Genomic DNA, 907,141 nt, shown 5'->3' with positions numbered 1-907,141 from the left:
GAGTTTCTGGACGATTTCTGGAAGAATTAAGAATTGATGACATTATCTCATTTTCAGATTCTTTGTTTAAAACTAACTACAAAATCACATTTTCACTAAATTTTGAGCCTCGAGAGTACTTAAAAAAATATTTGAAAATTTCAAAAAAAAGGTTTGAACCTGGACTACATAGCATAGAGGAAACGCAAATAAGATTCACAAGTTCACCCATGTTCGTTTAGACAATCCTTCTTTCAATGAGCTAAATTTAATGTTTGGCTTTTTTTTTTCTCGAGATTTAGATGTGCGAAAATCGAAAAAAAATGGTTGCGCTTTTCCATTGTGAAATACCCTAGGTACCCCACCAAACTTGAATCTAAATCCGGAACCAATTTCGATGGTGCATGCACTGATACTGATTTGTGATTTTTATGACACTACAACGAAATCGCAGAGAGCCTCTACTCATTGATGCGTGCTATTAGTTTTCTCTTCTATGCTCCCGCTGTTCTTATGCAGAGTTAAAAGTGACGTCATAGCGGGAAAGCAAGAGAGAGAACTAATGCGCGCATCAATAATCTGCACCACCTGCACGCTCAAAAAAGCGTTCTGGAAAACGTGAACTGTCAAAAATACACCGTGAACTACCATGATTGGTCTCGTATACATGAGCTGTGATGTTAAAGTCACCAAAATAGCTTTGGTGAGCGAATTTGACGGATAGCGCCGACAATTTTTGTCGCATAGGATTCATCGAATGTAGCGCGGTTGTTGCACCATGGCCAGATTCATTTCCCGAGCGCGTGCACAGAAAGAAATAACAATTGTGATTTAAAAAAAAACAGTAGCGGAAAATCAACTGATGATCATTGTCGTTCTACTATTATCGAACATTTTAATAAAAATAAAATGCTTTTAGAAGTGCGCAGCAATGCTAAATCGGTCTGATGTATTCTGCGCAGTTCATATGTATTTTCCACACGTTCTCCTATAATTGTTTTTAATCCACTTCGATACCGTCAATCCGCCCCCAAACTGGATGGCGTACACTCAGCTTAAGGTGATTATAAAACGAAGCCAAACAAGGGTACAAGACTGGAGAATCTGACAACAGTTTGCGTTGAAAACCAATCAATCTGCTTGCTTGCTGGTGGTGACTAATGGGATAAATTTTCAACGGTGAGAGCTGTTTGGTTCTCAAGTCTTGTGCTTTTGAAAATTTGAGGTGTGGCTTTGTTCTATAATCACCTTAACGCAATTTATAATTAAGTATTGAGTTGTAAATATTAGTATATATTAGTTGTGTTGCTAGAGGACATCTTGAAAATTCACTGAGATTCTTTCAGAAACCCTTCTGAAATTATTATATATAGTTATTTCTTTGATCGCTCTGATTTTTCCAATAACCTCCTTGAGACTTCCTATTGGACTATCCCAGAAACCCATCTTGGGTTATTATGGAAATCCTTTCAGGATTCTGCTGTAAAATTCTGGAATTCTGCCGTAAAATTCTGGAATTCTGCCGAAAATGATTTAATGATTGCTTTCCAGTGTAATGCCCTGGCCACGATCACAGGGTTTGACGGTGCCAAAGTAGAAGGTGCACCATAATAATACCCGTCTGTGAAACATATCACCTTCCCAATACTTTGGCACACCTCTAACGGTTCATGATTTATCATGAAACGGCTGCATTCAGGCGGAGGATCTGTTAATATGTTTCGGCATATTATCAGGTCCTCTTCGAACGGAGGGACCGCCAGGGCTCATTAGTTACTTATAAACCAGTACTGGTTGTTGATGGGTCAGTTCGTTTACCACGAGCTGTAGCATCCTTTGTACTAATCAGTAATGGTTGTTAAGTTTCGAAGCTAACGTGTGATCAATCGTTTTATAATGCAACATAAGAATGGGTGTTTGGTGGAACTGCGCGTAACACTTGTTGTTATTAAATTTAGTGATTGTGTTGGTGCTAATAGTATGTTTATAATAAAATATATGGTGATGAAAATTTGAAAATGAAATTGGAAGTGATTCTGATAGCTTTGTTAGAAATATAATAATGATGATGTATAATTATGTGAACTCTACTAATTTAATAAAGGACATAATACATTTTGCAATCATTTCTCTGAATATAACATTATTGCCTAGTTCTTCAAACATGCATGATAAAAGTGTTAATAATGACAGCGAGTGAAAAATGGATCGAAGTGATTTTGTTTTACTGTAACTTTGTTGATAGTGCTAAATTGTAGTTTGAATAGTAATGATTCTACAGCAAGAAAAATAATGAAACATTTAAATTGAAATTCTTTTAATTACTTGGTAATGCTCACAGATGGTAAATGCTAATAACAATGAATTTATATGAAAATGGTGTGACGTGAAAAGTGATATAATGGAAAGTATATCTGAAGTGTATTACGAAAGTTGATGAGTGGTAATCGGTGATAAACGTGATAGTGTCGAAAATAAAAATGACGATAGTGAGTGATGAAATGAAATGGGGAATGAGGACCTTTTAATAAAACTATTTCGTTCTTCACTTTAACCACTCTAGTAGCATTTCAGGCCTTATCATAGTTTGATAGTAGTCTAAAGTACTAGACTACAAAACTACGGTAAGGGCTGATTGCTGCTAGGGTACACAGTGACCATTTGAGCAACATTGCTTAGGAACGTCTGTGTGATGAACGCAATAGAGGCTTATAAAAGCAAATGCTGGGAAGGAGCTTAGGGCAGATTAAGAGTGCCAGTACTACCCCTATCGCTACCGACAAAAAAAAAATGATTGCTTTCCAGTGTAATGGAATCTATTTTAAAAATCTGGGTTCGGGGATTTTCACAAAATTTCTCGGGATTTCTTCTGGAAATATAAACGAAATTATTATTTAAATTCTGATATTTTCCTCGTAATTCTTCAGTATTTCTTCCGTAAAACTCTTTGAAAGTTCTTCAAAATCCCTTTGAGATTCTTTCCGAAAAATGTCTTAGATTATACCTATTATTCTAGAATACTCTCGGAAAGACGCCTGAGACTATAATCAAAAAAATCTATTATTTCATTTCACTTTCTTCCGTGTAAATTCTTGGGATTCTTTCGGAAATTCCTCTGGAATTCTTTTGTAAATCCCAATGGAATTCTCCCAGAAATCCCTGTGGAATACTTCCGAAAATCCTGCTAAGAATCTTCCAGATGACGGGGATTTTTTTAAATCTTTATTTATGGAAATCATCCGAAAATTCCTCTGTAATTGTTTGTAAATCCTCCTTATAAATCCTTCTTATATTCTTACAGATTTATTGCTATTGATTTTATTGTTTCTGCCTGAGATAATTTTGTATATCCAGAATTATTCCGAAAATTCCTTCGTGATTCTTTAGAATTTTTTTCTAAGATATTTTGAGAAAAAAAAACTCTGTGATTCTTCTGGAAATTCATAAGGAAGTGTTTTTGATTTTTTTTCGTGATTTATCATTGATTTTCCTTGAAAATTTTCTTAAATCCTTGGCATAATTTTCTGAAAATCCCTCTTGACTTCAAATGGAAATCCTCCAAGAAAACTACCGGACAGTCACTGGGACTTTAAAAAAATACCTATGAGATTCTTTGATTACTGATTTCTTTTTCTGAGCATCTTTTGAAAGTGACTTTTAAATGGTTCTGGAAATTCAATTTGAAATTATTCCGTAAATCTTTCTGGAGCTCTTCTGGACATCGTAATTATTCTGGAAAATATTCATGAAATCGTCTGGATGTCTGTGACTTTTCATTGAATCTTCAGGGGTTCTTGCGAAATAACTTCTGGGATTCTTTTGGATATCACTGTAAAAAACATTCAAAATCCATTCGAAATTCTCCTGAGATTATTTCAGGAATTTACGAGAATCCTTAAAATAATTCCTTTAGAAATCTCCCTGATAATATTTTAGTGATTTCTCTGTGGTTCTTCTGTAAATCGACCTGGGATTCTTCCGGAAATCCTCCTTTAATTCCAAAGCAATTTCCAGAAGAATTTTCAGAAGGATATTTTTAAGAATCCTGTATATTTTTCCCTAAGAATCTCAATGTATTTAAACAAAATACCAGGACAATTTACGGTTCAATCCCACAAAAACTTCCGGTGGAATTCTTGAATGCTTATCATTCAAGCAGAATTCCAGTCGTATTTCCGAATGAATTTCGGCAGGTTTTACGGAAGAATCCCAGCAGAATTTCTTGAAAAATTCCAGTAAAATTTCTGGAAAAATCATTGAAAGATGTTTTGAAGTCCTCCAGGAGGATAACAGAAAGAAATCTGGGGGTATTGTAGAAGAATTTCCGAAATAATCCTAGAGAGATAGTCGAAATAATAACAGTTTTCTTGAAAAATTTAGGAAACTCCCAGAGTCTAGAGGTAGAAGAATTTCTGCAAGAATCCTTAACAGAAGGATTTGAAGGATCCTCAGAAAGATTTTCGAAAGTATCCCAGAAGGCTTCCCAAAAGAATACTAGAAAGATATCTGGAAGATTTCCTACAGAATTTTTGGAAGAGTCCCAGACAAATTTCAAGAATATGGACGTAAAAATCTCAGTGGCATTTTTAGAATAATTTCAGAAAGATTTTCGGAAGCATCCTCGAAAGTATTCTAAAGGGATTCCGAAAGCATCTCAGGTGATTTCCGGAAGAATACCAGAGGTATTCTCATAATAATCCCAGAAGTATTTCCGGAAAAAGACCAGAGTTATTTTCGGAGGAATTCTCGACGAATTTGTAGTAGAGTCGTAGTACATTTTTTGGAAAAATCCTCTAAAAATATCCAGAAGAATTGCATCAGGATTTTTATTAGAATCTTCCATTGAATTTCCGAAAGAATCTTCGAGAATTTCGATTCGAATTTGATTTCCATTATTTGAATCACAAAGGATATCCGAAAGAATCTCAGATATAGTACCGGAATGCTAACGATTTTTTTAGATGAGTTCAAAAGCGATATCTGTAAGTATTCTGTGATTTCCAGAAGAACTTAGAGAAAAATCAGAAATAATCTTTAGATTTCCAGAACAATCCCAGAGAGGTTTTAAAGGATTCATAAGTGATTTAAGGAAGAATCCCAGGAGGGAAATTCCATAGAATTCTTAAGTAATTTCTGGACCAATGTCTTTTTATATGCTGTATCAATATTTACAAGTAATTATAATAAACAAGTATTTATTTCATTTTCATTTTCATTTTCATTTTGCAGCGTTTGGTGGGGCAATGAGAGCGCAAGTCAGTCCAAAGCCGGGGGAAGGGATAGGTAATGGCCGTAATAGTCTATGCGGACCACTTGAACACCATCGGAAAGGATAAGAAGGGTTGGGGTAGGGTATAGGGAATTGGAGAAGACTTGACACAGTAATGCGATTAATGCTGCAAAATGTAAATGTGCTGAAAGCAATTTAATTTGAGTTTTGAAGTTTGATTTGACTTATTAAAATTCCAAATAGATCGGCCATTGTACAAGTAAGAAAGAATATGCTGATCGCTTTCTAGAAATTTTATAAACAACAAAATAGTAACAATATGAGAGTGATGCTAAGGGCTGCTGATGGCACGATGCGACGCTTTAGGAGATTTTGATACTGATTGCACATTACTATAAAGAGCGCAATTCAATCGATGGTGATAACTTTACAAACTTTATCTGTTTTTGCACTGATTGACGATGCTGATTTATATAAAAATATTTGATATTATTAGTTCATTTGTTTGAGTGATCTATGAGTTAATGGAAAAATTTTACATACCCTTGATGATGATACTTCCCTGACCAGAAATATTCTATGTTGAGCATCTTTTTCGAAGCTATTCTATCCAGGTATCCATGTACTGCTTTCAATCCTGAAATTATTCTTATTGTGCATGCTCATGCATTATATTAGTGATGCTCATAATCATGCAACAGACAAGAAGGAGAGAAAAAGAGAATATAGGAACAGTGATTAGTAATGAGTTAATTATGTAGTTTTGTTAGAATTATAAACAATTAAGCAGTAATAATGAATAGCTTACAAAATGACTTTGCAGCATAGCTGAGCCTTTCGGATCGTAAGACCGATGTATAAACATAATTTGTTTCGAAATTGTCCGCGTGGTCTTCTAGTGCCCCTATTAGATAAGAATCATTCATAGACATACATACCGAATGCTCGCCATGACCCTATGACCAACATTTGTATATGTATAGCCTTAGCTGATGTGGCTTTTCTAATAGGTAGTTCTTTCACTCATTTATTGTCTTCAAAACCTTGCAAAGTATAGAAAATTGATTTTATTTCATTTATTACTATATTGAAGCTACATTGTACTTATTAAGTATTAGGTATTATTTTATGTTTTTATCACTATTGATATTATCAAGGCCAGAATTCCCAGTGAGTGAAGAATTTTATAGTACTAGAACACCATAGAAGATCGCTAAACATTACCTAATCATGGAACGGCTTTTTGCTCTATTATTTTAAGTAGATGCTATTGATCTCCCTTTGCTCCTATCCGCAACCCGGTGCACGCGCCCTGTTGGTTTTCGAAAACCTCGTAGAAGATTACAAACCGTCAATGGCATTCCCAATTACTACCCCACATTGCACATTCTAGGGTCTAATTGTGCTCCTAACCCACCCTCAGTATGTAATCTTCTCGCCAGTTTAGAATTATATTTTCCCGAAGTGAAAGCAATTTTGATGAGTGATAGCGCAGTGCAGCCCAACTGCATAGTACAGTAGTTTAACCAGAATCTTTAGGTCAGAAGATAAAATCTAAATTTTGTAATAAAAAGGTTGCCATTGCTTTGAAATTTACCCAACATCTAATCAAAACTACTGACAACAGCGATCAATTATCAAAATTCATCGCTCCCTGGAAAATATAATTCCAAGCCCAGGGAAGTAATTATAATAAACAAGTATTTATGGAACAATAACAATTTTAATTTATCGCTATAATTGAACGACAATTTTAATTAGAATGTGCATCCACCACATCATCCCTCTCAGAAGGATTATGATTCTAAATATTTTTTTTTGCGGTGATTCAGAATTGTAATCACATACTAGTTTAATTGTATGTGGTGTCATTCAATATTTAAAATAAGATTCGTTAAGCCGAACATGTTGATCCTTCGACATGAACCAACGAGCATTGCTTGAAATAATGAGATGTTTTCGATTACTTTGATTACTGATTTCTTTTTTCTGAGGATCTTCTAAAAGTTACTTTCAAATGATTCCGAAAATCCCGTTTGAAATTATTCCATGAATCTTTCTGCAGTTCATCTGGACATCGGAATTATTCTGGAAAATATTCATGAAATCTTCTGGATGTCTGTGAATATCCTTTAAATCTTTCAGGGATTCTGGCGAAATAACTTCTGGGATTCTTTTGAATATCACTGTAATTTGGATTTAGAATTCTCATGGGATTATTTCAGTTATTAACGATAATCCTTCATACAGAAGTTATGTTTCTGTGAATCGCCTTGGAATTCTTCTGGAAATCCTTCTATAATCCCAAAACAATTCTCAGAAAATTTTTCAGAAGGATATTTTTAAGAATCTCAATGGAATTTCTGAAAAATACCAGAACGATTTACGGTTGAATCTCACGAAAACTTCCGGTGGAATTCTTGAATGATATCCGGAAGAATGACAGTCGTATTTTTGGATGAATCTTAGCAGGTTTTACAGCACAATCCCAGCAAAATTTATTGAAAAATTTAGAATAGAAAGATATCCGAAAAAAAACTCCAACAGGATTTTTGTACGAGTCCCAGGAGTATTTCAAAGATATTGGCGTAAAAATCTCAGTGGAATTTCTTGAAGAATTTCAGAAAGATTTCCGAAAGCATCTCAAGTCATTTTTGGAAGAATACCAGAGGCATTCTCATAAGAATACAAGAAGTATTTCCGGATAAAAATCTAGAGTTATTTTCGGAGGAATTCTCGAAGAATTTCTAGTAGAGTCGTACATTTTTTGATAAAATCCTCTTTAAATATCCAAATGGATTGCATCAGGATTTATGGTAAAATCTTCCATAGTATTGCGAAAACAATTTTCAAGAATTTCAAAGAATTTAATTTCCTGGATTTCAAAAGTAATCCTTAAGGAGATAAACGCAAAATCACATACAGAGTTCTGCAAAAAAATCCAAAAAGATGTCCAGAATAATCGCAATGGGATATCCGAAAGAATCTCAGAAGTAATATCGGAATGGTAACGTTTTTTTTGGATGAATCCCAAAGCGATATCTGGAAAAAAAATTCAGAAATAATCTCAAGATTTTCAGCAGAACAATCCCAGAGAGGATTTGAAGGATTCATGAATGATTTAAGGAAGAATCCCGGGAGACGCTCCCAAAGAATTCTAGAGTACTTTCTGGAACATTTTTTTTCATATGATTTATATATAAAAATACTTTGATTCAAATATATTTCTTGTGTAGCATTAAGTTTAACTACAGACATAGCTCGTAACATCAATAATAAATTAAATTTATAAATCTTTTAAACACATCCCAGACAACCAGAAATCGCATGAATGTTCACGTTATAACTCGTTTATTCATACTAATTACATCAAACCCGCAAAACACCGTGGATAAACTCGTCAAATTGATGTGTTTCCTCGCATAAAACCATTTTTTCTGAGTTCGTTTGTACATTTTGTTTCGTCCCGTACACTCGTACAAAGTAAGTCGAATCAATCCGTAGCAGCTGTCAAATCAACATTTGTTATCATAAGTTAAGTCGCATAGGATAACAGGTTAGTTCGGGAGAAAATATATACACTCGCATTGTATGTTATTAATCATCACATAATATATGCACGCATATCGCCTCCACTTTTGTCCGTAGAAGGCCTTTTCGCGACATCTTATAAGTGAAATTATGCACATACAAAGCCTCCAGGTAATTTCGTTATGCGTACATTTTGGTTGTCTGGGATCCAAATTAAGTAACAGCTCAAAGAGTAAAATACCATTCTCATGAGTTTTTGAGAATCATATGGTCGGTGTTTAGACAGACCAGACTAGATGAATTTTGGAGCTCTAAGGATACGTAAAGAACTCCATCAATTTTAAATCTTCCATGTTATTTTGATACAAATGTATCATCAAATAGATAAGTTCCATTATTACAGTAAATATCTATAATATTTTGATGTTTCACATGTTTGGGGTACATTTTTCTTACTCGATTGAAAAAAAAAAACACTTGGTTCAGTCTGTCTGAACACCGACCATATCTATGTTTGCTATTTGATATTTAAATACTTGAATTGTGCTGTATCAATATTTACAGGTAATTATAATAAATAAGTATGTATAGAACAATAACAATTTTAATTTATCCCCATAATTGAACGACAATATTAATTAGAATGAGCCTCCCCCACATCATCCCTCTCAGGAGAATTTTGATTCCCCATATTTTTTTTTTTTTTGCGGTGGTTCAGAATTGAAAATATCAAAAGTCTATTGTAATCACATCCTTTTTGTTCAATTGCATGTGGTGTTATTCGATATTTAAAATAAGATTCGTTAAGCCGAACATGTTGATCCTTCCACAAGAACCAACAACAAGCATTGCTTATGTTAAGAGATTTTATCGTAATGCACAACCAGCCTAAACGTTCTTCCCCTTTTGTATATGTACTAATTATAATTTCAAATTATTTTAATTAAATTAGTTGTGTTGTCTACTATTGTACACGGCAATATGTTTCAAAATAAGTGGAGCTGCTTTTAAAACAAACTTTAACATCGATCAACCAAACCATAGAATATCCAATAGCGAAAAAATAATAATAACAACCGATCATTGCAAATCGAGCCGAACTGGCGCTCTTTCCGTGCGCACGCGCTTTCTGCAGAGCTGTCAAACAGACTTTTGTGCCTTCCTTCTTTCGCTCTCCTTCAACTCAACAACTCAGCACGATCCACCTCGCGGTGGATTGGTGAGCTGTCTGGTTGTTGCAGATGAACACTTATCGTGTAGCGTGACATCATCATTGACAGTAAGCGTGCAACTCACCAGACAAACGATAGGTGTAATTAACAACTGCGCTATGATCTAGTTCACGGTGTATTTTTGCTTGTTGACGAGTTCACGCCTGCCTGCTTTTCACGGATACGAGAACGGATTTTTTTCTGTGTGAGTAAATCCAGAACATCAGAACATCATTGTGTACAAACAATGTTTGCGATATATTAACGGATTTGCTCAAAAGGACACGCGATGTTCCCCGGAGGGAACCGTGGTTTTGCTCTCTTCATTCTTATGGAAGATAACATTGCGGTAGTTCATCAAACGCAGTTGTTCCTTTCGTGGGCTATTCGCCGCGAGGAATTTAGGGCAAATGGGCGTTTTTGGAAACTTTACAACGGCAGTGCAGTTTATCATATCCTGCGGACCAGTCAATACTACAGTCATCCCAAAGTTATGTTTAGCACACAGATATGGATCAAAGTTAGATTGAACGGAGAATATCTCATCAAATAGAGTAGCAATTACGCAGAACCCATTTAACCTAAGCGAACCATAAATCTATACAGCATCGCAATCAACAATAACATGCTTAAGGTGATTATAGAACGAAGCCACACCTCAAATTTTCAAGAACACAAGACTTGAGAACCAATTAGCGCTCCGTAGTTGAAAATCTATCCCATTGGTCATCACCAGCAAGCAAGCATTTTGATTAATTTTCAAAGCGAACTGTTGTCAGATTTTCTCGTCTTGTGCACTTGAAAATTCGAAGTTTGGCTTCGTTTTTTAATCACCTTAAAGACATTTGTTCCATTCGTAGGAAATAAAATGTCATACATATGCCTAGAAGCGTTGATTTATATTTGTGGGGCATTGAAACCCATACCACAGTTATGAATCTAAGATAAGACGATTCCTAAAGAAACGCCAAAACGTACACGGAGAAATATTTTTACCTAATTTTTGAGTTTACTTTACCCAAAATTAAGTATATCGATTATAGTTTCAACCCAAAATCTCTCGGTTTTCTCTTTCTCCCACACGAATGTTGTCAAAAATAGAGAGAGCTGCATCTACCCAATGGGGGTACTTTGTCCCAATAAGCCAAATTTGGGTAAATGCATCTTTTCTTATGTTTGGGTCGAAAAAACTCAATTTTGCGTTAAATCAACCCAAAATTGAGTATATTTTTCTAATGGAATTAAAGCCAAACAACCTAGTGGGGACCTTGGAAATTTAGCCAAAATTGAGTTATTGGGCTCAACTACGGAATTGCGTTGAAACAACCCAAAATTGAGTTGAATTCCGTCTCCGTGTATGCTTTCACTAGCACACCCAGTCTTCTAAGATCATCTTTCTAATCTGAGATTCAAACAAGCATGCTTTGAATTCATCTCAAATTTTAGGATCGTTTTGAATCCTGCTTTTTCCAATCTCAGTGAGCGGGATTTGTTCTGGAATTCAATCCTAGGATGAAATCCTTACGAATCAATTGCCATTTACTTTCATATAAAGCGAGAGTATCAGAACGGTTGTAAAAAAGAATGCATGAGTTTACTCTAGTGGTTAACGATACCCGAGTTACACACATGTTATAATTGTGTATTATCAACATATATATGACTTATTTTGGTCATATATCAGTTGATAATACACAATTATAACTTGTGTGTTGCTGGGGTAATTGTTTCATTTTTGTTTTGTTTTTTAACTAAAGAAAATATTCTCCGTAGGTTTTTCCTCCTTCTCATTAACACGGATTCGCTTCCATTGTGACAGGAACAGATAATCCCGGAGGATTCCTTCTGGTGGATAACCGATGTTGAAAAAGGTAAACCCAAAAGTATCCAAGTAAACGAACTGTCCAGAAGCGATATCCTCTTATCAACCAATGATATTCGGAATGTTTGCCAGAGAATTCGTATCAACATTTCTTAAAATAACTTGAAATACTAGACTGTCACTTTTCCCTATTTTAAGGGGCTAAAGTAGCACAATTGTGCTGTACATATTTTTAATGTGTCAATGAGCGGTTGGCGTTGAACATAGTATATTTTCGTACTCAAAGAAATATATTAACAGAAATTAAATCAAAAAATGCAAAAAAAAACAACTTCCCGAAAGATTTACCCCAGTATAGCAATAATGTTGCACAAGCTAGTAGTGTGTTCTAGTTTTTTGATAATTCAGGATAATTCAGACGCAAACTCTCCTCTCCCCGTAGTAAGATTTGTATTTGTAGAAAAACTAAATAAATATCAAATGGTGCATATGAAGTTCTAAACAATCCTCCCCTATAATCTCCTATGAGAAGGATCAAGTCTTAACATTTGATTTCAAGATATGATGTAAAGGAATTTGATCAAACCGTTGATTAAAAATATTATTTTCACGCACATTTTATTTATTTATAATCAATAATCACGTTCATAACTAAATTTATAAATATGCGAAAGCTTGCGGGGATGTAATCCTTGTAATGTTTGTCTTAGGCAAAGTCTTCATAGGTCTAGGCTTGTGTGATTGTCTCCTGCACCACAAACTTATCTCCGTGAGCATTTTCGGGTAGACAAAGGGAGCAGAATCCACTGAAATAAAACGATTTAAAGTGAGTTGACGTGTGTGTGATGATCACGAAAGAAACAAAATTCTTCACCAAACTAGTACAAATACCGATAGAAATTTCCGCAGTTATAGCTACGTGAATAAAGATAAAAATGTGTGAAGATCTTTGAGGACAAATATATCAACAGCATTCCGTGTGTGCTGTCAAAGACAATTTTCACTAATTTTCAAGGTTAACTCGATTTTTTCTAATAACACTCATCAATCAAGGATTGAATCCTGGGATTCAATCATCTCATACTAGACGCATGATTCAGTGCATACCTAGATTAGAATATAACGAGCACTCGCAATCGATCTTGATCTGTGCGTTTAAATCTCAGTAGCTCTTGGAGTGCGATTTTTTGAAGACTGAGCACACCATTCGTTTGCCTCGCAGATAATTTGCTGTTATAGTGTTCTGATCCATGATATGAGTCGATTTGATCCATGATGCGGACCCATTTTTGACTGTAGCTAGGAGTAGAAACGAACGCTTTGCTATTTTTTGTTCGAAATTAAACTCGAATATCGCAAAATTCCGTTTTATTCCGTTTGTTTTCAATTTTCCGTGGAAATATTTTAACAATTTGGCGAAACGAAACGAAATAGCAAAATACAAATTTCGCCTGTGCGAGTTCCGTGGAATTCCGCGGAATTTCGTTTCGAAGCGTATTTGACGGAATCATTCGGTATTTCGCATACCCTTACTCCTTCGATAGCTGTTATGTATCTCAGATTGTGCCTATCAGCCGATGCAGATAATTGGCTAGCCTCTCAAGGCTCATCCTTATGAGTTCACCTCATGTTCTTGAGCAGATGAATGGCATCCTGACCTCCCTCAAAGTGGGGGCTGGTTGGCTTCCATCGACCGCAGTACTGACGTAGGCATTTCCTCCGTTGTCCCGTCCTTCATTGCCTGTGCTCTCAGCGCCATTCAGGGGTTCGTCAAAGTGCTGCTTCCACCTTTCGATCACCTTACGCTCGTCCGTCAAGATGCTTCCATCTTTATCCCTGCACATCTCGACTCGCGGCACGAAGCCAATGCGGGATGCGATGAGCTTCTGATGGAACTGACCTGTTTCTTGAGACTGGTACTGCTGTTCCATTTCCTCGCACTTCGTCTCCTCCAGGCGGCGTTTTATCTCCTGAAAGAGGCGGGTCTGCTGTTGCAGTTTCCGTCTATAACGTTCCACAATCTGTAGAGTCACTTGCTGCAGCATGACCGCCCGCGTTGCACTCTTCTCCACCGAAATCTGCATACATTCCTCGCCGAACCAATCATTTCATCGACTCCGGCCCACGTACCCAACGCTGCACTCAGCTGCATTTTTGAAAGCTGCTTTTACTGTTCTCCAACAGTCCTCAAGAGGGACTTCGTCCAGCTCACCTTCTTCCAGTGATGCAGCCTCGAGGTGCTGCGCGTACGCGGTTGCGACATCCGGTTGCTTAAGCCGCTCTAGGTCACATCGGGGCGGCCTTCGGTACCGTACGTTGTTAACGACGGGGAGTTTTGGGCGCAGTTTCACCATTACCAGAAAGTGGTCAGAGTCGATGTTAGCGCCACGATAGGTCCTGACGTCGATAATGTCGGAGAAGTGTCGTCCATCAATCAGAACGTGGCCGATTTGTGATTCTGTCTGATGATCTCCAGGTGTATCGGTATGGAAAACTGTACTGGAAATAAGTGCTACGAATGGCCATATTCTTGGAGGCGGCGATATCAATTGGGCGAAGGCCGTTTTCGCTCGACAGCCAATGGGCGTTGAATTTCCAAATGGTCGGTCTGAATTCCTCCTCCTGGCCCACCTGAGCGTTTAGATCACTTATGACGATTTGAGGCCGTGGCTTGGGCAGCTGTCACACTCGCGTTCGAGCTGCGCGTAAAACGCGTTTTTATCATCATCAGTGCTTCCGGAGTGAGGGCTGTGCATGCTTATTATGCTGAAGTTGGAGAACCGGCCTATGAGCCTCAACTCTCATTGATCGGCCACCCGATCACGCGCCTTTGCATCACCCATCACTATGAAAGCTGTTCCCAGCTCACGTGTGTTGCTGCAGCTTTGGTAGATGGTAACCTCTAAACTTTCGCACCATTGATCCCTTCCAACACATTTCTTGCAACGCTACGATGCCGAATCCACGATCTTTCAGCACGTTGGCGTGCTCTAGATGAAGTTGGGAGATTTACAGTTCCACGTACCAAGCTTCCAATCACTAGTCCCTTTACGTCACACTGTTCTTCGCCGATTGTCCCGGTTCGTATCGTCCCAATCCAAGGCTATCAACCAGAGGAACTGCATTATAATTTTCGACTGTACGACGACGGTTGATATTATGCTGAGAGGGTCGTAAAGCTGAGCGATGGCGGAGAGAATGGTGCGTTTGGTCGGAGGTCCATCTTCCACGATGATGGAAACGTCGAAAGACATCAGCCACGGGTTCCCATATTATTCCGAGGGTTTTGATGCTATCTTCGGGATCGATTTTCAATGATGATTGCGTCCCGAGTAAATCGGGAGAAAGACCAGCAAGTACTGGAAGCGAATTTGAGCACCACTTGTGGACACGAAACATCCTTCTGTAGAAGTGGACGATCAGCTGGATTAGTCAAAACTTGGAGGTACATTCCCTGAATATCCGCCACTAGAGCAATCGGGAATGTTCGAAAATGAAGACCAAGATTGAGAAGCTCGTCTTGCACTACTGATCTGACAAGTAGGGAATCGTTGAACGAGTAACCAGAGCTGGTCTTTGCAGACCCGTTGATCACCTCTCTCACCTGTGGTGCTCGATTCTATGATGACGAGTTGGTGTGGAAGATAACAAGCTTTCAAACTCTTATCCTCAGCTTCCTAGACAGAATACATGTGGCCTAGAGTGGCATACTCCCTGAGAAAATCGTGATATTGGGTCCTCACGTTGGCATCATTCGATAATCTCAGATGCAGCCACTTCAGCCTGCGAATAGCATACAGTTTCCATGCTCCTATTAATTGATCGTGCTCTTCATTCATGCCGAAGGAACGAAAAAAATGAGCAGCTCCGATAATCATGGCAACTCTTCTAGAAGTGTTGAAATCGGAATTGGCGAGAGAGAAGTTTTCGGGAATGATGCATCGGGTGTAGGAGAACGACGCTGCAGGTGTGTCACTGGTGACTTTGCGCAGTACCAGAGACTCCATGAATTCGTTGAAGTCCACCACTCTAGAACGTATGTCAGCTCGAACTTCATGCTTTGCGTTCGTGATTGTGCTTCTTCTTGGCATTAACGACAGAGCCTGCTTCTCAGCTTAGTGTTCTTATGGGCACTTCCACAGTTATTAACTGAGAGCTTTCTTTGCCTAAGTTGTCATTTTCGCATTCGTATATCGTGTGGCAGGTACGATGATACTCTATGCCCAGGGAAGACAAGGAAATTTCCATTACAAAAAGATCTTGGACCGACCGGGATTCAAACCCAGACACCTTTAACATGGCTTTGCTTTGTAGCCACAGACTCTAACCACTCGGCTAAGAAAGCCCCGTGATTGTGCTATCGACATCAGCTATTGGGATATTGGCAGCTTTGTGAGGAAGGTTGGAGTAACTGGCAAAGTCACTTGCTGATTACGTTGGGCTGGGAACCTGTATCCAGCAAAGCAAGGGCGATGTGTTCTTGGTCGTAATCACACTGGAAGGTCCAGTTTCAGCGCTGGTGGTGCGCTTATCCATTTCAGACGACTCTAGATGGATCATCGAATGATGTCGTCTCGAGCAGTGCTTGCAGTTGTACTTCGAATGAAAATTACGAGCAAAGTGGTCACTGCGGTCGTGCTTCGTAGGGGATTCTGGCGGCATTTGAGCTCGATCGATGCGGGTTGTACTTCTTCTGGGCGTGGACTTGGCTAGTTGATTTGGAAGAAGAGTACGGAGGACGGTTGATCGGAATATTTTCCAGAATACGGGTTCAAGTCAACTAGCCAAGTCCCAGCCCAGAAAAAGTACAACCCGTCACGATTGAGTTCGAATGACTTGTTTCGAGAACGTTTATGGAAACGTTACGGCAGTTCACGGTGTATTTTTGACAGTTCACGTTTTCTGGAACTTATTTCGGGAGTGAAAAACTTAGAGTAAAAATTTTCGGGATGCCTCAGTACAATTGTTTTGGATAACAAGTCAAATGATAGTGAAAAATCCGTATTTTCGAATAGTGAAAGATTTGGCAATGTATTTTTTTTTTGTGATAATATTGTTGTACCAGCCACGCCGTGTATATAGAAATATGCATAGAAATATGAAGGACAATGAAATTGCAAATAATGAGTGGATTTCGAAACATCTGGTGAGCAAAAAATATAAAACGATATCAAATCCATTTGAATAAAAAAAATAAGTCCTTGTTCGTTACTACAATCAGTACAGACAATGCAAAAACGAAACATGTACATATGTGGTGATTGAATTCCCTGCTCAGAGGCATGGTCCCGTTCGTTAGGATAGTCAAATGATAGCAGAAAAAAAAAATAGTAAATTTACATTCGATAATCAAGCGTCGCACATCCAATTTGTACATTCATATTTCAGAGTTCATTGTATAACTTATCGGATAGATGGGATCAGAAGAGAATGGGTGCACTATGTGTACATCAGCCAGATGAAAAAGTTAATTGAAATTTTCCGACACGGACCTGTTTGATCTCTTCCTATAGGCTGGATACTGGGCGCAGTATCTGGATGCTATTTTACGCAGAAACGTTCGCTCAAATGAAGTCCCCTTAAATCCAATCGAACGAGAAGATGAGAGCTTTTATTGAAAGGGAAATGAAATCGGGACATCGAACGGGAAAATAAGTACGCACGCTTTGAAGTTCGATGCCATTGACCGTATGAATTTTGAAATATGGTTACAGAATTGGCATTTCCTGTAGGTTTGAAGGTTTGGGATTACTTTCGGTGCTTCAGGCGTTCATTAGTTACCAGGTATAGCCTTTTATGGACACATTACGTATATTAAATGATACATACGTTTTTAGAAGCATTGAAAGTTGATGAATTTCACTTCATAGTATTCAACAACTTACTACTATTTGCCATTTTGGCATTGGACTGCGTCAAAGGTTTTTAGGTCGTAGTCTCTGTCCAGGAATGCAATGCACAGTGATCCAGATAGCAAGTTTAGACGGACATGAACTTTTCGACGTTATTTTGTGGTTTTAGAGTATAGGTTGCTTCCCAGAAGTGTCTCGAAATTAGTTGTGCTACAATTCGTACGAAAGGGATTTTTTTTTGCACTAATCGCAATAGTGTCCTATTCCCAACTTTTTTATGTTAATAGATAGCAAGTTGGTATATTCAGCAAAGTTGTAGCATATTTCAATACAAAAAACTACCCAGACAACCAGAAATCGCATGAAAGTTCACGTTATAACTCGTTTATTCATACTAATTATATCAAACTCGCAAAACACCGTGGATAAACTCGTCAAAATGATGAGTTTCCTCGCATAAAACACTTTTTTTCTGAGTTCATTTGCACATTTTGTTTCGCTTCGTACACTCGTACAAAGTAAGTCGAATCAATTCGTAGCAGCTGTCATATCAACATTTGTTATCATAAGTTAAGTCGCATAAGATCACAGGTTAGTTCGGTGGAATATTTAAACACTCGCATTGTATGTTATTATTCATCACATAATATATGCACGCATATCGCCTCCACTTTTGTACGTAGAAAGCCTTTTCGCGACATCTTATAAGTGAAATTTTGCACATACAAAGCCTCCAGGTGATTTCGTTATGCGTACATTTTGGTTGTCTGGGTATGTAGAACAAACTTTTTCTCTATGTCTTATACTTTCTGAGATAATTGACTTTTTATATAAAAAAAATGAAGAAAATCATTTTTCCACTCATAAGTCATTTATTTCCAAATTTAAGCAGCCTACTATGTTCTACAAAGTTTTTGGTACAATTATATTCTACAACTTTGGTGAATATACCACAGTTGTGTTTCTTCTGGTTTTCTTATTGTAGGAGATATTAATTTAAAATCATACCGTATTACAGGCCAAATAACTCGCAAAGATGCACTTGAAAATGAACCTACCTGTTACACCGTGGCTCTACACCCCTTACAGAGTATTTGAGTGAAATTTGGTGAATATATTATGTTTATATATATTTTTAAGACTATTTTCAATGGGGGCGGACCTGGTGTAGTGGTTAGAACACTCGCCTCTCACGCCGAGGACCTGGGATCGAATCCCATCCCCGACATAGTCACTAAAAAATTTTCAGTGATTCAGTGATGACTTCCTTCGGAAGGGAAGTAAAGCCGTTGGTCTCGAGATAAACTAGCCCAGGGCTAAAAATCTCGTTAATAAAGATAGAAAAAAAAATAACTATTTTCAATGACGGGTGATTTGCAATTAAAACACATTAATTAGTCATTTTTTTTTATAAAACACACAAAAGGCATGGCCGCCGCGATTCAGCATGAAATAATCAACACCTGTTTGATTGTAGAGTGTACTTTATTTGTTAAAAAGCATAATTTTCAAAACTTTTTCAATAATTCTTGCGCTTCTTCGTGCAATTCCGAATGCTTCTGTGCAATTCGACGATTTGTCAGTGAGATCACTGCCCAAGTAACCATAAGCACTAATAATAAGCCCTTAATCAGCATCATAGATGCGTACATGCATTATAATAGCACCACAAATGCTTACACACCTTAAAACAGCACTTCCGCTGCATAGAAACCCTATTACAGCATCATTAATGCTTCTAAGCCTGATGCATACAGGCATTAAATAAGCACTATATTGGCTTACTATTCGAATACAGGGCATGTTTAAATGCCATCCAGTGTTTTGACAGATATATCACGTGCTTTGTGTTTGCATATCAAACATAAATCTTCTCACTACTACGATTGCAGGTTTTATGACGGGGAAAAGTGACGGTTTAAATTGGTCACTTTTCTTTCCAATACTATTTATCTTATGTGGCCGTAGGAGCAAAGGAGCAGGACAACAACTCAACAATACGGGTGTCACAGGTTCGAGACGCAGAATGAGGAATTTCATCATCATAAAACGACGATCAAAATGTGGCGATTGCAAGTCCTCAGAAGGATGAAAACTACCAAAACGAATATGTCTGATACGGAGAAGTACTATCTGTATCACTTAATTACATTTTTCGCATACTATTAGAGGTTTCCGTTTCCATTCATTCATTTATTTACCTCGTGTACCAGTTGCTTGGCCGCATACGCGAAAGCTCTCTGGCTGCGTACGCGAAAGCACAAAATATTCGCCCTTGAAACCTGGCGAAAACAACTGACGTTGCTCACGTGGTCTTATATCAGCATTACTGGTACAAAGAAGCACGGTTATATCTTGGCACGTTATTTCGCCTTTTCTGGCATTATAATAGCATTATATGCGTGTTTAAAACTGACATGCATCAAATGATTACCCTATATGCGCATATAATGCTATTACCGTGCCGCATTATCGTGTTTACTGGTTACTTGGGTGGATCTGATGTGAGTAGCAATCGCAATTGTATTTTTTGACATGGTTACTATGACTGATTTCAATACGACTTTAACTACTGTAATAATTACTGCTATACATAAATCAAAGACTCAAGATAAATAAATTGAACGCCTCTCAACTCTTGCAACATATTACCATTTATGACTTTTAATACAGCATGATTTTAAATTAAAATCTTCTTTGGGACGTTACGTCAGGAAGAAGAAGAAGAAGAAGACGACAATAAGAAAACGAGAAGAAATACAACTGTGGTTTATTCACCAAAGTTGTAGAATATAGCAGTACCAAAAACTTTGTAGAACATAGTAGGCTGCTAAAATTTGTAAATAAATGACATATGACTGAAAAAATGATTTTCTTCATTTTTTCATATATAAAGTCAATTATCTGAGAAACTATAAGAGATAGAGAAAGTTTTTGGTATTGAAATATGCTACAACTTTGCTGAACATGCAAACTTGCTATCTATTAACATAAAAAAGTTGGCGTATAGGACTTTATTGCGATTAGTGAAGAGAAAAAATCCCTTTCGTACGAATTGTAGTACAACTAATTTCGAGACACTTCTGGGAAGCAACCTTTACTTTAAAACCACAAAATGACGTCGAAAAATTCATGTCCGCCTAAACTTGCTATCTGGACCATTGTGCAATGTGGAATATATATTGTGAAAAATAGCTTGTCCACAAAATAAGGATTTTAACAGCGTGGAGTTCTAGTAGGTCCGTGTTTGAAAGTTTGAAATGAACAGGCAGTTGCATTGTTTGAGAAAGAAAGAAATTATACTCGTTTTTTTTGTTTTGATATTTTAAGGTGAAACATCTAGGAATCAAAAGATAGTGGTTGGATGCTTCATTTGCAAGAATGATACCTTTAAAGTTTTGGAGAAATATCGGAAGTATGATTCTGAGCTGTTTCACCTTAGTATAAAACTACACTGTATTGCATCTTGATTCGTCCTTATGGCAGAACTCTGTATGCTGTAACAATGACTATAACTCATACATTATAACGTGAAATGAATGAAGAAAAAAAAATATTTTGTACGACAGTTGGTTTCCATACAGACATGCATAGGTAAATTTTGGTTTCAGGAACAAACAGCGATCAAGTCATACATACTAGTTCTAAATATATGATCACTTGTTTTGTATTTCCCATAAAATAATAAATAATCACGGAACGAACATTGGGTGTAAAATGGAAGCCAATAAAACTGTTTTTTATTAAATCCACCAAATTATTTTTCATCCTATTGGATGTGATGACAGCCAAAGCTTTTTGTAATGATTTTGCAGTACGAATTATTTGAATCATTTCTTGTCCATCTACCGTGTATGACAGGCGCAGGTTCTCGTTTGTCCAGGTTTTCCCTCCTATATTAGTTTGAGGGTTTTTCGATGCTTAGTACAGAGCTGTTTTTATTGTCGTAAAAAGCTTGCAAGCTTCTGCAAATACTATAAATCGACTTGGAGTAGCTTTAAATTGTTGTGTTACATTTGTATTCAATCTCAACAGATATGCAAGCGTAACTCATTTACAGCATTTTTCAATTGGTTGCAGGTTTGATAAGTTTACGAAACTTAGAAGTGTTGTTTTGTTTCAAAACATTGTACAGTCCAAAACACCCCCATATTTATTTTCTCAAATAGTACTATTAAAAAGTCAGCGTGGTAGGAAGTTTCAAATCCCCCGTCATAGAACATCACAAAACGGGAGCTCATTTTTTGTAAGAGGCATACATTTCTGGAATGAGCTACCTTCTGGTATTCAAACCATTAATTCCACATGGGGTTTCAAAAAGGCGTGTCGTGAGCATTTTAATTAGTTAGTTGGAAGCTGTGTTAATTTTTAATATGTTTCTCAGCGTTTTTTTGTAATCATGTTATTCTTATCCTCAGCACTTAAACATAAAAGACAACAGTCTTAAGTTTAAAGAGATCAATAAATAAATAAATAAATAAATAATTACGTTTGGGCTTCCAATACTTCACTTTCGCCACAACACCTTCAATATAACTACGGACAAACGAAAATTCAGTAGAAGTTCAACACATCGCTCTACACCTGTATTTGAAATAAATGTATATAAACAACAGCAGAAGGAAAAAATCGGTACTCAAAATTCAAATTGGAGCACGAACTTCTATAGGGTGCAAGAGATAAAGCACTTTAGGTTGAAAACCTCTCGAATAAAACCAAAATTAAGTCTTCACAGTTCTGAAACATGTTTTAAGGAATTGCGACAGAGTTACATGGAGGAATTTTCACAGGATGTCCCATGTATATATAAATGCTTATTTTATTTTGTTATGAATTTAATAAATACTGCGTGAGGCTAAATTTCCAGGATGTATACTTTGCAACGAAAACAACCGAACGATTATTGAACTAAAGCAGTAAAGTGTATTTATGGACATGCATTTATCTATATCTATCAGGAGAATAATGTTGAAGCTTCGCATGGAGTTGAGGACATTTTAGCCGTTACTGCAATTTTTCCATAAAGAGTAATCCAAAATCGTATGCATGGGTCGAAAACTAGAAATGGGTTAAAAATTGGCGCTCTTCCCCTACTTGAAGAAAAAAATATTTCAAAAGTAGGTAATATTAAAAAGAAGTGAATATAATCATCGTTTTCTACTGGATCTTTTCTCCATTGCGTATTCTTTGTTTTTTCTCTCATTTTTCTTTGCTCTTTGTACCATTCTACTAGCATAGGCAACCCGAGCAGAAGAAAAAAACTACTGAATACCTGAAAAATTAAGTAGTTTTAATCGTTTCAAACATTTTTTTCCAATACCATTATAATACCAAAATGAGGTATTGACAACTGAACAATACCTAATTATGGTATGATACCAGAATACCCGAGCAACACACATGTTATAATTGTGTAATATCAACTTAAATATGACTAATTTTGGTCATATATCAGTCGATAATACACAATTATAACATGTGTGTTTCTGGGGTATGGTATGCATAAGTTATTGCAAGTTATTTTATCCTCATCGGGAAGGGAGCAACAAGATTGAAATTTTAATTAGGTGGTGAAAATTAAGCAAACCATTTTAAAGCCAGTAAGCATCGAAGCGTCCTGTATTCTACCTAGCTTCTCTACTGGAGAAGGGTTGGCTCAAAGCTTCGAGCTTTGCTATCAACACAGGCCAGTGTTGATAGCAAAGTTCGAAGCAACGTAAAGGGACTAGCGATTGGAAGCTCGGTTCGTGGAACTGTAAATCTCTCAACTTCATCGGGAGCACACGCATACTCGCCGACGTGCTCAAGGACCGCGGATTCGGTATCGTAGCGTTGCAGGAAGTGTGTTGAAAGGGATCAATGGTGCGAACGTTTAGAGGTAACCATACCATCTACCAGAGCTGCGGCAACACACATGAGCTGGGAACAGCTTTCAAAGTGGTGGGTGATATGCAGAGGCGAGTAATCGGGTGGTGGCCGATCAATGAGAGAATGTTCAAGTTGAGGCTCAAAGGCCGGTTCTAAAACTTCAGCATAATAAGCGTGCACAGCCCTCACTCCGGAAGCACTGATGATGATGAGGACGGTTTTTACGCGCAGCTCGAACGCGAGTACGACAGCTGTCCAAGCCATGACGTCAATATCATCATAGGATATCTAAACGCTCAGGTTGGCCAGGAGGAGGAATCCAGACCGACTATTGGAAAGTTCAGCGCCCACCGACTGACGAACGAAAACGGCTTATGACTAATTGATTTCACCGCCTCCAAGAATATGGCAATCCAGCACAGCCTTCCATACCGATACACCTGGAGATCACCACAGCAGGCAGAATCACAAATCGATCACATTCTGATTGATGGACGGCACTTCTTCGACATTATCGACGTCAGGACCTATTGTGGCGCTAACATCAACTCCGACCACTTTCTGGTGATGGTGAAATTGTGCCCAAAACTCTCCGTCGTTAACAACGTATGGTAGCGACGGCCGCCCCGGTATGACCTATAGTGGCTTAAGCAACCGGATGTGTCAACTGCATACGCGCAGCACCTCGAGGCTACATTACCGTAAGGGATGAGCTGGATGAAGCCCCTCCTGAGGAATGCCGGAGAACAGTGAAAGCAGCCATCAACAATGCAGCTGAGGGCAACATCGGTACGTGGGAAGGAGTCGACGGAACGATTGGTTCGACAAGGAATGTAGGCAGATTCTGGAGGAAAAGAATGCAGCGTGGGCGGTCATGCTGCAGCAAGGGACCCGGTAGAACGTGAAACGTTATAAACGGAAACGGCAACAGCAGACCCGCCTCTTTTGGGGGAAAAACACTGCCTGGAGGAGATGGAGTGCGAGGAGATGGAACAGCTGTGCCGGTCTCAAGAAACACGTAAGTTCCATCAGAAGCAACGGCTTCGTGCCGCGAGCCGAGATGTGAGGGATAAAGATGGAAGCATTTTGACGGACGAGCGTGAGGTGATCGAAAGGTGGAAGCAGTACTTCGACGAACACCTGAATGGTGCTGAGAGCACAGGCAATCGTCCTTCAACGGACAACGGACGAAATGCCTTCGTCAGTACTGCGGGCGATGGAAACCAAGCAGCCCCCACTTTGAGGGAGATTAAGGATGCCATTCACCAGCTAAAGAACAATAAAGCTGCTGATAAGGATGGTATCGGAGCTGAACTCATAAGGATGGGCCCGGAGAGGCTGGCCATTTGTCTGCAGCACAATCTGGGAAACAGAACAGCTACCGGAGGAGTGGAAGGAAGGGGTAATATGCCCCATCTACAAGAAAGGCGATCACCATTCTAAATACGGCCTACAAAGTATTATCACAGATCATCTTCCGTCGTCTGTCACCTGTAGTAAACGAGTTCGTGAGAAGTTATCAAGCCGGCTTCGTAAACGGCCGATCGACAACGGACCAGATCTTTACTGTATGGCAAATCCTTAAAAATGTCGTGAATACCAAGTCCCAACGCATCACCTTTTCATCAATTTTAAAGCGGCATACTACAGTATTGACCGATTAGAGCTATGGAAAATCCTGGACGAGAACAGCTTTCCCAGGAAGCTCACGAGACTGATAAGAGCGACGATGGAAGGCGTGCAAAATTGTGTGAAGGTTTCAGGCGAACACTCCAGTTCGTTTGGATCCCACCGGGAACTACGACAAGGTGATGGACTTTCATTCAATATTGCGCTAGAAGGTGTTTTGCGGAGAGCCGGTGTACAATTTCTACGAGATCCAGTCAATTTGTTTGCTTCGCAGATGATATGGACATTGTCGGCCGAACATTGAAAAGGTGGCAGACCTGTACAGTGTCTGAAACGCGAGGCAGCAAATGTAGGATTGGGGGTGAATGCGTCGAAGACAAAGTACATGCTAGCTGTGCCAAGCGCGACAGGGCTCGCCTAGGTAGCAGTGTTACAATAGACGGGGATACGTTCGAGGTGGTCGACGAGTTCGTCTACCTTGGATCTTTGACAATAACGTTAGCCGTGAAATACGGAGGCGCATCATCAGTGGAAGTTGGGCCTACCATGGCCTTCACAAGAAGCTGCGGTCAAAAAAGATTCACACCCGCACCAAATGTATGAAACGCGCATAAGGTAGTCCTCTACGGGCATGAAACGTGGACGATACTCGAGGAGGACCTGCAAGCACTTGGAGTCTTCGAACGTCGGGTGCTTAGGACGATCTTTGGCGGTTTGCAGGAGAACTGTGTGTGGCAGCGAAGGATAAACCACGAGCTCGCCCAACTCTACGGCGAACCTAGTATCCAGAAGGTGGCCAAAGCTGGAAGGATACGATGGACAGGGCATGTTGCAAGAATGCCGGACAACAACCCTGCAAAGATGGTGCTCGCTTCGGATCCGGTTGGTACAAGAAGGCGTGGCGCGCAGCGAGCTAGGTGGGCGAATCAAGTGCGTATCAATTTGGCGAGCGTGGAGCATAATCGAGGATGGAGAGATGCGGCCACGAACCGAGTATTGTGGCGTGAAATTGTTGATTCAGTGTAATCTGTGTAGATGTGAACTAAATAAATGAAAAATTAAACATTTACCCCACTATCGTTTTGCCCATGAAAAATTCTTTACTTTATCGGTCACGGCGACAATTATAAGCCTATCGCTCAAGCCGATTTTCCGGAGGAAGGAGACGTGCGATAATATCCTACCCGTCCAGCACTGCGAGAGTATGCTCTCACGAGATCTGCAGCAGCGAATTTGATGGACTTTTTCACACCAGGTTAACCTTAAGTTGTGCCATCTTTTTGAGCAAGGTTGAAATTCCTTGAAAATTGTAAATTGAGCATTTTTTGCCAACAATCCTGCTTTTGTCTGAGAAATTCCTTTAGTAATTTTGCCTATTTTTTCAATTGATTTCATTTTAAAAGAATCATGTTAATCGATTCAGAAAAAAGTTTTCGCTTTTGAATCATGTATCCATTTTGTTTATTATCCGAAATTCTTGGGGGGCGTGGATGATTCTGGAGGGGCCTGGCTCTCTTGGCCACCCTGTTCCTATGCCAATGTCTATACTCAATTGCGCAACAAGCAGCTGCCCAATGAAACTAAACAAATATTTTCAGTTGGACTATTTTCCTGACAAATAGAAAAATGGCAAAATTGTACCAATTTTAAAACCAGAAAAAAATCCTGCAGAAGCTTCTAGCTATGGTCCAATCAATTTGCTTTCCTCCATCAGTAAACTTTTTGAAAAAGTAGTTTTGAACCGAATGATGGTCCACATCAATGAAGATTCAATTTTTGCCAATGAACAGTTCGGATTCCGACATGGATATTCGACCACTCACCAACTTTTACGTTTGACAAATTTGATTCTTCAACAAATCTGAAGAATATTCTAATGGTCTTGTGGATATTTTACTGGTCAGATGAAATTAAATATTTCATGCTAGATGAAAATTAAAACTTTCAAGAATCATATTGAGGGCATTCAAGCCAAATGTAACAAATATATAAAATGGCTGTATCCACTCATTAGCAGAAAATTGAAACTCTGTCTCTAGAACAAGCTTTTGATCTTCAAACAAATTTTCAGGCCAGCCATGTTATATGTTGTACAAATATCGACAAGCTGTTGTCATACCAAGAAGAAAGCTCTACAGGGGTTTCAAAATAAAGTTTTGAAAATGATTCTTAAGCTCCCTCCCTGGTACTACAGTTTCAAAGAATATCCAAGGTCGAAACATTGGAACAAAAGTCATATAAAATCATTTATAATTTTGGACAAATATCGTTACAATCTTCTATTGCCACGAATAATGCGTTATATATTTAGGTTACATGTATGTAATTTGTTCTCATACGAGTTACACATCTCAAAAATAATCTTTTGTCACACTTTACTCTACATACGCTCCTTATACTGTAGTTAAAGAACGTCTAACATGCAATGAATCAATTATCCTATTAAATTTGGAGGACCTGACTCAATACCTAACATGATTTTCATTGCATTGACAATACATTGTTGTCGTTTCCAACGTAGTCACAAATTCTACCTGACTGAATTCAAATGTTCTGCTGATTTTATATGAAAAAGGACACCCATTGATAGTGTCAGTCGTTATTTAATTTTAGCGTTCTGATATTCACATGCTTTGCAGCTACCAAAAACGCAGACCTAATTAGATGACGACATAAGTCAAACAGTGCCATTGAATATTATCATCGTAATTCAACCGGGTTCCCATAATTCGATCAGGCAAGAGTTGAATAAGATTTATTTATCCTCTCGTTCTGTTAACGAAATGGAAATAAAACAAACGTTACATTGATAATCAACATAATTTACTTTTCGATGGAATAATTAAACCGGCTGATTATGTGGCAAAAAAATGATAAACTTCGAAGGGCAGAGGCAATCAGATCGCTCAGCGTGTGCAGTGATTTATTCGACAGTGGATGTTTTTTCGGTAGGATTTGAAAACTTGGGCTTAAAGTGACACTTCTGGATGACAGATGGGTCCAACGTTTTTGGTTGACGAGAAATCCGACCCCAGAGAGTGAATTAATTGAAATTAAATCTCATTAAATCAAGAGGAAATGGTCATGTTCACTTACAGATGATAGGATTTTGTCCATTAATGGGGCTGACTATTGAATTGCACATTGAGAATTGCGTTATTTGAGATTATGTATGATATGATATTGTTAATTTAAAATCAAATTCACACTATCAAATGAACAATACGAAATGTGTCATTGTATCAAATCCGAAAGCTGTCAGTACTTGATTCAGCAATTAACGATGTCTCGATTCATAATTGAACGAATATCGACAATCTCACTTACTTTAGCTCCTGGTCTTGGGTGTTCTTCTTCTGCTTGGTATTATGTCCTCACTGGAACAGAGCTTGTTTCTCAGCTTAGGGTTCTATGAGCACTTCCACAGTTATTAAATGAGAGCTTTCTTTGCCAAAGTTGCCATTTATGCTTACGTATATCGTGTGGCAGGTACGGTGATACTATATGCCCAGGGAAGTCAAGAAAATTACTATTACGAAAAGATCCTGAACCGACCGGGAATCGAACCCAGACACCTTTAACATGTCTTTGCTTTGTAGCCGCAGACTCTAACCACTCGGCTGAAAAAGGTCCCATAAGCACCTTACATAATTATTGGTAATTCCAAACAATTTTCCAAAATCACCTAATCAAATGTCTGCTAATACTGTACCGCGAACCAATATGCTCCGACCCGGAAAAAGCGGTGATCCGCGTCTATTTCAATAATCAGCAAATATTTTTCCTGAACGGTTTGAATGTACGCATCAGGTTTATTTTTCAATGAACTGAATCGGATTTGCATTTGATCATCATCCAGCAGCTCCGGTTTTCAATTATGTGTATTATGGTGATATCAATTGACATTTCCGTGTTTTACAGACTCGTAGGTAGACCGAGTGGATCCATTATTTTTATATTCCCTCAAAATGCGGTGATGTGATTTACCAACACTTTTTTTGCCTTCTGCTCGTTATCTCCGTAAGGGAAAACTCATTATGAAAACGACACCATTGCATTGGTAGGTTTAGTACCAAGCCACCTAGAGTGCTGTTTGAATAAATTATGATGAATTGATTCCCGCGAAATTGTTGTTAGATCCTGTTTATTGGTATATTCCAAAGCAAGCAAAAACCTAGTCGGAAAATTCTGTTGTTGAACATGATATACACTGGATAATATTTTGGTTAATTAAAGCAAACTGTTTATTGAATTACGCAGCTCCGTACGGGATCACAGAAACCACTATTTACTATGCTGTAATTGATGCACTTTTTGAGTCACTGTCAAAACAATTTACTGAAGCACAAATGACACTTCCGTCATCCTGTTTCCCAGCAATAGTTACCGAATGATTTTGATTGAACTATAATTTACTTTAGACTATCCATAACATTTACACATACACATATAAACACTGAACATCTATAAGGCATTTGATTGATGGCACAGTTCAGTTTTAGGAAACATTCAGACATTGAACATTTGATGAACAATAATCAATTGCAATAATCGGGAATCGATGAATATATCAGCACAGAAAGATGTATGTTAGGACAAGCGATGAAGGGATGATATCCTAGTGGGAATTCATTTGTTTATCATTCTTTTTCGAAAAGCATTTTTTTCGCTTTTTTAGTCCCAATTATAATCCCAACTAATCGTAGATGCATACAATTTGTTTTATAAGCCATCTGCGACTGTGTCATCGCTGTAGAGCGCCAACGACAACGACAATTCCACCACCATCCAACGTAAGCACGCTAGATAAATCATAGTGGAATGATATGTGCGAGAATTTGCGCGGCAGAGTGGGAGATATGCAGATATGTACGTCGCTGCGAGCAAGTTAAATTAGATTAAAGCATTTAGCATACGAAGCAGCGATATCATACATCTCTTGGACGATGAAGAAGACAGTGATGTGAGGGTTTGCTGTGGAATGATGCCATTCTCGCTATTCAGAAACTAGGATTTGACTAGAATGAGTACGCTAGCGTGCTCTTTTAATTGGTTCATTTTTCATTTTGATGCATGTCTGCATATTTCAGTGTTGTTTTAAGATTGTTAAATTAATGATAATCCTTGCTTGCTTTTAGATTGAAGATAAAGAAACTAAAGGTTTCGTACATCTTGATGTTATGAACAAGTCTTATACTTTTTAATGTAACGTGAATGAAATTATAGTTTGTATTGAGCTTCATAGATTCCTAGAGTCTATCAGATAGACTAAACGTCAAATTGCTCAGTCACAGAACTCGACTATCTTAGATTGTGAGTGATTTTTGCACATGTTTTCGTATGGACGAATATTTTTTTCTGTAGGTTGAAAATACCATCGAAACAATTGAATTCGATCCAAGGGGGTGGTCACTCCACACACTTCGTCGGCACATATTTTTTTGAGGTTTGCCTTCAGAGCGCCAAAGTGTGCCAAGCGCCCCTTGATTCGATCACAATATTATTAACCCGAACTTGGTGGTGCGTCCGTCGATGTTCAACTGAGAAGAACTTGCATTGCGAAGAAATTATGTCTGTCTGGAACGGCTTTAAGACATTTGGTCGAAAGTACATATGGTCGAAGGAACATTTAGTCGAATGTACGTTTGTTCGAAAGACTAAAAAATTTCGCCGAAAAATTATTTAGTTATAGTTGATCGAAAAATCGTTCGGTTCATCAGCTATAAAAGCGAACAAGAATTTTTGGATGAGCTTAAAGATTATTTTGGAAAAACAACAGAACCAAAAAAGAATCTATTTGCATAATAATTATTCCCTATGCTGGTTATAATAGGTACTAGAATTTATTTGGGATAAGTTTTTCCTATTTTTTTTTTATTTTTCAACCATTTTTGGATTGGAAGACGGGACGTTTTATTTTACCAAAATTTTGTAGAAGTTTATGAATCATTCATTGCTAAACTTTGGCAACATAATGATCTGTTGAATTTATTATTCATTCAAAATATCATAATTCTTTGGTTTTTTTTTGTTCCTAAATATTTTCGTCGCTCTATTATGGGTATATTAAACATTGATGAATTTATTATTCTTTCAAAATTTCATCATTCTTTATATAAATCTGCTGATTTTTATCCAAAGTTTCCAATGAAATCTTCCAAAGCAAGTGTTCGAAACCTTTATTACTTATCAAGTTTTACAGCATGACCGTGGGTAAGAATTTGATATACGATGATCAGTTGGGCATAGAACAATTGGATGACCTTGAAGTGTCTAAAGGGTGTCCACTATGAAATTGCCACACTATGAAATTGCTCTAACTTTTTAACCGTTGGGTAGAATGTAATGAAAATTTGGGTGGATTTAGTTCATAGTGCATTATTGACATCCTGCAGATTTAAAGTCCTATGATCAAAACTCGCGGAAATGGAGTCAAAAGAACAGCTCGTGCTCGATAAAATCTTGTGCATTCATCACGAGAACAAGGATCTCTCGCATCGTTCCATCGCTAAAACGTTGGTAATCGTGAATTCAACGATGTCGCGAGTGAGGAACGCGGTTTGAAGAACGATTGACCACCGATCGGAAGCCATACATCAAAAATCACAACCGCGTAGTTGGGGCCTTCAACCGAAACCCGAAGGCTGAATCCGTTCGGGATGTGGCTAAGAACCTGCACCTAAGCCAAAGTATTGTCCAGAAGGCCAAAACTAAGGCTGGGCTTCGAACGTTCAAGGCCCCTAATCGCGACGAGAAGCAGAACAAATCTGCCAAAACCCGTGCCAGAAAGGTGTACCTCAACATGTTGACGAAAGTTGAATGCTGCATCATAGACGACGAAACATATGTGAAGGCCGACTTCAAACAAATCTCCGGCAACCTGTTTTTCATGGCCAAGGATTAGTTCAGCGTTCCGGAGCATGTCAGCACTCAGAAGATGTCCAAATTTGCGAAGAAATTCCTGGTTTGGCAAACCATCTGCACGTGCGGGAAGCGGAGTGCACCTTTCGCGCCCCAGGACACGATGAACGGACAGTTGTACATGAAAGAGTGCCTCCAGAAGCGGCTGCTTCCTCTCCTGAAGGCTCACAACGTCCCAACAATCTTCTGGCCGGACAATAAGGTCAATTTCGTGCCGAAAATGTTCAACCCTCCCAACACTCCGGAGCTCCGCCCCATCGAGAAGTACTGGGCGATTATGAAGCAGCACATTCTTAAACGACTTAAAGTAGTGAAGACAGTCGAGAAACTGAAGAAAGTATGGGTTTACATGCAAAAAACGGTTGATTCACAGGTTGTGCAGAATATTATGGCCGGGGTTAAGGCCAAGGTGCGGGCATTTGCGTACCCAGACAACCAGAAATCGCATGAAAGTTCACGTTATAACTCGTTTATTCATACTAATTATATCAAACTCGCAAAATACCGTGGATAAACTCGTCAAATTGATGAGTTTCCTCGCATAAAACACTTTTTTTCTGAGTTCATTTGCACATTTTGTTTCGCCTCGTACACTCGTACAAAGTAAGCCGAATCAATTCGTAGCAGCTGTTAAATCAACATTTGTTATCATAAGTTAAGTCGCATAAGATCACAGGTTAGTTCGGTGGAATATTTAAACACTCGCATTGTATGTTATTATTCATCACATAATATATGCACGCATATCGCCTCCACTTTTGTACGTAGAAAGCCTTTTCGCGACATCTTATAAGTAAAATTTTGCACATACAAAGCCTCCAGGTGGTTTCGTTATGCGTACATTTTGGTTGTCTGGGTATGGACTGTAAATAAAATACGAGTAAAATGGTAAAATGAAGTTTAATAGTTATTTTTCAATCCCTGAAAATTTGATGGCAATCGGATGAAAACTCGAATTTTGCGAATCAATTTTGTGTGTGGCAATTTCATCGTGGACACCCTTTAATTTTGAATCGATGGTATTCAATTCTACCAACCTCAGCTTGATCCCTCTGAATATCTTCACTTCACGTAGGCCTTACGTTATGAATTTGATTTACCATGATAATCGACTGACAAAGATCGGAAAACTATGTCTTCGAATTTAGGACATAAAACTAAACATTACACTAAAAAATAGAAACAATGAAAAGATTTTTTGTTATACATATTTGATGCTAATTATTAACGAAGTCAATATATATCGAAAAAATCGTCTAACAAATAAGGTAGGGTGCATTTGGGTGAATGGAACATCTCAGCATTTATACATGTTTGAAGTTATGATGGTTTTCATATTCCCTTAAGTGAAAACAGCATAGCATCCAATATTAATATTGTATAAAAAACACTAATTTTACAAGGGAAGCGACATACAACAGTGCAATTCTCATTGCAAGCACTCTTATATGGAATCATCTAGACCAGTGATTCCCAAAGTGGGCAAATTCGCCCCCCTGGGGGTGATTTTCAGGCTAAAGGGGGGCGAAAATTTGTAAAACAGAATTTGGGGGGTGAAAAATCCAGAAAGGGGACGAAAAAGCTAACATGGGAGCAATTGAAAATAATTACTCATAACCTTTGGAGGACACACATCTGAAGGTTAATCAATTCCAAACTTAAATATTTCCAGGACTATTTTATCTTAGATCGTTATATCTCTAATTATAATCATTTAAAGTTATTATAGACAACATTACATGATTGTCAAACGCAAAATATTTGAGTTATTCATTGAGCTTTTTTTATGGAATTTTCAAAAGCAGTTTTTTCGTTCAATATCAGAAAATTTACAGGAAAATGTGTTCACTGTTTTCTATTTTCCAACCGAAACACAGTGTACAAATTTTCATCGATTTTTTTTTGGTTTTGAGCAGAAAACCTGCTTTTGAAATTTTAATGATGATGATGGTTACGATGACGGAGCGTTGAACGTTAATCCACAGACAAAGTTAATCATTTTATACACAAATTTCGGAAAATTTAGCCTACAAAAATCGCGTTCCAGCGATGCCAAAGACAAAAAAAAACTCTATTCTTAAATAGATTTGAAGAAATTTCAAGATGCGTTGGATTAATACCTCCAGAACGTTCGAAAAAATTGAGTTTTTCTTGGTGTTAGAAAAACACTTTTTTGATAAATTGAATTGATTAATGAGTTGAAAAACATTCTGGATTTTCATAGACATTTCAGAGTTTTTGGATTGGATGAAGAAAAGCGTTATAAACGCTCACAATTTCTGAAAATTATTCCAGTAATTTTAGAAATAGCAGATAAATCACAATTCACGGGGTCAGATCTTTCAAAAACGAACAATTGCGAACAGAATCATTGCAGTTCACCCAAATATGACATATTGATATAAAAATAAATGCGTTGGAAAACATTGCATTTTGGTTCAGATTTGGATAACTTTGCCCCAAATTACATCACAAGGCGCCTATGAATACATTACATTTGTTAATTTGAAACTGGACCAAACTTTTACCGACTAAATTAGTAGCCTGTAATGTACGCAAGATATTTTTAAAATCGATATTATAATTTACAGCCCAGGTTACCGATATTTAAGAAAATAAGTTTAAATGTGCATAATAGTTATTGTATTATGATTCTTTGGATATGCAAGTCGAAGACATTTTTGTCCTTATTAAAATATTTGAATCATTTATCAGGGGGGCGATTCAAGATCAATATTGGCCTCACGGGGGCGAAAGTTGAAAAAATTTGGGAAGCACTGATCTAGACCGATGCGATGAAAATCGCTGTGGCTTAGACGCACGTTTGTTTGAAAGAACCGCCAACCAAATAAAGAAGGATGAATAACAGATGACCCCAAATGGGTCATTCAAGAAAAAGGGATTTACGGGGGATTTGCATTCAGTTGATTGACGTTTGCGGAAACGGCATTCGGTGAATTGACACTCGGCGAAAAGTAGCACATCCAATCGTATTGAAAATTCTAATCATTGCTTATTCATAAGAAGTAAAGTAACATACTTATAGCCAAATTTAGCCAAATTAGCCAAGACAAGCTGCAAAGATAAGTTGAAAGAACAACTTATTTTTAAAAGAAGGGTGAATCATCTATGAAATGCAAATATATGAAGATGGTGCATATTGACATGATCAAGTATGAAGATATCTTAGACTCCTCTTCGATATTTAAGTATTTTGAAGGAAGAATCTCCCCTGTCCATCGTTGGTGGTCATTCTAAATATTTTTAAGCCAACATACTGACCTGAATGACCGTAAAACGATCAAAAGGACATAAATGTAAAAAATCTAGAAATGGATACATAATTTTCCGGTAAATGGTTCTTCCGGTAAATGGTTTTCCGGTAAATGGTCTTCCGGTAAATTGCATTCCGGGTAATGGTTTTCCAGGTAATTTCGGAGAACCAAAAAATCAGGTAAAAATTTGAAGTTCGTACGTGCGTACTATCCGGTTCTCCTGACCTGAGAGAGAGAAGACAGCTGGCTTAGATTTCGAGTTCCCAAAAGTCAAGGGAACCTGTCATCAACTGTCACTGGAAAACCGCACATTCGAAGGGCAGAGCGTGAAAAATCGTCAAAATTTGGCCAAACTAAAACTGGATGTGATTGAAAATTCAGGTTGTTTTCCTGTGCTACCGCATATACAATAGTTGATTATTTAAATATTGTCGATTCGACTCAAATTGCCATTGGTTTTTTTTTTTAAATTTTGTGATCTTCTTGATAACAAATGAAATGTGAAAATGGTTTTGACCCAGTTTGTGCTCCCGAACCATTGTGCACAACCAAAACATGAGAAGAAGAAATCAAAGAAGCCAAGAAAACAAGCCAGTTGTCAGCAGAGTCTATGAATGAAGAGTTGCGTGAAGACTGAAACCAAGTCTACCTATTGAACCGTCAAATCGTCAACCTATCGAGCAAAATAAACAAACACGTTTTGGGGCGAGAGAAGTATTGTTATCGTGACGAAATAAAAAAAAAATTGCCACGGTTTAAGTTGCGGTGTGATATGATGATGTCACAAAATAGTTGTTCTTTGGGGCCTATAATTTGTGAATGAACCCCTTTTTTGTTGCATGTAATGTAACGGTAATGTAAGTAATCTCCCTCCATCAGTGGAAATATATAACTCCATTTCATAGTTGAAAAGCAACTGAAATTTAATAAACTAAATACAAAATTGGATAGTTTGAAAACTATATAATAGTTTTCAAACTATTATATAGTTTTCAAACGACTAAGAGAAATTCACTGTTTTACAGTTGCTCGTCGTGCAGAAACCGAAAAAGATAATGTTTTTGACTTCATGCTGTTTGTCGTATGTGTTGTTGCAATTTGCTACTAAACGTTTCATTGTTATTACTTTATAATTACAAAACCAGAGCTCAATTTTAATTTTGTTCTTTGCGACTTTGTAAAAAAAAACATTCGAATTGAGAGTACATTTGAGTGAAGTCACGGGAAAGCGCACACAATGAAATAGGTGGCCAGAATAATTAAATGATTTGTGATTGGGAAACGTGTTGCCAGTTCTCTTTGCGCAACTCTCCATTCATAGACTCTGGTTGTCAGTGAGCTGTCTCCTCTCTCTCAGCTCCTGACCTGCGCTCCCGAAAATCTGAGGTCCGGCTTCGATGCGTCTTCATCTTTTGCTTGGGCCTCAACGATGCACTGCCGAATAGAACGCATGCGAAATAAACCAACTAATTTCCGTAATAGACACTTTTTTCAAGAACTGCACCAGCCGTTTCACCAGCTGAATTTGCGAAGACGATAAAAACGGTACAGATCAATTTTCATCACAACCGTTCGCGCGCGCTGCCTACTGCGATCTTTGGGGCTGTCCATTAATTACGTAAGGGTTTACGGGAGGAGGGGGGGTTTCAGATTTCTTACGCGTCATACAATTTATTTTTAATTTTCATACAAAAAATCTTACCATGGGGGGAGGGGGGGTTGAAAAATCGCGAAAATTGTCTTACGTAATTAATGGAACACCCCTTTCTGTGAGGCTCGCTCCCATGGACTTATCCACGGTCTTCTTTTATTGTCGGCTTTCTTTTTCTTTTCCGCAGTAAATGCGGGCCGTGTTCACATAAAATGACATCCGGACCAACATCCAGTGAATGAATGTTCACCGGATGAACACTGAGTGGATGAATGTGCAGCGAAACTGTTCATTTTTTGTAAACACGGCCCGCAGTAAAGGTTTTCTTCTCGCTGGAAGTTGCAGCGTGACGTCATCGTAGATTAGTTCATTACCCCGAACGCCACTGTAGTAAATTAGGTAACGTCTTCTCGAGCCAAGATTAGACTAATAGCTGACATTACGTTTGTTATTTTGTTTCCATATAATTTCGATATTTTCTCTAGGCCTGCTTGATAATTTGAATTCTATTCATTACTTCCCCACATTACTCCCTATTTCTACTCTTTTCTGAATTAGGACAAGTGTTTAGTTTCCATTTTTTATAGTATGGATCAATGCACGAGTTCATTATTTGACGTTTTAGTGGTGCCGTGTTATTTACGTGACCATGGTAACGAATGAATTCGGCACCGCTCAAACGTCAAATTGGTGAACTCGTGCATTGATCCATACGCAATATAGTTTATTTAAGTAATAACTTTTTCAATGATTTTTTTAAACTTTGCTCGACTCACGATTCGTTATTCCAATAGAACTTTATCACTTTGGATGGCATTGAATATCCACGTAAATCAAATGTTCACCTCCAATCTAAATTCTAAGCATTGGTATACCTTTTAAGAAAAGCTTCGTGTCTCATGTGAAGAAATTTGGTTAGACATTGGCGGATTTTACGCGATAATAGAACGCATGTTCGTACTATTTGATTTACTTGCTACTGGTTTGGTGACCTCTTACCATAAATAATTACGAAGAATGGCTCTGATTCCGAAAAAAAAATACACATGAGCACGTAATGATTTTAATTCGAATAAATGTACTGTAATCTGTAATACTCACGCTGTTGAACCTCCGATGCTAGTTGAGGTAATGTGAGCTATTACTAGGGTGAAGAACAACAAGGCTGCTGGAAAGGACGATCTCCGGACTAAGCTTTTTAAACTCGTCAATGAAAATCTGCACGAATTTCTTCATCATATAATTTCAAGGAAATGCGAGAAAGAACAAATCATTACAGTACCAGAATAACGGCCTAACTTACAAATGTAAACAAACTGAGTTTTATTCACCTAACAGTATATTTGGTAAATTATAATCATATAATGCACATCTGTTAGTAACGTTTTTCACGAAATAAGTGAGAAAAACATAAAGGCGCATTTGATATTCTCTTTCGATACAAACTCTGATGTCAATTTCGCCCATCTGCCTCCCCTGTGGTAACCGGGCGCATTTGAGATTGAGTGTAGCAGCAGGGCGCATTTCAAACTGAGTGTGCAAAAGGGCTATAGTGATAGAGGTTCGTGTGAGAGAGCGTAGCAAAACGGCGAAGCTGATGATAGTCAAACTATAAGGACGAGGTCAAAAGGCGAATCGCTGTTGTCAAATTGAAGAAGACGAAAAACCGAGGGGCGCAACAGCTCTACATTTTGATGAATGGCGCATGATGGATTTTTTTTTTTTCATTTGAACATATTATTCCTAATATGTAAATAAATTAAATGTTTTGCTACTAAAGTAATATTGTAATGGATCCTACAAAAATGAATCATGCGATTATATCGATCGGAAACATAATATAGAATTAAAATTACATTCCCCAAAGTTCAAACCGATTTTTACTGACAATGTATTAGTTTTCACATTCGCCCTAATTCTGACTCTGTATTGAAATGTCTTCTAGTTGGTTGGATTGTCTCATTTGCCCTTTATACAAAAAAGTACAGCAACTAGCGGATGCAATTACCGAGGAATAAATAGATTGAGACTGCTGGAGGAGTCCTTCGTTGGTGAATAACAAGCTGGTTTTCGAGAGGGCCGATCAACGCCGGATCAAATGTTTACTCTACGTTAAAAACTAGATAAATTCTGAAAGTACAACTTATACACTCATCATCTGTTTGTGGATTTAGAAGCTGCGTATGAATCAGTGAAGAACAACGAGTTGTAGCAAATTATGTCTGAACATTTCCGGAAAAGCTGATTGTGATTCGTACAACACTTGAAGAATCGAAATCATATGTACGAGTGATGGACAAGATTTCATAATCGTTCGTAACTTTAAATGTTTTAAAGCAGGAAGACATTGGAACAAAGCGCTCGAAGGAGCGTTTGTGAAAAACGGTACCATCATCACTCGTCCTTGTATACTCCTTGGATTTGCGGACGATATCGATTTATTGGGATTGACAGCCGAGGAGTAGATGAAATATTCGTGCCTTTCAGGAGGGAAACAGCGGACTGACGATCAACACCACAAATACGATGTATATGATTGCTGATGGTCAGCGCGGATATGGAGCACGGCAGGCTGCGATGGGTCGGTTGCGTTGCCGGTCAACAGAGAATCCGGACGAGGACGCAGACTTCGTTGTAGGTCGCGTACACGATGGATTCTTGCAGTTGAGTTGAACTTAAGGGTGAGTTACTGGATTTCACCCACTGTGTAGAATTACTCCGTCAGCACTGAACGATCATTTAATAAAAGCATATTCGCATCTTATCAGTGGCAGATTCCATATCATAAATATTACATTACATGTACATTACGCGTTTTGCAGTGTTTCGCTTTCTTGTGATTTTTGCAACTTCCAACATCTTGCAAAATGAAATCAACAGCAGGAATTAGCGTTCCGATCATAAAACTCATATTACTTTTATTTTGTTTCCAGCATTTTAGGCTGGCATGCTTTACATTTGGAATCACCCCCTTCTGCCATGTTGTGCCCGCACTATAATTTTATTATAGCTTAATCGAAGCAAGATTTGTGTTAAGGTTTAATGTTGACGATTTATTTATTGTCACAATTTTTCTTTTTGTAAGTATAAGACGATCCACATTAGAAAAAAAAATTATTTTTTTAAGACATGACAAAATCGAATCACTCCTTGTTGTTTTATAGCTAGCGTAAATGCTTGGATCTTAGTGATTTTAATACATTCTGGGCTATTTCTTTTATCGCCTCTAGCGAAATCAACGTCCTTTTTTAACAGGTAGGTAAACTCTGCCTAATCGGAGACCAGCTGTATTTTAGATATCTGCCCATTTCCGTCAGAATCTATACTTTTGGTTCTCTGCCTTTGTTCATCAGAGACCTTTTACACGGATTTCTGCCTATTTCCATCAGAATCCGTCAACCGTCATCTCCGCCCATGTCCATCGGAGACAACTATATTAATAATTCCTCAAAATTACTTGTTATCCTCACCTTTATTCTACAACTACTAAATTAGGTAGCGTCTTCTCGAGCTAAGATTAGACTAATAACTGACATTACGTTTGTTATTCTGTTACCATATATTTTCCATACTTTCTGTAGGCCTGCTTGATAATTTGAATTCTATTCATTACTTCCCCACAGCCACTACCCCGAATACCACTACCTCGAATGAGCCAGTATTTTATTTTGCGGGCAAAAATGTAAATCATACTTTTAAAAAAATAATTTGGCTTTTGGATGCATGCGTCTCTAATGGTAGTAAGTGATGCGTGGAATTCGTCGGTAAATGATCATCATACATTTTCCCTTCTTTGATATGTCTGCTATTCTTTGGAAATATCTTGTTGGCAACTGTCTTCTTCTTTTTCATTATGAGACAGTGCATGCTTCTTAGCTCAGTGGGTACTTTCACAGTTCAAGGGTTCATTCACCAATTTCATAACTCTAATAACAATCCACGAACTTCCAATAGCAATAGTGTCCTCCAGGTTTGGAGCATGTTTAGAGGGTTTTTATCATGCACTTCTTCTTCTTCTTCTTGGCATTAACGTTCCCACTGGGACATAGCCGGCTTCTCAGCTTAGTGTTCTTTATGTGCACTTCCACAGTTATTAACTGAGAGGTTCTTTGCCAAAGTTGCCATTTTCGCATTCGTATATCGTGTAGCAGGTACGATGATACTCTATGCCCAGGGAAGTCAAGGAAATCTACATTACGAAAAGATCCTGGACCGACCGGGAATTGACCCCAGACACTTTCAGCATGGCTCTGCTTTGTAGCCGCGGACTCTAACCACTCGGCTAAGGAAGGCCCAATGCACTACTATCCCCCAATCTGGTCAAAGTTGTAGCAGTATACGATAAACAGTCTCTCATAATGTGCAGCATATTATGATTGTTACAGAGAGCGATACGCGAGAGATTCTCTCAATTTTATCAGGATCCAATCCCTGTATACAACCAATTCAAGCTATGCTTTCTCATCTAATATTGTATTAAATAAATGTTTTTCACCAACTTAAATTAAAATAAACCCTCAAGAACATTCAAAAAGGATTTACTATTATTTAGATAGCTAAATTAAAAATAAAATTGAAATAGAGCTGAGGTGCTTCAAAAACATATAAATTTCGCGTACGTAATATTACGTCATTGGAGTTCACGCTTATTGAACTTACCTAAATCGAGTTAAGAAGGATCATCTAGTTGCTGAAGATATTGGGACAGTTTCGGATCAATGAACCATTGTGCTCTTCAAAGTATGGTTGAAATTTTATTTTCCAGGAAAGATAAATTTACCATTTTATTGTGTCTTTTTTAACATTCTACGCTTGCTATCTTTGGCATGTTTTTTTATTCCATTCCGTGGAATGTAGGATTGAGCAAAAATGGACTTGCTTCTAGATAATGTTCCATTTAACTAGTAGTTGCTAGAGCAGAGTATGATTCTATGTTTTTTTATTTGTTTTCTTGTTACTTCAATTGGGCAAATTGTTTATCATTATTTTGATCAAATGTAAAATAGGATTTCAAGAACTATGTTTGTTATTTGTAAAATTGATTGTTTTGTTTGAAGTGCTTAGCGCAGCGATGGTGGATTTGCTCTGTATTGTTGGTATTGACGCTTCGAAAGAGTTTGCTTTTTTTTACTTTATACACATTTTTTCTAAGTTACATTGTGTTCTTATTTCTGATTGGCTTTGCTCTTTTCGTGCTTGCTTATATCGAACGTTATTGACTTATGTTCATTCGATTAGGATTTCATGTTTTATCAACTATCAATAAAATATTTATTTGCCTTAACTACAAATGGCTTCATATCAACATTTCAACAGACAGTTAACAGGTAAAAGGGACCCTCTTGGTACTTATGCTAAGGATTGTTCTCAATCAGTCCAGCAGATTTGATACACTTGATGAATAAGATCTTTTCGGTTTAATTTTTGTTTGTTTGTGAGTTGTTAATCTTGTAAGATATAGAAACGTTATGTTGAATAGGTAAAAGGTAATACATCACAATTTGTTTCCGCATTCGACGTTCGGCTAAGCTCTTGGAAATTCAAATCTAATTGTTTCCAATTCTGTCCTTTCTGTAATAGTAGCCAACATCAAAAGAATACACCCTACCAATCGGAGATCCAACGATAACACCAAGTCTAATGGGCTATCGCATTAATGAATTGGCCACATTTCTTTTTTCCAACAATCGAATAATATCAATCTGATTTATTAAACTCTTCTCTCTTAATTTTCTACCGCAAAGTGCCGATCAAATGACTAAGATATGGAAAACAGTTTTCTTTTGCTCCTTACATCTAACTCTACTCCTGCGATGTTTGCTCATGCAGGTGGCAGCCCGACGTGCCAGGTTTGATTTTTATTGTGCTCATAAGAAGATTTGAGGAATGTTAGTAAATCCATCGGGAAGTTTATTTTTCCCGTCCGACTGACGTTTTTCTGACGAAAAAACTAACAAAGAGGTTAACATTGAGTTTCGTTTCTAGAGTTGGTTTATAAATTGAGTCATTTGCTAGATATGTAGAATTGTTTTTGTGTCTCACTTTTCTCAGTAGAAAATAACTCCCATGTCGTCCTCTACAGGTGCTATCCAGGTCGGAACAAGACAAACATTAGATGCTCTATCATTTTATTTTCTGGGTCACTCGACTACTCTTTATTGTTTATACCTAGTACACGTATTCATAAGTCCAATATTGAGTTATGGCCAGCATAACACTCTATATATAGTTGAATCTAAACCTACAAATTTGATGCAATGCATTTTTATTGAAGAATTATGTCCATACAGTTGTTATAACCAGATCAAGGCAAAAGAGTCTAATATACTGGATTTCTTATTTCGTTTTATGAAATTTGAAAAGCTAAAGTAGAATATGAGTAGGAAAAAGGATTTTTTTTCTATTTTAAGATGTTGTTAAAAATTTTTGACTTGGAATCGGAAAGCTGATTGATGTTGTAACATTTTATGTGAATAGAATTTGGACTTGTGTAATCTGAAAAGAAAGAAGAAATGAAATTTATTAGTGTGTTTTATTCAACCAATCAAAACGATCAGCGGCGTGAACGGTATAAGGAGCGGTCGAAAGGGTTGTTGGAATATAATTTCGATACAGCTTTTTATTAAGTATAAAGAATCGAAGTAAAATTTGCTAATAAACCCAGCTCATAAAAGGTCTTGAAACGCTTTCAAGCTACCAAAAATGTTGGAGTTCAAAATAATAATAAGCATAAATTCTAATTATGAGGCAAAAACTTGGACTTGCAGAATTGTGGTTTCTCATGAACTATAAAACATAGCAGCTTTATGGTAAACCTTGAACTTGAAACCTTGAGCCATTATTAAGCGTCATTTTGATGAAGGATTTGGATTATAGTTATACCCAAAAAAACAGAAAATCGGTATATGTAATTTCTAACTTTAGTAGAAATGGAATAAGTACCTTTTACGATTAGCCACAAACGTCTGCCACGTCCGCGGGGGGGCTTTCAACCACTGAATAACGATTGTTGAGTCCGACCAGAAGAAGCTCCTAGAGAACTTCATATCTAACGCAGAGATGACCTTTTCATATAAGCGGGCGGCGAGCAGAGCGGCACACAGTTCCAAACGAGGGATGCTCAACGGTTTTAGAGGGGCTACCTTCGATTTGGAAGCGAGCAAGCTCACATGTACACGTCCTTCATGGTCCTCGGAGCGGATGTACATGCAGGCGCCATAACCGACTTCCGACGCATCAGCAAAACAGTGCAGTTCCGCAGAGCAATAGCCGTGAACAAACGCAAATCTGTCGATGCTGAAGTTGGAGAGATGTGGAAGTTGCTCGCAGAATTGGTGCCATTTTCGTTGCAAGTCAGGCGATACTTCGTCGTCCCAATCAAGCGGGTCAAATAATTGCGCAATTGCTGATAAAATATTGCGCTTGGTAGCAGGTTGGTTCTTCACCATGGGAGACATATCGAAACGAAATACATCTGCTTCAAGATCCCAGCGTATTCCCAAGGTCTTGATTATTTCACCGGCATCGAACCTCACAGACGATTGTGTCCCAAGCAGCTCAGAGGGAAGTCCGGATAGGACCGGGAGCGAATTCGAACACCATTTACATAGACGAAAACCTCCCTTTTGTAGCAGATTAGAGAGTTCAACACGGAGCTGAATTGCGTCATCAATACTGTCGGCTCCAGCGAGTAGATCGTCGATGTAAGTGTTTTTCTTGATGGCTGTGCTTGCATGCGGGAACGGGGTGCCTTCGTCCTCGACAAGTTGCAGGAGCGTTCGTGTAGCGAGGAACGAAGATGGAGCCAAACCGTAAGTAACGGTGCTCAATTCAAACTCTTGAACCGGAAGCGTACTGTCGAAGCGCCACAAAATTCTTTGCAACGGACGATCTTGTTCGTGCATCACAATCTGGCGGTACATCTTCTCGATGTCAGCCACGAAAGCGATCGCAAATTTCCGAAATCGGATGACCAGACTAAACAAATCGTCTTGGACGACGGGTCCGACAAGCAAGGAGTCGTTCAGAGAGTGTCCTGAACTCGTCTTCGCAGACCCATCAAAAACGACTCTCACCTTCGTAGTGGAGCTGGAATCTTTCAGAACCGGATGGTGCGGAAGGTAGCAAGCCTTCGGATCGTCCTTGGCGTGCAGCGGAACTGGTTTCATGTGCCCAAGGGATGCGTACTCCCTGATGAAGTCGTGGTATTGCGCCCTCAGAGTATTATCCTTGGAGAGTCTTCGCTCTAATAGCAGGAAACGGCGGAGCGCAGCCAGCTTGGAGTTACCAATCATTTGGTCGTGGTCGGGGTGTTTTGGCATGCGCACGATGTACCGACCGGTTGGATCGCGAGAAACGGTCTCTCGGTAATAATCTTCGCAGTGTTGTTCGTCGATGGAGTAATTTGATCCGTACAGCTCCTCCACTTGCCAAAACCTTTCTAACTGATCGCTTATAGAAATTACGGTCGCCGCATGACACGTAACTGTAGGTTGAGAATTGCTATCACTAATAGCCTCAAATTTCCCGGATACTATCCAACCAAATACCGTTTCGACGAGTAACGGACCATTGTTGTGCAAGCGGAACCTTCCATCCCGCAGGAACGAGTAAAAATGACCGGCGCCAATAATCATGTCCACCTTTCGGGAAGTATGAAAGTCGGGATCAGCTAGCGGAAGATTATCGGGAAGTCTCCATTGTGACGTGGAAAACGACATGGATGGCGAATCATGGGTCACTTTTCGCAGAACAAGGAAATCTAGAGATTCGTTGAAATTAGCAATTCGAGAGCGAATTTCTGCCCGAACTTCGTGTTTCGCATTAGTGACGATACTGTCCACTCCAGCAATCGGCACGTTGACAACCTTTCGGGGGAGATGAAGCTGCTGACACAATCGCTCACTGATTGCATTGGGTTGCGAGCCTGTGTCCAACAAAGCGCGAGCGATATGCTCTTGGCCGTAGACATCAACGATGATCAGCACGACGGTCGTGAGGAGAACATTAGTGCTGGATGATTTAGCCGTGGTCACAATCTCTGGTACGGGTGCTGCTACCACTGCGGTGGTAACACTGGAAGTGCTGGGCAGCGTAGCGTCGATATTGGGCGAAAAATTTCCTTCGGAAGCAATCTCGAATGGTCCCGGGTGGATCATGGAATGGTGTCGCTTGGAGCAGTGTTTGCAGGAATATTTGGAGCGACAGTTGCGGGCAAAATGGTCGCTGCGGAAGCAATTGCTGCAAAGCTTTTTGTCGGTAACCACCTTTAAACGGCCTTTGGTGTCCAAGCCGTTGAAGACAGAGCAGTCGAATATTGAGTGCTTTTGCTTGTCACATGCTGGGCAAATCGGGAACGTCTTCGGTGGGATTTCAGCCGCTGCCATAGTGCTTATACGGGGTTGATTTGGCTTTTTCGATGCGGAATTATGAGCCGCCGGCTTGGCGACAGAATGCTGCGGACGATTTATGGCGATTGTCTCCAAAATGCGGGCTCGTTTTAGCAGAAAGTCGACCATCTTGTCATAGGTGGGATGTGCATCATTGGCAATCGACTCCTCCCAAGCTGTGAGCGAAGCATCATCCAATTTATCCTCCAGCAACTCGATCAAAATAGAGCTGAAATGGTCCACTGGCTCACCTAGCTGCTCTAGCACTTTGGTGTGGCGCTGAAACTCATCGACGACCTTGTGAAGCGCCTCCACATTGTTGTTTGGGATCTTGGGGTACTTGAGCAAGGCCCTTATATGTTTCTTTCGTAGAATGGCCTTGTTGGAGTACCGGTTGACCAACGTGTCCCAAGCAATGGCGTAATTGTTGGCTGTGATCGTGATCGACTGGATCGAACTGGCCGCTTCACCCTTTAGAGCAGCACGCAGATAATGAAATTTCTGCACCTGGGAAATTTCTGTCGATGAATGAATCATTGACAAAAAGGTGTCGTGGAAAGTCAGCCAGGTATTGCGATATGGTAGGTAACTTGACGTTGGCGAGTGGCGACGGAGTAATCGGCGCCGATGAAGGTCCTGGTACTGCTGGAACAGGTGCTGGTGGCAGTTTTGCAACAAGACCAGCTTTAACGCGAAAGTATAATGCCTCTACTTGACCACGTAATTCCAAATTCTTCTGCACGGATTCTTCCGCTTCATCCAGCTCTTCACATTCGTCCTGCACGGCTTCAAAAATCTCCCATACCTTTTCCAAGCGGTCCAAACGAGGAGCAATCTCACGCTGGTGTTGCTCAGGAACATAGCTGGCGAGAAATATGTCCATCCGCCTGAAGACATCGATCGCGTTCCGCCGCTTAACCTCCTTGACCTTCAAGCGCTTTTCGTCGACCATTGCTGAGCCTCGTTCCGACGTCGCTGATCGATAGACGGGCTAAAAGATCAAAAAGATCCAGGAAGTACCGCACAACTGGGGGTAAACAGGTTGGAGAGGTACTCACCTGGTACCTCTCTATTAGAGGCCTTGTATATTTATAATCAGGAACCAGCTACAGCCTCCGGAGAGATTTATGACGGAGAGCGAAATCGAAAGGAGGTTATGTTGTGCACGTGTTCGGGAACGGGAGGACCAGAAATCCTGGTCACGGCACCAGATGATGGCACTGGACGGGTGGTTAATTGACTTTGATGTTTTGGGGGCCACAGCGAGGACGGGAACGGGTTCTTACGGGGTGTGATGCGGCCGTTTGCTCGATACAGGTTCACATCAACCTCAGCGACAATGGGTCGTGGAAAGGCAAACGGTTGGGAGAATATCGCTTCAATCTAGCAGATCGACGTATTTTGGCACTATCACATAAACCGACAACGAGAATTACATTCGGCCGTGGTAATCTTCGGGATGGGAGAATTGCTGGCAAAATGACGATTTTCGGATAAACCACGGAGACTTTGCACATGTGATCAGTACTCTGTTCTAAACTAAAACTGTATTTCAATGGCATAAGTGAATAATAGAAAGAAGTGCGAGGCTGAAATGTTTCAGTCTGGGTAAGATTTCAGATACAGTGGTAGTTCAATTTAATATCTAACAATCCCTATCCAAAGTCGATCAAAGGTGTCAAGAGAAGATTGAATCTAGTTCATTGTACATCGTACCTTCGTGCTGTGCGTACAGAAATTCTCTCTGTTCTTGTTTTTTTTAAACTACCTAAAGCAATAGAACAGTACTTATTAGTACTACAAAAATAGCACTTTTCAGTACTATTTTTCTACTATTGATCCCTTTACGATCCTTGTTAGGACCCGTGCCTTCGATTTTTCGTTGGATCCGTTAGTGAAAGCTAGTGGTGGTAATGCTTCATGGACACCGTCTTGGGAAAAACCTCTTAGATGATCACGTCTCCGATCATTTATTCACAAAACATGGTTGCATCCACAAACAAAAGCAAGGGTGAATCTGTGAAATCAAAACTTCCTCTAAAGTGGGATTTAAAACAAGGGTGAAATGGTTAATGTTGATAATTGCATCAAAATGAGCATTCAGTCCTATTGTTCGAAGCTTTAGACAAAATTTCCGAACATCAAATCGAAGCAGCCTCTAGCCAAGACTCTTTGATTCAAGTGAGGAAGCAAAGAGTGTCCCATATCATAGTCAGTTGTTCCGAATTTGGGGGATTTAGGCAGGAGATCTTGTACTCCATTAGGGAAATCAAGGTTTCCTTCCAAATCGATAAGAAAGGAGACTGTCGCGTTTTGATGGAAACTTTTAATGATCGCGAAATTCTTCTCAAACATCTTGAAGAGAAGAAGCACAATTTTTTTACTTTTTTTTACTTGAACGTTTGTTCAAAGTCGTCTTGAAAGGTCTATCAACTGATTTTAATTCACCTGAAGAGATCAAAAATGGAATAAATGGTTTACTTGGATTTTTCCCAGTCTAAGTAATCATTATGAAAAAGTGAATCCAATCTGGAATTGAATATTATTTAATTCACTTTAACAAAAAAGATCTGAATAATATCAACGCTTTAGAAAAAGCTTATGTTCGATGTCCGTGTGACATGGAAACATTTAAAGAAACCTGGAGGAAATTACCAGAACCCTACACAGTGTCGTCGGTTCCAAAAGTGGGGTCATGGTACAAAAAATTGTCGCATGGATGCTAAATGCATGATTTGCAGAGGTTCATCTCACGCTAAGGACGTCTGTCCAGTTAAGGAAGATACCGATAAGTTCATATGCGCCAATTGCGGGGGCAATCATAAGTCAATTTCTTGGGCATGCCCTTCGCGCAGGCGAGTCATCGAGGCTCGTGCCAGGCAGATAAAAGAAAATATCAGTTACGATAACGGTCGTTTCCGGAATTTCCCTGGTAGAGTTTCGAACAATGCTCATTTTTCAGTTAACGATCGCTTGATTAGGAATCGTACCCATCGGGAAGATAATAATCATGCTCATACACAAACTAATGTAAATCCATCGGGTACCGTTTGAATCGTTCATTTTCGAATGTATCTACTCAAGGAAAGTCCTTTGCCGATATCATAGCAGGTAATTGAAACATCTTCCCTATTCATACTATGAGTACCCATTCCTATTGTTCCAAATCAAATGGAAAAACCCTGCCGCCACAGGAAACTGCTACTCCGCTTCTTCGTCTACCAACAATTCTAATGGAAAATCATCAGATAAAGTACCCACTTCAAGTGATATGTCTGCCTCTTATTTTAATTTGCTAACTGAACAATTGAATCTAATGATTGATGAAATGTTCAAAGCCACCACTATGACTGAAGCAGTCCAAGTAGGTGTAAAATTGGGAGACTGATTTAAAAGAAGTGATGACTGTTATTAAAAAAATCATAATATGAAAGCTCCTGGCAATGATGGAATTTTCTACATCCTCATCAAGAAAGTAGCTTATCATTCTTAGGTGATATATTTAACAAAAGTATCCAGCTGGCATATTTTCCTGACAAAAGGAAAAATGCTAATGTTGTTCCAATTTTAACACCAGACAAAAATCCTGCAGAAGCTTCTAGCTATCAACCAATCAGTTTGCTTTCCTCCATCAGTAAACTTTTTGAACTGGTCATTTTGTACAGAATGATGGCCCACATCAACAAAAATTCAATTTTTGCCAATGTACAGTTCGGTTTCCGCCATGGACATTCGACCACTCATTAACTTCTACGTGTGAAAAATTTGATCCGTTCCAACAAATCTAAAGGCTATTCTACTGGTCTTGCTCTTCTAGACATAGACAAAGCATTCGACAGTGTTTGGCATGAAGGTTTGAACGTAAAATTAAAAAACTTTAATTTTCCAACAAACATTGTTAGAATAATCCAAAGTTATCTGTCAAATCTTACACTTCAGGTTAATTATCAGTACTCCAGATCTGAAAGACTTCCTGTTAGAGCTGGTGTTCCTCAAGGCAGCATTTTGGGACCAATACTATACAATATTTTCACATCTGACTCACATGAGTTACCTCAGGGATGTCAAAAATCCTTGTTTGCGGATGACACAGACCTCTCCGCCAAAGGACAAAGCCTGCGTGTCATCTGTAGTCGATTGCAAAAAAGTTTGGATATTTTTTCTTCATACTTGCAAAAATGGAAGATTTCTCCTAATGCTTCCAAAACTCAACTAATAATATTCCCACATAAACCAAAAGCTCTTTATTTGAAACCTTCAAGTAGACATGTTGTCACGATGAGAGGGGTTCCAATAAATTGGTCAGATGAAATTAAGTATCTAGGGCTCATGCTAGATAAGAATTTAACTTTCAAAAATCACATTGAGGGCATTCAAGTCACATGTAACAAATATGTATAATGTCTCTATCCCCTTATTAACAGAAAATTGAAACAAGTTTTTGATCTTCAAACAAATTTTCAGGCCAGCCATGTTGTATGCTGTACCAATATGGACTAGCTGTTGTAATGCCAGGAAGAACGCTCTGCAGATGTTTCAAAATAAAATTTTGAAAATTATTCTGAAGCTTCCTCCCTGGTATGAGTTACATAGAATATCCAATGTTGAAACATTGGAACAAATGTCGAATAAAATAATTAATAATTTCAGGCAAAAATCGTTACAATCTTCTATTGCCACGATTAATGCGTTATATATGCAGATTAAGTTAAGTAAATTGAAAGCGTTTTTTTTTTCTTGAATAAGCAGGTGAAACCAACTCAACTGTAAAAAATCTAAACTGCTACGGTAAACGAAATGTTGTTTGTTGTTTAAAAATGTTAATAAAATATTAAATTTGTTTTACCAAACTAGGATGAAAGTGTTGTCTAATAACATATAAGAAATAACATATAAGAAATGAATTTAATGTTTGGAATTATACTTATAAAGAAATAAAAACATATTACTTATGTCCCATTCATTCTGAAGGTCACCAATTAATGGCATCTTGTGCTATTTCATGCAACTTAATCTTTCATTTTCTCAACGATATAATGTATCTTAGTAATTAGAAGTCCAACTTTCTCACCAACAACAACATCATGTGATTAGTGTTGTGATTTTTTGGTAAGCCAGTACTCGGCAATAGCTCCAGGCTACATCATGCTCCATGACCGTTCCGTAGTTAGTCTTAGTCTTTTGCAAAGTGCCAAATCAACAACCGCCATCCAGTCAGTCCGACAGTCAGCTGCAGGGCTACAATCGTTCATTGGAATTGCTTTCAGTACGTGATTCGACTAGCCAAATTGTGTGGAACCAACGCGCAACATTTACACTTACTCGCTGAACCATGTCTAGGAGGGAGAACAGCCAAAATCACGCCAACAACGATGGAGTGCAACAACACACATTAGATCGTAAGCGATGCCGTGTTTCGTCGCAGAAAGCTAATGAACGTTGCTCGATTGCAAATGACTGTTAAGGGCAGAATGACTATATCCTCCTTCTCGGCACTCGTTCTTATTGCGATCAAATCTCGACTAACAAATGTGAAAATTGCTTCTTGAAAATATGGGAGACTCATGGTTCAGGTTGTGAGAGCAGCGCTCATAGATCTGAATTAGCCAATTAATTTACAAAGGAGAAAACGCGAAACCTTGAGATGTTCCTAATTTGCACTTCAGACTGAAACATTGCCATCAAAAAATTCCATCGAAACGATTGCGAGTGTTGCCAGGGCAGCACTAAGGTATGAAGACCGGTGGAACAAAAGTTTGCAGAATGTAACACAAAATCTCAATACAAAACAGTGTTAATTATAAACTACCCATATAAAGCAAATTGTCGCAAAAGTAGAATAAAATATTTAATAAGAGCGTATTCCGCATAATTTGAAAGTAATATATGGATTTCAAGCAATTTGCAAACTTTTGCCCCGCTGATTCGAACTTTGCCCCTTTTTAGGATTGGTCTGGCAACGCCTTTATATTGAAATTGAATAATATATTGTTTTTGTATAGGTAGGGGAATTAGGGGCATAATGGACACGTTAAGCAAATGTTCGTTTTGAGACCATAAAATGGCAATATATTTAATTTACCCGTCGCTATTTTTAAGTTTGATGTTAGTATGACGTGCTACATTCATTCATGATGATAAAAATCATATCATATGTCAGAAAAGCGAGATAGAAAATTTGGTCGAAAACAAGGCTGGTAAAAAGGTATCGGGGCGAAATGAACACCTGCATGAAATTTAGTGATTCCAATATATTTAATGACTGTCAATCGTTCCAATATGTAAAAGGGCTCTTCATCAAACATAATAACTAAAAAGAACCTTTCTGGGTTCGTTACTTTGCTCAAAAATTGGATTTTTCCTTGGCCTTGCTTATGTGTCAATTTGAAACTGAGAAAAACTTTAAGTCAAATTTTGAAGGACAATTGAAGCAAAAAATAATCTTTTATACCGTCAAACCCTTCAAATGCAATACAGATTTCATGCGGTGTATGAACTTTTGATGAAGTATGCATATTCTCAGATTTTAAGGGGGTGTCCATTTCGCCCCGTATGTTCATTATGCCCCTAATCCCCCTACAGTTTCTTGCAATGTTAATTTAGAAACCAACAAATAGAAATAACTTTCCCAAATCTCATTCTTTTTCTTTTATATTTGTAAAGAAAAACTTTAACTTGAACAACATTCGAACCAACATGAAATTTATAACATTTTTTAAAGTATCATATAAATCTTTAGAAGAAACTTTTGCATGGCTCACTGAGTGATAAATTTTGCTTCGATTAGATAAGAACTAAGAAGCCAAGGCTTCAAAATGAAACTACAAACGCCCAAATGAATCCATTCAAGTCCGACCCTGGCTACTTGGCTCCCAAGAAACACCTTCCACTTTAATTGAAGTCATAAATTTTCAGGAATCAACACTCGATCTGTCTTCATTCGACTTTCGATTCAAAGGACAACAAGCAATGCTGCTGCCTTTTCTGCTACAATTAGAAAAATGTAAATCAAGATAGCAATTCTCAAGGGTAGCACAATCCAGTGCTAATGAAATAATCAGTGGAATTTGTTCTTTCATTCCTTTTCTTTGTCGATGTCATTGGTTTTTGTACTTCGGAATCTTTGGGAAGATATTCTATGCAACTCATTAATTCTATATCAGGGAGGAAGCTTCAGAATCATTTTCAGAATTTTATTTTGAATTCTCTGCAGTGCTTTCTTCCTGGTATGACAATAGCGAATCCATATCGGTAGAGCATAGAAAATGGTTGAAAAATTTACAACGAGGGAGGGGGTTTGAAAATTCCGAGAAAATGACCAGAAAATATGATCTTACCGACGTTAATACATACAAAGTGCTTTCGGTATCAAACAAAAATAGTCATCAAAGCTTTGAACACTAGATGATTTTTATACCTATACTTCACCTCTGGGCAGATTTTTAGAAAAAAAATTCTACACGATCATTTTTAGCTACGCCCTTTTAAAGACATAACTGTCAAAAATGTTGATTTTCAATTCAATAACAATGTTTTTCAACACTAGCAGCCGGTTTGAAATGTTTTCAATTATATAAACTCATTCATTCAGTTTTACAATAACTAATCATATTTAACTGATATTGGGCAGGCTCAAGTGCTGTAAGGCATTACGGAGCCGATTTGATTTTGTAATTACTTACAAACTTCATTAATCAACATAATATGCGCAAAAGTTCGAAGATCACAAGTCCTGGGGCTATTATCTGACCAATGTACACCATGATTATATAGGATTGTAATTTTAACTCAAGTTTTTCTACATTTATATACGGTATACGGAGATTAGCAAACAAGTTTATAGTTCATTCCATATCACATTTTTGTCGCATACGAAAATCGCGCCGATTGGTAATGAGGTACGCGTCTGTCCAGTTTTTTTTTAAACTCCAACACGTTAGTTCATCCAGTTGACGAATCGGAACTGTCCTTTGAAGAAAGTACCACACTAGACGACGGATTTACATGCAACGCTCATTGGCACAGTCGAATATTACTTGACATAAGGTTTTCCTGGCTGAAGCGGGAAATGTTATTCTATGAACTTGTATGTCTTGTCAAATTAAACAATTTTATACAAGGGTGTATTGCTCTTAGAATTTCAATTAAAAAAGCGTATTGAAATATTTGTTTTGATATGTGCTAAAATTGCTGATATGCGATTTCGGAAAGTTTCTTGATGCAAGGCTCTGAATTTTTAACTTAGATAATTTGAAGTTTCTTTCAAGCAGTAGTGAAGATTGGAGATCAATCTGAGCCCTTTCAGCAGGAATCCAAGCTTCCAAACATGACCATTTGCTAGCTAGTATGATGACATCTAATCAAAACGAATGATAAAACTGGAAAAAGCAATTCACGATTACTTTAGATTCAGTGTGTTTTTTCATTACGTAAAATAATGACTTTTTATGTGGCCTAGTTGGTCCATAGGATGGACTAACATACACGGTGTCTTGTATTTTAGTAGCACAAATACCATGACAAATACTGTCTACTTCATGGGAAATTTAAATTTAAAATTGGTAACCAATCACACACTAAGCCTTTTGATTTTAATGTTTTGTTCAAGGCGTGAAAGCCGATATGAAGAGCCAATATGTCCAAATAACAGCTTGGAAATACGACTAAAGGACAGTAGAAGTAATCAATAGCATGCCAGAAATTATTGTATTTATTGTGTGTAGTCTGCTTATGCATGAAGAAATAAATAAGTTAACAAAAAACAACAAATTATTGTCTGAACAGGAACACTATGGATATTGCATATCAGAAGGAAGTTGTCGGTAAACCTTCTTTGGGTTGTGAATAAACACACTAAAAAAATATGCGAAATGGAGGTTTCTAAGAAAGCGTTCGCACTACGAAAACTGTAGGACCGTAGGAATTATTTAAAACAAACATACGCTCTCTAAGATAACTTGCACTTGATGAGCACAAATAAAAATTATGTTTCAAATGCCAGAGCTTAATTTCTTCAAATTATCAAGATTGTTATGTTGAAAAAGAAGTTTGTAGGTATTTAAAAAAAAAATTGGCTTGTAGCATCATAGCAATTGAGCTTGAACATAATCAGTTTCTTCTTTTTCTTCTTTCTGGCGTTACGTCCCCACTGGGACAGAGCCTGCTCCTCAGCTTAGTGTTCTTATGAGCACTTCCACAGTTATTAACTGAGAGCTTACTATGCCAATGACCATTTTTGCATGTGTATATCGTGTGGCAGGTACGAAGATACTCTATGCCCTGGGAAGTCGATAAAATTTCCAACCCGAAAAGATTTTCTACCGGTGGGATTCGAACCCACGACCCTCAGCTTGGTCTTGCTGAGCATAATCTGTTAATAATGGTAATTTCTTACAAAATTGAATTATTTTATATACCGTTAAACGGGATAACATGCAACAATTTTCAACTTCAAAGCTATATGGATAACAAAATTTGAGGATTCAGATGAGACAAAGGCCATCTGGTACCCCAATCGCAACGTAAAGAAAAACACGCGGTTTTAATTTGATCAGTATTTGGTTTTCTGGGGGTTGGTAAATGGCTGGGCATGGCGTACCATTGGTACCTCGCGTACCTGAAGGAATAAAATAGACCCCTTTGTGCGGTCCTTAGCCTCTTGCCCAGCAACTCCTATCCCTACCTCCTCGCGGTACTGGCCGGGGTACGAGTAACCTTAGGGAAGATCGGGTAACCAACCCCCGGTGGGAACTTTGGTCGTATGCTGACAGGGAGGGGGGGGTTTGCTTTTGCTTTTGCTTTTGCTTCTGCAAACCTTGAGCGTCTGTACTCCATGTTAGGAGCGGCTCACAACAGCGTCTGTTCCCCATGTCAGGGGCGGCTGATCATCGTCCGAGTGCCAGAGAAGGACTCTAAGCTAAACTGCGCACTATGGTCCTCCGAACATTTAGGGGGAATGGTCCTCCGGAAATCTAGGGGGTTGGTGTCAGACCCTGCAAGCCAGCCGTAAAAAAATCAAGCAACGAATAATCAACGAGAGAATACGAACCGGGACAATCGGCGAAGACCACAGCGACGTAAAGGGACTAGCGATTGGAAGCTCGGTACGTGGAACTGTAAATCTCTCAACTTCATCGGGAGCACACGCATACTCGCCGACGTGCTGAAGGACCGTGGATTCGGCATCGTAGCGTTGCAGGAAGTGTGTTGGAAGGGATCAATGGTGCGAACGTTTAGAGGTAACCATACCATCTACCAGAGCTGCGGCAATACACATGAGCTGGGAACAGCTTTTATAGTGATGGGTGATATGCAGAGGCGCGTGATCGGGTGGTGGCCGATCAATGAAAGAATGTGCATGTTGAGGATCAAAGGCCGGTTCTTCAACTTCAGCATAATAAACGTGCACAGCCCTCACTCCGGAAGCACTGATGATGATAAAGACGCTTTTTACGCGCAGCTTGAACGCGAGTACGACAGTTGCCCAAGCCACGACGTCAAAATCATCATAGGAGATCTAAACGCTCAGGTTGGCCAGGAGGAGGAATTCAGACCGACGATTGGAAAGTTCAGCGCCCACCGGCTGACGAACGAAAACGGCCTACGACTAATTGATTTTGCCGTCTCCAAGAATATGGCCATTCGTAGCACCCACTTCCAGCACAGCCTTCCGTACCGATACACCTGGAGATCACCACAGCAGACAGAATCGCAAATCGACCACGTTCTGATTGATGGTCGGCACTTCTCCGACATTATCGACGTCAGGACCTATCGTGGCGCTAACATCGACTCTGACCACTATCTGGTGATGGTCAAACTGCGCCCAAAACTCTCCGTCGTTAACAACGTACGGTACCGACGGCCGCCCCGGTATGACCTAGAGCGGCTCAAGCAACCGGATGTCGCAGCGGCATACGCGCAGCAACTCGAGGCTGCATTACCGGAAGAGGGTGAGCTGGACGAAGCCCCTCTTGAGGACTGCTGGAGAACAGTAAAAGCAGCCATCAACGATGCAGCTGAGAGCAACGTCGGGTACGTGGGACGGAGTCGACGGAACGATTGGTTCGACGAGGAGTGCCAGGAGGTTTTGGAGGAGAAGAATGCAGCGCGGGCGGTCATGCTGCAGCAAGGGACCCGGCAGAACGTGGAACGCTATAAACGGAAACGGCAACAGCAGACCCGCCTTTCTGCATTCTGACGGAGCATTCTGACGGACGAGCGTGAGGTGATCGAAAGGTGGAAGCAGCACTTCGACGAGCACCTGAATGGTGCTGAGAGCACAGGCAATGAAGGACGGGACAACGGAGGAAATGCCTTCGTCAGTACTGCGGAAGATGGAAACCAACCAGCCCCCACTTTGAGGGAGGTTAAGGATGCCATTCACCAGCTCAAGAACAATAAAGCTGCTGGTAAGGATGGTATCGGAGCTGAACTCATAAAGATGGGTCCGGAAAGGCTGGCCATTTGTCTGCACCGGCTGACAGGCACAATCTGGGAAACAGAACAGCTACCGGAGGAGTGGAAGGAAGGGGTAATCTGCCCCATCTACAAGAAAGGCGACAAGTTGGACTGTGAGAACTTTCGAGCGATCACCATTTTAAATGCGGCCTACAAAGTACTATCCCAGATCATCTTCCGTCGTTTGTCACCCGTAGTAAACGAGTTCGTGGGAAGTTATCAAGCCGGCTTCGTTGACGGCCGATCGACAACGGACCAGATCTTTACTGTACGGCAAATCCTCCAAAAATGTCGTGAATACCAGGTCCCAACGCATCACCTTTTCATCGATTTCAAGGCGGCATACGACAGTATCGACCGCGTAGAGCTATGGAAAATCATGGACGAGAACAGCTTTCCCGGGAAGCTCACGAGACTGAAAAGAGCGACGATGGAAGGTGTGCAAAATTGTGTGAAGGTTTCATGCGAACACTCCAGTTCGTTTGGATCCCACCGGGGACTACGACAAGGTGATGGACTTTCGTGCCTGTTGTTCAATATTGCACTAGAAGGTGTTATGCGGAGAGCCGGGCTTAACAGCCGGGGTACGATTTTTACGAGATCCAGTCAATTTGTTTGCTTCGCGGATGATATGGACATCGTCGGCCGAACATTTGAAAAGGTGGCAGACCTGTACACCCGCCTGAAACGCGAGGCAGCAAAAGTTGGACTGGTGGTGAATGCGGCCAAGACAAAGTACATGCTAGCTGGTGGGGCCGAGCGCGACAGGGCTCGCCTAGGTAGCAGTGTTACGATAGACGGGGATACGTTCGAGGTGGTCGTTAGCCGTGAAATACGGAGGCGCATCATCAGTGGAAGTCGGGCCTACTATGGCCTCCAGAAGAAGCTGCGGTCAAAAAATATTCACGCCCGCACCAAATGTACCATGTACAAAACGCTCATAAGGCCGGTAGTCCTCTACGGGCATGAAACGTGGACGATGCTCGAGGAGGACCTGCAAGCACTTGGAGTCTTCGAACGTCGGGTGCTTAGGACGATCTTCGGCGGTGTGCAGGAGAACGGTGTGTGGCGGCGAAGGATGAACCACGAGCTCGCCCAACTCTACGGCGAACCCAGTATCCAGAAGGTGGCCAAAGCTGGAAGGATACGATGGGCAGGGCATGTTGCAAGAATGCCGGACAGCAACCCTGCAAAGATGGTGTTCGCTTCGGATCCGGTTGGTACAAGAAGGCGTGGAGCGCAGCGAGCTAGGTGGGCGGATCAAGTGCGTATCGATTTGGCGAGCGTGGGGCAGAACCGAGGATGGAGAGATGCGGCCACGAACCGAGTATTGTGGCGTGAAATTGTTGATTCAGTGTTATCTGTGTAGATGTTAACTAAATAAATGAAATTGGTTTTCTGGGATCAAGAGCGACGAAAAATATACATTTTTAATGCTACCCCTGATGTGGGGTAATATGCAACACACAGTACTACCTAAATACACTATTGAAAACTTAACCACAATTGAGATCAAAATTTCCGTTGCAAGTTACCCCACAAGGGTAGTAAAAACGTTTTTGATTTCTTATAGGGTTTAAACATCAAATTATCAAAACTTTTATGTTGTCAATTTGTACACTAATAAGTACTATAATTGATAGCAAATGCCTTAAATGACATATTTCTACCGTTTTTGTGGTACGAGGAACGTTTTTCAGCATTAATTTCATACAATCAAACGTGTAATATGATTTTCACCATCAGCAAACCAACCATAAAAAAAACAATACTCAAACATCTTCCGTTGTATACCTAAGGTCAAAAAATGGCGGAATATATTATAAAAATTAAACTCAATGCTGAACAAAATGACAATTCGGTTACATGTCGAAGTGATGCAAGCTACCCCGTTTGACGGTAATTTAAAACATTTCATAATGACTTGTGCTTTCTTCCTGGTATTGAAATATATTGTTAACCCGTATAGAACAAAGTGAAAGCAAAAATACTAGAACCCCTACACTCAGCATTTTTTTTGTTTTTCTTGGCGTTTCGTCCGCACTAGACAGCTTAGTGTTCTTATGAGCACTTCCACAGTTTTTTAATTGCGATCTTTCTTCGCCAAAGTTGCCATTTTCACATTCGTATATCATGTGGCAGGTACAATGATACTCTATGCTCAGGGAAGTCAAGGAAATTTCCATTACGAAAAGTTTCTGGACCGATCGGGAAACGAACCGAGACACCTTCACCATGGCTTTGCGTTGTAGCAAATACTTAACGGATTCAAATATTTTTGTCAGAATACTGGTACACGTATCTAGTATCAAGAAGGCGCCAGAGGGACTCAGGATTATTCCTGTGGGCGTAATTATTTCGGTGGGTCACTGAGAAAAGTCGGGTAAAAGGGGAAATTTTATGGGACATGTCAAATTATATTCATTTATTTCCAATGGCAATCATTTTAATTTGCATAAATTATAAAAAAAAACTGGTATTCAACATTATATACGAAGAGTTTAGCACCATTTAGCCCACCATTACCGGATGTGGCCATTTTTATTGAATGTTCTGAAGAAACAGCAAGGGGAAAAGCACTAATTAGTGACCTACAAGAATTCGGTGCCAATTCAAAATTGTCGAAATTAAAAAAAAAAAAATAAAAATAAATGCTGATAGCACCCTTGCATGCAAAATATCGCATAAGCAAATGTTGGCAACCGATAGTTATTCAGAAAAGGTCACCGGGAAAAACATTTTCCGATGACTTTTTCCACTAGGAACGATGATATTTGCAATGTTCAGATGTGTTTCCTAGTCACGTGAAATTCATGGCATTTAACAGCTCTGGGCCAAAATCGTATGAACGGGTCGAAAATTAGTGCTGGGTCTAAAATTGGTGCCTTTCACCTATAGCTCAAGCTGTTGTTTACTAAACCGTTTCAATTCTCTAGAAGAGGAGTTTTCAGCCTTTTTGGCTCGCGGAGCACTTTTTCAAATAAAATTGTTGCGCGGAGCACCTGTTCTTCATCGTCACTACGTTTGAAATCTGCAGTTTTACATACATACCTTCAAAAATCACACTTTATTGTTAAAAATTTTAGTTTGTTTGGTATCAGATGATGCAGTAGTTCTTAGAGAATGTGTTCTTCATGATCACAATAAAATATTTTGTCAGGATCATAGTTTTTGAGGCATTTGCGTCTTATAGGTTTGATATGCCTTTATTTTTTTTAATGTTGAATAAAAAATAAATACGGAGGCCTACAACAGATTTTTGGGGATACAATTTGTTCCTTCGGTTAGAGACAATTTATATCAATACTAGCTCATAGGTTTTGAGCAAAACGGAGCCGCTTATCACACTTATATGAAGGTTCACTCAAAGCTCTCCAAAATGAGCCGTTTTTTCGAAAATATGTTTAAGTCTCCAATTACCCAGGTATGAACCGATTCTTTCATTTGATATGGGCGTATGCTGGAGACAAGGCTTGTGAAGAATCTCACGCCATCGTTGATGTTTTAGAAGCTTCCATCACACAGATATTAAACTCGACGTCGGCATGATTAAATTTAAAGGTATGCTTCCAGTTCCTTTCCGCTAAGGTGAAAGTAACAGATTAAAATCATGTCCAAAGCGAAAAACTGAGTTTAAATAGATTAAACAATACAAGTGACGAGTAACATTTATGTTTCATTCACATTTTCCATGTAAAAACTACCATAAAACATGAAATGGCGATTTTCGCATTTTTTTATGGGCCATACTGTACATCGACCCACCCAACTTTATTCTTTTATAAAAAGATTTTTCATCTAATTGAAAAAGGGTTGGGTTTTTCGTAGAATACTTCAAAATGCATGGCTTGAATATGGCAGATTTGCTATGGTTAGAAAATTTTGCGGCTTTTGCTGTTAGTCCGAACAATTGAGCGTGTTTTGTTAGTGAAAAATTACTTTTCAGGTATCTGTCTAAATGGGTTAGGCACAAGATTAACGCTCTCGAAAATATTCAGAAAATTTATGAAATTCGTGATAAATTACCCATTTTAAATTTCTTATCAAAATTCTTGCAGTTTTGCAGCCAAAACTGTCACATACAAAATGTAAGAGGAAATGTTCACCAATAGAATTCTTTGACCTATCAATTGCAAAATTTTAGCCCAAGTGCTGAACGTTTTCGTTATATATCCAAGGTTCATAAAAGTTCAGTAATTTTCCGTATTTTGATACTATGTGTGTAAGATTCATAAAAATTAGTGTTTAATGATCCACAATTACGTCAAACTGTCGCGGAGCACCTGCCGAGGCCACGCGGAGCATCAAGTGCTCCGCGGAGCACGATATGAAAACCGCTGCTCTAGAAGTAGAGATCAGTGGCGCGGGAAGTGGGTAGGACAGGAAGGACATGTAGGGTAACTCGGTGTAATACGCCCCTCTACTTTTTCACGGGATTGAGGCTTTTTATACACGTGAACATGATTGGATATCTTAAATATTCGCAAAAAAATGATGTTGCGCATATATGTTCTTAGAGAAGTATAAACAATAAATAGAAATTGTAAAAATATCGAAAATCAAGTATTTGGTTTAAAATTTTGCTTATTATTACTACCGTAAGGACGCCATTCACCATTCATTTAACAGCATTTCAACATATCAAATTCTGTCAAAATTAGGTTTTTCATAATTTTTCAAAGCTTTTTTCGCTAGACGCAAGATAAAACAATATTTTTTGTAGAACAAAGGTGAAATTATGAAAAATGTATTATGGTATCGAAAAATATGTATGATAAGGATATAGGTTTAGGGCGCCATTCACCGCTCATCCTAAGTATGGGGCCTCATAAGAAGCACTAGCTAGAATTAATTTACACTCATTTGCTGGCAGTTATCTTTGTACTATAATACGACAACATAATGAACCATAGCAGCTAAGAAGCAATTTGAGATCTGCCATAATAAAATAATTGATGAACTCTCGTTAACCACCTGAAATAGCATACAATTATTTATTATCAAAAATATATAATATAAAATCAGTATAGTTTCACTCTAATACAGTCCATTTTAATATTCTAATACATGTTAATAACTTTTATTGTGAAAAATTGTTTAGTTTTTTCAAAATAATTCGATGAGCGGTGAATGGCGTCCTTACGGTATTATACTTATAACAAAAACTTTTACCGGAAGACGAAAGCTAATGGACCCTTTAAAGCTTAGCTGGTGGTGGAATTCTTCTTGGGAACATTTCTACAACGCTGTGGACCGTTTTTCTATGGGAGGTGCATATTGCCCGGGTTGTTTTGAATTGTAAACATTGGGACGGTTTAAAAAAAAACATCTTGTACACTTTTTTGAAGCAACCCGGAAAGAGAAAGTTGCATGCAGAGCATGACCAACTAATTAAGCAACAACTTGACATAAGAAACTTTAGAAGTAACGCATTTGATACTGCCATAGAGCAGTTTTCCTTAAGGGGGGCGTATTATACCTTTTTACCTTACTACGCACAAAAACACCTGAGTAGGACAGTCAAAGTATTGTCCTACCAACGATTCAGAAAAAAAACAAGATAAGCAAGTAGCTTGGAAAATAAATTAAATTATTTATAATCTGTTCAATATACCTACAATATACTACTTAGGGTCAATTTCTTCACCTTCGCTTAAGCCGTAAACCACGTTTACCCATACGATTAAACCAGGTTTAATAAGGTTTAAGTCTTAGTCAATTCCTGAAAAAAAAAATTGATCCTACTAAATTTTTGTGCCATCATAAAAAACAAAAAAAAAACCTTTTGACACTATAAAGGGTTCAACAGGCTCTTCAAGAACTTCGTCTCAGATTTCCTGAGGAAAAACTTCAGCAATTATCATAGTGATTTATTTAGAACATTGTCAGGGTCTCAAACTGTGATTTATCTGTAAATTCTTCTAGAGATTATTCTACCAATTCACCCAAAAAATCTTCCTGAGATTTTTTGAAGAATGCTTTTAAAAATATGCTCCAAGGTGCAGGGTGTCGAGCCTTACAAAAATTTTGGAGGACTAATTTAAAAAGAGTGACATGATTTGTGTACCATCCTTTTGATCTTTTTTCGACCTATTTAAGGTTATTTTTTATACTGAGAGGTTTCTTATTTCCTATTTTAAGACCAACCCTGTAAAACTTTCTTAGCTTCACTGTTTAAGAATATTTGCTAACGTTTGTCCTACCCATGGTTTTGAACGTGGACACGCCTCTGGTAGAGATCAAACATGAAAGTTCACTGAAATGCGTTCCCATAAGCTTGACAGATGTTAAGATACAAATTGATTACTTTATCGTAAATTTGAGTCGTCTTCGGGACCCGAAAATGATAATTTGTAGGATCAATCAAATACAGGACACATGGTTATCCAATTAAATCGTTTCTCAAAAGGTTTCCGCAGCTGTGGGTTTTTTTTAATTCCTTGATGTAGTGGCCACATCATAACCGGCCGAGTGACCCACCTGAATAACACCGGCTACAGGAAAATTTTCTTGACCACTTTTAGAAACTAGGTTTGTGTACCAGTATATCTAGCAGTAAACTGACAAAACATAATTTAAATCCGGTAAGTATTCGCTGAACGGTGAAAGTTTTAGTTTTTTTTTCTTTCATTCAGGCCTATACGGGTGAATGAATTGAAAATCAACGTTTTTGGCAGTTACGCCTTTAAAAGCGCGTAACTCAAAATTTCGTCTAAAGATTTTTTGAAAATCCACCCCAAGGTGTAGAATAGGTATATTTGTATCTGGAGTTTAATGTTTTGTTGGTTATTTTTGATTGATAATAACGGTAAATGAAGCAACGTGTTTGTTTTTTTTTATCTCGAGCTCGGCTTCGAAAATTTTGGTTTTTATTTTTTTACGAGATCACCTAATAAGCTGCCAGTTTGTTTAATAACAGTACATAATTTACTGATACTCATGAGCTGCAGCTTTTGCATCCTGAAAACTCATGATATTCGCTTGCCGACTGCTAGGCTGTACAAATCTCAGTAAAAAAATAAGTGTTAAAAAAAAATCTGTAACAAAAACGATCAGAAGAAAATCGTGATATTGAGATATACAGATAAGGACGAACTAGATAAATGGAGAGTAGACTGTGTATCCTGAGATGCTTTATGAGCTTCTGAAACGAATCCATCACGTATTTATAATTACAGTGAAATCTCCAAAAGTCGATGTTTCATGATTCGATATCGACTCATGAAATCATATTAGAATTTTAATGACATTCGCTTCAACGGCTTTCCTAACAATTCAGGGCCATGGCCCCGGTCCCCCACATTTTAGGGGCCCCAACAAATCTCGACGAAATTATTTCTAGTTAAAATTTCACGAATAATTAGAGCCATTGTAATAGTACATACTTTTCGGAAAAGCATCGTATGATAATAATTGTTTTTAATAAATTTGGTAAAAAGGGCGAAATTTTTGGAAATAAACTCTAATATGTAAAATTAGTAGAACAAAATATTCAAACATTCAGAATGGTATTTTGTTGACTCTACTAGAAACAAAAAGATCAAGGAAGATTCAAAAACGATTTGGATAAACAAGTGGAGTGCCATCCTTTTGCTTAAATTCTTAACGATTCTCTAACATGACTTATCCAATTACAACGAAAGCTTTCTCAACTAGGTTCGAATGCAATTCATACATCTGCAGATCAAGTAATAGGATTTAATGATTTATTTGAAAAATTACTATATCGATCACTTTACAAACCTGGTAGCGTTTAAGTGCCTTGAATTTAGGAACTTAAAAACTTTAGCTTGAAAAAATGGACCAAAAAAAAAGACCAGACAGGAAACAAAAAGAGACCGAAAATGGATCAAACAGGAAACAAAAAAACAAAACGTAACCTAAAACGAATCAGAAGAAAAGAGAATCAGGCCAGACATTTCTGTTTTCTCTTGGAATTCTTCATTACGACATTACGACAGTGTTACTGCTCTTATTACTGTATGTGTTTTTTCATGATTTTTTTTCTATGAATTTCATGAGAATTTAGATATTTCCTAAAGATTCAGTTATTATTTCCTGTGGAATTCCTCCAAGAATTGTTTACAGAATTTCTCCATGAATTTTGTTTCGGATATCTCAAGAATATAAACTGGATTTCAACAAGGATATCAATAGAAATTACCCAGGAATTTCTCCAAAGATTCTTTTAGATATTTTTCAAGGAAGGCCCAAGTCCATGATTATATCGGGTGATTCTACCATTGCTTTCCTTTCGGTTGAAGGATGAGTGAAAAAAAAATACATGGAGGAACTCCTAGTAAACTCCTTGAAAAAGAAACTCGGGATAAGGATAAGGAAATAACTGGAGGTAAATCGTTGGAGTGCTCAAGGCTTTCTTGAAGAAAGTTCTATGCATCCTTTGCAAAATCACTGGAAGAATTTCTGGGAGTATTGGTCAAGAAAGCACTAGAAAAAATTCTGAAGGGATTGTTGAGTATGATTCCCTGAAAGTATTTTTCACTAGATCACTAGATCATTTTAGAGATCTTCCAATAAAAATTGAGAAAATGGAGAGAATAAGCATAATTTGAATTAAGGTACTTATAAAAAGAGAATCGCCAAACGAATTATGTTGTTGACATTGACAAAAAATATCGAATTTAACCTGTAAACATATAAAATCTACTAAGATGTATCAAATTTAAAAAATGCATTACCCACATTAATTTGAATTTCAAATTGGTTTACGTTCATAGGATATTTGAAGTATTATATAACGTTATAAAACTGTTTGATTCTGGTAATGCAAACCTTATAAAAACATTACAAATATCTGGTTTATGCTGAATTCAAGATTTATTTCTGGGAAAAGGGCCCCCACAAGATAATGGCCCCCGGGAAACCCACATTTGAAAAACCGGCCCTGCCAAACAATATATGAAAGGTTAACTGTACGATTTTGAGAAAAAACTCAACATTAATTTGGAAAAGAATCTTATTAGGTATTATATCGATTAAAAAAAAAAACAGAAGAATTTTTTAGCAATGACATGAAGAGATTCCGTATTCGATTTCAAACTTTCATGAAGAGAAAAATCAGCAGAGTGATTCCTTACAAAATTCTGCAAGGGTACTGAATATAATCCCTTTAAAATTCAAACAAAACTTTCATTAACATTTAATATATACCTTAAGAATAATTTAATGATGCTAAGAATGCTTATTTTCAATAAGAATTTTAAATTTTGATACAAACCAGAATCTTTATACAAAAAAAAATGATCGTAACCCTCTAACTAAAAAAATACTTATACTATAATGGCAGACAATTAATCGTTCCATAAACAAATATAAAATTTCCATAAAAAATGCAAAATTTGCCAGTAAAGAAACAAGGGTAAAATCAACAGAAAAGTTAAAAATTTCCATAAAAAAATAAAGAAGTGCATAGAAAAAACAAAATTTTCCATAAATTAAAAAATTTTGAGCAACTAATAGATTCAAAAGTGCAGTAGAATCGACAATAATCTCACTAAAAAATATCGAATTTTCCATTTGAAAACCTCAAAATGTCCCTATTTTCATCACAAAAAGCAAGAAATAATTATAAATTTTCCACAAAAAAAGCCAAAATTTGCAATAAATAAATAATAATTCGCCTACAATAAATCAAAAATTTCCATTCAAAAAATAAAAGATAGCAATAGCAGTAAATGCAAAGTTGCAATAAACAAACCCAACTGAGCAATTCAAAATGACAACCAATACATGAAAATGTTGTAGAAAATTCCAATATTTAAGTAAAATTTTCCATAACAATAACGTAATTTTACAATAATCAGTAATAATGTGTATAATGGATTTCATAAATTTTCAGTCAAACTGAAGCATTGTTTTCACAATTGGAGCTAGTTAGTCGTCGTACATATAGTATTGGACAAAACATTTGCAACTTTTTCGATTTTCCATACAAAATGACCAACTTTGATAAACTATATCTCAGTTATTTATGATCCGATTTGAATGAAATTTTTACCGAATATCAGACATAACTTGAACTTTAACATATATTTTTGAGTGATTTTTCCAATCACAAGTTGAAAAGCAGTAACGGTTATACTAAAGTGAATTTTTTGACGATTTTTCATAATTGACATAACTTAACATATTGAAGGAATAGCTTCATCGTATGTTCAGCAATGTTGTAGATTTTGACGAGATGAATAAGTTTGCTGAAGACAGTTTTTGTGTAAGGCTATCAGATTTTGAGATAAAAAGTTTTGAATTTTTCGTCGAAAATTACACTTTAGTCAAATCGTTATTACTTATAAACTCGTGATTGGAAAAATTATTCAAAAATATATGTTAAAATTCAAGTTACATCTGATGTTCTGTAAAAGTTTCATCCGAATCGGTCCATAAATAACTGAGATCTAACTTACCAAAGTTGGTCTTTTTGTATGGAAAATCGAAAAAGTTGCAATTGTTTTGTCCAATACTGTATGTAAATGTAGAAATTGCATTTTAGAGTTCGATAATTAATTACGTTAGAATTTAGGGGAGGGGAGAGCGTGGAAATTGGCCGGGTTTGAAAAAATATTTCTTGCCATATAGATAAAATCAATGTTTCATACAAAAAATCATACATGGAGGGGAGGCGAGGTTTCGAAAAATCACAAAAAAAGGTTTTTTAATACACCCCATCGTTAGGCGCTACAATTTTACTTATTTCGGCAAAGTTGAAATGAAACATGGAACATGGAATATCTAATCTTCCAATATTAGGAACACTTATGTCACTGCTTGGGTTATGTCCAACTACATTGATGGTAGAAGCTTATGCTCTCATGCCCAACCAGCCAGGGAACTGGTGTTTACAAACTAAGCATCAGTAAAGTAACTGCCCACAGCAGTTGCAGAAATATGTATACATCGATTAATGAGTTTTTTCCTAGATATTTTTTTTTATTTGCATACGAACATAACGCTTTTTAAAGTATTTTCTAATAGGTTCATTTTTAGATCTAGTGGGTTGTCTCAGTACTACAAATATGGTTAAGCATGCTGTAACGCTACTTTTGTACCTCATCACCCACTTCATGTTTCATTTCAACTTTGCCGAAATAATTAAAATTGTAGCGCCTAACGATGGGGTGTATTAAAAAACATTTTTCTGAGATTTTTCAAAACCTCGCCTCTTCTCCATGTATGATTTTTTGTATGAAACATTATTTTTTTCTAAATGGCAAGAATTTTTTTTTTCAAACCCGGCCAATCTCCCCACTCTCTCCTCCCCTAAATTCTTACGTAATTAATTATCGAACTCTAAAATGCAATTACTACATCTACATACGACGACTAATTAGCTCCAATTGTGAAAACAATGCTTCAGTTTGACTAAAAATTTATGAAATCCATTACACACATTATTACTCATTATTGGAAAATTACGTTATTTTAATGGAAAGTTTTACTTAAATATTGGAATTTTCTACAACATTTTCATGTATTGATTATCATTTTGAATTGCTCAGTTGGGTTTGTTTATTGCAACTTTGCATTTAATGCTATTGCTATCTTTGATTTTTTGAATGGAAATTTTTGGTTTATTGTAGGCGAATTATTATTTATTTATTGCAAATTTTGGCTTTTTTTGTGGAAAATTTATAATTATTTCTTGCTTTTTGTGAAGAAAATAGGGACATTTTGAGGTTTTTAAATGGAAAATTCGACATTTTTTAGTGAGATTATTGTCGATTCTACTGAACTTTTGAATCTATTTATTGCTCAACATTTTTTTATTTATGGAAAATTTTGTTTTTTTCTATGCACTTCTTTATTTATTTATGGAAATTTTTAACTTTTCTGTTGATTTTACCCTTGTTTCTTTACTGGCAAATTTTGCATTTTTTATGGAAATTTTATATATTTTTATGGGACGTTAATATTTTAGCCATACTTTAATGTTAATCTAAAATATTTCAAAATTCAAAACAGTTCTGTTTTAACAGTTTTTGACTCGAATCAGAACTTTGTGAGAAATTTATTGCGGGGAAATTTAAAAATTTGGATTGCTTCGCGGAAATAACGCGCAGCGAGCAATCTCCGCATAGAGGAAATTAACCATAGCAAGCACTGCAACTCTTCAGAAGAAAAATATCATACCCATTGACAGTAAACAAGCAGAATAACAATAGTAAAATTACAGCAACGTTTTCTTGTGAGCTACTACTTGAAAATTGGAATTGTTTCCTTTAGTTTGGTTTGCCGTTTCCAAAAGGAGATCGGAATCGATGATCAGCTGATTCACAAAAATAGGGCATGATTAGCCTTAGAACTGAAAGGGCGTACTAGCGAATTTGAAATCTGATCCGGAATCTTACAAAAATGGATCATTAAAGTGAACAAGCGAATCGAGATCTTTTACGGTCCACTCATCCAGAATTCTCTCTATGACTAAGAAAGGAATCAATGCTAGTTTTCCCGCATTTTTTGTTGTCTGTGGTTGGTGCTTTTGGATCAGCCCTTTCCCCCCTCACAATGCTTAGAATAACTGTCGTTCTACGCATATTTGTCTCGCCGTCCAGATGAGGTATTAAAACAAAAAAAAAATACAACAAAATTAATTTGGTACAGCTGACAGAAGCAATATTTCTGGTCACGGGTGGCTACGATTAAAATGGTGAGAAATTTTCCCATAGACTACCCTGAATTTTCCAGGAATCCAAATTTTTCTCGCAACGCGTAATAGTATACAGCATATATATCAACATTCTGAGAAACATTATGATCTTATGAGAATTAAGGTAAGAATTCTGTTTAAATCCATGCTGAATATCAGAACGATTAGAAAATTTGAATAGAACTTCAAAAGAATTTCGATCATAGTAACCAAGTCATTGCCATATTTTGTTTCATGGAATTTTACTAATTTCATAATTCAAGCTCACATTCGATAAATCTTAAACACCTATCCAACTCAGGATGTTCTCTGGGATATTTGGTTATGCGGAACAGGTTGTTTGAATCCGAGACTATCTTGCACATTCCGGGACGTTTATCTTGACATAACGTCCCCACTGGGACAGAGCCTGCTTCAAAACATAGTGTGCGATGAGCACTTCCACAGTTACTATCTAAGAGCTTTCTATCCCAAAGTTTCCATTTTCGCATTCGTACATCGCATGTACTCTAACCAGTAGGCTAATGCAAGCCCCTTGCGGGACGTCTGGTTACTTTATATAATCGGAGGCGGTATTGGGATGATGATATTGAGGTTAAAATTTTTCTGACCATCACCTATTTGGCTGAGAAATAACATTTTCCAACGATGTGGGAGACCTGCATTCAGCATTTGCCTGTAAACAATAAATGGCAGGAAAAACCTAAAACTTGTCTTAACCCAAAGGGTTAAAATCCATGTCGAGCAAAATAAAAAAGCACATAGACTTCTCAGAAACAATCTTCATCTATTTAACGGGGAAAACTCCCTTTTCGTCAACATGCCAATTGAGCTAGCTCAACTGCAAACTTGGCCTATTTTGAGGCGAAGGCACAAGTTGAAAATAAACAACCGAACCGTCTCAGTCCCGAATTACACAAAAGCATTGTACATTTTCCGTTTTTTTCCAAGGAACCAACTTTCCAATTGCGAGAATTGATTATGTTGTCGTGGAAAACTCTCATAACGATCAAAGTGAAGCCGCAGCCATCAACAAGAGCCCTTCTGATTCGAAGTACTGTCGGCCTACAGTTATGGGTACCGCACAGATATGGGTCAGAGTTGGATTAAATGGAGAATATCTCATCAAATAGAATTGAAACACAGCAGAACACAATTAACCTACATGAACAATAACTTAATAAAGCATATCAGTCAATTATAATATGATTAAGTATGTTTTTTTTTCTGTCCGTCAACCATATCAACCATAATTCTAGAAGGGACCATGAAACCCATGCAATCGGAGATTCAGAGAGAAACGCCAAAACTTTTGCTTTCACTAACACACTTTTGGTTCACCTCGCAGATAAATTAATGTTATTGTTTTCTGATCCATAATTTGACTCAGTTTGATCCATGATCATCTTCTTTACAACTGTAGGATCAAATAACGTTTTAAAAATACCCTTAGTTGATCCAGAACTGTGGTTTGACCGTAGAAAAAAGTAGAAAAGGTCTCGCTGTTTGCCGAAATAAGAGAATTTCTTTATTTCTCTACCCCTTCATCCAACCGCACAGATCCAAGGGACATTCGTGAAGCAAACTAATGGCGATAAACAGCGATAGCTTCCTCACGCGCCATTGGCGGCAGTTTGACCCTAACTTGTGCGGAAAGCAGCCGGAAACGTGGAAAGGATCCGGGAAACGCTTTTAGGGAAATCAAAGAGGCAGAAGGTCCAGATAGCCGTAGCGGTAAACGCGCAGCTATTCAGCATGACCATACTGAGGGTCGTGGGTTCGAATCCCACTGGTCGAGGATCTTTTCGTAAAGGAAATTTTCTCGATGCCCAGGGCATAGAAGTATTTTCGTACCTGCCACACGATATACACATGCAAAAATGGTCAATCGGCATAGAAAGCTCTCAGTTAATAACTGTGGAAGTGCTCATAAGAACACTAATCTGAGAAGCAGGCTTTGTCCCAGTTGGGACGTAACGCCAGAAAGAAGAAAGAAAGAGGCAGAAGTGAAACCAAATTTAAATGTAAATTTGCAAACAGCTCCTCCGTTCTTATCTTGAATATTCAACGCTGATGATAAGGGCTGCTGAGAATCAAGCATCTTTCGGAAAACAATTCTACTGATGACAATGCTCGTCGGACGGAACTAGTGGATTTCACAGCCTGATTACGGAATCAAGCCAGTTTTCTTATTTGGAAGATTCATGCAAGGCACAATTCGAAAAATTGTTTTTCATTTTTGTTAAGTATTGTTGTTCATTATGATATTTTTATAACGTGCGATACGCACGAAGATACTTTTAGCTATGGAAAGTCGAGAAAATTTATTACCCGAAAATATTCGCAACTGGCGGAATTTAAAACCATTTTGAGGGCCAATGGTCTTGCTGTGGACCACTATGGAACTCGAGTTAACCCCATAGAAGCGTAGTTGAAATGAAAATGAGGTGCAACATAATTGTATGAGCCTGCATGAGTGTAATCCTTGTTATTTTTATTTGATTGAATTTAAAGAAGATTGGTTATACTTTATAATCTGAAGTTTTTTTTTTTTTTTTTTTTTCAAAATCTTTATTTGAGTGTATTTTAACGCACGAGGGCTAGTTCTGCACTTAAATAATCTGAAGTCCTGTACTCAACAGGGTACTTGAACAACCCTAGACAGCCGGTACACCCCAATGATGATAGATTATGGTTGTTCGGTTATGTCTGATTACAAACCTCATTTCTAAATTTACGAGAAAATTTTGATTACGCCTGTAGATTTGAAGGCCCTTACTCAAAAGAGACAATCGTTAACTATCTTTAACTCAGAACTTTGTTAAATACATTTTATTGGGCCTAAACGGGTGAAACCTCATTCTTCTTCTTCTTTTTATTCTCAGAGCGCCTCTCAGCTTAGTGTTCAATGAGCACTTTCGCAGTTATTAACTGAGGTTGCAACCAGGAAGAAGCGTTCAACATAGCTCTGGTCCTCACAAGCCCCTACCTCACGTTTCCACGAGTCTAACGATGAGAAAGACCGCCAGCCAAGAGTTTCAACCTTAGCTGGTAGTGCATCCTGGGCACTGTTGTCCTTCTGACATCAGCTAAAGTGAGGGGGTGCCAGGTGGGAGCATGGGATTATTGTCTTTCCCAAGCGAAATTCATCTATACAGCTAAACCATCTTTAGTGCTTCATCCGGAAGGCGGCCGAGCGTCGGGTCCATCTGACCAGGGTGACCTGGTACCACTTTCAAAGTTCCTTAGTCCTCTGGAGTGCCAACTGGTATATCAAGATGGATGCCAGTAAAATCCTGATCATGATATACTGGTCGCAGCGCAGAACCATGGACAGGACACGGATTACGGATTGGATACGTGACCAACAGTCCTGAGTTGGCAGTGTACACTACTGTTCACTGAGTAAGAAAGGGTGATACCAACTTGAAACGGTGAATTGGACTATGAAGAGACTGCCTCCGTCCTGATAAAAACCTTGGCAGGTCTTCGTGTATGTTGAAAACTCGTCACCATCCTCGGTGAGTAGTTGGCTCAGATGCAACATTCCTGACTTACGCCGATCTGGCTCTGAACACAACCCCCATGAAGGATTGTGCAACCCTAGCATGGCCTCTCTGCTTGCATAGACAACCATGGGATCACGAGAGGCGACTATATACGACGAGAGGAGTAAGCGGTCCGAAGGGAGCGGAAAGATGCAGAAATCGCCAGTGATATCACAGGCGGTAGCAGCCAGCACTAGCAGATGCAACACGCCGAGTAAGCCACCGGGAAACCAGCGGGATGCAGGCTTCCTGAGTCTAGTGTTCACACCAAAGTCGGGCAGTAGCACCGTTCAAGACGACTGGCAGAATGAGAAGTCAGAGTTGTCGGAATGTCCACCTTAGGATCAAGCAGCTGGTCACGAGCGTCAAGTCCGCCGTTACAGCCAAAGAACACGAACAGAAGGCATTACGGATTAGAGCGGAAAAAGCCGAAAAGGCAATGATCTCGGTGAATGCAACAGCCGTTTCACAGGAGACGCCTAGGTGCAATACGCCCACCCGCCCGGATAAACCAGGAGAACAGGAAGATCCTACAAAGCAGCGAAGCAACATTGAGAGCATCAGCGAGCAGAATAACGGTAGTGAATTGCGCACCGTGAAAAGCCAGAATTAGAAGAACGCAGCACGTAAGGAGAAGAATGAAAAGAGAAAGGAACCGAAAAAGAAAGAAAATCGACGATCACCTCGTGAGAGATTCAAGGGCGATGCTCTTGTCATTGAAGCAAGTGACAAGACAACCTATGCGGCGATCCTCAGCAGAGTGAGGGAGGATCCAGATCTGAAGGAGCTGGGTGAAACGTGATGAGAACCAGGCGCACCCAGAAAGGAGTTATGCTCTTTGAGCTCCAAAAAAAATCCGTAGATCATGGGTTCGGCCTGCCGGGCGCTTGTCGTGAAGTCGCTGGGCAACGAGGAAAGTGTCAGTGTTTTATCCCAGGATTCAATGATCGAATGTAGAGAACTGGACGAGATCGCAACAGAAGGCAACGTTAGGAGTGCACTATTTTCTCAATGCAACCTGGAAGAAGCACCGTAGTCCATCCGGCAGAGGAGAGCGTACGAGGGTATGCAAATAGTGACGATCCGATTACCAGTCGCAGCAGCCAAAAAACTCTTCGAGGCTGGTAAGGTCAAGGTGTGATAGTCGGTCTGTCCACTGATACTGATCCCTCGGGAGACACATTTGGTGGAGAAATGCTTCAGATGCATAGATTTCGGCCACCGGGCATTAAACTGCAGGAAATGTGGTTAAAAAGGTCACGTTGGCAGAGACTGTCTGAAGACACCTAGGTGCATGCTGTGCAAGGTGAAGGATGGTAACGCCCATACGACGGGTGCCATCAAATGCCCCAAACATCAGAAGGCGAAGGCAAATGATGATGAAGATAGCGCAGATGAACCTCAATCATTGCGACGCCGCACAAGAACAGTTGTGGCAGTCGACAACGGAAACAAAGTGCGACATTGCGATCATTGCAGAACCGTACCGGGTTCCTCCCGATAACGGAAATGGGTAGCAGACAGAGCAGAGACGAGGCAATCCAAGTGATGGGACGATTCCCTATCCAAGAATTAGTCGAACGCTCATACGAGGGTTCCGTGATCGTTAAAATTAACGGAATCTTCGTGTGTACCTGTGGAGCTTTTCGACAAGGATCTCTTTGTCGAAGCACCCCGGGCAATAAGCGACGCTCAAATTGTGGATGCAGGAGAGCTGACAGAAGCGTTGGCGAGAGCGTGTGACTCAACTATGCCGAGAAAATTGGAGCCAAGGAATTAGCAGCGTCCTGCATACTGGTAGAACGACCGACTCTGCACCCTCCGTGCAGCCTGCTTAAGAGCCAGAAGACGCGTGCAGAGAGCTAGTTCGGAAGCCAGCATGGAAGAGTGTATGGTGACCTACCGGCTGGCCAAACCCGCGTTGCACCGGGAGGCTGTCGCAAGTCCCTGGGGTGCCTATTGAGTAGTGATGGCGAATATCAAGGACCCAGTAACACCAGCTGAAATGGGCTATGAAGTTGATGGGGGACGGTCTCTTTCCTTCGCATGCTCCCACCGCGTGGCCGCCCACACTGTACGCTGACGTAGATGAAAAAAAAACACCGGTATCCGAGTTTCTAACGCTGAACTGATAACGGTTGCGAAAGGATTGAAGCTGAATTAAACTTCCGGACCAGATGATATCCCTAACGTGGGGCTAAGGGCAGTAATCTTGGCGTTCCCAGATACAAATATTTAGGACAGTGTTGCAGAAGTGTCTAGCGGAAGGCTGCTTCCCAGATAGATTGAAGGTGCTGAAGCTGTTGTTGCTGCCAAAACCGGGAAAACTGCCAGGAGATCCTGCTTCATTTAGACCAATACCACAGACAAACAGACGTAACACTTCGAACAAATCTCGATCAAAATCATAGTCATGAAGACATGTACGCCCAATGCTAAAATCGGTCTGTTTGGCCGACAGGCCAACAGATGGCGGCAGTGTGTAAACGTCAAACACGAGCAAAAACGATGCCAACGCTGCGGGTGATGGATTGGCCACCTACCATATTTTTGAATCGACAGTTTAAAAGGTGGTCGATCAACAATGATGGGAGTGTGACGTCTGTTTGTCTGCGCCAATACGCTTGCTGGATACTCTTGGTATACTTCTGGAGAACGTCATCCTCGGCTGGCTGACGATCTACACAAGAGACAAGAACGGATTGTCGAAAAGGCAGTTCAGATTCCGTAAAAAGACTTTTACTCTGAATGCTATTCGGACGGTCATCGCGTGCGCGAAGAAAGCGTCCAAGCAGAAGAGAAAAGGGTATCGATACTGCGCAGTGGTAACGATAGATGTCTAGAACGCGTTCAACAGTGCCAGTTGGGAGGCTATCGCCGCAGGTACGGATGTCATCCATAGTAACGACAGGAGTTCCATAGGGATCCATACTTTGTACAACACTGTGAAATATGATGTACGATGAAGTGCTAACCTTGACACTGCCGTATGAAGTCGAGATTGTCTAGTTCGCAGATGACGTCGTTTTTGCGATAACTGGCCATACTGTGGATGAGGTGGATCCCCATCTGCATCATTCTGGCTGAGAACATAATATGCTACCAGCAAAGGGACACAAGGAATGTGAGGAATACCATCTGATTGGATACAATTTCCAGGTGGCAACAGGAGTGGAATAACTCGGAGAGATGGAGCTGGATCCACAGGTGGTCGGTGTGGATGACCAAAAAAATAGAGAAGTAAACATCTTCCTGACACAGTTTATGTCAGACCATAGATACTTCCGGAAATATCTGCACAGACTCGGTCCCGTAGAGTACTAAATGTCGAGAAGGCACCGGAGCATGCTATATTCGACTGCCCTCGATTCAGGGATATACGGAACGAGATGATGTCAGAAACCGCAAGTGCCCCAAATCTGGACAACATCGTGCAGAACATATGCCAGCATGTAAGCACACTCGAAATGCGGTGAACAGAGGGATAACGCAGGTTAAATCGTCGCTGCAAAAAAGATGGCGTAAAGACCAAAGAGCTCCGAGCTGTGATCGGAGTAGGCTAGATCCGCCGGAGACTAGATAGAGTAGAGCGGGCGTAGTGTAATATCGGTAAAAAGTCATTGATGCGCCTGCAAAACGGAAGTCATCTTCCAATCGGAATTGCAGAATCGTCTCTGACACTTGACCGAACACCACCGGGGTTTAGCAAAGTATTTCGCGAAACAGCACCAGCAAATGGTCGTTGGGGTGCCTGGGAACTGGAAGCTGCCTTCCACCGGAATCGCAGGACCGACCTAGGCATCAGCCCGGATAGCATCGGTTTGGGAGATCTTCGGCTGCCAGGGAAATCTACGTCGGAGTGGGATAAATCCACCGCCGGGGACTACTCTAACGTATCACCGGCTAGAGTCGTCGGAGCGCCATTAAACCGGACGTCATCCTCCATCGGAATCGCTGGACCGACCTCGGCACTCCACGGACCAATATCGAAGCATGAAGAAATGCGTATCCGGAGTAGGCTAGCTTCACCGTTGAGGACTAGGTCGAGTAGCACCGATCGTCACAAACCAGCTTTGGGTCATAGAGGCGCCAGTGAACCGGAAGTCATACTGCAATCGGAATCACTGGACCGATCCCGGCATTCAACTGGTCAACCAGAGGAGAGCTCGAATAGCAGCAGCGGAGAACAAGCCGTCATAGAGTAGCGAAGTGCACATGAGCGTCCAGTAGAAGTTCAGCAGGACTCTGGCGTGAGGCCAGTTCAAGAGTACTATGCGTCGTCGCACAGAAAGCTGTACAAAGCCCCGGCGAGATTTTCAACCGCCAATTAGGCAAAACAAGTAGTCGCCGAGACACCGTAGAAATGTCATAGTGATCAGCGTTTTTGACAATATAAAGCTCCAACAGCGAACTAGCAGAATGCAGAACAGCTAGAGGCTGAGACTGGCGAAGTGCATGAGCATAGTACTCCCTCGACGAAGTTGACGTGATGTAGTTCCGGGGAAGATCGAGGCACATGAGCAATATGAAAAGTTTTTTTTACTGATTAAGGTATTCGCCACTAGCATGTGACCAATCGATTAAGTTTTCAGCTTAAACGGATGTTAGGTTCTCCAGATTTGTGCTCTTGAAAATTTGAGGTTTGACTTCGATTCATCTTCACCTTTAGCACGCCTAACGTGTGTCCCACACACCGTGCCAACACACAACAGGCCAGGTTTTGAAAAAAAAAAAAAAAAAGCAGTTATTAATTGAGAGCTTTTTACCTAAGTTGCCATTTTAGCATTCGTACATCGTGTAGCAGGCAAGATGATACCCTATGCCAAGGGAAGTCAAGGAAGCTTCCATTGCGAAAAGATCCTGGACAGAGCTGGAATCGAACCCAGACACCTACAGCATGGCTTTGCTTAGTAGCTGTAGACTTCCACCACTAGACTATTGATAAATAACATTCTGTCAAAAGTGCCCCTAGTTAAACACGCAATAAGTCTTTGGAAACAGTAGCACAATAAATCAGAATATAATGTCAAATAAACAAATAAAGACTTAAGCATATCGTCAGAGATGCCATTTATATTGGTTGAATAATTATCATAAATCAATTGAACCCCTGATTAGGGCATTGAGCTCTATCAAACATCAATCGACTTATCATAAATTATGCTCAGTAAGACGAAACATATTCCATCATGAAGCAGCTTTTAAAAAGGAAAATCTCTTTTCCCCAATGAATTGAAGCTGCTCACCGTGTTCGCAGTGTCAAGTTTCTGGGAAAATTTACGCCCATCCGGGCGTCCTGTAATGGCCGTCAGAGTGTATTATTTTTCTAGAGCAAAATGGATGGATGGACGGGCGTTCCACACTTGAGTAACAGGATCCATTTTATGGACAAAATGTTGAAAGACGGATAAACATTTAAAATCTATATTTTTCCTCCTTATCCATGGATCGCATCACTGACCAAAGGTGACTACTAAATCTTTTTCTTCCTTCACTTATCAAAAACGTTCCCCTAGTGATTCTATAGATGCATAGGTATTCTCAGCTTCTAGAAGCAACCATCTCTACACACTAACATTCCTTCCCCATCCCCATCATGACTGTGAGGACTTCGTTGGCGCCGTTATTGATCACTAATATAAGAGCTGTTAAAATGTGAACTGTGAATGTGAAAGAGTAAGTGGAAAGTCTCATCACTTATTAATTTGGATCGAATTGTATTTTTTACCAGCTCCGATCAATCACGGAATAGCCAGGCTTGATAATTCTACTCAACATCATCAGAGTCTGGTGACATATTCTAGGGCAGCAGCCTTTGCCTCTTTGCAAGGGAGCGAAAAAAATGCTAAGCTGGGAGGCAACGAAAAATGAGCGAGAAAGATGCAGCACAAAACACAACAGAGTAAAATTCCATTAAAAAAGGGTGCTCTCACAACTCCCGGAGGACTGTGTTGTTCGGACGGCAGACTCAAGAATTCCTTTGAAGTGTGAGTAAAGGTGAGCATCGCTACATGAGAGAGAGAGTACCTGAAAAAATCCTCATATTTGTTGCACTCTCACTCGAATCGCTTGAGGATCTGTGTTGTAAATTTTGAGTTCAATTTTCACTCCTCAGAAAACCGGTAAAATCGCCTCCTCTTTGCATCGCAGCGGAGTTTCTATCAAGCCTGGGAGTAGCAACCATTGATATGTACAGCCAGTCTATGCTAAACTATGATTGAGCAGGAAAAGAATCCGTTTGATTGTATTGAAAGTTTGCAAATTTCAACTTTTGGCCAAGAACTTGGCCAAATTACTCCTATTTGCGCCCGTCTGTCCATCCGTCTACCCATCTTCCATGACAACCGACGACCAGCAATGATGGGAGCCGTCGCGACGATGAAGATATCCAATGCAAGAAGACGGAGAAAAGTTTATTATGAATCTGCGACCGCAAGACGGTAATCGGATTAAATCGCCGAGATAGCGAAAATATGGCAGCTAATAGGATCAGTGGCGACCGAAATTTTACATTCTATTGGACTTGGGGCCAGGATTGCAGCATGCTCTTCTTACTCAGAAGGGCGGTTTCTTTGCTTATTATCTTTATGGTGTAGTGTGCAGCTATGTTTTTGTTCCGATTGGTAGATAATGAAACTTGTTTTCAGAATGGTGGAATAAATTCCTTGAAACGCCTTTTTATTTTTTAAATTGCTTCCGGTGAACTTTGTATGTCTTCTTAAGAAAGCACCACACTAGACAACATGCTAGTATGCAACGCCTAATAGAACAGTCGGTGAACCGTTTCTCGCGTCTCGGGGTTTCCTGACTGAAGTTAGAATCAAACCTACACCTACTCCTTAACAAGTTGCACCTGATAATGCCTGAGAGCACTAACTGCACGTGAGGAATTAAGAACACGTTCAACAGTGCAATTCGGGTGGCCAACGTTGTAATCCTACACAGAATGCGGGTAACGGACTATCTGCGTGCATTTCTTTAAAGCTACTTTTATAACCGAGTCCTGGTTTACAATAAAAAATTGGCGGATGTCAACCAAAGTAATGGTGGGAGCTCCACCAAAACTAAACATTGTGAAATATGATGTACGACGAAGCATTAAAACTGTCGAATGTACTCGAAATTGTCGGGTTCGCGGATGACGTTGTTGTGCAACCACTATCCTAAACGCCGACTACGACGTGCTATCCCAGATTCTCTTCCGTTGTCTTTCACCTACAAAAAACGGGTTCTTTGGAAGTTATCAAACAGTTTTCATCGACAACGGACCAGATCTTTTCCGTGCGGAAAATCCTCCAAAAATGCCGTGGGTACCAGGTCCCTAAGCATAATCTGTTAATCGATTTCAAAGCGCATACGACAGTATTGACCGTGTAGTAAGGGTATGCGATATGATTTTTTTCCATGTCGATACGAAACGAAACGATACGCGGAATATCTTGCGCTGATAATGACGAAACGAAACGAAATTTTTAAATGTTTCGTGTAACTCGATACGAAATCAAATATCTCACGGAATTTTTCGAAACGAAACGGAATTTTTAAATTTGTTTCGAGGAATACACGTTTAAGTTTTTTTTCTTGTCAAAAGCTGGAAATTTGACCATAGGCATAAAAAACGTATTTTTAAATCCTCTACTATATGGAAACCTTAGTGTTGCTCAGCGGAATCCTTACATGTTTTGGTAAGACTCTTTACTGTTTACATTTACATACATACTGTTTGTTTGAATTTCTTTTAATAACTTTATATGGTTTCATTTCAACATATCTGACATTCACACAAGGCAATGAGTGGGTTTAATTTAAATGTTACAACTAAGAAGTGGGTCGAAAAGCAGTTACAAACATTTAAAACAATCTCAAAAATATTAAGAGTAGCCCAAAATTAATTTGATTTTTAGAAATGCCTTACAATTTTTTTAATCATGTGGATGTGATGTTATGCTAATATATACCGTAAAACGGGGTAACTTTGATAGTTTTTCGAAGAAAATTTGAATATTCATGCATGCTGTTTCAAAGAATTTTAATTCATATTTTTAAAACAAGTACTGGTATCCTAACTATCGATTCCAGTTGATAGATTTCCAAAAGATTTATTCTTAATGGATGTATAATTTTTCATATAATCGAAAGTCGGTTTTCTGTTTTGGGGTAACTTTGATAATAGAGCATCACTCGAACAAAATTGAATGAATTACAGAACATTTATAGGGCGTTGCATATCTTTAGGCGTTTAACGCTATATGGAAATTTCTGACTTAGATTACAAAAATGGTCCCAGTTTGTAAAAATTGTATTCGCTAAGAGTTTTGAGACTGAATTCGAGTTCTGCTAAAACTAGGCTATTAAGTATAAGTGACGAATTCATTATGACTTCATCAAATAGTGATCGTAGAACAGATTGTTTGAGAGTATTTCAAAATTGCTAAAATCTTATAAATTTTCCATATATGCATATAAAACCTCAAATGTACTTAATTCCAACGGAAATAGCTTTAACATGGAGTGTCATAATTATACTCTTTACTTTTGCATTTGTTTTGCTTAACAGATTAACAGGAACTTTGTAATTTCGTTTAGTATGTTGAGAGTCTCGCATTATCAAAGTTACCCGCATTAGCAAAGTTACCCCGTTTTACGGTACCATAAAACATGGAATAATGATATTCATTTTTTTACTGTACTGTATGCTTTGTGGCATGAATGAATGAGATAGGGGACACAAATCGATAAGTGATCATGAAAACACTAAACTGAGAAGCAGACTCTGTCCCAGTTGGAACATAACGCCAGAAAGAAGAAGAAAAATAAGTAGAACAGAGGAGTCATTGGAATATTTGCTTTAGTATTTGCTGGATTATTGAATTAAATTAAATTTTAAAGAATCCATCAACACATACCGTAATCCGGAGTATCATTGATCAGCGGGGTAAGATTGATCGGAATGACCCATCTCATAAAAAGTTCGCATTATCATTTATTGATGAAAGATTTCCAAATCATGAATGGTGCTTCTCTTTCTTATATTCATGAGCTGATAAAAGTGAAGATTTTTGCGAAAATTGCTTTTACATTATGCGTAAATTTGGCAACTTTTCGAAACAAAGATTTCAATGGTTAAGGATGACACTACCAAACATTCATGTCTCACATAAGTTCTGCAAATGATATGAGCAGGGGAAATGCGGTTCTTACTAAAAACAGCATCGATGAAAACGATTCCGTTGTCAAAACTTTCATTAGTATGTTCAATTAGGCAACATCACCGAATTACTGTTAAGAATGTAACTTTCCCTTAGGAAATTGCCTACCTTTAGGCGTATTCCGTGGTTCGAGATGTTTTTAATTTTAAAATAACTCAAAAAGTAAATGACTTGTAACCATTTGACCTTCAAATTCGACTTCAGAGGCCATGATTTTGTAGGTAACGACATTTTCAATATTACCGAACGTTGTATACATAGGTGATCAATGTTACCCCATATCAGCCAAATAAAAAAATCACTTTAAACATTTTTTTTTAACATGCTCAAACTTTTCAAAAAGCAAAATAAAGTATATAGTCACGAGCTATGGGTGGCAGTACTTGTTTTAAAAATATAAAATTTGCAACTATTGCATTTTCGAACCAAATATTTAAGAAATATTCAAAAAAAGTAAGAGGTTGTTTCCCAGATACAACCGCCAAATTGACGTTGGATAACGTTAGCTTCTTCTATTTCCTGGCTTGAGACAGTCACGAACTCATGAAAGATTTCTACTGACAAAAACCTCAATTTTCATACTATTTGTTGCATGTCAATTCTGACCTATTATGGATATTGTGTGTTATTTGGTTGGTTCGGTTAACACTTCAACACCGATAGAATCGGTCGATGGAAGAAGGACCATGAGCGGTAACTCTTGCTCCACGCATGATCTTCTAAGATTGGTTGCTTTAGTGGATTCCGAGGCCAGTTTGAGGTTGAGGTACTTCTCCATGAAGTTCGCGAACTCCATGTTCTCCTCTTTGCTCCAATCGATGTTAAAGTTGCCAGTCACGATGATTGGCATGATCTCCTTTTGATACTCGAAGAAGTTTCGCACCATGAAGAACTTCTTCTGCTTCGTCGTGGCAAATCTGCGATTCCAGAGCTCCGACGTCATGGTCCTGCAGGAAGCGAGAGGCCTAACTGGTCGGTTTGTTTGAGGATATATCAGCATCATACCGAAGGGCATCCAGCTGGCTCGTCGTATCCGTGGAGAACGCGCTCAAATTGAATTGCAGCACAATTTCAAATAAAACGGCCCTTTTCAGGGTCATAACAATGCATTCGACGTAAAAGTGTTACAACTAGAGACATTTAATCTATTACTATTAATTGATTAATTAATTTATTTACTTATCTTTCATTATTTCGGTTAAGACTAACTAACGGATAGAAACTGCAAACAAAATTCTACCTAGGTTCCTGTCACTCGGGTGCCGGCGGTAAGCACAATGAGAATTTTATTTCTTGGCACAGTGATTCTCGAAAAGCATTATTTAGCCATGATTAGTGATTGCATGCAAATGACTGACCAAAATTTGAATCAATCACATCCAATCATCAGTAGTGTCGCTCTTCGCAGTGGATAATTCTCATAACTCTTTCAAAATGAAATTATCGTCCTGAAAAGGACAGTTGGGGGTAGTCACCGTCGATCGAACTGTGTTTTCATTTCATTGTTAGACAGAAACACACCAAAAGATTACCGATGGACGCGTTCTTCACGAATTCGATGGGCTAGCAGGATGCCCATGGTCATGATGAGCGATTTCGCGGAACCCGCAGCTTTTAGCTTGGGAATAAACAGCAGCAGCGACGAACATGTAAAATTTATTCCGATAGGGTCCATCTCCGGTTGCTGGTGCGCACGTGGCTGATTGAAGTTAGGCTGGCTGACGAAAGTGTATAAAATATCGCTCAATGATATCTGTGCCCATCTCAGCTAAAAAGCAGGCTCTGTCCCAGTGAGGACGTCATGCCAAGAAGAAGAAAAAGAAGAAATGTTCGATCCCCATCGGAGCACGTGGTTTCTTTTCGTAGTTTCAATTTCAATTTGCATATTTGACACGTGTGTCGGCGTGTACATGTAAACTTCAAAACGTCAAAACCTTATAACAGCAAGAAAAATTGTGCTTTTCTATGCAAAATAAGACATACCTCGATATTTCCTAATTTTTCAATAGTTTAGTCATGAAAATCAATAGTTTTCAATATTGGAGTAGATTCGTAGAAACATTTCCAATCGATTGGTGCAAGAATCTTGGAAATCTATCCGGGCGTTAGTAAGTTATTAACAGTTAAAATCTAACCACTTTTCGTGACGCGAGCGATTTTTCGTTTTTCGAAATTGTACCCCAGTATGTTGCCGTAAGACGTTATCCAACGTCAAAAAAATTATCAATGTTACCCCAGATTACGGTACCTAAGAAATCAATCAAGATAAATTTAAAAGAACTGCAAAAGTAATAAACTCCAAGAGATATTGCGGCAGCAACTTAACCAGGATTGCCTGTTGGTGTTAATTTGGAAGTTCCTAATACATTTTCTGGAAAAGCCTTGAATAAACTGTGAATTAGTTCTTGGAGGGATCAAATTTGGACGAATCCCATCCCCGAGATAGTCACTAAAAATTTCAGTGACGACTTCCTTCGGAAGGGAAGTAAAGCCGTTGGTCCCGAGATAAACTAGCCCAGGGCTAAAAATCTCGTTAATAGAGATAAAAAAAAAATTTGGACGAAAGCAAACTTCTAGAGTAAACCTTGTAGAAAATACTGAAGGCATTTCTACTATTTTGAAGAGCAAATACTGGAGAAATGATCCTATTCCAAAATCTGTGAAGGAATTTCTGGACGATTTCTGGAAGAATTAAGGATTGTTGATATTATCTCATTTTCAGATTCTTTGTTTAAAACTTGTAGTCACAAAATCACATTTTCACTAAATTTTGAGCCTCGAGAGTATTTTAAAAATATTTGAAAATTTCGAAAAAAAAAAGTTTTGAACCTGGACTACATAGCATAGAGGAACTGCAAATAAGGCTGACAAGTTCACCCATGTTCGTTCAGACAATCCGTCTTTCAATGAGCTAAATTTAATGTTTGGCTCATTTTTTTTCTCGGGATTTAGATGTTCTTCTTCTTCTTTCTGGCGTAACGTCCCAACTGGGACAAAGTCTGCTTCTCAGATTAGTGTTCTTATGAGCACTTCCACAGTTATTAACTGAGAGCTTTCATTGCCGATTGACCATTATTGCATGTGTACATCGTGTGGCAGGTACGAAGATACTCTATGCCCTGGGAATCGAGAAAATTTCCTTTACGAAAAGATCCTCGAACAGCGGGATTCGAACCCACGACCCTCAGCATGGTCATGCTGAATAGCTGCGCGTTTACCGCTACGGCTATTTGGGCCCCGGGATTTAGATGTGCGAAAATCAAAAAAAAAAAGTTGCGCTTTTCCATTGTGAAATACCCTAGGTACCCCACCAAACTTGAATCTATATCCGGAACCAATTTTGATGGTGCATGCAATGCATGAATCAAATTTATAACTGATTTGGCGAAACTAGAGAATTTTGAAACTTGATGCCTGTATTGAAAAGGTTAAGACTTTTGCCTTGCGGCATTTGGCTTCTAATACTTGTAATGATATATTATCAATATTCGCATTTTTTTTTAATTGGGGTCGTGAGGAAATTATGACACGTTATAAGAGGAGAGAGGAGTTGGTGGTGTGGTACAGCGTGAATAAACCTAGATTCACTTTTCGATAAAAAATAATGTATGCATCTTCCTTGTTTAAGGTGAATATAAATCGAAGGCATACCTCAGAATTTCAAGAGAAAAAATCTAACGAACTCGACAGCGGTTCAAGCTGAACACTTGATCGATTGGCCATCGAGTAACCAATCGATAGAGTTTTCAGCTTGAATGTACATCTGGTTCTTTAGATTTGTGCTCTTGAAGATTTGAGGTGTGGCTTTGGATCACCCAAATCAACGCGATTTTTTACGGTGACAGCGACAAACAATCGCTGCGATTTCGCTGCTACATGTAGAGTTTTTGGAACAACATCGAAATCGCGGCGATTTTTTGTCGCCATCGCGGAAATAATCGCGTTGGTTTGGGAGAGCTGTTCTTATGCTGTGTTAAAAGTGACGTCATAGCGGGAAAGCAAGAGAGAGAACTAATGCGCGCGCATCAATAATCTGCACCACCTGAGCAAATCCAGAACATCAGGGACTCACGCTCCGCAGTTTTTTTTTTTTACATTTGTGTATAAACAGTTTTTGGGATATATTAACGGATTTGCTCAACAGGACACGCGATGTTTCCCGGAGGAAACCGTGGTTTTGCTTTCTTCATTCTTATGGAAGATAACATTGCGATAGTTCATCAAACGCAGTTGATCCTTTCCTGGGCTATTCGCCGCGAGGAATTTAGGACAAATTGGCGTTTTTGGAAACTTTACAACGGCAGTGCAGTTTATCATATCCTGCGGACCTGAGACGAGACTCGCGGAGACGGTCTTCTTTTTCTGCGATTGCTGAGTTTTTTTTTATCTTATTCCACTCAGTGTTTACATCAATCATGCGCAAGCCGTTCAAACTTGCACATGAACATCTCAGCAAAAACCTATTGCGTTTGCATCCCACCGAAGCATAAACGGCCTTTTGAGTGAAATTTCATGCCAGTAAACCTACCAGACATTATGAATAAATAGCCTTGTGCCAAGATTTATTAGCATCTTTGCTCCGCTAACTGAGGTTTTTAATAACAGTTTATTTCGAATGCAATACTTGTCACCTTTTCAGCCGTAAAATCGCATTTGACGTTTCGTGACAGCGGAATCTGGGCTGCATATGGCGTTGATATTTTTCCTCTTCGCGAGTCTCTCTCAGCTGCGGACCAGTCAATACTACAGTCATCCAACAGTTATGGATAGCACACAGATATGGATCAAAGTTGGATTAAACGGAGAATATCTCATCAAATAGAGTAGCAATTACGCAGAACCTATTTTACCTACGCAAACCAGCATCGCAATCAACAATAACATGCTTTAACACTTTTGTTCCATTCGTAGGACATAAAATTTCATACATATGCTTAGAAGCGTCGATTCATATTTGTGGGGCATTGAAACCCATACCACAGTTGGTCAGTGTTCAGACAGACCGGACTAGATATTTTGGCGTTCTAAAGATACGTTAAGGATTCAATCAAATGTGATTTTTCCTATGCTATTTTTACACAGATGTATCATCAAATAGATAAGTTCCATTATTACAGCCAATAACACAAATATTTGGATATTTCGCATGCCTGGGAAACGTTTTTCTGGAATCATGAAAAAAACACTTGGTTCAGTCTGTCTGAACTAGAGGGTCTTGTTTCCCGGACTTCAAAAAATCCCGGGATTCGGGATTTTATTCACAAAATCCCGGGATTTCCCGGGATCCCGGGATTTTACACAATGCGCTTGAAACTAGTGTAAAGCTGTCGAAATGTCAAATTTCAATGCATGTTATGGTTATACAGGTTTGAATGTGTGTTAAGGCTTTGGAAAATATATTGAATGTTGTCAATTTGTATGACATTGAAGCTACATTGAATTTCACACCTTTCCATAGAAAGACCATATTTACGATACGTTGGTTTCAGTTTCAAAATATGCTTTTTCGATTACTTGTACGATATATGTGAAATTCACAAATTTAAGTTGAATTATAGTTCATTTTCGAAATATGAGATCTTAAAATTCAAAAGAATCATAACACATTACCATACGGCATCGCTCAGACACTCTTGCATTCTTATGGCCACTACTCTAATACGAACAAAATCCAACTCTTCATAATGCATTTAAGAGGATATAAAGGTTTTTACAAGACTCTCAAGAAACCATCTAAGTAATCATCTCCACATGTCTCAACTTTCACAAAAACGTGGCCCAAGCAATTTTTGAACACTGAAAAATGCGTATTTCGTCTTAGGACTAAAGTGAAATTCCAAATCGCCGTCTTGAGAAAGAAGGCAGCTTTTATACAATCGTCTCATGTTGAGAAATTATGCGGTTTGCTTAAGACTTATGATGCTTCCTTTGAAGTTTCGGGAAATCCCGGGATTTCCGGTAAATATCCCGGGATCCGGGATTTTTTAGATCCCGGGATTTTTGTCCCGGGAAATCCCGGGCAAGACCCTGTAGTCTGAACACCGACCAGTTATGAATCTAAGATAAGACGATTCCTGATGAAACGCCAAAATGTATGCTTTCACTAGCACACCATTCGTTTGCCTCGCAGATATTTTGCTGTTATAGTGTTCTGATCCATGATATGAGTCGATTTGATCAGTAATAGAGCGCTGCATATGACGAGCCTAACCTCACTTATTTGACAGCTGCTGGTCCTGTTGTTTACGTTTCGGACTCGTTTTTTCCATTATTTTTTCATCTTCGCATTTCTATCACCAGCATTGAATAATACCATACGTGGGTATCTGCAGTGGATTTGACCTCTCCTCGCAGCAAACTTTCACGAAATTGAGAATGATTCGAAAAAGTACTAAGTCCAAACTGTAAACAACAGGACCAGTACCTGTCAAAATTGATGCGTGACGTCACAGTGCAGTGGAGTATACGGACCCATTTTTGACTGTAGCCAGGGATGCCAAGTCGACTTTTCAAAAATCTTTAAGATTTTGAAAACTTGTCTGGAAAAGTCTGGATTGCTTAACTCGTTTATGGAGAACCTTACAAATTATTTACAATACCTTACAAATTCGTTTCAAATTTTATCTGGATCTTCCAGATTTTTGTAAAATGGGACCTCAAAAATCTGGAATATTCCAGACAAATCTGGAAGGTTGGCAACGCTGACTGTAGCTAGGAGTAGAAGCGAACGCTTTGCCTTTTTTTTTGTTCGAATTTAAACTCGAATTTCGCGAAATTCCGTTTTATTCCGTTTGTTTTCAATTTTCCGTGGAAATATTTTAACAATTTGGCGAAACGAAACGAAATAGCAAAATGTAAATTTCGCCTGTGCGAGTTCCGTGGAATTCCGCGGAATTTCGTTTCGAAGCGTATTTGACGGAATCATTCGGTATTTCGCATACCCTTACCGTGTAGAGCTAACTGCATGAAAATCTCGGGCAAACACTCCAGTTCGTTCGACTCTCGGCGAGGACTACGACAGGGCGATGAACGTTCGTGCCTGTTGTTCATTATTCCGCCAGAAGGTGTCATGTAAAGAGCCGGACTTAACAGTCGAGGCCCGATTTTAACGAGATCCGATCAATTTGTTGGCTTCGCGGACGAAATGGGAGAAAATTTGAAACGGTGGCAGATTTGTTCATCCGTCAGAAACGCGAGGCAACAAGAGTAGGGCCAAAGACCAAATAAAGACCTCCATGTCCCTTACATTTGCCCAAAATTTTATGGCACTTACCGTAATAGATCTAGAATGCCGTGAAAAGTGAACTGCGATCTGTCAAACTTGGGTACCTTTTGCAGTACCAAGGGACCAAATGCAGTACTAGAAGTGGTACCCAATCTGAACTGAGTGGGACGGACCTGGTGGTGGTGAATACGTCGAAAACAAAGTACATGCTGGTAGGTTTCCTGAAGTGCATGCTGGTAGACGGAACTGAGCGTGACAAGGCCCGTCCAGTGTCCGCCCAGGAAGCAGTGTCATGAGAAACGGTTATACTTTCGAAGTAGTTGACGAGTTTATGTCCCTCGGATCATAACTGACGGCGGACAACAACGTCAGTCGTGAAATTCGCTGACGCATCATCTGTGGACGTCGTGCCTACTATGGGCTCCAGAAGAAACTGTGGCTGAGAAAGATTCACTCCCGAACCCAAAAGCACGATGTACAAAAAGCCCATGAAGCAATCCTCATGATTGAGTTATTTCCCTTGCATCTCATTTTTATATCGTGTAGCAGATACGATGGTATTTTATGACCAGGGAATTAAAGGAAATATTGACAACGACAAGGTCTTGGACCGACCGGGAATCGAACCCAGACACCTTCAGCATGGCTTTACTTTGTAGCCGCGTACTCTAATACTCGGCTAAGGAAATCCCCATGCACATATAGTGTAAAGTTTTATAAATGTTAACATTTGTAATAAAGCTAAGAACATTTTACAGTCCTGGTCGAGAAAGTAGAAAAGGTTAAAAAGTGCCAGAATTTACATTTGATTGCAGTACATTCTGACATACAAGTTCAATAAAAGGATCCCCGTTGAATGAAAAAGTTTTTCTACGATGATTACTAATTCTCATGGAAAAGTACCTCATCCTGATATTCACTCTAATGGAGTATGTTCAACGATTGAACTGACCTCCGGCAACTCAGTTCGAAACGGCGTGTTTCGTGTCAGCTTAATGACAACTAAACTTTATTCCACAGTTCAGGACACTTGCTGGCCACATCCCTACTTTACATAACTAACGAACACATCTGAACTGTGACCTCCAATTGTGAGCTGTAATGTGTGTGTCTATTGATCGGGATTCAGGACAGTTACCGCACTCACCTGTGTAGCATCCATCAAAGCTCTGCCATTCACCGTTCATAGAAACCGGCAAAGTGATTCCTTTGACATGTTAGTGGAACTCGCTCTGGAGGGAGGAGAACATCGATTGGCCTCACCACTTGCTGTTCCTCGGCGGCGTGCGACGTTATAAAGTCCTGATTGAACTTTGTAAAGGTAATTATCTCGGGCATCGGCGTCATCATCAGGAGAGAGCGAACTTTGATTGCATTGATTTATATTGCCGCTTGGCCTTTCGGCTTATGTCGCAGTGCCACGTTGCAGTTCTCACTTGTGGCGTCATCTAATGAAAATCATTGCATGACGTGGAACATGTTTTTTCTCCGCTTATTTTTTGCTTCGGTTTTTTCACTGAGCCGATTTTTTCCCATTGAAGTTGAGCTTCTGAAGCGCTAGGTATTAGTTTCGTTCTTTTTTTTTCGCAGCTACCCGCTAGTGTTATCACGCTCAAACGTGGCACTTGGCAGCAGTTGGCCGTTCCGGTGTAGATAGCTTGTGGAACTTATAATTGAGTTAGTCTGAAAAGATTGGAAAACAGAATAAAAATCATCAGATCAGGGCGCTTTATTCCAACTATTTTTGAAATAGATGTTGATTGATTCAACAGAAGATTGGCTATCCAGTATTAATCATGAGTGCAGCGTGAAAAAGATTTCAATAAGCGATAATTTGAGTGCGCATCGTACATTCGTGCCGTGCCTACACGAATTCTCTCTGCTCTTGGAAGTTTTTAAAAACTGCCTAAAGCAAAAAAAAACAGTACTTCTCAGTGCTACAAAAACAATACTTTTCAGTGCAAAAATAAAAAACGGTACTTTCTAATACTATTTTTTTCTACTATTGATCCCTTTACGTTCCTTGTTTGAACCCGTGCCTTCGATTTTTGGTTGGACCCGTTAAAAAAGTTAAAAAACCTAGCCGTGGCAATATTTCTTGGACACCGTCATGAAAAAAAATCTTCTAAGGGATGGTACACAAATTATGTCACGCTAAATTTCATTTTTTTCGAACCCCTCACCCCCTTTGTCACATTTTTTGTATGAGTCCTTTTTTTGTAAAGCTTGTCATGCTTGGCTTGACTACCTCCCCCATACTTGGAGCGTGACGTAATTTGTGCATGACCCTTTAGAAAGTCTCTTTTTTCGTTAATTCACTAAACATGGTTGCAACAATAAACAAAAGGAAGGGTGAATCTTTGAATTCATAACTTCCTTTAAAAAAACTGGGGTTTTAAAATAGCACTAAAAGTGGCAAAAATGAAAGAACGGACGTTTCTACGGAATGCGCACTTTCTTTCAAGGGTGAAATGGGTGAAATGATTGCATTAGAATGAGCAATCACTTCGATGCTGTAGACAATTTTTCCAAACACCAAATTGAAGCAGTCTCTAGCCTTTGAAGATCTAGACTTTGAAGGAAGCAAAGAGTGCCTGTTCCGAAGTTGAGGGTTTTAGGCAGGAGATCTTGAACTCCATTAGGGTTCCTTCTAAATCGCCAAAGAAAGGAGAATGTCGCATATTGCCGGAAACTCTTAAAGATCACGAACTTATTCTCAAACATCTTGATGATAAGAAGCACACATTGTTTACTTATGACGACAAAACTAAACGTTTGTTCAAAATCGTCTTAAAAGGTCTCTCAAGTAACTAAAAGTCACCTGAAGAGATCAAAAATTGAATGAATGATTTATTTGGATTTCCCCAGTCCAGGTTACCATTATGAAAAAGAGAATCCAATTTGGCATTGTTCGGAACGGGCTTTCTCAAGAATATTATTAAGTTCACTTAAACAACAAAGGTGTAAATAATATAAAAGCTTTAGAAAAAGCAAGACTTATGTTCGATGTCCGTGTGACATGGGAACATTTCCAGAAACCTGGAAGAAATTTTTAGAACCCCACTCAGCGTCGGTGCCAAAAGTGGGGCAATAGTACAAAACATTGCCACATGGATGCTAAATGCATGATTTGTGGAGGTTCTTTTCACGCTTGCTCTACAAAGTGTGTAAGCTCAAATTGCGAGGACCATCATAAATCTAACTTTTGGGATTGCCCTTCGCGTAGGCGAGTCGTCGAGGTTCGTGCCAGGCTAATGAACGGTCATATTTTTCGTTTTCGGAATTCCCCGAACAAAGCTCATTTTTCAGTTAACTATCGCTTGAATGAGAATCATACCTATCAGGTGGATTATAATCATGCTTAATTATAGACTAATTTTGTTACGTCGAGTAGCCGTTTGGATCTTTTAATTTCGAATAAACCTATAAAAGGAAAATCCTGTGCCTATATAACAGCATGTAATTTAAACTTCTCTCCTTTTCATACTACGAGTAACCGTTCTAATTGTTTCAAATCAAATGGAAAAACCCCGGCTGCCACAGGAAATTCCTATTCCGCCTCTTCGTCTACCGAAAATCCTAACGGAAAATTATCAAATAATGTACTTAAAGTAATATGTCTCCCTCCGATTTGAATTTTCTAACTGAACAATCGAATCAAATGATTGATGCAATGTCCAAAACCACCACTATGACTGAAGCAGTCCAAATTGGTATACAATTTACTAATTAAACTGTTATTGCATTACGTGTTTCTAATGGAACAAAACAAAGTAAATATTTTAAATTGGAATACTCGTTCTTTGACAGCTAAAGAGGACGAAGTGATTAATTTTCTAACAGCTAAAACATACATATAGCAGTTATACCGCAAACTTATTTGAAACCTGGATCAAACTCAAAAGAGATTCAAACTTTTTTGTTTACCGTATTAACCCTCTAGAACCCAAATTTTTATTTTTGATTTAAGTATTATTTTTCGTTATCTAAAATCGTTCTAAACACGTTTTGGGCATTTATTTATTTTTATTCGCAAATTTTTAAATTTTGGTTTTTGATTTTTATAAATTTTATTTCTGAACATCCCTAGCTTTTTCATTTTTTCTTGATGCCTTTTCTAGTTGTTGATTTTTGGCAATAATAAAAATTTAAATTGTTACGGTATTTTTAAAAATATTAAATTTTAATTTTTTTCGGAGCGTATTTTATTTTCCGTGTAACTAACGGAAAAACAGGTTTAAAATGATTTCAATACCACCAGGCTCTTCGTTTGTAATAGGTTAATCGTAGAAAAATATAAAAGGTACGATTTTTTATATTACACGTTAAATGAAGCCCAAGCATTTGTAGGTTATATAAGAATGCAATTTTTCAAACAAGTTCTAAAAATACAAAAAAGTTTCAAAAGTCATAAAAAACTTTTCTTATATGCGTGTTATGAGTCAAGGTATAAACCAAAAATAAAATCATTTTGATTTCCGAGCTACGAAAAAATACACAAAATTCCAAAGTGTACCCCGTCTAAAGGCGGGGTTGGGTATTAGAGGGTTAATCGGCTTGATGGGGTATGTGGGAGAGTTGCATAGGCGTATAAAACATCAACTTTTTTCGTCATTTTAAACCAAAGATTTTGAAACTTTGGGTGTTTCTGTTGAAACACAGCTTTTTAAATATACTTTCATAGCAGCTTATTTGCCTTTTCAGTGTTCTGGGCATGCTCTCTTTTTTATAATGATAACTTGAACTGGGGAAATCCAAGTAAATCATTCATTCAATTTTTGATCTCTTCAGGTGACTTATAGTTACTTGAGAGACCTTTTAAGACGATTTTGAACAAACGCCCTTAACGCCCAAGGTATCTCATAATCGGATGCGGTTTAACATTTCACCAAAAAAAATCATGTCGTCCAGATCAATTCTTGAAAGTGTCGTCTATATCTAGTTGTTTTATAAGACTCTTTTCTAGATTCATCAAACTTTTTTTTTTTTTTTGCTAGACGACCCTTTACAATGTGAAGAAGTTGAAAAAAAACTGTAGGTGAAGGGTCGTACACAATCTACGTTATAAATTAAGAATTCTGGGGTAGGGGAGGGCAAGTAAAACGAACCGTAGAAAAATGAAGTCTAATAAAAGAGTGGAATATAGTGGGAGGGAGAAATGATTCATCAGAGCAAGAATTAGCCTTGATTGAGTCAGTGGTTGGGTGCGGTCTACACCAAATTAATGACTTGACTAACACTTATCGGAGGCTTCTCGATCTGGCGTTTGTTCACGATAATAAATATGAGGAGCTACTGGAGCTATCGCAACCGTTCATGAAAATAGACAACCATTACAAACCCTTCGTGTTGAAATATGAAAGTACCATGCGTATCGGATGGATGGGTTTTGGACCCCTTTGATTTTGATTTCAAACAAAGTTGAACTGCGTGACTGAGACAGCGCATACAAATCTTTACATGCACGGTGCTTTAGATGTTACTTTATTTATTTCGTCGTTGTGAACAAATCGCGTTGGTTTGGGAGGCCTCACAGTGCAATCAGTAACAAAACGACAGTTGCTGATCTTTAGTTTAGAGAAGCCCGATATTTTCACTGGTGTTTATACTATATTACTGTGTAAAATGGCCCTTATTATATTTTTCAAAAGAATTGACAAGAAATTTCCTTTCGACGTAGCTTGATAATTTATTTCAATTGTAATCCCCAACAATCGAGCATACAGATATGTTTTACTGCATCGATGATTGATTATTTCTTTAAAACTCAGAAAACCACGCTTCCTAGTAGGCTTTCCTTCCCCGGGACAAAATTTCGCATTTCCCCTCCTTATTCTTTTCACTTTTCTGATTCGGTGAAACCATCCCCCTATTTCTCACTTCCCCTAAATAGCTATCAACCAATCACATCTGAGCAGCTTCAACTAGAAGTGACACATTTTGCTATATAGCATAGTGGCGTTCGCTTTTGGTCTCATAGGGACGAATGACCTTCGGGTTAAAGTCCTTCTCAAACAACAACAACAACATTTTGGTCTCATTTCAATTGTGAAACCAGACGGAGCAACTCATCGAGAATTGGCAGCAACGAACTCGCAAGAGCGTCCCAGTCACCGACACGAGGTAGATCGCTTTCGAGCTGTTAGCCCCAACGAACCTGCTCTGCTCCACGTTACCTCAGCCACAGAGACCTTGATAATCAAGCGGCTGCAAATCCAGCGTCCGGATTGTGATAACTGAATTGACTCGCACATACAGAATTCCCTACAGAATTCCCTTGCCCTGCAAGAATCGGGGAGCAAAGGCAAGATTTGTACGAGATGGCTGAAGAAAATCGACCAAAACCACTTGTTGTCATCGCCACCGCAAACCTCATCGGGCGAGGAGTATTCCAAACAGTGTGCCGTCAAAACGTGTCCAGGTTACGCGATTTGAACAATTCAATCGGTCCTTTTCAGGGCCAATAAATGTGTTTTAACGAGTTATTTGTGTAATATTCCCTAATGTGTTTACCACATACTATAATCTCTTTATTCATCTGATAGCATCATACAATAACGGATTTATTACGAATAATTGACAATATGGCAATTTGAGGATGTTTCCGATTACGCTTCTGCAGTGTAGTCGGGATGCAATAGCAGCATAATGCTCATCTTGTACATCCCTTGCCAAGACATCAGTTTCATATAGCCTATTTCCCAGATAAGAAAGGAAGAATATGAAAGGAGGAGCATCATCTGCTATTCCTTCGTTGAATTCGGTTTCATTCTGTTTTCGCTTTCGAGCTGGTAAGAGCTCCTCCGAACCTGCTCAGCTCCTCACTACCAGAGGCACAAAGCTGTTGATCATCAAGCGGCTGCAAATTCAGCTCCAACAAGATGTTGCTCGATTGCCAAGATTCGTGTTGGCCTCAGTTTAAAAAAAAATCCAAACAATTTTGATTCAAAACATTGTCATGATCATTAAATGGTTGCATGTATTGTAATGCCACAGACAAACAGACGTAACAGCTAAAATAATTATCAATTCAAAACATAGTCACGTGAACATTTACGCCCAATGCTAAAAATATTTCATTTGGCCAACCGCGAACTAGATGGCGGTAGTGGGCAAATGTTAAACTCGATCAAAAGCGATGCGAGTGCTACGAGTGGCACGTCGGCCAACTACCATATATTAGAATTTGGCGCTATTATTTTGTGCGATGAAAATAATTAGAGTGCTACGTCTGTTTGTCTGTGGTAATGCGTTCATTATTACACACATCATGCTCATATTGAAAACTGATCACACAAAAATTCTTTCTCTGTTTATTCCAAGTCAAAAGATTGCTTTCGAACATTATGAAAGTTTCTGCACGTGCAGTGATTTGTGAAATCGGTACAAGTGAAATTAAGCATATGAGTTGTTTTGAATAATATATCTAATAATGATCTGTTTCAATCTAATAAATTTTGGTATAATCAAAATATGATACGTGAAACTAAACTATGTGAACAACCGCTCCAAAACAATTGGCCTTTTATCGAAATCGTTTTCAAGAGCAGGTTCATATTCAGACCATTTTCAAGCAGCCTAAGGTTATCCAACGTTAACACAGCGGTCGTGTCTTGCATACAATCCCTTCATTTTTTTTTTACTTTTTTTCTCATTTACTTATAGATATCCTACTAAACAGCTCGAAGATTAATTATCATCATGGCTACCAAGCGGACGGAGCACAGTATTTTCAACGATCTGAAGAGATCCACAGAACGCATCTCTGAAAAAAATGTCTGAACTAAAAGCTAATACCCGTTAGCCAAAGAGATGGACAAAAAGAGTCGAAGCCGTTCAAAAGATCCGTATCACTCATAACAACGAGTGATCCGTGGCTCTTTTTTGGCGAGAGTCGGTTGATTGATCAGTACGGATCAGATAAAAAGTGATCCGGAAAATGAACGAATCGATTCTTTTTCCCTACTCTCCTTCGTTCGTTTCTCGACTAACGCTTCACACATACCTTCCTTTGCGCGCCACGGTACACATGCAAATACAGTTTGATGGAGCTCCACTCTTCTTCCATTCGCTCGGTTCAGTTCGCTCTTCCTTTGCGAGCCGCTGAGCCATTGAACCTTTCAACAGATCCGGTTTTCTAAAATGATTGATTTGGATCGGGTCCGTTCCAGGGATTGAATCCTGAGAAAATTGAGAGAATCTCTCACGTGTCGCTCTCTGTAATATCATAACATACTGCTCAACTGCTACAACTTTGATCAGATTGGGGGGATAGTAGTGCATGATAAAACCCCTCTAAACATGATCCAAGCCTGGGGGACATTAATGCTATTGGAAGTTCGTGGATTATTTATCGTGCCAGTAAAGAAAAACACCAACCCCCAACGGCAAACAAGCGAGAAAAATTGGATTCATCATCGCTCTCTCTTTGGGGCTCTCGCTCGCTGCTTCCATTTATCAGACTTGTTACACCTTGCGATACAATGACGATCGTGGACCGCAACAGATGGGATGTTTTCATTGCTTGCTTTGATCGTGCTTCATACTCAAATGAGAGCGAATTCTGCAATGCCTGGTCCGTTCACTAAAATGAGCCGTTTTGTCCATCTCTAGTTAGCCATATAATTAAGATGGGCCATCATATGCCACAACATATTGTTAGAACAGCAGAGAAAGAGTACATCACGGCATCGATTAAATCCTACCACGCGAAACTGGAAAAGCTGTCAACGAAGTGCTATTTCCTGCATTTAAAATTGGCTCAGGAATATCCGGAAGGATTTCCATTATTCCTGATAAAGATTAAACCAGCGGAAGAGTGCGAAGCCGACAGGAAGAACAAGCTACAACGAAAAAAAAAACAGGCCACCATGCAATCCGAGACGACGGAAGGTAACCGCATTCCTACTCCGATTGTGGAACCAATTGAAGATTTCGTAGTCAACCGTTCGACGCAGCAGTTCACTATGGAACAATTGACACACCTCAAAGAAACGATTTTTTCAAGAATTTCCGATTGTGAGGATTAACGTGTAAGGAGGTGTTTCAAGGACCGTATTTGGATCGTTTGGATTCGTTAAAGAGTGGTTGTGCAATCTTGAGACTTGCGTGCGTGTGGGATCTGATTCTCGGAAGATTTGAAGACTACGTTCCTGGGACGTTTGTTTGTACGTTGATTTGGCGGTGGCTTTCAAGTTTGTTTGGTGTATTGACAAGAGTATTGCTGTTCGAGTGGCACGATTTTTGGATTATATAAGATTCCTGGATCTTCAATTTGGTGGTTCCAACTACACATTTTCTTTGTTGAAAGCTCGATAAGTATCATTATTATATTATTATAGTATAGTACAAGTTTCTTTTTCTCTATTCCTATCCTATCCTATATTTATTGTTTTGAATTTATCTACAATTATGGAAACTGATTCAGGTGAAGGAGATTCAAATGAAAATGATCATTCTATAGAAACCCCTTCAGTTAAACCTTTCCGCATAAAAATTTATCCGTCCACTTTTCCGGGTCCATACGTAGTTTATTTTAGAAAAAAGGAGAGACCTATTAATGTTTTGTTGATTTCTGCTGAGGTTTACAAAAAATTTAAATCAGTAAAAGAAATCAAGAAAATTTCTCTCGACAAATTAAGAGTAGTTTTTGCATCTCGAGAGGATGCCAACTCTCTTTTAGAATCAAAATTATTTGTAAATTCTTATCGTGTGTATGCTCCATGTGATTCTTGTGAAATTAGTGGAGTTATATACGATGAAGATTTAAATTGTGACGACATTAGGAATAATGGTACTGGTATGTTTAAAAACAAATCCATTGCTCCTGTTAGTATTTTAGATTGTAATCGTTTATCAAAATTAATTTTTAGTGGTAATGAATCCAAATATGTCCAATCTAATTGTATAAAAATAACATTTTCTGGATCTGTTCTCCCAGATTATGTTATGATTGATAACGTCATTTTTCATGTTAGACTTTACTACCCTAAGCTCATGCACTGTGAGCGTTGTCTCCTTTTTGGCCACACATCTAATTTTTGTTCGAATAAATTGAAATGCTCCAAATGTGGAGATCTTCATTCATCGGAAGATTGTAAGAAAAAATCTGATGTTTGTATTTATTGTAGACAAAAACATACTAGTTTGAGAGAATGTTCTGTATATATTGAGCATCAATCAAAATTGAATAAAAAAATTAAAAACAAAAATCTTTTATCATATGCTGACATAATGAAATCTTCTGATAATATTAGTACTTCAAATTCATTTGCATTATTACCTGATGTTGATGATAATGATTATGATAAACAACATAATTTTCTTTACAAACCTCCGAACAAAAGAAAACGAACTTATAATAACTCTTCAAGAAAATCTATTCCTACTTTTGAACCTCAACCATCTACTTCTTATGAGTCACATTTTCCTTCACTCAATGCTTCCAATACCCCCAAAATCATTCCTGGTTTTCAAAAAGTTGATAACTCCTCTAATAATGTTGATTCAAACACTAATAATACTTCAGGAGATAGAAAAAATGAAGGTAGCGATAATTCCATTTTGAATATTTTAGAAGAATTAGTTGAATTTTTAGGTCTTAGTGATTTTTGGAAAAAAATTATTAAAATTATCTTACCTTTTGTGGCTTCTATTTTGGATAAATTGAATAATTTTGGACCACTCATTGCATCTTTGTTTTCATCCTAATGGCTTCAAAAAATACAAATAGTTTGAATAATTTACAATGGAATTGTCGCAGTATCATTAACAAACTCGATAGATTAAAAGTATTGATAAATAGCTTAAATACCGATATTTTTTGTTTAAATGAAACTTGGCTAACAGAATCTAAATTTTTACGTGTTCCACAATTCAAAATTTTTAGAAAAGATCGTTGTGATTCATATGGAGGAGTTCTGATTGGAATACGAAATAATATTGAATTTAAATATTTGGATATATCAATACAATCACAAATTGAATATATTGCCGTTTCAATTAGAAAAGATGGTTTTGAATTTTCTATTGTTTGTTTCTATTTTCCTCCCAACGTAAGTTTTTCTTTATCGCAAATTAAATGTATTTTAAAAGAAATTCCTTCTCCTTATTATATATTGGGTGATTTCAATGCCCATAATATAGCGTGGGGTAGTCATAGCTCTGATGGAAGAGGTTCTTTGATATTGGAATTGATTGATGAGTTAAATTTAAATATTTTAAATGATGGATCTTTTACCAGAATTGCAGTACCTCCTTCTCATTCATCATGTATTGATTTATCTCTTTGTTCTAGAGTGTCCATCCCGGGACATCCCGGGACAAAAAATCCCGGGATTTCACAAATTTCGGGATTTCCCGTTTCCCGGGATTTTATTTCTGACATCCCGGGAATCCCGGGATTCCCGAAATGTATGTAGAAAAGCATAATGAAAAAAAATAATAATAAACGAGTAATTATGTTCATGAAAAGATCAATTAACCAAGTAAGAAACTCATATTTTTATTTGTCTAAACTCATATTTGTCTAGCTGAGATAACAAATTTGAAAGTACACCTAAACCGCCGCAAATCGCTAGTCAGTACCATTTGTAAAAAGTAGGCATTGAGAAAATTTACTGAGAAGTTTTCAATCTCGTTTTCCATACAAATATCTTAGGAGATTGGAACATGTTTCGATCTCAATGGAACTTTCTTAATTTGCTTTTCCTTCCGTTAACTTTCGAAGAAAAATATAAAGATGACCAAATAACGATTCATTTTTGTTTTACACGATACGAACATCTGCTGTGGGACTGACATGCGTTCACTATTCATTATGAGATAATTCGACTTGGTGTTTTTTCTTAATTTTACTGTACAAATAGTGATTTCTCGTTAGTGCAGCTGAAAGATCATTAGAAGATATAACGAAAACTGATATCAACTCAATTTTGTCCAAAATGCAAATGGGACTTACTTGCGATTCACGGCAGTAAACTTCAGTCAATAATTTTCAGTAATTAAACCTAAAGTTGCTTTAAATAATTGATAATTGCTTAAAATTTATGACTTAAGTTTTTATCATACTTCCATTATTTATAAGTGTTATCTTCTTCTTCTTTCTGGCGTTACGTCCCAACTAGGACAAAGCCTGCTTCTCAGCTTAGTGTTCTTATGACCACTTCCACAGTTATTAACTGAGAGCTTTCTATGCCAATTGACCATTTTTGCATGTGTATATCGTGTGGCAGGTACGATCATACTTTATGCCCTGGGAAGTCGAGAAAATTTCCAACCCGAAAAGATCCTCGACCGGTGGGATTCGAACCCACGACCCTCAGCTTAGTCTTGCTGAATAGCTGCGCGTTTACCGCTACGGCTATCTGGGCCCCTAAGTGTTATAGAGAATTTGAAAAAATCCAGCAAACCCGTAATTAGTCAAGCTGAGTTTTGATTTTTGTCAGGTTACTTCATCAGAATAAGTAAGTCTTATGTGATTTGCTATATTTAACATATTATTTTAGAAAGTTACATTATCTATTTATTTCATTGAAAAACATTGTATTGTTAAATTTGTACTTCCATTTCAACCGAAATGCTAGTTTTATTGAAAATTTGATAAATCCCGGGATCCCGGGATTTCCCGGGACAAGCACAGAATTTTTGTCCCGAATCCCGGGACGAGCAAAATGGCCGGGAAATGGACACTCTACTTTGTTCTAATAGTTTATCCATGATGTCGTCTTGGAAAACTATTGATGATCCAAATAATAGTGATCATTTACCTATTTCAATTGAATTTCAAAATCCTATGCATAACAAAATGCCACAAGAAGTACATGTTCCTGATCTATGTAACAATGTGGATTGGATTAAATTTGCCGATTATTTATCATTTTCTTTGTATAATGATGGTAATTCATTTCCTGTGTTGGAGAAGTACAATCATTTTTCAAAACTTTTAACTGATTGTTTACATAAAGCTCAGAAAATAAAGGTTGTTCCAGGTGTTTTTAAGAGAAAGCGTCCTTCTTTTTGGTGGGATAATGAGTGTACTATTGCTTTAAAAAATAAATCTGCTGCATTTAAACTATTTCGTAAATCTGGTTGTAGGGAACATTATTTTTCATATCGGAAAGCTGAAGCATTATTCACTAGAATTACTAAATTCAAGAAAAGAAACTATTGGAAAACATTTGTAGAAAGTCTCGATAAAGATACTTCACTTACAAAATTATGGTCCGTAGCTAGAAATTTGAGGAATTATGATTGTACTTCTCCAAATGTGTTAGAATATTCAGAAGAGTGGATTGATCTATTTGCATCCAAAATATGCCCAAGTTTTGTTCCCAATTTTGTAAATTACAAAACAAGATGTGTGAATCATTTTCCTGATTTGTGTATTCCATTTTCTTTAGCGGAGATGAATTTGGCCTTATCACTAACCAATAATACTGCTCCAGGTATTGATAATATAAAATTCATTGTTCTTAAAAATTTACCAGATGATGGAAAAGAATATTTGCTTTCGATATATAATTCATTTATTTCTCAAAATATTATTCCTTCTGAGTGGCGTTTTGTTAAAGTAGTAAGTATTTTAAAACCTGGTAAGGATCCATCTTTTGTTGATAGTCGAAGACCTATAAGCTTACTTTTATGTTTGCGTAAGCTTATGGAACGTATGTTATTAAATCGTTTGGAACTGTGGGCTGAGAGTAATAACATATTTTCTTCTTCTCAATTTGAATTTCGAAAAGGTCGTGGTACTCGTGATTGTACTGCGCTCTTAGCTTCTCAAATACAACTTTCGTTTAACAAGAAACAAGATGTTGTTTCTACTTTTCTTGATGTTTCTGGTGCATATGATTCTGTTTTGATTGATTTGCTTTTCGACAAAATGAATAATTTAAAAATTCCTAACATGATTTCAAATTTCATTTACAATTTATTTTCTTTAAAAATTATGCACTTTTTCCATAATGGATCTTCAAGAACTATTCGTTATAGTTGTTTTGGACTTCCACAAGGTTCTTGTTTGAGTCCATTTTTATATAATTTATTTACTTCAGATATGGCTTCTATTATTCCTAATGGTTGTTATTTAATACAATTTGCAGATGATAATGTTTTATCCATTAGTGGGAAAAACAGAGAAATCATACAACATTTTATGCAACTTTCCTTAGATAACATTGATACCTGGGCACATAATAATGGTTTCACATTTTCTATTTCAAAAACAAAATATATAATATTTTCTAGAAAACATTCAATCACTAATATTTGTTTATATTTAAACGGCTATGAAATTGAACAAGTTTTTGATTATAAATATCTTGGTATATGGTTTGATTCAAAATTAAATTGGAAGAATCACATTTCATATATTCAGAAAGTATGTTCGAAAAGAATAAATTTTCTCCGTACTATTACTGGTACTTGGTGGGGTGCTCACCCTTCTGATATGATAACCCTTTATAAAACAACTATTCGTTCAGTAATGGAATATGGATGTTTCACATTTGGTAGTGCTATTCAAACTCATTTTTCAAAACTAGAGAAGATTCAATTTCGATGTTTACGAATTTGTTTAAAATTAATGAGTTCAACTCATACTCAATCCATCGAAGTTTTAGCTGGCATTGAACCTCTTAAAATTCGTTTTCACAAATTAAATTGTAAATTTTGGATTCAATGCATTTCATACAATCATCCAATAATTAATACCTTGCAAACTTTATATGAAATTAATCCCACAAGTAAAATATTAAGTTCTTATATTTATTGTTCCGCGTTAAATTTAAATCCTGATAATTCTATTGGTTTTCATAATTACAATATAAATGTTCATACATTTCAACCACTAATTGATTTTTCTCTATATGAAGAGATGAAACAAATTCCAAAACATGAACATTCTCGTTTAGCTAATTTATTATTTGAAAGGAAATTTGAAGGCATTAATCGCAATCAGTTTTATTTCACGGATGGTTCTTTTATTCAAAATGTTGCAGGTTTTGGAGTATATAATACTGTGTTAGGTCATTTTTTGAAACTACAAAATCCTTGTTCAATTTTTATAGCTGAATTAACTGCTTTATACTATGCATGTAACTTAATTAATGATTGTGAACCAAATTTATTTATAGTATGTTCTGACAGCATGAGTTGTCTACATGCATTGAATTCCATTAATTTCAATTTCAAATCACATCATATATTTTTAGCACTTAAAAAAACGTTATTTGACTTATATTCTCGAGGATTTTTGATAAAATTTGTTTGGGTACCTGCTCATTGTAATATATATGGCAATGAACAAGCTGATTGTTTAGCAAAACTGGGTGTTGCTCGTGGTATAATTTATAACCGTAATATTTTTGCTTCAGAATACTATTCTAAACTTAGATCATTTTGTTTAGATGAATGGCAAAATTCTTGGAATTCAAGCGACAAAGGTCGATGGTGTCATTCTATTTGTCCTGTAGTTAATTATTCTCCCTGGTTTAAAAATATAAGTTTTAGTAAAAACTTCATTTGTTGTTTTTCAAGATTGATTTCAAATCATTATATTTGTAACAGTCATTTATATTGTATAAATTTGAAGGATTCAAATTTATGTGATTGCGGTGATTTTTATGAAGATATTGATCATATTGTATTTGTATGTTCAAAATATGTCCTACCTAGAATTAAATTTGAGAATCGCTTAAAAAACATTATGAATTGTATTCCTGGATCTGTTCGTGATATACTTGGTAGCAAATGTCCTTCTATTTTGAAATTATTATTTGACTTTTTGAATGAAATTTCATATATTGTTTGATACTCGTGCATTTTTTTTGTTTGTTTATTTTCAGATTAGTACCATAATTTCGTGATGACCCTCCTTTATCCATATGATGTTGTTTCCCCTGGAAATTCATGCACTTGGCCCTGTTATGGTTTATGTCCGTTGGAGCCTATAGATTATATATTCATATTATAACGTTTTGGAAAAGATGAAGAGGTTTTGTGCCTCTTTGAGAAAGATTTTTATAAAAATCACTCAAAGGGGTTTTTCCCTCTTCCAAATTTTTGTTAAATAAATAAATAAATAAATAAATTGACACACCTCAACAAGGGGTTAGGATATGCGATACCTATGAAACCTGACGAGGAGAAAATCATCGTAGACATGGAAACATCGGTTATCCAAACCGTACCAATAAAGGACCAGAACACAACGAGGAACATCGTAGCAAAGGCCATTACAACAGGACAACGCAGCAGGGCAGACAAGAACGAGACGAGGATCGTGATAGAACTTAAGGATAAACCACTGTTCTACATCAAGGCGGATAGAGGAACGCGGTCGTCATCATGGACAAGACGGATTACGACGAACAAATGGGGAAAAAAAGGAAGGCCCCTACCGACATTTGAGAGTGGATCCACTACGACAAAACTCTGAAGGATTGCAAGGCGATCATTGGCAAAGCTCGTTCGAAAGAGTCAAGCCCCATTCTTCCACGGATTAAAGGACTTACGAAGATTCACCAGCCGGTAAAAGAAATGCGAGAAATTATTTCGGCCGACGGATCCCCCACTCAGGAACTGGCGAAATGGTTAGTCAAGGAATTCCAGAGTATGCTGAATCCATTCCCTACTAGGTCAGTTAAAACACCCAGGAGTTCTCCCAGAAACTATTAGAGTTAGGACATATGGAGAATGACGAGATGATGGTTTCTTTCGACGTAGCGTTCCTGTAAAGGATTCCCTAAATCTTCTTGAGGAGTGGTTATTATCCCAAAGGACAGATGCAGCACGGAAAGGAAAGGTCAGGACATAAATGAAGTTGGCAAGATTGTGCATGGACGAGAACTACTTTCAATTTCGAGGAAATTTCTACAAGCAGACGAAAGGAGCCCCCATGGGAAACCCTATCTCCCCGTTTTTGTGCGAACTATTCATGGCGAATTTTGAGGAAAACTTAAAGATTTGATGTTTTTCAGCAGAGACAACCAACTTACGACTTCATTAGGCTCTACCAAGGATCCTGTAAACACACTGAACAAGGCTGATGTTTACAAAATCAGTTGTCCCCACTGCAGCAAGGTCTACGTTGGTCAAACAAAGCGGTCTACCGGCGTTAGATTAAATGAACACTTAGCGGGAATATGAAAAGCTCAGAAAACGATAGACAAAGGGATGACTCACGATTTCAAATCAAAGGTAGCAGAGCATGTCTTTCCAGAGGGTCATACAATTACGACGGCGGATATCAAAATTTTGCGAAATTTTTCATCACTTTTTTTTCTAGAAATTTGCTAACAGGTACCTGCGACGCTACTCATCAGAGACCATGACAACGGCAATACATAACTTTTCAACTTGATACCTACTTATTGTTCCTGTGATGTATCTTACAGCTCTTAAATGAAAAGTTTCTACAAAAGAAGAAAGGGATGCACCTAATAGCTCTAAGATTTTAGGGTTATACAATTAGGTTCTTTTAGGTTTTTATTCATATGCTACGCTTTCAGCATGACAAAAACTCCTGCTTATATCTTGGCAGAAAATGAAGAAGATTTGTACTCGAACGGGCTTAATAGAATATGTCTAATGAGTCTGGAATCTAACGACTCGGTTATTCTAGAACTTATTTGAGTGTGGTTCTTCAGATTAACAAGCGTTACCCAAAATATTTCGAAGGTAAACGAATTAAATTTAACCCAAGCAGCTTTAACCAGTATTAAGGCCGCACGGGACGTCAATCTAATCACCCTATCCATTTGAAGAAACAAATCTCAAACACTACTCCATACATCGATGCGAAAAAATTTTCACGTTATTCTATATTTGTAATGTACAACCCATTAAATTTTCAGCTTCATCGGTTTACTAAAACTCGAGATTTGCTCCCGCAAAGTTTTGATGATAAATGTTAGAGTGAGACAAACGATAGGGAAAATAACATGGTCTCCCGTGTCACCTTAACACATGTTTCAATTCCAACGACTGTTTGAGATTTTCTGAGATTTTCTGAGATTTCCATTAGGCCCTTTATGTAAATGAAAGCAATCTGTACGATGTGCTAGGTTATCATTGTACAGTTTTTGATGAAAACAGATCATCTCTTTATCTGTTTTGAAAGAAAACCTGAGTATCATAAATTCGTCTTAGGGATTTTTTAGCTGCAAGTAGATTGTCATTTAAAGGAAAATAACAAACATCGGCAATTCCCTGAAAGTTTCAGAAACTTCAATGCGAATTATGAATAATTAGTGCTCAAATCCCACCCACATCGAGAAGCCACTTTCCCAAACCCCAGACCATACCGAAAACTTTTGCACACTTTGTTTCGCTTGCGGTTCCGCAGCGTTGGACCTACACTGATTCTTCTGGCTCACAATTAGATGCTTATCCACGATGGCACCAGTTCATAATTCATCATAAGATAACTTTACGCAACGGCTTCGCAAAGACCAAATCGCAAAACCATCATCATCGCCACTAAAGCTACCATAAATTGCTTAAACCGTCGCACCAAACTTGGGTGGTAGATGCCACCCGTCTTCTCCCCCTCGCCAGCTTGTTTGTCTTCTGGCACCGGAGAAGAGCTCGTGCGAACTTTAACCATCATATTCATTCTTACCGTTTGGAGACGCAGGCTATTTGTACTGCGTTGGTTAGCTGATGGTTCCATCTCGGCAGGCAGTGTCGGGAATTAAAGTTTATCACAATCTGCGAGACACTTTCAACGACCAGAGAGAATAGACCGGGACCATCACGATGGAGGAGAAAACTTTTTCTGCTTTTATCCTTCAATTAAAGAGCGCTCCATGGAGCGAAAAAAAAATCACACCAATTCACTTTTTGGAATAGCCTTCTTGATGGATTACCACTCTCGGATTCATAGCAAAAATTTTGATTTATGCTTTTTGATACATTCCTAGCAGGATCTTCAACTATACTTGGATGATCCTCAGTAGAATTATGATATTTAGCGTTTCTTAATTCCCTGCTTGGTTACTTTCCTCCAGTTTCTCGCACGTCTCACACTTATAAGTTGTCCGGAATTCTCGCAACGTGCCTCGCCCATCGTACCCTTCCAGCTTTGGCAACTTTCTGGATACTGGGTTCACAGTAGAGTTGCGCCGGCTCATGATTCATTCTTCTGCGCTGTTCTCACATACCTACTCCGCCAAAGAACGTCCTAAGCACACGTCGTTCAAAAATTCTTAGCGCTTGCAGGTTCTCTTCGAGCATTGTCTTGATCACATTCCCGTAGAGGATTACCCTTCAGCGTCTTGACCATGGTATACCTAATACGGAGGTGAAGTTTATCAGAACGCAATATATTGTGGAGTCCGTAGAAAGCATCAACCTGAGTTCACTGGTTTCCAGGGTTCACCTGGGGTCCCCATGGATTTCAAAAGTGTTTTCAAAGGTTATCAAGGGCTCCGGAGCTTCTGAAGGCTATCCGGGATCTTCCTGGATCTATTACTGCTTATGTAAACCTTCAAAAAGTACATTTTATGGTAATAAGTTTATCTTGCTAAGCATCCGTTTGGATCAGATTTCAGCAAATCGCGTCACTTTCCTTGATTCCCAAAAGAAACGTTACGGCCTACAAAAAAACAACTCTGGGATCGGAAGGCGGGTGGACGCCGAACATTCTTGTAACAGTTCTCCGTCGAGATAAATGATGACAGTCAGCTCAAAATGATTATTATCCACAAGGCAAGTTCATTTATCACGAAAATTCGTTTTTCGCTTTCACGACTTGCACGGAATGGGTATCTACACACGCACAGCAGAGAAGAAGAGAAGAAAGTTATTGCTAAGGTAGAATTCTTGAAATAATTACCATGATTTGGAGCAACGGCGAAGGCGACGCCGGTAATGCCGGGTCCCCCAGGCTTTTGATGTGCGACGAAATGTACACTTTAGGTGGAATAATATTGTAACTTACGGGATTACTCATAATATGCTTCCAAGAGTTTGCACTGTGAAATGTGCGCCCGGCTCTAATTTGGTCGCAGCTTACAGCCGAAGAATGGTGGTAACTAATGGAAATGGTCAGACAGCTTGGCGCCTGTCGGCACTCCTCCTATTCATAGTGGTTCACCGGTTGTTTTAAGAAGCCGTCATAATTTGATGAAATAAGATAATTCTAAACCAATAATGTTTTGTCTATTAAAAAACGTTTTGCTTATATGGTTGTGTACTTTTAGGATCTTTGTTAATATTCTCTGACTTTGAAAATATTGCACTGTTAAAACAGAATTCAGAAATCGCTTGAATTTTTCATATATTTTCAAAACATGAAAATAAACTCCATAATTTCTAACTATATACCTAACTATACATATATACTCTGCAGAGGAGCGTGTGAAACTTATGTTCTTTCATGTTTGTGATCATAACTGGTCCATAACAAGGTAAAGGAGTGAAAAACAAGACAACTTATTTTTTTATTTTTGGTCAATGAGCGGTACCACTGTGTTATCGTCCGACTTTTTCTCGTTGATTGGAAGAAAGTGACATTGCGTTGGTTAGATTTTAGCAGTTCCGAAGAAGTGCGACCGTTTGTTAACTTTTGTCGCCGGCAAGCCGAATGAATTCACATAACACAATGTAACGAGTTTTCTAGCATCCGTCGCCATTATTGTGGTGAATAATGAAGTGAAATGAGGGCTGGGCGAGATTGAATTGGAAGTGACATTGTCCGGAGCATGGAGATAATCGCCGACAAGAGCAGAAAGCAATATCAATTAGAAAGCTTTATTGTTAGATTTGGTACGTGATTCTTCTATAAGATGCTCTAGCACTCACGATGCTTGAATCTTCTTCATCTTCTAGGCATTACGCCTTCACTAGCATAAAGCCTGCTTCTTAGCATAGTGTTCTTATGAGCACTCCCACAGTTATTAACTAAGAGCCATTTTCGCATTCGTATATCGTGTGGCAGGCACGATGATACTAATCTATGCCCAGTAAAGTCAAAGAAATTTACATTACAAAAAGATCCTGGACCGACCGGGAATCGAACCCAGACACCTTCAGCATGGCTTTGCTTGGTAGCCGCGGACTCTAACCATTCGACTAATGAAGGCCCCCTGCTTGTACCTATATTCGCTATATAAAGTTCCAACAGACTCAACAGATATTTCAAAGTGATAAAACTCAGTCATCTTAAGTAATATTGATTCATAAAAGTATCACTTCTTGCGCTTACATATAGAAAGTATGCTGATACATTTTCAGCAATGTCAGTGCAAAACCTAGTGATTTTCTTGAATTCGCAATCGTGAGACGGATTGGTCACAATCATCGATGCCCAGTACAAATTTAAATGACGGCCTACTTTGCCTTAATATAAGCAAATGGATTAATGTACTGATGTTCATGAATTTACTTCGTTAAACAAGTGACGTCAATTGAATTTGCGTAAAAACAGACTTCGTTGATTGACGTTTTGGTGAATTGAATTTAAAAATGGCGTCAGACATCGATTTTCGTCAACAATATTCTCCAAACGTAGGTCGCCATCTTGGATTCCAAAATGGTGTTGGACATCAATTTTTGTCATCCCCTCATCGTGCCCATTCCGAAAATACCCATTTTGTATGGGTTTCCAAATGTTTTCCCAAACCAGAGGTCGCCATCTTGGAATCGATTTTCGTCATCCCCTCATCGTGCCTTTTTTGAAAATACCCATATTGTATGGGGTTCCAACGGTTTTCCCCAACCGGAGGTCAATAATTTCCCACAGAATTGTCAAAACTCAATTTACGCACTGCGTAAAAAAGTGACTTAAATTGAGGTAGCGTTAAAAAAGACTTCGTAAATTGACGTTTTAGTCTATCCAGCAGCAACTCCGACAGCTCACATGCCATTAATGCATTATTCAAGATTCGTTGGAAAGCGAACACAGAATTGCACTCAAATTGAGGATTTCTTTGTTGACTACCGTATGTTTGTTTTTGCGCATGCGTTATCCTTTTTGACAGCGCCGTGAACTTAGTTCTTTTTAACAGGAATCACATCGCGAATATGGATTTCTCGATTCTAGATATCGTGAATTCAGGGTCATGGTATTGAAAGCGTTACTAATCAAGCATGCCAGTGGAACAGGCAAGATATTTGTTCTGGAATCGGTGATCGCTTTCATGAAGACGGGATGCAACGAATCACGCTTTTGGGAACTGAATCATGAAATACAGTATGGCCTATAAAAAAATGCGAAAACCGTCATATCATGTTTTATGTTAGTTTTTACATAGAAAATGTGAATGAAGCATAAATATTGTTCATCACTTGTACTGTTTAATCTATTTAGACTCAGTTTTTCGCTTTGGAAATGATTTTTATCTATTACTTTCACCTCACCAGAGAGGAATTGGAAGCATACCTTCAAATTTTATCATGCGAACGTCGAATTCAATATCTGTGTGATGAAAACTTCTATAACATCCACGATGGAGTGAGATTCTTCACAGGCCTTGTCTCCCGCATACGCCCATATCAAATGATAGCATCGGTTCATACCTGGGTAATTGGAGACTTAAACATATTTTCGAAAAAAACGGCTCATTTTGGAGAGCTTTGATTAAACCTTCATATAAGTGTGATAAGCGGCTCCGTTTTGCCCAAAACCTATGAGCTAGTATTGATATAAGTTGTCTCTAACTGAAGGAACAAATTTCATCGTCAAAAATTGTTTATTGAACTTTCACAAAAAATAAAGGCATATCAAACCTATAAGACGCAAATTCTCTCAAAACTATGACCCTGGTAAAATATTTTATTGTGATCATGAAGAACACGTTCTCTAAGAACTCCTCCATTCTCTGATACCAAACAAACTAGAATTTTCAACAATAAAGTGTAATTTTTGAAGGTGGAAAGTTTATCACCAGAGTATACGACAATCAGCCGCTGTTTCTAGCGTTGAGCGGAAAAACCCTTTGAACTTATTTGCTTTATTACATTATTTAGGACAGTAAGAAAAATATGACAAAAATTGTCCTGGATAGCGAAGTTGTGTCAGAATGCACTACAATAATCAGAAATTACATTCACTATCAAAAACAATGAAAATAACGCCTGTGGATGCTATACTCACGCTCAAACAATTTTCGCATTTTTTATGGGCCATACTGTAGAACAAGCAATGCGTTCCGTTTACCATGACTTTTTATTCACGAATATGGGAACGGATTTTTTTTGCGTGTAGAATAAAATACAGTCTGGGGAATTATTCTTCTTTAATTCAATTTTTTTAAATAAATAAAATGAGCACTGGTTACCTCTATAAATCTGGATGTCCGTATACCAAGGAGTTAGTGAGTTCAAGAAGATATACCTTAGATCATTACGGAGAATATAGTCACCAAGATGTTGATTAAGCACAAGTTGCAAAGATTCGAGTATAATAAACACTCATGAGATTGCATCAAGGTGAAGCTGCCTAGCCTCAAGTGTATAAAAATTCAATTCACGTAATATTATGTTAATAGAATTTAGTGAATGTAATTAATGTAAAAGGAGGTTTGGTTGTATGTCATATATAATGAAGCATTCAGCAAGATGCCTTCTCGTAGTTGAGAATTGAAAACGCTTATTTGGCGAACGGTGGCTGTACGTTTTGTTTCTACAATTTCAAACATATAGAAATATCTGAACTTTCCTCACTTTTGGCATGTATTCCGGACAGCTCATGGAAATCCTATTTAGAATAGTTAAAGCATCTATTGAGATGAGGGGCCCAAATAGCCGTAGCGGTAAACGCGCAGCTATTCAGCAAGACCAAGCTGAGGGTCGTGGGTTCGAATCCCACCGGTCGAGGATCTTTTCGGGTTGAAAATTTTCTCGACTTCCCAGGGCATAGAGTAGGGTAGGTGTACCAGTTATGGACATAGTGGTTCCCTATTTTGCCATACGTGATCACTTTAATGTCTTCAAATTTTGAAAACTGTTGTGTGTTGTAGTAGTTAGATTTAAGATATATCTTGATGTTAAAACATTTGTAACGCTCCGTTCTGTTTCTAAGTCAACGGCTTACGCGCCACCTTCAAAGAAGGACCGTTACTCCGATCGTTAGCCCGGAATTAGACTGCCTTCTCAGGGCAGGTCTTTCAGTTCTACAGAAACGAAAGTTCACTCTGAACCCAAACGTCATAGGCAATCAAACAAATTCACCAAATAACGAAATTTTAATCTAAAATGAACGCGAATTAAAAATACTCTCAATGATTCACCAAGAGAGAAATTGTCTCGCTAAAATAAACTTAAACCAGTCTAATAATCAATTCAACTTTATTGCATGACGTGATGAAAATGGAATGCTGAACTAAACTAGAAGTAATTTATTTAATCGTTGCAACTACGACCGTATTCAAAAATATATTAACTAAATTTATCGAGTGTTTTTAGCTCTACGACTCGACTACTAATTTGACTTTAATGCATTCAAATAAACCTAATTCCCTAGGGTGACGTCACGCTTCCTTAATTATTTAATCTAATAAGAAGCACAAGTGAGCAAAAATGTTCAGGTCTGACCTTATTTCTTCTTGGGTCCCACGTAGGATGTCGCGCGAAGTTCGTCCACGTGTTCGCTCCTCGAAATCGAAATTGCTTGCTTTCAACTCGGTGGTCGTCACCAACGAGTTGCCGGCGTTGAGCTCTAATTTCTTCTCACCGTTATCACGTGTCCCGCGCGCTGGTGTATGAACCGGGGTGAAGGCGTCCCCTTGATACGTGGAGTGACAGCCGTTGAAAGTAGCGTGGCCTACACCTTGCGACTTACCGACTAGCGAAGACACGGCGGTGACATCCGGTTGTTGCAAGACGATTGCTTCAGACGACTGGCAGATTGGTAAGCCGCCGACCGCATAAACTTCAGTCGATCAACGGTGGGAGTCCACACTGGCGCACTACTGGTTGCACGGAATCACGATGTAGTTCGAATTAGGGCCTAAGCTCCAAACCAGATTCTACTCCGAACTATGCGCAACGTTTCTGGACAAAACTCCACACCAAACTACGTGCCCACGTTGCTTGGGCACGCTTGTCCTAGACAACATGTTACAACTTCACTTAATTGCTCACATATTTGATTGAAATATAGGCTTACCTGAATTTATTCAGTTTAAACATTCACAAGTTAATTTCAAATTCTGTTCAAACTTTCCTCGACAAATTTAGCCGCTAAAGAAACAAACAAATTAATTTTCTAAATTTTACACTAATCAACGCACGGACACTTACTTCTAGTTTAATTAATTTGAATCACACCGTTAAATAATTATTCTCTCAGTTTAACTCCAATCTAAAAACTTCGACTGTTCTTGACAAAGCACTCCACTAGAATGAATAGACCGACGCGCTCTAGATTGGGTTAAGCCTAATTTTTGCTGCGCAATTTACTGCGATTGGTGGATTAGAGAGAGTCTATATTTCAATAGCCTTTTATTTTAATCGGAATTTTCCATAGTGGAATTTTTTGACTCTCTACGACGCAATATATTTGAAATTGAAATATTTCCGATTGCTAACGCTACTACCTGCTAGGTGGCGCATGCAGCATTTATTGTTTTCAACATTGCAATCAACTGACAGCATTGATCATACTCGACTGACAGAGTATTGGTGTCAGCAAGATAAATGGATGGTATAAAAACGAATTCACAATGTGTCAATGAATGATGTGCATTCATGTATGGTTACACATTCAAAAAGATTTTAAATGTGAAAGTTATTAAAATTTCACATATGGCCATATAGGGAACCACTATGGCCATAACTGGTACACTTTCCCTATCTTCGTACCTGCCACACGATATACACATGCAAAAATGGTCAATCGGCAAAGAAAGCTCTCAGTTAATAACTGTGGAAGTGCCCATATCCCTTTCGGGACGAACCAGCACAATTGTGCTGTTCGGCACCCTTGACATCGAATGACTATTTCAGCCAATAAATCATTGTTTTACTAAACTTTTTCGATTTCGATTATTGAATTATCATTGATACTTGTAATCAAGCACAACAGCTTTTGTTCACATCGTGTTTAGAAAACACTAGCTCAGGGTAAACAAAAAGTAAACAAACACCGTAAGAATTGAAAAAGTTTTATCTGTCGCAACTTTTCAACTATTCGTTTTTTCTAGGTATGCAAAGATACGAATCGAGAGTGAAAGAGTCATTCTTTGAAATGGTGAAGACCAAATGAGAATTGATTCACACAGCAAATATTTCTGGAGGGACAAAGTGGGACCAGCACAATTGTGCTGGTGCCGGCACTTACCCGGTCGATGTTCGTTGTAGACTACCAATTTTCATTTTCAGTATTTTGATCGAATTAAGTGGCTGAATCTGGTTCTAATGTCCACAATAGTGCATAATATTGCATTAAAACATGAATGAGTGATTTCATACGAATCATAAGGATGATGTACCGTTCGAAAACTATGTAACAGAAATTCATAGCTTTGATTTAAAAACTTTTATTTTTTATACGTCCATATTTGAAATAGATTGGGAATCACATTTAATATTTTAAATCTCCTTTAGCAAAGTTTAAGACAAAGTAAAAGTTTAGGGGAACGTTCAAAAATTACGTCATTCATTTAGGGGAGTAGAGGTGTATGAAAGTGCGACAGTGCATGTGGGCAAAAGCGTGATAGTGGATATGGGGAGGATTTAGATTGACTTAAAAACAATGGACGTAATTTTTGAATTTCCCCTTGCTTTGATAATCGATCAATACCATGTTGACGCGATAATCCATTTTGGTGTTGTACAATGAATGCCGGTTCCATATCTACCATAATATTTATGAAATTTGACAACTGAAGCTGAAAACCTTTACTTACTATTTGCTTCCGAACCACAGAGTCTATTAAATGGCATACTATTGATGTATGCAGCCCATGCTAGTCTTCTTCTTCTTCTTCTTGGCATTACATCCTCACTGAGACAGAGCCTGCTTCTCAGCTTAGTGTTCAATGAGCACTTCCATAGTTATTACCTGAGAGCTTGCCAAAGTTGCCATTTTCACATTCGCAAGTACGATGAAACTCTATGCCCAGGGAAGTCAAAGAAATTTCCATTACGAAAAGATCCTGGACTGACCGGGAATCGAACCCAGACACCTTCCGCATGGCTTTGCTTTTTTGTCGTGGACTCTAACCACTCGGCTAAGGAAGGCCCCTGCTGGTATTACTCGCAAATATGTTGTTTATGATGTATGAAATGCGTTTGAAATAGTCTACTTAACTATTAAACAATGTATAAAGTTATGGAGTCTAGATTATCCGTTCATATAAAAAATATCGTTTCATTCCTTTTACGCTTAAAAATATATTGTCTAAATCTGGAATTTTGAGACTTAGATAAGCTGATATATTAAAAATAAAAATCTGTACTTGCAAAGCAACTAGCAGTATCGATCAAAGAAGTTTAGGTTCAATTCCCGCTGCAGTATTTTTTTCGTCAGATACGTATTACGATTGTGCCATTTGGCGTTGCATGCTAGTCCGTTGATTTGTGTGATGCTTCCTTTAAAGGCCATAATCGTACATAATGCTTTCCAGGAAACTTTCTACGGTCGGATTGACAGCTAAAAATGTACATGCAACCGAAACGAAAGGGAAAACAAAACTTACGAGTATGGTCGAGCTTTACATTTTCCTTAGTAATCTAACGGTCACACCGATTGCGAAACTTTAAAAGCTCATGGAAAATCAAAAAGTCTACTGTTTGCAGCTGTCTTCTGTATTGTACTGTTAGAATCATTGTCAGTGTCTTTATTTTCAAATCTGGAAGCTTCCAAATATTTAAATACATTAAAAAAAAATTGATTGTTCTATGTAATTTTTAAATTAGCTGGAATAACAATTTTAAAAATCAAATTCATTCTTTAATATGGCTATTGACCTGATTTTGTCAATCCTTTTTAAATGGGTTTTTGAATTCCCTGTTATATGTAAGCTATCCAACATAGTTCTTTCAATCCTACACACTACTAAAAACTAATACAGTACTGACTCGATTTTGTCTGCCCTCGATTTTGTCAGCTTTTTGACCCGATTTTGTCAGCCTATCTTGTATATATCCAAAAATTGTCTTCGTCATGTAGTACCCGTTTACATTAATACTGATGACGATGTTCGATGTCATGCACGCATGGGCGTAGCCAGAGGGGGCAATGGCAATCCTTCTTCCCTCTGTACAAAAGAACAATTTTACTATGAGAATTAATCTTGTGTTTGAATTCTTCAAAGATTGTCTCCAGCACTCGTATTTATGCAGTAGTTACGTCATGGTAGATTATAAAACTTAAAAAGTCTACCAAACATCAGACTTTTTGAAAACATCTTGCCAGACATTGTTCGAAGGTTTTATCAACAGTCCGCAATGGAGATATGCACAACTGAGTAGTCGACAAACGAATTACATACATTCTCGAGTATCAGTAAATCGTGCTTCGTTACTTGGCAACCTGGCAATTATTTGTTAAAAATGAAAAACCGAAAAACACAGCCGAGTTCGCGAAAAAGAAATTTGGTATGTAGGGTCATTCATGAATTTCTCTAAAAATTTCTCTAAAGGTTAAGATGCATCGAAGCCTCGGATTTTCAAGAACACATATCTAGAGAACCAGGTAACCGTTTGTACTGGAAATTTAACTCATTAGTCACATTTTGTTACATTCTTTCAGGTTTTTTTAAGTAATATCTCGAAGATTTCCTTTAAAATTTCCTCCTAATGTTTTATTGGTTTTCTGCCTTGAATAACTCTATAAGCTCTTGAAAGTATCCCTTCAAAATTACATTTTGATGAAATTTGCTCACAGTATTCTTAATGTAGTTTGGCCTAGGACTCATCAATAGTTTCAAAAACTCCTCTCAAAACTGTCTTAGAGATTTCTTCAGAAATTCCTCTAATTTTACTTCTATTTTTTTTGCAAAACTGCTAAGATTATGAAGGATTCTTACTGGAATCATCTCACGAGATTTTTCATTAATTCGACCAGGAATTTCACGAAGATCTTTTTCAAGCATTTAATTATCCCATAGGTATGGCAATAATTTCAGATATTTATTCAATTTTTTTACAACAATTCCAAGTCAAATTCTTGATGAAACTTTTAAAACAATTCTATAAAAATCTTAAAAACAGTTCTGGATGAATTTGAAAATGTTTTAAAATTTACATAGAAATCTCCAGTTGAAATATTCTATTAATTATACTTAAGAAATTGCAAGAAGAACTTCGAGGCAATTACTGATGCCATTTTAAAAGAAATTCTGGAAAAAAAACCTAAAGAAATTTTCGATTGATTTTTCTTAGGAATTTTGGTATCCTAAGAAAAATGCTTAGATAATTCAACGGTTAGGTAGAACTAAGATTCAGATTGATGCCGGTTGTCTTACAGGCCAGAGCGAAATTGCCGATCAAAGGGATCCTTTGGCGTGAAATTTGAGAATGAAATTGTGAGGGCCGCTTTTCTCCCCCTGATAAACAAAAAAAAACCTAACTACGCCCATGTCCCTCGCCCCCCTTCAAAAGCTATGAAGGTCTTAAACGTAGTTCATAAGCAAATATTAACACGTTAAAATTTGAAAAACAGAAAAAATTGTCAGGTTCCCGATTTTGACAGCCTAAAATTCATCGGGGGCTGACAAAATCGGGTCTCTACCGTATTACAATGACTTAAATTCCATTTTAAGCAAATAGACTCGATTTAAAAAATAAAATAAATCAAATTTGATATTGGGAGCCAGATAGCCATAACGGTATACACGCAGATACTAAGCAAGATCATGCTGAGGGTCGTAGGTTAGAGTCCAGCCGGTCGAGCATCTTTTCGTAAAGGGAATTTTCTCGACTTCCCTGAGCGTAGAGTATGATCGTACCTGTCACAAGATATACACATGCAACATTGGTCGATTGCCAAAGAGAGCTGTTAGTTAATATCTGTGGAAGTGCTCATGAGAAGTTGAGAAGCAGGCTTCTTTAGCGTCAGAAAGAAGAAGAAGAAATTTTAATTAAATTATTATTAATTATTAGCACTTAAAAACGTCCAAGCTGTCGGGCACATATGACGTAAATTTACATGATTTTTTAGGAAAGCTGCTTACGCAGACTGAATATTTTGACGTTTCCATTTTAGCTCTAGGAATAAAATGAATGATTCCACTTATTTAAAATAAATTAGTTCCATGTTACCAACCTTAACAAAAACATCGTTCAAGCATCATTTGAAGGAGGGCTATGTGATTTCAAAAGTGATAGTGTATATGTTAGGTAAAGTGAGTGAAAGAGGTTGGAGGGAGTCCCTAAAAAAATAATTTAATTTTCGAGTCTAGTACACGACTCTGACAACGGCCTTATAGTGGAGGTCGAATTATGCGTAACTGTCAAAGGATACAAACTGTAGTGGAATAAAATGATATAGTTCTCAATTCAGTTTTCATTTATTTATAGGTATTCCACTGAACAATTCGAAGGTTTATTATTATTTTCAATTTTAATTTTTATTGCATAATTATTTTTGAGGAAAAATCCCACATAATTTAGGAGGATATAAACAAACATAGCAAAACAAAGACGATTTGATTGAGCCAATTAGTTTTCAAGTTATTCATACATGTATGTTTACCCATTTTTATATGACGTAGACTAGTTCTTGAATAATCTCGATAAAAGTCATCGTCAGGTGATGCTTTGAATCTTAGAGAGAATATGAAGTATTTTTATCTCTCGTACATTGTTCTCGTTCCATTTATAAAAAAAAATCATATTAATTAAAGTACATTATTTTTTTAAATTTCAATGTGCATTAAAAAAACATAATTATTTCTAAATTTTTGGGTCACCCTATCTCACGAAAGAGCACCCTAATGACGAAATAAAAAAATACGGGTCCAAAATTTTTTAAAAAGGCATGACTTGAACAACTTTCTAAAAAAATAAAAAAAAATATTTTTTTTTTCGGACATCGACCGCCTTGGGGACGGACCAGCACAATTGTGCTGGTCTGAATTTGACCCTAAAAAGTTCATGGAGTGATAGAATAGCCAAAATAAAGAATGTTTTGTTCTACGAGATGATGAGTTTATAAGGTAAATTTTGAAATAATCACTCAAATATGGTCCGTCCCGAAAGGGATATGAACACTAAGCTGAGAAGCAGGCTCTGTCCCAGTGGGGACGTAACGCCAGAAAAGAAGAAGAAGAACTATTGAGAATTGCGATTCATTAGAGAGACGTCTAAAGCAGTTCATCATTATACATTTTTACTCAAAAGTGAGAAGTTTTCAACGGCATAAATTGATACAATTCGTTTGCTATGTTTCCCATACAAAGTAAATTGTCCGTATAAATAGAAAATTCTAATAAAGTAAATTAAATCAGAAGTACAAATAAATATATGGTTGAACCAGGTTTCGAAAAAGTATTACGTTAAGTAAAATGGATAGGATTTTATAGTTCAACTGTCGTAAGGAAATCCATGCGCTGTTGAATTATCGAGAACAGAGGCAGAGCCCATCCAGTCAAAATAATAAAAAGTTCCAGTCCACCCGAATTGCAACAGCCTGAAGTTCAATTTAACCATCGATTGTACTTTTTTCTGTACTACCCTTCCGCGATGCCGGTTCCATAAAAAACAGCCCTTTAACTGCACACCCATTTGTGATGGTCCTTGGGGCAATAGCAATTCAGTTGAATTGCCGAATCACAGCTTTTCGACACCCCCCTCCAGTGATCGCGAAAGGTGGCCCACTTTCCGGATGGCACAGTGACAATCACGTTACGGAAGCCAATAATTTGCAAACCCATCAGCACAAAACTCATGAAAATTTCAATGCAATTAAAAATAAAGCACCATAAAACGAATTGCGATGCATAAAAACCATCTGATTAAAAAATTAATTTTTAAGCCATAAAAACAATTGCCGTGCGACCGTCGCGCAAAACTACTGACCGAAAATGGACAAATGGATACCGGGCTTCGCATATTTGCTTTATAGCTCTTTGCATCCTTCCCTCGGATACTACGGGGCGACAAGGGAGGCCGAGCAAGGAAAAGGAACAAAGTATTGAAACTAAAGTTGTTGGTTTTCTTCAAAGCCGTAGCCAAACCGGCAAGACCATTTTATGCCTTCAGGGTGTTTCACAATTCTTCTTGTTCTCTTGCATTTAATTATGAGAAGTATAACAATCAAAATGCTTCCCTATTTTGTCAATGCTATTTGATCAGGTTACTTGTTCGGGAGTGGGCCCATAAGACCAAAGGGTATGCGATAGGCAGTTTTCCATACCGAAACGAAACGATACGCACAATTTTACTCACAACGAAGTATGAAAACTGTTCCGTGAAATACTGTTCGAAGTCCATAAATGCCTCAAAATATCACATACCCTTAACGATACCATCCACCGGATGGTTAACGGGTGCAGCTCACTGCAAATTCATCTCGCGACACGCTGTGGCATTTTTCCGATGTTATGCACACACCCAACACACGCGCTGCTTGAATTGATCAGCATCGATCGAAGTGGATTTACGCTCTTTGTTTGTTTGCCTTTGGCCCTTCTGTGAAATTGCTTTCCGAAAAAATAATTGATGCACATTTGCAGCGGGAAGTGTGTTCACTGGCGGAGTGTGAGTTGACTTTTCGAGCTTTGTTACAGTCAAACAAATGATAGATGGCTGGGAAAATGCAAAGGGCTATGTCTGATGTATGTTGGGAAATTCAAAATTCTCGATTTTAATTTATCCATTGATTTTATCATTCGTTCTTTTTTTTTGAGTCTACATCATTTCAAAAATTATAAAATTAAATTTTATCTACTATTGATGCACAAAGCTTCATTGGAGTTTTGCGATTTTTTATAGATTTTGTAGCAATGAGCTTTGGGTTAGAAAAACTATAAGGGTACATCCCTATGGGGTTGTACGAACTGGTGACGTAGGACCACGATGGTTAATTTAAATGAATTTGATGTCGCTCTTGTTGCTCGTTTTGACTTCATACTTTTTTCAGTGTTCGAAACTTTCGTAAATATTTATGCATATAACGATTTGCAGCCAGGTGTACGTTTAATCATGTCCCAAATATACATTATCTTTATCCGATGAATTCGTCATATTTATCTATGAAAATGTGAAATTTCACTTCAGGTTGTATGATCATTATGATATTATATTAATAACATCTTATGAAATATATGGTAGCATTGAAAGAACAGTAGTGATTGAGGCCCGTTGGTGTCCTCGTGCTTTTTTTGAGCCGCTGAGTCTAACATCTTCTGGTTACGCTCACGACTCAAAGAAGGACGTAGTTTACACGCTATTGAGATTTTTGTTCAACACGACTGCTTCCTTTGTTGTGGTACTCGTTTCCATTTTTCGCGATGCTGAAGCTCGCATTGCTTCTAACGCGGACTCAGTCACCGCAAGCTCTTTTTCGGCTACATCTGCCCTCACCTCTAAGGTTTTCCATTCTTCGACGGCCGTTCCAAGGGTTCCTTGGATTTTTGCCACCAATACTAATGCAGCTACTCCGTAAGTTTCTTCGCTGTAACTACCTTCGGTAGTTTTGATATTCTCGACCACACACTATACTGCTGTTGTAGCTGCAGATTGGGTTGCTCCTGCTCCCGCTCATGCTGCTGATGCGCTCGTTCGGTTTGAAGCGTTGGTGGTTTTACCCTAAGACAAGACGTGACAGGTCAAAGAACAAAAATGAAACCATGGTTTTTTTTGTAATTGCCTGTCAAAAAAGACCACTTCTCATTGGTCGTTTTTGCAAAGGCCTACTTTCACATCGTTGAGTTGGATTGCAACAGGGCACTTAATTACTAGCTCGACCGTGTTGCCAGTTCATAAATTGGAGTTTTTCATCAAAAGTTTGGAAATTTTTCGTGAAATCTTTTCGTGTCAAATCTGTTAATATTTGGTGTTAAGTTCAAAGCATGTATTCCTACAATGCTCAAATAATATGATATACCTAATTGAGACCAAAATAGTGGAAATTGTGTCAATTTTCTCTGAAAATATCACCGGTTTTAAATTTCAACCTAATTGTTTGAAAATATAGAATCCCCTATTGCGCTAAATGAATAAAGCTTGCAAGAAACAATCAGATTATGACCCTTGATATTTGAATTTGTTTACAAGATTTGCATTAAAAGGATACTGGTAACACTGGCTTTGGATCGTCAAGGTTATCGACGGAAAAACAACAGGGCAGTCTTAGTTGAGCTGTCACGTCCTGTCCTAGGTTTTACCAATCCGCTTCTAGCATACAGATCTGCCGCGCCTTCTCCGATATTGTTAATACTCTCCATTCTTCTGGGTCCTCCTCCAGAAGATAACCAAACATTCAGATAAATGATTGTCCAAAAAGTCCGCGAATAATTTCGCAACATGAAATTGTCTAAACTTTGATCGAAATGGGATTGAGGTCTGGAACATGGACCAATTAATCATTTCCAGAACTATGTATCTTTTGAATTTGGTAATCGGCATATCGGTCTATTTTGCTCGAAGTAAGAGGTAGCATGGAGAAGAAAGCAATGAATACTAGATGGATAGGTACCGTAAGGGAACGGCAAGAGAAATTGGATTAGATGTTGAAGAGGGCATACCATATGAAACAGTATTACTTGAAACGTCCTTCCTTTTGGCTGTCTTGGTAGTGTCATTCTCAAAACACACCAAGCCGTTCCCATAGGGGACGTTAGCCACATTTTTTACGTATTTATTACTCATTTTTTTCTAAATGATTGTGACAAATGTTAGCGTGCCTATTAAGTTGTCCTTAGAATGCCATGACAAATATGAACTAAAGTTGCTCATACAAACAATCAAACATAATTTCAGAATGTAATGGCAGGATCTCAATGCACGGTATTAGGACACAGTTGCTTATAAGTTCCTTATTCCGTTTTCAGTCATATTTGCAAAATAGCTAAATGAAATATATGATTGATTCAAAAGTTTTAGTTATGATGAACTTTGTTAGTTTAATTTATAGATGTTTCAAAATGTCACCCGTCAAACGGGATAAGATGCACGGTATTTGTACCAAAGGCATGCACAAATAGCAAAATTTAATATGGTTTAAATTTTCAATATAGTACATATTAAATTGCTTGTGTACAATATATAAAATGGTCGACTATATGGTCGGTGTCCAGACAGACTGGACCAAATGTTTTTTTAATGATTCCAGGAAAATGTACCCCAGATAGACTTACCAGAAGAATATTTCAGAAAGGAGGACATATTGCTCTACTGGCTTTGACAAAGGAGGACATTTCAAAAATTTGTCACACCAGAGCAAACATTTATATTGTTGCTCCTTGAAGAAAAATTCCATAGGAATCATCTAAAACGGATTTTTATCTCATTCAGTTCTTTGTTGAATAAAAGTAAATGAATGGACCTGAATGTCTCGTTTTTTCATATCACTTTTCCTAAGATACAAGTTTGGTTGATAACTTTACCCCAACATAAGATAATTAAAATACATTCATTGCAAGTGAAAAACAAATTTATTGAAACTCCAAAAGCATCTCAACCCTAGATAGCATAAAAAGGAACGTTGTTGACTGAACATGTTCAGCAAGATAACAAATGAGAGTTTAAGAAGAATTTCAAAGACTAATGAAATGTAACTTTCAAAAGAAACCAAAAATACTTTCCATACTCGACTCTGGGTTGGGAGCTTGAGCTTGAGCTTGATTGGCCGCCCGTGGATGCTACTCCAGTATCGCCAGATCAACTGCACTTACACAAGGAACCAACCGAATGACTGCTTGGGACTAACAGGCATCCTCAGTGTATAAGTGCTGGTGATCTTCTATTTTTAGACGACAATGGTGCCTGCCACGTCAGAATGCAGACCAATGTGGGGAAGGGGAAGGAATTGATGATGCATTGAACTGGCACCCACGTAGACCGTATATTCCACTGCATCCACGCCAGTTCATGCGGGAGTATATGGATTGGGGGAAAGGCATGGCAGAGAGGTTTGCTTTTGTGGTTAGCAGACTGCCTTTGTATCAGGCGTAAGAAAGGCGTGCGCGTGGAAGTAGGAAGCGTTAGGGAAACGGTTTCTTGTCCGTCTCTGGTTCTAGCGTTTGCTATGAACGAATAGTTTGAGTGTGATATATTTTTAGAATGGAAGATAGAAGCAAGTGAGAGATATACAACTACAAAGTACGAGGAAAGGGACGGGCCTGGGATTGAACCCATGACCTTCTGCATATGAAGCAGAAGCGGTAGCCATCAGACCACCAACCCCGTCTCAAACTTTCCATACTCGACTCTGGGTTGGGTGACAAAAAGTCGAAAGACAAAACGTCGAATGCCAAAACACCGAAAGAACAAAACGTCGAAGGGACAAAACGTCGAAAGGAGAAAATTGTAAGAAAACGAGAAGAATGATTTTCTGCCAGAAGAATTGTCCAATCGACCACAATGTGAAAAAGTTAGGTATCTGAAAAACATTTCCAAATCGATATTGAAAAATGAATGCTTTCGACGTTTTGTACTACCGATGTATTGTCATTTCGATGTTTTGTCCTTTCGACGTTTTGTATTTTTACGACGTTTTGGGTTTCGACATTTTGGCTTTCAACGTTTTTTTCGATATTTTGACCCTAAACCATCCCTTTGGGTTCCGTCGTTCTGTAAAAAAAAACTGTAATACAAAAAATCGTAGAAAATTTGTTTAAATGCTATTATACTTTGTAGAAAAAAACATAATTCAAAGAATTTGGTAGTGATTTGCATTGATGGATTGTGGATTGATGCTAATGCAATAGCTCAAGATCTATCTTTCCCGAATCTCAGTCTTGGCTTTGAAATTTTTCTTGACATGACTCAACCCTTGATCAAAATTGAATTCCTTCCTATAAGCTCGAGAATAAGTAATCAGAAAATTAATGGGGATAAAATTGAATATACGATTAATTTGAAAAGGAGGACATTTTCAGCCCAAAGGAGGACGGGAGGACACATGGTCAAAAAGGAGGACATGTCCTCCCAAAGGATACCATCTGGTAAGCCTAGGGGACCCCAGACATTCGATAAGCTAAAATGTCTGCATTATTAGCTGTTATAATGATTGTACCCCGTTTGGCATAAGGTCGTTTGGCATAAAGCCGTTTGGCATAAAGTCGTTTGGCATAATAGCCGTTTGGCATAATGGTCATTTGGCATAATGGCCGTTTGGCATAATGATTGACCTAAAATTAATATCGGCATTTTTAAGCTTTTACCGTGATCAACACCACCGTGCCCACAGCAACAAATTTTGGTAGGTTTTTAACAAGCGTGGTGTTCGTTCAGAGAAAAAGCCAAAAATTTCAAAAATTGATGTGACATCAGAGAGCAGAACTAAATAAAACTCATGACGGGTCTCTGCATCTCAGAACATAGAGTATCTTCGAGCTTGTTGCGATATACATATTTGAGAACAGTAAATTGGCAAAGAAAGTTCGCAGTTATTCATCAAGGGAACGCTCATAGAATATTTCGCTGCAGATCAAGCTCTGTCACAGTTTGGACGTAACACTCGATGAAAATAGCTTGATAAAAAAATGGATTTTTTTTAACACATCTTTAAAAGTAAATATTAGTGGCAACACTTTTCAACGATTCAATACAAATTTTAATTTTGGAAGTTTACATCAAAAATACCGTCCATTATCGAGAGAAGAGAAAATTTGTAATTGAAATAGTATTTTTTCCAGCATATCTCGGAAGGAGATCACGCGTTTGTTCCAAGAAAAGTATATGTTGAATATCGGCAGGTTCTAAAGTAATTATATTCTAAGAACACATCTGGCAAAACAGCAAAATATAAAAATGGTTAACATTTTGCTTTAGTAAATAATAAAATTTTAAACAGTATAAATATAAAGAACATCCTATTTTTAAAAGAAGGCAAAATTTATAATTAAACCAATAGAAGAATGAACGCCAACAATTATTGCGGCATAACCGAACGAAAAGACATAAAAAATTGCGTACAGAATCATCCAAGAAATTGTGCTACTTTTCCCCGAATGACTGGTTTCCCCGAAAAGTGGTGACGAGAAAGAACGATGAACAGTCAAAAGAAGGATGTATTCTGTCATTCTCTATATTCTCGGCTATACAAATGTTAACAAAAATGCTGAGGACGGAAAAAGTCGAAAGAACCACCAAATTAATAAAAAAGGGTGCATATTAGATGGTCATTTCGTTCACCACCCTGAAATGTATAAAGTTACTACATGAGTGTTGAGTTATGAGAGTTAAAAACTTTTCGGGGAAGTGGGCTAGTCGGGGAATCGGGATATTCAGGGAACTGGCATCCGGAGAACTGGCGTTCGGGGAAAAGTAACACAACCCATCGAAGTAACTGCAGAAATCAACTTCTCTTTTCGCTGATAATTTGAGCAGATCAATGTTATCAATTGCCGCCGTTTTGTCCATTTGAAACAAAAAAAAAACTTAAAAAATAGAGCTCCAAAGAACAGCCTATGCATAAAAAAAGGAGAAATTTATTGAAATTTGAATCAACAGTTTTCATACTTATAATTATGGTTACATCAAAGTTAGAAAAAAAACAATTAAGAGAAGGGTCAATTTGTGCTAAACATATAAAAGTCTACAATGCAAAAATTTGTTCCAAAAGCGAAACTCAAAAGAATAATTAATATTTGAAAGAAGGATAATTTCTGGATAAAAAATAAAATACTATTGGCCATTACTTTCCTAATATGCTTAAGAGCCAGTTCGCGAGAACCGCAACCCCCTTTCCAAGGTAAGTTGTATTGATGTTCTCCGATCAGGCTGAAATTTTCAGGGATCGTTCTTCTATATAAAATAAGATGTTTTGCAAAATATTAGATTTTTATATTAGGGGAAAGTGGGTTAAAATAACCCTCAATAATTTCATGTCACTAAACATGCAAAATCACAAAACCGATATAACTTTAGTAAAAGTGCACGGATTATGTTAAAATTTGGCATGATTACTCTACGCTATAAAAACTTTAAGGTAAGCATGGTATATACATTTTGAAAGTACTTCAAATCGAGAAAAACAAGTTTTTTATAAAAATTTTAGTGATTTTCAAATCGTTTTTTTTTTCTTGCCAACCGAACTAGGTCAAAAAACTAAATATGACGTTTTGTAGGGCAACTAATGGGCTTTCATTTGAGGTGTAATCCAGATATGCCGTTTCACAAATTTCCGAAAAAAAAATTTTTTTTTTCGGGTAGTGTTTGAACTTGAGCCATTTTGCGAGTACCGCAACCCCCTTACCAAGAGAGGTTGTATTGATGTTCTCTGATCGAGCTGAAATTTACAGGAGTTGTTTTCCTATACAAAAGAAAATATTTCGCAAAATTTCAGATTTTTATATTAGGGGGAAGTGGTACAAAATAACCACCAATGATTAATTTATTTTTAATACAAAATCAATTAAACTGCTTATAGCTATAATAAAAATGCACGGATTTGTATTAAATTTGACATGTTTACTTTACGTTAAACGAACTTCAAAATAAACATGGTATTTGGATAGAAAAAATGATTCAAATCGAAAAAATATCTTTTTTTATTGTATTTATTTTTCAAATCAACTTATTTTTTGTCAACCAAACTAGGTCAAAAAACTAAATATGAAGTTTTGTAGGGCAACTCAAGGGCTTTCATTTGAGGTGTACCGTGGGAAATCAAAATCCGGACGGTATAAGTAGCGTATGGAGGCCTCTTATCTTTAGTTGTAATACCGGTTTTATCATACCGTGTTGCCGCTGCCGTATCTGAAAAAAAATGACACTTCCTTGTGAAAGTAATGATGTGGATAACAATTAGGCATTGCACCAATGTTTTCAATGGCAGCCTCGGTTGTTTAGTAATAAGCGTTGTTTCTTCTCACGCTGTTTGGTTGGGAATCAACTACCGCATTTTTTTTTTTGGGTAATGTTTTGATGGGATCGATAGAGAGGGCCACATGTGTGGGTACCTTATATGATGATATGTCTGCTAGAGATGATTTTGTTAATAATTGAGTTTAGCTAAGTTTAGACTGACTGCACATATGGCTGCTATTAGACACTGTACTGTTTTTATCTGAATGGAATTTTGACTTTTAATGGCCTTGATGTTTGCAAATTTCACGAAAGAGTGAAAGAGAGAGGAAGATTGTTAAAAATTGCATTTTTTCTCGATAATTGCATTGTTTTACGAAAATTGTGTATTTTTACAAAAAAAAAACATATTTTTGAGTAAAATTCGTTTATACTTTCCAGTAGTTCTTGTGACATTGTGTATTTTCTAACACAAAAATATTGGGGGTCATTTTGACTCACTTTTCCCTTAAAAAAAGTATAGTTCTGCTAAATGGGTTTCTTTTTAAAAAGTAATAAATACATCTTGAAAAACTGTAGACTATCATGAGATAGTTGACAAGCTTTATATTGTGCTCATTTTAACTTGGTTACCTGATTAAGTTCAAACACTACAACAAAAAATGTAGCAAATCATAAATCCGAACACTTTTGAATCAAAATGCGAACAACTATGTTTTAACATGAAAGTGTAAATTTGAACCATGCAAAGCTTTTCAAAATTAACTAAACATATCACGCCTTTAATAACTAGTAAACTATAACTTTGTATATTATTATGTTACAATAACTATATAAAAATCATATTTTTCTTTCAATATAATTGTATAAACGTTGTGGGTGTATTCGTCTACACTTTCACTAATATAAGTTCACCACGTAGAATAGAAGTTCGTCTGGAGTAACCTATTCGTTTTTTTTTTTCAATTAATTGTTAATGGTAACTGAATTATAGATGCGTGTATAATGATCAATCATGTTTATAACAAGGAAAGAATTAAAATAAACATATTAACCTTGAATTAAGCATTATATTGGTAAATATTATCAGAGTGTCCGGATATTAGTACCGTCTGAACTTTGATTCACCACGGTACACCGCGAATGAAAGCTCTAGAGCAGTGTTGGGAAAAATCTTGAAATTCACTCTACAGTAGTCAAGCAAAGCAAAACACAGTCAACGAAGCATATGAAACTCACACCCATCGCTGTTGTAGGTAAAAAGCCTTGAAAATAGCAAAATACCCGTTGCCAAGGGAAACCCAAAATTACTGTAGAAAAATGTTCTATTTCCCACAGCATTTCCCGCATTTAGAGCCTTCAATGACACTAATGATTTAGAAAAGTCGTGCACCCAACATAGGCTACTTGATGAGATTCACATTTTTGAACTGTTGTACTGGGAAAACTCAAGTGAGTTTCTCGAAATTCAAGCCTACTACTATTACCATTCCCAGGACTGCTCTTGAGTTGTCCTACAAAACTTCATATTTAGTTTTTTTGACCTTGTTCGGTTAACAAGAAATAAGTCGATTTGAAAAAAAAACCTGAATTTATATAAAAAAAGATTTTTTTTCGATTTGAAACATTTTTTAAAATCCAAATACCATGTTTATTTTAAAGTTCATATAATGTAAAGTAAACATGCCAAATTTCATACAAATCCGTGTATTTTTACTATAGATATTGCAGTTTAATTGATTTTGAATTTTAAAAAAATAAGTGGTTATTTTTTACCACTTCCCCCTAATCTAAAATTCTGAAATTTTGCGAAATATCTTTTTTTTATATAGGAAAACAATTCCTGTAAAATTGTAAATTGTAAATTGTAAATTTCAGCTCGATCGGAGAACATCAATACAACCTCTCTAGGTAATGGGGTTGCGGTACTCGCAAAATGGCTCAAGTTCAAACACTACCCCAAAAAAATTTTTTTTTCGAAAATTGGTGAAACGGCATATCTGGATTACACCTCAAATAAAAGTCTATTAGTTGCCCTACAAAACGTCATATTTAGTTTTTTGACCTAGTTCGGTTGGCAAGAAAAAAATCTATTTGAAAATCACTAAAATTTTTATGAAAAACTTGTTTTTCTCGATTTGAAGCACTTTCAAAATTCATATACCATGCTTACCTTAAAGTTTATATAGCGTAGAGTAATCATGCCAAATTTCAACATAATCTGTGCACTTTTTTTAAAGTTATATCGGTTTTTGTGATTTTGCATGTTTAGTGACATGATATCATTGGGGGTCATTTTGATCCACTTTCCCCTAATATAAAAATCTAATATTTTGCAAAACATTTTCTTTTATATAGAAGAATGTTCCCTGAAAATTTCAGCCTGATCGAAGAACATCGATACAAGAAGGGGTTGCGGCTCTCGCGAACTGGCTCTTAAATTTATTCAAGAGCGAATGATTGTTGAATAAAGTGTCATTTTGTATCAATTGACTCCAAAACAAGCCTGATGTCATCAGAAAGATTCAATAGAATCGTGAAAACGAAAAATTTAGAAATTCTTGGTTTCAGACTCATTATGCCAAACGACTTTATGCCAAATGACCTACCACCGTTATAATGGAACCTATCTATTTGATGATATATCTGTACCAAAATAGCATTGATACAATCATAAATGATGGCGACCTTAACGTTTCCCTAGTCCGCTCTGTCAGAAAACCGAAAATAGTACAATTAAAAGAGCTTGAAATAATCATATATTATTTTTCTATGATTCTTGTGTGATTATTTATCCTCATGGCATGCCATGGTATAAATGAAAGTATGGTGAACATTCAAGTCTACAATTTTATACAGAAAAATTTTAAAATCATCATCATAATCTTATAAGTACAAGAGAAACATTTTGAAGATCATTAAAAGTGCTGTACTGGATTACACTTAAAGTTGATTATTGTAATTTAGGGATCCAGATTGGCTAACATGCATGATAACTACAAATGTTGTATAGAAACGCAATAAAAAAAAATAATATGAAACTAAAATATTATGAAAATAATTAACCTTCTCTTCTTTATGAACTTTCTCTTCTTTATGAACTTTCTCTTCTTTATGATGCTTTTCTATTTTATCGAATAAAGTTTGAGTCTGATAAAAATATCCATGTTTTGTATTAAAATATACTGGCTACCATCAAATTTAACATTCATCTCGAGAAATCCCGGGATTCCCAGGACGGCATCATTAATATCCCCACGGTGCCCAGACTGACCGTTATTATGCAAATAAATTGTCCATCAAATCTGAGCACAGGGCTCGATTCCTGAGATCATTCTGCACCTCTGGACCAAATTTAAAAACATCCCTAGGGGAAATTTCAAGAAATCTTGATTTGAAGTTTTTGACTAAAAATTTCAATATAATCCTTATTAAAAATTTGCAATAACACTCAAAAAAAACCTACAAAAACGCTCAAAAAGTTGGCCAAACTGTTCTCAACTAGTTCTTAACGGTAACAATTGACCGTTGTAATTATTGGGAATTTACAACTGACTAAACTTACCAGTTTTCGTGAGGGCCGTTCGACAACGGACCAGATGTTTATTTATTTATTTATTTATTTCGTCAATCAATAGTAGACTACACATTTGCTTAATTCTATGTTGTATTATATCTTAAGGAATTAAAATATTGTCTTAGCTTTGTTCGCGACATGGTCGGATCAGTTTCTGTGCAATGCTGATTATAAAGAGACATCATTCGATTCATTGGGCCGAATTTTGCATAGTTAGTTCGATGATTATTTGATGCAAACAAATTCCGATTTCTTAACTGTCTAGCGGGCGTGTAGAAATTCAAACATGATAAAACATTGGTGGAATTAATACGCTGCGATACAATATCATTGATAAATGAAATCATGGCTATTTCGCGACGCTCATTTAAGGTTTGAATATCGATAAGCATGCATCGAGCCTCGTATGATGGCAGTGGAAACGTTGTCCAGCCTAATTTGCGTAAGGCATATAAAAGAAATTGCTTCTGTACTGATTCGATTCTATCACCATGTATTTTTATATGCGGAGACCACACAATACTACAATATTCTAGAACTGATCTTACATAAGCAATGTACAAGGTTTTAATCGTATGTGGATCCCGAAAATTGTAGCTAAAACGCTTAATAAAGCTCAACATATTGGTTTAGCTTGCGAATGATCCTAGACAAATTCCGGGAGTATAACTTGCAGACTGACCATCTGTTTATTTATTTCAAGGCGGCGTACGACTCAGTGAAAAGAAATGAGCTTTGGCAGATAATGTCTGAAAATGGTTTTCCGGCGAAACTAATTAGCCTGATACGTGCTACGCTGGATGGTTCGAAATCAAGTGTTCGGATCGCAGACGAGGTGTCAACCTCGTTCGTGACGTTAGACGGATTGAAGCAGGGAGACGCACTTTCGAATTTACTGTTCAACATTGCACTTGAGGGTGCTATTAGGATATCTGGCCTGCAAAGAAATGGTACTATTATCACAAGGTCGCACATGCTCCTTGGCTTTGCGGACGATATAGACCTGATTGGAATCGATCGCAGGTCAGTGGAAGAGGCCTTCGTGCCTCTGAAGAGGGAGACAGCGAGGATAGGCCTGACCATCAATTCTACCAAGACGAAGTACATGGTTGCAGGTAGAGATAGAGTCAGGTATGGTGGTGTAAGTGCTGAGGTAGTGTTTGATGGGGATGTGTTAGAAGTTGTTGAAGAATTTGTTTACCTTGGAACACTTGTGACATGTGACAACGACGTTTCCCGCGAAGTGAAAAGACGTGTTGCGGCTGCGAATAGGGCCTTTTACGGACTACGTAACCAGCTTAGGTCCCGCAGCTTGCAAACCGAAACGAAATTCGCCCTGTATAAAATATTGGTTCTTCCGGTGGCTCTATGGGCACGAAGCGTGGACGTTGAAAGAGTCAGACCGGAAAGCTCTCGGTGTTTTCGAGCGTAAAGTGCTGGGGACAATACTCGGTGGGAAACTCGAAAATGGTGTGTGGCGCAGACGCATGAATCACGAGTTGTATCAAGTGTACAAAGATGCGAATATTATCAATCGTGTAAAATACGGCAGACTTCAGTGGGCTGGTCACTTAGTGCGAATGTCGGAAGAAAGAATTGCGAAAATAATATTCAGAAGGGAACCAGGTAGAGGTCGGCGGCTTCGGGGAAGACCACGAATACGCTGGCTGTACGCAGTGGAAGAGGACCTGGCGACCCTAAACGTTCGGGGCAACTGGAGAAGTTTCGCCCAAGACCGACGAAGATGGAGCTCTACAATACGCCCGGCAATGGCGTGATGCTACGCTGTAGCCATCAAGGTATCAAGGTAGGTAAACTTACCAGATTGGCTTTAGTATATTTTTTTTTTCATAGTTTTCTAGTTTAAATTCAATTGATTGTTGTTTTCTATGTTGATCCGATTGAAATGTCAAACAAATAAATTAAAACTTTGTTTTTTTTTTTTTTCAAAGAAAAAGGATTTGAGAATAAATGCAGCAAAATAATAGTTATAAGATAAGCCATGTTAAATTTATAGTCGATTAGAGGTAGAATCAACCATTTGTTTCAAATCTGGAATTATTTGGTAACTCTGCTACGCTCACGTCAATATCAGAATGAACATGAACGGATGTCTTCCATGGGGCCGCTGAGCTCCACCTGAATGATGCAATTTTTTCTTCCGGCATTCTCACTTAATGACCAGCTCACTTGGTTCACTCAATAGTTTTCGCTCCTGTTCTCAAATATATCTGTCTGGAGAGTCAAGAATAAGCGTTTTGTACAGGGCAAATTGACAATGTTGTTTCCTTTGGGCATACTTGCATTCATCGTTACTTTTTGGCATATTATTGAAAACAGATTTAGTTTTCGAAACACTTTTCAATGTTGTGCGATATAGGATCGCGATGTTTTTCGGCGAAGTTGTTAACGAAATAATGGATCTATGAAATCAGATAAGCCTTTATCAGTCAACAGTGTAGAAATGTCATTTCCCTTTGCAAGTTGCGGGTCACTAAGCTGGTTACGTAATCCGTAAAAGGAGATATTCACAGCCAGTACACGTGTGTTCTCATTATTATCATACGTCACAAGTGTTATATGGCCCATCAACAAAATCATCTACATCTCCATCAAGAACTGCTTCAGCACCAACATATCTGAACTTGCTTCTTTGTCTGTATGCAACCATATATGTTTGGGTAGATTACAAGGTATTACAAGCTTACACTGTTCGACAAAATTTTTTTTTTGGATGGATCAGGGACGCGTTTATATGGGTCTTGAAGTGCAAGAAAAGTATAGAAAGAGGCCGTTTTCAAATGATTTGCAGCAACCCTGGATTATTTTTTGATAAAGCTTGAAAATTTGGCATTTTTAATCACAAAAAGTGTAATAAGCAAAATATCAATATCTTTTTAAATTCAATCATACAACCATTGAATTTGTCAAATCAATATTTTTAGCACTGGATGACTTCAGGGAAACGTGCACCATTTCAGAAGAATATTGGCATCTATTTTGTATATGAATTTGGAATTTTAACGATCATTAAGCAAGTACGTGAGGATGTGCACCATATAAATATTACTTTTTTCTATTTCACACATCTGGTTCATTATATAATAATTATTATAGGTTCAAGAAGAAGCTTGATTAGGATTTGATTCTTTGCTCCATTAGATAAAGCAATGAGCAATGGAATCCAGTAACATTTGATTTCAACAAGGATACGACGACTACGGAAAATTTATTTGTCTGTTATATTTATATGGGCTGGTTGGTTTAATAAACTCTCAGCAGAAATACAAAATTGATATAGGTTGGACACTGACATGTAAGTGGTCTTACATGAGCTAGTCTGTTTATCAGAAACTGATGGCGAAGCCTATGAAAAATGTGACAATATTGTTATTTGCGATTTCCAAAGATTTCGATACGTACTCATTAAAAATAGATTACCTATCGTGAGGTCCATTTTTTATCAGAATATCCCTAGAAATTACAGAAATTGATATTGCGAAATTTTAAAAAGGATTATATTGAATTTTAAAGTCAAAAACTTAAAATCAAGATTTCTCGAGATTCCTTCTAGGGATTTTTTTTAATTGGCCCAAAGGTGCAGAATGACCTAAGAAATCGAGCCCTGTGCTCAGATTGGATGGACATTTTTTTTTTTGCATAATAATGGTCTGTAGGGGCACCGTGATCCCGGGATACGGAAATACCGAAATTTCTCAAATCCCAGGATATCTTGTCCCGGGATGTCCCGGGATGAACACTCTAAAACATAGGTTTCAAAATACGCTACAAAATATGCCATATTATATGTTTTAGAAGACAAATCGATTCACTCCCATCTTCCAACGAACCCTCACAGTAGCTCTAACGTAGGCGGCAGCACCAACTATTCAGCCTCCGTTGCTTGCTTGATGGATAATTGAGTGGAAGCAAACTCATTTGCGCCACCCTCTCTCTCATCGGATCGACGAACAAGAATGATGATGGTAAAGACGGAAACGCAGCCAAGAACCATTGAGTCGGCTATTTTTCCGAGAACCATGGACAGAAATATTGAAACACAGCCAGCTTGCTCCTCTTGGAGATGCCGCTGCTGCTTTTCGTTGCAGTAAGCCTTATCAAGCCTAATGGCCAATAATTGTCATAATCGTAAAAACTAAAGTGCAGAAATTATTTTACCCTCTTAGGTTTTTCGTTCTGGCTTGTGATCTACCGCGTTTGCTTCCGTTCGGTCGCTTGGTGTGACCGTCGCACTAAGGGATATTTGGAGCATCTAGCTGCCCAAAAGTTTTGAAGAGTTTTGATATTCATTCAGATTTTGAAATAATTTTCTTTTTGAAATAAGCCAAGGACTAAGAATCGCGTTAATAAAGATAAAAAAAAATTCAGTACTATAACTCCACTTTCGGCACCGACGGCACTGGGTTAGGTTCTGGAAATTTCCTCCAGGTTTCCGTAAATGTCACACGGACGTCGGGTATAAATTTTGTTTTTTCTAAAGCTTCCAATGCTACAATGGCTTAGATCACGTTTGTTAAAGTGAGCTAAATAATATTCTTGAAAAAGCTCTTTCCGACGAATGCCAGATTAGGTTCTCCTTTTCATGATGTTTACTGAGGCTGGAGAAAATTCAAGTCAATCATTTATTCCATTTTTGATGTATTCATGTGAATTATAGTTATTTGAGGAACCTTTCAAGATAACTTTGAACAAACGTTCAGTTTTGTTGTCATAAGTAAAACAATTGTCCTTCTTCTCTTCAAGATATTTAAGAAGAAGTTTCGTTAAAACACGATAGTCCCCTGGAAACCTTGATTCCTCTAATGGAGTTCAAGATCTCCTGCCTAAATCCTAAAAACTCAGAACAACTGACCACGATAGGCGGCACCCTTTGTTTCCTCACTTGAATTAAAGAGTCTGGATTAGAGCTTCAATTTAATGTTCGGAAAATTTGTCCAAAGCATTGAACTGATTAATCATTCCGATGCAATTATCAAAATTAGTTATTTCTTGTAGAACAGGCCATTTAAAATTCTTTTAACATTTTGGCCATGGAATTGGTACTTTTACTTCAATGTGCGTTGCAGGATTCAAGATTGAGCCGTTTGGGATATTTTTTTCGCTCTCTCCAACGCCTAAAACGAGGTAGTTTTGAACAGTACCGGTTACCATTGCTGCTGACATATAGAAAAATAACGACATGGCGACGGATGTTTAGCCGCAGATAGCACTGTTCTAGGAGTTGGTTAGTGGATGGTCCTCTCAAGAAATTTGTCGACATCTAACGAAGTACAACGAACCGGAACACTTGGGCTGGTGGAGGCGAACCCTGTAAAACATTTTATTGCGCGACGCTTTCATGATGTTAATGGGAGGATAGTTGAGGGTTGCCACCGCCTTCGTCGCCTTCCAGTAGAATTACTTTTAGCGAACTACACAAATTGTATAACGCCCGAGATGTTTGCTGGCCGACAAACCGACTCCAATTATGGCGATGGTGAATATGTGAATTGTCCTGATGGTAATTGACTTCTGGGAAGACTATCATTTTGAGGCGTGCCACTTTGAATTTTAAATGACCCTTAACTTGGGACGAGGAAGCGACAATTTGACTGAAGCGCAAATTTAACTAGTCCTGGGGTTGAATTTTGCTTCTGGGGTGGGTAGTAGACCGAATCAATTGAGTGGCTGAAATGGGCATAATGTTCAATTTGGGATAATGGATATCACGAGAGAAAGAGAAGCTCGTAGAATACAGAATTATTATTTTCTAAGCAGATGTCTCAGTTTTAGAAAAATATTTTTGAACGAAAATTTTAATGATATCACGCTTTGTTTAATAAATTTTAAGAAGTTATCTTGAACTGTCCTCCAAAAAAGTGGGATTAAACGTGGCCAGAATGGAAGAATGGACGTTTCTCCGGAATTCGCGCTTTCTTCCAAGGGTGAAATAGACAATGTTGATGATTGCATCGAAATAAGCAATCAGTTCGATGCTCTAGACAATTTTTCCGAACACCAAATCGATGCAGTCTCTAGTTGTTCCGAATTTTGGAGATTTAGGCAGGAGATCTTGAACTCCATTAGGGGAATCAAGGTTCCCTTCCAAATCGCAAAGAAAGGAGACTGTCGCGTTTTTCCGGAAACTCTTAAAGATCGCGAACTTCTTCTCAAACATCTTGAAGAGAAGAAGCACAAATTGTTTTACTTATGACGATAAAACTGAACGTTTGTTCAAAGTTGTCTTGAAAGGTCTCTCAACTGACTATAAGTCACCTGAAGAAATCAAAAATGGGATAGAGCTTGAGCTTGAGCTTGAGCTTGATTGGCCGCCCGTGGATGCTACTCCAGTATAACCAGATCAGCTGCACTTACACAAGGAACCAACCGAATGACTGTTTGGGACCTCAGTGTATAAGTGCTGGTGATCTTCTATTTTTAGGCTATAATGGCGCCTGCCACGTCAGAATGCAGACCAATGTGGGGAAGGGGGAGGAAATGATGTTGCACTTATACTAGCTCACTGTAGACCGTGGAGTCCGACTGCATCTACCCCAGTTCATGCGGGAGTGTATGGATTGGGGGAAAAGGAATGGCAGAGAGGTTTGCTTTTGTGGTTAGCAGACTGCCTATGTATCAGGCGTAAGGAAAGGCATGCGCGTGGAAGAATGGAAACGGTTTCTTGTCCGTCTCTGGTTCTAGCGTTTGCTATGAACGAATAGTTTGAGTGTGATAAATTTAGAATGGATGATAGAAGCAAGTGAGAGGATATACAACTACAAAGTACGAGGAAAGGGACGGGCCTGGGATTGAACCCATGACCTTCTGCTTGTGAAGCAGAAGCGGTAGCCATCAGACCACCAACCCCGTCTTGAAGAAATCAAAAATGGGATAAATTATTTACTTGGATTTTTCCCAGTTCAAGTAATTATTATAAAGAAGAGAACCCAGTTAATGATAAAAGTGATCTAAATAATATTTAAGTTTTAGATAGAGCTAGACTTATGTTCGATGTCCGTGTGACATTGGAACATTCCCAGAAACCTGAAGGAAATTTCCAGAACCCCACTCAGTGCCGCCGGTGCCAAAAGTAGGGTCATAGTACAAAACATTGCCGCATGGATGCTAAATGCATGATTTGCGGAGGTTCTTAAGGACGTCTGTCCTATGAAGGATGGTACCATAAAGTTCGTATGCGCGAATTGCGGGGGCACTCATATGTCAAACTTTTTGGGTTGCCCTTCGCGTAGGCAAGACGTCGGGGCTCGTGCCAGGCAGATGAAAGATAATGTCCGTTACGATAACGGTCGTTTCCGAGTATCGAATAATGCTCATTTTTCAGTTAACGATCACTTGCTTAAGAATCATACCCATCCGGAAGATTATAATCATGCTCATTCACAAACTAATTTTAATCCGTCGAGTAGCCGTTCGAATCTTTTAATTTCGAATGGATCTACCCTAGGAAAATCCTATGCCGAAAACGTAGAAGGTAATTTAAACTTCTCCCCTATTAATGCTATGAGTACTCGTTCAAATTGTTTCAAATCAAATGGAAAAAAACCTTGCCGCCACAGGAAACATCTACTCCGCCTCTTCATCTCTCGAAAAATCTAACGGAAAATCATCAGATAAAGTACCCACTTCAAATGATACGTCTCCCTCTGATTTTATTTTTCTAATTGAACAGTTGAATCTAATGATTGATGCAATGTTAAAAACCACCACTCTGACTGAAGCAGTCCAAGTTGGTGTAAAATTTACAAATCAAATTGTTATAGGATTACGTTTTTCTAATGGATTCAATAAATAATTATTTTAATATTTTAAATTGAAATGCTCGTTCTCTGAATGTTAAAGAAGACGAGCTGTTTAATTTTCTTACAGCTTATAACGTGCATATAGCAGTTATTACTGAAACTCATGTAAAACATGAATCCAAACTAGAAAAAGATCCTTACTCTTATGTTTATCGTGATGATCGATTTGATGGGGCATGTGCCCCATCATTCAGGGGCGTATTAAACATCAACTGTTCTCGTCATTTGAAACTTTAGGTGTTTCTGTTGAAACACAGCTTGATAAATATACATTCATAGCTGCCTATTTGCCTTTCAATGCTCTGGACAGCAAGTTAATTTGCTCCAAACTGACTTGCGAAAATTGACTCGCAATAAGTCAATTTTTTTTTGTCATTGGTGACTTTAATGCCAAACATCGGTCATGGAATAATGCACAAAGTAATTCCAACGGCAGAATTTTATTCGATGAGTGCTCTTCAGGATATTTCTCAATTCAGTACCCTGATAGCCCTACGTGTTTGTCCTCTTCTAGAAATCCATCTACGATTTACTTGGTCTTAACTCTAGTCATTAGTTACGCATGCTGATTTTGATTTTGATCATGTCCCTGTTACATTTCAAATATCCCATGAAGCGATTCTCAATCCTATTATTCTTGATTTAAAACTTATTTATTTATTTATGTGTCGTCAGTTTCGTCTGTCGTCAGTTTTAACATATTTAGATGACTATAAACATTCTCAAAACAATGAAATTGCAGTTACTGTCACAGATGGTATTTTTAACGACAACCGTGCAATGTATGTATGTTTAACTACTTAAACAGCGTTCAGCTTATAATGCAATTAATTTCAGTGTAGTATATTTGCTATTATAAATTACTAAAAAGTACATCATTTTAATAATTGTCACCTATTAAGATTCAAAAACTATGTCGAAAAGGTTTGTTGATACAAGAATATTTAAGATTCTGATAGTAATCGCATGGCTTTTTCACGTGTATAATTTGCTTCAAAACCACATATATGACATATATGTCTATTAGGCCGGTTCGAAATATAAAAATGCTTGAAAATCCAATCTTCCATATGCTCCTTACTATCCTTACCATTAATATAGTGTTCTGTGAAATTTTCAGCTTTCTAGGTGGTGATTTAAAGGTGGCCCAAAGACAATGTAGGTTTATATGGAAATTACTATGGAGAAATTATGAGAAATGTAACACGCTAGTACTGTAATGTAAGTACAAACTTATTATCCCATAGTAAAAACTCATTCTTCAAACCATAATAAAGAAATTTGCTGAAGAAAGAAATTCTATCCGACGGATAGCAGAAGAGATATTCATGAGTTTGTTTGCTGTATTATTTAGCTTAATATGGAATTATAGCCCTGCAAACATGCACAAAAATCCTAAACAAAATTAGCTCAAAAGCGATTTGTTTCTTCAGCAACATCCTTCATTAAGGATTGAAGAATGAGTTTTCAATATGGGATGATAAGTTTCTACTAACATTATAGTACTAGCGTGTTTGGAACATTTATCAAAATTTCTCCATAGTAATTTCCATATAAACCTACATTGTCTTTGGGCCACCTTTAAATCACCACTTAGAAAGCTGAAAATTTCTCAGCACACCATTTTTATGGTAAGGATGGTAAGGAGCATATGGGAGATTGGATTTTCAAACATTTTTAAAATTTGAATCGTCCTAATGTCTATCATTTTCACACCAGAAAACTTGATAACTTAACCATTCGTCGGTAGTACATCGATCAACATTTTGGCAAAGTAAAGCGTACAATACAAATATTGCAAAAAACATAGAAATGGGGTGATTCCGAAAATATATTGGTCTCAAGGGGGTGAAAGTCAAACAAGTTTGGGAAACACTGATGTAACACATGTAACTGTGAACAAGTTCAGTGAAAGTGTACCAAATGATAGCAACTATCTACGCTTTGGCAGAGCAAATTCATGGTTTTATTCGATCTTCACAATCTAGAAACACTTCACTGTGTTGTCTCATTAGAATCTATGAATGCGTGAGGACCTCGATTCAATATTTATAGGTTCTGTGCCTCATATATTTAAATCAAATCCAATTAAATCGGAAATTTACAATGGTTTCCTTGTTTATATAATCACGGGTTAGTTATTGGACACTGTTAATCGCATATGAGCGATAAAATTTCAAAATTAATCATCCATGATTATCTAGTACACGATAAAGCTTTGAAGTAAAATATATCAGAATAAAGTTTATATAAGACCATATAACTTCGGATTAAAAACGTTTTTGAAACCCTTCAAAAACATTACAAGTTTTTTCTAACGAATAAAGATGAATATTAAAAAAAAAATAACACAAATATTATTTTAAATTTGACTTACACTCCCGTGCAAAAGTTTGAGTACTCTCCCTCAAAAACATCCAGAAGTGTTCAGTCCATATCCCTGTGATTACACATCCAAATGAAACTCTCTGAGCCGCATTTGAAAGGCAAAGGTTTGTTTTTACTTCATATGTATTTTTCCAAAAACATTTTTTGAATTTTGTATACAAAATTTTACTTTTGATATTTTTCAAAACAACGCGCTGAAAAAAACATCTAATTTCCTCAGCATTGGATCAACCAAATTTGTTAAAACAAGGTGTCATTAGAATCGTAATCTTATATTCTTTGGAGAGAATTCACGATTTTTCTGCACAAAATTCGTGAATGTTCTTCAAAGAACATAAAATTACGATTCTAATGGCACCTTGTTTTAAAATTTTGGTCGATCCAGTGCTAAGGAAATTAGCTATGTTTTTTCAGAGCGTTTTTTGAAAAATGTCACAACGTTAAGTAAAAATTTAATACACAAAATTCAAAAATTGTTTTTGGAAAATTCACATGAAGTAAGAATAACTCTTTGTCTTTCGAATACGGGTTGGAGAGTTTTAATTGGACGTGTTATCACAGAGGTATGGACTGAACACTTTTGTATGATTTTAGGGGGTAAACCCAAAGTTATGCACAGTAGTGTATATCATCTTATCGTTGGTTGACTGAATGATCAAGCTTACAAACAAATTTTAACAGATTTACACATTTATCGCAAAAATAATATTCCGTAGTTATAGGCTGAACCCTCGGTCTGGCTTTTGCCAAGCTTCCCCTCTACCAGGACCAATACTCAGACGGACTAGGCAATGGCGCCCACATGAACACTGTTTTTTACTAGTATTGTGACGTGGTAGTTTTTGAAAAGTACCCATATTCCCTTGCTTCTGAGAAAAGGAAGCATTATGAAAATCAGCAGCTCCATTAGAATTTGTTTGAAATAGTAGTGCATTACTAATACTGTCTAGTCGAAATGGTTTTGAATAATTTGTCATTCAAGTGCTCTTCTGATTACTATTGTCTTTTACGTAAGATTAGAGTCTTAAATGTCAAATGTCGTCAAGTCTTAACAAAATTAGGCTGTTTAGTAGTAATTCTAGTTAATTTCATTTCTTGTTGTTAAAAGTATTCATTGGTCATTACGTTCATATATCCTTAAAGAAAAAAGTCGCTTTCCTTGTCTGTTCAACAATTTTTCGAAACTAGCAAGTGTACCTTAATGATCGATCTCAGCGTCTTACTTTCCATAGTCATTTTTATAGTGAATATTGAAGAGTGAAGTTACCTTAGGCTTCTATTACAGTCTCCTACAAGATTCACTTTTCGGTGGCAAATGCAATGCTTCACAACGCCTACTTTCTACTTGTAAATTTTGCGAAAATGAAGCCGGAATTAGATTTTTTATACCGCTGTTACAAAAGAGGTATTTCTTATTATGGCAATGTAAAAACCATATTAAAATAAGATTGTCGCCACTTATTTCTACTCAGTGAATCTACTAGTCATTTTCCCAAGAGTTCCTAAGTATTCCCTACGTCGCATATGATAACGATGTATCTAGCTAGCTAATAGTAAGAGTGGCTACGGATCATTCTGGTTAGCAAAAGGCAAACTGAACGTCACCAATAGTATTAATGTCCACTTCGAATAGATTAATTATTTGAAATGGGCATCAATTCTATCAATGACGCAGAATGTCCGTTGGATCACATCCGAGATATTATTGCGTCTATGCCATATGAATTATGACGCGGCTTTAAGCAAAAAAATGCCAAAATGTGATACCACCACTACAGGTTACGCCTTTGGTTTCCATCATATGGGCTAATGGATTATGCCCTCCCATCGCGGCAAGGTCGCATAACCAAGGGGAGGGAAAATGAAATGTGTGGTATATTGAACCAAAACTAAGCTTCGTTTACTTAAAAGTAGTATTCCGCAGTGATAATATCACGGTTCAATTAGACAAGTTAAATTAAAACGAAAATTTTCTTTGATAAAGAAAATTTGTAATGCATATTGTAATATTGGGAAATTACAGCAACGTTGGTATCTCTTAAGTAAAAATAATATTCCGTAGTGACAATATCACGATTCGAGAAGCTCTGTTGCAGTTTATCTTTGTAAGAAAAATAAAATAGATTTGAAAGATATTACAGTGGTTTGGTTTGATATGTTTAAACAAAGTCGCACTCATGCGACCTTTGGTCATATGATGACGACTTTTAAAGTTTAGATTCATCGCTTAAAAATTCCTTAGTGATAACGTACTAAAAAGACATTGTTAGACTCAAAAATAACATTCCGTAGTGATATCGTCAAGGTAAAAAGGCCTTTGTTTTTAAGTTTCTTTCGCAATGGATAAGATATTTTTACAAACATAATAGGAATATAACTCAAAATTCCAGTAATTTCATCTTCAACGTCGCACTCATGCGAACCTTTTCCGATACGAATAGGAAATAGAAAATATTGAGAAATTACTGTGAATTGGATCGTAGAAATAGAAATAAAAAAGAGATTAAAGTACTGGCTCTTGTTTCCATATAGGAATTGTAAATAGAAATATAAAGAGCAATCATAATGGTTGTTATCATGCCTAAAGGGTTATGAATTAATATACAGAGATATTTTATTTATACCTCATATTTATCTTCTTCATTTCACATGTAAGGCCATAAGCCTTTAAAACTTACTAACTCTTTGGAATCCTATTCAAAAATACTTCACTGATGACATTTCGCTTGTTTTTTTTATAGAGCACTTCGGTAAAATCACCTCAACGCCAATTATAAAACACTAATGATGATGAGTCTGCTTACTCCCGTTGGTTTTTATAGCATTTGGGTATGAACTGTTTGCCAAAAAGACCGTTTACTTCATGTTCATTCTCAATTGGGTATGAACTTATTTTCGATATCTGCTGTACGTAAACAGTTCAATTCAAGCAGAGCTAAACATTGATCGTGCATAAACAAGTATTCTATTTAGGTATGAAATTATATTTGGAGTATGCTCAGCACGTTATTGATTTCAGTTGACAGTTTTGTTTTTTTTTAAGGGAGTATATTGTTTACTGATTGTACAGATATACCCAACCATACAAATAATAAAAAAAATGTTAAATGGATTTCTCATGCTCAAATAAAGACCCCTTTTTCTGATTATCCAAATCGTGGCCTGTCGGGAACTTTCATCTTCATCGACTCTTCTTTTATCAACTATTATATATAGGAATTTTATGAAAACAACATGAGCTACTCGCTCTGTAAAACTATATGGCGCCTGAGCCAAGCAAAAAAGAAGATTTTAATTTTCAAACGTGGTTTTCTAAAATCTTAGTTTTTTGATATTTTCACTTCAACTCGATATCGAGTTAGAGAACAATAGTAAAAGTTAGTTTTTATGGCTACCTCGATGGTCCCTTGAATCAATAGAAATATTAGTAGTAGAACGCTAGTGGCGTTGCTGTCACAAAACTGATTTTAATTATTATTATTGGCAAACTAGATGTTGGTAACACGAACAGCAGCGACATTAGCATTCTTTGGTTAATGCTTCTACTCTTGAATCGCATTTGCGCTGGTTTTGTGTTCTTTAACTCGATATCTCTCAAACTCGATGGTCCCTTCAATATCGAGTTATGGAGAGTTTACTGTATTTGCTATGATGTATGGTATCAAACATTAGTTCAGTAGTTCGTGTTTAAGCTTATACAACATTTGAAACAATCAAAGTTTATATGTAGGCATAGCACCAGTGGATTGTTTAGCACAGACATTTCCAACTGTATTACTCACACATTCAAAAACCGTGAATATTTCTATACAATGCTGATCCTAATAAAAATGAAAAAGTTTAAAATCATCATTAGATATCTATAAACTAGAAAACATGGAATTTGTGTGGTGCAAATGAAACCTTCAGCATCCGTGGAAGGAAATGTTTTAGGTACCGACCTGATCAAATTCGCCCCAATGATCAATTTGCCCCCGGATTATGGTACATTGTGATATCTTACTTTCAATGAAAAAACTTTGTTATCATTTGGTTTTACTTCTTTTATTATCATCCTTATCTAGTTTACAATAGGTTTACATTATTTTAGATGTTGAAAAAAAATGAAATAGAATTTGAAAGAAATTACACTGTGTAATCTTAGACATCGCGAAAGTCAGAGACTATTATCGCAAAAGTAATATTCCGTAGTGATAATATCACGGTTTAAATAGACACTTTTGTAAGCCAGGTGAATTATCCTTAAACATTTGTTTCTTTTTACGTCGTTTGGTCGTGCAGACTTATACAAATTATAAATTTGTAATGCATATTGTAATATTGTGAAACTACAGAAATGTTGGTATTTTTAAAGAGTAAATAATTATTCCGTAGTGATAATATCGCGTGTTGAAAAGACTTTGTATGGCTTGTAGAAATAAAATTCCGTAGTGATAATATCACGCCAAAAAAATCTTCATCATTTTGCTGCATTTGTAAAAAAGTTAAAATAGAATTTGAAAAAACACGAGTGTTTGGATTCGTGTAGTTTTGCACAAGTAATAGAAATAGTGTTGGAGAACAAGTACATCACATATCCTGTAGTGTAAATATTTGTGGGTAAAAATTGCAAAGTTGCGTTTCAAGCGAATAAGATTATAAGCATGTATACCATTGAATAAAAGAGAGGTGCTGACATGGTAGTGATATCATGTCAGTAGCCTGCGGGTGGAACGGAAGCCTGTGTGTAGTTTATTTGAACACATATAAATTACAGAATAAAAATCTTTACTATCGCACTCATGTGACTTTTGGCGGATGTAGACTGTAATATCCCTAAAATAATAGAAATAGAACTTAAAAAGAAATTTCAGTGTTGGTATGCTTGATTTTCACACTCATGCGACCTTTGGTCATATGATGACTACTGCTGAGCAGAATTTTTCAAATCAATCAATTTGCAAATTGTAAGTCGTATGTCTCATTTTGCTAGAATAGTTTCCGCTTATCGTTTTTGCGTGTGACTGTCAAAGAGTGAACAACTTTGTGAGGTTTAGCTGACAGACATTAGGAATTAGACTCAACACACAATTAACGATGAAGAATTTAAAAGAATTACAGAAATGATTAATCTCAATTTTACTTTAAAAAAATGACTTAGAAAGAAGTCACAGTAAGGTTGAATCTTCACATTTGTTGAAACTACTATCACTTGCATTCATAACGAACATTTGTAATGCATATTGCTATATTGTGAAATTACAGCAATGTTGGTATTTTTCAAGTGAAACTAATATTCCGTAGTAATAATATCGCGATCCGAAAAACTTTGTTATAGGTTCTTTTTTAACAGTTAAAATAGAATTTGAAAGAAGGTTCAGGGAGACGTGAGAAACTCAAGTGGTGGGAATTATTTTTCTAACACGAATAGGAAATAAATAATATTGAAAAAAAAGGCCTGGATGTTTCATTCTGGTTCGTAAAAATAATAAAACTGAACAAGAACTTACAGGCTCTTGGATTTTTCATCAAAATAAATTGAAATAACCTGTGAGCTACGTTGTACATTGTGTCATGTGGCAAGGGTTCCACTCCCGCTTCATTCACTTAAACTTTTCATTATTCATGTTTCTCGACTGCACTGCTAGGGAACGCTTGACCAATTGGCTATTTGTCGAATTAACTGCCGAAACTAGTTGAAATAACGTTTCCTTCTGTTGCTGACATTTGATTACGCGTTTGCCAACGAATCTCTACTACTACGTTGATGTAAAACACCATCCAGTCCGATATAAAATTTGAGATCATCACTGTAAGTGTTATAAAACCATGCATTGTACCTGTAATGAAAACAGATCAATTAGTTCATATATTACAAAACATGTTTTGTATTTCTTCGAACACTTCTCTGCAAGACTTCGATTATACAGAATTGACTTATAAAAACTACAGCAAATAGTGTGTGAAACGCACATACTACCTTTACACACTTTTTAACAAGCACTTACCTTGAACTATCACATTGATGTGTTGAAATCCCTTGAAAATTAATCTCAAACCAATTTCCACCGCTTAGCACCAAGCAAAAATTCCAAACTTCACTGATATCAAACGTTTCACCTTCATGGTGGTTCACCATGGTTCAATCACTTCACTTATCGTTCACCACCGCTTATAAAATTTAATGATGATGAATCTGCTCAATGCGGTTGGTTTTAAAGTACTTGGGTATAAAATTTTTGCCACAAAAACCATCGACTCCATGCCTACCGTACCATTTACAAATTTGGGTATGAACCGTTTGTTGACTATCGATCAATGCCGTGCTTAAGCCATTCTATTGAATGAAAAAAATGAAAATGAAAAACAAATGAAGATGTACCTGAATGCCTTTTATCACGCACAACAAGTGTACGTTAAAATGTTACTAGATTCGTTATAACAATGAATTGAATTTATATATGATATTGCAAATTATCTCTGAAGTATGCTGAGCAGCAGCTACCGAAACGTTAATTATCCCAGCAAATGACTTTTGAGGCCACAAGACATCAGACCACTTTTAGTTTGTTTAATTCAATATTCTGTTTATGTAAAATTTTCTTCTCATCGTAGTGCAGGCATTGCAATCTCATCTGACTGAAAAGATCATCTCCGAATGGTTAAAAGATACCGTGGTGAATCAAAATCCGGACGGTATCAATATCCGGACACTCTGGTTATATTAGTCAATTAGAGGTAAATTAAATGGCAATATGTTTGGTTTTGATTTACTCCGTTAATTATTAACAATGCTTATAACTTTACATTTATTCTTAATCTAGTAACCATCGTCAAATAATTAATAAAAATCTAAACAAATAATTTGTTCGTGTCGAACGTCATTTCGCCGCGGTCTGACTCCAACTCAAGTTTTTACGATCGATGACCGCGCGAACATCGTTTGATTAAAAGAAAAGTTTGTGAACTGTATTTTATAGCAAGTTTTAACCATAAGTGTTTGAGAAAGATGTTTCAAAAGTTTGGTGACTCCTTTGTGTGTGAATAAGTTAGAAATACATATTTATCGGTGCTTCTAGAGACTGTCCGGGATTACGAGCCAGTGTTTTAAGATCCGGACATCTTCTAAAAGACCCCGGTTTAATTAGTGTAAGTGAGTTTTGTGCAAGAAAAATAAGAGAAAACTTTATAAATTACTATTTGAAGCTTTGTGAGTATTCAAAATTTAACTCGATGTGAAATAAAATGTGTTAACTTTCATAACAACAGTTCGAGCCGCACCGACTGCAGTTCATCCCGAGCAGAAGAAAATAACTACTGGATACCAAATTGAGGTATTCCATACCAGACAATTTCCAATACTTACAACCTGAATGAGGTATGAATGAGCCCTGCATAAGAGGTAAAATACCTCAAATAATACCTTATGCATATTCTACAAATACCAAGCTGATAACTAGATCAGGTATTGTAATACCTAAATAATACTTGATGGATTTTCATATAAAAATCCTCAATAGCTATCGAATACCAAAATGAAGTATTTTAACATGTTTTTCAAATACCATTATAATACCAAAATGAGGTATTAACAACTGAATAATACCTAATTATGGTATGATACCAAAATTTGGTATGCATAAGTTATTGGGGAGTTATTTGTTCCTCCTCGGGATGCCACACGTTCCTCGGCTCAGGTAATTAAACCACTAATATTACAAACGTGCTATTCTTTTTGACATTAAAGGGCAAACGCTGACTTCAATCTTTTTAAATACCTATAGTGTATTGATATGATGTTCATTAAAATTAAACGAATATTATGTGCTATTATACAGATGTCCGGATTTTGATTCATAAGTGTCCGGATTTAAAGACATCGTTTGCATCAGTTGTCCGGATTTATGGACAAGACATGCTCAAGTATGGTTTTCATGTTGAAATCAAGATTTTTACCAAAAAGTTCATCAGTAATGTGAAGATCTTGAGTGAAACATGGTTTGAAACAATATTACATTAAAGGTATTCTAAAACAACACTTTGATATTAGCATTTGAACATTTGTGTCGACTTAAGCGTCCGGGTATTGATGCACCACGGTAGTATCCTTAATCCAAGAGCACATTGAAATGATACCATCTTTCCATCTTGATGATCTTGACAGCTCTTTGCAGATATGATGTAAGTCCTGTTTAATAAATATTTACGTAATTTGAAGGTTAAAATTATGAACTCATCATCTTTTTGTAGGAAACGTTAACATAAGGACTGTTCATTTTATAAAATGGACACTTTGTTTATGCTATATCTTTTTTATTTATTGATAAAATCGTAATCGGTTTTCTGTGTATCGTTGACCTTTTATTCTAAAATGCTATGAAAATATAAAATATTTGAAAATGCTTTTGGTTGAAGAGCTAAATAGTTTTTCCAAAAACTCTTAAAAAAAGCTGTCCGTCAAAGTTTAACATTATTTTTCGCAAAACAAAAATCCTTATTTTTATGAACAAATTGTATGTTTGTATCCTTTACTATTCTACTAAAGGTAAAGCTTTAATAATATCAATTATATTCCACCATTTTATGACATTAGGTAACTTTAGTGATTTACCCATTCATGGCCAAATACTGGCTGATACACCATCCATTCACTCCCAGCAAAAGAGAAAAGTAAAAAGCGTGTTCAAAACTAGTTTGGATTACTAAAAAAACTATATTAGTATAAACAAAAGCTAAATCGTGAGATTAAGCTACAGTCTTAAGTATAAATTATACTGTTTATGGTAGTTTTACTAAAAAGTCTCATACTTTTAAAATCATGTACGCATATTTATCGATCTACAGCAATTTGTAAACAGTTTTCTCTGAATTTTTCAATTGGTAATCTCAGAATAACATATTATGAAAATAATATGTGGAAAATAAAATCAATTTTATTACAGCAGTGTTGCCAATTTTGATGATTGTCAATGTACTTTGATAGGTCTTCTAAGAATAAAACAATTGTGTTTCTGTTGTGCTTTGAATGTGACGTGGGGACTTACTAAGTAACTCTATGAAGGCGTAAGTTATTTTTCATATTAATACTATATTAGGACTTCCGTCAGGACGTACTTTTACACAAAAAATTCTACTCATATCAATTCCCATCAAATTTAAAAAAAATTCTTTAAAAATATACGGGAAAATTGATTGTATTATATCTGTAAAATTGTTGCTCCAAAAATAACTTGATTTTTTCCATCAGGCTTCTGATTGATGATGGTTTCGAAGAACAAGTCTTTTGACGTTAACTACGTCTTACGGCAATATACTGGGTGTCAATTGAAAATCTGAAATGTTGCGACCATCACGAAATTATGTTAGATTTTAAATACTAATAACTCAACCATTTATCGGTAGATTTTCAATATTTTCCCACCAATCGGTCGGAAATTTATATAACATTTTACTCAAATGGAGAAAACTTTTGATTTTTGACGATAGACTGTCGAAAATTGGGAAAATGTCGACTCCTTTCTTACGCAACCAAACTCGTTCATATTGTCTTCCATGATTCCTTTGGGTTGGGAAGCTCACTATAAAGGAGACCATTTTCAGCTTCTTCGCTCATTCTTCTTTTGATGTTAACTACATATTACGGCAATATACTGGGTGTGAATTAAAAATCTAAAATGTTGCGACCGTTACGATATTATTTTAGAGTTTGAACTAAAGGAAGGCTGCAACTATGAAAATCGACTAAAATTCAAATGCAAAAAATCACTTGGCGAAGTTAACGTCATGCGGTCGTGTCTTGTACACAACCCCCTCTGATTTTTTTGAAAATAGAAAATATAAATTATCGAATTTTCCAGCCAATTTCTTACAATCATTGATTTTGATAACCTCAAAAAATCGACCGATTTAATCGTTGTTCCATATTCGTGTGAAATTTAATTATTTTGGAGAATTTTTATTATCACAACATTGTACAATACTAGTCGAACGATGTGCAAAAAACCGATTGAAATTTCATTGATTAATAAGAAAGATACAGCATGCACAAGGTGTCCACTTTATAAAATGAACAGTCCTTATTTTTAAATCCGGCTAGAGTATTTTTAAAACATAGTATTTGCTGACTGATGAACTATGGATCAATCATGGAGTGTTCCGACGATTTTTACAACCGAAAACAGCGAAAAGGAACTATTGTTTGAATGCGGTTTCAGTGTTTACTGATGATAAAAATGTAAAAAGTAAAAATATAACGTATAGGACACCCCGTCTTCCATGAGAAGGCATTTGAGATGCTCAATGGAATGAACTTCGTTTGAGGAAAACAATTCCGTTACAAAGCGAACCTAGTCTTCTTGGCACTTACTTACCACATATGCGGCTTTAAGCCAGATATATTAACACGCGAAAGTCTGTTCTTCTCTATATCCAAGTGTAACTTCAAATATAGTGCACTGGACAATGGATCTGATATGCTATATGGCGTTTCAAGCCCGACTTGAGTCCGATACATAAGTTTAGAGAAAAATATATATTCGTGAGTTGAAATTTCTGATTGATTGCCGCTAACCACACGAAGCTGACGTGTTAAACCAATATTTGCACAAAAACGATTTTCATATATTTTATTTTTTTTTTCATAAAACTTTTCAAAATCAGTAGTCTTCCGTGTCACTTCTTCTTCTTCTGGCGTTACGTCCCAACTGGGACAGAACCTGCTTCTCAGCTTAGTGTTCTTATGAGCACTTCCACAGTTATTAACTGAGAATTTTCTTTGCCAATTGACCATTTTTGCATTCGTATATCGTGTGGCAGGTAGGGTCGGTGTTCCCTTAGTGGACGGTCCCCTATAGTCGCACTAGTGGCTTTTTACGGCCGTTTCGCTGGTAATCGTAGCAAAATAATTTTTGACATGAAGATCAGTAGCTATTTATCTAAGTACCATTGACACACAGCTCGATTTTGTTCAAAAAATGATCGAAATAAATAGTTTTACTTAAAATTTTAGCTCCCTTGCACCTATAGTTAACCTATTGTTCCTATAGTAGCACTACTAAGAGAAACTATTTTGTTATTAAACAAAATAGTTGATAAATTAGGAACTTTTTTACATCAATCGAACGCTTTTGATCCACACTTCAAAGGAAAAATATAAAAGTTTTGTAAAAATACGGTTTTGATTTGTGTTTTGCCTATTCCGTGAGGCTAGTGCTACTATAGGAACAGCAATTAGGAATAGTGCTACTATAGGCACATGTGTTCCTATAGTGGCACAAGCGATAATAAATACAAAAACATGAGTTTTCGTATGTTTCATAATTTTTCCACAAAGCCAAGATAAAAAGCTTTCAGATGATCTAAAAATAATTCCGCCGGCTTTATTTTTCGATTTTATACGAATATTTGTTCTTAGCTATGCGGCTATTGGTACATCGACCCTACGAAGATACTCTATGACCAGGGAAGTCGAGAACATTTTCAACCCGAAAAGATCCTCGACCAACGGGATTCGAACCCACGACCCTCAGCTTGGTCTTGCTGACTAGCTGCGCGTTTTCCGCTACGGCTATCTGGACCCCTTCTGGGTCACTTCTGTACAACGCAAATTGATCAAAAGTGGTTTCCATCGGTTTATGATTTACTTTTAAAACCATACTGTCCTCTAAAATATTCCGGCGAATATTGTTGTTAAGCGCCTGTTTTGCTGCAAAATCATTAATTTGATTAAAATAAAAATCAGTTCTATGGAATGAGTAAATTAACTTACTTCCGTTGAGTGCGTGAATCATCCACTACATATGTATTGAATCAACATATACAAGCGCTGTCACTGTATGAACCCAAGGATTGCTGAGTTAAAAAGATTTTATCGAGCATCACAAGAGCCAAAGATTATAATGAAAAAATATGATCAAAGAGCTCTAGATGATATCTTTTCATTCGATCCATATCTTGCTCAGATGATCGAAAGTCATGCTAAGTGTACGTCATTATTTGAACATAATTTTGCTTTTCATGAGGGCAAGTTCAAAAAATTAAAAAAAACCTGTTTGTAAATTTTTTATGCAAATTTGGGCAACGTTTAAATAATTTTTAATTCACTTGATTTGTCTTGTATACTTTCAAATAATTCTTCAATAATTGCCCTGAGATTGACAATTTTGCAAGGATTTTTCCATTATGTTTTTTTTTCAACAACTTGTTCATTAACTTTCAAGTGGATCATGAAGGATTCCTTAGTTTCTTGAAAACAATTAGGGACTATGCATAGACAACGTTATTCAATTTTAGATTTTTACGAACCCATTCTCATCCCCATCATTAAAGTTTTTGGTTCATTATCATGGTCTTGTGCCCCTTAATGACCATATGGTTTTATTAAGGGATGTTTCGAGATAATTCAACCAGAAATTTGTTCAATAATACCGAAATCTCAAAGAACAGGTGCATACCGTTAACGCCCTGTAGGCAAGTTCTTTTATATCGTTATATTATTTTTTCAAGGAGAAACAGTTTGGAATCAACTTCTAAGATTGCACTGAAACTTCAAAGGCACAATTCGTGCGAAAACAAACATCCAACAGCAGCGCACTTTTTATTTTGACTTTGTGCACTAGCAGAAAGCTCAAAATAAGAAGATCAGAAACGATTGCCAACTATTTCTCCAGTTAAGTGCCTTTGAAAACGTGAGTAGGGGCACAAGTCGGCCATTGTGCCAGCCATTTTGGATTCCGAGACGTTTCACCTTAAGTCCCCCGAATGTCAGTTTTATGAATACCCCGTTTCCCCGGAATATCATGATATCATGATTATCACAACTTCATAAATTTCAGGATGATAAACGAATCACCTGGATCATCTGGAATGCATCCTTATTTATATGATTGAAAGTTCTTTCAAGTTTTACCGTCCTCAGCACATTTGGAAAATTATCAAGAATGGCCAAACATCTCCTTATTCTGATTGCTAATCGTTCTTTACAACTCACCATCTTTTCACTGAGAACTATTCCTGAACCTTTATGAGCTGCACCACCAGACGAACGAGTTATTCAGAAAAATACCACATTTAAAGGTTTAAATTAAAAGTTTTTAATTTATAAGGGAATATTTAGCATAAGGAGATTTTTTTCCAGTTGTGCAAGTTTTTTTTATTCCACAATTAAATCATCATGCCAAACACTGTCGGTCGATTGTTTTTTGATGTCTAGAAGAACGAGATGTCTTGCGAGGGAAAAAAATGAAAAAAAAAACGCAAAGGGAAAATAATCATTCTTCGGGATGAGATTCTACTATCCTGTAGCCCAATTTTCATCAATTTATCATTTGTTTTTAGAGAATTATGCAAAAAAAAAATATTTTAGGCTCCATGGAGCTAGTTCCTCAGTGAGTAACTTGGAGTAACCACCCTGACACCTCTGGAATGACTGGCACTCCCGACCACCTCGGTAAACCTCGGCCAGAGACTCGTCACTGAAAGGCCATTTAGTGTGGATAACGCTAGACTTCTCCACCACAACGTTGACGACGATCCGTTGGGCCTTGGGATTTTTTTAGAACTGCGATTTTATTTGGGTAAGTTTTAGCCTGGCCTAGCTTCCACAGCATTTCTTCAGCTCGCAGTAGATCGTTGCTGTCGAAAACGCCAAGCTGCAGAGCGATGCATTGCCTCTTTCGGTGAACATTTTCAAGGAAACGGCTTAACCAATCAGTTTCCACATAGGGATCAAAATGAACGAAGTTGAAGCCTATCCCGAGAAAATAACTACTGAATACCAAATTGAGGTATTCCATACCAATAAATTTCCAATACTTACAACCTGAATTAGGTATGGATGAGTCCTGCATAAGAGGTAAAATACCTCAAATAATACTTTATGCATATTCTACAAATACCAAACTGATAACTAGATCAGGTATTGTAATACCTGAATAAAACTTGATGGATTTTCATATAAAAGTGAAATTTTTCAATACCTCCAGCAGTCCTCAATAGCTATTGAATATCAAAATGAAGTATTTTTAATTGTTTTAAACATTTTTTTCAAATACCATTATAATACCAAAATGAGATATTGACAACTGAACAATACCTAATTATGGTATGATACCAAAATACGGTATGCATAAGTTATTGCGAGTTATTTTTTCCTCCTTGGGATGCAGGTCGTAGCTCTTCGTTCGTTGAAGCAGTTGTTCGTTGTTCCGGCCAGGTCTCTTCCGGATCGTGGATAAAGCTTGGTCCTTTTGTAGCCAAATCGACGACGTTGAGCTTTGTCGGCACCACCTCCACTCCTATTGCTGTTTGGAAGTAAGAATTTCGCATATGTGGACAGCGACAAATTTGTGGAAACGTCTGTCTTCAGGCGAAAGTATACTGCGCAGGCGTATCACAGTATTTCGATCGGCCGAAATCGTGAACTTAATTCTGTAGCACGTTTAAACGTGATTTTTTCGGAATGGTGTCTTCGGACGAAAATTTTCTAAAATTATAGCGCATATATTGACCGTAAATGTTAGTTCGCAACTTTGCCACGGGCGGCGCTGCGAAACTATTTTTTTTTAAATGACGATCTTTAAATATGATGTCTTCGGCAAAGTTGTAGATAATTCAAATTCAAACAACTTTGCCAAAGACACCTAGTGTGTATTCAGCCGCATTTCCAAAATACGGGAGTATTTTGTGAACGACCCCCTAAAACTAGTTTTTCTCGTATATTTTGAAAATGCAAATTTTCCGATAGCAACAATGTTCTACAAAATTGTGTAAACATTCAAAATGAGTCATTCTCTAGAAGACACTAGGTTTCTAAAGATCAAGGAAAAGTAGTTATAACCATTTAAGTACAAAAATAAGTCATTTTTGGGGTCCGTGTATTTATTCGGGTGGCAGGTGGTGGCAAATGAAACCTAGTAGGACTCATAATACATCATTAGTAGTTGTAAATGTCGATAGTGCCATTAGTATCCACGAGTATCCCTTTTACTTAGAGGAAGTTTCATCAATGACTCTTATTACCCTGTTGTACTTAGTTATATGATCGGTAGAGGGTTATGTGGCTCCATACTTCTTCTTTTTCTTCTTCTTGACACATTCTTCATCAAGCATGTCGCGCGTCGGTCTCGTAAGTGAAAAAGTGGCGTGATCGGTGAGTTCGGTTGGAGTAACTGAAAAAGTGCCGCGATCGGTTAGTTCTGTTTGATCCTTCGGCCTTGACGCTTGCTCCTGGGCAGTGCGTCAAGAAAGCCCGAACAGTTTTTTTTTTATTCTTTTTGGGTCGCGCGCTTATTTTTTTTTTTCCTGAGTGCTTTTTTATAGCCGATCAAACGAGTGAAGCCGAAAGTGGATTGTGGCTGCTCAGTCAAGGATAACGGATCAATTGGTGAGCTCGTTTCATGCTACTATTTCTAATCTATAAAATATGTATGACTGCACATTCAATCGTTACAATGGTGGGATGTAAATATGATTTTTCAACAAACTATGGATGGTTCGTCACTGTGAGTGTCGACACAAACTCTGATTCATGATTTATTTATGTTTAACATTTTTTTTTCAGAACACCTCTTATATACCTTTATTTTTGTAATTAAAAAAACTTTGAATGGTTCGACACTAAAAGTGTAGACTTGCGAAAGGTTCACTTTATTCAACAAACTTTGGATGGTTCGCCACTGTAAGTGTCGGCATAAGAATAAGAGTGTTCTATGATGTCCCAACCAATCGAGTTTTTTGTTTCTTTTCAAATGAGTAAAATATAATAACACAATGCTTTCGTCCTGACAGCTGTAGGAATGTTACATTTAGGTATTTGTTCAACAAACTTTGAATGGTTCGTCACCTAAAGTGTCGGCATAATTTTCCACTACATAGAAATTGTACATATCAAATGAAAATATTATATTTACAAATAAGCATGTATATATCTCACAAATCATTGTTTATCATGGTCTAATCGCTTATCAAAGTGAATCCTATGACCCAACGATCCTCCCCATTAACAAACATCCCTCCCAGTAACCTTTGTGGAGATGCAGAGGCAAACACGGTCTCCAAAAAGCAAAGGTTACACACTAACATTCCTTCCCCCAATCCCACCTGACTGCAAGGACGTGGCCGGCGCCGTTATTGACCCTGTATAAATAGAGGCACTGAATTATGCACACTGAAGAAGATTATGGCCAATCCCAGCCGAACTTCTAGTTGATTCTTTGTGCATTTTCACTGACTTCGGTCAATCACGGAATAGCAACCATTGATATGTGTAGTCAGTCTAAGCTAAGCTAAGCTAAGCTTCTTGACACATTCTTCATCATTACGCACAACCAATAGGTTCAAATACATTTTTGAAGAAAGTTCTCAATCTCGAGAAATGACGCTTTACGAAATGACTCGCCCTACAACTGTTTTTCACTTGAGATTTTTGCGTTTTTTTGTACATCCCAAGTAACCAAATAGCACTTTAATTCGCTCTGCGTGCTAGCATTATACAGCTGACACGCTTAATTGGTCGAATAATAGCACTATATAACCAAAAAGATGAATTAGCAGGCTAGTGTTTACATGAGATAGACACTATGACACGTGCAAGCACGATTAGCAAATTAAGTGATGTATCAAATTCAAATCCAAAAATCAGGCAAGAGCCTCTATATCAGATCACTTTGTAAATGAGTGTTGCAACCATAAGAATTGCGTTAACATTTAAACACTGATTTGATTCACAGAATAGTGATTCAATGATTTAGTCTTTTCTCAACAGAATATTTCACCAAATTTGCATAGCTTGCACTTGCTTTAGTGTCTATGTACGAAAAATAGCTAAAACTGCAAGCAAAAAATAATAGTATGGCGAGTCATTTCGTAAAGCGTCATTTCTCGAGATTGAAAACTTTCTTCAAAAACGTATTTGGAACCTATTGGTTGTGCGTAATGTTGAAGAATGTGTCAAGAAGAAGAAAAAGAAGAAGTATGGAGCCACATAGCCCTCTACCCATCATATAACTAAGTACAACAGGGTAATAAGAGTCATTGATGAAACTTCCTCTAAGTAAAAGGGATACTCGTGGATACTAATGACACTATCGACATTTACAACTACTAATGATGTATTATGAATCCAACTAGGTTTCATTTGCCACCACCTGCCACCCGAATAAATACACGGACCCCAAAAATGACTGATTTTTGTACTTAAATGGTTATAACTACTTTTCCTTGATCTTTAGAAACCTAGTGTCTTCTAGAGAATGACTCATTTTGAATGTTTACAAAATTTTGTAGAACATTGTTGCTACAGGAAAATTCGCATTTTCAAAATATACGAGAAAAACTAGTTTTAGGGGGTCGTTCACAAAATACTCCCATATTTTGGAAATGCGGCTGAATACACACTAGGTGTCTTTGGCAAAGTTGTTTGAATTTGAATTATCTACAACTTTGCCGAAGACATCATATTTAAAGATCGTCATTTCAAAAAAAAATAGTTTCGCAGCGCCGCCCGTGACAAAGTTGCGAACTAACATTTACGGTCAATATATGCGCTATAATTTTAGAAAATTTTCGTCCGAAGACACCATTCCGAAAAAATCACGTTTAAACGTGCTACAGAATTAAGTTCACGATTTCGGCCGATCGAAATACTGTGCGTATGCTGACTCGCTGGCGTCAACGAAAAGATTGGGTGGTATGAATAAAAAGCGTTGAACGTTAATGTTTGTAGCATCTACTCAAAAACAAAAACCTCAAACTTTAAAGTCACTTTTGGTATGAATGAAAAACCTTTTGAACATGTAGTACGTACTGCTTCCGAATCTGAGCTTTTACTACACTAAGAAATTAAAATAGTCACAGAATTACTAAATTTTATGCATTTATGACTATTTTCTATCTGCCTGTCTTTTATTCTGCTGTGAATATTTACACTAACTGTCATTTCAACTGGGTTGAAACTTAGCGATGCTTCTTCAACCCATGTGAATTGAGAACTAAACTTTAGTAATTCTGTGACTATTTGTGTTTCTGAGTGTCCATGCGGGTAGCAGTGACTGATGCTGCACGTTAAGAAAAATCCATTCAGAGTGCAGTGATGCTGCACGTAAAATCAATATAATCATGCATATAAAGGGGATACCAAATTTGGCGCTTATTCACACGACAAATCATGTGAAAATATGAATATTACCACATTTACGCTATTCATTGCGTAATCGAGCATAAACACAAATTCATATAGGTTATGTAATTTTTTCACGATTTGGAGTGTAAATTTGCAATAAATATGGCATTTGACGGATTTCACGCCAACTTGACACGCGATTGGCAGCACCCCTTCAGAATTCAATGAAACTTTCTGAATGTCAAAAGTATGTGAAACTAAGATATTTTGCATACTTTGTTTTTTCAAAATCGATCTAGACCAGGCCTGCCCAACCTTTTTGAACCGCGGGCCAAATCACAGAAGCAATTTCGCGTCGCGGGCCATATAAAAAAAACGCAATTATTCGCATAGTCTGACAAAAGTAAATAAATGAAGTTCATGAAATCTGACAAATCTCTGATTGAAGTAAATTTCATTTAAACAAATCGTTAAACAGATAATTCCTGCCAAATTCTGATGGATATTGTGAGAGTTTCTTTCAAAAGTGTATTATAATCTCTTGCAGAATATTTTGAAGAATTTTCCCCATAAATTTTGGATTCTGTGCGAATAATACTCAAGATTTTATAAAAATCATACTCCAGATTCTGTCAGAATCCGACCCGAAAAATTCAGACTAGAAGTCTATGGAATTCTGGTGAAAATTCTGTGAGCATCATGTCAATGTTATCCGTGAAAGTCGTGTTCAGAAGTCTTAAAAAAAACTCTCGTTCAAGATTTTGTAAAAATTCTGTCTTTTTATAATATTTTCAAGGAATCTGCGTGAATAACGCAAAGCCGAAAGAAGTCGTGGTAGAAACATTGTTGAAACACACAGAATTAGAGATTTTGAATTTGAATCATTCATTAAATTAAGTAGCTAAGAAAATTTAAAGGGAACAAAACCATTAAAAATGAAATATTAGCTTGAAACTGAATAGTTTTGACATGCTCTAATTCGAGTTGGTAGGATAGTCAACGGGTCAAATATGAGAAGAATCTTTTCTAACTTCGAATTTTTTAAGTCCAAAACTGATTTTTTTTCTCAAAGATTTTGTTTTAAACCGTCAAATATGATCGTGTTTTCAAGTGATAAATGAGTTTGATTCAGAAAATAGATTGTATTTTTTATTGAGAATAGTTAAAAAAACGCAATCATACAGTGATTATGTTTTTTAAATGAAGGCAATCAATGGACTTCGCCTCTGCCTATGAGGAAATCAACTCCGTCTAACAATCCGACGGATTTTAATGGTTCTAAAGGTATCACAACAGTATTGCAAACATTGAAAAGTTACAACCTTATCCATATCTCATTAAATTCTCTTCTAGAAAAAGTTTTGTGAAAAATAACTTACTAAACTACCTGCGTTAAACGCCAGATGAATAAGAAATAATATGTTTGTATTGTTATCTACCTAAAAAAAGTTGATAAGCTCATTACTCATGATTTTATTTGCAAATAACAGTCTTCTTTTTCACGAAACAAAAAAAAACTCCTTAAACAAGGTTAAATACTGGTAATTAGCGACTTCTCTGAAAATTATAACGCTGCTCAAGGATATCACTGGAATAATTCCCAATCCTAAATTTATCATAAAAAAGATAATAAATTGGAAAATGTTAGTTTTATTATAATATCAGACCCATGACACAGTAGCAGTTCAGCTGTTTATTTCAAAATTGATAAATTTTGTTAAACAAATCAAAAGTTATTTTTAAGTCAGATGGAGCTGCAGCTCATTATAAAAATAGAAAAAAAATTGCCAGCTTATTTAATTTCAAGAAAATACATGGATTGGAAGCAGAGTGGCACTTTTTTGCCACATCCCACGGCAAAGGCCCCTGTGACGCTATTGGTGGCACTCTCAAGCGAATGGCAAAAAAGCAAGTCTTGCAAAATACTATGGAAACACAATCGCAACTCCGCGATAAGTATTCGACTGGGCAGTGAAACAAACTGATACATGTGTCACCAAATTAAATTTCTGCTATATATCTAATGAACAATATGTTAAAATGTCAGAGGAATTGGTGGAATTGTTTGATAAGGTTAAAACTGTCCCTGGTACCCAAAAATATCATTGTTTTATGCCTATTAGTGATACACAAATTGCAGCCAAACGGTATACCAATTCAGAGGATGAACCAAAAATATTCAATTTATTCAGTAAAGCCCAAAATTAATATAAATATTCATGTGCAGATACTACGTTTTAGGATATATAGCAATAAAAAAAATAAAAACAAATCACGACTTTTTTCATAAGCATAATATTGACCCTTTCCAGACACGTGTTAAGATTGGCTTTGACCAAATAAGAAATTAAATATTATTGTGATATCTTTCCAACCATAAAAAACCCATTAGATTGTTAGAAGGAGTTGATTTTCTCATAAGCGGTATGGTGCGAGATCAATTGAATTTAATTAAAAAAAAACTGTATAATTCCGTTTTATTTCTTTTAACTACTCCCAATAAAACAAATATAATCTATTTTGTGATTAAAACTCATTTATCACATGAAAATATGATCATACTAGACGATTTGAAGCGAAATAAAAATTAAATAAAAAGTTCATTTTGGACCTAAAAAATTCGATGTTAGAAAAACTTTTTTCTCTAATATATGCCCAATTTGCAATGTATGGACGACTTTTAGTAAATTTAATTACGAAACTTTTTGCTTAAGGATGATCACAATCAGAAGTGGCCGTTTTTTTTTAAATCGACTTTAAAGTTTTGAATATTTTTTTCAGTGTAGAATATATGTTTTTATTTTTTCAATATTGTTTTCTCAAACTTCAGGAAATTTCACGACAGTCCCCCATACAACACTTTTTTGTAGGTCTTACCGCTTTCGAGTTATACGGGTTTATAAAAAAAAGTAAAAAAAAAATACTTTGAGACTTAAAAAATTCGATGTTAGAAAAACTTTTTTCCCTAAAATTTGCCCAATTTGCAATGTATGGACGACTTTTAGTAAATTTAATTACGAAACTTTTTGCTTAAGGATGATCACAATCAGAAGTGGCCGTTTTTTTTTTAAATCGACTTTAAAGTTTTGAATATTTTTTTCAGTGTAGAATATATGTTTTTATTTTTTCAATATTGTTTTCTCAAACTTCAGGAAATTTCACGACAGTCCCCCATACAACACTTTTTTGTAGGTCTTACCGCTTTCGAGTTATACGGGTTTATAAAAAAAAGTAAAAAAAAAAATACTTTGAGACTTAAAAAATTCGATGTTAGAAAAACTTTTTTCCCTAAAATTTGCCCAATTTGCAATGTATGGACGACTTTTAGTAAATTTAATAACGTAACTTTTTGCTTAAAAATGATCAAAATCTTAAATAGCCGTTTTTTTATCGACTTTAAAGTTTTGAATTTTTTTTTCAGTGTAGAAAATGTGTTTTTATTTTTTTAATATTTTTTTCTAAAATGTCAGGAAATTTCACGACACGGCACCCCATACAACACTTTTTTGTAGGTCTTGCCGTTTTCGAGTTTTACGGATTTATAAAAAAAGTAAAAACAAATCTTTGGGACTTGAAAATTTCGATGTTAGAAAAACTTTTTTCTCTAAAATATGCCCAATTTGCAATTTATGGGCGACTTGTAGTAAATTTTTTTTCTTAAACGTCAGGAAATTTCACGACAGTCCCTCATACAACCTTTTTTTGTAGGTCTTAACGTTTTCGAGTTATACGGGTTTATAAAAAAAGTTAAAAAAAACTTTGACCCTTCCCAAATGTTAGTCTAGATCTATTTAAAAAAAAAAACAAAGTATGCAAAGTATCTTAGTTTGACATAGTCATTGAATTCTGAAGGGGTATCAATGAAGGTGCTGCCAATCCCTTTGTCGAGTTGGCGTGAAATTCGTCTATTACTTTATAAATACCTGAATTTCTACATACAACCAAGGATTCCTAAAGGCACGACAATGATAATGCGGAACCGATTTGCTAGCATTTCGACTGAACTTTAAAGGAAATAGAAAATTTCCTATGTATTCTTATTGGAAGATAAAAAATTGATTCGTTAAAAATAATAGTAATAGAATTCAAAAATAACTTACAGTAAAGGTTGTTGTTTTCGTATACTAATTGAAAATATACAGAGAATTCAGCGCCATGAAGATCGGCTTATACGTTTAAGCAAGAGATGCGAAGACATCGCGAATAACGACTGCAGGGAGCCGCAACATCGTGAGTAGGAGAGACAGTTCAGCAGCACGAAGTACGGTTGCCCAGAGAACTGAGGTGACCAGAGCTGCGGAGACACTGCAACATCGAGAAACACGACTGCATGGCATACCATATTTGGGCCATAGCCCAACATACAACCGCAACCAGAGAAGAAGAGACTGCTCAAGAGCGTGAAGATCATCTGTACAACCAAAGAGAGCTAATTCGGGGCGATGAGAACGTTGATATGTACATTAAAATCGAAAGAAAATAGAAAATAATGAGAAATTACCGTGGATTGGATGTTTCATCTAGGATCGTAAAAATTATAGAAATAGAACTTCCTACGCCACCGCTTATACAATGTAATAATGATGAATCTGCTCATTGCTGTTGGTTTTAAAGTACTTGGGTATAAAATTTTTGCCACAAAAACCAATAACTCCATGTCTACCGTACCTTTTACAAATTTGGGTATAAACTGTTTGTTGAACTGATTCAAGCAAAATAAAACACTAATTAATATGTACCTAACTGCCTTTGATCACGCGCTAAAAGTGTACGTTAAAATGTTACTAGATTCTCAGTGAAAAATCACAAATGAGTTACCTTTTAGATGTAGGCAATGACAATTTTGTATGCAGTTACCGGAATACGAATTCGGTTTCAGACATAGGTACGAATTTGCTGGGTTTACTTAAGGGCGCACGGGACGTTATTATTATCACCTTATCCATTTTAAGAAGCAAATCTCAAGTACTCCATATATCGATGTGATCAATACAATTCTAAATATGTAGTGCATAACTCATAAAATGTTCAACTTCATCGGTTCACTTAAACTCGAGATTTGCTTCTGCAAATTTTGGATGAAAATTTTTAGAGCAAGACAATATATACGGCAAAAATATGGTCTCCCGTGTTACCTTAAGTAACTCTGAATTAAAATGAAAAAAAAAAAAACATTGTCATTTTTTTCTTATTAGATCAGTTTCTATTCGACACAATGTATGTAATGTGTTCCAGTTTAGACACCTTTGAATACAAATACAAAGAATTGTTGATTTGTGGTAAAAAGTTCTCAGGTAAGTAATATGAAACAGCTTGTGAAATAGTAAGCTGAGAAACTTGCTCTGATATGGGAGGACATACCACTAGAAATAAGAGGTAATATGTAAAATAATGTTAATTCATTTAAATGAGAAAAAAATCATTAAATTAAAGCCCTATCCAGCTTTTTACGAGCGTCAATGGCTGCCATAAATGGCCTCGATTTCTGGTAGGGATCAAATGATATGACGTTTGGCTTGGGTCCGTTCAATAGAAATGACCCAAGCCAAACGTCAAATCGCGTGATCCCTACCAGAAAACAAGCATGCTTACGGCAGCCATTAGGGGTTTTAAAAAGCTGGATTGGAACCTGACACCTAGCGTACGAATGCATCAGAACCACTTTATAATTCATGACACGATATTCATTTACATTTAAGGGAACCGTCGAAAGATACTAGTGATGTAATGGTATAATGATCATAAATATAACTCAGTTGTGATCTTTCAGATACAGATTTTGAAACCTTTTTGTTGTTTGTAGTTTTGGGGATATGAGTCCCGTTCTACCGGACAGAGATGAACTGAAAGTGTATCAATATGCCTGTTGTTAGCAAGCATATGATCCGATAGATAACCGAATGAGCGATATGATATAAAACAGAAATACTTTTTTTTTTCAACGATAGTTTGAACAAAGTTTATTCGTATATGCCGCGATGAGTTTACCGTGTGTTACCTTTAGTTTTTTTTTATCAATTTAGTGCTTTTTTTTATTATTAGGCACTCCGTGCACTTGGCCACTACTATGCCGATTATCATATCTATTTATATCCTTATTGCTATTTCTCTCATACCGAGCAGGAGAGAGCTGCCGTTGGTCCAATCCATATCCATATACGTAGTCCATTGGTGTGCGGTGGTTCATTTTGCCATGTTTCCGTGTCGTGTGAGGCAACAGCCTACAAAGAGGGTCAGTTTGTCTCAGTCACCATCTGATACTGACGGAGGATGGATGTGTTTCCCCAATACACGGTCCTTCGTGCGGCGTCTTCTGGTGACTGGACGGAGTTTTTTGTGAGGGAGGATTGGGAATCGAACCCATGACCTTCCGCTTACGAAGCGAAAGCGTAACCTCGAGGCTACGGGACCCCCCTATACCTTTAGTTCGTTGATAAAGAAAATGAAATTGAGCGAAGTTCTTTTTCTGAATTTTATCGGTATGCACAATACACTAACTGTCATTTCGACTAGGTTGAAACTTAACGATGCTTCAACCCATGCGAATTGACAAAGCGGAATAAAATTTCCTACAGAATGAAAGAGAGGCGGATATAAAATAGTCTTTATTTACTAAAATTAAGTAATAGGGTCCTAAAGCTCTGTCCTAATTTTAGTACCAAACGCTCGAGTTTAGACCAAAAACACATGTTTACTTAATGTTTAAATGTTTTTATTACGATTTTTGAAATTTTGTCACACCCCTTGGTTTAAAATTAAAATTTTGGGTATACAGTGGGATTTCGTTTTTGGCAACAAAGTCGAAATTTTCAGTTGCCAAAAACGGAACCATGCCAAAATCGGAACCCATTTTTTAAATATTATTTTTCAACTATTATTTTTGAAAACATCACCAGAATGTTAATACATCATCCTTATGGCATCATAAGGCATCGGGACTTCGGAAAGTTTCTGTTCGAAGCATATTTCCGGAGGGGTGGACTATGCTTTGAACTTATAACCCCGTAATGTTGATTGTGGCAAACGTTCTACATAGTTTTTTATAGCTTCAATGATTTTTTAAAAGCTTTATCTACGCTATTTGTAAATGTGGGTCATGTAATAATCGCATAAGTGACCTTTGTTCAAGAATTGGACTTTTCCTTGAAACTTTGTGAGAATACAAAACAAAATAGAAATGTGTTAACGTATTCTTTCAAAGAAGTACTTACAAAACAAAGGCGATGGGTATAACCAAACTGCACGAGTTTTTTTATAATTAAATGAAAATTAAAAATCAGTTCAACTTTTAGGCTCTAGTGTAAAATTTGGCAAACTTTGGTGAGTTAAGAATAAATTTATTTTTCTGATAAAGCAAATCATCTCATAATGAATGAGTTACAGCAGTCAAAAGCGCAAGCATAAACAAACACATTACATAATACTGCATTAAAATCTCAAGAGCCTTCGGGTGCTTGTAAGAAATCTACGCTAGGACTCTGAAGCATCTTGGTAAGAATCCTCAGGGTCCCGCTTAGAATTCTCAGGATCTCGCTTAGGGTTTCGCCTCGATATTGCTGAAAATTCTCAGGTCTCCGATGAGAATTTTCAAGAAATCATTATTCTTAGGCTACCAATTTCACTAACCTTTTCAATATCTACAACATCTCGCCAGAACTACACAAAATACCACTAGAAATCCATTATCTCGCTAGGATTTCACAGTACGTCCTAGAAATCTTAAGAGTTCATTGGGCATCAGATATTGGACATAATCTTCAATAACCAATTAAACATTCTCAGGATTCCACAAAACCCTCAGTGTCCGTTAAGAACTTGCAGACATCTTCAAGAATACGTTGAAATTTCTGAGAAGTTCCCTAAAACCAAGAATCCCCTAAGGTTTATCCAGGGTAAGTAAGGAAACTCATAGACCCAGTTCGTAAGGATCCTAATGATTATTTTATGAGCCCCATATTCTCGATTAAAAATATTGTATAGAATGTAGGATCGTCTCTTAACAAATCTAACGTCTTACTTAATCTGTAGCAAATATGGAACGTAGCAATAAATAGTTGCCTCAGAAAGATCAATATACAATCGTATTCATCGCATGTTTCACTGATGTTATTGACAATCAAATGTTGTTTGGGCTGTTATTGACAATCAAATGTTGTTTGGGCTGTGTGCACATTTGTCATGGTGGCGATATTAAACGGCACTTCGAAATAATATAAAAATGAAATACTAAATAGTGAGACGAAATTTATGATTGAAACTCTGTGTGAGTCATAGACTTCATGTTGCTCTTGTGTCAGTGCTTGTACTTTGTTCAAGTGTTCCAAATCTGAAGAAAAGGGGTTTTGGTAAGTGTATCACCTACTGGCAGACTATTGTGGGCTGGTCATTCAGTACGAATGCCTAAGAAAAGAGGTTTTACTCTAGTTAAGATACTGATGGAGATTAATGGCCTCATGGAACATTGTGAATGCTTGACCAATGACCATCCCGAAGTAAATAGGCGCGTACGAGATCCCTTAGTAGTTGGTGGGATTTGAGGGAATATCGGCAAAAATAGAGCTCTGGAATGTAGTCGGTGTGTAGTTGACTTGCTATTCAAATGACTAAATCAGGAGATGCAATAATATTCACAAATAGTAACAAATTTCAATGTTGAATACCATTGTTGCCAAAAACGAATCCCATTTTTTGCCAAAATCGAGGGGTGCCAAAAATGGAGCATGCCAAAAACGGAATCCCACTGAATTTTGTTTTCCGTGTCCCTTCTGAAATGTCAGATAGAAACAACCCCAGTGTTAAAACTATAAGCCCTGTGGAATTTTTGTCAACAACGTGAACGTCAAACATGATCAAAAGTGTTAAGGTTCACAATTGGAACCATTTTTAAAATTAAAGTTTAAATATGTTTTAGCCGTTATTTGGGTAGGAAAATTTGCTAAAGTAGTTGCAAGAACAAGCTGTGTCATATTATTAAATAAAAACAAGAATTTATTTAAAATTTAAGGACCCAATTCTGCGACTACCCGTGTTTCTGAGTGTACATACGGGTAGCAGTGATTGATGATGCACTTTAGGAATTATCCATTCAGAGTGCAGCGTAAAATCAATAAAATCATGCATATAAAGGGGATACCACGACAAATCAAGTGAAAATATGAATATTACCACATTTCCGCTATTTCTAATCTATATATCTTGGATGTCACAATTGTCACATAATTATCACAGTATTACTTTATAAATACCAGAATTCCCACAGACATCCAAAGATTCCGAAAGGCTCAAACGCAATGATAGCGGAACGGCAACGGAATGCGGAACCGGTTTGTCAGCATGAATCACTCCATCTCGACTTCAACGAATGAAAGTAAACTAACACTTAATTGGCTCTACTCTCTTGTTCGACAGTTTAGTTAACGCCCTCACCGCATAGCGGCCTCTAGACGCATTTTCATAGTGTGGCAATTTCATCGTGAACACCCTTTACCGTACAATATTTTCGCAGCTGGAATGTGTAGCACTTCACGAGGATGTTCATACGCTGCTGACATAGTGCGGTGATAATGGAACGTTTTTTGTGACACTACATATAGATTTCTCAAAACCAATAGAGCTGAGATAGAGACGAATGCCCCTTCTGGGTAAAGTCTCTCTAAAAAAATAGAGCTGAGCATTGTACAGTAGCCCACGATTTGTACAGTCGTTAATGCTATGCCTATGATGTGTTGTAACAAGTTCTGATATAATCTTTTTATTAATCATTGGAAAATAATACATCATATCTTAATTTGATCAACGGGAGATATTTATTTACGATAAATGCTGATTTGAACATTCTATGAGGAGCCTCATTACGATCAATGTTATCCCACTGATCAATGTTACCCCAGTTACAGTACTTAGAAAATACCAGCACAAAGCTTTACAAACATCCTCGACCGGCGGAATTAGAATACACGACCCTTCAGCTTATACTTGCTGAATAGCTGCGCGTTCACCGCTACGACTATCTGGGTCCCTATGCTTTTAAATACTCAATAACCATATAAAACATATCAAACCTACCTTTCCTTGCCGTTGCTGAATGAATAGGGACACCTTGAATTATGAATGCTTTTCATGATTTTTTATGTGATATCTTACTTTCAATGAAAAAACTTTGTTGTAATTAGACTTAAATTTATATTTTATTATCATCTTAAACTAGTTTACAGAAGTTTTAGATTCTCCACTGTAAAATTATTTGGTTTAATAAAGGTTTCAAAAAATTTAAATAGAATTTGAAAGAAATTACAGTGTGTTATCTTAGACATCGAGAAAGACTGAGACTATTACCGCAAAAAAAAAATCGTTGTGATAATATCACGGTTCAATAAGACACTTTTGTTAGCAAGATGAAAAATCCTCAAACATTTGTTTCATTTTCCTTCGTATGATCGTGCAGACTTTTTAAAATCATATATTTGTAATGCATATTGTAATATTGTTAAATGTTAATTTGTCTTATCGACCCATAGAGGATCATTTTCATAAATTTGCTATGCATATTGTAATACAGTCATCCCTCCATGAGTCGATATTCCATTACTCGATATCGACTCATGGAACCATACTTTTTTTTTTTAATTTCTTTATTAGTATCATTCCAAACATTACATTCATTTCTTATATCTAGGTGTTCTGTGTTATAAGACAACACTATCATCCTAATTTGGTAAAACAAATTTAAGATTTTATTAACATATTGTTAACAACATGTAACATTTCATTTGCCGTAGCAGTTCAGATTTTTTACAGGTGAGTTGATTTCACCTGCTTATAAGAGAAAAAAAACGCTTTAAATATACTTAACCTAACTTAACCTAAACATATAACGCATTAATCGTGGCAATAGAAGATTGTAACGATTTTTGCCTGAAATTATTTATTATTTTATTTGACATTTGTTCCAATGTTTCAACATTGGATATTCTATGTAACTCATTGGTACTATACCAGGGAGGAAGCCTCAGAATCATTTTCAAAATTTTATTTTGAATTCTCTGCAGAGCTTTCTTCCTGGTATTACAACTGCTAGTCCATATTGGTACAGCATACAACATGGCTGGCCTGAAAATTTGTTTGAATATCAAAAGCTTGTTCTTAAGACAAAGTTTTGATTTTCTTTTAATAAGGGGATAGAGACATTTTACATATTTATTACATTTGGCTTGAATGCCCTCAATGTGATTTTTGAAAGTTAAATTCTTATCAAGCATGAGCCCTAGATACTTAACTTCATCTGACCAATTTATTGGAACCCCTCTCATCGTGACAACATGTCTACTTGAAGGTTTCAAATAAAGAGCTTTTGGTTTATGTGGGAATATTATTAGTTGAGTTTTGGAAGCATTAGGAGAAACCTTCCATTTTTGCAAGTATGAAGAAAAAATATCCAAACTTTTTTGCAATCGACTACAGATGACACGCAGGCTTCGACCTTTGGCGGAGAGGCCTGTGTCATCCGCAAACAAAGATTTTTGACATCCCTGAGGTAACTCAGGTCAGATGTGAAAATATTGTATAATATTGGTCCCAAAATGCTGCCTTGAGGAACACCAGCTCTTACAGGAAGTCTTTCAGATCTGGAGTTTTGATAATTAACCTGAAGTGTACGATTTGACAGATAACTTTGAATTATTTTAACAATGTATGTTGGAAAATTAAAGTTTTTTAATTTTACAATCAAACCTTCATGCCAAACACTGTCGAATGCTTTTTCTATGTCTAGAAGAGCAAGACCAGTAGAATAGCCTTCAGATTTGTTGGAACGGATCAAATTTGTTACACGTAAAAGCTGATGAGTGGTCGAATGTCCATGGCGGAATCCGAACTGTTCATTGGCAAAAATTGAATTTTCGTTGATGTGGGCCATCATTCGGTTGTATGACATTTGCCAGAAAACCATTTGCCAGAAAGCCGTTTGCCAGAATCAATTTGCCAGAATGGATCATTTGCCAGAAAACCATTTGCCAGAATGGACCATTCCCCAGAAAGTCATTCCCCAGAAAGACCATTTCCCAGAAAAAATATTACTACATTACTTTGCTTTGTGTAGCAATATTTAGGTGTGTAAAATCTTTCGAATCATTATGATTTTCAGCGTACGATACATAATTATATGCAAAATAATTGTGACGTAAGTTTTTAAGCTTTTTGTTTGATAAAATGTTTTAAACTAATAATGATATCATAAACTTTTTATATAGATAGCTGTAGGAGTAAACATGCAGCTATTCAGCAAGCTGACGGACGTGAGTTCGAATTCCACCGGGCGAAGATTTTATTGGATTGAAAATTTTCTCGATTTCCCAGGGCATAGAGCATATTCATATCGGCAATACGTTATACACATGCAAAAATGATCAATTGGCAATAAAAGTTCTCAGGTAATAACTGTGGAGGTGCTCGTAAGAACACAAAGCTGAGATTTCGCTCTGTCCCAGTTTGGACGTAACACAAGATAAGAAGAAGGTGTAATAGATTTCCGAGGTTTTCATAGTTTCTGAGAAATAACTGTTTTTTATGTTAAAATAGTCATCAATTTTATACAAGCTATTAGGGGTCGTCCATTAACCATGTGATCATTTATGGGAGGATGGAAGGGGGCCTGGCCAATGACCACGATACAAACAATTCTTTTTAAATTTTTGTGTGGACAAAAGACCCCGTGGAGGTAAAAAATCCGAAAGAATTGACCACGTTGTTAATAGACAACCCCTTATAGGCAACTGTATTTTCAACATTCTATTGATGATTTTCCCTTCTTCGAAGATTAGGCTGTTCTTTAGGGCTAACTAACTCAAGGACTTATATGCTTCATAGGAGATTTACCCTTCTTTATATTTTTGGCTAGTCTTTATAATTGAACTGAGTGTTTCTGCCAGCAGTTAACAGAAGGAATGGAAGTGATGCAAACAAGGTTATGTCATCTCAATTTTAAATAATTACAGCTTAAAAAAATCAATATAGGACTGCTGTCAATAAAAATGTCTGTAAAAAGGATTTATGTAAAAAAATGCAAATATCGGGAAATGGACAATCAATATATGTCCTCAAATGAAAAAAAAACTAAATTAAAAGTGATTCAATAATGGAATATTTACCATGACCTTCATCTTATTTCTCATTGAAGATTACTCGAGTGATTCCGAAAACATTAATCTTCATAACCGACTTGTTTCGTAGAGCAAGCGACAGAATAAGAGAAACAAATATATGTGTGTTTTATTGGTTTCTACCATTAATCATGGCCACGTAGCAGTCCTGCGAAGAATTTCAAAATATCTCCGGTTCCAGATAGCTAAAACTAGCAATTAGGGTAAACACTGAAGATTGAAGAGTTTTCCGGCAGCCTGTCGCAAATGTTGTAAAACTACTTTAAAACAATAAATAATGCGGTTCAAATTATTATTAAGAGTGAAACAGTTTAACGTTCTTTTCAAGGACTGAATAATGTATTTCAATATATGACCGAAAGAACATTGGGTAGTCATTTGAGTTATATTGTTCCAATGATTATTGGTGCTAAACTGATCATATTTCAAACATAATTTTCCCTAATTTTAATTAATTTTGCGCTGTAGCTGTGCAGTGCTAGTATTCTAATCCTCTGAAAGTTGACTACACAATGTTTCATGCTATAAGTAAGGGTATGCGGTATGGATTTTTTCCATGTCGATACGAAACGAAACGATACGCGGAATATCTTGCGCTGATAATGACGAAACGAAACGAAATTTAAAAATGTTTCGTGTAACTCGATACAAAATCAAATATCTCACGGAATTTTTCGAAACGAAACGAAATTTTTGAATTTGTTTCGCGGAATACACGTTTAAGTTGTTATTTTCTAGTCAAAAGCTGGAAATTTGACAATAGGCATAAAAAACGTCTTTTTAAATCCTTTACCATATGGAAACTTTAGCGTTGCTCAGCGGAATCCCTACATGTTTTGGTAAGACCCTTTTCTGTTTGTTTGACATCTTCTTAATAATTTTATAAGGTTTCATTTCAACATATCTGACACTCATACAAGGCAATGAGTGCGTTTAATATAAATTTTAAGTTTTAAACATTTAAAACAATCTCGAAAAATATTGAGAGGATTCCAAACTTAATTTGATTTTTAGAAATGCCTTACATTTTTTTAATCATGTGGATGTGATGTTATGCTAATATATACATTAAAACATGGAATAATGATATTCATATTTTTATTTGCTGTACTTTATGCTTTGTGGCTTGAATGAATGTGATTGGGGACACAAGTCGATAAGTGATCATGAAAACACTAAACTGAGAAGCAGACTCTGTCCCAGATGGAACATAACGCCAGAAAGAAGAAGAAAAATAAGAAGAACAGGGGAATCACTGGAATATTTGCTTTAGTATTTGCTGGAGTATTGAATTAAATTAAATTTAAAAAAAATCCAACAACACATACCTAAGAAATCAATCAAGATAAATTTAAAAGAACTGCAAAAGTAATAAACTCCAACAGATATTGCGACAGCAACTTAACCAGGATTGCCTGTTGGGGTTAATTTAGAAGTTCCTAATAAATTTTCTGTAAAAGCCTTGCATAAACTGTGAATTAATTCTTGGAGGGATCAAATCTGGATGAATGCAAACTTTTAGAGTAAACCTTGTAGAAAATACTGAAGGTATTCCTATTATTTCGTAGAGCAAATACTGGAGAAATGATCCTATTCCAAAATCTGTGAAGGAATTTCTGGACGATTTCTGGAAGAATTAAGGATTGTTGATATTATCTCATTTTCAGATTCTTTGCTTAAAACTGACTACAAAATCACATTTTCACTAAATTTTAGACCTCGAGAGTATTATAAAAAATATTTGAAAATTTCGAAAAAAAAAGTTTTGAACCTGGACTCCATAGCATAGAGAACCGCAAATAAGATTGAAAAGTTCACCAATGTTCGTTCAGACAATCCGTCTTTCAATGAGCTAAATTTAATTTTTGGCTTATTTTAAGTTTTCTTTAGATTAAGATGTGCGAAAATCGAAAAAATTTTTTTTTTGCGCTTTTCTATTGTGATATACCCTACCGTAATCCGGGGTAACATTGATCATTTTTTGAATGTTTCTTAAATATTTCGTTTGAAAATGCAAATGTTGCCAATTTTATATTTTTAAAACAAGTACTGCCACCCATAGCTCGTGACTGTATACTGTATTTAGTTTTTTGAAAAATTTAAGCATGTTCTAAAAACTGTTTTGAGTAACTTTTTGATAGAGCTGATATGGGGTAACATTGATCACCTATGTAAACGACGTTCGGTAATATTTAAAATGTTGTTACATACTTAAATCATGGCCCCTGAAGCCGAATATAAAGGCCAAACGCTTACAAGCTATTTACTTTTTGAGTTATTTCAAAATTAAAAACACTTCGAGCGAAGGAATACGCCTAAATGTAGGCAATTGCCTAAGGGAATTTTACATTCTTAACAGTAATTCGTTAATGTTACCTAATTGAGCATACCTATAAAAGTTTTGACAACGGAATCTTTTCTGGCGATACCATTTTTAGTGAGAACCGCATTTTTCTTGTTCATATTGTTTGCAGAACTTATGTGAGACATGAATCTTCAGTAGTGTCATCCTTAACCATTGAAATCATTGTTTCGAAAAGTTGACAGATTCACGCATAAGGTAAACGCAATTTTTACAAAAATCTTCGCCTTCATTTGCTCATGAATATGAGAAAACGATGTAACATTCATAATTTGGAAATGTTCCACCAATAAATGATGATACGAACTTTTTACGAGATGAATCATTCCGATCAATGTTACCCCGCTGATCAATGATACCCCGGATTACGGTAACCCACCAAACTTGAATCTAAATCCGGAACCAATTTTGATGGTGCATGCAATGCATGAATCAAATTTATAACTGATTTGTGATTTTTACTTAAACAAATCATCAAAATCGATCGAACGATGGCGAAACTAGAGAATTTTGAAACTTGATGTCGGTATTGAAAAGGTTAAGACCTTTGCCTTGCGGCCAAATTCCAATAGGCGGCATCCACAAATTACGTAACGCTCTAGGGGGAGGGGGGGAGTAGGCTCAAGCGTTACGGCTCATACAAAAATTTAAAAATTTTCATACAAAAAGCGTTACGGAGGGGGGGGGGAGGGGGTCAAAAATTTTCAATTTTAGCGTTACGAATAAATGGACGTCGCCATACTTGTAATAATATATTATCAATATTCGCATTTTTTTTAATTGGGAGTCGTGAGGAAATTATGTCACGTTATGAGTAAAGAGGAGTTGGTGGTGTGGTATACAGCGTAAATAAACCTAGATTCATTTTTTGATATAAAATAATGTATGCATCTTCCTTGTTTAAGGTGGATATTAATCGAAGGCATACCTCAGAATTTCATGAGCACAAATCTAACGAACCCGACAGCGGTACAAGCTGGCCATCGAGTAACCAATCGATAGAGTTTCAGCTTGAATGGAGTCTGGTTCTTTAGATGCTCTTGAAGATTTGAGGTGTGGCTTTGGATCACCCAAATCAACGCGATTTTTACGGCGATATTAACAAACAATCGCTGCTACATGTAGAGTTTTATAACACAACAACGAAATCGCGGAGAGCCTTTACTCATTGATGCGTGCTATTAGTTTTATCTTCTATTCTCTTGCTGTTCTTATGCAGAGTTGAAAGTGACGTCATAGCGGGAAAGCAAGAGAGAGAACTAATGCGCGCATCAATAATCTGCACCACCTGAGCAAATTCAGAACATCAGGGACTCACGCTCCGCAGCTTTTTTTGACATTTCTGTACAAACAATTTTTGCGATATATAAACGGATTTGCTCAAAAGGACACGCGATGTTCCCCGGAGGAAACCGTGGTTTTGCTCTCCATTCTTATGGAAGATAACATTGCGGTAGTTCATCAAACGCAGTTGTTCCTTTCCTGGGCTATTCGCCGCGAGGGCAAATTGGCGTTTTTGGAAACTTTACAACGGCAGTGCAGTTTATCATATCCTGCGGACCAGTCAATACTACAGTAATCCCACAGTAATGGGTAGCACACAGATATGGATCAAAGTTGGATTAAATGGAGAATATCTCATCAAATAGAGTAGGAATTACGCAGAACCCATTTTACCTACGCGAACCATAAATCTATACAGCATCGCAATCAACAATAACATGCTTAAACACATTTGTTCCATTCATAGGAAATAAAATGTCATATTTTTGCCTAGAAGCGTTGATTCATATTTGTGGGGCATTAAAACCAGCCTCCTGACACCGCCCATACAACCCCATTGGAAAATATCGAGCAAACATCTCTGGTTCCCACTGTGAAGTGGTTCCCACTGACAACTCAATGTTTGTAAACAAATAGTCGTTTAAGGACGAACAAACAAGAAAGGCGACATCTATTTTGCTGAAAAATTTATTTTCTCACAACAGTTATATTAGCACAAACAAACGGTTGCAAACTATTTGATTGCAGTACAGCAAGTTAATTAGAGTTAATATGGTTAGCGTGGTACACATTTAAATATCTGAGAAAAAAATCCCTTATATCTCGCATAATCTGAGATAACGCCCTAAAAGCCATTGGTAACCACGTGTGTAGCTCATTGTTTCTTAGCAAATTAATGAATAAGCATCCAAACCAACACCACCGGCAGGTAGAGAATGATCCTTTCTTCACCATAGAGTTGTTAAATAAAGTGTAAATCTATTCAAATGCTCAGAAACAACGAGCTACACACATGGTTACCAATGGCTTTTAGGGCGAGATCATAAATTATGCGAGATATGGTATGCCAATGTACGTTGTTGTTCTCGAGTTTGATGCTGACCTCGAAAACATGGCCGCTTAGCACCGGGCTGATTAAAACCCATACCCATAGACGATTCCTAAAGAAACGCCAAAACGTATGCTTTCACTAGCACACCATTCGTTTGCCTCGCAGATAATTTGCTGTTATAGTGTTCTGATTCATGATAGTCGATTTGATTCATGATACGGACCCATTTTTGACTATAGTTGCTAGGAGTAGAAGCGAACGCTTTGCTTTTTTTTGTTCGAAATTAAACTCGAATTTCGCGAAATTCCGTTTTATTCCGTTGGTTTTCAATTTTCCGTGGAAATATTTTAACAATTTGGCGAAACGAAACGAAATAGCAAAATACAAATTTCGCCTGTGCGAGTTCCGTGGAATTCCGCGGAATTTCGTTTCGAAGCGTATTTGACGGAATCATTCGGTATTTCGCATACCCTTAGCTATAAGTGCAAATAATATGAGTATATTCAAGATACAAAAAATGACAAATATCGAAAATTTCGGTAGGCTTGAGGTGAAGATGCATCGAAGCCAAACCTCAAATTTTCAAGAGCATAAACCTCGAGAACCAGCCAGCGGTTTGAGCTGAAAACTTAATCGATTGGTCCACGCTGGTGGTGACCAATCGATTAAATTTTCAGCTGGAATGGTTGTTTGGGTCTCTAGATTTGCGCTCTTGAAAATTTGAGGTTTGGCTTCGATGCATCTTCACAAATATGTCGATCAATTGATATCAAGGTTGAAAACGAATTACAAAAAATGATTCTGGAGAATGGTTTTCTGGCAAATGGTCCATTCTGGGGAATGGCTTTCTGGCGAATGGTACATTCTGGGGAATGGTTTTCTGGCAAAAATCATTCTGGCAAATTGATTCTGGCAAATGGTTTTCTGGCAAATGTCATACAATCATCATTCTGTTCAAAATAACCTTTTCAAAAAGTTTACTGATGGAGGAAAGCAAACTGATTGGACGATAGCTAGAAGCTTCTGCAGGATTTTTGTCTGGTTTTAAAATTGGAACAACCTTAGCATTTTTCCATTTGTCAGGAAAATATGCTAATTGAAAACATTAGTTAAATATATCAACTAGAAATGATAAACTACTTTCTGGAAGTTTCTTGGTGAGGATGTAGAAAATTCCATCATCGCCAGGAGCTTTCATGTTTTTGAATTTTTTAATAATAGTTCTCACTTCTTCCAAATCAGTCTCCCAGGCATTTTCGAAAACGTTCTCTTGATTGAGAATATTTTCGAACTGCTGAGTAACTTCATTTTCAATTGGACAAATTGGCAAGTTTTTGAGCTTTTTCGCAATTAGTTAGTAATAATTTGTTTTCTTCTTTCAATGCCGGTATTGGCTTCTGAGTTTTTTTCAAGATTTTAGATAATTTCCAAAAGGGCTTAGAGCCAGGGTCCAATTGAGAAATTTTATTTTCAAAATTTTTGTTTCTTAATTGAGCAAAACGCTTTTTGATTTCTTTCTGCAAATTCTGCCATATAATTTTCATAGCAGAATCGCGAGTACGTTGAAATTGCCTTCTCCTCACGTTTTTAAGACGGATCAAGAGTTTAAGATCATCGTCTATAATCACGGATTCAAATTTTACTTCACATTTTGGAATTGCAATGCTTCTGGCTTCAACAATGGAATTTGTTAAAGTTTCAAGAGCATTGTCAATATCAAGTTTAGTTTCTAAAAAAATGTTAACATCAAGATTGGAGTCAACATACGTTTTATATATATTCCAGTCGGCTCGTAAATAATTGAAAGTGGAGCTGATAGGATTTAGAATCGCTTCTTGGGATATTTGAAATGTAACAGGGACATGATCAGAATCAAAATCAGCATGAGTAACTAATTGGCTACAAAGATGACTAGAGTCGGTTAAGAAAAAATCAATCGTAGATGGATTTCTAGAAGAGGAAAAACATGTAGGGCTATCAGGGTATTGAATTGAGAAATATCCTGAAGAGCACTCGTCAAATAAAATTCTGCCGTTGGAATTACTTTGAGAATTATTCCATGACCGATGTTTGGCATTAAAGTCATCAATGACAAAAAATTTTGACTTATTGCGAGTCAATTTACGCAAGTCAGTTTTGAGCAAATTAACTTGCTGTCCAGAGCATTGAAAAGGCAAATAGGCAGCTATGAAAGTATATTTACCAAACTGTGTTTCAACAGAAACACCTAAAGTTTCAAAAACTTTAGTTTCAAATGACGAAAATAGTTGATGTTTTATACGCCTATGAATGATGATTGCAACTCCCCCACATGCCCCATCAAGTCGATCATTACGATAAACAAAAAAGTTAGGATCTCTTTTGAGTTTAGATCCAGGTTTTAAATATGTTTCGGTAATAACTGCTATATGCACGTTATTAACCGTAAGAAAATTAAACAGCTCGTCCTCTTTACCATTCAGAGAACGAGCATTCCAATTTAAAATATTTAAATTATTATTTGGATCCATTAGAAAAACGTAATCCAATAACAATATGATTTGTAAATTTTACACCTACTTGGACTGCTTCAGTCATAGTGGTGGCTTTGAACATTGCATCAATCATTAGATTCAATTGTTCAGTTAGAAAATTAAAATCAGAGGCAGACATGTCATGTGATTTCCCATTAGAATTTCCGGTAGACGAAGAAGCGGAATTACCTGTGGCGGTAAGGTTTTTTTCCATTTGATTTGAAACAAGTAGAATGGGTACCCATGGATCGAACAGGGGAGGAGTTCAAATTTCCTGCTACGATATCGGCAAAGGATTTACCGTGGGTAGATACATTCGAAATTGAAAGATTCGAACGGCTACCCGACGGATTAAAATTAGTTTGTGAATGAGCATGATTATGATCTTCCTGATGGGTATGATTCATGATCAAGCGATCGTTAACTGAAAAATGAGCATTGTACGATACTCTACCAGGCAAATTCCGGAAACGACCGTTATCGTAACGGATATTATCTTTCATCTGCCTGGCACGAGCCTCAATGACCCTTTTTCGTGAAGGGCAATTCCAAAAATTGGACTTATGGTTAGCCCCGCAATTACAGCATATGAACTTGGTGGTATCTTCCTTCACTGGACAGACGTCTTTGGCGTGAGAAGAACCTCCGCAAATCATGCATTTAGCATCCATGCGACAATTTTTTGTACCATGACCCCACTTTTGGCACCGACGGCACTGAGTGGGGTTCTGGTAATTTCCTCCAGGTTTCTGGAAATGTTCCCATGTCACACGGACATCGAACATAAGTTTTGCTTTTTCTAAAGCTTTAATATTATTTAGTTCTTTTTTGTTAAAGTGAACTAAATAAAATTCTTGAGAAAGTCCTTTCTGAACAAAGCCAGATTGGGTTCTCTTTTTCATAATGATTACTTGGACTGGGGAAAATCCAAGTAAATCATTTATTCCATTTTTGATCTCTTCAGGTGACTTATAGTCACTTGAGAGACCTTTCAAGACAACTTTGAACAAACGTTCAGTTTTGTCGTCATAAGTAAAAAAATTGTGCTTCTTCTCTTCAAGATATCTGAGAAGAAGTTCACGATCTTTAAGAGATTCCGGCAAAACGCGACAGTCTCCTTTCTTTGCGATTTGGAAGGAAACCTTGATTCCCCTAATGGAGTTCAAGATCTCCTGCCTAAATCCCGCAAATTCGGAACAACTGACCACGATAGGCGGCACTCTTTGCTTCCTCACTTGAATCAAAGAGCCTGGGCTAGAGGCTGCTTCGATTTGGTGTTCGGAAAATTTGTCTAGAGCATCGAACTGATTGCTCATTTCGATACAATTATTCATTTCACCCTTGGAAGAAAGTTCGCATTCCGGGGAAGCGTCCTTTCTTCCATTCTTGCCACTTGTAGTGACAGTTTTAAACCCACTTTTTTGGAAGGAAGTAGTGAATTCAGAGATTCACCCTTCCTTTTGTTAGTTGTTGATACCATGTTTAGTTAATAAACGAAAGAAGACGTGACCTTCGAAAGGTTTTTTCCCAAGACGGTGTCCAAGAAGGATTACCACCGCACAGTGATTTTTTGCCTATTTTGTGATCGAAATAGAATAGCGTCTAAACTGTTGGTTTTAGTGAAAAAGTTTGTTCAGAGAAGTTTCTTGATTTGTAAAAGCGAAAAATGAAATTTGTGGGTGAGGTAGTATATCAAAAATTATATAAATGATCATAACGTATCAAATCGAACATGTTATATATAAAATAACGTTATGAAAACGAGAGAAAAGTCGTAAAAGCGTAAAAAAATGCATTTTTTTGGTTTAACTAGTTTAAACGTAAAAATCAACAGACCGCTTCTGGCCAAAAGTTCTTAGTGTCATTTGAAAGTGAAAAAACAGTCCTTTCAGAATCGCAAATCGCTATGTGCGTCAATCTGCGTCCAAACTAATGCTATTAGTCCAAAAAAGCCCCATAAAAATCTATTATTTGAAAATAACTATTTTATCATAAGAGATAGCAAGTTGCAATGTTCAGCAAAAACATGTAGATTTGGTAGTTGAACAATTTTGTAGAAGACACAAAAAATGTCAAAAATTTAAGAAAAAAGTTATACTAAAATTTTGATTTTGAAGGGTCATTTTAAGATAAAATTACATATCTTGTAATGTATAAGAGATAGAAATTTGGTGTCTTAGACAAAGTGTCTTGAATTAACATGTGCTACAACTTTGCTGAAGACACCGACCGTCTATCTCGAACAGGTAAAAAAAATATTTTTTTATCTCACTTTTAGGTGATTTAATCACCTGGCCGCTAGTATCAAAAGAAGCGCTTTTACAAATCAAGAAACTTCTCTGAACAAACTTTTTCACTAAAACCAACGGTTTAGACGCTATTCTATTTCGATCACAAAATCGGCAAAAAAAAAAAATCACTGTGCACCGCTAGCTTTCGCCAACGGGTCCAACGAAAAATCGAAGGCACGGGTCCAAACAAGGATCGTAAAGGGATCAATAGTAGAAAAAGTAGTACTGAAAAGTACTGTTTTAGTAGCACTGAAAAGTACTGTTTTTAATTTTAGCACTGAAAAGTACTGTTTATGTAGCACTGAAAAGTACTGATTTATTGCTTTAGGTAGTTTTTAAGAAAACTTCCAAGAGCAGAGAGAATTCGTGTACGCACAGCACGAAGGTACGATGCGCACTGGCCATGGAACCATACTAAAAACATAAAATCATGGTTACTATGATGGTCCCTTAAAACAGCTTTCCAAAGAATAGCTGTTCCATGACTCGATATTTCCATGAGTCGATGGTCCCTTCAATATCGACTCATGGAGGTTTGACTGTATTGGTATTACGAACGTGCTGTTAATTAAATCAATTAATGCAGTTACAGTACACGAAATTAGCAATCATCATGTACATGAATCATTTGTGCGGCATTGGGCTTTTGAAAATTACTATCAGCGCACTGCATGGTATTTCTTGTCACACTTTTTGTTTAGTTTATCATCTTACCCTGAAGTAGGGTACGCACAAATAAGAAAGCAGAGACGAATAATCATTAAGAAAATAAAGACCTAGAATCGATAATAATAGAGTGACCCAAAGTTGCGGTCATAAATAAGCTAACCAAACACGAAATTTTAAATTCTGGTACGGATAGGGTTTTTTACCTACCTCATTTTATCGTAACAAATAAAAATAAAATACCACCAAAGCCTATGTTGGTATTTGACACTGCAGCCAAAGTGAAAGGAGTTTCATTCAACTCAGGACTACTGTCCGGTCCAGATGACACACCATCGATATTCGGAGTATTACTGCGATGGAGAGAAGGTCTAATTGCTGTAACCGGTGATATCAAAGAAATGATTCACCAAGTAAAAATAAGACCAAAGATTTGTGACCAGAGCAAACCACCAGAAACATACTTGATGCATGTTATGACATTCGGCTCAACCTGTTCTCCATCATCGGCACAAGCAGTGAAAAACACCAATGCAGATTTTTACAAGGAAGCTTATCCAGATGCGGTACGTTCAGTAAAGAAGGGACATTACGTGGATGATCTAATGGATAGTTATAACAATATCATCAATGGCATAAAAATTGTCAGACAAATCATTGAAATTCATGACCATGCTGGATTCCACATATTCAACTTTGCATCAAATAGTCCAGAGCTAATGGACTTGATTCCCGTAGACCGTCGAATGGAAACAAAGAAAAAACTTTTTGAAGAAAAAGAAAAATATATGGAAAATGTTTTAGGAATTCATTGGAATACGATCCGAGACACGATTGGATACACAATTGGCCCATTGGGATACCCATTAGGATTGATCTGCAACATTATAATTCACGGCAAGATTGTATCAGGAGTTACATGTGGCGAAATTAGATTGGGATGATTGTATTCCAAGTGAACTAGAGAAACAATGGGATGATTGGCTGAATATGATAAAGTCTACAGAAAATCTGTCGATACCGCGTTGCATTACCATTGAATCTATCACCGAGCTAGATCTACATGTTTTTTGTAGATGCTTCTGAAAACGCTTTTGCTGCATGTGTGTATACAAGAATTGAGACATCAAGTGGATATATCATTAGACTTCTCACAGCCTAATCAAGAGTAAGTCCCATAAATCCACTCTCGATTCCTAAGCTCGAATTACAAGGAGCCTTGTTAGGCACACGCTTAATAAGTCAAGTAAAAGAAGAATTGTGCATCGACATAAGGAAAATTACCATGTGGATCATCAATCTGAAAGCTGTTTTGAGAAACGTTAAATTTTGCTGTCAAAAATGTATCCCAGCTAAGGCGGCGTCCATTTATTACGTAACGCTAAAATTGAAACTTTTTGACCCCCTCCCCCCTCCGTAACGCTTTTTGTATGAAAATTTTTAAATTTTTGTATGAGCCGTAACGCTTGAGCCTACCCCCCCCCCTCCCCATAGAGCGTTACGTAATTTGTGGATGCCGCCTAAAGCAAAACCAGTCGATCCATTTATGGCAGCGGAGGAAGTGTCCGCCTCCGTAACGCTTTTTGTATGAAAAATTTTAAATTTTTGTATGAGCCGTAACGCTTGAGCCTACTCCCCCCTCCCCCTAGAGCGTTACGTAATTTGTGGATGCCGCCTAAAGCAAAACCAGTCGATCCATTTATAGCAGCGGAGGAAGTGTGTAATAGGATACAAGAGAGCATTTGTAAATTGTGGAGTAGACTATTTTGGACCTTATAAAGTGAATATATCTCGAAATATCACGGACAAACGATGGGGAGTATTATTCACCTGTATGGCATCAAGAGCCTTTCACATTGAGATTGCTCCCAAACTGGGTACTGATTGGTTTCTGTTATTGTTACGAACGCGCTGTTAATTAAATCAATCAATGTAGTTACAGTAGACGGAATTAGCAATCATTATGTACATGAATCATTTGTGCGTCATTGGGCTTTTGAAAATTACTATCAGCGCGCTGCATGGCATTTTCTTGTCACTTTATGTTTAGTTTATCATCCTTACTGTAGGGTACATACAAGTAAGTAAGCAGACACGAATAATCATTAAGAAAATAAAGACCCAAAATCGATAATAATAGAGCGACCCAAAGATGCGGTCGTAAATCTTGGCGACGGTGAGTCGATGATAGTTAAGAAAATAGAATTGCGATAAGCAGACTGAGAAAGTAAAATTGCCGGGTACAGATGCAAGTGCGTCATGGCACAGTAAGACCCAGGCAGAAAATTGTAGTATATAAAACCTTAGTGTTCGGGTGTACGCGATTGGATTTTCCAAATCCCAATGAGCAAACGCTGTTGTATGGTGCTGTTAGCTTTAAGCTATAATAATTCAATTAGTTTATTATAAGTTTCAATATAAGGTAACTACACTTACAATTTTGGTAAACCGCTAGTGTTACGGCTGATGAGTCGACAGGTTTTTTAATGTACGTTGTATGTGTAGGCTAAATTTAGGTTAAGATATGATTAATTCATTCTTTTAAGCTAGTATTTAAGCAAACATCTTACTCTTACTACAGTAGCTAAGCCAATCCAAAATAATTCATCAATCCAACTGAAACTATTTTTTTAAGTGCAAACGTAAAGAATTTGTATAACAATTTGATTTTAACTTTAGACGATTAACTTCCATTAGGGGTTGTTGTCTCAAAATGCAGGCGTCATCGTCGTTGACAGGTGCCATCATCAACGTTCTGCAGCGAAGCATTCTACACGCGCCGCCGCAACGAGGGGTCCGTCGCCACATACCCCCGCCCGTAAACCTTGGTTATCTTCAGGGCTTCCTGAAGGCCTCGAACTAAGTTTACTACCACTCGCGACGTCCAAGACAGCTAATTTAACAGCTGGTCTTCGAAGAACTCCCGTTGCTGTACGAACCAATGCTTGGCGTACTCTCCCGTCCTTGCCGGGGAATACTTGCTCTATTCGGCCCCGTAACCATTGGTTCCTCGCCGATCCGCAAGATCACCTACAGCGATATCCTTGGTTTCATCGAACCATTTGCATCTACGTCTGATCACCGGCAGGTATTCTTTAATCCACCGACGCCAGAACTCCTCCGTGATGAATTGTGCCAATTTCCAACTATTTCGTAGTACTGCTCTGCTATCTACCGGAGCAGTTGGTAGAATTTTTACTCCGGAGGAACTGCCCAGTAAAAAGTGATTCGGCGTCAATGCCTCTTGATCAGCCGATTCAAGTGGTATGAAGGTGAGCGGCCTGCAGTTGATCATCGCCTCTGCTTCTAGAAGAACAGTCTCCAAAGTCTCATCATCTGGTTTTCGAGCTGCATCCAGAACTGCACCAGTTGCTACTTTGACCGACCGGACAAGCCTCTCCCATACGCCACCCATATGTGGAGCAGCGGGCGGAATGAACTTCCAGCTAGTCTCCGCACTCGTGAAGGTCGAAGCTAAAATTTCGTTTCTCCGCTTGATTTCTTCTTTCAACTCCCGACTTGCACTTTGGAAACAGGTACCGTTGTCCGTGTAAAATTCCTTTGGAGGGCCACGACGGGCTACGAAACGACGCACAGTCATGATGCAAGATTCTGTGTTTAGAGAGTGTACTACTTCCAAATGCACTGCCCTAATCGTAAGGCAAGTGAAAACGGCGACCCACCTCTTGGCGAGGCTTCTACCAATCCTTACAAAGACTGGTCCGAAGTAATCAAGACCGACGAAAGTGAATGCACGGACGAAGGGTGTGAGGCGTATTTCTGGTAGCGAGGCTATGGCTGGTGGTCGCGGAGCGGTTTTAATGATGCGACACCAGATGCATTGCTTAGTGACCTTCTCAACCAACGATCTCAGCTTTGGGATTTCAAATTTTTTGCCTGATTTCATTGACGATAGTCTCTCTATTAGCGTGATTGTATCGACGGTGAAACCAATCTACAACTAGAAACGTTATTGAATGATTCCTTGGCAAAATAACTGGAAATCTTGCATCATTTGGTGCGTAAATAGCTGCACCAATTCTACCGCGCATTCTCAGAATCCCACTATCATCCATAAACCGCCATAATTTGTAGATGGGGCTTGATTTGTGAACGATACGGTGGCGATTGTCCGGCGATCCCTGTGTCTGTACCAGAATGGATATTTCTTCAGTAAAGGCTTCCTTCTGAGCGATTTTCCATAACAGTTCTTCTGCTTGCTTCAGTTCCTCTTGGGTGAGGACTCCCAGTTGTAGACTTTCCTTTTTCATTTTTTGGTGGCAGTTGCCCATATAGCGGAACACGAATGCCAACGTTCGCTGGAGTTTCAACCACGAGCTGAATCGAGAAAGAACGATTGGGATATCCAACCGCGGCTTGAGATGGCACAGGATGACATTTGAACGAAGTTCCTCCTTCGTCGTTGTAATTGGGCACTGTACTGGCCAGGAAACTTCTGGTGCACGCAAAAAACTCGGTCCACGAAACCAAGGGTTATCCACCGAAAGTTGTGGCCCATTATTCCACTTTGTGGCTTGATCAGCGACGTTTGATTTAGTGGGCACCCATCTCCATTCCGCAGGATTGGTTATCGTCAGAATTTCACCAAAGCGAAAGGCGACAAACTTATTGTATCGGCGATGGTCCGAACGAATCCAGGAGATAACGGTACTCGAATCGCTCCAAAGGACTCTTCGAGAAAGTGGTAGATTATGATAAGATTGAAGTGTTTCCAGCAGACGAGACCCAAGAACGGCAGCTTTTAGTTCGAGTCTAGGGATGGATATTGTCTTCAACGGGGCTACTTTCGTTTTTGAACCAATTAGAGCAACTTCTACTACTCCATTTATCTCCAGACGCAAGTAGGCTACACAGGAATATGCTGCTTCACTAGAGTCGCAGAAGACGTGGATTTGTAGGTAGTCGGGGTTTAGAGGGATAGCGGATCGGAAGTAACATCTTGGAATGCGAAGTTGATTTAGTTCCGGGAATAGACTCGTCCACTGCAACCATCGGTCGTACAAATCGTCAGGAATAACATCATCCCAATCTGTACCTCTGGCCCAGATGTCCTGAATCAGGATCTTGCCATGGACCAGGAAGAACGAGATCAGTCCTAGTGGATCAAATAATGACATGACGACCTTGACGACCTCACGCTTCGTTGGCGTATGATCGTGTTCCAGAATTTTCCGAGCATCCTCTCTCAGCACTAAGGAATAAGTGAAAACGTCTTCCCTAGGCAGCCATTTCATCCCCAAGACCGATTCAAGCTTCTCTCCTCTTTCAAGTGATAGGTTTTTACTTTCCTCTTCTGCTATTTCTCCGATAGCGTTCAGGAACTCACGTGAGTTGGACAGGAACTGCCGCAACGTAAATCCACCTTTAGCATGTACCATTCTAACTTCATTCACGGTTTCTACCGCCTCGTCGATGGTTCTGAAGCTATCCAAGTAGTCATCCACGTAGTGCCTTTTGACGATAGCTTCGGCAGCACGGGGATACTCGGCTGAGAATTCGTGGGCGTTTCGATTTTTCACGTATTGGGCCGTTGCTGGAGAACATGTCGACCCAAACGTGGCCACGTCCATGGCGTAGACTTGAGGGTAATCTGTGGGTTTTTCTCGGAACACGAACCGTTGCGATTGGCAGTCAGGGAACCGGATTTTTATCTGGTGAAACATTTCCATCAGATCACCACTGACAGCGATGGGGAACTGACGGAACTGACATAGGACTTTCGGCAGTGGAATAAGAAGATCTGGTCCCTTCAGTAGTTTCGAGTTGAACGAAGTCTCACCCACTTTGGCAGCCGCATCCCAGATAAGCCTGACTTTATTCGGTTTCTTTGGGCTGGTTACAGCTCCAAGGGGCAGATACCAAACGCGACTTGCTTCCACTGAAGTTAACTCGATAGGGGTGGCTTTGTGAGCGTAGCCTTTACGCTCGTAGTCCGCAATCTGATTTTTGACATTTTCAGCCAACACTGGAGTCATCTGGAATCTTCGCTCTAGTGATTCGAGCCGTCGTACCGCCATGGGGTAGCTGTCAGGAAAGTTCGGGTTATCCATCTTCCACAGCAGCCTAGTTTCGAACCGGGATCCGTCTTCAGTTCGCCGTGTCGTTTCTAGCAGAATTCGATTCGCACGCTTCTCCTCTTCAGACTCGAGGATCACGTTTAGAGAATTGACACCAGCGTTCTCCAACGCGAAATAGTCGCGCATTTGCTCGTTCATCTCGGTGTCATGGTTCGATGCCGCCGCAACGTTAAAATTTACTACAGATTTGATAACTGTAGAATCTGGAACACATCCGTAAATAGTCCACCCTAAGCGGCATTTGGCGCCAATCGGGTCGTTTTGACCTCCTTCCCGAAGCTTCAGTGGAACGGTTAGTCTGAGATTATCCAGCCCAATCAGTAACTTCGGCTGAACAAGTTCATATTCTTCTACAGGGAGACCGCGCAGATGGGGGAACTTTCTGGCGAGTTCTCGGTACCTCAGCGTTTGCGAAGGAAGCACCAAGCTACTAACGGTCCGGGCGTGAACCAGTTTGTATTTGGTGGAATCGGTTTCCGCACTAATTTTGGCTTGAACTATTCTCGATTTTTGTTCGGTTCGCCTTACGTTACTCGTCCACTGAAGTGTGAGCGCTTCCGTAGGTCCCGAAACACCAATTTTGTCGGCAATGGAGTCCTCCAGAAGCGTGTATGATGAGCCTTCATCAACGAATGCGAACACCAACTGTGAACTTTGATTTCCAAAAAGAACCACAGGCAAAATTCGGAAGAGTGGTGCGGGAAACTCGTCAAGCGATACATGATTTGCTACAATGCTTATGTTTTCAGAGCTTCCAGACGTGTGAAGGAGCGTGTGATGCTTTTGGCGACACCCTTCAATTCCACAACCTCGCCACGATCTGCATGGCCATTTGCCATGGTTGTTAAGGCACGTTCTGCACAACCCCTTCAGTTCAACAAGCTTCCATCGCTCGTCTACGTTGGCTAACTTGAACTGTGGACAATCCGCTACGCGATGACCGTCTCGACCACAAGATGTACAAGGCTTACCTGGTTTGGCCGAAACCGAAGGTTGAGGGTTGGACGAACTGAGGGCGTGCGTATGGAACGATGCTGAATCTTTTTGCTTCCGCTTGTCCATCCTGTATGAGCTGCTGGAACCTGGTAGGTCGTATGTAACCTCCTAGCTGCTGTCAACAAACCGGTCATGAAGTTGCCGAACGTCTCTAGATTGGATGTCTGAAATCGGCTTTTGTAAACGGCCCAATCAAGTCGCAGCGAACCCGGAAGCTTTTTTACCAATTCCCGAAGTAGAATCGGATTTGATAGGTGGTCCCTCTGGTCGGCCGCAACGAGGTGATCCACGAGGTTCTGAACCGAAATGCCAAAATCAATCAACGTGTCTAATCGGTCGTGTTTAGGCGCCGCAACTTGGTGTATTTTTTCGATGAGTGAGTGGATTAACAGTTCGGGTCGCCCATAAAGCGTACGCAGAGTCTGTATAACGGATTGCACCTCGGATGGTAGCAGCAAACGGATCTTTACCGTATCTAAAGCTCGGCCCCGTAGACACCGCTGGAGACGGATGAGGTTCTCTGCGTCCGTATAATCGCAGGCGATCGTTGATTGCTGGAAACTACTAATGAAGATGGGCCAATCTTCGGGATCTCCGCTGAATACCGGTAGTTCTTTTCCCAGTACTTGTCGTGCCGCGATTTGCTGTTGGGTGAGTACTGTGGACTCCGAAATTACCCGTCTTGCTGGCTGATGATTGGGGTCGATCGCGCAACGGTTCAGGTGATCCTGGATTTCACGTATAGGTGCTTCAACAGAGTGGATTGGAGTTGAATGGTGTACGGGCAGAGGTGGTAGAACTTGTGGTTGTTGAAGCGGGTTGGTTCACATTCTGCGCTGAGTTAGTAGGAACCTTTTTAGAGTGGGGTTCGACGATACTGTGGTTGTCATGTTCTCCCAACTGATTTCCTCCTTGTCCTCCAGCACCAGTATGCTCCACCAGCCATTCCGATACCTTTTGAATGGAATCCGCAACTGATCCACCTCTACTGCTATTCAACGCGGCCTGCCGAATGATTTCGTGTTGCCTTTCCATCGATTCTCTTCGCAATTGGGACTGCAACGCTTTCAACTCCTTTTCTTCCTTCAGTTTTCGTTCACGCAAGCTTCTTTCTTCTTTTGCGATCCTTTTCTTTTCATCCAACTGACGCTCTGATTCCTCCAGTTCTTTCTTCTTTATCTCTGCCTGCTCTAGCAACTCTTGTTGCCGGCGCTGTAGCTCATCTTCCGCTATCTTCAGTTGGGCCTGCAGCATTGCCGCACGTACACTCGACGTCGCACTCGCATGCCTCTTTTTTGAGCTCGCCCGTGTGCTTCTAGCAGGCGGATTTGCAGCGGAAAGCGGCAACTGCTTGCTGATCACTCCCAACCCCAGCCAAAGTGCTCCCATAGCTTGCACATACTGCATTCTACCATGTCCGATTCCGCTGCATCCAGACGATTACACGATTGGCAACTGTGCAGCGTAGCTTCCAGTCGATCCTTCACCATGTCGTCACTCCGGTACATCATTCCGACAAAATTCTTAAAGAAATGTTCGGGTGTACGCGATTGGATTTTCCAAATCCCAATGAGCAAACGCTGTTGTGTGGTGCTGTTAGCTTTAAGCTATAATAATTCAATTAGTTTATTATAAGTTTCAACATAAGGTAACTACACTTACAATTTTGGTAAACCACTAGTGTTACGGCTGATGAGTCGACAGGTTTTTTAATGTACGTTGTATGTGTAGGCTAAATTTAGGTTAAGATATGATTAATTCATTCTTTTAAGCTACCGTCGTTGGGGGTGACAATGGGTCAAAAAGGGATATGTGTGATTTATTTTTTGAATAATTATCGCAATTTAACTCCAATAAACTTCAAATTTGGTGTGTATGTACTTTGATGGTACATTAACAACTGTTCAAAAACTTAAAGACAAATATTTATTCACAGCGGCACCACAAGTGAATGAAAAATGACCCAATCTCACCCCATAGAGGGGGTGACATTGGGTCACTGTTATTGAAATAGCTTGTTTTTGAGAATATGATTTCAAAACCATTCACAACTGAAAAATATTGACAAAAAACGATGCAAACAAGACAAAAAGATATCTAAGACGTTTCACAAGTATGATAAACTCACTTAAATGAAAGATTATACTGAAAATTGAAGAGCTATGAGAAAAAATATGTAAACCCAACATTTATCGTCAAGTTTACATAAATTTTCTTGGTTTTTCCCTCAAATTGACTTCAAAGTCTCATCCCCATTGCTATAAAGCCCATTCAGTTTCCCCAAAGGTGAACTGAAACAGTGATTTGTGGTAATGGATTCATATCTGTATAGAATATTGGCAGTTTATTGATGTATTAAAGCTATAACTAATGAACATTTAAAATTTGATCTTAAATTAATATCAATAATCACCATTTGAAAAATAGGACCTTTTCAATAATTATGCTCTTGGCTGCGTTCGGTTGGGCATCACGTTAGATAAAGGCTTCAGCGGGAGAGTCGTTTAAATCTGTGTCGACATTGGGGTGGAAGAAGCCGTCTCTCTCACTCAGTGAAGAACAGAACGAGAGAGTGTGTGCGCGAGAAACACAGAGCCGATCGAAAGCCTGACTATGCAACGATCATCGGAAAAAAATTGAGCCAGTCAATCGGTTATAGTTAAAAGCAACGGACGTGTTGCGACGGTCCGGTAGAGGATGCTTAACATCTTCTACAGGATACGACATGATTATTTTAAACCTTCACAAATAGTTAAATTTCGGTGCGACATTCCACGATCAATAAATTTCAGGCAGAAGTTGACGTCATAATCCCAGTATTTCAGCGATCCAACTCATTTGTACTTCCGTGAGATGTTTCTATAATATGAGAACACTGATAAATAATCAAATTTAAAAAAAAAAACACCTTTTGATAAAAATTTACGATGTTGCTGCGCACGAAACACAGTTGCTGGTTTGAGAAGTTGTCAAAATGCGTTGTATTGTTATTCAATGCACGGAATACTCAAGTAGACTTGTTTGATGTTTCAGAGATGCTGTATTTAGAAAGAATAAACACATCTTAATGAAAAAAGAAAACACCCGGCACCGTAAAATGTCAAAAAAGTGGACTTGGAATTTCATTTATTATCGTTCTTGCTTGACCCAATCTCAACCCCATTTTCAATGTTTTAGACATCGCACCGAAAAAAATGATTTTTTTGTGGGAAAATCAAACAGATTCCGGAAAATACCTGCGATGTGTAATGAATAGACTTTCACCATTATACCAATACAACGATAGAGGCTAGAGTGCATGCGTGATACTTTGTACAGGAGAAATTTAATGTTGTAAATTTTATCTAGTTTCAACATGCAAGTTTATTGATGTAGTAAACAAAAACTACTATTTCTAAAAATGTATATTGTTATGAATTATGTGTAATAATATGTTCCCTAACATATGAATTATTAATTTTAGTAATATCAGCGTTGTTAGCTGAAATATTTCACAAAACATATTTTTCCGTTTTGACCCAATCTCACCCCCTAGATCCATTGTCACCCCCATCGACGGTAGTATTTAAGCAAACATCTTACTCTTACTATAGTAGCTAAGCCAGTCCAAAATAATTCATCAATCCAACTGAAACTATTTTTTTAAGTGCAAACGTAAAGAATTTTTATAACAATTTGATTTTAACTTTATTCGATTAACTTCCATTAGGTGTTGTTGTCTCAAAATGCAGGCGTCATCGTCGTTGACAGGTGCCATCATCAACGTTCTGCAGCGAAGCATTCTACACGCGCCGCCGCAACGAGGGGTCCGTCGCCACACTTAGGTAAGAAATAAAGTTAGTTCTTAGCTTCATCTCATGTGAGTCGGTCCTTGAAATCCGAAAGCACCATAACGCACTTCCTCTTGTTAATGTTCGGTTCGCCCCAAACATTATTGGTGGCTCCAGAGAGGAAAACTAGTTAATTCATTATCGGAAGTGTCGCGACGTTGATGGTGTTGTCGGCGCCCAAAGATCGACAAGTGTACGGGATTTATCGTGAGTGAAATTAGAACCCTGGCAGTAAATCTGTCGTTATAAAGTGAAAAGTAAAAGTGAGAAACCTCATAAGTCGCTGAGCCGCAGATGGTTGCAAGAAGTGAGAACTGAGAAGAGTGGTAAAAAAAATTGACTTCTTAAGACGCCGTGTCGCAGAGTCATAATAATAAATCAGTGAGAAGTAACGAACAATCCAGAGTGCCCAAGCGAAATATAGTGCTAGTTGTTAAATCAGAAACAGTAATTTAAAGACAAAGCAAATAATGGCAGAAGCAAAAGTGTTTAGATTTGTGGACAATAAAAAGGAAATTGCCGTTTGTGTGAGGAGACTGATAAGAAAGACAACATGGTATCCTGCGACGATTGTGATAGGTGGTTTCACCTGTCATGTGTGAACCTCTTAAGAAGGCCAACGGAGGAGGAGAAATTTCTTTATCGAAAGTATATCTGGAAAACGAAAGAGTGGGCTTACTGAATTTCAAGAAGAAGTTTGATATGGCAAAACAACTGAATGAGTCGCTGAAGCTTCAGCAGGATGTAGCAAACCGCCGTGAAGGAGAGATCAATCTAAGTGCAAGAAGGCAGGCGTTAATTAAGCTTCCAAAATTCAATGGTGCAGCTCGTGATTGGCCCAAATTAATTAGTATTTTCAACGATACTACCGCCGAGGGCCAATTCACAAATCTTGAAAACTTATCAAGATTAGAAGAAGCTCTGTATGGCGACGCAGCCAAGAGCGTGTCAAATTTAATGATTGGGGCTGCAAATGTACCTAAAATATTGAAACGTCTTGAGGATGTTTATGGAAGGCCGGAGACTATTTATCAACAATTATTGCATGAGTTGATCAAGACTTTAAACTATGCAAAGGTACATATAGTTGATATAGCAAAAGCAGTGGACGATCTAGTTACGACAATGGAAACATTGAATAAACCGGAGTTCTTACGCGATTATCGATTCAACCTGCAAATATCATGGACGGAAGCACTGCAAAGAAACACTTCGCAACCAACTTTGCAGGATTTGAACAAATGGCTGCAAGCACACGCTAAGACAATGCGATTGTTAGCAGCTCCCACGCGAAAGGAACATAAAACAAGGATCAATGTTCATAAAAATTCGCCCAAAATACAATGCAACATTTGTAAGAACGATCACCAAACTTACAAATGCAATGTATTAAAAAATCTCAATGTTGAACAAAGACAACAACGCGTTCAACAATTGGGATTATGTTATTCGTGTCTGAATAAAGGGCATGGCAGTAAGTTCTGCCGGAACAAACGTGAATGCAAGATTAACAGTTGTAGAGGAACACACAATCGTCTGCTACACAAAGGAGAAAAGCCGAAGGAAAATCAAGATGCTGCCGCTGAAACATCTAATCATCATAGCAGTAAAAAATCAACAGTATTATATCAGATTTTACCCGTCACCTTGCAAAATGGAAAGCAAGTTCTGGACACATTTGCTTTCCTTGATCCCGGATCTTCGTTGACTCTACTGGACAAATCAGCCGCGGATAAACTTGGCCTTCAAGGACGTTCGGAGCCCTTGGAGATGACGTGGACACAAAACGTGTCGAAGGAAACGCCAAGTCAAAGAGTGCAGCTATGGATAAGCGGTCACAAAGGAAAATCATATTCAATGAAGGACGTCAGGACTATTGAGGACATCGAGCTGCCAAAACAAACGTTAGACGTACAGCGCATGAAGCGGGAGTTCCAGTATCTAGCAGATGTTCCAGTACAGAGCTACGTCAACGCCAAGCCGTTGATTTTAATTGGTATGGAACACGCCCACCTGTTATTGACAACTGAGAGAAGGATTGGCGACGAGGACTCCCCGATGGCAGCAAAGACGAAACTGGGTTGGCTGATTTTCGGCAAGGTATACAGAGGTGAGCCATCATATTCCTTTTGCATTAGAGAACGAGAGAGTAGCGATTTAAAATCATTTTTTGAAAAATTTAGTTCAACGGAAGACTTTGGTGTTAGGGCAGTAGAAAAATTACCTAAATCGCTTGCAGATGACAGGGCTGATGCCATAATAAAAGAAACTATCAATTATGAAAATGGGCACTATTCGATAGGTTTGTTGTGGAAAACCGACACTGTCAATTTTCCCCCAAGTTATAATAATGCTAAGTTAAGTAAGAACGTTAAGTAAGAACGCAGATGTTAAAATGTGGGCACTAAATTCATTCGATGGATTTATTAAAAAAGGATACGCCCGTAAACTTAGCTTAGAAGAAGTGTTAGAAAATCATCCGAACACCTATTATTTACCTCATATCATTGTGACAAACAAAAATAAAATCCCGCCGAAATCCCGAATCGTTTTTGATGCAGCAGCTGCGATTCAAGGAGTTTCTTTTAATTCCGCTTTGCTTGCGGGTTCGGATACAGTAAAACCTTTATTCGGTGTTTTATTGAGATTCCGTGAGAATACAATTGCTGTCACTGGAGACATTCAAGAGATGTTTCAACAAGTGAAAATAATTAAGAAAGATCAGCATGCACAAAGATATCTTTGGAGACAATGTGAGAATGACAGATCTCCAGATGTATATGTTATGGAATCTATGATTTTCGGTTCCACATGTTCACCTGCTTGTGCGCAAGCTGTTAAAAATCATAATGCACGGCTTTTTAAAAAGGATTTTCCAAAGGCTTCTGAGGCCTCAGAAGATAATTTCTATGTAGACGATTACTTGGACAGCTTCAATGAGGTGGAAGAAGCAGCTGAAGTCGTTCAGGGAGTTATAAACATATTACAGCATGCTGGATTCCATCTGAGAAATTTTATCACAAACTCACACGAGCTTGCCAAAACTATTTCTTCAGAAAGGCTACAAGATTCGGAAATTAAGTTATTAGAAAATAAAGAAATTCCAACTGATAAAGTTTTGGGGATCTATTGGAATACTAAAACGGATTTAATTGTATTTCAACTGAAACTTGACGTATTGGAAAAAACAATGACGAAGAGGGAAGTTCTTTCTTTCGTGATGAGCATGTATGATCCATTGGGATTGATTTCTAATTTTACAGTTCATGGTAGGATTATTTTGCAAAGATGGCATAAACAATCCTCTGATTGGGATAGTCACTTGCCAGAGGAATTATCTGCTTTATGGGATTCATGGATAAAGGCTCTTAATATTGCTTCGAACACACAGGTTCCAAGATGTATGTCGTTGAAAAATGCATTGATTTATGAATTGCATACCTTTGTGGATGCTTCTGAAGACGCATTCGCAGCAGTTATATATTTGAGAAGCGTGTCTGAAGATAAGGTTAATGTTGATTTAGTTTCAGCCAAGGCAAGAGTTGCCCCGATTAAAATGTTAACTATACCACGCTTAGAATTGCAAGCAGCGGTATTGGGAACAAGATTATTGGAGACAGTAAAGAAGGAATTACGCATTAAAATTACTAAATGTTTTATGTGGACAGACAGTGAAATTGTTCTAGCTTGGATAAACAGTCAACATAGGCGATACAAGATTTTTGTAGCTCATCGAGTTGCTGAGATTCTGGAAACAACTTCAGCTGATCAGTGGAAATATGTCAAATCTGCTCAAAACCCCGCTGACGAAGGTACAAAAATTATTGATAGAACATCAATATGGCAACATGGACCTTCATTTTTACTTGGTCCTGAAGAATTTTGGCCTGAAACCCAAATTAAAATGAAAACTGATGAGGAATTACGATATTATGTAAACATTCATCAAGACATCCATCCTTATTCATTTATTAAGGATGATTATTTCTCAGATTGGTGGCGATTGGTAAAGCAAACCAATATAATAAAGAAGTTTACTGATTGGATTAGAAACAAATCCGATTTCAACCGAAGTATTGATTATGAAGATTTAAAATTGGTTGAAGATGCTATATTCAGAAAGGCTCAGTGGGATTGTTATGCAGAGGAAGTGTTATCCCTAAGGACAGGGCAAGCGATTAATCAGTCGAGCAATTTACGGCAGTTAAATCCTGCACTTGATGAATACGGTGTACTCAGAGCAAGAGGTCGATTGGAATCTGCAATGAGCTTACCTAAATCAGCAAGAACGCCTATTATATTACCGTATGAACATCATATATCTTTTTTGATTGTCAAATCGTATCATGAAAGATATTTGCATCAAAACGACAATGTTGTAATAGCAGCTATTCAACAAAAATTTTGGATTGTTAAATTGAGAGCATTACTAAAAAAGGTTAAAAAGTATTGCCAAGAATGTGTCATTGCCAAATCTAAACCTATGCCACCCATGATGGCACCCTTGCCAGATTTTCGAACAGAACCATTTTTGTATCCATTCACCAACACAGGAGTGGATTATTTTGGACCGTTTGAAGTCGCAGTAAATCGTTCGAGAGAGAAACGTTGGGGTGTGATTTTTACTTGCATGTCAAGTAGAGCAGTCCATATTGAGAAATGGCTGAGAAATTAGATACCGATTCGTTTATTGTTTGCTTGCGAAATTTCCAAAATAGAAGAGGAAAAATCAAACATCTTTTTAGCGATAACGGCACTAACTTTGTCGGAGCTGATAACGAATTGAAAGGGTTAGTCATGGATATCGATAAAAGAATGAGCAATGGTGATGCTGCCGCATTAGCCATAAAATGGACTTTCAATCCACCAGCAGCATCACATTTCGGTGGTGTGTGGGAGAGACTCATTAAAACGATTAAGCTATCTCTCTACTAAATGCTTAAGCAATATGGTGATCGATTACCACGTCCAGCAATTTTGAGATCTGCATTAATTCAAGCAGAATTTATTTTGAATTCTCGTCCGTTAACCCACGTTCCTGTAGAAGATTTTGACGATGAAGTAATGACTCCATTTCATATTCTTATTGGAAGAGCAGGAGAATATGTACCACCTTATGATTCGACAGCGGTACATTTAGAAAAACATCATTGGAAAAAAGTTCAAAATTATGGCAAATATTTTTGGGACCGTTGGACTAAAGAATACCTCCCAATGTTATTAAAACGAAATAAGTGGACCAATAAAGTTGAACCTATTAAAGTTGATGACATTGTCATAATAACCGATGACAAAGCTCCACCTGGATCATGGTTGAAAGGTCGTGTAATTAGTGTGAGAACAGCAAAAGATGGACAAGTCAGGTCTGCTGAGATTAAAACTTCTAAAGGAATTTATGAACGACCAGCAGTTAAGATAGCTGTCCTAGATATTCGAAAAATTAACAAGCCAAATTCCCTTCCGAAAATAAATAGTGAAACTGGTCAGCAAGGTCAAACCTTTCAAGACACGATGCAACTCTCAAATGATAAGAATTTGAGTACTGCCAATGTCCAGGGTCAACAGAATAATGATAAAGATGAGCGCAGAACACCCCACAAAAGAACTTTGCGAAATAAAAACCCTTGTAATTTTATATCGATTATGGTTTTTGTATACATGTTTTCAATGATTTTTGGTTTTGAAACTAAAGGTTTGATAGCGTATGACTGTGCCAATCCTGAAGTGAATATGACAAGCTATTCTCTTCTTGATGTTGCTTCCGGTGTTCCCCAAAAAACTAATCTGACCTCATCAGTAATATCCATACAAGTCCTGCAGCGAAACGTTAGAAGTCTAACTAAGGTTCTACAATGTAAAGTTATAATTCGAAGATCTATACGGCATTGTGGTATATTTTCGCATACCTCAGATTACCAATACGGATACTCCTATATAGTTAAGGAATTTAATTCCGAAGAATGAAGGAAAGTACATGCTTTAGGAATTGTATCACTTACTCATGATAGACAAATTAATGAGCTAAAATTAAATACCACAACACGAGGTGAAACGCTTATTGTAGGAAGTGGTACTGGAAATTCATGTAGTGGAGGTACTTACAGTACACCCTTTTATACATGGACAGGTGCTCTAGTTTACTATGAGTACGAGATTGCACTATACGATTATATTGCAAGTATTGCCCTTGAAAATGATCAGATATTTTTGAAAAATGGCTAAATGTGTACTTATTCAATTGGAACATGTCTAGATTCCGAAGAGGGTTATCTGACCTGGGACGTAGATCTTAACCAAGCCTGTGAAACTACTGAATTTGAGGTCATTTATGAAGGAGTTTTGAACAAGGCCATAAGTTTGGATGGTAACATAAAGCAAACCCATTCAGTAGTTTATAGCACTATATCAGATACGCAAGTATTTTCGATAAAAACCCGAGAAGAGACTCGCATTTGTGGATACAATGGATTTACTACCGACCATCCGAGAATTTTAATTATTGAAACCGACACTATTAGATCACCATTTACGAGAAAGGCATCCACAGGAAAAAAATTAGATTTATTTACGTATTTCAACTCGAAAATAACTCTTGTTGAAAGTTATATTGGACAATCTTTAAATGATATTTATAATATGGTAATGGCTGAAATGTGCAAGTTGGATAAGGTTATACTGGAGACTAAGTTAACTTTAGCCAGATTGAACCCAAATGAATTTGTAACTAGTATAATGAAAAGAAATGGTTACACAGCAATGGTCGCTGGTGAAGTTTTGCACGTTTTGAAGTGCAAGCCTGTTTACATTACACCACGATTTACTGATCAATGCTATCAAGAGATACCCGTCTACTACAACAATGCGACCATGTTTTTGGCACCGGTTACACGCGTTTTACAAACAATGGGAACTGAAATAGATTGTACACCGTTACTGCCTGCAAAATTTAAGTTTGGAAATAGATGGTATACAACAGATGGAAGATTACGAGAAACCACTGCTCCGACTAAATTATCAACTGATATTGTAACCAGCTGGACATATACACCATTACCAAACTTGATGGAAAGTGGAGTTTATGACTCTGGCAGTCTAGACAAAATGAGAAACATGATATACGAACAAGGTGAAAGACGTGTAGCGTCTTCTGTTGTCTATAAAGTATTAGCTGGCCAACATCCTAATACTCAAGGTTTTAGATTTGACGCATTAGTTTCGGAAAAAATAATTGGTGGTGCAATAAATAAATATTGGAAAAAATTGTTATCTTGGTCGACGTGGTTGGGTAATATTACGTCAACAGCTATTGGCGTTTACATAATCATCAGAGCATTGAAATTTACGATTGATACAATTATACATGCACAAATATTGTATGATATTTACGGGTTCAGCTGGCATTTGATTGCTTCGTTTTGGGACCCTTTAACGAATTTCTTGTCACACAAAAATATACGAAAAGAGACGAAAATAATAGGTGTTCAAATGAAAATCAGGTTCCACAAAATGATCAAAATACCACAGAAGTCACAGATTTAAGTGATTATCGAGGAAGAATTTATCCAAAATTTGATTCAGCAGCTTAAAATAAAGAAGAATAATTATAATAAGCATAAAGCTCAGACAAAATTACAAGTTAAAACATCGCTTATCGACTTTTTGTTATGTAAATCCAGTAGGTTTACGGGGCGCGGAATGTTACGAACGCGCTGTTAATTAAATCAATCAATGTAGTTACAGTAGACGGAATTAGCAATCATTATGTACATGAATCATTTGTGCGTCATTGGGCCTTTGAAAATTACTATCAGCGAGCCGCATGGCATTTTCTTGTCACTTTATGTTTAGTTTATCATCCTTACTGTAGGGTACGTACAAGTAAGTAAGCAGACACGAATAATCATTAAGAAAATAAAGACCCAAAATCGATAATAATAGAGCGACCCAAAGATGCGGTTGTAAATCTTGGCGACGGTGAGTCGTTGATAGTTAAGAAAATAGAATTGCGATAAGCAGACTGAGAAAGTAAAATTACCGGGTACAGATGCAAGTGCGTCATGGCACAGTAAGACCCAGGCAGAAAATTGTAGTATATAAGACCTTAGGTAAGAAATAAAGTTAGTTCTTAGCTTCATCTCATGTGAGTCGGTCCTTGAAATCCGAAAGCACCATAACGCACTTCCTCTTGTTAATGTTCGGTTCGCCCCAAACAGTTATGCTTAAGAAACTTCCAACATCGGAGAAGAAAGATTAGAAACTCATACAGTGATAATGGAACCAACTTTGTGAGAGCTGATGCCGTATCAAAATCGCTGTTAAAGAAATCAACGCAAAAATGGACAGCGGAACAGCAGCCCAAATGGAAATCTCATGGCATTTCAATCCACCAGGAGCACCACATTTTGGAGACGCCTGGGAAAGTTTAGTCAGGTTGGCGAAACAAGTGATACGCAAGATGATGGATGAATGGAAGGAAAATGTGTTGTCAAAACCCGAAACACTACAAGGCTCATTTACGGAAGCAGAATACGTATCGAATACTCGTCCATTAATAGACGTACCAATTCATCCAGACCAGCCTGGAGCGTTAACACCCCTTCACATACTAACCAGTGAAGCAGGGAATTATATTCCACCGCATATGCCCAAAACTACGCCGGAAGCAAGAGAGCAATGGAAACTGGTGCTGTGTTATCAAAAGTTTTTTGGGGATCGCTGGAAGGCTGAATATTTACCACGATTGTAAAAACGTACAAAATGACAAAACAAAGTCGAACCCATCAAGATCGATGATATAGTACTGTTAGCAGAAGATGGTCTTCCAGGATCTTGTTTGAAAGGTCGTGTCACAAATGTATATCCGGGAAAGGATGGCCAAGTTCAAGTAGCAGATGTTGAAACGATAAAAGGTAAATTTACGAGAAAGGCTGAAACAATTACTGTTCTTGATCTAAGCGATAAGGAATCATTACTAATAACAGCCTCGGCCAAGATGATTGAACAGGAGAAATACCCAACAAGCGAAACGGAAAGGCGTCAAAACTACATTCCCGAATTGGGGAAAAAATAAACAAAAAAAAAAATGGCGAAGTCAAGTCATTGAAAAGCCGAAACCAACAGTCGAGAAAAAGATAAGGTATTCACAATCTGGATCAGTCGCAAGAGTTTTTGTTACCGCAGCAGCATTACTTTCATTAACGGATACATAAGTCATAAAACCTAGACCTAAGAAACATTGTATATAAGCCACGAAAACTAGAATAAATTATGCACAACTAATTCGACACTCGTTGAATCATTCGAATCTCCGAACGATTTTTCAAAGCAATAGTTGTTACAAACCATTGACCAGGCCTTCCACACTGATGAGGAACCAGTCTCTGCTAGTTCTTCTATTTTGAAAATCGAACAGCACAACGCCTAATAAAACTTCGGCCAATCCGAACCAGAACTTAAAAAGAAACCACAGTGGTGATTTATATTATTTTGGCACTCATGCGACCTTTGGTCATATGATGACGACTTCTAAAGTTTAGAATCATTGCTTAAAAATCATATTCCGTAGTGATAATATCGCGCAATGAAAAGACTTCGGTAGACTTAAAAATAATTGTTGCAGACGCTGCAATAAACGATTTTAGAAATAACAGACATATAGGAAAACCCATTGCAACAGAAAAACCCTTTGTTCAGAAAAACGTAGCGATTGTAAAATCATTAAGATGAAAAGAATTTCTATCCCTTAATGAGCGTGGCCAAAATCCCCGAGCAATGAAATCATCCCTCAAATCAGGCAACTCACACATCTCGGTTTTAAACAAAAGAGTAATTATCTATTCCATGCGCGAGTTTAGTTTGAAAGAGAGAAACCCAAAAGGTAGAATAATAAAACATAGACAGTAGCCGAGAAGGGCACCGCGACCAAGAGGGCCAACCGTTTTTTGTGCTCAGGTAATCGTAGGTAAATTCAGTCGTAACTAGTTTCTTGTATATATATTTAATACATTTTAGAAAATAAATGGTCATTCATAGTTTAGCATCCAAGATCACACGCTGTAGTTTCTATTCGTTGGCTTTCTCGACAATACCTTGGTCGAACTCACATCCGAACGCTTCGTTTTCAGTACTGTCTTAGAATTTTAGAATAGCTTCTCGAATGAGTGGAAGGACTAGCCAAAGATCAATCTTTACTTGAAATCATTGCCATATTACCAGACCCTTTAGATTTACCTTTTAGATTCCGTAGTGATAATATCACGATCCAAAAAGCTTTGTTATTAGCAGCTTTCCATAAAAAAAAATAAATAGAATTTGAAAGAAATTACAGCGTGGTACATTGAACTGAAACTCAGTTCCCATTACGCAAAAAAAATATTTCGTAGTGATAATATCACGGTTCAATTATGTTAAAAACTAAATCCAATTTTCAACGCATGATTAATCAGAATTTTCAAGTCTCTAGACGACTCGCGTCTGTTCGATAGAATTCCAACATTCCGAACTTACTAATTGCTCTGCCTTTCACATTTTATTACCTCTTCTAAGGGGACGGGACATAGTTTCAACAAAACATAAACATCCGATTCTCGCAGTAGACAATAATAAGGAAAGCCCAGCATCAATCAGCACGCGCAAAAAAATAGAAGCAAAAAAATAAAGTAAGTCAGGTAAATGAGATCTTCAATTGAGCGCGTTCGGAAGCGTAGGGCGACACGTAACGACAAACTGCGTTTAGGAAAATGCCAGTTTGAAGGTAGCGAAAGAAGAAGGTAAGCATAGGTTAAGAAATTCAAAGTATATAAGTTAAGGATCGCCCTGCAGACGAGCAACGCCGGGATTTCCATCACCGTCGTTTATGACCATCCACAGCCTAGGACTCGGTAGCATAATTGCAACAGGCACCCGGATACTTCGATAGGAGGAACAGCGTGTTTGGGTTATCATTGTTTAGTTAGGACAGGTAAGAGTTAAGAGATAGCGATTAGGTAGAAGTTTATAAAAGGAATAGGAGAATTAAACGATATTCATTTCTTTGTACATCATCCAAACCGTGAGTTTATGCTATACTCTAAACGAGTCCCTTAATTTATATAAGACGAAATGTTAGTAATACAGTCAGGGTTGTTAGCAAGCTCATCTTGTGAAGTTATTTATCCAAAAGTTACTCTGAAGTAGATTCTCTAAGAACCTTTACCAGGCATAGGTTCAAAGTGAAGAATACTAGCTCGAAGTTATCAAGGATTTTTTGCGGATAAGTAACAAAAGTCCGAACAGAAATAACATTTGTTATGCATATTGAAATATTATGAAATTCCAGTATTTGTGGTATCTTATAGACCCATAGAGGATCATTTTCAAAAATTTGTAATGCATATTGTAATATTGTGAAATTACAGAAACGTTGGTATTTGTAAGAGTAAAAATAATATTCCGTAGTGATAATATCACGATCCGAGAAACTCTGTTATAGATTATCTATGTAAAAAAAGGAAATAGAATTTGAAAGAAATTTCAGTGGTTTGGTTCGATACGTTTAGACTACTTCGCACTCATGCGACCTTTGGTTATATGATGACGACTTTGCTGAAGAACTTTCTTTGTTGCACAAAAATAATAGAAATAGAACTTAAAAATAAACCACAGAGGTGATTCACATTTTTGGCACTCATGCGACCTTTGGTCATATGATGACGACTTCTAAAGTTGAGAATCATTGCTTAAAAATAGTTTTCCGTAGTGATAATATCACGTACTAAAAAGACTTTGTTCAACTCAAAAATAATATTCCGTAGTGATAATATCGCGCAATGAAAAGACTTCGTAAGTTTCAAAAATAATATTCCGTAGTGATAATATTACGTATAGAGAAGACTTTGTTAGACTCAAAAATAATATTCCATAGTGATAATATCACGGTAAAAAAGCCTTCGTTATAAAGCCGCTTTCGCAAAAAATTGAAATAGAATTTGAAAGAAATTTGAGTGGTTGGGTTCGTTAAACTAAGCAAAGAAATAGAACTTAAAAAGAAACCACAGCGGTGTTGAATATTATTTTGGCACTAATGCGACCTTTGGTCATATGATGACGAATCCTTTGAGGATTTTTTTTGCATTTTCCGCACTCATGCTACCTTGGGTTATATAATGACGTCTTTTCGAAAGAATTTATTGTAGTAAAAATAATAGAAATAGAACTTAAAAAGAACTTACAGTTTTGGCACTTTAACTTTTCGTAATCATGCGACCTTTGGTCATATGATGACGACTTTTTTGGAGAACTATACTTATAAACTTTCGCACTCATGCGACATTTGGTCATATGATGACGACTGCAAAGCAGAACTTTTGAACTCAATCAATTTTGCAAATTGTAAGTCGTATGTCTCATTTTGGTAGGATATTGTTATTTTCTTTTATCGCAATTGCATGTGACTGTCAAAGAGTGAACAACTTTGTGAGATTCAGCTGATATCAATAAACCATCTAGAATTAAAGAAAGGTTTGATCTTTGACTGTTGGAAATTCTGATACGAATAGGAAATAGAAAATATTGAGAAATTACCGTGGATTGGATGTTCATATTGTTTCATTGAAGTAATAGAAATAGAATTTGAAAAGAACTATACAGACGTATAATAATTGTAAGTATACTGAGAAATTTTGATGGTTGTTGATCATTGTTTGATTTTTCCACAAAATAATTGAAAAAGAACTAAGGCTTGTGAGCTTCGTTACAGAAGATGTCATCGGGTAAGTGTTCCACTTCCGCTTCAGCCAATAAAACTTTGCCAAAGATGCCGCACTACTACGTTTATCCAAAACTCCATCTGGTGAAACATTCATTCCGATTGAAAATTTGAATTTATCACTGTCATTTTAATAGTATCATGAACAGTGCCTATAATAGAAAAACAAATTAGCTCATATATTTCAAGTCATGTTGTGCATTTCTTCAACATGTCGTTAGTGTTTAATAGTACGGAAGAACACACATTTATAAAAACAACAGCGATTGTTGAGTGAAATCCACATACCAACTTTACACCCTTTTTAACAGACACTTACCTCATATTATCACATTGATGTTGAAATCTCTTGGTTATTCATAACAAATAATTCGCACCATTCAATCTTTCACTTCACTGATGTTAAAAGTCTCAACTTCTTAGAAGTTCACTATAGTTAAATCACTTAATTTATCTATCAGCACCGCTTTCAAAACGTAATGATGATGAATCTGCTCACTTCTGTTGGTTTTAAAGTATTTAGGTATGAAGTGTTTGCCACAAAAGCCGTTTTATTCATTTCTACCCTATATTGTACACATTTGGGTACGAACGGATTGTTCACTCTCGATCGATGCCGCGCTTTGAACATTCTATTCAAGCAAAATAAAAAACAAATTAAGAGGTACCTAAACGCCTTTCACGCTCGTTCAGATCTACTCAAAAGTGAGTAGATTTCGACTCACTTCGGAACAAAGTGGAACTGCTCAAAAGTGAGTAAAGCCCTTGTTACTTACTTTAGAGTAACACTGTCAAATGTCAAAATTAGAGTAACACTAACCCACTTTGTTTAATCTGAAATTTGCGAATGTGAGTAGATGTCACTCACTTTTTAAACAATATTCCGGGAAAAAAAATCATAAATGCTGGCTTTTCCATTTTTGGAAATAAAATGCGTACCGTAATTTCGGATGGAATTGATCAGTTTTCACTGTTTTCCTTGTCTGTTTTCTATAATGTTGCCAATTCCAAACAACTTAATGCACGAAAACAAGTACGACGGTGCGCCTCATTGGTTTAGATACTCAAATTTTCATACAGTTATGATTTTAGTGCTGAAAATCATCTCTAAAATAAAAAATCAAGGAATTTCATTTCGGGGTGAAATTGATCACCTGTCAAAACAATTATTGTGAGTTTTGAAATCAACTTTACTTATTCAATTTGGGCCTTCTGAATCCAAATATGCTTGCCAAATTCTTAACAATGCAAAATTTATGGAAATAATAAACAATTAATTTTCAACAGTACCGCAGAAAACGCCTACATGTAGGCAGTTTCCGAAAGAATCTTCTGATATCTATAAATAAATCAATTATTACAACAAAATGAACAAACTGCTACGAATTTTGATGATAAAGTACGTATTGGGAATATATATCAAGCATCCTTACATATTTTCAGGTTGACAACATCTCCAAATCCTTGTTTAAAACTACAAGTTTATTGATGTCTGCCAATACCATACAGAGCACGATTATGGAATTTTCTATTATTTTCATAGAAATAAACATTCTTTAACACAAAAAGCTTCACAACATGCAATTCGACAATAGTTAAGACAGACATTGTTCATTTACATAGTTTGTATTGTTTTCTGTGCTCTATTAGAGGGAAATAAAATCGTGTGACACAGTGATCAATTTCACCCGAATTTACGGTATCATTTGTATATTTAATGTAATTTGAATTTACAATGCATAATGTCTATATAAAAGTTGACCTTGTTGATTGCCAGAAGTTCTAGACGTACGGGAAGTTTTGGAGTAGCTTATTTTTCGTCCGGATCTTCAGCGTATCCGAGATTCAATCCGTTGGTGCTAAAGCTAGTGGGCTTCATGGTCGTGCGATTAGTGTTACCAAGCCTTTAGCCGCATCGTTCCAAGGAGTGTGGTTTAGATTCCCGCTTCAGTCCAATCTTTTTGTCAGGAACGTTTTTTGACTTTGCTGAAAGGTGATGAGATCAAATCAAAATGGTATGTTAATATTACGGATTACGGATTACGGATGTTCCTGATTATCTGCCGGAGAACCACGTTGTTTACCATCGGAGCCAAGTATTCCCCAACATGTAAGAGACTATTCCTTCAAGGAACGGTACCTGTCTGATAAGATTTGGGTCACTAGTCAAAGAATCCATTCAAAAACCAGAGCTATTTGATCAGCTTTTAGTGAAAATTGCGAAAAAAAAAAACAGAAATACTCACATCTCACAATAACGGGGAGGGTTCCAGTGGGTTGGCACCATTGCTAAACGCTAGTACAACTATTTCCTTCAATTAAAAGTAAAAACGAGCATTTTGAAAATTGTAGTTTCATCCTGGAAATTTACGGTTTAAATCAACGTAACGTCGCACCAAAATTTTGGACCTAGTGTAACTTTTTGAATAATGGTCCGATTTTAGATCCTTTGTCATCAAAAACACTCCTAATTAACTTTAAGAGACTCATATGATACTTGAAAAACTGCGATACAGTACTTTCATAAAAATGTGTTTTAATATCTCAATTTCTCACCGATAAGTTATATCAAGTTTATATAAGTTTTCAGGAATTTTGGTTACGATATTGTCAATCAAATTTATGTTTTCTATACAATTCAATATTTTGTCTTTAATGTTTTGCATACCGTCGATGGGGGTGACAATGGGTCTAGGGGTGAGATTGGGTCAAAACGGAAAAATATATTTTGTGAAATATTTCAGCTAATAACGCTGATATTACTTAAATTAATAATTCATATGTTAGGGAACATATTATTACACATAATTCATAACAATATTCATTTTTAGAAATAGTAGTTTTTGTATACTACATCAATAAACTTGCATGTTGAAACTAGATAAAATTTACAACATTAAATTTCTCCTGTACAAAGTATCACGCATGTACTCTAGCCTCTATCGTTGTATTAGTAGAATGTTGAAAGTCTTTTCATTATACATCACAGGTATTTTCCGGAATCTGTTTGATTTTCCCATAAAAAAATCATTTTTTTGTGTACGATGTCTAAAACATTGAAAATAGGGGTGAGATTGGGTCAAGCAAAAACGATAGTTAATGAAATTCCAAGTCCACTTTTTTGACATTTTACGGTGCCGGTGCCTGTTTTTTTTTTTTCTAAATACAGCATCTCTGAAACATCCAACAAGTCTACTTGAGTATTCCGTGCATTGAATAACAATACAACGCATTTTGACAACTTCTCAAACCAGCAACTGTGTTTCGTGCGTAGCAACATCGTAATTTTTTATCAAAAGGTGTTTTTTTTTAATTTGATTATTTATCAGTGTTCTCATATTATAGAAACATCTCACGGAAGTACAAATGAGTTGGATCGCTGAAATACTGGGATTATGACGTCAACTTCTGCCTGAAATTTATTCATCGTGGAATGTCGCACCGAAATTTAACTATTTGCGAAGGTTTAAAATAATCACTGTTTCAGTACGCCTTTGGGGAAACTGAATGGGCTTTATAGCAATGGGGATGAGACTTTAAAGACAATTTGAGGGAAAAACCAAGAAAATTTATGTGTACTTGACGATACATGTGGGGTTTACATATTTTTTCTCATAGCTCTTCAATTTTCAGTATAATCTTCCTTTAAGTGGGTTTATCATACTTGTGAAAAATCTTAGATATCTTTTTGTCTTGTTTGCATCGTTTTTTGTCAAAATTGTTCAGTTGTGAATGGTTTTGAAATCATATTCTCAAAACCAAGTTATTTCAATTACAGTGACCCAATGTCACCCCCTCTATGGGGTGAGATTGGGTCATTTTTCATTCACTTGTGGTGCCGCTGTGAATAAATATTTGTCTTTAATTTTTTGAACAGTTGTTAATGTACCATCAAAGTACATACATACCAAATTTGAAGTTTATTGGAGTTCAATTGCGATAGTTATTCAAAAAATAAATCGCACATATCCCTTTTTGACCCATTGTCACCCCCAACGACGGTAGCCTTGGAATTATTTCAAAGTTTGGAATTTTGGTACCTTGGCGTAGATGTGCGTGGAATGTGTCCTTAGAAAAGCGACGCTAATGACAAGTGGTAGTTTTTACATTCCGGCAAAATTGTATTAACAGTACATCCGTGAAACCTACTCAATCCAACAACAGCGCCGAGTAACAGGAGCATAACGACATACAGGGGATAGGCAAAATGATTGAGATAGGCAAAATTTTGCCTAAATTCAAATGCTCATAACTTTATGAAAAATTGTTAAAATTGGATGCATCTGGAAGCAGTCGACGGCAAATTTGGTCTACTTTCAGGAACATGCTTGGCCATGCATAATGGCCACTGGACACCGGAGATGTTCCGGATTTTCCGAGGTCATGTCTAAATGTCATTTTTTCTGTCACTTGTATTTTTGTGCGGTGTAAAGTTGGATAGATGTTTACTATTTTCCTAGAAACTAGAACTAATAGGAAGTCGAATGCCGTCGGACACATCAAGATTGGTTGGAAATCTTCAGAAATATGACCATTTCCGTAAAATGGTTCCGGAAAACATGGTCAGTCATGTGTGTATTTCCAATTATGTAAATATTAACAGTTGGATGCTTTCGACTGTTATGAGTTACACCGGGGATTTTCTTAGCGGCTTTCAGTCTCAACGGCAATCAGAACTAAAATATTTCTTCTACGCCCAACGTTTCGATTGTATTACAATCGAAACGTTGGGCGTAGAAGAAATATTAACCTGAACTATATCCAAGTGGACATCAACCTTAAAAATGATGTTTCCTGCAGCGTATTCAGAACCATTAGATGCACAGACCACTCTATAGAAGGTTCCAGGTGCCCTGGGGGAAGTGGTCAATTAGGAACATATCTGGAACCATATCAATATGGGCATCAAACTTCATGATTTTCAAAGCTTATGCTATCCGAAGCATTTCCAGCACCACCGGCTGCCATGACTACTTAATTGTAGGTTCCAGGTGCCCCAGGGGATTTGGCCAATTTGGCCGTTCACCTGTTAAGAATCACCTTCTACCATGAACAGTAGGATCCATGTGACTTGAAGGATGTGGAGCATTTTCAGAATCACAAGATTAAATAACCACTCTATAGTAGATTCCATGGGCTCCTAGAGATGTGGCCAATTCGGAACATAACCACATCCCCAGGGCCCATGGAAACTATTACACAGTGCAGTGGTTATATAAATATGTTGCACTGTAAATGCTTCTAGTAGCATAGCCTTCAAAAAACTTGATGTTTATACCCATACTGATGTGTTTTCGGGCATGTTTTGAATTGGCCACATGCCCGGGGGCACCTGGAACCTACTATAGAGTCGTCATGGCAGCCGGTGGTGCTGGAAATGCTTCGGAAAGCATAACCTTTGAAAATCATGAAGTTTATTGCCCATATTGATATGGTTCCAGATATGTTCCTAATTGACCACTTCCCCCAGGGCACCTGGAACCTTCTATAAAGTGGTCTATACATCCAATGGTTCTGAATATGCTGTTGGAAACATCATTTTAAAGGTTGATGCCCACTTGGATATAGTTCCGGATAGTATTAACATAATTGGGAATAAAAACATGACTGACCATGTTTTCCGGAACCATTTTACGGAAATGGTAATATTTCTGAAGATTTCCAACCAATCTTGATGCGTCCGGCGGCATTCAACTTCCTATTAGTTCTAGTTTCTAGGAAAATAGTAAACATCTATCCAACTTTACACCGCACAAAAATACAAGTGACAGAAAAAATGATATTTAGACATGACCTCGGAAAATCCGGAACATCTCCGGTGTCCAGTGGCCAATATGCATGGCCAAACAAGTTCCTAAAAGTAGACCAAATTTGCCGTCGACTGCTTCTAGATGCATCCAATTTCATCAATTTTTCATAAAGTTATGAGCATTTGAATTTAGACAAAATTTTGCCTATCTCAATCATTTTGCCTATCCCCTGTACTTCGAAAAAAAAACAGTACAAAGCTTTACACAACGATCCTTCACCGGCGGAATTCTAATACACGACTCTCTGCATAGACTTGCTAAATAGTTGCGCGTTCACTGCTACAACTATCTGGGCCTCTAAGCTTTTAAATACTCAATAACCATATAAAACATATCTAACTTACCTTTCCTTGCCGTTGCATGACTGAATAAATAGGAACACCTTAAATTATGAGTGCCATTCATGGATAATTGTGATATCTTACTCTCAATATAATATACGTTGTTATCATATGATTTTACTTCATCTTTTATTATCATCTTAAACTAGTTTACAAAACTTTTACATTCTTCTTTGTAGAATCATTTTGTTTAATAGAGGTTTCAAAAAAATTAAAATAGAATTTTAAAGAAATAACAGCGTATTATCTAAGACATCGAGAAAGACAGAGACTTTTATCGCGAAAATAATATTCCGTAGTGATAATATCACGGTTCAATTAGACACTTTTGTTAGCAAGAAGATAAATCCTCAATCATTTGTTTCTTTTTCCTTCGTGCAGACTTTTACAAATCGTCGAGGGTCATTTTCATAAATTTGTAATGCATATTGTAATATTGTTAAATAACAGAAACGTTGGTATTTATAAGAGTAAAAATAATATTCCGTAGTAGTTGTGACGCCAAACTTATTTTACGATCGAATAGGTAAAATCTATAAGAGCAATTAGAGATCCTGCTATGTATACAGTTTAGAACAGGGCTGGAAAGCGTCAATGTTAGCAGAAGGTGTCGCGCGGCTTCTACATAGATACTTCCCTCACTGTCATCGGACGGCGAGACAATGATTGGGGTTTTCTTCAAATTCTTTTTCATTTTTCCGTCACTACGGCCTATGACGGAATCGCAAACTTGACAATTTTTAGTTCATTATCTAGTATAATTTTTATTTATATCGCTGGAACCAAGGAAGGATATCCACTGAACGTTTCAAACACATTTGCTTCCCGAAATTCTCCAAAATATGATAGAAATTTTAATAACAAAACAACATTAAAAATGCTCTCGTGAGAGCTCTGTCATTGCGACTTGACGAAGTGAGGACATGAAATATAGCTTCGACTAGCGACAGTGAGAAGACTTGTTTCGTAAGTGTCGCAAGCCAGTCATGATACATAACTGCCCTGGTTTAGAATTTGCCTGCCACAGATAAGACAAATGAAAATGTTTTGTTTTTGTTTTGCTTTGCATCATTCTAGGGATAGGGTGATGTGCTAGTATCCATCGTATTAAGCATTGATCAGTGAGAGCTGCAATTTTCCCAGTATTGCAGTAAATGATGCTGATACAAACCGATGCCAAACAATTCTTTCTCAAAACGGCTTTAGCATTGTACAATAACATTTTGATTAGTCTTGATATGTTTTTGGAAATAATGCAAAGAAAATGCATCTTATCGTATTCTCAATCCGTCGTATCGTTTTCAACTCCGTCGCAATCAGTTTCCAGATTCGTCCCACAACTTACGGCTCACTGTGATGTATTGAGTGGTTAATTCACAATATATCAACGCTATAATAAAATGTTTAACTAGAATATATAGATCTACGGGCATCTCCCTATATTCCTTCAGCATGATGGAATATACTAATTTCCTTTAAAATTCATTGTTCGTCATCAAAATTCAGCCTAAACATATGAACACAATTCCTTTTGACCGTACAATTATGGCATTTGCTCACAGTACAGCGAAAACAACACAATCAAAGGAACGGTATTTTTACGTCGAGCGTCGCGCACACATTGATACGCACAAGCTTTTTTTTCTCAGTACGACGGATTGAACTTTGTTTACACTCTCAATTATACGCGGCGGTTGAGGAAATTTCGTAAAGTTTGGTGATTAATTGAAGTTTTACGGCGTGTGATTGGAATGAAATCCTTCAGTGAAGAAGTACGAAGGATTTCCATAGTGAAAATAAATGCCCGGCGAAGTAAGTCACCCACGGGGGCGGGAATAAACTTGTGCTCGAAAGTGGTGTGACTGATGTCGATCGCTAAGCATTTCTCTCAAATCGTGTTCGTCCATGCGATTTCGGTAAAAAAGTGAAAAGTGGATAATTGATCTGAAGTTATTTATCAAAATACAGTAGTTTCATTGCATATATGGTGTACAGGTGGACGAATCATAAAAGCTTTCACAAAATTACATTCGGAAAATGAATCTATGTTGCAGGTAAGTTGGAATACCCGCCGTAGTGGAACATTTTAAGTTTGATACGACGAATAGTAGCTCTTACGACGGAGTAGAACGAAACCCTATAATAGAATCCAATAATAATTATTTTCGTTTACGCCCAATCTCACCGATACATCATACTTAGGTAATGCGCATCGAAAACAAAAGATAGACAAAGGATGCAGGCAGTTTAAATGTCACGATGGTAGGAGGTAGCGAATAATAACCATTCTTGTATTGTTAGCCAAATTCAGTCGTGACTTTCTGTCGCCCGGCTTTTTTTCGTTCTTTCCGTTTACTTTCCATTCGGTCAATAGCAGATACTCTCTTTTCAAATTTTGTACCTACTAGATTTAAGGAAACTATATATAGGGGGAGATCCCCCAGTACCGGACACTTAAGCCACTAAATTCATAATTCGAAAAATATTGATTTTATGGGCTCGTGTTACCCATTTATAAAAAAATATTATCATTTTTATAGTGCACAAAAATAAATTTGAAAATATAAATACGAATTATGACAATGCATTTTGATGATGTATTTTAGTATCAAATTGATCGATCTTGAAAGGTGGCACCCAATACCGGACACGATCTGGAAATGCCTCGAATTCTGCAAATATGAACATCATTGAATGTGTACACTATAGGAATAGTTTATAATTACCAGTTCAATGCATTTGCAACATTTACAAGAATAATTTGCGTTTTTCTTAGATTGAAAGATGCCTATCAAATACCTCTTCCATATAGCTTAGCTTAGCTTAGCTTAGACTGACTACACATATCAATGGTTGCTATTCCGTAATTGACCGAAGTCAGTGAAAATGTACAAAGAATCAACTAGAAGTTCGGCTGGGATTGGCCATAATCTTCTTCAGTGTACATAATTCAGTGCCTCTATTTATACAGGGTCAATAACGGCGCCGGCCACGTCCTTGCAGTCAGGTGGGATTGGGGAAGGAATGTTAGTGTGTAACCTTTGCTTTTTGGAGACCGTGTTTGCCTCTGCATCTCCACAAAGGTTACTGGGAGGGATGTTTGTTAATGGGGAGGATCGTTGGGTCGTAGGATTCACTTTGATAAGCGATTAGACCATGATAAACAATGATTTGTGAGATATATACATGCTTATACGTAAATATAATATTTTCATTTGATATGAACAATTTCTTTGTAGAGGAAAATTATGCCGACACTTGAGGTGACGAACCATTCAAAGTTTGTTGAACAAATACCTAAATGTAACATTTCTACAGCTGTCAGGACGAAAGCATGTGTTATTATATTTTACTCATTTGAAAAGAAACAAAAAAAAACTCGATTGGTTGGGACATCATAGAACACTCTTATATTCTTATGCCGACACTTACAGTGGCGAACCATTCAAAGTTTGTTGAATAAAGTGAACCTTTCGTAAGTCTACACTTGTAGTGTCGAACCATTCAAAGTTTTTTTTAATTACAAAAATAAAGGTATATAAGAGGTGTTCTGAAAAAAAAAATGTTAAACATAATTAAATCATGAATCAGAGTTTGTGTCGACACTCACAGTGACGAACCATCCATAGTTTGTTGAAAAATCATATTTACATCCCACCATTGTAACGATTGAATGTGCAGTCATACATATTTTATAGATTAGAAATAGTAGCATGAAACGAGCTCAACAATTCATCCGTTATCCTTGACTGAGCAGCCACAATCCACTTTTGGCTTCACTCGTTTGCTCGGCTATAAATAAGCACTCAGGAAAAAAAAAATAAGCGCGCGACCCAAAAAGAATTAAAAAAAAAACTGTTCGGGCTTTCTTGACGCACTGCCCAGGAGCAAGCGTCAAGGTCGAAGGATCAAACAGAACTAACCGATCGCGGCACTTTTTCAGTTACTCCAACCGAAGTCACCGATCACGCCACTTTTTCACTTACGAGACCGACGCGCGACATGTTTGATCCTGCCCTCGTCGCTCGCCCCGGCAAAAGCAAGGTCGAAAGATCAAACAGAACTCCCTATCAAATACCTCTTCCATATATGATAAAAAAATAGCACATTTTACGATGTTGTTCTGAATGTTCATTCTTCTTAATTTTATTGCATGTTTGATACCGTGATCGACGGAACCCATGAAAAATTAAAGTATTTTGAGACACTGGTGCAATGATTACAAAGATATCATATACCAAATCAAGCTGTCCGAAACTGAGGGACAGGAGGTGCTTAACGAAAATTGTAATTTGTCCACATTTAGTTCAATTATGGTACAAAATACATTCATGCTATAAAATAAGGATTATGTTCGATCATGTTTGCGTGATCCAAAGTATTTTTTTCATATTCGGAATAATTACTAAAAAGGCTCAAAATTAAGAGAATACGTCAATTTTTTAAAGATTTTCAAACTTTTCTACTTTTTTAAAAAGGCATGCATATTTCAAGGATGTGTTATTCTACGCAAACATTAGTCTACATAATAGATTTCTTTTCTACTAATACACCATCTTGATTGGACCGTGATTTCTCAATGTTTCGACTTTGTCCGGTATTGGGTGCTGTCCGGCACTGGGATATATCCCCCTATCATTTGACAATAAAGGAAAACAGCTCACAACTCAACTAGTCAAGCTTCGACTTCATAAAAAACTCACGCGCCTTGAAAATAGTTGCTACAAGACAGATGCACGTCCACGTTCGGAACCATGGGTAGGACAAACATTGTAAAATATTTTGTGCACGATGAAGCTAAGAAAAGTTTTAACCCTATGGAATCTTTGGTTGGAAAGAGAAAGTCACTATATTTCAGGGGCCGAAACGCAAAGAAGTGTAAGTGACATTTTGGGTAGTTTTTCGTTGAGAATACTAACAAAAATCTACTGTTTCCTAGATTTTCAACAATATCTTCAGGTGATTTTTCCGAACAACAGGAAAAAACATAATTGTTAGAATAAGAAAATTGCTGAAAACGCTCAAAGTAGATTTTCTCGATATTAGGTTTTTGTCCCTGACGCCCCTTTGCTTCTAACCCCCTCATTATCATGTCAGTCATTATCAAAGAATCTATGACAAAAGGTCGAAAGACAAAAGGTCGAAAGGACAGAAGGTCAAAAGACAAAAGGTCGAAAGGACAAAAGGTCGAAGAACAAAAAAGAAGGGACTAAAGGTCGAAAATATTTTTTCAAAGAAGGAAAAATTTCCCACCATGCAAATCGTTTTCGACCTTTTGTCCTTTCGACCTTTTGTCCATAAACCATTATCACAAGTTAAAGAAAGCTTTTTCAGGGTGTCTTTTCATGAACAGAATTGAAATTCCCCGATAATTTCAGGTTCTTCCAGGTTGAATGAAATATAAACCTAACAGGAACCACGACATATTGTTTTTGAGTTCGTTGTGACATGGCATTTTTTTAATTCTTTGTGACATTACGACAAGTATTACTACTCTTTTTACTGTAGTTTCCTTTCACATATTACTCCGGATATGTCTTTAGGGGTTTGATAGTGATTTTTCACGAACTTTTTAAGTAATTCTTTCTAGAATTTCGTTTTGTATACCCTTGAGAATTAAACTTGGATTTTTTTCCATAACTGGCCACAGAAATAACTACTGATTTTCCTCTAACATTCCCGTACTTCAAGAATAATAAAAATACTTCAATAATTCTTCCAAATTTTTTGATACATTTCTCAAGGCGTCTTCAAAAAATTGTTACAGTTATTCATCCTGGGAAATTTTTCATAGTTTTTTGGAAAAAAAAATTTAAAATTCCTGAGATCCTTTGATAAAATTTTAAGAGATTTACTCCTGGATTATAGTAGTAATTCTTTCAAGGATTCTCTTAATAAATTGGTAAAATTAGGTCGATATAAATTTGATTTTGACTTCTTGTCTTCCCCTTTCAAAATTTTTGGGCCCAATTTGGTATTTTGAGAGGGCAGTTGAAAAAATATTTATCAAAATCTGTAGGTTTCCACAAAATTTCATAACAAATCCGATGAGTTTCAATATTTTATAAATTTTACTGTTATTTTTACATTATCCCTCCCTCTCAATAATATATGTGTATCGGCCTTGGCAAAAGTTCGAGTGGGGTAAGAGTTTCTTTTTAAGATTCCAAACTCAATTCACAACAAAACTGATAAATGCCATGTTGGTTCGAATGCTATTCAAGTAGGAGGCTTTCACTCCAAATATCATAGAAATCGGTTGAGATTTGGAAAAGTTATGGCTAATTGTTGTTTTTTAACGTGAATTTGTAATTTTTGGTCAAACTTTCGTTTCACGGAACCAAATATAGATAAAATCTTTTTCAATATTTTATGTAAGGGCGTTTCTTGGCCTACCATAAGGATACTTTGAGGTGTATTAGTTTCTGCATAAATGCTTGGAAACAATTTTTGACCCAAAGTGGGGCAAAAGTTCGAATCAGCGGGGCAAAAGTTCGACCCATGTATAAAATCACGGAAAATAAAACCAAATTGCCCAAAATCCACATATTATCTTCAAATTTAACGAAATTTGCCTGAAATTTGCCGTGTGAAAAATGTCACCAAAATTTTACATTTTCCCTTAGTTTTGCTTAAAACTGCTATTTTTGGGTATATTGAAATTAACCATGTTTTGGGCAATTTTTTGATGAAAATTTAGTGTGTATTTTCTGGCAAACATAAGTTTACGGCTGGTATAAAGTATGCCTGTCATAAAAGTATCAATATTTAGGGTTTTAGCCAGCAAACTTTTGCCCCAAACTAGGTTCGAACTCTTGCCCCACCGGTGGGGCAAAAGTTCGTTTAAGACAACGAATTTTGGAACTGTTATAACTTAAAAAAGGTAAATATTATGACACAAGTATGTTCAGCAAAATTAGAGCCAATATGTTGAAGGTTCACTGTGTAGTATTTATTTTGTTTCAACTGCTATTGTTTTTCTGGAAACTTTGATTACACCACTAAGGTCGAACTTTTGCCCCACCTTACTCTACTGAAAAAACGACATTCAAATTTCGATATTGGAGAAACTTCTGGAAGAAAATCGAACAGATTTATTTTTAGAAATTTATCTAATGAAAGTTTGAAAACTACAATGGGTTTGGAAATTTTATTTATTTTTTTATTTTCTAAGGAAATATTGCTGTGGTAATAATATTTTAAATAAAATGCTGGACAAAAGCCGAGAGAAATTTCTGAAGGAACTAAATATCGAATCCCTGAGAAATTCTTGTAAAATTTCATCCATGTGGCGTGGATGTAGTAATCGTGGATGAATATCTGAAATTATCTTTATGAAAATACTTGGAATAAATGACAAAATCGGTGCAAGAATCATTGTAGGGTTTCTTTAAAAATTGTCGAAACATTTTTTATTTTCAAGGAGAAAACGGTTCTTCCATCGTGTTAGTGAAAAAACAATGTGGTTTATGAGAAAATTACTGGAGGTAATAGCGTTGGAGTGCTCTGGTTTGCCTATAAATACGTTAAGAGAAATTGGTTCCGAATAGTCATATTTCCAAATAATATTACGAACGGAGATAACATTATAAAAACCTAGGCGTTCTTGGATGCAGAATCATCGCTTACAATTCTTGATGAAGACACCGCAAATGATTTAGGCCTCGAAGGAAGGCCGGAAACATTGAAGTTGTTATGGACTCAAGATATATTCAAGGCGACAAATACCAAAATCGTTCAGCTTGAAATTAATGGTATAAATCAAAAACGATTTGCATTAAAGGGTGTAAGAACGGTGAAAAATTTACAACTACCCATGCAAACTTTGGATTTTGGCTCAATGGTAAAAAATATCCTTACCTAAAGGATTTGCCAATCAAAAACTATTCTGCAGCGAAGCCAACAATTCTGATCGGAATAAAACACAGCCATTTATTGGTCCCATTACAAACGGTAATAGGCGGGGAACATGAGCCAATAGCGCTTAGAACGAAGCTCGGGTGGATAATGTTCGGTAATGCTGCCTCGCAAATAGATAACGAATATGCCATGATGATACATCAAGACGACGAGATGCGTGAAATGATGAAGCAACATTTCTCGGTTGAAGACTTCGGCGTCAAGATAGTCAATGAAACCGTAGAGTCTGTAGAGACCGAGCGGTCCAAAGAAATATTGAAGAACACGTTGAAAAGATCAGGCGATCGCTATGAAGTCGGATTATTGTGGAAATACGACAAATCGAATTTTCCAGACAGTTACGGAATCGCATACAATCGTCTGCTATCTTTGGAGAAAATTCTTAATATGCAAAATAACGTTGAGCTCCTACATTGGGCTAAGAAAACCTTTAAAGAATATGAAGACAAGGGTTATATTCGGAAGCTTACGGAAACTAAAATTGAAAACCCCAGAACAGACAGAGTTTTTTATCTGCCACATTTCATAGTGACAAATACAAATAAAATTCCACCGAAGCCCAGACTAGTTTTCGACGCAGCCGCAAAGATTAAAGGAGTTTCTTTTAATTCAGAGCTTCTTTCTGGACCAGATGCAACATCATCTTTGTTTGGAGTATTATTACGATGGAGAGAAGGCATGGTAGCAATCACTGGAGATATAAAGGAAATGTTTCATCAAGTCAAAATCAGACCTGAGGATCAACAGGCTCAAAGACCTCTATGGAGGGATTGCGACCCAAGTAAAAATCCAGATACGTACGTGATGCAAGTCATGACTTTCGGCTCTACATGTTCACCAGCTTCAGCGCAAGCGGTAAAAAACACCAATGCTGAATTCTACCCGGATGCTGTAGATTCCATTGTAGACGGCCATTTTGTTGACGATTTATTGAACAGCTTCAACAACGCGGTGACTGGCATTAAAGTTGTTAGACAAATCACAGACATACATGACATACCGATCCTCAACAATCATCCATACACCAATCGCTTTATTGGTGTATCATCATTTTCATCATTCCCGGCAACAACGACGACGTCCACCACACCGACGACGATAGCCCAGCTAGTAGAACGGAAACAGTAGTCTAGCATCAGCATTTCATCACCTGACAACATAGGTAGCATTTACGTGGACAACCACCGAACGAGACCACTAAACGAAGCCACAGCCCTTTGGACCCGCGGCATCAGCAGTTCTTCCACAGCAACAGCATAAGCATTGCAGTAGGTAGTGAGGTTTGATCGTAATCAATAATTGAATAAAGGTTCAGTTTGTTTTAGGCAGTAGATCGAATAAGTTCTTTTTTTAAAACTTAGTCTGGGTGACACCCTTCTTCACTGGCGCAGTCGGCAGTTCTAGCGTGGAGTAGTTAAAGTGTAGTGAAAAGTGTTCTTATCCGAAATCATCGGCGGCTTACCGAAGAGCAAAGGAGGAAACACCTAAACTACAGATTCTAGTGCACCGGCGGTTCACCGAGACACCAAAATCATCTTTAACGAAGCTTCACACCTGCTAGAAGACATCGAACCATCCGAGGGAATATCGGACATCGAACCATCCGAGGGAATATCGGACAATTTAACCATCCGAGGGAACATCGGATAAAACCGTAAGTAGAATTAAGCTTTTTTATATAAGTGATTATCAGAGTGATTTAAGTGAATGATCAAAATAACAAAATATAAGAAAAAATATCTATTACAGTGACAGAAAAATAATTAATTTAGCTTTTTTTATTTAAAACAAAAATCCTAGAAAACATAAATTCTCTTCACCTGTATTTTTTTTACCATTTTCTGAAAGGATTTTTTTTTAATCAATTTTGACTTCAAGTGTGAAAAATGGCAAAGTTTGACGAGAACCGCGACTTGATCACTATCCAAGTCGGAGAGTTAGAAACCCAGATCAGAGAATTAATAGGCATAATGCAACAACGCGACTCTAGAATAGCAGAGTTGGAAGCGTTCGCTACGTACCAACAATCAATTGCAAAAGAAGCCGCTGTTGTTCAGCAACAAAATTCGGTAGAAGGCGCCTTGCGAGCCCTTCAGACCCCACAAATTATCAGGATGTTGCCACCATTTGATGGTAACCCCATTAAATTACATTCATTCATAAGATCTATTGATGATCTTATGCCTGAAATTTCAAAAGTCAAGAACACTCCAGTTTACACTGTATGGCTTCTTGCCATCAGATCCAAAATTATAGGAGACGCTGACAATGTTCTAGAATTTTATGGCACTAGCACAGACTGGGACGAAATTAAAAACAGTCTGATTACACACTACAGCGACAAAAGAGATGAAGAATCTCTCACAAAGGACCTGTTTAAAATTACACAAGCGGATAAGGAGATTGAAGATTTCTATAAGGAAATAACTTTTATGTTGTCTCTTATGGTAAATCAATTAAATTTAAACGAACACAACAGTGACGTAAGAGCCGCGAAAAATCTATTTTACCAGGAAATAGGCCTGAAAGTGTTTCTTGCAGGGCTCAATGAACCGGTAGGCACTGTCATCCGTGCTCAATGTCCCACATCGTTGAAAGACGCTTTAAGACGATGTATTGAAGAAAGAAACTTTTATTATCACAAACAAAAATCTTATACCCCACCTGTCCTTACTAGGAACAAATTTCAAAACAAATTTTCAAACCCATTTTCAAGATTTCAACAAACTCCGGTAACACAAAATTCGTTTCCAAGTTACCCAATCCAAACTAATCCATTCCAACGCGTCGCACCAATCCAACGTCCACAACAACTACAGCACACCCCTCAACAGTTCTCTCCATTCCAACCTCAAGTACCATTTCAACGTACATTTTCTCCCAGTCAACCAAATCATTCTCAAAGACCACAACAACCTGGCCCATCCAATCCATTCAACCGAAATCCTAACCAATTTAGTAAACCTCCTTCCGGAACCTATCGTCCTCCAAAACCCACTCCAATGGAAATCGACCAGTCATTGAGAAATTTAAAAGTAAATTATATGAATAGACCAAATTTTCATGAAGTAAATTGGACAGAACCAATCGATTACTACGGTCAATATAGTGAGCCATCTAACTGTTACCAATATGATGCAACTAATTATGAGCAAGTTAATATCAATAATTGTTCCGAAGAACAACCCGTTACTGAACCAGAGGGTGATACCTTAAATTTTCAGATGGAATTGCCCGAAACACCAGAAACATGAACAGTAATAATTTTCTACCCTATATAAAAATGAAAACTAAATTTGGCGAACTAAAGTTTTTAGTTGACACTGGTGCCAACAAGAACTACGTGGATCCTGACAAAATTAGCACATGTTTTCTGAAAAACTGTACACCTACAGGAGTCAAAAATATCAATGGGAAACACAACATTAACAAATGTGTTGAAATCGAAATGTTTAACCAACCACTAACCTTTTACGCTTTGAAATTCCATCCATACTTCGACGGACTGATTGGATACGAATCACTCAGAAATCTAAAAGCAGAAATTTTAACCTCATCTAATACTCTCAAACTCCCTACTACATCAGTTAACATGCTTCGAAAATACCCCGATTCATTTAGTCGCAATCTAAATGCATATGAAGAAATTCCATTACCTCTAAAAACGAATGTACCGAATGGCGACTTTTTCGTCGAACATCCACTTCCTCTAACAGACGAAGTAATGATTCTACCAGGACTCTACACAGCAAAAGACAACAAAGCTACAGTTCTTTTGAAAAATTGCTGTGAAGTTCCAGTGAAAATCAGCCCTAATCGACTCATTTTCTCTGAATTGAATAATTTTGAAGTAGTGCAAAAAGTTGAAAATTATGAACCTGGATACGTATTTGATAACACATCAATAGATCCTAGATTGAAAAATCAGCTTCGAATCGACCATTTAAACATAGAAGAGAAGCGAAAATTGATCAATTTGATTTCGAAATTTCCAAGTGTTTTCTATTTGGAAGGTGACAAACTAAGCTTTACGAACGTCATTAAACATAGAATAGAAACCAAAGACGATCTACCCGTTCATGCAAAAAGCTACAGGTACCCCTATTGTCATAAAGAGGAGGTACAAAAACAAGTTTCTAAGATGCTGTCTCAAGGCATCATACGTCCCAGCACGTCTCCTTGGTGCTCTCCAATTTGGATCGTACCAAAGAAATTAGATGCATCTGGACAACAGAAGTGGAGATTAGTAGTCGACTATAGAAAACTTAATGAAAAGACTATAGATGACAAATACCCACTACCCAACATAACCGAAATATTAGACAAACTAGGAAAATGCCAATATTTCACAACATTGGACCTAGCATCTGGCTTTCACCAGATCGAAGTTTACCCAGATGATATCCAGAAAACAGCCTTTTCCGTAGAACATGGATTATACGAATACTTAAGAATGCCATTTGGACTGAAAAATGCTCCAGCAACTTTTCAGCGTGTCATGGATCACGTACTCCGTGACCTAATTGGAAAATGTTGTCTTGTTTATATGGATGACATTATTATTTTTTCTGTTTCTCTTCAAGAACATATTGAAAATTTGACAAAAATATTTATGGCATTGGAAAAAGTAAACCTCAAAATACAGCTAGATAAAAGTGAATTCCTTAAGAAAGAAGTGGCATTTCTAGGCCATATTGTGACAGATAATGGCGTTAAACCAAATCCAAGCAAAATCGAAGCAATTCAAAATTGGCCTATCCCCAAAAACCAGAAAGAACTAAGAGGCTTTCTAGGAATTTTAGGATATTATCGTAGATTCGTTCGCGATTTCGCCAGAATAACAAAACCTCTCACTGCTCAACTGAGGAAAGGCGAACACGTAGAGCACACAGATATTTTTTTAAAAACATTCGTTGCATGCAAAAAACTTTTAACTCAAAGCGATATCCTTCAATATCCAGATTTCGAAAAACCATTCGTGCTAACCACAGATGCTAGTAATTTTGCTCTAGGTGCCGTTCTATCCCAAGGTGCTATTGGACAAGACAGACCCGTAGCATATGCGTCTAGAACATTGACGAAAACCGAAGAAAGATATTCAGCAATAGAAAAAGAATTATTAGCGATCGTATGGGCAACTCAATATTTTAGACCCTACCTTTTTGGTAGAAAATTTACATTATACACGGATCACCAACCTTTAACATACGCACTAAACCTCAAAACACCCAATACAAAACTAGTTAAATGGCGTCTACAGTTATTAGAATATGATTTTGAAATAAAACACCGACCCGGTAAGCAAAACGTTGTCGCTGATGCTCTATCAAGGATAACACATGATATCAACGTGAACGAAGATGATTCCGACTCAGACGACTGTTCAGTGCATTCTGCTGATACAGATGACTCTGAATTCATCAAATGTACAGAAAAACCAATAAATTTTTTTCACAACCAAATTATTTAAAAAATTGACCCTAACGAATCTGAGACATACGAAGAAATTTTCCCTCGTGTGTACCGAAGAACTATTACGAAAATAACATTTGGTGTACCACTTTTAATTCGAATTTTGAAAGAATACATGGATCCCAGACGATCAAACTGCATTATGTGTCCTGAAAACGTGATACAATCCTTACAAATTGTATACAAAAACTATTTTAGTAGATGCAAAACTTTCAAACTCTGCATATCACAAAAAATTCTCATTGATCTACCAAACTTAGAAGATCAAAACTCAATTATCGAGGATACCCACGAAACAGCTCACAGAGGTATTCGTGAAAATCTGGAGGAGATAAAAAGGAGATTCTTTTTTCCTAATATGAAAAGGAAAGTTAGGAAGTACATCATCCTATGTGATACTTGTAATAAAGCAAAATACGAGAGAAAACCTTATAAAATTAAATTTGGTGAAGCCCCTATACCGAAACAACCCATTGAAATTATTCACATAGATATCTACATCGCTCAACCAAATTTGTTTTTATCTGTAGTAGACAAGTTCACAAGGTATGGAACATTAATCCCAATAAAATCAAGATCAATTGCGGATATACGAAAGGCGATAATAAAATACATAACACTGTACGGCACTCCAAGCTTGATTGTCTCGGATAACGAACCAGCAATTAAGTCCATCGAAATTCGAGGACTACTCTCAGATCTCAATATACAACAATATTTTACTCCTTCGAACCACAGTCAAACAAACGGAATAGTCGAAAGATTTCATTCGACAATAACCGAAATTTTTAACGCTAATAAACACAAATACGGTGAAGTGTCAAAATAAGAAAAATTTTTAATCGCATGTTCGTTATACAATAACAGCATCCATACAGCTACCAACATGAAACCACGTGAAATTTTATATGCAGCCAAAAATGGACAGGAGAGACCGATAGAAATGGAACGCCTTGTTGAACTTCGTGACAAGTTGTACGACGAAGTTCAAGTACAACTAACCAAGACACAAAACTCACAGAATCTGTACCACAACAGGAAGCGAGAGGATCCGCCAAAACTAAAACAAAACGAATTGGCATACAACCGCATCCAAGGAGTGAAGTCGAAAATTAAGAACCGCTACCAACAAGTGCGAGTACGATCTAACCGGAAACACACGTACAAAGATATCCTAAGTCGAAAATTGCATAAAGAAAAACTGCGACGAATCCGAAAGTAACACCACAGAATCTCTAATGTGTTTTTTTTCATTTGTTTTCTCTTTTTAGATGACGTTTATTTGGAATATCCTGATAACAACCACATTCCTTACTCAGCTATCCCAACCACAATCCATCCACGTCATTAATCTCAAACAAAACCCCGGTCTTTTAACCATAGAAACTGGCAACAGTTTTATAAAAATAGGCAATCACAGTTTCATATCCTAGAACTGGATAATTACGAACCTATTTTTAGAAAATTGCTTGCTAATATCCAAGGAATACGGACATTTTACTGATATGTTTGAAATCTTAGAATCGAAATATGGAACCGTTCACAGTTTATTCAATAATCTTCGACCAAAGCAAAGAAATAAAAGAGGATTATTTAATTTTCTCGGAACTGGAATAAAAAGAATTACAGGAAATATGGACTATAACGACTATGAACAAATTTCGAAAAATATTTTTGAACTACAGATCAAGAACAAAAGACTTATTAACGAAAACAACGAACAGCTTAAAATTAATCTACAACTCCAAAATAGAATCAATTCCATTATCAACCGTTTAAATCAACAACAGAGTGAAATAACTAAAAACATTATATCAGCTAGATTTGAAAACGAAACCAACAAAAACTTTAAATTATTTACAGAAATTTTGAAAATCAATTACAACTTAGACAACCTTAAATCACATTTAGAAGACATTTTTGAATCAATTCAGTTAGCAAGAACTAACATTATTCCCAAACAAATACTTTCAATTGAAGAGTTAGGATTTGTTTCAGATATATTAGAAGAACAAAACATTAGGACGAACAGTTTAGATCAAATTTATGAATATTTAGAATTGTCAGCATTTTATAACCATTCAAAACTAATATTTGTTGTGTCAATTCCAAAAATAGAAAAAGCTATGTACACACATTTTTTCCTAGAACCTCTTCCAGTAGTAGATAAAATTTTAAAACTTCCTGCTAATGCTGCTTTGCAAAGCGACAACAGAACATATTTCATCAAGAAGGATTGCCTGCGAATCGAAAGGACAAGGCTGTGCAATCTAAGCAGCCTAGAGGACATAACCGGCGACCTATGCTACTCAAACCTACTAAGAGGACTATCAGGAAACTGTACTTTCGTAAAATGCTATCAATCAACGGAGATCAAAGCGATCATGGACAATTACCTTGTCGCTAAAAACATCAATAACACAGAAATCGAATCGAATTGTGGTCTTTCAAAACGAAACTTATCTGGAACGTATTTGATAGAGTTCCACAATTGCTCTGTCATAATAAATGGCACCAAGTTCTCAAATGTCGAAGCAAACAAATCAGAACCGACATTTGTTATGCCATTAGATGGTTTACATATCAATGAACAGACCCTGGAAATCCAGAATAATATAGAAGAAATTCACATCCATAATAGACATAGGATTGAAGCATTAACTAAGGAACACAAAATTCAGACATACACATCTCTAAGTATGTCGACCGTATGTTTTCTTCTAAGTATCGTTGCAGGTCTTTCATGGATTTCGAGAAAACGCAGACAGATATCTCTTCATATTAGAGCATCCATGGAATCTAAAAGCAAACCAGAAATTAAACCTGAGACCAGTACAATTCGGGACGAATCGTCTCCAAAAGGGGGAGTATTTAAGATCGAACCCTTACCGATCCTCAACAATCATCCATACACCAATCGCTTTATTGGTGTATCATCATTTTCATCATTCCCGGCAACAACAACAACAACGACGACGTCCACCACACCGACGACGATAGCCCAGCTAGTAGAACGGAAACAGTAGTCTAGCATCAGCATTTCATCACCTGACAACATAGGTAGCATTTACGTGGACAACCACCGAACGAGACCACTAAACGAAGCCACAGCCCTTTGGACCCGCGGCATCAGCAGTTCTTCCACAGCATAAGCATTGCAGTAGGTAGTGAGGTTTGATCGTAATCAATAATTGAATAAAGGTTCAGTTCGTTTTAGGCAGTAGATCGAATAAGTTCTTTTTTTTAAACTTAGTCTGGGTGACCTCCTTCTTCACTTATATATGCCATACATTTTTGAAAATAAATGGTCATTCATAGTTTAGCGTCCAAGATCACACGCTGTAGTTTCTATTCGTTGGCTTTCTCGACAATACCTTGGTCGAACTCACATCCGAACGCTTCGTTTTCAGTACTGTCTTAGAATTTTAGAATAGCTTCTCGAATGAGTGGAAGGACTAGCCAAAGATCAAGCTTTACTTGAAATCATTGCCATATTACCAGACCCTTTAGATTTACCTTTAAGATTCCGTAGTGATAATATCACGATCCAAAAAGCTTTGTTATTAGCAGCTTTCCATAAAAAAAAATAAATAGAATTTGAAAGAAATTACAGCGTGGTACATTGAACTGAAACTCAGTTCCCATTACGCAAAAAAAATATTTCGTAGTGATAATATCACGGTTCAATTATGTTAAAAACTAAATCCAATTTTCAACGCATGATTAATCAGATTTTTCAAGTCTCTAGACGACTCGCGTCTGTCCGATAGAATTCCAAAATTCTGAACTTGCTAATTGCTCTGCCTTTCACATTTTATAACCTCTTCTAAGGGGACGTTACACCGTCTCGATAAAACATAAACATCCGATTCTCGCAGTAGACAATAATAAGGAAAGCCCAGCATCAATCAGGGAACGCACGCGCAAAAAAAATAGAAGCAAAAAAATAAAGTAAGTCAGGTAAATGAGATCTTCAATTGAGCGCGTTCGGAAGCGTAGGGCGACACGTAACGACAAACTGCGTTTAGGAAAATGCCAGTTTGAAGGTAGCGAAAGTAGTAAGTAAGCATAGGTTAAGAAATTCAAAGTATATAAGTTAAGGATCGGAATCGCTCTTGATGAACATCTTCATAAACATCTCATAATCTATGTTTTCACAAGCAACTGAATGGTATGCAGGAAGATTGTGTACAACCGATAAGAAACGTTGAGACTTCCTGAGATATTTTACGACCCTGCAGACGAGCAACGCCGGGATTTCCATCACCGTCGTTTACGACCATCCACAGCCTAGGACTCGGTAGCATAATTGAAACAGGCACCCGGATACTTCGATAGGAGGAACAGCGTGTTTGGGTTATCATTGTTTAGTTAGTACAGGTAAGAGTTAAGAGATAGCGATTAGGTAGAAGTTTATACAAGGAATAGGAGAATTAAACGACATTCATTTCTTTGTACATCTTCCAAACCGTGAGTTTATGCTATACTCTAAACGAGTCCCTTAATTTATATAAGACGAAATGTTAGTAATACAGTCAGGGTTGTTAGCAAGCTCATCTTGTGAAGTTATTTATCCAAAAGTTACTCTGAAGTAGATTCTCTAAGAACCTTTACCAGGCATAGGTTCAAAGTGAAGAATACTAGCTCGAAGTTATCAAGGATTTTTGCGGATAAGTAACAAAAGTCCGAACAGAAATAACATTTGTTATGCATATTGAAATATTATGAAATTCCAGTATTTGTGGTATCTTATAGACCCATAGAGGATCATTTTCATAAATTTGTAATGCATATTGTAATATTGTGAAATTACAGAAACGTTGGTATTTGTAAGAGTAAAAATAATATTCCGTAGTGATAATATCACGATCCGAGAAACTCTGTTATAGATTATCTATGTAAAAAAAGGAAATAGAATTTGAAAGAAATTTCAGTGGTTTGGTTCGATACGTTTAGACTACTTCGCACTCATGCGACCTTTGGTTATATGATGACGACTTTGCTGAAGAACTTTCTTTGTTGCACAAAAATAATAGAAATAGAACTTAAAAATAAACCACAGAGGTGATTCACATTTTTGGCACTCATGCGACCTTTGGTCATATGATGACGACTTCTAAAGTTGAGAATCATTGCTTAAAAATAGTTTTCCGTAGTGATAATATCACGTACTAAAAAGACTTTGTTCAACTCAAAAATAATATTCCGTAGTGATAATATCGCGCAATGAAAAGACTTCGTTAGTTTCAAAAATAATATTCCGTAGTGATAATATTACGTATAGAGAAGACTTTGTTATACTCAAAAATAATATTCCGTAGTGATAATATCACGGTAAAAAAGCCTTCGTTATAAAGTCGCTTTCGCAAAAAATTGAAATAGAATTTGAAAGAAATTTGAGTGGTTGGGTTCGTTAAACTAAGCAAAGAAATAGAACTTAAAAAGAAACCACAGCGGTGTTGAATATTATTTTGGCACTAATGCGACCTTTAGTCATATGATGACGAATCCTTTGTGGTTTTTTTTTGCATTTTCCGCACTCATGCTACCTTGGGTTATATAATGACGTCTTTTCGAAAGAATTTATTGTAGCAAAAATAATAGAAATAGAACTTAAAAAGAACTTACAGTTTTGGCACTTTAACTTTTCGTAATCATGCGACCTTTGGTCATATGATGACGACTTTTTTGGAGAACTTTACTTATAAATTTTCGCACTCATGCGACATTTGGTCATATGATGACGACTGCAAAGCAGAACTTTTGAACTCAATCAATTTTGCAAATTGTAAGTCGTATGTCTCTTTTTGGTAGGATATTGTTATTTTCTTTTATCGCAATTGCGTGTGACTGTCAAAGAGTGAACAACTTTGTGAGATTCAGCTGATGAGAATTTGAAATTTAAGACAACACAAAATATAATTGAAATAAAATTTGAAAGAAATTAAAGAAAGGTGTGATCTTTGACTGTTGGAAAAAAATTGAAATAGAATTTGAAAGAAAGCACAACTAGATTGGATGTTTATCTGTTATAAAAATAAAATAGAATTTAAAAGAAATTACAGTAGAGTTGGCATTACTGCTTACCGCATACGAATAGGAAATATAAAATATTGAGAAACTGAAGTGATTGGTATTTTTTTCTGATACGAATAGGAAATAGAAAATATTGAGAAATTACCGTGGATTGGATGTTCATATTGTTTCATTGAAGTAATAGAAATAGAATTTGAAAAGAACTATACAGACGTATAATAATTGTAAGTAAACTGAGAAATTTTGATGGTTGTTGATCATTGTTTGATTTTTCCACAAAATAATTGAAAAAGAACTAAGGCTTGTGAGCTTCGTTACCGAAGATGTCATCGGGTAAGTGTTCCACTTCCGCTTCAGTCAATAAAACTTTGCCAAAGATGCCGCACTACTACGTTTATCCAAAACACCATCTGGTGAAACATTCATTCCGATTGAAAATTTGAATAAAATAGTATCATGCATAGTGCCTATAATAGAAAAACAAATTAGCTCATATATTTCAAGTCATGTTGTGCATTTCTTCAACATGTCGTTAGTGTTTAAAAGTAAGGAACAACTCACATTTATAAAAACAACAGCGATTGTTGAGTGAAATCCACATACCAACTTTACACCCTTTTTAACAGACACTTACCTCATATTATCACATTGATGTTGAAATCTCTTGGTTATTCATAACAAATAATTCGCACCATTCAATCTTTCACTTCACTGATGTTAAAAGTCTCAACTTCTTAGAAGTTCACTATAGTTAAATCACTTAATTTATCTATCAGCACCGCTTTCAAAACGTAATGATGATGAATCTGCTCACTTCTGTTGGTTTTAAAGTATTTAGGTATGAAGTGTTTGCCACGAAAGCCGTTTTATTCATTTCTACCCTATAATGTACACATTTGGGTACGAACGGATTGTTCACTCTCGATCGATGCCGCGCTTTGAACATTCTATTCAAGCAAAATAAAAAACAAATTAAGAGGTACCTAAACGCCTTTCACGCTCGTTCAGATCTACTCAAAAGTGAGTAGATTTCGACTCACTTCGGAACAAAGTGGAACTGCTCAAAAGTGAGTAAAGCCCTTGTTACTTACTTTAGAGTAACACTGTCAAATGTCAAAATTAGAGTAACACTAACCCACTTTGTTTAATCTGAAATTTGCGAATGTGAGTAGATGTCACTCACTTTTTAAACAATATTCCGGGAAAAAAATCATAAATGCTGGCTTTTCCATTTTTGGAAATAAAATGCGTACCGTAATTTCGGATGGAATTGATCAGTTTTCACTGTTTTCCTTGTCTGTTTTCTATAATGTTGCCAATTCCAAACAACTTAATGCACGAAAACAAGTACGACGGTGCGCCTCATTGGTTTAGATACTCAAATTTTCATACAGTTATGATTTTAGTGCTGAAAATCATCTCTAAAATAAAAAATCAAGGAATTTCATTTCGGGGTGAAATTGATCACCTGTCAAAACAATTATTGTGAGTTTTGAAATCAACTTTACTTATTCAATTTGGGCCTTCTGAATCCAAATATGCTTGCCAAATTCTTAACAATGCAAAATTTATGGAAATAATAAACAATTAATTTTCAACAGTACCGCAGAAAACGCCTACATGTAGGCAGTTTCCGAAAGAATCTTCTGATATCTATAAATAAATCAATTATTACAACAAAATGAACAAACTGCTACGAATTTTGATGATAAAGTACGTATTGGGAATATATATCAAGCATCCTTACATATTTTCAGGTTGACAACATCTCCAAATCCTTGTTTAAAACTACAAGTTTATTGATGTCTGCCAATACCATACAGAGCACGATTATGGAATTTTCTATTATTTTCATAGAAATAAACATTCTTTAACACAAAAAGCTTCACAACATGCAATTCGACAATAGTTAAGACAGACATTGTACATTTACATAGGTTGTATTGTTTTCTGTGCTTTATTAGAAGGACATAAAATCGTGTGACACAGTGATCAATTTCACCCTACTGATCAATTTCACCCGAATTTACGGTATCATTTGTATATTTAATATAATTTAAATTTACAATGCATAATGTCTATATAAAAGTTGACCTTGTTGATTGCCAGAAGTTCTAGACCTACGGGAAGTTTTAGAGTAACTTATTTTTCGTCCGGGTCTTCAGCGTATCCGAGATCCAATCCGTTGTTGCTCAAGCTAGTGGACTTCATGGTCGTGCGGTTAGTGTTACCAAGCCTTTAGCCGCATCGTTCCAAGGAGTGTGGGTTAGATTCCCGCTTCAGTCCGATCTTTTCGTCAGGAACGTTTTTCGACTGTGCCGCTGGGCGTTACATGCTAATCCTTTGTCTAGTGTGGTGCTTCCTTCAAAGGGCAAATCGTCCACTGGAAGCATTAACGTGTTGGTGGATTTTTTAAATTAGGTTTTCAATGAAGCTGTAAAAAAAGTTAAAGTTACTCTGTTTTGAGTAGGTTTGACCGAGCGTGTTGATCACGCACAAAAAAGGATACCGTAAAACGGTGTAACTTTGATAGTTTTTTCGAAGAAAACTTGAATATTTATGCATGCTGATTCAAAGAATTATAATTTATATTTTTTAAACAAGTACTGGTATCCTCACTATCGTTGACGGGGTTGGTGGTCTGATGGCTACCGCTTCTGCTTCATATGCAGAAGGTCATGGGTTCAATCCCAGGCCCGTCCCTTTCCTCGTACTTTGTAGTTGTATATCTCTCACTTGCTTCTATCTTCCATTCTAAATATATCACACTCAAACTATTCGTTCATAGCAAACGCTAGAACCAGAGACGGACAAGAAACCGTTTCCCTAACGCTTCCTACTTCCACGCGCATGCCTTTCTTACGCCTGATACATAGGCAGTCTGCTAACCACAAAAGCAAACCTCTCTGCCGTGCCTTTCCCCCAATCCATACACACTCCCGCATGAACTGACGTGGATGCAGTGGAATATACGGTCTACGTGGGAGTCAGTTCAATGCATCATCAATTCCTCCCCCTTCCCCTCATTGGTCTGCATTCTGACGTGGCAGGTGCCATTGTTGCCTAAAAATAGAAGATCACCAGCACTTATACACTGAGGTTGCCTGTTAGTCCCAAGCAGTCATTCGGTTGGTTCCTTGTGTAAGTGCAGCTGATCTGGCATTACTGGAGTGCATCCACGGGCGGCCAATCAAGCTCAAGCTCAAGCACAAGTACTGGTATCCTCACTATCGATTGCAGTTGATAGATTTCCAGAAGATTTATTCTTAATGAATGTATAATTTTTCATATAATCGAAAGTTGGTTTTCTGTTTTGGGGTAACTTTGATAAAGGAACATCACTCGAACAAAATTGACATTTATAGGGCGTTGCATATCTTGAGGCGTTTAACACTATATGGAAATTTCTGACTTAGATTACAGAAATGGTCCCAGTTTGTAAAAATAGTTTTCGCTAAGGGTTTTGAGACCGAATTCGAGTTCTACTATAACAAGGCTATCAAGTATAAGTGACGAATTCATTATGACTTCATCATATAGTGATCGTAGAACAGATTGTTTGAGAGCATTTCAAAATTGCTAAAATTTTATAAATTTTCAATATTTGCATATAAATCCTCAAATGTACTTGATTCTAACGAAAATAGCTTCAACATGAAGTGTCATACTAATACTCTTTACTTTTGCATTCGGTTTGCTTAACAGATTAGCGGAAACTATGTTATTTCGTTTAGTATGTTGAGAGTCTCGCACTATCAAAGTTACCCGCATTATCAAAGTTACCCCGTTTTACGGTACGTTGAAATGTTATCGTCAAACGGGGTAACTTGCAACAGGGAAGATACTTACAACACAACGACATGTAACTGAATTGACGTTTTCTCGAGTATTTAGTTAAATTATTGTAATTCGTTACACCGGCAGAGAGGTTTTGGTGAGGATTTTGGTATTATATCTACATTGGTTGGTTTGCTGGAGGAGAAAATCATACCACACATTTGATCGTATAAAAACAAGGCGGAAAATTGTTCCTAGTACCGTAATAAGGGTATCATTGATCAGCGGGGTAAAATTGATCGGAATGACTCATCTCGAAAAAAGTTCGTATCATCATTTATTGATGGAACATTTCCAAATCACGCATGGTGCTTCTCTTTCTTATATTCATAAGCTAATGTAAGTGAGGATTTTTGTGCAAATTGCGCATACCTTACGCGTAAATTTGTTAACTTTTCGAAAAAATGATTTATATGGGTAAGGATGACACTACCGAAGATTCATGTCTCACATAAGTTCTGCAAACGATATGAGCAAGTAAAATGCGGTTCTTATTAAAAATGGCATCATTGAAAACGAATAAGTTGTCAAAACTTTTATAAGTATGCTCAATTAGGTAACATTAACGAATTACTGTACAGAATGTAGAATTCCCTTAGGAAATTGCCTACCTTTAGGCGTATTCCGTGGTTCGAAGTGTTTTTAATTTTAAAATAACGTAAAAACGAAATGACTTGTAAGCGTTTGACCTCCATATTCTGCTTCGGGGGCCATGATTTAAGTAAGTAACGATATTTTCAATATTACGGAACGTTGTTTACATAGGTGATCAATGTTACCCCATATCAGCTAAATAAAAGAATCACTTAAAACATTTTTTTTTTAAATGCTTAAATCTTTCAAAAAACCAAATGCAGTATATAGTCACAAGCTAGTTTTAAAAATATAAAATTTGCAACATTAGCATTTTCAAACGAAATATTGAAGATATATTCGAAAAAATGATCAATGTTACCCCGGATTACGGTACCACACAAACGGGATATCAATATTATTCCAGGTATTTGCTATTCGCTACAATATTTAATAGTGTAAAAAAGGACTATAAAAAAGTTTTGTCAATTTCACGTTGAAACACTGAAAATAATTTAAAACGTTTTTGACTACCCTTGTGGGGTAATTTGCAACAGCAATTTTAATCTCAATGGCAAGATGTTTTCTGCCACTTGTCATCAAAGACACATGAAAAAGCAAGTTAGACCATTTATTTGCAGAATTACATTAGTATTGTTGAACCTCAACAAACTTAATACACGTTTGGTAGAAAAAAATAAAAAGGTTACATTAATTGCATTATTATTGGAATTTATTATTTTTTATTCGTGAAAACTATGAATAATTTTGAAAAATGTTTCAAATGTAGCTTGCAGATCTGTCATCGTGAACTTTTTGCAAGGAATATAAAGATAGCTGTTTTCAATGACCAGCAGAGGCCATTTCAAGACATGCTATCAATATATGATACGCTTTGGTTAAAATATCAATACAAAATATGTTATGTGGAGGAAAGCCTTAAATATATAAGTATATATTTCACTTTCAAAGTCAAAAACTCACGTTCATTGAAATGAAAAAAGTATAGAAAAAGTGAATATTACCAAATAGTTTAAATTATTGAAATGCACAGATAGGTACAGTATTGGACAATACATATGCAAATTTTTCGATTTTCCATACAAAATTGTCATTTTTAGAGGATTAGATTTGAGTCATTTATGAACCAATTTGAATGAAATTTTCTCAGTGCTTCTGAAATAACTTGAATTTTAACATATATTATTGAGAGATTTTTCTGACCACAAGTTTAAGAGCAATAATGATAAGTGATTTTTGACGTAGAAGTACGTCTTTCTTCTCTATACAGGAGTGAAATTGGAATTTCAAAACCAAGAGCGTTACGCTGGCATGAAATATTTTAAACGTTTATAACTTTTTCCTGGCTTAACGAAATTTCTTGATTAGCACCTCAATCGAAAGATAAGACATCAAAGCTTCATGTCGTTCACTTACTGAATCCCACATACCTGTCCAAATAGTTAAATAACTGTTTTGAAATAGAACGTTGATTTCAAGCAAATCTATAAATAGGGGTGGCTAGAGAAAATTTGACGTCATTTGCTTTTCACTCTCCGATTGGCTCGCATCACAGCAGGCGACAGATCGGCTTGCTTTGACCGGGCGTGCTTCTCAGGCACAGACATCGACAGCGATGAACCCCCCGTTTGTCGTGGTTCGCTCAAATCAAACTGTCGAGCGAGCGAGAGAAGATGCCGTCCGAAGCTAAACCCATCACCGCTGCCGCCGCCTAGAAGAAGAAGAGGAAGCAGTCCACAGGTGAATTTGCGGTCGAACTGTGAACACGCTTTGTGGTTCACCGCTTGTTTGTGTTCACCCAGCCATCGTCATCGCCGCCGCAAATTTCATCGGCCGAGGAGCTGTTGACCCGTGCTTCAAAATTTCGACTCGTGATGAAATCATCATTGGCGGTCAAGAAGCAATCCTGTTAGGAGCAAATACCAGAAGCCCCCTGAGTTTAGCTGGTCCGAGCAGTGTTATGTATCCGTAACAACATCGAAGCTAACAAAGCCATCGGTTCTTTTCAGAGCCATCAAATTTGTGGAAAAGAGTTAAAAGAGAAATATTTCCGACTTTATTTATAACTTCTAATATTCCTAAATCAATTTCACGGCTTCATACAAAATTTAATTTGTCATGAATAATTTATGACTCAACCATTTTAGATTGTACTCGCGGACGCTGCTGCAGTGCCTCACCCCGACGAGTGCTCAACATTTCACAACGATTTTAAAATAGAGTGGCTTTTCCAACAGCGCCTTTTATGTTCCATATTTTATAGGAACACTTTGTTTAGGAAAATTATCCCATGTAACAAAATTGCGACATATCTAGAAAGCTTTTGATAAGACATTCTCATTGAACAATTGTAATAATTTTGGCACCCATGGATCCGAAATTTACCGTCATAATAAAGAAAACTATTGATTATCAATAGCTCGTATTGAATATTTAGGGAATTCCAATCATTCCAACAGTTCAAGTTCGACCAATTTCTCACGTATTAGTATTCTCCACAATTTTCAAGTAATTCCAAGCCCAACACATTATTAGCACATACCCATTTCCCAGATTGGTCGATCAGAAAGCGAAGAGCACGAAAAGGAGGAGCATCATCTGCCATTCCAAGGTTATAAAACATGCTGCCTTCGTTGGATTCAGTTTCATTCCATTTCCGCTTTCGAGCTGGTAAGAGCTCCTCCGAACTTGCTTAGCGAGAAGTACCTCGCTTCTAGAAGCCTGCTGAGCTGTTAATCCAGAATCTGGTTTGTGAAATCGCTCAAGATTTTAAAATTGAGCTACGTTTCCAGATTTCAACTAAATCCCTGTGATCCGCTACCCTGTTGCTGTTGTGCACCCATGAAATATTTAGCTGGTTTGTCGAATAAACTGAGAACTTATTCACATCTTCTTCTTCTTCTTCTTCTTTTTGGCATTAACGTCCTCACTGGGACACAGCCTGCTTCTCAGCTTAGTGTTCTTATGACACTTCCACAGTTATTAACTGAGAGCTTTCTTTGCCAAAGTTTCCATTTTTGCATTCGTATATCGTGTGGCAGGTACGATTATACTCTATGCCCAGGGAAGTCAAGAAAATTTCCATAACGAAAAGATCCTGAACCGACCGGGAATCGAACCCAGACACCTTCAGCATGGCTTTGCTTTGTAGCCGCGGACTCTAACCACTCGGCTAAGGAAGGCCCCAACTTATTCACATGCATTTGAAACTTTTTCAATTTTCCATACAAAACGACCAACTTTGGTAAGTTAGCTCTCAGTTATTTATGGAAATATTTTCGAATGAAGTTTTCACAGAACATCAGATGTAACTTGAGTGTTAACATCGTCAAAAAAATCACTTTAGTCAAACCGTTACTGCTTTTCAACGTGTGATTGGAAAAATCACTCAATAATATATGTTAAAATTTAAGTTATGTCTGATATTTTGTGAAAATTTCATTCAAACCGGTCCATAAATAACTGAGATATAGTTTATCAAAGTTGGTCATTTTGCATGAAAAATTAAAAGAGTTGCAGTTTTTTTTTTCTCAGCAAAGAATCACACTCACACCATCAACGAAAATAGCGCGAAAGCAATAACCAATCGCGTGCGAGTAGCGAACGGAGTGACGAAACAACCAAGCGAGAACCACACCACTCGCCATCGGTGAACGGAGCTCGAGCAAATAAAACCACTGGTTGTTCTGCTCCCAGCTCATTCACAAATCGAACGGCATAACGAACGGATCAAGCAGCGGAGCAGCAAAGAAGAGCGCGTGAAAGCCACAGCAGTGTGCGAGTAGCAAACGGAACCAGAGAGCAACGAAGCGAAAGCAACAACTGAAAAACATTCAGTGGACGGATTAGTAACTGGCGACCTGTTGGAAACTAACGCCAGCGAAATATACACCATCTGCCTCTCCTTACCATTCATATTCTTGTACTTGATGAATTCAATGAAATGGTTTGGTTTGGCGATGGAGCAAAGAGTTATTTAGAATGATTTTACTTGACAAAGAGTTGTTGATAAATATTCCAATCAAAAAGAGTTGTTTTGAAAAAGTTCACTTTTAGCAGAATTTTACTCGGAAAATTTATGCTTTACCAAAGGGTTGTTAATGAAATTCCTGCAGCAAAGGGTCGAGTTTCTCCCACGAATATTTCCAGCCAGGACCAGTCATGGACCCCGCTTCCAAAATTCTCGACAACGGAAATTGGAAAATGTATTAAAATTGCGACAGATTTTAAATACTGTTCAATAAACTGTTTCTTGACCAATTGCAATGAACAACTATTGATCTGAATTGATTTTTCTACATGTTGTCTATTGCGTTAATCTGAGAAATAGGCTATATGAAATTGATGTCTTGGCAAGGGATGTACAAGATGAGCATTATGCTGTTATTGCATCCCGACGGCACTGCAGCAGCGTTCTCGTCGATTATTCGTGATAAATCAGATATTGTATGATGCTACGAGATGATTTAAGTGATTATAGCAAGTATGTGGTAAGCACATTAAGAAATATTACTAGCTATTCTGTGTTTATCACGAGAAGTTCTTACTAGCTCGAAAGTGTAAATGAAATGAACCGAATCCTGTTGTTGTTACAGAGGGATTTTAATCCGAAGGTCATTCGTCCCTTAAATTAACCGAATCTGTCGAAGATAGTATGTTTTACATAATTTGAATTGCAGACGATGCTCCTCCCTTTCGTATTCTTCGCCTTCTTCTGATTGACCAATCTAGGATAAGATACATGAAGTTGATGTCTTGGTTAGGAATTTACATATCTTGGAAAATTCACATGCGCGTTCGTATGGACAGTAAAAATATCAACATTATTTTAACAGCTTACAATAAATTAAAATCACGCATGTTTTGGTTTCGTGCAAATTTTAAATATTTTTGATCAATGTTCAATGTGTTCTGATTTATATACTATGACATTTGCAATAGACTAACCTGTAGAAAAATTTCAGATCAATAGTTGCTCATTACAATTGGTCAGGAAACAGTTTATTGAACAGTATTTAAAATCTGTCGCAATTTTAATACATTTTCCAATTTCCATACTCGAGAATTTAGGAAGTGTTCCCCCATTATATGATGAATCAACGATGCTGTTCAAAATACCATACAATGCTGAGTAGTATGATGTTATCACGGTCCGACGGTGCTGCAGCGGTAAATTCTCAAATTCATGTAATTATGTGGGGTAAATCATGTGAACCAAATTATAGTATACCACGATATTAAGATCATTATAGATAAATCAGTAAATATCATCCAATAAACCCTTTTATGAACGTATGTTGGCCCTGAAAAGGGCCGATTGAGCTTGGATGCTGTGACCACGAGTTTACCACGAGTCGAAATTTAGAAGTTCGGAGGAGCTCTTACCAGCTCGAAAGCGGAATTGGAATGACACTGAATCTGACGAAGGAAGCATGTTTTATAACCTCAGAATAGCAGATGATGCTCCTCCCTTTTGTGCTTTGCTTTCTGATCGACCAATCTGGGAAATGGGTATGTGCTAATAATGTGTTGGGCTTGGAATTACTTGAAAATTGCGGAGTATGCTAATGCGTGAGAAATTGGTCGAACATGAATTGCTGGAAGGGTTGATATCAACTAAATATTCAATACGAGCTATTGATAATCAATAGTTTTCTTTATTATGAAGGTAAATTTCTGATCCATGGGTGCCAAAATTATTATAATTGTTCAATGAGAATGTCTTATCAAAAGCTTTCTAAATATGTCGCAATTTTGTTACATGTGATAATTTTCCTAATCAAAGTGTTCCCTTAAAATATGGAACATCAAAGACGCTGTTGGAAATGCCACTCTATTTTACAATTGTTGTGGAATGTTGAGCACTCACCCCGACGGCACTGCAGCAGCGTCCGCGATTACAGTCTCAAAATGTTTAGTCATAAATTATTCATGACCAATGAAATTTTGTATGAAGCTGTGAAATTGATTTAGGAATATTATAAGTCATATATAAAGTCGGAAATATTTCTCTTTTAACTCTTTTCCACTAATTTGATGGCCCTGAAAAGGGCCGATGGCTTTGTTAGATTTGATGCTCTTACAGATAAATAACACTGCGGGATGTTATCAGTTGATTGCCATGGTCAAACGGGGAATCCTCAACTCAAATGTATAAATTTGAGCAAATAATACGACGAACCGAAAGTTTCGTGGCGTGGATGGCGCACAACAGTAACAGGTAATGGATCACCGGGCTTAAGTCGAAATCTGATGATGGCGGCGATGACGATGGCTGGGTGAACGCAAACAAGCGGTGAAGCATAAAGCGAGAATGACTTGCCCGACCGTGTTCACAGTTCGACCGCAAATTTTCCTGTGGACTGCTTCCCCTTCTTCTTCTTCTTGGCGGCGGCAGGGGTGATGACTTTGGCTTCGGACGGCATCTTCTCTCGCTCGCTCGACAGTTTGATTTGAGCGAAGCAAGACAAACGGGGAGGTCCTTCGCTATCGATGTCTGTGCCTGAGAAGCACGCCCGGTCAGAGCCAGACGATCTATTGCCTGCTGAGATGCGATCCAAGCGGAGAATGGAAAGCAAATGACGTCAAATTTTCTCTAGCACCCCTATTTATAAATTTGCTTGAAATCAACGTTCTCTTTTAAAACAGTAATCAAACTATTTGGACAGGTATGTGGGATTCAGTAAGTAAACGACATGACCCTTTGATGTCTTGTCTTTCAATTGAAGTGCCACTCAAGGAATTTCGTTAAGCCAGCAAACAGTTATAAGAGTTCAAAATATTTCATGCCAACGTAAGGCTCTTGGTTTTGAAATTCCAATTTCACTCCTGTATAGAGAATTTTTGAAAGTATACAAACTGTGCGGCATAATCAAATGCAAACGCATTCAGTTCCCGATGGTTAGTGCCTGTGCTTTTACTGTTCATAAGTCGCAAGGTGGAACTTTCCCCGAGGTCGTGTACGACTATGACAAAAAGCCAGGATCAGCAATTGGTATATGTTGGTTTGTCGCGGGTTACTTCATTGCAAGGACTATTTTGACGTAGAAGTACGTCTCTCTTCTCTATACAGGAGTGAAATTGGAATTTCAAAACCAAGAGCGTTACGCTGGCATGAAATATTTTAAACGTTTATAACTTCTCGCTGGCTTAACGAAATTTCTTGATTAGCATCTCAATCGAAAGCCAAGACATCAAAGCTTCATGTCGTTTACTTACTGAATCCCACATACCTGTCCAAATAGTTTAATAACTGTTTTAAAAGAGAACGTTGATTTCAAGCAAATCTATAAATAGGGGTGACTAGAGAAAATTTGACGTCATTTGCTTTTCACTCTCCGATTGGCTCGCATCTCAGCAGGCGAGAGATCGGCTTGTTCTGACCGGGCGTGCTTCTCAGGCACAGACATCGATAGTGAAGGACGCCCCCGTTTGTCTTGCTTCGCTCAAATCAAACTGTCGAGCGAGCGAGAGAAGATGCCGTCCGAAGCTAAAGCCATCACTGCTGCCACCGCCTAGAAGAAGAAGAAGAGAAGCAGTCCACAGGAGAAATTGCGGTCGAACTGTGAACACGGTCGGGCGAGTCTTTCTCGCTTTGTGGTTCACCGCTTGTTTGCGTTCACCCAGCCATCGTCATCGCCGCCGCAAATTTCATCGGCCGAGGAGCTGTTGACCCGCGCTTCAAAATTTCGACTCGCGATGAAATCATCATTGGTGGTCAAGAAGCAATCCCGTTAGGAGCAAATACCAGAAGCCCCCTGAGTTTTGCTGGTCCGAGCAGTGTTATTTATCCGTAACAACATCGAAGCTAACAAACCCATCGGTTCTTTTCAGAGCCATCAAATTTGTGGAAAAGAGTTAAAAGAGAAATATTTCCGATTTTATTTATAACTTCTAGTATTCCTAAATCAATTTCACGGCCTCATACAAAATTTCATTTGTCGTGAATAATTTATGACTCAACCATTTGGGATTGTACTCGCGGACGCTGCTGCAGTGCCGTCGGGTGAGTGCTCATCATTTCACAACGATTGCAAAATAGAGTGGCTTTTCCAACAGCGCCTTTTATGTTCCATATTTTATGGGAACACTTTGATTAGGAAAATTATCCCATGTGACAAAATTGCGACATATTTAGAATGCTTTTGAAAAGACATTCTCATTGAACAATTGTAATAATTTTGGCACCCATGGATCAGGAATTAACCGTCATAATAAAGAAAACTATTAATTATCAATAGCTCGTATTGAATATTTAGGGAATGCCAATCATTCCAACAATTCATGTTCGACCAATTTCTCTCGTATTATTCTCCGCAATTTTCAAGTAATTCCAAGCAAAACACATTATTGGCACATACCCATTTCCCAGATTGGTCGATCAGAAAGCGAAGAGCACAAAAGGGAGGAGCATCATCTGCTATTCCAATGTTATAAAACATGCTGCCTTCGTTGGATTCAGTTTCATTCCATTTCCACTCCGAACTTGCTTAGCGAGAAGTACCTCGCAGCAAGGAGCCTGCTGAGCTGTTAATCCAGAATCTGGTTTGTGAAATCGCTCAAGATTTCAAGATTGAGCTACGTTTCCAGATTTCAACTAAATCCCTGTGTACGCTACTCTGTTGCTGTTGTGTACCCATGAAATATTAAGCTTGTTTGTCGAATAAACAGAGAACTTATTCACATCTTCTTATTCTTCTTCTTCTTGGCATTAACGTCCTCACTGGGACAGAGCCTGCTTCTCAGCTTAGTGTTCTTATGACACTTCCACAGTTATTAACTGAGAGCTTTTGTTGCCAATGTTTCCATTTTTGCATTCGTATATCGTGTGGCAGGTACGATTATACTCTATGCCCAGGGAAGTCAAGAAAATTTCCATTACGAAAAGATCCTGGACCGACCGGGAATCGAACCCAGACACCTTCAGCATGGCTTTGCTTTGTAGCCGCGGACTCTAACCACTCGGCTAAGGAAGGCCCCAACTTATTCGCATGCATTTGCAACTTTTTCGATTTTCCATACAAAATGACCAACTTTGGTAAGTTAGATCTCAGTTATTTATGGAAATGTTTTCGAATGAAACATTCACAGAACATCAGATGTAACTCGAATTTTAACATATATTTTTGAAAATTTTTCCAATCACAAGTTTATAAGTAATAACGGTTTACTAAACTGTAATTTTCGACGAAATATTCAAAACTTTTTATCTTAAAATCTGATAGCCTTACACAAAAACTGTCTTCAACCAACTTATTCATCTCGTCAAAATCTACAACTTTTCTGAAGATACCATGAAACTATTCCTTCAATATGTTTAGTTATGTCAATCATAAAAAATCGTCAAAAAAATCACTTTAGACAAACCGTTACTGCTTTTCAACGTGTGATTGGAAAAATCACTCAAAAACATATGTTAAAATTTAAGTTATGTCTGATATTCTGTTAAAATTTCATTCAAATCTGTCCATAAATAACTGAGATATAGTTTATCAATGTTGGTCATTTTGCATGAAAAATCAAAAGAGTTTCAGTTTTTATTTCTCAGCGAAGAATCACACCATCAACGAAAATAGCGCGAAAGCAATAACCAATCGCGTGCGAGTAGCGAACGGTGTGACGAAACAACCAAGCGAGAACCCCACCACTCGCCATCGGTGAACGGAGCTCGAGCAAATAAAATCACTGGTTGTTCTGCTCCCAGCTCATTCACAAATCGAACAGCATAACGAACGGATCAAGCAGCGGAGCAGCAAAGAAGAGTGCGTGAAAGCCACAGCAGTGTGCGAGTAGCGAACGGAACCAGAGAGCGAAAGCAACAACTGAAAATCATTCAGTGGACGGATTAGTAGTCAGCGCCAACCGGCGACCTGTTGGAAAGTAACGCCAGCAAAATATACACCATCTGCCTCTCCTTACCATTCATATTCTTGTACTTGATGAATTCAATGAAATGGTTTGGTTTGGCGATGGAGCAAAGAGTTATTAAGGATGATTTTACTTAACAAAGAGTTGTTGATAAATATTCCAATCAATAAGAGTTGTTTTGAAAAAGTTCACTTTTATCAGAAATTTCTGCTTTACCAAAGAGTTGTTAATGAAATTCCTGCAGCAAAGGGTCGAGTTTCTCCCCACGAATATTTCCAGCCAGGACCAGTCATGGAGGACAATCCATCCCGAGCATCACGGCCCCCGCTTCCAAAATTCTCGAGTACGGAAATTGGAAAATTAATACATAATGCTCATCTTGTACATCCCTTGTCAAGACATCAATTTCATATAGCCTATTTCTCAGATTAACGCAATAGACTAACATGTAGAAAAATTTCAGATCAATAGTTGCTTATTACAATTGGTCAGGAAACAGTTTATTGAACAGTATTTAAAATCTGTCGCAATTTTAATACATTTTCCAATTTAATACTCGAGAATTTAGGAAGTGTTCCCCCATTATATGATAAATCAACGATGCTGTTAGAAATACCATACAATGCTGAGTAGCATGATGTTATTACGTTCCGACGGCGCTGCAGTGGTAAATTCTCAAATTCATGTAATTATGTGGGGTAAATTATGTGAACCAAATTGTAGTATACCGCGATATTTAGATCATTATAGATAAATCAGTAAATATCATCCAATAAACCCTTTTATGAACGTATGTTGGCCCTGAAAAGGGCCGATTGAGCTTGGATGCTGTGACCACGAGTTTACCACGAGGCGAAATCTAGAAGCGCGGATCGGTCAACCTAGAAATCTTGAGCGATTTCACAGACCAGATGCTGGATTGGCAGCTTGAAGAATAACAGCTCAGCAGATTTCTAGCAGCGAGGTACTTCTCGCTGAGCAAGTTCAGAGGAGCTCTTACCAGCTCGAAAGCGGAATTAGAATGAAACTGAATCCGACGAAGGAAGCATGTTTTATAACCTCAGAATAGCAGATGATGCTCCTCCCTTTTGTGCTCTTCGCTGATCAACCAATCTGGGAAATGGGTATGTGCCAATAATGTGTTGGGCTTAGAATTACTTGAAAATTGCGGAGAATGCTAATGCGTGAGAAATTGGTCGAACATGAATTGCTGGAAGGGTTGACATTAACTAAATATTCAATACGAGATAATGATAATTAATAGTTTTCTTTATTATGACGGTAAATTTCTGATCCATGGGTGCCAAAATTATTATAATTGTTCAATGAGAATGTCTTTTCAAAAGCATTCTTAATATGTCGCAATTTTGTTACATGTGATAATTTTGCTAATCAAAGTGTTCCCACAAAATATGGAACATCAAAGACGCTGTTGGAAATGCCACTCTATTTTACAATTGTTGTGAAATGTTGAGCACTCACCCCGACGGCACTGCAGCAGCGCCCGCGAATACAGTCACAAATTGTTGAGTCATAAATTATTTATGACAAATGAAATTTTGTATGAAGCCGTGAAATTGATTTAGGAATATTAGAAGTTATGAATAAAGTCGGATATATTTCTCTTTTAACTCTTTTCTACTAATTTGATGGCCTTGAAAAGGGCCGATGGCTTTGTTAGCTTTGATGCTCTTACAGATAAATAACACTGCGGGATGTTATCAGTTGATTGCCATGGTCAAACGGGGAATCCTCAACTCAAATGTATAAATTTGAGCAAGTTATTTGCTTAAACGACGAACCGAAAGTTTCGTGACGTGGATGGCGCACAACAGTAACAGGTAGTGGATCACCGGGCTTATGTCAAAATCTGATGATGGCGGCGATGACGATGGCTGGGTGAACGCAAACAAGCGGTGAACCACAAAGCGAGAATGACTTGCCCGACCGTGTTTACAGTTCGACCGCAAATTCTCCTGTGGACTGCTTCCTCTTCTTCTTCTTCTTCTTCTTGCGGCAGGGGTGATGGCTTTGGCTTCGGACGGCATCTTCTCTCGCTCGCTCGACAGTTTGATTTGAGCGAAGCAAGACAAACGGGGAGGTCCCTCGCTATCGATGTCTGTCTTCTCAGTTCCATCACGCCAAAGGCAGCAATTCCAAGGGTTGACTTGAGGAATGAGCTGCAGCGCTTAGGCAATCATCGATTAGTGACGCTTTGAGACGTGAAATACTGGATCATAGTAGCCCAACCTGCATATTGATGATAATCAATGTACAGAGCCTAAATGCTGATGCAATGGATATTGCTACAGACCATAGCACTGGACCGATTCAATCGATTATCACGATCGAAGCACCCGAGCCATCAAACATCTAATCTACTGGAGGAGTTTGGCGAACTACAGCTGGAGCCAGAAACCGATCACCCAACCAAGCAACACAAGGAAGCAACGACCAAACAAACAAATTCAAACATCTGGCATTATTCCTGGAACACCATACACTGGTTCTCGAAACCACAGAACGACAAATGGTTCTTTTCAGGACTACCAAAATGAGTCCAAAAAGAGTTAACTTCTGAAAACTTCATCCGATCAATAACAACACAAAAATAGTACACTTACAAATTCATACACATGACAAATCAAATTATTAATCATCGTAGTTCTACGTCAACCCCGCGGTAATGTAATAGACATTACCCACCCCAAATTTTTTGACAAACTCTACTTTTTTCAAGTTCCATCACGCCAAAGGCAGCAATTCTCCCAAGAGTGTTGACTTAAGGAATGAGCTGCAGCGCTTAGGCAATCATCGATTAGTGACGCTTTGAGACGAACTGCGTGAAATACTTGATCATAGCGGCCAAGCCTGCATATTGATGAGTATCAATGTACAGAGCCTAAATGCTCATGCAATGGATATTGCTACAGACCAAAGCACTGGACCGATTCTATCGATTCTAACGATCGAAGCACCCGAGCTATCAAACATCTAATCTACTGGAGGAGTTTGGCGAACTACAGCTGGAGCCAGAAACCGATCACCCAACCAAGTAACACAAGGAAGCAACGACCAAACAAACAAATTCAATCATCTGGCATTATTCCTGGAACACCAAACACTAGTTCTCGGAACCACAGAACGACAAATGGTTCTTTTCAGGACTACAAAAATGAGTCCTAGAAGAGTTAACTTCTGAAAACTTCATCCGATCAATAACAACACAAAACTAGTACACTTACAAATTCATACACATGACAAATCAAATTATTAATCATCGTAGTTCTACGTCAACCCCGCGGTAATGTAATAGACATTACCCACCCCAAATTTTTTTGACGATTTTTTTTTAATTTCTTTATTAGTATCATTCCAAACATTACATTCATTTCTTATATCTAGGTGTTCTGTGTTATTAGACAACACTATCATCCTAATTTGGTAAAACAAATTTAAGATTTAATTAACATTTTGTTAACAACATATTACATTTCATTTGCCGTAGCAGTTCAGATTTTTTACAGGTGAGTAGATTTCATCTGTTCATAAGAGAAAAAAAACGCTTTGAATATACTTAACCTTGAATATACTTAACCTCTGACGATTTTTTATAATTGTCATAACAAAGCAAATTGAAGCAATAGCTTAATAGTATCTTCAGCAAAGTTTTAGTTTTGAACAAAACGAACAATTTTTCTGGAAACAGATTTTCTTCAGGGTCGTTTGATTTTCAGATAAATAGTTTTGAATTTTTCGAAGAAAATTACACTTTAATGAGATCGTTATTACTTCTCAACTCGTGGTTGGAAAAATCATTCAAAAATATTTGTTAAAATTCATCGGTCAATAAATAACTGAGATCTAGCTTACAAAAGTTGACCATTTTGTATGGAAAAATCAAAGAAGTTGCAAATGTTTTGTCCAATACTGTAGGTATATAATTTTATTATTAAATTTTGGAGATGAACTGCTCTCTGTAACTACCATAACATGCAGCACATAATGAGAGACTGTTTATCGTGTACTGCTACTACTTTAATCAGATCGGGGAGACAGCAGTGCATGATAAAACCCATCTAAACAAGCTGTGAACCTGGGGGACACTATTGCTATCGGAAGTTCAAGGATTGTTTATCGTGCCAATAAAGTAAAACACCTACCCCTAACGGTGAACAATCGAGAAGAGTATTTTACGCAACAGAATGATGATTTTTACATCACGATTCGTACATTTATCCAACGAGGCTTGCCGGGTTGAATAATTACGACGAGTGCTGTAAAAAACGAGATCTGCAACGAGTTGCGTGCAACATTTTTTGCAATTTCGCAGAAGACCACTTGAGGGTACCGTAATTTCGGGTGAAATTGATCACTTTTCACGATTTTTCTTGTCTGATTTTTATAATGTTAATACAAAACAACTGAATGCAGGAAAACAAGTATGAAGGTGAGCCTCATTGACTCATGTATTGAAATTTTCTAACAAATGTAATTTTAGTGCTAAAAAATATGTCTAAAATAAAAAATCGGGAGATCTCATTTCGGGGTGAAATTGATCACTTATCAATGCCATTATTGTTAGTTTTCAAAACAACTTTACATAATAAATTTGAGCTCTCTGAATCTGAATACGCTTGCCAAATTCTTAACAATACAGTTTTAATAGATATAACGAATGTTTAAATTTCAAGAATAACGCAAAAAAACGCCTAAATGTACGCAATTTCCTAAGGAATTTCCTGATATATACCAGAAAATCAATTATTTCAACCAAATCAAAGAATTGGTACGAGTTTTGGTTATGAAATCTAGTTTGGGGATATATCTTAAGTATCCTCACAAACTTTCAGGATTATACCATGTCCAAATCCTTGTCTAGAACTAGAAGTTTATTGATGTTTGTCAACACTGCACCGTACATGATTTTGAAATTTTACATTATTTTAATAGAAATGAACATTTTTGAACGCAAAAAACCTTCACAACATACAATTTGGATATACTTACGCACTGCTGGTTTCATTGATATTTGTGCTCCACTAGGAAGAAATAAAATCGAGTGACACAGTGATCAATTTCACCCTACTGATCAATTTCACCCGAATTTACGGTATCAGAAATCTCATTGGAATGCATTCAGCATAATTTTACAATTTCTGGAAAATTGTTGTGTAATGTTTCATAATGCAACTCAAAACAGTTGCGTATAAAAAAGCGTTGTATAATAAAAAAGCGTTGCGTAATGAATAATTACATCACTGGTTCCTGTTGCGCAATTACTGTTACCACACTAGCAAAGATGGCCGCCACAATGGCCGACTTTTGCTCCTACTCACGTTCTCAAAGACACCAAACTGGAGAAATAGTTGGCAAACGTTCCTGATCTTCGTATTTTAAGCTTCCTGCTAGTGCACAAAGCCAAAATAAAAAGTGCACTGTAGTTGGATGCTTCCTTCGGAACATTTGTGCCTTCGAAGTTTCAATCTAATCTTAGAAGTTGATTCCAAACTGTTTCACCTTGATTCTTTGCAATAATATTCAAATGAAAATTTGTTAAGTATTTTGCGAATGTTTCCGGTACAGTACTTTCGGATGGTGGAGCAAATAATCTTTAATTTTGACACATGGTAGAATATGACTGTTAAATAAAATTAGTAAACCTCCAACGATGTACTTTGAAAACTATACATTCGGTCAAGTTAACAGGCAGACGTTTATGATTGTCAGAACTAGCTGAAATTCAATATCACAGCGGAGTTAATGGATCTGATAAATGCGTAAAATTATTCAAAAAACAGAAATACTCACATCTCACAATAACGGGGAGGGTTCCAGTGGGTTGGCACCATTGCTAAACGCTAGTACAACTATTTCCTTCAATTAAAAGTAAAACGAGCATTTTGAAAATTGTAGTTTCATTCTTGAAAATTAACGGTTTAAATCAACGTAACGCCGCACCAAAATTTTAGACCTAGTGTATTTTTTTGAATAATGGTCTGATTTTAGAGCCTTTGTCATCAAAAACACTCCTAATTAGCTATAAGACATTCGTATGATACTTAAAAAACTTAGATACAGTACTTTCATAAAAATGTATTTTAATATCTCAATTTCTCACCAATAAAATATATCAAGTTTATATAAGTTTTCAGAAATGTTCGTTAGGAATTATTTCAGAGTTTGGAATTTTGATACCTTGGCGCAGATGTAGTTTTTATATTCCGGCAAAATTGTTTATCAGAACATCCGTAAAACCTACTCAATCCAACAACAGCGCCGTGTAACAGGAGCATAACGACATACTTCGAAAAAAAACAGTACAACACAAGCTTTACACAACGATCCTTCACCGGCGGAATTCTAATGCACGACTCTCTGCTTAGACTTGCTAAAAAGCTGCGCGTTCACTGCGACGACGAATACTCAATAACCATATAAAACATATCTAACTTATCTTTCCTTGCCATTGCTTGACTGAATGAATAGGAACACCTTAAATTATCAGTGCCATTCATGGTTAATTGTCATATTTTACTCTCAATATAATACCCAAGTAACACATTTTGTCATAAACGTGGTCAAAATACACCTTTCATACATCGCCGCTGTTTTATTTCGAATGTGCTAAATATCATACACCTTTATAACCGAAAAAGCGCAGACGGTGAATGATTTAAAACATCTTTTATAGTCCAATTAGATGTTTTAAAATACCTACTTCATAGCATTCTGATGTGTTATATCAAAGTTATATCATACATCATTATAACCAATAAGTTGTTACCGTAATCCGGGGTAACATTGATCGGGATGACTCATCTTGTTAAACGTTCAAATAAAGATTTATTGATGAAACATTTTCGAACCATGAATGGTGCCTCTCTTTCGTATATTCATAAGCTAATGATAATTAAGGTTTTTTGCCAAAATTGCGTTTAGTTCATGCGCAAATTTGTCAACTTTTTGAAACAATGATTTCTATCATTTTCACTGACACTACCGAAAATTCATGTCTCACATGAGTTCTGCAGACGATGTGATCAAGGAAAATGCGGGTTTTACTAAAAATGGCATCGCCGAAAAGGAATCCGTTGTCAAATCTTTCATAAGTTTATTCAATTAGGCAACATTAACTAATTACTATTACGAATGTAGAATTTCCTGAGGAAATTGCCTACTTTTAGGCGTATTACGCGGTTCAAGGTGTTTTTAATTTTGAAATAACTCAAAAAGTAAATGACTTGTAAGAGTTTGGTCTTCATATTCGGCTTCAGGGGCCCTGATTTTAGTAAGTAACGACATTTCCAATATTAGCGAACGTTGTTTACTTGGGTGATCAATGTTATCCCATATCAGCTGAATCAAAAAATCACTTAAAACATTTATTGAAACATGTTTAAATCTTTCGAAAAACAAAATAAAGTACATAGCTAGGAGCGGTGGGTGCCGGTACTTTTTTTAAAAATATGAAACTTGTAACATTTGTATTGTGAAATGAAAAATTTAAGAAAAACTAAAAAAAAATGATCAATGTTACCCCAGATTACGGTACCAAGTTATCAAGACGTGATTTTCCGAATTAAAATACAAGTGCATTTTGTGTATTAGGTGTTTGAAATATTTTAACAGCTCAAAAACAAAAACAAAAAAATCATCCATTGACTTGAAATGATGCAAATAACGTGATGAAAAACAAGCATCTTGCTGCATGAGATTTACTTGTTTTTGCAAGTTACGAGTTTTAAAATATAAAGTTAGGTATATTTGTAAGCATGTATGGTGTATGTTTTTTTAGGTGCCGTATTAGATTTTAGGTGAAACTGGGTGTTGTACTCCTTGTTACGCCATTTAAAACATGCGCAATTGCAACATAAGTTCAGTGAAATATATCCGATTGTGTGATTTTTTTTCTTTGGAGGAACAAGCGAGAAACATGGTGGATTCAATTAGATGGTAGGTTAAAACTTCTTGGAATGGTTATTGGATTAGGTACCTAAAAATACAATGGGTTGATGTGTTTTTTTTTTTTTTTTCAATAGAACGTAATATTTAAAAAATCAAACTTTTTAGCTGGGTCGAAACTTTTCCTGGCGTTTCGTGCTGAAAACCGTAATTCAGCTAAATGTCAATTGCTTGCAATGAAAGCTCTACAGTTATTATTTACACGAGTGTTGGAAGCAATTTTGTGTTTGAATGAAGTTATAACTACGTATTCAGTACGTGTTAACGTGTACGTGTTAATAACAAATATAAATGCTGCTCAATTCATTGAAAATGTCAAATATCGCCGTTGAGATGAAATGCTCGTTGTCATTGGAAAAAATCACATCTGCAGAATTTTCATTTGCGCACTATTTTCGTGTATATGTTCAGTCATTTTTCTTCTCCGCTTGCATTAACTACCATTTTACTTATTTGTTTGCTACAGATTTAGTTTTGCTACAAGTTTCTGCACCCATCTTCGGGGAGAAACTGCGATGTCATCCAAGACAACCAAAATGTACGCATAACGAAATCACCTGGAGGCTTTGTGCATCATTTCACTTATAAGATGTCGCGAAAAGGCCTTCTACGTACAAAAGTGGAGGCCATATACGTGCATATATTATGTGATGAATAATAACATACAATGCGAGTGTATAAATTTTCTACCGAACTATCCTGTGTTCTTCTGCGACTAAACTTATGATAACAAATGTTGATTTGACAGTTGCTACGAATTGATTCGACTTACTTTGTACGAGTGTACGGGACGAAACAAATTGTACAAATGTACTCAGAAAAAAGCGTTTTATGCGAGGAAACTTATCAATCTGACGATTTCATCCACCGTGTTTAGCAGGTTTGATGTAATGTGTACGAATAAACGAGTTATTAAGTGAAATTTGATGCGACTTCTGGTTGTCTGGGATAGAGACACATGCTAGAAATGTTTTCCATTTGACAGAAAAAAAACATAACTATAATATCTCTATCAAAACAATCAAACAAATATGTACGAAAGATGTATTCAAGAGCAACTTTATAACTAAATTTGCATAAACTAGAGTTTTGTAATGGGAAGTACTTTCGTTAAGTAATATATACGTTTGTCAATCAGGAATATAACATAAACATTGGATCTAAGTTTTCAGAACGGATATGTTCTTCTAAAACATCTCGAGAACGGTTTTAGAACAGAAGATGTATTGGATTTCATCTTTAACATCTGATTACAACATCATTTTCGGATAGCTCAGCGAGAAGATGTTTTCTGTGTTACTTGGGTATACGTTGTTATCATTTTAATGTACTTCATCTTTTATTATCATCTTCAACTAGTTTACAAAAGTTTTACATTCTTATTTGTAGAATCATTTTGTTTAACAGAGGTTTCAAAAAAAAAAAATTGAAATAGAATTTGAAATAAATTACAGCGTGTTATCTTAGACATCGAGCAAGACAGAGACTATTATCGTGAAAATAATATTCCGTAGTGATAATATCACGGTTCAATTAGACACTTTTGTTAGCAAGAAGATAAATCCTCAATCATTTGTTTCTTTTTCCTTCGTGTGATCGTGCAGACTTTTACAAATCGTAAATTTGTAATACATATTGTAATATTGTGAAATTTCAGTGTTTGTGGAATCTTATCGGCCCATAGAATTTTTGAAGTAAAAATAATATTTCGTAGTGATAATATCACGATCCGGGAAGCTTTGCTATTAACAGCACTCCATAAAAAAAATGAAATAGAATTTGAAAGAAATTTCAGTGGTTTGGTTCGATAAGTTTAGGTTATTTCGCACTCTTGCGACCTTTGGTCATATGATGTCGACTTCTAAAGTTTAGAATTATTGCTAAAAAATAATATTCCGTAGTAATAATATCACGTACTAAAAATACTTTGTTTAACTAAAAAAAATATTCCGTAGTGATAATATCACGCAAAGAAAAGACTTCGATAGATGGTGGCTCCAGAGAGGAAGATCCACAACAGTTGTATTCAAATTAGGAGTTGAGTGCTCAAATCGCAGTAATCGATCACCCAAGGACCAACCCCAAAGGAGGAAAAGGACATACTCAAAAGCAGTAAAAAATTTCCATTTAATTGGTGAAAAATACAAAAGTCCATTGCCGTTTGTGTACCAAGGAAGACAAGGACGACAATATGGTACAATATGACGATTGCGACAGTTGGTTTAGGACCCGGTTTCCATGGGGCAATTCGAACAATTGATTGCTCGTCTAAATGTAAAACAAGAGCCAGAATAGGATCAAATAAGCATTCTGCTGAAAAGGCAAAATATGATGAGTTTACCTCGTTTTAGTGGTGCGGCCAAAGAATGGCCAAGATTCAAAAAAAAATTTGATACCACAAAGGCTGAAGGAGAATTCAGCGATATTGAAAATCTAAATCGCTTGCAGCAAGCATTGGAAGGACATGCTTTGAAAGCTGTAAGCCACTTTATGTTCGAACCAAATAACGTTCCAAGAATAATGGAACGTTTAGAAGAAAACTTTGGTAGATCAAATCAAGTATACGATGAATATTTGACGAGAATACAAGGTGATTCGTCAGGATCTGTAGTTGAGATATCCGATGCGTTGGATGCTCTAGGGGCACACATAAGTGTCATGGGAAGGCAAGAATACCTGAAGGATTACAGGTTAATTGATGAGATCATAAGAAAGCTGCCCTTTAATCTTCAGGTGCAATGGACAGAAGCGCTTCAGCGAAATAGAGAATAACCATCGTTGAAGGACCTTGGAAAGTGGTTATCAGGTATCAGGTATCAGAAGGCCGGCTCCAAAGGCACGTTCCCCACCAGTTGGGAGATTTGTGCCATCGCCATATTTGAGCCTATTTCATCATCTACTCGATGGGAGAGGAAAGGGAAGGGAAAGATGGGAGGAAATAGGAGTGGGGTCCCTTGAAGAGGGAAGATCGCATAAGCGAAATGAGAGCATGTAGCTCCATACCACAATGGGTTCGAACAGCGCCCTGCACTGGGCACTGCAAAACGCATGAGCATAAAGAGAGCCTATAGCTCATTACCACAGCGGGTAAAGAAAAACAGAATGTCCTGAAGATTCAGGGTTCTGAATTCAGTTTCACTTAATAAGTGTTTACCAAGTAATTGGAATCGCATTTGCGCAAAAACTGGACAGTTACATATCAGGTGATACGAAGTTCCATAATCGGAGTCACAACTATCACACACAAATGAGTCAGCACGCTGAATATTTGCCATGTGATAGTTGAGTCGGCAGTGGCCTGTCAACGCTCTGACCAAGAGACTGCAATTCTGCTTTGACAGATTTGTTAAATACTTCGCCACCTTTGGAGATGGCTCAGTAATATACAATTTTGTTTGACGACACGACTCCAAACTATTCCAATATTGCTTGTGCTGAGTTGCCGCCCAAGAGTTTATCTGAAGCTTCACCCAGCACTTCGAAATTGGAATAGCCGGCTCAGGGCCAATGAAGTCATGCGATGCTCCATCGCGAGCTAGCTCATCAGCTAATTCATTTCCAGCGATGGAAGAATGGCCAGGTACCCATACAAGGTTTACAGAGTTGACTGAATTCAGTTGCGATAACAAGCTTCGACCTTGAGTTGGCCGAAGCGAGAGCTTTTATAGCAGCCTGACTATCTGAACAGAAGTATATGACTTTACCCATTACGCGCTGTTGAAGTGCTGATTGCACTCCACACATAAGAGCAAATATTTCCGCCTGAAAAACGGTCCAGTTTCTACCAAGTGAGAAAAACTGATTCAGCCTTAGCTCACGAGAATATACTCCTGCACCAGCTCTACCTTCAAGAAGGGAGCCATCAGTGTAACATACTATATTGTTTGATATACTTCTTTCCAAATAGCCAGACGTCCACTCTTCCCGTGAAGGGAATTGTGTGGTAAATGTCCTGTAAGGTAAGTGACAAGCAATTGTGAGATCACTTGGAGCAAGGACAATTTTGTCCCAATTTACCAAAAGTGGAACGAAGTGTGTGTAGATCTACGATTCACTGGATTTTTCTCCAGTAGATCCAGTACCCATAAACGGTAAGAGCAAGAAAGTGCTTCTTGTTTAAGATATATGTGTAGTGGCGCAACGTCGAAAAGGGCCTCGAGCGCTGCTGTGGGAGTTGTAGAGAACGCACCACACGGCGTGTCTGGTAGAACAATATTATCACAAAAAAATAGGCATCGCTAAATCTTTCACCATTCGAAAATATAGGTTTTTTGCTTTCATTTGACGTGTTCCCCAAAAAAATCCACCGAGGGATCCCGAACATTTTTTTTATTTAAAATTTTGTTTCATGAAGTACATTATTTTCAAATAAAATCATGATAAAAGGCAGTTTTTTTTTCTCACAAGCTCGATGGAAGCCCAAATTTCAAATGAAAGTTTATATAACAAAGATATATAATATTACATGTTGTAATGGACATAACTGTCCTATGTGATCTTGTGGATTTAATATGCCATAGGACACTTATTCGTACAGTGAAGAACACACCCAGTTGAGTTCAACTAATTTTCATTCTTTTATCGAGATCCGCACAGCTGAGCGGTCAGCAAATTAATTTTGACTGATATGTCAGGAAAAAATCAAGTTTACTTAAAACAGCACGTTTTGGTGCCGTCACCAAACGTCACTTTTATTAAGATGTCAGCAAACAACCTTTAACTGAGATTTGCACAGCTGAGATTGGCATTCTGATTTAAATGTGTATTTGATTCTAGTGTATAACTGCTTCTTTTCATGTCTAGAATAGATGAATTTTCTGTTTCTTCTGTCTGGAATTACACCCCTATTGAGACAAAGCCAGCTTCTCAGATAAGAGTTCTTCGGTTACTCATTAACTGAGAATTTGATTCGCCAATCGTTCATCAATGTTTTTTATATTGTATGTAAGAAAAATATTCTCAACCAATGATATCAAATCAGCCATGCTGAAAAAATAACTTTGTTCATCACAATTTCACGTAGCTTTTCCTTCAATTACATATTTCAGTGTTAACTTCCGTACAAGTTCAAGCTGAAAACGATTGATACGAAATAGAACTCTTTTAAACCATTTTTACAAATCAATAACACTTGCTGCTGTGTTAATATTTTCATCTTTCTCAAAATTTATATGAATATTTATATGAATAAATCCTTCAGTCTTTTGAAAATTCTGTTTTTTGTTTAGTATAATGGTTGGCTGCCATTCTACGCATATTTGTCCCGCGGTCTATAAGGTTTACCTAGAACATGGTACGAGTAAGCGTAGAAGGACAGTTCATGTGCTAGTAGATGGACAATTCAAAATTCAATTCCAAATATTTTTAACACATAGTGGATCAGTCACCTTGTGATAGCATACAGGATGCGCCATCTTTTATGTTGGTGTGTGAATATTGAATAACTTTGAAATTTATTAAACGATTGATTTGGTTTGACATGTCTTGGAAACGTCAATTTAGTATACTTTAAACCACGAATAACTACACCGAAAAAACATACCAAAAAAGTGACTCTTTGAATTGAAAATAGTCTTGCAGTTGTGTGAAATCAACTGTTATGTCCTTAAAAATATCGTGGTCAACAGGCACCATCTGGCTTCATAAATAAGCAAAAATGCCACATTTGAGGAACAGAAAATCTATTAGAGATTCAAGAAACGCCATTTTATGACCAAGAACTAACAGTTTGGACCAGCGTTCGCACTAATAGAATTGAGTTATTATTTTTTTTTTTTTTCAAGCAGTACGAAACAGTCGATGGAATTCGATATCTTTGGAAGTTTGTTCATAATGTCTCTGCAACGGATGGACATCTGAGAAAATAGTGACATACGATTTAATTTTGGAAATCCTAATTTGACTCCTCCTGACTTAAGTTCATGGAGCTACTTGACAAGCAAAGTGTATGCTAGAAAATTTTGGACTATTGAAGAGCTCAAGGCAGATTCTTGTGCCGATATCATCGCAAATCCCCCCCCCCCCCCCCCCAAAAAGCTCCAAAAGGTAACGTAAAATGCACTGTATGCAGCTCATTTTGCTACAACCAATAAATGCAGCCACTTGATTGATGTTGTTTTCATGAAATAGCCCAAATAAATTGCAAAAGTTTAAATTAAAAAGAAATACCTCATATATAGAAATTGACCTACGTAAAAGATGGCGCACCCTGTATTTGCTGATGTGCGCACGAATTGGAAGGTATCTTTTCGAGATATTGAAATCCTTCAATAAAGTCTCAAAAATCTACTGTAAATTGCAGTTACTCAACTCTGCGGGACAAGTGGGCACATCAAACATAACTTGTTAAGCTACCTCATAATATTTACCGTTGCCAATAATCACATAATTAACCATATTTCATGTTGAAAACATAGAAGATTATTTGAATATGGTATCAACCTAAAAGGAGTATGAAATGGCAAGACTTTCTTGTTTGTAAGCTGCTTACGTGTTTTAATTATTGCCGTTATTGTGAAAATTTTGTTATTGTTGTTATTCTTGTCAGAATACCACTTTCGCGGTGGAATCATTTTTATGGTTTGATTTCGCAGGAAATATCTTCCACTATATTCATGTTAAGTTATTAATATTGAAAACATCTATATAATTTCAATACTTTTGAAAAAGTCTTTGGGTTGCCATTTACTCTGGGTGCCTCAATAATATGCTTAATAAGGATTTTTAAGTTTTTTGCTATGACTTGGAGTATAGGGCGTTTAAGCATATTACATTTACTTTCGTAAGCTGTTGTAATGTTGATCCATTCTATTTTTTTATGAACCTCATAATAATTACGGTTGATTGCCAAAGAAAATTCTCAATTAATAACTAAGTACCCAACTCTAAGCTGGGAAGCAGGCTATGTCCCAGCAGAGGTGTAATGCCAGACAGAAGAAGGAAAAAAATAATGTATTCTAACCATGAAAGGAAACAGTGCTCGATTCGACATACTACTACAGTACGAATTAGTGAACCTTCAAACTTCCAACATTTCTAACCGAATAAGTGTCCTATAGCTCGTTAAATCCTCAAAACTACATAGGACAGTTTTTTTTTACTTTATCATACCTAATATATATGTATGCATATTTATTTTATGAACTTTTATATGAAAATTAAACTTTCATCTGGCTTAAAAGCAACGAAACTGTCTTTCACATTGATTACATTTAAAAATAATGTACTTCATGGAACAAAATTTTAAATAAAAAAAAATGTTCGGGATCCCTCGGTGGATTTTTTTGGGGAACACGTTAAATGGAAGCTAAAAACCTATATTTTCGAATGGTGAAAGATTTAGCGATGCCTATTTTTTTGCGATAAACCTTTCCCATATACACGCCGTGACCAGACATCGCCATCAAGCACATCCTTTGGAGATGGCCCAATTTTGATTGGATTGTTCTTACTTCGCCCTTTTGCCACCACACAAGACATCCATATGCCAATATTGGTCGAACAACTGTTGTATAAATCCATTTGATATATTTGGGTTTGAGGCCCCAAGTTTTACCAAAGGTTCGCCGGCATTGACCGAAGGCCATACAAGCTTTTTTGACTCTGAAATCAATGTGAGCTGTGGTAATGAGTGCTATCAATGGGAAAAGGCCACTAACTGCTACAATGAAAACGGGACCAAAAGTATACGCAAATCAGCATCTCACTAAGAGGAATCAATACATGCTGAACACTGCAAAGGAGTACAAACTACATCACGGCTTCAGCAATGTCTGGTTCTACAAAGGAGCAATTTACCTGAAGCGTACGGCTACGTCTACACCGATGCGAATTGAAAACATTCAAGAATTGAGAAAACTACACCCAAAATAAATTGGATGGCGGATTTCCCTCCTAGCGTATTAGGTGCTAAATCCACCTATTGATGGTAAGATTCGCCTCCTAAGCGTAGACGGGCAAACCCGTCAATTGAAATCGAGCACATTGGACTTGAAAATTCGAGCAATCTAAATGTTTACACCCGACCCACACAATTGCACAACCAATCCGAAGCCGAATGATGGCATCGGAAACGCACACTTAGGCAAATGGTCACGCGGCAAATGGATGGTGGACATGCCAGAGGAATGGGATGAATACTGCAATATAAAACGCTTTATATATTGCTTTTGTCACTTCTCCCATAAGTCGTCGATAGGTGCGTGGAGATAGCACTGGTTTATAAATCGGGAGGTCCTTGGTTCGATTCCGTATAACCGCGAGTATTTGTTTTGTTTTTATTTTTTGGTTCTTCAGGCAAATTTATGAAATTTAACCCGATTTCTTGTGGCGAATTATCATAATAGACTCCGGTTCCCTGTATTTAGATAATCATTTTGCTTGAGTGACTATCGAAATAAGGTACCGTGTGACAAATAGGTAAAGGAAATCGTACAGAGATGGTTCTTAAAAAAAATAAAATGAATAAGATCTACTATATTTTTCAGATTGTTTCCTACTAAATCTATGCTATATTTAAATTTAATGTTTGTGCCAAAGTTCAAGGTAAATATTGAAAATTTTGGAAACTAGTGGGACAAGTGAAAATATTGTCGTTTTAAATAACTGAACTGAAACTAAAAAAATAACGGTCAGATCTGTGATTTCAAATGGCCTCATTTGTTAGTGTATGAATACACAAAAAATCACACATAAATACATAATAAACATTTTGTTCTTTTTAAAACAATTTTCTTGAGTTAAGTTATTTATTTAGCAACAATGTTACTTTTATTAAAAGTAATAACATCATCGAAAATCAAACACCATTCTATTTTACCGATTTTCCACTACTCATTTTATGTAAAATTAAGTTAGGCTGATACAAATATTAAATTTCTTTTATGTCCGAGACCACTTGGAAGATACGAGGGGGGGATAAAAATAAATAGGGAACAAACAAATAAAAATGAAAAAAAAGTTATTTTTTCCAATTTTTTTATTTTTAATGATAGTTGTTAAACTGTTTTTAATCGTCCTCTGGATCATTTTTTCACTTGTTTTTTACTTGTAAATTGAAAAAACCTAACTGATGTCAAAAAAATGATGAATCTTTTTTTTTTCTCCCCTTCAAAATTTGCGGATTTTCGAAGGGGGGGGGGGGGGTTACATAAAAGAAAATTAATATTTGTATCAGCCTTATCTCTTTTCTAAATATTGTATTTATTGCCTTTATCGAGCGGATTTAACCCGGTCAAAAGTGTCAACATTCTTGTACCTACTGAATAAGTCATTATTTGAACTTAGTATCCAAACTCATGCGTCATCCATTGAAGCCATTCAGAACATTACGATGTACATGTTTTTTTTTATTTCTTTATTAGTATCATTCCAAACATTACATTCATTTCTTCTATCATCCTAATTTGGTAAAACAAATTTAAGATTTTATTAACATTTTGTTAACAACATACTACATCTCCCTGGCTCTTCACCCGAAAGACTTTGGGGTTTTACATATTTGGACATGTTGAATCCAACAAAAATAGTCCGGTTGAAAACCCAGTGTAACACCATCGTGACCTTCCCTTGTTAGCTACCCCATATACCCGATTGCCCCAAGGCTCCGCCACAAGAAATTTGCCTTAGACACCAAATTATGAAAAACAAAAAAATAATTATTAAACCTGGATTCGAAACCGCAACCTTTGGATCCTTAAACATAAACTTACACCACATGCCTATCATAGTTTCTCATGTATGGGTCTCTACATCACACAACATGGAACCATCTTGTCACGGAGAACAACCTGCAAGAGGAGCAAAATACAACACCCGTTGGACAGCCAAGTGCGAGAAGGGGTGAGATGATATGTTCTATAAATATATTTAAAGTACCAACGCGGTGCTGCGGGAATTTCTTACTTATACCAGAGTCAAAATCTATATGTTTGTATATCTATATTATCAGCAATAACTTATACATTTGCAGTGGAAATAGAATTTCATGCCGTGCGTGTTGGATTGGGTAATATATTAGGGAGAAACAAATAAACACACTTGACTATAACAGTCGGGCGCTTTATAAGCAGAATTTTATCGTTGACGTTCGCTGATTGATTTACTTTTCATTTATTTACATTTTGGTCTCCTATTAGTCGCATGGTTGGGGACGGTATGAGACTCCTCGAAGTAGGAGAACCAGGGTTTGTGGGATTCGATTCATTTGACGATGTAATATTGTAATCAAACATCTAAGTGTGCATACAGCAAACTGGATTACCGTAATTCTTTCGCAATATTAGAAGTGGAACAATTATCACGACATGGATGTTTTATGTATCTTTTAACAATTACTTATCAAAATAGAGGTCGTTGATAAACCATGTGATCATTTAGCGGGGAGGGGGTATCTAGCCAAAGACCACGGTCCACCCATTTGTGTTTCAAAGAAAATTCCACCATCAACTAAACCTGAAAGGTTTCATTAGCAGTCGGATGGTTCAAGTTTAAAAAAAAGTTTTGAAATTCAATATTTCATATCTTCTTTACCAACAACGGGATTTTTGCAGAAGTTTGTCACACTATAATCTCAAATTTCGCTTAATAATAGCAAACCAATTCATAAATATCTCTTCTCCCATTTTTCAAATTTCTGTTTCATTCATGAACAAATGAAACACATGATCATTGGGCGAGCGGGGGGTTATTCGTCAAAACCACACAAAAGCACGAGGGGGAAGGAGGTGACTGAAAAGTCAGGAAAAATGTTCACGTGGTTTATGGACGACCCCTAAGAAAGATATGGGGATTTGAATTTCAAACTTTTTTAAATTTTAAACCGCTCTTATTAGAAGTCATTTACATTTACCGTTATATTTTTTTTTTGTAAAGAAGATGCAATAGTACCTAACTGGAATTTACAGAAATTACAATAAGGTTTTATTATCGCACTCAACATTTACACCAAAGCCAGATTTTCTATATTTTTGGAATTGATATACATAAATAATAATTCTCAAAAAACTTATGTGCACAACATAATCGCAAAATAATGGTGAACGCGTCACGAAATGATTTCTTATACCCTTAAGTGGATTTTTTGGTGTTGGTGTTCGTTCAGAGGTTTGCCAAGCCGCATAACTAAATTAAACTCGTGAAGATCTTTTCCAAACAATATTTTTTCTACATCCCAGAAAATAGGGTGTCTTTGAGCTTGTTGTGATATACATATTTGGAAATAGTAAATAGGCAAAGAATGTTCGCAGTTAATAATAAAGGGAACGCTCATAGAACATTCCGCCGTGGATCAAGCTCTGTCCCAGTTGGAACGAAACACTTGAAGAAAATTACTTAGTAAAAGAAGGAAAAAATATGAATTTTGAAAGTGTACATCAAAAACATTATCGAAAGAATGGAAAATTGATTAAAATAATGTTTTTTCAACATATCTCGACTAGATATGTGTTTGTTATAAAATTATTTATATAGAAATATTAGCAGGTTCTAAAGTAATGATCATTTTAAATGCGTTGCTTGCAAGAATTGATAAATCAGTAATTTATAAAAATGTTTATGTAATAGCTTTACTAAATTTTATCTAAGTGTAAAAGTCACGTAGGAAATTGATTGAAGTGAAATTATGAAATCTAATTAAGGAAGATTGGATTGAACAAATGTGTAGTGAAAATAAATCACTTTGTTCAGCAGAGTGTGCTACTACAGCCTTGACAATCGAAAAAGTGTCACGCTGTCGGTCGGAAGGTGAAAAATTTGATGCAATTGATTTTGCTCAACACGTGTGTTTCCAAGGAAACTGACGGTGATGACTTGTCGGCTTACTAGGAGAATTTAATATTTTGTTTAAATGCTATGGCATGCTATGATACGTACATGGTATATGAAACCTTGTGAAGACAAAACTTCTAAGAAGAAAGAGTGTGGTATGATCAGTTTACATATTTGATGTGAACAGAAAATGTACATTTTTTTTTCTAATGCGTTGCATTATTTAGTCTACCGTTAACGGGTAATAAAGTTTTTGTTTATGAAAACTTAGAGTTTGTATGTGTTTGATCGAAGACACATTCAGGTAAGATAATAAAACATTCATGTGTCATTCATGTTGCCCCCAAATTTAGTTTCTACTGCATAAGAATTGATGCAGAGTTGCAGTTTTGGTGAGAAATTTCAAAATACCTTTTTTTTTTGTTCAATGTGATGATTTTGTGGGTTTTTATACACATTTATCTGAATTCACAGCATAATAGGAGAGGGGTCAGATTTAAATTTCTTTTCGTTTCAGAGAGCGAGTAAAGGCGCTTAAGACAAGGCTCTAGAGCCAGGACATACGGGGGAAATATCTGTGTCCCATCCCAGGAAAAGGAACACAGCGATGAAGTGTGCATTAACTTTCTTAGCTACGCCACTTCCAACGATTTTACCTTTCCCTCTTAATGAAACGGTCGGTACGGTTGTCCCCATTTCTTCACATATAAAATTGAAAAATGTTCGCTCACCATGTTATTCATTCGTGAATAATCTGATGGTCGTAAATCTTTCAAATATCTTAAAACCCAAGTCTGCACAGTGGGCCTGGCCATTTTAATGTTAGTGTCATATTGTATACGATATGCTGCAAATATGAATGTTGACAAGAAAATACTGGAATCATTTAAAGTATTTCCAGGATGCTTTTCAATATTGGTTGTGCAAGCGCTTAGATGGATAGATAGATATATAGATAGATAGATAGTTTTACAAAATTTTATCTTATGATCTTATATGAAGAACAACCTATTTTTAAAAGAAGGCAAAATTTATTATTAAAACATTAGGTTATTGGACGTCAAAAACTATTGTGACATAATAAAACGAAAGAACATCAAAAAAATGCGTTCAGAATCATCGGAGTAACTGCAGTAATCGATTTCTCTTTTCGCTGATAACTTGAGCAGATCAATGTTATCGATTGTTGCTTTTATACTAGTTGGAAACAAAAAACAATATCTAAAAACAATATAGCTCGAAAGAACAGCCTATGCATAAAAGAAGGCGAAATTCATTTTAATTTTAAATCTTCAGTTTTTATATTTATGATTACATTTCATTTCGAAATGTTTGAAGGAAGGGTAAATTTGTGCTAAATATTTTATTTATTGATAATATATACCAATAACGAAACTCAATAAGGTTTGTTCATAAATTTCATAAGACGAAAAATAGTCATTTTGGACACCCACCCACCCCCTCGTAACACTTTTTGTATGAATATTATAAAATTTTTGTATGACCTGTAACAACTTACTGACCCCCACCCACCCCCTCAAACGTTGTGTGAAATTAGCGAATGAGCCCAAAGAAGAATAAATATTTGAAAGAAAGGATTTCTGGATAAGTAATGAAATAGTTTTGGCAATAACTTTCCCAATATGTTTTAGTTTATTCAAGAGCATATCATTGTTGCATTAAGTGCCTTTTTTAAATCAACTGACTCTAAAATAAGCCTGATGTCGTCAGAGGGATTCAATAAAAACGTAAAAACGAATATCATCTTGAGACGTCCTTGGTTTCAGACTCATTATGCCAAACGACTTTATGTCAAATGATTATTATGCCAAATGACCTACCACCAGATCAACTCTATATTTACTTATAATAATAATGCTCAACATATTGTCGATTTAAAGTCATGCTTTAGAGCATTCATGATGTCAAATCTATGTATCATTGCTTGACAGTTATCGAATGAGTGCAATAAAACTTATTTTCATCTGCATTTTATTATGCATATAAAAATAAACACACATTGTTTGAAAATGTATTGGAAAATATGAAGTTGGTGCTGTCCCATATTAAAAAATAAAGGCATACCAGTCTCCATATGAACTTTTAATTTAAATTTCTGTTGCAAAACGTGAATTGTTTTCAAGTTTATTATTTTTTGCTGATCATTAGAAGCAAAATTAGTTAGCTATGCGGTTGTGTTAAATATGTCAGGAAGAAATGTAAGGGGTCGTCCATAAATGACGTAGCTATTTAGGGAGGAGAGGGATCTTAACGGGGCCCATATAGCCGTAGCGATAAACGCGCAGCTTTTCAGCAAGACCAAGCTGAGGGTCGTGGGTTCGAATCCCACCGGTCGAGAATCTTTTCGTAAAGGAAATTTTCTCGACTTCCCAGAGCATAGAGTATCTTCGTTCCTGCCACACGATATACGCAAGCAAAAATGGTCATTGGCACAGTAAGCTCTCAGTTAATAACTGTGGAAGTGCTCATAAGAACACTGAGATGCAAGCTGAGATGCAGGCTCTGTCCTCTGTATTGTTTGACTTATAAACTTGGTTTATAAAATGATGATTCAGCTTCAAAACATTCATCAATTTTAGATTTTCTTGATAAATGCAATCAAACAGATTTTTCAAACCTTTAAATGGTTATGTAAATATTATATTATATTCGAGTCTTAATTGATAAATTTATAAATAAACAAAATCAAAGTTTAATAAATAAATTAAAATCAATGCTTTAACTACTTGGAGTACATTGTTTTCTCATGTGTTAACAAGTCATTAAGTCAGCCGTTTTTAAGACTATAAAATATGCTCTTTTCGGCAAATATTACATGAAACAAGATATATCTACCGTGTATTATGCATTCAATGTTGCAGGAGATCTCACTCAATCAATTCATCGATTTGTTTTGATGTATCAATGCTCTTGATGGAATAGCCTGAATATTAATGAGGACAACAGATTCGAGTGATATCGAAATTTCCCTATCATTCAATTTTATTGATAACTTGGTAATTTGATAATTTTTTATTATTTAACTGTTTCATTATAGGTTGTGTAGGTTTATTTTATTATGAAGAAAGATAATGAAGTTCAGCTGAAATATTAATAGAGATAAATAATTTGTATAATAATCGCTAAAATTTTCTAAACATTCCAAATATATCAAGTGTAATCTTTTCTATATCTGGCCACTGATTGCCAAATGGATTTGAATTTGGATAATAATTCATTTCGAATTAATATATTTTATTGTTCATTTTCATTGAAATCTATTTCCTAACAAAGAATAATTAAAAAAAAACAATCCTCTAATAACGAAATTTCTGTTCTAACTAAAAATAAACTAGAAATATATTGTACCCTAACTCAACAATAACGAGCTTCATCAATCCAATCAATTTTTTTTTTTCACATTTTCTATAGTAAACTTGTTTGTCTTGGTAACAACAGCAAAAGTAATACAATTCAGCCTATATGAAACTAGATACCAAAATTATATAACAGGAACTGTGTTTATTTGAAACTGTTTTCCAAATTACTTTCGAGCGCTACTGTATATCATACTGTTAGATTAGATTATCCTTACATTTAAGTCAGTAATTAATATCAAATTTTGTATTGAACTTCTGAATTCTAACTTTTTGTTTCAACCCAATCACTGAGGAAAATTAATAAAAAATATAAAGGGGGGGTCTTCCTAACCGAGTGGTTAGAGTTCGCGGCTACAAAGCAAAGCCATGCTGAAGGTGTCTGGGTTCGATTCCCGGTCGGTCCAGGATCTTTTCGTAAAGGAAATTTGTGGCGGTACCACGAATAGTTGAATTTGAAATGAATCTTAGTTTAAGTTGTACAGAATGATTTCGTATAGTTGAATTATATCATTGAATTACCCCTTGTATATAGACCACTCACTCGAGTGAAATACTGAATTCGAGTTCATTTGTTCATTTGCTCCACTCCGCATACCATTTATAGAATGAGTTCCCTGTTCGATTCTGGCTCTGAGCGTAAATCGACAGCCAAGCGATCTTTTTGCAGAAGACCGTGATCTCGGTTCGAGGCTCGGGCATCGACCTAGGTTCAAGTTTCGTTGACCCCTTAAGTCTTTTATAAAACTTCGGGTGGGCAGCGAGTTGGATGATCGTGCCCACTTAGGGAAATTGAATGCTTTCTCCCGACGGGTAGAGAAAGTAGTATGCGTGAAGGCGATTTTTGACCTTCGCGAAATTCTACTTCGTAGATTTCGCGTAATTTCCGGCGACGAAGATTTGCAAATCTCGCGCCTAATCTGAGGATCCCTGAACTTGACTCTTTCACTTCGTTCTGGTCTGTGGAAGAGGCGAGAGCGGTCCTAGTATTCTAAACGCGCCGTGGTGTGAATTTCTAGGTGAACTATAGTCAAACGTGAAGAGACCTTTATGTTACTAATTTGGATTTTTCCCTTATTTCCCTCAAGTAGCTAGTTAGGCAAAAGTTAAGTGCCGTAGTAGTGCTTTGTGCAAGTTGGCGGTTATTGTGCGAGTGTTGAACCTTGAATGCGACAGGTAATTCCGTGGTGCTATAAGGTGTCCGTGGGTATATTATAAGTTAAGGCCGTGTGTCGGCATGTTTCCGTTGACAGGATTTGTGGCAAGTTGCAAGGCCCGTCACACCACACCCAATCGTCAGTGACCGTTTTCGACCCCGCAGTCCAGCTTCGGAGTTTTCCCGGCGGTACACGTGGGCCGGAGAGGGCAAGCGTACCATCATCCCGCGCCCTTGGCAGGGCGGCAACAGCGAGCGAGTCGGTTTCGGACCGACATTCATCAACCCACCATATTTCCGTGAGAACAACCAGCAAAGTCCCGTCGAGCGTCCCGAACCGGTTTCGAACCGGTAACCCCCGCGTGAGAGCCACGCACGCTACCAACTGAGCCATCGTTGGTGACGACCACCGATGTGACGGCTGTACCCCGTCGAGCAAGTCCACGAATCCCGTGTGAGGCGCCGTTGAGAACGGCAAGCGAGTAACAGAAGCGAAGTCCGGAGGAGATCCGCGTGTCGGCCACGTGAGGTGCCGCAGCAACAGAAGCAACCGCCGATGCCTCCACGCAAGTAACCGTTCAAACCGTGAGTACTCTTTTTTTATCCCATGCGCATGGTGAATTTCGCCCCTAGCCCGAGTTAAACCGCTAGCGTGGCCACACCGTTCATTTCGGCCCTACCGTTCGTCCCGTTTATGCGTCGGTAGTCGGCAACATAAATTGAATCCCCAATGAACACCACCCGTCGCACCGCACACAGATGAATTTACCGCACACGAGAGTAAGAGAGTAGCTAGAGTAAAGAGGGAATGCAGTAGTAGAATAGGCCTAGGATAAGATTGTAAATATTGTCGATAAAGTAGAAGTTAAGAAATGAATTGAATATAGCATGAAACGAAAGGGAGGAAGTTTGAATTTGAAGAGGAGGTGTTTTAATAAATGAGTACACTATAGTCCAAAAGTGTTTTGAATAGCTTTTTCTTGGGAGAAGTCTAGAAAGGTAAATGTAGAGGGATTTTCACGTTTCGGGTAGTTTTGTTTTGGTCATATTTTTTGGATATTTTACTGGAGAGGTTGACTCCGAATTCAACCAAGGGACAGCTCTTTAATCGAACGAAGATTCGTTCGAGGTGTTTGAGTCTTGTTTTCCCGTGATGATAACCATCGCGAGCACTACTTTGTCGTCGGCGAAAATCACCTTTACGCACTCTAATTTCTTTATTTGCACGACTTCGGTCGTGAAGCATTTCGTTACCCTGATCAGCCAGCTTGTTTCCCGCCCATTCATTTGGGAAAAACCAGAACCCTCCCCTGAAGGGTCTCAGTTCGGTCGGGCAACCTTTCAATCTCGGTAAGTGGTCTCCCTCGGGAGTGGCGCGTAAGCCATTTTTACTTGTTTCCGGGAAACTCGCAAGGCTGTCGGGTTACAAATTTTCTGGACTTCCCTGGGCATAGAGTATCATCGTACCTGGCACACGATATACGAATGCGAAAATGGCAACTTTGGCATAAAAAGCTCTCAGTTAATAACTGTGGAAGTGCTCATAAGAACACTAAGCTGAGAAGCAGGCTCTGTCCCAGTGAGGACGTCAATGCCAAGAAGAAGAAGAAGGGGGGGGGGTGCTTGATATGCTACGTATTTTCCAAGGGGAAGTATCAGCATTTGTGACGAAACGGTACGAGAGGGGAGGGGGGTGTAAAAAATCAGTGAAAAATGCTACGTTATTTATGGACGGCCCCTAATAGAAAATTATAAACATTTGTATGAAAGAAAAACTTCAAAGGTTGAGCGCTATTTTCTCAGTGCCTACTTTTTTCAATATGGGCCTTTATGGGCAGCATAAGTTGTTCTTAGAAAAACTTTCTTATCGAAAATGTCTCCATCATGAAATTTTGTCCTGAACAACTATTTCCTATCACAATTCATAGATAGTCAAAATTAAAAATGATAAAAAAAGATTATTGCGTTATATAAAAATTAAATTTTGTTTTCATATTTTTCATGATAAAAAAAATCAGTACATATGTTCTCTTGACTTCTCCAAACGGTTTACTACAATCTCCCCACTGAACGTTCTGTTCTAAAATCAACATATCGGTGCCATAATTCTCAAAATAAATTGCTTGCAAAAACTCATAGCCAATTTGCAGAAGTTGTTCTTGAGTCAAAATGATCGATTCATCTATAGAAAACTCTTTTACTATTATACTAAAACCATGGTTAAAATTTAATCCCATATATGGGGCACGGTTTCTTATAATCGGTTCATTCTGGGTAGCATTCATCAGCATTGGATCGATATTTTTTTATCAATGTGAAAGTAGAACCGTGATCTTGTTTTCTTTGAATAGCACCAGCAAAAGATTCCACAGATTTTTCATGTTTTAAAGACTATTCATTTTATGAAGAGGACACCTTGTTTATGCTATATCTTTTTTATCATGTATATAAAATCCCAGAGTTTTCTGTCTGTCAGTAACGCTTTGAAAGGTTTCATTGAGCAGCATACAACAGCAATTTAAGAGCACAACAACAGTCCAATTAAGAGCACTGCAAAAGTACATTTGAATGTTACAACATTACAACAGAGTCCTAAAGCCCTGTCCCAATTTTAGTGCCAAACGCTTACGTTCAGGCCAAAAACACATGTTTACTCAATTTTTTAATGTTTTTCATTTGTTTAAGTACAAAAAACATTTTTTTTATGTTTTTATAGATTTTGTCACACTCCTTGATTTGAACTCAAATTTTTGGTGTATTTTGTTTTCCGTGTCCCTTCTGAAATGTCAGATAGGAACAACCCCAGTGTTAAAACTAAAACCCCTGTGATATTTTTGTCGACTAAGCGAACGTCAAACATGATCTCAAGTGTTATGGTTCATTTATGGATCCAATTTTGAAATTAAAGTTTTAATATGATATATCCGTTATTTGAGCGAGAAAAATTGCTAAAGTAGTTGCAGTAATATGATCTTTCGTGTTATTAAATGAAAACAAGATTTCATTAACCATTTTAGGACCCTATTGCAAATTGTGGAGCACTATAACAGCTATTGCACAGGGTGTTCTAGAGTTTTCCTGAGCTTTGTCCTTCCTTATTCGTATAAAAGTCACGATTTTTATATCATTGTAGTTTTCCGGTTTATGAACTTGGACGGTAATCAAAATGTAAACAAACCAACTTTAATTCCGATGCAAGTTGAAAATGTGATTCATTACGGGTTTCGTCATTTCAATATAAGGTTCCTAAAAAAAAAAAAAAACAAATATATATATACATATATATATATATATATATATATATATATATATATATATATATATATATATATATATATATATATATATATATATATATATATATATATATATATATATATATATATATATATATATATATATATATATATAAAAGATAAACATGATTGTGGGCCGAACATTCTAGTTTTTTTTTATTTACACAACCTTCTTGAGTCGATGTTCCATGGTTCGATATCGACTTATGAAGGCAAAATAAAAAAAAAATATGGTAACTATAATGGTCCCCTAAAAGAGTTTTCCAAAGCATTTCTGTTCGATGACTCGATATATTCATTAGTCGATAGTCCCCTAATTACAATTTGATTCGTTTTAAATCGTTGACGATCGCCATCGCAGCACAAAGATCTATACAGAAATTGTAGCCCTGATTAATCGGGATTCAATAGAATATTCTAGAATTTTCAGTCAGATTCTTCTCTCTAATTTATAGAAGCTTCTGGAACTTTTGAAATATTTCACAACAGCATTTAAGGCTGTAATTATTTCAGATCATAATAACGGCACTATAACAATGGAGTATGGTTAGAGCATAAACTTGGGCGATTTTGCGTTCATAAATATCATGCGTGTCTCAGCTTATTATTCATACACCAATGGCATATTAATCAACAGAGAAATTTCTCTGTCCATGTTATCATTTTGCAATTGAACATAAACATTATTAATCTTTGAAAGAGGTTTTTGCTTGAAAATTCTTATGGAACGTGACTAGCCACGCTGGGTTAGCTAGTTTATCAATGAAATCATAATCGGTTTTCTGTGCATCGTAATACTATTATTTTCCTCTTATATGGAAATATAAGATCTTACAAAGAAGAACACAGAAGTTTCGACAAAAACTTCCTAGAAAAGATGTTCTTCAAACTTAAACAATATTTTTCACATACCAAAAATCCGAATTTTTATGAATGAATTGTGTTTTGGTATACTCAACTATTATACTTGGCTCCAGACCTACCAATCTTTGACCATTCTAAACATTGTTCCTTATTCGTGTGAATTATAATTATTTTGATGGCTTTTTGTTATAACACCATCGTGCAATAATATAATAGTCGAACGATACTGTATACAGAGAACCGATTACGATTTTATTGATATATTATAAAGATATAGCATGCACAAGGTGTCCACTTTATAAAATGAACAGTCCTTAAGTAAGTTCTACAATAGAGAATGTGGCTACTCTGGTAGGTGATAAATTATTATGAATATACATTAAACTTGTTCAACATACGATGATTAACGCTTTAAAGGAGACTTGACTGTATATCTTTATTTTGCTGGGGATAACACATGTTCACATGTTTATCAATAGCATGAGCAATCATGCATATGAAACGTAAAACCACATCGACTTTGGTTACATATCATCTCAGTAGTAAGTTTGGAGCAGTAAATACATAGAGTGCTAGTCGATCCGATGATAATGGTTTGAATCTGGTTTGCACCATTTCGGTTTTTTTGCGTATTTCCATACTTCCAATACATGCACTTAAAAGGCATATGTGTGGAAGTTTTATTTTTTAATACATGTGTTGGTGATGCACGCACATGAAAAATAAATACACATGCGACATCAACCAGGATCGATCCATGGTCATGAGCGTGAGAACCAAATACTATACCACTGCACTAAACCCGCTTGTTGGTATGCGTGGCGCAAAAAGCATATCAAGTTGTACTTCCCCATTTGTACCGTAAAAACTGCTCGACTCAATGACTGGATTATCTGCCTATCAATAGACGCTCAAAAACGTCATGTCGCTCAGAAGAACACTTTTCCGCCATCAATAGACGCAGAAAACGCCTATAATGACGGTTTCAACTTTTGGGTGTATAATTACTCATAATTGAAAAGTAAATTATCACAAGTATATGTAAAATGCCTCACACAAACATTATCATGATACACTTTCCATTACACTTAACTGTTGGTTCAAAGTATATACCACCACACTGTATCACATGCCCTGAAACAACACACATACCTTATGTCGGAACACAATTGCATTGAACTAATGACTACATGTTCAAGAAACTTTGAACATCTCTCTGAGACGTCTCTCAATATACTATATTTCAATATCAGAAGCTGCCGTAGTAAAATAGATTATTTGGAAACATACATACACAGTTTACAACAGCCAATACATGTAATAGTATTGAGCGAAACTTGGCTCTACAGTTGGGAAATTTTTAATATACAAAATTACCAATCCTACCATTGTACACGGGACTCTGATCGTGGGGGTGGTGTGTCGATATTTGTACGACGAGATGTTAGTTCGCAATTAATTCTCTCCTCTCACAAAGATGTTAACGATTTTGTTGTTGTTGAGTTGATCGATGAAAGAATCAAAATAATGGGAGTTTACAATCCGGGTAAAAATCAATTGGAGTTTTTATGTGAGTTGGATAATGTCTTATCTGATTATCCTAAAACTATAGTTCTGGGGGACTTTAATATTAATTTATTGGATACACACCAAAGGATAGTATCCGATTATAAAAACACAGTGGAAGGAAATGGTTTTCTGTTTATAAATCCAATGACTAACGAATATTCTACGCGAGTGTCTAATTCGATACACACATTGATTGACCATGTATTCACCGATATTTGTAAATATAACTATGGTTTTCGAATTACTGACTCTGAACCACATATTTCAGATCATCGCACGATATTGGTATCCGTAGGCTGTAATGTGCGAACAGTGGAAAAGCGAAAAACAAAAACCATAATTTCGTATGACCGAATAACTCCCGAATCGTTAGCCCTTGACAACATAGCATCATTTGATGAGTTAACACATGCCATTAGATCTCAAATTACACAAAATACCAGAGAAATCAGCATTACAACGAAAAAAAATCCAAAAAAACCCTATATTACGAATGAAATTCTATCAATGATTGAAATTAAAAATAGGCTCTATAAACACTCACAAAGGGATGCTAGGTATACCCCTGAGTATGTCCAGTACAGAAATAGTTTGACTAACCGTATCAAATGGACAAAACGAAATTATTACAACAGTAAACTTGCTGAGAACACTCTCAATCCAAAAAGTTTTTGGAACACATTGAATGAACTTGTGCATAACGATTCAAGCCAGCAATTACATAACTATGCGATTGATTGTCCCAGTGGTCGGGTTACCAATGATTTGGAACTTTGCAAAATATTTAATGAATATTTCATTAATAGTGTGGATACAATAATAGCTCATAGACCGTCTAGTGTGATTTTACCAACAATTACTGCAAGAGATTTATTTGATTTTTCAACTGTCACAGAAAATGAAGTTCTACTTGCCTTTGATAGCATTAACTCAAATGCGGCTACAGGATACGATGGCATTCCTAATAAATTCCTGAAAATTTTCAAACATATACTTTCCCAGAAGTACACTGAAGTGCTTAATGGTTGTATTCTTACAAGTCATTTCCCTAGTACACTAAAAATAGCAAAAGTTGTTCCATTGTTCAAGGCTGGAGCAAGATCTAATATTAGCAATTATAGACCAATATCAGTATTGAATTCTGCATCAAAACCGTTTGAACGGTTGTTGCATACTCAGATTCGAGAATTTCTTGATCAACATAACATTATAAATCACAATCAATTTGGTTTCATTCAAAAATCAAATACACTTACAGCCTCTATTAATTTTGTTTCTAAAATTGTAGATGGATTGGATAAATCAAAAAAAGTTGCGGCAATGTTTACAGATTTGAAAAAGGCCTTCGATTGTGTTGACCACACAATATTGCTACAGAAGCTAGCAGAAATCGGATTTTCACATGCTGCCCAAGATATGATCAAAAGTCACCTCGAAAACAGAGTACAGATAGTGAAAATTAATAATACAGTTGGACCACCCGCTCATATCAAATATGGCGTCCCTCAAGGATCCATATTAGGGCCACTCCTCTTTATAATTTTTATAAATGATATTTTTTCACTTCCACTGAGAGGTTACCTCCAGTTATACGCAGATGATGCCTCATTATACTACGAAGCTGAAGATGAAGCCACTTTGATCGATAACATGCAACACGATATAGAGCTTATAAATCAATGGTGTATTAGGAATTGCTTAGCGCTGAACATTGATAAAACTTTGGTAATGACATTCAGCCTACGTGGTCAGTCAGCAAATATTAGAGTAGCATGCGAGAATACATATTTGAAACAGGTTGAGCACATCAAATTTTTGGGGTTGACCATTGACTCCAATCTTAAATGGACCTCCCATATTTTCAATGTAGAAAACAAACTTAGAACAATGGCCTTTGCGATGAAAAAAATACGACCAATAACAACCGAGGATACTGCATGGAAAATATACTTTGCGTTTGTTCATCCTCACATTATGTACATGAATTGCATTTGGGGAGGTACTAATAATGTGCATTTACTTAAGCTCGCTAGACTGCAAAATGGGATTGTAAAAACTGTTAAGAAATTACCTAGATTGACAAATTCAACCGAATTGTACAGTGAAAAGGTTTTGGCGTTGAATAACCTGAATAAATTTGAAATAATGGTTTATATGTACAAAGTGCAACACGGTTTAATTAAATGTAATATAGTATCTGCAGTACACAATCAACGTACTAGACAGCAAAATAATATTTATCAAGTTCAATCAAGAACATCAATGGCTCAAAACAGTGTTTTTCAAAAAGGAATTAGGCTTTTTAACAATCTGCCTATTGAAATAAAACTATCAAGGTCACTACCAGTTTTTAAAACACGTTTACGTGTATTCCTATCACAACAATTAGTACAAAACCAACAATAATACATTGACTACGATTGTGAAACCACACTGTACAAAGCTGGTGTGACTAGCATCGAGTTATTTGGATTATTGTTTTTTGACGAAACAACTCTTAAGCTCACAGTGCTGGCTCCCTACGATAATCAAAAGTAACGCGACTGTAGGCGCGGGATCCGTCCCCAGGATCATTAACCTACTTGTATGGGCTCGTAGGGTTGGGAAGTCCCCGGTGTACAAAAAGTACAGTTGGGTAAATGGCTTCCTTTCCGGCACTTTAAAGATGTCCATCTTGTTTGTTACGCTTTGAACCAACATCACTAAGCCAGGTACACTATCATTCAGACATAATAACAAAAAAAATAGTATTTAGTTAGTTGTTCAATATACACACTGGAAACACACACATATACTGAATGAATTACACTTTGAGGTAACTGCGCACAGTTTTCATTAACTTCTGCAGTGGCAAATAAACCAAATAAATAAATAAATAAATAAATAAATAAAAGTTTGGAATCTAGAATGACTCCGACATACTTTACTTGATCAGTCACATTAATCTCAGTGCCAAAAAGACGTAAAGGTCGAATTCCATCGCGGTTTCGTCTTTCCGTAAAATGAACAATAGATGTTTTATTCGGGTTAACCGAAAGGCCATATTGGCGACACCAACTCTCGACTACCTGAAGAGCACTTTGCATCAGGTCGAATAGGGTGCTTATGCACATACCAACTATCAGAGCTAGATAGTCGTCGGCAAATCCATATGTTGGAAAACCGCTATTATTGAGTTGCCTCAATAGCGTATCTGCTACGAGATTCCACAAAAGTGGTGACAAGACTCCCCCTTGGGGGCATCCGCAAACACTCAATTTTCGAATCGCTGCTTGACGCAATGTCGAGAAGAGATGTCGGTTTTTGAGCATTTGATGAATCCAATTGGTAATCATTGTAGGTAGCCCATGGTTTCGTGCGGCTTCCAATATGGCATCGAAAGACACGTTATCAAAGGCACCCTCAATATCCAAGAAAACACCCAAGCACGATTGCTTCTGAGCGAATGCTTTCTCGATATCGTATACAACTTTGTGTAAAAGAGTCACAGTGGACTTTCCAGATTGGTAAGCATGTTGATTCACATGAAGAGGCATGTTTGCCAAATAATCATCACGGATGTGATGATCGATAATGCGTTCCAGACATTTCAGAAGAAAATAGGTCAGACTGATTGGTCTAAAACTCTTCGCTTCCTCATACGACGCACGTCCTCCTTTTGGGATAAACTTTACAGTAATATCACGCCAGGATTTGGGAATGTACCCGGTAGCAAAACTGCTTACAAGTAGCTTTTTCAAAACATGTTTGATAGACTCAAATCCCTTTTGGAGCAGAACAGAATAAATCCCATCCGCTCCTGGAGATTTGAAAGGAGCAAAACTATTAAGTGCCCATTGAATCGATTCAGTAGTTACGATACTGCGAGCCGAGGCCAGAGACTCGTAACTACATGAAAAGACATTTGGTTCATCCGTAGATGCTATGTCCACACATCCGGGGAAGTGTGTATTTAATAAACATTCTAAAACTTCTTCATCAGAAGAAGTAAAGTCACCATTAGGTAAGCGAATTTCGTTCACTTGGAAATCCTTAGATTTTGCAAGGATTTTATTCAGCCGACTGACTTCACTCAAACTGGAAACATTTGTACAAAGGTTTTTCCAGCCGGATCGTTCAGCAGAACGAAGAGCCTTCTTGTAAGCCTTGCGAGCCGACTTGAACGACTCTGATCCAGCTGAACGGCGTCTGTTCCAACTCCTTCTACATTGTTTCCTGAGTCTAGTCAGATCGGAATTCCACCATGGGGTCCCTCTTGTAGTCTTTACAGACCGCAGAGGACATGCTTCTTCAAAAGCTTCCATAATGTAGGATGTTGTAGTATCAACGGCATCATCCAGATCACTTGGATTTTCAATGGACGGAGAATATCCATGAAATTTGGTCGCAACCAATTCAATATAGAGTTCCCAGTTTGTTGACCGGGGATTCCTAAAACGCAAAGTCTGCGCAGTTACATTTGAATGTTCAAAGAAGATGTAGCGATGATCAGATAATGATTCCTCATCTGATACATGCCAATTCGTCAACTCGTGACTTATTCTATTCGAGCAGAGCGTTATGTCTAACACTTCTTCTCTATTAGAAACTATGAAGGTTGGGCGATTGCCTATGTTAAGTAATCCAAGGTCTGTATTACTTAAGTATTCCATCAGACTGGAGCCTCTGGTTGTTCGGGGCAGGTGGAGGCCCCTTCGTCAGCAATCCCAGCTCGTGCTAGCTGATAGGGCCTGAGCCTTCAGTAGGTCAAATTGCGAAGCCCGCAGTATCAGTTCTTGATACCTGCGGTGCAGCTGGGCGCGGGCTTAGTGGTCGACCCTGCCCGCCTTCAGCGGACAACGGGAGGTGAGGACCACCCGGGAAGCTGGCAATGCGCCAGCATGCTACCTTGGTGGACCCCCATAAGCGTGTCATCGATGTTCGTTGCTGCATGGCTACGCAGCTAACCTGGAGGATGCGATGTGCAATAGCCCCTCTCCGAAGCAATGCCTTCTTGGTGGTCCCGGAGAGACGAAGGGTTTGGCGGCAATGGAAATGGTTTAGTGGGTCGGGGGTGTAGTCCTGTTTACTGCTTGTACGTAGTAAATGGTCCCCAACCCCACACTCCCGGACCTCGGTCCGGAGTCTGTTGAGCAGATTATCCCCCCATTGCTTAGAAGGAAAAAAAAAAAAAAGACTGGAGCCTCTCAAATTGATATCCGAGCTGCCCCAGATGATGTGATGAGCATTGGCATCACTGCCCACAATCAGCGGAAGGCCTTTTGTTACGCAGTGTACGACAACTCGTTTGAAATCATCCGTTGGGAATGGTTCATCATGTGGTAAATATACCGAACAATAGACGTATTTTCTGTTGAGGTCTCCAACAGAACCATCGATTGTGACAGCACATACATCTCTGGTAGTTAACTCTGAAATGAGTGTAGCAACGATTGCTTTATTAACGAGCACGCATGGGCGGGGCATGGAGCGCGAGTTTGCCATTTCAAGCTTGCTAAAAGTAGCAAAAACTGGGTCCACAAGGTTACCTAGATAGAAGTTCCCTCTACGAAAGTAGGGTTCTTGAACTAGCGCCACTTGGGCTGCACCATTTTGCATGAGTCTGCAAAGATTGATCGTTGCTGTTCTTTTATGCTGAAGATTGATCTGAGCTAACCTAACCGTAGCCACTACCCAAACTAGGCAGGATTAAGCTTTTTGCAATCTCAGCACGAAAAAGACCAGCAACGAAAAAACTAGATCGGTATCTATTTAAAGTCGCCAAAGGCGAAAGAGCACAGAATACACTGTGTAAAACGCATAATGCGAATCCATATAGGTGATAATTTAAATTAAATGTCAACATATTCATAATCCCACCCTTATTAAGCCTCAGGATAGAGACTGAAGAAGGGCAGCCGATTATCTCGGAGAAACACAAGGTCACCTGCACCATTGCTCCGGGTAGCACAGGAAGGACTCAATACTGTGGAGGGCGCCCTGGTACCCCACAGGCTCCGTTAGCGGTTAGGTTTTATTTAGACCCCCCTAACCATTCATTCCTAGGCACGGTACGCATCACACCATAAATTAGGGGTCACCTGTGAGGTGGACTTTTACCACCGGAACAGGCAATCCGTAGTGTTAATTCTTAGCCAGTTGAAACAACCGCTTCCGACACTACGCGGTTATCTAGGCTGCTCGGGAAAAGGAGGTTAATATTGATGATTAACTCCTGACATGCCCAAGCAGCCGCCACACTACAGAAATAGAGAATAACCATCGTTGAAGGACCTTGGAAAGTGGTTATCTACTCACGCAAAGGTTTATCGAACGCTTCAGTCAACAACGACGGACAAAAAAATTAAAACAAATTTACATTCCCACGGCTCACAGCAAACCAAAGCAAAAGTTAAGTGGAAAACTGAATAATCGAATTTCAGTAAAATCACAGAAGACGGCGTCGAAATGCGGGTTTTGCCATAGCAATCATTCGATATATAATTGTGAAGGTTTTAACTCTATTAGTCCAATTGAGCGCAGACAATTTGCTGAAGATAACGCGCTATGTTGGTCATGTCTGAGACCAAATCATATATCATCGAATTGTTCATCTTCACGACCATGCGGAATTGGCAGCTGTAAGGCAATACATAATCGCTTACTACATTTCAAATCTTCACCATCGGACAAACCAAACGTAGAACCACAGTTGGAAAATGTAGAATCGACAAATCACCATCATGATTTGAAAACGGCAAAATATTTCCAAATACTGCTGGTAACATTACGAAACGGAGATAACATTATAAAAACCTATGCGTTCATGGATGCAGGATCATCGCTTACAATTCTTGATGAAGACACCGCAAATGATTTAGGCCTCGAAGGAAGGCCGGAAACATTGAAGTTGTTATGGACTCAAGATATATTCAAGGCGACAAATACCAAAATCGTTCAGCTTGAAATTAATGGTATAAATCAAATACGATTTGCATTAAACGGTGTAAGAACGGTGAAAAATTTACAACTACCCATGCAAACTTTGGATTTTGGCTCAATGGTAAAAAAATATCCTTACCTAAAGGATTTGCCAATCAAATACTATTCTGCAGCGAAGCCAACAATTCTGATCGGAATAAAACACAGCCATTTATTGGTCCCATTACAAACGGTAATAGGCGGGGAACATGAGCCAATAGCGCTTAGAACGAAGCTCGGGTGGATAATGTTCGGTAATGCTGCCTCGCAAATAGATAACGAATATGCCATGATGATACATCAAGACGACGAGATGCGTGAAATGATGAAGCAACATTTCTCGGTTGAAGACTTCGGCGTCAAGATAGTCAATGAAACCGTAGAGTCTGTAGAGACCGAGCGGTCCAAAGAAATATTGAAGAACACGTTGAAAAGATCAGGCGATCGCTATGAAGTTGGATTATTGTGGAAATACGACAAATCGAATTTTCCAGACAGTTACGAAATCGCATACAATCGTCTGCTATCTTTGGAGAAAATTCTTAATATGCAAATAACGTTGAGCTCCTACATTGGGCTAAGAAAACCTTTAAAGAATATGAAGACAAGGATTATATTCGGAAGCTTACGGAAACTGAAATTGAAAACCCCGGAACAGACAGAGTTTTTTATCTGCCACATTTCATAGTAACAAATACAAATAAAATTCCACCGAAGCCCAGACTAGTTTTCGACGCAGCCGCAAAGATTAAAGGAGTTCCTTTTAATTCAGAGCTTCTTTCTGGACCAGATGCAACATCATCTTTGTTTGGAGTATTATTACGATGGAGAGAAGGCATGGTAGCAATCACTGGAGATCTAAAGGAAATGTTTCATCAAGTCAAAATCAGACAGGCTCAAAGACCTCTATGGAGGGATTGCGACCCAAGAAAAAAACCCAGATACGTACGTGATGCAAGTCATGACTTTCGGGTCTACATGTTCACCAGCTTCAGCGCAAGCGGTAAAAAACACCAATGCTGAATTATACCGGGAAATCTACCCGGATGCTGTAGATTCCATTGTAGACGGCCATTTTGTTGACGATTTATTGAACAGCTTCAACAACGCGGTGACTGGCATTAAAGTTGTTAGACAAATCACAGACATACATGATCATGCAGGATTTCATGTAAGAAATGTTGCTTCCAATAGTCCTGAATTAATGGATATAATTCCTGAAAACAGACGTATGGTGGCAAATGTTAAATCACTCGATGAAAAGGAATCAAATGTGGAAAAGGTTCTAGGCAACTACTGGAACACTCTCCAAGACTCAATTGAACATCAATAAGCTTGGAGAAGAAGTGTTGAAAAACACCAGAGCCCCCACCATGAGAGATGTACTAGCATTCATAATGTCAATCTATGATCCTTTGGGATTAATTAGCAACATTACTATTCAAGGCAAAATTCTATATCAAGAACTGCACGTGGCATCACTAAAATGGGATGATTGTATACCAGACCAACTGCTGGTGCCATAGAGAGATTGGATGGACCTGATAAAATCAGTGGAAAATTTGTCGATACCACGGAAGCGATTACTGAGCTAGAACTACATGTATTTGTAGATGCTTCAGAAGACGCATTCGCCGCATGTATATACTCCAGAAGTAAAACTCATTACGGCATCTGTATTAGACTTCTTGCAGCTAAATCGAGAGTAAGTCCAATCAAACCTATATCGATTCCCAGATTGAAATTACAAGGAGCGTTATTAGGCACACTGTTAATGAACCAAGTTAAAGAAAAACTGCGTGTTAAAATAACAGATATAACAATGTGGTCAGATTCGCAAACTGTTCTCGTCTGGATCAATACAGAGAAAAGGAAATATCATCAATTCGTAGCACACAGGATAGGAGAAATATTAGATTCGACCACGAAAGATCAATGGCGTTGGGTCCCATCTGGTCTAAATCCTGCAGATGAAGGAACGAAACTAGCCAAAGGAAAATCTATTTGGTTGGATGGACCAGATTTCTTAAGACAACCAGAAGACACTTGGCCTGCAAAGTCATTACACGAACCAACTACTGCGGAAATAGTTGCCTTTCATAACGCAACTAATAAGCTCATATATTTGAATCATTTTGTGCATTTCTTCATCACTTCGTTAATCTTCAATAGTAAGAAGAATTAGAACTGTTATTCACATTTCCACAAACTTATAAAAACCGCAGCGATTGTTGAGTCAAATTTACAAACCACCTTTACACACTTTTACAAGACACTTACCATATATCATCACATTGATGTTGAATTCTCTTGGTTATTCATTTCAAAATAATTCGCACTATACAATCTTTTACTTCACTGATGTTAAAAGTCCCAGCTTCGTGGAAGTTCACTATAGTTAAATCACGTAATTTATCTTTCCACATCGCTTTCAAAACGTAATGATGATGAATCTGCTCACTTCTGGTGGTTTTAAAGTATTTAGGTATGAAGTGTTTGTCACAAAAGCCGTTTTATTCATGTCTACCCTATAATGTACAAATTTGGGTACGAACGGATTGTTGATTCTCGATCGATCCCTCGCTTTAAACATTCTATTCAAGCAAAATAAAAAAAAATTAAGAGGTACCTAAACGCCACAAAAAAAAAACAAAAAACACACAAAAAAGGTTACGTTGAAGTGTTACTGGATTCGTTATCACATTGAATCGTATTTTATATAAAATTATCTCTGAAGTATGTTAAGCAGCAGACATCGACACGGTTAATATCCCAGTGAGTGAGTATGGAGACAAAGACTAGACAAAATAGCAGTTTCAGTTTGTTTAATTTCACATTCAGTTAATGTGAATCTTGCATCTCAATTGCTCTTTTGTTATGTTTTATCATATTTATTAACTGGAAGCTTTCTATGCCGAATGTCCATTTTTGAATTCGTATATCGTTTGTCAAGTATGAAGTACTGTGGCAAATTTTGGTTTTTATCATGAAGGTTCGAGCGTTCGACTGCCTCAAATATTATAAAAATAGGCAGATATTTGGATAAGTTATAGCTATACACTCCCGTGCAAAAGTTTGGGTACAATACAAAATTGTTCTGTCCATATCTCTGTGATTACATGTCCAATTGAAACTATTAAAGCCGCATTCGAAAGGCAAAAAGTTATTCTTACTTCGTATGTATTTTTCCAGATACATTTTTTGAATATTGTATACTAAATTTTTACTTAAAGTTATAACATTTTTCAAAAGACACACTGAAAAATCATATCTGATTTCCTCCGCATTGGATTGACCAAAATTTAAAATCAAAGTGTCATTAGAATCGTAATCTTATGTTCTTTGAAGAGACCCCACGAAATTTTGGCGGAAAAATCTGGAAAGTATTCAAAATCAATGAAACAGTCAGTCAAGTCATCGTGCAAAGGTTTGGGTTCACCTGAGCCGCACGCACATCATTTTTGTCAATATCTTTTTTTCAACCGATTTTAATAGTTTAAAGTTTTTTGTGCGCAAATAATGGCGCGTACAGTATTGGTTTGAGATTTCACAGATTTAAGTAAGTTCAGGTGAACCCGAACTTTTGCACGATGACTTGACTGACTGTTTCATTGATTTTGAATACTTTCCAGATTTTTCCGCCAAAACTTCATGGGGTCTCTTCAAAGAATATAAGATTACGATTCTAATGACACTTTGCATGTTTTTAGGGGGGTGCACCCAAACTTATGCACGGGAGTGTATGTTGCTTTTAGATCTGAAAATTGTAACATTCGATCGAACTTGCGTTGCAAGGAACATAATTTAGATATTTTTAGATATTTCTTATTTTTTAATGTAAAGGCGTTTTAAGGCATCGAAGTGTATAAGTTTTTGCATTACTGCATTATTTTCTGACACATAGTCGAGTAAAAGTTTGAATCGACGGGGTAAGAGTTTCAAAATTCTTTGATTACTGATTTCGTTTTCTTTTAAATAATTCTGGATATTCCATTTGAAATTATTCCGTAAAGCTTTCTGGAGTTCTTCTGGACATCGGAATTATTCTGGATAATATTCATGAAATCTTCTGGATGTCTGTGAACTTTCTCTGAATATTTCAGGGATTCTTTTGGATATCACTGTGGAAACATTCAAAATCCATTAGGAATTATCCTGTTTTGTTCAGATATATACGAAAATACTTAGATAATTCCTTTAGAAATCTCCCTGATAATATTTTAGTGATTTCTCTGTGGTTAAATCGACATGGGATTCTTCCGGAAATCCTTCTTCAATTCCAAAGCAATTTCGAAGAATTTAATTTCCAGGATTTCAAAAGTTATCCTTGAGGAGATAAACGCAAAATCAGAACCAGAAAAAAACATAAAAAGTTATTCAAAATAATCTCAGGAATATTACCGGAATGCTAACGATTTTTTTGGGATGAATCCAAATGTGATAGTTGGAAGGATTGTGTGATTTCTAGAAGAACTTAGAGAAAAATCAGAAATAATCTCAAGTCCTCCATAACAATCCCAGAGAGGTTTTGAACGATTCATAAGTGATTTAAGGAAAAATCCCAGGGCGAAACAACCAAAGAATTCTAGAGTAATTTTCGGACCAAGTTTCACTGTGGACACAGCTCGTAACATAAATAATAAATTTAATTTATAAATCTTTATCCAATAGCATTTAAGAATATCCAAATTAAATAACAGTTCAAAGTGTAAAATACCATTATCATGCGTTTCGAGGATACATATATGTACTTAAATTATGCTATTCCTATATTTACAAGTAATTGTAATACATAAGTATGTATGGAAGAGTAACAATTTTAATTTATCTCCATAATTGAACGACAATTTCAATTAGAATGTGCCACCACATCAAAACTCTCAGAAGGATTTTAATTATCAATAAATATTTTTTTGTTTGGTGATTCAGAATTGAAAATATCAAAAGTCTATTGTAATTAAGGGTATGCGAAATACCGAATGATTCCGTCAAATACGCTTCGAAACGAAATTCCGCGGAATTCCACGGAACTCGCACAGGCGAAATTTACATTTTGCTATTTCGTTTCGTTTCGCCAAATTGTTAAAATATTTCCACGGAAAATTGAAAACAAACGGAATAAAACGGAATTTCGCGAAATTCGAGTTTAAATTCGAACAAAAAAAAAGGCAAAGCGTTCGCTTCTACTCCTAGCTACAGTCAGCGTTGCCAACCTTCCAGATTTGTCTGGAATATTCCAGATTTTTGAGGTCCCATTTTACAAAAATCTGGAAGATCCAGATAAAATTTGAAACGAATTTGTAAGGTATTGTAAATAATTTGTAAGGTTCTCCATAAACGAGTTAAGCAATCCAGACTTTTCCAGACAAGTTTTCAAAATCTTAAAGATTTTTGAAAAGTCGACTTGGCATCCCTGGCTACAGTCAAAAATGGGTCCGTATACTCCACTGCACTGTGACGTCACGCATCAATTTTGACAGGTACTGGTCCTGTTGTTTACAGTTTGGACTTAGTACTTTTTCGAATCATTCTCAATTTCGTGAAAGTTTGCTGCGAGGAGAGGTCAAATCCACTGCAGATACCCACGTATGGTATTATTCAATGCTGGTGATAGAAATGCGAAGATGAAAAAATAATGGAAAAAACGAGTCCGAAACGTAAACAACAGGACCAGCAGCTGTCAAATAAGTGAGGTTAGGCTCGTCATATGCAGCGCTCTATTACTGATCAAATCGACTCATATCATGGATCAGAACACTATAACAGCAAAATATCTGCGAGGCAAACGAATGGTGTGCTAGTGAAAGCATACATTTTGGCGTTTCATCAGGAATCGTCTTATCTTAGATTCATAACTGGTCGGTGTTCAGACTACAGGGTCTTGCCCGGGATTTCCCGGGACAAAAATCCCGGGATCTAAAAAATCCCGGATCCCGGGATATTTACCGGAAATCCCGGGATTTCCCGAAACTTCAAAGGAAGCATCATAAGTCTTAAGCAAACCGCATAATTTCTCAACATGAGACGATTGTATAAAAGCTGCCTTCTTTCTCAAGACGGCGATTTGGAATTTCACTTTAGTCCTAAGACGAAATACGCATTTTTCAGTGTTCAAAAATTGCTTGGGCCACGTTTTTGTGAAAGTTGAGACATGTGGAGATGATTACTTAGATGGTTTCTTGAGAGTCTTGTAAAAACCTTTATATCCTCTTAAATGCATTATGAAGAGTTGGATTTTGTTCGTATTAGAGTAGTGGCCATAAGAATGCAAGAGTGTCTGAGCGATGCCGTATGGTAATGTGTTATGATTCTTTTGAATTTTAAGATCTCATATTTCGAAAATGAACTATAATTCAACTTAAATTTGTGAATTTCACATATATCGTACAAGTAATCGAAAAAGCATATTTTGAAACTGAAACCAACGTATCGTAAATATGGTCTTTCTATGGAAAGGTGTGAAATTCAATGTAGCTTCAATGTCATACAAATTGACAACATTCAATATATTTTCCAAAGCCTTAACACACATTCAAACCTGTATAACCATAACATGCATTGAAATTTGACATTTCGACAGCTTTACACTAGTTTCAAGCGCATTGTGTAAAATCCCGGGATCCCGGGAAATCCCGGGATTTTGTGAATAAAATCCCGAATCCCGGGATTTTTTGAAGTCCGGGAAACAAGACCCTCTAGTTCAGACAGACTGAACCAAGTGTTTTTTTCATGATTCCAGAAAAACGTTTCCCAGGCATGCGAAATATCCAAATATTTGTGTTATTGGCTGTAATAATGGAACTTATCTATTTGATGATACATCTGTGTAAAAATAGCATAGGAAAAATCACATTTGATTGAATCCTTAACGTATCTTTAGAACGCCAAAATATCTAGTCCGGTCTGTCTGAACACTGACCAACTGTGGTATGGGTTTCAATGCCCCACAAATATGAATCGACGCTTCTAAGCATATGTATGAAATTTTATGTCCTACGAATGGAACAAAAGTGTTAAAGCATGTTATTGTTGATTGCGATGCTGGTTTGCGTAGGTAAAATAGGTTCTGCGTAATTGCTACTCTATTTGATGAGATATTCTCCGTTTAATCCAACTTTGATCCATATCTGTGTGCTATCCATAACTGTTGGATGACTGTAGTATTGACTGGTCCGCAGCTGAGAGAGACTCGCGAAGAGGAAAAATATCAACGCCATATGCAGCCCAGATTCCGCTGTCACGAAACGTCAAATGCGATTTTACGGCTGAAAAGGTGACAAGTATTGCATTCGAAATAAACTGTTATTAAAAACCTCAGTTAGCGGAGCAAAGATGCTAATAAATCTTGGCACAAGGCTATTTATTCATAATGTCTGGTAGGTTTACTGGCATGAAATTTCACTCAAAAGGCCGTTTATGCTTCGGTGGGATGCAAACGCAATAGGTTTTTGCTGAGATGTTCATGTGCAAGTTTGAACGGCTTGCGCATGATTGATGTAAACACTGAGTGGAATAAGATAAAAAAAAACTCAGCAATCGCAGAAAAAGAAGACCGTCTCCGCGAGTCTCGTCTCAGGTCCGCAGGATATGATAAACTGCACTGCCGTTGTAAAGTTTCCAAAAACGCCAATTTGTCCTAAATTCCTCGCGGCGAATAGCCCAGGAAAGGATCAACTGCGTTTGATGAACTATCGCAATGTTATCTTCCATAAGAATGAAGAAAGCAAAACCACGGTTTCCTCCGGGAAACATCGCGTGTCCTGTTGAGCAAATCCGTTAATATATCCCAAAAACTGTTTATACACAAATGTAAAAAAAAAAAACTGCGGAGCGTGAGTCCCTGATGTTCTGGATTTGCTCAGGTGGTGCAGATTATTGATGCGCGCGCATTAGTTCTCTCTCTTGCTTTCCCGCTATGACGTCACTTTTAACACAGCATAAGAACAGCTCTCCCAAACCAACGCGATTATTTCCGCGATGGCGACAAAAAATCGCCGCGATTTCGATGTTGTTCCAAAAACTCTACATGTAGCAGCGAAATCGCAGCGATTGTTTGTCGCTGTCACCGTAAAAAATCGCGTTGATTTGGGTGATCCAAAGCCACACCTCAAATCTTCAAGAGCACAAATCTAAAGAACCAGATGTACATTCAAGCTGAAAACTCTATCGATTGGTTACTCGATGGCCAATCGATCAAGTGTTCAGCTTGAACCGCTGTCGAGTTCGTTAGATTTTTTCTCTTGAAATTCTGAGGTATGCCTTCGATTTATATTCACCTTAAACAAGGAAGATGCATACATTATTTTTTATCGAAAAGTGAATCTAGGTTTATTCACGCTGTACCACACCACCAACTCCTCTCTCCTCTTATAACGTGTCATAATTTCCTCACGACCCCAATTAAAAAAAAATGCGAATATTGATAATATATCATTACAAGTATTAGAAGCCAAATGCCGCAAGGCAAAAGTCTTAACCTTTTCAATACAGACATCAAGTTTCAAAATTCTCTAGTTTCGCCAAATCAGTTATAAATTTGATTCATGCATTGCATGCACCATCAAAATTGGTTCCGGATATAGATTCAAGTTTGGTGGGGTACCTAGGGTATTTCACAATGGAAAAGCGCAACTTTTTTTTTTTGATTTTCGCACATCTAAATCCCGGGGCCCAAATAGCCGTAGCGGTAAACGCGCAGCTATTCAGCATGACCATGCTGAGGGTCGTGGGTTCGAATCCCGCTGTTCGAGGATCTTTTCGTAAAGGAAATTTTCTCGATTCCCAGGGCATAGACTATCTTCGTACCTGCCACACGATGTACACATGCAATAATGGTCAATCGGCAATGAAAGCTCTCAGTTAATAACTGTGGAAGTGCTCATAAGAACACTAATCTGAGAAGCAGACTTTGTCCCAGTTGGGACGTTACGCCAGAAAGAAGAAGAAGAACATCTAAATCCCGAGAAAAAAAATGAGCCAAACATTAAATTTAGCTCATTGAAAGACGGATTGTCTGAACGAACATGGGTGAACTTGTCAGCCTTATTTGCAGTTCCTCTATGCTATGTAGTCCAGGTTCAAAACTTTTTTTTTTCGAAATTTTCAAATATTTTTAAAATACTCTCGAGGCTCAAAATTTAGTGAAAATGTGATTTTGTGACTACAAGTTTTAAACAAAGAATCTGAAAATGAGATAATATCAACAATCCTTAATTCTTCCAGAAATCGTCCAGAAATTCCTTCACAGATTTTGGAATAGGATCATTTCTCCAGTATTTGCTCTTCAAAATAGTAGAAATGCCTTCAGTATTTTCTACAAGGTTTACTCTAGAAGTTTGCTTTCGTCCAAATTTTTTTTTTATCTCTATTAACGAGATTTTTAGCCCTGGGCTAGTTTATCTCGGGACCAACGGCTTTACTTCCCTTCCGAAGGAAGTCGTCACTGAAATTTTTAGTGACTATCTCGGGGATGGGATTCGTCCAAATTTGATCCCTCCAAGAACTAATTCACAGTTTATTCAAGGCTTTTCCAGAAAATGTATTAGGAACTTCCAAATTAACACCAACAGGCAATCCTGGTTAAGTTGCTGCCGCAATATCTCTTGGAGTTTATTACTTTTGCAGTTCTTTTAAATTTATCTTGATTGATTTCTTAGGTACCGTAATCTGGGGTAACATTGATAATTTTTTTGACGTTGGATAACGTCTTACGGCAACATACTGGGGTACAATTTCGAAAAACGAAAAATCGCTCGCGTCACGAAAAGTGGTTAGATTTTAACTGTTAATAACTTACTAACGCCCGGATAGATTTCCAAGATTCTTGCACCAATCGATTGGAAATGTTTCTACGAATCTACTCCAATATTGAAAACTATTGATTTTCATGACTAAACTATTGAAAAATTAGGAAATATCGAGGTATGTCTTATTTTGCATAGAAAAGCACAATTTTTCTTGCTGTTATAAGGTTTTGACGTTTTGAAGTTTACATGTACACGCCGACACACGTGTCAAATATGCAAATTGAAATTGAAACTACGAAAAGAAACCACGTGCTCCGATGGGGATCGAACATTTCTTCTTTTTCTTCTTCTTGGCATGACGTCCTCACTGGGACAGAGCCTGCTTTTTAGCTGAGATGGGCACAGATATCATTGAGCGATATTTTATACACTTTCGTCAGCCAGCCTAACTTCAATCAGCCACGTGCGCACCAGCAACCGGAGATGGACCCTATCGGAATAAATTTTACATGTTCGTCGCTGCTGCTGTTTATTCCCAAGCTAAAAGCTGCGGGTTCCGCGAAATCGCTCATCATGACCATGGGCATCCTGCTAGCCCATCGAATTCGTGAAGAACGCGTCCATCGGTAATCTTTTGGTGTGTTTCTGTCTAACAATGAAATGAAAACACAGTTCGATCGACGGTGACTACCCCCAACTGTCCTTTTCAGGACGATAATTTCATTTTGAAAGAGTTATGAGAATTATCCACTGCGAAGAGCGACACTACTGATGATTGGATGTGATTGATTCAAATTTTGGTCAGTCATTTGCATGCAATCACTAATCATGGCTAAATAATGCTTTTCGAGAATCACTGTGCCAAGAAATAAAATTCTCATTGTGCTTACCGCCGGCACCCGAGTGACAGGAACCTAGGTAGAATTTTGTTTGCAGTTTCTATCCGTTAGTTAGTCTTAACCGAAATAATGAAAGATAAGTAAATAAATTAATTAATCAATTAATAGTAATAGATTAAATGTCTCTAGTTGTAACACTTTTACGTCGAATGCATTGTTATGACCCTGAAAAGGGCCGTTTTATTTGAAATTGTGCTGCAATTCAATTTGAGCGCGTTCTCCACGGATACGACGAGCCAGCTGGATGCCCTTCGGTATGATGCTGATATATCCTCAAACAAACCGACCAGTTAGGCCTCTCGCTTCCTGCAGGACCATGACGTCGGAGCTCTGGAATCGCAGATTTGCCACGACGAAGCAGAAGAAGTTCTTCATGGTGCGAAACTTCTTCGAGTATCAAAAGGAGATCATGCCAATCATCGTGACTGGCAACTTTAACATCGATTGGAGCAAAGAGGAGAACATGGAGTTCGCGAACTTCATGGAGAAGTACCTCAACCTCAAACTGGCCTCGGAATCCACTAAAGCAACCAATCTTAGAAGATCATGCGTGGAGCAAGAGTTACCGCTCATGGTCCTTCTTCCATCGACCGATTCTATCGGTGTTGAAGTGTTAACCGAACCAACCAAATAACACACAATATCCATAATAGGTCAGAATTGACATGCAACAAATAGTATGAAAATTGAGGTTTTTGTCAGTAGAAATCTTTCATGAGTTCGTGACTGTCTCAAGCCAGGAAATAGAAGAAGCTAACGTTATCCAACGTCAATTTGGCGGTTGTATCTGGGAAACAACCTCTTACTTTTTTTGAATATTTCTTAAATATTTGGTTCGAAAATGCAATAGTTGCAAATTTTATATTTTTAAAACAAGTACTGCCACCCATAGCTCGTGACTATATACTTTATTTTGCTTTTTGAAAAGTTTGAGCATGTTAAAAAAAATGTTTAAAGTGATTTTTTTATTTGGCTGATATGGGGTAACATTGATCACCTATGTATACAACGTTCGGTAATATTGAAAATGTCGTTACCTACAAAATCATGGCCTCTGAAGTCGAATTTGAAGGTCAAATGGTTACAAGTCATTTACTTTTTGAGTTATTTTAAAATTAAAAACATCTCGAACCACGGAATACGCCTAAAGGTAGGCAATTTCCTAAGGGAAAGTTACATTCTTAACAGTAATTCGGTGATGTTGCCTAATTGAACATACTAATGAAAGTTTTGACAACGGAATCGTTTTCATCGATGCTGTTTTTAGTAAGAACCGCATTTCCCCTGCTCATATCATTTGCAGAACTTATGTGAGACATGAATGTTTGGTAGTGTCATCCTTAACCATTGAAATCTTTGTTTCGAAAAGTTGCCAAATTTACGCATAATGTAAAAGCAATTTTCGCAAAAATCTTCACTTTTATCAGCTCATGAATATAAGAAAGAGAAGCACCATTCATGATTTGGAAATCTTTCATCAATAAATGATAATGCGAACTTTTTATGAGATGGGTCATTCCGATCAATCTTACCCCGCTGATCAATGATACTCCGGATTACGGTATGTGTTGATGGATTCTTTAAAATTTAATTTAATTCAATAATCCAGCAAATACTAAAGCAAATATTCCAATGACTCCTCTGTTCTACTTATTTTTCTTCTTCTTTCTGGCGTTATGTTCCAACTGGGACAGAGTCTGCTTCTCAGTTTAGTGTTTTCATGATCACTTATCGATTTGTGTCCCCTATCTCATTCATTCATGCCACAAAGCATACAGTACAGTAAAAAAATGAATATCATTATTCCATGTTTTATGGTACCGTAAAACGGGGTAACTTTGCTAATGCGGGTAACTTTGATAATGCGAGACTCTCAACATACTAAACGAAATTACAAAGTTCCTGTTAATCTGTTAAGCAAAACAAATGCAAAAGTAAAGAGTATAATTATGACACTCCATGTTAAAGCTATTTCCGTTGGAATTAAGTACATTTGAGGTTTTATATGCATATATGGAAAATTTATAAGATTTTAGCAATTTTGAAATACTCTCAAACAATCTGTTCTACGATCACTATTTGATGAAGTCATAATGAATTCGTCACTTATACTTAATAGCCTAGTTTTAGCAGAACTCGAATTCAGTCTCAAAACTCTTAGCGAATACAATTTTTACAAACTGGGACCATTTTTGTAATCTAAGTCAGAAATTTCCATATAGCGTTAAACGCCTAAAGATATGCAACGCCCTATAAATGTTCTGTAATTCATTCAATTTTGTTCGAGTGATGCTCTATTATCAAAGTTACCCCAAAACAGAAAACCGACTTTCGATTATATGAAAAATTATACATCCATTAAGAATAAATCTTTTGGAAATCTATCAACTGGAATCGATAGTTAGGATACCAGTACTTGTTTTAAAAATATGAATTAAAATTCTTTGAAACAGCATGCATGAATATTCAAATTTTCTTCGAAAAACTATCAAAGTTACCCCGTTTTACGGTATATATTAGCATAACATCACATCCACATGATTAAAAAAATTGTAAGGCATTTCTAAAAATCAAATTAATTTTGGGCTACTCTTAATATTTTTGAGATTGTTTTAAATGTTTGTAACTGCTTTTCGACCCACTTCTTAGTTGTAACATTTAAATTAAACCCACTCATTGCCTTGTGTGAATGTCAGATATGTTGAAATGAAACCATATAAAGTTATTAAAAGAAATTCAAACAAACAGTATGTATGTAAATGTAAACAGTAAAGAGTCTTACCAAAACATGTAAGGATTCCGCTGAGCAACACTAAGGTTTCCATATAGTAGAGGATTTAAAAATACGTTTTTTATGCCTATGGTCAAATTTCCAGCTTTTGACAAGAAAAAAAACTTAAACGTGTATTCCTCGAAACAAATTTAAAAATTCCGTTTCGTTTCGAAAAATTCCGTGAGATATTTGATTTCGTATCGAGTTACACGAAACATTTAAAAATTTCGTTTCGTTTCGTCATTATCAGCGCAAGATATTCCGCGTATCGTTTCGTTTCGTATCGACATGGAAAAAAATCATATCGCATACCCTTAATTGTAATCACATACTAGTTTAATTGCATGTGGTGTTATTCGATACTTAAAATAAAATTCGTTAAGCCGAACATGTTGATCCTTCGACATGAACCAACAACAAGCATTGCTTTAAGTTGAGATTGTTTCGTGATGCACAACCAGCATAAACGTTCTCCCCCTTTTGTTTGTGCACTGACTATAATTAAAAATCATTTTAATTAAATGAGATATGTTGTCTAATTTTGTACACGGCAACATGTTGCAAAATAGGTGGAGCTGCTTTTAAAACAAACTTTTACATCGATCAACTAAACCATAGAACATCCAATGGACCAATGCACGAGTTCACTAATTTGACGTTTGAGCGGTGCCGAATTCACTCGTTGCCATGGTCACGTAAATAACAAGGCACCGCTCAAACGTCAGATAGTGAACTCGTGCATCGGTCCATAGCGTAAAAATAATAATAATCGATCATTTCAAATCCAGCCTACTGGTGCTCTTTCCGTGCGTGCGCGCTTTCTGCAGAGCTGTCAAAACAGACTTTTGTGTCTTCCTTCTTTCGCTCTCCTTCAACTCAACACGATCCACCTCTGGATGGATTGGTGTTGCAGATGAACACTTTTCGTGTAGCGCGACATCTTTATTGCCACCAAGATTGCAACTCACCAGTAAACGATAGATATATTTGAAATGCACAGATATGTACAGTATTGGACAAAACATCTGCAACTTTTTCGATTTTACATACAATATGGTCAACTGTAGAGGATTAGATCTCAGTCATTTATGAACCAATTTGATTGAACATTTCACGGTGTTTCTGAAATAATTTGAATTTTAATTTATGTTTCTGAGTGACGAGTTTAAGAGCAAAAACGGTTTATCTAAAGTGATTTTTTTTGACGATTTTTTTATAATTAACATAACTAAACAAATTGAAGGAATAGCTTAATTGTATCTTCAGCAAAGTTTTTCTGAAAACAGTTTTTCTGTAGGGCCGTAAGATTTTCAGATAAATAGTTTTGAATTTTTCGAAGAAAATTACACTTTAACGAGATCGATATTTCTTCTCAACTCGTGATTGGAAAAATCATTCAAGTTATCTGTGAACATTTCATTCAAATCGGTCAATAAATAACTGAGATCAAGCTTACGAAAGTTGACCATTTTGTATGGAAAATCGTAAAAGTTGCATATGTTTTGTCCAATACTGAAGGTATATAATTTTATTATAAAATTGTTTAAAATAAACAGAAAGTGGTAGTGCTGAACAACTTCATTACGTCCAAATTATGGTTCTTAGCCTCTGTAATCAGAATTCCAAACCAAGCTGTTGGAAGACTGACCTCGTACATAGGAAGCTTTATCTGAGAAAGTTTCTGAAAGAAATTGACCAAATGCCGTTTGCTAGTTCTTATACTCAGTACCTGCAGAATCCACCAGATTTAGCTGCCATTCCTGCTATGTACCCTTGTTTAACAATAGCAAAGCAGTGCCTTATATTCCTAAAAGACTTCAGGAAAATCCATCAGCAACCGGGAAAAATTGACGAAACTGAAGGTTATGCAGGAACATCCCAACACAATTTGGCCCAGAGTTTGGAGTAACATCAGTTCACCAGGACTCACTTTGAAATAACAATCAATTTATTATCCGCTTGTGAATGGGAAAATCCCACATGCTGCATTGCTTCATCGACAAAATAGGATTGCCAGCCCTGTTTGTGAACATTGTCCCAATATCATCGAAGACTTAGCATAGCATAGCATAGATTGACTGTACATGTCAATGGTTGCTACTCCGTGATTGATCCGAACCGGTAAGAATTGCACTTCGACCAAATCAATAAGGAATGGGATTTTCCGCATATTCTCGAAGTGCATTTTTAGCAGCTCTCATATTATTGATCAATAACCGCGCCGGCCAAGTCCTTACAGTCAGTTGGGAAGGGTAAGGAACGTTATTGTGTAGTGATCGTTATTTATAAAGACCGAGAATACTTCTGCATCTCCACAATCATCACGGGACAGGTGTGGTCAGTGAGGGAGGAAAAAGATCTGTCACTTTTGGTCGGTGATGCGATCCATGGATTAGGAGGGAAAATAGGAAACTTAAAACTAGTGTTGCACTTTTGTATCGCAGTAAAAATATATTGAAAGTAATTATAAAAAAATTGACATTCATAATATCGAACTATTCAAAGGTTATTTTTAGTAATGACGAAGACAGAAAGGATTGTGTATTTTTAAAGTGTATGTAACAGAAATAAGGGTATTGTCGACACAGGTAATGACGAACCATTCATAGCTTGTTTGAAAAAAAAAAAGCTACTTAAAGCAACGATAAAAATGAAATATCATAAGCATGAGACGATCTCACCAGTACTTCATCCTCGGCTGAACACGAAGCTTTTCGCACTTGATCAACACGAACCGAACACGATTGGTCTTGACTCCGTTGCGGGTCCCACCGGAACATGCAACCGAATCAAAAAACCACGCATATTTTTATATGTAGCCTATTAATCGAACTTCTGATAAATACATTGACTATGTTGCGTGAAAAGACTTCGTAAAATGCAAAGCAGTTCTCCTCAATTAAGACGCACTATATCTACGCGATAAACAGGTGATATATAGGTGAAGATCCATACACACTTATGTTATGTCTCCGACCTCAACGAAACATTTCGCCAAAACCTAAAGAGCTGATAATTCGGTTATTTTAAATATCGAATCTCGGAATCTATCGGTGGAGGACTGGTGCATACATGGGATCGTCATTTCCATACAAGACTGTCAAAGTCCTTCCGAATCAGTTTATTTGAAACATCTCGTGAAAAGGCTTATTGCTCGATTGGAACCGCGTTTGACAGTTCCTTGATCCAGTATTCGCGCTTCTCTATATAAACAAATTCTGTGGATAAACCCTACTTTCTTGATAATCCTGAACTTCAAGTAGTGTAGTAAAATACCTTGAAATGAATGAAAGCCGAGTTTAGTACTGTACCATTTAATTCCACTAGAGTGTGTATCCTTTGACAGATACGCGTAATTCGATCTCCATTGTAAGCCCGTCTTCCGTATCGTGTACTAGACTCGACGAAGACTCAATTCTATAAAAAAAATATGTCAAAAGTGAATAGGAGGACGATTTTTATAAACATTGTTTATACTGGTGCAGCTGATAAAGAAAGGAAAATAAATATAATTCCTAACTGTATTTCCTAACCTGTTTATCCAAGATTTCTCATGGTTTTCATATTGCTATATGCGTTTGAAATGCAAATATCAAATGCGGGAACACCAAACGCGGTTAGATTTTTAACAAGGAAGGCGAAGTCAAAATTTGATTTTCTTTGCTGGATTGGCGGTGATCCATAGGTTACTGCATTTGAAGCTCACTAAGACTGGACTTGCACGTCAAACGCAAACAGCAATAATAGAAGCCCGGAGGCAGTTGAATAATATTTGTTTCAAGGAAAATCCAACACAGTTTGTGAAGAGAACAGAAAACGCAATATTTCTAAATACTGTCAAACCTCAATGAATCGATGTTCCATAGATCGATATCGACTCATGAAACAATACTTGAAACAAAAACAATAATCATGGTTACTATGATGCACCCTTCAATCAGCTTTCCAAAGTATATCTGTTCCATGACTCAATATTTCCATGAGTCGATGATCCCTTAAATATCGACTGGAAATTTGACTGTAGTTAAGATTCTGAAGTATTTACTTATGGAATTTTCATGCTGAATAGCGCCGTTTGGTAGCATAGTTTCGAATCAAATTAATTATAATATGTTAAACATACCTTAGCCTTGGACAGAATAAACAACTTTGTTGGGAACATCATTTCCATGATTATGCAATCACGATCCGATATTTGGGTTAGGAATACAACATACTCAGTATCATCATCTAGCGGAAGAATTCCGAATCAAGTGAGGCCCATCACAAGTTTGTACTTGATTTACTGAACCATTTAGCCGAAAACTTCATCTTTTGATCGGGATCCTCAGATTTTAGTAATCATAAATATGCATGCTCACTAGCGCCACCTGTTAGTTGATTTTTGAAAGGTCCTTCATTTCATTTTTTTCACCTTTTTTTTAGGAATCAGGATTAGAGTGTCCATTTCCCAGCCATTTTGCTCGTCCCGAGATTCGGGACAAAAATCTTTGCTTGTTCCGGGAAATCCCGGGATCCCGGGATTTATCAAATTTTCAATTAAATAAGCATTTCGGTTGAAATGGAAGTACAAATTTAACACACGTAGATGAAAAACCCGAATTTAGTACTATACCATTTAATTCCACTAGAGTTTGTATCCTTTGACAGATACGCGTATTTCGACCTCAACTGTAAGGCCGTCTTCAGTGTCGTGTACTAGCTCGAAGATTTATTATTAACAACACAGTTTTTTTTTTCATTGAAATAAACAGATAATGTGACTTTTCGAAATAATGTGGTAATTATAGCAAATCACATTTCAGATAACATTTTCTTATTTTGATAAAGTAACCTAACAAAAATTAAAATTTAGCTTGATTAATTACGGGTTCGTTATGGATTTTTTCAAATTCTCTATAACACTTATGTATGATAAAAACTCATGTCACAATGTTGAAGCCATTTGATTCAAACATTTGAAAAGTCATAAAAACTATACTGCCCTTAACTGCAAAACAGTCACATTCGACATTTTTGACAAATTGGAGTTAATACCATGGGGAGTCATCAAATGACAAACTTAATCATCAAACAATCAGTCAATCAATCAATCAATCAGCGAGTGCAACACAAAAATAAATCGTTATTTGGTCATCCTTATATTTTTTTCTTAGAAAGGTTACGGAGTGAAAATCAAATTATGAAAGATACATTGAGGATGAAACATGTTCCAATCTCCTGGAATTTATTGAATATTTGTATGGAAAACGAGATTGAAAACTTCTCAGTAAATTTTCTTAATGTCTACTTTTTACAGATGATACTGACTTGCGATTTGCGGCAGTTTAGGTGTCCTTTCAAATTTGTTATCTCAGCATAGGCTTTAAAAAGCGGATAATGTTGCAAAGAAAAGCATTAAATCTTTGCAACTAGACAAATAAAAATATGTGTATCTTACTTGGTAAATTGATCTTTTCATGAAAATAATTACTCGTTTATTCTCTTTTTCATTATGCTTTTCTTTTTATCAAATAAGGCTAATAGTGAGGAAAAATGCCATTGTTTTTTATTGAAATTTTGTGGTTTTCATCAAATTCTACGTACATTTCGAGAATCCCGGGATTCTCGGGATATCAAAAATATAACCCCGGGAAACGGGAAATCCCGAAATTTGTTAAGTCCCTGGATTTTTTGTCTCGGGATGTCCCGGGATGGACACTTAATCAGGATCCAAAGATATCTGCGTCCTTGATCTACTTAACAGCTTTACTGAAGACACCATCTTGCTATAATATCGCTATCCTGAGATTTTTTTTTACAATAGGGAAATCGGCAAACAGACGCCTGAGAACGTAACTCAGGCAGTATGGGGTTGCCGCACCAACGACGACCCACGAAAATCAGCCGATGCACTGTAATTGAGCAATTCTCGTTGAATTGCTCAAGTGGTGTACAGTGCATCGACATTATCCTTGGCCTCAGACCCTTATCTTCCCGGACCCACATTACGGTATTTCGGTATGGTACTGCTATCCTGAGATTGCCGCGATCAATATACAGCATGCTCACTAGCGCCATCTGGTGGTAGCATTTCTAGTTGGGTGGTCTATCATATGCTAGACCTTGACGTACTCAATACGTTTGCCGAAGACGTCAACTTTCTAGGTAATCGGGATCCTGAGATGTCTGTGTTCAAAAAATGTCTAACTCACTAGCGTCATCTGGTGCAAAAATTTTGAATTAAATAGATCATCATATATTAGTCCTTGAACTATCGAACAATTTTGCCAAAAACATCTTATTTCTTAAAAATTCGCAATCATGAGATATTCGTGATTGAAATATTGCATGCTCACTAGTGCCATCTGATGACAGAATTTCAAGTTAGATGGCCTATAATATGATAGTCCTTGACCTACTAAACAACTTGGCTGAAGTCCGCATCTTTCTAGGTAATCAGGATCCTGAGATATCCATGTTTGAAAAATTACATACTCACTAGCGCCAACTGGTGACAGAATTCCGAAACAAGCAGCCTATCACATGTTAGTCCTTGATCTACTGAACAACTTTGCCGAAGACACCATCTTGCTAAAAATTCTAGATCCTGAGATATTTGTGTTCGAGATGTTGCATTGCGAAATGTCCACTTCATCAGTTCCGCCGGGACACATTCCGACGGCCACTGAAGGGTGAGGATGTTTTAAAAATTTCATTTGTTCACTGACCGATTGGTACCGTTGAATTGATGAAATTTGCCGAAGACATCAATACTCTATCTTGCCTAGCTTTAGATTGACAATAAAAATTGCTCCGCGTGTACTCAGTACACGAAGCGACCGCTGGTGTAACTTTTTTTTGAGCGACTGACGGAAGGTTAGGAAACCGGTCTCTCTACCGTAATTGATTGGCCGAGATTCGATCTAGTCGGACGATGACAACGCACTTAACTCCCTGACCAATAACACTGCGGAACACGTTTTTGTCTCCAGCACCAAAATACCGCTATTCACTTAATTAAGGGTTGCTGAATCCATTGCCGTTTTCAGAAATATCATAGCACGTCTAGTTTTTGAGATATTGACTGTTGGAAATGCAAAAAAAAAAGACTATTTCAGCCAACTTGCATGCAAGTTTGTCAGCTTGTAAGGTAATATATTGGCTTAATTTGCCACAGAATTCAAACTTAATATGTATAACAATACTTATCATCAGAGTTTGTAATACTTTCGATGCGGAAAAGTTAATTTTTGATGGTTTAGAGAATTGTTATATTTTGCCATATAGAAGAAACGAAGAATTTTGTATGGAGACTGCAAGCATGTTGAAAAAATCGGTTTAATCGAAATTTAATCGCGCAATTTCAATCAAATTATGTCTGAAATGAAAGTTTAAGTTCTATTTTGCATGTTTGGTGGATTAGATTATAAAAAAGTTTGATAAATTGTATTTTAAATTTCATGTAAACTTTAATAAAACCAGTGTTTTATACAACTTTGGCGACCTGTAGCTAAAAATTGTGACGTGCTGGAGCATTTCTGAGAATGGCACCAGATTAGGAAACCCCAAATCTACTAGAGACACATAATTTGATCCTTGAGACACGCAAAAATGTCATTTTTGTTACGCTGTGTAAGTTAAGACGTGTTTCGTCGTGTACATGTAAGCTTCAAAACGTCAAAACCTTATAACAGCAAGATTTCTCAGGCGGGAATAGGGTCCTAAAGCCTCGTCCCAGTATTAGTGTCAAACGTTTAAGTTTAGGCCAAAAACACATGAGCAATTCTCGCTGAAACCAGGCCGCCATCGGCACCCATCGTTAGAATTCCAATTTTATGTCACTGATCGCTAGCTTTCGATAAAACTTTAGGGTGGTCCTTTTTGTTTTCTCAAATTGGTGGACCCCTCGTACGCCAGCTAGCTAAACAGTTTGCAAAAAAGCCCATTTTTTGATAAATCTTGGGTATTTCTTCACGTGATATGTCTCATATTTCCCTTGGAACACATACCAAACTTAATGGCATCGTATAGAGAAAGGATATAGCTTTCATTTGAAGTTAAAAAAAATCCGGCGGCCATTTTGAATTTGGCCGCCATCTTGAATTTTGTTAGAAAAATCGTTTTTTCACCATTAGCGCACCGCTCGTTTTGAATTCTGAGATCACCATCAGAAAGCTGAGGAAAAATTGCGTAAGATAGGCTACAGAAACTAGGTGTGCAATGGTATTTACCCTATGAAATGAACGATTTTCTAAAACATGTTCCACGATTTTGACGTATATGGCGAGTGCAATCAATGCAAACATCATTTTTTGTACAACAAAGATACAAGTTTTCAATAGTTGGTGTATTTTTCGAGTCAGATGAAGAATAGGAGTATTATTTAGAATGATAAAATCTGGCGGCCATCTTGGATTTTGACGCCATCTTGATTTTGACTAGTAGAATGAATTTTTCACCTTGATAGCACTCAGCATGTCGAATTTAGAGGTTACCAATAAAAACAAGGTTTCGTATACTCTTCTTCTTATTATTCTTCATTTTCCTGACGTTACGTCCCTAGTGGAACCGAGCCTGATACTCAGCTTTATTAGTTATAAATACAGGTTATTAAATAGGAATTTTCTTTTATAATGCGATTTTTAATAACAGAATATTTCTTCGACATATCTTTGAATTCAGTTATTATGAATCAAACAAAATTAATGAATAAAAACCGTCCAAAAACATTGATTGAAATAAACAAATTTTTTTTTACCATATGCTTTTTTTGTCATCGAATGAAGTTTATAAATTGTGCGTTGGGACATTAGTAAGTTTTGTGGTAATATCTGTAGTTTTAACGTAAAACATTTCCAAAAGTGCAATAATTTAGAATGGAAATCTAAAATCCTTGATTTTCTGAATCATAAAGTATTGTTTTTACTAACACCCAACATGCATGTGAAAAATAGCGAAATTGAAAGGTGAGAAGCAGGCTTTGTTCTAATGTGGACGTAATGCCGAAACTCAGGTGAATCATTTTGAGTTTGGAAAATCTGGTGGCCATCTTGGATTTCGACGCCATCTTAGTTTTTAGCAGTAGAATGATTTTTTACCATCTCAGCGCTCTTCATGTTTAATTAATTGAAGATCTCCGTTAAAAAACAAACAGATTCTTTATTTCTTATCTTATTTTAGCTGTTCAACAGATTGTTCATTTCTATCAATGGGTTTAGACCAAATAAATGAAAGAATTAATGCTATTTTTCAACTCGCAGATATGCAGAACAATCATTCAGGTGGCAAATAAGCGTTAAAAAATTCTACTTGTTAATTTATTTTTGAAGCTTAGGGGCTGGCTTTATTCCAGTAGGGACGTAACGTCAGGAAAAAGAAGAACAAGAAGAATAGTAAGTGTAACGGTGGCATTAAAATTCAACATGTTGAGTGTTATCAAGGTGAAAACTCATTCTACTACTTAAAACCAAGATGGCGTCAAAATCCAAGATGGCCGCCAGATTTTTTCACTCAAAATAATACTCCTATTCTTCATCTGACTCGAAAAATACACCAACTATTGAAAACTTGTATCTTTGTTGTACCAAAAATGATGTTGCATTGATTGCACTCCCCATATACGTCAAAATCGTGGAACATGCTTTAGAAAATCGTTCATTTCATAGGGTAAATACCATTGCACACCTAGTTTCTGTAGCCTATCTTACGCAATTTTTCCTCAGCTTTCTGATGGTGATCTCAGAATTCAAAACGAGCGGTGCGCTAATGGTGAAAAAACGATTTTTCTAACAAAATTCAAGATGGCGGCCAAATTCAAAATGGCCGCCGGATTTTTTTTTAACTTCAAATGAAAGCTATATCCTTTCTCTATACGATGCCATTAAGTTTGGTATGTGTTCCAAGGGAAATATGAGACATATCACGTGAAGAAATACCCAAGATTTATCAAAAAATGGGCTTTTTTGCAAACTGTTTAGCTAGCTGGCGTATGAGGGGTCCACCAATTTGAGAAAACAAAAAGGACCACCCTTAAGTTTTATCGAAAGCTAGCGTTCAGAGACATAAAATTGGAATTCTAACGATGGGTGCCGATGGCGGCCTGGTTTCAGCGAGATTTGCTCACATGTTTACTCAATTTTATTCAATGTTTTCCGTTTGTTTAAGTCTCAAAACATTTTTTATGTTATTTTTAGATTTCGTCACAGCCCTTGGCTTAAACTCAAATTTTGGGCGTATTTTGTTTTCCGTGTCCCTTCCGAAATGTCAGGTAGGAACAACCCCAGTGTTAAAATTAAAAGCCCTGAGGTGTTTTTTGTCGACTACGCGAACGTCAAACATGCTCAAAAGTGTCAAGGCTCATTATGCACCCAATTTTGAAATTAAAGTTTGAATATGATATAGCCGTTATTTGAGCGGAAAAAAATTGCTAAAGTAGTTGCAGTAACATGCTATTTCATGTTATTAAATAAAAACAAGATTTCATTAAACAATTTAGGACCCCGTTGCCTGGGATCGTTCAAATATTACGTAACGCAACAGGGGGAGGGAGGGGGTCTAACATAGTATTACGGTCCATATAAAAATTTAAAATTTCCATACAAAAGCTGTTACGTGAGGGAGGGTGGGGGTCTAAAATTGGCAAATTTTGCGTTACGTAATATTTGAATGAACCCCAACTTGATCATATATTAACTGTGCAATGGTCTAGTATTATTTTTTTGTCTAATAGTCCATTTTACGATGTTTTTGAACAGCTGATCGCTTCTTTTAACAATGAAATTTTGACAGGAGGCTTTTTCTCCACAGAAATTCAAAGTAATGTAAGACATTGAGCGTATAAGTAACATCACGTAGTAATACAATAGTATCTTATGCAGTTAATCGATAGCCGTTTCCAGACATATCCTTAGCCTGTCCAAAATACATTATTTACCCTAGCGACAAATGGCAGTTTTTAATGTCGACAGCATCGCCAAAATGTATATAGCGGCAAAATTGAAGCTTACTCAATCTATCGACAGCGCTGCGTAACAGGAACATAACGACATACTTCGAAAATACACAACGATCGTCGACCGGCCGAATCCCGGATGTGCGTTTACGGCTACAACTATCTGGGCCCCCGTGCTTTTGGATGCTTGATAACCATAAAAAACATATCCAACTTACCTTTCCTTGTCATTGCTTGACTTAATGAATAGGGACACCTTGAATTAGTTATGAGTGCTGTTCATGATTTTTTGTGATATCGTACTTTCAATGAAAATAAATCGTCGTATTTGATTTTAATTTATCTTTTATTATCTTCTTAAACTAGTTTACAAAAGTTTTACATTCTTCTTTGTAGCATCATTTTGTTTAACAGGGTTTCAAAAAAAATTGAAATAGAATTTGAAAGAAATTACAGTGTGTTATCTTAGACATCGAGAAAGACAGAGACTATAATCGCAAAAATAATATTCCGTAGTGATAATATCACGGTTCGATTAGACACTTTTGTTAGCCAGATGAAAAATCCTCTAACATTTGTTTCTTTTTCCTTCGTATGATCGTGCAGACTTTTACAAATCGTAAATTTGTAATGCATATTGTAATATTGTGAAATTTCAGTGTTTGTGGTATCTTATCGACCCATAGAGGATCGTTTTCATAAATTTGTAATGCATATTGTAATATTGTGAAATTACAGAAACGTTGGTATTTTTGAAGTAAAAATAATATTCCGTAGTGATAATATCACGCGATAAAAAGACTTGGTTGGGTTTGTAAAAATAATATTCCGTAGTGATAATATCACGATCCGAGAAGTTTTGTTATTAACAGCTCTCCATAAAAAAAATTGAAATAGAATTTGAAAGAAATTACAGTGTGGTACATTGAACTGAAACTCAGTTCCTTTAACGCAAAAATAATATTCCGTAGTGATAATATCACGGTTCAATTAGACACATATGTTGAAAACAAAAACTTGCATTGCTAACGAAAATTTGTAATGCATATTGTAATATTGTGAAATTACAGCAATATTGGTATCTTTTAAGTAAAAATAATATTCCGTAGTGATAATATCACGCATTGAAAAGACTTCATTTGGTTTGTAAAAATAATATTCCGTAGTGATAATATCACGGTTAGAAAGCCTTCGTTATAAAGTCGCTTTCGCAAAAAAAATTGAAATAGAATTTGAAAGAAATTTCAGTGGTTTGGTTCGATACGTTTAGGTTATTTCGCACTCATGCGACCTTTGGTCATATGATGACGACTTTGGTGGAGAACTTTCACCTTTACGCAAAAATAATAGAAATAGAACTTAAAAAGAAACTACAGTGGTGATTCATATTGTTTTGGCACTCATGCGACCTTTGGTCATATGATGACGACTTCTAAAGTTTAGAATCATTGCTTAAAAATAATATTCCGTAGTGATAATATCACGTACTAAAAAGACTTTGTTAAACTCAAAAATAATATTCCGTAGTGATAATATCACGTAAAGAAAAGACTTCGATAGACTTAAAAATAATATTCCGTAGTGATAATATCACGTAATGAAAAGACCTCGAATAACTCAAAAATAATATTCCGTAGTGATAATATCACGTACCAAAAAGGCTTTGTTGCAATTCAAAAATAATATTCCGTAGTGATAATATCACGCAATGAAAAGACACTGTTAGTTTCAAAAATAATATTCCGTAGTGATAATATCACGTCATGAAAAGACATTGTTAAGCTCAAAAATAATATTCCGTAGTGATAATATCACGCAATGAAAAGACTTCGTTAGTCTTAAAAATAATATTCCGTAGTGATAATATCACGTATTGAGAAGACTTTGTTTGACTCAAAAATAATATTCCGTAGTGATAATATCACGGTAAGAAAGCCTTCGTTATTAAGTCGCTTTCGCAAAAAAAATTGAAATAGAATTTGAAAGAAATTTGAGTGGTTGGGTTCGTTTAACTTTGCAAAAATAATAGAAATAGAACTTAAAAAGAAACCACAGTGGTGATTTATATTATTTTGGCACTCATGCGACCTTTGGTCATATGATGACGACTTTTTGGATGTAGACTTTTGATATCCGCAAAAATAATAGAAATAGAACTTAAAAAGAAATAACAGTGCTGGTAGTCTTGATGTTTGCACTCATGCGACCTTTGGTCATATGATGACGACTTCTTTGAGAAGATTTTTTTTTCGTAATTTACGCACTCATGCGACCTTTGGTCATATGATGACGCCTTTTCGAAAGAATTATTTTTTGTAAAAATAATAGAAATAGAACTTAAAAAGAATTTACAGTGTTGGCACTTTAACTTTTCGCACTCATGCGACCTTTGGTCATATGATGACGACTTGGTTGAAGAACTTTAAAAAAAAAACTTTCGCACTCATGCGACCTTTGGTCATATGATGACGACTTTGTTGAAGACTTTGAAGTAAAATTTTCGCACTCATGCGACCTTTGGTCATATGATGACGACTTGATTAAAGAACTTTTAAATGACACCCCCAACGGTGGAGCTTAGCCTAATAATAAATAAAATTGTGAGAAGAAAAGGATTGTTCAATGATCCGAAAAACCAGTGCCGGACCGTGTCCTTTGGTCATATGATGACCACTTTGTTGGAGAACTTTACATATAAACTTTCGCACTCATGCGACCTTTGGTCATATGATGACGACTGCTTAGCAGAACTTTTGAACTCAATCAATTTTGCAAATTGTAAGTCGTATGTCTCATTTTGCTAGAATAGTTTTTTTTTTCTTTTATCGCAATTGCGTGTGACTGTCAAAGAGTGAACAACTTTGTGAGATTTAGCTGATATTAATAATCATATCTAACTGATATGAACAGTTAGAAATAGGAGACAACACAAAAAAAATTGAAATAGAATTTGAAAGAAATTACAGAAAGGTTGGATCTTGATTCTGCTTTCAAAAAAAATTGAAATAGAATTTGAAAGAAATCACAGAAAGGTTGGATCTTTGACTGTTTAAAAAAAAATTGAAATAGAATTTGAAAGAAATCACAGATAGGTTGGATCTTTATCTGTTCAAAAAAAATTGAAATAGAATTTGAAAGAAATTACAGTTGAGTTGGTATTGTAGCACCCAGATTTCTGATCCCAAGTTCAATTCCTATCAGCCTTGAATTCCGCTGAGCTGCTGGTGCGAACTTACTGCTTACCGCATACGAATAGGAAATAGAAAATATTGAGAAACTCAAGTGGTTGGTATTGATTTTCTGATACGAATAGGAAATAGAAAATATTGAGAAACTCAAGTGGTTGATATTTTTCTCATACGAATAGGAAATAGAAAATATTGAGAAATTCAAGTGGTTGGTACTTTTTCTGATACGAATAGGAAATAGAAAATATTGAGAAATTTCAGTGGTTTGATCTTGTTCTCATACGAATAGGAAATAGAAAATATTGAGAAATTCAAGTGGTTGGCTTGTTCTGATACGAATAGGAAATAGAAAATATTGAGAAATTACCGTGGATTGCTGTTTCATCTTTTTTCGTAAAAATAATAGAAATAGAACTTAAAAAGAACTTACAGTGTTGATTCTTGTATTCGTATACGAATTGTAAATAGAAATATATAGAGAAAATTCAGTGGTTGTCTTTTTGTATACGAATTGTAAATAGAAATATATAGAGAAATTCTAGTGGTTGTTCTTCTGTTTGATACGAATTGTAAATAGAAATATATAGAGAAACTGCAGTGGTTTGACGTTTCCACAAAAATAATAGAAATAGAACTTAAAAAGAAATTACTGTGGCAGTAGTCTTTTGTCAAAAAAAATTGAAATAGAATTTGAACGAAATCACAGTTGTGTTGGATCCACGCGTTTTGTTAGGTTAGATACCTTTTCCTGTAGAAGCACGACTGAGCGCATGCCTGTTCGCCATTGCGAATTTTTTGGTGAGTCAGCGAACATAACCTCACATGTGGCTGGGGGTCGCCATCTTGGAAAATTCTCACCTACTGTTCCGTAAGAAATCGAGACACACTTTGCCGGGCAGAATATCCATTATATCTGTCGGTTGTTGGCTGAGCCGGTATTCAGAAATCGGTTTTATTGAACCTGTAAAGATAAAAGCGAAAATAAATTAACATCAGACATTCGTAACAATCAAGAAGGATTTTTACAGTATTTGATCATATATAAGTTTCTTACCTCAATTGGTTGGTTCAAATTGCTCTGAATTTCTGCAAATGCGACCAGCGACGAAAACTAATCCAGTTATAACGTTGTTGAACATCCACTATCATTAATTAGTGATTTGGCACTTGAGGCGTGGGATTCCTCCGCCATCTTTTTTTCACTCGTTCCTCGTTTCTGCGAAAATCTTCTTTCCACTGTATGTAACAGCTCTCACATTAATAACTTTTTGCTATGGCGATTTTCTGCTGCTGCCCAAATAACAGCATCCCTTCTTCTGTAGCACAGATTGACACATTTTCCATAATGGAATCGCAGATTTTGTACTTTCACTTCACCATTTTTCTTTTCCTTGCTCACGTATTACGTGCTGCACTTTTCACTTTGACTGCCGAGAAACGAATGATGCCGAACGGTTCCTGTCAAACGGCTTATGTAGTGCCGGCAGGTAACAGACATACGTCCGACCGTAGCCGTGTAGAAAGTTGTTGTTGCCGTTGGTGGTTTACCTACCTTTCGGGGTAGCGCTTGGCAGTGTTCGTTTCAACGAAAGGGGCAGTCACGGTTTGGGTATGAATAACAATCAGCTACGAAGACATGATTCTGCTTGTTGAGAGATGAAATGTACCTTTGAAATCAACGGAAATACCATTATTTCTATTGAAATGACACGTTCATTGAATGTTTTTACGGGTACCTATCTTAATTACTGGTTTCTATGGGGAACCATGTTCTATATTCTAAGATATTCACGCCCAAATATCAAATGTTGATAATTTTTTCTCGACCTTCAATTGTATTTTTAGGTAATTTATGCAGAAATAATAAGTGTATCTTTTGTTTATGTGTTATGACATATCTCCGATAAGTAACGATCATTTAGCTGCAGCTTAAATTCTCCTCACGGAACAAAACTTTGCTAAATAATCAAGCTGAACTCCGAAAAATCGATCAGAACAAGGGCTTCGTGTGGTCCGCCATTGCGATTTTGAGTCACCCTGCGTCTTGTTGGTTGTCTGCTGCCGAACGGTTTCGCTTTGTGGTATATGTAACGCAAAAACAGATTCTCCGCCGTGTCCACCAATACAGGTTTGACCGGCTTCCAACTGTCGGCTGTCTGGATCGGAAGAATAGCGCGAAAGTGTGGTGGGACGCTATGCAAAAATTCACGTGCATTCTGGAAAGGCTTTGGTCTGCCTTTCTTCGAAGGTTTTGCAATGAAATATTTTAAGTATACGGAATGTTTTCAGGGGACAAAGCTCGAGAATTGCTACGATTTCATTTCAATCAGTGACCGAAAGTAATCGCCAAACGCACGTGGTACATTTATTGATTTTTGGGTTGGGTGTGTTTTGAATGCAGCTCTTGTCAATTTATAGCCTGATTATGGGACATGCATCTGTACGTTTGCTTAGAATTGAATTTTTTCTAGCAGTTTTGGGGCGTCATAACTTTGCTTGTCGAATAGAATTGCAGACGTTAGCGAAGAAAGATATGAAACTTCCAAATCGAACATACGTAAATGTGTTTAATTTATTGAGTTGCATTAACAGTGTTTGTAGTTCATTTACAGCCAACTGGAAGAAAATAATGGCATTCAATTTTGCTGCAATTGCATAATTTGAATGTATGTAATTTTGACACGATTTTTGTGGGAAAATTGATCTGATCAAAGGGTGGACAAAAATTGATTAAATTCGTAAGAATATTATGATATGCATAAGCATGTATTGGTGACATGGTGTCATCCCAGTTTCCATGCATCTCAGTGCAAAAGAATGTTTGTCGAAGGGAATCATGATAAGAATATTCCACGCGGATGCAGAAAAAAATTATTTAAAAAACTTGCCCCTTCTGCAAGTAAATTGCTAAATGTTTTGCATTGTCAGTTATATCCTGGAAAAATATGTCTACGATTTAAAAATAAGGAGTTGTTTGAGGGATGGTGTACACATTATTTCACTCTTAATTTCAAGTTTTACGGTTCCCTCACCCACACCTTTTGTTATTTTAACGCTTATTGTTGAGAGTACTGAAATTATCCCCACAGATATTGTAAAAAGTATTAACAAAGTAAGTCTGGTCAAATTTTGTGAGATCATGAGAGACGTCGCTTCTGACGACTTTAAAAAAATACCTTCTGGTATCATTGAAGGAATTTTGAGCTGTACTGAGTATACTGATGAACGAACTGTTTTTACTTAGAGAAGATGTTTTTTTTCAGAGATCCTTGGAGACATGGAACGGGAGTATCTGTTAATACAAGTGTATTCTTTCATTAAAGTGGTATAATTGTTTCTGAAAAATAAACTATTACGACTATTATTTCCAAATCATTCTAAATTAATCCAATTAAAATACCTCCAAATATTTCTTGTGCAATCAAACTGGAATTTATACAAGAACTAATCCAAAAAATCCCGCGGAATATCCTGGTGTAAACTCTAGAGCATTCAAACATTCCACATGGTCTTTGGATATTCCTTCACAACGTCCAAGAGAAATATTTTCTGGGGTTGCTTTGATAATTTCCAAGGAGTTGTTTCAAGATTTCCTTACGTATTTCGTTAAAAAATTCTGCCTATAATTCTTTCACAAATTAATCCAGCTGTGTCTCCAGAGGGATTTGCAAATAACACTTCTATAGGTGCAATTTGAATTTGTTCCTACACCGAATACTCGACAATTTCTACAGAATCTGGATAATTTTGAGTGTTGTATTGAAACCTTGACAGTATGCTCAGAGAGTCCAACGCATAATTTTGAAATAGTTATCTTGGGCACAATTCCTGGGCAAGGTTTTGTCAGAATTCTGGGACGAATTTTGCTGTCTATCAACTATCAAAAAGTATCGCAAACGTATACAATACAAATAAATCGCAGTTGGACAAAATAGACTAATCGAAGTGACATTTTCGAAAAAGTTGCTTGTCTTTTCGGTGAGAGTCGAACTTACAAAAAATCAAAATTAGGAGATTTTTTGAATAATCCTAGCAGAAAATCCTGGTCATAATCCTACATTTCCTACACAACTCCTCCAGAGAATGTTCAGAAATTTCTAGCGTTTTTTAGAGATAAATTTTATGATGTTTTCAGTGACTCCTACAGAGATCCTGTCATATATTCTGCTCAAGGTTGTTCAACCAAATGTTCCACAAATCATTCTGAAAAATTGGCCAGCTTTTTACTCGAAGGACTCCTTGAGGAAATCATCCGGCATTCCACAACTGATGTTTTCAGTAGTCTCCACAAGGGTTGCTCACAAAATTCCAAAAAGAATTCTCCCAATACATTCCCCAATGATTCTGCCGATAATTTTTCCACCAATTATCCCCCTGATACCCAACCCCGCCTTTAGACGGGGTACACTTTGGAAAATTGTGTATTTTTTCGTAGCTTGGAAATCAAAATGATTTTATTTTTGTCTTAAACGTTGACTCATAACACGCATATGAGCAATTCTCGCTGAAACCAGGCCGCCATCGGCACCCATCGTTAGAATTCCAATTTTATGTCACTGATCGCTAGTTCTCGATAAAACTTAAGGGTGGTCCTTTCTGTTTTCTCAAATTGGTGGACCCCTCGTACGCCAGCTAGCTGAACAGTTTGCGAAAAAGCCCATTTTTCGATAAATCTTGGGTATTTCTTCACGGGATATGTCTCATATTTCGCTTGGAACACATAGAAAACTTAGTGACATCGTATAGAGAAAGGATATAGCTTTCATTTAAACTCGAAAAAAATTTGGCAGCCATTTTGAATTTGGCCGCCATCTTGAATTTTGTTAGAAAAATCGTTTTTTCACCATTAGCGCACCGCTATTTTGGAATTCGGAGATTACCATCATTTTTTTGTACTACAAAGAAACAAGTTTTCGATCGTTGGTGAATTATTTGAGACAGATGATGAATAGGAGTATTATTTTGAGTGAAAAATTCTGGCGGCCATCTTGGATTTTGACGCCATCTTGTTTTTAAGTAGTAGAATGAGTTTTCACCTTGATAGCACTCAACATGTTGAATTTTAATGCTACCGTTACACTTATTCTTCTTCTTGTTCTTCTTTTTCCTGACGTTACATCCCTACTGGAACAGAGCCAGCCCCTCAGCTGTGAAAACAAATTATCAAATATGATATTTTAACGCTTATTTGCTACCTGAATGATTCTTCTGCATATCTTCGAGTTGAAAATAGCATTATTTCTTTCATTTATTTGGTCTAAAACCATTGATAGAAATGAACAATCAGTTGAACAGCTGAGATAAGATAAGAAAAATAGAATCTGATTGTTTTTTTTTTTTTGACGGAGGCCTCATCATTTAACATGATGAGCACTGAGATGGTAAGAAATCATTCAACTGCTAAAATGGTTTTCTGGCGTCGAAATCCAAGATGGCTGCCAGATTTTACAACATCAAAATAATACACCTGCGTTTCGGCATTACGTCCACATTAACACAAAACCGGCTTCTCATCTTTCAATCTCGCTATTTTTCACATGCATGCACGGTACTTAAAACGATACTTTATGGCTCAGAAAATCAAGGATGTTTTTTTGCTTCAAAATTTAAATTTCCCTGCACTTTTGTCAATGTTTTACGTTAAAACTACAGATAGTCTTGTGGTAAGACTTACTAATGTCCCGACGCGCAATCTATAAACTTCATTCAATGAACAACAATGCATATGGTAAAAAAATGTTTGTTTAATACAATCAATGTTTTTGGACGGTTCTCATTTATTGAATTTATTTATTAATTATTACTGAATTCAAAGATATGTCGAAGAATTATTCTGTTGTCAGAAATCGCATTATAAAAGAAAATTCCTATTTAATAACCTGGATTTATGACCAATAGAGCTGAGTATCTGGCTCGGTTCCAGTAGGGACGTAACGTCAGGAAAATCAAGAATAAAAAGAGGAAGAGTATACGTAACCTTTTTTTATTGATAACCTCTAATTTCAACATGCTGAGTGCTATCAAGGTGAAAAATTCATTCCTCTAACTAAAATCAAGATGGCGTCAAAATCCAAGATGGCCGCCAGATTTTTTCACTCAAAATAATATTCTTATTCTTTACTCGACTCGAATAAAACACCAAAGGTTGAAAACTTGTTTCTTTGTTGTACAAAAAAAGATTTTTGTATTGATTGCACTCGCCATATACGTCAAAATCGTATAACATGATTTAGAAAATCGTTCATTTGACAGGGTAAATACAATTGCTCACCTAGTTTCTGTAGCCTATCTTACGCAATTTTTCCTCAGCTTTCTGATGGTGATCTCAGAATTCTAAACTAGCGGTGCGCTAATGGCGAAAAAACGATTTTTCTAACAAAATTCAAGATGGCGGCCAAATTCAAAATGGCCGCCAAAATTTTTTCGAGTTCAAATGAAAGCTATATCCTTTTTCTATACGATGCCACTAAGTTTGCTATGTGTTCCATGCGAAATATGAGACATATCCCGTGAAGAAACACCCAAGATTTATCGAAAAATGGGCTTTTTCGCAAACTGTTCAGCTAGCTGGCGTACGAGGGGTCCACCAATTTGAGAAAACAGAAAGGACCACCCTTAAGCTTTATCGAGAACTAGCGATCAGTGACATAAAATTGGAATTCTAACGATGGGTGCCGATGGCGGCCTGGTTTCAGCGAGAATTGCTCATATAAGAAACGTTTTTGATGACTTTTGAAACATTTTTGTATTTTTGAAAATTGTTTGAAAAATTGTATTCTTAAATAACCTTCAAATGCCTGGGGTTCATTTGACGTGTTATATAAAAAATCATACCTTTTATAATTTTCTACGATCAACCTATCGCAGAAGAAGAGCTTGGTGGTATTGAAATAATTTCAAACATGTTTTTTCCTATAATTACACGGAACATAAAAAAATATCAGAGAAAAAAAAATATGTTTTTAACGGTACTTCAATTTTTATCATTTCTAAAAATCATTAACTAGAAATGACTTGAAAAAATGAAAAAGGAAAGGGATGTTCAAAAATAAAAATTATAAAAATCAAAAACAAAAATTCATAGATCTGCGAATAAAAATATATCATTGCCCAAAACGAGTTTAGAACGATTTTAAATAACTAAAAATGTTATTTAGATTTATAAAATAAAAATTTGAGTATTAGAAGGTTAATACAGTTCTTGGAGTAAGATCATCCAAATATTGCTACAGGCATTCTTGTAAGCAAAACACCATAAGTATAAACTAGGGGTTTCTTATAAGTCAATTACCTTAGGGAGTTTTTCAGTAAACTTTTAGTTATAAAATCCCTCCTCTGATTATCCCAGAGATTTCTCCTTCATTCCTAGAAATCATGTGCAGAACTTTTCTAGAATCTTTGAGGAAACTCTACACCACTTCATTTGATCATGAAAAATTTTCTTCTTGACTCCTTTCTGAGATTACCCAAGGTGTTTTCACGGAGAGTCGTTCAGATTATTTTCAGGATTTCACAATAGATTTGTCTTCAGTGATCTCTCTCGGTTTTTTTCCCTGGATTTCTTTCTAGAATTAATTAATCGAATAATTCCTGTTTTCTATGTCATTTATCAATTTTATTTGCCATGCTTATTGAGGGATTTCATCATTGAATGCAGCAGTAGCTTTTTCAGCAATTCCTTCGTTTATTTTTTTGTCTCTCACGGATAAAGGACAAGATGTCTTAGAATGCACCTATTCAAGATCTAAGGTCCTCCAAGATTTCTTCAATCGCCTTGAAGCTCCTTCAGACATCCTTGTAGGGTTTCTGTCTTTCAAGAGTTTATCAAGTATTTCCAAAGAGTGAAATAGAGATTTAATAAAAAAAATCCTGGAAACTGTATTCAAATATTTGGTAAAGTTCCTGAATGAATAACTTGAGAGAAGAATCTCTGAATGAAGCTCTGGATGAGCGCCTGGAGTAAAACCTGAAATTGTGTTTAACTTTATGATTTAAATCTAAGAAAAAATCTGATCTATTATATTGGGGAAAATTCTTAGGAAACTTAAAGAAAATCACTGTATAAATTCACATAGAAATCTGAAAAAAAAAACAAAAGCTCTACCTAGAAATTCTTCGAGATATATATAAAAAAAAACAATTTGGATTGGAAACATTCAAGGCGTTTGATCAACAACATGATTGTTTTTTTTTTGTTTCAGTTACTATAGAAAATCTTTACAATTAAATAATGCTTAAGACGAAAACAAATGAGTTTCTTTATATGTTGAAGTTTTGGTTGGGATACATTAAGCTACAACTAGTCAAGAAGAAGGGTCAAAACATAGTCAGAAATATATCATTAAATATATCGGATATCGATGGTGTTTTGTTCGAGGTATAGCTTTCATCAAAATATTAAATCACCGGAACGAATAAATTTTCAAGAAAACCTTGAGAATATCGCCTTTTGAAATTGCCTGGATTAAAGAATTCAATTTTTGAACATCATATTAATGAACATCACACAAAATGTTATTTATAAAAAGTATCAACATTAAGTAAGAGACTAATATTCTGCACTGCTCCATATGAGAATCAATTCAAGTTCATTTAACCCACCCTTCGATAGGATTAACCTTATCATTTACCTATAGATCAGTGAAACGTGACGAGAGACAAGATTCTATTTCTAACGATATTCTTGGATTTTTTTTAACAGAATCCAGCGCAGGATTCAAGCAGAATTATCCCTACGGCATCCAGAGTAGTATTTTCATACAAAATTTGTTAGAATTCAGTTCAAAGCAGATTTGAATCACAAATCCTTGAGAGTATTCTCACAAAGTCCAGGATTTTGAGAGATTCATTGACGAGATTCTAAATCAAACATGAAACAGATTGTTACATAATCTTAAGTGCTTGATGTTTTGCAGAGGCTTGCTTCTAGAAGGTGTATCAGACGTTCAAAAATTCATGATAACAAAATATATTTTTAGTTTTTAGTTTTAATTTCATGTGGGTTACTCATAACAGAATTGTAACATTATTCATTCATTCATTCATTATATTATACATGTCAAAGCTGAACAAACTGTTGATAACAAAGATATTAATAGGATCTGGCGTTGAACAGTAATATTTTTTTACTGTGTACTAGTGTTCGATATTCTGGGTACCTAACAGTTGTAATCTGGCAAGATATGCATTGGTGTTTAGAAACTTACCTACTCATGCCATAGCATATCATAAACAAAATAAGACCTTAGGTACGAAAAGAAGTTATACTTTTAAACAAAAAAAAACAAGAATGATCAGGTAACACAGCGTAACAAAAATGACATTTTTGCGTGTCTCAAGGATGCATAAATTTTGTGTCTCTAGTAGATTTTGGATTGCTGAATCTGATGCCGTTCTCAGAAATGTTCCAGCACGTCACAATTTTTAGCCACAAGTCGTCAAAGTTGTAGAAAACGCTCTTCTCATTTATGTTTACATTGAATTTAAAGTATAATTTTTCAAAATTCTTTGTGATCTAATCCACCAAGCATGCAAAAAATGACTTCAACTTCCATTTGAGATACAATTTGGTTCAAATTGCATTATAAAATTTTGATTAAATCGATTTTTCCAAATTGCTTGAAGTCTCCATACGAAATTCTACTTTTCTCTTATATGGCAAAATACAATACTTTTCAAAACCATCAAAAAATAACTTTTTAACATCGAAAGTATTATGAACTTTGTTGATTATAATTGTTACACATATGAAGTTTGAGTTCTGTGGCAAATTAAGTGAATTAATTGCCATACATGCATGCAAGTCGACTGAAATAGTCAAATTTTGCCTTTTCGTGCTATGATATGTTTTAAACCAGCGATGGACTCAGCTACCCTTAATTAAGTAAATAACGGTATTTATCTGAGACAAAAACGTGTTCCACGGTGTAATTGTTACACCCAGCCTATCTGAAAATATATCTTGTGTAATCAAGCTCGAATTTATGCAAGAACTAATTAAAAAAAATCCCGCATAATATCGTGGTGTAAAACCTAGAGCAATCGGACATTTTATAAGGTTTTTGGATATTTCTTCACAACGTCCTAGAGGGCAAGCTTCTGGGGTTGCTCCACAAGTTCTGTAGATAATTATTCGACTAATCAATCCGGCTGTGCCTCCGGAGGATTAAATATACCTACGGAAGTACTGCGTAATTTTTCCAAATACCAGAGGCTCCCACAATATTCTAAAAGGGGTAATAACGGGAGTGAGTTTGTCGAGAAATTCGGAGCAGCATTTTTATAAACTCCTGTAACATAAATAATAATAACAAGATCATTGGCGTTGCTGGGATATTTTTCTGGAGGGGTAATATAAGTTATGTCGTTCTCATTAACCACGATTAAAAATTCGCAGATTTGTATTGTTTTAATTAGTTTGTGATTTTGTCTTTCATCACTGCACGTCAGCGATATTTGTAAATTGCAATCTTCACGACGGAAAATATTGATTCTTTGTCTAATCCAGTAAAAAAACTCCTTCAAGAATTCTTACAGAGAACTTACAAGGAATACACGTTTTTACGAACTTTTCAGGTGTTTAACCATATGCTTTCAAAAGATTTCTCATCTCTTTCGCTTTCCAAGGGGATTTCTTCTTGAATTAATTTCAGTGATTTCTCCAAGAAATCCTTTACCAGTTTTCACTGAGTTTCTCCTGGGATACCCAAGGCAAATCATTCCAGGGATTAGTAGCTATTATTCAACAGATTTTTCCTGAAGTCTCTTTTGGTTTTCTGATCTTACCAGAAAAATGCTCGAGGAATCTTCGTTGATTTCATTTGAAAATATCATGAAAAATTCAACCGAGAAATTCAAGCGTAGCCCACCAGAACGATTCCATTGTTTTTCACAATTGTACATCGCAAATGGTCCAAATTGACTTTTGTGCCTACGAACTTTAGTTTTTTCTCATTACCATAAAGTTTTTAGAAGAATACGTTCAACTGTTTTTTTTTTAACTAATCAGCAAAAATATCCAAAATGCAAATGCTCAGGGATTTCTTCAAAGAATTATATTATTGTTTTTTTTCCTGAGTCCTAGCATTCTTCCACTAAATGCACTAGAGATTCATACAACTATTTTCGAGAGACTTTTCTCTGTGAACAACACTAGCGATCCTTCTAGAAATTTTAAAAGAAATATTTGTAAGATTTTGCAAAAAATTCTTGAATTTCTCAAAAAAAAAAATTGCCAGAAATTCCACCATAAACTTTTTTGCATGTTGGGCTCAGGATTCTTCAAGAAATAACGTCTCGAATTCTATCCACTCTCCATTTAGGGTTGAAAAACTACTGCAGACATACCTCAATATTTTTTTGTTTTTGACAAAACTCTTTAAAGGAAATCACAGAGCAATTTCTAGTGAAACCTTCAGCAAAATATCTCAGTATAAAATTTGACAGAATCAATAAATTTTTGGAGGAATCGCGACGGAAAATTTTCAAGCATTTTTTTTTTTTGAATTCAGGATCATTTCGTAGTCAAAAATCCTAATATAATACATTGTCAAAAAATCTTAGGGAGCCTGTGATCTCTTAGTTGAATGGATCGTCTTTTATATGGAAGAAATCTATTTTAAAATTGTATGTTAATGAACATAATACAAATTGTTGTATAAAAGTAGTGTTCACACTAAGTAAAAGAAGGAATTCCTATTTCAAGATAAACAACGAGTTATCTAATATTCAATTTGAACATATGTGTTTTTGATCCATTTTTATCCCCGATTCGGCATGTATTATGAACACAGTTTATTGGAAATTGGCCAAACATTTTTGTACATATCATTTAGTTTCCAATTTTCAATGAGTGTAGAAATCGGAAAATTGGCAAGATTCCGATGGAAACCCTGGAACATTTTTCACAGAATCCGCCGATTCAATTTTTGACCACATAACGAAATCCTTGAAAATAGACAAAGTTCAATGTTCAATCATGGGCCAGACTAATGCATAATTCTGGAAGCCTGCTTTTGCCCTGTCCACAAGAAATATCAAAATCCGTTTTGTATAGCAGTCCGTCATAGTAGTTCATTGTAGACATTTCATGTCGATAATAAACGTACCATAATAATTTTGCAGCATGTCATAGCTGGGCATTTTGTTGAAAGATGCAAATATGACCGGGTGTTACCAGACTTACACAGTAATGAAAGCAGTTTTTTAAGTGGGCGTCAGTGTCGATTTTCTTGATACCTAACAGCAGTAAACCGGCAAGGTATGCATCTGTGTTTAAAAACATTACTATATCAGGAAATTTACCTACATAAGTCACAGCTTATAATAAGCAAAATAACACCTTAGGTACAACAAGGAGAAATAAACAAATAAAGAGAAAGGAGGCATGATCAGGTAATCGGCAGACATTATTCCCCATATCTGGATCTGCAACAATGGAAAGAGATGATATTGACCGTTGACTTTGATGTTCTTCAACAGGTATCATCATTAGGGTGGTTAAAAATTTAAAAATGTTAGAGAATCCCATCTCCCATATGTTCCTTACCATCCTTACCATAAAAATAGTGTTCTGTGAAATTTTCAGCTTTCTAGGTGGCGATTTAAAGGTGGCCCGAAGAAAACTACTATGGATAAATTTTGAGGTATGTTACAAACACGCCAGTACTGTAATGTAAGTAGAAATTTATTATTTCATAGTAAAAACTCATTCTTCAAACCTTAATAAAGAAATTTGCTAAAGAGAGCAATTAAATCCGACGGATAGCAGAAAATGATGATATTGTTTGCTATTATTTAGCTTAATATGGGATGATAGCCCTGCAAACATGTACAAAAATCCCAAACAAAATTAGCTCAAAAGCAGCATGTTTCTTCAGCAACATCCTTCATCAAGGTTTGAAAAATGAGTTTTCAATATGGGATGATAAGTTTCTACTTACATTACAGTACTAGCGTATTAAGAACACAAATTACTTCATAGTAATTTCCATATAAACATACATTGACTTTGGGCTACCTTCAAATCACCACTTTAAATTTGTTTCTGTCTCAATGGTCTTCTAATGCCCTAATATTGGTTACAAACGATTTTAGCCTAACTAGGATTTATTTCCCACCTCTGTCTGGCACCTATCTACTTTTCGGTAAGTAAACTGTATTGAAAAAATGCCGTTACAGACAAACTGTTTTTGTGTTTATTTTTGATGGTCATTATTGTTAGAATGTTGTTAAAACAGATAAGACCATTTTTCAGAAAAATGATGATGATCCCCTGTCTCATTAAGGACTCAAACAGTTGATGAATAATTTGAATTTTCAAGAGTATTTGCATTGTTAGCTTTTTTTTATGAGATGATTTAATACTAAATTCGGGATGGCCAAAGTTTAGTGCTGCGTCTGTTATTGGTTTTTGGAACTAAATCTTTATTAAAAAATGTAATATGACTACTTATAAACTAATATTGTAATAATATGCGAAAGTTTGCAAAAACAGTCAGATTTATTCATTTACATTCATTCATTAGATTAGATTAAATTCATTCATTTATTTAGGCATTGAACTTAAAACTTCGCAACGCATCGTTAAACTTGTCCTAGGATATATTTTTTAAACCATCGGATCATTGTAAGGCGTTAGTAAAGGGTGTCCCAGAAAGTATGGACACGACAACAAGAATCACAATATATTTCAAACAACAATATATTTTTATATTTTTGTATTTTTCTTAGGGGAATTTTTAATGCTGCCTGTGAAAACTATGTTTGATTCAATAACTTTTTACAATGGAATTTGTGGTTTGAAAAAAATATTTCTTCTTTAGCCAGCACAGACCCTACTTTTGTGTTATGTTGGAACTTAACCAGTAATAACTGTTTTTATAAAAAATCTTTTGATGTGGTGTGTTCAAGAACATTGTATCCAAGATGTTTCACAAGAATGTTTGTTTAAAATTTCATGTGTATTTGCTAGAAAATATTGAATAAAATTTTAAAATTAAAAAGAAATGCTTGTTTTCATCTCCACATAAGATAATTTCGCGAAATTATTAAAATTAAAGTTGACTTTACTATATTCTCGGTAGTAAACGCTATATGTGGAATACGAGTGGAACATGTTTGTGTCATTTTCCTTTCTAAACCTTTCGAACAACGCATTTCTATGAATAAAGGCAGCATTTACTACAAAGCTACTGGTAGTTAGCTTCAGAGGTTGCTACACATGCTTAGAGATCGCGGAATTGAATGGAATTATTTACTTCTGAGTAAAAATCATGCTAAAACGATATGAGTTTTGATAATTCGGAAGGTATTTTGAGTTTTGCTTAGGAATTCTGAGGTTATGAAAACATTCGCCCCGCCAATTCTGAGATTCCGGTAAGATTACCGGCAGTAGCAATTTGTAATATCCGTGTGAATTCTGGCATTTCGATAATTATGTTATTTTCTAGGTATTTTAGGATGTCGGTAGGAATTAAGATGTTTATAATGTAATTCTGAATTTTACGTGTACATTTTGATATCTCAGATTCTCTGATTTCCTTTGGAATTCCGGAATTCCTGTAGGATAATAAAAACCCGGTAGCGATGCGACCAATCTCGTCCAACATCTGTGCCCCAACCGAAAAACTGGCTGCTTGGTTGGTTGAAGAGATGAAGATGTATCCAATATCCCACGGTAAGAGCGTTAAGAATTCAGTAGAGTTGGTAGGAAAACTGAAACACGTTGAGCTACGACGAGGCGAAATTTTGGTATCCTTTGATGTTACTGCGCTTTTCCCAACCATACCAGTAAAAGATGCATTGAATAGCTTGCAAAGTCATCTAGAACGAAACCGCGTCCCTCTCAACCAAATTAATGCGTACCTTCTAGTTGCTGGAGCTTGTATGAACCAGAATTTCTTCTCGTTCAGGGGTAAGTTCTACAAGCAAACGTTCGGCCTCAGCATGGGCAACAAATTGTCTCCACTATTAGCGGAAGCTTTCATGAGCGATCTGGAAGCAGAGTTGTCGAAGCATAAACTCTTCCCCAGAGTTTGGTGGCGCTACGTGGATGACATTTTTGCTGTTGTAAAAGAACGTTACCTGCAGCAAACACTCGATATGCTCAATGCCCGACATAGAACAATAAAATTTACGGTAGAGAAAGAAAACGAGGGCCAGCTCCCGTTTTTAGATTTATTAGTCTCCAAAACAACAGACAATCAACTAAAGTTTGCGATTTACCGAAAACCCACGTCAACGGATCGGTACATCACATCGGATTCAAATCATTACGGGGCTCAAAAACAAGCAGCATTCCATTCCATGGCCCATCGGCTATTCAATATACCGATGGAAAAAGAGGATTTTGTGGCAGAACGAAAAAGAATTCACTCTGCAGCCGAAATGAATGGATACGGTAAAGACTTCGTTGACAAAATCCTCCGTAAACATGAACGAAAAAAGCACAGACAGACTGCCACAACCCTTCACCCTGACAAAGAAGAAATAAAAAGGATAAGTCTTCCGTTTTACCCCCAAATGACAAACCCTATTCAGGCGGCTTTGAAACACCATGGTATTCATGTGGTGTATAAAAGCGGCAACACACTGAAGGATCATTTATGTAATCTGAAGGACAAGGTTCCTGCTGAGGAAAAATCAGGAATATATGAAATCCCGTGTCAAAATTGTCCTGCAGTGTATATCGGCCAAACCCGCCGTAAGTTCAAAGTTCGCCTGCGTGAACATAAAAATGCAGTGGACCATGAACGACCGAACGAATCCAGTGTAGCAGCCCACACTATAGCTCAAAACCATAGCATCGATTGGCAACAGGCTAAGTTGCTAAAAAATGTCCGAAAAGCTTCACACCTCAACGCATGGGAGTCTATGTATATAGCTACCGCTGATCGCCCTCTCATGAATGAGGACGACCCCCCAATAACATCACCCCTCTTCAACTTGACGAAATGGATGACCTAGCAATAAACCCCCCCCCCCCCCACTCGACGTATGCTGCAATTTGCATGAATATGTGTTTGTGAATCTGAATAATCAGTCGGACATCGTCCCGTAGATGGGCAACATCGAGCCCGAAACCGGTCGACATAAAAAGGTAATTTTTAATATCCTTTTTATTTGTAAGAACAATAAGTGTTGTGTTCCGTCTCGCGTCGCGTTTTTATGTGATCGTAGTGGAAGTTCTTACGTTAGCACACCCAAAAAATGGAATGTGAAATGAAGGCTACAGCCTCGAAGTGCTTTCGCCTTTATGGCCGATTGATTATGAAGAAAAGAGTTTTATTGTTGGACATCCAATTCCTTACAAGATGTCGAAGAAAGGGATTAATTCCAAAGTTCATCCATATTAAGCCATCCGTTAGTAGTGAGTCCAGTGAAAAAGCAGCTAAAAGTGCTAGGAAGATTTGGCTAACGGAAGAAATTAAGTGTAAACATAAATCCCTATCAGTCATTGAAGAGAAGCTATATTCACTACATCTACAGCTGTTGAAGCAAGGTGCCTACCATACGGCGGTTGAGTGTTTCGTTCGTCAGTGTAGTAGAAAAAAGGAAGGTTGTTGGCAAACAGTGATGTGTACAATAGATCGAAACCTGCAGAAGCGTGTTAAAAGCACGAAGCAAAGGCACCGGAAAAAAATATTAGCCCTCGCACACCAACAAACACCTAAAAATGCGAAACTATCTCCCCAAATCATTGACAACTTTGTTGTCAACCTGTCGTCCACGAGACTCACACCAGCGGAGCTGAATCTGTTGAATAAAGGGTTGAGTTTTGCTGTTTCTCCTTCGTGTGCTCCCCTTGCTGAAGCCGTAAACAATATTGAAAGTGCCATCCAGTACAACAGGTCTATATGCAAGTCTGCTGTACGGCATGATGTACAGCAGCGTATAGCGACTGCAATAAGCAAAGGGGATAGAAAAAAACGTTTGAGTTTTGATACTTGGTGCGTAATACGTCAACTCAAAGCTCGGGATGTGATATACTCTCGTGCGGATAAAAGGAATGCTGTTGTGATCATGGATAGAACAGATTACGACACCCGCGTACTTGAAATGATCAGCTCTGGCCCCTACGAAGAGTGCAAGTATAAGAACGGCAAACCAAAAGATCCCTTGAATGTGATGATCGAAGAAGCAAACTCCGTTCGCCAAAATGTTGCACGCTGGATGGGAGAGGAGAAACTAGAACGTCGTTTCCTCGTTCCAAATTCAAAAGTACCCTCACTGTATTGTTTACCGAAAATTCATAAAAACCCGGTAGCGATGCGACCAATCTCGTCCAACATCTGTGCCCCAACCGAAAAACTGGCTGCTTGGTTGGTTGAAGAGATGAAGATGTATCCAATATCCCACGGTAAGAGCGTTAAGAATTCAGTAGAGTTGGTAGGAAAACTGAAACACGTTGAGCTACGACGAGGCGAAATTTTGGTATCCTTTGATGTTACTGCGCTTTTCCCAAGCATACCAGTAAAAGATGCATTGAATAGCTTGCAAAGTCATCTAGAACGAAACCGCGTCCCTCTCAACCAAATTAATGCGTACCTTCTATTGCGAATATTGCGGAAATATAAGAAATCTGGTTAAAACTCTAGAATTGGGATTCCGGAAATTGATCTCTTAGAATTCTGTGGGTATCTTTGAGACGGTATTTTTGTAAGAATCTGTGGGATTTCTGCGAATTATTGTGTGAATATTTGTAATTCTGAAAATCAATCTTTGTAATTATTGTAAAAACCTTTAAGATTCCGTTGATCTCCAGTTCCGTTGGAATTTCAAAGCAAAGCAACGCTTGTCAACATTAATATTACATTTTTGCATCACGAAGAGCATCGCAAAGTACGAACAGAAGCAACGCCGAAGACACAAAATTAACACACCGAAAGGTTGCTCCCGAAGCCTTTACACTCGCAGAATTCATTTATCCCGCAATTCATTGCAATAGACCGATGCACGAGTTCACTAATATGACGTTTGAGCAGTGCCAAATTCACTGGATACCATGGACCAGTGCACGAGTTCACTAATTTGACGTTTGAGCGGTGCCGAATTCACTCGTTGCCATGGTCACGTAAATAACACGGCACCGCTCAAACGTCAGATAGTGAACTCGTGCAGCGAAATTCTCTCTCTTTCGCTCTTCAGAAAAACTTGAAAACAATGGTACCGTAATACGGGGTAACTTTAATAATGCGGGTAACTTTGATAGTGCGAGACCCACAACATACTAAACGAAACAACAAAGTTTCTGTAAATCAGTTAAGAAAAGAGAATGCAAATATAAGGAGTATTAGAATGATACTTCATGTCATAGCTATTTTCGTTGGAATCAAGTACATTTGAGGATTTATATGCAAATTTTAAAAAATTATAAGATTTTAGCATTTTTGAAACGTTTACAAACAATCTGTTCTACGATCACTATTTGATGAAGTCATAATAAGTTAGTCACTTATCCTTGACAGCCTAGTTATAGTAGAACATGAGTTCGGTCTCAAATTTCTTACTTGTGGCTCTTCGTACTCATATTGCGTAAACTAGAGCAGCGAGCTCGATTTGGCGCATGAGGGTCATCTACACCTAATACTTTTAGGGTCGTTGGGGGACCACTTAGCGTCCACGTACGGACTTCAAATTTTTACATGATTTTTTTCTTACCAAAACGAGCGCTTTACAAAGACGAACTTTTAACATTTCGCATTTTCGAAAAATAAGGGATGGCTTAGTGTTCATTTTGCCCCGATATTTTGTACCGTAATCCGGGGGCAAATTGATCACTTTGGCGAATTTGATCCGGTCGGTTCCAAAAAACATTTCTTCTCAAGGATGCTGAAGGTTTCATTGGCACCACAGACATGCCATGTTTTCTAGTTTATAGATATCTAATGATTACGTTGAACTATTTTATTTTTATACGGATCAGTTTTGCAAGGAAATATTCACACTTTTTGCAGGTGTATGCAATACAGTTTGAAATGTTGGTGCTAACTTTAAGTGTTTAAAATATTGTGTAAGCTTATGGTTTTTTCCGTTTCAATCGGCTCGCACCAGGAGTAAAATCCACTCCCGGGGCTTTCCAGCAGTTGATGAACAGCATGATTGCCTATCTCGAAGGAGTGGACACGTTTCTGGCCAACACCTTCGTTTACAGCAAAACTGAAGAGGAGTACCGAGTAGTGTGTGGTCTTTCGATTCCATAGCATGCTCTTGCAGGGCGAGCGATGGAATCAAGACCAATTGTTTTCGGTCCGCGTGGCGCGAGTGCGAAAAGAGATTCGCGTTTGTAGTGTGTGGTCTTTCGATTCCATAGCATGCTCTTGCAGGGCGAGCGATGGAATCAAGACCAATTGTTTTCGGTCCGCGTGGCGCGAGTGCGAAAAGAGGTTTGCGTTAGTAGTGTGTGGTCTTTCGATTCCATAGCATGCTCTTGCAGGGCGAGCGATGGAATCAAGACCAATTGTTTTCGGTCCGCGTGGCGCGAGTGCGAAAAGAGATTCGCGTTTGTAATGTGTGGTCTTCCGATTCCATGGCATGGAGTTGTGTAAATACGTTGGAGGTTCGTTGTTGAATGTTTCTTTATTTTGTCAAATCTTACGAGCTAAGTTACATGTATTGATTATGCATATCGATAGAGACAGAATATATCAAAGAGAGATGGATAGAGTTGCGCTGTGCCAGTGAGCTACGGGTGAGTGACGATCGTTAGCGAGAACCAGATGTAGGTCAGTTAAGTGCAATGCCTTGCAATGCGTGGCGATGCATTGCCGGGTGTTCTATTACAGTTTGTTACTTTATGTTTTGGTTTTAACTTCCCACGCCACATGTTGGCGAGGTGTGGAATGATTTGGGTTCGAAAGGTTTGTCAACTCAAGTGGGTTTCGAAATGTTATCAAGTGGAGTGTGGGAAACGCGAATGGTTCTTCGTAGGCAATAATATAATGTGAAATGATGCAGGCACAGCACACCTACCCCCTTATGAAAAGAATGGTTAATGTAGTTAACTATTCGTTAATAATGAAATAGATTATACAATTTCGATGATATATATATATATTTATTTTTTTTTTTCACTTTTACTTCCACTTAATAATCCTATTTTTATGCACTTCTTGTTGTTCTTTTGATATAAAATGTTCGATTGTTACATTCGGGTGATCTATGTTTATTATTTTAAATGGTCCTGAATACACGGGATCAAGTTTCCTTCTATTTTCTATTTTCAACCAAACTGTGTCTCCAATTTTTGTTTCTAATGGGTTTGATTTTTGTGCTTGGGTTACATTTCTTGAAGTTTTAGATTTATCCAATAAGATTTTTGCTTTTGTACATGCTGTTTGAATTCGGTATTTCATCTCAGTAAAATATGAATCTGTGTTATATACTGGGTCTATATTTTCGGTTAAATTACTTGCAAACTGGAACTGTCTCCCATATACTAATTCGAATGGTGAAAATTTGTGTTCGGTGTGTGGTGTAGTATTGTAGTAAAATGTATAATAGGGCAACCATGAATCCCAATCATCATGTTGCTCGTTAATAAATTGTCTCAAGTATTCGTTAAGACATCGGTGGTTACGTTCTAAACTTCCTATTGTTTCTGGATGGTATGCAGTGGAGAAATTTTGTTTAATTTGAAGCAAGTTGCAGATATTATGAAATAACTCATTCCTATATTCAGTACCCATGTCTGTTTTGATAACAGACGGGCATCCATATTTTAGAATTAAATTTTCGACGAACGCTTTAGCTAGCGTGTTCGCCTGCTTATCGACTAAAGGGGTAACTATGACGTATTTAGATAATTCGCATTGGATAGTCAATGCATAGCGATTACCTTTGTTGGATCTCGTAAATGGTCCTATTGTGTCCATTGAGATTGTTTGGAATGTTCTTTCTGGTGTCGATGTATGTGTAAAGTGTTCTTTTGTTTTAATCGTGTGCTTGTTCTGCTTACAGAAAAGACAGGATTTAACGTATTTTGTTATATCGGATTTCATATTAGTCCAGTAATAACTACGTCTCAATTTTTGAAGAAGTTTGTTTATACCTACATGTCCTCCTAAGGGTGTCACGTGGTTTTCTTCGATGATTTTCATGATTTCATGCTCCTCTTTTAATATTTGTGCTGGGGTGTAAAGAATTAACTGAACGTTAGTCAGTGTTTCGTTACACATGACTTTAAAACTTTCAGGTGTCAACATCTTGAAAATTTCGTCATTTCGAGCAATTGCTAGCTTATCGATTTCAACGTCTTTGGCCATGTCGTTGATTGTTTTAAGGTACCTTGTTAGATTAAGTTTTTTCAATGCATAGGGAAATTGAGCTTGCGCAATAACCCCTTTCACATTTTTTGAATAAATTGTCGCATATAGGTGGTTATTTTCACTTGAAAATTTCAGTTTGAGCATATTAAATGCATCAATATTATTTATAGAATCATATGCCATAAGGTGATCAGTCTTATTAGCAGTCTGAATTCTTGGACTTTGTTGAGGTGTTCGAGTCATGGATCTTGTTTGAACTCTTAGTATTTGAAGATTTTTGAGTTGTTCCGAATCTATGCTGATACGAGATAGTGCGTCGGGCCCAACGTTTTCCTTTCCTTTCACGTATTCAACGTCGAAAACGAACTCCTCTAAATCTACTCTCATTCGAGTAAGTTTCGATGAGGGATTTGTCATGGAGAACAAGTATACTAGCGGGCGGTGGTCAGTTCTGACCACGAATTTTCTACCATAAAGATATGGTCTAAAATATAAAATAGCCCAGTGGATTGCTGTTAGTTCTTGTTCTATGGTGGACTTGTTGCTCTCGCCTTTCGTTAATGATCGGCTGGCGTATGCCACTGGTAGGTCAATATCACCATGATTTTGTGACAATACAGCACCGCATGCTAGTTTGGATGCGTCTGTGCTGAGAATAAATGTTTTGTTAAAATCGGGGAACTTCAATATTTGAGGGGATAAAAGTTTATTTTTGAGTGAAATGAAAGCTTGTTTACAGTGTTCGTCCCAGACAAATTTTGCATTTTTACGCGATAAAGCATTTAATGGAGCGGCTATATCCGCGAAGTAAGGAATAAAACGCCTGTAGTAATTACAGAACGCGACAAATCTTTTTACTTCGTCTGCGGTTTTTGGCTCGGGATAGTTCAGAATAGAAGAGTATTTACTTTTATCGGGTTGGATACCTTGTTCAGAAATGTGATGTCCTAAATAGGTAACATCAGCGCAGAAAAAATTACATTTGGAAGGGTTCAATTTCAGATTAAATTTCCGCAATTTTTCGAAAACTTGTTCAAGGTTAGCTAAATGATGGTCAACTGAGCATCCGACTACTATGATGTCGTCTATGTAAAGGAATGCACTCTCAGGAGGCAATCCGCTCAGAGCAATGGTCATCATTCTCTGAAAACTATTTGGTGAAATGTTCAAACCGAATGGTAGACGGTTGAATTCAAAATGACCAGAAGTCGTGGAGAAGGCTGTATACCGTTTAGAATTATCATCGAGTTCAACTTGATGAAAACCGGACATCAAGTCTAAAGTGCTGAAGTATTTGGCTCTACCTAGTTGATCGAGAATGTCGTCTATTCTAGGTAAAGGGAATTTATCGGCTACTATCTTTTTATTTAGTTGCCGAAAATCTACGACCAAACGCCATTTCTTGGTGTCTGTTGTGGACTTTTTTGGTACAAGAAGTATGGGGGAGTTGTATGGCGATACTGAAGCTTGTATTATATTATCATTTAAAAGTTTATCGACTTGTGTATCAATTTCTTGTCGATGAATTTCTGGTGACCGATAATTTTTAATATATACCGGTACGTTATCAGACAAATTTATGTTTTGTTTATAAAAATTATTACTCGACAGTGTATCTCCTTCAAGAGCAAATATGTCATTAAATCTTCCGCAAAGATTTAGAAGTTTTTGTTTAAAATTTTCTGGTGTATTTTTTAGTTTCAGCTCATCAAAAAGTTTCTGGTTTCGTTCTTTAACATGGGATTTGTCATAACTGAGAATGTGGTAATGTTTAAGCGGTATATAAGTTCTTTCGAAATTTCTATCAATGCGTATGGTTTCATCATTCGTGTTGATTAATTTCACAACATGACTTTGGGAGCTTACTATTGCGTTAGCACAATAAACTCCAGGTTTGAGTTCCTTCGATAGTAGAACATAGTTGTCATTGATTTCTTCAGTGTAAACGTGTTTATAAATTTCGCATCTTGGTGGTAGGATAAAATCTCCGTTCAAGTTATCTTCAATTGGAATTTCTTGCGTTTCTCCGTTGGTAATGACTGTTAAAAACCAGGTGTCGTAATTTATGGAACAATGATATTTTGTAAAGAAATCTCTGCCGAGAATTCCGTCTGTCGGTATAGGAAAGTTTTGATCGACCAATTGAAATTTATGTTGTAGTGATATACCATTTGGAAACGAAATATCTATTGAAGCGGTTCCGATAGTTTCTGTAGAGAGGTTATTTATGCCGGTTATCTGACATTTTTCTGAAGAATTTATCAAACAGGATTGTTTTAGCGAATTAACTTTAAAAATAGAAACTTCGGCACCGGAATCTACTAACAGAGTTGATTCTGTTTCTGAAAAATTTAACTTTAGATAAATAAAATTGCTGCAAGTTGTATTAATTTGCAAGCATTTTCCATTTTTCATTGACGAGTTATGTGATGTATAATCTGGCCCTGTGGTTGAGTCTGCTGTTGCTGGGTAATGGGTTGGCCTTGGTATGCTCCTTGGCTCCCAACTTGGCCCGGTTGAGGAGCTGGTTGGTTTCCCGATTGGGCATAGAAAACACGTGGAGCTTGATTATGGAATCTGCCACGTTGATTACGGCCGTAGTTTTGGTTGTTTTGCCTATGGTAACCATTACCATTATTATTTCGTCGATAGTTCGATGAGTCGTTCGATTGATATCTACCATTTCGTCCGTAATTAGCGGGACGGTTTCCGTTTCCACGGCCTCTGTGGTAGTTATTCGTAGAGCGACCATCGTTATGTGGGTTATTCCGGGAATTCTGTCGGAAATGTAAGACACTATTTGTAGGTTTTTCCGTTGTTTCGTTCTCGGTTACTTTTTCCACCGCGGCAGTAAGGGTGGAGAATTGACCAGCTTTTAGAAGAAGTCTGGTTTCTGAATTTTTAACTCCAGCTGCAAGAGCTTTTACGCCTGCTTTTACAGACATTCTTGTAGCTGTGTCAACTGGAACGTTTTCGCTTATGTAAGCGCGTTCCAGGTCTAAAGTCAATTTTTCTATTGTTTCTGTAAATTTGCCAATTTCTCCGACCTGTTTTGTTGCGTTCAATTTAGCAACAACTGTTTCTGGTGCTATTTTTATTTTGCACTTCTCTTCAAGTTTTGCTATAATTTCGTCTATATTTTGGGGAGCATCTCCCACTGCGGCCCTAGCCTTTCCTTCCAAGCGAGAAAGGATTACCTGAAGGGCAATCGCTTGGTTTGTATTATCTATAAGTGACTTGCACGCTTTCAGAGCGGCTACTGTGCTCGTCAACTTTTCACCATCACCTTGGTATGTTGGAATTAGCAACGGGATCGTCCTAATTAATTCTATCGCTGACATCTTTGCTTTATTTTTTACTTTTATTGCAAATATTAGTGCTGTTGCTGCACCCTTGAAGGAAGTAACTTGTGATTTTGATTTTATCTCTACTAGCGAAAGAATTTCCAAATGCACTTTCTTCGCTTTTTCTAACAAAATACTATTTTCCTTTGAGTTCTCAATTTGAGCAGCGCCCGTTAATTTATTAATTAGGGAATCGGCGAGATTTTTCTGTTTTAAAAGGATTCTTTTAGAAGACCTGACGCTTACTTTGGCTTTCAATTCATTATAAATGGTTTTTAGTCTATCATATTTTTCATGCATTTCTTGTATTGTGTTTTATGAATGATACAAACACATTATTGCGGAGAGCTACAAATGTTTTTCTAATTCTAGTTTCACGGATCACTACACGATACAAAAAAAAAAAATCGACCCAATTATCGGTTAATTTCGCTCTGACTTGCAGTACTCACTCTTTACCGGTGTCGTTCTCGTTACTCAGCTGCGTCGTCGTCGTGCCCTGCATCGGTTTGATACGCAGCTGGGTTGGCCTCGCCGAGCTGTTGCCCCAGGTTTTTGTGATATGATTTTAAAGATGCTGATGAATATCGGCTACAGGGTGGCCTCGCCGAGCTGTTGCCCCGGGCTTTTGTGATATGATTTTTAAAGATGCTGATGAATATCGGCTACAGGGTGGCCTCGCCGAGCTGTTGCCCCGGGCTTTTGTGATATGATTTTTTAAAAATGCAGATGAATTTCGGCTACAGGGTGGCTTCGCCGAGCTGGTGTGCTCCGGGCATTTGTGATTTGTATTTTTTGGAGATGTTGTTGTCCTGCAGCTACTGGTTGGCCTCGCCGAGCTGGTGCGCTCCGGGCATTTGTGATTTGTATTTTTGTAGATGCTGTTGTCCTTCAGCTACCGGTTGGCCTCGCCGAGCTGGTGCGCTCCGGGCATTTGTGATTAGTTTTAAAGATGATAATGATGTGCGGCTTCAAGGTGACTTTGCCGAGTGGTTTCTCCAGGCTTTAAACAATCGCTGCTACCGAGCGGGCTGCTTTCACTGCAATACTTTTTTCACGCTTTTTGTACATTTTATACAGCTTTATTGCTAAATGGATAAGCACTGTGACCAGGATTAGCCACAGCAACAGGGTCTGTTCCTCGTGGTCGGCGCTGTGTTGTTGCTGCTGGTCTTGTATCACCGTTAATTGAATGTCGCCGTTTTCATTATTCTCTTTGGACTGGTGCTTGCCCATAGTCCTTTTAATTTTCACTTGATTTCACTATTTGATTGTTCAAAATATTTGCTGTATTTGAACGTTCGCACTTGTACTTGCTCTTGTAAACTGTTCTAAGTCTTTGAAGACTTAGCACCTGCACGCGTCGCCATGTAAATACGTTGGAGGTTCGTTGTTGAATGTTTCTTTATTTTGTCAAATCTTACGAGCTAAGTTACATGTATTGATTATGCATATCGATAGAGACAGAATATATCAAAGAGAGATGGATAGAGTTGCGCTGTGCCAGTGAGCTACGGGTGAGTGACGATCGTTAGCGAGAACCAGATGTAGGTCAGTTAAGTGCAATGCCTTGCAATGCGTGGCGATGCATTGCCGGGTGTTCTATTACAGTTTGTTACTTTATGTTTTGGTTTTAACTTCCCACGCCACATGTTGGCGAGGTGTGGAATGATTTGGGTTCGAAAGGTTTGTCAACTCAAGTGGGTTTCGAAATGTTATCAAGTGGAGTGTGGGAAACGCGAATGGTTCTTCGTAGGCAATAATATAATGTGAAATGATGCAGGCACAGCACAGTTGTGTTTGATCTTCCGACCTTGACGCTTGCTCTTGCGGGGGCCGGCGATGAGGGCAGGATCAAACATGTCGCGCGTCGATCGAGTAAAGTGAAAAAGTGCCGCTTTTGATTAGTTCTTTTTGATCTTCCGACGTTGACGCTTGCTCCTGGGCAGTGCGTCAAGAAAGCCCGAGCAGTCGTCAGTTGTTTTCCCTCACGGGTTGCACGCCTATTTTCTCTGAGTGCTTTTATATAGCCTATTAAACGAGTGAAGTTCAAAGAGGATTGTTGCTGCTCAAGGATGACGGATCAATTGGTGAGCTCGTTTTATGCTACTGTTTCTAATCTATAAAATATGTATGATTGCACCCTTAATCGTTACAACGGTGAGACGTAAATATGATTTTTCAAAAAAATATGAATGGTTCGTCACTGTGAGTGTCGACATAAACTCTGATTCATAAATTATTTATGTCTAATTTTTTTTTCAAAACACTTTCTTCTTTTTACCTTTATTTTTGTAATTAAAAAAAAAACTTTGAATGGTTCGACACTTCAAGTGTAGACTTCCAAAAGGTTCACTTTATTCAACAAACTTTGAAACGTTCGTCACATCAAGTGTCGGCATATTTTTTCTCTACATAGATGTTGTTCATATCAAATGAAAATATTATATTTACATATAAGCATGTTTATATCTCACAAATAATTATTTATCATGGTCTAATCGCTTATCAAAGTGAATCCTGTGACCCAACGATCCTTCCCATTAACAAACATCCCTCCCAGTAACCTTTGTGGAGATGCAGAGGCAAACACGGTCTCCAAATAGCAAAGGTTACACACTAACATTCCTTCCCCCAATCCCACCTGACTGCAAGGACGTGGCCGGCGCCGTTATTGACCATGTATAAATAGAGGCACTGAATTATGCACACTGAAGAAGATTATGGCCAATCCCAGCCGAACTTCTAGTTGATTCTTTGTGCATTTTCACTGACTTTGGTCAATCACGGAATAGCAACCATTGATATGTGTAGTCAGTCTAAGCTAAGCTAAGCTAAGCTTAAAATATTGTGTAAGCTTATGTATGAACTATTGAACTCATTTTTGGTACCAAGCAGCATAGCAAGTATAGTTTTTTGCCCATAAAACCGTTTATTCTCAAATAATGTGCTTTTTTTTTAAGGTGAATTGTTTACATTTAGGCGAAGTCGGCAAATTTTCGAAGTTTAATTTTGTAATAAAATGATCAAACACTCGAGTTGTAAGAATTCAAACATCATTTTCAGATTCAGGAGACCCAAATTTAGTAGATATGGACATTTTTTATTCCTAAACTTGCTTTGTTATATAATGATCAATTTCTCCCCAGTGTGTCATTTTGATTTTTTGATATTCAAACTATTTTTATGATATGTTAAATATTATTTCATAAAAAGTTGATCACATTAACTGATGAAGATCAATGGAGTTCTGGTTTTGTCAATATTTATTTGACAATATTTTAAATACAAAAGATAACACAACCAAAAGTTGTAAAACAGAAGATTCCTTTAATGGAAAAATCGTGTAAGAACGATCACGACGTTCAAATTACTGAGATTCTAATAGGATATTGTATGAAGTGTAGCATTCAAGTTTATCTTGTACTCGAACTGTGAATTACCGGACATCTAATAAGACAGGCCAAAATATCTGATTACAAGTGCCGCAGATATCGTACCTGTTTTACAATATGTACCAATAGGTCTGTGTCACTACAAGGGAAATACCTGTTTTCTTAATTGGCTTCTGCCCAATCTCATTCAGTTGTGGGATCTTTCATTGAATAAATAAATAATTGAAGTAAAATGGTTTCCTACCATTCCTGTCCAAAGCCGTATAGCGGAAATAGTTGTTAACAATAAACCCACCATTTCACAAACCACGGGACAAGCTCCGGCATCGCTGCATTTGCTCCGGGGCAGAAACTTCCCAACGAAACAACAAGACACAATTTCCCGGGGAGAAGCGCACTTCTGCTACATCAATTGAGTTTTATGACCAGCTAGCGGTGCACAAAGTTGCTCGTTCCGAACAGAAACATAGGACAGCACTCCTCGACAATGTCGAATGGATTCCTTGCATACCAATAAAAGGAGGAAAGGATAGAGAAAGAGAAAGATAGAGAGCGAGAGAGAGAGATAGAGCAGACTGCATTTCATTGCATCCTGCCGCAGCACGAGGAATCAACCCGTCGTAGAAGCGTACGCCGGAAATGGAGTGTAAGAAATTGCATCTAATAGCACTTCAAGTTCCGACTACGCAACTTTCCTCAGCGAGGATACTCCCGCTGTGCTGACTTCCTTACCTACTGCCTGACATGCAGTTATTAGGCGCTCTGGACGACGCGCAGAGGAGTAGATGGAACAAATTCGTGGCAATGCATTCAAATTTGAACATTTGAGATTTCGCATCTCGCTGTACCTTTTTAAGATAACTAGTAACATTGAGTAGAGGTCGAATATAGTATGCGCAGTCAGTGCGCATTGTACCCTCGTGTTGTGCGTACACAAATTTATTCTGCTCTCGCGCAGAGAGAGTGCGATTTATTTTGTGTTGAAACTGTTTTCATAATTTAACCCATAATTTATCCATCTTTACCACGCGTAACGAGTTAACTAATTTTATAACCATGCGGATTGAATGTCCGAAAAAGCTTAATATATGTGTTAATATAAATTTCGTTTTTTTTTTTACTTTTTATTTCGTTTATTTACTGATTATGATTGCAACCACAAACAAAAGGAAGGGAGAACCTCTGAATGTACAACTTCACCAAAAAAGTTGGTTTTAAAACTGTCACTAAACGGTATAACAATCGAATAAAGGATATTTCTCCGAAATGCATGGTCAGTTGTTCCGAATTTGGAGGATTTAGGCGGGAGATCTTTAACTCCATTAGGGGAATCAAGGTTTCCTTCCAAATCTCAAAGAAAGGAAACTGTCGCGTTTTGCAGGTTTCCGGCTACTTTTCAAGAATTCTTGAAGAAAAGAAGCATGCATTTTACTTATGGAGACAAAACTGAACGTTTGTTCATGGTCACCTTGAAAGGTCTCTCATCCCAAGTAACAATTCAACAGCAATTAAGCTTTCGTATGGATTTATTAATGTTTTATTACGTGAATGCTATAATAATTAGATGTTAGATTGGCCAATCTAATATCAACAAGGAACTACAGTCGAACTACCAACGATATAATAGTTAGAGGCGACATTTAACGTTGTCAAAAGATGAAATTTTATAATTTGGTTTTGGCTGTTTTCAAAACCTTTTAGAGCCCAAATATAAAATCAAAATTTTGTAGCTACAAAACAAGCTTTATTGCAGCATGCAATACCTCATTTCTGCTTGCTAAATGATTTATTATAACCTTGTTGTCATACAAGCTGCTTTTAAACTACATGACTTCCACTTGGCTTCTGATAACTTACCTAACAAAGCAGTAGGTTCCTAAGATGCGAAAACTTCGTTGGCATTGCAAATTTATTACTCGCCACAGCAACATAACATTATTAACATTGCATTATCACTCAAAAAAACACTTATTCCTTAGGCGGCATCCACAAATTACGTAATGCTCATGAGCAGTGCTTCCCAAACTTTTTTGACTTTCGCCCCCTTGAAGTCAATATATTTCAGAATCGCCCCAATGATATAGATTTTATATTTTTGTGTTAAATAACTACTTTACTGTGTTGAGATTAGAGATGGGTAAAATGATCAATTTCTGGGAGTGAATCATAGGTGGCTCACTCAAAAAAGTTAATCAACTCTTTTTTCTGATTCGGTGACTCAATTCATAAAATCAAAAATAAATCATGTATTTCACACAAGACACGAAAAATATAACAACTTTTGAATGAGAATATTTTTTGTACAGCTACTGTAACTATTCATACATGTCCGAATTGTTTTAAAATGATATGTTCTACTCGAAAATATTATTCCTAGTAAAATGTCGGTGCAAATGAATGAATGAATGAAACTCATTTTCGAAAGTCGATTCTTTTGAATGATTCGTGAGTGAGTCGCCCATCTCTAGTTAATATCATAAGTGTATCAAATATTGATTAATCTTTTCAAGTTACTGGTGAAGTATTTTATATGTGATGAAAATGTTTACCATTTTTGGTTTTAAAGCATTTTGATCGATGTTCAAACAGACTAGACTGGAGGATATTTTGGCCTTCTAAAGATAAGTGAAGGACTCCAGTTTTGATCTTTTTGGGCTTATTATATACCGATGTTTTACGTAATAGGTAAGTTCAAATACAACAGAAAATAATGCCAGTACTTTGTTATCAATGCTTAGAGTACGTTTTCCAAAAATCACTAAGTAATACTTAATCCGAACTAGGTGCGTAAAAGATGTTCTCGACTTGCATATCCATAAAAGAGTTATGGAATAACTATCATATTCATTAACTTTTCAATATAAGCGAATCTATCGTCTCTTCATTTTCCATCATCAAAAAAATTTTCTAACACATGTTTCTTTTAAAATTATGATAATGGATAAAAAAGAAAAAAAAGACAATTTACACCGTCTTCAGCCAAAGGATGCACAGGCTGAACGATCACTAACATTAGGCAACGGACAACACAAAACACCCAGTAGCCCAGTGATGAATTTTTCGTTTGACGAAAAGTTTCCACCGACCAGAGTGGGAATCGAACCACAAAACGCCTAAACGACTGACGCCGCTAACCGCACGGCCACGAAGCCCACACATAAGTATTAAAAATGTCAACTGGTCTGTAACTTAACTACAGAAGCTCTATTATCTTGCGTTCATTACTGGCTTCTGAATCAGTTATCACTCAACTGCGCCTATCGATATAGTTTGGTAGACTTCCTGCTTTTCAAATCTTTTATGAATTCGTGAACGTTTTACTTAAAAAAACTTGTTAGGAGCCCACTTATTGGCTCTAAAAAACAGTAAAACAAGCAGGGTAACCATCTGTTGAACGGAGAAAAAGACGATGAAGAAAGGCAAACCGTCAGGACCCAGAAGAAGAGAGGGAAGAAACATGACGAAGAAAGAGTATGGATTTCTGACATCAGGTGGCAATCTGTAATGGTTACGACCGATCCAAGTTGTGCAGGAAATGCGGGGAGAAAGGGCGCTTCGGGAAAGATTGCACGCTTCGCCGATGACGTCGACCTAACGGTAAAAGGTGAGACGCAGGAGGAAGTAAAAATGCTGGCAACGGAGGCAATTGGTCTAGTCGAAGATTGGATGGAGGGAGCCAAGCTGAAGATAGCCCATCACAAAACGGAGGTGCTACTAGTTAGCAACTGCAAAGCAGTCATGCACGGTGAGATCACTGTCGGGGAACATGCCATACCATCACAGCGAAAGCTGAAACACCTGGGCGTAATACTAGACGATAGGCTGAACTTCAACAGTCATGTCGATTATGCCTGCAAGAAGGTGGCAAAGGCGAACAATGCGCTCACAAGACTTACGCCCAACATAGCTGGTCCTAGAAGCAGTAAGAGGCGTCTTCTGGCTGTCGTGTTAACATCGCTACTAAGATACGGAAAGCCAGCCTGGGGTGCGGCGCTACATACCAAGCGGAATCAAGATAAGTTAAACAGCACGTTCCGACTCATCACCATGCGAGTGATGAGCGTGTACAGGACTATATCGTCGGAGGCGGCATGCGTAATCGCTGGGATGATCCCGATCTGTTCGAAGACATCGACTGCTATCAGCGAAAGGAAATTAGGCAGGCGAAAAAGTTGGCAAGAATTCGTTCGCTGGCTAAGTGGTAGCAAGAATGGGATGCCTCCGAGAATAGAAGGTAGACCCACAGGCTCATCCCGAATCTATAGGCCTGGGTGAATAGGGAGTACGGAGAAGTGAACTTCCACCTGACACAGTTCTTATCAGGTCACGGCTGCTTCAATCAGTATCTGTATCGATTCGGCCATGCGTCTTCACCAATCTGTCCTGAGTGTATGAAGACTGAAGAAACGCCGGAACATGTTGTCTTCGACTGCCCGAGGTTCAACATAGAACGAAACACGGTGGCGGCTGCTTTTAGTGAGTATTTCAGCGAATTATAAACGACTCCAATCTTTGGAATATGATGACCAACATGGTGGTGCAAATAATGTCTGGCTTACAGCGCAACTGGCGAGAAGAGCAGCGAAACAAGACACAGAGAGCAGCGCGTGAAGCCGGGTCGTCGGGCGCTGATGAACCTTCCACAGGAATTGTCGGATCGACCTCGGCACTCGATAAGTCAGCCTGTTGATAAGAGGAGACCATCGGGCGCGATCGGAGTAGGCTAGATCCTCCATCGGGGACTAAACCGAGTAGAACGAGCGTAACGTAGTATCGGTAATAAGTCGTCGAGGCGCCTGTGAACCGGAAGTTCCCTTCCACCGTAATCACAGAACCGAGCCTGACACTTGGCCGGCAACCATTGAGTCGGAGTAGGCTAGATCCTCCGCTGCCGGGGAATTTTTCGTCGGAGTAGGATAGATCCACCGTCGGGAGCTATGAGTAGTGCGAGCGTATCACCGGGTTGAATCGTCGGAGCGCCAGTGAACCGGAAGCCATCCTCTAATCGGAATCTCTGGGCCGACTTCGGCACTCTACCGGCCAACAACGGAGTATGACCAACGCGTAACGTTAGCGGTTTCCGGAGATATTCCTCCGTCGAGATACTCTCCATCGGAGTAGGCTAGCTCCACCGTCGGGAAGTAAGCCGAGTAGTATTGATCATGACGAACCGCCGGCTTTGGGTCGTCGGGGCGCTTGCGAACCGGTAGTCACCCCTCAACCAGAATCGCAAAACCGACCTCGGAATCCAACCGGTCCGACCGTAGAGCATGACGAGCAGGAAAATGGAGTCAAGCGCACCAACAAAACACAGTAGCATCCATCGAAAAATGTACACATGTCCCAGGCTTGAGGTCGGCCCCAAAATGTGAGTGACGTTGAAAAGACAAATTGTAGCCACATCGAATGAAGCAAGAGGTGACGAAAAAGCGTAGAGGCATCAACAAGCCCTCTGCCTCCTGAAGCAATACCATGAGGGGGTCATCGGACTTGTAGCCCAAGCCCGAAAAAGGCAATTTTGGCAAAGAAAACTCCAAGTTAATAACTGTGGAAGTGATCAAAGGAATATTAAGCTGAGAAGCAGGCTCTGTCCCAGTGGGGACGTAATGCCAAGAAGAAGAAGAAGAAGAAGAAGAAGAAGACCGTTAAGTGCGAACCACAGAGCCTAAAGCCCATGTGCTTCCCAGATAACCGGGTTAGGTGAAAGTTTCGACGAGGACTATGACAGGGCGATGTACTTTCGTGCTTGTTGTTCAATATTGCGCTTGAAGATGTTGTTGACAGTTGTAGAGGAGCAAGCAAAAGAGAAGTGCGATTAGGTCAACTCAAACGTCATTGTAAAAGCGAGATGCAAGCCGCCACCTACACTGAATATTATTCTTATCTCTTTTCGTTTTATGTTTTATGTTGTTTACAAACCTGCGTGTAGAAGAGGAATCATTTTGCACTTCACTTGTAGTCAGACTTTCGTAATAGACAGATCAGTTAAAATAGTAGTTTCGAACTAATAAAGAAAGTGTCGTAGAATTATCAGTATTTAATAAAGGTGCAGTTAAATAAATCGTGTAGTTTGTGAGAAAACCGTGGTCCGTAGTTTTTTATACTTACCCGTAATTGCGCGAATTTCGGTACTTACCTGGATTGTCGTCATCGTCACCGTCGTCGTCGTCGTAATACCTAAAGGAAGGAAAGGAGAATCTGGGGCTCAACTACGCAACCGATAGGAGCCGGATTCTGATCGAATCTTGGTGGAACGCATACGGTAAGGTCACAACATTGGTGCCGTGACCAGGATTGCGTTCCAAGGAAGCGACGCGGCGTCACTGCGGCCATAACTGGCGCTCAATTACAAAAGGACCTACGCCATACTGGGATACCACAAATACAATTGTGTCGCCATAGCTCTTACGATTGTTTGGTATAACTTGAAGCCATCACGCTATTCTTATTGGATTGGATGGATTGCTCCTTCAAAGGTCTTCAAAAAGCCAGTCGGGATTGAAAGTTCAAGGCCTGTTTGACAGGCTCACCAGGTGAGTACCTGTCCAAGCAATTATTTTCCCCTTTCATTCCTACCTGGTCGTTTTTTCTGCATACTTTCTCGCTGTTGCCGTTACACTACAAACCCGGATTTGGAGAGCAATCGTACGGACGAAAGGAGACTACAAGGAACGGATCCTACCAATTGGGTTATATGACCATACTGGAGACTGTTTTTGGCTGAAATTTCGTTCCGTGAACGGAGTACCGAATAGTGGACGGTTTTCCTGAATAAATTGTTTAAAATTTGGAGCAAACCTACATTCATTTGACCGCTAAGCCCTGCATTACCTTATATGTTGCCTGGAAGTTGATGAGTAGATGGAATCGGATTGGATGTTGGATTAAAAGGAGGTTTTTTTGGATTTGTTCTTAATACAAGGCCTGTCGAACAGGCTCACAAGGTGAGTACCTGTCTAATCCTTTAGGGAGAAGGTGCTTCTCTTGGATCATATTTCGCAGAAAACGACCTGACCGAGTGACGAATAAATAGTGTATCGTTGATACGGAGAGGTTGTGCTTGGAGCTTTGAGAACGGTTGGACTTTTTAAGCAATAAGGGGAACAATTTACGGATCGATCATTATACAAGGCCTATCAAACAGGCTCACAGGTACATTTCTGGAAAAGGCTGGAAATACTGTGTGAAGCAAGCCATCTCACCTGGTATTCGAATTCGTCCTTGCCTATAATTCAATATTTGTGGAAAAATACAGAAATTCAAGGCCTGTGCGACAGGCTCACAAGGTGAGTGTTTGTCCAAACCACTGTATTTCTTTCGCAAAAGGTGCTCCGCGCTGTGTTCTTGCAGAACTCGTCGTTTTGTCCACATTTACCAACGGTTCACTTTGGTCAGCGTGGCGTTATGGGTGGAAAGAAGCTCAAACAGAAAATCCATGTGCGAGAAAGCATCGTCGACTTTTTAAATCGCACCGAAATGTTCTTGCAAAACACCGAATCACCAGGCGAATTCCAGATCAAATTCCGTCTAGAAAAGCTCGAAGCAAAGTGGGACGAATTCGAGGAAATCCAAGCCGAGATTGAGGGTGCTGATGACCACGAAGAGAACATCGACCAACATCGTCAAGTAAGAGCTGATTTCGAGGAGAAATATTTTGAGGTAAGGGCAGGGTTGGTTGCCAAATTGCCACGTGAAATACCCCAAAACAACCCGAATGTTTCACTTCCTGCGGCTACGGTTGAAACGGCCAGCGTTCATACCTATGTACGCCTACCGCAGATAAACTTACCAGAATTTGACGGGTGTTACGAAAAATGGCTAGCGTTCCATGACACGTTCCAAGCTCTAATTGATTCTTCGCCCGAACTTAGTAATATACAAAAGTTCCACTACCTTCGAGCCTCTTTGAAAGGTGATGCTCTGAAGCTTATCGACTCATTTCCTATGAGTGACGCAAATTACAGGGTTGCTTGGGACAGTTTGGTAGCACGTTTTTCCAACAAATATTTGTTGATGAAACGACATTTGAATGCTTTGTTTGAATATCCAAAAATGAGAAGGGAGTCAGCGACTGGAATACACGAGCTTATCGATTGCTTCGAGAGAAATACTAAAATATTGGACCAACTGGGTGAGCGCACTAGCGGATGGGGAGCAATGCTAACTCATTTGATGGTTTCAAAACTCGATGACGTTAGCCAGAAACACTGGGAAGAACATGCTTCAGATGTAGACGATCCGTCGTTCCAGGTTCTTCTCGATTTTCTTAAGAAGCAGACTCGGGTACTTGACGCTGTTTCGGTTGATCAACTATTATCAACTCCCAATGCCACATCATCAACTAATGTGTCTAAATCTCGTCCTGGAAGAGTGTCAGTCAACTCGGCGACTGAAAATCCAGTTCCAAACTGCATAGTGTGCAATGAACAGCATTTTATTTCTCGATGTTCTACATTCAACGCTCTTCCAGTAGATCAACGATTGCAGTTAACGAACTCCAAGCATCTTTGCAGTAATTGCCTTGGAAAGAATCACCTAGCACGAGATTGCCCTTCTAGGTTTCGCTGTAGGACTTGTTCCAAAAAGCATCACACTTTGCTACATCCCGGATTTCCTGGTTCTGGCTCCTCTTCAACGATAATATCGGATTTGGTTACAATTCCTGAGACTTCTTCTGTTGATAGTGATCCACCGAGCTTTGACAACCTTGCTTCTAGTTCAAATCCTACAGTTTCCTCTAACGTGACGATGCGAATTCATGGATCACATGTCTTCTTACTTACGGTGATATTGGAAGTTAAGGATAAATGGGGAAGAACACACTTGGCAAGAGCGCTCTTAGATTCTGGTTCGCAAGTAAACCTAATGACAGAGAATCTTTGTCAGCTACTCAAGTTACCACGGAACGACAAGAAGGTAGAAATCAGCGGAATAGGTCGTTTCCGAAAGCAAATCGCTCATGAAGTATCCACGATAATCAGCTCTCGTATTCGGGCCTTCTCAATGTCAATGGACCTTTTGGTAATGGCGCAAGTCACTGATAATCAACCATCAACTTCTCTACCATTAGCAAACTGGCGACCACCACCTGAAATGAAACTTGCAGATCCTGATTTTTTCCTCTCTGGTCCGATTGATATCGTATTAGGCTCTCAATTCTTCTATGACTTCCACCTTCTTGATGGTGGCCGGCTTCAGATTCGAAAGTTTGATGGCACGCTGCCGGTGTTCGTCAACACGGTGTTTGGATGGGTTGCCGCAGGTGAATCGGAATGGAACGAGGTGGACTCAAGAGTTAGTTGCAATCTTGTTTCAACACAAACATTGGACAAAAGCATTGAACGATTTTGGTCCATTGAAGAATTAGTAGAAAAGAAACCTAGATCTCAGGAAGAAGAGGATTGTGAAGCTCACTTTCAACAAACCGTCACGCGCGATGAAACAGGGAGATACATCGTTCGTTATCCAAAACACATTGGGTTTAATAATTTGATCGGCGAATCCAGAACATTAGCTGTACGCCGATTTCAACAATTAGAGAGACGTTTAGGACGAGAAGCTGATGTACGGATACAGTACAATAAATTCATGCAAGAGTACGTGGACTTGGGTCACATGAAACTTATTGGTGTCTTAGAAAACGTTCAAGACGATGAACATACCGTTTGCTACCTTCCCCACCATCCAGTTTTTAAGGAATCGAGCAGTACTACAAAGCTACGAGTAGTTTTTGATGGTTCGGCAAAAACATCTACCAATCACTCTCTCAACGACGCTTTGCTAACAGGCCCAGTCATACAGGATGATCTGTTAGATCTGATGGTTCGGTTTCGGAAACATCCAATCGCTTTGGTAGCCGATGTTGAAAAAATGTATCGGCAGATTCGCATTCATCCAGAAGATACTCCACTCCAAAGAATCATCTGGCGCTTCGATCCTTCCGAACCCTTCCAAGTGTATGAGCTGCAAACGGTGACGTACGGCCTGTCTCCTTCTTCATTTTTAGCTACTCGTGTACTACAGAAATTGGCAGAGGATAATGCACAACGCTATGAACTAGCAGCAGCAAGGGTATCCAATGGTTTCTATATGGACGACTTCATTTCTGGGGCAGAATCTGTAGAGCAGGCTCGGAAACTTCAGGAAGATGTCCAGACATTGATGGCAGAAGGTGGACTGCAACTACGTAAATGGAATTCGAATCGACCAGAAGTACTAGATGGTCTACCAGATGACCTGAACGGCAATTCACTAGCATTGCATCTCGAATACGAATCTTCATCAGAACGAACGATCAAAACGCTTGGAGTATCTTGGGAGACAGAGTCAGACCAGTTGGGAATCGAAATTTGTGAGATGAAATTCGATAAGTCGTGGACTAAACGCAAGGTGTTTTCGGCGATTGCTCAACTATATGACCCCCTTGGTATTATCTCTCCTGTAGTTGCTTGGGCAAAAATTCACATGCAACATCTCTGGTTAATTTCTGTCGACTGGGACGATCTAATTCCGGAAGAAATTTCTATTAAATGGCAAGAGTTTTATGAACAGCTATCCATACTTCAATCCTTCAAGGTTCCTCGGCATGTTTTCGTCTTAAATCCTGTCGAAATCCAGTTTCATATCTTCTGCGATGCTTCGGAGGTAGGATACGGCACATGCATTTACTCTCGGTCCATCAGCAAGGACGGTCAAATCATGCCTGAACTCATCTCATCTAAATCTCGCGTTGCACCGCTGAAACGCGTGAGTTTGCCTCGCTTAGAACTCTGTGCTGCACTTTTGGCAGCAAAACTTTACAGTCGGGTTTCGGCAGCTCTGGGCATGGAAGGGATTCGTTGCTGGTTCTGGTCTGATTCAACTGTAACACTTCATTGGATACAGACACCACCTAACGCCTGGCAAACGTTCATTGGAAATCGTACCTCGGAAATACAGCGATTGACACACATGCACAGTTGGAACCATATTAAAGGAATCGAAAATCCCGCCGATTACGTATCTCGTGGCATGTTTCCCCAAGACTTCATCAACAATACGGTGTGGCGTCATGGTCCCGTTTGGCTTCAAAGGGACGAAAGAGATTGGCCAAAACAACTTAACTTGGAACCTGCAGCCGAACACCTGTTGGATAGAAGAAAGCACGTAACGCTCGTGAATACGTATCAACCTGATATTTCACTTTGTGAAAGATATTCTTCCTTTTGGAGACTTGTTAGAATAACTGCCTGGATACTACGTTTCATCGATTGCTGTCGAACAAAAAACCGTAAGCAAGCAGCATTCATCACTGTACAGGAATTACAAGCTGCAAAGGAATATTTGGTCAAAGGCGTTCAGCATCAAGCATTTTCCGAAGAAATCAAAACCCTGAAGAAGAAGCTACCCATCCCATCAAAATCAAAATTGAAAAATCTGCATCTCGAAATCGATCACAACGGCATTCTTCGAGTTAGGGGCCGTCTCGCACTGTCCGAAGAGAATTACCAAACCAAACATCCTATGGTCCTGCCCAACAAGCACCCTCTTACTAGACTGATCGCAGAACATTTCCATACCCTGTCATTGCATTCTGGTCCGCGAATGACACTAGCTTCAATGCGGCAAGAATTCTGGCCATTACGCGGTAAGGACCTCGCGAACTTTGTATGTCGCAAGTGTCTCGTTTGCTTTCGGCACCACCCTGTCCCTATTATCCAACCGATTGGTCAACTTCCAAAGACCAGAACGGCTCCTAGCAGACCATTCACGATTACCGGTGTGGACTATTGTGGCCCAGTCTACATGAAACCGGTTCATCGACGTGTAGCCCCACAGAAAGCATTCATTGCAGTTTTTATATGCTTTGCCACTAAAGCCGTGCATTTGGAGATAGTTTGTGACCTCTCCACTGAAGCCTTCATCGCTGCTCTACGTCGCTTCATTGCCCGTCGTGGGCTCCCTACCGAGATGCATTCGGATAATGGAACTAACTTCCAAGGAGCCAAAAATGCACTGGTAAATTTGCACACCCTTCTCAACGATACAAATCACCAACAAAAGGTAATCGACGAATGCAGCAAAAACGGAATTAAGTGGACGTTCATTCCTCCTAGGGCGCCTAATTTCGGTGGCCTATGGGAAGCTGCTGTGAAAACAGCCAAAACGTCTCTATCCAAAACCATCGGCAACGCCAAACTCTCCTACGAGGATTACGCCACGGTTCTTGCACAGGTGGAAGCCAACATGAACACTCGTCCGCTCACACCCCTATCCGACGATCCAGATGAGCTAAACGTTCTCACTCCCGGACATTTTTTGACCGGATCTTCATTTGGGACACTTCCCGATCCTGACTACACAAATGTCCCAACCAATCGATTGAAGCATTATCAGCAACTGCAGCAACTGGTACAACAACACTGGGTCCGCTGGAAAAAGGAATACTTGACGGAAATCAACAATCAACGGATGAATTCTTCAACGCCGGTCGACATCTCCGTTGGCCAACTAGTCCTTGTGCGAGAGGACAACAAATCGTCTTGCACCTGGCCACTAGCGAGAATAGTAGCGATTCATCCAGGAGAAGACCAACTAGTCCGCGTTGTTACGGTGAAAACTGCGACTGGAACGTACACACGACCGGTATCTCGTATTTGTCCATTGCCACTTGACGAAGAACTGATGCAGCAACAACAGGTGAAGGACTAGACGCAGCTAAACAGGATTACTCTGATGAAATCTTGAATTTGACTTGTTGTAAAGCTAAATCCATTTGTGTCCTGGTTAATCATTCTTGTGTCGTAGATAGTAAATTCGTAAACAAATTTAGGTGGCCGGCTATGTTGACAGTTGTAGAGGAGCAAGCAAAAGAGAAGTGCGATTAGGTCAACTCAAACGTCATTGTAAAAGCGAGATGCAAGCCGCCACCTACACTGAATATTATTCTTATCTCTTTTCGTTTTATGTTTTATGTTGTTTACGAACCTGCGTGTAGAAGAGGAATCATTTTGTACTTCACTTGTAGTCAGACTTTCGTAATAGACAGATCAGTTAAAATAGTAGTTTCGAACTAATAAAGAAAGTGTCGTAGAATTATCAGTATTTAATAAAGGTGCAGTTAAATAAATCGTGTAGTTTGTGAGAAAACCGTGGTCCGTAGTTTTTTATACTTACCCGTAATTGCGCGAATTTCGGTACTTACCTGGATTGTCGTCATCGTCGCCGTCGTCGTCGTCGTAATACCTAAAGGAAGGAAAGGAGAATCTGGGGCTCAACTACGCAACCGATAGGAGCCGGATTCTGATCGAATCTTGGTGGAACGCATACGGTAAGGTCACGACATTGTGGCGCCCAACGTGGGGCCGTGCATGGAGTGCCAGGGACTTAACAGTCGAGGTGGACGAGTTCGTCTACCTCGGATCCGTGTTGATGGCTGACAACAATGTTAGTCGGGAAATACGAAGGCGCATCATCAGCGGAAGTCGTGCCTACTATGGGCTCCAGAAGAAACTGCGGTCAAGAAAGATTCACCCCCGCACCAAATGCACGATGTACAAAACGCTCATAAGACCGGTAGTCCTCTAAGGGCATGAGACGTGGACTATGCTCGAGGAGGACTTGCAAGATCTTGGGGTTTTCGAACGCCAGGTGCTTAGGACGATCTTCGGCGGTGTGCAGGAGAACGGCGTATGATGGCGAAGAATGAACCACGAGCTCGCCCAACTCTAAGGCGAACCCAGTATCCTGAAGGTGGCTAAGACTGGGAAGAGCATGTTGCAAGAATGTCGGACAACAGCCCTGTAAAGATGGTGTTCGCTACGAATCCTGTCGGTTTAAGAAGAGGTGGGCCGCAGCGAGCTAGGTGGATTGACCAGGTGCATCAGAACCTGGAAAGCGTGTGTCGCAGTCGAGGATGGAGAGAAGCGGCCATGAACCGAGTGAATTTGCGAAATGTCGTTGGCGAGGTTTAATCGAGTTAATTGATGTAATACAAAGTAAATAAATAAATAATAATGCAGATTACCATTTAGAACAGAAAAAATTGGCCGTAATTATCATAAATTACTCCTATGTGCGACGACGACGTGCAGCAGTAGTGCTGCGTTGGCATTTGCTGTTTATTATTTTCTTCGCTCATAATAAACATCACGTGCACTCTGTTAGAGTCGCTTTGCGTTGCATTCATCGGTGTTAACGATGGGTTGCTATCGATGGACTCAATGTTCCTTGAAGCATTTTATGGTTCAAATCACAGTTCTGTATTATCTGTGAAACTGTGATTAGTTAGGACAAGGGTTGTCATGCTATTGCGACTATTTTTTGTCTCTTTATCATCATCTCTAGACTTTTTTAGAAGCACAACTAGATTCGTGAAGTGAATCAGTGAATCTGCAAACTTAATAGTTTGTGTACTGCACGTATACTTACAAAAATTCTAACGTTAATTTTTACTGGAAAAGTCGATAGCCTTTCAATGCAGAAGTTTAAAGTGATTTTACATGAATAATATGGATGCTTTGAACTTGCAAAAACTTGTATCATTCAACATCTCGAGACCGTTCTCAATCAATTGAAAGTTTTAGACAATTCTTGAAGAACTGATAAACATTCCTAAGAAATTGAAGTATTTCAATGTTGTAACCTGACAATAACTCTGCAGATGATTCTAGCTATTGCCCATATATCTTGCTATTTTCGATCGTCTTCTTCTCTTTGAAGTTACGTCAACTAAGATAAATCGAGAAGACTTCCCAGGTCGTAGTCAAGACAAAATCTTCAACTAGTGGGATTCGAACCCATGACTCTCAGCGTATATGTATTAAACTGAGCCGATCGAAGATATACTATCATTTTATATCGCTGTTAAAGATATATTTCTTGATCTAAATGCAAGCTCAATTAAAAAAAACCCTAGAAACCATCATTCTGCACCCATTTTACAACATCATCCTGTCCAATAACTTCCACCCGGTAAATCAGTCACCGAACCAGGTTTTGTTTGGTAATCATCCGTTTCCTCCCTATAAGCCCCCTTATTCTGCATGACATATTGGTGTTCGGGATAAAAACAGACCATTTTCGCTTCGTCACATTCTTTCCAAACAATCGCTCTGGGAAATCAAGTCAAACGTCCCAGAAACAGTTAAAATCAGCTAAATTAAATCTACTGTAAATTCTGGCGAATTAGTCATTTACCAGCTCTTCAGTTCTCGACCGGACAACGATTTACAACGCGCTGGATGTTGGTGTGAAAACTTGGTCAGCTGGTGGCAAACAGCAGCAAGCAACGTCAGCCATCAGGATCAAAAATGATAGGTTTGTGTGTACTGTTCGGGCACGGTTCAGCATCCACAAGCATTCCCGGATGATACAAAGTGCGTAAATCGAGTTATAACTGTGGGATACTTCTGGCATCCTTCCTGCCAGGAGAGTGGGAGATGCGCAAAGTGAAAAGAGCGAAATGGTGCCTAATGGGCCATATCGAGTCATGTTTATGCTGATGACTGCTATGTTGCCGTTGATGTTGCAAATGTCGGTCGTCGTCGTCGAATTGCTGCTGCTGCTCTCATGATGGCGTTCGATTGTTGCCGCCACTGACTGCGTTGTTTGCGACAGTGCAGTGTTGTAACTGGGAAACAAGAGTAGAATTCAAAGCTGAAGTTTTGATAAATGAAAGGTGTAACTTGTAGTTGTAAATATTTCAACTGATAATCTTAGTTATACACAATGGCGCGGAATGGTTAACGTTGAAGGCGAAACGACTCGTTCGATGAAGAGTGTCAGAGAGTGACAGACGCGAAAAATACCGCTAGAATCCGGTATCCCACAGAACAAAGAGCGGTACAGGGTAGCGGGAGCTGAAGAAAAGCAAATCTAGCGCAGAAAGACAGCATGAAGAAAGTGTTCTGGCTGAAGCACAAGTAAGGAGGAACCGAAACGATATTCAGAGATTTCGCGGAGTACTTCATGTACTTGCATGTATAGAGTGTACCGTAAAACGGGGTAACTTCAACAGTTTTTGGAAGAAAATCTGAATATTTCTGCATTCTGTTTTGAAGATTTTTAATTTATATTTTTAAAACAAGTACTGGTATCTCAGTTATTGACTGCAGTTGAAAAATTGTTCAACGATTCATTCTGAATGGATTCATAATTTTTCATATAATTAAAAGTCTATTTTCGGGTTTGGCGTAACTTTCATAATGGCTATGTAAACACATGAAAACCGACAACCAAAGTACAGTTTTACATCATTGCAGTTGGAACTTGATAGGAAAATGTTAATACAAAACGTGGATTAGAATTTGTGCATGAAATAACAGAATTTATAGAAAAATTCACCTACAAAAGTTCAAACATGCATGACATATAAATTGTATAAATTGGCATGAAATAATATTTTATTCAACATAAATCCAACGTTTTTGGAATATAAACAATCCCGAATAACAATTCAAATTCTATTATTCTATACACACAAGTTGAAAAAATCTCCTCCAGTTCATTATCTTCAAATCATCTTCACAAATACTTGAAGTGTGCTCAATAAAACCATTAATTTTATTAGAATATATGATCTAGAAGTAAGTTTTACAAGGCTCTCCATAAATTCTTAAATATAGCTCAATGAATTGTTTTGTGGATTATTTGTGCTGATCACTGTAAAACCCAACATATTCACTGCTCATTCTTAAATCGTCCTTTAAACTCCTTGTTCTCGAACAAACATCACAACTTTTTCTTAAATACTGATTCCATTATTCTGAATAACAAGTTGTAGCACTAATTTAAAGTCATGTTCTTGACAAAAAAAATACTAAACTAGTGATTTTAGTACTTTATTTTTAGGCGAGCAAATACCTTTAAACTCTTATATGTTGCTTATCTTGTTAGATAGGTCTATTTCGTCTGCGACTTCAGGCTTCTTCAATGTCGTGTGCTTGACTTGGGTTTTGGCCTTTTTCAAGGGGCGTAAGGTTCCATCGGCCGAAACGTCGGGAATGTAAAAAACATCGTTTTTCAACTGCCAGACTGAGAAAGCCATCCGAAAGTAGAATTCAAAATCCAGTCGAAATTGCTATTACCTAAACAAGTATATTTCGAACAAAACCGAATGAGTTATTTAAAGCAAATATGACATTGCATACCTCTAGGCGTTTACCATTATATGGAAATTTCTGACTTCGATTACAAAAATAACCCCAGTTTGTACAAATGATTATCGCTAAGAGATTTGAGACCGGATTCATGTTCTGTTAAAACTGGGTTGTCAGGGATGTGCTACCCTTTAAAATAATAAGATAATATTAATAAATTATAAGAACCCTTTGAAATTTTATGAAGTAATGATCGTTTAAGGTCATTATAAAACGAAGCCACACCTCAAATTTTTAGGAGCACAAGACTTGAGAACCAAACAGTTCTCCTCGTTGAAAATTTATCCCATTGGCACCACCAGCAAGCAAGTAATTTGATTGATTTCTAACGCGAACTGTTGTCAGATTCTCCAGTCTTGTGCACTTGAAAATTCGAAGTTTGGCTTCGTTTTATAATCACCTTAACAGATTGTTTGTAAAGGTTTCAAAAATGCTAAAATGTCATAAATTTTTAATTTTCGAATATTAAGCTTCATATGTCTTCGCTTCCAGCAAACATGTTCTGACATGAAGTTTCATACTAGTACTCTTCCCTTCTGCAATCATTTTGCTTTACTGACTAACATAAATTAAGTTATTTCGTTATTATTGTGAGTGCCCCACTATCAAAGTTACTCGCATGATTGTACGGTACCCCATTTGTTGTCCTTAGTCTCTTGTCCAGTTACTCCTATTCCTATTCCGCCTGGGGTGAGAGCTACCAAAGGCAAGATCAAGTAACCAATACCGGTTGGACCTTGGTCGTAAACTGACAGGGAAAGGGTCTCCTTTCTTCGGAGGGTGTTGTTAATCAGAGTGTCTTTTCAAAATGTCAGGAGAGGCTGATCATCATCATCGTGCCAGCATGAGACTTCATACATTGCTGTGAACGATGGTCCTTAGACATGACAGGAGGTTGGTGTAGTATACCGTTTCGATTTTTTGAAGATTTTCGAAATCGAAAAAGCGTATTGGTGATTAAATGGTAGCAAATGGGCCCAAACAAAACCCTGAAAAATTTAAAAACTCTAAAAAATCATTAAGCTAGGCATCATTAGGAAAGCGACTTGATGTTTAGTATGGGAAAATGATTTATTTAGTATGGAAAAATGGACCATTTCAGAATTAGATAGAAACAGGTACTTTAAGGACGTTACTAAAAATTCTCGCTCTAGATGGGGCATTTACGGTATATATCAGTGAACATTATAGTAGCTCTTCAAATGAACGAGTTATATAATTTGGAAGCACCGAAAATTTTATACGCATGATTTGTCGCTTTTTAATGTGGCATCATGGTGTACGCCATGTGAGGAAGTGGGTGACAAAGTCGGCTTGCGCGAATCTATGACATTTGGTCGAAAGACATTTGGTCGAATGACATTTAATCAAATGACGTTTGGTCGAAAGTACATTTGGTCGAACGGACATTTCGTCGAATGGACATTTGGTTGAAAAGGTTTAGTTGCAACAGAAAGCATATGATATTTGGTCGAACCGTTGAATGATAGTGGTCGAATCTAACTACTTTTTCGTTCATGCATGTTCTGCGGTTCGAGATAAACTGATCTTAAATGGATGCAAGCCAACTTTTGTCGCCTCAGACAACTCGTCTTCCCTTTCCCGATACATAGAATTAGCACATTTTTCATTTTTATTAATTCAAAGCTTCTACTGCAAACTCTGTTATTCGCCCGAGGTCATCAACACTGTCAGCAAAGCCATAGATTTGCTTGAGGAATGTAAGCTGGAAATCACAATAAGGCAATCAGTCATAAGTAGAGTTATCGACACAATAACTTAATAATAAAGCTTCTCCTTAAAGCATATTTTTCCTGCCGTTATTATCCTGATTTTCTCATTCAAAAATCTTACTCACGTCCGTGAGCTTCAAGACCCGGAAATCAAAGAAAGATCCCGAGCACTCTCTCCAAATGCTTCCATCAGATGAAGATCAGCAGTTCATTACGAAGAATGATGAAATTTTAAATGTATAATTAATAGTAAACCATTATTTTCACATCGTTGAGTAATATAATAACTTGTTGAGCAGCTTTTCAAAGAATGATGATATTTCCTAAGAATAATAAATTCACTAGAGCCAAATATTTTAGTAAATGTACAAACAAACTTCTTTTAATAAATTCATTTGAATGACACTGCGGAACACGTTTTTGTCTCCAGCATCAAAATACTTCTATTTACTTAATTGAGGGTTGCTGAATCCATTGCCGTTTACATAATTATCATAGCACGTCTAGTTTTTGAGATATTAGGTGTTGAAAATGCAAAAAATGACTATTTCAGCCAACTTGCATGCAAGTTTGCCAGCTTGTAAGGAAATTTATTTGCTTAATTTGCCACAGAATTCAAACTCTATGTGTATAACAATACTTATCATCAAAGTTCATAATACTTTTCATGCGGAAAAGTTATTTTTTGATGGTTTAGAAAAGTATTGTATTTTGCCACATAAGAGTAACGAGAAATTTTGTATGGAGACTGCAAGCATGTTGAAAAAATCGGTTTAATCTAAATTTAGTCGTGAAATTTCTACCAAAATATATTTAAACGAAAGTTTACGTCCTCTTTTACATGCTTGGTGGATAAAATCACAAAAAAGTTTGATAAAATATACTTAAAATTTTAGGTAAACATCAACGAAACCAATGTTTTATACAACTTTGACGACCTGTAGCTAAAAATTGTGACGTGCTGGAAAATTTCTGAAAACAGCATCAGATTCAGCAACCCCAAATCTACTAGAGACACATAATTTGATTCTTGAGACACGCAAAAATGTCATTTTTGTAGCGCTGTGTGATCATCGAAATCCTAGATTTTGGCATAACTTCAAATTTTTAATTCAGATTATTCAAAAGTATCTTACCAACATTGCAAAACTTAGAAAGCAATAATAAATTTTACCAAATTATCTTTCAATAAACCATTTAAAATTGAGCTTCTAACCAAATTCCCGTTCAACTAAACATCACTCGACCAATATAAATGTTTCAAAGCAATTCGACCAAATGTCCATTCGACTAAATGTCCTTTCGACCAAATGTACTTTAGACCAAATGTCATTCGACCAAACGTCATTCGACCAAATGTACTTTTGACGAGATGTCCTAAAGCCGGCTTGCGCATCACTGCCCGCTGGATGCAGGTGCCAAATTGCTGTCGATAATAATTCCACCTCAATGATAAATATTCTTGTGATTTTCATTAAATAGAAGAAAGGTGTCTTTAGCAAAATTGTTACCCAGTTTAAAGACTACCTCGTGGTGAGCTTGTTTTTCAGGAATTCAATCGCTGGGCGACGTAAGTGAGATTACAAACTACCGTCAAACGGGTTGACTTGCAACACATTGTAATTTACAACTAAATTTCACTATTAAATACAAAAAGTAAAAGAAAATTTGTTTTAAATCGGTGCTTCAATACGTGTGACTCACAATTCAAGTAGGGGCCACGATTAAAGTTGTTATTATGAATATGGTTATACAATAAACATATTTTTTTAAATGTCTTGAAAACTGATACTTGATGGAGGTTCAAAATCGTGACCTGAAAACATGAGATAGATTCAATTTACAAAAGTTATACTCTACATGTTGTTTATATAACTTATGAGTGATAATATGAGGAATTTTATTTTACGAAATTGTAGCAACAACTTTTTAATAAAAATCATTTTTATATAGAAGTACCTATGCGGAGTGACTTGCAACACTTCATTTCTAAGCAATTTAGAATTTAAAAAAAATTAAAAACTTTTGCGTTAGGTCTACTTTATAATCAAAAGAGTTATCAGTCATCAATCAACTACAAACACTCGTTAAAAATATTGTTCAGTTAAGATATCGCATCTTGATGACTTAACCCTTCTTTTTACCATAAAAAAGAAGCTCAATTATTTGCATACAAAAAGGTATTCATTACGCTATTGTACTGGTTCGAATGCTTTAAATACATGAATATCAATACTTAACAAGTGTGACTAATAAAAATATCAACATTTTGTTAGAAAAAAATAAAGTAGCATTGAGTGTGGCAAGGGGTGACAAAGACATTAAAAAAATCACCTTTTTGATGACTCTTGATATGACAAAATAATTCGATTCAATCTTTAGATCATGGTTTCGGTTGATTGAGGTTGAAAAGTGTTGCAAGCCACCCCGTTTGACGGTATGCAAAAACTCTACAGATATATGTTTGTCTGATCGATTTCCATTTTTGAGGCTATACGTTCAATGAGACCGGTAAAGCACTCCTCGTATTTCCTTCGCAAAATACGATCTTCATTGAGTGCTTTATCGAATCACAACATCACCTCAGTATGGGTCCCTTCGCATTAGACTGGCCCAGCTCAGTATGGGAGAAAAATAAAGTTGTATAATTCCACGGGGCAGCCCCTAGGATTACTTCTTTGGGTTAGAGGAAGACTTCCTGAAAATTTCAGCTCATTTGGTCGTTCCATGAGCTGGCGCAATTGATTTGAAGTTAATATGGGATTTTCAGCTCACCCATATGAGAAACAGCACATCATCTCCTGTTTGGGTCTGGAAAATTGTTGATCGCGTTCAATTGAACCCAAAATGTCAAAACCACTACTTGATACCATAGCGAACAATATTGCAGAAGGTTGTATGATGATTAAAATTGAGAAAGTTGATGTTTTAACTATCTGAAGTAGATTTGCAATAATGCTTGGTATTTCTTCAACATAGCTGGGTGGTAGCCACTAAGCGCATCATAGCCACCTATGACGTTGGGCGAGCTGCGGTGCAAGGTGCATGCATATATGTGATTGCTGATCTAAGCCTAACTTTCAACTACTGAAAGGTTAATTAAAATGAGCTTAAAACCAGATACAACCTTCTGCAACTATGCTTATTAGGGTATCAACTAGTGAATAGGGTCCTAAAGCCCTGTCCCAATTTTAGTGCCAAACGCTTAAGTTTAGGCCAAAAACACATGTTTACTCAATTTTCTAATGTTTTCCGTTGGTTTAAGCCCAAAAAACATTTTTTTAGATTTTGTCACATCCTTTGGCTTAAACTCAAATTTTGGGTGTATTTTGTTTTCCGTGTCCCTTACGAAATGTCAGATAGGAACAACCCCAGTGGTCGATCTAAAACCCCTGTGGTGTTTTTGTCGACTAAGCGAACGTCAAACATGATCAAAAGTGTCAAGGTTCATTTATGGACCAAATTTTTAAATTAAAGTTTAAACATGATATAGCCATTATTTGAGCGGGAAAAATTGCTAAAGTAGTTACAGTAACATGCTTTTTCGTATTATTAAATAAAAACAAGATTTCATTAAACATTTTAGGACCCAATTTGCCATTCTGGGCTCAATTGAACGCGATTTACTAGTCCACGGAACGAAACAGTGGCTTAGGGTCAATTTTCAATATATTTGAAACAAATATTCTATACAAACTTCGAATTGAATGCGCCAGCTGGGGGAGCAACCAAATGAGTTGAAATTCTGAGAGAGCTTTTTTCTTACCCTAAGGCACATATCTAAGGGGTGCCCCGTTGGTTGAGTTTTTCAACTTTTTTGTTTAAGGGCCAGTCTACTTCGCATTGCTCGATACCGGGAAATGAGAAAGCAGACTTACTCGCCAAGGTGGGCGCTGTGGGAGGCGATATTTATGACCGTCAAATCGCCTTCAATGAATTTTTCGCAATTGCTCGTCAGCAAACCCTGTTCAGTTGGTAACAAAAATGGGACAATGGTGACTTGGGTAGGTGATTGCATTCCATTATCCCTTAGGTGTTCAAGAAGCCGTGGTTATAAGGGTTGAACATGAGCTAACTTTTGTTTCGCTGATATCTCACGATCCTGATCACTTAGATAGAAAGATGTTGTCTTCGGTAAAGTAAAAAATAACCATGTACAAGACGCTGATGAGACCAGTAGTCCTCTACGGGCATGAGACGTGGACAATGCTCGAAAAAGACCTGCAAGCGCTAGGAATTTTTGAATGACGTGTGCATAGGACGACCTTTGGCGGAGTATATGAGAACGGCGTATGGAGGAGAAGAATGAATCACGAGCTTAGTCCTCTCTACGGTGAACCCAGTATCCAGAAAGTCGTCCAAGCTGGAAAGGTACAATGGGCGGCGCACGTTGTGAGAATGCCAGACAGCAATCCCGCAAAGATGGTGTTCACCTCGAATCCAGCCGGTACAAAACAACGAGGAGCGCAACGAGCTAGGTGGTTTGACCGAGTGGTGAAGGATCATGGAAGTGTTGGGCGATCGAGAAAGCCATCAAAAGTAAAGTAAGTATACAACAATCAACGAAAACAAAATTCACCCTGTACAGAACATTTATCCTTCAGGTGGCTGCCTACAGGCACGAAGCGTGGACGCTGAAAGAGCGTTAAGTCCTGCGGACAATGCTCGGTGGGCAACTAGAAAATGATGTGAAATGCAGACGTATGAATCATGAGTTCTAGCGAAAATTATTAAGCGTATGAAATACGGCAGACTTCAATGGGCTTAGTGTGAAGACAGAATTGCGAAAATAATATTCAGCTGGGAACCAGGTATAGGTCAGCGTCTTTGTGGAAGACCACGAAAACGCTGGCTGTACGCAGTGGAAGAAGATCTGGTGACCCAAAACGATCGGGGCAACTAGAAAAGTATCGCATAAGACCTAATAAGATGCAGCTCACAAATACTATCGAAAATGACGTAGGGCCATTAAGGTGTCAAGGTAATTGTCTTCTCCTCTCGTTTTTAAGATGGATAAAGAGTTGAAGATCATCAAACAACCAAACTCTCAACAACTTTGGTTTCAAATGACGAAAAAAATGAGTCGATCATCATGATTAACAAAAAAGTTTGGATGTCTATTAAGTTTGGATCCAGGTTCTAAATAAGTTTCAGTAATAACTGCTTTATGTATGTTATAAAATAAAACAGATCGTCTCTACACCATTCGAAGAACGAGCATTCCAGTTTAAAATATTTTAAATGGATCCATTGGAGATATTAATAACAATTTATTAGTAAATTTTACACCAATTGCTTCAACCATAGGGGTGCTTTTGAACATTACATCAATCATTTGATTTAATAAATCAGTTAGAAAATCAAAATCAGAAAGAATTAGTTTTTAGAAAGGTCATCAACTTCCAACCGTCCCCTGTATTCAAATTGACAGACATTTACTGCAGTGAATCGCAAGTCAGTCCCATCTTCATTTTCTTAAAAATTGAGTTGAGTGCAGTTTTCAATATCTCTTCCAATGATCTTTCGACAGCACTAATGAAATAATATGATTTGTTCGGAAAAAAATAGGAGAAAACAACAAGTCAAATTGTCCCATAATGAAAAATAACCGCATATCAGTCCCACAACAGATTTTCGCACCGTGGAACACAAAAATGTTACTTGTTTTGATCATCTTCATATTTTTCTCGGAAAGATATCGTAGTGAAAAGCAAGTTGTAAAAGTTTCATTAAGATTGGAGCTTGTTCCAATCCTCTGCATTTTTTTAATATTCGTATATAAAACGAGTTTGAAAACTTCACAGCCGATTTTCTCAATGCCTACTTCTTACAGATGGGACTGAATTGCGATTCAGGGCAGTTTATGTTGGATAAAGAATATTATTGTATGAAAAAGGAAATAGATCAGTAGTACCCAGGGTTCTGAATTTTCGTATCAATGATGGAAAATCTATGATTTTTCGCACCTAAGGAGAATGCTTTTTTCGCTTCCTCGCGTGAACATCTTTTATCGCTCACACTAATTTTCCCTGGAGCTACGATGGAGGATAACCGAAAATCACTCCACTCTGTGGATAATTTGATTTTCACTCCATCATATTTTCGCTCACCAACTGCTCCCGAGAATTATCACTATGTGGATAAACAAAAACTAGTGCCGGCGACGGGATTCGAACCTAGAACATTGCTAAAAACAACCGCGATGCGTGCACGCTAACCATGCTACCACACCAACTTGACGAAAGGAGTGGTTAATTTGGTGCATAAAAGCAACTGCTGCTCGTGGCGATGGATACGGGAAAAATTCTCCATGGAGCGGAGAAGGAGAAAACAAACTTCTCACAGCTGCGGAAATGTGAAATTATCTATTTTCGCTTTGTTTTGTGGACGGATAAAATCGCAAGGCAGCTGATCGCTGAAAATTGCTGTGAGGGATAAATCCATTATCGTGAGAGTGAGTGAGAATTCGGAAGCCTGGTAGTACCTATTTATTTTTGAAGCTGGTACACCGAATTCATTGGTCGCTTGCTACGCCTCGGTTTCCCAGCTCACAGGAAGGACATCACCTAGTGGTGCAAACGTGTCTGTTTATCTGTTTGTACCTCAGAAGAGGGTGAGTCAGCTGCCGGTTCACACTGGCTACTCAAGTACAAATGTGAGAATTAATGGAATTTCATCACGACTCAATGAGTATGGGTGGGGTGAAAAGTGTACCGAAAAATGCTGTTTGCTTTCTATGGCTTCGGGAAGACCAACACCGTACCTACTTCGGTTGATGGAATTTTGTGAGGGTTTACTCTCTCTCTCTCTCTCCGTAGATATGGCCTGTTTACGATCATTTTAAACCTTAAGTTTATGAACTTTTCTTAGGTTATACTCAATCCAGCGTTTACGATGGATGCAGATGGGGAGATTACAATTTTTATACTGTAATTTTAACTTGAGTGCCTTGGTTATGATGGGCTGGGTACGTGAAGATCATCAATCAAACGCAATATTAATTCAACATGGTGAACATTTTGTTTGTAATCTGCAACCGATAAATTCGTTTTTTGATTATTTGTCGATTTGGATTCGATTTCGATTCGATTTCGATTTGATTTCGATTCGATTTCGCACATCGAAATATAGAATGCCTGATTATACAGAAAATAAATCAACCTGATAAATATCTTTCAATTCTATTCCATTACACAGAACCTCATATATTTCATGAAGGTTACAAGATAAATCGAGGTTCGCCACTTACCTCTTAAGTGTAGACTTTTTCTTCATTAGTTTAGGCTTACCTGAAATATATAAGTGTTTTAAAAATATTATTAGAATGTATATTTGGAAAATGTTTTGTCATATATTATTTGAAGCAAAATGTTAGTTCATGGCTAAATTTATCTTTGGAGGTAGATGTCACCATTGTTTTAAATAACCCAAAAAAATTAAAAAAATGTTGAAGGTAAGGCAGTTTTAATGATTGAGTGAGATTTTTTACACAAAAAAACTGGCGTGAATCGCAAGTCAGTCCCATCTGCATTTTCGTCAAAACTGAGTTGAGTTCAGTTTTCAAACTAATCTTCCAATGCTACTTCAGCTGCCCTGATGAGATTATATGATTTGTTCGAAAAAAAAACAGCAAGTCAAATTGTCCCATAATGAGAAGTAATCGCATATCAGTCCCATTAAAGATTTCTGTACTATGTAGCTCAAAAATAAACCACATTTTGATCATTTTTATATTCGTTGGGAACCAATGGTGTTTTAATGCCTCAAACAATCTACGGTTTTTGTGGTATACCGAGTAGACTCAAGTGCTAAGTGAATTGGCCCCAATCAAAAATCCTAAGACGACCAACCCGCCAAATTCCGGAAAGGCATCTTCAGCTATCGATCAATATTTTTTTTCAGAAAGGTATTGGAGTTAAAAGCAATTTGTGGAAATTTAATTAAGATTTGAACATTTTCCAATGCTCTAGAACTTTTTGAACATTCGTATGGAAAACGAGTTTGGACACTTCAAAGCCCATTTTCTCAATGTCTACTTTTTACAGATGGGACTGTCTTGCGATTCGCGGCAGAAGAGTCGATTAACAAATAAAACACCCATTTAATAAATATCAGTAAACCAAAAAGAAACCTCTGTTACATTAAGAACGTAGCACTAAAAAGATTCTCAATAAACTGTTTTCTATATAAATAATAAAATCAAATGAACATTTTATACGCCATCGTTGCAAGGGGAATGAACAACCACGCAGTTGTACGTGTTTATTTCGACCATATAAAAGGGGTTTTCCACTTCCGCTTAATCCTTGAAAACCTTCGGCATATAAAACAAGGTCAAATATATAGACAAACGGATTCCACACGGGATCCCACATATTTCAGGCGGCTGTACGATTACAACATTCGCTCACTCGTAAAACAAAATCTCACCCGCGAACCTTTCACCAATGTGCTTCAAGGGCTGTTCACTGACTGTGCTATGCTATAGAGGTGTTCAGCTTCTAGTTTTATGAGGCAGCCTTCTGGGCTAAAATGTGAGCTTACTATTTTCACCAAAAACTTCCATTCCACAAAATCCGTCCCACTCGCATCTGTTCCTGTTACGCCTCACTAAGCTCTCGCCGCCCGCCATAAATAGTGCTACCAAACGAGCATAGCGACATAAAATGGCCCATAAAATGTACTCTTACATAAATAACCAGTAAAATATTTGTACGAAATCATTGTTCACGAATTAAATGTGTAGAACACGTTAAATTCAGATTAAATTTTTCCTCTTCATTTCCAGCAGCAATTTAAATATTTTCGTTCCAGCACGACCACCCAGACGAGTCACGTCTTTCCTGAATCCATGAATCCAAGAGGTTACCCTTCGGCAGTCGGAACCAGAGCGCATAGAGTCATTTTTGGAGTATCACGTAGTTTCTGGCCTATGAAAACGTCGCAAGACTGCGACTCTACTCGGGGCTCCGCTCCAACAAACAGCAGCTATAAGGGTATACGATATGCGTTTTTTTCCGTGTCAATTCGTTTCAATGAAACGATATAAGCAACGAATTTTTGGCACTGTTAATATCAAAATAAACAACGGATGTCTCATAATTATCAAACTACAAAAATCTTAAGACACACCTCCCAAATTCTGTAAGTTGAGTCATTACTCATTCATTAATGTTCGACGGGTTGATGGTTTAATGGCTACCGCTTCTACTTCATGAGCAGAAGGTCATGGGTTCAATCCCAGGCTCATTCCTTTCATCTTACTTTGTAGTTGTATCTTTCACTTGCTTCTATATTCAATCATAACTATTCGTTCATAGCAATCGCTAGAACCAGAGACAGACAAGAAGCCGTTTGAAATAGCGCATACCCCCAAGTAGCTTTACCATGACTCTTGTAAACGGGCAAAATCCGGGCAGGCAGCACTCCTGCCGTTAGTTGACTCGAATGCCGATTCCGGAAAAAGGATATGCAAGGTATTTGTCGCTGCTGCCATCGTCCCCGGGTTAGTCTCGTTTAGAGAACAGTGCTCTCTTTCACGCCGACATGACAAAAGTATAGGTGGTACTGAGGTGAAACTAAGTACTCTGGCACGAATTGTGCGCCGGTGAATGGGATTCCAAATCGTAACAATAATGCTGCCTCGGGCGTCTCTATGCTGTATCACTACTTTTTTTTGAATGCTACCCGTTATTGTTGTGCTTCGGAATGTATTCAACTAAAATTAGGGAAGAGAATGTGGAGATTGGTCTGCACTCGCTGATGATCGATAAAAATTAGTCCCATTTCAAACAAAACAAATATTACATTTATTTCTTATATCTAGGTGTTTTGTATTGGGTAACACTATCATCTTAATTTGGTAAAACTAAATTAGGCTTTCATAAACAATATATTATATTACATTTACCGTAGCAATTCAGACTCTTTACAATTGAGTTTTTTTAATTTCTTTATTAGTATAACATTTCATTTGCCGTAGCAGTTCAGAATTTTTACAGGTGAGTTGATTTCACCTGCTTATAAGAGCAAAACGCTTTGAATTTACTTAACCTAAACATATAACGCATTAATCGTGGCAATAGAAGATTGTAACGATTTTTACCTGAAATTATTTATTATTTTATTTGACATTTGTTTCAATGTTTCAAGACTGGATATTCTATGTAACTCATTGGTACTATACTAAGGAGGAAGCCTCAGAATCATTTACAAAATTTTATTTTGCAGAGCTTTCTTCCTGGTTTTACAACAGCTAGTCCATATTGGTACAGCATACAACATGGCTGGCCTGAAAATTTGTTTGAATATCAAAAGCTTGTTCTTAGGACAAAGTTTTGATTTTCTATTAATAAGGGGATAGAGACATTTTACATATTTATTACATTTGGCTTGAATGCCCTCAATGTGATTTTTGAAAGTTAAATTCTTATCTAGCATGAGCCCTAGATACTTAACTTCATCTGACCAATTTATTTTAACCCCTCTCATCGTGACAACATATCCACTTGAAGGTTTCAAATAAAGAGCTTTTAGTTTATGTGGAAATATTATTAGTTGAGTTTGGAAGCATTAGGAGAAATCTTCCATTTTTACAAGTATGAAGAAATAATATCCAAACTTTTTTGCAATCGACTACAGATCACACGCAGACTTCGTCCTTTGACGGAGAGGCCTGTGTCATCCGCAAACAAGGATTTTTGACATCCCTGAGGTAACTCAGGTAAGTCAGATGTGAAAATATTGTTTAATATTGGTCCCAAAATGCTGCCTTGAGGAACACCAGCTTTTACAGGAAGTCTTTCAGATCTGGAGTTCTGATGATTAACCTGAAGTGTACGATTTGACAGATAACTTTGAATTATTCTAACAATGTATGTTGGAAAACTAAAGTTTTTCAATTTCACAATCAAACCTTCATGCCAAACACTGTCGAATGCTTTTTCTATGTCTAGAAGAGCAAGACCAGTAGAATAGCCTTCAGATTTGTTGGAACGAATCAAATTTGTTACACGTAAAAGTTGATGAGTGGTCGAATGTCCATGGCGGAATCCAAACTGTTCATTGGCAATAAATGAATTTTCATTGATGTGGGCCATCATTCTGTTCAAAATGACCTTTTTCAAAAAAGTTTACTGATGGAGGAAAGCAAACTGATTGGACGATAGCTAGAAGCTTCTGCAGGATTTTTGTCTGGTTTTAAATTTGGAACAACCTTAGCATTTTTTCCATTTGTCAGGAAAATATGCTAATTGAAAACATTTGTTAAATATATCAACTTAAAATAAAAATCTACTTTCTGAAAGTTTCTTGATGAGGATGTAGACTATTCCATCATCGCCAGGAGGTTTCACATTGATTTTTTTTAATAATAGTTCTCACTTCTTCCAAATCAGTCTCCCAGGAATTTTCGAAAACATTTTCTTGATTGAGAATATTTTCGAACTCTTTAGTAACTTGATTTTCAATTGGACTAGTAAGTCCCAAACTAAAATTGTGCGCGCTTCCAAACTGCATAGCTTGTTTTTGAACTGTTTCGCAATTAGTTAGTAATAGTTTGTTTTCCTATTTCAACGCCGGTATTGGCTTCTGAGGTTTTTTGAAAATTTTAAATTATTTCCAAAAGGGCCAGGGACCAGGGTTGAGAAATTTTATTTTCAAAATTTTCATTGTGAAAATTGTTTTTTAATTTGTTCCTTCAAATCCTGCCATATAATTTTCATGCCCTGATCGCGAGTACGTTGAAATTGCCTTCTCCTCACGTTTTTAAGACGGATCAAGAGTTTAAGATCATCGTCTATAATCACGGATTCAAATTTTACTTCACATTTTGGAATTACAATGCTCCTGTCTTCAACAATGGAATTTGTTAAAGTTTCAAGAGCATTGTCAATATCAAGTTTTGTTTGTAGAGAAATGTTAACATCGAGATGACTATCGATATATGTTTCATATATATTTCAGTCGGCTCGAAAATAATTAAAATGGAAGCTGATAGGATTGAGAATCGCTTCATGGGATATTTGAAATGAAACAGTGACACGATCAGAATCAAAATCAGCATGAGTAATCAGTTGGCTACAAGGATGACTATAGTCGGTTAAGACCAAATCAATCGTAGATGGATTTCTAGAAGAGAAAAAACATGTAGGGCTATCAGGGTATTGAATTGAGAAATATCTTGAAGAGTACTCATCAAATAAAATTCTGCCGTTGGAATTACTTTGTGAATACTTCCATGACTGATGTTTGGCATTAAAATCACCAATGACAAAAATTTTTGACTTATTGCAAGTGAATTTTCGCGAGCCAGTTTGAAGCAAATAAACGTGCTACCCAGTGCATTGAAATAGCAAATAGGCAGCTATGAAAGTATATTTACCAAGCTGTGTTTCAACAGGAACACCCAAAGTTTCAAAAGCTTCGGTTAAAATGACGTATAAACTTGATTTATACGCCTATGAATGATGATAGCAACTCCCCTACATGCTCCATCAAGTCGATCATTACGATAAACAAAACAGTTTGAATCTTTTTTAAATAGGGTCCTAAAGGCCTGTCCCAATTTTAGTGCCAAACGCTTATGTTTAGGCCAAAAACACGTGTTTACTCAATTTTTAATTTTTTTTTCTCGTGTTTAAGTCCAAACAATATTTTTTTAGATTTTGACTCACTTGGCTTAAACTCAAATTTTGGGTGTATTTTGCTTTTCGTGTTCCTTACGAAATGTCAGATAGGAACAACCACAGTGTTAAAACTAAAAGCCCTGTGGTGTTTTTGTCGATGAAGCGAACGTCAAACATGATCAAAAATGTCAAGGTTCATTTATGGACCCAATTTTTAAACTAAAGTTTAAATATGATGTAGCCGTTATTTGAGCGGGAAAAATTGCTAAAATAGTTGTTACTGCATGCTCTTTTGTGTCATTAAATAAAAACAAGATTTCATTCAACATTTTAGGACCCAATTCAGATCCAGATTTCAAATATGTTTCAGTAATGATTGTTATTTGTACGTTTTTTGCTGATCGAAAATTACAGTTCGTCCTCTTTACCATTCAAAGAACGAGCATTCTAATTCAAAATATTGAAAAACATATGTTGATCCATTAGCGAAACGTTATCCAATAACAAATTTTATCAGTAAATTTTACACCAACTTAGACAACTGTTGTACAAAGTACAACAGCGCGACAGCCCGAAGGTTAACTTTTAATATTGGTGTTGCAAGGCCTCTGGCTTCAATATTTTCTTCTATAGTTTCATCGAATTTCGGATGCAAAGAAAGTCAAGATAGCTATCAATATACACGGGTGAAAATACGGCACTCTAAAATAGGAGACAGGGTCATGATTTCGGAAAGAAGGTGTGTTTTCATTTTTTAAGACGCCGACACGTTAATGCTTCCAGTAGGCATTTGCCCTTTGCAGCAAGCATTACACAAGACAACGGACTAGCATGCCTCGGCCAATGGCACAGTCAGAAAACATTCGTCGTGAAAAGTTTTCCGGTCTAAAGCGGGAATCGAATCCACACTCCTTAGCACGATGCAGCTAAATGCCTGGTGACACTAACCGTACGGCTACGAACTCCATAATATGAAAATACACCTTACCATGACCCAAAGTCATGAATGCATGAAGCATTTTACCGTAACGCCGGCTGTCCGTTGCGTTTTAAATTTTAAGCGAAGAAAAATGTCAATTGAAATCCTCAAATAATGAAGCAGAAATGCAGAAATCATGAATAAAAGTTATGAAAACATAAGAACTATTCATGGGTTTAGTCTCTGTCATTTATGAATCCTGTTTTTTTTTTTTTTACGAAAAGTGACAATTTCGGTCGTGAAATCATAAAGTAGAACTGATAACATGAACACAGTTCATGAAAACATGAGTTCTTTTCATATATTTAGATGCCTGTCATTTATAATCCCGATTTTCGTGCTGAAAATAGGCAAAGTGAGTCATGAAATCATAAAGCAAGATCCCTGAATCATGAACTCATTTCGTGTAAACAAACATTATACGTCAATTAAGATCACAATGGACCGATGCAAGAGTTCACTTATTTGACGTTTGAGCGGTGCCGAATTCACTAGTTTCCATGGTGACATAAATAACACGGCACCGCTAAAACGTCAAATAATGAACTCGTGCATCGGTCCATGGACCAGTGCACGCGTTCATTCTTTGACGTTTTAGCGGTGCCGTGTTATTTATGTTACCATGGAAACGAGTGAATTCGGCACCGCTAAAACATCAAAATAGTGAACTCGTGCATCCGTCCATTTACAATTGCCATAGGTAAACAAATAAAATTAATATTAAAATCAATATGGCTTTTGAGCCGGTAGTTTCGTAATGAACCGTGAAATCATTCCACATATGTGAACCTAATGAGTGCCACAGCTTTAGCAGAAACGCGAACATTTGGTGGTTTGGTGTGTACGCAACATGTTGTTTCAAGCATCAATTTAATTGGCAAATGGTCCCTGGGCTCACAAAATGCTGGTGGATTGCATGAGTGATGGAATACTCCTTAACAACTCTGCGGATGTGGAAAGTGGAACTGGAACATCTGGCTGCCGAAGACCTTCTGTAAGCTGCTCTGTCATAGGACGTGGGGAATGCATCACATCCGAACAGTTAAATCGCCGACGAGCTTGTCAAGCAAAATCTACGCTCAAAGTGAAACATTGCCCGGTTCTGCATGGTCTGATTAATTGTGTCGTGAAACGATGTGATGTGAGAACTTCGCCAAATAGGGCATCGTTATGATGATAAGGTTCCGAAGAGCATGGTCTTCAATATAAACATTTTGAAATCAAAACTTTTTTTCACAATTTCAGTAGAAAACATCACCGGTCGCCAAGAGACGCGTTGACTAAGTTGAAGAAAGTGATACAATTTGGCTCTTATGGAGCACCGGTAGTTTTTTTTTTTAAATTTGACAACCTAACTACTATTTACAAGACTAATTAAAAATTTGATAATTTGCGTTGCGACTGAGGCGCGGACGACCTGCTGGTCTGACGTGCGGCAACGAGCCCTGTACCTCTCGATAGACTCACTAAAGCGATCTTCGAGAGTTTGTATCTCGGCCAGACGGTGGACCTCAGAATTTCGCATACTCCTAGGGGCGTTCAGGGCCATTCTTAGAAACTTGTTCTGAACCCTCTGGAGTTTGAGATGGTGTGATTTAGCGTAGCTCTCCCTAATCGGCATGCCGTACTCGATCACGGGACGGATAATTTATTTGTAGACAGCAAGCTTGTTCTTTTGGGACAGTGTCGACCTACGGTTTATGAGAGGATACAACATTTGCTGTATCGTGCTGCACCTCGTGGCCGTTTTGTCGTGGCCTCCTGGGAGTGCGGGCATATCGGAGGTGAACAGGTTAAATAGCAGGGGCCCGAGGATATTGCCCTGGGGGACACCTGCGTTGATGTCGTGCGTATAGGAAATTGCTCCGTTTAGTGAGACCCGGAATGTCCTCGCTGACAGATAGTTAAGCACTATTTTCACCAGGTAGCTGGAAAGATTATATTGTTGAAGCTTGAACTTCAGCCCATCATGCCAGACATTGTCGAATGCTTTTTCGATGTCGGACAGAGTCATAGCAGAGGTTTTGGATAGATACTTGTTCCGTCTGAGGATGTTGGTGACTCGGGACAGTTGGTGCACGGTTGAACGACCGCGTCAAAAACCAAACTGTTCATCGAGCAGGATGTTGTTTTGTTCAACAGAAGCAAGAAGTCGGCGATAAACTGCCCTTTCGAAAAGCTTTGATAACGCTGAGAGAAGGCAGATGGGGCGATAGCTTTTGGGGGAGGAAGGATCTTTGCCAGGTTTTCTGATGGGACCGACTTTAGCTGACTTCCAGGACGATGGGAAGTAGCTAAGCCGGAGGCACTGGTTGAAGATCAACGCGAAGTGATCGTAGAGCTGGACACTCAAGTGCTTGAGATCCAAGTTCATGATATTATCGAAACCTGGGGCCTTCTGGCGTAACGCAGGTACACCTGTATTTATATTGCGAATACATTTGAAAATTTGCAATTCCAGAATGTTCTGGCGTGGCGTGACGCATAAAGGGAATATTCTCGAATGTTCGAGGCATGATTGGAATGCTCTCGAACTGCTGTTTCCGTTGGAAGCGAAGTTTCACGAACACCCTACGTATACGAATTCTTGCATAATAGTCACGATGTCATGACTTTAGCAACGGATTTTTTTCCGTGTATGTTTGGCAGAAATTAGAATGCCTGCTCTTAAATAATGGATCATTGAAGGTAACTCTTTTGGAACTCATCGCATAAAAGCAGCGCACAGAGGGTTCCCCATAGATCATAAATCGAAACAATCGACTTCAACGAAATAGTGATATTTTTTCAACGATATCATGTCAAATACTTATAGAACAAGGTTCCATAATTGTTTTAGCTAAACTCTTGCTTTTACGCTTCGATATGGGCCACTTATGTGGGATTAGTTAAGTGGAGGTATAAATCATAGATATCTAAACATTTTTAACACTTCATAACGCTGTCAGAAATGCTAACGATACTCTACAAGTACGCTATCAATAGTTGTTAGCACTGGTTTTCAGGAAGGTTTTAATCGATCTCTATAAAAATAAAATTAAAATATGCATATTCTGTTTGGAAACTACATCATTGATATACAGCCTAAATTCGAAAAAAAAAACTCGAAATTCTAGAAACATTCACTAAACCGAAAAGAATGTTTCCTCTCCTAATTTCTTTATCGGTTTTTCTATGAAACTTATCTATGTAGTTATAATACATTTTGCCCATAAATGCGACCGTTTGCGACCAGATTGATGATAATCGCCTATGTGTCGTATGTTTACCAGAACATAACTTCATTAACAACAAATGGTGGCTGTCAAGTATCGTAACTTTGTGTTTTAAATGTATAATCATAGTAGGCTGCTCAGCCATACACGTTCTTCTTCTTCTTGGCTTTAACGTCCTAACCGGCTACTCAGCGTAGTGTTCTAAGAGCACTTTAACAGTTATTAGCTAATAGCTTTCTTTGCCTAAATTGCCATTTTTGCATTCGTATATCGTATGGCAGGCACGATGATACATTATGCCCAGGGAAGTCAAGGAAATTTCCATTACGAAAAGATCCTGGACCAACCGGGAATTGAACCCAAACACCTTCAGCATGGCTTTGCTTTGTAGCCGCGGACGCTAACCGCTCGGCTAAGGAAGGCCCCTAACCATACACGTAGAAAGCCTTTATTGTACAGCTTCTGCGACTTTGTTCACTTTTCTGGTAGTTGTAAGTGAATAAAGCTGAAACCATGTTAAAATCTCTCAAGCCAACACGTGGAGGGGGGAGGCTGACAATTTTAGCACCTCACCCTATTTTCAGAAGAAATGCTTTGTATGTAGAACACGAATACATATCCAATTGCATGAATTTATGACTAATTTGACGACATTTGTATTTATTATTATTATTACATCTTTATTCATCTGACTGCTAGTCTACATGAACATATTAAAAAACTTATAATCTATTAAACATTATTTTGAGTCTAGTTATAAAAACATCTACAGATACATTGAAATCAAACACACTGACAACACTATTAAAAACGCTACACATTGCTCTTACAGGCTCATTTTGTCCATAATCTGTTCGGTGATAATCAAGTCGTAAAAAGTCACGATTCCTAAGTGACCGAGGAGGAACATTGAAACTGATTTGCCTCAAGAGAGTGGGGGAGTCGATGGCGTTCAAAAGCAGTTTCCCGACGAAGGCAGCTTTCGATATACTTCGTCTGTTGGAGAGGGTTTCTAGGCCCAACAATCGGCATCAGTCTTCATATGGTGGCAAGTTTTCTGGATTATTCCAGGGTAGAAATCAAAGAGCGTATCTGATAAACCGTCTCTGTACAGCTTCAATCCGTCTACCCCAGTTGTCAGTGTAGGGACACCAAACAATAGATGCTGACTCTAGGACTGATCGTACCAGCGCTACATAAAGAGCACGTAAGCAGTAAGGGTCTCGAAATTCGGCTGAAATCCTAAAAATCAATCCTTGGTTTCTGTTTGCTTTTGATATGATCGACGAGTAGTGATCCGTGAACGAGAGCTTTGCGTCGAGCAGCACTCCCAAGTCTTTCACCACAGATGTTCGTTCAAATGGTTCTCCACACATTGTGTAACTCCAAACGATAGGAGTCTTTCTTCTTGTGAAAAATATGACGGAACATTTCGAGATGCTTACTAACAATAAATTCCTCGAGCACCAGCCTTGGAATACATCTATTACCCATTGTAGCTCTTTGCAGTCCTGTATAGACCTGATTCGCAAAAATATTTTGAGGTCATCCGCGTAAAGTAGCCGGGTTCCATCTGGCAGCACTAAGCAGATGTCGTTGATAAAAATCGAGAATAGGAGCGGCCCCAGGTTGCTCCCTTGTGGTACTCCCGATGTAGCCTGGTAGCATACCGATGTTGCATTGCCAACCTTCACGTAAAGAACACGGTTTTATAGATATGAGCGCAACCATGAGACGAATCTTTCTATTGCACCAAGACGCTCAATTTTTGCTAGTAGAAGGTCGTGATTCACCCGATCGAATGCAGATTTTAAATAGGTATAGATGGTGTCAAGTTGTCCTTCTGCCTCCATTTCATGTATTGCAAACGATGTAAATTCAACCAATTTTGTGTTGATCGATCTTCCTGGGAAGAAACCGTGCTGATTGGTTGTGATGTAATTTCTCACTCCAGCGAATAATACTCGGCCCACCAATGTTTCTAATAACTTTGAACCAGCGCATAATGAAGTTACCCCTCTATAGTTTTGCACGTTCCGCTTATCACCTTTCTTGAAAGCGGGAAACATTACGGAAAGTTTCCAACTCTCGGGAAATCTGCCAAGCTCAACAGATTTGTTGCATATCATTAGTAAGGGCTGACATAGAGAACTTGCACATTGTTTCAGGACGATCGGTGGGATACCATCCGGTCCAGCAGATGTAGATGGTTTCAATTTTTTAATCGCATTGAGGACATCTTCTTCAGTAAAGTAGGTAAAGTTCAAAGAAATTACATTAGTGGGGACGTTCCTAAGAGCCACTCGAATCAGTTCATCATCAGACGGAACTAGTTGAAAAGCGTCTGAGAAATGTTCAGCGAAGAGGTCACAGCTTTCCTGTTGAGTGTTTGCCGCTTGCGTTCCTTGGAACATGCTGCACGGAAGCCCACTTTGTTTGCGCTTGTCATTAACAAAGGACCAAAATTGTCGAGGATTTCGTTTCAGATTAGATTGCTTTTGTCTAACGTGTCTATGGTAGAGCTTACGGTTGAGTGATTTATACTTGTTGCTAGCTAACACAAATATTCGCTTCGTGTACATATTCCTGTTGATTGAGTAACGTCGCAGAGCAGCCGCACGCTTTCGTTTCAGATTTTTCAGATGATTGTTGGACCACGGAGGTCGAAGACGACGTCGGAAAACGGGAACAAATTCGCGAAACATGCCCGTAAGTGTACTATTGAACATGGCTACAGCGTCATCTACATCGTCGCTGTTCTTCAGTACAGACCAATCAGTATTTTGAAGTGCTGAATTAAGAGCATTGAAATCAGCCTTACGAAAGTTAAATTTATGACCGCCCTCCAATGTAGTTAGAACCACTGTGCAGCGTGATCACCGTATATGGCATTTAACATTGTGACAGCATTGCTGCTCTGTCAAACACACAAGACTACGGTGGCGCTATCTATGGTTTTATAGCGGCCGTTTTGATTATTTTAATGATCAATGGATTACCAGTTTTGCTCTCGTTCACAGTTGATCAGCAGAAGTTTTCTCATTTTATTTTGTATGGAGAAAGGCATCTAATTTGTCTTTGATCTAACTTCAAATATCTTGTGAATGAAAGCTTTAATCGAAAAAATATTTGGTAGGCGTGATAGCTATCATAATCACGCACAACCGGTACTAAATATTTTTTCGAAAATAGTTCCCAGTTTTGAGAAATAATTTGTTAGATGCATTTCGCCACACAAATATTTTTCGGGTTACCTCTTAGCGATTTTTCGTGCATAGACATTAGCGCATGTGCATTACGGTGTGGCGAGTAGCGAATCAGGGCATGCATGTAACCCATTGGAAATGTAATTTATAGGACAACCCGTAACGCGAGTAGATCACTTTTCGTGGTGCGTTACGGAGTAAGATCTACCAAGTTGAACCCTAGTGTCATCTTGTATGTCGGGCTAGGGTAATATGTTCTGCTAATTCAAGGACTTGCGCTACAAAGTCCTTGTTATTGTCAACTGTTTCTGAAATTGAATCTATTTTACCTATCAAATGATTAAATGATTAATGACTCGGAGTTTGTCAGTGCCGAGACTGCACTTGAAGCCAGGATAACAATGATGAGTATTAGATCAATTATTCATGGAAACGTTTGTTCTTGTTCATGATATTTTTTGTTTTCGTCATGATATCATGAATTGGATTCATGGTTTCATGAGACATTTTATTCCTTGAATTATTTTTTATTCGTGATAACGGGAACAGACTTTTTTTTCCGTGTACTGGCAATTCAAGGACTCACGTGAATGTTGATTACTTAAAACATTTTCTAGCTTGAATAGATTTTGTTGCTAGTTCAAAGCCCCTTTTTATAGTATTTTTCTAGGACTAAACCAAAAGCGAAACAAAGATGGGACTAAAGTTCCGCTGCATAGTCAAATATCAGTAGTACCGATTTGGTTCCTCAGATATTAAATCGACTATGGTTACTAAGGGGCGCGCCTTCGTTGAGATTTAAGTCTCTATGAAGAATGTAAATAGAGCGACCTTTTCATCCAATTCGATTTTTATGAATCTCTGAGGAATCAAAACCAGGACTGTACAGAAATCGATACTAGATTATCTAATGAAATTAAGTTATGCGACATGCAAGGATACGGGTCATGCCACAATAGATCTAAATAATGGTCGCAGTGGCTCATCCGAACAGGAAGAAAAAAAAATTAAAGGATCGAGAACTACAAAAATCTAATAAACTATTACCAGCCAACGATGGGAGGACACTTTCATGTAATTAACAGCATGCTAATGAAAAATGGTCACCCATGAATAGCAAAACTCTTTCCCTCCAACTTGGTCCACTTTCCTTAGCTATTTCACCGAACCTATTCGCTTCCATGCAACTTAACCAATTGCCACAACTAAAAGGACTGCAAAAAATGCAAAAGTAGTCATATAAATCAAATTAAATGATTCATTATTGAACGGAAGAAAGGAGAATGATTCATTAGTGGAACGGTTTTGGGCAAAATTCGAAATATATAGTCTCCGAAGGGCCTTCCTTAGCCAAGTGGTTACAGTCCACGGTTACAAAGCAAAGCCATGCTGAAGGTGTCTGGGTTTAATTCACGGTCGGTCTAGAATCTTTTCGTAATGGAAATTTCCTTGACTTCTCTGGGCATATAGTATCAGCGTACCTGCCACACGATATACGAATGCGAAAATGGCAAATTTGGCAAAGAAAGCTCTCAGTTAATAACTGCGGAAGTGCTCATAAGAACACTAAGCTGTGAGGCAGGCTCTGTCCCAGTTAGGACGTAACGCCAAGAAGAATAAAAAAAAAGTCTCCGTGGATTTATATTCCATAAATGAACGTTAGTCACGTGAATCAGGTTAGTTGGACCGTTAAATTTATTGAACTAGAATTTATATTTACATCACTTCGTGTACCCCCTCGAATTTTAAAGTCCATGCTAATAATCTTTATCAAGTTTTATGAATTCTCCAATTCAGATTCACTATCCGACGATGATGTTTCCCGCATTCGTGCGTGTTTTCGATGCCGTGGCAAATGCACCTGTTTTCCTTTTCGTTTGGCTATCCGTTTCGGTGGCGATTTTGGAAGTTTCCTTCTGTTGGAATCAGCTTCGTCACTGGAACATGACGAGTCTCCAGCAAGCCGACGATTGTTGGGTTCCATGTTAAAGTTTTCATCGTTATCCGGATTGTCTATGCTAATATCGTTCAAGGAGTTTGATGAGAAAGCCGTAGATGCAGATGTTGAGCTGGATGCACTTGAGGAAGAATTGTTCGAGGGTGGTGATGTGGGACATTGAAGTTTTCCATGGAGTTTGTTGGATCTTTCGGTGCTTCGTTTTCTTTTCATCTGAGTCACAGGTTGGTATTTAGATTGTGCTATGATGTCCCTTGGTTGATAATCAAGGTACTAAATGCATAAACTAAATCATTTGTTTAATGTAAAAAATGTTTTTCTTCATTGAACACCAGAGTAAAGTAAATATTTGGGCACTATTTACCTTTTATGCTTGATGAGGTAATCAAATCGTTTCTTGTAATTAAATTAAACAGATAGCACAAGGCATTTATGTAATGACACGTAAATAGATCGTTTAAGAAACTTCCATTGCCAACTTTGATCTGAAATCATTCCAACAAAAATTGATTCTAAAATGCAATATCAACGCTAAAATCAAGGTTCCCTATTGGAAACCTTGGCCATAATTTTCTAAAACTGTCCCTTAAAGTGTATAAAAAGAAACCTATGTGCAGCCATCGCCTTTTCATCTTAGGACACGCTGGCGCCAAATGATCTAGCGGACTTTGGAACAAGTGTCCCACTGCTGCTTTTTATAAAAAAAAACTATAAAAAATATGTAATATATAGTTCTGAATACATTAACAAAAAATGATAAAAATTGCTTTATTTATACATGTATTTTTATCAACTTTCGTATAAACAACCAGGTTTTACACCAAGCAGATCAAAATTGTATTGCTCTATAAATTGTAAGAAGGTATTGAATTTAATGACATAATCGCCTGATTAAGTTGAAATCATATTCCAACGTTTCTTAGAACAGAATTGCAGTTTGTCATTATCGACATCATATCCCTCCAGTGCTTTAACTGGAATGGAATCTATGTTGTTGCTAGGATGTTTTCTTTGTCCTTATTTCCCAGTACCTAGTTAAAGAAATATGCAAAAATAAAACTCGATCAAATTTGCATCTTGCAGCATGAGCTAGGTTACGGTGCAGCTATGCACTCACATACAAATACACCCGAAGAGAGATACACGGTAAAAAATCATCACTTCGATTGAATAAATTGATCTCTAGGAACTGATACTTAAACTAGACTATGAAACTTTGAACATCGTGTTGTATAAAAGCGATCAATGACAGCTCGTTGTTGAAAGTGATTGAAATAAATTTAAGCCCATCTAACAAATTCGATTGGTGTCGAAGTACGATACAATTTTTGCTCTTCGAAGTTCGGCAGTTCAAATATGGGTCAGAAGGAACCCTTTTTATTTTTTTTTTAGTTTTAAATCAAAATATGCACTGTTGAATTCAACAGCATTTTTTTTTATATTGCCAAGTTTAATCATTAGTGTAAATTCAAGACCAGAACTGTTGAATAATCGTGCAATTTTTACCGTGTTAAGAACAAAAATTTGCATCCGTTTTTGCACTGAAATAGCACTTTGAAGCTCCACCTCACTTTGCTTTGCGTATCGCCACTCTCGGAGTCTAGCAAGGGACAAACCTTCCGGCTATGCAGCAAAACCCTGGTGAGGAACTTTCTATTTATTCTTTGCTTTCATGTAAAATTATTCAGCTATTTATTCGAAGGATACCGATGATGCAATGAAAGACTCATCTCAGCTCTTCTCGACGTTTTGATTGCCCGGTCCAGAAACATGCTTTTGTGTTTGACTTTCCTTGGTTGCTTTATTCTTACAGTTTTATGCTATCAGTCGAAATTCGAAAAAAAATGTTCCTAGACAAGGATCATGCACATGCTTAGTATCATGTTAACTGCGTCAATATTTTATGCTAATTTCTTTTGCTTTTCCTTGCCCTCCCGGTGGGACAATTTCAGAGAACAAAGCATTACTGTTGCGTTGGATAGAAGGGCAATCTGGGCAAAAATGTTCATGGATGTTTGTCACTGCTGTATAAGATTCTTGAATGAATTTGAATATGGTTATCTTTACATAGTACAAAACTTCGCGTGAATTGGCACAGAGGAAATTTTTTTTTCGGAAACATTTTGTGGCTTTAAATAACTAATTACAGAGGCATCCGATTTGAAAACGGTTTTCGGCAAACTTGTAGCTGATGAATGCATCTCACAGTATCAACGTAGTTCTAATTCCTAAGAGCACATGGACAAACACTATGAACGATTAAATGATTTGCTTGCTTTCCCCATAGTAATTTCCATATAAACTTAGAAAGGCTTGTGCAGTCTCAATTTTTATCCGAATGAGCTCAAATTTTGGGTGGACACTCAGAATTTGATCCTGAATCGAATGAGCGAAGTGGAGCAAAAACGATTTTTTGAACCACTCCACAGTGAGAAAATCGGGCTCCAAAACACGACTAAATGCAATATCTCAGCTGGGTAACGGTTCCAGGAAATGATTTTGGCCATTCTAGATCGGAAAAAGGCTGCTGAATCGATTGGTGGTGGTCCCATTGACCGGAGACTTCGCCCTGGCCACCTAGAGCCCTGGAATCATCCTGAGTTCCTTACAGCAAGTAGAATTAATGGAACTGAAATAAACTGTTATGATTACGTTTTGTTGCGAAGCCTCACACAAAAATATTCTTACATGGGGGATTTAGTGAATTGAATGATTGACCGTTATGGCCATTTTATGGTTCCGGAACTAACCCGGAACATCCGAAAAAATGGAAATACAGAAAAAAATATATTCTGATAGTTCCTTTGTCTCTTGTTTGTTAGAAGGAAGTACTCTTACAATTCGTATTCAGTAATCTGAATGTTTGACCATCACGGCCATTTTATGGTTCCGGAACTAACCCGGAACATCTGTAAAATTTTCCATATTGAAAAAAAAAAGATTATTCATATGTTCCTTGTTGATTAAAATTAAGTATTCTAACATATTGGATTTAGTGATATGAATGTTTGATCACTTTGACCATCTTATGGTTCCGTAATTAACCCGGAACATCCGTAAAATTGAAAAAAATGTTCTGATAGTTTCTATGTTCCATGTTAGTTTTAATTAAGTATTCTTAAATGTCGAATTGAGTTATATGAATGTTTGACCATTATGGTCATTTTATGATTTCTAAACTAACCCGGAACAACCGTAAATATTCCATATTAGGAAAAAAAATCTGATAGTTCAGGAAGAATGCTAAGAGAAATCTTTGAAAGAACTCCTGGAAGTATTCCTAGAATAATTCCTAAAGAAACTTCAGGAGAATCCCTGAAGGACCTCCTAGAAAAACAACTGGAGAAATCCATAAAGTAAAATCTCTGGAGGAACTTGAAGGAATCCTTTAAAGGATTCAAGGAAGAATTCCTGGAAGAACTCCTAAGGGATCTCTAGCGGAACACCTTTAAGAACCTCTCGTGAAACGCTTGGAGGAATCGCTGGAGAAGCTCCTGAAGGAATTTCTTAAGGGACTCCTGGAGTAATTCCCGAAGTAAATCCTGAAGGAAAATAACTCTGAAGGAATTCCCGAAGGAACTTCTGGAGGAATATTTGGAGTAATATTGAAAAGAATACTTGGAGGAACTCCTGGAGGAATTTCCGAAGAACCTCCTGGAGGAATTCCTGAACGAACTCCAGGAGGAATTCCTGAAGGAACTTCTAGAGAAATTCTTGAAAGAATTTCTGTAGGTATTACTGAAGGAATTCCTGGACAAAATCATGGAGATACTTCTGGAGGACACTCCAAAAGGAACTCTAGAAAAAAAACCTGAAGGAACATCTGAGGGAATTTCTTGAGGAACTGGATGAGTTCCTGAAAGAACTCTTGGTACAATTCCTGAAGGATATATATTTTTTTTGATTTGAGGAATTCCTAAAGGAACTATTGGACGTATTACCGGAGGAACACCTGGAGGAATTCCTTAAAGAACTCTTGGTAAAATTTCTGAAGGAACTCCTGAAACCCTGAAGAAATCTCGTGGGGGAATTTCTGAATGCACTCTCTAAGAAATTCCTGAAGGATTATCCTGAAGGAGCTCCTGAAGTAATTCCTGAAGAAACTCCTGGAGGAATCCCATAAGGGTTTCCTAGTGGAACTCTTGTAGGAATTCCTGAAGGAACTTCTAGAACAATTCCTAAAGGAACTCCTGGAGAAATTCCTGAAAGAACCCCTGCAGAAATTCCTGAGAAATACCTGAAGAAACTCCAGTAGAAATTCCTGAAGCTACTACGGGAGGAATTCCTGAAAATAACCCTGAAGGAATTCCGGAAGGAACTCCTGCAGGAATATTTGGAAAAAAATTTGAAGGAATATCTGGAGGAGTTTCTGAACAACCTCCAGACGGAATTCCTGAAAGAACTCCTGGAAAAAATCCTGAAGAATTCCTGGAGGAATCCCTGGGAAACTTCCGGAGGAACTCCCGAAGGATTTCCTACAGGAAGTCTTGGAGGAATTCCTGAAGGAACTCCCTGATGGAATACGTGTGGGATGTCCTGAAGTAAATCATCGAAGATTTCCTGAAAGATTTCCTGGAGTAAATTCTGAAGGAACTCCTGGAAAAAATCTTGAAGGAAATCATGGATGAATTCCTGGAGGAATTGTTGAAGGAAACCCTGGAGGATTTCCTGAAAGATCTCCTGGAGGAATTCCTGAAGGAACTTCTGGAAGTATATTTGGAGGAATTCTTGGATGAATACCTGGAGGAACTCCTGGACTTATCTCGAAAGAAACTCTTTTAGGAATTCTTGGAGGAACTCCTGAAGGTATAACTGAAGGAACTCCGTGATGAATTCCTGGAGATACTCCTGGAAAGGTTCCTGAAGGTACTCTTAGAGTAATTCCTGTAGGAACTTCTTAAGGGATTCCTATAGAAACTTCTGAAGGAACTCTTGAGGTATTACAGAAGGAACACCTGGAGAAATTCCTGAAGATTCTCTTGGAGTAATTCTTGAACGAACTCTTGGTAAAATTCCTGAAGGAAATCCTGGGGCAATTCTTGAAGCGAACCCTGGAGGAAATCTTTATAGATCTCCAAAAGTAATTTATGAGGAAATTGTTAAAGGAATTCCTGAAGATATACCTGGAGTATTTTCCCGAAAGCACTCCTCAAAAGACTCCTGGAGGAATTTCTGTAGAATTTCCTGGAAGAATTTCTGTAGAATTTCCTGGATGAATTCCTGAAAGCACTTCCTGCAGAATTCCTGGAGAAATCCCTGAAGAATTCCTAGAGATATCCCTAAGATACTCCTGGAGCAATTCCTAAAGGGTTTCCTAGAGAAACTCTTGGAGTAATTCCTGAAAGAATTTCTGGAGGAATTCCGGAAGAAAACCCTGGAGTAGCTCCTGAAGGAATTCCTGAAGTGAATCCTTGAAGATTTCCTGGAGTAATTCCTGAAGGAACTCCTGGAAGAATTATCGAAGAAATTAATGAAGGAATTACTGAAGGAGTTTTTGAAGAAAACTCTGAAGGATTTCCTGAAAGATCTGCTAGAGTATTTTCTGAAAACGCTCATGGAGGAATTCTTGAAGATACTCCTGGAAGATTTTCTTGAAGGAACTCTTCGAGGAATCCTAAAAAAAAAACTTCTGTCAGAATTCCTGTAAGGACTCACTGAGAAATTCCTAAAAAAAACTCTTGGAGGAATTCATGAACGAACTTCTTGATGAATTCTTAAAGGAATTCCTCCGGAAGTTTCCTAGGGGTTCCTCCAGGAATTCTTCAGGATTTTTTTCCAGGAGTTCTTTCAGGAATTCTGTCTGGAGGTTGTTCAGAAATTCCTCCAGATATTCCTTCAAATTTTACTCCAAATATTCCTGCAGGAGTCCTTCGGGAATTCTTTCAGGGTTATTTTCAGGAATTCCTCCCGTAGTAGCTTCAGGAATTTCTACTGGAGTTTCTTCAGGTATTTCTCAGGAATTTCTGCAGGGGTTCTTTCAGGAATTTTTCCAGGAGTTCCTTTAGGAATTGTTCTAGAAGTTTCTTCAGGAATTCCTACAAGAGTTCCACTAGGAAACCCTTATGGGATTCTTCCAGGAGTTTCTTCAGGAATTACTTCAGGAGCTCCTTCAGGATAATCCTTCAGGAATTTCTTTAAGAGTGCATTCAGAAATTCCTCCACGAGATTTCTACAGGGTTTCAGGAGTTCCTTCAGAAATTTTACCAAGAGTTCTTTAAGGAATTCCTCCAGGTGTTCCTCCGGTAGTTGCTTAATGAATTCCTCAAATCAAAATATATATGTATATATATATACATACTTCAGGAATTATACCAAGAGTTCTTTCAGGAACTCAACCAGTTCCTCAAGAAATTTCTTCAGGTTTTTTTTTTCTAGAGTTCCTTCTGGAGTGTCCTCCACGAGTATCTCCATGGTTTTGTTCAGGAATTCCTTCAGTAATACCTACAGAAATTCTTTCAAGAATTTCTCTAGGAGTTCCTTCAGGAATTCCTCCTGGGGTTTCGTTCAGGAATTCCTTCAGGAGGTTCTTCGGAAATTCCTCCAGAAGTTCCTCCAAGTATTCTTTTGAATATTACTCCAAATATTCCTCCAGGAGTTCCTTCGGGAATTCCTTCAGAGTTATTTTCCTTCAGGATTTACTTCGGGAATTACTCCAGGAGTCCCTTAAGAAATTCCTCCAGGAGCTTCTCCAGCGATTCCTCCAAGCGTTACACGAGAGATTCTTAAAGGAGTTCCGCTAGAGATCCCTTAGGAGTTCTTCCAGGAATTCTTCCGTGAATCCCTTAAAGGATTTCTTCAAGTTCCTCCAGAGATTTTACTTTATGGATTTCTCCAGTTGTTTTTCTAGGAGTTCTTTAAGGGATTCTCCTGAAGTTTCTTTAGGAATTATTCTAGAAATACTTCCAGGAGTTCTTTCAAAGATTTCTCTTAGCATTCTTCCTGAACTATCAGATTTTTTTTCCTAATATGGAATATTTACGGTTGTTCCGGGTTAGTTTAGAAATCATAAAATGACCATATTGGTCAAACATTCATATAACTCAATTCGACATTTAAGAATACTTAATTAAAACTAACATGGAACATAGAAACTATCAAAACATTTTTTTTTTCAATTTTACGGATGTTCCGGGTTAATTACGGAACCATAAGATGGTCAAAGTGATCAAACATTCATATCACTAAATCCAATATGTTAGAATACTTAATTTTAATCAACAAGGAACATATGAATAATCTTTTTTTTTCAATATGGAAAATTTTACAGATGTTCCGGGTTAGTTCCGGAACCATAAAATGGCCGTGATGGTCAAACATTCAGATTACTGAATATGAATTGTAAGAGTACTTCTTTCTAACAAACAAGAGACAAAGGAACTATCAGAATATATTTTTTTCAGTATTTCATTTTTTTCGGATGTTCCGGGTTAGTTCCGGAACCATAAAATGGCCGTAATGGTCAAACATTCAGATTAATAAATACTAATTGTAAGAGTACTTCTTTCTAACAAACAAGAGACAAAGGAACTATCAGAATATATTTTTTTAATATTGCCAATTTTACGGATGTTCCGGGTTTGCTCCGGAACCATAAAATGACCATAACGGTCAATCATTCATTTCACTAAGTCCCCCATGTAAGAATATTTTCGTGTGCGGCTTCGCAGCAAAACGTAATCATGACAGTTTATTTCAGTTCCATTAATTCTACTTGCTGTAAGGAACTCAGGATGATTCCAAGGCTCTAGGTGGCCAGGGCGAAGTCTCCGGTCAATGGGACCGCCACCAATCGATTCAGCAGCCTTTTTCCGATCTAGAATGGCCAAAATCATTTCCTGGAACCGTTACCCAGCTGAGATATTGCATTTAGTCGCGTTTTGGAGCCCGATTTTCTCACTGTGCACTCTTATACCTATATCGAAATTTCGAAACATTCAAACTTTGCCATCGTTTGACCGAATTTGATGAAATTTTCAGGATAAATTAGAAATAAGTATAATTTTTGATCCACACATCAAAACTTGAATTTGGTTGTGGTTTCGGTTTAATGACAGAATGTATTTGTTTCCATTTGTAGACGGAGTTGGTGGTCTAAAGACTACCGCTTCTGCTTCATAAGCAGAAAATCATGGATTCAATCCCAGGACCGTCCCTTTCCTCGTACTTAATAGTTGTATCTTTCACATGGGCAGCTTCCATTCATAAGGTAACACTAAAATTGAAAATTTTTGATCCCCCCCCCCCGTATGCCGCCTTGCTTCTTTCTTTCACCATAATCGATCATAGTTCATAGCATTTGCTTGAACCAGAGATGGACAAAGAACAACCGTTTCCCTACGCTTCCATTCTTTCATCATTATAGCACGCTTTTCCTTACGCCTGATACATAGGTAGTCTGCTAACCAAAGAGCAAGCCTCTCTGCCATAAATTTACCACCCCTACACCTTCCCGCATGAACTGGCGTAGACGCAGTGGTATAAACGGTCTACTATGGGAGCCACTTCAATGTATCATCAATTCCTTCCCCCCCAGTGCGCATCGTACCTTCGTGCTGTGCGTACACGAATTCTCTCTGCTCTTGGAAGTTTTCTTAAAAACTACCTAAAGCAGTAAAACAGTACTTTTCAGTGCTACAAAAACAGTGCTTTTCAGTACTTTTTTTCTACAATTGATCCCTTTACGATCCTTGTTTGAACCCGTGCCTTCGATTTTTCGTTTGACCCGTTGGCGAAAGCTAGCGGTGGTAATCCTTCTTGGACACCGTCTTGGGAAAAAACTTCTCAGGAGGTCACGTCTTCTTCTGTTTATTAACTTAACATGGTATCAACAACAAACAAAAGGAAGGGTGAATCTCTGAATTCACAGCTTCCTTCCAAAAAAGTGGGATTTAAAACTGTCACTAAACGTGGCAAGAATGGAAGAAATGACGTTTCTCCGGAATGCGAGCTTTCTTCCAAGGGTGAAATGAATAATTGTATCGAAATGAGCAATCAGTTCGATGCTCTAGACAAATTTTCCGAACACCAAATCGAAGCAACCTCTAGTCCAGGCTCTTTGATTCAAGTGTGGAAGTAAAGTTGTTCTGAATTTGGGGGATTTAGGCAGGAGATCTTGAACTCCATTAGGGGAATCAAGGTTTCCTTCCAAATCGCAAAGAAAGGAGACTGTCGCGTTTTGCCGGAAACTCTTAAAGATCGCGAACTTCTTCTCAATATCTTGAAGTTCATAAATTGTTTACTTAAGACGACAAAACTGAACGTTTGTTCAAAGTTGTCTTGAGAGGTCTCTCAAGTGAGTATAAGTCACCTGAAGAGATCAAAAAGTTCAAGTAATCATTATGAAAAAGAGAACCCAATTTGGCATTGTTCGGAAAGGGCTTTCACAAGAATATTATTTAGTTCACTTTAACAAAAAAGAACTAAATAATATTAAAGCTTTAGAAAAAGCAAGACTTATGTTCGATGTCCGTGTGACATGGGAACATTTCCAGAAACCTGGAGGAAATTACCAGAACCCCACTCAGTGCCGTCGGTGCCAAAAGTGGGGTCATGGTACAAAAAAAAATTGGGGTGGGTAATGGCTGTTACACTACCGCGGGGTTGACGTAGAACTACTGTGGACACAACTTCGATCAATTCTGGGTCAGACTCTTACAACAGTGGGGCAGCTTTTTGCAGGTGATAGGATGTTTGATGATAGGTGCTGTGATTGTGAGTATTTAATTATGTTAGGGTTTTAAGGGAGGTCTGTCATTTGGTTTGGAAGCTTTTTCAGAGTTTCAGATTTTAGATTTCAAAGTAAAATACTTTAAAAAGGATTTGATTTGAATATGATGTTTGAATAACAGTGAAGTTTGAGTATGAGTGAAATGAAAGATTATTAATAATTTGTCATGTGTATGAATTTGTAAGTGTACTAGTTTTATGTTGTTATTGATCGGATGAAGTTTTCAGAAATTAACTCTTTTTGGACTCATGTTGGTGGTCCTGAAAAGGACAATTTGTCGTTCTGTGGTTCCAGAAACCAGTGTTTGGTGTTGATGACTGAGTTTGTTTGTTTGGTCCTCGTTTCCTTGTGTTGTTTGGTTGGGTGATCGGTTGCACTTCTGGCTCCAGTTGTAGTTTGCCAAACTCCTGCAGTAGATTAAACGTTTGATAGCACAGGTGCTTCGATCGTGAAAATCGATAGAATCGGTCTATGGTAAGGAAAGTATGAACAATAATCGACTACACTCTACACTTTTATTTTTAATAAACGTTAAATCAATACAAGAACCACCTAATGTGGTCGATTCATTTGAACGATTTGCCAACTTTAAATTTTAATGTTTATTCATGAAATCGACAAATTAATATTTTCTTGTCTGGAAACATCAATATTAAAGCCACCGGTGACTACAATAGGAGTATCTTGTTTTACATAATTGAATAATTTACGGGTCATGAACATTTCCGTATCTTGCACAGTAGTACCTGGAGAAATGCACACTGTTATTAGCAGTACTTCAATGTCCATAACCATAATCGATGCCGCACAAAGGTCTCTGATCTGCTATGCCAAGCATTGCATCATATTCCTCACTAATCTTTTGAATTGATTGAGGAACAGCTTCGTTGAAGGCCGTATCTTTCTGGTAAATCGCCACACCTTCACCTCTAACGCCTGGGCGTTTGAACTGGTTATGCAGCTGTAGCCAGCAAGGTCGACGGAGGAGTGATCTTCTAGCCAAGTTTCACTCAGTGCAAGGAATTCTACACTGGTCAGAATTTGGTCTGTAGAAATATCCATTGCATGAGTATTTAGGCTCTGTGCTTTGATACTCATCAATGTGCAGGCAGGGCCACTATGATCCAGTATTTCACGCAGTTCGTCTCCAAGCGTCCGTGATCGATGATTGCCCAAGCGCTGCAGCTCGTTCCTCAAGTCAACCATCTTGGGAGAATTGCTGCTTTAGGCGTGATGGAACTTGAAAGAATTGGTAGAGTTTGTCAAAAATAGTCCTTGCAGTGAAATAACCCGCGACAAACCAACATATACCAATTGCTGATCCTGGCTTTTGTCATAGTCGTACACGATCTCAGGGAAAGTTCCACCTAACTAACCACCGGAAACTGAAAGCGTTTGCATTTGATTATGCCGCTCAGTTTGATACTATAATAATAATTCTCTATACAGAAGTGAAATTGGAATTTCAAAACCAAGAGCGTTACGTTGGCATGAAATATTTTAAACTCTTATAACTTTTTGCTGGTTTAATGAAATTTAAAACACAAGGCATAAAAGGGTCATGTCGTTTACTTACTGAGTCCCACATACCTGCCCAAATAGTTTAATAACTGTTTTAAAAAAGAACGTTGATTTCAAGCAAATCTATAAGTAGGGGTGCTAGAGAAAAGTTGACGTCATTTGCTTTTCACTCTCCGCTTGGATCGCATCTCAACAGGCACCAGATCGGCTTGCTCTGACCGGACGTGCTTCTCAGGTACAGACATCGATAGCAAAGAACCCCCCGTTTGTCGTGGTTCGCTCAAATCAAACTGTCGAGCAACCGAGAGAAGATACCGTCCGAAGCCAAAGCAATCACCTCTGTCGCTGCCAAGAAGAAGAGGAAGCAGTCCACAGAAGAATCAGATGGTTGTGGCCGCAATCGCAGTCCTAAACTGAGACAGTGATGGTATCCGCGAGAAAGGAGGATAAAAGGAAGGCAGTGCCAACAAATGTGTTCTAGAGTTATTTGTGCAATATTTCCTAATATGTTTACCACATATTTGCTATAATCTCTTAATTCATCTCGTAGCATCTTACGATTGACAATACGATAATTTGAGGATGTTTCCGAGGACGCTGCTGCAGTGCCGTCGGGATACAAAAACAGCATAATACTCATCTTGTACATCCCTTGCCAAGACATCAATTTTATATAGCCTATTTCCTATTTGGCTTATTTCTTCGCTTCCTGATCTGGGAAATAGGCTAATTGACAATCACAGGGTTTAAGTCGAAATCTGGAAACGTAGCTCAATCTTGAGCAATTCCACATATCCGAAGATTGGCAGCTTTTCAGATCAGCCGATCATGAAGCATCTTGTAGTGGTGCCTAACGGGATTGTATCTTGACTGTCCCGATGCTGTGATTATCACGAGGAGCTCATACTAGCTCGAAAGTTTAAATGAAATGAACCGAATCAATCGAAAGTAGTATGTTTTACAAAATTTGAATAGCAGACGATGTTCCTCCCTTTCGTATTCTTCGACTTCTTCTGACCGACCAATCCGGGACATAAGGTATATAAAGTTGATGTCTTGTTAAGGGATTTACATATCTTTGAAAATTCATGGATTCGTTCGGATGGACGATAAAACATTACAGTTTACGTTTTTTTTCTTCTGATCAATGTGCGTAAAAGTTATGAAAATCGGAATTCGAAACCCAATACAAGCGTTAATATGAATGTTCTGCTTTACTATGACATTTTCAATGGATTTCTTTATTGATACTAAAATGTAAAAAAATTGCAGATTAATAGATGCTTATCACAACTGGTCAAGAAACAGTTTAGTGAACAGTATTTAAAATCTGTTGCGATTAAAAATATATTTCCCAATTTCTGTACTCAAGAATTTAGGAAGTGTTCCCCCACTATATGATAAATCAACGATGCTGTTAGAAATGCCATACAATGCTGAGTACTATGATGTTACTACGGTCCGAAAGCGCTTGATTGCCATGGTTTAACAGGGAAACACCAACGAAAGTGTATATGTGAATAAGTTCTCTGTTTATACGACAAACCAGCTGAATATTTCATGGGTGCACAACAGCAACAGGGTAGCGGATCACAGATATTTAGTTGAAATCTGGAAACGTAGCTCAATCTTGAAATCTTGAACGATTTCACAAGCCAGACGCTCGATAAGCAGCTTTTCGGATCAGCAACTCAGGGAACTCTGGTACCCAAGCGGGCTTGTTTCTTGACTGCACTACCGATGCTGAGTTTTTAACAGCTCAGCAGATTAATAGCAGCGAGGTACTTCTCGCTAAGCAAGTTCGGAGAAGCTCTTACTAGCTCGAAAGCGGAAATGGAGTGAAACTGAAACCGGCGAAGGAAACATGTTTTATAGCCTTTGAATTGCAGATGATGCTCCTCCCTAGCATTCTAAATATGTCGCAATTTCGTTACATGTGATCATTTCGCTAATCAAAGTGTTACCATAAAACATGGAACATCAAAGACGCTGTTGTAAATGCCACTCTTTTGTAATAATCGTTGTGAAATGTTAAGCTCTCAACCCGACGACACTGCAGCAGCGTCCGCGAATACAGTCTCAAATTGTTGAGTCATCAATTATTCATGACAAATGAAATTTTGTATGAAGCCGTGAAATTGATTTAGGAATATAAGAAGTCATAAATAAAGTCGGAAATATTTCACTATTAACTCTTTTCCACAAATTTGATGGCTCTGAAAAGAACCGATGGCTTTGTTAGTTTCGATGTTGTTACAGATAAATAACACTGCCCGGACCAGCAAAATTCAGGGGGCTTCTGGTATTTATTCCTAACGGGATTACTTCTTGATCACCAATAATGATTTCAACACGATTCGAAATTTTGAAGCGCGGGTCAACAGCTCCTCAGCCGATGAAATTTGCGAAGGCGATGACGATGGCTGGGTGAACGCAAACAAGCGGTGAACCACAAAGCGAGAATGACTCGCCCAACCGTGTTCCCATCTCGACCACAAATTCTCTTTTGGACTGCTTCTCCTTCTTCTTGGTGGCACTTTGGGTGATGACTTTGGCTTCGGACGGCATCTTCTCTCACTCGCTCGACATTTTTATTTGAGCGAAGCAAGAGAAACGGGAGGGTTCTTCGCTATCGATGTCTGTGCCTGAGAAACACGTCCGGTCAGAGCAGGCCGATCTGTTGCCTGCTGAGATGCGAGCCAATCGGAGAGTGAAGAGCAAATGACGACAAATTTTCTCTAGCATTCCTACTTCTAGATTTGCTTGAAATCAACGTTCTCTTTTAAAACAGTTTTTAAACTATTTGGACAGGTATGTGGGATTCAGTAAATAAACGACATGAACCTTTGACGTCTTGTCTTTCGATTGAGGTTCTTATCAAGGAATTTTGTTAAACCAGCAAAAAGTTATAAACGTTTAAAATATTTCATGCCAACGTAACGCTCTTGGTTTTGAAATTTCAATTTCACTCCTGTATAGAGAAGAAAGACGTAGTTCTACATCAAAAAATACAAACGCAGTGCGAAATTGAGTTTAGACAATTATGTGGGAAATTATTGACCTCCGGTTTGGGAAAAACGTTGGAAACCCATGCAGTATGGGTATTTTCGGAACGGGCACGGCAAGCGATTGACGAAAATCGATGTCTGACGCCATTTTTAAATCCAATCTACTCAAACCTCAATTAAAAAAGTCTGTTTTTACGCAAATTTATTTGACGTCACTTGTTTACGAAGTAAATTCAAGAACATTAGTACAGATTAGTACATTGACCCATTTGCTTATATGAAGATTTTTTGCTAAGGCCTATACTCGATATAGATCTTGGAGGATCTTGGACATCCACACAAATTAATACATTACACCGTTTACTCACAGGAATGTTTGGGATCATTTTGAGTATTTGAAAACTAACCTCTTATCACTTATTACGGTCGTATATATTCCAGGAAGTTTTTGGACGAACTAGAACACCTGTTGCACTCACTTATTAACAATCGGATCTGAGAATTAAAACTCTTTTTCAAAATATAACAATCTTCTAGGGTCCAGTATTGTGAGACGTTAGTCTACATAGAAATGATAAATTGAACTCCGTTTAATCATGTAGAATCATATGCCCAAACTCTAAAGAGCTCTTGGAAGACCTTAACTTGTACATATTCTAGCCTTTAATATGTGATTGATGTTAAATGAGCATAATTTCTCTAAATAATATAAATTAATTTCATACAGGTAGACTCCAACAGGCAAAACCTCGTTTTACGAACTAAGCTCCCTCGTTTTACGCACTGATTCAATTTACGCACCCCTGATCTAGTTCGCAAATTGAAGTTACAGTGTAACATGACAATGCCTTGGGAATCATACAGATCCCTCAGTGGTTTTTATTTCGACAGAATATTACCCATATTCATGCAAATTTAATAAGTAAACTGCGGAAAACATTTTTGTCTTAAGCACCAAAATACCGTTATTTACCTAACGAATGTTTGCTGAAATTATTGCCGTTTTCAAAAATATCATAGCACGTCTAGTTTTTGTAATATTGTCTGTTGCGAATATAAAATCTATTATTTCAGTAACCTTGCATGCAAGTTTACCAGCTATGGCAGTTATTTTGCCTAATTTGCCACAGAATTCCAGCTTTATGCATTAAACAATACTTTTTAGCAAAAATAACAATGCTTTCAATACCCAAAAGCAGTTTTTTTGATAATTTGGATAAGTATTGAATTTCGCCATACAAACGAAGAACTTTGTAAGGAAACTGCAAGCATGTTGAAACAGTCGATTTAATTTAAATTGAAACGTGCAGTTTAAAACAAATTATATTTAAAACTAGCGGTCCCGGCAAACTTCGTCTTGCCATCAAGTAGGCTGATGAAAATCGCTACGAATTGTCCCATACAAAATGACAGTTCCGTTCACTGTCGTTTTTCCGGCTTTCCCGGTGAATATCCTGGAACTTTTATACACACAAACACGTCGGAACCCTTGACGAACAAAATGGAGAAAGAATCATCCAAATCCGCTAACTCATTTGTATGCCATTTCGTGACATACAAACACCATTCCATTTTTATTTATATAGATGAAAGCTTAAGTCGTAGTTTGTACGCTTGGTAGAGAAGTTTGATAGATCATGCTTTAAATTTCATGTAAACTTCAGTGATTTATACAACTTTGGCTACCTACAGCTCAAAATTGTGACGATGTGGAACATTTCTGAGAATTACATCAAATTTAGCAACTCCAAATCTACTAAAAACACATATTTTGATCTTTGAAACACGCATATGACCCACTGTTTACCGCAAAAAGTGTGACCCTAGATTTCCATTCAAATGCCGGTTTTCACTTTCTCTTATCATATTGCGATACTCCAGAATGAATCAGGTGATTACTTTGAATGTGAAATAATTTATGGGTTTGGAAGTTTTCCAAAAATCACTCATAACCGACTGAAACAAACACACTGAGGAACAGAGCACTAAACAATCCCACAAGCAAACGGTGCAATAAACCTCTCATCAATTAAAAACACCATTCAGTTTCGCAACAAATAAATGAATTATTGATAATTAAATGTTTACTTCTTTCAATGCATGTTTGAACTACATTGAAGCACAAAAAAAAACTGGTCGTGTCCCTACGGTTTGCAAACAATAGTGCAGATCAGCGTTTTTCAAACTGTGGGTTGCGTTCTTTTGGTGGATACATTTTTGTTTTAATACTCTCATTTTAAATTCGGCAATCACATTTTGTTTAAATGTTTTAAATTGTTCAAATATTTAGGATTCAAGTGATGTTCAAAGAGTCGAAGCGGCAAACGTACAGCTCTTCAGCAATATCAAGCAGATGTTTTTTTCTTCATGGCATTATGTCCATTACAAGTTTTTCAGGACATTAAGTATCTTAATGCTACACGCTCAAAAAAGAATTCTGAAAAACGTGAACTGTCAAAAATACACCATGAACTACCACAAATGGTCACATAAACATGATCTAGTTCACGGTGTATTTTTGTTGTTGACGAGTTCACGTCTGCTGTTCACGGATGCTAGAACGGATTTTTTTCTGTGTAGCCAAAATATGAACCGAATTGAAAACAATCAAAAATCAAGTAGAATTTGATGACAGAAGAAAACAAAAAAGTAAGAGGTCAAATCTTGTCACCACTTAAGATGATCCACAACCTTGAGAAGCGTGAGAACCCCTGCCGTGGATGACCGAAACGGTCGGCGAGCTCAATATTTATGCATTCGTCAGGTCAGGCGGCCAGAGGTCAAGCCAGAATTGCACGCATTTCTCGCTTGGGTGACGTGCGACCCCGTTAACCCATCCGTCTGGGCTGCGGACGGAACAATTAATGGTGCCATAAATTTTAAACACAAATATAAACCTTTGTCCGCCGTTGTTGTTTGCCAACATCAATGTAGGTACGCTTCGATTCGGACAACATTTGTTTTCACACGTTTTCAGTTGTCAACCAGGAAAATGAACTGGCGGTAGATTTATTTGTGCCCTGGTCATTTCTGTCTTTATGGCGCGAATGCAACGAATGGATTTTTTGTTTGTTTAATTTAAAACATTCATCAGAAACTTCACTTACGGGACCGTCGATGGCAACCTATAACAATCGTTCAGTTTTGTCGTCAAAAGTGAAAAATGTGTGCTTCTTCTCTTCCAGATGCTTGAGAAGTAGTTGGCGATCTTTGGAGTTTCCAGAAAAAAACACGACATTCTTGCTTGTGCGATTTGAAAGAAAATATAAATTTGTTGTCCGGTGTGAAACCACCGAGAACAAAACCGGTAGGTGCTACCGCGCCATCACTCACCTCGTCGGCTGCTTTTCCCGAGCTGCCGAAGCCTTCGAGTCGGACCGAACAGTCTGCCCAGGTGACGAAAGCAAAAAGTCAATCCGGCAAGATTGACCTAACGGCGTCCCCCAGCCCGCAACACCAACGCGCGCACGGTTCGTCGTCGTCTCACCGATCGACTCAACAAGCCACCGAAGCTACCCAACCCAATGTTGCTGTGGTGGACTTGTTCAAAAAGCCGATCCATGCGCTGCGATCGCATAGCAAGAATGGCAACGGCAACGAGACCGATGAATCGTCGGCATCTACGAGCAACAGGCGAAGCAGAGGCCGACCACCCGGCAAAAAGCCACGCCGAGAAGACGATGACGACGAGCAGGATGAGGATTCCCAATCGTAATGGCTCTCACATCCTATAATATCGCGTCCATCAACATCGGCACCATCACCAATCCCACGAAAATAGCAGCGCTGCGCACCTTCATCAACAGCCAAAGTCTCGATATTGTGTGTCTGCAAGAAGTGGAAAACGACCAGCTCTCCTTGCCTGGCTTCGTCGTATACACGAATGTAGACCACACGAGAAGAGGAACAGCTGTTGCTCTGAAGGAACACATTCAGGTCTCTCACATCGAGAAAAGCCTGGACAGCCGCCTAATCGCTCTGCGAGTGCATGATACCACGATCTGTAACCTCTACGCTCCCTCCGGCTCTGCTCAGCGCGCAGCACGGGAGGATTTCTTCAACGGCACTCTCGCCTACTATCTGCGCTACCCCACTCAGCATGTCATCCTCGCTGGCGATTTTAATTGCGTGCTTCGAGCATGCGACTCGTCCAGCCCCAATACCAGCCCTGCACTCAAAACTGCTGTGCAGCAGCTGCAGCTCCACGATGTGTGGGAAAAGTTGCGCCCCCGGGATGCCGGTTTTACGTACGTTTGCCGGAACGCACAATCGCGCCTCGACCGCATTTATGTGAGCAGCGGTTTGCGGGAGCACTTGCGTACCGCGCATACGCATGTCTGCTCATTCACGGACCATAAAGCGCTGACACTCCGTCTTTGCCTCCCCCAGCTAGGACATGAGCCCGGCCGTGGTTTCTGGTCCCTTCGACCGCATCTTCTCACCGATGAGAACGTTGCCGAGTTCCAAACACAGTGGCAATATTGGACTCGGCAGCGCAGAAATTACGGCTCATGGATCGAGTGGTGGATTTCGTACGCTAAGCCAAAAATAAAAACCTTTTTCAAGCGTAAATCGCGTATCGTCTTTGACGAATTTCACGACGCCCATCAGCGTCTATATGCGGAGCTCCGGCTAGCGTACGACGGGTACTATCAGCATCCCGAAATGTTACCCACCATCAATCGATTGAAAGGCGAAATGTTGGCGCTTCAACGCAACTTTTCGCACATGTTTATGCGAATGAACGAGACGCACGTGGCGGGAGAACCCGTCTCGATATTTCAGTTGGGGGAGAGACGAAGGAGAAGGACCGTCATCACCCAGTTGCGAACGGAGGAGAATGAGACCGTTGCCGAGCCAGCAGCGATCGAAGCGAATCTGCTAAACTTCTTCTCGCGTCTCTACACGGAGGAAGCAACAGCAGAAAACAACAACGATGACGGGTTTACATGCGAGCGTGTGATCCCACCCGAAGATCCCATCAATCAAGCCTGCATGGACGAGATCACCACTGCAGAAATCCTCTCTGCCATCCGAGCGAGTGCCCCACGGCGTTCCCCCGGCAATGATGGTATCCCACGGGAATTTTATTTACGTCTCTTCGACGTGATCCATCGCGAACTCAATCTCCTGCTCAACGAAGCACTAGCCGGCAACCTTCCCCCTGCTTTTGTGGAGGGCATCATCGTGCTGGTGAAGAAGAAGGGAGGGGAGAATACGGCCCGGTCGTATCGACCCATCTCGCTCCTCAACAGCGACTACAAACTCCTCTCGCGCATTCTCAAAACCAGGCTAGAATGCGTCATGCGAGCTCACCACGTGCTGAGCGACGGGCAGAAATGCTCTAACTCGGAGCGTAACATTTTTCAGGCCACTCTTGCTCTGAAAGATCGGATTGCGAGTCTCCGTCACCACCGGCGCGCCGGCAAGCTTATTAGCTTTGATTTGGAGAACGCATTCGATCGGGTCCGGCACTCATTCCTGTTCGGCACCATGTGCTCGCTCGGCTTTAGTCGGGATCTCGTCTCTCTTCTCACGCGCATTGCCAGTCGATCCACCTCTCGGCTGCTCATCAACGGGCGTCTCTCACGTCCGTTCGAAATCCAACGTTCGGTCCGGCAGGGTGACCCGTTGTCCATGCATCTCTTCGTTCTCTACCTCCACCCCCTGGTGTGTAGGCTCGAACAAGCATGTGGCAACGATTTGTTGGTTGCATATGCCGACGATATCAGCGTCATCGTGACGTCAGCCCCACAGATAGAGCTGATGAATGAAATATTTATCCGGTTCGAGGCTGTTGCCGGCGCGCGGTTGAATCTGCGCAAAACAGTGGCGATCGATGTCGGGTTTTGCGAAGGTAATTCAATCAACACCCAATGGCTACAGACAGCCCATGTAGTCAAAATTTTGGGTATTACCTTCGCAAACTCGATACGCTTGATGACCACTCTAAATTGGAATGCGCTGGTGGGGAAGTTTGCGCAACAAATGTGGCTGCAATCGATACGCATGCTGACCCTGCATCAGAAAGTCATCATGTTGAATACGTTCGGCACCAGCAAGCTGTGGTACGTTTCGTCGGTGTTGCCACCACTAGGAGTGCATACGGCGAAAATCACTTCAACGATGGGTACGTTCCTGTGGAGAGGAGTGCCCGCCCGCGTCCCGATGATGCAGCTTGCGCGCAGCAAGGAGCATGGGGGATTAAACCTTCATTTGCCTGCGTTGAAGGCGAAATCACTCGCCATCAACCGTCATCTCAAAGAGATCGATTCCATTCCCTATTATAAATCCCTTCTTTTCCACGATAATCCCCGCCCTGCAATCTCAATAGATAATCCCGACCTGAAAATAATCCTCTCAAACTACTCCCAAATTCCACCCCCTATCCAAGAAAACCCCTCCGCCGATCTCATCCACCGGCATTTCGTCTCCCAAACGGACATGCCCAAGGTGGAACGAAGTCATCCGACGATCGACTGGCCACGTGCGTGGCGAAATATCAGCGACAACAAGCTCTTCTCGGCGGAGCGTTCAAAGCTCTACCTGTTGGTGAACGAGAAGTGGGAGCACCGAAAACTGCTGTCCGTGATGCGGAGAGCAGACGACGAGTTTTGCACTCATTGCGGTGGCCCAACGATTGAAACGCTCCAGCACAAATTCAGTGACTGTGCTCGTGTCGGCCCGGCATGGACGGTCCTACAGCAGAGGCTAGCAGTGCTGATGAATGGATGGAGGCGACCTTCATTTGAAGACCTGATGAGACCGGCGTTCCCGGGTGTAAGAAGAGAAACAAGAGTCAAGATGCTAGAAGTTTTTGCTAAGTACATCACCTTTGTTAATGATGTTAACGGAAGAATCGATGTAAACGAATTAAACTTTCATCTAGATCTGTGATTTTTAAATGTAAATAATTGTTACCGTGAATTACTTAACTGACTGAATAAAACCAAATTTTACAAAAAAAAAAAAAAAAAAATTTCTATAATGAAGTTCAAGATCTCCTGCCCAAGTCCACTAAACTCAAATATATTGTCTACGGTTGGCGGCACCTTTTGCTTACTTCTTTTTTAAAGAAGGAGGTACGGCAAACTCCGAAGGATCTGGTTACGCCTATAGATACGTAGGCCTCCACGAAGCTGCGTTGTCTCAAATGCAAAAAAATCCCATTTACGTTATATTACGTAAATGGAATTTACGTAGAAAAAGGACATATCGGTATCTATTAAGAATCGTCAAAGACGAAAAAGCACAGAGTACACTGTGTATGATGATACTTGTGACCTAACAACATATCTTTAATTCCAACCCTATTGAGCTTGAGACCGAAGAAAATCTAGTGATTGAATTGATTACCAATTTTTCCAATGGTGTCCTTAAACTGGATATATAATTGTCATCCAGGATGCCATTATTTCTCTCCCGGTAATCAACGCATTTTCCCCGCAATCGACATAATATATGTTCTCGCAGCTTCTGCAAAGTGGAAAACAAATGGCCCTCCTTTCCAAAGCCACAACCATGAACACAAAAATGGAAAGGAAGTATCTCTGACTCCCACGTGGACTACCGAATGCTAGGAGGAGAGTGCAAATTTATCGATAAAGTTTCCAACACTTTCAGGTTATCCATTAAAAGGCGCTCCTCGCGCCATTGTGCGGTCTTTCGAGCATTGTTCGCGCCGCTCTCTCCCCTCTAATTTGAAGGCGATGCTTTTTACCAACTTCCGTCCGGAAAAGTTCAGGCAAGCATTATCTTGGTCTTTCCGCTACATCGCAGCTCGCAGTTGGTTGCTCGGGTGCACGTCTCGTGTGCCAGAGTGCCTATAATAATGCATTTTATTCCTCTGTCGGGGTTGCGATCGTGGATGTGCCGTTATCTTCCTTTGCTAGAAAAGCTGATGATACAGACAAACAGACAAGACACTAAAGAAATTTTCTCTGCTCACATGTTGAACGTTTATTTCATGTGTCTTATACCTTACACCAGAGGCACACGCTTCGTTTTCCCTCCTGTTTGACGTTTCACAAAAGCGCCTTCTACAGGTCTTGTTACGCCAAGGGCAAAGAGGCAACGTCTTCTTATCTATGAAGATGGTATTGTCATGCAGGCTATTTGCGTTGATACTGTGAACCAGGGTGGATTTCCTTCGAAGATGTAAATCAGTGTGGGCGAATCTGTGATTGCGGTTCGTGTTGGACGACTTTAAAATGAAGATGTTGCAGCATTTGACTGTTGCTGGTGACCAGTTTAGTTCTTATGATAACTGGTTGCAATTAGAGTGATTTTCTAGCGATTAGAAAAGACTGTCTATTTCCGTGTGAATTGTTCTCAACAGGGCTGTATTCAGTTTGGAGAGGTCAGAGAATAATAGAAAAAACGAAAATGAATTGCTGGGTGATAGGATCGGCCACTACAATTGCAATCACAAATTCTTTTTGCTTTTACCTAAAGCAAGAGAACAGTTCTTTTCAAAACTAGGTATACGTGGCAAAAAGATAATGAAAATAAAAGAAATGGCGTTTCTCCGGAATGCACGCTTTCCTCCAAGCGTGAAATGGTTGATGTTGACAATTGCATCGAGATGAGCAATCAGTTCGATGCTTCAGACACATTTTTCGAAAACCCAACCGAAGCAGCCTCTAGCTCAGGTTCTTTGATTAAAATGGAGAATCAAAGGTATCCACTTATCGTGGTCACTTTTGCCGAATTTAGAGAATTTAGTCAGAAGTTCTTAAATTCCATAAGGGAAATCAAGGTTTCCTCCGAATCGCAAAATTAGGAGACTGTCACGTGTTAGAGTGAAGATGCATAATTGTTTTACTCTTGACGACCAAGCTGAACGTCTGTTTAAGGTCGTCTTGTAAGGTCTCTCAAGTAACTGTAAGTTATCTGAAGAGATTAAAAATTAAATAAATGATTTACTTGGATTTTTTTCAGTCCAAGTAATCATTATGAAAAAGAGAACCCAAACTGACATTCGTCAGAAAGAGCTTTCTAATGAACATTATTGAGCTCACTTTAACAAAAGTGATCGAAATAATATTAAATCCCTAGAGAATGCAATACTTATGTTCGACGCCCTTGTGACATGGGAACAATTCCAGAAACCAGGAAGAAATTTCCAGAACCCACTAAGTGCCGTCGTTGCCAAAAGTGGGGTCATGATACTAAACATTGCTACATGGATGCTGTTGGGGGGTCGTTACCTCTGGTTTGAATGAAAAATCTTTCGATAGCAGTGTTTATGGTACACGGCTTCAAAGCTAAAATTTATTAACGAAATAAACTTATTGCGTACAAAATAAAAATAAAATTACTTACATTCCAATTTCTTCTACAATTACCCTTGAGGAACAAACCCGCCACCTTTTCTAATTCTATTTCAATCTACAACTAATCCAATTCAATACATTTTCACAAAGCTATATGCAAACACCTCAGTGTTGCCAGTTTCATCACAAATTCATCGCAACACATGAGGAGGTTCTTCTCTCGCTAAGGACATCTATCATGTGGAGGAAGATACCAAAAAGTTTGTATGCGTAAATTGCGGGGCACCCATAAGTCTAATACTTGGGATTGTCCTTCGCGTAAACGAATTGTTGAGACGCGTACTAGGCTGTTAAACGATAAAGTTTTTTGTTCCCGGAATTCCACAGGTGGAATCTCCAACAATGCTTTTTTTTCAGCTGACGATCGTTTGCTTAAAAATCATATCCGTCATGTTAATTATAATCAGCCGTTTAAATCTTTTAATTTCGAATGGATTTACCCAAGCAAACTCGTGTGACGATATTATATATCATCGCTGAAATTTTTGAATTGTTCTTTTTATTACATTTTTGAGTTATGGCCAATTTTGTGGAAAATGACCAAATAAGCCTTTTCTTTGAAAACCCATATTTCAATCGAAGCATCGGAAAAACAAAGATTTTTTATCAAAGCAATTGCAAATTTTCTAAAACATCTGAAAAAAGATATTGGATTGGTCTTCATGAAGTATAAGTCGGAATGGATGATTTCAGTTGCATAGATAAATTTCCACTCTTTTTAAATTGGCCTTTCACGACACAGCCCAGTCGAAAAATTGTTTGGCGTTATTAATTTCTGCTGACTTTCTAATACTAGCATCTCTAACCATTCGCTTAATGTTGCCACCGATACCATTACAAGGACATTTTCCATGTGAGGTTGGGAAAACGTGCCATTCTGCTTTAATTTTAAAATCATTTTCAGAAAGTCAGCAGAAATTAATAACGCCAAACAATTTTTCGACTGGGCTGTGTCGCAAAAGGTGAAGGACCAATTAAAAAAGATTGGGAGTTCATCTATGCAACTGAAAATGACTATTCAGAGGCTGAAAAATTTCTTCAGGAAAGATTTTCTAACCTTGTTCCAATTCCTGGAACAAAAATATATCATTCATTTATACTAAAAGACGAACGAAGCATTTTTGCTAGTAAATGCTCAGATGCACATGAAAACCAAGAAAATACAGCATGCTTTGTTCTTAATAATACAAATAAACGAAAATCTTCTGGTGTTAGCAACCAAAGACAATCTTCCCGGTTGAAAAAAATAGATAGTATTAAGATGAAAATGTAAGTTATGTACTGAATAATTGAATAAATAAAATAAAAAAATAATAATAATCTTATTTGATGCATAGAAAAGAAAGAATCCCTTTTCAGTGTAATGAAAAATTGAGGCAGAAACAGTTTTTTTCAGTTTTTCTTAGCGGTGTAATTTTTCATGAAAAATATCATCCATTCCGACTTATACTTTATAAAAACCAATCCAATATATTTTTTTCAGATGTTTTAGAAAATTTGCAATTTCTTTGATAAAAAATCTTTGTTTTCCGATGCTTCAATTGAATTATGGGTTTTCAAAGAAAAGGCTTAGGGTGATGTGCTAGTATCCATCGTATTAAGCATTGATCAGTGAGAACTGCAACTGAATGATGCTGATACAAATCGATGCCAAACAATTCATTCTCAAAACGGCTTTAGCATTGTTCAATAACATTTTGATAAATCTTGATCTATTTTTGGAAATAATGCAAAGAAAATGCATCTTACCGTATTCTCAATCCGTCGTATCGTTTTCAACTCCGTCGCAATCAGTTTCCAGATTCGTCTCACAACTTACGGCTCACTGTGTGTATTGAATGGTTAAAACACAACATATCAACACTATAATAAAATGTTTTACTAGAATATATAGATCTACGGGCATCTCCCTCCATTCCTTCAGCATGATGGAATATACTAATTTCCTTTAAAATTAATTGTTCGTCATCAAAATTCAGCCCAAACATATGAACACAATTCCGTTTGACCGTACAATTATGGCATTTGCTCACAGTACAGCGAAAACAACACAATCAAAGGAACCGTATTTTTACGTCGAGCGTCGTGCACACATTGATGCGCACAAGCTTTTTTTTTTCTCAGTACGACGGATAGAACTTTGTTTACATTCTCAATTATACGCGGCGGTTGAGGAAATTTCGTAAAATTTGATAATTTATTGAAGTTTTACGGCATGTGATTGGAATGAAATCCTTCAGTGAAGAAGTACGAAGGTTTTCCATAGTGAAAATACGTGCCCGGCGAAGTAAGTCACCCACGGGGGCGGGAAGAAACTTGTGTTGGATAGTAGTGTGGCTCAGTCGATCGCTAAGCATTTCTCTCAAATCGTGTTCGTCCATGAGATTTCGGTGAAATAGTGCAAAGTGGATAATTGAACTGAATTTATTTACCGAAATACAGTAGTTTTATTGCATTTTTGGTGTATAAGTGTACAAACCATAACAGTTTTCACAAAATAACCCTTGGATAATGAATCTATGTTGCAGGTTAGTTTGAATATCCGCCGTAGTGGAACATTTAAAGTTTGATACGACGAATAGTAGCGCTTACGACGAAGTAGAACAAAACCCTATATGGTCATTTTCCACAAAATTGGTCATAACTCAAAAACGAAAATAAAATGCATTTCAAAAACTTCAGCGATTAAAGCTTATGAAATTACCTTGTCAAAAATATATTTTTGAAAGTTTTCCACTAATTGGAACATAGTTTTTCCGGCTTTTCTTTACAAATTTTCTCAACGGTGGAAAATTTTGTGGAAAACTGTTTCCAGTTAATGTTTTTTTTTTATTCCTGAGAAAACTTGCTTTCATTTTCATAAAAAAAAAAATTGTTTCTACGATGCTTCTTTCTTGAGTTATGATTTTTCAAAGAAAAGGCTAAAAATGGCACATTTGCACATTTTTTACAAAATTGGCCATAACTCAAAAACGAAAAAAAAGTACATTTCAAAACTTTCAGGGATTAAAGTTTCATAAGCTCATTATCTTCTCAAAAATATTTTTTTTAAATTTTAAATGAGCTGGAGCATAGTTTTTCCGGCTTTTCTTTACAAATTTTCTCAACGGTGGAAAATGTTGTGGAAAACTCTTTCCAGTTAATACTTTTTTTTCCTGAGAAAATTTGCTTTCATTTTCATAAAAAAAACTTTGTTTCTATGATGCTTCGTTCTTGAGTTATGATTTTTCAAAGTAAGTAGTGTTAGGGAAAAAAAATTCCAACTTAGTTTTCCGGAAAAATGGGCGACCCTGAATTTTTCTCAATTTTTTTTATTCATATATTGATGAGCCCTGCCTGTGGAAAAAGTTTCATGAAAATCTGAGACCTTTCGGCCCAAACCCGTACGGAAATAAAAAAAAATCCACATTAGCAAATATTTCAGAAAATTTATTAGAATTTCTTCGAGAACTACTTGAAAAATTCACAGCAAAAATTATCCAGGGCTTCATGCAAAAAAAATACATTAATTGATTCTTCCAGGCGGAACCTTATATTTCATAAGATTTTCATAAGCAATTATACATGATTCAATTGTGAAAATGTTCTTAACGATTTCTCAAAGTGTTTCTATGCAGTTCTCCCCGCATACATTCAAAACTCTCTAGAAAATATTGGTTTAAAATCAATCAATTTTTTTTTATATTCCTACGTTTAAGATTCCTAGCGGAATACGTTTCTGTCAAAAAAAAAAAAACTATTCCGTGAAAATACTCAAAAATTTCCCAAGCAATTTGTTCGGGGATTTCTTCAAAGAATTATATTATTGTTTCCCATGTGATGTGGTCCTAGTATTCTTCCTAGCAGTTCACCAGAGATTCTTCCAAGTATTTTCCACAGATTTTTTTTCGTCAAACATTATGAAAAATCAAAAGCTTCTTTAAAGGATTTTCCAATTCGTATTAGAACTTTAAAAAAATCTCTCCATAAATTCCATGAGACATTCTTTTAGGTTCTAGATTTTTTGCCCAGGAACACCTTTTTTTAATTTCTTATAACAAGACAATTTAACAAGACAATTTACACCGTCTTCAGTACATAAGCTGCACAGACTGAACGATCACTAACATTAGGCAACGGACAACACGAAACACCCAGTGGCCCAACGATGAATTTTTCGTTTGACGAAAAGTTTTCACCGACTGGAGCGGGAATCGAACCCACACCCCGTGGCACAATACGGCTTGACGACTGACGCTGCTAACCGCAAGGCCACGAAGCCCACAATTCTTTACGTATTACTCTACAAATCACTCCGTATCCATATTCATTATATATTACATTTCTTAAGTAACACATGCAAAACATTTTTTAAAGGGCTTCATTTGAAACTCGATAGATATATTTTGCCTAAATTAAACTTAGGAAAAATACTATATTTCTGTCCAAAAATTCAAGAATTCAGCGTAAAAATCATTAAATTTTGTATAAAACTTCAGACGATATACCTATTTCTAACGGAATACATTTCTGTAAAAAAAAAACTATTCCGCGAAAGTACTCGAAAAATTCTCAAACAATTTATTCGGGGATTTCTTCAAAGAATTATAATTTTGTACAAAATTTTATTCGATATACCTGACAGAAAGACTGAAGTGGTTTACTACAAAAAATCTTGTCCTTTAACCTTAGTCTTTTGTAATGGATTATAATGTAGTCAAATATCGACTTAAGGTCTACAATAGCCCTATTTAGCACGAGACATGAAAAATGAACTGTCACACGATATGTATTGGAGTTCAATATCAATTGTCCCTAATTACAGGTTCCCTCTGGAACATCCGGTGGTCCCGGAAGTAGTCACTGTAGTCAACTATCCATTTAGAGTCTACAGTTGCCCTATTTACGACAAGACATGAAGAATGAGCCGTCGCATGATATGCTTTGGTGTCAAAATCGAAATGTCCCCTATGCAAAGTTCCCCCGGGGCACTGGGCGGCGCCATGAGTGGCCAAATCTGTACAAGACTCATTTTCAACTTATAATAGGGTATTTTATGATAAGCTAGGGAGAAAACAATATTGCGCGACATATTTTGGGTGAATAAATTGTTTGATCCCAATTCGGATCCACTACCGGCACCGATTCCGGGGAAATGGCCATATATTGGTTGTTTCTGGACCAATATTAATACTTGGCGCACCAATCGCTTCAGAATTAGATCTTCTATCTTCATGTGTAGTAAAATTTTGATTTTTTAGCCGAGACCTTTGCTAAAAACACGTCATAATTTTACTGCATAAGACATGCTTCCGGAAATCCGGATTATCGCCGGTATCCGGTGGTCATAGTTCATCTCCGTGGATGCACCTCAAAACTAGATTAGTTGACTAGTCCATTACTTCTTAAAGAATTGAAATCGGTCAATTTTTGTCAAAGTTACAGCATTCCAAAGTTGTCCCAATTTTTGCCTGTCCCAGTTATTTTGACAACCCCCTGTATATCAAATATTCCATCATTTGCGATACTTTAAAAATGGGGAGGGTGCAAAAAAAGGGGGGAGGGCTTCCTGCAAATTTTATTACAACTCTTCATATTGGACTTAACGTTTAAAACATTATATGGTACATGAATTCCGCTGTCCTGAATATAAAACACTGTGTCGGTTTATTGATTAGATTAGATTTTTAAATAAAAAATGCAAAAAGTTCAAGTATATTTTAAAAATGACCTGGGGCAGACACGAACATTCTGAAAACACCATTATTTTTGTTTATTTTTATACTTTCAAGCCCGGGGTGTCCGGTCTCTGTGCATTCATATCGACTTTTTTTGTCGAACTGTGTTATCATTGGCATTTTGCATGAACTCCGAAGTTACTTAAAACCATGGCGAAAAGATTTATGAAGAAACATTTTTTCTTTGACTTGCAGAAAATCAAAAATAAAACCTTTTTGGTGGGACAAATTTGTATAATTGTGATAGGAAATGTAAAAAATTAAATTTGCTGAAGAATTTCTGATGGAATTTCAGATATCAGAAGCCAAACGTATAAGAATTTTGCAATTTATTAAAAAACTTAAAATTTATCAATTTACTTTACATATTTTAAACTGTTTCTTTTTGAAGTATGATATGATTTTTGTATTAAGTTCCTCAATAAAGTGTCAACACAGCGAAGATAAGTGATTATTTTTATTTTTTTAGGGATAAATGATTATAGAAGAAGTCTGTCGCGCTGTTTTTTTTTGTACAACACTTGTGATTTATATGCTATCAATTTGTAGCAAAGACATCTTTCGACATCAAACCAAAATGTATTCCTCAAGCATCTTCTTAAGAACAATACTCGACAATTTTTATTTACAGTATGGCCCTTTATACTACGGTAAAATCAACAAATGGACATGAAAGTCGCATAAGAATGAACGCACTATAGTATATATATATATATACAGATCGAGTAAATCACAGTTTGAAATCGTTATATCTTAAAATCCAGAAAACAGAAAATAAAAACTTGGGGTCTTTAGTAACGTTGTTCTGGAGATGAAGCGCTATCTGATGGTACCTCATTTAATCAGGAATTTGACCGCTAGGTAGCACTAGTGGGCATGGAAGTTTTACTTTTATTTTGCGGATATTTCAGGATCCTGACCATTTAGAAGGTCTTCAGCAACATTTTTATTATGTTAAGGACTATCATTGTTCGAACTAGTTGATTCAAAATTTTGCCACAAGGCTGTGCCACAAATGATATTGAAGCAATGCTGATGGGTGATACAGTGTGCTTTTAGTGCTGTCTTCTCCTTCAGTTGTTGTATTGCTGGATCGGTGTAGCAGTTTCCTTCTCTCAGCTTCTCATCCAGAACGTTGATGTGTGATTGATGACCATTCATACGGGTTTGGAGTTTGTTTGTTGTCATCCCTATATATTTTTAATGGCAGTCTCTACAGTCTATCTTGTATATCACGTTGCTTTTATTCAGATTTGGAACAGGATCTTTTGCTGTTTTGTATAGACGTCCGACTGTATTATGAGATGCCCATAGTTGTATTACTATTTTGTAATATTTTCTTAATGGAGGGAGTCAATTGGCGAATATACGGTATCGATCTAAAAGATGCTGGCAGTCTTCAAAAAATCTCACTCCAAGAGCTGCTGAGATTTAAAACGCACAGATCAAGATCGATTGCATGCGCTCGTTATATTCTAATCTAGGCATGCACTGAATCATGCGTCTTGTATGAGAGGATTGAATCCCAGGATTCAATCCTTGATTGATGAGTATTATTAGAAAAAGTCGAGTTATCCTTGAAAAACATAAGTGAAAATTGTCGGTGACAGCACACACGGAATTCTGTAGATATATTTTTCCTCAAAAGATCTTCACACATTTTTATCTTTATACACGTATCTGTACCTGCGGAAATTTCTATTTGTATTTGTTCTAGTTTGGTGAAGTATTTTGTGTTTGTCGTCATCATCACACACACGTCAACTCACTTTAAATCATTATATTTCAGTGGATTCTGTTCCCTTTGTCTACCCGAAAATGCTCAAGGAGTTTGAGTTTAGAATTTGTGGTGCAGGAGACAATCACACGAGCCTAACCATATGAAGACTTTGCCTAAAGCAAACAAGGATTACATCCCCGCAAGCTTTCGCAAATTTATAAATTTAGTTATGAATGTGATTATTTATTATAAATAAATTTTATGTGCGTGAAAATAATATAATAATTCAAGGGTTTAATCAAATTCCTTTACATCATATCTTCAAATCAAATGTTTAGACTTGATCCTTCTCACAGGAGATTGTAAGGGAGGATTGTTTAGAACTCCATATGCGCCATTTGATATACATTTAGTTTTCCTACAAATACAAATCTTACTACGGGGAGAGGAGAGTTTGCGTCTAAATTATCCTGAATTTTCAAAAAACTAGAACACACTATTGGCGTGTGAAACATTATTGCTATTCTGGGGTAAATCTTTCGGGAAGATGTTTTTTTTTCATTTTTCGATTTAATTACTGTTAATATATTCCTTTGACTACGAATATATACTAGGTTCAATGCCGCTCGTTGACACATTAATAAAAGTTTACGGAACAAGTTGCAGAATGATGATTTTTACAGCATGAGTCGTAAATTTATCCTACGAGGCTTGCCGAGTAGGATAATTACGACAAGTGCTGTAAAAATCGAGTTCTGCAACGAGTTACGTACAACATTTTTTGCAATTTCGTAGAAGACCACTTGAGGGTGTCAGAAATTATATCGGAATGCACTGACCATCATTTTACAATTTATGAAAAATGGTTGTGCAATGATTCATTACGCAACTCAAAACAGTTGCGTTATGAGAAAGCGTTGCGTAATGAATCATTACAGCACTGGTTTCAGTTTCGTAATGACTATTCCCGCACTGCATACTACAGTGCAGGAAAGTAGGCCGTTTCATGACAGATTGGCGTGAGGAAAAACAGCCTATTACGATGAGAAATTGCAAAAAAAAATATGTTCAGCACAATTGTGCTACTTCAGCGCTCTTAAATGGGAAAAGTAATTCTAGTATTTCAAGTTATTTTTAGAAATTTTAATACAAATTCTCTGGCAAAACTTCTAACTATCACAATGGAAATGAATCCGAGTTAATGAGAAGGAGGAAAAACCTACGGAGAATATTTTTCTTTAGCTGAAAAACAAAACAAAAATGAAGCAATTATCGTTAACCACTAGAGAAATATCATGCACTCTTTTCTACATCCGTTCTGATACTCTCGTTTTAGCTGGAAATAAATGGCAATTGATTCGTAAGGATTTCATCCTGGGATTGAATAACAGAACAAATCCCGCTCACTGAGATTGGAAAAAAGCAGAATTCAAAACGATCCTACAAATGTAGATGAATTCAAAGCATGCTTGTTTAAATCTCAGATTAGAAAGATGATCTTAGAAGCAGTGATGCATTTGAACGCGTTCAGTTCGCGTTCCAGTTCAATTTTTTGAACGGAGTGATCAAGTAGGCTTGCTCATTGTTCAGTTCAAAAATTTGAACGCTAGAGAGCAGAAAACTGAACGCAGATGGTTTTGATAGATTTCACGGCATCTGAACGTGCTGAAATGCTATGTTTATTATAATTAAATGTAACTTATCACCAGTTTATTAAATATTTTCCAGGTATAAACCTAAATCCATGCTTTGATTACCGTTGTAATGCATTGCGTTCTGAACGGGCCGTTCGAGAGCAACGACAGGCTCTGGCTCGAGAGTTCAATGTTTATTGCGTTCTCGTTCAAAATTTGAACGCGCTCCGTTCATTTTTGGCTCGCGTTCAGTTCGAAATGCATCACTGCTTAGAAGACTGGATGCTGGTTTTTCCATGCTATTGGTTACATGTGATTTGCGCAGTATTCTGTTGATGAACGTACGTGGATAGTCATTCTTGCGTAGATGACTGTGTCTTCGGCAAAGTAGTTTAGTAGCTTAAGGGCTATCATTATTTGAGCCAACTAATAGGATATTTTGCCACCTGGCGGAGCTAACGAGCATGACATTTTTGTTTTGCGGATACTGCAGGATCTTGATATTTTGAACTGGCACCTTCGGCAAAGTTGTTTAGAAGTTCAGGGACTATCATTATTTTACAAAATCTCGAACTTTAAGGATTGAGCATGAGCATGAGCATGATTGACCGCCCGCAGTTGCTACTCCGTTATTGCAAGAACAGCTGTACTTACACAGGGAACCAACAGACATTACTCGGGATCAGTAGCATCTTCAATGTGTTACTGGTGCTCTCATTATTATAACAAACAATACCGGCACCGGCTGCGTCCGAATGCAGGCTGCTGCTCAGTTTGCTGAGTAGTGAACCGTTGTCCAAGCTTTCCGTCTGTAAACCAGTTAAATAGAAATTGATGAAGACCAAATACTTGACCCAAATCCATGAAACACAACCACCAGACAAAGAACAAAATTTTCTAACCCTTGAAAAAGATTGAAAGTACAATCGAAACGTTGGGCGTAGAAGAAATATTTTAGTTCTGATTGCCTTTGAGACTGAAAGCCGCTAAGAAAATCCCCGGTGTAACTCATAACAGTCGAAAGCATCCAACTAAATCCCGAATTTCTTGACAAAAATAATAATACGATTTGAGCTACTGAACAATTTTACCGAAAACGTCATCTTTCTAAGTGGTCAGACTCCTGAGATATTTGCAAAACCAAAGATGTTGTACAAAGTACAACGAGCGACTACTCGCGTTACAAAATTTTCGTCTGAAGATACGAAAGCAAGAGACAAATCGAAAACACTTCATAGAAAACTCTTATATAATCTGCTTCAAGAAAATCCAGAAAAAATAATTTCTGACGCAATTGGTGATGTATTTTGGTAATATTTCAAAAGGACTTTAAATGAAGTTCACAAAAGAGTTTGTAATAAAATTAATGGGAAAACTATTTGAAGGGTTTAATAGAGGATTTTTTGTAGATCTTTCAGCGAAATATTTTAGTGTAAGATTCTAAAGAATCAATACATTTTTGGACTTCTGCAAGGTTAAGTAGTTTTTTGTAGTTTAATCCGGGAGCATATTCCAGAATTAATTTGTTGACAAAAATTGGACATAGGTGGAATGGGTTGGAATTCACGTTGAAAGTATGAACAAATCTCATAATATTATTTGACTAATTTCGAAGACATTCGTAGCAAAACTTCTTAAGTCTCCCTTTGATATTCCTTTGGAAACTTGATTATACTAAAATGCTTCAAGCAATATCGATGAGTAGCTTCAAGCAATTTGCTACAAATCTGTTGGAAATTAGTCAAGCGTCTGGAAAAAATAAAGCTTAGTCAATATGTTTATGTAGTTTAGGCAATAAGTTTATTGATTGACAAATACTTCAAAAATAACTGAAGCCATTTATTTGAATAAAAAAAATATGGTCGATTTTGTTGGATTTTTCCACACAAGATTAAATTTCTATCATCCTCCTGCTATCTATTGTCTAAAAAATTCCGTTTGTAATTGTTTTTCCATTTTGCTATTAATTTTATCGGACATTATATAAATTTTAGGTAATGTTTGGATTTATTTAGTGAATTTTCATAAGGAACATCATCTTCATCGGACATTTCAAGCAGAGTATCCTCCATTCTCCATCTCCATTGCCCAAGCATATCGGCATTGCCCATTGGGCAATCATAATGTAGTGAATATTTACAGCATAATTTTCATTGTTCAGAAAATACAAATTTTAGGAACCAGATTTCCAGCATGTTGACGCTTTTTTGCACTACGGTATTTTTTTTTTGCAACGGAGATGTCAAAATATTACGCTTATCGCACTCAACAACAGACTGGTTCTTATTGGTAACCAATTGAGCAACAGCCAGACTGCAACCAAAATTTTAAAAATAAAACTGCTCAATTGAGCCCTGTCCCTGAGCCCTTTGGAAATTATTAAAATTTTGAAAAAAAAAATCAGAGGCCAACTCCGGCATTGAAAGAGGAAAACAATTTATCACTAACCAATTGCATATAGCTCAAAAGCTTGCAATGTAAGTATGCCTAAGTGTACCAATAATAGTGGTAGTGCCGTTTCAAGTTTTTTTTCTTGTTGTTTTTTTTTTTTATTTTCAAATGTATTTTTCTAATATGACCATTTTCAAAATGATATGAATGTGTGAAAAAAATCTTGGAAATTTGTAAGCAAATGGTAGAAAACAATTAAAAACCTTAGCTTGGTTACTCCTTTGCACCAGTAATGGCGGGGCGTTCTTAAAATAGTAAGTCTCAAAGGGAAATCAATGTAAACGACTATTATAGAAACAGAAGTTAGCAAAAACCACTATTACTGGAACATGTTCCAGTAATGGAGGAAATGCATTTTTGGAAGATTCAATGATTTTATCATTCTAAGGCTATTTTTTACATGAAATAGAATGGAAAAGCTTTCGAATGACGTATTCAGAAAATAAAAAACGATCTCCCGTTATTATTTTTTTTTTTGACAATTTTTCATTTTTCAACTTCTAACTATTGCCTTTTTTACTATCAGTTTGAAACGGACAAAAATCCTGTCGAAGCTTCTAGCTGCTGTTCAATCAGCTTGCTTTCCTCCATCAGTAAACATTTTTGAAAAAGTCATCAGCAATATTATGGTGCACATGTTTCCGACATGAGAATTCGACCACTCAATAATTTTTACGTGTAACGGATTTGATTCGTTTCCACAAATCTGAAGGCTATTAGAGTGGTCTTACTCTTAAACAGTGTTTGGTATTGCTGTTTGCGTTTGACGTGCAAATCCAGTCTAACTGAGCTTCAAATGCGGTAACACAAAGTAACCAAAGGATTCTTAGCAACCATGATTCATATCACCGCCAACCTAGCAAAGAAAATCAAATTTTGACATTGCCTTCCCTGTTTAAAATCTTACCGCATTTGGTGTTTCCGCATTTGATATTTGCATTTCAAACGCACACAGCAATATAAAGGCTTGATTATAAAATAAAAAACTTTAATTTTCCAACACACATTGTTAGAATAATCCAAAGCTTGATGTCAATTTTAAAAGAATTGATATTGGAACATTCGAGCAACTGTCGAGCAAAGTTGTCAACATTCTAAGACAAAAATCTTGTTTTGCTTCGATAAGTGTTAGGTTATGTTAGGTAAAATTCATTGGAAATCGTTTGAAGATAAAGCTAATGAAATGTATTATTTTGTTAACATAAATAAATTAGAGCTTGATATAGTCTTACCGTATAATGTTGACTAACAATGAACAGCTAGACATAAACAATAAATGTGTATAATGGAATGAAAAAAGTTTAACCTTAAGTTCGACTCTGGCAAATCCCCTGTGAAACGGGATGTATTTCCGGAAACCGTAAACGAAATTTACTTACGGCAAGCGTCGGTTCCAGGTGTCTCTCCAATAAATTATTATCGCCACACAAATTTTCCACCTTTCTTCCCACTGACTTTGGCTCGGCTGGATAAAAACGGAAGGCAGTAAACCGAACATACACCACACCTATTCAAGTTCCCCAAGTACGAGACCAATCTTTTATGCTGAAGTTGGAAGCATTTTCTTACCATATCCACCTGATTCACTCGACTCGGAATCGAAACCGGACCAGCGAAATGCACTTTATGGCTCCGGCAGCTCTTCTGCTGCTACTGCTGCTGTAATATAATTGTAATTCAATAGGAGTAAAAAGTTTGTTTCACGATTCAGTTCGCCACGTTCGGTTCGGATCCCCCCAATGGTTCCACTTGGACTGGATTTTCCGGGCGCAGCAGCTGAACTTTGCGCCGTCATGGTCGGTAAGGGTATGCGATAGGCATTTTTCATTTCGATATGCAACGAAGCAATACACGGAATTTCTTACACTGATAATAACGAAACAAAAGGAAATATGAATAAGTTTCTTGTAGCTCAATATGACACAGAAATACTCACAAAAATACATTTGTTCTGAAGTTATTCCGTGGAATAAAATTTCCGCAATTATTTGTCATAAACTAAAATCTCGTTCTACGGAAGTCTTTTTAAGTAATTTCAATATCTTCTTCTTCTGGCGTTACGTTCTAAGTTCTTATGAGCACTTCCACAGTTATTAACTGAGATTTGGCAATTGACCATTTTGCATGTGTGTTATTAGCAAATCCCGGGAAACATAAGAACATTTCCCGGGAAACTTCCCCGTGGTTGAAGACTCTATTCACATGGGACATTTTCGCTTCTAGGGTCAGATTGAGTTTCTCACGAAAAAATTAAAATCTTCCTAATAGGTATTCTTTAACTACCGCAAAACGGGGTACCGTAAATTCGGGTTTATTGATCAGTAGGGTGAAATTGATCACCGTGTCACGCGATTTTATTTCTTACTTATAGTGCACCAAGCTCATCGCAACCTATAGTAAATGAACGTTGTTTGTCTTAAATAATGTCTAATTGTGTATAGTGAAGTTTTTTGTGCCACAGAATGTTTATTTCTATGAAAATAATGTAAAATTCTAGAATCAAAATGAGTGTGAAATTGATCATCATCTATAAACTTCTAGTTCTAAACAAGGATTTGGACATGGTGTAAACCTGAAAGTTTGTGAGGATGCTAACAATATAACTCCAAAACAGATTTTTCTATCAAAACTCTTACCAATTTGCTCGTTTTGTTGAAAAATTCAATTTTCTGCAACAAAGTAGGGAAATCCTTTGGAAATTGCCTACATTTAGGCGTTTTCGCGGTATTCTTGAAATTTAATTATTGGTTATTTCCATAAATATTGTCTCGTTAAGAATTTGGCAAGCATATTTGGATTCAGGAGGCCCAAATTAAGTGTGTAAAGTTGATTTCGAAACTAACAATAATAACAATGGTAAGTGATCAATTTCACCCCGAAATGGGATTCCTCAATTTTTAATTTTAGACCAGATTTTTGGCACTAACATCACATTTGTTAAAAAATTTCAGTGCATGAGCCAATGAGGTTCTCCGTCGTACTTGTTTTCCTGCATTTAGTTGTATGATATTGATAACATTTTAGAAAGCATACCAAGAAAACAGTGAAAAATGATCAATTTCACCCGAAATTACGGTACCATTGATCAACGGAAGATCGATTGGTATAAATCATCCCATAAAAAGTTTTTATAAACACTTAATGCGGAAACATTTTCAATGCATGAAAGCTGCTTCTCAATAAAGCAAAATTGTGTGTTTTGTCTGTTATCAAAAATACGAACATTTTTCTTTTCAATCGTACGAATCGAAATCAAAAAATAAATCAATTCCGTGGCATTTTGATTCCGCGGAATTTTACCGAATCATTTCAAATATCACACACCCCCAATTCTCAACGCCAGCATTAGCAGCAACAGTCGGATAAAGCCGCAGGGAATGAAAATTCGAGCGGATCGAAAGAAATTTGACAGTTTTATTTGATTGAATTTCTATCCGATTTTGTGTCTGCTACGAAGTGCCCACTTCTGCCCTTTTCAGCTGACTACGACGACGGACAGTCCAGATCTCGTGTATAAATCAAATAGGCACTACTGGGAACTTTGGGGCTTGGCCTTGGGATGAAATGGACCTGTCGCCGGCAGATGGGAGTGTTATTTTTAGGAAGAGATCTTCGGTTCAACTTTTTTCTGGTTGGATCTGCATGAAAATTTAATGTACTGCTGGGAATCGGAAATCAGATTAAGATGAAGGTCACGTTGCAGAAAAGTTTTTTTGCTTAGTTTGCTGTGTGGGAACTTTATGAGCTGACTTTGCTGTGAGTCAATTGATGCGAACCCAAAAACAAGAGGAAGATATCACATTGGTTTGGCAAATGACTCATTTTACGGAAACTTCTTTTTTGTGGAATAAAACGTGGCTTGATAAATTAGGTTAGTTTGTAAACTCAATCCGTTTGTTAAGCGAGGTAATATGATGCACGAAAAAGAGTTTCCTACATCATAAACTGCTTCAAAGTTTCATTCGAAATATAATTAGAAAATTTCAGTTGGCGTAATTAAAACATTCTCTAGGAACATATAATTATGACAAATAAAAATGCCTGACAATCATACACACTCCGAAAAAATCATGTGATTTTACGTTTTTTTTATGCATATAAAAGAAGCGAGCCAAATGACGTGAATTTGTGTCACATTTTCAATACGATGGTGTCTGATACGGGAAATGTCAATCATAGTGGCATCGTTTTCATGTCCTTCATCGTGTAAAATTACATTTTTCGTTCAATATATCTTTCAGACCAAATTTATACGTCATTTCATCTCTTACATCATGTGTCATTCAGTCACAATATGAATTACGTCCGCAGTGATTTTCATTATTTTTTAGAGTGTGCACTCAGACAAACCGACACATACTTTTTGGTAAATTTGCATGAGATTTGTCACATCTGAAGAATGTGTAGAATATTCCTTCAATAATGCAGGCGAACCATAACGTGGGAAGTATTTGTTTTGTAAATGAATGGGTTTCTCATGGTTTGATTGTTGTTCATAAAATTGGGTTGAGCAATCGATAGAATTGGTTCGAGAACTGGACAAAAAAAATGATAAAGTTAGAGTGGGGTTCAAACTCTAGTCCATCGAGTGAAAGTCGCGATCGAAAACTCTTGTCCATCTCACAACGCCAAAAATAATAAGTTTGATTTGCTACAAGTGTTGTGTTGCTACTCAAAATTTGTTTCTGTAACATCTGTGAAAAAATAACAAATAAATAAATAATTGATTTTCAATCGCATTTTTGATTAACGGAACCAAAAAGTGATTATAAGTTCGTTGATCGTTGTTTTAAAGGCTGTCCATGAAGAGCGATTTAAAGTGTGATTATGCATAGACAAGATTATTTTTTAAGTGTCTGTATAGTGCTTTTCGCATCTTCATGCATAAGTAATTATCGAGGGATTTGCAGCGGAATCGTGGCTGAATTGGATTCTTGAGGGGTGTTGAGAGTATTTTGTTCTCATATTTGTCAAAATTGACTCCAATACCACATTTTGAATACATTTTGAGCCCCAGAACTGTTATAAGAATGAAAAATTTGAAGTAAAATTTTAATCAAGACAACATTGCATAGACGAAGTGCATCATATAAGTCCAGATAACCTACACGGCAACGCGGATCTAGTCAAACCTGAGGTGTTTCAACGCAAAACCGTATCCAAGTAACCACTAGCCCGGTAATTCGCCTGTTAGACCTTATAGGGCTATTATATGGCTAATATAGGGCATGACAGGGGCCTTCCTTAGCCGAGTGGTTAGAGTCCTCGGCTACAAAGCAAAGCCATGCTGAAGGTGTCTGGGTTCGATTCCCGGTCTGTCCAGGATCTTTCCGTAATGGAAATCTCCTTGACATCCCTGGGCAAAGAGTATCATCGTACCTGCCACACGATATACGGATGCGAAAATGGCAACTTTTGCAAAGAGAGCTCTCAGTTAAAAACTGTGGAAGTGCTCATAAGAACACTAAGCTGAGAAGCAGGCTCTGTCCCAGTGAGGACCTTAATGTCAAGAAGAAGAACATCCCGAAACTGTTTCGTACCGGGGGTCGACATGTACAGGCTAAAAGAGCATCTAGACAAATAAATGCGAATTGATCGAAAGGTTGAAGCAGCATTACCATGAACACATGAATGCTTCTACAAGCGCTGGCAATGAGAGTGAAGATAACGAAGGAAACGTCTACATCAATATTGCGAACGACAGAAACCAACCTGCCCTTACTTTGAAGAAGATTAAAGATACCAGCCACCAGATCAACGATATCAAAGCTGTTGGAAACGTTGGGATTGGAGCTAAACTCATATAGGCTGATATTTTTTGATAAAAAATATTTTTGCCTTAGCTCACGTGAGTATACACTGGAACCGGTTTTAAAAAGAAAGTCATCCATGCCAAACAATATCGGTTGAAATACACTATCCACCATCTAGTATTGCAACACCCCAGTAGAATATTGCAGCACCCCCCAAAAAATCTAGCATGATCTAAAAACAATAATATTTATGATCCAGTATCTCGGAATCCTTGCTATCTACAAAGTTGCGGTCTTCGGCAAAGTTGTTCAGCAGCCTTATCGTTTATTTGGTTATTTTTTTAATGCGTAATTTTGCCGCTACATGGCGCTATGTGGTGTTAGTGTGTATGTAATTTTGTCATATTACAATAGATTCGTTCCCGGTCGGTCCAGGATCTTGTCGTAACAGAAATTTCTTTGACTTCCCTGGGCATAGAGTATCATCGTACCTGCCACACGATAAACGAATGCGAAAATGGCAACTTTGGCAAAGAAAGCTCTCAGTTAATAACAGTTAATAAAAAGGGGCCTTTCTTAGCCGAGTGGTTAGAGTCCTCGGCTACAAAGCAAAGCCATGCTGAAGGTGTCTGGGGTCAATTTATAAAAAAAAAATTTGTGCCAGGCAACAAGGAGCTACTCTGAAAAAATCATACAATCGGTTCAGTATTCTTGGAGAAATCTTAACATTACGATACTCGCATCAAGGGGAAGGTCACTCTACGCACTTCATTCGGTACAGCTGTGCCTTCCAAGCGTCGAAGTGCGCCAAGCGTGCCAAACGTGCTATAATACTAGCATGCCATAAAATTTCAATGAACTGAAATTACGGAAAATCATTCTCTGCAAGCATTGAGATACGTATTTTTTTTTCTTGTTCGTCTCTCGTTCTACAAATTTGAGGGAATTCTTGGAGGACGATGGTGCATATTCCGGGATACGTTTTACATACTTGCGGGGATACTTACGAGAAAAGCAAGTCATGTACCGTTTTGTCTCAAATTCCGAACAGAATCATATTCTGAACACTCGATTTTTGTATGGCGGTTTGATTGAAATGTTTCGCTGCAATATGTCACCATATTAGAAGGAAACTGCAGTCATTTGCAATTCAATTTAAACGTCTTCCAATCTATTTTATATCTCGGAGGTAGTGTTGATTTTCTAGTTCGAGATCAGTAGAACTAGCTCAGATAAATTTATTTGCAAAATTATTCCCTTGAATACGATTTATTCATGCTGTTTGGAATTTGAGTCAAGGTGTTCGGAATATGAGACAGAATGGACACCGCGTTCGGCATTTGAATCAAAATGTGGTTTTAAACTTTTACGTAAAAACAATACTAAACAGGTTTAAAAAAATATTTGTATCGGCACACCCAATAGCTAACAGTTAGATTTTGCGAAGAAATTGAAATTCACACAAATATCAGCTACTTTATGCTTTTTTGATGCATTTGAAGTCACTGTATTTTGCCAACGCCGGGATGCTAGTGCTACTATAGGAACAGAAATTAGAAATAGTGCTACTATAGGCACATGTATTCCTAAAGTGGCACACGCGATGATTAATGCAAACATTTGAGTTTTCGTAGTTTTCATATTTTTCCCACAAAACCAAGATAAAAAGCTTTCAGATGATGAAAAAATTATGACGATAGCGTTATTTTTCGATTTAATATGAATTTTTGTGCTTAGCTTTGCGGCTATTGGTACATCGACCCTATCTATTTTCGCTTTGTTTTGTGGACGGATAAAATCGCAAGGCAGCTAATCGCTGAAAATTGCTGTGAGGGATAAATCCATTATCGTGAGAGTGAGTGAGAATTCGGAAGCCTGGTCAGAAGGAATCACGCCATCTCGACTGAGCTGTCAACATATGATAGTGAGCCTAAAGCCCCAAATGCAATGAAAGTGGAACGGCAACGGAACACATAACATGCTTGTTGACTCAGTGTTGGTTTTACTTTATTCGTTGACAGCTCATTCGAGATGGTGTGATTCATGCTGGCGAACCGGTATCGCTTTCCGTTGCCGTTCCGCTATCATTGCGTTTGGGTCTTAAGTCACTAAATCGACAAGCATGTTAAAGCTTCGTTCTGAAATAAGTAGAAAGTTATAAAAAATAAAATAAAAAATGATTGTATAAGAAGCCGAAGCCCCATGACAAAATTTTCGCCTCTCCACATCTCGATATTGAAGGGACCATCGAGATAGGGAGAGATCGAGACAAAGAACAAATTTTGGATGAATACTAGATTGAAAAACACTCCGATGCCAAGAAAGTAATACACAAACAGACGTCATTTTGCGCTCCTAATTTGTTTTGAATCCCAAAACCTTGGTCTAGTAACCTTCGATATTGGTCATATCGACATACGGAGAGAAAAATGAGAACGAAAAATCAACAGAAACACATCGAGATATGGAGATATCCAGATAAGGAGGATGATATGGAGAGTGGAAATGTATGCAGACTGAAGGGACTCGTGAAATCATCGACATAGGGAGAAATATCGAGATGTAGAACATCGAGATGTGGAGAGTCGACTGTAAAATAAATTATATTTTTGCAATTCCGTTGCAAATCAATCAACTTTTCATTGAGAAGTTGATCAACATAACGGCCTACTTTTCCTACTGAGAAAAACAGTGCTGAAAAGTGCTACTTATCAGCACTCTTTTCGGTGCTGAAAAGTAGCACTTTTCAGTACTGTTTTGGTAGGCACCATCCGAACAACCCAGCCTCTTCATGCCATTTGTGCTTATTTGCGCGGCATGTGAGTCGAGACGAGTCCTTCTCACCTCGGGTGATGTGAGGCGACTATAGCTAATCCAATGGGAGCGAGTCGACAATTGTTCCTCATTCGACTCATCTCGCCTCACATGCCGCGCAGAATTAGCATAATTGCATCTGAACCGTTGTGCGATTTGATTCCGACAGGGCCTGTGTATTCACTACGTGATCAGTTTTTTGGGATTCCTGGTCAACCCCTTCCCCCCTCGTGGTCATTTGTCCATACACAAATTTATAAAATTTGTATGGACCGTGATCATTGGCCAGACGCTCCCTCTCCCCATGAATGACCACGTGATTCTGATTTGGAATCGAATAGTCCAACATTTGTAGTCAGCAACTGTTTGTGCTGTCTTACCTGATTTCGATGGGAGCGTGAAAACTTGTGACATTCATGGGTAGGTACTACTGTATCACAGCCTACGTGATTGAAAAATACTGAATTAATACTACGCATGCACGGCATAAAAATTAACAAGGCAGGCTCTTTACTGATGTAAATATCAAGTTTGATTGTAAACATGTGACGTCACTTCTATCGTACCATATACCTTCCGGACCACTAGATCATTTTGTTCGCAAATTTGTTCGAGGTGGATAGGAATGACGTCGTCAAGTAGCTGTCAGTTTTCGGAATATATCACCTTCTTAATGTAGTACACCGTGCTACGCATGGATGTGTGCCCATGTGGGTTCTCTTGAAATGTTTGTTTGTGCTTTTAGAGTTCATCCAGCTGAAATGGCATTTTTTTAAATAGCAAAAAATGTTGTAGGCAACTTGTTGCAAAACTCGATTTTTTCAGCACTCGTTGTATTTATCCAACTCGGCGAGCCTCGTTGGATAAATGTACAACTCGTGCTGAAAAAATCATCATTTTGCAACTTGTTGCCTAAATAACTATTTTCATACTTGGACAGAGCCTTAGTGTTTTTATTAGCATTTCTACAGTTATAATTTCTTTACCAAATCATTAAATTTATTAAATCATTACAAACTTTAATAACTCGTACCTCACATTTCATGTAAACATCAACCAGTATTTTATACACTTTTGGAGACCTGTAGCAAAGAATTATGACGAGTTGGGGCATTTATGAGATCGTGAGGGGCATCGGATTCAGCAACTTCTAATCAACTAGAAACACATACTTTGATCCTTGAGACACGCTAAATGTTATTTATGTTACGCAGTGTTATGAGTTGTCTAGAAATTTTGATTATTCCTCTAAGGTCGTGTACTAACTTTTGTCCCACATTACACTTTAGATTACAAGTTAAGCCCAAATTTGATTTCCATGTTCCCCCCATCATGTGTTTGTTTTCAAAATGCAACTACCTTGTCAAATGGAACGGAATGATGCAGGAGCTAAAGTAAACGAAAAGTTAACGACTATACCTGAGGAAAGAACTCAGTGAGATAAGGGGAAAGGGATCCCCTATTGGGAGCCCAGAGTTCCAGCCCACCTGAATGCAGCAACCAAGGAGTGAGCTTTCGTTGAAGTTTGTGTTTGAAAATTAACCCGCTTTGCAAATGTATATATTTACCAAATTTGCGTTCCGTTGCCGTTGAACACACTTTGCCTTTCGAATGCATCGTTAGCTCCATCGGTCGTTTGAGCTTGTTGTCCCTACAACTTTTGAATCGAAATCAGAGGAAGTAAAATTGGATGGAGCTCACTGTTGATGATTGAAAAGCAGTAATTAGTTGGGACTTAATCAAAGATTTTACTAATTTAGCAAAATGAGATGGCAATATTTCCAACTTCTTGCCACTCATAGTCTTACTCTAACTCTAACGTCTTACTGCTATGAATCAACCGATGCTCATCATAGAAATAACTATAAACCCATCTTTTTGATTACCCAACTTGAATTGCATAACAGTCGTGACTTAGTTATAGTTTTGCAAATCGATTATGAGAGTAATCATGGTACAGTAGAGATATGTTTGAACTGGTAAACATATTTTTTCATTCTTGCCCGGGGCATCCCGATTGTTGCATTTTATATTGCAAAGGAGTTGTTTATAATCCAAGAAGTCGGAAATCCATTTCTATAAGAATCTTCTCTCCTTACATACTGACTGATGGTTAGGGTAAGTGTTCCCTTAGTTGTGGGTGTTCCTATAGTTGCGGTAGTGCCCTTTTCACTAATTTATTGCATTAGCCACAGAACCGACACTACCAATCGACGTATTGGCTTGTTGATACACGGAATAGTTGAAAAGAGCGTCCAAATTGCTTGAAAACTGATGAAAAATCACTAAATTTGCTAAAACTGTTCTTGCTTGTACCAATAGTTGCGGTAAAGTGTTCCTATAGTGGAGGATCCCATAAGAAAACAACGGATACCGCAACTATAGGAACACAAATTAAAAATATACCGCAACTAAAGGAACAGTGTACCAATAGTGGAGGTATTATTTTTCACTGACATGCCGTGGATTACTACGATGAAATAATTTTTCTCATTTAGTCAATGGTCGTTACTTCCCGTTACAACATCAACATGTGCATTAATTGCGCTTCTTGAATTAAGGCGGTTAAATGAAGTTCATTCACGCTTAGTACCTCCACTATTGGTACATCTACCCTAACTCAGTTTTCTTTTTGAGTTTGAACGAGTCGAGCACTTTGATCTTCTTATCAAATAATCTTTAGATAAAATCTGAACTTCATTCTCCATTTGGTGTTCTTCGATCATTCAAACGTCAAGCATTTTAATAAAAATCAATTACATAAATTGAATGTTTCAATAAACAAGGTCATAATCCTATCAGTTGAACATTTTCTTCGAGGCAGTGATTCGGCAACAACATTATTCTTACCGACCTCCAAATCGTGTGTCCCATAAATTTCTCTTGGCGATTACTATTAGCATTATCGAGGATAAGCACCTTAATGTGATAATAAATCGCATCAATCCCCAGAGTAGTTCAGTGTGGGATAAACCGGATACTGGAACCGGAAAGTAAATAATAATCAATCAGCAATCGAAAATCGATTTCCGTTCTGTAGAGACGACTGACGGATCGCCCACGGTATCGATAGCTCAACACCAGAACCACCGATAGAGTATGTATGTTAGTTAATATCTTCCAATAGTGATTTGGAGTTTATGCATATGCTTCTATATGCGCAAATGGAGATCCGTTGATGATTTCTAAGTATCAGAAAATCTAGCAACTCAAGTCGCATAGAAGATTATTTATATTTTTGAAATCTGTTGTTTTCATAGATTTTTTTGGGGATTTTCAAGAGGTTGGAAACCTCTGTAGTAGTTAAAAGGGATATTTCGAAATCAATACCTAAAAGTTTTTGAAAACTTTCTGGAACAATGTTATGTGAAGTTTTTGGTATAAATTCTTTTAAAATTCCAAAAAAAACTCCTTGACATTTTTTTGCAGTAATTCCTTGAAGAACTGCTGGGGAGAAAATTTAAGCAATTATAGAGAGAAATTCCAAGTGCATATTAGAGAGAAATTCTTTGGAAAGTCTTTGACAAAAATTCTAAAAAAAATGTAGAAGAAACCATAGGATATATTGAAGAAGTTTTTGAGAAAAGAAATATGCTGAGAGTCAGCCCAAAATGAACTTTTTATTGTATGCTTATTGTTTCGTGTTGATTATTTAAGGAAAACTGTTTGTAAGATAAATCCATTAAAGAACTTTAAGAAAAATCTCTAGAGGATTGTTACGAAAACCAACAGAGCATTTTTCATAGAAATTCTGAGAGAATTTCAGAAGGAATCCAAAGAGAATCTTCCAGAGGAATCATACATCTCCTTTCAAAAGATACATATTCTCCATGAAAAACCAAATGGCGTTATGCCGAATGACCTTATTCCAAATGGCTTTATGTCATATGTTTCAGTGTCCCATACAAGTTCGCCTATTTAACCCGATGTTTTCATGGAATGTTTCAATTAGTTAAATTTTACTTTATTCAAAGTAAAACTACCTTTTCGAATGAATTTTGTCGAAATAACGAAAAGCTCCAAAGTTTAAACAATATGTTTATTTTTATCCCCATATCTCTCATACACTATGGTCCTTTCAATATTCAGTTAGGGATAGTTGTCTGTTCCCAGTATTGAACCAGCTTTGTATTGCACTCATATTTTTTTTTATATAAAATTCACATTTTGCCTGAGCAAGTTCTGACAAAAATTAAATTGAAATTTGTCATGCATTAGATATCAAAAAAATCAAAACTGAAAAAAGGATTGTTCCTGGACCTTCTGGAGAATTTTGTTCAAATAGTCATGTCCTGGTAGGAGATATCATAAAACTCTCTGAGTGAAAATTGTGAGCGTTGATCAGGCTATAACGAAAACATAAATTTTTTAATGCAGTTCGTCGTGCTGAAACGATATGGCAAAAAAATGTTACTAGGTCCAAATTGGATCATGCTATGGACTTCTAACAACAAAAATATAGTTTTTCCTAGAATATCTACTACCGACAGAATCCAATAAAACAAACAAATTCTACTTAGCTAGGGCTGTCATGTCTATTACGGCTTAAACCTGCCAAAAAGCCAAACAAATTCTGTAAACATGTAAAATATTAACGGACAACTAGCTGACACGGAGATTTCCGAGTAACTTCTGTGAGTCGATATCGAGTCATGTAACATAGACTCATGGAGATTTCACTGTATACCGGTTTGATTCACTTACGGACCTCATTGAAGTATAATCTCATCGATATTAAATCTATCATTCTTAATGATTCTTCAACATATCAATCTTTGCAAATCCTTTACTTTTGAATGGTGGGTTAAAATTGTGATTAAGTAATTCAATATTTATGAAATGGAAATATGTGTCTTTGTCATGATTCTTATTCCAAACGCTTCACCACTTTTGCCTTATATTTCGGACACTTTGAACACTTTGAACTCCGGACAGCTCATGTTAATCATAATTAAAAATGGCAAATCATTAATTGAACTCAAGAAGCCATTAGAGAGCCATTTAAGGCAGTTGTGCAATCCTAATTCTCATAGATATCTTATAAAAATTCTTATCACAACGAGCCGCCAAAGTATGAAACCCGGCATATATTGAAACTTTTCATCTGGAATATTTCCTAAATGAAGTAGAATGCCAGAAATTTGAAGCAAGCTTTCAGTTTTTTTTTGTTTTTTTCTCAAACTGAATAATTTTTTAAACACAATTTTTAAATTTAAACTTACTCTTCAAGCTTACGTTTTAACCTACACACCAGTTTCTTCAACAAAGATTCAGTTCGGTTTTATAATAGATCCTAAGAATGATCATTTTAAACATGTTTTGGTTTAAGATGACATCATTGGGGCTTTTTAGCCTATTGATGGTACAAAAATAAATAAATTAAATTAGAACATGGCTTCTTTCAGGTGCATTGTTTCAAAGTGAAATTTCATCAAAATCTGACATAGAAATTTGGAATTCAAAACATTGCACTTTATGAGCCACTATTATCATCACGTTAATTAAGCATCAATTTTCCGATATTTACCAGGAGAAGTGCACACACATTCATCATAATAAAACGTTCGTTGCCTTCCAAGACAGGTCAACGCAAACTGAAACCATCGCTCCCCCGATTGAATCTTCAAAGCGTCTCTGAAGAACGAGAATTTCAGCAAAGAGCCACTAATTAATTAACAGTGAACATCTCTTCTTTGGGCAAACGAGCGAACGGAGCAAGTGGTGTCAAGTGTTCTGTTTGTATAAACGAGCGAGCGACCACTTCAGTTTATGTGGCGCAAATGCTGAAGAGCAGAGCTAAGCTTGTCACGGTTTGTCACACGAAATGCATCCCGAGGTTGGCCTCCGGGTGGACGTCGATGTTGAAATTCAACTTCAACCGATTCGGATCCGCATGTCAGTGACAAAAGCAGTGCGATGTTGAATTTAGGATGGCTGTTGGCTATCTAGGACATCATATGCAATCAAAGCAGTGGTTCCTGAACGTTTTGAAGCTGGGTCCCCTTTGAAAGTTCCACAAACATCTCGCGATCGCCCGACAACATTTCCAACCAAAAATATCTCAAAACTGTGATATTTTTTGCAATCCAGTATCGTTTTTCATCACGCCCATCTGTCATGGAACAGCCTCCTTTCCTGCACTGAAGTATGCTGTGCGGGAACAGTCATTACGCAACTGAAACCAGTCCTGTAATGATTCATTACGTAACGCTTTCTCATTACGCAACTATTTTGGGTTGCGTAATGAATCATTACACAATTTTTTTTTCAGAAATTGTACAATAATGGTGAATGCATTCCAATATAATTTCTGATACCCTCAAGTGGTCTATGAAATTGCAAAAATGTTGTACGTAACTCGTTGCAGAACTAGATTTTTACAGCACTCGTCGTAATTATCCTACTCGGCAAGCCTCGTAGGATAAATTTACGACTTGTGCAAAATCATCATTCTGCAACTTGTCCGTAAACTACTAATTTACAATTTTCAGAAGTCATAAAAAAATAGTGAGCGCATTGTGATATGATTTACCTTCAAGTTTTCCCGTCAAGTAGTTTCTTGCGAAATTGCAAACAATGTTGTACGCAATTCGTTGCAGAAATCGATAACAGCAGTAGCTATGTACGACTCGTACTTTAAAAATCATCATTCTGCAACTTGTTGCGTAAACAACTATTTGAAAACGGCATCGTATACAGTTACCTCAAATTGGGTAAATATCGATATTTTGGTGCTTAACACAAAAACTTGTTCCACTGTGTAATCATACATTGAAATTACTACTACTACTAATCCTCATTTATTCGCAATGGGCTTCGCGAAGTCGTCACGATCCTCTAGGGGTCCTAGGACCACCACTTGAGAAACCCTGACCTACAGGGTATGAAATTGTTCCAGTTAGTGGATACATTGAGGGCATCCTATCGTTAAAGAAACTGTTCAAAAAATTGAACATTCCACAATGTCAATGCGAGGCATAATCTTCTAGATAAATCCCATTCTCCATCGTCGGTTATTTGGGTCAGGAAAGTCAGTTCCTCCCAATTCATAAATTACGTCGTAGCATACATACAGCTTTCGTTTCATGTGGCATCCACTCCCAATATTGTGAACGTGACCGTTCTCGTATGGTAGCGAAAAAAGAAGCTCCTCCGGCAGTTAGGAAGAGAAAGACGATGCAAGGTATCTGAACATTATGCACGGTCATAAATTATGGCGGGGCTTTTCTATAAACCTTTTTACATGTGCAGTCTCATCCATGAGTTTAAACAATACATTCGCTTTCTCTGGAAGCTGCTATATCGACATTCTCTGGTTTTCTCATTTTGGCACACTCTATGGTGTGGTTAGGGGAGACAAATTATTATAAGATTTTTTTTACAGATCTTCTCTCTTCCACACAACGTTAAAAGCGCCCTTGATCGAAGTTTTTTAAAACACCGTGTGTTTTTGATGACTAAGTTGAACACAAATGACTTAACGACATATACAGTTGAAGTATCAGAACAATGAAAATCTCTCATTAAAATTAATCAAATCAATAAATCAACAGATGTACATTAATTGAAAATATATACAATGCCTTTTACGTACAAAAGTAGAGGCTATATAAGTGAATATTATATATTATATTTTATAAGTCGAGTCGATCAGAATGACTCGACTGGAGTCACTGTCGACCAAAAGATTTGCTCGACACGGCTCAGTCCCTAGAGTTTTTCGATGGTTGCCACTCTATGTGACTAGATTAGTATGGACAACTGATATATGCATACTAACTTTGATCGACTACAGACGGGTCACATGAATCGATTTGTAGGCTGCTTGGGCACGTCAGGATTGTACGACATTAGATAGCCGCGTAGTGTCGGTAGCGATTATTTCAATTGGCTAAGAATCAACACTACGGATTGCCTGTTCCGGTGGTAAAAGTCCACCTCACAGATGACACCTAATTCATGAGGCTTCAACCTTACCGTGCATAAAAATGAATGGTTAGGGGGGTCTAAATCAAACCTAACCGCAAACGGAGCCTGTAGTGTACCAGAGCGCCCTCTATAGTATTGTGTAGTGTTACCTCTGATGAAACCTATGTATGTTTTAAAGTCATCCTTAATTAACAAGGACCTCTGAAAGAGCTTCTGGACTTTCGAGGAAGTTTTAAAATCATAGATAATTTGCTGAGATAATCGAATAAAAAAAACAATTAAATCTCTGGATAGTGTTTAACAGGATTCAATGAAGGAATTTCTTGAAAATCATTGCACAGGATCTCAAAAAAAATGTGCAGGAAATATTTGAAAAATCATTAACTGGTGTATATACTTAAATAGACTTTTGAAGATTGCATGGGAATGTTTTGCAAAATAATTTAAGAAATATTTGGAAAATCTGCAGGGGTATTATTTGGATTGAATGCTGAAGGATGAAATACTGGAGAAATAAAATGTTCGAAGAACCCCTCAAGGAATTCCTTGGTTCTTCCTGGGAAGAAATGTGGAAGAATTCTTGAAGAAATCCACATTAACATAAAATAAATCAAGTATTTCACGAAAAAATCTCCGATATTTCGTTTTTTCGAGCAACATTGTTTATTGAATCTGTGAATGTTGTCTGGAGCTCGTTGTTCTACAAATATGCATGAATTAACCTTTAAAATGTCGTTTTATTGATGGCAGTCTACAAGCACAAGTCTTCCTAAGTAGACTAAAAATAATCCTCATTAGCTACAAAAATGGGTGGTAAATGACTGGACAATGCGTACCATTGGTACTTCGCATACCTGCAGGTATAAAATAGATCCCATTTGTGGTCCTTATCCTCTTGTCCAGTAACTCCTATACCTACCTCCCCGTGGTGCCGCCTGGGGTACGAGTAACCGTAGGGAAGATCGGGTAACCAACCCTGGTGGGACCTTGGTCGTATGCTGACAGGAAAGGGGGGCTCCTCTCTTCTGAGGGTGTAGCTTATCAGAGCGTCTGTTCTCCATGTTAGGGGCGGCTCAAAACAGCGTCTGTTCTCCATGTTAGGAGCGGCTTATCATCGTCCTACTGCCAGCGTGGGACTCTAAACAGTGCTGTGCACGATGATCCTCCGGCGAGACAGGGGGTTGGTGCAGGCCTTACAAGCCAGCCGTAAAAATCATCAGTACAGGAAGCATACAATGTAAATTCGGACCGGAACAATCGGCATAGACCCAGGCATCAAAAACGGACTAACGATTGGAAACTTGGATCATGGAACTGTAAGTCTCTCAATTTCTTGGGAAGTACCCGCATTCTTTCCGAATTATTGAGGGTCCGCAAGTTCGACATCGTAGCGCTGCAGGAGGTTTGCTGGAAAGGGTCGACGGTACATACGTATAGGGATGGTTATACCTTCCACCAGAGCTGCGGCAACACACACGAGCTGGGCACAGCTTTCATCGTGATGGGCGAAATGCAGAGGCGCGTGATTGGGTGGTGGCCAATCGACAACAGAATGTGCAAGTTGAGGATCAAAGGCCGTTTCTTCAATATCAGCATAATCAACGTGCACAGCCCTCACCTAGCAAGTGACGATGACGATAAGGACGCTTTCTACGCGCAGCTGGAACGTGAATACGACGGCTGCCCAAGCCCCAGGTTGGCCAGGAGGAGGAATTTAGACCGATTATAGGTAAGTTCAGCGCTCATCAGCTTACGAACGAAAACGGCCTTAGACTGATTGATTTCGCCGCCTCCAAAAACATGGCCATACGTAGTACCTACTTCCAGCACAGCCTCCCGTATCGGTACACCTGGAGATCACCCCAACAAACTGAATCGCAAATCGACCACGTTTTGATTGATGGAAGACACTTCTCGGACATTATCGACGTCAGAACTTATCGCGGCGCAAACATCGATTCAGACCACTACCTAGTGACGGTTAAAGTGCGCCAACGACTCTCCGTTGTGAACAACATTCGGTACCGACGCCCGCCACGGTACAATCTGGAACGACTCAAGCTACCCGAAGTCGCAACTGATTACGCGCAAAGCCTTGAAGCAGCGCTGCCGGAAGAGGGAGAGCTCACCGAAGCCCCTCTTGAGGACTGCTGGAGTAGTCTCAAAGCAGTCATAAACAACGTAGCGGAAGGTGCCATTGGGTTCGTGGAAGCAAATCGACGGAACGGTTGGTTCGACGAGGAGTGTCAGACGGTTTTGGACGAGAAGAATGCAGCGTGGGCGATGATGCTGCAGCAAGGCACCCGTCAAAACGTGGAACGATACAAACAGAAGCGAAGACAGCAAACCCATCTATTCCGGGATAAAAAGCGCCGTCTGGAAGAGTTGGAGTGCGAACAGATGGAGCAGCTGTATCGTTCTCAAGAAACACGAAAGTTCTACAAGAAACTCAATGCATCCCGCAAAGGCTTTGTGCCGCGAGCCGAAATGTGCCGGGATAAGGATGGAGGTATCTTGACGGATGAACGTGAGGTGATTGAAAGGTGGAAGCAGCACTACGATGAACACCTAAACGGCGCAGAGGAGGAAGATCAAGACAGCAGGAGGAATGGCTTCATCAGTATGAGGGAGACGTGCCAACTCCCACAATAGGTGAAGTTAAGGATGCTATCAAACAGCTCAAGAACAACAAAGCAGCTGGAAAGGATGGTATTCGAGCGGAACTTATTAAAATGGGCCCGGACAAGTTGGCCACTTGTCTGCACCGATTGATTGCCAGGATCTGGGATACAGAACAGCTACCGGAGGAGTGGAAGGAGGGAATAATATACCCAATATACAAAAAGGGTGACAAGTTAGAATGTGAGAACTATCGAGCGATCACCATTCTTAATGCAGCCTATAAAGTGGTTTCCCAGATCATCTTCCGCCGTCTATCGCCACTGGCAAGCAGATTTGTGGGAAGTTATCAAGCCGGTTTTGTGGACGGGCGATCGACGATAGACCAAATCTTTATGTTGCGGCAGATCCTCCAAGAGTGTCGCGAATATCAAGTCCCTACGCACCACCTATTCATCGATTTCAAAGCGGCCTATGATACCGCAACTGATTACGCGAGACCGCGAAGAGCTATGGAAGATTATGGACGAGAATGGTTTTCCCGGAAAACTGACTAGACTGATCAAAGCAACGATGGATAGTGTACAGTGCTGGGTGAAGATATCGGGTGCATTATCGGACCCGTTTGAAACACGCAAAGGACTTCGACAAGGCGTTGGTCTCTCCTACCTCCTGTTCAATATTGCGCTAGAAGGTGTTATGAAACGGGCGGGCTTCAACATGTGGGGCACGATCTTCAATAAATCAAGCCAGTTCATTTGTTTCGCTGACGACGTGGACATTGTCGGAAGAACGTTCCAGGTGGTTGCTGAACAGTATACCAGGCTGAAACGTGAAGCAGATCGGGTTGGATTGAAGGTATATACGCCGAAGACGAAATATCTGCCGGCTGGAGGAACCGAGCGCGATAGAGCTCGCATAGGCAGACGCGTGACGATCGACGGGGATGAGTTCGAGGTGGTGGACGAATTTGTCTACCTCGGATCATTGATAACGTCGGATAACAACTGCGGCAGAGAAATTCGAAGATGTATCATTGCCGGAAGTCGTGCTTACTATGGACTCCACAAGACCTTGCGGTCTGGTAAACTTCACTTCCGTACTAAGTGTAACATGTACAAGACGCTAATAAGACCGGTAGTCTTCTACGGGCATGAAACGTGGACAATGCTCGAAGAGGACCTGTAAGCGCTAGAATTTTGAACGACGTGTGCTTAGGATGATTTTCGGCGGAGTATGTGAGAACGGCGTATGGAGAAGAAGAATGAACCACGAGCTTGCGCAACTCTACGGTGAACCCAGTATCACGAAAGTCGTCAAAGCTGGAAGGGTACGATGGGCGGGACACGTTGTGAGAATACCGGACAACAATCCCGCAAAAATGGTGTTCAACTCAAATCCGGCCGGTACAAGACGAAGGGGAGCGCAACGAGCTAGGTGGTTTGACCAAGTGGAGCAGGATCTTGGAAGTGTGGGGCGATCGAGGAATTGGAGGTTAGCAGCCTTGGACCGAGTTAGTTGGCGTAACATTGTGGCGCAGGTTATGTCTTGAAGGACGTAGAGCCAGCAAAAGTAAAGTAAAGTAAGTAAGCTACAAAAATAATTCACTGATCTATATGTTGTGTACCTATCTAAATCTAAAGAGTTTTTACAGCGATAAAAACCATTGAAATAGTGCGACACAACGCGTAGCTTATCAGCAAAAATGTTTCTGTGATGTTTTGTAATAAAACTCACTATGATTTTGTCTCTTTAAATCAGCTGATTCACTTTGAGTGATCTTGGTTGTATGTAGATTTATTTTAAAATAGATTTCACATGAGATTTTTATTCTACTCAATTGTTTATTTCCAAACCGTTATCAAGATTGTTTAATATTCCTTTTTAAATTCCCAATTGTCAAGGCGGTTGACCAATAATTAAATATGATTTGGGTTCTATTTTTTTTTAATTGAAATGATTTAGACAGTATGTAAATTTGGTGCCTCAAATGTATATGCTATATGGTCGGCGTTAAGTCAGAGTGGACCAAGTACAAAATTTGGGAAAATTGGATTATTCTTTCATTAGATGCGAAATTACCTTACCTCCATTTCACTTTGATCAGATTTGATAAATGTTGTAAACTGCGAGACATATGTAACAAATTTACTTTGGGTGATCAATAAAAATCCATAAAAGTGTGCAGTCAGAGTGGACCAAGTATTTATTACCATAACAGCGAAAATGATCAGCGCACTGAGGAATGCGAAAAAATGAAAGACATTTCAAGTGATTTGTAAGATATTTTCACTTCGAATGATTCATCTTCTCATCTATCGATAGAAATTTATAAATATCACTTAATTCGACGCATTTGATTTTGATTTTTGACAATTTACCTTGTTTGGATGGGTGCAACAATTTCTGTGCAGACAGAGCGGACCAAGTGTCAAAATGCAATAAACTGATTGATTGTTGCATTTTTTGAGTCGTTTTCAGAGTCCGAAAGATGTTTTTGATAGCTCTATGGTGTCTGTATGGAATGTCCTAGAACCCGCTTATTGGACCTGTATATTTTGGCCGGTACTCAAGATTTTCACGTGGTCCTCTCTGACTGAACGCATATTGGAATATTTCTGATCTTCAATGCCCTGACCCTGAAACAATTTAATTTTCAAGCTATCGTAATGCCACTGATTTTGAGATTGCAGATATGTATTATTGAAGAATTTGCGATACTTATATCGAAGGATGTTGATAATCCGTTTGTCTTAGAGATATATACCCAGTTTGACCATGTAATCATTAAATGATTGTTATTTTCCTAGAAATTGTTCAGTCAGAGTGAACCAAATCACTAAACGATGGTCTTTAGTCCAGTCAGAGTGGACCAAGTACACATAGTCCATCAAAAAATCGTTCTATTGGAGGGTTTGATTGTGTTTTTTCATGATTATCACATTATATTATTTGAAAGCAACACAAAGATGTGTAGAAATATTGAACCAAAGTTTTGACGAGTTTAAAAAATTACAAAGTGTAAAACTATAAGCTCATTTTTCTCAAAATATTCAAAATGTCACTTGGTCCACTCTGACTTAACACCGACCATATATAACTCAAATTTCGATTTTTGATTTTCGGTCATTTACACCGCTTTGCTTCCAACCCCTCAATAGATCGACTTTCAGAGAATGCCAATTGGATTGGAATTGGAAAAATCAAACTTCTCTACATTGCGTCAAGCAGTGATTCAGAAATTAAGCGTGCGTAAATTTCATGCAAATCGATTCAATAAAAATCGTTAAAAAAATAATTCAAATATTGTAATTTCATAGTTGAAGTTCTGCAATTCATTTGCTTTAACTCATGACGCTGAAACATTAAACCAGCATTAAAAAGTTCTTTCATCGTCGACCCGCAAATCGGGCGACAGACAGCCATATATCAACAACCATCACCGTTGATTCCGTTAGCAGCCACGGGAAACTATTCCGTTCCCAAAATGAAACGATCCAACAATCAGCATCGCCAACCATCCATAGCATCATCATAGCCATTGAGGTCTGAAGACCCGTCAGCGTGGCCATCGTCATGTCGACCGACGGACGGTTCCACGATTGATTAAATCAAATACGACATGCGCTCATTTGCTCTTCAAAGTGTGTCTCTCTAATCACTAATTCACCATAAACAACTCATCAAATAAATCTGCTCCCATTTGGCCCACTAGCGCTGGTGGTGGTGCTCGATGGCGCTTAAGGGTATGCGATGTTTCGAATGATTCCGTCTGAAACCGTTCAAAACGAAATACTGCAGAATATCACGAAATCTAATGAAATGATTTATTTTCCGCATAAGTTTTGTTTCCCAGTGTAAGTTTTAAGTCCCAGTGAGGACGTTTTGCAATCAACAATGGCAGAAATTTCGTGTATCGTTTAGTTTTGTATTGACATAACAAATTATAGATATCACATACCCTTAATGGCGATTGGTCCAGCCTACACTTCGCATCCAGACCCAGTGACGGACGGGCGAGAGATGGACATTCCGCTCGATGTGCATGTGAACTGTCATGGGGTGGTCCGCCAGAAATCTGCTTCTTGGGAATTTGCAATGTTGCTCTGGAACGTATAGATCCATTTGACCGAGAGCATATCATCCATTGGAGCTTCCCAAACCGTGAAATGGAATGTTTGTTCAACGGTCTCCGTCGTCCTCGTCGATGTGGCCGGGCAGAATTGCAGCAGCATCAACGTCAACTTAATCAAGCTCGCTCGAATGCATCCTGGCATGTGAACGAAAATCGGAGATGACCACTAACGACCATTCCTAGGATCCATTCTATGCCGTAACCATCTCTTGTCATCGTCAGTTTGGGTTTATGCTAGCACCAACTTCCGAAGTTTCGAAAACGTTGCCTGGCCAGCTAGACTGTTCCCTGCTGACTCATTTGGCCATGGTCGGGTAGTTTATGGCACAAACATTCATCAATCTATCAGAGTCTTGGCGAACGGGATCAAGGAAAGCCAATATTTGGACGTGAATGCCTTCAGGAAAAGAAACATGGAGTATGTACGAACGAAGTGGAAACTCTGAGGTACAATTTAAGAGCTTGCAATGTTGAGATAAGTTAAATTGTAAGTTGTGTGATTAGACATTGGAATGAGAGATATGACTCTTGGCTAGTTACGTTTATACTCCAATTTTTGCATCATAAAAATTTGCCTTCAATAATGTTAATATTTGTTGAACATGAGGGTAATTTTAGTCGAACTTTATTCTGTCGATAACCAATGAGGGAATAATGTAATTCAAATCATAATATTGTGCAATATATGATATAGTAACACAGTAAGTTTAGGGGTCTTCCTCAGCCGAGTGTTTAGAGTCCGCGCCTATAAAGCAAAGCCATGCTGAAAGTGTCTGGATTCAATTCCCGGTCGATCCATGATTTTTTCGTAATGCAAATTTCCTTGACTTCCCTGGGCATAGAGTATCATCGTACCTGTCACACGATATCATACGAATGCGAAAATGGCAACTTTGGCAAGGAAAGCTTTCAGTTAATAACTGTGGAAGTACTCATAAGAACACTAAGCTGAGAAGCAGGCGCAGTCCCAGTGAGGACGTTAATGCCAAGAAGAAGAAAAAGAAGAAGAAGAAGAAGAAGGAGAACTGTTTCAGAAACTTCGAATGATTTCCTTTAAAAATGTCTTTGAAGATTCATATAAGATTTCAACTAGGATTTTTTCTAGAGATACCTTCAGCAACTGCTTCAGAGATTTGTTTAGGAATTACTCCAGGAATGTATTCAGGGAAATGCCACGGATTTTTTTTTATGAAAAATAAATCCATGGGGTATTTTTAAAGAGAATCATAGGTGGCCAGTGATGAAACTTGGATAAATTTCAGTCACCCTTAATGAACCAGGAGCTCAGAAATATCTCCAGAACTCTTAAGGAAGTTTTAGAAGATTTACTAGATGATTTGCTAAAATAATCGAAAAAAATCAATCGTATTTCGGGTAAGTATTTCGCAGAATTTTCTAAAGCTTTTTTTTAACATTGGACTGAATCTCTATAAAAATTTCTTATTAGAGGAATTATTAGGAAAATTGGTGTTGCATAAACTGGTGTGAAAACATAAATAAGCTTTTGAAGATTGCATGGGCATCGATAAAAATGCAGGAGTAATACATAGATGAAATGCTGGAAAAAATCGTAACAAAAAAATGTGCAACGAACCCCTCAAGGAAATTTGGATTTCTTTGAAGAAACGTGGATGAACTTTTAAAGGAATCCACATGAACAGCCGAAGGGTTTCTTGAAAAAGGAAACTCTAAAGCTGTTTTTTTAAACACCCTGGAATAAACTATTGTGGATTTCTTCGCAAGAAATTCTCTACATTTCTTTGGAAGATTTCCTAGAGTAACAACTGGAGAATTCAGTTAAAGAATTGATGAAAAATATCTGGAGGAAACCAATTGCTGAACGATCAAAATGCTCGCTTATTGTTGAACACACCATAAGGAATACACGGACTGTTGATCAATAGGCGACGTTTTAAGCCGATCAACATTAGGTGAATTTTCAAGGATTTCCATGAGCAAATTCTGGAGAAATTCATCGAAGCATCCTTTGAAAAATCGCTGAAAAAAATTTCTAGGTGAATTGGTAGATAAATCTCGAGAAGAATTTCTGGTGAGATCACTGTAGGAGATCTTGAAAGTTTTCTAAATAAAATCACTGGGATAATTCCTGAAGCTTTTCCTCGGGTAATCTGAGACGAAATTCTTGAAGAGCCTGTTGAACCGGCAATAGTCTATGAAGGTTTCTTTGAAGCCTGTAAAGTTTTGCATCAGGATTCAATGCAAGCAAGAAATAATAGAAAATTCTTAAAAATTGTATCATCGCGCTGAAACTCCGTCAAATATTTTACAGGAATTTCTTCAATATTTCTGAAAATCTTCATAATCTGCTCTAATTATTTTTTTTTATTTTTTTATTCTTATTTTAATGCTACAAAATATCAATAGGAATTTGAACAAATCATGTGTTCAGGAAAAAAAATCAAGAACTACTTGAAAACATTTCTACTGCAATTTTGAATCATCTGATACATATATTGAACTGTTTGGCATTGGCGGAGCTAGGATTTTTGTTAGCAAATTCTTGTTTTACAGAAGTAATGTCGGTTGCAATAATCATGATTTTCACAAATTTCGTAGTTTGGTCATTAACTATGGATAACTAATCCAATAAAAAAATCCTTCAGAAGAACTCACGATGATTATCCCTTTCCTTCAACGAACTTTCCAGGTATTCAACCATGTGTTTTCGAGCGAATTCCCACGAGGATTTCTTCATGAATTGTTTCCGTACTGTTTCAGTGCTTTCTCCAAAACCTTTTGACCAGTTGTCACTGAGTTCTTTCTGGTGTTCTCTAGGAGAATAATTTCCGGGATAAGTAGTTATTAATCAATTGATTTTTCCTAAAGTTTCATTAGACTTTCTGAGTTTACCAAAAATAACTATCGAAGGATCTACACCGAGAATATTTTGGAAATTCTTTTAAAAAAATTTCCAGAAAGATTGTCTACGCACTGATTCCATATAAATTGCAATTATAAGTTTCATGCGGAATACGTTTGAAAGTTCTTTCAAAACTATTCTTCTGGAAAGTTCACCAGGGATCTATCCAACTATACAACAAAGATATATTTCCTTAGATAGCACTAGTTATTCTCTAGGGGATTTTTTAATAGAAATATGCTAACAGATTTACTTAATGATTTTGCAATTCATTCCTCAACTTCTCAAATAATTCTTCATAAATTTAATCAATTTTATTTAATTTCTTCAAATAACCCTCAAAAAATGTTCCGAATGTTTATTCAGGAATACTTTTATAAATAACATCTTAAAATCTATGCACTCTCCACTTCTGATTCAAAAACTACTCCAGGAAACCCTTAACATATTTTTTTAGATATGTCTTTACAAATTAGTAGACGAATCACTCCATATCCATTTTTCATCAGATTCATTACAAAAATTCTGGTTTCCTTTTCATCGTTTTTACTCTAATTTTTACTGAAGGAATTTGTATCGAACATGTTTTGCATGAATTTAGAAGTTTAATGAATTATGGCGAGCACATTGAAGTAGAAACCATTTTTTTTCTTATTTGCAGCAATTCAAAACTAACTTTTTGTACGGAATATTTTTAATTATTCGGGTAGAACTGTAGAAGTCACCGCGAAAATATTGACGGTATTTTTAAGAACATTACCAAAAACATCTCATGGTGAAACTTCACTGAACTTAATCTTGGAGGGAAATGGAAATTTCTGATGGACCTTCACCAGGCTTTGATGGTTTTTCAATTGTGCTATTTTTGAAAACTTCTAGATTTTACCTTTAATCTTTACATATCTTGAGGTGTTGCTTTTTGGAATATCACGAAGCATCACGCGAAGGAAGGAGAAACAACGAAAAATAAGTGATTATTTAAAATCTTTTCTCTAGAGATTGCTGGATAAATAAAACCTCCCTATTTCTAAAGAAATGCTTCAAGGAATCTCCTTACAAATTTCTTTATGAGAATCTTAATAAATTTCTTTGTCCTTCTAAGTTGCTTTGCTAAATTTTTGTCCACAGAATCCACTATGCTGTTTTGGGAAGCAAATGTTTGTTTGGGGTTTTTGAACAAAATTTGTCTGAAGATTCGAAGGCATGAAACTCTTTGTAAACACATTCCGTAGATTCCAGAGATTTGAAGCAGAATTGCAAAAATAAATTGAATTGATGCAATTTGTAAATATTTTTGAAGGACTTTTGGTAAACTTTGCGAAAGAATTTGAAATAAAATTTTCGGATAAACTTTTTGAAGGAAATCACAGATAAATTTCTAGTAGAACTTTCAGCGAAATATCTGAGTATAAGATTTTACAGAATTAATGATTTTTGAGAAGAAATGAGAGGGAATATTTTGAACTTTGGAAAGCTTAAGTAATTTGTTTTAGGAAAACGTTTTCCGATATAATTTTGTGGTTTTTAGACATAAGCAAGAATGATTGGAATGATGACTACTTTTTAAGACATAGAATGAATGATCTTCCTCCAGGAGGAATTCACGTTGAAAGTATGAACAAATCTAACAACAGTCTTTGAGTTATTTCCAAGAGAATAGGGACCTATTTTTTACGATTTTTTTTAAGACGACAGAGTGTGTTCCCGCTTTCTAAATGGCTACATTATTTAAAAACATTAAAAATCCAAATTAGTACCTTGACACACACTTTTTTTGAATGCTGAATCTCGGATTATTTTAACCGAAGTTTGCTCAGCCGAGTAGTCGGCACACAAATTTGCTCGGATCTCAGGAAATAAAAACCGAGTAACAGTAAATCGTGCTTCGTTACTAAGCAACCAGGCAATATGTTAGCTGAATCTCGGTGAAAATTGAAAAACCGAGATTTGAACAGCCGAACTCGTGAAAAAAAATCTAAGTGTGCACTTTTGATCATGTTTGACTTTGTTGACAAAAACGCCCTTGTGCTCATCTTTTTAATACTGAGGTTGTTCCTATCTGCCATTTAGAAAGGGACACGAAAAACAAAATACACCCAGTTTCGAGTTTGAACCAGGAAATTGAGTAAACATGTGTTTCTGGCCTAAACTTAAGCGTATGATACTAAAATTGGGACACGGCTTTAGTACTCGATTGTAGCAAAAGCTCTAAAGTCACCTTTCGATATTATTTGAGGAATTTCATTGTACTAAAATTCTTCCAGGAATATCGATTGGGAAATCAGTCAAATAATGTTTAAGAATTTAAAACATACCCCGATTTAAAACAAAGGTCAATACAAATTAAACATTAACTATTTAACTCGATATTTCGGATCTCGATATCGAGTTAGAGAAGCATAGTAAAATTTGTTTTTCATGGCTACCTCGATGGTCCCTCGCAAGCAACGGTGAAAAGTTTAGTACACACGCTACAATCGTAATCTTGGAGGAGAATTTATAAGCATTAATTCCAATAACTATAAAAAATACTTTTCTCTTGATTCACTTGATTTTTTGTAAGATATTTTTTTTGAATAGCATGTTAAAAAATGAATAGCTAACAGTTTTTGTAATGAACTGTACATCGTGAAACTATTAAAATGTGTGCCATTTGAACGAAAAAAAAATTTAGTTCTACATACTAATTCCAGCTTGGTTGAAATCTATACTTTTTGGCGCAAGTGTACCATTGATTTGGTAAACGAAAAAACATAATAATAAACAAAAATAAGGCACCACTAGTGATTTATGACGTATAGTTGGGGAGTAGCTGGCATTTTTGCTTTCAAAGTGATTTTTTCTCCGAATATTCAATAACAACACGTTTTTTTTGGCGTGTCAAGTAATGTTTTACTTATCTACATCAAGATTTTACCGTTATTTAGTACTGATCTAGTGTAATATGTGCCGTAATCCATGGTAATACATATATCGTAATGAATGGAGGCAAACAAAACCATTTTAGTTGTTTGAATTGACTAGTAGAGAGTTCTGCATGTGATCAACCTTGTTATAAAGCATCCCCATATGACGGTAAACTAAAAATATTTTTTTAAATTATCAATTAGTAACTGATTCTTAAGTCATACAAATATATATATGTGAATACAGAAAATTTAATTACAAGTAGAATTACATGCTATATTTATTCGGTGGCCGTCTTGCCCCATTGCGCTAAAAAATAGGGTATTTTGTATGATATTTAAAATACTCCAAAACTGGTACTGTTTGAAGTAATTTTATTTTCAAATGGCAAAGAGCTTATAAAAAGATGTGAATTAACATCATGAGGCCAAATTAATGGGTTTTATAAGCTTTGGACAAAGTTAGAGAGTAATTTGCTTGAGGTGGCACACTTGCCACAAATTCCGCTAGGACAATTCTTTGACTGTCTTACCCAGATGTTTTTGTGCGTAACATGTCCTACCCACTTCTCGCACCACTGAATTTCAATCGTGTCGCTCCATTGCGATGCCTATCCACCTATTCATTTCGTCGTTTGCATAAATCTTCTACAGACTCCCTTTATCATTGAGTCGCATGACCGATGTAGCCATAACAAAACAACATAACAAATCTAGCTTAATCTGTGAAACGCCCTAAAAGCCATTGATAACCGCGTGTGTATCTCAGTGTTTCTTATCAAATGAACGAATAAGCATCCGAACCAACACCATTGACAGGTAGATAATGATCCTTTCTTCACTATAACGTTGTTCACGTAATTTTATATTTAAATCCATTCAAATGCTCAAAAACAACGAGCTAAACACATGTTTACCAAAGGCTTTTAGGGCGAGATCAGAAATTATGCGAGAATTGTTCCATTTACTGCCCATAAATGCATAATTGTCCCATGTGAATAGGAATTTCAGCAAACATGGGACTGACATGCGTTTATGGGCAGTTTACCTCAATGGTACACGTCTTCCGCTGTGCCTTACGTGTAAGTTAATAAATCATTTTAACTCATCAAACTCAACTCAGTGAAAATAAATGATTCGATGAACTCGTGCTTTATGTTACTGCAATTGACCCCTATTCCGTGGTATCGAATCCCAATGGGTAGGCTGCTTTGAAGATACATCATTAGCTCAGTGTTGCGTACGAGTAAATTCACAAAAACTGAAAATGAAGTTTTTATTCAGGTGAACCACATTTCGTTTCCAACCGATATTTTTCTACTTTTTTCTGGTTCGTGCAATACCGGAAAGTAGGTTCCATTAAGCAAATTATGTGCACAGTCCATGAAGTATGCTGACGTTGCTTCGTAGGTAATGATTCAACCCATTAACTAAAAATGGAACTATCCGTATGCAGAGCAACAAAGTTTTGATTGCAATTACGTAGTAATTATGCAAAGTTGTTTCAACTGTTTATCAATATCGTTTTTGGACTACACGTTACTTGAAGCTTGTGTACATGGCCTTATATTATAAGAAAACACATATAAAAATACAGTCTTATCTCAATAGAGCAGTATTGTTAGATATTAAAGAACATGAGAAGTTTATATCAAAAGTTCATAAGTGATTACTAGTGAATATAGATAAGAACAAGAGTGTAAACAAATTGGAGGAGCCTGCTTGTCAGCTTAGTGATCAATTAGCACTTCCACAGTTATTAACTAAGAGATTTCTTTGCCAAAGTTGCCATTTTCGCATTCGTACATCGTGTGGCAAGTACAATGATAGTCTATGCCAATGGAAGTCAAGAAAATTTCCATTACGGAAAGATCCTGGACCGAGCGGGAATCGAATCCAGACACCTTCAGCATGGCTTTGCTTTGTAGCCGCGGACTATACCCACTCGGCTAAGGAAGGCCCTATATATTTATAAATGTAGCCTAATTGAGGATAATAGACCAAAGCATAAGACACCAAAGTAGTCCATAAATTTTTGAAACAATTATGAACTTCACGTTCTATGCCACATAGGGGGACATGGGGCAAGAAGGACACCCGGGGCAAGAGTGCCACCTCTAATTTCACGTAGTTCAAATCAAATTTTTGAAATTTAACGCAGGATAAGTATAAATTGAGTACTAATTTATGGTTGTGTAAATATTACAGTTAAAAATGTTTAGTACAAAAAATTAGAAAAATGTCTTTAACTCACCAACGCAAAATATGCGAAATATTATAAGAATGTAAGACTGGAAAACAAGGTTTGACTCCCAACAAATACAAAACATATTGATTTTTCCGCACAGTATTGATGATTTTCAATTGTTTAATATGACTGTGAGGAATTTTTTTTCGAAAAAATCCTTTTGACATTAAATATTACATATATAACAACAGTATGTCTTATGGGGCAAGAGGGACACCGCAATTTTCTCATATAAAATCAAATGAACTTTTATTTTTCTTGTTTAATATTGCATTCAATCAATGTTTCCTACTAAATAAAATAAAAATAAACCATCTTGGACATTCAAAATGGTTTATGAAAATGTTTACTATTATTGTTACAGTCAAATAAGATGAAAACTAAATTAATTTCGTAAAATTACTTTTTAACTATAAGTCAACTTTTATCCCTCAGTTTTTATCTTTACTTACTCTACAATTTATCCTTTAGGCGGGGAAATAATAATATACAAAATTTGTGGCATTTTGCTCTGGTGGTCTTCTTGCCCCATACGAGTGGCACTCTTGCCCCGTGCCTCGTTTAAAAACCTCATAAGAAGAGACATTTTCAAAAATCTCAAATCATTATGTGTTTCTTATATTTTTGAAATCTATCAATAACATCATTTAGAACAAGAGCTGAGCTTGCCCCTACACTGGAATAATCTTCAAAAATTGTGCTTATCAACCATGATTTGAACCTTTATATCTTAAGGTGTCCTTCTTGACCCCAGCCCCCAGCCCCCCTACACCGCAACATATGGAAACTCCTAAAAGTACATATTCCACACTTAAAATGTTACACAAGTAGGCGTTTCATAGAGACAAATTTGAATCATACGCGCTACCTTGTGTTACACTCTCACGATGTTGTAGTTACAGAACACTTCATTTCTGCGATTATTACGTTGAAATAGCTAGTGGTCGCGGTCTGTACCGTCATACAAGCAGGCAGACTGGACTGTTCATCGTTTTGCATACCCTAGAATGGAATTGTTGCCAAGCTCTGTCGGTGTTTCAGCGTCCGCCAGCTTGTAGAGCTAACCGTTACGTTCATATGTAGCTACCATGGCATCGTTCTGCACCAAGGGTAGCCGTTGAATTAATAGTTACTCATTGCAAGCATTAACTTATACGGTTTTGCAACTGGAACGAGAAGAACAGCTGCGAGTTCCTTCCTTGGATGCAGTCGGTGTATGTATCCGTGTCAACGAGAAGTAATCGCGGCCATGCCAACAAACGCCCCTAATCGAATTATAAACATTTGGTTTACCGGTCTGGCGCAAGAACAACGTAGAGGAAAACTCCCGAATAGCCATTAGAGTGTAATTCAAATGAATTCACAATTATGTAAGAGCTGCAGCCTTATTCATTATATCGTGACTATAGAAAAATAATTGAGCTTAGGATTTAACGTCTCTTAGCATTCTTATAGAAAAGATACTTGAAGACAACTAACCAAAATTCCGCCTTGGAGTTTTTGAAGTAACGGCAAACGAAAGCATCACCGTTGCACACAGGAGTACAACTACTAATTGAAGTTTAACACTTCACTTTTTGCAAAAAAATAAAATACTTAAATCACTAATAAGGCGGTATAAGGTATTTGCTCGCCTTATTAGTGATTTTATTGCAATTTTATAGATAACTTTCCGTTTTATGGCTGAACAGAAAGCTACCGCAGTTATCACATTACTGATTTGCACAAAGCATCATCGATCGGCTGCGATGATGCCCTGGAAACCACGTTAATGACCGTTGTTTTTTGGTATTTTCTAACGCTTTGGACTCTACTAGCATACTTTGATTGTATGATTTCGTTCAATGATACAATGATTTCTAAGCCTGCGGTAGAACTTGGCGGCTACCGCAGGACGGGAAAATTTTCAAAAGAACCGCAATAGTATTTATTTTTTTGCAAAAAGTGAAGTGTTAAACTTCAATTAGTAGTTTTAAACATTCTCTAATAATCCCTCCCCCAAAATTAAATAGAAAAGTGTAGTGACTCAGGAGTAATTTGAGTAAATAATTGCCAAAATTATTATCTGCCCTCAATGGTTTTCTAATGTCGTAATAATGACTTTAACATGGGTATAGCTTAATCAAGAATAATTTCGAACCGTTGCAGGACACCTATTCACGGAGGTGACATTTCGCATATAGACGTTTCGTATACAGACGTTTGAAAGGTCTCAACGCTTGGGCAAACCTTCACTTAGTAGATGGTCTCCCTCGGGGCGGGAATGGCGCTTAAGCCATCGTACTTACAATCAGGGAGGTCCAGGAGGCTGACCGTAACACTTATGCATTGGGGTCATTTTAGGCCAATCGGCACGGTAAAGCAGCTGTAACTTTGTAATGAAAAGAAACACTGAAATTTTCTGACTTTTCCTAACTTCTGGAAGCAAACATGTTCGTGCTAAAAGAAGACTTCAGCGGTCTCTTGGAGCGGCGCTACAAAAAAAAAACACATTATGCATGTAGGATAATAAATGACCAATGACTTTGAAACGCCTCTAATGATTCTTTTGGGAAAATCTCTCTAGGGACTTTTGCACAGATGTCTTCAAATCATTCTCCAGGTTTCACTACGACAATTTCTTAATGGATTTCTTTAGATATTTCTTCATAAATTCTTCAGGTAGTCCTCTCGAAATTCCTCTACGAATTATTCCTGAGATTTTCTCAAGAGATCGCTCCAGGAATACTACCGGAGATTCTCCCAAGAAAATCAATACATGAATTAGTTTAATATTTTTTCCAGGAAATCCTTCAAGGATCCCCCATGAAATTTCTCCAGAGATTCGTTCTGGGTCACCTAAAATCCTCCGAGGATTCCTCTAACAAATTCCTACAGAGATTTTTCCCTGAATTCCTCTAGGGATTTCATCAAAAAGAATAAGAAGTCCTCCAGGGTTTCCACCGCGATTTTTTTTCTAGATATTTCTTCAAGAATTCCTTTCCTGAAGAAATTTTTTGAAAAATCCCTGGATATGATTTTGGAGGGATTCCTGAAGCAATCCATTGAGGATGCTCTTCAAAAATCTAGAGCTATCTTTAGAAGAATTCCTGGAAAAAAAACCCTGGAGCAATTCTTGAAGGTGTCAATGGAGGTATTCTTGAAAAAAAAAATCCCTGAAACATAGAATATGCTTTTCGGTTACGAAGTCTTTATTTTTCCAACGACTTTTTTTTTAATAAAAACTGTGTATATTAAAAACATATTTCATCAAAATATACAAACGATTCTCTACAAGCTTCTCCATGGAACAATTTCTAGACTAAATCATTAGATATTTTCAGGAGCAATCCTCTGAAGGATTCCTAAAGAAAGAGCTGAAGAAAAACGTCTAGGAATTCCTGTTTTTCCTATAGTAATCTCTAGAGAAGCTCATGCAGGAAGGATTATCTAAGTTAATTACTAAAGGACTCCTGGAGGCATCTCTGTAGGAACCCCTGGAGAATCCTTGCAGGTATCCCAGAAAGAATAACGGTAAAGATTTTGCTGGTAGAGTCTCTAGAGAAATCCCGGGAAAGAGATTTAGAGAATTTTCTGAAGAAATCCCTGGAATTATCCTTGGAGGAATCCATAGAGAAATTTCTGTAGAAATTCCAGGTGCAATCCATGAACGGATCATCTAAAAGCAATTAATGTATAGATTTTACTGAAGAAATTTTTGTAGACATTTTCCTAACGTAATCCCTGGAGAGATGGTTGGGACAATTTCTGATGAAATTCCTGCAGGAATTCATGGTAGAAACTCTGGAAGAATTCCAAGAGGAACTCTTCGAGGAATCCCTAGATGATTTTTTGGAGCCTCAGAAAGAAATGTTTGGGCAATCCCTGTAGGATCTGGGGAGATCCTTTCAGAAATCACGTAGCAATTTTCCTGGTGGTTAATCTGGGAGAATTTCTGGATGAAATTCTTGGGGAATTCATTAGTTGTAGATCACCTGGAGGAGATCCTGAAGAAATCCCTGATAAAATGCCTGGAACGAGTCTTAGGAATAACTCATGGAAGAATATCGAGAGGACTACCCGAGGATATCTTTGTATGTATCTGTGAACGATTCCTGGGAGTAAACTCTGGAGAAATCTCTAGAGAAATAACTTGAGTTATCCTTGTAGAAATTGTCTAAAAGTAATTCACTGCAACAATTCCTAGAGAATACCGCTAGCGCATGACGGCTCAACATAGTAGCATATCCGAAAGAACTTGAAACTATTGAGATCCAGAGCTACAGGTCCAAAGCCCTGATAAAGGTGGATGGTTGTGAAGGCTATGTCCGTGGTCATCATGTAAAGAACAAGCGGACAATGCTGTATCGTGTCAGCACCGAGGAGGCAGCCCCTCTAGCCCGATGTAGGTAACGCAACCCTGGTTAGGTGGCCTACCGAAGACTCTTCACCAACCAAGAAAGGCAAAAGTAGAGCAACGATTGGAAAGTTGGATCTTGGAACGTGAGAACTTTGCATGAACCCGCGCGTGTTGGGCTCCTGGCTCGTGAACTACGGAATGTTGGCGTGAACGTGGCAGCTATTCAGGAAATACGCTGGCCGAGAACCGGAGAACGTGAATTCCGAGCGATGGATCCCATCGCCAACACTTCATTCAAAAAAAAAAAAAAAAAGCCTGATCAGCATATATGGGCCAACGAACGATAAGTCCGATGACATGAAGGATGATTTCAATGAGAGCCTGGATAAGGCCTACGGAGAGTGCCCAAAACAAGATGTCAAGATAGTCACCGGCGACGCCAATGCGCAAATCGGTAAAGAAGATTTCTTCCAACCCGTCATTAGAACGGAAAGCCTCCATTCTGTTACCAATGATAATGGCATGTGGCTAGTAACCTTTGCTGCTGCTAGAGGGATGGCAATCGGCAGTACATACTTCGCACGAAAGAATATCCGCAAACACACCTGTCGACACCCGAGTGGCGAAGCCTGCTTCCAACCACGTGCTGGTTGATGGGCGACATTTCTCAGATGTCATGGATGTCAGAACCTTCCGAGGCCCTAATATCGACTCGAATCATTATCTCGTTGTAGCTAAAATTCGGGCGCGGTTATTCGGCGTCACGAGTTCCACAACAAACAGAACGCTGCACTTCAATATATAACGATTATCGACTGATGGGGTAGCTGCACAGTACCACCAGCAGCTAGACGAGCAGTTTGGGAAGAATCAACATTGCTGGAGATGTCGACAGAATGTGGGATCCTGTCAACGAAGCTGTGAAAACAACGGCGCGGGAAGTGATTGACACTGGTCAACGACGACGATGAAACGATTGGTTCGATGAAGAGTGACAGACATGAAGAATGTCCATAGAAGCCATATGCTTATGGCCGGTACCCGACAGAACAGAGAGCGATACAAGGCAGCGAGAGCCAAAGAAAAGTGAATTCACCGCAGAAAGAAAAGTTAGCACGAAGAAAGTGTGGTAGCTGAAGCTCAAGAAAGCATGAACCGGAATGATATGCGAAGATTCTATGGAACGGTCAATGGTGCGCGGCACAAAACCGTACCAGTGCCTGCCATGTGCAAAGATCGAGAAGGGAATTTGCTGAGTGATGAAACGGCGGTGTTGAACGGTGAAAATGGGAATGTAGAGGGAAACAGGATGAAATTGATGATGACGATCAAGATGTGGACTCACCGACCATAGGAGAGGTTAAAAAGGCTATCAGTGAGCTGAAAAACTGTAAGTCTGCTGGGAAGGACGAGATCCCGGTCGAGCTTCTCAAGCACGGAAGTGAGAAGCTTTATCAGTCGAACACTCGGTGGACTTCTGAAGGTATGGCAGGCCGAAGAATTGCCCACCGGCTGGTTGGATGGCCTCATACGTCCAATCTTCAAGAAAGGGCACAGACTGGAGTGTTCCAATTACTGAGGAATTATCCTGCTGAATTCGGCGTACAAAATTCTGTCGCGCATCTTGTTTAATAGACTGAGACCGCTAGAGGGGTCCTTTGTCGGTGAATACCAAGCTGGTTTTGGTGAGGGCCATTCGACAACGGACCAGATGTTTAGCTTGCGAATGATCCTAGATAAATTCTGGGAGTATAACTTGCGGACTCACCATATGTTTATTGATTTCAAGCCGGCGTACGACTCAGTGAAAGGAAATGAGCTGTGGCAGATAATGTCTGAACATGGTTTTCCGGCAAAACTAATTAGGCTGATACGTGCTGCGCTGAATAGTTCGAAATCAAGTGTTCGGATCGCAGACGAGGTGTCAACCTCGTTCGTGACGTTGAAGCAGGGACCCGCATTTTCGAGTTTACTGTTCAATATTGCACTCGAGAGTGCTATTAGGAGATCTCACGTGCAGAGAAATGGCACTTTTTTACAAGGTTGCACATGCTCCTTGGTTTTGCGGACGATATAGACCTAATTGGAATCGATCGGCGGTTAGTGGAAGAGGCCTTCGTGCCTCTGAAAAGGGAGACAGTGAGGAAAGGCCTGATCATTAATTCTACCATAACGAAGTACACGGTTGCAGATAGAGATAGAATCAGGCTTGCTGGTGTAGGTGCTGAGGTAGTATTTGATGGGGATGTGTTTGAAGTTGTTGATGAATTTGTTTACCTTGGAACACTTGCGTCATGTGACAACGATGTTTCCCGTGAAGTGAAAAGACGTGTTGCGACTGCGAATAGGGCCTTTTACGGACTACGTAACTAGTTTAGGACCCGCAGCTTGCAAACGGGAACAAAATTTCGCCCTGTATAAAACATTGATTCTTCCGGTGGTGCACGAAGCGTGGACGTTGAAAGAGTCAGACCGGAAAGCTCTCGATGTTTTCGAGCGTAAAGTGCTGCGGACAATACTCGGTGGGAAACTCGAAAATGGTGTGTGGCGCAGACGCATGAATCACGAGTTGTATCAAGTGTACAAAGATGCGAATATTATCAAGCGTGTAAAATACGACAGATTTCAGTGGGCTGGTCACTCAGTGCGAATGTCGGAAGAAAAAATTGCAAAAATAATACTAGGCAGGAAACCAGGTAGAGGTCGGCGGCTTCGGGGAAAATCACGAATACGCTGGCTGTACGCAGTGGAAGAGGACCTGGCGACCCTAAACGTTCGGGCAACTGGAGAAGTTTCGCCCAAGACCGACGAAGATGGAGCTCTACAATACGCCCGGCAATGGCGTCGCTACACTGTAGCGACCAAGGTATCAAGGCAGGTATTCCTGGAAGAGTGACTTTTTACTATGGGAAAATAGGTTTGTTCTTACATTACAGTACTAGCGTGTTTGGAACATTTCTCAAAATTTCTCCATAATAATTTCCAAATAAACCTACATTGTCTTTGGGACCCTTTTAAATCACCACCTACAAAGCTGAAAATTTCACAGAACACTATTTTTTATGGTAAGGATGGTAAGAAATATATGGAAGATTGGATTTTCAAACATTTTTAAATTTTGAATCACCCTTATGGGCATTTTGCATGTAAAAACAAGATTTGGTTACTAACTTTTGTCATTGACTGCAGAGGGATGATTGTAGAACTTGAGATTTCTTAGATTCAAAATTATGACCACGAATTTATTCCAGCTATTCTTCTGTACATCGTGGGATAAGCAAACTGCACCAGCAGCTATGGATACATTTTTCCCCCATCTCTAAGTGAAACGTTTGCGACCAACTGTTTCCACCATATCTACTTGATGTTGTGGAAACAAGGTCTCGCCCTCTCTGCAACGTATGAGTGCTTACCTACCCCATGGTCTTTATTCTTGCGTTCCTGTTTTCGTGACTCCTAATGAGCAGCTCAACGGTACACCCATTGGATGCTCGTTGCATTTATACTTGCTGCAGGTTACGAAAACACAGCTCTCATCATTCCCGGTTTGCTTTCAACCGGTGTTCTCGGTGGTGCAATGTGCTTTCTCGAAGAGAACGTTAATTTTAATGTCCTCGGAGGATGTTAATATCTGTTAAGCTATTATTAAAAGCCACCGGTGCTTACGAGCTTGAGTAAGTGGAGGATGTGGGAATGGCTTCCTGTTGTTGGATGAAATTATTTTCCAGGTAGGAAGCTGAAAAATGTTTGCGGGTATCGATTTTCATAAAATTGTTTATTTATAACAACTATTTTTACTGCATCATAGAAACACTTTCATTCTAATTGTATAAAACTAAATTAAGGTGTCTTAAGCATATTATACTTCATGATTATTTGGGAGTATTTGGCATAAAGGCATCGTTTGATAAGTGATCTACAATCAATACCTTAATTTTTTTAAGCTTTTACCGACATCAACACCAACGGTTGAAAAAAAAATTGGTGGGTTCTCAACAAGCGTGCTGTTCGTTCAGAGTTTTCCCAAACTATGTATGTCAAAAATTGTTGTGTCATTAGAAGGCATAACTAAATAAAACTCGTGACGGGTATTATCGAAGGTCTTTTCAGAATAACAGTTTTCTCTACATCCCGGAACGTAGAGAATCTTTGAGCTTGTTGTAAATTGGCAAAGAATACAATTCGACGTAAGGAGCTGGAGAAGTATGTACTTAACATATAAAACTTACTTACTTCAAAATACAGTATTTTCCACTGTAATAGTAATTAAGCGCCAAATGTACTTACCTTATTAGAAGCTTTGGGAACGCTTTCCATTTGTTTGATGATTTGATGATGCTGCCACACGATGTTCCTCTCCAAGGTCCCTCTTCCAAAATTTCCACCCACTTCAAACATTTATTACAACAGCCTAGCCACTTGTCACTCAAATTCACTTCACTTCAAAATAAATATGTCATGTTGCATTGTCCATTTTTCTCTCGTTTGCTCTCGTTTCTGGATGGATTCAGTGTCCAATGTCTAAAGCTTGGAAGCACAAAGCAAAGTCCACCTCCATCCCCCCTTTTTCTGTTTTTGCTAGTGGTGCAGAATATTGTAAAATTTAAACATTCGCCGTATTGGGTGCACTGAGACGCGAACTGCGCGGTTCGATCTGCAGCGACTTTTGGTACAATTCGTCGTCGTCCAGCAGCAACGATGTATCCAGGAGGTAGGATGTAACTTTCGGTATGTGATCGATTTTGTACGGCGTCTGTTGGAAATGGCGAATCTCCCGTATCACATGTGCGATCTGCAAAATTTCCAAAACCAAAAAGCAATTTATGTATGAGACGAGAGAGCGAAACGGGGATTCAAACCGTTGTTCGTTCGATGGCCCCTATGGTGCTTTGTATTTCAACTCGAAGGGATGCTAGAATTACACTGAAACCTCCATTTATGCGCAAAGGGCCGGGGGTACGTTGAATGATACCGTATATTATCTGCCTAGAAATTTAATTTTCATGAAATTTTGAAGAAAGATTTCAAATAAACCAAAATGATACCTGTGATAAAAGCTTGTGAAGGAATCTATCAGCTATATGAAAATTGCCTTGATGTTCTATGTAAGCTAGGAACTCTGTGGGGAACAGACCACCAGATCTACAAGCGTAACTTATAATCTATTGAAGATACATAAACAACATTCATAACCATACCTGTTATTCTGAGTGGCTCGGTAGCTTAGATGGTAAAGCGCTCTTCTAGCAAGAGTCCTGGGTTCGAATCCAAGCCAAGCACGTGGATTTTTTTTTAATAATTTCACCCCTAGTTTATTCATCTTTACCACGAGTAATGAGTTGATTAATTTAATATATAATATAATTTAATTATGCTACTTTGAGTTTTTTTTTTCAGGAATCCATGGAAATTCCTCAAAAAAAATTTCCTGGGATTCTACCAGGTATTTTATCAATAATTCCTCTAGACATTTATCCACGAATTTAACCAGAAATTTCTCCGGGGAAAATCCTTCAGGCATGCATTTATCCAGAGATTTCATCCAAGGTTCCTCTACAAATTATTAAAGATTTTCTCCACTGATACCTTCAAAGATCAATCCAAAAGAATCTTCAAGTAATTTGTTCAGTTATTTTTCAGAGCTTACTCCAAGGCTGCCTCCATGAGTTCCTCCAGAGATTGCTATGACAATTTCTTCAAATATTCCTTCAGGAATTCTCCAGAAGTTAGTTATAAGGATTCCATCACGCATTATCCATTAATCACATCATGCATTCTTTCAGATACTTTTTAAGGGATTCCTCAAGAAATTCATCACCAAAAATTTCCCCAAGGATTTCTCCAGGAGTTTTTTTTTCAGAACTTCCACCTCAAATTCCACAAGGAGTTGCTCCAGAAATTCCACCAGGAAATTCTTCAGCGATTCTTTTTATTATTGTTTCTACAGATTTTGCCAGGGATTTATACAAAATCTTCCCGAGGGATTTCTTCAGTGATTTATCCAATGCTTCCTTCAAAAATTCTACCAAAATATCCTCCAGAGATTAATTTAAAAACTCCTGCAGCGAAACTTCCGGAATTTTAAAACAGATTATATCACGATTTTTTTCCTGTGATTTCACCAGGAATTCTTTTTGAAATTGCTCAAGAAATCCATTCAAAGAAATTAATAAACGAATTTCGATAAAAATTCCACCAACAATTACCCTCAGGAATCTCCTATCAAACAACTTTCTCTGATTCTTCTAGCGATTTCCCTAGTGATTCCTCCAGAAAATCCGTTACTGACTTTCACTAGAAACTCCTTCGAAAATTCCTACAGAAATACAAGCAAAGATTTACTCCAGGAACTCTTATAATGATTCTACCCAGGATTTCTCCAAGGATTCATCCAGGAGTTCCTCTAGAGATTCCACCGAGAATTCTTTCTAGGATTCTACCAGGAAGCCATCAGAGATTCCACGAGAAATACTTCAAATGAATTCATCAAAACTGCCTACACATTTCTTTAAAGATTCCGCTTGCAATTTTTTGAGAAGTTTCCCCAGGTCATCTTCCGGTATTCTTCTAGGAAATAGCATGAGCATGAGCATGAGCATAAATGACCGTACAATTCGTAGTTGCTACTCCATGATTGACCAGAGCAATCGAAGTTGCACAGGGGTTTAGTGAATGGGGCTTGGGATTAGCTTACCATTCTTCAATGTGCACAAATCGAGAGCTCATACTTTAGAAGTCAATAACGGCGCCGGCCACGTCCTTACGGTCATCGGGGAAGGGAAGGAATGTTAGTTAGACAACCATTGATTTTAGAGACCGAAGAATCTTCTGCATCTCCATAGTTGTCATGGAAAGGATATTGGGTTAGTGGGATAAGGTAAGGATCTGGGAATCATCTTTAGTTGATGATGCGATCCTTGATATATTCACGCCTGACCGGATTCGCGATATTATTCGATAAATGAATTGTATGCCGAACAAGTGTTCATCGTTCGCCCTCGCAGGAGCAAGCAACGCGACCAAAGGATCAAACACTACTAACACTAATCATGCGATCCGCGACTCTTATATACTATCGTGCCGCGCGAGCGATGCGCAACACGATTGATCCTGTCCGCATCACCCGCCCCCGCAGGAGCAAGCAACGCGAACAAAGGATCAAATACTACTCTTCCGGTATTCTTCTAGGAAAATAATTAATAATTAATGAATTCCACCTCTTGTTTCCTTCAAAGATTCTTGTTTGTATCCCTGGGTACCTTTATCGAAGGAATTTTTCAAGAATTCAAGAATTAACTTACAGAATCCTCAAGGAACTTCTTCAGGGATTGCTTTAAAAGTTCTTTCAGGGATATCTTCAGGACTTTCCCCAGGGAATTCTTTGTGAATTTCTCCGGTGATTTTTCAAAGCACCTCAAACCACCTCCATGAATTTCTCAAGCAATTGCTCCATGGATATTTTCAAAAAAATTCCAAAACAAATCTTTCAGGTGTTTCTTTAATTGTTTAATCCTCTGAGTAAATATCAGTTTATTCCGTAAGGAATTTCTGGTAACCCTGAAAAAATCCTAGTAAAACCTTCGAAGTATTTTAAGGTAGAACTTCTGGTGAAACTCTGGTAGATTTTTACTGGTGGAAATTCTAGCGAAACTTTTGTGATATTTCCAGTTATCCTAGAAGAACTCCTGGTGAAATTTCTCAAAAACCTTCTTTCTCGAATTGGTTTAATTAACTAATAAATTAATAAGAGAAAATACTGGTTAAGGCTCTGAAAGAATAACTGATGAAATCTTTAAAGGAAATTGTGACCAAACCCCATGAGAAATTGGGATGGGATCTTTTTAGTTCATCTTGATGAAATCCTTGGAGAATGTTTTCCAGAATATTTTGGAAGAATCTGTAGAGGATTTTTTGAAAATTTTGTAAAATCACCGGAAAAATATTGGTGCAGTTTCTGAAAGAATTCCCTCTGAGATTTGGAGGTTTTCCTGATGGAACTCCTGGAGAACTACCAGGGTGAACCCAGATTAAATCCACAGAGGCACCTCTGGTAAAATTCTCAGAGAAATTCCTGAAGGAATGCCCGTTTTAAATCAGGAGGAAATCCTGATAGAGTCACTGGATGATATACTGGTGGAATCCTAATAAGAAATTATTGGTAAAATCACTACAGGAATTCCTTGGAACCTTCTATAATTCTTGGAGATATTTCGCGATAAATATCCTGAAAAAGTCCTAGGGAATCCCTTGAAGATTTCCGGGAGGAATACCTTGATGAATTCTGCGAGGAATCCTTGAAGAAAATCCGGAAAGAATGTTTTGAGTGCTTCCAGTGATGAAATGCTTATCATAAATTTCTGGTAAATTCCTTGGAAGAATTCCTGATAATCTTCGAGAATCCTTGAAGATATATCCTCAAATTAATTCCTTGAGGAATTTCGGAAGGCATTCCTTGATTAATTTCTGGAGAATTCCCTCTTGGAACTCAGAATAATCCTATAGGAATTCCTGAAGGAACCTTTAGAAGAATTTCTGATAGAATCCCTGAAAGAACTTCTGATGGAATTCCCAGAAGGTATTCATGATGGAATCCCAGGAGGACTAATAAAATCTGAGAAGTATTTCCAATGGAATTCATGGAAGAACTTCTGATGGAATCCCTGCAGAATTTCCCAAGAACTCCTGATGAAATCCCTGAAGAAACTTCTGATGTACTCCCTGATGGAATCATTAGAAAAACTCTTGATAAAATTCCTGTAGAAATTCCTGGTAGATTCTTTGAAGAAACTCTTAATTAAAACCGTGGAGGAACTCCTAATAAAATCCCAAGAAGCACTCTCGATAAAATCCCTGAAGAAACTTCTTATGGAATCCCTAGAAGAACTTATGATGTAGTCCCTGGAGGAACTCCTTATGGAATCTCTGAAGGAACTCCTGACGGGATCCCTATAGGAACTCCTCATGAAATCGGTTGAGGGATTCCTGATAATATGCCTAGCAAAACTGTAAAATCCCAAGAAGAAAATCTGATGGATTTCCATAGAGAAACCCCTGGAAGCAAATTTTGATAGAATCCCTTGACAAATCCCGGGAGGAATCCGTAGTAAATAGCCTGATGGAACTCAGAATAACCCTAGAGGAATTTCTGAAGGAACTTTTAGAAGAATTCCTTATAGTATCGCTAACAGAACTTCTGATGGAATCCCAGAAGGTATTCATGATGGAATCCCATGAGGGTGGGAATCCATGGGATCCACGGAAGAACTTCTGATGGAAAAACTCCCAATGAAATCTGTTGAAAAACTTCTGATGAAATCTCTAGATAAACTTATGGTGAAATCATTGAAAGAACTCCTGATGTAATCCCTGATGGAACCATTAGAGAAATTCCAGGTGAAATCTCTGAAGGAACTCCTAAAAAAACCCTGGAGGGACTCCTGATAAAATCCCTATAAGAACCCATGCTGTAATCCTCAAAATAATATCTGCTGTAATTTCTGGAGGAACTCTCTCTGAATGAACCCCAGATGGAATCCCTCTAGGAAATCCTTTTTTTTTAATTATTTATTTGGCAGGCCCAAACGCCCGAAGGCTTTACGGGGCCGATTATCCTTGATAATAATTATCATTTATTTGACAAACTGAAATTACAGCTACTCTGTGATCCCTGAATAGCACACAACTTCTTTTTCTCCTTCCCGCGTTTCGTTGACAGCCGTCTCTTGTTTGTGCCATCGTTGTTCTCGCATGGAGAAGATGAGCTGCCGTTCCCGTCGTTGTCATCGTCATTGTCGTCGTCGCCTTCACTTGAGCTCTGTTGTTCTATAGGTGTTTTGTTGTCCAGTTCAGTAAGCGCACGTTTGCCTTTTGCCAATATTTTTGCAAATGGATCACTCGCATCAGGGGAAGATGGGGTCGATTGCTCACTGCTAATCGGCGGAAAATCCGCCTGGTTGAAAATTTGTTCGGTTGTTGAAGCGATTACTGGTGCTGCTGTTACAGGTTCGCGTCCAGTTGAAGACACCTCCAAACATCTTTGGTTAGGATGCGCTGGCTTGGAGCACCGCCGACAGGTCCTGATTTGGTTCGGGTGTTCCACGTAGCAGACCTCATTGGCTATCGTGAGAAACGACGGGATAGGGTGCTTTATTCGCATCTGAAGCACTCGAACTCCGTTAGGTATTCCGGCAAAGTAGTGTTTCCAACGCTCGGACTGTATTGAAAACACCTCCCCATACTTCATCATGAAGTCACCGATAGTCACATGAGGGTCGGATGGGGGCAGGTCATGCACTCTCACAGTCACTGCCTCGCTGTCCACATATACCGGTATTTTAAAACTGTTTATCTTTATAGACAATAACGCGTTTGATATTGTGCGCTTTTTCATAGCGCAGCGCTGTACTGTTGTCCACCATCTCGATGTATACACAGTTACGCGTGTTGTGTAGATGAATACTTTTCACATCGGATAGATTTAGTTTGATTTCGTGTTCCAAAAATTGTTCGACTTTTCGAACCTCAAGTCGCGCAGGAACGACACTAAAATCAATTACCAAAGTGATTTTGCGAACACCACTCATTTTGCTGATATGAAGCACGGGAGATATTCAAAACGCGTCCGACGGTTACGAGTATAGGCTGTCAACTCTAGGAACTCCTGCTGGAATTCCTGGAGGGATTCTTGATAAAATGCCTGGCGGAACTCATTATAAAATCCCAAGAGGCAGTCCTGATGGGATTTTTTAAGGAACCCCTGATATAATCTCTAGAGGAATTCCAGGAGCAATCTCCGAAGGAACACCTGATGGAATCCCCAAGGAAACTTCTGAATAAACCGCTGTAGGAATTCAAGGTGTAATCTATGAAGGAACTTCTGATGAAATCCCAACAAGACCTCCTTTTGAAAGACGCAGGGGAACTTATGATGGAATACTTGGAGAAATCCTGATAATATTCTTCAAGGAACTCCTGACGAAATCATTGGAGGAACTCTTGATGAAATTCCTGGAAGAACTCCTTATTAAATCCCTAGCGGAACTTCTGATAGAATCCCTGGAGGAATTCCAGGTAAAATCTCTGAAATAACTCCTGATGGAATCCTTCGAGGAACTTCTGATGGAATTGCTAGAGGAACTGGATGGAATCCCTGGATGAGTTCCAGGTGAAATCTCTGAAAGAACTTCTAATAAAATCTCTGAAGGAATTCCTGATGGAACCCCTAGAACAACATCTGATGAAATCTCCAGAAGAACTCTTGATTGCATCTCTAGAATATTTTCTGGTGGAATCTTTTAATAAATATCCAATTGAATACATAGAGGAACTTCCAATGGAATCCATAGAGGATCTTCTGATGGAATCCCTAGAGAAACTCTTGGCAAACCCCTTGAGAGACTCCTGATAAAAACCTAGAAATCCAGGAATTCATTATTGAATCTTTAGGAAGTACTCTTGATAGAATTCTTAGACGAACTCATGTTAAATTCCCTAGAATAACTCCTGATCACTAGAGGATTAAGTGCTGGAATCCTTGGAGGAAATTTTGATGGAGTTCCTGGTGCAATCTCTGTAGGAATATCAGGTGGAATCCTCACAATACATTCTTAAGGAAGCTTCTAAAGTTCTCCTGATGGAATCCCTGGAAGAAATTTTTAAAGAATCCCCAGGAGAACTCCGGATGGAATCCCTTGAGGAACTCCAGATGGAATCCCGTAAGGAATTCCAGGTGAACTTTCAGAAGGAATGTTAAAGGAATTTTTAGAAAAAATATGTTTTAATCTCTGTAGAAAATCTTGATTAAAGTTTTTGAGGAACACCTGGTGGAATCATGAAGGAACTACCGATAAGATCCATGATATATTTTTTATAAAATTTCTGAAGAAATTCCTGCAGTACTAACTGACGGAATTCCTGGTGAAATACCTGATTGTATCCTTGAAATAATTCCTGGAACATTCTCTGGAGGATTTCCTTATAAAACCATGGCGAAGACGATGCGTAAATTCATGCTTTTTGACTTGCATCACCAGTTCATGAGACGTCGAGGCTTCAATTTGACTTGCTGATGTAGATGATCGTGCAACATCCCTGCAGACAGTACGATAAGTTCGTCAAACCTTTTTGGCTTCGCCCACCTGTGGTTGGTCCAAAATTAAACTCATTTGATTTTGGCAGACCGATTCGTCAACCGACAAATCGGTTTCACAAACTGTCAAATTGGTTCGTCAAGCAGCATCACACACGGTCAAAAACAGCATCAAGCTGGGAGCGGAGTCAATGTTGGTCAAAGAGTCTGTGGGCTGCATAACAAGTGATCTTTAGCTGCATTACCGGAAGAGGGTGAGCTGGATGAAGCCCCTCTTGAGGACTGCTAGAGAACATTGAAAGCAGCCATTAACGATGCAGCTGAGAGCACGTCGGGTACATGGGACGGAGTCGACAGAATGATTGATTCAACGAGGTATGTAGGTAGATTCTGGAGAACAAAACTATAGCGCGGGCGGTCATGCTGCAGCAAGGAACCCTGCAGAACGTGGAACGCCGCCTGTGTCGGTCTCAAGAAACATGTAAGTTCTATCAAAAACTCCCTGCAAAGTCTTCGTACCGCGATCCGAGATGTGCAGGGATAAGTATGGGAGCATTTTGACGGATGAGCGTGAGGTGATCGAAAGGAGCAAGCAGCACTTCGACGAACACCTGAGTGGCGCTGAGAGCACAGGCAATGAAAGACGGGACAACGAAGGAAATGCCTTCGTCATTACTGCGGAAGATGGAAACCAACCAGCCCCCACTTTGAGTGAGGTTAAGGATGCCATTCACCAGCTAAAGAATAATGAAGTTGCTGGTAAGGATGATATCGGAGCTGAACTCATAAAGATGGGTCCGGAGAGGCTGGCCATTTGTCTGCACCGGCTGATAGGCACAATCTGGGAAACAGAACAGCTACCGGAGGAGTAGAAGGGAAGGGTAATATGACCCACCTACAAGAAGGGCAGCAAGTTAGATTGTGAGAACTTTCGAGCGATCACCATTCTAAATGCGGCCTACAAAGTATTGTCCCAGATCATCTTCCGTCGTTTGTCACCTATAGTAAACGAGTACATGGGAAGTGATCAAGTCGGTTTCGTGGACAGCCGATCGATAACGAACCAGATCTTAGCTGCTCGGCAAATCTTCCAAAAACGTCGTGAATACCAGGTCCCAACACATCACCATTTCATCGATTTTAAGGCGGCATACGATAGTATCGGAGCTATGGAAAATCATTGTCGAGAACAGCTTTTCCGGGAAGCTCACGAGACTGATAAGAGCGACGATGGAAGGTGTTCAAAATTGTGTGAAGGTTTCAGGCGAACATTCCAGTTCGTTTGGATCTCGCCGGGGACTACGACAAGGTGATGGACTTTCGTCCCTGTTGTTCAATATTGTGCTAGAAGGTGTTATGCGGAGAGCCGGGCTCAACAGCCGAGTTACGATTTATACGAGATCCAATCAATTTGTTTGCTTCTCGGTTGATATGGACATTGTCGGCCGAACATTTGAAAAGGTGGCAGACCTGTACACCCGCCTGAAACGCGAGGCAGCAAAAGTTTATTGGCTAAAATATTAACGTTCCATAAAAAATATAAAATTTCCATAAAAAATGCAAAATTTGCCAGTAAAGGAACAAGGGTAAAATCAACAGAAAAGTTAAAAATTTCCATAAATAAATAAAAAAGTGCATAGAAAAAACAAAATTTTCCACAAATAAAAAAATTTTGAGCAATAAATAGATTCAAAAGTGCAGTAGAATCGACAATAATCTCACTAAAAAATGTCGAATTTTCCATTTAAAAACCTCAAAATGTCCCTATTTTCTTCACAAAAAGCAAGAAATAATTATAAATTTTCCACAAAAAAAGCCAAAATTTGCAATAAATAAATAATTATTCGCCCACAATAAATCAAAAATTTCCATTCAAAAAATCCAAGATAGCAATAGCAGTAAATGCAAAGTTGCAATAAACAAACCCAACTGAGCAATTCAAAATGACAATCAATACATGAAAATGTTGTAGAAAATTCCAATATTTAAGTAAAACTTTCCATAAAAATAACGTAATTTTCCAATAATGATGTGTAATGGATTTCATAAATTTTCAGTCAAACTGAAGCATTGTTTTCACAATTGGAGCTAATTAGTCGTCGTATGTAGATGTAGTAATTGCATTTTAGAGTTCGATAATTAATTACGTAAGAATTTAGGGGAGGGGAGAGTGGGGAGATTGGCCGGGTTTGAAAAAAAGATTTCTTGCCATATAGAAAAAATTAATGTTTCATACAAAAAATCATACATGGAGGGGAGGCGAGGTTTCGAAAAATCTCAAAAAAATGTTTTTTAATACACCCCATCGTTAGGCGCTACAATTTTAATTATTTCGGCAAAGTTGAAATGAAACATGAAGTGGGTGATGAGGTACAAAAGTAGCGTTACAGCATGCTTAACCATATTTGTAGTACTGAGACAACCCACTAGATCTAAAAATGAACCTATTAAAAAATACTTTAAAAAGCGTTATGTTCGTATGCAAATAAAAAAAAATATTTAGGAAAAAACTCATTAATCGAAGTATACATATTTCTGCAACTGCTGTGGGCAGTTACTTTACTGATGCTTAGTTTGTAAACACCAGTTCCCTGGCTGGTTGGGCATGAGAGCATAAGCTTCTACCATCAATGTAGTTGGACATAACCCAAGCAGTGACATAAGTGTTCCTAATATTGGAAGAGTAGATATTCCATGTTCCATGTTTCATTTCAACTTTGCCGAAATAAGTAAAATTGTAGCGCCTAACGATGGGGTGTATTAAAAAACCTTTTTTTGTGATTTTTCGATACCTCGCCTCCCCTCCATGTATGATTTTTTGTATGAAACATTGATTTTATCTATATGGCAAGAAATATTTTTTCAAACCCGGTCAATCTCCCCACTCTCCCCTCCCCTAAATTCTTACGTAATTAATTATCGAACTCTAAAATGCAATTTCTACATCTACATACAGTATTGGACAAAACATTTTCGATTTTCCATACAAAATGACCAACTTTGGTAAGTAAGATCTCAGTTATTTATGGACCGATTCGAATGAAACTTTTACAGAACATCAGATGTAACTTGAATTTTAACATATATTTTTGAATAATTTATCCAATCACGAGTTTATAAGTAATAACGATTTGACTAAAGTGTAATTTTCGACGAAAAATTCAAAACTTTTTATCTCAAAATCTGATAGCCTTACTCAAAAACTGTCTTCAGCAAACTTATTCATCTCGTCAAAATCTACAATTTTGCTGAACATACGATGAAGCTATTCCTTCAATATGTTAAGTTATGTCAATTATGAAAAATCGTCAAAAAATTCACTTTAGTATAACCGTTACTGCTTTTCAACTTGTGATTGGAAAAATCAATCAAAAATATATGTTAAAGTTCAAGTTATGTCTGATATTCTGAGAAAATTTCAGTCAAATCAGATCATAAATAACTGAGATATAGTTTATCAAAGTTGGTCATTTTGTATGGAAAATCGAAAAAGTTGCAAATGTTTTGTCCAATACTGTATGTACGACGACTAACTAGCTCCAATTGTGAAAACAATGCTTCAGTTTGACTGAAAATTTATGAAATCCATTATACACATTATTACTCATTATTGTAAAATTACGTAATTTTAATGGAAAATTTTACTTAAATATTGGAATTTTCTACAACATTTTCATGTATTGATTGTCATTTTGAATTGCTCAGTTGGGTTTGTTTATTGCAACTTTGCATTTACTGCTATTGCTATCTTTGATTTTTTGAATGGAAATTTTTGATTTATTGTGGGTGAATTATTATTTATTTATTGCAAATTTTAGCTTTTTTTTGTGGAGGATTTATAATTATTTCTTGCTTTTTGTGAAGAAAATAGGGACATTTGGAAGTTTTTAAATGGAAAATTCGATATTTTTTAGTGAGATTATTGTCGATTCTACTGCACTTTTGAATCTATTTATTGCTCAAAATTTTTTTATTTATGGAAAATTTTGTTTTTTCTATGCACTTCTTTATTTTTTTATGGAAATTTTTAACTTTTCTGTTGATTTTACCCTCGTTTCTTTACTGGCAAATTTTGCATTTTTTATGGAAATTTTATATTTTTTTATGGAACGATTATTTGTCTGCCAAAGTTTATTTGATGGTGAATGCGTCTAAGACAAATTACATGCTAGTAGGTGGAGCTGAGTGCGACAGGGCTCGACTAGAAAGCAGTGTTGTGATAGACGGCGATACGCTTGAGGTAGTCGACGAGTGCATCTACCTTAGATTGTTCCTGACGGCTGTTAACAATGTTATCCGTGAGAGATGATCGGTAAAAGTCGGGCCTCTACAAGCAGCGGCTTGTCAAAAAAGGTAAAAAAGATTCATCTCCATACCAAATATAGGGGAACTTACGTATTCTCGGCAGCTTAAGCCGATGCCGTGCTTCTTTTGTAATTTTCTCGGACATCAGCAGAAAAATTCCGTGTTTGTCTATTTACATTTAAGCGTTACTCAATCCTCTATCGGTTCACACGGACAGACTTGTAAAAATGCTTTTGGAAACGTATTTACAACGCTGCGAACATCCCTTGTCAGTGTGACTATTGTCGGCAGCCTCAATCTTTTCGGCAACTTTCCCATAACAACTGCTGGTGAATCTCTTCGGCAGCTCCAAATCAGTCCCATTTGGTGGCGTGCTCATTTGAATTGATGACATCTCCGGCGATATCGTTTGTTTAGTCTCGGAAATCTCGCCAGCGGGAAGCGGGCAGAGCAAAGAATCATCTGAATGTTTCCACTGATGTGTTTTGATAGAAAAATACTGTATATTTGGTGTTTGAAATTTGGTTGCCGATAATAGTCGCATGGTGCCGAAACCGTAAGTCTCCCTACCATGTACGAAACGCTCATAAAACCGACTGTCATCTACGGGCATGAAACGTGGACGATGCTCCAGCAGAGGACCTGGAGGCACTTGAAGTCTTCAAAGGCCTGGTGCTGAGGACAGTGTTGTGAAAAACTCAATTTCTCACAACTCACGCTTGAGATTTTTCAAGCGTGAGTTGTCAATCACGCAACTCAGAAGTCAAAAAGATCTCTAATGAGTTTGCTCTCTCGGGAGAGCGTTTTGATTGACATTTGAGTGCGAGTCTATCAACACTGGCTGAGGACGATCTTCAGTGGGGTTCAGAAAAATGGTGTGTGGCGGCGAAGGATGAACCACCAGCTCGTACAAATCTACGGTGAACCCAGTATCCAGAAGGTGGCCAAAGCATGGGCGGATCATGTGCGTATCGATTTCGCGAGCGTAGGGCTGAACCGAGGATGGAGAGATACGGCCTCGAACCGAGTATTTTGGCGTGAAATTGTTGATGCAGTGTTATCTGTTTAGATGTCAACTAAATAAATGAAATGAAAACTGTTACTCCGAAGAGCTCGTGAGTTCATGAAAACATATCTTAGGTCATCAACAATGCATACGGTTACCTCTTAGATGTTCTACAACAGGCCTGCCCAACCTTTTTGAGCCGCGGGCCACATTTCAGCAATAATATTGCTTAGCGGGCCAAAACATTTCTAACATTTTTTTCACTCAGTTTTCTTGAATGATCTAGAGTTGTTTTCAAGATTATGTCAGTATTTAGTAGAGGAATCGTTGAAAATCCTGAACTTAATTTTATATAAGATGTTATAAAAATCCTACTCAGAATTTTGTCACAATTTCACCCATCGTTATTTAAGTATCATGCCTGGGGATGTGTAAGAAAACCTGACATTTGGCAAAAATCCAAAGCAGATTATGCCCTGAGAATATCCATTCTAAAATCCTGTTATGGAATCTGCGAGATATTTCTCCAAGATTGCATATGAATCTTGTTAAGAATATGTTCAGAAATCCACACAAGGTTAAGTGGAAACACTGCTCAGAATTTTGTGAAAAATTGGTTCAGAAGTTTTTGGAAAAATTTGCTAATGATTTGGTGGGAATTCTACCTAAGTTTTCTGTAAAATTAGTGTGTAAGATTATTAAATTTGTTTTACCAAAATAGGATTATAGTGTTGTCTAATAACACAGAACACCAAGATATAAGAAATTAATGTAATGTTTGGAATGATACTAATGAAGAAAAAAAAGTGTGTGTGATTTTGTAGAAGTCAAGCCTTTGCTGTAGTATTCTGCTCGATTTAATTTAGCCTTTTCCCATCATATTTTATTTAAGATTGATTGAATTTCAGTCTCTACTATCATATATTGAAGAAAGTCATGGAATATATGCTGTAGTGTTGTTAAAATCTTAATTCAATTATTGCGGTTATTAAAAAGTATGATTTCTCATTATGAGCCTCAAATTGATTCTTGCCTCCTTGATTTATACGTAGAATAATTTTATCGCTTATCAACTTAAAAAAAAAGAGTACTACCAAATTTTCTATTATTTAAAAAGCTATTTAATCTTGAATTGAAAAAATTGCAACAATGTTGCACTTTGTGTTGGCCATGACAATTTTTCTATATCCCAACCCGCAAAATTTGGGGCAAACAATGTGAGTGTGCTAGGTTTATTGATTATTTTGCGTTTGTTTCGATCGCCATTTGATTCACTGAGTGTAAGCAAAATATGACAATACATCATTCGAATCATTAATGATATCAAGTAAATTTAGAAAATTTAAAAACAAATTGAACCATCATACTAGCGTAAAATTAAAACGAAATTTTCAATAATGATTCTTGGTATGTTCTTACTTCAAATCAGTAGAGCAGCCTGCGGGCCAGATTTAAGAAGAGTCTTCAAACTCTTCGCGGGCCGCATAAAATGACGTTGCGGGCCGGATGCGGCCCGCGGGCCGTACGTTGGGCAGCTCTGATTCTACAAGGTTCAATGTTATTTATTCATATAATATGTACAATTTACGTAGATAGAAGGATCCGTAAATGGAGATTTCAGTGTACCGACGAGTTATGACTACATGAATGCAAAGCTCCGATTCTAACGGCAGCTAAGTACTAGACTCGTGTTGAGTTTTTGCAGCGCAGCTACCGCCATATCAATCTTCATAAATCAGACCATCGATGGTGTGTGTTTTTTTTTTCATACATACGTACTAGTAGTTGTACCTACCATTCGCATTTTGGAAAAATTCAGCAAACGGTCCGGTGTAAAGTCCGGCGTTCCCTCCTCGATGAACGAGAGGTCCGTTAGATACATGCCCAGGTACGGAATGCAGGGTGGATCACAACGATGCAGTGCCTCTCGCATCACGCGAAACCTTCCGTCGGAGCAAACCACAGCCTGCAGTTTTGTGATTGTCGATTTGATCTGGAATGGGAAAATGTAAAATGTAAAATTATTGGTCCTCCACCAAGCTCCTGCAAGCTAGTTCCCGTGAATGGAAATTATTCAAGTGCTGCCGAAGTGTAGAATGTATAGATGCCGTATTCATTCTAGCACTAAGCATGAGTCAAGTTTATACAGCATGTTTCCTGACTCATATTTGCATTGAAATTAAAAGTTGTTCATACTTTTTTTAATATTTTGAGAATTGCATATACGATTTGGTTCGTCGGCAAATGTTGAAGTAGATCTAAGTATTTGGATATGAAATGAATTCTGCAATGCTAGAGAACGAATTTGGAATCGAAATTTTATGAATTCAGACTGTATGATTTGTGTACAATTATCCCTTCATTTGAGACGATACCAGTTACTAACTTCCCACCGCCCTTTTCTCATTTTGTTCCGATCACATAAATTTGCTTTTCTGATTTGGTGAATGCTATAAAGACTTCAATTGTGCAAGAAAATTGAAAATGTAGTGGGAGCAGTGAATCAACTCTCAACCAACTAGCAGTAACAGAGACATTGTCCTCTCCATTTCTTGTCGCAACAAAATAATTCCGCAACAATTGTTTATCACAATTTGAACAGAATATGACAATGAATGCTCACCACATGCATGAAGATTTTCTAGGCTTTGCATTGCAATTTTTGGATAACTATCTTCGTGTTGATAAACATTGCTACAATATCGAAAAACAACCATAAAACAACGTACATCAACATATTTGATTAAATATTCTATGAAGAAACAATCCATTTAACACTATCATCATGGAAACACTCGTATTTCGATACTCATAACTATTCTCGCATTCGGTTTAAACCTACATTTAAGTAGTGTGCCTTCATAGTTAATATATGGTTCTGGCGATGCAAAGTTGGCAATAAAAGTAAGCAAGTTATATGCTTGAACAGCAAAATGTACTGTCTACATGGATCCACTAAAATAAGCAACGCATGGAAAAACACAACACAAACAAATGATGAACTTACACTTTCGAGTAACATCAATGGCCACAATATAGGACACAGAGGGACATGTGAGTAAAAAATCTGATTGCAATAAAAAAAAAAAACGTTTTCTCGAGGCTTGCTCAATTTTCAACTGCATAAACGCCTGGGTGTTTTGAGAGCAAATGCTGTTTACATGAATTTTCCAGAGACTATCATGACTTAACGGTTTTTCAAATCTGTTTGAAAACTTTCAACCATATCGATACCAAAAATACTCTCCGGTGCTATAATCATAGTTTGCACGAGCGGAACACAAAAAAAAACCTTTATATGTAGTCCGATTTACTCCATACCCCAATATAACCCCACCATGAGTGAATGGCAGCGCCTCACCTCGGAAGCATTGTGGCAACCTTTGGAGCTGGGCCAACAGTTTTCCGGACTTTCTTCGGAGTGAAAACTCAACCGGCAAAGTAATGCTCATTGTTTCACATCCTATAGGATTCCGGTTTATTGGAGCAAGTGGCGAATTTGGCACAAGTTGCCAAATGGCACACGATGACGATGATGGTGAAAGGGCACTAAATTAAGATCACAATAAATTTTCCGCGTTGCTTGCTCGGAACGAACGAATGTGCGTTTTAGAGAGGGTTGGTCAGATAGAGCTGTGGTTGCATATCGTTTTGCACTGGAAGAGTGCAAAAGTTGTCACTTAAACCAGTGCTGTTATGATTCATTACGCAACGCATTCTCATTACACAACATTTTTTTCAGAAATTGTAAAATAATGGTGAACGCATTCCGAAAAAGTATCTGTTACCTTCAAGTGATCTTCTACGAAGTTGCAAAAAATGTTGTACGTTGCACGTTGTACGTTGCAACTCGTTGCAGAACTCGATTTTTACAGCACTCGTCATAATTATCCTTATTAAATTTACGACATGTGCTGTAAAATCATCATTCTGCAACTTGTTCCGTAAACTACTATTTCAAACTCCGAACGCGAAAGTATTATTTGTAAAAGAAGGGAATATTCCTGATGAAATGCTTGCAGCTACGATGCCAAAAACCACTCTAGTAGATCAATTTAATAATCATTCTGAATTTGATTGATGGATACATTTTTAATACTATGGAGACACTATTAAGTGACGTTTTTGAACTGTTCACATACTTTTTCATCGACACGAAATATCTATGTCTATCTTTATTGTCTGATTTTTCTTATTTACAAATACAGGGGATAGGCAAAATGATTGAGATAGGCAAAATTTTGCACAATTTCGAATGCTTATAACTTTATGAAAAATTGATGAAATTGGATGCAACCAATAGCAATCGACGGCAAATTTGGTCTAGTTTCAGGAAACTATCCATCCATGCATATATGCCACCTGACCCCGGAGGTGTTCCGGATTTTCCGAGGTCATGTCAAAATGGCATTTTTCTTGTCGCTTGTATATTTGCACGGTGTGGAGTTGATTAGATTTTTACAATTTTCCTCGAATGCCGCCGGACGCATTAAGGTTCGTTGAAAATCTTCAGATATATGACCATTTCCGTAAAAGGTTCCATATTTTCGGTCAATCATGTTTGTTCTTCTAATCATGTATATATTATCTGGAGCTATATCCAAGTGGGCAAACTTCAGAATGATGCTTCCTGCAGCATATTCAGAACCATTAGATGCACTGACCACTTCATAGTAGGTTCCAGGTGCCCTGGGGGAAGTGGCCAATCAGGAACATATCTTGAACCACATCAATATGAGCATCAAACTTCAAGATTTTCAGAGGTGATGCTTCCCGAAGCATTTTCCTCACTACCGGCTGCTATGACCACTCTAGGGTAGGTTTGAGGTGCCTCAAGGGATGTGGCCAAAACAATGTCAAATTCAAAACATGTCCGTGAATACATAAATATTGTATTGAAAATAGTATTAAACATCAAGATTTTTGAAGGTGATGCTTCTGAAAGCATTTACAGAGCAACTAATTTTTATGACTACTGTATACTAGGTTCCAGGTGGTCCAGTGGTCAGTTAGGAATATGTCTGGAACTATATCAATATTGATATACAGTGGTCATAGAAATTAGTTGCTCTGTAAATGCTTCCTGAAGCTTCACCTTCTAAAATCTTGATATTCGATACCCATATTGATGTAATTCCGGACATGTTTTGAACTAGCCACATCCCCCGGAGTACCTGGAACCTACCCAAGAGTGGTCATGGCAGTAGGTGGTTCTGGAAATGTTTCCGGAAGCATAACCTTCAAAAAAATTTTTTTTTTTTTTTATTATAGACCCTTTAACTTTATTGTCATTCAGGTCTTGTGTATGGTGGAACCTTCTATAAACTATTGTATACATTGATATTTTTCAGATAACATATAACTGATTCAATTCTTTCTTCATCATCTGCTAAAATCTCCCTCAAACTTATCGGCAATCCTACTTTTTTCCTTTCTTCGTCTAAACTTATACATTCAACTAATAAGTGTTTAACAGTGAGCAATTCGTTACATCACTGGCACATTGGTGCTGCCATTCGTTCGAATAGATGTTTGTGAGTTAGGACCGTATGACCGATACGTATTCTAGTAAGGACTACATTTTCTCTCCGAGTCTTGCCTCTAGTTTTGTACGGGATGACCGAGTCTTTTACTTCTCGTAATTTGTTTTCCCTAATCTTCCCCCATTCGTATTGCCATTTAATTATTATTTTATTGTTTAAAATTTTCTTCATTTCTTTATAGTCCAATGCTATACTGGTGTCTATTCTTTGTTCTAAGGCTAACTTCGCTTCTCGATCCGCTTTCTCGTTACCTTCAATACCTATATGACTCGGAACCCAAAAGAATGTGACCTCTTTTCTATTTTGTAAACATTGAGTGTAAATCTCAAGCATTTGATCTTTCCATAGACTTTTAACTTTACTACTCTCCAAACATGTTACAACACTTAGTGAATCAGTACAAATTAAATATGCACCCGCCCCTTCTTCATTTGCTACCAACATTATTGCCTGTTTTGCAGCTAGACTTTCTGCTCCATAAATACTACTCTCATCATATATCCTTTTACGAATTGACATATTATCACTGACTACACTATACCCACATTTATTGGACATTTTTGAACCATCTGTGTATAAGGTTTTATGAACCCTGTATTTTGTTACTCTTCTTTCATTGAAGAGCTTCCGCAACATGATTTCAGGTTGTTTACGACGCATTGCTGTATACAGGGTCTTGTCCACGAGAATTTTCTTACGTTTCCATGGTGCACAAGATGGTAGAGTAAAAATGTTAAGTAAAGGAACCTGAACTTCAAGCTCTTGTAGCAGATGGCCTCCTCTTTCTCTGATTGTCAGTTCTGGTACCGGTTTCACTGATCCCCACTCTTCTCCTGAACTGCTTTCATATGTTGTTGTTTCTTGTGATTCATCTTCGCTGCTTGTTGTTTCTGTTTCTTCGATTATCTGGGGATCCAGAGCTTTCAGTTTCACTGCATACAAAGCTGTCCGTTGATCCACGTATGTATTGAAGCTTGGCATTCCTGCTTCAGCCCTTATGCTTTCCGATGGACTTGAACGAAATGCACCGCTTATAGCTCTCATTCCAGCATTGTGTACCACTTCAAGTTTTTTCAAAATATCTTTGGACTCTGAAGAGATCAGAGGTGCAGCGTACAACATCTTCTCGAGAATCGTCGCCTTGTACAGCTTACATATTGTTTCTTGATCACCACCCCATGAGCTACTAGCTACACATTTTAATATTTTCATTCTCTGCTGACACGATGCTCTAATATTCTCAACATGTTCTCTGAACCTTAAATTTTGATCAAACCAAACACCCAAACACTTAAATGTTTTTTCCTTCGGTATTTTCGATCCATTTATTGTCAGGGAGCTTGTCAGAGGCACTTTTCTAGCTCTAGCTGTTTTAAAAGTCACTGTAGCACATTTTTCCGCGGACACGTTGAATCCAGTTCTTTGTTGCCAGTCACTTATTGTGTTCAACGCATTTTGTAGTATTTCTTCATTTTTCTCAAAGTCATTGCCACCGTAAATGATAACGACATCATCAGCGTAGATTAAACACTTTACTTCACCAGGTAGTTTTTCTACAATAGTGTTAATGGCCACCAGAAAGAGTGTAACGCTGAGCACAGACCCCTGGCACAATCCGTTTTCCATTTTCTTTTCACTAGAAAGCGTACCGTTTGCGAGCACACGAAAGGTTCGACATGCCAGAGATCGTTCTATGAATCTGAGCAGATGTCCACCTATTTTCCAGAACTTCAACTTTTCCAGTATGAGCCTCCTCCACGTTGTGTCATAGGTTTTCGATATATCCAGGAAAACAGCCTGAGCATAGTGTTCTTTATTAAGATGTTCTCTAATTGTTCCTTCCAATTCCACTAAATGGTCTGTGGTGGATTTCGCCTTTCTGAATCCATACTGATATTTGTGCAATAACTTTTTGGTTTCCAAAATGAAAATTAAACGATTGTTCACCATTTTTTCCAAAATTTTTGCAACACAACTATTTAAATAAATTGGCCTATAGTTCAGTGGATTTGTTCTATCCCCTTTACCCTTATATATTGGAATCATAATTGACTTAGTCCATTCTACAGGGTACACCGATTGTTGCCATAACTTGTTATAAGTCTCCAGCAACTTGTATTTGCAATCTAGCGGTAAGTTACTCAACATTCCATAATGCACATTATCTTCACCTGGGGCAGAGTCCTTCAGACTCTCCAGTGCTTCATCCAATTCATACATTGAAAAGTCTTTATTGTACTCTTCTTCCGGTGCATCGAACATAAGAAAAGGGTTACTTTCAGTTTGCTGTTTAACATCACGGAAATGTTCACTGTACGAGGTATCACTAGAGACACTGCAAAAGGCTTCTGCAATTGCTTCAGCTATTCCCACACTTGTCGTTTCTTCGCGACCTTCATATTTGATTCCTCCAATGCAAGCTTGCCTACATCTTCCCTGGAGCGACCTGTATTTGTTCCACATATCTTTAACTGAAGTATGCACATTGAAAGAAGACACAAACTGTTTCCACGACTCTTCTTTAGCACTTTTGATCACTTGGCGTGCTTCACGTCTAGCTGTTTTGAAGTCTCTGGCAAGCTCTTCTCTACGTTCGTCGCTTGGTGCTGATTTCATTCTTCTTAATGCCGTTCGTCGTTTCTTTACCGCAACATGGACTTCGTCGTTCCACCATGGGACTACTCTACGCGACGGAGCTCCTTTCGTTCGTGGTATCGATTGCTCAGCTGCAGATATTATTCCCGAAGTAATTCCCTTCATTTGTTCTTCTGGGTCCCCTATTAAAGGGAAATCAACGATACGTTGATACTGCTCCCAGTCCGCTTCCTGAATTTTCCATTTAGGTCTGGTTGGATTCTCTTGCGTTTCTCTTGGGTTACAGATTCGAGTTGGCATATGATCACTACCGTAGCTATCTCCTAGGACTTCCCACTCCAAATTTCCGGCCAGATGTGTAGAACAGACTGCTACGTCGATGCATGATCCTTTACCTGTTGTTTGATTGTAGTATGTTGGTTCTCCGCTGTTAAGAATTACTAAGTCGTTTTTGTCAAATACTTCTTCTAATTCTTTCCCTCTTTTGTTGCTAAAACTGGAACCCCATACTGGATGATGAGCATTTATGTCTCCCACTAGTAATACAGGATTTGGGCCCGCAAAAAGTGCTTCAACTTCCGATATATTAAAGTTTGCTCCGGGTGGGAAGTAGACATTTATGATGGAGAAATTCAAAGGAGGACCAATATTTACTTTAATGGCTTCTAACGTGGTCTCCATTTCAATTTCTACGTTGTCAATGCCGTTCTTAACTGCGATCAGTACTCCTCCAGACGCTCGTTGACAGTTAGGCGGTATTCGGTTATAAATGGTGTATCCTGTAATCCGAGGCTGAGTGCGTTGAGAGCACATTGTTTCTTGCAAACATATCACTAGTGGTTTTCTATCCTTTATTATAAGGTCCAAATCTTGTCTTCCTGTCTGTATTCCTTGGATGTTCCATGATAATATTGCGGGTTGTAGCTTAGTTGCTTGATTTCGAATCCTGCTTGCTTGGGTGGTGCCATTTCTTAATTGTGCTTCATTCGTTACGGCGTAGTTGGCAGAACTCCGAGGCAACTGACAGAGCACAGGTGGGAGTGTAACGTCCTCGCTCTCGTTCCTCGGACTATTCTCTCCTCTTCTGAAGAGTGGGGAGACTACTTTCTCTTCATCTAACCCCAACCAACTTACCGTTTCGCTCCTTCCTTCATCACAGATGTCGTTCTCGGTGCCATTTCCGTTGCTTCGGTCCATATCGTTATTTCCGTCATTTAGCATATTCCTTTCACTGGTCATCTCTATGTTTGGGTGGCCTTCCTCGCTTCTTTTGGCTAGAGTTTGACTTTTCCTTGTTGATTGGCTCATGTCCGCTTCTGCTACTTCTGCTTCGGTCGGTGTCATCTCCTTCCTTTTCTCTTACAGTTTTCACACTTTTTGCTAACATTCTTTTTGATTTCCTACGAACAGCTTTAGCAACTGGTGCATATCCTTCACTCTCGTTATCGTTGTTCACAGATTGCGACTCTGCATTAGACAATTCTTCTTCACTGATGGAAAATTCATTTCGCTCCTCAGTATCCATTTGTTGCTTTGCTGGACCGTTCTTGAAGTCGTCAATTATCTTTCTGAGTTGAATTACTTCTTCGCGCAGTTTAACTGTTTCATCCTCCTTTTCCTTTTCAGATTTTTGTGACATCACTTCCTTGAGGTTTGCTAATTCTTCCTTGAGTTTTCGAATTTCCACGTCCTTTTCGTTTTCTTTCCTAATGTCTTGAATCCTCGCCTGCGCGCCAGTCACAGCAGAATACGAACGATCTCCATGCATTCGTTGATATTCTTTCCTGGCTTCGGCAAAGGACACACCACTTTCAACTTTTATTTTTATAATTTCCTCCTCCTTCATGTACAATGGACATTTCTTACTCGCCGGTGAATGACTATCCTTGCAGTTTTTGCATGCAGGCTGTTGGGTACAACTTACATCTTTTCCAAGTGTATGAGTACCGGAGCATACTTTGCACACGGGTGTGTTCTGGCATCTCATTTTTGTGTGTCCGTAGGAGTAGCAGTTGAAGCATAACATTGGTGCCGGATAGAACAATCGTGTTGGCACTCTCAAAAGTCCGACGTTGATGTACTCCGGTACTACCGTTCCATTGACGGTCAGTACTAGTGTCGCAGTATTCACTTTTTGTCCATTTTCGTAACGGGTAATTCTTCTCACCTTGCTAATACCTTGTGGTGCCAACTCCTCCAGTAGGTTCTCTTCAGTCATTTTGATGGCCGCTCTGCAGGTGATAACGCAGTTTCTAACGTTCAGCTTTGGGTGTAAGACTACCTCAACCTTAGTTCCGTCGATCAATTGTTTCATCTTCAGCAGCTTTTGCGCTTGATTCACACTCCTGGTCGTTAGTACATACTTTGTATCCTTTTCTTCGGTGTTGGCAGTTTCAACGTTTCCTCCACAGACTTGATTGATAGACTGACTGAGAATGAAAGGATTTTCTGGCAAGTTTTCTCCTTCAGCAGCTCGTAGAGACAAAATAATGCGTTGCCCGTGCATTCCGTGTCGGTCCATCCATACTGGTATGGTTCGATCATTTCTATCCGCTCCATGCTTCGAATGGCCACCCCAGGGTGGGTCCAAAGACGAAATAGCTGTGGCCATATTGGCCAACAGCGAAGAGTTAGCTAGCTTCCTTCTGTCAGCTTATGTTTGCTGGTCACTCAAATTGAATATTCTACACTCCCAACTGCGTTCTTGCCGTAGCAAGTAACGACTACCCTTTTACCTAGAACTACTATATCACCCAAAGGTTGAAGGTCCAGGTGAATAGTTTAAGCGCGCGTTCACAGAAAATCAATTTCGATGGGGACGCTTGGTAGTTCTTAGTCACTACGATCTCCACCACGCAAACAGTGGTTTCTCCACAAACCACGGAGAGATTTGTTTCTGGTGAAGCTGCCGATTGCGCCTAGCAGGTGGCAGTGCACCGGGCAGCGCTTCTTCGTGCTATGTAGCACGCAAGCGTGCGCTTGCTAGTCGACTTGTGTACAATTGTCTACAGCAAACTGGACTGGTGTTTTGCTTTTATTGACACTATTGAAACAGTCGAAATAAGCAAACTACAGAATGCTAGTAATATTCTCCACGCTCTACTGACTCTCTGAACTTTCGTACAAATGGTATTCTTGGAAGCTTAATTTTCTGTAACTTATAACGCTTCGAAAAAGTTCTTAGAAAATTCACTTCATATGCAAACAAACTTGTCTGTAATAGGGTTACCAACCAAACTCCCTCAAAAATATTGAATTTTAGTTCCATATTGATATGGTTCCGAACATGTTCCTAATTGGCCACTTCCCCCAGGGCACCTGGAACCTACTAAAGAATGGTCAGTACATCTAATGGTTCTGAATATGCTACCCGAAGCATCATCGTGAAACTTGATGGTCATTTGGATACAGCTTCGGATATTATTTACATGATTGGAAATACAAACATGTCTGGCCATATTATCCGGAACCTGTTTTACGGAAATAATCATATTTCTAAAGATTCTCAACGAATCCTTATGCGTCCGGCGGCATTCAACTTCCTATTAGTTCTAGCTTCTAGGAAAATTGTAAACATCTATAAAACTTCACACCGCACAAAAATAAAAGTGACAGAAAAAAACGCTATTTGGACATGGCTTCGAAAAATCCGGAACATCTCCGGTGTCCGTTGGCCAATATGCATGGCCGACCAAGCTCCTGAAACTAGACCAAATTTGCCGTCGGTTGCTTCCGGTTACATCCAATTTCATCCATTGTTCATAAAGTTATGATCATTGAAATTTGGGAAAAAATTTGCCTATCTCAATCATTTTGCCTATCCCCTGTATTTTTAAAAAAGTTCAATGTTGTTGAGAAAATTAGGAATGTTTTATTCAATGTAATTTTTGAAAAAATAAAACAACAAAAAAAAATATTTTTGATCAAAATATCTCTGGAGTGCGAAATATTAGGAGCTATCTATAAACCACGTGGTCATTTTTTCGCAATTTCAGCCCCTCGTGATTATTTGTGCATACAAAAATTTAAAGTTATGTATGGACCGTGGTCTTTGGCCAACACTTTTCCCGTCCCCTTATAAACGACCACTTGGTTGACATTTTAATACGATTTAGATTTGAATACTTTGAATACTGCCCATAACTGCATATTTGTAACATTTGAAAAAAGTAGGCATTGAGTAAATTTAATACCAAGTGTGCATTTTATGGCAGTATGGGAGGAAACTAAAATTTCAAAAAATTACCAGGAACTCAAAAGTGCTTATTTGAGGCTGATGTTTTGTACAATTCATATCGCATACTAGGTGAATAGTCAGAAAATAATTCTGATAGAAATTGCATTGCTAGTACATAACAAGGCTCTCAATGTGACTGTTATGCGGTTATAATTACCAATGTGACAAAACAACTTGGTATTTTTTTCGAATTTTCTAGACCAATCTCACAGATTTCAGTAAGTTGATCGCAAGTATTCATCATTTGACGACTCTCCATGATATTAACTGCAATTTGTCAAACATTTCGAATGTGACTGTTATGCAGTTATGGGCAGTATAGCTGTAATAAAATTCCTATCAGATTTATTTACTATCTATTTACCCAGTATGCAATATGAGCTGTAATTTTAGGTTCAAAAATATTGTTGAGCTCTTGATAATTTTTAGAAATTTTAGTTTCTTCCCATACAGGCAAAAAAATCATACGGGTTCCTGGGGTAATATACACTGTTGGGGCAAAATGCACCTTGTGAATTTCTCTGAAATAAACATGTTTTCAGGGAAAATACTATGCAGATTGGTGAAACGTTGCAAATTGTTGATTCACTGAGTATTTGATACATTTTGAAAAACTTAAGAGGTAGATAAAACAATTATTTAGAAAAGTACGATTCTGATGTAACATTCTTGATCATTTCACTTGTTGATTTAAAAAAGATGAATTGGGAATTTTTACAACCTCTAACCATAAAACAGATGATTATAGACTGGAGTAGTAGTTGTTGATTAGATGATTGGGCGAAATAACACAACGATTTATATTTTCTATAACATTTTCAGTTTAGCGTCCGGTTGGGGCAACATGCACTCCATTGGTCAGGCCAGAATGATTAATTCCAAAATAAACTACAATCATAAAAGTTGGGTCATTGAAGTCTTCAGCAAAGTTTTAATGCACAATTGTACCATCTTGTAAGCGAAAATCATACAAAATTCATGTTTTTTCGATAAATAAAATTACGTTTAAAACACGATGGTGCTTCTTGTTATGTGTTGTGGTGTTATGGTGCATCATGCCCCATTGTTAAGGTTCATCTTGCCTCAATGTTGTGGTCCGTTTTGCCTGCCTTTTATTGTGATGCGTTATCATTCGGATGAAAATTCGCTCAATGTAGGGAAAATTCGCTCATGCAGAGCAATTACAAACCAACTAGTTTCGTGTATAAAAACACAACAAATTTTATTAGACTTTATTTCGGCACATTTTTCTCAAGTGGTGCATATTACCTAAGGTCCCCTTACTTGATACTTTTACTCAATACGTATTTTTGTCGAATATCACAAATTTGCTGTCATGGACAGAATAGGTTCTTCATAAAAGGAGACGAATTCTATGTCAAATCGGTCAGTCACACAACTCGATCATCTTCGATTTACATTTTGCACATGTTTTCGTTACGGTAAAATAAGTGTTTTCCATAGAAAAACCGATCATTTTGACTCGAGAATATCTTTTGAAACTGGCCCATACATGTTTGCATGTAATATATTTGAAAAATTCCAACTCCAAAAATGTTGATTTTAGCGAAAAATGTTCTATGAAGAAGCTTTAGTGAACCATTTGAATAACAGGAAAAAATGTAAACTGAAAAAAATATTTAATTTTTTTTTCATGAAAAATTCTTAAATAAAGCATAAATTTTGAATAACTCCATTTTTAATATTTTTAAAATAAGAAAGTGGGATAACTATGGCCTATACCCTCAAACACGTATTGCTCTTGATGGAGAATCTTATGCATACCAATCATTGCTATGTTTCGACCGTTATAGGACAAATAGCTGTATTACATCTTCGGAAGATCCTTTTTCAACCATTTCGCAACTATTGAATATTAAGTAGATGAAAAAACCGAATTTAGTACTATACCATTTAAATCCACTAGAGTTTGTATCCTTTGACAGATACGCGTATTTCGACCTCAACTGTAAGGCCATCTTCAGTGTCGTGTACTAGACTCGACTCTAAATATTAATTAAATATTGTTTTCAATAATTCTTCTAAAAATATGCCAAGACATTTATCCAGAAATTGCGTTAGGAAGCTGTGAAGGATTTTTTACGCAAATTATTAAGAAAAAAAAACTGAAGAAAACCTAGCAAGTATATCTAAATAAAATTCTAAAGGCTTAGTAGCGCGTCATCCATTTTGGCGGCCATAAACACTCTCAAACACTCTCCTCATAGGTAATATCGATTCAAAAAAGTATCACCATGTGCGCTTACAAGCAGAAAGTACGCTGATACCTGTTCAGCTTCTCCGTGCAAAACCACCTGATTTTCATTAATTCGAAATCGTGAGAGATTCGCGATCGTTTTTTGGAAAAATTCCTGTCGAAGTCAAATTGAATAGTTGGTTTATTTCAACGGTATCAACGTTGGACTGCTTAAAAAATTCATGAAAAAAAAATCCGGAAGAATTGCTATAGACATTTCTGTATGAATAATCGGGAGTTTGATAGCTTAAAAAGCTAATGAAGTTCGTGACCAATAAATTTGTTCAGGAATTTCTGAAGAACTGATGAAAAAATCGCGAATGAAGTTTAAAAATCTTATTTTTTTACTAGAATTGTTCATAAGAACATGAATTGTTGCACGAATTTTGTATTGATTACTTAAGGTGAAGATGAATCGAAGCCAAACTTCAAATTTTCAAGAGCACAAATCTGGAGAACCGATCACCCGTTTGAGCTGAAAACCTAATCGATTGGTCACAGCTAGTGACCAACCGATTAAGTTTTCAGCTTAAACGGATGTTTGGTTCTCCAGATTTGTGTTCTTGAAAATTTGAGTTTTGGCTTCGATTTACCTTCACCTTAAAAGACTTTTCCGTTATTTTTCATTAAGTTCTTTGACTATTTTTTTAGATCCCAGGCCGCAACTTTTGTAGAAACTGCTATCGGAGGTCTTAAAGATTCTCTTGGCAAACCTGAAATAATCGTTCAAAAAACTGTATTAGAAGAATTGAAGCATTGGAGATATTTAATGAGTTTTCATCTGATAATATCTTGAGGTGTGATTCCTAGCTTCAGCAGCCTTGTTCCAATCGAGAGAATAAAACCGATATATATTCATACCAAGAAGTTGTACCCTATTGGACTTAAGATAGTTGATTGTGCCAGGTATATCCTTCATAATATAACGTTTCATACAAAAAAAAACAGCATAATCATATGAACACAGTTAATTGTTTGGTTGAAATTTGTGAAAAATGCTTTTCGTTTCTTTTTTTCTACCAAATACCCGAATACCAGTGCCTGCATATTTTAATACATGGTCAACAAAACCGACACTCAGTAGGATTTGTTATTGTTGATATTTTCTTGGTTTGGAAAAAAGCTAAATATCATATAACGTGCATTCAGTTTCTCAATTACTTTTTCTACACTGATTCCAATTCAACTAATGACAGCGAAGGTGGTTTTGTATGAAATGTCTGAGAATGTTATGTTATGTAACATCCAAAGCGATCAAATTAGTCTGTTTTAATGCATGATGTTTAACACGTAGTTCATTAATTCAAAAATAGGTTCGTAACTCGTAATCATTTTTTTTTTTAACTTGGCTTCGAAATTGCACTCCTTAGAATCTAGTCTCTGAGCACTATTTTTGTATCTTTCTGTTTAGGTATTATTGCATCCCTTTGCATCCTTTTGTAGTATGAAGGTTGAAATATTCATCGATAAAATAAAATGCTGTTAGAACTTTACAACCAAGAGGAACAAACGGGTACTCTATTTCCAATTGAGCTAAATATTAAATTGTTATGACTATGGCCCCCAAACAACTGATCTATTCAAGCCAATTACAAGCACCAGTTGTTCCAAAGTAATCATAACCATTAGAACGGCCACCAAAGTTGCAGCCTTTGATGTGGCCCCATTATGCTCAATTGCACATCAGTTGAAGTGATCAGTTTAAATGATAACCTTGTCTGCCAACCGCGCCCCCTTCAGGCCACCCTCAGACTCCATAAACATACTCAATTATTACAACGATGGGGTATGAGGTTCCCTTCCGTTTCATCTGCCACGTAAATATAAACTCATTACAACTTTTCACCAGTATCGTACCCAGCCCAAAGCGACAAGCGTTGAGACAGTGAAACTTTACGCATTTGTGGCTGTTTGCTAGAAGTGTCTCCGGAGCAGCTACATATTGTAGAAATACCTACCATACCGCGTGCTCTTCACCGGGGATCGTAGATTGAGTTCACTTTTTGCACTCGGCTGAAGCCAGAGAGTGCTCTCCAGTTGGAAAACAAACAGAAGAATTGGAATGCACATTAAGAGCTTAAATTACGGTTAAACTTTGGGCACGAACATTCCTTACGCTACAATTACGGTCTCCAGTCTGCGGAAAGAGGATGCTCCAAATGGGAAATTTAATGCTTCCATCAGGGAAGGTATTTTCAGTGGAATTTGAACAAGCTTTGGCCAGGACTTCCTGTACCAAATTTGCTTATATAGGTTGAATTTAAATCGTTTATCGAATCGATTGTTTTTGTTCCATTTTATAACAATTGGATGCCATTTTGGTCATTCAATTTTCAGAATTTACCTTTTGCAAAAATAAATCAAGATTATGTTGAATATTTTCTGCACAAACTATATCCAAATTTTATTCCGTTTTAAAAAATACCGATTTAACAAATATCACAAAACATGTTCATGCTTTGTTTCGTCATTTGCAGTGCTAGGATTTCTGCTTTTTTTTATTTGTATCGAAAAAAAATACATCTCACATTCTTTTTATCCTTAGTGTTATCCCAAAAATTGAGATTGCATACTCAAATGCTGAGACTCAACAAAATCTTTCAAGTTTGTATGGGAATTTTTGTGAGGAACCCAACTAAATTCCTCAACCGACCATTCTTCTTACCCATGTAATTTAGGCAGGTATGGTATCTTGCAGATACTTAATGATACATTTACTGATTACTTTGTCAAGAACCATTTTCAAATCTAATGCTTTGGTAATTAGTTATTAATTATTGTTCCATAGCAGAAAATCATTGACAATGATAGCCAGGCCGCTCTGCGGGCATCACAACTATGTTTTGTGAACTGCTTTTGTTCCTGAATAAGCTATGTTGCATACTGAGAAGGTAAATTAGCTCCGTTGAAGGTTTTTCGTTTGGATAAAAATAATAATAACTAATTACTAAGAAATCCAATTGGAGAGCAGTATGTGGCAAAGTTTAGGCAGACGAGTTCATCTATAAGTATCAGCATGATACCAGCCCTCAAGAGCACACGTGGGTAAAAACTACGACTTTGTTCTTCCATGGTAATTACCATGTAAAATTTGGAAAGCATATGCAGTCTCAGCTTCCATCCGAATGAGCTCAAATTTTGGAAACACATTCAATTACTGACTAAGTTTCTAATGTGTGGTATGGAGATCGTACCCTACATCACTGATAAACGGAATGATATCAATTACTTTTGAATTTGGAAGGATATGAATATTTGGGATCATATGGATTGGGGTTGGGATAATGTTTCCAAAGTTTGTGGTGTTAGATAGGTGGACAGGTTGCATCTACATCATGATTACAATTTTCTTTCAGTTGGTTCTGATTAAATTCTATTTCTTCTGGTCTAATGAGTACTGATAATTACGAGAAACTCAATAAACAATAATCGACTTCCTCTCGGTTTGCAGAAGTCAACATGATGGCCATGCAAAACCCTTTACTTCGTATTTTCCCTGCAGGATCATAATTGTGTAGACCGCAAAGCAAAATCAGATTTTGAATTTAAAATGGATTTGCAAACAATTGCAAGACCCCATTCATGATTTTGCTGACGTTGACCAAACATGAGTCGCACATTCCTTCCGGCATTTTCCTTTAGTTTTGCTCTGTATACTTACTGTTCTCGGCACTTTGTCCCAGGTTTTCTTCAGTCGATACACAGCCGCATTGGTAAAGGCAGCACAGATTTGCAGCACTCCGTTAAAGTTATGCAAACAACGACAAATGTCTGCTACGGCGGTCCATTTCTCGATGGCAGCTACCCGCGCCGCCATGTTGCTCCTGGGTCCCCAAATGATTCGATCGGCAACAATGAAACAAGAAAATCGAATCAGAGGGGGTTGCTGGCCGGGTCGATTTGTTCGGTTGGAAATAATCTAGAGTTTAACGCGGTGTGTCTGATACCTTTATTAACAAAATAAAATGTTCATTGATTCGGCATCTACCATTCGAATAATATAATTAGGGGACTGGGGGTAGTTTGCCCATGTTGAGGAAAACAGCGATTTTATATGTAAAAACATTATATTAAGCTCTTTTTTTAATGATGGTCGGATAACAAAACATTTTTTCTATCAAATAGTAGAAACAGCTATCCATTTTAGCTTTTCTGGGTTTGATAAATCATTAAAAAAAAAAATGCTTGCTTAACTGCATATGTATTGTTTTGCGGGGTAAAACGCTCCTCCTTATCCCCCGCACACATTCATGCTTGTTTATAGGTTGCATACATCCGGGCGTTTGTTCAATTGTTATTGTTCAATAATAGTATAGAGTTTAGTGACATTTGAACACACGTAGACTAGCATACGCTCGTCATATACAGTACTCATCAAAATGTATATGGAAATATAACCCAATTTGAAAAATTTACAACCGTATTCTGGGTGTTTATCGAGACAGAGTACATATTGTTTTCCTCTAAGGTTCACAGCTACATCTACACTAGGGCACCCATACCATTGGCCGTGATAACCACTATACATGCTGATGTGAAAAATGTACATTTGTAAGGTTCCAAATTGCGCGTAACTTCAATATGGCATAACGTATGGTAGAATTTGAATTCAAACGGCTGTTTGGTGTTATGAAATAGGGGTGGGCGTTTTGCCCCACGAGTTGATTAAAGTTTAAGTCAGGTATCAGGTATCAGGTATCAGAAGGCCGGCTCCAAAGGCACGTTCCCCACCAGTTGGGAGATTTGTGCCATCGCCATATTTGAGCCTATTTCATCATCTACCCGATGGGAGAGGAAAGGGAAGGGAAAGATGGGAGGAAATAGGAGTGGGGTCCCTTGAAGAGGGAAGATCGCATAAGCGAAATGAGAGCATGTAGCTCCATACCACAATGGGTTCGAACAGCGCCCTAAAAAGGGCACTGCAAAACGCATGAGCGTAAAGAGAGCCTATAGCTCATTACCACAGCGGGTTAAGAATAACAGGATGTCCTGAAGATTCAGGCTTCTGTATTCAGTTTCACTTAATAAGTGTTTACCAAGTAATTGGAATCGCATTTGCGCAAAAACTGGACAGTTACATATCAGGTGATACGAAGTTCCATAATCGGAGTCACAACTATCACACACAAATGAGTCAGCACGCTGAATATTTGCCATGTGATAGTTGAGTCGGCAGTGGCCTGTCAACGCTCTGACCAAGAGACTGCAATTCTGCTTTGACAGATTTGTTAAATACTTCGCCACCTTTGGAGATGGCTCAGTAATATACAATTTTGTTTGACGACACGACTCCAAACTATTCCAATATTGCTTGTGCTGAGTTGCCGCCCAAGAGTTTATCTGAAGCTTCACCCAGCACTTCGAAATTGGAATAGCCGGCTCAGGGCCAATGAAGTCATGCGATGCTCCATCGCGAGCTAGCTCATCAGCCAATTCATTTCCAGCGATGGAAGAATGGCCAGGTACCCATACAAGGTTTACAGAGTTGACTGAATTCAGTTCCTCAATTTGAGTTCGACATGCGATAACAAGCTTCGACCTTGAGGTGGCCGAAGCGAGAGCTTTTATAGCAGCCTGACTATCTGAACAGAAGTATATGACTTTACCCATTACGCGCTGTTGAAGTGCTGATTGCACTCCACACATAAGAGCAAATATTTCCGCCTGAAAAACGGTGCAGTTTCTACCAAGTGAGTAAAACTGATTCAGCCTTAGCTCACGAGAATATACTCCTGCACCTGCTCTACCTTCAAGAAGGGAGCCATCAGTGTAACATACTATATTGTTTGATATACTTCTTTCCAAATAGCCAGACGTCCACTCTTCCCGTGAAGGGAATTGTGTGATAAATGTCCTGTAAGGAAAGTTACAAGCAATTGTGAGATCACTTGGAGCAAGGACAATTTTGTCCCAATTCACCAAAAGTGGAAACAACGAAGTGTGTGTAGATCTACGATTCACTGGATTTTTCTCCAGTAGATCCAGTACCCATAAACGGTAAGAGCAAGAAAGTGCTTCTTGTTTAAGATATATGTGTAGTGGCGCAACGTCGAAAAGGGCCTCGAGCGCTGCTGTGGGAGTTGTAGAGAACGCACCAGACATCGCCATCAAGCACATCCTTTGGAGATGGCCCAATTTTGATTGGATTGTTCTCACATCGCCCTTTTGCCAACAATGCCAATATTGGTCGAACAACTGTTGTGTAAATCCATTTGATATATTTGGGTTTGAGGCCCCAAGTTTTACCAAAGGTTCTCTGGCATTGACCGAAGGCCATACAAGCTTTTTTGACTCTGAAATCAATGTGAGCTGTCCATAAAAGTTTGGAATCTAGAATGACTCCGGCATACTTTACTTGATCAGTCACATTAATCTCAGTGCCAAAAAGACGTAAAGGTCGAATTCCATCGCGGTTTCGTCTTTCCGTAAAAAGAACAATAGATGTTTTATTCGGGTTAACCGAAAGGCCGTATTGGCGACACCAACTCTCGACTACCTGAAGAGCACTTTGCATCAGGTCGAATAGGGTGCTTATGCACATACCAACTATCAGAGCTAGATAGTCGTCGGCAAATACATAAATTGGAAAACCGCAATTATTGAGTTGCCTCAATAGCGTATCTGCTACGAGATTCCACAAAAGTGGTGACAAGACTCCCCCTTGGGGGCATCCGCAAACACTCAATTATCGAATCGCTGCTTGACGCAATGTCGAGAAGAGATGTCGGTTTTTGAGCATTTGATGAATCCAATTGGTAATCATTGTAGGTAGCCCATGGTTTCGTGCGGCTTCCAATATGGCATCGAAAGACACGTTATCAAAGGCACCCTCAATATCCTAGAAAACACCCAAGCAGGATTGCTTCTGAGCGAATGCTTTCTCGATATCGTATACAACTTTGTGTAAAAGAGTCACAGTGGACTTTCCAGATTGGTAAGCATGTTGATTCACATGAAGAGGCATGTTTGCCAAATAAACATCACGGATGTGATGATCGATAATGCGTTCCAGACATTTCAGAAGAAAAGAGGTCAGACTGATTGGTCTAAAACTCTTTGCTTCTTCATACGACGCACGTCCTCCTTTTGGGATAAACTTTACAGTAATATCACGCCAGGATTTGGGAATGTACCCGGTAGCAAAACTGCTTACAAGTAGCTTTTTCAAAACATGTTTGATAGACTCAAATCTTTTTTGGAGCAGAACAGGATAAATCCCATCCGCTCCTGGAGATTTGAAAGGAGCAAAACTATTAAGTGCCCATTGAATCGATTCAGTAGTTACGATACTGCGAGCCGAGGCCAGAGACTCGTTACTACATGAAAAGACATTTGGTTCATCCGTAGATGCTATGTCCACACATCCGGGGAAGTGTGTATTGAATAAACATTCTAAAACTTCTTCATCGGAAGAAGTAAAGTCACCATTAGGTAAGCGAATTTCGTTCACTTGGAAATCCTTAGATTTTGCAAGAATTTTGTTCAACCGACTGACTTCACTCAAACTGGAAACATTTGTACAAAGGATCGGATCGTTCAGCAGAACGAAGCTCGTTGTAGAAAGTGATTGAGATCAAATCAAACCCTTTCAACAGATGCGAGTTGGTGTCGAGGTAAGATACAAGTTCTGCACTCCGAAGATTGAAGGTTCAAATCTAGGTCAGGCGGAAACGGATTATTATTTTTTTTTTTTTATTTCATATCAAAACATGCAACGTTGGATTCAAGTGCTGTTAGCTTGATATTGTCAAGATCTAACAGTAGTGCAAATCCAAGTGCAGAACTATTGATAGCATGGTGCTTATTTTTTACCATGTAGCTTCGTATAGAGGGAATAATCGTGTATCTTTCTGGAAAAGTCTTCAAACGATATGCACAGAAGCGCTGGTTCTAGCATCGAGGAGATCGATTTTAGTCCATAGAGCGACTTGATCAAACGACAGAGCTGACCAGATTTCACTTGCACTTCAGCCGGAACTTCCATGTAGATAGTCTCGTTCAGACGTCGTCCAGCAAGATTGTGTACCTTCTCTATTTTTTTTTAGATAATTTTCGCACTTCTATCAAAATCGAAAACTGTCACCGATCCCAGCTATCTGGGATGCCATTAGTGTTTAGGCTCTGTGGTTCTATTATGGATCGAGTGTAGTACAAAGAAAAAAAAAAGGAAAACGAGGAAAATTCTGTACCACGACACCTTTATTTGGCTTGAACTTCAAGTCCGACATCCCCCCCAGAACTAGATCAAGAGGGCTGAGGGCTTGTTGATGTCTCTACGCCATTTCGTCACCTCTGGCTTTATTGGCTCTGGCCACGATTTGTCTCTGCTCCATCACTTACAGTTTGGACTTTACTACGCTGCCCATCATGCTTTTCGGACGGACCGGTTGGATGCCGAGGTTAGTCTTGCGATTTCGATTGAGAGGTGACTTCCGATACGCAAGCGCCCCGACGACCCAAAGCCGGCGATTTGTCATGTACGATGCTTCTCGGCGTAGTTCTCGACGGTAAAGCTAGCCTACTCCGATGGAGAGTTCCTAGACGGAGGAATATCTCCCGACACCGGTAACGGTTTTTATTGGAAGATGGCTTCCAGTTCACTGGCGCTCCGACGATTCAATCCGGTGACTCGCAACGGACTCCTCAGAATAGTCCCCAATGGTGGATCTATTCTACTCCGACGAAGATTTCCCTGACCGCGGAAGATCTCCCGAACCGATGCCAACCGTCAGATGCCAAGGTCGGTCCTGTGATTGCGATGAAGAGAAACTTTCGATTCGCAGGCGCGCTGGCAACCTGACGCTGACGGTGCAACTACGCGATCTACTCAGTTAGTCTCCGACTGTGGATTTAAGTTACTTCGAAGTTAGCTGAGCACATGCTGAGGTCGGTCCTGCGATTCCGGTGGAGAGAAGCTTCCGGTACCTAGGCGCCCGACGATCGTTTACCGGTGCTATTTAGCGATCTACTCAGCTTGTCCCCGAAGGTGGACTTAGCCTACTCCGAAGCTGTCCGGGCAGATGCCGAAGTCGGTCCTGCGATTCCGGCGGAGGAAAACTTCCGGTTCGCAGATGCTCTGATTACCCATCGCCCATACTACGTGACACTTAAACACTCGGCCTTGTCCCCTATGGAGCAGTGTTGTGAAAAACTCAATTTCTCATAACTCACGCTTGAGATTATTCATGCGTGAGTTGTCAATCACGCAACTCAGCAGACAAAAAATCATGGATGAGTTGACTCACCTTTTTGACTCATTGTCTCATATTTCCACAGTTTACTCACACACGGCAGTAATTTCTTGTTAGTTTGGGTAAATTTATAGTAGTTCTTTCTAACGTAAACAATTACATTTGGATTTCACGAGTTTTTGACGAGTTTTACGACTGAATCATTTTTTACGGTTTGAGTTGATTGAGTGATTTTGCATCAAAATCTCAAGCGTGAGATTTGCGAAGCAGATCTCTAATGAGTTTGCTCTCACGGGAGAGCGTATTGATTGAGATTTGAGTGTGAGTCTATCAACACTGCTATGGAGTAGGTATCTAGCCTACTCCGATCGCGGCCCGACGCCCTTTGCTCTTCTCGTCATTTCTGTTGCAGTGACGACATAGTAGGCATTATTGCTCTGTTCACGGCGTGCCGCGTGCCACGTACTTACGTGCTGACACATTTTCTGCCCGATGTTGTCGAGGTTTAAATCTCCGACTGCTTCCGAGCATTTCGTTCCGCACTTCCGCGTATCTTGGGCAGTCAAACACTGCATGTTGCGGTGTCTCCTCGATATTCTTGCAATCTGGGAAGTGTGGCGACTCTGTGTGCCTGTATCTATGGAGATACTTTCTGAATCATCCATGACCTAAAACGAACTGGGTCAGATAGAAGTTTACCTCACCATGCTTCCTATTCATCCACGGGTACCATACTGGCTATAACGTATACAGCATCTGACGATACCGTTCTATACGCACTCACGATTCGCACTGCCATCAGCCGAAACGCTCTGTTCAGCTTTACGCGGTTCTGCTTTATTTCTAGTGCCTTGCCCCAAGCAGGAACTCTATACCTCATTATCGATGACGAGACGTTAGCTAGCAGACGCCTCGTACTGCAGCTTGGACCGCCTAAGTTTGGCATGATTCTCCCTTTTGCGTTCATTTCCTTCTCGGACTTTTCGCATGCGTGGCTGTTGAAATTCAGCTGATCATCGATCATTACTCTCAGGTGCTTCAACATGCATCCTTCCGACATTGACCTCCATCTGCTGAATCGCCTTGCAGTGGCTGACTAGCAGTACCTCTGTTTTGTGGTGAGCTATCTGCAGTTTGACTCCACTCACCCAGCCTTCAAATTCTTCAATTGTTTCCATCACTGACATCTCCCCTTCTTCCTGCGTCTCACCCATCACTGTTAGTGACACATCATCCGCAAAACCAACTTCTCGAAAACCTGGGACTTCTTGAAGTGAGAATTGTCATCGATAAACAATACGAAGTATGTGGATCCGTCCCATGCCGGCAGATTTATCGGACCACAGACATCCAGATATGTTCCAACACCTGGTGGCTGTTTCCGCTAAATGGTTCTCGGCACAGCTTACCGTGGACTAACGGATCGCAGAATCCGATGGATTTCTGCTTCAAATTGACTCCCTCATCCATGTTGGGCTTTTTTTTTCTTAACAATGGGGGGGATAATCTGCTCAACAGACGCCGTGTGGGGTTGGGGACCATTTACTACATGCAAGCAGTAAACAGGACTACACCCCCGACCCACTAAACCATTCCCATTGCCGCCAAATCCTTCGTCTCTCCGGGACCACCAAGAAGGCATTGCTTCGGAGAGGGGCTATTGCACATCGCAACCTCCAGGTTAGCTGCGTAGTCATGCAGCAACGAACATCGATGGAACGCTTAGGGGGGTCCACCAAGGTAGCATGCTGGCACTTTGCCAGCTTCTCAGGTGGTCCTTACCTCCCATTGTCCGCTGAAGGCGGGCAGGGTCGACCACTACGCGCCTAGCTGTACCGTAGGTATGAAGAACTGATACTGCGGACTTCGCAATTTGACCTACTGAAGGCTTAGGCCCTATCAGCTAGCACCAGCTGGGATTGCTGACGAAGGGGCCTCCACCTGCCCCGAACAACCAGAGGCTCATATCCAACCCAGTAGGCCGGTGCCACGACAGCAACGCTACCAGGATGTTCTCCCCGCGGCCACTTAGTCGATTTCGACCGTAGGGCACCGGTATGACCTACGTAGTCGACTGCGAACCCTTGGACCACCTGTTGATTAGCGTCTGCACTAGCCACTCCTCGAGTCCACTCGCCACCTTCTTTGTAGTTCCAAGACGATGTAGGTGATAGCCGATGAGACGGCATTCCAGATAAACTCGTCTTCACACATCCTCTGAACCAGATTGTCCCGAGTCGAGTCCCCTCCGCATGTGGCAAACATGCGGTCACGCATTGTGCGGAAACGCGGGCACACGAACAAAACGTGTTCCGCCGTTTCCTCTAAACCTGCACAAACTGGACATTCGGGAGAACCCGCATGACCGAAACGGTGTAGATACTGTCTAAAGCAACCATGGCCCGAAAGGACCTGTGTCAGGTGGAATGTTAGTTCCCCATGGCGCCTATTGACCCAGATATCTAACATCAGAATCAACCTGAGTCCACACTCCCTTGGTGGAACTGTCCCACGCACGCTGCCATTTGACCATGGAGGCCAGTCTGGCAGTCCTGCGTATGCCTCTTGTGCCGCGCCTTTCGAAGCACTCTATGTCTTCCATGATAAGGATACCAATAGGCACCATACCGGTGATGACGCAGAGTGCATCGTGTGACACGGTACGGTACGCGCTCGCAACCCTCAGGCACATTAGCCTATATGTACTCTCCAGCTTGCTACGGTAGCTGTTGTTACTTAAAGCCGTACCCCAAGTCGGAACACCATACCTCAGTATGGACGAGGCGACACAGGCCAGAAGCTTACGCTTACTGGCGTACACTGCAGAGCTATTGGACATCATCCGGGACAGTGCCACAATAGCTGTGGAGGCTCTCTTGCAGGCATAATCAACGTGGCTACCGAAGGTAAGCTAATCGTCGATCATCACCCCCAAGTGTTTGACGGAGCGCTTCGAAGTGATCGTGCAGTTGCCTACACTGATCACCGCTTGCCGCACCGACTTTCGATTGTTGACAACAACTGCCTCAGTTTTGTGGTGAGCCAATTCCAGTTTTCTGGAGCTCATCCACTCCGCCACAATTGCGATCGAGTAGGCTGCAGTCAATTCCACTTCTTCGATCGATTCGACCGTAGACCTCCAGCGTAATATCGTCGGCAAAGCCAACGATGACCACACCCGCCGGGAATTTTAATCTCAACACCTCGTCGTACATGACATTCCATAACACCGGACCCAGGATGGAACTTTGAGGGACTCCTGAGGTTATGTGAAAGCACTTCCGACCCACCTCTGTGTCATAGACTAATACCCGATTCTGGAAGTAACTTCCGAGAATTTTGTACAGGTACTCGGGTATCCCCAGACGCAGGAGCGCATCAGCAATAGCCGCCCAACTAGCACAATTGAATGCGTTCCTTACATCCAGAGGACCTCCCTTTCCGGAAGCCGAACTGGTTGCTTGAGAGACCATTTACACCCTCGGTGTACCTCAACAGTCTGTTGAGGATGATCTTCTCGAGCACCTTCCCCGCCGTGTCAATCAAGCATACTGGTCTATACGCCGACGGGTCACCGGGTGGTTTTCCCGCCTTTGGCAATAGTTCCAGCCTCTACCTCTTCCACACATCTGGAAATTCTCCCTCGTCCAGGCATATCTGCATAGCAGATCTGAACATCCCGGGAGCCTCCAAGATTGCGACAGGTTTGGAACTTGCACCTCTTGTCTTTACCATAACGATCCTTTAGGCATCGCCCCACGGATTCTCGTTGGCACTCTAACAGAGTCCCTCAAAGCAGGCCTTTTTGCTTGCCCTTATCTCGGACTTCAGCGCGACTTTGGCAGCGGTGAACACCGCCCGTCGTTCTTCACGCTCCTGCTCGGTATGTGCTCGCTGCATCCGCCTCCTGGCCCGTAGGCAGGCACGGCGTAGGTTCGCAATCGCTTGAGTCCACCAGTACGTCGGTGGTCTCCCATTCCTAGGGTGGACTTTCCTAGGCATGGTCGCATCGCATGCACGCGAGAGCACCGCTACCAGTTCGTCCCCGCTTAGGCCGAGTAGGTTGTGCTGTATCAACCTGTTCGTTGAGGAGGCCAAACCGGCGATGCCACAATAAACTCGTCTCAGCTACAGGCGGGTCCACGCTGAATCCTTGCTCTACAATCTGCTTTTCAAATATGCAGTTGAAATTACCTGATCATCCTTCCACAGTATTGCCCATCGATCAGCACCGAAATTCCAGTGCCTGCCAACCGTTTTACGGATGGCAGATTGGCCCTCGAGGTCAAAGATATACAAAACATCGTTGATATTTACCAGCACCCCTTTGCTGCTACAGCCATCGATCACACAGTTCGTGCTTCATAACGAGAGACTCGCTGACCTTGGCAACTTGGCTGGGATAATCTTGAAGACGACATACAAATCCGGTTCAATTCACTACATGGCCGCTTGATCCGGATTCTAGCTTGAAAATGAGCTTCTTGCTTCGACGTTGGTTCAATTCTTCACGGTTGACCATAACCGCAACCGACCTGGCAACGGAATAAGGACTATGATTGGAAACGTGATATCTGGAATGTCAGGCCTTAGATGAACCTGGACGAGTGCTCAATACCACAATAAAATATTTACAACATCTACCACAGTGGTGGCGATAAAACTGAACACCGAGTCGGCTTCATAGTGATTGGGATGCAGATGGAGCGCGTTATTTGGTGGAAGCCGATAAACGATTCTTTCTGCGTATTGAGGATTCGGGGCAAGCTCTCCAACTACAGACTGATCAACGTTTTTTTTACAAGGAGGAATTCTGCAAACAAACTCCCTGAGTAGGACATTCAGGGAGTGCGGGGATGACGCACCAACGACGACTCACCAAAACCAGCCCATGCACTGTACTTAAGCAATTCTTTTTGAACTGCTCAATTGGTGTATAGGGCATAGACATTACCCTTGGCCTCAGCCCCTTATCTCCCCGGTATTTTTTCGGGGAGGGGCCAGTGCATATAGCACAACACGTGCAGCAGAAGTAGCCTAGGCAAACTGCTTCTCCTAGTCGACTTAAACAATGTTACAAGGACCAGTCTCTGTAGGGCTATCCCACTCCACTGCCCAATGGAATTGCTTTAATCGGCATACAATGTTCTCAAAAGTTTTAAAGTACTAATAATACGTTCAACTAGTGGTATTTACTAGCGATTGAAAACTCGGTACGTGGAACTGCAAATCTCTCAATTTCATTGGAAGTACTCGCACTCCGATGTACTGAAAACCGCGGTTTCGACATCGTAGCGCTGCAGGAGGTGTGCTGGACAGGAGCATTGGTGCGAACGTTTAGAGGTAATCATACCATCTACCAGAGCTGCGGCAACACACGCGAGCTGGGAACAGCTTTCATAGTGATGGGTGATATGCAAAGGCGCGTGATCGGGTGGTGGACGATCAATGAACGAATGTGCAAGTTAAGAATCAAAGGCCGATTCTTTAACTTCAGCATAATCAACGTGCATAGCCCACACTCCGGAAGCACTGATGATGACAAGGACGCATTTTACGCGCAGCTCGAACGCAAGAACGACCGCTGCCCAAGCCACGACGTCAAGATCATCATAGGAGATTTGAACGCTCAGGTTGGCCAGGAGGAGGAGTTCAGACCGATGATTGAAAAGTTCAGCGCCCACCGGCTGACGAACGAGAACGGCCTACGACTGATAGGTTTTGCCGCCTCCAAGAACATGGCCATTCGTAGCACCTATTTCCAGCACAGCCTCCCGTATCGGTACACCTGGAGATCACCTCAGCAGACAGAATCGCAAATCGACCACGTTTTGATCGATGGACGGCACTTCTCCGACATAACCGACGTCAGAACCTATCGTGGCGCTAACATTGACTCCGACCACTACCTAGTGATGGTGAAACTGCGCCCAAAACTATCATTCATCAATGATGAACGGTACCAACGCCCGCCCGGTACAATCTCGAGCGGCTGAAACAACCGGATGTCGCCAATATGTACGCGCAGCATCTTGAGGCAGCGTTGCCGGATGAGGGCGAGCTCGATAGGGCCCCTCTTGAGGACTGCTGGAGGACAGTCAAAGCATCCATTAACGACGCTGCCGAAAGCATTGTCGGATATGTGGAACGGAGCTCAAGAAACGATTGGTTCGACGAGGAGTGCCAGGAGGTTTTAGAGGAGAAGAATGCAGCGCGGGCTGCAATGCTGCAGCATGGTACGCGGCAAAACGTAGAACGATACAAACTGAAGCGGAAACAGCAAACCCGCCTATTCCGGGACAAAAAGCGCCGCCTGGAAGAGGTGGAATGCCAAGAGATGGAGTTGCTGTACCGTTCTCAAGAAACGCGGAAGTTCTATCAGAAGCTCAACACATCCCGCAAAGGCTTCGTGCCGCGAGCTGAGATGTGCCGGGATAAGGATGGGAGCATCTTGACGGACGGACGCGAGGTGATCGAAAGGTGGAAGCAGCACTACGATGAACACCTGAATGGCACAGAGAACACAGGCACAGAAGGTCAGGACAGCGAAGGCGATGGCTACGTCAGCACAGCGGACAGCGGAAATCAACCAGCTCCCACGATGGGGGAAGTTAAGGATGCCATTCAACAGCTCAAAAACAACAAGGCCGCTGGCAAGGATGGTATCGGAGCCGAACTCATCAAGATAGGCTCGGACAGGTTGGCCGCTTGTCTGCATCGGCTGATAGTCAGAATCTGGGAAACGGAACAGCTACCGGAGGAGTGGAAGCAAGGCGTTATATGCCCTATAGACAAAAAGGGCGACAAACTGGAGTGTGAAAATTATCGTGCAATCACCATCCTAAACGCCGCCTACAAAGTGCTATCCCAGATTCTCTTCCATCGTCTATCACCTATAGCAAACGAGTTCGTGGGAAGTTATCAAGCAGGTTTCATTGACGGCCGCTCGACCAGATCTTTTCCGTGCGGCAAATCTTCCAGAAATGCCGCGAGTACCAGGTCCCTACGCACCATTTGTTCATCGATTTCAAGGCGGCATACGATAGTATCGACCGCGTAGAGCTATGGAAAACCAAGGACGAGAACAGCTTTCCCGGGAAGGTTGATCAGAGCAACGATGGACGGTGTGCAAAACTGCGTGAAGATCTCGGGCGAACACTCCAGTTCATTCCTGTTGTTCAATATTGCGCTTGAAGGTGTCTTGCAGAGAGCTGGACTCAACAGTCGAGGCATGATTTTCACGAGATCCGGACAATTTGTTTGCTTCGCATACGACATGGATATTATTGGGAGAAATTTTAAAACGGTGGCAGATATGTTCACCCGCCTGAAACGCGAAGCAACAAGAGTCGGGCTAATGGTGAATGCGTCGAAAACAAAGTAGATGCTGGTTGGCGGAACTGAGCGCAACAGGACCCGTCTAGGAAGCAGTGTTACAATAGACGGAGATACCTTCGAGGTGGTGGACGAGTTCGTCTACCTCGGATCCTTGTTGACGGCTGACAACAATGTTAGTCGGGAAATACGAAGGCGCATCATCAACGGAAGTCGTGCCTACTATGGGCTCCAGAAGAAACTGCGGTCAAGAAAGATTCACCCCCGCACCAAATGCACGATGTACAAAACGCTCATAAGACCGGTAGTCCTCTATGGGCATGAGGCGTGGACTATGCTCGAGGAGGACTTGCAAGCTCTTGGGGTTTTCGAACGCCGAGTGCTAAGGACGATCTTCGGCGGCGTGCAGGGGAACGGCGTGTGGCGGCGAAGGATGAACCACGAGCTCGCTCAACTCTACGGTGAAGCCAGTATCGTGAAGTTAGCTAAAGCTGGAAGGATACGCTGGGCAGGGCATGTTGCAAGAATGCTGGACAACAACCCTGTAAAGATGGTGTTCGCTACGAATCCGGTCGGAACAAGAAGGCGTGGGGCGCAGCGAGCTAGGTGGATTGACCAGGTACACCAGGACCTGGAGAGCGTGGGTCACAGTCGAGGATGGAGAGATGCGGCCTGAACCGAGTGAATTGGTGAAATATTGCTGGCGAGGCTTTATCAAGATAATTGATGTAAAGCCAAATTAGTAAGTAGGTATTGGTATTTATTTTGATTTTCGTTTTCCAAATTCTCTTTAGAATTTTTTGAATGTAAAACATAGCCAAAAAACACAAATTCGACCTGAGGCACCTCCTAATCTTCTCCAAATTGGATGAAATTTTGTCTGATAGTTTGTTTTAGTATTGCAATCAGGACTAAGGGGTGACTGGCTGAATCCCAGACATTTCAATTTTTGTGAAATAATCTACTGCCCATGCATTAAAGTCAACAGGTATCACTACTGCCTGCTGATTAGCTAGTTCGGCTATTATTCTGTCGACCATGTGAGAAAAATCCTCAATCGATAATCTTGAGGGCGCGTAACAACTGCAATAGAACACGCCGTTGATTTGTGCCCGAACATTTGGGTCCACATATCAGACACTTGGCGACCTGCTTACAATCGCTTGCCCTATGGGCTACGGTGCCGCATTTTCTGCACATCTTACTACTGTCGGAACTATTGCAATTCCACAACTTATGGTTCTTCCCGAAACACTACAAGCAAACTTCAGGAGGCAGTTGTATGCTCAGGTCGAGCCCATAACCTTCTTGAAATGGAAGAGCTTAAGGGAACTTGAATTTAAAGACTGTTCTTGATGGAAATAAAACACAGAATGACATTAATTGAAAAATTAGAAGATGCTTCGATACAATATTTTTTAAATGCTTAATACAAACGTGATGATTGGTCTGTACATTGATAATGATGCACCGTTAGAGAATATTGTAATTATGAGATTATTTGTCAAAATATTTTAAAAATTCACGGAAAAGACGCTCGAATAATATATATTTTGATTGATGGATGCCGAGTTGGTTAACATTTTAGTTCGTTTATAACGGTTTCAGACACACCGTGCCCCCGTTCCTTACTCCTCCCACACATATTCACTCACCTCGAAACTATCTCCGAGCAAACCAGTCGAGAACCGTCGTTGAATCGCTTCGTCATAAGAATGATATGTTCTGCACGTGACTTCTTGTCAGATTTCATCCACGCTTGACCGAGAAATTCCCTGGTGAACGGGAAATGGGGGGAAAAAGGTTAATTAAGTTGGCTGCTGGAATGTGTTTCTGTTCCAAGTTTTCGAGCAACTTCGATTGTGCACCCGAACGGGAAAAACTTACTCGCTTCGAATGGCCAGAAATATTTGATGATCCAGGTACGTCATTTGTTCCGCTATTTCCAACGCCGAAAGAGTCTCTATGCTCTCCTTGCTCGGAGTCTGTGGAAAGGATTAGAATTGATTTTTTTTTCGTAGCTAGGTCAAGCAAACAGTTTGGATTCTAATGTCGTCGATAATCGTCATCGTTAAAGAATACCGGTAAAAATCAAAAACATTAAACTCCAGGGAAGTCAAAGATACTCTCCCGTACTTTATTGCCTAATTTCCTAATCGTCATATTTCCTAATTGTTGTACAGTCCATCATCATTGGACAAACAACTGTTTCATCTAGTTTTCCAATTTATTAAGATTTATTTGAATTCAATCGAAATGTAATGCCTTCTAACAACACGATAGCTTAAGAAGATCTTAAGAGATTTCACAACAATTTTGCGATACATCATGGCTGTCTTATTCGATACCTTGTGAAGATGTTGACTATTTGTTAAGGCGAAGTAGGCCGTCATTGAAATTTGTACGCGTCGTTGATGATTGTTGCTAATTCATCTCACGATTTTGAATCAAAGATAATCAGTTGGTTTTGCACTGACACAGCTAAAAAAGTATCAGCATACTTTATGCATGTTAGCGCGTACAATGATACTTTTTTCAAGTCAATATAAACTATCAAGACTGAGTTTTATCACTTTGAAATGCAAGCTGAAAAGTCATCATTGTTGCCAAAACGAATGACGGGCTACTTATCCTCAAACCTGTCACTAATTCAAATTTATGTCGTAAAAAAAGGGTTATAAAACAAACTGTCGTATAAAGAACAATCGTAAAAGGATATCCAAGTGCATCAATTACCTGCGGTGGCATCAGCAACGACTCCAGATGGAGTTTCCCACTATCGATGTCATCGCGGCACAGCAGCCTCAGCAGTTGGGATGCAGCTCGATGCTCGGTTGGCAATAAGTTCGGACTGCACGTGATGTCGTCCAGGAAGGCTATCGTCTGCGAGCGTAGAGTTGCATCCTGCTCAAAGTCCTGGAAGTGTTTGGAAACCCAGTGGCGCAGAACGTTCAGCACGCGCATCGTAGCAGGGGAGCTGACAACGGATTCTTTTCGGTTCCTAGCTTCCACTTCGGGGGGCTCGTCCCTAGGGTTGCTGGAAGCTGAGGTAGCGATTGCGAAAGCCGCTGCTGCCGTTGAGGTGCTACTCCTGGCGAGGCGATCGAAGAGATTTTTTGTTTTTGTATGTGCGATTGATTGACATTGTTTGATATTTATAAGGCGAGAAAAAGAAAAGATCAATGCTCGTTATCGAATAATAATTTGATGGGCAAATAACCAGAATTACTTCATCATCATCGTTTTCTAGAGGATGTGATTCATTCTGAGGATTGAAAGAAAACGAAAAACATGAAAGAAACATTCATTCATTCAGCCTATTCATACACTTAACAAACTTGCGCCATTCGAATTTCGTCAGCATTCAATGACATTTGAAAGTGTCCAATGTTCAGCAATAACCTAGCCGTAGGGGATGCTTTCCACAAATTTTCTTACAGATAACTCAGTGAGTGCAATAGTTGTTCTAGTTTATCGGAAAACTTCCTGAAATAAGTACCCTCAACCTACTGATGTAATTAGCAATCTCTTGATGGTTTTTAATATGGTACAGATAGTTTTGAAATTAGACACTTGCACTTAAGTAAACATAGAATTTTGATTTTGCTTGATACCGTCATTCTTGACCCTACAAGAACTTAATGGAGTAGAGTGCAGGCTACTTGGGTACGTCTATGATTCACTTCAACATGGGTTTTTTTTTCTCGGCCGAATTGTCTAATACTTTGCTGTAAGAAGCACCTCTACACGACGCATATTGTGATCAAATATGAGCTCAGTAGTTTAAAAAAATAAAATCCATTGCCGAAGTGAACCAAAAAAGCCAAGTATAGGATCTAGCACCCTATAGACCTTGAGATCTACAAGCGTAAGCAGTTGAATATTGATCATTTTGACTTATGGCATATACTCTTAAGCCATCGAATTAGTATACCGATTTTCTATTGTATTAGTACAGATGTCCTTGGTCACACAAGGACTTCATGAAATATTTGTCTTTGAAGTTACAAGCTTAACCAGTGGTCTATTGATGGTATTCAGTTCTGGTATGATCTCTCAACCATTCATTTCGGTAAACGAAGTAATGTATTGATTTTTACAGATGGTCGACGTTAACTCAGAGTGGACCAAGTGACGTTATTCATATTTTGATAACAATGGGCTTAAAATCTTACACTTAGTATTTTTCTACATCGGTAAAATGATGGGGCAAGTGGATCATTTGGCGCAAATATTCAAGTCCCTCATATTCGATACATAACAATCAGAAAAATCGAAATAATCGATGATTTATACTTCAAATTAGTCCCTCATTTGTTATCCACAGAAAAAAGTTTGAATTACATAATTCACGTTAGCTGTACATAACAAAGAAGTTGACTATTGATTTTTCTGTATCCACTTACCCCACGGTACCTTATATGATCAAGTGGTCAAAAAAATGTAATATTTAGGAATCTCTATTGATGGATGAGACGAATAATCATTTGATTGCAACAAAATCTGACAAACCACTTGAAATGTTTTTCATTTCCTCGCATTACTCAGCGCGCTGATAATTTTCGCTGTTATGGTAAGAAGCACTTGGTCCACGCTAACTGTATACTATTACCGATTTGTATTGATCATCCAAAATAAATTTGTTACATGTCTTTCACAGTTTACAGCATTCATCAAATCTGAACAAAGTCAAATGAAGGAAAGGTAATTTTGCATCTAATGGAAGAATAATCCAATTTTACCTATTTCTGTACTTGGTCTACTCTGACTTAACGCCGACCAAATGGTCTTGGTTCTTCAAGGACTCCATGGAATATTAGAACCATATGCAGTTGTATATTAAACGAGCAATGTTTTATTAGATTTAATCAGCTACACCCGATTCTGTTTTTGCACGGATTTTTTTTACACGGCCGTGCAAAAAAAGTTTCCATACATTTTTTTCCGCCAAAACCTTATTTTTGCATGAAACACCATTTACTTTTTTTGCTTGGTTTTTTAAATTTTGAACTGAAAACTTTTTTTGCACGGTACATATCCCCCGTGCAAAAACAGAATCGGGTGTACTTCGTTCAATAATTTCTGAGCAAAATTGTTGCTGAGTGTTGTTTAACACACATTGTTGGTAAGTATTGTATAACACATGAAGTTTGAATTCTGTGGCAAAATAAGCAAATAAATTGCCATACAAGCTGGTAAACTTGCATGCATGTTGGCTGAAACCGTTAAATTCTGCATTTTCTACAGTCAATATCTCAAAAACAAGACGTGCACTGATATTTTTGGAAACGGCAATGGATTCAGCAACTCTAAAGTAAGATAATAATGGTATTTTGGTGCTCGAGATAAAAATGTGTTCCGAAGTGTTACTCATACATGTCTGGGTATGTACTAGATTCAAAATTCTTCAATACTTTCCAAATTATGTTCGTACACATGACCTACATTTCATGAAGTTCTTGGATGACCCAGATTGAGCTCAAAGTATTTTTAGCAAACTCCATAATGACTTTATGAAACATACTACATTTAATTAGTAAGAACACGTACTCACGGTGCCCCGACAGACCGTTATTATGAAAGAAAATTGTCCATCAAATCTGAGCACAGGGCTCGATTCCTGAAGTCATTCTGCACCACTGGGCCAATTTTTTTAAAATTCCCTAGGAGGAATCTCAAGGAATCTTGATTTGAAATTTTTGACTAGAAATTTTGTTAAAGTCGTTAATAAAATTTCGCAATAGCACAGGTATCAGGTATCAGAAGGCCGGCTCCCACCAGTTGGGAGATTTGTGCCATCGCCATATTTGAGCTTATTTCATCATCTACCCGATGGGAGAGGAAAGGGAAGGGAAAGATGTGAGGAACTAGGAGTGGGATCTCTTGAAGAGGGAAGATCGCATAAGCGAAATGAGAGCATGTAGCTCCATACCACAATGGGTTGCCCTAAAAAGGGCACTGCAAAACGCATGAGCGCAAAGAGAGCCTATAGCTCATTACCACAGCGGGTTAAGAATAACATAATATCCTGAAGATTCAGGCTTCTGAATTCAGTTTCACTTAATAAGTGTTTACCAAGTACCGTAATCCGGGGTAACATTGATCATTTTTCTGAATGTTTCTTCAATATTTCGTTTGAAAATGCAAATGTTGCAGGTTTTATATTTTTAAAACAAGTACTGACACCTATAGCTCGAGACTATATACTGTATTTTGTTTATTGAAAGATTTGAGCATGTTAAAAAAATGTTTTAGGCGATTTTTTGATTTAGTTGATATGGGGTAACATTGATCACCTATATAAACAACGTTCGGTAATACTGAAAATATCGTTACTTACTTAAATCATGGCCCCTGAAGCCGAATATGAAGACCAAACGCTTACAAGTCATTTACTTTTTGAGCTATTTTAAAATTAAAAACACCTCGAACCGCGGAATACGCCTAAAGGTAGGCAATTTCCTATGAGAATTTTACATTGCTAACAGTAATTCAGTAATGTTGCCTAATTGAGCATACCGTAAATTCGGGTGAAATTGATCAGTAGGGTGAAATTGATCACTGTGTCACACGATTTTATTTCCCTCTAATAGAGCACAGAAATCAATGCAACCTATGTAAGTGAACGTTGTTCGTCTTTACTATTGTCGAATTGCATGTTGTGAAGCTTTTTGTGTTAAGGAATGTTTTTTTCTATGAAAATAATACAAAATTCCATAATCGTGTTTTGTGTGGTATTGCCAGACATCAATAAACTTATAGTTTTAAACAAGGATTTGAACATGGTGTAAACCTGAAAATTTGTAAGGATGCTGGAAATATATCCCCAAAACGAATTTCATCATCAAAATTCGTACCAATTTGTTCATTTTGTTGTAATAATTGAATTTTTTATGGATTTCAGAAGATTTCTTCGGAAATTGCCTACATTTAGGCGTTTTCTGCGGTATTGTTGAAAATTAATTGTTTATTATTTTCAAAAATATTGCATTGTTAAGAATTTGGCAAGCATATTTGGATTCAGGAGGCCCAAATTAAATAAGTTAAATTGTTTTCAAAACTAACAATAATTGTTTTGACAGGTGATCAATTTCACCCCGAAATGGAATTCCTTGATTTTTTATTTTAGAGACGATTTTCAGCACTAAAATCACAACTGTATGAAAATTTGAGTATATAAACCAATGAGCCTCACCGTCGTACTTGTTTTCCTGCATTAAGTTGTTTGAAATTTGCAACATCATAGAAAACAGACATGGAAAACAGTGAAAAGTGATCAATTTCACCCGAAATTACGGTACTTATAAAAGTTTTGACAACGGAATCGTTTTCGGCGATGTCATTTTTAGTAAGAACCACATTTTGCATGCTTATATCGTTTGCAGAACTCATGTGAGACATGAATCTTCGGTAGTGTCATCCTTAACAATTCAAATAATTATTTCGAAAAGTTGACAAATTCACGCATAAGGTAAACGCAATTTTTACAAAAACATTAACTTTTATTAGCTTATGAATATAAGAAACAGAAGCACCGTTCATGATTTGAAAATGTTTCATCAATAAATGATTATACAAACTCTTGATAAGGTGAGTCATTTCGATCAATTTTACCCCGCTGATCAATGATACCCCGGATTACGGTAATTGGAATCGCATTTGCGAAAAAACTGAACAGTTACATATCAGGTGATACGAAGTTCCATAATCGGAGTCACAACTATCACACACAAATGAGTCAGCACGCTGAATATTTGCCATGTGATAGTTGAGTCGGCAGTGGCCTGTCGACGCTCTGACCAAGAGACTGCCATTCTGCTTTGACAGATTTGTTGAATACTTCGCCACCTTAGGAGATGGCTCAGTAATGTAAAATTTTGTTTGACGACACGACTCCAAACTATTCCAATATTGCTTGTGCTGAGTTGCCGCCCAAGAGTTTATCTGAAGCTTCACCCAGCACTTTGAAATTGGAATAGCCGGCTCAGGGCCAATGAAGTCATGCGATGCTCCATCGCGAGCTAGCTCATCAGCCAATTCATTTCCAGCGATGTAAGAATGGCCAGGTACCCATACAAGGTTTACAGAGTTGACTGAATTCAGTTCCTCAATTTGAGTTCGACATGCGATAACAAGCTTCGACCTTAAGTTGGCCGAAGCAAGAGCTTTTATAGCAGCCTGACTATCTGAACAGAAGTTTATGACTTTACCCATTACGCACTGTTGATTGCACTCCACACGTAAGAGCAAATATTTCCGCCTGTAAAACGGTGCAGTTTCTACCAAGTGAGTAAAACTGATTCAGCCTTAGCTCACGAGAATATACTCCTGCACCAGCTCTACCTTCAAGAAGAGAGCCATCAGTGTAACATACTATATTGTTTGATATACTTCTTTCCAAATAGCCAGACGTCCACTCTTCCCGTGAAGGGAATTGTGTGATAAATGTCCTGTAAGGAAAGTTACAAGCAATTGTGAGATCACTTGGAGCAAGGACAATTTTGTCCCAATTCACCAAAAGTGGAAACAACGAAGTGTGTGTAGATCTACGATCCACTGGATTTTTCTCCAGTAGATCCAGTACCCATAATCGGTAAGAGCAAGAAAGTGCTTCTTGTTTAAGATATATGTGTAGTGGCGCAACGTCGAAAATAGCCTCAAGCGCTGCTGTGGGAGTTGTAGAGAACGCACCAGACATCGCCATCAAGCACATACTTTGGAGATGGCCCAATTTTGATTGGATTGTTCTCACTTCGCCCTTTTACCACCACACAAGACATCCATATGCCAATATTGGTCGATCAACTGTTGTGTAAATCCATTTGATATATTTGGGTTTGAGGCCCCAAGTTTTACCAAAGGCTCGCCGGCATTGACCGAAGGCCATGCAAGCTTTTTTGACTCTGAAATCAATATGAGGTGTCCATGAAAGTTTGGAATCTAGAATGACTCCGACATACTTTACTTGAACAGTCACATTAATCTCAGTGCCAATAAGACGTAAAGGTCGAATTCCATCGCGGTTTCGTCTTTCCGTAAACAGAACAATAGATGTTTTATTCGGGTTAACCGAAAGGCCATATTGGCGACACCAACTCTCGACTACCTGAAGAGCACTTTGCATCAGGTCGAATAGGGTGCTTATGCACATACCAACTATCAGAGCTAGATAGTCGTCGGCAAATCCATAAGTTGGAAAACTGCAATTATGCATGGAAAACTGCAACAACGAGATTCCACAAAAGTGGTGACAAGACTCCCCCTTAGGGGCATCCGCAAACACTTAATTTTCGAATTGCTGCTCGACGCAATGTCGAGAAGAGATGTCGGTTTTTGAGCATTTGATGAATCCAATTGGTAATCATTGTACCATGCCCACACAGTTACGGATCACCCACAGTGACGGATCACTTTTGCGTTCAACATCGGATAACTCGCTCAAAACATAAACGTTGACGTAAAACATATTTTTCCCATATTATACAAGTTGTCTTCTACCATTTGTGATGTTAAGCACAACATTCAACTGCAAAATACCGATGTATTTGACAAATGTTTAGTTTGTGCCACACAGCTATCATCATCTGGTCGTTTTCTGTAAGAAGTGCCGTCAGCATTCATAAGCTCTCACAGGTGATAAAATTCAAATATTATTGCATAACACATGCTCGTTCGATTAGATTTAGTATGAATTCATCTTTGAAAAACATTTTTCTTGATTGTTGATTCTAAATACCGAATATTAGCACTTCTAACTAGTGATCCATAATATGGACTAAGATATGATTGTTTACCACGGTTATGGATCACTTCCAAATAATGTAGATTTCTGCCATTTTAAGCATTGGATTCGACATTTTTAGACAATAGCACTTAGGATAAAACTAATAAAATATAAAGGTTTGTAAATTTCATTTTTAGCAGACAAAAATGGGTGGAAAACTTGGTGTGGAGCGAAAACAGTTCATGTCCCAGTTACTACAATGCAGTATCACAAAGAAAGGCATTTAACCCTTGTTTCCAGCTCTAACACTGCTATTTTTTGCAGTTATATGTGACACATTGTTACCTTTCGCCAAAGCATGCAATACAGATGCGTTGAGTTGAAAATCTCTTGATTTTGTGCACTGATCCGTAATATGTCACTATTTGATCCATAATATGGAAATTGATCCATAATATGGTTTTCAGAAACCGCTACAATTTTTAATTTTATGCAATCATGTGTAAATATTACACTCAATACAGTTTACTAACCGAAGTTCCAATTTGAAACCATTTAATTCATGCTTTTAAATTACAATTTTACGTTTTCCATGTCGTTCTATTGAATTTTATAGGTTGGACACCACACTATTTGATCCATAACTGTGGGGTCATGGTAGGTAGCCCATGGTTTCGTGCGGCTTCCAATATGGCATCGAAAGACACGTTATCAAAGGCACCCTCAATATCCTAGAAAACACCCAAGCAGGATTGCTTCTGAGCGAATGCTTTCTCGATATCGTATACAACTTTGTGTAAAAGAGTCACAGTGAACTTTCCAGATTGGTAAGCATGTTGATTCACATGAAGAGGCATGTTTGCCAAATAAACATCACGGATGTGATGATCAATAATGCGTTCCAGACATTTCAGAAGAAAAGAGGTCAGACTGATTGGTCTAAAACTCTTCGCTCCTTCATACGACGCACGTCCTCCTTTTGGGATAAACTTTACAGTAATATCACGCCAGGATCTGGGAATGTACCCGGTAGCAAAAATGCTTGCAAGTAGCTTTTTCAAAACATGTTTTATAAACTCAAATCCCTTTTGGAGCAGAACAGGATATCCGCTCCCCATCCGCTCCTGGAGATTTGAAAGGAGCAAAACTATTGAGTGCCCATTGAATCGATTCAGTAGTTACGATACTGCTAGCCGAGGCCAGAGACTCGTAACTACATGAAAAGACATTTGGTTCATCCGTAAATTCTATGTCCACACATCCGGGGAAGTGTGTATTGAAAAAACATTCTAAAACTTCTTCATCGGAAGAAGTAAAGTCACCATTAGGTAAGCGAATTTCGCTCACTTGGAAATCCTTAGATTTTGCAAGGATTTTGTTCAGCCTACTGACTTCACTCAAACTGGAAACATTTGTACAAATGTTTTTCCAGCCGAATCGTTCAGCAGAACGAAGAGCCTTCTTGTAAGCCTTGCGAGCCGACTTGAACGACTCTGATCCAGCTGAACGGCGTCTGTTCCAACTCCTTCTACATTGTTTCCTGAGTCTAGTCAGATCGGAATTCCACCATGGGGTCCCTCTTGTAGTCTTTACAGACCGCAGAGGACATGCTTCTTCAAAAGCTTCCATAATGTAGGATGTTGTAGTTTCAACGGCATCATCCAGATCACTTGGATTTTCAATGGACGGAGAATATCCATGAAATTTGGTCGCAACCAATTCAATATAGAGTTCCCAGTTTGCTGACCGGGGATTTCTGAAACGCAAAGTCTGCGCAGTTACATTTGAATGTTCATAGAAGATGTAGCGATGATCAGATAATCATTCCTCATCTGATACATGCCAATTCGTCAACTCGTGACTGATTCTATTCGAGCAGAGCGTTATGTCTAACACTTCTTCTCTATTAGATACCATGAAGGTTGGGCGATTGCCTATGTTAAGTAATCCAAGATCTGTACTACTTAAGTATTCCATCAGACTGGAGCCTCTCAAATTGATATCTGAGCTGCCCCAGATGATGTGATGAGCATTGGCATCACTGCCCACAATCAGCGGAAGGCCTTTTGTTACGCAGTGTACGACAACTCTTTTGAAGTCATCCGTTGGAGATGGTTCATCATGCGGTAAATATACCGAACAATAGACGTATTTCCTGTTGAGGTCACCAACAGAAACATCGATTGTGACAGCACATACATCTCTGGTAGTTAACTCAGAAATGAGTGTAGCAACGATTGCTTTATTAACGAGCACGCGGGGCATGGAGCGCGAGTTTGCCATTTCAAGTTTGCTGAAAATAGCAAAAAACTGGGTCCACAAGGTTACCCAGATAGAAGTTCCCTCTACGAAAGTAGGGTTCTTGAACTAGCGCCACTTGGGCTGCACCATTTTGCATGAGTCTGCAAAGATTGATCGTTGCTGTTCTTTTATGCTGAAGATTGATCTAAGCTAATCTAACCGCAGCCACTACCCAAACTACGCAGGATTAAGCTTTTTGCAATCTCAGCACGAAAAAGACCAGCAACGAAAAAACTAGATCGGTATCTATTTAAAGTCGCCAAAGGCGAAAGAGCACAGAATACACTGTGTAAAACGCATAATGCGAATCCATATAGGTGATAATTTAAATTAAATGTCAACATATTCATAATCCCACCCTTATTAAGCCTCAGGGTAGAGACTGAAGAAGGGCAGTCGATTATCTCGGAGAAACACAAGGTCACCTGCACCATTGCTCCGGGTAGCACAGGAAGGACTCAATACTGTGGAGGGCGCCCTGGTACCCCACAGGCTCCGTTTGCGGTTAGGTTTTATTTAGACCCCCCTAACCATTCATTCTTAGGCACGATACGCATCACACCATAAATTAGAGGTCACCTGTGAGGTGGACTTTTACCACCGGAACAGGCAGTCCATAGTGTTAATTCTTAACCAGTTGAAACAACCGCTACCGACACTACGCGGCTATCTAGGCTGCTCGGGAAAAGGAGGTTAATATTGATGATTAACTCCTGACGTGCCCAAGCAGCCCAGCACCCACCTCTGGGCCATTTTTTTTTTAAATCCCTAAGAGGAATCTTGATTCGAAATTTTGTTAAAGTCCTTAATAAAATTTCGCAATAGCACAGAAAAATCCTACAAAAACGTTTGAAAAGTTGGCTAGACTGTTCTCAACTAGTAAAAAATTGTTACTGTTTTAATAATTAGAAATATTTACTACTGGCTCAACTTAACGGAGTGGATTAAGTAAGTTTTTTTATAGTTTACTTATTTAAGGTGAAGATGCATCGAAGCCAAACCCCAAATTTTCAAGTGTATAAATCTAGAGGACCCGACAGTGTTTTGAATTTAAAACTTAATGGATTGGTAGCACGCTGGTGGTGGCCAATCCATTAAGTTTTCATCTCAAACCGCTGTCTGGTTCTCTAGATTTGTGCTCTTGAAAATTTGGGGTTTGGCTTCGATGCATCTTCACCTTGAATTTTATTAATTGTTGTTTTCAATGTTGAACCGATTGAAAGGTTTGTTTTGCCTTTCAATCGGTTCAACCTAGAAAACAACAATTGATAAAAAATGACAATTAACAATGTTATTTAAAAAAAAAAAGGATCTGAGAATAAATGTAGCACAATAATAGTTAGAATATAAGCCATGCGATCACTTTTATAGTCGATTAGAGTAAGTATCAACCGTTTGTTTCAAATCTGGAATGGTTTGGTTGCGCTGGAGCGCTCACGTCAATATCAGAATAAACAAACGCGGATGTCTTTCACGGGGCTGCTGACCTAAACCTGAAGTTTTTTTTCGGCATTCGCACTTAACGCCCAGAGGTTCCAACATGTATAGGAGCCCATGTTATATCGGAGAGACTGGATATATCCTCCAATATCGTATTAGGAGAGACTGCATAGACTTGATCCCCGGGGATGCCTCTAAATATTCTATTGGTGAAAAATTGAAATATTTGAAATTTAATATTTTAAATATCAAGAAATCCTAGGTGGACCATTCTTCATACAGAATAGCTGAAAATGTTCATGTGGCTGCATTGGAGCTAAGACAAGACGTGACAGGTCACAGTGCAAAAACGAAACCAATTGCCTGTCAAAAATGACCACTTCCCATTGGTCGTTTTGGCAAAGGCCTACTTTCACATCGTTGAGTTAGATTACAACAGGGCACTTTGTTGCTAGCCCGGCCGTGTTGCTAGTTCATAGATTAAAGTTTTTATCAAAAGTTTGGAAGATTTTTATGAAATTTTTTTGTTTCAAATCTATATATATTCGATGTTGAATACAAAGCATGTGCACCTACAATGGAAAATTAATAAAATAAAACGTAATTGTAACCAATATAATGAAAATTATGTCAATTATCTCTAGAATATCGCCAGTTTTGAACTGTATCCTGATTTTTTTTATATATAGCATCCTCTATTGTACTATATGAGTAAACCGAGCAAGAAACAATCAAATTATGAGCCTTGATATTTAAATTTGATCACAAGATTTGTTGAAAAAGGATAATGGTAACACTGGATTTAGTATCGTCAAGGTTATCGACTGAAAAACAACGGGAGCTGTCACGTCCTGTCCTAGCATTGGAGCAGTCTCTATAGATATGTGACTTCTCTAGAGTAGTCTAGAGAAGAACATACATGGAAAATGACAAAAACGTTCGTAGGGTAAAACGAGCGTGATGAATAAGAGATTCGCTATGTATCTGTAAGTGAATCCACAAACATTAATTAGAAAGTCGCTGGTAACGCAGAGCGACCAGCTTTCATTTGAGGTGAGAACGTGCTCACTATAGATGTACCTAGACAGTAAAAAATATATAATATGTATTTTATTTACACAGATACTTTTTCTCAGAGAATCTCGTTGGACTATACATTACTTACGGCACCACCACTGTGATGTGAGAGATGATCAATCTTAAGGCAAGATGGCTGGAATAATTGTAGAAAATATGCTCAGCATTTCTCTACAATCATATCAATTTCATTAGTCATTTCTACTATCATATCAATTGTGGGGGCCCAGATAGCCGTAGCGGTAAACGCGCAGCTATTCAGCAAGACCAAACTGAGGGTCATGGGTTCGAATCCCACCGGTCGAGGATCTTTTCGGGTTGGAAATTTTCTCGACTTCCTGTCACACGATATACGCATGCAAAAATGGTCATTGGCATAGTAAGATCTTAGTTAATAATAAGCTGAGAAGCAGACTCTGTCCCAGTGGGGACGTAACGCCAGAAAAGAAGAAGAAGATCATATCAATTCATTAGTACTGCATTTTTCACTATATTCCGACACTATAATCACTACAGCACTACATATAATGTATTTTTAGCGTCAATATCGCATTGATGCACAATAAAAATTATCGTGCTTCGATTGAAGCAGGTGCACTACCCAATGCATACACTCACACTCTCTGTTCAAATCTCGGTTAAAGTTCGTTAGCTCTCAGCAGAAGTGTTGTTGTTTGTTGTCAGCGGCAGCCGAGAGTACTGCTTTAACCCGTATAGGCCAGAGTGAAAGAAAAATTACTAAATCTCTCACCGCTCAGCGAGTACTTCACGGATTTAAATTATTTTTTGTCAGTATACTGGCACACATATCTAGTTTCTAAAAGTGGCCAAAGGATTTCGGGAATGTTCATGTGTCCGAAGTTATTCAGGTGGGTTACTGGGTCCGGTCGGCTGAAATAGGTGCTGTTCTTCTGTGCCCCTGGAGCTGAGAATATTTCGAGTAACATATAATTTCCTGAATCAGCTATTATGTGACCACAAGGAATTTTAAGAAAAAAGCAGCGTAAACCTTTCGAGAAACGATTGAACTGTATAACCTTGTGTCCTGCATTTGTTTGACCCTTGAAATAACCATTTTGGGTCCCCAGAATGCCTTCAAATTATGTGGCCAATTTGTATCTAAACATAAGTGTCAAGGCTATGGGAACGTATTTCAGTAAATTATTATGTTTGACCTCTACTGTTAGAGAATTGAAACGGTTTAGCATCCAACAAATCTATAGCTGGTTCTTAAGGGCATTAAGCCCGAGAGGCCACTTCTAGTACATTCTAAACAGTGCTAACCTCTTCATTTATAATTTTGACTATCAGGTATTAATGATTTATACAAATTAAAATGATTGCCATTGCAAATAAATAAAAACATCTTGGCGTGTCCCAAAAACTAGCCCTTTTTTACCCAACCTGACCCAGTGACGCACCAGAATATCTCCGACCACAGGAACATTCCCGAGATCCCTTGGCCACTTTTAGGAACTAGATATGTGGGCCAGTATACGGACAGAATTTTTTTGACGTTAACTTGACTAAAATTCAAATGCAAAAAATCACTTGGCGTAGTTAACGTCATGCGGTCGTGTCTTGTACACAACCCCCTCTGATTTTTTTCAATTCGTGAAGTATTCGCTGAGCGGTCAGAGTTTTAGTATTTTTGCTTTCACTCAGGCCTATACGGGTTAAACAAATTTGTTTTTTCGCTGAGATGTCAGTAAAAATTCAGTTGCTGACTGCTTAGCTATGCTGATGTCGGTAAAAGAACGAAAATTAGGCGAGCTCAGCTGAGTGTGTACTCATGCTACCATCTGATTTTCCAAATGTACAGCCTCGACACCATAGCAGCCGATCATACCGAACCGAAAGTCGCTGTGTGATTTCGTTGCCTTTTGCTGCTCAACGTTTCGCATCAAACATGGAACGCAATGGCAACCAGACACACACACAACCGACAAAAAAAAAATCAAGTTTTTCAAACCAACCAAATCAATTCAATCTGTGGGTGCCGCTGACAATAAACGTCACTTTTACTGAGATGTCAGCAAACAAACTACAACCGAAATTTGCACAACTGAGATCGGCATTCTGATTTAAGTGTGCACACGCTTGAAAATTGTCTGTATAGGCGAAGACCACAGCGACGTAAAGGACACGCATACTCGCCGACGTGCTGAAGGACCGTGGACATCGTAGCGTTGCAGGAAGTGTGTTGGAAGGGATCAATGGTGTGTACATATAGAGATAAACATACCATCTACCAAAGCTTCGGCAACACACACGAGCTAGTAACAGCTTTTATAGTGATGGGTGATATGCAAAGGCGCGTGATCAGATGGTGGCCCATCAATGAGAGAATGTGCAAGTTGAGGGTCAAAGGCCGGCTCATCAACTTCAGCATAATAAACGTGTACAACCCTCACTCCGGAAGCACTGATACGATAAAAATAAAGACACTTTTCACGCGCAGCTCGAACACAAGTACCACAGCTGCCCGAGCCACGACGTCAAAATCTTCATTGGAGGATTATCTAAATGCTCAGGTTGGCCAGGAGAAGGAATTCAGGAGATCACCACTGCAGACAGAATCACAAATCGAAAACGTTCTGATTGATAGGCGGCACTTCTCCGACATTATCAACGTCAGGACCAATCGTGGCGCTAATATCGACTCTGACCATTATCTGGTGATGTTCAAACTGCGCCCAAAACTCTCCGTCGTAACAACGTACGGTACCGACGGCCGCTCCGGTATGACTTAGAGCGGCTTAAGCAACCGGATGTCGCAACTACGTACGCGCAGCACCTCGAGGCTGCATTACCGGAAGAGAGTGTGCTGGATGAAGCCCTTTTTGAGGACTGCTGGAGAACAGTAAAAGCAGCCATCAACAATGCAGCTGAGAGCAACGTCGGGTATGTGGGACGAAGTCGATGGAACGATTGGTTCGACGAGGAATGTAGGCATGTTCTTTAGGAGAAGAATGCAGCGCGGGCGGGCAAGGGACCCGGCAGAACGTGGAACGTTATGCAGCCCACAAACGCTCAGACGGTTTGACAGCATTGACTCCGCCCCCAAGTTAGTCAAACCGACTTATGTTGATACAACCGTTTGACCGACTGTCAAGGTTGGTTGCAGAAACACGATATTTCTTCGCATGTTTTTAGACTTGCCGAGAGTCTAGTGAATATGTGATTGTTATTTTTTCGAATGCTGTGGCTGTGAGGGAGAATCTTTTCGCGATTTTCTGGCATTAATCGCAGTAAGGAAGAGAAGAACATGTTGAAAGTACCGGAAGAAATAAATATTTAAGAGGAATTCCAGTTATAATTCGTACGAAATATTCCAGCAAAACTCAGAAATCATGACGGGTCTCTTTTGGGAAATATTCTGAGCAGTCATTGATATGGGAATGGCCGAGGATTTTTTTTAAACATTCTATCCAGAATCTTTCCTCTAGTTATTCTGCTTTAAAGTTTTTCCAGGTATCTATAAGCTATACCGTAATCCGGGGGCAAATTGCACTGGGGTGAATTTGATCAGGTCGGTACCAAAAAGAACTTCCTTTCAAGGATGCTCAATACTTCGTTGAAATCACAGACATTCCATGTTTCCTAGTTCATAGATGTCTTATGATGGTTTTGAACTATTTCATTCTTATTACGGTCAGTTTTGCATAGAAATATTCACAGTTTTTTAAGGTGTTAGCAATACTGTTGGAAATGTCGGTACTAAACAATCCGTTGGTGCTAAGCCTGCATGTAAACTTTGAGTATTAAACATGTTGTGTTAGCTTCAGTGTGAACTGCTGAACTCATTTTTGAAATCGTACCTAATACGCCTAAATGTATGCAATTTCCCATGAAATAAGCACGAAATTCTACAATAAACGGTTTTACAAGCAAAAAACTATTATTGTAATAATAGTTTTTTGCTTGTAAAACCGTTTATTGTAGAATTTCGTGCTTATTTCATGGGAAATTGCATACATTTAGGCGTATTAGGCAGATTTACATAGTTTAATTTTGCAATAAAATTATGATGTACACGAGTTGTAAGAATTTTGACATCATTTTCAGATTCAGGAGACCCAAATTTAGTGGATAAAGAAATTTTAAAAACTGAAATATGCTTTATTATATAGTGATCAATCTCGCCCCAATGAGTCATTTTCAATTTTAGATATGAAAACTAATTTTATGAAATGTTAAATTTTATTTCATAAAACATCTATTTTATAAACTGATAGAGATCAATGAAGTACCGATTTACCCGAAAAAAAATTGACATTTTTTGAATTCCAAAGGAAATTATGGCTAAAAGTTGTGAAAAAGTAATCAATATGCCCCCGGATTACGGTACTAAGGATTCCATCAAAAGCTTTTCCTGGGATTCTACCACTTATACTATACCAAGGAATTTCTTCAGGACTAACTCCAAGGCTGCCTTCTAGAATTTCTCCAGATTGTTATAACAATTTTTTCAAAGATTTCTACAGAAATTTCTCTAGAAGTTAGTTCCAAGGATTCCATCACGCGTTACCCAAGAATCGCATCACGAATTCTTTCAGATACTACTCAAGGGATTTCTCCAAAAAAAAATCATCACTAAGGGCTTGCTCCTAGGACTCCTCCTCAAATTCCTCAAGGAGTTTTATATGAAAATCCACCAGGAATTTCTTCAGCGATTCCTTCTTGCAATTTTTCAACAGGTTTATCCAGGGTTCTATACAAATACTTCCCAAGGGATTACTTCAGTGGTTCATCCAATGCTTCCTTCAAGAATTCCACCAAAAAATCTTCCAAAGATTCATTTAAGAATTCCTCTAGCGAAACTTCAAGCATTTCTATACAGATACTACCCACAATCTATCCAAGGATTCATCAAGCTCCTCCAGGGATTCCTCCAAGAATTCCATCAGAAAGCCTTGAAAGATTTCAAGAGAAATACTGCAAAAATAAATCATCAAAACTTGATAAGCAGGAATTCTTTTAGAGATTCCACTTGTAATTTTTTGAGAGGATCCCCCAGGTTATCCTTCGGTATTCCTCTATAGATAATCTTCAATAAATTATTTTATAAACTCCACCAGTGTTTCCTCCGAAGATTCTTCCTTGTATCTCTACCATACGAGGCATTCGTCCTGGGATTTCTGCAGGATTTACTTCAATAATCTAATACAAATTTCTCCGAGGATTCCTAAAGGAATTTATCCATGAATTTCATCCAGTATTTCTTGAAGGATTTTTTTCCAAGTAATCTACCAGGAATCACCTTAGAGAATCTTTCAGAAACTCCTTCAGGGATTGCCTTAAAAGTTCTTCCAGAAATATACTACGGAATCTCTCCAGAAAACTCTCTAGGAATTAATCTATTGATTTCTTTGGTGATACCTCCAAGAATTTATACAAAAAGATATAGCTCCATGGATTTGAAATGAAAAAAAAAATCTTTTAGGTCTACTTTAGGGATTCATCCTGAGTCATTTAGAGAAATGTGTTGTTTGAAACTCTGAGTAAATATCAGTTAACTGCCAGGAAGAATTTATGACAATCCTGAGGCACAATCCTAGTAACACCTTTGAAGTATTTGATGGTTGAACTTCTAGTGAAACTCTGATAGATTTTTCTGGTGGTCATTCTAGCGAAACTCTGGTGATATTCCCAGTGTTAACGCTAGAAGAACTCCTTTTGAAATTTCTTGAAAAAATCGTTATTGGATAAATGGAGTTCATCTTGGTGGCATCCACGAAGGAACCTTCCAGAGGAATCCCTGAAGGAACTCCTGTAAGAATCCCTAGAAGAATTCTTTATGATATCCTTAGAAGGAGTCTTGATGAAATTCCTCAAGGAATTTCTGCTATGATCTGTGGAGAAAATCCTGATTGAATCTTTGGAGGCAATTCAAGTTGAATCTCTGAAAGAACTCTGGAGGAACTCCTGATACAATCCAAGAAGAACTCTAATGGAAACCCTAAAGGTATTCCAGATAGTATCCCTATAGGAACTCCTGATGGAATCCTTGGAAGAACTCCTATCTATATATATTCTTGAAGGAACTCCTAAAAACCTCCTGATAAAATCCCTGGAAGAATTCCTGAAAAGTTTCCGGATAGAACTCCTGATAGAATCCCTAGAGGAACTCCTGATAATATTTCTAGAAGAAACATTGATGGGATTCCTCGAGGAACATCTAATTTAATCTCTTGAAGAATTCCGGGTGAAATTTCAGAAGGAACTCTTGATGGAATCCCTGGAGGAACTCCTGATGAAATCTCCAGAAGCCCTAAAGATACTCCCGATAGAATCCCTATAGGAGCTCCTGAAGAAATCCCTGGGGGAACTGCTAAAGGAATTCTTGGAAGAATTTTTAAAGATATTCTTGAAGGAACTCTGGATGAAATCATTGGAGGAATTTCTGTCAAAATCCCGAGAAAAACTACTGATGGGATCCCTAGAGCAACGACAGACAGAGTCCATGGAGGAATTCCAGGTGGAATCTCTGAAATATCTCCTGATAGAATCCCAGGAGAAACTTCTGATAAAATCCCTAGTTGAGTTCCAGGTGCAATCCCTGAAAGAACATCTGATCGAATCTCTGGAGGAATTCCAGATGGAATCCCTGAAGAATTCCTGATGAAATACCTAGACGAACATCTGATGAAACCCCCAGAAGAATTCTTGATGGAATTCCTAGAGGAACTTCCGATGGAATCCAGAGAGGAAGTTCCAATGGAATCCCTAGAGCTAGTCTTGATAAAAACCCTGAAGGAACTTCTGAATGAAACCTTCGTGAAATTTATGATTGAATCTTTAGAAGTTCTCGTGATGTAGTGCCTTTTAGAATAGCCATAGAATTGAATTTTCTTTGAAAAAATATAAAATATTTTTTTAAGTGTGTATTTTTTTCTTGTAGGCCAAACGGTTAACTACAACTTCTTCATAGAACATTTTTCTCTTAAAACAACAGTTCCGGAGTTAGAATTTTTCAGGTAATTTGCATGCAAAAAATTATAGGCCATTTTCAAAAGTTATTCTCGAGTCAAAATGATCGATTTTCTATGAAAAACGCTTGTTGTGTCATACCAAAAACATGTGCAAAATTTAATGCAAATCAAAGATGGTCGAGCTCTGTGACTGACCGATTTGACATGGAATTCGTCTGGTTGAATCATGAAGGAGTTTTTGAACAATTCCTAAAGATATTACAAGAGGATTACCTAGAGAAATTCCTGATGGAATCCCTGTAGTACAAATCCAGGTACATTCCATGGATGGATTTTTTGTATCACAGGTGAAACTGCTGATGGATTCTCTGAAGATATTTCTGGAGAAATTGGTTGAGGAATAGTTAAAGAATCCTTGGTGAATTTGCTAAAAAAACGGTTAGAGATAGTTGGAAACGATAGTGAAATATATAGAAACAACTCAAGAGCGTGCATTTGATAGATCACTATGGTACCGACGCTGCGTAAATTCACGCATTTTGACTTTCCACCCATCTGCATCGGCAGTTCATGAGACGTCGAAGCTTCAATTTGACATGATGACGTCGGTGTTCGTCCAACATCCCTACAGACGGTACGATCAGTTCGTCGAACATATGGCTCAGCCCACCAGTGGTTTGAGCAAAATCAAACTCGTTTGATTTTGGCCGACCGTTTCGTCAACCGTCAAATTGGTTTCACAAACAGTCAAATTGGTTCGTCAAGCAACATCACACACGGTCAAACATAGCACTAACATGAGCATCAACCTGGGGGGCGGAGTCAATATTGGTCAAACCGTCTGAGCGTCTGTGGGGTGCATTACCGACGAAAACGGCAACAGCAGACCCGGTTCTTTCAGGAGAAAAAAACGCCGCATGGAGGTCTCCTGAAGTGCGAGGAGATGGAACAGCTGTGCCGATCAGTTCTATCAGAAGCTCAACGCATCCCGCAACGGCTTCGTGCCACGAGCCGAGACGTGCAGGGATAAGTATGGGAGCATCTTGACGGATGAGCGTGAGGTAATCGAAAGATGGAAGCGGCACTTCGACGAACATCTGAATGGCGCTGAGAGCACAGGCAATGAAGGTAGAGACAACGCAGGAAATGCCTTCGTCAGTACTGCGGAAAATGGAAACCAACCAGCCCCCACTTTGAGGAAGGTTAAGGATGGCATTCACCAGCTCAAGAACAATATAGCTGCTGGTAAGGATGGTATCGGAGCTGAACTCATAAAGATGGGCCGGAAAGGCTGGTCTTTTGTCTGCACCGGCTGATAGGCACAATCTGGGAAACCGAACAGCTACCGGAGGAGTGGAAGGAAGGGGTAATATGGCCCATCTACAAGAAAGGCGACAAGTTAGATTGTGAGAACTTTCGAGCGATCACCATTCTAAATGCGGGCCTACAAAGTATTATCCCAGATTATCTTCCACCGTCTGTCACCTGTAGTAAACGAGTTCGTGGGAAGTTATCAAACCGGCTTCGCAGACGGCCGATCGACAACGGACCAGATACTGTACGGTAAATCCTCCAAAAATGTCGTGAATACCAGGTCCCAACGCATCACCTTTTCATCGATTTCAAGGCGGCATACGAAGGTATCGACCGCGTAGAGCTATGGTTAATCATGGACGAGAACAGCTTTCCCGGGAAGCTCATGAGACTGATAAGAGCGACGATGAAAGGTGTGCAAAATTGTGTGAAGGTTTCAGGTGAAAATTCTAGTTCGTTTGAATCTTGCCGGGGACTACGACAAGGTGATGGACTTTCGTACCTGTTGTTCAATATTGCACTAGAAGGTGTCATGCCGAGAGCCGGGATTAACAGCCGGGGTACGATTTTAACGAGATCCAGTCAATTTGTTTGCTTCGCGGATGATATGGATATTGTCGGACGAGAATTTGAAAAGGAGGCAGACCTGTACACCCGCCTGAAACGCGAGGCAGCAAAAATTGGACTGGTGGTGAATGCGACCAAGACAAGGACGGTAGTCTTCTACGGGCATGAAACGTGGATGATGCTCGAGGAGGACTTGCAAGCACTTGGAATCTTCGAATGTCGGGTGCTTAGGACGGTCTTTGGCGGTGTGCAGGAAAACGGTGTACGGCGAAGGATGAACCACGAGCTCGCATAGCTCTACGGCAAACCCAGTATCCAGAAGGTGGCCAAAGCTGGAAAGATACGATGGGCACGAGATGCGGCCACGAACCGAGTATTGTGGCGTAAAATTGATGATTCAGTGTTATCTCCTCAAGGGAAACTACATAATTTTCAAAGCTATTTAAACTCAAAATAAGCATTTTCGTGTAAAAGCCGCGAAGTTTTGGTTTTGTTTCCATTGGCACCATCTAAAATTCAAAAATTTTTCCGCGAAATGCTATTGTTTCTAATATTATTTAATAGCATTATTTGGCGCTCCCCGTTAAAATAGTTCTACACGATTGCAATAATGTCACTAAACCTATTTGAGCAATGCATTCAGACAGTTCCAATGTTTCCATTAGGAACAAAATAAAACTACTGCTGATGGAAAATAAAAACGGAACTAAACGACAATCGTTCAACCCCATGAATGGATCCCTCTCCACTGGAGTGCACCACTACAACTTACCATAAAGGGTCAGGACCCATACTGTTTACGGGGTAAACCCATTGGGAGCAAAGTAATGTTGTTCAGTGAGTCGAGCGTGCAATTACAGCGATGAAAAATAAAAAAAAAATCACGGAACGGCAGCAGGTTGTACATTTCCAACCAGTTGTCATCATTTTTTTCACGCCCAGTTGAGTCGAAAAAATCACAGAATTACAGTTGAAAAATTGTCAAACGGCGGGTAAATGATGATTGCGGCGCGGCGAAAAGATTTTTTTTTTTCGATCGTCAGATGAATATTTTTTTAACGACCGATAAGAAGTTTTTATTGCATTCGGGACGAGTTGGAGGAGAAACGGGAGATGATAATCCGTGTACAAATTTGAATTGGGGGGAAACGGGAGGAAAGTTTCTCATACGCATACGGCGGCAGCGCCAATTTTTCGACGTGGCAGCAATGAAACCAGCATGGGTAAGCGAGAATGCGATATTAATAGGAAACGGATGTGTGCTCACATGGAAGCGCAGCGACCGACAGGATGACGCAAAGATAGCGACCGGAGCGCGTTCAAATGATAAATTTATTTATGATGTTTGAGGCGGTAGTCGAGCCATATTCGAAATTTATTTCGATCGGTTTGAATCGGTGGCCAAGGGGGATGGGGGATTTTTTATCATCAATTTTTATTCATATTCCCGGTTATCGGAGGTTTACAAGGGCATGAGCGAGTTCGTATTAATTACACAATGGCACAACGTGAATATGCATCGTATGGAACCGACAAGGTTGACGACGATGGCCAACAGAGCGAGGGCGGAGATTTTCAATTTATCAGAATACGCCACCAGGGGGATCCGGAAGTTCATTCACAATCGACCCCCATAGAGCACACATCAACCACCACAGGCAGGCAAAGCACATTCAATAGGAGACCAATGGAAAATAGTGTGCGATTGCAGGGTTCGTAGCAATATACGACAATGGCGCGGCGGAATGCATATATCCCCCCACACACATGACAGGACGAACCAACCATGACGATCCATATGACCATTCCAGAAGGCAATTGTCGGTTCGGTTGTTATGTTCATATTGTTAATCGCAAACCCCCACATCAAGCGATTAGTCGAAAGCCCCCCCGAAGGCAAAATGCGCAACAATAAATCATCGTCGGCCAGGATGGTTTTGATTTTCGGCATCGATTAGAAGAGGGATTACGTTTTGTAAGTGTCATCCGGTATTACAGGGACATTTTCATGGAGTGTTATTTCACATTCACAGATTTCACACGCACGACAAGAATAAACGAAAAAAATAACGAACGACAGCAAAACCAGAAACCCAATAAGGATTTGATGGTGGGGTGGAAAGTGACGATGATGATGATGAAGTGTGTTCCATTATGCGAATGAAAATCAGATGGATAACGTGTGCAAATAGTGGGACACAAAAAAAAGATATTCGAGCGCCATTTTTAGGAAGATTAGAGAATAACAGCAGGTAACAGGAACAAACGGTGAACACGAGAGTACAAATTTGGTCGGCAGCATAGCACAGTCACAGGTCCGATTTTGGCCATGTTTTTTTTTCGTTCACAGACACACGTTTCAGAGTTTGCAATCAATGGTCGTTCAATGCACAAACGTAATAAGACGTAATAAACATCCACAGTAATTCACGTACGTATGAAAGAGAGCGGAAAGGAAGAGAACGAGAACAAGAAAAAACCGGAATGAACATACACCTTCCAGACTGAAACATGGAGAAGATTGATGATTGTTTATTTTTTTGGAATTATAATTGATGATATCAATGGGTGAATGGACGTAATGACTTAAGATTGTTTTACCGCAGGCAGTTGGACTGTTGTTACTTGAAACTGATTTCAATGCTTCAACGGTATGGTTCAGCATCATATTTTCTGTCTCCATAGTATTACTTAGCTTACAATGATGAATGGAGATAATGAGCTTCTGATAAAAAAAAATATGCATATTTGGAAAATAATATAACAAAATATAAGCTCGAGATCTCTCTGAGTTTAAATATGTTCGGAAGTACAAATGAATGTCAGTTGGCATTTTCCACAGTAAAGTTTGAACGCTATACATCGTGACCCATCGAACTATTCCCAATTAACCTTCATCCAGCCAACATACTTTTCACATGCAAAAAATACACTAAAATGTGCATACCTTTTTTATTTCTAGATGGATTTTGTTGAAATTTTCAGAACTTCCCGAAAAACTCTTCTAGTTCATGGTCCAGGAAACTTGAGAATATGGTCCACGTGGTTCCGGAGTTATTCCGGATTGTCTTGGGGTACCAAAATTGGCCACATCGTCCATTCAACGGATATCTCAAAACCCAGATGAGCTAGAAGGTTAGTGTCTGTGGCAAAATTGTTCAGCAGACTAAGGGCTATCTGGCAATAACAAAATTAGTTGAGAATTTCTCCACTAGGTGACGCTAATAACAATTTTCTTCAATCATGTCTTCGGCGAAGTTGTTAAGCAGACCTACAGCTATCTGGAAGCAACAATCTCAATTGAGAATTTATCCGCTAGGTGGCGCCAGTTACTAATTTTCTTCAATCTTCTGTATCTCAAGATCCGGATGAGCTAGAAGGTTGGTATCTATGGCAAAGTTGTTCAACAGATCAAAGGCTATCTGGTAGCAACAAATCTAATTGGGAATGTATCCGCAAGGTGGCGTTAGTTACTAATTATCTTCAATTTTATGCATCAAAAGTTACAAGCAGATCATTGTTGGGTGGCTCCAGTTTGTCTTCGGCAAAGTAGACCAAGGATCTTTTCGTAATTGAAATTTCCTTTACTTCTCTGGGCATACAGTATCATCGTACCTGCCACGATGTACAAATACTAAAATGGCAACATTGGCAAAGAAAGCTCTTAGTTAATAACTGTGGAAGTTCTCATTGAACACTTAATTGAGAAGCAGGTTCTGTCCTAGTGATGACGTAATGCCAAGAAGAAGAACGAGCTATGGGCTAGTTCATCTCGGGACCAACGGCTTCACTTCCTTTCAGAAGGAAGTCTTCATTAAAATTTGTAATAATTATCTCTTAGATGGGTCGCATCCTAGGTCCTCATGTTCTAACCACTATCCCGTGCCCATTTCTACATAGAGTCCTAATTCTTTGTTTTTTCTGCTAGAATTATAACGAACCTTTCTAATGTAAACTATAACATTGGGTTTTGACAGACACTCAATGTGTTTTATGATTGAATATTTTCGACGGTATGAGCGTGAGCAACTGATTTTGCATCCAAAAATCATTTTGAGTATTTCGAAGCAAACAGATTTTGCTTTTGTGGGAGAACCTCATGGTTGAGATTTGAGTGTCAATGTACCAACACTGGATGTTCAATAGATCAAGGGCCATCTGAAATGGAAAACTGAACCAATATTCATTCGCTATATTGTGCTAGTAACCTCTCCAATATTCTGAATTTGGTGATCCTAAATAGCTAAAGAATGATTTGCCAAACAGTTCAGAGCCCCAATATCTGTCTGATAGTGATAAAATTGATTCAAATTTTGTTCCCTAGATGCCACTATTGATATTTTCATTGAATTTATCTAGTTCAACAGCATGATAAGCAGGAAGGTTACTTTTTCGGCATGTAATATTTGGCTGAAATCTACCTAATAGGGATCAAGTTGGTTTGAGTTTTAGTGGCGCTGCCGTATATTTTAAGGAAGAATTTAATTCCAAGATCCTTGTACACTAAAATATCGGTCTTTTAGGATTTTTTCAAGCAACAAAAATCTTCCTTAAAACAATCCAACGGAAATGTTATAGACAACGGTTTAAATGCTCAACTTGCTGCTCAACGCTAAGGTTTAAAGTTAGAGCAATCTGAGTACAAGTAAATGCTAAAGTAATAACAAATAATGTCACTGATAACAAAACTTGTTGATTTTTTTTGAGTTTTAAGTTATTCAAAACTTCCATTAGTTGATGTTCCTCAACTAGATATCGAAAACATTAATTTACTGGGATTGTGTGAAAAGTTATTTCCATGAATAATCAAAATGTAAGGGGATTTCTGTACCGAAAAAATCGATACTCAATGCGTAATGCTTATATATAGCTTAGCTTAGCTTAGCTTAGACTGACTACACATATCAATGGTTGCTATTCCGTGATTGACCGAGGTCAGTGAAAATGCACAAAGAATCAACTAGAAGATCGGCTGGGATTGGCCATAATCTTCTTCAGTGTGCATAATTCAGTGCCTCTATTTTTACATGGTCAATAACGGCGCCGGCCACGTCCTTGCAGTCAGGTGGGATTGGGGGAAGGAAGTTAGTGTGTAACCTTTGCTATTTGGAGACCGTGTTTGCCTCTGCATCTCCACAAAGGTTACTGGGAGGGATGTTTGTTAATGGGGAGGATCGTTGGGTCACAGGATTCACTTTGATCAGCGATTAGACCATGATAAACAATTATTTGTGAGCTATAAATATGCTTAGGGGGAGATCCCCCAGTACCGGACAGCACCCAATACCGGACAAAGTCGAAAAGTTAAGAAATCATGGTCCAATCAAGATGGTGTATTAGTAGAAAAGGAAGCTGTTATGGAGACTAATGTTTGCGTAGAACAGCACATCCTTCAAATATGCATGCCTTTTTAAAAAAATAGAAAAGTTTGAAAATCTCAAAAAAATTGACGTATTGCCTTAATTTTGAGCCTTTTTAGTAATTATTTTGAATATGAAAAAATACTTTGGATCACGAAAGCATGTTCGAACATAATCCTAATTTGTTGTATGTGAATGTATCTGTACCATAATTGAACTAAATATGGACATATTACAACTCTGGTTAAGCACCTCCTGTCCCCCAGTTTCGGACAGCTTGATTTGTCATATGATTACAGAGATAATTATTGCACCAGTGTCTCAAAATATATTCATTTTTCATGGATTCTGTCGATCATAGTATCAACCATGCAATAAAATTAAGGAAAATGAACATTCAGAACAACATCGTAAAATGTGCTATTTTTCATCATATGTAAAAGAGGGTTTTGATGGACAAATTGCAAACGAATAAAAACTCAAATTGTTCTTGTAAATGTTGCATATGCATTGAGTTGTCAATTATATACTTTTCCTATAGTAAACACATTCAATGATGTTCATATTTACAGAATTCGAGGCATTTCCAGATCGTGTCCGGTATTGGGTGCCACCTTTCAAGATCGATCAATTTGGTACGAAAATACATCATCAAAATGCAATGTCAAAATTCATGTTTATTTATTCAAATTAATTTTTGTACACTATAAAAATGATTATATTTATTATGACACCCGAGCACATAAACCCAATATTTTTCGAATTATGAATTTAGTGGCTTAAGTATCCGGTACTGGGGGATCTCCCCCTATATGTAAATATAATATTTTCATTTGGTATGAACAATATCTATGTAGAGAAAAATTATGCCGACACTTGAGGTGACGAACCTTTCAAAGTTTGTTGAATAAAGTGAACCTTTCGCAAGTCTACACTCGTAGTGTCGAACCATTCTAAGTTTTTTTTTTTAATTACAAAAATAAAAGTAAAAGGAAAAAGGTGTTTTGAGAAAAAAAATGGACGAAAATAATTTATGAATCAGAGTTTATGTCGACACTCACAGTGACGAACCTCTCATAGTTTGTTGAAAAATCATATTTACGTCTCACCGTTGTAACGATCAAAGGTGCAATCATACATATTTTATAGATTAGAAATAGTAGCATGAAACGAGCTCACCAATTGATCCGTCATCCTTGAGCAGCAACAATCCACTTTCAGCTTCACTCGTTTGCTCGGCTATATAAAAACACATAGATAAAATGGGCGCGCGACCCGAGAAGGAAAACAACTGACGACTGCTCGGACTTTCTTGACGCTTTGCCCAGGAGCAAGCGTCAACGTCGAAAGATCAAAAAGAACTTATCGATCACGCCACTTTTTCACTTTCACTCGAACGACGCGCGACATGTTTGATCCTGCCCTCATCGCCGGCCCCCGCAGGAGCAAGCGTCAAGGTCGAAGGATCAAACACAACTCGCTCAATGCGTAATGCTTATACATATGCACAAAAATCGAAAAGTTATTTGGAATAGTTTTGTATGGTAAAATTCGTCTCATAAATAACAGTATTGGACAAAACATATGCAACTTTTTCGATTTTCCATACAAAATGGTCAACTTTGGTAAGCTAGATCTCAGTTATTTATGGGTCGATTTGAATGAAATATTCACAGAGCATCAGACTTAACTTGAATTTTGACATATATGTTTAAAGAATTTTTCCAACACGAGTTTAAAAGAAATAACGATTTTACTAAACTTTAATTTCCACGAAAAATTCAAAATTATTTATTTGAAAATCACATAGCCCTACAAAAAAATTGTTTTCTGCAAACTTGTTCGGCTCGTCAACCTACAACTTTGCTGAAGATAACATGAAGCTATTTCTTCAATTTGTTTAATTACGCCAATTTTAAAAAATCGTCAAAAAATTCATTTTGGGTGAATCGTTATTGTTTTTAAACTCGTGATTGAAAAAATCACTCGAAAATGTATGTTGAAAATTAAGTTATTTCTGAAGCATTATAAAAATTTCATTCAAAACGGTCTATGAATTACTCAGATGGAATCCTCTAAAATTGACCATTTTGTAAGGAAATCGAAAAAGTTGCAAATGTTTTGTCCAATACTGTATGTACTTCACGATATTGAAAAATATATTCAGGAAAGTATTTTAGTACCGCTTGTACATAATGGGTAAAAACAAAATTCCTCACAAACGTCTTTTTCAAACAAACGTTTTGATATTCGGGGTTTGCTGCGAAGCTAGGGGATAAATTTTTAATAATATTTGCAACTGCCCAAAAATCCTTGATCTGCTGAACAACTATGTCGAAGACACCAACCCTCTAGCTTATCAATATCTCGTGATATAGGAGATGGAAGAAAATTTTTTACTAGCGCAAGCTGGTGAATAATTTCCCAATCACTACCAGATAGCTCTTGGTCTACTAAACGACTTTGCCGAAGACACTAACCTTCTAGCTCAACAGGATTTTGAGATATAGAAGATTGAAGAAAATTTATAACTGGCGCCACCTAGCAGAGAAATTCTCAACTAATTTTGTTACTGCCAGATAGCCCTTAGTCTACTGAATAACTTTGCGGAAGACTCCAACCTTCTTGCTCATCAGGATCTTGAGATATAGAAGATTAAAGAAAACAATGTAATTGCCGCCACCTAGCGAATAAATTCCCAATAACGATTGTTACTGACGGGTAGCCCTTAGTCTGCTGAACAACTTTGCCGAAGACACCAACTTTCTAGCTCATCTGGGTTTTGAGATATGGGGCGGTCCATTAATTACGTAAGGCAATTTTCGGGATTTTTCAACCCCCTCTCCCCCCATGGTAAGATTTTTTGTATGAAAATTAAAAATAAATTATATGGCGCGTAAGAAATTCCAAAACCCCCCACCCCCCATAACCCCTTACGTAATTAATGGACGACCCCTATCCGTTGAATGGACGATGTGGCCAATTTTGGTACCCCAAGACAATCCGAAATAACTCTGGAGCCACGTGGACCATATGCCGATGGTTGCTACTCCGTGATTGATCGAAACTGGTAAGAATTGCTCTTCGATCCAAATGAATAAGAGATGGAACGTTCCGCTTACTCTCGAAGTGCACAATTTCTGAATTAATTTATTTATTTCGTCAAGCATAAATAGACTACACACAATAATTAAATTAATGTCTTTCATGCTATGGATTACTTCTATTGTCCTTGTCAGCTATTCTTTGCTCATATAAATGCCAATTAATTCGAAATGTGCATTATACCCAGACCACCAGGATGCACGTATAACAAAATCAATTTTGTGCAGAGTTCGTTTGGTATGATTTATCTGCTAATAATTTTCTTGCTCTTAAGGTGCAAGTAAAAATGAAGCAAATGTCAAAAATGAAAAAGCAGTTTTTGCCCTTGAGATCAACAAATCGGAAAATATAAAAACACACAGCTTTTTTATTTTGGAAATAGAACAGCTGTGTGTTTTTATTTTTTTCGATTTGTCGATTTTAACGGCGAAAACTGCTTTTTCACTTTTGACATTTGCTCCATTTTTTACTTGGGCCTCAAATGCCGAGAGGATGTGTAAAAGTTTAATTGAGAGAGAAGTGCAACTGAGTATACACGGTTCGAAATAATATTGTTGATGAAGAGAATCATTGCGGATTCCCGGCGTTGCATAAGTGTTTCCAAGTTGATGAGCATGCAGCGTGCTTCATATGACGGAAGTGGCAGTACAGTTCAATTAAATTTCCGAATGGCGTATAAAACGAATTACTGATGTACTGATTGTGTTAAAATTATGGCCGTGTGGTTAGTGTCGTCAAGAACATCGTGTTAAGGGGGTGTGGGTTCGATTCCCGCTCATTGAAACTTTTCGTCAGGAATGTTCTCGGCTGAGCCATTGGAGCATGTTTGTCCGTTGTCTAGTGTTAAGTAACAGTCTGTGTAGCTAAATGTCTTTTTATTATATGCATTCTTCATGTATGACAGTATTCCAGAATCGGTCTTATATATGTAATATACAGTAATTTAACAATATATGAGTGTTGAAAATTCTTACTGAACCTCCTAATGAAGCCAAGCATGCAGTTTGCTTTCTTTATTATGGAATACCTAATAATGTTCTACAAAAGTGAGTTTTGAGTCAAGGATAACGCCCAAATTCCTAACAGTTTTACACTTCGGCACTACTTGATTTCCTAAATATACTTTAAGGCTCAAGAATCCATCATTCAATCATCAGCAATCTACAAAAATTTAAAACCAGTTTATTCGCATAAATTCAAAGCAATCCTCTTGAAAATCTATCACCGCATTACAGATAGCAAGGGCAATGCAATGACAGGTTCTCTTGAACATTGCTTAAATGTTAAGCAAAACAACTGGTTTTGAAAAACGTTGATGGTTATTTTTTTCATCATTGGAGGTGTTACATATTGTCGACTAAATGCTATTGAATTACAGTTTAAAAAATTTAGTTGGAGTAGACTTTGTTGCATTAAATGAAGAATAAGTCAATTTCATTCTGGAATTCTTCTGCTTCGCTAGAATGACTAACTTCCATGAAGAGCTTCATGCCGTCTGCATATATAAGAAATTTTATTTTTCTAAGTATAATGGAAATGTCGATTACATACAAAATAAAAAAAATTCTAACTAATAAAGAAAAAGCTCAAAAACTGGCAATACAGTTTAAAACCCAAGCAACCAATAGTTCGGAATGTACTTAAGCAGTGAACTCTATAGTACACTGTTGGTATAATCTAGTTCAAGTGTAACTTTTTCGCTGATTAAGAGTACACTACGAATGTTAACAGAACTTGATTCTCGGAAAAGTAACTCATGAACCCATCATCAACTAGAAAGTTCAGAACAAGTTTGAATTGATCTTCTTTACTACTTGAAAGTTAATAAGCAGCTTAAACGTATTTTATGTAAACTGTAAAGTTCGAATAACTACTTAAAAAGTGAGCTGATTAAGCCAAAACATACCCTTTTATCCGAACTTTTGGTCGCTTGGGAAGCGAGTACAATTTTAATTTAAGACTTTCTAGTCCAATAGAAACTAGAGTTACTCAGGATTTCTAAAACATTCTTAATCAAAAAGAAAATTCAATAATATCAAAGCCCCTGGCGATGATAGATCTTTTTGCATCTTCATCAAGTAACTTCCAGAAACAAGCTTATCATTTTTAGTTTATATATTTAACAAATGTAAAGTGACCAGACGTCCCGCGTTTCACGGGACAGCACAATTTTCAAATTAATATTACAGCGTAAAATCTATTTGTTTGAGTGAAAAAAGCATTTAGATCATGTTTTAGGCCTAAAATGATTGTAAAATACACATCCAATACGGAAAATGTTTGATTAGGAACGAGATCTGACAGGGCGTCCCGCGTTTCGCGGGACATATATGATCGCTTTAAACCAATGTTTCCAGTTGGCATCTTTTCCTGGCAAATGGAAAAATGCCAAGGTGGTACAAATTTTAAAACCAGACAAAAATCCTGCCAAAGCTTTTAGCTATCGCCCATTCAGCTTGCTTTCCTCTATCAGTAAACATTTCGAAGAGGTCATTTCAAAAACGAAAATTCAAATTTTGCTAAAGAACAGTTGGGATTTCGAAATAGACATTCGACCACTCTCCAACTTTTACGTGTAACACATTAAATTCGTTTCAACAAATCTGAAGGCTATTCTACTGGTCTTGCTCTAATACAGATAGAATAAACGTTTGATAGTGTTTGGCATAAAGGCTTGATTGTAAAATTAAAAACAAACATAGGAGAAAGGTATCGACCGTGATTGTTTTATAATATTTTTGTTTATGGCTATATCGGTCATGCGACTCAAAGTAAAAGGGAGTCTATAGAATTTTTTTTCTCAAATGATAGAAATGAATAGGTGGATAGGCTTTGAACCAACCATTATCCAGTAGGGAAGCTAGGTAGAATACAGGACGCTTCTATGCATATTGACTCTAAAATGGCTTGCTCAATTTACACCACCTCATAAAATTTAAATCTCTTGTTGCTCCCTTGCGACGCCTATCCACCTATTCATTTCTATCATTTGAAAAAAAAATCTTCTATAGACTCCCTTTTCCTTTGAGTTGCATGACTGATATAGCCATAAACAAAAATAATATCAAAATAAATAATTTTCAAATAGGCATTGTTAGAATAATTTCAAGTTATCTGTCAAATCGTACACTTCAGGTTAATTATCGGAACTCCAAATCTGGTGTTCTTCAAGGCAGCATTTTGGAGCCAATATTATACAATATTTTTACATCCGACATGCCTGAATTAATGAAAAATTGGTCCTTTCTGTTTTCTCAAATTGGTGGACCCCTCGTACGCCAGCTAGCTGAACAGTTTGCGAAAAAGCCCATTTTTGGATAAATCTTGGGTATTTCTTCACGTGATATGTCTCAAATTTCACTTGGAGCACATAGCATCTTAGTGGCATCGTATAGAGAAAGGATATAGCTTTCACTTAAACTTGAAAAAAAAAAATCGTATTTTCGCCATTAGCGCACCGCTCGTTTTGAATTCTGAGATCACCATCAAAAAGCTGAGGAAAAATTGCGTAAGATAGGCTACAAAAACTAGATAAGCAAAGGTATTTACTCTATGATATGAACGATTTTCTAAATCATGTTCTACTATTTTGACGTATATGGCGAGTGCAATCGATGCAAACATCATTTTGTGTACAACAAAAAAACAAGTTTTCAATCGTTGGAGTATTATTTGAGACAGATGAAGAATAGAAGTATTATTTTGAGTGAAAAATCTGGCGGTCATCTTGGATTTTGACGACATCTTGATTTTAACTAGAAGAATTAATTTTTCACCTTGATAGTACTCAGCATGTCGAATTTAGAGGCTACCAATAAAAATAGGTACGTATACTCGTCTTCTTATTCTTCTTCATTTTCCTGACGTTCGGCAGGCCTGGTTTAAGCGAAAATTGCTCACGTACTACTTATACTTATTCTGGCATTAAAGAATTCAAACGCACGCAATAGAACTAACACAGAACGACAGATAGTAGACCAAACCTAAATTATTCCGATAGGGCATCTTTGCTACCAATAGACATTGAAGCATAGATAGAAGGGTCGCCAAAAAGAAATTTTCGCCATAAGCCAATAGTCCGTTATAAGTTTAAAATAAAACCACCCAAGTGTAAGATTTTTAAATTTAAAATAATGTTACAGCATGTACCTACAACAAATTTACCAGACAGTTACAGTTAGACAAAACTTAAGAACAATAACGACAGAATTAGTGTAACTTGTACTGACAAGACTATTTAACTGACCACATTATTAGTAGCATATTTACACACTTCCAGTTCCCCCTGAAGAAGACACCAACCCCGTGTCGAAACGTTGGGCAAGTAATAAACCTCGTTTTATTCCCGAAAAGACTGCGTAGCCGTTAAATCCGAACGAGAAATTCCAACGGCCGAATTTTATTTGATGAGTGCTCTTCAGGATATTTCTCAACTCAATAACCTGATAGCCCTACATGTATTTCCTCTTCTAGAAACCCATCTTCAATTTATTTGGTCTAAGCCGACTCTAGTCACCTTTTTACCTAACCGGTAACTCAAGCTTATTTTGATTCTGATCATGTCCCTGTTACATTTCAAATATCCCATGAAGCGATTCTCAATCCTATCAGCTCCGCTATCAATTATTAAAATTTGCAGTTTGCTCTCATCCATCAGTAAACTTTTTGAACTTATTCTGGTCATTTTGAACAGAATGATGGTCCACATCAACGAAAATTCATTTTTGCCAATGAACAGTTCGGATTCCGCCATGGACATTCAACCACCCATCAACTTTTACGTTTAACAAATTTGATCCGTTCGAACAAATCTCAAGGCTATTCTACTGGTCTTGTTCTTCTAGACATAGAAAAAGTATTTGACGGTGTTTGGCATGAGAGCTTGATCATAAAATCAAAAAACTTTAATTTTCCAACGTACATTATTCAGGTTAATTATCAGAACTCCAGATCTGAAAGACTTCCTGTAAGAGCTGGTGTTCTTTAAGGCAGCATAAAACAATATTTTTACATCTGGGCATTTTTTTAAATTATCGGACAGGTTTGGGCCGGAGATTCTCCGATTTGCATTAAAATTTCACCAGAGGTAGAGCTCGTGGATACATGACCAAAAGTGAAATTCAAAAATTATATGATGGCATATTTTCCCGGAAAACTCTAGATGAATTTTCACGATTTCTCTATATACCTAAAACTTTGAAAATTCATATCTCCTGAACTATGCATTGTAGAACAAAAGATTTTTAGTGAAATCGAAAGAAAATTTTCTCAGCAATCTATTAAAAATATAAAAAGAAAAACATTTCTCGGAAAATTTTTCACCATGGAGAAAATTGTCGGAAAAATAGCGAAAAAACTATCGTCTGTATCATGAAAAATTTTCAAAAAAATATTTTTTGTTTTATCAATCTATACTCTAACTTTCGTCCATAGACGCCAAAGTGGTATCTTTTACCGTTTAGGCGACTGAACCGAAAAACCGATGACCACCCGCACGCTATGGGAAGAAAATGTTTTCTATTGTGGGCCTCATAACCGTGCGCTAACGGCGGCAGTAATTTACACGCAGTGTAAGTGTAACACAGTAAACCATCCTTTCCTTTCCAGTCAGAAGAAGCTTTTCGTCAATCGGACCACTCTCCTTTGGTCTGTTGGGTGTTTTGTGTGCCCTTCATCAGCAACGTTATTTAGTATTAAAGCTAACAGCCTCTATGAAAGCCGCACGGGAAGTTCTTGTTACAATCAATCATTATGGTAACGTTTGAAGGATCAAATCTCAAGATCCACTTTCTTTGAAAACTTATGAATATATTGTTAATATGTTGTTTAGGCCAGGACGTCTTTCCTACGTTGTGTCTTTTACGATACAACGGACGGCAAATCAAGCGAACGGCTTCACTTTAACAGATTTATTACCACTGAGAGGCAGCATGCCTACTCGGTGGAGAAACGAAAGAAACTACATTCTCACAAATTCAATGGGTGCGCCTTATATAGGCGCACGATACGGCCAGACAAAACATACAATAATTATTCATTACGTGCGTACGCTTCTCAATACAGTTTGGCGCGCTGTTGGGTTGGAGCCAACTGTAGAGGCTGCACGCTCACTGGCAGTGGAATATTCCACAGCAGCCATCAATGGAACAATATATAGCGTCCCTGAGTGTTATACAATTGATTGATATTATATACATGCAAATACTATACTATATTCTTCCAAGGAACAATCAGAATTTATATCAAATATATCACTTTGTATAGAAAACAAAACAATTTTTTTTCGCGCGCTTTTAGTTAATTATCTAATCATTTGATAAACTGAACGAAATTTGAAAAAAGCAAGAAAATTACAAATAGCACTTTAGATTCTACCCCATTACCCCGAGTCCCATTACCCCGAATGCCATTAACCCGAACGCCATTACCCCGAATTCCAAAACCCCGAACGACCCATCACCCCGAATGACATTACCCCGAATTCCACAATCATGGGGAAATGTCATCAATATCATCATGTCAAGATAATTGTGAATTCGGGGTGATGGCATTCGGGGTAATGGGGTAGAATCACTCAGTTATTATGTTTCTCTCACTCGCTTCCACGCACAGTCGGGAGCGAGAAAGCCGTTTTTTTTAACCAAGCCAAACGAATGCAATACCAAAATTCGGACAAAGGACAAACATTTGAAAAGGGCCCAAGAGGTCTTGAGCCTTTTTTCAGAAACGTTGCTGTTGAGCCCTTTTTAGCCCGCCCACGCAAACTAAACCCACTATCAGAAAGATTGGTGTTAGCAATAGAAATAATAAACCACAGAAGACGAATGTCGCTGGCGTCGCTGTCGGAACATCTTTTGCTGGCGGAGATAGGCGGGGCTATAAATGTCAACGCGAAAATGTATGCAGTTTGACACTTATGTACCCAACATGTTTCTGAGCGAGAACAAAGGGAACACCAGCGACATTCGTCCTCTATAGTTTTCTATCTCTATTGTGTTAGCTCTTCCTGATAGTGGTATTTGTGAGCGTGATCGAGTTGAATTGGGTTCAACAGCGGCTTGCAAAGCCAATGTTTACCAATGTCGATGTGCCCTTTTGAAATGTTTGTCCAGGAATGATTGTTTACATTCTGATTCCGTTCGAATGGCATTCGGGTTTGAGTGCTAATGAGCGTTCACTGACTGGCAGTCCACACCACGGAATGATTCAGTGAGAAGGAATCCTCTCAGTCAGTTCAATGAATTCGGCGAATGGATGCTAAGTGCATTAACTAGTGCCTCGCAGATACAAGTGTATTGGTATTCACTTCTCTTCGCGTTCCTTCCGATTGTCGCTTTTACACAATCGGTTTCGACGCTTTCATGCTACACTCCGCCTAGGACGGTTCAGTTATCACTGAATGTTCGATAGCAGCAGATTTTTTGCTATTTTTCATCGGTGGCGTTCGGGTGAGTGAGTGAATTTTCCCATGCTAGCTGAGGGTCAGTTCCTATTACCTATATTATTTAATGTTAGGATCGTTTTCAATTAAAGACTGTTGGTCTCAATGGTAAAGGTTACGAATAAAGGACATACAAAACACCCAACAGACCAAAGGAGAGTGGTCCGATTGACGAAAAGCTTCTTCTGACTGGAAAGGAAAGGATGGTTTACTGCGTTACACTTACAATGCGTGTAAATTACTGCCGCCGTTGGCGCACGGTTATGAGGCCCACAATAGAACACATTTTTCTATGAGAAGCGTGCATGTGGTCATCGGTTTTTCAGTTCTGTCGCCTAAACGGTAAAAGATACCACTTTGGCGTCTATGGACGAAAGTTTCTCCGGAATGCGAACTTTCTTCTAAGGGTGAAATGAATAATAATGATAATTGTATCGAAATGAGCAATCAGTTCGATGCTCTAGACAAATTTTCCGAACACCAAATCGAAGCAGCCTCTAGCCCAGGCTCTTTGATTCAAGTGAGGAAGCAAAGAGTGCCACCTATCGTGGTCAGTTGTTCCGAATTTGGGGGATTTCGGCAGGAGATCTTGAACTCCATTAGGGGAATCAAGGTTTCCTTCCAAATCGCAAAGAAAGGAGACTGTCACGTTTTGCCGGAAACTCTTAAAGATCGCGAACTCCTTCTCAAACATCTTGAAGAGAAGAAGCACACATTTTTTACTTATGACGACAAAACTGAACGTTTGTTCAAAGTTGTCTTGAAAGGTCTCTCAAGTGACCATAAATCACCTGAAGAGATCAAAAATGGAATAAATGATTTACTTGGATTCTCCCCAGTCCAAGTAATCATTATGAAAAAGAGAACCCAATCTAGCATTGTTCGGAAAGGGCTTTCTCAAGAATATTATTTAGTTCACTTTAACAAAATAGAACTAAATAATATTAAAGCTTTAGAAAAAGCAAAACTTTTGTTTGTTGTCCGTGTGACATGGGAACATTTCCAGAATCCTGGAGGAAATTACCAGAACCCCACTCAGTGCCGTCGGTGCCAAAAGTGGGGTCATGGTACAAAAAATTGTCGCATGGATGCTAAATGCATGATTTGCGGAGGTTCTTCTCACGCCAAAGACGTCTGTCCAGTGAAGGAAGATACCATCAAATTCATATGCTGTAATTGCGGGGCTAACCATAAGTCCAATTTTTGGAATTGTCCTTCACGCAAAAGGGTCATTGAGACTCGTGCCAGGCAGATCTACCCACGGTAAATCCTTTGCCGAAATCGTAGCAGGAAATACGAACTCCACCCCTGTTCGATCCATGGGTACCCATCCTACTTGTTTCGAATCAAATGGAAAAAACCCTACCGCCGCTGGTAACTCCGCTTCTTCGTCTACCGGAAATTCCAATGGGAAATCACATGACATGTCTGCCTCTGATTTTAATTTTCTAACTGAACAATTGAATCTAACGATTGATGCAATGTTCAAAGCCACCAATATGACTGAAGCAGTCCAAGTAGGTGAAAAATTTACAAATCATATTGTTATTGGATTACGTTTTGTCTAATGGATCCAAATAATAATTTAAATATTTTAAATTGGAATGCTCGTTCTCTGAATGGTAAAGAGGACGAGCTGTTTAATTTTCTTACGGTTAATAACGTGCATATAGCAGTTATTACCGAAACGTATTTAAAACCTGGATCTAAACTCAAAAGAGATCCTAACTTTTTTGTTTATCGTAATGATCGACTTGATGGGGCATATGGGGGAGTTGCAATTATCATTCATAGGCGTATAAAACATCAACTGTTTTCGTCATTTGAAACTAAAATTTTTGAAACTTTAGGTGTTTCTGTTGAAACACAGTTTGGTAAATATACTTTTATAGCTGCCTATTTGCCTTTTCAATGCTCTGGACAGCAAGTTAATTTGCTCCAAACTGACTTGCGTAGATTGACTCGCAATAAGTCAAAATTTTTTGTCATTGGTGACTTCAATGCCAAACATCGGTCATGGAATAATTCTCAAAGTAATTCCAACGGCAGAATTTTATTTGATGAGTGCTCTTCAGGATATTTTTCAATTCAATGCCCTGAGAGCCCTACATGTTTTTCATCTTCTAGAAATCCATCTACGATTGATTTGGTCTTAACCGACTCTAGTCATCTTTGTAGCCAACTGATTACTCATGTTGATTTTGATTCTGATCATGTCCCTGTTACATTTCAAATATCCCAAGAAGCGATTCTCAATCCTATCAGCTCCACTTTCAATTATTTACGAGCCGACTGGAATATATATAAAACGTATGTTGACTCTAATCTTGTTGTTAACATTTCTTTAGAAACTAAACTTGATATTGACAATGCTCTTGAAACTTTAACAAATTCCATTGTTGAAGCCCGGAAAATTGCAATTCCAAAATGTGAAGTAAAATTTGAATCCGTGATTATAGACGATGATCTTAAACTCTTGATCCGTCTTAAAAACGTGAGGAGAAGGCAATTTCAACGCACTCGCGATCCTGCTATGAAAATTATATGGCAGGTTTTGCAGAAAGAAATCAAGAAAAGTTTTGCTCAATTAAGAAACAAAAATTGTGAAGATAAAATGTCTCAATTGAACCCTGGCTCTAAGCCCTTTTGGATATTATTTAAAATCTTGAAAAATCCTCAGAAACCAATACCGGCATTTAAAGAGGAAAACAAATTATTACTAACTAATTGCGAAAAAGCTCAAAAACTTGCTATGCAGTTTGAAAGTGCGCACAATTATATTTTAAGACTTACTAGTCCAATTGAAAATGAAGTTACTCAGGATTTCGAAAATATTCTAAATCAAGAGAACGTTTTCGAAAATGCCTGGGAGACTGATTTGGAAGAAGTGAGAACTATTATTAAAAAATTCAAAAATATGAAAGCTCCTGGCGACGATGGAACTTTCTACATCCTCATCAAGAAACTTCCAGAAAGTAGCTTATCATTTTTAGTTGATATATTTAACAAATGTTTTCAATTAGCATATTTTCCTGACAAAAATGCTAAGGTTGTTTCAATTTTAAAACCAGACAAAAATCCTGCAGAAGCTTCTAGCTATCGTCCAATCAGTTTGCTTTCCTCCATCAGTAAACTTTTTGAAAAGGTTATTTTGAACAGAGTGATGGCCCACATCAACGAAAATTCAATTTTTACCAATGAATAGTTCGAATTCCGCCATGGACATTCGACCACTCATCAACTCTTACGTGTAACAAATTTGATCCGTTCCAACAAATCTGAAGGCTATTCTACTGGTCTTGCTCTTCTAGACATAGAAAAAGCATTCGACAGTGTTTGGCATGAAAATTTGATTGTAAAATTGAAAAACTTTAATATTCCAACATACATTGTTAGAATAATTCAAAGTTATCTGTCAAATCGTACACTTCAGGTTAATTATCAGAACTCCAGATCTGAAAGACTTTCTTTAAGAGCTGGTGTTCCTCAAGGCAGCATTTTGGGACCAATATTATACAATATTTTCACATCTGACTTACCTGAGTTACCTCAGGGATTGAAAAAATCTTTGTTTGCGGATGACACAGGCCTCTCCGCCAAAGGACGAAGCCTGCGTGTCATCTGTAGTCGATTGCAAAAAAAGTTTGGATATTATTTCTTCATACTTGCAAAAATAGAAGATTTCTCCTAATGCTTCCGAAACTCAACTAATAATATTCCCACATAAACCAAAGGCTCGTTATTTGAAACCTTCAAGTAGACATGTTGTCACAATGAGAGGGGTTCCAATAAATTGGTCAGATGAAGTTATGTATCTAGGGCTCATGCTAGATAAGAATTTAACTTTCAAAAATCACATTGAGGGCATTCAAGCCAAATGTATCAAATATGTAAAATGTCTCTATCCCCATATTAATAGAAAATCAAAACTTTGTCTTACGAACAAACTTTTGATATTCAAACAAATTTTCAGGCCAGCCATGTTGTATGCTGTACCAATATGGACTAGCTGTTGTAATACCAGGAAGAAAGCTCTGCAGAGAATTCAAAATAAAATTTTGAAAATGATTCTGAGACTTCCTCCCTGGTATAGTACCAATGAGTTACATAGAATATCCAATGTTGAAACATTGGAACAAATGTCAAATAAAATAATAAATAATTTCAGGCAAAACCCGTTACAATCTTCTATTGCCACGATTAATGAGTTATATGTTTAGGTTAAGTTAGGTTAAGTATATTCAAAGCGTTTTTTTTCTCTTATAAGCAGGTGAAATCAACTCGCCGATTGATGGAGCGCGATGAGTGCCCACGTTGGTAGTGGACATTCGATTCAAGCATAGATAAACGGACCTGATATCCAACAGTACTTTATAGGTTACGTTCTAAGAAAGCTTTTCTTTTATCTTGCAATCAACATTGAAAACAAAGGGTAATTTTTTCAAGCATTTTCTTTACTCAATGCTCAGTAAATTCATGAGCAAATTAAATGTAACATCCTATTTCACTGCGGAACACGTTTTTGTCTCAAGCACCAAAATACCACTATTACTCAATTAGGGGCTGCTGAATCCATTGCCATTTTCAAAAATATCATAGCACGTCTAGTTTTTGAGATATTGACTGTTGAAAATGCTAAATTTTACGATTTCAGCCAACTTGCATACAAGTTTTCCAACTTGTATAGCAATTTATTTGCTTAATTTGTCACAAAATTCAAACTTCATGTGTTAAACAATACTTTTCAACGAAGTTCATAATTCTTCCGCTAGTAAAATGTTATTTTTTGGTGGTTCTGAAAAGTATTGTCTTATGCCATATAAGTGAAACGAAGAATTTTATATGGAGATTGCAAGCATGTTAAAAAAACAATTTAAACTGAATTTAATGGCAAAATTTACAATCAAATTATATCTAAACTGAAAGTTCAAGTTCTATTTTGCATGATTGATGGATTAAATCACAAAAAAGATTGATAAATTATACTTTAAATTTCATGTAAACATTGATAAAACCTGTGTTTTGTACAACTTTGGCGACCTGTAGCTAAAAATTGTGACGTGCTAGAACATTTCTGAAAACGGCATCAAATTCAGCGACCCAAAATCTACTAGAGACACATAATTTGATCCTTGAGACACGCAAAAATGTCATTTTTGTTACGCTGTGTTTGCAATCAAAGAACTAAGGTTCTGATCCTTTGGAGAAAAGTTAAGTGCTAAACGAACCACATTCTTGCTTCTCCTATTTCAAAACAAAATCATTGGATATTGATCTTAAGCATCAATTAACACCTGGCACTTAATATTGTTGCAAAACATTTCTTCCATCTAGATAAAGTGAGCTCTGAAGAGCTTCCCTCGTACGCCAAGTGCGATCCATTGCATAAACACGTGTACGTACTTTCGCCTGAAGTGCGCACAAAATCACTTGAAACGACAGGTACCGATTGCGTGTGCTGCACTTGTTTTCATAAATCATAAATTTTCCTGTCGGCAACAGTGACGGCATAAACATTCTCAGCTTAAAAGGAAACTCCCCCTCTCGCCCATTTTGACCCGTTCAGTTGCCGGTGCTACACAAAGAACCTGTTTTGTTCTAAATTTCCCACACGGCTGAATGGATGAGAAACACGCCCTGAAGTCCTAAACTTTATCACAAATGCTGCCTTCCCTGGCGTAAACCGGTATGCAATCTGAACTGGGTGGACTGACATATTTTAGGACTTAACAATAATTTTCAGTGGCAGCATCTCCGAAGAGGGCCCGGTCAAATGAAGAAACAATAAACGGGACCGGCTTAGTTCTGGCTGGACACGGCGTTTAATCGGCCAATGTTTATTCAAATAAAATGGCATCACAAAAAAATATTTTTATTTGACATTTTTTTTTCCAATGTTTCAACGTTGGATTTTCTATGTAATTCGTTTATACTTTATCAGAGAGGGAGCTTTAGAACTATTTTTATATATTTTTTTCAATATTCTGCAGAGCATTCTTTCTGATATTACAACAGCTAATCCATATTGGTACAGCATACAACATTTTTCTTCTTTTTCTTATTGGCATTACGTCCTCACTGGGACAAAGCCTGCTTTTCAGCTAAGTGTTCTTATGAGCACTTCCAAACTTATTCACTGAGAGCTTTCTTTGCCAAATTACTATTTTCGTATTCGCATATCGTGAGGCAGATACGATCAGTGCTGTTAAATGTCAAAATTTTCGAAAATTTAAAATGCTTATAGCACTTTTCCAAGCGAAATATCGCATCAGCAAATATTGCCAACCGATAGTAATTCGGAAAAAGTCATCGGGAAAAACATTTTCCGATGACTTTTTCCACGAGGAAGGATGATATTAGCAATATTCAATTGTCAAAGTCACGTTATATTCATGACATTTAACAGCTCTGGATACGATGATGGTCTATGCCTAGGGAAATCAAGGAAATTTTCATTACGAAAAGATTCTGGAACCGGTCGAACCCAGACACCTTCAGCATAGCTTTGCTTTGTAGCCGCGGACTCTAACCACTTGGCTAAGGAAGGCCCCCTAAAATGGCCCCAAATTAAAATCTAAATTGAAAAAAAAAAGAAGAATTTGACGAAGCCTATCTTTTTGCGATAACACTGTTCCACCAAACACACCGTGTGGTCATTTCTGCAACTGAAGTGCTCGGAACTGGTTGCATTCGTTTTCTGTGAGTGCATGGAATCATAAGGCAAAGCTTCGTAGGTGGGTGATGGCTTATTGTTGTCCTCACGAACAATGGCTGCTTCTATCTTTCATATGATTATCCCGCAATACGACGGCCATGCGGTTGCTTTCTTCCTCCAGGGATAAATGGCCCGAGTGTCAAACCAGGAAATGTGATTTAATCAGTTTGCAATATTGAATGGAACGACCACTGCCAAGAGTGACAAATGGTGTATAAATCAATAGCTTCGTAAGATGACCACAAGGCGACCGGACAGGAGTTGGAAAGTGATTTTCCTGAATGGAAGTGATAATCTGTGCATTCATCCATTTATGGTTTTGAGGCAAGCGGAAATAAAGCTGGACATCGAATCAATATTTTAAGTACTTTTTCAGAATGCATTGCACCTCTAGGGATGGATTTAAACCATTTATCTAAGTCAGACGATACCATTAATTGCGAATATAAATAACGAGGAAATAGCCTTGCATAATCCATCAGACTTGGTACTTTGAATGGATCCTATGTCAATCCGTCAAATTCTGCAGCATCGGAGTGCGGTGGCAATGGTTCTCTCTTCGACATAACCCGGGTAGAGAAGAATGATAAAACTAATTCGAATTCTGCCAAAAAAAAAAAAAACATTTGAATGTCACAATTTTTTAATTGTTTTTTTTTTTTACAATAAGGGATTAAATAACAAAAAAAATATAACTCAGATTGCGTAACAAACCAATAACAAAAATGTAGAAAAAGGGTATAACAGAACAAGTTGTTATTGAGATATAATGGATTAGTAAATCAATCAGCAAAATAGGTTCTTATTTTATCATTGTTTTGTTCTTCACCTCTAACCGGGAAGCCCCGGTCAGAAGCATCAGATAAATTTGGCGTGCTTGCCATGTGTGCCATCAGTTTCGGTCGAGGGACATCCAATGCGCAAGAACTCAATGCATATCAATTCAATATTTAAAGTGCAATCTATCCATTTCGAATATCCGGCATAGGTGATGGCCAACCTTTCCAAGGGTGGCCTAGTTTCCCTATGGGTATTGGCGTTGCAGTGGCGTGTCAAGTTAAAGGTTTTTGATGATTTTTGTTTTGGAATGTTCATACACCAAACATAAACTTTCAACACACGTTGGTCGATGCGCAGATTTTTTCTGCAAGTCAGAAACTGCTGACTATCAAGGTAGTAAATATAATTCAAAAATAGGGGCCCAGATAGCCGTAGCGGTAAGCGGGCAGTTATGCACCAAAATCATGCTGAAGATTGTGGGTTCGATTCCCGTGATTGCGGATCTTTTTGTGATGGATTTTTTTTTCGATTCACCAAGCCATAGAGTATCTTCGCGCTAACGAGATATACACATGCAAACACTGGTCAATAGGGTAACGACTGTTTATTTCGTTCATAACCGCTAACAGTTGGCGCCAGCGGCAAAAAGTACAGGCAACAACCTTTCGAACATTCAGTTTCTTTCACTGGCCGCCGAGCGACGACGCTGTTGTTTGTATTCCACCCACTGATCGCGCTACGCTGGGTTCTCAAATTTTTCAAACTTGCAACACAAGCGCATGGAAGAATGGTAAGGACTGTTCATTAAAGAAAGTGGACACCTGATTGTTAACATTTTGGTGTGAAAATTCCAAGGAAAAAATTCAAATTTTGTTTCAGTGTGTACTCAAGTGTTTATTTTGACAGCAGAAGAAAGTTGACATCAAACAGTTGTAAATTCCAAGCGATAGGTCGGTTTAACATGGCGCCACGCAGATTTATTCTGCACAAATGGTGTTCAGAAAAGCTGTCGTTCTGATATTTGGCTTAAATCGCGAAGTGTCCAAATTCCAATTTTTCAACACTGTATCAAAAACAGATGCTTATGATAACGTGCAATACATCCGAACAGAAAAATTTGGGAAAAAAGTTTTTTTATGACGAGCAAATTGCTCCTGCGGTTTTTTTCACATTTTTCACAACGGGTTCAATCAACGGCGAAAATTACAGAACTGAATGCATTTAAAAACGTCTTCTGCCCATCTACCGAAAGTATAACAAGCCTCCATTGTTTTGGCCAGGCCTGGCATAGACTCACTATGCTTCAGCTACTTTGGAGATGATCAAGAAGGAAAAAGTCGAATTTGTTGAAACATGGCAGATTCTACCGAATTGCCCATAACTACGCCCCATTTGGAAATATTGGGCAATAATCAAACAACATCTTAAGAAGGATGGAAGATAAGCAAGTTCCATGGATTTTCTCAAGAAAATGTGGTAAGCAACACAAAGAAAAGTTACGAAGAAAGTTGTGCAGAATCCGATGGGAGGCATCAAGAGAAAAGTCAGAGCATTATCCAGGAATGCTCAATAAATGTTCAAAATTATGTGAATTTGGTCGAGATTACTTTGATTTCCATGTATTTCAAGAGAACTCATGAATTTGTTCGAAAATAAACAAATTGCTTTAAAAAATACGTGTCCACTTTCTTAAATGAACAGTCCTTAGGCGGAGTACTGTCAAAACGAAATAAAATAATAAAACATAAATACTTGCTATTAGGAACCTGGATCAAAAAAGTAGTGATAAGAAATCAAGTGTAAAGTGAATACATAACTTTTTGTGTTTAGTTCATCTTCCGTGGAGCTTTCTTGGCTTCAGGATTTTGTTTTTACTACCACTGAAAAAGAGCCATCTATTGGCTTTTCAGTTTCGCATATCGCCCTATTGGCAAAGAATGCTCTCTGTTAAGAACTGTGAAAGTGACAAAAATAACACTACTGAGAAGCATGCTCTGTTCCAGTTGGACGTAACACCAGAAAAAAGCAGAAGTGCTATTATTTAAGCTGTCTGTCTCAATTTTAATACCCTTGAAAAATAATTGTTATATTTGAGTGACGTTTTCAACTTGGATATTAGATTTTTTGAGATTAATTTTTAAACTCGCTCCGTTTTTCGTAAAAAATCAAAAGAAAAACATTTCACTGCAATCCAGACAGCAAGTGTAGTGCAATGATCAAGGATGGAAAAAAATCGGCTCTAGCGATCAACAACATAGTATTGGAATAATCTAAGAGGGCCGTTACTCTCGCAGCAGCATGATTTCAACACCTCATTACGCGTGCGTAGAGCGGATATATGAAGCATCCGATGCACTGTTTGTCGTGGGACAAAGAGTTTATCGGATGTTGTTACAAGTAGCGATCAACTTGAATCATGCCGCATTCGCGCTATTATTTATCGCTCAACCAATGTCCGAATGGTTTTAGAATCACAAACCACATATATTGAGGTAGATCATTAAGTAAAAGTGGAAAAAATCTCGAAATCAAACTTTTTTTCGCGAACAGTTAATCGCTAGCACACGTGCAACACGATGCATTATTCGCGGAGCGTAGTTTGTTGTGATAGCTCGAGGACAAAGAGTTAATCGTAGTTGCTATGATCGCACGATAAAGAACAACGCGAGGCATCATGGATTTTGTCAAGATCACTAGATTTCCATCCTTGGCAATGATAGATTTTCATGAACATGGCTTCGATTTTGAGCAAAGAATACTGTTTTATCAAACTTGTAAACAATGACAGTGCAAAATAAATAATGTATTCTTCTTCTGCTGGGCATTACGTCCGCACTGGGTCAGAGCCTGCTTCTCAGCTAAGTGTTCCTTTAAACACTTCCACTGTTATTAACTGAGAACTTTCTTTGCCAAAGTTCCAATTTTCGCAAGTGTAAATCATGTAGCAAGTACGATGATACTCTATGCACAGGGAACTCAAGGAAATTTCCATTACGAAAAGATCCTGGACCGACCGGGAATCGAACCGAAACACCTACAGCATGGCTTTGCTTTGTAGCCGTGGACTCTAACCACTCGGGTAAGGAAGAGAATACTATTTTGAATTTTGGCTTTATTTTCGACAAGATCGTTTTACAAAGTGGATAGAATATCAAAAATAAAGTTGTATAATAGCGATTGATATAACATAAATCGATCAAATCAAATCTCATCAAGCCTTATACATTTTATTAGTTTTCATATAATGATTTAACAACAGACTGTAACTTACAGCAATTTGGAAGAATTTTTTTTCTGTATTTTCTTGCGATGTGTTGCTACGTTTCAATAATAATAAAACATTTTTTCCAAAATATAATAGAAAAATTTAAACTTAAAAGCAAAAGAAACACATTACTTTTAAATAGAAAGTCCATCCAGGGATTTGACAAATTTCGAGATAGTTTCCCGGGATAAAAATTCGGACATCCCAAGAAAAAATGGAATTTTGGAGAGAAACATAAAATTAGATGAAAGTCACTCGATTTCAATGCAAAATAATTCTCAAAACCATTTTTCATGCGATGAAAATTTCAAATATTACATGTATTTTCCATATAATAGAAAATCAATAGCAGGAAGAAAAGCAAATAAATAATAAGTAATTTTGAAAAAAGAGTTAAATTAAAAATATGGAATACATATTTTTATTTGTCTAGGTGCAAAGATCATTTTTTATTCATTCACTGCAGTACCTCCAATGTTTCTGAAAAGTCCAACAGAAATTCAAGTTACTCAGGACTTCGAAAATATTTTAAATCAAGAGAACGTTTTCAAACATGTGTGGTAGACTTATTTGGAAGAAGTGAGAACTATTACTAAAAAGTCAAAATATGAAAGCCCCTGTCGATGATGGAATTTTGAACATCCTCGTCATGAATCTTCCAGAAAGTAGCTTACCATTTTTAGTTGATATATTTAACATATGTTTTCAGTTTGCATATTTACCTGACAAATGAAAAAATGCAAAAGTTGTACCTATTTTGAAACCGAACAAAAATCCTGCAGAAGCTTCCAGCTATCATCCAATCAGCTTGCTTTCCTCCATCAGTAAACTTTTTGATAAAGGTCTTTCTGAACAGAATGATGGTCCTCATCGATGAAAAATTAATTTTTGTCAACGAACAGTTCGGATACCGACATGGACAATTGACCACTCATCAACGTTTACGTGTAACAAATTTGAATCGTTTCAACAAATCTGAAGACTATTCAATTGGTTTTTCTCTTCTAGACATAGAAAAAGCTTTGGACAGCGTCTGGCATGAAGGTTTGATTGTAAAATAAAAACAAACTTCGATTTTCCAACATACATTATCAGAATAATTCAAATTTATCTGTCAAATCGTATACTTCAGGTTACTTATCAGAACTCCAATTTTGAAACACTTCAATTTTGAATCTCAGGGATGTCAAAAATCTTTGCTTGCGGATGACAAAGGCCTCTTTACCAAAGGACGAAGTCTGCGTGTTATCTGTAGTGGATTGCAAAAAGTTTGAATACTAGCAAAAATAGAAATTTTTTCCTAATGCTCAAACTCAACTTATAATATTCCCACATAAACCATGATATTACGGTGCGAAGGGGTTCCAATAAATTAGTCAGATGAAGTTAAGTATCTATGACTCATGCTAGATAAGAAATTAATTTTCAAAACTAGCAACAATTTTCAAACAAATTTCCAGGCCAGCCATGTTGTATGCTGTACCAATACGGACTAGCTGTTGTAATAACAGGAAGAAAGTTCTGCGATTCTACCCCATTACCGCGAATCCCGCAACCTCGAATACCTTAACCCGAACGCCATTATCCCGAATTCCAAAACCCCGAATGACCCATCACCCCGAATGACATTACCCCGAATTCCAATATCATGGGGGAATGTCATCATTATCATCATGACAAGATAATTGTAAATTCGGGGAAAAGGAATTTGGGGTGATGGAATTCGAGGTGATGGCATTCGGGGTGATGGCATTCGGGGTAATGGGGTAGAATCTGCAATCTTCTATTGCCACGGTTAACGGGTTATATATTAAGGTAAAGTTAGGTTAAGTGAATTTAAAGCGATTGTTTTTCTCGTATAGGCTGGTGAAATCAGCTCTCCTGTAAATATTTTGAACTGCTACAGTAAATGAAATGCAATATGTTGTTAACAAAATGGTAATAAGAGATCTATTTAGTTTCACCAAGTTAGGTTGATAGTGTTGTATAACACAAAACACCTAGATGCAAGAAATGAATGTAATGTTTAGTGTTTAATGTTTAATTATACCTAACACAATATCGATGATGATTTGTAAAGCAGCTGTCCCCATCTGGGAAAACTTCCCCAATTCACAATTCTACCATCGCCTGTGGTAAACAAATTCCATTTTTTCACTCCCTCCTCGGTATGCCACTCTCTGTCTCTGCCACTGGACACGTAGCCAAAGATTATGCGGGTTTGTGTTCCTTCCGTGTCACATTTATTAAATTTATCCACATTGATCCGGCAGCACATGGTTCTCGCGCCGTAGCTAATATTTGAACGACATCGAGTTGTGCATCCATGCTGTCGTGTCGTGTGACTCGTGGAACAAACGGGTTTCCAGTTTATCCTATTCAACCGTATTATATTTTGTTGAATTTATTTTTGATATCCAATATTACTTAAACAAACAGCACTGGGGGAAGCAATGACAGACGTACAATACGTACATTTTCCCTTGTATGGGGTATCATCGGTGTGCAACTTCGCTGTCATCGCCATTTACCTACCGATGGCACAGAGGAGTAATTATAACAAATTTGTAGCCAAAATCTTAAATTTGAAAAAATGAGATTTTTCATATCGTTATGTTTTTGAACATGGCCAACAGTACACCACATGTTCATCTTGGTCTTGATTAGTCGTCCTGCTGCTGCTAGAAGGAAGAAAAAGTGGAAGCTAAAGCGTAGGGAAACGGTTTCTTATCCGTCTCTGGTTCATAGCGATTGCTATGAACAAATAAATTAATTTTGATGCATTAAGAGTAGAAGATTTTAGGAAGCAAGTGAAAGATACATACAACTACAAAGTACTAGGAAAGGGCTGGGCCTGGGATTGAACGGCGTATGAAGCAAAAACGGTAGCCATTAGACCACAAACCCCGTCATTGTTGTTTTTAGTCGATATTAGGGCATAATAAGATCTTTGAGAACAGAAAATAATTTTGTCGATGATTGACCCAAATAACTCCTGTGTACAATATTGGATCGAATCAAAAAGCCGGTCGGCAAACAAGCCGAACAGTACAGGAGCGAGAGCTGTCAGGAACATGCATCGCTCTACCAAGCGCAAAATTCCATCAACATCATCGTCGTTGCAGTTGCCAGAGAGCTAACACAGCAATATCAGCAGGACAATTTCGCTGGACAGTGTCCAAAGTCCCGAAACACCGACATAGGGGATTGGTAAAAATGGCACAGCTAAAGCTCACGTGGCGGATAAATAACTCATCCAGATTGCCCTAGCGCCTGTCGGCCTTGCCGGCACATTTTGATAATAAATGAGCAGACTGCGTGGCATTTGATGAGCATAGATATTTTGCATTTTTGGCAACGAATCGTTTCCGTCGGTTTTAGGAAGTTGAGGTTTTATGGGGCGTGCGCGAAACAACGGGAATATGTTATGGAAAGAGGCTTAGAAGTAGCATAGATCTCTAGGTCAACTGTACATACTACATTTTTATTGCAGTAAACCATCAATGTTTAAAGATTTTTTTGTCGTGATTTCAGAAATCAATGCAGCTAACCACAAGATGCTGATCTTTTAGTAAAGCATCATGTGGGCTTCGTGGCCGTGCGGTTAGTGTTACCAAGCATTTAGCCGCATCGAGTCAGGGGGTGTAGGTTCGATTCCCACTTCAGTCCGGAAAACTTTTCGTCAGAAAGGTATTTCGACTGTGCCACTGGGCGTTGCATGCTAGTCCGTTGTCTAGTGTGGTGCTTTCTTCAAAGGGCATATCGTCCACTGGAAGCATTAACGTGTCGGTGTGCTTAAGTTTTCATCGAAATGACGGTTGGTTTACTGGTAAACAACGTTTCACTTTGTGAATTGAACAGCAATTGGCTATTTGCTATTCCAATGCACAGTGGTCAAGGAATCAGTTTTACGCGGAAAGATGCATTTTGCGCTTTAGAATGAAAGACTGGACGAAAACGGTCTTCGACAAAGTTGTGTGTATTAGCAAGACCCTTTGTTGGGTGTTATTGAAAATTAGGGTGGTCCACGTTTTCATAGAAATTGTATAACTAACTTTCTTATTTGTAAAAATTAATTTATACATGCTTCAGCAAAGTTATAAACCATTTAATTTCAAGCAACTTTGCTTAAAAAAGTTTTTTTTTTGTATATCTAAAATTGCCCAATTTAGAGCTTTTTTCCTATGGCGACATAGGGTGGTCCGAGCAAAATTGGTTTTCTGGCTCTAGCGTTTTCAATTCTAATATCTCATCAAAGTAGTCTATGAAACACTTTTAGGGCTTTGAAAAATGCGTAATTGGGTGAGTGAAGCAACTCGCTATCTTCTTCCGTTTGGGAGTAATTGTTGTTTTGCTCTCAAAAACATGCCTACTTTGATTGTGAACATCTCTGATTGGGGCAAACTTAAAAAATATCTTTTGACGGCATTGAAAAGACAAAACAAAATTGTATATTATATAAAAAAATTACAGATGTGTTATTTTTGTAACTCTAATAAAATGGCTTGAAAAACAAATAATTTTTAATCTCAAAAACCTTAATAACTTTTGAAATAAAATATATATCAACATTCTCTTTACATGAAAACTTGCGTTTTGTAAATTCTAAAAGTTGTTCATAGACCATTTTGACGAGAAATCTAAAATAAAAAAGAAAGGGCTCTAAAACTATTTTGAAGATTTTCATAGTATGAATTACTTTATTATATTGCATTTTGAGCATGAAAATGAAATTTAAGACAAAAATAATCTTCTACAAAATTGTTTCTAAAAATGTAAGCTTTCATACTGTGTCATTAAAAACTAGGGTTTTCCACAATATCACATAAATAATATAATCAAATTTTTTATTTGCAAAAGTTCTGGTATATACTTTTGGACAAAGTAGTAGAACTTGAAATTTTGATCAACTTCGCCAAACAATTTTTTTCTGTAGCTCAAAATTTGACCAATCTAGAGCATTTTTTGCTAATCATCAATCTAGAGCATTTTTTGCTAATCATCGCAGGGTGGTCCAACAAAAATAAGTTTTTCAACTCTAGTTTTTTTAATATCAATTTCTTGTCAAAGTCGTAGATGAACGACTTTTAGAACTTAACAAAACGCAAATTTTCATGTAAAAAGATAGTTGGTATCTATTTTTTTTTAAGACACGGACACCGTCTTCAGCCATTTAGCTTTATTTCAAAAGTTAATCAAGTTTTTGTGATAAAAAATATTTATTTTTCAAGCCATTTTATTAAAGTTACAAAAATAACACATCCGTAATTTTTAAATATAATATACAATTTTGTTTTGTCTTTACAATGCCGTCAAAATATATTTTTTATGTTTGCTCCAATCAGAGATATTCTCAATCAAAGTAGGCATGCTTTTTAGAGAAAAACAACAATAACTCCCAAACGGAAGAAGATAGCGAGTTGCTTCCCTCACCAAATTACGCATTTTTCAAAGTCCTAAAAGTGTTTCATAGACTACTTTCATGAGAAGTTTGAATTGAAAACTCTAGAGCCAGAAAACCAATTTTGCTCGGACCACCCTATGTCACCATAGGAAAAAAGCTCTAAATCGGTCATTTCAAGAGCTACAAAAAAACTTTTTTAAGCAAAGTTGCTTGAAATTAAATGGTTTATAACTTTGCTGAAGCATGTATAATATAAATTCTACAAATAAGAAAGTTAGTTGCACCATTTCTATGAGAAGTGGACCACCCTGATTTTCAATAACACCAAACAAATGGCCTTACTAATACAAACAACTTTGTAGAAGACCGTTTTCGTCTAATGTTTCATTCTAAAGCACAAAAGGCATCTTTCTGCGTAAAACTGCTTTCTGGACCATAGTGCAATGGGATTTCTTGTTGCTTTTCAGCAATTTTGGGTCACCAAATGCTTTTTTTTATTTAATTCATTAGTTTCATTACAAATATTACATTACTTTTTTATATCCAGGTGATATATGCACAACACTATCATCCTAATTTGGTGAAACAAAATTAAGCTTCTATTAACATTTTTTTGACAACATATTACATTTCATTTACCGTAGCAGTTCGAAATGTTTACGGGTGAGTTGATTTCACCTGATTATGAGAGAAAAAAACGCTTTCAATCAATTTAACCTCACTCACCCCAAATACATAACGCATAATCGTGGCAATAAAAGATTGCAATGATTTCTGTCTGAAATTTAATATTATATGTAACACATTGGTCATTTTCTAAATTTTATTTTGAATTCTCTGCAGAGCTTTCTTCCTGGTATTACAACAGCTAGTCCATATTGGTACAGCATACAACATGGCTGGCCTGAAAATTTGTTTGAATATCAAAAGCTTGTTCTTAAGACAAAGTTTTGATTTTCTAATAATAAGTGGATAGAGACATTTTACATATTTGTTACATTTGGCTTGAATGCCCTCAATGTGATTTTTGAAAGTTAAATTCTTATCTAGCATGAGCCCTAGATACTTAACTTCATCTGACCAATTTATTGGAACCCCTCTCATCGTGACAACATGTCTACTTGAAGGTTTCATATAAAGGACTTTTGGTTTATGTGGGAATATTATTAGTTACGATCAAAGCTTCATGCCAAACACTGTCGAATGCTTTTTCTATGTCTAGAAGAGCAAGACCAGTAGAATAGCCTTCAGATTTGTTTGAACGGAAAAGTTGATGAGTGGTCGAATGTCCATGGCGGAATCCGAACTGTTCATTGGCAAACATTGAACTATCGTTGATGTGGATCATCATTCTGTTCAAAATAACCTCTTCGAAAAGTTTACTGATGGAGGAAAGCAAACTGATTGGACGATAGCTAGAAGTTTTTACAGGATTTTTGTCTGGTTTTAAAATTGGTACAACCTTAGCATTTTTCCATTTGTCAGGAAAATATGCTAATTGAAAACATTTGTTCAATATATCAACTAAAAATGATAAGCTACTTTCTGGAAGTTTTTTGATGAGGATGTAGAAAATTCCATCATCGCCAGGAGCTTTCATATTTTTGATTTTTTTAATAATAGTTCTCACTTCTTCCAAATCAGTCTCCCAGGCATTTTCGAGAACGTTCTCTTGATTGAGAATATTTTCAAAGTCCTGAGTAACTTGATTTTCAATTAGTAGGCTGACCATACGTACCGTATTTAACGGGACAGTACCGTTTTCATCCCCTCGACGGGGTGTCCCGTCGTTTTATGGAAAATGCTCGAATTGTCCCGTATTTTAGGAAATGGAGAATTGGCACATAATTTTCAACACCAGTAAAACAATAAAAATAACAACATAACAAATAGTTTTTAGAAATATTTCAGAGTTTATTGTCTTACTCATCTATTTTCCAAGCAATAATTAGTTTCTCAAACAGAGTTAAACTTGACATGCTTCTGCTTTACTTTTTGCGTTTCCTTACTCATATTTATGCCAAATTTTGGTGGATTTCCAAAATACGGATCTTCATAAGATAATTATTCATATAAAACCTACCATGAAAAAGAATAACTATGTGTTTACTTCTGATACGCAATTGATTGGATTAACTGTTTAAAAAGTGAATATTTCAATAAAGTAATGAAATATTAGAAAAATTTACGTTTAAATTTAAAAAAATAAAAAAGTGTAACGATTTTTTTTTTAGGAAAAAAGCGCTGCTTTTCGGAAGTCAAAGAATGCGCTTAAAGGTTCTTAAGTGATTTTTATTGAATCATACAGACATGTAGCTTGGGATTGCATAATCTGGTTCTGCTACTTTCTCTCGAATGGCGGTTTCCTGAATGTCGTTCTCCCAACGCCAGTTCTCAGAATGCTAGTTCCCCGAAAACCCCGTTTCCCTGAATAGCTCAGTTCTCCGAAAAGTTCTAACACTTTTAATTGTCATAACCTTTTGCAGTTCAAGGTGGTGAACAATATGAATTTTTGGCAATATGTATTTAGTCGAGAATGATCAAATATCTCCTTCTTTGGTAGCTTATCGATCTTTCTAACTCAACACTATCTCACTACCCGAGCAGAAGTAAAGTTCTGACCATTAAATCAAGATATTGATTTGATTGACATAAGAGATAAAATATCTGAAGATAATATCAAAATTTTATTACTGGAACTTCTGAGCCATATCTAAATTTGATGTTGGAAGATCTAAGGAATAGCTCGCTGATATTGGTGAGATCTTACAAAAGCTAAATATGATATGCTTATAGTATTCCAGGAGTAAATTTTAGATATTATTTTCGGATCTTTAATCTCTTGTATCTTTCAAGTTAATATCACTTTTGTATGTCCATATAAAAATTTGCTATTACTTAGCTTTTTTCGCCTGCTCGAGTAAAGACTATTATTGCACTTTTTTGAGCTGCATTGCTTTATAAGGGAACGGGTTATTCGGGGAAATGGCTTCGGAGAAACGGGCCATTCGGGAAAAAGTAGCACAATCGCATAATCTATGTCTTTTAAAATTGTCCCGTTTTTGTTTTTATTTGTCCCGTTTTTATCTGGTTGGCTTATGGTCAGCCTATCAATTAGATTAGTAAGTCCTAAATTAAAATTGTGCGCACTTTCAAACTGCATAGCAAGTTTTTGAGCTTTTTGCAATAAGTTAGTAATAATTTGTTTTCCTCTTTCAGTGCCGGTATTGGCTTCTGAGATTTTTTTCAAAATTTTAGATAATTTCCAAAAGGGCTTGAAGCCAGGGTCCAATTGAGAAATCTTATTTTCAAAATTTTCGTTTCTTAATTGTGCAAAACATTTCTTGATTTTTTTTTCTGCAAATCCTGCCATATAATTTTCATAGCAGGATCGCGAGTGCGTTGAAATTGCCTTCTCACGTTTTTAAGACGGATCAAGAGTTTAAGATCATAATCACGGATTCAAGTTTTACTTCACATTTTGGAATTGCAATGCTCCTGGCTTCAACAATAGAATATGATAAAGTTTCAAGAGCATTGTCAATATCAAGCTTTATTTGTAAAGAAATATTAGTTGGCTCGTAAATAATTGAAAGTGGAGCTGATAGGATAGAGAATCGCTTCATGGGATATTTGAAATGTAACATGGACATGATCAGAATCAAAATCAGCATGAGTTACTAATTGGCTACAAAGATGACTGGAGTCGGTTTAGACCAAATCAATCGTAGATGGATTTCTAGAAGAGGAAAAACATGTGGGGCTATCAGAGTATTGAATTGAGAAATATCCTGAAGAACACTCATCAAATAAAATTCTGCCGTTGGAATTACTTTGAGAATTATTCCATGACCGATGTTTGGCATTAAAGTCACCAATGACAAAAAATAAACTAATTGCGAGTCAATTTTCGCAAGTCAGTTTGGAGCAAATTAACTTGCTGTCCAGAGCATTGAAAAGGCAAATAGGCAGCTATTAAAGTATATTTACCAAGCTGTGTTTCAACAATAACACCTAAGGTTTCAAAAACTTTAGTTCCAAATGATGAAAACAGTTGATGTTTTATACGCCTATGAATGATGATTGCAACACCCCCACATGCCCCATCAAGTCGATCATTACGATAAACAAAAAAAGTTAGGATCTCTTTTGAGTTTAGATCCAGGTTTCAAATACGTTTCAGTAAAAACTGCTATATGCACGTTATTAGCTGTAAGAAAATTGAAAAGCTCATCCTCTTTACCATTCAGACAAGGAGCATTCAAATTTAAAATATTTAAATTATTATTTGGATCCATTAGAAAAACGTAATCCAATAACATTTTGATTAGTCAATTTTACACCTACTTGGACTGTTTCAGTCATGGTGGTGGCTTTGAACATTGCATCAATCATTAGATTCAATTGCTCAGTTAGAAAATTAAAATCAGAGGCAGACATACCACTTGAAGTGGGTACATTATCTGATGATTTCCCATTAGAATTTTCGGTAGACGAAGAGGCGGAGTTGATGTTACCTGTGGCGGCATGTTTTTTTCCATTTGATTTGAAACAAGTAGAATGGGTACTCAATTCGTAGTACGAATAGGGCAGGAGTTCAAATTACCTGCTACGATATCGGCAAAGGATTTACCGTGGGTAGATACATTCAAAATTGAAAGATTCGAACGGCTACCCGACGGACAAAAATTAGTTTGTGAATGAGCTTGATTATGATCTTCTTGATAGGTATGATTCCTAATCAATCGATCGTTAACTGAAAAATGAGCATTGTTCGATACTCCAGGCAAATTGCGGAAACGACCGTTATCGTAACGGATATTATCTTTCATCTGCCTGGCACGAGCCTCAACGACTGTCTTGCGTGAAGGACAATCCCAAAAATTTGACTTATGATTAGCCCCGCAATTAGAGCATATGAACTTGGTGGTATCTTCCTTCACACTAAGCGCTTACGGTGAATTTCACCGTAATCTCAACAGCTGAACAGTTCGGTGAAATAAAACACCGTAACTACGTCGGAATTTAACGGATTCCGGTGATTTTTACCGAATACTGTAAAAAATTACCGTACTTCGTTAATTTGTTTTACCGAACTGTTCAGCTGTTGAAATTTCACAGGAATCCGTAAAATAATTTAAGTGTGTTCACTGGACAGACGTCCTTGGCGTGAGAAGAACCTCCGCAAATCATGCATTTAGCATCCATGCGACAATTTTTTGTACCATGACCCCACTTTTGGCACCGACGGCACTGAGGTGGGTTCTGGTAATTTCCTCCAGGTTTCTGGAAATGTTCCCATGTCACACGGACATCGAACAAGAGTTTTATTTTTTCAAAAGCTTTAATATTATTTAGTTCTTTTTTGTTAAAGTGAACTAAATAATATTCTTGAGAAAGCCCTTTCCGAAAAATGCCAGATTGGGTTCTCTTTTTCATAATGGTTACTTGGACTGGGGAAAATCCAAGTAAATCATTTATTCCATTTTTGATCTCTTCAGGTGACTTATAGTCACTTGAGAGATCTTTCAAGACAACCTTGAACAAACGTTCAGTTTTGTCGTCATAAGTAAATAAAATGTGTTTCTTCTCTTCAAGATGTCTGAGAAGAAGTTCGCAATCTTCAAGAGTTTCCGGCAAAACACGACAGTCTCCTTTCTTCGCGATTTGGAAGGAAACCTTGATTCCCCTAATGGAGTTCAAGATCTCCTGCCTAAATCCCCCAAATTCGGAACAACTGACCACGACAGACGGCACTCTTTGCTTCCTCACTTGAATCAAAGAGGCTGGGCTATTGCAATCATATTCTCAGAAACAAGTTATTTCAGTTACAGTGACCCAATGTCACCCCCTCTAAGGGGTGAGATTAGGTCATTTTTCATTCATTTGTAGTGCCGCAGTGAATAAATATATCTATTTAAAATTAATCAACTCATTACGCGTGATAAAGATGGACAAATTATGGGTGAAATTATGAAAAAAATCCACGTGCTTGGCTGGGATCCCCAACGACGGTACTGAATAGTACTCTTCTTGTAGGACTGAGAAGCACTGTTTTATTGCTCTAGGTAAATTTCTTAACATCCAAGAGCCTAGATAATTTATGTACGCACAACAGAAGGGTAACAATTTTCAGAAATTATCTATTAATTGAAATAGGGATATGATCAGGAAAAACTAGATCTTTGCATACTTTGGATTTTCGGTAACTTGGAGAACTTAGGTCTTTTTGGAGAATAATTCACTAGCAACAATTTAAATTCATTTAAGGTTTTGTAGATTTGTCTCCGATTCAAAAGTTGTTATTTATCCATGACAAAACTAGATATGTCTTTGAATAATTATCGAAATGCCACGAAACGATTTTCAATCAAATTAAATAAAGTCTAGAAACGATTTAACTCTTCTCTCTTCGCTGCCTGGGCTTCAAAGATTCTCAACTAGACATAGATTTTTTGCTAACATCTTGAACCACTTTCCTCTTGTGTTAATTGTGAATCGTGTCAGGCATCGCTCATTTAGGGACTGCTCTTCCATGAACACTGAATGCAGAAGATTGTTGCGTTCTTCGTAGTTTTTCGTCATCAACTATCGGCAACACAGCAGTTGAGGCAAGATTTATGTACGAGAATGTATTTTCATCGTTTCACCAGTAATAAATCTTGCCGGGAACAAGACAGACCGTAAAATGCGGAGGGAGGTGCCCACATACTAGAGGGTAAAGTCTTCACCCAGCGTGCCCAACCCATGAACGTAAAGCAAGCTTTTCTTCCATCTTCGTCTGAGTAGATTGGTTCTTTGTAGCAAAGTTTTCGGAATTTTTCACCCACCGGAGGCGGGAAACCAACTGTTTGTTGATGTTTCGAGTTTTTGAGGAGTGAGTAAATGAAGTGCAACATATTTGCTTGGTCTTCCGGGAGGAACCGTCTTACTTTTACCCATTGACTGTTTCCACATGAAGAGAGTCATCGCATTTTCTGGCGTTTATGTAAGTTGAAAGAACAAACACCGTTGTGGTGCCTGGTTTGGTGTTATGATTTATGATGATCTATGTTTGTGGTAGACGTGCAGTTCTGTGTGTGGTGGCAAATGATTCTTTAAAATGTTGCCATGTAATTGTTCGCTAATTGCTAATTGGCCTAAACAAACATTTTACAACCTTGCGAAGTACATTTAGTTGATTGATGGAATACTTTTTTCTATAAATGCAATGTATGAAATTAAAGTTCTAATTAGTTTAATGCTTAATGCATCCCTCTAAATTTATCTCAAATAAACGTCGAATTGAAAATACTTCATCGATCCCGGCCTGGGAAGAGATACTCCAGGGATGATGTGAAAAACTTTCTCTTGATGTGCTGCTTGAGCTAAAATTGTTGTGAAACAATTTTTAATCATTGGCAAGTGCACTTACAAGAAGGGTTCATCCCAAAATGGGATGCTATTTACCGAAACCTTTCGCATTCTGAGCCTCGAGGGTGGGATATTTCGGGTACTGAAATACCTATGTTTTTTTTTCTATTTGCATGTAAACTCACTCAAAGTAAATTTCAAAGTAAACCCAATAGTTTAATACAAATTTAGTTTAAACTTCAATAATAAATAATGTGTACTAGTAGTCCCGGCAAACTTCGTCTTGCCATCAAGTAGGCTTTTGAAAAACGTTAAAGATCATCCCATACAAAATGACAGTTCCATCCACTCTAGTTTTTCCGACTTTCCTGGTGAATATGCTGTAATTTTTATACACACAAACACGTTGGAACCCTTGACGAACAAAACGGAGGAATTAGCATTCAAATCCGTTGACCCGTTCTCAAGCCATTTCGTGACATACAAACACCACTCCATTTTTATTTATATAGATTAACATCTTTGAAAGCTTTTTCAGTCACAGTACAGTTTTTTTTCTGATTTAGTTTGACAGTTCTTCTTGTACCTACACGGAGAAACCAAAAACCCCATATATGAGTATTTTTTAATTTATTTTTGACTTATTTTTCTCTACCTATTTCTTTCACTCCTTCTTTTGTTGTCAAAAAGCGAAGAGCAAAACAACCCAAAAACCGAACCTTGGTGCTTTACCTCAATTTTTAGTAAGTGGCATAGTACTGGAAGTTGAGTTATTTGATCTATCGGTTGAGTGAAAAGAACATAGTCAGTAGGTATTTTTTCGCATGGCCGCAAATGGAAGCAACTTCTACCCCATCAACTCAAAATTAGGTTAACGCACGAATTGAGTTAAACGAACTTACTTTTGAGTACCTCATTTTCACCGTGTACAGCATCGAAGCTAGTGGGTGACAATCGATCTGCCAGATTGGCAGATTGCCTGTTGATTAGTTTTTGAAATAGCGTCAACGATCGTAACGCCTCCCCCATCAGGATTCGAATGTCAATAGTTGAAAGGTCCATTTTAATCAACAAACAAATTAAAAAAAAAAAAGTTTCTGGTACAGATTTTGGAGGCTTAAGCTTATTAAATTTCAGTGAAATTTTCAGAAAACCTCTGTCAAAAGCTTGTCGTAACTTTATTTTACTTTTTTGAAAAAATTCTTTGTGTCGACACGGATACTTGGTCTGCCCATAACATATTTGTAACATTCGACAAAAGTAGGCATTGAGTAAACTAAAATTTCTAAAATTTCCCAGGAATTCAATATTGCTATTTGAGGCTGATGTTTTGTACAACTCATATCGCATACTATGTGAATAGTCAGAAAATAGTTCTGATAGAAACTACATTGCTATTACATTACGAAGGTCATTTATAATCTCAATGTGACTGTTATGCGGTTAAAATTACCAATGTTACAAAACAACTTGGTATTTTTTTCGAATTTTCTAGAACAATCTCACAGATTTCAGTAAGTTGATCGAAAGTATTCATCATTTCTCGCGGAACATTACTAAAGGACCTATGTACAAATGAGAGATTCTCTCCTCTCTCGTTCTCTTTCGATTATAACAGTGGAATACTCATGATTTTGGGAAGATTTTCACTATAGATCGAAAGTCAATTCCCTTGACTAGCGTTTCATACAAAAAACGCAACAGAAGAGGTTAATGTGACTCAGTTATTAATGAAAGAGAAAGTAAACAAAAAGAGCCTCTCAATGTTAGATAGGTCCTTTAGTAATGTTCCGCGAGATTCGATGACTCTCCACGGTATTAACTCCAATTTGTCGAAAATGTCGAATGTGACTGTTATGCAGTTATGAGCAGTGGTGTTGAGATAAAATCAGGATTATAGTAGTCTTGAAGAATTTTTTTTTCTCGTACTTGTGCCAAATAATTTCAGAATACAAATAATAATCACAAGAAAATAAATGGCTTTCCATTCAAAGATGAATTATGGGTCAGTTCCTCAACAAGGCGTAAAAAATGTGATCATTTTGAGAATGGTTTGAAAAATAAATGAATTATAGACAAGTATTTAACATAGTTTAAATAATAGTTTGTATAAAAAGTAAAAACAATAAACAAGCTCTTAAATATTTCACGTCATACCTAGATTGATAGTCTACTATTCCACCCTACTTTTTGGACTTATGTTCATGAGACCTAATGAAAGATGGATGAGTCTTAATCTTAGAGATGAAAACTATGTTAAATAATACCTTGTCATCAATTAAGAAGATATTACAGCAGTACGATGTAAACAATTGTACATAGTTTCAGTTTCCAGTAACAAGAGAGTCCACTTCTGCAGCGATTGATGACATTTTTCATTACGAACGCAGATGAATCGCATAAAACGTAAATCACAAATAACCATACCAAACGAACAACCCCAAAAGACAACCAAACCAGAAAAATAAAACAACAAGAGAACACTTGACGCAGCTCAGAAAAAAAGTAGTAATCAAATGAAAAAAAAACACAGCTCGAGCACAATATGCCCCTTCACTTAAAGTAGGTCACTCCGAGCAAAACAATCAGGAAAAAGCCAAACCCAAGAGAGACTAGAGAACAAATTTATTGAATGCGAAAAGCTTTCCCGGCACGCCTGTTAAACGTAGTAATAATAATTTAAAGGAAAAACTTTCAGCACAACACAATTCAACAGCAGAGGGAAAAAGCAAACTTCTCGACCGGGAAACATTAACGCAGCAATTGGAAACGAAGAACTGAAAAAAAAACAAATAGCAAAGAAGTTCCAAAAAGAAATTTATTCTCGGCGAAGCTCTCGACGCACAGAGGGCAAAAACGGGTCCAAAACCGTAACTGTTAGAAGCTGGTGAATTATAACGTTACAATAGGACGTCTGTACCAGTGACGGGTTGAGGCATACAAATAATGGAAGCTCGTTTTTAATTTGTTTTATTCTATTTTATGTAAAAAAAATCTTTGATCGATAGATTCATTAAATTTAAAAATAAAATTCAAAATAAATATTCACAACCTTGAAAAATGTATGATAGAAACTATGATTTTATAGATCAATCGCATACAACGGCATTTATCAAAAAGTATAAGTGAAATAAATTTGTTTCTTAAGCTTTTCTCAAGTCTCCATGTATCCATCTGATTGTTACGAAAAAATAGTTTTCTATCTTACTGCTAGATGGACTGATCTTAGAATATTTTGCATCAAAATATGCGTTTTAATGGTTGAGTGACAAAACGGCAAATTCCATAAATTCGAATGTCAAATCGACAAAGTTTTGTCTTCTGATATTTTGTCTATAAATCCTCTTTTATATATGAAAACTTCTTCCGAATAAAATATACAGCTAAAATAAACGGTTTGGGCGCTATCAAAGTACGCATGAAATCGACAAAATAAAACACTGTGCAGTGGCTTCTAAAAGTTGCGGTCTTAGGGTCCGTCTTTGCCCACCGTTCAACGAAAGAAAACGATTCGCCCAATGAAAAAACCGCGAGAGCCAAAACTGGTTGAACAATAATGAAAGAAACGAGCTCAAGATGAAGAAGCGCTAGAAAACCGGGTTCGGAAATAACGGGCTAAGAAAAGTCTGCCGGACCAAGTTCCGGTCGTCAGTTGCAAGAAGTGTAAGAGATGATGAGAGACAGAGCGAGAGGACACGGTACATTACCTGCGTTGCGATTGCCGATAGGAAGTGATTACGACTCCCACTTTGCTGGAACAGTGCGGAACGTGGTCGTGCTGCATGGACGCCCGGGACGAGAGGGTGTTGAGCGAGACGCCACCCACCGAACCGCGGGGCGTCGTGAAGATCGAGGTGGCCATGTCGTCGTCACTTTCCGAGAACCGACGCGTACTAGTTGGTTTGTGATTTTTTGTGTTTTTTTCACGTTTTTTATGGTTTTGCATAGTGGAAGACGGCAATTGAGAAAGGGTGAAAGAAGAAGCAGTTCTTTGGGTTAGTGGTGCTAAATGGAGGAAAGGAATGGAAGTCACATCAACAACGACGTTGAGATACGGTTATATTTATTTTACACATTTATTACATTAAGAAGTAGGAATTGAAGTTTTATGCAAATAACACTTAGCGGAAGATTTAAGTACGAAATGATTTAAGAAGAAAAGCAGTAACAATCACCGGAAGAAATTGAAGTCAATATACAGCAATAATGAAGAAAAAATAGTTGATAGTACATTAAAGGTCCGTAAATAGCAAATATTTCGATTCAGGTTTGATAGACAATCACCTTTTACAGTTGAGGTATAGTACACTAATTACATAAAATCAAGATTTTTTGCCCCCTATTTGTTTCTATGGAATGATAAGTAACATTACAAAACTTTAAATTAAGTAACACACCCTCGACATATCCCCATAGTCTAATCTCCGCTAAAAGCAGGTCATTGTTTTCAATGTCAAGCATCTCTTTCCCTCATTTAACAATTTCATTTTTTGTTTAATATAAAAGTCGGTTGTGCTTTCCCCGAATGTCGTTTCTCCAAATGTCGTTCTCCCGAACACAGTTCCCCAAATATCCCGTTTCCCCGAAAAGTTTTTGGTACTCATAATTGTCATAGTTTTATAGATTTCAAGGTGGTAAACGAACTGGTCATCTGGTATGCACCCTTCTTGATTTTTTTTTGCGGTTCTTCTGAGCTTCACCATCCTAAGCATTTTAGGCAACATAAGTATAATCGAGATTGACTGAATGCCAATCGTTGATTGCTTATCGTTCCTTCTAGTTCATCATCCCGCTACTGAACACTATTCAAATAGGTGCTATTATTTGAACTGCAGCACTTTTCGGGGAAACAAATTATTCGGGGATATGGCATTCGGAGAACTGGCGTTCGATGAAAAGACATTCAGGAAAACCACATTGGGTGAAAATACCACAATCATAGAAGTCTTCCATCTAACTATAAGCACGAATCATCACCCCAAAACAGCAACAGAAATACATCAGGGAACAGAATTTACATCGCTTTGGAAACCAATTATTGCATCAATATATCAGTTAAATTAGCGTTATATTCACATATAGGTCAACCGTGGGATCATCATTAAATAAGAACTTAAACAGCTATACATTTTAAAATGATCATTTATTTAATTTTCCAAGGGTTGTAAATGACTTAACAATGCGTTCCATTGCACATTGGTCCACAGAACAAAATTGAGTAGAATAAATTGATAACTTGAAAAATATAAGAGATAGGGTTTTGGTATCTTCTGAACATTTGTTTGTCTGGTCAAGGCACGTTATACGCAAAAGTGTCCTGAGCGCCAAATTTCATAGCTTTCGAAATTCGCTCTCAAACTTTTTTATTTCAAAAGATAGCGCAACACAATGTTCTACAATATTGAAGATTCTAGAAAATTTGGAAACTTTGTAGAACATCATTTTTTTCTATATCTGATAGTTTTAAAGATATAGGTCACTTTAGAACTTTATGGTGAAAATTCGGGTTTTCCTCAATACTAACGAAAATATCATTTTTTCAGGCCTTCTATGTTTTGAAGAATTTTAGATATGAGCAAAATACACATTTTCTCTGAAGACGTCATATGTCTAAAATTTCCATATACAAAGATATAAGCGTTTTTGTAATTTTTTCATCTACTCTTCCAAGCGTAACATTTTGCGCCATGCAAGGAAAATCAAAAACTTTTCCCGCTACTTGAATGAGCTTTGGTAATAGTGATTTTCGATTTTCTCAAATAAATGTGTTTTGGATTATCCCTTAATTTTACTTAGAAAACTGATTTTTTCAACTTCTTGAGATTCTAATTCCAATACAGTCAAACATTTTGCAATACATTCATAAATAATAAATCATTCTTAGCATCAGCAAGAAGTGTGTAGATGATTATCATGGCAATTTTTTATTCATATCGTTAATAATTACAGAAACGTTCGATCTTTGCCATAAAATACCATCAATGAAAGGAAAACTCAACGAATATAAACGGGATATTTAAATGAAGTCCTGCCAATATTAATTGAAGCTTTCACTAGATAGGACAATGCAAATTCAATTGCTTTTAATTTTTCGTATAAGTTTGTATGAGTGTTTTTTGAACTAGAAAATACTTAACTACGTCAATTATATGCACTCGGCCTCCCTATGAAGAGAACATTGAAAAATAAACCTTTAATCAAATTCTTAAAAAAAAACTACTTATTTGCGATATCTTTTCACGTTTATATGTAACCTTTACTAAGTCCTCATTTAAGCGGAGTACATATGTTTCTTTTCAGTTGGTTTGAAATCATTTTTAACATTAACTTTCGAATATGACCGTTACAAGCAAATAATGATAGATTTTGACTATTTTTGAGCTTATATGATTAAAAAGTGCAATGCAATTTTCAATACGCACATTTTATTTTCTTCCCAAACAAAAAAAAAAAAAAATAAAATGCGACATCATAAGTGTGGTAGAAGTAAAGGTTTGCGAATTTAAGGGCGGGGTTATGTCGATAAGTGTATAGACTGTATTTATTCAACATGAAATGAAGCAGTTTTTATTTATTTTAATTATGGTAACACTCATAGGTATTAAAAAAGTAAGAGAGGATCTAAATAGCAATGTATTTTCTAATATATACAATTTTTACACCATTCAGCCAAAAAAGTTGAAGACTGGTGATGCTGATTGAAATCACAATGATTTAACTAGAATATTTTATGAATTGAAATTTGTAGGCAGCGGCACGATACTTACGAATCAGTAATTTATTGATGAATGATCGTGATTGTACAAATTATTACGCACTTCCCCGTCGAACGGTGGACGGTCATACAATTTGCAGGGTGTAGAAAAGTGTGATAAAACTGCACGCTCGCATTAGATCATTCCGATTCATTTGCTGCACTTGTTCCTTGAATAAGTGCACAGAAAATACACGGTATGCTTTCGCACTTTAAATGAGCGTGGACCGCATTTGCAGCGTTACCATGAAACTGAATGTTAACACAATTCTATAATGAACAGTCAAGGTAATTAAAAGGCCAAACTTTTCTGTAAATTGATCCAGAATTGTGATGTTATTGGCTTTAGCAGTCTAAGTAGTGCTACTTAGACTGCTTAGGCCGATAACATCACAATTCCGGATCAAACTACGATCGTTTTCTGTGAAATTTAATTTATTACCGATATCGATGAAAATTTGGCATGCTAACACTACTTGTTTATGCTAAGAATTATTCATTATTCATGAATATATTACAAAATGTTCGACTGTATTTGAATTAGAATCTCAAGAAGTTGAAAAAATCTATTTTCTAAGTAAAATTAAGGGATAATCCAAAACACATTTATTTGCGAAAATCGAAAATCACTATTACCAAAGCTCATTCAAGTAGCGGGAAAAGTTTTTGATTTTTCTTGCGCTATTTTGAAATGTTATGCTTGAAAGAGTGGATGAAAAAACTACAAAAACGCTTATATCTTTGCATATGAAAATTTTAGAGGTATGACGTCTGCAGAGAAAGTGTGTGTTTGCTCATATCTAAAACTCTTTAGAACATAGTAGGCCAGAAAAATTGATATTTTCGTTAGTATTGAGGAAAAACAGATTTTGCACCATAAAGTTCTAAAGTGATCTATATCTTTAAAACTATCGGATATAGAAAAAAATGATGTTCTACAAAGTTTCCATACATTCTAGAATCTTCAATATTGTAGAACATTGTGTTGCACAATGTTTTGAAACAAAAAAGTTTGAGAGCGAATTTCGAAAGCTATGAAATTTGGCGCTTAGGACACTTTTGCGTATATCGCGCCTTGACTAGACAAACAAATGTTCATAAGATATCAAAATCCTATCTCTTATATTTTTCAAGTTATTAATTTATTCCACTCAATTTCGATCCGTGCACCAATGTGCATTGATACTTCGCATACCTGCAGGTAACTGCTATCCATACCTCCCCGTGCACTATGGGCGGTTTCCATACAAATCGGCGGCCAAAAATATGTTTTCTATCTCCTGTCGTTTTTCTGAGTTTCGTGATACAAATTTGATGTTTTATTTTGAAAAATAAGTTTTCGAGACTAACTTTTGAATAGCGAAATAATAAGTTTTGTTACTTATGATGCATATAAGCCATTTATGCGATTAATGTTGTGAAAACCATTATAAATATTAAAACTTACATAAAAATGATGATATGAAAGATTGAGCGATATTCAATTATTCTCTGATTAATTTTTTAGCCGCTTTTAAGGCCGGAACAAATTTGAAATTTTACTCTTGTCTCCCCCCCCCCCCCCCCCCCCCCTTCAAAATTTTCAAAAAATCAGAAGGGTAAAATAAATAAAACATCTTATTTTCAGTGTAGATTTTCATTATTCTTCGTGTTTTTTAGCTAGCTTTGTAATTCGTATTTACTGTATTATATGAGCTAACAGGAGGGGCCCAGATAGCCGTAGCGGTAAACGCGCAGCTATTCAGCAAGACCAAGCTGAGGGTCGTGGGTTCGAATCCCACCGGTCGAGGATCTTTTCGGGTTGGAAATTTTCTCGACATCCCAGGGCATAGAGTATCTTCGTATCTGCCACACGATATACACATGCAAAAATGGTCATTGGCATAGTCAGCTCTCAGTTAATAACTGTTGAAGTGCTCATAAGAACACTAAGCTGAGAAGCAGGCTCTGTCCCAGTGGGGACGTAACGCCAGTAAGAAGAAGAAGAGGTGTTATTGGATAACAAGTCCTCAATCTGTATGTTTTACTGTAACAGAGTTACCTATGAAAAGAGATTTTTTTATGATTTACATGAATTCTTCTTCTTCTTAGCATTACGTCACTACTGAGACAGAGCCTGCTTTTCAGCTTATTGTCCTTATGAACACTTTCACAGTTATTAACCGAAAGTTTTCTTTGCCAAAGTTGCCATTTTCGCATTCGTATATCATGTGGCAGGTACGATGACAATAAATGCCCAGGGAAGTCAAGGAAATTTCCATAACGAAAAGATCCTGGACCGACCGGGAATGTTGCATTAGGGCTGTTCAAAATTTAAAAAAAGTTTGAAAATTCAATCTCAACGCGTATCTGTCAAAAATAAGCATTTAGGAGCGGAATTAAAAGGTATACGGTACTCCATCTACTTTTAAGTTTCTCTATGAAGAAATGTTGAAACATGTTCCAAGCACGTTAGTACTGGAATGTCAGAACAAATTTATCATCCCATCGTAAAAACTCATTCTTCAAACCATAATAAAGAAGTTTGCTGAAGAGCAATGATGGAAAAAAATCGTCTCTAGCGACAAACAACACGGTATTCGAACGGTCTAAGAGGGCCGTCGCTCTTGCAGCAGCATGATTTGAAAACCTCACCACGCGCGCATCGTACCGACATAAGGAGCATCCGATGCAATGTTTGTCGTGGGACAAAGGGTTTATCGGATGTTGTTACAAGTAGCGATCAACTTGAATCATGGCTCATTCACGCTATTATTTTTCGTTAAAACTATGCCCGAATGATTTTAGAATCACAAACAATATATCCGAAGGGAAATCAACAGATAACAATGGAACAATCCTCAAAATGATAAAACTATGGCTCGCGAACATTTAATCACTAGCCCACACGCAGAACGATGCATTAATCGCGGAGCGTAGTTTGTTGTGATATCTTAACGACAAAAGGTTAATCGTTGTTGCTATGATCGCACGATAAAGAACAACCGCGATGCATCATTTGTTTTGTCATGATCACTTGATTTCCATCCTTGCTGAAGAGAGCAATTCAATCCGACCGATAGGAGAAAAGATATTCATGAGTTTGTTAGCTATTATTTAGCTTCACAGCCCTGCAATCATCTACAAAAATCCCAAACAAAATTTGCTCAAAACGGATTTGCTTCTTCACCAACTTCCTTCATCAAGACTTGAAGAATAAGTTTCCTCTATGGAATGATATGTTTGTACTAACAGTACCAACGTAATTGGAACTTTTTTCAGAATTTCTGAATAATAATTTTCATATAAACCTGCATCGTCTTTGGGCCAACTTTAAATCACCACTTACAAAGCTGAAAATTTCACAGAACACTATTTTTATGGTGAAGATTATAAGAAAGATATGAGAGATTGGATTTTCAAACGTTTTCAAGATTTGAATCACCTTAATGTTACACATGTTGGACCAAATTGATACAATCTAAATATGATTTCAAGTTGCATATAAGTGCAACATTTTTGCAGTCTTCTTGAAATTGTTATTAGCTAGAGTACAATTTGAAAGCCGTTTTATGAAAAATGTTATGCGATCGATGTTACGAACATCGAAAAAATGTCGTGTTTATTATTCAAACATTTTTATTTGACGGATATATGTGGCAAAACATGGTTTTTCACCATATTTTCTCATGATGGATTCAATGATGGATTTCCCTGAATTTCCATTTTATTATTTTTTGTCCCCCCCCTCGACATATTTTGATGGAAGATGACAAAAGAAGATTTTAAGATTTGTTCCGGCCTAATAGAAAATGGTTAAAATATTGAAAAAAAAATAAAAAAGCTCTATATTAAAAAAGTGCAAATTTGTGCAGCTAAATTCTTCACGATCCTTTAGTTCACATCCCAAAGTACCCTTGGAAATAAATTTTAGCCTGGGACAACTTGGAACAAAAAAGTATAGGATGTGTAAAGTTTCGATAACAAATCAAATATATTTTTTCAGTGCACTTCCCGCATTTATCCGACCTAAAGCTAGCTTTTTTAATATGCTTTCGGACAGTGTATAAAGATCTGTATAAAATATTACGATTATGCAGTATATTGTATTCAATGTGTACCTTGTGTTTGCACTAAATTCTTTATTTTTCTTAAAAACTCTAACTTTGACATACTGCATCAATTAGACTATAAGAGATCTGGCCCTGATATTCCAGGAATAACTTAATAGAAGTGTTTACTAGGAAATGGTGTACAAGAGAAAGCTATCAGAACAAGTCATTTTTTCGATTATTGGCCCCCTGATCGCCCATAGTGCCTTCAGTTTACACTACATCTAGCAAGTGAGCTGGAGCTGGAACGTGAATACGACAGCTGCCTAAGCCATGATGTCAAAATAGTTATCGGAGATCTCAACGCACAGTTTGACCAGGAGGAGGAATTTAGACCGATTATAGAGAAGTTCAGCGCTCACCATTGATTTCGGCCTCCAAGATCATGGTCATACGTAGTACCTACTTCCAGCACAGTCTCTCGTATCGATACACCTGGAAAGCATCCCAACAGACTGAATCGCAAATCGATCACGTTTTGATTGAAAGAAGATACTTCTCAGACATTATCGACGTCAGAACCTATCACGGCGCAAACATCGATTCGGATCACTACCTTGTGACTGTTAAAGTGCGCCATAGGCTCTCCGTTGTGAACAACATTCGGTACCGACGCCCACCATGGTACAATCTGGAACGACTCAAGCTACCCGAAGTCGCAACTGATTACGCGCAAAGCCTTGAAGTAGCGTTGCCGGAAGAGGAAGAGCTCACCGAACCCAGTCAACATTTTGGTTGGTATATTTTTTGCTATACATCATTATATATGAATCAAATCACTCGTATAAAATGCATGAAAACGCTATATACACACCAAAGTGGAGGCCATATACGCACTTCCCACGACTTTTTCAGACTTTCCATGATCAGCAATACGATGCCACAAAATTCCGATAAAAAAAAGTTTCCAGCAAGATTCGAACACTGGACCTTTGGTTCCCTAAACCGGTACCATATCACTACGCCACAGACCGCTACACGGAAATAGTGTGATTATTTGCCAGCATGAAAGGAAGTTTGCTATACAGCACACACGCTTTGTTGTTCTTTGAAGCCCACCGCCAGAAGATACCAACCTCGGGTGGCAAATTTTGCTAAGTTATTGCGATTTCATTTGATGCTAGTCTGCATTGATATATGATCTGTCAGTTTATATGACTTGACCAGGCATTGCAGAATTCGCTCTCATTTGAGTATGAAGCACGATCAAAGCAAGCAAAGAAAAACATCCCATCTCTTGCGGTCCACGATCGTCATTGTATCGCAAGGTGTAACAAGTCTGATAAATGGAAGCAGCGAGCGAGAGCCCCAATGAGAGAGCGATGATAAAATCCATTTTTCTCGCTTGTTTACCGTTGGGGATAGGTGTTTTTCTTTACTGGCACGATGAACAATCCACAAACTTCCAATAGCAATAGTGTCCCCCAGGCTTGGAGCATGTTTAGAGGTGTTTTATCATGCACTACTATCCCCCCAATCTGATCAAAGTTGTAGCAGTATACGATATACAGTCTCTCATAATGTGCAGCATGTTATGATAGTTACAGAGAGCGATACGTGAGAGATTCTCTCAATTTTCTCAGGATTCAATCCCTGGACTTGACGTGATTCTAGATTATACTTTTTACGTCATGGTTTGTTGTCAACAAAGTTTGTCGACAATGAATCGTAGTGGAGAATTATATACAATTTGTGTTAACATTTATTCGTTTTGATTTGACATATTGTGCGATTCTGATTTTTGACGTATGAATATGAGATTTTTGGCGCATATCCTTATACGATACGTGGTTCACTGGGAAGTCCCTCTTGAGGACTGCTGGAGTTGTGTCAAAGCAGCCATTAACAACACAGCGGAAGGTGCCATTGAGCTCGTGGAAGGATAGCGACGGAACGGATGGTTCGACAAGGAATGTCAGACGGTTTTGGACGAGAATAATGCAGCGCGGGCGATTATGCTCCAGCAACGCACCCGTCAAAACGTGGAACGATACAAACAGAAGCAAAGACAGGAAATCCATCTGTTCCGGGATAAAAAGCGCCACCTGGAAGAGTTGGAGTGCGAAGAGATGAAGCAGCTGTATCGTTCTTAATACCAAAAAAAAGTGTAACAAGTTATAATGTGAGAACTTTCGAGCGATCACCATTCTTAACGCAGCCTATAAATTACTTTCCCAGATCATCTTCCGCTGTCTATCGCCACTGGCAACCAGATTTGTGGGAAGTTATCAAGCCGGCTTTGTGGACAGGAGATCGACGACAGACCAAATTTTTATGTTGCAGCAGATCCTCCAAAAGTGTAGCGAATATCAAGTCCCTACGCACCACCTATACATCGATTTCAAAGCGGCCTATGATACCTTCGACCGCGAAGAGCTATGTCGGAAGAATGTTCCAGGTGGTTTCTGAACAGCATACCAGGCTGAAACGAGAAGTGGATCGGGTTGTACTGAAGGTAAATACGTCGAAGACGAAATATCTGCTGGCTGGAGGAACCGAGCGCAATAGAGCTTTTTTTTTTTTTTGTAAAAGCGTTTATTGGTCGTGTTAGTTGTAAAAGTATAATTTCAGGATTATAATTCAAACTTCGCAGGCCAAAATAAAGTCTAATGCTTGCACATCTACTCTACCGTTAATGTTATTAATGAAAGTGATGTACGCTATGAACAGTTTGAAGAGCTTAGCTCTCCGATTTGGTGAAATGTTGTCCAGAATTGGGCGTACCAGCTCGGAAAATGTGAGTTGTCGTCTTCCAGGGATAATTGTGGCGATTCTACGCTGCAGTTGAAGCCAAGCTTGTGCGATGCGAGGACATTCGTTGAATTTATGCTGCATTGTTTCTACTGAGCCATTGCAGTAAGGACACACCTCACTGTCAGCTCTTCCAATCGTATGGTAGAGCTTCCCATAAACGGTCTTTTCGTTTACGATCATGAATAGAGTGCTTTTCTGAGGTGATGTCAATAGTGGAGTGCCTATATTTTTCCAGATTTTGCTCCATCGTGTGTTAGGGTGGTTCCTTTGTATTTTTGGCTCGTCGGTTTGCTCTACGAAGAATCGATGAATTACTTTAGCTGATGGATTTTCTAATACTTGTGGTGATAATTGGTCTTGTAATTGCTTAATTATCTTAACGTCTTGTAGATCAGCAGGACAAATGGTCGCAACGTTGTTAGTTGGCGTGAATTGGCAGACGCGTGATGATCGACGGGGATGAGGATCGAACATGTCACGCGTCGTTCGCGTACCACGGTGGAATAGTATCGCAGATCGTGCTAGTAGTGTTTGATCCTTTGATCTTGTCGCTTGCTCCTGTAGGGCGAGCGACGAACACTGTTCAATGCTTTTATCGAGTAATATCGCGTATCCGGTTAGGCGCATTCATTTCAAATTATATATTTATCGTTTACCAAAACGAATCCTTTACCCAAACCTTTCCTATATCCAAACTCCCAGTGTCTACTTGTGGAAGTGCCGAGGACTCTTGGGCTTCCATAAAGCAAGTAACACGTCAAAATGTCCCTCTCATCCCCAAACCTGCATTCGGATGAAGCCGGCGCCGTTATTGTTTGTAATAATAATGAGAGCACCAGTGCACAATGGTCGGAAAAAAGTGAAGTTTGGCCAAAACTATTTTTATCGCCTTAATCGATGAAATATGTAATCTGAATATGTTCTTTGGCGTTTTTGTTGTTTCAGAAGGGGTTATTAACAAATTACGTAACTTTGAAAAAAAGATTTTTATAAATTAAAATTGTTTTCAAACTGGATTGAAAGCACAAATTTTGTTTATATTTGATCGAGTTTGATCAAAATTTGTAAGAATAGTGGTTACATATATTTTAAATGAACTTTTTATGAAAAATATCGTCAAAATATATGTAAAATATTGAATTATTCAAATAGCTCTAACTTGCAAATCAGCAAATTTCTGCAAAAAAAATTAAAGCTTTTTTGTGAGATCTAAGGATGCTTTTTGATGTGCAATATTCGAAATGGCGGCGACATGACGCGACAAGAGATGTTTTTCATGTTCAAAATCATCAAAATTACTTAAGTGGAATATTGAATAGTATTAAAACTTAAACCAAATATTTATATCCATCCTCATGCTCTATAAAAGTGTTGAACCATAAGCTTTCAGATAGTGGGTAACTTTGGGGAAATATTGCATTCCTAAATTATAAAATTTGTGCTTTATTTTAAAGTTACATTTTTCAATTTTTTGACTTCAGCCAGTTTGCCGTCATAAAATTCATAGAAATTTAAATTTTAGTTCAATTTCAGTTAAGGATCATAATAATATAACACATGAGGTATATTTTAAAATTAAAAAAATCATGAAAATCTCAAAAAAATTTTTGGTAGTTTTGGCCGCCCCTTTATATGGAGCCCGACCATTGTGCAGTGCTTAAACATCGAGGATGCTACTGATCAAGAGTAGTGTCTGTTGGTTCCCTTTGTAAGTACAGCTGTTCGGAGTAGCATCTGCAGGCGGTCAATCATGCTCATGCTCATGCATTTGCCAAAATCGAAATGCTACTTCCTTACGAACTACGAATTTTAGTTCAGGCTATTGATTTGAATTAACAAACAAGAATAACGTAAAATAATTGTAGGCAGAAATTTCAGAAAGTATTCACATTGTTCTATACAAAAGTATATAAAACATGAACCCAGTTATTATTTAATTTTCCAGGAATTTACTGGGGATTACGCCCAAAGATTCTGCCAAGTAGTTCTACAATTAATAATACTTCCAAGGATTCTTCAAGAATCTCCTGTTAGTATATTTGTTTATATGAAGCAGGGGAAAGCTCATTTGAGTTGAGCTATATTGAGCTCTTTCTCAAATGGGCGCAAAACCTCCTCTTCTTTTCGTATCAACAGAATATTACATTTGTTTTCAACTGAAAAAAAGATTACTTTAATTTACCTTATAATTATGAGTAAAATAAACTTAGCTTGCCAGAACCAGATGATTTTTTTTTTACGAAGAGTTGGGCGGAAAAGATGAAAATCAAATTTATTAAAACAACGGTTGAACGTCCGGCTCATACTTTTAAATGGTTCGTGATGCCCGTAGTTTGTGTGAGCATCGTGCAAAAAACGGAAGGAGTTGGATTGAAGATGATGGTATGGAACATTTACATTGATGAGTGACAGTAGTTGAGCGCAATCTATTCTCGATTGGAGAAGATCGGAAAGTTTCAGACAATTCGACCGTGATAAACCCCCCATGCCAAAGTGAATCTTGGAAGTGTCCAAGTAGCTCTGCACCTTACTGTTAAAATGTATAAGGTCTTTGCAGACACCCGCTAGCCTTCTCCAAATTCCACTCGAAACCTTTCCAGAAGCCTCAAAATTTTGCCAGAAATTCACAGTATGCCACTAGAAATTCACAAGACGCCTTAGAAATCTTAGGAGTATTCTAGGAATCGACAAGTTTCGCACAGCATCCCCAATAACGAATTATGCATTCTCAGGATCTCGCAAGAAACTACTAATGTCTGATAGTGATACCCAGATTCTTCCCAGTACTCTCAAGAATCTTTTAAAAATCTCAGAACCCCACTATGACAACAAAGAATCTTTGAGAAATCTCCAGAATCCAGTAAGAAAACTCCTACATCCAGCTAGCGATCACCAGGATCTCGTAAAGAACATTTAGACAGTTTCATGGCACCGGCACCCTTTATTTAAACTATGAAATAGTACGCAGTGTACTTCAGCTTGTGCACGGCTGGTATATAATATTGGGTCACGTTTTAAAAAATCTAACGTCATATAGAGTCTCTATCGTACTCATCACATACTTTACTGACCTTATTGAGAAAAAAATGTAGTTTAGACTGTGCTCGCTTTTGTCACTTGTTATTTGAAATAAGCCACTTATATATGAAAATCATAAAATGCTAAAAGATACAACGGTTTGCTTGGACTGCTTCCATGATTGTGGTATGCTTTTACATACGCAAAGCATGTAATTCCACTATAAAAATAACAACTGAGGAGACGAGACTAAAACTCTGTGAGATTTCATAGACTTTTTGTTGTCCTAGTGTCAGTGCTTTGTTCAAACGAGCTGTTTCAAATCTGTTGAAAAAATATGTTTATTAAGTGTATCGCCTACCGGCAGACTCAAGTGGGCTGATCATACAGCGTGAATGCCTGAGAAAAAATGTTGTCACCATTCGATTTCTTGACGTATCAACAAGGAATATGAAGGTTTTCGAGAAACGCAATCAGCTGCATGAATAAGGCGTCGTTTTAGGTTCATATATCCTCACTGTGCACTTCTTGGAATGCCCAGATATCTTTCAGAATCCTCAAGCTTGCGCTCCTTAGAATTTCACTATTCAAACCTATGATTTTACGAAACATACCACTAGTCTTTCTCAGCACCTCCAAATTATGCTAGGATCTTGCTGATAATACTTGCCATTTCTTCCATCGCATTAATTCGTTATATCGATATTCTTGGATCAATCCGTCCGTATTCAGCGGCCTGTAGACCTATTGGAGAATATCAATTCTTCGTGAAGTGCGCTCCAAATAAAGGTGAAGATGAACCAATGCCAAACTTCAAATTTTCAAGAGCACAATTCGGGACAATCGAACATTTGTTTGGGCGCGGTAAATGGCTGGGCATGGCGTACCATTGGTACCTCGCGTACCTGAAGGAATAAAATAGACCCCTTTGTGCGGTCCTTAGCCTCTGGCCCAGCAACTCCTATCCCTACCTCCTCGTGGTACTGGCCGGGGTACGAGTAACCTTGGGGAAGATCGGGTAACCAACCCCCGGTGGGAACTTTGGTCGTATGCTGACAGGGAAGGGGGGGTTTGCTTTTGCTTTTGCTTTTGCCTTTGCAAACCTGCAGCGTCTGTACTCCAGGTTAGGAGCGGCTCACAACAGCGTCTGTTCCCCATGTCAGGGGCGGCTGATCATCGTCCGAGTGCCAGAGAAGGACTCTAAGCTAAACTGCGCACTATGGTCCTCCGAACATTTTGGGGGAATGGTCCTCCGGAAATCTAGGGGGTTGATGTCAGGCCCTGCAAGCCAACCGTAAAAACACATCAGCACAGGAACGTCAACGACAGAATACGGACCGGAACAATCGGCAAAGACCACAGCGACGAAAAAGGACTAGCGATAGGAAACTCGGTACGTGGAACTGCAAATCTTTCAACTTCATTGGAAGTACTCGCATACTCTCCGATGTACTGAAGACCTGCGGTTTCGACATCGTAGCGCTGTAGGAGGTGTGCTGGACAGGAGTATTGGTGCGAACGTTTAGAGGTAATCATACCATCTACCACGAGCTGGGAACAGCTTTCATAGTGATGGGTGATATGCAAAGGCGCGTGATCGGGTGGTGGCCGATCAATGAACGAATGTGCAAGTTAAGAATCAAAGGCCGATTCTTTAACTTCAGCATAATCAACGTGCATAGCCCACACTCCGGAAGCACTGATGATGACAAGGACGCATTTTACGCGCAGCTCGAACGCGAGTACGACCGCTGCCCAAGCCACGACGTCATCATAGGAGATTTGAAAGCTCAGATTGGCCAGGAGGAGGAGTTCAGACCGACGATTGGAAAGTTCAGCGCCCACCGGCTGACGAACGAGAACGGCCTACGACTGATAGATTTTGCTGCCTCCAAGAATATGGCCATTCGGCACCTATTTCCAGCACAGCCTCCCGTATCGGTACACCTGGAGATCACCTCAGCAGACAGAATCGCAAATCGACAACGTTTTGATCGATGGACGGCACTTCTCCGACATAACCGACGTCAGAACCTATCGTGGCGCTAACATTGACTCCGACCACTACCTGGTGATGGTGAAACTGCGCCCAAAACTATCCGTCATCAACAATGTACGGTACCGACGCCCGCCCCGGTACAATCTCGAGCGGCTGAAACAACCGGATGTCGCCAATGCGTACGCGCAGCACCTTGAGGCAGCGTTGTCGGATGAGGGCGAGCTCGATAGGGCCCCTCTTGAGGACTGCTGGAGGACAGTCAAAGCAGCCATTAACGACGCTGCCGAAAGCATTGTCGGATTTGTGGAACGGAGCTCAAGAAACGATTGGTTCGACGAGGAGTGCCAGGAGGTTTTAGAGGAGAAGAATGCAGCGCGGGCCGCAATGCTGCAGCATGGTACGCGGCAAAACGTGGAACGATACAGATTGAAGCGGAAACAGCAAACCCGCCTATTCCGGGACAAAAAGCGCCGCCTGGAAGAAGTGGAATGCCAAGAGATGGAGTTGCTGTACCGTTATCAAGAAACGCGGAAGTTCTATCAGAAGCTCAACACATCCCGCAAAGGCTTCGTGCTGCGAGCTGAGATGTGCCGGGATAAGGATGGGAGCATCTTGAGGGACGGACGCGAGGTTATCGAAAGGTGGAAGCAGCACTACGATAAACACCTGAATAGCGCAGAGAACACAGGCGCAGAAGGTCAGGGCAACGAAGGCGATGGCTACGTCAGCACAGCGGACAGCGGAAACCAACCAGCTCCCACGATGGGGGAAGTTAAGGATGCCATTCAGCAGCTCAAGAACAACAAGGCCGCTGGCAAGGATGGTATCGGAGCCGAACTTATCAAGATGGGCCCGGACAGGTTGGCCGCTTGTCTGCATCGGCTGATAGTCAGAATCTGGGAAACGGAACAACTACCGGAGGAGTGGAAGCAAGGCGTTATATGCCCTATCTACAAAAAGGGCGACAAACTGGAGTGTGAAAATTATCGTGCGATCACCATCCTAAACACCGCCTACAAAGTGCTATCCCAGATTCTCTTCCGTCGTCTATCACCTATAGCAAACGAGTTCGTGGGAAGTTATCAAGCAGGTTTTATCGACGGCCGCTCGACAACGGACCAGATCTTTTCCGTGCGGCAAATCCTCCAGAAATGCCGTGAGTACCAGGTCCCTACACACCATTTGTTCATCGATTTCAAGGCGGCATACGATAGTATCGACCGCGTAGAGCTATGGAAAATCATGAACGAGAACAGCTTTTCCGGGAAGCTTACAAGATTGATCAGAGCAACGATGAACGGTGTGCAAAACTGCGTGAAGATCTCGGGCGAACACTCCAGTACAAAGTACATGCTGGTTGGCGGAACTGAGCGCGACAGGACCCGCCTAGGAAGCAGTGTTACGATAGACGGAGATACCTTCGAGGTGGTGGACGAGTTCGTCTACCTCGGATCTTTGTTGACGGTTGACAACAATGTTAGTCGGGAAATATGGAGGCGCATCATCAGCGGAAGTCGTGCCTACTATGGGCTCCAGAAGAAACTGCGGTCAAGAAAGATTCACCCCTGCACCAAATGTACGATGTACAAAGCGCTCATAAGACCGGTAGTCCTCTACGGGCATGAGGCGTGGACTATGCTCGAGGAGGACTTGCAAGCTCTTGGGGTTTTCGAACGCCGAGTGCTAAGGACGATCTTCGGTGGCGTACAGGAGAACGGCGTGTGGCGGCGAAGGATAAACCACGAGCTCGCTCAACTCTACAGCGAACCCAGTATCGTGAAGGTAGTTAAAGCTGGAAGGATACGCTGGGCAGGGCATGTTGCAAGAATGCCGGACAACATCCCTGTAAAGATGGTGTTCGCTACGAATCCGGTCGGAACAAGAAGGCGTAGGGCGCAGCGAGCTAGGTGGATTGACCAGGTGCACCAGGACCTGGAGAGCGTGGGTCACAGTCGAGGATGGAGAGAAGCGGCCATGAACCGAGTGAATTGGCGAATTATTGTTGGCGAGGCTTTATCAAGATAATTGATGTAAAGCCAAATAAGTAAGTAAGTAAGTAAGAACATTTGTTTGAGCTGAAAACTTAATTGATTGGTCACCACCAGCTAGTAACCAATCGATTATGTTTTCAGCTAAAACAGATGTTTGATTCTTCATTTTTTTAATTGAGGTTTGGCTTCGATTCATCTCCACCTTAAGTAGCACTTAACTAGATTTAGAGTTCAAGATAGTAAAATTGTTCGAAATACGTAAAGCACCGAAAGGTTAAAACATTCGAAATTTTATCCCTAAATAGATCCCTTCTATAAACAAAGCATCTCTAGAAATTAATTTAAAAAATCTTACCATGCAGGTATCTCAGCCTCACACAAAAGCCCATAAGCATTCCTTAAATTCAATCCCGACATGGAACGGCAATATTTCATGAACAGCTTCAAATTACCTTCCTGTACGATAACTTCGAATGATAGGATCGTCGTTATTGCTGCCAGGGGAAATCAAACAGGACACAATCGAAAAGGAACCGGATGATATCCATAAATCACAATCTACTACCTACAAGCCGAAACGAATGAAGGCGAATGATGACAACACCAGAAATCAAATGTTGTCCCCCATTAGGCCTCCTGGACCAGTGCGTCATCGTCGTCGTCCTTGCCGTAGTACTTCAGGCGGAGAGATTTCGCAGACCAGAACCAACAACCCTCAAGGCAACGGTTCTTCCAGCGGCAGACATGGTGTGTTTGATTTATTACTTAAAACAATAATTTTATGACCGGCCAGCTCGAGGAAGCGATGTCTCAATTCGGTACGAAATGTGAAAAGTCTTGCTTTAACGACCGTTGTCCAGATGTGCCTTGATGCTGGGGTTGACTCGTAATATAACGGCTTAGTCAACGTGGTAGCTGGATGGGGCGATCTCAGACTTCAGTTGGTTTGGTGGATGAATTCATCCGGTGTCGTACAGTGGAATTAATAGAAAGCAATGAGATCAAAATGTCAGCTTTCCACAGTTTCATAAAATTATAAATGTTTTGCCATTTTTTCCGGCACATTTGTTCATATTTTATTTCGTATTTCAGTAGAACTTAAGGAACACTCAAAGTTATATTCAAAACATGCACTATCACCCCACAGTTATGGATCAAAGTTTGATTAAACGGAGAATATCTTATCAAACAAAGTTGCAATGGATTACCTGCTTTGCTCTGTCCATAGTTGATCAGCAATAGTTTACTCATATTATTTTCTATGGGGAATGGCTTTAATTGTAAAAATATTTAATAGACGTGAAAGTCGTTTTTATTACGCACAACCGGTACTATATATTTTTCGAAAATTGTTCCCAGTTTTGAGAAATAATTTGTTAGATGCATTTCGCATTTTCCTTGTTACCTTTTAGCGATTTTTCGTACATAGACACTAGCGCATGTGCGTTACTATGTGGTGATTAGCGAATCAGACCATGCATATGAGTTGCATGCAGAAAACCTTTAGCCTTATATAAAGTCAACCATATTCATTGAAGCGCTGAATTATAACTGGAACTTCCGATAAGATTTTTTGAGGAACTCTTGTTAACGGAATCCTTAGAAGTTCTTGGAGAATCTCCTGGAGGAATTAAGGGACGAACTCCCGGGGAAATTACATGATAACTCCCGGAGGGATCCTGGAAAAACCCAAGATCATTCATGGAGGAACACCTGTGGGGTTCCTGGACGAACTCAAGTAGAATTTCTGGTTGAGCTACCAGCGGGATTCTTCCAGCAACTTGCAGGGAAATTTCTGAAGAAAGTACGGTGGCATCTTTGGAGGAACTCCGGAAAAAATCTGGGAAAAACTCCTGATAAATATTGGAAGGAACTTCTGAGGAATCGAAGGAGTATCTGGATGAACTCTAAAAAACTTCCCGGAGGAATTACGAGGCATTTGCGGTGGAGCTCCGAAAAAAATCATGACTCCGAACGAAGTCCCAAGAGGTATTGCTACTAGAATCCCCCTGATTTATTCCTGGAGAAAATTCCCGAAGGAGTTTGAGGAAGACATCTTTGGAGGAATTCTTGAAATTCTAGGAGAAATTCCTGGTGGAAATTTCGCAGAAATTTTTTAATGAAATTTCTGAAGGATTCATTTCATTTATTTAGTTAACATCTACACAGATAACACTGAATCAACAATTTCACGCCACAATACTCGGTTCGTGGCCGCATCTCTCCATCCTCGGTTCTGCCCCACGCTCGCCAAATTGATATGCACTTGATCCGCCCACCTAGCTCGCTGCGCTCCACGCCTTCTTGTACCAACCGGATCCGAAGCGAACACCATCTTTGCAGGGTTGTTGTCCGGCATTCTTGCAACATGCCCTGCCCATCGTATCCTTCCAGCTTTGGCCACCTTCTGGATACTGGGTTCGCCGTAGAGTTGGGCGAGCTCGTGGTTCATCCTTCGCCGCCACACACCGTTCTCCTGCACACCGCCGAAGATCGTCCTAAGCACCCGACGTTCGAAGACTCCAAGTGCTTGCAGGTCCCCCTCGAGCATCGTCCACGTTTCATGCCCGTAGAGGACTACCGTCCTTATGAGCGTTTTGTACATGGTACATTTGGTGCGGGCGTGAATCGTTTTTGACCGCAGCTTCTTCTGGAGGCCATAGTAGGCCCGACTTCCACTGATGATGCGCCTCCGTATTTCACGGCTAACGTTATTGTCAGCCGTCAGCAAGGATCCAAGGTAGACGAACTCGTCGACCACCTCGAAAGTATCCCCGTCTATCGTAACACTGCTACCTAGGCGAGCCCTGTCGCGCTCGGCCCCACCAGCTAGCATGTACTTTGTCTTGGCCGCATTCGCCACCAGTCCAACTTTTGCTGCCTCGCGTTTCAGGCGGGTGTACAGGTCTGCCACCGTTTCAAATGTTCGGCCGACGATGTCCATATCATCCGCGAAGCAAACAAATTGACTGGATCTCGTAAAAATCGTACCCCGGCTGTTAAGCCCGGCTCTCCGCATAACACCTTCTAGCGCAATATTGAACAACAGGCACGAAAGTCCATCACCTTGTCGTAGTCCCCGGTGGGATCCAAACGAACTGGAGTGTTCGCCTGAAACCTTCACACAATTTTGCACACCTTCCATCGTCGCTCTTATCAATCTCGTGAGCTTCCCGGGAAAGCTGTTCTCGTCCATGATTTCTGAAGGAATTCCTGAAAAAAAAATGGAAATGGAAAAAAAATGGAAATCCCCTGAAGAATTCCTGGAGGAGTTCTTGGGAATATCTCCGGAGAAATCCTTTAAATCTTTGAAGGGATTTGTGGACGAAATCTTCGGAGGAATTGCGATTGGAATTCATTTAAGAAATTCCTGATGAAAATCCCCGGAGAAGTGCTTAAAGATGTCTACGAGGAATCGTTGAAATCTCCGAAGGAGTTGTTGAAATCTCCGGAGGAATTTTTGGAGAAAATCACCAGATAAATTCCTGGTGTAAATCCCCAGCGAATTTCCTGGAGGAAAACTCCGGATGAATTCACTGAAAATATCCCCAAAAGAATTTCTGGAGAAAATCCCGGAAAGCATATCTGGACGAAATCCCCCGAAGGAATTCTTGGAGGAAATCCCCGGAAGAGTGCTTGGGGGAAAACTCCGGATAATTTCATGAAAAAAAAATCCTCAGAGGAAGTATTGAACGAAATACTATTGAAAATCTACTGAGGAGTTCTAGGTGGATACTCCCGAAAGAATCCATGGAGAAGACATCCTGAGGAAGTCTCTGGAGAAACCCCTGGAGAAATTCCTGGAGGTAATCTTCGGATAAATTCCTGGTGCAAATCCCCAGCAAACTGTCCAAAGCAAAGTGTCTTAAGGAATTTTTGGAGATAATGTTTGGAGGAATGTATCAATGAATTCCTGGACAAAATCCCCGGAGGAATTGTTATTGGAAATCCCCCGATGAATTCCTAGAGAAAATTCCCGGAGCAGTTCTTGGTGGAAAACCCTGGAGGAAATCTGGAGTAACTCCAGAAGAATTCTTAGTGGAACTCCGGAGAATTTCCAAAGAGCTACAAGAGGAACTCTGAAAAAGTCCTGTAAGAATTCCGAAAAAAAAAACAGGAGGAAATCCTAAGGAATTCCAGATGGAGCTCAGGAAGAATTTCCGGATGAAATCTGAAGGAATTCTCGGAGGAACTTCAAAGAAATTCAATGAGAAACTCCGAAGAAATTCCATGAGAAACTCTGACGAAACTTTTGGAGGGTCCAAAGGAATTCCTGCAGGGACTCCGAAGGAATTGCTGGAGGAACTGCGGAATAATTTTTAGAGAATCTCCGAAGAAACTCCTAAAAAAAACAATGGAGGAAATCACGGAGTTACTCTGGAGCTCCAAGAAATTTATGAAGGAAACCCCGTAAGGATTCTCGGTGGAGCTCCGAAGGAATTCCCGGCAAGTATTCTAAAAGAAGTCTTGAGGGAAATCCGAAGAACCTAATAAAGAAACTCTGAAGAAATTCCTAGAAAAACTGCGAAGCTAATCCTGGAGGAACTATGAAGAAATTATGAAGATATCTCCGGAGTAATTCATGGTGCAAATCCTCATAATAATTGACGGAAGAAATCTCCGTATTAATGCTCTGAAAAAAGCTCTCGAGGAAATTACTGGAGATAATACCAGGAGGAGTTTCCTAATTAAATCCCCGGAGAATGGATTCTGAATAATTCCTTTTATTCAGAAAGTCCCGAACGAAATTCCCGAGAAATAGCTATTGGAATTCCCCCGAGAAATTCCTGACGAAATTCCACAGAAGATTTCTTAGGAATGAATCCTTGAAATCTCCAGAGGAATCACTGGAGGAAATCCTGAGGATAATTCTCAACGGAATCTCGAAAGAATTCCTGGACAAAAACCCCGAAAGAATTACTATTGAAAATCCCCTGAGGAATTCCTGGACAAAATCCCCAGTGGAGTTCTTGGGGGAAATCTCCGAAATAGTTTTTGGAAAAAATCTCCGGATAAATTTCTGAAGAAAACCCCGAGAGAATTCCTTAGAGAAATCCCAGAAGGAAGCAGAAAAGCAAATCACCGGGAAAAAAAAACCTCTAGAAGAGTTCCTGGAGGAAATCTCCGCATTAATTCGTGGAGAAAATTCCCGGGAAATGTCTGAAAGAAATATTGAATACCTTCACCCTAAAAAAATCCTGGATGAAATCCCCGCAAGAATTTCTAGACAAAATTTCCAGAGGAATTCTTGGACGAAATCTGTGGAAGGGTTACTATTGGAATTCTCCTGAGGAGTTCTTGAAGAAAATTCTCAGAGTTGTTCTTGGGGGACATCCCCGAAAAAAATTCTTTAAGGAATCTTCCGATACAACCTACATTTCTTTGGAAATTCCCAGAGGAATTTATTAATAGATACCTGGAGGAATTCCTGGACGAAATCCCCGGAACAATTCTGGACGAAACCCCTACTATTGGAATTTCCCTAAGGAATTTCTGGAGATAATGCCCGGAGTAATTCTTGGGAGATATATTCGGAGGAATCCTGGAAGGAATTGCTTCTATAAATCCCCAGAGTTATTCCGGAAAAATCCTTGAAATCTCCGGAGGAATTCCTGGACCAAATCCCCGGAGGAATTCCTGGCGAAAATCCCCGGAGGAGTGCTTGAAGATTTCTCCGGCGAAATTCCTGGTGTAAATCTCTGCGAAATTTCTGAGAAAAACCTCAAATGAATTTTCTGAAAACATCCACCAAAAAATTTTTGGAGAAGATCCCTGGAGGAAATCCCCATTTTGGACCAAATTCCCAGAGGGGTTTCTGGACGTAGTCCCCGGAGAAATTCTTGAGAGAATCCCCGAAGGTTTTTTGGGCGGAAATCTCTGGCGGAATTGTTGATAAAATCTCCAGAGGAATCCCATGAGAAAATCTCCGAATGAATTCCTGAAGGAGTTCTTAGGGGAAAACCCCGGAGAAGTCAATGGAAAAAATCCTCAGAGGAAATCTTGGATGAAATCCTTGGAGAAAATGGTATTGAAAATCCACTGAGGCGTTCTAGGAGGATGTCCCCGAAGGAATCCCTGGGGGAGATCTCCTGAGAAATTCCAGGTGAAAATCCCCAGAGAAATAGCTGTAGTAAATCTCCAGATGAATTTCTGGACAAAATCCCCAGAAGAATTGCTATTGGAAACCCCCCCCCCCCCCCCCCCCCCCACGAACAATTCCAGGAGGAGTTCTTAGTGGAATTTCTGTTCTTCACATGTTTGATAGAATTCCTGGAAATTCTCCTGTAAATTTCTGTTGAGGAATCTTCAGATGTGTACCCGTAGACATTCGTGGAGGAATTCATGTACGAATTTATGTAGGAATTCCTACAGGTTTCCCCGGAAAAATAGGCTGATGATTTATGGATGAATTCTTGGAGAATTCCTCGAAGGAATTGCTAGAAGAGGAATAAATATTGTTAAAAAAAACAGCAGCGATGGAGTTTTTTTTATTCCTTATGTTTATTTGAAAGGCACTCTGTGCTCATGGCCGCCACTGTGTTGGAATCATACTTCTTCTTTATCGATACAGATTCCATTCTTAACTATTCTTAATTTACATCACTCTCTTCTACTTTTTTACTCTCATACTGAGCAAGTAGGAGAGTGCTCTGCTGTTGGTCCAATCAATTTCAATAAAATCCATAGTCCATTGCACTATGGTCCAGGAATCAGTTTTACGCGGAAAGATGCATTTTGAGCTTTGGAATGAAACATTAGACAAAAATGGTCTTCTACAAAGTTGTTTGTATTAGTTAAGCCCTTTGTTTGATGTTATTAAAAATTAGGGTGGACCACATTTTCATAGAAATTGTGTAACTAACTTTCTTATTTGAATAAATTATATTATACATGCTTCAGCAAAGTTGTAGACCATTCAATTTCAAGCAACTTTGCTGAAAAAAGTTTTTTTGTATCTCTTAAATTGACCGATTTAGAGCTTTTTTCCTACGGTGACATAGGGTGGTCCGAACAAAACTGGTTTTCTGGCTCTAGAGTTTTCAATTCAAATTTCTCATCAAAGTAGTCTATGAAACACTTTTAGAGCTTTGAAAAATGCGTAATTTGGTGAATGAAGAAACTCGCTATCTCCTTCCGTTTAGGAGTTATTGTTGTTTTTCTCTCAAAAACATGCCTACTTTGATTGTGAATATCTCTGATTGGGGCAAACATAAAAAATATCTTTTGACGGTATTCAAAAGACAAAATAAAATTATATATTGTATCAAAAAATTACAGATGTGTTATTTTTGTAACTCTAATAAAACGTCTTGAAAAACAAAGGATTTTAAGCAGAAAAACTTTAATAACTTTTGAACCAAAATAGATATCAACAATATTTTTGCATGAAAATTTGCGTTTTGTTAAGTTCTAAAAGTCGTTCATATACGACTTTGACGAGAAAATAATATTAAAAAAACTAGAGTTGAAAAACTTATTTTTGTTGGACCACCCTGCGATGATTAGGAAAAAATGCTCTAGATTGGTCAAATTTTGAGCTACAGAAAAACTTTTTTTGGCAAAGTTGATCAAAATTACAAGTTCTACCGCTTTGCCTAAGAGCATATACCAGTATTTTTGCAAATAAGAAAGTTGATTATATGATATGTGTGATATTGTGGACCACCCTAGTTTCAAATGACACAGTATGTAAGCTAACATTTTTAGAAACAATTTTGTAGAAGATCATTTTTGTCTGAAATTTCATTTTCATGCTCAAAATGCAAAATAATAAAGAAATACATACTATGAAAATCTTCAAAATAGTTTTAGAGCCCTATCTTTCTTATTTCGGATTTCTCGTCAAAGCGGTCTATGAACGACTTTAAGAACTTAACAAAATGCAAATTTTCATACAAAAATATTGATGATATCTATTTTGGTTCAAAAGTTATTAAAGTTTTTCTGCTTAAAATCCTTTGTTTTTCAAGGCATTTTATTAGAGTTACAAAAATAACACATCTGTAATTTTTTGATACAATATATAATTTTATTTTGTCTTTTGAATACCGTCAAAAGATATTTTTTATGTTTGCCCCAATCAGAGATATTCACAATCAAAGTAGGCATGTTTTTGAGAGAAAAACAACAATAACTCCTAAACGGAAGGAGATAGCGAGTTTCTTCACTCACCAAATTACGCATTTTTTAAAGCTCTAAAAGTGTTTCATAGACTACTTTGATGAGAAATTTGAATTGAAAACTCTAGAGCCAGAAAACCAGTTTTGTTCGGACCACCCTATGTCACCGTAGGAAAAAAGCTCTAAATCGGTCAATTTAAGAGATACAAAAAAACTTTTTTCAGCAAAGTTGCTTGAAATTGAATGGTCTACAACTTTGCTGAAGCATGTATAATATAATTTCTTCAAATAAGAAAGTTAGTTACACAATTTCTATGAAAATGTGGTCCACCCTAATTTTTAATAACATCAAACAAAGGGCTTAACTAATACAAACAACTTTGTAGAAGACCGTTTTTGTCTAATATTTCATTCTAAAGCTCAAAATGCATCTTTCCGCGTAAAACTGATTCCTGGACCACTGTGCATTGCTCTTGCAGTGGTTCATTTTGCCGTGTTCCTGAGTCGTTTGAGACTAGCCGCCTTCGAAGAGTCAGTTTGTCTCAGTCACCATCTGATATTGACGGAGGATGGATGTGCTCCCCAAAGCACGGCCCTCCGTGCGGCGTCTTCTGGTAGCTGGACGGGGTTTTTTTTTGTGGAGGAGCTAGGAATCAAACCCATGACTTTCCGCTTATGAAGCGAAATGCGTAACCTCACGGCCACAGACCCTTCCCAGCAGCGATGGAGTATTGTTCCTTTTTTACTTACTTCGAATTAGTAGGAACTACAGACGGTAGTTGTTTCAACGAGAAAAACCGAACTGGTAAACAAACAGGTTTCAAACCAGTTTTGGAATAGCTCAAATGTTAGTCCAAATCCGACCAAAAATGGACCAGGCAGTTTGCCTGTTCTAAAAAAAATAGACCAAAAAACTGGAATGAAATAAAATTGGTACATTATCTGCAACATCGGTGCAAGATCCAATTTTCAATACGGTCCAAAAATTTGGAATCAATCGATGATTTGTACCACCGGTGAAGTTGCCCTTACACACCATTCGTTTACCTCGCAGATAAATTGCTGTTATAATGTTTCGATGAGTCGATTGGATCCATAATAAGAATCCTCCTCTTGCAGTATTTCCGAAAACAACAATATTCTGCTGTGCCAGGGAGGTATTTTTGTTTTGTACAGCGTCACCATGATTTTTTTTTCTGAAAAATTACCCTTAGTTGTTCCATAACTGTAGGTTAATTGTACCTACCAAATCTATGTGTATTAGTCTTCAATTCAGTTTCAAGCTCGGTCATTGTTTAATTATTTTTTTCATATCTCTTTAAATACTTGATTTTAAAAATTATTTAACGTTCAAATTTCAAATTTTGGAAACTTATGAATGGCAGCTAGATTTTGAACATTGCCGATTGAAGTTTTATTCATTCTTAAAATAAATCTACATATAATGTTTACAGTACTTTCACAGAATCGTCAACAGGACATTTCCATAAAAATGTTTGTAAATACACTTGGATAAAAGTGTATCCAGGATTTTTATCTCTTGGATATTTTGACAAGATCTGAAGCGAATTTGTAATAAAACTTTAAGCAGGTTTCTTTTGAAATATTGGAAGCATTGTCAAAGATTTCTAGGGAGATTGCGAAATAAATATTTGGTGAGATTCTGAAAAAATCTTAGGCCTAATCTATGTAAAAACCCTGGGCAGGATCCTCACTTAATTCTGACCAATATTTTAGCAAAAGCTTTATCGCAATTTGCACACATTCCGGGCCTTGATTTTTACAAACTCCAATGCAGAATTTTAAATAATAATAGGTCGATTTCTGGCCGCTGTATCATAACACTGAAATGCTACAAATATTTATACAAGAAAACGTCAGAAGACGTTCCGGTATTTCCAGAATGTTTTTCATTATTGGCGGGTAACCATTTAGAATAGAATAGGATAGTAGGTCAGAGTCTGGTCAAAAGCTGAGTATTATTGCTGAATATTATTCTTAAAGAATCGAACAATTGTGGGGTACGTACTTCAAAATATTCTTGGCTAGATTATTAAAGATTTCGAAAGGGACTCTCACAATACCCAGCAGGATGTTTAGCGGCTATTATAAATTTCATTTGTTCCAAAGTAATTTGCTTCCTTCACTGATTTTCGTCACTTCTCATGAACCTCAATTACGGATTTTTCTCAGATTTCATGCAAATATATGTGCATATAAAAAGTGGTTCAGAATGTCTTTATATGTATGTTTCATACCCAAATCCTAGTAGAACTTAAATAATAGAAAGTTTGAATGTTGACTGAACGATTATTTTCCGCAAGTAACATACAACTTTCCGTGGTGAGAAGATGTGAAACTATCTGCAAATTTTTTCAGTAAACTTACAATTATCTGTCTCTTTAGCTGGCAATATTAATAATATGAATAATTTAATTTGATACTCTTAATGTAATTTTACTTGCAATTTCATTGAGACCCACCAATGTTTTATGATATAAAACTAAAGACCTGCAATTTCTGCTGATTGCTTTCTGCATTTAATTTGAGAAATGATTTTCAAAATCTCATTTTCTGACTCGTAATGCGTATTGTAAATAACACTAAATATTTTTCTCGAAATTCTCATTTTATGTGATGCAAATATGTTGGGTTTCCAAACTCAATATTCAATACATTTTTTCTAGTTTTTCCAATATCAAAAGGAAATTCATAAATTAAATAAATAACCCTGAACTCCTCAAGATAGATTCAACTGTTTTTGTATCAAATTAAAATAGACTGGATATATTAATTCTCAGAGATAATACTCCCGCTGTATCCATGCATTGTTTCAAAGTGTTTAAACAATTATTGGTTGATAGGGATGTTGAAAGCTCCAGCCTACTCCACGAGAATACATGGCCACATTCACCTAAACAAACACACATTCTCTTTCAAACATCAGAAAAGTCATGAAAAATGGTAAAATCAGCGGCATGCAGAAGAAACAAACTAAACGATAGACTGATCAAATTTTATAAAAAAAATTAGCCAAATGTATTTCAAACAACATCCGAAAGAGAAAACAAAACAATACATGAACATACCTCGACGAGTCGCGTTCCCGTTGTGGCGTTCCGAAGAGACTCTTCCGTTGGCGCTCCGGCGTTTTCGGAGCGGAGAACTTCCGTGCGGTCAAACGTGGACTGCTGATTTGTGGCTGTAGCTTTTCACTGCCCTGGATTCGCAAAACCAAATCCGCAGTTGAAGTCCGTGTTGAAGTTTTTTTTTCGGTAGATGTACGATGTGATACGACACCGTCCGTTGGAGAGGCAGATAAATGAAAAAGATAGACGAAATCACAAATCAAATCGCGCGATGATAAATTCTAGACTCAACACGAATGATGAGTTTTATGAGGACGAGATCCGTTTTAGAAATGGCCAGAAGGGGTATGATTCTATTAATAGGGGGAACTGACCAGCCGGTTTGCAATAAATTATATCTGTTGCCATCACTAGTTATGTGGCTGCAGAATCAACAGGGCAGATAAATACATCCGATGGGCTAATGCATACGTATTGCTAGTAGATATGCTATAAACAATTGAGAATTGGTGCAGTGCGCATCGAACTCTCGTGTTGTGCGAATACAAATTGTTTCTAGTCTTGGAAATTTTGAAAAACTGCCTAAAGCAATAAAACAAAACTTTTCAGTGCTATTTTTTTCTGTTCCTAATGATCCTTTTTTGAACTTTGTTTGGACCCGTGCCTTCGATTTTTGTTGGACCCGTTAGTGAATGCTAGCGGTGGTAAACCTTTTTGGATACCATCTAGGAAAAAAACTGTTAGAAGTTTCGTTTTTTTACTTAACATGGTTGCAATCACGAACCAAAGGAATAGCGAATCTCTGAAATTTAATTAAACTTTGAAATTTCAGTAAAAGTTCATTAATTGGTCTCGCAAAAGTGATTCTATTGATTACAAACTTTAAGGTAAGTATCATGAAGGCATAACTGTAATGGTCAATTCTATCGATCGATTTTGTTTTTTGACACGTGTAATTTAGTCTAAATTCGAAAAAATACTATGCAGTACGAAGAGAAACGATGAAAACTTCCTACTGAGAAAAAAAACCGCCCAAGTAGTATAATTTTGAACAACATTAATTCAATCCAAATATTTCACTTCACCATCCCATTCAAATCAAATCAAAAACTTAATACCACCGGAAAAGGGTTGAATTTCACAATTCGTGTAGTTTCGTGCTCAACTCCACACTGAGTCGAATGCATTAATTTACCGAGAGTAACGTTGGCAGTATGCGGTAACACTTTACATCCAGTAGCAGATTGTTGCCTTTGATATAAGCGCAAAGTCGGGCTTAACGAACCCTTAATTCTGTAAATTGCACGTATGCGGCTTTGTTCACCAGTTCATCTAGAATAATGCAAATTAGTTCTTCACAGTAGGTAGTGTGTACTCTTCCTTCCCGTGCCTCGGTACCGTAAATTCGGGTGTAATTGATCAGTAGGGTGAAATTGATCACCGTGTCACGCGTTTTTATTTCTTACTAATAGTGCACCAAGCTCATTGCAACTTATAGTAAATGAACGTTTTTTATCTTAAATAATGTCTAATTGTGTATAGTGAAGTTTTTTGTGCCACAGAATGTTTATTTCTATGAAAATAATGTAAAATTCTAGAATCAAGCTTAGTGTGAAATTGATCATCATCTATAAACTTCTAGTTCTAAACAAGGATTGGGACATGGTGTAAACCTGAAAGTTTGTGAGGATGCTAACAATATATCTCCAAAACAGATTTTACTATCAAAAACTCTTACCAATTTGCTCGTTTTGTTGAAAAATTCAATTTACTGCAACAAAGTAGGGAAAACCTTTGGAAATTACCTACATTTAGGCGTTTTTCGTGGTATTCATGAAATTTAATTATTGATTACTTACTTGATACTTGATGGGCAACAATTCCTTGCTATTGCGTTGAATCTACGCCGAATGAAGAAGCCTTCTCCATTGGACCCGGTCCTGGGCCAATCGCTTCCTGTCGCCCTGAACGTTAAGCGACCTTAAATCCTCCTCAACTGCAAAAAGCCATCTGGTGCGCGGCCTTCCACGGAGGCGACGGCCTCTCCCTGGTTCTCTGCTGAATATTAGTTTAGCTTGACGTTCCTCCGACATGCGAGCTACATGCCCAGCCCACCGCAGCCTGCCGTGTTTTATACGCTTAACAATATCCATTTCGTTATAGACTTGGTATAACTCGTGATTCATGCGACGCCGCCAGATGCCATTGTCCAATTTACCGCCGAGTATTGTTCGCAGCACTTTACGTTCAAAGACCCCAAAAGCTCTCCGGTCGACCTCTTTCAACGTCCAAGATTCGTGGCCGTACAGAGCTACCGGAAGAATTAGAGTCTTGTACAACGCGAGTTTGGTCTTCGTCTGTAAGCTGCGGGACTTTAGCTGGTTACGAAGTCCGTAAAAAGCCCGACTCGCAGCTGCAATACGCCTTTTAACCTCGCGGGTAACATCATTATCGCAAGTCACTAGAGTTCCAAGGTACACAAATTCTTCAACTACTTCAAAAATATCACCACCTATCACCACCTCACTACCAACATCACCTATGGGCCCACGATGTCTACCAGCGACCATGTACTTTGTCTTCGTGGTATTGATACTGAGCCCAATTCGTGTTGTCTCCCTTTTAAAAGGCACGTATGCCTCTTCCACGGCTCGGCGATCAATCCCGATTATGTCGATATCGTCCGCAAAACCAAGGAGCATATACGAACGTGTGATAATAGTGCCATTCCTATGCACGCAAGCTCTCCTTATTGCTCCTTCTAACGCTATGTTGAACAATAGGTTTGAAAGTGCATCGCCCTGCTTCAATCCGTCTAAGGTTACGAAGGATGTGGAAATCTCATCCGCAACACGTATACTTGATTTCGATCCTTCCAACGTTGCACGAATCAGTCTAATCAGCTTCGTCGGAAAGCCATGTTCCATCATTATTTCCCACAACTCGTTTCTTTTAACTGAATCGTACGCCGCCTTGAAATCAATGAACAGATGATGAGTCTGCAAGTTGTACTCCCGGAATTTATCGAGGATCTGTCGCAGGGTAAACATTTGATCCGACGTCGATCGGCCCTCACGAAAACCAGCTTGGTATTCGCCGACGAAGGACTCTTCAAGCGGTCTCAATCTGTTGAACAGAATACGTGACATAATTTTGTACGCCGAATTGAGGAGCGTTATTCCTCGGTAATTGGCGCACTCCAATCTATGCCCTTTTTTGAAGAGAGGGCAGATGAGGCCATCCATCCAGCTAGCAGGCAGTTCTTCTTCCTCCCATATCCTTAGTAGAATATGGTGAATTATTCTATGCAGCTGCTCACTACCGTGCTTGAGAAGTTCGGCCGGGAGCTCATCCTTCCCAGCAGCCTTGTTGTTCTTCAGCTCTTTAATCGCCTTCTTAACCTCATCTAGAGATGGAGGCTCCACAGCTTGACCGTCGTTGTCGATGTTCATTCTGTTCTCCGATGCTCTATCGTTCCCTCCATTCAGCAACGTTTCGAAGTGCTCTTTCCACCTGGCAGCCACCATCGTTTTATCTGTCAGCAAATTACCTTCACGGTCGTTGCACATGACGGGAGACGGCGCTGACTTTCTCCGCACGCCATTGACAGTTTCATAGAATCGTCGCATATCGTTCTGTTCCATACAGTTTTGCGCCTCGGCTATCACGTTCTCATCAAACTCTTTTTTCTTCCTGCGATGGATTCGCTTTTCGGCTGATCTTGCTTCCCTGTACCGCTCTCTGTTCAGCCTGGTACCAGACACTAACATCCGACGTCTGGCCACGTTCTTCTCATTCGTCACCCTCTGGCACTCCTCGTCGAACCATCCGCTTCTGGGGCGTCTTCGAGCAGTACCTATCACTTCTCGCGCTGTTTCACTCACCACTCCATGGATTGCATCACATAGATTGTTGAAGTTTTCGCTCACATTGACCTCACCTATCCGCTCGTCCAGCTTTTGGTGGTATTCAGCTGTAACACCGTCTGCTGAGAAGCGCTGGATATTGAATCGCATTGTTCGCTGTGGTCTTGAATTCGCTACAGTTGATAACCGCGCTCGAATTTTACTGACAACGAGGTAGTGATCCGAGTCAATGTTAGGACCCCTGAAACTCCTAACATCGATGACATCTGAGAAATGTCGGCCATCCACCAGAATATGGTCTATCTGGTTGCAAGTATCACCATTTGGATGCCTCCAGGTGTGCTTCCGAATATCCTTGCGTGCAAAGTAGGTGCTGCTGATGGCCATCCCCCTGGCAGCAGCGAAAGTCACTAGTCGTAGGCCGTTGTCATTGGTAACGGAGTGAAGACTCTCCTTACCGATGATCGGACGGAAAAAGTCCTCTCTTCCGACCTGCGCGTTCGCATCTCCGATGACGATTTTCACGTCGTGTTTTGGGCACTCTCCATAGGCCTTATCAAGGCCTTCATAGAACGCGTCCTTCACGTCATCAGGTTTGTCGTTCGTCGGTGCATAGATGTTGATCAGGCTGTAGTTGAAGAATTTGCCCCGTATCCTCAGTACACAGATTCGTTCGCTAATCGGTTTCCACTTCATAACGCGTTTCATCTGCTTCCCGATCACTATGAAACCGACACCATGTTCTGCCTTATCGCCGCCGCTGTGGTAGATGTTATATTTGAACGTAGTGTTGGCGATGGGATCGACCGCCCGGAATTCACGTTCTCCAGATCTAGGCCACCGCACTTCTTGAATGGCGGCCACGCCCACTCCAACCTTCTGCAGTTCACGAGCCAAAAGGCTCGCTCGTCCGGGTTCATTTAACGTCCTGACATTCCAGGTACCAAGTTTCCATTCATAGTCCTTATTTCGTTGCCAGGTCGGTTGCCGAAAATATCGTTCGTTATTTCTTCTTTCTCCATTTTTCGTGGTAGGTGAGAAATTCGGTATGCTACCTTACCGGGGTTGCGCTACCTACATCACGTTGATGGGGCTGCCACCTTAGGTTAGTTGACGTGATACAACATTTCATACTCAGCCGCTGGATACCAGAACAGACGCTGTTTGAGCCGCACCTCCTGGTGAACAGACGCTCGGGACGCACCCCCTCACTCTAGCTGATGTCAGAAGGACAACAGTGCCCAGGTTGCACTACCAGCTAAGTACGCAACCCTTAGCTGGCGGTCTTTGTCATCGTTAGACCCGTGGAAGCGTGAGGTAGGGACTTGCGAGGACCAGAGCTATGTTGGACGCTCCTTCCTGGTTGTCGACTCACCATTTTACAACCCATTGATTATTGATTATTTCCATAAATACTGTCTTGTTAAGAATTTGTCAAGCAGATTTGGATTCAGGAGGCCCAAATTAAGTATGTAAAGTTGATTTCGTAACTAACAATAATAACATTGACAAGTGATCAATTTCACCCCCAAATGGGATTCCCCGATTTTTAATTTTAGACCAGATTTTTGGCACTAACATCATATTTGTTGAAAAATTTCGGTACATGAGCCAATGAGGTTCACCCTCGTACTTGTTTTCCTGCATTTAGTTGTATGATATTGATAACAGTTTAGAAAGCATACCAAGAAAACAGTGAAAAATGATCAATTTCACCCGAAATTACGGTACTCCGAATGGCTCTGGCGCTTTGAACATTGTATACAGGGAGTGAAGTCATGTGGAAGCATAAACCTATCAAAACAACCAGTCGACATGGCTTGATAGGAGTTTAATAGTTTGTGTCTAAAGGGAAGCAGTCAACAATGAGACAGTCTATCCTTCCAGTAAACTAATGATCCACGTGGTCGTTCAGGGCACATACTCTGGTATGAAAACATGATAAATTATCAGGAAGGACAATGAAAAGCTTGTAGGTTAGGTCTTCTTCTTCTTTCTGGCGGTAAGTCCCAACTGGGACAAAGCCTGCTTCTCAGCTTAGTGTTCTTATGAGCACTTCCACAGTTATTAACTGAGAGCTTTCTATGCCAATTGACCATTTTTGCATGTGTATATCGTGTGGCAGGTACGAAGATATTCTATGCCCTGGGAAGTCGAGAAAACTTCCAACCCGAAAAGATCCTCGACCGGTGGGGTTCGAACCCACGACCCTCAGCTTGGTCTTGCTGAATAGCTGCGCGTTTACCGCTACGGCTATCTGGGCCCCTCGAGTAAGGTAGGTTAGGTCTATTCAAATTTAAAAAAAAATGTTTGAAAATCCAATCTCCCTTATGCTCCTCACCAGCCTTACCTTAAAAATAGTGTTCCGTGAAATTTTCAGCTTTCAGGTGATTCAAAAACAATGTAGGGTAATAAAGGAATTACTATGGAGAAATTTTGAGAAAATAAGTAGAAACTTATGATCCCATATTGAAACCTCATTCTTCAAAACTTAATGAGAGATGTTGCTGAAGAAACAAGTTCCTTTTGAGCTGTTTTTTTGGAATTTTTGTACATGTTTGCAGGGCTATGATCCCATATTAAGCTAAATAATAGCAAACAAACTCAGCAAATATCTCTTCTGCTATCGGCCAGAATGAATTCCTCTCTTCAGAAAATTTCTTTATTATGGTTTGAATGAGTTTTTTTCGATGGGATAATAAGTTTGTACTTACATTACAGTACTAGCGTGTGTGGAACATATCTCAAAATTTCTCCATAGTAATTTCCATATAAACAGTGCCTTTGGGCCACCTTTAAATCACCACCTAGAAAGCTGAAAATTTCACAGAACAACTTTTATGGTAAGGATGGTAAAGAACATATGGAAGATTGACTTCTCAAACATTTTTAAATTGTGAACCACCGTAGTGTGGACCTTATTCATTGACGATAGTTAGGTTACATATTAAGCTAAAACGATACACTCAGGGGTCTATTTTGTAAATCGAACATATTCATGTGGCTCTTCTGTAGCTGAGAGTCTGTAGGTACTGTCGACCAAAGTAAGCATGCATATTTCAGATGTCACCCGTCGACTACCATACTAATCCAGTCACATAGAGTGACAACTGCCGAAAAACTCAAGTGACAGAGCTATGTTTAACAAATTTTTTGGTCGACAGTTACTCCAGTTGAGTCGTTTTGCTAGACTCGACTCATAAAATAAAGAACTTAGTTACATCTATAGAAAACGAATCGATTCCCGGTCAGTCCAGGATCTTTTCGTAATGGAAATTTTCCTGACTTCCCTGGGCATAGAGTATCATCGTACCAGTCACACGATCTACAAATGTAAAAATGTAAATTTTGGCAAAGAAAGCTCTCAGCTAATAATCGAAGTGCTCATTGAACACTAAGCTGAGGTCATTGTGTTGAGCTAATTATCTATTGATTCTTCGCTTCTACCAAGAACAATTTAAAAAATATTGCCTTTCAATCTGTTCAATACAATTTCGTTATTAGATTCTTCTGTAAATGGATGGTTGATTGGATTTTAAGAAAGTGGCAATCAAATCATGAGATTCTCCAATGTTCTTTCTGGGAATCTATCAAGAATATTACCATTTTTTTTTTGAAATTTAATTCAAGGAAATTTCACAATATTTGTGTGATTTCCACAGAAGTTATGATCAAAAGGGAAACTAAATCTGCAAACATATTATCTCCTCGCAAGTCTCCTCACAATAGAAAAAATTGGGGCCTTCCTTAGCCGAATGGTTAGAGTCCGCGGCTACAAAGCAAAGCCATGCTGAAGTTGTCTGGGTTCGATTCCCTGTCGGTCCAGGATCTTTTCGTAATGGAAATTTCCTTGACTTCCCTGGGCATAGAGTATCATCGTATCTGCCACACAATATACGAATGTGAAAATGGCAACTTTGGCAAAGAAAGCTCTCAGCAAGTAACTGTGGAAGTGCTCTTCAGAACACTAAGCTGAGAAGCATGCTCTGACCCAATGTGGACGTCATGCCAAGAAGAAGAACAGCAGAATTTCTGGAGATATTTTAAAATTGCTTAGAACACTTAAAGGCGCGAAGTTAATGTTCGCATGATATCTGATATATGCTTCAAATTACAGGATTCAGAGTAATATCAATAGAAGTTTTCACTTATCGGCATAAATTCTCGCATATATCGTGATAAACGGTGTATCTTATATACAGTGGAATTCCGTTTTTGGCACCCCCCGATTTTGGCAACAAAATGGATCCGTATTTTTGTAAATATAATTGCGTATTTTGTTTTAGTCATTAAAATAGCAGATAAGCTTCATACTGACTGCATTCCAGAGCTTCATATTCGTTGATATTCTCCTAAATTACACCAACTAATAGCGCTTTCGTACACACCTTTTCACTTCGAAATGGTTATCTTTTTATAACGTTTTATGTAGCCATTATCTTCCCATCCCAACTCGATTTCATACATTTTTTTTCTCATGCGTACATACTTTCCGACCAACCCACTTGAGTCTGCTGGTTGGTGATTCAATTAAAGAAAACTCCTGTTCTGCAGATTTGGAAATGTTTGTCTGTAGTATGGGTGTACATGTTGATCAATCTACGTTAATTATTCAGAGCTACGTTCTCTCTTAGAGATGCTATATGTCGTTCGATGTTTTTTTAAAGAAGATCCAACATTCTTTAGCAATGGTGCTCAGGCTAGAATATACTAAGTGTCATATCAAGATTTTTAATCAAGTATACTGGCCGCATTAAAAAAAAAAAACAAAAAGTTCTTTACCAAGTCCTGGGGATCGTTAGCTGGTATTAATAGTTTCTTAACTAGATCCTGGAGAATACTTACAAGATTTTAGGGAGGCTTCTGAGAGTTTTAGGCGGATTCTTGAGGATATTGAGTGCATTCTGGAGATTTTTAGCGGACATTAGGGGTGTCTTGTGGAATTCTGAGAATGTATAATTAGCTTTCGAGAATTCCGTGCAATATCTGACGATTCCTAGTAGCTTCGTAAGATTTCTGACGTCCTGTGAATTCCAGGCAGGAAATTGTTGCCTTCTTGCGGTATTTTGAGTATTTATGGAGAAATCTTGAGAATGTTGCATTTGGGAATTGTTGCTTGCTGTCTTGAGACGAGAATTTTCAGCAGTATTGCAGCAGAATCTTAAGCTTCTAAACATTATCCAACGATTTCTAAAGAGCACCTAAAGGTTTCTGTCAGAATCTTGAGCTATCATAGCGGGAACCTGCAAATTTTCTTTGATTTCATATGATTTGTTTCTTCTATTCTAAAACATAATCAGTAATTATTTCAAATTGAAATGATAAGAAGCTCATTTGTGTATTTAACGAAAGGCTAAAATATTAACGTCCCATAAAAAAATATAAAATTTGCATAAAAAATGCAAAATTTGCCAGTAAAGAAACAAGGGTAAAATCAACAGAAAAGTTAAAAATTTCCATAAAAAAATAAAGAAGTGCATAGAAAAAACAAAATTTTCCATAAATAAAAAAATTTTGAGCAATAAATAGATTCAAAAGTGCAGTAGAATCGACAATAATCTCACTAAAAAATATCGAATTTTACATTTAAAAACCTCAAAATGTCCCTATTTTTTTTCACAAAAAGCAAGAAATAATTATAAATTTTCCATAAAAAAAAGCCAAAATTTGCAATAAATAAATAATAATTCGCCCACAATAAATCAAAAATTTCCATTCAGAAAATTAAAAAGAGCAATAGCAGTAAATGCAAAGTTGCAATAAACAAACCCAACTGAGCAATTCAAAATGACAATCAATACATGAAAATGTTGTAGAAAATTCCAATATTTAGGTATAACTTTCCATAAAAATAACGTAATTTTCCAATAATGTGTAATAATGTGTGGAATGGATTTCATAAATTTTCAGTCCATCTGAAGCATTGTTTTCACAATTGGAGCTAATTAGTCGTCGTATGTAGATGCGTTCATTAACGATTCCCGATTCAGGAACCAGAGTTGGCGAAGGTACGTTAGACGAGTTTAGCACAACAAGGTAAGTCTCTGTTCTTCGATAGGTTTCTCTACTGAGCTAGTGGCGAGTAATTTTAAACATAATACGGACTCATAATACCGAAATTCACTTTCATCTTTGGTGTAACTGCCCACAGCAGTTGCAGAAATGTGTTTACTTCGATTGATGAGTTTTTTCCTAATTTTTTTTTTATTTGCATACGAACATAACGCTTTTTAAAGTATCTTCTAATAGGTTCATTTTTAGATCTAATGGGTTGTCTCAGTACTACAAATATGGTTAAGCATGCTGTAACGCTACTTTTGTACCGCATCACCCACTTCATGCAACTACGTCAGTGGTCTAACAACACTTAGCGCGCTCGGCAAAGTTCCATCATGCCGCATAAAGTGTTGCAGCAAATGATGCTTAGTTTGTAAACACCATTTCCCTGGCTGGTGGGGCATGAAAGCATAAGCTTCTACCATCAATGTAGTTGGACATAACCCAAGCAGTGACATAAGTGTTCCTAATATTGGAAGATTAGATATCCCATGTTCCATGTTTCATTTCAACTTTGCCGAAATAATTAAAATTGTAGCGATAAGGTGTATTAAAAAACATATTTTTGTGATTTTTCGAAACCTCGCCACCCCTCCATGTATGATTTTTTGTATGAAACATTATTTTTTTCTATATGGCAAGAAATATTTTTTCAAACCCGGCCAATCTCCCCGCTCTCCCCTCTCCTAAATTCTTAGGTAATTAATTATCGAACTCTAAAATGCAATTACTACATCTACATACGACGACTAATTAGCTCCAATTGTAAAAACAATGCTTCAGTTTGACTGAAAATTTATGAAATCCATTACACACATTATTCACATTATTGGAAAATTACGTTATTTTTATGGAAAGTTTTACTTAAATATTGGAATTTTTTACAACATTTTTATGTATTGATTGTCATTTTGAATTGCTCAGTTGGGTTTGTTTATTGCAACTTTGCCTTTACGGCTATTGCTCTTTTTGATTTTTTGAATGGAAATTTTAGATTTATTGTGGGCGAATTATTATTTATTTATTGCAAATTTTGGCTTTTTTTGTGGAAAATTTATAATTATTTCTTGCTTTTTGTGAAGAAAATAGGGACATTTTGAGGTTTTTAAATGTAAAATTCGATATTTTTTAGTGATATTATTGTCGATTCTACTGCACTTTTGAATCTATTTATTGCTCAAAATTTTTTTATTTATGGAAAATTTTGTTTTTTCTATGCACTTATTTATTTTTTTATGGACATTTTTAACTTTTCTGTTGATTTTACCCTTGTTTCTTTACTGGCAAATTTTGCATTTTTTATGGAAATTTTATATTTTTTTATGGGACGATTAATTGTCTGCCTTTAACGAAATAACGAGCCACATTTGTGGATCATTCATTCTTAAATTTTTCAATGGAATATGCTGATTTATGCTGGAATATGCTGAAATAAGCCAATATTCTGCTTTGAAAAATACCATAGTTTTTGTATACTGCAATTGGTTTTGGTTGTTTATTCTTGCCTTTCTGACTGCAGGTAATCAATCATTATGAGATGCTTTACTTTGCAAGAAAAATATTTTGGAAAGCCATTTCCAACTTACGAAATTTCGACAAATTCGACGGGTTTTAAGGTTCACTAAATTGATCGAAACAAATAAAATTTAGTTTTGTAACACGCATATTTTGTTGCAAATTTCTAAAAACTGGGTAAAAATACTGAAATGCAATACATTTCATTATAATCGTAATGAAATGTATTGCATTTCAGTATTATAACTCAGTTTTTAGGAATTGTTCAGTCCAGAATTGTCATTTTTGCAAATATTGTTTAAACATGATCCATTTATACAAATAATGACCAAGAAGCTTATAAGAAACCACTGAAAGTTTTTAAGCGATATACAATTGACCATATACAATTGACGATATCGATCTAAAGATTATTGGCATAGTCCTACCCTACAGAAATTTCCTTTGAAACTGAACGTTCCAAAGTTTTTCCATCGAAGGTTGACATCAAGCATGGGAAAATTCACTCACCCGAACGCCACCGATATAAAATAGCAAAAAATCTGCTGCTACCGAACATTCAGTGATAGCTGAATCGTACTAGGTAGAGTGTAGCATGAAAGCGTCAAAACCGATTGTGTAAAAGCAAGAATCGGAAGGAACACGAAGAGAAGTGAATACCAATACACTTGCATCTGCGAGGCACGGGTGAAAGCATTAAGCATCCATTCGCCGAATGCACTGAACTGAGTGAGCGGATTCCCACTCACTGAATCATTCCGTAGTGTGGATTGCCAGTCAGTGAACACTCATCAGCACTCAAATCCGAATGCCACTCCAACGGAATCAGAATGTAAACAATCATTCGGTATGCATTCGGTTGCCTTCGGCTTTTAGAATCGGTAGCGACTCAATCAGTTGCCGTTTTTTGTTTCGCTTGGGGCTCGCCGAAGAAGCAGAATGGGCACTGGAAATTGAAACGGCTCGGTTAGAGAAACGGCTTTCTCGCTCCCGACTGTGCGTGGAAGCGAGTGAGGAAAACACAAAAACTGAGTGAGTGTTTCCCATGCTTGGTTGACATAGCAAAATTTTAATAATATTCTCAAAACCAAATATAAAATGAAAATATGGGTTCCGATATTGGCACGGTTCCGTTTTTGGCAACCAAATATTCCAGCGTTGTTATCAAATAAACAGTATAGGTATAAATTTAAAAAAAGAATTGAACAAAAAACTTGCGAATAAAATCGATTTAAAAATAAATACCGTAATCCGGGGTAACATTGATCTGTTTTTAGGATATTTCTTACTTTTACTTTTACTTTTGCTGGCGCTACGTCCTTCAAGACATGACCTGCGCCACAATGTTACGCCAACTAACTCGGTCCATGGCTGCTAACCTCCAATTCCTCGATCGCCCCACACTTCCAAGATCCTGCTCCACTTGGTCAAACCACCTAGCTCGTTGCGCTCCCCTTCGTCTTGTACCGGCCGGATTTGAGTTGAACACCATTTTTGCGGGATTGTTGTCCGGCATTCTCACAACGTGTCCCGCCCATCGTACCCTTCCAGCTTTGGCGACTTTCGTGATACTGGGTTCACCGTATAGTTGCGCAAGCTCGTGGTTTATTCTTCTCCTCCATACGCCGTTCTCACATACTCCGCCAAAAATCTTACAGGTCCTCTTCGAGCATTGTCCACGTCTCATGCCCGTAGAGGACTACCGGTCTTATTAGCGTCTTGTACATGGTACACTTAGTACGGAAGTGAAGTTTACCAGACCGCAAGGTCTTGTGGAGTCCATAGTAAGCACGACTTCCGGCGATGATACGTCTTCGAATTTCTCTGCTGCAGTTGTTATCCGACGTTATCAATGATCCGAGATAGACGAATTCGTCCACCACCTCGAACTCATCCCCGTCGATCGTCACGCGTCTGCCTATGCGAGCTCTATCGCGCTCGGTTCCTCCAGCCAGCAGATATTTCGTCTTCGACGTATTTACCTTCAATCCAACCCGATCTGCTTCACGTTTCAGCCTGGTATACTGTTCAGCAACCACCTGGAACGTTCTTCCGACAATGTCCACGTCGTCAGCGAAACAAATGAACTGGCTGGATTTATTGAAGATCGTGCCCCGCATGTTGAAGCCCGCCCGTTTCATAACACCTTCTAGCGCAATATTGAACAGGAGGCAGGAAAGACCATCGCCTTGTCGAAGTCCTTTGCGTGTTTCAAACGGGTCCGATAAAGCACCCGATATCTTCACACAGCTTTGTACACTATCCATCGTAGCTTTGATCAGTCTAGTCAGTTTCCCGGGAAAACCGTTCTCGTCCATAATCTTCCATAGCTCTTCGCGGTCGATGGTATCATAGGCCGCTTTGAAATCGATGAATAGGTGATGCGTAGGGACTTGATATTCGCGACACTTTTGAAGGATCTGCCGCAACATGAAGATTTGGTCTGTCGTCGATCGCCCGTCCACAAATCCGGCTTGATAACTTCCAACAAATCTGCTTGCCAGTGGCGATAGACGGCGGAAGATGATCTGGGAAAGCACTTTATAGGCTGCATTAAGAATGGTGATCGCTCGATAGTTCTCACATTCTAACTTGTCACCCTTTTTGTATATTGGGTATATTATTCCCTCCTTCCACTCCTCCGGTAGCTGTTCTGTATCCCAGATCCTGGCTATCAATCGGTGCAGACAAGTGGCCAACCTGTCCGGGCCCATTTTAATAAGTTCCGCTCCAATACCATCCTTTCCAGCTGCTTTGTTGTTCTTGAGCTGTTTGATAGCATCCTTAACTTCACCTATTGTGGGAGTTGGCACGTCTCCCTCATCCGCCGTACTGATGAAGCCATTCCTCCTGCTGTCTTGATCTTCCTCCTCTGCGCCGTTTAGGTGTTCATCGTAGTGCTGCTTCCACCTTTCAATCACCTCACGTTCGTCCGTCAAGATACCACCATCCTTATCCCGGCACATTTCGGCTCGCGGCACAAAGCCTTTGCGGGATGCATTTAGTTTCTTGTAGAACTTACGTGTTTCTTGAGAACGATACAACTGCTCCATCTCTTCGCACTCCAACTCTTCCAGGCGGCGCTTTTTATCCCGGAATAGATGGGTTTGCTGTCTTCGCTTCTGTTTGTATCGTTCCACGTTTTGACGGGTGCCTTGCTGCAGCATCATCGCCCGCGCTGCATTCTTCTCGTCCAAAACCGTCTGACACTCCTCGTCGAACCAACCGTTCCGTCGATTTGCTTCCACGAACCCAATGGCACCTTCCGCTGCGTTGTTTATGGCTGCTTTGAGACTACTCCAGCAGTCCTCAAGAGGGGCTTCGGTGAGCTCTCCCTCTTCCGGCAACGCTGCCTCAAGGCTTTGCGCGTATTCAGTTGCGACTTCGGGTTGCTTGAGTCGCTCCAGTTTGTACCGGGGTGGGCGTCGGTACCGAATGTTGTTCACAACGGAAAGTCGTTGGCGCACTTTAACCGTCACAAGGTAGTGGTCCGAATCGATGTTTGCGCCGCGATAGGTTCTGACGTCGATAATGTCCGAGAAGTGCCTTCCATCAATCAAAACGTGGTCGATTTGCGATTCAGTCAGTTGGGGTGATCTCCAGGTGTACCGATACGGGAGGCTGTGCTGGAAGTAGGTACTACGTATGGCCATGTTTTTGGAGGCGGCGAAATCAATCAGTCTAAGGCCGTTTTCGTTCGTAAGCTGGTGAGCGCTGAACTTCCCTATAATCGGTCTAAATTCCTCCTCCTGGCCAACCTGAGCGTTGAGATCTCCGATAACGATTTTGACATCATGGCTTGGGCAGCCGTCGTATTCACGTTCCAGCTGCGCGTAGAAAGCGTCCTTATCGTCATCGTCACTTGCTAGGTGAGGGCTGTGCACGTTGATTATGCTGATATTGAAGAAACGGCCTTTGATCCTCAACTTGCACATTCTGTTGTCGATTGGCCACCACCCAATCACGCGCCTCTGCATTTCGCCCATCACGATAAAAGCTGTGCCCAGCTCATGTCTATTGCCGCAGCTCTGGTAGATGGTATAACCATCCCTATACGTATGTACCGTCGACCCTTTCCAGCAAACCTCCTGCAGCGCTACGATGTCGAACTTGCGGACCCTCAATAATTCGGAAAGAATGCGGGTACTTCCCAAGAAATTGAGAGACTTACAGTTCCATGATCCGAGTTTCCAATCGTTAGTCCGTTTTCGATGCCTGGGTCTATGCCGATTGTTCCGGTCCGAATTTACATTGTATGCTTCTTGTACTGATGATTTTTACGGCTGGCTTGTAAGGCCTGCGCCAACCCCCTGTCTCGCCGGAGGATCATCGTGCACAGCACTGTTTAGAGTCCCACGCTGGCACTAGGACGATGATCAGCCGCTCCTAACATGGAGAACAGACGCTGTTTTGAGCCGCCCCTAACATGGAGAACAGACGCTCTGATAAGCTACACCCTCAGAAGAGAGGAGCCCCCCTTCCCTGTCAGCATACGACCAAGGTTCCACCAGGGTTGGTTACCCGATCTTCCCTACGGTTACTCGTATCCCAGGCGGCACCACGGGGAGGTAGGGATAGGAGTTACTGGACAAGAGGCTAAGGACCACAAATGGGGTCTATTTTATACCTGCAGGTACGCGAAGTACCAATGGTACGCATTGTCCAGTCATTAACCACCCAGGATATTTCTTAAATATTTAATTAAAAAATGCAAATGTTCTGAGTTTTATATGTTTAAAACAAGTACTGCCACCCATAGCTTGTGACTATATACTGTATTTTGTTTTTTGAAAGATTTCAGCATGATTACAAACATGTTTTATGTGATTTTTTCATTAAGCTGATATGGGGTAATTAAAAACACCTCGAACAGTGGAATACGCGTAATTCGTTAATGTTGCCTAATAGAACATAGGATAATCTGCCCATTATTGCGGTATTCCCTATTATTGCGGTATAAGAATTAAACAAAGTTGATCGTTGGAAGAACAGTTTTAAATGGTGCATCAAGAAAAGCCTATAGCCAGTCCCTCTATCTACGGACGGGTTTCGTCAGCGTGAATTTTTAACTTTAGAACCAAAACAATTATATGCAGCTGGTATATCAGTTCAGTATGGATGTGGTTACATGATAGAAATTGAATTTTGAATAAAAATTATATATTTTTGAGAAAAAGCTTATACCGCAATAATAGGACAATGAAAATAGCTTTTTGCCTATTATTGCGGTATCTGTAAATCACATTAAAAAAAATCGATGTTTCAATATTCATTTCAAATGTTAATGCTGGATACATCAATTATATTATTAGGATACTATTTTGTGACATAATTGTTTGTCATTCATACATTTATCTAGTCAAACAAAAGATTTCTCTTTATATTTACTCTGTAGTTGCTCTTATTTACAAATATATCGTAAATATACACAATGTTTCACCAAAAAATCAAAACTAATATACAAGATGATCGCAAGAAAACAATCTTTTGAAATTGCATTGGATTAATGAAAACTAGAGAAACAAATTTTTAAAAGCATCAACATTGTGATTATACTTAAGTCAAAAAATCATTCCTTATACAGCGACTAGTGGTCTCAGATGGAAGAACCTTGTCGTTTTACGTTAACGGAAGAGGAGACGAAACCGGCAGAAAATCATTCGATTCTGTTGATTTGTTGTCGAATCGTGACATAAAGTAATGAATTAGTTTTCTTTACAGATATGTCCAAAGTCACACACACTGACAGTACCGCGCAGTGTCATTAACATGGAGGGTGCATAATTTCAATGCTAGAACATTGTGTGGCATTGAATGTATACTAAATACAATAAAATCTATGATTTTTGGTATGCCGTAATAATAGGATGGCCTACCGCAACGCAACGCAATTTTTGCAAAAATCTATAATAAATATAAGAAAGTAAATCAACATTCATGCTTTGGAAATGTTTCATCAATAAATGATGATGCAGATGGCTTGCCAAACCAAGAATTTCTTCGCAAATGTGGACATCTTCTGAGTGCGGACATGCTCTGGAATGCTGAATATATCCTTGGCCGTGAAAAACAGGTTGCTGGGAATCTGTTTGAAGTCGGCCTTCACATATGTTTCGTCGTCCATGATGCAGCATTCAACTTTCGTCGGCATGTTGAGGTACAACTTCATGGCACGGGTTTTGGCGTACTTGTTCTGCTTCTCGTCGCGATTAGGGGCCTTTTGTACCTTGAAAGTTCGAAGCCCAGCCTTTGTTTTGGCCTTCTGGACAAAACTTCGGCTTAGGTGCAGGTTCTTGGCCACATCCCGAACGGAGGAGTTCGGGTTTCGGTTGAAGGTCCCTACTACGCGGTTGTGATTTTTGGTGTTGTACGTAATACTTTTTCCTTCACTTCTGGGCCACTTAATCACTTGCAACACCGTGGAATTCGCGATTCCCAACGTTTTAGCGATGGAACGATGCGAGAGATCCTTGTTCTCGTGATGAATGCGCAAGATTTTATCACGCACGAGCTGTTCTTTCAACTCTATTTCCGCGAGTTTTTGATCACAGGACTTTAAAACTTGCAAGATGTAAAAAATGCACTATAAACTAAATTTACCCAAATTTTCATTAAATTCTACCCAACGGTTTATAAGTTAAAACAATTTCAAAGTGTGGCAATTTCATCCTGGACACCCTTTATGATCGTGAAAAACTATCCGAACCAAGATCCAGACACGGTCTCAAAAAGCTCAACGCAATCAAGCGACAAACATATCAAACCATAAGATAAGAGAGCAGATTGTTGATCTTTGGTGACGATCTGGAAAAGATTCCAGGAACCGCGAAGAAATCAATCACGAGGTCATCAACTAGACTGACATAAATCGTATAAAACAATTTAAGCTAGTACAAATTAACTTTTGAATCTCAGCTTTTCAGTAGCCTGAAATTTTTCTTGGGTAGCTAACTAGATTTTTATTTCTCACTTTTCATCGCCTAAAGAGAGAATAGGAATATTACATTTAACACATTTCTTCACTGCTATCTCAATTAACGCAACTTTAAGTGAAAACCCTGACGTGAATTTTAAATAAAGCATATTAGGAAATTTATTTAAAAAATATTGCTTTTTCTTTGAGCAATAGCTGGTGGATTAAATCAAGGTTTTTTTTTGCCGCTTGTTTGAAGCGCCCATCGTCATCCCCACCGCAAACCTCATCGGGCGAGAAGGATTTCAACCAGTGTGCCGTCAAATTCAACAATGCAAGTTTTGAAAATATTTCTACCGTGAAGCGCAACATTACTGGCAATACTCACAGCAACAACAGAACTGTCGGTGAATTAAATGAGAGTTTTGGTGAAATTTGCTGTTGCAAATCCAGTGTCCGGTTTGTGAAATTGCTGGCTACGAGATGGCTGAAACCCAAGCCGCTTGTTCAAGCGCCCATTGTCATCGTCATCGTAAACCTTATCGGGCGAGGAGGATTTCAACCTGTTCGCTGGCAAAATGTGTCCGTGTTACTCGATTCCTCACAGTTCAATCGGCCCTTTTCAGGGCCAACATATGTGTACTAAAGAGTTACAGTGAAACCTCCATGAGTCGATGTTCTATGACTCGATATCGACTCATGGAACCATACTAAAAGCAAAATTTCATGGTTGCTATGATGGTCCCCTCAAACAGCTTTCCAAGGCATTAGTTTCAACGACTCGATATTTCCATGAGTTGATGGTCCCTTCAGATATCGACTCATGGAGGTTTGACTGTATTTGTGTAATATTTGCTAATATGTTTGCCACATCCAATCAATCAATGGAAAAGAGTTATTTTGAATTAATTGCTCCAAATTAACGATGATTGGGTATACACTGAAAAATAAATTCTTCAATATAGAGTAAGGTGGGGCAAAAGTTCGACCTTAGTGTTATAATCAAAGTTATCAGGAAAACAATAGCAGATGAAACAAAACAAATACCATACAGTGAACCTTCAACATTTTGGCTTTAATTTTGCTGAACAAACTTGTGTCAAAATATGTACCCATTTTTAGTTATAACAGTTTCAAAATTGATTGTCTTAAACGAACTTTTGCCCCACCGGTGGGGCAAGAGTTCGAATCTAGTGTGGGGCAAAAATTCGCTGGCTGAAACACAAAATATCGATCCGTTTATGACAGGCATACTTTACACCAGCCGTAAACGTAAGTTTGCCGAAAAATACACACTAAATTTTCATCAAAAAAATTGCCCAAAACCGGGTTAAATGTAATAAACTCAAAAATAGCAGTTTTTCGCTAAACTAAGTGGAAATGTAAAATTTTGGTGACAGTTTTCACATGATCAGACAAATGTAGCTAAATTTGATGATAATATGTGGATTTTAGGCAATTTGCAAATTTTTCCGTCATTTTATACATGGGTCGAACCTTTGCCCCGCTGATTCGAACTTTTGCCCCACTATGGGCCAAAAATTGTTTCCAAGCATTTATGCAAAAACTAATACACCTATAAGCAAACTAATGGTAGGCCTAGAAACGCCCTTACATAAAATATTGAAAAAGATTTTATCTTCAATTGGTCCATGCAACGTAAGTTTGAACAAAACTTACAATATTCACGTCGAAAATCAACAAATAGCCATAACTTTTTCAAATCTCAATTGATTTATATGATATTTGGAGTGAAAGTCTCTTAGGCAGCATCCATTTATTACGTAACGCTAAAATATAAATTTTTGACCCCCCCCCCTCCGTAACGCTTTTTGTATGAAAATTTTTAAATTTTTGTATGAGCCGTAACGCTTGAACCTACTCCCCCCCTCCCCCTAGAGCGTTACGTAATTTGTGGATGCCGCCTGAATGGAATAGCATGCGAACCACTATGACATTTATAAGCTTTGTTTTGAATTGATCTAGAAATCTTAAAAAGAAACTCTTACCACACTCGAACTTTTGCCCCACTTTATTCTAATGGCCTAAGCTTCTGAATAGAGTAAGGTGGGGCAAAAGTTCGACCTTAGTGGTATAATCAAAGTTTACAGGATAATAATAGCAGACGAAACAAAACAAATACAATACAGCGAACCTTCAACATATTGGCTATAACTTTGCTGAACAAACTTGTGTTAAAATATTTACCCATTTTTAGTTATAACAGTTTCAAAACTGATTGTCTTAAACGAACTTTTGCCCCACCGGTGGGGCAAAAGTTCGAATCTAGTGTGGGGCAAAAGTTCGTTGGCTAAAACACAAAACATCAATACTTTTATGCCAGACATACTTTATACCAGTCGTAAACTTGTGTTTGCCGAAAAATACACACTAAATTTTCATCAAAAAATGCCCAAAACAGGGTTAATTGTAATACACCCAAAAATAGCAGTTTTTCGCAAAACTAAGTGGAAATGTAAAATCTTTGTGACATTTTTCGCACGATCAGGCAAATTTTGCTAAATTTGAAGATAATATGTAGATTTCAGGAAATTTGAAAAATTTTCCGTGGGTTTATACATGGGTCGAACTTTTGCCCCGCAGATTCGAACTTTTGCCCCGCTATGGGCCAAAAATTGATTCCAACTATTTATGGAAAAACTAATACACGTTAAAGCATCCTTATCATAGGCCTAGAAACGCCCGTACATAAAATATTGAAAAATATTTTATCTTCATTTGCTTCTATGCATCGAAAGTTTGACCAAATATTACAATATTTACGTCGAAAAACAACAAATTGCCATAACTCTTCCAAATCTCAATCGATTTTTATGATATTTGGAGTGAAAGTCTCTTACTTGAATACCATTCGAACCACCATGACATTTTTAAGTTTTGATTTGATTTGAGCTAGAAATCTTAAAAAGAAACTCTTGCCCCACTCGAACTTTTGCCCCACTTTACTCTACATGTAAAGTGATTATTTTGTATTAACACAAAATAATAACACATAATGTCAATAGTAAATCAGAATTTGTATGCAACAAATAGTGTGAAAATTTATTGGATTTTTAGCAGTAGAAATCTTCAATAAGTTCGTGACGGTCTCAAGCCAGGAAATAGAACAGGCAAACGTTATTCAACGTCAACTTGGCGGTCGTATCTTGGAAACAACCTCTTACTTTTTCTTTATTTTGATGGATTTTTTCAAGGATATTCCCAATTATGCATAGTGAGAAAATTCAGGAGGACATTTGACAAAATTCTGACAATTTAAATACAGAAATATTTGAGAATTTTTTTTCTAAAACTTTTGAAAACATCCAGCGAAGACTCACCTTTTAAAATTACAGATGGAATAACCAGATAGAAATTATAAAAAATCTCCTAAGAATTATCTTCTTCTTCTTCCTGGCATTACGTCCCAACTGCGACAGAGCCGGCTTCTCAGCTTAGTGTTCTTTTGAGCACTTCCACAGTTTTTAACTGAGAGCTTTATTTGCCAAATGACCATTTTTGAATGCGTATATCGTGTGGCAGGCACGAAGATACTCTATGCCCTGGGAATCGAGAAAATTTTCTTTTACGAAAAGATCCTCCACCGGTGGGATTCGAACCCACGACCCTCAGCATGGTCATGCTGAATAGCTGCGCGTTTACCGTTACGGCAATCTGGGCCTCGCTAAAAATTATATGAGAAAGCTGATTTTGTTATATTGTTTCAGCTTGAAGTATTTCATTATGGATAATGCTGGAGTTTTCATAAGGAGAGTCTCTTTCAGAAGTTCTATCAAACATTTCTTCATTAATATCATTCTAATTAGTGTAAGAATACGTTAGTTATTACTTCTCAGTTCTACTATAATATCTGTCAGAATTTCGTCATTGAAATTCGGGATCCTCCAATGATTTACCAGCAATTTATATAAGAATTTCGCCGATGAATAAGAATCTTGAATCAAAATCAGGATTCTGCCGATTCGAAAGAAAATGTTATAACTGTGTTTTTTTTTACATATATGGTAATTGTTAATAAATCTTCGAGCAAAAAGCTCGAAAAAAAGTGGAATACCTACAAATAAACAAAAATCGAATTTAGTAATATATCGTTTCATTGCGCTAGAGTTTGTATCCTTTGATACGCGTTTTTCTGCCTCAACTGTAAGGCCGTCTTCTGTGTCGTGTAGAAGAAGTGGCATGTAGTACACGACACTGAAGACGGCCTTACTGTTAAGGTTGAAATACGCGTATTTGTCAAAGGATACAAACTCTAGCGGAATCAAATGGCGTGGTAATTGTTGTTGAAGAAATTATGAATTATTTTTCATGATTTTTGTCATTAATCATTTTTGTAAGCATGTTTGGAATTAAATTTTGAGCATCTGGAATGCATCAATCTTACAAATATTTTCGGTAAAGTTTCTATTTCTCTAGCAGAATACTTTCAGTTTTTTTAGCAAAATCCAAAGGGAGATTTTGGACGGACATGTTTTCCAAAGAAACTGATTCAAATTATTAAGTTCAAAATTAGATCCAATGTTAACAAAGAATAATAAATTAGAGTCGATATCTGTAATGAAGTTTCTGTAACAAGGGGGGAAATATCTTGAATTATTTTCTGTAGAATAGTTTGAGGAGTAATTGTGGAATTCATAAAGATCTAATCTGCCGTGAATCGCAAGTCAGTCCCATCTGCATTTTCGTCGAAATTGAGTTGAGTTCAATTTTCAACATATCTTCCAATGCTCTTTCAGCTGCACTTATGAGATAATAAAATTTGTTCGGAAAAATTAGGAAAAAAACAGCAAGTCTTTTTATTTTACTTGTAAAGGTATCGTAGTGAAAAGTAAATTGTGAAAGTTTCATTACGATTTGCACATGTTCCAATCCTCTGGATTTTTTTTATATTCGTATGGAAAACGAGTTTGAAAACTTCACACCCCATTTTCTCAATGCCTACTTTTTACAGATGGGACTGATTTACGATTCGCGGCAGTATATAGCATCCTGAATAAAAAAAATTGAGGGGGGGAGGTCTGCAAAATTCCGAAGGCTGGCTTCCTGACCCCCTGTTCCTACGCCAATGGAAATCAAGATTAGTTTCAACCATTTAAGACTCGAACTCAGCCGTCACATGGAAGCCAGCTAATCAATACTTAAGGTCAAATGCTACTATTTCCATGCCGAACAAATCCCAACCCAAGGTTGACGACTCTCCCCTACAAGACAACGCTTCGACGCGTGGAAACTAATAGTAAAATAAGCGAGCGAACATACCTTCCCGAAGAAGCTGCCGTCCCCGTTCAGCTGTAAGCTATGGCGATGCTGACAGAGGGCAGCATGCGGAATGGCAATGTTGTGTCCAACGCTCGGTCTTCGGTCCATCGGAAGAAGATGAGGCGGCGAGATACTTTTGGCAGGCGTTGTGGTAGTTGTTGTCGTTATCGTGACCGTTGTTGTGGTTGTTGTGCTCAGATAAGGTTGAGTTATTATTTTCGGTCCTTCGTGTCCATTTTGGCATACTGTCGTTGGTTGTTGGTCTTTGGTGATTAGCATTGGCTGCGGCTGTTGCTGTTGCTGCTGGACAGTGGAAGGACTGTGACATGGCGTAGTTGTTACTGTTGGCGGCGTTTGAGGTACTTTAATCTGCTGCTGCTGTTGTTGTTGCTGTAGCTGTGGTGGAAGCTGTTGATGTTGTGGTATCGTGTTGGAAGTGTCCGTCGTACAAATTGTTGGAGGAATATCTTTCCGTTGTTTTGGATAAACACGTTCTGGCAGTGGACCTGTCGGAGCTTTGCCATATTTAAACGTGCCCTCCGTGGGTGTTTGCGCTTCCGATTTGTCTTGTCCGCCGGACCCCGTTGATCCCACCAATGTGACACTGCTTAGATTGGACGGTGACGAAGGTCCACTCATTGCAGCTTCTGTAAGTGAATAGTTGCACACTGTAGCTAATTTCATCTGCAAATACTTTACATGGAATGCAATGTTGCTTACCGGTTAGCGTGTCGGAGCTGCTTGAGCCGGCCATCGTTTTCGGTATTGCTAGATAGGAGTCATCCTGTGGTTGAGGGTGGATTTGGTGCTGTGATTTACTTTGCATGTGGCCCGATTCTAACTTTGGAGAGATTTGCTTTTCTTCTGGATTATCGTGATGGTGAGCGCCATGCACTATGACAGGGCCCACCTGTTCCGGAATCCATGACAGGGTTTCCTGTTCCGAGCCTTGATGACTTGGATAACCACGGCGAGAACCTCGGAATCGTAGTCCCACTGAGTCACCGCTCATTGAACGGTCCCGGTCAGCACCTTCCGAGCAGTACCCTGCGAATGGAATGGAATTGTTATTCTGAGGGTACAGGAATTGAGCAACTTTTGAGGTATTCATTCATCTATATAAATAAAAATAGAAAAGTGTTTGTATGTCACGAAATGACTTGAGAATGGGCTATCGGATTTTGAAATTTTTCATATAAATGTGATCCTGAAGTGTTCCGACGTGTTTGTGTGTACAAAAAGCTCCGTTGTGTTTCCGTGTTAGTTCAAATTACTTTACTAAATTTATTTTGCATGGCTTCATTTGAGTGATTACAGTTTCCATTTTTATTGCAACTATAGAGTAACGTGCAAAAGTGTATCCGGATATTTCAATTCAATTAGAAAGGGGTTTAGGGCTAAACTTCAATGGATAGCACGATTATAGGATTTTTTCAGCTTTTTATTCATAAATTTGAAATTATTCAGCATTGTTATATCCAGCTTTTCACGCTGACTATAAATCATCCGGGGATTATTCGATTATGATGATTCTTGGCTACAGTTTCTATGGTAACGTCTTAGTAAGCCTTAAAATAAAAATGATATTATTATCAAGTTGTTTTGACAGTCGAAAGCTTTTCAATTCTTCAACATACATTCGTTGAATTTTAGGAACAATTCCGACCAGTTCTCGGCAAAAGTTCGCAGATTGTGTCCTGAAAATATTGAACGTTATCGTGAAAAGATTCAGAAAGTCAACGGCGTGGATCCGTACACATTAGACTTCAGTGAAAAGGTTATTCCATTGACTGTCGATTATGACAAGATTTTTTGTCATTTGGTCACAAAACTATCGTTCAGAAGTGGAGCACCCAACCGGTCTCTCAAAGCGTACAAAGCCTTTCAATCAAGCTTCGTGAAAAGTTCAGAAAGATGTAAACTAGGAGATGTTTTCGTTGTCTATGGAAAGGTACATATATCACTGACAAACAGATATAACATTCAGAACTATTATCAATTTAAAACATAGTACCGTAAACCTAAAGTCCAACGCTTAAAATACTGATGTTTGCGACCGTTAAACTCGAACAAAAGCGATACTAGCGACAAGAGTGAGCATGTGGTACACTACTAAACATTAGAATTGAGCGCTATTTTGCTGTATACGATGAATTGAATCCGAGTGGATGTTTGATTGTCTGTGCTTATATTGCAATATACATTTCTCAAAATTTCAACATAACAATTTTATTTTCACAAGGTGTTACATAGCATGAATTTAGGAGATCCACCAGCAGAATGTTGGGTAATTATAGATGATACTTGCGGAGAAGATGAAGGTGACAATGCAGGATCAATCGAATCAGCACATTGCGACTGCACAGCTGGTGCTGGAGAAACGAGTTCACACGTTGCGGCGACCTTGTATGCACTATCATACGCAAGAGAAATATGTCTTGGTCGACAGGTAAAAGTAACATATAGATTTGTTGGCGATTCAAATATTATATGATTGAATTTAATAGTTATCCGTCACAGAGATTCCTGCTTATTGGATGCAACCTGGAGGGAGTAGTGCTGACACAAATTTTTATGCAACGCTGGATTCAATGAGTTGTGAACGTCGACGTGAAACTGAATGTGCATTGCGTCATGTTGACTTGTAGAAAAGCAACAAGGATTATAAAGAACTTATTCAGGGTATTGCGAGTTCATGACGAAGAGTTGCAGCAAGCAACGCATTTTTTCAAGAATATATTGATGAAACGGAATCTCCCCATAGAGTGAAGTGGAGCAAAAGTTCGAGTGGGGTAAGAGTTTCTTTTTAAGATTCCTAGCTCAATTCAAAACAAATCTTATAAATGTCATGGTGGTTCGAATGCTATTCAAGTAAGAGACTTTCACTCCAAATATCATAAAAATCGATTGAGATTTGGAAAAGTTATGGCTGTTTGTTGTTTTTCGACGTGAATATTGTAATTTTTCAAACTTTCATTGCATGGAACCAATTGAAAATAAAATCTTTTTCAATATTTTATGTAAGGGCGTTTCTAGGCCTATCATAAGGTTGCTCTGAGGTTTATGAGTTTTTGCATAAATGCTTGAAAACAATTTTTGGCCTATAGTGGGGCAAAGTTCGAATCAGCGGGGTAAAAGTTCGACCCATATATAAAATCACGGAAAAAATTGCAAATTGCCTAAAATCCACATATTATCTTTAAATTTAGTAATATTTGTCTGATCGTGTGGAAACTTGCACCAAATTTTTTACATTTCCACTTAGTTTTTCGAAAAACTGCTATTTTTGAGTATATTACAATTAACCCAGTTTTGGGAAATTTTTTGATGAAAATTTAGTGTGTATTTTTCGGCAAACTTAAGTTTACGGCTAGTGTAAAGTATTCCTGTCATAAATTTGTGTCAATATTTTGTGTTTTAGCCAGCGAACTTTTGCCCCACACTAGATTCGAACTCTTGCCCCACCGGTGCACAGTGATTTTTTTTGTCGATTTTGTGATCGAAATAGAATAGCGTCTAAACCGTTGGTTTTAGCGAAAAAGTTTCTTCAGGGAAGTTTCTTGATTTGTAAAATCGCTTCTTTTGATACTAGCGGCCAGGTGATTAAATCACCTAAAAGTGAGATAAAAAAAAATTTATCTGTTGAAGATAGACGGTCAGTGTCTTCAGCAAAGTTGTAGCACATGTTAATTCAAGACACTTTGTCGAAGACACCAAATTTCTATCTCTTATACATTACAAGATATGTCATTTTTTCTAAAAATGACCCTTAAAAATCAAAATTTTAGTATAACTTTTTTCTAACATTTTTGACATTTTTTGTGCCTTCTACAAAGTTGTTCAACTACCAAAACTACATGTTTTTGCTGAACATTGCAACTTGCTATCTCTTATGGTAAAATAGTTATTTTTAAATAATAAATTTTTATGGGGCTTTTTTGGACTAATAACATTAGTTTGGACGCAGATTGACGCACTTGGCGATTTGCGATTTTGAAAGGGCTATTTTATGACTTTCAAATGACACTAAGAACTTTTGGCCAGAAGCGGTCTATTGATTGTTTTGTTTTAACTAGTTAAACCATAAAAATGCATTTAATTGCGGTTTCTCGACATTTTATCGTTTTCATTACGTTATTTCATATGAAACATGTTGCATTTGATACGTTATGGTAATTTTCAATATATTTTTATTAACTCCCTCAAATATAGACTTCATTTAGCATGGAAATGTTTTTCTTTTTTATTATTGTTTGAGTCATAACGTTTCACCAACTTTTGCATCTTCATAGAGCGTTACGTAATTCGTGAACGATGCCATTTGTTTGTCATGCAACTATTATTTGTTAGAGGAACAGCGTAACAAACTTGCTCATTTCAAAATCTCGCGATACGCAACATGGCTGATAAACAATCCTCACTGCTTTCTTTTCCACGTTCCCTTCTACTTTAAGCATCGGTCTGTTTTACCGGTAAACAAATTAAACAAACAAAAAAAAATGATTAATCATTGTAATAAGGAATGGTACAACTAATTTATAATTCAATTTATAGTTGTATTTGTTAAACCAGACATTTTTCAACAGCTCTCACTAAATTCACGGGGTTTTTAACAGTTATAACCAGTGCTGTCAAATGTCAAAATTTTTGAAAAATTAAAATGCTTATAGCACGTTTCCACTTGAAATTTAGCATCAGCAAATATGGCCAACTAATAGTAATTCGGAAAAAGTCACAGGGAAAAACATTTTCCGATGACTTTTTCCACAGGATAGGATGATATTAGCAATATTCAAATGTCAAAGTCACGTGATATTCATGACATTCAACAGCCCTAGTTACAACAGAATTCAAAAACATGCACTGAAATTAAAGTTCTGATTCATGTGCAGGCTCACTGGTACAGTTTTATTTTAAATCAGCAAATACTTTGTCTGCATTAGTATAAGTGGAATTTCGGCACACATGTTATTCACGATCAGTTTTGCTTAAATTTTGTGTAGGTACAAATAGAATACGAATTTAAATTTTGTTTAGGAACAAATAGAATAGAAGAATTTGTATAAAACGAAAACGATTTTTATTAGTTATGTTGCGTGTCGCGAGATTTTGAGAGGAACAAGGACATTACATGGTAGCAACAAAAATAAAAGTTGCGTGACAAACAAATGACATCGTTCACAAATTACGTAACGCTCCATGGAGAGTAAAAAGTTGGGTCAAACGTTATGACCAAAACAAAAATAAAAAAGAAAAACATTTCCATGCTAAATGAAGTCTGTAGGTGAGGGAATAAATTAAAAATAATGAAAATGACCTTAACGTACCAAATGCAGCATGTGTCATATGAAATAACGCAATGAAAATGAGAAAAAAGTCGTGAAACTGCAATTAAATGCATTTTTATGGTTTAACTAGTTAAAACAAAACAATCAATAGACCGCTTCTGGCCAAAAGTTCTTAGTGTCATTTGAAAGTCATAAAATAGCTCTTTCAAAATCACAAATCGCTAAGTGCGTCAATTTGCGTCCAAAATAATGCTATTAGTCCAAAAAAGCCCCATAAAATCCATTATTTAAAAATAACTATTTTACCATAAGAGATAGCAAGTTGCAATGTTCAGCAAAAACATGTAGTTTTGGTAGTTGAACAACTTTGTAGAAGGCACAAAAAATGTCAAAAATGTTAGAAAAAAGTTATACTAAAATTTTGATTTTCAAGGGTCATTTTAAGAAAAAATGACATAGGGTAAGTGTTCCCTTAGTTGTGGGTGTTCCTATAGTTGCGGTAGTGCTGTTTTCACTGATTTTGTTGAATTAGCCACAGAACCGACACTGCCAATCGACGCATTGGCTTGTTGATACGCGGAATAGTTGGAAAAAGCGCTCAAATTGCTTTAAAACTTATGAAATATAACTTAAATTGCTTAAACATTTTTTACTTGTACCAATAGTTGCGGTAAAGTGTTCCTATAGTGGAGGATCCCATAAGAAAACAACGGATACCGCAACTATAGGAACACAAATTAAAATTATACCTCAACTAAAGGAACAGTGTATCAATAGTGGAGGTATTATTTTTCACTGACATGCCGTGGATTACTGCGATGAAATCATTTTTCTCATTGAGTCATTGGGCTTCACTTCCTGTTAGAACTCTAACATGTACATTAATTGCACTTCTTGAATTTAGGCGGTTAAATGAATTTCTACCGTGCTAAGTACCTCCACTATTGGTACATCTACCCTATCTTGTAATGTACAAGAGATAGAAATTTGGTGTCTTCGACAAAGTGTCTTGAATTAACATGTGCTACAACTTTGCTAAAGACACCGACCGTCTACCTTCAACAGATAAAAAAATATTTTTTTATCTCACTTTTAGGTGATTTAATCACCTGGCCGCTAGTATCAAAAGAAGCGCTTTTACAAATCAAGAAACTTCCCTGAACAAACTTTTTCGCTAAAACCAACGGTTTAGACGCTATTCTATTTCGATCACAAAATCGGCAAAAAAAATCACTGTGCGGTGGGGCAAAAGTTCGTTCAAGACAATCAATTTTGAAACTGTTATAACTAAAAATGGGTAAATATTTTGACACAAGTTTGTTCAGCAAAATTATAGCCAATATGTTGAAGGTTCACTGTAGGGTATTTGTTTTGTTTTAACTGCTATTGTTTTCCTGGAAATTTTGATTATACCACTAAGGTCGAACTTATGCCCCACCTTACTCTATCCAAAGAAGATCTGAACTGGAACGACTCTCGTTTTGTAACTTTTTCGATTGGAACAACACTCCAAAAAACCTGGAAGAATTGGTCGAATAGCAGAGCTTATCAATTGGTACATCGAACATGCCGATCAGATTTCAATCGAAGAACATACTAGATATCAATCATCTGATCCTCTATGGTTCAAGTTACGTTTTGGTAGGGTAACAGCTTCAAACTTTGCGCGTTGTGTTAAAGCAAGACAAGATACTCCTTCCAAATCTCTTCTGGCTACAATTTTTGGTGAAAATTCAGCGCAAAATATTCCAGTCACTCTTCATGGAAAACGTTGTGAACACAAGGGTGTAACCATAGCTATTAATTATTTTCAACGGCAAAATCATCGTAATGCAATCGATCGTAAATGTGGTTTGATGCTATCAGAAGATTACCCATTTTTTGCTGCATCGCCCGATCATTTACTTTTTTGTGAATGTTGCGGAACTATTGTCTTTGAAGTAAAATGTCCGTTTAAATTCGATACGCTCTCTGTAGCAGAGGGTATAAATGTATTACTAAATCGATTTCAGCCTTACTTGCTGAGAGATCATGACAAAAATATTATCCTGAATCCTCACCATTCTATCAATTACAAATGCAAATAATCATATGTAAAGCATCATATGGATTGTTTGTTGTATGGGCACCAATCTTTTCTATAATATTAAAAATTGAAAAAATAGAGAATTTTGGACAAACCACTCTGAAAATGCTGCATCTTTTCTCAAAAATGTGTTGGCTACCGAAATTCTAGGTCACTATTTTTCCACACATCGATGATGCCAATTGTGTTATTGAGACTATTACATTGCAAGTGAGAAATTTAGTTATTGTGAGAATTTAGTTGCTGTGTGAGTTTATTATAAGTTCTAAAAGAAATAAACTATTTGAAAAATTGTTTTAAATGTTTTGATTTGTAGCTGTTTGGGAGTCCCAGTCTCGCTGCTCCGCTGGTAAATTTTTCGAACCTCTCTTCAGAAAATTCCAAACATGGCTATCACAAGGGCCGGCTTGTGCCCCTACTCACTAAGAAATTAAGCACAGTTCAGCACACTGCTCATGTTCGCATGGTCGATGTGAGCGCCAATATGACCGATCCAATCCAACTCTACTTATGGTTGAACAATAAATTCGATGTTAGGAAGGCAATCAGTAGTTAGATATATATATTTTTATAAAACTATTTTCAAACCATTAATTCTATTGAACTCCGCTAGCGCATGATGTCTCACCATAGTAGCAGGTCCGAAAGAACTTGAAACTATTGAGAACCAGAGCTACAGGTCCAAAGCCCTGATAAAGGTAGATGGTTATGATGGCTATGACCGTGGTCATCATGTAAAGAACAAGCGAACAATGCTGTATCGTGTCAACACCGAGGAGGCAGCCCCTCTAGCACGATGTAGGTAACGCAACCCTGGTTAGGTGGCCTACCGAAGACTCTTCACCAACTAAGAAAGGCAAAAGTAGAGCAACGATTGGAAAGTTGGATCTTGGAACGTGAGAACTTTGAATGAACCCGCGCGTGTTGGGCTCCTGGCTCGTGAACTGCGGAATGTCGGCGTGAACGTGGCAGCTACCCAGGAAATACGCTGGTCAAGAATCGGAGAACGCGAATTCCGAGCGGTGGACCCCATCGCCACCACTTCATTCAAGTACCACATCTACTACAGCGGTGGCGACAGAGCAGAACGTGGAATCGGCTTCATGGTGATTGGGTAGCAGATGAAGCGAATTATTCGGTGGAAACCGGTAAGCGACCGAATCTGTGTGTTGAGAATGAAGGGCAAGTTCTTCGACTACAGCCTGATCAGCATATATGCGCCAACGAACGATAAACTCGATGACATGAAGGATGAGTTCTATGAGAGCCTGGATAAGTGCCCAAAACAAGACGTCAAGATAGTCATCGGCGACGCAAATGCGCAGATCGGGAAAGAAGATTTCTTCCGACCCGTCATTGGAACGGAAAGCCTCCATTCCGTTACCAATGATAATGACCTGTGGCTAGTAACCTTCGCTGCTGCTAGAGGCATGGCAATCAGCAGAACCTACTTCGCACGAAAGAATATCCGCAAACACACCTGGCGACACCCGAGTAGGCTCCCAAATAGACCACGTGCTGGTTGATGGGAGACATTTCTCAGATGTCATGGATGTCAGGACCTTCCGAGGCCCTAATATCGACTCGGATCATTATCTCGTTGTAGCTAAAATTCGAGCGCGGTTATCCAGCGTCATGAGTTCCACAACAAACAGAACGCTGCGCTTCAATATACAACGCTTGTCGACTGATGGGGTAGCTGCGCAGTACCGTCAGCAACTAGACAAGCAGTAAGGAAGAATCAACATTGCTGGATACGTCGACAGCCTGTGGGATCTTATCCACAAAGCTGTGGCAACAACGGCGCGGGAAGTGATCGGCACTGGTCAACGACGAAGACGAAACGACTGGCTCGATGAAGAGTGCCAGAGAGTGACAGACATGAAGAATGTCGCCAGAAGCCGTATACTTGTGGTCGGTACCCGACAGAACAGAGAGCGGTACAGGGCAGCGAGAGCCGAAGAAAAGCGAATCTACCGCAGAAATAAAAGGCAGCACGAAGAAAGTGTGGTAGCTGATGCTCAAGAAAGCATGAACCGGAATGATATGGGTGCTATTAGGAGATCTGGCGTGCAGAGAAATGGCACTTTTATCACAAGGTCGCACATGCTCCTTGGATTTGCGGACGATAAAGACCTAATTGGAATCGATCGCAGGTCAGTGGAAGAGGCCTTCGTGCCTCTAAAGAGGGAGACAGCAAGGATAGGTCTGACCATTAATTCTACCAAAACGAAGTACATGGTTGCAGGTAGAGATAGAGTCAGGTATGGTGGTGTAGGTGCTGAGGTAGTGTTTGATGGGGATGTGTTTGAAGTTGTTGAAGAATTTGTTTACCTTGGAACACTTGCGACATGTGACAACGATGTTTTCCGTGAAGTGAAAAGACGTGTTGCGGCTGCGAATAGGGCCTTTTACGGACAACGTAACCAGCTTAGGTGCAGCAGCTTGCAAACGGAAACAAAATTCGCCCTGTATAAAACATTGATTCTATCGGTGGCTCTCTACGATCACGAAGCGTGGACGTTGAAAGAGTCAGACCGGAAAGCTCTCGGTGTTTTCGAGCGTAAAGTGCTGTGGACAATACTCGGTGGGAAACTCGAAAATGGTGTGTGGCGCAGACGCATGAATCACCGGTGGGGCAAGAGTTCGAATCTAGTGTGGGGCAAAAGTTCGCTGGCTAAAACCCAAAATATCGATCCTTTTATGACAGGCATACTTTACACCAGCCGTAAACTTAAGTTTGCCGAAAAATACACACTAAATTTTCATCAAAAAATTGCCCAAAATAACCCGGTTGTAATATACTCAAAAATAGCAGTTTTTCGCAGAACTAAGTGGAAATGTAAAATTTTGGTGACAGTTTTCACACGATCAGACAAATATTACTAAATTTGAAGATTATATGTGGATTTTAGGCAATTTGCAATTTTTTCCGTGATTTTATACATGGGTCGAACTTTTGCTCCGCTGATTCGAACTTTTGCCCCACAATGGGCCAAAAATAGTTTTCAAGCATTTATGCAAAATCTAATACACTTCAAAGCAACCTTATGATAGGTCTTGAAACGCCCTAACATAAAATATTAAAAAAGATTTTATCTTCAATTGGTTCCATGCAACGAAAGTTTGACCAAAAAGTACAATATTCACGTTGAAAAACAACAAATAGCCATAACTTTTTCAAATCTCAATCAATTTTTATGATATTTGGATTGAAAGTCTCTTACTTGAATAGCATTCGAACCACCATGACATTTATAAGATTTGTTTTGAATTGAGCTTGAAATCTTAAATAGAAACTCTTACCCCGCTCGAACTTTTGCCCCACTTTACTCTATATGGATTTTTTTAGTGTGTTCTCCAAAGGGAAATCATCATCACCGAACTCCTCGAGAAGAGTATCCTCCAAAAACATGAGAAATCCGAATGCAATAAATATGATGCTTTATGCTGAAACAGCATTATTTGGATGATTAAAAAATAAACGAATTTTGGGAATCAATTTCCAGGATATTGACGCTTCTTTGTACCACGGTATTTTTGCAACGGAGATCTTAAAAAATTACACTTATCGCATACAATAAGAAACTAGTTCTTATAGTCGAGTAAAGTGGGGCAAGAGTTTCTTTTCAAGATTTCTAACTCAATTCAAAACAAAACTTATAAATGTTATGGTGGTTCAAATGCTATTCAAGTAACAGACTTTCACTCCAAATTTTATTAAAATCGATTGAAATTTGAAAAAGTTATGGCTATTTGTTGTTTTTCAACTTGAAGATTGTAATATTTGGTCGTAAATTTTCGTAGCAGGGAACCAAATAAAGATAAAATCGTTTTTTAATATTTTATGTAAAGGCGATTCTAGGCCTACCATAAGGATGCGTTGGAAACAATTTTTGGCTCATAGTGGGGCAAAAGTTCGACCCATGTATAAACTCACGGAAAATTTGTAATTTGCCTGAAATGATTTAAAATTTAAAATCCACATATTATCTACCAATTTAGTGAAATTTGCTTGATCGTGCGAAAAATGTAATCAAAATATTACATTTTCACTCAGTTTTGTGAAAAACTGCTATTTTTGGGTGTATTACAATTAACCCCATATCGGGCAATTTTTTGATGAAAATTTGGTGTGTATTTTTCGGCAAACATAAGTTTACGACTGGTTTAAAGTATGCCTGTCATGAAAGTATCAATATTTTGTGTTTTTTGCCAGGGAACTTTTGCCCCACACTAGATTCGAACTCTTGCCCCACCGGTGGGGCAAAAGTTCATTTAAGACAATCAATGTTGAAACTGTTATAACTAAAAGTGAGTAAATATGTTGACAGAAGTTTGTTCAGCAAAATTATAGCCAATATGTTGAAGGTTTACTGTATGGTATTTATTTTGTTTCAACTGCTATTGTTTGTCTGGAAACTTAGATGATACCACTAAGGTCGAACTTTTGCCCCACCTTACTCTAACCAATCGAACGACAGCCGGATGGCTAAGCTTTCGGTTGCTGTGCGATTCACTGAAGTCAGAAACGCCACCCGCTGATGCTGTGTAAGACAAGCGAGGATTTCTCGCTACAGCTGTACTACCTACATAAAATTACGTAGCTACTGAAGAGATTTTTGTCAATTACAAGAGTACATTGATTCAAAAGATTTTTGCTTCAAGTTAAATCAAAAATTCTGGGAGCTGGATGATTCTGGAGGGGGTCAGGCCCCTGCCCACTCTGTTCCTACACCAATGGCCATTCTGTATGTCGACTCTTGAAGTGTATGTATGTATGTATGTATGTATGTATGTAAGTGTAACCACTCATTGTTGCAGGGCACAGCCGTTAGACAGTAGACTGTCCTCTTTATATGATGATATCCAGCACATTGTTCCAGTTCCTTGTTATATTTTGAAAATTGCTTGAGGCACTTCAAAATTGGATACTAGCCACCGATCTACCGGTCTTACATCGTATAAAAGGATGTCTCAATGAATGGGGTAAAAGAACCAACCATCAATCCACAATATGTTAGTGATAAGGAGTTGGCAATTCCACTCTCCTCGTCCATTATGCTTCATTCGGGTTGGTTCATATATGACAAGATATATTTGTTAATATTTGACTTACCACCTGATTTAGTATCAATGAAACAGTGAAACAATTAAATAATGTATGCTTGAAATAAATATTCATAATTAAATGTGGAACAATCTCACCAAATTAGCAGCAACCGTTGAATGTCGTTGTCCTATTTGTCAATGCTGAGACACTAGTTGAATCGAAAATCGTAGTTTGTTTTACTCCGCAAACAAACCCTTACACTAAAAACACAACCACAACTATGTTTTGCCCATACATAGCTGCATTTTCACTCATGATCTTTGTTATATTCACATAATTGTACAACTAGTGCGTAAAAATTGAAAAATACACTCCCCCAATGAGCAACTTTACTTTGAAATCAGCCGGTTAGATTTATTTTTGTATTTTCGTACCGCCACAAACACGGGCAGCGCATAACTCACTCGCGACGCGTTCCAACTCACCGCGTATTTAAATCGCTTTTTAAGCGCGACGCTTAATTTTTTACGATTTTTTAACACAGTCGCGTTTCACGTTAATCGCGACGCTCGTTAATCGAGAAAAAATGAATTAAATAAACAAAAGTTAGGCCTCATTTCTACCAGATTCAAAATACTTCCTTATTTCCGCGCGCGTTACTCAATGAATTTGCCTCAGCGCAGAAAAAAAATCGCTGTTGCCTCTACTAACTTTATAGTTAAGATACAGTATGTGCTGTTTCATTAGTGGAAACAAAAACCTCCCTCAGCACACATGAACCCACATATGTATGCGGAGCTGCAAAACGCATTAAGCAGCGTGACTTCACTATTACTATCATCACTAAAACACACAAAATATAATCACATGCCAGTTTTCTCCAAAATAAACATCCGCTCCGCATAACCCACATCACTGCCCACAACCAAATTTTATTCTCATCCAACAGTGAGACTGGGAACTTTTCCATTGGCGTGCTGCTCACAAACACACACGCGTCCGTCAATTTTCGGATCATGTTCAGTATTTCGTTGCACAACTATCACACTGTTACGGAGGGGAAGTATTTTGTTTTCAGCGTCGTTCATTGACGCGAATGAAAAATTGCACTCAGTTTTCAGAACTATAAGCAAATTAAGAAAATAACCGCACACCAGAACCACGCACTATACTTGCTTCATTGATATTTATATATTTCACACTTTAAAATTACAAAAAATATACGACAACCAACATTACTCGTGGAGCGATACTAGAGAGCGACTGCACGCGACGGATTATCGAACCAAACTGATGTCGACTCTTGAAGTGTAGAACCAATAATTGTTTTGTGAACAAATACAAACATTCAAGATAAATACCGTTTTCACGATATAGATATAAATTAGAAGCATAAAACGAGCAATTTATGATCTATCGTTGACAGGAGGCTCCAAATTATTTCAATTTCGTCACCAGCACGCCTAAAGCATACGGATTAACGAAAAGCTTGCTGGGCTTACAAAGCACTGACCAGCAATACGTGCGAAAACAGGAAAGCTGCCATCTTAAACGAATACCTGAGCTTTGCTCTATGATTCTCTCCCAAGTAACATTGGTAACCCATCCCAAGTAGCACGCGAAACATCTTCCAAAGAAATACTTTTCCTACATGGTTTCAATCGCGTATCAATAAAAGCATCTGTAATATACCTGGTTCTAGTTCGGTTGCATATCAATTTCAAGTTTCATTGCCATTCAAATGAACATGCATTTCACTCCTTGTTTGACGTTCAACATTTTTGAAACGATTAGATTTGCTGCAAATGTCCCTTGCATATAGCAATATATCAATAATATATTGATATAGCAATATATTAATAATATATATTATATAGCAATATATTTCAAACAAACTCTTGAAACTTCTCCCAAAAGGACGGTTTTAATGTTATGTTTCAAATTACTTTCATTTAAAGCATCCGCAACTTGCATTCAATTTTCGTTCCCATACCCATAACTCAAGAAGATTCATCCCAATGGCGAGAAAGTTGCACTAAACTTTGTGTATGATGGCTAGAAGTTTGTTTGATTCAATCCAGTTGCATGATGATTGAGTTGCACCTTACGTATCATCTAACAAAGAAAACATGGTCTAGCAACAGTTTGTTTGTTTAAAAGGTGTTTCTCATGTGTTGGAGTAGTGTGTGATCCTTTCACTGTGACGCTTGCTCCTGCGGGGGCGGGTGAAGCGGTCAAGCAGGATTAATCGTGTCTCGCGCGCAGTGCAGTGGGGGGGGGGGGGGGTAGAGAAGTGGCGTGATTCGCGGACTTATTTAGTAGTGTTTGATCCTTTGCTCGCGTCACTTGCTCCTGCGGGGGCGGGTGATGTGAGCAGGATCAATCGTGTCGCGCGTCGCTCGCGTGGCATGATTTATTAGTGGCGCGGTTCACGAAGCAGGTTAGTTGTGTTTGATCCTTTGCTCGCGTCGCTTGCTCTCGCGGGGGCGGGTGATGTGAGCAGGATCAATCGTGTCGCGCGTCGCTCGCGTGGCATGATCTATTAGTGGCGCGGTTCGCGAAGAATACGTTACAATTTTTACTAAAATTCCTGAATGGATTTACATGAAGCATGTATGAAAACAGTATGCAGAGCTATTTGGGTACTTCCACGATTCACTTTGGCAAGACGAGTTTATATCGCCAGAATTATTGTCCTAAATTTTGCATTAAGAAGTACATCAATACGATGCATATTGTGGCCAAATATGAGCTCAGTAGCCTTCAAAAAATCTCACTGTAGAAGTGAATCAAAAGAGCTAAGAATAGGATCCGGCTCCCTAAGTGGCATCACCTGCTGGAAACGGCACCACGGTCGCCTTGGATGAGCTTGATGAGATTGTCCTGATTCTAATTATTATTATTATGTTTTTAAGTTAAACATACAGAATATGGGGAGTTTTAAAGTACCACTTGGAGTATTTGTTTATTCATTCTTCATTCATTCATTTTTTTTAATATTGTACCTAACACAATCTATATGAATGTTGCATCTATTAGCCAAAAATTGAATAGAATAAAATTCCAGGATGGATTTACTATAGGTTTACAAAAGGTTCTACTACCATGTTCCCTAGCCGAACCCCTAAATATTCCAACATGAAATTTTGGTTGATACCTCACAAAATGGAGACAATAATTGGTTACGCCATAATCCCATACTTACCAGAAACAGAACTAGCTCCGGATGTTCTCCGCGGAGACGCACGTCCATCTTGGTAGGGCAGCTCCAAAAAGTCCGTCTGATGGTCACAGTCACACGTCGGTTCCACTGGTGGATCATAGAATACACTTTTCAACGCATTAAGTACCGTTTCTCCATCGGTGAACACACGGTAGGTGAGCAGGAACGTGTTCAAAAAGTCAATCGATAGGAACCGTAGGTCAGTCAACCGTTGCAGTAGTCGTTCCGGGGTCGCATAACGAACCTGAGGTAATTTACATGAGTTGAGCGTTCGTGAAAACCGAATGTCTACGTCGTCCTTGAACAGCCTTGGATCGGCTCGAAGTGCTTGATGTCCTGCAAAGATTGATCCTTCATAGTTTTACCCGCAACCAAAGTACGACACAAACAACACCGAGAAACAGAAACAAAGAGAAAGAGACCAGCTTGAAGAACACTGAACACGGATTACAGATCTGGTTGGTTCGGGAACAACATTTACCTCCAGACGAACCTCCGATTCCTGGCGACAGTAACGAGTGCATATGAATATTGTCCAAACACTGCGATATGTCACTGATCCAGGCTTCCTTGTCTTGAATGGTCGGCGCAATAAGGTGTATACTGTGCCTTGCTCCGGATTTTGTTTCCACAAAGATTTTGAAATCCCGATTTCCGGCGTTCACCGATTCGGTTACACTCAGGGTACTGCCCCTGGTAGAGGCAGAACACACCGAAGCATCCTCGTCCTCGTGTTGCACTTCGCTGGGGTCTTCGATGAGGGTAGCATCCGCCAGCGGAATTTTACCCACATCCGGTAACAAGTGCAGTCGTCCTCCGGATGTTCTAGAGAGGGGGAAACAGAATTTTTTTGATTATTGGATGTTTGATTATTGGAAAAAAAACTACTATGTATTTTAAAATTCTGCCTTGTCTTCTAATCTAACTCAACGAGAATAAGTCACAAAAGGCCGATTCAAAATTGAGTTTGTTTTTTGTCTCTTATTCCTGTCCCATTTTCGGGCCAAATTTGACATTTTTGCGGTCCGTGAAATATTTGAGGGACCCAAAGTCAGAACGGTGTAAATGACATGTTGGTCGGTTTAGAAAGAAAAGTTTAATTGCTTACAACCTTTCCAACGGTATTTTTTGGAGTAAATGAAAAACCCAATTTAGTACTATACCATTTAATTCCACTAGAGGTCGTATCCTTTGACAGATAGGGGAAGTGGTGGTAAAATGAACAGGGGTGGTAAAATGAACACCGTGCCTTTCACCGAGAAAAAACAAATTTCGATGAATTTCTATTACGCACGGACGATTTAGAGCATTAATCTGAGTGTTCAAGTTGATACGTAGGTCTATTGAAGTGAAAATATCAACGAAATCTAAGATTTTAGAAAACCACCTTTGAAAATTAGAACTGACGTAACTTCTAGCTCGGAAGACTTGAGGTTTTTCAGTGAGGTTAATATCGTTATGATATGATGTCAAATCTGATATCTTTAGAATTCTTTTTGAATGGGTTACATTCATTAATGGATATATTTTCGTTGGGGCAATGAAAATTTTCAGAAATATTTGTTTTGCTCACGTTTTTTGCATGGTGTTCATCTTACCACCAATCGCTGTTCATTTTACCCACATAGTGCAGGTAAAATGAACATTTACATCGCTTTTTGATAGCGATGAAAATATGTTAAAATTTAGCTATTTTAGTCTGAATCCATGTCGTTGCTATAGATTACATCCCTATTTTTGATGTTGTGCGATAGAACTAAACAAATTCTTCGTTTTTCTATCAGAAACAAGATGATTTCCTTAAGGTGTTCATTTTACCACCCCTTCCCCTACGCATATTTCGACCTTAACTGTAAGGCCATCTGCAGTGTCGTGTACTAGAATAGACATATTTTGTAGGTTATTTTCCGTCCAACAAAAAAAAACATAATTCATAGTGGCTTATGGTTTTGGTTTATATACAACGTGCATGGAATAAAAAATTGGTGAGAAAACTACAAGTCGATTTGGTTTTTTTTTTCACTTACAAGCCCCTTATTCTTCAATATTCGGGCTGCCAGTTGACCACGTGTTCATTTTGTTGGATTTTATTTTTGTATGAATCGAGGTGAAGTATTGATATTTTAGAAATATTCGTTTAGAGTTTCAAATTTGCACGGGATTTGACTTCCAGGAAAACGAGAAACTAAATTTTTGATTAATAACTCAAAAACCTTAGGTTAACAAAGAAAAAGTCACGACTATTGTTCTGTATATTGGAGCAATATTTTATAAAAATGAATTCTTTATGTGCAATCTGCTATTGGGACATCGTGCTCCATGTTAACCGCACGAAAGTTATATACTAAGGTCCAATATAATACAAAATATCGATTCAAGATATGTGCTCACGATAAACCTTAAATCTTAACCTTCTGGGACTCACACATTTAGAAATAACACTATCGGGAAAGCTCACATGCACTACGGCACTATAAAAGATAGATTGCTTTAAGAGCCAAGTTTGCGCGTCCTGGAAGGGTAAATGAAGTCAGTAGTCTCAGTTTTATTCCTTTGTTCCTGCCAAGTTCATAAGCTAAGATAGTCCAGCTAAACGAATCTGTATAACCGGAATACAAACCGATTTGTCTAATGGTTATTTAAAAAGTCAATTTTTGCTGTACATCTGATAATATCTAATCTAATCACTTCAATAATCTCGATCTAATAATAATCACTTTTAATGTCGCAAAACATATTGTTTATTAATGCATTTTGAGCATGTAACTGAAGAACTAATGCATCTTTTTATATTTGATGTACGTTACCACTCTACAACTTTTCAAAAGTTTTTCTTGCGATGAATCAAAGGAGATGGCAGCTAGAGTTTCATCTGAGCATCATCGAACTTGGGCAGTTGAAAGTTTCAAAAAAGGATCTTCGGGATTTTTCTTCTTAGAAACGGATATACCATCCTGTGTCCAACTCTTGATTAAAATTCCAGGATCAAATACGGACTTAATGATTGAGTCAACAAATCTGAGTTACTGCCTGCTGGGATGTAGCTATAAAATCTGTTATATGGCTTGCGTAAATACCTGGACACCCGGGAATATGTATGACTATTTCTCATTTTTAGGTTATTTATTTATGTTTCTCTAAAAATCTCTTGGTTTCGTATTGAACAAGCGACTTGAAAAAGATAGTTTGAAAAATAATTAAAAGTCCCTACAATAAAATTTAGAATTAAGCTCATTCTTGACAAATCATATAAAGTTAAAATTATGTTTGCCTATTTTGGATCAATTTTACCAAGCACTAGAATGACAGCCAACCAACAAAGCCTTACGTGGAAATTGTGACTGTAACATTGAGTAGAATCCATTAGAAGCCTACTCAATTTATGAAATAATGATCATAGAAATGATTGTTTGTATTACGTAATATTCGAATACAAAACCTAACATGTTCTCAATTCCAACAAAAATGACGTGAAGTTTCATACTTTTGCGTTCATTTTGTTTAATTGATGTACAGAAATTGTTTAATATGTTGTAGGCCCGCCCTATCAAAGTTCCGTATAATCAAAGATATATATTTTTAACGGTTTCATATATTTCATTTTAATATTTTTCACGGTTTCATGCTGATGGTTCATTGTTGGTTAATCTTTAAACCTGAGGGATTCAATTTTAATTCTTAAAATGTTGAGATCTTGTTGGAGTTTTGAATTTCGAAGAAACATAAACACAGCTCTTGGAACTTGACTCCAGAAAAGAGCTGGGTGTTTCAAAAGAATATTGGCGATTGCGGGATGAAAATTTTCGAAAAAGAGTGTCAATTTGAAATGAAACATTGGGTTATTACAAATTAGCTGGATATTTTGAGAGAGGACGGTAACTTTTGAAACAATCTGGGACTGGGAGTGCTCTTGAAAATTACAAAATAAAGTTTACAGCTAGGCCAATATTCATCTGATATGAAAAACGCAGTCATAAATTAAAATTTTCAGAAAAAAAAATCTTCAAAAACAAAGTTATTTCGACAATTAAGATAAAGTCATTCCTACAGTATGCACTGGGGAAATCAGCGTATGATCCATTTTCAGGAAAAATCTTACGAGGCAAAAATCTACTGGAATCATTGAAAATCTTGAGAAATTTCTAGAAAAATCCATGGAAAGATTTTCTGAAGCCTAATTCAGAAACCTTGCTATTCGTGACCTTGAGCTTGAGCTTGATTGGCCGCCCGTGGATGCTACTCAGTGTCGCCAGATCAGCTGTACTTACACAAGGAACCAACCGAATGACTGCTTGGGAACATGCATCCTCAATGTATAAGTGCTGTGATCTTCTATTTTTAGCGACAATAGTGCCTGCCACGTCAGAATACAGACCAATGTGGGGAAGGGGGAGGAATTGATGATGCATTACAATGGCTCCCACGTAGATCGTATATACTACTGCATCTACGCCAGTTCATGCGGGAGTGTATGGATTGGGGGAAAGGCATGGCAGAGAGGTTTGCTTTTGTGGTTAGCAGACTGCCTATGAATCAGACGTAAGGAAAGGCATGCGCGTGGAAAAATGGAAGCGTTAAGGAAACGGTTTCTTGTCCGTCTCTGGTTCTAGCGTTTGCTATGAACGAATAGTTTGAGTGTGATAGATTTAAAATGGAAGATAGAAGCAAGTGAGAGATAAACAACTATAAAGTACGAGGAAAGGGACGGGCCTGGGATTGAACCCATGACCTTCTGCTTATGAAGCTGAAGCAGTAGCCATCAGACCACCAACCCACAGTGGCACCGCCCATACGGCATAAATAAAAAAAAAAACAAAATGTCTTGTTTGTCACTCTTTTACCTTTTCATGGATCTATTATGATCTCAAGATTGTAAAAATATAAACATTAATGACGTTTTTGTATGATTTGTATAGTACGGCTATAAATGATGGAGTTTATTTTTCATGTGTTAAAAATACGTTGAAAATTGAACGATTTCAGTTCTTTGTTTATTGTCTTCACAAACCAAAATCAATCGATTTTACGATTTCGATTACAGAACATTAGTACAGGTATATTTATCACTTTCAATACATTTTAGAGAGTTATGTGACATCTAGGAGTCAGTATTGATGTGAGTAATAATGATAGAAAAAACTACATCACTTTTTTAAGTACCGTTAAATGGGGTGAAGTTGATCACTTTCGAGCGATTCTGTTCTGTAACTCCTATTAGAATGCATGTATTATTATCCTTATATTTTTAGAACATGTACTGGTTGGATATCTATCGAATTATATAAACAAAATTTTGACGAAATGTTAATTTAACAACAAAAATATATTTTAAAAATCAAAAAGTGGAGTTTTTGATTCCGGGGTGAAGTTGATCAATTATTGCGATAAGTTTCCTATAATAAACGGACATGCTATTCACTAAATTTGGGGTCACTGAATCTTGATCAATTCTCAAAATTCTTACAACCTAATGATATATTGGTCAATTTTGAATTTGAATGTTGTAAATTACAGAACACACCACATTAAACGCCTAAAGGTATGCAATTTTCTTTGAAATTAGCAACTCACGCACATAAAAACACATTTTTTACTCAGAAAATGAATGTTTATCCACAGTGCAAACTCAGAGCTGGATTCACAGAACATATCTGGAATGTATGAAACAGTTTATTTAAATGGTGTTTTTATATAGCCTTGTCAATAGTCAATTGTTTGAAGAAGAACCCTTCAACGATTCATCAAACATTTAATAAAAAATCAGTTTTTCCATGGTATAATTATCTTCAATGTCAAAATAAACTTTGGAACATCAAGAGCAGCCATCAGGTAATACGACGTCACAGAAATTGTGCTAATTGAAATCGAATCATAGCTCTCTTGACAGTTTATACATGAAGGTACGTGAATGATCAACTTCTCCCCACTGATCAACTACACCCCAAATAACGGTACGTCTTTGAACATGTTCTTAATCACATTTAATCAAACTTCTACCATCACATGATCAGATTTCCGTAGAGAATTCTCGGTTTCCTGTGAGAATACAGGAATTCCCGTAGGAACAATGAATAGGGTAACGACTGTTTACATTATTCCTAAATGCTAACAGTAAAAAGTACAGACAACAAGTTTTAGAATATATGGCAATGAACAACTGATTGTTTAGCAAAACTGGGTGTTGCTCGTGGTATAATTTATAATCGTAATATTTTTGCTTCAGAATTCTATTCTAAACTTAAATCATTTTGTGTAGATGAATGGCAGAATTCTTGGCATTCAAACGACAAAGGTCGTTGGTGTCATTCTATTTGTCCTGTAGTGAATTATTCTCCCTGGTTTAAAAATATAAGTTTTAGTAGAAACTTCATTTGTTGTTTTTCAAGATTGATTTCAAATCATTATATTTGTAACAGTCATTTATATCGTATAAATTTGAAGGATTCAAATTTATGCGGTGATTTTTATGAAGCTATTGATCATATTGTATTTGTATGTTCGAAATATGCCCTACCTAGAATTGAATTTGAGAATCGCTTAAAAAACATTATGAATTGTTTTCCTGGATCTGTTCGTGATATACTTGGTAGCAAATGTCCTTCTATTTTGAAATTATTATTTGACTTTTTGAATGAAATTTCATATATTGTTCGATACTCATGAATAAATAGTGGCGTGATCCGCGGATAGGGTCAGTAGTGTTTGATCCTTTGCTCGCGTTGCTTGCTCCTGCGGGGGCGGGTTATGTGAGCAGGATCAATCGTGTTGCGCGTCGCTCGCGCGGCATGAATAAACAGTGGCGTTAAACGGGTTAGGCGTGAATGTATCATGGATCGCATCACCAATCGCTGGTGACTCCCAGATCTTTACCTTATCCCACTAACCCAATATCCTTTCCATGACAACTGTGGAGATGCAGAAGATTCTTCGGTCTCTAGTAACAACGGTTGTCTAGCTAACATTCCTTCCTTTCCCCGATGACCGTAAGGACGTGGCCGGCGCCGTTATTGACTTTTAAAATTTGAGCTCTCGATTTGTGCACATTGAAGAATGGTTAGCTATTCCCAAGCCCCATTCATTGATTCCCTGTGCAACTTCGATTGCTCTAGTCAATCACGGAGTAGCAACTACGAATTGTACGGTCATACAGTGAGAGGCAAAATAAAGTGCCCACCTTACCAGTTTTCGAATTTCTCTCATTGATTTGGTTCAAATTAAAGTTAACACACCTAAATCTTTTGTGATATTTTATTTTTGATGTTCTTTTAAAGTTGCACTTACGAAATTTTGATTAAAAAAAGAATTTTACTTAAAGAAAAAGAAAATCAATTTGTATTGAAAAAAAAGTAGTGACAAAAATAAGTGCCAACTTCCTTCTTGGCCCCAGAAAAGATGATTTAAGAAAAATAAAAAGCAATTTAATAGTTAATGTGTCCTCCTTTGGCCTTAAGGACTTGCTGGAGGCTCTTCGGCATGCTTTTCACCAGGTTTTGTAGGTGTTGTGGATCTAGTTCTTCCCAGGCGCGCTCCAAGGCTTCAAAATAATTATTTTTGTTGGTAACACCAGTTTTTTCAACCCTAGCATCGAGAATCGCCCACAAATTCTCGATGGGGTTGAGGTCTGGGCTTTGTGGAGGCCATTCCAGCGGTTTAATCCGACAAGACCGGAAGAAAGACTTGGTCTTCTTTCCAGTATGCTTCGGGTCGTTGTTCTAGAGAAATATGAATTTCTCTTCAAGGCCCGTCTGGATCAGCGAAACCTCCAGATTTTCCAGCAAGATGTTAATGTAGGAATCTGCCGTCATTATTCCGTCGATTTTCACGACGCTTCCTACTCCACTCCATGAAAAACACCCCCAGACCATCACATTTCATCACATCACACTTCCATGCGTCACCGTTCCTTGGATGTGGCGCTCCTGAAGCTCGAGCTGTCTAACCGAGAGCGGCGGGCTCGTGTGTGATGCAGAGCACCACATCCAAGGAACGGTGAAGCATGGAGGAGGAAATGTGATGGTCTGGGGGTGTTTTTCATGGAGTGGAGTAGAAAACCTCGTGAAAATCGACGGAATAATGATGGCAGATTCCTACATTAACATCTTGCTGGAAAATCTGGAGGTTTCGCTGATCCAGACGGGCCTTGAAGAGAAATTCATATTTCTCTAGAACAACGACCCGAAGCATACTGGAAAGAAGACCAAGTCTTTTTTCCGGTCTTGTCGGATTAAACCGCTGGAATGGCCTCCACAAAGCCCAGACCTCAACCCCATCGAGAATTTGTGGGCGATTCTCGATGCCAGGGTTGAAAAAACTGGTGTTACCAACAAAAATAATTATTTTGAAGCCTTGGAGCGCGCCTGGGAAGAACTAGATCCACAACACCTACAAAACCTGGTGAAAAGCATGCCGAAGAGCCTCCAGCAAGTCCTTAAGGCCAAAGGAGGACACATTAACTATTAAATTGCTTTTTATTTTTCTTAAATCATCTTTTCTGGGGCCAAGAAGGAAGTGGGCACTTATTTTTGTCACTACTTTTTTTTCAATACAAATTGATTTTCTTTTTCTTTAAGTAAAATTCTTTTTTTTTATCAAAATTTCGTAAGTGCAACTTTAAAAGAACATCAAAAATAAAATATCACAAAAGATTTAGGTGTGTTAACTTTAATTTGAACCAAATCAATGAGAGAAATTCGAAAACTGGTAAGGTGGGCACTTTATTTTGCCTCTCACTGTATATGCTCATGCTCTGCTCATGCTCAAATTTCATATATTGTTCGATACTCGTGCATTTTTTTTTTGTTTATTTTCAGATTAGTACCATAATTTCATGATGACCCTCCTTTATCCATATGATGTTGTTACCCTGGAAATTCAAGCGCTTGGCCCTGTTATGGTTTATGTCCGTTGGAGCCTATAGATCAGGCCTGCCCAACCTTTTTAAACCGCGGGCCAAATCACAGAAACAATTTCGTGTCGCGGGCCACATTTTTAAACGCACAAATATTCGCATTAAGGTGAATATAAAACGAAGCCAAACTTTGAATTATTAAGTGCACAAGACTGAAGAATCTGACAACAGTTCACGTTGAAAATCAATTAAATTACTTGCTTGCTAGTGGTGACCAATGGGATAAATTTTCAACGCGGAGCGCTGTTTGGTTCTCAAGTCTTGTGCACTGAGGTGTGGATTTGTTTTATAATCACCTTAAATCTGACAAAAGTCATCAAATGAAATTCATAAAATCTGACAAACATCTGAGAATAAAGTAAATTTTATTTCAAGTAATCGAAAATCAGATTATAAAAATCATACTTTTAATTCTATCAGAATCCGACCTAGGGTTCATTCGCAAATTTCATAGCACCGAAAACGACCAATATTAATTTCGAAAGCTTGAAATCTTCGAGAGTGGTAAACAGTAATTCAAAAGAAACCTGCTCAAAATTGTATTACAAATTCGCTTAAGGTTTTGAAAAAAAGTTACATAGCGTTATATTGTAATCTAGCCCAGAATTTTAGGAAATTATGTATTGGATTCGTTGAAAATCCTGGCTAGATGTCCTTGTAATCCTGGTGGAATTTCTGTGAGAATCTTGTCAATGTTTTCCATCAAAGTCGAATCCAGAATTCTAATTAAAGTCCTCTTCAAGTTTTAGTAAAAAGCCCGTATTGTTTATAATAGTTTTCAAGGATTCTGCGTGAATTACGCCAGGATTCAGTAAGAATATTAGCCTATGAATCAGTGCAATCATGTATGAAAATTTAGCCTTATGGGTTTGTACAAACTACATATTTTTTATGTCAAAGAAAATCATGGTAAAAACATTCCCAGAATTTGAGATTTAGAGTTTGAATCATGCATAAAATAAAAATATATAAACTAAACAATCAAACAAAACAATTTCAATAATTTCCTACCTAAAATATTAGGTTGAAACTCAATTGAGAACTAAATAGTCCTAGTATGTTGTAACTTTGGGTTTGTAGAATAGTCAACGGGCCAAATATGAGAAGAATCTTCGAACCCTCCGCGGGCCGCACAAAATGAGGTCGCGGGCCGGATGCGGCCCGCGGGCCGTGCGTTGGGCAGCCCTGCTATAGATTATATATTCATATTATAACGTTTTGGAAAAGATGAAGAGGTTTTGTGCCTCTTTGAGAAAGATTTCTATAGAAATCACTCAAAGGGGTTTTTCCTGCTTCCAATTTTTTGTTAAATAAATAAATAAGCAAGTGAAAAACGTGAATTTTTGTTCAAGTTTATATTTTTTGCTGATCAATAGAAGCAAAATGATTTATCTCTGCGGTGGTGCGAAATGAATATGGAATGCACAAATTTAGTAGAAAATTATAAACATTTGTATGAACAGAAAAACTTCAAACTTTGAGCGCTATTTTCTTTTTCGCTCTGCCTACTAATTCCACATGGGACAGTTTTTCTTTTTTTTTGTCAGATATGTCCTCGTATATCCATAAAAATGCATGCATCGATGCTTTGATTGTCTGGTATCGATAAATCTTACCGAGATATTCCTTTAAATTTAGATAACTGATAAATAATCAGAGAAAATATGATATTTTCATGGCTACTGGACTAAGTCGATCAGTTCGATGAAATAAGTTTTAATCATTTATGGTTATATAGGTATGTTTGATTATTCTGGAAATGGTCCAATGCAAATTCATAAATTAAAAAATTATCTATTCAATTTTGAAAACGAAATATTGAAATGATTGCTGCAATATAACATTAAAAAAGTTTTTTTCCTTAATTCAGTACAAATCAGTTTTTGCAGATTTGGTGCTTGTAATTGAATGTTACTAAGTTATATGTTCAGGTTTGTTTTCAAATAGGATTATTTAGGACTTTGACATTCAGTGGTTTCACCATTGGAACCTGATTCTTGTCTGCAAAGGGTTCCTGCATTTGTTTTTTAAACTAATTGTGATATAAATACTGATTGAAATTCATGCAACCAAAACACCAAAATGAGTAGCGTAAAACAAATCCACGAAAAACTGGATGCTATCTATAGAAACATAAGCAACCTTATTATTAGGATTCCCTACAAAACAGGGAATAAAAATTTTTGTTGACTTTGATGAAACAAGTGAATTTGGTACCGATCAAACGTCAAGTTAGTGCATCATCAGAAATCAAAATTTTATGTCAAATTTATTTATTTCGTCAATCAATAGTAGACTACACATTTGCTTAATTCTATGTTGTATTATATCTTAAGGAATTAAAATATTGTCTTAGCTTTGTTCGCGACATGGTCAGATCAATTTCTGTGCAATGCTGATTATAAAGAGACATCATTCGATTCATTGGGCCGAATTTTGCATAGTTAGTTCGATGATTATTTGATGCAAACAAATTCCGATTTCGTAACTGTCTAGCGGGCGTGTAGAAATTCAAACATGATAAAAGATTGGTGGAATCAATACGCTGCGATACAATATCATTGATAAATGAAATCATGGCTATTTCGCGACGCTCATTTAAGGTTTGAATATCGATAAGCATGCATCGAGCCTCGTATGATGGCAGTGGAAACGTTGTCCAGCCTAATTTGCGTAAGGCATATAAAAGAAATTGCTTCTGTACTGATTCGATTCTATCACCATGTATTTTTATATGCGGAGACCACACAATACTACAATATTCTAGAACTGATCTTACATAAGCAATGTACAAGGTTTTAATCGTATATGGATCCCGAAAATTGTAGCTAAAACGCTTAATAAAGCTCAACATATTGGTTGCTTTATGGATAATCGTATTATAATGATCAGTAAAGGTAAGTTTAGAATCTAATATGACACCTAAATCTCTAATCTTATCGCACTTTTGAACAATTTGATTTCCTAAAGAGACAGTAATCTGTGGTGTATTCCGTTTTCTGCTATATGTGATTAAATTACATTTTTGACGTTTAATTGAAGTAAGCTTTTGCTACACCATTTATCAAATATACTTATTTCATTCTGATAAATGTCGCTATCTTTGTTGCTATTGATTTCCATATAAAGTTTCATATCGTCGGCATAAATCAGAATTTTAAGATGTTTAAGCACATAAGAAATATCGTTAACAAATAATATAAATAACAATGGACCTAAATGCGAACCTTGGGGAACTCCTGATGTAACGTGAACAGGATTAGACATTTTTCCCTCAAATCTAACTATTTGTTGGCGATCTGTTAAATAAGATTCAATCCAGTTGAGGAGTCTCATCGCAATTCCCATTTTATTGAGCTTGAAAATCAACATAGGAATGTCTAGTCTGTCAAATGCCTTACTAAAATCGGTGTAAAGTGCTTCGACGTGGTTACCTCTATCCATTGCATTCAAAGTGTAATTTACAAATTCCAAAAGGTTTGTTGTAGTAGAACGACCTTTGTAGAAACCGTGTTATGTATTCGTTATTCTATGTTTTATTTGGCTGAACACATTTTTATTTATAATTGATTCAAATAGTTTTGGAATGGATGAAATAATAGCAGTTCCACGATAATTTCGAACATCAGATTTTCTACCAGACTTGTAAATGGGTATGAGATACGATCTTTTCCATTCTTTTGGAAATCTGCTCATTTGTTGAATGAATGAACTTGTTGAATAGCCAGAATAATGGTGCTGTAAATTCATTAGCTAAGTTTTTCAGTAAAATAGGTGGGATTCCATCTGGCCCTGATCATTTGGTGGAATCTAAATTCTTCAGTCCTGTTAAAATGTCCTGTAAAAGTATTTGGCTTACACCGATATCGCTTGTAAAATCAGGAAAACTAGAAAAAATTTCAAAGTCACGATCTTTATCCGAAAAGTTAGTAAAAGTCTCTTGGAAAAAAGTAGCAAAAAGATTGCACATACCATCTGGATTATCAGCTGCTCTATCATCCAATGTCATTTTAAATGGAAAATTGTTAGACTTCATCTTCGATTTAGCATAATTGAAGAAATTCCTAGGGCAAGATTTTAAATCATTTTCTATTTTTGTGTTGTACTCTTCAAGCGCAGTGGATATTGCTTGATTAAGTTGGTTGACAATATACAAATAATTTTCTAAACTTTCTCGAGATTTTTGTTGCCTGTAAATTTTATGAGCCTTTTGCTTACGATTTTTAAATTAGTTATTTGCTTATTAATCCAAACAGGGTTTTTCGACCCATTTCTACGACGTCTTCGCAATAAAGGAACTTCCATTTGAATAATTTCCGACAAAATTGAATAAAAATCCGTCACTGCGATTTCTAAATCTCCCTGGTTCTTCAAAATGGATTGCCAATCTATTCTATTTAATTTTTGTTTAATTCCGTCATAATTAGCGTTTTTATAATCAAAGAAATTCTCAAAGTCACAGTTGTCAGAATTGTGATTATTGTGAACAAAAATTGAGTACTGAATAGCTGTGTGAAATGCTTCATTTTTCCATAGTGGAGAAACAGATTCATTCACACAGAAATCATCCATAATGTTTGAGAATAAGAAGTCCAAATAACAGTTTTGCCGGTTTTTCACATGATTTATTTGATTTAAACCTAAAAATGCTGCTTTTTCAAAAATAAATTGTAATGATTCATTTTCACCGACAACCGGAAGCAGAATGCTTTCGTTTTCGGAATCACGAATAAAATCAGCATTACGCTGATTAAAGTCGCCATAGATATGTACTTTGAATTCTGGAGATAACTGGGATACAATTTCATCAGCAGTTTGAAAGAAAATTTCATATGATGATTTGCAAGCTTGGTCTGGCGGAAAATACACAGAAGCAAATATATGTGTTTCTCCGGCGATGTGCCACACATGTTCAAATTCTTTATGTTTTGATAAAATAATTAATTCTGAATTGAATTTAGTAGATATTGTGATGAGAACTCCACCACCAGACATTCTTTGGGTAAGGACCAAATCTCGGTCATCTCTGAATACATTAAAACTATTACCAAAAACTTCTTCACTTTTAATTTTTTCATTCCAACTAGTTTCAGTGCCCATAACAACTGAGAAGGATGAAGTTAGAATTCTTTTATAAATTTCGTTAATTTTAGATTCACTCTTCATGCGATTAAAATTTTGGAAATATACTAAAATTTCGGTAGCATTTGCTTCTGAAGAAGTTGATGGTAACACATCCCTTTGCATAACATTATTTGAAAGTTCAGATCTATTATTATTATCATTATTTAAAATATTACCAACTAGTTGTTCATCAGCCCCGATTGGATCGTCAGGGTCTACGTCTGAGGACTGCGTCAAGTTGATCGAAAACACGTTTTTTCACAGGAGCACGAGGAACAATGCTGCGAAAAGGAGTTTCTTAAGGCAGGACCAAACAACCAGTTCGAACTAGATGTTGAGCACGAAGGGAATGCATCATCGACAGGATACTGATTCAAAATTTCGCCTCTCTGAAATTTGATCCCACGTTGCTTAACTGGAGGCTTGGAAAAGGTCAGCTTTGCTGCTGCGAGTAAATCCTTATCCGAGGGAAGACCATTAGAAACCGCTTCATTGCTTCTGCGCTTCATGTTGCTATCGTTGTAGTTGAACCATTTTTGTGAAGTATTGTTTTTCATATTTTCGCGTTCATTTTTACTTCTGGTGTGCTTGGAGGGAGTTTTTGAAAAAATGGAGTTTATTTTTCGATTGGTACTGTTGTTATGGCCTCTGTGTTTATTCGCTTTCTTCCGTTTTTGGGCCTTTTCCTTAGTTTTTTGCTGCGATGCACGACGCTGCTGACGATTGTCATATTCTGTCCAATCAGAACGCCAAACCTTTTTTGTTCCTAGCAAACGCCAAGCTGCAGTGCCATTCGAATTTCGTTCCGGGTTCAAATTAACAGTTTCGATTCCTTGATCAGCCAACTCATCTAAAAGGCTAGGGGGTGACTCATCTTCCATGAATCGAACAGCGTCAATGTTGGTTTGTGGTGAGTTAACAGTATCGATTAAAACTTTAACTTCACTCAAAATTTCATTGCCGGTCGATTGCATTTCAACTATCGCATCCGTTGTCATGTGTGGTTGACTGGCATTATAATCGTTTCAACGAGCAGCCATCTCAATGGTTAGACTGCTCAGTGACTGGACTTCAGAACAGATCTTTTTTAGTTCGCTGGTTAGATCTGTAGTCAACGTTTCAACAAAATCTTCAATGTTCTGTTTTGAAGATTTCATTGATATGTCCAAAAGCCCGGTCAAATGATTTTTTATTGCAAGTAAATCACTGTTGGGCGTATCATTTTTTATTGTTGAGTTTTTTTTTTCAGCCACACGCGATAATGCCGACACAGCATTCGAAACGATCGACGATGTGCTGTTGTTAATACTCAGCACCGATTCCTTTAGTTGAAGCTCAATTTGGTCAAATAAATCCCCCATTGCACTGAGCTTTTTTAGATCGGTGGCTACTCGAAGATTGGCGTCAGTTTGTGCCCTAATTGAATCGATTAGCTGCTGCTGTTGATGGAGCACTTTGCGGGTGTCAATTCCAGTTTTCAAATTATGCTGGCAATCGCCGCAGAGAGGTACCATAAATGATAAAATAAAACTCTCCTGATGGCGTTGCACACCAATGCATGCCGCGTGGTAATTTTTAAAGCAGAACTCGCACTTCCATAGGAAGCGATCGTCACTGATATTGCATGATTCAACACTGCACTGCATTTTTACCGGTCGCGCGCGATGTTTGTAAATAGCAAAAAAAAATTTAAAATAACTATGGAGCGCTTAAAAATGCGTCTACACCCGACGACTGACTCAACTTGTTGAGTTAACAATTCTGCAAGAATCTAGGAAGATGTAAAATTCTATAGATTTTTAAACAAAATCTCTACTGGAGTCTCATTTTTCAGTTCGGGTTCGGGTAATAAATAAATAAGTCGGGTACGGGTTTGCAAAGTCTATAACCCGGCCATTTTTGTTGCGTAGATGTTAACAAACAACTTTTTTTTATTAAATACGTTCTACAACTTTGAAACCTTCTGCTCGGTCGATACAGTTGAAGTGTGAAAATCTCTGCTATGGAATTGGAACACATGAAACTGCTCGAACCCATAAAGCCACTTACCTCGTTGCTATAATCATATGATTCGAGAAGAGAAAGCACTGTCGAACAGCATCCCGTTCGCTTTTGAACGAAGCCAGACGACTCCGAATCCTTCCCCTTCCCGGTGGAACTTGTACCAAACTTCCTGCAAGAGTGCAAACATTTTATCCAATAAAGTTCTATCCGATTACTGGTCAAGTTGAGATAAAAGCTCACCCTGTCGCACAAACACCTGATTGACATCGAGCAGTATGTCGCACCCCTCGACGATCATGCGCTCTACGGCTAGATTCTTTCGCAGATTTTCCGTTTCCGAGACCTCGTCGTGCATTTGGCGCGAAAGGTCCTCCAGTTGTTGGCGCGCATTCTGCAAGCTCTTACGCTCCACGTGGTCGTGCGGCGTGTGGGCTAGCAGCTCGTGCAAGGTGATGATGTACCTCGGAATCTGATGCATCGGATATGTAAGAAAAGTTTCCAGACTGCGCCCCTGGCAGGTGGGCTTTGCTTCCAGTCGTTTCAAGACGGTGGCAAAGTTGGGATTGCTTTTGCACTCGGTCAGCACCTGTAGACTGTAGTGATGATTGCGTACATACTCCTGATAGATGCTCAACATGGGCAATAGCATATCGAACAGATCACCTAGAAATGTAGTTAGAAATTAAAGCTAATTTTATACAACCATGAAAGATGCAATGAGATGAAGCTGCTATCATCATCCGAGAAGGTCTCTCGGTTCCAAAGCACAGTGGGATAGTGCGAGACAGTGTTGCAGGATTGATAGTTGTCTTACCAAGAACCAACGTTGGCCACGACTCCAGACGCGATGTGAGGCCCTTCAGGAAGATCTGATGCAGAAACAGGACCGTTTCCGAGTTGAGGAAGATGGAATTGACGTCTTCATGGGAGCATGGCGGGCGCTTCGAGCTGGCGGCCATTTTGAACGGACGAAGGAAGCACGCTACGAGAACCTGAGATGAAAAATATGATAATAATGATTATATTTCAGTTCAGTTTGAGTCGGATAAAATTTCGAATTGGTATGGAATTACGGTTTCTTTTAGTGGAGGATGAATGAAGGGTACCTGATACGGAGATTTTTTTCAAGTATTTCAGATCATTTCAGCAGGTTTTTGGTTCAGCGGCTTGACTACGATACAATAAGAAAAACTCAGAAAAAAAAACCATGCTTAACTTTTTTATACACAGCCAGTAACATATTACAAGAGATTTCAAAGGTGATTTCGAAGAGTCACAATGAGTAATCACAAAACTCACAAAACACCAAACGGGTTCCTAGGAATCATAAATAACTAGATTGGGATTGGGATCGCTTGGAAAACCCCGGTTGGCCTTTTAAACCCTTGGACATTTCTAAGAACCACTTGCAAACCTTTACAATTTTTCAAAAATCCTTAGGACACAATCATCCTACAGAACAAAATATGATTAAACATCATGGTGACGATGTACAAAAAAAATCTACCAGGCCCTGCAGAATATAGTTATTTTCGAGAGTACGCGTCAAAGTTTGCGATTATTAAAAAAAAAAAAGAAGTCGATTTCTATTGAAATTGCAAACGTTGTCCATCCCACAGATGTGGATCAGTGGGATAGGAACATTCATATTAAGTATCAAATCGACTCATATTATGGACAGTTTTTAACAAGCCTGTCGGCGTGAATTTCCCCTTTAATAGTATTTCAAAGTTGTCTGTCCATGCCCAATCATCGTATTCCCTTTATCTTCTTAGGTTATAAAACTCACCTCCAGCTGTTCCAGGTATTCCTCTTCCGCTTCGACCATGCTGAATACCAAGTGGTTCCGCTTCCGCATACTTTCGGCGTGGGGTGACCGTATGTACTCTTCGACTATTTGCTTCCAGCGTCGGCGACAGAGCCAACCACGAAAAAAGCTTTGCACTTTTTTGATCTTCCTCAGCTCGATGGAATCGTGCACGGAAGCGCAAAGACCCGGCAGCGATGAGTGCTCGTCGTGGCTTTCGGTCGGTATGCTGAAACTACCGCGGCCGACCGGAGTTGCCGAGTAGCTGGAGCGGGTCTCTTTGCGAAGCACACAAATCTGCATGTGGAAAAATAAGCATGTTTAGTAGATCCCGGACTGGACTGAACGGAAAGTCCATAGCCGTCCAGTTTCGGAACGCAACTATTCTAGTAGTGTGAACTATGAACGTTGATATGTGGTGTGTATTTATTTGTGTGGGGATATCTATGGCGTGGCAGGGTAGTGATTTTGGTTAACTACCCGAGCAGAAGAAAAAGCGGTAGAATATAAGCAAACTTTTTCGATATCAGATAGTTTCCAGCCGAGAAGCAGGCTCTGCCCCAGTGAGGACGTAATGTCAAGAAGAAGAACAAGAGAAGAAGAAGGTCTCTATAATACCTGCAAGCGGCAAATAATTAAAAATAATTTCTTATGTATGTTCTTCGAACACCAAACTAATTATTGGATAAGGTAAGTGGTAGAAGCACTGGTTTTGGCCATAACTTTAGTTGCAGCCGTAGTAGATTATACACAGTTTTATAATGCAAAATAAGTTGAATAATTTTGTATTAGGTTATTTACATCCACATTATGGAACTAGATTCACATAATCGTCTGACTTAATTCAAGAAATATTAGTAAATATTCCTGATTTGGCCATACTTATGAGGTATCAATACTACTATTTATATGTACTAGATCGTATAGGACAGAAGAAATGTTTCTGACTAGCTGCCGGATCAATGTAATACTAGGTCATTTCATACGGAGGTTCTTCATACTAGTTCATTTTCAATACTTTCTCTCTAAATATGATATAAGAGAGCCCTGCATAATGCAGCCTACAGACGCCCAGACGGTTTGACCAACATTGACCGATTAATGCAACCGTCTGACTAACTATCAAAGTTCATTGCAACACTACTATTTTTCTTCGTATATTTTGAATGACCTTGGTAAGTCTATTGAGGATATGTGATTGTTATTTTTCCGTATTCAGTGGCTGTGGGAGAAATTTAAGGGTATTTATCGTAAAGAACAGAACTTTCAAAATTAAAGTACAAGTAGAAGTTGATACAGTCAACTCTCCATAACTCGCTATTGAAGGGACCATCGAGTTTGGGAGGTGTCGAGTTATAGAACACAATTCCAGTGCAAATGCGATCCAAGGAATTAGCTATAAAAACCAACTTTTACTATGGTTCTTTTACTCGATATTGAGATTCGGAATATCGAGTAAGGGAGACTTAACTGTATTTGACAATATATACCAGTTCCCAGACAACCAAAATGTACGTATAACGAAATCACCTGGAGGCTTTATATGTGCAAAATTTCACTTATAAGATGTCGTGAAAAGGCCTTCTACGTACAAAAGTGGAGGCGATATGCGTGCATATATTATGTGATGAATAATAACATACAATGCGAGTGTATAAATATTCTACCGAACCAACCTGTGATCTTATGCGACTTAACTTATGATAACAAATGTTGATTTGACAGCTGCTACGGATTGATGCGACTTACTTTGTACGAGTGTACGAGACGAAACAAAATGTATAAATGAACTCAGAAAAGAAGTGTTTTATGCGAGGAAACTCATCAAACTGACGAGTTTATCCACGGTGTTTTGCGGGTTTGATGTAATTAGTATGGATAAACGAGTTGTAACGTGAACTTTCATGCGATTTCTGGTTGTCTGGGTTATCATCGATATATGGCTGTGTAAATTTTAACTTTCTTTCCAGAATCATTTAGTGGCTAGTAATTGTACTTTGAAGTTCATCCTGAAACCAGTATAGTAATTTTTATTTGTGTATTTTTGCAGATCCTATTCTTCCACCAGGAATTGCGCCATAGGTTTTTTTTGGGTCTTGAACTACTGCGACCAGGGATTGAATCCTGAGAAAATTGAGAGAATCTCTCACGTATCGCTCTCTGTAACTATCATAACATGCTGCACATTATGAGGGACTGTTTATCGCATACTGCTACAACTTTGATCAGATTGGGGGGATAGTAGTGCATGATAAAACCACTCTTAACATGCTCCAAGCCTGGGGGACACTATTGCTATTGGAAGTTCGTGGATTGTTTATCGTGCCAGTAAAGAAAAACACCTATCCCCAACGGTAAACAAGCGAGAAAAATGGATTTTATCATCGCTTTCTCTTTGGAGCTCTCGCTCGCTGCTTCCATTTATCAGACTTGTTACACCTTGCGATACAATGACGATCGTGGACCGCAACAGATAGGATGTTTTTCTTTGCTTGCTTTGATCGTGCTTCATACGCAATTGAGAGTGAATTCTGCAATGCCTGACTGCGACCATTAAGTTGATCTTTTGTGGTATACCCCTGTTTATTTTCGCATATTTTCAGGACAACAAGTTACCATTAAGAGTAACTGCCGTTGACTGATAATGCGACGTACCCCAATCTGGTATGATTCTTAAAATGAATTCAACTACCATTTTGGGATTTTCTTGTCAAATTTCTAAATTACTCAGTATGCTTGTTGAAATACTGTCTTCTACGCGCAAATAGTGCTGAGCAGTCACAAATCAAGTATTGGTAGGTCTCTATCTCACAGTCACAAAACCGACAGATATCAGTAGGACTTCGACCTATCTTCTTTAAATTATATCTAACCGGGCAATGTCCTGTAAGTAGTCCAGTAACTATGCAGAAAGATTTTTCAAATAAATTTAGAAGTTTTTCTGTGATTTGTTTATTTGGAGTCATAAACAGTTTAGTATGCCTTAATATGTTTGTACCAAGCCAGTTTGACTGTATCATATTATGCTCCCAATTGTTTATTTCCATCTGTATTACACATTATGAAACTCTAAAAAAGGGTTCTGGTTCTAAAAACTGAGCATTTGAGCCTCGTCTAGCCATAAATGGGTTGTACCAGGGATTCCACCAATAATTCTTCATGGGATTCTGCTAGGAATTTCTCAAGAAATTTATCCACAGATTAATTCAGAAATTCCTCCAAGGAAAATTCTCCACGCATATCTTCAGGAATTCATCCAGAGAATCTTTCAAACGTTCTTCTACTAATTCCTTCAAAGACCAATCCAATAAAAATCCTTAAATTATTTCAGGGCTTACTCCAATGCTGCCTCCAAGAATTCTTCTAGAAATTCCTATAACAGTTCTTTCAGAAATTTCTTCAGGAATTCCTCAAGAGGCACCTTTAGGAGTTAGTTCCAAGGATTCCATCAAGAATCCCTCCAGGAATTCCTACATAGATTGGACAATTAATCCCTCATAACAAATTAAAACAAAGAATCCATCAGGAGTTTCTCCATGGATTTTTTCAAAAATTCTGCCAGAATTTCCTCCTACCGAAAACCCTCCAGTTTTAACTCTAATTATTTCCCTAGGAATTCCTCCACAGATTTCTCTAGAAAATTCTACAGCGATTAATCCAAGCATTCTTCCATTCTACAAGACTTTCTATAGAAATTTATCCATGAATTGATGGGGACGGGCCTGGTGTGGTGGTTAGAACACTAGCTCTCGCGCCAAGGACCTGGGATCGAATCCTATCCCGAGATAGTAATTTATGATCTACTAGTGGTCTCGGCAAACTTTGTCTTGCCATGAAGTAGGCTTGTTAAAAAACGTCATGAAACGTCCTGTGCAAAATGACAGTTCTGTAGGTGAATTCCGGCGAACAATTTCTTTGAAGAGAAGAAATTTTCTTCCATTACTCACCAGCAAGAAAACTTTCTTTTCTTCGAAGAAAATACGAGCCGGATTCCGCCTACTGTTCACCCCCGAAGAATTTTCAAAATCGGATAATTCGTTCTCAAGCCATCAAGTAGGCTGTTGAAAAACGCTATGCAAACTCCCATATACAGTGACAGATAAGTTTCTCCTGTTTTTTTTTTTCAACTTTTCCGGGGTTGATCCCTAAGCTTTTTCCTCACAAAAAAACGTCGGAACTCTTGACGAATATGACAGTGAAAGAATGAGGTAAATCCTTTGTCTCGTTCTTAACATATTTCGTGACATACAGACACTATTCCATTTTAAATTATATAGATGATAGATAATGTTAAAGTGACGATATCCTTCGTGATGAACTAGCCTAGGGTTAAAAATTTCGTCAATAGATTCAAAATTCCATAAATTCCTACAGAAATACCTGCAGAGATTCACTCCAGGCTTTCTTACTGGGATTCTATCCAAAATTTCTCCAAGGATTCCTTAAGAAATTCCTTCTGGTATTCCACGAGGAACTCCTTCAAGGATTCCACCAAGAGCTTCCACGAAATTTGCAAAAAAAAAAACTCTCGAGAACTTCCTCCTCGGGATTCCTCCAGGAATTCATTTCGAAATTGTATTTGCATTTTTTTTTTTTTTTCAGAGATTACTCTAGGGAATCCTTTGGTGATACTTCTAGAGAAACTTCAACAAATGTTTCCAGATATTCTTCAAGTGCTTCCTCCAAAGATTCCTCTATATAGCCCTACAGGGACCTTACGAGGCGTGCCTCCTGGAATTTCTTTGAGAACTACTACAAAATCATACCTGAAGTGCGTCCGAAGATTGCAAAAGGAATTTATCCATCAATTACTCCAGGGATTTCTTCCATTATTTCTTGCATGAACTTCTCCAAGAAATCTAACAAGAATGTCCTTAGATAATTAGGAACTCCTTCAGAAATTGTTTTAAAAATCCTTCCAGGGACATATTTTGGGATTCCTCCAAAAATTTGCGAAAAAAATGCTCCATGGTTTTTTTGAGCAATTTTCCTGAAAGTTTTATAGAAGTCTTTCTGGTGGAATACCTAGAGTAGGGAAGGAAGAATCTCTTGTTAAACAATTCGTCAAATTCTTGGTGGACTGTCTTGCAAAAATTTGAAAGTTTTTTTTTTTAAATCATGTGGATTAATTGGAAAAAAAATGATTAATTCCCTGATGGAATTTCTGATCAACACGAAAGAATATTTATTAGAGAATTCTGGTAAAACTAACGGAACTTCCCTTTAAAAAAATACTTGTGGAAAATTAAGATATTATGATAAAATCTTCGAAACAATTATTGGTAAAAACATTATAGTAAATTGTGGTCGAATCCTCAGATAAATCCTTTGTGGAATCCTTGGAGAATATCTTGTAATCAAGGATGCTTTCAAGAATTTCTGGAAGAAATTTGTTGTAAAATCATCGTAAAATACTGGTGGAATCTCTGAGAAAAATTCTAGTGGAATCCCCTTTCCTGTTGGAAAACTTGGGGAATTACCTGGGTGAATTCGAGACGAAATCCATGAAGAAACCTCTGGTGTAATCCTTTGAATAATCTCTGAAGTATTCATGTGCAGTGATTCTAAATCCATACATATAGCTCAAGTGGAATTCTTGAACTAATGTCTGGTGGAATCACAGAAGGAATTCTTGTTGGAGTCCCTGAAGAAATTCTTGAAGTAATCTCTGAAACAATGCCTGGTGGAATCCCTGAATAACTCCTGGTGGTATCCTTGAAAGCATGCTTATTGAAATCCCTGAAGTAACTTCCGATAGAGTCTGGAGTGACTAATAATTCTCGAAACTCTCTGAAGATATCCCGGGATGAATCCATTGCGAAATGCTGGATACCTTGACTAATTTAGGCAGGAATCTCTTGATGAGTTCCCAGAGAAATTCCAGGAAGTATCCCTTAACGAATTCCGGGATGAATAATAGGAGGAATTCTGGTAAGAATTTCAAGAGGAAGTCATGATAGAAAACCTAAAGAAAATACTGTTGGAGTCCTTGAAGGATTTCTTGACGTAATCTTCAAAAGTACTCTTAATAAAATCCATGGAAGAGTTTCTTATTGAATCCTTGCAGCAGCTGCTAACGAAATCTCTAGAAGAACTCCTGATGGAATCCCTAGAATAAATTCTGATGGAATCCCTGTAGGAACTCCTAATAGAATCTGTGAAGAAATTCCTAATTGATTCTCTATAGAAACTCCTGATGGAATCACTTGAGGATCACCTAATGTAATCCCTAAAAGACCTCCTGAATGAAACGCTAGATAAACTCCTGGTGGAATCCATGAATGAATTTCTGATGAGATTCTTGAATGAATTCCTGGTGGAATCCCTAAAGGAACTCCTTATGAAAACCTTAGAAGAATTCCTGATAAAATTCTTGGAGGCACTCCTGACATAATCTCTGGAGGCATTCCAAGCAGGAACACCTGATGGAATTCCTAGAGGAATTCCTGATAGAATCGCTGTATGGATTCCAAGTGGAATCCATGAAGGAACTGCCGATAGCATTCCTTGAGTAACTTTCGATGGAAACTCCAGAGGGATTCCTGATTTAATCCCCTAATAAATTCCTGATGGAAACTATAGAATAAATTCTGATGGATTGCTTAGTGCAATGTATGATAGAATCTCTAGAAGTACATCTCATGTAATCCCTTGAGGAATTTTTGATGCTTTTCTAAATCCCCATAGGAGTTCCTGATGGAATCCATGGAAAAAATGTTGATGAGATTCTTGAAGAAACTTCTCATGAAATCCCCAGAATAAATCCTGATGGAATTCCTGGTAACACTTCTGATATGATCTCTGGAGGAATTCAGGGTATAATATTGGAAGAAACTCCTGATGGAATCTCTGTATGAATTCCAGGTAAAATCTCTGAAGGAACTCCTGATGGAATCCCTGGAGTAAATTCTGATGTAATCGCTAGAGGCGCTCCTGATGGAATCCCTAGAGGAATTTCAAGTGGCATCCCTGTAGGAATTCCTGATAGCATTAATAGAGACATTTTCGATGGAATCCCTAGAGTGACTCTTGTTGGAATCCCAAAAAGAACTCCTGATGGAATCTAGAGAATAACTCCTGATAGATTCCTTAGTGCAATGCATAATAGAAACTCTAGAAATACTTCTTATGTAATCCCTTGAGGAACTCTTGATGCATTTCTAAATCCCTATAGAAGCTCCTGATGAAATCCATGAAAATGCTGATGAGATTCTCTAAGGAACTCCTGGTGGAATCCTTATAAAATCCCCAAAAGAAATCCTGATGAAATTCCTGGAAACACTCCTGATATGACTCTGGAGGAACTCCAGGTAAAACTTTGGAAGAAACACCTGATGGAACCCCTTAAGGAACTCCTGATAGAATCTCTGTATGTATTCCAGGTGGAATCTCTGAAAGAATTCTTGATGGAATCTCTAAAAAAAAAACTCCTGATAGAATTCCCTGCATGAACTTCTGATGGAATCGCTAGAGGAACTTCTGATGAATTCCCTAGAGGAACTTAAAATGGAATGCCTGAAGGAACTCCTGGTGGCAACCCTAGAGGAACTTTCGATGAAATCCCTAGACCAACTCTTGATGGAATCTATAGAATAACTCCTTAGTGCAATTCATGATAGAATCTCTAGAAGTACTCCTGATGTAGTCCCTTGAGAAACTCTTGATGGAATTTCTAAATCCCTATAGGCGCTTCTAATCCATGGAAAAATTCTGGTGAGATTCTTGAAGGAACTCCTTATGGAATCTCTAAAAAAATTTCTTATGAAATTACCAGAAGAAATCTTGATGGAATTCCTGGAGGCACGTCTAATATGATATCTGGAGGAATTCCAAGTAAAATTTTGGAAGGCACTCCTGATGGAATCCTTAGAGGAACAGATGCAATTTCTGAAACAATTCCTCGTTAAATACTGAAGAAATTCCTGTTTGAATTCCTGGAAATAATAACCTGTGAAACCCATTTAGGAATGTTCTATAGAGTCTTTAAAAAAAATCCTTGAGCATTAGAGGAATTTATAATGCCTATAGGAGTTCTGAGTATAATCCCTGGAGGAATTCGTTGTAGGACTTGCAATGGAATTCCAGAAAAAAACTGCTGGTGGAGCACCTCATGTTCCGTGTTTTGGACAGCTTGATTTCATACATTATATCGTTGTAATTTTTGCACAAGCGTCTTTCACATTAATTTTTCATGTTTTTTTTTTCGATTTAAATATCAAACATTTAAAAAAACTGGAAGACCGCACATTCAAAACAATATCGAAAGAAGTGATATTATTTATCATATATAAAAATAATTTTGGATTGACATTTTTTGGCTATATAGCATGAACATTTGGCTAGTTATTTACTCTGGATTGCCATCTTGCTGGCTCAGTAGAACTTAAATTACTCATTTCAAGATTGCATATGCTTTGATTTAGTAATAAACCGTAATTCATGGAGTAAAACATTCTATGATACACAAATCTAAGGTATTCTAAACAATTCAAGGTTGTATTCGGTATTGGAGGTCACCTTGTAAGATTTATCTATTTGGTACTGAAATACGGTGTCCGGCCATTTGGCCGAATTCCGTTTAGCCGAATGCCGTTTGGCCGAACGCCATTTGGCCGAATGTCATTTGGCAGAAAGGGTTATTTGGCCGAATGCCGTTTGGCCGAATCATGAACAAAAAAATCAAATTGCTATAACGCTGATGTGTAGGATTCATAAATGTGGTCCAATAACTGATAAGGTAATTAATTTGTTGAATTTTTCAATGTGACAGGGCAAGAGAATTATAACATCGACCCTTTAATTCAGGACGAAGTTGTGAGCTCCACACATCGCGTCAAGATTCTGAGGTGATGACTTATTCGTCACCAGATTACCAACGGTGTAATGAGGTTTCAAGTGTTTTTAATGATTCCATCAGAAATTTTTCCATCTTGAAAACATAGGCTATTCTTTCGAGTTATACTGGTTCTATTACTATCCGCAGTAGTTAAGCTTATATTTCAATTGGGAATTTTTTCTTCTTTAAATCATCGGCAGTTCTTTGTAGTTGTACTGATGAAATTATATGCATTACACTTGCTTAAATTTTCATAAGAGATTTTTCCTTCTTTTGATCGTAGACTTTTCTTTCAAAAGAGAAATATTTTTCATAGTTATTGGAATTAAAGCTACGTTTATTCAAACATACTTTTTAGCTCAAGGGTTAACTTAGGTAAGATGTCATTCTCCTTAAAAATTAAGGTTACAACATGTGAACTGAAAACTGCACCGTTCCTTGCTGTTGTTGTTTGATGAGAGGGACTTTAACCCGAATACCGTTCCTTGCGTATAGCAATAAACGACTCGGAGAACACTTACGTCAAAGAAGCACACTGTTCCTCCATTGTGAAAAGAAGATTCCAAGACTAGTTGATGTCAGAACTATGACATATATTACTTAGTACGATTCGAGGAATCGAAGCAACCTGCTCCAGCAGAAGGACGAATAAGTCTTAAACCGTTTTAGTTACTGTCAAAAGCTATACATACATACATAAATACAAATGCGATGCCAAAGCATCTGCTAGTGACTATTACCTCAAGCATAGAAGTGAACAACTACTTACATTTGAGATGTTCTTCTTTCAGCACTGACTGTTCCTTGAACTAACACTAAAGAGCTTATGAATGTATATCAATGATGATTTATCCTTCTTTGTGAATAAGATGAATAAGTTCTTTGGAATTCATTTTAAATCCATGCTAACTGTAGTTCACTTTCGTTTTCAATTTCGGCCAAACGGCATTCGGCCAAATGGCGTTCGGCCAAACGATATTCGACCATATGGCATTCGGCCAAATGACCCGGAACCATATTAATCATATAAATGGATAACAAGATCGCAAGAAATCAATAATCTTATAATTTGAAATTCATTGGCTTAGGTGTCCGGTACTAGTACTGGTGGGGATGTCCCACTACAAGTAAAATTTTCAATAGTAATTCTTTATCTCAAGCATAAGGGATCATCCAAAAATGACGTCCATCATTAGGGGGAGGGGGGGGGGTCTACGAAAGTGTGACAGTACGTGTAGAAGGTATTGGAAAAAGCGTGACAGAGGGGGGAGGGGGGGTCTAGAAATCTCAAAAAACGATGGACGTCATATTTGAATCGTCCCTAAGCACAATAGCTTTCCAATAGTTCAACGAGGTAATTTTGAGTGTTTTGAACAATATCTTCAATACTATAATATTACCAAATTGTGGTTTGGTCAATACCTGGATTACTGGCTAAATCTCATTATAATTGACCACTAGCATTGATTCAATAGATTCTAGTACTCTGTTTCATTTTTGAATTCTAGACAATCTTTGCTATGGGAACATTTCACACGAAATGTTTCAATATTATTCGGTCAAAAGTTTCCATTTTTGACGCTAGTTTTATAAGCATTTTCCAAAGACATTTATTTGAGTTAAGAACAACCAACAATGCACATTGAGCCAGACAGCAAAGTTAATTGGAACAAATAATTTTAATTGATTGAAGGTACGGTCGTACCTTGATCTTGATTGATTTATGAAAAAGTTTCCTTCGATTTTGGCTTTTTCGGTCAAAAATCAAAAATACAGCGGATTGATAATATTTAAAAATTTGCGCGATTTGAATGAGCTTATCGAAGTCTATCAAATACATTCTATGCATAGATTTCAATAAGCAGGTGTAATCAATCGCTGCATAAATTTACATGAAAATAAGATTTTTTTTTCAAAACACTTATTTTTCTAAAAAAAATGTATTTGTTACGAACATACTCGACGTCAGAGGGTCGAAAGTTATTAAATGCATTGCAAATAGTCAAAATGCGTGAACCAGTGATAACAACTGTAGCATCAGCACCATCATCAGCGTTGCAACGCTGATCGGTGCGACATCCACAGCATCCTGATGATCAGAGTGCGATAACAAGATTTCTCTTCTATCACACTGATAGCAACCCAATTCTCTCTCTATTGCCACACACAACACAGTATGCATACTCATCCACACTCACAATAGAAAACCATTGTACCCAAACTGAATTTTAATAAAACCAGACCCAATTAGTATTAGCCTACACTTCAATCGGAGCACACTATTTCTTTTACCTCGAGAAGCTTCCCATAATTGAAGGTACGCTAAAGTGGTGACCCCGACGTGATCAGTCACAAAATCATTATATTTCGATCACGGGTACCGCGAATCGCGATTTCGAAGTAGTTTACGGTCGATCCCATCCACGACGATGGAAGAAAAATCCGGCGCGAGTGAGATGATTGGCGTCCAGCCGGCTGTCGAAACAATTAGCGCGCCACGTCTCAATCCACCCAACATGGCCGACACGAATATCGAGACGTATTTCATGTCTCTCGAATTCTGGTTTGCCGCGTCTGGTATCGGCGCCCAACACGATTCCCGCCGGTATAACATCGTTATGGCACAGGTGCCCCCAAAAAAATTGACCGAGCTACGGTCGATTATAGAGGCCACTCCAGCGAACGACAAATACGCCTACATAAAGACCAAGCTGATTGAGTACTTTGCGGACAGTCAACAGCGGCGTCTTCAGCGTGTTTTATCCGACATGCCTCTGGGGGATCTAAAACCAAGCCAGCTCTTCAATGAGATGAAGCGAGTTGCTGGGAATTCGCTTGGGGAAGCAGTATTGCTCGATCTGTGGGCAACCAGATTGCCGCCACATGCACAGGCAGCGGTGATCGCTTCGAGAGGAGACGCTTCGGACAAAATCACCATCGCCGACGCCATTGTGGATTCCATGGTTCTCCGAAAAATCAACGCCGTCGACTACAACGTGCAAAATGCAGCGATGGCGGCTCCCAAAGCTATTACAGAGTCAGCCATTGATCCAATACAGGAGCTTAAGCGAGAAATCGCCGAGCTATCGCGACGATTCGAGAAAGTGATGTCCGGACAGGAGCATTCTCGTGCTCGTTCACGCTCCCGTTCCCGTGGTGGTGAAAAACAAATTCCTCGCCGCGAGAGGGATTCTTCGACCGGACCGTGTTGGTTCCACCGTACGTTCGGTAGCAATGCCAAAAAATGCCGAAAGCCCTGCACGACCGGCCATCAGGGCTCATCCAATCACCAATGACATCACTCTGCTGATACTATGGGGGAGATTGGCGAACTTTCCACCACAGCCGCAATCTATCGCCTGAGAATTACGGACTCGACCACCTCTATGCAGTTTTTGATCGATACGGGTGCCGATGTATCCGTAGTACCGAAAGGATTGCATGCAGCAAAAGTGAAACCAACGACAATTAAATTGTTCGCCGCGAATGGGACGCCGATTACAGTTTACGGTGAAGTGTTGCTCAAATTGAACCTCGGTCTCCGTCGCGAGTTTTTGTGGACATTTCTTATTGCTGACGTGACATCGGGAATAATAGGTGCGGACTTTATTTGCCATTTCGATTTGCTGATCGATTTAAAACGAAACCGCCTTATCGACAACACCACCAATCTCGAGTCGGCCGGAATACTCGCACGGACAAGTGAATACTCGATTAAGACATTCAGTGTAGTTTCCCCGTTCGCCGAAATATTGTCGGAATTCCCTAGCATCACCCGTCTCGCGCCTCCGGGATCAGTTTGTGAATCGTCGGTCGTCCACCGGATTGAAACAACCGGACAGCCGGTGTATGCAAGACCTCGACGGCTTTCACCGGACAAGCTTGAGGCAGCTCGGACCGAATTCGAACACCTAATGAAGCTAGGGATTTGCCGACCGTCCAGCAGTAACTGGGCCAGCCCACTCCATATGGTAAAAAGGCAGATGGTTCCTGGCGCCCATGTGGAGACTATCGTGCCTTGAATGCTCAAACCATCCCCGATCGGTACCCCTTGCCGTATCTGCAGGACTTCACAACCATTTTGCAAGGTAAAACTATTTTTTCTAAAGTTGATTTGCAGAAGGCCTTCCACCAGGTGCCCATTCATCCAGAGGACATTCCAAAAACGGCCATCACGACGCCGTTTGGACTGTTTGAGTTCTCCTTCATGACGTTTGGCTTAAGAAACGCAGCCCAAACTTTTCAACGGCTCATCCACGAGGTCGTTCGTGGATTGGATTTCATCTTCCCCTACATTGACGATTTGTTCATCGCCTCGTCATCGCCCGAAGAGCACCGGGACCATTTGCGCCAGCTGTTTGAGAGGCTCAAGCAGCACAACTTGGCAATAAACGTTGCCAAATGTGAATTTGGCCGCGAAGCGCTCGATTTCCTGGGACACTCCGTCTCTGCCGAAGGAATCCGACCGCTACCAGATCGCGTGGAAGCGATAAAAAATTTCATGCTACCATCAACGGTGAAGGAATTGAAGAGCTTCCTGGCCATGCTCAACTTTTATCGGAGATTCATCCCAAATGCGATCGAAGCTCAAATTCCGTTGCTGGAAATGACTCCTGGCAACAAACGAAACGATCGGTCGCCGTTATCCTGGAGTGACGAGACGGTTACAGCTTTTGACCGTTGCAAGCAACAACTCGCTCATGCTACACTCCTAGCCCATCCCGCCAAATCCGCTGAATTGTCTCTCTGGGTCGACGCCTCGGACTTCGCAGCAGGTGCAGTGCTGCACCAGATCGTCGAAGGGAAGGTTCAACCGCTTGGATTTTTCTCGAAGAAGTTCGACAAAGCCCAGCTTCGCTACAGCACCTACGATCGTGAACTAACCGCGATCTACTTCGCAGTGCGGCACTTTAAGTTCATGCTAGAAGGACGAAGTTGCCACATCTATACTGACCACAAACCAATCATCTTCGCCTTTCGTCAGAAGCTCGATAAAGCTTCCAATCGCCAAGCGCGCCAATTGGACTTCATTGGGCAACTTACGACGGACATCCGGCACATAATTGGCAAGGACAACATCGTTGCCGATCTACTTTCCCGCATTGCAGTTGTTCAGACTGTACCCTCGCTAGACTTCGATGCACTTGCTGATGACCAGCAGTCCGACACCGAGCTACGGGATATTCAGCAAGGTAAATTAAAGTCCTCATTAAAGTTAAAACTTTTTACCGTTCCAGGCAGCACAAAACAATTGTTTTGTGATTGCTCAGGTGATCGCATTCGCCCATTTGTTACGAAACCGTTTCGTAATGTCGTTCTGCATACAACTCACCATCTGTCTCACCCTGGGACACGTGCAACAGCCAAATTGATGACGGAGAGATTCGTTTGGCCCAGCATTCGCAAGGACAGCATCGCTTTTGCCAGAAGCTGCTTGCAGTGTCAGCAATCCAAGGTGACGCGCCACACACAATCACCTGTGTCCAGATATTCAGCACCGGACAGTCGATTTTCCCACATCAACATTGATATTGTTGGTCCATTCCCTCCAAGCAAAGGCCAACGCTACTGCCTTACAGTCATCGATAGGTTTACTCGGTGGCCGGAGGCATTCCCCATCCCGGACATGACTGCACCAACGATCGCTGAAGCCCTGGTTTCCGGATGGATTTCCCGTTTTGGAGTACCCATCTACGTTACGACCGACCAAGGACGTCAGTTTGAGTCGTCTTTGTTCTCCGAGCTCACTCGTCTGCTTGGAACCACCCACCATCGGACAACTGCGTACCATCCTCAATCGAATGGTATCATCGAACGGTGGCACAGAACCTTGAAATCAGCGATTCTTTGCCATGACCCAGACCACTGGAGCGAACACCTTCCGATGATTTTGCTTGGGTTGCGTACTACGTACAAAGAGGACATCAAGGCTTCTCCTGCTGAGATGGTATACGGAACAACCCTTCGAATTCCATCAGAGTTCTTCACTGAACATTCGCAGAATCCAAATGAAGCGGAATTCGTCGCCAATCTTCGAAAGGCCATGCGTTATCTGCGCCCAAAGGAGACCGCATGGCACGGTTCACGTAATGTCTTCGTTCATCAGGACCTACAATCGTGCAAAAACGTCTTCGTTCGCAACGATTCTGTTCGGCCATCGTTATCACCTCCATACGACGGGCCATTCGAGGTGGTAAACAGGAACGAGAAGTTTTTCAAGGTGAACATGAAAGGACGGACAGTTAACGTTTCGGTCGACCGGCTGAAACCCGCCTACACATTGGAAGACCAACAACCTCCCAAGGCATCCGGCCCCGCAGCTACATCATCCGCATCAATTCCATCGACTAGGACCACTCGTTCTGGTCGACGAGTTGTAATCCCACTTCGCTACCGCTAAAAGGACACCTAGTCTAGGAGGGGAGTACTGTAGCATCAGCACCATCATCAGCGTTGCAACGCTGATCGGTGCGACATCCACAGCATCCTGATGATCAGAGTGCGATAACAAGATTTCTCTTCTATCACACTGATAGCAACCCAATTCTCTCTCTATTGCCACACACAACACAGTATGCATACTCATCCACACTCACAATAGAAAACCATTGTACCCAAACTGAATTTTAATAAAACCAGACCCAATTAGTATTAGCCTACACTTCAATCGGAGCACACTATTTCTTTTACCTCGAGAAGCTTCCCATAATTGAAGGTACGCTAAAGGTAGTAATACCAAAAAATACATAGTATGCTATAGATAGGTGCTAGTTGTGCGATCCTGCTCGGGAAGCTATCGAAAAGGAAAAACTTCAATTTTGAACATAAAAGATAATAATGTGAGTAGTAACTGATATTCATTGCTTGCTCAAAACAAAAGGAATGCGTAACGGAAGCTCAAAAACATATCAATGAACCCAATTGATGTTTATCCCTACAACAAAGTAGAGAAAACCACTACTCTGAAACGATAATTGACTTCCTTTCCGGCTCTCGTGATGAAGTAGCGGACGTCATGCCTCAACACGGTCAGACTATACGGAAAGGAAGAGTATACCGTCTTCCGGTTGGTTCGCCTTTGTCTGCCATTCGCCCGGGATGTCAAAGGTTGAAACAATGCAACAACGGATGATGCGAGCAGAGGGAAAAACATATACTACTTACCTCGGTTCTTAGTTTTCGTATTTCAGACGCAAGCTCTTCACATTGCTGAGTGTACTGCCATTTAGCTGTTTTCTCGCTTTCAACGACCTGAAGCAGGTGGACGTGCTTCTGCTCGAGCTCTTCCTTTTGCAGTAGTAGTTTGTTGAAGCTGGAAGAAAAACGCACAAGCCGTTCCTTTACTAAACATGGTTTTTAACAAATTCAATAGAAGAGAGTGAATTCCAATGAATGTACGATTCCGTTTAAGTCACAAATTGGTTTATGGCCACCGATTGGCGATCTCGATTCACTATACAAAGGGAAAATTGCGCGCTCCATTACCTTGCTTCCCTAATTGCAATTATCCAGGCTGAGCATTCCGATTCAGTGGAGGCCCGCAGCTCGTACTGTCGTTGATTTTCTCGTCTGTAGCATATAGTGAAGCAGTGCTGCAATTTTAAGATGAGATAATTATTATTTCCTGAGAACTTTTGACTGAATCACATTGACAAACGCACTTTTTTTACTCATTATTGGCTATTTACTTCTGTTGAATGATCAGATTTATTATATGTTAAGGAGACAACAAGTTTTGTTATAATTCAGCTATGACAAATAACACAATGCGTTATGTTTTTGTTAATTTAAAATGAATTGAATTATATTTTTGCTTAATTTAAAGCATATTTTGTTTAAATTTAATTGAAACTAAAGTAACTTTTGTTCTAGTTTTTGTTATTTCAGCAACTAACCAGCCAAAATTATAACATATTTTATTGGAAAATACGTGCAACAAACTCTGTAACAATGCTGTTATAATCCACTGGTCGGGAAGCCACAATTTCAAATCACCCGTATACCAAAACAGTCTACAATGTGTGTAATAGCAAGCTTTTCAAATATTGCCGATTTCATGTTGTGCTTGTTGATACCTGATCAAAGTCATCGCTTTGATGTACGTTTTATTCCTCTTCATTTCAGTGATACAGTGCCTTCATTCATCACCTTTCTGCCGCAACTGATTTCAACTGCACACTTTTATTCGAGGCATTGCACTTGCATTCAAAAGCGTTCAATTGCATTCGATTGATTCTTTGCAGTGCTCGCTCGATAAACCCAAAACTCACCTGTAACTTTTCCTCCTTGACGACTTTGGAGCCCTGTCCGCCACCACTGCCAATGGGCGGACCGGAAAGTGTTGAGGGGGCTGAAACAAGTCGTTCGCAGTAGCATCCTTCCAGAAAGATCAATCCCGAGGGACGGCTTGATTGCTCCGATTCGTAGTAGAACAGCAGGTTCTGAATGTTTGGGGAAAGAAAAAATAAAGGTAATTTATATTTATCGACGCATAAATTATGGACGGCCTCATTGTTTGAATTCATGCAAACAATCAGCTAATGAAAAAAAAAAATATTGACTCAAAATCATATATTGGAATCAGTATGATTTAAATCATACCTGATACAAAACGAACCACCTCATCTGCCATTTATTGTTGTCCGCCGTCCGTTTGTGTAAGTGTCCGTGCTGAAATGAAAATTAAAAATAAAGGTTACAATAAGTATTTGCTTATTAAATATTGTACATATATTGGTTTATGGACAAAAGGTTGAAAATGGATTCCTTGGTGGGAAATATTCACTTCTTTGAAAAAATATGTTCGATCTTTTGTCAAAATTTAGCATGTACCTCCTTAAGTTATTAAATACTTGCATGAATTCGCAAATTCCTCCTAAAATCCATCTCTGGATAAAATTATTATTTCACCACATATATTCTTGACTTTGCACAACGCAAATCAAATTCAGCCTGATTTCAATTGCGGTTGGCTGCTGTGAAACTGGACCGGGGCGCATAAAATTTACGGAATCCATATTTAAACCATGTAACGCACTTAACAAGATTGCCACGTGTTCATGTTGAGAATTTTTGGGTTGCGGCACAAAAATAACTTTCTCCTCTTTGAAGGCACACCTTTGATTGCTGAAAAGATCCTTCATCCCAAGAAAAGCTCAAAAAAGGTTCGTTATTCCCGCTGTAGTGTTTGTCTGCTGGAGGAAATAACAAGGGGCAGAAACATAAAGGAAAGCTTTAATGTTAAGAACCCGTGAGCTGCCGTCACGTGGATGCGTATCTTAATCAGAGGAAAGTGATTTGATATGTGGACATGTGCAGCTTATATTTCGAAAGTTATCGAAACCAATAACACAACGTAACAAAAATAACATTTTTGCGATTCCGTTGGAAATCAATCAACATTTCATTGATAAAATGCACCAGATAATGGCCTACATTTCCTACCAAAACAACAATGCTGAAAAGTAGCACTTTTCAGTACTGTTTGGGGCTTCAGCCAAATATCCCACTCTATTCTGACAATAGAAATATTAGAAGTAGAACGCTAATGGCGTGGTTGTCACAAAACTGATTTTAATACAGTCAACCCTCCATGAGTCGATATTAAAGGGACCATCGACTCATGGAAATATCGAGTCATGGAACAGCAATGCTATGGAGAGCCGTTTGAGGGGGCCATCATAGTAACCATAAAATTTGATTTTTAATATGATTCCATGAGTCGATATCGAGTAATGGAACATCGACTCATGGAGGTTTAACTGTAATTATTAGCTTAAATTATGGGTTTTCATTGTTTATTCATTACCATGTCGTTGTTTTGGTTTTTATAATTAATTCCCAGACAACCAGAAATCACATGAAAGTTCACGTTACAACTCGTTTATTCATACTAATTACCGTAAAACGGGGTATCTTTGATAATGCGGGTAACTTTGATAGTGCGTGACTCACCACATGCTAAACAAAATACCATAACTTCTGTTAATCAGTTAAGCAAAACGAATGCAAAACTAAAGAATATTAGTATGACACTTCATGCAAAAGCGGTTTTCATTTGAATCAAGAACATTTGAGGCTTTTTATACGAATATTGAAAATTGACAAAATTTTAGCAATTTTGAAACGCTTACAAACAATCTGTTCTACGATCACTATTTGATGTAGTTTTGAATAGTTGGCCACTTATCTTTGACAGCCTAGTTATCATAGAACTTGAATACGGTCTCAAATCTCTAAGCGAAAAGCATTTTCACAAACTGGGACCATTTTTGTAATCTAAGTCAGAAATTTCCATATAACGTTGCCATGCCCTACAAATGTCCGTTATTCATTCCATTTTGTTTGAATTATGCTCCATTATCAAAGTTACCCCAAAACAGAAAACCAACTTTCGATTATATGAAAAATTATATATCCATTCAAAATAATTCTTATGGCAACCTATCGACTGCAATCGATAGCAAGGATGCCAGTACTTGTTTTAAAAATATAAATTATAATTATTGGAAACAGCATGCATAAATATTCAAGTTTTCTTCGAAAAAACTATCAAAGTTACCCCGTTTTACGGTACATCAAACCCGCAAAACACCGTGGATAAACTCGTCAGATTAATGAGTTTCCTCGCATGAAACACTTTTTTTCTGAGTTCATTTGTACATTTTGTTTCATCCTGTACACTCGTACAAATTAATTCGAACCAATCCGTAACAGCTGTCAAATCAACATTTGTTATCATAAGTTAAGTCGCATAAGATCACAGGTGAGTTCGGTAGAATATTTATACACTCGCATTGTATGTTATTATTCATCACATAATATATGCACGCATATCGCCTCCACTTGTGTACGTAGAAGGCCCTTTCGCGACATCTTGTAAGTGAAATTTTGCACATACAAAGCCTCCGGGTGATTTCGTTGTACGTACATTTTGGTTGTCTGGGTTTGACATTTTGATGCCCGGTACTCACGCTGTCAGTTCGTGGCAAACTAGATGTTGGTAACACGAACAGCAGCGACATTAGCATTCTTAGGTTAATGCTTCTACTATTCTGACACAGCAACTGATTCTATATCTGATGTGCGATCCAGATGCAAGAATAATGATATTGTCGATGCGATAAAAAGATCGGTTTCTCGCCAAAGTTGGATTTTTCTCTCTTTTGCTTTTACAACTTTCGCACATGGTACAATAATTCTGAGGCTATTCTTGAACTTCAATTACATTTAAAACCAAGTGATTCATTTTGACAGCTATTATGGTCTCCGAAAAGTATCACTCTGTGCGACTTTTTAAGCTATGTCAGTGCAAAATTAGTGGGTTTTCATTCATGCATTTTCCAAGTTAACTTCGTGACGTTCCAAGTACTTTATCTTCTTCTTTTTCTTGGCATTACGTCCTCACTGGGACAGACCCTCCTCCTCAGCTGAGTGTTCAAAGAGTACTTCCACAGTTATTAACTGAGAGCTTCCTTTACCAAAGTTCCCATTTTCGCATTCGTATATCGTCTGGCAAGTACGATGATATTCAATGCCCAGAGAAGTCAAGGAAATTTCCATTACGAAAAGATCCTGGACCGATCAGGAATCAAACCCAGACACCATCAGCATAGCTTTGTTTTGTAGCCACAGTTTCTAACCACTCGGCTAAAGAAGGTCCCGGTCCTTAGCACTGAACCATATAATTACACCAGATTGTGTATACACTTAGAAAATATCACCGACTCCGGTAATTTTTTTACCGAAATATAAACCGCTGAGCGCTCGGTAATGCTTTCGGTAATGTTAAGAATTACCGAACAGTCTGTAATTTAAATCAAGACGCAGCTGTCAAAAAATTGCAATATATTCGTGAATTATTACCGAGCGAATTGTTTAATAAATTACTGAACGGATTGTTCGTAACAGCAGGCAGTCGGAATAGAATAAGATGATCGCAAAAAAACAATGAATCTTATCTTGATATCAAATTAATCGATTTTGTTCGTGTTTCAATTTTTTAATCAATAAGACATGTTTGAGAAGTGTTACTGCTTGCTTGTTGGTGAAGCATCACCAACAACTCGAACGCGCGCTTAACTTATAAAAAGACAATCCTGGCTCATTTGCAGCTGTTCTCCGCTCACGAACAAAACTGGAGCCAGCAATTCCCGTAATGGGTGATACTACAACGAAAACATTTTATTACATTTCAAAAATAAGCTTTTAATAGGAACCCTCAGGTTGTACTTACGGAAAAGAAGTACCAGACGCTGATTTCCTGCTGCTGTAGTCTTTCTCAAAAACAGTGTTCACGGCCTTAAAAACAGAAAACCCATTAGACAGTATCGGATGCAATAAAATCGTGTTGACAAGCACTTCGAAAAAAATATGGCGGCAACAGAAATTTCAAGTTACCATTTGTTCGGTAAAGCATTGTAGCTTTTTGAACTGAAGTACGGTAAAAAATTACAGTCTACGGCGATTCTAAACGATTTACCGTTTTTCGGTACATAAAACGACGATTTCGGTAAAAGTTGTTTTGATATTTTAATTTTTTTAAGGTTGTTCGGTAAATCTCGTCTGTAATACCAAAACATCAGTAAAATATTTATTTACAGTACGCTTCCGGTAAAATTAATTACCAAACAACGAGAAAAAATCTAAGTGTGTATCCATTGACAGATACCCCTTTTTCTAGCTCCACAGAAGACGGCCTTTCAGTTGAGTTCAAAATACGCGTATCAATCAAATGATACAAAATCTAGCGGAAAACAAGATCATTATAAATTAATTTTGCATGGTTATGATTTATTTAAGAATATTTGTATAAAATAGATAGACGGGGGATCACATGGATCAATGTGCCAAAACAACAGTTTTTGTGATGACCACTTGGTTTATGGACGGCCCCTATGCTAAGTAAGAGCAATGACGTAGAACCCTCTTTTCACTTGTGTAGAACGCCCTTTTTTCCATGTGCCCCCTCCTCCTTCTCTTTCGATAGCTTGTAGTCGCTTTATCAATTTGGGACAAATGAAACATAAGTAAGAAAGAATTAAACTCCCAAATGCGGCTTGATATAAACCAACAACAGTAATTGAAAACAAATCACACGGGAAATGTTTCCCAAATATAGCTTAAAGTCCATCATCCCCACTGGGTCCTCAGGCTATGACATGAAAAAGGAGAAAAGGAAAATGTGCTTGCTACACACACGCAGCTGGGAGCAAAATCGCATGGAACGGTCTCCTACATGAGAGGCCCCAAACGACAGCGCAAAAGACTCATAATGGTCCATGTTTCAACCGACCGTAAAATATGGCCCCAAGCCAGTACACAACCGCAACGTGTAGAACAGCCCTATTCGTCGCCCAGTTTGTCAAATCCATTCGAACGTGGCTGGGAAGAATCGTGCGGAATGGGGTAAAATGTACTTTATACTGAGTCGTCACATCTTTCATCTTATCGCGGAAAAACAGACTGTAGTTTCCCGAGGACATTTCAATAACGAACGTTTTTCGCAACGGTATAATTCGAACTTTTATGTAACTTATATTATTGAAACTAGAAGCACCTTGCTACACTGGTCCCCACATAAAATTTTGGAGTTTGTTTTCACTGCCTCAAGCAATTTATTTTGCAAGCATGAAAGCACTCATGGTCACAACCGAATACTGTGCTGGATGGCTAGTGCTGACACTTTGGAGTAAACGTGCTTCAAATAAAGGAATGTGATTTGGGCTAGCGCTAGAGTACGGTCGCTAAAAGAGGTTAGGTATTTGACACGGTTATATACAATTTATCATTCACTAAGTATCTAACTGATGTGATACTTTTGACACCAAACCTGGTTTGTGATAGTTTTCAGAAGTTTTCACACTGTTTGGCTCGCAAAGCACGTTACAAAATTAAACTTTCACGCGGAGCACCTGTCAATGACCGCGACTTCGTTTGAAACCCGGTATTGTCGCCACGTTGTTCCATCGAGAATTGACAAGTTTTTGTTAGTTAAGGCTTTAAAAATTCTATTTATTTTCAAGCAAACGAATTTAATCTTGAAAGATGTGCCTTATTTTATTGAACAAGCAGCTAAATTTCAGGCTAAAATTGACACAAACTATTTGGCATACATATACCGACCAAACAGTTTGAAATAAAATTGTACAAACGGCAGTTTGGCTATCAATTTGATTTTTTTTTTATTTCAGTGAGCATCGTACCTTCGTGCTGTGCGTACACGAATTCTCTCAGCTCTAGGAAGTTTTTTTTTTTTCAAAACTACCTGAAGCAATAAACCAGTACTTCTCAGTGCTACAAAAACAGTACTTTTCAGTGCCGCTAAAACATTACCTTTCAGTACTATTTTTTCTACTATTGATCCTTTTACGATCCTTACTTGGACCCGTGCCTTCAATTTTTCGTTGGACCCGTTGGCGAAAGCTAGCGGTGGTAATCCTTCTAAGGCACTGTCTTGGGAAAAAAACCTCTCGAAGGTCACGTCTTGTTTCGTTTATTCACTAAAAGGAAGGGTGAAGCTCTGAATTCACAACACAAAGTGGGGTTTAAAACTGTCACTAAACGTGGCAAAATGGAAGAAAGGACGTTTCTGCGGAATGCGAACTTTCTTCCAAGGGTGAAATGGATAATGTTGATAATTGCATCGAAATGAGCAATCAGTTCGATGCTCTAGACAAATTTTCCGAACACCAAATCTAAGCAGTCTCTAGCCCAGGCTCTTTGATTCAAGTAAGGAAGCAAAGACTGCCGCCTATCGTGGTCAGTTGTTCCGAATTTGGGGGATTTAGGCAGGAGATCTAAAACTCCATTTAGGAAATCAAGGTGTCCTTCCAAATCGCAATGAAAAGAGACTGTCGCGTTTTGCCGGAAACTCTTAAAGATCGCGAACTTCTTCTCAAACATCTTGAAGAGAAGAAGCACAATTTTTTTTACAAAACTGAACGTTTGTTCAAAGTCGTCTTTAAAGGTCTCTCAAGTGACTATAAGCCACCTGAAGAGATCAAAAATGTAACAAATTTGATCCGTTCCAACAAATCTAAAGGCTATTCGACTGGTATTGCTCTTCTAGACATAGAAAAAGCTTTCTACAGTGTTTGGCATGAAGGCTTGATTGTAAAATTAAAAAACTTAAATTTTCTATGTATTTGAATGTTGGAAAATTATTATTTTTTTTAATCAAGACTCAGAATAGTCCAAAGTTATCTGTCAAATCGTAAACTTCAGGGTAATTACCAGAACCTCAAGAGCTGATGTTCTTTCAAGGTAGATTTCTGGGACTAATATTGCACAATATGTTTGCATCAGGAATGTCAGAGATCTTTATTCCCGAATGACACAGGCTCCCCACCAAAGTTAATTGTAAGAAATTGCAAATTGTTTGGATATTTTTCCTTCAAATCAGTAAAACTGGAAGATTTTGGCTTATGCTCCCAAAACTCATCTTATTCAATTCCCTCATAAATCAAAAGTTCTTTATTTGAAGCCTCAAGTAGACATGTTCACACTCAATCTATTCGGTAAAAATAACTGGGTTTTTGAACTACAGAAAAAGTCAGTAAACTAAAAAAAAATGTCAGAAATCGAAAAACAGAGAATTTTTACTGAAATTTTGCAGAGAGCTTTCTTTTGATATCATCTATATATAAATAAAAATGGAATGGTGTTTGTATGTCACGAAATGGCTTACGAACGGGTCAGCGGATTTGGATGATTCTTTCTTCATTTTGTTCGTCAAGGGTTACGACATGTTTGTGTGTATAAAAATCCCAGGATATGCACCGGGTAAATTAAAAAAAACGAGCGCGAACGAAACTGTCATTTTATATGGGACGAAATTACGCGTGGCGACAGTTTTCATTTTACTGACTTTTTCGGTAGTTCCAAAACCCAGTAAAATTTCACCGACCCCAGTAATTCAATCTAAGTGTGTTGTCACGATCAGCGGAATTTTAATGAATTGGTCTTATAATGTGAAATATTTGTATTTGAATAACAATGAAAGCAATCAAGCCCAATGTAACAAATATGTTAAATGTCTTTAAGAAAATCAAAACTTTGTCTTGAGAACAAGCTTATGATCTTCAAACCTATTTTCTGGTCGGCCGTGTTGTACCCTGTAGCAATAGGAGCTCTTGTAATAATACTATTAAGATGGTCCTACAGATGATACAGATTGCAATTTTAAAAATGATTCCGAAGCTGCCTCTCTGGTATAGAACTAATGTATTACACAGAATACCCACTTGTGAAATGTAGGAGCAAATCATTTAGCACAAGACACAATTTTTTTGGAATAAAATGATTTGATGTCTCAGCAACTTACCATCGAGTGATCATACTGTGCCCGATCGGACAGCATAATCAGCTGATGCTCGTTGACACGAACGGACCGCTGCATTTTTGGGCTGAGCATTTGAAACGTGTTCAGAGACTTAGTCTCTCGTGCTGGCACTGTCACAAATAATCCAATCGGTAAGCTCCTCTAGCAGCAATGCTTTCCACCAACGTAGAAACGTTCACACGTAATCAAAATTTAACGAGTTCTGTAATCCACTGATGCAAACACGCCGATGCTACCAAATCATCCAACCAAACTTTCGCCGAATATTTGCAGATCGTTCTACCGTGAAATGAACACCAACGAGTTTTTAATGCATGATTAAATTCACACGAATATCATTTGCGGTTCTCACAAGGAATCATGTGCATACTCTAAATCACGCTCCCAAAGGTACTAACAGGTCGTCGTATCTCGTTTGACGAAAATTAATTACGAAACCCGACACGATTTCACTTCAGCTCTTGTTGTCATCCGTTAGTAGAATCGGCACGGAAGATCCTACAAGCTCCTGTATCCATTGCACAAAATGCTTTCATTCACGTAACTTTGGGAATAACTGAAGACCGTAAAATTCACCTTATTCTTCTTAACGATGGTTTCTTTCTTTTCCCCTTCTCAATCACTTCACGACAATAGCGTAGATGGTTTAGCTTCACGAACAACCTACTCGCTAATATGAACCAAAGAAGCTTCTCACATTACACTTCTTCTGTGACACCCAACCAGACGATAAAACACGTACCCAGACTGTCGTTAAAATGCCACTGGACATTTTTATACCATAATTGCTATCACTAGTAAGCCAAATTTCACTCGTTCGCATTGAGAGACGGTTTCACTGAGTTTCACAGACGAAAGCAAACTTTTCGTTTCAACAATGTTGCTTTTCAATACACTCCGAAATGTAGCTCCATGCTGTCACTGACTTCTGAGATTAGTTAGCTAGTTGGTTAAATGGTTTCCCAAAGGTCATGTTCCCATTGCTGTTTCAGCCCCCTCGATTGGTTTCTTCGAACTGAGCGACTAGTAGGGTATGTAGTTTTCCCCTACCGTCACGTTCTTCTAAATCCTTACAATCACATTCGTACTCCTTTAATACGGTGTAGTGATCCGTAGACTATCAAACTTTTTCGAGCAGAATCTGAAATGAGAAAAAAATAGAACTGTTATAAACTAATATATTAGTAGAAATTGCACATCTGTCACATCAACAATAAGTTTGAATTTTATCAATCATTTATTTTGAATAATTCAATTGGATTGGATTTGGATTGGATTTGGATTGGATTTGGATTGGATTTGGATTGGATTTGGATTGGATTTGGATTGGATTTGGATTGGATTTGGATTGGATTTGGATTGGATTTGGATTGGATTTGGATTGGATTTGGATTGGATTTGGATTGGATTTGGATTGGATTTGGATTGGATTTGGATTGGATTTGGATTGGATTTGGATTGGATTTGGATTGGATTTGGATTGGATTTGGATTGGATTTGGATTGGATTTGGATTGGATTTGGATTGGATTTGGATTGGATTTGGATTGGATTTGGATTGGATTTGGATTGGATTTGGATTGGATTTGGATTGGATTTGGATTGGATTTGGATTGGATTTGGATTGGATTTGGATTGGATTTGGATTGGATTTGGATTGGATTTGGATTGGATTTGGATTGGATTTGGATTGGATTTGGATTGGATTTGGATTGGATTTGGATTGGATTTGGATTGGATTTGGATTGGATTTGGATTGGATTTGGATTGGATTTGGATTGGATTTGGATTGGATTTGGATTGGATTTGGATTGGATTTGGATTGGATTTGGATTGGATTTGGATTGGATTTGGATTGGATTTGGATTGGATTTGGATTGGATTTGGATTGGATTTGGATTGGATTTGGATTGGATTTGGATTGGATTTGGATTGGATTTGGATTGGATTTGGATTGGATTTGGATTGGATTTGGATTGGATTTGGATTGGATTTGGATTGGATTTGGATTGGATTTGGATTGGATTTGGATTGGATTTGGATTGGATTTGGATTGGATTTGGATTGGATTTGGATTGGATTTGGATTGGATTTGGATTGGATTTGGATTGGATTTGGATTGGATTTGGATTGGATTTGGATTGGATTTGGATTGGATTTGGATTGGATTTGGATTGGATTTGGATTGGATTTGGATTGGATTTGGATTGGATTTGGATTGGATTTGGATTGGATTTGGATTTGGATTGGATTTGGATTGGATTTGGATTGGATTTGGATTGGATTTGGATTGGATTTGGATTGGATTTGGATTGGATTTGGATTGGATTTGGATTGGATTTGGATTGGATTTGGATTGGATTTGGATTGGATTTGGATTGGATTTGGATTGGATTTGGATTGGATTTGGATTGGATTTGGATTGGATTGGATTTGGATTGGATTTGGATTGGATTTGGATTGGATTTGGATTGGATTTGGATTGGATTTGGATTGGATTTGGATTGGATTTGGATTGGATTTGGATTGGATTTGGATTGGATTTGGATTGGATTTGGATTGGATTGGATTGGATTTGGATTGGATTGGATTTGGATTGGATTTGGATTGGATTTGGATTGGATTTGGATTGGATTTGGATTGGATTTGGATTGGATTGGATTTGGATTGGATTTGGATTGGATTTGGATTGGATTTGGATTGGATTTGGATTGGATTTGGATTGGATTTGGATTGGATTTGGATTGGATTTGGATTGGATTTGGATTGGATTTGGATTGGATTTGGATTGGATTTGGATTGGATTTGGATTGGATTTGGATTGGATTTGGATTGGATTTGGATTGGATTTGGATTGGATTTGGATTGGATTTGGATTGGATTTGGATTGGATTTGGATTGGATTTGGATTGGATTTGGATTGGATTTGGATTGGATTTGGATTGGATTTGGATTGGATTTGGATTGGATTTGGATTGGATTTGGATTGGATTTGGATTGGATTTGGATTGGATTTGGATTGGATTTGGATTGGATTTGGATTGGATTTGGATTGGATTTGGATTGGATTTGGATTGGATTTGGATTGGATTTGGATTGGATTTGGATTGGATTTGGATTGGATTTGGATTGGATTTGGATTGGATTTGGATTTGGATTTGGGATTGGATTTGGATTGGATTGTGATTGGATTTTGGAATTGGATTTGGATTGGATTTGGATTGGATTTTGGATTGAGATTGGATTTGGATTTGGATTGGATTGGATTGGATTTGGATTGGATTTGGATTGGATTTGGATTGGATTTGGATTGGATTTGGATTGGATTTGGATTGGATTTGGATGGATTTTGGATTGGATTGGATTGGATTTGGATTGGATTTGGTATTGGATTTGGATTGGATTTGGATTGGATTTGGATTGATTGCGATTGGATTGATGATTTGGATTGGATTTGGATTGGATTTGGATTGGATTTGGATTGGATTTGATGGATTGGATTGGATTTGGATTGGATTGGATTGGATTGGATTGGATTTGGATTGGATTGGATTGGATTTGGATTGGATTTGGATTTGGATTTTGGATTGGATTGGATTTGGATTGGATTTGGATTGGATTTGGATTTGGATTTGGATTGGATTGGATTGGATTTGGATTGGATTTGGATTGGATTTGGATTGGATTTGGATTGGATTTGGATTGGATTTGGATTGGATTTGGATTGGATTTGGATTGGATTTGGATTGGATTTGGATTGGATTTGGATTGGATTTGGATTGGATTTGGATTGGATTTGGATTGGATTTGGATTGGATTTGGATTGGATTTGGATTGGATTTGGATTGGATTTGGATTGGATTTCAACAAGGACTAGATCGAAGACCTCTGCGGATTTTTATGGAGACTTTAGTAAAGAATCGCGTGGAGACTCAGCAAGGGACTTGAAAAGAAACTTTCATTGATTTTGCTGTGAATATTTTTTGAAGACCTCTCGTGATTGTTTTGGAAAGCATTGTGGAGATCACCCTTATGCTCCTGCGGAGAGAATTATTACAATCCCTGTGGATATCTTTGTTAAGACGCCGGTAGAGATTCAAGTGGGGAACTCTGTGGAAACATTTGTGGAGACATCCATGGAGATTTTTTTTATGATCACTTAAAAGATCCCTGCAGAAACCATCGAAGTCTCTATGGAAATCCCTGTGTAGACCGTTGTGGAGAACTTTGTAGAGATCCCAACCTGTGCGCGTTATGGAAATGTATGTAAGGTCAAGCATCCTAAACTGAGCACGAATTTCAGCGCATTTTGCTTCGCTCCGAAGATGCTTCTACCCCATTTATCATTAAGCTCAAATTTCGTCATCGTATACAACAACCAATTAGTGTCCCTTGGATTTGGAAATCAATCAACCGAAATCTAAATTTAGTATCATGCGACTTGAATTATAATTGGATTTTACAGCAACGGCATCGGAACGAAATCCTAGAAGCTGCTGCCCACAAGAAACTTCGAATATATAATTGATTCGTCAGATGCCAAAGCCCCGTTTCAAAGGTCGGACCGTTTTGATATTGATTTCGAGAAAAGCGACGCAGGAAATTGATAGCTGGAGCAGTCAGTGATCCCTTGACTGGTTTGAAACCTGAATCTGATACTCGTTAATAATTCATGCAATACAATTGATGGAGGATGGATACTAACAATTCGAACGCATATCGCAGATGAAGATGGATATTTCTGTCGTAAGCCATTTCGACTGCGACTGGGTGGGAGTAAGAAGCGTTATCTCTCACAGCAAGTTTGCTCAGGACCATTACACAGCACTGGGGAGTTGAAGTGGCTTCATTGTTTGAAATAATGCCAGTCATCTGCATTTGTTGTTCAACAATAGGAAAAACCCATCCGAGTGATTTGCGGTTGCAGTTCAAAAAGACACTAGCCAGCACTGTCATTCTCTTTCACTGTAAATCTAGTGTGCTGCAAAAAATCAAGCATGGACGATTTTTGGTTTGTGGTAGCAAACCACGAATGATGTCTTTCGTTTCTCGATAAAAGGTCGCTCATCACCATTACTCATCAAAAAGCGGATCTTCCTTTGGGTTCTCAATACACGAAGAGTTTTTAAGCTCTCACAAAGCAGTCAAGGTTAACATCTTTTGAAGTTTCGAAAAAAGACAAGTTGGATATGTGGAAGGTTTATGAAAGTTTAGTTTAAAAGAAAAGCTAGGAGTGACCGAACATCAGGGTGGCCTATTTTTATATGAAAAGAAAAACAATGTTTAAATATCTTAAGTCAAATCCCCAAAATTAGTCTATTTTTACTCCCAGAAACTACTGTAAAAATTTAAATGGAATCCGTTAACTCTAATTACATTTTAAACCATAGATGGCACTGTAGTCAATGAACTTATTTCATTATTGACTTGCAGATAGTACAATCAACAGACGACTGTAACAAAACAAAAGTCTTTCCGTTTGAAAACATAAATGTATACCTAGGAAAAGTGTAATTCGATTTTCCTTCGTAATTCATAGTTTGAAAAACAAAGTGTTCATAGATCAATTTCTCGTTAGATTTTCCTATTTTGTTTTAATGAAAGCTTTAATCTCCAGTATTTTGTTTCGATTACCTACGTTTTCCCATTTTCTCTATGGTTTGCTTTCTCTTATTCTTCTAAGGCATGTTATGATTCATGTTTCATTTCGTTTTGGTTCCATTTCGGTCTTTTTAGTCTCTTTTATCAAGCATGAGATCACTACAGTTACAATGGCATTCAGCCACTACCAGCCTTGGTGTGTACAAGGATAATCACAGAATTACCAACTTTTAGGAGGCATTCTTTCAGGGATTTTTTATGCTATAAGACATTTGCCAATTCGCCATAAGCTAAGTGCCACTTAGCATTGCTTTGAACCCAGTTGAAATCACGAATTTAGTGTACAATGATAAAGAACCAGATACTAAATGTATAAACTTTAATAGTTAATTTATTTCGATAACTGTTTCTATTTGTGAGTGTATATTGTGGAGAAAGTATTATTATAGCCTATTTCCAACCGAAAACTTTGGCGAACTGGGCTTCAAATGCGGTAACACAAATCAATCAAAGGATACTTAGCTACCATGATATATATCACCGCCAACCTAGCACAGAAAATCAAAATTTGACTTCGCCTTCCTTGGGAAAAATCTTACCGCGTTTGATGTTTCCGCATTTGATATTTGCGTTTCAGACGCACACAGCAATACTATATAATAAACAAATAGGGTAGATGTACCAAAAGTGGAGGTAATAAGCTCTATTGAACTTCATTTAACCGCCTAAATTCAAGAAGTGCAATTAATGTACATGTTAATGCTGTAACGGGAAGTAACCACCATTGACTTAATGAGAAAAAATATTTCATTGCAGTAATCCACGGCATGTCACTGAAAAATAATACCTCCATATTTTTAATTTGTGTTCCTATAGTTGCGGTATCCGTGGGTTTCTTATGGGATCCTCCACTATAGGAACACTTTACCGCAACTTTTGGTACAAGCAAGAACAATTTAAGCAGTTTTATTGATATTTCATCAGTTTTAAAGCAATTTGAACGATCTTTTCATCTATTCCGTGAATCAACAAGCCAATACGTCGATTGGCAGTGTCGGTTCTGTGGCTAATGCAATAAAATCAGTGAAAACGGCACTACCGCAACTATAGGAACACCCACAACTACGGGAACCCTTACCCTACCGGGGGTTCAGTTCACGGTAATGAGCTTTGTCTGTCTCTTTCACTCAAATCCAGGTTCTATATCCAGGATACAAGATGAAATACATACAGTGCTGTTCAGTATAATACATGCTTTCTTGACTAGGAATTCAATGTGAGGTGTCCCGAAGAGTTTGGAATTTAGAATGACTCCAGTATACTTTACCTGATCAGCCAAAAAGACGTAAGGGCGAGTTGCATTGTGGTTTCGTCTTTCCGTACAAATAACAATATCGGAAGATGGTTCAAAATGCCAACTTATGCTCATTCGCAATTTACACCATATTCAGCCAAAGACTGCACAGACTGAACATAACTCACATTAGACAACGGACACACGAAACATTACGGTAGTTCAAAATGCCAAATGAACGCAACAAAATGTCATTGTGTTGTAAGACTGCTCCGATGCTTCGATTTGTTGTCCTCATCCTGTTGGAGCTCATAATATGAGTGTTCGTAAAAGATTCTTAAGGAATTTTAGGATGTAGGTATGATTTGAAAATTGAATAAGATTAAATAGAGAATGTTGAGATGATATATTTATAATACAATCAGAATATTTTCTACCTACAATGAATTAACAGTTAAGGAATTAAACAGGAATATTACGAAAATAATAAAAATAAAAGCTTATCCCATCGTACTGGAAACTGACATACCCCCTGGGAAGCCCCTCGAACGGCTCTAAAACATAATTTTCCCGCACCTCTCGGACACTAATATAATTCTCCTGAATCTCATAACAAGGTGTAGAAAGAGTAAGAATGAAAGCTGAACAGCAAGAGTATTTGCTGAACATTGGCTGATTAATGGTGTTTTTGCATAGCACTGTTATAACTTCTCCAGCCTCAATGCAACCTTTAACATAGCCCTTATTCAGACACGTCAATAAGTCATTCCCTTGCTGTTGATGATCACACAGTCTTATGTAGAGCAGATGTCAAGGTAAGAGGTTATTAATCAGTAACTCCCAGTTCAATTCTCAATTGTTCATATTTACTAATCTTCATTTAAGCACATATCTCCACTATGTATTTGAAACTGTTAGTTGCGTTAATGAAACCCAAAACTATGAACCTGTAAACATATTTTAACATTTTTTGGTTCATTGTTGAATAATGGATGAATAAGCGATTGTTAAGCTTTCGAAGGTTGCCATCTGTTCTAAGAATAGAATAATCGTTTTTGAGAGTGACTAGAATAGGCGCATGTTAAATCTTTATTCAGCCTCCGATATAGCTTCAATTAAGCTTGAGGCTGAATAAAATCGCCAGAGTTAGATGTTTAATAGCTGAACAACAATGTGTGGAGGCTATGAGCAGCTTTTGTTCAGACAAAGGCTGAATTGAATTAGATATGAAAGCGTTTAAGCAGCTTCAAATTGTTACCTGGGATCGTAATGGAAAGGGGTGTAAGATTTATACACATTTCACACATAGATAAATTATTCAATTAGAGAGCCTCGTGTGGGTTCGATTCCCGCATCAGCTATTGAAACTTTTGGTCAGGAATGTTTCTCGGCTGTGCCACTGCATGCTTGTCAGTTGTCTAGTGTTAAGTTACAGTCCGTGCAGGCGGCTAATTTTTCAAAAGTTCTCAAAACCAAAGATTCGTGTGCTCTTATAAATTCAATTCACAAAAGAGAAACCTCAAAGTATGACACAAAAGTATTAAGATTTAGAGGTGGCTCAAGCGTCTTGAAGGTGAAATTTCAAATTTAAAAAATGGTAGAGTCACCATAACTTCGTCATTTTCTAACCAATTTTGAAACTTTTAGCATGATTATCTTCAAAACTAAATTTATGAAAACTTTGGAGAATACCAAATTTGTCATAAATCGAAACTAGTCTTAGTTAAAAATAGTTTTATTCCAAAATTTTACTAAAAAAAACCATATATGTTTGACGTTTGTTTCATAAATACTGTATTGATTCCAAATCTTTCAACATTTTTTGAAGCAAATTTAGTTGTTTTCAAACTGTTCAAACCACATATTTTTCAAAAAAAAAAAGTTTTTGACTTAGTTATTCAACAAAAACTAATCAAAAACATGATTTTTTAATGAAAAAATCAAATTTCTTTAGTTTTTTTTACGTTTTTTGTCGGAAATTGCATTAATCCAGAATATTGAAGTTTATATAGCATCTTGTTTTAGTTACGAGTTGAGGAGTGCATATATGTTTTAACATGTGCAAACATATTTTTGTTTCAAAATTATTTGAAAAAAATAATTCTGTCTTTTTCAAAGGCTAATCAAATGAGTAAAAACCAGTTTCAGCTTTAGAAAAAATATATAACAGGACAAAAAAGGATTTTTTTGTTAAAATATCATGTTTTTGTGTGTTTTTTGTTGAATAACTTGGTCAAAACTTTTTTTTGAGTGTAATAAGTAACCTGTTCGTACAAAGTTGCAAAAAAATAAAATTAGCTTCAAAAGCATGTAAAAGATTTGGAATCGGTTGAGTATTCATAAAGTTATGGTCAAACAAAAATTTAAATTTTAGTAAAATGAAGAAAAATTTGGAGTAAACTACTTTTAAATAAATCTAGTTTTGATTTTAGACAAATTTGGTGTTCTACAAAGTTTTTATAAATTTAAAGGGAATGATGCTAAACGTTTCAAAATTGTTTGAAAAATAACGAAGTTAAGTATCGTTTTTTATAACTTCACCTCCAAGTCGCTTGCGCCACCTCTAAATGTTGATATTTCTTGCACAAATTTTGAAGTTTCTCTTCTTATGTGATTTAAAATCAAAAGAGAACACGAATTTTTGGTTTTGAGAACTTTTGACAAATAAGCCGCACCCTACTGTGCAGCTTAATGGCTGAAGATAGTGTACCGTACAACGGGTGGTGATAGTTTGTTCGAAGAAGACTTGATTATCAGTGCATGCTGTTTCAAAGAACTATAATTTATATTTTAACTTACTTGGATAACTTGTAACTTGGATAGTTTTTTCGATGAAAACTTGAGTTTTCAACCGAACTTTTTTGTTAGATTCTACATGTTGAAATATGAAAAACCTTAAAACCTTTTGGGTGATGGATCAGTGGTGTAGCCAGGAGGGTTTAAATCCTAAAGAAGTTATATTAACGTTCATGGAGCTATAATAATACCTCGACAGTTTGTTTTATTTCTATTTCATGATCTTGCATGACATGTTATTCGAGTACTGTATTATAGCTCTTATATGACACAAGATTCTATATATTACTCTACCCACTATCAAAAACTTCTTCCTGTGACAACCATGGAGATGCAGAGGTGATCTCGGTCTCTAGTAACAATGGATGTCACACACATAATACTTCCTTCCACGTAAGGACGTGGCTGATGCCGTTATTGTCTTTATAATGTTTGAATTTCAAATTATATATGTATCGTTAACTTACTTAATCGGACGAGAATGGTTTTCCCGGGAAACTGACTAGACTGATCAAAGCAACGATGGGTAGTGTACAGTGCTGTGTGAAGATATCGGGTGTATTATCGGACCCGTTTGAAACACGCAAAGGACTTCGACAAGGCGATGGTCTTTCCTGCCTCCTGTTCAATATTGCGCTAGAAGGTGTTATGAAACGGGCGGGCTTCAACATGCAGGGCACGATCTTCAATAAATCCAGCCAGTTCATCTGCTTTGCTGACGACGTGGACATTGTCGGAAGAACATTCCAGGTGGTTTCTGAACAGTATACCAGGCTAAAACGTGAAGCAGATTGGGTTGGATTAAAGGTAAATACGTCGAAGACGAAATATCTGCTGGCTGGAGGAACCGAGCGCGATGGAGCTCGCATTGGCAGATGCGTGATGATCGAGAGGGAAGAGTTCGAGGTGGTGGACGAATTTGTCTACCTCGGATCATGGATAACGTCGGATAACAACTGCAGCAGAGAAATTCGAAGACGTATCATTGCTGGAAGTCGTGCTTACTACGGACTCCACAAGACCTAACGGTCTGGTAAACTTCAATTCCGTACTAAGTGTACCATGTACAAGACGCTGATAAGACCGGTAGTCCTCTACGGGCATGAGACGTGTGCTTAGGACGATCTTCTGCGGAGTATGTGAGAATGGCGTATGGAGGAGAAGAATGAACCACGAGCTTGCGCAACTCTACGGTGAACCCAGTATCCAGAAGGTCGCCAAAGCTGGAAGGGTACGATGAGCGGGACACGTTGTGAGAATGCCGGACAACAATCCCGCAAAAATGGTGTTCACCTCAAATCCGGCCGGTACAAGACGAAGGGGAGCGCAACGAGCTAGGTGGTTTGACCAAGTGGAGAAGGATCTTGGAAGTGTGGGGCGATCGAAAAATTGGAGGTTAGCAGCCATGGACCGAGTTAATTGGCGTAACATTGTGGCGCAGGTCATATCTTGAAGGACGTAGAGCCAGCAAAAGTAAAGTAAGTAATGTATCGTTTACCAAAACGAAAACCTTTCCCATATCCAAACTCTAAGTGTCTACTTGTGGAAGTGCAGAGGACTCCTCGGCTTCCATAAAGCAAGTAACACGTCAACATTTCCCTCCCATTCCCAAATTGACCTGCATTCGGACACAGCCGGCGCCGTTATTGTTTAAACTTACACATTGAGGATGCTATTGATCCCGAATAGTGTCTGTTGGTTCTCTGTATAAGTACAGCTGTTCTTGCAATAACGGAGTATCATCTGTGGGCGGTCAATCATGCTCATGCTCATTATAGCCCAAAATATTTCCATGGGACGAATTTCTGGTGAATTTGGGGGGTTGGCGGGTGTTGGTACAAAAACAACGTTATTGTCACTATACCAATCCAACGTCGATCGCGCGTAATGACATAATGCCAGATCCGGCTAAAATAATGTCTCGCCTTCGTGAGACCGCACGAAAGGTAACAGATGCTTCTGGAGGCATTCGGTGCAATAATGTTCACAGTCGTTGGTACCCGTTGTAATGGACAGTTTACTCAGTTTGCCGCATTAGCCATATGCCTGCCAGGGCAAGTATTTTTTGCCGTTTTTTCCATTTTTTTCTTCCGGAACATCAAACCGTGATTTAACAACGTAGAACTCCAGCCCCGGTATATGCTTTGAGTCTGCCTTAATGTAGGTTTCGTCATCCATAACCACACATTTCGGTTTCGTTAACCGCTCTCAATAAAGCTTCCTTGCGCGGAATTTGGCCGCCGTGTTTTGTTGATCACGCCGGTTCGGTACCTTCCGGACCTTCAATACATGAAGCCAAGCTCGTTTCATGGTTTGCTGAACGAACCAGGCCAAGTGTTCGGCCTTCAGAGCCGCGTCGCGAATCGAAAGGTTCGGATTACGCTTGAAATAATCCAACACCTGCCGGGCCTTCACAGGGTCAGCTGTCTTTGATTTTCTTTCTCTTCCAGCCCGCTGCCAGGTTGTCTGGGACTTATCAAAAGATTTTAAACCCGAGAGACAGTTGTATGGGTGATTCTCGGTTGTCTTCCGATCCATCTCATGCTCGCAGATGGATTTTTCATTGCGGCGCGCAACATTCTCCCGCGATTTTCTTTTTGTTTCGATGCCATCTCCGATTGTTATGAAATTTTGCACATGTAAACAATACATTTTAGTCTAGTTATACCCAAATTTTCATCAATTGTTACCCACGGACAACAAATTAATAAATTAGCACGAATAAATATGGTGCAAGCCTTATATCGGAACATCTCTATGGTAATGTTCATTCAGTTTTGATCAAATTCACGTCGAGCTCGAGATGGCTGACTTTGTTGATTAACCGATTGTTGATTTATCGATTTCGTTGCAAAGAACGACTTAAACCAAGACAAAGCAAATAGTAATCAGTAATTAGTGTAAGGTGGTGTAGTTTTGAATATATTTATGCAGTATAATAATACTTGCTAGTGTAAAAATCTTATTTTGAGATCAGTGTTTCATGCGAGTTCAATAAAAGCTACCAATTTCTATAAAACTTCTCTGAGGAGGTGGAATATCAAGAGACCATAGTTCTATAAATGATGTTGTACTACCAATGGAGTGACTTTAAGTATTTTTTCAAGGCCCCTTTTAATAAGTATTTCCCGTAGATATGCTTTTCCATAGATATGCTATGCTGCTTGGAGCCGTGGATATTACCGCTAGACTAAGGAAGGCCTCTGATCACCTTTTTCTTTTTATACACGAAGATTTTCAATGATTCTTAGTTAGACTGAATACTATACTCCAGAGTTTTTTTTTTTTTTGAGTTCAGGACAGGCATGACCAAAAATATGTACTACTATTTTGTAAGTTAAGCTTGTCTGAAAAAAAAAACAAGCAGAGCAATGGGCCAAAACAAATAACATTAGTTCCATGAACATTATTATTCCAGTTTTTTTTTTTGTTGGATCGCTTAGAGATACTATTTAAGAATTCCGTAAAAAAGTAACGTTAATTGAATTTATGCAAAAAAGACTTCGTAAAACAAAGTTTTGGTATAACCGTGACAATGGACAAGGACTCATAAGAATGCAAACAGTCCAGTTAAGTGTGCGTCAGTCAACTACAAATATCCCTAGTATAGTAACTTTCAGGTAGTAAGATAAAATTTCGACTTCAAACTCGCATGTTATGGAATAATACTCAACAATCCGTAAATTTAATCGAGGTTCCTGCGGCAGTGATTTACCTTCTCCTTGGCAGCTGTGGACCAGCAAAAGAGCGCGCCATAATCTTCCGACATAATAGAACCATTAACGATCTCAACCTGGTTCCTCATCCATTTGAACCAAATCGCTACTCTGTCGCCTCCCATCTGCTGACAACGGAGGAAGTCGAGAGGATTTTACAGCCAACGGTGACTCGTTTCTTCCATCTCATCGAACGGCTGCCAGACGTCGTACAGTCACCCAACAAAGTTGAACCAGTCACAGCTTATGGATCAACTAATTTTAAAAGGCAAGATTACCAGAGTTCTGAAAAGTTCTGATATTCACACTACAGTAGGCAAGCGTAGCAAACCACAGTCAGCGATGCCAGTGATACTCAATCCTATCACTGCAGTAGGCAAAATGTCTTGAAAATAGCAAAACACTCGTTGCTAAGGGCAACCCAAAACTACTGTACAAAAATCAAAAATGGAAGATTTCTCCTAATACTTCCAAAACTCAACTAATAATATTCCCACATAAACAAAAAGCTCTTTATTTGAAACCTTCAAGTAGACATGTTGTCACGATGAGAGGGGTTCCAATAAATTGGTCAGATGAAGTTAAGTATCTAGGGCTCATGCTAGATAAGAATTTAACTTTCAAAAATCACATTGAGGGTATTCAAGCCAAATGTAATAAATATGTAAAATGTCTCTATCCCCTTATTAATAGAAAATCAAAACATTGTCTTAAGAACAAGCTTTTAATATTCAAACAAATTCTCAGGCCAGCCATGTTGTATGCTGTACCAATATGGACTAGCTGTTGTAATACCAGGAAGAAAGCTCTGCAGAGAATTCAAAATAAAATTTTGAAAATCATTCTGAAGCTTCCTCCCTGGTATAGTATCATTGAGTAATATAGAATATTCAATGTTGAAACATTGTAACAAATATCAAACAAAATAATTAATAATTTCAGGCAAAAATCGTTACAATCTTCTATTGCCACGATTGCGTTATATGTTTAGGTTAAGTTAGGTTAAGTAAATTCAAAGCGTTTTTTTTTTCTCTTATAAGCAGGTGAAATCAACTCACCTGTAAAAAATCTGAACTGCTACGGCAAATGAAATATAATATGTTGTTAACAAAATGTTAATAAAATCTAAAATTTGTTTTACCAAATTAGGATGATAGTGTTGTCTAATAACACAGAACACCTAGATATAAGAAATGAATGTAATATTTGAAATGATACTAATAAAAAAATAAAAAAAACTGTAGAAAAATTTTGAATTATGCAGTATGGATATAATCATTACAGTACTGAAACCAGTGCTGCAATGATTCGCTTTATCATTACGCAACTGTGAAAAACTCATTCTACTACTTAAAATCATGGTGTCAAAATCAAAGTTAGCTGCCAGATTTGTTCACTTAAATTAATACTCTCATTCTTCACTTGACTCGAAGAGAGAACGATTGAAAACTTGGTTCTTTCTTGTACAAAAAAATATGTTTTCATTGATTGCACTCACAATATACGTCGCACACATATAGGAGAAGTAAGACCTCCAAATCAGTCTTCTGGCTGTCTGAGGTCTATTATGATTTACATTTTGCACTATTAGTTAGAGTGAATATGAAAATGTTTCCATCTTGGCTTTTCCCCTTGCTGAAAAAATGAATATAAAAAAAATCGTAGAACATAATTTAGAAAATCGTTCATTTCATCGGGTATATACCATTGCTCACCTAGTTTTTGTAGCCTATCTTACTCAGTTTTTTCTCAGCTTTCTGATGGTAACCTCAGAATTCAAAACGAGCGGTGCGCTAATGGTAAAAAAACGTTTTTTTATTTTCTAAGAAAATTCAAAATAGCGGCTGAATTCAAAATGGCCGTCACTTTTTTCGAGTCTCAGATGAAAGCCATATCCTTCCTCTATACGATGGCACTAAGTTGGCAATGTGTTCAAAAAATATATGAGACATATCGCGTGTAGAAATACCTAAGATTTATCAAAAAATGGGCTTTTCGGAAACTCTTTAGCTAGTTGGCGTACGAGGGGTCCACAAATTTGAGAATACCGAAAGGACCTGCCTTCAGTTTAAGCATGTACTAGCGATCAGTAACATAAAATTGGAATTCTAACCGAGGTGCCGATGGCGGCCTGGTTTCAGCGAGAAACGCAATTTAATTGAAACTTACTCGATATTCACTATCTCGATATCGAATTAGACAACCATTGTAAAACCATTGTATCATGGCTACCTCGATGGTCCCTTGGATCCCATATACACTGGTTTTGTGTTTCATAACTCGAATGCAGTCAACTCTCCCCTCATCTCGATATTGAAGAAACCATTGAGTTAGGAAGGTATTGCTGTTTGCATTTGAGATGCAAATCTTGACTGAACGTCCTCCAAATGCGGTAACACAAAACAATCAAAAGACACCTAGCAACGATCAACGCCGCCCTAGCAAGAAAAATCTATCTTTGACATCGCATTTCTTGTGAAAAATCTTACCGCTTTAAGAAAACTTTAAGCGCTGTTTTCTCAATGCCTACTAATTCAATATGGGACAGTTATGCCTTTATGGGCAGTCTAAATCGATATCGAGACACGAAACAACGAATAAGGGACAGTTGACTGTATATTATTCATCTAATTATCTATATTTTTTCAAATTTTAGAAAAACCTTATATGATTCTTGATTCTGGGTCCAGTGTAAATCCACCAGGAGCATCGTCTGTTGCTACTTTCGTCTCCCAACCAACAACAACGGCCAGGACCAGACGACCCCAAGAGGCTAAACTGAGATGGAACGAAAGCCATTCGACGGCGTTGGTCGTTCCTCAGTCTGTGTAACTCACATCTCCTGACACTGGGTCCTGGGTCCAAGGTAACGTTCGTGTTAATGATGTGCTTAATAGTGATCGCTCGATTTCAACTCTCGGCAGCAATAAACACGCAAACAGGTACTTCCCAGTGTAACTGCAGCTGAATCGGATGATAATAATTCAGTACGGATTGAAGCACACCATTTGATAAATTACCCGATAACGAGGACGAGGAGGTGATGCTGGGGAGAGTGGATTAGGACAGGGAGGTAATCGAATTGCAACATGATAGTTGTCCTGCACTCTGTCAGCTTCAAGGAACGAAGTTAATTGGAGGTAATTATGTTGATTAGGAGATTATGGGTTGTCAATATTTTCACAACAGCCTGTGTAGCGCATCAGACATGTATGTTTGGGAGGAAGTCCAAAACACTGTGTGGTGTTTGCGGATACTTAGAGCAATGATTGTTATTCGATGATTTATTGGAGGTTGCTTCCAGAATTTACGTTATTCGATGATGTTAGGATTTCCAACTTCCCAAAAAAACGTGAAATAAATAATAAATTTCTCGAAAATTCCCGAGATTTCTAGTAACAATAAACAGTCGTATCTCTTTTTAATTAATTTTCCAATCAACAAAATTATTCTTCCCATTAAAAACATTTTAAAAATTTTTTATCGATAGATAAGGTTGGAAGACGAAAAACTAATTATCAGTTTTTTCAGCTTGCAAATGCTATGAACAGAGCGGATGTACACGATTTTTCAAACATTGTCATTGCTAGTATTCTTCTTTGCGCCATCTTAAACTACAAACTACAATTCATATTTATTTCCTAGAAGCTAAAATAGGTTACCTCTACCTTGATTTCAAGGAATCTAAAAAAAAACATGAAGCAAAACCTACTTTGCTCATTCCAATATGAGCCCTTTCAAGGGAAGGAATTTGCCAAATGAAATTTAGTTTTTCGTTAGAACAAAACAAATTCCCAAGGAGCGATGAAGCAGATCATGAGTTGGAAATGATTTCCAAAAAGTTGAAAACCACGTTTCGGCAGTTTATATTTTACCAGTTGGGACGAAACTGTGAAGGTATGGAAGATGAGCCACAACTAGGATGATTACATCGATTGAGGGCTGCAACGTGTTCCAATGAGTAAACGATAGGGTGCGGGATCTGATTTAGCCCAATTTAGTGGGAATAATTAAAATTGTTCTCAATGTTAATAAGTACTTGAGTGATTCCTAGCAACAGCACCAAAATTTGGTAAATTTTTTAATTCATTTTTTTCTATTGAGCTGAAACTTTGCACAGTTTTCCAGTTCCATCTAAATCGTCATTTTCCGATATCAAATCTTCAAGTTGAGTCACGACTAACTTTTCAAAAGGGTGTATGTGAAAATGGTTCAAAAATATTGAAAAACCTGCACAGCAAAAACGGTTCGTTCGATTGTTAGACAACTAAAGAAACAAAGTTAGACAACTAAATAAAGATTCCAAAAAAATACACACAGTAAAAAAAAATTTTTTTTGCATTAAAAAACATAATTTTTGACACAAAAACTCAAATATCTCAAAACCCTATCGGAATACCAACGTAATTTTTTGAGGGATAACGGTCCATTATATTAGCTATCTACCATAAAAATGGTATGGTGATGGTAAACCAATAAACAAAAAAGTTATGACATTTCAAACATGTCACAATTTTCACATTTAGTAGAAAAAAAATAATTTTTTTTTCGGTGTACATTATTACGGGAACCGCAGTTTGTTGCTGATTTTATTGTTAAGGGCCTTGCGTGAATTAAACAAGTCGTTTTCATGTATTCATTAGTATTATGTATATTATATGTATATATATTATGTATATGTATAAATATTATATGAATATGTATATATGTATAAATTAAAATGAATTAACAGATTACACGAAAATATTTTTTTTTTTTTACCAGGATATTTTTTTTTAGAGTATGATCGATGAGTCTCTAAATGTAATATATAAACTTTAAAAGTTTTGGATTTGGGTATGCGTTATGAGATCATGGAAACATTTTATTAATACTTATTTATTTATTTATTTATTTATTGTTATTCAATTTTTTTACAATATCGAACACTTTTGCATCATTATCAGTACAGTTCGAGTATAGTTTTGCTTTAATTTTATTTTCTGACGATGGAATGAAACAGTGAAATTTTTGGGTTCCTTGGATCGTTTTCGCGTTATTATATTGCTCGCTGAGCTCTGATGCCGTTAATTCGTACTCTTCAGTAGTAGTAAAACAAAATGATAATTTTGTTAAATCTTCTTCTTTTCTGCGATTCGCCCAATCAAATAGTTCTTTTGCAGTTTTAATTGGATGCTCACGTTCTTTGGCTAAACTTGCTCTTGTGGCCATGCGCTTTATGGTTCCTCCAATAGCATCACAAGGACCTTTGCCATGTGACGTAGCAAAGAAATGCCATTCTGCATCAATTCCGTACTTTGATTTAAATTGACATAGGCTCGAAAAATTCTTACGGTTTTTGTACTGCGATGCTGCTCCATCAGACATGAAATATATCTTTCTGATTTCTTTATCCTTATCAACGCGTAAAAAGTTAATCATTTTGGCAATGAACAAATTTACAGATACTGAGTCGTGTCTTAAATCTTCGGAAATTACAATAAAACTAAAATGTTCAATTTGCGTATTTCCATTGAAATAAACAACGAATGGATGAATTGTAGCTTGTTGTACGTTCCAGTGATGGGACTGCACTTCATCTTGCAATACAAAGCTATAGTTTTCAGAAAAATCACAAATGACTAAAAATTCACCATCTTGTAATGTATTTTTCGTATTTTTTTAAAAAGCGGGATTGCTCTGTTTTAATAAAGTCGTGAGAAATTAAACTTTCTAATTTCAAGCAAAAAATGACACAAACTCATCTACAGGCTTTACAATAGTTTCTAGGTCACACCTATCCGTGGTCACCCATTGCTCAAATGATAACTGATCAATATAATTTTCTTCAAACTCAGCGAATAAAGTATTTTCCAATGATGAAGAATCTGAACAATCCGAACAAGATCGTAGATAGCAATTTGATGTTATATTTTCACACAAAAGACTACCAGTTAACATTTTAATATCCTTTGATAAATTGATTCTTTTCAAACTATGTAAGATTAGGTTGATATTTTCGTGTGTTGTGCACACACAAACATTATGTGTTCCTGAATTGGATAGAAGCTTGCATTGCCTTGGACGAAGGCTTGCAAATGAGGAAAAACCTACCTTAATATTTTCGTTAATTTCCTTGAAGCGTGTATACGCTTCTTTCAAAGTAGTCATCATTAATCGTTTTTGGATTGCTTGACGCTTTCCATCTTTTTTACAGATACATAATCTTTTTGGCCAGGCATAGCTCTACTTACTTCATCGTCTTCAAAATATTGAATTATTTTTTCTTTTGTCTCATCTGTTAATGAAGTACTCGACCTAGCATTTTTGGTTGCAAGACATTTATTTTGTAATTGTTTTTTTCTATTGGTTTTGAACTCATCAATGGCGTCTTGAATAGACCACGAGCTTGGCAGCATCGACAAAATCAATAATTTTTCTTTCCTTGTCGTGGCTAGATTCGAGAACCTTTCCTTCATATTCATATATACCTTATCGTAGTCTGTATTTTCCACATCCTCAGGTCCTAATTTGAAGAGGTTTCTTCGTACAGCTTCGTTGATTTCACGGTATTTTTTCTCGGGATAATTGACGTAACCCATCTTCGTCCATTTAATCGGAGTCACTTTTATTCCAGCTATCCCTTCGTTGAAGCGTTCGATGTTGACCTTCTGGATGCACTCATCTTCTGATTGATTTGTTGAAACAGATGTCGCTGATGGTACCGTGGCAAGACTATCTGCACATGGTACTTCTGGTAACTCCTCAGTTGTTGTCGGTGCATCTAGTAATTCCTCAGTTGTTGTTGTTTTCGAACTTCCTGCAACCTGATCCACCGATGATGTACAGATTGCCCGTTTGTCAACGTTTAAACGGCAGGACGTACAAATGCGTAAATTTGTATTCAATGTAGACATTGGAGCATAACCAGCCGCTTTCAGTTTATCTATGGTGCTTTTGGTGAGATTTCGTAGCTCTTTCGAACACTTTTTTTCTGCAAACGGCCTGCAACAGTTGAGAAAGCGACTACTCATGTTGCTCGTTAGATTTTAATAAACAAAATCACTTTTAAGTTTTTACTGACTAGTTTGGTGTCGTTTGCTTGACTGAAGAAAAATTTTACAATTAAATCTTTTATAACCATAGTGGTAGTATATTTTAAGCTTTTTCGTGAGTATGTTCATGGTATGTACCTATCATGTTTTTGATGTTGTTGAAGTTACTCGCTTTCTCCCAAATATGATTAACAAAGTCTATTCTCTACCAAGGCGGGTCTATACCCAGGTGTAATCAGATTTTAACTTTGTGGAGAAAACCAGCGCCGAGAAAACCCACCTGCTTTACGTATACTAGATCACCTGGGTATAGACCCGCCTTGTTCTCTACGAGGTAAACTTTTTGCAGGTAAACTAGTCGTATACCTGTATAGAAAACTTTTTTTGTAGCTTTTGTCTTCAATATTAGATTTCTTATAGGTTTCTTTTATCAAAAGGTTTCAACACTATTGAGAGAATTTTTCTTCAGTTACGTACAATAAAAAATATGACACTATCAAGACTTTAGATCACAACACTGGATCGCGTCTAACTTTCTAATAGATGCTATAATAGTTATGAATAATTAAATAAAATATCATGAAAACAACTTGTTAACCTCATGGGTACCACATTAACAAAAAATTCAGCAACAAACTGCGGTCCTAAAAAAAATTAACAATGAAAAAAAAAAAATTCACTAAGTGTCCAATTTGTGAAATATTTGAAATGTCATAACTTTTGAGATACAAACATTCCTCGGTTATCGACATAATTTCCTTGATGGAGCATGGGTCGGAGTATCTCTCATCAGTCAATGGCGTATAAAACAACTATTTATTCATCATTGGACATCAAAGTTTTTGAAACATTGAGTGTTTCTGTTAAAACACAGCTTGATGACTATACATTCATAGCTGCATATTAGCCTTCTCAATGCATTCATTTGTTTCAAACTGACTTGCGGAATGGCCGAATGCCATTTGGCCGAAAGGGTCATTTGGCTGAACGCCGTTTGGTCGAAATTGAAAACAATAGTGAACTACAGTTAGTATACATTTGTCATTAATCTCAAAGAAGAGTTTATTCCTAAAGAAGGATAAATCATGAATGATATACAGGTCTTTAGTATTAGTTCAAGAAACAGTTAGTGCTGAATGAAGAACATCCTATATGTAAGCAATAATTCACTTCTCTGCTAACGGTAACAGCTGCCAGCAGAGGTTTTTGCCTAGCGCTTATAGTCAGCTTTTGACAGTAACTGTAACGGTTTACGTCTCATTCGTCCTTAATGTGGCTTTTTTTTCACAATGGACAAACAGTAAGCCTATATGACGTAAGTGTTCACAAAGTCGTTCTATTTACTGATAAGCGCAAGCAACGGTGCAGAGTTAACCTTGGAGGAGAATAGAATCTCACACAAGTTAACCCTTGTGCTAAAAATATGTTTTGATAAAACTTAATGAGCGTATTATAAGCCATAATTACAATAAATAATGGAAACATTTAAATTTGAAAAAAAAAACTGCCGAAAATCAAAATAAGGAAAAATATCACAAGTGTAAAAAAATAGACAAGTGTAATGCAAATAATTATTACATCAGTATAACTACAAAGAACTGCCGATGATTTCAAGGAGGTAAAATTCTCAAATAAAATATGGGCCTTAGGCCTTGCCAATTGTTATGAAACCAGTACAAATCGCAAGAATAGCCTATGTTTTAAAGAAAGAAACATTTCTGATAAACCAACAAACGTACCAACGATCACCTCAGAGTGTTGCCGCGAGTTCACAATTTTGTCTTGAATTAACGAATCGTTTTAATTATTCTCTTGGAGAAATATTATAGCGACAAACATGACATTCAGCCACATCATAAAAAAAAGCTAATCAGGCCAATAGTCACACTTCTGAATCCTTCTCATCAGCGATGAAGCAATTTGATTTTTTTGTTCGTAATTCGGCTAAACGGCATTCGGATAAACGACCCGTTCGGCCAAATGGCCGGACACCGTATATTAATGATAATAAAAGGGGATCCAATGAATGATCCTAAAGACAGGACTGGTAGTAGATTTCTTTTTATACATTAGTCTCCATTTGTATGCAAGCCTCTAAAAAGCCTCTACTTTTAATGGTCTTTATAAAAAGTATCAATTTTAACCAAAATGGTCTCTGAAGTATCTCTTTTTCTGCTTGCATTGAACCCTGATGCATAATTGTACAGGCTCCAAAGAAACTTTCGTAGGCTATAACGGGTTCAACAGGCCAACCAAGAAATTATTTTAAATTCTTTCAGGGTCTTCCACAGAAATTATTTTAGAATTCTCTGCCATTTCTCTTATAAATTCTTTCAGCGATTTTTCAAAGGATGCTTAGAAGAATTTCTCAAAAATCTGCTCCAGGATATCCTTGGGAACTTCAAAGCTACTCCTCCATTTTTGATTTTGTTTTTCCAAAACTATCCTAGAATTACTTTTTTTTTACTTATCCTTCAACCGAATTCTCCACTTGTTACTCTAGGAGATCTTCCAAAGGTTTCTACAGAATTTTCTCCGAGGAAATTCAAAAAGCATTATTCCTGAGTGTTTGAAAAAAGAATAGCCTAAGATTTATCTTTTCAACAAACCCTGCAAGAATTTCTTCACCTGTTCATGAAGAGCAAGTCTATTTTTGCTAGGATTTTTTCCAGCAATTCATCTAAGTATTACTCCATCAGTTTTATCAAACATTCCTTTAACTATTTCTCAAAAAATTCCCATGCGGTCTTCAAAAGTTTGTTTATGCTTTCACAAATTTTTATACTACAGCAATTTAACAATAATTCCTTCGATCATTCCACAAATATCTATAGAATTTCTGTACAATGTTTTTCCAGAAATTTCTACAAAAATTTCTGCGGAATACTGTCTTGAGATTAGATTTTTTTTAGATGATCTTAGCACATAATCTGGGAAATCTTCTAAAATTTGTTCAAGAGGTAAGAAATCCCTTTTTATTAAGGGTGACTTCAAAACTCACCCAAGTTTTTTCAGGAAAAATTCTGGAGACATTCCTGGAAGAATTCCCGAAAAAAAAAACTTTCAAGGCTTCCCGACAGAGTTGTTACAGATTTTTTCACTCAGTAATTACGTTTTCCCTAACAAAATTTGTTAAAATTTTGGTTCATTTATAGTTAAAGTAACAAAAAATTAACTATATTTCTTCTGCATTAAACAAGATATAAACGAATTGTGTAATACTTTGAACGAACTTTGAACGAACTTTAAACGAAATTATAACTCATAATGTTTCAAGCTAATCAAAAACATAACTAATTGTGTAATTTGCCATAAATGACTTATAACAAAATTTGTTATTTTCATTCAATTTCAAATTGCTTTTAGATTAATTATAACAAACTGTGTTATAATTGCGTTTCAAACTAAAACAAAGTTTGAATAACTTTTTTATTATGACTTATTTTGTTTAAATTGTATTAAAGTTTCTTTGATGTAATCCATTGGTCGGGTAACTTAAGAAAATCTCAAAAAATTATTGAATGCATTTCTGTAGAAATCTTAGAAGGAATCTCTGGAGCAATTGCTTAAAGTATCTTTAGAGCAATTCCTAGTTAAAATTTCATATAAATCCTGAAAGACAATTTAAAATGGAATTTCTTGAGAAGTTATTGATTGAATTTTAGAATACTTTTTGACCGGGAATCATGGAGGATGTCACTGGGAAATCGATGGATGAATCACTGGATAAAATCTTGGAGGAGTTATGACATTCCTGAAAAATTTCTCGAAAATTTTTTGGATGAATTCAGATGATTTCTGAAATATTTTTAGAGAAATTCTATTTCTGTTACATACAGTATTAGGGGATGAACCAGCTCATGCCTGAAAATCTCGATAATAAAGATAATAATAAAAATAACATACAGTAATACTTGTCGTAATGTCGCAAGGAATTCTCAAAAAAAGATCTTAGATCTTTGAGAAATTTCTACTTTGATGCTATGAAGATTCAAACTCTTATCTTCTGACTCCTACTAGATATCATATTGTTTTCTTGGTTCTTGATGGATCGTTTTTCGGCTTCTTCCTGGTCCCTTTCAGGTCTCATTTCAGCAAGTAGTCTTAAATTTCCTATTTTTAAAGCACTCAGATGCTACCAGCCCAACGAAAAGCTTTCTGAATCTTGTGGTAAATGCTGGCATAAAAATGAGAGGTTAGAAACTAACTAAACCTAGTTTTGTGATAATATACTTTGAAGTTCTTGATGTTAACATTTCATTCCAACACAACTTGATATTGACATTGTTCTCGAAATATAAACAAATTCCATTGTGGAAGCAAGTGGCATTGCAATGCCAAAGTGTGAAGAGAAATTTGAAACCGTTATGTCAAAATCCGATGTCAAAAGGCCTTTCGGCCAAAGGACGAAGCCTGCGTGTCAGCTGTGGTAGATTGCAAAAAAGTTTGAATATTTTTTCTTCACACTTGCAAAAATGGAAAATTTTTCCCAATGATTCCAAAACTCAACTTATAATATTCGCGCATAAACCAAAAGCACGTTATTTAAAACCTTCAAGTAGACATGTTGTCACGATGAGAGGGGTTCCAATAAATTGGTCAGATGAAGTTTACTATCTATTTAAAGCCCATGGTAGATACAAATTTGACTTTAAAAAATCACATTGAAGACATTTCAATCACATGTAACACATATATAAAATGTCTATATTCACTTATTAGGGGGTCTTGATGTTACGCTTCCGCTTCATAAGCGGAAGGTCATGGGTTCGATTCCCAGCCCCTCCACAAAAAAAAAACCGTCCAGCCACCAGAAGACGCCTCACGGAGCACATCCATCCTCCGTCAGTATCAGATGGTGACTGAAACAAACTGACCCTCTTCGTAGGCAGCTAGCCTCACTAATATTTTCACAATATTTTCAAGTTAGCCATGTTTTATACTGTACCAGCTATTGTAATACCAAGAAGAAAGCTCTGCAGAGGATTCAGAACAAAATTTTGAAAATGGTTCTAACGCTCTCTGCCCGGTATAGAACTCACAAAACGATTTTTTTTTCGCAACAACCCATTCCATTCCATTCCAACCCATACAGTATTTGGATTTTGATCCGAATAAGCCGATCGAACCATATTCGGAGAGTGTAACAGAGCGAACCATAACAGTTCGTGGCACATCGTATTCGGAGAGCCCTATGAATGTAAACATTCACTCTCTCGTTTGGTACGTGGCACGTGAGCGTTCAAGAGCAGCAACTCTCACAGACTGAAACAGTATCGAGCCATTCGGGTGATTTATGTTTTGTATAAAATTGGTAATAACTTTCATAATTTCTAGTATTACAGCCTTTAACAACCTAATTATATTCTATTGGACCATTGAACACCCCTTTAGTTGCAAACAGAGCACAGAAAATAAAAAAATATTCACCTCTGTTTCTTGATCAGAATGTTATCTCCACGTTATCTTCCACGAACGATAAATGTCGTGTTGTATGAATACAGGCGAATAAATAGGATGAAATTATGGCTTATGTGTCAACGATCGTTAAATTTTTCAGAGCCTGAACCCATATGATTCAAAAAAATACATAAGTTAAACCAACAAAGTTAACAGTCGTTGAGAGACAATATTAAAACATATGACGATGGTACTCATTCGATTGCTTTACCTCAAAAATAACTGTTAGCGAATGTACATTCACCCTAGCTGGCATCGCAAACACGCAGAACTTTTCTATTAGAGCTAATGAAGACCATGGGAAAAAACCATCAAACAAACTGGTGAACATCAGAAAGTTGACTGAGGGAAATGGGTTGGTGGATGTCGTGACGAAGGGAATCCTCTGCAGTACTGTTAGTCGGAAGCTTACACCGTTCCCATGCACGTTTGGGAAGTTACTTCTCAGGTGTTTTTAATTATCTGATGTATGTTCGTGAGTGTTGGAGTCATTTTTTGCTTTGGTTCGGTGCCAGTAACCCTGTCAGACGTGTAATGCTGATATTAATTAATATTACTATATACTTCATTCAATTAATGGGTGAATGCTACAATGTTAAGGTGAAACGAGTCAAGCAAACTTTATTTATGTGAAGTAAGCATCAAATCATGTATATTGAAGTTTGAAATCGTTCAAAAGAGTTTTTTATGTCAATGAATTTCATACACTCCTGATAAATTACATGGGACATCATTAATGTTCACATAATATATCATGTAAGAATCTATAAAATATCCCACTCCTATTATGTTCACACATAAGTTTACACGCTTTGTTCGAATAGTGTTTATTATCAGAACAAGGGAGTTAAAGAGTTTGAACCCAAAAATCTTCAACATAGTCTCGCTTAGTCGTTTTACGCTTCTTCTCTGAGCTACGAAGGACCCGTATGGAGGTTATTTTTAATTACTAAATTTATGTTTCAGCCCATATATGAAAATGTTATGTCTCTTTATCACACCACTTCACGGCATCGTCTGTCCTTCATTAAACCAAGCCTAGAACATGTTCTCGTTCAAGTTGGATTCAATTACTCCATCCAAATATTGTTTCACATGCTTCGAAGTCACCACCGCACCGAACGTTCGAAATATATGTTCACCATTGTCAACCGGTCGACCTACAATGGCAATGTTCTCTGGTCTGAGCCCAACACCAGGACATGCCGAACCATCACAATTGGTACCACGGAACATAAAAGTTTGACCATCCCCCATCGACCGAAACAAGTATGGTTCTAGTTGCCTACACTATAACTGACATGAAGTGCCAACACCGCACAGTGGCCGCACTTTACACAAATGTTGGCAAGAAATACAAATCTCATTCAAATTGTTCAAAAATTTCAATCTACTGACATCACATGATACACTCCACCCTCTTTTAACGACCGTTCTTCTAACGATAAATCGATAGTTCCGATGTATTTGGTAGAACAAGCTTTTTTTCAGAAGTTCCATGTTATACAATTGGTTGACCATATTATATGTAGCTGCGAAAATACAGGATCCGATGAAACAAAATCGACGAAATTAAAAGAATCAATTTTGGCTGACATCTCTACAGTTCATATGATGTAAAAAATCGACATGCACACCAATTGTTTTAAAACTTAAAAAATGCTTTTTAATACTAAAGAGAGCCAGAAAATACCGGTGAAAGCATTTGAAAACATAGGATTTCTAACTTTTGGCCAGCTTTGGGAAACTGTGCAGCGGTAAGCTTTCAATGCAAAGTAGGAAAATTAACATATCCCGTGAGCACTCACCCATCCCCAATGACATTATTGGTCCGAACCAATTTGCGACGACGATGCCTAACAGAGAAATTATTATTACTGGTTTCTGGCAGCGTATTTAATGCATCCATAACAAACTGAGAAATCTGGCGAAACTGTTTTTTTGGCGAGGCTAAGTCAAGAATGCATATATGCTGATTGATTTAACTAAAACATTCCTAATTTGACTCAAAATATTCTTTTAAACACGTTAATTTATGTTTGATTATGATTTCTTGAAGAATATTTGGATACAATCGACAAGTGGCTGATCATAGCGTATGAATACTCAACTCAAAACACTATGATTTTGTGAAAATCCGTGGTAAGTGTGACCTTCAGGCAATGCTCATTTGTGGTAAGATTTTAAAAGTGGTATTCTTCTTGAAAGTTAGGGCTATAATAATAAGGAATCCAGAAAACATGGGACCAAGGTATCTAGAAGGGAGGTAGTACAATGTGTCAGATTTCCCATTCCGCCATTTTGAAATGCCAAGTGACAGCTGGCGAGTTTGTTTTGGTTGTTTGGATATCAGATGCATGGCGTGACAAAGTATGTATAGAATGTTTCTTTTACACCCACATCTGTGCGGTACACGCGACAAAGTATCTGAATTTACTTCACTGTGTAATGCACTGATAGTAGAATGACTTAACTTACGAGATAAAGTTACAAGAATACAACCGTCATCGTCAGACGGTGACACCGTGGCGCATCCTCTCTTTCATCGTAGACCATCGGTGGTGGGTGGCTCTCACCCGCTGCACTATTCGAAATTTCCACATTTACATGCATTACATGCAATTGTAAACAAATTTTTCAAGTAATCTGCTTTTCTTCGACACAAAACACCGAAATTTTATTCGCGAGAAAATGCAGGAGAAAATTTTCACTTCACTGTGTTTATGTTTGTTGGAGTAAACATTACCTAACAACCCCATAGAAACGGTTGAGGACACAAACCCGCCAGCTAGCCAACTCGCCAACTGTCACTTCCGCCTTCCCCGCAGCTCACCACACCGCGCACCCACTGACTGCTAAGATCGGTAAATCTGTCATTATAATAATCTTGCATGGGACTGACTTGCATTTTTGGGAAGTGTATTGAACACAACAAATGTAGTTCTTTTTACTGAGATTTATATTGTGTATGAGTTGTGAATTCAGCGCCATCTTCAACTAACATGGCTAGAAAATTGCCATTTCAAGACTAATGCAGATAAAAATCTGATTTTCACACATTTTATTCTTTTACTTGATTACTTACTACGGATGGTGCACAAATTATGTCACGCTAAATTTCAACTTTATTGACCCCCTCCCCCCCCCTCTGTCACGTTTTTTGTATGAGTCCTCCGATTTTTTTGTAAGGCTTGTCACGCTTGGCTTGACCCCCTCCCTCCCCTCGGAGCGTGACGTAATTTGTGCATGATCCCTTATCAAGAGTAGATATTGAATTTTAATACGATTTTTTCCCTACCTGTTTGTTGATGGTGCTACATTTCTTAAAGCTCTTCTTATCAGTTTTGCACAAATTGCATTGTTTCTTAGCGACTCTGTTGTAAGAAATTTGTGCTGGGTCATAAAGTACGTACAATAAAATTCTGAAAAAAATATATTTGTCACTGCCGATACGATAAATGATCAGACTATTAATTATTTTATTTGACATTATAAACTTTAGTATATGAAATGTGAAAAGAAATCCAAAATCCGATTTTTGCTGTGGTAGATTTTTGTAAGGGTCAAAATCTCGTCCGTGTATATCCGATAAAACATGTAAAACCTTTAATTTGTGTTGCCTATCCAAAAGTATAGGCATTTGACATGAGTAAATTTTAAATGAAATAACAATATTCATATTAAAAATACCTGAAAAACTATGATTTCGTGAAGTAATCGTATGTGGAGAGAAAAACTTGCCTTTTTTTTAGAATTTTACCATTTTGTCAAATGTTTTCTAGCAAAGCCAAACAAAAATTCTTGTGGAACGTCCTAGATACAATGTACTTGAGTTCACCACATTGAAGGATTTTGTTAAAAACATTTATTGCTAGTTCCAACAAAACATAAAAATAGGGTGTGTGCTGGCTAGATGAGAATTGATTTTCTAAAATGAAAAATTTCAATGTAAAAGTTTACATATTCAAACAAAATTTCCACAGGCAACATTGAAAATGCCACAAAGAAAAATACAAAAAATTAAAAATATTTATTTGTTTGAAAAATATTGTGATTCTCGTTATCAAAGTCATGCCCATACTTTCTGGGACACCCTATACCGCAAATTTCAATCATTATAATTCTGACTAGTATAGAAACCTCCAAAATTTAAATCTTGTCAAAAAAGATGCTTCATTTATTGCGCAATTATTGATAAGGGAAGATAAATTATGCATTTCGTAAAACTATTAATTATAATTTTAGGTTTTCAAAATATGTACAATTTCGAAATTCAACAAACACTTAGTTGAAAGTTTGAGTGATTTAAAAGAATCCACACTTTTTCTGTTCCATCGAACCATAAGGTCAAAATGCAATGATAGCGGAACGGCAACGGAAAGCGAAACCGGTTCGCCAGCATGTATCACACCATCTTGATTGAGCTGCCAATGAATGAAAGTGAACCAACACTGAATCGATAAGCCTGTTATAGTTCATACTGGTGAACCGGTTTCGCTTTCCATTGCCGTTCCGCCACCATTGCGTTTGAGACTTTATTTTCAATGTTTTCCATTTTTAAGCTAAGTATGCTGTTCCGATCAAGAAAAGTAAAAAATTCTGCCCCAGAAATGGTCAAGAAATTTTCTACAGTGAGCTCCATTTGAGTTGACATTTCTTTTCAACTGCGTACTGCGATCAAAGAAAAATGCTTTTCTTGAGCATTTCTTGCAAAAAAATTTCCCACGCATCGAGATAGGCGATTACTTTTCTGTTGAAGTGCATACTTCGCATTAGTAATCGCGAAAAGTAATTCCATATGATAAGCCAACCGAGATGAGCCAGCCTCGGGCTGCAAATCTCGTTAATAAAGATAATAATAATAATATGATAAGCAAACATTTTCAACACTTGAAAATCGCACTCGCTCTGCACGCGTTTGTAGTATATATGAGATGGATGGATATGGGTTATGAAAAGAGTCTGCGTGATCTGTGGGGATTTGAATTAGAAACTTGTATTCTTCTAAGTTATTGTAGCTTAGTCGGTAAAGCGCCTAGTTAGCTGTATCGGTAGCTTAGTCGGTAAAGCGCTCGTCTAGTATACAAGAGTCCTGGATTCAAATCCCAGCCGACCACTTGGGTTTTTTTTATAATTTTACCCATAATTTATTTTTACCACGCGTAATGAGTTAATCAATTTAATTCGAATCAGTAAACGGTGTTCTGGAGTCTTTTTAGCCGAGGGGTTAGAGTCCGCGACTACAAAGCAAAGCCTTGCTGAAGGTGTCTAGGTAATGGAAATTTTCTTGACTTCCCTGGGAATAGAGTCAGTGGTTCCCAAAGTGGGCGAGTTCGTCCCCCTGGGGGCGATTTTCAGGCTCAAAGGGGCGAAAATTTGTTAAACAGAATTTGGGGAGCGAAAAATCCAGAAAGGGGGCAAAAAGGCTAACACGGGAGCTTTTGAAAATAATAATTCATAATCTTTTTAGGACACACATCTGAAGATTCAGCAATTCCAAACTAAACTAATTCCTGGAATATTTTACCTTGGTTCAATATATCTCCAGTCAGGGTCATTTTAAAATTATGATAGACTACACTTGATAATTGTCAAACACATGTTATGCATTCAGATTTTTTAAAAGAATAGTTTTAAGAATGGTCGGTCGGAGATTTTCACAAGGTCGGATGATTAGTCACAGGTAACATTTAAAACACAACATATTTTGAGTTGACAACCGCTCTCCGTGCGCGACAGACGCCTTTTCATACGTAGCTCTTACCAATCTTTAATTGAATCACCCGTGACACCTGCTGCGGAAGAGTTTTGTAGTCCATGCAAAATGTCTTCCCACAGGAGAAACACTCTTGTCGTCGACTTCAGTGTCCTGCCAAGACGGCCAGGAATGTCCCAAGTGGAGGAATTCATCAAAGACATCCTCAAAATCGACATGGCCGATGTGAAGAACATCCAGATCCACAACTTGAAGAGCTGCGTTTACATGGAAATGAACGACCCAGGCATCGCACCACGACTACAAAAGCAACACTATCTGCGGCACTGGTTCAATCATGAAGGTATTAATTACCATATTCCAGTGTATGTAGATGGACCAACTACAACTTTGAGGATCCACGATCTTCCACCGCAAATGTCCAATACTGTCATAATGGACCATATGCAACAGTACGGCAGAGTGTTGTCCATCCACAACGAAGTATGGAAGAAGTTTTTCCCAGGAGTACCGAACGGCGTACGAGTGGTAAAAAATGAAGGTAGAGAAACCGGTACCGTCTCATATTGTGATCGACAATCAAACCACACTCGTCACTCATCCGAAGGCATGCGAACAGTCATCTCTCAACGACAAACAGAAACAACTCCCCACACCACGAAGCGCCGAGAAACAGCAAAGTAGAAATGAAGATAACCAATGCGGCATTGTTGATCCACCACCGGACCAAAGCGACACTAGTGGATCGGAGTCAGATGACGACACGGCAGAGAGCAACAATAAAAAAGCATACGTGCATCGCACTGTAAGTGAAAATGAAGCGGAGATAGACCTAGAATGCGGCAAGAGGCGGTTGTCAACTGGAACATTGAGTGGGTCGAAGGAAGAGAATGAACCAAAACGATCGTGCGCGCTGAATGGCAATATAGATGATGCGGAATGGAAAGTTCATTATACTAGATCCAAGAAGAAAAATACTAAATTGTAGTATAGTATATTATGTTATTATAATTGAATTTAAAATACGACACGAATGCACTTCTCAAGTGTAAAGTGTCGAAAATAAAATAAACAAACAAACAAACAACATATTTTGGATGTACAAAACATGTATCTGAGAATTTTTAGAACTTTTTGCAAATGCCCAATATTTTATATAAGTATTTTGTTATGTGGGAATTTATAGAAAAAAATATACAGTATCCATTTTGAAGTTTCGGTTGCACTCATTCTTATAATTTCTTATGGTACAAAAAAAATTTCCGAGACAAATTTTTCTTGGTGTTAGAAAAATACCCTGTTTATATATAGCATTGAAATATGAGTTGAAAAACATTCTGGTTTTTCATTGATCAGTGTTTTTGGATTGAATGAAAAAAATCGTCCCCAGAAACGTCAACGTTTTGATCACAATTTGTGAAAATTATTGCAGTAATTTCAGAAATAAAAGACAAATCAGTATGAAATCACCATTAACGAATCATCCCCCAACTACGTCACAAGTTGGCGCCTATGCATATATTACATTAGAATAGTTTGAACTGGGCTGAATTTGTAACGAAAACTGATTCAGAAGCCTGTAATGCACTCAAAATATTGTTAAAATTGCTATTATAAATTGCAATCCAGCAGTGCATGATTCTGTGGATATGTGAGTCGAGGCCATTTTTTGCCGAACAGCACTACGTAAATGAAATATTATAATCACATATCAGGGGGGCGATTCCAGAAAAATGTTGGCCTCTAGGGGGCGAAAGTTGAAAAAGTTTGGGAAGCACTGGAATAGAGTATCATCGTACCTGCCACACATCATACGAATGCAAAAAATGACATCTTTGGCAAAGAAAGGTCTCAGCCAAAAATTGTGGAAGTGCTCACTGAACACTAAACTAAGAAGCAAGCTCTGTCCCAGTGAGGACGTAATGCGTAAGAAGAAGAAGAAGAAGAAGAAGTAGAGGAGGAGGAGGAAACGGTGTTCTGCCAAACATCAATCATTTGGCATTTTTTCAATTGCGGTGGTAATTGAAAGTTTTTGAAAGTAATTCATAATGAGCAACTTTTATAGGGAGCATATGACCACCTTAAACTCGTCAGAAAGCTTTTCAAAAAGAATTTTAGTTAAATCTAAGGAATGATGCAATATTGCATTCAACAAAGAATTTTTTTAAAAGCGTTGTAAAATTTATGATTGATACCGTCAATTACATTAAATATGTGTCCAACCTGAAGTACTATTGTCGACTACTCATTCAATAGCAACAATGAATGTTTTGTGGTGGATTAACACAATTTATTGAATGTGCCCCACTTGCCCCGCTGAGTGGAGTAACTGCGTCATATTTCAGATTTTATTTTCACTTTTCACTCACTTTTCATTCGTGCTAATACTCTGTCGTAAGTGACTGAGCTGTTACAGATTTGAAAAAAATATATTTGTATTTTAAATTATATGCTTCTATGCCAACAACACTTTCTGTTATCCGATATACCACGTAGTTGTCCTTGCTAACCCTACCCCTCGCGTGGGTTTCTGTAGTTACTTGGCCAGCACCCCGCTCCCCATCTCAATGATAACGTGGTTTACAGACGACACACTTACCAAGACAAACAGTCGTTAGTACATTTGTAACTTGGTAAACCGTTACTCTTAAATTGCTTCAAAAGTCTGTCTGCTACGAGATTCTACAAAAGAAGTGAATAGCTTCTCCCTAGGGGCATCCTCAAACACTCAATTTCTGAATCGCAGCTTAAATGCTCCCCCAAATCAACGCGATTTTATTCAGCGACAGCGACGAAAAATAGCCGCGATTCCGTCGTTGTGTCGTTGCAAGCACTCTTAAGGTTCCCACAAATCTACGCGACTTTTTACGGCGACAGCGTCAAAAAATCGTTGCGATTTCGTTGTTGTGTCGCTGCAAGCACTCTTCTATGGATCCATCTTGACTGACACGACGCGAATCGCTGCGAAATTGCGTCGCTGTGGCTTAGACGCGCTCATCAAACAGTGCATGGAGCGAAACATCAGCGAATTCACGGCGATTGTTTTCACTGTCGCCGTAAAAGTCGCTTTATCTGGGGGAGCCTTTATATGGTACTATCTAGACCAACATGACGAAAATCGCAGCGAAATCGCGCTACCGTGGCTTGGGCACGCTCATAAAACTGTGCATGCAGCGAAACATCAGCGAAATCGCGGCGATTGTTTGCCGCTGTCGCCAAAAAAAATCGCCTTGATTTGGGGGAGACTTAAAGTCTCAGATTTAAAGCAGTGCTTCTACTGCTTAACTTGATTTAATTTACAAAGTTTGCCATGACATTTCATATCAGATTGTCCGCCATTTCGTATCGCTTAAAAGGTTCAAAACAAAGACCATGGCACCGCCGCGAAAAAGGAGAGCCAACCGTCAAACTGGAAATCCGGCAAAGAAAATCAAGTCCAAAAAATCAAATCAAACATCTGAAATCCCTGTGGAGAATACTGCACAAAAAAGCGATTCCGTCGTTTTCATCGGCTACTATCGACTTCCTTCCTCTGCGGAGCCCCCCACAGAAGGTCCGGTGTATACTGGCAGTCAAGATGTTGAAAATAATGCCCCTGAAAATTTCTCGTTGGACTCGGAAACTCATGTCTCGGATTCTAACATCGATTGTGGACAACCAAACAACCCATCGTCAGCTTTCCATGAATCGTTACCTGAACAACCTTCAGTAACCCATTCAGAAATCATTCAAACATTCCCAATTGAAACTGATGACACTACGACCACAGAAGCAGCTAGAAGTGGAGTATTTGAGGAGAACAACAACGAATCTAATTTTCCCTTAGATCAGAATTACCCGGATTCTGAAGAGCTCAGTTCAAGAGCTGAAGAGCCGCAATTGTTTAATGAAAACATAAATTTGTATTCCGCAGCGATTGAAAATAATGATGAACTGCCTCTGGATGGTGAGCAGCCACTAGATGTTCCCGATTTCTCCTTGGAACCCACAGCTGAGGAACCTCAGCGAAATGAAGAAGATGACGAAACGTTGTATGGCAGTTGCAATAGCTCAGTTCATAGCTTTTGCTCTTGCAATCAAAATCCTCTCTAAGACTCTTTGAGTCCGAATGACCCAAATTACTGTATCATATATCATTTATATTGCCCTGTTTCTTTAATACGAAATATATATTTATTGTTCATAATAAATTGTATATTATGTTCGTTTTTTTATTCTTATTTTTTCATTAGTATCATTTCAAACATTATATTCGTCACTTAAGCCTTAGTGTTATGTGTTTGGCAACACTACCATAATAAATTCTTAAGAGGAAAATAACCAACATCGTTTTACAAATTTTCAAAACCAGTTTTTTTGCTCGAAATTGAAGCAATGTTTATTAAAATCTATCACTGCACTGCTTGTTATTTGTAGTACGATGGTAGATGTTCATAAATATTTCTCTAAATTTTAACGACAAATTTGGTTTTGAATTATTGATGATTGGTGATGATTGAATGATGGATTCTTGAGCCTTAAACAAAATTAAGCTCTTGTTAGCTTCTCATCGTTACACTAAAACTACTTGAACAGCTTTTGGATTATTGAGGAAATCATGAGAAAACATCTTTGATTTTGGCAAGTATGAAGAAAAAATATTCAAACTTTTTAAAATCTACTACAGATGATAGGCAGGCTTCGATCTTCGGCGGAGAGGTCTGTGTTATCCGCAAACAAAGATTTTTGACATCCCTGAGGTAACTCAGGTAACTCCCTTGCTACGGCAATTAGATTAAAGTGACATTAATAGAATTAAGCTCAGGTAAGTCAGCTGTGAAAATATTGTATAATATTGGCTGCCTTGAGAAACACCAGCTTTACGGGAAGTCTTTTAGACTTGGAGTTCTGATAATCAACCTGAAGTGTACAATTTGACAGATAAATTTGGATTATTCTTACAATGTATGTAACATATGTTGGAATATTAAAGTTTTTTGATCTTACAATCAAGCCGTCATGCTAAACACTGTCGAATGCTTTTAAGATGTCTAGGAGAGCAAGACCAGTAGAAAAGGCTTTCGATTTGTTTGAACGAATCAAATTTGTTACACGTAAATGTTAATGATCCATGGCGGAATCCGGACTGTTCATCGGCAAAAATTGAATTTTCATCGATGTGAACCATCAATCTCTTCAAAATGATCTTTTCAAAATGATCTTTTCTGCAAGAATTTTGTCTGGTTTTGAATTGGAACAATCTTAGCATTTTTCCATTTGTCAGGAAAATATGCTAATTCAAAATATTTGTTAATATATCAACAAAGAATGATAAGCTACTTTCTGGAAGTTTCTTGATGAGGATGTAGAAAATTTCATCACAGCCAGGTGCATTCATATTTTTGATATTTTTAATAGTAGTTCTTACTTCTTCCAAATCAGTCTCCCAGGAACATTCGATAACGTTCTCTTGATTGAGAATGTTTTCGAAGTCCTGAGTAACTTGATTTTCAATCGGACAAGTAAGTCCTAATTTCAAACTTCACAGCAAGTTTCTGAGCTTTTTCGCAATTAGTTAGTAATAATGTGTTCTCCTCTTTCAATGCCGGTATTAACTTCTGAGTTTATTTTTTTTCAAAATTTAAGATTATTTTCTAAAAGAGCTTAGAGCCAGGGTCCAATTTTATTTTCAAAATTTTGGTTTCTTAATTGCGAAAATCGCTTTTAATTCTTTCTGCAAATCCTGCCATATCAGGACTGTTAATTTTATAAAGTGGATACTTTGTTTTTTGCTATATATTTTTTATTTATTGATGAAATCGTAATCGATTTTTTGAACATCGTTTAAAAAAGTTAAACAATGTTATGAAAATATAAAATCTTACAAAATGCTTTTGGTTGAAAAACTAAATAGTTTTTCTAAAAACTCTTAATAAAAACTGTTCGTCAAAGGTTAAGCATTATATTTCGCATAAAAAATCCACATTTTTATGAACAACTGGTATGCTGATATCCTTAACTGTTCTAATGAAGGTAGAGCTTTAAATGGGTAAATTATATTCCATCATTTTCTGACACTTGGTCACTCTCGTGATTTAACCTTTATGGCCACATTTGCTAAAACACCGTCATTTTACTCCTAGCAATAAAGTTAAAATCTGATTTGGATTACTAAAGAAACTATAATTGTATGAAAGAAAGCGGAATCTTGAGCTTTTACCGCATTTTTTAGGTATATTTTTTTCTCTATACGGTCGTTTTATTAAAAAATCTCATACTTCTATAATCTTGTATGCATATTTATCGATCTGCAGCAAAATTTAATCGTTTTTCTCCGAATGTATTATGAGTTAATATAAGAATAACATATTATGAAACTAATCCATAGAAAACAAATTCGATTTCAGTACAGCCCCAACAGTGTTCCCAAATTTAATAATTGTCTGCTTTGAGAGGTCTATTAGAAATAAAGCATTTGTTTTTCTAATGTGATTCAAATGTGACGTAGAGACTAAATAAGAAACTTTATGAAGGCGTAGGTAATTTGTCATATTAATACTATATAAGTACTTCCGCCAGGACATACTTTAAACCTAAAAATTCTACTCATATCAGTTCCATGGTAATTTAAAATATTTTTCTCTAAAAAAAAAAATCGATGAAAAATGATTCTATGATATCTGGAAAACTGTTGCTCCAAAAAGATCTTGTTATTTTTCAGCAGGCTTCTGATTGATGATGCATTCGAGGAACAAGCCTTTTTTGAAAATAAAAAATATAGATTGTCGATTTTTCCAGCCAATTTCCAAAAATCATTGTTTTTGATAACCACCAAAAATCGTCTGTTCTAAACGTTGTGCCCTATCAGTGTGAAATGTTATTATTTTGGTGGCTTTTTATTATCACAACATTAGTCGAACGTTGTACAGACATCCGATTGCGATTTGATTGATAAATTAAAAAGATTGTGCACTTTGTGCATGCAATACAAAGTGTTGAAATAAATTTATTGGTTTATTGGTCAACTTTATAAAATGAACAATCCTTCATTTTCATAGCAGGATCGCGAGTGCGTTGAAATAATAGAAATATTAGTAGTAGAACGCTAGTAGCGCTGTTGTCACAAAACTGATTTTAATTATTATTACCTTTAATTATGGTTTTTCATTGTTTGTTCAATGCCTTGTCGATGTTTATGTTTTTATAATTAATTTGACACTTTGATGCCCGGTACTCAGGCTGTCAGTTCGTGGCAAACTAGATGTTGGTAACACGAACAGCAGCGACATTAGCATTCTTAGGTTAATGCTTCTACTGTTGAAATTGCCTTCTCCTCACATTTTTAATACGGATCAAGAATCATATCCAGAATTCATATTTTGGAATTGCAATGCTCCTGGCTTCAACAATGGAATTTGTTAAAGTTTCAAGAGCATTGTCAATATCAAGTTTTGTTTGTCAAGAAAAGTTAACATCAAGATTAGATTCAATATATGTTTTATATATATTCCAGTCGGCTCGAAAATAATTGAAAGTGGAGCTGATAGGATTGAGAATCGCTTCATGAGATATTTGAAATGTAACAGGGACATGATCAGAATCAAATTCAGCATGAGTAACTAATTGGCTACAAAGATGGCTAGAGTCGGTTAAGACCAAATCAATCGTAGATGGATTTCTAAAAGAGGAAAAACATTTAGGGCTATAAGAATTGAGAAATATCCTGAAGAGCACGTTATTAGCTGTAAGAAATTAAACAATTCGTCCTCTTAACCATTCAAAGAACGAGCATTCCAATTTAAAATGTTTAAATTATTATTTATTGGATCCATTAGAAAAACGTAACCCAATAACAATTTGATCAGTCATATCACTTGAAGTGGGTACATTATCTGATGATTTTCCGTTAGAATTTTCGGTAAACGATAAGTTGGAGTAGAAGTTTCCTGTGGCGGCAGGGTTTGTACCATTTGATTTGAAACAAGTAGAATGGGTACTCATTGTATGTAAACGGGAGGAGATCAAATTACCTGCTACGATATCGGCAAAATATTTTCCGTGGGTAGATACATTCGAAATTAAAGATTCGAACGGCTGCCCGACGGATTAAAATAAGTTTTTGAATGAGCATTCTTAGTCAAGCGATCACTAACTGAAAAATGAGCATTGGTCGATACTCTACCAGAGAAATTCCGGAAACGACCGTTATCGTAACGGATAATACTGTTCATCTGCCTGGCACGAACATTGACGACTCACCTACGCGAAGGGCAAGCCCAAAAATTTGATTTATTATTGTCCCCGCAATTTGCGCATATGAACTGATCGGTAACTTCCTTCACTGGACAGACGTCCTTAGCGTGAGAAGAACCTCCGCAAATCATGCATTTAGCATCCATGCAGCATTTTTTTGTTCCATGACCCAACTTTTTGCACCGACGGCACTGAGTGAGGTTCTGGTAATTTCCTCCAGGTTTCTGGATATGTTCCCATGTCACACGGACATCGACCATAAATCTTGCCATTTCTAAAGCTTTAATATTATTTAGATCTTTTTGTTAAAGTGAACTAAATAGTATTGTTGAGAAAGCCCTTTCCGAAGAATACCAAATTGGGTTCTATTTTCCATAATGAATACTTGGACTGGGGAAAATCCAAGTAAATCATTTATTCCATTTTTAATCTCTTCAAGTGACTTATAGTCACTTGAGAGACCTTTCAAGACGACTTTGGACAAACGTTCAGTAAAAATTTGTGCTTCTTCTCTTCAAGATGTTCGAGAAGAAGTTCGCGATCTTTAAGAGTTTCCGGCAGTCTCCATTCTTTGCGATTTGGAAGAAAACCTTGATTTCCCTAATGGAGTTCAAGATCTCCTGCCTAAATCCCGCAAATTCAGAACAACTGACCACGATAGGCGGCACTCTTTGCTTCCTCACTTGAATCAAAGAGCCTGGGCTAGAGTCTGCTTCGATTTGGTGTTCGGAAGATTTGTCTAGAACATCGAACTGATTGCTCATTTCGATGCAATTATCAACATTATCCATTTCACCCTTGGAAGAAAGTTTGCATTCCGAAGAAACGTCCTTTCTTCCATTCTTGCCACGTTTAGTGACAGTTTTAAATCCCACCGTTTTGTATGGAAGTTGTGAATTCAGAGATTCACCATTCCTTTTGTTTGTAGTTGCAACCATGTTTAGTGAATAAACGAAAGAAGAAGAGACCTCCTGAGAGGTTTTTTTTTTTTGAAGACGGTGTCCAAGAAGGATTACCACCGCTAGCTTTCGCCAACGGGTCCAACGAAAAATCGAAGGCACGGGTCCATGCATGGATCGTAAAGTGATCAATTGTATAAAAATAGTACTAAAAATTACTGTTCTTGTAGCACTGAAAAGTACTGTTTCTAGTACTGAAAACTACTGTTTTATTGCTTTCGGTAGTTTAAAAAAAAAATTCCAAGAGCAGAGAGAATTCGTGTACGCACAGCACGAAGGTACGATGCGCGCTAGGTAGCACCTTGATTTTACTTGAACTCCTACCTAAATCCTACAAAATTCGAAACAACTCACCACGATTGGCGACACCCTTTGCTTCCTCACTTAGATCGAAGAGAGCTAGAGGCTGTTTCGATTTGATGTTCGAAAAATTTGTCTGAAGCATCGAACTGATTTCTCACATCGATGCAATTATCGACATTTCAAGTATCAACATTTTCACTATGGGATGATAAGTTTACACTTACATTGCAGTACCAACGTATTTGGAATATTATTCAAAATTTCTTCACAGTAATGTCCTACATCGTGTTTGGGTCACCACCGAAAAAGCTGAAAATTTAACAGAGCACTATTTCTATGATAAGGATGGTAGGAAAATTGGATTCTCAAACATTTTAACATTTGAATCTACCCAAATGGAGACGCATGGTTGCTCACTATTTGAGCAACCTCTGAAAAATCTTCCCAATACATATCTTCGTTTGATCGCATCTTTTTCTCATCTTGTTTTATCTTTGATAGTCAATGCGCCTAACCGATGTCCTAACAATTTCGGATTCACTTTGAGTGAATGATTAGCAGACTTACCCAGCTAGGTAATGGAGATTGTATTGAAGCTCTCTTCATTGAATCTCTTGTACGACACCAATGAGGCAAACTTTCAGAATCTTGCCGGAATGATTCGCTTTCTGCTTTCACCGAGCCTTGCCCTCATGCATAATAGAACAACTTGAGACCAATCCTACTCCATTCCAGCCAACCCAGGCGGCAGCCGATCGATTTTCCAGCCCAACGGTTCCCAACTGAACTGTTGGGTGAGTACATAAATGGCTATGCCCAGAACTTGTTGAAACCATTCGGCGTACGTGTTTGCAGCATTGAAAGAGTTTTCTCCTCGTAACAAACACGCTTCTCGCTTCGGCAGATTCGGATCACCTGTCAGAGGCAGCTCCCGTATGTGGACTAGGGTGGATCAAATAACAAAAAATCATATCTCCCATGCATGAAAAATATGATATATTCTTCTTCTTCTTCTTGGTATTACGTCATCACTGGGACAGAGCCTGCTCCTCAGCTTAGTGTTCTTATGAGCACTTACACAGTTATTAACTGAGAGCTTTCTTTGCCAAAGTTGCTATTTTAGCATTCGTATATCATGTGGCCAGTACGATGATACTCTATGCCCAGAGAAGTCAAGGAAATTTCCAATCTCTGGTCCACCTTTAAAAAAAATTCAAAGTATCTGAAAAATTGTCACAATTCTATTTTCATCATCAGGATTGTAAGGAAGATATGAGAAAAGGGATTTGGCTATTTGAACTACCCTAATGTGCACCCATATGTGTGTGCTGTGGCTGGATGTATAACTGTAAGCATTTATCCAGCACTGCGACGGCACAAGCTATGAGGCCAATTCTTCCTGAGCGACAAATGGAAGGGAAAGATCAATCGTTCATGAAGGGCGATTGCCGCCATCCAGGGGGCCTTGGCCTCAATATTTGAATCAAACGTGAGCTTTGGGAGTAATCGACCACTCTTCATTGATGGGCTATCGATTAGTGCATCTCTGGGAAATTGTTGAACTGACTGCGTTGATCTCATTAACCTTCAAGCAAGGTGTGGTGTACCGCAAAGAGGAAAGAGGATATGGAAAGGCCATTTTTCATGTCACTGTCAACTTTGTCATCCGTTTGCCTCATTCAATATTCATATGTAATGGAAAAGACTCACAGTTAAACATAAAGTTACGACTACGATTAAAACTTGTGCTCTCTAAAAAGGATATTAAGCGGAGTTCGTCATTAATTATCAAACTTCAGTAAATTTTCATAAAATTTATAGTTTTTGACGTGCAGTGCACTTTCCCTTACTCGATATTCCGTATCTCGATATCAAATTTGAGAACCATGAAAGTTGGTTATCGTTGCTACCTCGAAGGTCCCTTGAAGTGCATTTACATTGCTTTTGTGTTCTGTAACGCATACTTACCTAGGTCGATGATCCCTTCAATATCGAGCTATGGAGAGTTGACTGTAGTTTCCATTTCAATTCACTGAGATTCCTAGCGGTGTTCATAAAAACTTGAAGGGCAGTGAGCCTTTTCCAGCACACGAGAACCATTACCTTGGAAATACTGCACAGTAGGTAAAATGGATCAAAAACGGCATCTGATTCATGCGACTGATTTTGGTTTTCGAAAATCTCCATATTTCATAAAAAAAATCAAGATTCGAACAATGAATCGACATATTTTAGCAACAGTTAAACCGATTTTCAAAATTCTTTAACGTATTTCATGTCCATATTCTACAGTTAGAAAAAAAATCTTCTAGGGGTGTTCAAATTTTCCATACGACAACTAAACCAATACATTTTTTCGCACACTGAAGCATTTTGAGCATCTTTTCATATTTTATCGCAAATGTTATAATATAAGGTTTTTTCAAACCCAAGTGACGCTAGATAACTAGATAAATAATGAGTAAAGCAAAACATATAAATGGATCGCGAATTTCGCATACCAAAACTTGTGGTCATGCACGCTAGAAGTTTGGAACCTTAGACAAAGTATTTTGGAATAAATACTACATTTGAATCACTTTGAATTTGATTAAGAAAACTTCTAACTGATCAGTTTAATCTCTTAAAAGGAAAGTGTTAGTTGAAACTTCCATCTGTCATGTTTTTCATTGAGACATTTTTGACACTTTTCGACACATTTACTTATAGAATTGCAAAGAACATCTTTGATCAGAATTATAAATTTTCGATTACACTCATAATTTATTTTACTGAAAAGAACCAAGAAATACCATATTTCACCTCTACGCCTAGAAACCAAAAGTTAACACAGACATGAGGTTTTTTCGGCATTAATTTGATTGCATTAGCCTAGAGAACACATTTGAGTAGAAATAGAATTTCGAGATAACACTCAAAACTAATTTTGATTAAATAACTTCAAGGAATCCTACTGTTTAACCTGTTTGACTATATATCAAATTTTAAAGCGTTGACATGTTGTTTTTTGTCATAAAGTGGATTTTACTAGTTCAGTGAACATGTTTTCACAGAAAAATTAATTTTGGATTACACTCAAACTTTATTTTAGAGTAAGGTGGGGCAAAAGTTCGACCTCAGTTGTATAATCAAAGTTTGCAGGAAAATAATAGCAGTTGAAACAAAACAAATACCATACAGTGAACCTTCAACATCTATGCAATAATTTTGCTGAACAAACTTATGTCATAATATTTACCCATTTTTAGTTATAACAGTTTCAAAATGGATTGTCTTAAGCGAATCTAGTGCGGGGCAAAAGTTAGCTGAGTAAAACACAAAATATCGATACTTTTATGACAGGCATAATTTATGCCAGCCGTAAACTTATGTTTGCCGAAAAATGCACGCTAAATTTAGGTTAAAAAATTGCCCAAAACAGGGTTAGTTGTATTTCACTCAGAAATAGCAGTTTTTCTCAAAACTAAGTGGAAATGTAAAATTTTGGTTATTACATTTTTTGCACGATCAGGAAAATTTTGCTAACTTTGAAGATAATATGTGGATTTTAGGCAATTTGCATAATTTTCCATGAGTTTAGAAATGGGTTGAACTTTTGTCCCGCTGAATCGAACTTTTGCCTCACTATGGGCCAAAAATTGTTTCCAAGCATTTATGCAAAAACAAATACAACTCAAAGCATCCTTATGATAAGCCTAGAAACGCTCTTAAATAAAAAGATTTTATCTCTATTTGGTTCCATGCAACGAAAGTTTGACCAAGAATTACAATATTTACCTCGAAAAATATGTTTGAGTTGAAAGTTGAATTACACTTGAAACTTTTTCTATTTAAAAAAAATAAAAAATAGGTTTGGAATTTGGAAATTCAATACTGAAAGAACTACATTTCGCTTGTTCCGACTCTGATTTACAGGCAAATAAGTTCTAAATCAAGAGGGTTTCGTCTTCTGTGATTTTCTTAACTAAAAGAAGTATCGGTCTGATCTACATTTTCTCTCTCTGTTCAAACAAAGGTACTGTTCTTGTTCAATGGAATTTATATTCAAAAACTACATGTTTTCACTTTTATACTCGTTTTGAAGGCGCACAATTAAAATGCATAAGTTTTTCGTAATTTTTAATCAAAAGAAATTTCGAGTGCATCCAAAAATAATTATTTCTGCTCAAAAAATACTAGATTTCTGGAAATGAATCCTGGCCACAAAACATACATGTCATTGCTTTGGACATTGTTTTACAGATAAACGGGATGAAAATTAAAGATTTTTTCGTAGGTTCATTAGTGATTTTTTGACATAGGGCTACGTCTTTCTTCTATATACAGGAGTGAAATTGGAATTTCAAAACCAAGAGCGTTACGTTGGCATGAAATATTTTAAACGTCCATAACTGTTTGTTGGCTTAACGAAGTTTTTTGATAAGCACCTCAATCGAAAGACAAGACATCGAAGTTTCATGTCGTTTACTTACTGAATCCAACATACCTGTTCAAATAGTTAAATAACTGTTTTAAAAGAGAACATTAATTTCAAGCAAATGTATAAATAGGGGTGCTAGAGAAAAGTTGACTTCATTTGCTTTTCACTCTCCGCTTGGATCGCATCTCAGCAGGCAACGCGCGTGCCTCTCAGGCACAGACATCGATAACGAAGGACCCCCCGTTTGTCTTGCTTTGCTCAAATCAAACTGACCGTCGACCGTCCGAGAGATGATGGCGTCCGACGCCAAAGCCATCACCGCTGCCGCCGCTAAGAAGATATAGAGGAAGCAGTCCAAAGGAGAATGAGATGGTTGTGGCCGCCATCGCAGCCCTAAATGAGCGGAAGGAGTTCTCTCTGCAGAAGACCGATGAATTCATTGGCGGAAACTACAACTGCGATGTCGGCAAGATTGGCAAGAGTGAAGTGAAATCCCGGGAAACTGTGGCTGGCATCCGAGAAGAAGGAGGAGAAAAAGAAGGCAGTTTCTAAGCAAAACCCTACCAAGATTCAAAGACTGACGCGATGAAGAATACCCCGAAGAAGTCGTCACTGCAAACCTCATCGGGTGAGGATGATTTCAACCAGTGCATTGTTAAAATGTGTCCGTATTACTCGAATTCAGCAATTCATTCGGCCCTTTTCAGAGCCAACAAATGTGTACTAAAGAGTTATTTGTGCAATATTTCCTAATGTGTTTACCACATACTTGCTGTAATCTCTTAATTCATCTCGTAGCATCATACAATATCGTATTTATTACAAATAATTGACAATACGGCAATTTGAGGATGTTTGCGAGGACGCTGCTGCAGTGCCGTCGGGATGCAATCAGGGTTGCCACATGTACAGATTTATCTGTATTTTACAGATTTTCTCGAATATTTTGTGACCAAGAATCTGTATATACAGATTACAGATTTCTTGGATAAATATAGATGTACAGATTCTGTATACAGAATTCTGCCAAAATTATACAGATTTATGCAGATATATACAGATTTTTGAACCAAAAAGAAAAAACAGACTTTTGAATACCTTAAAATTCAAGCAATGATGTGACAATTCAGCATAGTTGTTACAAAAGATTGGCATTTCCTTAAATTTCTTGTGTATTTCTCCAGTTTATTTTATGTTCTGGTGATACAGATTTAAAATACAGATATTTTGCTCCAGGATACAGAAAAACAGATAATTCAAGAAAAAATACAAATTTTAATGTGGCAACCCTGGATGCAATAACAGCATAATGCTCATCTTGTACATCATTTACCAAGACATCAATTTCATAAAGCCTATTTCCCAGAAAGCGAAGAATACGAAAAGGAGGAGCATCATCTGCTATTCTAAGGGTATAAAGCATACCTTCTTCATTAAATTCGGTTTCATTTTATTTTCGCTTTCAAGCTGGTAATAGCTCCGTCGAACCTGCTCCGCTTCACGTTACCTGTGCCACAGAGCTCTTGATCATCAAGCTGCTCGAAATCCAGCGTCTGGATTGTGACATTTCTCAAGATTTCTAAATTGACTCGCGCTTCCAGAATTGGCCCTGCCCTTGGCGAGTTCGCCACCTATGTCAAAATGTGTGTCCGTGTTTCTCGAGTCTCACCGTTCAATCGGCCTTTGTCATGTGTACTGAAGAGTTAATTGTTATATTTCCTCATGTGTATACCACATACTTGCTTTAATCTCTTAATACAATATCTTATTTGTTATGAACAATTCACAATTGCCAATTGGGTCCTTCCTTAGTCGAGTGGTTAGAATCCGCGGCTACAAAGCAAAGCCATGCTTAAAATGTCTGAGTTCGATTCCCGGTCGGTCCAGGATCTTTTCGTAAAAGAAATTTGCTTGATTTCCCTGGGTATAAAGTGTCATGGTACCTGCCATTCGATGTACGATGCGAAAATGGCAACTTTGGCAAAGAAAGCTCGCAGTTAATAACTGCGGAAGTGCTCATTGAACACTAAGCTGAGAAGCAGTGAGGACGTTAATGCCAAGAAGTAGAAGAAGAATTAACAATACGGTCAATTGAAATTGACGGTGGCGATGACGATATCAATGACTGGGACACTTCTCCGAACGAAGAGCATTCTGAATTATAACTAAAGGAAGGTTGCAATTATGACAATTGACTTAAATTCAAAAGCAGCAAATCACATGGCGTAGTTAACGTCATGCGGTCGTGTCTTGTACACAACCCCCACAGATTTTTTAAAGTATTTTACTTTGAAATCCGAAACTCTGTAAAAGCTTCCAAACCAATCTATCATCAAACATCCTATCATCTGCAAAAAGCTACCGCACTGTTCAGTATTGTGAAAAACTCAATTTCTCATAACTCACGCTTGAGATTTTTCATGCTTGAGTTGTCAATCACGCAACTCAGCAGTCAAAAAATCATGGACGAGTTGGCTCACCTTTTTGACTCATTGTCTCGTATTTCCACAGTTTACTCACACACGGCAATAATTTCTTGTTGGTCTGGTAAAATTATAGTTATCCTTTCTAACGTAAACAACAACATTCGGGTTTCACGAGTTTTTGACGGGTTTTGCGACTGAATCATTTTTTACGGTTTGAGTTGATTAAGTGATTTTGCATCAAAATCTCAAGCGTTAGATTTGCGAAGCAGATCTCTAATGAGTTTGCTCTCACGGGCTAGCGTATTGATTGAGATTTGAGTGTGAGTCTATCAACACTGGCACTGTTGTTAGAGTCTGACTAAGAATTGATCGAAGTTGTGTCCATAATAGTCCTACGTCAACTCCGCGGTAATGTAACAAACAAAAACCACCCCATTTTATTTTATTTTTTTAGTGTAATCCAAAATGTATATGTATGCTTAAACATGCTCACTGAACTAGTACAATTTAATATATGCCCAAAATACTACATGTGATAACTAAATTTGAGTTTTTTTTTTGCAAACAAGATAAAAAAACTAGTATATTTTGAAGCGTTTTGGTTAAATTAAATTTTGGGTGTAATCTTGAATTTCTATTCTTTTTCAAAAATGTTGTCTGGACTGCTGCAATCAACTTAATGTAGAAAAAACTACATGCCATTACTTTACATTTTGGTTAAAAGGAAACAGTTAAAAATGGTGTATTTCCTGATTCTTTTCAGTAACATGAGTTTCAAGTGTAACCAAAATTTCATAATCCTGCTCAAACATGTTCACTGCACTTATCCACGAAAATTTATATTAAAAAATGTCAAAAATATCTCAATGAAAAACATTGAAGAAGGAAGTTTTTAGCTAAGGCATTCATATTTAAACATAACACTTATCTGGATCAGTTACAAGCCATCTAGATCAAAACTAAACGATCAAAATGTAGGGCAACTTATCTTAAAATACTTTGTGGAAGATACCAAACCTCGAACCAGCATATCTAAATCATCATTTATTTCAGCTTTCAAAATAAGGGACTTAAGGATTGTTCATTTTATAAAGTGGACACCTTGTGCATGCTGTATCTTTTTAATTTATCAATGAAATTTCAATCGGTTTTTTGCACATCGTTTGACTAGTATTGTATAATTTGTGATAATAAAAAAAATCTCCAACATAAAGTAATTTCCCACGAATATGGAACAACGATTAGAACGGTCGAATTTTGGAGGTTATCGAAATCAATGAAATTGGCTGGAAAATTCGACAATTTATATTTTTCATTTTCAAAAAAGGCTTGTTCTTCGAAAGCATCATCAATCAGAAGCCTAATGGAAAAAAATCAAGTTATTTTTGGAGGAACAATTTTACAGATATAATAAAATCATTTTTCCGGTATATTTTGGAATAAAAATATTTAAAATTTGAAGGGAATTGATATGAGTAGATTTTTTGGTTAAAAGTACGTCCTGACGGAAGTGCTTATATTAGTATTAATATTAAAAATATCATACGCCTCCATAGAGTTACTTATTCAGTCGCCACGTCAAATTTAAAGCACAATAGAATCCCAATTGCTTTATTCATAGAAGACCTATCAAAAAACATTGACAATCATCAAAATTGGCAACACTGCTGTAATAAAATCGATTTTAGTTTCCACATATTATTTTCATAATATGTTATTCTGAGTTTATCAGTTGGAAAATTCGGAGAAAACAGTTTACAATTTGCTGTAGATCGATAAATATGCGTACATGATTTTCACAGTATGAGACTTTTTAGTAAAACTACCATAAACAGTAAAATTGATACTTAAGACTGTGGTTTAAACTCACGATTTTACTCTCGTTTATACAAATATAGTTTCTTTATTAATCCAAACTAGCTTTCAACACGATTTTTATTTTTATCTTCTGCTGGGAGTGAAAGGATGGTGTATCAGCAAATTTGGCCATAAATTGGTATACCACTAAAGTTACTTAATGTCAGAGAGTAGTGGAATATAATTGATTTTTTTGAAGCTATACCTTTAGTAGAATAGTAAAGGATACAAACATACAATTTGTTCATAAAAATGAGGATTTTTGTTTTGCGAAAAATAATGTTAAACTTTGACGAACAGCTTTTCTTAGGAGTTTTTGGAATAACTATTTAGCTCTTCAACCAAAAGCATTTTTAAAGATCTTATATTTTTATAGCATTGAAGAATAATAGTTGCCTAATACACAGAAAACCGATTACGATTACATCAATAAAAAAAAAGATATGGCATAAACAAAGTATCCACTTTATAAAATGAACAGTCCTTATCATAATTTGCCTCGTTAGGGATGCTCAAGATACGTTTTTTAATAATATGATATTTTTTTATTATTCACAATTATTCGAATCTGAGAAGCATAAAATAATAACTTTTTCGGTAAGTTTTGTCATGCACCATGCAGTTTGAGTAAACAAAAAAATATATTGGATTAATGGCTCTATGGGAAATTTGAGCACCCCAGGCAGAGTTTTTTTCAAACCGTATAAAACTTGAGTACATAGACATAAGATACGGGAAAAAAATTTAAAAATCAGTTGAGCCGTCGATGAGCTACAACTAAAAATCTACTTAGATGCTTCTGATCCCAAGGCTTCTAGTGCTAAGAAGATAATGGATCTTTTTTCCCCTTACATACACAAAAAATTATATTTGTATCAGTCTAAACTACCCATGTTCGCAAAATATATACGTTGTTATATAATCGCCATTATTACTCTTACCTTTCCTAGGAGTGTTGACTGCTCATCATACTTTCTATCATGCTATCAATACAATCAATTGGCAATACTGAACCAACAGATAAATTTTCTAGCATCTTTCAACGATTTCGTTTAAAATGATGAAGGTCACATTATTTAGTATAACATGGTTTTGAAGATTGGAGTGCACCAATTACAGAAGAATCACCTTGCTGAATTCTTCGTACAAAATACTGTTAACAGACTGAGACCACTCCAAGAGTCCTTCGTTGGCGAAAAACAGGCTGGCTGTTGTGAGGGCTGCTAGACAACGAATCAGATGTTTACCCTGCGAATGATCTTAAACAAATTTCGGGGGAATAACTTGAAGATCCACTATTTATTTATCGATTTCAAGACAGCGTACGATTCAGTGAAAAGAAATGAGCTATGGCAGATAATTTCTGAACATGGTTTTCCGGCAACACTAATTAGACTGATACATGCAACGTTGGATGGTTCGAAATCAAACGTTCGGATTGCAGATGGGATGCCAACCTCGTTTGTGATGTTAGACGGATTGAATTAGGAAGACACACTTTCGAATTAACTGTTCAACATTGCAATGAGGATAGGCCTGACCATCAGTTCTACCAAAACGAAGTACCGTTTTGATTAATATTACGGACAGCTTCAAATTCCGGACACTCTCGTTTGTATGGGAAACATTTCACACGAAATGTTTCAATTTTCGCCGTCCAAAAGTTCTCATTTTTGAGGCTCGTTTCATTAGGTTTTTCCATAAATATCATTGCAAATTTATAATGCCCAACTACCTTAGACGTCTCTTAAGTGGTTGAACGATTTCAATTGATGATTTGACTGTTCCATTAATGATTATCATGAGCTGTCCGTAATTCGAATCAGAACGTCCGGAATATGAGGCAAAAGTGAGGGAGCGTCCGGAATAAGAATCATGAAAAGGCCTCACGTTTTGATTTATTTAAAATTATTCAAGTTGCGGACGCGTATTCTTTACCCACCATCCGAAAGTTGAGGGCTTCCGACGCTCGATAACGCTAAAAAACCATACAGAATGATTTATTTTGTACGGTCCAAGCTGGGTCATACTTCACTGAGGCCTTAAGTGTCCGTAATATGAATCAAACGGTACATGGTTGCAGATAGAGATAGAGGTAGGCCTATTGGTAGTGTTTGATGGGGATATGTCCACTTTTTGGATTGCATTCAGGTCCCAGAACAACTGTGCAAAATTTCAGCTCGATCGGAGAAACTATATTATAGCACCAGCCGTTCAAAGTTTGTATGGGATTTACTATGGGAAAACTCACTTTTACAAAGAAAAATCGCCAGAGATCGCCCATTGCCCTCTATAAAAATTCTGAACTTAGATCTCGATAGGTATTTCTACGATAAACAACATTGCCGAAGACCGATGCTTGTGAAAAAAATTATTAAGCATAGACTATTCGGAAATTTTTCCTGATTTTGTTATTATTGTTATTCTTTTACGTGTTAATCAACGTCGCCTTGCACATAGGTTTTCATTGAATAACTTTTTCCACAAGTGTCGGATTGTTTTACGGTCTTCGGCAATATTCTTCATCGTAAAAATACCTATCTCGGTCTGTGTTCAGAACCTCTGGCGATATTTCTTTGTAAAAGTAAGTTTTCCCATAGTAAATCCCATGCAAACTTTGAACGGCTGGCGCTAAAATATAGTTTTTCCGATCGAGCTGAAATTTTGCACAGTTGTTATGGGACCTAAATGCAATCCAAAAAGTGGACTGGAGCGAGAATCTAAATTTTTTCCCACACTACTGTGCAGTCCACGTGGTTGCAAAGATATTTTTGGTGCACATTCCCCTCCCTAGCCAAGCACTTTGTATTCAAAACACTCCAAAATATTCGATTGATTAGTTGATCGCCCACGAAACTCATCCAAATCACTCACATTTTCAATCAAATTGGAAACTGTCGTTCTAGTTTCCATTATGTCATTTCAAAAACGCTGCTGCCTCCAGATTGGGGAAATTGAATTATCTTTTTCCTCGGAAAAATAAACCCATTCCCGGTATGCCGCCGCCGACGAATGAACGCCCTGTTGCTCCGCGCGTTGCCTGGTCAATTAAATTATCGTTTGCAGCCAAAGGTGGAACTAAGCGGTGGTGGTGCGGTGTTCGTCGGAAGATAGAATCGGAGGATGGGATTGCTATACCGTCTTTCCGTTCGCTGTTCACTGTTTTCTCTGGGGTCGCGACGCAATGCGGGCATATCCGGGCTCTGAAACAGCGACGCCGTCGATATGGGCACCACAAAACTTACTGCTCACCGAATTCCGCTGGGTTTCACAGTTGTTCATATTAACAAAATTTTGACAAAAATTCAGCATGCTAAGTGACCTCAAGGATGTCAAAAATCTTTGTTTCACGAATGACACAGGCCTCTCCGTCAAAGGGCCAAGCCTGCATGTCATCTGTAGAAGATTATAAAAAAGTTTGAATAATTTACTTCATATTTGCAAAAACGGAAGTATTTTCCTAATGCTTCCGAAACTCAACTTATGATATTCCCACATAAACTAAAAGCTGTTGTCCCGATGAGCTGGATTCCAATAAATTGGTCAGATGAAGTTTAGTATCTAGGGCTCACGCTAGACAAAAATTTAACTTTCAAAAATCACACTGAGGGCATTCAAGCTAAATGTAACAAATACATAAAATATCTGTATCCACTTATTAACAGAAAATCAAAACTTTGTCTTAAGAACAAGCTTTTGATTTTCCAACAATTTTTAATACTGGACATGTTGTTTGCTGTACCAATATGTTTGCGTAATAGCAGGAAGAATGCTCTGCAGAGAATTCAAATCGAATTTTGAAAATGATTTTAAAGCTTCCTCCCTGGTATAGTACTAATGCGTAACATAGAATATCCTATGTTGAAATATTTGAACAAATGTTGAATAAAATTATTAAAAATTTCATACAAAATTCGTAGCAATTTTCTATTGTTACGAATAATGCCTTTTATTATTAGGTTAAGTTAATTGAAAGCGTTATATTCTTTTATAAGCAATCAACTCACCTATAACAATTCTTAACTGCTGTGGTAAATGGAATATTGTTAACAAAATGTTAATAAAAGCTTAATTTAGTTGTACCAAATTAGGATGATAGTGTTGCTTAACACACAACACCTAGATATAAAAATTTAATGTAAAGTTGGAAAGAGAATTAAAACAAACATTTTTGGAATGGGCTTTTAACAGCTTTTTAGAAAACCGGACCTCTATGAGCTGTTGAGCTTTCGGCTCCGGATAGGTGGTTGATTTTTTGACGCTCTTCTGGATACTTGCGTACGTACTTGAGTGGCGGGCTGTGCAGATTGCTTGTTTCGCTCCAATTTCTCTCTGAGCCAGATGATTAATGATACTTGGATCGGAAGGTTGTTGAAAGGTTCCGAGATTTACGCACTGATCTATGATGGATTAGGACGTGGTTTTGCCGGAGAGTATAATCTTGCCTTTCGTGGTACCTAATTGAACATTTTTGGCTTCCAGAAAGTTGGACTTTTCCGTTACGTGGAAAAATATAATTTTGATGGTATTGAAATTGCGTTTAAACATTTATAGAATTTGCGCTGTGGTTGGAATTTAGATCTTATGGGTACTGTTATCAGCCATGCTGCCAAGTTTTCCTTTTTGATTTAATTTACAATATACCACACACATTGTGTTTGCTTTCACGAGCCTTTGTAATGATATCTCAGTCTATGCGTGTTGATGCGGAAGCTGACAAGCAGGCTCTGTCCCAGTGTAAATGTAATGCCAAAAAGAATAAGAAGCAGATTATGTCACAAATAACTAAATTGTGATGTTCTGTATGATACATGGAAAATTTCACACTATCAACATTCTACATATCCACCGCAACGGGCTAAAGTAGCAGCTCATTTTCCCATCCAGACCCTCCTTTGATTTCTATCGCTTACACAGCAAATACTTCAATGATCTATTCTCACGATACCGCCCACTCCAGCGACTGTAGTAGTTTCGAGTTGCACACTTGGGACATCAAGAGCCACTCTCATTCTATGCACTATCATCATCATCAAAATCATCAACAGCTGCAGCAGCATAACTATCATCTCAACCCACCAGAGTCTGCATCGAGGAACGAGATTGCGCTTGTGCCTACTCCCTCGTTATATGGTCAAGGGCATCAGCTGCTTCGGTGGAGTTTCGTCCTGTGCTCCCAGTTTCCAGATACAACAACCTTCAAAACTCATCCCAGCCTGGGTATTTGAAGTAGGTCAACCTTACCTTCTCGACTGTCGGGTTTGACAGGTGGTATACGCGCATACGAAGGGATAGCTATGCGAAAATCTGCGAACTGCGAAAACGTTACAGTCGAGTGAAACCACTCCCATTAAGATCGATTTGATTAAGATTGACATTTTTTGTAAACGCTCATGTACCGTGCCAGTTTCCGAGAATTCTCTGTTCCCTCGAGACCCTCTCCGCTGTTCATGTGATGACGGTTTTATTTTTATCATACCACTGATATTGGGGAACGCAGCTTGTTGGCATGGGTGTATCCAGGAGGGGGATTACCGTTGCCCCGCTTCCGAGCTGAGTGGAAAAAATCAAAATCAACCCGCTACTTAGCTACAAAAAGTAATACATTGCAAAACTTTTTCAAAGATTGTTTCAGCAGTCATATCAACATAAAATTGCGTTACTTTTTGGATGATTCTTAGAATTCTTAAAAACGGATTTCATTCAAAGGCTTCCAGAAACTATTCAGAGAATTTTGCGTTGTCTCCCCTATGGAAAATAATTCGCTACGGAAATTTGTCAAGTATCTCCAACGAGTGTTCAGCAATACCTCGAGATATTTTTTTGGAAATGCATCGTTGTAATCCAACCCGAATTTTCTTCAAAACGCAAGGGTTAACTTGATGAATTGTTTGAAGAGTTCTAACAAAGAATTTATTATGCAGGAAGTTTTTTTACGATTCCTGCAGAAGACGTAATGGGTATCTGAAAACCGATTCCTGGACGCTTTCTATACGATGGCACTGTTCGTTATGATATGGTTCCCAGACTTGGAAAGCATATTCCAAAGTGCTACGCACTAAGGATCAGTAAAGAGTTTGTAAAGCGTAAACGTTGTCGGAGGCAGCTGTGTTACGCCGGATGAATCCCAATAATGCATACGATTTGAGATCCCGTATTTTATCAGTTCGTTTCAATTATTCAGTATCGAAACTGTACGAGAAGAAGAATGGAGAGCGCTGACGACTGTAGGATATCACCTTGCACATTGGAATGTTCACTTGCATTCCATTCCTTCCGCACCGGTCTAAAACCAAGTCGATATTTTCCTGAAGTGCACAACAGTCTAGCGATAATAATACGGTACTGTAGATTTTCAAGTCTTCCGCGAACATCAAACAATCACAGCGAAGAAGACTACAAATGTCGTTGACGAAAATTATAAAAAATTAACGGGCCAAGGTGGCTGCCTCGTGGGACTCCGGAGGGAACGGAGAAGGTGTCGGAAAGTGCGTCTCTAATTTTTACGAAACTCTTACGATTAGTTAAGTACGATGACGTCCAGTTGATGATCCAATCGGGCAAGCCAATGTGCAGAATTTTCTCCACAGCTAACGTGTGAGGCACATTGTCGAAAGCTTTGGAGAAATCAATATAAACTGCGACAACCTGCAGCCTCTTTTCGATCCTCTTAGTTAATTTGTTTGCCAATGTCATGAGATTTGTAGTTGTCAAACGGTTGTTCATGAACCCATGCTGACTATCAGATATCACATGTCGGACGGAGCAGTAAAGAACTTCATGAACCATTTTCTCAAGTACCTTACCCAAGCAGTTAAGTATTGAGATCGTGCGATAGTTCTCGACATTGTTCCACTTTTATGGTAAAGAGAGCAAAGACGCACACTGTTGAAGAAAACAGGACGAAGTGGATCCGGCCCAGCACTTTTTGACGGGTCAACATCAGACAGCGCTGTTTGGACATCGTTCGTTGATACTTCCAGGCGAGGTAGATGAACGGACCTGTCAAAGGCATTTTGAACGGCGTTGAATTGTTGGTTGCTATAAATGGTTGAACAAAAAAGTCGGCAAAGAGTATTGCGGTATATCGGGAACTGGACGCTTCACTGCTGCGGTAAACCATGTCTTTTTTTTTTCCTTCTAAGCAATGGGGGGATAATCTGCTCAACAGACTCCGGACCGAGGTCCAGGAGTGTGGGGTTGGGGACCATTTACTACATGCAAGCAGTAAACAGGACTACAACCCGACCCACTAAACCATTTCCATTGCCGCCAAACCCTTCGTCTCTCCGGGACCACCAAGAAGGCATTGCTTCGGAGAGGGGCTATTGCACATCCAGGTTAGCTGCGTAGCCATGCAGCAACAAACATCGATGACACGCTTAGGGGGGTCCACCAAGGTAGCATGCTGGCGCTTTGCCAGCTTCCCAGGTGGTCATCACCAACCATTGTCCGCTGAAGGCGGGTAGGGTCGACCACTACGCCCGCGCCCAGCTGCACCGCAGGTATCAAGAACTGATACTGCGGGCTTCGCAATTTGACCTACTGAAGGCTCAAGCCCTATCAGCTAGCACCAGCTGGGATTGCTGACGAAGGGGCCTCCACCTGCCCCGAACAACCAGAGGCTCGTATCCAACCCAGTAGGCCGGCGCCACGACAGCAGCGCTACCAGGATGTTCTCCCCGCGGCCACTTAATCGCTTTAAGGGTCGATTTCAACCGTAGGGCACCGGTATGACCTACGTAGCCGACTGCGAACCCTTGGACCACCTGTTGTTTAGCGTCTGCACTAGTCACTCCTCGATTCCACTCGCTACCTCCTTTGGAGTTCCAAGACGATGTGGGTGATAGCCGATGAAACGGCATTCCAGCCAAGCTCGTCTTCACACATCCTCTGGACCAAATTGTCCGGAGTCGTGTCCCGACCGCATGTGGCAAACATGCGGTCACGCATTGTGCGGAAACGCGGGCACACGAACAAAATGTGTTCCGCCGTTTCCTCTAAACCTGCACAAACTGGACATTCGGGAGAACCCGCATGACCGAAACGGTGTAGATACTGTCTAAAGCAAACATGGCCCGAGAGGACCTGTGTCAGGTGGAATGTTAGTTCCCCATGGCGCCTATTGACCCAGATATCTAACCTCGGAATCTACCTGTGAGTCCACACTCCCTTGGTGGAACTGTCCCACGCACGCTGCCATTTGACCATGGAGGCCAGTCTGGCAGTCCTGCGTATGCCTCTTGTGCCGCGCCTTTCGAAGCACTCTATGTCTTCCATGATAAGGATACCAATAGGCACCATACCGGTGATGACGCAGAGTGTACGTGTGACACGGTACGGTACGCGCTCGCAACCCTCAGGCACATTAGCCTATAAGTACTCTCTAGCTTGCTACGGTAGCTATCGGTACTCAAAGCCGTGCCCCAAGCCGGGCCACCATACCTCAGTATGGACGAGGCGACACTGGCCAGAAGCTTACGCTTACTGGCGTACACCGCAGAGCTATTGGACATCATCCGGGACAGAGCCACAATAGCTGTAGAGGCTCTCTTGCAGGCATAATCGACATGGCTACCGAAGGTAAGCTTATCGTCGATCATCACCCCCAAGTGTTTGACGGAGCGCTTCGAAGTGATCGTGCTGTCGCCTACACTGATCACCGCTTGCTGCACCGACTTTCGGTTGTTGACAACAACCGCCTCAGTTTTGTGGTGAGCAAATTCCAGTTTCCTGGAGCTCATCAACTCCTCCACAATTGCGATCGAGTGGGCTGCAGTCAATTCCACTTCTTCGATCGATTCACCGTAGACCTCCAGCGTAATATCGTCGGCAAAGCCAACGATGACCACACCCGCCGTGAATTTTAATCTCAACACCTCGTCGTACATGACATTCCATAACACAGGACCCAGGATGGAACCTTGCGGGACTCCTGAGGTTATGTGAAAGAACTTCCGACCCACCTCTGTGTCATAAACTAATACCCGATTCTGGAAGTAACTTCCGAGAATCTTGTATAACTACTCGGGTATCCCAAGACGCAGGAGCGCATCAGCAATAGCCGCCCAACTGGCACTATTAAATGCGTTCCTTACATCCAGAGTCACTACTGCGCAGTAGCGAATACCCCTCCTCTTACGCTGGAGTGCTATCTCTGCGGTTTTCTTAACCGTCAGAATAGCGTCTACGGTGGACCTCCCTTTCCGGAAGTCAAACTGGTTGCTTGAGAGACCGTTTACACCCTCAGTGTACCTCAACAGTCTGTTGAGGATGATCTTCTCGAGCACCTTCCCCACCGTGTCAATCAAACATATTGGTCTATACGACGACGGGTCACCGGGTGGTTTCCCCGTCTTTGGCAATAGTACCAGGATCTGCCTCTTCCACACATCTGGAAATACTCCCTCGTCCAGGCATATCTGCATAGGTTTATGGACAAAAGGTCGAAAGACAAAAGGTCGAAAGGACAAAAGGTCGAAAGACAAAAGGTCGAAAGGACAAAAGGTCGAAAACGATTTGCATGGTGGGAAATTTTTCCTTCTTTGAAACAAGATTTTCGACCTTTTGTCCCTTCTTTTTTGTTCTTCGACCTTTTGTCCTTTCGACCTTTTGTCTTTCGACCTTTTGTCCTTTCGACCTTTTGTCTTTCGACCTTTTGTCATAGATTCATCTGCATAGCAGATCTGAACACACCGGGAGCCTCCAAGATTTTGACTTTGAGGGCCAGGTTCGGAACTCCGTCCAGACATGGTGCCTTCCCCATGCTTAGGGATTTTGCAATCCCTACAAGTTCCTCATCGGTTACCCTCTCCTCATCGCCAGCCCCAATCCCCGGCTGTCTTACGAAAGGAGGCCATGGGCTAGGGTTGTGGCGCGGAAAGAGCCCCTCGATGATCCCCTCCAGCATCTCTGGAGATTGCTCTGTAGGAACCATTGCACCTCTTGTCTTCGCCATAACGATCCTGTAGGCATCACCCCACGGATTCGCGTTGGCACTCTGACAGAGTCCCTCAAAGCAGGCCTTTTTGCTTGCCCTTATCTCGGACTTCAGTGCGTTTTTGGCAGCGGTGAACACCACCCGTCGTTCTTCACGCTCCTGCTCGGTACGTGCTCGCTGCATCCGTTTCCTGGCCCGTAGGCAGGCACGGCGCAGGTTTGCAATAGCTTGAGTCCACCAGTATGTCGGTGATCTCCCATTCCTAGGGTGGACTTTTCTAGGCATGGTCGCATCGCATGCAGGCGAAAACACCGCTACCAGTTCGTCCCCGCTTAGGCCGAGTAGGTTACGCTCATGGCGGAGCGCCTCCCTAAGTACTTCGTCATTGAAGTACGATGTCTTCCACCTACGAGGGCTTGGCCTTGACCTAGCCGCTTCCTCAACCGCTGCCTGCTGTTGTTGTAGTCGATACTGTAGCGAACCACCAGGTGGTCGCTGTGAGTGTAGGCATTGTCTACCCTCCAGTTCGAACTACTCGTTAGGCCAGGACTACAAAAAGTAACGTCTATAATCGACTCCACTCCGTTACGGCTGAAGGTACTTTTGATACCAACATTAGCCAGATCGACATCTAGCACGGCCAGTGCCTCTAGCAGGATTTGACCTCGCTGGTTCGTGTTACGGCTTCCCCATTCCACGGCCCAGGCATTGAAGTCACCCGCTATTACTACTGGCCTTCGCTCTGTCAGCGCGGTCGTCATACAGTCCAGCATCTGCGTGAACCGCTCGGTCGACCAACTCGGAGGCGCATAGCAGCTACAGAAGAGGACCCCGTTTACCTTGGCGATCACGAAGCCCTCGTAGGTAGTAGACACCAACTGCTAGACAGGGTATTTACCCGTTGTCCATATCGCCGCCATTTTTCCGGATCCATCCACGACCCAGTTGCCGTTGCCGGCGGGTACTCGGTATGGGTCCGATATGATGGCGATGTCCGTCCCCCACTCAGCAACTGACTGATACAGCAATAAAATGATGAGACTACTAGAATTGTAAGAATTTTGACATCATTTTGAGATTCAGGATAGCAGACAGGGAAACTTGAAGTACTGATTGTGTCGAAATAATTAATTTAAATTCCCAAGGATAATACGACAAAAAGTGATAGTGATCAATTTACCCCCGGATTACGGTACCTATATAGGGTGCCGCTACCAATGGTTGTAATGTACCAGTAGATTGGACTATGGAATAAAACGTACATTTTTCGATAAAAACGACATGCGCTATTTTTGATGGATACATCGTCTCTAGTTAAGTCGATTTGCCTAATTTCAGCTTTTTATTTTATCAAAAAGTCATATAAGGTACCCCGGGGCAAGTGAGAATACGGGGTAAGTGGGACCTTCCATCATAGCTCGTTTAGGAAAGTTTTTTCAAGGGGGTATTCTTCTAGAAAGTTGAAGATACAATAATAAGGAATGTATTCAGCACAAAATATATTGTTATTTTTATTACCATGTGCCCCTTGTAACACTTGTCAGCTCAGCACCATTTTCAACTTGCATGATAAATTGTGACACGTTTCACGTTCTGCATTGGCTCGCAAAAAATAATTGTGTCATAAATCGAATTACCATCGGTAACTTACATTTTTAAATATTTTTATAAGCTGCTTACGATAAACATGTATTTTATTTTCATTTCATATGAAAATTTCTATGGTCTAACTCACCCCAAAATATCTTAATACCCGGGGTAAGTGGGACATATCAAAACAAGCACCAGAATTAAAACTTTTCCTACACGTTTCAAACATTTTCTTAGAAAGTAGCATTAAAACATTCAAACGAATGATTTCTATCCAAAAAAAATCAATCTTATGTTAAAAAATTACTAAAAAGGGAGAAGAAATTTTTTTTTTTTTTGAATACGAATTTGAAATTGAGCGAAGATAGAAATAAAATTTAAAATACAACATGAGAAAGATTACTTTTATATTTTTATTGAGCTTTATTTGCTATTTCTACCAAATTCAGTAGTGTCGGAAAACAATTCCATCCCATTAAGTGGTTTTCCGCCATGCATAAGAATAATAACAGAACATATTCAACTATTCGTCAATTAAAGAAAGTTTACTTGCTGCATTTCGATTGATAACTTATAAATGCTATATTTTGAACATGTTTTTATTGCTTTACGCTTTTTGTGAGAAATTTTCAGTTAAAATTAAATGCGATGGGACATATTAATAAATGCAGGGTTTCTTCCTAAAACGTTACGTATTTTATGGTTGATCCCTTATGTACATCAAATATGTACTAAAAATAAAATATCTATGATTTAACAATTCCATCATTGCAACGGTTGACTTACTGATGTGGTCTTACGTACGAAACTGGATGTGTCCCACTTGCCCCGTTTGTCGAGGCAACTGCGTCTAATAACTCATTGTACATTTTTCTTCTAAGGTTTTCACAATTTCCAAATTATTCGATCAAATTCATGCACAAACCAGCAAATATGTTCCCGAAATGTAATCGTGTTGTTGGATTTGTAAAATATTGACATTTGAAAATTATTCTGAACAATTTGTTTGAACTATCGTTTTTTTATGTCCCACTTGCCCCGCGGTACCTTAAATAATTGAATTTACGCAAAAAATTTGCACTCATGCACCAATAGTTGCCGTCGTGTTCCAGTAGTGGATCAACGGATAGAAGTAGTTTTTAAAATGGATGTATAAAATTGAAGAAAAGTCCCAGAGATGATCTTTATGCTTCATTCGAAAGATATTAGTTGCTGTTCAGAGGGAAAAATATTAAACCTATGTAAAAATTTATCATTTTGTTTAAAATTCCTTGTATCATTCCCAAACGTCTACTACTGGAGCAATAGTGCAACTACTAGAACACGTATACCAAGAGTGGCTCAAGCGATTTTATGTTGAAAAAATAGTTTTATCATTCTTTTTATATTTTTCCCATATAGTAGGGGTTGAAATCTTTCTGTTGACGCCAAAAGATCTCTGTTCAGGCTATTCGTTATTTTGTTAAGATTTTTTATAGCTTAGGTAGTCCACTAATGGCACCGCCACCCTAATGTTGAATTTTCCAACACCAGTAAATCTCGAACTTCAATGCATTTACTAAAAAGGTAATAAATTCTACAACTGTCAACCATAAACGGATCAATTTCTTTCAGTTTTTATGTTTTTAAGTTTTTTTTCTACAACAGTTTGTTTCTTAAATACTATTTTGTTTAAAATTTGTTTTTTCAAGCAAAAAATGAAAATACTATCAAATTTGTCGAAAAAATCATAAATATGTAAAAATAATGTTTTAGAGATCGAGCATTCTCAATCGATAATTCACATCGAGGTCATTCAAGCCAAATTTAACAAATATATAAAATATATTTATCCACTTATTTACAGAAAATCAAAACTTTGTCTTAAAACAAACTTATGATCTTCTTTGATTTTCAGGCCAGCCATGTTGTATGCTGTACCAATATGGAATAGTTGTTGTAATACAATGAAGACAGCTCCGCATTGGATTCAAACAAAATTTTGAAAATGATTCTGAAGCTTGTTGAAATCCGACCAGCACAACTACCCCCACCCCCTACTTATGGAAATCCTAGCTACTCCCATGGTTTGTAGCATTTTAGTTGCACTTCTGTTAGGGATTTCATTTTGAATGACTAGCTCATGTGAAATGAATAATACATCGAAGACATTACCAAGAGATAAAAACAGGATAAAAGTACTTACGTATTTCCTTCTCCGTAGCCGCTCTGCCTACTGGAAACGGGATCCAACAGGAATGTGAAGCGTCGCGTCGTCAACGAAAATCACTTTTAATTGCAATCGACAGGTGGTTTACGAGCTCCGCTCCGCGACGACAACACCGGTAATACACACCAACAGCAGCACACTATGGAGAGGGGAACCCACTAGTTGCACAGAAGTGAGCCAGCCAAGCCAACGCAACCAGTGTAAAGACAAACAACTTTAATCTCCCGTAGAAAACGGCGGGTGATGGCGTCGCGTGGGAATATCCATCCAGCCAGTCAGCCTACCACCCACCTGCCCCGGGAAAGCACGATTGTATATTACGGTCCCGAGCCTCAGCCAGCCAGCCAGCCAGCATCGCCACATTCCCTATCTATATCTACCGGGAGAGAGAGGTACTGATTGCTACCATTTGCTTGTTATGCCAAGTGGTTCCCAACCTGGTTTGGAATCGCGGTTCACTGATAAAATGTGGGATCAACAATGTTTCATACCTACCAAATAGAGCGGAAGGGAGGGCAAATTAAAAAAAGGCTACAATCCGAAAACATGACCACCTTTACTTCTGTGAAGTAGATTGCTCTATAACTAAGAGAATACAAAACAACAAGCGTCTCCATAATTTAATGTCGTTAAACCTAAAAGCACAGACAAGCTCCTACTTATAATGTAAGAAATTTATAATCTTATAAACATTTGTTCGAGAAATTAAACATTTCTCTACATTCTATGAATTAACCCTTTGCTTCAATCCCTGATTTTTGCTTTTCTTGAGCGGAACAGCATACTAAGCTTTATACAACAACGAACTGTAAAACTATACACGATAAAATAGACATGATGATATCAAAATTTGCACAACCATAATCACTAACTCTTGACGAACCAACTGAGACATGCAAGCGTCGTTTTAAATTAAACACTGGCCTTGTAAAGTGAATTCAAGTACTCCATCAATTTGTATTAATTTTTTTGTGCTATTTCGATACAGATGTTATAGCAAATAGTTCCAGTATACAAGAGATAAAGCAAAAATTTCGAATACTTGTTAGTAAGGAGTGTATCGAAAGGTAGGCGTAAACATTTATAACAATGTCAAAACTAATGGGTTGAACCACCAAACAATTTTATGATCAGAAATGCTTTACAATGTATTATAAAATGATATGGCGATGATATTGTTTCAATAAAATGGCATTTTGTATGCTATTTTTTTAAATTACAAACATACGACGAAGAAAATCGGGCACACCTTTAAAAAATATGTGTAAAAAATGTGTTGAATTTCAAGTAAAATCTCACAATTCTCATAACATAGTGTGTAAAACATATTGAAAAATTAATTAGTAAGCATTTGAGGGCAAATTTAAAAAAACAATAGAGGTCGATTTTAAAGGACCTCTTTTTTATATTTTTTATTTCTACGCGTTAATGCAAATATTGACCAATTGCAACGAAATAAAAAAATTTTTTGATTGGAAAAGTTTCTATACACATTTTTGAAGTAACGTTAGCAAAAATGGCACTCTATATAATTACCGCTGGAAATGGCAGAGCTTTAAAAGTTGATTATAAAAAAGTGACTTTCTGAAACCGACCAATAATTTAGCTTTCTTAGAGCTATAATATATTTTTTGAAATCCGTTTGAGATGCTGTATGAAGTAAATTTTTTTCCAATGGAATAACCTTTTCATCCTATTTCGTTTGATATAAATTATTTTCGATACAAATACTCAATCCTTCAGAAGACACTTAAAAATGAAGTGCAAGATTATGTTGTTAATACTTTACAAACCTTGATGTATTTATATAAAGACTGCATATTATTCAATATTTGTTTTAGTTTATTCGATACTTGATGACATGATGAAAATTTGCTGTAAATAGCTTTTCAAAAGATTTATTGTGTTCTGAGATAAACCGTTTTGAATATTCTCGGTGCACTTCTTACATTGAACTGAAACTATTAAAAAAATGCACCGATCGAATCTTTGCAAAATAAAGAAAAATCACTGATTGTTTTCAACATTTTCTTTTTCAGTAAAAAAAATGCAGTACCTTTCTGATTTCAACTACATACAATTTAAACTACCTGACACTATACTTTTTATAGAAAATATTTCACTTGAAGTGTTGAAAATATCTCCGGTGCCCGTTTGATTAAACATTTTTCATAATCAACGCATAACGTTCAACTTTTCTTCTGACGATGTGTTCCATGAACAGTCTGGAGTTTGAATTAATAAGTCCGGAAAATGTAGTACAAGAGAGAGCGAAATGTCTGAAATAAGACTCATGAAAAGGTCATACATTTCCATTTGTTCAGGATTTTATAAATTGCGGAACAAAAATATTCAATCTCTATGCCAAAGTTAATTGCTTTTCAAGCTTGATAAAATATTACAACTTCGTCTGATTCGTCACTGACTGGTAACGGAATAAAACAAAAATCATAGTCACTTACTGCAATAGTGGTTTCTGCGCTCGTGTACATACACGTTACATGTCACCAACACTACTTGAGGAGTGCTGGTGGAAAATATAAACAAAGATCACCCAGCAAAATCAAACGGCAGTATTTTCCACCAGCAAATTTGTACATGTGTTCGTGACACCGCTCGGCGAAAGCTCAATAGTGGTTTTCACGCTCAATGCTATGGGTGCCCTAGTGTAGATGTGGTTGAGAAACTCAGAGGAAAACAGTAAATACATACGCACTTTACTTCGAAAACACTTAGAATCAGGGTGTAATTTTTTTCAAATTGGGATATATTTCCATACGCATTTTAATGAGTCCGATAAGCAATACAAAAAAAAATGTGTAAAAAAAATAGTCAACGAACAATTTTCTCTTCATTCCATTTCCTTTTTTTCGCAAATGACGAATGCCATCACAGAATTGTTTGTTTGTGTGATTGAACCCACCTTCCTCATGGTTCTACAATGGCTCTGTTGGTAAGCGTGCAGAGTTGGCAAATAAAAGATCATTTGATCGATTCTGAACGCGTTTTGTTTTTTTTTGTTTTACTTTTTTCAAAGAAAGCTCACAATCGACAAAGATTTGACCATAACGAATTTTATAAATTCGTCATGATGCAAAGCCGATGTGACGTATCACTTTAGCAAATAATCATCAATCGCTGGTTGAATGACGAAGACGATTCTTTTTTCCATCGGATTGAATCGGATTGAAGATCATCTACCCTGTCATAGGCTTTTGGAAGAGTTGTACTCCTTTGAGAACTGAAGTGTCCATAAGGGGCCGTCTATTAATAAAAAAATGTCCAATGTATTTAATGAACAGCCCCTAATATGAATCAAAACAGCATTTTTTACCGATTATACATATAGAGTATGCAGCTTATTTTTCAAAAGCTCTCAAAACCAGAAATTCCTGTACTCTTCTGAATCTAAATCACATAAAAAGAAAAACCTCAAAGTTTGAGCCAAAAATACTAAGATTTAGAGGTGGAGCAAACAACTTGAAGGCAAATTTTCAAGTTATACAATATTTTCAGTGAAGTCTTCATAGCTTTATCATTTTATAAACAATTTTGAAACTCTTGGCATCATTCGCTTCATTGAAATTTATGAAAGTTTTGTAGAACATCAAATTTGTCTATATTCAAAACTAGTCTTAGTTTGAAGTTATTTTTAATATAATTCATTTTTTTTCGTGGTGAACACCTGACATGAGTAGTTGAACAAGCCATTTAGACTTATTTTAAGCTAATGATACTGGTTAACCACTTTTTGAAAACAATTATATAACTTATTTGTTCCTTTACGTTTGGAAAAGCGTACAGGTTGTCCCATTTTCCTTCGTTTACATGTTAATTCAAAACACTTCGCCAAAGACACCAAATTTCTATCTCTTCTACTTTACACGATATGTAATTTCATCCCAAAAAAGCCCTTAAAATCAAAATTTTAATATAACTTTTTTCTGTCATTTTTAACTTTTTTTGTGTCTTCCACAGATTTTTTCGACTACTAAAACTACATGTTATTTTCTGAAAATTACAACTTTCTATTTCTATAGTTAAATTAATAGTTATTTACAAATAATCGATTTTTATCTGGCTTTTTTCTACTGATAGCATTAGTTTGAAGACATACCACAATGGTCGATAAGGAAAATAATATTTGGCCGAAACTAATTTTATCGAATACATATCTAGATTTGCGATTGGGGCTCAACTCACAATTCAATAACGATGAGACAATAACAATATATATTTGCTAGTACAATATTAAATCCCAATAGGATCCCTATATTTTTGATAAAATTTTGTTATTATAAAATAACACGATAGAGCGTGTTCTTGTAAATACTTTGGAAATGTCCGCTCTGATAACGTCTTAATCATAGTTAAACTTTCATTTAAAAATTGGTTCCAAGTTTACCCCTTGACACTTCTGATCATATTTGACGTTCACTTAGTCGACGAAAACACCACAGGAGTTTTATTTTTAACTTTGTGGATGTTCCTATCTGACATTTCGGAAGGGACACAGAAAACAAAATAAACCCAAATTTTGAGTTTAAACCAAGAGTTATGATAAAAAGTCTAAAATTAAAAGAAATTTTTTTTCGTGGACTTAAACCAACTAAAAACATTTAAAAACTGAGTAAACATGTATTTTTGGCCAAAACTTGAGCGTTCGATACTAATATTGAGACAGGGCTCTAGGATCCTATTGGATAATATATCCGCAAACTTAAATCTTTTTAATGGAATTCATATTTCAAAAACCCATTTTTGAAACCCCTATGAATACCACATATATTTTCTTCAGCTACCTTCGCCATTTTGTTTAGAAAAAATGCTTATTATGCATCGCCTAAAACATACTTGAGAATGTCAGTATCGCCGAATGTTATTAGCCTGTCATCGATATCATTTTCAGTATCGCCTAACAATTTTGGGCCATGTTTACATTTTGATTTCACCATGTTTGCCTTATTTATTTTTGGTTTGCAGTGTCGCCATGTTTTTATTTCGTTTTAAGATTCGTCCTTTGATAAACAAAGCCAAAGTCATAATCAAAAAAATGTACTATTTTGCCTGAAGTGATTTCCCAAATAGTTGAACTATCAATAGGGGAAAAATGTGAGTTGATAATAGACAATTAAAACTACAATTTAATTAGTATACAGTGACCGGCGAAAATAAAGATCATTTTGCCGTTTTTGTACAAAATGGCCAAGTTTGGCTCCTAGAGCTCCAATTGATCTGAAGTTTCTACCGCCACTAGGAAATAACTTAAAATTTGTGCAGTAAAAACTCACACCATTTTGATCACATAATTTGAAGTTATCGCAAATGTCTTATATCGTAATAAATGACAAAGTTTTGGTTTTAATATATTTTTGAAAGTATGAACTTAACAGAAAAAAATGTTCTGCATACTTGTTTCGCTTGTTAAATCAAACATTTTTGCCAAAGCCATTTTGCTTGTTTCAAAAATAGTTCAATATGAAAAAAATACCTTTTTTTCTACAAAATGGGGCATTTGCGTTAATTGTAAAGTGTCAGTTTCACCGAAAACGCGATTTTTTCTAGAAATGTTTTCTTAACCTGTTATTTGATGTATTTTTGTTTCATAAAGGACCAATCAAATATTACGTAATATTTTGAACCGTTTTTTAAAAAAGTGCAATAAAATTTTGATTTTATTTGTAGATGATCGAGTTTGATCAAAATGTGTATAATAAGTGAATTAATATATTTTAAATCAACTGTGTTTGAAAAATATTGACAAAATTGTTGAACCATAAGCTTCCAGATATTGTATTATATAAGGGTATTGCTGTGCGCGTTTCAAACGCAAATATCAAATGCCTGTAACACCAAACGCGGTAAGATTTTCCACAAGGAAGGCGAAGTCATAGATTGATTTTCTTTACTAGGTTGGCGGTGATATCGAGCACGGTTGATAAGTATCCTTTGATTAGTTTGTGTTACCGCGTTTGAAGCTCAGTTGGATAAGATTTGCACCCCAAACGCAGACAGCAATATATTGAATTCCTAAAATATGAATTTTGTACTTCATTATAATTTGTCTTGCCATCAAGTAGGCTGCAAAAAACGTCATAAAACGTCCCGTACAAAATGACAGTTTCATTTACTCCCGTTTTTTCGACTTTCCCGTTCAATATCCTGTGCTTTTTATATACACAAAGGAACATAACTATGGAAGAATTTTCAATATTTAATAGTTCGTTTTCAAGTCATTTCGTGACATACAAACACCATTTCATTTTTATTTAAATACTAGTGGGCCCGGCAAACTTCGTCTTGCCATCAGGCTGTTAAAAAACGCTATGGATCGTCCCATACAAAATGATAGTTCTGTTCACGCACGTTTTTTCCGACTTTCCCGGTGAATATCCTGGGATTTTCATACACACAAACACGTCGGAACACTTCACGAACAAAACGGAAAAATAATCATTCAAATCGGTTGACGCGTTCGGAAGCCATTTCGTGACATACAAACACCACTCCATTTTTATTTATATAGATATATATATATATATATGTATATATATAGATATAGATTACGTTTTTCATTGTTTTTACTGCAGCCAATTTGACGGCATAAAAACAAAAAAAAAATAGTTCAATTTCAATCATGGATCATCAATGATTCATCATAATACAAAACATTAGGTAGGGTTGAAGAACCAATTATGACTATAATAGAGTAAAGTGAGGCAAAAGTTCGAGTGGGGCAAGAGTTTCTTTTTTGAGATTTCTAGCTCAATTCAAAACAAAACTTATAAATGTCATGGTGGTTCGAATGCTATTCAAAACTAGTTCAAAGATTGAGATTTGGAAAAGTTATGGCTATTTCTCGATTTCTTTTTCAAATCGACGTAAGTAACTTTCATACGGTTTTGAGAAAACTAATTGAGAAGAATCACAACCTGTCTTCTAGAACTGTTTTAAAATGAATCACCTTTTTAACATTTTTTCGCCGTGTACATCGCTCAAATTTTGCATACAATCAGATCACGTTCAAAAACTAGATAGTTGCTATTATTTTCAACAAAAATAATTATAACAAAATGATAAGCCGTTTCATACAGTTACTTTCGACGTTTTTCTACCAGTGTAAAATCGGCTCAAGTAGTGTTTTGTTTTGATTCGTGGTTAAGTCACTTTGTCTCGGCGAAAGTAGTGGTTAGGTTGCGAAAGTTGAAAATCTTACTTTCGTCGTTTTGTAAATCCGGAAATTAAACGTTCTAAAAGTGAAAAATCTAGTTGGGTAGGAGCGGAACATGTGGAATTTCGCCTGCGACACACGTAGGATCAATAAAGTAAATTCATTCACTTTTTTGACTTGATACTATTTGAACAAGTTTTCGAGATTTGTTGTTTTTCGACGTAAAAATTGTAATGTTTGGTCAAACTTTCGTTGCATGAAACCGAATATAGATAAAATCTTTTTCAATATGTTATGTCAGGGCGTTTCTAGGCCTATCATAAGGATGCTTTGAGGTGTAATAATTTTTGCATAAATGCTCGGAAACAATTTTTGACCCATAGTGGGGCAAAAGTTCGAATCAGTGGGGCAAAAGTTCGACCCATGTATAAACTCACGGAAAACATTGCAAATTGCCTAAAATCCCCATATTATCTTCAAACTTTGCGAAATGTGCCTGATCGTGCGAAAAATGTTACAAAAATTTTACATTTCCACTTAGTTTTGCGAAAAATCGCTATTTTTAGGTATATTGCAATTTACTTTATTTTGGGCAAATTTTTGATGAAAATTTAGCGTGTATTTTTCGGCAAACATCAGTTTACGGCTGTTATAGAGTATGTCTGTCATAAAAGTATCAATATTTTGTGTTTTAGCCAGTGAACTTTTGCCCCACACTAGATTCGAACTCTTTCCCCGCCGGTCGGGCAAAAGTTCATTTAAGACAAATAATTTTGAAACTGTTATAACTAAAAATGGGTAACTATTTTGACACAAGTTTGTTCAGCAAAATAATAGCCAATATGCTGAAGGTTCACTGTTTGGTATTTATTTGGTTTCAACTGCTATTGTTTTTCTGGTAACTTTGATTATATCACTAAGGTCGAACTTTTGCCCCACCTTACTCAACCTATTATGGCAATAGTAGGAACAAAACGATATTTTTCCAATTGTTTTACTAGAATATAACGACTAATATTCACAGGAATGGTAAACCTATTTGTTTTTGAGGATAATTGACCCGCAAATACTTGATGGATTCAAATATTTTTTGTCAGTATACTGGCTCGCATATCGTGTTTCCTGTGGCCAAAGTAATTCCGATGGGTCAGGTCGGGTAAAAAAGTGCTATTTTTTGGAACAAGTTATCTTTATTTGCTTGCAATGACAATCATTAAGATTTGATATTCAATATCATGAATGGAGAGTTTTGCACTGTTTAGAATGTACCGGATGTGGCCATTCGGAATTAATGCCCAGAAAAACCGGCTATAGATTTGTTGGATACTAAACAGTTTCAATTCTCGAAAAGTATATATAAATCATGATAGTTAACAAAAATGCATTCCCATAAGCTTAACACAGATATTTAGATTCAAATTGGCCACTTTATAGTAAATTGAAGAATCCCGGGGACCCGAAAATAGTTATTTGTAGGATCAATAAAATGCAGGAAACAAGGTTATCCAATTCAATCATACTTCAAAAGGTTCACATCGATGCGTTTTTCTTAAAAAAATTTATGTAGTAGCCACATTATAGCCGATTCCAGAAATTATCAGTGACTTGCAATTTGCCTAACTTTAGGGACAGGAAAGCACAGCACCCTTTTCACCCGACTTGACCCAGTGACCCTCTGGAATAACTCTGGCCACATGGACATTCCCGAGATCTGGCCACTTTTAGAAACTAGATAAGTGCACGAGTAGCGGAATTTGGGGCAAGTGTGCCACATTAAGCAAATTGTTCTCCAACTTTGTCAAAAACTTAAAAAAAAACCACCAATTCAGCCTCATGATGTTAGTTTCACATCTTTTCATAAGCACTGTGCTATTTAAAAAGAAAATAATTTAAAAAAGTATTAGTTTTGGAGCTCCTCAAATATCATCCAAAATAACCGGATTTTCAACACTATGGGGCAAGTGTGCCACCCTTATGGGGCAAGACGGCCACCGAATTAAAATTCATGTAATTCTGCTTGTAATGAAATTTTCTTTATTTCCTATTAATGTTGCTAACAAAACAGAGCCTAATTGATAATTTTAAAAATATTTTTAAGTTTACCGTCATGAGGGGACGCTTTATAACAAGGTTCATCACATGCGGAACTCTCTGCTAGTCAATTCGAATAACTAAAATCGTTATTTTTGTCTCCATTCAATACAATTTATGAATAACTCTTCCGTAATGAAAGAGTTATTCATATATTGTATTGAATGGAGACAAAAATAACGATTTTAGTTATTCGAATTCACTAGTAGAGAGTTCCGCATGTGATGAGCCTTGTTATAAAGCGTCCCCTCATGACGGTAAGCTTAAAAATATTTTTAAAATTATCAATTAGGCTCTGTTTTGTTAGCAACATTAACAGGAAATAAAGAAAATTTCATTACAAGTAGAATTACATGAATGTTAATTCGGTGGCCGTCTTGCCCCATACGGGTGGCACATTTGCCCCATAGTGTTGAAAATCCGGTTATTTTGGATGATATTTGAAGAGCTCCAAAAATAATACTTTTTTGAATTATTTGTTTTTTAAATAGCACAGTGCACAGTGAAAAGATGTGAAACTAACATCATGAGGCTGAATTGGTGTTTCTTTTTAAGTTTTAGACAAAGCTGTATAATATTACACTAGATCAGCACTGAATAACGGTAAAATATTGATGAAAATAAGTAAAATAGTTCTTAAAACGCCTAAAACCATGTTATTATGGAATATTTCGAGAAAAAAATCACTGTGTGAACAAAAATGTTCACTATTTCCCTTCTGAAACCACTGCTGGTGCCTCATTTTGGTTCATTATTATGATTTTATTGATGATGTTTACATTTTTTATGAATTTCACCTCAACCATTTTTGTTTACCAAATAGGTGGCATACTTGCCCCAAAAAGTATAGATTTCAACCAAAATAGATTTCGTATGTAAAACTAAATATTTTTTTCGTTGAAATACCACAATTATACACGTTTGTATAGCTTCACGATGTACAGTACGTTTGAAAAACTCGGTATTAATTTACCTCCACCATGCTATTTAGAAACAACAAAATGTTATAAAATATCACTGGAATTTATTGATTTTCACATAAGTCGATGTAAATACGTGAAAAATAAAGCAATTTTCGTCATATTTTGACCATTGTATTATAAACTATAAGAGAACATATTGTTAAGCTCAAATAAAAAATATAGTTTGTAGTTTTTATAACAATCAGGTTGTGGCACACTTGCCCCAAATTCCACTATACTGATAAAAAATAATTAAAATCCGTCAAGTATTTGCTGAGCGGTGAGTGTTTTAGTTTATTTTTTCTCACTTTGGCCTATACGGGTTAAACCTCGATGCAATAAGCTTCAAAAATGAACGTTTGAAAATTTCCCTCTCACATATGTCACCTTCTTAGCAGGGCTAAGGGACACAAGTTATGAAATTCATATTTTCATCCGATGAAATTCAACCGATAATTGTATGTTCCCTAGTGAGAACAAATGAACAAATTCAGCTGGTTAGTAATGAAATTTACCATTTTAAGTTGGGAATCGTGTTACTCCCACTATGGCGTTAACTGGTACAAATAATGTATGAGAACCTAATTATGAAAATACTCTGGAGGCGGTGTGCTTACATTTCTTTGATCAGTGAAATGAAAGAAGTAATGCTGTTTTACGGGTGACTTCCACGACAGGACGGTACGGCAGTGCATTATCTTCAAGATATGTGCTCAATTACTCATACGTTCGAAAACGTTCACAAGCGGTTGCTGCTAATTCCCTGGTAGAGAGGGTTATTTCAGCGATATTCGATTTTTAAGTTATTAATCTTCGCACTGGAAATGTAATGTGAGTTCATTAATGTTGTTTTGTATGATATATTGAATTTAAAACAAAAGACACGGACACCGTCTTCAGCCATTTAGCTGCACAGACTGTAACTTAACACTAGACAACGGACAAGCATGCTCCAATGGTACAGCTGAGAAACATTCCTCACGAAAAGTTTCAATGGCTGCAGCGGGAATCGAACCCACACCCCATAACACGATACGCTCATAGCCTGACGACACTAACCGCACGGCCAAGAATCCCAACTTCATTTCTACTTCTTTTAGAAAATTTATTTGCCCCCACGAACCTATTGCAATAAATTGATTCAATGTCTATTTAACACAAAATTTTTGGAAAATTTTATGAACAATCACTTCATTGCCTATTTACGTTGTATTATCATTAATTCTGGATAGCATTTGAGTTCCTTTCGTGCAAATATTCGATAGTCCATAATTTGTACACTTTTATGTCGAATACTAGGAACACTTTTGCCATAATTGGTACAAAGACAACGCTTTTTGAAACCAATTTTTAGAAGCTTAAAGTCAATTTAGTACACTATTGACCTATTAGCGTTAGCGTTAGCGTTAGCGTTAGCGTTAGCGTTAGCGTAGTTACGGTATACTTCGTAGATTGGATACTAGCAACATTCATGTTTCTTTTTAATAATCTCATCCTGACTACTTTCAAGAACAAGGCAGGGGAGTATACCTTGTTCAAATCATAAACAAGAATACTAAAAGCATGAATATCGCTATTCCCGGCCACGCCCATCTTTACCGTAACTTGGGATAGGGGAAGGAAATGTTGATGTAGCACTTACTTAATGAGAGGCCACCGACTCAGCGACACCCTCATAAGTGCTACGGAGTTGGAGGTTGGGGAAGGTATATTGTCAGGATTCGCCTAGAAAGCTGGCGATAGACCATAAATATTTGTTGTTTAAGCGTTTTCAAATTAATCTTTTGAATGCCGGCAATCAAAAGAGAAAACAATAGCTTATTTATAGTATAAATAGTATTTCGCGAAATGCTTGTCGATTGTGCAGTAATATTTTTGCTCAATAACCAGTAAAAAGCAAAACCGATTCCTCCAGGGTCATCGGATTGTATAAAGCAACGACACGCGTACAAAAAAAAAAAAAAAAAAAAAAAAAAAAAAAAAAAAAAAAAAAAAAAAAAAAAAAAAAAAAAAAAAAAAAAAAACCTATTGAAAAATTGTACTGTGCCCATTGAAAAACTGTACTGGGTGGTACTGTATTTTCAGATAATCGAAAAACGAAAGGAAGCGCGTTCGAACTAAACACCCTAGGATAACACAGTCGGTTTTTCTGCTCAAAATTATACGAAAAGCAGAGTCGATTCCTCCAGGGTCATCGAACGGTTAAAAAGCATCCACAACCGATTGTTAGTTGCGTAACACCCGCCCGGACAGAAAGCGCAATCTGACTATTCTAAACTATTGACCTATTACATCCAAATACACCTACCCTATATGCTAAAATAAAAAAAATCTTGAATCATCTTGTCCGTCTGTTTGACGTTACATTCCTTATGTTGCAGAATCTGCTCCTCAGTGTTCTACGAGTGCCTCCACCGTTATGAACTTGAAGCTTATTTTACCAATTTACCAGTTTTGCATTAGTATATTGTAAGACAAACCCGAAAATATTCTATACCCTAGTAAAGTTGATAAAAGTTCCAACTCAAAGAAATTCTAAATCTGACCGCAACTATCAGCATAATCCTGCTAAATATTGGGACGTTCACTATTAAGCTATTTAAAACTCCTGCCTAACATTAAAATAGCTCAAATGGAAATCTCACTTAAAATTTGTTAAATTTTTCTGTATCTTCATTCTTCTCACTCTACACTAACGCCACGCTAGTTTGTAACTCCGAATCATGCACTGAAACCATTACGCATCCAACCATGGGTCTTCCAGACATCTGTGACCTTCCAAAAAATTCTGCTGAGGAAACTGGTCGTCTAATAACTTCTTCTATATTTTCTCGATGCCTTGAAGCATGAACCGTTCAGGCCACTATTACATTATTCAGTTTGCATTCGTGATTCCAAGGATCATTTGGCACTGAATAAAAATCCATTCAATGAAATTGCAGCGAAAAAACCACCGTTTGCACTTGTCCAGAAATGCTCGTTCACCGTCAGCACCCCCATATTTTCCCAGGTTGGGAACCGCTAGCAGGCTCTGCTACACCGTGTGTTCGACGATGGGACGATGGGAATGGGATGGGAGCTGTGAGGCTTCAAATAGGCGTTAGGCTAAATTTGCCTCGTTGGTTGGCTCTGTCCGTGGCAAATTCTTCTCCGGTTTCCTGTGGGTTGATTTTTTTCTGCTTCTTCTTTTTTGTAACGATTTTATTTTTCACTAATGTATTTTTCATTCACTTCAGTTGTATCCTTCCTTGGCCGGATGAGCCGCGCTTCACTGTTCACTCGCTACCTTCCCACAACACTATTTATAGACACAGACGCACGTACGCTTCCCGACTTCCAAGGTGAAAGATATCCTGTGAGCTTTCTTCATCAACGGTTGGTGACCGATGAAATGGAAAAAAACGTTAAAACTGCTTCACTGCCCTTCCTGTTGAAGAAAAGGCTGATGAAACCATCAATTTCACTTCACTATCAGAGCAGAAAAAAAAAGAATATCCAACCAGTTGAGTGACGACCGCTGTCTTTCGGGCAGAATTTGCGTGTCGAGCGCGTCAAGGGTAGTCTTCGACTGAATCGGAAAATTTTCACTTTCTCTCGTTGTTCTGGCTGTTCGATTGAAGTATCCCCCGCACTTCCAGGTAAGCGAGCCTGGGAGGAGCACGATGCGATGTCGGGTCTTCGTGGCGCTAACAGCAGGAGAGAGAGTGAGCCCCAAATTCTATCGGAGAACCGGAAAAGCCAGAGAGCAATCCGACGGCGCCATGAGAGTCTGTTGTTAACGGTTATCCTTATGGACCACGCGGACCACGATGGGAAAACTGGGAAAACCGTAGTCGTAGATCAGTGCTTTACATACGGTTTGATCTGCTCGGTTACAAGTGCATTTAGAATTCGAGCAGCAGATGTTTGAAAATGTATGCGCACGCACCGCAGAGTCACGTTTTTTATCTAAGTGTTCTGTGTTAGAGAACACTATCATCCTAATTTGGTAGAACTAAATTAAGCCATTGTCAAAATTTTGTTAACAACATATTACATGTGATTTGTCGTAGCAATTAAGAATTTTTACAGCGGAGCTGCATTAACCTGTTTTTATTGGATAAAAATCGCTTTCAATTAACTTAACCTAGACTTTCACTTGAATACATAAAACATGTATCGTAGCAAAAGAAGATAGCAATGATTTTTGATAACTGATAATATTATTCGACATTTGTTCCAACATTTAAACATAAGATATTCTATGTAATTCATTAGTACTATACCAGAGAGGAAGCCTTAGAAACAGTTTCAATTTTTTCAACCCTTTACTAATTTCTTAATTAGTATTATTTCAAACATTACATTATTTTTCTTATATCTGATGTTCTGTATTAGATAAGCGGATTTTTTAATTTCCGTACGGGTTTGGGCCGAAAGGTCTCAGATTTTCATGAAACTTTTTCCACAGGCAGGGCTCATCAATATATGAATAAAAAAAAATTGAGAAAAATTCAGGGTCGTTTATTTTTCCGGAAAACTCAGTTGGAAATTTTTTGTTTTCCTCTGACACTACTTATTTTGAAAAATCATAACTCAAGAACGAAACAAAGTTTTTTATGAAAATGAAAGCAATTTTTCTCAAAAATAAAAAAAAAATATTAACTGAAAAAAGTTTTCTACAAAATTTTCCACCGTTGAGAAAATTCGTAAAGAAAAGCCGGAAAAACTATGCTCCAACTCGTGGAAAATTTTCAAAAAAATATTTTTGAGAAGGTAATTTCATAAGCTGAAATGGTATTTTTGTTTTCGTTTTTGAGTTATGGCCAATTTTGTAAAAAATGTGCAAATGTGCCATTTTGAGCCATTTCTTTGAAAAATCATAGCTCAAGAAAGAAGCATCGTAGAAACAAATTTTTTTATGAAAATGAAAGCAAATTTTCTAAGAAATAGAAAAAAATGTTTTTTTTTTTATTAGTGACACTTTACACCGCTGTGGTGCATTCGTGTCATTGAAAAATTCATTTTTGCTATTCCGTTGCTTATTAGCCTACTTTTCATCAATTAAATGAGCAACATAATGGCCTACTTTTCCTAACAAAAGAAACAGAACTGAAAAGTGCTACTTTTCAGCACTGTTTTGGGTGCTGAAAAGTAACACTTTTCAGCACTCTTTTGATAATCGCCAACTAAATATCTGAATGGCTTTTACAGCCATCCTTCGAATGGTTTTGTATTTACCAATGACAAGCAACTTGCCCTACATCCATGGGACGATCCGAATCCCACTCGTGTGGCGTTTCTGTTTCGGCACGGGTCGTCTAGCAAGACGAAGATGAGGTAGTAGAGTTATCTAGTTCATAGCCTCCCAAACATGAATTTCGCGACCCCTTACCGTCTCACCAGTTATTATCGATAAAACGAGTGAGGTGACGAGAGGTCGGGGGGTCACGAAAGCCAAGTTTGAAAAACGATGATCTAGTTAATTCCAAAAAAATCCGATGCGCGCAGACAACTTAGCAAATGAATAGTGAGTGTACAATTTGGTATAAAATTGCAATCAGCATCTTACCTGGGTTGTCCTCGAATATCTTGACCACCTCCACGCTTCTATCTATAAAGCGTGAAAATGTGTGACAGTCATGTAGTACGTATATGTATCACAGCCTACCTGATTGAAAACTATTGAGCCTGTACGACGCATGGATGGCCACGTGGGTTATTCTGAAATATGATTGTGATCCTAGATACAACTCGATTAAACGGTTTTTTCGTAATAGCAAAAAATGTTGTATGCAACTCGTTGCAAAACTCGATTTTTTTAGCACTCGTCGTATTTATCCAACTCGGCGAGCCTCGTTGGATAAATGTACGACTCGTGCTGAAAAACTCATCATTTTGCAACTTGTTGCATAAATAACTATTTTATTCTAACAAACATTACATTTCAGCACTATACATCGCACAACTTTTTGTTTTTTCTTGATCTTGTATTGTGTACTCTCCACTCTGTACCGGGTCCACTCTGGTTGCAGGTACGCTTCGGTATATGTTCAACTTTTTCAATCGCCTCAGTTGACAACCGCCGCTTGCCAGATTCGAGCTCTGTTGTTTCGCTTCCCTGTTGATCACCATTGTGGTCCATCTCAGCCTTCCCGTGTTCGTCATCAGATTCTGTTTCGCTTGCTTTTGACCCGTCGCAGTCGTTCGATGGTGGAACAGGGGCATCGCGTCGAACGGGTTGCTTGTCGTTTTTTGTTTGCCCATTGGCATCGGTTGACTGTGTTTGCGCTTGCAGCTTTGGATCGACACGAACCGACTGCTTGCTTGGGAAGTTGATGACGGTGCTGTGGTTTTCTATCACAATGCATGACGGAAGAGTTTTTTCAATCCGCATTCGCACGATACGGACACCATTTGGGACGCCAGGAAAAAAGTGCTTCCAAACTTCGTTTTGGATTGAAATCACCTTTCCGTACTGCTGCAAATGTTTTGTGATGACATCGTTTGACATATGCGGTGGAAGATCGAGGATCCTCACTGTTGTGGTGGGGCCATCCACGTATACAGGAATGTAGTATGTCACTCCCTCATGCACGAAACAGTATTGCAAATGGTGTTGTTTATGCAGCCGGGGAGCTACGCTGGCGTCGATCATTTCAATGTACACGCACTTGTTAAGATTGTGCAATTGAATGCTTTTAACGTCGGCCATGTCGAGCTTCATAAACTTCTTCAGGAACTCTTCTACCTGTTCCAAAGGAGGTCGCTTTGGCAGGACGCTAAAATCCACGACGAGGGCATTTTTTCTGTACACAGACATCTTACAACCAATGCAAAATTGTCGGTACAGGATTCGCAAAAAAGAAAAAAAAAACTGAACGGGAGAACTTTGCTACGAGAAAGACGTGTGTCGCGCACGAAGAGCGGTTGTCAACTGTGAAAAAAAAAATGTTAACTGGAAAAAGTTTTCCACAAAATTTTCCACCGTTGAGAAAATTCGTAAAGAAAAGCCGGGAAAACTATGTTCCAATTCGTGTAAGATTTTCAAAGAAATATTTTTGAGAACAGAATTTTATAAATTTAAATCACTGATTTTTTTAAGATGTACTACTTTCTAATCCCTGCGTTTGGTCATAGTTTTGTGAAAAATGCCCAGATTTCTCGTACAAGTCTTTTCGTTCGAAAATCATAACTGAAGATAAGAGCGTCACAGAAACATTTTTTTTTGTCAAATCGGAATCAAATTTTCTCAAAACTTTGAGATTTTTTGAAATGGAATAAGTTTTCCAGGACATTTTTCACCGTTAAGGAAAATAAATAATGATAACCCGATTAGCTATTCCAACTTACAAACAAAGTATATTTGAAAAGAGCGATCAATAAGATCCAATCCTAAACATTTTTTAAATACGCTCATTTTTCGTTCCTAAAACATGATCAAATATTGCCAAGATGAGCTGTTTACAAATTTATACATTTATAAGTTTATAAAGCTTATTTTCAAATTCAAAACTACTTAAGAACGAAACAGCATAGAAACAAAGATTTCTTCAATCATAATGTAGGCATTTTTTCAGCTACCTGTTCGCTATGCTGTAACCCCTTCGGACTAGATCGCCACAAATCAGTAAGGACAAATTTACGCTCGATTAGCCATGGTCTCATGACCAAGTTTCATTCGAATGGAGTTCGGTGGATTACGGAAAAGATGAAAATCTGCATGAAGTGCATGATTATGGTTTTTTACAAAATTGGCCATAACTCAAAAACGAAAAAAAAAATACCATTTCAAAAATTTCAGCGATTAAAGCTTATGAAATTACCTTCTCAAAAATGTATTTTTGAAAGTTTTCCACTAATTGGAACATAATTTTTTCGGCTTTTCTTCACGAATTTTCTCAACGGTGGAAAATTTTGTGGAAAACTGTTTCCAGTTAATATTTTTTTTTATTCCTGAGAAAATTTGCTTTCATTTTCATAAAAACAAACTGTGTTTCTACGATGCTGCTTTCTTGAGTTATGGTTTTTCAAAGAAATGGCTCAAAAACCAAAAAAATACCATTTCAAAAATTTCAGATATTAAAGCTTATAAAATTATCTTCTCAAAAATATTTTTTTGAAAATTTCCCACGAGTTTGAGCATAGTTTTTCCGGCTTTTCTTTACGAATTTTCTCAACGATGAGAAATTTTGTGGAAAACATTTTCCAGATAATTTTTTTTATTCCTGAGAAAACTTGCTTTCATTTTCATAAAAAAAACTTTGTTTCTACGATGCTTCGTTCTTGAGTTATGATTTTTCAAAATAAGTAGTGTCAGAGGATAACAAAAAAAATTCCAACAGAGTTTTTCGGAAAAATAAACGACCCGGAATTTTTCTCAATCTTTTTTATTCATATATTGATGAGCCCTGCCTGTGGAAAAAGATTCATGAAAATCTGAGACCTTTCGGCCCAAACCCGTACGGAAATAAAAAGAAATCCCCTCATGAGTTCTGAAAACGATAAATATGAGCAGAATAAATACAGTTGTTACTAAAAATGACATCGCGGAAAACAATTCAGTTAAGCATAATTCACAAAATACTATTATAAATGCAGAAATTCCTTAAGAAATTGCCTACATTTAGGCGTATATCATAACTCATGGTGTTTTGAATTTTGAAATAACTCAAAAAGTAAATGACTGGTAAGAGTTTGGTCTTCATATTCGGCATAAGGGACCATGATTTTAGTAAGTAATGATATGTTCAATACTAACGAATGTTGTTTTCATGGGTGATCAATGTTACGCCACATCGGCTAAGTAAAAAAAACACTTAAAACAATTTTTCAAAAATGCTTTAAGCTTTCAGAAAACAAAATACAGTATATAGACACGAGCATTGGGTGTCAGTCAGTGACGCAACCAAGGGAGGGTTTTGGGGGTCAAAAGAACCCCTTCCCCCTTCCCCAGAATCGAAAAATTATAAGGTTTGTCAAGTATATTTCTGAAATTCACCACCACACACCATACAACTACAGAGCAACAACTAAGTTTGATTCGTATTAACACTTGCAATCTGGTTTTCACAGTTAGATTATTCTAAAATGTGTTTTTTCTATTTTTGAACTCTTGAGAGAGCTTGATAAAAACAAACTTTATTGCGAATTGTTACAACTATAAATCTAATAAAACAACATTTCTTACTTTTTTTTAAATAAAACTGAAGGCGTTGTGTTAACAGTTTTTAAATCTTATTTAAGTATTGGAACCTGTTCATGCAGTATCCAAAATATCAGAATTTTTATAGGGCAGCATCCATTTATTACGTAAAGCTAAAATTTGACATTTTTGACCCCCTCTCCTCTCCGTAACGCTTTTTGTATCAAATCTAATCTAATCTAAGTGCTTGCACAGCCAATATTGAAAAGCATCCTGGAAATACCGAAATTTCTTTCAGTATTTTCTTGTCAGCATTAATATTTGTAGCATATCAATGATTTGATACAAATATTAAAATGGCCAGGCCCACTGTGCAGACTTCGGGTTTGAAGGTAATTCGAAAATTAACGGCGATCAGGTTATTCACGAATGATTAACATGATAAACGAAAAATTTTCAAATTCTGTGGAGGAAGAAACGGGGACAACCGTATCAACCGTTTCATATTGATAGATAGGCAAAAGTGTTGCGAGTGGCGAAGCTAAGAATGTTGATGCGCACTCCATTGTTGTTTGTGGTCCACTTCCTGGGATGGGATACAGGTATTTCCTCCGTGTGTCCTGGCTATAGAGCCTAGGCTTTAGCGCCATTACTCGCTCTCTGAAACGAAAAGAAATCTGACTCCCTCCCATATTGCAATTACAATTATTCACCCATCGAACGCGTGAAACAATTTTCAAGATTTTTTTGCTTACCTCTCCCCAAAGAAATATTTACTGTATGTAAGAAACCAAAATTGTCAGGTGCGTAAGAAATCAAAACATACCCTCTCCTCATGAACCTTTCCTTTCAAATATCTTAAGTTTGTTACATGAACAAAAAATCATGCTGGTATCAACTTTTGATTCCAGATAGACCCTTGTACAATGACATAGGGAAATTATTATGATACTATGCTGTAGCATGACCATCAACAGCGCAAATTTGACAAGTGGTTTGAATTTGAAGTTAATGGCTCATGAGACTTTACCTATAGTTTTAAAATACAAAAACTGCGTACATCAGTAATACCAAATCACCACTAACGTGCGTGATCAGTACACAAATTGTATGATGTCTTTCCTGCCATAAAATGAAGAACGGCAGAATAATCATGAGGATAACTCTCGCATGTTTCATGAAATGTTTAAAAACAAATAGTCATCGCTTCAGAGTTTAGAGCGTTAACCACACCCGATCACCAATGGCCCTCAAGCAATCACAAACCTTGCAAGATTCAATCGGAACAAACTCACCGGATACAACTTTCAACTGAAGCGTCTCCTCGTTTGGGAACCATTCAAAAGGGACGATCAGCGGCCGACGATCCATACCGGTATAACTCCATAATATATAGGCTTACATATCACATCCTGAACTAAACGAACTAAAATGAACACGAATTAACTTGATAAAACTGTTCTTCTCGTTTAATCTAGGCAAAATAAAACAATTTTCAGAAAACTGACGGAGCAAAACATTTTTGCTTCCGTTTTCAATCACCGCACACTTCGATCTCCTCCGTAACGCTTTTTGTATGAACATTTTCTAAATTTTGTATGAGTTGTAACGCTCAACCACCCCCCTTCCCTCCCTTCGAGCGTTACGTAATTTATGGATGTCGCCTCAGAATTTCACCAAATTTTGTGACCTTCCGAGCATACGAATTCCTTGATTTTTAAATATTACGGAGAAGAAAGTTCTGAGCATGCTTTTGTAGTATTTAGCTGCCGGTGGAAGCATTACCGCCATATTTGGAATGTAAAAAAAATAATATTTTGTAGGAGTGAATCATGAATTAAATTCTATGTTTTGAGTAAATCATACAAATAGGGCGTTCATTCAAAAAATGTTGAAAAAATGTGACTTGGATTTGTCCAGTAGAAATATGGATGCATTAGCGTCCCTCTACAATATTAAATCAATCGGATTACAAAGTCATCCAAAAACAAAGTTTGATGGTCGTATTGAAAATTTTAAGGTGTTATACAATGACATGAAATCTTCACAACGAAAGCAAAAATCATTTTCGGCCTTTGGACTCGACTTTATAAATTGTCAATTCTGTAAGATTTCACTATTAGTTTTCTATCGGCAGTTGAGTTTTGTAATGCTGATCGACCTACTGCAACAATAGGGGCAATGATTTATATTGCAAATTGCTGCACTTAAAGAATATTCTCAAAATCATTCTTATTGTTGAAAAACTCGAAACATATTTATGGAACAATACAGAAAAAGAGCGGCTAAATGGCAACACTCTAATTTGTTGTAATCTTTCTTAATCAATTTTGCTATGAAAAAAACTGACTTAAGGCGATCGTCTAATGGGTTTGAGCGATTTGAAATTTGTATGGGAGCGAAGGCGTTATGCTGACTTTAGACCATTGGGCTGCTTAAACCTGGCCGAATTTGGTCATTTAAAACCTTTCACGCTACGAGGGATCATGTTTCCTTCAAATCGTGGAAAAAAGTTTTCCAGAATTTTCCTTGGTTTTTCCAGCTTACTTCGGCGAAACAAGCAAAGTCGGGAAAATTTTGCCATTGAATGACTTTCCACGTGTATTGCTCAAAAATTATCGCGGTGACCTATATATTTTTGGACATGAAATAGTTTGTATGAATCATTGGAAGCTGATTGATGAGTTTTCTAGAGAAATAGATATAGTTTTCCCGGAAAATTCATGGTTTTCCATTGCGTGCCAAAACGAGAAAATACAGCATATATTGATACTAAAAAGTTTAACACAATTGCCCAAAACAGAAATTTGAAGTATAAGCATTTGATATCAAATGAAAACTGAACTGTATTTTCAGCTTTCCTCGTGGTTTTCCACGATTTTCCCAAATAAGAGTAATATTTTTTAATCATAACTCCTGCCTGTTTGTATATGTGAGTAGTGGTACATGGTCTTTGTCCATTGATTTCTCTGAGAAAATACGATATTTGATCAAAATTTTTTCGATGTTTCCATCGATCATAATGTCCTCCACAAGACTGTGGCGAAAAACCTGTTGGTTGCATATAAAATATAGCTGAAAACAGTAATCATAATATTGTGCAATTTTTTCGCCCATGAATTTATTTACGAATGGGAGAATCAAAGCTGAACCATAAAGTAACGCCCGTTTGTTGCGCGACAAACCTCACACGTATTGGTATATACGAGGGGATGCCTGATAGTATTGCGCTCTGAAACAAATATTTGGAACGCAGTCATGACTTTCTGTGCAATACTTGACATGCATAAGAGATGCTTTATTGTAATCAGACTCCTATATCAGGTTGAATTGAATTGTACTTTGCAGTCATCCAAATAGTGGATCGATATTGACCTGAATATAACATGTAAAACCCATTTTTTTGTCAAATTTTGGTTGATGGATTTCTGCTAAAATATTGCAGCTTTTGACTGCCTTATCTTTCACAATATGATAACGAAAAATTGATGGACTGGTTTTGTACGTATTGTACGGTTACATTAAATACATTGAAATAAATTTGTCATACATAGTCATGTTGTTGTTGTTTATGCTTGTGATTTGTGTCAAGCCAGGAGCTAATGTCATTGACTCAACGGAAACTCGTTTGTAAAGATCAAGAAACACATGTTTTTGATATGTAATTATTTGTTCGCCAGTATTATAAATAATCCATCAACTCACCCCTCATATGCTGCATTATGTTGCATACATCCTTTGCGGCATCTCGATGCAACGGCTTTTGTCGCACGCAAACAACCATACAAAAGAAAGGCATCTCCTTTCACATGGGCCTGACTCATTTTGTACAATATAAGTTTGCTATATTATGAACAATTATTTTTCGGAAATTGTGTCGTAGAAGTGAAACAATTGATAATTATTATCGTTAGTGATGTTTACAGGGTTATTCTTATCAGATGAGATAATTTTGTATAGGAATTGGCAGGAAATTGTTAAAATAAATTACGTCCTATTCATATTAGCTACTGCAATCGTGTCCTGTGCTCTACGGCATGGCACCGCGAGATACATCGCTCGTTGAAGCTTTTTCGTACTTTAGAAAACATGCTTTCATTTTCATTTCAAACTATACGCTTAGAAAAATATACCACCGCGTTTGTTATTTTCGCTCAGAGATAAGTAAATCCATATTTGGGGTTGTGATGTGAAAGAACAAAATAATTAGCCTCGTTCTGAGTGAAAATAACAAACTCGATGTGTATATGTTTGGGAGGGTGTGCAAAATTCAATTTCAAATATAATGTTTCTTGTTAAAATCGCAACAGAGCAATAAAATTAACAAGCTTTTTTATGTTTGCTTTAGTGTTTCGCAGTTATTGATTGAAACCTGTCTGTTACAAAGTTGCCTTTTTTGCGTTCGTTCAACGCTAGAAACTGATTTCTAGGAATTGCCATCCGGGGATCGAACCCGAACACACTTTGCTTTGCGTTATATCCGCGAGCGTAGACTTTTAATTACTAAGGAAGATATTTCAATTATTATCAGACTTCTACAATTTATTCAACTATTTATCAATCGAAATCCTTATAGAAAAGCCAGTATGTCAGTAAATTGGACTTTGGATTAAAACGTATACCTATCTCCGATGAATACGACATTTTTTGTCGCATAGATAGCCTCTAGTTTAGCCAATTTGTCAAATTTCAGCTTCAAAGTGATAATATTGAGAAGTCAAATAAATAACTAAGTTTACGCAAAACAAATAGCTCCCTTATATTTTTCCTATTACCATTGATATCATGGTCTTTATCTGTTTGTTTCCATTTCTACATCGATGGAAATATATCTTCCGAGGATTTCTGGAATACTTTCATTGTTGCGGACTTCCACTTACATATTCTATATTCATGCAAACAGTATATTTCTATAACAAAGTATGAAGAAGGACTGCTGGAGATCTTCACAGCCATATCTGACAACAAAAAACTGGTGATATTCACAAAAATGTGGTTTTGAAATACCCATCATTTCTTTTCTCTTTTCTTGAATTTACGAAATACTGGTAAAAGCTGAAGAGTTCTAAAACATATTTGAGCAGGACGGGAACTTCTGAGATTATTGAAGTTTTTTTTGGCAAAGGGTCCGTTCATTAATTACATGTTTTTTTCTTTATTTAGACTCCCCCATCATCTCGTGGTCTATTGTACTTACGAGTAAAAAAAAAACAAATGTGTATGGAACGCGGTCTTTGGCCAGATCCCTTACAACCCTTCTCTCGATAAATGACCGAAATTGAATTTGTCAATGTATATTTTGACGAAACCCAGCTCTGGTCATCCCAATCTACATGTCATATCTTCGACATAAATTGTACCTGTTATTCACGACAGCCTGGTTTGAGATTCTTTAAATCAAATTTTACGTTCTATCTAATTTATCTACGAGTAAAAGTTCAATTCTATATTGAATCCACAGGAAAACAAACGTTACTCTGATGAAATTTCGTAAAGGTTCTAATTCCACAAGCCGGGTATCATTTCGGGTTAGCAATTTCCTCGAGAATATATTTGTACTTGTCGCTCGGAATACAAATGCAGAAATTATCATTTGTCAATGAGGTGATCCATAAACCACGTGATTATTTAAAGGGTATTGGGCCTGAATAAAGATCACGATCCATTTAAATTTAAAGGCTTTGTGTGATCAAAAGAACACAGGGAATGCGGTTCCTGACAGAGTTCATTCATTGTGGAATTGTCTGACTTAGGAATTCTTGACGTTTTGCGTATTTATCTCTGCGTAGTGGTGGAACTTGCCGAATAATTTCCGGAGGAATCACGACCTAGGAGACGGACTTAGGAATACTTGATGGAATTCCCGATAAAAAAAAATTTGAGGATCTCCTGCGAATGAAATCCTCAGAAATTCTTGGAGGATCTCCTTGAGAAATTAATGGAGGGGGAATTCCTGGAGGAACTCCGGTAGAATTCCTGGTGCAACTGCCAGCGGGATTCTTGGAACAACTCACGGGGAAATTCCTGAAGGAAGTACGGTGGAATTTCTGGAGGAACTCCGGAAAAAAAATCCGTGAAAAACTCCGGATGAATTTTTTGAAAGTAACTTCTGAGAAATTTCCGGTGGAGCTCCTAAGGAATTCCCGAAAGAACTTCGAAGCATTCACGGCGGAGCTTTGAGCAAAATCCCAGGAGGTATTTCTACTGCAATTCCCCTGAGGTATTTCTGGGGAAAATGTCCGAAGGAGTTCTTGGGGGATATCTTCGGAGGAATCCTTGAAATTCCCGTAGGAAATCCTGGAGAAGAGGAAATCCCCGGAGGAAATACCGAAGGAATTTCTTAACGAAATTTCCCAATGAATTCCTCAAAGAATTGCTAGAAAGAATAGCAGTTGGTAAACCCCTGAGGAATTCCTGGCGAAAATTTCCGGAGCAATTGCTACTGGAATTCCCTGAGGAATCATTGTAATCTCCGTAGGAATTCTTGGAGGAAATCTCCGGAGAAATTCCTAGTGTAAATTCCCAGCGAAATTCCTAAAGGAAAACTCAGGATGAATTCTCTGAAAACATCCCGAAGGAATGTCTAGTAAAAACCCTCTTAAAAAATCCCCGAAAGATTTTTTGGCGAGATCCCCAGAGAAATTCTTGGAGAGAATCCTTGAATGTTTTTTGAAGGAAAATCTCTGAAGGTATTCTTGGAAAAATCATCGGGAGAATCCTTTGGAAAATCCCCTAAGAAATTCATGGAGGTAATCCCCGGAGGAGCTCTTGTTAGAAAATCCCGGAAAAATTCATGGAAAAAAAATCTTCCGAAGGCATACCCGAATACGAAGGAATTCCCGGTGGAGCTCCAGAGGAACTTTCCAGGTATTAGCGAATGAAATCGAGAGGAATCGCTGGAAAAATTCCAGAGATGTTTCTACAAAAACTCCAGAGGAGTTTCTGCAAGAACTCCAGAGGAGTTTCTGAAAGAATTTTCGGTCGAAATCCGGAGGAAGTTCCAAGGAATTGCTTAATGAAATACAGAAGAACTCTCGCGGAACATTACTAAAGGACCTATGTACCTCTCCTCTCTCGTTCTCTTTCGATTATAATAGTGGAATACTAAAGATTTTAGGAAGTTTTTCACTATAGATCGAAAGTCAATTTTCTTGACTAGCGTTTCATACAAAAAAACGCAACATATTGAATTGGTTGCGACCAAATTTCATGGATATTCTCCGTCCATTGAAAATCCAAGTGATCTGGATGATGCCGTTGATACTACAACATCCTACATTATGGAAGCTTTTGAAGAAGCATGTCCTCTGCGATCTGTAAAGACTACAAGAGGGACCCCATGGTGGAATTCCGATCTGACTAGACTCAGGAAACAATGTAGAAGGAGTTGGAACAGACGCCGTTCAGCTGGATCAGAGTCGTTCAAGTCGGCTCGCAAGGCTTACAAGAAGGCTCTTCGTTCTGCTGAACGATCCGGCTGGAAAAACCTTTGTACAAATGTTTCCAGTTTGAGTGAAGTCAGTCGGCTGAACAAAATCCTTGCAAAGTCTAAGGATTTCCAAGTGAACGAAATTCGCTTACCTAATGCTGAATTTACTTCTTCCGATGAAGAAGTTTTAGAATGTTTATTCAATACACACTTCCCCGGATGTGTGGACATAGCATCTACGGATGAACCAAATGTCTTTTCATGTAGTTACGAGTCTCTGGCCTCGGCTCGCAGTATCGTAACTACTGAATCGATTCAATGGGCACTTAATAGTTTTGCTCCTTTCAAATCTCCAGGAGCGGATGGGATTTAGCCTGTTCTGCTCCAAAAGGGATTTGAGTTTATCAAACATGTTTTGAAAAAGCTACTTGTAAGCAGCTTTGCTACCGGGTACATTCCCAAATACTTGCGTGATATTACGGTAAAGTTTATCCCAAAAGGAGGACGTGCGTCGTATGAGGAAGCGAAGAGTTTTAGACCAATCAGTCTGACCTCTTTTCTTCTGAAATGTCTGGAACGCATTATCGATCATCACATCCGTGATGTTTATTTGGCAAACATGCCTCTTCATGTGGATCAACATGCTTACCAATCTGGAAAGTCCACAGTGACTCTTTTACACAAAGTTGTATATGATATCGAGAAAGCATTCGCTCAGAAGCAATCCTGCTTGGGTGTTTTCTTGGATATTGAGGGTGCCTTTGATAACGTGTCTTTCGATGCCATATTGGAAGCCGCACGAAACTATGGGCTGCCTACAATGATTACCAATTGGATTCATCAAATGCTCAAAAACCGACATCTCTTCTCGACTTTGCGTCAAGCAGCGATTCGAAAATTGAGTGTTTGCGGATGCCCCCAAGGGGGAGTCTTGTCACCACTTTTGTGGAATCTCGTAGCAGATACGCTATTGAGGCAACTCAATAATTGCGGTTTTCCAACTTATGGATTTGCCGACGACTATCTAGCTCTGATAGTTGGTATGTGCATAAGCACCCTATTCGACCTGATGCAAAGTGCTCTTCAGGTAGTCGAGAGTTGGTGTCGCCAATATGGCCTTTCGGTTAACCCGAATAAAACATCTATTGTTCTTTTTACGGAAAGACGAAACCGCGATGGAATTCGACCTTTACGTCTTTTTGGCACTGAGATTAATGTGACTGATCAAGTAAAGTATGTCGGAGTCATTCTAGATTCCAAACTTTCATGGACACCTCACATTGATTTCAGAGTCAAAAAAGCTTACATGGCCTTCGGTCAATGCCGGCGAACCTTTGGTAAAACTTGGGGCCTCAAACCCAAATATATCAAATGGATTTACACAACAGTTGTTCGACCAATATTGGCATATGGATGTCTTGTGTGGTGGCAAAAGGGTGAAGTGAGAACAATCCAATCAAAATTGGGCCATCTCCAGAGGATGTGCTTGATGGCGATGTCTGGTGCGTTCTCTACAACTCCCACATCAGCGCTTGAGGCCATTTTCGACGTTGCGCCACTACACATATATCTTAAACAAGAAGCACTTTCTTGCTCTTACCGTTTATGGGTACTGGATCTACTGGAGAAAAATCCAGTGAATCGTAGATCTACACACACTTCGTTGTTTCCACTTTTGGTGAATTGGGACAAAATTGTCCTTGCTCCAAGTGATCTCACAATTGCTTGTAACTTTCCTTACAGGACATTTACCACACAATTCCCTTCACGGGAAGAGTGGACGTCTGGCTATTTGGAAAGAAGTATATCAAACAAATAGTATGTTACACTGATGGCTCCCTTCTTGAAGGTAGAGCTGGTGCAGGAGTATATTCTCGTGAGCTAAGGCTGAATCAGTTTTACTCACTTGGTAGAAACTGCACCGTTTTTCAGGCGGAAATATTTGCTCTTATGTGTGGAGTGCAATCAGCACTTCAACAGCGCGTAATGGGTAAAGTCATATACTTCTGTTCAGATAGTCAGGCTGCTATAAAAGCTCTCGCTTCGGCCAACTCAAGGTCGAAGCTTGTTATCGCATGTCGAACTCAAATTGAGGAACTGAATTCAGTCAACTCTGTAAACCTTGTATGGGTACCAGGCCATTCTTCCATCGCTGGAAATGAATTGGCTGATGAGCTAGCTCGCGATGGAGCATCGCATGACTTCATTGGCCCTGAGCCGGCTATTCCAATTTCGAAGTGCTGGGTAAAGCTTCAGATAAACTCTTGGGCGGCAACTCAGCACAAGCAATATTGGAATAGTTTGGAGTCATGTCGTCAAACAAAATTGTACATTACTGAGCCATCTCCAAGGGTGGCAAAGTATTTAACAAATCTGTCAAAGCAGAATTGCAGTCTCGTGGTCAGAGCGTTGACAGGCCACTGCCGACTCAACTATCACATGGCAAATATTCAGCGTGCTGACTCATTTGTGTGTGATAGTTGTGACTCCGATTATGGAACTTCGTATCACCTGATATGTAACTGTCCAGTTTTTTTCGCAAATGCGATTCCAATTACTTGGTAAACACTTATTGAATGAAACTGAATTCAGAAGCCTGAATCTTCAGGACATTCTGTTATTCTTAACCCGCTGTGGTAATGAGTTATAGGCTCTCTACGCTCATGCGTTTTGCAGTGCCCTTTTTAGGGCGCTGTTCGAACCCATTGTGGTATGGAGCTACATGCTCTCATTTCGCTTATGCGATCTTCCCTCTTCAAGGGACCCCACTCCTATTTCCTCCCATCTTTCCCTTCCCTTTCCTCTCCCATCGGGTAGATGATGAAATAGGCTCAAATATGGCGATGGCACAAATCTCCCAACTGGTGGGGAACGTGCCTTTGGAGCCGGCCTTCTGATACCTGATACCTGAAGTCAATTTTCTTGACTAGCGTTTCATACAAAAAAACGCAACAGAAGAAGTTAATGTGACTCAGTTATTAATGAAAGAGAAAGTAAACAAAGAGAGCCTCTCAATGTTAAATAGGTCCTTTAGTAATGTTCCGCGAGAATTTCTCGAAGAACTGAAAAACTCCAAGAGGAACTCCGAAGTAATACCACGAAGAACTCCGGAGGAATCACAGGAGGACGTCTAGAGGAATTTCCGGAGGTATTAATGAGAAATTGCCTAAAGAACTCTGGAGGATTACCCGGAGGAAATGTATAGAATTTTCAGAAGTTTGTAATTGAACTCCGAAGGATCCCAAAATAATTACTAGAGGAACTCTGAAGAATTCCTGCAGAAGTTCTGAAAAAAATTCAGGAGGAACTACAGAGGAAATTCGAAAAAAGTAGCGGTGGCGTTACAAAACAATTCCCAGATGAACTACGGAGAAATTCCACGAGGATCTCAGGAAAATGTTTTGAAGATTCTCCAAAGGAATTCCTACAGGGACTCCGAAGCAATTGCTAATTCCTCCAGCAATATGTTTTTATAGAAACTCCGAAAAAAAATCCCGCAGGAAATCCCAAGAGCAATTTTTGGAGGAAATCTTGTGAGGAATTCCTGGAGAAAATTACCAGAAGAGTTCTTGGGGGATACCCCCGGAGGAATTCCCGGAGAAAATCCTGGAGGAAATCTCCGGATAAATCTCGAAGGATTTTTTGGAGAAAATGTCCAGAAGAATTTCTTAATGAAATCCCCAGGAGAGATGCTGGATCTTTTTCTTCTTGATATTACGTTCTCTCTGGAACAGAACCTGCTTCTCAGCTTAGTGTTCTTATGAGCATTTTCACAGTTACTAACTGAAAGCTTTCAAATTTGCCATTTTGCATTCATATATCGTATGGCAAATACAATGATACTCTATGGGTTTATTCACATATTTTATAACGCCGAAAATGGCCATTTTTGACACCCACCCACCCTTTCGTAATGCTTTTTGTAATAATATTCTACAATTTTTTTATGAGTCGTATAATTGCAAGGACACCCAACCACCTCATTCAGCGTTATGAAATTTGTGAATGAACCCTATGCCCAGGTAAGTCCAGGAAATTTCCATTACGAAGAGATCCTGGACCGACCGACCTTGTAGTCGCGGATTCTAAGCAATCGTCCATGAAAGGGAATCTCCGAATAAATTTTACGAAAAATCCACGATGGAATTTCTGCAGAAAATCCTCGCAGGAAATGCCCGTAGGAATTCCTGGACGATATCCTTAATGGAATTTCTTGGAAAAATCCCCGGAATAATTCCTGGAGCAAATCGCCAGAATATAAAAGGCCTCTGGAGGAGTTCCTGCAAGAAATCCCTGGCAGAAATCTCCGGAGGAACTCTTGGAGGAAGTCACCGAAAGAATCTCTGGAGAAAATCCCCGGAGGAATTTCTTAATGAAATCTCCGGAGCAATTCCTGTAGGAAACCTCCGGAAGAATTTCTGGACGGAATCCCCAGAGGAATTCTTGGACGAAATATCCTGAGGGATTACCAGAGAAAATTCCCGGTGAAGTTCTTGAAATTTCCGAAGAAAATCCCCACAGGAATTTCTGGAGAAAACCCCCGGAGGAAATCCTAAAGAAATTCCCTGAGGAATACTTGAAGAAATCTCCGGAAAAATTCATGGAGCAAATCGCCACAGTATAAATGGCCTCTAGAGGAATTCCTGAAAAAAATCCCTGGCAGAAATCTCCGGAGGAACTCCTGGATGAAGTCACCGAAAGAATCTCTGGATAAAATCCCCGGAGGAATTTCTTAATGAAATCTCCGGAGGAATTCCTGTAGGAAACCCCCGGAAGAATTTTTAGAGGGAATCCACAGAGGAATTCTTGGATGAAATACCCTGAGGGATTACCAGAGAAAATCCCCGGTAAAGTTCTTAAAATTTCCGGAGGAAATCCCCGGAGGTATTTTTGGAGAAAACTACTGGAGGAAATCCTGAATAAATTCCTGGAGTAAATTTCCGGAGAAATTGCTGGTTCAACTCTTCTATGAAATTCTGGAGGAAATCTCAGGATAAAATCTTTGAAATAAACGGAGAAATTTCTAGAGAAAATCCTCAGAGAAATTTCTTAATTTCCCTGGAGGAATTGCTATTGGAAATCCCCTGAGTAATTCCTGAAGAAATACCCCGGAGGAAATCCAGGAAAAAATCTCAGGAATAATTCCTGGAACATATCGCCAGAACAGTCTCTAGAGGAGCTCTTGCAAGAAATTCCTGGAAAAAATCTCCGGAGGAATTCCTGGAGGAAGTTTCGAAGAAAATCTCGGAGAAAAACTCCAGATAGATTCTCTAGAAAAATCGCCGAAGAAATCTCTGGAGAAAATCCCCGGAGGAATTTCTAAACGAGATCCCCTGAGGAATTATTGCACGAAATCCTCTAAGGTAGGGTAAATGATGGCTTCGGCACCCTGAGGGTATTTTCGGCAGCACAAACTAGTCGTCCTTGTTAAGATTTATCTACGGAACAAGAGTTACCTACAATGTACTCAATATATTCCTTGAACTATAATCTTCCATGTGAACCTCATCTTTCACAAAAATATGACATAACATGGGTTTTATCATTGAATGAAATAAATGCTTACGAAATTATCGTCATTCGTGACCTGCCGAATAAAACAACACAAGAACAGCTTAAGAAAAACTCACCACTTTGAAAGGTCCAATTCTCCGTTCCAATACCAATTTGTCACAAAAGCTACGCACCGATCACTCATGCAATTTTAAACTTTTGATTTGTCTATAAAACACTCGAAAAAACTGAATTTTTGTGCTTTAAATCACAAATTAAAATTAATGCACTTTGCTTTCCTCGGCAATCACTTTTTATTACGGGAATAGGTTGCCAGAAAACCATATTCAATTGCGGTGCATTTTTTATTCACAATTTAAATTCATTGAAAAAAATCGAACACAACTAATTAATGCATTGGAATTAGGCAACAAAGCATGCATTGATAATAATTGAGCCTTTCAATATTTTCCTTATCTGAAGATTGTAGCGCATAGACTTCAATATACTGAGAAACATATAAAATATACGTCTGTCAATAAGTAAACTATTTTGGCAACTCTCCTGTTGTTCTACAGGCAATCAAAGGATGATGTTTTTGTGTCAAGTCATAAGTGCATTGATTTGCAAAGGGCCAATTCTGATTTTCTCATACACTGAGAATAACATGACCGTTAAAAAAATGTAAAAATAGCCTGTATAATTTTCAATTTCGCGTTACCTTTTAGCGATTTTTTTGCGCATAGACACTAGGGTGCGGCTTTTTTCCAAAAGTTCTCAAAACCAAAAATTCGTGTGCTCTTAAGAATTCAAATCATATTAGAAGAGAAACCACAGAGTTTGAGCCAAAAATATTAAGATTTATATATTTATTTATTCGCCGTCTTTGACTACAGGTCACACAGACTGAAATTTTAATATTATGTACTTTACTTAAATTCTATCTCTTATCCTATTAAAAATTTAGGGGTGGCGCGTGCGTCTTGAAGGTGAATTTTCAAGTTTTAATAAATGGCCTTCAGCGAAGTCACCATAACTTTGATTATTTCTCACCAATTTCAAAACTTTTAGCATCATTATTATCAAAATTAAATTTTTGCAAACTTTCAAGAACATCAAATTTCTCTTAAATCGAAACAAATCTTTGTTAAAAGTAGTTTTCTCCAATTTTTTCTTCATTTTACTGGAAAATTCATATTTGTTTGACCATAACTTCATAAATACTCAACCTATTTCAAATATTTGTACAGTCGAAGCTTGTTATAACGACATTGCAAGGGAGCGTGAGTGATAACATTAAAATCTTTCTCAAGGGACCAAAAAATGTCGCTATAGAGAGCTTTTGTCACTATTAAAGTGGTCGTTATAACGAGCTTCGACTGTACATGTTTTTGAAGCAAAAAATAGTTGTTTCCATACTGTTCATACAACATATGTTTCTAAAAAATGGTTTTGGCTTAGTTTTGTAACAAAAACTACCCAAAACAAATTTTTTTAAAGAAAAAATATAATTTCTTTGGATTATTTATGTTTTTTTCGCCAAAAAAAAAAAATTTTTTTCTATCTTTATTAACGAGATTTTTAGCCGCGGGCTAGTTCATCTCGGGACCAACGGCTTTACTTCCCTTCCGAAGGAAGTCGTCACTGATTTTTTTAGTGACTATTTCGGGGATGGGATTCGATCCCAGGTCCTCGGCGTGAGAGGCGTGTGTTCTAACCACTACACCAGGTCCGCCCCCCTCGCCAAAAATTACATTTTTTCCTATAAAACTTGTGTTTATAAAGCATTTTGTTTTAATTACGAGTTGAATAGTGTATATATTTTTTACCATGAGCAAAAATATTATTGTTTCAAAATTATTTAAAAATTGTTGACAAGTCCTTTTCAAAGGTTTTCCAAATGAGGAAAACCAGTTTCAGCTTTAAAAATATTGTTTAGCTGACAAAAATTAAAAAAAACTGACGTTTTTCGTTAAGAAATCATGGTTTTGTGCAGTTTTTGTTGAATAACTTGGTCAAATATATTTTTAAGTGAAATGTGTCGAATGAAAAGTATGAAATTAATTAAGTAAGCTTCTAAACCATGCAACAAGATTTGGAATCGGTTGAGTATTCATGAAGTTATGGTCAAACAAAGATGTTATTTTAGTAAAATGAGGAAATATTTGGAGTAATCTACATTTTATTGTAACTAGTTTTGATTTTACACAAATTGGATATTCTACAAAGTTTTCATAAGTTTTTAAGATAATGGTGCTGAAAGTTTCAAAATTGGTTAGAAATTACCGAAGTTATGGTGACTTCACTGAAGGCCATTATTTATAATTTGAAAATTTACCTTCAAGACGCTTGCCCTCCTCTAAATCTCAAAATTTTTGGCTCAAACTTTGAGGTTTCTCTTCTAATATGATTTGAATTCAAAAGAGTTCAAGAATTTTTGGTTTGAGAGGTTTTGAAAAATAAGCCGCACTCTAATAAACAGTAGTGTGAGTAGCGAATAAGGGCATGTATGTAACCCATTCAAACGCAACTCTGAAATTCCAGTAATCCGATAATCGTGTTCCGTGGATTTTACTTGCAAAGCACAATATTATGAATCAATTAACCATGACGTTACGCTGCAACTTCTAGGCTGGATTCATTTGCTGCAAGACCATGACATGGCAATTTTAACAGCCGAAATGCTGCCATAGTGAGACCCATAGAGCGTTACGTAATTTGTGGACGGTGCCTTAGTCATAAATTTGCCATAATTTTAGTGGCGCCATAAATTTAGTGGCGTTGTGTATTCAATTTTACTCTCTGCTATTCTATTTATAACTGCAATTCTGTTCTCGGTGTAGTCTGTATTTTTCTGCATTGGCCCTTTCAACAAGTAGAACTTAATGAGTGACGTTAAATTTCAGGATTTGTCAACAGATACGAAATGTTACCAATACATAAACTAGTTTTTGCGCAGTTTTGGATTGCCGAAGTGAACATTTTTGTTGCCGACAATAGTAATTGCATTGCCGATAAAAGAACAAGTGCCTCGTGACTTTGGTGAGGAAAAATAGAAGATTTAGAGAACAAAATAGTGTTTTGTGTATAATAACCAATAATTAGAGAGTGCTCAAGTGTAGTTCAGGTGTCTCCTGCTAATTGTTGTGCTCTATTGTTGTGTATAATTGACTTCTTAAAAGTTCAGCTGCTTAGACTGCCGAGAATACGTAAGTTCCCCTATTACCAGGGAAAATCCGCGGTAAAGATTTTGAAATTTCCGGAGGAAATCCTCGGAGGAATTTCTGGTGAAAATTATGGAGAAAACTCCCGGAGGAAATCTTGAAGAAATTCCTAGAGTAAATTTCCAGAGAAATTCCTGATTCAACTCTTCTATGTAATTCTGGAGGAAATCTCAGGATAAAATCTTTGAAATAAACAAAGAAATTTTTAGAGAAAATCCTCGGAGAAATTTTTGAATATCCCTGGAGGAATTGCTATTGGAAATCCCCTGCGGAATTCCTGAAGAAATTCCCCGGAGGAAATCCTGGAAAAAATCTCCGGAATAATTCCTGGAGCAAATCGCCAGAACATCAAAGGTTGCTAGAGGAGTTAATGCAAGAAATTCCTGGAAGAAATCTCCGGAGGAATTCCTGGAGGAAGTTTCGGAGAAAAACTCCAGATAAATTCTCTGGAATAATCACCGAAAAAATGTCTGGAGAAAATCCCCAGTGGAATTTCTAAATAAAATCTCCGGAAAAATTCCTGTAGGAAATCCCCGGAAGAATTTCTAAACGAAATCCCCTGAGGAATTCTTGCACGAAATTCTCCTTCTATGTTATATATTACCAAGGAAAATCCCCGGTAAAGTTCTTGAAATTTCCGGAGAAAATCCTCGGAGGAATTTCTGGTGGAATTTATGGAGAAAACTCCCGGAGGAAATCCTGAAGAAATTCCTAGAGTAAATTTCCGGAAAAATTCCTGATTCAACTCTCCAGGGAAATATGATTTTCTAGAGAAAATCCCCGGAGGACTTTCTTAATATTCATGGAGGAATTGCTAGTGGAAATCCCCTGAGAAATTCCTGAAGAAATTCCCGGAGGAAATCTTGGTAAAAAATCTCCGGAAAAATTCCTGGAGCAAATCGCCAGAATATAAATGGCGTCTAGAAGAATTCCTGAAAGAAATCCCTGGCAGAAATCTCCGGAGGAACTCCTGGAGGAAGTCACCGAAAGAATCTCTGGAGAAAATCCCCGGAGGAATTTCTTAATGAAATCTCAGGAGGAATTCCAGTAGGAAATCCCCGAAAGAATTTCTGGTCAAAATCCCCAGAGGAATTCTTGGACGAAATACCCTGAGGGATTACCAGAAAAAATCCCCGGTAAAGTTCTTAAAATTTCCGGAGGAAATCCCCGGAGGTAATTTTGGAGAAAACTACCGGAGGAAATCCTGAAGAAATTCCTAGAGTAAATTTCCGGAGAAATTCCTGGTTCAACTCTTCTATGAAATTCTGGAGGAAATCTCAGGATAAAATCTTTGAAATAAACGAAGAAATTTTTAGAGAAAAAACTTGGAGAAATTTCTTAATATCCCTGGAGGAATTGCTATTGGAAATCCCCTGAGGAATTCCCAAAGAAATTCCCCGGAGGAAATCGAGGAAAAAATCTCAGGAATAATTCCTGGAGCAAATCGCCAGAACATAAAAGGCCTCTAGAGGAGTTCCTGCAAGAAATTCCTGGAAGAAATTTCCGGAGGAATTCCTGGAGGAAGTTTCGGAGAAACTCCTGGAGAAAAACTCCAGATAAATTCTCTGGAATAATCACCAAAGAAATCTGTGGAGAAAATCCCCAGTGGAATTTCTAAAGGAAATCTCCGGAGGAACTCCTGTAGGAAATACCCGGAAGAATTTCTAAACGAAATCCCCTGAGGAATTCTTGCACGAAATCCTCCTAATATGTTATATATTACCAAGGAAAATCCCCGGTAAAGTTCTTGAAATTTCCGGAGAAAATCCTCGGAGGAATTTCTGGTGGAATTTATGGAGAAAACTCCCCGAGGAAATCCTAAAGAAATTCCTAGAGTAAATTTTTTGGAGAAATTCCTGATTCAACTCTCCAGGGAAATAGGAATTGCTAGAGATCCTCGGAAAAATTTCTTAATATTCCTGGAGTAATTGCTAGTGGAAATCCCCTGAGTAATTCCTGAAGAAATTCCCGGAAGAAATCATGCTGAAAAATCTCCGGAAAAAATCATGGAGCAAATCGCCAGAATATAAATGGCCTCTAGAGGAATTCCTGAAAAAAATCCCTGGCAGAAATCTCCGGAGGAACTCCTGGAGGAAGTCACCGAAAGAATCTCTGGAGAAAATCCCCGGAGGAACTTCTTAATGAAATCTCCGGAGGAATTCCTGTAGGAAACCCCCGGAAGAATTTTTGGACGGAATCCACAGAGGAATTCTTGGATGAAATACACTGAGGGGTTACCAGAGAAAATCCCCGGTAAAGTTCTTAAAATTTCCGGAGGAAATCTCCGGAGGTATTTTTGGAGAAAACTACTGGAGGAAATCCTGAAAAAAAAAATCCTGGAGTAAATTTCCGGAGAAATTCCTGGTTCAACTCTTCTATGAAATACTGGAGGAAATGTCAAGATAAAATCTTTGAAATAAACGAAGAAATTTCTAGAGAAAATCCTCAGAGAAATTTCTTAATATCCCTGGAGGAATTGCTATTGAAAATCCCCTGAGTAATTCCTGAAGAAATACCCCGGAGGAAATCCAGGAAAAAATCTCAGGAATAATTCCTGGAGCAAATCGCCAGAATATAAAAGGCCTCTAGAGGAGTTCTTGCAAGAAATTCCTGGAAGAAATTTCCGGAGGAACTCCTGGAGGAAGCTTCGAAGAAAATCCTGGAGAAAAACTCCAGATAAATTCTCTGGAAAAATCACCGAAGAAATCTCTGGAGAAAATCCCCGGAGGAATTTCTAAACGAAATCCCCTGAGTAATTATTGCACGAAATTTTCTGAGGGATTACCAGGGAAAATCCGCAGTAAAGATTTTGATATTTCCGGAGGAAATCTTTGGAGGAATTTCTGGTGGAATTTATGGAAAAAACTCCCGGAGGAAATCTTGAAGAAATTCCTAGAGTAAATTTCTGGAGAAATTCCTGAGTCAACTCTCCAGGGAAATATGATTTTCTAGAGAAAATCCCCGGAGAACTTTCTTAATATTCATGGAGGAATTGCTAGTGGAAATCCCCTGAGAAATTCCTGAAGAAATTCCCGGAGGAAATCTTGGTAAAAAATCTCCGGAAAAATTCCTGGAGCAAATCGCCAGAATATAAATGGCGTCTAGAGGAATTCCTGAAAGAAATCCCTGGCAGAAATCTCCGGAGGAACTCCTGGAGGAAGTCACCGAAAGAATCTCTGGAGAAAATCCCCGGAGGAATTTCTTAATGAAATCTCAGGAGGAATTCCAGTAGGAAATCCCCGAAAGAATTTCTGGTCAAAATCCCCAGAGGAATTCTTGGACGAAATACCCTGAGGGATTACCAGAAAAAATCCCCGGTGAAGTTCTTGAAATTTCCGGAGGAAATCCCCGGAGGTTTTTTTGGAGAAAACTACCGGAGGAAATCCTGAAGAAATTCCTAGAGTAAATTTCCGGAGAAATTCCTGGTTCAACTCTTCTATGAAATTCTGGAGAAATCTCAGGATAAAATCTTTGAAATAAACGAAGAAATTTTTTAGAGAAAATCCTCAGAGAAATTTCTTAATATCCCTGGAGGAATTGCTATTAGAAATCTCCTGAGTAATTCCTGAAGAAATACCCCGGAGGAAATCCGGGAAAAAATCTCAGGAATAATTCCTGGAGCAAATCGCCAGAACATAAAAGGCCTCTAGAGGAGTTCTTGCAAGAAATTCCTGGAAGAAATTTCCGGAGGAACTCCTGGAGGAAGCTTCGAAGAAAATCCTGGAGAAAAACTCCAGATAAATTCTCTGGAAAAATCACCGAAGAAATCTCTGGAGAAAATCCCCGGAGGAATTTCTAAACGAAATCCCCTGAGTAATTATTGCACGAAATTTTCTGAGGGATTACCAGGGAAAATCCGCAGTAAAGATTTTGATATTTCCGGAGGAAATCTTTGGAGGAATTTCTGGTGGAATTTATGGAAAAAACTCCCGGAGGAAATCTTGAAGAAATTCCTAGAGTAAATTTCTGGAGAAATTCCTGAGTCAACTCTCCAGGGAAATATGATTTTCTAGAGAAAATCCCCGGAGAACTTTCTTAATATTCATGGAGGAATTGCTAGTGGAAATCCCCTGAGAAATTCCTGAAGAAATTCCCGGAGGAAATCTTGGTAAAAAATCTCCGGAAAAATTCCTGGAGCAAATCGCCAGAATATAAATGGCGTCTAGAGGAATTCCTGAAAGAAATCCCTGGCAGAAATCTCCGGAGGAACTCCTGGAGGAAGTCACCGAAAGAATCTCTGGAGAAAATCCCCGGAGGAATTTCTTAATGAAATCTCAGGAGGAATTCCAGTAGGAAATCCCCGAAAGAATTTCTGGTCAAAATCCCCAGAGGAATTCTTGGACGAAATACCCTGAGGGATTACCAGAAAAAATCCCCGGTGAAGTTCTTGAAATTTCCGGAGGAAATCCCCGGAGGTTTTTTTGGAGAAAACTACCGGAGGAAATCCTGAAGAAATTCCTAGAGTAAATTTCCGGAGAAATTCCTGGTTCAACTCTTCTATGAAATTCTGGAGAAATCTCAGGATAAAATCTTTGAAATAAACGAAGAAATTTTTTAGAGAAAATCCTCAGAGAAATTTCTTAATATCCCTGGAGGAATTGCTATTAGAAATCTCCTGAGTAATTCCTGAAGAAATACCCCGGAGGAAATCCGGGAAAAAATCTCAGGAATAATTCCTGGAGCAAATCGCCAGAACATAAAAGGCCTCTAGAGGAGTTCTTGCAAGAAATTCCTGGAAGAAATCTCCGGAGGAATTCCTGGAGGAAGCTTCGAAGAAAATCCTGGAGAAAAACTCCAGATAAATTTTCTGGAAAAATCACCGAAGAAATCTCTGGAGAAAATCCCCGGAGGAATTTCTTAATGAAATCTCCAAAGGAATTCCTGTAGGAAACCCCCGGAAGAATTTTTGGACGGAATCCACAGAGGAATTCTTGGATGAAATACCCTGAGGGATTACCAGAGAAAATCCCCAGTAAAGTTCTTAAAATTTCCGGAGGAAATCCCCGGAGGTATTATTGGAGAAAACTACTGGAGGAAATCCTGAAAAAAAATCCTGGAGTAAATTTCCGGAGAAATTTCTGGCTCAACTCTTCTATGAAATTCTGGAGGAAATGTCAGGATAAAATCTTTGAAATAAACGAAGAAATTTCTAGAGAAAATCCTTGGAGAAATTTCTTAATATCCCTGGAGGAATTGCTATTGGAAATCCCCTGAGTAATTCCTAAAGAAATACCCCGGAGGAAATCCAGGAAAAAATCTCAGGAATAATTCCTGGAGCAAATCGCCAGAACATAAAAGGCCTCTAGAGGAGTTCCTGCAAGAAATTCCTGGAAGAAATCTCCGGAGGAATACCTGGAGAAAGTTTCGGAGAAATTCCTGGAGAAAAACTCCAGATAAATTCTCTGGAATAATCACCAAAGAAATCTCTGAAGAAAATCCCCAGAGGAATTTCTAAAGGAAATCTCCGGAGGAACTCCTGTAGGAAATACCCGGAAGAATTTCTAAACGAAATCCCCTGAGGAATTCTTGCACGAAATCCTCCTAATATGTTATATATTACCAAGGAAAATCCCCGGTAAAGTTCTTGAAATTTCCGAAGAAAATCCTCGGAGGAATTTATGGAGAAAACTCCCGGAGGAAATCCTGAAGAAATTCCTAGAGTAAATTTTTGGAAAAATTCCTGATTCAACTCTCCAGGGAAATAGGAATTGCTAGAGATCCTCGGAAAAATTTCTTAATATTCCTGGAGAAATTGCTAGTGGAAATCCCCTGAGAAATTCCTGAAGAAATTCCCGGAGGAAATCTTGCTGAAAAATCTCCGGAAAAAATCATGGAGCAAATCGCCAGAATATAAATGGCCTCTAGAGGAATTCCTGAAAGAAATCCCTGGCAGAAATCTCCGGAGGAACTCCTGGAGGAAGTCACCGAAAGAATCTCTGGAGAAAATCCCCAGAGGAACTCCTGTAGGAAATACCCGGAAGAATTTCTAAACGAAATCCCCTGAGGAATGCTTGCACGAAATCCTCCTAATATGTTATATATTACCAAGGAAAATCCCCGGTAAAGTTCTTGAAATTTCCGAAGAAAATCCTCGGAGGAATTTATGGAGAAAACTCCCGGAGGAAATCCTGAAGAAATTCCTAGAGTAAATTTTTGGAGAAATTCCTGATTCAACTCTCCAGGGAAATAGGAATTGCTAGAGATCCTCGGAAAAATTTCTTAATATTCCTGGAGAAATTGCTAGTGGAAATCCCCTGAGAAATTCCTGAAGAAATTCCCGGAGGAAATCTGGCTGAAAAATCTCCGGAAAAAATCATGGAGCAAATCGCCAGAATATAAATGGCCTCTAGAGGAATTCCTGAAAGAAATCCCTGGCAGAAATCTCCGGAGGAACTCCTGGAGGAAGTCACCGAAAGAATCTCTGGAGAAAATCCCCAGAGGAACTCCTGTAGGAAATACCCGGAAGAATTTCTAAACGAAATCCCCTGAGGAATTCTTGCACGAAATCCTCCTAATATGTTATATATTACCAAGGAAAATCCCCGGTAAAGTTCTTGAAATTTCCGGAGAAAATCCTCGGAGGAATTTCAGATGGAATTCATGGAGAAAACTCCCGGAGGAAATCCTGAAGAAATTCCTAGAGTAAATTTTTGGAGAAATTCCTGATTCAACTCTCCAGGGAAATAGGAATTGCTAGAGATCCTCGGAAAAAATTCTTAATATTCCTGGAGGAATTGCTAGTGGAAATCCCCTGAGAAATTCCTGAAGAAATTCCCGGAGGAAATCTTGCTGAAAAAATCATGGAGCAAATCGCCAGAATATAAATGGACTCTAGAGGAATTCCTGAAAGAAATCCCTGGCAGAAATCTCCGGAGGAACTCCTGGAGGAAGTCACCGAAAGAATTTCTGGATAAAATCCCCGAAGGAATTTCTTAATGAAATCTCCGGAGGAATTCCTATAGGAAACCCCCGGAAGAATTTTTGGACGGAATCCCCAGAGGAATTCTTGGACGAAATATGATAAAATGATCCACTTATCCCGCTGGTACACTTCCCCCGGTGTACCCCAATTTAATATTTTTATATAATATATATATGGAGAGGGATCAAAAGTTACACGCATATGGATTAACCATGGTAGGTAACGCGATTCATCAGCCTTTGAAAAAAATCGTTAAAACAAAATATAAAAAATAACTAGGAGAAAAGTATGTATATTTTGATTTCATGTAAAACATGTCAGCTCATGTAGTGTCGAACCATTGGAAACCCCGTCAAGAATAATATTGGTACCATTGGGGTGTTACACGACGTACATAATTTGGCCACCTGCATTTGATTTTGCTGTAAATGGCCGAATTATATACGCGTAAATGTCTGCCCAAAATACTTTGATCATCCTATCAGGTTTAAATATTTTTTATCATATTTCACTCATATGAAACTTAAGCATGAATTACACTCATCAGTTGATGAACCATTCTAGAATTAGCAGCCATAAAACACTTTCGAAATTTTCAGCAACACACACGATCAAATATAGAATAAGGTTGAAGACTGAAGAACATTTTGAAGGTATGCGAAACTAAACACGATTTCTTCAGCATCTATAAAGCACTCCGTAGAGTCAAATATTCTTCATGATTTTAAACATCCTCAAATAAATAAATGCCCAGAGAAATTCTCTACAGTCATGATTGTTCAAAATGACAAATTCAATTTCGGGCCGTCCAATTTCGGACTTTCCCCGAGAAAAGGGTTAGGAGGGATCTGGCCAAAGACCGCGTTCCATACACATTTGTTTTTTTTTTTACTCGTAAGTACAATAGACCACGAGATGATGGGGGGGTCTAAATAAAGAAAAAAACATGTAATTAATGAACGGACCCTTTGCCAAAAAAAAACTTCAATAATCTCAGAAGTTCCCGTCCTGCTCAAATATGTTATAGAACTCTTCAGCTTTTACCAGTATTTCGTAAATTCAAGAAAAGAGAAAAGAAATGATGGGTATTTCAAAACCACATTTTTGTGAATATCACCAGTTTTTTGTTGTCAGATATGGCTGTGAAGATCTCCAGCAGTCCTTCTTCATACTTTGTTATAGAAATATACTGTTTGCATGAATATAGAATATGTAAGTGGAAGTCCGCAACAATGAAAGTATTCCAGAAATCCTCGGAAGATATATTTCCATCGATGTAGAAATGGAAACAAACAGATAAAGACCATGATATCAATGGTAATAGGAAAAATATAAGGGAGCTATTTGTTTTGCGTAAACTTAGTTATTTATTTGACTTCTCAATATTATCACTTTGAAGCTGAAATTTGACAAATTGGCTAAACAAGAGGCTATCTATGCGACAAAAAATGTCGTATTCATCGGAGATAGGTATACGTTTTAATCCAAAGTCCAATTTACTGACATACTGGCTTTTCTATAAGGATTTCGATTGATAAATAGTTGAATAAATTGTAAAAGTCTGATAATAATTGAAGTATCTTCCTTAGTAATTAAAAGTCTACGCTCGCGGATATAACGCAAAGCAAAGTGTGTTTGGGTTCGATCCCCGGATGGTCTATACCCTAGAGTATTTTGGTAATGGCAATTCCTAGAAATCAGTTTCTAGCGTTGAACGAACGCAAAAAAGGCAACTTTGTAACAGACAGGTTTCAATCAATAACTGCGAAACACTAAAGCACACATAAAAAAGCTTGTCAATTGTATTGCTCTGTTGCGATTTTAACAAGAAACATTATATTTGAAATTGAATTTTGCACACCCTCCCAAACATATACACATCGAGTTTGTTATTTTCACTCAGAACGAGGCTAATTATTTTGTTCTTTCACATCACAACCCCAAATATGGATTTACTTATCTCTGAGCGAAAATAACAAACGCGGTGGTATATTTTTCTAAGCGTATAGTTTGAAATGAAAATGAAAGCATGTTTTCTAAAGTACGAAAAAGCTTCAACGAGCGATGTATCTCGCGGTGCCATGCCGTAGAGCACAGGACACGATTGCAGTAGCTAATATGAATAGGACGTAATTTATTTTAACAATTTCCTGCCAATTCCTATACAAAATTATCTCATCTGATAAGAATAACCCTGTAAACATCACTAACGATAATAATTATCAATTGTTTCACTTCTACGACACAATTTCCGAAAAATAATTGTTCATAATATAGCAAACTTATATTGTACAAAATGAGTCAGGCCCATGTGAAAGGAGATGCCTTTCTTTTGTATGGTTGTTTGCGTGCGACAAAAGCCGTTGCATCGAGATGCCGCAAAGGATGTATGCAACATAATGCAGCATATGAGGGGTGAGTTGATGGATTATTTATAATACTGGCGAACAAATAATTACATATCAAAAACATGTGTTTCTTGATCTTTACAAACGAGTTTCCGTTGAGTCAATGACATTAGCTCCTGGCTTGACACAAATCACAAGCATAAACAACAACAACATGACTATGTATGACAAATTTATTTCAATGTATTTAATGTAACCGTACAATACGTACAAAACCAGTCCATCAATTTTTCGTTATCATATTGTGAAAGATAAGGCAGTCAAAAGCTGCAATATTTTAGCAGAAATCCATCAACCAAAATTTGACAAAAAAATGGGTTTTACATGTTATATTCAGGTCGATATCGATCCACTATTTGGATGACTGCAAAGTACAATTCAATTCAACCTGATATAGGAGTCTGATTACAATAAAGCATCTCTTATGCATGTCAAGTATTGCACAGAAAGTCATGACTGCGTTCCAAATATTTGTTTCAGAGCGCAATACTATCAGGCATCCCCTCGTATATACCAATACGTGTGAGGTTTGTCGCGCAACAAACGGGCGTTACTTTATGGTTCAGCTTTGATTCTCCCATTCGTAAATAAATTCATGGGCGAAAAAATTGCACAATATTATGATTACTGTTTTCAGCTATATTTTATATGCAACCAACAGGTTTTTCGCCACAGTCTTGTGGAGGACATTATGATCGATGGAAACATCGAAAAAATTTTTATCAAATATCGTATTTTCTCAGAGAAATCAATGGACAAAGACCATGTACCACTACTCACATATACAAACAGGCAGGAGTTATGATTAAAAAATATTACTCTTATTTGGGAAAATCGTGGAAAACCACGAGGAAAGCTGAAAATACAGTTCAGTTTTCATTTGATATCAAATGCTTATACTTCAAATTTCTGTTTTGGGCAATTGTGTTAAACTTTTTAGTATCAATATATGCTGTATTTTCTCGTTTTGGCACGCAATGGAAAACCATGAATTTTCCGGGAAAACTATATCTATTTCTCTAGAAAACTCATCAATCAGCTTCCAATGATTCATACAAACTATTTCATGTCCAAAAATATATAGGTCACCGCGATAATTTTTGAGCAATACACGTGGAAAGTCATTCAATGGCAAAATTTTCCCGACTTTGCTTGTTTCGCCGAAGTAAGCTGGAAAAACCAAGGAAAATTCTGGAAAACTTTTTTCCACGATTTGAAGGAAACATGATCCCTCGTAGCGTGAAAGGTTTTAAATGACCAAATTCGGCCAGGTTTAAGCAGCCCAATGGTCTAAAGTCAGCATAACGCCTTCGCTCCCATACAAATTTCAAATCGCTCAAACCCATTAGACGATCGCCTTAAATCCATAAAAAATGGGACACCCCACCTGGAACAAAATCTTGGTTGCGCTACTGGTGTCAGTACTTAGTTACAAAATATAAAACTTGCAACATAAAAATTTTCAAATGAAATTTTTAAGAAATATCCAAAAAAAAATGATCAATTTTACCCCGGATAACGGTATTCCAATCGGCTCGAAAATAATTGAAAGTGGAGCTGCTAGGATTGAAAATCGCTCCGTAGAATATTTGAAATGCAGGGCCCAGATAGCCGTAGCGGTAAACGCGCAGCTATTCAGCATGACCATGCTGAGGGTCATGGGTTCGAATCCTGTGGTCGAGGACCTTTTCGGGTTGGAAATTTTCTTGATTCCCAGGGCATAGAGTATATTCGTACCTGCCACACGATATACACATGCAAAAATGGTCAATCGGCAAAGAAAGCTCTCAGTTAATAACTGTGGAAGTGCTCATAAGAACACTAATCTGAGAAGCGGGCTTTGTCCCAGTTGGGACGTTACGCCAGAAAGAAGAAGATATTTGAAATGTAACAGGCGCATAATCAGAATCAAAATCAGCGTAAGTAACCAGTTGGTTACGAAGAGTCGATTATAGCCAAATCAATCGTAGAAGGGTTTCTAGAAGAATAAAATCATCAGGGTATTGAATTGAAATATATCACGAAGAGCACTCATCAAAAAATGTGCTGCACTTTGATTTGATTAGCGAATTATTCCATGACCGATGTGTGGCATTTAAGTCACCATTGACAAAAAAATGACTTATTGCGAGTCAATTCCCGCAAGTCAGCTTTTAGCAAATTAAATTGCTGCCCAGTGCATTGAAAACGCAAATGGGCAACTATGATAGTATATTTATCAAGCTGCGTTTGAACAGAAACACAAAAAGTTTCAAAAACATTGGTTTCAAATGGCGAAAAAAGTAGATGTTTTATACGCCTTTGAATGATGAAAGCAACTCCACCATGCCGCCCATCCAGTCGATCATAACGATAAACAAAAAAGTTAAGATCTCTTTTGAATTTGGATCCAGGTTTCAAATAAGTTTCAGAAATAACTACAATATGTATATTATTAACTATTGAAAAAAATAAACAAAATAAACAAAATAATTGAAAAAATATTATAATTTCATTTTAAAAAAATCGAACTACTACCCGTAGAGAGAAAATTAGAGGGGAGGAGCTGGAATTGCCTGTGACAACATTTATTATGAGTTTTTGCTTGGGTTCTGCCAGTCGAACAGTTAGCTTACCCGGTAGAGGCGCTAGCAAAATAAGAATAATTTAATAATTTTAATAAGAAGAACAACTTTTGGTATAATACCTAGTTTTACTTTTATTATGTTACTATAATTGTGATTCAGTATCTCATCATTGATAAAATATGCAATCATTTATTTTTTGTTTAAATTTCTTCCTTTAAAATTTCCAGATAAATAAATAATTACCATATACACTATCAAGGTAAAATTTGTAATTTGATTAAAATTACTAAATAATATAAATTAACAAACTTTGTCATCGAAGTAAAATAAGTTATTTTTTTTCGATATTTATAATTTATGAAAAAAAGCATTCAGAAAACCTCCATCAAATTATGCTCACAGGGAAAATTTGAAATACTAAAAAAGCAATTACCTATAAGGAGAAGATTTGTATATATTTGTATAAATATTGTACTGCTAAACAAAAATCTTTGATTGCCAAAATTTGTAATAAAAGTGAAAATAACAAAAATAACAACGCAGTGTCATACACAAAAAATATTAACAATAAAGAAAAAATAATTTGCTGAATTATAATTATACTTATTCGTGAAAAGCTCATTTAGTTTAGTGTGTGATCCTTTGACCGCGACGCTTGCTCCTGCGGGAGCGGTAAATTCAAAATTCATAATGCTCTAAATTGTCGAATTGAGCTCATCCCCCTATACACACTACCCTACTAACACAATCTCCTTATCCCGTGACGTCTATGAAGATAGTTTGGGTTCCCTGTATCTTCTTAAGTAGACATTGAACTAACATTCCTTTCCTTCCCCCAGGGATTGTAAGGACATGACAAGGTGTACAATGCGATGCTTGTTTTGTGTACCGTAAAACGGAGTAACTTTGATAGTTTTTTCGACGAATAATATAAATATGCAAGTGCTGTTTAAAAGAATTATAGTTTATGCTGCTGTTTAAAAGAATTATTATTTATATTTTTAAAACAACTACTGACATTCTTGCTATCGATTGCAGTTGATAGATTGCCAAAAGCCTTTATTGAATTGATATATAATTTTTCATATAATCGAAAGTTAGTTTTCTGTTTTGAGGTTACTTTGATAATTGAGTATAAATCGAACAAAATTGAATGAATTACTCAATATTTAAAGGGTATTGCATACCTCTAGGCTTTTAACGTTATATGGAAATTTGTGAATTAGATTAAAATGGTCCCAGTTTGTAAAAATGATTTTCGATAAGAAATTTGAAACCATATTAAAGCCTTATTATAATAGCCCGTCAAATATAAGTGACGAACTATTCAACTACAATAGTTCTAAATAATGGACGCAGTAGTTTCAATCCCCCAACAAAAAAAATCAAAACTACATCAAATAGTGATTGTAGAATAGATTGAGCATTGTACAGCCACCCACGATTTGTACAGTCGTTAATGCTATGCTATGCTATTCGTGAAAAGCTCATTTAGTTATTATTTTGTAATCAATATCACCATAATGGACCAATGCACGAGTTCACTAATTTGACGTTTGAGCGATGCCGAATTCACTGGTTGCCATGGTCCCATAAATAACACGCCACCGCTAAAACGTCAAATAGTGAACCCGTGCATAGGTCCATAGCTAATTTTGTTATTTCTTTTTGTCGTCTTTTTTCAATGATTTGGCAAAACTAGATGTTCTATAGCTTTTATGCTATAAACACTGAGTTATATTTTTAGTTATTTACCTCTTATTCCCAACAAACCAATAACATATTTTAACATTTAAGCATTTTATTTCAATGGTAGAATTTTATATTGATTTGCGATTCTCCTCTACCCAGGTTGTAGATGAGCATGATTATAATTTACCTGATAGCAAGCGAACGTTAACTGAAAGATGAAAATTGTTGGGGATTCTGCCTGGGGAAATCCGGTTTTAAAAATATAGTCGTTCATCTGCCTCAACAAATCGTTTGCGCGACAGGCAATCCTAAAAGTAAGACTTATGATTGCCCCCGCAGATACTTTTTGTTATTTTCCTTCCCAATACAGACGACAGCGTGAGAAGAACCTCCGCAAATCATGCATTTATCATCCTTGTGGCAATATTTGGTACCATGACCCCACCCAGGCTTCTGCAAATGTTCCCATGTCACACGGACATCAAACATAAGTTTTGCTGTCTCGAAAGCTTCAATATTATTTAGATCACTTTTGATGAAGTGAACTAAATAATATTCAGAAGAATACCCTTTCCGACGAATTCCAGGTCAATTATATGACGAATGAAAGGTCAATTATATCATGTGATACTCCATTGGACGCTAACTCATTAGCCAATTCATTTGCAGCTATCCAAGAATGTTCAAATACTCACACAAGGTTCACAGAGTCGACTGCAATCAGTCCTCAATTTGTCTTCGACATGCAATAACTAGCCTCGAGCTTGAGTTGGCCTAAGAAATTGTTTTTATAAGGACTGTTCATTTTATAAAGTGGACACCTTGTGCATGCTGTATCTTTCTTATTAATCAATGAAATTTCAATCGGTTTTTTGCACATCGTTCGACTAGTATTGTACAATGTTGTGATAAAAAAAATTCTCCAAAATAATTAAATTTCACAGGAATATGGAACAACGATTAGATCGGTCGATTTTTTGAGGTTATCAAAATCAATGGTTGTAAGAAATGGGCTGGAAAATTCGATAATTTATATTTTCAATTTTCAAAAAAGGCTTGTTCTTCGAAAGCATCATCAATCAGAAGCCTGATGGATAAAATCAAGTTATTTTCGGAGCAACAATTTTACAGATATAATAAAATCAATTTTCCCGTATATTTTTAAAGATTTTTTTTTAAATTTGATAGGAATTGATATGAGTAGAATTTTTTGTGTAAAAGTACGTCCTGACGGAAGTCCTAATATAGTATTAATATGAAAAATAACTTACGCCTTCATAGAGTTACTTAGTAAGTCCCCACGTCACATTCAAAGCACAACAGAAACACAATTGTTTTATTCTTAGAAGACCTATCAAAGTACATTGACAATCATCAAAATTGGCAACACTGCTGTAATAAAATCGATTTTATTTTCCACATATTATTTTCATAATATGTTATTCTGAGATTACCAATTGAAAAATTCGGAGAAAACTGTTTACAATTTGCTGTAGATCGATAAATATGCGTACATGATTTTAAAAGTATGAGACTTTTTAGTAAAACTACCATAAACAGTAAAATTTATACTTAAGACTGTAGTTTAATCTCACGATTTAGCTTTCGTTTATACTAATATAGTTTCTTTAGTAATCCAAACTAGTTTTGAACACACTTTTTACTTTTCTCTTTTGCTGGGAGTGAAAGGATGGCGTATCAGCAAATTTGGCCATAAATGGGTAAATCACTAAAGTTACCTAATGTCATAGAATGGTGGAATATAATTGATATTTTTAAAAGATTTACCTTTAGTAGAATAGTAAAGGATACAAACATACAATTTGTTCATAAAAATAAGGATTTTTGTTTTGCGAAAAATAATGTTAAACTTTGACGGACAGCTTTTTTTAAGAGTTTTTGGAAAAACTATTCAGCTCTTCAACCAAAAGCATTTTCAAAGATTTTTTATTTTCATAGCATTTTAGAATAATAGGTCAACGATACACAGAAAACCGATTACGTTTTTATCAATAAATAAAAAAGATATAGCATAAACAAAGTGTCCACTTTATAAAATGAACAGTCCTTAGCAACCTACCTGAAAAGAAGTAGTATATGTAGTAAGTATATGACATTACCCACTACGTAATTTTGAAGTGTTAATTGCACTCCCCACATAAAAGTAAATATTTTCACCTGAAAACAGTACAGTGTATACCAAGCCTAAAACTGGTTCAGATTCGGTGGAATAAATCAAGTCTATAACATGAAAAAAATACAACAAACTCTGCTGGCTGGATGTATGAATATCGCATCACTCAGAAATCTACATCAATAGAACGCATTTATTTGGAAAACGGTCGGTGGCCCTATTCTTAGAAAACACAAAAACAGCTTTCCACTGTTTCTCCGCCGAACGATATGAGTTATTTTTCCACCATCCCACCTATATCAGATATAATCAGCGGAAATGAACGCAACCAAGTTTAAGAAATATATTGTGAAAGCCGGATTCCACGAACAGCCCTCAATCACTGCACTCTGTATTTTGACTCCCCAATCCGCCCAGTTTGGGCATAGACCGCATCCAATGTGTAGACAGACTCTCACTCTCTAATACTTTTCGTGCGAGCAAAAGCTGTCGGCGTTCTCTCAGGATCTCTGCGTCTACACCTGGCTCTCCGAAACCGAACGGGAGTCACCCGAAGCAAGCAGCATAAGATTCTTCACGGACGACATCCGACCAGCATCATCAGTTGGTTAGCGGCACAGACCAAACTGTTGCTTCGCCTGTTGCTCTTCCATCCCCGGACAGACGATGACAAGGACGATATTGCTCAAAACGACCTCCGCTCCCTCCCCAATCCTCTCGTTCCGAACAACAGTTATCGTCGGTCGGTTTCAATCCTCTGCCATGAGCGTGGCCAAGATTTCCATCAGAGGAAAACGAGCGACCGCAAAGGTCCATTCACGAAGTTCACGCAAAAACTATCATTACATACCTACAACCTGTGCATCCTTTTTGAATAAAACGAAATCAACCTTTCTTTTTTATCACAGTCGCAGTGGTTTATACAATTTCGTACGCTTTTTAAATAGCGTCCTTAACGTTATAATCTGTTCGGAGAAGTTTATTGGTTTATCATAACGCATTTTTGGTGCCTTCCTTAGCCAAGTAGTTAGTGTCCGCAGCTATAAAGCAAAGCCATGCTGAAGGTGTCTGGGTTCGATTCCCGATCGGTCCAGGATTGTTTCGTAATGGAAATCTCCTTGACTTCCCTGGGCATAGAGAATTATCGTACCTGCCACACGATGTACGAATGCGAAAATGGCAACTTTGGCAAAGATAGCTCTCAGTTAATAACAGTGGAAGTGCTCATTAGAACATTGAGAACAGCTGAGAAGCAGGCTCTGTCCCATTGAGGACGTAATGCCAAGAAGAAGTAATGCTGAAGACAATCTTTGAAAAATCAAATTATTAATATTGGTAGCCATCCAGGTGATTTTTGCCCCCACTGGCTACGCCCATGGTGCCAACCCGAACGATGCGATGTGGGCCTGCGGGTGGTAAATGAAAAACCGCTCCGCAAAACTTTCCTTCACGACAGAAAAGGAGGCGGATGACGAAAATAGAATTTCTCACAGCTCGTCGTTTAACTAACAAGCACGTGCTTTTTTCCCTTCGAACGGAATGGGTACCTATTTGAACGAGAGAATTTAAATGAGACCGCGTCCGCAGCTTGGAGGAGCCGATCGAGGAGTTTCTCGTTTCATCATCAATCTTCAGAAAATTTGTGCTTATTGGGTAAAAGGGGATGCCGTCATGTATCACAACTTGTAACGAGTTGGGTGTTGGGCATTGCAGGGAAAGATGAAACTGAGTGCCGTGAGCTTTCGTAAGGGTGCAACTCGACTAGCATTAAATCACTAGGCTGGATTTGAGCTCACAAGGTAATGTTACATCTAAAAAGAGTTCCGTTAATTGTAGGCAGTGATTCTCATCACATAATCTGAGACAGCTTAGATATCAACTTGAAATGCTCCAGTCTGAAAAAAAGTAAGAGGTTGTTTCCGAGATACGACCGCCAAAGTGACGTTGGATAACATTAGCATCTTCTATTTCCTGGCTTGAGACCGTCACGAACTTATGAAAGATTTCTAAGAGAACAGCACCAATTTTTGACCCAACACTAATTTTCGACCGATTTTCGATACGGTTTTGGCCTAATTTGTATGAAAATCCGAAAATTGGCACAGAATTCTTGTAGGTCGAAAATAAGTGCTCTTCTAATCAATTTCCACACTATTTGTTGCATGTCATTTCTGACCTATTATAAACATTTTGTGTTATTATTTGGTTGGTTTGATTAAGTCTTCAACCGGTCGATGGAAGAAGAAGCATGAGCGGTAACTTTTGCTCAACGAACAAATATTCCGCTTGAAGGTCCACGCATGATCCACTAAGATTGATTGCTTAAGTGGGTTCCGAAGCCTTTCGATACTCGTCGTATCCGTGGCGAACGTGCTTAAATTGCATTGAAGCACAATTTCAAACAACTGCCCTTTTCAGGGTTACAATTGATTAAATAATTTATTTAGTTATCAATTATAGTTTCGGATGATTAGTTTTCAACGGAGATAAATGGCAAACAAAGTTTAACATAGGTCCCCGTCGTTCGGGTCGGGCTGCGGTAGCATTTTCGCAGTCTTTTCTGTGTGCGTATTTCCATTCGATCAACAATGTCTTACCAAATCGAAACGTCAACAAAGCTGTTGCTGATTAGTTCTAGCTCTGTGTTTGACGAGTTGATACTGATCGCTCTAGTATCATGTAGGTAGCGACGGCGATAACGGCATTATGCAAATCTCTAAATGCGAAACAAACCGGGAGGGATTCTTCATTCAAGTACCGTTCGCAATTTATCCGACTCATGCAAAATCTGAATCAATCAATCCAATCATCAGTAATGTCGCTCTTCACGGTGGAAAATTCTCACAACTCTTTTAAAATGAAATTGTCGTCCTGAAAAGGACGGTTGGTGGTAGTCACCGTCGATCAAACTGGGTTTTCATTTCATTGTTAGACAGAAACACACCAAAAGATCACCGAAGACGATTAAATTAAAATGCGGTCGGTAATTTTGTGCTTTCTTGTCCACCCTTGTATTCGATGGTTTGCTCACTCCTCCGACGGTAATTATCAAGGTTTCTGGACGCATTCTCCACGAATTCGATGGGATAGCTGGATGCCAAGGGCCATGATGAGCGATTACACGGAACCCGTAGCTTTTAGCTTGGGAATAAACAGCAGCAGCGACGAACGTGTAAAATTTATTCCGATATGAGTCCTTCTCCGGTTGCTGGTCAACGATTAACTGATGCGCGCGTGAAGTCGAGTTTGATTGGCTTCGACTGAACACGAGATAATAAAGAGAAGTAAGAAGAAGACCGAAAGGGACGTTTCCCTTTGAATGACGAAAGTGGCTAAGATATCGCGCAATGATGTTTGTGTCAGGAATACACAAGAAAAATGTGCTTTTCTATGAAAAATAAGACATGCTTCGATATTTCCCAATTTTTCAATAGTTTAGTCATGAGAACCAATAGTTTTCATTGTTGGAGTAGATTCGTAGAAAGATTTCCTATCGATTGGTGCAAGAATCTTGAAAATCTATCCGGGAGTTAGTAAGTTATTAACAGTCAAAATCTAACCACTTTTCGTGACGCGAGCGATTTTTCGTTTTTCGAAATTGTACCCCAGTATGTTGCCGTAAGACGTTATCCAACGTCAAAATACTCAAGTATTACAGGACTTAAGGGGACACGGGAGACCGTGTTATTTTCCCTATCTTTTGACTCACTCTAAAAATTATCATCGAAACTTTGTGGAAGCAAATCTCGAGTTTTAGTGAACCGATGAAGCTTAAAATGTATTAGGTTGTGCATTACATGTATAGAATCATAGTGATACATTTTTCGCATCGATATATGGAGTGGTTCTTGGGATTTGCCTCTTCAAATGGATAGGGTGATTATGATCACAATACCGCCTACTCTGGCAAGTATACATCCAACATGTGCAGTATGATTCCTGATGCGCTCACCAATTCTAGCGTTCCATCACCGCATACAACGCTACTCGATTTTCGAATACTGGGACGCACTGACACTAGCATCATGGAAGCCCCAGAGCCCCCCGCCACAGTCGAGCTAACTCAGCCAGCGATCGACAGCCGTCTCAGTCCTGTGTGCGGGAGCGGTGCAGGGGTCTTCCAATCTTCCGTCAATGGCAAGTACGCTACTTTATCGAACAATGCAATCGTTGATGTAATGACCGCTTCTAGCTCATCACTCCCTGTCGACAATGGTATCATCGCTACCAGTTCTCCGTTTCAAGTTGACAACATTTGGCTGTATTACCAGAACGTTCTTGGGTTAAGAACGAAGATTGACGATTTCTATCTCGCCACCAATGCACTATGGGCCAGGGACGCAATCTGGCGGGACAAAATTAATAACTCGGTAACGAAGCGTTTCCGGTACTTGGTGTCTTCGGCAAAGTTTTTTGTAACAACAAGGACCATCTACTGACATAAACGGATAGTTCGTGAATCGTCCGCATAGGTGGCGCCACAATCTAACATTTTACTTTGACGTTCTAGAGACTTGGCATGTTCGGCAAAGTTGTTTATTTTGATTAAATAAACAACTCTCTCGAAGACGTCAAAATTCCACAGCCTACTGTATTTGAGTTATTGGCGAAATTAGATAAAATCAGTGAAAAAATGATTTCTTTCACAGAATTTGTCATTTTTCCTAAAAACCATGTTATATAATATTTTTTGCTGATAAATATACAACGAACGCAAGCTCTGGTGGAAAAAATAATAATAATACAACGCATAAAACCTAAGAAATTATGAAAAAACTTGAAAAATAGAGCAATTTTTAAACCCTAATATCTCCAAAAGCGCAAAAAATCGCAAGCTCAAATTTTCAGGAAACATAGAGTAATACTTGATGAAACGGATGTCAAAATTCCAGAGAGGTATATTTTGGTGTTCTTGAGATTTTTTAATTTTTTTACGGTTTCCTTTCCATTACACGATTAATATTGTCATGGCAAATATTTAAGTGTATGTTTAAATTATTGTAAAAATATATTTTAGTATTTCGTGAAATTATTATATCTGCTCACAGTACAAGCTGGCTTTGGATTTCGTCTCGAATTCGTTGTCACAGTTTTCCTAAAGCTCAAAATTTAAGCACATCCGGTGATTAAACACATATTTAAGGTTAAACAACCTAACAGTTCTCAAAATCGAAGGAATCTCCAAATTGATACCTTTGATCTGTATCCTCTGTTTCGAAACATTCAAGAATCAACGCTCCTTCCGCTTTAAAACAAATCCACAAGCTCCGGACAAGAGATCGTGCGCTCTGAAATTTTAGTATTTAGAGATATCGACATGAATATGCTTTAAAATTTGATTTTCCGTGTTAAAAGTAACACATTCACAAAATAAATTGCTCACCTCGAACCATGATGACAACAATTAACTGACACATGATCAAGTCTTTCATGGCATACTATATCATATAAATTATTGAGGAAAAACAATTATGTACCCAGTTTAAATCTACACTTTCATCTACATTACTCGATATCAACTCAAGGAACTGCTCTTAAACTGAATTTCATGGCTACTATGACGGCTTTTTTAAACAGTTTTCTTAAAGTTTTCGTTTCACGACTCGTTATTTCTTGAAGTCGATCGTCCTTGCAGATTCCTCATGGAAATTAACTGTATTGGAGAAATAAAATCATTGTAAAAAAAATGATAGATCTCAAAAACACCAAAATATACTTCTCTGGAATTTTGACATCCGTTTCATCAAGTATTGCTCTATGTTGCCTGAAAATTTGAGCTTGCGATTTGTTGCGCTTTTGGAGATATTAAGGTTCAAAAAATGCTCTATTTTTCAAGTTTTTTTCATATTTTCTTAATTTTTATGCGTCGTATTATTGAAATTTTCCCACCAGAGCTTGCGTTTGTTATATATTTATCAGCAAAAATATTATATGACATGGTTTTTAGGAAAAAATTCAAATTCGGTGAAAAAAATCGTTATTTCACTATTTTTTTCTAATTTCGCCAATTACTCGAAAACAGTAGGCTGTGGAATTTTGACGTCTTCGAGAGAGTTGTCTATTTTATCAAAATGAACAACTTTGCAGAACATGCCAAGTCTCTAGAACGTCAAAGTAAAAAGTTAGATTGTGGCGCCACCTATGCGGACGTTTTACGAACTATCCGTTTATCAACTACCGAAAAGCTAAACATTACATATAATTTGCAATTGGATTAGATGGACAAATTGATGTGAAGATTTGCGAAAAAGTTACACGTCTTCTCAGTGAGAATCGAACTCACGACTCCCCGATCTCTAGTTGGGGCGCGTTACCACTACGCCATGAGAGGACTCATGAACGCAGAAGGTAACCTGAATTCGATTTCAGCTCAATAATCACGTGGTCCTTTTTCGCAAAGTGCACCTCTTTCGGAAGAATTAGATGCCCATCCAAACACAACGCTTTCTATATATATCCAATGCCTAGCCCGAGAGCGCATTGTTTTTTAGGTATAAGAATAGCACACTACACTAGCCAGCAACTGCGCTGGCTGAGGTTACTATTGTGTGGGCTTCCAATGGGTCGCGACGTTCTCAAACGACCGGTTACGGAACATGAGTCCGTTGCTCGATAAATACTTGTTTTTAATTATGAATCGTGGTTTACGGCTAACCAGCCGAGTGGAAGTTTAACAACTACCGAAAAGCTAAACATTACATATAATTTGCAATTGGATTAGATGGACAAATTGGTGTGAAGATTTGCGAAAAAGTTACACGTCTTCTCAGTGAGAATCGAACTCACGACTTCCCGATCTCTAGTTGGAAATCGTTACCGAGTTATTAATTTTGTCCCGCCAGATTGCGTCCCTGTCCCATAGTGCAATGACTGCAACATCGATGTCATTATTCTAACTGAAACTGGTTTAGACGATTGCATCAGCTCTATACAGCTCTTTGGTACTATCTACAACGTATACCGCTGTGATCGCAGCACCAGAAATAGCCATAAGACATGTTTCGGTGGCTGTCTCATTGCTGTTGGTCAGCAATATCCTAGCTCATTGATTGAACTAAGTATCGGCCAAAACTTGGAACAAATTTGCGTATCATCTATCATCAAGGGACAAAAGCTAAAACTGATAGTGGTCTACATTCCCGCTGATCGAAGCCAGGATGTTTTTGCTGTGTAGTTTCCGGCTTATAGAATAGAACTACGGACGACCTGTTCCGGTGGTAAGAGTCCACCAAACGGGGTAACCCCAATTCAAGGTGTCAAGCGAAAAACCGTGCTGAGGAATGAATGGTCGAAGGGGTGAAAAAGATGTTCGGCCATTAACGGAGCCTGTGGGGCACCTGGGCACCCCTCACAGTATTTTGTCCCTTACCGCGTTAATGCAGGGCTCTGGCGTGGTGGACCTCTTTTCCCGTGCTACTCGTGGAATTCAATAATGAGTACAATTTCTAATCAAAATAATCGTAGTAGTGCAGGTAGTAGCAGTAGTAGGGAAGCGAACCCCTTCGCAAGAAGTGGACTAGCTAGATCTCCGTTGAGGAGAGCAGAAGCAGGAGGAGGCAGCAGTGCACGTAGTGCCAGTGCTGGAACCCATATTTCATCCCCGGCTAACGCATCGGGTGAAGTGATGGATGGAGCGTGGTTGATGAGGGCCATCAATAAAAGTAGAGATGGGCTCTCTGCGATGGAAGTGGCTGCACAGCAGCTCGACTCCATAATTGACTTTGCGTCCTCGAAGTCTAACATCAGCAAGGACCTCAAGCAGGCCTTGTTTAGACTTCGTAAGTCAATGTTGGCGGCCAAGCAGAACCATGCTGAACCCATGGTGACTGTGGCTGCGGCAGAACCCGTGGAACTGAAGGTGCCGAAGTCTACCCAGACGGAACCCTTCGTTTTCGCGGGCAGCCCCAAAAGCGTGGAAGCGAATGCTTACAGCAAGCAATCGCAGAAGCGCGCGAGGCAGCCGTCAGGGGAGGAGCTACCCGGCGGCGCTCGTAAGGCCAGGCGGATACTAACCCCGAAAACCGGCAGAAGTGCCGGAAAATCGGACCCCAGCCAGGCGTCCCGGAAAGCCGAGAAGGGTGGGCCCGAAAAGGCTGGCCCCTCACGGAGTGATGGGAACAGGGGGTTGCGACCTTTGAGAGGTCCTTCATCACCACAGGTCAGGGCGGAGCAGGGGGGGGGACGCCCCCTGGACAACCGTAGTGAGGAAGAAGAAGAAGAAGAAACAGGAGAATCAGGAGCGCAGGGATACCAGACCTAAGAAAGGTAGGAGGGTAGGTGCCAAGCGCGAATAGGGTGATGCGATCATCATCAAGACGGAAGAGTCCAAGTACTCGGAAGTCCTGAAGGCGATGCGCAGTGACGCGAAGCTTGCGGATCTAGGAGCCGACGTACGCAGTGTCAGACGCACTCGTACAGGTGAAATGATCCTCGAGCTTAAGCGCGACAAGGAGCGCAAGGGCGCCGCCTACAAAAGTTTGGCGGAAGAGGTCCTTGGCGCTGGTGTTGAAGTGAGGGCTCTGACGCAGTCAGTGACTCTGAAGGTGATGAACCTTGACGAGATCACTAACGCAGAAGAGCTCGTCACGGCACTGCGGCAACAGTGCGAAGTGCAGGTGCCCACCACCGCCGTTCAGCTACGGAAAGGTCCGGCAGGTACTCAGGTGGCCTTAGTACACCTACCTGTGGCAGACGCAAATAAGTCCGCTAAGGTAGGTAAGATCAAGGTTGGTTGGTCAGTATGTTCACTGAACATACATGAGCAACCAGTGATCTGCTTTAGGTGCAGGGAACCTGGACACAAGTCCTGGGGCTGTAAAGGCCCTGATAGGACCAAGTTGTGCAGGCGTTGTGGTGAGGAAGGTCATAAGGCACTAGGCTGCAAGAACCCTCCCAAGTGCTTGATTTGTTCCGACAAGTCCGTGAACAACAATCACCCAACGGGACCTTCAAACGAGCCATCAACGAAAAGTCACAGTGCAGGTAACGCAGCTGAACCTGAACCACTGTGACGCAGCTCAGCAACTGCTGTACCAGTCAGTTGCTGAGTGGGGGACGGACATCGCCATCATATCGGACCCATACCGAGTACCCGCCGGCAACGGCAACTGGGTCGTGGATGGATCCGGAAAAATGGCGGCGATATGGACAACGGGTAAATACCCTGTCCAGCAGTTGGTGTCTACTACCTACGAGGGCTTCGTGATCGCCAAGGTAAACGGGGTCCTCTTCTGTAGCTGCTATGCGCCTCCGAGTTGGTCGACCGAGCGGTTCACGCAGATGCTGGACTGTATGACGACCGCGCTGACAGGGCGAAGGCCAGTTGTAATAGCGGGTGACTTCAATGCCTGGGCCGTGGAATGGGGAAGCCGTAACACGAACCAGCGAGGTCAAATCCTGCTAGAGGCACTGGCCGTGCTAGATGTCGATCTGGCCAATGTTGGTGCCAAAAGTACCTTCAGCCGTAACGGAGCGGAGTCGATTATCGACGTTACTTTTTGTAGTCCTGGCCTAACGAGTAGTTCGAACTGGAGGGTAGACGATGCCTACACTCACAGCGACCACCTGGCGGTTCGCTACAGTATCGACTACAACAACAGCAGGCAGCGGGTTGAGGAAGCGGCTAGGTCAAGGCCAAGCCCTCGTAGGTGGAAGACATCGTACTTCAATGATGAAGTACTTAGGGAGGCGCTCCGCCGTGAGCGTAACCTACTCGGCCTAAGCGGGGACGAACTGGTAGCGGTGCTTACGCGTGCATGCGATGCGACCATGCCTAGGCAAGTCCACCCTAGGAATGGGAGACCACCGACATACTGGTGGACTCAAGCTATTGCGAACCTGCGCCGTGCCTGCCTACGGGCCAGGAGGCGGATGCAGCGAGCACGTACCGAGCAGGAGCGTGAAGAACGACGGGCGGTGTTCACCGCTGCCAAAGTCGCGCTGATGTCCGAGATAAGGGCAAGCAAAAAGGCCTGCTTCGAGGGACTCTGTCAGAGTGCCAACGCAAACCCGTGGGGTGATGCCTACAGGATCGTAATGGCGAAGACAAGAGGTGCAATTGCTCCTACGGAGCAATCTCCACAGATGCTGGAGGGGATCATCGAGGGGCTCTTCCCACGCCACAACCCTAGCCCATGGCCTCCTTTTGTAGGACAGCCGGGGATTGGGGCTGGCGATGAGGATAGAATAACTGATGAGGAACTTGTAGGGATTGCAAAATCCCTAAGCATGGGGAAGGCACCAGGTCCGGACGGAGTTCCAAACCTGGCCCTCAAAGTCGCAATCTTGGAGGCTCCCGGTATGTTCAGATCTGCTATGCAGATATGCCTGGACGAGGGAGTATTTCCAGATGCGTGGAAGAGGCAGAGCCTGGTACTATTGCCAAAGGCGGGGAAACCACCCGGTGACCCGTCGTCGTATAGACCAATATGCTTGATTGACACGGTGGGGAAAGTGCTCGAGAAGATCATCCTCAACAGACTATCGAGGTACACCGAGGGTGTAAATGGTCTCTCAGGCAACCAGTTCGGCTTCCGGAAAGGGAGGTCCACTGTAGACGCTATTCTGACGGTTAAGAAAACCGCTGAGATAGCACTCCAGCGTAAGAGGAGGGGTATTCGCTACTGCGCAGTAGTGACTCTGGATGTAAGGAATGCATTTAATAGTGCCAGTTGGGCGGCTATTGCTGATGCGCTCCTGCGTCTGGGGATACCCGAGTACCTGTACAAGATTCTCGGAAGTTACTTCCAGAATCGGGTATTAGTCTATGACACAGAGGTGGGTCGGAAGTGCTTTCACATAACCTCAGGAGTCCCGCAAGGTTCCATCCTGGGTCCGGTGTTATGGAATGTCATGTACGACGAGGTGTTGAGATTAAAATTTCCGGCGGGTGTGGTCATCGTTGGCTTTGCCGACGATATTACGCTGGAGGTCTACGGTGAATCGATCGAAGAAGTGGAATTGACTGCAGCCCACTCGATCGCAATTGTGGAGGAGTGGATGAGCTCCAGGAAACTGGAATTGGCTCACCACAAAACTGAGGCTGTTGTTGTCAACAACCGAAAGTCGGTGCAGCAAGCGGTGATCAGTGTAGGCGACTGCACAATCACTTCGAAGCGCTCCGTCCAAACACTTGGGGGTGATGATCGACGACAAGCTTACCTTCGGTAGCCATGTCGATTATGCCTGCAAGAGAGCCTCCACAGCTATTGTGGCACTGTCCCGGATGATGTCCAATAGCTCTGCGGTGTACGCCAGCAAGCGTAAGCTTCTGGCCAGTGTCGTCTCGTCCATACTGAGGTATGGTGGCCCGGCTTGGGGCACGGCTTTGAGTACCGATAGCTACCGTAGCAAGCTAGAGAGTACTTATAGGCTAATGTGCCTGAGGGTTGCGAGCGCGTACCGTACCGTGTCACACGATGCACTTTGTGTCATCACCGGTATGATGCCTATTGGTATCCTTATCATGGAAGACATAGAGTGCTTCGAAAGGCGCGGCACAAGAGGCATACGCAGGACTGCCAGAACGACCTCCATGGTCAAATGGCAGCGTGCGTGGGACAGTTCCACCAAGGGAGTGTGGACTCACAGGTTGATTCCGAGGTTAGATATCTGGGTCAATAGGCGCCATGGGGAACTAACATTCCACCTAACACAGGTCCTTTCGGGTCATGGATGCTTTAGACAATATCTACACCGTTTCGGTCATGCGGGTTCTCCCGAATGTCCAGTTTGTGCAGGTTTAGAGGAAACGGCGGAACACGTTTTGTTCGTGTGCCCGCGTTTCCGCACAATGCGTGACCGCATGTTTGCCACATGCGGTCGGGACACGACTCCGGACAATTTGGTCCAGAGGATGTGTGCAGACGAGTTTGGCTGGAATGCCGTTTCATCGGCTATCACCCACATCGTCTCGGAACTCCAAAGGAGGTGGCGTGTGGACTCGAGGAGTGACTAGTGCAGACGCTAATCAACAGGTGGTCCAAGGGTTCGCAGTCGGCTACGTAGGTCATACTGGTGCCCTACGGTCGAAATCGACCCTTACAGCGATTAAGTGGCCGCGGGGAGAACATCCTGGTAGCGCTGCTGTCGTGGCGCCGGCCTACTGGGTTGGATACGAGCCTCTGGTTGTTCGGGGCAGGTGGAGGCCCCTTCGTCAGCAATCCCAGCTGGTGCTAGCTGATAGGGCCTGAGCCTTCAGTAGGTCAAATTGCGAAGCCCGCAGTATCAGTTCTTGATACCTGCGGTGCAGCTGGGCGCGGGCTTAGTGGTCGACCCTGCCCGCCTTCAGCGGACAACGGGAGGTGAGGACCACCCGGGTTTTATATCCTGCAAATAAAAAATAAAATAATATGTTAATCTGTCCACAGTTCTCCCTTCTGCGCCAACTGCAGCCTGTACTTAAAGCTCAGAAATACCGTAGGTACGAACAGATAAAAGGTATCAAGCCAAAAGGCAGAATAATTAATATCACTTGAGATAGGTAGACATGACAGTCCTTTCCCCTTTAGAAACTTTCTAATAACTCTTTAAAAGCCAGCTACAAGTTGCAACAACTCATACAACGAACAATCGAAAATATATCCAAAGAATTCCACGATCTTATTTTAAATACGCAAATTTGCTAATTCCAAGACTATAACAAAACATTCAAATCATTGGATTTTACTGCTCACCATTACATTTGACAAATTCGTCAACACTAAAGAACAATTTCGTTCATCTCCATACAGCAATCGCTTCACAAAAGAACAACTATGTTCACAATAAACGACAATTTCGTTAGCTCTGAAGAACAATTTGGTTCAACACAAATTGGCAATTTCACCACACTTTCAAAAACAGATACAATTGGCAATTCGCCACCCCAAAGGAAATCGATTATCTTCAACACACGTTTCCATGATCCTCGTCGCCACTTTTATATCCTGCAAATAAAAAATAAAATAATATGTTAATCTGTCCACAGTTCGGGAAGTCTCCCTTCTGCGCCAACTGCAGCCTGTACTTATAGCTCAGAAATACCGTAGGTACGAACAGATAAAAGGAATCAAGCCAAAAGGCAGAATAATTAATATCACTTGAGATAGGTAGACATGACACCGGGAAGCTGGCAATGCGCCAGCATGCTACCTTGGTGGACCCCCATAAGCGTGTCATCGATGTTCGTTGCTGCATGGCTACGCAGCTAACCTGGAGGATGCGATGTGCAATAGCCCCTCTCCGAAGCAATGCCTTCTTGGTGGTCCCGGAGAGACGAAGGGTTTGGCGGCAATGGAAATGGTTTAGTGGGTCGGGGGTGTAGTCCTGTTTACTGCTTGTACGTAGTAAATGGTCCCCAACCCCACACTCCCGGACCTCGGTCCGGAGTCTGTTGAGCAGATTATCCCCCCATTGCTTAGAAGGAAAAAAAAAAACAAAAGCCAGGATGTTTCAACCATATGGCCATTCGTAGCACCTACTTCCAGCACAGCCTTCCGTACCGATACACCTGGAGATCACCACAGCAGACAGAATCGCAAATCGACCACGTTCCGATTGATGGTTGGCACTTCTTCGACATTATCGACGTCAGGACCTATCGTGGCGCTAACATCGACTCTGAACACTATCTGGTGATGGTCAAACTGCGCCCAAAACTCTCCGTCGTTAACAACGTACGGTACCGACGGCCGCCCCGGTATGACCTAGAGCGGCTCAAGCAACCGGATGTCGCAGCGGCATACGCGCAGCAACTCGAGGCTGCATTACCGGAAGAGGGTGAGCTGGACGAAGCCCCTCTTGAGGACTGCTGGAGAACAGTAAAAGCAGCCATCAACGATGCAGCTGAGAGCAACGTCGGGTACGTGGGACGGAGTCGACGGAACGATTGGTTCGACGAGGAGTGCCAGGAGGTTTTGAAGTAGAAGAATGCAGCGCGGGCGGTCATGCTGCAGCAAGGGACCCGGCAGAACGTGGAACGCTATAAACGGAAACGGCAACAGCAGACCCGCCTCTTTCGGTGAAAAAACGCCGCCTAGAGGAGACGGAGTGCGAGAAGATGGAACAGCTGTGCCGGTCTCAGGAAACGCGTAAATTCTATCAGAAGCTCAACGCATTCCGCAACGGCTTCGTGCCGCGAGCCGAGATGTGCAGGGATAAGGATGGGAGCATTCTGACGGACGATCGTGAGGTGATCGAAAGGTGGAAGCAGCACTTCGACGAGCATCTGAATGGTGCTGAGAGCACAGGCAATGAAGGACGGGAAAACGGAGGAAATGCCTTCGTCAGTACTGCGGAAGATGGAAACCAACCAGCCCCCACTTTGAGGGAGGTTAAGGATGCCATTCACCAGCTCAAGAACAATAAAGCTGCTGGTAAGGATGGTATCGGAGCTGAACTCATAAAGATGGGTCCAGAAAGGCTGGCCTTTTGTCTGCACCGGCTGATAGGCACAATCTGGGAAACAGAACAGCTACCGGAGGAGTGGAAGGAAGGGGTAATCTACCCCATCTACAAAAAAGGCGACAAGTTAGATTGTGAGAACTTTCGAGCGATCACCATTCTAAATGCGGCCTACAAAGTATTATCCCAGATCATCTTCCGTCGTCTGTCACCCGTAGTAAACGAGTTCGTGGGAAGTTATCAAGCCGGCTTCGTTGACGGCCGATCGACAACGGACCAGATCTTTACTGTACGGTAAATCCTCCAAAAATGTCGTGAATACCAGGTCCCAACGCATCATCATTTCATCGATTTCAAGGCGGCATACGACAGTATCGACCGCGTAGAGCTATGGAAAATCATGGACGAGAACAGCTCTTCCGGGAATGCGGCCCGGGAAGCTCACGAGACTGATAAGAGCGACGATGGAAGGTGTGCAAAATTGTGTGAAGGTTTCAGGCGAACACTCCAGTTCGTTTATATCCCACCGGGGACTACGACAAGGTGATGGACTTTCGTGCCTGTTGTTCAATATTGCGCTAGAAGGTGTTTTGCGGAGAGCCGGGCTTAACAGCCGGGGTACGATTTTTACGAGATCCAGTCAATTTGTTTGCTTCGCGGATGATATGGACATCGTCGGCCGAACATTTGAAAAGGTGGCAGACCTGTAAACCTGCCTGAAACGCGAGGCAGCAAAAGTTGGACTGGTGGTGAATGCGGCCAAGACAAAGCACATGCTAGCTGGTGGGGCCGAGCGCGACAGGGCTCACCTAGGTAGCAGTGTTACGTTCGTCTATCTTGGATCCTTGCTGACGGCTGACAATAACGTTAGCCGTGAAATACGGAGGCGCATCATCAGTGGAAGTCGGGCCTACTATGGCCTCCAGAAGAAGCTGCGGTTAAAAAATATTCACGCCCGCACCAAATGTACCTCTACGGGCATGAAACGTGGACGATGCTCGAGGAGGACCTGCAAGCACTTGGAGTCTTCGAACGTCGGGTGCTTAGGGGTGCGTCGGGTGCTTCGGCGGTGTGCAGGAGAACGGTGTGTGGCGGCGAAGGATGAACCACGAGCTCGCCCAACTCTACGGCGAACCCAGTATCCAGAAGGTGGCCAAAGCTGGAAGGATACGATGGACAGGGCATGTTGCAAGAATGCCGGACAGCAACCCTGCAAAGATGGTATTCGCTTCGGATCCGGTTGGTACAAGAAGGCGTGGAGCGCAGCGAGCTAGGTGGGCGGATCAAGTGCGTATCGATTTGGCGAGCGTGGGGCAGAACCGAGGATGGAGAGATGCGGCCACGAACCGAGTATTGTGGCGTGAAATTGATGATTCAGTGTTATCTGTGTGGATGTTAACTAAATAAATGAATGAAATGTTTCAACCATTGAGGCACATATCGGATCTGTGTAAGAGCTGTGTGACAAAAGCTTCTCGGATGATAAAGTTATAGTATGCGGGGATTACAATCAACCGCGATTCTGTCGCGTTTCTAAATGCATGGTTATAACCTGGGAGGGAGAAACCAATACAAAATTTCTGTACGTCATAGTGAGCCGGGATTCCGCTTTCACGAACTGTCACTGTGAGCCCAGATCTCAAACATTCGACTAACATGGAAAAGGCGCGTAACTGATTAAAACACATTTTCGCATTTCATCAAAAGTGACAAAAATCGAATGAAAATCAATTCATGCACATAATGCAAGTAATGTTACGTGAGCACCTTTCAATCGGATTGAATATAAAGCATTGAAAAACGCATAGTTTTACTTTTTCCAATAAAAATGAATATTTAATGCATAGAAAACTGTCGCCCTTTTTTCATGTTTGTAAGGAAAAATCGAAAGTACACAACAAAAGAAAACTAGCGATTTTCCCCAAGCCTGCCTTGATTGTTGTTGGCAAGCTGGAGTTATCTTGCAGTTCAAACAAACATTGTTCTATATTTTGTGTGTAGTATCGGTGCCTCCCTCCCAGGTTATAACATTCCATCAAATCAAAAATCAAAAAATCCCATCATCTTTGATTATCGCATTGAAGGGAACGTACTTGAACGAGTCGATCAGATAAGTGATTTAGGTATAATCCTGGATGCTAAACTCAGCTTCAATCAACATATTTCGAGCATGATCTCAAAAGTATCCCGTCAACTTGGCTTTGTTACGAAAGTTTCTCGTGAGTTCACTGACCCGCACTGCCTCAAAACTCTCTACTGTGCATTAGTACGTCCAATACTCGAAAATGCTTCGATTATATGGACTCCCTATCACATGTCATGGAATATCAGAATCGAGCGTATTCAGCGCAGATTCATCCGTATTGCGCTACGAAGTCTGCCTTGGCGAGATCCACAAAACCTACCACCGTACGCAAATGTTTCCTAAGCGCCAAATTTCACAGCTTTCGAAATTCGCTCTCAAACTTTTTTATTTCAAAAGATAGCGCTACAAAATGTTCTACAATATTGAAGATTATAGAAAATATGGAAACTTTGTAGAACATCATTTTTTTCTATATCTGATAGTTTTAGAGATATAGGTCACTTAAGAACTTTATGGTAATAATTGGTTTTTCCTCAATACTAACGAAAATATCGATTTTTCAGGCCTACTATGTTTTAAAGAGTTTTAGATATGAGATTTTCTTTCATTTGTTGCAAAAACTCCCAACTGTATATCATTTGTTTGATGTATGAGCTGCCCCATTGCCCGGTTGCAATGAGAACAATTTTTAAGGTCTTGTGGTCTGCTTTAGTTCTTCTTCTTCTTCTTCTTCTTCTTGGCATTACGTTCTCCCTGGGACAGAACCTGCTTCTCATCTTCATCATCATAGTTTTTACCTGAGAGCTTTCTTTGTCAAAGTTGCCATTTTCGCATCTGTATACCGTGTGGCAGATACGATGATACTCAATGCCCAGGAAAGTAAAGGAAATTTTCATTACGATAAGATCTTGGACCGACCGGGATTCGAACCCAGACACCTTCAGCATGGCTCTGCTTTGTAGCCGTGGACTCTAACCGCTCGGCTAAGGAAGGCCTGGTTAAGTTCTCCCGTGTAAAATGGTGCAAAAAATGCGGTTAAAATGATAAATCATCCCTCTAACCACAGCCCCACCCAAACGTTTTCTCCCATGTTCACAGAATAACAGCTAATAATATGCTATTAATAAACATGAAAACTGTTAATAATCACGACCGCGTCCTTCAGCCTTAGCGCGCCTACGGTCTCGTAGAAAAGCGTACAACATGTATAGGTACCTGTTTGTTTCGCGCGCACACGAGCGGTTCGTTTGTATGCAAATAGTACTCCAGCCAGCACATAAACGGGTACTCGAAATGATAGCAATCTCCGTTTATTGCTCTCGAGGACTGCTTTCGACGGTGTGGTGGCAGCTGCCACTTGGGGCCATACTATGACGAAGAGTTTGTAGGGTACGAGTCGCCACCCACCCACCACCACACAGACAGCCGTCAACCGAGAAGTGCCAATAATGTGCTCATCCTGATGCTCGTCATGTTGTATACTTCCATGCATGACAGGGTTCAGCGTGAAAATTTTGCTGACGCTGAGGGGAGAAATGTACGATGGTACACAAATTCTCAAAACATTGCCGCATGGACGCTAAATGCATGATTTGCGGAGGTTCTTCTCATGCGTCATGTGAAGCAAGATACCAAAAAGTTTGAATGCGCAAATTTCGGGGCAACCAGTAGTCTAGTTTTTGGGACTGCCTTTCGCGCAAACGAATCGTTGAGGGTCGTACCAGGCAGACGAACGGCAACGTTTTTCGTACCCGGAATTCCTCAAGAAGAATCTGCAAAAGATAGATACGTATTTCTCAATAAGGAAACAACAATTTTGAAAACAGAAATTTGTCAATTAGACTCTGGCTCCAAGCCCTTTTGGAAATTATCTCAAATTTAAAAAAAAAAACCTTAGAACTCAATTCGGAGGAAAACAAATTGATAATTGTGAAAATTCCTGTAGAAGTTTCGTCCAATCAGCTTGCTTTCCTTTTCTGTTCAAAATGAGCTTTCTTTTTTGAAAAAAAAAATTGAACAGAATGAATGGCTCCTTAACAACCAAAGTTCAATTTCTACCAATAAACGGTTCGGATTTCAGCATGGACACTGGACCATTTATCCAACTTTAATGTAACGAATCTGTGGAGTTGCAAAATGGTGAGTCGACAACCAGGAAGGAGCGTCCAACATAGCTCTGGTCCTCACGAGCCCCTTCCTCACGCTTTCATGGGTCTAACGATGACAAAGACCGCCAGCTAAGGGTCGCGTACTTAGCTGGTAGTGCAACCTGGGCACTGTTGTCCTTCTGATATCAGCTTGGGATTCTAGCCTTTTCCAAGTGAACCTCATCCATACAGCCGTATGATATACCACCTTTAGCACTTCCTCCGGGAGGTGGCCCATCTGACCAGGGGCTTGTAACCGTTCAGTTACAGAATTTCTAGATTTATTTTAATTTTGTGCATTTTGTAGGGTGAACTGTGGTGTTTTTTTTTTGACGTAGAAGTACGTCTTTCTTCTCTATACAGGAGTGAAATTGGAATTTCAAAACCAGGAGCGTTACGTTGGCATGAAATATTTTAAACGTTTATAACTTTGCACTGGCTTAACAGAATTTCTTGATTAGCACCTCAATCGAAAGCCAAGACATCAAAGCTTCATGTCGTTTACTTACTGAATCCCACATACCTGTCTAAATAGTTTAATAACTGTTTTAAAAGAGAACGTTGATTTCAAGCAAATCTATAAATAGGGGTGGCTAGAGAAAATTTGACGTCATTTGCTTTTCACTCTCCGATTGGCTCGCATCTCAGCAGGCGACAGATCGGCTTGCTCTGACCGGACGTGCTTTTCAAGCACAGACATCGATAGCGAAGGACGCCCCCGTTTGTCTTGCTTCGCTCAAATCAAACTGTCGAGCGAGCGAGAGAAGATGCCGTCCGAAGCTAAAGCCATCACCGCTGCCGCCGCCTAGAAGAAGAGGAAGCAGTCCACAGTAGAAATTGCGGTCGAACTGTGAACACGGTCGGGCGAGTCATTCTCGCTTTGTGGTTCACCGCTTGTTTGCATTCACCCAGCCATCGTCATCGCCGCCGCAAATTTAATCGGCCGAGAAGCTGTTGACCCGCGCTTCAAAATTTCGACTCGTGATGAAATCATCATTGGTGGTCAAGAAGCAATCCCGTTAGGAGCAAATACCAGAAGCCCCCTGAGTTTTGCTGGTCCGAGCAGTGTTTTTATCCGTAACAACACCGAAGCTAACAAAGCCATCGGTTCTTTTCAGAGCCATCAAATTTGTGGAAAAGAGTTAAAAGAGAAATATTTCCGACCTTATTTATAACTTCTAATATTCCTAAATCAATTTCACAGCTTCATACAAAATTTCATTTGTCACGAATAATTTATGACTCAACCATTTGAGATTGTACTCGCGGACGCTGCTGCAGTGCCGTCGGGGTGAATGCTCAACATTTCACAACGATTGCAAAATAGAGTGGCTTTTCCAACAGCGCCTTTTATGTTCCATATTTTATGGGAACACTTTGATTAGGAAAATTATCCCATGTGACAAAATTGCGACATGTTTAGAATGCTTTTGAAAAGACATTCTCATTGAACAATTGTAATAATTTTGGCACTCATGGATCAGAAATTTACCGTCATAATAAAGAAAACTATTAATTATCAATAGCTCGTATTGAATATTTAGGGAATGCCAATCATTCCAACAATTCATGTTCGACCAATTTCTCACGTAATAGTATTCTCCGAAATTTTCAAGTAATTCCAAGCCCAACACATTATTGGCACATACCCATTTCCCAGATTGGTCGTTCAGAAAGCGAAGCGCACAAAAGGGAGGAGCATCATCTGCTATTCCAAGGTTATAAAACATGCTGCCTTCGTTGGATTCAGTTTCATTCCATTTCCGCTTTCGAGCTGGTAAGAGCTCCTCCGAACTTGCTTAGCGAGAAGTACCTCGCTGCTAGAAGCTTGCTGAGCTGTAAATCCAGAATCTGGTTTGTGAAATCACTCAAGATCTCAAGATTGAGCTACGTTTCCAGATTTCAACTAAATCCCTGTGATCCGCTACCCTGTTTCTGTTGTGCACCCATGAATTATTCAGCTGGTTTGTCGAATAAACTGAGAACTTATTCACATCTTCTTCTTCTTGGCATAACGTCCTCACTGGAACAGAGCCTGCTTCTCAGCTTAGTGTTCTTATGACACTTCCAAAGTTATTAACTGAGAGCTTTCTTTGCCAAAGTTTCCATTTTTGCATTCGTATATCGTGTGACAGGTACGATTATACTCTATGCCAAGGGAAGTCATAAAAATTCCCATTCCGAAAAGATCCTGGACCGACCGGGAATCGAACCAAGACACCTTCAGCATGGCTTTGCTTTGTAGCCGCGGACACTAACCACTCGGCTAAGGAAGGCCCCAACTTATTCGCATGCATTTGCAACTTTTTCGATTTTCCATACAAAATGACCAACTTTGGTAAGTTAGATCTCAGTTATCATGGAAATATTTTCGAATGAAACTTTCACAGAACATCAGATGTAACTTGAATTTTAACATATATTTTTGAATAATTTTTCCAATCACAAGTTTATATGTTATAACGGTTTGACTAAACTGTAATTTTCGACGAAAAATTCAAAACTTGTTATCTTAAAATTTCATAGCCTTACACAAAAACTGTCTTCAGCAAACTTATTCATCTCGTCAAAGTCTACAACTTTGCTGAAGATACCATGAAGCTATTCCTTCAATATGTTTAGTTATGTCAATTATAAAAAATCGTCAAAAAATTCACTTTAGTCAAACCGTAACTGCTTTTCAACGTGTGATTGGAAAAATCACTCAAAAACATATGTTAAAATTTAAGTTATGTCTGATATTCTGTGAAAATTTCATTCAAATCGGTCCATAAATAACTGAGATATAGTTTATCAAAGTCGGTCATTTTGCATGAAAAATCAATAGAGTTGCCTTTTTTTTCTCAGCGAAGAATTACACCATCAACGAAAATAGCGCGAAAGCAATGACCAATCGCGTGCGAGTAGCGAACGGAGTGACGAAACAACCAAGCGAGAACCCCACCACTCGCCATCGGTGAACGGAGCTCGAGCAAATAAAACCACTGGTTGTTCTGCTCCCAGCTCATTCACAAATCGAACGGCATAATGAACGGATCAAGCAGCGGAGCAGCAAAGAAGAGCGCGTGAAAGCCACAGCAGTGTGCGAGTAGCGAACGGAACCAGAGATCAACGAAGCGAAAGCAACAACTGAAAATCATTCAGTGGACGGATTAGTAGTCAGCGCGAACCGGCGACTTGTTGGAAAGTAACGCCAGCGAAATATACACCATCTGCCTCTCCTTACCATTCATATTCTTGTACATGATGAATTCAATGAAATGGTTTGGTTTGGCGATGAAGCAAAGAGTTATTAAGGATGATTTTACTTAACAAAGAGTTGTTGATAAATATTCCAATCAATAAGAGTTGTTTTGAAAAAGTTCACTTTTATCAGAATTTTCCTCGGAAAATTTCTGCTTTACCAAAGAGTTGTTAATGAAATTCCTGCAGTAAAGGGTCGAGTTTCTCCCCACGAATATATCCAGCCAGGACCAGTCATGGAGGACAATCCATCCAGAGCATCACGGCCCCCGCTTCCAAAATTCTCGAGTACGGAAATTGGAAAATGTATTAAAATTGCGACATTAAAATCAATAAATTGTTTCTTGACCAATTGTAATGAGCAACTATTGATCTGAATTGATTTTTCTACATGTTGTCTATTGCGTTAATCTGAAAAATAGGCTATATGAAATTGATTTCTTGGCAAGGGATGTACAAGATGAGCATTATGCTGTTATTGCATCCCGACGGCACTGCAGCAGCGTTCTTGGAACATCCTCAAATTGTCGTATTGTCGATTATTCGTGATAAATCAGATATTGTATGATGCTACGAGATGAATTAAGAGATTATAGCAAGTTTTTGGTAAGCACATTAAGAAATATTACTAGCTATATTATCACGAGACGTTCTTACTAGCTCGAAAGTGTAAATGAAATGAACCGAATCCTGTTGTTGTTACAGAGGGATTTTAATCCGAAGGTCATTCGTCCCTTAAATGAACCGAATCTGTCAAAGATAGTATGTTTTACATAATTTGAATTGCAGATGATGCTCCTCCCTTTCGTATTCTTCGCCTTCTTCTGATGGACCAATCTAGGATAAGGTACATGAAGTTGATGTCTTGGTTAGGGATTTACATATCTTGGAAAATTCACATGCGCGTTCGTATGGACAGTAAAAATATCAACATTATTTTAATAGCTTACAATAAATTAAAATCACGCATGATATTCAATAGTTTTCTTTATTATGACGGTAAATTTCTGATCCATGGGTGCCAAAATTATTACAATTGTTCAATGAGAATGTCTATTCGAATGCATTCTTAAAATGTCGCAATTTTGTTACATGTGATAATTTTGCTAATCAAAGTGTTCCCACAAAATATGGAACATCAAAGACGCTGTTGGAAATGCCACTCTATTTTACAATTGTTGTGGAATGTTGAGCACTCACCCCGACGGCACTGAAGCAGAGTCCGCGAGTACAATCTCAAATGGTTGAGTCATAAATTATTCATGACAATTGAAATTTAGTATGAAGCTGTGAAATTGATTTAGGAATATAAGAAGTCATATATAAAGTCGGAAATATTTCTCTTTTAACTCTTTTCCACCAACTTGATGGCCCTGAAAAGGGCCGATGGCTTTGTTAGCTTTGATGCTCTTACAGATAAATAACACTGCGGGATGTTATCAGTTGATTGCCATGGTCAAACGGGGAATCCTCAACTCAAATGTATAAATTTGAGCAAGTTATTTGCTTATACGACGAACCGAAAGATTCGTGGCGTGGATGACGCACAATAATAACAGGTAGTGGATCACCGGGCTTAAGTTGAAATCTGATGATGGCGGCGATGACAATGGCTGGGTGAATGCAAACAAGCGGTGAAGCACAAAGCCAGAATGACTTGCCCGACCGTGTTCACAGTTCGACCGCAAATTTTCCTTTGGACTGCTTCCTCTTCTTCTTCTTCTTCTTGGCGGCGGCAGCGGTGATGACTTTGGCTTCGGACGGCATCTTCTCTCGCTCGCTCGACAGTTTGATTTGAGCGAAGCAAGACAAACGGGGAAGTCCTTCGCTATCGATGTCTGTGCCTGAGAAGCACGCCCGGTCAGAGCAAGACGATCTGTCGCCTGCTGAGATGCGATCCAAGCGGAGAATGGAAAGCAAATGACGTCAAATTTTCTCTAGCCACCCCTATTTATAGATTTGCTTGAAATCAACGTTCTCTTCTAAAACAGTTATTAAACTATTTAGACAGTTATGTGGGATTCAGTAAGTAAACGACATGACCCTTTGATGTCTTGTCTTTCAATTGAGGTGCCATTCAAGGAATTTCGTTAAACCAGAAAACAGTTATAAGAGTTCAAAATATTTCATGCCAACGTAAGGCTCTTGGTTTTGAAACTCCAATTTCACTCCTGTATAGAGAATTTTTATTTTACTTTCAAACTGTGCGGCATAATCAAATGCAAACGCATTCAGTTCCCGATGGTTAGCGCCTGTGCTTTTACTGTTCATAAGTCGCAAGGTGGAACTTTCCCCGAGGTCGTGTACGACTATGACAAAAGCCAGGATCAGCAATTGGTATATGTTGGTTTGTCGCGGGTTACTTCACTGCAAGGGCTATTTTTGACAAACTCTTCCAATTTTTTGACGTTGGATAACGTCTTACGGCAACATACTGGGGTACAATTTCGAAAAACGAAAAATCGCTCGCGTCACGAAAAGTTGTTAGATTTTGACTTTTAATAACTTACTAACGCCTGGATAGATTTTCAAGATTCTTGCACCAATCGATTGGAAATCTTTCGAATCTACTCCAACAATGAAAACTATTGATTATCATGACTAAACTATTGAAAAATTGGGAAATATCTAAGCATGTCTTATTTTTTATAGAAAAGCACATTTTTCTTGTGTATTCCTGACACAGACATCATTGCGCGATATCTTAGCCACTTTCGTCATTCAAAGGGAAACGCCCCTTTCGGTCTTCTTCTTACTTCTCTTTATTATCTCGTGTTCAGTCGAAGCCAACCAAACTCGACTTCACGCGCGCATCAGTCAATCGTTGACCAGCAACCGGAGAAGGACTCATATCGGAATAAAATTTACACGTTCGTCGCTGCTGCTGCTGTTTATTCCCAAGCTCAAAGCTGCGGGTTCCGTGTAATCGCTCATCATGGCCCTTGGCATCCAGCTAGCCCATCGAATTCGTGGAGAATGCGTCCAGAAACCTTGATAATTACCGTCGGAGGAGTGAGCAAACCATCGAATACAAGGATGGACAAGAGAGCACAAAATTACCGACCGCATTTTAATTTAATCGTTTTCGGTGATCTTTTGGTGTGTTTCTGTCTAACAATGGAATGAAAACCCAGTTTGATCGACGGTGACTACCACCAACCGTCCTTTTCAGGACGACAATTTCATTTTAAAAGAGTTGTGAGAATTTTCCACCGTGAAGAGCGACATTACTGATGATTGAATGTGATTGATTAAGATTTTGGTCAGTCATTTGCACGCAACCATAAATGGGAAATAAATTTCCCATTGTGCGCGTGCGGGGCGATCCTCGACAGTGTGTGCATGAGTCGGATAAATTGCGAACGGCACTTGAATGAAGAATTCCTCCCGGTTTGTTTCGCATTTAGAGATGATCGCATAATGCCGTTGTCGCCATCGCTACCTAAATGATACTAGAGCGATCAGTATCAACTCGTCGAACACAGAGCTAAAACTAATAAGAAACAGCTTTGTTGTCTTTCGATTTGGTAAGACATTGTCGAACGAATGGAAATACGCACACAGAAAAGACTGCTACCGCCGCCCGACCCGAACGACGGGAACCTATGTTAAACTTTGTTTGCCATTTATCTCCGTTGAAAACTAATCATCCGAAACTATAATTGATAACTAAATAAATTATTGAATCAATTGAGGCCCTGAAAAGGGCAGTTGTTTGAAATTGTGCTTCAATACAATTTCAGCACGTTCGCCACGGATACGACGAGTATCGAAAGGCTTCGGAACCCACTTAAGCAATCAATCTTAGTGGATCATGCGTGGACCTTCAAGCGGAATATTTATTTGTTGAGCAAAAGTTATCGCTCATGCTTCTTCTTCCATCGACCGCTTGAAGAGTTAATCGAACCAACCAAATAATAACACAAAATGTTCATAATAGGTCAACAATGGCAACAAATGCAACAAATAGTGTGAAAATTGATTAGAAGAGCACTTATTTTCGACCTACAAGAATTCTATGCAAATTTTCGGATTTTCATACAAAGTAGGCCAAAACCGTATCGAAAATCGGTCGAAAGTTAGTGTTGAGTCGAAAATTGGTGCTGTTCTTTCAGAAATCTTTCATAAGTTCGTGACGGTCTCAAGCCAGGAAATAGAAGATGCTAATGTTATCCAACGTCACTTTGGCGGTCGTATCTCGGAAACAACCTCTTACTTTTTAAGTTCAATCACGCCAAAGGCAGCAATTCTACCAAGAGGGTTGACTTGAGGAATGAGCTGCAGCGCTTAGGCAATCATCGATTAGTGACGCTTTGAGACGAACTGCGTGAAATACTGGATCATAGCGGCCAAGCCTGCATATTGATGAGTATCAATGTACAGAGCCTAAATGCTCATGCAATGGATATTGCTACAGACCAAAGCACTGGACCGATTCTATCGATTATCACGATCGAAGCACCCGAGCTATCAAACATCTAATCTACTGGAGGAGTTTGGCGAAACCGGCCAGAAACCGATCACCCAACCAAGCAACACAAGGAAGCAACGACCAAACAAACAAATTCAATCATCTGGCATTATTCCTGGAACACCAAACACTGGTTCTCGGAACCACAGAACGACAAATGGTTCTTTTCAGGACTACCAAAATAAGTCCAAAAAGAGTTAACTTCTGAAAACTTCATCCGATCAATAACAACACAAAACTAGTACACTTACAAATTCATACACTTGACACTTCTACGTCAACCCCGCGGTAATGTAATAGACATTACCCACCCCAAATTTTTTTATTTATTTTTTATTTATTTATTTCGTCAACCGACGTAGACTAGTACATTTTACATATACATATTTTTGTTTCATTTCTTAATACTAAAATTATGAAATTTATAAAAAATATTGAAAAAGAAAGTGTAGTGTAAGTAATGTTAATTTCATTTTGTTTTATTTTATGCGTTGCGATTTCTTATGGATTTGAAGTATGTTTTTAGATTTTGCCGAGACATGGTAAAGTCAATAGTTTCGCAATGTTGATTGTAAATGGCCATCATTTGATTTAGAGGCCCGTTTTTGGCATAATTTGTTCGATGATGATTTGTCAAGAATAAGTTACGATTTCGTAGTTGCCTAGAAGGAGCGTAGAAATTTAATTTTGATAAGATTTCTGTAGAATCAATACGTTGCGAAACGATATCATTTACAAATGAAACTCTTGTGATTTCACGTCGCTCTTTCAAAGTTTGTATGTCAATAAGCATGCAGCGTGCTTTGTAGGGTGGAAGTGGAAATGATGTCCAACCTAATTTACGAAGAGCATATAGTAGAAATTGTTTCTGTACAGATTCTAATCTTTCCTCGTGTGTGATTGAGAAAGGAGACCATACAATGCTGCAGTATTCCATGACTGATCTTACATATGCAATATATAGAGTTTTAATTGTGTATGGGTCATGAAAGTTGTAGCAGAAGCGTTTTATGAACCCTAGCATGTTATTAGCCCTGTGAATTATTGTATTGTAGTGGTCTACGAAAGAAAGCTTAGAGTCTAAGATTACTCCTAAGTCCCTTACTCTTTCACATTTTTCTACATTATGATTTCCTAATGAAATTGAAAATCGTGGTGTTGTTCTTTTTCTGCTAAATGATATTAGGTTGCATTTTTTTACATTCAGTTCTAATAGGCTTTTTTTGCACCATGTGTAGAATTTTTCTATTTCATTACGGAATACATTGATGTCTTCTTCATTTCTTATTTCCAGGTAGAGCTTCATGTCATCGGCATAAATTAACACTTTGAGTTTATTGAAAATGAAGGAAATGTCGTTTACATACATAATAAAAAGAAGAGGTCCCAAATGAGAGCCTTGAGGGACACCCGAAGTGACTTGAATTGGTTTTGATTTGTTTCCTTTGAATTTTATTATTTGTTGGCGGTCAGTTAAATACGATTCAAGCCATTTCAGCAGTCTTGGCTCGATTCCAATTTTTTTTAGTTTGAAAAGTAGCATTGGTATGTCTAGGCGATCAAATGCCTTGCTAAAGTCCGTATAAAGAGCTTCTACGTGGTTTTCATTATCCATTGCATTCAATGAATAGTCAACAAATTGAAGTAAATTTGTTGAGGTCGAGCGACCTTTAAAGAAGCCATGTTGTGTGTCAGTAATTCTATTTTTGATTTGAAGAAATAGTTTTTCGTTGACAATTGACTCGAAAAGTTTTGGAATACAAGAGATAATGGCTATACCACGATAATTACGTATGTCAGATTTTCGGCCAGATTTAAAGATAGGCACTAAAAAGGAGCTTTTCCATATTTTTGGGAAGATTCCGGATTCAAGGGATTTATTAAAAAGCCAAAACAATGGCGCTGTAAGTTCTTTTGCTAAATTTTTCATAAATATTGGTGGAATCGTGTCAGGGCCGGGACCTTTTGAAGCGTCCAAATTCATTAGAGCTTCTGAAATTTCCCGCACATTGATTTGATTCACACCAATATCTCTAGAAAATTCCGGGTAAAACGCAAAATAATTGCGATCGCGGTCTTCTTCCGAAAATGTAGTATAGATTTCTTGGAAAAAAATTGTATATAGATTGCAAATTTTTTCTGAGTTGTCACCCACATTTTCATCAAGGTGCATAACGGATGGAAAATTGTCAGATTTTAGTTTTGTTTTTACGTAATTGAAGAAGTTCTTTGGACAGGACTTTATTTCAAGTCCAGTTTTTGAATTATATTCTTCAAAAGCATCACTGATGGCAAGATTCAATTGAATGCAAATGTCCAAATATTTTGCTAGGTTTTCATCTTTCTGGTGTTTCTTATAAATTTTGTGTGCCTTCTGCTTCCGATTTTTCAGATTTTTTATGTGGTTGTTATACCATATTGGATGTTTTGTACTGAGGTTTCGCCGTATTTTTTGGAAGGAATTTCTTGTTTTATGATTTCAAGTACAATTTCATTGAATATGTATGCAGCAGTTTCGACACTTCCTTCATTGCTGATTATTTCTTGCCAATTAACACTATTTAATCTACATTTAATTTTTTCATAGTCTGCTGATTTGTATTCAAAGGCTTCCTCGTATTCATAGTCGTTGGGTCTTGCATTCTTATGGATGAATAGGGAATATTCGATTGCTGTGTGAAACGCTTCATTGTCCCCAACGACTGGGAGTAAAATACTTTCATTTTCAGAGTCCCGAATGAAATCAGCATTGCGTTGGTTAAAATCACCATAGATGTGAACTTTAACCTCTGGGGGGAGTTGAGATAAAATTTGTTCGGCACATTGTAAGAAATTTTCATACGTGCCTTTATGCGCATGGTCAGGTGGAAAATACACTGAGGCAAACAAGTGTGTTTCACCTGCTATGTGTGACTTTACCCAGACATGTTCGAATTCTTTAAAATGTTGTGTGTTGATTACTTCAGAATTAAAATCAGTTGAAAGAGCAACGAGTACTCCCCCGCCTGATTTTCTTCCGGACTCTGAAAAATTCCGGTCGCCTCTGAATACGTTGAAGCCGCTTCCAAAGACTTCTTCGCTTTTTACGCTTTCATCCCAGCTTGTTTCAGTTGCCAGAATAACCGAAAAGGATGAGCTTAAAATGTTTTTATAAATTTCCTTCATTTTTGCTGGGCTTTTCATGCGATTGAAATTTTGACAGTATATCAAGATTTCAGTCACACTCTGTCTACATTGCAAAGAAGTGTTTGGAGGCACGTCGTTTGATAAAATTATACTGTGTTCTTCCGTAGAAGTGGGCGTCCTTACTTGCGAAAATTTGACGGTGAATTCTCCCGCAATTGATGAAGTCGTTTAGTACGTTCGCTCGATAGGTACCGACGATACGCCTCCAGATCCGCTGCTGCTTCAGCTGGGCCAACTCCATATTCCTGATGAACGTCAGAAAAAATTCGAAGAAGATGATCGGGATCCGTTGGCAATCCTTCCGACGCGAGGACCATCCTAATGCTGGTTGGTGTGTTGCCATCAATGCAGATATTCGCTGGCTGGTCCTTCATGTATGCCAGAAACAGTCGGACGATCTTCATGATGTTGGGATCACGAAGTCTTGCTTTTAGGAAGCGGCCATCACCCTCAGCTGATTGTTGTGTTAAGGTGACGATGGGTGGTCGCAAGGGATCGAGTGACCAGCCAGGTGATTCAGTTAACGTTGATGATGGTGCAGTATTTGTTGTTGGCACTGTTGGCAATTGTGTGTTGTTCTGTGGTTGTGTTTGCTTTTCAACGCGGTAAGGGTTTATGGTTTCACCCTTTCTGAAATTGATTAATTTCGGAACCGTGAGAGCAGCGATTGGGTGGGCGGTGTTAGGTGGCGGACCCGCGAATTGCACTTTAGCAGTTGCTAGAAGCTGCTTGTCTGATGGTTTGATTTGGTTGTTGTTGCTTTTGTTGTTGAGGTTGGAATCCCGTTCATGTTTATTCTGTGTTGATCCTCTTTCAGCAATTTTATTTGAGTATATGGAATCATACTTAGACCAGTCTTGGAGCCAAAGTCGTTTTTTCCCGTTGTTTATAAATCGCCAACCACTATTTGGTGGTTGAGATTCAGTCGTTTGGACGGATCGTATTCTGGACATTTTTGCTCGACGTTCAGCGAAAAGTTCTTTGATGACATTATTTGCATGTTTATTGGGTGACGGCTGTGATTTCTGCTGATGTTGAATTTGTTGATGAGCCCGACTTGGTTTATGGGTTTTGGAGTTGGATTTATGGATGACCGATGAAAGAATGTCTTCGGCTAACTCTTCGGCTAATGTTTTGTCGGCTTGCGATGAGTTTTTTCCAGTACTGCTCTCGATAGTTTCGACAGCAGATGAGACAGACTTAACTTCCTCCAATATTTCCTTCGATAAGAATAAGATTTCTGCATGTTTATGTTCCGTCGTCGTTGATGCTTCTGCTATTGCTGCAAATGCAGCTGATTTGGCTAATGAGGCCAATTCATTTCTGACCTCGTCAATTATTATTGGAAGTGGGTCAGTAGTGGTTGGAGGCTCCGTTGGCGTGATTGCATTTGCTGCTACTTCTGCTGCTGAATTGACTGCCTTTTCAATAGCCAATGCAGAATCGTCAAAAAAGTTTTTAATTTTTTGTGACATTTTTGTATTTGATATGTTGATGTCGGTGATTGCTGAAGTCACGCGTGAGTCACACGACACCATGTGCTGGTCGAGTGCATTGCGTATGCTTGCGTTGTTTTTGTTGGACAAAGCCAACGATTCGTTTACTTCATTGAGCAGGTGCTCAATGCTTTCAAATAATACTGACACTAAGCTGAATTTATTTAGGTCAGCAGCAATATGCGGATTGGTGTCGTTTTGTGAGCGCGCCGCTTCAAGAAGTTTTTCTTGTTGATGAAGCAGCTTCCGCACATCGGCCTCCTTCATAAGGATGTCCTGGCAATCGGCACAAATTGGTACCATAAACGCGGTAATAATGTGCTCCCGATGTCTTTGGACTCCAATACAGGCAGCGTGGTATTTTTTGTCGCAATAAGTACACCTCCATAGAAGGTGGTCGTCGTTGACGCTGCAAGACTTCACTCCGCAAGGCATGTTTGATATATGACCACACTACACACACGGGGGTAAAACAAAAAGTTACTTCGCTACGCTCGCGTCGCGGGTAAAAAAAAAAGTTTAATTGCAATTACTGGCTAAGCACGAGAAGCGCGCAGAGCTATGTTGTCAAAAGTAGAAAATAAATATATACAATTGAAATACGGACTGACCGGTACGCGCGCGGGCCCGGGGTCAGAAGTCTAGTTGTAAAATATTTACAAGAGCGCTATGAAAGCGCGTCCGAACTCAAAGGTGGTTCGTCACAGAATGCTGATATTGTTTGTGTTTGGTAAAAATTGTTAACGTCTGTGACAAGCATAAATTGTAATTTAAATAAACTGTGGATAAAATGGGCGTTGGGTGGAAATCAACTGTGGTAGGAAATGTAGGCAACATGCAATGTAATGGACGATGTTAATGCTACCAAGGATGGAAATATGGAGTAATGATAAGGAACACAAGGAAATTATGGACTGGAGAGGACATTGAATCCGTTCATTCAGGTATGCCACATTATTCGGCCACCATAATACCAGTGCCCTAATTCCTGTATGCCTTCAACAGGACCTTTTGTTAGTGCCTTTTGGTATTGAGCGATTAACACGCCATCCTCATTGTCCACACGATTCGGCGTAGATCGGGTATCCTAACCGCAAAAGAATATTCTTAGGTCTCGTTTTTACCGACCGTATGAGAGATCCTCGGGCCGTTGAGCCCTAAACATAAAGGAGGGCCCTTCTCTGCGTGGCCAATACGGTCTAGTCCGTGGTCCGTCGATTCCGACAAGGAAGGAAGACGCCGTTAGCCAAGCCTAGGTCACGTAAGTGGCCGATTCACAGTGGAAACGCCATTCCACTTGTCCACCGTCACCAGAGCCGATCCTCAGCAACTGACGCCATTGCCATCAGCAGTCATCAGCGAGCGCTCGCCATCGCATCGGTACGTACCCATCGATCCTGAACCGCCCTAAAACCACAATAGCCCAATAGACACTCCACAACAGTTTTTCAATAAATAAGATCTTTTTCCTCCAAACACACACACTTCTCAATGGACCAATGCACGAGTTCACTAATTTGACGTTTGAGCGGTGCCGAATTCACTCGTTGCCATGATCACGTAAATAACACGGCACCGCTCAAACGTCAGATAGTGAACTCGTGCATCGGTCCATAGCCAAAGAAAGACCATAGTTCCCGCACACTTAGATCCGCGTAGCCCCTCCGAATTACCCAGTAGCATGCCGGCCCTGCGACACAGTTCAGGGGTCTCATGCTACTGAGCTAGATACCCGGGAGTCTTGGTTCTGCCGTGAGCCTATGGACCGATGCACGAGTTCACTATCTGACGTTTGAGCGGTGCCGTGTTATTTACGTGACCATGGCAACAAGTGAATTCGGCACCGTTCAAACGTCAAATTCGTGAACTCGTGCACAGGTCCATAGAGCTGCATCAGCGTAAGTCTCAGTTAGTCTCAGGCTCAAGCATGGCCTACCTAGGATGTGGCGGGGGTTCATCTGTGGGCTCTGATGAATCTCTATAAAAAACCACAGATCTTCAAGTAGCTCTGGACAAGCAACCTGGTACTGCTTCAAAGTACCTTAGCCCTCTGGAGTGCCAACCAGCACATCAGGATGGATGCCAGTAAAATTCTGATTATGATATACTGGTCACAGCGCAGAACAACGGACAGGACACGGATTACGGATTACAAACTACATTGCGACACCGAGCTGACAGTCGTGTTATTCTATTCTCCGAGTAAGGATCGGTGATACCAGCTTGAAACGGCGAGTAGGCTAATAGTGCGATTGCCCCCGCCCCGGAAAAATCTTGGCAGGCTTCTGGGTACGTTCGGAACCCGTCCATCTTAAGTGATGAGTACTAGGCTCGGATTAACAAACCTCGATCTACGCCGATCCGGCGCTGAAAACTATTCTCATCGTGTCAACCACCCAAGTAACCACAAGCATTATAACATTGCACGTATTCTATTGCATATCAACAACATTGATGTAACATTGCTTTTATTCGACATACTTCAAGAGCTGTCAAGCAATAAAGCATTAATTCTACATTAGAAATGTATCAATGCACTAATATCTCTTTATAAATTGCACTGCTGCACTAATGTTACTTTATGAATTGCTTCATTGCTTTATCGTCGTGTTTGCATTAGTGCAACTGTAAAAGGGCCCTTTTCCACTTTTAAACTACTTTAATGGTAGGCTTACGGCAATGCAGCTGCATTATATATGCAATGATATAATGCTCCATGGTTACTTGGGCATTGCATGGCCTCCCTGCTTGCATGTATAACCATGGGATCATGGAAGGCGACTATGAACGGCGGGAAATGATAGCGGCTCAGAGAAGGGACCCTGAAGAATGGAAGAGAGTCTAATTGAAATCGAAGAAGGTGCGGCTAACCCTTTCGCCATAGGTGTCTTAGTAAGATTACCACCATCGCAGCTAGGGCAACAGCAGCGAGTCAGGAGGAACAGCAGCAGCAGCTTCAACAGCAGCAGCAGCAACAGCTTCAGCAGCAGTAACAGGCTCAGGTCAGTACATGGTCGAAAATACCAAAGCAACCAAGAGTTGTAGCAGCTAAGAAATTGGTGGACGAATTGCACGAGTTCGTCGATAAAAGAAGCAATTTGCACAAATACATCAAGGCTTTGGTGTTGAAGATCCAAGAAACCCTTGCACTAGCTGTCAAGGAATGGATGGCCGTTGCACAGAAAGCGGAATTGACTGAGACGGAGTTGTCGGTGGCCAAGACTGCTTTTGAAATAAGGCAAGCGCCGACTCAACAAACGGCGATGCCAATCACTTTTGCGAGGGAAACTAACGCAAAGAGGGAAAAATCCCAGAGGACGAAGAGCGTGTCCTTCACGCTGAAGAGGCCAAGAGCATCACCAGGAGATGGAAGACCGGGTGGTTCCAAGAAGCACAAGAACGCTCCCGTCAACGAGTCAGGCCCAGCGAACGCAGCAACCAACAAGGAAGGCAACAATACCCCATGGGAAAAACGTCAAGGGAATAAATCGAAAGACGAAAACAAAGAGCAAGTCCGAAAAACAAAAGCTCTTCAAGGGTCGAAAGAGAGACGTGGCGCTTAAAGTCAAGGCAACAATGACCCGGAGCTCGAACAGCCAGTTGCAGGCGGAAGATACTCGATGGCCAGCAGCTCTTCCTACAGAGGAAACCACAGAGGAAGCCATAGGTAATACGGTAGAAGTGAGAGCCATGTGTCCGGACGCGGTCCTTGAATACAAGAAGTTGGATGCAATTTCTACGGACGAAGATGTAAGGGTTGCCATTAAGGAGCAGTGCAAGCTAGGAGAAGTACAGAGGCAGATCCGCATAAGGAAGGGGCCAACCGGAATGCTAATGGCATCAATTAGGCTTCCGATTGAAGCGGCCATCAAGGCACTAAAAAGGGAGAAGATAAAAGTATGGTCGGTATGCCCACTGAGTATCTCTCACAAACCGGATGCATGCTATAGATGCCACGAGTACAACCATCTTGCTAGTTCTGCAAAGGGCCTGACAGAGGTAATTTGTGCAGAATGTGCGGAGAAGAAGGCCACAAGGCGCAAGCCTGCCGGAAGCCTCCAAAGTGTGTGATCTGTGCTAACGGAGAGAATAACAACCACGTTTCTGGAGGGCTGCGATGCCCGGCCTTCATAAAGGCGACTGCTACCAAACCACGGTGGAGGTAATACAAATTAACCTCAACCACTGTGACACAGCACAACACTTGCTGAGGCAATCTGTGGCGGAGTACAAGTGCAATGTGGCTATCATACCGGAGCCATACCGTGTCCCGGTCGGCGATGGAAACTGGATAGCAGACAACGTGAAATCAAGAAGTGGCACATCGTGCAGATGAAGGCTTTGTTATAGCCAAAAACAACGGAGTCTTCTTCTGTAGCTGATACTCATCCCCGCGATGATCTATTGACCAGTTCAACGAGATGCTCGATGAGCAGACAGACTCACAGACCGTAGATCAGTCGTCATAGCAGGCGAATTCAACGCGTGGGCCATATAATAGGACAGTCGCTTCACCAACTCAAGAAGGAGCTGTCTACTGGAGGCCTTAGCAAGGCTTAACCTAGGTGTTGCCAACAATGGTACCACCAGCACATACCGTCGGGATGGCCGAGAGTCAATTATTGACATAACTTTCTGTAGCCCTGGGCTGTCAGGATGTTTGAACTGGCGAGTGAGTGAGGAGTATACGCACAGTGACCACCAAGCGCTTCGGTACAATATTGGTAGTAGACGGCAGTTAGAAACGCTCAAAGGAGTGGAGGTGGAAAACGTCGCAGTTTGACAAGGAGGTGGTCGTTGAGGCGTTGAGGTTGGAGCGCAATGCTCAGCACTTTACTGCGAATGAGTTGACAGCGGCATTAGCACGATCGTGCAATGCAACCATGTCGAGGGAAGGTAAACCGAGACATAGTCGCCGCCCAGCCTACTGGTGAAACTCGACGATAGCCGCTCTGCGTGCAAGCTGCTTTCGAGCTAGGAGAAGGATCCCAAGTAACCAGTAAGCACGATAATGCGGCACGGTAACAGCATTATATGCGCATATAGGGTAATCATTTTATGCATGTCAGTTTTATATACGCATATAATGCTATTATAATGCCAGAAAAGGCGAAATAGCGTGCCATTATAGTGCCAAGATATAACCGTGCTTCTCTGCACCACTAATGCTGATATAAGACCACGTGAGAAACGTCAGTTGTTTTCGCCAGGTTTTTAAGGCGAATATTTTGTGCTTTCGCGTACGCAGCCAGAGAACTTTCGCGTATGCGGCCAAGCAACTGGTACACGAGGTAAATAAATGAATGAATGAAAACGGAAACCTCGAATAGTATGCAAAAAATATAATAAAATGATACAGATAATACTTCTCCGTATTAGACATATTCGTTTTGGTAGTTTTCCTACTTTTGAGGACTTGCAATTGCCACATTTTGATCCTCGTTTTATGATGATGAAATTCCTCATTTTGCGTCTCGAACCTGCGACACCCGTATTGTTGAGTTGTTGTCCTGCTCCTTTGCTCCTACGGCCACATAAGATGAATAGTATTGAAAAGAAAAGTGACCAATTTAAACCATCACTTTTCCCCGTCATAAAACCTGCAATTGTAGTAGTGAGAAGATTTATGTTTGACTCCCTCATGCAAACACAAAGCACGTGGTATATCTGTCAAAACACTGGATGGCATTTAAACATGCCCTGTATTCGAATATAAAGCCAATATAGTGCTTATTTAATGCCTGTATGCATCAGGCTTAGAAGCATTAATGATGCTGTAATAGGGTTTCTATGCAGCGGAAGGTCTGTTATAAGGTGTGTAAGCATTTGTGGTGCTATTATAATGCATGTACGCATCTATGATGCTGATTAAGGGCTAATTATTAGTGCTTATGGTTACTTGGGGATGCAGAGAGCCCGCAACGCAACGGAAAGAGCAGATCGAAGGCCAGCGTACAAGGCGACAAAAACCGCTCTCAACAGAGGTCTGGAGAAGCTGTGTCGCATCGCCATTTCAAACCCGTGGGGTTACGCCTACAGAGTTGCAATAGCGAAGTTGAGAGGCCCAGCAGTAGGTAGATCCACCGTTGATGCCATCCAAACGGTCGTGGAAGCTATGGAGACGGCGCGTGTGGGTAGCACAGCAGACGAATAGGAACCGCTCCCGGCTGAACACTACGTTCAGACTGATGGCCATGTGTGTGTCGAGTACGTATCGCACGATATCATCGGAGGCAGTCTGCGGGATTAATCTCTATAAGCCTTCAACTCGAAGAGGACAGCGAGTGCCACAGCGTCTGAGGCACGCGGGGAATCCGGAAAAGAGCCAGAGATGAAACCATGAGGAAATGGCAACAGCAGCGGGATAGCGCTGAGAACGGTAGATGGACCTATCGACTACTTCCGTGCCTGTCGATGTGGGTGAACAGAAAACACGGAGAAGTGAATTTCCACTTGACGCAGTTTTTGTCTGGTCATGGCTGCCTCAAGGAATTCCTGAATAGGTTTGGACACGCAAGGTCGCCGTTATGCATCAGGTGCGGCGATGTTGAGGAAACCCCTGAGCACGTGGTCTTCGAATGTCCGTGCTTCGAGCATGAGCGAGTCGAGATGAGATCCGTCGTCGGCAATGACGTTAATGTGCACAATATTGTCCAACGAATGTGTGCTGACGAAGAAAAATCGAACGAGGTAAACAGGACATTCGTCCAGCTGATGTCTCTGTTACAACGAAGATGGCGAGAGGAGAAACGGAATTTAACGCAGCGGACAGCACATGGCTCTGAGTCGTTGGGGCAGCCAGAATCATCAGACCGTCCTACTCGACATGTCAGTCTGTTGAAGCGAGCATATAAAAAAGACAAACGGCCGCGACCGGAGTAGGCTACATCCTCCGCCGGGGACTCGCCCGAGTAGAGTGGACGTAGCGTAGTATCGGTAATAAGTCGTCGAGGCGCCTGCAAACCGGAGGTCATCCTCCAACTGGAGTTGTAGGACCGACGTCGGCACTTACCGACCAACATCGCATCGGAGTAGGCTATGTCCTTCCGCCGTGGACTAGCCGAGTAGATCACGAAACAGCAACGGCAAATGGTCGTCGGGCGCCTGTAAATGGGGAATGGCTCATGGGCGAAAGTGGGTTTAGTCGGTAGTGGATTCCGAGTCCGACACTCTGGCGCACGATGGACGAATTCGATGTAACTAGGCTCCATATCAAACGTGATCGCTGGGGTAGTTTGTAAATGCAATTTACCACCTAAAATAAAAAATAAAGCATGTTAGGAATCTGATTCGTTCCAACAAATTTGGAGTTTATTCAACTGGTCTTGCTCTTCTAGACATAGGGAAATTATTCGTCAGTATTTGGCATGAAAGTTTGATTGTAAAATGAAAAAAAAAACTTTTTTTTCCAGCACACATTAGAATAATTCAAAATTATATGTTAAATCGTACACTTCAGGTTAATTATCAGTAATCCAAGTCTGCAAGACTTCGTGGGTAACAATGTTGTACAACGTTACAATCTTACAGGATTTTGTTTTATTCAATGGAATAACATCTTGTTCGAGTTATTTATGAACCACACCATCCAAATCCTGGTTTCAGCGTCTCTGTATGATGGTACAACCCTTACAAGTTCTGCCAGCAACCCCCCAGTCCGCACAATATTTAGGTTGGGTGCTGCCTGACACTGAATTGTGGGTAGGGGTTCCTGGGGTAATATGCACCACTTAAGGAAAATGTGCCGAAATGAACACTAAACAACATGTATGTAGTGTTTTAATACACGAAGCTAGTTGGTTTGGGTTCACCCTACATGGTGTTGAGCGAATTTTCGTCCTAATTACATTAGATTGTTGGAAAATTGAACTTTTTTCAAACACTACTTTTGCGTGAATTAAGATTGATGCGGGGCACGATGCACCGCTTTTTGGGGCAGTACGCACCACAACATTGAGGCAAGACGCACCTAAACAAAGGGGCATGATGCACCACAACAATGAGGCAAGATGCACCATCGTGCTTAAAACCTAATCTTATTTATCATAGAAACACGAGTTTTGGGTGATTTTCGTCTACAAGATAATACAATTGTGCATAAATACGTTAGTAAAGACTTCAAATGACCTAACTTTTATGATTGTTGTTTATTTTGGAATGGATCGCTCTGCCCCGACCAATGGAGTGCATGTTGCCCCAACCGGGTGCTTAACAGAAACTGTTATGGAAAATAGAAATCGTTGTGATATTTCGCCAAATAATCTTACCAACAGCTAACCCAGTATATAATCATCTGTTTAATGATTAAAGGTTGTACAGATCTCAACCCATAGCTTTCAAAACAACAAGTGAAATGATCGGAAAGGTTACATCAGAATTGTGCTTTTCGAATTTATTGTTCTATCTCCCTGTTAAGTTTTTCAAAATGCATGAAATTCTCAGGGTGTCAACAATTTGCAAAGTTTCATCAATCCACATAGTGTTTTTCTCTCAAAACTCGTTAATTTTAGAGAAATTAACAAGGTGCGTTTTGCCCCGGCAGTGCATATTACCCCAGGAGCCCCTATGGGTAAAATAGGTCAATGTAACGTTGTGGCCCGCCATTCGCTCGGAGCATTGTCCTTCATCTCAGCTGCAGCAACAAGTTTATTCTCCCAGCCGGAGTTCTCTCCCGCTAAACCAGTTTTGGGACATGGGGATGAGTTCCCACCGCCAATCAAGCTCTCATGTGCCGTAAATTGAGATTCAAAATCCCCCCAGCCGCCTTTACGGTTTTGAGTTTGTCCCACATGGCGCATCCCTCTCTTGTAGTATTCTGACCTTGATCGCTTAATTTTAGTCGGAAATCACCGGTGCTGCAGCTGTGCCATGCCATTAGGATTCGTTGTACAAGTCATTCCTGTCGAACGTCATCATTCGCTGCTCTACACTCTACACAATTATTGAGTTACCCCAAGCCTAGCAACCCATTTTCCACATCTTTTGTGATACAGTCACTCATTCTATATCACGGTTTTCACGACTTGAATTTATTGCAATTTTAGGGAAAACTTTCCGTTTTACGGTTCAATGAAAAGCTACCGCAGCTGTCACATCACTGATTTGCACTGGTAAATCATCAGTAGGCTTCAATGATACCTTGGATACCGTCTTGATGATTGCTGTTTGTTGCTATTTTGCATAGCGTTTTCTCTTTCAAGCATACTATGATTGAATTGTTTGCTTCAATGATAGAATGATTTCGAAGCCTGCGGTAGAACTTTGACAGCTGCGGTAGAACTCTGCGGCTACCGCAAACCGGAAAATTTTCTTAACAACCGTAATATTGCTGACATCACTAAAGTTGCTAGTTAAACTGTTTTTCTACGCCTACTTGTCCCATGTTCTATGTAAAAGATACGTCGTGGCATAAATATGCGTAGAACGGCAGTATAATAAATTAAGCTATATTTGATAAATAAAAAAAATAATTTCTTTATTAGTATCATTTCAAATAGAATTGTGGCAATAGAAGATTGCAACGATTTTAATCGAAAATGTACTATGTAAAGTATTATGTTCTATGTGAAAGTATTGTATAATATTGGTTCCATAATGCTGCCTCGAGGAACACCAGCTCTAACATGCAGGGTTGGAAAAAGTTCTGAAATTCACACTACAGTAGGCAAGCGCAGCAAATCACAGTCAACGGAGCCAGTGAAACTCACGCTGCTGTAGACAAAATGCCTTGAAAATAGTAAAACACCTGTTGCTAAGGGCAACCCAAAACTACTGTAGAAAAATGTTCTATTTCCCTCTGCATTTCTCGCATAGAGGTCCATAATCAAACTGCCACGAATATTAACGCACGATCAATATTACACAAGTCGATTTCCTCAGAATGAAAACGTATCGATGTCTGTATGACGTTATTGAGCTTTCGGTTAACGTCATTACAACAGAGAAGTGGTTGCTCAACAGCAGTTCTGTGACACTACTGATTTAGAAAATTCATATACCCAACATTAGACTGGCCCTTAAACAAAAAAGTTGTAAAACTTAACGGGGCACCCCCTAGATATGAACCTTAGGGTAAGAAAAACGCTCTCACAAAATTTCAACTCAATTGGTTGCTCCACCAGCTGGCGCAATCGTTATGAAGTTTGTATGGGATATTCGTCTCAAATATATTGAAAATTGACTTTATGTCACTGCTTCGTTCCGTATACTAATTTTTCGCGTTCAAATAAGCCCAGAATGACAAATACACTAGTTGATACCCTAATGAACATAATTGCAGAAGGTTGTATCTGGATTTAATCTCATTTTCATTACTCTTTCAGTTGTTGAAAGTTAGGCTTAGATCAGCACTCCGGACAGTCACTTATATGCATGCGACATGTGCCTCAGCTCGCCCAGCGTCATAGGTGGCTATGATGTGCTTAGTGATAACCTCCAAGCTATGTTGAAGAAATACAAGCAGTATTGCATGATATACTTCAGATGGTTAAAACACCAACTTTATTAATTTTGATCGTGGTACAATCTTCTACAATATTCTTCGCTATTATATCAAGTAGTGTTTTTGACAATCTGAGTCCAATTGAACGCGATCATCAATTTTCCTGAACCAAACAGTAGATGATGTGCTGTTGCTCATATGTTTGAGCTAAAAATCCCATACTAACTTCAATTCAAATGCGCCAGCTCATGGAACGACCAAATGAGCTGAATTTTTCAGAAAGGCTTCCTCTAACCCCAAGAAATAATCCTGGGGGGTGCCCCGTGGAATCATACAACTTTATTTTTCTCCCATACTGAGCTGGGCCAGTCTACCCAACATAGGCTACTTGATGAGATTCACAATTTTGAACTACTGTATTAGAAGAGTCACGTGATTGTCGCAAAAACTCAAGCCTACTACTGTTACCATTCTCAACTCTGCTAACATGAAGTCTTTCAAACTTGAAGTTCTGATATTTAAACTGAAGTGTACGAATTGACGGGTAATTTTGGAATATTCTAACAATTTTTCCTGGAAAATTAAGGTTCTTTAATTTTACAATCAAGCCGTCATGCCAAACACTGTCGAATGCTTCTTTAAGGACTAGAAACGTAAACCCAGTTGAATATATTCAATAACAAATCAAACTTGTTACACGTAAAAGTTGTCAATGCCGTATTTCAATACCTATCGACCGCCCTATAACGAACTTCACTGTATTCGGCCATACGATGGAAAAGCTTTCATCCTTTGTGTGGCAATCCGGTTTGATTGTGGTTTTTCCTTCTGGGTTGGCTGGAAAACCCGCCTGTCAACTCTCCCAAAATTTATCACAAGGAAATTAATCATTAAAATCGATCCCATCTCGTTTGTCGTTCCGGGACGGAGAACGACAATGGCTTCAAACTGGCACTGGGAAAGGGAAACAGTCTTTTGGGACTCTTTGGAAAGTGTCATTAAACTTTGCGCTGGCTTGATTAACTTTTTCAAAACGGTACTAAGATACCATATTCGTTTGAAACTTTCGTTTTACATCAAAGCCCACTGAACGGAAGATCTTATATGATAGCATATGAGCACATATAAACAGACGTAACACTCATGAAATTTCCATCGACCATGATTTAACCCTTTTCTTGCCACGGCTTGTTTGACATTTTAACGAAAAAAGGCGTTTCTCGAAAGAGTGCTTTAACAAAATTTGTTGCCATTCTTCTAATAAAACTGTTATCGGATTACGTTTCTCTGATAGATCCACATAATTTCTTAAATGTTTTAAATTTCAATGATCGTTCCTTGAATGGTAAAGAGGACGAGCAGTTAAATTTTCTAACAGTGAATAACATACCTATAGCAGTTATTAGGCTGATACAAATATTTATTTTCTTTTATGTCAAACCCCCCCCCCCCCCCCGTGGTTTTTTTTTAGAGTAAAAACCACGTAAAATAATGATCCAGATGACGATTGGAAAAAGTTTAACAACCATCGTTAAAAATAAAAATTCGAAAAAATAACTTTTTTTTCAGTTTTTTTTTTTTTGTTCCTTATTTATTTTTATCCCCCCCCCCCCTCGTACCTTCCAAGTGGTCTCGGACATAAAAGAAAATTAATATTTGTATCAGCCTTATTGAAACTTATTTAAAACCTGGATCCAAATTTTAAAAAATCCAAACTTTTTTGTTTGTCGTAATGACTGACTTGATGGGGCATGTGGGAGAGTTGCAATCATCATTCATCAACTTTTTTCGTCGTTTAAACCTAAATTTTTTGAAACTTTGTGAGTTTCTGTTGAAACACAACTTGGTAAGTTTTCTCATTGCTGTCAATTTGCCTTTTCAATGCACTGGGCATCAAGTTAATGTGCTTCGAAATGACTCGCGGCAATGGATTCGCAATAAGTCAATATGTTTTGTTATTGTTGACATTGATGCAAAACATTGTGAATAATTCGTAAAGTAATTCCAACGGCAGAATTTTATTTGATGAGTGCTATTCAGGATATTTTTTAACTCAATACCCTGATAGCCTTGCTTTTTTCCTCTCTTAGAAACCCCTGGTGATGATGGAATTTTCTACAACCTCGTCAAGAAACTTCCAGACCAGAGAGTTGCTTATCATTCTTGGTTGATATACTTAACAAATGTTTTCAGTTGTTATATTTTCCTGACAAATGGAAAAATTCCAAGTTTGTATAAATTTGAAAACCGGACAAAAATCCTGCAGAAGCTTTCAGCTACCGTCCAATCAGCTTGCTTTTCTCCATCACAAAACTTTTTTGAAAAGGTCATTTTGAACAGTATGATGGTCCGCATCAACGATAATGCAATTTTTGCCAATTAACAGTTCGGATTTCGACATGGTCCTACGACCACTCATCATTTTCACGTTTAACAAATTTGATTCGTAGTAGATTGAAAAAAAATGGATATTTTTTCTTCATACTTGCAAAAATGGAAGATATCTCCTAATGCTTCCAAAACTCAACTAATAAAATTCCCACTTAAACCAATAGCTTTCTATTTGAAGCTTTCAAGTAGACATATTATTACAATGAGATGGGTTCCAATAAATTGGTCAGATGAAGTATCTAGGGCTCTAGATAAGAATTCAATTCTTAAATACCACATTGAAGCCAATCAACCAAATGTAACAAATATGTAAAATGTTTTTATCCCCTTATTAATAGAAAATCGAAACTTTATCTTAAGAACAAGCTTTTGATCCTCAAACAATTTTTTAGATCGGTCATTTTGTATGCTGTACCAATATGGGCTAGCTGATGTAGTACCAGTAAGAAAGCTCTGCAGAGGATTCAAAATAAAATTTTGAAAATGATTCGAAGCTCCCTCCCTGGTATAGTAATGAGTTACATAGAATATCCAATTTTGAAACATTGACACAAATGTCAAATAAAAAAATTAATAATTTCAGGCAAAAATCGTTACAATCTTCTATTGCCACAATTTATGCGTTATATATTTAGGTTAAGTTATAATAAGTAAATTAAAAACGTGTTTTTTTCTCGTATAAGCAGGTGAAACTCACCTGTAAAAAAATCTGAACTGCTACGGCAAATGAAATGTAATATGTTGTTAACAAAATGCTAATAAAATCTTAAATTTGTTTTACCAAATTAGGATGATAGTTGTAGCCTACGGCTGCTCAGAAGGAATAAGGCTAGGAGATTTAGCTGAGCACAGGGTCGTTTACTGTAATTAACAACGATTCAAACACTGCAACCCCAGTCACTTACCTTGCAGAAGCATCAGTGCTGGAATTGCATAGCGGAAAGGGAAGCCAACCGGTTTATCTGACCAAGGCGGACAAAACTCATGAAGTGGTCGGATTCCAAGGAAGACTAACCAAAGCCGAGGCTTGGATACCCCTTTCAGGTACGGAATCGATCCAAAAGAAGAGAAGGTGTATATAACCTGAGGGAGTGCGTCCTTAAAATGACGTAACTATCGAAATTTAGCTTAACATAGTTTTATTCGCCCACTGGGCATTTTTCAATAGAGAGAGAGACGTAATGGTGTACTTGCGTGTTACATGGCTGGTTGTTGGCGGCAGGATGGCAGATGGCAGCGGACTGGTAGATGGCGGCGGGATGGCAGATGGCTACGAACTACGTTGGCTAGCATTGGTGGCATCATGATCGGCGGAAAAGTAGGCTTGGTACGCGGCAATCACTACACGTGTTCACTGTAGGTCCGGTCGGAACGTTCCGGGGCCCTGGACGACGTTGCGGGTTCTACCACGGAGCGTTCACCTTGGCTTCACCTTCACTGTGGTTCGACCGGTTTAGCTATGGCCTACCGGCGCGGTCTTCTGACGGAGTCAAACGGATGTGTGGTTGGTGGCTGAACTTTACGACGCTGTTGGGAAAGCTAGGCACCTCCAACGGATTTTTCCGGGCGGAAATGCTCGTCACGGGACTCAATAGGGCCTTCGAGTGGTGTTGCCAGTATAGAGGCCAGCCCTGGACCGGGCTACGTGTCCGATTTGTCCGTGGACCGGATAGTCGGCCCCCAGAAGGCGTATGCGTGGCTTTGGCTTGCCCTGGAAACGCTGAGGAGTCATGAGAACGAAACTGGGCCTTCCGGGAATCGCCCGTGGCCACAAAAAAGAAAGAAAAGGCTCGGAGAGCAATCACGAGCCTATCACCAGCATTAACACCATGTCTCTCTCTTTTATCAACTAACACCGCCATCTTGGCTCATACAATTACCTTTTCTTAACAATAGCACTTCACAATAGGTTCAATAGCTTCAATAACTTTTTGTTAATCTAACTACCTATTGAAAGAAAACACAATCAAATTATATACACCACTTGAGATAAATAAATTACAATTACTTTTAAACTATGTCCTTAAACGGCGCGCACTACTAAGCACTTGGGTAGTCGAATGCAAATGAGACCCGACCAATGTTCTTCGAATCGTTTTATGCTAGCTTTGATCAGATAAATCTTCGTGAAGAGCCGAAGTTTGACAACATGTCCCTTCTCAATGGACCAATGCACGAGTTTATTAATTTGACGTTTGAGCGGTGCCGAATTCACTTGTTTCCATGGTCACATAAATAACACGGCACCGCTCAAACGTCAACGAGTGAACGCGTGCATTGATCCATAGTTGGCAGCCCTTCTATGCTGGGGGTTCACTGATTAGGTCAACTTCGTATATAACGGGTTGTTGTCCTAGCTCAACCACAGTGGGTACAGCTAGGTTTTCCTCACCAGTAAGGCTGTCCGAATACCATGTGAAGGCGGGGAGCGGGTTTTAGGTGCTTACTGGTGGGTACGGTTTTAGGAAAGGAAAACTTGTGGCGGAGCCTACAAGCAACAAATTGGGACCAACGGTTACATAGTATTGTCTAATAACACAGAACACCTAGATATAAGAAATGAATGTTATGTTTGAAATGATACTAATAAAGAAATAAAAAAATAAATAAAACGGATTCAAAATAAAATTTTGAAAATAATTTTGAAGTTCTCTCCCTGGTATAGAACTAATGAGTTATTTACATAGAAAATCTAATGTTGAACATTAGAACAAATGTTAAATAAAATTTTTAATAATTTTAGACAAAAATCGTAGCAATCTTATATTGCCATGAGAAATGCGTTATAGATCTAGGTTAAGTTAAGTTAATTGAAAGCACTTTGTTTTCTCTTATAAGCAAGTGAAATCAACTTATCTGTCAAAACTCTGAACTGCTACGGCAAATGAAATGTAACACATGCATAAAAATTGTGCGGTACAAAATTACCATCAGTATCAATAGTGTTATGGAATGGGCCAGTTAATTGGTCTGAAATGCCATGATTGTTTTAAGAATTGGCGTAGTCAGCTAAAATAGTTATTTTCATTACACAATTTTTTCCCGTTTGAATGCTTCATTTAGTTCTACAAAAATTAGAATGATTCAGTCGACTCTCTACATCTCGATATCACTCCCTATGTCGATGATTGCTTCGGTTCCTTCATTCTGAATACGATTTCTTTGTCCATATCTCGATATTTTCCTTATATCGATATCTCCAAATCTCAATGTGTTCCTGATGATTACATGTTCCCAAGTTACTAGACCAAATTTAAGTTATTCAGAACAATTTGGATACTCGAAATAAAGTTTGTTTATTTATTGTTTTCCTAGTAACGGAGTGATTTTCAATCTAGTGTTCATTAAATTAATGTTCAATGTCTCTATCCCTCCCTATCTCGATTGTCCCTTCAATATAAAGATGTGAAGAGGCGACTGTAGTGTTTTTTAACACAGAAAATCTAGATATAAGAAACCAATTTTATATTTTAGAATGATTCTAATAAATTCAGATCGGACTCGATTATCCGGAATTTGTTTTTTGATATTCTTATTTTTCAGTTTTTATGCATAAATTTGAAATAATTTGGTACTACAATATACAATATTGATGGTTTTGCAGTTTTTGACGTAGGTAAGAGAAGTGAGGTTTGGAAAAGGGGTTTTTTGTGTATGCTGGGCAAATATTTGCGTTTCTTCTCAAGACCCCAAATATTCTAAGAATTAATTTCTGGCTACGCTACTGCATCATATAAATATAACATCAGAAAAAGATAATATTAAAGTTCTTTTATCGCTAATTTTAATTTTTCCTTTAGTGATTCGATTATCCGGAATGAAAAAAATCGATATTCCGGATAATCGAGTCCGACCTGTAATTATAAAAGAAAACTATATAAAAAAAATCTCGAGGTTCTGTTAAGCTGAAAGTTTAATGGGTTGTGCACAACATACATAGAATTATAGTGATTCATTTTCACATTGATAAATGGAGTTAGTACCTTAAGTTCTTAAGTTCCTCTTCAAACGGATTGGACGATTGTAATGAGTGATGAATTCCCGTACCATAGGCCGAAAAAGTATGAAATCTAACTTCTAAGATTGCACTAATATTTCAAAGGCACAAATCTCGCGAAGGAAGCGTCCCACAACAGTGCACTTTTTATTTTGACTTTGTGCACTAGCAGAAAGCTTAAAATAAGAAGATCAGGAATGTTTGCCTACTATTTCTTCAGTTTTGTGCCTTTGAAAACGTGAGTAAGGACACAAGTCGGCCATTGTTACGGCCATTTTTGACTCCGAGATGTTTCACCTTAATAGGAAAAAATGTGTTCTATTTTCCACTTATTCGTTTAATTACAGGCCAAGGGGTGGATCTCTCCTGATGCATCTGATATTTCGAAAAAATTGGATGCATTCAGATGCATTTAAGGCTCAAGATTCCATCATTAAATCATTAGCAATGAAGAATAATTAAAAACCAGTTTTTTTCGTTCAAATTTAAAGCAATCCTCATAAAAATCTATCGTTGCATTTCATGTAGCAAGTGCAATGCAGTGATAGATTTTCTTGAGCATTGCTTTGTTTTTCAGCAAAAAAAAAACTGGGTTTGAAAATATGTTAAACGATGATGGATGCCCACTTTTAGCAAATTTACAAATCATGGCTGTAGTGGATAAAGGTTCTATGATAAATAATGAGAAAAAAATAACGAGTTTGACACACCAATAGTTTATCATCCAATAGAAACTTACTATAATATTCAGAAAAAATATTGTCACGACAAACGCATGATGAAATAGTTTATTAATATCTCAAGAAACTAAATGAAATCAACCTGACTAGCTGGTTTTTGAGCGTGTCTGACAAAATAACTAGAGATCATAATTTGTTATTACGATAAGGAATTGGGAAACGAAACCAGGTTGCGTGTGAGAGATCGTTGTTTGAACCATCTTTCCCGAGAGGGTAGAGAACAGGACTAGTGGCGAAGAGGTGATGGGGGATGAATGTTTCTGGTTAAAGAGCAGACAGCATAGAGGATATGCTTTGTAGAAGCGTGAGAGTGAATGTGTGAGAAGATGAAATGACGAGTTGTTGCTTCGGAAAGTGAAATGAAAACTTCGCGTTAGCTTCGGAGATAACTTCGACAAAAGCACGTATAAAAGAGTTTGTTCTTAGGTCGGACTTTCGGAGAAACGAACGAATTGAACGATTCCACGAAGTTGCTTGCAGCTAATCCTTTAGCGTAGGGTCGTGGTAGCTGCTGTAAGTAGAGATGATCATTCTTTTGGATAATGTTACCTCGATAGGACGTTTTTTTCCGATCGGTGGTTGTTTCGCGGCGGATTTATTTCTCGTGGTCGCTGAATTTCAGAGTTTTCCGGATATTTTTTGGAAAATGTACAAGTCTTACGACAATGGCTTGCTCAAACTTTTAGCTTTTGTCGTGGTCAAAGTGTCAAACCTTTCATTTTACAACTCGAGAAGATCTGCTATCTCATCCCAAAAATGTTCAACCGCAGGTTTTGAAGAACTTCCAGATTATCGGAATTTGTATATTGACTGTTAATTCTTGGAAAAAAGATGTTCCAAATTTCTTTGTAGACTGTTAAAAGGCTGAGAACGTGTGGATGGAGGAGAACGAGTGACGAAGCTATGAAAGCTGTCTAGAGTAGTGGAATTATTTATTAACTTTTTCACCGGTGAATTGAGTTTACTTGGTCCAAGAATTTTCCTCATTTTCCTGAAGAGTGATCCTCATCTTGGCCCATTCTAGTGAATCTGAAGACCCTGTATCGTTAACTCTCGACAATCTTATGGTTGACCATACACCATACACTAAGCATATATGAGGCAAGTTTGAGACACAATTCGGTACGGAGAGGTTCCAATAAACCCTGGAGCAGAAGGAATAGTTTGAGGCATGAAGCAATATGTATATCTATACATATTCTGTAAAAAAAAACCGCTTCGCCATCTGAAGGTATAGCTGATAAAAAAAACGATAAATAAAAACATTAACTTAAGTGTCCGTATTCCTAACTTCACTTTTTTTTGGGCAAACATTTTTGTTTACAATTGATTCGAATAGTTTTGAAATACATGACATAATAGCAATACCGCGATAATTTTTCCATACCTTTGGAAATTGACCACTTTCTGAGTGAAGAGACATATTGAATAACCAAAATAATGGAGTTTTGAGTTCAATTGCTATTTTTTTATGAATCCGGGTGGAATTTCATCTGGACCTGATCTTTCCCAGACAACCTGAAATCACATATCAATATGCGAACAAAGTCATTTATTTGTACAAACTGCATCACTCCCACACTACATTATGGATCAAATCGTTTGATTCATGAGTTTCCTCGCATAAAACATTGTTTTATGAGTTCATACGTACATTCCGTTTCGTCCCGTATAGTTTTACAAAATAAGTCGGATCATTCCGTAGCAGCTGTCAAATAATCTTTGTTATCATAAATTAAGTCGCATAAGAGTACAGACTAATTCGCAAGAAAATCTACACACTCGCACTGCATGTTATGTTTCATCATATAAAATATGTACATATATCGCCTCCACTTTTGTACGTATGTACGTATTTTTCGCGACATCTTATACGTGAAACTTTGCAAATATAAGTGTCGCATAACGCAAAAGGTGATTTGATCATACGTACATTCTGGTTGTCTGGGTTTAGTGGTATCCAAATCTTAAAGACCAAACAAAATGTCATGAACATTTATAGAATTAACGCCAACATCACAGGGCCCAGATAGCCGTAGCGGTAAACGCGCAGCTATTCAGCAAGACCAAGCTGAGGGTCGTGGGTTCGAATCCCACCGGTCGAGGATCTTTTCGGGTTGGAAATTTTCTCGACTTCCCAGGGCATAGAGTATATTCGTACCTGCCACACGATATACGCATGCAAAAATGGTCATTGGCATAGTAAGCTCTCAGCACCCTTGATGTTAGTTGATGAGGCTGAAAGGATACATAAAGCGTTCGTATTGCAATAACCGTTCCTCCTTTCATAAGGCAAAATGTATGCATTTTGATAGTCTAGTTAACAGGGTGAATGAATCATTTTTAGATTTTTTATTATCCGCCTCTTTGCTTTAGCATAACCTTGCAAATTCAAATTTCTTCTAATTTTTGCGTCATGGAAAAAATAATCGATTAAATAAAAAAAAATCGTAGACTGTAGCACAGACAAACAGACGTAACACTTAGAATTAATCCAGATCAAAATCATAGTCACGATGACATGTACGCCCAATGCTAAAATCGGTGTGTTTGGCCGATGGACCAACAGATGGCGGTAGTGTGTAAACGTCAAACGCGAACAAAAACGATGCGAGCGCTGCGGGTGGTGGATTGGCCACCTACCATATATTTGAATCGGCCGTTAAAAAGGTGGTCGATGGACATCGGTGAGAGTGTGACGTCTGTTTGTCTGTGACTGTAGTACGCGCCCGTCTGCATGCGAGACTTTTTCATCGATCAAATTTAGCAGAATCACCCAATTCTATTTGAAGAACGCAGCCATCTTTTTGACAGCTTACAACTGTTTACAAAAATTGTGATTATTGAGATCGCGAAATTTGCACTTTGCAGACGTTCTTTCCGTTCTTTGAATTTCTATTGAAGTTTATTTTTTGTATTTAATAAAGTGCCAGTGTTTGATCGCCAATCAATTATCACCGAAATGATGAACCAAATGGGAATGCACATGCAGCAGCCGGGTGTAGTTCCCGGGGGACCCGGTGGCCCGGTAGGAATGGCCGGTGGACCAGTTGGTGGCGTAGGAGTTTCACCGGTAATGATGCAGTCCCCTCAAATGCAACAGCAGCAGCAAGTGGCCGCCCAACAACAACAGCAGCAGCAACAGCAACAACAAGCCCAAGCCCACCAACAGCAGTCCCAGCAAACGGAAAAAGTGGACAACATTTCCAAGGTTAAGGGCCTTGTCGGACCGCTGCGGGATTCGCTCTCGACGACGGTCAAAACTGCGGCACAATTGCTGCAGCAAAACAATCTCAACGATGCCGGAACGTGAGTACTCCTAAATATTGGGGGAGTAGTTGTTTGTTCATTGGGATTTATATTATTTCAGGAAAGGCGGAGACATGAGCACCACAACTCCTCGGTTTGACAAACACCTGGAGGAGTTCTACTCGATATGTGATCAAATCGAACTGAATCTGGTGAGTTTCGTAATCTTCGGAATCCGGATGGTCTCCGGAATTATGGGACTCCATTTTGTTTTCGGACGAGACTCTTCAGATGACACGCGCACAAGTTGCACTAGCGTAAATGCGGGCAGTAAAGTGCGCGTATCATCTGAAGAGTTTCGTCCGAAAACAAAATGGAGTCCCATAATTCCGGAGACCATCCGGATTCCGAAGATTACGACAGTGAGTAATCTTTTTTGTGTTGTTTAGGTATTTGAGCTTGTATTATAGTTAGTAATAGAAGTTGAATGATCTTCATTTTTAGGCTTTGGGTACGATTTTTTAAACCCCTCTTTCGTATACCAAATACATCAAATATTATAAATAGGAACAATGGGAATTTGCGGAAGGCGCGTATCCGCAAATTTTGTTCTACCCTAAATTAAGATAATTTTACAAAATGACGCGATATTAGTTAAATTTGGAGAATTTAAATAAGAATTGAGAATCGTAGTAAATTTCAGATTTTTTCTGATGAAAATAATTTGTTCAATTTTGAGTCGAGGTTCCATAAAAAATTCACAAATTGAGATGATAAGTTTAATCCCTGGGCAAAGGCTCAACCTTGTGATAAGCTTGAATGCTGTCAGGTTCTTGGACCTAATTTAAAATGTATCTTAACTCTGCAGAGAAAGATGCACACTATAGTGCATGAGACTTTTGCAATCTACTACAAATGATACGCAGGCTTCGTCATTTGGCGGAGAGGCCTGTGTCATCTGCAAACGAAGATTTTTGACATCCCTGAGGTAACTCAGGTAAGCCAGATTTGAAAATATTGTATAATATTGATCCCAAAATGCTGCCTTGAGAAACACCAGCTCTTACAGGAAGGCTTTCAGACTTGGAGTTCTGATAATTATCCCAAAGAGTACGATTTGACAGATAACTTTGGGTTATTCTAACAATTCTTTTTTTTTTTTTGTAGTTTGATTTGATTTGATTTGATCGTTGTTTATTTTTATTTTTTTTTGTTTGGCTTTTATTTTCTTATACGAAATTCCTTCAAAAACCCATTGTTTAATATGCCGAAAATGTTTAAAAATCTGTTGGTCCGTGTATGAATGGTTTTTTGCATGCTAATTTTATGATTTTCTGGGCTAGACATTTACTTACATTCTATTATTTCATCACTAGAGGGCAATTTCTTTTATTTTGGTTTACAACTTTTGAAAATTAGTACCTTTACAAAAGTTTATGCAATGAGAAGAAAATCACAGTTAATTTAAATCGTTTTAGAAAACGGCAAAACTATGCATGCAGCAGGGAGCATCATCACAGCAGTATCTTCCGATTCCGGTGGCTCCAACTCAACCCAATCCGGCGGAAACAAACGCCCTGTCGTACAGTCAGTATTTGGATGTGGTAAAGATTCAAATTGGCTACGCTAAGGATATACACGACACCCTTATATGTGCCGCTCAGAACATCTGTCCGAGCGAATGATAGAATCGAGCTACCGGTTGCGATATTTCGGATCAGAATGATAGGTTTAACTAGGAGACAATCACGTTTTTCAAGTAAATCTGTCATTCTAATCTACTTATGGCAACTTAGCTATAAAATCTGTGTCTTTAGAGTAAGTTATTACGTAAGATCATAAGAGATTCATTTTTCGCTCTGAATAAGCCGCATTATCAATGCCCTGCTTCTGCTTCGATTCGGGGTCCGTGATGACAGCCATGGCGACAGTCGCTTTCTTCTTGACTCGATAGTACCGTTCGATGTGAATGTCTGCATGTTGTTATTGGCAGCCTGTAGAGTACCAGGGCACTCTTCACAGTATTATGTCCTTTCTGCGCCACTCAGAGTAATAGTGCCTACAATGTCAAACCTGAGGCTGAATAAAGGTGGGATTATGGATAATATTCAGTGGATATGTTGCTGACACAGTGTATTTTGTACTTTTTCGCCTTCAGTTTGGTTTTTTCGATGCTGGTCTTTTGTGCTGAGATTGCATAATGCTTTATTATGTCTAGTTTTAGAAGTAGCTCAGATAGCAGAAAAGATTAGCAACGATGAATATTTGCAGACTCACGCATAATGCTAGAGTCTAAGTTGAATTTGTTCAATAATCTTTTTTTCTCTGTTCGGGTGCACCACTACGACCAGTATTAAGATCTATTGTGGCATTACCCGTATCCTTAGTGTATAGTGCATGTCGCATTACTCCATTTCCATTGCTAGGTAATGAAGCATCGATTTCCGTACAGTTCTTGTTTTGATCCATCAGATATTGGTCCCGCTATTTACACCCTTCATGGAGACTTACATCTCAGCGAAGGCGCGCTCCTTAGCAAAAAAATGGGGTGGGTAATGTCTGTTACTATACCGCGGGGTTCACGTAGAACTATTATGAACACAACTTCGATCAATTCTGGGTCAAACTCTTGCAACAGTGCGGTAGCTTTTTGCAGATGATAGGATGCTCGATGGTAGATGATAGGTGCTGTGATTATGAGTATTCAATTACGTTATGGTTTCAAGGGAGATCTGTCATTTGGTTTGGAAGCTTTTTCAGAGTTTCGGATTTCAAAGTTAAATATTTTAAAAGGGATTTGATTTGATTATGATGTTTGAATGATAGAGAAGTTTGAGTATGAGTGTAGTGAAAGATTATTAATAATTTGTCATGTGTATGCATTTGTAAGTGTACTAGCCTTGTGTTGTTATTGATCGGATGAAGTTTTCAGAAATCAACTCTTTTTGGACTCATTTTGGTGGTCTTGAAAAGGACCATTTGTCGTTCTGTGGTTACGAGAACCAGTGTTTGGTATTCCAGGAATAATCCAGTGATGTGTCAGATGATTGAGATTGTTTGTTTGGTCGTCGCTTCCTTGTGTCGTTTGATTGGGTGATCGGTTCCGGTCCTGACTCCAGCTGTAGTTTGCCAAACTCTCTATGGTAAGAAAAGTATGAACAATATCGACTGCACTCTACACTTATATAATCCAGTATGATCCAGTATTTCACGCAGTTCAACTCCAAGCGTCCGTAATTGATGATTGCTCAAGCGCTGCAGCTCGTTTCTCAAGTCAACCATCTTGGGAGAATTGCTGCCTTTGGCGTGAAGGAACTTGAAAGAATTGGTAGAGTCCTAGCAGTTAAGTAACCCGCGACAAGCCAACATATATCAATTGCTGATCCTGACTTTTGTCATAGTCGTACACGACCTCTGAGAAAGTTCAACCTTGCGACTTATGAACAATAAGAGCACATGCACTAACCATCGGAAACTGAATGCGTTTGCATTTGGTTATGCCGCTCAGTTTGATACTAAAATAATACAGAAGTAAAATTGGAATTTCAAAACCAACAGCGTTACGATGGCATGAAATATTTTAAACTCTTATAACATTTTGCTGGCTTTTCGAAATTCCTTGATTAGCACCTCCATCGAAAGGCAAGGCATAAAAGGGTCATGTCGTTTACCGAAGAAGCCGCCACCGCAAACCTCATCGGGCGAGGAGGATTTAAACCAGTGCGCCGTCAAAATGTGTCTATGTTACTCGAAATCAACAATTCAATCGGCCCTTATCAGGGCCAACAAGTGTGCACTAAAGAGTTATTTGTGTAATGATTTCTAATGTGTAAATTTCTTACTTGCTATAATCTCTTAATTCATCTCGTAGCATCATACAATATCTGATTTATTACAAATAATCGACAATACGATAATTTGAGGATGTTTCCGAGGACGCTGCTGCAGTGCCGTCGTTTTCGCAATCGTTCGTTTTCTGATCTGGGAAATAGGTTATATGACAACCACAGGGATTAAGTCGAAATCTGGAAACGTAGCTCAGTCTTGAGCGATTCCACATACCCGAAGATTGACAGCTTTTCGGATCAGCCGATCATGAGGCTTCTTGCAGTGGTGCCTAACGGAATTGTATCTTGACTTTACCGATGCTGCGTTTATCACAAGGAGCTCTTACTAGTTCGAAAGTTTAAATGAAATGAACCGAATCAGTTGAAAGTAGTATGTTTTACAGAATTTGAATAGCAGACGATGTTCCTCCCTCTCGTATTCTTCGCCAATCTGGGACATAAGGTATATGAAGTTGATGTCTTGGTAAGGGATTTACATATCTTTGAAAATTCATGGATGCGTTCGGATGGACAATAAAACATTATTTCAATAGTTTAAAATAAATGAAAACACACGAATGTTTTGCCTTCGAGCAAATTTTAAATATTTCTGATTAATGTGCATAAGAGTAATGGGAATCGGGGTTCAAAACCCAATACAAGCGTTAATTTGAATGCTTTGTTTTCTATAATATGACATTTGCAATGGATTTTATTATTGAAACTAACATGTAGAAAAAATTCAGATCGATAGATGCTTATTACAACTGGACAAGAAACAGTTTAGTGAACAGTATTTAAAAGCTGTTCTAATTTTATTACATTTCTCAATTTCTGTACTCGAGAATTTAGGAAGTGTTCCTCCATTTTATGATAAATCAACGATGCTGTTTGAAATGCCGTGACGTCTGTTTGTCTGTGATGTTATTAAGGTCCGAAGGCGCTGCAGCGGCGTTCACGGGGAAATTCCCAAATTTCATGAGATTATGTGGGATAAATTATGTGAACCAAATCAAGTTTTGTATAATACCGCTAGATTTAGATCATGCTAGATAAATCAGGAAATTATTCAATAAACCCTTTGAAGAACGTTTGTTGACCCTGTAAAGGGCCGATTGAGCTTGTATGCTTTTTCAAATGAATATCACTACGGGATGTTATCAGTTGCTGGCCATGGTTAAACAGGGAAACCCCAACGATAGTGTATATGTGAATAAGTTCTCTGTTTATACGACAAATCAGCTGAATATTTCATGGGTGCACAACAGCAGCAGGGTAGCGGAGCACAGAGATTTAGTTGAAATCTGGAAACGTAGCTCAATCTTGAAATCTTGAGCGATTCCACAAGCCAGATGCTGCATTGGCAGCTTGAAGATTAGCAGGTTTCTAGCAGCGAGGTACTTCTCGCTAAGCAAGTTCGGAAGAGCTCTTACCAGCTCGAAAGCGGAAATGGAATAAAACTGAATCCAACGAAGGAAGCATGTTGTATAACCTTAGAATAGCAGATGATGCTCCTCCCTTTTGTGCTCTTCGCTTTCTGATCGACCAATCTGGGAAATGGGTATGTGCCAATAATGAGTTGGGCTTTGAATTACTTGAAAATTGCAGAGAATGCTAATGCGTGAGAAATTGGTCGAACATGATGTTGGAAGGGTTTACATTTACTAAATATTCAAGACGAGCTATTGATAATCAATAGTTTTCTTTATTGTGAAAGTAAATTTCTGATCCATGGGTGCCACAATTATTACAATTGTTCAAGGAGAATGTCTTTTCAAAAGCATTCTCAATATGTCGCAATTTTGTTACATGTGATAATTTTCCTAATCAAAGTGCTCCCATAAAATATGGAACATCGAAGGCGCTGTTGGAAATGCCACTCTATTTTACAATCGTTGTGAAATGTTGAGCACTCACCCCGACGGCACTGCAGCAGCGTCCGCGAATACAGTATCAAATTGTTGAGTAATAAATTATTCATGACAATTTAGTATGAAGCTGTGAAATTGATTTAGGAATATAAGAAGTCATAAATAAAGTCGGAAATATTTCTCTTCAACTCCACTCCTTTTCAGGGCCATCAATGGCTTTGTTAGCTAAATTTGAGCAAGTTATTTGCTTATACGACGAACCAGCCGAATTTTTCGTGGCTGGAAACGTTGCTCACTCTTGAAATTTTGAGCGATTTCACTAATCCAACGCTCGATTAGCAGCTCCTCGGACCAGCAACTCAGGTGGCTTCTGGTATTTGTTCGTAACGGGATTGCTTCTTGACCACCAATGCTGATTTTATCACGAGTCGAAATCTTGAAGCGCAGGTCAACAGCTCCTCGGCCGATGAAATTTGCGGAGGCGATGACGATGGTTGGGTGAACGCAAACAATCAGTGAACCACAAAGCGAGAATGACTCGCCCGACCGTTGTCGCAGCTCGCCGCAAAGTCTCCTGTGGACTGCTTCCTCTTCTTCTTCTTGGCGGCGGCAGCGGTGATGGCTTTAGATTCGGACGGCATCTTCTCTCGCTCACTCGACAGTTTGATTTGAGCGAAGCAAGACAAACGGGGACCACCTTCGCTATCGATGTCTGTGCCTGAGAAGCACGCCCGGTCACAGCAAGCCGATCTGTTGCCTGCTGAGATGCGAGCCAATCGGAGAGTGAAAAGCAAATGACGTCAAATTTTCTCTAGCATCCCTATTTATAGATTTGCTTGAAATCAACGTTCTCTTTTAGAACAGTTATTAAACTATTTGGACAGGTATGTGGGATTCAGTAGGTAAACGACATGAACCTTTGATGTCTTGTCTTTCGATTGAGGTGCTAATCAAGAAATTTCGTTAAGCCAGCGAAAAGTTATAAACGTTTAAAATATTTCATGCCAACGTAACGCTCTTGGTTTTGAAATTCCAATTTCACTCCTGTAGGGGTACCGGGGGCAGTATGGACACCCTGGGCAGAATGGACACCCCCTGTATCTTTGCATAAGCGAATACTTTTACACTTTCAATGCAAACAATATTTCAGTTGCCTTTCGAAAGAGTAAATTATCCACTAAAATTTAAAAAAAAAATTTCAAAACATTCACACACACCTCATTAAATAAGGTTTCAGAGGCAAATGACTGCAAGTTGACCGATAACGTAGCTCTTGATTGAATCTTCAAAATATTTTTTTCCTAAATATGCAACCATGTTTAACAAATGCTTAAGAACTCTAAAAAGCATACTGCACATAAAAAACAGTATAATATTCATGTCTTTACAGTCCAAAGAGGCATATTCCTTAGGGTGTCCATACTGCCCCGTGTCCCCCTATAGAGAAGTTCCACGTCAAAAAAATCGATTGGATTTCTGAGGAATCAAATCGGTACTACTGATAGTTGACATGCAACGGGACTCTCATACCATCTGTACACGGGAAAAAATTCTGTGGTAAAAATAACTATTTTAGCTGACTACGCCCATTCTTAAAACTACCATGGAAATTCAGACCAATATACTATGTTTACGGTGCACCCCACCGCATTACTGCACGCAAAAAAAATGTGCGGTAAAAACTACCATTCTAGGGGGTTAGCTTAAGCGCTCGCACCGGCAATTTTCAGCAGACCAGAAATGCGCTTGATTTTACCATGTCTGTAGTTGAAATCAGATTGTTGTAAATTATTTCTGTCAAATGTACCAGTAATGCGGTGGGGTGCACCGTAAACATAGTATATTGGTCTGAATTTCCATGGTAGTTTTAAGAATGGGCGTAGTCAGCTAAAATAGTTATTTTTACCACAGAATTTTTTCCCGTGTGGTACATTTGACAGAAATAATTTACAACAATCTGATTTCAACTACAGACATGGTAAAATCAAGCGCATTTCTGGTCTGCTGAAAATTGCCGGTGCGAGCGCTTAAGCTAACCCCCTAGAATGGTAGTTTTTACCGCACAATTTTTTTGCGTGTAGTGTCGGAAGTACATAATGAAAACACGTCTGTTCTTCAGAACCACGACCAAAACAAGAAGGCCTTATATTCAATGTCTACTACAATCTACAATTATTCACATTGTGACGACGGGGTCCCTCGTTACGACCACACCGATGGATGCGATGCATAAGCCGAGAACCGACAGCAAATGAAGATGACATATTAGGGAACAAAAGGAAGAGAGAAAACGTCATTAGAAAAAGTGAAAGTTATTTGATACGCAGAACTACGGATTGCGAAGGAAATTTTTTGAAAACCTAGTATCCTAAAATCTAGTACGGATAATTTGTTATTCTACTTAGCCTAATCTAGTACGGTTGGTTATTAATAACTATCGTAAGTACTGTCTTATCTATAAAATCTTAAATCTATAGCTGAAATCGGTCGCTAGGTTGGAATTAGTGTGGAATCAATTGCAGACTCAATTTTCGCTTCTTTTTGTCGGTTCACGAAAAATGTGAGTACCGTAAAACGGGGTAACTTTGATAGTTTTTTCGAAGAAAACTTGAATGTTTATGCATGCTGTTTCAAAGAATTATAAATTATATTTTTAAAACAAGTACTGGCATCCTACCTATTGATTGCAGTTGATAGATTGCCAAAAGGTTTATTTTGAATTGATGTATAATTTTTCATAAAATCGAAAGTCGGTTTTCTGTTTTGGGGTAACTTTGATAATGGAGTATAAATCGAACAAAATTGGATGAATTACGAACATTTGTAGGGCATTGCATACCTTTAGGCGTTTAACGTTATATGGAAATTTCTGACTTAGATTACAAAAATGGTTCCAGTTTGTGAAAAAGCGTTTCGCTAAGAGATTTGAGACCGTATTGAAGTTCTATGATAACTAGGCTGTCAAAGATAAGCGGCCAACTATTCAAAACAACATCAAATAGTGATCGTAGAATAGATTGTTTGTAAGCGTTTCGAAAATGCTAAAATTGTGTCAATTTTTAATATTTGTTTAAATAGCCTCAAATGTTCTCGATTCAAATGAAAACAGCTCCTACATGAAGTGTCATAATAATATTCTTCAGTTTTGCATTCGTTTTGCTTAACCGATTAACAGAAGCTATGATATTTCGTTTAGTATGTGGTGGGTTACGCACTATCAAAGTTACCCGCATTATCTAAGATACCCCGTTTTACGGTATCTACATATTTAAATTGTAAAATGAATTACTAAATAAATCCTTATTGTAGCTTGAAGCATACCATCAACAAATTTCGCGTTTGCTCTCAGAACTTAGTGCAACCTAACTCCAACACACATAGTCAAATCTTTCTCGTACATATGGCAAATCATCTTTCACTATCGTTCAATTCATCCTTTTCTATCAAATTTCGGTCTTACATTCTCTTAGATCGTTATCACAATCTGCATCTTGACGTACAATGATCATTCAGTTAATCGCCAATGTGAACGCCGCCTTGTTATCCAGTCCAACACCATACTTTCCATTACGCTGGCAATACATGACTTAGGATCAGAGCCGTAGCGTGGCTTCATGGCGCCCTTGGCGAACCTCCATTTCAGCGCCCCTTAATCAAAGCTCAGCAAAAAAATAAAAATTAATTCTGAGCGATTTCTACAAGAATTTTTATGAAAATCGTCAAAAGTATCATAAAAGGTTATATTATTTCCTTGAGATCAGAACATATTAAATTATTGACTAAATCTCCTGCAAGAAAAAAATAGTATTCTTTTATTTTCAATGAAAATTTTCTGAGTACTTTTGAATAAATCTGAAAGATGCATTGACAAATTCCGAAGAAATATAGGGTTTCTATAGCTGAGAACAAATTTACAGTTTCTACTAGATGTTTCAAACAAAAATTGTAAATTGTGGTGAAATGCAAATTTTTAAAGAAATTCTCCTGTACATGTCGGACCATTTGCTTTCAAGCAGAGTTTTAAAACTTTTCGTTCTGAATAACTGGAAAGAATTTTAGATGCCAGAATTACAACTCGAAAGCCATAGCAATCCTTTACAAAATTATGATTCCTAAACAAAGACCAACCTCATAATAGTAATTGTTATATTTTCTTAGATGTGATAGGATGGTTTTGATTCATTAGACATTTATAGAAATATCATTTTTCAGGAAGGAAAATTCTCTAGGATTTAAAAAGAAATATTTTTATTTGAAATTTTGCATAGATTTAGTCAAGACATTATTTAAAAGCCATATTGCAAAACTGCTGTTTGTAAATCAATTAAAAAATATTTGAAATATATCGATCCTTTCAAGTAATTGCTATTACCATTCAAATTGAAAGCATTCTTTACAGTGAGATATCGAAAAATGGAAATATTCACAAAAAAATCTTAAGTTTTTTTTTTCATGAACCTTTACGGTGGAAGAGAAGGTGAACATGGAAAATGTCAATCATGCAAACTCCTTAAAAGGTGATCAAATATTAACAATAACGTTAATGAAGAAGTCTAAATAGTCACATTCAACTTTACCACCGCATTTTTTTTAAACCAAACGAGTTTCAGCTAGTGTAGAACATGTTTACGGTTATCTATATATAAATAAAAATGAAATGGTACCTGTATGTCACGAAATGGCTTACGTACGGGTCAAGGATTCCAACGAGTTTGTGTGTATAAAAATTCCACGATATTCACAGGTAACGTTGAAAAAACGAGAGCACACGGAACTGTCATTTTGTATGGGACGATCCATAGCGTTTTTCAACAGACTACTTGATGGCAAGACGAAGTTTGCTGGGAACACTAGTTAAAAATATATTACAAATTTTAGAATTATGAGTGTGAGAATTTTCGTCTAGGTATAGAGCAGTTTACAAAATAATTAGAGTTATGAAAAAATTACGCAACATTATTTTTATATCCTGCACATAAAAAATAAAATAATATGTTAATCAGTCCACAGTTCGGGAAGTCTCTCTTCTGCGCCTACGATAGCTAGTATTTATAGCTCAGAAATCCCGTAGGTACGAACAAGTAAAAGGTACCAGAGCCATAAGAAATATCACTTGAGATAGGTAGACATGACAGTCCTTTCCCCTTTAGAAACTTTCTATCAACTCTTTAAAATGCCGCACGAACAATCAAAAATATACCCAACAAATTCCACAGCTGTAACTTCAAAGTATTTATTTCATGACTACAACAAGACATTCAAATCATTGGATTCATACTGCTTTGCTCAACATTACATTTGACAACTTCGTCAACACTAAAGAACAATTTCGTTCATCTCAACAAAAGAACAACTATGTTCACAATATACGACAATTTCGTCAGCTCTGAAGAACAATTTAGTTCAACTCAAATTGGTAATTCACTCAAATAAATATTGCTGTTTGCGTTTGACGCGCAAATCCAGTCTAACTGAGCTTCAAATGCGGTAACACAAAGTAACCAAAGGATACTTAGCAACCATGATGCATAACACCGCCAACCTAGCAAAGAAAATCAAATTTTGACTTCGCCTTCCTTGTTGAAAATCTTACCGCATTTGGTGTTCCCGCATTTGATATTTGCATTTCAAACGCACACAGCAGTAAAATTGGCAAACTCGCCACCTAAAAGAAAAACGATAATCGCCAACACATATTTCCATGATCCTCGTCGCCACTTTTATATCCTGCAATAAAAAATAAAATAATATGTTAATAAGTCCACAGTTCGGGAAGTCTCTCTTCTGCGCCTACGATAGCCAGTATTTATAGCTCAGAAATCCCGTAGGTACGAACAAGTAAAAGGTACCAGAGCCATAAGAAATATCACTTGAGATAGGTAGACATGACAATTATATCAGAATGACACCTAGAATTATGTGAAAGACCGATCAAGATAAAGCAAGAGCCTGCTTCTTAGAATCTTGTAATTGATTCTGTGAGAATCTTGCCCAATTTTCTGTTGAAAATCTGCTCATAATTTCGTGAATCCCACTCAGGATAATCTTAGATTCATGTTCAGTATTCTGTGAAAATATATCTTGTAATTTTACTAAAAAAAACGAGTGATCGAAACATACAGTCTAACTTTTAGCATGCATACAAATTTGAATGATACAAATCTTTGTTTCTTCTCATTAACAAACTTAATTTATGTGTATTTATTTGAACTTCAAACTTTAAATATATATATATATATATATATATATATATATATATATATATATATATATATATATATATATATATATATATATATATAGGAATAAACAATATCTTTTGAAATACTTATTGCATATTTTGTTAAAGCCTTTCAAAACCTGTTTTGTATGTTTCTTTATTATGTCCTATTTTTTTTTTTTTTTTTGAATTGTTACTAATAATAAGCCCTAATTTAATACCTTTGAGAATTTTACCGAGTGATTCACGCATTTTGGCGCCCCCTTTAGGCTGGCGCCCTTGGCGGGTGCCAACCTGGCCAACCGCACGCTACGGCACTGCTTAGGATTACCTGAAATGAAAGAAAGGTTTACCATTTTTCTTACATCGATATACTTAGCTTTCTGTTTCACATACTCATCAAGTTTCTTTCTTTTCACTTTACGTAAAGTCAATACTGTGCCTACTACCTCGAAAAAACAGTAATTCTCAGGGAATTTCGGCTACACTCAGGGAAATTATTTTGAAAAAGTAATAGCTAGTAGAACATGTCGTTTTTGTGACACAAAATATCCTTGATCAATAAAAAAAAATTCGGCTGCGCCGCTATTGAAACGCTAGTTGACACGTTCAGTTCCTTTAACGAGTTTTAATTAATCAGCGTAAAACGTGTTTAGAACAGGAATTAGAACTTAAGATTGCCAAATTGGAAAAGGCTAGTACAGTTTTTGTTAGCTGTCGTTCATGTGCAGTTGATAAGTTGAAAACATTCAATTTATTTTACAAAAAAGTTTTTTCGCCTATTATTCAAAACATAATACAAAAAAAAAACTTTGTAGGAAAAGAGCAAAAATTACAACAAGCACAAAAACTAGCAATAAAAAAACTATTAGGCGACTATTCCACAAGTTTTAATGATATTTTTCTCAGACCCCGAAGAATGCTTCAGGAATTCTAGTAATTTCTTTTTGAATAGTGTCAGAATTTTTTACGAAGATGCTACCATCGATTTTTTAATGGATACGAAGAGTATTTTCTCCAGATTTCGGTCCAAAAATCTTAGAGCACTCAGACGCTTCCACAAAAGTTTTTTCCAGAGTTTTGGATAAAAACGTTTTGACATTTTTCCACGAAATCCTACAATAATTCCTAAGCCAATTTTCTCATTTATTCCAGCAGGTGAATTCCGGCGCACATTTTCTTCGAAGAGAAGAAATTTTCTTCCATAATCCATCAGCAAGAAAATTTTCTTTTCTTCGAAGAAAATACGCGCCGGAATTCGCCTACAGGCATTTTAATTTTTTTTTTTTTTTCAAATATACAGTACTGCACAGAATAAAGTACGCATTGGTAGTTTTTCCATACAAGTTGGTCAAGTTTGGAGGCTTATATCTCGGTTTCTAGATGTCCGATTGACCTGAAATTTTCACCGCAGCTTGAAAGTCACCTCGCATTTGCTAGGCTAGATATTCATAGTTTTTTTATTAACAAACTTTTAAGTTATCGCAAAATTCAAATTTTGATGAAAATGACAAAATTTTGAAATAGAAATAATTTTTAAATGGAAATAGTCAGAGCAATATGTCTTTCTGCAAATATTTGCTATTTGATAAGACACACAAGTTTGCAGAACATCATTTTTCGGTAAAACTGATTGTTTTCAAAATATTTTCAAAATAAAATTATGCAATTTTTCGCAAATTGAGAGATTTTTAATAATTTAAAAGATTGTGTTTCAATTACAATTATATTTTAATTGAATAAAATCTATGTTATATCTAGGCTGTGGTGAAAATTTCAGATCAATCGGACCACTAGAAGCTGAGATTCAGATCTCCAAACTTGACCATTTTGTATGGAAAAACGGGCAATGCGTACTTTATTCTGTCCAGTACTGTATATCCACAATTGCTCTCATGAATTGCTCCAAAAATCCTTCTGGCATTATTCAATGATATCTATTATAAATTTTTCAAGAATTCCTTGATAGACTTGACATAGGATTCCTCATAAGGTTCCTAAAGAAATTTCTCTTGAAGTGTCTCCGACATATCATCAAAATATTGTTGCTGCTAAGGTTCAAACATTTCTCTAATAATTTTTCAAATTTGCCCGATATCCATGAATTCTTCAAAACTTTATTCAAGGTTCAGGCATTCGGTCCGAATTTCTTCGAAACGCCTTGTGTCTTATCTGGAGATTCTATTTTTTTTTATATTTTAGGAAGAGTTTTATCAAAAAACTAGGAGATCTTTCAGAGATTCTCGTAGGAATTCATCAAGGCGTACTTAGGACTCACACAGGTTTCATCTACGATTACTCTAGGATTTTCTATCGAAATTCAAAGCAGATTTTTTTTATTTGCTCCAAACAATCTAAACAATTTCCTTAAGATTTCCCTGGACTAGAAACAAATATTTGAGCACTTCTTCCAATTCTTGGAGAGTGCTGGAGGAAGCCCTAGGGATATAAATGGAATGTTTTTTTTTTCATGGGTGATCCAGATGTGATGAATATCCTTGGAAAAATTTCAGATTGAATTATTGAAGGTATATAAAATGAAAATCTAGAAAGAATTACTTAGAAGGTTCGTGAAAAACCTAGAAAAATACTCCTGAAGATCTACGGAGTAATTTGTGAAAAAAAAAACTATAGTAAATCGAGCTGTTATTCTTGTTGTAAAGTCACGAGAAATTCCAAAAAGGGCCTTAGAATTATACTTAGAAAAATGTCTTTTCGATCTAGAAATCAATATCTTATCTCGTGCTTCCTGTTAGATTTCTTTTAGTATCCATAATTCATGTATGGTATCGTTTTTTTAAATTTTTATTTCTAGTACAGTCATACTCTCCAGAAATCCTGAATCCCAATTCAAGAGAAAGGATATTTTTAAGATCGAATATACTATTTTTTCATATCTGATGATCTTTGATGATTGAAAGCACTTTCAGATCATTTTATAAAAAATCTTGGTTTGTTGGTAATAAATAAAAAATCAACAATATTTTTGAATTTGATCCTTGAATCCTATGTCAACACGTTAAAACAAGACAGATAATTCTTTCTATTGAAGTAAAAAATACTTTTAAATTTATTGTTAGCTAAAATTTATTTTCAAAGATACCCTTTTTAAAAACAAATTTCATCTAAAATTTATTATTGGTATATTTTTGGGATTTTTTTTCTCTAATCTGGATTTCAGGGAATTTTAAATGAGTAGTCACCCTGTTAAACTTACTGGTAGCATAAATTTACAAGTCACTTTGAATTGTATATGCTGCCTTACTGATTCTCACCCTGTTCCTCGTTAAACATTATCTTTGTAGATTTCACAATTTCTTCACTCATAACATTATTCATACTAAGATACATTATATCCAGGAAAGTCATAAAAATGTCAAGTACTTTGTAGACCGATTGGAAAGTGAACCCATACCATACCAATTCTAAACAAATATATTTTATTTGGATACAATTATATGTGTTTTTATCATCCAGAGTTTTCTTCTTCTTATCATCATTATTATTTATGCTTCAATCTAATTTTTTTTCAACCAATTGTTCTGAAAATATGTTTACAGAATCCACCTGTTAAAATTTGAAGTCTAACATAAGTTATTTTAGGACATCCGGAAAAGCTTGGCTATAATTTTATCATGATCCTTCAATAGCGCAACTCAGTGACGCAACCAAGGGGGGATTTTGGGGGTCAAAAGATCCGGAAAAATTTTAGGCTTGTCAAGTATATTTTTGAAATTCAGCATTTCGCATCATACAACGATATGACTACAGAGAAGTAATTTAGTTTAATTCTTATTAACACTGGGTATGCCAGTGGCTTATATTGCATTTGTTTAATTTTTAAACTCTTTCAGGGATTTTGATTAGAACAAAATTATTACTACAATAAGCATTACCTTCATTAAAATAACAACATTTTCTAGCCTTTTTCAAAAACAAACTAATGGCGTTGTGTCAACAGTTTGTTAAAACTTCGTATACCTATATTGGAAAATTTTCATTGGTGCAGCATCTGAAATAAATTATTTGAGTTGCCTCAGCATTTGGCCAAATTTTGTGACCTTCAAAACATACGAGTTCTTTGATTATTTAAGATTACGGAGAAAAAAAAACAACCAATGCTATTGAAGTATTTAGCTGCCAGTGCAAACATTTCGGTCCCAACAGGAATTTTGAGATTTTGTAAATGTAGATCACGAATTACATTCTATTTTTTGAGAGAATCATGGATATAGTAAATCAATCGGATTACAAAGTAATTCAAAAACAAAATTTAATGATCATATTGAAAATTTTAAAATGGTATCATAAAATCTTCACAATGAAAGTAGAACTCATTTTTGAACCTTTGGACTCGATTTTCTAAAATGCCAATTTTGTAAAATGTGACAATTAGTTTTCTACCGTCTGTTGAATTTTGCAATGTAGATCTGCTATCAACCTACTGCAACAATAGTAGAAATGATTTCTAAAGCAAGGGACAACACAGAAGAAGAGTGGCTAAATAGCATCACAATAATTTGTTGTAATCTTTCTTAATTCATTTTACCATGCAGTAAATGATATATACTTAAATTCTTCAAATCATTTTTTTTTTCATCAAAAAAATTCTTCTCAATAAGTATTTTAAAATTTGCAAAACCCCAAATCCTGGTTGCGCTACTGGCGCAATTTATTATTAAGCAAACCCCTGTGATACAGTTTGATAAGGTTTTTTTTAAATCTGATCTTCAAATATGTCGTTATAATTTTTTTATAATCCACTGAAACCATACAAACTGATCTAACATGATTCTGATAATTGTACCGTTAATAGGGGTGATCGGGACAATATGGGCCGCCTAAGCAAAACGTCATCAAATGCATAGAAAAACAGCAAAAATTATGGTTTGAATGCAAGCGACTTGTACTATAAAATGTTATTTTCCATGTTACGTCGATAATTAATGTTAACATCAACTTGCAAATTATTTTAGGAACTTTTTGGAAAACCATATTTTTAAGTAGTCACCAACCATATGGGGCAGTATGAGCCACCTCATTCAATCGAATGATTTTTATTTAAAACAGTATAGAGAAGAGTTAGTGGTGAAGAGTATATTATTGGAAAGAAAATTGTATTAGCTTTGCTTGAAATTATTGATTCTTGCGGCTCATTTTTTAAAGATACATAAGGTGTCATGCACAAATTACGTAACGCTCCAAGGGGGGAGGGGGTCGAGCCAAGCGTGACAAGCCTTACAAAATTTGTGAAGGACTCATACAAAAAACGTGACAAAAGGGGAGGGGGTCGAAAAAGTTGAAATATAGCGTGACATAATTTGTGTACCATCCCTAATACATAGTAAACAGACCATGTTATACTAGTACTTAATTGCGATACTTGGTTCAACGTATTTTCTAGCAAAGTGTTCCACTTGTAATGGTGCATAAAGATGACCATGCAGTAAAAAAATAATCTGGTATATTTAGGCAATGCATTTTTATGTTCAAAACATCGTTTGTTTTGCTTAAATCTAGCTGGCTCATTTTGCCCCGCCCCTTTATCTTGAAAATAATATATTGTTTATCAATAATTTTGTTTACGAACAAACCAAATTTCGCTCACGAACTGTTCATTATGATCAGAAGTTTCAATGGATTGGTAAAATTTACCAGAATTATAAATATAATTGTCTTAAAGGGTTAATTAAAAACTGCCAAAATTATAAGCTTCTCATGACGAAGGACAAATATGTACATTTTTGTAAATATCTTGAGTGTTCAAACGAATATTCTTACGATTTTTATTGTGGTGGCTATTTGAGGCATCCTTTAGCAGATCATAATGACACTAAAACACTGTTTTTGAGGTCAAAACCGGGGTGGCTCATATTGCCCCGTATGTTCATGTTGCCCCCATTGCCCCTATACTAATTCGACTCAAACGTAGGCATATTGTTTTAATTGATTAATTTGTACTTTTTTATAGAGTCGTCTTGTAACTGGTGATTTTTTTTTAATTCCGTACAAAGTGGGCCGAAGGGTCTCAGATTTTCATGAAACTTTTTCCACAGGCAGGGCTCATCAATATATGAATAAGAAAAAAATTAGAAAAATTCAGTTGGATTTTTTTTTTTGTTTTCCTCTGACACTATTTATTTTGAAAAATCATAACTCAAAAACGAAGCATCGTATAAACAAAGTTTTTTTTTATGAAAATGAAAGCAAATTTTCTCAGGAATAAAAAAAAAATATTAACTGGAAAAAGTTTTCCACAAAATTTTCCACCGTTGAGAAAATTCGTAAAAAAAGTCGAAAAACTATGCTCCAACTCGTGGAAAATTTTCAAAACAATATTTTTGAGAAGATAATTTCATAAGCTTTAATCGCTGAAATTTTTAAATGGTATTTTTTTTTCGTTTTTGAGTTATGGCCAATTTTGTAAAAAAATGTGCAAATGTGCCATTTTGAGCCTTTTCTTTGAAAAATCATAAGTCAGGAAAGAAGCATCGTAGAAACAAAGTTTTTTTATGAAAATGAAAGCAAATTATCATCCATTCCGACTTATACTTCATTAAAACCAATCCCATATCTTTTTTTCAGATGTTTTAGAAAATTTACAATTGCTTTGATAAAATTTTTTTGTTTTTCCGATGCTTCGGTTGAAATATGGGTTTTTGAAGAAAAGGCTCATATGGTCATTTTCCACAAAATTGGCCATAACTCAAAAACAAAAAATAAGTACATTGCAAAAATTTCAGCGATTAAAGCTTATGAAATTACCTTCTCAAAAATATAATTTTGAAAGTTTTCCACTAATTGGAACATAGTTTTAGCGGCTTTTCTTTACGAATTTTCTCAACGGTGGAAAATTTTGTGGAAAACTGTTTCCAGTTAATATTTTTTTTTATTCCTGAGAAAATTTGCTTTCATTTTCATAAAAAAAACTTTGTTTCTACGATGCTTCTTTCTTGAGTTATGAGTTTTCAAAGAAAAGGCTCAAAATGGCACATTAGCACATATTTTACAAAATTGGTCATAGCTCAAAAACATGGATGGAAATCTAGTGATCATGACAAAATAAATTATGCATCGTGGTTGTTCTTTATCCTGCGATCAAAGCAACAACGATTAACTTTTTGTCGTCAAGTGATCACAACAAACTACGCTCCCCGAATAATGCATCGTGTTGCATGTGTGCTAGCGATTAATTGTTCGCGAATCAAAATTCTATTATTTTGAACATTTTTACACTTTTACTTATTGATTTAACTCCGGACATGCTGTTTGTGATTCCGTAATCGTTCGAACATTGTTGCCGATCCGATAAACTCTTTGTCCCACGACAAACAGTGTATCGGATGCTTCATATATCCGTTCTACGCGCGCGTAGTGAGCTGGTGAAATCATGCTGCTGCAAGAACACCGGCCCTCTTAGACCGTTCAAATACTGTGTTTTTTGTCGCTAGAGACGATTTTTTTCCATCCTTGCTCAAAAACGAAAAAAAATACCATTTCAAAAATTTCAGCGATTAAAGCATAGCATAGACTGACTGTACATGTCAATGGTTGCTACTCCGTGATTGATCTGAACCGATAAGAATTGCACTTCGATCCAAATGAATAAGGGATGGGATTTTCCGCCTATTCTCGAAGTGCAATTTTAGCAGCTCTCATATTATTGATCAATAACGGCGCCGGCCAAGTCCTTACAGTCAGTTGGGAAGGGTAAGGAATGTTATTGTGTAATGATCGTTGCTTCTAAAGACCGAGAATACCTCCACAATCATCACGGGACAGGTGTGGTTAGTGAGGGAGGAAAAAGATCTGGGAGTCACCTTTGGTCAGTGATGCGATCCATGGATTAGGAGGGATAATACGAAACTTAAAACTAGTGTTGCATTTTTGTATCGCAGTAAAAATATATTGAAAGAAATTATTAAAAAAAATCGACATTCATAATATCGAACTATTCAAAGGTTATTTTTAGTAATGACGAAGACAGAAAGGATTGTGTATTTTAAAAGTGTATGTAACAGAAATAAGGGTATTGTCGACACATGTAATGACGAACCATTCAAAGTATGTTTGAAAATTAAAATAAAATTAAAAAAAGGTACGTTGCAACAAAAAAAATGTCTTATGTCGACATTTATAATGTCGAATTATTCAAAGGTTATTATGACCAATGACGAAAACATAATGGTATAAGTTTAAATGAAACGCGATAAAGTCGACACTTGTAGTGACGAACCATTCATAGCTTATTTAAAAATAAAATAAAAACTACTTATAGCAACGATAAAAATGAATCATCATAAGCATGAAACGATCTCACCAGTACTTCATCCTCGGCTGAACACGAAGCTTTTCGCACTTGATCAACACGAACCGAACACGATTGGTCTTGACTCCGTTGCGCGTCCCACCGGAACATGCAACCGAGTCAAAATAAAACGCACTATTGTCGATTTTTTTCCGCACTCGAATGACGCGAACCGAACACGATTTGTTTTGATTCCGTCGCGCGTTCCATTAGAACACGCAACCAAATCAAAAGACCACGCACTCTGCTCTGGCCTTTGCAAAGCACTGCTCAAACGAACGAAGCCACCGAACAGTCTTGGGAACTGTGACCACAATTCACCACAGTTCATCGATTCTGTCATTCAACCAAAACACAAAGCAGCAGCAGCATCAATACCATCAGGCGTTGCGCTGCCAACGGTTCACACACTGCTTGACAGTTTTTGTCTCTCCACTATGACCGTTTTCGGGCAGCCATTCCAAGGTGAATGATTGAAAAAAGTGTTAAATCATTCAATCGCTAATATTTCGCTAGTGTTTTCAACTAATTGAAATCTATTAGCTCTAACAGAAAGAGCACAATCATTCCGTTGCGATACATATGAACAAGTTCAATTTCATGCTTCCTTTATCGAGCAAAAATACAAAACCCCGAAAACCGCAAAAATCGTGTCACCACTGTGCTCGAGTCATTTCGCATTCGGGGTTGAAAAACGTTAGGAAGAAGAAGATTACAGCAGTGCTGGAAAAGTTCGCATCACGAAGCAGCTCGTGAGTGTATACCAACGCATAACAAACATCACAGACTCGGGATCTGGCTAGGTGTGAGTAAGCCCGCACCCGTCTGCTCGGGAGAACATGTCAAAAGAAGTAGCAACAAGCTCGCGAGCGTTTACTCGCGAGTAACCGAGCAAGGTGTGATTTATTATGGTTTTGACAGACAAATTAATTGTATAACCATCATATCGACAGTTAACTACTCGTTTGTAGTCAAAAGCCCTTGAAAACCATAAATCTCGGAGGGTAAGCAGCTTTTTTCCCAAAAGCACAATATGACTCTGAGCAGCTCCGAACACGTTCGCGAATCACTTTTAGCTTCAGTTACTCGGGAGTCGACAGATGCGAGTAAGCCAGCGCTCTGACGCTCGGGAGCGTTTGGTTTTGTTTTTGTTCCAGTTCAGATGAAGCGTTCGCCACTTTCCATCACTGGATTACAGTTTTGAAGAGCCGTGACATTTTTTGGTTTTGAACGGTCATGGTTTGCTTTGGATTTTGATGGTCGTGTAGAAAGATGTAAATGTAGAGGCGGTAAATGTTTGCTCCAGTACTTTTCTCATCACTGCCACCGAAAACACACTCCGAGCGCGCGAAAATGAATCGGACTGCTCTGGCCTTCGCAAAGCACTGGGCAAACGAACGAAGCCAGCTAAAATACACTCCGAGCGCGCGAAAATGTATCGGACTGCTCTGGCCTTTGCAAAGCACTCGGAAAAGTATCACTATACGTGGTTACATGCAGAAAGTATGCTGATACTTTTTCAGCTACATCCCTGCAATATCAACTGATTTTTTTCAATTCGGAATTGTGACATGATTCGGCAAGAATCATCAACGACGAGTACAAATTTAAATGACGGCCTTCTTTGCCTTAATAAATAGAATGAAGTAATCATGCTTAAAAAACACAAAACACTTTCACTACAGTAATAAATCTGATCCATCTTCTTCTTCTTGGATAACGTCCTCACTGGGACCGAGCCTGCTTCTCAGCTTAGTGTTCTTATGAGCACTTCCACAGTTATTAACTGAGGGCTTTATTTGCCAAACTTGCCATTTTCGCATTCGTCTATCGTGTGGCAGGTACGATTACACTCTATGCCCAGGGAAGTCAAGGAAATTTCCATTACGAAAAGATCCTGGACCGACCGGGAATCGAACCCAGACACCTTCAGCATGGCTGTGTTTTCTAGCTGCGGACTCTAACCATTCGGCTAAGGAAGGCCCCTTATCCATCAATTATCTAAATTTGACAAGGTTTTGAAGAAAATCAATGCCACAAGAAAATAAGCCACATCAGCTAAGTCTATACATATACAAATGTTAGGCATATGGTCATGGTAAGCGTTTGGTGTATATGGTAATAGTTGATTCTTATCTAATGGGGATATTACAAGACCACGCGGATTTCGAAACAAAATATTTTTATATATCGGTTTTATTAACCGAAAGGCTCAGCTATGCTAAAACAAACGTAACGCAAGAGTGGGTGTTCTTATTATGCCTAAAATATTTTAAAATCTGTTGGTTATGGAAGTGTCTGTATAATAAAGATTTTGTGCATGCTAATTTTATTATTTTTTAGATTAGACATTTATTTAAATTTTATTATTTGATCACTAGAGAGCGACATTTTTTATTTTGGTTACATACTTTCGAAAATTAATGCCTTTACAAAAGTTTATGCAATGAGAAGAAAATCACATTTAATTTAAATTGTTTTAGGAAACGGCGAAACTATGCATGCAGCAGGGAGCATCGTCACAGCAGTATCTTCCGATTCCGGTCGCTCCTACTCAACCCAATCCGGCGGAAACAAACGCCCTGTCCTACAGTCAGTATTTGGACGTGGTAAAGATTCAAACCAGCTACGCTAAGGATATTCACCACATTCTCATATGCGCTGCTCAGAACATCTGCCCGAGCGAATGATAGAATCGAGCTACCGGTTGCGACATTTCGGATCAGAATGATAGGTTTCACTAGGACTTAGGAGACGATCGCATTTTAAAAGTAAAATCTGTCATTTTATTCCACTTATGGCAACTTAGAACTATATAAAATCTGTGTCTTTAGAATAAATTAATACGTAAGACGATAAGAGATTCATTTTTCGCCCTCAGAATAAGCCGCATTGTCAATGCCCTGCTTCTGCTTCGATTCGGGGTCCGTGATGACAGCCACCCCCTTCTCCTTGTCTCGATGGTACCGTTCGATGTGAATGTCCGTAAGTTTCCTATTGTTATCGGAGAAGTACAGCTCGATATCTTCCAGGGTACGTTTCTCCGTTTCCGGCAGGAAGAAATAGACAAACAGAACTCCTATGGCGCCACAAATACCGTAGAACATTATCACACCTGGAAGGGAGAAGGAACTTTCCAGGTTAAAATAGGTTTTGGTCGTTACGAATGTCATGGCGTAATTGAGAGCTGCAGTGATTCCGCATGCCAGGCTCCGATTCCTAAAAATAAATTAAAAATTTATCAGAAGATGTTCGAAAATGTGATCATCGTCAGAATTACTTGAAAGGAAACACCTCGCTCAGCAGAATCCATGGCACCGGAAGCACTCCGACGCTTGTAGCAAACGCCAGAGTGAAGAATAGAAACATGGCCAGATAGTTGAGACCGTTGGCCGTGTTGACGCTGTCGTGAGCATCTGATGATGACCATCCAGGTGGGAATACGTTGAATGCATAGACCGCCAACGAAAGGCAAGACAGCGATGTGAGAGTAAACGAGAACAATGCCAGCCTTCGTTTGCCGACGAACTTGATGCTCACCATACAAACTATATTCGCGGCCAATCCCAACAGTGCTGTCGATACTGTGGCCCAGTTAGCGTCCAATGGTACTCCATAAGCTTGGAAAATCTGCACCAAATAAGGCCGCATTCCGGTTAACCCGCTAAGCTGACCGAACACAAACAGGAACATGACTAAAGCGAACGGTCGTAGATTACGTTTCCTCATGAGTTCTTTCAGTTTCATCCACTCGCTTGGCGGTGGATGGTCACATTTGGAGTTCTGAGATTTTTGACACGGAGTGCATTGTGCGGCGTTTTTGTTATATCTTTGCATTTCTTGGAACTCCTTTTCCACCGCATCCGGTGAAACCCAACCGCGCAGCCACTGTAGCGATTTGCGGGCATCTTCCTTACGATTCTTGGACAGTAGCCACATGGGAGTTTCCGGCACGAAACATATTGCAATCATCGTAGCCAGCGGAACGGTAACGCATATTGCAGCGGTTATTCGCCACGTGGTTACCGTTCCCAGAAGAAATACGACGAAAAAGCCCAGCATCACAGCCACTCCTGCGCAAGATGTTAATATGCCTCGTATCGATGGTTGACTAGAGAAGAGATTGAAAGAAAAGATTAAATCAATGTTATGGGTAATAATTATTAATATTTCGCATTAGCATAAATAAAAAGTGGTAGAGTAAACTCTCCTGTACACTATGGTGCCATTAAATAATAAATATAAAATTTAGTGGGGCAGGGCTGGTAGCAAGTCTTTTTTAGAGGCTTGGAAAGCAAAAATGTCTAAAAAGTCTATTTTTATGAAATTTAAGATTCTTTTTTTTTAATAAGAATGGTCTCTAAAGTCAATATATTCTTCTACTTGCAGTTCTGCAGATACTGCAATTCTTCCAAGAAAACTCCAGAGTTTTCAAACAAGTCGTTGATGATTTTTACAGATAAACATTTTTTCGGTAAAGATAAATTTCGCTTTATCTCAGAAATTCCTCCAACATTCTTCCAAGGATTATTCCTGATCCATTGCTAGAATCTTATAGAAACTTCTCCAACAAAGCATGCACATATTACTACTGCATTTCTTCCAAATAATTCTTGAGCAATTTTTCAAGTTAAATCTCCATGGATTCTTCAAATTTTCATTTGAAGTACACCAGCAAATACAACATCAATCATTCCAACCATTTATATAAAAGTTTCTTCGGGGATCCTGTTCAATGTTTTTCATGCAATGCCTCCAGATAATCCTGCAGGATTTTATCCAGGGTTCCAATTGATTATTTTTTCTACCTTAGTAGTGGTGTTTTTCAGTGATTATCTCGAGAGTGCTTCAGAATTACATATTTACAAAATTTTGATCAGAGATTAAAATTTCAGAGATCAGAGTTTTCAGCGAAACTTCCCGGATTATCTCAGGGATTTCTCCATTAATGTTCAAAAAAATGTCCTTCACAATTCCCTTGAGACGTCCCTGCATAAATTTTTTGTGAATTTCCTTGGAAAATTTCTTAAAGAATTTATACAGAACTTTCTGGAGTAATCATAAGAGGAATTCGTCCCCTTGATGCTACAACTAGATAACTCGAAATTTGAAATTTTTGACTTCAATTTGTCAAAACAGTTTTCTTAATTAGATCTGCAAAATATCCACAGGTCTTAAGCATGTGATTCAAAATATACAAGTTAAAGATTATTTTTCAATCATAATCTCTGCGATTAACCATCACCTTGTTAAACGGTCATACTTTCAAAGTTGCACATCTCAAAATTTTGATTTTCGAGTTATCTAGTTGTAGCATTAAGGGGACGAATTCTCGGGGTAGTTTCCTGAAATATTTTTTGGAGAAGTTCTTGGTTGAAAGTTTAGAAAACTGAACGACTAAAGCAAATCCTTATAAATTAGTGGATGCATCTTATGAAAAAGTACTTGAGTGCAAAAATATGTCCTTAATTGAAATCTCAAAGGAACTTCTTGCAAAATCGATTGAAAAATCTCTGGTTGAACTCCATGATGTTCTTCAGAAATTGTGAAAGAGTCCTTGAAGAAATTTATGTTGAAGTAATTTGGAGTTATCCCTAAAAAAATCAATGTTGAATTCTTGAAGGTATCTTGAACTAATGTCATAAAAGAATTCCTTAAGAAGGTTATTAAAAAATCAATAAATGAATTCTACACTGTTACTTTATAAGGGTCTAACTGACATGGGCGATTTCTCTTCATCGATCCTCTGCTTCGCTTATTTAGATAAATCCTAAACATCGCTAAATTCTCCTAAATTTCGCTAAATTATATAAATCGGTAAAAAATTTTGTTAATGAGACTAGACATAGTGATTCTTCATCCTACAGGAATATGTTATGTATCTTTTCAGTTTTCTGCACTAACGCAAAGAGAGCTACGATGAAGAGAAATCGATAAATGCAGATAAGCTCTTATGACTTATAGTTTCTGATGAATTTCCTGGAAAATAATCTTAATACGAGGTAAGATTTATCGGGCAGCAGGGACGAAAGTCTAGGGGCTTAACGAGGGGGTACGGAGGACTTCTGCGAATTGAGGTGTTGCTCAGGATATGTAGGAGTTCACAGTGGGCTCTGATGAACCTTTATAAAAACCACAAAAATCCGAATGCAACTCTTTCAAAACGACCGATGTCGTTCAAAGTATCAAAGCACCCTAGCGTAAAAGGAGTGCCAACCGGCACATCAGGATTTTTTGCCAGTAAGATCCTGATTATGGCATACTGGTCGCGATACTAACGGACAAGGCATGGAACTACAAATAGGAGTGCTTCGAGCACATTGGAACTAACACCAGTACGGCCTCAATTATGTATACTGGCAGCGCACGAAAGCCAAGGTACTGAAGGCAGACTGAAGTGTTTTCCTCCACCTTCAGCATGACTTTGCTTTGTAGCCGCGGACTCTAACCACTCGGTTAAAGAAGGCAACCTGTGGATACAAGTTGGAAATAAGAAAAAACAGTAGAAACCGAAAACGGAGCTTAAGGAGAATGCTAAACCGAAAACAACGAAAAGTAGGAATTCAGGCGAATCCCTAGTTATCGAAACGGAGGAAGCGAAATACGCCAAGGTTTCGAAGGCGATGCGAAGTACGAAGAATTTATCGCCATTGGGCGCAGATGCGCGGAGCTTAAGGATTGTTGAAAGGATCCTAGTCTTAAAGAAGGAAGCCAAACGAAAGGGTGCAGCCTATAAGCAACTGGCACAAGTAGTACTTGACGACGAGGTTGATGTAAGATCCCTGACTGCAGAAGCGACTCTTCAGTGTAAAAATCTGGAGGTCTCGGAGGTTCAATGTAAAAATCAGAGGTCACGGATGCTCTCAAAGAGCAGTGTGACAACGATGTAGCTAGTAAGGCTTTCTTAGAAATCTACCTTAGAAAATGCCCGCAGGGCACCCAGGTGGCGGTGATAAGGTAGGCCAACCAAGCGAAGAACTTGGGCATACAACAGCTTCCTGAAGATTTTTTCAAGTGTTTCCTGAAGGGCTGGTCCCGACAGAAGTAAGATATGGAGAAAATGCGGCACCGAAGGCCATAGGGTAAGCGATTGTAAGCAAATCGCTAAGTGCCTAATATGTTTCGACAGATCAGCCAACGGGCAATTAACGGACGGACCCAAATGTCCGGACACAAGTGGAGTATCAAAGCAAGCCAAAACGGAAGTAACACAGTTAAATTTAAACCTCTGTGATGCAGTTCAGGAACTGCTTTGGCAGTCAGTCTCGGAAACGGAGACTGAAGTGGTGTTGCTATCAGACCCATACTGCGTACCAGCCAACAACAGGAACTGGGTGGTGGATAGAGCTAGCAGCTATAGAGACGACAGGACAATACCCAATCCAAGATGTAGTCTCTATCTCAAATGACGGTTTTGCGATACCAAAAATCAACGGCGTGTTCTATTGCAGTTGTTACGCGCCCCCAAGGTGGTCGATTGAGGAATTCTCCCACATGGTCGACAGGATGATAGCCGAACTAGCTAATCGGCAGCCAGTGTAGTGATAGCTGATGACTTTAATGCATGGGTAGTGGAGTGGGGTAGCCATTGCACCAACCAAAGAGTCCAACTATTGTTGGAATCCCTGGCTACATTAAATGTAGAGTTGGCAAATAGTACCTTCCACAGAAATGGTACAGAATCGGTTATCGGCGTGACGTTTTGTAGTCCTAACCGTTTAGGTACCATAAACTGGCGCGTTGATGACGGTTATACTCATAGCGATCATCATGTCCCCCACGTAGTATGCGGCAGATGAAGGAGAAGAAGTGGCGAGGGTGACGAACGAAGAGCTGGCAGAAGTCGTAACATCATTCGCACCAATCAAGGCACCGGGACCCGATGGTATCCCAAATATTGCCTTAAAAGCAGCAGTGAATGCGGGTCCGGACATGTTCAGAACCACGATGCAACGCTGCATAGATTAAGGAATCTTCCCGGATGTGTGGAGGAGACAGAAATTGGTGCTACTACCAAAGCCGGGGAAACCGCCATGTGACCTGTCGGCTTATAGACCTATCTGTCTACTAGAAACGACGGGCAAGTTGTTGAAGAGGTTGATCCTTAACAGGCTAGTACCGTATACGGAAGGTACGGACGGCCTGTCCAACAACCAGTTTGGATTCAGGAAAAGTAAATCAGGTTCAGACAGCTGAGGTGGAAATCGAGCATAAAAGGAGCGGCATCCGTTACTGCGCGGTTGTCAATCTGGATGTGAAGAATGCAGTCAACAGCGCAAGCTGGGAAGAAATAGCCCACGCACTTCACCGCCTCAAGGTACCAGTGCAGTTGTGTAAGCTTTTAGAAAGTTATTTCGATGGTAGGATTCTCTTGGACTTAGGCTTCTTGGGGTAATGATCGATGATAAGCTCAGCTTCGCTAGCCATGTTGAATATGCCTGTAAAAGCGCATCTACGGCTATAGCGGCGATTTCGAGGATAATGTCTAACAGCTCTGTTGTAATTGTCAGCAAACGCAAGCTCCTGGCAGGCGTGATGCTATCTATACTAAGGAGTGAAGGACCAATCTGGTCAGAAGTGCTTAGAATGAACAGAAACCTAAAGCGGTTAGAAAGCACGTACAGAGTAGCAAGTGCATACCGAACGGTTTTTAAAGAGGCCTTGAGCATCATAGCCGGGATGATGCCCATCGGGCTCATCATTATTTTAACATTATTGTGCAGATCACCACCATTTTAACAAAGCACTTTTATTGTACACAGCAATATACTAGTATATAAATTTCTTCACGGAAAATATCTTATGATAAAGAAGCTTCAAAATAAACAACGTTGCCAAAATATCAATGAGCAATTTACTACAATGCTTACCATATTTCGCCTACATATGTTACGATCGGTGCTTCCATGAATCCAACACCTAGTCCCAGTAATATAGCAGCTATATACATCTCCTCCAGCGACCCGGCTTGATACAGCATCAACCATGCAATTATGTGAGGAATGTTAACTAAAATCATCGAACGTTTCCGCCCCAAAGGCTCCAACACTATACCAGATAGAACACTACCAACCGGCTGACAAATGTAGGCTATACTTCCTGAAATAATCGAAATATCCACATTATGAACAAAATCATTCCCCAAATGAGTTTCGCTCTTACCGAACCACGAGGCCTGCACAGGTGTGAAATGCAGAAACTCATCAGGAGCGCGATTCTTCAAACCGCGCAGCGCCGGAATGACAATAGTGGGCAAAGCTACCGCCATTCCCAAATCCAGTAACAGGAAGTTCTTCGCCGTGCTGGCCAATATCTGCGGCAGGATCGTTCGGAACTTTCCCGCTTCCGGTTTTTGCTCATCTCCGGTTTTCACTTTGACTATTCCGTTTTTCGCTTCCATAGTCGCGGTCCCATTCACGCTGGGGCTCTCCGCATTGATTGTATAAACCGATTTGCTGCATGGAAAACAGAATTTCATTTTAGTGACAATTTTCATTAAATAAATAATCATTGTACAAACCCCATGGCGATGGATGTGATCTATCTAACTAGAACGACCACCAAGTCCTGAATGAAGCCGTGCCCGTTGGAATGTAACCGTTTGTTCAAACAAATCGCATCTTGACTGCGTGATTGGATTATCTGTAGAAATAGTAAAGCTTACATTAGATGATTATATACTACAAACTATTGGCAGCGATAAGCACTAGTCAGAAGCATTACTAGACATCTGTGGCCACCGTATTCTAGTTAAATCTGGAAACATTAAATGGTCTGGATGGTGCGCTCGTTATAGTGTCTAGGTCGAGATTGTTTGCAAAACATGCTCTTGTGATGGCTTCTATGTCGTATTCTGGTCATAAGACGCTGTCTATTGATTACATAAGAAGTATCGGGGAAGGGGAGTGCTTTACGATTAGTTTCCAACTAGCAATCACCAAAATTTATATTTACATTATTATATTTATTAGAATAGTTCAATGATAGGGAAAAAATGAATTGAGGATAATCAAAAACTCCTTGCAGAGAATTTGATCAAGAAATATTACAGGTGAAGTTTCCTCAGGCACAAGATAGCCGTAGCGATAAATGCACATTACCCTCAGCAAGACCATGCTCAGGGTAATGGGTTCGATCCCACCTGTCTCCTAGAACATAGAGTATCTTCGTACCTGTCACACGATATACACTTGCAAAATGGTCAAATGGCAGAGAGAACTCTTAGTTCAGCTGTTAAAGTGCTCATAATACAACATAAGCTGAAAAACAGGCTCTGTCTTATTTGGAACATAACGCCAAAAAGAAGAGTGGTAATTTCCCCCTAGAAACACCATGGGTAAAATCATTTGAAATTGTTACAAAAATTTTACTTTTCTAAAATACTAAATTGTTACTACAATTTATCCAATAATAAGTTGTCATTTTCAACCAGGCATTACAATCTCATCTGATCACTTTGATCATCTTCGGATAATGAAAGATATTATCAGCAATCCAAGAGCGCTTTGGAATGATTCCATCTCTCTATCAGATGATGATCTTGAAGCTTGTTCGGTGACATATGGGTATATTTCTGTTTTAAGGCTAAGTAGCCCGTAATTGGTTTTGGCAACAATGATGACTTTTCAGCTTGCATTTCAAAGTGATACAACTCAGTCTTGATAGTTTATATTGACTTGAAAAAGTATCACTGTACGCGCTTATATGCATAAAGTATGCTGATTAGATTACACTACTATGCTGTTATGGCTATTGTAAGAATATTTTACTTGTTTGAGATGTCTGGTATTTGTAAATTCTACATGGTGAGCATTTTCTTATGCTTTCAATGCTACATGCTGAATAAGTTAGATCCGTTGATGAACCGCTGAGTTTTGAAGTGAAAAATTATGAAAAATAGTACTGAAACTGACTGAACTTTGATTGAATTCTGATTTTAAATAATTCTAATGAGCCCTTGTATTTTGAAAAGTCGGGAATTTTCTACCTACAAGGTGCGGTTGGGAACAACAAGAAATGCGTGCAATTTCTTGGGAAAATATCAGTTTTTTATCTAAGCTTTTATAACTTGTAACGTTTACATTTACAGACAAATTTTATCTGCTCAGGTGCAAGTAAGAGGGGCAAAGCAATGAGAGAATTATTTTATTATGAATGTATCACGAAGGAAACTTTTATTTCATTTTACAGTCGACTCTCCACATCTCGATGTTCTACATCTCGATATCTCTCCCTAAGTCGATGATTTTTTCGCTCCCTTCATTCTGCATACATTTTTACTCTCTGTGTCTCGATATCGTCCTTATATCGATACCTCCCTATCTCGATGTGATTTTCGTTCCTAACTTTCTCTCCGTATGTCGATATGACTATTTTCAAAGGTTACTAGACCAGATTTTAGAGATTCAGGACAATTTGCGAAAACGAAATGACATCTGTTTGTTTTTAATTTTCCTGGTAACGGAGTGATTTTCAACCTAGTATTCGTTAAAAATTTGTTCTTTTTCTCGATCTCGATGGTCCCTTCGATATCGAGATGTGGAGAGGCGACTGTATATTAAGGATTTTATTTTTCGCAATCCAGACTCATCCTATTCTATTTTCTTCATTACTCAAGAAAGATTTCTGCTCAAGCGCTCCATCCCCTGAATGCTTGAAAGTTGCGTTTGTGGTCTTCGAAGAAAATACGAACACATTATGTGCGTGGCCGCAATAGAATCCATCCCAACCTATAAAAATATAAAAATGAAATTTGATTTCCTCAAGGAACGAATTATCTACTTACTTTCGTTGGTTGACATCTTCAGATAATTTTCACTTCTATTTGATCAGAAAATACCCAGACGTGACAACCGGGCTGTTTCGAATCTTTCTGTTATGGCTTTCTGATGTACGGATTGCTCCGATGATAAGATTTCATCTTGAATCCAGAGATTCAAAGATGAAGTTCAAAATTCAATCAAAGAGCTCCAAGATAATATTGCTGTGTGCGTTTGAAATGCAAATTTAAAATGCGGGAACACCAAACGCGGTAAGATTTTTCACAAGAAATGCGATGTCAAAGATAGATTTTTCTTGCTAGGGCGGCGGTGATTTATATTATCGTTGCTAGGTGTCCTTTGATTGTTTTGTGTTACCGCATTTGGAGGACGTTTAGTCAAGATTTGCATCTCAAATGCAAACAACAATATCTTAATATTTGATCCGAATCTTGCTCAGAAGATCGAAAGATGAAATTAAATGCAATGCCTGTTTTCAACTTAAAGCTTTGCATCCTGCTAGATCCCGTAGTCATGTCTGCATGTATAGAAAGGGTATAGGTTGCGAAACAGCATGACGCTAAAATGAGTTGCTACTACCTGCAACTCTACAAGATATGCGCACTTCAATTTGATGTGAAGAAATGAGAAAAGCGTTCGTAAATCTTCAAAATGAAGGGAAAGCGCTGGTATCTTCGGCAAAAAAGTTTCCAATTTTGACAATAAATGAAAATAGTAGTTTACGGAACAAGTTGCAGAATGATGATTTTTACAGCACGAGTCGTAAATTTATCCTACGAGGCTTGCCGAGTAGGATAATTACGACGAGTGCTGTAAAAATCGAGTTCTGCAACGAGTTACGTACAACATTTTTTGCAATTTCGTAGAAGACCACTTGAGGGTATTAGAAACTATATCGAAATGCATTCACCATTATTTTACAATTTTTGAGAAATTGTTGTGTTATGATTCATTAACCATCTCAAAACAGTTGCGTAATGAGAAAGCGTTGCGTAATGAATCATTACAGCACTGGTTTCAGTTAGATAATGACTATTCCCGCACTTCTTACTTCAGTGCAGGAAAGTAGGCCGTTTCATGACAGATTGTCGTGATGAAAAACAGCCTATTACGATGGGAAATTGCAAAAAGTTATTTTATTACCCGAAGTGATTTTTTCAGTGTCCAAATGAAGCACTCAAAAAATAATGAAACTTTGTAGAACATTTCGGAACGCTAAACCCTATAGTTTCAGACCAAACACACATGTCCCACTTTTTTGATTTCGTCCCACTGTGCGTCGATGGAATTGACTCATTTTTACATGATTGATTGAGAAATAAAAAAGCCATTCCGAACATCCAGCTGTCCATAAAAGAAATCCTAAATAAAGTACAGGCTTTATCGTGGATTTATGTATAACTTAAAGTCAAAATAAAATAAAATTTCAAAAATCTGCATGTAAAGCTTTAATAAAACTACATTTATTACGAACTCAAGTTGAAAACCTATCAATGACAGGTTTTACCATTTAAATAAAATAACAAGAGGGCAAATTTTGACATTTATTAGAAACAAGTGTCAAAAGAGCAAAAATGATAAAAGTCAGTTAGTTCAGTCAGTCTTAGTTCGATAAACGATCAAAGCAATAGAGTAAGGTGGGGTAAAAAATCAATCTTTCAGAAAAACTATAACTGTTGAAAAGAAATTAATACCACACAGTGAACTTTCAGCATATTGACCAACATTTTGCTAAGCAAACTTGTTTTAATATTTAGTCATTTTTAGTTAGGTCAGATTAAAACATGAATGTGTTAAACGAACCCTTGCTCCGATAGTTGGACAAAATTACGAATGTGCGGGGTAAAATTTAGCTGACTGAATCTCAAAATATCGAAACGATTTATTATTAAAAGTACACACTAAATTTTCATCAAAAAATTGTAAAAAAAACAGGTTATTTACAGATTAATTATAATTTGACCAAAACAGTAGTTTTTCTTGCAAAACTAAGTAAAAACATGGAATTTGAGTGATTTATTACGCAGGTTCAGTCACTTAAATTAAAGCTAGTATGTGGTATAATATAGTATTTAGTAGTATTTGGTATTTTATACAATTTTGCAAATATTTCCGCGAAATGACTCGAACGTTTGCCCTGCTTTTATTTTTATTTTGTTCCATGCAATGAACGTTTGACCTAAAATTATAGTTTTCACGTCTAAAATGCGAATTTCTTTATTTATTTATAAGTTTACATCAGCGTTTCCCAAACTTTTTTGAGTTTCGCCCCCTTGGGATCAATATATTTTAGAAACACCCCCTGATATGTAGTTTTTATTTTTGTATTAAATAACCGCTATACTATGTTGAGAGCCCTGTCCTTCAGTTCAGAAAGTGGTATGGGCGCGTTCTGCCAAGTCGGTCGAGGCAGATTTCTTGTGTGAAAAAGTTACAACATGGACGTTCTTAAGTGCCAGAATAAAGTGTTGTGCTTGTGGTGAGCACTTGAAGATGGAATGGAAGGTCATTACTTCGCGTTCACGCTTTTCTTCTGCTTCTCTTAAAAGTTATATACAATAATCGACCCTGAGCTTAACTATCTAAATTAAAAGTAACAAATACAATTGTTGTTCTGAGCTTACTAGCATACCGTTGCGTTAATTTTATCAGTGTAGGCCAATACAGCAATGAAGCATGTAACAATCACTAACATTTCTGCTAGCTTTATCCTTGTTTTCTTATCTTACCCGCCATTACTACGAGGAACAACTCATCGGAGAGGAAGGGCATCCCTTATCATGTCAGCGTAATAGCCGAAAAAACGATGAGTTTACCGTTCCTATAATTATTCTTATTACTAATTGAAAGGTAAATCAGATTAACTAATTGTTTGACTAATAACAAACTTCTTCCTCAGAGCTACAGTCGAAGCTTGTTATAACGACATAGCAAGGGACCGTCGTAATAGAGAAAAGTCGTTATAAAGAATGGTGTTAATACCAAAACATTTCTCAAGGGACCAAAAAATGTTGCAATGGAGAGCTTTTGTCACTATAAAAGTTATCGCTATAACGAGCTGCTACTATATTTACAAAACACCACACATAATTCCTCCTTTCTCATATCCTTAGGCAAAACACTTCACTACCTCTAATATGTATGACTGATTCATGTTCTAATGACCTTGCATCATTTATACGTGAAGTTGTAGTCTAGAGTAGAAGCAGAACTTAAAGAACGTACTGGTCAAAGACGTTGCGTTGCCTACTACTCATATACCCCGGACTTGGCCCCTGACCCCCTTGTACATTAACAAAATAAAAAATAAATAAAATAACCTCTATACTATGTTGAGATGCTGATCTACATTTTATCATAATTGGACAAAAAATTGATCGAACTATCAAAATTACTGGGGGAGTATTTTATAGGTGATGAAAATGTAAACCATTTTTTTGTTATATAGCATATAATCATATTATAATCGGTGTTCAAACAGACGACTTCTAAAGATCCATTCCGATCTTTTGATGCCAATTTGATGCAGATATTTTACCAAATATATCAGTTTGAATACCATAGGACATAATGCAAGTATCTTGTTGTTATGAATGCTGAAAGATCCTTTCTCTTATCGGAATATCGATATTTTGCTTTCAATATTCGATATTCTGGTATCGATATTTCCCATTTAATATATCGATGATATCGATATTTCTTTCCGATATATGGTAAGCCAATATTTGGATAACAATTGTAGGATTTTTATCGAAATTCAAGTTATTTTGAAATTATTTTTAACAGTTCTCATACCAACGGTTATACAATGTATCATTAAGAGGCTGTCCATAAACCACTTAATTATTTCTCGCGTTTCGTTTCATACAGGCATATCTGCAGTGATCGGTGTATCTCGTCGATTTTCACTTTTTACATGAAATTCAATCGATTTTCGTAACATTTCATAATGCAGCATGATGAAGAGCAATGAGTACTTACTACTTAAACGCAAATTGCAATTGAAAATGAACAGCCCAAAAGAAGATATTCATGTCCCTATTTATCAAGACATTGGTAATATTAAGAGTTCAAAGAATTGTTTGCAAATTGAAGGAACTGAAAGTCAGGTGCCTATGCGATTTATGAATTTTAAACCCTTCACAAACCTTTATGACTTTTAAACCCTTCATCCCCGCATTCCCTGAGTTACCTTCTCAGGGGGTCTGTTTGCAGATTTCCCCCTTGTAAAAAAACCCTTCACATACACTCCCGTGCAAAAGTTTGGGTTCACCCTCTCAAAAACATATAAAAGTGTTCCGTCCATATCACGTCCAATTGAATCTCTCCAAGCTGCATTCGAAGGGCAAAGAGTTATTCTTACTTCGTATGCATTTTTCCAAAAACATTTTCTGATTTTTGTATACTGAGTTTTTACTTAAAGTTGTGACATTTTTCAAAAAACAAACTAAAAAATCATTGCTAATTTCCTTTGGGTGAACCCAAACTTTGGCACGATGACTTGAATGACTGTTTCATTAATTTTGAATAGTTTTCAGATTTTTCCGCAAACATTTCGTGAGTGCTCTTCAAAGACTATAAGATAACGATTCTAACGACACCTTGTTTTAAAATTTTGGTCGATCCAATGCTGAGGAAATTTGCTATGTTTTTCCAGCGTGTTTTTTGAAAAGTGTCACAGTTTTAAGTAAAAATTTAGTATACAAAATTCAATAAATGTATCTCGAAAATACATATGAATAAAGAATAACTCTTTGCCCTTCGAATGAGGCTTAGAGAGTTTCAATTGGACGTGTAATCACAAAGATATGGACTGAACATTTTTGTATGTTTTTAGGGGGTGAACCCAAACTTATGCACGGGAGTGTATATCATATGAAATTGAGATGTATCGATATTTTCAATCAATACATCGGTGGTATCGATACTTTGATTCGATAATCGTATCGACTCAAATATCAAAACTTCGCAATATCGGAACGTCCCTAGCTCCACCAATCTACAAATAACGCATATTATGTCTAAACACAACAAATAGCCATAATTTTTCCAAATCTCAATCGATTTTTATAATATATGGAGTGAAAGTCTCCTACTCTTGCAAAATTTAGAGCCCCATTTCACTCTTTCTAAATTTGTCATTATACTATGTTGATTCAAATTCTGGACACTTTGTTTTGTATGGAGAGGTTTCAATTGAAATGTTACAAAATTAGCTGTTCCAAAGTTCTTAATTTGGAGGCTCGTTATAATAAGCTTTTTCCATAGAAATCCTGGAAAATTTACAATTCAACTATTATTATTAAGTAGATGAAAAAACCGAATTTAGTACTATACCATTTAATTCCACTTGAGTTTGTATCCTTTGACAGATACGCGTATTTCGACCTCAACTGTGAGGCCGTCTTCAGTGTCGTGTACTAGACTCGACTTTAGTACACGACACTGGAGACGGCCTTACAGTTGAGGACGAAATACGCGTATCTGTCAAAGGATACAAACTCAAGTGGAATTAAATGGTATAGTACTAAATTCGGTTTATTCATCTACTTAAAGGTATTCTACTAAACAGCTCGAAGATTTATTATTATTGTTATTATCTTTATTATCGAGACTTTCAAAATAAATTGGCTGATTCGTCTCCAAAATTCTTAACTAGTTTTAACGTTTTTCGAACGTCAGTGTGTGTTCATCTAATGATTTTACTATTCCAACTTTGCTTTTCACGAACCTGTCTGGAATTTGAATCAAAGTGTCCGGAGTATGAAGCATAATGGAATACACGGGTAGAAATCTGAATCCAAAAACAAGATTATGACTCATGATATCATGATTCCAGTGTGTTTTCATCTTATGAAAATACACCATGATTTGGACTCATGATATCATGAGTCAGATCGCCGTAACGCAACACACGAGTAAGGTTTTTGTTGCTGATTGCTCGGAATTATGATTCAAATGCCAAAAATGCTGAGTCGCGCATCCGTTTATGATCGACAAAATAAAAAATAACATGCACTGAGATTCGAGCCAAGAACCTTCCGATTGATAGCCACGTACTCTACCACTCAACCACTTCGTAATCTTGAATTGAGAGTGATCGATACGAATGAGCTGAAGCAAAGCGCACCGCTTAGTGTTTTCACACTGAATGTTACGCTTATGATATTATGACCTAACCAATTTATGAATTCCATGATTTGTAAATCATGATTTGGGGATCAGATTTTTATCCGTGTATGAAGCATAGTGACCAGAATAGAAATCATGAAAGGGGCATACATTTCTATTTATTTAAGTTTATTTAAGTTGTGTAATTCAAATCTTCACCTACCAATTGAAAAGTAAGTGTTTTCATAGATTGATAATGATGCCATATAGAATGATTTAATTTATATGCTTTTGTCACCCTATATTTGGACATTCCGACCGTTTTAACAAATAATTAATATCTTAAAAAGTAATCAAAATAGAGTGTTATGATGTTCAGCAACACTGTTCAGTAGATTAATGGCTACCATGCGGTGGTCATTGAAATGCGGAATCCTACCACCAGGCGGCACTAGTGGACATCGAAATTTTGTTTTTCGGATATCTCAGGATGCTGACTACCTAAAGAGATAGCATCTTCGGCAAAGTTGTTCAGTAGCTCAAACGCTATCATTATAAAATCCACGAGTTTCAAAATTTAGCCACCAGACGACGCTAGTGAGCGTGAAACATTTGTTTTGTGGAACCCTTGACTTACTGAACACGTTTGCCAAAGGTATCATTTTTCTAAGTAGTATGGGATCTAAGATATTTGCAATATAAAAGTTTTATGCTCAATTGCGCCGCCTGGTTCAAAAATCTCGAGTCTCTTGACTAGAATAATGATAGCGCTTGAGCTACTGAACAACTTTGCCGAGAATGCCTATATCAGGAGAGCAATAATTGATCATCGATGTTACTACCAATTATACCGTCAATGCATTTCAAAAGATCGAAACACTTAACATCCTAACAGCACAGTATAAATGCTACGCATTAGCTTAAACCATTCCATAACGTCGATTATTGACGATGATTTGACCCAAATACCGCCAAAATTACAACACATCACCCTTGAAGCACGGCGTCCTTGATTTGGGAACTCTGCAAATCGTAGTACCCTAGAATACGAATACGAATCAATTAGTTCCGGTTTTGCGAATGATGTAAGAAATAAACAGAAAATCAAACCATTGAAACACGTGGCGCGTGAACCGGAACTGTTTTTTGGTCTTGTACTTTGACCAATTTGATTCAAACAGAAAGCAAACGGTTTTGTATTTTCTGCTTGCGATGAACGCCCTTATTAGATTATTTGTAGGATTTGGCCTCGCATGGACAGAGTAGTAATTTACTATCAGCTTAAAGTTTCATTCTCCCTGAACCGAATACCTATATAGACCTAGTTATTTTTACGAATGATTGACTCGTGCCACTACTTTTCACTTTGATATATCATACTGTTGTGACCCGCTCTCGCAAAGTATTCAACGTAGTTAACGAACCGATAAGTTGTAATATAGAAATTAATCAACTACGAAATCCTGTTTAAGGGCTTTCCCAAAACATTGACTAGTCGCCTTTGGATACACTCAAACTAACCGAACAGGTTACAGAGATTTACATCTTCCTTGGTCAAGGTCTCAACGTAGCATTTTTGCACGGCCGCAAAAATAACTCGTAATGCTAGTTTATCACTTCTCATTCTACATCGTTTTATGATCTCCTGCCTTTAGAAGGCAATGTTCGGTCAGTAGGTGTGTTTTGGTACTGCGCTTTAGAAAGCGTGATATGCATGTTCCGAGCATGCATGTACCGGCAAAAAACCAGTTACCACGTTCTGACTCAGTACTTCTATTCTGCAAGCACCTAGCGGTAAATTTAATGATTTGCCATCGATCATGGATAATTATCTTCAGTTCAGCGTTTTGGAATGGATTTAGAAGGCATGAGGAAAAACGAAGTGATCACCACGGGGCACAAATTGCAAATTTTAATTATGTCAATTTGTGACCCTTCGTAAATGCTAGGCTGCAGCGGCTATACTGTCATTCTAGGCAATTGTCCCATGTCTCATAGAAAAGGGGTAACTATGCATAGAAAGGCATTACCACATACCCTAGAAAAAAGTCTCATGTGACTAAAACAGGACTACAGTTTTTTTTTTTTGTTTATTTGTTTATTTATTTAATCCAACTGACTATCTTGAGTCTTATTGAATATCTTAACCTAATTGAAACAATGCATCAAATAACTCAAGCACATACAAACTTTAATAACATTATCAACATTATCTATCTACACAACAAAACAGAAACTTTACAGAATGAACCAGGAAACAATCAAAAACAGAAACTTATTTAACATTATATCACCTATCTTTTCATTTAAGCTGCGAATTAAGCTCATATCGATTTCCAGGTATTACTATTTTTCTTGATAAACTCTCTAAATCTAACATTGTTTGGCCATATAGAGGAATCCAATGCACGAGATTTCCACTTTTTGTCTAACATTACCTTAAATGACACATAATCCAACGCTCTATGAGTGTTCCAATTCGATCCTAATTTAATTACATCAATGCGCTCGGGTTCAGGAGTACCAAGAGAACGGACAACCAATGCATGAACGTCCCGCTCTGTGACACTCACGTCGATGTTAGATAAAAACAATGAGAAGTCATCATCCGTAGTATATCTCGGTGTTGTTCTCGTGTTTTAGGGGCAGATGGATTCAGCACTAAACGCGCAGATCAATACCGTACTTGCCACGCGATATAGAGTAAAGAGGGGCAAGTTTTTTTTTCTTGGCATTGCAATACTAAAGGAAAAAGCCTTATTTGTCCAAAAACCGGACTACATTAAGAGGAAAATAACCATCATCGTTTTACAAATTTTCAAAACCAGTTTTTTTGCTCAAAATTCAAGCAATGCTCAAGAAAATCTATCATTGCATTACACTTACTATCTGAAATGGGATGATAGATTTTCATAAGGATTGTTATAAATTTGAACGAAAAAACTGGTTTTTAATTTTTGATGATCGTTCATGACTGAATGATGGATTCTTGAGCCTTAAATGTCTGATGCAATTTTCCCAGTTTTTTAGTTAACTTAGGGGCCCGAACAGTAAACTCACAGCTATTCACCATGACCTTGCTGAGCGTAGTGATTTTCAGTTCCACTGGTCGTGGATCTTTTCGTAGATGAAATTTTCTAGAGCGTAGAGTATCATCGTACTTGCCACGCAATATAGAGTAAAGCAGGGCAAACATTTCAATCGGAGTAAAAATTCTTTCTATTCTTTCTAGTTTAATGCAAAACAAATGTTATGACCATGACCATGACATGGTGGTTCAAATGCCTATCAAGTATAAGACTTTCACTTCAAACATTCATGCATTTATTTAGGTAATATCTAGAAAGATAACACTGAATCAACAATTTCACGCCACAATACTCGGTTCCATTCTCGGTTCTGCCCCACGCTTGCCAAATCGATGCGCCTTGATAATTGAGCTCGCTGCGATTCACGCCTTCTTGTACCAACCGCATCCGACGCGAACACCATATTTGCAGGGCTTCTGTCCGGCATTCTTGCAACATGCCCTGCCCTTCGTATCCTTCCAGCTTTGGCTACCTTCTGGAAACTGGGTTCGCCGTAGAGTTGCGCGAACTCGTGGTTCATCCTTCGCCACCACGCACCGTTTTCCGGCACACCGCCGAAGATCGTCCTAAGCACCCGACGTTCGAAGACTCCAAGTGCTTGCAGGTCCTCATCGAGCATCGTCCACGTTTCATGCCCGTAGAGGACTACCGGCCTTATGAGCGTTTTGTACATGGTACATTTGGTGCGGGCATGAATCTTTTTTGACCGCAGCTTCTTCTGGAGGCCATAGTAGGCCCGACTTCCAATGATGATGCGCCTCCGTATTTCACGGCTAACGTTATTGTCAGCCGTCAGCAAGGATCCAAGGTAGACGAACTCGTCGACCACTTCGAACGTATCCCCGTCTATCGTAACACTGCTACTTAGGCGAGCCCTGTCGCGCTCGGCCCCACCAGCTAGCATGTACTTTGTCTTGGCCGCATTCACCAACAATCCAACCTTTGCAGCTTCGCGTTTCAAGCGGGTGTACAGGTCTGCCACATTTTCAAATGTTCGGCCGCAATACTCATATCATCCGCGAAGCAAACAAATTGACTGGTTCTCGTAAAAATCTCCGCATGACACCTTCTAGCGCAATATTGAACAACAGGCATGAAAGTCATCACCTTGTCGTAGTCCCCGGTGGGATCCAAACGAACTGGAGTGTTCGCCTGAAACCTTCACACAATTTTGCACACTTTTCATCGTTGTTCTTATCAGTCTCGTAAGCTTTCCGGGAAAGCTGTTCTCGTCCATAATTTTCCATAGCTCTACGCGGTCGATACTATCGTATGCCGCCTTGAAATCGATGAAAAGGTGATACGTTGGGACCTGGTGTTCACGACATTTTTGGAGGATACAGTACAGTAAAGATCTGGTCCGTTTTCGATCGGCCGTCAACGAAGCCGGCTTGATAACTTCCCACAAACTCGTTTACTACAGGTGACAGACGACGATGATCTGGGATAATACTTTGTACGCCACATTTAGAATGGTGATCGCTCGACAGTTCTCACAAACTAACTTGTCGCCTTTCTTGAAGATGGGGCATATTACCCCTTCCTTCCACTCCTCCAGTAACTGTTCTGTTTCCAAGATTGTGCCTATCAGCCGGTGCAGACAAATGGCCAGCTACTCCGGGCTCATTTTTATGAGTTCAGCTCCGATACCATCCTTACCAGCAGCTTTATTGTTCTTGAGCTGGTGAATGGCATCCTTAACTTCCCTCAAAGTGGGGGCTGGTTGGTTTCCATCCTCCGCAGTACTGACGAAGGCATTTCTTCCGTTGTCCCATCCTTCATTGCCTGTGCTCTCAGCACCATTCAGGTGTTCGTCGAAGTGCTGCTTCCACCTTTCGATCACCTCACGCTAGTCTGTCAAAATGCTCCCATCCTTATCTCTGCACATCTCGGCTCGCGGCACGAAGCCGTTGCGGGATGCGTTGAGCTTCTGATAGAACTGACGCGTTTTTTTAGATCGGCACAGCTGTTCCATCTCCTCGCACTTCGTCTCCTCCAGGCGGCGTTTTTTCTCCCGAAAGAGGCGGGTCTACTGTTGCCGTTTTCGTCTATAGCGTTCCACTTTCTGCCGGGTCCCTTGCATCAGCATGACCGCTCGCGCTGCATTCTTCTTCTCCAAAACCTCCTGGAAGTCCTCGTCGAACCAATCGTTCCGTCGACTCCGTCCCACGTACCCGACGTTGCTCTCCAGCAGTCCTCAAGAGGGGCTTCATTCAGCTCACCCTCTTCCGATAATGCAGCCTCAAGGTGCTGCGCGTATGTGGCTGCTGCATCCGGTTGCTTAAGCAGCTCTAGGTCATACCGGGGCGGCCGTCAGTTAACGACGGAGAGTTTTGGGTGCAGTTTGGCCATCACCAGATAATGGTTAGAGTCGATGTTAGTGCCACCATAGGTCCTGACGCTAATAATGTCGGAGAAGTGCCGTTTATCAATCAGAACGTGGTCGATTTGAGATTCTGTCTGCTGTGGTGATCTCCAGGTGTATCGATATGGAAGGCTGTGCTGGAAGTAGGTGCTACGAATGGCCATATTCTTGGAAGTGGCGAAATCAATTAGTCGTAGGCCATTTTCGTTCGTCAGCCAGTGGGCGCTGAACTTTCCAATAGTCGGCCTGAACTCCTCCTGGCCAACCTGAACGTTTAGATCTCCTATGATGATTTTGACGTCGTGGCTTGGGTCAGGGTTGCGATGGATCTTCTTCGTGAACAATGATCGACGCATCTTCGCGATCCAACATTCGCCAAAATTCATTTTTCATTTTTGCGTCACGAAGAGCATCGCAAAAAGCGAACGGATGCAACGCCGAAGAAGCAAAATAAACACACCGATAAGTGGTTCGCGAAGCCTTTCCACTCGTAGGATTCATTTATCCACGCGCTGTTCATTCTCGTGATTCATTGCTAGGTTGCTTCTTCTCGTAAAGTCAAGCAAACACTCCACGCTAAGCCACGCAGCGCATGTGTTAAAACTACACAGAATGAGGCAACCAATGCAGAACTGGCTGACTGAGTGAAAATTCTGAGTAGGTCGCACTCATTCTGTGAGTTGCCGACGTTTTGGCCTTCGTCTGTCCGGTATCGATGGAAACGGAACTGTCAATGATATCCCGCGTGGCAGCAAACAGTTGGCCGTTGGTAAGATGGGGAGTTTTCTGAGATGTTTTCTAGCGAAAAGCCGGAAGATGGTCGCAAATGCCAAAGTTTTTTCCTCATTTGCTTCCGCTTCGGCTATTCAAATGAAAAAATCTCTGAAAATCTTTAAAATTGGAATGTTTTTTTTTATGTTTTCAGAAGCAAAACAAAAATGGAAACGAATTCCGCATTCCAAGCATTCCTCCTCTGTGTGCAATTCACTCATTCAGTTTTGCTTACCACCGTTTGCACAAAGCTGTGTACAGCCCCTTTGCACGAAATCTGTGCTGCATGAAAAGAGGCCAATTCTGTGCGCTCGGCATTCATTTTTGAGCGGAGCAAGTTTAGCTTGATTGTTGCAAGCGCCCATGAAGGAAGATGATCGAAATGAATATTTTCCTGTTCTTCGCGAAGAGCAGTCAGCGTGGATCGTACCGTTCACATTATCGAGCGATGGAAAATCACTCGATGATAGCGTCGGGAAAAACAGCGATCCGAAAATGAAACACGAACGAATGAAGCGCCCGAACGGTTGTTTGTGTTTATTCGCAGATTCTGTTTTGATGCCTACGAAAATTCATCGTGCCTCGCGTTTCCGTTCGTTGTTCAGCAACATTGGCTTGGGTAGCTGTCGTACTCGCCTTTGAGCTGCGCTTAAAAAGCGTCTTTATCATCATCAGTGCTTCCGGAGTGAGCGTTTATTATGCTGAAGTTGAAGAACCGGCCTTTGAGCCTCAACTTGCTCATTCTCCCATTGATCGGCCACCACCCGATCACGCGCTTCTGCATATTATATGCCGAATCCGCGGTCCTTTACCACGTCGGCGAGTATGCGTGTGCTCCCGATGAAGTTGAGAGATTTACAGTTCCACGTACCGAGCTTCCAATCGCTAGTCCATTTACGTCGCTGTGGTCTTCGTCGATTGTCCCGGTTCGTATTCTCTCGTTGATTATTCGTTGCTTGATTTTTTTCAGCTGGCTTGCAGGGCCTGACACCAACCCCCTAAATGTTCGGAGGACCATAGTGCACAGTTTAGCTTAGAGCCCTTCTCTGGCACTCGGACAATGATCAGCCGCTCCTGACATGGGGAACAGACGCTGTTGTGAGCCGCTCCTAACATGGAGTACAGACGCTCAAGGTTTTCAGAAGGAAAAGCAAAAGCAAACCCCCCTTCCCTGTCAGCATACGACCAAAGTTCCCACCGGGGGTTGGTTACCCGATCTACCCTAAGGTTACTCGTACCCCGGCCAGTACCGCGAGAAGGTAGGAACAGGAGTTGCTGGGCAAGAGGCTAAGGACCGCACAGAGGGGTCTATTTTAACATGGGCTTGCTGAATAGTTCCGCGTTAATCGCTAATTTGGCCACAAGCAGTCACAGACCAAACAATTTAGTCGGAACCGCTGTTCTTTCCAAAAGATCTTCATACGAGTTGTTGTCACTCTGTTGACTCCCCTGTTAGGAAATTAATTAAATTTAATCTCGCGATTCGGTTGATACCTTTGCAGTTCACTTATAAAGTATAACCAAGTGTACCACCCTAATCGATCGCGCATCATTTCATGGCCTTCCTCACTTGCAATTATGGTGCTGAATATCGCCGCGGCACCGCATTATTACCGCAATAGACAATGTCACTGTCATACCGGCCCTGTTGATTGTGCCGGTTCATAGATCGTTGACCGCATTCTGCATTGAACCAGTGAGACTTGGTACTCTGCATTTGAGATACTGTATTCTAATTTTGGAATCAGGCACCTGGTAAGGTATAAGCACTAGACTGATGCAAATTTTAAAACTGTGTCTAGGTTCGATTCTCGGTGGAAATTTCCTTGACTTCCCTGGGCATAGAGTATCATCGTACCTACCACATGATATACGAATGCGAAAATGGCAACTTCGGCAAAGAAAGCTCTCAGTTAATAACTGTGGAAGTTCTCATAAGAACACTAAGCTGAGAACTAGGCTTTGTCCAAGTAAGGACGTTGATGCTAAGAAAAATAAGAAGAAGCCATGAAAAACTAATTATTATTGATTGAATTGTATTAATTCGATCTATTTCATCAAATAATTTGTTTCATAATATTGGTCTGGGTTAAAATACATGGAATGAAACAGAGACAGTTCGATTCGGATGATCAGTTCTCGCGCTTCATAGAGATATAAATGTATGACCAAAATGAATTTTGCAACTCACCACATCACTATTATCGCATGGCTTTGAAAGATCGACCGGAAGTTGTGTTATTGTTCTAATAACGCCAAATGGCAATTAAGACCATATGGGAAATCAATGTCGCTATCTTCAACATGATGCCCATTCGTCGCAGTTTATGTAGGACTACTCCGAGAGGTCAGTCTCATTAACTTCGCTTCCCACAGATGATGGATCTTCACACCGTCAATCAATCACCTGATTAGCAGGGGAGAATAAATTACAAGTGCTGACGCTATTTGCTGTGTCAGCACTATTCGTTTGCCGATGCCGACAATAATGGAGCATTTACTTCGCAATTGAAAATTGAATTGATAGAAATTACTTTGCTTCCTTTGCCACGGGCAAACAGTTTATCGGTAAGCTCTGGCAATCACTGTCGTCTGGGTCGTATTTTATCGGGAAACCGGTATGAAATGGTTTGCGTCTCAGAGTTCAGATTATATAAACACTTAGGCAGCATCCATTTATTACGTAACGCTAAAATTGGAAATTTTTGACCCCCCCCCCTCGTAACGCTTTTTGTATGAAAAATTTCAAATTTTTGTATGAGCCGTAACGCTTGAGCCTACTCCCCCCCTCCCTTTAGAGCGTTACGTAATTTATGGAGCTAAGCATTTGAGATTTAGAATTAGATTTGACTTCTTTCCCATAAGGGGGCAGGATCCGTCATTGATTTCGGAATATCCAAAAGCAGTTTTTTCGTTCGAAATCAACAAAATTTACATGAAAATGTGTTTACTACATTGTATTCTCCAATTGAAACGCAGTGAACACATTTTCATCGCAAATTTATTATAGTAATTTAGAAAACAAAAACTGCTTTTGAAGTTTTGATGATGACGATGATTACGATGACGGAGAGTTGAACGTTAAGGGTATCTTGTATCAGAAGACCGGCTCCAAAGGCATGCTCCCCACCAGTTGAAAGATTTGTGTCATTGCCATATTTGAGCCTATTTCATCATCTACCCGATGGGAAAAAAAGGAAAGGGAAAGATGGAAGGAAATAGGAGTGAGGTCCCTTGAAGATGGAAGATCGCATAAGCCAGGGTTTATCAACTGGTGGTCCGCGAACCCCTAGGGGGCCGTGAAAACATCACAGGGGGTCCGCGAAGCCGTTTTTTCATAAGTGTTTTATGAAAATTGATAAATGAATGAGAGGAACAACTCCGATTGTTTTGCAGCAGTTCATAGTTAGTGGAGTTGCAGTACCGTGCAGTGCAGTGCAGAGTTCAGAAGAAAAGAGGATGGACTGTGGTCTAAAACTCTTCGCTTCTTCATACGACGCACGTCCTGCTTCCGCAATAAACTCTACAGTAATATCACGCCAGGATCTGGGAATATACCCGGTAGCAAAACTGCACACTCAATCTGTTCGGTAAAAATAACTGGGTTTTTGAACTACCGAAAAAGTCAGTAAACTAAAACTAAATGTCAGAAATCGAAAAACAGAGACTTTTCACTGAAATTTTGCAGAGAGCTTTTTTTACATCATATATCGATAAAAAATAAAATATGGTTAAATCTGCTTTTCAATCACGCGTGACGACAGTTTTCATTTTACTGACTTTTCCGGTAGTTCCAAAACCCAGTAAAATTTTACCGACCCCAGTAATTTAATCTAAGTGTGTGCTTACAAGTAACTTTTTCGAAACATGTTTGGTGGAAGAGAAATCGCCAAGATGAGCAAGATGTTAACTCATGCAAATAAAAAACTGGCAGATGCTAAACGTCGTGCCAAATCTGCATACTACCAACAACTTTTTTCGACCAACAATCCCAAGCAGTTATGGAACCGGATTAACAATATGCTAGGAAATCAACTTGATTCAACTAAGCAACAAACGCTTATAGTTGATGATACTGAGATTACTAAGCCCGAAGATCTTGGAGATGCGTTCAACAACTTCTTTTCATCTATTGGAGATAGTACTGCTAGTTGCCTTAATTCAGACGGTAATATTAACAAATTCAATACTATGGACACTTGCGGTCAATCTATGTTCCTGCGACCTGCCTCACCAACCGAAGTATCCAACATCATACGAGTGTTAAACAGCTCTAAAGCAACTGGAGTTGATGGATTCCCAGTATCAGCGCTTAAGAAATACAGTGATGTCCTCTCCCCAATCATATGCACCAGCTTCAACGATAGCCTTACTTCTGGAATCTATCCCGACTGTTTGAAAAAGGCGCTCGTTTACCCTATTTTCAAAGGTGGTGACCCTAAAAATCCCAGCAACTATCGGCCTATATCTGTTCTTCCTGCTATCAACAAAGTATTCGAGAAGCTTCTGTCTGCGCGTCTCCAAAGCTTTTTGGATAGTACTGCTCTACTCAATCCCAAACAATTTGGATTCAGACATGGATCTTCAACAGAAGTAGCTGTTTTGGAGTTAGTCGACGATATTGCGAATTGTATGCATAAAACATCGGCAGCTGGGGTAGTGTTCTTAGATCTCTCAAAGGCCTTTGATACGATTAACCATTCGATTCTTCTAAAAAAACTAGACGCATATGGCATACGTGGCGTTGCTAATGATCTGTTGCGAAGTTATCTGCTGAATCGTCAACAAAAAGTAAGAGTCTCCGGGATTAGTAGTGAGTACCGTAGCAGTAACTGTGGAGTGCCTCAGGGCAGCAATCTTGGACCTCTGCTGTTTCTTATCTACATCAATGATATTGCAAAGCTCCAAACTAAAGGACACCCTAGACTGTTCGCCGATGATTCTGCAATCATGTATAAGAGCAACTCCATAACAGAACTATTTGCAGACATGTCAAACGATTTGCGTCTGGTAACGGCATATCTAGAGAACAATTTACTATCATTAAATCTGCACAAAACAAAATTAATGGTCTTTGGAGCTAGAGAGAACCACGCTGCACCTCATCCAACATTGACAGTAAGTGGCGTAACGATTGAAGAAGTTTCGTATTATAAACACTTGGGCATCTACATTGACAACAAGCTACGTTGGGATTGCCATATACGAAATACTGTTGATAACTGCGCATCGTTGTGTGGAATTCTAAGAAAGCTGTCGAAATATGTGCCACAACATGTCCTACTAAAAATATATTTCGCTTTTATCCATAGTCGGTATCAATATGGTATAACGACTTGGGGTACAACCTTCAACACATACCTTAAAGACATCCAAGTTCAGCAAAACAGATGTGTTAAAGCAATATTTAAATTGGATTACCTGCACCCAACAAATCAGCTTTATAGCACCACTGAACATAATATTTCTGTACATCATGCGAACAGCCACGATAATGTTTAAAATCCTAAACAATCTCAATCTGCATCATAACTGGAACTTTAATGCTGCTGCACATCACCATCAGACTCGATATGCTCATTTGCTGCAGAGAACTGGCTTTAGAACGGAAGTTGGAAGAAGATGATTTCAAAATTTAGGGCCGGCAACATACAATCGATTACCAGAAGAAATCAAGAGTGCTCAAACGATTCAACAATTCAGGCGTAACCTTATATTTTATATAAAATCTAATATTGTTCAATTCATTGTTCGATAGTATTTATGTAGAACTTTCTCTAAACTGAATTCAATGATGTAACTCGACTAATTTAAATAGCTATTTCAATAAGCTCTAACGTCCCTTTTAAGGAACACTAGTTCGATAGGGATTGTAAGTATTATTCTTATTGCTTTGTAGCATGATCATAAATAATAAATAAATAAAAACTCAAATCCTTACTGGAGTATAACAGGGTAAATCCCATCTGCTCCTGGAGATTTGAAAGGAGCTGAACTATTGAGTGCCCATTGAATCGATTTAGTAGTTATGATACTGCGAGCCGAAGCCTGAGACTCATAACTATATAAAAAGATATTTGGTTCATCCATAGATACTATGCCCACACATTCGGGGAAGTGTGTATTGAATAAACATTCTAAAACTTCTTTGTCAGAAGAAGTAAAGTCACCATTTGGTAAGGGAATTTGGTTCACTTGGAAATCCTTAGATTTTGCAAGGATTTTGTTCAGCCGACTAACTTCACTCTAACTGGAAACATTTGAACAAAGGTTTTGATCATTTTATTGAAATAATTGAATTTCGATGATAGGAAATTTCATTGGAAATTGCCTACATTTAGGAGTTTTCCGCGGTATTTTTCAAGTTTGAAATATGTCCATAAATATTGTTGTGTTAAGAATTTAGACAGCATAATCGGATTCAGGGACCCCAAATTAGTTGTGTAGAGTTGTTTTCAAGACTAACAATAATTGCATTGACAAGTGATCAATTTCACCCTGACATGGGATCTCACGATTTTTTTTGTTTTACATATGAATTTTAGCACTAAAATCACATTGGTTAGAAAGTTTCAGTACATGAGCCAATAAGGTTCACTGTCGTACTTGTTTTCCTGCATTCAGTTATTTGGCATTGACAAAATTCTAGCAAACACCCGATAAATCGATAAAAATGATCAATTTCACCCGAAATTACGGTACCTAAATAGAAGTTCCTCTTACGAAAGTAAGGTTCTTGAACTAGCGCCACTTGGATTGTACCATTTTGCATGAGTCTGCAAAGATTGATCGTTGCTGATCTTTTATGCTGAAGATTGACCTGAGCTATCCTAACCATATCCACTATTCATACTAGACAGGTTTAAGCTTTTTGCATTCTCAGCACGGAAAAGACCAGCAGCAAAAAAAACAGATCGGTATCTATTGAAAGTCGCCAAAAGCGAAAAAGCACATAATACACTGTGACTGTGTAAAACGCATAATGCGAAACCATACAGGTGAAAATTTAAATTAAATAGCAACATATTCATAATCCCACCACTATTTAGCCTCAGATTAGAGGCTTAAGAAAGGGCAGCCGATTATCTCGTAGAAACACAAGGTCACCTGCACCATTGCTCCGGGTAGCACAGAAAGGGCTCAATACTGTGGAGGGCGACCTGGTACCCAACAGGCTCCGTTTGCGGTTAGGTTTAATTTAGATCCCCCTAACCATTCATTCCTAGGCACGGTGCGCATCACACCATAAATTAGGGGACACCTGAGAGGACTGTTACCACTGGAATAGGCAGTCCGTAGTTTTAATTCTTAGCCAACTGAAACAACCGCTACCGACACTACACTCGGGAAAAGGAGGATAATTAACTCCTGACGTACCCAAGAAGCCAACAAAATAGGATGATAGTGTTGCCTAACACCTGAATGTACTGTTTGAAATTATACTAATAAATGAATAAAAAAAGAAAAGACATGCACGTTATGAGGTAAACTTAATACAGACGCCTTCCAGTCGTACCAGCTGTATTTGTTTTCTCCCTCATAACATTAAGCATCTCATTATAAGTACCTTCTCTGGGAATTCAAAGCTGACAGCATCGGGGACAGGTCTAGTCGGGTGTCTAGATTTATCGAACAATCTCACTAGTTCACTGGCACGACCGGTTTACAGGGAATTAGTTACAAGCTTTCGCGGCGTTGACTGTTTGTATAGGAACTGAAGGTAAAGAAAATAGTTCCCCAAATTAATTTCGACTTGTAAAATGTTACATTATTCTACCTTAAGTTTTATTTTGTGTTTGTGCAATATTACAGTTCAATTACTCGGAAACAAGTAACTCGATGTAGTACAATATTTGCATTTTCCCTAATTAGGATGCAATAGCTGACTGCCGGTCAACACTTGATATACCCTTAGAGTCTACTGATTTTTATGATGCTGAAGGCAACGTGCAATCTTTCAATTATGCATATAGCATCTAAAAGATTAAGCACGCGGAAATCTCGTTTATCCACTGTGTCAACATCTGTCACGACGCATATAGCAGCAAATCGTGTCATTAGAAATGCAAAAATTAAAACACTTTAGAGCGCAATAATGGCTCTTCGTCGGATGAAATTGTCCTCCGACTTAAAACGTACAGAAACGTTTTATGGAGAGTGCACAATTATCGGGCTTTATACAAAGCGCTGGCCAAAACTACCAAAAATTATTTTGAGATTGTAATATTTTTTTTAACACATGTCTTGTTTATTATATTCTTATGATCTTTGATTGAAATTGGGGCCTTCCTTAACCGAGTGGTTAGAGTCTTCGGCTACAAAGCAAAGCCATGCTGAAGGTGTCTGGGCATAAAGTATCATCCTACTTGTCACACGATATACGAATGCGAAAATGGCAACTTTGTCAAAGAAAGCTCTCAGGTCATAACTGTGAAAGAAGTGCTCATTGAACACTAAGCTGAGAAGCAGGCTCTGTCCCAGTGAGGAAATAATTCAAAGAAGAGGATACATTTTGATCAAAATCGATACAACACAAACGAAATTCAATCAAATTCAATTGCATTTTTAGATTCAGGCGAGTTTTGGCCGAACTTCATTTTTTACCGACCATAGTGAAGTATGGGATTCCCCGTTGCATTCGCGATGCCGCACTTACCGCACGTTTTGTCACGATAATTTTTCGCGCCTATTGAGAAAGGCACCACTCGTGCATGAATTGATTCATGCGACGTCAATGTTCAGTTCACCAAAACCGACAAACCTGTCCGCTGAGCATTCCTCACAATTTGACGGATGAATGCCATTTGTAGCTTGCGGCATGGCCTTCACAACAATTCAGCTTGCATCTTCTTGTTCGGCTGACTATCACTTTCAATGTACGACCACATGCTCTCAGTGATGATGATGATGCTGTTTGAACGTGATTTATTGCTGGTTTGATGAATTTTGTAGCTAATCGCGTACCGGACGGCAGTCGGTTCTAATAGGGCTAATGACGATTGTTATCTGGGTTGTTACATTCGGGCGGGCAAACGAGAAATAATAGTTTCTACTTCGAAAACAATGCATCATTGCTGATTAACGCATAAAAAGGCGTTTAATCAAACTTCTTTTGCTCGGGGCGTTTTCTGTCGATAGTGGTTTTCTAATTCAAATGCGTACTCGTGTATTCCATTGAGCGATGATGTTTACTAATCTTGTACATAGTCCAAGCTTGTTTCGTAATTACAACATTCGTAAATGGCATGTAAAATGTAATCAAAATAACCTCGAAATAACAAACTAATCATTTTGACTGTTTCCTTGAAACTGTTTTGATTTGATTAATGTTTTATGTACTTTGTCTGGTTGTCTTTGAATTCAAGTTCTAGGTGGATTTGCAAGTGCTTTCGCCAGTTCATTTCACTCACATAGTATAGTTTTTTCTTTCTGGCATTACATCCCAATTGAAACAGAGCCCACATCTTAGCTTAGTGTTCTTACAAGCACTTCCACAGCTATTATTCAATAATTCCAGTGTAACATATGGAGGAATTCTAAAAGTAAATATTCTAGGAAACCACAGGATTAGTTGTTGGATAAAACAATGCAAGATGTATTGGATGAACTTTGTTATAGGGGAAGACGGGGTAAGATGACGGACCACCTTCAGTTCGGCATGAAAATGACGGTTTCCTTAAAAGTTTACCAAGCACTTTCCATAAACACAAGATTTTTGACATTCATTCATTCATTCAACATTTACGATGATGTTTATTTTAAATTTTTCATAACAAACATCAAAAACAAAGTTTTTGTTCGTCGATATTGAATTTGATCTAATTTTAACAGATGCTCACTTAAGGATTTCGGAATGGATTTTCTTATAAAAACATAACAAATTACTCGTCCATGCTTTAACAGAAATGTAAAATATGGTTCATTAAAGTGAAATCTCAATTGTAAATATTTAGCCTTGAAATAGGGCCCTAGTTGTGAAAATTGCGCAAGCGGGGTAAAACCGACCACTGTTGATGGGGTAAGACCGCCACCCCTAATTTATACCAAATAAAATGTCTAAAACATTCAAATGTTGTAACTACATTGTACGTTACTATTCAATACAAGCCAAATCTGCAAATTTTTCCAAAATATGGGTGATAATAAGTATATATCTAAGTTTTTTTTTAAATAAAATAACCCTAAAAATGAATCAATATCCACGTTAATCAATGTAGAATTCATAAAACATTATACTTTTTAGAAGTGAACTGATATATTTTTTCGCAAAATTGTGTACGAAAATCGAGGTGGTCGCTTTTACCCCGTGGATGGGCGATTTTACCCCGTCGCTAAAAATAATCGTGATAAGACATCACTTTTTCAAGTCTCAAGAAATAAATATTTTTTTTACAAGTACAACACTTGTGATATTTTTTGATCATACCTAAGCCTTGAAAAAAACGACATGCTGCATCGAAAAAGTATTTATGGATTCTTGATTTTGACATATGAATTAAATTGCTTAGGCGGGCCTAAGGAAATCAAAACATAATAAAGAAAGTGTATCAGTTATGGCCATAGTGGTTCCCTATTTTGCCATATGTGAAATTTTGATAACATTAACATTTTTAACCCGATAACGCCCAAGGTATCTCACAATTGGAATTCAACCCCGTATTTGTTATTCAAAGTTCTATTCCCATAAATAAAACTTTATTTAGTCTATGGTGGGGATCCAAAAACAATCTTGAAATTGTGTCGTCCATATCTAGTTGTTCTATAAGATTATTTTCGAGATTTATCAAATGTATTTCCATGCTATTCAACCCATTACTATGTAAAGAATGTGAAAAACACTGCAATTGAGGGGTCATTCATAAATTACGTCACGTACACAGATGGGGGAGGAGGTTACAGGGAAACATGACTATCCATATAAAAATTTAAATCTATACAAAAAGTGTGATGTACAGGAAAAGGGAGGAGGATGAACAAGTAGGGTAAATGTTCCAATAGTGGAGGTACTAAGCACGATTCAACTTCATTTAAACGTTCAATAATCAAAAGAGTAAATATTTTACATCTTCTTCTGTCTGGCGTTACGTCCCAACTGGGACAAAGCCTGCTGCTCAGATTAGTGTTCGTATGAGCACTTCCACAGTTATTAACTGAGAGCTTTCTTGAAATCCTGTTTTTATTCATTAACACGAAAGAGCATGTTACTGCAAATACTTAAGCAATTTTTCCCGCTCAAATAACCGCTAAATCATATTTAAACTGTAATTTAAAAATGGGTCCATAAATGAACCTTGACACTTTTGATCACGTTCGCTTAGTCGACAAAGCACCTCAGGGGTTATGGTTTTGACACTGGGGTTGTTCCTGTCTGACATTTCGGAAGGTGCACGGAAAACAAAATACACACAAAATGGGAGTTCATGCCAAGGGGTGTAACAAAATCTTTAAAAAAAACTTAAAAAATGTTTTTTGGACTTAAACGAACGAAAAACCTTAAAAAATTGAGTAAACATGTGTTTTTGACCTAAACGTAAGTGTTTGGTACTAAAATTGGGACAGGAATTTAAAATAACGTAAGTTTTTCGCTTTTTCTGATAAATAAGCTATAGGTTGTTCAATATAATTTTGAATATGTATGCATATCGAGACCATTTGAAAAGCTAATTGTTACAAAATACAATGTTTTGAAAAAAAAAATTCAGTTTGCTCAGCATTTAGCCGAATTTTATGACCTCCAGAGAGCACATGAATTTCCGGAAAAGCAATTTTTAATGATAACAAATAACAATTCTTGGAAATATTAAAATAGCTAAGCTGAAAAATGCGTGACTAAGCTGAAAAATCACAAATTTTCATCTACAATCTGGAAATGCTTCGAAATCTGCAATTTTGATTTGTCTTCAACTACTAATGAAAATCGCAATGCTTTTTACTATGACTCGTGGTGAAAGATCATTTTGTTTGTTGAGAAACTTGAAAACGTATGTTTAACCATTCATATTCAAAAAGTAGAACTTAAGGCAATGATTATAACGAATGAAATATGCTTTGAAACCTGAAGATTTTCCATATTTCGGAAAACTTTTGGAAGCAGAATTTCACCACCAGGTACAATAGATTTACTTTGAGTAGCGTTGTAAATTTATATGAAAATTCATGACCAGGATGGACGACAAAAGCTTAAGTTTGCATATATTGTTACGTTTCTCAAAAACACAAGTACACAAAACCCCCCTAGAGCTAAATCCTGTTTGCGCTACTGCAGCGATCCAAATATATATTTGACAATATCAGAATTTCATTAGTGCTAATCAAAAGTTTGTCCTTCAGCGCGATGACAGTCAAATATTGGACACCAACTATTACACGCTTACAGATGTGGATAATGAAGTCAAAAAAATCGTCTATCACGTTGAAGTTACTGTATCACTGATGTATACGGTCTTATCCACCGATGACCCGAATTCACTCGGTCCAAGCTTTTTGACACAAGATCGGGTCCAGAACACCTGGGGAGCATACGGAAGCCTGTCTTAAGTGGCACAATTCTGGGACCAAGTGAAATCAGTTCATCGGTGCATAAGTCAATTTGTCGTTTTTCCCGTTCTTCTTCATTTAACGGCTAGAAACATGTGTTTTCTTTTTATAGCTTAAAAGATAATTCATGAATGGTGTCAAGGTTTTTTTTAATGTAAGGAGCTATGCAACAAAAATACTCTATTGTTGCTCGACTCGATATTTGTTGGCGAAAATGTCTCATGTTTGCCTACTAGCGCCATCTTAGTAGTGTTTTACAAACTACTATGTTTCTAGGCGAATAGATCTCATTTAGTTGAACACTTTTGTCGAAGATACCAATGAGAGTTTTCAGGACCAAAAAGGTTTTACCCAGACAACCAGAAGTCGCATGAAAGTTCACGTAATAATTCGTTAATTCATACATATTACATCAAACCCGCAAAACACGGTGGACAAAATCGTCAGATTGAAGAGTTTCCTCGCATAAAACCCTTTTTTTCTGAGTTCATTTGTACATTTTGTTTCGTCCCGTACATTTGTACAAAGTAAGTCGGATCAATCCGTAGCAGCTGTCAAATTAACATTTGTTATCATAAGTTAAGTCGCATAAGATCACAGGTAATTTCGGTAGAAAATTTATGCACTCGCATTGTATGCTATTCATCACATAATATATTCACGTATATCGCCTCCACTTTTATACGTAGAAAGCCTTTCCGCGACATCGAAATTTTGCACATAAAATGCCTCCAGATGATTTCGTTATACGTACAGTTTGGTTGTCTGGTTAGGCCTATATGTCTCATTTAGTCGTTCAATAATAATTTAATGAAATGAAAAATTTTTATGTATATTTAAAATACCTGAAAAGCTAGAAGTTCGTGAAGTTATCTTATGTGGAGAGAAAAACTAGCATTTTTTTAGAATTTTAGTATTTTGTCAAATATTTCCTAGCAAAACCAAATACAATTTAAAACAAAAACTCTTATGAACCATCTTAGATACAATGTACTTGAACTCACTACATCTAAGGAATTTGATAAAAACATTTATTGCTAGTTAAGTTCCAACAAAACACAAAGGTAGGTTATGTGCTGGTTAGATAAGAATTGATTTTCTAAAAACAAAAATTTCAATGTCAAAGGTTATTTTATCAAACAAAATTTTCACTGGCAATTGTTAAAATGCCCCAAGGAAAAAAACAAAAATATAAAAATATTTATTTGTTTGAAAAAATATTGTAATTCTCGTTGTTAAAGTCGTGCCCATACTTTCTGGCACACTCTATATGCCCAACAAGAGGGAAACCCCCTTTGAGTGATCACTTAATGCGAACCCGAGCGAGTTATCAGGATCGATTTGTAGAAAAATATCTAGAGGGATTATTGAAGATATCTAACAAAACAAACCAAAAGAATTGTTTGCAAAAAAATAATAAACACAAAAAAAGTTTGAAGTAATTCTAACACATATAATTCTTAAAGCGTCATCATGGGTGTGATTTGCGATTGAGTTCGAAAAGAATTTCATGAAGAACTTTTGTTTAACAATGGAGTAGTGATCCTAAATTAATACTTCGAGGAATCCTTACAAACTTAGCACTATGTTCTTTGCAAGAATGACTGAAATTCATGATGTATCTTTGTGTTTTGAAAAAAAGTTAGGATTCCATCATGAATTCTTGAAAGTGTCTTGTTTGTTGAAATATGTGTATAGTTTTTATAGAATTCTTGAATGAAATTGAAGAATCTACTAGAATTTAAATTAACAAGTAGAAACATATTTTGAAGACTATGAAGAAATTCGAGCTACGCCCAAGAACGAATTATGAAATTAATTTTTGGAATGATTATTGAAAAAATCTTTGTATAATCTGAAAAAAAATATCTAGAGGAAATCCCACAAAAAATTCCTGGCGAATATGTGGATTTATCTCTTATCGAATTCCTTAGCAAATTATTCGAGGAATTATTGGATGAATTTTAAATTCATTTTAAAATAACTTAACAAATGTTTAAAAACGGGGACGGACCTGGTGTAGTGGTTAGAACACACGCCTCTCACGCCGAGGACCTGGGATCGAATCCCATCCCCGAGATAGTCACTAAAAAAATCAGTGACGACTTCCTTCGGAAGGGAAGTAAAGCCGTTGGTCCCGAGATGAACTAGCCCAGGGCTAAAAATCTCGTTAATAAAGATAGGAAAAAAAATGTTTGAAATAAAGTCGATAAATTATGTTTGGTAAGATCTTCGACAGAAATTTGATTTTTAATAAAATTCTTAAAGGTATTAAAAAATATCATGACGTAATATAACAAATTAACATAAACTCAGAAGATCGTCTTCTGAAAATTAAAAAAATATATTCATCTATACAGCAAGCCAGTCGTTTTTGACTTTTGTTTTTCCAATAAGCCGAAGGGTTGCAAAGGAACCTCCCCGCTCCCTTCTGGCTACGTCCATAACCGTAAACATACAATTACTTAGATTGAGTAGGGTAACGGTTGTATTTTCGACACTCTAAGAAAGTGATTTTAGTTTTTTTTTCCAATTAATCAATTGCACAGCGTAACCAAGTCAAAGAACATGCCAAAATGTAGAGAAAAATTTCCTCTACGAGATAAAAATGCCCATGCGGTCATCACACTGGTTGCATAATATGTTTGCCTATAGTCTAATCAATCGATTGACAATGGAAAACCGAAGAAATTCTTTGATTTAAACTGGGAAATTTGCAGGAAAATGGTACAGGGGGTCCAAAATATATTGATTACCCTAGTAAGCCCCAAAACTTATTTGATGGAACATAAACTCAAGATAATTAATAACACGCCTTAAAGCTGCCAACTTCTGTAAATGCTTTAATTAACACAAAGATATTTTAACAACTGACCTCTAGATAAAAATAAAATAAAGGCAAAATCTTCAATATCTACCCGAAACATTAAAAAGTTTACCGGTCTCCAGTAAGCCAAACGAGTAAAGACATGGAATTTCCAGCTCGAAAATGACAAATTCATGTCCCATCTGGCGGGGAAACTTTTCAAGTGGGAAATCCCTGGACATATCTTGCAACTTGTTGAACAGCAGACAAAGAAAGCTCTTTACTGTGAATACATTCATTAAACACTATGTTGAAGAGGTAGGCTGCAGTTTCAATGGTAACGTAGATTCATAAGAACGAAAAAAAAAACGAACTACGATAGGACGGGAATCGATTACTTATAATTACTTTATGTTTGTAACGCAATGTGCGAACTAGGCAAGAGTGAGACTCATAAATTGTCAAACAGAAACGCCTTATGGTCTACTATTGCTATCAGCAGACAGTCCCTAACGGACATGTGATACGCATGGTGCCCCATCGATCAACCACGGAAACCTGTTTAATTTCTTCTCACCTATGCAAACCGGCGAGAAAGGTAGTAAATTGTTGCCGTCACCTGCCCACGTTTCGCTATGAAGTACATACAGCGACTTGCCTAGCTGTTTGGGAAAGAGTTTATTGGAACCTTTAAATCCGCAGATTAAATTACGGTACATCTACGTACCATGATGTTGTAAACTGCACCTTTCGTTTAGGAGATCCATGAATTATAAATATAAAACAACTGAAGGATGCTTCATTCGATCGTCAAGGCATGATCATTAGAGTCATTTATATTTTATTCTTAGGGCAATGAAATCCCCTCAACTAGTTTCAAATACGTCAGGTTTCAATGTGAGTAACCTATCATGTGACTTAGCGATTGCAATTTATTGTTTCCTAACATCTGACATCTTGAAAGAAGATGATCTCACTAGACGATAGCTTCTTATATTCTAGAGATGATCGAAGCACCAAAACACTGCGCAAAAATTCACGTACCTTCGCAATGACTCTCAATGTTTCTCGAACTCGCCACTCCACTAGACAAAAACAACGAAAAAATCACTTTTCAAGTTTCGCACTTCCACCACTATTCACGTTTCATAGAAGCACTGGAGCGCAAACGACGAGATATACAAAACACATGACATAACCAAATCTCAACTGTTTCGCTCAAATTGCACTGCTGTTTTCAGTAGTTCAGGTAGTTTATATTGGTTCACTCTTCAAGTAATTCTCTTCTGTCGTTGAGTTGAGGATTCCTCCAGATCATTTCACTATGGCAATTCTTGTTCGAAAGATTAACACGTTGCACTATCAGTCTCTGCATCCATATCTCACAGCATAGTTTCCATTCTTGACTCACTTTTCAAATAGACAAACAGATGCTTCTGAGAGCAACCGATAGCTACTGCTGGAAACTGCTACCGGAGATGCCCGTTTTAAGGGTCTCAAAACGTGTTCTCAATGCACAGCCGTTCGTCTTGCGCATAAGCATCTAAAAGCACTTTAGTGCTAGTTCAAATTCAAAGCGTGCCGTTTGCGGTTGTCACACGATCGAGTACAAGTTGCGACTGAACACGACGCCGGGTGGAGCGAATGTTTTTACGCGACGGACGAGGCTCGAAAGCTTTGCAGAAAAAAGCTCATGAATCGGTGTCTGGTTTGTAGCAACAGCTGATCAGTATAGCAGCCCGTGGCAAGCAAGACCTCTCGCGCAGCATGTGCGCCTTCAGCCGGCCGATCGAATAAGAGAGTAAATTGAGAGTGATTTGCTTATTGAAGCTAGATTTCGCGACCCAAGACGAAGTAAGGTTGTGTCGCTAGTTTCGGTCTATGGACTCGTATGCGATAATATCGCAAAAAATGTTTAAAATTTCTTACGCACAATAAAATTTGTTTGCGATTTGCAAACAAAATATTCTCTTTTGTCAGAGTTGGGTTAAAAATACTGAAAAACTGTTTTTTTTTGTAATCAATGGATAGCCCCTTAAGGTGAAACAGCTTGGAATCCAAATTCAACAATGTTCCAAAACTGAAGGTGAAACAGTTTGGAATCAACTTCTAAGATTGCACTAAAACTTCAAAGGCACAAATCTCGCGAAGAAAGCATCCAACAACTTTTTATTTTGGCTTTGTGCACTAGCAGAAAGCTTAAAATAAGAAATTGCACTAGCAGAAAGTTTGAA

The 907,141-nt window shown here is 38.1% G+C and overlaps 3 protein-coding genes and 1 long non-coding RNA gene across 10 annotated transcripts; 2 read left to right on the top strand and 2 right to left on the bottom strand.

Moving 5' to 3' along the window:
* Positions 1–41,748: 41,748 nt before the first annotated feature.
* LOC5574550 (ras-specific guanine nucleotide-releasing factor 2) lies at positions 41,749–756,309 on the bottom strand. Of its 6 annotated transcripts, XM_021850764.1 has the most exons (27): positions 755,901–756,309; positions 755,725–755,764; positions 742,153–742,315; positions 678,607–679,765; positions 670,884–670,952; positions 670,553–670,723; positions 669,768–669,874; positions 669,447–669,594; positions 653,429–653,743; positions 652,454–652,631; positions 651,880–652,302; positions 651,685–651,808; positions 636,085–636,428; positions 635,586–635,954; positions 620,674–621,000; positions 619,954–620,600; positions 596,323–596,453; positions 568,214–568,399; positions 525,856–525,876; positions 504,462–504,816; positions 503,613–503,710; positions 503,381–503,500; positions 488,861–489,023; positions 472,363–472,560; positions 457,456–457,960; positions 91,612–92,147; positions 41,749–43,464 (listed from the first exon to the last, which is right to left on the bottom strand). In XM_021850764.1, exons 4-25 carry the CDS (start codon positions 678,694–678,696, stop codon positions 457,772–457,774), a joined length of 4,773 nt encoding a protein of 1,590 aa, XP_021706456.1. In that variant the 5' UTR covers positions 678,697–679,765; positions 742,153–742,315; positions 755,725–755,764; positions 755,901–756,309; the 3' UTR covers positions 41,749–43,464; positions 91,612–92,147; positions 457,456–457,771. The 6 variants fall into 6 exon arrangements, with proteins under 6 accessions (XP_021706456.1, XP_021706452.1, XP_021706453.1 ...); XM_021850760.1 differs by having other exon boundaries at positions 755,717–756,309; XM_021850761.1 differs by having other exon boundaries at positions 755,725–756,309.
* Positions 229,606–231,275, top strand: LOC110678147. Its single transcript, XR_002501459.1, has 2 exons — positions 229,606–229,721; positions 229,785–231,275. It is a non-coding gene; the product is annotated as an uncharacterized LOC110678147 (long non-coding RNA).
* An 88,478-nt stretch (positions 756,310–844,787) lies between the features above and the next one.
* Positions 844,788–868,326, top strand: LOC5573044 (mediator of RNA polymerase II transcription subunit 29). 2 transcript variants are annotated; one of them, XM_001654314.2, is made up of 3 exons: positions 844,788–845,282; positions 845,344–845,434; positions 846,701–847,086. In XM_001654314.2, exons 1-3 carry the CDS (start codon positions 844,936–844,938, stop codon positions 846,905–846,907), a joined length of 645 nt encoding a protein of 214 aa, XP_001654364.1. In that variant the 5' UTR covers positions 844,788–844,935; the 3' UTR covers positions 846,908–847,086. The 2 variants fall into 2 exon arrangements, with proteins under 2 accessions (XP_001654364.1, XP_001654365.1); XM_001654315.2 differs by lacking the exon at positions 846,701–847,086 and adding an exon at positions 867,932–868,326 and having other exon boundaries at positions 844,794–845,282.
* LOC5573047 (facilitated trehalose transporter Tret1) lies at positions 868,212–906,543 on the bottom strand. Its single transcript, XM_001654316.2, has 6 exons — positions 905,952–906,543; positions 874,969–875,090; positions 874,611–874,903; positions 874,319–874,547; positions 868,729–869,559; positions 868,212–868,667 (listed from the first exon to the last, which is right to left on the bottom strand). Exons 2-6 carry the CDS (start codon positions 874,971–874,973, stop codon positions 868,313–868,315), a joined length of 1,713 nt encoding a protein of 570 aa, XP_001654366.1. The 5' UTR covers positions 874,974–875,090; positions 905,952–906,543; the 3' UTR covers positions 868,212–868,312.
* Between the last annotated feature and the right edge of the window lie 598 nt (positions 906,544–907,141).

Source organism: Aedes aegypti, chromosome 3 (genome assembly GCF_002204515.2).
Source record: "Aedes aegypti strain LVP_AGWG chromosome 3, AaegL5.0 Primary Assembly, whole genome shotgun sequence".
Classification (NCBI taxonomy): Eukaryota; Metazoa; Arthropoda; class Insecta; order Diptera; family Culicidae; genus Aedes; species Aedes aegypti.
This window is presented reverse-complemented; position numbering and strand designations above follow the sequence as displayed.

Bases quoted from the DNA above. Each gene is read 5' to 3' on its own strand.
- LOC5574550 (XM_021850760.1), bottom strand. From the start codon at position 678,696: ATGCTCAGCCCAAAAATGCAGCGGTCCGTTCGTGTCAACGAGCATCAG. The intron at 652,632-653,428 runs GTGAGTTTTATA...TTTTCATCTCAG, and splicing joins AATACCTGGAACAGCTGGAG to GTTCTCGTAGCGTGCTTCCT. The intron at 652,303-652,453 runs GTAAGACAACTA...CTACATTTCTAG, and splicing joins GTGGCCAACGTTGGTTCTTG to GTGATCTGTTCGATATGCTA.
- LOC5573044 (XM_001654315.2), top strand. From the start codon at position 844,936: ATGATGAACCAAATGGGAATGCACATGCAGCAGCCGGGTGTAGTTCCC. The intron at 845,283-845,343 runs GTGAGTACTCCT...ATATTATTTCAG, and splicing joins AATCTCAACGATGCCGGAAC to GAAAGGCGGAGACATGAGCA. The intron at 845,435-867,931 runs GTGAGTTTCGTA...AAATTGTTTTAG, and splicing joins ATCAAATCGAACTGAATCTG to GAAACGGCGAAACTATGCAT.
- LOC5573047 (XM_001654316.2), bottom strand. The intron at 874,548-874,610 runs GTAAGAGCGAAA...CGATTATTTCAG, and splicing joins TGTGCAGGCCTCGTGGTTCG to GAAGTATAGCCTACATTTGT. The intron at 868,668-868,728 runs GTAATTCTGACG...ATTTATTTTTAG, and splicing joins AGCGAGGTGTTTCCTTTCAA to GAATCGGAGCCTGGCATGCG.